General features: G+C 38.1%; 6 protein-coding genes and 4 long non-coding RNA genes across 15 annotated transcripts; 4 read left to right on the forward strand and 6 right to left on the reverse strand.

Moving 5' to 3' along the window:
* Positions 1 to 15,580: 15,580 nt before the first annotated feature.
* On the reverse strand, positions 15,581 to 21,560 carry LOC135446495 (uncharacterized). Its single transcript, XR_010439826.1, has 4 exons — positions 21,433 to 21,560; positions 20,959 to 21,048; positions 16,534 to 16,683; positions 15,581 to 15,712 (listed from the first exon to the last, which is right to left on the reverse strand). It is a non-coding gene; the product is annotated as an uncharacterized LOC135446495 (long non-coding RNA).
* A 920-nt stretch (positions 21,561 to 22,480) lies between these two features.
* Positions 22,481 to 24,790, forward strand: HAND2 (heart and neural crest derivatives expressed 2). The gene is made up of 2 exons (XM_064712238.1): positions 22,481 to 23,032; positions 23,991 to 24,790. Exons 1-2 carry the CDS (start codon positions 22,481 to 22,483, stop codon positions 24,087 to 24,089), a joined length of 651 nt encoding a protein of 216 aa, XP_064568308.1. The 3' UTR covers positions 24,090 to 24,790.
* Positions 24,791 to 74,511: 49,721 nt separating this feature from the next.
* Positions 74,512 to 77,545, forward strand: LOC135447302 (uncharacterized). Its single transcript, XR_010440057.1, has 2 exons — positions 74,512 to 74,579; positions 76,241 to 77,545. It is a non-coding gene; the product is annotated as an uncharacterized LOC135447302 (long non-coding RNA).
* A 23,868-nt stretch (positions 77,546 to 101,413) lies between these two features.
* On the forward strand, positions 101,414 to 108,512 carry SCRG1 (stimulator of chondrogenesis 1). Of its 3 annotated transcripts, XM_064710653.1 has the most exons (4): positions 101,479 to 101,530; positions 103,191 to 103,278; positions 105,962 to 106,360; positions 107,863 to 108,512. In XM_064710653.1, exons 3-4 carry the CDS (start codon positions 106,122 to 106,124, stop codon positions 107,912 to 107,914), a joined length of 291 nt encoding a protein of 96 aa, XP_064566723.1. In that variant the 5' UTR covers positions 101,479 to 101,530; positions 103,191 to 103,278; positions 105,962 to 106,121; the 3' UTR covers positions 107,915 to 108,512. The 3 variants fall into 3 exon arrangements, with proteins under 3 accessions (XP_064566721.1, XP_064566722.1, XP_064566723.1); XM_064710651.1 differs by lacking the exon at positions 103,191 to 103,278 and having other exon boundaries at positions 101,414 to 101,530; positions 106,095 to 106,360; XM_064710652.1 differs by lacking the exon at positions 103,191 to 103,278 and having other exon boundaries at positions 101,457 to 101,530.
* A 2,741-nt stretch (positions 108,513 to 111,253) lies between these two features.
* Positions 111,254 to 118,238, reverse strand: SAP30 (Sin3A associated protein 30). Its single transcript, XM_064710650.1, has 4 exons — positions 117,701 to 118,238; positions 116,352 to 116,474; positions 113,623 to 113,721; positions 111,254 to 111,588 (listed from the first exon to the last, which is right to left on the reverse strand). The coding sequence occupies exons 1-4, from the start codon at positions 118,007 to 118,009 to the stop codon at positions 111,466 to 111,468; spliced, it is 654 nt and encodes a 217-aa protein (XP_064566720.1). The 5' UTR covers positions 118,010 to 118,238; the 3' UTR covers positions 111,254 to 111,465.
* An 11,050-nt stretch (positions 118,239 to 129,288) lies between these two features.
* On the forward strand, positions 129,289 to 131,798 carry HMGB2 (high mobility group box 2). Its single transcript, XM_064712239.1, has 5 exons — positions 129,289 to 129,587; positions 130,027 to 130,196; positions 130,369 to 130,514; positions 130,603 to 130,777; positions 131,254 to 131,798. Exons 2-5 carry the CDS (start codon positions 130,047 to 130,049, stop codon positions 131,410 to 131,412), a joined length of 630 nt encoding a protein of 209 aa, XP_064568309.1. The 5' UTR covers positions 129,289 to 129,587; positions 130,027 to 130,046; the 3' UTR covers positions 131,413 to 131,798.
* An 8,866-nt stretch (positions 131,799 to 140,664) lies between these two features.
* On the reverse strand, positions 140,665 to 211,390 carry GALNT7 (polypeptide N-acetylgalactosaminyltransferase 7). 2 transcript variants are annotated; one of them, XM_064710654.1, is made up of 12 exons: positions 211,179 to 211,390; positions 180,009 to 180,463; positions 165,731 to 165,897; positions 159,361 to 159,491; positions 159,044 to 159,123; positions 156,589 to 156,771; positions 153,524 to 153,641; positions 151,454 to 151,576; positions 149,195 to 149,413; positions 146,941 to 147,039; positions 145,560 to 145,688; positions 140,665 to 142,922 (listed from the first exon to the last, which is right to left on the reverse strand). In XM_064710654.1, exons 1-12 carry the CDS (start codon positions 211,302 to 211,304, stop codon positions 142,785 to 142,787), a joined length of 1,968 nt encoding a protein of 655 aa, XP_064566724.1. In that variant the 5' UTR covers positions 211,305 to 211,390; the 3' UTR covers positions 140,665 to 142,784. The 2 variants fall into 2 exon arrangements, with proteins under 2 accessions (XP_064566724.1, XP_064566725.1); XM_064710655.1 differs by lacking the exon at positions 156,589 to 156,771 and adding an exon at positions 156,877 to 157,059.
* Positions 211,391 to 211,826: 436 nt separating this feature from the next.
* On the reverse strand, positions 211,827 to 232,008 carry LOC135446612 (uncharacterized). The gene is made up of 4 exons (XR_010439846.1): positions 230,930 to 232,008; positions 230,068 to 230,196; positions 216,850 to 216,983; positions 211,827 to 213,898 (listed from the first exon to the last, which is right to left on the reverse strand). It is a non-coding gene; the product is annotated as an uncharacterized LOC135446612 (long non-coding RNA).
* A 9,643-nt stretch (positions 232,009 to 241,651) lies between these two features.
* Positions 241,652 to 669,057, reverse strand: GALNTL6 (polypeptide N-acetylgalactosaminyltransferase like 6). Of its 2 annotated transcripts, none has more exons than XM_064710656.1 (12): positions 668,623 to 669,057; positions 508,283 to 508,391; positions 487,988 to 488,126; positions 469,701 to 469,867; positions 314,955 to 315,140; positions 309,880 to 310,063; positions 279,692 to 279,809; positions 272,744 to 272,851; positions 261,442 to 261,663; positions 254,307 to 254,423; positions 248,221 to 248,370; positions 241,652 to 242,360 (listed from the first exon to the last, which is right to left on the reverse strand). In XM_064710656.1, the coding sequence occupies exons 1-12, from the start codon at positions 668,758 to 668,760 to the stop codon at positions 242,193 to 242,195; spliced, it is 1,806 nt and encodes a 601-aa protein (XP_064566726.1). In that variant the 5' UTR covers positions 668,761 to 669,057; the 3' UTR covers positions 241,652 to 242,192. The 2 variants fall into 2 exon arrangements, with proteins under 2 accessions (XP_064566726.1, XP_064566728.1); XM_064710658.1 differs by lacking the exon at positions 668,623 to 669,057 and adding an exon at positions 618,662 to 618,726.
* A 112,153-nt stretch (positions 669,058 to 781,210) lies between these two features.
* LOC135447304 (uncharacterized) lies at positions 781,211 to 856,178 on the reverse strand. 2 transcript variants are annotated; one of them, XR_010440059.1, is made up of 5 exons: positions 856,089 to 856,178; positions 813,028 to 813,094; positions 811,467 to 811,619; positions 802,071 to 802,149; positions 781,211 to 781,227 (listed from the first exon to the last, which is right to left on the reverse strand). It is a non-coding gene; the product is annotated as an uncharacterized LOC135447304 (long non-coding RNA). The 2 variants fall into 2 exon arrangements; XR_010440058.1 differs by lacking the exon at positions 781,211 to 781,227 and having other exon boundaries at positions 801,940 to 802,149.
* Between the last annotated feature and the right edge of the window lie 197,741 nt (positions 856,179 to 1,053,919).

The raw sequence follows: 1,053,919 nt of genomic DNA on the forward strand, positions 1-1,053,919 counted from the left end.
CTGGCCAGCCTGACTTTACCAAGCTTTCAGGTACTCCACCACCATGCTTGCGTGCTCTCTTCCCCAGGAACCAGTAGCCAGGAGAGCAGAGAAACAGGGCAGCTCCCCAGCCTCCAGCAAAGCAAAGGGAAAACAGCCCTGAGCTTCAAGGGGCCCTTTCAAAAGGTTTGATGTCACCCTCTGGTCATCAGTGGCTGTTGGAGCAGCTTCAAAGTGCCTTGGAAACTGAAATGAAAAACTATGACAGAATCCTACTTCTACAAAAAATACAAGTCTAATACTGAATAACTTGCACAGAAAAAATAGGGTTTTTTTTAAAGTCCTATTAAAAATTGTGTCTCTTCTTCACCATAAAACCAGTCTTCATGTTAACAAATGAGCTTTTGCTTTACAGAAATTTTCCCATTTAAATTGTTATTTCCTGCATCATTTATTGTGTTCTTTGATCTTGGCCTGCCCTTTAAATCTATGTCATCTTCTTGGGCTGTTTAGATAAATGTAGCTTAATAACTTCACAGTTTTATCTTTAAACACAGATAACTATCACACAGTCAGTTTGCTGCTCAGTTGGGAACAGCCACAAGATACTATTTTTAAAACTTCATAAAAGCCCTGCAAATAGCTGAAAGCACTGAAAGGATACTACTAGTGGCACTCATTGTGATTGTAAAAAAGACCTATAAACCAAGATGATACATCTTTTGTTATTTCAAAATCAGATATCAAAGAAAATATCATTGCTTCATCATGTCTCAGCTATTAAATAACTGCATTTCTTGTACATCCAAATCTCAAATTTTATTAGTCAGACTTCCAAGTGACAAATTAGGTCCCTCTGGTATTTATACATGACTTCTAAAAACATCTTGACCTATAAATCTCGTCACAAACAGTAACAAATATGTGAACAGAAGAACTAATATATAGCAAGGTAATTTTAAAATAATGATACATTAAGCATTAACTTGAATTTTTATTTTATAAAAAAAAGTTAGAGAGCTTATGAGTAAACTACTGAGTGAAAATGAAGCGCCATCTGGTCTTATACTAGAGACAGGATTTCACAAAGAGGGAAGTGTTGGTGGCTGTATTACCTAAGATTTTCTGACATTAATGCACTCCACAAATGCATAAGAATCAAAAAAAAAGATGACTCAAAGCTTAGGTGCTAAATTACAGGTTGGAAGATTCTGCTCCATGTGGTTTCTACACATTCAGTGTCTTACACAAAGCTCTGTCATGTATTTTAAAAGCATTCCATGGCACACAGGAAAAAAAGTTTATTATTTTATCAAATAGGATCTTTTGTTCTGACCTTTTTAAAAATCATGTTTGTGAATGGACAGATTCAGTTAGTTCCAATTAAACAGGGTTAGGCTACTATTTTCCCTAGCACCACTAATCATTTTTCCTGCTACAAATAAGGCCAAATATACCAATCCTGACATAGATGGTCTCAGGAGGCAGCTTATTTTGAGGAATATATCTGCTGTATTTACAGAGTGGGAGAGAGGCCTGCACTACCTAGATCTAGGTGCCCTTTCTGACAAAACTAAGCAAGACTCAGTGGTCTCTTCTATAACGTGTTATACTCCACAAATAGTAACCAGCAAGTTGAGTCGGCTTCCATTCAGAGTGAAGGAAATGTTCAGCTGCAGTAAAGTGTCTTTCTACTAGGTGTAAAGTAGAATAAAAAGTGAACATAAATACAATCCTCCCACCTCTTTGTGAGATAATCCTCTTGTTATGTTGTAAGGATTAAAAAGCTGGCATGATGGAGATCAATGATTTTGTTTACCTTGGTCACCACAATCATTTAACAAGCTGAATGATAATGGTGTTTCCTGGTACCCTCTAAGTTGTTATGTTCTGGGTTCTGAGTGAGAGTAAGCTGGCTAGATCAGCAGCTGAGCAATCCCAGAAGCACAGGGCAGGGGAAAGAAAAAAAAACACCTCTCAAATTAACTTAGCCTGGTCCATGTACTCAAGTTCAATGTATTTCAAGCTGGCAAATCTTACCATTCAGAAATGAATAGGAGAATATAGAGCAATAGGACAGCCAATGAAGACACCTCTGTCCAGGAAAAGGCCACCAAAACTGTTTCTTGAAGAGGACTGAAGCACAGGATGTTCTGGATGTTGTGGGTAGAAAAGATGATATGAAGAGAGTTAAACAGTGGGGTGGGTTGAGCAAAGAGGATGTGCAGTCTGTTCTCAGGAGTTTTCAGGCCCAAGTGGACAAAGCCCTGAGCATGCTGTTCTGCCCCCATAGTTCATTCTGCTTTGGGACAGAGTCTGGGCTACAGAGCTCCATAAGCTTTTCCAGTCTTGACTCTTCAAGTCATCTGGTTGCAGATGACTGCAGATAGTAGCAATCAGTAGCATCTCAAAAACACAATGATCATGAAGAAATCTCAAGTCCTCTCAGACAATTTATAAACTCACTCGCATGGGAAACTAGGAAACAGGTCAGATGTTTCACAGATTTTCCATCACATGCAAGCAGCTCACTTGGATGTGCAGGAAGAAACAATAATGCCCTGAAAAAAATCTAGCCTTGAGAGTATTTGTCTATTTGCTGGCATACCATTCTTTCTACAATGATTCTACAATTTGTTTACTTTTCACAGAACACTAAAATTCCCATTTTTAAAACAAAAACTAACAGTTGACTTTGTAGGAGTGCCATTTGATTTTGAAGTGGACAATAAGCAATGAATTAGAAATTAATTTGAAAATTAGGAATTAATTTTTGAAATTAATTCCAAAAGTAATTAGAAATTAATTTTTGTTGTTGCTACTGATAAAGGTTTGGCTGTAAAAGGAGGCATTGCACAATGAAAAAAATTTCAGAGATCCATTAGTTTGTAGTGAAGAGGTCATTTCTCAGTTCTTCTAGCCTCAGCTTTATGGTAGACATTGTGCCATCCTATTTCCATGTGCAAGACTGCATCAAAATTACTGCTATGTCTTTCATATCAAAGAGGGAGAATAAACAAATAGTAAACAGTACCATTTTTTTAGTTAATCAAATATGAATTTTAAATTTTGCTAATCCTTCACTGAGATTAAGAAATGCTGCTTGACAACCTTTTAACAATATACAGCAATGGAAATATTCCATAATCAATACATATATGGACCCATTATTTTCCATTGGCATGCACATGCTTTCCATCATCTTATCATCTTGATAATCTCTCTCTGCCTTAATTAAACTATGTTTACTGTTATAAAAGGTGATACTTTTGTATGAGACACAGATAAGGCTCTCAGTTATGGCATGAATAACACACAAACTCAGCTTTCAAAAAGTCCATATTGTCAGAAATCTAGTCCACTCAGAGTCAATGGTCACCTGCTACATAGGATTTTTTGAGAACCTGACTCCATCTGTGTTTAGACATGCAGAAAAGCAGCAGAACTACCAGCTAAACTTGCCATCTTGTCTTTTAATTTTTCTTCTCCTTCTTCTGCTTCTTTTAATTTTTCTTCTGATTCCTGAATCTGAATCTTGATGTTTTTGCACTCACAACACACACACACATGCACACACAGAGAGATAGAAATGAGTTAAACTCTTTGAATAGACTCATTTGCTCCACTCACATTGAAATACCCCTGTGGTTGTTTTACAGCTTCCAGAAAAGACACATATCTGGTGTCTGCACACTAATTAATATATTTGTCTTCCCTTCCAGTGTTACTAATTGTTCCTTGGGCTTAACCTTAGACAGTGACTTAGTTAAACGCTATATTGAATTTCACCACTTCCATTTGAACTACTTTTCTGGTAGTTCACTGAAGGGTTTATAGTTATCATGAGTGACCAAAGCACTTGGATGTGCGTACTTAGGTCAGTGTATAGGCCTATACATGTGGGATGGGGGTGAAATGTTTTAAAATAAAACAGCTGCAGAAGAAATGGTCAAGCCATTGAAGGCAATATGATAGCTGCTATTAAATCCCACTTTGAGAAACTTCCTTTAGCTTTGATGATTTTTTTCTTCTCAAAAGTTGCTATCAATTTTTTCACTGACCTCAGCTCAACCTCAAAGAATCAACCTAACTTGTAGCCTGCTCACATTTTTCTTATGTGGGCACAAAAATAGTAAAACAGAAATAGCTTGTATTGAAACTGAAGGTAATCAAAAGTTGGGATGTTTTGGGTTTAAAAAAATTCATTAATTTTATTTTTCTTTTGTAAAACAAATACCCTGAGGTGGTTCACATCAGGATCCTTTTTTGTCTGAAGTTCAGGAAGGTAAGAATTAGTAGTTGGAGACTTTCTCTTTAATTGTAACCAAATGCTACCTTATAAGGGGTTGAGGATTACCATAAAGGTGTTCTCAGCTTCTCAGGCACTGTTGCTGTTCTTGAAATAAAAATAATTTGTATAGTGCCTACTCAGTATGAAATCTGAAAGACTCATAATCTTTATTTATGTTAACAGCATTTTTATTAGGCATCCTTGTTATCGTGAACCCATATATTCCTGCTCAGATGGGAAATTTCCCCATAAATGGATCAATGCCACAGAGCAACACAAACTCTGCGTCTCCTATAGGTGCAATGCCTGCCTGAAAGAGGAATCTGAATCTACCAGGACAAGTCAGGCACTGAGCGTCTTTTTCTCGGAGCACATGGAGCACCTTGCAACAAGGTGGACAGAAGCGCCGTGCCAAGCAGCAAACTCCCTGTGGCACTCGTGCACTACAGACCTTAGGATTTTGCCCCTCATCGAGACTTGAGTGCTTGGCCAGCATAGAAATCCCACATTTCAGCCTGAGAAATCTGTGCAGCGTATGTGCTCTCCACGCCACCCCTCAGGAAGCAACACGTCCTGTTGCACATGCAGCGTTTCACTGCTCTGCAGATTCCCAGTAAATCTGACTCCCAGAGGCTTTTCCGTGCGTGTTCCCAGGGACTGGGCAGCACATGGGCACCAGGGCCATCAGACAATCCCCAGAAGTGTAAGTCTTACTGTGCAGGCATGCAGTGACTTCATCACATGTGCATAATAAATATGAGGCGCTCTTAAAGTGTTGGCCTGACTATGAGGGCTCTTGCAGGCTTGTGGTTATCACCAGGCTGAATACAACCTGTTGTAGAGCATCCTGGGCAGAGAATCTGACCTGCCACAGCTTCCAAACAGCTTGAAATGGTAACAAATGTATAAATTTATCAACATCTGCCCAGACAATGTTTCTGGGCTGAAAAAGAGAATGTGTTCAGGAAATCCAGCCGTTTGGTAGCCTTTAGACTACAAAGTCCAAATTTACTAGGTTGTCCCTGAAGTTTACAGTCTCCTCTTGAGCCCTTGCACTTGCACCTCTTTTCTCACGCTGGGATAAGCGGCCCTCTACCCCATCTCCATTGTCTAAACACCATTTTGGGGAGTGAAGAAAGCTGATTTTTCCCAGTTTGGAGGACATTTCTGAAAAATATGTGATTTTATAACATCAGTGGAAGGGTTGGCAACTCTTGCATTCAAATAAATACCTACAGCACTTGTTCAGGACTCTGCCTAATTATAAACTAAGAATGATTTCCAGGCTAATAAATATTGGCTTGAGAATTTAGGCACTTGTATTTTGACTTGCCCAAAGTGACACACCCATCCCAAAATAGCGGAGAATCTCTGGAGCAGAACTGGAGTGACCCAAGCTAATGATTTTGTTGCCCAAAAGACCAAGCAACTTTCATCCTGTCTCCTGTGGGTATTACACTTTTCACCAGGAGATTTTTTGTGCTATTTTGTTTCTAAGGCTACATGTATTAAGAGGTGAGATCTGAAGGAGAAAAAAAGGAAGAAAATTTTATGTATTAGAGCTGGTGAGTTCACCTTTCTGATGAACTTTGTTGCTGTGGAAACAGTTACAAACTGAAAAATTCTCACAGGAGTCTCTTGCCCAAGAAAACTCTGCCTCTTCCACAGACTAATTTTCTCATCTTGACGAAGATCAGGGTCTCAGGTGAAGGACTGAACTTTCCCGGAAGGCTGTCTGTGCTGGAGTTACAGTCAGTGGTTCTATCTGCAGTGCCCAGAGGTGTTTGACCATGGTTGTGCCACTCCCCAGGAAGCCAGCAAGGACTGTGCACAATGAGTAGGGGCACAGTGGAGAGACGGCTTTATTTCATGTGGGAGATAGCAAAGCTCTGTGTAAGTGAAGTGGAATCACCTTCCACAAAATCAGCCAGCCAGAAGAAATGTTAAATACTTATACTGGGCACATTTTTAATGGTTCTGGGACTACTCTGAACCAGCAGCACCAGATACTGTGGATTATCCAAGGATTGAGGAGTTACAAGAATTGGAAAGAGGGCCCACAGAAGGAGTAGCAGTGGTGATTATTTTATTTCATTGCTAATACCAGTTTCACAGCACCATCAAAAAACAGAAGCCAGAGTGTGGATTTGTGGTTCTCAAGGTGGGAATGGTCTTTGGTGTCCACAGTGGTGACCTTATCAGAGCAAGCATAGAACTGATAGAACTTACAGCAAGGGCCAGCCAGGTTTCAAATAGGAAATGCTGCACAGTAGCTGCCATGGAGCTGGAACACAAGCAATCAGGTGGGTACAGACACCAGGGTCCCAGTGCCCTGTGGCAGGCTCTCTGTGAGAAGGCTTGTATCTCATGGGCACCCCCCAGGTAGGAGCAGCTTAAGCCTTAGCTTCAGCTCTTCATCACTTCCCCCACTTTTCCCAGTTTTAACACCATATCCTCTTCCCATGTTTCAGATCTACATTTTTCCTGTCCTTCCCCTATAGCACTTTAACCTTTCTTCAGTCTTCTGTCTTTGCTCTTTTCTCTCTTTATTCTTATTTCCTTTTCCTTTTTTTGACTCAGTTTCTGTCTCCGACTCTCTCTTCAAAGTCTGTAGTCTCACTACCACTCAATAAATCAATTATTTTCTGCCCCTTTCAGCCTACATTTTAATTATAAGTTTGGCTTTCACCAAAATTCTTAATTTCTCTGTTTTGCATCCTCAAGTCACATTTTTCAAATTCTAAATCGTCACACACTACCCAGTTCCAAATGTCACCTTCTTCTCTACTGTTATGGTATCTGTTCATCTGATGGTGACTCACTCACAACCTGCTCTGCTACTCCATCCCCTCAGTTCTTAAAGGAAACAGCATGCCATGATAAATTTGCTCAAAAAATCTTCAAAGTTGTCATCAAATCCTCTGCAGTTCTCTTCTGTGCCTTCCCCATCAGGAAAAATTTATCTGTTGCCTACATTTTTTAACCTCCTGATATGCAAGAGCTCTTATTGGTCAAGAAGTCTAAGACAAAGGCAACTTTGCCATGGAATTAATCAGGAATCCTATGTATTTTCTATCTAGAATTGAAGGAGTTTGATTATCATAAGTATTTTCTGCTATAAATGTTGTGGAGTAATCATTCTGTTGCAAAATTAACAGTAGATATAGAATGGGGAAATAATTATATTATTCTAACCAGATTGTATAAACTTGGGAAAACAAGGCTTTGAAGTATATATGGCTTTGCAAGAAATTATCTATTAACAAATTCCAAGTCTGCAGCTTTTCAATTGCATGTCTTTCCATGGAGGATAAGAAAAACACCTGTTCATACACCTGGTGCTTTGGAGACCTTCCTCAGAGATGCCATGTAAAGTGTTGATGCTTGTACTTCTGTTTGTCTGCTGGTAACAATGTGACATGAATCCATGGAAATGTTGCAAGAAACCAAGCATCTGACTCCTCATCCTGATAGGATCTTGAGTGCAATCCTTGATTTCTAAAAATCATTCAACAAGTCAGATGTATTTGACAGTCTCCCTCAAAACCCTTTAGGAATATGCTTTACCAAGTCTTCTGGGTGAAAAATGTTTATCTGCCTATGTTATGTTAAACCACAAAACCTTACCCTTTCTCTGCTCCTTCTCTCTGATATCAAATAATTCCCCTGGGCTGCCATACGTCTCCTCTAAAACTAGAAATAAGGAGAAAAGTCACTCATCCTTCCTAGATTTCTTGCAATTTGACAAGAAATTCTTAGATGTGCAAGGAAGCCCTTAATATTTTTTTTTTGTGAGAGAAAACAACAACAGAGTGTAATTTCTGCACTTCTCTCATATAAAATCTGATCAATAATTAAAATTCACATTTCTTTTTGAAAAGAGTGATACCATTTTTGTGCATTCATACTTCTTGTTAGAAATACAAAGATTAGATTTGTCCAGATAGAAGACACACCTGCTTAGAAGGGAATGGGAATGTGAATTTGATGTTTATTTATGCTTCATAAAAATGACACAATTAGCAATGTAAATATGAATTATACTTTTCTGTCTTAACTATATAGAGAGTAAAGTGAAAACCATATAGAAGGTGAAAGTGTAATTGGATGATGGTTGCATAGTGACCGTAAGGATGTTTTTTATCTAGAAATGCATGTGAGGAATAACTGCAGAAGTTGCTTAAAGTATGAGGATTAAGAAAATGCTAGACTATCAAGGAGGTAGTTGCCTATTTGCAGATCAAAAATCATTCACGAGCTCCAAATAAGAGTTCTCTGCTTGTAAATGTCCATCTTCTCTTTCTTTCCCACGCAAGAGCAAACAGAGTGTGCATAGGGAATAACAAGACAGGAATGTGAGGAAGAGTGGGGAGAGGCTAGTTTCAGGCTGGGATGCACACCCAGCTCCTCTGCTGTTTGCCAGATGGATTTCTCAGGGCAGGTCCTGCAGCAGAGAGGAAGACTGGGCTCATTGGCACAGACTTTGCTTCCTGCTCAAGAAGCCTGTACACATGCTGCTACAGCAAATCCACCAAACACACTCGACATAAGCTGGTGGGGACTAGGACTAGCAACACAGAAATGAAAGGCTCCATTGTCCATTCATGGCCTCATAAACTATTAACTCCCACTTGAATTGTTCCATTAGATTCCCACTGTAAAATCTTCAGCTTTCTTTTGGTCTTTTCCCTTCACTTTATCCAATTGCTTGTGCAGGATAGCATTTTAGACATGTAATATTTTAAGCTGAAAGGTGTATTCCTCTGGAAGTTCAAATAGATTGTACTGTAGGAAAATATCTCACAGCAGGGATGTGTTGTGTGCTACAGGGAGTGCAGTGTTTGCCTGAGTCCAAAAGATTTGTATGGAGACTAAGTAACAGAAAAAACATTTAGGAAAATATTTCTTAGTTCTTATAACATTGATTCTTTGGTAGGCAACTTTCTTGGTTTATGAAGTAATTTAGCAAGTGCTGTGTTGTAAATTGCAAAGTACAGTACATAGCAATCAGGGTAAGGGCAGTTTTGTTATTATGACTGGCCAAGATCTGATAAACTATTATATCTGACTTTATAAACACTTTATTAAATATCACACTATCACAAACCAAAGAATGTTGTATAAAAGCAACTTGAGCAATTTGACATCCACTTTTTGTCATAAAAAAAAGAAATATTCTCTTGATTAGTTTCTATGAAGCATAATATCTGTAAAATAAACAAGATAATCCTTATGTAAACAGCTCAGGGTACACAGAGCACAAAAATGGACAGAGGCGCAAAGAACATTCTTGGCTCTAAAGTCTGAAAGCAAATTTCCGCTTCATTTAATCTAGTTTAATAATGATTTTAATTGTAGTATTTTTAAGTCACTGAAAAAACTTTTTTTAATTGTACCAAGGTTTGGGTTTTGGGGTGTTTTTTTTGGTTTTTTTTTTTTAGTTGAATCTATCCTCCTAGATAGCATCCCCATGACTGCAGTGAATCTGTGTATTCATGGGCTCCACTCACACATAATTTCTGAGACACTCAGATTTACAGAGTGGCAGATTTCTAAGGAATCGGAGTAAGAAAATGACATTAACTGCTATTATTCTGGGTAGCACCATGCACTAACCTATGTCACACAATGCTTTCTCAGTCACACACTGCGTGTAGTTTAGGGAAATGTCCTCCCCTGGATTATCTTCCATTTTTCTTTATTCCCATATAATCAGAATCGATACTTCCCATTTGCAACCCCCCGTTTGGTGTTTTTCTCTGTTTAGAGTCAGGCTGGCTGGCAAAAGTGACAAAACACCTCATGGAAATACCACGGCACTCGCTGCAGCTCCGCCTTTGATATTGGTGGCGCTCATGTGATTAGCACAGCAATCAGGGCGCTGTGTGGCGGTCAATACACATCATTACTCTTTCTCAAACAAGCATGCCCAGCTCAGCTTCGGTGTTAGGGAGGCCGACACAAGCATCGAGGATATTCCCAGTGATCTTTAAGGGGCATGCGAAAGGGAGGGGTTTTCTCTCACGTGGCTTTGCGGAGGAATTTCTAGCACAGGGCGCCTTTAATCAGGATTAGGCAATAGCATCTGAGGCACAGGCAGCTGGGGCTCCGCTCAGGACTGAGGTGCCGAGTCACCGAGACCACCCTTGGGGGCCTCGGGAGTCCTGGAATGTTGCCAGAAGTGTCTGGTGGCTGAACTTTGATCCTACACAGGAGACGACACCTGTATGAGGATAGGAGGATTTCACTGGAGTGAATGGTGAAGGGATTAGTTAATTAGAGGGTGAGACACAGGGTTTAGGATTTCTGTACGGGGGGTTTAGAGAAGTAAGATGGAGGAATTGGGGCGTGTCCTGTCCTTCTTCTTCTTCTTCTTCTCCTCCATCTTCTGTGGTGATGGTGGCACTTTGGGATTGGTCATTACTAAAAGTGCACCGGGCAATAAGAATAAAAGGTATTGGGGAAAAATGATAAATATTGTACACGTAACTTTGGGTATAAAGATAGGTGACTGTCCGGAGGGCGAGACAGTGTGCTCATGGCTGGCTGCTGAGCAGATCTCTGTCGGGCCGAAAGAAAATATTTTAGATAAACAATTAATAAACATAGAGACCAAAAGAAGAACTGAAGCCTCTTCTCGTCCTTTGATACGCGGGCTGCCCCAAGGCCACTCCGGGCCTTTCCAGGCCCTCCAAACAGCCGAAAACCGGACACCCCTCAGCTGCAAAACCGAGTCGGTGAACTGATAACAGACAAGCACTTAAAGTCCTATTGCAGGCACAAACCCCTCTCCTCCTCAGGAGGTGTGTTGGCGAAATGGGGTGAACCCTGCCCAGTGTGCAGGGCAACAGGACTCCCATTACCTGCAGAGGTATTAGAAAAGTGTTCCCAGATGAAAGCCTTTATCCAATTTCAATTGTCCACTGAACAACAGCAACATTAAGAGCAACATTGTTCCATTTGCTTCTGTGTCAAACAATAAGACGACTGTTTAGCATTACGTTTTGTTTCCCTGAGTAGCTGAAACTACTGTGGGAGTAGAGAAGTATTTACATCCAAAAATTCTGCATTCCTCAAGGCAGATGTTTTTAATTTTAATAACATCAGCCTATAGTAATGAATATCTGAAATATTCTGATCACTGAGCGCATGTTGCTGTTGAGGAGTAACACCATCATAATGGATTTGCAGAAAACATCAGGAGCAACCAGGAGAAATAAACTTCTAACTGTGCTACCAAGAACACTTCTACATTTTTTTTCTTTGAATGCCATTTAAAATGTCCTCCTGTGCAGAAGAATGGCATTTTCTTCACTGTAGATGTGATATTATAGACCCATAGACCCATACTTGGAAAATTGCACATGTAAAATTTTTTGTAGTGTGTGCCTTTACTTTTCCACACATGCAGCCCAGATGTGTGCATGCACATATCACACAAAACGGGCATGTACTGTTTGTACAAGCTAGGACATATCTTTATGAATAGGACACAAATGGAGAGAGGGGAAGCCCTTTTGGGCTCCAGGGTGTGCAGGGCAGAGTCCCTGGACTCCAGGTAAAACAAGGTGCCTGCATGCGCAGTGCTCACCGTCCCCACTGCACTGCCCAGACTGCAGACTGCAGGCTGCTGTCGCCGTCCTTGAAGTGACTGCAAAAAAGTGATTGCAGTCCTTTAGTGTAACAGAATGGAGCTCAGTCCAGGCTGCTTTTCTCGACGGAAAGCAGTGTAACCAGCCTGCACTGTGGTCTGCCTCCCTAGGCAAGACTGGTAATGGTAGATAAACTAGCTTGACTATGTAAATTTTTTTTTTCCACCAACAGTAGGCACATGCAAAACTTCAATTCATACAAATAGGTGCCACTCAGATGAAAAGTTGTCCTAAGCAGAACAACTTGTGCTGATGAGGTTTGTATTTGTAAGTTTTTGTGATCTTTTTCCCATGGATGTCTTCTGTAGATGTTGCTCCACACATTATTTGGATTTAATTTGGATTGACATATCTGAACTGATTGTTCTACAACATTTCTTAATAAAATCGGGGCTCTGAATCCACTTACCTCTTTTATTTAAATTAAAAAAAAAAAAAAAAAAACAAACAGAAAAACCCCCACAACTCACAAACAGGGAAAAAAAAAGCAATGTGACTTTCATTTAGCTTTATGTGAGAAAAAAATTCAACTAAAAGGACTTATTTGAAAAGAATATGTTTAACTGCATATGCTGCATCTGCATTCTAATTTCATAGCTGCTAGGGTCCAAGTGACCAATCTCTTAGAGTGCCATACTTTGTGCATGTGTGCAGGCTGAGACAGGAAAAGCTCGGCACTGTGTGATTTGTGGAGCAAGTGTTTCAAAATCTACACTCCCAAATCACTGCAGCCCAGCAGCAGACCACAGGACCTACCAGCCATTCCTTGATCTCTAGGTAACTTAACCTAGATCTAGGTGCTCAGGGTAAGCAAAATCAGGAGTTGGTCATAAGAAGGAACTAAAACAAGGCATGGAGACAGGTGAAAAAATATGCTTAGCATCTTAGATACAAATGTGTTTGCATTATACAAAACACTTTGAGGATATATTAATGTTTTGGGGGTTTTTTACAGTGGAACATGACTCTGAAAAAACATATTGGATTTAAATCCTCAAAGTGCAGAACCTGCACTTATTTCAAGGAACATTCTTCTCTACCACTTGGAAATCCTCTCCCTAAAGTACCTATCTTTATTTTAGCATGCAAATCATTCCTATTAAAAAAACAACAAAGTCTCTTCAAAACTAAAGGTGTATCTTAGCTCTATGGATGCACAAATTATCTCAAACCTTAATAGTACTAGAGTAACTAGAAGGAAAGCAGCCTGATATGCTCATTCTGAGAAGGAAGGTGGAGCATTACTTCTGGCTAAAAGTTTTGTGTATCAGGAAACTATGAAAGGGTAGTGCCAGTGGCACCATAAATAATCAAATCACATCCATGCAGTGATCAGATGTAAACTCTTGTACCAGCATTGCTCCCATGGAAATCTCAGGGAATTTCAGTTTAATTTCTCATTCAACTGAAGGGCACAGATTTGTATTTCTGTATTCTGGGGGGCTGGGACATATTCTTTTCTATGTAGGTATCTTTAGATGTACCTGCAAAATAGTTGAGTCATAAAACCGTTGAATCCTTAAGTTTTGCTGCTGAAGAGAATCCATAAAAAGAGATTTATTGTCATATTTCCTCTTTGCGTTGCACTGTTCCCCTCCATCATAAAATATTCTAGTCGGTTTATAGCAAAGCAAATATAGCAGCTTAGTTCATAAACGCCAAATTCTTCTCTGTTACACTCGGGCTTTCAGACATGATCGAATTAGCTCCGATCTGCGCTGATGCGGCAGTACCGAGGCTTATCGAGCCCTGCGTGCTCAGAGGGGTCCGAGGGCAGGCACCGAGGCGGACCCGCACCGCCCGCAAGCCTGCGGGAACCCGCCCAGGCACTCCCAACTTTTATTCTTCCTGAGGAACACTTAAAGCGGCTCTGAACAGCAGTCAAACTAGAATAATCAGCTGTGGAAAATACAACAAATCGAAAGAGCGGTTTAAGGCAGAGAGAGGGAGCGGGTGAGGCAGATGGACCCGACTGCTCGGGCTGCCCTACGGGGGACAGGCGGGCCGCCTGCCGGCTCCGTGACCCCGACATGAGCGGGCAAGGCGGCTCTGGGGAAAATGCCTCCCGCTGGAAAGCTCGTGCCTTCGGAGCAAAAGCTGCAAAACACGCCAAAAAAAAAAAAAAAAAAAAAAAAAAAACAAACAAAAAAAAAAAAAAAAAAAAAACCACAACTAAACCTTTTTTTTAATCAGCTTTTAGCCGGGGAGATAGCGGGTGATATTTTAGTTTTGGCGGAGACCACTGGCTCGGTGGCTCCGGCGGGCGGTGCCGCTCGGTTCCCAGCGCAGGGAAAGGGAAAGGGAAAGGTGTGTGCGGGGCCCTACGGCAGAGCAGAGCAGGCGGGGGCGGGCGGGGGTCTGGCGAGGGGAGCTAGCCCCAGCGCGCAGGTAGCCACAAGCCAGGCTGTAATTACTAAGCAAACAAGGTGAAATATCGAATCGGCCTCGCCCGTGACAAGATCTGCGCTTTTTGCCGCCAATTTGTTTGTGGAGCTCTATTTAAAGGCGCTTGATTGAGGAAACGTTGAAAATAGCAGTAAGGGTTTCCCTAATGAGACCTCTAGAGGAAAGCAGCGGCATTCAGGGGGCTGCAGCAGGAGGAGGGGAAGCGCTTAACCCTTTCCAGCCGCCCCCAGCCCGGCGGTGCCATGGGCAGGGCCCGGCCCGCCGCCTCCCCCCGGCCCCGGCATCCCCAGCACCGGCGGGAGGGTGCCGGGCCGGGCCGGGCCGGGCTGAGCATCCCCGGCGGCTCCCGAGGGGCGGCCCGGGTCCCCGAGAGGGGAGCAGCGTCGGGCCCTGACCCCCCGCGCCCTTGGATGCAGTGGGTCGGATCGCCGTGTGGCTGAGGGCTGGTGCTTCAACACAGTAGCCCAAAGGCGGGAGGGGCAAAAAAAAATTTCAAACGGCCCTCAGAAATGCCGAAAAGGCAGGGAACTTATTGAATTAATAACGAGATGTGTCACACCAACACGCCCGGCGCGGGGGCCTGCGGCACTCTTTCCGTCGATCCATCGCTCCCATTTCTGTCGCTGTGCGAGCCTGCCCCGACACTCATTCTCGCAACCTCGCACACGCTTCGGGCTCAATTAGCGCCTGTCTGAGCCCCGCGTTACACACCAACGAGACCTCCGCTAAAAATGTCGATGATATTTTGAAAGGCGCTAATGCCTGTGAGGGAATGTGGATCGCAGCCCTCTTCTGCAGGCTGCCTTCTCAATGTGCTAACACTTGAACCACATTGATATCTCCCCGTTCTCGATTTTATAAGTCAGCTTTAGCGCCGAACAACGGGGCTTGGCTCTGCAATGAGTTGCCTGCAGCCTGTAGGGCCCTGGGATCTTACCTAGAGCATCCGAAAGCCCCTTTTCCCTGGGTACCAGCCTCTGCTCACACGTGAACCTCTGCCTGTTGATTGTATTTATATGTGTGCATGTATATATTTACACACACGCACACACACACATATATATATACATATATATACATATATATATATATATGTGTGTGTGTGTGTGTGTGTGTGTGTATACACACACCTGGACGGAGATCAAAATAAACTTTTAGGGAATACCTAATAAAAAGTGAGCACTGTCTCTCCCTAGAGGAAAGAAAAGGTGAGCTGCAGAAAAACAAATTGTTGACTTAGTAAAATAAGTTCTGCAGGGTGATATAAAGTATTTATTTTTGTTGTCGCATTTACACCCACTCCTTTTGGCCGCAGCTCTGTTTCCCTCCAGGTCTGGGGAGGTACATGGCATTCACCTCTCCGTTTTCCAGTTTCTTAGCTTTCCTGAAAAGAAGAATAAAGAATTATAATTTTTTTCCTTCTAAAGCTCAGCAAATAAATATTTTGTGTATCCACAAATAGGTTGTACCATCGCATCATCTGAATGAACAAATTACGGTATGCGGCTGTGCATTTCTAGTAAAATCTCCTGTATTCTGTTTACATTATACCATTTCTGTTTGTAATTATTTTATTTTAATTTTATGTCACTTTTAACACAAGCCAGACCGGTTTTCCCTCCGTGTTTTGTACACAATGCTCTCTTTCTCGATAAGATGTTCTGTCCTATCTTTTCGCTTTTTTCTTTTAAAAAATGTTTATAGTTCCCCAAGAGCAATTCTCCAATATTTCACTCTTGCATTTTAAGGACTTGTCCCTGTCTTGCTTTATTTGTTTGTGTGAAATTTAGTTTGAAAGGAGATCAGAGAGAGCAGGAGGGGTTTGTAATAAGAGAATGACCAAGTGACCTAAAGGCTGATTATATGTCATTAACTGGAGACTTGGTGTATCCAAATTACCAAAAAGACCTCACTCAGCCAGATCAATTACACCGAGATACGCATATAGGAACTGCCGCACGGGCTGATGCTGGCTTGCAACAAGTGTGCAGCCGACATTTGTGGGACTCAGCTGCTGAATTTTCGGACGAGCCCGTGTGCAGCAGCCGAGCCCGGGCAGGCGGGAGCGGGCGCAGCACTGCGGGCATGCGGAGCGAGGGACACCGGCAGGACCACAGCGACATTTTGGGGAGTGTAGTTAGGGCCAAATTGCGGCTAATTTTCACTGCTCCAGAGGGATTTTTCTCCTAAGCCAAGCGAGGTTACCTTTGATCTATGAAGGCTCCTTAAACCCCAGCCTCGTTAAATGGAGACTTTCCATGAAGAATGACAATAGAAGTGTTGATTTTTGTTAACCTAAACACAAAACGATGCCAGCCTAGCCTTCTCCTTCCTCCGCCGTCTGAACTTCAGATGCTGGAAGACCAAATATTCGTTAATGAAGGCAATTACATTCGCGAGCTATTTCATCAGAGTCGAGCTCGAGAGCAAATTGAGATGTTATTTCCCGGGAATACAAACAAATATTAAGCGGGGAAATAGCGTGTTTGTCTGTTTGCGTGTTTGTGTTTATACACACTCGTGCATGTGTAGGAGATGCACATAACAATTCCAATAAATAGAGACACACTGTGTTCACTGCAGAATTTTGTAAGGTCTTTATTACTATTCTTCTGACTTAGAAGGGCTCTTGGTTGGAACTCGTTATGTTTTCCTTTTCTTTCCCTGATTCCTGTCCAGGGTCTAAATGCAACTCTGGATGCTCAGTCACAAATATAAGCAATCCTCCAATAATTGCTTGCACATGCAGTGGTAAAACACGTAGGGTCCCGCGCTTACTGCCAATCATTGCAACTTACGAAATGGTCAGTGTCTTAGTGTCTTGGTGTCTTGTTTTTTTCTCATCCCTGGTCTTCTTTTTTCTTTTTTTCTTTTTTTTTCTTTTTTTCTTTTTTACTTTTTTTCTTTTTTTCTTTTTTTCTTTTTTTTTTCTTTTTTTCTTTTTTCTTTTTTCCTATTCTTTTTTTTTTAATTTTATTTTAATACACAACGGCTGAGAGATTATCATGCCTGAAATATGTGGGCGTTCTTTACCGATAATAGTAACGTAAACCAGGGTTCCTTCACCTCCAAGGGCAGCGATTAATTCGGGCCTGCTGGGCCCGATCCCGCCCTCTGCCCAGGGCGTTGAAATACAGGTTGTGTGAGCACAAGAGAGGGTGCAAGCCAGGCCCATTAGGCACAAGTCCTTTTCATTAACCCGCACTGACAGGTTGACCTCCAAATCATATTTCTCCTTGCCTCTTTTCAAAAAATCCCTTTTCTTGCATGTTTGTGCTCTTTCACGAACTACTAAGCGAGGCCCCAGATATATAGGATGCATGGCATCCCTGGGACACGGGATGCTCCAGCATCCCGGAATCCACCTTTTCTGATACCCCCTTTTCTGATACGCTTGGTCCCGGGTCAATGACATCATGCACTCTATAAATTCAAACCCGTCTCGGCTTTTTAAGCCATGCACCGGGCAGCTGAGCGATGCGGTGGGCAGCGGGGGAAAGGGAGAATCGGCACCCCGGTGCTCAGGGAGCTGCGGAAGGGAGAGACGCCGAGGGATTTGCACGGCCAGGGCAGGGCCTCAAAAGCAAAGGACGGGGTGTCCTTGGGGTGCTTCCGTGTGTCTGATTATTTCTCGGCTTTAATGAAAATTGTGGAGGGAGATCCCGGTGCTGCTGCACGGAGCAGGGATGGGTATGTCTGGCGTCGGTACCGGGCACCTCAGCGGTGCCTGTGGCGCTCGCTGCTGCCCCGTCCCCGCCGGTTTCGGGCGCTCCTCAAAAGGAAGGTGCGCTCCAGCAGCAATGAGCGGGCTCGCTGCCCAGGCACCGGGGAGGCGCCTCTCTGCCCCTGGCCTGCTCCTCACAGGCCTGGCCCAGCACAGCGTTCCCAGGTCAGCCAGCCCGGGAGTCCCCAGCAGATGTGGCTTTCCGACCACCCAGCGTCGGCATCTCTTCCCCGTTTCCATACGGTTTTCCCCGGCTGATTCGGAGAAATTAGCTTAATTTGCAATTTAGCTTAATTCACACAAGCCCAGAGGGGGAGGAGGGGGGAGCGCGGCTCTATTGTTCTGTTATCCCAGCTCCCACCCCGCTCCCGGCCCGGAGGAGAGGAGTGACCTGGCGATAAGCGGCCCGGCGGCGGCGGCGGAGCGCCGGGCCAGGGCAGGGCAGGGCAGGGGCTGCCCCGGTGGCGGGAGCGGAGCGGGTCCCGGCCCCGCCGCCCCGGCCAGGGCTCCGGCCCCGCTCCCGGGCACACACCGGGGACAAGGGCAGCCCCTTCCTTCTTCCCGGCCCCGCCAGGGCTCCGGCCCCGCTCCCGGGCACACACCGGGGACAAGGGCAGCCCCTTCCTCCTTCCCGGCCCCGCCGAGGGCGGCAGAGCTGGAGGGGCGAGAACGCAGGGCGCAGCTAACGATACAGTCCCGATCCCGAAAAAATAAAAGAAAATAAATTCTAAACAGCGGGTAGAGGAAGACAAAACCAGCCTCGGCACAGTCTCCACCGAAATTTCTTTATTATAGAGAGCTAGGAGAGTCCTGTTTGGCAGCAGAATCCAAATAAATCGCCGGCTAACATGCAACTATTTTGGCAGGGAAATAAAGTGACATAAGACTAAGGTTTCTTTTTCTTTTCTGTTTTTTTTTTTCCCTTTCTTTTTTTCCTTTTTTTTTTTTTTTTAACCATATGATTTGTGCACGAAAAAAAATCTAATCAAATCGATAAGTGCAAGATTGGTATAAATGATGGTACTTTTAGTGGACTTTGAGCATAGTATCGGGAAAGATACTTTGAGATGCAGCGTTTTTCAACGTTTTTCCCATCATGGGTTGTGGTCTTTTCCAAACAGAAAAGGCTACAACCCATGATGGGAAATCCTGAGCATTTAAAAACTGAGGGAGGACAAGAGAGTTGCATTTGCTCTGAAACCTGCTTAATAAAACTCATAAATAACTGCTGGGATAAGAGGGAAATATATATATAAGATCCTGCTGGGTGCTTTATCTAGAGATCCTCTTTCTCCAAAGTTAATTAAGCAATCACGACTCTAGCTTTGGAGACTGGTGTTCTGATCGATATCTCCTATGTATTTTATTACTTTTTCTCTGTCTCATGTTTTCCGTTTCCTTCATCATTGGAGATGCTATCAGAGCGGCCGTAGTGTCTTGTCACAGAGCCTGTCACAATGGCAGTCTAACCTGCAGTGTGTCGCAAAGCTCGTACACAAGCAGGGAAAGTGTAAAGAAACACACGCCCGTTTGCAAGCCAGTATAACTTTCCGGTCTCGACAAGGTCCAGTTCTTCTTCCCATCAGGAATATATAGCAGCAAAACAAAGCTGGAGAACGGCTGCAGGGACGGGGTGGGTTTCCAGGCTGCGCCCTGCAGACATATCATCCCAAACGGCGGGGACACTCTGCCTGGCCGCTCCAGGGCTCTGCCTGCACGGTCTGCCCACGGCCTTCCTTACATTTAAAAATCCACACTGCAGACACGTCTTTTCCTCGGGATAACACAATATATACACGTGTGCTAGTGCATATATAGATACAGATATCCATCAGCTGGCTACAAGCATGTGTGTGTACGTATAAGATATATGTGTATATACATCAATTCTACATCTGGACTAGTTTTTCACTTTCGTACTCAGTTTACACCCAGACGCTCACGCATATGTGTATACGCTTATAAAAACCTACGCCTGCATGTGTGTGCTCCGTGCGCGCCTCCCCTCTGGGTCCGGCTCTGCGCTCCCCGTCCTGCCGAACCAGCACTGTCCCTCGCCTTTAGCATTCCCCCGAGGAAGCAGCCCCGCATAGGGCAGCAGGCTGCTTCCTGGCTGCCGGCCTCACCCGCGGGGACCGTCCCTGCCTGCAGGGCATTCCCGGCCGGGAGCCGGCAGACCCACCCGCAAAGCCTCCGGTCCCAACAAGCGGTCCCGTACCAAGCCGCCCTCTCACGCCGGGACCGCCCGAGCTCAGCCCGCCTCCTCTCCCCGGGCATCGAGCTGATTTTCGCCTTCTTCCCAGCACCCAGCGCTTCCCCCGAGGTACCCCCGCAGCCTCTGCCGAGGGACCGAAGAGCGCCTTAAGCTGCTGCAGAAATTGGACCACAGTTCTTGCTGCCTTCTTTCGCAGACTCCTCCATCTCTATCTTTCTCCTTCTTTAATTTATGACCTCTCAGCTCTTGTTGACACAGTTTTCCACACTGCCTATATTGCAGAACTGCATTACAATATACGCCGAATCAGCCCAGGCGTCAGCCAGCGCAAATAAGAGTGGGTATTTGGTATTTCGCAGCTATTTAGTAATGCTCGGCTCCATCTGAGGATGACAACAAATGCACCTCGCCTCCGACTTATCCGTGAGTTACAGCTTGAGATCCATTTTTCTTTTGTAATATCTTCAAGCTTACTAAAGCAAAGCACCTAAATAGCTACAGGAGATTTCCTCCTTGGCCTGGACTCTATGCAAACATTTAACTACTCCCTTTCGATAACTAAACCTCCTTTCCGCAGATGCTGGTCTTTTTTATTGCAGAAGCAGGAATGCTGAGAAATATTTATATATTTGTTAGTAAAAAGCTAGAAAATTAGCTCGAAACATGCTGTAAAAAATATTCGGTTACTTACCGATCATACCAGCTCAAGAAGCATGAGACCGATGTCAGGAGATTTTTGAGCCACTCGCGTGAAGGCTGGTGGAGGTGCACAGGCAGTAAGCTGGAAAAGAATCAGTTACAGTCGGGCTTATTGTTAATGTCTCAAAACAATTCTCTCAGAGCCACCCCCGTCCAAGCCCCGAGCGCTCCCTGCCCCGGCCAGCCGGGTCGCCAGCCGGGTCGCCAGCCGGGTGACAGGCGAGGCAGAGCCGCTCCGCCGCCCTCCTCACGGAAACAGTGATCCCGTGGTGTGCATTAACCAGCGATACGGGCAGGAGCCGGAGCGCTGCTGGGCATGCCTGCAGCAGCCGGGCACCGATCAAGTGCCCTCCGAGCTGGTTTAATTTGTTCCTCTACCGGACCGGCACAAAACCCTTTGCCAAAGCAACCTCAGAGCCCATTCACATAGACTTTTGCCAATAAACTTCTGGGATCCATACTGTACCTGGTTTGAGATTATCCGATATTTAAGTTTTAACGAGTTTGTAGGGGGGTTTTGTTGTTAGGGTTTTTTTAATTTTTTTTTTAATGCAGATTTTACTGTAAGGCATCTGCTAAACACTTGCATTAACCTCTGCCTCCATGATAATTTTTCCCCCCTTGTTTTAATTACATTAGGGATGCGGAGGGGCAGCCAATCCTAAAAGAGGAGCTCGGCAATTAGCAGAGCGAACATCAAAAAGTTTTATTGCGGAGGGCGGCGGGCTCCGCCCCCGCCCCGGCCATTGGCGGCCGCCGCTTCTGACGACATATATTAACCCGAGCGGCCCTAAACATGTAGCTGTACATGGAGATCTGGCCGGGGAGCCCTGCCAGTGCCCCGCGCCGCGCCGAGCCCCGCCGCCGCCCGCCGCCCGCCGCCGCCGCGCCCGGCCGAGCGGAGCGGAGCGGATGCCCCAGAGGAGCGCCGGGGCGCTGAGCAGCGCGGCGCGGCGGGCAGAGATGCGAGCGCCCGCCCAGCACTGACGGCCCCGCCGCCGCGCAGGGCAGAGCCAGCGCCGCCCGCCCCGAGCCGGGGGCGCATGGAGGGGGGCCGCGTGTAAGTACCACCCGGCCGGGCCGCGGCGGACTTGGCGAGAGCGGAGGGAAGCAAGAGGCGAGGAAGATCCCAGGCTGGGAAGCCAAGCCATTTTTGTTTTGGTCGACATCTCTCCGTAGTTTTCTTCTTTTTTTTTTTTTCCTTTTTTTTTTTTTTTTTTTTTTTTTTTCTGTGCTCGCTTCCTCGAAGACCCGGCCCCGGGCGAGGAGGAGGAGGAGGTGGAGGCACAACGCATGAGCGGCGGCGGCGGCGCCCGGGGAGGGGGGATCGCTCGGGCACCCGCGGGGACTCTGCAGCAGCGCCCTATGGAGAGGCAGCGGGCAGCGGGGCAGTGCTGAGGGGTGAGCGGCGGGCAGCATCTCCCGCCGCTGCGACGGGGTGGGGGGCGGGCGGGGACGGGAAGCCTTTGTTTTGGGGCCCGGGGGGGCGGGGTGGGGTGCTCTAGGAAGCGGGGATGAGTCTAGTGGGCGGCTTCCCCCACCACCCGGTGGTGCACCATGAGGGCTACCCTTTCGCTGCCGCCGCCGCCGCCGCCGCCGCCGCCACCCGCTGCGGCCACGAGGAGAACCCCTACTTCCACGGCTGGCTCATCAGCAGCCACCCGGAGATGTCCCCCCCCGACTACAGCATGGCTCTGTCCTACAGCCCCGAGTACGCCAACGGGGCGCCGGGCATGGACCACTCCCATTACGGGGGGGTGCCGCCCGGGAACGGCCCGCCCGGGCTCGGGGGGCCCCGGCCGGTGAAACGCAGGGGCACGGCGAACCGCAAGGAGCGGCGCAGGACTCAGAGCATCAACAGCGCCTTCGCGGAGCTGAGGGAGTGCATTCCCAACGTGCCCGCAGACACCAAGCTCTCCAAGATCAAAACCCTCCGTCTGGCCACCAGCTACATCGCCTACCTCATGGACCTGCTGGCGAAGGACGACCAGAACGGGGAGGCGGAGGCTTTCAAGGCTGAGATCAAGAAGACAGACGTGAAGGAAGAGAAGAGGAAGAAAGAGCTGGTCAGTGCCTCGGAGCGGTTCGGGGCGGGACGGGGCGGGGGAGCCGCGCAGGGGAGGCTTCTCGGTCGCCCTTCGGCGCCCCGTGCGAGCGCACCCTGCTCCTCGCAGGGCAGAGCCGCCGGGGAATGTCCATGGGGGACACCTCGGTCCCACCGGCCCCTGGCCGTAGCTGCGGGCCTAAAGCGGGACCGTGCACAGCCGGGAGCGGCCGTCGGCGTCAGGATCCGACCCGGAGGCTGAGAGCAGCAGCGGGGAAAAGGCGGCCGCAGTAGGGCACCGCGGGGAGACTATTCTCGGGCTGCTGCTTGTCCCGTATCCCAAACTCTGATCTCGCAGGAGGCAAGCCTCTGCTCTCTTAAATGGAAATGTGGAGGCATGATTACCTGTTAAGCCCAGCCCGGCTTTTAGCCTTCGGCAAGTCCGAGGTTCGCAGCGAGAGGCTTTCCTGCCTCTGCACTCCGCGCTTCAGCCTTTTCGATTTTTAACGGGAGGGTTGGTTTAGGCCCGGCAGCGCAAGCCCAATTCCGTGCAGGCCCCGTGTCGTGCTCGCGGGTGACTGATTCCCGCATATGTTACCGGCTTTGCCCCGGTACGTGCCCAGCTTCTCCCCGCACTCAGGGAGAGCCTGGTTTAGGGGAGGCCTTATCGCAATCCCCGTGGATGTCTGGCTCTTCTCAGCCTCCAGCCCCGCGCTCCGGCCGCGGCAGAGCAGCGGGGTGGCGCGGAGCGTGAACTGGCCCGCCTCGGGCCCGGCGGCGGCTTCTCCCGCGGCGGGGTGCCGTGGATGGAGATCCCCATGATGCCTCTCGAAGCCCGCAGATGGGCTAGGGTCTCCTCGTAGGTTTCGATGTAGAAGCAGAGCAGATGCGACCTAGAAAGGGGAGGAATATATCTAACCTTTTTTTCTCTCCTCTCCCCCTTCTGTTTCTCTCTCTCCCCTCGCATCCTGTCTCCCCAGAACGAAATCTTGAAAAGCACAGTTAGCAGCAACGATAAGAAAACCAAAGGGAGGACTGGCTGGCCGCAGCATGTCTGGGCTTTGGAGCTCAAGCAGTGAGCACGGCAGGACTGGAGGAGCCGTCCTCTTAGTCTCGGTAGTGAGCGCTCCTCTGAGGACTCTTTGTATTTGGAATAATCCAGTTTATTTATGTGCAATTTCTCCCCCAACCCCCCAAAATGTGGATATTTGAAGGAGAGGGAAAAAGCATTCCATATATGAAGAGGAAACTCCAGCTTGGTAAGGGGTAAAGTCTCTAAATGTTTCGTGAATGTTAATTGCTCTGTATAAAACACGTGGGGAAAACAGAACCGTAGAAAAGGAAAAAAAAATCCCTCCCTGGCATTAGTGTGTATGTGAAGTGTATCTTTAATACTTGGCCTTTTGGATATAAATATTCATGGGATTATAAAGCTATATTTCAACAGAAGCAGTTGCACCAATGTTTCGATTGACTCGGTATTTAGTGTTGTAATTTTGTTGTGGTCGTTCAGTATTTGAAGATGTTTTCAACAGTTATTGGTTATGTGCACTTCCGTCCGTAAGGGAAAAAGTGGAATCTAATTAATATTGAAGGTGTAAACGTTGTAAGTACTCAATAAACCACTGTGTGTGTTTTTTACAAAACAAAAGAAAAAAAAAGAAAAAGGAAAAAAAAAAGAAAATCCAAATCTTTTTATGTTTTATACCTCAAAATGTTTTGAATAGCAGCGTTGTTTATGGCCTTTTTTTTCATAATATTTAAAATATTCGGAAGTAAACTAAATTATAAAGATGGCTCCTAATTTTATTTTTAAGCAAGTGACTGAATGAAAGGAGGGCTAGAGGGAGGGATCTCTCAGCCCCCCGTGAGTGTTGAACAGAACCCGGCAGTTCATCCGAATAGGAATTCCTTGCGGTGGTGTTCTCCATGCAGGGGACCCACTGCGAGCGGGAAGCGGACACGGGCGCAAACGGCGGCGGCTCGGGAGCGGCGGAGCCGCGTGGTTTCCGTGCGCGGAGCGCGGGCGGCAGAGGTGCCCGGACAGGGGCCGGGACAGGCCAGGGAGGCTGGTGGGCTGCGAGCGGAGTGCTTGTGTAGCAGGGAATTTTACGTCAAGGAGGAAAGAGCGAACAAGGCAAGGAATTTGCGGGGATCTGGGGGGGAGGTGGGGAGGGTGCGCTGCAGGGAATAGGTAAGATTTATAATGAGCTACGATGAACTTAATATTAACTTTGTGGTTCCTAAAACTCTCCTGGGTTGCACGTTTCCAGTACGCCACAGGGAGTATAATTATTTCTAACCTTTTTTATTCAGCTGCAAACTGCAGCAGCATGCTCTGTCTCTTTTTAGTACGTTCATTGCTTCGCCAACGGGATCTTTCGTCCCTTAAATATTTCTCCCTGTCTATCCACTCCTTTACAAGGATCCCGGTGCCAGTCTGATGACTTTTCTGCTCCCCAGTACCAGGGCGAGCTGCAGAGTTCAATGCTGGGAAATGCATGGCATCCTTCTGTATCGTCGGCACGCAAGGAGAAAATGAATGGTTTTCACTAAAGGACGCTGATCTAGGTGTTTTTTGTCCATTCCTGATTAAGGGCAATGTTTTCCACCTTTTCCATAATAAAATTAGGGCTCGTATTTTAACGTTTTACGTAAATCACCTCTGCTTAAACCAAGCTGGGTCTCTCTCCAGGTCCAGGGCTGCATACCTGCCGGCCTTCCCGTGCCACCGCGCCTAAGGAAGTGGTTCCCAACCAGAGCCAGCAGTAAGCGTAGGTAGATGTGCAATTGCCCATAAAAAGATAAGGGAGCCCCTGCGCCGCTTCGCCGCCCCTGCTGACAGTGGGGAGGTTGCGGGGTTACAACAACCAGACAAAAGTGATGTGCCCTCCCTGCCGTCGGGTCAGGCAGCCCGGCTCTGCTATCCGGCGTGGGTCTGTGTTTACAGACACTTGCCTCTGTTTATAACACTTGGAGAGAAGAATCTGCCCCCTTGTTTGCTTTTCCTTGCCTATTAGTTGCCCAGCCGATAATCTGGAGCTTCTTGCAACTCTGCGTTCCCTGCTCAAACAATTTTTTTTTGTTTGGTTTTATTTTGTGGTTTGTTTTTTTTTTTTTTTGTAGCGGCACAGGAAAAAATAAAAGGGGTGAGGGGTGGCTGCGAATGCTGCGGTGGGGCACCCCATGGGCAGCCTCTCTGCAAATGCTGGGTCTTCCCTCGACAGAGTCAGCGGGCTGCAACTCCCCCGGGGCTTGCGGGGTAGTGCCGGCGGGCGGCTCCTATATCCAGTCTCCCAATTCGCCTCTCCAATTCGGAGATTGAAATGAATAATTTCATGGTTTTGTAACGTCAGTTTAACAGAACCGGGAGCCCCTCTGAATCCGCTAAGGAGGATCTCTTTTAATTGCTCACTAACGAGGATGTTGCTATTTTCCCAGGAGCAGCCATTCCCGCAGCTAAATCACAGGAGTCCTAGACAGACCGGAGCCGACAAAAATGTAGGTTTTGACGTTAAAAGCTAAATGGGGAAGCAGAAGGTAAATTGATGGTAGATGGGGATGTCAGTGCCCTGGCCTCAGCTCTGCGCCGGCGGAGCCGGGGCCTGATAACAGCGGAGAGCTGCGCTCCGCATCCTGCCCGCACCCGGGGGCACCGGCATCCCGCCCGTCTCTCCGGTGATTCCTCGGGGCCAAAACATTTCTAGGAGCTTTTACCGAGGTTAAAGGCACGTAAGAGGAGGGATAGCAGCCTTTCCCACCCTGCAACTTTTCTCTGTGGGTGCAGGGAGGAAGAGAGAAGGGAGGGCAGGGTGGAGAGCACCCGTGTCGCTGAAGCCTTGTCCCCTCAGATTGACACACGGACCCGTGTTTTAGGCTTGTAGCCACTTTTCACGGCTAAGTGAGCGAGGCCCTCTGCTATCTTTCAAGAGAGCACAGCATTTTAATTTTTTTCTCCCCTTGGAAAGGAAGAGAGACGAAACTCCCCCGGGTGCCGTCCCGCTCCCTTCCCTTCCCTCCCGGGAGCGGCCCCTCGCTTCCCGGGGTGCGGGCCCGGCTGCGGCCTCGGAGCAGCGCCGTCACCCCTCGCAGGGGGCAGGGACCTCCCCAGCCGGTCCGTGTCCCCTGGGGCCCCAAGGCAGACAGCAGCCTGGATTTTAGAGCTCGCCGCGATTTTGGGAAGCGGGGACGCAGCGAGGGGCCGGCTCTGCGCTCCGCTGCTGGCAGCGAGCCCATCGGGTGCTGGCAGCACCGAGTTTTAGGGGACTCTGCAACATGCGAGACCTCGTTGCTATCGGATGTGTATGCCATACCTGCACCCCGGCAAGCAAAAGAGAAAAAAATGTGGTGAGGCTTTTTTTTCCTTCGTTTTGCTTAGTTTTGTGGTCTGGGGAATTTTTTTCCACACATACTCCCCTCTCCCCCGTGATTCCCAGGAGCTCTTCTTTGCCACAAAAGATTATTGCAATAATTATTTCTCGTTTGATATCGTTGTCAAAGAGGTGCAACGGGGCCTCTCGGCCGAGTCAGACACCCCCAGAGCGAGCGCTGGGCCATGCCGGGATATAAACAGGACTGAGGGATGCCATGGAGACAGCATGAACTTGAAAGGTGGGCACGGAGGTGGGGAGAAAAGGTTAATAGTGAAACCTCTAAGCAAAATATCCTCCTTTTGCGCTTGGAAAGCTAACCTTAATCCTCCTTTTTCACACGTACTCTCCCAGCGACTCACAAATACCCCCAGAAGAAATCTCCAAGTAGCGATGGGAAGGAAACGCATTTTGCACTCCTACAGACATAATCCCCTCTGCTCTAACAAGGGCTTATCAATGTTTTATATATTTTTAATTTGGGATTTTTCTTTTTCCCGCGGCCCATGAAATATATGCCTTTGCAAACCAGCTCCCATCTTTTCTATTTCTAATTGGCCAATTACTGTTCAGCTGTTTCAACTTGTCACATACAATGGCGAGTAAAGCAGAGTTGTTATCTGAATTATATATTCACATAAATTTTAGCAAAGCCGAGTGATGCGCGGGGCCGGCGGATTTCTGAGGTTCCCTGTGCCTGCCTCCTTCCAAACCAGCGTGGTGTGTGTCTCCCTCTTCCTCAGTTTTCCCTCCCCCAACCCCGTTTTCCTCTAGAAATACCATTGCTTTGATGATGCGATTTTAGAGCATTGATTACAAATTTATTCTCAGACACTATATAAGTCTTTATATCTGCTATTAGAGACATCTGGGAATGATTAGAGCCGTCCCTCCCCCGGCTCTGCTCCCTCTATCTTGCAGCGAGGAGCGAGAGACATGTTGACGTCAGATCAGACGGCTCGGAGCCATCCTGCTCTCCGCTTGGGTGTAATCACGGCCGCGCTTTCCAAGCCCGGCCTGGCCGCGGCACCAGCTGGGATGCGGGATGCGGGTGCGGGTGCGGTGGGACGCGGCACCCCGGCCCCGAGGCTCCTCGGCGCATCCCGGTTCTGAGCCCCGAAGGCTCCGACTCCTCTGAGTGTGCTGCCGAGGTTGTTTGTTTATTTGTGTGTTTGGGAGCACGAGAAAGCAAAAGCGGTTCATTCCTGCTCCCCATGCACCCCGCTCCCCCAGGCCCCGGCCCAGCGCTCGCTTTATCTCAGCCCAATTTCTCCCAGCGCATTCGCTCACTGCGCTGTCTTCCAAAATAAATACCGAGCCCTGCACATTTCCACCTTGTGTCTTGGCAGGGAGAAATTAGCCAAACCAAGTGCAGCGCTTACGTGCGGGCAGCCGCAGGCGCGCCGACACCCCGTTATCCCAAGCGGTGCTCAGGTTTAGGGAGAGCCGGAGGCTGCTGTGAAACGAGACGGTTCCTACGCAAGGGCAGTGCTGCTGGCAGGGAGATGGCTTTGCACCTGCTATTAAATTCTAATGAATCGCCTCTAATTGGGAGCGGGGGCTGGCTGACGGTCACGCTGAACAGCCAGCCTTGGCTCAGCGGGACATAAAACCACGTTCGATGAGCTTATTTTGACAAACATTTTATTTTACGATTTTTTTTTTAATGTTTCGTATCACTCTATTTTTTACCCCGGAGAAGATTAAAAAAAATAATAACTGAATAAATACAACTTAAGCTTCCATTGGCTGTCGGCAGTCTTGGACGGCTGACACTTGTCCAGCTGTACATCACAATCAGTGCTACTAGCAGGAAGGACGGGCGAGGGGGTGGATGAGAAAGCAGTTGATCTCGTCTCCAGAGGAAAAAGATAATGCTAGACAATTTATCTGAAGGATTAAATTCTCGCGGTAAAACACGCTTGCCAGGAGGAGGGAGAAAAGAAAAACAAAGCCCCATGTGACCCTAAAAATAAATTTTAAAATACTTCCATTTCTTTGTTCCAGCAGAATAAAATAAAATAAACCCCCTAAGATACCGCAACGCTCCTCTGTGTCTATCTGTAATCTCGAAAGGAAAAGGAACATTTCCTTTCTGAATCAGTGCAAACGGTATGCTGTGGGCTCGGCTTCCCACCACAGCCACCGGCCCAGGGAGTCGGGCGGGAGTAAGTGAATTTTTAAAATGCTGTTGAAGTAAAGGGAAAAAAACAAAACAAATAAAAAATTATAACAAAATAAACCCCAAAATCAAAACAAAAACCCAAACAAACAAAAATAAAACCACAGCAAAATCCTATTTCTCCCTCTGTGGGAGACCTCTGACTGGTGGCGGCTCTGCGGCGGGGCTGGGTCTGTGGTCCCGGCACCTCTCCCCGGGGAGTCAGATCCCTGTCCCGAGGCAGGAGCCGTCTCCGTGCCGAGAGAGGCCGTGCGGATCCTGCCCGGGCCAGGGGCGGCTGCCCCGGAGCGGCCTTCTGGGAACAGCAGCAGTGTGTGAGCGGAACAATGGGGATCAGCGGGCCCGCATCCCCGAGCCCTTCCGCTGCTAACCGTGGAGCCTGTTCAAAGCAGAAACAAGCCCCTCCGTTGCCCAAAGGACTCGGTAGAAAAATGTACAATTCGATTTTAATGCGGAGCAGTAGGATGGTTTCGCCGGTCTCCCGTCTATTGAGCGAACATGTGGGGGTAATAGAGAGGCCGACTCTCCTATAGGGGTCTCTATTCGCATGCCGTATGTGGCTATAGGCTGCAACAGCTGCTTATAATGAACTTCTTAAAAAAGATAAATACATGTGCAAACCCAGAGGAGCTTTCTAAAACTGGCCTAAAAGACAATGAAATGTCCTGCCAGAAAATACAGGAGGCGGAAGAGATTAAAAAAAATAAATAAATATAATTAGGCGCTCCCCGCACAAGCCTGCAGCCTTGGCAGCGTTGCTGGCAGCGTTGCCCGCAGCAGGACCCGGGGCCGGGGGGTGCGGGGGCCGGGGCCGCCCGGGGCTCGGGAGGCCATGGGGGACGGAGGGAGGGAGGGAGGTGGCGTCTGGAGCGCTCTGGCAGCGGCCAGCCGAAGCGCACGGCCCGGCCTTGACTGCCCCGCTCCCGAATCTGGTTTTCATAGAGCCGCGCAGTAATTACCTAAAGCCGTAACTGTCTCCGAAATTATTCATTAAAGTCATTCCCGGGAATCTAGCGTCGCGAGAGCCGGCATTTATGGCCTTTGCGCCCTCCGAGCGTGACAGCGTCTCTCGCCTTGCGTCCTCGGCGGCCGAGCGCTCAGCACGGCGAAGAGGAAGGGGGAGACAGGGTTGCTCTCTCTCGCCTTCCCCTCGGTGTATTTGTTTGCGGGGGCTCAGGCTGCTTTCCCCCTTTTGGCAAAGGAGCGTGATGCAACCCGGCAGATACCTTGGGAGCGAGGAGGGTATTTTGGGGAGTTGCAGTGTTGTGCGGAAGATCATGTCTGTGCCCTGTGGTGCTGTCAGCAGTGACAGATCCCAGATGCCGTCGCTACTGTATGGCAGATTGAGTTTCTCAGCAGAAAACTCTCTCCCTCCCTCCCAAACGTCTTCAAAAACCTTCTCCAGATACTGCGGGTCACTTCGGCTCAAACGGGGAGAGAAAGGGGGGAAAAAAGGCTTTTCCTCTCTCCTCCCTCTCTCTTCCTCCCGCCGGATCTCTCTGGGGTGCGCGGGGGGCCATGACCGGGCCCTTGTGCGCCCGGGGGGCTGAGGGGTCCCCTCTCATCCCCGTCCTGCTGGGAGCCCGTCGCCGAGCCCGGGGACCGCCGTGCAGGTAAGCGGGGGCGGCGGGAGCGGGGCCGGCGGCCGAGGCGATCCCGGGGCCGGTCCCTCCTCCCCCGGTCGGATCTCGCTGCCTGAAAGGAGTTTCCCGAAGCGGGGTGGCTGAGGTGTCCCCGTGTCCCAGCGGCGGGGATGGGGTGGGGACGGGGGGACAAGGCAGACCCCTGACCATGTCCCACCAGCAGCCGGGGCCCGGCGGGACTCGGGCTGCCGGGTTGACTCTGGGGACTCTGAACGGGGGACCGGAGGAAGAGCCAGAGGAGTGGGGGAAGCTGCCCGGCGGGCGCTGGGAGCACCCCCCGGCGGCTTGCCAGGAGCCAGGAGGACGGGCCAGCTGCGAGTCCACAGGGGCCGGCAGCCGATGTCCCGGTAAGCGGCGGAGGGGACATCCCCCCCTCTTCCCTCCTCCCCGCTTTTATTCACCTCTTAAATGCAAGAGGCTCGTGTTTTAACAGCTCTGTCTCTCCGAGACTTATAATGAATTGCAATATTCCTGTTCTCCCACTGCCATAAAATATTGATGTCACCCGAGTGCCCAAATCAGAGGCAATAGGCTGTAGCGTCTGCTGGAGTTCTTCGCCCCCTCCGTGCAAATGGGTCAGTGCTTGAGCGCTCGTTGTGGACCGTGGTTGTGTAGCTCTCTCCTCCCTGCCTTAGAGAGGCCATGCCCGTGCAATGTACGGCACCAGGGAGAACTCCTGTCCGTGAGGGAGCCCCCAAAACCCTTCTCAGGATCACGGGGAAGGCGCGCTGCTCCCGATGGACGATTTTGTGTGGCAGCCCCGGGGTCGGAGTAACCCCTTGAGGAGGGCCCCGGACCTCATTCCCCCTAATTTCCCTCTGGATGGAAGCAACCTCAATTCGTTCGTGCCTGTTGGAAACGGTTCCAACTAACTCCTCTCTCGGTCCTTCCTTCCCCAAATGAATTGAAAGGCTTTAATTCAACTGCTCTCACACACCCTCCCCCCCCACCCCCCTTCCCTTTTGTCTTTTTTTTTTTTTTAAGGCAGCTCTTGCCTTTAGCAGCAGTATAATTGTGACCCTGCCTGATCCACAGAGCCTCCTGTTGGGAGCAGTTAGCTGTGGCTGCATTAGGCCAAAGGACCTCCCAAGTGGCGGTGGCCTGGGTGTCATAGCAAGGGACTCTGCACATTGTCCATTCTTTCTCATCAAAGTCCCAGGCACCGTGGAGCCAACAGTTTGGTGAAGAAGGAAAATAGTAAACAAGTCTTTCCTCTCCCTTCCCAATCCAGCAGCCCCGAGATCTTCCTGGGACATGGAAAAGGGAACAAACTTTTTCATAACTGCAGTTCTACGGTGTGATTTACATTTCCGGCTGCTCTGTCAGAGTGGCAGTAATTTACAGCCTGATAAAAAACACTTTTACAACACCAGAACATGTTCAAGTGGTGGGTTACTATGCAAAATTTACTTCTTAAAATAAGACACGGGCAAGACAAAAAAAAGTCCCTTTCCTGCCTTTTCTCCACCATGACTTTTTTGAAGAGTCAAATGGGTTGAAGTTGTAGTGTAGGCAAAAGGAAAAAAAAGTAGGAGCAGGCTGAAGAAAACAGGCATGAAGTAAATCCTGGTCTTTTGTTTATATGCCGTGTATTATACGTCCAAGTCTGTCCTATTTCTCTAAGATTTTCGTTTAACGGATATTTAATATTATTGTGCTCTCTGGCCAAACCCTGCTAGTCTTGCCCCAGGGGTTGCTTTCATTTAGCCAAGTAGCTATTGTGTTTAAACAATTTCTTTCCTTTAATAATTCATCCCTTCTCGGGAGCCTAAAATCGAGTGGGTCTGGTAGCGTTTAGGGGAAGCATCTTTTATTCGGTTCTAAAACCGGGGTAGTAGCGTTATCCCTTCTTGAGGAGCATCCAGCCAGGCTTCTTCACCGGGGCAGGGCAGGACGGGTCTGGAAACTAATGTACAACATCCCTATCCTGGTAGGAACGATAAAGTTTAGTAAATTACAAATATGTGAATTTGGCAGACAGTTAGGGATGAAAATGATCAAACGACTGAAAAAAAAGAACCAAAAAGAAAAAAAGGCAAGCAATGAATAAACCACATGTAGCAGTTGCTGCTTTCATGACTTTGGTAATTATTTACACCTGAATCATAGTTTACTCCAGCGACGGTTTCAAAAGTAAACCTTTAAAGAATTTAATTATTTCCAGTTTTCGTCAATAGAGATGAAAAAAAAAAAAAAAAAGACAGAGAGAGAAAAGTAGGTTAGTGAGCGACTGCTGTCTCCCGAGCTCTCATAAAAGGCTTTACGTGCGTTTCCATCCCAAAGACACAAGCAACCCTCCCGCGTCCCCTCCTCCCATCTCGACAGGAGCGCTCACCGTCATCTGTGAGCGTATTTACGGCCTAATGAGAGAGTCCTGAGCGTCACATGGGACGGTGCCCCTGTAAAAAATATATATACAAATATATATATGTGTGTATGCATGTAAATATATGTATATAAATATATATACACACACACACACACATACATTTGCCTATGTGTGTGCGTTCAGTCGAGGCACAGCACTGAAGCACGTGTGAGTGAACTCCCTGGCTCCTTCCATCGGCTCTATAATAGCTCTGTTATTTTTGCTAAACGATCAGGATGGCTCTACGTGACCCTTCGCCGTTTAAAACCATTTTCTATCATTGCACGTGTGCCGGGGGGGTAGGGGGATGGATGGGGAGGGGGGAGGAATCGACAAGTCATTGAGAACAACCGGGAGAGCCTGTGATGCATAGCGCGTTTTATCTTTATTTAGGCAACACGTCGTTGGCAGGATGGCCTGAGTTTCCAAGCGCGACAGGGGCACGAAGCTCACCCATCCTCGGGGAGGTGCAGGAGGGCTCGGGCAGCGCAAGGGCAGGGAACCCTCTCTCCCCCCTGCTGCCGTGTCCTGCGTGTGAATTCCGCACTTTCCGGGGAATTTTCAAAAAAAGTAAAAGAAAAAAACAATAACAACAACAAAAAAAGGGCTCTGTCTCCGTGGCCGGAGCTGCTCTGCCGCCCTGGCTGGGGCTGTGCGGTGGGCGCGGGCAGCAGCCCCGGGGCTGGGACCCGCTGTCTGTGCCCGAGCCCCTCCTGCCGTGGGCACTGCGCTGAGCCGTCAGCTGCGAGGGCTTCCAGTACTGCCCTGCTCTCCCTCCATGGATCCGCCGGGATCTCCGGGCCGGGGCTGCCTTGGCACCCTCCGTACGGCATCCTCGTGTGCGCTGATCCCGGGCTGGCATTTAGAGGGCTCTGCAGAAGCAGTTTGCTCTTAGGAAAGCGGTTCTGGCTTGGCTGCGGTGCGAGCGCAGGGGGTACAAGGGAGGAGAGACGAGCCCGTGGTTTGGAGCGCCGGTTCCTGCAGGCGGGAGCTCCCCTTCCCTGCACCGGGAATGCCGGACGGTGCCCTGGCGGGGTCCCTCGGGCACATCCCACGCGCATCCGCGGGCGGGAGGAGGCGCTGGCCGGGGATGCCGGGGCTGCCCACCGGGGACTGCCCGCCTCCGAGCCCCTTCCCTCTGCCCTGCCCGTACCTGGCGCGGCGGCGTCTGCCCTGCCGAGCGGGCGGTGCTAAAGGAATGGAAAAATTATCCCCACACAAGGGTTTTAAGCTTCCCCAAAACAAGCGGCAACCTCAAATCACTGGATCTGTGAGGATTTGGTACGCACTCTCCCTCTCCCAGAGTAAGGCACTGCTGGTGCATTAGGCAATAGCTGTAGGGATGTGTGGACATAAACATGTATGTGAGAGCTTGGATTAAAAAGCTGTGCATCACCTTGGGTTAAGGGCTCACTCCTCAGGGTTTGTTTGGTCACTGGCTCCTCCTCTGTAAAACAGCTGTTAGAATTGTGCTCCCCCAAGGACAACGAGTTCAGGGTTTTTTAAAATTAATTTTTCTCCCCGCTCTTGGCGGAGAGGAGGTAATATCGTGCTGGACACAGGGAGGCGAGAAGAGACAGTAACTAACTGTAACTCATCTTCCAGAGGTAGATCACCTCAAACATGTGCTTCATCACACTTTTTAAATTGTGATGGCCTATAATGGTAATATATGTCCATAGTCTTTCGTCATTCGCAATGCCATTATTCCAGTGCCTTTCCTATTTCTGAAAACAAAGGTATTTTTTACTTGTCCAACCCTAAGAAGACGTACCCAAACATAAGACTAAAAGTGTACATCTTATTAAAGATGGGCGGCGATACTTCCCACTACAGCATCTCATTAAAATCGACAAGAAAATAGAGATTGAAACATGATAAGATCATATAATATATTTTGAGTGTAAGATGTATAAGCATAGAAGGTGTTTAAAATGGTAACATTTTTCTTTTGCTTTTTTTTTTGTTTTGTTTTGTTTAAAGAAAAGCGGTCATTTTATTTAATGATCTACACACACGTGTGCGTGTGTATACATATATATGTAGATTGATGCATATAAATAAATATATTTCCTTCTCCCCGAAGAGTGCTCTGACACCTGTTGCAAGCCCCAAAACAGAAGATCACACTGTAAATTCTTCCTGAGACTTTTTTTTTTTTAATGATAAGCACTCTTCTGGGAAAAAATAGCTACAGGAAAACTTTATTAAGTAAACGTCCACGAAAATACCTTCGAGGTTGAATTAATTTTGTGTTGGGACGAAAAACGCGCCTGTTCGGCCCGTTTCCCAAGCCGGACGCCTCCGAGGAGATCCCTGACAACCTTTCCGCTATTTTATTAACATTCTATGCAAACTAGGTACTGAGTATGTTGCAGTATGTAGGACGAAAAGCACGGTAAAATTGAAAGAGCTTGCAGGGAGAGTCAGAGAAAGCACCATTTTCCCCTTTGCCTGTTTGGGGGCTCCCTCCCGGGCTGTCCGCACCCAGAGCCCCGGTGGCGGCTGCTGCTCCCGGCGTGCCCGCAGAGCCCCCCTCAGCTCCGGAGGCACCCAGCCGAGGGGGCGAAGCCGCCCTAATTCTTTCCCCCCCAGATGCTGTCCTGGCATTTAAAGGGCTAAATCCCAACTCCCAGGCACACAGCTGGCGTATGTTGTATCCTATCAATTCATAACAAGGAGGCATTTTGGAAAGGCTCATAAGGATATTTATTTTAAAATGTGTGCTGAAAAGATATATGCTGGGGGGGAGGAGGGATAGGGTTGGGCGTCTCGAGTTTTGTTTCTAAGCCAAAACGGCACAGTTCGAGCTGTGAACAAATGGTTTCCAGAGAATAGTTCTTTTCTCTTTCTTTTCCCTGCAAGACGTTTGTTTGAAGTTCCCGGAGTTTTTAATGTTAAATAATATTAATACCAAAATGAATACTTCGGGGCTTCTTGTTTTAATTTTGAAAAGCTGGCATCTGTGGATTTCTTTCTTTCTTTCTTTCTTTCTTTCTTTCTTTCTTTCTTTCTTTCTTTCTTTCTTTCTTTCTCTCTTTCTCTCTTTCTTTCTTTTGTTTTGATTCCCATTTTTTAATTTATATATTTTAATCCAATTTACTTCGGGCTTCTTTTTTTTTTTGACTAGCTGCATCTGTGTTTCTCTTTCTTTCTTTCTTTCTTTTTCTTTCTTTCTTTTCTTTCTTTCTTTCTTTCTTTCTTTCTTTCTTTCTTTCTTTCTTTTCTTTCTTTCTTTCTTTCTTCTTTCTTTCTTTCTTTCTTTCTTCTTTCTTTCTTTCTCTCTTCTTTCTCTTTCTTCTTTCTCTCTTTCTTTCTTTCTTTCTTTCTTTTCTTTCTTCTTCTTCTTTCTCTCTTCTTTCTTTCTTCTTTCTCTTCTCTTTCTTCTTCTTTCTTTCTTTCTTCTTTCTTTCTTCTCTTTCTTCTTTCTTTCTTTCTTCTTTCTTTCTCTTTCTCTTCTTTCTTTCTTCTTTCTTCTTTCTCTTTCTTTTCTTTCTTTCTTTCTCTCTCTTTTCTTTCTTTCTTTCTTCTTTCTTCTTCTTTCTCTTCTTTCTTCTTTCCTTCTTTCCTTCTTTCTTTCTTTCTCTTCTTTCTCTTCTTTCTCTCTTTCTCATTGCTTTTCTTTCTTTCTTTTTTCCACTTTTTGCTTCTCTTCTTCTTCTAAATTCCCCTCTTTATCTCTTGCTTTTTCTCTGTCTTGCTCTCTCCCTCTCTTCCCTCCCTTCTCTCCTCTCTCTCTTACTGCTCCCCTCTGTCACGCCCTATTTTCCCCCTTGTTTTTGCAAACTCCTTCTTTCAACCGGCCTGTGTTCGGGATATTGTTGCCGGTAAAAGAAATAAATAACCCAATAAATAAAGCAGGCTCCTGTTATGACAGGTTCCAAGCCAGACCAACATTTTATGGCTTAAAATAGCCCTTGAGGAAGAACAAGCAAATTTTAAAAAAGAGGCCAAGCGTTTAAGAGCAGGATGGCTGAGGTCGGTCGCGGAGGTGTGGGACTGGGCTCAGGGCGCTCCTTGCCCCAGCAAGCAGCCGTCCGTGCCCCGCACCCCGGCGAAGGCGGCGGTCACTTCTCCCGGGCAGGAGGGCTTGCAGGAGCAGCCCGCAGGGTTCGTCACCGGCAAACCCTCTGCAGCACCGGGAATGGGCAGCTAGGCAGGGCCAGCCGTGCCCTCCCGCAGCTTTTCTTGCTTTCGCCTCTCCCAGCGTGTTAAAACTACTGCGAAAATAGCGAGGGGTCACGTCAGCTCTGCGTGGAGGCTGAACGCTGCCGATCACCTTGGGCTCCTGCAGCCGCCCCTTCCCGGCTGCCCGGCTGGCCAGCGGCGGGAGCCTGGCACCGCCGTCCGCCTGCAGCCCTTGATACCCGGCCGGCACCTCTAACGCCGCCTCTGGGCACGTTCTTCTTCAGCGATGGAAAGGAAAAATACAGTGTTGGTAGGGAGTTTGTAGGGAGTCAGTCTGAAGATGGTTTGCTCCTCTGCGGATCCTGGGAGGGTTTCACGCCGGCCGCTGGCAGTGCCCAAAGAGGGAGCGGAGCGGATCTGCCTGCCCGGAGAGGGCCCGGGGCAGGGGGTGACACCGCCCTGGGAGAGTGCCTCCCGGCTGGAGAGAGCCCTTCGCTCCTCTAATCGCTCGCATGTGCCTGCCCTGAGCAGCCGCGGTCCGAGCAGCGGCAAATGCCGTCACAACTCGCGTGTCGTAAATTACAGAGACCTCACCCTGGCAGGGAGATGCCGGGGAGGCGTCCGGTTTGTCTGCAGCTCTGGAAGGCACGGGAGGAGCCGGCCTTGCTGCTTCCCTCAGTTCTCGTTTCCCTCTCTCCCCCTCAGCCGACTCCTTCACGGAGGGTGATACGGCATTGACTCACCAGCACGTTTAGGTGTACGGGAGACTCGTTGTCTCTCACCCCCACCCCTTTTTTTTTTTTTTTTTTTTGAGTTGTTAACTCCCGTTTATGATCGAAATGTTGCTCTCTGCGTTTTGTTTCGTTCTGGCTGCCATTGGTTGGCCTGGGTTTAATCAGGAGGAAAAAACGCTAGCCACAAATGTAGCTATTGTTTGGCTGGAGAGACAGGGCCGGGGGAGGAAAGCAGAGAGAACGGGAGCCCGTGGATGACAGTGACGGTGGGACCAGCCACCCGCCCCACGGAGCGCTGCTCCTGCGCTCAGCCCTCCCGAAAACAGAGCTTCCTCTCTCCCCAGCCTGCCCGCAGCAGCATGCAGGGGAGCCGGGGGCATGTTATCTCAGGAACATAATGCTAATAAATGTGCTCAGATGTTGGACATTCCCCTTGCCTGTTTTATAGGGTTTCGCTGGTGGTGCTTAATGGGCTGGGTCACCGGGACTGATGCTAGCAAGGTTATTAGGATTAAGTAACCTAATGAATCGTATGGCCATTAGCGGGCTTTGAAAGAAGGTAGTTTTCCCTGTAACCTGGTCTCCTGTCTCTTAACAGGGGCAATTATTTTTAACTGTCTCTCAATCACAGGTCGGAGGGGGGCTTTTTTTTTTTTTTTAAGTTTATTTGTTTAAAACCCCTCTCTGATGCTTAGAAATTGATTTCTCCACAGAAAGAGCCTGTCATTTTATCTCGGCGTTTCTCGGAACCGCTGAGTGAGCCAGACGCTGCGGCCGCTCCCGCCCTGCTCGGCGGAGCAGCCGCGGCCGGTGCCTTTCCCTTCCGCTGGCCAAGCGCATCACCGGGAGTGCTCGGGGAAGATTTGTACTTATTTTTTTTCCCAGAGAAGGGTTTTTCTCGCTGTGTCTTTTGCCTAAGCCAGGTAAGCGACGCGAGGCTCGGTTCCCCTCCAGGGGCTCGCCCCGGATCTCTCCCTCCCTGGGAGCCCTTGGAGGGTCCTTCCTGGCGGGGCTTTCACCGCCCCGCTCTGGGTACCACCGCCGGGACCCGCCCTGAGCGAGCAGGAGGGCAGGGCGGCAGCGCCGGAGCCTGCAGCTGCTGCCTTCTCTCCCCGGGGCAGCACGGTCAGGGAGAGCGCAGGTTAGCAGGAGCTAACTCTTGGCCATCCGCTGTCTTCTATGGCCAGGAGAAACCAACCATTATTATTATTATTATTATTATTATTATTATTATTATTATTATTATTATTTTTCCTCCATCATCATCAATATCGTTAGAATAATCATTTTCATTATTAGCATCATCTTTATTATACTTATTTTTTTAGACCCGAGGTTTAAGATTTTTTTCAAATTTCCTCCCGATCTCCCCCCCGCGAGAAGATAGAATTTGAAAGCGGACACAGGTTGCACGTTGTAATGCTCCTTCGGGAGGCCGGGCTGGTGGTGTGAATATCCGCTTTAATTAGAGCAAGTGCTAGCGGCTGCTTCAGTTTGAACAGGTCTGGAATATTTGTGCCGTGGTTATTTTCCAGACCCGTCACGCTTTAAAATAACCCGGACGTACTGGTGAAAAATTTAGAAGGGGGGTAAAAACCGGTATAAAGAAGTTGTTGGGAGAAGAGTCCCTTTGTGCGGGTGTCCCTGCGATCCCGGCGGTGCCTTGGCCGCTGAGCCGCTTGCGGCGCTGGGCTGGGATGAAAGAACGCCGGGGCTGGGGCCGCGGGGCTGGAGCAGAGCAAGGCCCAGCCTCCGCTCCCGCAGGGAAAGAAGACGGGAAGACCTTGCTTGGAGCTGCCACCGAGCGGCATCTCCCGCGCCCATGGCGCTGGCAGGGTGACAGGGGTGGGCAGGCTGGTGGCCAACGCGATGCCGTGTTTCCCACCTATAAAAGCTCACGGTGAAGCTGCGAGGGGCATGGCACCTGCCGGGCTGTCTGGCTCCCAGCCGTGGGAAGGGGCTGCTCCTCGGGGGCCCTGCCGCAGGAGCAGCGCAAGGTGTCCGCCAGTAGAGCAGAGGAAAGCTCCAGCTCGCCTGACTTGGAAAGAATCCACTTTCCCACAGCTTTCTCAATCCCCAATACTTTTCACACCCTGTTAGGAGTTAATACCGCCGAAACCGCTAAACGCTTCCATGCCTGAAGGTACGGCCCCGGCAGGGGCTGCTCCTGGCGGCCCCCGGCCCCGGGCAGGACGGGCCGCAGGGCGGGGAGCGCCGCCCGCCCGCCGAAAGGGCCCTTTCCCCGCTGGAAATTCCTCGGATGCTTCGTACTTAGGCTAACACATCCCGCTGAGTTTCTGTGAAAGGGCTTCGGCGGGCAGGGAGGGGAGGGATTCCCCGGATCCCTTTTGGGGAAGAGCGGGGCGATGCTGCCGGAGCCGCTGCAGCTCCCCGGGTAATATTTCAGATGCCAGTCTCGGCGTGGAGAGCTGGCTGGGGTCAACTATGCGGCCTGGACTCTGCAACCAGCACCTCCGGGCGGCAGGAAAGCCACACGGGGCTGCCGCGGGGGAAGGGAGGGAGGCTGTGTGTGTCAAAACCAGAATGGATCTTACCTGTAGCTGGCGGATTTTATTTAATTTAATTTTTTTTTTTTTTTAATGGGGGCTGGTTTTCGGGTTTGGTTTAGCCTCGCACCTTTCAACCGCCGCCCTTCACAGTGGGCAGGGGGTGCCCCCGAGGTAGCAGCCGCTCCCTCCAGCCCCGCTCCGGAGGTCGCTGACCTCGCCCAGCCCCTCCAATCACCCCCAAAGCCAAGGCAGGGACAGGGCCGCTTTTTCCCCGAGCTCACAGGGACCATGCGATAACCGAACGCGCGCCGCAGGAAAGAGCCGCTCAGGGGGAGCATTTCCAGTCCTATTTTCCTGCTGAAGTCATGGCTGGAAAATGCCAAGTCAGATTTCTTGCCACTCCTTTCCAAACGTGCAAACACCGTCCCCAGGAAAGCCACTCTGCCGGGGTCTCCCGAGCCCACAGCAAGAGCACTGGTCTCCGAGGAGCACAAAATTCACCCAGCAAACCTAACTCTGCAAGGTTCAGCGGTCAGGCCAGCTGTGCCAGCTTTCCAAGCAGTGGGACATGTAGGCTGCCCTTCGGAGCCTGAAGGGATTTGTCCTGCGTGTCTGTCTTCACAAAACAAAGGACTTGGCCCCGGCATAAAGTGAGAGCATCTCTGGGGTGCAGAGTTGCCGTGCTCCCCTCCAGCCCTCCAGGCACAGCGATGTGCCTCTTCTTGCATCCCTCAGCTCGTAATCAGCCTTTAATTTGCAATAGCGCTGGGAAGGTTGGGACACCAGGTCCGTGGGCATCAGGTGAGAGGGATGCACCTTTAGCTATTTCATCCCCAGCCCCTGGCGAGCACTCAGCCTTGTAAGCTTAGCAGCATCCCTCAGCTTCGCGTTTGCTCTCCGTTCAAAAATCGTTAAATTCTTGTGGCGGGAAAGGGAAATCCATGAGTAATGCGCACTTGGCGGGACACCCCTGCAGCCCTGATTGAGCTTTTCCCCTCACCGTCGGAAACTGCCCTGCGGGCTGGCTGCGGAGTGTTCCGCAAGGGGAGAAACTGCGGGTGCAGTGCCAGGACAGCTCCCGAGGCAAAGGCTGATTCCCAGCGGGGGACGCGATTTCCCCGGCCCTGTCCCTGCCCGGGATACGCACAACCCTCCAGGCAGGTCCTGGCCGGTTGCAGCCTCTCCCCGCGTTCCTGGGGCCGGAGGAGCCTCACCCGGGTTACATCTGAAGGGCTGTGCTCGCAAAGTGGCTGCTCTCCCGCCTCTCCTGGCTCTCCCCCATGGCCCACTGGTTCCTGCTCTCGGTGCCTCCCCGTGTCCACCCAGCCCGACCCAAACACTCCTCGTCGGCCATCTCGGCAGGGCGGATGTCCGTGTAGGATAGGGCCACCTCCTCCCTCACGGCCCTCAGGCCTCTAAGTCCTGTCGCATCGGAGGGACCTGCTCTGGGGGTTGCCACACAAGCCATGCAGACACCCTCGCCGCCCAGGTGTGACCACCAAGGGTCTCTCCTGGCGGCCAGCTGCTAGCCAGAGCCGGGGATAGGTGTGAACCGTGCCCACCCCTAGGATGAGGGCATTTAATCTCGATGCTACCATTTATTCCACTGGCACATGGAGCCCCCAGCCGAGAGCTAGGGGGACCTGCAGGGAAGGGATCCTCTTTGCAGACCAGGTTGAGAGCATGGGGAGCCGAGCTCGGCAGCGGCGGACACCGCACACTGTCACCGGGGCCAGCCGCTGTGACCCGCGGGGAGCTGTCCCGCTGGCTGCCTGTGCGGGGCAGGGGGCACCGGCGGGATGCAGAATTCCCTGTGCCCCCCACAGCTTTCCTGCTCCCCTTGCCGGGAGCCGGGAGGGCAGCGTGCTGCCGCGATCACTGCAGGGGCGCAGGCAGGGTGGGAAGGAGCAGAATTCGTGTTTGAAGCCGAATACCGCGGCCACCCGAGCAGCAGCGGGGGGATCACACGCATCCCGCTTCCCACCCCTGCCCCAGGGGCTTCCCTGGGCGGAGCGGCTCCTCCCCGCCTGTGCCTACACGCACACGCACCATTAATGAATGAAAAATTATTACAGTCGAATATATATTAGATTGTTCCAGTTACCTTTTTAAAGAATAGTGAGTTAATCCCGTAATTTTCCTTCATTTGTTTCATAAACTTGCAGATCTACAAGCAACACAAAGTGAGGACTTTTTAAATACATACTTTACATATTACAAATATAAAATTATACACAAATATGCGACATACATGTAACCACATATCAACATGCATGCATAAATGCAGGTGGGAGCTTTACTGAAATGTTCCGGTTTGCTGATAGGGCAGGATGGGACATGCGCTGCGGTGTGATGGGGTGTGATAAGAGTCCTTTGGATAGGGTGTGATAAGAGTGTCCTTTGGATGGGGTGGGATAAGAGTGTCCTTTGGACGGGGTGGGATAAGTGTGTCCTCTGGATGTGGATCTCGCGGGGGGATCTGCCCGGCTCCCCCTCCCAGGGCTGAGCTGTGGCTCGCCCCCCGCCCCTGATCCCGTGGGAAAGGACAGGATTTCCCTGGCGCTGTCCCTGCTCGGGCGAGGTGGGGCAGCGAGACACGAGTGCCTTGTTGGAGAGGCAGAACGGTGTCTCCTCCGGCGCTTCCCGGCAGAAAGCTATCTCATTTATCAGAGGGTGCAAGGGGTGCCTGGAGTTACGAGCAGACACCAAACACCCCCCTTCAGGCCTCAAGAAAAAATAAAAATTGTTTGAAGGAGAGAGCTCCCAGCTGACAGTAGGCAAACAGGATGAGATCTCTCCTCGGTGCACTGCGGAGAGGCGAGAGTGGTTTTCCTTCGTGTTCTTTTTGCAAAACTTACTCAATTGCCTTAAATTCGTTTCCAAAATCCGCTAGGCACAGTTCAGAGCTTTCAAAAACCTCGTTATAAAATAATAAGGAATTGCCGATTTTTTCCTTTTCTCATATAACTGTACGTTGTGGTGTACAAAAATTATGGATAAATCCGCCCCTCCTTTAATAATCTTGTACGAAGTCACCGTGCAACACATCAAAACAATAATTTCAGACCTGATTCTTAGTTAAAAGAAAGGACAAAAATAATGAGAGGAGAGGAGAGGAGAGGAGAGGAGAGGAGAGGAGAGGAGAGGAGAGAGGAGAGGAGAGGAGAGAGAGGAGAGAGAGGAGAGGAGAGGAGAGGAGAGGAAGGAGAGGAGAGGAGAGGAGAGGAGGAGAGAGAGGAGAGGAGAGGAGAGGAGAGGAGAGGAGAGGAGAGGAGAGGAGAGGAGAGGAGAGGAGAGGAGAGGAGAGGAGAGGAGAGGAGAGGAGAGGAGAGGAGAGGAGAGGAGAGGAGAGGATCTCTCAGCGCTTTGATTATTAGTATTTTGCCGTCGGTGTCTTGCACGGAGAGCCGAGCGTGGAAGCAGAGCAAGGCAGAGGGAGCTGCCGAGCCCTGCAGGCAGGGAAGCTCAGAGCTGTTGAGCAGCGCTTCCTCTCCGCAGGAAAGTGGGGATTGCGGAAAGGTGGGGAGTGCTTTCCAGGCCAGGTATGAGCAGCCAGGCCGGATTCCCGCAGGGCACGATCCCTCTGCGGGACAGCGCCCGGGGCACGCTCTGGCCTGCGCCTACTGGGAAGACCACAATTAGAGACGGTGCTTCATTCGGGGAGGAAAAAACCGCATTTGCAGAGAGAAACACAGCAGGGAGAAACTCCTAGTCATTAGTGAAAGGAAAAAAAAAAAGAAGAAGAAAAAAAGCTTCACTTCAGAAACAAACAAACAAAAAAAGAAAAAAAAAAGGAAGGAAAAATAGAAGAAAAAGAAAAACAAGAAGGGAAAAATAGAAAAATAGAAAAATGATGGAAGAAAGAAAAAAATTAAAAGTGAAATAAAAATAAAAGAGAAAAAAGGAAGAGGGAAAAATAGGTAAGAAAAAGGAAGGAAAAACCGTAAAAGGCTGCCTTGTGTGCTGGCAGCGGTGGGATCCTCACCTGGGCTGCGCGGTGCCGTCTGTCAGTGCGATGGTTGTGCGGGGCTGGCACTCCCGGGCGGAATGCGGGTCTGGCCTCACGCCTTCCCACGAGCCAGGCCCGACATCAAAGGCACGGCGCAGACAATGTGCAGCGCACATGGGAGCTCGCAGGACTTTCCTGTCAAAAAGTGTTTCCTGGCGTTTTTCTGCCCTATCAGACCTGGCTCCCCAGCACGGCACCACAAAGGAGCAGCAGGGACCTGTAGAGATGGGCTGTGAATACCAACAGCATACATACAGCTTCTCAAAGTGGTCCGGGGAGCTGCCAGTTTCCCTTTTTTCCTCCGTGAGGATACAATGACTTGCAGCAAATTAGTAGCCATTGTAATTCAAGGGTGGTTTTAATTATCTTTTCGGGCCTCTGCAGATTTAACTCATCTCCTGCTATTTTCTTGTACAAATTAGGTGTCAGCTCAAAGTCCACTTCCAAACTCATCCCTTGCAATCAGTATCTGACTTTCTTTGCATCTACATTCCTCCAGACAACATCTAGTTCAGCCAAACACAGCAAATACCTCTACCTCAAGTCCAAGAAGCTGATGGATGCTCCTTTGCCCCTGCTTAATGACTGCATGTGGCATGTCCTGTGATCTGCCAGGGTGTGGAATCATAGACATGGAGCCATCTCACATTGGTTGTAATGGGAAATGGAGAAGGATTTTATGGATCTGGACTTTTGGAGAGCAGATAGGAGATGGTAAATGGAATTAAGACCATTTGGCTCTGCATGAGGATTCAAAAAGATCTTATAAATATTTTAGGTAACAATTTAAATAAAGTTCTGATTTAGAAGGAAACTGGGGACTTGTAACACATTTTAATGACTATTTGTTTCTACTTATTTTCTAAAATTTTGCATTCATTCATACTGTGTTATATTGAGAAGTTACAAAAAAAAGAGCAGCCTGTTAGTGTGCATAAATCAACATACTGCAGTCTGAGCACTACAATAAATGCTGCATATGTGTAGCACGAGTACCTATGTGTGCTCATCTCTCATTGCCATAACAAATCTGGAGTAAAACTAAGTTTTTGCAGAGATTCCAAGACACAGCATTTAGAAAGAGTCACTGCAATCCTTCATACCGTCTACACCTAGGAAGCTCCTATTACTTAACTGGGACACGAGCCCAGCTCTCAAACAGAGCAACACTGGGGATTGGGTGGAAATCTGGTGTTTAAATTTAGACTATCTTTTTCATATCATCATGTCTTTACCAAGTAACTCCCTCAGCACCAGGGAAGCCACTAAGATGCCTGAAGTTCTGCTCCACACATGTGCTGAAGCCTTTTGGTTTTGACAGGGCTAAGTGTGTATCTCACACCTAATCCCATCAGGATTCACAGACAAGGTGTGCCTCCTCCCTGGAGGAGCGTGGCAGGGCAGCACAGTGTAATCCATGCTCTCACAAACAGGGTGGCACCAGCAGCCCCACTTCTCAGAGCAGGCTGTTAGTCATGCAGGTATTGAAGGAGCTGGCAGTGTCCATCTTCATCTCTCTGCTTTGGGGGATTCACAGACACATTTCCCATAACCGTGGTGTGTAGCTTACATAATATCAGGCATCTAAAGGACAGGGATGAGAAACAGTCTTCTTTCTCTTGGCACTGCACTAATCTCCATATCATGATTGATGATTCAGTCCCTCTTCCCTTCTCCTGTGGCAACACCAGAACAGCTTCTAGCCAGACATCAGCATACTGTTATAGAGAGTGAGAAGTAGAAGTTTGACCCTCCTAAGGAGCTGAATAAGGTCCCAGAGCCTCATATCTATATATAAAAAAAGTATTTTTCAGTTTCTGACTAGAAAGATTTATTTTCCACCACCCCAACGCAAGAAAAGACTAAAAGCCATTGAGCTGGGCAGACATTCCTGACAGACCTAGGCAATGCTGAGATGTTTGCAGGAAAGTGGTGGAAGATTTTGTTCTCAAGGGAAAAAAGAAGGGAGTTTTTTAAGCCTCTGATATGTCAGTCTGAATCAGTCAATGCTTTGGCAAATTTCCAAACTGGACTGCTTTCTTTGGGTTGCATAAAGTGGTGATGGACTTTTTGGTCCTGGGTAAGGACAGTGTGTAACTGTGCCCACGTGGCTGGAAATGTGTGTCCTCAAAAGCACCAGAGCAGGATGCCACCTAAGGAGGCATCATTGGCATGAGCTAACTGCAGCTGGAGTGCCCAGGGGGTGCACACACATCAGACACCTGTCCCTGGGGACAAATCCTGCAGGCTCTGTGCAGCCATCTCCTCTGCCACTCACAGATGCTGCTGTGTGCTCACCGTGGCTCCTCATCCTCCCTAGGTTCCTTCTTCAGAGCTCATGTTGCCCTTAACATTTGAGAAAAACATTCCTTGTAGTTTAATCTGGCCTCATGTACAGTCTTTGTGGAGCCAGGGCACACTCAGCACAGGTGAGTGCCTTTGAATGTGCATCTGCATTGCTCTGGATGAAGGAACCCAAAGCCATGCACCTAATATCTGCTGAGGCTGCTTGAATAGGCAGTAGAGCATAAGGTCCAAAAAGCACAAATTTTGAGACATTTGAACAAAATCTTTGAAGCAATCAAATTGAAACTAAATCTTCCTTCTGAAACAAATCCTTCCTTCTGTCACTAGAGCCTGTCAAAGACATTTATTCCAATAAATATTTTAAGAACTCAGGGTTGATGCTAAAACTGAAAACTTAGTGTCTTACACTGGCAATCGCAACTAGAATTCACATAGCTGATAATAAGGGGAGCTTTTGGGAAGTGCAGTTTCTGGTAAGGAAAGAAAATGGGGGAAGTATGGTTCATGCGCCCAAAGCCTTAATCACCCCCTACCCCACCCCCATAAAAATAACCACATAATTTATAATCATTCATAGCAGTTGGAATTGTCCTGACTGTTAAAAGACTTTTTTCATTAGACAACCCTTTATTCCTTGTGAAGCATATTATTGATCTTAATATGCAGAAAATGCCATAGCTAGCAACTCAGAATGTCAGTGCCATTTTTGCTAAACAATGAGAATTGATGAGGTTTGGCAAGACATTAAAATATTTAACACTATAACTTTGAGAAGTCTTTTATGTGTTTGTACTAATAGGAAAATCTTTTAACAGGAAAAATGTTTTTCTGTGCTCCACTAAAAACTCCAGCGAGGGCTGATTCTGTTTGCATTAAACCCAATGGGAGGCTTGTTACTGACTTCAAAGTCAGTTCCAAGAGGAATTCCAGTGTGGAAAATCATGACTAGAAAAAAAAATCATAGACTTTTAGTTACATGACTAGTGCCATTTAAATTAGCACTTAATTACGTGCCCTAACACTCCAGAGTGTCTGGGGACAGCACGTTTGGTGTCCCCAGAAAGACTGCACGTTACCAGCCCGAATGCAGTGGATATGGCAGCTCTTACAGCAGCATGTCACCTGAGGCACGGGAGCAGGGTCAGGTGCCCAGGGAAGTCACAGGCCTGTATCTCTTACTGCTAAGAGTCTACATTTGCAACACATTTTTCTGTTTTTAAAATTATTTTAACTGCCCAGATCTTTTTTCCTACAGAAACCTGCCTTGCACAGTTCTGGTTCCTTGGCTGATTTGCTGTCTTCACAGCTTTATGTGCAGAGCGCAGATTTTGGGTGAAGTAGTACAGGAGGCATCAGGGTCTTTGTATTTAAGATGAAAGAGTAAAATTACTTAGGCTAACTAGTCAGTCTAAATGAAAATTGTGATGAAAAGGAGATTATAAACATTGTATTTATCTTCATCTTTCAGTACTGATCTTGTGTGAGGGTATTCTGATCTTGAGCACAAAAGTTTTTCTTTCCTGCATTTCTTTTAAAAGCTTTATGGGCAGAGCTCAGGGTCTTGTTGAGGCATCTTGGACATTTAACAAAGGGCTGATACTCTTAATTTTAACCATGGAGCTCATCATCAGGTTTTCTTGAGGTGAGCAATTAAATTACGAGTATCAGATTATTTGCAAAGCAGAATTGCTTTTGTTCATTTGCAATCTTTCCTTTAACCCCAGAAGGCAACACCTCTTGTAAATGCTATTGGGAAAGGAACAAAATGCAAAATTGGTATCCTGTAATCGTATTTATTCCTATACACAACAAGCTAAAATGCTGGGATCTTTTAATAGCTTTTTCCATATTGGACTCATTGTTTGGATGTGGTTTTCCTGATGTATCCTAGTAACATGTTTAGTTAATTTATATTGTGTGTATGTGTAGACAGATATACACACATCCATATGTATGCACACACATAGTCCTCATTAAGGGAGTGTTGAACGTCCCACAGCAGAGCTGGGATTGCAGGGCATCAGGGCTGGGAGCTGCGAGTCTGCTCCCTGTGCAGAGGGTGCCGCAGACGCTGCTCCGAGCAGGCACACCAGCCCCTGGGACCTGCAGCCCTGCTCCTCTGCCGGGAGCCTTGCTGGGGCTTGTGCAGCCCAGGCAGGACTGAAACCCTTATTTCTCACTGGCAGCAGAGCTCCCTGCTTGCAGGCTCTCCCGGGAGGGCGAGTGCATCATCCCCCCGTGTCTCCCTTGCGCTGGAGCGCCTGCCAGCCCCTTGGCAGCTGGGGGATTGCTGCACTTACACTGGTGGTGTGAGGACTCAAGCCTTACATTGTCAGAGTATCTGAGCTGGTGCAGGACAAACTCCAAATGCAGAAACATTTGGCAGATGATGAAGAAAAGAGGGATTCCACATTTTGCACAATAAAACACAAATATAACCTATTTATCTGGTGTTAGAAGACCCATTCTTCAAGGATTCAACCTGCCTTTACTAAAACAAGAAAGTGCTGGTTCTAAGGCTTACAATATGCAATGCACTCTTGGAAAAGCCACACAGTCCTTATTATCTTTCTTTTTTTTTTGTTCCAGGCCCACAAGTGGATCAGACCAGTCCTGCACTGTTGCATTTAGTGTATAGCAAAACTGCCCTTGAGGAAGATTCTGCAGACTTAAGGACTGAGGTGTTAGGACTGGGAGCTAAGGAAAGGACATGAATGACTTCCTTCATAGCTGGTTTTAAAAAGCCAGCTGCTCTCTGCAGTCAAGCCAAAATTAAGGGGAGATGGTATGAGGTTTAGAAATGTGCAGGATAAATTTTCATGCCAAATAAGAAAAATGAGAAATTAACATATCGCAACTTGTCATAAAAATACGTCTCTTTCCACCTTTAAAAGAGGACTTTATAAATTCTACTGTCTTTGATTTGTTGTCTATTTTATACTGATTTTTTAATTCATATGTTCTTAAGAAAGCATAATGAAACACTTGATGTGTCTATTGTCTTGATTAGTGCTTCATTGTGTAAGAATTTGGTTATTGAAAATACACTAAATATTGTGCTGTAAATTGTGTTGTGACGACTTATGCAATACCTTTTAGTATTAATAGAAAAAATTCAGGATTGCAAAAATGGTATTTAATTTTTTATTTTATTTCATTTAATAAAAAACTCACTTGACTGCACATTTCTTTGCTTTATTTTCTCATTTATTGTGTATATATTTGATGAAAAATATCTGTGTCTGTTGCATATCATCTATCTAACACGACCAACTGCTGCTGTTCTTAATAAGTTATTGAGAAAAATAAACCAGTTTGCACTTTGATTTCTATCACTCCTGGTGAGTGATTCTTCTGGAATAAACATAGCTCTAACACATGTAAACAACACAGGAAATTAATAACAAAATTCTTTGGATTTCTTTCAGATGCCACATACTTTATGTAAATATATGTGGCTTTCAATTTCAATGATTTTCCAGAAAGTAATAAACTTTGTTCATTAAGCTTTCTCTTAAACTAAACATTTATTACTTCATAAGTGTTATTTCAACCAAATCAAGTGGATGTCCATGGTAAATTGATGCAACAGATCTGTTCAACCATAGGAGCAGGATGGCTTCTTTTGAGTGGGGAAAACTCCTAGTCCTTATTTAAACTTCAAGGGAATGAGATGCAGCATAATATGTTGATTTTTAATGTGAAAAAATGTTGATAATATCTTTTAAAAATTCATGTACCTTGACTTCATAATCTCTGTGGTAAATCTTGGGAAAAATCCCTTCAACTGGATGAAGTTATATATCTGCTCCATGAGTCTTGGGTTAGTAGTTTTGCACAGAACTGGGTTGGTGGGTTTTTGCCCTACCAGTTGTGATTAGTCATTATTTTCCTGGAGGGATGAGTCAGGTATTTTTTCTGCAAACATAGCTCTCTTAAGTGTAAAATTTTAAGATCACATAGATAAAAATATTTTATGTTTTCTGTGCCAGCAGGTAAAAACACATATTGAGAAATACTCTCGTGATTGTCATGATGTGTTTGAGTTCTAAAGAAGTTGTTGGCACTGATCTTTGTGGAGACTTTGCATGCTTAGATAACCCACTCCCAGGAGTCTGGGTGCGCAGTTCCTGATGTGGAAAAGCCCTACCACAATAAAAAGGTTTGGTGTGGGATGCAGGAGCACCTTCATTGCCCTTCCTTGCTTGAGGAATGAGGAGAAGACTCCTTGGGGACTCAGGCAGGGGGACAGTGGGAAGCAGCCTGTTCTCCACCCAAGCTTCTTGCTTTGGGGCTGGATTTGGAGAGGCCCCTGTGCCACTGCTGAGTGCCCTCTGCTCACAGGGGCTTACATGAGCTGGGCCAGCTCCTTTTCCAGCAGGAGCTGGAGGAGATGGCACAGCCACAGAGCATGGCACAGCCACAGCCCATGGCACAGCCACAGCGCATGGCACAGCCACAGAGCATGGCACCGCCACAGAGCATGGCACAGCCTCAGCACATGGCACAGCCACAGAGCATGGCACAGCCACAGTGCATGGCACAGCCGTAGAGCATGGCACAGCCGTAGAGCATGGCACAGCCACCTCTGCCCCAGGGCCACCAGCACGCACAGGGGCCGCGGCCCTGAGGCCCCCGGGAGAGGTTTCATTGCTCTGCCCGTGTCAGATATCAGAGCACAACCTTGTATTTAACATGAGTGCTAGGCTTCTGGACTTCATCTCCTAATGAGGCACAGGCTGGCCTTGGGGGACACCGAGGCATCAGATGTCCTGAGCGCTAGCTTGCAACCAGCAGCACTTCCTATGGGGAAGGCATGGGCCAGGAGTCTGCAGGAGGTGACACTAGCTCTGGCCACAGCAATCAAACATCAAAATGTCAGATACAACAAGTTTGGACTTCTTTTGGTTCTGTTTGGTTGAACTGGATTTTGTTCATATGTGATTGATGCATTGTCACTTCCTGCATCTCCATGATTGCTCCTTCAGCTGTGGAGCATGGCTTGCACCTTCCTCAAGTATAATGCAAAATCTCATGTAAGCTTTTCATACAGCAGCTTCATCTGAATTAAACATGGCAGGCCAGAGGGTATGCAGTATGCATCCTTGTTTCTCTTAGTAGACTGAAAAGAGAACTACAAAGAAAAAAAAGGGGGGGGGGAAGGAAAAAAAGAGAGAAAAAATTTTGAAAATCTCTGGAAATATAAAGGAAGAAGTCAAATTTCAAAACCTCACAGGAAGCCAAATTTTCCAGGCACAAGAGAAGTGACATTATCCAAACAAAACCCTAACCCAGCATGGAAATGTGATGAAGAGTAAGGCTGGTATTTTCAGTAAAGTTATAGACATATATGTAAATACAATCAAATTGGGAACACATTCTAGGGATTAAAGAGATCTGTGTAGCACTAGAAGAAAGGAGCAGCAGATGTAACTGCTAACAACAAAAGAAGTGATTTCTGGCTAAAGCTCAAGATTTTCTTGCACCCAAGCCCATTGTTGCAAAGGAATCTGGACACAGTAAATAATTTGTAGTGACTTGTAGATCCAGCTTCTTTTTATTTTTATTTGTGAACTAGCTACCATTTACCAACATGCTGACTTTTATAAATGAGCTTCTTCAGAACTGTTCAGCAAACATGTAATGCAGATGGATTCCTATCTAGGCAGTGTCACTGCTCCCTCAAATTGAGCTGCTGCAGTGGCTGTGAGGTGGGCAGTGACCAACAAGCACTGATGACTGAAGATGAACAAAAAAATCAGTGTCCTGAACAGCAGATTGCCAGCAGGAGAGAGGCATGATGCTGATGTTCAGGCTTTAGAGAGGTCCCAGGCATCATGTTTCATTAGCCTTTCTTGATGAAGGAGGGAGGGTACACTTTGTGGAGTAATGACCCACTTAGTGGGAAACAAGGCCCTTCAGGATAATCCAAATCTGATTTCAATTTCTTGGTGTCTATAGAGAGACATCTCTGGACATCTTAACAGTAGGTATTAAGCAAGCTATCAAAACTGGACTGTACAATTATGAGATTTTTCAGGGTCAAGATATGCACTAAATAAGTCACCTCAATTTCCACACATAGTTGAGAGCATCCTGAACACACAAGAGGAGTGCTCAGCCAAAATTAAACTGAAAATAAGGTCCACCTTGACAAGCCTCTTACTTCTACTGGTCACCTGAAAAATATCAATAGTATAACATTATCAATTTAGCACTCCTGTCTGTGTGTTGTGCAGACCTGAATCTTGATGAGATAGGGAAGCCCACAGAAATGTTTTATTCAGCATTCACATATACTTCCCAGGTTTTCATGGCAAAGAATGCAGCCTATAAGTAAATAAATATTAGGAAAGCAAATGCAGATGACAAGGCCTTACTGCCTGCAACAAGAGGATTCTTCTCTCATTCAGTGGTGCAGTGAAAGACAGAAAGGGCTACCATGTGGTTTCAGTAGGAGGCAAAGAATCAAGCATCTTTTGACCATTATTATCATTTTTAAGGGGCTGACAGCAGCAGATCTTCTAGATCTGGAAGGAAAGGAGCTATAGGGTGGTAACAAAGTGTAATTTCTCTGTTTCCCAAGATGTTCCAAGCTGATGCTGTAGCAGAGCAAAGCCATGTGCGGGGCCTGCCCTGTGCTGGGTGTCACTCTGGCAGCCTGGCCACTCGGTGCTGTCCCAGCCCTATGAGATCACCACCATGGGGACATGGGCCCACCAAGCCATGGCTCATCATCTTTACACTGAGGATGGCAGTAGATTAAACAATGAAAAAGTAAGGCAAATTTTTCTATTTGTTATTCAGACTGAATAATAAATTGACAAAGAACAGCCTTATTTTTGCAAGATCCTGTTCTGTCAAACAAAAAGGGAGCAGCTGAAGCAACTTATATATATATATATTTGCACTGCTTTTTTTTAAAGTCCTAAGGTCTGCATTCAAGCATTGCTGTTGATGACCCAGCATGCTAAACACTTTTTAATATCTTATTGCAAAATCTTTTCAGCTTGTTTCAAAAAAATGAAAATCTGGTTTAATATAAGAAGCCTGTAAAATTGCCAACTATAAAAGAACATCATACTCACGCTTTATTTTTTTAAATTATTTGAAATGTTTCTGAATTCCCAACATACTTATTGAGATCCATGGTTATGATCTAAGAGAAAAGATATGTTCATTTAATTAAAGTAGCCTTTTACATTTTTAAAAAGTTACTTTTGAAACATTCATATTGCCATTTATGAGCTTTGGGAGTAGCAGAGGCTCTGGGGAGTGCTAATGACATACAGATAGCCATGTGTTTCTCTCACCTCCACTGTTTCCCTGGGACTGATTCTTTGCTGCTTGTGCCATGTGCAAAGCAGTAATAATCTTTGTCTGTTTAATGAAGCTGTCCAATCTTTGATTGCAAAGCACTTGATGTTATGTTGCAGATGGGAAATGGCAGCACAAAAGGTGAGCTGATTCATCCCATGGGTCAAGCTGGAGCCTAGTGGCAAAAGCTGGCTTGAGCAGTATCCTGTTGAGTGACCTGTGCTGCGACCAAAAGCCTGCCATCTGAAATTGCTGACTCCTAAACAGCCCCTTGCTACTGCAAATGCAAAGGATGGAGAAACACGTTGGTTGGTTTCAGTGATTTATACTGCATCAGAAAGTAAGTCAGCCCCAGTGCGTAGTCAGCATAATTAAAGGAGAGCAGTGAGACACCAACTGGTGTTTAGTGAGAGTTCAGATTGGCAGTTTCAGCTCAGTTTCAAATAGACAACTGTCCAGAGCAGCACTCTGGTCACTCCTGGGGAGCTGTACAAATGCAGCCACAGCACCAGCCACCCACCCAGTCCCGTCAGCACCGAGTGCTCTTCCCTGGAATTCCATCTGATACCTACTACCTTGTCAGAGTACCTGGAAACATGAACACAAAATCCCAAACTGCACAACAAAATGGAGAAATTCATACAAGGGGATCTCTGGCTCTCACCAGACAAATGGTGGAACGGTTTGATTTTCTTCCCTGCCTCAAAAGTGAAACCATGCTGGCCTCCCTCAGAGTCACAGATGTACTCACGAGGTCTAGCTCCGTGCCTAATTGCCAGAATGCTGGAATGATGGAGCCTATTTTTAAATAACTTCCCTTCCATCTTTGAAATCAAAGAGGGAGTATGTGATGTAAGGAGCAGCCTAGGTTCAGATAAAGTTTTAAAACTTATAGGAAGGAAGTAAAGCACAAGTAAAGGAAGAGAAGGATGGCCTAGGAGCCAAGATAAGGCTCATAAATTCCCCTGGCTAAAGGGCAGAGAGGATGCCGGAGTGTCATTCTTGTTCATGCTCTGGGTCACTAAATTTTGCCCTGCCAGGCTGGGTTGAACTCAGACTGACTATGGCATAATTGGGATTGGTCCCTATTTTATTTTGTCTCAGCATCTGTGAAAAACTAGCCAAATCCTCATTATGTTGAAAGAAAATTTTCAGGAATGGGGGTGGAAATACAGTGAAAGTAAACAAAAAACTTTCACTGGAACTGTCTGGGATGAGAACCACATCAGGGTCAAAGCTGGAGGATCCAAGATTGTATCTGCAATGTCTTGTTCTCTAGAGGCTTGACCCATGCAGGCCTGTGACAGCTGGAGCAGACCCATCCTCCTTCGCAGTGCAGGGAGATCAGCACACCTGGGCATCAGCATGGATGCAGGAGCATGGGTGCAGGGATGCAGGCTCCCCCTGCAGCAGGACCAAGGTGCAGGCTGTGGGCAGTGTGTGCAGAGCCACAGGCACAGAGCCGCCTTTGCTCCTCACACCTGAGCTGCACCGCCACCCCCAGGAGGTGCCACTCCTCCAAAAAGGCTGGGTTTGTAGCAGATTAATCCTTTTGGCTGTGGGGCACCCCAAATTTCACATCTTCAAATTCCAGGCGTTCTCTTTGTGCTTCCATGGTCTGCTACAATACGGTGCTGGTGAGAAAAAGCAAAACCAAGGCAGAAGCCTTCCTCAACCCATTATTCCTCTCTGTGACTGCTAACATTGCAACAGCTTGCAGGGAAAAAGCAAGGAATGCATCAGATGGAGGCCAAACATCAAGGTTAGGTTGAAAAGTTAGACAGCCTTTGACTGTAAACTGGTTTGCTTTCTCTCTACAGACTCTCTCCTATTCTAAATGCAGCACCTGGTGCAAGCCTGGCGTGCAGATGGCCCTGCCACGGTGCACACAGTACTCAGCCCTCCCAATCTGGCAGGCAGCTGTTTCACTTTCTTTTTGCCAGGCAGCCAGCTCAGGATTGTTTTTACTTTTCTTTCCCCTTTTCTACTCCCTCTGTACTCAGCCTTACCCTCCGCGATGTAAATTGGAAGAGCAGATGTATAATCTGGGAAATTTTCCACATCCATCTTTTAAGTAGGAAGGTGGATAAGCTAACTCAGCTCTTTAAGGCCCCATTTCGGAAAAAGCACTTTAAGCACATGCTTAAGTCCTGTTGATTTAGGAAAGGCAAAAAAGGCTAGTGATTTCATAGGTCTTAAACACATGCTTATGTGTCCTTCCTGAAGAGCAATATGCACCTGAACAGTGGCCCAATTATGTCAGTGCAAAAGGCAAAAAAAAAGGTGTTCACTGTAAAATACACAAGCCAAGTAATGTCCTAGTTTAGCTCTTTACAATGGTAACAGTTTCATTGACTTTTTGAGGTCAAAGACATGTGTTGACTCCAGAGTCTTGTTAGTTTTGAGGAGCTCAAATTTATAAGAAAATATTTAAAACCTGTTCGCCCCCAAATCCTTCAAACCTCTCCTATGCCAATAAACTCTTGCTACCCTTATCCCTCAATAAAACTTTGTCAGAATTACTGGACCAGGCGCATTCAGATTTTAGGAAGGAGAAAATGAAAGTAGATAAAGATTCCTCACTAGGAAATTTCCCACAGATGCTGAGATTAAATCTTTGCCTCAGCTGCTACAATACCACAGAGACATGTGGTACAGCACAGGCAATTTCTCTGGCCAGTCAATCAGGCTTGGAAATGGGCAACAAACTGGTGTGAGCTGCTCCCTGGAGGACTGAGTGAGCTGCATGCAGAGCAATGGTTGTCCTCTCCCACACATATTTTTGCACATTTTCCCCTCCCTCCCTCCCAGCCCCTGCATACAGCCTTGCAATCCTCTCCCCAGCAAACCCATTCCTACTGTTCCTCTGCACTAACAGAGGACGAGACCCTTTTTCTCTGGTGTCACCCTGAGGGTCTGGAGTCACCTTTCTGCCCCCAGCTGTCTCTGCTCACAACTTCTCATCCTGTTATCAATGACCAAGAGCACCCTGCAGGCTGCCCTGCCTGGAAACACCTCTCAGTGCCCCACAGGGAATGCAAGGTGGGAAAGTGCCCCATCCCAAGTCCCTTTCCCCAGGCTCCCCCAGCCCTGTCTCTAACTGTCTCCTTTGCCCTGCTGCCCACTGAGCTCCAGGCCAGCTCTGGTGGCACAGGGTGAGCCCTGCATCTGCACCAGCTGCTCTTAGTGACACAGGCAGAAATCTCACCTGGGTATTCCTGAATGTGGTGTTCCCAAATGCCTGGAAACAAAGCAAAGAAGAGAAGCAGAGCTGGCTCCTGTGAAGCACAGCTAACTCCTGGACAATCACTGCTGCCATTTTCAGGGCCCTCTCCCCACGGAAGCAGACTTCCAGCCTTCATGAGACTTGTGCCACTGATCAACAAGCACAGAGATACAAGTAAAGAGATTTGGTTTTTGTCAGAAGCCTATTGGCTCATAATTTCTGCCAAGAGGTTGCTGTGCAGGTTTCTGTTTGACTTTTGCTTGTTTTATACTGTCTTTCAGGAAGATGTGAGGAAAGCAGAGAGCCAAGGCTCTCCTGCACAGTCCTGATGCACTGAACACAGGTATCAATAGGCACAAGTCAAACCAAGGTAGGAAGAAGAAACTTGGCTGGAGAAATTAGTTCAGAGGCAGTTTTACTTTGTTTTTTTTCCCTTAATCATAGTCTGTGGCAGATTATTAGAGATCATCTTTCGCTGCAGCTGCCTATATTGTACTTGACCTATGCAGTAAGAATTTGGTCCCCAAGCCTGGAAGTTAGGCACCCTTGCCTAGCTCTGATTTCTCTTAAACAATTTTAATTAAACAAGGAAAGAAAAAAGTGAACTGACAGTTTTGAATAATGAAGTGGAAATGGGTTATGAATACAATAAGAACTAATTAAACCGTGACGGTAGAAACACGCTGATTTTTTTGGTCAGACTTTTAAATGAAATACATGTGCATTTAGGAGGGTTTTAAATCTGCTACACACACTTTCCTTTGCAGCACAACTCATGACAGCTGTTAGTCACATCACTTAATGCACTACTGCATCAGGCTTCAGACACCAGTGGACAGAGCAGGATAGGAACCTGTATGGGAGGAATCATCCATAGGGAATCATCCATAGGAATCATGCTGGAGAAGTAAGTTTTACCTTCTGTCAGAGATGTGCTTGCACACGTGTGCACTGAATCTGTGGCACAGCAAGTACCGTGCAGCCAAATCATTCCCAAATGCTAAGATGCTTCAGCCTGTTCTAATAAAAATATCTGTATTTCTCTGGCATGTTACTACTGAAGATGTGCAAATAACAATAGCAATGTATTGCGCCGCAACAAAAATGAAATCGCCGGCAAGGGACCATCCCACAGACCACCTGCAGATTATATATCATTTCTTTTCAGGAAAGTTGGAGCAGAGGGGAAAGGGGATTATTTAATTCCACAGAAACTGAGGGCAGCAAGCTGAAAATGATACAGGAAATATTCATTCCTCATTCCCAAAGGGAGGAGCAAGGGTCAGCTCAGAAAATTAAAAGGCTTTACTGAAGATTTTCCTGGAAGAATTCCTCCACAGGCTCCTTAGTGCTGGTTTTGAGGTAAAGAACAGTAGGAGCACCAAAATAAGTGACCAAGACAGTAGCTGACCAAATATCCTCTGCCTCCCCTACCCAGCACTGTGAATTCCATCCTGTATGAATCTGCACTCACAAACTCCCATTCACGTGTACATGGATGGCTGAGCATGGCCAAAATATTCCTGAGGACTGGCTGCCTGCCTCCAAGCTTGAGACTGACTTCAGACTTCCCAGATTCTTCAAAGCATCCCTCCAATTCCCTCACCCAGTGCTTGCTGCTTGTCCACACTGTGTTCGAGTTTATCATCTCCAGCAGCAAACGTCCCTGAGCTAGAAGGCCTGGTAACACCCAAAGAAACCATCCTTTTCCAATTGTCTTATGGAGAGGATTGTGTGGTGTGGTTGCTGAGGACACTGTCAGGGGCCAGCAGTATATCTGAGAATGAATCACTTCATACATTCCTTGCTTCTTACACATTTCCCTAAATAAGAGCCAAGGACACGGGAGGCAGAGGTAGGGGGGTCTGTGACCTGAGCCACCTCGATGAGAGCAGTGGGCTGCACCTGATCCCTGGCAAGTGCCTTGGAGCCTCTTCTCCAATCTTCTCCCTGCACCTTTGCTCAGAGGGATTCACATCCAAGAAGAAACCTTGGAAGGCCCTTTGATAACTTGCATTCAGAGTGCCACAAAATTATTTGGCCCATCTATGCAAAAAATGTCTTTTTCCTCAAAATGGAAGGGCTGTATTTTTCGTGGAGCTCACTTGTGCACAGAAAGTCTCATTTATGAACCTACTACATGCAGTGAAAATGTGCCCTTTTTGTGAATAAAGCTCCAACTGTCTGCTAACAGTGCTAACACACTGACATCATTCTGCAAACATTTTCACGTAATACAGTCTCTGACAAGCTTTGTTTCCACTCGGGTCAAATTACTTGGAAAAATCACACTTTTCCCATTAAAGAATCATTTTCTCTTTAAGCAGTTTCCAGTGTACTCCACCCCACCAACTTCCAGTTGGAGCTGGCTCACTTTTCTTGGCCCAGCCCAATGGCCAGAGCCCAGGCAGCTCTCAGTGCCAGGTCAGGTGGGAGCCAGGCAGATGCACTCTGTTCAAACATTAATCAAGATTACAATTGCTTAAACAATTTCAATTCCAACCACAGTCTCCTGCCAACAGAGGTCAGAAAGCTCTGCACCTTGGTGAACAAGTAATTTGTGGAGACTTACAAAGCAACACTTTTACTTCCTGCATTTACTCATATATTTAAAATCAGGTGAGTCTTGCAAAAGGGTTATTTGAACAAGTAAAACCATCCTAAGATACCAAGTAAGGTCCATCTTTGCTAGTACACTCTAGGTACTTCATATTTGCTAACAGCACAAACCCACTTCACAGAGACCAGTTTGTGACACAAATAAACCGAGAGGAACAATTTTGCCTCCAGTAGAAAGTTGTCACAAATATAAGTGGACTGGCAGTGGAGGCTTGATGCGTGCTTTAAAGATGAAGAGTTAAGCTAACTTGTTGCCATGTAAATGATCCATTGGTATATTTTCAGAAAAAGTGAAAGCTCTTTTTTGTGGCTGCGAACTGAACTGCACACTAGGCTGCAAAATGGAGCTACAGGAACAAATCAGCTTATTTCTGTACATGTCTACTTGAGAGTAGCTAGAAATTCAGAGCTGGAAATCAAGTTCAATTCTCATTTTGATCAAGTCTGTCCAAATTTTGGGAAGGCAACTTGGCCAAAAACATCTCTGCTCAAAAAAATTCTGTGGGTAAGAATTTAGTCTTTGTACATTATCTTCTCTGCAGGAGAAAACTTGGTTTCAAAAATTTTGGCTTGATTACTTTTGGTGTAGCTAATGACCTCTGCATCACTTCCTTTCTGAGATTTTCAAATTTTCACTCTGACACCTTTATACTTGATTCACTTCCTAAATTACTGAGTAATGTTAAAGTCTTCTGCAAGTGAAAAGGCAAAGTTTAACCACTGTCCACATGCAAATGTGTGTCTTTCAAAAAGCTGTAAATGTGGACGCTTCAGTCTCACAAAGATATATTTTGCTCCTAGAAATAATTTGCTTCTATTGACTGTTACAATCTGAAAGATTTTTTTTAACACCATAATACAGTACATATTTTCATAGGGGTTTTGCCAGCTTAAAAATTTATTTATTTGTATTACTTTTGTAGAAAGCAGGTAATTTTGCTCTCCCCACTCTACAGATGGGAAAATGCAGCACAGATACTGTGAAGTGGTCATGCACTGGACAGATGGTGAGGCAGGGAGAGAACTCCTGCCTTCAGAAGCTGAGTATGATGCTTCAACATAAACCAAGCAAAGTTGTTCTGCCTAATATTTTTATAGGTCTGATGACAATGTGAATGGAGTTGAGATCCCTTATAAATAATTTCTGTAGTCCATGCATCCTATCAAGTGGGAAGAAACACCAATTCATAAAATTCTTCAAGCAAGAAAAATTGCACTGTAGTAAGAGGTATATACAATTCTAACAAATTTTTTTACTTTGTCTCCATTCCTTTCTGCACAATATTTGTATTTGCATTGCTACTCATATATCATTGTTCTAAATATCCTTTGGGTGAATAGGTATGTACTTTCTCTGTTTGCTTTTGTTACCAATGCATAGAAGTTGGAATGTGCTTCTTTACCTAGAAAAAAATATTGTTATAGGTTGCTTCTATGCAAAGGTTGTTACTATGCTAAAATATGTTTTATTTCAATAAAAATTGTCTATGAATATGGATGCAATGCTTGCTGCATAGACACATAACTTGCTTCCCTTAAGGAAAAACAGAAGTCACACAGCAGGGATGAATGACATAGATACTGCACAGAAGCACAGGGGAAAGAACCAGAATCATCCTATATTTATTTGTAATGAAAGAATCAATACATGTTTTAAATTATTTGGGTTACACAGAGGCAGGCGGATAGGAAGAGAAGAAAGAGAGGTGGGAGAGAACAAGGCAGGAAAGAGGGAAGGAAGAAGGAGGGGGAAAGGAGGATGGAAAGAGGGAAGGATTTAAAGTTAGCCACTAAATCTGATCAAGGGGCTGGCTTTCTGGGATGCACAGCAGAGATCTAAGGAGACATGAGGAATGTGGCTTTGCTGTGGTGTTAAATAGCTTCCAGAACTGACCCTTGTCAAGCAGCCACAAGCATGGGCAGAGCCGGCGTGCAGCTTCCTGCACACAGCTATGGAAACAGGCTGTGAGAACTCTGGGCTTGAAATGAAAAGCTCCTTGGGGCTGTCTAGCTGCCTTGTCATTGATGGGCATTTGATCTTGCATTTTCAGCCTACATCCAGGCTTGCAGTGAATCACATTGCTTTGCAGACAATCACAGATACTCACATGGTGCTTTGCTAGCACACATTGAGAAGACTTTAGTTAAGCAGCCCTGTTTAAACTGAGCAGCTGCTTCAGGATTAAATTCCCCATGGATTCCACACCCTTCAGTGTTATCATAAGCATTTATGTTCAGCACAGCAAGCCAGGAAAAAAAAAGCACATGCAGATAAAGGTAATCAAATAAGGGTCCTTCCTCTTTGGATGCAAATCTCTATCATCCATTTGTTCAAGCCCTTTTGAGAGAAATTAACCACTCCTTAAAAGTTCATATTTCTCTCAAATTGCTCTAAAGGGACTGTAAAAGGATAATTCAGAATAAGAAATTTACATTATAGGCGTCTATCACTGAATCAGTCCCAACAGAGGTAGCAAAGGTTGTGTTGATAATATTCTTTCTTGACTTAGCTGAGGAGATGCTAGTTAATGCCTTGAAGGTCCTGGCTCCTTAAGCTTGCCCTCAACATGCTTATCATCCCCTGGCAGCAGGGAGTTCAGCTCAGAAATTCAGATCCTTTGCAGCAGCTTGTTTTTTCCAAATGTCCTGGTGTGAGCATGAGGTCTGGAAGTGGGCAGTACAGTCTGGTGTACCTGCAGCCTGACAGGGCCCATCCTCTTACAATGATCCCCAAACTCCAGGCTAATGGGACACTCGCCCAACTCTCAGACAAAACCCATCTGTTCTGCAGTTTGGGACACCAAACTTCTGCCCAAAGTGACAGGAGTGCACTGGCACCATCAGTCTGGTGGTAACCAAGGGGAAAGCCAGGTTCCTATCCAATGTAAAATAAATCCATATGCATTGTCACAGAGGGAAGGGATCAGTTTCCTCTCTTCCTCAACCCACAGCTGGACTAAAAATTAAGTTCCCATTTGCCTTTTCTCCCTAAGTCTCCTTGATGTGCTTGACATGCTGGGCTGCCCCCCTTCTCTGGCCTGGGTTCCTTGCAGGATGGGCATTGGGGCACCCAGCAGCACAGAGACTGGGATGGCTCCTCCCTGCCTGCCTGAGCCCCATGGCAGGGTGACAATCAGGGGCTAAATAGGAGTCCTAGCCCAGGCCATGGTCTGAGCCAAAAGCAAACCAACACAAAATATCTCTGGGACAAATATTTCCATGTGCTGCTGACAGCCCTAGAGGATTTGAACCCTGGAGATGCAGCAAAGCTCCATGGGCCACAGCTTGTCCTTTGGCTGGCTGGGCTTGGCAGCAGCCCTGCAAGGCCACACGTGCACAAGTACTCTACCCAGCCTCAGAAATGTTTGGTTGGCTCTGTACCCTGCCAACTTTTGCTTTCAGACCCAGCTCCATCTTCCAGCAGAGACATATACAGCATCTTTCTGCTCTCAAGTGACATAACATACGGGTGCTCTTTCTTATCTTTCTTATCTGCTGTTGTGAGTACCAAAAAGCCTGTTCTTAGCCCTAAGCAAAATCTCCTGGCAATGCTCACAGGCTGGCTGGTGCATTTGGGTCACAGACTCTTTTCACCTACGGCTGCAGGACACACACAAAGTCCCCTGGGCTGTGTCAGGCTCAGGTGGTCCACTTCTAGTGAGGCTGCACCCAAATGCACCGAGTTCAGTCAGCCCCAGATTGTGCTGTGCTCAGGAGTACGAGTCTTGCCTGAGTGTGCCCTCAGCAGACGCCAGAGTTAAAGGCATCCTCTCACCTCTGTACTGCAACCCTTCCAATATTTTAAGAAGAAACAGAAATCCTTTCTTGGTAAAGAGCCCCAAAAAGGTGTGCAACATGATATGGTCCCATGTGAACAGGATTTCCTGCCTGACATTTGAACATTGCTTAAGAATTATCTAGCCTATTTTTCCTTCTAGCATGTAACATGAAGTTTTCCATTTGTTACTACTTACAAACAAGTATCATGACTAATTTGACAAATAACTCCAGATTGAATACCTCTGCTGGAATTTTTCTTTAAAGCCTACATCATTCTGGACTAGTTGTTGGAGAAGGAGAAACAACCTCCTTGACAACAGATAGAAAGGAGGTCTTAGTTCTCATTAGGAATTAAATAGATTTCTTCTGTACCTGTATCATGGTTTAATCCTGGCTGGCAACCAAACCACTTGCCCACTGTCACCCTGCTGGAATAGGGGAGAGGTGAGAAGGATAAAAGTGAGAAAAGACAGTTTAATAAATAAAGCAAAAGCTGTGCAGACAAACAAAGCCAAACAAGGAATTTATTCACTCCTTCCCATGGGCAGGCAGGTGTTCAGCTCTGTCCAGCAAAGCCAGGCCCCATCACATGTAACAGTGGTTTGGGAAGACAAATGCAGTCACTGCAAATGTCCTCCCTTCCTCCTTCCCACAGCTTTTCTGCTGAGGCACTGCATGGTCTGGAATATCCTTTGGTCAGTGGGGATCAGCTGTTCCAGCTATGTCCCCTTGCAAGTCCTTGTGCACCCCCAACATCCTCACTGTCACGGTGTGCTGAGGAGCAGAAAAGGCCTTGACTGTGCAAGCCCTGCTCAACAACTAAAACATTGCTCTGTTATCAACGCTCTTTCCAGGAAAAATCCTAAACATAGCCCTATACCAGCTACCATGAAGAAAATTAACTCTGTCCCCGTCAAAAGCAGCACAACCCATGCCCCCAAAGCTGGTATATACATGGGTGAAATTTTGTCTCCACAGATCACAGAGATCAGTGGGAATTCCAGTTGCCAAAGTGAAAGGGTTGAGAATCAACCCAAGGTGAAAATTTTGTTTTTCCAGGGGAATTATAAATTACCAATGGAAGAAAGCAAGCCTGAGATTTGTCTTTGAACAGAGACTTTCCTGAAGAAAATTCTCTTAATTTCCCTTTAACTATGTACATCAATAATGAATACAAGACTAGCAGTCTAGTCCCATGATACTGAATAAATTACTACCCACTGGATCATAAATCAAGTGTTTGCATAATTTGGCTATTTACAAATCAAGTCTCAGTCCAGAAACCGCTTTTTCCCAATGCAGTCATTGTTGTTAAGCGAATACTTGGAAAATACACAAGATCTCATCTATTTATCAGTTTCTTTTCAAACAGCTGTTCGTATCTGTAGTAAAAGGGAAGATGCAAAATGTTCTTGGACTGTATTCAAAATATGAAAATTATCATAGTAACAGTGGGAACAACAAAAGCCTCATGAAGGCGATCCAGCTTTCTTTTCACTGGCTCTCAGGACACAGATGCCATTGGAATGGAGGCTCGCAGGAGGATGTGTTGGTAGCACAAAATCAGAGCACCTTTTCCTGCCCAGGGGATGGCTGCATATGGGGCAGCCAGCACATCTGATGGCTTGTGCCCAGCTCTGTCCTCACCTCCAAAAAACAGTCCTGCGAGTTGCTCTCCACTTCTGGAAGGGCACTGGTAACATGTGCTGCTTCCTTCAAATGCTAGCTTAATGAAGGGTTTTGCTGCTAGAAAAAAGTGTGCTGAGGGATTTATGGAAAATTAGGCCAGGACTTACTGCAAAGCCAGCACTGACCTGAACTCCCCCAAATGTACCTGTCAGAGGACAGGGGTGACTCCAGAGAGTTTCCATTTTTCTTTATACTCTGCACAGGAGTTCTACTCTGCTCAGATAATCAGTTATGGGTCAGAGTCTGCTCAAAGTGGGCGTGTACCCCACAACCAGGGTGCTGCAGTATGCTGCTTTTCCACTAATGCAAGTGGCAGGGTAAGGACCAAAGCAGAGGGTGAGCTTGCTTGGAAGCCATGCCTCTGAGCTCATTCCAAGCAGATATGTGGAACCACAATATTGTACTTAGAAATACACTTGAGTTTCTGTGGTCATTTTTAGATGCAATAAACTAATGAGAGCCATGAAAGCTGGAATCAGCCACTGTTCTCATTTCCAAGATAAACATCTCAAAATACATTATGAAGAAAATAAAGCAGACCAAGTTGCTAGTAAGGTTTCCAAGTGTAGGTGGCTTGTTTTGAAGTTCCATTAATGTTTTAAAATTTGTTTTGGTGCCAGCCTGCAAAGCAAAAATATTCCAAGAGATAATATAAAGGTACATAGTCAAAGGAAGAATAAACCCATTATTCATCTACTGCAAGGCATTTGGCCACAATGAAGTAAGAGATGGAGAATGGAAAGCTGTTGACGTGTCCGGAAGATGGAGATTATTTTGTGGAGTGTAGCACAAAGTTTAGTGCTATCTATTAAAAAAAAGGGAAAAGATTGCTGGGTTGTGGGAGAAGGAAACCAGCTACCCAGAAGACAGAGGAAGCCCCACAGTCACAGCAATGTCATCCTGGGTTAATTTATCCAAGTTAACCCATGTGCAGCCGTGTCCTTGGGCAGGATACACAAGATATTTACTTCTCACACCTGCAAACCTCTTTCCATCTCCTCTGGAACAACAATAGAACCCCTACTAAAAAGAAAAGAACACTTACAACTATAAGATACTAGAGAATGAGAATATTCTAATTTTTAAAAATTCTATTCATCAGCAGATTATCTTCAACTTCCAGAGCAGCCTAGGAAGTGACCCACAATTTGTACTAACATGCAAATAAGCAATCCATTAAAAATCTAACTGAGGAGGAAAAAGGACTGCAAAGCTAAGGTTCAAAATGAAACATGTGAACAAGTTATAGAGGTCCCATTGAGAAATAGTCAGCATTGCAAGGCTCCTGGGAGAAGAGCAGCTGCTTGAATAATACAGCTACTATTTGCAATTCTTAAATCTCAGCCTTTCTTAATTTTATTTCACTTTAAGAATAAAGAACTTATCTACTTAACAAGGAATTTAAATCTGGGATTGCTGGGTTATTCACTTATATTTTATAAGCTTTCACAAAAATAAAGGCAAAGAAATCTCCATCTCTTTGGAATCTAATGAGGGCAAGAACATAAAAAAGGGAAACTTCAAATTTTGTTGAATGATTGTATCTTGTTTCTCCCAATTTATACATATATATAATAAAGTACATATATGTATGATTTATCTATAGTTAAGTCAGCATACTTTGTAGCAACATTTAAGAAAGGATTTGTATTCATTAAACTTCTTTCTAATTGTATTTCTATTAAAAGCCACGTTCAATAATTGTGTCAGTCCTGCATGAGCTTCTCACTTGAAAACACGCTCTACTCTTCTGGCTCACATGTATGGTACCAGACACAATAAACTAACAAATTAAATAATAGTTAATAAGATTTGTCTAAATCTGATTTTATTGTCCTTTTTTTGATACTGCTTATCTCCAACAGCAGCTCCAGCAGAACAGCATCACAGCTGAAGACCTGTGTAGGTGAGGTTGCAATCTCAGTGTTGTCTGGGGCAGCAAAACTCCCGTCCCTCCAGAGGTGTTTGCTGGCTCTTGCTGCCAGCTGGGAACAGCCACATTGCCAAAGGAATCCCTCCACCCACAGATCCTGCAGGGAATACCTGGAGGAGAACAAAGGGAGGGTTCAAGAAGGGGTGTGAAGGTCTGACACTTATGCCGAAATGAGTCTGCGCAAACTTTTCTGAGGATAACAAGTCTCAAGCTTTGGCCAGCTATAACGAAGCTGAAGGCTCCCTGGCTGAAGTCCCGTGCTCTCAGGGAAGCAAAGAGTGTTCCAGTGCAGCTACATAGCCTCCCATGAGGTGTACTGCACCACTGATCCCAGCTCTCCACTGACCTTCCTCCCCCAAAATGCAGTTCAAGATTGTTTCAGCTGTGCTCTGACCGTGATCCAACACATACATCTGAAACCACCGAGCATCAGGTGCTAGAAAGAGTTCTAATTTTTGAAATAGTTATTGATTAACACTGTGTCAATAAATAAAACTGTTATGTTAACACAACATTTGGCTGCTGTCTGACTCATAACCCCTCATCTGTGTCCAGGACTGTGCCACTAGCGGCTCAAGCTCCAATCCATGCTTTTCTGCTGAACCCTTACTGCCTGAGTCATTTACCATTCTGAGAAGCAGCTCCAAGAGGCTTGTTTTACAGACTTGCTGGAAAGGACAACAGCAGGAGAAGGGACAGCAGGATTTTCAGAGGTTGTTGCTCTGGAGCTGAGAAAGTGCATGAAAGGGTCCAAAGGTGGCACTTTAGAGTGATCCCTCTGCCCTCCAGGGCCCTGAATGGATCTGCATTTGTTTGTCCAGCATGCCTACCAAACAGGTGTCTGAACTAGTTATACATTATGTTATTACAATAGTAATACTGATGTTAAAATGATCAGCGAATGCTAATTTCCAAGAACATTTTTTGAGATGGATCAATTTCTGACTTCCAGTGCATTGTGCTGTAAATCCCAATACCTAACTGAGTTATTGCTGGTTTACACCAGAGTAACAGAGAAGATTTTGGTCTGGATATAGCCTGATGAGCAGTAATCACATCCTTCTGCTCCCATACCACAGGCCTCATCACTCCAGCTAAAGGAAAATTTTCATTTGTTTTGATTAATGTACAATTCTTGTTCAGGACTAATTTAGACCATGCAATGCTGAGAAGGTTCTAACCCGACCTTTCAAACACACCTAGGGGAGGGCCTTTTGGAGGGAAGCAATTTATTTTATCTGTAGTTACCACAATTCCAATTTTGCAGAAATTTTGTGTCCTCTCACAGTTGAACAGAAAATAAAAATCAGAAAAATGAGGTTTTAGAGGTATTTGCCCTAGAAATAGCTCGACATTTCAAGTTCCCTACTTGAATACTTTATATCTGTCATGCATGTGTATTTTAGCATGCAGAGAATTATATTTCAAACCCAAACCACACATTTATCTCCAGTAATCATCAATCTTTGGTAAACTTAAATCTGAGCTTCCATCTCATTAAAAAAAGCTGAACCCAGGTGGGGTTTTGCCTGGTTTTATGTTTCATTGTAAAAACATTACATGCCCATGCTCAGAAATACTCGGTGAATCAGCCTTTAGCAGGCAAGGCTTTTGCTAGTGGTCAGGGAAATAAAGTTCTTCTCAGTAGGGATGATAACTGCGCTGCTTTCTGTCCTTCCTTAAAATACTTACCTTAAAAAACATCAAGACTGACAATATTTATTGTCAAAAATAGAACTTTTAACCTATCCTAACATGTGAAGATATCGTGGTTTCCAAGCTGATACTTGGCTTGGTGGGTTTTCTCCACCATTTTCTAGATCTCACTTCCAGCTGATAGGCAGGATTTGAGTGCTTGACTCCTCTGATCTGCATCTGATATCTCTGGGTGGACACAGCAGGGTCTCTGCAGCATAACTGCATTTTCAAAATTCTCTCAGGGTCAGGGTGTTACTATTTGCCTCTGGTACCCTCAGATTCTTCCTAATAAAAATTGTGAGGACTGCACTCTGGCACAAATTAGAACGTTAACACCCTCCCAAGACATGGATATTTGATTTTTCTCACTTCTGCAAAAGAAATAACATTTTGTTTTGTTGATTTGCATGCAAAAGCTGGGATTTTAAAATTACTGTTATTATTGTTATTTGAAAGGCCTAAGAAGAGAATTTAAAAAATATTTTAGGATGCTGGGGCATATATTTTCTTTAATTAATCCAGTTCATTCAGATTGGTGAAAGGTGTTTAAACCAAGGTAGAATGTTTGACAGGCTTTGGAATCATGATCAAAAGTGTGTCTCTCTTCAGTACAGGTTAGAAGCAAGTTAGAGCAGCAAAATGTTCCTTTGCATTTCAAACACACCAGAAGGCATTCACACCATAGAACTGAAAAAGCAGAAGGATCTATGAAGAGTTAGGCTGCATCCTGTGCCTTATAAGTATCTTTGTAAGGTTGTCCATAAGGGAGAATTAAAAATAAAAAAATGTTTTAAGCCTCCTTATGCTTGCCAATGTGGATTTTCACTGATACAAAAGTGGAATTTGTCTTTGGCAAAGGGAATTGCGCTCCCATCTACCTTCTGAGACTGAAGAAGAGTGATAAATAACTCTTCTCTGAAGAGTTTGCCTTAAGAATAATTACCCAAGACCAAGCTCTCTTGCAGGATTGACTTTTGCAGTGCTTTCCAGTCTGTAGTACAGCTTTGCCCCATCTGTATCACAGGCCAGTCCATGGAACACAGAAAATTTAGTTCTAAATAAGGACATTATTCAATTATCTACAAGATAATTGTGTGACATTAATACCAGTGCTGTAAACCTGACATCCAAAAAAAAGAAATTTTAGTCCTATTCAGGTTTAAAGGTGCTTTCTGGGATTTGTTTTCTGACTGGTTCCTGAATCTGTAGTACACAACTTTTACTCATGAAGGACCAGGTACCATTCATGAAGTATCTGAACCATTGGCCCAGTAGTAAGCTTGCTTTGAAAATACTATGTTTGTAACAATTATAAAGACTTCATTCTCCAACATTTTAGTGGGGCTCTAGCTGCAGGTTTGGTAAACTGATTATTGTTATTGTTCTGCTCATTGTGCTGGTCCTGTGTAGCAGGGAAGTGATGCATAGAAGACACTTCCAACTTTTCCCTCTATACTTCAATGTTAAAATTAGATAATTGTGGCCAATGTCAACATAAAGATGTATTAACTACCGCCCCCCAAAAAATTACTGAAATGCCTTATACTATGATAGTCCAACTTAAAAGTAGAGGATTTAACCGAACACAAATCTACCAAAGCAATTCTTATATGTTCTGTTACTTATATTGACACTTATTTCCTTTCCTGTTGCCTTAAGAAAAGAAAAAACTCTTTTCTTCAAAAGCACAATGTGTGCTCCAAAACCATCTCAAACTCTCACTGCAGTGGAGAAGTAGCAGCCAGAAAAACAGTACAGACCAGATTTGTGGTTTGTACCTCATTAGTGGGAATGATGAATGGGATCAGAAAGTCCCTTATGAATTTGATGGCCTGAGTGATCTCTCCAGTGTTCTGGAGAGATGCTGTGTTCATAAACATGCAACCCAGTTGCCATAGTGCAGAGATCCAGTGTTAGCACATGGGCCTTATTTGTTTGCACTGAGCCCTGGGGCTGTGTCAGAAAAGAAGGCAGCAGTGTTCAGGTTCTTCACTTGGATCACTGATGGCATTTGTGCTTGATCACTCTGAGTGGCAGCACAGCAGCCCAGTTTCTTGAGAGCAGAAGGCTCAGCGTGCTCCAGTTCTGCACCCTGAGAGGGGCTGAGCTCCTGTACACTGATATCTTGGGCGAGGCAGCTGAGTGGCTCCACAGCTGCTTCACAGGTGGCACCAAGCTGCCACCTCAGAGGGCCAGGAATAAAAAGGTAAATCTGGCTGATATTTCAATATCATCATTGACAGCACTGATCCTGGATAAAAAATAAATCTATGTTTCATAGATTTATTATTATTATTATTATTATTATTATTATTATTATTATTATTATTATTATTATTATATGCTTTATAACAAGAAAACAGGAATTTCGTTACCTGAAATATTCCATAATTTTACATACCAGAGCACATGGAAATTTTGTGACAGTAGAGGATGACAGAACTGACTCATCATGAATAAATAATTCTGCATCCACCCTCCCAGGTTCCCATAGTTTCTAAAGCTTCCAATATGCAAAAGTTTCACCATTTTCTAGAGCTTTAGGACACACTTACCTTCTATTTAATTTTAAATTTCTGTCTTTTAGGCCATTTACCAAAGAAAAATATTTGAAACTTGTGCAGCTGATAATAGCCTTTGGCTCAGGCTTTTTGGCCATTGTTACTGACTTAAGGACTGACTGCTGAAATCTGGTTTGAGGGGAGGAAAGAAAAGAGGAGACAAAACACGGCAAAAAGCCTGGCAGGCATAAATTTTGCTTTCCTGAATGTCTGCGCTTGCAATCAGCAGCTTAAAAAGTTCTGCTATGATCATCAAGAGATGATGTCTATCAATCAGTCTTTAAACACTGTCCATTAGGTTCTCTTGCTGAGGATGTAACTGAATCTACAATTCCCTGAAGGCTGTTTTCAGTCCGTTTTACAGCCAAAGGAGAAATAAGGGAAGTTCTTTTGCTTTCCAATATATGAAATGGTGGGGATCAAAGAGATTAGTATCATGGCCTAAAAAGTTATTTTTTAGAGCTGTAATAGAATCTATACTGCTACTTCCCCCCCCCCCCCATAGAATAGTTTAAGACATGAATCAAGTCACATGGTATTGATGTAGAATATATTTGCAGATGTCACCCCTTAGTATAAAGACTCGATTTCTTAGTGTTTTATTTTCTGGTACTGTAGGATTTTATTCATTCATGCAAAATACATTATATTATTCTCTGAGTTCAGATTTTTTCCAGATGACAGGTGTTACTTTTATGATGTCCTGAATGGAATGACAGAGTAAACTGCCCTGATTTATACTCCACCACAAGCAGTGATACTGCTGTCACGACTGCTGCTCTTTCTCATTACACAACGTCATGCACTCCCTGGCCTAGCAGTGAAATAAGCTGCAGCATTCCCAAATGCCAGCAACAGGAGTTGATTCCCATCGTGTGTCCTGCTCATTCACCCTGGGAACTTTTCCTTTTCAGACCTCAATCTATAGCTCCTCTTACGGATGGTTTCCATTCCATTGCCTTATCTGGGGTACACACGGTATCTCATTCTTCATTTTAGATGTGCTGTTTGGAGACAAGCACCAAAACAATAAATCATGGGGCTAAGTTATTTTTAGGCCACATTTTCGAATCAACATTGAGACTTTTTCTGAAGAACCTGCACAAGGAACTTATTGTGTGCATACACAAATAAATGACACAATTCAATGGTTTAATACTATCTGCCAAGTTAAACTACTGCAGAGCAGCTGTGTACATTTAAAATGATCCCTGGCACTTCTGAAGAGTTCATAAATCAGCAGCAACATACTTTCTTCCAATTAAGAGGGTTAAAGGAAAAAATCAGAAATTAATGTGTCTAGGACATAAATGACATCTCTATACACTTGTGAATGTGAATCTGAAGTAAAAAAAAAAAAAGAAGAAAGCACTAAAGCACTTCTCTTTACAGTACTAGGATTATAATAATTTTTAAATACCCATTTTTGTACATTTTTTAGTTGTTGTCAGAAGCATTGTTTTAAGGAGGCTTGCTTGAAGCAAGCTCTTGACATTAACCCAAATCTATTGAAGAAATGAATGACAGTCATCAGCCAAGCCACAGAAGCGCTACACCAATGCCTCAAAGTGAGGGTCCTTCCAATAAGAGTAACATGAGAAATACACCCTGTATGAGCAGTCACAAGTCATCTTTTAGAACTGTCTCTGAAAGCAATTACCAAAATACTACTTATTGCTCTAAAGTATCACATTGTCTCGTTCCACTGTCTAAACTTTCCTGACAATCTGCTGGCATAATTTGAATGTCCAAAGTTGAAGGGCCTTGAGGGGAAGCCAAATAAGGAGCAGCTGAGGTCACTTGGTCTGTTCAGCCTGGAGAAGGCTGACAGTAGACCTCACTGCACGTACAACTTCCTCAGGAGGAGAAGAGGAGGGGCAGGCACTGATCTCTCCTCACGCAGGTGACCATTGACAGGTCCTGAGGGAATGGCCTGAAGTTGTGTCAGGGGAGATTTCGGATGGATATCAGGAAAAGGTTCCTCACCCAGAGGGGGGTTGTGCCCTGGAAGAGGCCCCTGGAAAAGGTCACAGCACCAGGCTTGAGAGAGTTCAAGATGTGTTTGGACAAGGTTCTTGGGCACATGGAGTGACTTCTGGGACTGTTTTGTGCAGGGCCAGGAGATGGATTCAATGATGCTTGTGAGTCCCTTCCCACTCAGGATACCCTGTGATTCTGTGGGCAGCAGCAACCACCACACAACTGCTCAGTGACTGTGCCATTGGCTCTTGTGCTGTGCTGGAAATGCAAAGCTGTAGGGGGATACAGTATGGGTAAATGAAGGTGGTATAGAGTGTAATCTCATCCCCCAACAAGTTGCAGCTGGACCAATTACTAAAGATTAGGAGCAGGCCTGATCTTAACAGGCCACACCTGTAGCCAATAAGAACAGTGGTATAAAAAAGTGGATTGGTGGGCTCTGGAGTCAGATGGCTGCTGTAAGGACTAGGAGGAGTCAGTGCTTACAAGAGCTGCCTATGGCAAGCCTTGAGGAGGTGAGAAAACTCTGAGGGTATGGAACCCTTGCACTATAGTCATAATAGAGCTCTTGATATATAAGACAACACAAAGGCATCACTGAGTCTTTACCACCTATGGCAGTATCTTCTATTTGCACTTCTTGCCTTCTCACCATGTTCCCGTGTCCTTTCACAGCAGTAAGTTGTTCTCTTGCTGTAGCTGGATCTTCTTCCCAATCATATTTGACATGGTTTGTTTTGTCTCTGTGACTACATGCATTAAAAATCTGTGTTTACATCTAGTTTAGACCTCACTAAAGGAGACAGAAGGAAGAGTAAGTGCATTAATAAAAAATATTTTAAAATTAAAAAAAAACCCCTCCCCTTCCTCCACTGAATGGTGTCAGCTACAAGATTCCCACTGCTACAGTGCTGCAGGACACACACCGCTCTTGTACAGATGCAATTTGAGGAACACATAGGTTGGGAAGGACCTCAGGCATCCACCTAGAACATTCTCCTGGTCAAAGAAAGTTTTTAGAGCAGGTAGTCAACACATTGTCCAACCAGGTTTTCAATATCTCCAAAGACAGGGATTGTACAACCTGCTCCAGGGTCTGACAACTCCTTATACTGAGTTGGGATTTCCTGTTTTCCAGTTTGTGTCTGTTGCCTGTTGTCCTTCTGCTCTGCACGCCCAAGAGGAGGACTCAATCTTCTTTATACCTTCCTGTTAGGAAGTGATTCCCAGCAGTGGGCATCACAGAAAAGAATGCCACTATTACAGTTAATTTACTCAAAATCTAGTATTTCCATTTAAATACTTCCTAGGATCATAATTAGTTCTCTCCATGCTCCAGAGAAAGGAGATCTCCTTTCACTCTGTGCTCTGGCAGAAGGGAGAGCTGATATATGCCTAATTGTCAGTGTGTCTGGAGCAGACTTGAATCTGCTTCCTGTTAACTAAACCATTATTGCACATTTGAAACAATGAATCCATGTTAAAGTGTGTCCTTTTGTTTTAAACTTATAGCAATGCAGGCCATTTTTGTGGTAAACCAAGTGTGGAATGGATAAGGTTTGGAGAACTGAGAGACAAGTCTGGGTCAATGCTGCTGCATATTGCCGTAATGAGTCATAACATCATTTAGCTGTAACTCTTCAACCAGTGCATAAAAATTTCAGCATAGTATGATGCTAATTCAATAAGAAATAAAAGGCTGGCTTTAATACAGATTTGTAAAAGGTTGTGCAAAAATGCTGTATCATTTGATTCTTGCATGGCATTATTTCCTGTGCCAGCTGTCTCTGGTGACAATGATATGTTTAACAATTCAGACAAGGAGGCTTTAGACGTGGAAAACTCTAGGAACTGAACAACGAGATATTTCCAGCCAACAGCACAACTCTCTGGAAAGCTGACAACCATTCAGGACTGCTATGGTACACTTTGCAGGTTCTTCACAGATCACATTCATTTGATAATGAAAAGTTCCCATTCTTCAGGTGAAAGTTGATTTATATACATAATATGTGGATGTTATGCGGATACACTTCAGGGGGGGAGTCAGGTGAGTCCCACCCATCAGCTGGGAACATCAGTGTGTCCCTCAGGGCTTCTGTGGAGAGAATGCTGCTCATTAAAATAAATGGTTTTCATGACTAAGGCTCTCTCCCATTGCTGCACTATTTTCCAGCCTCTGCAGGAGCAGTCAGAGGATTTACCTCTTCCATGGTTATGGGAATAGACCACTCATGGTGTACTCTACAAGTGTTATGAAAATGATTGCTGTCATCTTCGTGTGGTTTCCCCTCCACCTTGGATCTAGTCAACAGAAGTTTCCAGAGAGGACATCCTGCTGCCAGCAAACCAAACTGGATAATGATGGGAAAGCTGATGGAGTTTGTAAGTTTCCAGTGACAGAGAAGTGGACAGACTGGGTGTATCACTAGTACAAAAGTAGTGGAGCGGGCTGAGACAAGAAATGGGCTTAGGCACCTCCCTCCCCACTGTTAGATCCCTTTCTCAGCTGCAGCTTGCCCAGAAAGCAATACATTAGTACCTTGGTACCCCTGCAACTTATCAGGCCAGATCTGGACAGCATTGACCTGCTTTAGATAGAGAGCAGATAGGCCAGGTTTTTATATAGCTGAGCCTAACCCCTCCTGAATTTTGGCCAAAATGTCACTGAAATGGAAGGCCAGGTCAGGAAACAGCATGGAAAGCAGAGTTCAGGTGATACATTACTATTTATATACAAAACTCTGGTTTCACAATCTTTGCTAGGCTGGGCCCTGTAACGTCAAGTTCAACTGCCTTCCTGCTTTTAAAAAATTTTTTACAATTCCCTGGCAGCTACATCTGCCAGGATTGCAGGAGGGCTCAGCTCCCTTTTTAGCTAGAGAGACAAATCAGTGCCCAGAGGAGATGCTGCAGGAGGCCCACAAAAACCCATCCTACCCTGTGGCCAGGCTTCCATTCCTCACAAGCAACAGCGCAAAGTGCCAAATGGTTATTTGTGGTGCCTTCACAATTCCCCACTAGGACAGTGCTTTTTAGTGTCTTTACCCCTGTTGCTGGAGAAGTCCCTTGAAGCACCTATGGATGCCACGCAGAGGGGAGCCTCTCCTGTGGCACTGCAGCAGGGACAATGTTTAAGATTCCTCGTGCTCTGTGTCTGGATCTGCATGATTCCAGCTGCAGGGGCTTCCCTCCTAGGCCAATCCAGCTTTCTCTGTGCACTGCCTGGGAAGATGGAGAGCGTGGCAATTGTTCCTGAGAGTGGGCACCTAAAACTCCACAGCCAGGTCCTCCTCTGGCCCTGATAGTTAGGAATCAAACTCCCCCTTGGGAACAAAAAAAACCCCAAACACCTAAAGTTTAATGTGATAAAATGCTTCATACTTTCCAGTAACTAAATGAGTAGGAAATGGAAGAATTTCCATTCTGGAAAGCTGAGGAATTGTTATTAGTAAATGCAAGTAATGCAGCAGAGTTTAAATTTCTGAGTAAGTCTGTGTTTATCTTGGGGAAGATAGTAGACCTGATCTGTTTTCTAGATTTTCACAGCCCTGATGAAGTAATATTTTGCAAATGTTGTTTACAGTTTCTGTCTTAGGAAGCTGTATTATGTATATATGTATGTATACGTATATCTCCTTAACAAGACATTCTATAAGGAATTTTTTTACTTTACTGTCACAGCCAGCAGGTTTAAGACACAAAATTTCGATTAAACCACAAAATATGCAGACTTCCACATAAAGAGTAGAATGATAAACCCAAAATGCTTTGAAATTATCATAATTATGCCCAGTTTAAAAAAAGGACTCACTTCAGAGCTGTAGAGCAGCACATGGCTAGATGGAAAGAAAATTCCACCAAGTATTTTATCAGCTGGCTACCATTCTCTGTATGTGAGCCAATAAAAATGGAGAATTTTATTGAGAAGCAATAATTTCCTCTCTATCAACTCTTGCAAGGTCTATTACATCAAACCCCAAATGTGCTCACAGAAACAAAACACCCTTTTAAATGTTTTCCCAAGATATGATGCAGCCATTCCATCTATCATTTGGACCCCACCATTTTAACCAAACATGCTCATACTGAGGAGGCAGAGGGCTGAGCTGCAGATAGCAAAAGGACTACAAGCTTCATAAGGCTTTACGTAATTTGTTTGTTTGTTTTTAATTTTGGGGTTCAACATAGTGAACTATCTTGGATGTGCTGTAACACAGCTCTAAAAGGTAATGGCAGGGAGAGCACAGTTTTATTGAACAGCTCTTGTTACACAGGGAAGGGATGTGAAAAACTTTTCAACACAGGAAGCCATAGTCACTCCCTTGACCAGAGTCAACACTTCAAACCAAATTAAATACAAGTTAGCTGACTCCAAGAGCACCTGCATATTCCCAGAACCATTAAGCTCTTGGTCTCTGGGACCTGACCATGTGAACCAAAATGAGAATAAAATAATTTCTGATGACCTTGTAAGGCATTAGAGCTGGCCAGCAACCACTTACGCCTTTACTGCAAAGCTTTGCTGATGTGTGAATTTGAATATTCTCCCATTTTGCAGTTGGCTGAGATGGATAAGAGGCTGTCTCTTTGACTCATTCAAATCCATGCTTTGTTTTTTTTTTGTCCATACAAATCTGCACTAACTTCAGGCACTCAAAGGCCTCTGAAACCCTAACTCAGGAGTTTGATGGAGGACAAAATCTGTGCTGACTGAACCCATGGAAACCATGAAGTAACCCAAGTCAGTGCTGTGCAAATGTTGACTTATCTCACCTGAAAACCTCATTCAGCTCTTGTTCTTGTTCTAACTGCTTACCACCAAACTACCCATCAGGAAACAGCCCCAAACCCTGACTGGCTCCTGGAACTACATGTCAGTAGCTGCTCAGCAGCCAAGGTGCTGGGAAATCACACTGTATCCCAATAGGAGTGTGCTTAGGAAACTCTGTTCTTAGGGTCAAGAATTTACACTTGTTTTCATTAACCAAAACGTAAACCTTCAGTCAGCATTCTTTCTTTAAAGCCCATAGAAGGAAGGACACAATGTTTTTTACAATATTTGTGGCCAAATATCTATCTCCATCAGGAAAACCCCCTCAAACCTGGGAAAATATGTCTGTCTTTGTTTTTGATCAAAAGCTTTTGATGCAGCTGAATCAGGCACCAATAAGTGAACACTGATCACACCAAGAAAACAGCTGTGGACACCAATATGAACAGCCCTGCTGTATCATCTCGTTTAATGATCCACTGCTTTTCACTTGATATTTACCTCTTTGAAGCTGAGTTCCATCCCCCAGTGATACATCTTCCTTTCTTCTTCCTGCAGACCCAATATACATGATAAGCTTCATTAGTCAAAGCAAAGTTTTCTCCAATTTGTCTGCAGCTGCAATTCCTGTATAACATAAAATGAAATAAACTATGCAGTGGTCCCCAAATTAGGATTCCAGCAGTATATAAGCCGAGTACTCAGTTTTCTCAAGGGTACCTAGCGTGATTATGGGGACAGGGGGAGGGAGCCCTATCACTGAATCCCTGATCTGTCTTTGCAAAAGTCCCCAGTGATTTTAAGAAGTGCTGGCTCTGTTTTAGCTTGACTTTGAGCCTGTATTTCAGGTGAAATAGGTCTCCATGAGCACTGGCAGCCACAATGCTGTCTCTGCACTGATCATTGCAGGTAACTGCAGTGCCACTGTCAGGAGGGGGCAAACAGAGGGAGTCAGAGGAGCTGCTGTCCTGTTCTGCCTGAGAAGAGAGAGACAAAGAGGAGGAGATGCTCCAAAACTGGGCTTGGGCGTTGCTTTCTCTTCCCTTCACTGGATTGAGGCAGATTTAGACACGCAGTGTTCTGAAGGAAAGTTAAAAACCCAAAAAATTAAAAATGAAAGGTGATTCTGCAGAAAAATGTTGAAATTAAATAGTCTGACTTTTCAAATGCTTCCTTCATATTCTTGAGTGAAAACATTGCTAGGAATTTAACCTAAAGCCTCAGATAGTTTCAGTGAATCCAAACCTGCATTTCAGGGAATAGAGATACCTAACATATGTCAGTGCAAGGCTGCTGACCATTTTTCCCAGCAGAATACTGGAGCTCTCATATGTCACTGAGAGCTTAGAGTATAACAAATTTCTTTTTGTTTTTAGCAATTTCCTTTAGTGCTCAGTGAATTACCCTGTCACACATTCAACAACTTGTTTTCATATTGCTACAAGGAATTGTGCTGTATGAAATTAATGTAATAAAGTGTATTCTCAGCTTTTATTAAGCTCTCTTGGCTGAGGAAATATCAATACTTAGTAGGAAGATGGGGGAGGGAATGTAGGCACAAAGGTTTCACTTTTCTCTCTTCTATCTTAAAAAAAAAAATTAAACTAAAGTATTTGGTTTCATGAATGACAGATCAATTCAGATGGCCAGATTCTGCTGAGTACCAGTTGCAATCACAAAGATTTCAAGCTTCTTATGCTTTGAAGTTAACAGAGCTGGCACAGGCAGTGCTATAAAAAGAAGCAAATAACCTGGAAGAAAAGTAAAGGCTACAAATACTGTTTAATGAAGTGACTTTGGAGACGCCTATGAGAGCAAAGTAATTAAAACCCAGGCAGTAGGGAGAACAGGAAGAAAACTGAGAAGCAGTAATTAATTTAAAACATTATGATGCTTCTCACGGCAAATTCTGTAATTTTCACAACACAGCAGAAGCTTGAAGTAGTGCCTTGTCCCTTCAGGATGCTGATCTCTGCAGGATATAGACACCTACCCAATAAAGTATATATAATAGATGAATAAAAGAAACAATTGTTTCTACTCCAGCATGATGGTGTGAGGGTGAACTTTGATGGCATCCTAGTAAAACACATAACATTTATTGCTGTGATAAACTGCTCTTGAGGGAGTGATTTCCCTGCCCTCCCAGCTGGAGCTGTCGTGCTGCAATGACAGAGTGGGTAAGGAAGGGACGGAACAATAGAGAAGTCAAGGAGCTGGAGCCTGACCTTAACAGAGTGGGTGGTATTTGCTGCAGTCCAGAAAAGCAAATAACTCACTCAAAGGTGATAGATTTTACTGGGGAGTGGAAATAACAAAGCTGAGAAATAAAGTGGAGCAAACATGGTATGAAAGCATATTAAAGTAATTGAAGGATTTACTTTTCAATAGATTCGGTTATTCAGGAGAGAGAGAGAGGAAAAAGCAAAAGAGGGGTGAGAGAACAGAGGAAAGAGGAACAGAAAAAGAAAAAAAAAAAGAGAAGAATGAAAAAGGGGGGAAAAAGGAAAAAGGAAAAAACCCAAGGCTCACAACTGCAAGGTGTTCTTGATTAAATGCATCACTCAGTGACATGTCCAAAACACACCAACCCACTTCATGGAACACCTCGCCTGACAGCAAGGGTGTAATTGAGTAGTTGGTACTGGAAAATTTGTTTCTGTTTTCCCTTTTTGGGACTAGAGACTGCAGGGACCTACAGCCTACAGGAGCAACATCCTTCATGGTCTCTATCTCAGTCAAGAACATGCAGGAGCAAACCCAGGTTTCAAAAACACGGGGAATAATTTTTTAAATTTTTTTTTTTTGCACATAAGTATTTGTAGAGCTGGTAGTTACCTGTCTGTTTTACTCATTCTTTCCCATTGCCCTCTTTTTCTGAGCAGGAGAAAGGGCAGAGTTCTACTCACTGATCTAAAAATTTAAGAGTTACTTTGGTACCAGCGACTTTAATCCAGTTGCATTTGCTGTGTGCAGACAAAACATGATATGGGTTGCAATATGCATGTTGTGAACTTGAAAAGATGTCAGTTTTACAAAGCTGAAATAAATCAGTGACTTGATTGACTGAAGAGTGGTATTGTTCAAGGATATTCTGTTTGCTTAGCAAAATATCACAGTTTGATAGGAAAAAGCATCAATGTAGTGAAGTTATAAATTTATGTCTCTCATGAGTGATTTAAAAAGGAAGGTAGAGAAATTGATAAATTATCCTTTGTCTATTCTGCAGGGGCTTTTTTTCTAAAATGTGTGTTATAAAAGATTCTTTCACTCAGTTTAAAGTACTTTTATGGTGCCTGTTCATATTGCATTAAAGTGCTTCAAAACAGAAAGGTATTTAATTTTACAATGTACTTTTGAGAAGCAGATGTCTCTTTTGCCTCCATGTTACAGAGGGGAAAACTCAGAGAAATATTCTGAGTCGATGCAAGATGGGATATGTACACTGATAAAGCACAATGAATCTGGAAATTTCTGGGTGAGAATGTGATTTGCTGGTCACCCTTTCTCCAAGAATAAAAGCAACTGCCTGTTGAATCCTTTATTATTATTTTTTTTATTATTGTTGTTGTTATTTTTATTACTACTACTACTACTGTACAAAGGTGTTGCTGGAGCTTACAGATATCCGAATGTCTTCACACCAGCAGACAGGAAAAACCTGATGCATAAGATGTTGATAGGGCATGACAGCTTATGCACTGAGACACAGTCAATTCCCAGGGGATAAGGACCATGAAGCAGCTGCTGGCCCCTGCAGAAGCTGTGTTTTGTGGCAGATTCCAATGCTTTGTGGCATGAATCAAACATAAAGATGGACTTGACTGAAGAGAATTAGAAGTAGTGTTACACACTGGGACTGGCAAATTGTCATCATCTTCACACTGTTCTTTACTCAGGGTGACGAAAACCAGGGGCTGTGCTGGTGGTCAATGAAGGGGTCCTCAGATTAGATGTTTCCAAGCACATTGAAAAGTTTTAACTTCCTTGTGTTCTAGACAGAATGGTAGAGCAGGAGAATTATTCATTAAGTCACATAATTAATTATAAGGATATGGCCATGTACCTCTGCTGTATAACTATGCCATGATTAAAAGAGTGTCTCAAAAAGCTCAGTGGCAACCAGCAGCTTTCTCATCTCACATCCCGCTCCATGGTCTCTCTTCCTCCCCAAGCTCTGAGGCATGCAGGGAGTATTCAACCACCAGGATGCTCTGGAACAGGCTGCAGCACCCACACTACCACACTGTGCCACTGTTTGCATTCCCAGGGGTGGTCTCCCCTTCCTCAGCAGCAGACCTAGCCCAAATATCCTATCTTTAAAGGAGGGAGGGTTAATGTTAGTTGGGACTGGGGGACAGAACATTTGGAGAAGCCCAGTGGAAGCCAAGGCAAACACACCTGAGATGTGCTGCTCCCCAGGATACCCAGAGGCTCACGGCAAAGCTGCTTCTCACACCCTTGTCTCTATCCTCCTTTTCCCTTACCTGTCAGCTTTGAGAATCCCACTTCTCACTATATTATCCCACTTCTCAGAATATTATCCTACCTTTTTTATTGCAGTTACCCTGCAGGTCAGCCACAGGCTCCTTGTCCTCCACTCAAAAGCATAGCATGGTATGAGCAACCTCTTCTGGAGAAGGAAAAATAGAAGAGATCACAGCAGCACAAAGACATAGAGGGGATGTTCAGTTCTGTGCATATCTAAGAGGAGCATGACTTCCAGCTGCAGAAAGACAGCCTTTTTTTTTTTTTTTTTATCTCTAGATTACATTAATGCATCTTGCACTGCAGAGGCTGTGCTAGCAAGTTGTTAATTCTTTGTGCAAACTGCAGACACCCATAAGGCACAGAGCTCTTGCAAGACCTCTTCCCCTTTGATCCCCCCCCAAATGGTGTGCTACAGCATAGCTCTGTAAACACCATCACTCAAATCAGCACTTTTTCTGTCCAATTAATATAAATTTCTTTTTTTTCATACTCTATTTTAAAAATATATGAAATATATGTGCTTAGATATATATATATATATATATACACATATTTATTTACCAAAGTAGTTTTTATTAATGGATCCTTTAAATGGATCCTTTATGTCTCACAGCTCTTGTGGAGCTGGTAATTTGCTAGAAATATTATAATGGAAGTATGCCATGAAATGCTTTAAAACCAATTTATAATTAGTTTTTTGTCTTTGCACACAGTCATACAAAGACTTTGAGTGTGCCAGTTGTTCGAACCAAGTTCCTTTAATCTTTTCATCTGTACCAGAACCAAATCTGCACCCAATCTGAGCTGCACCAATAGCTGTGACTGCTTAGGTAAGTCATATAATATTGTCTTCTCCAGCGAAAAAGCACTCCTTTGTGGAAGGGAGACATAAATCTCCCCAGAGAGAGAATTTCAAACCTCTGGGCTGCTGGACCACCACAATGCTTGCTAAAAGCAGACATAAAGAGCCTGCATTTAGGAATGGCACAGATGGCTGAGTCAGTTCCTTCTCCCCTCCTGCTCAGCTCGCTCCAGGTATTGTTCAGCCTTGGACACACTGGCAGTCTCGGGGAACGTGTCCTGTCTGATCTGGGATGGCAAAGATGTTCTGGGCTCAGGTCCCTCAGCAGGAGCCCCTGGAGCAGAGGGAGCTGCAGGTGAGGTTTCTGCAGGATACAGCCCCTCTTTCTCAGCCAGCAACCACCCTGTCTGGCAGGGGAATCTCAGCACGGTGGGATGGTTTTCCCTTCCTGGTGGAAGGTGGACACATTTCTGTCAGAAGCACTACACTGCAGCCAGTTCACTTTTAATATTATTTGTGTGCACGTGTTCAGTAGGTCCTAGTGAATGCCACAGTGAGACTGTGATAGAAAGTACATATAAACCAAAATACGCAAAATAAGTAATTTTTCATAATTCAATATGACATCCTTCCTTTAATTTAAACCTAATCAGGGAATAAGAAACTAAAACCAGCTGTAAGCATTCACATTACATCTCTCCAGGGAAACGTACATAAAGTTAGGATTTGTTTTCACCCAATGGAAATTTCGCGATTTCACACAGCCACTCTTTTTGTTTAAGCTGCTTCTTTATTACATTTTCCATAACAGAATTTACAGCCTCCACAAAATAAAAAGCAATTCTATGGCATTTTCCTTGCCTTACCTTCTCCCGCTCAAAACATGAAAAGATTAAACACATAAGTGTTTCTAGTAATCTGGCTATCTCAGCCATAAATTCAACAGGCAGGAAAGATTTTTTTTATCGGTAAGATGTGCCTGGAAACTCTGTATGGCCCAGCGTGGTACACACATTTCTTCTTTTTTTTTTTTTGCTTTTTCTTTTTTTTACAATTCATAAGGTAAATAAGCTTTTAGGAAACCACATCCAAAGGCGTTTTAAAGCTCTCTTCTCCCACGTACACCAATCCTGGTTAGCAGCGCAGAATTAAAATGCACGGTGAGCTCAGAAACGAACACTCCCAAAACTTAAATTGTTCCACCGAGCAATCCAGTAGGGAGAGCAGGAGGGAATGCCAGCCCTCCCAGCACAAAAGGACGCAGCCCCAGATGGTGGCCATCCAACAATTGCTCAGCTGTTGAAGGCAGCAGGGAGGGGCCCGGCTGCAGCGTGGGACAAGCAGAAGCCTGTATCCATCCAGCGGGAAGCAATAATCTGATTACAGCCCTCAGTCCCTCTGGAAGCCCTCAGTCCCTCTGGAAGCTATGGAAACTTTAAGAAAAGTGCTCTGCTGCTGAAGCTTGCTCAGAGAAAGTGCACACTACCTGGGAACGGCGATGGCTCATGAGTCCAAAGTTAATGCTAGCAACTACCTCTTAATCTGTGGTTAATAATCAGGCAGGGTGAAAGGCTGACCCAAGGCAAAGTTTAATGATCCAGGCTGGCAATTGGAGCTATTGGTAACAATTAATTTTTCTGCAAATGTGCTTCCCATGGTGGGAAGTGTAACTATTAAATTTCCAGACATTTTTAATTACATTTTTAAAAATGTGACATTATCATCTATAAATGCTGCATGAGACTATTCCCTGAAGTTAAATGCAGGAGTAGTGGCAAGACCTTTCAGAAAAAGGCAGCAGATGCTGTTGTGTCATTTGGCTCTGATCACAGAAATCACAGTGTTTTCTTCTTCACATATGGGAGGAACTTAGGGGAAAAAAAATTTCCCTCACAACAAAAGACATGAACATGACCTTGTAGAGGAGGGAAATCACAATGTTACAAATTTGCAACACCTGAGAGCTGGTTGCCAGGAGTGGTGCTGTCCAAGTTTAGCAGAGGACAGACACAGGTCTTGCCAGACTAATCCCCCAAGGCAGGTACCTGCTGAAGTTAAAATGAGCACGGAAACAGGGCCCATGTGCTGTGTTTGAGAGCTCAGGAGTGTGACTTCCAATGCCTTTGGTGCAAGGCAGGGGAATTTTGCAGCCACCAACTTTCAGGGGAGCATCAGGCATGGCCGGATGCTCCTCTCCATGCCCGGAGGCCCTGCCTCTTCAGGGTTGCAGCGAGATTATACCAAGGCTTTGAATTTCTGGCACACTCAGGGGACAGAGTGAGGGATGAAGGTGCCCCTCACACTCGGCAGGACTAACAGCACCCCACTGTCCCATGTCAGTGTGGTGAAATCCCCCTGGAGGTCGCTGGAGCAGCACCATGTACCTCTTACTGTACACCTGCAACAGTAATGTTGGAATTGTTGTCACGCTTTTCACTAGGACAAAAAAGTGCTTTTTGGTTGTAGTACAAGAAAGTTGTGGGAGGAAATGGGAATTAAGCAGTAGAAGGAAAACAAGAAAAAGACACCAGCTAGGAAAGGCCTGGCTTTGCCCTGTGTATAACAATTGCCCAGACAGTATTTTAGGTTTTATATACATGCATCATAAAACTGGTGAATTTTTTTTCTGTGTTTGTGGAACCTTCTTTTGTCTTTTTTTTCCAGCAGCAATTACATAGTTAATTCTAAAGAAAAATGAAAAGGAAAGAGAAATGGAGAAATATGAAAAGTAGACACTCTAAAGCATATTTTCCAAGATCATTAATATATGCCTGGAGTATACAGAATAGCAAATTTGGACTGGAGGCAAGAATTCATGGCCTCCTAAAATACAAATTATCATGTCTTATAGATGTAGTCTGGAAGAGTTAGATTTCTAGTTAGAAAAGACAAAAACATTTAAAAAATTCAATAGCACAAATGCATTTTAGGTATGGTAGTGCCTAAGCTGAAAAATACTTCTGACCTATATAATCAAATTAAATTATTGCTAAATTAATTTGGAACCTATCTAGGTTGCAGAATTGTTCTTAAGAAAAATATATACACTTGTACATATATATATATATATAATAGGCATAATCCTGTGTATGATACACAAACATTTATAAGACTTTGTCAACCACTACTGATAAGGTAGCTTCTCTCAAAAATCCTAATATACATGTACCCCATGTAGTTCAAATCACGACAAGTAAATGAAATACTATTAATGAACAAACACAGGTACATGCAATTCTTAAAACTAGTTTTATCTATTATTCAGACATTCCCTCTTGTGTGGGTGCTTGTTTTCTCTGTTTGTGTTTTCTCTTTTTGCCTCTTTTTTTAAGCCTGGAAACTGCCACAAAGAAGTCTGGCAGCTATAACCTCCAGCTAACTACTAGCAAATGCTAACATGCTGTAAAGTGGAACGTTTATACAAGATCCATCTGGTGCATACAAGTAGGATTCCAAGATTTAAAGCCATTACATTGTGCATGTGCATTTACACCTTCACCAAAGTTGGCAAAAAGAGTAGATTTTACCCCATGACTCCAGTAGTAAAAGGAGTGGTGTGAAACATGTGCTGACCTACGCTCCTCCATCCAATTGTAGTTATTATATACTGCTCTTTGGCATGTTACATCCCAGGCTTCATGCCAGGAATAAATTAGTTCAGTCCTGAACTTGCCTATCAGAAATTAAATAGTACAAGAGTGAAACATGCCTATAAAGGATTAGAGTAGCTGAGTGTTTTCTTTTGATCAGTCTCACAGATTTAAAGAGGCACTCCACCGGGTCTGGTAAACCCAGCAATACTCCCATCAAAAGGACCTCTCAGTTGACTCTTTTTGCAATAACCGAGCAGTAAGGAGGGAAAAATGGCTTTGAGCTTTTTGCTATTCCTCGTGAAGCTTAGACTTCCTCAGCCATATGCCTCAGTTTTTAGTCTCTTTTCAGCGGGTACATTCCCATCCCCTCAGGCAGAACAGACCTGGGTTTGTCTGCAATATTTTGCTTTGTATTTATGCAGGAGGTAGATAAAAGAAATATGAAGAAATTAAAACAAAGCATGCAGAGATCAATGACAAATCATTGATTTGACAAATCACTGACATCACCATCATGCTAAAAAGAGGAGGGGGGAAAGGTTGAAGGGAAAGGGTACATTTACACTAGCAGAGAAATTCAGGCTCCCATCAGAAGCAAGCCGCGATGCTTAAGGCATTCGCTCGTGCCCTCTGCCGTCTGTCCCGGTGAATTCCAGCGCGGACTGACCGCCTCTCCTGCGGAAAGCCCAGGGCTGTCTGTGTTGGGTGGGTGGCTTCCTTGCGGAGCGGGTTTGCCCGGCTGCGGGCGCGGCGCAGCGGAGCTCCCGCACGGCCAGCCCTGAGCCAGCCCCGCACCGCTCCCCGCCCCGCTCCGCACCGCACCTCTCCCGCACGGCCAGCCCCCACGCCAGCCCGCACCGCCCCCCCGCACCGCCGGGCTCGCATCGCTCCCGCACCGCGCCCGCCTCAGCCGGACACGCCGACACCAGGTGGCACCAAATAACAAGTTTCAGCAGCGTGCACTGGTTTAGCTTGCTCTGATTTGTTTCTTCGTTTTTTGTTTGGTTTTCTTCCCCCCTAAATTGGTGAAAAGGTCCCGCAGAAATGTGTGATAGATGTGTAAAAAATAGGGAAAAAAAAAAAAGCAAAAAAAAAAAGCAAAAAAATTAGGCAAAAAAAAGGCAAAAAAAAAAAAAAATCCAAAGAGACAAACAAAACCCCCCAACCAAACAGGCAAACACAACCAAACAGGTTTGTTTGCTTGCCCTAACAAACCTCAGAAATAATCTGAGAAATGCCTTCATCTAAGTGCTGACTGGGGAGGGATGGAGGGGCAGACAGGCAGACAGGCACAGACAGCACATGCTAAAAAGAGGGGGGAAAGGTTGAAGGGAAAGGATACATTTACACTAGCAGAGAAATTCAGGTTACTGTCAGAAGCAAGCCCCGATGCTTAAGGCATTCACTTGTGCCCTCTGCCGTCTGTCCCGGCTTTACCTGCCTGTGCAGATGCTCATTCCAGGACATGGAATGATAGTTACAGCAGTAACTATCTCTGCAGCTCACAAAAACCCACATATTCCTCCTAACTATCTGCTACAACATCACCATATTCCTGAGTGGAGCTGTCCTTGCCTCCACCGTTTGATAACACTGCTCAATCAGATCTTACCATGTCAAAGAGAGCAAGGCCAGCATTCTGGGGAAGGAGAAATCCCACTTTTGGGGCGTGTAAATGCACATGGGACATGCTGGACAGCCAGCAGACATGATTTGTACCTGTGCTTCGGTCATCCGGACAGTTCATTCTTTGCAAAAGCCGAAGTGCAAACTTTACATGCAGGGCACAAAAATGGGTCATGCTCTCAAAAAAGGGTGCTGCTTTCTCCCTGCAGGAATATTGCTCAGAAGACCAATGGCACAGGAGGATGAACTGGCTGGTTTGCTTCTTCACAGAATCATAGAATAAGCTTATTTGGAAAGGACCCACCAGGATCATTGAAGTCCAACTCCTGGCCCTGCACAGGACAGTGCCAAGAATCACACCACGTGCCTGAGAGCATTGTTGGAACACTTCTTGAGTTCTGTCAGGCCTGGTGCTGTGACCACTTCCCTGGGGAGCCTGTTCCAGTGCCCAACCACCTCTGGATGAAGAGCCTTTCCGTAATATCCAACCTAAACTTCCCTGACACAGCTTCATGCTGTTCCCTCAGGTCCTACTGATGGCCACCAGAAAGCAGATATTGCTGCCTGCCCCTCCACCTCTCCTCGTGAGAAAGTTTTAGACTCCTTTTTTTCTACATTTTCATAATAGACTGTAATTTTAGAAGCACTGTAACTGTGCCTGATATGAAGGCATTGCACCACGGTGTTTCACAGAACCATGAAACTATTGAAGGGGACTTTTGGAAGCCACAGACTGCATTTGTCTAGCTGAAAGAAGGGTTAAACTAAGCTAGACCAGGCAGTTCAATGTCTTCTGCTATGAAGTTTTAGAAACCTCTCTGGTGAAAATCCCAAAGCATCTCTGCTTTTTTCAATCAATGTAATGAATAATGTTATTCTGGTTGGACTCTGTGTGTGTGCACAAGAAAAGCACACTCAAAGACCACCATGTAAGCTGTTGAGAAGCCACAGTACTGCTGCAGGTGTACTAATGGCAAGCAAAACCTGATTACACAAGGTTAATAAAATTATTTTAATTATTGTCTTTTACATGTGCAGGTGTTCAATCTGATACCAATTATTTAATTTCATTTCCTTTGCAGGATGCAAAGGGGAGAGATCAGAATTTGAATATTCACAAATTCCATAGGACAGAGGCTGCTCATAAACTCATAAGCAGAGACTTAACCAGTTTCTTACAGCCAAAAAAAAAAAAATTAAGGTATTATTAGAGACTGTCCAACAGATAAAGTGTGGATATCCCAGCTGAGGGTTGCTCTCCTTCAGGATGAAAACACAGCCTGTCTTTAGCAGCTCTCAGAGGATTCACATCCCCATTGCCTCAGGGCAGAGCAGCAGGGAGGGCTGGGCAGTGGGAGTCAGCATAAAATAGACATTATCTCTAAAAATATGGATGTTTGTACTATACACACACCCTGTATGGCCACTAGGCTATCAGACTAAGCCTATGGACAGATTCACATTTATCCTGATGTAAGTTCTCCAGGCAATGGAAAGTCTGGAGTGTGATCAGCACTGTCAGAACAAACAAAGAACCAGCACAAAATCACATATGAGCCACCTGTCTGATCAGTGAAAAAGGTTGTGTTCAAGTCAGACTTTAACTAATAAAACAGTTTTAAAGGAGAGTTAGTTTTGAATGAAGTCAAACAACCTGTGTAAAAATGTCATTAAGGAAAGCCAGTTCCAGACTTTAGTACTTACCTCTGCATTTGAAGATAAAGTTGTCCAAAGCTGATTATACAAACCTCATTTACTGCCTTCTCATGTAGTGATGAGGTACAATTTCTGCAATGTGTTTCCTGTGATGGCTTTTTTTCCTTTCTTATTTGCACTGCTGGGGTACAATTTAAATCACAGCTATCAGAATCTCTGCAAGCTAGATGTCTCCAGACCATCAACTAGGCCATGAACTTTAATTTATTTTTTAATCTTAATGAATAATCGGGTAGGATTAATTTTAATTTTAATTTTATTTTCTTAAGTGGCAGAACTGTCATCCTTCCCAAATTCAGTAGCATTAGGGGTGTTCTCTCTCTCCACCACTGAAGAGACAAAGTGCCCTGTTGAAAAATCCCCCCTTTAAGCAGAGGTTCAGGAAGGATGGAAGGAGTGATGCAAATCTGCAATCTTCAGGCTTAATACCTGCAGGTCAGGATCACTGTTCAGGGTGATGGTGATGGGTATAAGAAATTGAACACCAGCTTCACTAAATGGTAACTTTTTCTCCTGTGGCAGTTATATTTTTCTACAGTGGTCATTAATATCTAAAGCAAATAATTATTAAGGTTATGTTTTTACTTTTCACAGGGTGAAAAAGTTTAAAGAATCTCTTTTCTTTACTAGCCCAATCTCCCACTTTCCTACTCTGAAATTGTCTGGCTCACCAACAGACAAATTCTGCTCTCCCTCCATCCACACATAGTTCCATAAAAGACAAATTGAAATAATTAAACGTTGCTTACATGTGGAAAAGGTGGCAAGACTGGACACCAACCACACAGTATGGAGAACTGGGGATCAGATTCCTCTGATAAAAGATCAAGGGCGTATTCCTACAAAGCCTGAATGAAAAGTTCAAGAAAATCAAATAAAGAATTTTTCTCAGAGAGCTACTTGCATGAACATGACAAGACCATGTTCTTGTGTATTATGTGAACTTGGATACTTTCACTGACAATGATACTGTGGTTTGCCTCCTGGAATTAAAAAATTACTTTATACTCTACAAAATCTTGCTGTAACTTCTCATTTTTCTTTGTAACCAAACCCACCTAATTTTCAAGAGATGTTTAATAATATGCACAAACCTAGCTCCAAGAGCCCTGAAAACCCTGGTATATTTAATCCATAAGATCTCACATGATGGACACAGACTTTATATCTTCCTGAACTCTATAGTCTTTCTTTACATTTTAATCTTGTGCAGGAACACCTCCTCCATCATCAGGCAGCTACATTACACTTTACACTTTATGGACTAATCTTTATTCACAACCCCTTTTTGTTAGAAATCTCATTTCTTCAGGAAAGCCATCAAGGAAGGAAGTTCCTCAGCATTCTGACTGCCCCTTTTATACATGTTTTACATATTTTTAACAGTGCTAGCAGACCAAGGGCACTCAGTTCCAGGGAGCTGGTGTGGGATAGCATTGTCCCTCTCCTCCATTAGCCACCCCAAACAGAACCAAGCCTTGGGGTTTAAATTTATGACAGCCACTGAGCAGCCAGTGCCAAAACAACCTATAAATGACATGTAACCTCTTCAAAGCATAAACTGTGAAAATAAAAGCCCAAAGGAATAAGTGACTTTTCAGAAAAATCATTACCTACCTAGTGATTAAGCTTTAACCAGCTAGGGGTAAGTGGTGGTCGCTCCAAGGCTGATTTATTCCTCCTCAGAATCCACCCTTGGTATGCTGTGAGCTGTTAACAGCATACATAATTTTACATTTTAAATGCCTTGGGGGTCTGGGTGGTGTTGTCTGAGCTTTACATGTGATAGGACAGTGATAGAACTGGAATAGCAAATAAAGATAAGAAAAATTAGTAAATCAGCTATGCTTAGGTTTGTTTTCCACATTCAATTAAACTCATCAACAAGTCATATGAAATCAGAAATGAATCCTTATCCAACAGGAGAACTTATGAAGTCATTAATTAGGTTAGATCTAACATGTAGAATTTAAGCAAAGAAAAGAGCGTTGCAGTAAACACTTCAGGAGTATTCAAACCATAAGTCTTCACACTTTTCATGAAATCCAGCTTTATAGAATACAATTAACAACAAATTACTTTCTTATTGGATAACTAAAAGCCCTCTAGAACTGGCAGAATGAGAGCTAGGATTTATGTAAGCCTTCCTATGTTTATTAAGTTGGTGACAAAGCAAACCCAAGAAATTTAATGCAAAGGGCCTTCAATCATGAATTTCTCATGATGACTTTATAAACGCTGAATATTCAGCACCTAGAAGTCAATTTGCTGCTTTGAATGCCAATTATTTCCAGGTCTGCCAAACTGTACAAGCTCTTTTAGTGACAGTTTATATTTCAGGGTAAAAAACCAGTCCCTTTTGTGCATGCTAATGTGCTGGTACTGACAAAAGCAATCTGGTAATGCTGACTCTGATTTACACAAGTTCAGCAGTGAGGAACAGCATTGACAAGAGGGGCTAAAAGGAAGTACTACTCAAATAATCATTTTCACTTGAGTTGTGAATCCCAGGGAGACATTCCCATTACAGCACAACAAACCCAACAAAAATATGTAGGAAACAGGGACTGGGTAAGCTTTTGAACTGGTTTTAACCAGCCCTCTCCCTAATGAGCATGCCTCAAGAAATGTGAAGAATTCTCATGCTTGGGTTGTCACCCTATGGACAGAAAGACTTCTCTGCAATTTTTTTAACTATTAAAATAGAAAACATAAACCAAAAAGAGACACAAAATGTTAATCATCTAGTGGGAAATCTGCTGCAAATGTATGTCATACAGGCTATTAAATTTTTATGCTAAGATACATACACAAAAGCCAGATGAAACTGTTTCTATAGTTTACTCCTATAGAGGTGTTCTTGCAAATCTGATAATGAAATATTTTAAGGAGAAAGGCAATATGCTCTTGGGTGACCCTGCTTGGCAGGAAAGTTGGACCAGATGAGCCACTGTGGTCCTTTCACCCTTACCCATTCTGTAATCCTCTGTAGGAAGTCCTGATTAATTTGGTGGAAAACCAAATTAATATATTATATATATAAGGCAATATATAGAAAATATAAATTTTATATAAACATTTACATAAATAAACACATGTCAAATTATGGTTTTTATTGTCCATGTGTTGGGTATATCTTAAGCTTAATAAGTGCCAAGGATGCAGAAGACAACAGTAAATAGTTTAATTGTTTTTGCTTTATGTAAAGCTGTCCTTTTTCTTGGGCAACTTATTGTCAAAACATGCTGAACTCTACTAGTTCTGTATTGAAGAGTTGAATAATGTTCACCAGCACTCTACTGTAAGGTCCTGCTAACACAATCAAGAGGCTGTGCAATGATTATAAAGTAATAATTCAGTTTTAGATATTCTGAACATGATGCATTTAAATCTCTCTTGAAGCAGGGAGAGTCTAGAAACCATTTTTGACAATGCTTTGGATTAAATTTTCAATCATTCCAGCGACCAAGGAAGACTGCATAAGAAGCAGCTGAGGACCTGTGTATACACATATATTATATACTGCATAAAAGATATTTTGTGAAGATGCATATTATTTTCAAACCTTGGAAACAATAGAGATCTACTGTAAGATGATGTACAAAATTAAATGCAAAGTTAAAAGCTCTGCAAACTATTTACAGTGATAACAAGAAACATGCAACAATGAAGTAGTCACCCAAGTACTTTTGAAGGAACTGCCAAGACCACTGCCCATGGAAACCAAACTATACTCTTTATTAACTTGAGGGTCACCAAAAGAAGTATATAAAGACATCATTTTACGACTTGTTTTCCCGTTGAATTAACATATATAAATATTGAAAAATAAAATAGTATCAGAAGAGTAATACACTTAACCATAGTGACCAAGGGGATCAATGTAAAAAGTATTCATTGCAAGCTGTATACCCCAGCAAGAGAATAATTGTTATCCCTGTTCAGCTTCTGCTCAGAAATAAAGATTGATTAGATGAAATTAATTTTTCCACAAATAACATTCTTTGTGGATTTTTCTGTATTATGATGATGGTAAACTACGCACTAAGTGGTCTCCTTTAGCAGTAAAAGCTGACTAAAAGTCAGCTGCACTGACATATGTTACAAATAAGGCCCTGTTATTTTTATCTGTTGAGTGTCAAATCTAATATCGTTTAAAAAAAGGTTTCAGCTGTGATTTACAGTTTTGTTACCCAAAAGTCTAGGGACTACTCTTTCTCAACGTCAATTATGGATCCAATTTGTAGCTTGTACATATAAGACACTGAAGTTTCGTTTTGAGTGCAGAATAAAAGTCTGAAATTAAAAGTGATTTCAGTAAAATTCCTCTTCATTCATTACATTAAAGAATAAAGGCAGTATTCCACCTAGGGCTCTCAGTATACTTAACCCAGCCCTTCCAGCAGCAAAGCTTCTCATGGAGAATGAGAAGTGTTCCTTCTGTGGAGATGCTCCTCCCTTCATTTCCATCCTCTGATAGAGCCACGTCTGCCTGTGAGCCAAAGACTTATTTTTCTAAAATATGTTTCAAAGAGCTGTAGAATGCAGTGTCAGCCAGCAGCAGTAGTGCTTGGGTGAAACCTCCAAATTCCTTGTGGGGGGCTTCATTTGGGGGTACACACATAGGTGTAATGAACAAGTCTGCAGTCTTCATCTCATGAATTATGAAACACCACAGACACCATCAGCTCTATCAACACCAGTGGACTTGCTACCTATTCTGCATTATCCCCAAAGCTGGTAGCATTTGCTATCAATAGCTGTAGGATTCATAAAGACCTGAAAAAAAAAATAGGTCCAGCTCTGCTCAGGAGCTAGAGCCCTTCACAGGTGCAAAACCTTTGTAAACCAATTTGAAGGTACCAAGGGACCATGTAATTGAAGCTAAGGGTAATAATTCCTTGGATGAAAGAGTCCAGAGGGACAATTTTGCAAAAATAAGGCAAATACTCAAGAATTGTAACTATTACTCTATGTTAGTTATTAGACAAACAAATCCTTTTCCTGTCAATAAAGATCTAAAATGAACTCATTATTACCTATCAACAAATGAAGAGGTTCTGTTGAGATTCAAAGGCAGAAGACCTTTCAGCTTTTATACCCCAAAACTATTCCTGGCAGGTAAGGCAGGTGGAAGAACATCACTGTGAGATCAGCTGTGACTTAGTCTAAGAGTCATTCAGCTTCTATCACAGCATCTGCAGTTTTCAGAAAGATTTTGGCAAAAACCCCTCATCAGAGGCTCCTAAGGAAACTAAATTTTCTATTAATACTTAATGTTCAGAAATTAATGGTGGCATACACAATCACTTGCCACAACACAGGGAAGTTGCTGCTCTTCCAGGGCATCTGGGCTGTGACCTGACAAAAAGTGATAGGGACAAATAGGGAGTTTGCAAACAAAAGATTTGCCTTGTAAAACCACAATTACACAAGCTCACTCAAGATGGTGCACTCAGTACGGGTGATTACAGCTCAGAGCCTATGCTGCACTGTCAGCTGATTTTCATTGGAGTGAGGAGCTGAAATCACAGAGCAGATGAGGTTCAAAGAGCCCTCTGGAGACCAAGTCCAACATTCCTGCAGGCAGGGTCAGCTACAGCAGCTTGGTCTTAGCTTGAATTCAGCTGGGGTTTTATAACCTAAGGTTTTATAACCTAAGGAGATCTCCACAGTCTCTTGGTCACTGTTTTACCTTCCTCACAGATAAAAAAGTTCTTTAGATTTTGAGGTGGAATCCCCTGTGATCAAGCTGGTGTCCATTTCCTTTTGTCCTATTACCAAGCACCACTTAGAAAAGTCTGGCTCCTTTTTTGCCCAACCCACATCAGGTATTTTTAGACGGAGAGATACACAAGATTCCTTCTCCAGGCTGAAGACTCCCAGCTCTACCAGAGGCTTTGTATAATAGATGCTCCAGTCCCTCAATCACCTTTGTGGCCCTTCACTGGTTTCCCTCCTGTTCATCCACATTCCTTTCACACTAGCTCACTCAGATCTGGACTCAGCACTCAGTGTGTGTCTGACAGTGAAGAGGAGAAGGATCACCACCCCAGCTTGCTGACAGCACTCCTCCTCTTGCCAGGGTACTGATGGCTTTTTTTTTCTGCAAGAGTCCACTGCTGGCTCATTCATGCAGGCATGGATTTCTAGGCATCACACAAGCAATATCTGTGATGGCTGGCTATAGTTTCTCAATTCAAAATAATTGTTCAATAACACATTCAGACTCATTTGCCAGCTTGAGACATCAAACTTTCTATATACACACTTAAAACATTGACTCATTTGGCCTGTGTGAAACTAATGGTTCATTACATCAGCAGGTTCTGAGTATACTGCATCCTCTCTGCCTTCAGAGCAAAAACCAGCAGCAGCCCAAGCATGCCAAGAGGCCATTGATCTGAGGAAATACACTAAAAGATGCCTTTGATTAGCCCAGTACTTTGGGTCTCCATTTTAACCAAGCACAGATTGCAACCTGCAGAAAAAAAGTTGTGAAAACTGACAGTAAAACCAGTAAGCCAAAAATCAGAAAGAGAGAGAGGAAACAAAGGGGTTTTGCAGAAAACAGCAGCTGGAAGTGAAGCAGCGCCCAAAAACAAAGGCATGAAATAGAAGAAATGCTGGATGAACAAGAAGTACAGAACAAACAATAAAGGTGTCCAGAAAACTCAGATGAATCCCCCAAGCTAATGCAAGTACAAGGTATAAAGCAAATTATCAGATGCAAGAATTGCCAAGGCAATTGTAGAGTATTTAACAGCACATTTTCTTTAAAATAAAAGAAAAAAACAAGTGAACAAATGAAAAAAAATTACACAAAATAAAAGCACAAGAACAGTTTCCAATTACTTTTTCTGACTGATATAATAAAATTTGAGTGATGAAAAATGTGACATGAGGGGTGTAACGTGAGATATATTTGTTTTACACTTATGTATATTTGCAAAATGAACACATAAGACTTTTATCTTTTCTTAACAGCCCATTGTGCTGATGATTGAATCCCAGGTCCCTAACCCACTGTGGTCCTGTAACAAATGGTGACAGCAGTTAATATCTTAGCTCTGCTGGCACTGTCATTACCACTGGTATTATGTCTCCAAGGTCTTTATGCATCCCTACAATACTTATAGTCCTTTATAATCTTCAAGTACAGTTTTAGACTGCATCATCTGCCAAAATCAGGTTCTGGGGCTCCTTATAGATCTCCTCATATGAGCTCTATGTATGAATGAGCCAGTTAACTCAAAGGTAAAGTGGTATCTTTTAAGGAGATTTACTGTGAGTGGAGATGCATTGCTATTTCTCACTGTCAGCCTGAAAAGAGCTTAGTGTTGGTATCAAGGATACAAATAAGATGCAAAGTGGTTTTCATTGACAGCAAAAAGCTAAACCTGTGTGGCTCACGTTAAAAATGCAAAGCACATTTTAGAGTGCACTGGGTACTTAAAATAAAAGAAAAAAGGAGAAAAATATCATTTTCCCAGGGCATGTTACACAAATTTAGTCTAGAATAATGCTACATGTCAGAGACAGCCATGCTTTTGCAGCTGAATTTTAATGCTGCCTTTTCTTTCTTCTGTCTCACCCTACCAGGGGCCATTCTCCTTTGAAAACTACTTCTCTCTTACAGATTGCTGCTGCTACCTTGTCACACCCCCTCCTGCCTCCATCTGCCACTGCCTCCTCATGGGCCATCACTTCTCACTGACTTCAGCCTGGGGAAGAGGAAAAAAAACCCCAAAGGAGCTCTGCTTTGCATCCTACCTCTAATAATGCCATAGCTCTCCAGACACAAACAGGGATACGTGTACATCTAAAAGATTGTCTCCAAATAAAATGAGTCAAACACAGCTCAGGATTTCTCTCTCTGCACAGATGAAGGAGGGTGAAAAAGCAAGATTTCCTTCTGGTTCTCCTGTAGATCCCAGATGCCATGGCAGGGAACAAAAAGGCTGCTGCAGTTTTCAATGGCCCTCTGTCAGAGCTGGCGCCCTGCCAGCCTGTGCCAGACACCGGCTGCTGAGCCCACCGGGATGTGGGGCTGGGCAGAAAGGCCCAAGGAAAGTGAGAATGAAGAAAAGGCCTTCAGGGCTGGAGAGACAAGGAGCGAGACAGACAGCAGAGAAACAGATATTCAGGGCAGTGGGACAGGGGCAAAGTGGAGAAAGGGAAAGAAGGCAAGATCTGGAAGTACTGCTATGCACTTTCTCCCAATGCAGGCTCCCCAGCCTTTCCATTAATTTCCCATATCTCACTTTTAACTCTTAAAGGGTTGTTTTACAGCAGTCATAGTGACTTCCTTTTGGGTTGCATTTTGTTGATGAAATGCCTCAAAACTTTTGCTTCCTCCAGATCCCGCTTTGCTTCTCAGTCTCTACTCTGTAGCAGCATTACAAGGGAGAAAACTTCCTCTCGTTCCTGGAAGTTTTCAGTGACTGAAAATATCATACATGGAACTATGGAGGAGAGCAGAAAAAAAAAAAAAAAATTACCAGCCAAACACCAACTTTGTTAGAACTGTCTTTTCTCAAAATGCAGCAAGACATCTCCTGAAGAAAACTTTCCCTCACATACTCCAATTTATATACAAAACTGCCAGCTCACTGGACTGCTGTCCAGACAGGGCTCTGAAAAAATGTTCTGAAAACACATATGTTCCCTGGAAAACACAAGAAAACTTTAAAAGAAAGCAAGTTAATAATCCTAACACACTTTTATTACACCTTTTTACAAAAACTTCAAATTATCCAGACCAGAATTTATTTGCAAGTAACTAAAAAGGCATTCAAATCCAGAGCTTCAGCATGCTATGCTCTCGCTCCCTTCTCCAAGTTTTATCCCTGCTGCTGTGCCTGCCCAGCCTGCTCCCTGCTTGCTCCCAGGGCCAAGGCTGCCCTGGAACACCGCGTACTCCCGCAGGCATCACCGTCATCTCACTGAGGGCACGGAACGCTGGGGCCATGCTCTACACCAGGGAGGCATTTCTGGAGCAAGGCAGAGGCAGCAGCAGGCATTTTGTCACCCTGGAAAGGCAAGGCTGTCCTGCTCTGGCAGCTGCTGCCTGCAGCTATCTCCTCCCTCCCCTTTTAAGTTGCCGCAGCAGCGTGTAACCACAGCGGCACAAATGTCCTTCCTCACGTTTCTAACCAGAACCAGAGGCAGAGCCATGCACCCTGTCCCTCCATCCCAGCTGCCCATCTCCAGCACAGAGGGGGAGCACGCTGCAGGATGGGAGCACCATGAGCAGGCAGGCTCAGTTTCCAAAGGTTTGCTTCTCAATAAGTGTGCCATTTACCCGCTCCCTTTGCTGAGGCAGCAGAACATGGGACGTGCACTTCTTACAGAGGCCTCCCTTCTGAAGGAGGGTGAACAACCACCAATAAATCAAGCTGAACAAGCACCAAGACATCAAATTGTAAACTGAACCAGCTCAGCTGGGGCACCTTTTTGTACTCCTAACAAACCTCTGCACTGGAAGCAGACCAACAGACAGAGAAAACTAAACTCTTACAACACAACATCAGAATCAAAACAACACACACAAGAAAAATATAAGAATTACAGCTCAACAATCATCCTTCTCTATTCCCATTGCAAAATAGGTCCAGGATGGCTGCAGTAGAACAAGAGATAAATTGAAAGAAAAATATGAGGACACATGCTTCACCCTCAGGACTATTTTCTTATTAGCGCATAATATTTCAATTCCATTTAAGATTCTTGTTTTTATGGTACCAGATCATTTGATTAATCTGAAATTAGTCTAAAATAACTTCCTCTGAAATACTCTTCAATGTAAGGCTTTACCTCTTGATTAAACATTGTTCAGCAAAGAACTTGATAACATGGCATCATTGAGTGTGCTGTACTAGAAATCTGGCTGAAATAATTACGGGTTTTTTTTGTTATGTCATTTTCAGAAAACTTGAAAGGATCCCAAAGTGAAAAATTAAAGAGATTGTTGAGTAGGCCTGTTCTTGTCCACCAAATGCAAAATAGGACACCTGTATAGAAACCATGTTTTTCTGGCTGCAGAACCCCAGAAAACAGCTCCTTCCCATTTCCCCCATTCTGCTCACACTCCACAAGCAAGACACAGTTATTCCACAGGATCTTTCCTCTTCTCTTGTTCTGGGTGTTATGCTTTGCTCTTTGAGGAGACGCCTTTGCATCAGAGCCTGGATGAATTACCTGTTTCCTGCGGGAAGGGATGTGTTACATTTTTGCCCCAAGACCGGGCTGGCAGTGACTGAGAGAGGAGCCCATGCTGTGACCCACCGCTGGAGAACAGTGCTCATCACTCACAGGCAGAGTAAGGACAAACAAAGGGCTGTTTGTACAGCTTCTCCCATCAGCCCTCCCTCCCTCCTCTCATCCCAGCTCCAGCTCTCTCCGGGCACATCTCAAAGGATACAGCTGCCAAGAAAGTGGAAGGGAGTGAACCAGAAGATTAAGGTAGGTTTTGCTCCTGAAATTATCCTTGTCTACCTGCTCCTTCTAGTTACAGATTACAGAATTAGAAATACATATGGGAACATGCAGAAGAAGATTTGGGAGAAGCTGTTATATTGCAGGCAGGAGGTACCATTCAAGACAGTTGCATGGCTGGGATCCAGATCAAAATTATTCTTTTACTATCTTGCTTTTCTTCAAGGTTGGATACTCCATATGAACATCTGAAGTCACTACATAAACTATATTGCCTCCCAGTGCTCAATATAATATGGAGAGAGGTGTCTTCACAATGAATTGCTGTCTTAAAGAAAACTAATTGAGGTTTCATGAGAACTCAGTTGCTGGAAAGAATCATGGTATTGATGACAATTACAAAGCAGTAATTCACGGAATTCGTTCTTAGTGGAATAGCTGCTGTCCTTACAGTGCACCAACTGTTCAAGCAAAATAGATGTAACAATTTTTTTTAATGGAAAAAATTTCTTCACAATATTATCAGTTATGAAGTTCTTGTGTAATGATTTTTTAGTAATGCACTAATAAACCTAACTATCAAGCACTAACACCTAAATACCAAATACTGAGCATTTTACAGGTGCTTGTGAAAGGCAAACTTGACAAATAAATAAACACTAAAATACATTTCATTTTGAATAAGTGAAACAATTTTAATATATATATGCTTTTGAAGTGCAACTTGTTAACCTGGCACACACCACTGGACAAACTGGAAAAGAACATACACCAAAAGTGTACACATTAATGTATTTCTTGTTTTCAGCATTAGGCAACTAGAAATACAACCTATTCAAGGGGAAAAGAAGGATATATTTAATGAAGTATTAATATTTTTAATGGTTGATAGACCAACCTAAAAATATTTCTGTTTTCCCAACTACACAGGATCTCTAGAAGTGCCGAAATACACATTTTGTGCCATTTCTCAGTTTTCTCTCTTTCTAATCCCTGAGCTCCTACTGATACTGTGTGACCTTTAAAGGACACCACTTCCATGAACTATTACCCTGCTGTTCTTGGACAAGAAGGCTGAGACTTGGGGTTTTCTCTTCAGTCTGATAATCTCTGCATCTAGCGGATCCAAGTATTAGATGGTGCCAAATAGCCTGGCAAGATCCTGCAAACACTCAGCTGAACAAGCAGAGACAGCACTAATTCCTGACTCATCATGCATATTCCCAAACTAACCATTTTTCTTTAGGAAAAGCTCCAAAATATTTCAAAGCACTTGTATTCCCAGGTGCATTTGGTGTTAAATCTTACTTACACCACGTCAAAATAATCTAAATAATTAAATGAAAAGAATTTTTGCAAATGCAAGGAGCTTATTTTTGATATTTTTATATGGCTCTACTCCTGCTAGAATTTGAAATGATAAAATCTTGATAGAACAAGCTGGTCAGGCTTAGCATGCCTGGCATTGCTATCTTTTCAGAAGGCTTTATAAAATAAAGGACTGTAAGAGCATTCTTGCTGGCAATGAATGAGTCTCTGAGCCACATTAGTGATTGGATTTGTTCATTGAATTTTCCTGACTTGTTTTATGAGAAAAGCCTATCTTCTGTGCTATGCAACAGCAGACAATGCCTTTGACAATCATTTTGAAATAAACATGCACATACTAGCTCTGTTCTTCACCCAGGCAATCAGTGACACTCCAACATCTGTTCGGCAGCACTCAGGAAAAGAAGTTGCAGCAGTGTGTCAGAGAGAGATGCTGCATCTGAAAGGTCTGCATCGATCCTGTGCAGGGAGCTGATGGAACACTGCAGCTCCTTGGCAATCCTTCATCTGCTAATAGGGACTGCCCTCCCCCAGGAAAGAAATGCCTGTTTGAAGAAAAGTCTTTTCACAAAAAGTTTCTGTTTGGTTATGATCTACAAAAAAAAACAAAAAACAAAACAAACAAAAAAAACCAAAAAAAAAACCAAAAAAAAAACCAACCCAGAGGAAATATTTAAGCAGAAACAAAATTATAATATTTTTTTCTGAATAATAACAATGTTTATCATTGGTAAAATGCATAACTGGTCAGAGGAGCTGTCTATCCATAGCTGTCCTGCATGTTGACTTTGCTAATACTGATTTTGGCACCCACCCATAGAAACCCTTCTGATGACACACTACAGCAATATCTTATTATTTTTATTAAATGGCAAGTAGTGAGTTACAGAATCACCTTAAAAACTGTAGGTCGTGATTTTTGAATCTTGCAGTTTGACAGAGTACAGAGAATGCACCTATTTTCAGGATGAATGCGCCTATTTTTCAGGAAGTGAATTCCTACAAATTTTGACGAGGTAGGCAGCTGGCAACAGAGTCAAATGAGCATTTAAGTTGAACTCCAGGTAGGGAAAGATCACCAGAATTATTAGAAATGAAAAAAAAATCACAAGAGCAAGGTATCATGAATGCCTCCTCCTCAGTAGAAGAGCACAGAATAATTCCTCCACAGGAAGCAAAGGTATAAACCCCCTGCTTCCTAATTTTCTCTTTTATGGAAACTTTCTTCCATTAAATACTTAAATAATTAAGGCAAACTATTTGAACAGAAGATTAAATTTTACTCCCTGACACTGGCATTTATCTAGGTATAGTATCAATAATTTTTTTCTCTTTAAGCATTAGACTTCTCTGAGCAGAACCCTCATAAGTAAAGTGTTTATACTCCTACAAAATAAAACCATGAATATAATAATACAGATTCTACACTCAAGTCTAAAAACACCAGGCAATGTTTACTTTATTTGAGTAGTAGTTTTGAGGTCTAAAACTAATAAAGACAATATGTTATTCAATACTGCACTCTGAGGTAATTAAAAATAGATCCCCAAGGCTCCATTACTAGTAGTTTATAGGCGTCTTCTACTAAGAGTTCCCATACAAATTCATGGAAACTAAAAGGAATTATTCAATGAATTTTGCTTCTACAACAGAAGCCAAAAAAAGCCCCAGAAGATCTTATTCTCACTTCACTCATGTTCTTTAATATATTGGCCACTTTTTAATGCTTTATTTCGCTACTGATGTTCAAAAAACCCAAGTTTAAATATAAAAAAAAAATAACCAAAAAGCTTTAAGTTTTTGCATTTTATCCCTAATATGAATCTCAATTTCCAGATTTTCTTACATTTTATTCATTGGCCAAAAAAATGGAAGATAAGATACCTATAGTGGCAAGAAAACTACCTGAGAAAAATGACTAAAAAATACAGTAGATTTATATATTTTAAATTTTACTGTTTGTTTTTCAAGGGTGATCTCAAGATTTTTTACTAAGTAGTTCATATTATAGTCACATCTACAGCTGGCATTTTTTTCCTTATCTAGATAATAGCTCTACCATCTTAACTTCACCTTTGATAGTCTTTGATTAGATATTGTCTTACACCTTGATAGTCTTTGATTAGATACTGTCTTATACCTTGTTATTTTTGGGTTAGTCCATTCTTCACCCCACAATAAAGACCGGGGCTGGCCCATAATATTGTGTCAGGGCATCAGTTCCAGAGTGCCAACAAAATGAAGGACAGCAAAGTCTTCCTTAAGTCTTACACAAGAAAAATGAGTGTACAGGGAGAGTGCTGGGCAGAGCTGGTCATGCTTTATTTTAATTTTCTGAGCAGAATTCCTGTTTAAATTCAGTTAAGATAACAGGTCCATTTTGTTTGAGCATGAGGAAAGGTAAAAAACCCACTCTCCTAATACCAATAAAAATTCAGCTGAAACATTGTTCAAAAGCCTATTTTGAAAGTGAATGCAAGTTCAAGGATCCAAAGCTTTGTGGCATGGTCAGACTGTGCAGAGCAGCACAGAGTAGCAGAGCCCACATTAAACAAAACATTGGAAAGCCTAGCGGCCAGCAGGAGAGTTTTGCAAGGGATAATTTATCCCACCTCTTAAAAAGCCAGTTAAACCACAATGACCTCCAGTAGCAAGACTCAACTAAGCAGTCTGCAGTACTAAAGAAACCCAATAAGGAAGATTCTCCCTAATGCTGTATGATACCAGAGGCCAGGACAGCAGCACGTGGCAGCATTGCAGACACTGCTTAATGCCTCAGCTTCTCACACAGCCCATGACACAGGATTCAATCAGCAAACAGTTTTTCCACAACTCTGATGGGGAAGGATGCTATTTATTTTATGTGAGCGACTCTTGTTTTGACACCCAAAGTGGCCAGGGAGGCAAGGACACACACCCAGACATTTCCCCCTGGTTTGGTAGCAATCGATACAATCACTTACATTGCCAAAAAAACACGGCCAGCTCAAAGCAATTTTCTCAAGGTGAGAGGCCAAAGAAACAACAAAATTGCCAGCATCAGAAGCCTCAATTGGCAATGAAAGGATTCCCGAGGTTGTACAGAAAGTAATGAATATCAATTCTGCTGCAATATTATTTACCTCCTAGGAGAGAACACTCTCCAGCACTCAGGCTCAAATGACGGAAACTTCACAGGAAAGAGAAACGCGAGGCAGGAAGCAAATGAGGGAAAGAGCCCTGTTCAGCAGCAATAGCGTGTCACATACCTGTTTCTCTGCAGCACCCTGCTGCGGGAAGCCTGGCCAACATGAAGATGCTCTGGGTGCTGCTGCTGGCGCTGAGCTCGGTGCCGGGTGCCCCCGCGGTGCCTGCCCAGCGCCACGCGTGCCACAAGCGGCCCCTCCGGGAGCACAGCTGCCACAGCGTCCCCGCGGGCACCGACAGCCTCCGGCACGTCCACGATGCTCTGCCACACCACTTCTGGGAAGGGAAGGGCTGCCAGGTCATCTGCTACTGCAACCTGAATGAACTGCTCTGCTGCCCCAAGTAAGACCACGCTCATTTCATGTCAACTCACATAGTCCTTCACAACTGCGCGTTATATTTCCATCATTTTTATTTCCATCAGTTTCCATACACAGAATAGGCTATCATTTTAAAGCAATTCCTCACTTAAAATTGTTTGAAATGATATCAAGATATAGCCAATTTTCGGTTACTGTCAGTTTTGAGGATTTGTTTTTCAGGGGCTCACCTAGGACTTGCTTAGCATATTTTGTAAACCTCCCTGTCCTATTAACAGGGACCTCAGCATTTGAATCACCCAACTTTTGACTCCTCTGTTTGATCCAAACTAAGAATAACTACCTCAATTCTTATTCTGAGCATTTTACAATTAAGAAGTTTTCAGGACCACAAAAAAACTATATTTCTATGGAAGAGAACTGTATTGCTATTCTAAACTGCATGCATATATGGCAGTTGAACAAGTAGTTATGTAAAAATGGCTGTTAAAGCAGAAAAAACAAAAGAGGGGCACAGGGGTTCACATATACTTGTATAAGGCAAAGCAAAGACTGAGCCCAAGAACACCAACACCCTGGCCTCCTTGCACTGCTGACAAAGTTGAACAGTGAAGTTCTCACTGAACTTTGGTTTTTGTTGTTATTATATAGAAAGAACATATCTGAGTTAAAGAAACACCATCAGCCCATACTGGTTTTAGGTAATAAAATGTACTAAGAGGTATTATTTCGTTCAGCTCTTCAGCAACATCTTTTCTTCAGTAAAATTGGATTAGAAATATCAACAGTTCAAAACTTACTAACACTTTAGAGGCACCAAATTGTGATGGCATTATATAGGCAAGCAAAAGTTATTTTTTTATATATGTTCCTCTTATTACTCATTTCTCAAGTCCCCTAAAATCCACTAAGGGCAACTTTTCAGCACTCCTGTAGGGGACTCAAATTGAATCCAACGGAAAAGACTTCTAAAGCTAAAAACTTCAAACTGAGAGCAGGGTTTAACTAAGATTTTTATCTTTCACTTTCCTGAATCACATTTTGGGTCTCTAGCTTCAACCCTTGAGCAGCATAGTAAAGCCTCTTCCTTTGATAAAAATATGGAAGGAAATACTCCTTCCATCACCCTGAGGCACACAGGACCTGCTTTGCATCTGTGCTTTCAGGACAAACTGCATTAAAACAGTATGTATGCACATGTCAAAGTCCTTTATTTTGATAATATAACCTATTCGGTAAGTTTATTTCCTCAAAGTTAAAATACCAGGGTGGAGCTCTGCCACCCATTCAGCCAATGAAGGTTTGGCCATTGCTTCCACAGCAGGCTGGCAGAGGTAGAAATGCAGGATCTTCATCCAGACCTGCAGTTGCATTTGCATTGCTGGAAGGACATCCCACAAACACAGCAATCCCACATACATGATGATACATGCTAAAAAATATCCACAGTGGGAAATGCATGTCATATTAAAGCTCTAATAAACCAGTGATCTAATTGTTTAAATACGTGTTCCTGTCTTTCAGGGATATTTTCTTTGGACCAAAGATATCTTTTGTGATCCCCTGCAACAGTTAATGATTCAAGTCTGCAAGTGAAGATAACAGACATCATTCTACAATCATGTAATAATGTTTTCAAGGGTAAAACAAAACTACACCAACAAAAAAACTTCCTTTCTAATCACAAGCCATTGCCTCATTTTATACTGTAAAAAGAATTTCCTTTATATACCTTTATAGAGTATCAAATACCTAAGAAGTTTTCTTTTCAAATCTGGTAGCTGACCTAATTTCCATAAAGCCATTTCCATGGTTTAACAGACTGTACAAGCTCTTAATGTATCCTAATATTGCATACCCCAGCAAAAAGCATAAGTCTTCTTACTCAGCACAATATCCTTAGTTAGTCTGGACAAAGAAACTTCAAGCCTAAGCCTTCATGTCGTTAGGAACATGACTCTCAGAGCAACTTCTGGCAGTGCAGCTTCCTATTCCATTACTGTCATCACACTTTTAATGCCATTTTAAGCTGAAACCACTCAATCCCTGGCACTTGTGAAGAAAAGCTCCCATGTTCTGTTTAGGCATCTTAAAATACATGCACATACAAAAGGTCTGTATTTCCATATTTGAAAGTATTTCACTGGAATTAAAAATAAAAGACTAAAAATTGACATCAACAGTACTAAAGCACACTTGGGTCTTGTGTCTACCTGGTCACCTGCCTTGACTGTGCAATCTCTAAACCCTTAAATTGCTTAATCTTAGCAGTGAACATTTAAAAATATTAGATCAATAGATTTTTTTTATTCCAGCTCTGTTTGAAATATAGTACTCCAAAGTAAGTTAAAATGCTGGCATTTTTAGGCTAGCCCTGTAAGGCAATAGCTACAGAAAACACAGAGATAATCATCTTAATATTTAAGAGGTATTGTGATCTATGAGATAGATACAGAGAGATAAATTTTGACCATTATATGGCAATCTGTATTGGCATGTATTGAGAGGTGACCACATAATTTTATGCAGTCACCTGAGCAAGCCAGACTTACAGGCAGCAAGCCTGACTCGCTGCTTTACACAAACAAACTCTTTAGCTATCAAGCCAGTCCCATGGAAAGTGTGCAGCACTGAAGGAACTGTGCAGTCATCTACCCAAAAAATGCACTTGCACTGCTCACCCAATACCCTTACACCTTGGCCCAAACTGCTATCACCAGCTTACCATGCTTCCTTTGTGTGTCAGTATAAAATATCACCATGACTGCTCTTCTTGTTAGTGAACAAGGGTTGGATACTGGGGAAGGGGGTGATTATACACAGCCAATAATAAAGTAAATCTGTGTGTACTATTTTTGCCCTACTGACTGTTTAACAGTTTGTCACCAGGCTTTTTAAGCCTCATTTGTGTAATTATTCAAGCAGAATAATTTGGGCTTCCTACCAAATAATCAGTTGATAGTAAAATAAACCCCATAACTCTGGCAACCCAGTGAAAATACCCAAAGTCAGTGCTCTGCAAAAAAAAAACAACCACCTCTGGTATGTGATCTTGTGCAAAGTCCTCGACAAGCTTCTAGGGTAGGTAAACTTCTGTTGTTTGTGCCATCTAGTTTCTACAAGAACCACATTGCATATGCCTGGCATTCACAGCTTGGCAAACAGCTGTAGCAAAAAAAAAGTTAAGGCAGATACAAGGCTGGGTACTAAAGTTGGTGGCTTTCAGTTAAAATTTCTTCCAAAACTCCTGGAAAATCCACAATCCACAACTTTGCCACTTTCCACATGCAGCAAGATAGGGTCACTTAAGTTACTATTTTAAAACTGACAAATAGAAACTTGCTTTTGTTTCTTTCCCTACTCTCCTTCCCTCACACAACTTCATCTACAGGTCCTGCCAGGCCTAGGTGAGAACATTCAACCCTGTCATGCACTCAGAACAAAACTCTTTATCTTTTAGATGTCCTATCCATGACTAGGTTCCCTGGCTTTTTATGCAATTTGCAATTTGAAGGTAAGAAGCTTGAATGTGTTCAAAGGACATTTAGCAAACAAACTGACAGTCCCTATAGTGAAATGGCCATGAAAACATACCTTCAAAGAAGCAGCAATTCTAGCTGTCACTAGCTAGATATCACTGTCCTGAACTTAGGCCAGCACTGCAGAACTGTATTGTGGAAATAGATAAAGCAGTACCAGTGAAAGAAATCATAGCATTGGGAAAGCAGCCAGTCTGAGGTTAGGGTTTATCATCATTCAGTTCTATGCAAGCCTCACAGGTCAAAAAAGGCAAAGTGAAGCATCTTAGTTGTAGTGATGCCCACAGAGTAGCAATTTTCAAAAATACTCAAAAGATTAACATCAAGCAGATTAGATCACAGACATACTGCTTTCTTATTTTTCCCAAGTTAAGGAAAAGCTTATAAACATCTGATAAGCTTGGGAATTGCAATGAATGCTAACTGGACCAGCTGAAACCATGTCCTCCTCAGCTTTAAGATGAAAACTATTTTCCCTCAGCTGTTTATTCATCCTACATGCACAGCTTTGAGCAGAAAGAAATAATTTTCCATACACCACACATTTAGATTGACACAATAGTTGCAATACAAGAAGTCATTCATAATACCATCTTCAACATCAGAGTTTTCTAAGACAATCAATTAAAAGCCTAAGTATTGCTGGATATTATTCTCCATAAGCTACCATGAGTTCTGGGTTTATTGAGAGGGGGTTATTCCTTTTAGACAGGCCTGAGCTAATCCATGCAATGGAAAAGAAGCAGTGTGCCTGTTAGAAAAGGCAGTATTGACCCCACACAGGCTCAACTCTCATTCTCCAATTAAGTTCTTAGCAGCAGTCCATGCAGACAAATGGAGAAGTCAGCAGGTAAAGGATTTCTGACTGAGTCAAAGGATTTCTCAGCACAGCAAGCTGCAGCAGTCTCTTCATCTGTACTTACAGCTTTGAAATTCAAGAGCTGCATTTTTTCCATTTTAATATAGGAGCAGGAAGGCCTCAGTGCTTGGAAGCACGTATCTCAGCAATGACACAATGAATAAACAAATCAGAAAATCCTCCAATACTTGTTTCCAAAGGGGGAAAAAATTGTTACTCAGCCATTTCTGCCCAGCTAAGAACAGAACTGGCACTTAAAACCTCTTACCTTAGGAAAAAGAACCTATTGCCAAGTCTGCTACAGTTTTTTTTTTTTTAAAGGCATTGCATCATAAGCACTTGAGGCACACTTACAAATATATCCTTGGCACGTTTCAATTGAAAATATTTTAATATTATTACATAGTTCATTAAAGCTTAACTATTAGGTACAAGTATCATAGAATCACACAATATGCTGAGCTGGATGGGACCTGTCAGGATCGAGTCCAACTCATTAAAATTACAGACACACCCATTTGAGCAACAATATCAATGATATTTATTTAAAATACTTTTGCTGAGGAAATTTGTTTCATAAGAGATGGTTTTCAAACAAATCAGCAAGGTTATGAAAAATAAACCAGACAAACTCTCTCAGGAGAAAAAGTTACAAAGAAAGCTTTTGCATATCAACAAAACCTCAGTCTTTTCATTTGCAGCCTGAGTCTCAGTCCCAACCTTTTCTGCCTAATGAATCCCACTATCCATCTTTAGATCTGGTTTGTTCTTGTCATTCTTCACTGAGTAGATGAAGTATGTTAAGGTGTCCTTTTCATTCACTGGAATTGTCCTAAAGTGGCAGCCAATTATCTATAAAGGAAGAATGCAAGGAAATTAAATAATCACTCTTACATGCAAAAACTGAAGATTCATATTTAAATGTACTACATTCAAGTTTAAAAGACTGATTAAGAAGTTTACAAAAAAGGAAATTCTGCCTCTCTTCAGAAGTCTTCAGTAGTCATAAAAAGGCAAACAGGAACTATTTTACTGATAACTCTGAACTAAATGTATGAGATTGTACCCCTAATTTCCAAAGTAAAAAGCTGAGAATTTTTTCAGGGAAAAAAAACCCTCAAAGCTATCAGAACAATCAGGGGACTACCATTACATTTGTTTAGTTAGAGCTTGAATATAACAGGTAATCACTACGGAATATCAACAGTGACAGTACAATTATGAGAGGCTACTGCTCTCCACTCAGCTTGGGAGGTGGTGTCTGCATCAAATCACATACAGAAACATTTAACACAACACAAGAATTACCAGAAATTTATAACTGAACATTCAGCTCTTCAAAACAAAGCTATTAATGAAAATTCACCATGCTGTAACCATTGAAATACAACAATCTGTAAGCAGTTCTTGAATCACTTGTCATTTCATCAGTCTTTCCCTTCATCAAAATAAACAACAGCTTTAAAAGAAAGTTGCAAAATATTGTAACTGAATCTGTTCTCTGGCTCTTTGCCAGACTGGTAGATTAAAAGGATAACGTGAAAAACATGGGACTGCTCACTTAAGCACCACAGGATATGTGTGGGATAAATGGATAAATGTTCAGCCTAACTAAAAAATGAAGAAACTTTCTAAACTCTACCCCAAAAGCATTCACAGAGAAGCAGTTTGACACAGTAATTTGAAGCGAACTTTCAGTAACAGCTAGAGCGGCGTCCATGGTATGTTGGGACAGATTACAAGGAATCAAATGTACTGTGTATTAAGGAAGCTCTGTGGCTATGGCTCACAAATACCTGCAGGTCAGTCAAATCAAGCACGTGGCAAGCTTTGCCCATGCACACCATGCAGCACTGGAATAACAAGTGCAAGTATCCTATGAGAGGTATCTAAAGCAGACCCTGCGAAACACTAGTTGTGCAGAACAATAACCGCCTGTGATTTTTCAATTCACAGTCCTTCTAACTCAAGAGCTAACCTAGATATAAGAAAATGGAAGACTGATTTTGCATTCTCACACTAAGTGGGAGCAGGGCTATTCCTTTACAGTTCAGCCTTAAGATCACCCACAACTTTAAGAGCCTTGTTTTTAATCCACACAGATTAAGGAGAGATGAAAACAGTGTCTGCACTTACATACAGCTGAATGTATCACTGCACAAAAGTGAAAAATCAGTAGCTATACCTTCCTGTTAAGATCACCAGCTCTTCCACTTATTTACATCAATATGCCGTGACTGCACCTTTGCAGCACTAAAGAATTCCTTTAAAATAGCACTCATGCCGAGCAAAGATGCTAACATACAGCTGTACTGACATGCAGCTTCAGCACTTTTGGAAACAGTAAACTCCATGTAATTCCAGTTTTCTGACAGCAGATTCCAGTGGTTTTAACAGAATTAATTATCATAGAAACATGTTTTTTCAGGCTTCTGTACTTTACACATACAGACACCTACACTGGCAGTAACTAGCTTTTTAAAGCAAAGTCTGAACCTCACCAGAACTTCACTGACAGCTCTCAGTTTCTAGTTCTTTCCAGCAGGACATTTAAGGTGAAGCTGTGATTGATGCACAGACAGAATAAATCTGTGATTCTATGACATTCAGGGGCATGAAGACCATCTTACTGCTCCAGCTCAACACTGTGTTTACAAGCAGCATACACTCCTTTTGGAAGTTGAGAGTCCCTCCTCTGGAAAGAGCTTTAGCTTTTGATTTACTTGGCTCGGGAGCTGTGGCCAGTGAAGGAAGCTAGATAAGCAGCTCCCTTTTGTTCTCCTAAAATCCAGATTATATAGGCACTTTATGCAAGGATCACAGCGCATAGAAAACCACATGCCACAGCAAGTTGCATTCTCTATTATGGGAAACACTCATACATACTTCAACAAGCTGTGCTTTGTTAAGTCCCGGTCTGGTCTGTAGCTTGAAGTGTCTTTTGTACCTTCGAAGTGTGTTTACTTGTAACTGATATAAATCAACCTAGAAGAAAAGAGGGGGAAGGGGAAGAAAACAGTCTAATATAACTGAAAAAAATTCAGTCATTAACAGTTCGTCTCGCAAAAGCATTTTGGAAAATCACAGATACACAAGTGTAAACAGTCAGCTCAGCAGATGTCACTTTGATAAAAAACAAACCTTCCAGCAGAAAGGAAAATAGCCCAGCTCAGTTTAAGAGTGTTTTGTTGTTACTGAGCATGCCTCTACCTCCCTTTAGCTGTGGACATTATTTTGAATATTGTACTCACTATTGCACTCGCATCCATTCTGGATTTTTTGTTTGCTTCCCAGTTCCAGCACAATAACACAAGCCCAATAGCAACTTTTATATAACATCTATAAAGATGCTGATCCAAAGGAGGATCAGCATCCATACTTTATATTCAGCCATTATATCATTACCCTATACTGTAATTTAAGCCATTAAATCTTATGTAGATTTCATACAAGACACCATGCACCATGAAAGATATCTGCACCATGAAAGAGCACATATTAGAATCAGGACAGAGTACAGAAGGCACAGGCATTCTTGGCTTGAGGTGAGGAAAGAAAACAACTGCTCTTGCTCTCTAAATGTATCCCTGCTACACAAGCAATAAATATGCAGGAGTTATGTGCATGGGCATAAACGTCCAAAATTCTTTCTCAATGTCATTCAACAGTTGAGAGAATTACACAAAGTCCTCTCAGGGATACAAATACACAGCCTTAATCCAGTACTCTGTCAGTTTTGAATCCTGTGTACTCTGATCAGTCACTTCTCCCAGCAACAGCTTACCCTTCCCATCCTCCCTGACAACCTAAGAGAGCTTAATCAGATGACTGAGTGGGAGAGCAGGCTCAGAAAGCAGGCTGAGTGAGAAATTCTATTAGGTCAGTTGCAATTACAGAAGTATTCTCCAAACTCACTGCATTAAAGATTGATGAAGGCATTCACCTTTGCTTTAAATTCATTTAACAGCCTCACTGCAGAACACTTAGAACAGCAGTGCTACTGCACACTTGGCAACCTGGCCAGGCCTGAAGTGAGGTCACCTTGCAAGATAAAGGATGGTATCCCTTGGTGTTTCTAAAGTTTACATGGCATTAAATTACCCTTCCCAAGCCACAGTGGGGAAGCCACCCTTGCAGCAGCTTTTCACCAAACCCCAGAAGCTACCAGTACTGCAGGAGTTTCTTTTTCCTCCTGTAGGAATCGTTTCCGACCAGTAAAGATGGTCATGGCAGAGATGGAGCAGGAGAGCCTTACAACTCTTCAGAAGAATGACACTTTTTTCCTTAGCAAACTGGGTAATAATTGAAAATAAAGGTGGTCAAGGGCAAACAAGTATCTAAGGCATACAGGAATTACAAGGAATGAACATACTGCCCTTGTCCAAACAGCCAGCTGACACTCCTCAAAAACAGTTCCCAGTTTTCTTTTTTGTAAGACTACTGTTAAGGGAAAAAAAAGCTTGTTTTCTTGTTCTGGAGATATCCATCAGTTGTGACATGTTTTATAATCCTGGCATAAGAAAACAAAACAGGCTTCCAGGAGAGCTGCAATTACACAGTGTCAGAGAGCTACCTGAAGTCACTCACAGCACTAGCTTTAGACAGAACTTTCCAAGAAACAATCCCAGATATTTAACAGACAGACAACACCACCCAGCATCAAACTACTTGCAATCTCCCAAAATCCTCTTAGCCTCCTCCAGACAGGAGCCTCGTGCCTAAAGGCACAGATTCCTGCACAAAGTTTCCTGCTTACTTGCTGTTATCTGCAGATGCTGACCATAAGGATGCCATTAAATTAACACTTACAGAGCAATTTCTGAAGAATGTTTAAACAATTCCCCTCAGAAGGGACCACGTAGGCATAACAGCCTCTGCTCAAAATTAACACACTGTGGAGCACCTGCTAAGCAACGTTGTAGCAAAAATAATCCAGAGCATGTGTAAGAAAAAGAGAGCCTTATGTTAAAGACCGACCCATTATACCATGAAAAAAGTTGAACGCTTTAGTTCCCTTATTTTAATGGGTCAGATTTCACTGATGTGCAGTGAAGAAAACAGGTTGAAAAGACACGGTGTTTCTCTACTCCACTCCTTTACAGCAGGGCTCCCCAAATGGCTCTTCCCCCCACAGCGGGGCAGAAACAAAGCTGCCATCATTAAACTCTCATCTTTAAAGTGACTAGGGCAATGAAGTAATTGCCAAGAACCATCTGCAATACATTTAGCACAAAAGGGACAGGACAGAGAAGCATTTATATCCCAAGCATTATGTGCAATTCCCTTCAGGTTGTGAGCGCCTGCAAAACATAAGAGCTCCACGGTATGTGGCAAAGCGCTAAGGAGGAGGAAGCTGAAAACAGTAGATTTCTGAGAGAACCATCAGACACTTAAAAATAGACTCTTGTTCATTGTACTCTGCACCATTTAATCACAAAACATTCCACAAAACTCAGTTCAATTCTGTTGTATTAAAAACAATGCAAATCAAAGATCTTCCCTTTCCCATATGTAAGATAAGCTGTAAAAGTGGGAGAGTGGTGTTGGTGTAGACTCGGTGTCATTAAGAAGCTTAACACAGTAACTCGAAAAACCCCAAACAACTGTTTAGCTACCTCTGGAGTGTCGATGTCTTGCACTGGTGAATCACCATCATCATCGCTGCCTTTCCTCTTTCTTCTATTTCTCACACTCTGAATTAAATTTTTGTGGAAGTCACAAATGTACAGATGTCTTGCCTAGAAGAATAAAACGGCATCTTTCAATCAAACCCACGGAGTGTATCTCCCAGACTAGAGTGCACGAAGACAGACAACCCTTAAGCACTCACAGCCACATTCACTGGGTTGAGGAAGATTTTTTACTGGCTTCTTCTAAAGGGAGAGCGTGCTGCACTGCTGCAAAGGGCCGATGCAGCAGTGCCAGGCTGTGGAGCCACGCAGCACAGCCCGCCCTCCTTCCCTCCCTCCGGCCGCGCATCGCACCGCGGGGCCGGGGCAGCACGCAAACAAAAAACAAGCGCTCCGCTTTCTCTGCAGGGCTGAGAGAGGCTCTCATTTCCCCAGCTATATCCTCCCCTCCTTGTTTTACTTCCGCTACCCGGCGTGGTCACGCAGCACACTTATTTTTACTTTCTTTCTTTTTAACAAGTTTCCCTTTCGTGGGGATCTGCACACTTTGGGAGATCTGGGCCCGTAGCAGCCCAGAATCTCCAGGTCCGCGTGTTTTGAGTGCAGAAGAGAGCACGGGGCAGCGTTGGGGACGGGCTGCACAGCGGGGCCGGGGTCTCTGGGGCACACGCAGTCCCGCCGGCCGCCCCACGCTGCAGCCCGCCTTGCCCTCCCCTCCCGCGGCACCCGGCGAGGGCGGGCGCTGCCCCGGCTCCCGGGCAACCCGGCCCGCAGGAAGGCGGCCGGCCCCCGCCCCGCCGAGCCGTGCCGAGCCGCGCAGCGCGGGGCCCGATGGCTGCCGAGCGGAAGATGGAGCGGCACGGCAGGAGACGTGCGGCGCTGCAACACGAGGCGGGGCGGCGAGCGCGGCCCTCGCCAGCAACACAGACAAACTAGCGCGCCGGAGCCATGCAGGCTGCGCTCCGCTCCGGCCGGCAGCGGCGCTTCCCGGCCACGCTCAGCCCTCTCCGGCTACAGCGGGGCACACGCAGTCGGTGCCCGGGCTCCTGGGGCTAGAGGGGACCCCAAGGGCAGGCAGGAAAGGCGGGCGCTGTCCCCCGCCCGGAGGGACTTTCAGCCAGCGCTCTTGCCGCCCCAGCCAAACTCGGCTGTGCTACGGCAAAGAGCTGGGAAGGGGGAACGAACACTTCCCCGCCGCCAAACACCCCTCCTTCCCCACTAAACTTGATTAAAAGTCCCCCGGCCAACTAAGACACAGACGCAGCGACCTACCAGCCGCTTTTGTCCGCCCGCCCCGCCGGCTGCCCTGGCGCGTCCTCCCCTCGGGGACTTACGCTCTTGTCCAGCTCGATCTTCACCTTCTTCTGCGAAATGCTCTTCTGGATGCGCTTGCTGAAGCTGGCGTTGCCGGCGGCGCGGCCGCATCGCTCCCCCTCCTCCCGCAGGCAGCACAGCTGCCCGGCCCCGGGGCCGCTCGCGCACCCGCCGCCCGCCGAGCCCGCGGCGGCGACGGCGGCCGGACCCAGCCCCGGCGGCGCTGGCGGCGGCGGCACCTCCACGGCGGAGCCCGCACTGCCCACCACCGGCGCGGCGGCGGGGTCTGCCCCGCGCTGGGTCACCTCCTCGGGGGCGAAGCCGTTCATACCCGGCGCCACCGCCGCGGCCGGCAGGATCCCGCCCCGCACCAAACTTCCCCGGCGATGCGCCGCGGCCCGGCGGGGGGCTCCCCGCTCCCTGCCTGCCTCGCTTCAGCGGCAGCACCGGAGCGCAAGCCTGCCCTGGAGGGCGGTCAGCCCACGCGTCGCGGAAAGGACTCTCCCCGCCAGCAGCGGCCGGCCGAGCCCCGCGACTACCGGAGCGGCAGCAGCAGAGCCCCGCGGGCCGCCCCACTTCCTCCTTCCCCCCCTGTCATGTGGAGACTCTTCAGCTGTTTCCTATGTAACAACAGCAACCTGCCGCCCCGCCCCGCCGCGCATGCCGGCTGCCGCGCGCGGCCCCACGGGAAGCGCAGTCCCTGCCCGGGGCACCGCGCGGCGGCGGGAGGGCGGCCCGGGCACTGCCGGGGGCAGGATGCGCTGCGGCAGCCGCTGCTTTACCCGCGCCGCGCTCCGCTCCCTCTCCCTCCCAGTCTGGAGGCTGGGCCCGCTGCAAAGCCCCGTGCGTCAAGCTCTCTTTTCCCCCCTTCCCGCGCCTCCGCCGTGGGATGTGAATATGGAAGAGCGGCCCCGGAGGGTGTCGCGGGTCGGAGGTGCCGCCGGCACGGCCGAGCGCGTCCCCGCGCTCCTAGAGAAGCGACGTGGGGCCGGCGGCCTCCGCCGCCTCCTGCCGGGTCTCGCGGCGCCTCGCTGTGCCGCGGCGGCTGCCCCTGTTCACTTGTTCTCGCTCTAGTGTTTTAGCCGCAGCCGGCACTGCTCGGACTGCTCGTTCCGGACCGTCTGTCTCCTGCCTTCCCTCTCGGCTCTTCCTTCCCTGCCTCCTTGCTTTCCCGCTGACTGTCGGCCATGGCCAGCAGCGGCTCCCGCTGCCCGAGAGGACGGGCGGGCTCTGTGCTGGGCTCCTGCCGCCCCTCTGCGGGACGCATCTCCGCGGGAGCCGCAGCGCAGCCGCCGGCTCTGCGTCTCTCGGAGGAAAACAAACGGAGCTCCGGCCTTTGTTAGAGCCGATTTTACAACACGCGTAGTCAGGGCTCCGTCCTGTGTTCCTGTGCAAAACCCTCTGAAGACAAAGGCGACTTAGAGTGAGAGTTTCCAGTTTTGTCATTTAAAAGGACTTTTTGTTGGTAAAGGTGACTGTAACAACTGAAAACCCTTGAGAATGCAGAATTATTTTCGCTAATGATGAACCAAGCAAGACCTTGCTGTGCACACGACAAGGTAAAATAGACGCTCTGAGAATACTTGACAAAAGCAGGTATTTTTAGTTTTGAGGCTTTACAAAGCTACATAAGAGATGCGTTGGCATTAAATCATTTAACAATTCAGCTGTTGACAGCAGAGTGGCAAAAGCAGCAAGCTCTGATCTACTGTCCTTTCAAGCACATTCAAAGGAGGCACAAGGAAGGGAGAGGTTTTGCTTTCCCTTTGAACTACCGCAAATATTCCTTTAAATCTCAGAAGCGGCATCTGAGCTGAGCGTGCTCAAAGCGCAATGATTTAATCGCTGAAATATTTGACCGTATCGCTTGCTGTGCATTTCCAACTTGAAGAAGGAGAGAAGTAGCAGGGAGGCTGGTGAATAATTCAAGGAGACACAGATCCTGCGTAAGCCAGAGTTCTGCCTGAGCCGGGAACACGATTATAGAGCAGTTTCAGTTTGTGCTGCAGATGGCTCCTTAATCTGATTGCGTAACCTGGTATTAGAGAATAAGGGTCGGTCCCATTGCCGCAGCTGAATGAAGGATACAGTAACTGAAGCTGCGCTGAGCTAAAGTCACAGCAGCTGTCCACGGGGCACGTTTCAGTGATTAGCAAAGGGAATAGGAGGAGAGTTGGAAAAAGTACTGAGTTCTGCTTTGTTATCAGCCAAGTTGAAGACTGTATAATACCTAGGTTATTTCCATGCTCTGCTGCTGAGCAATCTCAGGCAGCAAAAGTTTAACTGACGTTTTGAGTTTCTTGTGATTTCAAACTTTTGAAAACTGTAATAATGTTAAGATAAAAAAGAACAAAACCCCCAATAACAATCATAGTAGACGTTAAAATCTGGGAAAAGTGGGACAAGGGTGAGTTCCGGGAATTCTTCAGTGGAAATCTGGGTCATGAATAGCAATTTCTAGACTCTTGGACTATGTCTTTTGAGGTACTTTTGGTTTTGTTTGGTTTTTTTTTTTTTTTTTCAGATGGATTTGACCTTACTCTGAGCATAAAATATGTCCATCTGGGCTTGGCTGCTGTTGTTTGGTTTGACGGAAAGATCACTTGTGCAATTTAAACGTTTCTGATCCTCTTTGTACAGTTTGGGAGCAGTTAAAAGCCTGATTATGTTACCCAGCCGTGCTTGCCAAGATGCTAATTTATAAGCGTAATTTCAAGTAAAGTAGTATCATAGTTTCATGATTAGGTCACAATAAGAGAGTCGTGGGACTTAGAAAGATGGTTCTGTTTCTGCTGTAAGCTGCTCATTTTCACACCTGTGCCCCATGCCTCTTTGTGCCCATAAAAACATTGCTGTGGCTGCACAGCAAACTCTGTTGGGTTACAACTAGGCTAGCAGCAAGGAAAATCGTTTGGACTTTCCTGCTCGGTTGCAGGATGCCCCAGCACTCAGGATGGTGCAGTAGGAGGGCAGGACTGTGTGACCACCTCATTTAGTATGAATGCCTGCATACAGTTACAAAGAAATCATGTTACTTTTAATCTTGCATCACATGTGGGATGAAAAATACAAAGAGCTGCAGCTACGTGGGTTTATCACAGTATGAAGCTTACTTACTACAAAATGGATTTGCAAACTTTCATGAAGCTTGGGCTACATGAAATAAAAACAAACATCATTGTGGAGTATATTGTCTAAAATTAAAATTTTTAAACATAAACTGTAGTACTGGGTACCATAAGTATTCAGATATCAATAAAGCATGTATGGGGACATATTTTAAATTAACACAAAAACATGCAGCATTGCAAACATATACTGATTAAACTTCAAAAATTAAATCAGTTCAAAGGAAACAGGAGCTCCAAACCAACTACCCTGTACATGACATGTCACTAGTACTCCCAGCAGAGCTGAGTAGTACAGAAGGCAGCAGTAATCTGTATCCCTTGGGGGTGCCAAGAACACAGCATGGATGACTTGTAAGTGACATGCAGAAAGAGCAGGAGCTACAGCATCCCAAAAAGTCTGCATTCACAACTCCAAGGCTCTGAAGTCAGCGGGACTCAGTGGCCCCTCCTGGCACCGAGGCAGGCCAGGCACAGGTGGGAGCCCAGCAGCTTGTTCTTCTCTGAGATGCCATATGTCCCAGCTCCTGTTAGCTTTTGATTGATGGGTTTTGTAATTTGAGAGAGGAGAATGATAATCAGATACATCACCTTGGATATATTGCAAGCACATTGCAAACGCATTGCTGGTGATCACTCCTGGAAGATAAATGTGCCTCTTGCAACTTTGTATGCATTTCCATGGCAAAAAGTTCAGCTGGGGAGGATGGTTCCTTCCCCAGCAGGTACCATTCACTTGAAGTCCAAGGGTACATTCATGCACTTGTGTTGAGCACCTGAAATTATCCTGTTAGCAAAAGGAATAATAAGGAAAACTATTGGTAGACATTTTTCTCAGCAAATACACATTTTATTTGGTATGTATTATAACTACTTCAGTGAAAAAAGATTCCTTTAAAACACTTGAAAATTTCTGCAAATTCCATCACACACCCTGGTTATTTTAATAAAAAAGCAACCTACTTGATAAGCAAGCATTCATAGGCTGTGATAAAGAACACTGACCAAATCTCTCCTTCCTTACCAGAAACAAGTGCTATCTTTTTTTACTTTTCTTTTTTTCCTGATTTTTTAATACCTTATTTTCTTTTCCCACTCCAGCACCACCTAACCTGCTACTGCCTCTTGCTCTGCTTCTAATTTATTGCCCAAATTTGTTAAAGCATAGACCCAAAGCATAGGAATATTGGAACTTGCCTACAGACATTTTTTTTTTTTTTTACTTCTTACATATTTTAGGCTAGGATAGTTAAAGTATGATTTCACATAACTAATTGTATAACAAAACATAATCTGTATTAGTACACATAGACCTTATTGTATATGGTTCAAGAAGTACAGTAATAGAAAAAAGAATCGTAACTTTAACCAGAATTATCTCCATGTCTGAATCCAGCTGAAGCCAGTCTTTCTTTTATAGGCATTTGGCCTTGTACAATGGAAACTCAAGATGTATGAAAGAGTATATATAACAAAAGCTTTTATTTAAAGATTTATAGCAGTAAAGAAGGTCCAAAACTACACATTTTGTTTTAAGAATAATTTAGGATTAAAACTATTAAACCCATGTACTGTAAGAGCTTTAAAGTTTTGTAATACACTCCCCTTGATGGTTTGTGCAAATTCGCTTTCATAATAAGCTATTAGTTACAGGAAGCATGGGAGGATCTTCTGGTAGAAGGCATCGTTCTTATGTGCAAAAATAATGTTATGTTCTTTGTTAAATGTACTTGACAAATTGTTCGTTAGTGGACTTAAACAATGAAGGATGTGTTAGGAGAGGAAGTTCAAGTACAATGACCACACAGAAGCAAAGAAGGAGGAGCTTTGCCTTAGGTACCCCTCCAGTTTCAACACCCCTCCTCCTCCTCAGAAGCCTCCACTCAACCCAAGCACCTCTATCTGCTTATTTCACAGTCACTCATCTCCTGTTCATCCAGGTTGCTTTGATTAACATTTTGCTTCATATTATATGAGATTGCACAGTTAGAAAGAGACTCCATTAAATCATCACTCATGCTCTTCAGAAATATAAAGCAGCTATCTGAAACATATCGTGGAAAAGTATCACCCCCAGAGGTTTTGTGTAATGCAATAAAAATTTAACTACTGGTAATAGACCAATGTCGATTAGGGCTTAAAAATTATTCTTCAATCCTTTGAAATGAAATAAAAAACTTGCTCATATTTTCTTCCATGTAAGATAAACTGTCATATCTTTTCAGTAAATTTTGCTGGTCTCTAATGCACTCTTGATACCACAAAAAGCACTGCACATACTGTACTCTGTGCTACAGTCTTGCATTTTGTGAGCTACTGTTTTCTTGTTATAGGAATTCAGATTTGACAATGGCTTGGACCTCTTGCTTGGTATAACACCTACTACACTATCTTCAGATTTCATGTTTTGTCAGAGGATCCTAGAGTCTACAGGGCTCTGTTACACCATATCCTCTTCTGATACATATTCATTTTACAGAAAGGAAAACAGAAAAGTTCTGCAGCCTTAAGAGCCTCTTTGAGTGCCCTTGTCTTTGCAGTGCAGTTATAACTATCTCTAGGTCTGACTTAGCTCTAGTTGAATTTAAAAGCTGGTTTTAAGTGCCTCTTGGGAGCAGGTGAACACTTCTTCCATCAAACCATCAGTCAGATACTTGGATTCCCTCAGTAAAAACAACATAGTCTGGTACTAATGCAGACACTTTCATAAAAATAAATTAGTAAAATTACAAGTGCGTTTGAGGTTTAAAGGCTTTCCTGACCTCCTGCAGAGTTCCTTCTGGATAAAAGATACAGATAAGATTATATTCCAACAAACTCAACCTCCCCTGTTACTGTAAAGTTCTTTAGCAGTATAGAGTAGGGTATGCAAGGGGGTGCTAAGGAAATGATACATTTATATCATCAGGTGCTGGAATATCCCATGGGAACCATGACTAAAAATGAGTCTGATGATTCAATCAACAATTTCAAAACTTCATGAGTGTTTTCTTTCTAGTCTCAGATCACCTATGTATCCTGTGGTCATTTCTAGGACACATATCACAGCACTAGTTGCCAGAGGTAACAGAACAAATTATTCTCCCAACAACGTCTACATTAACAATAATGCATGAGACCAACACTTGAGACCCATTGAAGTTTAATGAGACCCATTGAAATGAATTTAAGCTTTTCCACTATCTGGATGCAAGACAAAGACCAGTATGTTGATGAATATCACAGTGCTGACAAGGTGCTTGGTTGTTACCAGCCAAACCTACTTATCTCTGCTGGCTCCTTCCTCTTGCAGCCCATGACACACAGCCTTGTGAGCTCCCACTATTCTCTTCCCCAGAAGAGTTTAGAGCTGCAGTGACATAGCGAACACATCCTACTGGCAGGTTCAGCCTCAGTTCAAGTTTCTAGCCCACATGACCACAGAAGGAAACAGTTCCTTAGACTGGACAAAGGAACAAACAAAGCATTCTGGTTAGTCAATATTTGTAAGTCACCGTGGGTTGACAGGGACTCATTCTGGCAGCAGCAAGCTCCAGCAGCTACTGTCAAACACGACAGTTCAGAAGCTGGACTGTGACTACAACCTCTTTGCATCTCCTCACTGGATGTCATACCTTCAGGGCCAGATGCAGTCCAACCCTTTGTCTTATAGCTTAGGAGAAAAAAAAGTTCTCAAACGATGCTCTCCAACTCACAAAAGACAGAACAATTTTATTGGCAATTAAATCTCATTTCTTAAGAGTAAGTTGTATATATGTTTCAGGCAAAGTACCAATGTTACCAACACTGGAAGAGTTTGGAGGTGGGGAGAGAAGAATAGAAAGTTTTTTTTACCCATTTAAACAACATTCTTGCTGCAAATAAGGGCTATCCACATTTTAGAGCCCCTCTAAGCTGCCTGGGAAACTATCCACTATATAAAGACAAATTGCTGCTTTCTTCTCACACCTGTAAAAAGAGATTAGCAGTATAGCAAAACAAAGAAACTTTTAGATATCTTGAGGGGAAAATGTTGCATGAGTATTACTTTGAATGTAAACAAGAAAGTGAGTGAAAGCCAGGTGAACAGAAAAGCAAAAACATGTTTTAAAAATTTAAAAGCTTGTAAACTCAATGCAAAAAAAAAAAAGTTACTGACAAATTAAGACTGAAAAAGTTCAGGTAACAATTATTGTGATCAGGAATTGCTATTGTTCCTGATATTATCTGTGTTAGTACCAGACGAGATTTGCTGTGTTTATTTCTTAACATCTGACTGCTGCAGTTTGAGCCTTTGCTCTGCAGCTGTCCTGGTAGAGTCTCCTGCAGGCTGCCTTTGTTTTAGGTACTGGGTACACAGCACAAAGTCAAAACAAGCTCAGAGCTTTCAGACTAACCCAGCCTGGTGTAACTAACACAGCTGCATTTGCCTATGAGCTGCTTAACTGGTTATGCAGGCTTTACAGTGGCTCACAGTAAAACCCTAATGTTTAAAAGGTAAATATATTTCATTTTTACAACATACATATTATTTACACGTTCTACAACACAAAAAAAAAAAAAAAAACCACAACCTGGGGAATTTCTAACACACTGTCTTAAATGTAATTCTTTAAGATACTGACAGAAATACCAGTTTCGTAAACTTTTAGGCAGCAGCAGTTATATGTGTCTTTATCAAAGTACAAGAAAATAACTCCTTATAACTGGTACACTACAACAAAATAAGTTTTGTGTTGAACTTAGATAAGCAGTAGCTTAAATTGTTTTGATATTTGCTTTTCATCCTAAAGGTCCCACCACATATCTAGTGAGAGACGCTCACAAATAATAAGCCTAAAACATTGTTGCTGTCTGTAGACTTTGTAACTCACATTAAAAGGGTTTTCAAAGCAGTGACCTACTTAAATGTTTTTTGTGTCTTGAATCTTAATTTTTTTTTTCTGCAACAAAGAAACCTGCTGATTAAAGCTAAATTTGCTTTCTTTCAACATCTTCCATTCCTATTAGTCATGTTTGGTTTGATTTTGATTAAGCAGTTTTACCTCGCATTCATTATTCATCCACTGATTTTTCAGGCCCGGAAAAAGAAATTGCCTATCAGTTTAGAGTGATAGCCTTCCAAAGCAGAATTTTACTGCCTAATTTTAGGCCACATTAAGGCATATTCCATACAGGAATTTGGATAGTAGGAGATTTTCTGGGAAGTGACAGCAGGCCTTCCTTGTCCAACTCACTGAATTAAAACTGACGGCATCACTACATAAATACACCAGAATGCAAGTTTGGTCAGGGCTAAGGTCACACAACTGTAGTTTGCAATCTCCTCAGCTGAACAGTATCTGTTGTAATGGAGCTGCTGATGATTTAATTCAAATAAAAGGCCTTTGTTCCTTTCTTCCCTTGCTTTGTCCACACTGACACCACTGTCCAGAAAACCTCTAGAAGCAGCCCACAGAAGCCAAGAGATACAGTATGACGGAAAGCAGCATCACTCCAATCACACATTTTTTTTGCCAATAACATACTTTTCTTTAAGTCCATTTCTCAGCTCCGTAACCTGGTCTCACTCATCTGGTCTTTTCTCTGCCTTCTATCCAGCATTTCTAGCCTCACTGCTTATCTCTCTCTCTTGCAGTTTACTGAAGATTAGGCCAAGTTAACAATAGCACCCCAAATTGTGGGGCAGATTAGAGACTCAGAAGGGCTCAAAGCCAGAGAGCTATAAAACCAGAGTCATTCCATGAGCAGAATTATTCACACTGAAGTAACTCCAAGTCCCGGAGTTTATGCTTCTTCCCCACAACTGTCATGCACATGTGGTTAATAAATTAACCACGCGTACCGACCAAAGTCAATACTGCATAGATCACTGCTTTACAAGAGCAACAGTGACTGAATCCCTGGAGACACAGATTGTGTTTTTGTCTGAAAAGGAACAGTGTGGAACAATGACAAACAGTGACAGCTTATTGTGGAAGCAGAGAAGTGCGTTTCCAGGCACGAGGGCGCTGGGAGGAAGGCACAGCTTTGGGAATGACAAGCTCCTAACATCAGCATTCTTGTGTGGTGGGGCTTTCAGCATTGGCACTGCTGTGGGAAGCTTCCAGTATCATGTTCAAGCATGGAAAATTCTCAATACTGCCTTCCTTGTTGGAGGACAGACAGATGTTACTTTGGTTTCTCACGTGCCCTGAGTTGTATGAGACAGCATGATGTAACACACTGTGGGTCTAGCAAAGTGTTCAAAAGCTTTCTTTTCCAGGTAAGAAAATTTAAAGATCCTAATTTCTTACTTAAAACATTTGATTAAATCATTTGAAAGGCAGATCTCATTTTTTCCCATAGCAATAATTACACTTTCTCACCCCACCTGCTTTTCCACAATAATTTTCTTCACATTCTTAGAGCAGATATAAAAACAGATGCAACAGTGGAAGCCTTACTGCAATTACATCACAAAATTTCCAAAGAGTGTTCCAAAGTTTTTTTTTTTCCATGAACGTGCTATATTCATGTTAAAAGAGTGAAAATGTTAATAAAACTTACCTAAAACTTTTTTCCCCCCCACCTGCCCTCCAATAACTGTCAGAGAGGTCTAGGCCAGTCTGGCATACAAGGAATGCTTCTACACCACAGATACCAATGGCTGTACTACGATTCACTCACCAATATTGTAAAATTCTACCATCTTCTACAAAATTACTTTATTAACAAGAACACACTTCACAAGTAGCTTTTATACAGAGGTAGTTCACCACAAAGTAAATGGGTGACCCATCTGGCAGCTTAATTAATGAAATGCAATAGTGCTTTCCATGTAAAATATGAAGTAAAAGGATTTTTAAAGCCACATGACAAAACAACTCTCTGCAAAGCGGACAGACAGACCTACATAGGTAGGTCTATCTATGTCCGTAGAACTCAGAACATTAATTTGCTACAGAGAAGCAGTGGAATACAGCAGTAACAAGCCCAAACCAGAACATGAAACATTCTCCATGTAAATGTTTATTTTAGGAGGTAAGGAAGGCTAAGCTTTATTTGTGTGCTAAACACTATCACATTAAGTGAACTGATACAAGGTTTTGTATAACTGGCTTGTGAAGGCTTTCACATCTGCAGAGGGAATGCATAATCTGTGGGTTGCTCTGCTAATTTACCTGCCAGTTACCCTCTTCTGTAGTGGATTTTGGCTTTTAGGGCTGCAGTTTGGGCAAACACACAAAGCTTAAAATGAAAAAGGGATAAAGGAGGCATTTACTACCAAATTAGTGAACTGTTGCACGTGAACCTATACTTGTCAGAAGAAAAGGAAGAAAAGCTTGAAGAACTGCACCTATAAGTTCTTTTACTGAGCAACTCTGAACTGGGGAGACTGGAGATCAAGACATTGGCCACAGTCACACCTGCAGCTACTCAATACTCTCACATAGCTAAGGGATTTGTTTTTTCTTACCATCGAGGAAGGTTAACATGATGAAAGTTCTACTGAAGGCACCGCATCTTCAGTAAACAAAGTAATAACCTGCTTCTCACTAGGGGTATAGACTACACCTGAAAAAACAAGAGTGTTAAAAACCACTTAGATTACTAAGAATATTTACCCAAAGTTGAAAACTGGATGAAAATAATCAGACAGAAGTAAACCAAAGTCAGCAAAACCAGTATAATGTAGTCTGGGGTGACATGGCAGTGTAAGAGACTGTATGGAAACTTCAGTTCTCTGCCCAAACCCAAAGGGCCAGATTTGCTACTAGCGGTACACTTGAAAGCACTGATGCAAACCACGGGCGTGGCTTGCAATAAGACCTCAGTTCGACCGAGACTGGGTCCCCAGCTTTCCACTGCTGCAGCTTGCGCTTCGCAGAGAGCGCCAGGCTCGGAGAGCCGACACCTTCCCTTCCCGGCCTGAGTGAGAACGCAGCGCTCACAGGCAGCCCCAGGCTCTTCCAGCCCCCTCTAGCCGGGGAGAGGGGAGCAGGAGCTCTCTCTGCCAGGCATCGCTACAAACCACGCACTCTCCTTCCGCGGGAGAACGCGCACTGGAGCCGGGAGCGGGCCCCACCGCAGCCCCTACCCCGCGGCGGGACGGGCCGGGCCGGGCCGCTTGGAGGATCCCCAGAAACGGGGCTCGCCTGGGCACCGAACCCAACTTTCAGCCCAGTTTTACAGCCAGCCGTTCCTGTCCGCCAGACCCCCGCCCCATGGAGGGAAGGATGGGGGCAGAGGGCGGCGCTGGTGCCCCGGCCGGCCCGAGACGGGCAGGCCGAGCTGAGGGGCAGAGCTGAGGGAGCCGCCGCCAGCCCCGCTCCCTTTGTATTTTTGAACCACGCTGCAGCCCCCCGCGCTCCGCCCAATCAGATCGGCCACAGCCCCCGCCGGCCAATGGCAGCGGCCCCCGCGGTTTTTTAAACCGTCCCTCTCCCCCAATCGCCGCCCAGCGCGCTCCGCCCAGCCCCGCCCCCCCGCTCTCCTCGCCCCAACCGGTTCCAACGGGTATAAGCGCCAACGACCCCCTCGCGCTCGACCTAGACCGGGAGTAGCTCGGCCCCTGACGTCGGAGCGGCAGGCAGCCAATCCCGTCCAGTCTCCGCGCCAAGGGGCGGAACTTCGGGCAGTTTGAACGTGCGCGGCAGCCAATGGGCTGTGGCGGGGGGCGGGCTCTCAGGCGCCGCGGGTCGGGTTGCTGTGGCGGGCAGTGCCGCGGAAAACAAGAGGCGGTAAGAGCGCGGCCGGGCACCATTCGGCAGCAGCACCTGAGGGAGCAGCGCCCGCGCCGCCCGCTCCGCCCAGCCAGGCAAGGCCCGCGCCCGCGGGGCGGCAGCGCTCCGGTGGGACGGAGGGAGCGCGGGGGGGGAGCGGACACCAGCGGCGGTCCCGGCGCGGACACAGCGAGGGGCTCCCGCGGCTGGCGGGCGGCACGCCCGGGGCTGAGGGGAGGATTCCTGGCGGGCGGGTGGGGCCGGGAGGGCGGCGGCGGCTCCGGCCCCGGCGGGGCGGGCTGGGGCGCGGGCGGCGGGACCAGGCGGGCTGCCCGCCGCAGCCGCCGCGGGGGGCGGGGAGAGGCGGCCGGCGGGGAAGGGGCCGCGGGCGCGGAGGGGGGGGCGCGGGCAGAGGGGCCGCGGCGGGGGCGGGGCCGGGCGCGCTGGGCGGGAAGGCGGCGGCGGGCGGGAGGCGGGAGCGGCCTGAGGCGCGGCCCCGCCTCACGCCGCCTCCCCACACACCGCCGCCCGCAGGGACCCGCGCCGACCTCGCCATGGGCAAAGGCGACCCCAATAAGCCGCGGGGCAAGATGTCCTCGTACGCCTACTTCGTGCAGACGTGCCGCGAGGAGCACAAGAAGAAGCACCCGGACTCGTCCGTCAACTTCGCAGAGTTCTCGCGGAAGTGCTCGGAGCGGTGGAAGGTGAGCGGGGCCGGGCCGAGCCGAGCCGTGCTGAGCCCTTGGCGGGCCAGCCCCCGCCCCTGCTGCGGGCTGCTGGGAAAAGATCCCTGGGAGCAGCTGCTGCTTAGGCGTTAGTGGGTCAGTAGCTGCTTTATCTCATCCAGCCTCTTCTTTCCCCTCCGTGTGCCCACAGACAATGTCAAGCAAGGAAAAAGGAAAGTTTGAAGAAATGGCTAAAGGAGACAAAGCTCGCTATGACAGGGAGATGAAAAACTATGTTCCTCCCAAAGGCGAGAAGAAGGGAAAGAAAAAGGACCCCAACGCTCCTAAAAGACCGCCGTGAGTGTTTCTATGGCTCCCTTCCCCCACAGAAAAAAAGTGTTCCAATAGCTTGATACTTACCTTCAATCACTGTCTCTCGATGTAGATCTGCATTCTTCCTTTTCTGTTCTGAGCACCGTCCGAAAATCAAAAACGAACATCCTGGCTTGTCCATTGGAGATACAGCAAAGAAATTAGGTGAAATGTGGTCTGAACAGTCGGCCAAAGATAAACTGCCATACGAACAGAAGGCTGCAAAACTAAAGGAGAAGTATGAAAAGGTACAGTAAAAGTAATACAACAAAGTTAAAGTTGTGGAGCTCACTGTAAATATATGACTTGTGTCTTGCACCCACACCATAAGGGGCTTATAATCCTTAATGCTGTCTGTCAGCCTTTAGAAGACACGGAAAGGTTGGCAGGGCAGGTATCTGGAACCCTTACAGTGAGCCTGGATGTGGGTTTGCATGTCTAGAGATTTTACCAGCAAAATGCCTTACTACCAGAAAGCAGGTCACCTGCTTGCTAAAATAAATGTAGTCAGACTCCAAAGCACCATGGTCATAAAAGTCTTAAAACTGTCTGCATTGCATGTTCTTTTGCTTAGATTTAAGCATGAAAGTCCCAAGGTGGAAATTCTGCTGTTTTGCATGCACTGTATCTGACCTGTGCAGTACAGTAGCATTGAAATACCAAAGCAGTGCAGATTTGTCTGCAGTGTTCTAGTGCTAGTGACTTAAAAGCATTTTTCTTGCAGGACATTGCAGCATATCGTGCCAAGAGCAAGAGTGATGCAGGAAAGAAGGGCCCAGGTAGGCCTGCAGGATCTAAGAAGAAAGCAGAACCAGAGGAGGAGGAAGAGGAAGAGGAGGAGGAGGAGGAAGAAGAGGAGGAAGACGATGAGGATGAAGAATAAATGAATGTCCTGCTGTAAAGATTTATGCTCGAGATCCAACATTTTGCTAAGAATGTGAACTCAAGTGCAGCTCATTGTTAGCTTCAGTATAAAAATCTGTACAGAATTGTGTATAGGTCATGTGGTTCTTTGTAGGGAGACTTCAATTTATAATGTAAGCAGTAGCCAAGGGCTGCTACAGTTCGGTTTGGAAAAACAAAAGTTGTTGAATGTTTCTGCTGTTTCTGCATATTTAATGGTTTTCTTGAAATTCAGTGACTGATAGCCAGGTGTTTCTTTATAGCTAAGTAAAACAAAGGTAGCTTAATAGCTGATCTTATATTTTGTAGTATTTTGTTGCATTGTATTACTTTTTTAACAGTTTTGTAATAAAATGTTGTACATTATTCTCTTTGTGTTCATGATGTTTCTGAGAGGCTGGGCACCCCCAGAATGCTGGAATCCTCTGTGGGAACATGCAGTGTTCCTGGGCTCTTGCTGTTGCTGCAGAACTGGCAAATCCCTTAGGCATTGACTCCTGGAGGTTTTGCTGCCACTTAAACTCCTTTAACTGATTTCCTCTCCCACTGCCATTCCTTAAAACTGATGCTTTCCTTACAGTAGCCTTTGCCTGTGTTACCTTGTGGTGGAAAAAAAAATCTCCCAAGTAGTGAAGTTCTGGATAATTACTCCTGGATTGTCTTTCCCGAGGCTGCTGAAGCACAGGCCTTTGTTTTGCCTTAGTAGCTGATAATGAGTGAATGTTTGGAACTTTCTCTTCCAGAGCTCAGGGTCGCTGGCCTTGGCTGTAAGACAGATGTGGTTAGAGGCATGTCTTCCCAGATGTTGCTACTCCTTCCCTCTCCCCCTGGCTCTAGTATTACTGGCTTCTCATAAAACACACAGCCTGCAGAACTGCATGAAAAATGTTGGAATGTCTACCCCCAGTGGATTCCTGCAGAAAGAGAAGGCATTTGTAAAGAACAAGTGCTCCTGATGCGTTCCTGTTCGTGGTTGTAACAGTGTCACCAGTTATACTATTCCTTGGCTCTCACTTTTTATTTTACTTCAATATTTATAAAGGCTTGAATCTAGGTACCTGACAATATTCTCAACTGGGGAATTTGAGATCCTGCAGCTAAACTAAATAGCTCAAGTTTAATTTGTTGAGCTAAATACCAGGAAATAACTTTTATTAGCCCTTGAAAAGCCCAGCCCTGAAATGTGTAATGTCTAAAAAATTAAGTAATATAAAGGGCAAGCTTCCAAGATTTTGTTTAAAATATGTCCCTATTGCCCATTAGCTTATGAAGTAAGTTTGTGTCCCATCATTGTACTTTGTGTAAGATAAAAAGTGTTTTCAGGACTTTACTATGGTAAATGTCACTGAATAGGTCAAAGATAACAGCACTTTCTGAAACAAGAGGCTTGAGAAAAACAGTATATTCTTGTAAGCATAGAAATTAAGTAACTGCAAAGGCAATTCAAATCTTTTTATACTGGAGTAGGTGTTAATCTTTGAGAGCCTTAGAACCCCAGAGTTTCTTTGTCCTCCCTACTATGCCCCTGAGATATTTAAGTGCCATCAGAAGGATTAGCTGCTGTTTTACATGTTGGACCTGCCAGAGATAACTTGGCACAGGTGAGATCAATAGCTCCATTTTTCAGGCTCAGATTTCCTGAAGCCACAGGCATAAACCAGAAGTGGGAGGCAGAACAGCACCTCCAGCGCTCAAGAACATTTTTTGCTGTAGAATTTGCAGTCCTACAGCACCTGTATTCTTAACTCAAAAATTCTATCTAGAGGCAATTCCCTGTCACAGTGTGTATCCAAGAGCGTGCTGATCTTGTTACCACATCTGTTCAGACTTCCCACATCCTCTCACTTCCAACATTCTCTCCCTGGGCAGAACAGTGATGCTTCATGGAATCTTTCTGATAAGATTATTTAAATTTTCTGCAGTGGAGGGGTAAAGTCAGACTAATTTGATTTTTTGAAATGTTTCGGGTTTTTTTAAAATTGAAACAAAATATAACCCTTCAGGTGTCCTTACAACTTGCACACCAAAAACTCTGCACCAGCCTGATCTATCAACTGAGAATGTTGCTATGACTAAAGATAATTGACATAAAAAAAAAAAAAAAAAGATATTTTGTCCTTTTTGCAAGAAGGATGTAAATGGAAAAGAGTACATGAAAATTACTGCTTTCAAATTAAGCTTCAAAAAGTATGATGTGTCAGGTCAGGGAGTTCATGTAATGCCCATCTGTGAGCACTTGCTGAAAGGAATAATAAGTAATCAAAGTGTAAGGGGAATGTTCAGTAAAGATAAGGCCATAGAAGAAAAGCTAAATTAGTTTTTCACATCACTGCTCAAGACGGACAAACTTATGAAATAACTCACTGGAGGTGAACTGGGAGGTCTAAAACCAAAGCCAAAAGGGATGCCCAAAATGGTTTGCAGGCACTGGGAAGAGCTCTCACATTGCACTAGACATTCGGCATAAAGATCCCACACAGTAAAGCAGACCAAAAGTCCATGAAAAATCAGTCTGAGGTGGATAAAGAGGAAGAATGAGAGAATAATAAATGTAGGAAAGCAGTTTTAGAAAGTTCAAGTTATTTCCAAATCAGAAAGCCAAAAACACCCTGCACATCAACAGGCCAGACACAGCAACATGTGGCAAAGCACAAAAAGAGCATCAGAGCAACATGAGAAAACAGACTAACAACTTTCAAACACATGAGTTGTGTCTGAGCTCCAACCAGCAACCAAGCCCCACACAGCCACCGGCTCCCCAAACGGTGGGATGGGGGAGAGAATTGGAATGGTATAAGTAAACTCATGCCTTGAGATAGAAGCAGCTTCATAATTGAAATAAAATAAATGAATAAATTAAACTAAAAAGGAAAATAACAAAAAGATTTAAAAATGCAGATGAAGTGATGCAAATGAAAAGCAAGCAAATAATGCCCAGCCAGTTTCCAAAGAGTGTCCTTCAGCCAGCTTTCACCCCAGTTATATGCTGACTGTCATGGCATTGAATATCTGTTTGGGCAGTGGTGGGGGTCACCTGTCCCAGCTGTGTCCCCTTCCAGCTCCTTGTGCACCCCCGGCCTCCTGCCTGCCAGGGCAGCATGAGAAGCTGAGAAGTCCTTGGCTAAGTGTAAATAAACACTGCTCAGTGACAATGAATTCAACATTATCCTCCCCCTAAATCCAATACACAGTGCTGTACCAGCTACTGGGAAGGAAATTAACTCATCCAAAGCTTGTGCATCCACAGAACCAAGAGGGCTGCCAGACTGTCCCAGGGACAATGCATGCTCAAGATACAGTAGCAATGCCTAGAAGAAAACTTTTTAACCTTGTAGAGGGGCTTCAGGCAGTTTTCATGACAACATTTTTTAATGGAAGAGGCATGGTGAAGCATCTGTCTCAAATCCAAGTGTAAAAGAACTTGAAACAAACTGACAGGACAGATGGTATTCATCCAAAAGTTCTAAGGAAATTCAAGTGATGAAATGGCTGAACTTTGAACTGTACTTTATATTTTTTTTCACTTAAAACTGTCTTAAGTGCTAGATGAATGGAAGGTCACAAACAAAACACTAATTTTTAGAAAACATTCAGTGGAGATGCAGAGAGCTTTGGACCAGGAATGTCCACATGACAAGTTGGTAGGAGCCACAGTACAGCTGAGAGCTGCTGGACAAATGGCTAAATAGAATTTGTGATTTCACAAGAGGAAACTAAATCATGTTCCATAGAGCTGTAAATATTCTTTCAAGAAATCTGCAAACCTTAAGGTAAAGGAGATCAGGTAGGTTTGATCTACTTGAGCTTTTCTGGTCTACTTCTCATAAAAGAAGTAAAATCACTATGGAAGACCTTGCATGAATAACAAGAGCTAACAATGAAGATGTGCAAAGCCAGCCTGCAGCCTGAAGTGACAGAGCAGTAAAACCAGCAGGTGAAATGTGGTTTTAGTACAAATTGTATTATATGTTAATATGTACTCCCCTATCACATGTGAAGGGGGAAAAGCAGGCCTAACATTCAAGTTTTGGGTAATATGGGGTAATATTACATTAGTCTGGAGGACATGCTGGAGCTGTAACAGATAATTCTGTGAAGACATAATGAATGTTTGCTAGAAAAGCAAACAGCATGTTAGGCATTATCAGCTAAAAGAGTTACAAACAAAACAGCTAAAAGAGTTACAAACATATTCAGTATTGCCTTATCATTTCCCTAGAGGAATTGAAGGTTTCCTTTTTCTTAGGTCATAGAAGAACAAAGCCTATTTACAAAGCTGGTCTTATTTTTCCAAAGCTAAACCTATAGTCTGGAAAATTGTAAATATGCATGTGTGTGTGTGTCCTGATTAGAACAGCTACAGACCTGGGAACTGTATAGATTCAGTATATATAGGCTTTAAAACTCCTAGAACACTAATTAAGTTGCAAATGATTGTGGAGAGAAAAATCAGAAAAAGAATGAAATAGGAGTTTCACCTTTGATTAGCCAATGATGTGTTGAACTTTTTCATAACAGTTTATCATAGGCATCTGGTCTATAACACTGGTGCATAATCTAGTACATATTGTTCAGTCATGGATTATTTGCTGCGCTAGTGATGGTTGCTGATCCCACTTCACTTGCTTAGCATAGATTTTTCTGTTTGCTTTCTCATTTTGGCTTCTATTTCTTTACACATCCTGAAATACCTAAGTGTTTGGCCAGCAGGCTCTGCATTTCCAAAAATTGCTGGGCCTCTTATTTGAGCTGCATCACCACCCCTCTGCTTTTCAAAGATCCTATGTGAATCCAGTGTCAAGAATCCCATAACAGAGCCCAGATGCTGAGCTCCCTGCTGCATTCTCCAATGCACACAGCCCCTCAGGGATGCATTAAATCTCCTAACTGTGGAACAGCATAAGATTCAGATCCACCTGATAAAAAAGATGACTCCCTACACAAATTCCTCAAATTACTTAATTGTCACAGCGCCAATTAGTAAGTGAACCTGTACATTGCTCTGATTATCCTGACATCCTGAAACCATTTCCCTTAGCCTCAATGTTGGAGAGGCTCATGATATTCCAGGACTGAATATGAATTCAACCACCAGAAAAATCCTTATAGGTAGCAGATCCAGTGTTCCACCTGTAAGTTGTATGGCTATTGTCAGAATTTCCTGGCCCAAACACCCAATGGTAAAGTTTCTACCCATAAATAATTTCTTCATCAGAGCTGGAGGGATGGTTGTATGGACAAGACCACAACATTCTGAAAGGCCCTTTGAAAAATGAGTGGTTACTGATGTTATTGTCAGTGCTGTTACCTTAAAAGCAGCTCCTGGCTGGCTGAACTCTGCACTGACCCAGCACTGACTGCCCCTTCAGGAACTAGGGCCTTTAACAAGCCTTCAAAATTCACCTATATCGCACTGATTTGTCAGGAGAGGAGTGCACTGCAGAGCCAGCATGCCTCTTCAGAAACATTAAAACTTTTTGCATAAATCAGATGACACATGACTAAAGTCTGCCTAGACTGAAGCAGCAGTTGGAGGAATTCAGTACTAATAAATAGAAATGTCATCTCTAGTCAGAAAGTCTTTGAGTTATATAATGCCAGAAAGCAAAGACAAGGTCATACAAGTATCCTTGCAGCATCCTTTCACTCTGCCCTGCACTCTTTGACCACACTGATCCTTCTGACCTCTGAGTGAGATAGGCTGCTGTGCTACCTGGACTTTTGATCTGATCTTGCATGTGCTTAATGTTTTAATGTTACATTCAGTTCTTATCCTAATTGAAAATATTTTTCAGCTTGCCCATGATAATTCTGGAACATAGACATAAACCATTTTTCTTATACTGACTTGGAAGATAATGGGATGATGTTACAGAAAAAAAACCACCCAGGAGTGTTTCTTATCTCCAGCTGGAAATGGCCCATTCAATATCACTTTCTCTTCAAAAGCTTTAGTATCAATAGTAACCAGACCCCACTCTGCTACAGCTTACAGAATTGTTTTCGTCAGCAATACCCCAACCATCTTACCTTCTCTCCCAGGCAGGACAGACAGCTTTCCTTCCCACTGCCAGGTTGATCAGCTGTATCTCCAGAGGTTCCTTGGCATCTTCAGGACAGGCAGGACTTCAGTGCATTCCTCAGTGCAATCAAAAGAGCAGCATGAATAGCAGCACTTCCAGAACTGGCCATGCTTTTTCTCTTGGTCAGCTTTTCCCAAATCTCAGCTTCTTATGAACTCACAAGAATCTTCCAGAAAGCTTCTGCTTTCATCCAGTCCTACTTTTCTTCCACAGTTTCTGCTGTCTGAGAAATAAAAACACAAAAACCGCATTTGTAGCTGCCTGTTTGGCAATTGTGATGATCTTGAGTGCTCTGGCAAGGTGCTGCAGACATCCACAGGCTCAGGCTGGCAAAGCTTGCATTGACAGGTAGGGGTTGGGGTCTCCTGTGCAGAATGACACAGAGGGACAGAAGACTTTGTACCCAAAGACCTACTCCTGTCCAGTCTCAGGGCTTCTAGAAAAATACTGCCCTACATTATTTTCCTGGGGAAATCATCCCACAAATTTCAAGGGGAAAGGCTGTATTTTGATTCCTATTTCCACCTTAGTGCCTTCACATGGCTCAGAAAGCCCATTCCAAGCTGTGCTTCTTCATCTGAAGGCTGTAGTAGTCTAACAGCAGTCTGGGCATGCTGCCTTCTTAGTTGACACACACTGCCACCAGCAGCCCTTTCCAGGGAAGTAAAATATCATCTCTCCCTTCATTTTCCCTTTGCCAGGGACATTCAGCCAGAAGGCTGCTATTGCCATATTGCCATCACACTCACCTCAGGCACTTGTTTGGGTTTTATTATGAGTTAGAGCTATGCTGCTTCCCTCACCTTTCTGGGTTTTTTTGCCTTTTTTTTTTGGTGCAGGAGGCATTACTCTTGCAAAAGTAACATCATTTGAATGTTAGATCACTGGAGGCAGATCTTCTTTCACACTGAACAATTGCATTCACGAGAGGTGCTGGACACACCCAGCCCTCAGCCCTGCTTTAGCTGCATCCACTTCAGAGAGGACATTTTACCTGTCCCTAAAACAATCATGTTTCTTTGATTAGTAAGAAAAAGTAAGGCTCTAACATGCAAACAAACCTTTTCATCTCGGTGTTTCAGCAGCTCTAATGCTTGTCACCTTCATTGACCTGTTGACTGAAGGAACATGCATTTTCCATCAGTCAGTTCAGACCCATCACCCACCACAGATCACTGCTTTGCTGGAGAGGCTCCATCCACACTGATCAGAAAAGCCAGAGCAGTGCAAGGAGGTAACAATCCCAAGGGCTGTGCAGACACCTTAGTTTTAATATCACAGGCCCCCTGTTATGTGGTCATGGTGAACACTTCATTAGTTTCTCCATATGAAGAATGGTTTGGATTGTTAAGATTTTAAAAAACAAAGGTAACTGAGCATTACCTGGGTTACTGGGATGTAAAATCCACATGAGCACTTGTTCCTGCTTTCGTGGGCTCCACAGCAGCTCCTGCAGCCGAGGGTGACACAGGGGACAGCTCACAGCACCGCACACACCTGGAGCACCACTACTGAGGCTCCCGTGACAGGAGGGCCAAACTTTCAGACTTCAGGGTCACTCACAGTTCATGCTTTGGGTTTTATTCAAAACCCAAGGGAGCCAAAATCACCTGCATTGTTTTTGACAGCCGATCACTTTTTCTAACTAGATTCGTTCTATGTAGAGAGTCCTTTTATATAGTGCCAGCCAAGCCACAGAATTTACAGATCCAGCGCTGCAGGAGTTCAGAGGAGGCTTGCAGGGTTGGACAGCCAGAGGACCAAGTGCTGGCAACCACTTCTGATGTTCCCTGAAAGTACATATTACCCTGGAAGACAGCCACTGACACTTCTCAGATTATTCTCATCAAAGTAAGCAGGTTAGGATTTCAGAACACAGCAAGAGCTAGCATTCTCATGCCTTTCACAGGAATGAGAACAACCAGAAACAGAAACATTTCCAATTTGTTTTCCCCTATTTCTTTACACCTATTACAGCTGATGGATCTAAGCTCACCAGCAAAAAACAAGCAATAAATGCTTTCACAGAAACAAAGTTTGTGTTCAAAAGTGTAGATAATTTCTTCTTTAAGTTCTTAAGCTCTCTCTATTACTTTGCCCCCATAGATTCTTGCATAATTTGATGTTTTTTAAAGTAAAATGAAAATTGTGGTTTATGTACAGCAAAAATCTACTAAAGCATCTTTTGTGTTTTTTACAGGCAGTGGTATGTTTTGCATTTTCTTGCAAGAAAGCTCACAGATCAAGAGCATAAAATTTAAACACCTCTGGCACGCTGTAATAGATCTCAAGTTTCTTGATGTAGTTTTAGAGCAGTAAGTTGATAAGTTTTGGCTTTAGGGACTGCAGTTTGGGGGCAAATGGTATGGAAGAAGCAGGCAGTAGTGAAGGAGACTGACTGGCAGTAGGGAAAGAGAATGCACTGATTCCAGGAACCCATCAGAGGGGACAATGTCTTTGGTACTCCTGGGGGTTCTGCTGTAGATTATCCTGGTGCCAGGATCTCTGGTAATAAAGAAAGATGTCCTCTCCTTCCTATTGGTCCCTGTTTCCATGCATAAAAGGGTGTTGCCTACATGAATAGTCTGTGATATAACTCCAGGGTTTTGTCAAAAGAGCTTTTTGAAATCTGAATACTCAAAAGTGCACTGACAGATATGGTTAGGAAGCAAGAATCCCATTTGTAAAAAAAGCCCTGTAGATTTCAGCACTTGGGTTCACTCTTAGAACTTGTTTCTTTCATGCCCTGATTTAATTTCATCCTCCTTTGCTAAGGAACCTTCTCAGGAAAAAATAAAGTTAGGTTCAAACATGTTTCTTAGTGGAAACATAAATGAACTAAGATAAGACAGTAAAAACAATACAAACTAGACCTGGCCTTTGGTTCTTCTCTCAAGTTGATTTTCTATGAACATATTAAATCTACCTAATTATATCAGGCAGGTGATACAAAAATCAAAATATGTCCACGTGTCAGTTCTCAGTGGGAATTTAAGTTTTTCATTTCACTGGGAAAAAACCCGAGTCCCCACAGATGGAACAAAAGGTACCTAGATAAAACTTAAAATAAACTGCATTTAATATTTTTAAGTTTGTAACATTGAAGTTTTCTAGATTTTGAAATATGGGGGTTTCTATAAAGGTAATAATCCATTTTTACTCTGAAAAGTATAGTAAAACGAAAAATTCAAATATTTTATTTACTTCACCTAAAAAACAAGCAACCCATGAGTAAGATATACATAGGTTTCCCAGATTTTTCCCTAATAAATTTTTTAAAGATTTATACAATTTCTACAGAAACATACAGTGTATCAAAATCTGCATAAATCAAATTTATAAAATATGTAGAAATGCATAGTGATATTATCATCAACTTACAAAGCAAGAATATGGGAATTATTTTTTTCCAAGCCGGCTATAGTAGGAAAAAGTCATTACAGCAACAGCTTCTTATGATCTCATGTTTTGTAAGGTTTCAGTCTCACATACAGATTCATATTCACACACAGCATCAGCTTTCAATGAATTGCACATAATACCCATTTAAAATGCACACCCGCACAATCTATGTGCCACCATTCTTTCTCTTATGCATAGTTGTATGATTAAATTAATCTACCCAACACACAAATGGAGTCAGTTTTCACACACACAAGGAACAAGTACCAGCACAAAACCTTTTTTCCTTTTTTTTTTCCAGTTTCTCCCTCCTTTATTTTCTATTTTTCATAACTCCGAAAGGATAGATGAGAAGTTTAAAGAAACTAGGGAAGATCCCAAACTAACAGATCAATGCTGACAGCCCTATAAAGATCCAAGTCTGTCACCACATATGATACATAACCCTTGTTAACATCACTGGAAGCTGCATGCAATGCTATTCTAGACTTCAGGGAAGTATTTAGTCATCCTTAATTGTGTGACGTGTTATAGGGACAACAGTTATGGAATCAGTACACTGATGTCAACATTTAAGTTACAAAATCTGGACAAAGGAAGTGAGGATAAGTCATTTCCTCTCCACCTCTCTATTTGTTCAGAGTCAATATTTATATTCCTAAGGGAGTTTGCATCAACTCCTTTCCAGAACATTTTTAGAAACAATTTCTTCTCATTCTACTCTGTACACTGTAGCACCAAGCAGTTGGTTTTTCGTGTTTGTAATCCCTCTGGAGAAGTTGTGAATGACAGAAATAACAAGAAGATTAGTACCAACAAGTGTGAATTCAGAATTTCCATTTCTCTTTTGGAACGAAAATCTGGCATCCAAACTGGCTGACAGATGTCCTTGTGATGAATCAGGCAGATGTGTTAAGTAGTTGGATGCTTTTTTCCTAATTATAAGTTTTAGTCCACCTCTAAGTGATTTCCATTCAAAATAGCAGTATAAATGAAGTATTTGATTCTTTCCAAGTTTTACATAATTGTGCAGCTTTTTTTGTTGTTGTTTTTATTTTAATTATTGTTATGTAAGGCATGGTTTAAACAAGCAAATTAGTGCTTATAAATTCTTAACTGGATTTGTGAGGGTGCTTACCTCCATCAAATTGCACCACATGAGCACTAAACTGGACAGTCTTCCTTGCACTGTACCAAGCACCCCGTCGAAGCAGAGCAGCCAAACTGGCAATAGAAATTTGTCTTTGTTAGCACACTAATTACACAGGGTGGTACGGCAGGTCCCGACCCCTGGTGACAGCTCAGAGCAACCCACTGCAAATTTCCAACAAATGCTTTCCTTGTGAAAGAGAGAAATGAAAGAGGCACTAAATATGTTCAAATTCATCTTCCAAAAAAGCAGCATGATTGTGAGAGAAGGCCACCCTGGCTAAGAACCTGTGGCAGTGCTTAGTAAGATGTAAAATTAAATAAAAATATACAACAGGTTGATAATCACCAAGTTCTATGAAAATCTGATTACTACAACCTTTTCAAGTGTGTGTAAAAAAACTGCCTTCAGACCCCTGAGTGTAATCCCAAAGAAGACGACAACGCTTTTAACTATGTTCCTATGAACCATAGCTAACAGCACATTAATTTACCAACATCTTGAAACAAAAAGATGTAAACATCTACAGAGTTTAAGGTAAAGCAGTTTTGTAAACATTAACTGCGGATGATAATGTTATTGTAATAATCACAGTTCCTCTATGTCCTTCATCCAAGCCAGGAGGCTCACAGCTGTACAAAGTTAATAACTGCAGCAGTTTTCAGGCTATTTTCAGTCCCGTACAAATGAATGCGTCAGTAGGTAGGTTTTGTCTGTCTACACACTAAGGATGTTGTTCATTTCCCATTTTTGTGTTGCTTTACTGGAGTCACACTCTGAAATGAAAACTTGATGCAGGACTTCGGAGCGATCCAAGCACTTCCCTGACGGAATGTGAGTAAATCTGTGCAGATTCTGAAAGACAAAACCACCAGGAAAATGTGTTGGGTTTTTGTGTTGGGTTTATTTTCATTTGTTTGGGGGTTTTTTTAACATTTCTTTACATCTGCAATATAGTGATTTACAAAACCAGGTTTCAGCAACCCAAAACAGATCAGTTCTACACTCATTTTACTATTTGTTAAACATAGCACTTTGCAGCCTTCATATTAAATCTTTGCTTCCTGTAGGTCCTCTTGAGAGGCTTCCTGTTTCTCTTAGGCAACAAACTACTAACAAAATGAGCAAAGCTCCATCTAAAATGCTTCTAAGCCTTTTCATCCATCCTGTAACCAAACCAGAAGATTAACTCTTGAGGACAGCTCTATGAGGATTTCACTGGGCAGCTCCTCCTCCAGTCAGCCCTCACAGAAAACAAGTGCACAACACCAACATTAACACCACAGGGGTAAAAAAAAAGGTATTAACTTGGCTCCCTGTTTGGCTGGCAGAAGGAAGAGTAAAGAGTATGAGAGTTAAGTCTGGCTTCCAGAGCAGCAGGAGGCTGCCCAAGGAAGCACAAACCTATTGCACCAGGCACGTTCAGGCTGACTCTGGCACATCTGTCTCCTTCCACACCCACCATGCTGCCATGCTGCAGTCTCCTGCCTTTGGTCAGCGGCTCCTCTCCTGCTTGCTGACCCCCTGTGCCAGAGGCAGCCCTGGCTCTGACTGGCTGCATCCAGTGGGGAGCAAAGGGAGCAGCAGCAAGCCCATGGCACTGCGGGGGCTCTGCAGCCCTGCCCTGTGCACACACACCCACACCCCTGGCATGGGGACCCTCTCCATCACCCCACACACGTGTGGCACAGCCACAGATCAATACCTGGCTCCTGCTGTGTGACCAGATACAGGGGTCATCTAGCTGGAGAGAAAAATGGATGTCTAAACAAAAGCAACGGGCACACCACCACCAGCCCTCTTCTCGATCCCTGCTAGCGCTCAGTGCTCAAGCAGCACGTGTTACACTCACCAAACTGGCACACTGCTTGTTTCAGAGACAGCCAACAGACCAACCAGATAAAATCTCCTTGCAGCCTTAATTTACAGAAGGCCACAACATTTTTCAGCAGTCCACAAGTGTCTCATTCCTCACACCTTCAGCATTAGAAGAAACAGTTATACCCTCTGCACTGCACAGCAGTGTGCCCAGTTCATGGTATTTGGTTGCACACCCTTGGTGGTCCTTTCATTCTTACCCTCCCTTTTTTTTCCTTCTAGAAGCCAGTCAGTGTTTTGTTCTACAGCCCAGGCTGTGCTTACTGGGCTTCCTTATAACTTGTGGTAATAAGCAAACAATTACACAACCAGGGCTAGTACAGAGGAAATGGATCTTGCATAAATGAAATTCTTAGAGAGAAGCCAAGTAACATGCTGGGACAAACTAGAATGGCTGGAGAGTTAAAAACTGCTACATATTATTCTCCTGAAATATTAAAGCTGAAGTTGGCCCTAACCTGCCACTGCTTACTGATTTTTACATTCCAGGTTTAAAGAAATTTGTCTGTCTTCCTTCCTTCACAAGGAAGCTGAGCTGGTTGGAAATGGCATTATGGTACCTGATATTTCCTAGCTCTATGCAAACACCAGAAAATGTGGAGTAGCTTAAAGGATAACAAATAGATTTCACTGCACTCAACTGTGCATCTTTCAGACAAACAATAAAGAATCCAAATAACCAGGTAATGAATTAATAAATATGCAATATGCTAGCTATATAAGCTGAAGAAAATTTTACATGGAATAGTTTTGTAGATGTAGAACCAAGATATATGTGGCTATATCCAAGGATAATTCAGTCTCATTTTCTTAAGACACAAACAGAAATAGAAACGTAGGCATTTTTTAAAGCAACACTAACAAAACTTACATGAATAGAGAACTTACAGATGCAATGACTAAATAGACTGTAGCAGCCCTCACATGTACATCAGCCAACATTCCAAGTCCTTATTAAAAATTTATAGATTTTGCAACAGCATTATAACAGCACCACACCCAGGATTAAGAACAGAGCATGTTATTGTTACTAGAGAATGCCTAATGAACAGGAAGTGAAATACTGAACAAGACAAAGACAACATGAAAAGGCAGAGTAATCTTACATTTACCTGCTTCTATGCAGGCTTAAAAATATCTTGTCTTTAAACAGAGAAACACTTCATTTAGACTGCCCAAAATGAGACCTAACACTGACCCTAGCTTCTAAATGCACTCCAGCAGAGACTTTCTTGAAACAGAGGATACAAGCAGAGAGAGTGATGGCACTAAAAGCTTTTATAAAGCCTGTCACTAGGAGTGGACATGCTGTTTGCTTCCTCTGCTAACTCCTAATATCTCTGTGGCAACAAATGTAGCCTCATGGAGTTTTCCTTAAAGATTTTGCTACAGAAAACTGCAACTAGATTCACTAAATAAAAGGATCTTTCACTAGAGGAAGTTTCTCTAGCATGCGTGTATTTCTGCGAATGTGCCATTAAAAATTTACTCAATTCAGTTAACCCTGTTACAGATCTTTAATTTCAGATACGCATAAAACAAATTTTAAAGCTGAAAAAAACCCACTGAAATGAAATCTAAAAGTGTATTTTCTCCCATATATCTGTTGCATACCTTGAAGAATTGCCACTCCTTGAATTCATTCTGATTACAGTGTGTAATCATAATTTTGGATCCATCTGGTCCTTTAGTTAAGCACTGATCGTATTGCATGAGCTGATTGGCTTCATTGATTCGGAAAAGCTAACAAAAGAAAAAGCCATTTTCACAACAGTTGACTCAATGAGCATTCTATAAACACTGCAAATACAATGAAATTACAACATTCAAAACATTTTCTGGTTTTATCACACCTGTCTTTCAGGAGGGTTCTTTATTTTGCATAACACACTTTTACTATCATAATACTAAATGTCATAGTTAACTTTCCTGTAGGACTTAAAAGGCCAAGAACTTAACTAGAAAGACAAAAATTGAAAGGGATTCATATTAAGGAGACTTCTAAAAGTGTTTAATTACAGACCTTTGTATGATTTGATGGCCAAACAGCCCATTATCTTTATAAAAGCCTGGTAGCAAGTCCTTGATCCTGGACAGTAATTTCATGTGAAGACACTAAAATTTTGGCATTTTACCCATGGAGGAAATCAATCTAATTCATCCAGATACAAAGAGATTATCCTAGCTACTTCTTACAGAATAATTGCTACAGGGTTTTTGGGCGGCATATGAAGAAAAAGTAGTTTGGGGAACCTTTTCATTAAATATCAGAATAAAACAGACATTTCCAGGGGCTACTAAGAGCTAATCCATATAGGATTTCTAAACAAATCATCCTAAATGCAATTTTATGATTGCCACAAAAAAGTGCCTGGTTTAAGTTTACATGGGCTTAAATAAGGACTTCAAATTCTGAAAAAAATTCCAACCAGAAAAGAAGATATAAAGGCAGAACAGCATGTCTGTGTGGTAGTGTGGGCAGGTTTGTGAAGATACAGGTCAAACACAATAAAAGCTTTGATTGCTATCATCTAATAGTAATTATGTTCTGTCAATTAATTTGTAAATGAAGCAGAGATAAATTTCTGCTCATTTTCTTCTCTAATGTGGTGGAAGATGAGTTACTGCACAAAAGTGTTTTAGCTTGGACTGAAACAACTTCTTTACATACTTGAGGTGCAGTAAAGGTTTTTTTCCTGAAGGATTAATTATTAAATAAAGGTAAGTGGTGAATCAGGAGCAATGCTAAGAGCTGAAGCAGTGATACTGGTGCTTCTTCATGTACCACTTTCCCTTCAATTTCATACCATTTATGTTTGAAATGGTATTTTCGGACTGCTGTACTTTAGCAATGCCAGTATGCTTACAGAAAGCCCTAATTTCCACCTTTGTAGCTGGCACCTAGGTGACCTGATGTACAGGCTTAACAGAAAACCAGCCTGTTATCAGTCCACAGCAAGCACTTCTCCTTCAGACTTGCCTCCAAGCTCCTTACCTGATTTCCTCCCATTCTGTGGCAGGGCCCAAGCTCAACATAGCCACCATTGGTGTGCCCCATGCTGTCGATGCAGTAAGAGGTTTCAAAGCCTCTAATCTGGAAAAAGAGGTTTTGCAGTCAGAGTTAGTCTCCAGGGAAAAAAAAATAGTAAAGAGTTCAGAAAATTCTCACTTATCTCTCAAACCAGAAACAGGTATCTGACAGAGAGATTAGACAAACCTGTGTATGAAATTTAAGTACTGATGTTAACTGTTCTGGGAGATGGAGCTTCTACCTGCCCATGCTAATTTGCAGGCTCTTCTACAACCCACAGTATGCTGATAAAGCCAGAGTTGCAAAGCTCAATTCCAAATTAGTAAATTTCCTATATTTAGTATTCCTAAATATAGGACTGCCAAGTATTTTAATTTATGCACTCTCCTATCAGAGCATGTTCCATCTCCCAGGTCTTCATAAATAAGTTCAGGAGCTCGGGTAAGTCGCTCTCACTTGTGGATGAAGAGAAACAGGATGCAAAGGAGTTATGCACAGCAGCAATTACCCACAGCCAGACACAGCCCACTGACCCAGCTGCTCAGATGGACCTTCTGCAGCAGCAATTACACAGGAAAAAAAGAAATAAAATTGATGAGGGACAGGCACAGGGATAAAGAACAGAAGTCCTGTCATAAAGCACGTCTCAACTGCTGATTGTCTCACTCCCTTCTCAGAAGGGCCAACAAGCAGCCTTACAAATACTTTATGACACAAATAACGTTTTTTCCAGACCTATTTTCTTTGCCAGAGCCTCCTTCCTCTTTGTAATGGTATAAAAAGTCTGAAGGACTAAGCTTAGACTCTTCCAGGAGTGCTAGGGAAGATGAACCCATACTTTCATACCCCAGAGTGTGGAAATGCAATCAGTGTGGTGTTACAAATGGGGGGAGGAGGGACAGGACTTGTCAGATGGAGGATAACTAGCAGCCTGTGAAGAAGAGTTGAAGAAAACTTCAGAGAAGTCTCTGAACTCAGAATTTTCCTGTTGCTTCACCAGACCAACTTGCTTTTATCAGGGATGATTTCCTGCAAGGTCACCAGTATTATTTTACACTTTTCTGATGCCTTCACCTTGGTGAACAGCAATATTTAGTGTACCTTCCAAGCTCTTTACGTAGACACCTGAGGAGGTCTAAGGCTCATATGACAGCTGATGCTTTGTGCTAGCTTTTAGGTAAGAAATCAAGGTGGCATTGTTCATCTGGTCTGCCAGACAAAAGATTATTTGTACCCCCTTTCACCACACACGTGCTCTGTATCACTAATTCTAGCATTAAGAAATTAGAGGTGACACTTGCTTGGTGATAGGAGACAGCAGAGATCTGTATTTCCTAATGTGCTTTTGAAGTTGCAAACCAATGTATCATATTCATCATATCTTGGGGAAGAAGGTTGCTAAATTTGGGGGGACACAGGAATTCTCCTCAGCTAGTAAGATGATCTTCTTAATTTCCCTCAACAGTCTGCAAAAGTGAAATAAATAGGAGAGACAGGGCAAAAAAGTAATCAATTGCAGAGGGGGAAAAAATCTGAAAGCAGGCAGGAGACCTGCAATATGTGCTAGCCAAGGTATGGGCTAAATGCCAGAATGAGACAGGCAGAGTTCAGTGAGGGGTCCTGCACTCACCTGTGATATGCCAACTTCCTCTGCCAACCACTTGAAAGTGCTGCATTTGCAACCACATTCTTAATTTAGTGAAGTTAGAATTGTACACACTGATGTTGGAAACGAGGGTGACAGAATCATATAAAATCATTACATGCAGGTAAGGAACTAGTTGAGGCTGTAAATGTGTGAGTACATCCCAGTCTAGCAAACACAGGCAGAATGAATTCCACCTGGATTTAATGATCTGTTCTCTAGGCTTTCACACAAAAGATATTTTCACCTATTAATCTTCACCAATACTACTATATGCAGGACTCAAATGTTTTCCTTTTGAAAAAGCTTAAATTGTAATTATAGAAAAAAGTGCTTTGGACAGGGCTAGACATAAATTATCCTTCAAGGATCTGTGGAACTAATTAAAAAATCACACCTGCAAAAGTAGATATAATTTTTTTTCTGGGTTACATCTTTATAGCTCTCTGGTTAGTATCATATAGCTTAGTGCAGAAGTAATCAAATAGCCTGTTCACATGGCAAGTCACAATTGCTTCCTTTTGAATTCACAGTTTTTTAAAAAAAGCTCCTAAAATACATAGGTGTACCTACCTCTCCCCAGTCCACGTTTTTGGGTGGTAGGGGGTAATATGAAGTTATATCATATGCTATTTCTTCCATAAACCACTTGAAACTCTTGCAGTTGTGATCTTCACGGAATTTCTTCAGCTCAGATATATCTCCGTAGGGCAGCGCCTTTGTCTCCGGCCGGCTGGCATAGAAGTAATCCTTGTATTCATCCCACCACACCTCTACAACCCTGACATAGTTCTGTGAGGAATAAAGACACTGCTGTGACCTCAAAGCACACACAAACAGGCCAGAAGCAACTCCTTGTTAATAACAGACATTTAAGGATTTATCCTCTTAGAAAGTGACAGCACAGTATTATTATATAGCACTAATAATCTGTCACTATCAGCACACTATACAAGACACATGAATATTATTTTCAAGGGATAGTTTAGGACTGAAGCCAGCAAATTAAATTGGGCTGCTTAATGAGAGTGCAAAGTCTTTTTCTAAGATTAGAGATTATTTATTTGAAAATAAAGACTTTTCAGTTATGGGTGCAATAAAATGTTGCATTTATTTGCCTCTGTCGGAATTGCAATTAATGGTTTCTATTCACCTTCTACAATTTTTAATGAAGAGAATGATATGCATTGGTCCACTAACAGGGAAAAAATTCAGTCTTAAATGGGTCAGCTACTTGGAGAAGGGGGAAAATTGGATAGCTTACTTGGTAACAAGCCTTTCCCTCACATCTTTCTTATTCTTTTTGATGACTACTATATCTATACAACCTGCACACATTCTAGATGCCTCACTTTGTTAAATTCTTCTAGTGTTAATTATCTATGTTAAAACAGTCTTAAAAGATTTGACTTAAGGCACAAATTATTGAGACTTTAACCCACATCTGGCATAAACTGAACAAAGCTATAAAAAAGGACATTTACTATGAGGACAGAAGGGTGCCTGAAGAGGGGGAAAAGCTATTTCTACATCCTGCCTTGTACAGAGATGGAACTTAATATTTAAGACACTCAGCAGTGCTTTTTATATTCAGTAAGCAGGCCAGCAGACTCATGTAAGGTGTTAAGATATTCAACAAATATTTTTGATCATCTTTTAAGAACACTGAAATGATTTTTATTACTTGAGACAAGGCAAACTAGCATCTTGCCTGCACTGAGCAATAGACCTATCATTTGCTATCCTGTTGCCCATTCCTCTGTCTCTAACCCCAGATATGTCCCCCTGGCTCCCCTGTACTGGTCCCAGTCCTTGTTTCACCAAAATGTTCATCAACTCACATTAGTGGTAACAACTACCCTGGCATACACACCCCCACAGCCCCCAAAAACGCCGGACGTTTCTGGGGGCTGTGTATGCCAGGATAGTTGTTACCATTCAGCTAGGCTGGGACATTGCCTTTGGAACGAACTGTTAGGTTGGCTCAAGCCATACTCTATAACCCCACAGGTACTCATTGTCTAGGAAGATTGTTCTGGGATTGGAATTGATTACAAAGAGCTGGGTCTTTGGGAGTGGGATTTACTGATGGCAGAACAGAGCCCAAGAGAAAGCCTAAACTGGGCAACAGAAAAACTTAATAGGAGGGTTGTCTCTCTTCCTGCTGGTAGATGGAAACTGATATCAACAGTTTTTCTTGATTCAAATTCTCTCTTCAGATACAGAGCTGGCTCATTTGCTTTCTGGAATTGATGTCTAATTTTAATTTCAGGGCTTGAATAACACTTCTACAATCTGCAGCATACCTGTGGAGCTGCAAAGCCTCATGATGTAGGGCAGAGCATACCATCTTCCCAGGTGTCATTTACTGCTTCTTCATTAAAAAATGCAGACACAAAAGTCTGAGAGATGCTAGATTCCAGAATTCACTAACTTGGCCTAGGATCATACCCATCTTTATCAAGATAAAAGGGGATTTCAAGCCCATGATCTTCATCTCCAGGAATATGTAGAGTTGTTCATACATACTTGGGCACAGTGCAGCAAAGGCTGGAGGTGCTGATATTAAGTAACAGTAAGTGCTTTTGGACCTCAGAGATAGTGGGGCAAGGCTTTAGAGCAAGAAAATGAGTTCTAGGATTCTCTACTCTTAGTAACAGTGGGATTAACACAAAGATTTCTCTCCTGTGGGGATGATCATCTGAGATTAAGATACTAAATTGCTTTGGATGAAATGCTCTCTAAGCTGTTACTGGTAATTTAAACACATTTATCTAAAACTGTTCTTATCTGAAATCAAAAACCACCTTCCAGGTTGCTTCAGAACTGTACCTTTAGTGTAGGAGAAGAGCCAACGTAGACAGGGGGTGGATTTCCTTGCCAGCCCTGCAGACGATAGATGTGTCCAACACGAGAGCAGGGGACAAAGAGCAGCTTTCCCCCACACTGCCAGATCTGCAAGGTAAAACAAAGGTATTATCAATATATATACACAGGAATTTAAGACAGACAAACAGACAATAAATTATGGAAGAAAGGGCAGCTACATTTCTTACTATACTATCATATATTTACATACTTTTTGCTCCAGATGTAAGCATAAAGAAAACAGGTCTTTGAAATGAGAGGTATACTGAGTACACTTTCAACTCAGCCAGAAAGTTACTCAACTAAAGCAATTTTTAAAAAAGCTTTTAAAAAGTTGGGCATCTCCTTCCATCACTATTTCAGAACAATGGTAATGAATGAGTGCCCAAAATCAGGAATTGGGTAATTTTTATTACGACAGAATTATTGATACTTTGATTTTATTGAAGTAATTCACATGCCATCATTAAGATGGGTTTTGGTTAGATGCCCATTCACATTTAAGTTTTTCTTAATAAATATTAGTAGGAGATAAGGATGTGTTAGGTAACTCATTGCTCCAAGCAGAAACAGATATTTATTTGACTATAGTAGCTGAAAATAAAAAATATTTGAACTACTTGAAAATAAAAAAATTCCATTCTGAAATTCCCTCACTCCCACATATCTTTGGATAATCCCTTAATGGGGAAAAGAAAATATACTTAAATCAGAATTTAGTTGCTCCCAGTTTGGAGAAGTTTAATTGTAGCACCAAATTCTAATTCAAGCTAACTTTGTGAATGTTTCAAATTAGTCTAAATTCCAGATTAAACATACAATTTACCAGTATCAGGAAAGATGGGCAGAGTATCTTACTTTCTTCATTGCATCATGATATTAATTTTCCTAAGTTTCATCAAAAACCCCCTCAGGTATGCAAGGATATTAGTTTTATTTGCTATCTAGGGGTGAGCATGCAAGACTGATAGATGTTTAGTTCTTCTGAAGATTGGTTGTGATCTACATGAAACCACTTTGGAGGTATCTACATAATGAGCATTTCAATCACAGAACTACTGTAAGTAATTTCAGCCATGATTTTGATCTAAGCTAGATGAAGAATTACATGGATAACAACCCTGTGTGCATAACCTTCAATAAATACCCTTTGCATATGGATTTACAGCTGAGCAAGTGCACTCAGGGCTTTCCTCTAACTCACAAAGAGCTTTCCACTGTTATTAAGAGTAAAGAACTCAGAGCAAGAGTAACTAGGGGAGCTCTGAATGTACTTTTTGTAAAATTCAGCTACGATTTCACAGATTGCTGCTGAGGCTGTAAGACATCTTCACTCTGGTCTGTTAATTGGGCCTGATTCCTGCTGCCTGCACTTGTGTCATTACAACACTGAAGCTACAAGAAGCTAATGATGTTCTTGTGTTCCCTGCAAACTGAACAGCATGCACATGCCTGGGAGTGAAAGCAAAATCCTCCCTGTGATTATGAATGATGCAGTTAGTATTTCAATTATGAAGACTTCTCTTATGGAGAAGTTCTTGAAATGCTGAAAAGCATATGAAATAATTTTTCACTCACAAAAATGGCAGGGAGGAAGCAGATTACTTTTTGTTGCACCATTATACACTCTCCAATGCACATGCATAAGCTGAGGACTATGAGGACCACTTGTTCTCTAATATTGCTTTCATTGGAAATTTTTTTCTATACTCACTATGAGAACATTCAGTTTCCTCCCGTAAAATTTGCCAGTCTGGTTTTATATTGGATATTTGTGCAGTTAGGGGTGCAATCCCAAACTGTTTACAAAATCTAGATTATGCATCATTTGAGTTTCAGCACAAAGCCACCTCTCTGAACACTTCTGTCCCAAAGTCCACAAGGAAACACTGAGGAGACACATCTCGGTCACATCCCCTCACATCAAAACCTGGGCCTCGTGAGGAAGAGGTAGGTCTGTCTAAACTCCAAACAGAAGTATTTACAGAAAAGAAAATCTATTTAATTGAATTAGTTTTCAAATATTGATGTTACCTTGTAAGAAATTTCAAAATTTTCACCACCCCAGATTTGAAGCCCTGGGTCATAGAGACCCAGCTCAAAGAAGAAATCTCGTTCGATGGCAAACAATCCACCAGCCATGGCAGGGGACCTGCGAAGAGGAAGACAGTGTAACTCCTTCTGCCAAAAGGATACACTAGCACTCAGAGAAAGCTTTAGGGAGGAAAGCAATTCAGCTAACAGGTACTAAAGATCAGGTAAATGGCAATACACTGAAAAGTCATAAAGCTTTGTCATCAGCTTGCAGCAATTTTCTGAAGTGGCATCTATATAATTTTTAGGGAGGTCACAGTTTCTTATTATGTTGCGGGTTTTCTTCTACAAGTAATTTATTTAATTAATGAATCTGATGATAGAAAATCTTGGTCTGAATTTTCCACTCAGGCAGTCAACATCTTTCTATTAAAATAAAAAACAAGATGAGAATCAGTGTGATGAGATGTTTCTCTCTGAAAATTTTTTCTAGTTTTTGAGATAATATGAAACTGCAAACAGGTTTATGTTCTGAAGAGCTGCCACATTGAAACCCACTGTCTATTAAACAAGTAACAGAGTTTTTCCAGATTTCTGATCTTCTAGCTCCTTTTGTCCTATTAGGAGACACTTTACACTATACTCGGTAAAATTTTGAAGAGGGCCTAGATAAAGCAGTACAAGGTTTCCACTTTGGTTTAGTCTTTTTGCTGTTACCCTTTTCCTTTTAATGGCTTTGTAAATCCCTTCCCATATGCCACGATTCAATTAGCAAGTTTTAATGTGTCAAAAAGATGCTGTGGTCTGGATTACAGCTTGTGCTGGTTTTGGCTGGGGTAAAGTTAATTTTCTTCCCAATTGCTGGCATGGGCTGTGTTTTGGGTTTGTGCTGAACACAGGGCTGATAATGGGGAGATGTTTTTGTTATTGCTGAGCAGGGCTTGCACAGAGCCAAGGCCTTTTCTGGTTTTCATCCTGCCATGCTGGGGAGGGGACACAGCCAGGACAGGTGACCCAAACTGACCCAGGGATATTCTGGACCATGTGGCATCATGCTCAACATATGAAAATTGGAGGAAGAAGGAGGAATGTTTGGAGTGATGGTGTTTGTCTTCCCAAGTCCCCATTGCATGTGATGGGGCCCTGCTCTCCTGGAGATGGCTGAGCATCTGCCTGCCCATGGGAAGCAGTGAATTCATTCCTTGTTTTCCTTTGCTTGGGTGTGTGTGCTGACTCTCAGCATAATTAATTATCAGTTTAGTTGCTGTCTAAATTAGGTGATCACATGCCAAAGTACTGCAACATATCCCTTTCTACTTGCTGCCTGCAGTATTTTCCCCCAACACTGTTTTTGCCTCCTGGGGTTAAGCAGCCAGAAGACACAGCAGGGGAAAGCACTTTGCACAGCACAGCACCACAGCTTTCCTGCACTTTTGGTTTTCCTCAGCACCATAAAGACTTGGCAAGTGGAGAAGCCTCAGACACTGCAGTTTCAGGCTTGGCCTCCAAGATGCTGCCAAGTGTGTTAAAGAACACAGTAAAAGCCAGGTAAGCTCAGCAGTTTACTTCATAGGATACAAAGAGGCAAGCACTGTTACCGAAAGAAGGATTCAGTCCTGGGGCAATTCTCACGTTACAAAAACGTTGCCTCGCTGCTTTAAGCAGTTGAGGATCTTTTTGTTTTCTTTTTAAGCTAAGCAATCCTGGCTATGGTTTCAGCAAGACTTTTACTTGGTCTTACTTGCCTTGGTATTGCTGCAAGAAAAGGCACACAGCCTAGAGACAAACAGATGCAGGACATGTCTCTTTTTAAAGGAAGCACTGTAAATCTAAAGGTATTATTAAAAATAAAGTCATCTTTTAAAACATTCTGAGAACATGTGTTCTGTGTTTCTGGGAACAGTTTAAACGATTTTAAGACCTGTTTGGATGGCAAACACAGAACACTACAGCAATGTTTGAAATAGTTTATCCCCCTCTAAGTGAATATTAAAGTTCCAATGTGGACAGCCTCATCAGAAAATGGTATTATTTAAACTATACACAAAACAGATCAAAGCTTCATAACTTTGCTTGCATGTGTTGCCATTTTAGCAAAGAACAACCATGGGTGGGGATAGGGAACTACCAACATCAGCTCTTACAGTGTTTAAATCATATATAGAAGCAAGAGAAGACATTAGATTCTGAAGATGTGAAGATTGCTTTCAAATGTAGTAACACGATTAGTTAAGTGTGAAGGGGAAAGTAATAAAAAACCAGCAGAACCACAGTCTCCCAGTATCGCAAAGCCATCCAGAAACCATAGTTTCTAAGCTAGGGTTTCTAGGCAGTGGGTTTTTTTTGGGAAGAAAACAAACCCCCACTACAAAGCATAATAAAAAGGCAGAAATTCCATGAAAATTATTGGAGTTTTCCCACAATAAAAGGTGCTGTTTTTATCTTTCTTCTTCTTTTTTTTTTTAATGTTATGTGTATTAAATTAAAATTCTTAGGAAATATCTAGCCAAGATTCTTAAACAGTATGCTTCTTTGTCAGATGTGATCCATTGTGAAGCAAGTGGCAGATATATGACAAAAGGGATTTTTTTTTGATACACATGCATAATCCTCCAGCTGTATGCATGCATCAGGCCATGACAGCAGGCTACAGATTTTATGCATTACCATCTATCAGAAAGACTTCCAGCATGCTCATTATTTCAAACCAAATTGTTAAACAAGCACTGCTGTTTCCAACAGTGCTTGAAAAAAATATCACAGCTTATTAAAGTTTTCCCTAGCAACAAAGGGAAATATACAGTTATACAATATTTTGCCAAACAGAACCCAGAAATTCTAATGTGCACCCTATTAACCACACAAGAGCAGGAACAGAGAGGCAACAGAAGGTAGCAAAGATATTTTGAGTGAATAGTCAGTTGTGGCAAACGGGTCTGACTAAACAAAGCAGCTAGTATGGTTAGAAATGTGAAAGTGCTCAGGCTAGAAGTACATGCAAGTTTTAGTGGATCAATATTGACTTCAGAAAAAAAAAAGAAACGGGTAAGTGATTTAGTGATTACCGATACGGTTCAGTTTTTGTCTTTCTGCTTTCCTTCTCTCTCTTGGTCAAGGGAACCCTCTTCCATAGCATACTCCAATCCCACGCTCCTCTAGCAAACCCATCTTCGTCACCACCCCCTTGAGGCACAATCTTAAAAGAGTTGCCATCTATGACATCTATGAGCGGCACCGTGCATGTGGTTCTGCAGGCGCCCGCCGAGGTTCGTGGGCAGACAGGGGGAGGGAAAAAGGACAGGGTTTAGACAATCATTCCTTAGGATTCACAGTAGGTAAACAGCTCTCTTTACCGATAAGGCTCAGTTTTATGCTTTCGTTTGGACTTTTCCTTGTGGCTTAACGGAATTCGTTTCCATAGCAAACTCCAGTCCCAGGCCCCTCTGGCAAAACCATCTTCATCCCCACCTTGTTGTGGCTCAATGGAATAATCATTCCCATCTATGTAATCTATTAGAGGTACAGTACATGTAGTTCTGAAACATTTATAGAAGGGAAAGAAAGAGCAAAATACAATTTCAGAAGAGTAATCTGTCTAATCTGAAATTTATACCTTTAATTAAGTTTATAGAACACTGCATATAAAAATTCACTTGTAAACATACTATAAAAAAAATAAGCCTCATTAGAAGACAAAAGAAATGGTCTTTTCTTTACATTCTTTAAAGATGTTCTGAAAACAGAAAAGTTAGGTCTGAGGTGCTAATATATCAATTGGTTTATCAGTACATTTTCCTTTATGTGGACTTCTTGATACCAGTCTTCTAATAAAGCACTGCTGGAGGCAATGGAGGAGCCCTCATGGGGCCAGGGTTCTCACAGTATTGTTATTTCCTGTAATTTCTATTCATATCACATCTTAGCTGTCAACAAGTAAGATAAACACTTAGCTTTTACTAGTGTTAACACACATTTTCATTATACTGTCCTATTTAAATGCCCTGAAACCCCACCAAATTCTAAGGCTAAAAAAACATTTACTAGTGCTCTCCTAGAAGCAGTTTTCAGTAAAATTCTTCCTGTTTGATTTGCAATACCCTCCTCACTGTGATCTATCACACACAATTAGTTTCCCAGTGACCCAGGCTGGAGCACTTCCACCTTTTTAAAAGAAGCTCCAAGAGATAGAAAAGGCAGGGGGGAAGAGACATGTTAACACCTTGCTGTTCTTTAAGGCAGAAGCAGCAGCAGGCTGCACCCTGGGTACCAGGGCATGGAAGGAGGCTGCCAAGCACTGTCTGCTGGCACTGTGGTCTCAGCACCTCTGGTCATCATCCTGCAGCCTTCCCCTCGGTGGGCAGCGCTGGAAGATGCCTCTAAACCCCCCCTTCTCACCAGTCTTTGTTGTGTGAAACAGCAATATACACTCGGTAGGAGCACACAAGCATTTCCATCTTCTCCCTAGTATCCTATCTTGGTTTAGTTACAGCCTTTAAAACACACAAACCCAAATTCTGCAAGAGAATTCTGGTAGCATGGCAGGTTAACAAATAGTTTTTAGGATTAAGGAGCAATTTTATGGGATTAAAGAGTTTAATCCTGCGCCTGGTTTCCTAAACACACATAGCACTGACCACACAAGCCAAGAGTGCAGTACCACACAGCAACAGCTGTGTACTGTGTTTGTATGTGAGAGGGAGGGAAGGAAGGAAGTGGCGGAAGGAAAGAAAGTGGCGGAAGGAAGTGGCGGAAGGAAGTGGCGGAAGGAAGGAAGTGGCGGAAGGAAGGAAGTGGCGGAAGGAAGGAAGTGGCGGAAGGAAGGAAGTGGCGGAAGGAAGTGGCGGAAGGAAGTGGTGGAAGGAAGGAAGTGGCAGAAGTGGCGGAAGTGGCGGAAGTGGCGGAAGTGGCGGAAGGAAGGAAGGAAAGGAAAGCCCTGGGGATGTCTCTCCTCTGGCACCCCACACAGGCTCCCAGCAGTGCCTGGGTCAGGGGCACAGACAGCTCGAGCCTGGCCTCGCTCTGCTGCGGACAATGCTCCAAAGCACTTCAGAGGAAACAAATAAGACCATACATCAAGACCAAAGATGAGAAAGTCATAAACTCTTGAGATCACAGGGGCTTTAAACTCCCATTAAATCAAAACATTTATTGCTACTTTTTCTCTACCAGAAGCCATACTTTTTTGTTATTTTGTCCAATCATGCTCCTTATTCAGCTAGAACATTTCAATATCAGTGCCTCAGATCATTGTAAAAGACAAGAGTTACATATAATCTGCACTAGACAAAATATTCAGTATGCCTATTAAATTAAACTGCCTAGAGATTAATTTCTCTGACTATATTCCTTCCTCATTATGTATCTTTTATGCTGGGAGATAATATAATCATCACATGGAAAATACTGATGTAGTTTGATATAGATATAGAACATATCGACTGTAGTTCGAAAAGTGAAGATTATTACTGTGACTTTTACTTTCTAAAAGGCCAGACACTGGAAGTAACAGGAGAACATTACCTGTCCTTAGATATAGGAGCTATAAGTGGTGCATACCAATTAATTCCCACCTCACAATGGGCATCAAGGTAAACCAAAACCTACGAAAGAAAAAAAAATGAAGTAACTTATATTTCTGTATACAACATTGTTACTTAATTAAGCTTCCTTACATTGAGATACATTCATATTATAAACAAGAAAATTAGGATTAGATGAGTGAAATGAATCTCTTCTTAAAACAATATCAATAATTTCCACATGTCTATTGGAGCCACCACAACCTTTCCGCCCAAAAAAGAAAAAAAGGACAGACTTGTGAGTCAATTGGCTCCTACCTGTCCAAGTTTAGCCTTCTGGGCTCCAATGCTTCTAGCTTGGATCAAACCTTCTCTCCTCTCATTTCGAAATACCTTTACAAGGCCATTCCACTGCTTTATGTAGTCATCCAGCCTCTCTTGTAAGTGTGCTATCAGATAACAAAGAAAAAAAATTGGGGAGGTTTAATAATAAAGAGTGTTGTTCTCTTAATATAAGCCAAAAATATCTACAGACACTTACAAGAACCTTTAATCACCTACTCACAAACACTAAAACTGAGGAGATCAAGACCACTGACCTCATGGCATGGGTTTGTGTCTGGCACATCTGAAGAAACGGCAGCTGAAGGGGTTGGCCGCCCCACAGGGAGCTGGGTGGACAACTCACAGTCACTTGTACAGATCACAGAGTGGCTTTCAGCTTTTCATCTGTACTCCAAGCAGCCAGAGAAGTGTCCATGCTTCAGCACACATCTTTCCTCATCAGATGATGTCACATGTACAGCTGAAGGCACCACTTTTCAGGCAAACATTTCGCTTCACTCACTTTCACCCTCACAGAGTTTTCTGCCAGTCTATTAATAATCAGGAAACCTGAGGCAGAGTCTCACCGTGTTCAAATTATTGCCCTCCTTCATCTAGACCTGTTCCCTCTTGTGGAGGTTTTACGACAATCTTCTAATGAGATTAATGAGAATAATTGGAGGGCCAGAAGTGCATCATACTGAGGAGACCACAAACTTTTAGCCAAAGGGACTTCCATCAGTAAAAGGATGAGTAACCACACAAGAATCAAGATGAGCTATGCTTAAATGGTTTCAGATTTGTATTTGCAGATTTGTATTTGTCTGGGCCAAACCTCTCTGGAAACCACATTCCTGCCACACTGTTTGAGAAAAGGATCCTAATGTTGCATAGCATTTTTGCCCAGATGATTCTGCTGAGAAAACTAATGAAGGCAGAAAGGCTGGTAATCAGGTGCCTGCTGTTTGTGGCTGTGCCGATTTAGCTGCTGGTATTTGTTAAAATCTATTTTTGTACTCAAAGGCTCAAAAGAATTGCCTACACCTTGAGTTTCTCTCAGTAGGGAACCAAAATAAGCCACCAAATCTACAGCTGAGGCACCCATGCACTGGTTTGCTTTGCACCAGCTCCGAGGGGCTGATTGCCACTATTGACACTATCCCTGTGCTTGGTGCCTGGGAGTGGCTGCCTGGAACAGAGGCTAGGCAGGACTTAGAGAACAGAGCTGGCATTTATGAAAGGCATGAAAGGCCTTCAATACAGACACCTTGGGCAGCCCAAGCCTCCAAGAGAGGCCACACCCAAGGTGGATGATGGTCACACGTTTTTCAGCCAGATATAGGTTTGGTCCATTCACAGATCATGGGTTAATGCTCCAATTACAGCTTCAGGTGATGAAGTCATATTCCCCCAGTTTGCTCCCCACCAGTTCACTTTGGTTTATACTTTTTGGGGCCCCCTTGAATCTCAGGCCCAGAGGGATTGTTTTGTCTGACCAAAAGTGAAGACAACTAACTAACACTGCATATGGAGTTTATAGTTATGCACTGACACAGTACAGGATTTGAAAAATACAAAGGCTAAAATCCTAAGGCATAGTGCTGATCCAACAGGATGGGGGGGACATGCAGAGGAGGATGTCCCTTTCAGCAGCAACGTGCCAACAGGTTACTTCAGCAGAAACACTTCCTGCAACCTGAATGAAAATGATGAAGTCTGGAGACTTCCACAACTCATGTTTCAGTAGGTTTTGTATTCTTGTCAGCAGTATTAAAAAAATAGTTTGAAAAAAAGCTACGTGTAGTTGAAAAGGAAATGGTGTTTCTTGGAAATGAAGTTTCCAATATTGAAAATTCAGCAATTCTACCAAAGAACAAAGAAATCACTATCTTTTGATACTCTTATTATCCTTCCTCTCCATCTTTATAAAAGAAAAAGTTTTCTCAACCAAGTTTAATGTATTCTCCTTTCCCACACACATTTAAAATTTCTTTTGTAAATCCTTGTGCATTAGAAAAACTTCAAGGTTACACAAATGTCAAACCAGAGAAAGAACAATTTTATCACATATGCTGTATAGAAGAACATGCCATGTAATAAATAGAGAATATATTATTTGATAGCTGTGATATAAATTTTTATAGGATAAAATCAACAGAGTTTTGAGGTCATACTGAAGTGGTACTAAGAGAATCTTTATACCACACCATTATTTATGCTGCAAATTCCAAGTATGTGTTACAGAAGGACTGTCAGGAATGTTTTAAAGATTTAAAACCTGAAGTTATTTCCAGCTCTTCTGCCTATGAAGCCAAATGTTTTACTTATCAAATGTTCAACTATGTAAGGCTCACGGGGAGCTGTAAAAACCTGTCATATTGATTGTGTAAAGCTTTTCTACAGTACAAGTCTCAGGACTTTGCAGTCCATTATCTGAAACCATGCCAGGGTTAGCAGCAAGTGCTGTTTCCCACAGGAAAGCTGAATTTTTCCTCCTTCCCATACTACAAAGCCTGCATGACAGTAGTGTAAAAAATCCTGATACTTTTACAGTCAAAAATATTGTTTGGCCAGCATTAAATTCTGTTCACCTAGAATGTGTATTTATGACATCTGTCAACAGCCTTACAGCAATCTGGTTTTTGTTCAAAAATGTATATTTTACCTTTCAAAATATTATAATCAATCTGGCCTTCCCCTGTTTGAGTTCCTCTCTCATGTCTAAGTGCATGATTAAAGCATGAATCAGCGTCTTTTAAAAACACATGGTTTCTCCAAAGGATCTTAGGCACTGCAAATTACAAAGGGGGAGGAGGAAAGTAGTTTTTTTTCCCCCTCAACTCATGGACAGCAGTCTGAGCACCAGAATAATGGTATCAGAGGTGCTCCCTAGAGCAGCTGCCTCCTGCCTGTGAGAGCCCTGGGCTGTAATGCTGCTAAGGTGGGCTCCCAGCTCCAACACAAGCACTGATTGCTGCTTCACTTTAACTTTTTGTTAATGTGTGTAGTGGCAAGCACCACTACACAGCTTAACAAAAATGCTGCTGCCTGCCCATGCCCATTACTTCCCCTTTGGTTATCTCACAGGATGCTGCATCAGTCGGAAACACAGGGAACAATAGAGAACATATAAGGAAACACAAAAGCTAGACAAAGCCTTTAAATGCTACTAGGAGCACTGGTATTTTTTACCTGACAGCCACCCTTTACAGGTGCATGGGCTACAAAAGCAGTTCCAGCTGAGATATTGGCTCTGTGCTTCAGAAAACAAGCAAGCTGAGCCCAAATACATAACAAGTGCTGGAGACCGATACACACAACTGTAATTGTAGGAAGCTTTAGAAAATACAGTTTTATGAATTCTCACTGCCCTTCCAGAACAGCTGTTTCCTTCACACAGATGGCATTCACAGAAGAATAAACTGCTTCTATTGAGAACAGAAGAAAAATTGGGGGAAAAACCTCCCCTGTGAAACAGCCTGGCCTCATTGACACTGTGGTAGAAATTGCTGCAACATTTCTTGGACTCTAACGTGAATTAATACAGAGGTCTCCATAGAAAATGGAGATAGAATCATTCAATTAGCTTGGCAATCTTCTTGTTACTGCTCTCTTTGTGCTCTGACAAAGAAAGAAACACCCGAGTGGAAATCAGCACATATCTCTGCACAGTTCTCCACAGTGAAACCCTGCTGTTTGCAGGAGAGATAAAGGAGAGAGTGTCATTCAGCAAAAGTACTGCTCCCAGCTGACTTTATACTAAGAATTATAATGAAAAGGACGTTTTCCAAGCATTGCAACTTTTCCTCCCTGTAAGACACAACATAAATAATCTTCTCTGCAGCTGTAACTCCCTTCTGATAAAACAGGATTTCTCATAAGGAAGGACAGGCAGGGGTTTTTAGGAGCCAGCCTTTAGAAGTGTTTGCAATGCTGTGCTCCATTTTAATTTCATGTCACTTGAGAGGAAATAAGAAATAAGATATAAGGAAATAAAAAATAAGAAATAAGGATAGCCACTCTGACATGAGCAAACATCCAGCCAGCCCAGCACGTGTGGCTCCAAGAGCAAAAGGTGGTCTGATGGGTGGAAAGGCTGACATGAAGTGCAGCCTGAAAGCAGGTGGGGAAGAAGAAAACCCTGTCTCTGTGCTGTCAGCATGACTTTGCTTCTGGCTGAAAAAGCAAAAAGCTACCAGAAGCTCTGCTGTGATCGAGTGTTTGTATTTTGCAGCTCTCCTAACGACTGGAGAACTCTTCAGGCAGCTTGGCACGTGTTGCAGCCCATACTAGTTCGTCCTTCTCTCTAAGGAGAAAGAAGTAGGGCAAGATTCTGCTCTCTTGGCCATTTTTCATCTAGAACATAAACTGAACTAATGAAATTAAGTTAATTATATTCACCAAGTAATAACCTAAAGCAATTTGAAGAATTATTATGGTGAACTAGTGCAATCGCAGTGAGGTGTTCAGAGTAATTCCAGTCCATGCTTGTCTTACCAGCCACCCATACCTGAGAAAACTGCACCTTGAGCTTTCTTTATTGAATTTTCTGATTTAAGAAAGTTATCTGGGAAATTGCAGTGTGAGAAATGTAGAGTCAAGGGTCTGCTGGATCTTAGGTGCAGGCTAGCTGTGTCTGCTAACCATTCATTTATGAGCAGAAAGCAAAAAAGTTCTGTACTAGGAAAAAAAATCTTTAAAAATACTGCTTTTGTTTAACAAATGTCATATATTGGGAAAATAGTACAAGCTCTATGCCAGACAAACTCAATCCATGAACAACATATACACAGCACAGAGTCAGCTACAAGTCATGTGAAACCCAAATATTGAGACCTATCATTAGCAAAAAATCTGGTAAGTATTCTAGACACAATCAGTGTCACAGTTACTTTATACAGCTAAGTCAGTCCTTGAACAGCTCTGAAGGAAAGCTATGATCCCAGCTGAAAAGCTAAAACACAGCATATGTCTGCTGACTGAGTTATTAAAATTATATCCCTTAGGAGAGAAGATATTTTTGGTTTATAACATGTGTGTATATCTAAGCCAAATTCTCAACAGCTGTTAAAGGATACAGAACACTATAATTTAGCACTCAGCATCTTTATTTGACTAAGCCAAATGTAGTCAAGTTTATAATACAGGTAACTTGCCCTCTCCTGTGAAAACAAACAAAATGATACCTACCTATGTATAGGAATGATGCAAAAAATAACACACAATAACTATTTTAATAGTGGCTTGTACTCAAAAAAGGCTACCTCAGCTATGTGATGAGATAATTTTTAAAATTTGTAGTGAATACACCCATAGAAAACAGCTCTGGAACTGGAAGAAGCCCAGATCATTTAATAAGAAGGAGAGTTTCAGAACAGTCATCTGTTTGTCATGCCACCACACAACCCATGTGAAAACAAAGATGAGGGTATCCTGTGCCACTGACAAAACTTGCCCTTGCTCACAGCCATCACCAGCATTGTCTGGAAGAGACTGTTATCCCACACAGTCAAAATCATATTTTTATTTATGTGTCTCCTCTTTTTCTCTGTCAATATCTCTTCAAGAACCATGCTGCAACAAAATCTTAGCTGCTCAGAAAGAGCAGCTTTGATGCACTAATTTGAAATTTGTTTAAAGTTGAAAAACAGTCTGTTTTCCCTGTCTCAATCAACTTCTATCTCTAGGAGATCACTTTCATTTCCTCTCTGTATTGAGTCTTGTATTGCATTATTGCTGACAATACCACCATGAAAGAAAAAACCCACAACAGTATATGCTTACATTTATAATACAAGTACAAGTACATGCATCCTGACAATAAACCAAGATCAGAATGTAAATTACAAAGGAAGAAGAAAATCTCTGGACTTCTGTTGGCAGGACTCAAAGAAAGGAAGAAATTAAAGCATATTCAAATTCTTAAAAGATTTCTTCCCTCAATAAGAAACAATAAGCAGTTTAATCTGATGTTTAATTAAAAAAGGATGTTAGAAATGAAGAAGATACTGAAAATTAATCTGGATAATTTGATAGCCTAGGTGGGTTTTTATCATAGTTAAAAAAAGAGACATCTGTATTACCTTATGCAATAAAGGAAGCCTGTTACTCCTAACAGGCTTAACCCCTTTGATACTCTTCAAACTACTTGTTTTCACAAGAGCTAAGAGAGACACTAGCTATCCCAGCTTTCTTCTGCAGAGCGCCCAAAACTGTGGTAGAGAACTCAAAGGACTGTGAAGAAGCAATCTTTTCTCCCATAGTCAACTCAAACCATGGCAGGTAATAAATCAAAAGAAAACTATTTCAGGAAAATAAAAAAAAATCCTTTTCTACAAGGAGTGCGTTAATATTCCAAACGTACCTTTGTTGCTAAAATCATCAATCAGAACAATTTCTGCCAAGTATTTTCTTGGTGTTCTCTTGATGACACTGTGCACTGTCCTCATGAGTGTGGACCACCCTTCGTTGTGGAAGACGATGACAACGCTGGAGGTGAGCAGGTTGTCATCATAGTGCCAGTACTTGCATCTGCAAAAAGAGTTGATTTTATTAGTTTTCACACTGTCTTTTACAGAACTGCTTAACAGCATCCTTGTGCAAATGAAATCTTCACTGATAGCTATCCTTCAGAATTAAGCGAGACAGGACACAAAAGGTAATACAGCTTAAGTGCATCACAGATACAGATACAAATAATAAAAAATAGAAAAGCAGACTGTCAAGCACAAGCTTCAGCCTCAGACCATTTTCAGTGGGCTTCTTCCTTGAAATATATGATGCATAGAGAAAAAAAAAATATAAGAAAAGAGAGAGATTAAAAAACCAAAATAAAACTAGTGCAGACAACACAGGTCTTTTTTCCTAAGAGGTCAGAGATGATTTAGGAACAAGCAATGTGAGTACTTCCAATACCTTCCACACTTTCCAATACTTCTAAATCAGATTTATCAACAATGGATTTAATTTGCAATTGTCCATTTCCCCAGCTGCACCCCTAAGTTAGACTATTCATTCCCTACAACCAGTCCAAGTATTTCCTTAACTGGAAGTTTCCCTACCTGATCACTAGCCCCTTTTCCAACTACAATAATATAGTTCCTATCACCAAACATAGAGACATGTCACTTTTGATTTCAATGCAAAAAATCCTTCATTTTTTCATCTTTCAGCAAATGAAGTCTCAACTAGAGAGATCCTGACTTTTCAAGGACAGCTGTCAAGTATTAAGAAATTATTAGTTACAAAATCAAGCTCCTAAACTTACAGATGCACCCGCCTCCCTAGTTGTAGCTCTCTTTACACAATAAAAAGCTTAAGTGCACAGAAACATTGCTGCTTTTGAAAAGAATTACTTTAATCATCAGAGATCACTGGAGTTTCTGGAACTACATTCAGTTAAACATGGAAAGAACTCACATAACAGATCCACAGGTATCTAAAGAGTTTCTCTAGTGAAGGATTCATTTCACTTCTCGATGAATCAATAGGCATTTATCACCTCACAGAAAATAAAAGACATTGGTAGAAATATACTATTAATTTTGTTTCTGTGGGAGAAGAAAATTACAGAATCAAAACAGACTACAACAAAATTTTATCTAGTAAGGCATTTTATTTCTTAGGTGTGCTGTAAACAACCTCTGAAACAGCACAATCTCTAAAAGTGCAAACTGCTGATTAAAATCCCTCAGCCCAATAGTTTTTATGCCTGAAGTAGCTGCAGCTAATCATAGTTACCAATAAAAAAGTGCTAAACTGGCTGTTTAAAAGATTCAGGCCATGGATGGCTTCCTTCCACAGATCCCGCTCAAAGATTGCAGCTGATTACAGGTTGCAGTACTAACATTTGTAGCACAAGCATTTAAGCTATCAACAACTTACTTAGCATCTGCAGAGATAAAATGGATACCCTCCCTAGGTGTGTTAAGCAGGCTGTGTAAAAGGAAGATTTAATATGTTTCATAACAGATTTATAACAGAACAGTGTTGCTTCACACGTATATTCTCAGTATTAATTTTGATTATATGGTTACATTAAAAAGTATAAACAGGGTGTTACACTTTCAAAAAAAACAGCATACCAGCTGAATGCAATTCAGGAGCTCCATGTAGAAGGTAGCAGAATTGCACTTTTGTCTCAAAGGAGAAGGCAGGAGCTGATGCAGCTTGCACTGTGCTCCTGACCTGCACCTGCTGCAGTTTAGCTAGGAAACATTTTTGCTTATCTCTGAATAAAAAGAGAGGGACAGCTACAATGTTTCATTCTGCCTTCAAGGACAAAAACAAAGAAAACCTTGAAAAAGAACTCAAATCTTTTGGTTGCTTATTTCTTCCACTTCCACAAAAATTTAATATATTCTTGAAACATAAACCCAAAGGTCTAGACAGGCTTTTTGCTACATAGCCAACTTAAATCTCCTCAAATCAGGTGTCGCTAAATGTGCCCTTTACAAGCAGTGAAGCACTACATTTATATCTCTAGTAAGATCATGCTTCCAGCTTTTTCCAGACACTTTATTTCACTTATTAGACAGCCCACAGACCAACTCACCAAGCCCATAAACTCTGACAGACTGCAATAATTCCTGTGCACAATCTTCTTCCTCATCAGGAATTGAGAATTAGAGGTTTGAAATGAAGTGGTTGTTGTAGATATGTGCAATTAATAAATGTTTTAATCTCTGTGGCTGTTTTTTTTCAAGAAATGTGAATGTTGCTGAGGTATTTGAGTGACAAAAGCCAATGCCCTAATTTCCTTCAGATCTTCAGGGAAGGAAGCAGGCAAAGCTTTGCTCAGTGGAGCCTTTCCTCAGTGGAGCAGCACTGACATCCAGTGGCTGGCACACCACATACCAAGAAACGATAAATGCACTTTCCTTCTGTTTGAAGCTGGCTTTCCCCGTACATTTTAGGCACCAAAAAAGGAAAACAAGATGCCTGAATTTCCAGGAACCTCTTCATTTTTAAAAGAGAGAGTAAAGTAGATATGAATGTTTAGGCAAAAACTTCAAGCTGTTGAAAACTTGCACAAGCAGAGTCAAAGTACAGAAGGGTCTGTGACAAAGAGGATTTAAATGTTTCAACCTCTAGCTTCATCCCGTGGGTGCTTCATCCTCTGCCCACATACCAGCACAATGCCCTTTCAGATGTAGCCTGCAGGCCAGCTGCAGCAATACACTGTAAACCAAATTAGTGAACAAAATCACTTAAAAAAGGTATTTTGAATTCTTATTGATGGAGCTGAGAGGATGGCACATTGCAGCAGATATGCAGGAATGACAAGGCAGCATCCTTAAGCCAGGCTTGCCTCTAGACACTTCACATCACCTTTCCTGAGCCCTGTAAAGAGCTATTGCATGGGGAAAGAGGAACAAGCAAGCACAGATGTACAAAGGGCTTCCCTGGGCAGTGCTGCAGGGAAGAGCTGCTCTGTTTGTGTGCCATTTCCTTGGGGAACTCATGGGAGAAAGGAAACAACACCTTCAGATCAGTCCACGAATAAAAAGTTTCCATTCCGCAATCAGCGCTGGGGAAAAACAGGACTGACTCACCAGCGAAGCAAGATGAAACCCTTCAGAAGGCACAGCTGTGATCTAATTGAGACACGGTGAGTAATGTTTTTTCTGTCTATTAGCCTGCATACTTAGGATGTGAATTAGTTCTACTCCCTCTCCACCCCTGGAGGGAACAGCTCTGCTGGAGCCTGTGCCACACCAAGGCCCCTCATCCCTCACTCACAAACTGCACCAGCCAGGCAGAGAGCAGTGCTTTCGCAGGAGACACTGCACAAGAGCAGAGCGTCTGGGCTGGAGTGCTCCTTGGCTTGAGGAAGTACTGCTCTTACAGCTTTGTGCTCCATTCACTGGCTGCTCTTAGGATGTCCTGGGGCCCCACAGTTGTGATTGTGGGTACGTGGCCCAAGGCTGGCATGGCCATACGAGCTCCCTGTTAGCTACCACTGAAGATGCAGATATAGACTCAAATTTCCTCAAGCTCAAAAAAAAGCCAGAAGTGGAGTCTGCTTTTCTTGGAAGAGTAATCAAACCACCAACAAAAATGCAACAGCTGAAAAAGGAGAGCACCTCCACAGACATTTAAGGGTGAGCCCCATCAGATAGACACTCACAGGGCAATTTAAGATCTTGAGCCAACAGAAGTGTTTCTCCTGCCATGCTGACCCCCTGACTGTGCCAGCACATCAGCACCTAAGCTTCAGAAGAAGTAAGAGTATCATGACTTTGTATCATGACTCTCTATCCTGATACTATTTTCCTCCTGTCAGCTCTCTAACTTGCACCTGCACGTACCAAGGACTCATCAGTACCCTCTGGATTTTAAAGCACTGTACTTGTGTGCTAAGAGCAAAATGTAGCAGCACAGATTCCTCCAAGAGGGCAGGCAGCTGCCATCACATTCCTGTAATCACTGCAGTAGCCAAAGAAGCTCCTGAGAAGCTAATCAGCTGTTGCTGAATCAGTACAAAGCTGAAGGTCTCAATGTATTATTTTATTTTTTTATTATCCTGAAATAATCAGGATAAAATCATAATCAACATTAAGAAATGGAATTTCTCTTCTCCATTAATATAGAACTGTTGACAACTTTAAATTGCATTTTGAATTTTATTTCATGTTTAAAGTGGTATGAAATTCATAGTTGTATTATCACCTATAATAATTGCTTTATAGAACATGCATTTTTCTCAACTCTTCGAAAGAGTCCAGGACAAGCAAATCCCAAAATTAAGTTAGATCTGCTTTCATTTTCAGTTTCCTTTTCTACTAAGTCCTGTTCTTATCTTACAAGGGGACAGGCACCCAGCTGACAGCTTGATGTTTACATACTTTTAATACTGGATTCAGTGCTCCTTGCTATTTTAAATCCCCAATTTATTATGACTACTGCAGTGAACTGAATCTAACCCCTAGGAAGATGGATGGGAAATTTTTTTCACAAAACACCTTCAAATGTTTGCCCATCTGTATAGTTGACATCCCCAAGGTCATAGCTGAGACTGGCTGCTTAACACCTGCAAGTCAGAGGGATCATTGCCTAAGTCTAGAGTAGACAGGATAGACAGAAACAGATCAGAGAATTTCTTTGTTAGGATACCACAAAGTAAATCTAATGCTAATACTGGATTTGCTACCTATGAAGCCTTGTGAGGCATTTTTGTGCATCAGCAACATCAAAATGAGATTATAGCAGTGGGCTTACAAAACAGGGTTTCTGGAAGAGAAGTAAAAAGACAATGCAAGAAAGACAAATTGATCAGCTGAATAATTTTTTTCCCTTCAGCAGACCGCAGCAAAACCTCTATTACACACTACCAAACAGCTTAAACCTATGCTGAAACAGCATTTGCTATTTTAGAATAGCTACAAGCTTTGCTCATTTCCATTCCTGAAGTAACTTGTGAGGCTATGTGGCTACATTTTATTATTAGTGCCCTTGGAAGCAAAAGCTGTATCTACTGTACCTCTGAAAGCATCATGATCCAAATCCAGGACAAGGTTTGCATAGAAACCCAACAGTAGGGGTAACAAGAGAATGAAAGGAATAACATCTGCAATTTTTCTAATCACAAGATTCTTGCCCATACTATCACTTATCCAACATTGAAAAACTGAAGCAATAACAACACAGGGCAGGAAAGCTGGGGTACCTAGGTGGCTAAAATAAAATCTTTCCCTTAGGGAAGGGGAAGCTCCCATAGAAGGAGATGGAGCAAAGGCTCTCTGCTTTCCTGTTTTGGTTTAAGAAGACCTCACAGCTTTTGAGGCCTTCCGCAGCCCTGTGACAGACTGTGGGTATTGCAGGGAGGCTGTGCCTAATTTTGGATTTATCAAACTTTTGCAGGCTTTACCCAATGTAATAAACATCTAGATTAGAACTTGAGGCCGTGAGCTCAGTCTCACAGAAATACTGTATTCCCACCACGCCTTGCTCATCAGATATTGAACCTTGAAGTTCCTACCCATGCTCATCCAGGCTGCATCATAACTTGTATCATACATATTTATTTCAGCGCTCTAGCACAGTACAGTCAGGTTAACAGGAACAAGACAGAGCATAAGAAGTGCATTTCATTTTTCAGTTTTGCATTCAGGTTACAACGCATTTGACAAAATGATTCCTCCACATGCCCCAGAATTCCTGCGCTGCGGTTGGCACCTGGAGGGTTACACAAACAGCTGCAGGAAATCACTCCCACTCTCCTCTGCCCTTCCACTGAAGTCAAGGTTTAACTCAGAATTTAAATACGCTCCAGGTGTTGTCTTATATATATGTTTTTGTTGAGTAAGAGGTCATGTTCAGAGCTTGCCCATCTCATTTCAGATGCACACACAGAGAGGTAAGTAAATCCAGCTACAGATAACACACCTGGTACCTCTGTCAACCACTTTGTACTCTCTCGGTGAATTATTTCTCCCTCAAAACTTAACATTTCAAATGCTAGCAGCCAACACTAAAGAGACACAGGATCCATTTTCTCTGTAGTTTTCATTACTGGGACCTGAAATATTACCAGAAAATGCCGGGTTTTGCTTTAAGGTGAATGCCTGGAATTTAAATCTTTCCTGACTACATGAGATGCTCTCACAATACATGCCTAATTACAATTTAAACATCATTTTTTTTCTCCCTTCAGGAGTCCTGCCAGCAGAAAGGCAGCTGATAATCTGCAGTGGAAAGCTAGCCTTCCTGATTTAGTGTGACCACTATAATTCACCTGATTCTTGACTCCAGCTCTCACTGAGGTGCACAAAAATTTATGTGCACATTATAGAAATAGTTTTCTTTGTTACAGAACAGTTCAAGTGTATTATGTGGCATTGGAATAAAAGATTTTCCCAGGGTGCCATGTGAAATTAAACCAAGTCCCTAATGTTTCATTTCCAATGATATAGATACCAAAAGTAATTACTGAAATCCTTTTTCTTGTAACAGTATCAAATATGTAATTTGCAAGGTGCTATAATTAAGGAACTAATCACATTCCCGAAGAAAGCAGGCTCCACTCCAGAGCCTTTGTATTCAGCCTTCTTAGCTACAACAAGACTGACTGGACAAGTAACTCCTTACTGTAAGAGAACATATTAAATTCATGTTATTTGCCCAGAGTAATAAGACTGTCCATTTTCAATGAGGAGCTAAGACTCATCTGCCTTACTTCATTACAAGTAATGAGTTAAAGCTAAAGATTTTTTTTTTTTAACTCCAGTCTAGCACTAACAATTCAATATTTTGGACCATAAAAAGTGTCCAAGTTGGCACTATCAAACTATGATAGTAGAAATATCTTTACTAACAGCTCTGCCTTGCTATCACACAGCTCTGCATGTATGTATTCTTACTAAAGTTATAAGTCTATTTTTGGCAAGAATTTCCTTTTTTTAATGTTAAAAATAATTGAAAAATAAAACAAACACCCTTCAAAACTACATGTGCGATTTTAAAAAACAAGCCAATTCTCATTCCCTTTTGCTTTATAAAATGAGCTGCAAAAACAGTTGTCCAAAAATACCTTTCTGTATGCACACAACATTGTACTCAAGCAACAGAGTTACCTTTTCAGATTTTTCAACAAAAGCTCATTGCCAGTTTTTCTGTTTGAAGTCAAAGGTGACTGGTGGCAACAGATTCAATTATTCAAGTACAAATTTGTATGGCCCAGGGGCTATGCCCTGTAACATCAACAATGTCCTTATAAAGGAAAACTCAAACTGGATAATCCACAGAAGGAAAAAACACTTAAAAATATTTATTCTGCCACAATCATACTGACAGATGTGTGTGGGTGATGCAGCTGAAATTCTAGCTCACTCTGATGAGTAGACAGTAGCTATTTATTGTCATACTGAAAAAAAAATCTAGGAGATTAATTTGTCTCCTGCCATAAACATTAATGATGTTTCCTCTCCCAGTCAAACTATTCCAGATAAAATTCCTTCAACATTTGTCAAAAGAAGCTGTCAAAAAAAAATCTAGCTTAAATAAAGTCATAAGACTAAAACCTTCTGGGTCAGTAAGAATACTTTGTAAGCAAGTCTTCTAGGGACTGGATAACAACAGCATATCAAGTCTGAGCAAAGCATGTTGAGCTCTAATCCTTTCTTTCAGCCTGCACAGTTAATTACCCTGGCATGAAATCTGATCAGCACTACAAACATCCCTGGCTTAAGGGCTCTACAGAAGTGCAAGTTTGGTAATAGGAGAAATAGGGAGTTTCACAGTGCATGACTTAAAATATAGTGTAAGAAAATGCTTCTTGACTTCAAAAGTGCAATAAGCATGTCTCCAACCCAGCAAAATACAGGAATGGAAATGGCAGGTGTGGACTGGAGTGTTCTACTGTGAAAGTGGACTTAAAAAAGAAAAACCTACATTGATTCTTAGTGCTTTTGAGCTAAAAGTACAAAACGAGGATACTGCAACTAATGCATCCTAGATAAGTATTTTTTAGAAATACTGAATACAGATTGCTTGGAACATCTTGCACTGCTTTGGTCTTGTGTAACCAGGTGCAGCTCCTGTGAGCCATACACTAAACAGCCTCTTCTCAGAGCTCTGCATCTCTGGCATCAGTGGCTTTGTCCATCAGGCAGCTTTCTCTTCCCTTTTGATTCTTCTATGCATCATTTACACATCTCCTTATATCTGCCATAAGAAGATTTTGGGTGCTACAACTTTGTCAAAAAGGGCCCAGGAGTGGCATCTTTGAGGATAACCTCCCCAAAACACAGGAGCCACCCATTCCCACATGCAGTAGGTCAAACAGGCATGGCAGAAAACCCTCCTGGCTGCACCAAGAACTCCAGAAGGTAGAGTAAGGAAGGTAGAGGCATGGACTGGCTACCTAGAAGGAGTACAGAAATATTGCCTGAGCCCCCCATGAAGAGAGCATTAAAGGCAAAGCTTTGTAGAGTTGAAATCCGTAAGATGGAAAGGGCAATGAGAAGAGCTTGTAGGTTAAAGAAAGACTACAGAAAACATTAGTTTAACTATAAAAGGGATGAAATTTTGTGTCAAAGGACACATAAAAGACCGAGACACTCAACATCTGATTTCCTTGATTGTTCACTTGCAAGGTTTGATGTCATTGTGAGATCATGCTCTACCATATTTACAAGGTCCTGGTGCTTGACAGTGGTTCCTGAGGACTGACCACAACAAATTCCTGCCCACCTTCAAGAAGCAGGATCCAGGAAACGATGACTTGGAATTCATTAGCACTGGGTGAAGTTTTTGGAACTGATTAACTTTAGCTAACTCTCTCTAATCCATGAAGGACTGAGTTCTGCCAGAATAAATCAGAGCCAGTTTACTAGAGTCTAGATGTGCCAGGGATTTTGTTTAGCATGAGGACAAGGGGAAGCCATCAACAGAACCACACAGAAGTACTGGATGTCCAAGAAAGACTAACTCAGCACCTGTGAATGGAAGAACCAGAGCACCTGACAGGACAGAAGACACAGGCAGGAGACACCTCCTTTTGAAAAGGGCAGCTGTGAAGAAGGGAAAGACAGCATGATTAAAAACCAGATGCTGCTAGCAGTAAGACATACATTCTTTAAATGCACAGGATGGTGTCCAAACAAGAGAAACAGAAATGAGCATTAATTCAAGCTAAGTGCATGTAAATAAAGAGGTAGAGTAAAAAAAACAAAAAACCACCAAAACCCAAGTTGGAGAAATAGCTTACTGAAGTATGAAAGCTGCTATTGAAATAATTTTTCCAAACACCAGAAGTAGAATGCCTGCCAGAAAATCTGTTGGGCTGATACATGACCAAAATGAAAAGAGACCACTTCAGAAGCAGGAAATCTAAATAAAGTCGTTCCATTGAACTCCCAGCAGTGCCCAACGCCAGATACCCTTAGAATAGAAGAAAATAAAGGGCAAGTACACAGTGACACTTCTTACTAAATAGTCCTTCCTCCAGATAATCTGCACGATAGCTTCTACTGGAATTTTCTGCCATGCTGCCTTACTGCCTTTTTTTAAAATAAACACAGTATTTCCTAAACAATGCATCATGAATTAACAAACTCTTGTACTGTACTGCTGACTCCAGTCTTACACAAACAGAGGAACACACAACACCAATTTTTATCGAAAGGCTCTGGGGTTCTAAAGAATTGCAGACCACTAAGTCTGACTTCTGTGCTGAATAGAAGCTAGTAATAAATAACAAAATTAGTAAACCATAGACACAGCTTTTGTGGAAAAATATTACCATCATTTGGTAATAGAAAATAAAAATATTACCATCTTTTGAAGAAATCAAAAATTTTGTGGACATGAGTGAGGCTATAAATACAGTAACTGAATTTCCAAAACATTTGATGAGGTTCTTTGTTTTCTTTACAGGTACAATTCTTCAAACTATGGCAGATCTCTTAAGGTAGTAACTGCTGAAATTGTAAGCAAGTTTGTGACTTTAGCAGCATAACTGTGCTGGGAGCTAAGCAATCCACCTCTTCTTCCAGGTCATTGCTGAACAATAGGAAAGTTCTTGGAGCTGCAATTAAAATGACTATAAACAGCTGCAGAATAATTCAGGAATGCCATCAAGGAAATGAGCCAGCAGAAGAGCTCAGTGCAAGTGGAAATGATTGTATATGGAGTGTTAGACCACTCAGTGCGTAGACTCAGCGACAGATCCTAAACTCTGCATTTCCACTGGGGGAAAAAAAGTAAAAAATAATCTTGGAGTCAAATGTGCAGAGGTCTGTCAGCATTTTAGCTCAGAGTTAATGAAAAGGGAAACGAAATAGCAGGAATAATAAGGATGGAACATGAAACATTTCTGTAGGAACCTCATGGAGCTATCTCTGATATTCCCACGTCACAGAGGCACATAGCAGTATCTGTATCTGGGAGAAGAGGTTAAAACAAGCACCACATTCTGCAGTCACTGACTCAGGATGTCATTAATTTCAAGACTATAAATGCATTCAAAAGACAAGTCTGTGCACAGAAAGAGGTCTCTGAAGCATGACAACCCTGTTGCAATTTTTGGCTCCAGTGCCCCAGTGCAGTGGTTGCCAGGAATGACGCTTATCCATTCTTGTGTGTTTTCTCACCAGCATATGTTTTTGGCCAGAGATAAAGTTGTCAGGAGAAACAATAACTGTTCAAACCCAGTATAGATGAATTTTTTAAAATTAAATTTTGTTTTAAAATACTCTGGGGAGATGGATCATATACTGGTTAAACAACTCAATTCTTGTTATTCTTAGCAGCAATAGTCCACAGTTATCTCTTGGGTTTATTTTTTTTTTGAGAGGACACACCTTGTTACCCAAGAGCATTCACGCTCAAACCTAGGTCCCTTTTCATTTCCTTGGCACAGTGTATTTATCTTCAATCCAAAATAATCCAGAAAATTTATCACTCTATTTTTACTTCAGCTCTACCTCTGTGCAGACTCCTAAATACAAAAAGCAGGGAGCAATTAAATTAATATCCTTCTTCCCAAAGGCTAACAATTATTTTATTTCAGGTCTGCTAGGAAGTAGGGATAATGTGCAAAATCCAGTATAAATGACTGCTCTAAAGGGTCTGCCACCTATCAGGATGACTAAGATCTGGAAGATTTTATCATAATATAAAATCCTAAGATCCAAAAAAGTTAAAAATCACCAAGTTTAAAGAAAAAAGTTTCTTCCAGCTACTGTACCGGGGTTTAGACAGGGCCTGCTAAGCCTGCTCTACTTCTTTGCTGCTAGAAATAAGGTGGAAAACAGGTATTTCTCTACTAATCCAGTTTATGTTCCCCCTGGCATTCTTTAAGAGTGCTGAAAGACTGCAATGAGATGAGCCATCTTCTAAATTTTGTACACTGACTTTTACATACACCCATATATTCTTGATTTTTTAACCAAACTTATGACTTGCTCTATGTCAACATGAGTGCTGGGCATCAGCCCTGAAATATATTGGTTAAAATCCATAAACAAAGAGTATGTGGTACTGGAAAAATGGAAACAGTCTGATGTACCTGACAAAAAACTTGAACACACCATCCAGTGTCATTCCTCCCTAGGGGATACAGCAAGAATTAAGGCTTTTTACAGCAGCTGAGACTGCCCAGAATCACCAGCAAAGTTCCTCCTGAATCAATAAAGGCAGCTGGCAAATCATCCTGGCAACATGTCAGACTACAAAGTCAAATCCAAGCATAGCAGAATTGAATCTCCCTTTATTGGCATTTCTTTCCTCTTCTCCCTCCAGCAGGGACAAGCCCTGAGGCTATGTGGCTTTTAAGCTGAGAGAGACAGTTCTTGCAGCACAATTTCACTGTTGCTAGCACAGCCTGGGAAAGCATTTGGCAAACTTCACTGAACAAACCTGACTGCACTGGGTAACACTTCAAAATTCTGATGCTCGAAGAAAGAGAGGGCTGAAGGGAGCTCTACTTACCTATGAACCAATAATTCAGTCTTTACCAGAAAGATCTTCCTCAATTAGCAATACCAACTTACTATTAACAACAACAAAAAATTACTGTATTGCTCTTTGGCAGGATTCAAGTGAATGTTGAGTGGCCTTACCAGCCACAAAAGCCTTTTTAAATAGATCAGTGGGAGGAAAATAAATGGTGCATCCAATAGGTAATCTGCTACTTTTTGCTGCATTTCTCTCTGGTATTGGGGAGAGCAGGAAAGCGAGCATGTGGGAGCCTGAAAGTATAGAGCAATATCAGCCAATCTCTCACTGCTTCCCCCTCTTCTGTTCCCAGGAGACACACAGAAGCTATAAACCTTCAACCTACTTAGGCAATTGTAAGCATCCCAGGCATTCAATACATAAAGTAAGGGATATAATGTTGTCTGAAAAATACCTTCTGTTCACGTTGGTTTTTTATGCTGTTTTGTTTGCTTGCTTAGAACATGAAATCATTAAATACTAAAACCTAACTGATTTGAGCTGGTGGCTTTGACCTCACAAAGGCTTATCTGCAACTGTGCTTGAAGGAAACACTTTATAAAATTCATCTCTTCATGGCTGTCCCTCCTCTTCCTCAAAGTATTTAATAATTTTTGGGAATACCTATTTATTAATGTCCTTCAGAACAGAAGACAAATTCAGAGATCACGTTAAAAATACTTCAGGAACCTACAGGTGTGGAAGTATTTGAGAGATACCACAGGCTGTCTGATGCTCTTCACCTTAAAATGAAGGGGAGGGAGTACTTTATTTCTGCTGCCAGAACTCACCAGGGCAGAGCCAGCCCAGTCCCACCTCCACGTGTCACGTTGCCACCTCAGATTTGCTGTCCTTACAGAGGGAAGAAATGCCTCAGCACAAGCAGCAGTGTCTAAGGAATAACCTCCCAAAAAGAAAATGCTGACCTACACAGGCTACCCAGAACATGCCTTCCCTTTCAGAAAGATCTCTTTAGTACAAAGGACCAACTTCTGCGCACAGCAAAGAAAGAAAAGCAAAGTGAACCCCAGGACAGCTGGCACTTCCTTGCTACCAGCAGCACACAGGCTCGGTCCTCTCCTCTGACCGCCAGGAAGTGGAAACCTTTAGTCAGTCACCTGAGGAACACAGCAAAAAGCAAAGTGAAACGCTGTGCTCATATGCTTCATTTGCTTTCAGGGAGTGCACGCCACATAGCAAATTCAAGCAGCTGCACATGCATGGGTATGAGTCAGACCCACAGCTGGCCAGTTCTCTCCTACCTTGCAAAAAGAAAACAAGACCCTCCATAAAGCCCAGAGCAGACCCCAGTAACCAGCCAATGAACACCAACAGATTATTTACCACAACTGGAAACATACAGCCCAGAGATTGGCACCCAGTCCAGGGATCAGCATAGCTCCACTGCTGGGGATGAGGGGGAAGTGAAAACTCCAAAGTACTTAACATCATATCTAACTTCATACACTGCCCACAAAGCCCCAACCAAAAACAAACTAAAAAATACCCTGCCATTAAATCAGTTTGCTCAGAAACACATCCCTGATATTTAACAAGGAAAATTATACCAAATGCAGATTAACCTGAGAGCAACATTGCCTTCAACATATATGAAAAGTCAGAATAGACTGTGTAGACCTGTTAGTAAATCCTGAGCAAATGTTAGTAACTTTCCAGAACTTCCCCACAACAAATGAGACACCCTTTCAGCAAGTAAATAAATGTTTTTTCTAAGACTGCTTTCCTCTTCAGGGCAAATGTTGTGAGAAACTGTTGGAAGACTACTCCAACCATCACTATGGCAGATCCATACTTCTGTTACTGCAGGTAAACAGGCAGTGTTTTAAAGAGAACAGTATTTCTTTATTTCTGTTCTCTATTGATGCTCCATTTTAAAGGCATCAGGGTAAATCGAAACTGAATAAGCTAACTAGCAGAGGGATGTCTACTAAAGATAATCCTTCCTGAAGGCAAATCTTAAGAAGTTATGGATGAAGAAAAGACATGACAATGAAGACTATGGCTAGACATGGAACATACAAGTCTATGCAATTTGACACTAAAACAGACAACTCCAGAGATAAATCACTATCTAAATAGTATAAGTATTCATGGAAGGAATCATTGCAATAGCATTCAGAAGAATATATGGAAAAGTCCTATAGTACAGCACAGAACCAAGGGAAAACCAAAGGTTTGCTTACTCTTCTTGGCGCAGGTCATTGACGCTCCGGTCTAGCGAGATCATATCACTTGCCACCATATTAAACCCAAACTCCTTAATGCTGGCTTGAACAGATTCTTTGTAGTCTGGTCCTAAGACATATGGCTTCGCCTCCTCTCCAGGGCCACCAACAACTCCATGAGGCTCAGGCTCTTTGGGTTCAAAATTACCAAGGACTCCAGGTCGTAACACAGGGTCTGGGTATGAAAATGTCTGAGGTTTGAATGTGAGATACTGCCTCTGGAGGATATTTTGCTGCTTGTTATCAACACCATGCTGATTTAGTTCATTTTTGGCCTTATTTTTCCTTCGAATGGATTCCAAGTCCACTTCCACACCTTCAACATGAGGCCAAGGTACCACAGGTTTGAATTTCTCATTTCCGAGTCCATGGTCTCCTTTGTTTGGCAGGGGTCTGTTGGCTTCTTTGTCATCCTATATACACACACAGAGAAACAGCAGACCATATCAATTGATGATCCTTTATTTATTTGTATCCAGTAGCTTAATGCACTAAGAGTTGGTACTAAACATATGTTGAGCGAGCATGGAGAAGTCTGTTGAGGGGTTCAATGAATACATTTTACTAACGCTACTGACTGCTGGAGAAAATCACCAGCTGTTGTCCACACTTACCTTGGTGAGCTGGTTCTGGAAATGACCGAGTGCCCAAAGAATTCCCAAAGACCAAATACCCATGCAGGGCCTGTACAGCTCAATGTAGTTTGAACTGTAGTTCTAACTGATGTGCAAGGGGCACTGACAGAGCATTTATGAAGGAGAAGGTGACACAGAGGCAAACAGTGCCACAGCCCACAGCATGGCATCCTTGGTCCCACAGTTGGACAGGGGGTGTTTCTGAGGCTGCCCTGGCTCAGACCTCTGCAGGGTCCCGTGGTTACTAGAGACCTCAGAAGAAACCAGCTGGCTAGAAACCAGCCTCAGCTGGGAAAGAGAGCTGTAACCATGAGTGATGTGGCACACTCATCTGTGGCAGCCACAAGCCACACACCATCCCTGCCCCTCACACACAGCCCTGTCCCCCCAGCTCACTCCCACCAAGCTCCTCCCTCTGCTGCAACAGCTTTTTACAGCTGGGAGGTGACACTGGCAGCACTGGGGACAGCAGGCAGAAAGGAGATCAGCTGCATGGACACAGGCCGTCCTGCCTGGGGAGGCAGTGCTGGTGCTGAAGAGAACTGCCATGGCCATTGGCATCTCCTGCATCCTTGTTTAAAACCGCACTCCTCCCTCTCTCCACACCAAGAAATTTGAAGTTCTCACTGAGAAGCAGGGCTGGCATTTTGAAAACTGCTCAGCATTTTCAGTGATCAGTGAGGCTGGTGGGGTTAGAACAAGGGTGGGTGATTTTGGAAAGGCTTTGAAGTGTCTGAGTGTGAAGTCTCCAGAATACTGCAGCACCACCCATGAAGGCACTCCAAAACACACAATCACAACTTTTTCCAACACTACTGTCCAAGAGTATGACAGGGAAATGTTGCTGAAGGTTCAGATAGCCTGCTTAAATTGTTTATTTGTAAGCAGGACAAATGTTAGATTCTTCAGAAATCTGCAGAAAACAACACACATTTTAGCAATGTCTCAGAATCAAACAAAATTTTGAGATCGGAAGGATGATCTCATTCCATTCCAACCTGCTGAAGGCAGGTTCACAGTGAGGTGGGGTTTCTCAGAGGCTTGTCCAGTCACACCCATTTTGTCCAGTTTCTCAGGACAACCTGTTTCAGTTGCTTGACCCAGTCAAGTTTTTTCCCTCATACTTCAGTAAAAGTTTCTCATATTGCATCTTGTCCTCTCAGTCTGCACCCCTCAGAAGATTTTATTTCCATTGGCTCTGCAACTTCATTTTTTTAGGGTGAAAAGATGCAATTAGATTCCCCACTAGACTTTTTCCCAGCCAAACCCAGCCTCCCTAGCAGGTCTTTGCTAGGTCCTGGCATCTGGGAACATCTCTCCTGTGTTGGGGTAGTGTGGGAGGAAAAAGCACATGGAGCTCCAAACAGCTAAGCTCTTTCTAGGGCACCCACCCATTACGCACTCTGCCTTTAGTGCAACTACGGTACAATGCTGACTCATGTCCATCTTCAATTAAACCACATAATACTTCCTACTACATCACGCTATTTTCCTGACATCATTCCGCTTAAAAAACCTGCAGAAATTAAGAAAAACACAGTATACAATATTTCTAGGTTAACATGGTAACAGTGGGAGTCAGACTGGCTCCAATTCAAAATAAGGAGTTTATTCAAGAAATATTCTGAGTTCTCTGTTTGTTATAGTTTAAACAGGGAGGACATACAACATGCAGAAGTGTTAGATTGTTCTGTTCTTCCATCATCATTTTTTCAGGAACTCAAAAGTCAGTGTTGGAAAAGGGAAGTTTAGGGCATGTGAAAAGGCATATTTTGCAAGAAAGTCGAAGGCTGTCATGGATCTAAATAAAGCCCTGAGAGGACTTTTGAAGAGAGCATCATCTCACACTTACCCTAGAAATCAAAAGGAAGGCTTTGCCACTAGACTGCCAGAACACTGCTGAGCTCTCAGCTCACATCTAATTCCTGCTCTGAGTGCGGAGGCAGCTATAAAAGCCAACAAAACAGGCAGCATCATCAGGAAGGACGCTTAAAGACAGCATAATTTTGACTACATAAAATTTGATGCATTCATGTATTCAGTAATATTTATTTCTGGTCTCCACATCTCAAAAGGAGTCAGAAAAGTGCAGAGCAGGGTAACCAAAATGAAGCAGAAGGTAGAAAGGTATCTTGGGATGAAAGACCAGAAAGGCCACTCACTTTTCATCTCCAAGACCCTGCAGTTTGGAGATGAAAGGGCTGAGGGGTATGCAACTGAAGTTTAAAATATCATGAAAGTCATGATTAAACCCAAAGGAAACTCACTGTTTACTGTGATGGATGACAGGTCCATAGGGGGATTGTAAAAGGGTTGTGAGAAACCCTCTGAAAATTTGAATTAAACAGCTGTAGATGCTAGAAGAGTCCAAAGGGAAGGCAACATAGAAAGTAGCCAGGTTTACACACTGCCACACTCAGTCAGCCACCCTGGATCATCAATCTCAATCAGACAGGAATTTCTTATTACCCTGGTTTGTGTGGAATTAAATAACCTTTCATTACACTTCCATTACCAATAAAACAGTAATGAGCTTCTACTTTGCCAATTCTTTAATTGAAGCATAACACCTCTGAAAGAAATTTGTTTGTTTTACTGCTGTCAGAACTGACTTATCCTTTATTAGGATAACATTAGGGTCCTAACATTTATTAGGATTACATTTAGCCTCATTATAACTGCTATGCACAATTTGCATTATAATGCATTTATCTGTAGTTCCCTTCTATGAACCAAATATATTCCATATTTGCTGGCATGGAAAACTATTTCATAAAACAAAGAAATTAAATACACAGGCACACTCATTGACCCCATTCCTCCAATATCTATGCTCAGAGGATAAATCAGATGAAAGCATTTGTTGTGGGTTAGCCCCTGCAAGCAGCTCAGCATGACTCAGCTGCTCACTCCTTCCTCCCTAACCCTGGACACAAATCTAAAACACAACAATCATAGGGGATGCTATGAAAAAAATGAACTTAATCTCAGGATTTTATGGACATTAAAAAAAATAGAAGAGGAACCAGCAGTGCTTAGGTGCATGGTCATTTCTCCACAGACAAGTGAGACAAGGATTTTCCAAATACTGTCTGGAAAAAAAGCAAAGTCAAACCATAATCAGAAAACTACTTCAGTCACCATATAAACCACAATGCCTTAGAGTTCAGAGCTTCTAGGGCTTCCTCTCTCTTTTATGAATTATGACCCACACCCCCTTTTAAAGGAAAAAAAAAAGGTAAATTAAAAATAAAAAAAAATTTAATCACTGTTCTTCACTGATTACAAGTTTGGCTCAGGCAAAAGTAGTCATACAATAACAGCTAAACTAAAAGGCCTGTGTATAAAAAAAAAACATAAACCAAAACAACCTTCCTAAAGTGGCAAAACAAAATGGTCTGAAAATTATTTTAAAAGCTTTGAAAGACATAGTAACAGCAAAGTGAATGAAGGGCTCAGAAGAAGTCAGCACAACATGCACCTGAATACAGCACTTCTAGGTTGTCCAAAAACGACAGGAGAGAAGCAAAACCTATGAATTCTCTCACATCTGACGACAAATAACAAAACCTCATTACATATTTATAAAAAGGACGCATAATACAGAAAAAAGATTTTTCCACAGATCATTATCTTTTCCAATAGGATTGGACCTAGGATTCCCTGACATCTTTCTAGATCCAGTTTGGTGCATGCTTCTTTATTTTTTGAATGATTTTTTCACTCCTTAGGGAAATATGCATGAGTAACTGCAATGAGTGTTTCTGAAACAGTGATGTGATATAAATAAAGTCACTATCCTACTTGCAAATAAAAAAAAGGGGGCCATTCATTGTCATTTTACTTCACAAATTAGGTGCCTTATTGCAGAAGACAGGAATGCAGTTGAAGGTATAAAAAACATAACTGTTTCCCTTTGAGAACGCGCCTATAAATTATACAAAGTAAAAGGAAAGACTGTGAGAGGTCTTAATAAGGCTGCAAGATCACTCATCTGGTGGGGGGCTGGAGCTGTAGCTGGCAATAAAACTGCCAATGTGAAAGTTACATAATCTGCTTTTCTTCAGTAACTAGTTCAAGACTGGCAACTCCCTAAAACTCTCTATTAAATTATGTCTGAAAAAAAATTTATTTTAGAAAAGTGGGTTTGCTTGAGAATTTTCTTTTGAGAATTTCAGAATAAATAAAATAAGCAATGATTTCCTCAACCCAGTTGTCTGACTCTCAAAGGGTTCCATCCCATGAGACTTCACACCTCCCACCCCTGCCATGGTAGCCTCCATTTGAGCAAGCAGAAATTACACCTACTACAGCTGGTCCTGCAGACCAAAAGCACCCACAAATGGAAAAACACCCAGCTTCTCAAACAAGGATAAAGACAGAACTTCTGCTGTCACTTAAAAAAAAAAAAAAAGCAAAGCCTTTAAAATCACTATAACTTTTTGCACAAAATAGTCTGTTTCAAGTTCCACATGCAGCATTGCTTCTAAATCATACTTTGCTAAATCTTCCATCAAACAATTTTGTCACAAGATGACCCTGCTGACTCAAATTGAGGCTGAAGTTGGACTGTGAGGGTTCCTACATCAGATATGAGCAATGACATTCAAGCCATCTGGCTTGAAAGGGCCATTTGCTGTCCCAGTGCCTGGGCAAAACAGCCTCCATCCTGCTATGACTCCTCTCAGTACACTGCAGAGTGATGGAATGCTGCTTACATGCTCCGTAGCTCCTGCAACGACTTTTAAAACTTGTGGAAAATTAGAATAGATCATTTATGAGAACTCCAGAAACACAGAGATAAGTACCATTTGACACCAAGTTAGAGAAAACTGTTGAAGTTTAAAAATGCATGTTTGTAAAACTAACAGATTGCTAAATCCCTCCATTGCATGCTTTGTGCAATCCAAGTGAGAAATCATGCTGTTGATGGTGTTTGTCACCAGCAGTTTCAGGAAAATAGAATTCTGTAAGTTATATTTTTATGTTCACAGTCACCCTCAATTTGGACATATACTGACAATACAAAAGTCCATTACACAGTAAGTGCTACCTCTCCATAGTAGATTTCTGCCTCCTTAAATATCCTAGGGGAAACAGAACAACCTTAAACAAGATCAATTCCTATCTACCATCCCAGAATAAATTTTGGTACACAGAACTACCAGGACTATACAGCTTTGAACCACAAACACACTGCAGTGATGGCATCTCTGAAGAGCAAGTAATCTAATCCTACAAGAAAACAACCACATCTGTTATTTTTTGGAGTCTTCAGCATGAACTTGGTCAGAAGCCACTTATGAATCACAAGTCCAACCAAATAAAAAGAAATTTGGTGATATAAACAAGCAAGCATTACACTATATGCATATTTACATATATATTAATATATAAAATATATTTATATATTAAAATATATAAATATAAAGATATTAAAAATATATAAATGTTCTACTCACTAAAAAATACATAACACTAAAGTGTGAATGAGGTGCAAGAGCCACAAGCAGATTTGGAGAAATGAGTATTGAGCAGTACTTTCATACTGATGTGTTTTGCACTCCCACTTATATCTGAGGAATGGCAAATAAAAGATTGTGGGTGGGATTTTATTTATTCTTTTTTTTGAAATTTAATTAAAAGAAAAGCAGAGCAACTTCCTCCTTCACCTGTTTCCTAGATTTCACAGCATCTATCAAGCTGATTGACACGTGATACACTGCTCATTGCCCTGCACTATCCTTTATCCGACTTGTTATTTTGTTTTAGCTCTTGAAGAGGAAACAGTTTTGCCAGGAATAGATACCTGTAATAGAGCTGCTAGTCATCAGCATTGAGAGAAATCCCTTTCCCACTCACTCCTTATGTCCTGTGTGATAAGGCACAACAAGACAATCACTAGCACATATAACTTCTGCAGTACAGAAGTTACTGAGTTTTCAGTGGATATCAGCAGACTACAGCCATTAATATTGACTCAGACCACTGAGAGAATGGTAAAGTAGCAGCATTTCTGAGCCCCCAAATTACCTGTGCTAGCCAAGGCAAAACAATTTAGTGGGAAGTAAGATAAAGAAGTTTATTCTATTTTATAGCTGACATTTCTGAGATAGGAGAGCGTTGCTTGAGGAAAAGTGGAGTGTCCAAAAGTAAGAAGGGCACATAGTAAAGGAGAGGAACTGTTTGTAGAGATGTGAATTTGGTAACAGCTCAATGCTCTGCTGTAATGAAGGAGTTTGACAGAATTTAGCATTCAAGTTCCAATTGCATTAATCTACATGAGCCTCTGAATCACGGATTCCTATTAATAGATAAAAACAACCTCTTGTTATCTAGTAATGAGTCTAAAAATTAACAATATTCACTGACATCTAAGGCCATCTCTGCTGGTCTTTGAATCTGTGAGGTCAAGAAAGACACTGAGGAAGATAAGGCTTATTTCATCAACTTTATTTCATTTTTCAAATGATTGCTCCAAGAAAGTTCCCTGGGCAAAAAGACCCACTAGCTCTTCCTGTCCTCTTGGATGTCATCTACTTTGTCACAGCACAAGCATTTATCTAGGACAGTGACTTGAGGCTAGTGCTGCATACTGCCATGCTCTGCAGCCAGCACTTCACAAGGTCATCCACAAGGCACAGCAACTGCTACTAAGCTATGGAAGCCCTCAGATAACAAATCCTATGGAAGAAGGAACAATACTTTTTTCAGTCGAAATAACCTGATTCCCTGGTTGTTTACCTAACAGAAGGAACATAATCAATCCTGAGTTCCACCTGTTTACTTGCAGAATCTTATCTTGTTTAAAGACATGCCCACATTTGGATGTCACTATGATACCCATCTAAGCATCCCATTTAAATGAAATTGCTCTGTTGTGACATTATCTCTCACTTGCAAGGGGAGCTAATGATACTTCTGTCATCCTCTTTGGCCTTGCTGTGTATGTGTCATTAAAAACTCATGCAAAGTAATGCAATCCTGCCACAACTGCTCTTTCAACTTGCACTGCTTTACCCCCTGTCCTTGCTCCTCACTCCATCTTCCAGTGACACTGTTCTCCCAGAATTTACTGCTGGATATGTCTCTCTTGGAGTCTGGATCTTCTGCAAATGCAATTGTGACACTCACGTGCTTCTGGTCCAGATTCAGCAATCCCCTTTGGGAAGTTCAGATACCTCCACTGAAAGCAGAGGCTACCCAGAGAGCTGGCCAGAGTGCTTGTGCTACATTCAGTCTCATAAAAATGCTGCCATTGGTCACCCAAAACTTGCAAACTTCACTCTCACCTTCAGGGGATTTCAGAGCACAAGAAATGACAGAACATGGCCTGCACCTTACCTATGTTACATGATGCCTCCTGAGGAGAGGTGCAGTACTCGAATTCCTGTGTGATAAGCAGTTTCACAATTACACTCTGCCTGACTGAAAGCAAGTAAAAATAAAGACACTGAGCGCCTCAGAACAAATTACTGTAAAAAATAGCAGTCCCAATGTCCTCATCTTCACTAGCACTCAGTGCTTAGGGAATACTGAACCAGCTCTTAAACCTACCAATCTCATTCCTGATTGCTTGAGATACAACTCTTACTCAGCTTCTGCACATCCCATCCTGCCATTCCTGGTCCTGCCACACTACCCCTGGTCCCATCTGTAGTTCAACAGTCACAGTGTGCTAAAGAAGCCCTGACAAAGATCCATTTCACTCAAAGCCCCCACTTATGCCCAAGACCTTTGCAGAGCAATCACAGACTTATAGAATGGTTTGGGTTGAAAGAGGACCTTGAAGACCACCTAGTTCCAGCCCCCCTGTCATGGGCAGGGGCACTTTCCACTAGACCAGGTTGCCTGGAACTACATCCAGCTTGGCCTTGAATACCTCCAGGGATGCAGTGTCCACAACTTCCCTGGACAACCTGTTCCAGCATCTCACTGCTTTCACAGAAAATACTTTTTTCCTACTCTATGGAGAGTGGCTATGGAGAGTACCATGTAATCTGGATAGTAATTAATGAAACCTAAAATAGAAAGTCTCAGATAAATACCTGAATAAACTGATATCAAAGAAATCTGACCTTGATTTTGTAACTTAAGGCTAGTTTTGAAGCAAGCAAAACAGTCTCTTATCATTAAGATTACAATCACTTCCAAGTAAAAGAAATATTCTTAAACTAAATTGCAAATCAAGCTGCTGCATTACCTAAGGGGATGTATTTCAGTCTCTCCCACACTCTAGAAATTGAAAACATGTTGGCACTAGTAACCTGTGCAATAAAAAGAACACAAAACCATATCTGCAGCTGCTTGCTGCAGAATAACAGAAAAGCTGTTAGAGGGCCCTTGATAAGACAGAAGTATGATACAAAGCCTCTTAAATCCTCTCCTTACAGACAACACACTAAAGATGACAGAAAAACTTTAAACTCAGAAGAGCAAGAATTTATTACAAGGTTATTACAACTAGACCAATCACCATTTTCAGTAGAAGAAAGCTGAAGCAATCACAGAAACACAAAATGGCTTGGGTTGGAAGGAACCCTAAAGATCTCTTAGTTCCACCTCCCCGCCATAGGCACCTCCTACTAGACCAGATTGCTCAAAGCCCCATCCAGCCTGGCCTTGATCAAGTAGGACAGAACACAAAGAAGCACAAAAGCAAGTATCTTCCCACACACTGCATCTTTTCAAGTGTAGTTTTGCTCCTTGCTAATTAAATGGCTTCTTTGTTTCATCCTAGTTCAATTTGTCTGGTCCCCAAGGAACCAGAGACCACAAGAGACCTGCCTGCCTGCACTGATCCTGGCTCTCTTCTTGACACAAACTGAGGAAAGACAAATACTGTACATTACACAAGGTAAGTCAGCTTAGGTTAAGCACTTAAGAGTGATCTAACAAACCACCAGCTGACCCAGTGACTGCAGAACAGTCTGCCACCAACAGCTTCTCAACCACCCATAGCCTTCCCTCCTTCTCTGCCCAACAGATAAATACATTTCTGCATACTGCAGCCTACATTGTCATTAGTATGTATTTAGCATGGTAGTTCAACTACAAACTTCTGTAGAGTATCACCCACATTAATTCATTCTTAAACAGAGACTGCAGTGACTCAGAGCTCCAAGCAAGAAAAAAGCACCTGTTAGTTATATTTACCCTCAAATACACCATATGGGTTACTACACCATCGATGAGACACCACACAATTAAAAAAAACAACCAAACGAATTTGTATGCAAGTTGACTAATTTCATGCTAAATCCAGCCATTTGACATTTTACTGTATTTTAGTTGTTCAGAACGCTGTTGTGATAACAGCCAACCCCCATGAAGAGGCTGAAGAGAAGGAGAGCACCAAGCCCTGGGGTACAGCTCTTCTACTGCAACACTGGGGAGAAAATCTGCTCCTGGTAAGCAAAGCCCAGCAGGTTCTGACCCATCTTTACAAAATAAAGTCTAGTTCCTTGTCTAGTCTTGAGAGCAGAGACACAGAGGACCCAATCAATTCCAGTTTTCCTTCTTTTCCTAATGCCACTCTCTACATCAAGTCTCAGTAGATGTCAGGTTGCATCTACACACAGAAAGGCCAACACCTATTGCCTAGAAAGTTAAACCTTTTTTCACTTAAAAATATAATGAAAATAATTCTTTTTCAACTCCTCAGCCTGGAGGATGCCTTGCTGCACAAGAGGATCAGCAAGGTGACTTGCTCCTGAAGCTGATGTGCCAGCAGCTGCAGGTATCACAGGAGGGGTAAAGCAGCACAAGAACAAGGCATTTCTGAAAAACAAGCACATGAAACTGGCTCCTAGGGACACAGCCAACTCCAGAACAATGTTTAAACAGATGAAGGCTATGGGAAATCTCCAAATACTCAGAATTCTGGTCAATCTAACCAATATCGTCATTGCTCATTTCTGTAAACATTTACTGCTACGTACTTAGTTCAAATGCCACCTTCTGGTTTCCTTTTCATTTCTCTCAAATTTCCAGTTTTGTTTACAGTGCTGTGATGAGGACGATGCCATTACTTACCCTATTTGAGAAGGGCAGAAGGTGAAGGTAAGAAATTTTTCCAACTCTTTCTTCCAGGCAAAAGACAAATATCAGGAAATCTCTTTAAAAACTGGACTGCAGAAATGATGGCACAAAATGCAGGAGGTATTTATCCTGTCTCCCTCCTCCAAGTGATTAGGAGCATCACATTTGCCCAGGGCTACGTGGCTTGGAGCAATATAATCAGATTTTGAAAACAATGTTTAGTCAGAATCATACTTAAGCTGTAGCAAATTGCTTCACAATACTTTGAATAACTAACACCTTTTCAGCCTATGATGCAAGAGAAAAAAGGGAAATACATCATAATTAGACAACTGTCCACAACTTTTCTTTTTAGAGGGATTTTATGAAAGCTTAACTGGAAAAATTCTGAGTATTAAGAACACAATGGACAATTGCATCATCTCTATGCTGAGTTGAGTGTAAGATGTAGAAGGGCCTCTAGATTTCAGGTCTTCATGATTCCTGGAGTATTTCTTACCCTCTTTGTTAAAAAAATTAAGAGGTTAAGAATGATTTTTTTTTTACTGTCTTTGCACTGCAATGAGAGGCTAGCAAAAGAGGACTTTTTTTTAGTAATGTAGATATGCAACTTTATTGATTAATAAAAATTAAGAGGAAAAATAGCCTGAGTACTTGAAAATAGTGTTGTATTGATGTCTTAGCCACACATTATATGCTGATCCATGCAGTCTAACTCTTTCTACAGTATTATTCTATTGATGCCACATGTTTACACTGTCAAGTGCTTGGCAAACAATTCCTGCAGTTTTTGCAACCAAATGGAAGAAAGAGAAAGCAGACATGAGAACAGAATAATTAGCAGCAATATTGCCACAATCCAGAACACCAACGCCTCTCTCACTTGGATGTTTTCTCATTTCACTCCTGTGCTCTGTGATCCTCAGCAAGTACCACACTCACACTCAGTGCTTTGCTACAATTGCTGAGAACTTTATTCCACAGCCCTTAATAGCTCAGCAATACCAAACATCACCTTCCCATCCCAAAAACCTCCTTCATCCTTTTTTCCTGGGAAGCTGGGCCCTCCAAGATGAAAAGGCTTAAAACACAGCATCACTCAAGAGCTTCAATACAAGATTTGTTCTCATCACTACATTTCAACATTAAATGAAGCTTGTGACCTTTCCAGTTGAGTCATTGTTCCTTCCATGTTCCGTTTCACTCTAGGAATATCCTTCATTTTATGTATATGTTTCAATGAGATCTTAAAAATAGAACTCATGTTTATTCATATGGACGTTAGGAATTATTAAGAATTTCTAATATGTCCTCTGTCCATTTCATTTTCTTCCAAAAAGCAAAAATTATTTTTCTTTTCCTGTGTAACACTATTATACAGTGGACCAGGAAGTAGCAAGGCTTTTAATTTTGCCAAGACCAAACCCATTTTATAAATGTTCTCTATAAATTGAAGAAAGAAATAGATAAAACTGTTTCTTTTGGACTGAAACAATCAAAATTTAAGTAATTAAGTTTTAAGCTGCAGAGATAAGCAGGTAAAAACAAGCTGTGCTGGTTTTGGCTGGGGTGGAGATAATTTTCTTCCCAGTGGCTGGCATGGGCTGTGTTTTGGATGTGTGCTGAACACAGGGCTGATAATGGGGAGATGTTTTTGTTATTGCTGAGCAGGGCTTGCACAGAGCCAAGGCCTTTTCTGCTTTTTGAACTGCCGTGGTGGAGAGGGGACACAGCCAGGACAGGTGACCCAAACTGAGCACAGGGATATTCCAGACCAAGTGGCATCATGCTCAGTGTGTAAAGTAGGGGGAAGAAGAAGGAAGGGGAGGAACATTTGGAGTGATGGTGTTTGTCTTCCCAAGTTACTGTGATGGGGCCCTGCTCTCCTGGAGATGGCTGAGCAGCTGCCTGCCCATGGGAAGCAGTGAATTCATTCCTGTTTTGCTTTGCTTGTGTGCTTGGCTCTTGCTTTCTGTATTAAACTGTCTTTATCTCACCCTGTGAGTCTTCTCACTTTTACTGATCCAATTCTCTCCCTGATCCCACTGGTGGGTGAGAGGGGGAGCAGCTGCCTGGGGCTTGGCTGCTGACTGAGCTTAACCCACAACACAAGCATTCACTTTGAATTAAAAGAGTTACCATATATAACCCATAACTTTACTATAGAGAAAATCCAACTTCCATTATTTTTCAGAAAAAGCCTCAGAAAGAAACAAGAACTATCATCAATTGTCACGTTCTATGTGGCTGAGACCAGCTTCTCTGGCTCCTCAGGCATCAGCAATGAACACTGCACTGGTTCAAGCCTGCAGAGGAACTTCATTCTTGTTCCTCAATCATCTGGGACAGATGGATATTTAAAAATCATGCATTTCTTTTATATAACTCAGCAAGTAAATGACATTTACAATATAATAAATCCATCACTAATGGACATGCTTGATCAAGAGATGCACTTTTCTGTGCTGTATCTTGTCTGCCTCAATTTTTAGAGAGAGATATGTCAATCTCATTTCATATTTCTTGCTATTAAGGAGCAAACTGCATGATTAGATTTTCGTTTATCTTGAAATATTGTAACCATTCTCAAGCTTTACCACAGTCTACTTCTGTCTTTTTTTAAATTGCTTTTTAGAATTTGATCAACTTTACCATTTTGAAAACTTCTTCAATGAAACAGCCAGCTAAAGCTAAAAACTGCATTGTACACAACTTATACGTACAGTCCAAAACCCGCTTCTGCAAGTTTCATCTGAACTCCCAGAAGATTTCCAAAATTCAGAGTATTTATGTAATTTCCTTGTGTACTACTTGACTAGACAAGAGAAGGGAAATAACTTGTGATCAATTGTGTTCTCTGTGATTTGATCTCATCTTTCCTTGGCCCTTCATTCCTGGTCTTTCCTACATAGGAGAATGTGTGTGGTGTTTGCCAATAAATTAGTTATAGTCTACTGAACCATTGAGGTAAGACAGGTTCTTATCTGCACCAAATACTTCAAAAAACCCCAAAAATCAACACAGCACACACATTTGAAGCATAAAAAGGAAAAAAAAAACCCTGCAGCAACACTAAACTAATAAAAAACCAATATATTGAACAGACAAATCAATCTTGGTAAATGGACGGCTCTTTCTGCGATACATACAGCTAGTGATATTGTTTGTTTTGCTGTGAGGTAAACATGATGAATATAAAAATCTATCTTATAGCCCTGCTTTAGAAGCCACATAATGTGTTAGCACAGCTGGGATATCTGCATCTTTTAGATAGCCAGCAAGAATGCTATAATATAATCCACAAACTTCCTAAATGGGCTCCACTAAACCAGCCTGTGCTTCCAGCTTTGCACATTTCTCTGCACTTGCCATGCAGTATCTTTTATTTGGAGCATGGAAGCCACTGTGGGCACCTTGAGACCATGGGGCTGATCAGAAAGGTGGCCATGCTGCATCTGAACTTCAAGTAATGCACTGCCCTGATATTTACTCTGTCAGTGCAGATGATCCATGGTGGTGCCACAATATGACCTTGAAGCTGTGTGAGACTAACGATCAAAACATTACTCTCCAAATCAACACTGGGAACTGACATCCCACTGCCTTCTCCTAACACAGCACCAAGGATTAACTTCTAGCCCTGAACACCTTCTGAGGGACTTCCTTACATCTGGCAGATCCTGAAGAGACTTTTAACACGACCTTTGTGCTTCCAGCTCCGGTACACTACGGCTGGCATTTCTGACCTCACACCTGGGGAAGATGCAAGTGGACAGCACTCTCCCATCTGCACTGACTCCCTAGCAATGGCACTGTAGCATTCCACTGTTCAAATTAATGGGTGTACAACACACACAAAGACACCTGAAGGTCCTTCTTGCTCAAAAACAAAATGGAAGTCAGCTTTCTCAGCACAGTGCCTCTGTCTGCAGGATACTCTCAGCATCCAACCAGCATAGCAACAGGCATTTCTCTGCAGCAACACAATCTTTTCAACAAATGTTCACTTCTTGTTAGCACTTTTGTTATGAAATCTGAAGTCCTGGCAATTCAGACTCTCCATGTAAATACTGAGAATGGAACATTGGCTAAAAATTGATCTCAAAATGTCAGTGAGCCTTTCCTCAGGGTATAATCACCCCAGCAATGCTATTTCCATCTGGAGCGACTTCCACAAGCCCTAGGCATGTGCATTACTTGTGGTTTCCAAACAGAGCTGCTAATAACTGCATTTTTGAAAACTGTGCCCTTCACTTACTGCATCTTCCATAGAAGAGACCTTACAAAGTCTACTTATGATCTATCCAGTTCATTAAAAGGGTGTTTAAATTGGAACACAGTTCACTGAATCAAGACCTTTACGTGCCAGCCTTGCACTTCAACTTCTAACAAAGACAATTTTGTTAAAGCCTGTCAGAAAACTCAATTCAAAAGCTTGCTGCAGTCCCTGGGAAAGAGAGTCTGTTGTCTCTAACACAGCAAAATCTGGCCCGTAGCTGGAAAATGAAGAGTCAGTAAGGCAGCTCATACTTTAGTTTGACTGGGGAGTGAGCCAGGGCCTCCCAGGAGGAGGAACTGCAAAAGAAGAAAATTGTCAGTATTGCAATCTCCAATATTGAAGAGAAGCTACATACATCAGGCATCAAATACCACAGAAGGATGAACTGGCAAATGTACCTGGACAGGACAGTAAACAGTACAGAACTGTTTACTGTACATCAAAACAGAATCAGCAAAAGAAACCAAAATCCACAAGGATGATACTCTAATCAAAATACACTCTCACACACACACATCCACTGTGTTTTGCTACTGTTCAATAAACTGCAAAATTCTTATATAGAAAATGGTAAAAGAAAAGCAATATAAAAGAGCTTCTTCTGTAGAAGACCCTACATTCCCATGGTTGTCAGCCATGCCAGCATTACTACTGTCAATAATCAGTCACCTTTTGGGATGATGTGCTTTCTTTTGAGAAGTTCTTACACACAAATGACAACACCACAACATAAGAGCTCTGTTTAAGACTGCCAAGTTTGCAAGTTATCCAAATAAACATTTTCTCAATACGTGACTTTATCATCCAATACAGACTTGGACAAACATTGTAAGTTAAGATAGAAAAAAACAGATTGATTCACTCTTGCACTAAATAGTTCCAGTAAATTATATAGATAAAGCAAAACAAACAAACAATGCAAAAATTCCACCACAATGTGAAAATTTTCACTTTTCAATTCACTTCAATTAAAAAAATAACAGCTTAAAAAATAAGGTAGTAGGCACCTTTGCATTTATAATAATTTCAACAGAACATGAACAGCATAAGTCTATGCATTAGCTGTTGCTTCAGACAGAGTGTTTTACCTGGCTATAGCATATTTTCCTTTTGTTTAGTATAGCACTTCCAGTTCTTTAATTCCTGACAGTATGGCAACTGCAGATTTGTAAGGGATGTCAAATTTATGTAAGAGGTAGCAAAGGAAAAAAAAAACCAAAGAACACTTGCCCATTCTTCCTACAGAGTGAAGAAGCTCAAAGCTAACTTTCCCATTCGATTTAAAAAGCAAAGTTTGGGAGGCTTCTGAATGTCAACACTGATACATTACACTGATGTTTATCTTCCCATCACTGCAGATATACAGCAAAACATGAAGGGGATATTTTCCATCTCTGCTGCAAGGAGAACTGTGGAACAGCAGAAATATGAATTACAAAGATGCACCCAGTTCTTGCAGATGATTTATGAAAACTGTATTTTTTAGCTGCTGCAGATGAGCTGCCTTTAAATTTTTGTTTTTACTAATTTGTTTTGGATTTAAACCTCTGTCTGATAGGTGCTGGGTATTTCAGGCTGATGCTATGGAGTGGGATGGCTACATTTTTGCAGTTTACTTCCACTCCATGCATTTCTGTCCTGTCTGCGTGCCAACGCGAGCACCTTGACACCCTTTGCAGGCTGAGCTGGATCAAGGACTCCCCACAGACAGCTGCATGAGCACACCAAACGGATCTGGCATCCATGAGCAGGGCACACAGCAGTGCTGAGCTAGCTCAGAACAGGAGTGGGGCAAGCTGCTGGAAGCGAGGGGTAGCTGAAAACCAGAATGCCTGGGAGCAGCAAAACACAGAGAACCCTGCTGCCTGCCCAGCTGTCCACAACCATGACCTGGGCACACGCACACAGGGGCTTGGGGCTGCCTGTCCTCAGAGCCCCTCAGCACCCCTGAGGGACACCGGGGACAGCAAGCATGGACACCGGGGACAGCAAGCATGGACACCGGGGACACTCTGCAAGTACATGCAGAGTGGCAGGACAGCAGCCGCCTGACTTGGGAGGGTTGGTTCTTCTGTACCTTTAAAACAAGACTACACAACTCAACTACAACACTACACTGAGTCCAGAGGAGGGCCAGAGGGATGGAGCATCTCTCCTATGAAGGCAGGCTGAGACACTGGGGTTGTACAGCCTGGAAAAGAGAAGGCCTTGGGATGGCCTCAGAGCAGCGTTCCAGTACTTGAAGGCACCTACAGGAGACAGGGAGAGGGACTTACAAGGACAAGGGAATGGCTTCCAGCTGAGGGAGGGTCAGTTAAATTAGATATGGGGAATTAATTCTTTACTGCAAGGGTGGAGAGGCACTGGAACAGGTTGCCCAGATGCCCCATCCCTGGAAGAGTTGAAGGCCAGGTTGGATGGGGCTTTGGGCAAACTGGTCCTGGGGAAGGTGCCCTTTCCCATGGCAGATGATTTTTAAAGTCACTTCCAATCCAAACCATTCTATGGTCCTTGTGAACAAAACAAACACGAACAAACCTTCCCCACCAAGTTATTCTCCTTAAGCATTTCTCCTCTTTTGGAGGAGACCCACTTGGCTTTGCTGAGAAACCAGAGGTACAAAAGGCAGAACACTTATGGCCCTGAAGCATTTAGGGTCAGATACTCTTGGTGTGTTAAGAGCATCAGAAAAAAAACCCAGCAGAATTGCTCAGCTGAGTGGTTTATTGGGCCAGCACCCCCAAATCCTGTATCAGAAATAATCTAACTGGAAATAATCCAAGTAGGAGAAGCCCACAACAGTAAAACAGATGGTCTGGGTGAGGGGTGCTGCTCCTCTTCCACAGGAGCCCATGAGTGCTCTTCCAGGGATTCCTCTGCTATTAATGGTAATGCAGGAGCACTGTTATGCTCTACAAAACAAAGCATGCTTCTGTTAAGTATTCTTAGTGATATGAATCTCGCTTTCTTCTTTCAAGCCAAATCTACACACACAGGATTATTTTATCTCTTACTACAGAATGAGAGAGTTGCAGGTTCTTAAATTCATGGAGGAGAGGGAAGATGTGTATAACCAGAGGCGCTCCACTAGGAGAGGGCACTTCTCTCTTTTCAGGAAAGCTCTGAGTATCAATAGAGTTTTCATTAAAACATTTATCTATATAACTGGTGGCTTTCACAGCATGATGATTTGAACACTATTTCTATGTGTCCAGAATTACCCCTTCCTTAGAAATTGCACCCAAATGTCAGGCAGAACTCCCTTCCATGTTCTTGCTTACTCTTGTATCCAATCTTTTATGCCACTCCAGCTAGATAAGAAAGGGTATTAGGGAATGTGTCAGCCTAGTGCTGGTATGTCTTCAGTCTGCAGACAAAATAAATTAAGGAACCAGAACTTTAGAATAAATACATTAAGGTAAAGGAACATCATGGAGGTTAAATGCACTGGGATAAAATTAGCACCAGTTATAAAACATTTGAATTGCCAAAACCGGTCTTTTTAATTTAGTTTAAAGTTTCTTTGAATACTATAGACAGTACAGTATAAAAGCATTTAAGGAACATTAAGAAATGACAGAATTAATAAATACATGTAGGGCAGAAAATGGACTTCCTACAGGAAAGCTGCTGGGGTTTGATGTTAGGCTATGAATAGATCTACTAAAAATACACTGCTGAAAAGTTTCCACATGTAAAGCCAAAGTGACTTACAGAATATCAGAAATCTTAACTTCCTCATCAGTAATACTCAGCTTTAAAATAAATGCCCATGCATTTTAGGAAATATATAAAAAATATGATGCTCTGCAATAAAGAAATCTTAGCTTGGAGAATAAAACAAGGAAAAAACCCAAACAATTATTTCTGTCATGCAAAAGCATTCTCATCAACGAACATGCTAAGGCATCAGAGTGAAGTTTATTATTTTAAGTGAATAAAATATATTTTTAAAGCACATTTTATAGCTAAAAATTATAATGAATTCTGCTTGCAACATTATGCCTTTGGTAACACTAAGTAGTACATTATGGTTGCTAGATAAATTATAGATAAAAGGTCTGTCTGTTTCTTAGAAATTAACAGCTGTGAAGCCATTCTTGAAAAATTATGATTATTGGAATTAGATTGCAAACAGTATTTTGACAAGTTATCGGTACAGAATAAATTCTTGCAAATATCATACAAGATAAAACATGTTCAAAAACCTGTTCAATCTGCCCCTCCTTTACAGCAATGCTAACTGGCCAAGTCTATCAGTAAAAACTTCGGTGCTTAATGTTTAAGGCTCTTTAATCATAGACATGAATTGTAGAGTTTGAAATGAAAACTTAATTTTTGCATAAAACCCTTAGCATGTGACAAACCTGTAGGAAAATATATTGCCTAAACTATTATAAAGTCAAGAGGAGAAGTCTGACCATTTATCTTTCTTCCTTACTTCCATGCCACTTAATACCTTATTGCAATGCAGGAAAATTCTTAAGCTGTTGAATAGGGGGTTGTGGGAATAAGCTTAATTAACTCCCCAAATTCCCACACAGAATGAATGATGAAAAAAACCAAAATGAACAGGAAGAAAAGAAACAGAGTAAAATGAGGTATTCATCCTTCAGATGAGGATGAGATTGGAATAAGAACATGAAATAATCAAGATATAAGTAAGATCAGCGCATCTCACTGCACTAACACGGACTTGTGCTGCCTGCAGTCAATCAGTGATCACAATCAAGGCTCCTTGTAAGGATCCAACCATGCCTCTGTCACCTGATGCAAACATGCAGGATTATTTTATAAAGTTTATTTTAAGGAAGAAAACCACATCCTTATTTCCAGTAAATACAAATGTTAAGAACTGAGCATCAGTGTCTCACACACCTCACTGTGAGTCAAGCAGACTCTCTGTTCTCTGCTTAAGAGCAAAATCATAACTGGGTACCTCTGATTACCTGCAGTCCCTGTGTGCATCTCACCACACACACACATGTGAGTCAGCTTTGATTTAGAAATTATGCACCCCTGGGAAATATTACCAAAACAAATGCCTCCCAAAGAGGCACAAGGCATCTCTCAACCACAAGATCTAGGCATATGAGAATCAGAGAAAAGGGGACATAGGACAGATGAAGTGTGCTCAAGGACAACAGATTTCAAAGAATTTTAATTATTTCTAAAGTAGGCCAACCCCCAGGACATATCCATTTCATCCAGAAAAATTAATCCAGCCTGCTCCCTGCCATCCTCTTTTCCCAAGGCCCCTCAGGCATACACAAAGATTAAAAGCTACATGAACTATCCTGGCAGTCTGCTCCCTTTTATCACAACAGCTTGACAACTCCCCTGTCATCACTAGTCTTGGTAGAAGATAATAATGGGAGCAAAACTTGTTAACTCCCTGAGAGGTGACTGATGTGCCTATTCATGCAAGAGGTAAGCCTGCTCTCCAAGACAGTAACTCTGCATCTTGCAGAGATTTCTCCCCCACTGTTTCTCTACACAAAATAATGGTGATGACTTTGACACTTTGCACACCTACTCACTGCTCTGTCAATGAGCACTCAAGGGTCTCATCATCCACTGCCAAAGCTGGGCCAGAACAACCAACTGGAGTCACCCCAAGTTTGGCACCAAAGTCTTGTCCCAGACCTGATTCCAGTGTCACGGACAGCTGCTCTGGCTGAGGATGGTTTTCAGATGATTTGAAGGATGACATTATGCCTGGAACTGCTCAAAGAGCTTGACAGCCTCACTGGCAGGTTAACATTTCTTGGCCTTTCTTAGCCCAAACTTTCCTGTAGTGTTTACATGAGTAAAAAAATAAGCACATATTTAAGTAAACACAGTGAGGGACAGAAGACTCACCAAGATCACATACATATGCATCCAAGGAACCAATTCCAAGTCTTACTTCAGACACCCAGGGCTGAAATACCTCTGCAGAGAGTACTCGAGAGTACCACTTTACTAACTTGGTTAATTAATGCTGTAGGAGTACCTTACTTGCATTGACTGAAATGTCAGAATTTGGAGCTGAAGATCTCCAAAAAGCTATCCAAAAGGAGCAGGAGATTCTTACCACTCACCAACAAGAGCTGAGGCACAGGAAACCCATGAAGCATTGTTCTGCATTTGAGGGCTCTTGGCTAAGAACTCTGTGATTAGAAGTGAGTGATACATTTCCTATGGCTAGAATCTCATATTCCATCAGAAGAAGCAAACAACAAAACCCCACCTACTGCACCTTTCTGTCTCTGCTGTTTGCTGAGACACTGTTCTCATGCTGTCACTACTGCAGGTCCTGGCTCTGCACAGGCAGAACAAACTGCACAGAGGGGACGGAAATAAGGGTGGAAAACATGGAAGGGGCGAGGAAAAACCAATATATTTCATAGCTGTGGTTTAAAGCTTCTCATAGACTTTGAAATGTTAGAATAACACTGTGGGAGATGGAATAGCAGAGGCAGAGCAGGAGAAGCAGTCCAATAAAAGCAATATATTACAAGCCTTGAAGAGCTGACTTCAAGGCCTCATTTAACTGAGAGTGTAGCAAAACTTGTTTCAAGACTAAAGCGTGTAGAGAACAATTAATTTCCTCTGAAGACCCCATTATCTTAATGCTTTCTTTCTTGATCCTCTTTTCTCTATTGGAAAAAAAGAACTTTTTTTAAGACGTAGTTTCGTTACTTTTTTAAGGTTTTGCTTCAAAATGTTATTACAGATGAGACATTCTCTACAGCAAATTTAAAATGGTAAATAATTCTCTGCCATAGATAGAAATCTTAATAAATAACTCAAAAGAAAGACAATGCTTCAAAATCTCAAAACCATAAAGGCAGGAACTGAGAAATAAAATATGATGCTATGCTTTGGCCCTTTGTTCATTTATTAATGCTTAAAAAGAAAATGTTTTACTGCAGGTTAAAACCAAAGCAGATTTTAATCCCCAAACTGTGGCAAAAATGCGTGAATATGAAAAAGACGATACTTTTGATTTCATTAAAAACATTGTATTTTTTCCTAAAACACAGTATTTAAAATGATACCTTTCTGCCTTATTAACAAGATCAACTCCAGTCAGAATAGTTCTTGCTGAGCCATTTCCATTGCCAATTTCTTAAAAGACAACAAAAATAAGTATGAAACTTTGTGGGCTGAGCACCATGTGCTCATGCTGTAATTTCATTAAAAATTATATTTTGAGACTGACACCTGTAAAGCAAGTTTTCCACATGTAAGCTGGTATACTGTTTTTACCTTTTACCTTCCTTCAAATCTCTCCTGCTGCTCAGAGGTTCACACATCAGGGCTGACTGCTGCTATTTGCAACCGAACGTTCACCAAGGAAGTCAAAGGAAAATACATTGTAGCCTAGGAAAGCAAGGGCAATACTAAAAAATGTTACTGCGTTCAGGGATTAGAATGAGGGATGCAAGAAAACACCATAACAGAAAGAGCAGCATGCAATTAGTTTATTATAAGAGAAAGAAAAAACAAAAGAGCAATTTGTTCCCTTGCAAAGAGGCATGCTTATGCAAGGAGAAACAGGCTTATTTCCTGATGAATACAATTATTTTTAAAGCATCACCTCTTAATTACAAAAGTAGTCATTTATGTTTCAGTAATAATGTCTGTATGCAGCCTGGTAAGAAAATTATTTTATTTCCACATGGGAAATCCATGGATTTTCAGAAAATAGGAATTTTGTGCTATAAAATGCACAAATGTGCTATAAAATGCGTGGAAGGAAAGCAACAACCTATTTCAAAAACAGTTTACACTGTTTTGGGTTTTTTCAAATTTCAGAACTGCTAATTCAAATTATATTCAAATGAATAAGCAAATATTTCAAAATTATTTGATCCCAAGCAAAGGGAACACAACAAGGATGTTTGTTTGAAAAGCAAAGGTAGAATACAAGTATCAGCTTTCTTCTCCGTATCTTTGTACAGCTATTAACAACAAAATACCTTTTCTACAAAAGCACATATCTCCCCCACAAGCTCCTTCACAGAGGAGGAGGCTATAATTAAACTGATAAATCCTAATCTGCCACAAAGCACAATCTTAAACCATTTAAGTTTATAGAAACCCACTGAGTTTAATTTTTAATTCTACAACCAGTATTAATCTAAAAATCCAGAAAAGCCCCAAATCCAAGCCTAAACAGTAGCACAGGCTGTGAGGACATGCATGCTGCTGGCTGCTAACTATTCCCCTTTGCTGGGGGCATCTTCCTTCCTCAACACACCCCTGAGCACGCACTTAGAACTGCGGGGAACCTCACTCATCCAAACTGTGCCTAACCTAATGCACTGTGATGCAGAGGTGCACTGCGAAAGACAGATTCAAGCAAGATAAATTCCCTTTGATTTACAAAATATTAAAGAGAACTGATGGAGGAGGTGGCCTTTTGACCAGCATGAGCTCTACTGGAGTTGAAGCTGACCAGAACTAGAGGGGACAATAAAATGATTTCCTTAAAATACATTGTCAAAAGGCAATGCAGAAATGACATCAGCCTGTTACAGGAGGAGCATGGTGACCCCGCAGTCAGGGATACTGACAAGGTGGAGATATTTAATGCTTTCTTTGCCTCTGCCTTCAACACTGATGATGGACTATCCTGGCTGTGAAAATGTTAAACTGCCAGTTGACCCTGAAGATCTGAGGAATCTGCTGCTCCACCTGGATACAAATAAATTATGGGGCCTGATGGGATTTATCCAAGAATGTCATCACAAAGCCTCCCTGGGTGATTTTTGAAAGTTCTTGGGAATCTGTAGATATCCCAGTTGACTGGAAGTTGGTTAACAATGTTCCAGTTTTCAAAAAGGCCAAGAAGGAGGACCCTAGAAACACAGGCCTGTCAGTCTCATTTCAGTGACTGGTAAAGCTGTGGAGGTTATTCTGGGAAGTAATGAAGAATGCCTGAAAGACAACACAGTCATTGGTCACTGCAAGCGCAACTGCATGAGGGGAGCAAAACCCTGCTTACCAAATCTGATTTCCTTTTATGACAAGGTAACCCAAGCAGTTGATCAAGGGAAGCCAGTCAATGTAATCTTTTAGGATTTTCTTAAAGCTTTTGATACCATCTCTCAGCATCCATGTGGACAAAACATCCATCAGACAGCTGGAAAAGCACCAGTGGTGACATGACCCGAGGGAACGGCCTGATGCTGCGTTCGGTCAGGGGAGGTTTAGGTTGGATATAGGAAGAGATTTTTCACCCAGAGGGTGGTTGGGCACTGGAACAAGCTCCTCAGAGGAGTGCTCACACCACCAAGCCTGACAGTTCAAGAAGAGTTTGGAGAACACTCTCAGGAACATGGTGTGACTTTCAGGGACTTTGCAGGCTGGGAGTTGGACCTGATCACCCCTGTGTGCCCCTTCCAACTCAGAGTACTCTGTGAAGAATCACAGAGTATGTTGCTAATTCTAATGTTGCTAATTTTAAACTAATCGTCCAGAGCAGACATTTGTTTTCCATACTCACAGAGTAAATCTAGTAATTAAATATAACTGTTGCCAGACTTAAAGTCCTCTCAGATTATATGGCCTAGTTACTGTAAAAAGCATCCTCCCAGCCCCCCCCAAGGTAGAAGTCAAACCTATTAAAGTAACAGCTTATCCTGCCCTATTTCCACTTGGCAGTCTCCCGTAATGCTGATTTAATATCTGACAAAAATAGGACAAAGACGCTGTCATTTTTGATTAGAGAACGTCAGCTCAATACAAGCAATTTTAACTCTGCTGAGTCTGGGTTAGGGAAGGTGAATGCTGCTTGGCCATGTGGAGAAAAATCTACATATCTACTTCTGTCCTCCTGATGATCCAATAAGTTTTTTGCAATAATGAAATTTACTAGCATAGAATTTCTACTACTTCAGCTTAGCCATCCATATTCAGTAGCTTTAAAACTGAAAGTTAACTATTACCTAGAGTTTCATTTAAAAGAGGAATTTATTACATGTTATTTTCAATGCCCCACTATTTGGTGCCTAGGCAGCACAAATTACCACTTCTATTTTTTTTTTCTCCCAAAAACACAAATTACAGACTACCCAATTGATGGTGCTGATCCCAGTTTCTGTGGCGTTACTCACAGTTTATTCATTAGGTACTGCAACAGATTAATAGTTTTACCTGTGTGATCCCCAAAACAGATACAACTGCTACATTTTTGTTGCATTATCTTACCTAAGTGTGCAGGGTCACCTTTCATCCTATGCCGAGGATGCTGCCAAACATTCCCTGCATACTCTAGATCCCTCTGCTCCTGCAATGGGATTCTTGAAAAGCAAATGCCAGTCTTAGCTTAAGATCTTTGATTTTTCAGCTGTTCAGTTCTCTTACATTATTCACAAACGGTAACACTTGGGGCTAAATTAGGACAAAAGGAATCTTGTCACATACATAAAAACTGCCCTTTGAAGACGAGCAGACATATACATAATTAACAGTCTTGAGATAATGAGTTCTTTACCTAACTTAATACAATGGTTTTTGAATGACAAGAGAGTTCAAGAAATTTTGAATATAATTTATATATGTGTACTAAATTGTAGGTATTATACAGGCTTTCTTTTTTCCCCCATTTTTTCACATTATTTGCTCTGTGGTCATTGATTCTGCAACATAACTGGAAGCGTTTGTCAAATTATTTCCCTTTGAATATGATAGGGATTGGGGTTTTTATACTCTCCCAAGGGTGTCAGATTTTTACAAGCTTTTTCAAAGCAAATTTAGATAAAAGCACATATTAAAAAAAATATAATTTAATATCTCAAAACATTTTGCCTATTAATGTTGCTGGCAACATAAAAATTCCTGTGAGAAGTGAGGATTACTTTCTAAAATAGCAATACTTTGGCTACAGCAAGTTCATTACCTCACTGTGCACAGTCTTCAAGCCAAAGTTGTTGAGCATGAAAAGTTTGCCAAGGTGTTAATTTCTGGTGAATGTCACACAAGAAGTGGTGACTTATTACAGCTCTGATTGTAGAAGGCAGTGTGGCTATATCTAGCCCTGCACCTGAATAGAGCTTTTCAAACCCAGCTGATGAATGATTGTGTTCAGCTTCCAGATAATGCCAGAGTAGCAGAACTGATGCAGTGTCCTTTGTGTTGGTGTCACTCAATTACAGAAAGGCAAACCAGTTTAAAAAGTGACCTATGTATAGATAACTAAACATAACAATTGGAGAGAGATTATTTTGTCATTTAATCACTTCTGTACCACCAGGCATCACATTTTTACCAAGTTCAGAAAGCTCACATCCCTTCACTACTGAACACTACTTCCCCTTTTACATCTGATTTTTTTATCTCATTTCAATTCCTGCCTTTCCTCCAGTAATGATATCAACTGCAAATTGCTGTGTCTCAGTTTCTGTTCTAAGCACACTTACTCCTTAAGGGAAAGTGAACAATTTCCTCTGGGACTTCCACACAAAGAATCTAATTTAAACCACAATAACAATTGAAATTCAGTCTGCAACTTGTCATTAAGATCTCAGTGACAATCAAGCCAAGGTATACAGGATATTAGCAGTCCTTAAAGTGGGGAAGAAGGGGTGTCACCAAAAAGCTCAGAAAATGTCCATTCAGCTTTTATTTCTTCTTATTTTTCTAAAGCTTTTGCCTCCACATCATAAATTCTCCATCTTCTATTGACCATGTGGGAATTGTAATGTCTAAACTTGGCAGTTGGTGAAGGCCCATAGCCCCAGCTGCAAGATCATCATCTGGTTTCCTGAACTAGAGGGATGTGCTGCAACTGCCACCTGACCAGGGCACTCAGCAAAGCCTCCTGTCCCTATCCAAGGCCAAGCACTCTTCCCTCACTCTGGCATGGCTGCCATGGCATCTGGCAGCAAGGACAGTTGGCAGCCCTGGCAGGGAAAGGGGAGTACAGATGTCTAAGGGTGGCAGCACAAGCCACCGTTAAGCACATCTGGTACCCAAGACATGCACACTTTCAGGGGTGGAAGGAGGAAGGGGACAGTTGTCCAACACTTTGAAAAAACCCTTTCAACATGGTCCAGAAAGTCTGACAACTACCGATAAACAAATAAGACCTAAACAAAATCCCAGTAAAACATGTCACATACAGACACAAAATTAAATGCCTTCAATATATGGCAAGTTCATGGGTGGCTCAGGTGTTGTGGTTATGGAAAATGCTGAATTTACTGTAATGCTTCAAATCTGAAGCACCAGGTTCCCAGATATAAGGCCAAGCAGCCAGTGCCAAATTTTCAGGAAGTTCTCCTCATTACACCTGTGAACAGGAGAGACTATGGAATTTATTTTGTGGGTTTAGCACTCTCATCACTACATTTCTGCCTTGTGCAAGGTCAGGCACACATTTCCAGCAAATCTTTTACTACCTTACTAACCTCCCTCTGGACCCTAGGAACACCCTGGACACTCTTCCTTACTGTCCTTCATATAGACAAATGAATAGGGTCATTTGTAATTGGTCAGATCTGGAGAGATAAAGTTGACCTACAGTACATTTACTCCTTTAAATGAGCTTTCAACTTTTCAGTAACAAATCTTTCTTTACTGTTTCAGCCCATTGGTTCTGCCTGCTGTACTACCTACTCCTTGACAACAGCAGCTTCTGTACCTCTGAGGCTGATCATTAGCAACACATCTCGCTGGAGAACAACAAATACTGTAGCTGGGATCCCTGCAGCAATCTTGTTACCATGAATGGCCTCAGTGGTGTGATTGGAACATGGTGTGACTCCTGAGGTGTCCTGCACAGGGCCAGGAGCTGGAACTGATGATCCTGATGGGTCCCCTCCAACTCAGCATATTCTGTGATTCTATGATTCTCAATAATTTCCTGCTGGCTCCAGAACTGTGACCCCTTGATCCAGAAGACCAGAAGGTATCAGAAAGCATCCAAAAGACACAACATAGTAATCAAAGCAATGATTCTACCCAATTATCCTCACAGCCTTGCAATCCCTACTATCAGATAGCAGGTATCCTTCCTTACACAAAAGCAGACAAGCACTTAAGACTCTGAGAACAGACCTTCATATATTTTCATTGTTTCAATTTGATTTAGATTGGAAACTGAAAGTTCTTAAAGATCAGAGTTAGTTTGTCTTTAGATACTTCTGATATTGCAAATGAATACTTAATCTCTTACTCCAAATTCCACAAGAACTTTTTTCTCAAATGGATTCTTGGAGGAAGTTCCAAGTGAGGTTACCCAGAGAACAGTTCTGTCCTCCCAGCTTCTGCATAAGCATCAGTGAGAGTCTTCTATTGGAAAGAAAGGCACTGTCTGCAGCTATGTGTAATACTATTAGTGCCACTTGGTTGTAATTTCCTTCCTACTTCTCCACTTTCATTTTTGTTTTGAAAACTCTCTGTACATTTATCATTTTTACTTTCTGAAAGATCTCAGAAATCTTTTAAATCAGTAAAAAAAAAAAACAAAACCGCCACAATATTTGAAAGGATATTTTTTTAAAGGTTCATATCTATAACACTGAAAGATTTTCTCTATTGCCTATTGTCTGCTGCTGTGGGCAGGGAAACATTGAAGGTTATAAACATAAAAAAGAACAACACAGCAAATCTTTTCATCTTTGCATCTTTAATGCTTTGTTGTTATTAAAAAGTGCCCAGGGTTACACTGCAGAGAGGAAAAGGATACTGCCTAAAGTTAGCTTAAAAAGCTAAATTCTATTTTAAGCTGGTACTGTCTGACAAGGGATTTCATATTTGTTGGTTAGAGCTTTTAGCGCAAGAAAAGGGAGGAGGGTGTTGTACGGGAAGAAGATTTATCTGTCAGCTTTAGCTTAACAAAGTTTTGGGAAACTGACAACAAAGCAAACACACACGTTTCTGCAACTGAACAAAGAGCACAGCACTGCATTTCTGAGAAGCAGCTAAGATTAAACTCCTACTTCCCTTCTGCTGAAGCTGTACCAGGGCACACACTGCTCCCAGGTGCTGCAGGGAGCACACTCCAAGATATCAGCTGCTCCTAACACGATGCAGGGTATTGCAGGTCCTACCTCTGGACATAATCCTGGGCTCTGACAGCTTCCCACTCATATGCCAGAGCACTACTAGTAGCAAACAGTCATTACTGTTCAATTCATAACCCTTACCTGAGCAGCTTCTGAGGTGGAAAACACTCCAACCCAAACTCAGTAATAACAATACATGAACTCAGTAATAACAATAATGTTCCCAGAAAATGACGAAGCAGCATGTGTTACTTTCATATATATCACAAAGGCAAGTAAACAGCTGATCTAGCTAATTAATACTATATTCTGTTTAGATTTCATTTTGACAGTTTACTTAAAATAATTGTATTTGTTCTCAACAAAGACTGAATTATTTCCTGAGATGGCTGTCACAAATATTTCCTCCTCAGGTCAGAGACCAGGTAATCAAGACAGAATGCTGCTTTATCAGGGGCAGGACTGTAAAAACTCTTGCAATTCCTTTACTGATATACAAACCAGCTAAAAAACACTTCTTAATTAGACCTCACATGGGAATGGAAGTGAATACAAGGGTTCAGCTCAAAAGTCTCAGAGCAAAAGCCTTTAGGCTCATGAGAAAGGCAGCATGATGCATTACAGCACCGAGTAAGCTGCCACAGCACAAGCACACCAGGGCTACAATACTTCAGTGGTCACCCCAGAATAAGCATCTGAGGATGGTCACTACACAGCAATGTAAGCATAACTTTCTTTCCCCAAGATTGTCCCTTTGAATGTCTGTTCACAGTCCTTTCCTGAGCAGGAAAAGTAATTTGACTAGTTTTGGTGCAAAATGTCTACTGCCTGATATTTCTTCAGAGGTATACAAATAAATTCATGAAGATTTTTCCACACACAGAAAATCCCACATTGTGTCTAGAAGAACAGATTACAGAAACTTCACCACTTAATAAACTGCTTATCTTCAAAAAAACCGCTGTGGCCTATTATCTCAGCAGTAACTGCCAAGACACAGCAAACTGTAACAGCTTCAGAAGACAGAGCATCTGCTGAAGGAGTCCAAAGTCATTTCCAGTTCTCAAAAACAAGAGTTATGTCAACTCACTTGCAGTACACAATTATCCAAAGCAGCCCACTGAGAGGTCCAAGATCATTAGTGAACATATAATAAAAGATCCCTTTTTAAGATAATCACTGGAAAATTTTATGACTTTACCAAGATTATTTTAATCTTGGCTAATCTTACTTCAAGCAGATCTCCTTAAGTCCAGTTATGTTCCTGAGCTCTAAAACATCTGGTGAAAACGGAAGAATTACTTTGACTCCTTCTAAGACCCTGGTGTCAAAAGGTCAGATTATTTCCACCTGACTAATACAAGGCCACGGCAAGACTCATACTGCAGATCTGCTCGTCTGACATCCTGAAGCATTTCTGGAAGTTAGCTGAAGCGCTGCCCGCCTCGCATATCACCTGTGCTCCCACCATTTCGGCATGGGAGACCTGCACCACCAGCTGGGTAAATCCAGCGCCTTTTGGGCTTTCGGTGCTCTGCTCTTAAATTACCTGATCGGCTGCTTCTGCTCGGCCAAACGTGCCCTTTGGTTAGCAAAGCGCCGGGAAGCCGATCCGCGGCAGCCAGGTGAGTTGGCGAGGGAACACCTGCAGCCTTTGTTGAAGCTCTGGGGGACCTTAGCGGGACTCTCACCCAGGGGACACCGGCGCGGTTATTGAGGGATGGAAAGCCCCCAAAGGGAAGCCGATCCCACGCGTTTCGGGTGCCCACCGGCGCGGGGAGGTCCCGGGGAGGACGGGCCCCGGCGGGACGCTGCCCGCACCACCGCGCCGGGGGCGGGGGGGCTGCGGCGGCTCCGAGCCGGGCGGGGCGGACCGGAGCTCTGTCGGGCTCGGCCGCCCGGGGCCCCTCGGAACACGGCGCCCCCGGGCCCCGCCGCGGGCAGCGCCAGGGCGCGCCGCCGCCCGGGCAGGGAGGGACGCCGGCTCCGGGGGCCGGATGGGGCCGGCCCCGCCGCTCCGCACTCCCCTCTCGGGCCTGCAAGGCTCCGCAGGCCGCAGCCCGGGCAGCCGCCCCTCGCCCGCCCGCAGCCGCCGCCGGTCACATCCCGGGCGGCGGCCCCGCCACCCGCTCCGGCGCGCCCGCCCCAGCGCCCGCCGCGGCCGCGCACTCACCCGCGTCCGTCCCGGGAGATCCGGCTCCTCGGCGCGGGGCGACAGCGAGGACCAGAGCAGCAGCAGCCCCAAGAAGCTGCCCGCCAGCAGCACGGCGCGCAGCAGGAAGCCCAGCTTCAGCCGCATCCTCCCGCCCGCCCTCTGCCTCCCGCCGCCGAGCACGCAGCGCCCGGCCCCGCTCACCGGCCGCCTTCCGCCCCCCGCGGCACCGCACGGCGCGGCCCCGCCGCCGCTCCCCCGCCTCCCCCGGCCGCCGCTGCTCTCCGGCAGCCGCCCGCCTGCAGAGGCTGTCCTCTCGCCGCCGCCGCACGTACAAACTTTTTTTTTTTCTTTTCTTCCTCCCCCCCTCTTTTTTTCTCCCACCCCCGCGCCGGCCCGGTAGGCTGCGGGCTGCGCGCTGCCTCCCCGCCGGGCGCAGCGCCGGGGTGATGCGGAGCAGGAAGTGGCCGCCGCGGGAGCCGCGCGGTTCCACGTGGCCGCCCCGCACCGGGGCGGGAGCGCCTCGCCCCGGGCCGCCGCTCGCTCCTGCCCCTGCCCCCGCCCCGCTCCGCGCCCGCCGTGCGCTCCCGTGCACCTGCTCCCACCCGGAGCGCCGCCGGCCGCGCCTGCAGCCCTCCGGGAAACGGGGGAGCGGGGGCACACCTCGAGCGGGGCTTCGGCTTTCCCGGCTGGGTGAGCAGCGCTGTCTGGGCACCGATTTGTGAAAATTCAGGTGCAAACGTTTAACTTCAGGGGTTGTTATACAGGCGTAGGGTAAGGCCCATTAATTGCTGTGTGCAGCCTGGGCAGAGTAGAACTGGAAAGTCAACAGATTTTTCTTGGGGATAGCAGATTAAGTACAAGATTACAGAGATGCTATCAGCCCCACAGCTTGTGTGTTATTTTGTTACTAATTTTCTGCACTAAAAGTTAGGCATCCTATTTCCTCCTTTGAAGGACTGCCACACGTGCATGCATACACACACAGAAACGTGGTAATGTAAGCTCTCCCAAAACCAGAGTGATGCAAAAACAGTACTTCCAATGTAATACAACTTTTGGTTTTTTCTGAGTACTATTCAGTACTACACTATTCAGTACTATCCACTTGCTCCGATATTTTTCCATTCTATTTCTTACATGCACTGGAGGGTATCAGATCCATGGATCTTGAACTTTCAATGATAAGAACTGCAGAAATAAAACAGGATATTACACCTTGAACAGGATGACTTTGGAGGAAAAACTGCCCACACCTAAGTGACCTTTGTAGTTGGACACACCTAGCCCCAGTTTGTTTATTCATATAACTTGTGCTATAGCACTATGTGATGTCTTTGTTTTTTTCTTTCTCATTCTGTAAGATCAAGGTATGAGACGTAGACAAATGCAGTGTTTAAGGCATTAGCAACAGCTCTAATCCTCATAAGTGTTTGCACAGCCCTGTGACTTCCACAGGAGCACAGAGCTGTTTTCCTCAAAGCCCCTCCCTGTGTGCAGCTGCAGCAATCACACAGATATCCCAACACAAAGATTTAGGTGACTGTTTTCAGGTAGGCAGCAACATCTGCATAGCGCTGGGAGGGACTGTTAGGGTTTTTTGGATGGGAAACACAGAGTTGAGGTGCCTAGCTCTGAACAGATCCCCTGGCTTGCTGAGCCCAAAAGGAAAAGGCAAGTTGGGGCTGTAAACTGGGAAGGTCGGTAGGCTGTCAGGGAAGTATAGAGGCATCTCTCCAACTCTTCCTGCAGTCTTTAGTGGAGGCCTTACTGCAGCAAACAGTGCTCTTTCCTCATGTTGTTTCATTCTTCATGTTTGGCATCCCTTTTTAATGTCCTGTGCTGTTGCTCTCAGCACACTCCAGTAAAGTGAGAAGAAAAATAAAGTTAGTAATAGCACTGCATGGAGGGTACAGCCATGGGATGTGACACTGCTCTGCTGCTGCTCCTCAGAGCTCAGAGTGGTGGGGACAGAGCCCTCTGCATGCAAGTTGATATGATGACAACTCACATTTGTAAGGTTGCCTGCTGAAAACAGATTTGGGTTTGGGGTTATTTTTCAGATAGAAGTGTATGTTTTGCACAAAGCCATAGGCAAAGGGAAACCACACATCTGTGATTTCACAGAGAGCTACACCCTTGGAGGATGATCAAGAGCTTTGTCGTTCTGGTTTTAGATAGCCGAAGTCTCGCTGTCAGTGAACTCCCCCATTAGCTATCCGAGGACAATGGCTTCTGTACCAGGAATTTTAACCCCCCCAGCGTTTGTTTTATCCCGAAAGAGAAGTAGCCGATGCCCACTGGGAGGCAGTGCGGGCCAGTGGACAGGGTGTTCATGCCAGCCAGCCCCTCTCTCAGCCGCAGCCACCCATGACAGCGGATTGGAGAAGGCGTCATGTTTTTGTTTGACCACTCTGCCTGCCTGCCCTGATTCCTCAACAGCGAGCATCTTCTACCTTTTTTCTTCTCATGCACAGGCCATGCAGTCTGACTCCAGAAGTATTAGATTAATACTGACCTTGGAAGTGTTTTATTTCAGTTGCATCCTTGTTAAGGATGTGCTGAAGTTTCAAATTCTGCACTTACAGCTCCTCCTATGTAGTAAAGTGCCTAAGAAGACCTATAGAAAATATTTTCACTCTTGTAGAATTTGTATCAGCTCAGATAGAAAATTCAAATTAAATTTGGCTTTGGATTGCCTCCAGTACTATTCTAAGCCACTTTTCAAAGTCTTTTACAACCTGGAGAGAAAAAGATGGAGGGTTAAACAGAGGCTTCAGTCCCACTCAATTACAAAATGTAAGTCAATATAAAATTATATATAAAAATATAAGTATATATAAAAGAAGTACATCATATATAAATACATATATATATATATATAAACCATTATGCTATTACTATACAGGCAGTATTAAAACACAAATCTGTTATTAGAGAATTAATCAATCTCTGTTAGACTGATATTTAGTCATTCAAATGTTTCAAACAGGCTGGCAACTGTCACAATGTTTGTATCTGTATGTGGACACCTACTGCTTGTCACATAGAAATCATATGTTCACTTCTCCATGTATGACTCCAAATAAATGTGCAATGGCATTTAAGTCATTACAAAGCCTTGCTGCTCTTGAACCAGAGACCTAGGATGACCTGGAGGTGAGGTATCCGATTACCAATCCCCTAAGCCATGCAGTTGCCTTATTGCTGGGGATTTGGGGGATGGTGTCTGGAGCAGGGTCACTGACCAATGTCAAAACCTCATGCAGTTGCTCGCAGAGGAGAAGCATCTGGATGTGGATCTACCCCTTAACTCTGTCCTGAATACCTGGTCACAAAAAACTACTCTGCTTCTTCAGAACATAGTGTCTGAAAGGAAAATCCTACAGACTTTTGATCTCTCAAGGTGAAAATCATGTTTTACAAAGTTTCATAATACAACAAGCTGCTGTAAAGACTTCATTCTACATAAAACCTCACATTTTGCTCATTTGAGAGGTTTCTTCTATCAACACATAGACAATCTTTCTACTTAGTGCAGAGAGCACAAAACACAACTTTTTTTTGTGTAATGTAAATAGGTTTGAAATTAAATATTTGAAATTAGCAAGGGTGTGCTGGTTTTGGCTGGGGTGGAGTTTATCTTCAGAGGGGCTGGTATGGGGCTACATTTTGGTTTTGTGCTGGAAAGGATGTTTTTGTTGTTGCTGCTGTTGCAGGGCTTGCCCAGGATCAAGGCCTTTTGTGCTCCTCACCCCATCCCACCAGACAGGAGGCTGGGGGTACACAAAGCAGTGGGAGAGGACACAGCTGGGACAGCTGTCCCCCACTGATCAAAGGGATATTCCAGGCCATATGGCACCATGCTCAGTATATGAAGTGGGGGAAGAAGAAGGAAGGGATGGGGACATTGTGAGTGATGTTGTGTTCCCAAGTCACCAGATTTCTTGGACATGGCTGAACACCCACCTGCCTATGGGAAGGGCTAAATGAGTTTCTTCTTTTGCTTTGCTTGTGTGCATAGCTTTTCCTTTAATTATTTAAATGTCTTTATTTCAACCCAAAAGTTTTCCTACTTTTACCCTTCCAGTTCTCACCCACATCCTGGTGGGGGTGAGTGTGTGAGAGGTGGTGTGGTGCTTAGCTGCCAGCTGGGGTTAAACCATGACAAATGGATTCTAGACCTCAAACAGTTACACTTTCCTTAGATGTTTCCAGATATAACTACCAGCACTTCATTAAGTGCAGTATTTCCCTACATGATGTACTCTAGCCTTCATGTAACAGCAAACTTGGTCATACTTTGATTAAAGAAAGGGTTGGAAAATGCCAGCTGGCAGAAAATAACTTGGCTTCCTAAACAGAATACTCTCAACACAAGCAACACCTTTGCTCCAGTGAAACCTTCCAGCTCCATGTAATCTCTTTTCCCATCCTGACCTTGCATTTAGATGGTCATCTCTGAACAAAGCCTTTGCTGCTCCTGCACTGTTACTTTGGATCTGGCCCTTGACCCTTACAGAAAGCTCGTGCAGTGTCTAAGCCCTACAGCACATTTATTAGTACTGCACATCGGAGTCCTGGCGCGTCCTGGTGTCATCCAACACACACCTTCCCCCTAGTTTTCATCTGTGAAGGCAGGAACTCAATGTGGGGCTAGAGCTGCCTGGCTGGATCTCCCTCCCTTTATTTTAAGCTCATTCTCCCTTCTGACACCACCCCCAGCACTGAAGGATTTGAAGAGAGATTCTGGATTAATGAGGTGGTCACTGCAAGGAATAATCCAAAGGGCACAGTTTGGCATACATTATGATGAATATAAAGTTATGCCCTAAATATTTACACTGTGTGCATATTTCACCTCAGAGTTGACAAAAAGGAACTGGAGTACAGGATTTTAAATTCTTCCTAATTTCTGAGACTGTTTTAAAAATACTTTAATCAAACAAGTACCTCTAGGGAGTACTTAATATATGCTGTAGCAACTTAGATTATGATTGCTTAATCTTCACTGTTTTGTGTTCATGATCTCCAGTTTTTAGTACCATTCTTCCTGTAATTCTCAATTATCCTTCTTTTTTTTAAGCCAGCAGTTTAGCCATGCATGTCCTACCAAAAATTATCCTTCAGCATTTGAATAGATGCTTTTGGCAGAGCGCTGTTCGCCTCCTTTGCTTTTCCTGTCACTTTTATGAAGAATGTGTTATGAAGTTCCTGTCATTACATTTAGCCCCCATACTCCTGTCATGCCTACTTAGTCTGTTTAATTCCTGCAGTATCACCTCTAGCTCCTCTTCTCTTTTCCCACACAGCAACAGTAAGCAAGCTCATTATTTTGTACTGGTCTGGATTCTACCAATGTTCTGAAGATTGGAATGTAAAATGATTTTTTTTCCAGCTGCCCTTTCTGATAATGAGTACCAGTCAATGCCTATGAACTATGTTGTATTATTAATACTGCTTTTGTCTAGAAAAAAATTAACTTCTTTTGCACCTACAAGTCCTCAAAATATCCACACTGATGAGTGTTGACAATCCTTGACAGATTTAGATCTCATTAAAATAGTGGATGGGATGGTCTGTTACGTGGGTGTTTCATTTAAGTAGGAGAAGAAATGGAATGATTCTGAGCATGGTTTTGCCATTTAAAAAGCAATATATATATTTTAAATTACTTTTCAGAGAAACTTACCTGTACTTTGAGCCAGACAAAAGTATGAGTAGTCATATACTCAGCCCAGTCTCAGGTCTGGAAAATCTCCTTTTCCAAGGTGCCATATTTCTGAGCATTTCAAACAGAAATTAAACTCGCATCATTTCCTGAATCTAGGGCAGAGAAAATTGAAATAGGTTGCTGCAATTTCTGTTATGCTGAAAAAATGAATGTTGTAAACACCCACAATTTCAGATGCTGAGTTATTTTTCTAAAAGACTTTTAGTGGAGTTAATTTGATGAAATTGTCAGTCTGAACAAGAACCACAGTGACTTTGAGAGAAAAAATGGAAAATTTTACAACTGTAGATTAATTAAATTTTTGCATTTCTTAGGAATTTTGTTATTTAGTGATAAACTTTTGACAGTTTAATAAATAACTGGCAACTTGAGTGTTATTAATTCACTATCATTTATCAGCTATAAACCTTCAATAAGTTTGACACAACTCTTTTCAGGATATATTCTGCCATGAGGTTCAAAATTAAACAAAACCTACCTGCTGAAGATATGAAGCATTTGTAAAGCATTAGAGAAGTTAAATAAAGCCAACATGTCAAATTTGCACAAGATAAAGCCTTATGAAGTTGCACAGGCAAATAAAAAAGACATTCAAAATTGGTTACATGGAAAAGTGTGGATGTACAACAGTTACTAAATGCTAAAACAAGGATATGTTTTTTGTTCCTTAGCTTAGTCACTGTTCCAGAAAGAGTGGCCTGCCTCATTTTACTTAAATGCACAAAAGGTCCATGAATAATTACTGGAAAAGACAACCCAGTAGATAAATTTATACATTGAATAACATTGTCGAGTTGTGCCAGGCTCTGGTTTTCAAACTGGGGTCCTGGGGAGTGGGAGTGCTGTCTGCCACAGAGAATGATAGCAAGACTACTGCCATTAGCCATATGAAGTTTGTGGTATATATCACAAATTGGCAACTGCAAGTTAAGGATCTTAGTAGCAGTGAATCACAAAAGCATTGCTTTTGAAATGCAATGAATTCTTCTTTTGAAGGTTAAGAAAGCTCTGAGGTTTCTTAATTCTTTGCAGATTTTATAAACTGTGAGTTTGATGTTATTGGTGGTTGGAAACAAACACCACAACCCTGAGCAGCCTCTTTTCTTAGTAAGCTGCCATTTGGAGAGAAATTCTCAAACAGTAGATTATTTCTATTATGTATGGTCTGACACCAAGTTGTATTGATTAGTAATTCAATGAAATGATGTTGTTATAAAAGGCATGTTTTGTGGGAATTGCAGGCAATAGCAGCTGTTGTATCATAACACTGCACGCATTCAAGTCTTCTACTAAATAGAATCATAATGAAATAGATTTCATAAGGGCTTCAGTACACCATGTAGTGCAGAATTCTGGGGAAGTTTTCCCTTTTCTCAGGTTAAAAGCTCCAGACAGATATCCCTACTTGGTATGAATTAAATGATTTCTAACTTTTATAGCTTTAGCTCCGGTGTCAATGTAGATAATTCTTTCAATTTTTTTTTTAGTATGTTTTCCATCTTTTTCTCAAACTTAGAGCTCAACAGAAACAAACAAACAAAAAATGAACAAAAAAAGCCAACCAAAAAATCCAACTAAAATGCCCCCCTGAAAAAAAACCCAAACAATCCCAAACAAACCCAACTCTCCAAAAAACCCCAAACCCAACCAACTTTAGAGAAAAAAATATTAGACATGTCAAAATGACATTGAAATGAAAATAAAGAATTGTAATAAAGTCATCATCTTGGCAAGCCAAACTCCACTGCTTTTCAGTCACCCATGAGAAGAAAGAGGGATAATGGCAGGATCTCATCCATCTTCAAATACTGCAGGTTTCCAGCTCTCAGCTCACTGCCTCTCATTGCCCTTTTTCTAATATATACCAGTGTGCTGGGTTTGGCTGGGGTGGAGTTAATTCTCTTCCCAGTGGCTGGCATGGGCTATGTTTTGGGTTTGTGCTGAACACAGGGCTGATAATGGGGAGATGTTTTTGTCATTGCTGGGCAGGGCTTGCACAGAGCCAAGGCCTTTTCTGGTTTTCATCCTGCCCTGCTGGGGAGGGGACACAGCCAGGACAGGTGACCCAAACTGACCTCCAGAGCATATGGCATCTTGCTCAGTATATCAGTGGGAAAGAGGGAGAAAGGGAGGTACATTTAGAGTGATGGTGTTTGTTTTACCAAGTAACCATTAGATGTGATGGGGCCCTGCTCTCCTGGAGATGGCAGAGCACCTGCCTGCCCATGGAAGCAGTGAATTAATTCCTTGTTTTGCTTTGCTTTTGTGGCTGGCTTTTGCTTTCCCCCTTAAACTGCTTTTATCTTTTTTATTATTTTGTCCATGAATTCTCTGGTTTTTACCTTTCTGATTCTCTCCCTGATCTTGCTGGTGGGGAAGTGAGTGAGCAGCTGTGTGGGGCTTGGCTGCTGGCTGGGGTGAATTCAAGACAAAATGCAATGATTTAAAAACTAGTTGGCTGAGTAGTCAAATTAAAAACTTTTCTAAATTCCCGGGTGTGTGCAATTAGCAAGAAGGAGATCTCTAGACTACTTCTATTTTTACTCTGGCTTAACTGAATCTTTGTTCTGAGTAGTTTGATCAAATCAGGGACATCCCTTAGGTTTAGATGTTAGAGTTTACAGAGTAAGTGGGAAAAGGTTGATTTACAGTTTTGTCCTTAAGAAAAAAATTACTTGTTTCAACTTGAAAAACATCTTTATAGAGCAGAAGACTAATCTAATTAACATTATTTGAAATTAAACTGAAGAATCACTGATTTATTCCTATTCACTGATCCTTTGAGTAATGAAACCTGCTCCTGTAAACCTTAGGCTGAAGTGAAGTTTATTTCGTTCCTGATTTACTATCAACAACTCTGACATTTGTATATATCCTAAAATGAACACAGCATCTGTGTAATTAATTGTTTTTTCTTTTCCCCTCCAAATAGTGCTTAGAAGAAGAAATTATAGGAAAACTTCATATTCAAAAAGGTATGGTGATTCACTGCAGGACTTCTGTAGACTGTTGGCTAACTGCTTGAAAAACCTGATGACTTACTAACCTCCAAGGTACAGAAGTGAACGTCTTCAAAACATTTTAGATTTAAATAAGCAGACTTATAATATGAGTGAAAACGAGTGTAACAATTTGCCTCTCTTTCAGGTTTATATCCAAACAGTCTCTCCAAACTTGCCCTGCTAAGTCTTTGGTGTCAGGGCTGATTAGAAGACAGCAGGAGATGGAGGCACTGTTCCTCCCAACATTTAGGTCAGCCCTGGTACTCTCTCGTGTGTATCTAGGCCACGTCTAATTAATCCCAGAATATTCCATCACGGCTGGATTACCTCTGTCAGCTTCTCCCTCAGAAACCTGGCAGCAAAGATTTTACCTCAGGTGAAGATTTTCCCTTTTCTAAAGGCAAATGGGAGTGGTTTTTTTCATTGTATAAGTACATAATGTTTATGCAACAATTTACAGAGCCCTTAGGATGTGAAGTAGTAGAGGCAAATAGCTTCACTTGAAATTACTGGAATGTTGCCAGATTTAAACAGAGCCAAGATTTCACCCCCAGTTGTTTTAAGGATGAAATTTACCAGCCTTCTCATCTCCAAGTTTGAATTTACTATTCAAAAGAATCACATACTTTTTCCTTTTTCCAAGCCAAATGTGAATACTAAGTGCTTATTCAAACTAAGATCAGAAAAGATGAAAGATCTAAAAACACAATAAAAATTGCACCTAAAAGCCTACTGGACATCAGCAAAAGTTAAGGAACTAAATGGTATTTTTGCACTTTAAGCTGCAGCCTGCAGTCTGCCGTGGTCACTACCAGAATTACATAAACAGTTTGCAAAGACACATAACAGCTCTTGGAGGTGCTTAAACCAGGACAAGCCAACACTGCGGAGCAGTGGATATGCAACTGGAAAAATTACCCAGAGACACTTACTGAACTAAGGACACCCTGCACCCTTGTTCTGTGTACCACTGTAGTGAAGCACAGAATCACAGCACTAAAAACAGACTGTTGATTAGCAATGCAAAATTTAGATGCAATTATTCAAGGTGCTGGCTGTCTCAAGCAGTGCCACATTTGTATAATGAGGGTGAAAAGTATCGTGACTTTTGGAATCAATGCTCAGTAAACATGCATTCATCTATGCAAAGAGCCAGTGGATTTTTTCTTATACCTGATGGTAAAGTACTACATGACAAGACAATTTATTAGTTGCAGAACAAGAAATACCAGCTATTGGAGATGTATTAATATGAACTTTAAAACACAGGCAAAGAACTGCCCAGGCATTTCTGCAGTGGGTGGGGTATGTTTTTAAACTACACCCTCCACCGCTCAAATTATGTCCTTGCAATCTCCTTTAGTTAAACATCAAAAGGATTTTCACTGCATTTTGCACAGGATTGTTGTCAAGACCTTCATTTAAATGCTTCTACTGATACCTTCAGGATTATGTAATATTAAAAATGTAAATAAGATGCAGATTTGTCACATACTCATTTTCCTTTCCTATCTAAGTTGATTACTAAAGGAGGAAATGCTATTCATATATGCTCATTACTAACACACTAAAAAATCCATATAGCAAAACTTCATTTTTTTAAATGTCACTAGAAAAATAGTCAAATCAGTATTAGTCTTGAGTTTTGCCCGAGTTAAGATTTACCTGCCCTCCACATGTGCACTTGTGGGTCACTGACATACTTAGCACCTGTGTTTGAGAAGTCATCTTATGTTTTATCTCATATTAGAAGGAAGAAGGCAGATTTTCTGAGATGTAGGGTGAGTACACCTGCAGCAAAAGTACAATAGGTGTATTGCAATCCATAGCCAATGCAGTGAAATTGCCAAATCCTGCTGTCTTGCATTTAATGTCTTACCCTGAACACACAGATAAGTAAAAAAATATTGTCATTTTGGCAGGTGAAAAATTTACACTGGCTGGTGATATGATATTAAAACCACTCCAGCTTAGTGTAAGCTCTCACAATTCACATTTTTCTTCCACCAAGGTCCCCTCCTATGATACTGGACTTCACCAGAGGAGAAGGACTCACATCTTTTTTTGTCATGGCCCAAATCTCTGGCAGTATCTAAGAGTCCTTTAAGCATATTTGGCTCTGCCTGAATTTTAGTCATGCAGCTCAACTCAGAGCAGAAGGATGAACTAGATTTCTACTGGTGTTTTTAACTGTGATAAGCTTCTGGATACTATGCATTAGGTAAAATACCAAAATAACAGTGTGGGACAGTTACCATTATTGAGGAATTATAGCATCTTTGTCCTTTTGCTTTGGAGATGTACCCCTTCTTGTGCTTCATCACCCAGTTCAGACTCTGTACAAACTTGTACACCACTTTAGTGGTGGTAGCAAGATGAAGACCCAAAAATGCTTTCTAATCTTATAATTCCCCATCATGTACAATGCCCACTAGGCTACTAAATTTTCACCATCTTTTTTTGTGACCAGCATCTCAAACTCATCAGCCTTAAGCAGCAGAGGAAAAGTTACAGTTGTTAGAGTTATCTATAGTCTTCATGATTGCATCTTGATAAGAGAGAAAGGTGTGCTATTTGTGTGGATTCTACAGGGTCTAAACTTGGAACGCTATTGCCCTCTATGAAGCAGAAAAACATGAAGTTGTTATTCAAAAAGTGTATCATTCATGTTGGTTTAAAAATGCCCTACATTCAAGAATGTGGATTTTAGACTCAGCTAGGCACAATTTTCCTTGTAACACCTACAGAAGTTAATTAAACTTTGCAATCCAGACAGAGATGCACTATTAGCTCAGACAAGAATGATAAATAACTTGCACTTTCTGAGAGAATGAGTACATATAGTACATGCAAAATGTATGCTATTATTTTAAAAAGAGCTTTTAAGTTTTTATGAGTGCCTGCACGACTTGCATTGTTGTTGAAAAATTAAAACAGTTCATTGTATGCCTTGAATGCTAGAAATTGCTTCATATCATAATAATATCCTCTCTGACCACTCAAAGCTTTCACCTAGTTGTTCCTTTCCTTTTACTGCCCTTTTGTTAGTCTGCTATTCTTTCTTCTCCCTTATAAAAGAAAAAAGAAAAAAAAAGGAAAGATTGTTTTGTATATTATGAATTCCTCATTAGGCTCCTGATACCAGGATTCCAGTTTCCTGCTCAATTATCTGGGTACAGTTAAATGATTCTCTCCATTCAACTATCCACAATAATTGCCAGTAGGAAGACAAATTTTTCACCGTGCACCATGGTGCATGGAAAGGACCAGCAACAGGATCAGCATTTACACCTGTTACACAGCCTAAGATAAAGCCAGATCTTTCTAAAGCTGGTGTCACAGCCTTCCCCCTGCTATTTACAGGTATAGGAGGAGCTTCGCACAGTGACCAAACAAGTCTCCAGCACTTTGGGTGATACCAGTCTGTCACTGATGAAACCTGAGACCTGGTATAAAATGCAAACAAAAGGCAGAATCACTCAGCAAATGGATGTCACGGTTCAAGAGCTTCTGACAGTCAAAGTCCTCAACAAATACCTGCATCCTGCCTAAGTTTATGACTTTGATGTTCCTCAGCTCTGCATAACAGCACGACTTCATTACACCAATCCTTGTATTGTGCACCAAAACCTGAGCTCCAAAGAAGTGGCAGAAATCAAGCTAACAAATCTTTGTGTAGTTGTCTGAACACAGCCAACTTTCCACCAAGTCTAAGCTCAGGGGTTCTGGGGATGAGCATCCCAATAAGCTTTGAGCCAAGCTAAAAAAAAAAAGTATACAGGTTCTCTTTTCTTTTGACATAATAAAGGCCTGGTGTCCATTGTTGGTTACCTCAGATCTGAGGCTGTCCTGTCCAACTTCTAAAATAAAGAACATCATTATGGAAATTGATCTGTCCAGAAATCCTCAGCAGATCCGTCTGGTTTCCTTCACTCTCCTGTGATTGTTGTGTTTCAAATTCAATACATTATTTTATGTATCCTGCTGACAATGTTTATTTTTAAGAGCATGCAACTCTCAGTGCTCATCTATTCTTCCTTAATGCTGACAGTGCTCTGAACATGGCACTGGCCCTCTGAAGCAAGGCAAATGAAGTAGGAGTCATCTTAGAAATGGTTCTGCTTAACATCAGGACAGAGATTACCTTGCCTTCTGGTTTTGAAATTTCAGTATGCAAAATGCAAAAGGATCTTAGGAGCTCTGCAGGCTTAGCAAAGACTACAAAGTTTGCATACTGTTATGCTGACCTGGTTCAGCTCTTTCCTCATCTTTCTCTGTTGTCTTTTTGCTTGGTACACTGTCTATTGTGTATCCTTGTCCTGTGTTTGCTCAATTGCCTAGCACAGGCCAGTCCAAGCTGTTATTAGAGCACCTACAGGATGGGGCATGTATTTGCATGTCTCTTAATCCTGGAAGAAACTGAGACCTCAGGCAGGCACACACAACCTACTTATCCAGGATTTCAATATGTTTTCTATAGATACAGAACCCCCGCAGGAATTTCAAAAGGTGTATCTGCACTAATTAGAATCCATATCATTTGCGTGCCAGAGCTTTACTCATCACCTCAAATTGCCCTCATCCACCCCAATTTTAGCATTCATATCATCCTGCTTTGTTGTGAAGACATTTGAAAATGAGTTTCAAGCTCACAATCCATCTCTAAAGCAGTAATGAATCCTGTGACAATTTTTTTTTTCAATAAACCAGCTTGCATAGCAAGTCACAGCTTTTATTACTGTTAAATTTCTTAATTCTGTAAGACTCCTGAGGCTGAAATACCTGCAGCTGTTCAGGACCATTGACTAGGTATTTAATCTCTGAGAGTGTAAGAACCTTTTGTGCATCAAATTCTGCATACTGCTTTTTTTGGGTAGTATTTTAATAAGCTTTCATCACTATTTTTGCCCCATCATTCTTAAGGTCCACAGGCTAGATGCTGAGTATGTATAAATCATGCAGCTCGAAATACATCAAAGAATCTATATTCATTTGTCCCAGGATTTGGCTTCTTACTTCCAGTTTTGCCATGTTTTTTCTTTAACTAATCTTGTGAATGCCTTAACCACATCCACTTCCTACTGTATTCCTCTCAATCCCTTTCAATTACCTCCTTCTTTACTTATAACACACCCTCCCCCAATGATTTCCTTGTAAATCCTTTTAAATCCTAATTTTTCTTCTCCTTCTTTCCTTTTTTTTTTTTAATTTTTAAATTAGCTAATTGTTAGAAGCATTTGTAACTCTGAAATCATACTTCTGAATGCATTGTGGTATGTTGACTCTAAGGGCTAAAGTTTCTAAGCAGCTTTCAGAATAATGAGATTTGTGGGCATGACTCCCTTGCACTGCTATAAAGATTTACTTTTTAGAGTTTAAAGATTTTTAAAAAATCGGTTTCTTTGTGCTGCTGACTTGTAAACACTGTGCTTGGAGCATGGATCCTTTACAGCACAGTTAGCCTTTTCTCTTTCAAGTTAGTTACTGTGCTTGAGGAGTTTGTGAACATCTACCCTTAACTTTAAAACCTGAGGGTGTGTCATTCCTAGCAGCAGCTGATACACACTGCAGTTTTTGCCCAATTTGCCTCCACTCTGCACTTAGCATTTGTGTACATAAAATATTTGCACTACACATTTCTTTAACAGGCAACTCATTCTCGTTCTTTGCCTGACCACATTTCCACTGATAGGTGGCAGCAACTTGTAGATATCTTATGGAAAATCTCAGTCCAATCAAAAATGGTTGACTCATGGGCCACATTCCTCAGGTTAGAAATACCCAAAATGTTAATCTAAGATGCTTGGTTTTGCAGACAACTGTTCCTGACATTCCATAGTCCGTTATACTCTCTATTATTATTTTCCATCAAACTGCCTGGCAGCACCTCACAGGTAACTACTGCCTACAGCCTGCCTGAGCAGGCGGTGTGGGCTGGCTTTGCTGGGTCTAACCTCGGGTCCCTTTGTTTGCCTTGGCAGTGATGCTGTCACACAGCAATATCAGCGTGCCAAAAGGGTGAGGCGGCTTCACCCACTGCACCGGCTGGTGCTCGGGTGTTTGCATTGCCTCAGGCCAGCCCGGCACTCCTGCACCACACCCGCGGCCGTGTGTGCTCTGCCTGGGTGCTGAGGGACATTTGTCAACCTGAAATCCGACATCCTGATGCAATCCAGGATGCAGCCACGTATTACTGCTTGTTTTCCTTCCTTCACCTCCCCTGACACAATGAAACCACATCTCATCCTGCTGTTTTCTTGTGAGCTAGTCAAAGCATGTGTTGAAGCCCCTTGCACACCAAAAATGCATATTGTGCTACTGCTTCCTCAATACATCACCAGATTTTGAATGCCACGGTTTTGCCCCACCAGCAGCTTTTTGGTTGGCTGATGCCATTCATCATGAACTATGGGAAACATAATTACAAAGAACTGGAAAATAAGAATGCTATGCAAGCCTCCTGGAAGGGAGGGAAGAGGGGAAAAAAAAGCTATCTAGTACACGTATAGTTTTTCACACATGGCCTCATCTCCCTTTCACTTTCCTCAGGAATTATGTGATAGTCATTTTACCATGACTCTGTTATCATAAAGTTATACATATGCCTAAGTAATTTGATAAGCAAGGTATTAAGGTTTGTGCTGTGTCTATCATGCTGCCCAAAGCTGCATAAGTATATTGACTTTTCCATAATTAAAACAGCAATATCCATTCATTGAAATTAACTGTTTGCTGAAGAAAAACATAACCAAAACTGTTAGCTGCAGACTTTTACAGACCCTGGAAAATGTTAAGGTTACAAGACTAACATGCATAGACATGAAAATCTGAAAGGCAGGTAGAAAGGCGAAGAATTAAAAAAGAAGTTAAGAACTGTTGAGTATTTCCACACATTAAAGTGTTTAGAAGGCTTCATTCTTATCTATTCCTTGTACCAACTATACTTTTACACTTCTTTTTCAAATCCTTTACATCTTAGTAATACAACTGTCACACCAAGCATTTGTAGGTATCTTAAAGTGTTTTGATTTTGAAGAAAAAAATTTTCCTGTGTTCAGAATCACCTCCTTGCTTAGCATGCACTGGGAGTAGAGAAGGTTGCAGTACTGATGATGTGTCTGAATCCTCAATACATTTCCCATCTAGCACCTGTAACTTCTCCCCTTTAAATACAGAGAGTCTGGGGAGGGGTATGGTAGTGGCATCTTTTTTCTTTGCTTCATTTGCTGCCCAGTGATGTGACTTGCCATGGCTGCTTGAGGGGAGGCAAAGGAAAGGTGACTGGAGTCAGGCTTTTGTTCCTTGGCCAGCACAATGTTTCACGTCAGTGAGCCAGGCTGCCTTTGCTGCTGTGCATTCACCTTCTTCCCTGTATTAACCCCAGCAGCTTTAATACACCTTTTTCTGGGGACAAAGAAATGCTTTTCTTCCCAACATAGTGGTTGTCAGATCTAGTTTTTACAGGTTTAAGGAAGCATTACACAAATGCTTTAAACAGGTAAGAGTGAACTCCTGCAATCATATACAGCCTTAAGCATGAAAGGGCACTGAAAGAATTGCAACTTTTTAAAAAGATTTTCACTCAGAAGGTGATCCTGCCTGGATCTGGTAAATTGATCCAATGGTTCCTACAACTCCAGGATGTCACAAAGGGTGGGACCAAGCTGTGTCTGAGAACCTCAGATCTGGTACTGTAACAAGCACTCCCAAAAGCAGTGTGCTGTGTTTTATACCTACTCTGCCAAGTGCTGGACTGAGACAGTGCAGAACAGAAACCAAAGACATTTTCTGCTTTTTCTGCCAGCTCTTGCAATTCTAGGGTGTTTTCCTTAAGGCCTCAGTCCTTACAGCCTTGTAAATAAATTCTAGCTGTGACAACTGAACAAAACCACAGTCTCCCCCATCCTTGCTTCCCAAGCCCTGTCACCCTCCAGGTCCCTCCTAAAACCATGCAAAGTGCTTAAATAGCCCTAAAGGCAATTAAAACATTAAAAATATGCTTTATGAGATAAACCGGAAGTTTTGTATGCCCACCATTGGCAAACTATTTTGTCTTTTCAGCTTCAGACTTGTGCCTCTTTCTCTTTCTTTGAGGATAAAGGGTTTCCCAGGCTTTCTAAAGAATTCTGGTGACCTTTTCTGGACTCAGCTGGCTTTTTCAGCAGGCAGCACTTCTGTTGCCATGGCAGTGGGAGCCAGAGCCCCAGCTCTAGGCTGGGGGATTTCTTCTGAGGCACCATTGCCACAAGTAATAGAGCAATTAGGTGAGGATACACAGATGCTGCCTGCATTTTCTGATATGGCTTATTTTGCTACAGATAGGTAGCTATGGCATTTATGAAGCAAATTACTTCTTGGTGAATTTTGTCATGCAAAAGGTCCACTTAGGGACCTCTCCTATACTTAACTTCACTGTGGCTTGAGAATATGTGCTTCAAAACAGTGAGTGGTGATGCACCCTGTAAGGGGAGTTACAGCAGCTCCATCTTTTTGGGGAGAAGCCAAGTGCCAATATGCATTCTCCTTGTAAATGGTATTTAATTAAGAACTAGCAGACTTCTTGTCCCCCTCCACATGAGCAGCTGCTGTTCACAGTCAGAGTCACAAACCACCCTGCTCTGCAGAGCCGCAGAACTTTCACTGGGGCTTTGCAGATTGGAACATCTCCATGCAAGCAAGCTCATATTTGACCCTTGCACACAGCTGTCACCATTATGATCAGTAAAGCTTAGAGAGAGGCCTGCAATCCATTTTTGTGACCAGATGCACTCTAATGACAGCAGTACAAAATTCCCCTGTGCCACTTCACTGAGCTCACAGGACACAGAAGGACCAAGAATCTGCCCCAGGGTTTTGCACTGACAGCATTCTTCCCAGCCTTTCTATGCTCCCTGCTCATATCTCCCCTCACTTCTCCATAATCTTTGGAAAAATAGGTGCTCTGTGGAGGTAGTTTTTGATTATTTTTTTCCCCTCTGGTCAACTGATTAGATCATATGTTTGGGTTTTTTGGTGTTGGGTTTTCTGAGTTTTTTCAAGAAAACCAGAGAAAAGAGAGGGACCAAGATCTATTCTCAGTGAAAATATTCTTCTTTGGTGAATGTCACCAAATAGTGTAAGATCACTAAACTAACAAAGAGGTTAGGTTTTGTACACTGCTTAAAAGTAGAACACTTATGAGCTTATATTGGTTCTCCCCAGAAAAGCAAATAAAGACTATGATTTAGTTAAAAAAAATCTAAAAAACATCCACAAGAAGATAGACACACCTCACATGCCACATGCTATAAAAACTCAGATCTAAATCACTACTGCTTATCACAGAATAAAAACCCAAAGATCCTTTTACTTACAGAAAACTACTTAGCACACAAATAAAAACCTTGATTTAAAAAAAGATGTAATCTTTAAATGCATACACAAATTGCTGTTAAATAGTCTGTAAACTGCTGCTCTTCTGGGCAGAGTAAATATTTTGTGATATACTGCTGCCTCTTAATCTGAAATGCAAATTGTTTTCTTTATTACTGATATAATAATGCTTTTTTTAAAAGATGAGCTGCACTATTTGTATAAGTCACCGCTGTGCTCAGACACCAAGTAAAGAATATTCCAGCAGGCAAATAATAGAAAAATATTTAGTTCCCCTTCTTCAAACATATGCTTTAGAAGGGAAATAGTTTTGCTTGATGGAAGCTCTCAGGGGAACTGAAAACATAGGCCTTATTCATGACTAGACTTTCCTTAATTTCATCTCATATGCATTGACAAGACTCTTGTGAGAATTACCACAACTCCAGTCTTGAGGTGTAAACTGGCTGAAGATTATCTCAGTAATGGGTCAGGTGAAGATCTAATGCAAGAGAAAGATTTTTTTCCCATGGAACAGAAATTCAGCAATACTCCCTATACTTAAAGTAGCTGTCACACAGAACATGATATTTAATGTTGTTTTTCATTTACTGGAAATTAGGACGTGGCAGTTCCTAAACTAACAGATACATTTCTTAACACAAAAGCTGTGCCTCCCCACCTTCCCCTCTCAAAAGCTGCAATCTCAGGGAGAGTTAAATTCACAGTTCTTACTCTCAGGTCTACAACTGCAAATGACGTCATGAACTCCCTTCTGATACTGCCACTTGACTTGCCAGCATCAAGAAGTTTAATCACTGACCTGATTTTTGGTTGGTGTGGTCTCATGTCAGTTGTGTGTCCCAGTCCTTGAGGAATCAGGGTCAAACCTTCTTAAAGAGCCACAAATGTGGGTTTCTTGTCACGAACATGGAGAAGGCTCAGCTGGTCACTAAAGAGGAGGTAAAAACAAGACCCCGAGTGAAAGAGCTGAAAAAACCCCAACCCTGAGCATGTACTTGCAAAAGCTTTATATAAATCCCTGACATGGTCTGTTGCTCTGTGGGACTGATGAGGAGCTGGCAGTTCCAGCCCCTGATGGCAGTCTCCTGTGCTGGTGGTGCCTGCATGGACCCTCCTGGGGTGGCCTCAGGAGGCACTTCAGGGGATGCCCATGATGACTGGTTTCCTGCTCTCCATCAGGGTTCTGGGAAGCACCAAGGAGATGACAATAACCAAATAATTCAGACAAAGTTCACATCTTCTCCTCTAGTTCAGGCAGTTGCTACAGAGCCAACCTCTGTGGCAAAGGGCTGTGAGGGATTAGTCTGCAGGTGCTACTACTGGGGTTAGTCCCCCCTTGCTGCACTTTCTGAACTCTTGTCACTTCTCTGATAGTTAGGAGACACTATCCTTCTACTTATCAGTTTTTCTTCTCCCTGCCAAAATAAAAGTTTACCCTGGCATTTCCTTGAAGTAGAAGCTTATCAGTTCTAAATCAGGAGGCATGTTTAATTAAAACAGTGGTGAATGTCACTTGAGAATCACTTAAAAAGAAGAAAAAAACACTTAAAAACCCCTGTGTTTCCCCCCCTCATATTAAAAGAAAAAAAAAAAAAAAGCTAATTAGAGCAATCATCCAAATACAAACATGCCACCAGACACCGTCTTCTGCATCTACTCACCAAGGCTTCCAGCTGAAGAAGTCACTACAATTTCCCTTCAAAAATCAGAGGGCAGATAGTAGTGCTGACCAGGAGTGCAGACAAATCTTCCCAACTGGCTGGGGCAGCATGTTGTCCAGACCTCAAAGCAATTCCCATAGTGCAGACAGGCAGCACTCCTCCAACTGGTGCAGGGAATGACCAGTCAGAGAAGCAGGGATGTAAGCACCACCACTGAGCACCTAATGCTCAGAGCTACTGCCCAAGCTGGTGGTGCCAGGCTTTTCCTGATGGGAGTTCAAGGGCAGCTGCCCTATGCAAGCACTAAGGCAGAGCTGTGTCTGTAGACAGAGATCTTGTCCCTGCCCTCCTCAGTCAGAGAGCCCTGCTGCCTCTGCAAGGAGGTGCCCAGACACCAGGATCAAAAAGTGCTCTCACTCTTCCTCATCCACAGACACTGCAGAGGAAGGAGGGAGGCCAGGAGGTAGGAGCCAGGCTTGGATTCTCTCCTTCTTGACTAGCAGGAACACATGACAGCATCTCAGCCTGGAAGTGAGAGTCAAAGCAGAAACCAGTCTCCCTGTCTCTCTTCCTAAGCTGAGAAGCTGCATTTGGAGTTGATAAACATGCTCCACTAACTCTTGTCTCTCAAGATGCAGTTCCTCCTCCTTTCTCTTGTCCCTGCAACAAGTCTTATTACTCTCCTAATACACCCATACCTGCAAGAGATCTTTAAAGCTTTTTCCTTGAAGGTTTGCACCTGATGTTATCAAAGGTAATTAGATAATTGACACACAATTCAGAGAAGGCTCTCTAGTTTCTTTATACATGCTATTTTCCTTGGGCTGTGAACTTTAAATGATGCAAATAGGAAAATTCTCTGTTGTTTTACAGCTTTTAACTTTAGGCTATATTAAAACTAATGCCTAATTGATCTTGATGTATCTAAACCACTTTATTGTTCTCTTAGTAATAATTCTTCTTTGTTCCTAGTTGTTCTCTTGCCAAGGGTTGTGCCTGTAATGTTAATGACTCCAGTCTCTTTAGGGACTTGATGGAAGTTTTTGTTATTTGTCAAAGCCCCCTGACTTAGGATTTGTTTTGTTGTTATAATCACTGTTTCAGTGGGAAGATGTTTACCAAATATCTTCAATAGTTTGTTCAATAGAACTGCCTGTAAGAAATTATTCCCAAACAGTTCAAGTGGAAAGGTAAGGTAGAAAATTACAATTTTTTCCCCTGATTGGGCTGTCTTTAGTTTGCATCTGACTACAGTATCCTTTAAGCTCTCTAGAGAAGGAGGAGTCACATTTTCAGTGAATGTTTATAGTTCTCTTAGTTTTGCTAGTTTTGATGTTTAGAGGTCATTGGAAGCAATGTTCACTTTAACTGCTTCCTCAGGAACAAGTAAAAATTAGATTGTGTCCACTTATCACAACTCTGACACATGCAGTAGATGTCAGGGATGGATTTAATCAATGATTTTCAATTAGAAGGTTTTAGGATAGATGTACAGCACTGAAAAACTGAAGTTTATGGGTATGCGTAAAATTAAGTTATATGACATAAAGAGATGCAAAATAAAAAAGATAATTCCTTTAAAGATAAATAATATGTAATAATCAACTATTTCTTCTTTAGTCTTTGAAGATGATTGACTAATACTGTTTTCTATATGACTCAAACTTTTGCAGTTAATCCTCTTTATGAAGATTATGTATTTTATTTTATGTCTTATCAGTTGTAGGTACAAGGACTAGTGGTGCTTGGAATTTCTAGGGATTCTTTTGTTGTTCTTTGTTGGTAGTTTTTTTTGGTGTGCAAGTGGGACAAATAAATCTTGACTTACATGACTTTTTACTGGAATCAAGTCCTCAAAAACCTTTTCAATGCTTCCTTACTTGTCACTTGAGGGCTATTATGTATATACAACTGTTTTCTCCTCACTTGTTTATTTCTCTTATTTAGGTGGCATTTCAAGACATGATTTACAGTATTGCCAGAGCTAACAGTGCTCGTTGTTAAAGGAGATGACTTTGTTTTCTCTTTGTGCTGATATTACAGAGTTGGCATGGCCAGTGTTGCAGGAATGGGAGCAGCAATATGTCCCTGGGCAGCCCTGCAGCTGGCTGGGCTTGTCTGGTTCTTCACCCACCCAACAGAGCAGCTTGTTTTAGCAGCAGCAGATGTACAACAAACTGAAAAATTTATGCTGTAGCTTCTGAGAGGTATTTATTCATTCAGATCATGGTAATTTTCTTGAAACTGCTCTTCAGCAATCTTTTGCTTTGTATCCTGCAATGTAATACATCCAAATATAAAATAGAACAGGTGTACAATTTTTATTCCATAGTTCAGGTTCTTAATTACAGTCCAGAAACTTACAGGCTCTCTGTAAATCCTTTAAGCATGTCCTGACAACATTATTTTAATGCGTAAAAGTTGGTCAGTTTCTACAGCTGTTGTTTAATAACATCTAAGCCAACTATCTCAGACTAGTCAGCACAGAAGTGTATGTTTTCATTTTACTTATTATAATATATATTACTAATTGTAGTCTATTGTATAATACTTCAAATGCACACATCTGAAAATATTTCCCCCATTTTTTAGAGAGCTATATTTGTCCTAAATCACAACAATCAAATATTTTGATCTTGTTTCACGAAAATTAGACAACTCCATCTTACTTTAATTGATCTCTACTATAGCTAGCTGCCTATCAGCCCAGCTCATTTCTGTCTGTCTTGCCTACTGGGACATTAGTCAGTGGTTACACAAAGTTGTCTCCAGTTCTTCTTGGCCCTTTATATTTAGTTTATAATAGTTGAATTGCCAGGAAATGTTTTGTCCTGAATGTTGTTTAACAGCAAGTGAAGGCTGTAATTCCAGACTCTCAGAAAAGTGAGAGAAATGGATATTTTGCAGGATACCTGCAGGAAAGTGTGTTTATTCACAGAGATGCCTGGAAAACACTCTGACCATCAGAAAGACTAGTTGATAATTAGAAGCATCTCAGAGGCTCAGAAGGGACCATACATTTCTGTTTTGATACCTAGCACTTGTTAACTCTGTGTGTGTGTGTGTATGTGTGTGGACTGGACTGCTGTGAGGTGTTGAGAGATGTGCAATGAGCCACATTACCTGGAGAGCTGGGCAATATCAACCAGCAGAGTTTGAGGTGGAAAACTGCTGGTGAGGCCAAAGTTGGAAGGAATGTACCCCTTGCTAGGATAACAACTGTGCAGAAAAATCTCTAACTCCAAAGAAAAGGTTTATACAGCCGTGCTGCAGATTTGTATGAAAAACTGGCAGCAGAGGCCTGACGCATCACTATCCTTCCAGGTGTAGATTACCAAGGTATGTTTTGATGTAGATCAGTAACTGCAATTTGGAGGCTGATAGGACAGTAATAAAGGAAAACAAACTTTAGAATCATAGAATCATAGAGTAGTTTGGGTTGGAAGGAACCTCAAAGATCATCTCATTCCAACTCCCCTGCTGTGGGCAGGGACACCTTCAATTAGACCAGGTTGTTTGAAGCCTCACTCAACCTGGCCTTCAACATTTTCAGAGTTGGGGTAACCACAACTTCTCTGGGCAACCGATTCCAGTACCCACTACCCTCAAAGTAAAAAATTTAGCTCTCTCTTTTCCAGGCTGGACAATCCTAATTCTCTCAGCCCTTCCTCACAGGAGAGATGGTCCATCCCTCTAATTAACTTGATGACCCTGCTCTGCACTTGCTCAAACAGGTCCATGTCCTTCCTGGGTCTCCAGGGCTGGATGCAGCACTGCAGGTGGAGTCTCACCGGAGCAGAGGGGCAGAATCCCCTCCCTTGCCCTGCTGACCATGCTGCTTTTGGTGGACATGTTTGACTTTCTGGGCTGTGAGGACAGATCCTGTCCATTTAGGGGGTCTTATTTTTCTTTTGTATGAAACCCCCATTTCTTGGCTGAAAATCCTTTGGACAGTTAATTATACAGCCTTTATACTGGTACTCTGGTTTCCTAGGAACTTGTGTAGTGAAAGGGCAGGGTATAATTTTATTCCACATGTTCTGGTTGCAAATAAACCCTGGTGGTGCATAAAGACATAGAGGACACTGGTGAAAGGATTCTCTTCTAGTGGGAAGGAAAAGGTGATGTTTTACTGCCATCTCTGCAGCTGTTACTTTGACAATGGGAATCATTACGGATATTGATTTTCCTGACATTCTGAGGAATAAACTAAAGTCCTGTACAGCTGTAAGCAAAAGGCTGCTGCACATTGGACAATCTCTCTCTTTTTGTAAATAAGGCCCCTCTGACTCTCTGCAGCTGGACTAGAGGTTAACCTGTATCATGCACTCGTTACAGATTACACATCCACTTAGATTTGGAATAATGCCTTCAGTTAAAGTTGTCATAACCCCTTTGTGGTTTATTAAAAAAAAACAGTTAAAAAAATAATTCTACTCAGTTTCTTGTATCCGTATTAGCTCAACAGGGATAATCAAAAGTTAAAAACTTGAAGTCAAGAATTCAGCTGGTTCTAAACATTTGTACAAAGTATATCCACTGAATAAGATGCTTCCTGCTCTTACATCCGCCCCTCTCTGGGCAACACTGAATTTTGAAAATGTATGAAAAGTAGATCACCAGAGCAATTTCTTTTCCCTCGAAGATGTTTGTCTGTCTGTGCTATGAGCTATAACTCTTCCACAGATAAAATCTGTAGTGAGACTGGTCCATAATGACAGAACTTCTCCTCAGGTGCCTTTTTCCTCCCCAGCCCTCTGCTAGAACAAGCCAGGTACCCCAAGGTGAAAGGGCTTGAGGCTCTGCCAAGTCAAGATCAAAGCAGCTTTAGTCACTCTTATCTTGAGGAAGGGATCTGCAACAGAAGAAACACCTTTGGCACAGACCAGAAAGGTGGGAAGAAAGAGGACCAGGATTCTAGCAGATAGCAAGTCAGCAGAAGGGATGAAACACAAAATAGGAAAAAAAAGTCATACAAAAACTGAAATGCATAAAAGAGGCAAATGCTGCAAGGAGCCATGAAGGCAGAGATACAACATTCTTTAAGAGCTGTATGCGATGTCCAAAGAGAAACACTTGTTATCTTGATCTGCAAAGGGAGTAGGCAGAGCTACTTCACACTAATCCAAGTTGACATTTCCTAGGAAAATTTAGATAAACATTTTTCTTCTTTCAAAAAAGCCTGAGATAGAGAGAAATATTAAACTGAGGTAAAAAAATGGACCATAATATTCTGCTTCTACATACTATCTAAAAAGTAGCCTCAGGAACACACACACACCTTTAGTGGAAAACTCAGAACAAACTCAGCATCCATCAAAGCTTTTCTCTTTTGTGATCATGTATTTCACAATCAATACATTTCAGATTAGGAAGTTCTCTTTATTCTAAATTTAGGTCCTTGCAAAAGGGCTTGATTGCCTCTCAGTTCCCAAATATTTATGATGGAAGTAAAAATGTAAGCCCTGCTATGAAGAGGTATCCAAAATTATCAGTGGCTGACCCTTGTAGGTCATACTTCCTTCACATACAGAATTAAACCTTTTTCCCTTTCACCATCTATTTCCCCCTTCCTCTCTCAATTAAACTGCCATCTCCTAATCTCACCATTTGGCCTTTCACCCCCTTGAAAGCTCACAATTCTTGATCTTCTTAATCTAGGATCATTACCTTCAATCACTCCTTCAGGCAACTGAAATCTTTTTTTCACAGAGGGATGCCAGAGGCCTACAGATCTTTTGGGTCGATAATATTGTTTTAGTTCTGGTGCCAGTTGGTTTTTGACTAAACTGTGCCTAGTGCTATCTTTTGCTGATTAGATGCTCCACAGTGATCAGCAGAAATTTGCTTGGACTGTGGTTCCTTCCAAGTTGAGTCATTTAGTGGGGAGATCAAGGATTAATTTAATTAAATCAACGACTACTTTCACACTGTTAGGGATCCTGCTAAGATTAATGAGGACTAAGGTTAATGAGAACCAAGTTTTCCTTTCCTATGTCTTAGTATCTTTAAGATAGTACCACTCACCAGACTTGCCTCACTGCAGCTCCCCTCATATCCTGTACACCGTCCATTATACATATATTTCAATGTCTTATCCATTTGCTTCTCTGAAATGGATCATTCTGAATTTTCCTGCATCTTTTACTGAGTACAAGCTTTTCTGCTGGCCCATTTTGCAAGGCTCCTTCTCATTCATCTATTCCCTGAAGCACCAACCAAAGTGGTTGCACAAAATACACAAATTTCTCTTTGTGTATAATTAACCTACTGGACAGTGCTGTGGTAAACACACATTTAGATAAACACAAATTATTATTGTTTTAACCCATGTCCTCTTTGCTCCCCTGTTGTCTTGTTTTCATAGGGCCCACTGAAGCACCTACTGCACTGCCAGGTTCTGTAAAAAAGAAAAAAATACTAAGATAACAAATCTTAGAAACAAGGAAAATCTCAAGGCATACCAGATTGCAATGTTTGAATGCAATTTTTTCAGAAGCTCTTCCTAGATTTTTTCTCCTCTGGCACCGTGATGATAGTAACAAATGCTAGTAACACCAGTTTCAGAAGTCCTGTCCCAGAAGCAGTACCATTGATGTTACTGATACACTGAAAGAACAGAAAACAACTTCACAAGCAAATGTATTTCCTGAATGCTGCTGAAGCTTTGGAAATGTGATGCATTTCTCTGAATTTCTCTAGCTAAACTTTCTCATTATTTGTTTTTACATATGTTTCTTACCTTTTAGAGATTTTTTCATATGTTCAGATTTTCTTAAATCCAGTGTATAAATCCAGCATAATTCAGAATTATAACAAGGAAGTATGAGGAGAGAAATATTTCAAGAGACCTAAGAACAGATTTGTGTATTACATGTGGTTTAAAAAAAAAAAAACTGTCAGCAACTAACCACACAAATTCACTACATTTTTAAAATTACAAATCTTAAATAGAAAGCACTACACACTAAAGATTTAATAACTCTATTACTTATTCATCTAAAATTTTCCAGTCAAAAGATACTATCTTAGCAAACATTTAGCAAAGTCTCTTGGTACACTACACATAATTGGACTAATAATTTTTCTTTGGGTTTTTATGTTGCCTTTTGGTTTACATTTCCTAATTTCTAAAGGCTTTTCAAAACTTTCAGAAAGTGCAAGATCCTGAAAATTTTATGTAAAAGTACTCTTGGATCCCTGTGCTTTTTTTTTAAAGAGAATATGGAACATATTTGGGAGGGGGTTAAACAAAGGAATAAATGAACATTATAATACCAGTACCAGCTATAAAAATGTTACTCCTGATCACCTTGTGTTGTTTCCAAGGGCTTTGAAATTATTTCCCTAATGAATCTTGATGGATTAAAAAGAAAAATAAAACCATTAATAAAACCATATATGCTGTGTTCTCTTGAAATGCACTGGCTTATCAGCATTACAGATGCTCTTTAAATAGCAAATGGAATGCACCCCTGGTGTCAGCCATACTGAAAGCTTGTCAGTACTGCCTTCCTAAAATGCTCCATCTCCAATCCATCCAGGTAGGCTACAAGAGTCTCCCTAACCTAGTCCCTTGCAGAAGTTATCAGTAAAAATGCAAATGAATTGTGATTATGACTTTTTTTTTTAAAACAAAGGTAACATCCATTCCTGCAGAGGTGCCACCTATCTAATCAGTTTGGTCAGGCTATTTGTACACGTTTCTTCTATGTGGCATAAAATTTCCCTAAGGTCATTGGAGACATTGATGCCTGGTAAATTGCCAGTAATCAAAGGTTGTTAAGTGCTTGCCAGCTTCCTTTCAAGCCAAGTCTATCTTTATCATGAGGCAGACTTATTTCAGCAGCTAGAGACCATTTATTCATAAATGGATCACACTCAGAAATAATGCATTATATCATTAAAATATCCATACTGCTGCAGAAACATTTGTTCTAAAGCAATCTCATTTTTCTGAAATAACACTGTGGCCAATGAAAGTGAAATCCTGTCATGTCTCTGTAACTCTCCCACACATGAAAGGCTTTGTTTCCCAGCTCCTCCCCTCTCCTTTGAGCCCTGTCCCCCAGGGCCTCTGTTTAGCTTAGATTCTGGAATATATGCAGGAAAAGAGATATTATTTTGGAGTTTCAGTTGCACTTGGAGTTTACTTCAGTTTCTCCAGATGCTCTCTCCAGTTATAGTACTTTGCTGGCCACAAAAAAAAGGCCAGTTAGCCTTAAATGGAAAACATTTAGGGTAGATAGTGATGAGCTTTCTTAAAGATACAAAGATTTTCTTTTCAGACATCTTGATTAAAGCCATAAAATAATAAATTGAAAAAAACTGAACAAGTCATTAATTGGGGAAATCAGTATAGCTCCACTGAAATGATGAGCCCACATTACTTAATTCCACCCGTGCACTACATTTAAAATATGTTCAGGACTACCTGGTATTAAAAAAAAAAAAAAAAACTGTGAAGAAATTTCATAGTCTTTTGAAAAAACGTGTCAGATTTAAATGCTCCCGGAGAATTATCAGAAGAAGATACATCTCTCCAAGCTATCAAATTGTTCATAAGTTTATTGGCTGGAAAAGATATGCTTGCAGGAAGAATAAGAGAAATTCTGAATGGTAAATTAGTAATGAAATACTCTTATCAGTGGAAACCTTTGGAGAACACCCAAGACAGACTTGAACTGGAAGGTAGCGATGACCATTTATTATTTAGAAAACTTTTGCTGAAGGAATCCTGTGCAAGGACTGTTTTCTTTCCCAACAATATCTGAGTAGCAGTCATATGGACTGCTTTTTGACAAAAACTGCTAGAGTTTACTACTTGTGATCAGCTACAAGTAAGTGGAAGGCTTCCTTTGGCAGTGTAAGGTGCTGTGCAATATGACTCAGCAAGGCCTGTAAAAGGCATAGATTTTCTTTGCCCTAAGAGCAGCCTTGTTCCCATCAGACATCTCAAAATCAGACCACTGAGATGCAGTCAGACACTGAACGATATAACTCTACCAATCTGTTCTGCTTTAGCAATCTTCTTTTGCCTCTCTATTCTGGGCATACAGTGCTGCTTCCAGGACTGACAGTTTGGGGCCAGTTACAATCAGCACCTTGAGGGCTGCATTTATATTTGAGGCAGCCATTTTCTTCTTTTCCCAAGCCCTCTTTCCTCATGATAAGGCTGCAAATAAATGATGCTGTGAGCACCACATCTGGGAAAGCTGAGAGTTTGCAGTGGCTGGGCTGGTTCTGTGTACTGACAGATAAACAAACCTGAAGTATCCTTATACCAGAACCTTACTTCTTCTGTTCCTGAGCACACCATATCTTCAAATTAAATTTAAACAATACCTAAACAAACTCACTTATTCTAAAATCACTAAACGACAACTCTGTGGACATATCCCTTTAAATTATTTGAAAGATCTCTTCAATAACTTGCAGCAATTGCTTAATATATTGGAAATCTCACAATTTCCCCAGTGCACACATCCTGAATGCTACAGGACCTCATTCCCTCTTAAAACTTTCATATGACCTGCAACTACAATATGCTGCCATAAAATAGCACACTGGTACTAGAACCATCCTCTGGATGAAATCAATGCTCTTTGTGCATAAACACAGCTTAAGGAGAAATAAACAAAACACAGTCACTGCACTCCCTTAAAACAGGATAGATTGCACACCAGTATTTTGGTTAGTCAGCCACCTCGCTGCAATCAAAACAAGCAACTTAATTATAAATGTTATTTTTGGAACCTGAAAGGAGTTACAGCACAGAGGATGTCATCTATCTTCATTTATAGTGCTTTCATTTGTAAATTCATCTTTCAAGCAAAAGCCACATATTCACTTGATATAAATTTATACTCCCTCTTACCTTGAACAGTCTCAAAGTTATCAGTCACATTCCACACATCAGCATGAACTGAGAACCATTGACACCCTTCCTAAAGTGTTTTAGAGGCCTCTCTCTCCAACAGCGTGATAGGTTTGAGGGACCCATCATAATCATCAGTGTGATGGAAGTCTGTGTTACCCTGAATAGTGCCTGTGCCTAAAGTACCAAAATATTGTAATGTGTGACTTGCACTTCTTGTTTCCTCCCTCATGACATGTACAATACCATTCACTCGCTCACTGTGGAAAGTTCACATGATTTCCACCACAGACTTAAAAAACTCCAAAACCACCCAACTGATTTCTTGTCAATTTTTCTCTCCACTCCTCTGTGTCAGGAGCACTGCAAGATCTTTTAAGCTGCACTGCAGGGAGTCAACATGCTCTTAGGATGGCAGCATACCAGTATTAATTTGACTAACCTAGTTCAGCATGCAGTATGCAATTATTTCCCACTCTCCTCCTGATTTTTTCCCCAGCCTATTTTCATTTTAATTTATATGTTGGTAAAGATTCTACTTGTAAAAAAGACAGATAGTCCACAAGCCTTCCATTATGCTGCAGCTGCTGCTGTTACATTTGTCACTAAAAAAAAATCTCACCTTGTGTGACAATGGGATTTGAATCACAATTGCTAAATATATCATATATAGAAATTTGATTGCTTTGCTTTATTTTTCCTGAAGGGGGAAAATGTGAGGGAAAAACCATACAGTTCATTTCATGCTTCACTACAGTGTAATTCTAGACCCTAAGATTTCGACCATTCCTATTTTGGTAATGAATGGAATGTAAAAGGGAGGTATTTAAAATTAATTGCAGCAGTTCTGAGGGTTAAACCTGCTTAACCCAACCTTTTATTAAGAGAATGTCAACAGAGCATATATCTTGTCTAGGCAGTGCTGGGACATCATTATTCTTCTACCAGCATGTTTAATTCTAAAACCTGGGATTTCTTCAGGTTCCTGTTGGCGTCATGCACACCATAAACCCATCCCAAATCATAGCATCTGTTCCAAGCTACTCACTACAGCAGGATTTGACCTGAGAAACTCTAGAGTTTTGTTTTACTTTATTAACTTGGAGTACTTTTAAACAGTTTTTAAACAAAGTTTTTCCCTTGACCAGCAAGGGAATTTTCAGCCTGAAGTTCTCAGCAGCATCCGGTGAGGCTCTTGGCCAAGTTGTCCAGATACTGTATATCCACAAGGACAGCCTGCTGGCTCTTGCTGTGGCATTTTCTTAATCCTCAGAACAGATTTCCTGGATCTAGGAAATTTAATTCCTGACTCCTTTGACCCAGATGCTGGCAAAAATATAGTCTGCAGTCTGTACGTAAATACGTGTGTTCAATTTTTTTTTCCTTCTAGGAACTGGCCTTGCTGTTAAATTTTTCTAAAACAGTCATATTAATATGTTCAAAAATCCACTGTTGAGTTTCAGATAAAGGATCACATCTGTTCATGAAAATCTTCTTCTCAGCTGGGTTGCAATCTATGCAGCTGCTGCTTACCGGATGGAACAAAGTTTTGTCCTACAGGAATAAAAAAAAAATAGAATTAAGTAGCAAATGCCAAATCATTGGAAGTGTTCTAATTTTACAGAACATGGATTAAGAGAGCCCTGTTTGAAATGATTTTTTGATCTCTGTGCAGTAACCTTGTGTAATAACAACAGCTATTATTAGAAAGCTGTAGAGAATGGAATTTTCTTCCCTTGGGCTATTATCCTTTATGAAAATGGGGATTCAAGAAAGAGGGAGATATCTTCTGGTCTTTGACTAACAACTGCATAATATAATGAAAAAATAGAATGTCTTTTAATATCTCTGCATTCCACGCATTTGCTTGAAGCCCATTTAAAGGTCTGAACCTGAAAAATGGATTTGTTTGGGGCTCTTTTAGAGAAATCTTGCTCTTGACAGGGTTGTGTTTCTTGGCAGGGGGAGCTTTAAAATCTTCAACTTGGTGAAAACTTTAAAAATGAATTATTAACTGAAGTGATGGACAGATGGACACAGGATTGATGTTCTCATCCCATTCAATGCCTGTGGCCTTGCTAAAACCAGCCACTGAAATACGCTCTCTCTCCCAATAAGATGGAAATTCTAACACTGATTTAGCTCCATATGGAGATTTTTTGAGGGCAGGCATGGATTAAGTTGCTTAAAAAAGCATATTTACGATGATTAGTTTTATTAATTTTACTTCACAAAACTGGAGTGAATAGTAAGTAACCTGATGTGAATCTTCGTGAAAGCAGTCAGTTGAGCAGGTGGTGAGTTGGGAAGTTTCAATATACTTAGTTGATGTAGGCAAGTGTTTTTAGAAAGACAGATGTGGGAGTCATTAGATGGTTTGCAAGTTTCCAGGGACTATACTGCATCTGTTGAAATAAATTTCAGATTACTCTTGGTAAACCACATTCAGGCTTTTCCCCTCCATGCCAATGATTGCCCTGACACTATTTATATATGTTTAATACTAATCCAGGATCTGCCTGCTTGCCCAGTTTGTGATAAGAAAAAAATCTACTTGTCAAATTGCAATTGATTAAAAATTGACACAAGTACTCTGGGTGCTGAGCAACAATCATAGAAACTTATCTTTAAAAATACTGCACATTCAAAAAAAACCACCAACAACAAAAAGTACAACAACAAACAGAAACAGCAGCTATTTAAAACCACTTTGAAAATTTTTTTTTTTTCATTTATGAAAGATTAAATTCACTGATTTGTGGTTTGTGAAAAAATGGTAAAGTACAATGCCTCTTTTTAAAATTAATATATGCAACAAAGAACCAAGTCAAAAGTACCTTGTGCTCTGGCTGAGGGGGATGGTGTTACATCTGCCTTTCACACTGTTTTACTTTCAGCACTGGCCTTTCCCCAAAAGCAGTGGATGACACACACTCCCCCAGCAGACTGAAATTCAGAGGCATGCCATCAAAGCTGACAGGACCAAATCAAATGGGTAGAGGCCTCTCTCTCATGTTCTACAAGGAGAGCAGGCAGGACACTTCAGCTTGCAAGAAGGGGGTAGCTGTACTGTGTACAAAAGACTACAGTGTCCCTACTAGGATGAGGTGGGCCTGCAAGAACTGCCAGGCACCCCAGGGGGAGGTACAGGCATCCACCTGCACCTTGCCAACTCCTCCTATATAACGAGAGCTTGATGCAGTGGCGCTGTCCAAAATCAGGACACAGTGACTGTGCCATGGCCAACCTGCCTGATATGGGACCTTCAGGAAGGGGACATAAGGTTTTTCTTGCAGTATAGCTGGGCATAAGGGCCAGCCAATGTATTAGGAAGTCAAAGTTGGAATGCTAGAAGTTTTAATAAGATAGCTGGTACAAGAAGAAAGGAAACAACTTCAGCACAAAAAACTTGCTATGAAAAACACTCAAGCCGTTCCAGAGAGCTGGCAGTCTTTCTTACAGAAATATCACAGGCAGGCAATTTTTGAGCGAAGCATTATTGCTGCTTTTATTTACAGAGTCTGGTTATTAGGATAGAAGAGTGTCTTTTAAGAATAGGGACAGAGTTACCACTCTGGAAAAACTTCTGACTGACTTAGCAATATATAAAGGCCTATTAATTTATCACCTCAATTTCTCTTTACACCAATGTTGAGAAACCACAAGCACTCTTGTGGAGACATTTCTAACAGCTGAAAACAGCAGAATATTTTTTTTCCTTCTGCGTGAAGGCAAGCCTGAAGATTATTTGCAGAAGGAGAAACTCCTCCATCGGATAATTGGTCTTGACAGTTCAGGGGGGTTGGCAATGACACACAGAGCCTTTCATTTCTTATAGGTCACTGCTGTAACTATGGCCAAAGTCAAGAGCAACTGGAAGTCATTATCAGCTGGTAGTAGTTTATCTGAAATCAGTTGATAGCTCCGGTGCAGCTTCAGCAGGACTGAAGTCCATATGATAAAAGCCACTCTATGATATGTCTTTGTCTGTCTGAGGGAATAATCTACACACCTCCTGCATGGCAAGTGAACTGACTCTTACAGTTTGTCCCTGCAGCTGTCAGGAGACTGTGAGTAAACCCCTGTCTTCCGAGTACAGTTCTGATGCTGTCAGTCTAGCATAATCACTAGGCTCAGGGTAGAATTATCATATAATGAAATTGATTTTGCACAATTGTTTCTTTTTAGAGACCTACTAAATCAGCCCTCTGTTGGATACTTCTGCTCTACAAATAGCAGTAGAGGATCTGCGGCACATAAACTGAATCACACTTTATCAGAATCAGTGCACTACCTGTCAGGCTACCAGAACGATGCTACATTGAAAACCAGAGGCATATTCCTTCACTATGAGGAACAGAAATTTGTAGGCACTGCTCATCACTGGCTCTGGCATGCTTAGGAAACAGAGTCAAAGAAATAGCTTTAGCTTGGGAAGCTAAAATCATTCTCCCAAATATCTAATAATTACAGGCTATTTACATTTATCTATCTAATATCTTACATTGCTCCAATATGGTGCCAATATTTTTTGTCCTGGCATTACTCACATTCTTCTATTTACAATACAACCCACAGCAATGTTTGCAGTACTGCTTGGATTTATTCTGCTCCATTGCTTCTTACAGGGTTTTCTCAAAGGTATACTTGGCTGTAGACCAGTATTTCAGATTGGTCCTAAGAAAATTGATTACTTAATATTGCAGACTTATGAGACTTTCAAATAGCTGCCCAGATGTAGTTTAAGCAGTATGGGAATAAGAACAGTTTTTTGACACATGTTTATTAGTGGCAGTTTTGGCTTCATTCATCTGAAAAGAATGTGCTTTGCATGCTCTGAGACTGCACTGCAATGAGAAGCAAAGTGCACGTAATGGGGGTAGGCTGTAGATTTTTTCCAGAAGAGCACTCCTTATCCAAAGTAAAATATTAATGTATTCTACTTGCCACTAAAATATTTAAGCTGTTTTTATTCGCCAGGATCCAAAACCAGGTTGTTACGATTTCTATGCTGTAAGAATATGGAATCTGAAAATAGTGCCTGGCTTCAAATAGCATTTGCAGCACCTTGTAACCATTTCACTGCTGTAACTTTTTATCAGTGGCTCAAGATGCAAATAATCATGAGACTCATCTTTAAATGAATAAAAACCTCTTATCTTCTAGTTTTATAGAAATAATATGAGAGCATGATAAGAAATGCTTCATATTAGGTTTCTAGGCTTCTTATAAGACATTGACAAGCAAGGTCATTTCTCCTAAAGCATGAGAAGAATTTTTGGCAGGATGGATACATGACCATCCATTAGGAAGCTACAGTGTCTATAAGTGGCATAGAGAACAGAAGAGAGTGGCTGACCAGCTCTCTGTTTTTTTTTTAAAGGAAACATTTTAAAAAATGTTTCCTTTTAAAACTAAGAAACTAGAAACTAACTAAGAAAGTTAGTTCCTTTAAAACTAGAAACTAACTAAGAAAGTTGGTTTCTTTCTTAACTACATTGTTACTCTCATTTATTTAGGATGCAGATTTACTAGCATACCATTCCCTAGGTAAAAGGCTCTAGCACAGATCAGTTTTTGTTTTGTAGGGGGGAAGACACTAGAAGTTCTATTGTCAAGATGCTTTCAGAGCTGGAAAAGGATTATATCATATGTAAGGTTTTTGGAGGTGTAGCTGTACTGCCAGAAATCTCTAATATAAATCTGCCCTTTACCCGAGGAAACAGATTACAGGAAACATTAAAAAATACTTACTGTGTAGCAAACTAAAACTAAGCTTAAAGAAAATCACTTATATATAGTTCTATTATTCCAATGCAGTTTCTTAACTTGAAGGTTTATGCAAATTGACCAGCTTGCTGTCAGGTTGCGGTTATGGTTAAGAATGTGTCAGTACTTCCATCACAACAAAACTTTGTGGTGTTTCTTGCTGAGATGGAAATGCCTGTCCTGCACTGAGAATTTTTATATGAGCCCTGTCAGCCTCCTGGAAATTAAAAATGAAGCTGTGCAGAGAATTTAATAAAACTTACACTGTGTATTTTTTCCAAATGTCATTTTTTTCAGTACCTGCTATATTCTGTCCTCATCCAAGGTGATGAGCCTTACAGAGTGTAGCTCCAGACTTGCATTTTGTCTTATGAACTGGCTATATTGAGCAACAATGAAGTGCTAAGAATATGAAAGCTTTTTGATTTGCAGCTTGGGTAGGCAAAAAGAGAAATTGTAAGGGTTTTGAAGCAAGAAGGGATTATTATGGCATTATAAAGTCAGATAGGCAGCAATACAACCACCACAATTTATATCCTCTAAATATCTGCCCCATACATTCTAACTTTCTTACAAATAATACCTCAGCTTCAAAGGGATTACATTTCTGGAAAATCTTATGATGGATCTCAATTTGCAACATAAATAAGGTAAAAAGGCACAAGCTAATAAGTAGGCACTCAGAAAAAAAGCATCAGGAGAAACCTGTTTTTAATGGTTCTGAATTAGTTTTGTACTATATATATATTTAAACTAGAAAACAATATTGAGGTTTATCTGGCAAAGATCAATTCCTGCTTCTTTGGCCCCAGCTTAAACAAGGTGAAGGGCAAGGCACAATGGTCAAAGGAAACTGGAGCATGTGTGAGAGAAATCCTCAGCCCTTCAGAGAAATCCTTATTCTGAACGAAATAGTTTACTAATGAAATCTTTAATCAAGACAACTTGCTGATAAACTATTAAAAAACCATAAAAACAGCAACAACAACAAATCAGTAGCATTACCAGGACTTTTTACCACAACTGAAACTCTGACAGTTTCTAGCTTGACCTCCTGTTTTCAGTGATTTATAAAAATGGGCTGAAATTCAGCAGATCAAAATAGTTTCTAAGCTGCTTATCTTTAGTTTATAAACTCCTGCCTCCTTTGGGCTTACAGCAGTGCTTTTAATGCTGGGTGAGTTTTTGTTTTTGTTGGGTTTTTTTTTGTTTGTTGGTTTGTTTTGGTTTTCAGGGGGAGATTTTCCTGCCACTTATAATCTTTAAAATGTAGTAAAGTACATTTAACTCATGAGCAGCATGTCTTGCTGCTGTCACACTGGATGAAAATATTTCCAAAGTGCCTCTGTTAAAATGACACAAGCATCTTGAAGCGCCAGAATGGTAAAACACCTTTCAGGGAACAGATCCAATACAGACACCCTCTGAGCTGGATCAGATCCATTTTCATTTAAATTTGACCTAAATATCTGAATGCTCAAAAGGAACATGAATATGTTTACAGAGATTACCACAAAATTAAATTGGAATAGGATGTGGTGGATTTTAAAACAGAACTGCTTTGACAGGAAAGCACAAGCCTGTGCTAAACAGAATAGAGGCTCAAGACAGTCTGAACCTCCAAGAAGCCCACAGTGACTCTGACCTTCCTATAGCTCCAGTGCTGGTTTCCCTTCATCCCGTGACAGTCATACAGTGTGACAGGGCTGCTGTGCGAGATGGCGTCGAAGCAGAACTTCCTGGTGTGAAGTGGCTCCCCAGGGCGGATGTCTTCTCTCCAACCAAAGGTGAAGAGCTGGGAAAACAATCAGGCAATTCAATCATATATTATTAGTGAAAAACGTTTGAAATAACACACACAAGTTTAATGCAGGATGCCCTTTTTGCACACCCCAGGTGCTGGTTAAATAGGTCCTGCCTGTGTACGATTCAGTGATGCCAGCTGCCTTAATTAAAGTGCATCAGTGGCCATATAGAACATATCCCAGGAAGGCACAATCCCAATGTCAGGGAAGGAAGAAATCTCTAGTGACACAGTACTGCAGAGAGGAGAGGAGATATGCTGCATTAAAGCCTTCAGTTACCCCAGTTAAAGCAGCACCTGTATGCACCAGGATTCCAGCTCCGGAGGACTCAGGAAGTGCCGCCAGTGATGTTCCTTTAGCCCTCATTTGGGTCTGAACAAGCTGCCCAGAGAGATTTTCCCATCACAGCCTCTCTCCTGTGTTTAATGAGCAGTTTCCTTCTGTTTATAAGGGACACTGTTACCACAGCCTCTCTCAACTGTCTTTTTCCCCCAAACAACACATGTTAAATGATCTTCATCTTTCTACTTTGAAACATGTGAGCTACAGGCAGCTTGTCAACCCCCTTTTTCTCACTGCCTGAGAGGAGTCATGGAGGGTCACAGTTAATAGAGGAATCCTTCTCAATTAGACACCAGCTGTCTGAAGTGATGCTGTGACACTGCAGTCTTTCAATCATCAGATAAAGGTGACAGTTCTGACAGCATCAAATTTAAAGACGTGGAGTGCATTTTCCTTTCCATGGACCTATCCTTGCAGAAAAGAGGTTGCAGGCTGTAAATTACTACCTAGAAGCTCTGTCAAGAACTGTGAGGTTATTTTATTTTCTTTCTTTTTTTTCATTTTTTGAGTGAGTGCTATTCTTCAGCTTTCTGCATGACTTTTGATTTGCCATAGGAAAAAAAAAAAAAGAAACTAACACTGAGAAAGTGAAGCTCTCTTTAAATGAGCAAACTTTGCTAGCAGAAACTGTTCAGCTGAGATGGTTCACGTGCAACTGCACGCAAGCTCATTATCCAGAGAAGCAGCTCCCCAGACTGAATTCAGACTGTCTCCAACACCTCATCTCAGCTTCCTTTTCATCCTTATCTAGCACCCTGCTCCTCCAGTGTGTACATTCCCTGATAGAACCAGCTATAAACTAAAGCTTAATAAATATCATGTGGGTCTGATCCTGAACAATTCTGTAGTGGTTCCCAGGTTTTAACCTTTTCATTGCTATAGTGATCTTCTTTCCATAGTCTTCCTAAAAGAAACACCTCTTAAAAATACTGCCTCGTCAATGCTGCACCATCTGAATACCATATTTGAAAGATCTTAGTGTCTCTCTTGGCTTATAGGCCCTAAATACAAGCATATATCAGGATATTTACCTTTTTTTTTGTGTCTTATTGTAAGCCCTTGTTTGCTCTGTTAGCTGCTGTTACTCCCTATTTATGTCTGCATTATAGGTGTTCTAGAGAGTGTTTTCTTAATCTGTCTGTGTGTCCTGCTTATTTCTTCCATCTCCCAGAGTGCCTTTTACATTTATCTGCAGTAAAATGCAGTGGACAGCTTTACCCTTGTTTTCAAAGCAATTTCTGCTTTTCAAAAGGTTCAATCTTATCCCACTTTTCTTCATGTTTCTTTGAAGCATCATCATGGACTCCCTACAATAACATCATTTCACAAGCAAAGATAGAAGTAAGATTTGGTACAGAGAAAAAACAATGCTGCTGTTTCTACAGGAAAAGAGAAGCCTAAGACAATTTTCCTTTAACGAAAAGCCAACAAAAGCCATTTTCTTTATCTTATCCTTTACCTTTCTACAGACACATAATAAACCTAGAGTTCAAAGTGATGAATAACAAATACCTAGAGGAATGGTGTGGAACAGTGCTTCTGTGATATTCTCACTCTCATTAGTACTACTGCAGAGAGAGATTCTATTTCAGGACCAGCCTCATCTTTCCCAGTGGGTGGTTCACCAAATTTCTCATTCTGTGCATGAGCTGTGAGCTGAGGGACCAATTCTTGCTGCTCTCTGGACCTTGGCCTGAGGACTAGTACCCCACTGAATGCATCGGTACACCTGAAAGAGCTCAAGCCAGCCTTTAAATCAAATGATACTGACCCAAACTATTACTTTGCTCTTTTCCACTCCTCTGTGGTTTCTGAAGACTGCCAGGGCTGTCTCCTGTTTGCAAGTCAAGACATAGTAACAGCAGAGGGCTTTTATTCCCTTCCACTGAAAATGAAGATCTGTGGAATACTAGATATCAATGCTTAGACTAGCTTAGATTCTTTTTCCTCCTTCTTTATCCTCCCATTAAAAAAAAAAAAAAGTTTTATTTTTAAATCAACAAGTATGTCTTCTCCCTAGTGATATTATAAACCCAACCTTTTTAGGCACAGGAACTCAGTTTTAGGACTAAGAGAGAAAAGAGAAAAAAAAATCAGAAAAAAGGTTATACTTCTCTATACACCCAAGTGGTATTAAGATCTTGCAATTACAGACACAACATGAAGATGTACAATCTTTCCAATCTCATAATTCTAAGCTTTCCTCTTTTAAACAGCAATTTCCCTCTAGTTAAAACTGAATCTGGCCAATATAAATATTATATCCCTGCTGCATAATGTCCAACAATGCTACATGTTATAAGCTGGAGCCCTGAGTATATAATGTTCTGCCTTGCCAGCACTTGTCACTTTGGATTTCATTGCTCCTTCGTTAGGAACAAACTGTGTCAGATTTTACAAGAAGTGGCTGAGCCTTTTTGTACCCTTTTTGTACTTCATTCATTTCTGACTGCTTGTTGATTTGAAACAAGCTGCACAAAATTCCCAGACACATCATTAACAGCAGCCTGATTCTTCACCTGCAACACATGGGGCTGCTGTTCACTGTTCCCTGCTGGACCCAGAAATCCTCTGTCCTGGCTCAGTGGATGCTCATTCTTCTCTTTTGCTTTCTCTCATACCAGAGTCTGTAAAGCACAGTCCCATCATCTGTGTTTGCAATCAAGCAACCCCTCAGCCCTCATGCTTTGCCTTTTCATGTAGCCGAGCCCTGTCATGCAGTAACTGGGAAATACAGCTTTCCATCTTCATTTACAATTGGCACAGGGCCTGAAGAACGATTGCCTGATAGAGCCATTGGCCTGGGACTATCTCTAGGACAAAGGCCCTTTTGATGCCATTAATGCTTTCCAGCCTGGCAACGTCGCTCAATTACTCGCTGTCTGGCTGGGGTCCGTCAGCTGGCGCTGTGCTCTGACTGTGCCATTACACTTGAGGGGACTACATGTATCCCCATCCAAAGATGAAATGCCACATTTCAGAGCTGGGCCCTGGCTTGAACTATATCTCCAAGTAGAGAAGAAAGAGCTGGGCATTGCTGAGCCATGTTAGAGATGATGCCCATCCACCCATTCCTTGGCAAGGCTGGGGAAATTGATGAGAGACAGTGATACTTGTCATTTTCCTTTGCTGCTAGTTATCAGTCCAGCAGAGCCTCAGTTTCCCCAGAAGCCAAAAGCTAGCTTTGGGAAGATAGAGATGGATGAATGCAGTGCCATGGCTTATCCTCCCATCCTTTTACTTCCCCTCTGGTTCTCAATTTTGGGGTAGTTTGCCAAAATCACAGTGACACATCCTCACTTCTCACCAATCTCCTGTTTACCAGAAAGCCTGCAAGCACCCCACAAACCTTTTGACTGCTGCTTGCCCAGGCGCTTGCACAGCCCTAAGGTGCAAGGTCATCTTTCTCTCCTGGGATCTGCTAAAGGGCTGTGCCATGGTGTCTGAGACTGTCAGGTTTTAATTCCTGCCCTGGTAACATGACATGAATCAAGTGCCACAAAGGATCATGTCTGTCTGGCACCAATGCCTGTTGCACTGGTCACATTAAGCTACTATAGCTTGCCACTGAACTCTGCAAATTTATACCAGAAGTTAGAAGTCCACCTCAGCATCAATCCATGCTATTCGACATATCATAAAATACTTGATACTTTCATTAATACTGCCAGTTTCTACTGGTGTATGCAGAACTCATCGAGGCTATGAATTCCGCGAGATCTAAAGAAGGAAGAGGAGCGCTGTGAGGCTGGCCCGGGGCTTGATGCCCCACAGACGAGTGTGACAGCAGCGCAGGGCTGGCTCTGAGGGGTGCTGGCCGTGAGCGGGACTAGCCGTGAGGGCGGCCGGCCCTGAGGGGGCCGTGGCCCTGAGGGGCCGTGGGGCGGGCGGCCGGTGCAGCGGCGGGCCCGTTCCGCTGGGCCGCGCTGCCCCCTGCCGCCCGCCCGCCGCACCGCCGCAGGGATGAGCCGCTCCCGGGAAGTCTTCCGAGCTCGGCGGCAGTGCCAGAGTATGCGCGGTTCCCCGCCAGCCCGGCGGAGACGATCTGTGCTGTCCCTGGGGCACACGTAGATCACCGAAGTGCTTGAGGCTTCCCAGCCCTGGTTCTGGGATCTAAGGAGCTGGCTGCTTGAACTCCCTTTGTACTAGCTTCACCGGCAGATTCTAAGGAAGTCACTTTGTGTCCTTAGCACAGAAGAAAGACCTTTAGATCCAGTCTGATCCCAAAGGTTGCGGGAACCTGGAGTACGCTGAAACATGGATTCCTCCCTAACATCTCCCTCCCTTCGTGTCGTTTCCCCTTTATTCCAGCCTGTACTCTTTCAAAGGATATTTGAAGTCTCCCTTTTCTCTGCTTACATTTTTTTTTTTTAATTTTCTCCTCTTTTCATCCAACTTTTTTTTTCCTTTCTCATATCTGGCAGCCTCAGCATTCCCCCTCCCTTCTTGAGGAGGGCTTGGAGCTGTGCAGATTTTAAAGCCAGAGAACACTGTGATGCGTTTAGTCTGGACCATACAAATTCTTTCAATTAACTCCCTGTACTACTGTATGTCTTTCAGAAACAAAACAATTATATTTATCTAGTTTTGGCACCCTATCCCCAAGCAGTATCTTTGGTAGCTATCTGAAGAAGTCATCTTTCAACAACTTCTTTTTTCGGGCCATGTTGTCACTTACCTAAATTGAGATAATCCTTCAGTTTCTTGGTTTCATGCACTTGCAGCTCTCCTCCTGCATTTCTCAGTATCCTCATATCATGCTTTTTTGACCTCAGCACTTCAAATACCCCTCAGAACTCCTCTCTCCTGAGCTTTTAAGTTTTTACAGTGTGGTGTGACTGCCAAGTCAATTTTTCTCCTCAGCACTACAAATCTTTTACTAATCTTGGACCTTTTCCTGTGAAAGACTTGCTCACTAAATTTGCTAATAAGTGGTTAGGTCACACTTTTCATTGGAATTCTCCTTGCTCATTGGCAAGACCCATGGTCTGTAAGTCATGATCCCTTTCCTATGGCACTTACAATGAGTAAAAATTAGAGCTCTTTTCCTCCATACTCCTGAGAACTAATAGTTTTCTACCAAACCAACCTAAATAAAAGCTTTTTTTGTGTCTTTATAATTCCTTGTCTTTTGAAATGCTTTTTTTTTGCTTGCTTTTACCCATTTATCTCACTTATGCCTCATATTTGTTTAAAATAGAACTGCTTATTGAGATAAAAGCATAAAAACAGACAATGACTGGAGCTGTAAAAGGCCTGGTAATATAGTTAAAATAGTTCCAGGTAGCTCAACCAAAATCAACATGTTTTCATGACACGGTGGTAGAGAATGGGGCCTCGAAAAGCTCTCTGGGCATTGCAATTCCTTTTGGAAATGAAGACGGCCCAGGTGGCTGTTGGAATTTCTGAAGTTATGTTAAGGAGTACTTTGTAAAAGCCATGAAGATCAGGAATAATTCAAAAATTATTTCTACACTCTGTTTTACCTTCAGAAAAAGAGAAGCCTTCAGGAAATGTTTAAAAACTGGGAAAGAGAAGCAACAATGTTGCCTTGATTTCCTCTTTGCACCATTAAAATAAATACCTGCTCATGTGACCATGTTCGCTCTGAGCCGTCCTTCACACAGATGTCCAGCCTCAGCTCAGTCCCTGTGGCTCCATGTTTGCTGTCCACACACAGGTTGGCTGCCACGTTTCGAATCTGCAAATCCAATCAGCAACATTTCACATTACACTGGGCTGCAGAACAGAGCTTTCAGCATCAGGGAGCCAGGGCTTTAGCTCTGAAGAACTTGAGATTGACTATCAGTTAGTAAAACTGGTAAGAATTACTTTTTACAGGGTAGAGAGCTGTGTCCTGGAATGAACTACTCTTTATAGGAGCAGCTTCAGAAGAAGCAAAGTTTGAAATATTCTGCTTAACAAATGAAAGGTAGGTCTTAAGAAAAATACCTTCATGCAAAAAAACTAAAGAGAAAAAGAAGTTCAAACCTTGTCTAACTGCTTCTTCCATCCTATGAGAGCAAGAGAGATCAACAGTATTAGAAGGAACTGATTTCTGTACGAGTCTCTTCCAGGCATGGGAGCAGTCAGCACGCATTAGAAATTCAGGCCTGGCCTGCTCCAGTCCATGCTCTTATTTTGACACAATAACACCCGTGTAGATAAGGTCACACGTTACTCCCTGAAGTGCATAAAATTAAAAAGTACTTAACAAGTCTGCACTGAAACCTAGGCTTTTAAAAAGTACTTAACAAATCTGTACTGAAACCTATGCTTACCCATGGAGGTTCCTCCTGCATGCCTGCTGCAAACATTGCAGGGTAACTTGTTCTTAAAAGGAAAATCTTGTTCTTGAGGCTGAAGCAACTGAGTAATAATTAATCTGTGACTATCAATCATACCAGTTATGTACTACTGCTGACATGTAAATTTTCTCTGAAACATTGGGTTGAAATGTAGATTTGCCCACTGCCACCAAAAAGAGCAAAATCCTAACTTTGTGTTGCAAATCCATGCACATTTCTCCTTAAGTTCCTTAGCTGGGCTAGTTAAAAATCCTTTAGACACCTCCATAATGAAAAGAATTTCTTACCCTCTAAATGAGATAAACAGAAACTGAGTAACCAAAGTGCACAGAAATACACACAAATTCTAAACATATATAGAAAGCAGGTGCATATTTTGACATTCTGGGTGCTACTTTGATCCTTTTTTTAAAAGAAAGCCAGATGCTTTCTAGAATGGAGATACAACTGAGTAGTCAATTGTGCTTTTTCATGAAAAATACTTTACAAGTCACTGCTGTTGCCATAATATGCCTAACAAACATACACATTGCCACTGCATACCTCACACACATCCCAAGGATGCAAAACTTCACAGCATTCCACAAAACATTGCGAGGAAGGGAAATCCTTGTGCATGCAAGACACGTGCCAGAGCTACTCCTCTCTTTTTCTGATTCTGCAGGAGTGAGATCCAGTCTATTAACCATGCTCAAGAAAGATTTACACAGATGGGAACACAACAGATAGTGAGAAAATGTAAAAACTGTAAAATGTAAAAACTCTCAGGAAAGGTTTCAGGAGGTGCATTTGTTTAGCTTAGAAAATTGCAGACTGGGCAAAAGATGGGGGAGCATCAGTTTGAACAACTGACTCCAGGAACATTTGATCCTTCACCAGGGCTCAGAGAAACATTAAAAAAAAAAAATTTGGACCAGCCCAGTCCTAGGATATTTTTTGTTTTTTCAATAAAATAAAAGTTGCTAAAGATGAGGTAAAACACTAGCTGTTCATACACACAACCAGATACAGAAATCCAGCACTGGGCAGACCCACAGTAAAAAAAATGAAAGGTGATTAGTTCTCAACAACCTTCATTTTAATATTATCCAGCAAAAGAGGCAGGAAAGAATAATGAGGGGAATAGAATTTAATGTCTCTTTTTAAAGTTTCATGTGAAATAACTTCTCCGAGTATAATTTTTTTTGGAGAATGTTCAATCATGTCTCAATGCACTTAAATTTCCATTGTATAGATAAAGATTTCTGGTCTAATAGAAAATTAAATGATCCATCAGTTCAGTTCTTACAGCATGCAAGTTAATTAAAATGGAACTGCTAACAATTGCCATTAATAATTGGGTATATTTATGTGACTCAGAATTGTAAAATGACAGTGAATACACTCCACATCCAATTAATGCTTAGTGCATTAAAAGGCTTTCATAATTTTGTCTCGATGGCATCGCTCCATCCCAGTCTCTCTCATTTGGACCGTGTAGTAAATGTGTACAGTCCATTTCTGGAAAAGGCTTGAGCTGAAGCTACATTTAGTTCCTTCACTGCTGGAATCTCTCTCACATTCTTTATTTCCTCTCCTCTTCCCTCTGCTCCTGGAAGGTTTGCTTGAGTTAGTTTTTCCTCTGTTTTTTGCAGCTTACATGTTACCTCGTCCTTTTTTTGTTTCATCCTTTCAGCTGCAGAGGGGTCATGGTTTGTTTTTTGTTTTCTGTTTGTAATAAGGCATTTCAGACAAGTCTGTGCTTTTGTTCTCTGGCATTTCTGTGTGGCCTTGGCAGTTGCTAGAAACTGAACTGAGCCATCATGCCAGAGCCAGAGCCACGGGGAACATTCTGCCAAGCATCAGCACCACACAGCCTGCAATTCCCTCAAGATGCTTTCATGGACAAAGGAAGGAAAGCAGAAGCACAGGGTTTTTTCTTCTCATTTATACACCAATATTCTTTTGAACTGCTTTGTCTCCAGTCACACAGCACAATGGATTTAGAATTTTTAAGGTTATGAGAAACAACTAGAAAACAAATAGCTAGTGATCCTAACATGTTTCCAACATTTTTATTTGTGAAATTGTAAGACCACAGATGAACAGGAGGAGATAGATTTTATCAGCCATGAAGGTAAGGCATTGAGTTACTACATACAAAACTTTTTTGCTCAGCCTTAAATGCCATCATTTGTACACACAGATAAGCATACAGAAAAACCATGTTTCCAAGAACTTCAATGTATGCACTGACAAGGATGGTAAGTGGTGATATTAAAGGCTATTTCAGAATTAGACAAATTCTTATAAAAGCACAGGATGCTCTCTCTAAGTCATCATACATAGTTAGTTCTTGAAATGCCACCCTAACTCCCTATGGGCACTGTAGTCCTTGCAGAGAGCAGACGAGGTGTAGAAGCATAGAGAATACAGCCTCCTTGAGACAAGCAGTTATACTGACCAATATTCTTTGGTAATTCTAAAACTCCACAACTTTTCCTAGGCAAATGAGTTCCTCAAGACTTGCTGTTGAGGTAGTAGCTGATGTCCTGGCTCCTGCAGCCTTGCCCCACCTGCCCTGGAGCCAGGCTGTCACCCAGGTGCCACCCACTTCACCCTTCATGGAACCTGGCAGTGGTGAGCCAGAGTGGGAGAGCCAAACTCCCAGGGGTTCTGGGAGATGCCCTGCATGCTCACCATGACATGAAATTCTCTGTGCCAAAAGCAGAAAGAGGGAAAGTGTAGCAATCTAAAGACAATTGTATGTTCAATATCATCATCTGTGAACAGTGACTGTGGAGATGGTGTTAGGACAATGCTTATGGATATCGCAACAACAGAAGCACCTTGTACTATCAGTTTATGTAATCCTCTCCCCTACATCTGATTTAATGCCTTAAATATGAAAATGGATTTAACTCTTAGAAGACATTAGCAGTACTCATTTATGTTACTTTTCTTTTGTTTGAGCAGCACTTAGAGCCAGTTTTAGTGCACTGCTTACATACTCAGATAACCCTAGGGCCACCAATGTCTATGGATCAAATATATAAAAATGAGCCACTTCTTCTGTCAACCAATACACAGTAATTTTAGAACTATTTATCCTTTGTGTGAGCCATGAGAAAGAAAAAGTCAAAGGTAAGAAGTCAAGCACTGCCAAAAACCTCACTGAAGAAACACGAGACTCTTACTCAGCGTGAGACTGATCCTGATAAAAGAATTTGAACAGTCCAGCTGTGCAGCACTCGGTCTGTGCAGGGTGGGGTCATATTGCTTTTGTTCAACAGATGTGTGACACTTGCTGGGCTCAGACTGACTCATTAAGGGTATAAGGATGACACATTTTAAAAGAAGGAAAATAACTGAAAGAGAAGTTAGTGAGCTCTTAGGCTTTCTTCTTTTTTCAAATGTGCCACTTGACTTTATGTGTGACATTTTCATGTCAGTGCTGTAAAAATCCATGAGTTGGGGGCAGAGAAAGGAGCACTCTCAGGTTCTGCAGCTTAGCACTGCTGCATTGACTGAGACACTTCCTCATTAAATTATTGAAGTTCATGTAGCAGCAAGTGAAACCAAGATTAAATAATTCCCTTTTGACTGAGTAAAACAACTTTTTTTGCACCATCTTGACTATAGAACTCATGAAATCTAAAATAAATGACAATGTCTGATATTATACGATTGATTTAATGCAAAATGTGTTTTCAAAGATACTGGAAGCTGTGATATCTGCACAATATATTCATTCATGCTGGATCACAGCTTGTAAATTCATGAGCACTGCCTAAGAAAACACCTTGTGTCAAATTCACACCTATTGTTTTAGGTAGCAGGACTTCAAATTCATACTACAAATATATAATTCCATCTTAGAAAAAGCATGGGATGTGTATTACTGTTTTCAACTCATACCAGACTTTCTAGTATATTCAAAACAGTAAGAAAAAAACCTAATTGAAAACTTTCCTCTTTTCCACAGTGGAAAAGAGTACAGTTACACCACTCAAACACAGAACTGCCAGTCTCACTAACATTAATCTATCTGGATTTGCTGTTACATTGCTCTACTGCACATATTTCAGATGTTACAAGGCAGAACAGATTATCAAGGGTATGTAGACCCTGTCAGCTACAAGGACAAAGGCACAAACACACATAAGAGATAGGGCCATGACAAATGTAGAAAAAACCCTGCTTTTTGTTTTCATAATGTCCCTATTTTCTATCATAAACAGATTTTTTCAAATGTAAGAGATTTTAAATAAATGTGTTTGCAAAAAAAGAGGAGCTGAGCAGAGGCTGTTTATGAGACGTCTGCTTTCACAGCACATGCTTTTACTAGCTAGATATCAAAATACTAGAGCCAAATTTGTCTGTGTACTTCAGCGTTTACTCCTTCTCAGACTGGCATAGGCAAGCAGATATAAAGTATTTCCAAATGGAAGCAGGGAGGGTACTAAATGACAGTCAGTGTTGGCACAGACTTTTGGTGTGTATAATCAGCAAGGTTTCAAGAGCTGAGTGATTCTTACAAAGCAGTAACATTACCGTCTGCTTCCCTCTTTCAGCTTCTCACAGTCATTGACCTTCAAGGTTTTTCAAGGTCCTTGCAAGTGCCAACAAATTAATTAAAAATTCACAGGAATGTGATAATCTCAGGAAAAACAAGAGAAGGAGGGCTGAAAGTTCTCTTCCTGTTATTTTAAAGAAAGTATGTTTTAAACAAAAAAGAAAATCTTTCATCTTCATGTCCTTCCTAAGAATTTAGTAAATGCTTTTAAGGCACAGATTTCACACCATTGGTATGATTTTGATTTACTGTTAAAATACTTGGGTTTATGCAGAGATTCTATTAATATTGCTGTGAAAAGAATGAATACCTGAATCACAAGCTCCTCCTCTAGACCCTCTTGATTGAGTTAAGGATTGTCCAGCTGGCCAGAGAAATTACACATCTCCTGATCCCAGTTCTCCAAGGACACCCATGTATAAACGTGAAAGATGGTGAAGGAAGATCACAGTAGGAGTCACAGCAATCTGATCCAGCCTGACTTCTACTGATAAATTCCTTACCTCCCACTACACATTCATCTCACAGAGTGGGCAGCAGCATCAAAAAGAAGAAACTTTAACAACAAAGGAATTCATTACTGCCAAGAAGTAGCAAACAGTATGACACATATAAATTGGAGTTTCTTTGAACATCTGTAATTGGTTGCTTATAAAGAAGAATTAAGGATTGCTAGTACCAAAGAAATACATTTTAGAAATCTCACTATGAGGTAATTTGCCTTTCTAAATATAAATTCTGGAGAATAGTAGAGGTTCCTATGTTTAGAAGTTTATGGTCCAGTCTCGGCCTCTAGGAATATGCAGACTTGTGCCTTATCTTACCAAATGTTTTGGTCAAAGTTTCAACTTCAGCCTCTGTTTTCAAATATGAAAGTTAATTTTCTGACAGCCCCAAGAATAAACACAAAAAATCAGAAAAGGCTGGAACTCACAGTACAGATAATCCTATAGTTTTTAAAAAGTAGCACAATCCACTGGAAGAGTGAAACCTTCTTTATATATCTTAATAAACTGAGAGGAAAGAGCTTTCTGCACATGACCTATCCATGGCATGAAGCTACTGTAGTTTAGGGGGCAAAAGCCACAGCAATTTTTCAGTGCAACCAAGGAAGTAATTTCTCCTCACGGCTCTCCTTGTGTTTTCATTTCTTCTGCACAAAACAAACTGTCAAAGCAAGGTTTACTACAGCTCTGCTCTTTACAAAGGTCTGAATGCAGAGCATCTTTGATCACAGCTGGCTGTTTGCTCAGCCCTTGCTCTGCAGTGATGCTTTTGTGGTGTCTCCCTCCTCTCATGAATCAATGGAGAAATTGTATTTGTCTGCTACTGGGAGTCGGTGATGACAACACCTACAGAATTTATAGAACAGCTGAGCAAGATCAGTCATTTTAAAAGGAAAGTATCCAGGCTTTGCTTTTCACATACCACGTGTGAGCAAACCTAACTCCATCTGCACACAACTGTCTTTGTAAGGACAGCAGGAGTTATCCCAGTAGGTATGCAAAAAACCCCAAGCAGTGACTTCAGACCTCCTTTCTACTAAGGTGGTTCTCTGAATCTCAAATCTTCTGCAACATGCAGTAATGAGTGCTACATACTTTTTTACTCATTCTTGTCCTCATTGTGCATACATCATATGCCCTCTACACACAAAGTTGAAATGAATTACAAAAGCAACAGTGATAGTTTTAAGACATGACAGTTTCTCATTTTAACGGATAGTTCAGGGACTGTTTCAACCTCTGTGAACTTCCTTAATAACACTACTTAACATCAGGTTTACTCCCATTTAATAATTTTAATTTCCCTCAATCTGAAATGTTAGATTCATTTAAATTCAATCTATTCCTCACCTCCCCCCAGGCAGCAGGTGGAGGCTCCACAGGAGGGTAATATTTGGGGACATCCCAAGCCACTGCAGCCATGAACCACTTGAAGTCTTTACACTTGAGGTGCTTGCGCAGCTCCTTCTGGGCAGAGATGTCACCAGTGGAGAGATGTCTGTACTCGGGCCGTCGCTGGTAAATGTACTCTGCAAACTCATCCATCCACGTCTCGGCCACTCGCTTCAGGTTCTGCGGGGCACAAAAAAGAGTAAACATTAATTTCCTCATGTTCTGAGTGAATAATGTTCATAACAGGGAAAATTTAAAACTAAACAAAACAAGAAATCAGCATTCCACACAACTTTTAAGCTTAGTTGGTCTCATTTCTCAGTCTTAAAACCTGGAAGAGTTCCAGTAACCGTATGCTATATTTATTGCAGTGTTGAGCACACACTACAGAGTACTAAGTACCTTGCTTTCCTGCTGGCTCTGTGAGAGACAGCCTTCTGTCTGTTGAACATCTTATTTTCCTTCACATTCTTTGTGCACATTCTTCATATGGGTTTTTGATTAATGATGGATGTAGAACAAAAATTTCCTTTCTGCTGCTTACATTGGCCCCTGTTTTTTTCAGACCTGCTAATGTGGCAGAATGGTTCAAATTCTTCTTTCTGATGTATTTCACTTTGCATTTGAAAGGCATCTGAATTTCAATCTGTCACGATACTGCTTAGTCACCAAGCAATTCCTACCTAAATTTTAGGGTGAGGTCTTACAAGTGAATGTTTGGGGGCAAGCAGCCCTGAAGAGGAATTGATTTGAAGAAAAAGTCACTAACTGGTCACTAACTCCTGGAATAGGAGCCACAACAACCTGTGGCTTTCTGCACTCACTCATCCTATGAACATATCTAAGACTATTTTGGTTCCATGAAACCCAATTCTGGCTGTGTTCCACAAAGCTCATTTTTGTTGGCATTTTATAGGAAACAGAGTTACCTATTTTGCTGCATAAGAATTTATTAAAATTATAATTAATTAAATTAGCTGCCTCAAATTATAAAATAAAACAAATACCATTGCAAAGAAAAGTTCTGGGTAGAGAGAAAATATATATTTTATTGTTATTTACCACTAAGAAGAGGGCATTTTTTTTCTGTATATTTGTTTGATTTTAAAATTCCTCCTGTAACTCAATCCACACAAATTTATATGCAGATGTTGTAGTGGAGTATGGGCTTGGTCTATTGTGTATTGCCACAGCTACCCAATAACCTTTTATCCCACCAACAAAGCAACACCTCTCTGGACACCTTTGAGACACTAGGGTGTTCTTATTGCTTTGATTGTGAAAACAAGATAATCAAGTTTTATAATATTCTTTTTATAGAACACTACCTACAAAATGCTGAGATTCATTCTGTAATAAGCTGGAGGACAACATACATCTGATTATCATCAACATAGGGTAATATTTCTTTTCAGAACATTCTCTGCATCTAAATAAGCTGGATTCATACTCTGACTTACCTTCAAGATTCACTGGAAAGTTCTTTTCCTGAATTTTATTAATCAATGTAAACTAAATGTCTCTGAACTAATAAGGCTTATCTGAATACAAAGATAGCAAGACACAGAACAAAGGAAGTACTTTTAGCTGACACTGCAAGATAAGTTTCTGTGTACTTTCTCTTTTTGTAGCAAGTATGTTAAACCTGCAGGGATAAAGCAAGTAACATTAAAGCAGTGTAAGAATTCACAACACTCATATCCTCATTCAAAAATGGCTTGTGCCCCACATAAGTTTGACTTGTGCTGTAATTTCATGAAGACCTAAATAACTTTACAAGAAATTAGAATTCAAGAACAGGAACTGGGTAGGACAATGAAAATCAGAAAAAAATCAAGAACATCATCTAAATGACAATCTCACTTTTCTAGCAGAAAACCTGTAACACAGAATTTTTCTGACACATAAAAATATTATGTGATGAGATTTTGTACATGAGGCAAAAAAATTATTAGGAACATTAAACAAAAAGACAAAATAATGAAAATACGTGTGATTTCTAGCATATCTTTCACTGCAATGTTGCATACCTCATTTGCTACAAATGCAAATGCAGTTTAGGACTGTTCTATAAAATTGCTTTTTGCAATCACTTCATCTGATAGGATTTAAAAAACATACTATAAAAAGAGTGAATGTACAGTAAAAAATAAAAAGTTCTCTTGGGAAAGAAAAGTTCAAGGTAAGTCTTGCACCACCTATACTAAAAGTAGTCTCTGATGGACTTTCTTCTTTAGTTACTTGGCTGCCCTAAAAGGACTGCATTCTGCTTTAGATGATTGTTACCAATAAAATAGGAGTCCAACAAAAATCTTAATATTATACCTGGTTATTAACTCAAAATTTTAATTCACTGGTCAAAACCTTTTTGTTTTCCAATACCACTTTTATAACTTTTTGGGTTTCATCTGTGTTTTTGTGTAAACCCACCAAACTCAGTATTAAGAAAAAGAGTCAGTTCTTCCCATGATTCCCCAAGTATCAGGTAGGACACTTTGGATAAATCTACTTAAAACTTTGCTTCCCTGTTCTTCCAAGACCATTCTTTCCATCATATGCTAAAAATCACCTGTAACTAGTATATTATCCTTACTATGTTTATACATTGATTTCATAAGCCAAACCCTTCTGAGGCAGCTCTTTCAATAGGTTTGTTTTTAAAAATACAGACTCTTGATTTGCTAGCTCTAAATCTCCAGACTACTTATTGAACATGACCAAACAGAACACCGTGTTCTAGAGTAGTAAGAAGCTGTTTCTGGGGCAAGCACTCAGCATCTAAACAAATTAATTTTAAAGAGGTTTGTTGACCTCAGTTAGCCTGGGTTAGGATTTCTTATCCTTATTAGCACTACACAAGCTCAGAAATCACCATACTTTCTTTTAACATAAATGTGTCCAGACTAGTAGTAAAACTCCCCATACTTGAATTGAATGCAGTCAAGAAGAGCTGCTGCACTGAAAGCTGGTTTGGTGCAACCTTGCACAGAAAAGGCAAACATCATTTACCTTCTTGTTTAGAACACAGCATGTTCCTAAGAGCAAAAATACAGGCTGTCCAAGATGAGATGGGTGAACTTGTAAGCTGAAAATTCCCATTCTGTGGCTGTCTAGCAGCATGATAAATTGCAGAGAACCTCATGGGATCATAACTCTTCTCTGCCAATTATGGTAGGGAGCTGCTGGGCTTTTACTCATCCTATCTGAGGAGCACAACCAAAACAAGAGCCCTCATCTCTGAGCACTTTAGGCCTACCAATCAAATTACTTACTGCAAGGTAAGGATGTACTTTCAAGTCCTTTACAAGTCTTCCAGAGTTGTCATTCCCATAATTTAGGTGGATGTCTGACACAATGGATGGAGGAAGGAGAATGGTCACTTCCTCCTTGCCTGACCCTTAGGTGAGATTAGATACAAGCTGAGCATGTCATAAAAGCACAAGTGTGACTGGTTTTGAATAGCTACCCAATCTGGACAGAGTCTAGCTGTAAACCAGGCTTTAAGCAGTTTCATAGGATTTTACTCTGTGTGGGCATACTGTCCCAGAACTCGCAGGCCAAAGAACTTTAGGAGCCTTCCAGATTAGGTTGCATTTTGTGAACGTCTTACAGCATCATTTGACCACCCATTTAATTTTCATCATCATGAGACAGTTAAGTTTCACAGTGAAAGTAATCTTCAAGTAATTTAGAGTCTACAGGAATTTGATTTGAATCTTCTTGATTTCTGTCTCCTGTTACTATTTATGTTATTTTGCCCAGAACACTCCTTCAAAAAGTTTTTCAAATGGCATCAAATACCACTTATAGGAAGAACCAGTTTGGGGATATCTTTGTGGTAGATCACTCTTGCTTGGATTCAATCTGAAAACCTCATGTAAATGAATGTGGAAAGGAAAAAAAAGGAAAATAGAATCATAGAATAATTTAGATTTGAACTGACCTCAAGGATAATTGACTCCAACTGTTAGCCCATTATTGCCAAGTCCACCACTAAACCATGTCCCTAAGTGCCACATCTACAGGTCTTTTAAATACCTCCAGGGATGGTGACTCAACCACTTCCCCGGGCAGCCTGTTCCAATGCTTGACAACATGTTTCTACAGCTGAAAATGGCGCAGCTTAGCTTGGTTGACAAATTCACTGCAAGGCTACAGATGTCCAGATTGGTTACTCTTAATAGGAAAAAAAAAAGGAAAAAAAATTGAATAAAAACAATTCAATGAAGATCAAGTAATTATTAACTAGTTACATGAATTGACCCACAAAATAAAGAAGTCAGAGGGAGTCTAAGTGGACATCTGAGGAGGTTCTCAGGACCTATCCAAGAAGACCCATGACAATTTGTTCTCTCTTTTGTCATTTTCAGTGGAATATTTCTGTATGGGAATAAATAAGGCCAATGGTATTTCAGTAGATGCATATTTCTATATGTTAGGTTGTAACAGCTGTCACAAAGAAACTGCGAGATGAATACAACAGTGACAGCAACCACACTGAGTCATCTGCTGTCATCAGTTGCTCATTTACACATTCTGGTAAATTCTTTACCACTGGGCTTACATTTAGACAAATTTTATTTAAATTTATATGAACTCACACATTTAAGACTGTGATTTTGCTTTGCATTTTTAATCAACGATAGCCTACAAGACAGTAAGTTTTAATGTCATGGACACATAGATGTCACGGTTTAACCTCAACTGACAAGTAAGCACCACACAGCCACTTACTCAGTCCTCCTTAAAGGAGTGGGAGAGAGAATCCAAAGAGAACTCAAGAGTTGAGATAAAGACAATTTAACAGGGAAAGGAAAAACTGTGCACACAAGCGAAGCCATTCACCTCTCCCCATGGAAAGGCTGGTGTTCAGGAAAGCCATCTCCAGGAAAGTAGGGCTCCTTCACGCCTAATGGTGACTTGGGAACACAAACACTGTCACTCTAAACACCCCTCTTTCCTCCTTCTTCCTCACCTTTATACACTGAGCCTGATGCCATATGGTCTGGAATATCCCTGTGGTCAGTTTGGATCAGCTGTTCTAGCTCTGTCGCTTCCCAGCTCCTCACCCTGCTTGCTCGGTGGGGGTGGTGGTGTGAGGAGCAGAAAAGGCCCTGCTGAGCAATAAGGAAAATATCTCCACATTGATCACAGTTTCCAGCACTAATCCAAAACACAGCCCCATACTAATTACTCTGAAGAAAATTAACTCTTTCTCAGACAAAGCCAGCACAGCAGACTTCAATAAAAGAGTTTAAATCAACTTGACTGGAGAAAGAGAGAGACAAATTAAGACTTCTGCACTTGAAAAAAGAAAATTTTTCATGGGCCATTTTGTTCAGTGAGCAGGGTAGATACACCTCTGTCATCAAATGACTGTCCCTTTTTAAGTGTGTAAGATGATCTGTCATTTTCAAGAGACGTGATAATACTCAGTAAGAAGAAAGCAGACACTGACCATGAGAATGGAACATCAGGGTGAGACAGGGACATGTCAAAGGACAGGTCCATAAATAAAAGCTCTAAGCAAAGTTTAACTGGATTAGTGTCTAATAAGAGAGGGGTAGTTCCTCACTTTGTCACTGTGGAAGGTCTGCTGGCTTGAGATGACAGCACTCGTACGAGAGCTCCTGAGCTACCCTGCAAGCCAGCACACCTCCATCCTCTAGGTGCAGCTTTTCCAATTAACATTTAGCCCTTGAACTAATATAATACTGTAATTCCTGTTCTTAGTTTCTCCAGATGTTCTAAAGATTTTTATCAGGTGTCTCTAAAGGAGCACAATGGATTTATTGTTTGTTTCATTTCACCTGCATAACTGTTTTTTTTCTGCTTTTGTGTGTATCTCACCACATGAAACTGACCCTGATCTCAATCAATAGACTTTACTTTTGTCAATATCAAATACTACTGGAACATTTGAAACCTGCAATGAGATCCTATTGTCCTGCATTTAATCTGAACATTTTCCAGGAAGCTGGATGTCACCAGCTGGTATTTGTTACAGGAGACAGGACAACAAAATCACTTTCAATTATGCCAGTCAAATACAAATCACCACAGCATGTCTGAGGCCCGACTGTATTCTGGTTGTGAAATGTAAGAAGAAACATTACTGTTTTCTTGCCAAGAATAACACAACAATCTTGGCAGATTAATCTCTTTTTTTTCCTAGTAAAATTCTAGTGGTATTATTTTCACCTCACCTACATCATCTTACCAATTTGAATTTTTCTATTTTTGTTTTGTGAAGCACAGTATGGTGGCTAATTCAAAATGGGTGCCCTGTTTACCTCTACAAGCAGCTGTATTTAATTTGGCTGGAAATAATACAATATACAGTTTGTTTTACACAAAATGTATTTTAAAAGTGCGTTGGGATCTATCCAGTAAAGACAACTTTATGTTCCTCTGGAATATTGGTAGCATAATGTTACAATGAATCGAGAAGAGAAGAGAAGAGAAGAGAAGAGAAGAGAAGAGAAGAGAAGAGAAGAGAAGAGAAGAGAAGAGAAGAGAATGAAGTGACTGGAGGAGCTCATCCAACAAGTATGGATTAATATGCCAGAAGCAGCAGGGTATAAAACTCCAGAGCACTCACGAGGAGAAAAACGATACTCTCAGTTTTGTGCAAAGATCCTTCCATCAGTGTCAGAACACAAAGATTACCATTTCTGTGAATTTCTACAGCAGAAAAAGAATAAAACATTTCCTGGACACCAACCACAATCCTGTGATGTTCAGTTTTTAATGCTTTAACCTGCCCACATCAGTTAAGCCTCATCTAGGGGTTTTCTACCTTTCCCTTTCTCCCCTAACTCCCTTTTAATTTATACATTTTGCTATTGTTTGTCAATATTTCCCCTTCTTGGGTATTTTCTTTTGGTTCTTTACACATAACTGTGTTTTAAACTTAACTGGGTTTCATATCAGAAATATTTATGTAAAAAACTCCAAGAACCAGCAAAACCCAACCCAAATAAAGAGATGTCTGCAGGCATAAAAGAAATGTATCTGCATGGAAAACAGCATTATAACTAGATGACAAAGCTCGTGTGGTATATAAATAAATCTTCTATGAGTTAGCACAGCTGGCAGAGAAGCAAGAGCCTATTTATTTTCAGCCAGTAGCTTGCAAATACCTAGAGCTGAAATTCCACAGACGTCATCTAAAAACAAACAGGATTTCATCCTCTCTATAAAAGTTTGTATCTCCACCAGGTACACTAAAATAGATCTATGCATTGGAAAACCTAAACCTCTTGCTCAAATGAGGCCAACCTGCAGAGTCTGGGGGCAGGGATGTTTCTGGTCCCAGTGAGGATGCTGCCTGCCCCTAGCTCTGTGGCTGTGAGGGGCTGTGGAACACAGAATGACACACCAAGAACATCTCCACAAATTTGCTGGCTGTTGCCATGCTTGTGTTACAGACCCATACAGTCCATAGCCCATCCCAGCAGCTGAGCCTGGAGGAGTTCAGGGGTTTGACTCCAAATAGATTTATTTAGCCTCATAACTTGGGTTCCAATGCTAGTCTATGCAGTAAATCCTGAAAAGTAGCTACCACCATTTTGATGTAGTTATTGTCCAAGAATATCAAGTTCTCCATCTTCTTTGTGATCTTTTTTGATAGCTAAACTGTGGGATCCCATGTCCTGGCAGACAGGGAGGAATTTAACTTAAGGTTAGGATTCACCACTCTGCTGGGTTAGCATCCAATTGGAATTTCAGTGGGATTGCCCTCCCCTTCAAAAAGGCCTAATGTGCTAATGCTCTGTGGCTAATCCTAAAATGCTGTATAAAATACCTGCAATAAAAAGAAATTCTGTGGATATATTTTGAAACTTAGATCACCTCTGCAAATCCTATGGAACAGTGAGATTTTATTGATATATTTCTTACATCTTTTATAGAATCACAAATAGAAAAAAAATCACCCAAAAAGCAAATAGAAAACTAAAGAAAATAAACAATAAATTGAGATACACCTAGAAGAAAATGCTAAGAATATTCTGCAGTCCAATTTCATAGGTAACTTCCTAAAAGTAAATGGCTTAGCTGAAATTGTTAAAACGGAACCAAGAATCAGAAATACAAAAAGCAACTAAAATAATCCAGTAAAACAATTCAGCAGTTTTAGGATCTGGGGGTTTGCTTTCTAAACATGCCTTACCTAAAACAAACAGGTGACATTAGTTATTATTTATTGCAGTTTTGTGCAGATTTACAGGTTTGGAATAAATGAATAATTATGTGATGTTTCCAGGTTAAAAAGTGGAATCAGTGTTGACATCTGCATGCCTATTAATATTTCTTTATGTGCAATTGCCTGTGAATTTAAGACTGACTGCTTCCGGCAAGCAGCAATATTTTAAGACATCTTCAGACAAAAATATTCAGTCTTTTTATCTACATTTAATTGTCAGAACCTATTTATAAAACTACACGTTTGCGGCTTTCTTTAATTTTGCTCTGCATCACCAAACAATACTACTAACTGTTTTATATGTGTATGCTTTTCAATTAATGTGGGATGTGGCAGCAACCAATATGCATAAGCTTCCCCAATCTTGAGTGACAGGTAAGATATAAAATTGATATAATGATCCATACTATTATGTGTGGTACAATAATGACTATTTAGCAATGGGGAGGTGCAACAAAGGTTTTGACAGGTCTCTGATTTATTAAAGCAGACATGACTCTCATGCCAGGTTACAGCTCTCTAAGCAGATACAGAGATTGGAAAAGTATTACGTAGCTGGCTGAAACTGTGTGTTGAAACTCACTGCTAAAAAATAAAGAGAGGTGAAATCCCAAGGGAAGCTAAAATGCTCACTTTAAAGATTATGTTTTAAGGGTAAACATAAGCTGAAACAGCTTGAAAGGAAACCCATGGCATGATTTGGGCTGTGCCTGAATTTGTCTGGGAACTCTGTTCTCTTTCTAATTCCAGTCCCCGTTTCCCTTCTGCTGTTGCTGGGGAAAATGATGGGAAAATTTGTCAACCTTTTAGGCAGTATCTGCACAAGGGGAAATTCTCCCTTGATTAACAAAGGTCTCTTGCACTCCTTTATAGAATCAGAGCTGGGCTTTTTGGACTCATTCTTTTGTGAACTGCATCTCTGGCACACTCCTTTAAACAGCAGAAGGATTTAGTAAAAACCATTGTGGAAACCACTTAGTAGTGAAAAGTACTCCTTTTGGCAGTGGGGATAATATTTCCAGATATTCTTGAGTGCGTTACTTATTATATATTTGACCTAGAACGAAGTTTTTGATAAAAAACTCATAAAGAGTAGATTATAGTCTTTGAATAATATAACATTTGGAGGATAAAGCAAAGACAGCTAAAATATTCAGGCCACTCCTGTGGATACTTGCCTAATATTATTTTGGCTAACACCTCCATTTAGGGCTGACACACTGAAGATTAATCAGTCCTTGATTTTTTTTTTTCTGGAAAGGATGAGCAAAAGAGTATATTTTTAGATTTAAAATTACACACAATATGATGGGTCAAGGACAAAATTCTCTTTCTTGCCTAGTTATTGAAACAGCCCAAAACACCAAAACATACAGATGCTCTTGTGCTCTTGTTAGCCTTGATGCAATGGAAAGAATACTGTACTGGAAAAAAGCTGTGAATCTGAAAATTTAAAGTTTCTGTTAGTGATAACTATATGTCACAAATTTACCTAAGCATCATGTTTTGGACAATCACAACACAGAAAGAACTACCCAACTGAAGGATATGACCCACCACTAGATCTTTTTTCCCACAAGTTATAAAGCAATCAGTCTGTGCCTGGGCAGAGATATCAGATTTATAACTAGAAATGTTTTTCCAGTAATATTTCATAAATTATTTATTGAAATCAAGCCAAAATAAATAGTACAGGGAGGCTGCAGGCTGTGGCTTCATGATGGTTGTAGGCATTCACAATGCCACCATGAAAGTCAGTTCAGCGCAGAACCGTGCAAGATGCCAGTAGCACAAATAGAAATTACTCTATTTTGCTCCTACAGGTAGTGCATGAGAGAGCACATTCTCTAATGAGATACTATGTGCTGTAACAGAAGAAAACAGAGACTGAGGTTTGAATTTATTATTTCCAGTTCTGTGTGATTTTTTGCAGGGAATATAATAAATGAAGCAGTTTCATTCAGGCAGTCCAAAAATCTGGATGGGGCAATTCTGACAGGACATAGAGCTATACTTGGGGAAGATATTAATCTCACAATTTAGTCAATACAGCTTTTGCCCCCACCACTAATTCCATTACTGAATTGTGTACCACTGATGTCTGGTTAATGCAAATTCTTCTTTCTGTCTAGTCAGCCGGCAGGCAGGCAGCACAGGCAGCCTCCTTTTTCTGCTGCATTTAGTACAGCAAGCCTGGTCCTGCGGTGCTGAAACTGAGAATCTCTCCCCCTCAAAGCAAGAAATTCATTCTTTTATTCATACCACATTTTCATTATTAAGAAAAAACTATGATTCATAAAGTATTACCCTATGGCAATATGCAGACTTTAATATTAATGCCATTTTATTATTAAAAAAAAACCCCTCTAAACCAGAAAAGATTAAACTCAAGCATGAATAAATACCAGTATCTTCCTGGAAGGTACATCTGTGCCCTTCATCTCCCATCTTTTGACATCCTGTGAACATCTCCAGAAAGTTAGAGAACATTTTCTCTTGAGCAAAAAGCCCCCTCATGGATATGAATGTGTTCAGTAGTCTTTGAGAAATGTCTAGAGGTCTTGTAATTTCTCACTCTCAGAGCTCCAAGCTGGCTGTATTCCATAACCAGATTTTACACAATAATCAGACAGACGCTCAAATAATTGTTACTCAGTCCCTTTGCCTCAGAAAACATCCCTTCCATGAGATTCTGCCAGTTCTGCTGACTGATAAGAAAATGTGCATTCAAATTGGTCCTGCTTACAAAAACTACGACTGACAACACTGTGCAATTTGAGAACCACAAGCCTTGGGTTATTCCTAGGTTCTTTTGAATCAGTGTGAAACGTGCTTCTGTGCCGAGACGTCCAACCCTGTAATTTTAAGCTTCCATTTTATTCTTGGCAATCTTATCTCTGAAAGGCAGGATAACTGCAGTAATTGCACATCTCATTTCAGAAAAATAAAGAAACATTCATTTTCCATTTTAATAGTTTACTGGAAACTGGTTCACAAGGAATGAAGGGACTGATAATGAATGAAAATGAAAACCAGCAAGACCCAATTACTCACCCGTGCAAGGCTGGTTCCAGAAGGGACTTTATACGGGACGTACTTTCTGTAGATGTGTCCAACTCGAGAGCATGGAACATCGTACATGCCACCTCCACACATCCACACCTGGAAAGCAGACAGAAAGCAAGTGAACGAAAGAATGAATCCTGGAAACAAATGAGGCAAAATAGTACATTTTAACTAATGTGGGTGTAAAAAACCCACATCATTCTGTGCTGGCCCCTCCCACAGTCATGGTGGTCTTCTTGGCATGCTGGTAACTGGGATATGGTAACGTGGCAGACTCTCCCACCCAGAACCTCACTGTGCAAAAGCAGAGTATGTTCAAAAGAAAATTATAAAATATATAGAAATATAGAAATAGAAATAGAAATAGAAATAGAAATAGAAATAATAGAAATAGAAATAGAAATGGAAATAGAAATGGAATAGTTTGGGTTGGAAGGGAGTTTAAGTTTGGCCACTTTCATTGTGCTTGCCTGTTTGTATTATAGTGGGTAAATCTGCCTGGTCCTGGAATCCAGCCCCTGACTGACTGTGCTATTCATACTGTGAACGGTGAAAATAGGGGTTGGAGTGAAGGTTTGAATGGCAAAGTGATTTAGGTAGCTGCTTCTTACAGACCATTTTTGTATCAGCCCTTACAGCCCCTTAGCAATTAGCCATAGCATCCAACTGAGACTTGGTAATGAAATGTTTGAAGATCTAATTTCATTACAGAGCAAACCTAAATACACTAATGTAAATGTCTAAGGAAGGCTTGAAAGTGGCGAAAGTGGGGCTTTGTCCTTACACTCCATGGACACTGATGTGCAGTCAGATAGAGTTGAGAGCTACTCAGGAAGCTGCTGTTTACTACCTGCCATCCCAGAATTGACTAAGCCATAGGAGCTCTGGGTAGGTGCCTCTGGACATGTCATTTACTCTCCTAGTAAGCACAGTCCTTCTTAAAGAGGAAGTTTGCTGGTAGATTGGGAATGGAGACTCAAATGAATGCTCTGCCTCCAAGCCAAAATAGCTTACTACCACTCAAAGCAATCTTGCAAAAAGTCATGTCATGCGGACACGAGGATAATTTTCTTAAAACTTTTGTAAAAAGCAATTTTCTTAAAAATTTTGTAAAATCTGCCTCTTAAATTAACCTTGAAATCCTCACCTGTTTCATCTCATGACAGTAAATTCACAGGAAAACACACATAAACATAGAAAATTATCATAAACCCAAGAGTATTAAAATAATGTTATTTATTTTTCTAACAATATTTCCTTTGTATGTTACATTCTTTGTATTTTTTAAAGTGGAAATTTGCTCTCTGTGGCTGTCTTCAAACAACCCAGTGCCCAATGAAAGTGCGGATGTATGTTTACTATTTGTTTTTGTTTTTTTAAAGGAGGTGTCATTTCAAAGGCTAGACAAATTATTGCTGTGATTAATCAAGGCTTCTAAGCCTTTGAAGAATGGACAGCATAGCAGCGTGACTCAAAGGTCAGCCCCAGCAAAAATTAAAAAGACAAGAAAGCAGAAATTACATATATATATATATATATATATATATATATATATAGGCCAGTATTACTTTAACTGAGGCAATGAGAGCTGCAGTAGACATATATTGCATTTCCTCTAAAGCAGTAGGGTAACAATATAAAATAATAAAAAAAAAAGAAACCCCAGTCAGATATGCTGAGGTAATAACAAGTGGGAGGAAATAACACTGTGTTAGGCTTATATTTGATAGATATAAAACCTGAAAATGCTGTGCTGCACCTGAGGTATGCTGTGCAGCGTAATTGAAATGAATCTTGGGCTGCCTTGAAGGATATTTAGCAGCTGTTCCTGTTTATCTTTCAGCTTCAGAATGGTATTAAAAGAATTTTTTATACTTTCCTGAGAAGATAAATTCTGGCAATTTTGTCTTTAAAATGTGCATTTTTCTGTCACATGCACTAAATACAAGAAATTGGAGAATGACTTCTGTGTTAAGTATTACAGACCTCCAGCATACCATGAAAGAAACTCAGGTGGTGTGGGACATTTGGCAAAATTATATGAGAAGCAATGAAACTCACAGGATCGTTAATGTCTCCTTCTTACAAAAGCAATGAATCTGGTCTGCAGCTGAGGTATAAAAAACAAAGATGAAACCAAAATAATGCAATTCCAGCTTGGAAAGATCAAAAGAGTAGTTTATGTGTCAACTAGAGACTATCTCACAATTTATCTTTATATGGCTCCTTCCAACAGAATGTTGCAAAACATTTTATAGGGATGGTTGAAAGCAAAAAGCAGGCATTAACACAAGCTTTAAAAGAAATTAAGCTGTGGTTATGTGGCTTTGTTCCTAACTGGAGTTTAGATGCCACAGATGTATTTTTTGGCTCTATTCTACAGCTCCTGTGGGATTTTGGGTGAATCACTCTCCTTTCACATTACTTCTTTGTCTTTTAAATTGAATTCTGCCTTCTCTTATGATTCCCCCACCTTATCCCTCTGGTTTATGAGTGATCCAGCCTGGAAACTACCTGGAAAATGTAAATACTGTGCATGCAAGACTGAGATTCCAATCCATATGCTACACTGTAGTCATAATTACTGTAGGAAGAGACTCATGATTTTTGAGCAGCGGAGGATGTGTCGCTGGGGAAAAGGAACATAAACATACAGCAAATTATTCAAAGGATTTAGAGGGTACTGAATGGACTTTGCATTAGGCTTCAAAACTTACTGAGAAATATACTGCTGCTGAGAGTCAGTAACAAGACAGAAAACAGTGAGAGATATTGAAATGAAGGGAAAATACAAACTGTAAACTGGTGGAAGAGGAATATAAAGTATTGCATGCAAAAGCAACAACTTGGTGCTCTTCATATTGTGCAAGAGGGATGGACTACAAACAGGAGAAATGTATTACAACAGTGGGGCTGAAAAAGTTGTAGAAAATAGGAATATAAAAATTTTATGGGATTTTTTCACTCTTCTTGAAATATAAGCCAAAAGAACAGATTTGGCAGTTGTAGAAAAGGAGAAAGAACAATATTTTCCTGTGAACTTTTACACACAGTGAGAATGTTCCTCTAAATGAAAGAAAAATTGAAAAATAGGATCACTGACAGCAAATCTACAGTCAATGGGTCTGAAAATTGCAAAACCATTTACTGGAGGTGAAGTGGGATTTCCTGTCAGGAAATATTAAAACTGTACCATGTAAACTGGGAACTGATGACTGTGGGTATTTCAACAATACTCACCAGCACCTCTAAAATTCAGAGAAAACTGGCAATATTCCACATTTGCCAGTCCTTCATATAGATTACAACTGCACTAATAAGTGGTAATGCTCCTCCACTCCCTATCTGCTGCCAAGATTGACAGCTGTGGAGGGAATTAATAGTGATTCTGATGATAATGAAAGGGATTAATGAACTTGGAGGTGTGTTTTGGAAAACAGGGATGAAGAGAATTTAAAAAAATGTATTGGATGGATAAAGATAAAACAATTGTAGATACAGATGACTATCTTCAAGAGAAGAGGGAACCAGCATTAGCATTTTTGTTAAGGTATGATTTACGATGCCTAAGGAATGTCTAGTGCAAAGGATTGCACTAGGTTTTCACGTCCAGGTTTTGGTAGGAGGGTGGCAATAGAGGTGGCTTCTGAGAGAAGCTGCCAGAAGCTTCCCTCAGGTTCAACAGGGCCAATGCCAGCTGGCTCCAGGACGGACATGTCCCGGTCCAAGGCCACCAGCAATGGCAGCGGTGCCTCTGGCATACCAGATTTAAGAATAGGGAAAAGTTACTGTGCAACTTTAGCCAGAGAGAGCAGTGACAATCCCTGAGGGCACCAGCTCTGCAGACATCAAAGTCAGGGAAGAAGGAGGGGGAGGAGGTGCCCCAGGTGCTGGAGCAGAGATTCCCTTGCAGCCTGTGGTGAGCACCATGGTGAGACAGTTGTGCCCCTGCAAACCCTGAAAGGTTCATGGTGGAGCAGAGATCACAGAGGACTTGCTGCCCCTGGGGGACCTCATGCTGGAGCAGGTTAAGATTGTGAGGACTCCTCTCCCTGAGGAGGAAGGAGCAGCAGAAACAACACATGATGAACTGACTGTAGTCCCCATTTTCTGTTCCCCTGAGAGAGAGGAGGAGGAGAAAATTGGGAGGGAAGCTGAGAAGAAGGGTAGGGTGGGGGAAAGTGTTTTAAAATTTGCATTTATTTCTCATTGCCCTACTCTGATTTGATCAGTAATAAAATGTTTTTTCCCCAGTTCAGATCACCTTTGCCCATGATGGTAACTGGTGAGTGATCTCTCCCTCTCCTTATCTTGATCCAGGAGCCTTTTGTTATATTCCCTTTCCCTAGTCACATGAGGAGGGGGGGTTAGAGCAGCTTTGCTGGGCACCTGGCAAACAGCCAAGGTCAACCACCAAGGGTCTTCAGGAAACACAGGAGATTAGTATGTTTGATACTCTGTATTGTGGTGATTACTACCTAAACTGTAGTAAATAGATTTAAATCTAATAGTTTTAAATCTAGGATTTCCCAAATAGTGGCTTTCCTTGTTATTGTGAAGAGATGCTATTAATCAGGTGAGCTCCAGTGCTTTGCAGCTTTCACAAGTCTAGCACGCACCGAAGAGTACTGTCAGCAAGATGTCATACACCTTTTGAATGAAAAAAAAAAGGACCCTGATGTTGCCAAAAATTAAAATCCTGAATACTTCCTTATATAAAATTTAATCTAAGAAACTATTTAATGAAGAGGTCATATTTTGAGATATTCTGTGGCTGTGTCACCATCCACAGTACTCCAAATAATTATTTGCCAAGCAAATTAAAGTAAGATGTGGCATCAATACACAGCACCTGTCCAGCAATGCTTCCACAGGCCACAGATGTGGATGCTCTAAGAAAGAGTAAATTGTCATCTCTAGATTCACTCAAGTGAAGCCAAGGCAGCTGGACCAGTCTGGTTATTCAGCTTTTTCACTGACTTTCACTGACTTTGGAACAATTTGGAAGTCCACTATCTTACCAAGTTTTCTCAACAGATCTGGTAAATTGAACTGTCTGGCCAACTTGTCCTCATTTAATAAGTTTTAAGATAACTCAATCTATAGCTACAGTAGAATCTGCTGAAGCAGAAACCTTTCCCAAGCCGATTGTGGTGATTCTGACATAAAAAAGCTCAGTTCTTTCTCTTTGTCTCTTTTACCTCTGTGATTTTTTCCAATTTTTTGTTATTCCAAACCAAACAACATTTTTTTTTTATTTTACATCTCTTAAATTCTTCCAATAAGAATTTACTCCTACTTGGAAGTAATTTCTAAAGACAATTTTTTTCTTTTTTTAACGCTAGTAAGAAAGGACAAGGACCCTAAGGTTATTATATACTGAGACAGATCCAGAGATATGACTGAAATGAGACCCAGTGTGTCACAGCTGCCTCCAAAAAAAAAAATCTATCCCTTGAACAAAACACACTGGGACGGTCTGGTATCTCAATTTCCAGTTGTGTTACCATGGTTTCTATACAAAGTCTGGAGAGAACAACAAGTATATTCTTTGCGATGATGAATAAAAGGAATATTTGAAATAGGATAATAAAATCATGGGTGACCTGTCAGAGTCCATTGTGACAGCTACAAGTAACTACTTATATTTGCCTCTGAAACAATCTCAATGGACAGAAGGTAAGTCAATATATTCTAAACATACAGTCTAGCTATTGAGTTTCCCCTGCCTTCCTGTTTTATTTTCCTGAAGTATAAAAATGATTTGGAGAAACATGAGAGTAAGCCAGTTAATGCAAAACATTTTGCAGTTCTTGGAACTCCTGTAAAGAGAGGCTGGAAAACCAGCGCTGGGTGACACTGTACATTTCAGCCAACAGAATGGCCTCAGCATTGTTTTAATTGCAGCTGAAACTCAGCTGCAAGATATCTGATATTAGTCATGGCTGACATGTTATATTTATTTAAAGAGCTTTACACTGACAGAGTTTGGAAGTAGGCTGGAAAGATCCTGGAGGTAAATTTGAATTGCAATTTCAGTTTCAAGCTCCATCCTAACACACTTGACTCAAATAATCTAAGACAGGAAATTCTATCAAGCCCTTGCAAAACTTTGCATGTAGAGACTATGAGGTAAAATTTTTATGTCCTTGGGTATACTGGAAAATAAACTCAAAATTAGACATGTTAGTCCTCAGTAAACTAATAAAAATTCCTGTCTTACATGTAGAAAGTAACAAGACTTTCAGCTCTACATGTAAATACCGAGTAACAGATTTCAATACACATGTCCACATACAGGATATGAAGGTATACTATAACATGGCTGGTTGTACATAACCTGAGCACTTGAATGACCCATATACCATTACAATAATTTAAATGCAATTTAAAAAAGTTTCCTTTGGAACAGCTGGCCTGCAGATAACAGCTCATGGCAGCTGAGCTGCTCTAGTGATCCACTGCTATTGAAAGAAGCCTTTCTTCCTGTGACTTTCTCTATTTCTATCCTTTTTCTTGAGCTGACTACAGGGGACCCTATCCCCAGAGATGATTAAACTTGTTGATCTGGACAGAAAAACTATTGCATTTCCTTTTCTGCTGGATTAGTTCTCTGTTGGCTTGTTGAACTGAGCTCAACACTTGAGCACAAACACAGCATCTGAGCAAAGGTAAGTGGAGAAGACTTGATAAAAGGGAAAAGGTGGAACTTCATTCTTTGACAGTGGTAAGCTACCGTGTTTTCAGAGGGAGCTGCACTCAGTGTGATTTTTATATGGCTTCTGGAGCATTTGCTTATGGCACTGTGAAAATTCCTAATGAAAAGAAGTATTGTAGTAAGTTAATTTTAGTTAAAAAAGACAGAAGCCCAGATGAATGAAAGCATCGTGACAACACCAGCAAGGAAGTATTCTATAAAGTGGCTTGATGACTTACCTTAAAGGAGATTTCATACTGCTCTCCTCCCCATATTTCTAATCCTGGATCATAGCCTCCCAGCTCCCAAAACCATTTCCGGTTAACGGCAAACAGACCTCCAGCCATTACAGGAGACCTGAAGGATGAATAAAGCAACACAAACAATAATGAAGATGTTTGGCCCGTGTGTGTGTGTGTGTGTGTGTGTGTGTGTGCGCCCTCTGGGTGTGTTTCTAGGAATGTTTGTTTGAATTGTGAAGCTATGAAAGGCATAGATAAACGTATATGATAGTAGTGCAACCAAACAATATTTACCTTTATTCATCCAAGGAGGGGCTCTAGATGAGAAACAGGCAATGTGGTAGATCTAGAGAATGGCAGACAGTCATGCACAAACTCCTTTTAAAAAAAAAATCCCAACAAAACCAAGCCCAAAAAACTAATAGCCTCCACAAAAGTTCTGTTTATTGATAAGTAACAGAGAAAGAAAGGGACTCTGGAAAACTGCCAAAGTAGTTAATGAGTCTCAGTACTCCATGTGAAGTAATGTGCATTTGAAAGTGAGCAAAAGTTTTCAATTAATTTCAGCCTCATATGTGCTGGCTAGAGAAAGGCAGAAAGGTGAAAGAGGATGGCTGAAGAGAAGCTGTTGGGAGTTAAACATCTGCTTTCCTAAACATTTAGAGCTCCTCAAATGTATCTCACAGTGGTAATGTGACTTATAGGCAAATAATTTGCTATGCTTCCCATGTTTCCATTTATTCCATTAATAATTATGTGACATTTTCTTAAATTGACTCAGTCTTTTCCACAGACAATATAGAAAACAAATGAGATATTTAAAGTTATTGTTAGAGAATAACGACAAAAACATATTGCAAATTTATATACAGGAATTTTGTACTGGAAAACAAGCATTTTCTCTTTTTATTTTCTTTCAGTATCAAGAAGTCCACCTTTCTAATGCAGTAGATACAGTGACAGCTTTCAGAATTACAATGTTGCTCTTCAACTTATTCCTTGAAGTTATAGTGGAAGGGGAATACAAGGACATCTACGCAGAACAGGAGGGAAACAACACGCTTGAGAAAGTCCAATCCAACTATGCAATTCCATCAATGCAGATCAACACTAGCCTAATGAGTTTTACAGCAAGAGGCCAGGAGGAACATATTCATACTGATAGCTGGTCAGAGAGAGAAGAAAAGACAAAGCCACGGGAGACCTGGATGGCTTCCAGGCAATGTTTCCTTAGCAGAGAACCAACGTGAAACTGCGTCCTGTGCCCTGTCTCTTGTAGCAATAAAGCCCCAAGGGAAAATTATTCCATCCTGGGGCATTTTGTTTTGAATTACTGCTGGTGGCTTCTTTGGAGCTATGGGAGCAGATGGTATCATCCCGGAAGCCCTGACTAGAAAATAAAAACTTCTCCCTTTGCCACTGGTTTAGGATTTGGCAGTGAACTTGAAACTGGTAAATATTTCAGGAATCCATGCATAAGTTAGAAGTTTACTGAAGAGGACATCACGTTAATGGAATATTCTGCCATATTTTCTCTGCCTTAACACTTTTTTAGGCTGCTGTCTTTTATCTAAGGCAGTAGAGACAATAAAATAGCAAGCAAACAGCTGAGTGGTCTCTGCCACCATCAGGCAGCCAGTGAATCCCACACATGAATGTTAGAAAATTATCCCCTCATTTGCATTCATGGTGATGAGAAACATTATGGATAATTTTCCTTTCGCTTCTATATGGTAGCTTCAAAAAAGATTAAACTACCCATTTTCATGACTCTTACAGACTAATTTCATTTTCCTTTAGAGATTACTTTTTTAAAAGCACATAGAAACTTTGAGAAACAATGCTTTGCGAAAAAAAATCCAAACTGGCAAGGCTGTGCAGTGTAACATACACTGAATGCTAATACTTTTTTACTTTTATTGACATTTCATATTTCAATATTGACTGTATTTCCACATATGAATAAATTAAACAGAGATTTTATTAGAAACCTTCCCCTGAGGATTCTGACTACTACAATACATTTTCAATTCCTACCAAAGTAAATCTAATGTCCTTTTTGACTTCAGGTATTAAATGATCGAAACATAATGTCCTTTTATAAAGGACTTACAACGAGAATGCTTATAACTAAATTGCTACTGACAGAGGAAATGTAGTCCCAGAAATCACTGGGAAAATGCAAGATTTCTCTGCTTCTCATAGATACAATATCTTTCCTAAGCATTTCCCTCAGTAGAGTGAATGGCCTATAAAAAAGGCAATTGCCGCAGGTAAATCAGATGGAAGATAAAAAAATTAGAGACTTAAAAATCCAAAATAATTGGCAAGTACTTACAAATTATATTTGAATAGATAGATTTTTCCAGTGATAAATCCTGAGTAACGAAACCCCTTGTTCTTCAGACTTGAAAGTTCAGAACATTTATTGCAATTAACAAAACCACCTAATGACTGGGACCGTAGCAAACCCATAATTTTTGCAATTCCTTAAAAAAAAAAGTGAAGAAATTGAATGTAATGTTGCCCCATTAATTCCTATTCCACAAGATGTTCTGACATTTGTTGTTTTGTAGGAAGAGCAATGAAGAGGAAAAGCAGGATGGCCTTTTGGTTTTCATTAGAGTGGAATTAGTAATAAGCTGTGTGAAACTGAGTGCTTGGCACAGCATGAATTCCACTCCATGCCACAAGCAGCTACTGCTGAACAGGCCTTAAATTGTCTCCAAAATATGAAGGCAAGAGTCCAGTCTTGCAATCATGGGTGATATGAAAAGTCCTTATGTATCAATAGGATCACTTACACAGATAAAAGAACTGCACTGAGCCCAAAGGAGAAGAATTAATCTCTTGTTTAGTGGCTTCTGTGTAGAAATGTCAAGTACAAAGCTATGTTTGTAGGAGTAATTTTTTCATGAAATGTCCTACTCAGATGCTTAAACAATCAGACTTGAGCTATTATAGCATAATATTATGTGAGTAATTACAGTGGAAAGCTGTAAAGTTCTTACGGTCAAAACATTAAAAGGACAAAGGCTCCTAAAACATCACAAAAGCTGGAAGGGTAAAGTTGCTAAACTTAAAAATATTTCTAAAAATCCTTCCACCTGAGAACTACTGCACAGACTCACTGAACATACATGAAAGAACAATATTGGAAGTAAAAGCTAGCTGATTGAAAAATGGCCCAACTGGTCAAAGATTGCTATGCTGAAAAGAAAAAGAATTCGATTCAGTTAGAGCGTAAAACCCCACAAAACTTGCTTTGCAAAAAAATACAGACTGAGAAAAAGGCAGGCAAATACTTAATAGGAAAAGATACATTACAAACAAAAAACAGCACTAAAGGAACTGTAGCAGTAGCTCAAACTGTAGACAGCAAAAATTTTTATAACTGCTTGCAATTAACATGCAGAGGAAGGAAGGAGATAATTTCACCTATGAATTTTCAAGGTAAGGGAAAAATGACATGAACTTCAAAGGAATGGGAAGTTCAGACTTGCAATAGAAACAAATATGGTGTGTTACAAAGAAGCAAACTGCATAGCAGGGCTTGGAATCATTACACTGCAAGAGTGATACACACAGCGGAACTAAAGGATTTGTGAGAAGGGAAGAGAAGCTCTGACAGCCTGCAGAACGAAAATGAGGGAAATGAAAATGGGAAAGCACTTGTGCTGGATGACGTGCACAATAGGTACACTGATAGGAAGCACCTGCCCGAAACAGCTGCAATTTGGCCATTGTAATTGAATCCAAGGAATGGCACATATTGCACTCTGCACCCCTCTGTATAACCCAGACTGATTTAAAAGGCTCCGTGCTGAACTACTGAACAGAGATGGATGAATGCTGGAGTGAGGAGTCCAGGACAGGACACATCTCGTGCAGGACACATCAGGCAAACTGACCTTCAGTGCCAAACCCACAGGCACATTATACAAAACCAAGGCAAAAAGCCCACAACAGAAATCAGGTTCTACTGACCTCGTGGTATCAGGGATGTAATGGAAAAGGAGGAAAGGGGCCATGGTGCTGCTGGCACAGTGACAGCTCCAGAAATGACTGGTGACCTACTGAATGCAGCTTTGAGCTAGGCTTCTGCATCTTTAATAATGAATTTCAATGTCTTGTTAAGCAAGAAGCGTCCCTTCACCTCAGTGATGCCAATGAAGGCACTCCAGGAAGGGGAATAAATTCAGTTACCTTGTTTCACTGGTGACTGCCCCAGGTTCTGTCTGCAGTGAGTCCTGACACTGTATCAAAGCTTCTCAAAGCAAATAGCAGAAGCTGACACTAATCCTAAACAAAAGTTTGAAAATCCTGAAAATTAAAATTTATGTATGTGTAATGTTAGTGACAGACTTGGCTACTTGGAGGAAGTGAATGCAGGAGTAAACCAAACTGAAATTAAGAGGAGTTGATCAGATGGCACGGATGCGATGTAGGTTTAAGAAAGTAAATTACAAAAATAAAAATTTAGTGGTTGTTCCACCTAAAGACAGTTTCTATACTGTGCATAGTAAAAGATGTCAAATTAGCTGAATGAATATTGATAAGGCTTTGTGAATTTCTCAAGAAGTAAAAAAAAAGTGGAATATTTTATATACTTAATTCTCTAAGCAAATACAATGAAAATGTATTAAAATGTATTTTCAAATGCACCAACTCTTTTACATTTAATATTTCTGTAAGGCATTGTTTTATCTTTTATCCCTTCTAAAAACATGACCCATTTAAATGTTTATAAAATTATCAACATTCAGAAAGTAAAATCGGTCTCTGTTACATTAGCCTACGGCAGTTACTCTTTCTTTTTTAACTCAAGTGTCCCATTTTCTGAACAACATTTACCCTAGATAAATGTAAACTACCCGTTCATATGATCATTGTGCTGCAACAGGTAGCAGCCAAGTTGTATTAAATTCAATTTCCAAGTCTCTCTATAATCACATTCAATTTTTAAACTCCATTTTTGTTTGGGAAATATTAAGATAAAATCCCTTTCTTCAAATGGTGAGCCAGAAAGCTGTGGAGAGTCAGCTACAAAGGAACTTCTAAAAGTGCTTGACTTTCAGTTTACAGAAGTTTCCACTGTAATTTCATCACAGATTCTTGTTTTTCTTACTACATTGCTAAACTTCATTAAAAAAAATTATATTGTATAAAAGCAACGAGTCCTTATGTGGGTGATGAGGCCCTTTTCTCTCATATTTAGAAAATTAATGAGAAAGAGATGAGCTGGGTAGAGACTGAAGACTCTGAAGGAAAGGCTTCTCCTTCCCATAATTACCTCTCATAATCCAAGAGAAATCTGTCTGAATTATAGTTAGAGGAGATCTACAGCACTCAAACTAAGCAGGTGGGTCAGCACAAATGAGCATCCTGAAGGTAAAAGTAAATGAAAGCTTCTGGAAATGTCCCGCAGGCAATGGTGTTCAGAAGGATAAAACCAAGGAGTAAATGAACAGCTGGAAGTCATGCTAAAGAGACAAATCTAATACACAAGCAGTCTCACAAGATTGAGGCCTGAGGGCTGCAAAAGCAAGAGAGCAGAGCTGAGAGCAGCCCCTCAGCTGAGCCACATTCATGTCATGAGCAGGGATGGACCTTGGACACAGCAGCAAAAAACCCTCCAATTTATCAGTAGGAAGAACTGCTAGAGAAAACAAAAACAACCTCTAAACACAATTTGAATCAGCTCTGTCAGTTTAGCACCTTTTCAAATTGATGGATATTATCTGCATTCACAGTTGTCCCTTGAAAATATAATCTTTGAAATTAGATGTGGAAATGAAGATAGATTGGAGGTAAAATAGTATCAACCGTCCCTAAAAGAGGAACTTCAGGTTTCCTGGCTTTTGCTGAGCTTTGATTCTATGTTCCTATGAATAACAACAGTTCATTAAATCCCATCACTATCTGCGAGGAAATTCTCTCAGAACATATGGGGGCAGTATCTGAAGAGAATTGCTATCCAATGTTTTCTTCCCCTCCTTAGACAGAAAGATATAAACCAGAAAATTATCTTCCAGGGCTTACTTTTGCTTTATTGACTTAATTAAGCCCCGTATAGCATCATAACCAAAGTTTAAACTCAAGGAGAAATTTTCAATTTCATTAAAGATAATAAATGTTTCCTTTTGAAACATAACCACTGGGCTGAAAATTGGTTCTTTTTCAAAAATAGTCAAAATAGTCTATTTTCAAAATAGTCCTTTAATTCAGACTTTTTCCTCCCAAGGCAGATTTCTAGATTACAAATCCAATCAGTTAGGAGTCTGCTGTTAAAAGTTACAGATGATTTTGACTAAGTTATTTGGATTACTACAGCCCTATGTTTTTCAGAACTCTAACATATTATGTACTTATTGCAGATTAAAGTAGATTTAAAGACATGAGAGCTCACCCAAAATAGCTTTGCACATAAGGTGTACACCCAGCAGCTTGGGTGGTTTTAAGAATGACCAGTGAGGAAAAGAAACCTTTCTGATAAATACATTACATGCTACTGTACAGCACCATGTGCACACTTGTAGCAGTTGGAGACTTGGAAAAAAGACCAACAAGGCTGCTGAATTGCAATCACCACCATAAACTCCACACAAAAGAGAAGCTTTTACTTGTTCTGGATGTCCTGCAGTATTTCAGGCTCTGGCTTTCTTTGTGTAACACAAAATTGATTCAGGTGGGCAAATAAGAAGGGTAAGAATTAAAGCACTGCAAGGAAATGGCACCTGGAGTTTCAGTGGTTTTTCTTTTCTGTTCCTGCCATTGTTCACACACCAGATCAGACTGAATAGTTAGTGAAGGTCATCTCCAGAACATTTCTGAGTTGCAAAGATTTTGAATAAGTGGAAGTATAGTTACAATAACCTTCTCCTGATTTTTCAGCAAAGTCTTTAAAAACACTGCTGCCTAGCATCCTGATGGAATTAGCTTTTCTTCAGGGTCCCACAGACTGCCCCTGGTGACTGCCTCAAGCAGACAGAGCTCTCACACTAGGCTAACCAGATGAGACACACAGTTAATGATATGGCTGTGATCTGCCATGGAGCTGAGGATGTGGATGAATGTTATTCCTTTGATCAGTTCTTCCACAGTACTGTCAGCAAGTGCCCCCACTCCACCCTTATGTGCAAACACTGCTTCAAACACAAGCAGGGAAGCAGGGACAAAAGGTAATTTTAATATTTCACTTATGTCTGTCTTTGGGGATTAATGCAGAAGCCTGAAAAGATTCCATGTTGACAGGGGGGAAGGCTGGAGCTTGGCACAGCTTTTGTAACTGTGCCATTGCTACACGAAGCAACTCATCCATTTGCCAGTGGTCAAAGATTTAATGAATTTTTTGCCTTTCAAGAAGGCAAAAAAAAATGCCTGAAGAGGCTAATAATGCAGCCAAAGGTATTCAGGGATCCTGGAAATGTTTCTTAGGTGCATCATTGCCATTCATTAAAGCTCTGTAATTTGCTGCGTTACCCTGTTATGGAGGGTAATAGGGAGCCAGGCATTAGATTTCTACCAGTCTGCACAAGAGGCACAAGAATATTTTCTTGTGGAATCTGTGAAGCACTGAAAGCAGCTTTTCAAGTACAGAAGTGACAGGAAAAACACTGGAAAGTACTTCTCAATGGAGCACGAAGGAGCTGAAAACTGATGAGGTTGAGCACTTGATTATCCCATGATAGCATCTTCTTTTAATTTGATGTTGTAAAAATGGACAGGCTGTGGAAAACCAGAGAAATGAACCTTCCTGGTTTATTATCAATTGCAGTGAAATTAAGTAAAGTATGTGAACTCTGCACCTGACTTTGAAGGCAAATACAGCTAATCAGTTTGCCACGGAGCTCTGCTAATTTGCACAGGCCATAGTGGAAACTGCTGAGCAAACCACACTGATCTCAGAGTTGGGAACCAGAATTACTACACAGTGCAAGTGAGACAACCAACCTCCTTCTCTCAAGGAGGTTGCACACTAAAATCCTCTTCTAGCTGTATAGGATACATTTCTAAGAACAGCTAGCACCTTTGGGAGCAATTCAAAAGCAGTTTAACAGGAGATGATATGGCCTCAGGCTGGACTGGGTCCATTGCTGGCTTTTAGGTGACTCACCAACAGAGACTGCAGCTGCCTGGCAAGCTTTTTCCCTCCTGGATCCAGATGCTCACACAGCCCAGATACTCTTGCGCCAGCACTGTCCCACTGCCTGCCATGTAACAGCACATGGATCAAGAGGGGTCGCCCTAACCTGTAGATGTCTATAAGGAAAATACTCAAGAAAAAAAAAAGAACTGAAAAAAAAAACATATAAGCAATGTAACTGCATTACCTCAAACCCCAAGACACCTGTCTCCAGAAAACCTGCTTCCAGGAAAAAAAAAAATCTTTTGCATTTATCTAGACTAATAATATATGAAAAAAAAAAAGGTTATGGCTATCTTAAGAAACATCTAAAGATTTGGAGAAATTGATTTGGGCAATCGATGCCCAAATAATTTTAAAACATGTGTTAGAGACAGTTCTATCACTTCAGAATTACATTTGAAAGCACAAGGAAAGGTGTATCAAATCCTGAACTGGCAGGAAGGTAAGCTGAACAGTAATAAGAACTCTTCTAAGTGGTGAGAAGATCACAGAATCTTCTGGGTTGAAAGGGATCCACAGGTAAATGGCCTGTACAGGGATCAAACCCACAACCTTGCCATTATTAGCAATGTGCTCTAACCAACCCAGCTAATCTAATCTAGACAGGCTTTATTGTTAAGAGGCTACAAAAGAACCATCCACAAACCCATCAAAAACCAACACAAAAAACACAACGGAAAAAGCAAATCCTTAATCACAAACAATCAGAAAAATCTTTGTTAGAAATAGCAGCTACTGACCCCACTGGAACTGTAATTTCACTTGATCTCCACCACTGACCACATCCACCACCTCAAAAAAATGGGCTGTGAATCATCTAGATCATTACTGACAGATAGTTGCATTAAGTAGATGTTATTCATAGGAGGAATTGGTAATACTGTTATCATTTTACAGACTACACAAAGTGTGCTCAGTGCTTCTCATCCAATGGGTTTCTTAGCTCCTCTGAGAAATAATTCAAAGGCAGAATCAAAGATGACTCAGGGTCCACTTTAAGGCCTTGAGTCCTCACTTTTCCCCACTTTCTCGGCCTCAAAGGTGGAGGCTGTCCCTGGGGTCATGAATCCAATCTCAGTGACAGGCTCAGGTGCTGCTGCCGACCCCGACTTGCTGCCAGCACACAGATGGGCTTCAGGCCTCAGACCTGCTTCCCCCAAAGAGAAAAATTGCTCCATCTGTCCAAAAACTTGTCACCATGGGACACTACTTCAGCCTCACAATACTTACATCACCTTTGTTCATGCTGCAGTAATCCACCTTTAATCTTTGAGATCATCATCTGTTATCTGGTGGCCGGGTCAGCACAGTTATGCTAACTGAATAAAATCTGCACACCTCCAAAGGACAGAAATCTATACTGTCTACACTGTCACTATAAACTTCTTTCTTTTTGATCTCTTGATCTGAGTCTCCTGAATTCTTGGCTTCAATCCTGTCCTACAGCTCATTCCCCAGCTCCCTGCCTAGGAAATTTTTTTTGCCAGGTTCCCTGAAAAACTCTCAGGGGACGCTTCTCTCTGCAGCTGGTGTGAACTGAGGAGCATGGATCTCACCAGCAGGTCTCACTCCTGACACTTACTTTTGTAAACAAAAGCAATCCCTCACTAACAGCTAACCAGAAAGGAGAACTATGATACCATAAAGACCAAGATAATACATCTGAATGTTTTGCTAGAGAAAACATTTTCAAACCACTCATCTCCAGCTAGCAGAAGAGAAGAAAGCCCATAGAAAGTGTAGAAAAGAACAGTAATTAGGCCAGTCTGACATTTGGTGTCCTACATTTGGGAAAATATTTTCCTAAAAACTTCAGCTGTACAACAACACAGAACCTAACTTAATACACACAGTAAATTGTTGGCTGTCATTACCAGCAGTAAGACTGGAGAGTTATGGCTGTAAAGCAGCTGCTGCAACATTCAGCCATGTTCTGCTGACAAGAAGAAAAAAAAACCTAATGAAAGATTTAAAGGAAGAATGTTATGCATGAACCTTCTTCCACAGGCAATTAAAATACAAATTGCAAAACACAAATAAGTACATTATGAAACACAGAACTGCAGGTCAAAGATTGAAATCATTAGCATTGACAGAGTTGCATTTAAAGCTTTAATTCTGAGGCTGTACGTAGGATGCTATTCTTCTAAATGCTACACTTATAAATGAAGATAAAGTGAAACAGAACACTATGAATATTTTCTCCTCATAACTACACTTAAAAGCAGAACCACGCTTCCATTGTAATTACACAGGATGTTATTCCATTAACAATTAATATTAGGAGCAAGTGGGAAAGCAAACAAGCCAAAGGGAAAAAAATCTGCTTTCAAGTATTACTAAAAGAACTCCATTCATAACTTAGTTTTTTTATTAGTGATGAGGCTTAATCTCTCCACAGAGGCAGAAAAGTGAAATGGTCACAACTAAACAGCGTTTTGGGCTTAGGTGAAGTGGATTCCTGACAATATCTTTCAATCACTCGCTGGTGCAACTATTCCTGGAGGCTGAAATCTGCTCTACCTGGAAGGTACAATTTCTTGACAAAGAATAATAGCAAGAAAGAAAGACTAAGTACATTTTCTGAGAAGAGGAATGAGCTTCACAGAGGTCAGCATTTTGTCTTCATTGCTTCTCTTTCCAGAGCAGGAAGAACAGCTTCAAGCAAATCTGACACAGCATGCTCTGCATTAGCAGTTTTCTTCCTCCATACATCACCCTGTCTGTACCAATACCCTTTAGATACCTTGCCATTAATCTAGGAGTGGTTTATACACCTGTGTTTTCCAAGGAGAAAACTCAGCATACTCCAAATCCCAGTGCAGAAGCAACAAACAAAGCAACCTTCCTCTTCCTGCATCACACGGGAGGGATTCACCTTGAGACTTGATTCCACTTTCTGGGAGATTTAATAAATCAGAGAGAAATGGATGCAGGAGATGCACCCCCTGTTTGGGGTTTTCAAAGACACACCCTGTAGGACAGACTCTAATTACAGACAGGTGCCATCTGAAGTGATGACTAAGAAGAAAATTAGGAGACAATGAAAAAAATCTTGCTATTTTTGTTTCAGTAAATTGAACAACTCTGAAATTTCACAGTAGATGTGAGCACAGGATCCATGTATGTATCCCTGACAGTCCTTCAAGATCATCACATTATTTGCTCTGCACTAACAATAGAGATGGCTGCCAGGCAAAACTCCAAATTAATAATGTCATTCTCCACAAACTCTCGTTGCCATGAGCAATGGTGTCCACATGATGAACACCATACAAGCGAGCCAATATTCCTTCACCTCTCTGTGGAGTAATGAAGTTCACTCCACTGTCATGATCCATTCAGAGCATGTGTGTATGTATTTCATTATCAAGACAAAAGCCAACAGCCAAGTATGCAGCAAGAAATATGTGTCATATTCTTGACAAATAATGTATGTAATAAAAAGTTCTTGTTTCAGAGAAAGGAATATAATCAAGAACATTTTTTTCCTTGCATGAAAGATTTTGAGTTCAGCTTCCCAGCTACAGTTCTAGTAAAGAAGCACAGCTAATTTGTACTCTAGGTGGAGACTAATGTAAAATCTTTTAAACATATTTTCTAATAAGAAGTCAGCATACAATCTATTGCAGTAAGTAGTAGAACACAGAAATAATCCATTTTCAGGAAGTGCATGTCTTGTCTGCTGATATAAATAATCCTCTGAAATATCAATTCTTGCAAAAAATATGTTTGTTTAGAAACTGATACATGAGAAGGTCTTTCCCCAGTCACTAAACCACTCTAGCTGAGCCTTTATACTGACCTATAATACATTTTTAGTGCTATTATATAGGAGCCTACAGTGAAAACAAATATTTTGAAATATTATTTCACAGATGCCCCAAATGTTAACTTTGAATATATTGTTTGCATTTTTCTTTGAATTACTTTACAGTATTATAAATCTTAAAACCTTTTCAAGTTAAACATTCCCTGTTATTGTAACCCTTGCAAACTGACTTTGATCACAAAAGATTTTATTATTGTTTCCCTCTTAGGAAACAAATACATACATGAAGTACATCAGTGAATTAAAAATACTCCTCCCTCCATCTCAGTTCCTAAATTAAGTCCCTTGACTGGAGAGTTCAGCAAATCACTAACCACTTTTCTTTGTCTGTGGAAAAGTAATTTTCTTAGCAAAAAAATTAACTGCACACAAGTAAACCACCATTGCCACTGAAGTTTTACACAATCCTCTGTAAAATATTAAGGGCTGATGAATCATGCCAAAGTTTTCTCCTTGATCATGTCACAGACTGCCTTTGCTGATGAAACTTCAGTAAATAAACAAAGGGGGAACAATGCTACAACTGTGAAAAACCTGCCCAGTCTCCATTGGAACAACTCAACACTATCCTCTTAATTACTTTTTCCATATCAGAAAGGTACAATGTCCGCCCTCTCTCAGTCTTCTCTGTTCTGAACCTCCTCTGGAGTCTCCAAATGAGTATTCCATGGCTCCCAGATAGGGTGGTCAAATCTGGACATGGCAATGTGTCCATGACAGATACACAAACTGGAATATCTACCGGCAGCTTTTATGGATGTTAACTCATCACACGATGAAAATGGAACTTTATTTAACAACATAATACCTTCATCCTTTCCTGTCACAGTGCTAACTAGCTATTTGCATTCACTCTTTAAATTTCTCCTCGGCGGTGGCACTCTTTGCTTTTTACTGCTGAAGTTCATGTTAGTTCCTTCTGATTATTTCTTCCATTTGCCAGGACCAAACAACACTGCATTTTGACTATCTTCTCAAAGATTTGTAAGCCCCTGATTTTGCAATTCACATAATTAATGAAGACACTCAATAGGATGTGTGGTTCTGTAGAGCCATTTCCCCCAGGGACATGCACCAATACTTGAGACAATCTCACAGCTTAACATCAAAACATTCAGAGCTACTCTTTGGCAGAAACTTCTCAGCCTGTCATGGTCATATGATGAAAAATAAAGTATCCACACTCTACCAACTTTAGGAGAAAGCAATAATAGCAACAGCAGAAGCCTTGGAATGGAGGTCACAATCACTGCCTGCCTATTTTAAATAGCCAAGTTCCTAGTACTGCTTAAGGTATCCAATGTCTTGCTGTTCCCAAAGAGAGAGCACTCCCTGCTCATTGCTCTAACCCTCCCTGCTACAGCCTGCAAGTGTGTGGTCTTATACCCACAGAACAACAGCTTTGTCTTCCTCAAATTGCTGAATTCACTCAAGCACTAGAAAACAAGAAAATTTTCCTGAGTGTAGAGGGTTTTGTTGAGTTTACATGCTCCTGGAAGTGGGTATTGTAAAGCCCAGGAGATAGCACTAAGCCACCAGTGTGACAGACTGTCCCACAGCAGGGGTATCCTCTCTTCGACCTGGTGGCAGGGAGCTCTTTTTAGCCCTGTATTTCATGGTACCACATCCCCCATCAAAGAAGGAAATTACAGTTCTGTGACAGGGTCACTTCCTGACAAGCCTGTATTAATATTTTTTATTACATTTTAGATAACTTAAAGTACATTATTTAGTATTTTTTTACAAATTTTTGATTCAGAATCAAAGAAAGCCTTATGTACTTCATGATTACAAAATCACAGAATCATCAGGGTTGGAAGAGCCTTTCATGATCATGTAGTCTAACCATCAACCCAATGCCACCATAACCACTCCTGAATTAGGTGGTTTAAACACAGATTAGGAATTCCTAATAGTATCTACCATCATCCTTTTCTTTTCCCTTCTTCCCTCATCCAGAGTAAGTCAACAAACCTCTCTTGACTGCCCCAAAACTTTTTAGCAAGCATATATAACCTTGCACACCACACAAATCCTCCTCCTCACACCAGATCAGATTTACAAATCACTGGGGTAATCCCTGCATCTGCTGTACATGGCAGAGAGCTCCTGAGAGCATGCTGAATTTTAGGATGCTTCCGAGACTCAGAAGAATATGCCCACCTCTTCCCACCAGTATCACTGGCACCTGCAATGATGCCCCACATCTGCAGGATTCTGGGTGCTTGAAATCAGAGCCACACCATCACTCCAGTTCTGGAAGAATCTGGGGAAGCCACAGAGAACACAACCTTCATCTCAAACAACTTTTCCCTGGCTCACCTCCTCTGCTTGCTGTGGTTGCTATCAGAGTGTGGTAACCCAGCCTTGAGGGCAGGAAAGTGTGTCTGCAAGGAGCACTCAGATTGATGACATTCAGTATTTCATTTGGAGAGCACCAGCTGGAGTGTGCCTGCAGCCAACTCTGACATCACTCCTGCAGGTAACTAATATGGAAGGCTGGCTCATTTGGCTTTAAGTCTGTCCTGCAGGATGTTTTACTCAGGCATCAAGCTACATCTGACAATGATAAAACATAAGAATTCTAACAAAACATTTGACTTCATGCCAGCGTTTCTGATTCTTCTCATTTATTTGCAATAACACTGACATTTACATTCAGAAATCTCAAATTCAAAACACTTTCCTTGTTAAAATCAGCTTATTTCTTAGGCTTATTAAATATTTGCATGGTCTTTGCTCTGAGCATCTTTCCCACTTAAAATTATTTCATTAATAACATTTTGGAATTTATCTTTATGGACCAGAAGTTCCATATTTGAACAGTTTTTGTTGTAACCAGTCAACCAAGTCACCTGGTATGATGCTGCTCTTTCTCCTTGCTTCAGTGTAAATATCCTGTTGGCCATTTGCTTTCCTATAAGGCCTGCAAACAGAAAGCTGAAATGTATTTTCCACCAGTTTTTAAGATAATAAAACTCTGTATCCATTAGCTGAAGACCAAGAGAAACAGATTCTAGTTCCCATTAAATATTGGTGACATTTATTTTTTGTGTTATTTACTTAAATTTTAGGAAATGCTTAACTTTTAAAAAATAGTTCTGCCAAAGAGCTAATTAACAAGTTAATTTAAATTAAGTAAGTTATAAAGAAAGACAACAGCTGGAAAAAATGGGGGAAGAAGGCCTAAGATATGGTAGCAAAATTTGGCCTCAGGAGTGTCCTGTGTGGATACTCCTGTTTTTTAGGCTCTACAGTAAGTCACTTGTTCTGTACTTCATCTATAAAATTCAGTGTTAATATCTTTCTGGCAAGCTTCCAATCCTGAAACATCATTCCTTTTTTAGCAAAACATAGCTCCAGCAGTAAGAGTAGTAGATCAAGCACTAGCCAAAGATTCTTGTTATTATCTTGGTAAAAACAAAATTAATTTCCAAAAAAGGTAAGGAATGGAAAAGGAACAACCAAAGTACTTAGGACATGGAGAAAAGGACTGTCCTCCTGTTTCTCTCAAAAATGAGGTAGATGTAGGATAGGTCATATATCAGCAGTAGTTTGTGTCTGTCTGTTTTTACATGTCTTGAAAGGTTTAACTTTTGCCCTGTTTTATATAATAGGAATTTTGGTATTAATTTGACTGAGGTTAGGGTATCTTTTCCAGAGTTTTCCAGCCCTGGCTTGCAGGTTTCTGTGAACTACAGCTGGTATTTTAAACTGCTATTCAAGTACTCACAAAACAATGAATATATAATTGGGACATTTCTTTTTTCCTGTTTTTATCCATTGCTTAGCTAATTATGCTCCAGAGACACTCCCTGGCTAAGCAGCAGCAATGCTGAATAATTCAGAAATAAGGAATATCAATGTGCAGGAAGGAGAGCTGTCATGAAAATCCCCAAGGATCTGTTTCAGCAAACAAATCTGACAGCACGCCAGCAACCAGCCCTGCCCCTGGCACTGTGATGAGCCTCTACTGCTCCAGTTATTGTTCTCATCTACAGATCTTCTGTGTCCCAGCAAGACACTCTCCAAAACACTGCATTCTTCAGACTGAGCTACCTAACTTTGAAAAATGGATTAAAGACCCCTGAGTTTACTTTTCTCATTACTGTTATATCTCTGGCAGGATGTGTACAGAGTTAACAATACTCTTACAGGGACAAAACCCAGAGAGAGGCAAAGAGGCTCAGAAAGGAGAATTGTCCAACATAATTATTAACAGATACTGACTTACAGCTAACACCAAGTTTGTTTACACAAACAGAAAATGTACAAGACACCAGAAATTTCAATTCAATTTTGAATATCAAAATGCTAGTCATCCCTTGCTAAAACTGCTCATTCCCTTGTAAGAATCCCTTGCTAAAACTGCTCACTAAAATCTTGCTCACCAGTAGCATATGCTCATCTATGGGTTTCAGAAATTTCAGAATTATCAACTGCTATAGTTCTTCCCTTAAAATATAGGGTTTTTTCATGCCATTACACATGCAAATCACAATACAAAAATTAATTCCCCCCCACACCACAAAAAATAGTGCAATTACATCAGCTTTTTAAAACCAGAGGATCTCTGTTAAGGTAAGGTGATGACACTGAGGAGATCAAAACAGGTTTTAACTAAGATTCACATGGATTACCTCTCCCCCCAGAAAAACTGTAGCTTAAATGTAGAGATGTTAAGTGTTGGTTATATTGGGATAGACCAAATAACTCACAACACTCCTCTTCCCAACATACAGGATCCAAAATACTTTTGACTTCTGCCTCTAGCTTTACAATAACTGTTCCTAGTGCTATGCTACTAGTACCAATGATGTTGTTGCAAATAAGAAAGGAAACTAAAAAGCTATGTTAATTTCAGGCTTCATTAGAAATGGAAGTGGAAAAAAAAAAAGGACAATGCTTATTGAATGAAAATATATTCAAGTATTGGAAAAGCGACATCAAAGTTCTCAGGGAATCTTTCAAGTACATCTCATTCCATACACCGTGAGCCCTTTACTTTGTCAGAGCAACAACTGGATCAATTGAATATTTGCAAGAATAGCTGCCCCAGCTACCTGAGATACGCAAGGTCGGATTGCTCAGGGCTGGAAGAAACAAGAAACAGATAAGCTCTGGAAAGGTCAAACACAACTTTAAGATCTATTAGTAAAGATCTTTCCAGCAGATATAGCTCAGGTGCTGAGGATTGCATGCAGTATGATGCATACAAATCTGGCCTGCACTTTTCAAAATGGAGAGGTGAAAATAAACTTAAAGCTGTACCAGAACCACCAGAGGAATATGGAGCTTGTCTTTTATGGAAAGAGGCTGCAAAAGGTCAAGGAAGTAAAGACTGAAACAGGATGTGAGGTCTCTTAGCAATGGACCAGGAATCCTCTGACAGATCAAATATTTTTAAACAGCCTGACTGCTTTGGTATGTTCAATAATTTCCAGAATGACTCATTATTTCTCAAAATACTGAGAAAATTCTCAGTATTTGCAGAGAACTGAGGCATCATCTATGCTGCTGTCAAGTTGCAGGAAGCCCTCTAGTCCTGTTGGTGTTCCTGCTTTATGGGTTGAAATCCACATCTTTCTGCTTTTACCCTTTCTCTTGGAGTATTTTTTTATTTCTTATGTCTGGAATGTCATGCAGAAACATGCAGAAACTCACACATTCATTTAAGTTCCATAATTAATTCTCCCATTTTAGTCAAATGAAAGCATTCAAAAATCAGCTATCTGGAGAACCACCGAAATTGTCTCAAGGTTTCTGCTGGTGCCTATTGTTTTCAGATACAAAGCAAAGTGCTTTTCAATTTTCTTTCAGTTATCTTCCACATTTTTGGAATATTTCTGTTCCAGCTGGGTAATAGCTACTTTTATATTCAGGGCATGCTCCTATTTTAAGTTATTCTTGTAAGTATTTGAAGAAATTGCTCAGAGAAAAAAAAAACAAATTGAAAAGAAACCTACATCGTTTAGCATCTGAATTCTAGCACTGCTTAACACAAACTTCTGCAGAAAAAGATATTTAATTCTAAGTGGCTCATATGACTGTTTTCTAGATGCCCCTGATGTGGTATCTAGATCTAAATTGACATCCATAAAATTAATGGGGTGTGTGTGAATTACTATTACTCACCCCAAACAGCAGATTTCTAGTTTCACCATGCACTGTACTGTATTTATTCTCTATATGACCACTAAGCAGATTATGTACTTTAGGTTCCTCACAATAGTTAAGATTTTACCAATGTATTTTTAGTAGGAAGCTTTCTGAAACCACAGACTTGCTAATTTAGCAGAAATTAAGTAGAAATGCCAGTCAAAAGGTTTTAAAGTGGTGGTAGACAGGACATGACATCAGTTTTCGCAGGTGAATGCCTCATCATAAAGAATGAGAAAGCAAAACCTTTGGAGAAAACTAAGGTATAAAAGAACAACCTGCGCTCTAATTTTGTGTTTTTTTAATGTTCTCACCTTCTCCCTCTAGAAATGTGGGTGAAGTTGTAGCATCTCAAAGACCAGAGAAGAACAGACAGAACCCACCTGAGGGTGCGAGAAGATATCCTGACTTGTGAGGAAAAGGAGTAAGGTCAGCTGGGATTGGGAAATATATTGTAACTAGGGCCAAAGGCTACACGCAAAATAAGTTCCAGGATTTCATTTGTCCTTTTCACAGCTGTTATCACAGTGGAGAGTCATTGTTATCTATGATCATCAGCTTCTACAAATCGCTATTCTCTTCCTCTACTCTGACCTATGGATGGCACTGTTCTGAAAGAAATTCTCACTGTCAGTCCACCTTGACTTTCAACTTTTTGTTACCAAATTTCAGCCTGTTCTTTTTGCTAAATTCTAAGCTGACATTATGATTTTTTTTTTCTTCTGGATGCAGCAATAATACTGATAATCGCCCAATGGGTCATCTGAGTGCTCTGCTACAAGACGTTTCTCTGATTTTCTTTTTAAAAATTATTTCTCTACTGCTATAAATCTTCTTATGCTATTAATATTTATTGAGTCATACAGGAATACCTTTGTATAGGTGTACTGTGTACTTGGCTATTGGATGTACTCGTGCATTCCCACTGAAAGATAGGTAGATAGATAGACAGGTAGAGAGATTTTTTCCTGATTTAAAAATTCTGTCATATTTTCATTATTAAGACCAAAGCTAATATGCACAGGACAAGAAATTTAAAATCAGTGGCTTCATTATATAGTTCATATATTATAGTTGGCCAAGCAACTTTGAACAAACCTCACCAGAAAAATGTGTCTATAAATGGAAAGAAAAGGTTTAACAGGCAAAACCACTACTTCGACTTCATTTAAACTAATATTTTAGAGGGACTTTGTTGAATCAGCCAGTAGGTGGAGATGTAAGTCCAGTAAAAGCAGAAAACAACTATTTGGCAGTCCTTGATACAACTGAAGGTTTGCATAATACAACTTAACCGAGGTTAGATTTCTTAATAAGTATGAGATGAGACAGATGAAATCTGTCTGCAGTTAAAGCCCATCTATCAGCCTTCCTTGTCTTACAGCCTAGGGCCAGCTGTGCCAGCAGAGTTTAGGGAACTTTCATTTCCAACAAACTATTAATGAAAGTAATAAGGCAAAAATAATTTATAATAAATAAATATGTAAATTCAAGTATTTTTATAAACTGGATCAGTATTCTGCTATACCACATTAAAAAAACATGGCAGTATAAAAAATCATAATCTCAGGCCCTCCAATACTCACATTTTGATAAGCTTTGAGTCCTTTCATGCCTACAGAAATTATGAGCATGTTATTGCCTTCTGGTACATATACAAATGTTTTTAAAGTATTATCACTTCCATTAAGACAGTCACAATACTCTGTCTTGGCATTAAAAATTTACTAATCTATTCACTTACCATTATAGGAACTCATAGTGGTAATTGGTTGCAATAGTAATAATACCTTGTGATTTACAAAAAACATAATCACATCTCTTAACATCACTCTTCTATAGAATAATAATATCTCTATGTAGCAGAAATGGAAATGCAAGCAAATGCAGTAAGGTAAGTGTAAAAATTAATACAATATAGTTTATATTCAACATTTAAAATAATTCCTTTGTTTTTGTTATGTTGTTTGGTTTAAGGTCAAATGAAAACACCCCTGGAAATAACAGGGCCCATATGATTAAGCTATATTGATTAATTACACATATATGACTGACAAAGGACTGTTCACCTTCCCTGAATACCATTTGAACAAGCCAGGAACAAAGATTGTGCTTTGAACAGTTTTGCTGTTTCAACTGTCATTCTGTCAAAAAAAAATATAAAAATCCCTAAATGACAGGCTAGGCATTAAAACCATCTGCAAAGCAAAGAGCTGGGGACTTAAAACATTTCCTGTGGACTGAGAGCTTAGGGTTTGTTCTCCTTCAGGATCCTTGGGAGTCTCTTCAAAACCCCTGCCCTGTGCTCCCCAGGCAGTGGTCTGAAATCACTCCTCCAAACTACTTTCTTCCCTGCTGTTTACTTTTCCCCTGGGTATTTTGAGACGTCCTTTGCATGTTTGCAGTGCTTTGAAAAGGAAAATTATGGTTACTGCTCTCCCACTGTGCTCTTCCTGACTTATCACCATCTCTCCACTCCCAGCTCCCTGCATGTCCACACGTCATTGGCACTCCTGGGAAAACAGAGTGGCTATTTGCCCTAGCATGAAAAAGCCAGGGAAGTTCTGCAGCATCAGCTAAACTTTCTGCTGGAGAATAAGGAGAGTGGAGGGCATGGGATCTCCTCTTTCCTTGCAGGCATCTCATTCTCTGTAGGGAGCAAATGGACTTCTGTAATTTCATGCCCACAGTGCCTCTCCAGCACCCAAAATAACACTGATGCACCATCTTAAAAACAGAAAACATCACAGGGGTTGATTTCCCAAATAATTCACTTGAAGAGATATTTCTGTGCTGTTTTCTCACAAACAAAAGGGGTTCATTTTGAAATGGGTAAAGTTTACACAAGGATCTTGTTCCTGGACAAAGGATATTGTCTTGGTAGTTCATCAAGAAACTGATGTCAACTCTTTTGAGTCTCATTTTTAACTCGTCTATCGAGAGACATGCATAGCATTTTATAAATAAACTAACACAGCAAATTTCAGACTGTTTATCATAATTTTCACTTCACAGGTTGGAGGAGGCATTTACCTTTGCCTCTTGACAAAAACTTTTCTTCCAGCTAGAATAATGATATTTTGGTTACTTACATGAAAATGAAACAGATGCTAGTTTGTCTGGGGATAATTCAGAATAAGGTACTCATCAGGTCAATACCTATACTGAACTCTCCTAAGACTGTAAACAAAAAATGTTTTCACTTTTCTCACTCAAGTCTGAGATAAACTGCCAGGGTTAAAAACTGCAGAAATATGGAAGGTACATAATTAATGTAACAGAGATGCAAAACATACTGATATCCTATAATCCAAAATCAAAATGGAAATTGTCTTGAGATCATCTGCAGACACTGTCCTGTATCTGATCCAGTTCAATGTTGCATAAAAGCTGCAATTCAGCAGCTCCATGGAGTGGAGGGCTTTGTGCATAACTGGATCAGATTGGAACATGTGTCCATGGAGTCCTAGCCTTGATCTCAAGGATGGAAACAGATCTGAAGAGTAAGCTGCTATTGTGCTGTAAATCAGATGCCATCTACAGGATGTGAAGGAATTCTTTGGTACCATTTTATAAAGGTTTGCTTAGCAGGAAACTGGCAAATTTTCAAGGGCCACAGTGTGGAACAGGCTGCATTTCTGGCTGAGAAAATGGATTATTGGAAAGCCAGGAACTCTGCAAGTCTCGATTTCAGGCATGGACCAAACAGACAGTATTATAATCGGGATTTAGAACAGAATTTGCCACTTGCACAAACCTCAAGTAAAGCTCAAGTAACATCGCAATAGGCTGTAAACAACTGGAGGGTTAAGCAGAATTTAAAAATCATAGCAAATTGGAAAAGTGAGGTAAAGAAAGGAAAAAAAAAATTCCAAATGTGCAGATACAAAATATCACACTGATCTATGGATATGAAGACAGATCACTCTTTTGGACATGGCAGTTGAAATAGATATGAATATAAATGCCTTGCCTTTACACATGTAAAATCTGAATTACAAGAGGAGGATGATGAATACTTGGCTAGATACCAGTTCTGCAGAAAATGATGAGGAGGTTACACCAGAGCACAAGCCTGGCATGAATCAATACTGTCAAGGAAATGCAAACAGGAACATAGTCTCTGAGAGAGGCAAAGTCACCCATCTATTCCACCAGGCAATGGCAAGACTTTGGCTGGTGCTGTAGGTTCTCAGGATGAAAACAGTCTGCAGAGGAGCAAAGATAATCATAGGAGATCTAGAAAACATTATTTATTAAGAGAGGCTGAAGGAAAGAATATAATTTACTTGAAAATGAACAATGAACTTATCTGACATGATTCCTCAAGTACTTAAAAGCTCTGCTCCCACTGTGCAGTGTAAGTGATTAAAAACGTGAAGGGGTTAAAGCTGTGGCAGGAAAATTTCTGATTGGATATTGTAAGAATAGTACTGAAACACTGGCTATATACAAATTTCTTTCCCATCCCCTCTTTTTTCATGCTTCCAGCACACACTGCATTGACAGCCTAATTTTTTCAGAATGGAAGCCAGAAATATCTCATTACCTCAGGGCTACACCAAGATAGCTGGATAGGCAGAATTATTCCATGCAGAGTCAAAAAAAATCAGAAGGTATATATTGGCAAGTGAGGATGCTTCTATGTCATGCCTGGTTGATCGCTGCCTCTGAAAAAAAACAAACCACGGGCACTGGAGGAAAGGACTGTAATACTGTGGAGCTCCTGCAGACCTCACAGAGCAAGGGGTAAACAACATACACGTCCCACCCTGGACAGATGCTAAAGAATATTAATAAACCTGGGCCAATGAACATGTATGGAACTTGCATCAATGGACACATTTGAAAGTGGTTTGGCACAGCCCAATCCCATCAAACTAATTGGTTCCGGCTTTGTGCTTTTTTCTGTTGGAAGCAAATGCAGCACTAGACTGAGGTTTTAGACAGCAGCAGATCATTCTTTAAATAAACCACAACAACCAAGTGGATGCAGAGGTTGCTCCCAAATTTATGCTGATAAACACTATAAAATGTAAGAAAGGATGATGGTTTTCTCTTTCTTAGAATCAATAGGTGTCACCAAATTCTGCATTAAAGTTCTAGAGAAAATGGCTCTAAACATATAAATAAGAATAGAAAGAATTGCTTAAAAAAGGTGACATTTTTCTTTATGGAAAACTGTTCAGACATGATTTTATAATTTTGAAAGTGAAGCCATCTGTATCAACAGTATGGTGATAGTTTTAAATAGCCCACCTGTATGCACTGAGCAACATAGTTCAGTCTTCTTCTTGGCCACCATCCTAGTCTTTTTTATGTAAAGATGTATTAAAATCATGCCCAGAAGCTACTTAATTTTCCAATTACTGGCATTCTATGAATCTGCCCCAGTATATGGGCATATAGACTGTCAAGCTCCAAAGTCGATACTTGTGTGAAGTAGCAGGCTAATAGCTCTAGAAGGATTATACTCAGGGTGTTTATATTTTTATGCTAAATATGATGGCCCAAGTATTAAAGAAAATTGGATATATGAGTTTAGGCATTAGGAAAAAAATTAGTACTCTGTCTTGGCTGGCATGAGCCACAATGACCATTCAAGTGAAAGGTGGTGTATCAAATCCGAATCTACCCAATTCATCTAGCATGAAGAACTTGATTAGTGATTGATTTCCTTGATTAAAAATTAAAATTAAACCACCAGCAGCATTTTATCCTTGATTTTTTCTTTCATTCTGATAGGTTACACACTCTGTAGAGTCCTCTCCTCTGTACTGGTCTTCAGAGAAAATGTACTGGTTGTACCCTACCTCTGCACTGAAATCCTATCAAAGGCAGGAGAAAATGATTCAATATGAGCATACGCATATCCACAAATTCTGTGTTAGTGTCAATATCTCTCATTGAAAAAAATTCTGAGATTTCAAGGGGCCATGGTTAGATGACAGTTGGTAAAAGCTATTTTTATATCCACTATTGTTATCTCCACCAGCAGTCTTTTACAGACCATAGCTTGTCAAAACAATAATTCAAGACCATAACTTACACAAACTAGCACTAGTTGGAGACTGCTTCACTGTAGAATAATTCCTTTGCATAAAACATTCCTGCTGCACAGTTCAAAACAGTAGATTATACTCAGGCTTTAAAAAAATAGATGATTGTTTCTGGTTGTGAGAGGTTTTATGAATATGTTTATAGGCAGAAATCAGCCATAAAAGACATAGGCTATAAAGCTCCGGGAGCTATAGAACAGAAATCATTGTCCAAAGCACTTTCTGAACTTCAGAAAATGATAATAAAATTGTAAAAGTACTTGTCAGGTTTGAAACGTAGTCTTAGCAAAGGCTTTCTTTGCACGAACATGTTGTAAAAAGTATGTATTTAAATACTGAAAGTAAGGAGCTGCAGAAAAAGAGTATTTCTGAGAGGATATCAAATTCAAAAAAAAGAGCACCAGGATGACAGTTTGCAAAATAATAATGTGATTTTAGGTACGCAATTCAACAGAATACATCAAGTAACCTTCCAATCTTTACACACAACTAGCTATGTTAGGGTCATAAATTACATTCAAGGTTGAGAGCCTGTGATGCAAGGGAAAGGAAAAATGTACTGATTACCCAATTTTATCCCTTAAGCATGTCCAAAATTTTACCCAAAAGTACATCCATTAAATATAAGTGGCTCCCATTACTGTGAGAGCCTTGTGATGGTGGAGTGATTCTATTTCTATATTATAGATAGGAAACTCAGTATAGGAACTAAAATGTCAGATCTTACAAAGTTGTTTCTACTTGCTTGAATAGCCCAGTATTTGCAAAACTGCTGTCCTAGTCCTTTGCTAGAGTTACATGTCTCCTCAGCTCTGTCTCCCTTCAGGGAGGTCTGGAGATCACAGCTCTACACTGGAAGGCAAAGAACTCTTGGAAAGTAGGGAGTGGCCACACACTGAAACACTCCTAACTTCCTCAGATAGGTACTAGGAGTCTTGGCATCCAGTAAATGGCACAACAGTTCTCTCATTGGTTAAATTTTCCATCTTGAGATGCAATTCAACAGTAATGTTGTTAGGTCTAACCTGCACCTTTCTCTCCTTCCTGCATCATAAAGTTACACCACCATAAAACTGCTCCAAGGAGTTCTACAGCCCCTTCCAAATAGTTTTTTGAGTTGAAATGATGTTTTTTGTCTGGTTAAAAGTATGTTGCAGCTGGCATGAAATGGATGCCAGTTTGAGATCAGGCATGTGGTACCATGAATTGCTATAATGTAAGTGCTGCCAGGAAATAAAGAGCGGTCATCCCCAGCAGGCCTGAGCATATCAAATCTCCACTTTGAACTTCCACAGAGCTTTTAGCTCAGACAGGCTATTAAATCATATAAACTGACATGCTGTACATCACAGTCCATTACAGTAACAAGGTTATCCCATTAGTTTAAGTGGGGATTACTTGGGTTAGGCAAGCTCTGCTGGAGACCAGAGAGCCTGCACCATGGAAAGGAACAGACACAGAGGAGCGTGCTCTTATGTCCCAAATCTAAGTGTCCTGTAAAGGCAAGCTCCCAAACCTCTGCTGAGACAGAGGAACGAACCAGCCAGAGATGATAAGCCAAGATGACCCTTGCCACAAAGCAGATAAACATCTCTGGTCCTCCCTGCTTATAGACTCCAATAAAATGTTCCAAGTGATCTCCAGTTCTGCTGAATGATCACCGATCCTGGGATCAAGACAGTGAGCATCATCATGACATAATCATGATTCCACAATTGTCTGACAATTTCCCACCATGCATCAGAACACCAATTTGAGTTGCTTGCACAACCCCAGATGCAGCAGAAGAAAATGGCATGAAGCACTCTTCAGAGTATATTCAGGTAGTTGTACACAAATTGCAAGACAAAAATCACTACAGTCACTATGATGATCTGCAACGGGGACAGATCAGTTAAATGCAATATAAAACCTCTCATTTCTGTGGCACATGAAAAAGGGAAATCAAAGAGTTCACAGACTTAGCGTCTGCATGAGGAGGCAGCCTTATTAGAGAAACCCAGCTTCCATGTCTAGAAGGATTCAATATATCCTGAAAAACAGTCACAGAGATATTTCAAAAAACTCGCTAATCTTAAAAGCTACATGAGATCCATTTATGGAATAGTTGTTAAGCTTTCCTATACGCTGCAGTGAGCATAGAAAAATATCCAATAATTCATATGGGAGCTTTGACTGAAAATACATTTTAAATGGCTGTAGTTCGGTTCAGTGAAACCTATGGGAAATTTGGCAGGGCCAGTGACAAACTATATGTAAAACAAACTGATAAAATTCGTGCATGAATGCTGCCTGATCCAAGTTCAGTTACAAATTTGTCATATGACTCCCCAGCTAGTACATCATCTGCACCTGAATTTCACACTGGAAGCTTTTGAGAGCGTTTTACAGTCTTAAAGCCATAAACATCAAGCCAAATCTTGGTGTAAAGCTACTTGTTGTGAACAACTGCAGAGGGCCTGAGAATGGGTGAGAGGAACACCATTTCTGAGTGTACTTCTGAGTGTACATCAGAAAAAGCTGAGAGCTGCAGTGAAGCTCCAAGTTCTGTCACAGCAAAGGATGGAGATGCTGTCCCAAGTGGCACTGCAGGCATGGGAACAATAAATCAAGACTACACTCACACCACAAATGGATGAAAATGTCTCTTCTTCACAGGAAGCATTTTGAACTGGAAGACCATGTTGAGATAGATGGTGTCTAATGGGAGAGCACCTGGTCAAAACTGACCACAATGAAAAAAATTAAAATGTGGGAAAAGATTAATTCCAGAGCACTAGCTGAGCTGGCATTGGAGCTCAGTAAGATTCGTGCTCCTGCCATACCAAGAGCCTACCTGCCAACACTTCTGCTGCTTGTGTCAGCTGCAAACACGCTGCTGGTGTGGGCTGCAGCAGGACTTTGATCATGTGCAGATGGAAAGCAAATGTACATGCAGATAATACAACAACTACTCTTAGGTCTTCTGTGGTTTGATCTGGTTTTATGTACATTATTTTTTAGGCTGATGTGACCTTTTCTGCTTCATACATATACTGCGATGGCATTTTAAGTGAAGGGAAAAACTCATCAGCACACTTTTTGGATCATGTATCCATTATTTGCTGGTGTTTTACTAAAAATGCTGGCAATTTTCCAGTTCATTAGGGATCATCTCAGATCTGACTCTGCTGGCAAGAAATAGAACTATTACGATATCAACAGTAAAATATTTAACCTAAATTAAAAAAAAAAATCCCTACTGCTTGCAAAACAGTAGCATAATAATTATGGTGCTGGCTGAAGCAATTTCTAGTTTTAGTGCATATGTAACTAAAGGAAAACTGTTCTGTATCTTTTATTTCACAGAAGCTGTCTTGGCCAATTAAGTTACTCATAGGTAAAATTACTGATAGGTAAAATGGTTTGCAACATTTACTGTATTTGTTGTAAGCAAGGTATTAAAAACTTGAGGTCTCAGCAGAGAAGGCCATAGGAGAGAAGCAGTACTGACTTCGAATTAGAAAATAAACTTTCCCCTAAGCAAAATTCATACTGATTATTTAAAACACATCTATTCCCATTTGCCATCTTGGGCAGAGGGTACTTTTAAGCAAGCATATTGTCCTAGCTCAGCCAGCCTTCAGTCCTGCTGGCATGTGTGGGGACAGACATGATGGCTCCTCATGTGCTGCTTTCCCAGCAGCATCGCTCTGATGAGTATCCTGCTATGGGGAAAACAAAGGGAGACTCTCGCTGATTTGTGCTAGAACAGGGAGGTCTTTCCACCTGACAAGTACTCAGATTACAAGAGATTTATAGGCTGCACTGTACTATATCTTGCTCCTTGAGAAGCCATTTATCTGCCTGTGTCTCACACTGGCAGGGCAAGGTGGGTATCAGCTGCTGCCATGCTGAGTGGAACAGCAGTTCATGCAAAGCCACCACATCTATTCTGTACTGCACAAAATCTTGTCTTTCTAGGAAGCTTCCTATGAGAGATTCCTCTTTAGTTCCTCTCTTGTCTTCGCAACAAGATTCTACAAGATCCAAACTACAAACAGCAAATGTGAAACAACTGATAAGCAACCCTGTGGCTACGCTGGCAATAGAGAAGTTTTACTTACACAAACTTTGAAAGCTGAACCAAACTATACAAAGGTTACTTTCAGTAAGTGCCAAGAAACTACAACGGCTCAGAGGACCAAGAATGCTTAGAGCAATTGAATATCTAGCAGCTCTGGAGCGCTATGTGATTGCACTAGCTGTGTCCGTGTTGTGGAATGGTGTAGCAGGGCATCTGGCCCCTCAGAAGAGCTTATCTGTATCTTGTTAGCTGGTGAACTCAGGGCATCTTGCCCTTTATGAGAGCTTGCTAATTGGTGAAATAGCTCAGTCAAGACAGCTTGTCTTGCAGTGACTTTTTTTTGATGCCATGGAAGTAATGTTTCTTGCTGTGGAAGTGAGATCTAGAAAGGAAGCTGGAATTTCTGACTAACAGTTCAATTTACAAACTATAAAAGCTACATCAAACTTTCACAAAGCAGAAATCTTCTGCATACTCCCTGGAAATCTGTGGGGCTTTCTCTCCAAAGCTGGGATGCCTCCCTTAAGGTTACCCTCCTGGGAGCTGAGTGAAAGCACTCTGTACGCTATTGTTATTTTGGCAGTAAATTACATTGACTCCTAATCTACACTAGTTTTTTGCCGGCTTAAATATAGGTACCTCGATATTGTGCACTGTTTTATGTAATCTACTAGTTCTCTTTGTTTTATACTGTGTAATAAGTAGCTCTCTTCAAGGCCTTTTTGACTGTGGTTGCCTATCTATTAAATGAATAACTCATTTTATAATAAACCTGATCTGCTGTCCTGAGAACTTGCAGGCTGAAGCGATTTTAGGTGTGGGCCATACTAAGTTTAAACTGCTGTCAAAAATCTGAGACGAAAGCAGGGCTTGCCTGAATCTCCCACCCGATCAGTGACAAGTGGTCACATTGGCACCTGATGTCAAGTACTTCACTGGCACTTATGCTAATGCAAGATGAAGACCGAAGGGCCTGGATGGAGATAAGCAAAAAGGAACAAGTAGAAAAATGAAAATGAGCCCACAAATATCACAGTTACCTACTCCTCCCTGCTGGTCATTCCCTGGATATTAGGGTCAGAGTTCTTCTGTTGCTATTGTTTCCACGTTTTGCTTTGGGAAGGGGAGAACGCTGAGGTTTCAAACTGCCATAACCTACAGTGGGGAGGCTCAGCCAGGGCTAATGAAGGTCAGAGCCTGCCCTAATGGCAGCTCTGCTAGGTTGTGCCTGTGTGAGACCTGGGGACTTTCCCACATTAGAACCATGTCTGTCTGTCTGTCCTTTCTCTTTTGATAAGGATTAATCCAAGCTGAGCCTTACATGAGAATAATTATAAGAGGAGATAAGAAAAAAGGATGTACCTTTGTGAAAAGAAAGAAGATAACTTCTGTGAATGAGCTGATCTCTACAATACTGGGATCAGAGGCTGTCTTATCTAAAACTATTTACAAATCATCTTGACAGTGTTCGGGTTTGACAGCTCTGTGTTTAAGTTGCAGCACTGCATATACAGCAGCCATATCACCAGTTATAAACAAAGCACCTGCTGGTGTAACGTGGACTCAACTGCGGGTGCATATATTGCATCAATCGCCAGCAAATAAAACATTAAATAAAATTTCTGTGAAATAAACAGAATTCCTGCCATTGCAATCACTTCTCTGATGCCAGTACTTAACTACAAGTATGTGCCTGTCTGTTATGTACAGTCACTGAGTCAAGTTGTGTTTCCATGCACAGCTTGTGAATTCTACAAATCGTTGCCTTGATCTTTTTCCTAGTTTTCAGGTGTTTTCTTCTATTACCTTTCATTAGCAGAAAGTGGCCTACATGGAAACGCCTGGGCTTGGATTCTGCTACAGTTACACTTTTTGCTTGCCCTTCTTCATGTTCCCACTCTCCCCTTTATCGCTACTTACTCAAAGGGGTCGCTGGGATCAGCTCTCTGGAGCTCTGGAGGAATCGGGATTCTCTTGTAGTACATTTCCCAGTCAAAAGCTCCTCGCATGGCATCCCCCGCCTGCGCCTCGTAGCCAAAGTGGTTGTGGTCAATGACATCGATCATGGGACACACGATGGTTTTGTGGTTAAGAGCAATCTGGTCTGAAAAATGAAAGTAGAAAATAGGAAACGGCATGTCTAGTCAAGCCATCTATCATATTACTGCAAAGTGAATCCCACAGGTTTCTGATGTTTGAAGATTGCTTGCTTTGTGCCCTGTGGTCTCCCAATAATTTAATCTTTCCAATCTGTATCAAACCTTTCTTTAAAGTAGAATTAATGCAGTTGGGGAACAATTAGAAGTATTTATGGTTCCTTAAAAGGAAGCACATCCCTGTGAGACCCATAGGAGTCCAGTCATCTGCATCTCTCTCTCATTGCTATGCCAAGCTGTCCCCAGTCTGTCAGCTATGGAGCAGGCCAGCAAGCAAATGGTAAAAATACTCCCTCATCTGTAAGGAGTCTGTTTGGGAACCCCCTGAGAGAGAGATTTATTCCTAAATGTGAATTTCAGCCCCTGCAACCATTCAGTCACTGTTCCTGTGGCCTGCAGAGTGCATCAGCTTTGAAATCAAATGGTCCAAATTAAAGGGAAACTCCAACACAAAGAGAAAAACAGAGCTTGCATCCTTTTTTTTTGCACCAATCTTTGAGTTCTAAAGAAGGCTCCACAGTATTATTCTTACCTGCTTTCTAAAGAAAGGACTTTAGTTTTGCTTTAAAAAAAAAATTAGAACTGTGAGACTAAATCAAATTCCCATTCCTAGCATAAGCTCAGCTCGGCCTGAGTCTGCTTTGGTGAATCCTATTGCTTAATCCTATAGAGCTCCTCTGAAAAGAAAGACAAGTAAAGAAGACAGGCCAACATCAAGAACTAGGCAGAGGAATAATGGTTTGAAATGAGGAAGTACAGAGAAAACCTATAGCAGTGTTGACATGAAAGGACTGTAAAAAATTACCTATGAACCCTCAAAAAACCCCTAAAACCTTAACATTCCAAGTACAAAGCTTTTTCTCTGAACGGCAGCTTAGATCCTTTATATTATTTAGTACATTTTAGGGCCTATATGAAAAATTTGGGTTTTGTTTTTTGATTTTGTTGTTTAGATTTCACTGATGCTTGATAATACCCTAAAAATAATCAGAGGGCTGAGTGTGGATTGAACACTTAGCTAGGAAGGCAGGTAATATTGGTATAATGATTAATAACACAGATTCTGCTTCCATGCTTCTGCAGGACTGGAACTAAGAAACAAAGATTATTTTCACAAAACATCAGGGTCTTTATATTTATTCTCAGAAGTTTAAGTTTAGAAATCAAGGATCAATGCTTCTAGTGAGAAATTACTGTGACTGGAAGTTGAGCCTGTTCTTAACATCCTTATTCTTTAATAGTGAAATAAATTTAAAGCACAGGATCTCACAAAATTCTAGGAAACTCATCACAGAGATAATGGCTGCATTACTGTTGCTACTGCCAAATATAATTACACTCACTGGCACACTGTACAGTGTTATCTGTGATCATTATATAAAGTCACTTTTACATAATCTCTTTCCTGTGATGGCCCTCCTAATAGTTATAGGGCTTATAACAATCTGTCTCTGATCCCCCCTTCTAAATTGGTTGGAGTAGAGAAACTAAATGGGATTGATTTTTCTGAAGCAGGTCAAAGGTAGACTCTTAATGCTTTACCATCCTTCTCTTCATCTTTAAAAGCTGCTATCTTTAAATACACTGAAGGATTTGAAATCTCCCAGTCACATGTAGATAGCCAGGGGGAGATTTTTTTTGAGCAATGCTCAAGTTCAATCCCAGTCTTCGTTTCTGCAACTCTCTCAAGAATTCTGCAAGTATGATGATGCTTACCTGCTGTTGTGTATTTCTGCAGAACTTACCTCTCAGCCTTCAAAATATTTTAGAGAGAAGGAACCACAGGAAAATCTTGTCTTTTGATAAAACCAGGGTGTTTGCAGTTGTGTACACCAAAAGTAACTGTAACTGAAAACAACTGTGGCTCAGCTCCGCAAAGCCATTCAGATACCCTAAAAGTACTGAAATAACTCAGTCTTTTTTTGGCCTAAAAGCTGATAGTTCATTCTGAATATGTAAGTTAGATACTTAAATAGCTCTGAGAACCATCTTTAAGTGATTGCTCTTGGTTCCTCACCCCCTTCCCCAACCTCTAACTTTCAAGGTCTCATTTGGAACAAAACCTGGTTTGGAACAGTGGAAACCACTGCTCCTCTCAGCAAAGACAGCCAGTCCAGAGCAGGGCTGAACTATGTACTTGCTGAGGATTTTTCACTACACATGCCAGATTCAGTCAGAGCTAAAACAGGGCAGCTTCAAAGCAATAAACACTCAACATGTCCTCTGTTGTGGTTTCCCTGAATGACTTTCAGTCACATGCAGTGCTGAGTGAATCACAAAATATGACTTCAGATAAACACTTGAAAACATACATTTACTATACTATTATTAGCAGCCAGGTGTCATCTGATTTCAGTATAGTAAATATAAGCCATCTCAAGTGTATAAAAAAAATTCTCTCATTCCTTTAGAAAAACAGGGCACAGGGAAAATATATTAGATGTGTGTTCATTTTCTATTTGTCCTTTATGTAATGCTCTACTTTTTCTTTCAAAATAAAACAGATTTGATTCTGGGCTTCAGTATTCCTCAAGACTCATTTCTAGGTGCTCTGGCTGGTTGGTTGTCTACAGGTATTCTACTATATGTGGAATGAGAAACATTTCATTCCTCTTGACAACAGAGGGGCACTGATGCAGTTGCTCTCACATTTCCAGTTTTCTGGTTTGAGGCTGAGGGTTCAATATCAACTGCAACCTGGCTGCAATTGTGAATCCTTTGATGCCAATCTATTTCTTCTTTGGTTTTTACATGGTGAAATATGGCTAAATGTATGGAACAGATTATCTCATGGAAGACCACATAGGCTAGGGGATAAGGCCCAGCCAGGATGGGTTTATGAAAGTCTGGTCCTGCCTGACTAATATGATCTTCTATAAGCAGGTAACCTGCCTAGTGGATGTGGGGATATTGTCTACCTGGGCTTCAGTAAAGCCTTTGATACTGTCTCTCAGAGCATTCTCCTGGAGAAGCTGGCAGCTTAGAAAGGTGCACCCTTGACTGGATAAAAAAGTGGCTGGATGGCCAGCCCAGAGAGTTGTGGTGAATGAAGTTAAATCCAGTTGGTGGAAGATTGGAGGTGTTGTTCCCCACAAAATCGGTACTGGGGCCAGTACTTTCTAACATCTTTCTGGATGATCTAGACGAGGGGATGAAGTGCACCCTCAGTCAGGTTGCAGATGACACCAAGTTGGACAGTATTGTCAATCTGCTGGAGGGCGATAGGCTCTTCAGAGGGATCTGGACAGGCTGAATCAAGAATTGAGGCCCTTGGGTCATAACAACCCCATGCAGTGCTACAGGCCTACAGATGCACATCTGGGAAGCTGCCCAGAGGAAAAGGGCCTGGCCTGGAGCTGCTGGCTGACAGTGGCTGAACATGAGCCAGCTGTGCCCAGATGGCCAAAAAGGCAATGGTGTCCTGGCCTGTATCAGCAATAGTGTGGCCAGGCAGGGATTGTCCCTCTGTCCTTGGCACTTGTGAGGCTGCACATCAAGTCGTGTGTCCAGTTCTGGACCCCTCAACACAGGAAGGACATTGAGGGGCTGGAGAGAGTTCACACAAGGATAATGGAGTTGGTGAAGGGTCTGGAGCACAAGTCCTATGAGGAGCAACTGAGGGACCTGGAGTGATTTACCCTGGAGAAAAAGAGGTTAATGGAAGACCTTATCCCTCTCTACAACTGCCTGAAAGTAGGTTGTGGTGATGTGGGGTTGGTTTCTTCTCCTAGTTGTAGGAGAAGAAACCGACTATCTTGTGTGATAGAACAAGGGGAACCGGCCTCAACTTGGATTGCTCCTTTATGATATTTCTGCTTTACATGAAGACATGGAGGTTATTTTTAAAATGCAGATGTGTTTGAGGGCAAGGAGATAACAAGGGGAACAACTGTATGCATGATTTGATATGAAAACTAAGAAGGATAAAAATTTGGAATTTTGTGCATTATCTTATTACTGATCTGAAGACAAACTAGTTAATAGTATTTTTCTTGGTCTCCACTGATAGCTTATTAGAAGAATGCACATGTTGCTGCAAATGCTTTATCAGCTTACTGTGTGGCCCAAGAGTCCCAACATCAGAATTCAAGGAACAATAACCATTAATTAGCAAAACCATAACCTTCTGTGTACTTACAGCAGACTTTTTAAATGAATACAAATTTCTTTATTAGGCAACTCAGAAATTTTCTTTGGTTATGGTAGCAAAAAGCACTCACTTAGCAAAGCATATATACTTTGCATGTATATGTGCTGTATAGAAAAGAGAACATGGTTTCCAGAAGTGAAATCTTAGACTACAACAATTGATTCCTTCCATTCCCTTAACTAATGGAGCTTTGCTGGCTGCAGCTGGAATCCAGCAAAATAGTCAATAGCAAATCATTCTTTCTGAGCTTCCTGTTGCGAATGCTATTGCTATTGGAATTAACACTGAGGCCTCGGATATATTTACAGCAAAAACTGTTTTAATGCAATGTGGAAAACTAGGAAGGAGTACAATACCTGCATAAAAAACCCTTTCAGTTCTTTAGCAAGGACATGACATTATACTAGATATAGCAGTGTATTTAGTAGTAGTAAGAATAAAATAAATTGTAACTATTATATGCTGAAGCATTACTTAGAGATTTTACAAATTCTTTAGTCTCAAGGAACAAAATGCAGCCGCTCACGTTTCTTGGAGCTCTGTCTCACACTGACACTTGAGATAGATCAGAACTTCAGCAGAACTCCAAACACTTTGACACAGTGTATGTCTAGCTTACTGTGGGACACAGCTTCAGTTACTGGTTCTATACTCTGATTTTAATGCCTGATGAATGCTCATGCACTTACTGAGCAAGGGTGGCAGCCAGTTCACGTTGACCTCACAGTGGGAGTCCAGGAATGTCAGGACCTCTCCTCTGGCCAGCGAGGCTCCCAGCAGCCTGGTCCGAATGAGCCCTTCCCGCTTCTTGGTGCGCACGATCCTCACCTTGGCAAAGCGGACCATGTATTCCTCCAGCTTCTCTTTCAAATGTTCTGGAAAGAAGGGCAAAGAAACCATCAGCACTGCCAGGCCTGGAGGAGCCAACAGGAGGACAGGTTGGTGTAAAACCTGCAAGCTGCTTATCTACTTCCATCTTTAGTCACTTCAAGTCCTCCAAACTCTGCCATAAATCCTCCTGAGATGGTTCAGAAAGTGCAAATATTCTCTCTTTTATCACACAGAGGAAGGCACTGACTCTGTGCCACAGTTGTTGCTGGCAACCTGCCATCCACAGTATAATGGCCAAAACAGCTGCAGGATATTCATCCATTCTCCTGCTCCTGCAGCCCAGGGCCACATAAACATTCTGGCGTGTCATTTTATAAACAGTGACATTTCCAAGTTTTCATTTATAAGTTTCCTATATCAACTTATTGTGAAGAACTATGCACAGAAATAAATTTAAAAAATAAAACTAGCACAATGAGGTTGTTTTTGTAATGGGAAGGGAAACAGACATGAAGAAAAAGCTTAATAGTTAGATACCAGCATGAAGCACACAGACAGCTGACTTCATAATAAAATTAGGCTGAAATGCAGAGTAGTTGATAGGTTCTCTGATCTGCAAAATCTGGTTCTGTTTGTATCGCTAAACATCATCTTTGGGAATATTTTTTCTTCTGACAAGAAATGCACACTAAGAATCATAAAAAAACCCCAACAACAAAAAACACCCTGCAGTTTTGCCTCTTCCTAAATACATCTAAAACACAAATTCTGATCTTTTGTCTTTGCTATAACACCTCAGCTTGCCACTCATTACTTTGGAAAAATACGATAATTTCATTCATCAGGGGAAAAGGGACAGAAAAGCTTAGTCTCTAATAATTAAAACAGTTGACAAGCTACATTTAGTGATGCTAAGGATTGCAAGCTAAGTCTCATGGAAATGGCTTTGTCAAGTTATACTTGTTTCTGATATCAGCTACTAATTTTTTGGACTTTTATGGACAGCACAGGCCTTGTTCCTGTTCTTACACCATTACAAATTGCAACAAGTTTGCTGTGGACTAGCCTAAAGAATTTCCATTTAGGAGTATCCTGGAGTATATAATGCAGACATACAAATTTAAGGCAATGAGCAAGTAAGTCACAGCACAGACAATACAGAATCTTGTGCAAAAATAAAATTAAGCTCCAGTGAAATAGAGCTCCCTCCACATGTTTATTTTCATCTTGCTTTTTTCCTAGCTGACAAACACATACAACTTTCCAAAGCTATCTGCAGATAAGGAAGAAGCAGAACACTGATGTGTGCTTAGTGGAAGAGTACTACACATGATGGTCCTTTATACTGAGGAGTCCTGATGCACACTGGCACAGAAGAGGGACTGGGAACATCCCACTGCAATGACTACAGAACAGGCTGGGGCTTCTGGGAGGAGAAACACAACGTTTTGGAGATATCCCGAGTCAAGAGAGAGGTTTGTGCTCATTGTACTGCCAAGGAGCAGTATTAGGTCAAGTGAGGAAAGCCAATTCTGAGACAATAACAAAAATAATGACATTCAGATATATATAGTCTATATTTATTAAAGAAAGTTTTTGTCTTCTGCTCTGTGTCTGACTGTAGAATACCCATTTAAATTCCTAAATAAGAAGAAAAGAATTATCTCTTTTTCTATCCCACTTCACTATTTGCACTCAATAAAATCCCAACAGTAACAATGCCAAGAGATGTTCTGTGTCTTGAGAGGTGGGTTTTGTATGACCAATCATATTCACAGGACAAGGCCTGTGTGCTACTCTGACTCACTTTAGCTAGCAGCTACAATTCAGTTTTGTGACTGAACTGAGGTTTATTCAAGCCCTGGATCATTTTGTGCCCACAGGCAAAACTGTTTAAAGTGTGTATTTATTGAACTGTTTTTCTGTTTTTATGAGCTCCATTGAGACTATTCCCATAGCACAGAAATATAGAAGAAGGGAAATAGACCTTAAAAACAAAGATACAAAGACCTTGCAGGTAATATAAGAAAGTCTGTTAGGGCTGTCAGTCTGGATTTTTTTCTATATTGTAAATTGTATCATCTAATAGCCATGAAAAATGAAAAAGCTCCAAAGTGACAGGTTATTACATATTTCCAAACTAAATCAAATCTAATCAGTTAGGTACCATAGGTTCTGTTAGTCCTCAGACACCAGAAATTTCCTGCAGTTCTCGAAGGTCACCTAACCTTTCTCCTTTTCCATCCACAGGTCTTCAGTTTGTTTGCACTGAATGGTGCATAGGCACCCAGCACCAAGAGCAAGGCCACACTGCTGCACATTGTTAAGACAAGCACTAAAAAAGAACTGGGTTGCTCAGCCAGAACTCACCTCTCCAACTCTGGAAGCAGCTGCTAAATGCCTTGGCCATGGCACAAATTCCCCATCATCACCTGCCTACCCTCAGAGATGGGTTCACTGGTGAGACTCTGGTTGATCGAGGAGTTGTGCAGCTGCTACACAGCTCTGAATTTCATTACGTGTCAGACACAATTGCTTTACTCCTTCCTGTTTTTGGGCAGTTCCCCTCTTTGAAGGTGAAGGCAGCTACCAAGAAAGCACCTAAATGCTCTGATGGAGAGAAGCAGGAGCCTTGGACAATCTAACTTGTTTGTGGTGTTGGTAGGTTCTCTGGTGCCTGCAGGCACACAAGTTGGCCTTCACTAGCTGGGTGTCACAATGGTTACTGCCCTCACAGCAGGCAGTTTGAACATGGCCACCACTGCTGTTTAAATGAACTAATACAAATGCACCCTTTTAATGCATCCTGATTGTTATCACTTGTCTTGAGCCAAATTAATTCACTGAAATTCAGTCTCATGCAAAGGAATTAATTTCATTCCTTCCAAATCCTTCAGCGAGCAAATTCTGGAAGCTGAGTGCCTATCCTCTCAAGAAAACACTTCAGGGACAGATGATGTAAACTATCAAATTATGATACATTCTTTTCTGTTCTTATATCAATTGCTAAATAACAATAGAGTTGAATAATATGATTTGATTGTCATTAGTTGTATTGGAGCTTGAAATTTATTAAATTGATGGTAGTTCATACCGTTCTTTCATTGCTTTAGATTCCTTGCAAACTCAGGAAGAAGGTCTCTCAAATTTTAATTTTTTTTCCTTTGGCTGCAATTCTATGGAACAAACAAAAGCTCTGCACCACCTTCCTCCCTCTCTCTCAGGTAGCTCTTCATGCATTTTAGACAGCATATCACCTGATTTGTGAAGAACTGCATCAAAACATCCAGTACATCTTTTGATGCCAGAATTACATATCCCAAAATTATTGTCATCTATTTAATTAGTCCAATGACTGAATAATTTTATCATCTTCTCCTTGTTGCTAAGGAATGGGTAGAAAAAAAGCAGAAACACACAAATAAAATTTGCACATCTTTTTTATACAGAATTCTAAATGCCTCCTCATTTAGACATATCTGGAAGGAGTAAGGAAAAAAACAAAAGTAATGGCTTGTGAATTTTATAGAGCTTAGTTAGGCAAGTGACATTAAAAGACCAGGTCTACATACAAACCAAAGTATATGGATTACTAGAGAGACATAAGGTATCTGCATTTTATAGACCAGTTACATGTTAGTAATATCCTAACAGTAAGTCATGACAGATTCAAATAGAGGCCTGCAAGAACACCTACTGCATCTTTAGTTTTGAGATATGGCAAGGAGGGTGGTTTGGGAATTTATTTGGGAAAAAATTCTCAATAACTAAAATAACTATAAAAACATCACAAAGTGTTTAAGTTCAATGTCCAACTCCAATATGGTTGTGAGAATGAAAATACCTTAAGGTGAAGGAAACAAATTCCCTTTTGGATCCATAACTACTGATCTTTTAAACTTAAATCATTACAAAAGTGATCTCATACTCTAATTTGTCCTGCAATGTCTTGAGGCACTATCTGTTTCAAATTTTACCAATCCCCAAAAGCAAAAATAAACACAGAGTAACAGCCAGAGACAGCAGAACATAGTAGTTTAAAAAAAAACTGTACTATTTTCTAATATAAATATAAATACTAAAAATATATATTTCATTTAGAAACTAATTTTGATTAAAAAATAATATCAGTGTTTGTGATTACTAACAAATTTAGATTTTTTAAATCTTTTTTGACAAACCTATTAGAATAATCTTCCCCTTTCCACAATAAATTTCCCTCACAGAAGAGAACACCAAATATTTATTTCCTATAGTACAACTGCATTTTCTCACAGATCCCAACTATTTCATTGCTAATACTGCCTGCAGAAGAAGCATCTCACACACAAACCCTGTATGTTACACATACACATTTACAACTAAGCAAACTCAAGTAGACAAGTGCATGCATGAATCAATGTTAGCACAAAACTGTAATTCTAGAGAAATTATTTAAAAAAAATTATAATGCAGTGTGTAAAATAGAAAGCAACCTGTAATAAAAAGACATTTAAATGCCCAGAGCACAGCACATTCTGCCCATTCATCACCAAAGGTAATCAGATTTGAACAGATTTGCCAGGACAATACAACAGGGAGGTAGGATGGTTTAGTTTATGTTCAGTAGAATTACATAAATTCCACTTTCAGAATTGGGCATAAGAGAGAAGTCAGCATTTAAATTCTACAGGAAGTTATAAATGGTACTTTTTGCATACAAAGAAGCCAAAGACCCTTCCATTAGATATGGGAGCAAATATCTAATTTGTAATTGAAAAGAAAATAGATCATACTTTTCTTTCCAGTGCTGATCAGATGAATCCCTGAAACGTAAGTTTGACACATGCCAGGCACCTGCTAGGGCAAGAGCTGGCACAAGGGTGACAAATAAAGAATAATGCATGGGCAGGCTCTTTACAGGCTGTCACCGCTCTGACAAGTGATGATAAAGGGAAGCATTATGTCTCTTCTAGTGGCAGCCTGTAAACAAATTCTCCATTGTAATTGCTCTGCATGGGCCTCCTCTGTCTTCATTTAAAGTCTGGAGAAGTTTTTCTAAAATAATAGCAGAGACACAATTGCTTAGTCATAATAATTAAAGATCTACTCAAGCAGAATACCTATTTACTTAATTTGGTGGCCAGAAATAAATTGGAAACCAGGGTTCTGTCTTTGTCAGGTAAAAAAATCATGTTGTAGTAAAAAGCAGAACTGAAACTGTTCTCTCATGTTGGGATGCATACAGAGAGTATTTCATTATCACATTAGTACCCATGTTACCGTGTGATAAGAAATGTTCATCCAGGGTTATTGAGAATGAGTCAGGGAGACTTAAAAGATTACATGAAAGATAGAGCTGGTCTTCAGGATGTGCTTGACTACAGTATGGACCATGAAAAAGGAAGGAAAATACAAAGAAAATAAAGTATTTTGTTAAGCTCCACTCCAGTCCAGCCAGGCAAGTCCACCCCAAATCTTTGCCTGTAACAGAGCCCTTCTTCATATCCGTAGCACCTCAAATTTCTGCTAGTACAAAAAGTACTAGTAATTTCTGTTAAGGATCACTGACCAGCAAATTATCAAATATTGAAGAGCAGCAACAGAGTCTGCTACATGCCTGGATAAACAATTTTAACTAAATCTGTTTATTTCTAACCTGAATTGACTGAGAGGTATGTAATTCCATGCTCTGGAATTCCCAACATGAACCATATGAAAATAGTCCAAAAAAACCCCTTACAGTAATAGAAAAAGTATATTGGCCTCTCCTGTTATCACACCATAGGAATATGGGAGGAAGCAATGTGGCCAAAATTATAGTAGTCTGTGGCCTTAGCTCAGTAAAGCAATACACAAACCACCATTTCTCTGGGTGAAAACTAAAGCAGTAAAATGGCTATTTTGCCTTGCAACATACACAAGGCAGCTTCTTTGAGGCCACCTCAAGAAGATTTTTCTCTATCTTTTTTACTCTCTGGACAGCAACAAAGAGCTTTGTGCCAATATGCACAGACAAACCTGCAAGTACACTCATGCACCCTCCATGGCTCTCATAGTGAGAAGAACTCCATCACTTTATTATGTTCCTTCCTGCAAGATGGGATTATCTTCCCAGGTAAAATTAGTGAGGATATCCTCCTTTTGTTTCCTGAAGCCTTGAGCATATCTTTTTTCCCAGAACAGCTTAATCTTTTGATGACTGACTTAAGCTTGATAGAAAATACATAAAGGAAACTGAGTGGCCTATAGTTATTCAGTTATTCCTTGTTTTCTGATGCAATTGACAAAAGAGCCCTCTCCAGTGCATTGCCATTCTTTTTACTTTCACTGCCTGCATGTCTGTTACCATAAAAACAATCAGTCTGAATACAGAATACAAGGTGAGCCTATGAATTTCAGAACATCATATTCCTCTCTTCTAGTTTCGCTCTAAGTTTCTTATTTGCAGAAGGTTGATTGGAAGTGCTGGTTAAACACTGAATGATTGCATAGTCTATACCAGGTCAGCTGCCACTTTTCATAGCCAAGTCAAAGTCTACAAGAAGGACAAGTCCCCTGGTTATAACTCTGGGTAAACTAATCCATTGCTGCACTACTGCTCTTGTGAATAAGTCTATTTTATAAAGTCCAAACTGAATCTTCCAAGCTGCATCCTGGGATAATTGCCTCATGCCATCTGCCAGTATCAGGAGGAATTTAGTTTTTCCATCTCTGCAATTCCCTTTCAAGTTACTGTGGGCAGATGTTAGGTCACCATTTAGCTACCGCTTTGCCAGACTAAACAAGCCCAGGTTTGTCAGCCTCTTCTCAAAGATCACATACTTTTGGCCCATGACAGTCCTGCCAGTCCTCAGCTAAGCTGACTTCAGCTGTAGTCCTTCTTGAATTGCAGAGCCCAGAATTGGATGCAGAATTACAGCTCTGTGCAGAACCAACGGTGTAAAAAGCATAATTTAATTTTATCTGATTACTCCCATCCTAGCATAGCCCAATCCAGTTTGCCTTCCTGGTGATACAAGGTGAACACATTCTCCTATTCACTTGGTACCCACTATGACCTCTGCAGGTGCTTACATCACACTAGCTAGCCAGTTTGCATTTTTACTGGTACATGGAGTTATTCACCTGGCTGCAGAATCTATCGCTCCTTGTTGAACTTAATTAGATTTCTTTTGGCTGATCCTTGAGCTTCCTATTTATTGTGTAAATTCCTCTCTCTGTTTTTGTATCATACACATATTTGCTGAGGGCACACTGTCTCATCCTGCAGGTATCAGTGACTAACCCTGATCTCAGTATTTACCTAAGCTGTTCTGCCAATTAGTCCTGACTAAGGAAATCTGGAGGAAGGATGGGCAAGTTTTCTGCTGAACAGATTTTAGCATCTGATCCATAGCCATTCCAGAAAACAAGAAGTTCCAGAAGCAGACAGGTAGTGTGGAAACTATTTGGTATGGCAAGTTCTGATAAAGACTGATAAATAAAAGAAAAATTAATATCTACTTAATAGCAATATTCTAAGAGCCATCTTATTTTAGCCCTAGATAACCCGTTCTTTCCAAAGCTGTGGCCTTTGGGAAAGGCTTTGCCCGCTCCTTCCAAACAGTTTTGCACACCTATGATCACTTGAGATCACCATGTATTTATTGCTGATCTGGAAGTAGCACTGCTTACAGAGACTATTGACACTCAGAAACTTGTTTTGGCTGTGATGTTTGGGTTAACTGGCTTGAGTCAAGCTAAAATGCAATCTCTTTTTTCTCATATTAATAATGAGTCAAGATAAAGTGCAGTTTCTTTTTCTGACGTTAATAATGACTCAAAGTCCTTGCATGATATACTGCAAGGCTGTGGAGAGTATCCTGAATGTGCAATTGTTCTGTTCATTCCTTGCACTTCAATGACTATGAACTCCCAGACAGCATCCTCATTTTGATGTTCAATTTCAACTACAGCCTGTTAAAGTTGAAAGAATCTCCAAACTACATAGTAAATGCACATTCTTTTGCTACAACCTGGAAAGGTCAGCATTGCTAAGAGCAAGAGGCTGAACAGAGCACATGAATACAGCTTGATTTCATTCAGGATAGACTTAGGGTAAACTTCTCTGAGCAAATCTGTTTTGTTGCACATGGGCTTTCATATAGTCATGAAAGGAGTGATGGGGACTGCAGAATCTGTGAGACAAGCTGGATTTGCTGAGACTTCTCCAATGATAGAGACATTCAAAGATCCTGGTACTCCTTTGTTCCACTTCCCTGAGCCCAGATAATTGTGACTTACCAGTCATTCTGTCACCAGCAGAGAAGTGTCTTTGTCAACAAGATGAGTGTTCAAGTAACTGAACCGATATGAGCTGCGGTGACTACTTACATGGATGTCATGGAAGCATCATTAAACTCTTGAAGTACCTTTTCATTCAGGTTTTTGAACAGGAAAACAAACATTTCATTTTAAAGGTTGCAGTAATGAAGCACAGTGCATCAAACTGCCTCCTAAGCATCTAGGGCTGGCTTGATAGCTGGTTAGTAGTACTGACACAGCTCCAAGTTTTCCTTCCTTATAAGAAAACAATGGAAGATTTTTTTATTCTGTTCATTCCAACTGCCAATTGTATGAGGTAGCTCTCCAAACTTTCAGCGACACTGTAGTGTGGCAGCATGTCTTTCCTACAGCTGATAGCAGGCTCTTTCATTTGCAGAACATTTTGCTCCCTGGCATTGCTTTACCACAAGAGCAGCATGTCTGGTGGAATGAACTTCAACCAAACTGGGAAGAATTTCTTCATATAGGTCATTCTCTGAACACAATTATGTAGCACAGACCTGTCAAAAGAGTGACCTTGCTGCATTAAAATTTGATTGTTTTTAACAGGTCTGTTTACTACAGAGGTATTTATACAGTAACTCGTCCCCAAGGGAAGTTTATTGTGAGGTTTCTTCCAGGCTGCAAAGCCAATTAGAAGGTTATTTGGAAGTGAATCCATGAAAGATAAACTTTCCTTGAGATCAACACATTACTCACACATGCTATCCTCTTTCTTTCACAGTCACAATTTTGCATCCTGACTATATTGATTCTTAAAAATCGTAAATGATGACCTGTCAAGCAGCACTTCTGTAATGTATTTTTAACACTGCAAACAGCCTTGCAGATTTTGAGACCTGTATTTTGACTGACATTTTCTCTGTTTTGCCTAAAACTATCTTTGACATACTTTTAGTTCTTCCTCCAAAATATATCACTAACTTTTGCAATAGGTGCTGTCTCCAGAGAACAGTTTTCTCTCATTACACACTTTTTAACCTCTCAAATGCCAAGGACAGTTTGTATTGGAGAACTGGTAAAACACCACTGTGAGGATGGTATTGGCCTTATATTTGCAGAGGACAGTAACCCTGGTTCTTGGGAGCACTGGAAATAGGAGTCACAGAACACACATAATTACTTTTTAAATGACATCAGATTCGGGTACAGCTCCCTACATGGAACACTTATTTCCCAGAGTAATTCTACTGACATTCTAAAGTGTTGTAAACCTTAGGCTTGACTCATCTGAAGGTATTGGAATATGGCCATCTACTCACAGAATCTCTGAATAACCTCCTGACTAACTGAAAGCACTGTACTTCTGTAGCTCTTTCCCATTCTATGTGCTAACCACCACAGGCTGGTCGGGTCCCAAATAAATCCTGAAGTGAGTCCTTTTCCTCAAGAATTCAGTGAGGTTTTTTCCCTGAGTGCACAGGACTTTTGATGTAAATAAGAGAAGCCCTTGAAATATACTTTGAAACTCAGATTTCACAACACAAAAGAGATCGTGGGCAATATCTTATTTCTTATCTTTGAAATGTGATATTATATCAAGAATATAGCAAAGTTGTCTTCCAACTTTTGTAGTGATATTTTTCTTTTTAAAAATGCCCTCTCTGACAGAGGAACTGGAGTTCTGAGGTACCAAATCTTTCCGATGAAGTGATGAATTTACCTGTGCTCTGCATAGTGCAACAGGATGAAATATGTAGATGTTCAATGAGGTTTCTCTGACCTACTGAAAGAAGCCTCAAATTCCTAGCAGTGCAAATGCTAAAAGCATGGAGCCATACACTTCTAATTATCCTTTGCATCTCCTGAGTTCTATTTCCTATAACAAAGCACCTGACAATACTAGACTTTTTTTTACAGTTGGAATGCAGACCTTTATAAGATCCAGGAGCACTTATTGATGTAGCAAGTATCCAGTTCCTTCTCTCAATTGATGCATTTCATCATCCAAACATTTTCTTCTTGTAGCTGTTATTTCAAGAGTTTTTCCTTTTGCAATTTTGTCCAGAGTGGAAATACAACTCTTCTTCTGATACTTTGAAATGAAAAAGTTTCTGGTTTTTACCAAGCTACAACTGTAGTTCTCAAAACTGTTTCAATCATTTAACTGCAGAAGTTAGCCCTGTTAGTTGTATAACCTTTGCACTCACTGCTATGTCGAGGAGCACAGTGAAAGAAGATGGAGTTATTATTGCTGAAGAGGTTTTCAGAAAGCTGCAGTTCATGGAAATTCTCTGACAACCTACTGCCAAAGAAAAGCAACCAATTCAAGTAATGTTTTTTAGATTAGGTCAGGTACCTTGTTTACTCCATTTCATTATTTGAGACAAACAGTTTGCTTCCAAAATTAGGTCTATTGAAATCTTACAGTGAAAGAGTTGTTTTGGCTACATACTTTGAAGCATGAGAATTAATTATCAAAAAGGAAACCATTCTCTGTTCACAGACTCTCTGCTATGATGATGTTCCTCTACATAATGAGGCAAATACTGATGCATAATTAGGCATCTTCTAACATCAATGTGAGCTATTAATCAAACAAGAACACCATGTTTTATCATGGATATAGGATCAGCTTTTCATTTTTTATTTAAAACAAGAAAAAGAATAAATAAATGAGCTGCTACATAAATCAAGCTTTAGAAAGGGAGACATTGAGTTTTTTCTTTTTTTTTCTTTGTAATGTTTTTCTCTCTTTGTTTTAAACATTGAACCAACCTGTCTTTTCCTATCTCTCTCAGTTGTCACAACTGTTCTGCAGGATCACTAATGCTCTTCACATTCTCTTTAGTCTGGCAGGTTGCCTCATTAAGGGTAAGAAAGAGAAAGACATACTGAATGTTAAATGAACATCTAAGACCTAAAGTTTAACTAATTAAATAAATAAATATTATATTGAATATTAACTAGTAGATCCAAGCTCCAGGCAGCTTTCTTACAATGACAAAGGGATTAGGCTCAGACTACGCCCATACATTTCTATACATCATATTTTGAATACTCCTCCACTGCTCTCCCTCACCCAAACAACTGCCTGTCTTGCAGCATCAAAAGACAAAGGATATAGCCTAGTATTTTTTACTTTACATGGCAACAAAGTTCATGGTAATATAGTAACCTGTGGGTACAAGGAGTAAGGATGGCATGGACTGTTCCTAATCTCTCTGAAAAACAGAGCTTTAGGCTTGTTTCATGTTCCCATAGCCACATGAAACCAGATTCAAACACAAGGCTTGGTACATCTGGCTATACATTTTATTGGGATAAACACACAGTATTGTCCTAGTGATATTTTCATATCTGTCATAAGTAAAGGATTAATGGACTAGCCAGTATCAAGTGAGAAATAAATCATTGCCATGGACATGGCCTCTTGCTCTTAGAAAGTGCAAAGCTATTTCAAAACTGGAAGGGTTATATCTGCTTTACAGCATTTTACTGATTCTTAAAGATGGACAAAATGCTGTAATTCTGAACACAATTGTCACACCTATATTACTGTTAAAAAACCCTGCAGATTATGGATTTAATAGAGAGCATAACCTTTGTATTTCATATTTCCTTGATATTTCCTCGACATATAAAAAATTACCCGTTAAATCTACAATAGAAATACCTGAATTTAAGTAATATCTGAATAGGAAAACAAAAGATTATATTATTTTCATTTTAAAGCACTTTTTACTGAGTATTCAGTAGACTGTCATTATCTTGACTGATCCAAGAAGTTCCACTGGTCCTGACCAGAACTCCATGAATCTTCCCCTCATCACCATCTTTTCAATGAACTGGAAATGTGGCTCACACACTGTGTGCCACTTACACTTGTCCCCAGTTTTGTGCTGGTGTGAGGTTTCCCACCTTTAGCAGACCAAGGTTTTGTTTTTTACAAAAAGGTGCAACAAAAGGAGTGGGAAAGTTACTGCCATTCACTGTAATTTTTTTTTTTAAATCTATGTGTCCTCTGCACAGTTGAAAACCAGTCATGTGAAGATTTACTGTTGTAAGCAAGCTAAGTGCAATGCAAAAATAAATCAGGGCAGAAAATATTCTCCTTGGAAAAACTTTTCATTGTGTGAGTCACATTTCAAGAGATGTACTGTGCTGCCTACAGATAACCTCCTCCAGCTACTCAGAATTACACAAGCAGCAGTATCTTTCCAAAAATCAACTTACTCATCTCCATAGCAGCTCCAGAAAGGGCTTTCCTGGGAAAAACACAAGTATTTTTGCATTTAGCTGTAGTTTGGACTGTAGAGGTGATAATTTTTTCCCATGGAAATATTGTAACCACATATCTCTTTTTTTTCAGGTTTTGTTTGGTTTTGAATAACTTATTACCTAAGGTTTGCTTCTTTTCTGCTTCTTGTGAGGGCATAGCTTAGGCCCAAGTAGAACAATTAGGGAACAAATGGAATAGGTACAGGCAAAAGCACAGACAAGCAAACAGAGAAACTGCCACCATTGACCCGTGTACCAGTTTTGTAACTGTTCTCATGTAGTGAATTTTTTAGAAATTATTGAAAAATTGAAAAAAATATTATTTTCCAAATTTTCTAAATTTTTTTATTACCTAAGATATTCTTCGATCTATTTATCATTATCTGGAGTGGTAGATGCTTATCAGACTCTGGAATGTAAACTGTGACAGCACTTAAACACCAAGAAATGTGTTTAGCTTAATTTTAAGGCTACCTGAGAGCTGGCGCTCTGAATTCTTTCTAGAGTAATGTTTCTGCATTCATATTTTCTTGGAAGCATCTGAAAGGAAGTAAGAGCAACAGAAAAATAACAGAAGAGTTAATGACACAGTGGGCAAAGCTGAATACAGGAGCACTATAAAACCCAAACCAGCAGATACCACATCACTAAAAGGTGAAATAAAAATAGCTGCCAATATTCTGATATGGATATGGCTTCTATTCATACCAGACTATCATTCTGCTGTAGGGCTGGGCTTGTAGTGCTGCTGTAAAGAGCACACTGTATTTCAGCAGTGCATCCTGTAATTTGGTTCATTTGCAGCTTGGAGCCAAAGGAGAAATACTTAAAACTCAGAAAAAAGAACCCAATTTCCAAAAGAACAGCTGGAGATGTTCAAAAGAAGGATACAACATGCTACCTGCTTTCTTTCACTGACACATGTCCAGGTTGCCATGAGGAAATTCTCTCTAGGATAAGAGACTCCCTTAACAGGAGATTTCCCTTGCTATGAAGGTGATGTGCTTCATTTATTAAGATTACCAGACAACTTTTTAAAGTAAGTTTTACACAAGTGAAAATTTCAGTTCCAAGGGAAATAAGGATTGAAGGACTCATTTAGGTTGAAGTTCTCTGGACCACTCAGTGTGCCATGGCCAATTACTAGCAATGGAACTCAATTTTTATAAAAAAAATTAAACACATCAGGACATGGGACTTGTGCTGTGTCTTGAACTTATTCTATCTTGATTTGCTGTCTCTGTAAAATACATAAGAAACATAGACCATACCTGCAACTTGCTTAAAGAGCTGATGATTATTGTCCAGTATGCCCTAGCTCTAATACCACAGTTACTGGTGGGAAATTGGCTGCTGCTTATTCAGTGTTTCTAAGCTTTAGTTACACTAGCTGTTTTTGAGGTTTTTTTGTTTTTTTTTCCTGTGGCATTCTGTGTAGCTGTGTGTAGCTGCATGGTTCTCTCCCTAAAAGGAAATCATAGCATCTACAGGGAAGGATTAAAGAACCTAACAAATCAGGCCTGGAAGGAAAAAATCCTCATCCCCTACTTTGTACTCCTGATGGCAAAAACTGAACTCAGTGGAGCAGCACATAAGGAGGGTGAGCACATCACCAGAGAAAAGGGTAGATAATAAGATGCTGGCTTAAAACTACTTCAGTAGTATCATTAATAACAACAAGGAATAATTAGATAATTTACATAAGTGTAAATACAGTTTAAATTGCACCAAGTTAACTGACTGTGATATCTTGATTAGGCAATTAAAGCATTAGATCAACAGTACATTTTAATTCTTGGATACAAATGCGTGCTCGTTCATTTACCAAAATTGTATATAAATTGTATATATAACAGCACACTTATACCATGCTTTTTGAAGGATCTCACAGAATGTGAGAACATCAAAAATACTTCACTTTCCTTTGAACGCGTCCTAGAAACTTCTTATAATATCTTGTTTCAATAACCCTACTGTGTGTTTTGTTTAGCAACTACTCCAGCAAAACTCTGCAGAATACCTTGAAAGCAACTAAGTCAGCAAGGCCAGTATTTCATCTATTCGTCAATGTCAATATTGTTTTTACTTTTAAGGCCCTTTGCAGCCTCCAAACACCAGAGCTATCTGTTTCATCAGACAACAGTTTACCAGGGGACTTAGGGCTTGTTAATGTAAGATTCAGTATCTGCCATAAGACTGAGGAAGCTTTACACGCTCAAGCAATTGCTTTATACATTTATCAAATTTATGAAAATGCACTTCGTTTTAAGCCAAGATCTTTTGAAAAGGATTTCCATATAACACAGATAATTTGTGAACTATACAGGGAAAACTTCAGCATATACAAAGAATAGGAGGTAGATATAAAAATATAAAGCCATCTCCACATTTGATGGCTCAGATGAGCTTCACTAAACCTCAGCTAGCCAGGCACAAACTCTCTGACAGCTGCTGCTCACCAGGGCTGCTAAGGTGCTGTGGGACCCCAGCAGAGTCCCTGTCTCATCTCACTTTTCCTGGATCTCATTTCTGGGGACTGCGAAGGGCTCAAGGTCACTACCAAGAGGAGCTTTAAGAGCTGCTGGTGTAGCAGGAAATTTCTGCCTGCAGTGAGCCAGCGTAGCCCAAGGAGTGCACAGGGCAGCACAAAGCCTTCAAGGCATTGCCCCCAGGCAGCAATAGAGACACTCTGCCTGAGTGTGGATACACATGGGCATGGGAGCTGACAGCAGACGGGAAACTCACTCTCTGGGAAGCTCCCGTCTCACTCTGGAGACGGGTTAGAAAACAAAAGTGAACAAATCACCATCTCAGGCGGCTAAAGCAGAGAACAAATGCTTCAACTCAAACCCAGGCCTATTTATTTGGTAGGAGCCAATTTATTACCGAGACTGAATTTTTCTAAGTATTTCTGTTCACTTTGGAGTTTTCACCAAATAATTGTTAGGCTACAGACATTTTCATTTCTTGTTTTAGTGAAGCCAAATTTGCTTGTTTTTCCCAAACTTCACCTATGTTTTGAACATATCTGTGGGGAATAAGTGGAACTCTGAATCTATTGTATTCTTCTAATTAATTTAGTCTTGTTTTTTTTATAGGTTTCACATTTCTTCATAGTCTCTCTTGCTGAGCAAAAGTGGATTCATTGCAAAAAAAATGGAGAGGAATTTCAAAGTCAGTTAAACATGTATTCATACATTGCCATACACTCTACATTATTGCCATTATAGATATGTATACATGAAATTAAAGAAAAAATTAGACTGTGGGCATTGTTTTAGGGAAAAAAGACAACAGTAGTTATTTTTCATTATTATAAGCTAAAACTAATTTCCTTTTCATATTTCTGAGTGAAAAGGTGATTGCCTCAGTAAAAACAGAGAATGGTTACTATCGGTAACTTTGTGAAACAGTTATTCAGCACTGGAATAACATCATGTATTGAATGTCATGTAAGACTTACTAAAAAGACTTTCCAGAACCTTTTTTACCTTTTAATATTTCATAGTAATGCCACATGCCCTTTTAAACACCCAATTAATTCTTATGAACGTTCTGATTTTTTTTCTGAAAGCAAACCCAAAGTGAATACATGTAGTTTTAAAAATGGTTACCTTGCACTGAATTTCCCCTGGAAAACTTCAGCTAATATAACAAAGCACAAATAGTCACCTGATTCACATTATCATTTCTCTCAGATTTTTCTGTCATCAGTCATGAAAATTCTATATAAAGAATGACTTGTTTATTTGTTTTCTTTGTGTTATACAAAGAAACAACACAGCATATCACCAATCATAAATGCATGTGTCTAGGCTTTGCATTTTTTTTTTCTAATTTTATTTTTTTCTATATCACTGATCTACATTTCCTCAGTTTTCATGTCATTTAAATTACTTGCCTTCTACCTGGTTTCTGCATTTTCCCCTGTCACAGGAACACCCGCTCTTGAATCCAACCTTTCTGCAGGACAATGTACAGCTGGAAAACTGTGACTGCTGTTCCCAGATCAACGCTCACAGGAAGCCTGGAATGGTTTGCCCTGTGGCAGCAATTCAATTACTGCCTTTTAGAACTGAAAAATTTCTCCCCAAGTATAATCAAGATCCTATAAATGTTCCTGCTGAGGGAAAACTGCAAAGGCTGCTTTCAAAAGGACCTCGCTGAAAAATTCATGTTCTTTTTACTTTGCACAATTCATCTGTGCAAGGATAAGTTATGAAGATACGCTTTAGCAACAATTCCTCACATTAAAACCTTCAGACAGCCATGAATTGCACACATTAGGCAGGAAGATTTTTCTACATAATGTAAAATTTTCCCAGTTCAGCCACATGTTGCAGAGCACTAGGAAAAGAGCTGCCATTTATTTAATCTCTGAAGGTCCCTCTGCTGTTTTATCTGAAGTGAGAGGAATTAATGGTAGTCAGTCAGGTGCTTTTAGAAAAGTTTCATTGCTTACAGTCATGAGTCCTCAATAAAAAATATGCCTAAACTAAATGTAGAAAATCCTTTAACAAGAAATAACCATGTCAGATAAACTAATTTGAACGTAATGGCCAGAATCCTAAAGCTCTTCAAGCATTGAGCAGTCCTTGGTAACAATGAGAGAGAAGTACTGAAATACTTTTAAAACTCTCATTAATAACAAAAAAAGAGTAAGAGGTAAAAATATTCTAATCTCACTTCCTGCTATTTTTCTTCAGCAAGTTCATTTTTAAAACCTACCTGAAAAATTGAATGGTATACAATTAGTGAGCAGTATTCATCACTGTGCAATGGCTTAAAACTAGTGCATGAGTACTGACTAACCAAAGCACAGTACATCAGATAAGGAGGAAAGTGGTGAGCAAACTCAGAAGTTTGAGTATTGCTATTAATTTGATTGCATTATGACATTCTGACATTCTATGCTTTAGAGTTATCTTCCTTTATGAACAAAACATTTTGGTCATTGGTAGTTACTAAAAATCTCATGTTCCTTCATATGCAAATGTTTTGCAGGCTGCTTTGCAGATAACAAGTAGAAATAAAGTGTGCACACCCACAGCTTCAGGCAGATGAAGACTGAGAGGATATACTATGGTCAGAAATGTTCAGCATGTTCAGAAAAGGCTTTGAATTTTTCAAGTAAGTTTGCAAATGTTACTGGATAATACAATCCAGTAATACTAATGTTATGGAAGAAGTTCATCGCTGGCAAAACAAAGAAGATAAGTGATCTACAATATTCACAGATCTCAAAAGAAGAATGTTAATCTACACATCTCAAGCAAAATGTTAGAAGATTCTCTTCATTAGAAGTGATAATTATCACTTCATGACTCATAACATTCAGAATTTATCATCAGCTTCCAAGCTAGCTGCATGTGTTACTGAGATTATTATCACTCTGACTGACATCATGGAAATCTTTCTCTGGAACTGTTTGCAGATTGTTAAGATACCAGCCAGTAAAGCATATTTTGTTGGCACTTATTCAGTGGCAAAAACAGGGAGAAAGAGATAGAAAATTAACAGAAATATTTCCTTTTTCTCTGGCTGACCATAATCAAGTTGTGGCGACCAAAAACTATTCAGCAAGTTTTGAGAAAAATTTCAACAAAATAGTACATGGCTGCATTTCACATGCCATCACAGAAAGGATGTTTTTATAGCTTCCGATATTTAAAGTGCAAGACTAAACATTTTACGTCTGCTTTAACACACCTTACTGTTAAACTACAATTACATGTCCACATTGAAGAAACTCTTTGGTCAGAAGTAAGTGTACTGTAAGAAGTGCACTTTAGGCAAAGTTGTCTCAATATCTGCACAAATTAACAATCTGATCCAACAGCTTTAACTCTGACAAAGTTTCTATGGATGCATCTAATGTAATACAAGGCAATTTAAGTAGAAAAATGACTTTTTGTCATTAGGCACTATTAGACTTGAAAAACCAGTAAGTTCTTCAGGCCAATTTAGCCTTAGTGGAGTTATTACCATGCTATATCAGCATTTGTGGCTCACTGATACTCAGCTTGCTGAAAGTCAGATTGTGTGGGGGACAAATCCAATTCTGGTCTATCCCTCCCTCTTCCTTATTTTGAACCAGCCTTTTGCAGCCCCTACCTGGGTAGGTGGAAACCAGAGCCCAGAGAGCAGTAGCTACATGATCTGGCAGTAAAATCAGGATAAAATCAGCCATGCACTCATATCTTTATGAGTCTAGGGATGCCTGGAGCTCTGAAATCTATTTGACCCTGGCTGGCTGTGAAGGCTGAATATAAGATCATACCAAGTCTAGCAGATGAAACTAGTTTTAACTAATAAAAATTCCAGTAGTTATTATTTCTGAACATTGGTCCATGGACAATTCTAAATATCAATATGAATTTGAATTTTGCATTTCTCATGCTGGGAAATACAAGTAAACAAATAAAGTAGTACTCCAAGTTTGAACTGGACTAAACTTAATGAACACAGAATGTGTTTCCCTATATGGCAGTTTAGATTGGTTTTCCAAATTACTGATGTGCATTGATGGAAACTTGTCAGTCTAATGACTTAAAGCACAACATATAATATTATGCCTTACGCATTAGGAAGTCACTTCAGGAAAAAAGGATCAGAATAAGAAAAAAAGAAGTGAAATAAGAATAAATCTTGGTACTGATACAGTGCAGGTAACAAAGGGATTTAAAATAGAGGCATTACCCATTAAAAATTCAATCATGATGCAGCTATTTAAGCATTGACATGATAGATACTTATTCACTGTAGGGCAAAATACTAACTTAGCTACAAATTTGATTGCACAAAACCTTCTTTGCCATGTAAGGCTCTTTTGGGTGTGATTTGTAGCTCATTTCAGCCCAAGTCTCCTAAGTTTTCTACAGACTCACTTTTTTCCTCCCCCTCCTCCCTATATATTTAGTTCCATAATTAAATATTTCCCTGCTGACATTTGCAAAAATAGATCAGTTTGTGGACTGAACAAGGGGAGTTAAAACCTTCAGCCATGATATGGGTCTGAAAGGGGACGACTTAGACCCTAGAGGACAGAGATCTATGATGTTTGAGCTGGATATGGGAAAAGAAAATGCTGATAATGATGATAATACAGGACAATAATTATAATTGTGTTTATAACAAACAATTTTTCACACACTCTGTAATAATAGCAGAAGTTACTAATCATTTCAGGGAATACTACATTTATCCCCTCAGCAATCCCTTGCATTGAGTTTAAATGCCCAAACCACACAATATTCAAAGTTTGAAAAATGTCATAAGTAGCTTGTACACATCATGCATGGCATACACAGAATTGAGAATGTGTGAACTAGAAGTTCTAGTAGGACATTAACTTGGGATTCACGTAAAGTTTGGTGATTTTCTCTTGCTAATTTAAACCTTTACACTTATCATCATATTTGCACTCTGTACTGCACAACTCATACAATTATCTACGCACTCATTTCTACTCTAGAACATTACAATTTATGTCCAGCTACACCTAACAATGACTTATGAGGGATGAATAAAATGCTTGCTTACAAGAAAGGCAGAGGATATGAAACATCTTCCATTACCACAATACTTGGAAAATCTGGTGTGATCCTGCAGGCTCATCTGTGTTGAGACAACCATGACAAGATTAATGTTGCAGATATTTATGTTCAGTCTTTGCTTTAGTAATCTGGATAGTCTCTGGTAAATGAGACTTTATTGTTTAAAGTTAAAACTATTTTAATGAGCTTACAGTCAGTGATAAAACTAAGAAAACAAACAAAAATCAAACCCAGTATTAAGCTTTCAGAGATATTCTTTAAACATTCTTACTCAAGTTAGCTGAAGAATTTCATAGTCTACTGCTCAGTTGTGATCTGAGTCATCAGAGAACAGGCTGATGGGCACTGGAGTCATATTGATTGAATGTCATGAGAAATCAATTCTGAGAAGCTCTTTCAGTATATTTGTACAATAATACGTAATTTAAAATATGTAACACACACAATGTCAGAAACTGTTAATGCTATTCCAAAATAACAGAGATCCAGGTTAATTTCTAATTTATGAGAAGAAGACTCCTGAGAAGATGACAGCAAGTTTTACCAAGTTCCTACCAATCATTATTTTATGCCAAGGCAGGAGTCTAAAAATATGAGACTCAAAGGACATAAGATAAAACCCAAAAACAAGAAAGAGGAAGAAAATTATTAAAGCTGTTGTTGCTGGTAGTTTCCTTTCTTTTCACTCTCTTTGTGTAAATTCTTTTAAATAGTACACAGGTAACTTAGTTACATAATGTCACTCATGGCAAGAGAATCTCTGATGCTTTAGGAAAATTATATTTACATGAGAATTTCCAACATCAGTGTTATGTAACTGTGGCAGTCAAAGAATACAGGGGAAACAGAGGTTCTCAGTATAGATCAGATCTTTCAATAAAGTTGGTGATATGAAAGACACAGCTTTTTTTCAATTAGGTCATCAGGTCTACACAGAAGTTGTTACATAAATAAAATACATATTAATAAAACATAATCTCACTTTAAGGAAGTGAGCAGTATGAATTCAAGTTAGCAGTCTATAATTTGAAGTGATATATGTCCAAGGCATTTAGCAACACATACTTGCAAAAAAATCCTCCTAGGTTTTAAAGATATCGAAATAGTGTATTTTCAATTTCTTAAGTAACATAGTCCTGAAGTGACCTATAGAAGATAACTCATAATTCTTGTATTTAAACAAGGTAATGCTTTCCTCACACTTTGAAAAAATAGAAAAATAATGAGGAGAAATTCAGTGCTTGCTACATCACAATAGCTCAAACATTTATAGTTGTGAAAGACTTTGCATGAATATTGCTGTGAATAATTTAAGCAGTACACAAAAATTTCAAGGATTGAGTATGGACCTATTAGATTAAAAGATCTTTTGCTACCAATGTTAGCAAGGGAAGTTCCATCCCTGAGTAAGATAAAATAAACAGAAACATGCAGAAGAAAACCAGTCTTTGAACAGATTGTGGGTGATCCAAGTTTATGAGCAATCTGCTATAGCCATTGAGTTAGCAATATTTTACAGACAAAATAAACACCGTCCAAATTTGTTTCAAGGATGCTCATAAACCTCACAGTGAAGACAAAGAACACAATTACTACTTGACACAGCCAGCTCCCAGGAAGGAATTGTCCTCATGTAGCTACAAAAATACTGATGCCCCTTCTCCCACACCTTTGAGGTGGCACATCTAGGCTTCCTCTGCACTCATCATTATAACAGCATTTCACAGTTATTCCACCTCCCAGCTAACCAGAAAAAAAAAATTCAGCACCTTGCAATATAAACCATGTCTAACATGAACGTTTACACACTTTACAAGCTACTGAAATCCTACACGACTTAAATCCTACCCTCACAGTGTATTTTGAAGAAACAAGACAAAATACAAGGAAATGGCATAATTACAAAAAAAAAAAGTTTGCCTCAAAGCTTAGAGTAATTGGATGTTATCAAATGCACTTAAAATAAAAATTTATTTGAAAACCAAATAAGAAGGTGGCTTTTGGGATTCACTCTGAATGCTTAAGATTTACCCATGTGTGAAACCTTGAGTTTTAGTCCTCCAGCAATGGACCTCTCACACAAAACAGGAAAATTCAACAATTTATTACAAGAATTGTAATGTTTAATAATTAAGGATTTTTTCTAAAACTGCAAAATTATGAAAATTTAATCATAACTGAGTTCTTGGTAAGGCAGGAAGCCCTGGAATAATGCTGATAATGCCTATTCTACAAAAATATGTCTTTTCTTTTTTTCAATAGCACTAGTTTCTCTATAATAATTATTTTGGACTGACCTTTAGGAAAGAGCAAACATTCTGAGCTTTTACTGCAGCCGCTAACAATTTGGACTTCCCAGAAATGCTGAAGGAACTCAGCAGCTTTGAAATGTTTTGCCTTTTACAGAAAGACAGTTTACATTCAAGATCAATACTATCTACACTTTGCTGTCATAACTAATGCAGGATGTCTTGAAAGAAAATAATCTAAAGTTTGCTTTGGCTCCTACTGAAGTTTTGTACTATAATTATTTTACAACTATTAGAAATAAAATGGAAATAAATAGTATTATTTAAAATACCTTTAAAATAACTATAATTCAAAAGTGAACTGTTCATAACCCCCCAAAAATTTATATTAAATTTCCCAGCATAATTCAGCACATGCTTTATTAGTCAACAGGTCTTAGAAAGAGTGAGTGCTGCTCTCAAAATACTGACTGCTCATTGGAAGGATGTGTTATTAGAATACCTTGGGGTTAGATTATTGTGTTTTCTGGCAGTCATAATTCTGTGATTTGGAGTAGTAATTCCACCCTTACCAGACACTATAGTAAGTGGAATAAGTTATTATCTCCCTGTTGATCTGCTGGAGGGCAGAAAGGCTCTACAGAGAGATCTGTACAGACTGGATTGATGGGCTGAGGACAATGGTATGAGGTTCAGTGAGGCCAAGTGCTGGGTCCTGCCCCAGGTTCACAACAGGGCAGTGCTACAGGCTGGGAGAAGGGTGGCTTGAGAGCAGTGATGGTCTTGGGGGTGCTGGTCCACAGCTAGCTGGATATGAGCCAGTGTGTGCCCAGGTGGCCAAGATGGCCAATGGCATCCTGCTCTGCAGCAAGAATCACACGGCCACCACGACTAGGGCAGTGATTGTGCCCTTATACTGGCACTGGTGAGGCTGCACCTCAAATCCTGTGTGCAGTTTTGGGCCCCTCCATTCGAAAAGGACATTAAGGGGCTGGAGTGTGTCCAGAGAAGGGCAATGGAGCTGGTGAAGGGTCTGGAGCACAAGTCCTGTGAGAAGTGATTGAGGGAGCTGGAGGGCCCTTCTGCTCTCTGCTGAAAGGAGGTTGTAACGAGGTGAAGTTCTCTTCCGCCATGTCTCAAGAGAAAGGACAAGAGGAAACAGCCTTAAATTGATCCAGGTGAGGTTCAGATTAGATACTAGGAACAAAAAAAGTTCACTGAAACAGTGGTTTGCCATTGAAATAAGCTGCTTGGGAGATGGTGGAGTCAGTGTCTCTGGAGGTGTTCAAGAGGTGTCTGGCATTTGGGGATGTGGTTTAAGGGTGATTATGGTGGTGCTGGGTTGGCAGTTGGCCTCAAGGATCTTAAAGACTTCTTCCAGCTTTGATGATTCTGTAATTCTAAGGCTACAGAAACAACTGGAAAATATGTTACACTAAGCTACTTTGGGATGAGTAGCAACAGCAAATGACTCAGACATACTTTTGGCCCAAGAAGAACTACACATGCTGAAAATGATCTCCAGCCCAGTCATTTATAATGGAAAAACTCACAAATCCACTACAAGCTTCTCATAATGCTGTTTAAGTGGGGGAAATTGTCTGAAACTCTCAAATCTCATGTAAAATCATTTCACTGAGGTCAACAGCAAACCTCCTACAACTCAAGACAAAGATTTCTACCTCCTTATTCACATTTCAGATCTTTTACACAAACACACCCTGCAATAATTCTTATGGGTCAAGGGGGTATATGCTCTACCATTGGCCATTCCACTAAGTACAGAAAACAGTACCACACTTCAGAAATTGATTTTGTCTTGTAAGGCCAAGGCTGTAAAATAAATGCATACATAAATTCATGTACATATTAGGCTAGTAGTATTCTAAAAAAATATTATTCTTATTTTGTAAAGAATTGTTTTAATCTGTTGTAATTAGTACTGCCTGCTCTAGTCTCTTACTGAAGCACTGTCCTGGGCTCTTCTCAACAAAACTGCAGCTGAGGTCCAACAGTACATTTCTGAGATTTTTACTGGTTTGCAGAAACCTCTCCCATCATACAAAGAAGCAAAAAAATCTATTTGTACAAAACTACAAACTCCTGTGCCTACTCTGTACACAGCATGAGGGACTCAAGGACAAATAAAGGCGGTCTCACACAGTATGTGGATATTCTCATGATATAGAATGTTATGCATATGCACTTACTCTATCATGCTCTCATGCTCTACAGACCTCTCTTGCCAGAATTTACATCAATTAGATGTCTTCTGCCTAGCCTAAGAAAACACCAGCAGAAGTTTTTAAAACTGTACTTTGGGTTTCCTACAGGGAAGAAAAAAACATATATATAAAATTTATAATAATTTCACTCTGAAACAAGATCCTATTTGCTAATTACTTTAGGATCTTAATGAAGAAATACAAAAATACCATTTCAAGCCAAGTGGCTTTTCCGGTTCTTATTTACTGTAGATTCAAAACCTAACCACAGTGTCTTGTCAAAACTGAGCAGCAACATTAATCATGAGCTATAAATATGAATACCTGACTAAAAATTCAACTTTTTTTCCACACAACAACCTATTTGCAGTATTTTTGTTACTAAGCAACAGAATGAACAAAATTCTTACATTATCCAAAACGCTTGCATTATTGCCAGGGTTGCCTTAACACAACTTTATTATCTCAATTGCTTCACTTGCTGTGCATGTGGAGGAGCAGATTAGGGATAATTAGACAAGGAATGAATGAAACTACGGTGCAGTCACATCCTGAGACACAAATAAAGTATTGATTTTGATGATTCTACTAACAGCCATTTAATATGCATAGCTGCTAAACATTTGAATTGATATGACTTCATTCCCAATGTGTTGTTAAATGTATTCCAGGTTCTGGCCGAGCAAACAATGTTCAGCCTTTATGACACTGCATAGCATTCATGGCTATTAAACACAAATAAGCAATGTGGAAAAAGTGGGAAGGTTGAAGGAAAGCTCACCAGGGCAGCTTTAAATATGTTCAGGATTCTCAGGTAGGATGAAAAGGAAACATGAGGTAAAGTGCCTTTCCAACATGTACACTCATCCATGGCATGTAGCATTTCTCAATATATTTTCTAGCATAAATCACATATATGTTTTAATTTTGGGCAAAAAGATAGTGTGCAAGCTAGGGAAAATCCGTGATGTCCCTATCAGAGCATTGTATATCATGATTATGTGCTAACAACCATGTATAAAATAGTGTTCTGAGAGAAGTTAAAATTTACTTCCAAAAATGTTTCAGAAATGGTTTTGCCTTTGGTAACATCATTACAATGCAGGTAACAGAAAACAGTAAAGTTAACCTAGATTAATATTCATGTAACTCTGTGTTGAATTTTCTTAAACGCCAAAGGAATTGCTTCTCAAGATTAAAAACTGGTTTTCTCAAGCAGTTTAAGAAATATTTTACAGCACATTACTCAAGGGAGAAGTTGATAGGAGAAAGGGAAAACTGCTATGTATAACTGAGAGTATAGCCATTTCTATCAAAAAATCAAGCAAACACAAATATTCTCAAGTTACTAAGGCTAATGTCAGTAATTTTATGACTCTTAAATAAAATAGATCAGATTTTCATACACTGAACTCCAACATAAATCTATATCAACCACAGTGCTTGAAGTTCTGCCTTCTAATAACAGCTTTGAATCTAAGCCAGAAGATACAACAGTATAAATGAGATCATGTCCCATTCTGCTGAGTGGTCAAGACCTCACTTCTCATAAAAAAAAACCTCAAGGGCAAAACCAAGAAAAAATAATGTACTGCAAATCAACAGGAGAGAGCCTGGCTCATTCACATTCTAGCAGACAGACTTCAAGACCAGCTACTGGAAGTTAACCTGAAAGGCCTAAAATGAAAGTGGCGTTTTAAATGGAGATTCACTCTGAAGGTTTATGTGTCTACACGGGAGACTTCGTGTGCATTTTCTTAGGCCCCTCTGCAAACAGACCTTACACTATCCAGCTCCAAAACCAGCACCATTTCTGCACAGCAGAACTGTGCTGGTGTGCACTTAATGCTATGACCACAACTGCTGCACAGCTTTTGGTTCCCACTGGATGTATGTGGCCTGCTGAAACCCAAGCATCTCAAGCATATGCCTCAAACCACTGTGGAGTTCAGAAACACCAGAACTCCTCTGCTCTTTAAGCATTACATCGAGATGATGTATTTCTAGATGAGCATGGGCCTCAGATGCTGAACTGCCAAAAGAGATGTCAGCACTGCATTACTGGCATTCTGTTGTCTCAGGCACTATGCCTTTCAGCATAAGAAGACACTCAGTGCATACCATGAGTGGAATTTTGGTTTATGACAGAGGAGTGAACTCAAAGCAGTAGAAGCCCTAAGGAAACTTTCTGATATTTCTCTGGATATGTTTTAGACTTACTGTATGTTCTGCAACAGATTTATCAATACTGCCAAAGAGAGAACACATGCTCCTTCTGTCACCAACATCCTCAGAAGCAGCAATGAGAAACAATTGTTCAGGTTTGAGAGCACAGGGCTAGTGACAGCTGGAGTGATAGGCTTATTTTGATTCTGACAAAAAAAAAAAAAGTCAGGAAAAGAAGCAGAAAACAGATGCAAAACAAGGATTTGATAAGTTAAGGAATGAAGGACTTGCAGGGCAGAAAGCTGAGGACAAGTGCTTTTGGTACAGAGTGACAGGATGAATGCCACAGATCTGTTTGTGTGTGTTTATCTGAAGAAGGTTCGAACAGAGAGCTTCTTTGTATGTTAGTCTGCATTGTAGAATTAGGGCAGTAGCAGGTAAGCTTGAGCTCAGTCACTAAAACACAGCTCATGGCACATGAGTCGTGCAGTGGAGAGCCAAAGGCAGCGCTACTCTGGCTGGTGTACATTTCCCGTGGTGGGCAGGCAGGTGACACAAGCTGTGGCAGATGAAGCAGACTCAACATGTGGGTTCCCCCAGTGATGCTCTGATACCATCAGTGGTGTGAGAAGAAGGGGCTGGTGTAGTAGGAGAACTAGTTTGACAGTAGTTTATATCCAGCAATGTTTTCATTGGCTAAGGCAAGCAGATTTTACTAATTTTCAGTGGAATGATTTAGCATTTTTTAATAAGGCAAACTTGACCAACACAGTTCATCGATTTGAACTGAAATAACCTGTGGGAGTTAAGAAAGGGATCTTCTAAACTGTCCTGTGTTGACACTGCAAAAATGCAAGGCAAAGACTTAGCATGATTTTGAGTTACACTAGGAGAACAATTGTTACCTTGCCAGGAAGACGGGAAACATCAAGACCTCCTTGTGATTCTCCTCAGCGAGTTGCCCAACACAAAAATGAAGGTAAGGTTGCACTTTCCTGTCAAGACTTCAGCTGCTGATAATTAGGAGATATTTGAGTTATGAACCTAAGAGCAAAGAATCAGTATTTCAAAAAGGAAACAAAACCTCAAAAAGTCCAGCTGTCCTCTCGGTGGTGGAAAAGATCTGGTGTTCAGTACTCCTGACGTCAAGAGTAGTAAAACGATCTTCATCAGTACAAGCTACAGACTAACACCTTGCACAGCATGAAGTCTCCTTCCCATAAATAAAAATATAAACTGTTGAAAACCACAGACAACATTTGGCTCCAAACAAATGTAATACCTAACACCTCAGTCCAACAAATCCACCTCAGTTAGCTTTCAAAGCTGTAAACCACAGTTGGCCATACGTTATATTTATAGAGTGTTCAAGAAATTCACCAGATTCATGCCAAGAGGCCTTTGAAAGGGAGAAATATTGGCTTATATCCATTTTGATTCTGTGACAGTAGTGTTTTTGAAAAAAAATGCAAGTCTTTTAATTCATTGCTTTTATGATAGTGATTTGAATTTCAGAATTAATTACTTGCACGGAAATAATTCTTAAGAAATAGTTATTGAAGAAAAAAATATTTTGATAGCATGGTCCACAATATTGCTTGAGAATGATAAATTGGAGGGTAGGAATAAAAATATATCCATTGTTGTCAGAATAAAGAATACTGACTATATTCTCAAATATTTCTGTGACCAATATACACATACTAATTGAAAAAGCCATTATCCCTTTTAGACAAACAATGTACAAAAAATATCTTCAGTCCTGACTTATAAAAATAAATATTAAGAAGGGACCCACAAAAAACTCCCCTGTAAAGTATGTGTGTCCCTGTCTAGGACTGCAGTCCATGGAATCCACCTAAACATTTGCAGCACCTAAGTAGCCAGTAACAGATTTGTCAAGGCTCCCAGCACTGTGCATATCTGTGTGCATGTGTGTGAGCTTGCACATGCTATATCCAGCTAAATAGCAAAGATCTGCTTTGCCTGATAAAGGTCTCTATTTCACACCCTGCTGCCAATATTGCATAATAAAATATCCACTGGATAAAATATGCAACCAGTCTGTGCAATGAAAACTTGCACTTCCATAGGGAACCTATTTTATGTACTTTAACTCATTAAATTTCCCTTCCTCTGGCAAGTATAATGGCATCATTTTCACTCCCCCATTTACCATACTTTAAAAGAATGGTCTTGGCCTTTCCTATTGTTTGCAAGGAAGTATATAACTCCAGGAGACAGATCTGAGCAGTTCTTGCCAATGGCAATGCAAACAGGCACTTGTAGCCTGTCCAGGACAATGAAGGGATATTACATAAATCCCTTCAATAGCAGTTTCCTACCAGAAGCAGAGGTCTGTATGCCGGTTCTTTGGAATGCCACTTAACAGCAGCAGTCCCTAACTGTGCAGACACGCATACACATAAACACTGCAGTCATCAATGTTCAACAGGAAGAGAGAAAGCACTCTACAAGTATCTAAAGAGGATGCTGACAGAGTCTTTGTGTTTCCATCTATCTTAAAGGGCTTCACCCTCAGGAGGGATAATTCAGCCATGTGGCATGTTTAAAAATTATCATACTCACCCCTGGAGAGATCATTTCCTACAATATGGAATACCTTACATTTTCATCCTGGTTTAGCCCCCCCCCCCAGTGTATTATTTATTAATGCATTCTTCAGATATCAGCCAAAGATCTCTACCAATCTATTTGCTGGGCTGGCTTTGTTTTGAGAAGCAATTCTGCTGAATTGCAATACAATAAATACTGTTCAATCATTCATAGCTGCCTTGGCTTTCACAGCCAGCAAGAATGAGAAATGAAAGCATCAGCTAGGTGACCCCACACAAGAAATCAGTCTTACAATTCTGTTTTAGATTAAAAGGAATTTTTTTTCTGAATTATTTTACATGGCACTGATTAGACTACACTGTGACAAGACAGTACAATAACTGGTTATTCTAGTAGCCCTTTGCACTCATTGGTCTTTAAGACCATGCTCCACAGCAGTAACTAAAAGTTTGTCATGGTATTTTTCAACACTTTGAGTTGTAAACAAACAAATAATTAGCTTAGATAAGATTTTTGGTACCCCTTTCCCCCATTTTACTGCTTGCTATTTAGCTAAAAATCTGACTTTTTTCTAACAGTGAAGTCTGTTCTTTTAAAGAAACTTTGAGATTCAAAAGGAGTATTATGGAAGCCATCAAGTGGCAGCAGCTCAGAATCTCAGTATAAAGACAACAGGAAATATTGAGTCATCCCAGGCTTAACATACCATTTTATTTTGTTAGCCATTCAGTTTGGTTTGTCCTTTTCATCTGTCAGACCACTCTAAAAACAAGTACTTTGTGCTAGTGAGGCAAGACCAGCAATAGAGAACAAAATGAAATAAGAAAATGATAGTTATAAAGTACTGTCAAACAGATTTTCTGGACATCACTCTCTTAAAATACTCTTCCTGATTCTTCCTGCACAACATATGGACACAAATCTTATTATAGGAATTGGCTGTGCAAATTCATACAAAAACTAATAGCACAGACATTCTGACCCCATGAAGTATATGCAGATAAATTCAAATCCATGAGAAAGTCATCTGCTTTAGCTCATAACACTTATGTGACATATTTAAAAGGAATTTATTGAAATTCATTAATGGATTGATATGATTTATACAAAGATGATAAATACTTGAAAGCTGGAAACTTTGAAGTCTAGGTTTTCAATTTTGTACTCTCCCCATGAACTCAAAAGCTCGGACCTTAGGGGTCTAAATGACTTCAATGAAAAAATAATCTATGGTAAAGTTTCTCCTAAGTCCAAGAAGAATTTATTCCTCTTTTCAGAGCAAAGCACAGTGCAACTAGAGCTAAGTAATACGCACATATTCAAGCTCAGCTAGAGAGATTTGCAAAATCTAATGCATCTAATGCAAAAAATGTCACTTTGGTGGAATATAAGGAACAATGATGAGTTAGGTGATGGCACAATATAATGCATGAATGCTAATTATTTAATCACAGAAGCAAGGCAGCAACAGTGGCCACTGGCAAAGAACAGCTTAAACTACATCTTGGCAATTACAGAACCAGAGAATCACAGAATGGGTCATGCTGGCAGGGACCACAGGGGGTCATCTGGTGCAGCCTCCCTGCTACAGCAGGGTCATCCCAGAGCACATGGCACAGGATTGTGTCCAGATGGTCCTTGAGCATCTCCAGTGAGGGAGACTCCACAACCTCCCTGGGCAATCTGTTCTGGTGCTCATTCACCCACACAGTAAAGAAGTTCTTCCTTGAGTTCAGGTGGAACTTGCTGTGCATCAGTTTCTACCTACTAAGCAGAGCCTGGCTCCAACCTCTTGGCACCTTCCCATCAGACACTGATGAGGTCCACTCTCAATTGTCTCTTCCTAAGTCTGAACAGGCCCAGCTCCCTCAGCTCGTCCTCATAAGAGAGATGCCCCAGTTCCATAATTGTCTTTGTTGCCCTCCACTGGACCCTCTCTAGGAGCTCCAGGTCTCTCCTACTGGGGAGCCCAGAACTGGACACAACACTCATGATACGGCCTCACCAGGGCTGAGCAGAGGGGCAGGATCACCTCCGTTGCCCTGCTGGCAGCGCTCTTCCTAATGCACCCCAGGCCACCATTGGCCTCTTGGCCACAAGGACACTGCTGGCTCTTGGACAGCTGGGTGTCCACCAGGATTCCCAAGTCCTTCCCCACAGAGCTGCTTTCCAGCAGGTCAGCCCCAGCCTGAACGGGTGCCTGGGGTTGTTCCTTCCCAGGTACAGGATCCCACATTTGCCTTTGTTGAATTGCAGAATTGCAGACAATTCTCTGCCCATGTCTCTGTGTTTTTTTTTGTTTCAGCTTGTTTCACAGTATACATTTCATCTACAACAAACCTGATATCTCATCCTTAAAATCATCTGGTCTGTGTAAGAAGGCATCTCATGTTCCTGGTCCATACAGGAGTAAATAGACATGAAGTAAACAGACAGCTTCTTAAGTTGACTGACTGATTACTGATCTCATTTCAAAAGATATGTTTTTCATAAACAAAAATATGTCAGCAAAGTCAAGAACAAACAATATCATAGTAACTGAAGACAGAAAGCATGAAAAAGCTCCCAAGCCCATAATCAGTTGGAGCTGCCATTCTTATGTAAGCAATTCTTAGAACAGAATTGAACCAAGAAAATGTAGTTAACTCACAAACTGTAACAGTGGGTGGTAGGTGGGCATGGGGACAGAAGTGGCATGTCAGGTGATTCATTGTGTGAATTCAGGTTTGCAGTGCTTTTGGAAATCATCAGAATTAGTAACATAGTATACAACACCAGGACTGAAGAAGACTGCTGGTTTTACTTCTGCCACTACCTGTATGTCCTGGACTTGCTTCCAAGTATTCTCTGTTTCCAAAGCAGAATTTGTTTCAAATAGTGGCAATAAAGTAGAAATTGGTTGCTAAAATTCAGTTCAAACCCACAGTTTTTACTCAAAATTATTTCGCCCCATTTCCCTCCCCCCCAAAAAAACCCCTTAAAATATTTCAAATTAAAGTGAACCTCTAAACTGCTTTTTCCCATATGTATCATGTAGACAGATTAACTGCAGCAAACATTGATTGGCTGCACTTTTAATTTTGCTCATTTTGCTTGTAAACGTTACAAGTTTAATCTCAATTTTTGATACAGCTTATTTACCTCTAATGTGGAAATCAAATCAAAGCACAAATCAAAGTGGAAATTCTTCAAATCAAAGTGAAAATTCAGTTCAAAGTTGTCTGGCAATTTTTACAAAAGCCTCATCCATAAAAGTCTCCTACAGACTTGCTTGTTAAAGGAGTGATGCATGCAGTGCTGTGTGCAATGCAGGATTTTTTCCAATCAGTTCTCTCCCCAAGTATATATATATTTTGGTATTATCTTTAGCTTGCAATTTGTAGTTTAGAGACTCCCAGACTACTGTCAATTCTGCCCCAGCTAGTTCTATCATCTATAAAGATTCAACAATTTGTTAGAATTTCTTGCTAAAGGGCAAAGATTTTTCTCTGCTGTTGCAGTGAACTGAAGGTTCATGCCTCTGCTTGTGCAAATTTGCAAAAATATACAGTCTTAATGACAATGCAGTATTAAGGGGGAAACCATTTCTATTTTCAGAGAGCATAAAGGAAACTATTATTTGTTCTGATTTGTGCTCAAATGAAACTAGAAATTGCCATTACTGTTTCCACAGTACACTTGCTTTTAGCTCTTTCTGATTATTTTGGTCTCAAGGAGAGGTTCAAACACAGGCAAGAAACCTTCAGTGTTATTGAATGCTCAAAGTCCTTCAGTACCCCAATAAGCTGGATTTATCATTCACAACTTCAGAACTTCAATATTGTTGAAGATGAAAATGAAGAGAGATCTTGTAAAACCTTATATGTCAGAAGAGAAGTGAGCTGTAGTTTTGACTGGGAAGACATAGTAATGCTGGAATTTTTTCTGTGGTGATATTTTGAAATATTATATTTTCCTTAAAATTTAATGTTTCATACTGTATTTTTTCAGACTAATTCTTTCTTGAAAAAGGTTGATAAATCCACAGATGCTAAAGTTGAAAATCATCTTTCTAACTGATACTGGCCGGAACAGAAGAGAGTGTGCTTGCTTTCTAAATATTGAATCTCAATATTTAGAAAATATTGAGATTCAGCACCCAATATGTGTGTTCAATAGTTCATAAAATAAATGATGCAAGACCTATTCAAATGGAAGGCTTTATCACTCATAGGTACATTATGGTGGTGTGAGGGGAAAGTGAAGCACTGGGAAGAGTGAACCCAAAGCACAGAAACATATGAGAAGGTGTTCACTGGTCACCAACAAAGTTGAGCCAAAAGTCCTTCCAGAATCTGGCAAAGTTTCAAATGTGTGGAGATTGTTTGAAGAGGTCATGAGCTGCCTTAGACACCTGCATAGTAGGGAGTGAGAAGCCTCTGGATACATAAAAACATAGGCTGTTTGTAAAGAAAAGACCACCTCAAATTCATGGTAGACAACATAGAACAAAATGGGCCTAACTCCTTGCAGCAATGTAGATTAACATTAGATGGTAGCAAAAGCTTTGTCACATAAAGCACTAGAATAGATGGCTAAGCAAAGTGAAGACATTTTCTTTGTAAAACCACATTAGACAAAAATACATCATGAATCATGTCTGTATAGGTATCTGACAACTTCTCCCACATGAGTAATTTGCTTTGTGCTTGGTCAGCCTAAAAAAATCTGTAAGGTTTACAGACTCAAGATTTAAAGTTACTTATCTTCCCGGAAGGCTGCATAAGACATTTCACTATTTGATCTGACTGAAAGCAAAACCAAACCTTTTCAAGCTGCCAGCAAAAAAAACCAGCTCCAGTTTCTTCCAGTTTACAGTAGAGAAGCACTCTGGCAGCAAGTGGTGGTCCAGGAGCTGCTATGTGCTCTTTTCATGAGCTCAGTGGGACAGAACAAACCTCTTGGTCTGTAATCTCCTGATTCTTCCCAGTTTTAGAAGACCTTTCTTCAGGCAAGTTTTTGCATTAGAAAACTCATTTGCAGATCAGAAGAGTCATCTTCTGTAATCCCCGTGAGCCACTACATTAAATAGAAATCCTTTCCGCCACACACAAGTCCTCAGTGGCTCCTCCGCAGCTGGGAAAGTTGTGCAGGCTTCCTCCAGCACACCTGCTTCCACATCTTTCCACTGAATTTCAATGGAATCTCTGCACAACTGACTGAATACAGGTGAAAAGTATGCAGTGCAGGGAAAACAGCAGCAGGATATTCTATAACTGAGAGTGCTATTTACTATTTATCTTTATATATAAATATCAAAAGGCATTTTAACTACTGTTTTAAAATGCCAGATAATAATGGCTTTTTTTAAGATATATGCTAAAGACAGTAATCATATAGAGCCATCAGTGAGTATGCTCACAGCTCTATTTATGGGTATAAAAATAGACAGTTGCTGTCTTTACAGAGAAAACCAGGGATTTCTTTATTTTTGAGCTTGTAAATATGTGACAGAATTTGTTGTCCTCAGATGCTTCCTCACAGCCTAAGGAAATCAGTGAAATCTGACATTCTTTGGTATCTGATAGCTGCTAGCCAAAGAAAAAAGCCTCCCCACTCTCTCAAGCAGTTTTTCCAGTCTGCAGGAGGAACCACAGATACAAGAGTTCAACAAGTCTTTCAGAAGAATTATTAAACTGTTCTGTTCCTTTCTCAGATTGAACAGGTACCACAGCACATAATTAGCTTTTGTAGTAATGGAGTCTTGTGCAAAATGAAAAAAAACTTTAGGAGTTCTTCAGTGTTAAAACCTGCATTATGGTTATTAAACTCTGGTTCTCCGCGGTATCATTTGCTTGTTTTCAATATGAGAAACTCACAAGATCTTCCTTTGACCAAAACTGACCCCAGGATAATACTGGAACATCCTAAAAAAATGCTTAGCAGGGGAAATTAGACTCTCACTTGACTGATTAATGAAACAGTACCTTTACCCTAACTAAGCTCCTCTGTGTAGCTTCAAAGTTTTCAGTGACTTGGTGGTCTGTACATGGCTCCTGATTCTAGAGACCAGAAAGAAGTCCCACTACCTCCTTATTTCCCCCCAGTTTTCAACATACTACTTCTATATCCTAAAATCAGGCCTCAGAAAGGAGCTGCAATGAAAAATTAAAGAAATGCAATTGTCCTTTCAGGGAGAAATGATAAACTCAGGCTATATATGAACATTTAACTAACAAATACTGAATTTCAGAGCCAGATACTTGTCATTCATTCCTATCACACCTTTTAGATTCATACAGAACAGTTTGTTTAAGTTAAAGGAGGTTAAATGAACTGAACTTGAAACACACACCTTTTACTAATGTGTATCTCACTTCGCATACTTTTTTTAAGCCACTGAAAATTATACATAGTATAACTTTATTTTTTTTCTCCACTGCCAATCATTCCCTTTCTAAAATAGAAAGAGGTATCATATGTGGATTTGACACAATCTGTCCAGAATTTGCTCTATTTTTTTTCCCATTAAGATCTGGAAAAGATAACACTGTTAATTCAAAAGCATATCAGATAATTTTTACACGACAGAGAACTAAAAATGCAAAAAAAAAAAAAAAAAAACCAACAACAAAAAAAAAACCAACAAAAAACCCACACCTATGGGCTTAGAATTCAAATTTATCTGGTCAAATTGGAGAGATGATCTGAAGAAAAAGGGACTTCACTCAACAAAGGAAAGACTCCAGCACTGAGGGGCAAAGACGCAGCTGTATGAAGACTGGACAGGAAATATTTTCCCTCATCTAGTAGTTCCTTAAAGCGATTCCCTGATTCTTAGTAGATCAGAAGCTGAATGGAAGTAAAAAAGATCAAATTATTATGAAAACAGGATCATTATAGTGGAGAAAAAATATAAGCATATAAGACTTGTAAAAATGTTAGCCTTCAAAACAGGGAGAAGATTCATGAGCTGTCTTCAGAATTGACACAATCTGAGGTAAAATGCTGTGCTCACTCTTAGGCACTATTCATGACCAATATCTGCCAACCAGAGTGGTTCCAGAAAACACAAATGAGAACAATTAGGGGCCTAGAAAACAAGAGGAAAGATTATATTAATTGAAACTAAAATTGGAAGAGAATGATCTTTCTTCTTACCCATGGTATGTAAGAGAAGAAGGAATCTATTTAAAGTGCATCAGAGTAAATTCAGTCTAGAAGTATTGAATGGGAAATATTGAAATAGGAAGCAGGCAGAGAATAAGCAAGCATAAGTAATTCTGGGAGCACTACACTGGCAAGTTAGCCTAACATCTCTCAGCAGCGACAAGCACACAAGCACCCTTGTCTTGAAGTGGGAGACAGACAAAATGGTTTCATGAGGATCCTTCCAATCCTGCCATCCATGGTTTGCTATGGGTTTATGCAGTAAACTCTGAGAGAACAGACACACCCCTGTATTTAACTGCAACAAACCACTACACCAGACATATTATTCCTTCCTCAGTAAGGTATTTGTATTTGTAACTGCTACAAAATGTCCAGCAGACTTCCAGTTGCAATGACAACTGTAATGTTATTAAATACTAGTAATCCTTCTGGACTAGAAAGTTGATTTATAATATTTGTGTATTTGTATATCTGTCTACTGCACCTTACAATAGTTTGTGCTGCTTTCTGCTTTGGTACTTTGGCAGATTTTGTCACTTTTAAAATAAAAAAACATGTGATCTCTGCTGCTAAATTCCTACTCTTGAAACCCAAATTGTTTATATTTAATATTGCTTATATTTAATCCTATTTGAGCAGGATGTTGGGTGAGTGCTTTGATTAATAACTACTACATGTTCCAAAATCATAGTGAAGGCACTGCAGGAAAGTTCACATTCAGGGGAATTAAAGAGCGGTTTTAGGAGCTGAAGAGATCGTTCCTACCACTGAATAAAACACTTTACATAATACAGATTGCAAAATTTTACTCAGGGATTTCCTTTTCCATGTCTAAAATAGTAGAAATGTTCCAATTTCAGGGCAAACGGAACTTGGATATCAAACACCTATATGTCAGAATTGTGCTGATTCTAATAATACTTAGTGGCAAATTTGCATTTGAGTTCATGGTAGTGGACTGACAGAAGTGAAAAAGAACAAGATGGAGTCATGGAAGTTTATATGGACAGACTGTGGCTAGCACACTTCCTGTTAGAGTTTTTCCCTGATCCTCCCCATCTGGTTTTCAGTAATTACCAGAGTTGTGATGACTGCAGAAATCTGGATTGGGATGGTGGGCCCAGTGGGCTGCACCTGAGGTGTGACAAAATCACGAGCAGATCCAAGTCTGCCTTCACTTTACAGCTGAAAGTGGGGCCCTAGGTGGAGCCTCAAGCACCTAAGGACATCTGCTGGTTTAGCAGGCACTGGTGTGTTGTACAGGAGCTTAGGCTGTGCGTAGGTAAAACCAGCTAGCCTGTGAATCAAGGCTCAGTGTGACATACAGCTCACAGTCCAGGTCTATTCTAATGAAATACTGCCAAATTTTGCCAAATCAGGTCAGCTAAGCATCGGTGACAGCCATGCTCTTAAATTCTTTGAACCTCTCAAACTATCACAACAACCCTCCAACTGCATAACAGAAATAGTCTCGGTCCTGGGTACCTCCCAAATCGTGACTGGGAACTGCTTCATATGGTCAGTTACCTCAGCCTAAAGCTGCACCAGGAACCCTTCTACAAATTTAAAGTGTTTATCCATCTAGACCACTGAGTTTTAGCATTAATACAAGTGCCTGGCATTGTTCAGCTTACAGTTACACCTCTTGCCACAAATACTTCAAGTATCACTAAGAAAATAAATGGAAACAGTCATCTACACCAATAGATCTTTTCACATTATTCCCAGTTACGTTGGGTTTCCTGAGCTGCTTAATACAGAGTGGTATAAATTCCAGAATTTATAGAAGAAAAATCAATTTTTTTCCCATATGTAATCAAGCTGATATTACATGTAAGCAAGTTTGGAGTTAGTAAATGAAAACACTGTTAGATGCACATGTTTCTATAAAACCTTTCTTGATCTTCTGAACTTACCTATCCAATAACAAAAGTAAGAAATTCAATTCATTAATTATATTTATTCTCCTTCTCTTTCAAAATCTAAGGATGAGGACAAACTACAATTTCTTCACCTATGAGAAATGGGTACAGAATATTTTTTTCTCTTAAGGAAGAATGCAATTATTTCGTCAATAACTGCCTACAAAAGTAGACACAAATTCCTCCTCCAAAACAGTAAGAAAAGTGAGACTAGTTTTTTCTCCTCGTAAAGAGAAAGTGCTGCACGCATCCTCTACAAAATTATATAGGAAAATCAATATATCTTAATATAGTCAGGAAGGAAAGCAAACCCATTATGCATCTTTACACCTCCCATTTTCAGCCCACAGAAATACAGAATACTTAAGAGAGCTTCTGTAAAGCCAATCTGTAAATATTGCAAAGCAAAGTACTGATGCCTTATCAGTCCACATTCAGATCTGCTGCAGAACTCAAAGCAAGATAAGGGGCAGGTGCCTGATCTCACATTCAGACTTTCCATGCAGCAATGTGGAGAGCTGGATTCCTGTCTGACAGATCTCCTCAGTCCCTCCCAGTTTAGCTGATGCTATAGCTGAACACATTGCAGCTGTCTTAACCACGACAGTTGCTCTCAAACTTCACAAACCCCAGCTTGCCATGCCTTAACACACTGGGGGGGGACAGTCAAAAGACAACTTTTCATACTGGGATCTTGGCAAAAGAGATTCAGCACCCAAATGATTTCACTTAGAATGTTTTAGAAGCAAACAAAGATCTCCACTCTATTCTGATTCAGGTGACAGAGACAGAAGAAAGCGTGCAATAGAACAAGTTAACGTGAAAATTCAATAACTTAATAAAGAAATACTAGTTGAATGAACTGCAAAATTGTTATCTAATTAAATACCTTTTGAATTATTTATCTCATCTAAATAATGCACATTTTACAAGAAATTTACAGTTGTGTTTACTTGTTTTATTTCTTTTTCTTGTGAATGAACATCACTGGTTTTAGTGGTATTGCATGCTGTCAATTAACTGACAGATAACTAATTGCATAAAGCCAACTCCAGCTTTCCTTCATGGTAACTACTGAACTTTTTTATGTCCTCAGAAGTGACAACCTGCAGGCAGAGATGTCGACCCTGGAAAGGGTGTTATTTTCAAAGAAGGAAGAGGGAACAGGTCAGACTGTATAAAAATGATCTGAAGCAGTTCTCTAAAATCAATGACAAGATAAGCCTGGAAGTATTTACCAAGATGTATAATTCTTATGCTTGATTTTCAGTGTTGTTTCTGTCAAAGTAGTGTTTTATGGATTGAATACCTGACCACACAGATTGCAGGATCTTCACAATTAGAAACACTCAATTACTTTTTGATCCTTAGAGAAGTAAAACAACCAAAAAAACCTTCCAAATCTGGGAATTGAGAGGTACTTCCGAAGAGTTTGTATACTATTAAGCATATTTAAGCCTGAATTGTATGGCTATGATGGGAAACAGCTGAAGCAATTTTATTTTTTTAGGTGAGTTAAAACCTTGCTTGTTTTGAAGTCATGGTGAGCTTGCATCTTCTGCTAGAACTGCTCATGTATGATTAAAACAGGCTGCAACTCCTCTTTGTGCATACAGGGGCCCCAAGATCCATTAAAGATGATGTTTCATAAACACCTGAAGCTGGTAGCTCCAAAAGAAGCAATTTGCCCATCCTTTCACCCCACCACTTGATCTTGTTCCTCTCATGCCAGCACAAGCATTTATGCAGCTCTTTTGTAAATCAGAGTAGGAAAATCCAGGTCAAAACTACAAAACTACTACATATTTATTTATTTTTATGCCAATTTGCTTTTATAAGCATTGCCATCTCCTGATGGCATGGGTGGAGATCAGGGAAGCTGATGATTTTTTAGCTAAGGAAAAGGAATGATGTACAGACAATCAGAAATTGCCAAAATTAGGCATGAAAGCTGTTACAGTCAAGAGTTAATCAGCTGACCAAATCGCTACTCTTTTATAGTATTTTCTTCACAGCAAAGGGGAATTAAGTCAGCTATCCATTGATTCAATTACTTATTTACAGAATTTAAAAAGTTTTCTGCTTAAGACCTGCCAGATTTATGAATTACATTTCCAGATTTCCAGAAGAACATATTAATACTTGCAGACAAAAATTTGTTTTACTCTGTCTTAATAATTAAAAATTAATGGAATTTTTTTTACTCTGTGCAGAGGTCAGCTTTTCTCTTTAATCCTGACAAATATTTATCTAAGCCTGAGGGATAATGCATAATTGGATTGATCTCAGTTGATTTTTTAAACATAAAACAGTAAACCCACCTGACAATGGTAAGAACCTGCAAGATACAATGAGCAGATATGTGACACATACTATTAGTGAGTTCACAAAATCCTTGCACTTCTCTCTGTTTCAAAAAAGAAATCAAATTCTTGTAGTTCTAAATCCTTAGAAGAAACTTTGTCAAAGCTCAATTATTTTTGACATCCATACAAAATCAATTACTTTCTTTGGAGCCTGTAACTAGAAGTGTCCCAAGAAAGTAAACACCTCTAACAACAGAATCCCAGTTATTAGTGTCTGGGATCACAACATGTATGGAATTTTCCTCTGGCTATTGTTTTCAGTGTAGTGGCTTTGTACCCAAATGCTTTCCAAGTGTGTGCATACAAAAGCACGTTCCTCTTCAAGGAGGACAGCAGTCTCATATCTATACACAATTGTTTGGATGCCCTGAAAACATTCTGTCAATTTTCCACAGGTTCACCAAGCCCAGTTTGTTTAGTGGACTTCCCTCTTGCACAGTATGGTATCAAACTTGAGTGCTTCCCTGTGCAATCATCAAGTTTACTTTGAGTTAATGGAAAACTCATAAAAAAACCATTCAGAGTGCTGATTACAGACTCTTCTTTGGCTGTGCTTTCTGTGGACCTATCTCACTTAATGTCCCTAAGAGTCTTCAATTAATTATTTGATTATAAAGCCATTTGTGTGCACTCAGTTTAAGTGTTCTGGATTATGCCATAATTTTAGCTTTGAATGAACCTTCTGGACAAAGGCTAATTAAACTAACTTCTGGGTCATAACATACACGTTACCATTAAAAATGTTATTTAAAACGGCAAACAGTCTAACATGTTCTTACAGGCTGCAGAAAAAATTATATGCACAGTACCAGTATTTATCAGAAGACAGTCAAAGCATGCTGTGTTCGTGAAAACTGAGGGAGACGGCAAACCTTTACTTTGACAGTTATATCATGGTTTAACTCAGACTAGCAGTGTGCCCAAGCAGACAAGAAGGCCAATGGCACCCTGGCCTGTATCAGCAGTAGTGTGGCCGGCAGGACCAGGGTAGGGATTGTCCCTCTGTGCTCAGTACTGCTGAGGCCACATCTCATGTCCTGTATTCAGTTTTAGGCTCCTCACCACAGGAAGGACATTGAGGGGCTGAAGCGTATCCAAAGAAGAGCAAGGGAGCTGGTGAAGGGTCTGGGGCACAAGTCCTCTGAGGAGTGACTGAGGGAACTGAGGTTGTTTTCTGGATAAAAGGAGGCTCAGGGGAGACCTTATCACTCTCTACAACTGCCTGAAAGGAGAGGGCAGCCAGGTGGGGGTTGGCCTCTTCTCCCAAGTAACAAGAGATGGGAGAAATGGCCTCAAGTTATGCCGGGAGAGGTTTACAGCACATATTCGAAAGAAGTTCCTCATGGAAAGGCGGTCAAGCATCATAACAGGCTGCCCAGGGGAGCATTTGAGTCACCATGCCTGAAGGTAAAGATGTGTAGATGTGGCACTTAGGCACGTAGTTTAGTGGTGGACTTGGCTGTGCTGGGTTAAGGGTTGAACTCAATGACCTTAAAGGTCTTGCCAAAGTAAAGAATCCAATGATTCTATACAGCTAGGATTTTGATACAACCTGAAAACTGAAAACATACATCACCATCACCACCGCCCACTCCTTAGGCTTACTAGTAAGTACTAGTTTTTGTCTTTCTTTTTTTTCCCCCCTTCTTTTCACGTTTTTTTTTTTTTTTAAATCAGCCATTGAAATAGAGCTACATCTGAAATGATACTTCGCCCTGTACTTTTTATTGGTATTTCCAAAAAGAGTATTTTCTGCTTAGGAAAAATTGAAGTTCTAGAGACACATGTTACCATTTCAACCATGTTTTTACAGGACAATCAGTACAACAATCTTCCTTAACTTCCCCAGATGGCACTGTCACATGCAATCATGACTCCTCAATATTATTTCTGAAGAAAGTCCCGGTAGATAATGATCATACTCCTACTGTGCCCAGAACAACATCGATAGATATGTCAATTTGCTGGGAAAGTTTGATAAGAATGAAAGAAACATGACATATGCTGTCAGAAATGTCCCCAAATGAAGGCAAGCTCTAGGAAACTTGAACAGTTCTTTCTCCCTTGAACTGCTTAATTTTCTTTATCCTGGGAACATTATGCCCTTTTCAAGTTTGTTGCTAAAGCAGTTGTCCAATACTCCTTTATGAAAAAGAAACCCCCTCAATTTCTCTCAAGTTGGACTGTACTATTGCTACTTAAAAATCTCCAGCAATTATATGCAGTGTATTCTCCTTGGAAGAAACAAAGAAGACAGGAGCCAAGTCAAATGGCCCTTTTAAATCTTTGATGTCCACCTTATTATTCCCTAATTCTTATGAACTGGCTTAAAGATCAGAAGCTGATTCTTAACCAACCCTCAGCTTGTTTTACATATTGAATTTTATGCTCAAGTCCTAGGAACTCTGTAGGGTAAGGGAAAGAAGCATTAATTGGGTAAAGTTTCAAATCCTTCTGCCCTTGTCTACACAAGGTATTCATCACAATGTTCTTCCTACAACTAAATATCCTGCTACTTTCCTCAACTCAAAGCACAAAGAAAATTCCCTATCATTTTTCTTCCTTCAGTGCAGTTTCCAGAAACACACAGTTATTTCCACCTTTGGATTCTGCAGTGGTCACAGGAGGTGTTCTGTTCAAATCAGTTTCCTTTTGATCCAACTCAAAAGGATTGTTTTGCTCTCTTTTAGACCTACCCACCAAGTAAAACTGTTACTGAGGCTTGGAAACCATCTTTAAAATCTCAAACATTTTGGGGACCTTCGAAACTAGAAGTTCACCTGACTTCCTCTCTTACTGGACATGTGACTCAATTTCTTCGTGTCTCATTGCTGCAGCAACCTGTTAGTCCCTTCCTGCCCCTCTGACAAGTGTCCAGCACCAACACCCTTCTCTCTCACAACCATATTCCCATCTTACACGCTTATAAATCCAGCATCACCTCTTTCAACCACAGGAAAAAATATCAACATAGCTTTTAACAAAAACAATGGTGTAAGTAGAACTGCCATACTTAAATGGATCACAGGGTTGATAGCGCTTATTTACAGCAGGTACTGTGGAGGAAAAAACCTCACACGTAAATGATACAGCGTACCTTTAAAAACTGACACTACGGACATAATGAGTGAGAAGTACTAAGAAGAAGGATGCAATGAGTATTAGACCTTTCTGCTACACCCAAAAAACATGTTTATCCATGACAAATACAGCTCAGAATTTTGTTTTTATAGGTTATTTTATACCAGATAAAAGATCAGTCATTTGTGCTAATACTTTAGCACAGTGGTAGGCAGCATTTTAGTGACTTAGGAGAAATGTAGAACTTTTTGGGGTCAAAATTTATGAAGCATTACTAACACATTCTCTACTTCTAATCTTTATGCTTAGTGTCATCATACAAATTTTTAACTCCTACAATACACAAGGCAACAGAAACTTGTTGGGTCTTTACAAATCTAATTTTAACAGTGCAGCCCAAATTGTTTGGTAGTCTCAAAACACTGAGGCTGTTGTGTTCATCATATTTTAATGATAACTGCTATGCCGACTCATACATTTTTAACCTTAGAATTTAATTAGCATCATTCTGTTTGCCAGTTTAGAGTGTGCTGACTTCAATTAATGCAGCTTCATGCAGGTCAGTCTGACACATTTTTAGTCCTGCTGCTTTACAGCTGCCTGTGACAGAGTCACCTCTGGGCATCTGCTCAGGTACTGAAATACACATTGGGAACTTCACAATGCAGCCAGACAAAGGGTCAGGAAACAATCTTCTTGGGTGACATCTGCGCCCCTCAAACAATGGCAATTATTTTCAAGTTTTTGCCCAACAGCACGTAAACAGCACACATAGGAATCTCAAAGAAATCTTAGCAATCTGCAAAATTCTTAGTGATATAAGCCAGACAACGTCTGTGGCTTCTAAATGCATTTCCTGTACTTCATCTTGGGGCTACTTAGCCAAGTCTTTGGTCTTTTGAAACAGTAAGGCAAATGGAATATTTTTAAATACTTGAGAGTCACTATTATTATTTTTCTTACTGTTGTCATAATGACTAAATTATGATAATTTATGATTATTATAACTAAATGAGTAAACAAGCCAAGATGGAGATGAGATCAGAGAAAATGAGGTCCTTCTTAGACAGCTATAGGTTTGTGAAAAGATACAGTGGAGAGACTGACTGTATGGAGACGTGGATTTTGGTACTTCAGGCAAAGCAAAGGAAAATGCAATACCATGCAGTGTAGTAGCTGCAAGTCATGTAAGATCTCAACATTTTACACATTACTTTTACAGACTATTTCAGCTTTGCAGTCCCTTCTTTTTGCAGATATCTTTGCCTTAATTAAAATGTGTCTTGGTCTTGCAATTTTTAAAGCTGCTCTTAGAGCAGAACCGCTTGTGATATCATTAAGTGCTCATCAGCGATGTTTTCACTTGTGCATGCTAATTTTTATCACACATTTAATTTCATACTATTTTTTGTGGTTAAAAAAATGAAGTCAGTAGATATGATGGTACTACATTATTACTCATTTATATGTCACGACAGGAAATTAACGAAACCACATTATGCAATTCCCATTGAAGAGAACAATAAAACAAATAAGATGTTGTTCCTTGTCCCATCTTTCCCCCCCCTTTCTCTCACCTTACTTTTACTGATTTTTGGTTTGTGTTAAAGACTGCCAGTAAGTAAACTCAGACCACTGGGTTAACTATTTGACATGGTTATAGGAAGTATAATGCTTCTATAATTGCAGAGGAAAACTAAAATTTTATGAAACTGAAATCTGAAAACATTTTTGTTGTAAAATTTAAAAAAAAGGAATTTCAGGAGATGATGCTATTACTTTAGATATAGACAAATTATTAGTTAATAGAAAAAAGACTATAAATATGCTAAGTTCAGAACAAGTTGATCTTGAACAGTGAGTTGTACTCCTAACCTCATTCAATACATTTAACATTATAACACAATGATGGAGGAAAGTGAGCAGATCTGGAAACAGGGTGACAAAAAGAGAATAGGCAGAAGTGGCACTAAACAAACCATAAAAAGCACTGGTTTGTGGAGAAGCTGTGAACTGCAACTGAGAAGTAAAGGAATAACAAACTACTGGGAGAGATGATCTCTTTTCTCCCTTGAATTCTTTCTGTGAAGTTCAGGACAGAGGAAAAAATATTAGAGAATCTATCTTGGCTCTCATCACTAAAAAGAACTATTTTTTTTATGCACAGACCCTCACGATGTATGATAACAAAACTATGTGCATCACTGAAGTTTCCAATATTAAAAATTCCATTTTTACAATGAAATCCAGATGTGTCTCCTCATCAGAGCAAATCCTGATTTCACTTTCCCCTCTTTGCTCCTGAGTTGTCTCACAGATCTTCCTGCTGACTGAGCAGCGCTTTTGATCAGATTAAGATCTCAGGCTATGTGAGAGACCCCTACTTTTCTGTTAAAGGGGTAAAACAGGCACCTTTCTCTCATCTTTCACCCTCTTGATGACAGATCTTTAATTAAGGGCCTTTTCTATTCTAAATCACTTTCATGAATAAACCTTTATTTTTGCCTAGGGTGCCTGAATAATAACAAAATCATGAACACTTAATTTTGATTTTAGAATTGTCAAAGATGAGCCTGATCTTGCCACACTTAACAGACCACGAGACAAACACAGAGAGGAAAGTGACTTGCTCAACAATAGGCAGCAGCTGCACAAAAGTTCAGAGGCAAAATTTTATCCAGAGTCCACTGGACAAAAATCACTATTTTCTCATCATAAGACAACAATGTCTCTGAAAAAGTCCTAGTTCATCAAATAATTACTATTTAATATAGAATATGTCAGTATTACAGAAATCTTGTTAATAACCAAGATGGATTACAAGGACTCAGATTCTGAGTAAAATAGCTTGGGAACAGTTGTAACAGAAAGCTAAAGAAGCTTCTCAAACAGCAAATTACATTCTGGTGTTATGGGCTGAAATTATAAAAGATTTCAGTGGAACAGAAAAGAGAGAACATGATAAAAAAATAGTAGAAAAATACACTTATCACTCAAAACACAGACAGGGTCATAAACATTGTGTGAACTCTGACACTTAGAGGGGAGATTTAAACAATAATGAAACTATGAACACCAGATTTTGCATTCAATAAAATAAGTGCAAATCAAATAAAATGCAAAATGTTTAGAAATTGTCTATGAAGCAGAGCAGACAATCATTGTAAAAGATCCTGTGTTAATAATTAACATACATCAAATGTGGCACTACTAAGATGCTGAGGTGTTTTTATGTAAATAGATCAAAATATAATATAATGATGTAATAAAATGAATGCTGGCTTTTCCCCTTCTTTTTTGTTCTCAATCTCCATAAACATTTATTATTGCAGATAAGTACAACCTGTTCTCCTCAGCTACAAACAGTGTGACTGAGGGATCCTATCCTTACGGGAACACTGGGCTAAAATGACTATGGGAATAATTCCACCATAACCAGTACTAGGCAAGTCCAAGGAACAACCCTGAAATCACTTCTTGCTTTTTAATTCTTTTCATACAATAACCTATAGCCAAGACACCTAATGCTTTGAACCAAAAACATTTTCAATGAACCTGAGTGGAGATGCCTTGGAGGATGAACACTTATCTCCAATTACACTGCCAAAGTAAGATCACAAATATTTATGTTATTTTTGGGCATTTTCTGTTGATCTTATGGGGCCTACTTTATGCCTCTCTTGAGTATAGTAACAAGACCTTCCAACCTTGCACACAATTCTCCCTCTTTTCCTGATGCCAAAATTAGTATATCCATTTCTAATTTATCAAGTGTTTAACTCTTCTTACTGTGTGCTTGATGGAAACATAAAAAAAAACAACCACTCCAGAGTATAAAAAGTGGAATCTTTAAACATGCAATTTTTTCTACTAAGCTATTATTATCACTTCCATGGATGATTTCATCACATCCTACAGAAGAGTTTAAAAGGCAAAATAGGAAGATTGATTGGTAAACAGGAGTTATCAGCTATGGGCTCATTATTCTTTATATTCCAACCCTGAACTGGCCTTTAAAAGACAAATTTCTACTCTGCTGTGTAGTTTCTGCACCATGGCCCCATGATTAATTATCAGGCACCACATGCAAAATCCACTATGATGGATTGTCTGCCCACATCAGCTTAATTACTAACCACAGTCATTGACAGTCCTTGCTAGTGGAGCAACCAACCAGTAGGATTGAGAGGTGGATGAAAATATTTTGTTAGAAAGGGCAAAGAAATGCAATTAGATAAAGAAAGACATAGGAATGGCATAATCCCTGAGCTTTAGGGAACAGCTGATAGCAGACAGCAGAGTGAAAAATTCACAACAAATCATTTAGGAAATGAAGCTTCTTTAGATGCTGAGTCTGTAGACTCTATACACTTAGACTCCAATATTCAGAATTTGAATGTTGCTTAATAATTTCTAAAAATCATGTCTCTTTTTATGATCCTTGATGGAATGAATTATGGTTATAATTGTAAACACACTTGAAAACTTTGAAACTTAGAAACTTTTACAGTGACCATGGCTGTTTCTTAGGATGACAAAGAAAAATGGGATTCTGAACCATGATACACTGTAAAACTTCTGAGCATTACATTATATTTAGGCTGAAGCTTCATTCTCAGAATTTAAAACTGAATTCAGCAGGTGAACAATAGAACACTTTTTGATGGGCTTAGACACCATCTACTATTTCACCCTTCAGTAGTCTAGAACAAATTCAGTCACACAAAGCAGGGTTCTTATAAGCCTGACATCTAAAGGGAATGCCTTATGGAAGAGATATTCAGGAGCATTGAGCTCTACGATCTGCTATAACCAGAAAAACAAAAGAAGGCATATATGTTTTCACCTAATAAATTGACCTTTTGAAGAATCAACTTTTTATTCTCCTAGAAGGAGGAGGAGACTTTTTAAAAATGGAATTATGAATAATTATGGACAAATAAAAATGTTCTTGAATGAAAAAACTCTCTGGCAGGGAAAGCTGTTACATGGATGTTATTTTGTAATAGTTCAGTCTTAGGTCATAAATTGAAACTTAATCGCATGTGAGTGACAGCCTAAAATGAGATAGATTTTAAAGAAAAAGATAAAAGATGTCTTCAGACAGTTTTCTTGTAGCATTAAGAACAACTTGTGCCTGGTTTAAAAGGGGACTTGCCATTCAAGGACCCAACTGCTCTCAACTGGTTCAATCAGGAGTAAGAATTCTAAGTGCTCCCTACTTAGATTAGTGCTCCCTACATCATAGGCAACATCTTTAGTAGCTATACTATATTCTTGTACTTTTTCACTAATATCTGCAGATGCATAATTACAAAATGAGATTAAGCATACAGAAATTCATACGATCTCCTCTAAGGTATTTATTTGCTATCTAATGAAGTGGGTAAAAAGGAACAAAAAGGAGTTTTCTATTGCTGTTGCTGCGTTATAAACTAAAGATGTTTAATTGAAGAGTTTTTAATTTTATAAAATAAATGACAGCACTGTCTGAGTGGTGAATCAGCATGATAAAGCATGAGGACAGTGCCAGCTTGAAACTGCTCAGAACCATTCTGAATATTGCATTGCAAAAAGCAAATATCTCATTCATTCTTAATAAAATTGTAATGTGAAACTTTCCTGTGAACTCCCACCTTTTCTTTATCAATATCTACTCAATAGACACATAGTCAGCCAGGAAAAAACTTGTAATTACTATTCCTACAGTAAAGATGGCGAGGTTGTGCAAGTTCTAAACCAGATGGCTACACCAACAGAAACATGGCAGTGTTTCTGCAAAACAAGAAACCTGTGGAATGAGGTCTCTAAATACCAGCCATGGATCCACCTCACAAGAAATGTTAAACTTCAGTAATTAAAAAAGCTCTCTTCTAATGACTGAAACTTCTCTGCTATCAATACATCTTATCTGTAAGTAATTTGACATGTTTTATGAGGAAGATCTTTGACTTTTAGAGTACCAAATCCCATGTATTTTTTCTATTTCAAGACTAAAAGTTCAGTTTCAGATCCATCAGGCATTGGAGGAAAAAATTCCAGAGAAACACGAAGCCCCTTAAAGAAGTGAGTGGGCTGTATGGATCTCTTGATACAAATTCAATCAAACCACAAAGTCACTGACTGAGGTCCTGTAAGCATATTCTCCTAAAGATACGCTGTCCGTAGCCTTCATTCGTATTGCCAAAATCCTTCATAAATGTGCCAAGGAATACATTGTTGAAGATTTAACAGCTCAAAAATACAGCATACTCTTTTTATGTATTATTGCCAATATAATTCACACTATTCTGGTTTATTTAGGAAAGGAAGTCATTTAGGTTTCAAAAACAACAAAAAAATGAGTCCAATATTCTTCTCTTTATAAGCTTAGACACATCACAGCAAGAAATTCACTAGGACTTATCAAATTAAAATTTTTAAAAGTATTAATATTTCAATTAAAATGTTACAATTTCTAATATTTCAATTATTGCTACTTGAGTTACTGCTCTAATAACATTATAACCCAATATGGCCAGATAGTTTAAAAAGCAACCATTACCATGAAGGGAGATTCAATTGATGATGTCAAGCTACAGAAGATTTCTGAGCTTAAGAAGAGCAGTAATCACATGTGGTATGAGCTAGTACAAATTCACTATGCAGAAAACCACAAACACGTACAATTTTAATTCCTATGTTTAACCATGGTATACAGAGTAAGACTCCCTCTTTATGCTGATTGTCTTTCATTTTCCATGTCTGTTCCCCTTTTTTTTTAGAAATGGATAAAAATATGTCTCACTTGTAAGATTCTCTAAAGATCTTTAGAAAGTTTCATAATAACATCTAAACCAAAGAATTTCACATATATGATTTCCCATTAAAGCTGTACACTAGCAGAGGGAAAATCCGTAATTGTATTTCTGGGCTAAGTGGAAAGGCCAGAAACAACAATCAAAGTTAACTGCTTTGTTTGCAGACTGTACCACCTTTCTTTGAAGACTCTTAGAGACTGATTTAAATCAATAATAACTTCTTCAAGCACAAGCAGCAAGTCAGAATTTTTAAACCAATATATGATCATATTACCTTACAAAGCAGAAATGTCACATAATTTTATCTTAACAATTATGTTCTTACTAAAATTGAACCTTAAGCCACTTGAAGTGCAAGATTTAATTTTTTTCTCTAAATTGTAGCACCTCAATTATCAGTTTTAAATTACCAGTGGAATGGGTATAAAGCTGCACAGGCTTTACCTGAAGTAAAAGGACTTTCTACATTAAAAAGTACCTGCATCCATGTAGAGGAATAAAAAAAATCTTAAAATAATTTTTTAATGTAATGACTTGTTAACCATGCCTTTATATTCAGGCCAAGAGGAGACACATGCAACCCATTAGCTTAATTTCTATTATATGCTGTCAAGGAAAGCACCTATCCCTGCAACCACCTGGAAACAATTTTCCATGTAAATCTAGTCAAGAGCCAATTCAGGAACAAAGCACCATATGATGGACAGCCCAGACTAAACAAGAAGTTTTAAGGGAGCCAGCAGTTGACTTCAGGGAGAGCAGTGGAGAAAACTGGTTTTTCCCAGCCGGGAAGAAGTGCCCAGCAGTTTTTTAACTTCTAGCTACATTTGTACCTGTGAAAACTATTTTAACAATGGTGATCAAATCTATTTCAGCATGGAAAATGACTACTTAATGGTCAGAAATAATTCCTCTCTCAGTCATTCTAATAATACTTGCGGACTAAAGGAATGTGTTGCAAGACTTGACAGTATTTCTTCTCTATCAAATAATCAACTATTTAATTTTTTTTTTAAACAGATAATTTAGATTTGCTTAGAAAAGTTTCTGATCCTCTGCATTTCAGTATACCTGAAATCTTGTGGCTTCATAAGTATGTCCCAATTTTTGAACTTATATGCAGCAGCTGAACACTGTGAGATTCCTCAGTTTAGTTCTATTAACTTTCTTGTTTGGTATTAAAGAAAGATTTTGATGAATACTTTAAAACTAGAGGAATTTGATATTTTAGAAATATAAAGGCAATCAATGATGCCTTTGCCTCCTGCCCCCTTTATTTTTGCCCTTGGTTTTTTTTTTACCCTCTCTCATTTCACACTTTGTCCAAAGTTAATCCATGGATAATAAAAGGTGAAGGAAATGTGTCTTCAAAGGCACTAGATTGCTATGGGAAAAAGAATGCATGGGGATTTGAATTAAAATCTCTTTAAAAACAAATTTTATCAGTTTGACTTGGATGGCACTCACAGTAGCAGTTACTCCATAATGTTTCCTTAAAATATAAAGAAAAAACAAATAAATAATGTGTTTCATAATTCCTACAAATTTTCCTGTAATTACAAGATAGGGATTAAGGAAAAAAAAAAAGAAAGAAACTCAGTGCTGCAGTATTTGAAGTTTGCTTAAATGCTTTAAAAGTTGTATTCATCTATTCTCTCTGTACAGATATACATAATAGTTATTATATAGCATCCAAAATTGGAGTAGAGAGAGCTGTTTAAGTTTGCATGGAGTAGATGAAGAATGTGTGGTTAACAGAAGCAATGTGCTGCCTAATTAGGCACTACAAAGAGGCATTATGGTAATGCTCTATGACTTGACCTTCACTTGGCAAGAAAGTGATAAAAGGAATTCAACAATCAGAGGCTGTGCATTTCTTATCAGCAGTAAAGGGAAAAGTCACATAGAAAGAAATGGCACAAGTAAGACATGTGTGGTTAACTTAATTCTCTGGTGTGGCAGATTTATTTTCCTGTGGTCCCTAATTTTCAGGGTCTCAAAAGATCTCAGATTTAGCCTTTATATTTGCATGAGACCTCCAAAACCCAGCATAATAAATATTTGGGGGTTTTCTGTCTGTTACATGGCAAGAGAAACCTACTGTTAAACAGACCTACAAGTTAAATAGAAGTTTAAATAAACATACACACTCAAATGTAAATGCGTAGCCACAAATACATGCTTTTAGGATATGGTTACATATCCTTTTAGGTAGGGTTACATACTATGTAATATAATACACACTTATACTCCACTGTAATTATGTAATATACATGTACGCCTTTATGTGTGTGTGTGCATACAATTAAACATAGAGTCTGCAAGGCTAATAAATGCTTACACACGGGTCATCAGAAAAGGAGGAGTTCAAGGATTTATTCGGTTTTGTTTTATTGGAAATACCTGGATTTTCCCCACTAATGCCTCAGACCAGCACAAGCACAGCACTATTAGCTCTGCTTGTAAGAAAAGCCATGAAAGCTTCCTATTTCGTGGAAAAAAAGGCTTTAAAACTCTGTCCATCTTCAAACTCTCTTATTCAGCTACAAATTTTCAGAGAAGACTTCAAAGAACACCTTAGGAATTACAGGTTTCAGTAGCAAATGATGAGAATGTATAGCTGAAGGACACCTCACCAGGATAAATACAGAAAAAGCATGACTCCAGCAAAAGGAAATGCTTCCCTGCCAAAATTTCAAACTTCTTTGCAGCTAAGCGTGGTCTAGTTGATACAGTCCACTTCCACAATGTTTTTGAGGAATTTAGTAAGCCACAGCCCAAGATGAAAAACCTGACAAGTATAAATATGCTGTGACTGAAATACATGCTGTTGAGGGCAAAATAAAAACCTTACTTCCTACAGGAGATTGCCAGTGAAGTTTTGCCACAGTGTGTTCTAGAACCTATACCATTCCTTATATTAAAAAATAACTTGAAAACCAAGGGCTAAAATGCATGGTGACATTAGTTTGCTGATGATAAAGTAAATGGTTAGCCATGAAGAATCCCCGAAGAATCTGTAAGAGCAGTTTGGGCAATACTTGGGCCAATGAACCATCACCCATCTGCTGCAGCAAAAGGCTGAAAACCAGCGTTATATATATTTGAAAAACATCTTTTTAAAGTGTGTCTATGAAAAACTTATCATTTCTTCTCCTGTAAGAGTATTCTCCCAGAAGTAAATTTAAATGCTCTTTTCACTGAGGTGGCAGTTGGAAAACAGCCCTTTTGTCAAATGAATGGGAGGTTTTCCTTCATCAGGATTTTGCCCCATCTGATTCCCCAGGTATAAAACCAAGAAAAATAATAAAAGTGATGGTTGCTTAAGTTTATAGTAATTTAGATACTAAATTATTAGTGTCTAAATGTAAGTCAATAATACAACTTGGCTGAAAACCAAAGATTTCTCATACTCATTAGATTAAGACCTGATGGCTGCTTATGATTATATTTATGATTTTCCCTTTGGTGGCACGCAATCTACATTCTGTTTTTGTAAATCTGACTGCACAATGACTCAATATCTGCACATGTCAGAGGGTCCATAATATGTCCACAGTATTTGTCAATACAGCCATACTAACAGAACAAATCTGGGAAATCCTGTAACGACTGAATGAAATCCCTACACTCAGCTTCTAATAGTTTCTTGCACATCTTCCTTTACTGATGTAACTGTGTTGAAGAGAAAATATATCGTTGCTTTTGTTTCATAAGCAGCAGCTGGAGTTGCAAGTGGAAGATTTTGTGAAGTCTTTCAATAAAAGAAACAGTTGCAGTAAACATATAAAATTACACTGAATTTCATGTGTTAATTTGTTTAGGGGCAACCAAGACAAATACAGAAAAATTAATTCAGTTATTAAGTTCTTTTTATTGAAGAATTTGGTCTTTAAGATACAAGCAAACACATGCTGACTGAGTAATATAAGCTCTGAAAAGATAAAAACCAAGTTGAGTTAATTTGATGTAACTGTCAAAATTTTGTAAACAAAAATTGCATAAATAAGGCAAAACGAGGTCTTTTACAAGACAAAATCATGCCTTTGGAGCCTAATAAATAGAAAATTACTTGTTATTAATTAAAGAGAATGATGCCAAAGTTCCAGAGTACGATCCAGCTACTGCAAACCTGCTGTGTGTGTTGGCAGCGTTTTTAAGGACAGCAGTAATTTAGAAGATGGAAAGGATGTTATAATAAGGAAATTAAGTCATACTCTACCTCCAGGGACTCACTGCCACCATCAGAAAAGTGAGAGTTATGGATTGGATTTATAAGACATGGACATGCTCCGTATAGATCATAAAACTAATTGTGAATTGCGCAGAAATAAAGACAACGAAACTCATTGCTTTCATCTCATGGGGAACTAGGTAGACAGAAATAGCATCTTTAAGCTATAAAACATGCTTAATCTGCACAAACCAATGGACCTGAAGAAGAAAATAGGAGCAACAGGAAAAAAAAAAGCCACAGATAAGCAACCTATATTACTACATATGTGTGTGTAATTTCTGCTTTACATCATTGCTTGAAATGAATGAGCTGTTTGACAGTTTTTGAAAAAGCAAGGACTGAAGAGCAAGGGGAGTAGAAAATCATGGAGGTTATTAACAGTTAAAATGTGTTTTCATTTCCACTCTTTCTAAATCACCATAACATCTCCATTTGTAAAAACCAGCCAATAGCTGCTTCTCTGTCACATAATAAATGTACACACATAGATAATGGAATGTGAATTGGCTGGATTATCTTCTGCCTGAAATTATGTAGACACAAACTAAAGTCTACACTTATCTTCAGAAATAAAAAAGAGTCATCAGAAAGATGAGCACTTCCCTGCCTTATTCTAGGTTAAAGAACATGTATTGTACACTAGATTCCTAGAACTGTAATTTAAGTTTATGATGCCTTAACACACATACTAATAGTACAAACTTTAACATACTACTTTTAAACAGTGCAATATAGCATTAAACAGGCAAAACTAAGCTCTTGCAGGCTATCATTATGATAAAAGCCAATTAAATTAATCAGAATCAAAAGAGAGAAAGCACTTTCCCTCATTTGTAATTTGGAAAATGAAAAGCCCACTGGGATACACATTTTTCATAATTTCAGATCACGCTTGACCTCACCTCTTTTGTTTAACGAAGCCTATTAATCAAACACATCCCAGAGGTGACTAATGATCTTCCAGAATTCTAATAGAAGCAGAAAGTCAAGGACAGAACAAATTGATCCACATCACCCACCTTATTAAGTTTACAATGCTGACAATGCTTGCCCTGTTTTACTCAGAATTGTAGCCCACACGGTTATTTTAAGACTACTGCTCAAGACTAAAACAATTTGACACAGTACCTCCCAAAGGACCAATCACAGATTTTTTTCTCTGTGCAATAAAACCTTTAAAAACTATATTGTAGATTCTTTCATTCAGGTACAAAGTTAAGGGGCAGCAAAGTTACTTTGATAAACTTCACTGAAACACAAAAGCAGCTTTACATTGAATGACCATTGCAGACTATCATCCCAATGTACTTTTTGGAAATAGTGTACATCAACTTTTTTACATACTTTTGTTCAAATAAATGAAGGCAAAATGAAGCTTACATCACAATCAGTTCTCATTCTTCAAAAGTTTAAGCAGGATTTTTTGCTCATTAGATCAATGTGTCAAAAAGACACGCTAAAAATGCTTTAAAAAAAAAAAAAAAAGAAAAAAAAGTGCCAAAGAGGACAGGGTAATAAACAGCATTTCTGTTGTTCATGAGGCTCACAAAACAGCAGATAGATTTTTCCAAAAAGACGAAACTTGGAAATAATGTTTTGCATATGGGAATGCTTACTCATATGGGAATGGCATTTACCCAATGTTTTGCAGATCTCTGATTAACAGGATTATAACATCATTTGTTGACATAGATGGGTCAAACCCAACCTACCAACTCAATTTCAACCCAATACAAACAGTGATAGGAGATGGCAACTCCACCTTGGGGCACCAGTGCTTAAATAATATACTGCCCTATTACAGAAGAAATTTGAAGAAGGAGAAGGAAGTGTTGCCCTTCTGCATCAAGGGATGAATGCTCACCCATCACATCACAGAGATTACTTAAAGAGTTTAACTGTCCCCTTAATCACCACACACTGTGTTTTCACTCTTAAAAAAAAGTATACATTCAAGAACAAGACAGCATTTGGGACAGAAATAGGAGGTGATTCTGCAATTAGAATATATAGAGAGTATTTCTTCTACCACTGAACAACACACCTGCCATACAAACAGCACAATTTTCTGATTCAGGAATCTATGTGTATATCTGCTGTTAATATTGTGTCATGTCTGGCAGAACGACAATGCCATGAACATCAAAAAATGAAAGACTCAATAGGTACTGAAAGCCTGTTGTGGTGAAAGACCCATCATTATTCATGTTTTAGATAGCAAGCAGAAGAATGGAAAAGCAACTAAACAGAGACCTCTAAAATTCTGTGATTTTTCACAAAAAGAAAAAGAAGACAGAACAATTAGTGATTTACTGCATGCTTTACTGATTGTGTTTAAAAATTTATTAACAGAGGACATAAAACTACAAAGAGTACATAAAAAAGGAGCGAGAATAATATTGCTTCAAGAAAATTCAAAATTATTTAGTTACAAATTATGCCATTATTTAAATTGAAGACATGAAAAGTAGTGTGAAAGAAAACCTCAAGAACACTATGACTGCACCAAAGCATAAAGAAAAAGAGATATTATCTTTGTTCAGAGCCCCAGAAGTTCCTGATGTCTGGATATAAATTTCCTTCCTAGTTCCCCAATGCTCCAGGGAAGGGCCTTAATGCCCATATATATACAGCACATAATCCCATATTGGAGGTGAAAAAGACTGCTTAGCTAAGCAATTAAGAGAACAGTCACAGTTCTACTCCCTGGCCTCCCTTTGCTAAAATCAGAATTGAAACTAGCAATTGAAACTTAGCACTAAGAGCATCAGAGGATGTTCTTACTCATCTTTCAAAAATAAATTGAAACATCAAAACTTTGTCTACAAAATAGCTTAATTCTTTAGCACATCATGGATACATCTTTCAAATAGAAAAGCTCTATGTAAAACCACTGGTTTGGTATTGAAATTCAGAAGCACTACATGACCAGAAAGTTTGAAAACAATTGATCAAGTACACAGAAGTTGTTAGAATTGTGAGTAGTGAGAGGTAGTGGACCTGAATTACTTTTAATTTTACTGAAAGAAAAAATAATTATTCTAATCAGACATCAGATGTCTGAAAACTCTTACAATAGAGAAAAAGAATTGTTGAAATTATACATAAAACTTTATCAAATAATAGCTGACTATGACATGAAGAATCATTTTGCTCATCTTGATTTGAGAAAGCCAGCGTGGCTTCTCCAAGGGCGAGTCCTGCCTGACCAACTCAGTGGCCTTCTGGGCTGGTGTGACTCCATCAGTGGACAAGGGAAGGGCCACAGATGCCACTGATATGAACTTCTGTAAAGCCACAGTCATCCCTACCATTCTTCTCTGTAAATCTGAGAGAGAGGAATTTGATGGGTGGGCTGTTAGGCAGCCAAGGAATTGGTTGGATAGCTGCACCAGAGAGTCATGCTCAACAGCGCAGAGTCACAATGGACACCAGTGACAAGTGAAGTCTCTCTGGGTCCCAGTGTTAATTAGTATCTTCATTAATGACATAAATGAAGAGCTCAAGTTTCACTTTATAATAATGATACTATTTTTGCCATATAACTGGCTACTCACTGAAACTTTTTGCTTTATATACTTGTATTTTGTTGCCTTTTGTTCTCCAGTTTTTCCCCACAATGATTAGCGATTTGGAGTCACCATCTTTGGACATATTTCAAAACTGTCTGACAGTCCTGGGCAACTTACCCCAGTTGTGCCTGCCTCATTTTGGACAAGATGACCCCCAGAGGTCCCTCCCAACCTCCACCATTTTCTGAGTTTGTGATGGCTTTGCAGAGAACCAGGTTGCCAATGTAAGCTGATTCAGAGCAGGAACATTTCATTATGTGAACCTAACCACAGTCAAGTGGGATGACAGGGAGATTTTCTTTAAAAGTGGATCCCTGCTTCAAATTAAACAGTATTGAAGAGGACTCCACAGCACTAAAATGTAGAAAAATAGTTGATATTTGCTGAGCCATGCCTCATATTTTTCTGAAGTGATTTGCTGATGAATATGTCATTTTGCATTACTCTGCAAACTGCTGGATTTCCCCCCTGCATTGAACAGAAAGGTTTGTAGTCCAAATATAGGAGAAAAATTTATAAAGCCAGGGCAGATAAAACTAACCACTGTGATCCGAAAAAAATTAACACTGAATCAAAGTTACATTTCACTACATTTCACGAGGATGTTCAGCATGCTTATAACAGGGCTATGTTGCTTGCCTATCTCAGGACCCTGTGAAGAAGAGCATAAAGATGACTAGATAATGATCCAGGCAAAGAGCTCAAAACAGAATTATATTTTACTTTCTTAGGGAAAAATGACTTCGCTATCAAGTTATGTATAAGATAATCCACCCGTAGAATCAATCACTATGCAAGCAATGTTAATCTGCCCTGAAATGTTCCAAGTGGACCTGCCTGGAAATCACTGTGCAAGGCAGTGGGGCTCAGCAAGGTCCCCTTGGTTTGTGCAGTGCAACAGCACAGAGACATCTAGATGAGATGTGTTGCTGAAAGAGATGCACTCTGGGCTGGTCTGTAACACTTCTGTTAGCAACTAAGTTACTGTCACAGTCTGAAGTAAAATTCTACCCACTAAAGGTTTTATTAGGCTTAAAAACGTCAGTCAAGATACTGGATGCATAGTCTGGAAAGTCCTATAAGCCTCTATCTTTGCTATCAGTACAATAAGTAAAAATCAATGCTGCATCCAACTTAGAGCTGATCAAATTAAGGTGTACAAATAATCAATTCATTACACATTACAGCAATTATTCCTATGCCAGGTAAGCTACTAAGTGGAAACTTGCAAACTAAGTGAAATCCATTAAAAAATACTTTCCACAATTTCAAAAAAACAACATCTGGTCCCTCCAACATGATAATACAGTTCTTTCCGTATTATTCAAAGCACAGGTAACCCATATTTAATGATGACAGCCCAGCAGTCCCGGGCTGTTCGTGATTCCTAAAGCATTCCTCTAGAGAATAATGAAACCCAGCATGATTGATGATTTAAATTAACCAAACTAAACTGATAACAAGTATTTTAATTTTTGAGAAAATGATGTCAGAAGCTATACTATGGTAATTTTCTATGACGCAGTTTTTAGAATTGAATGAAAAGTAATCAAGTTACAATAAAGACAACTGAATAGGAATGTGTACAGAACTAAAGTAGTGCTACCCCTAATTAATGTCCCCTGGTACCAAATCTATTAATTTAGTAACTGAGATTCAGGAGGATGCCAATGAATAGAACTCTGGGAACAATAACTACAACTGGCAATATTTCTATAAGTAGTGTTTTCATTTATATTACTGAACAACAAAGATGCATTTGCAATTCCATTTGGAATCTTTACTAAAGCCTGTAAAAAAGCACCAAGCATATTATGGCCCATATCATCAGTGAAAGTTCACTAAATAGTATGAAACTAACACAAAGAGTTTACATGTCCTCATCAGAACATCACAGGCTGGCTTCATAAAATATTCTCACCTGCCAATAATGATCACCTTACCACTACTAAACAGCACACCCAGCCCTTACAGCCTGCCCTGGCTTTCAGCCTCCACCGTCTCCATGAACTGAACTTAACCACATGAGTTTTTCCCTGACACTGTTTTTAAACTGTCACATATTTTTATTGTCTGTATATCTACTTATAAAAACAAAACAACCTTCTTCCTCCATCACTTTACTTGTGTATCTTTACATTGTGGGGTTTGTCTTTTGGAGGGGGTTTGGATGTGAAAAGTAAAATTTGACTGACCTGAATGCTTGGGGGCTTTGTTAACTTCACTTACAGGTGTACAGCAATTATTTGTTACAAAAATCCCATTCAAATCCCCTGGAATCCATTGAAAAAATCCACTGCTCCAATAGCTATGTAATCAAGTTATGGATTTTTCTTCCCAATGGCTAAATTATATATCATGCTGTAGTAGGGTGACATTTTGGTGTTCAAAACACATAGGAGACTTCTGAACTCACAAATGCTTTTCATCTTGTGAGATCAAATGATCCCTTTATCCTTCATCACATTTTCTAAGCAGTAGAATTTAATGCTGTTAACTCTAAACAAAGGGTTTACGATGCAAAGGAGGAAAAAATAGGAAGTTGATCTGAGGAATTTCCATTATAAATGAGACAACTGTCAAAAGTGACGGGAAATTGTACAAGTTCTCTCAAAAAGTAGGGAAAGAATTTTGTAATTTTTTTGTTTAGGTATAGAAAAATTAAATGGGCTCAAGTCTGTAATTCCCAAATGTAGATACTTTTTCAATCACTGTCTGCAGCAATGACTACTCTGCAAAGCAACTGAAAAAGGTAGCTTTCATTTTACCAGGAAAAATTTCGGGACACAGTGTTGTCTCCAGCTTCAGTGTGTGCATTATTTTACTATTTGAAGTTCTAAGGAGAATCTCTCTTTAGTACTTGTGATTTTGAGAAACACTAACAATCATGACTGTGCATGCCCAACACATTGAGAGTTTTGAATGAGCTGTGCCCTTCCAAAATCAGCTATGGGGCTCACATGTAGTAAGCACATGTTGCACAGCTCAAGTCTTACTGCTTAGCACCCACATCTTGTGGGCAAACAGGTCAACGTGGACACATCGTTGCAGATGACCACAGTTCAAAATTTTCTGTAAAAATAAGATTATATTTGCAATGAAAATCTATTAAGCAGTATCACTACTGGAATGAGGATAATACTTGTTTACATGGCTATTGTTATTGCTAGGAGGATCACACATCGTATCTGTATGTGATCAATTGTGATGTTTGTTCTTCTAACCAAAACACACCTACACTTAACTGTAGAGAAATAACACAATATAAAATGTTCATTAAATGTAATAAAATGCTCATGATGTCAAGTTTTTCTTACTTTTAGTCACAAAGTTTAATCACAATTACAAAATCCAAATCAAACATTGTCTGTAGTGAGCAGGTTTAGCTCTAAGTATGGGAGACCATTTAATTCCCCCCAGAATTTGGCTGCTGGATGGAAAGGAGTCTAAGCTCCTGACAATGAAATCTGTAAAATTACTGCTATGGTATTGTATTTCAGTACTGAATTGCAAGAGGTCACTACCAGTCACTGCCAGTCTCTAACTGATAAAACAGAAAAGGAAAAAGAGTGAAATAATTTCCATGACTCTCAGGAAGGAGTAAAGCTTTTTAAAAAATAAATCCATACTTCAGAAGGTTAAAGTATCATTCAATTTCTTATCAGTTCTGCCTTAACTTGCATGTATTTCTGACCTACAGCTGGAGGCTTGTTCTGAGAACTCAACAGCTGCTCAGTCACAAACTGTCCTGCTCATTCTAACTTCTATTCCCCCTGCACATTAAGGAATTGCTTGGTCTCTGCAAGAATGATGCTTGTCCAATTCTGCTACACAAATCACACATCAATGCATTAAATACCACTTATGATTTTAGAATTCACAGAAGTTATTATTACATCTCATTGTGAGAACATGACTGAATTTTTCAGAGATGAAATAAGACTTGTAGCTCATAATTTGCCTTTCAGAGGCCTCATTTTAGGGCATCTACTGTACATAAACAAATGTTCAACTTTTAAGTCTATACAGCGTGGTTTAAAAATTAAACAACTGCATTTCCCCATCACAGATTTTTAGAATATATTTTAATATTCTTAGTCAGTGGAGTTGATCCAACAATTTGTTTGGTTGAAAAAAAATCTTATTTAAAAGTGTAGTCCTAAAAAAAACCCAGAAAATTTAATTTTCATTCAGTCCTTTTTAAAGTGGCAGGTATAAGTTTAATTAATTAATAAAAGCAATACAAGTATTAAAGATCAGCCACAGCACTTAATGAAATATCTTGAGAGGTCCCTTCCAACCCCAACTACTTTGTGATTCAATAATCACAATTTTTCAGTAACAATGGAATATGTGAATGAAGGATTGGACCACTTTTGTATTAAATGCTTGCTCAAACAAGTCACTGCACGGATCTGGCCCATCAGTGTTGCAGACTTTGCAAATTTAGGCAAATATGTCCCCAAGCTGTTTTGGAACAGACTTCCATGACATGTTACTGACCTTTTGCAATCTTTTTCTAGAGGGAAATGAGTTTTGATATCAAAGGCTCATGAAACAATAACAGTATGGCTGTTCCTTGGTTATTTCAATGGCATGCTGTCAACAGGAGGGTTTATGAGCCTGATAAATGTGCGTTCATGCAGAATAGGGAAAAGGCCACATTTGCATTAAAATTCAATTTTAATTGTCCTTATTTTTTATTGATGCTTGGTGAATTGGATCTATAAAGAACCATTTTTAAGCAGAATTAAATTTGACAAATAGTATAGCTGTGTAAACAATTTCAGTAATTATGGCAGCAATTATTCTCTGTTTTATCTCTTGGTAGCTTTAAAGAGAAGAGAAAGAAAGTGACGAGAGCTTTAGAAACCCTGCAGAGATCTCAGCATTACAAAAGTCAGAGAAGCCAGATATAAAAAATTTATGCAACATGGATTTAGCACATGAAGATAAACCTTGTCCCTCTCCTGATTTTCAGACCAGAAAACCTTTCTTATTCAGAGAAATCAATAGACTGAAATTAAACAGATAGGAAAAGTGCCAGCTACACAAAAACTTTAAACAAGACATACAAAGTTAAGCAGTCACAAAATGTAATACATCACAATATTAATTATAGAACTACTAGAAATCATACTGGCATTATTCTCTCTCTAAACTCTTAGAAAAATTAATCACTGCTCTGAATGATAATGAGGACACACTGGCAGTCAGAGATTGACTCTTCAGACAAGTTTTGTCCTCTTCTGTAGAGGTCTGGTTACACAGCAAGTCCTTAGGTCTGAAACTGACATTTTCAGTGCAGGGAGGGAGGAAATACATTCTAGCTGCACTAGTGCTGCTGAGAGCATGACTTCTAAAAAACCACAGGTATACTGCCAACAAGTATACAAGAGAGATCAGATTATGATAATATTCATTTCTAGACCCAAACCTCATTAATCATCCAGGATCCAAAATGCAATAACTGCATCCCAACAGAGCACTACTTGCCAGTTTCTCATTTCACACTACCTACAAGCAGGGCCACTGGGAGTATTTTCTTACACTGACTGTGGAAAGCACAGAGACCAGAGCATGGCAGCTAAATCCTCCTCAGAACAGAAAGACTTAAAACAGTTAGAAACAATACAAAATGGCAACCATTTACTTTAGGAATTTAAAATACAATGTAGAAGACACAAAGAGAAAAATCTAGACAATAAAACAATAAAAAGAATGCTTCAAGGAAAAAGGGAAGCCTAAGAATTCAGAAAAATAACCCAGCTTTAACAGAGGAATAGCAACAGAATCTTTATCACTACAAAAAAAATATTAATGTCTTGGAGAATACATTACTGATTAAAAGCAAAACTAATTTAAAAGTTTCTTGGTACTCCAGCATTTTGTTTTCCTGAAACTCTGAAATACTTAAGAAATGCAGACAAAGGAGAAATATTTTCATTATCTGTGCAGGAGACTCAGGGAGCTGCTAGACACAGAGAATGACATGTTACCTAGCAAATCATACATAAATAATTCAATTTATTTTTAAAAAAACCTGAAGCAAGTTTGTTTACTGCAATATTCCACTGCTCAGAGTCTCATACAACATACTGGAAGTTATGAGGCATTTCTCAAAAAGAACGTGTATCAAGGTCTGCTCTTTGAAAGATTAGAGCCAGATTGGAAGACTCTGTCCAAGAGAGTGCATCATGTTTAAAAGCTTTTCTAAGTAAAGCAGAGGTTACATTTACTTTTCTGAGTATCAACCCTGTTATACATTTCGACCCTTCAATGCATTCTAAAAGCAGAGAAAGAAAGCAAAATGTATGCAAAAGAACATGAATCTATAGGTAGAATTTCACTGAGACTTGGCTCTAGAAGCACCAGCAAGAATTAGTCACTGCCACACAAAGTGCATATATTGCAGCTCATGGATAAGCCAAAAAGACAACAGGAGAATAATAAGAATGACAGAAACACAGATCTGTTTATGTCAGGAAAATACTCCAAGGTCATAGTGTTCAACTGTGAACCCAGCAGCGCCACGCACACCACTAAACAATGTCCCCAAGTGCAACACCTACACATCTTTTAAATGTGTAGGCACCTCCAGGGATGGTGACTCAAACCCTCCCCTGAGCAGGGTGTTCCAATGCTTGACCGCACTTTCGGTGAAATTTACCCTAACAGCCAGTCTGAGCTTCTCCTGTCACAATTCAAGGCCATTTTTTCTAGCCCTGCCACTTGTTACCTGGGGAAAAGATGCTGACCCCTTCCAGGCAGTTGTAGACAGCAACAAGCTCTCCCCTCAGCCTCCTTTTCTCCAGGCTAAACAACCCCAGCTCCCTCAGCTGTTCCTCACAGTGCTCCAGACCCTTCACCAGTTCCACTGCCCTTCTCTGCACTCACTCCAGCCTTTCATGGTCCTTCTTGCAGTGAGGGGCCCTGGGGTGTGGCCTCACCAGTGCTGAGCTCATGGGTACAATCCCTGCCTTGGTCCCACTGGCACCATTGCTGATCCAGGCCAGGATGCCATTGCCTTCTTGGCCACCTGGACACAGCTGGCTTATAAAACAGCACACCTAGTTTGACCAGTCAAATGACCAACATCACCAGTAGAAGAAAGAGAGGTATTTTGTAGGGGTCCCAGCACAGTCTGTTATTTTAGAAGAGATTCACTGCACAAGCAGCTGAAGAGTCAGAGGTGATCCACCCACACAGCAGATCCTCAGAGCAAGTAATTAGTTAGCTCCTGACAGGGCACACCATCAAATATACTGCTGTGCAAACACTGATCTAACTCACCAAGAACTACAAGACACACAGTACTTAGCATCAGACAGCTAACAACCCCTTTGCCTTTCTGCATGCTGAAGACTCATTTTTTGCATTTCTAAAATCCAGGGTGCAGCAGCCTTGCTCTCACTTTGTGGGTCGAGAGCTTCCCTCTGTCAGAGGCATCCATCACTGCCTCAGTCAATCCATCAGTGGCAGCTGTCCATAAAGCAGCTGTTGCCTCCACCTCTGTGTGCAACCCCTTCTGTGTACACAGTTCAAAGAATAATTTATTTTCTTGTGTCAATATTATTATTAATTACGTGTCTGGATTAGCAGTGAAGATGTGTTTTATTAGGCCACACAAATATGGACTACTGCATGACTAAAATATAATTAATCCACTACAACTTTGAAGAGCAGATATATAGGGTAGTCTTATGCAAGAAAATAAACCGTACTGAAGCACTGTTAAGCATATGAGAATGCTAATATTATCAGAGAATAACAATCAGATTTTAATATTGAGAACATGAGTCTAATTACTATGATTTTGCATTTCTGGTACCAATCAGAAATTTAATCCTATCCTCCCCTCATAGCATAAATAATTGGATTTAATTATGCAGCTTTTATTTTGAGGGATGAAGAACTATGCTTTTTATTCATGCTCACATTTTATTTCTCAACATTTCATTACAATTGACCTGTTTAGTATGATGCCTTTTGCCTCCCTTCCAAATCCTACAGCATACTGTGAATCAGTTCACTTAAAGACATAAACAGAATTGCCCTTGTCTCTGATTCTCCTGAACATGTTCTGTTTTATTGTCTTCTGGGGAATACCCTGCTGATGAGGACCAAGTTCTAAAATCAAGTTAGCACTCCTGAGATGCTGTTTAAAAAGTGTCTTCCTTTCACAACTCCTCTGGCAATCAGATACATTCATTGTAAGTTGCTGATGTGTGCATTCTTAAATGTGAAAAATATTATCCACAACCAAGCACTACAACCCCAAAAACACAAACAGAAGAGAGCTGCTGATAGAATTTAAGTCTTCCCAGCCTCTAGAGGTATCCACACCTTAGTTAAACCCAAGAATCTCAACAGCTGAGTTACTGAGTAATGAGGTATCATCACATCAAGCAGTATTATGAAAATTAGCAAGCTAAGTAGTAGACTTGTTGGTGTGAGCAACAATGGAAGATTCATGTTCTTTTGCATGTATGGTTTTGCTACATGGCTGAGTTACAGGACTTATTCATCACAGCAAGAGCTGTTGGGATTCTGAGTTTAAAAATTAAGGGTGGAACATTTTTTACTACCAACAAATAAATGAGGAGAAATTGTAGGGAATATGATGGATGGTCAATATTTGAGATGCCAGCAAGATATGTCAGGTGCTATAACCAGGTCAAAACATTAGTTTTTGTTCTTAAAATGCAACATTATCCTTTTGTCCTTTTTTACGATTTGGATGGTATTCTGTACCTACAAAAACTTCATATAACCACTTTCAATGTGCTGTAAGGTAATCAGATTATTACAATCTGTAAAAGAACATGACCACAGACATGGAAAAATTCTAAAAAGGATCAGAAATATCTGACAGCACTGTGGCCAAATTAAGGAGATTGATTCCTTGCAGAAGTGAGTCTGACAGAAATTTGTATTTTGCTTGCCCTATAGAAGCAACCTGAGAGCTCTCTAGCTAACAAAGGAAATCTAAATAAAAAAGGATGAAGACTTTTAAGACAATCAAAGAACTAAGTCTTTGTGGTGTGTTCACCCAAAACTGAAGTTATGACATATTTCTGGTCAACAGTCTTCTAAGGGTGTAGAACAAAACACAGTTGTTTTGCATCTCACAAAATAACACATAATACATGATTATATACTTTTACCACATTAATTATACTAAAATAGAATAGTTTGCTCTGAGAGCACAAAAAATGTCTGGTCACATGAAAACCTGCTTCATACAGGAAAAGTTCATGTTAAATAATATTGATTGCAAACCACTAATATTATACCAAACAGGTCCTAATAAATGTTCACTAGAAATAAGACACTGGTTTTTTCCCTTTTACATATCCAGCTTCAGAGATAAATTGCTGAAGAAAAGATGCAAGACTCAAAACTAGACTGCTTGCTCAAAAAGGAAAAGGACCTAAGCACACCTGTCTGACATCACATGAAAAGTGGAGACTGCTTTGAAATAAAATAATTTCTGTCATTAGCTGATCAATAGAAATCAAGATCTGAAACCTCCTACAGCTTCTTGAAATTTTTGGTATACGTCTGTAAAAAGAAACAATGCTCACTTTCTGACATAAGACAGGGTTACAAATGTACAAGGTTGCCACGCTGACACAGTCCACTAAATATTCCCTCTTCAGGGAGAGGAATACTTAATTTCAAAATTAAGAAGTGTGATCCAGGGCCTTGTAATCCTAAATAAACTATTGTAATAGTAACATTATTTCAGTTTGGAACACAGCAATATTTCTGGTAAATGAACCTTCCCTCTCCCCACCACCAACCATAACATACTCGCCCCACCTTGACTGCTTTTTTCCAAATGCATTTACTACCAAAACAACAGATCCACATTTTAAAACAAACTTTAAGAAGTACTTCAGTAGTGGACCTCAAATATTAAAAAAAAAAAAATATAACGCAGTGCTATTCAGTTTGTTGGAGGTGCACTTCTTGTGCTGCTTTTCAGTCTGAACGCCAGGCACTAATTTGAAAGCTGGATCCTTATACAAGTCTCTCAGTAGCTGCCCGACCCACTTCAACATTCCTCAGTTCAAGGTGCAGAAAAGAATTTTCTGTCACAGGGATGAGTCCTAGGCCATTTTTCATAAAAAAAATAAAGGCTTCAGGAAACTGGAAGAGGGCTGGACAGACAGCTTGGACAGCCAGACTCTGCTCATACTTCTATAGCAAATACTCTTTATCCTTGAATCTACCTTGTTGGAATCAGCCTGCTACAGTCATATTTTCCCACCCTTTTCCCCCACCAACTAGTATTCCTGACACTCTGTTCTAATGCCTCTTTTTCAATTGTCAAAATTTTCCTCTGCTTTCAGCAGGTTGTAGCTGCAATATCAAATTGCATCAAATTTTCTGCACCAAATATAACCATTACCAAGCCTCTGAGAAATAATAATATAAAAAACATCTATAGAAGCAGGACAGAACAAATCAAGTAAGACTTGAGGTTTCAGAAAAGGCCAGAACTCAGACATAACATGCAAAATATTTGCTTATAAACTATGGGAGTAATCACACATCATCAGCCCACACACTTCCTACATTGGCAAGATACCACCAGGAATAATGCCACATTTTAAGAATGCAAAACCACTTAAGGGAATCTCTTCAGTGAGTTAATCAGTGGGGTCGCTTCCCAATTTCTTAAAATATCTTATAGCGATCAATAAGATTAAGTCAAAGACCCTGCACAGAAGCCCCATGCTACTAAAGCAATTGGAAATGTCTAGGATCAATACAAATTTATTATTACTAATGAACACAAAATACTGAATTACTACAACAAAATATAGCTCTTTTGGTTATTTTACTTTATAGTCAGACACCAGGCAATTTTACTAGGCATCGTAAAATATAGCCTTAAAACCTAGTACTGTTAAATTTCTTTTCAACTTCTAATATATTAAACATTTCATATTCATAGTCTTCTGGGGTAGATAAGTACCATCTTCTTGAAACAAGTATGAAAATTGTCTAGGGTTTGTTTTCTTTCCCCAAGACTACTGATACGACTCTATATGTATATGTACACTAGAGGATCTTAAAATAATTATCTACTTCAAAAATTATTTCTTTCTTTCCCTTGTATTCCCCACATTTACATCATTATTCTGTCACATGAAAACTGTTATCAAAGGGGGATTCTGTGGTCTTAGACATAAGCAAGTATTCAGAACTAAAAGCCATTTTGACAGTAAAAATTTCATAAGCAACCCTGCATATACAAAAACTTCAAAGCAATGGCCCTTTTTTCCTTTGGGGCATGTGAACAAATAAGTGCCTTTTTGATGCATCTCAGCTGTCCAAAAAAAAGTTCTATTTTCACAGAACTTTTCAAGCTTTGAAAAGATTGTCAAATGCAAAACTTTTGTATATCAATAATTAAAATAAATAATTTTTGCTTTTTTTATAATAATCTACCTCTATAAAAGAAATCTTTCACTGCCCATTATGAAATTAACCAGAGGTCAACTTGCATATCCAGACTTTAGAGAACCTTATATTCTGGGAAGATTCTTGTTGCTTTTGAACAACCTAGCAACATCTCTTTCCAGAGAATTGTAATTAAGCACACTTAGACAGGTCTAATGTGAAAAATTGAGAAAATAATTAATACACTCTGAGACATGTAATCTATTGAGGAATTCCTACTGTGTCACTTCTGAATTTATTATTTTTGAACAATTTATTTTTTGTAATTTTTATGTATGGAATTAGAGGTGCAAGTCTGGCATTTATCTTGTAAACTACTCCAGTGTTTATACACAACAACTTATGTACTAAAGCTGCAATGATGTTGTATCATGAACATGTCTTCAACACAAGCATTATGAGGCATATTTTTTCCCCTCTACCACAAACACTGAATTTTCAAGTCAAAGTTCCTTGAAATATTCTCTTTTTCTTTCTGATCCAACATTTACTATGGCTACTGGCAGCGCCTGACCTTGAAGGAAGCACGTACCATGCTCGCTCTGTTATATTGCATACATCAGACTGGCCACGACAAGGTCTCTTCAGCATTTTTCTTTCCTTTTCAGCTAAATTCTGGCTACTTAAGTGTATCTAAAAATATTGAGAGGGTCCAGCTACAAATACAGCTTGACAATAATTGGCAGGACAGAGAGTAACTGCTGGTACTAGAACCTTCTTATTAGCCAAGTTTCAATAACAGCAATTCCCTTGATTAAACGCTGCTGTCAGTGGAAGATTTAGGTAGAAAAACAAACAACGACCATTTCACAAGGAATTTGGACCAAATAATCAGCCATGAAAATGCTTAAACCATTTTGCAGAGTCAGAACACTGACTTCCAGATGACTTTGATTATTCAACCGTGCCATTGTAAACATGGGAAGTGACAGAGAAAAAAAGGAACCAAGACTGTTTTCTTTCCTTCAAAAAAACACTATCAGCTTTTCCACTTTTTAATAAAGCATAGAGCTGCACACATTCTTGTGCTGATGAGTACCCTACAGTATTCTCCATCACAGGAAAATCCTCTGCAATAAGAACACAATATTATATATGTACTACCCATTGAAGGACTTAACAAAATAGAATTTATGAGTTTTACCATCTTGTCTGATAGCAGCTTAATCCTTAGCATTCCTAAACCATGCAAATCAAAAGGGGAAAAAAATTATTTGCCTGGCTTCCTGTATTTAGGGTTTAGTTATTTTTTAAAATATAATTTTGGAGATCTGCATAAATTACTAGGAAAATACAATCCTGAAATGTTTCTGTATTATAAAAATAAACACAAAAGTACTCATTCTCCAGGTAAGAGTAGGCCCATCCCAAAAGCACAAATAGCTTGTATACCATGAATAAATGCATACTTGATTACTGAGAGGACATCTCAAATAAACATGTATAATAATTAAAATTTTTTATCTTACTGATTCTGCATCCCTTGAAAAATCATCTACACAGTAAAGATGTGATCCATCATCTGCAAAGCTCTTTGCATCTTCTTCATTGGAAGCTTTAATTTCAGAAGATTCAGTCTATGACTCTAGGAAATATGGATTCTGTATTTCATGAATATTTGGGCAGGATTTATAAGAAGAAACTATTCATTCCAAGAGCAAGGCTAACTCGCAAACAACATTTAGACCTGACATCGAAGCTATCATTAAACATCAGCTGCCCAAATACAACTCCAATTATTGCAGCATTTTGCTTACTTAGTGGCACTGAAAAACATGAGGAAAATAACAGGAGACTGGAAGAAAAGCCAGTGAAAAAAGCAGTTTCATGGATGTGACTTGAATGTTAATTGCATATTGAGACAGTAATACTCCTTAATGAGTCAGTTTATGTGGTAAGCAGGCTTTAAACACTTTTAAAGCACCTGTGTGATGTATTTGAGTTATGTGAGTCAAAGAGTCTTTCAGTGTTTAAAACAATCACTAATAATGTATTAAATGCACAAGAAGATGAAAAGGGATAAGATTAAAGACCTTATCCCCAATTAATTAGCACGGAACACTCAGCAGAAGTGCCTCTGCACTTACACATGCAGGACTCTAGGTTACAGTAATTACTATGAACTGCAGGAGACTTCAGAGTCACCTCTGTGGCTCTTCTTTTCACCAATGAATTCATTAATAAAGTACTTTGTTTTTATCAAAGCACCTTTTACATGCAAGAGAGAGCAATATATAATAATATTGATACATTCTGACTGTTATAACAAAGTAAAAATGTGTAGCAAAGAAATTCACTGAACTGGAACCAAACATGATCTAACTTAAATCTTCTGTAGTTGTTAAAGTTTAATAGTTAAATATATATATTTAACTAAATATAAAACTAGTTTTTAGAATCTGTCTTGCAAAGCAACCACCGCTTTGCCATTAAAAACTGGTCAGTGGTTGCTTTGGATCATTTGCAAGAGTGGATACTGCATTTGATTCACAATCACAAATTTACAGGAATGACTACAGAACACTGTAGTTTACCTGCTAGATGTACTAGTTAATAAACAGCAATTAAAATTCTGGAAACCTGTAGTTCTTTGTTTCTTCCAATAATGAAGATGAAAAACAAAACCAGAAATAATTAGGGCAAAAAAGTGCTTCATCTTTTTTTTCCTGTTTGTGTTACAGAAGACATTTAAGCATCTATTTTAGAAAAAAAAAAAAAGAAAAATATAGTTCTGTCAAATCTGCTTTCAAGTTTTGTTCATTAAAAACATTTAAAAAAATTGATATGCAGATATCCTTGCTTTTTAACAATAAATGGCTCTGAAAAGATTAGTAGCATCTTTTCATCAGTGAGAGACACAACCAGAATGGTAAATAATACAGGACTGACAGCCTTTCCTGAGAAGAGGCCTGGATGTTTGCAAATCTCTTCATTTACAATGTCCAAATTAGACTTTTTCTTAGATTATATATCAGGCATCACACTGCCAGCCTTTAGAATTCTTAACTCTACACATTTTGGAGAATTTGGCAGTACTAATCAAAATCTACAGATGCTGAGTAACTCATGAAAATGAAACATTCCCCATCCATGTTGCTGAGTAACTGGAAACAAGAGATGTGAAATCCAGCAAGGGCAAGCAAATCCATGCCCTACAGCAGCAAACCCCTCTGCAGACTCAGGTTCCACTCCATGAGTCAAGACAGCCTTTGAAATATTCCCCAATTAGCAATTTCTAAAAGTATCTTCTAATGAAGGAGAGAAGACAGAATCATTTTAAACTCTTGGGTTTGTAGTCTTTGATTTAATTGGAGGTGCTAGACATCAGGAGCAGCATAGAAGGGAAAGGAGATCTTACTTTTCCTTATCTTGACAATGTGCAAAGAATTTAAGAAAGGCAGATATTGCAAAGCACAATCTACTGGGTGCAGGTAAAGTAAAGAAGTGACATAAACCTGTATTTTATTCACCTGACCATGTATATTCTGAGTACAAAAACCTCCTAGCAAACAAAACCAAACCAAAACTCTGGAGGGATATGAGAGAGGAAAATGGTAAGCAATGTTCTTCTGATATGCTATTTCTTTAAAATCAGTTAATCAATACTTGTGTGTAAAATGTTGACATTAAAAATTGGGGATTATAACTTAATTTATAACTTAACTTTACAGAATATTATATACAGAATATAATAGGAGAGCACTGAACAATTAACACTTTTTCAGCAGGAAAACTGCTGAAATCTTCCCTCCAAAAATTAGAAGCTAAAAGAATTGTTCCAGGGTTGAATTCCTGATTACATGAATTGTCTGTTGCATGAAAGAAGGAGCAAAAGGCCACAATGGTTTTTTGCTTTTGGTATAAGTGAATTAACTATGGTTTTATCTCCTTCATTAAACTGTGCTTAGTTCACTTTGGATTTTGTACATTGTTAAATATCTTTCCTTTCATCCTAATTTTATTTGTGTTAAGTAAAATCTCAATCAATAATATCAGGACATTCCATCACAGTGAAAAATTGTAAATCCTGGATATTAGGGTGCTATGCACTCCACTTTTGTGGAATATTCAGAAAATATCCAACTATTATTGCCCCTTAATATGCTTAAGATGGCAGTTACAGGGTCTGTGAAAACACATCTTTGAAAATCAGGAAAACTTCTTAACATGTGGCAGATTAAAGAGGTACCAAGATAGCAGCGAAAAATTGCTTTTACTGAGTTTAGAAAAGCGGAAATTAGTCTCCCTAATCAACTTTATCAACACTGCCAAAAGAATCATTATTGGTGGGAAAGCAGTAAGGTACAAATAAAGTAGCAGAATCATTGTATTTAGTGCTCTTAGTAATGACCATAATTAGCCAATAATGATGTAGCTATTTTTTCTCTCATAGACGAAGTTACAGAAAAGGTTTAATAACATTCTTTAGGGAATAGCTTTTCTCTTTCATCACTCCAAGGAACCTGAGCCTCTGGAATGATACCTAGTCACTGTGTATATTATAATGATTCCATCTTAGACACTTGCAGGCTGAAGGGGAATTTACTGGAACAGAACTGCAGCTGGAATTAATCCACGTGGATAGACTGAAATAAACAGAAGGGTGCTTATTTATGTAAAGTGAGAATTTAATCTGTGACTTAATACAGGTCAGGATATCAGTACACAACAAAGAATAATGATTATATCTTCCTAGTTTCTGCATGGCACTACTTCAGGGCTTCAGTTCGCTTTAGAAATGGAAACAACTTTGCTCAAACTATTCTGTCAAGATGCAGAATGAGCTCAAAGCTGATAGTTAATAAAATAATTTCAGTCTCAATATATTTTTAAAAAGTTAAGAATTATAGAATTGCTTACGCATGAACCAGGTGATGCTATGCAGGTGCATAAGTTATTAAAAAAAATTAGAAAAGTATATTTGTTTATGTATTACTAAACATATATTTTATATATTTATATATAATATATAAACATATAAACATATATATATATATACACACAAAGATAGAAATGCAGTGTTCAGGGTAAGTCCATTCCCTGCAAATTCTAAAGGAGAGGTAAGAAATAATTCTGTACAGAAAAATACTGCTTTTTAAGTGACAGTTGAAGCACAACAAACATCAAAAGAACACAGAGGTTTACAAAGTAACACTCTCTAGACACAGCAGGGAACCAGAATCTGGGAGAGGAGCAAGGAAAGAGAAACAATTTACTGAAAGGTTAACTGAAAGCAAGTCTTTTCACCCAGAAATTACAGACTAGCAAGACCTTTAGGAAAATAAATGTGGAGTATTCTTAAATATGTTTTTCTTCTTATAAGGAATATAAATACTGCTATTTCAAAAGGCTTTTCTGATTGTTGCTCATGCCCACAGCCAAGAAAATCATCACATGCACCAACAAAGCTGCTAAACACAATCCCTTTCTGCACCACAGTATTCATTGTCTCCAGTTGGAACTGTGATATGAGAAATAAGGGTTCATGTCTAAAAGAACTCCACAGAAGCATTCAGAGATATGCAGAAGGAAACAAAACCACAGGTAAACTGTGCCTGGTAAAACCATACAATGCAAGAAATAAAATCCTGTAACAACAAACCTAAAAACCTAGTACTGGTGAACACTTTAAAAAACTCAAAAAAATGTAAATAGGTGACATGAAAATGACAATTCTTATTCCTTTCTATATAAAAATATTTATGAAAAACCCTTTTGATTTCATACAGAACAATTTGTGACTTTCAGCATATCCACCTGAAGCTAAAAAAAACACCCCAAAACACTGAAGAGAATAAAGAAGCTGCTTTTAAACTCTCCTCCAAGAACACTACCTGGCAATCATCTCAACTAAACAGAGAACTTGGTAATATTTGCTCATTGCACGGTTGGCTAAATAAAGAGGTAATGAAGTGTTTTGGTCTGAACACAGCAATGAAAGGCAGAAGGAGGCACAAGCTTTGAATTTCAAGTGGGCTTCTCTCAGTTTCTTTAAGACAGCCCATGGGGATTGCTTTAAAACTGGCACAACCATTTTACCAAGTCTTATGGCTTTTTGCTGGTGTGAAGAATGCATTAGTCAAGGATGATCACAATAAGTAGTTTTACTATGCAAAATTTAGAACACTGACTGAAACATGATAGACTTTCTACAAACCTACCAAGGTCCTGTGGCTCTTCAAATGAATACAGGATTGACAACCTTGATAACTACTGACACCTGAACAGCTTGTGCTACAAACTGGAAAAGGCACTCCTATGCATTATCTTCAGAGTTAGCAATATACATTTTTTATCAGAGCAAACATTCAGAGTAATTGCCTTTTCCCTTCTAAAGTGCTGCAGAGAAACACTTTAAAAAGCAAATAATTAGCCCTGTGGAACATCAGCATTGCTGTCATTTGTCCTTCTATGACTGGTTTGCTTCTTTATATTAAAAAAAAGATGTACCCAATTCTAGAGTCTCAGGTTATTTAATGGGGTTTATCCATGTGCAGTGCTCAGAGACAGAAAAAATCCTTGTCTTTATAGGGCCAGATGATTTTTAAGACCTTGAGGTTAATTAATTTTATTCATCCTGATGATCATATTTTGAGGATTAAGTTATACCTAAGTAGTTAGAGGTACCACTTCAGTGGTTAGTACAAATATACGTCCTTGGTTTAGCTCCTCTATTAAGTAAATACTGGAAAATTATTACTCAAATAAAACCTTTAATATGTCACAGTTCATCACTGTATAGTTAGAAGAGATTCATGTTTCATATGAGACTTATTGGAACTCCCTAAAAAACAACTCCCTAAAAAACAAAAAAGGTATGGTAAAGACCAAAGAAAAAGGCATTTCAAAGCACAGTATTTCACAACATGATCAGGACATTACTAATTTTCACTCTTCTAGTCTTAAAACTTGTGAAATATATATTAAGGCATTTCTTAGAAACCCATGAGAAAAAAGTCACTAGAGAACTATGGGTAATGGGAACAATAATGCCTGCATTAAAAATTCCTTTGCCTTTCAAAAGATCAAAGAAAAATATTAATCAAAATAAAAAGGTTTTTTTGTTTTTGTTTTCTGTTCTTTTATATATAGCATGATCCAAGGTTTGAATTAGGTATCTTAAGGTTAAGGCTGATCATGAATAGTTATTCTGAAACAATTTAACTTTTTTCTCTTTTTTTTTTTTCATCCACTGATACTAGAGATTGTAGGCTGTTTTCTAAATGAGAATGAGAAACAGCAGAAATAAAACCTTGTCTTATTTTGCATTTGTAAATGAATAACTGTATGTGAATTGTCATGGAAAAACTGTTCAAGAAAATTGATTCTTTGCTTAATACATCTTCATGACTGTACAGGTAAGTCAAACTACAAGGAATTGAAAAAGAATTGCCGCTTCTACTGGCTATTTTCATATAATCCCTTTGGAGGTAACCCAACAAATTATGCACTTCACAAATTATCTACCTTTAAAAAGAAAAGATATCATACTAATCCATAGTGAGTCTACTACTCTGCTGTTAAAAAACAGTCAGTGCTCACTGGAGGTGCTGTGCAATTATTTTATACCAAGAAAATTGTAATGATGATGATAATTTTGATTGAAAATCAACAATTCCTTGTTATGAGTCTGTTTTCACTATGTCAACCTTACAAAAACTAAATTATTAGTCCTGGAATCTTCTATGTCATGGTCTTAATGAAGATTTATTTGCACTTTCTAATCATCAGAGTATCAATCAACAGCTAATCTACAGCTTCTAATCAACAGCTTCTGAAAAGCTAGAAAAAATATTTCTTTGTTGAAAAACAATTCTCAGCATCTTTGTTTTGGGAAAAAGGCAAAAGGAAAAAAAATCCTGTTGAGAAACTTTGTTTTCACAACAGATCAACGAAATTTGACAGGTGGGGGTGTAGCTTGTGTAGAAGTTTGGGTTTTGTCATTCTCATGGCAGTCTTCAAGCAAACTTTGCATATATTCCCTAGAGATGTAGATTTCTGTTGCTAAATTCCTTGGAGATTCCCTTCATTTTTTCTTCTTTATATTCCTTGTGATCACAGCTTTAGTGAATATTCAAAAAACCCTTTCTCAAGACAAGCATTTTACAAATCCAGTCTGCAGCATACATTGTGCCATTTGACAGTTACTAAAACAAAGAATAATATTTGGAATAACTAATATAAAAGATCATACTTGGGTCATTACGGTATTGGTCATACTCCTCCTTGAGAACTTCTGGAGAGTAAAACCAGAGTTAGGACTCTTGTGGATTAGGAATTTTCAGAGAAGATGCTGCACATACCAGGCACGTACATGCATTGTCTCCACGCCTCTCACTTCGCAAGGAACTCAGTGACAGCTGCATACACATGTCCTGGGATTTATTGCCCCACCACACCTCAATATGTTCTCCATAAACACACATTTATTTGGGAAAGAAAATATGAACAGGAAAAGAGAAAGAGAAAACAGACCAATAACCTTTCTGAATAGTAAGTAGCTAAAAACCTGTTTTGATTCATGTAAGTAAACTTATAGTGAAGATGGTATTTCCACTGAGAACCTTTATTGCTACCTGTATTTCAGATACTGGCAACAGAAAAATTAGTGAGGGTTTTTTCTCTTGTGTTAAGCATTTCTTTATAAAGTACTATTACTTAAAACTCCTCTAATGAAATATGTTCCTTTCTACTTTTGCTTATGCACACAAAAGTGCAGGACTACATCTGAGTGCTATCATTACAACTTCTTCATAATAATTGCATTTTTTTCAGATTTTATCATGACTGAAGGCACAACAGGCTCATACAGAGGTATGAATGAAAAGCTAAAAAAAGTCAGCTACTGAGGTTTTTCTGCCAAAGACTACTACAATTTCATGTATATACTTTCATGTTTATATTTGTAAAAATAAACAATACACCAGTCATCATCTTAGCAAGTCCTTCATTATCATTATCCAGTCATTTTGTGGTAACACACAGGAACAGATGGGGAAATGTATGACATGCACTATCAGATCCTTATCCTGCTGGTAGCAGCCATTTATTTAAGCAGTAATTCAAAAATCTTTTTATTTTGCTCTTATCTTTTATAGCAGTCTGGGGCCACATTATCAGCTATCTTTTGCTTGGAAGAAATAATACACAGATTGAAACTATGTATGTATGTGTATGAAAGTCTTCAGTTCTAATCCCTGAATATTTGACTACCACGTACCACAATAACAGTGGCTTGATGTATTCATCTCATATATTTTTATTCTACACATTCACCATCCTTGGGGGAGCAAAAAATACTACTTAAATTCCTAGGAGCTTTAATCTGAGTAAGTATTAAAGCATTTCAAACAAATTCATATCTGTAGTTGATACTGAATCATATTAGTGAAATTAATAAGCTTAAACTAGGGCTTTTTATATTAAACTGAATGTGCATTTGCATAATTCATGTTCAGATACCCAGTTGCAATTTGCACTTCGAAAAAATAAACAGTAAATAATCATATAATTTTAGAATTAACTGAAATGTAAAACTGCAATTTACAGAATAAAAATGAATATTTTAGTAGTACAAAAATACATGAATTGGAAACTTCCAATAAAATTAACTTTTACTAGAGTTAGAAGGATAACAAACTTTTATGAATTGACTTGAGATGTATATCAGTTACAAAAGCCAAGCAAAAGTGTTCATGGAAATGGGCAAATAGTCTGTGAAGCACAATTTTCACAAGGGATGCAGTATAGTTCAAAAGGTAATGAATGCAACATCAATTTTGAAGGTGCACCACCTGTCTTGCTTCAAAACTCTTCCTCCCCTTGACTTCTCAATATACTAGATTCTCAAATTACAAGACAGAATCAAGTCAGCTGTGTATTTGGGCCTGGATAACACAATTGTTTCCTGTTCTGACCTTCATTTAAATCATATCTACAGAAGGACTTCAACACTTGCAGGAAACAATGCAAGAAACTTTCTTTTGAACACAGATGCATCAGTCAACAACACAGACACTGAAAAAACAAAGCAGCTCAAAATGCCTCTCTGCAGTCCATTCTAAAGTCTTCTTTCTCAAAATAAATAACATAATAGAAAACCTTTTTTTTTTTTTTTGCGGAGTGTAAAGTTACTGGACCAGAGTATAAAAGATGCAGAAGCCTTTCTGTTCAAAGACATTTTAGTGGTTCACCTGGCTGTGGACCTTCAAGAAGCTGCTTTCCACAAGAATGTGGTCTAACTTGCCTTCAGCTTGGCATAAAACATGAGTTTATCTTTAAAATATAAGGTACTGTTCTGAGACAGACTTTCTTCAACACACTATTCCCCTGACCTCAGGCTGCAGGGTTAATATATAATCAATGCCATGGAAAAACCCCAAAACAACCCAAAATCCTGCCCCACTTTATGCTGGAATTGGCACACTTCTTTCATACAGAAAACAATTAAAAATGTGTTATGCTCAAGTTTTAAACTCATTAATATTCCACATGCTGGGAAGGAAGCAGAAAGTCCATCTCAATATTGAGTCGCCTTGCTGTACAATTAATATACCTCCGACCATAAGTTTCTAAAACTGCCTTTTCAGGCAGTATTGAAATATCATTAACCACAAGTACCCGAAGTGAATGGAAATCTAAATCTCATTTTCTACCAGGTTCAACTTATAAAATGAAAGTTTCCATGTTACCATGTTATGTTATTGCTTTAAAATGACACCACTCTAAAGAAAGCTCTAGGGCTAATTCATTGCAAGGAGCTTCTTCTATTAAATATTTTCTAGATAGCATCTGACATTACCAGGGCCAAAGCTTTAAGGAAACACTTTCAAAATTCATGTTTGCCATGACTTCCAGACAGCATCTCAGAGCGCAAGCTGAACTTGAGTGCATTCTGTAAGGTGGGCTCTGTGAATCCACACTGCCTCCTGCACAATGTCTGCTCACTCAGCAGCAGCGTGCCTGGCTGGCCCAAGGACAAGCCTGCCACTCTGCGAGCAGGGGAGACATGGGCTGAGGACACAGCATGCTGCTTCTCTCCCCCTTGGTGTGCTACAAGGCTCCCTTAAACACCAGGAGCTCAAGAAAATGCCCCATGTCTTTACTCTGAAAATAACCACAATAAAAAAATATTTGCTGAGCACCATTAACCACTATAATTAAGCAACAGCTCGAAAAGACAGAATGTGAAATGTGTTTTCACTACAGAGGATGCATATTTGTTTCAGGAAAAATATTTTTGGCCATTCTCACTCCTTTTTAGCAGTTAACATATGATCAGCCATTATCTTTTTGTCACTTTCCTTCATTATAAAGGCTGTAATAAAACACTTAAAACATGCAATAAAACATTTAAAAACATGATGAGCTAATCCCAGCTCATTTTAGGAATTTGTGTATCTGAGCCTGTCGTTTCTTAACAGTAAAAACTTTCTGACTTAGATTAGTGAGGTTGGTTGATTTTAGGAAAAACAGGTGGTTTGGAAATTATTGTATTTGTTTTGAAATATTTTAAAATTTTTGTTGTAATAAGAAAAGGATTTAGATTCCCTTTCGTTGAAGATGTATTCTATTATGGATCAGAACTGCAGCCTCCAGGCACCTGATATTTCACATGTGAAATGTGTAACCTCTTGTCTAGTGGACACCACCTCTTTTTTATATTCCAGTAATGACAGCAATTAAGTACTGATTCTTGCCAGCACTTTCTGAATTAATGCAATTAAGTGTGAGTCTTAAGCTAGTCACAAAGACTCAATGAGATTGCCTTTTCATGAAGCTGTAATGAATAAAATCAAACAGCAGGAATTCCACTGGAAACAATGAATAGTAGCAATCTACTTCATCTTATATTACACTGACTGCTTCATATAATTTCATTTCATTTCTACATAAAATAGAGAATTCTATTGTCTGCTCTGCTGCCATTTCTTTTGATGTTTGGAATATATTTAATTATACAAGGTCACATCTGAAGAGATAAAGCTCTCTGGAGAGAACAAAATTGAACTTTTCCATATCAGATCACTTCTCTCTACAGAAATGAATTCTTTATTACCCTAAAATTACATGGTATTATCCTGAAATGACATGATATGTCTTATTTCTCATATAGCACATTCCTGGAATTAGGCTTAAATATAAAATAAAACTAATGGTTCTGAGAATTGGCTGCTCCAAAGGCTTCACTCTTTCATTACTCACTCTTGATAATTGGCAGTACACAGTAGGAGAAGCAGGAAGAAATATGCCAATTGCATTTAGAGATGGGAGTTATGGCCTTTTCTTTATGACGTTGCATAAAAAATTATGGCAAATTATAACAGCTGTTACGGATGTGCTAAACCTGCCAAAGGTCTGTTTGTGCTAAAAGATTGCTTTTTTTGCCTCCAAATTCTAAATGTGGAGTTCTTCAGTCTTTCAAAGGCCCAAGAAAAGCTTGCAATGGAGTGAAAGACAAAGAAAAAGAGTAATTAATGTGAAGGCAAACACCAGCAAAGGTAAAAAGAGATTAAAACATTTCTGAAATGTCTTTTTATCCCCATATAAAGTACATTTGAGAACAGAGACACATCTCATAGCTCTATATTTTACTCATTAATATAAATGTTGAACTTTCTGAATTGTATCTAATACTCAAATGTGTAAATAAAACTAAATATCTATTCAATTTTTTCTCTAATTTTTTAGCTACTTTCTCTGGTTTTATAAGCAGTAATTGTTTTACAAGCAAAAAGGGAGCTGCAGAGCTGTTGGGGTTTGATTCCATGTAGGTGAGCTTTAATTGAGCCCCTGGTTACCTTCTGCATCTTGAGGCATTTACAGTCTCTTAGGAGGCACCTACAGGACAGCCTTCAGTATTCTTCATAAAGTACTGTTGTTTTTTTTTAATAGTTCAACATTTTTATATCTGCTGTGGGTTTAAAATTAACTGCAAACTATGAGCAACTTTTGCAGCAAAATGCATTTTTAGATTCAAGGTGCTACAAATGTATTGAAATACAGAGGAAATGAGGGATGGCAACTCAAAGCAGAGCAGTTTTTTCAGTCTGGGCAAAAGATTACCATGCTCTCATTTCAAACTGCACCCATGCTTTTCAAAGACATGCAAAACTGGCAAAATCAGAAGAAAGTTTTACGAAAGCTGTGGGTGCAAGCTCTCTAAGGCCGTGTTCTGCCAACCAATTCACAATAGCACACACACACACACAGCACAACACTTACTAACATTTTCTACATCCATTAAACTTTAATTAGACTTTATTTAAACTTAGACTTTAATAAATAGTTGAATTCCTGCTAGCTCATTAGCATATTGGTAAACACCCCCAGATCTCCCAAGTCTTAAAATAAAACAATGGGGCTTCTCTTTGATATGTCTTTGCTACAAAGTTTTCAAGGCATTATGCTCTGTACAAGTATTTGTTCAGATGCTTCATAATTTATTACTTTCTTATTTATATTTGCCTGTTTAGCAAAGCTAAGCAAAGCACAATAACAACAACAAAAAAAGGGGGATGTAGAGATAATTACAGACTGAGTTCTTTGAACAACTTCAAAACTGTTTGTCAAAACCAAAAAAAGTAATAACATTTGCAATCCCGAAATCTGAGAACAGGCCAGCAACATTTCCATGTTCAAGAGTAAACTATGATACAAGGGGAAGGGAACATGATTTTGAATTCACTTTTCATATTTTTAAAAATTATTTTTATTTTTTATTTTCTATTGTTACACTGTTGAAGTCTTTAATGGAAGTTATAATTCTTCATAGAACAAATTACTGACTTTCAGAAAACCTTACTTTTCCAAGGGGAAGCAACTAGAAAAAAAATATGTAGACCTTCTATGTTATTTTCACAGCAGAAATTATCTTCCTTCCCTTGGCTAACAAACATCAAAAATTAAATTAGCTGCTTTGTTGCAGAATCTGCAAATGTCAGTCAAGTCCTGATCTGAAAGACAAACAGAAAGCTCCTGAGGCAGGAAGAGTCTTTCTGTTTTTATAATGATTAACACATTCTGCACACAACTACAGTATAAACTAAAAAGGAGCAATAAATGAATGAGAATTGGTCTCAATATTTAACCCTGGCATTGGGGAAATTATGTGGTCTTTGTAGTAGATCCTGAACCAAAAGAAAAAATTACCATGACAATACTGCTAATTTCACACAAGTAGGATAAATCCCACATTTCATGGAATTGAAAAGAGACCAGACTTCTGAAGACTAAATTGTCTATGATTTCTGCTGTGGAAATAAAGGGAGATGGTGGCAATAAAAGACTGAAATAACCCACTACATATGAACTTTTTTATCTTTTAAAGAATAGGTTATTATTTTCATTAGTTGGGTAGTCTAAAAGTCCATTTTTTATTATTTTATTCATCTCTTTTTTTCCCAAGGAAAAAAAAGTGGACTTTGATTACCTTGGAGCATATGTTTAATGTTTGAGATGAGACTCCAGATTTCTATTTGTGAGCTGCAGAATTCAGTCCCAAATAATTAAATGTAACACTTCTCATAAAGAGTTAATATGCTGGTCATTTAACAGTACGTCTTCATCATGATGCCACAAACACAGTAGAAAAACATAAAAATGGCTTTCTGCTAAAATCAATCCCTTTCCCTTTCTTAAAACAACAGCATCTCTTTTCCCGTAAATATTCCTCTCCCATTAAATACTTGCTTCCTAATCCATATTTCTCTTTATTCAGACCATACCTTCGGTAATTTTTCCCTTGGAAAAATAGTTTTGAATAATTCTGCAGTTGTAAACTCAGGAAAATTTTGTTTACTTCAGAGAGGGTATGTAAATGGTCTAAGGCAGGGTTACATGCCCAGCCTAAGACAGCTGTGTCAAAGTGTCTAAACCTGGATTTAATTGCATATCATTCATGATTTATTTTATTGTAAAAGGAATTGTAATGTGTGAAATTTCCCAACTTCACTTTTATCTTGAATCAGTTTGGAGTAGAAGTCCTTTGTGGGTTTAGTTAGCCCAGCATTATCTGAGAGATTGATAGAGGGTAATTTCTAAAGCATACAAGAACAGATAAATTTGCATTATGTCTTCCAATGCCTCTCTCTGCTTCTGCAAGTGTGACCCTCAGTGTCCTGAGGTGAAGGGCTTACCTACATATTTATGAAACTTCAATGAATTAGCCTGAATTTTTTCCAGTCTTGCAAATCAATACAAACATTTAGCATTTGTGACACTTGGAGCAAAGCAATTTCATATTGTTGGACAGTCACACTACTCCTCTAAAAAAGCTATCCCCATTCAACACTGCCACTTCTGAACTGAGAGCATCCCACACAGGATTCAACTTGCAGCTGGATCAAAGCTACACTCATGGCATAACAAGGTCTCCATTTTGTTTGCTCAACTCCTTTCCTAATTTACTTTTATGGCCACTATTTCAGAGTTAACTCTTCATTCAATATTTCCTGCTTTCAACTATATCTCTAAGCTGGCATCAGTGCATTAAACAACACTGAGGAGGAAAAAACCCCTTAAAATCCATAAATTATGATGTTACAACTCAAGGAATTGAGAGAAACCTCATCCTTATAGTAAAAAGTATATAAATATGAAGACTACATCAGAATTTTACACATGCACTAAAACTCCAGGCACTCTGCACAAGACTAATTTTAGACAGCATACCTTCATCTTTTAGTCAGCAAAACATCAGAGGGCATTTTTAAAATGCTATCTATTTTCAAGCTGGTTCAATTTTTCATATCTAAGAAATAACTACAGTCTCTCTTTGAAGAAGTCACCAAAATGAGAGATGACAAAGAGTATTCATCAGATCTTTGACAACTGTACAGCGCCAGTTTCCTGGATAACAATTCTAATTCCCTCCTCCTTCTCTCCCTCCCCTTTGAGAAGAGTTATGGAACTTTTCAAAGCTTTGTAGAAATTTACTGAGATAATTTACTGCTACTTTCCCTTTAAGAAACCTTCCATTTCTGGAACTGTCAGCAAATCTTATCCACCAATGTAGCTGAAATTATTTGCCTCAATCACTGGTAATACAGCTTGAGGTGCTATGTCACTCACATCATCCAGACATCAGCAATTCTCTCGTCCCTTCACCCTCCAGTGCCTGAGCTACTACACAGCTTGAGGAACTATCATAACCCTCCAGCTTACTTCCAGTTAGTTTTGCTGCTAATGAAATTTGTAATTCAGCTTCTATGAACTCCCTGGATTCAGAGGCTTAAGGCATTTTCCGTAGGAAGACCTGCATCCCCTTGATAAACTTTCCCCACTTAATGGGTAACACCAGCACGTATTCATCAGTCCCAGTGCATATCCCAGCTGCCCAAACTAAAAGAAAAACCCCCACAAAATCTCTTCATCTTGCAGGTATGATATTCCATAGCTATTCTGAATATGAAGATTCCAACAATATCCTTAAAAGAACAGTACTGCATCTAGAGGTCATACTTGCATAAGGCTAGAGAAACAAGTAAATAAAAAAGGAAAGTTGAATCAGTTAGAGTGAGATATGGCATGACCATTGCTACCACCACAAAGACAGAGTAATGAAATGATGGAAACAACATCAAAGAGCCTGAAGGAAGACTACAGAACAGTGCACCTGAAACTAGTTACTTCCAGTAGGACTTCAGGGGGGTGTGTCCCAAGAAAACCCTGTCAGAGATGTCTGAGTCTTGGTTAGCCATTTAATAAATAAGAACATTTGGTATTGAATACCCTTTCAAAGGGAAGGAGGAAAGTACTCTGGATGCTAAAAGATCACACCTCTATAATGCTCCTGGAATCTTGTCCGGTTTTCGGCTGTTTGGAGGGCCTGGAAAGGCCCGAGGTGGCCTTGGGGCAGCCCGCGTTTCAAAGGACGAGAAGAGGCTTCAGTTCTTTTCTCGGTCTCTGTGTTTATTAATTGTTTATCTAAAAGATTTTCTTTCAGCCCGACAGAGGTCTGCTCAGCAGCCAGCCATGAGCACACTCCCCTCCGGGCGATCACCTATCTTTATACCCAAAGTTGCGTATACAATATTTATCATTTTTCCCCAATACCTTTCACCCTTATTGCCTGGTGCACTTTTAGTAATGACCAATCCCAAAGTGCCACCATCACCACAGAAGATGGAGGAGAAGAAGAAGAAGAAGAAGGACAGGACACGCCCCAATTCCTCCATCTTACTTCTCTAAACCCCCCTGTACAGAAATCCTAAACCCTGTGTCTCACCCTCTAATTAACTAATCCCTTCACCATTCACCCCGGTGAAATCCTCCTATCCTCATACAGGTGTCGTCTCCTGTGTAGGATCAAAGTCCAGCCACCAGACACTTCTGGCAACATTCCAGGACTCCCGAGCCCCCCAAAGGTGGTCTCGGTGACTCGGCACCTCAGTCCTGAGGTGCTGAGATCCCACAGAATCTCATGACAATCAGCGGCACAAGAGTTGGAATTTGTTGAAAATTTCGAGACAGGTTTCACATAGCAAATACCTAAGCTTTGCAACAGAGGGCAGGAGCAGCACACAGAATCAAAACCAACTACTGCCACACTGTGGTAGACTGAAAAAAAAAATAGTAATTTCTTTATCAAAGGAGCCTGCAGGGTATCTCTGGTGAAAGAAAAGTTTTGCTTCTGAGATCATTCTGCTTTAATACAGCAACAAAAATAAGGAGAGAAGTGTAAAATTGCATGAAACATCACAGTTCATCTCCTGGGAAATGGCTGAGCAGTCACAATGTTCACGTGACAAAGAATAAATCAGACAAAGGAGCTAGTTTGCTGGAAAGATGACAGCTTTTGACTAAACATCTCTTGGCATAACAATAGGCAGAAAAGAAAAATGAATTTAGTATCTATTTCTAATAAAATACTGCATATTGTAAACACTGCATGACTATCATGCAATCATGCATACGCTACCATATGGAGCTGAAACTCTTGGCTGTTTAAGATGCTAAACCAGATTTAAAAAGCTAGAGACTTTCAAGAGGTAGAACTGCAGCATATTTAATAAAATAATAAATCTGTCATTAAAAATTTGCTGAACAATTTTTTCAAGCAACCTGTCATTTCAAGTAGAACATAGCAGTTGATATTATGAAAAGCAAAGATAGGATTCTTAGTTCTACCTTATGTCCACTACAAAAGATGACAAAATAGGATTAAAGAATCACTTCGGTTGGAAAAGAGCTCTAAGATCATTGAACCTAACCCAGCAATGCTAAGTCCACCAAGAAGTGCCACATCAAAATGGCTTTTAAATTTCTCCAGGGATGGTGACTCAACCACTTCCCTGGACGATCTGTTCCAGTGCTTGGCAACCTTTACAGCAGAAAATTCATTCTTATTATCTAATCTAATTTGTGATTTATATACACATACATGTAAATACAAATTCTTTTACTCAAAAATTCCTCTTGCATGCATAACAGAAAGAAAGAACTTAATCATGCAGTTCTTTTTTAAAAAACCAAACAACATCCATTGAGATTAGTATTTACTGATTGCCTTTGCATTTTAAACTTTTAGCATTAGAGATTGCTCAAAAATAGTCCTAAAAGACCCAAACAGTTTAGAGAGGGATTTGAGAAAGTAGTATCTTTTTGAAATATGTGCAGACATGTTGAAGAAATGTTGAGAAATACCAGAGGAAACAAATTTTTAATGTTTTGTAAAACTTTCAAAGGAGGTACGCAGACTGAAGCTGAAAGGAGATGAAAATCAGAGTCTTGACAGCTCTGCTTATCACTACAGGCTGCTGAGAGAGTAAGCTCTCCAGAGGCTGAGAGCCAGAACATGCAAAAAAACATCTCTCAACTTACTGGAATACACGAAATCATATTTCCCTGAAATAAAAAACGAAAAAAAAAGAGAAGAAAAAAGAAGAATTTTGTCAGAATTGATATCTACTTTCTCCAAAAGGATCCATTAGTGAAGTTGTTTAATTTGCAAATCAAGGAGTCATCTTTGTCATTTTCAATGCTATAAAGTCCATAACTGAAATCAAATCACATTTCTTCAATTTTTCCTACTACTAGAGAAGCTTTTTCTTTTGTAACTTAACTATGGTTTTATTAGTTGAGTAAAATACAGCTTTAGAGAAAATAAACTTGCTAAGGTATGATTTTCTGCAAAACAGAAAATGCATTTCAATTATGTAGAAACTGAGAGACAACAAAGCAATCACATTCGACAAATTAGGGTAAGAATTACGTTTAATTGATAGTTTCTCAAGTTTATCTAATACTAAAAAGAACACACGAAGTTGCAGCAGCTAAGCTTAGATCTTTTCTATTCAACTGCTGTGCAAAGTTGGGGTAAGCCAGTTGTCACAGATGAAGGGCAGGGAGCAGAAACAGCTACTAAGAGGACACGCTAAACCAGGTATACTTTTGTCTCCCCAGGAATTGCAGTGGCACTGTAAAAGTGCCAGCATAAGTAGAAACAAAGGCATTCAAAATGATGTGCCATATCTTTTTAGTGTGTACTTTTATTTTGGTGCCTGCATTTCCATTCCCACATGCAGCTGAATCCAGTCCAACAGTCATTGCAAGAGATGTAACTATATTATAGCAAAGAGTGGAGGGATTCATTCCAGCAGCTTAGGAAACCTATGCCTGATGCCTTGAGGGATCAAACATGCCTTATTACTGACTATTTTTACACACTTCTCATTTTATGGACTTGCTATGCTGAGCCCACAAAGCTTTCATCTTGCTATTAAATTGCTCAGAAGAAAAGCAGCATATTCAGCCCCAATCTCTGCGGTTGACCAAAAGATAAGGAAATGAAACATCTTAGGTACAATCCTCCCTGAGAGGGAGTGCTAAGCCCCTGCATGCAGGCAGCAGAAACCAGCAGCTCCCCTGCTCTTGGCCTGTTCCAAGCCAGCACTCTGCAGAGAGAGTGAATACTGATTATTTTATGGGGATCATTCTCATTCCCTCTGTATTCTTTTATAGCATCCATAGAAGCTGAAATGCTCCTAAGATGTTAAATTGCTTCGTAGCAGCATCACTCCAGATTGCAGCTCAGGAGTGACATCACTGAGACAGTTTGTGCCTGAATCACATACTTGCGTGCTCTCAGGGATTTCAGTTCAGTTCACCTGCATGCTCTGTAAGCATATTAGATATTACCAAGATCTGCTATTTCCACATAAATCATGTTTTGGTTATTCTGAAGTCTTCAGTTTCCTCAGTTAAAATAAAATCAACAAAACACAACCCAACAATAACACAACATCAGCACCCCCAAAATTCCTTCCTTGACTTGTTTTTATTCCTTCATAGTGACAGCTATGATATCTTAACTGACTTTGCCATGACTTTGTTGGTCCATTCATTTCTCCTGAGTAATCTCAGACATCCTGGCCAGTTTTTAATGGTTTCCATAGCTCAGATGTCAACCAATATTGGACACTCAGAACTAAGAGATGAGAAACAGACAGGATAAAGAAAAAAAAAAAATCAGAGACTGAACTATACTTCTTAGGCTATCTTTCTAATGGAAGCATGAATTAAAAAAAATAATTTTTTGAGGTGACACCTGGAAGCCTTCTCTCTTTGTCACTATTTTACAGTACCTAACTCCAATATACACCTTCTTTTTTTCCCCTGCTACCCTATGCAGTCTAAATCCTTTTGAATTTCCACTGCTGTGACCAACGCCATTTAAACTCTCCCAGTAAAGTTGTAAGCACAAAGATTAGCATTGTACATTACACTTCAAGGTCAATTACCTGGAGACAGTTTTCACAAAGAAGCTGTAGCCCAGTGCACCAACTATGATCAGACCAAGGATGATTGGGTACAACTCAGATTAGATACAATGCTCATGACTGAAAACAGAGGCTGCAAATTAAAACAGGGAACTGAGGAGAGAGGGCGAATTGCTTTTCCAAACATCATCAGAACCAGAGTACCAGTCCTAGGGAGCCATGATGCACATGAGCAATTCGAGTCTACTCATATAAGTATACAGGTTATGGAACAGCCAAAGCCAAGGGACTGTTTTAATCTCATTAAAATGCAACCTAAATTCTGATTTTAGCCAGGTTCAGCTTAGCCTAACATTTAGTCCTGGTAGCTACTTTTGTTTCCCTTTACAATATGGGTTGTTTCTCATGGAAAAAAATCAGAATCATTTACATGCCTTGAACACAGTTTGATATGTAATCAGACACAACTAAACCCTGATTTTATTGTGGCTCTAGCACTCCACTGCATGCCAATAATTATTTTACTAATAACAAAGCACTTTCTATTCCTTTGGAGGACAAGCTTTTTCCTGAAGCTCTAAATATCAAATTGATCAACCTACTAAAACACATAGCTCCCAAATACATCCTGATCCTTTCCTCTCAGAACATGATTCTAGTCCTACCTTTTCCCCTTCTATTTTGATTTCATATAGGAGATTTTGGTGTCATGATCAAACCTGCAAATGCTTCAGTTTATTTCCTTGCATATGAGAAAAGACTGAAGGAGCTGCCCCTGTTTAGTCTGGAGAAAACTCAAATGTCTGTCAGTATCTGAAGGGAGGGTGCCAAGAGGATGGAGCCAGACTGTGCTTGGTAGTGCCACGAAAAAGGACAAGAGGCAGTGGGCAGAAACCCATGCACAGAAGTTCCACCTGAATACATGAAAGAACTTCTTTACTGTGAGGGTAACTGAGCATCAGAACAACTTGCTCTGAGAGGTTGTGGAGTCTCCCTCACTGGAGATGTTTGAAAACCATTTGGACACACTCCTGTTCCTTGTGCTCTAGAATGACCATGCTCTAGCAGAGAGGCTGGACAGATGACCTCCAATGGTCCCTCCCAACCTGACCCATTCTGTGATTCAGCTGCATATTCAGCTCAAGAGTTGTGCTGAAGTTGGTAGGAACATTAGTCTCATGAAGATTACTACCACAGTTAGAAATTCAGGGCACTGAACTTTAGATTTACCGAAAAATATCTGGTGGAAGTGCTAACTAAAACAATCATAGCACCAATAACAATACTGGTTTTTTTTTCTGGTGGGGCCCTTTTAGTTGTTTTTAATAAAAGCTACACTCTCATTTGTTTTCCTCTGCCTAGGTCTCAGTAGTGTTCTTCAGGTAATGTATTCTTCAGCTCTCAAGTGCCCACTTAGAGAATTTTGACTAGTATCTCTATTGAAACAAACCAGTTGAGAAGAATTTCTATTATATTTAAGAAAAAGAATAATTCCTTTTCAGATCCAAGTATCTCCACTCAGATATTTTTTATTTCCTTTTCAAATGTATTCTGGTTTCATTTAAATTTAAGCAGAGGACAAGAATAAGAATTTTAAGGAATATATAATGAGTTGAAAGAGGGTTTTGAATAGTAGTGAATACGCCATTTTGCAACTATTTCTAGTTGTAAAAAGCTAACTGAGTAAACCTAGAGCCAGACACAATAACAGGTAAGATAAAATCTGATTATGGTTTGAGTACAATAATGCTGAACCTGTATTGTAAAATGAATTATGTATATATTAATTTCCACTGCTTGTTCAAAAGGAAATTTAGTTCTTGAATTAATTGCGTAAGCCTTACAGTGTTTTGCTACGGCTTTCAAATAGGTGCATACTAAAATTAGAAAAAGCAAGATTCCTAAATGATAAAGGCTAAAAAAAGAAAAATCAGAATTCATGTGACTAAAACACAATACTAGACTTTGCATGTAAAAGCAAAACTGCTTCATTTTAAATCCTGTGCTATTTCATTTTTAGCTGAACTCCTAAAAGGCTTATTTCCTTCTGATACTGCTCCAGTTGCTCTCTGTGGGAAACTATAGAGTTTATATATTATTCATCCAACTAAAAACCCTGAGGCAGGACCCCTATGGAGACTCTTCAGTAATTGGTCTCCAGATGCTGGTGATATGCAGTGCTCTAAAAGTCCTTAAACATCATGAGAACACAATCCCATCTGCTTTTCAAGCTGTGTATGTTTAAAGGAACAACACAGCCTGCTCACCCACATTTTCAGGCATCTCCTACAGTACCTAATTATTCATGAACTCATGTGCATCAAGGTACACTTTATGTGGCTAACATAACAGCTTAAAAAATTCAAATTAAATAATCACTGTATTATTTAATAAATATCTGATGCAGATGAGCAACCTATCCACAGTACACAAAAACAGTACACAGCAGCAAAATTATCAATTGCTTTAACGTTCCCTGAATACACATAAACAGGAGGTGGAGAGTGAAAAGCTTAGCAGTAATCATTCTGCATTAACATACCCTGACAAGATGCAGGTATGTGCAATGAAAGTTCATTTAGCATTTGCATTTATACCATGAAACAGTAAAATTATAACAGTGCTCATATCTTAATTTCAGTATGACTCCAACACGGACATTGATGCAATTCACTCAAATAGGGCCTCGAAGCAGGCCTATAATTAATTTGTTCTCAATCTGAATGGTCAGTCCCTGCATTTTCTTGGATCCTGCAAACTGGGAATAATAAACATTTTAATATTTCTTTTCCCAAGAATACTCACACACAAAGCATATTAGTTTTCATGACATCTCAATTGCAAACATAATTTAAATGCTCAACATGCAAGTTATTAATGATAGTTTAATCTAGATCTGCAAAGGATGCTGACATCAGTTACCTAACAGCCCTTTCTCCCTTTTGTCTTACTTTGACCTATTTTCAATGTTCTCTACTTCAGCTTGCACAGTATTATTGTTCTTTTTTCTAAGTCTCTCCCAATACCTTCTGTTTCTCTCAACTGCCATGTACAGGCATGAAAGGCAGCAGTTCAAGGCTGACAAACTAAGTAAGTCCATCTAGCCTAGAGCTTCTCTTTGACATCAAGGTCAGTGAGATGCAACTGATACAATTTATAGCCTAGTGCCAGAAATTTCATACTGTAGGCACATGTAGGTGCATGAAAGAGCTTCACAACATGAAATCAGAGGCTGCTCGTGCTAGAAGCACGGACTAGGAATGGTTGACACAAACATGTCTCCTCAAGAATGGTGATAATAAAAATTAAACTAGGAGTCATGGTTGACACAAACATATCTCCTCAAGAACGGTGAAAAAAAAACCTGAACTGGGCAAGTAATGCTACGTGCTGACAAGAGGAGTACACTAGGTAATAAAAGGGATTAAGACGCACAAAACACAACCTACTTGGGAAAAAAATTAATTTTGTCACAAAATGATGAAGCAGTGTAACATCAGAAGTCAGGTTCAGCTCTTCAGGGTGACAAAGAGGGAGACAAAAGAACCAGCTGCTTCCTAGTGATTGCAAGTGCCAACAGCTTTCTCACCAAGTTCAGGCAGTAGCTTAGAGAACATATATTATATTATAACATCACTGTCACTGCCCAAAGTAAAGCAACCTAGAAACAAACACATGTGGTATGGTTTTGAGGTGCTTGCTTATGGAAATTCTTACAGCTGTATGAGGCCGTTCTCCAAATCTCTACAGCCAAGGACAAATGTACAAGAATAAATCAGTAGGGTGTTCTAGGCTGGAGAACCAGTCTAACCTAATTTTATTTTACTCTTTAGTCAGACATGATTGTTCAGAGGGTGTTGTCTTGACTCTTAGAGCTGGTCAAAACTTTAGATCCAGAATTTCTTTGCCTCTTACTGTATCAATAATAGTGGCGAGAAATCTGTTGGCACAGCAGTCCAGAACTAAGGTGTGGTAAAACAGTTTTGTACAGCAACTAAAACCTTCAACCATGTGGTAAATGACAACTCTTTTCTTCTACTTTGTTTAAACAAGTGAAAATTTTTTATACTTTTGACTTCGTCTTCCAGAGAACATAGAGTCTTCTGAAACTCCTCCTGAGAGTCTCCATTTCAGATCTGATGAGAACAAGTGCATTTTCTTTCTAGCTGAGCTACGTATTTGTTTTGTCAATTCACATTTGGAGGCAACATTCAGCAAAATATAATCCCATATAAATTTATCACCTTAACCATCTTCAAAATATCTATATTCACACAGGATGACAACAATGTGATGAGAACTCAGTACCTCCTACTATAAAGAACATTCACCCTTTGACATTTGTGTTCTCCCATCTACATGCTAACTTTTTTCTTAGTAACAGAAACCAAATTAATTTAAAGATTCTTAAACTCAATCCAAGAAAAATGAAAACAGTGTATTTTTATGCATAAACCTGGTCTTTAGACATGGAAAAAATATACCTGTTTGTTTGCACCCATGTGTATATTTACCATTTGTAAGAAATTTCCTCCCTTGCAGAATTTTTATCACTCTGAAAATCATGATTCAGAGTTTTTACACAGAGTTAGGTGAAGAACCCTCCACATGCAGATGTTGAAAAAACTGAGTGCAAATAAATTGTAAATACTGTCATCAAATAACTGAGGTTACCTACCATTCAAAAATATAATATTTGAAGAAATTACAAATTATATTTTGAAACACCTGCCATGTAAAGCAGTTTAAAGGCATTCATTAATTATTTGATGAAGTATACAGTAAGGTAAGTATGATGCCTTGTGAAGGCTGACCTAGAACAGAGCTAGATGGAGTTAAAGAATAGAGTAGGTATTTATTAAAAGGCCTCAATGGATACACCTTGGGCAGTACCAGAGCCCAGCCAGGGCGACACCCAAGGTGAACCCAAAATGGTCACAAAATGGACAACTGGTCACGGGGTCTCACACTTTTATAAGTTCTCGTAAATTTACATATTGGAATCAATTGTCCAATTACAGCTTTAGGTTATGAAGTTCCATCCGTGTTTTCTCTCTTCAGTCCACCATTGTTTATGCTCTTGGGCCTGAAATTTGGATCATATTTCCTTGGTCCCCAGCTAGAGAAGGAATTGTTTTGTCTACCTACTCTGTGAAGAGAATTTACCATCTCCTAATACGAAGCTCAGAACTACACACTGAAGCAGCACAAAATATGAAAAATATAAAAGATAAAACCTGAGGCATCAAGTGTGCATTTTTAGCCTGCTGTTTGTCTTTGCAATCACAGAAAAGGATAAAACAGAGCGGTATTTTTCATTAAAGTTTGGAATATTCTCTGATGCAGTGAGCATCTCTCTTATACTTTTTCCTACACCTTCATTTTTGAATTTATGACCCAAAAAGCTATCCACAAAGTTACTGAGTTTATATTTATGAGGTTCTATTAGCAGGTTACATAGATCTGAACCCTTTTGACACACAACACCTCACACTCAGGTGTGTATTTAATGTTTAAATTACAAAGCTACTATTTGAAAATTTCTCATAAACAGGGTAGCATTCTGTGATTGTTACAAGCCTTAAAAATACATATTATTTGCATTTATTACTCTATGTCATCAATCTACTAGGAAAATGACACTTCACTGTGAGATGACTTCTACATGGAACAACTAGGGAAATGTATTTATAACGCTTGGAAAGTAAAACAGCAGTTCAGGGAGTTACGGCTCACAGCTGAGAGTTTTGAAGAGATTATATTAATTTTCTTAGAGTAAATCACTGTAGTAGAATAATCAAATTTGTGACTCTGAGAAACGCACAAGCAAAATAATCTCAGGAGGATTGAGAACATGAAACAATTACAGTAAAAGGCAAATTTATGGATTTCTGTTTACTGTAGTTGTGTCCCAAACTCGTTTGAACGAGGCCTATTTCTGAACAGATTTGTTGAGGGAAAGCTGAAACAAAGAAAACAACATCAAAGTACATGGAATAAAGATATAGAATAGTCCATTTGTATACACAGTTGGCTAAATAACAGTAACCTGGGATGGATTGCCATGCGGACTTATAACACATCTGGAAGGCAAGACAAAAGCACTTCTTTCCATAATTAATATATCTGGGAATCAACACTATGAGAAAATAAAAACAATTGCATTATCCGGACAAATAACATGGGGATAGTATTTTTCTTATGTCACTTCAAAGGATAAAAAAATTTACCATCAGTTGGGACACGATTTTGAATTCAGAATCAAAAACATTTTCTGTAGTTTATGGTTGGCTTGTCTGCTGTAAAAGACCCTGCTTACATCACTGTAATATCATTATAGGCTATAGTAAGTTTATATAGCCTAATGGTATTATTGATTATGAGAAGTTACTACATCTATACAATATTGATGTCTTTTTGCCTTTTAATTGGGAAAAATGTTTACGAGAAATGACAGTGGAATTACAATCAAAGCTAATGGTCCTCCTGAACAGAGTCAAAGAATAATAGCTGTAGGACTGCACTGGTGAAATGCCTTACCTTCTGTAGAAAATACTTTTAGAACTAAAGAGTAATAAACATATTAAAATAATGTGTTGAAGGCAGTATGATTTCAGCTTCAACATGCTGTGTTTGCCCTCTTTGAGGTACTCATGTTTCATTTAAACCAAAAGGAGACTGTGCTTTTCTTCCCATAGCACGCAAAAAGCCCTTTTGCACCAAAATGAAGCTAGACTATGTACAACGTCACCACTAACAACTGTACATTGACTGAGCAGTGGAGGTCGAGGGAAAGCAATAAAAACATTCTACAGGTCTATTAGGACACATTTCAAATGGGGAAAACCATTATATGCCTATAACTAAACACTTAAAGGTTTTTGTCTATTCCATGTACAATATCATGTACACAATGTATATTGAAGCTGCCTTTGCAAAGTTTCAGTGGAGGTACAAATGAAGTGGTAGCTATTCATACAAGACCTCTTAGAAGCAGCATAGAATCATTTAACAGCAAAAATATATTCACCTACATGTTCACCCTTTCTAAACACCAAATAGATCAGTAAACAAATTATCTGTTTGCTGGAATATAATCCTTTTATCTCAGCTCCTCTGAACTGAGAATAATAAAACTGGTGCTTCCTAAGCAGACAGATCACCCATACCATAAAAATGGCTCCTATTAAGGAAATTTGAATTGCTTCTGTCACATAGCAAACAGATGAATCTGGGTAGAAACGTGTTACAAACTGACTTTGGAGTTTGGTGTTTCCAAGCCTTTCTGGAGAGCCCAAGAGGTGCCTGACTGCAGTGCTGCAGCGCCAGTTCTGATATCTCAGATGGGTTTGGCCATCTGCCAGAGACCAGATCTGGCTCACTTCTGTCCAGGTTTCACACAAGACAAAAGTACTCCAACCCATGACCAGAGGAAAGCATTATGGCACACTGCCACACTTCTATTGCTCAGCAGCAGAGCATCAGAAGGAAACTGCTGGGCATGGAGCAATCCCTCTGCAGAAGGGAGGGATTCATACCTGTGGGGGAACCACAGGCAAAATTGCATCTGGAATATAATTTTTCCTAGTAATCAATAAATCTGATCTATATGACTTCATCCAACAACATTTTTATGCAGCTGTAGTATCTTGAAAGAATGAGTTTCATGTTTCAATTATACTTCACAAGACAAAGTGCAATTTATTTTTCCTTTTGTGCCCTGAACCTAGTAACCTTTTAAATCTATCTCTATTCCTATATAAAGACAATGAGAAATACCATCAACATTTTTTTCACCATCTTCTTTTGCACATACCCAGTGGAAACCAGGACTAGTTAAGTAGTTTTTAATTCTCTGCTGTGAGGGTGATGAGACACTGTAACAGGTTGCCCAGAGAAGCTGTGGATGCCCCATTCCTGGCAGGGTTCAAGGCCAGGTTGGATGGGGCATTCAGCAACCTGGTGTGGTGGGATGTGTCCCCATCTATGGCAGGGAGCATGGAATTAGATGATTTTTAAGGTCCCTTCCAACCCAAACCAGTCCTCAGTAACTCCTTCTAATAATAACAATGCAGATTTTGGCTTGTCAGCACTTACTGTTTCCTTCTGCAAACCATTTTCTGCCACACTGCATTATGTGCTGCAGACTCAGATTTCTCCACTGTGTGAGCATTCATTCAATTATCACCAGAGGTAAAAGCACAGCACTGGAGACAGCATCAGGAGAAGCATCATGGCACAGTTTTACAAAACACTGTTGATGAGAAAACCACAGCCAAGCAAGGGTGAAAGTTGCTAGAAAGGAAAATTCCTGAAAAACTAACCTGATGTGGTGGAAAGACACAGTTGTATCAAGGACGTAATGTAACTGCCTCAAGGAAATCTTTGTGACCCAAGGAGACTTGAATCAAAAGAGGGTATTTGTAAGAACAATAAATTATGTAGCACTACCATTCAAGCAGATGAATCATAAGGACAAAAGGCCCAGGCCAGCCCAGAGCAGTGGATGGAACTCACCCTACACTAAGTCAGCACCTCAGGCAATCTCTACACCATTATTGTGAACTGAAGAAGGATGAGAATCCAGGGGGCTAGAAGAGGGCAGACATGGTACCTGCCTTTATAAAATGCAAGAGCAATTGCATTTTATTTTATTTATTTATTTTATACCTGGGAATTTACAGACTACTCCAAATAGATTTGATCCCTAAAAATAAAAAAAAAAATTAGACCAAATTTTAAAAAGCACCAAATCAAAAAGAAAAAAAAACCAGGCACTTATTTTATAAGATGAGAAACAACCACAAGTTCTCCAACAGCAAAGCATTGCAAACCAGTTTTGTTCTTAAACAGATTGACTGCCAACTGAAGGAGGCGCGGTAGAGAAAGTGAATTTTAGTATGATTATTTGACATGGTGTCCTAGGATTTTAATGAGCATTGCCTGTTATCCACAAACTTTACAGAACAATAAAGGTTTATGATGTAGAAGTAACTTCAGTTCTCGCTTTTCCTCTATACAAAGGGAGACATTTATATATCTCTACACATATATTTAAGTAAAAAAGAGGTGCACAGCTGTAGCAACCTAAAATTAAGAATAAAGCAATTGGGATTCATTCATAGTCAAGGAAGACAGGCTACTTCACAGCTGTTTATATGAGTATAGCACCACAGGATTTATAAGCATCAAAGAAAGATTTGAAGAAAATTGTGAAGTACAGTGTAGGACAGTCCAGATCAGACTGATGCTTACCAAGATTCTACAGCAGGGAATTGGCTAGAATAAAGTTTGGATATGAAAACTAACAAAATAGCCATAATCAAAGATTTGTGTTGCAGATGAGAAAAAGAGAAAAGAAAAATACAAAGTAAGGACAGAATCACAATAAAAACATTTGGAAAAAACGCTTCATTTTATATGTCAGTATTATAAGGAATGCACAGGCCCTCATAAATGTATGTACATAATCTGAGTAAGAGGCCACGTTTGAGAATTCAGTAAATACAACATAGTATCTGCTGCAAATGGTAGTTACATATATGCAAGTACATGTAACAAAACATCAAATAAGCAAACAAACACCTTAAAGCTGACTTGCAGCCATGGATTTGATAATATTGTAGCAATCATTTTACTAACTTTTTTTTCCCCCTCCAAATATTGGCACTCAAGAGCAGATGCAAATACTTGCAGATTCTGGTAGATGCAGAAACATATTTGATCTCACCTTCAGTTTCATGTAAGAATATAGTTATAGTGAGGGCTGAAATACTAAAAATACAAGCAGAAAAGGGCTCCGATTATCATAGGAAAGGGATAAAGAACCAACAAAGATAAACGATTCAGGAAAGCATGCAATAGCTTGGAAGCAAGAAGGGGAGAAAAAAATCTGTAAAGGAATCAAAATCTCCTATAAACACACACAAATACTACAGCAAATCTACTATAACACAGATAAAAGGGCTTTTACCAAAAAAGGGTGAAGACACTGCAATGAGGTATAAAACACAGATTGGGGCTCTTGGTGACTAACCTTACAAGATTTATACAGAGTATTAATGGAGCATGGTTTAGATCTGGTTGGAAAAAAGGGCTAAAGCTGCTTACTTTCTGTTTTATGAACACTTCAGAAGATGAAATAGTATCAAGCTGCAAGGAATTGAAAGTGAGAACCAACAGCAATTAGAAATAGAGGAATATCACCTCCTGTAATATTACACTTGTGAAGGTGGAAATCCCACGGGAAAGGTGCTGTGGAGAAGAGCCCACCTTGTTCCGCAGTAGGCAGTGCTGGTGTGCACAGAACATCATCAGAAACAAAGACAACACAGGGCAATATGGTAATGGAGTCCCAGGGGGAGAGCCATGTGTCTGTTCTGCTTTAGGAGGACATGCACACTCACTCCAGGGAGGAGGCAACACAGGAAAACAGCAGGATGAGCTGTCAGCTCTGACTCCACTGGGGCACGGGAGGACCTTCTGCTCCACAGAATGTACGGGATTCTCTCGTTTTCTGTAACATAAACTGAAAACTGGACTACCTTGATGGCCTGTGGGGAAATGCAAACTATATGGAATCTGACACACAGGTTTACTTGTGGTTTTCTACTTTTCCTCTCTCTATCGCTGAATGTTTGGATGCTAGAGGTTGGCTTTCAGGGGAAGTGAAATAGCAAAAAGCTTCTGGACTGGGACAGCCAACACAGCATCATGCATTAACAGCACAAATACATATTCTAATTTTATAAAGATACTGGTTCTTAATCTTATACCTAAGAATAAGAAGCTACCAGTGTTTTTCATTTTTGCTTTAGGATTTTTTCTTCTTTTATTTTTGTAGCTACAAATTTTCTTTTAGCTTCTTTGAAGAGCCTCCTTTCACAGTTGGCATGGCTTTCTAGATTGTTTCCAACTTCCTTATCCCAACAAACAGCAGTGGGATGGTTGAGATGCCACTGTCATGGGATTCTCTTACACAAAGTAACAGTAGTACACTCTTTTTACTCATTTTTCCAGTTACTTCTGGAGCATAATGAGATGGATGAGAAAATTAAAAACATGTCACTGCTATGAGCAGTGGTGAGTTTCCAAAGGGAGGTTTGCTGATGGTTTCTGTTTGGCTGCCCAAGAGCCTCCTGCAATGGAGAAGCCACTGGGGGAGGCAGCAAACAAGCACTGCACAAGCACAACACACATCAGACTCTCTCATTCACACACATTGGCAAACACACTTGTTGTTCGTGAATAGTTCTCCAGTTCCAAGCGTGTGAGCCTGATTTGCTTCCATTTGCTCTCCCACTGGCAGCTTTCTTCAGACCCATCCCTACGACCTTACAAGCATTGAGGCAAAGATAATGAAGTAAACACAATAATCTAAGGTGGTTTGTTTTGTAAATCAAGAAAATGAAGTTAATATTTATATTCAACAGTTTTTTACCTCTTTCACTGACCTCCTTTATTTATTTTTAAGGATCTCTCTATATTCACAACCATGTTACTATCTTAATTAATACTAGGTTGTTTTCTTGTATGTGCTAGAATTTAATTTTTTTGGAATTTTACTTTCATAAAAAGGACAGAAGAGAAATTCTATACCTCAATTGTAAAATCTCTGGAAAGACTACATTTTCCTGTTGAAAAAAAGTAAAGGTATTTCACTCACAGTTAACAAGGAATTGCCCCCAGTAATTAAAAAAAATAATGAAAAAAAGCAATTTTGTTTGGACACCCACGATAAAAAGCTTGAATTCTGTTCTCTGCTGCAATATACTAAATATAGATGAACAATCAATGATGCAATAATTCTAATAAAAAACGAGGACAAGACTTTAGAAGAGCCTTCTCTTGTAATAGAGGAACATCATAATTCAAGGCAGGCCTGAACAGCAAAATATATCAAAAGAGATCCTTATTCCCTACACTGTTTTAAAATTTCAGTGAACTTAATGGATATGCAGAAAGTACCAGCTAGAACTGGTACTCTATAACTTCTCCATAACTCCTAAAAAATATTTAATACCTGTACATGCTTTAGGACTGTGATACTGACCACAAGCAAGATGAATGCAACACTGGTACAGAAATTGTCAGTAAAGGCAGAAGAGCCATTTTATAGTTTATTTAAAGCTGATCTATAAGTACTGCTGTAACTCCAGTGACTCACTAGAATTAAGTAATATGGCGTCACGTCAGACGAATTTCACCCAGAAACTAGATGGTAAAGCTCTATCCACTGTCTTCCTAGAAAAGCAAAACTAACTGAGGATTCAGTGGAAATAATTTAGCTCATATTTGAAAAATACTTTAAATGAGCATAGACATACATATGCAAACACACACAAACACACAGACTTGTCAGAATAGAGCACTGACAGTCCCCTCACAAGATGCAATCGTTGGGTGGGTTTTTTTGACTGCTTTGCATGTGGAGATAAGACTGCCTTTGGCAAGATATCAGTTTGTGCATTGTGGATAAACATTTCCTTATAAAAATGTGAGTACGCAGAGTGATGACTATCTACAGTTGGAAATAAATTCCACTTTCTACCATTCTGCTCTCCCTCATCTGAACTGTACACATTTTCATCAGGTTTTGCACATCAGGAGTAATATCAACAGAGGAGGAGAAAGTTAGATGTAGGGAAATTGCAGACATGTTGCTGTGGTCACTTTTCAGCTAATTTTCTCTCCTGAATTCCTGTCATAGACTGCACAGACGTACAGGCATGGATATTTGAATTCACAAAGACTGGGTCTGCTGTAAGCTAGTGAGATCACAAAGCAGAAAAAGATTTCCTCTGCATTGTTTTTACATCTTTCCTTCCACACAGCTATCATGTTATTCTAGAGTACCAGAGTTGAAAAACTGAACAAATCAAAGCATGCTCACCCTGCATTGACTATGGTCCCAAATACTGCAAACACACAGAAAGAACACTCAAATTCTGCTGTTTAAACTGAGTGAAATGACAGTACACATGTGAAAGGAATTCCTCACCTTCTCTTTGAAAGTATGTAAGAGATTAAATCAACAAAGTAGCTGAATTTTTCAGCACCCATGTAAAATGCCCCATTTCCCTGTTGAAATGCCACTGTTTTAGTCCATTAGTCCATCATCCAGTTCCTCCAACAGAACCTCAGGGATGTGCCCTGCACTGCAGGCTGGGCAAAGCAGCTCACCTCCTGATGGCAGACTATGAACGTGCTGCAGGACCAAATACAGAAACAACACCACTGCAGGCTTTATCCAGTGTGACAGATGTATCAGGGAACATTTGTCCTGTTGGTCTGACCAGACCCACCAGGATTCCTGAATCACAAGTCCCTTTACAAGCCTAAGCACTACACAGAATTCAATTAGCACTCTGTAGCTGTTCACTAGGAATCAAGATAATTCACTGAAGTTATCTTCTGCTTGACAATACTGTTAAAATGCCTAACCTTTAAAACAATGCTGACCCAATAGTTTTCACTCCCATCTAAATCAGGCTTACCCGGTGCAAAGGAAATCAAAGCTGAAAATCAAGAAGCTGGTTATGACTATGATGATGCAAAGTTCTGAACAGACTTGTTTATGACAAAGGTGTCTGGAAAAGTGGCGGAGCAACCAGCATACCCCTAGGGATTCAAATCTCTAGCCTGGTACCAGCTGAACAATTTCTGCCAGCCTGCACCCCAACACCTACATATTTCAGAGGTAACTAACTCAAAGCATCAAGAAAGAAAATATTTTAATGGTGACCATTCGAGGTACTAGCATTATTATCACGTGCTAGTTTAAAAGCTATAGAAACCACATACAAGTTTATATAAATGCTTTAACTGTTATTTTTCTCCTTATTTAATTCAAAACTTACTGGAGTTAAAATCAAAGATCTCACTTGAATTACTTTTAATTATATTGATTACATTATATGAACAGCACTAATTATTAAAACATGAGAAACTAAAAGAGCATTTCTACTCTTCTGCTGTTCTGTGGGACATAGGCTGAATCATTAACCTAGTCTTAAAAATAAAAAAAAAAAAGAAATTGAATCACAGTGATTAACAAAAACCCAAACCAATCAACTTAAAAAAAAATCCTAAATGCAAATAATAGGAAGCAAGTACATTCGGAAAGAGAAGTAGAAGAAAAAAACATAAAACAAGAGCATTTATTGAGAAGCGGTATCTACTCCTTCAATTCATTCTTCAAAGTTTTGTGACTGTTGAATAGAAAATATTTACTGATTTATTTTTTCCACAAGGAACCACAAGCAGTAAAACTGACAAAATGCACCATAATGATCAGTACCCCAAACATCAACTCACCCAATAAAGGAAGAAGAACAGCCTACTATCCAGCCAGTTCCATTAGTCTAGAGACACTGATGGTGTAATTTCTTCTGGCTACTTTCACATAAATGATGAAAGTAAGGGTCTTTCACAGTTTTTAGCCTCCTACAAAATTAAGTTTGAGCCAAAATTGTTTACCAGTAGTATCGTTTGTTCTGCAAACTGTGTTAAAAATTGCAAAGCAGTTTTTGTTCGGTTCAGTCCATCAATTACTCTTCTATACATTTTTCACTGAACAGGACTTCCAGCAGTGAACGGCCTCTCAGCCCTCAGCATGCCAGATGAAAGACCTAGTAAGTAAAGATTTTACAAGGATTGGATATTAGTCCAATAAGATAATATTTCTATTCCAGCTTTGGAACTTTGTCATGTGTAGTAACAATGTGTTCCTGGTCCTACCAGCATTTTCACACTAACCAAACTTTTGTTTTGGTCCCTACGATTACACATGCAATTAAGAATGAATGAATGCTCACTGTGCAAAACTGAGATATCTGTACATGAAATCAGTGAACTCTCTTCATCCTGTCAAGTGAGAATAGTTTCCAGTTGTTTAGCACACACACAGAAGTTAAAAAATAGAACATTTAATGGGAAGAAAAAAAACCAAACTCCATTTGAAATCTAAATGCTTTTTGTCTAGTTCCCAGTATCTCCTATTCTCCTTTGCAGCACAGTTTAATGATTTTGTTGCATTAAGGAAGAAAACATGCTTTCCAAGGACAATAAAGGGGCTAAGAAGGCTGCACTTAATTAGAAGACTAAATTTACTCAAAGTGTCTCTGGATGTCTGCCAGATTCTATTCAGTGAGACTTACTGCAATATTTAAGAACTAAAAAAACATAAATGAATGCCAGTGAACCTCCCAAAAAATTAAATGCAACATACTCACATTTAATATATAGAAACAAATCAGTACATTCGAAATCTATTGAGACAGAAATGTCATTACATTTAAAGTTGGTTTTTTTGGGGGGGGAGGGAAACAGCGTCCAAATTACTTTTACAAAATCTACTTTATGTTAATGAACATGTACCTTTGTGAAAGCACAAAAACCAGAGAAGTAGATTTGAAAAATTCCCCCAGCTTTGAATAGCAGAAATCCAAAGAAGACTGGCTAGCTAATCATTTAGTAATTTGAGCCTATTGTTATAAATTCCATTGTACAGACTATTCAACATGAGCAACAAAAAAAAAGCATATAAAAAAACAAAAACTCCTAACTTCAAACATCATTCTGCCTTATTAGTCTCTTACAGAGAAATAAAAAAAGACAATGACTACAGAGAATGGATCTGTATTTACAAAAAAAAAAAAAAAAAAGGAGCTGAGGGACTTTCTTAAAAAAATCATTTTTTTACCATTACCTGAAGCTTCACTCTTTTCCATTATAGTTCTACTACATAAGAAAAATGTTTATCTCATACACATCAAAAAATTAAAATAAAGCCTAATACAAGAAGGAGTCTGCTTCAAAAACAGACACACAATTTTAAGTGAAGTCTGGGATATTTACATAAATGTACAAAGCTTTTGACATTTAATTTTTAAACAGTCTTTCAGTTACTATATTTAAAAAAAGAATAAATACATACACTAAACACCAGACTGGAGTCACACTCATATCTCATTCCAAAACAGACCAAACTTTGAGTCAGATGTGGTACTGTGACAAGTTTTTGTGACACTCCTTGCAGTCACTAAGACTCATAATCTCACCACTTTTTCACCACAGTGAACAATAAAATCAACAATAAAAGCAAAATTATATCAACAGAAAAAAAGTGTAGGTAGCAGATCTCCTCTCCTTCCTCTCTCAAAGAGAATGTTTGTACAGTGTCACAATTTATAGAAACACTGAAAAAATACCATGAATACCTGGTTATCTGCATTTTAAACAAAGTAGTGCTTTTATTCTAGAATTAGAAGATATGTAAGTTAGATTTTCTTTTTTACTAACCATTATGCACTCAGTAGTCTGATCTTTTGAGAAAAAGGTTTTCAAAGACATTAATTTATCTAGAAGCAGAATTTGATGGACACTGACAGCTATTTTTCTTGCACTATAAGCTTCTTCCCAATGCGTCTCAATGACTTTTTGTCATCTCTGTCTCCATTATCAGTTCAGTAAAATGATTTACACTAGGTTCTAGTTAACAGAGGGAAAAAGGAGAAAAAGGAATAGTAAGGAACCAATTGCTTCTACCTTTGATCATTTCATTGACCCAGAAATTCTTCAAGCACAGATGTAATTTCAGGCACATGAATAGTACCATGACTCCAGTGGAAATTGCTCCTGGAAGTGTATGCGTAGAAGGCTTTGGCTAGAATAAGACTAAAAATCTCAAGCACTTAGCAAATTGTAAGGATTTCAAATAAAAATAAGTAGTCAATTTTTTCTCATATACTTTTTATGCACTTTATAAATACTTTTTTTTAGCTAATAAAAGTCTACGGCTTCTAACTTTCACTTAGAGAGGTTGCATTGAAGACTGAATGAAATGCCACAAAAACTTATACCAATAGGGACTTAAACATCCCAACAAGTGTAAGGAAACGAGGCATTAATTTGTATATGGCTTAATATTAAATACACTTCAGATAAGGAAAAAATTCAACAAACACAAAAACCCAACCAACAACCAAAACCCAAATTCCAAACTCTAAAAGATCCCTTCAGTTATGAGTGGAACTCATGCTCATATTGGGTTGCTGTAGTTATTCTGAACATGAAAAACCAGACTGGATATATGTACAAATGGAACAACCTCTCATTTACTCCCCTCTCCTGTCTATTTCAGTGGGGGTCAAATAAACTTGTGACATTTAACACCATCATCCAGTAAAATCACCTGAGGGTATATTAAAATGGGCACACATGAAGATGAGCCAAGAAATTTTAATCTGCAGGAGATATTATATGCTTTAAACGTGCAACAAGGCTTAAAGATGGACAATTCCCTACACCAAATAAAAGGAAGAAAAATTTTTCAAACTGAAAAAAAATTGTATTGAAATACCCTCTTGAGAATCCATCTGTCAGTCTTTTAGAATGCAATTCATGCTTCAACACAGTCTCAAGAAAAGACAATGCAATCAATAATAGCTTTTATATGTTAGTGGATGTCAGTAATGGTTAGAAGTCTGGCCATTCAGATATCAATACTTGAGATATTCAGATATCTTAGAATTCTGTTCATTCAGCACTTCACATGCTGAGCATGCACTGACCCAGATCAAGTAATGTGTGCTTTTTAAATTTTAATAATGAAAAAATTATACAGTTACAATATGATCTCCAGGGCTCAAGAAATTGACCTGCATGGAGTTTTATTCTTGCAATTAATTGGTTAGTCTGAAATATATTTTGTATACAACCACTGACTTCATAAAATCACATCTTACATTTATTAGTTTTAGTACAGCATATTCTTTAATGGTGTATCTTAACACAGTTAAAACAACACAATATTTTAGATTTCATCCTGAGGCTCATTACATTGCCAATCTCAAAGATGAAAGATTGTGGCAATTAATTCTTATGTTTTATGTTTTGAAGGTCTTTTAGTACTTGTCTTCTGCTAAAAAAAATGCCCAAAACCTCCCAAAAATGTTAAGGTATTCTAACAACTGCGTGTAGTTTTCCATTTCTTTACAGAGTTATTAAAACTTGAATCAACATTTTCTTCTTTACTATTGAGCCAAGCCTATAATTGGTGAATTCTTCTCACCTTGCTGAACAATACTACAGAAAATACTTTTCCCCCAAAGGTGTGCACACTACCATATTTTAAGTATTTTTTTAAAGCACTCAATTCAGCCAGGGCTTCCTCCCAGTTAAAAGCTTTCAAAATCTTACCTTTGAATTAACCTTTGACTTAATTGTTCTTTGCTACTTTATATATTCACATGAAAGACACAAATGTATTTTATAATGAGAGTAGTTTTAGAAAAAGAGATGCTCCCACAACTATGATCACTGCATACTGCTGTGTAATATTGTTGCTTACATTTTCTAAAGCCTTTTAGACTATTACTTGAATATAGACAATCTCAGATAGATAGACTAGTTTTTGACTTTCTAGTCACACCACCACCAAATTTAAAAAGAACAAGATGAAGAGAGTACAGATAATTTCTACCTAAAATTAAAATAGTTACGTACAAAAAAGTTTCCAATAGAACATCACACTCTATAAGGAAGAATGTGTCAATGAGAGTACAAGAATATGAGGAAAAATATTTAGTTGATGCAATGCTGTGAAGGAATGTATTTGCTATAGTCTTACCAGAGCTGGCACATTGTTTTCTTCTGAGACTGACCCTTCCCAGCAGTAGTCAGGATTTTAATTTAGATCATACATGAAAAAAACCCCAAACCTGACTGAACTGAGAAAAGGATGGGCAGCCATCGCAAAAAAAAATTCACAGAAGGAACAGGTACACTGGAAAAACTTCCCATTCTTATAAAGGAGGGCTATAAACATTATTAGGAGGCTGGTGAATCTCTCTTATGAGGAAAAGCTGACAGAGCTGGTCCTGTTTGCCTGGAGAGGAGGAGATCTTACCAGTGCATTCAAGTATCTTAAGAGGAGGTGTGAGGAGAATGGGCCAGACATTTTCAGCAGCAACAGGATAAGGGGCAATGGGCACAGAGGGAAACACTGGAAGTTCTATCTCTGTATCAGGAAAACTTCTTTACTTTGAGAGTGACAGAGCACTGGAACAGGCTGCCCAGAGATCCTAGGCAATATGTACTAGACAAACCTGCTTTAGCAGGGGTCTGGACCAGAGGATCTCCAGAGGTCCCTTCCAATCCCGAATAGTCTGTGAGTCTGTGATTGTTTTTTACCATGAATAAATAAAACATTTGTTGATTTGTTAAATATATAGTCAGAGTATTAAGCAATTATACCTATTGATCTTACACACTGTTGCAAATAACATACTTGGCACAAAACAGACTTCCACATATGGAGTGTTGCAGCTATCATTGATAACTGGAGATTTTCATGGTACTCAAATATAGCTACAATAATTAATTTACTTTCTCATTTAAAAATCTTTATCAAATAGATGTACGTGGAACTACTCAGACCTCTGAATGTATGCCTCTGGTAAAAATAATCATTGCAAAGGAAAAAGATCTACTGAAATGTATAGCTCAACTTTTTCTTTAGGTGCCAGAAGGACTCAGCAACTGGCACACGCTGTGGGGCTGCCTTGCTCACAGTCCCCCAAGATTAATACACGAAGGGGGGGAAGTATTTGTGAAAAGCTACTCACAGCTTTCCACTGTGGCCAAGTGCTCAGCTGTTAAGGACTGTGTTAAGCCAGCAGGGAACCTTCAATTTCACACGTGAAAGGATGAAAGGGTAATTTCTGTGCCAAACCGAGGCCTCAAATTAAGAGTCTGGTGCATCTCTAATTCTATTTGACATGAAACACTCTCTCAGAAGGGTTAGGCTGAGTAAGTGTATTAAACTGAGCTCTATTTACTAGATTATGTATGAGAAACTGGAAACACAGACCCTGTAGGAAAACAAATTTTCTTCCTTACTCCCAAAGGACCACGAAAGAAAGAATTGCCAGAATTTAGCGTTCAGGAAATTTGATTCAAACAGACTGGTTAGCTGTTAACAGATATACACAGACCCAAAAACAAGGACTCCAATGGTGCCTTGTTGAAACAAAAGTACATCAGATTTTTAGTCCAGTTAAAGATTTTATGCCAATTACAGAGAATCTGGTAAATACAATGCTCAGTTAGCATGTAAAGGTAATGCCATAAACATCTACACTCAGCAGGTGACTAACAAATAATGAAATAGGGCACAGCATACTTGTGGAAGTTTTCACCAAATCACTGAAGAACCTCCTAGCATGGAAGGAATAAAGAAGCACAACACATATTATATTAAATACTGGCTACACAAATGCCTTTTAAAATGGCTTTTATCAAAAATAAAGAAGCCTCCACTGTTTGAGAAGACCACAAGTACTCATCTTTTAATCTTTCTCCATTTGCCCATGGAGTGCAAAACTACCAGTGTGTAGAATGAAACATAACAGTATCAATTCATATAAATAATCAACTAATCCAAACAGACATACACCAAGACTTGTGTGTATTGCAAAGTTTGCAATACATAGGCTGAAAATGAAAGCCAAGATTATTATTTTTTTAATTTTAAAGTTAAACTTGCTCTCTGTAGGAACTACCAAACTTCTAAGCTATCCAGGGCTGGAAGCTTTCTTTGTATGAAGCAGCCAAAGGCTGTCACATAGATCTCCTACTCAAAGCATTTAGAGAGACAACTTAGCAGCTTCTGGTTGCAATTTGTTACCAACAGTGAAACAGCAGCAACAGTTGAGGCTTCCCAGCCACCAGACTTCTAAAAGCCATTATATGGTTGACTGACATGGCAAAGGGTCAAGCAAACGCTCACCTTTACAGATTTGCTATAAGAAATGAACTATTATACCCTTCTCTCTATGGAATGCTCTTTTGTCCCCTTTTCCCCCAGCTCCTCACAACCCAGTACTTCTGTCACTTTCTCTTCTGAGCTGTGTGTCATTCAAAAGACACTAGAATGCAGAAGAAATCCAAGCTTTTAACTCTACTCGGGCCCTGCTATTTTTGATATTCTCTAGCCCAGACCTAGAGAAGACAATGCTAACAAAGCCAAAGCCTTTTTCTACTATAGAAGTGTGAGGCAACTAAGCTATGTTCTGACTCTTAGTAGCAGTAATTAGCAGAAACAGCCTTGAGGGCATCACCACCCTGAGAAGCAGGATAATGCCTCCCTCTGCTTTCCAGCCACTCACTCCATGTGTGTTGACTCTCAAAGAAGCTGCTGAAGCACATTAGAAAGACAAGTGCAAGTGCCACAGCAAATGCTTAAGAGATGAAGCCACTGCTTCCTTCCTCCCAGGAAATACTTGGATGTTGTACAGTCACTTGTTTCTTGCTAAACCTTATTGCTACATCTGCAATAGGAAAAGCTCTTTAAGAGTTACTCAAGCTCAGCAAAAGCACTAGGTATGAAAGCACTGTGAGCGTGGAGTGTGTATCTGCAGAGGGACCTTGCTCCCATCTCAGGTGCTATGAGTGATTAACAGAGTGGATCCTGGATGGCCAGAAAAGGAAGTTTCCTTGACACATTACAAAGGAAAGAAGTGGTTGTTCCAAAAATGAGGTTGTTTCATTTTTCCAGGGGCTGCTAATGCCAAAATAATGAATATGAGGAATTTTTTAAAGAACATTTACAGATACAGCAAAACATGAGGAGACTGTTTTTCAAGGTCAATAAACAGCCTGCTGCTACTACTTGTTCTACAGCTGAAAAATCAGAATACATACATAAATAGAAGGTGAATTTGTGAGACCTGAAATGTGCAGCAAAATTCCTTATTCATTCCAGAAAGAAGGCATGTGGACTAGAACTCAGAATCAATACTATGCTGACAGAATGCTTCCCAGTGAAACTCAGCTCTTTACAATGAGTTTTTTTTAATGGAGAGTTTAGTAAGAGAGACCCTACAACATCAGGGCATAATACTTTTACTTTTTAGCATTGACTCTTAACTGCTGGGTGAGATCTGCCTGAAACAAAGGGCAAATGTGGGCAGATGAGGCTGTCAAGGCACTTTGGCCACCAAAGCAGGAGGTTAGCTCCTCCTACACAAATCTGTGTGATGCACAGTGGGCTCACTCCAGGTCTGCTACTACAGCTGTTGACTCCCTTCATTTTTCCATTGGATACCTCAGTTGTTCTACCTTTTGTGCACAAACAGGGATTCTCTGCAAAGTTCCTAGAATGTAATTAGCCTGATGGACCTTTATCCACTGGAAGATTTACTAGCAACACTTACATAGCATATTTGGTCAAATGTCAATGAAACTTTGTGCTAACTGAAAGGCTGCTGGTAAGTTATTGCTGGGAGTAGGATATTATGTACATGGATCAAAAGTCAATATGAAACAAAGGGAGAGCTTTTCTCCATTAAGTTTAGTCACACAGTGTAAAGAGATTAAAAAAACCCAAATTAAATTCTTGCTTACCTGGCCTTGCCATTTTCCCAATATGATATATTCTTCATTTAATAGTCTAAGTCAGTCATAATAAAATTAGATTTTGCCCTTCACCCAAATAGAGAAAAAGCTCACATTTTTATTTTCTTGGTCTATAAAAGCATGCTTATGAAAGGCAATAGGTAAGTTTTTGCAGTTCATTGCTGACTCATATGTCAAACAGAATCATTAAATGAAATTGTTTATGAAGAGGCTGAATTTTAAGTAGTGTGTTACAGCTGTAAATAGAGGCCAATGACTCATGCTATGCAATTCAATACAAATCTGCTAGGGAATCAAAATTCAATAACATTTAATCCTCTGATGTTCAACAAACATGTCAAAATAGTGTTCATAACAAATAACTAGAAATCACAATCCTTTGTCTATCAATGAAGATACTTATTTAAGGTGAATTTGTGAAAACCAAGAACCCACTGTACAAGTTAAACAATTATTTTGACTAATTCAGTGACTCAATTTGACTTCAATTTTTAAGTCTGGAAACTAATTACTTTCATTAGCAACATTTGTGACTAGGATGTTTTATAAATGACTTTTCAATAGTTACTGGTATAATTACAATTCACATAAATGTTCAAGTGAGATTTGAATAGTCTTATTTTAAAAAGGCTTAAACCTGTGGCAACAGTCCAGAAGCATTCAATACAAGTGCAAAGAAAGCACTTAGGTGGTATAATCACTCTGAGTTCCACGTCATGTTTTCAATTCATGTTTAAATGTGGGGGAATAGATGTTTAAATTGTAAGTGAATTTGTTGGTATTGACCAAAACCACCTACAGAATCTGCAAACCTTAATGAAGAACAGCTCATCATGTTCAATGAACTAAATTTTAGGGAAATCATTACATTTATAACAAAAAATGAAAAAGTAAAAAAAGAAGAGGAACAGGAAGAAACAAATTAGTAAAATAAAAAGAACATAATAACTACTTGACTTTACATGGCAGAATCTGAAGTGGTAAAAAAATGTGGAGACAATCTTTCCATACCACAGCTAGTGAGAACAGATTCTGCAGGGACCTTAATTTGCTATACTGCAATACTGAAGTACTTCAACTAATAGACTCAGACAGTTGTTAACAAACTCAGAGTAGACTGGCTATCGTCTACTCTAAAGTTCAGAGAGGATCAGCATAACACAAAGAGTATCCTGACATTTTTAACACTGCTGCTGAAAAAAGAGTGAATAGCCTATCAAGAGAGAAATATGGGAATATATAATCTCTCCATATCCCATTTGGAAACAAATTTTATATTACAATTTACTCAATAATTACAAAATTATTTGTGGTCTTTGGAATGTGATAAACATAGATGCTGATCTTGAAAGTGTTCATTTAGAAACAAATTTCAGTCCAGACTGCACAACTTCCTTCTAGGGTTACTGACCACTTCCTCCCTTTACAGATCCTTGGGAACAAGCTGTGCAGAGGAAAGAGCTGATATGATAACTGTGCAAACAACAGAAGGAGGAAATCAGCAAGATTTAGTGATGTCAGTGATATCACTCATTATAACATAGTTTATATAACTCATTATAGCATAGTTTATTGACAGGCCTCCCTCAAGCATCCAGGTCAGAAATCCAAATGTACATCTCAGATTTTATAAATTTATATAATAGAAATCCAACACACTGAATTAAACATATAGAAGGTAAAACAGGCCACTAAATCCTAAGCACTTCAGCCTGCCCTTTGAAATTAGACTTTGGAGTTTTTTGTTACTAGAAGAGTAAAAAAGAGTATTTTCCTTCCCATGCAATTAAATGTTTTACGTAAAGAAGCCAATTTCATGAAATGTTTCACTCATGTTGTCAATTATAAAAAAAAGTTTTCAAGCTAGTTTTCCAACTCCCTTATTTAGTAAAAAGTCAGTAACAAAATGGAACTATCCATTCATAACAACTGTTTCAATAAAATTCAAGTTGTAAGACTTGAAGATGTGAAGTAAGGCAGTGCACCTTCTATCTTTTGATAAGTTGTCTACATAACTGACTCTAAATCCAGTGTTTCTCCACTATAAACATATAAACTATATGTTTAGGTAATCCAGCACGAAGCATTTGCCTGAAGCAGCTCTCTTCAAATTGGTTGGGACTCTGTTAAAGATTGTTTTAGCACCAAGTGGCTATTCCAAGAAAAAAGCCTTCTGCACTGAAATTCAATACACTTGATTTTGATGTCAACTCTCTTTTCAAATGATCAAACGAGCTCTTAAAATTTTATCTATTTCTTACCTGGTTTATATTCCAGAAAATATTACCCCGACTTTTAAAAGGGTATAAAATGATCAAATGCTTCCTTTCACTATCACTTCCAGAACAATGTCTTATTCTCCCAGCAGCACAGGGGGGATTAAAATTTTTATCCAAATTACCCCAGATTTGTATTACTCAGAAGGGTACTTTCTCTTCCTAATAGCTGCATCAGTTATTCCATAAGGTTCATTGTACTCATTAAGCCTTGAGCACACTTTACAACTATAATCACAGTGTAAATCACAAGAATTATGAAAATGCAGACTGTTGAAATCTCATAGACAAGAAAGGGCAAAATACAGGTGCACAAACACGTTATTTTACAGTTAAAACAATATTTTACATGTCAATCTTCTGACGGACTTAAAGGTGTATCTGCTATTCTATAGCTAAACAAATTTAATTTTAGTTACTTTTAATTGGTCTATTTAAATGTTTTGACCTTTGTAACTTATGCTTTACTAGAGAGTCAGGAATAACTTTCTGGACTCCATTAAAAGTTTATTCAAGTAAAATTCAGATATCTACTGTACCTTACAAGTGAAATATATTGTGTAAGTACTTCAAATCTTATTTGTACACATACCTAACAGTTTTTACACATGCCTAACAGATTTTACAATTACTTTCTTTTAATACAGTACTTCCATTCGTACAAAAATTAAATACTGAAATTTTACCAAAAAAGCATTTTTGGTGCAAAGAGCCTTTTAAAAATACTTTTGACAGTCAATAAATCTAGGGAGCAAGGAAGATGACAACAATTTACTTTCAAAAGCAAACCCAGCCATGGTTTGTGGTGCAATGTGTACAGAATTAATCAACACCTTGACTTAGCTATCTTGTTTTCAAAAGCCATAAAGAGATGTCCAGGGAAAAGTAAGGAAAAAAGTAGGGCAAACATACACAATATTCCTCTCAGTGCTCTTTGAGTCTAATCATTTTTGTTAAAGGTAGTTTGAATGAATTTTCCATTCATTACCTTAAAGGCATTTACACCATGCCAAATACAGGATTGCTCACTACATTATATAGCTGCATGACTTGTGTTCCATAAAAAAACTGTTCTTCCTTTGGTTGGCTTAGAAACCAGCTTCTACCAGATTCAACTGATATTCTCTAATAATATAAAAATAAATAATGTTGAATAAATAATGGGTGCTAAATATATTCACCTCATACATTCATGTGAGGATGTGCAAGTACCTTTAACCACTGGCAGCCAAGCTTGGACTTTGCAATACCTACTTACCATCAAGACATGCTTATAACAGTACATTTGAAACAGAAAACCACCAAATTATATTTCAGTACATTAAAAAAAGCCATAGGAAATTACAAGAATTCAGTTAGAATAAGGAGTAGTAGAGCAGTTGTTCTAAAGGAGAATTCTATGCAAACATGCCATGGTTCAGAAGTGGCACTCCTTAACTCAGTGCCCTCACTAAGACTCTCCAAACCACATACTGCTCTCTTGTTTCCCCTTCCTGCTGGGCAGGATGGATTTGAGAATTGGAGACTCTAAAGGTGAAGCTCATGGGTTCAGATAAGACCAATTTACTGGAAAGAGCAATGAGGTAAGAAAACAGTAATAGCAACAACATCAACAACAAAAGGTATAGGACAAAGAAATTATTTCCACAGAAAGCCCTTACAACAAAAAAACACTGACTGGGAACCCCTTTTCCCCAGAAGGGAGATACCATGGCATGAGGTGATGTAGAATAACATCAGCCTCAGCCATGCTTCTCCCAGCTACTGCAAAAAAATTTAATCTTGTCCTGGCAGAAACCAGGATATATCACCCTAAAATGCAAGACATACTTTAAAAGCTTATGTGTCTTGAACAATTAAGACAAATATCAAAATTAATTGATAAGATTTTGAATTCATTCTTAGCAAAACCAAAATTTTTACTTTTTGCTGCTTTTGAAATCCCTTCCTTAAAGCATTGCTGCAGAAGAATAACCCTGTGAGGCTGAAGTACAAGTCCATCATCACCATCTATGATTACAGCTCTATAATAACAGTTATGGCCTTAGTACTCCCATTGAATTATCTTGTTGTTGCTTGCTTCGTCAACTAAATTAAAAATTAAGACTAAAATTTAAAAAATGAAATAAAAAGAAGAATAAACCTCACACATTCATTTCATAAAAGGAAAGTACGTATATGTTTATATAAATACAGTAAAAAAATTAAACTTTGAGTATTTGATTTTTCTTTTGCATTAATTTAGCACAGCTATGAATTGATATCACTAAATTATTCACCTCCATGGTAAACAGTTATAACATGAGTAGGTTTTTTGGCACACATGACTGTGACAATTATGAAGGTTGTCTGGCCAGCTCTGCTGTCCAAAAGAGATGCTACTGAACTGCCAGGGAAGCTTGCCATTGAAAGTGAGACAGAAATTAAGTACTTCAGAGGATTCAATCAAAATACAGGGAAAATGCCCACAGCATTCAGTCACCTCTCTTTTAAAGAATTTAGAACAAACATATAACTGTTTAAATACACCTAATAAATTACATGCTGTAACTATCTGGCAGTTACAGCTTAAACAATGAAAGTCAACTTATATAGATATATAAAAGTAGCTAAAGTTGTATAATTTTACAGGTGTCATTTATGATAGAAAATCTGTGATATAAAAGATCCTCCAGATGGTTTCCCTTCAAAAAGAAAAGGAAATCCCACACACAACTGGAGGTTTTCTAACATGTTTGGCTGTGTACAGAGGAGCGTGTTTTATTTTTTCTCAATTTTTACAAGTTAGAACTGAGTGGAGGAAAAAGTAATTTACATCTGGCTTTGTACTATTTGGTTTTGACTCATTGCTTTACTTTCACGCTATGTCTCACATGTTGGCTACATGTCCACACATGTACATAGACATTTTTTGAGGCTTAAATATAAGCAAGATTTTCTTATTTTACAACTCCCTGCCAGGACCTCAACCTGAATATGTTGAGATTATGTTGAATATTTTTGTTAAAAGAAACAGGAACACAGCTGTCCTTTGTGAACCGCCTTGCTGCAAATTCATTTTTTTCCCCAGGTCATTTCTCCAAATAGTCAGGATGTTTAGAAACTGAAGTTGTGCAACCAATCCTGTTTAGTTTCTTCATAGCTTTTAACTGTCACTAGATTCAACAGGCACATGCTCTATTCCATTTTCCAACACCAAAAATACAAAATGTTATCAGAGGCAGAGCACAACCATATGGAGCCATACACACTGAACCATTTTGAATAGTAGTCACTGAGAATCACTGTGAACACACTTGCACATAAAAGAGTAGCTTCACCTATGAGTTACTAATTTATTCAACTATCATTTACAGGTTTTTAAACTGAATGCTGTATCTTGACACTCTCAGCCAGAATGGTGATGATTACCAGCTAAAACTCTACTAAAGTGTAGCAACACGAACTGTGAACTGATCTCAGCTTCAGAAATATTTATACCAGGAATTATACCAGGAATAAAGTAGAAAATAAAATAGCTTAATCCCATGCACAAGATAATAGCCTACAGAAGTAAGCATTCATATAGAAAACACACATCCTTAAACTCATTTTTAAGGTCTAAATATTGCAACGCTATACATGCTGCTGACGTACATGAATGATAGAGGAGGACACATATACTGGGTGACATTTTTCCACACACAGTCCTGAATTTACTGAAAAATTATATTTGTAAAAAAATAGAAGTTTGGAACATAAATATTTGACACACACAAATTTCTGCTAAATTGCTGCTTGCTTCCTGTTGGTGCATTTCTTCCTTCAGATATTCTACTTGTAGCTAAGTTATTCCCTACTGGACCAAGCATTTACCCTCCTGTTATTACCAGCTCATGTACTCAGGCTAGTTAATTAACTGCACTTCCAAAATAACCAAAATAAAAAACTGCAACCATGAAAGAAAAGTGATTGAACAAAAGGAAGAACCCAGACAGCAAGAGAGCTCTGCACGCTGGCACAAATTAACATCTCACTTTTTTGTTCTTCTAAACGTAACCTTCCTTATCTTTTTTTTTGTTTTTGGAGATCATCCCTGTGCTAGCGTATTGTCTTGTCAGAGCCTGAAGTGCAAATGATCCCAATGAAATTTGCATGTGATGAATTCCCAGATCTGTAAGACTGATGTAATTCTCATGATTTTAATAATAATAATGCAACTTTATTGGCTTGTACATTTGTGAGGAAACTAATTAACTTTTAAATGTAGTGTCTCCTTGAGGGAAAATAAAAGTGTTAAACACTGAAAAAAAATTATTGCTCAGAGATGCCAACCATGATGGAATGGGGATGAAACTAATGAGAATGAAGACAAACAGAAGCAACATTAAGTAAAATTTGGCTTTAATTCTGATCATATATTTAGAGACTCTCAAAGTCTCTATCACTCCTATGAATGACTAGTGCTTTTTGAAAAGGACAAAAGTTTTTTAACACAACTAGATTGAAGACTCCACTAAACAGAATGTGGACAGAGCCACATGTATGGCAACATACCAAACAACACTCTAAAGAAAAAACTAAGACCAAAACCCCAAGCTTAAATACCAGTTTTCATCATGTTTCATTCATTACATATTTACTAACACTTAGGTGCTCAAATATTTATTATTTATTATTACTCATACCACACACTACTAAAACTTTAGTTATATATTTAAAAACAAAAGTCAATTTCCAACTTTGATGCAAAATCAGTATGAAAAAGAACAGAAACACTTTTTCATAAAATTAATTCTCTAAACTTAAATCCTTGAAAATGCGGTACCAACACTGGAGAGTAATAAAAAATCAGTTAGACTTACAAAAACATTTTTGGTGGATGCAGGAGTAAGGAGGGTCTGTTATAGGAACATTTAAGGTGGAGCTGATCAAGTAGGAGTGTTATACCAGGAGCTTTACAAAGAGTCCCTGCCCATTAATACACAATTTCATCCAAAATAATGGCTGCTGAAGAGGTAAAATATTGCTGCCAAAACACACCCAGCAGATCAGCGGCAAAAGTCACACCTGCCCAGAGTTGCTTGAATTCAAACTCGTGCTTTTTGCAAGGACCACCCTCCTTAAACATCAAATGCTGCTGCAAGAAGCAGTCCCCAAAAACCCCACATTAAGGCTTCTTTTATGCTTGTGTTTCATCAGCAACGACAAGTTCTGTACTAGGCCTTCTCTAAAGCAGATTTGCACCAATTCTACTTGCTGTATTCGAGTAACATCAACTGTTGTACTGAGGGCAAATAAAACAACTGAGTCCTAAATACTGAAGACAATACCTTAACTGCATACCAATGCAGAGATGTTCTGCTATTGCTGCTGATATTCCACAGATGGTACAGATTATGCCTGTGCAGTTTATGTCACCTAGCAGTACTGTTTATATTGCACCATAAGCATATCCTCTGCTGAAAAATAAGAGCAGATCCTGCAAAACCCATACAAATACCTCCCAGCTATGACAAGACAACTTGGAATCATCAGTATAGTCAAGGTGGAAAAATTCATAAAAAATGAAACAGTTCATTCATTTTTATACTGTAAATTTTCACTACTCAAAACTGAACCAATTTGGAAGAGATGATAAATTTTTTTCTGTCCAAAATAAAAATGAATTTATCTTTCACTCAGATTTATGAGTAAGCTGCACAAGTTGGATTTAAATTATTCTACCAGTCCCCTCATTTTGTGAGTTAGATCATTCTCTGTAGGATAAACAAATTAGAAAAATTAACCCTTTTTTTCTGGTAATTCAGACATGGCAAAATGTGCATATGCAGTGGGGAGTAGTAAGATCACAAGAGAATTATTTATAAAATCTCATATTCTTACAAAATAGAGAAAAAAAAAGAAAAAGTAAGGAAGTGGAACTCTAATGTAAGACTGATGATGTTGGTTCTGCATAGAGAATCTATCCATTCAAATGGGACTCTTAACTCTGCCTAAAATAATTCCTGGGTAAAAGCTTGCATGAATTTTTATTAAGGCTGTAAAGAGGTAATTAATTTCTAATGAGTGAAAAACTTTCTGATGAGTTCTGAAATGACAAAATATGCTCAAAAGTATAGCATAGATATGCTCAGGCATATGTTATTTCTTCATGGAAGCACAATTTCCAAATACTAACCCCATCTAGTGTGGGGTTTTTCCTATTTTTTAAAAAATACATATTAATAAGATGAAAACTTCTTCAGAGGCTTCTATGTTATGACAATTCAATGTTTTAAATATACCTTGTTAGTAAGTTTTTGCACTGGAATGCACTGAAAATTACAGCAGATGACACTAAGTAATTCTTTGAGACATGTTGCAAGGAGACAGGCATTTATAGGAAAAAAAAGTGATAACAAAACCAAAGAAGAAATTTTCACTTTATCAATTAGATATTTTCCAAAGGTTACAACTTTTATGTGCTGAATTAAGAGACTAATTAAGCTGGCTGCAATACAGATGACTAAGCATCATGTCAAACAGCAAATCTGTAATATCCCCTTTCATCCAACTGCAACAACAAAATCCAACAATGACAGTTTGTGGGAGGAAGCACTGTTTGCATTTCCAGTTATCAATGTCTTTGAAATCTGTGCCCTGCTCTTGAATTTCCTAACGCACTCTGAAATTAGACTAATAATACAGAATTGCTACTGAAGTTTTGTATGGTAGTTTTCTGACTAATTCTGTAGTTCAAGGTCACTCCTACAATTATATTTTCCTTGTGGGCAGGCACAGGTGCCTAGTTTCACTGTTCAGAAATATCATCCTTTTCTGGCCTATTAGTGTCAACAAGTATCACAAAGTGTAAAGAGATGCTTGGCAAAGCTGTCACAATGCATGACCTTTCTGTAGCAAAGATAGCATTTGCAGTATTGCACAAGATTACTATCTAAGAATATGTTTATTTGGCACCTATTAGAAATGGGCTACCTGCCATCTTCACAGATGGCTCTAAGTATTCACCACTAAACTATCATGTAGCTTTAGAAATGTGAGAGTCAAGGGCAGGGTTTCTCAGATGAGAACATTCATATGTTGTCACATTTAAGTTATCTGCCATTGTAATTCTGCCATGAGCTAAATTAACCTTCAAAGTGTGAAACCAAATTTTGCAGACAGGTAAAGGAATACTTGTTAGAGTGACCTACAAGGAAAGAACATGAATTCAAATGCCTTGAGAATTTTCTGCCTACTGCTCACTTTCCCTCCAAGGGCTTCAAAAGTAAATATTATCCTACTGTACAGGTAAGAAAAAAAATGGAATGTTATTTCCAAAGATGTAATGCAATCTGTGGTGAGTCTTGGAAACATGTGATACTGACATCCAGTACAGTTTATCTCCTGTTCTAGATACAAAAATTTGTCTGTCTCCAGCTGACTTGCACACAAATTAGATGCTGCAAAGAATTGAAACTTTGCATGTTTCCAACAACTGCTTGTCAAAACAAATCTGTCTGTAGAATTTTTTTTTCCTGAGGCTTTCAAATGGGAATTTCCTAAAGCTCCAATGAACAGAGCCTCATGATGACAGGCACTGAGTAGGACTGACCAAATAGTAAAACATCTTGCCTAATATATTAAAATGATGAAGCATTTGAGTTCACCTGGATATAAAGGCCAGCTTAATTCTAACACTAAAGAAAACAATAAATTATGTTCACCAATGGTGAAACATTAAATGAGAAATTTTACTTTTCTTGTTACATAATACTGTATCAGAAGAAAGAAAAGGACAATGGAAGGTCTATTTTTTGTATGAAGATCTCACCTGTGCTGTAGAATGAGATACAAAGATTTTCAAGCCAGTATTTTGCCATGAGAGGATTCAAAACAAAGTAATTTGTAAAACAGGATGGGACTTTTTTTAAGTTTCAAGAACTAAGAGAATGAGGCTTCTATTCTTTCTCCTGCTGCTGATATTTAGCAATCCCAGAAAACCGTGACTGTGCCTCCAGACTCAATCTGTAGAATTCAGGAAATGCTGTTCCCCCCAGGGAAGTACCTCTCACCAGTAGTTTGAGGTGCACTGTGTTAAAGACAAGTACTACAACCACACCACAAAAAGGGTGTGCAAATGCAAACCAGTACTGGGACCTCTTTGACCAACATCACTACCACCAAGAGAAAAAAAGAAAACTGATTTCCATTTCAGCAGCTTGTACCATACTTGTCTCTTTAAAATAAACATGTCGGTAGTACTGTATTGGATTCCTGTTGAATTGATGTTTTCCAGAGAAAGTTTTTTGCCCATGATCTGCTTCTGGTGTTGTGTGATGAAAAAATAATACATAGTGGTATAAAGTCAGACTTCAAGGCTATACTGAATGACTGAAGATACTAGAGGACAACCACTACATTTTTAAAATACTTGCCATTGAATTTTAGAACATTTGACAGCAATCTCTTTTTAAGTAAGAAATGCAGTACTTTTGCATGGCTAGAGATAGCATTTATTATTTTTGTATATGCCATCAAACTAACATCAAAAACGTTCCAAAAGGTCGCTACTGATCTGTTATTTCCCTCAGTATGCTCATGCAGTATTTGTGAACTAATCAAGACTCCAAATGCATGACTTTCTAATAACAATGGGCCAATCTGTGTAAAGAGAAAGCCTTAGCATGTCAGAACACAAGCACCTTCTAAACAATGAACTGAGTGGCAGAAAGTTACTAACCAATTAGAATTAAACATGAAGACTTTGAAAACTGTATAAAAATAGGCTGTAAATTAAAGTGTGGCTTTTGCCCGCCTTTGTCCAACCTCGCAGCGACAGCAAACCAAACTGATGACACCACATGTGTAGAAAACAGCCAGGAGGGCATCATAAGCATAAAAAATTAAGACCTTCTAAAAACAAGCAATACAAAATAGCAAAGTAAAATATGGTACAGATAAGGCATATGGAAACTAGAGTACCAGATTAATAATTCTGAATCTCAGCAATCTTTTCATCCTAACTTCTGCAAGATCAAATTTATCTCAGCTGGTTCACATGAGAATTTCATAATGAAATAATTTTCTAGTTTTTTCCTATATAATGCCATCTCATCCTATTTAATGATTTTTCACACAGTTCTTAAAGCTACAGCTTATCTTTGAATTCGTTTTACATTTGCTCTAACGCAAACTAGTTTTTACTAAATTTACATAGGCAACAAACTCCAATTTATTGTGAAGACGTGATTTTTTGTGTGCATGTGTTTTTGTGATTTGGTTTTGTTAGGTTTTTGTTTGCTTGGGGTTTTTTCTTTTTGTTTTGCTTTAAAAAAAAAAACCAAAAAAAGGAAACCAACAAAAACCAAAGGGAGTTAAAAAGAGAGCATGATGGAGAGATATCTGTCCTTTTAATTTTCCAAAACCAGAAAACTCCAAGATGCTTTCCTCAGAGGAAATGTGATCTACGGTTCATATAACACAATAACAAAAAGTGATAAATGCAAATACCAGAGGGAACGAAGTGATGATACTTTTCTTTTATGAGAAACTAGACAAAAATTCATGTAGATTCCTCAGGCATCAGCCCACTTTGGGGTTGTTTGCTCTTCTGTTCCATTCTCCTACCCCACACAAAGGAATAATTTGGTTTGAACTTAACTTGAAAATTCATATTAATGGGAAATCAAAGTAAGAGAATAATTTATGGAAGGTCTTTCTCTAACACAAATCTTGTTTAGGAAGATCAAGGGGAGAACTAGACAAATATGTGCTCTTTGAAAGTGTGGATAAGGACACTAGCCTGCAAATCCAAAGGCAAAAGAGAAAACTGTAATCCACCTCTATGTTAGAGACCAGTCTTCAATGAAAAAAGAAACTTCTCTCAATTTGATAGGATTCTGTTAAAATTATTCCGTATATTAGTCTGAAAACTGGGAAAAAATTGTGGAAAGTAATTTTTGCTGTATCTTTCTGACCTTCCCTTCCCCTATTCTCTACAGAACAAACAATTAAGGAAATATACATTAATCTATATTCTCTAAATTAATTTTATATATTATAATTAAATTATATTTAATTTATAATATAATTAATATTTTGGCTATGTCTCACAAAAAATATAAATATGGTTCCTTTGATAGTCTTAATAACAGCTATTAATATATTAGCTTTGGAGAAGATCTGGCTAGTGAAACAGATTTTCTGTTGGAAGAGGGTGCCAAAGAAGAGAGTGTCTATAATATCTCATTAAGAATATATACTTCACAAGGATGAAGTAAACCACTATTAAAAAAAAACAAACAAAAACAACAAAAAAAATCATCTTTTACAAAGTGTGCCCCATGCCTAATAAATGTACAATTAGATGAAATTTGCATGTCTTCATTTCCTTCTTGGAATCTCAAAATATGCATGCCCATATCAATAACAGTCAATGACTAGTGTATTATTCCTACTGGCTTTCCCATAATTTCTCCACAAATTCACTACTGACCAAAAGGTGTTGATCTAGAAATTTAGTCTGTCTTCATGTTACACATAAGTTTCAAAACTAGCCAAACCTCAAAGGCATGAAAGCAAACTGCCACTTTGATATTGTAGGAGAAAAAATTCCATCACTATTTTGGACTTAAACATGAAATATTTTTCAAGGAAATCTGCTTTCTATAAACTCAAGTCCATTGCTGTTGATCTAATGAATCCATATTTTTGTATTTGGGCTGGTTGTCCAGTTCAAACCATTCATTAAGGGTCATCTGTAAGTAAACAGAATTAGAGAAGAAATAAAAAGAGACCACAGCCTCATTTTTCTGTGTTATAAGAGAAAGAAGCCAGATGGAGATATAGAGGAAGAAATTTATTTTGTGCTATTCTGCCAAGAGAAAAAGTAATTCAGACAATTTCATAGGAAATCAGTCCCAGTGCACCATTTAATAGATTAGAAGCCTTTGTGTAAAACAGCATTCAATCTACTGTGGGTGTCAGGCTTAAAATCGAACAGGCAATTACACACATCTAATTCAGAAATAAATTATTCCAATTGCTTGAAAGTACCTATAAGAATCTATGCTTCATGGAATTCAAAGAAATTAATAAAACCCAAAAGATTAATGCAAACTTCAGAAAGACAAGAGAAGTCATACTGTGCTGTGAATTTTTACAGTGACCAGTTCATCTTTCGACTTTTGGTTGATCTGACAGCAAACATTATTTAGAATTACATAAAAGAAGATGTATCAGGTCTCCACTAATTATAACTTAAACAGAAAAAATATAAAATTGAAGAAATTTAAAAATATTTATTTATTTAAAATTATTTAATCACAAGGCTAACACAAAAATAATTCTCCCTCAAATTTTCTTTCAGCCTTGAGACTGCCTAGACAATCCTTGACTTCATGCATCAAAGGTACAAGGGAAGAAGAGAAATTGTAAAAGGACTAACCAGGCCTCCACTTGACACTGATGCACAGGCTCTAGCCAAATAACATTTTCCAAGTCTACAAGCCTTTAATGATAGGAAAAGTTCTTTCCAAGTCATTCTGTCTTATGGTGGACTTTGGTACAAGTGCTATATAATTCTTTTCAAAAAGGAGTGACAACAGTGTGGTGCTTTTGTTTGTTCTTTGAAGTAGTAACAATGTAAGGGTTAATCACTCTCATCTCCTCCTGAAATAAAGAACAGTTGCTGTGCTTTGGGCAGAATTCCACTGTTGCTTTTGTAAATGTACTAATGAGCCATTGTCATAGTGGTGCCAACCTGGCATTAGCAGTCACCATAAATTTACTGCAAGAACACTGCTGTTTGTAATTAGCTCTTCATTACACAATCAGGCTGATTTAGAGAAGCTCTCGTATGATTTGCTCAGCAAATGAAGCAATATAATTACACCTCAGTTGAAATCAACAAATTAGACTGCTGTTTGCAATTGGCTGTATTATATGCTGTTAGCATGCTAGCAATTGCAGGCCTGCTGTGGCCTTTAGCACTTAAATAAAGTAAGCATAATTAAAGTACTGAATATTTTTGAATTTGCAAGATCAGCTACGTAATAGTCACAATTCTTTGCAATTAAAAAAGGAGCCAAGATTTATATGCCTCAAACCCTCCAAAGGCTTAAGCTTCCATGTTGATAACACCTAATGATACATACAAAAATCACTCAAAATTGCTCTGAGGATACAATCAAGGGGGTCACCCTTTGCTTCGTTGTGATTTATTCTGCAGTCAGCACTGAAGACTTAAGCCTATTCAGATCAAAAGGAGCAGGGAGATATTAATTACGCCTTTGTTTTTGCACATCATTAATAAAATAAAACAATTTTTGCTTCTTGCATTTCATAAAACATTTTAGAAATGTCTCCTTTCCAGGTACATGACTTCATGTCAATCTCTTGGATGAGTAAAAGCAACAGAGGGTGAAAATTCAATCGCTTAAATGTCATAAAAATGCCTAAATGGAGTGGTTAACCAACAGGAGATCTTCCATCATGATCACTTGGGGCTAAGCTGTAATAGGATACAGGAAAATGCAGTGCTCAGTTGACATTCCGTTGTTTATATGACACATACTAACATGATGAAGCAAAACCACTCAACAAATATTAGAAATGCAGACAGATGATAATGTGTGGAAAAACCACTTGAAGCCAGCATGCTTAGGAGGAAAAGTCTGCTGTAATTATTTATATTACCTTACTCTAATGGATCAGCTGGAAATGAGAATGTCTGGAAGATACTGATATATTGACAGGCACTAAGGAGGCAAACCCCATAACAAGTCCAATATTTGTTATTATGAGCCAGCTTGATATATTCACTGCAGCAATGAGGGATAATCAACTTTTCCACTTTGTTTTGGCAAAACATTACCAGCTACCCTCCTACCCTCATGGAAGAGCTACTACACTATGGAGATTGGGGATTGTGTTGGCTTGCCAGAAGAGATGTCAAGTACCTCGGTATTTACAGTCCATATGCATAAAGATCCTACTTGGAAAAAAAAAAAGCCAAACTAAATTATATTGACCAACAATGATTTGAGCTGTTCAGCATCACTAAAACATTTGTTTTTCATTACTATTAAAGAAAAGGTCACAGTAAGACATTTATCAGTGTAACTGGACAGCTCCAATCCTCTCAGCAGTTGTCAATCTAGCATCCAACTGTGCAGCAAAAACTCCTTTATCATGCTGGTGGGTTTCTTTTTGTTTTGTTGGCTTGGTGGGGTCTTTTGGACTTTTTCTTTTTTTGTTTGTTAGTTAGATTTTTTCTGTTTTGGGTTTTTTTGGGCCAGGGGGTTTGGCAGACAGTAAATCCAGATTGATGTTTGTGGTTTGATCAGGGAAAAACAGTACTTTGCTACAATTTAAACAGTGACCTCAATGACTGACATGCTAATGGATTTTAAAATATTTGTGAGTAAGAAACTACTAAATAAGCAATGACTTCATTAGCAATGCTAGTTATATAAAGTGCAGGTCAGGACACAAGACTAATTCAGGATAACAAAAAAATAAATTAGCATATATTGAAGCAAACTACATGAAGAAAACTGAATTTCCACTTTATCATAAGCAATATTCAATGCATTTGAATAATTTCATGCAACTTCCATTAAGATTTTGGAGTTTCCTATGTTCTATACTTTTGCATAGGATCTCAGTAAGACAGACAAATAGGAATTACATCAACATAAAAAGTTCAGTTAGAGAACGTTAAGAGGAACATCTGAAAGGATAAAAAGCATCCCCAAAGCAATGATGGATTTTTGGGTTTAGTAGTCTTAGCATTGTTTGAAATAATCTACACTACTCTCCAAGCAATAAATGCACAACAGTTAAGAAAAACAGACAATGAAAGAAGTTCATCTGGTCAAACAGCAGAGCATCAATGCCTATTTAAAATATGGTTATATTCTAAGCCAAATCTAAATTATTCAAAAACCCTCATGACTAAAAAAGCAAGTGTCCTACCTTACATGGTTAGGACAAAAAAGAAAAAAACATGTTGTGGAACAGCTTGCAAAAGTACATGTACCTAATATCAAATTCTCTTCCAAAGAGGGAAGCTTGCCAAAAAGTGAGGCTACTGTATAAAACCAATCAGACGTGAAAAGAGCAGAAATCTCTGTATATTCAGTGGCATCTGCATTCACTGTAAAAAAGTTTGTGGTGATTTTTCTGTTACAACTCTCACTTAGCACAGATCTGGTGGAAGGTCTCAAAATTAATCACTAGCACAAGAAGCTATAAAACAGTCATAGAGCAATCAGTATCATAATGTCAGAAGGAGAGGCTACCCTGTGTGGGATTTAAGGGAACACTAACATGAAATGGCTGAATTGCAACTCTGGCCCACAACTATCAATCCTCATTTGGACACTAGAAAAAACAGGCAGCAAATATAGCCTCAGTATTTCAAAAGAGTGTGTTTGCAGGATCTGGGAAACTACAGCTCCTAAAGTCTGACACCAGTATCAAGAAAACTGACAGAAAGTAGAAAACCAGAATCAATACACTATCAATCAGAATCAATGCAATATGGATAATCTATCATACTATAGTACCTATAAGTTGTTTTTACCAAGCATAAAAATAGAAAGCAACTGAAATGTCAGGGAGGGAAAATTTCTTTCATGAAAAAATTATTGTCTAATCACAAGATTAATGATAGGCAAATGCTAGTTTTCACATTAGAGTAAAGATAACACAAATACCACTGCTTTTCAACTTACACATAAATGATTCATAAAGGAGCTAATAGTGAAATGACAATCCTTTTCCTGATGAAAAGTCTAGTAAAAAAGACTAAATTCTTTCATCAATAACTGGATGGCAGATGGATTTCAATGCAGATGAATAAAATAAATCACATGGGAAAGGAAAGGCTAACTTCAAATGTGTTGGACTGAGCTGAAAACTGCTACACAGTAAAAAATATTTACAATAGATATAAATAGACATCTCAGTGGAAAAAACATCTCAGTGTTCACTAGGAATCAAAACAAGAATCAGAACGCAAAGAATATTAAAATCCACTCAAATCTGTTGTGTGCCTCAATCTTTAGTAGTATCTACAGCACTTTCTCTACTGCCACACAAGATATGAGACAGATAAAGACAGCAAAAGGAAAGAAAGAGAGAGATGTTAGAAATAAGTATTTCTGAAACAAGGAATGATAGGAATGGTAAACAGACCAACAGTCTTCAGTGTAGAAAAGAGATGACTGAAGACTGAAGGCAAGCTTTATGTGTGAAATCATGAATGACAGACAAAAGGTAGAGTGATAAGCTTGCTTTCGTTTATTGATTCTCCTTTTGCAAGAACTGGCAAGTAGGAAAGCACAAGCAAAAAGTTCCACTTTAATGATAAATAACTGTTATTTTTGGCCAATGGTATCCAGTGACCTCAAGGGCATAAACAGAACAAGAAACTGTATGAAGATTGCTGATTTTCTGTGGATATTCAAAAGAGGAAAGCATACATTTTTCCATTTTCTGGTTATTTCAAAACAACTGAAAGATATTACACAAGTAATAATACTTTTGCTACCTATAAGTCTGGCTAGTACTCTTGTTTTTGTAATTTTTAGATTAGATAATTACATTAAAGTCAAATTGAACACTGCAACTAGCACTGAAAAGAGCCTCATTTATCATGATGTTGTACTGCAAAGGATACAAGCAAGTGGAAAAATGAAGTCACCAATTGCTTTAATGTGTTAATTTAAGGTCTGATGAGCATGACTACCTGTTTTGAGCAAAATTCAAGTTCTGAGTATACTGTTCAGATGAGTATAAAATATGGAACTGTTGATTTCAAGAGTGTAATAAAAACACCACTTTTGGGGGGACAAATATTTTACAAAATTCAAAAAGAATACTGATGATGATGATGACAGTATAAACTTACACTGGTTAATTTTACACTGGCTGGTGACGATTACATCATTGAGAAAAAAAAAATCTTTCTCCTCTTTATCTCATGAGCATTTAGACATTTGATTCTAGGTAATTTTAAAAATACTAAAATTTCTTTACTAGGTGATTTATATGACTTAAAAATCCGTATTTGCATTTGCTATTTTTGTGGGCTTGTCACAAATATAACAGCTCATGGTAAATTCACTTCATTACAAGAAGCTGCTATAACATTCCTCAGACAAGAAGCAAACATTTCAGAACATTTAAAAAAACCAGTATGAAAATGAATCAACTTAATACCTTTGTAAGAGTATGCTTTCTTTAAAATCCATCTGTAATAATACAGAGTTTCTGATAATAGATGTCTTAAAAAGATCCTAAGCATTTTGTAGCAATGTGCTACAAAAGCTGTTTTGTAGAAGTTCAGTCTAGAGACTTTTGCAAGCAACTTTGTTAATTAAGCCAGTAACGCATCAGAATACCCACAGTGGAAAATACTCAGCTGTGTTTAAGCATTCCAACCTGACCTGGTTGGATCTTAAATTTGATCTTACATTTAACCTGATCTGACCTGGCAGATCTTAAATTTGCATATTCAAGATTTACAAGAGCAAAAAAATTACAAGGGGGTGTGTCACATCAAAGGGTTGTTTATTTGGCTTTCTCCTAGAACTTAATGCACGTAGAATAGCAGGGATGATAAAGTACTTTAAAACCAATTAATGTGATTGATAAATTTATTTAATATACACAAAGACATATATAAATTACACAAATATAATCATTATGAACATCAATAATGGTATTGCTACTTTCACAATCAAATATACTTTTAAAAACAATAGAAAGTGCCTATGCAATCCTAATGTAACTATTAAAAGAGAACAGTTTGCTACCCTCAGATTTCGTTTATGTCTCAATAAATATGAGGTCAAGTAGAAACACAAGTACTTCTAAGCGGACCTAGGGATGCACAAAAGTCTGAGAAATATGTTGCAGACCTAAGAGCTTTATATAATAAATATAATTAGTCTATATTGTGTACTTTCATGAAAATGCTGTCTATGCAAGTACAGATGTAAAAGTAGTAGAAAAAAATACAAACTTTATATATATTCTTGAAATATCTTCTTTATCAAATAAAAGGGGTACTAAGTTATAACTGCATTTCCTAGCACTTTTTTTTTTTTTTTTAAATGCAATTGCAGTTCAGTTTTGAAGAGAGCTGCCTGCTTTCTTCCCATTTTCTCTTTCTGGCTAGGTTCACCCAGTAGGTTTAAGCTGCTCTTATTTTTCAAGCGTACAGAAATTTCTCTGAAGTCTCTCACAAAATGTCACCAATGTGATACTATGTTTCCACTCCTTATCTCTCACAGTTTCATGTCAGAAATCAAGCAATTCTCTCCCATTTTCCTATCATAAAGAAAGTAATTTGCATTAGCACTTTTGGTTGCCATCTTCACAGTGCTAACAAAACTGCTAAATAAGGAGGGAGGTGGCATGATGCTTTGATATACACTACTGATTTTCACCTCCAAAAATTAAGTTTGACTCATGTTTCATAACTGGAATAAATTTAGTTGTCTGGGTCTTGACGATTTATCCTAGAAAATGACAAGACAAAATGAGCAAAACTCACTAATCTGAAGAGTCCAGGAATTAATGTCTGTACGCAGCTGAATAGGAAATTATTGAAATTAAATGAAGTTCCTAAATCATGATCCAATTCTGACAAAAGTGCTCTAAGAAGAACTGAGACTGATGGCATACACATTGACATTCATGCTCTAGAAGGAAACTTTAGACACCCACACAAGGGAGTGGGATTAATAGTGCACATTAGCATGAAACAGGAACAGTTTACTGTTTTAAGTGATCACTTCCCACTTCAAATACCGTAGTTTTGGAAATATATAGTGTTAGAAAACTTTGCTAGCTATTTCCATGGAAAACTATAAGCATTTTCAACAAGGTACCAGTTACACAAAAAGAGAAAGGAATTAGATAATTCATGAAGAGAAAAGCATGCCTGCCTCATCTAACAGCAACTTTCATTCAGACTGAGGCACTGTTTAATATTTGAGGTATTGCTACTAGTTGCCTTTAAAAGACACAATTAATATTAACTGTTTATGAGGCAATCCATTTCTTTTTATTTTCAATGTGCTTTGTAGTAATTCCTACATGCATCAGTTGAGACAGGAGCCATACCAGACATACACAGAAACACATCTCAAAATAGTTCTTGCTTCAGAGAGCCTGCAGCTGACTGCAAAATCGTATGACAGGATAAAATGATAACTGAAGAAACGTAGCCCTAAAGGGGCCATTGGCATTTCTTTCTTTTATTTTACCTTGCTGCTGCAGGATGTGCATCTGTTCAGTTGCTAGGCACTTGAGTGCATCTAAAAACATTTTGAAGAAATATTTAAAGTGTAATTTCAGCAATACTTTCACAGTGTGTTTCAAAAGAAAGGGAAGTTTTTCTTGTGTCATAATTTTATAATTTCTGCCTTTTCTGGAGGAATTGAGAGGGTTTTGCTGCTTTTATTAACGGGCAGTTAAGAACTACCTAGAACACAAAATGTCTCAAAAAATTTAAGATGAATACAGATGCTGTGTTCTACCTTTCAGTAGATAATTTATTTAAAAATTTGAGTTAATGACTAGAATAAGAATCAATTCTGAGACACAAGAGCAATTAGGCTTAACTAAGTCAGAGGGCAGGCAAACCAACTGTGTCCGTATACCTGTGGAATACAGACTTTGGCTAGAATTATGCTTTAATTTTGCCTACACACCCTGCTTAGCTGTCACAACACATACAAGTTAAAGACTGCCTCAACCTCTAGCATTATTGAAGTAGTGGTTAAGGAACAGATAGTAATGGAAAGGAAAAAAACCTTTATTTTATTCAAAAAACTACTTTATTCTCCTCTAACTTGGTCAGGTCAGAAACCCTTAGCACTCCACTTCCAGATGCACCACTGCCAGTCAATACAGATTAAACTAAAAACAAACAATCCCAGCTGAAAACCAAAATGAGGATATTCTTGGATATAAGGAGAAAGCTTTAGAAGAAACTGCACAGAGAACAAAACTTTCAAGAAAGGAAGGCAAAAGAGGTTAACAGCAAAAGACTCCAGTGTCTGAACAGCTAAAAATCAACATTCACCTCCCAAGGCAAGTAGGTTGTTCATGTCATAGCAGCATACTCCAGACGTGTGATCACATTTAATATAGAAATTATACTTGATCTGTGTCTTAGAAGTCTGGTAGATGCTGTATAGTTTCTTGCTCAGTGTTCAAAAGAGCAGTACATTACAAACTACAGTATAATATGAAGATTACAATATAATATGAATATAAAATAAACCATGCATCCAACAAATATAATTAATTGCCATAAAAGAAAGTGCTTTAAAAGTTAAGATGTTTTAAGTAGCCATAATGGTCTGAGATGTAAGTTAAACCATGTCAAGAATTCTTTATGCCTTTTTCTCCTTTACTTTTTCACTTTCTTGCTTCAGTCATAACATACAGTCACCTTAAATCACCCCTGACAATACTGAGGAAAGGCTGCAAAGGCAGCAGTTAGGAACACTGAAAACACACAAATACTTTATTGCCTCCCTGGGAACAATTTGTGCCCAATACCAGAAAATAGTAGAGTCCATCACACCACAAGGCAGTCCCAGACTGACTGTCAGCATCAAGAAACCAAACTGGGAAAGTGCTGGCAAGAAGGGGGAAAGTGAGAAGAGCCTGTGGTGAAGCCTTATTGGGGCACTGGGAACTAGGAGAGCATTCTGAATAATTGGTTGCTTTTCTCCTAATCGCAGGTAACTCTTTCCTGTTAATCTCCACCATATGCATTTTACATTCTAGCTGCCATGCACAACTCTTTAGGAAAAAAAAAACAACAAATAAACAAGACTTAAAGGGATTTTCATTGTGAGAAAACACTGAAAAGCTATGACTGGGTTTAATGATCAAGTGCAACAAATGGTAGTTCTCTTAATTACTTTCTTTCTTTATAATCTAATTATGCTATGATGCAATACTGGTATACTAACCAGTATTGTCAATGAAGTGTCACTCTTGGTAGCACCCTTCAATTTAGGGAAAAATTAAGCAGTAGAATAATATAGTTTAATAATTCTATTAAAACCACATTAGGTGCTCAACTGCAGTTCTGTGACCAAAATAACTTTATCATTTCAACTTTTCAGTCATAGATTATTTTAATGATTTATCAAATTATTTTCAAGACTTTTATGTTGAGGCTAGACATAATCTGAAATAAATCACTGATAAAATGCCAGTAAGGGCAGCCAAGTTACAGAAGCAACTTGCTCTAAAAAGCTGCTGACCTTCTACTTCATGTTAGGATTGTTGACCTTCCCATTGATTCACCCCAGTGTTTATCCTGCACTAAACAGTTAAGTAAAGCCATTTAGAAGATTGTTTCCCTTTGGTGTGGGCAATTTTATCAGTACAAAAGCATTTATACTGTTAACGTTTTTCCAAAAAATGGGACTTACGTAGCTACTGTAACAGCAGTGACCCTCAAGGTATTATAAACTGCAGGGGAAATAGCCCTAAATGCCTTAATTGTGCTCAGTGTAGGCTTAGGAAAAATGTATGTCTTGCCTTACTTCCTGTAGTGACCTACCTGAAGGCATGCCCACCCAAAATATCTCTCTTAAGGCTTGCAACATCCACAGAACAGAGGTTAAAAACAGAAGCTAAAATTTTAGTCGCCATTAAAAGATAGGGAACAGAGGAAAACTTGGTCATTTGCCTTAGAGCTGTATTCCCAAGACAGTCGGTATTCAACAGTAATAGAAAACAAGCACAAGGGGAAGACACTAAACTTCTACAACAAATTGTGCAAAAACCAATTTAAACTTTGCTCATTATTCATTGTTTGTGTTGTACCACTAGAGTATACTCCACTTTACACACATCTTGTTTTCCTTGCTTCCCTCAGCCAACAAACATTTGTCTTGCTGTTCAAACACTGGAGTCTTTAACATGTGCTTTGAGACCCCACAAACTGAATGTATTCAATTGCTGTATGATAATCTGCTGGCAAGGCAAGAGATCCGATCAGAGCGCCAGGGAGCCATGTACAAGTTTAAAACACAAAACAAGCATAAATGTATGCAAATCTTGAGGCCCACCTGAGAAAGCTCCCAGAGCAAATCTCTTTTCCCAGCCTGTATTATGTTAACAATAAGATGTTAACATAAGATGTTCTGTGCCTGTGGAATATCGCTGGATACCAACAGCAGCGATACTCGCTTGGCATGAAGCTTCTCAAATGCATAATCTTATCTGCTGGGTTAGCATTCCAGCTGGCTAGAGGTACTTCTGAGCAAACCAGTGAATGAGATGCTTTCTTTGCTATGAGACTGTCATATAAATCAACAGGAATTTTAAGGAGGCTAGGTTCATTCTGCTCAATTAGAAAAGATATTGTTGGCTTCCTGGTTGAAAAATGATTTGAAAACAGACAAAGTAGTTCATTACACTGGCAAATTTACTGCATGATATCAAAACACCATATAGACAAGAATGACTTTGGAGTTAAATATGCTCACAGATGTCCAATATCAAGAGAAGAAAATCAAGACAGATTTTAGAGACAATTAAAAAAGCTGGAAACAGGATTAAGGTATAAAAATCCTCTCTTCCTCTAAGATATGACCCAATTAAAAATAATTTTCTTTCCTGGGGTGAATTTATGATGCTGAATTGTATCCCCATTTGTCTGTTTAGCCAGTAGCTATGTAAGTTTTGCACCTTTAAAACTGGTTCTGAGAGCGAAGGGGCAGGGAGGGAGAAGGAGTGCAGAGTTTGTTTTCACAAACTGCACTCACTCCTCCACATTCCTGCTCCTGGACTGTGCTGTCTTGCAGAATGGATACCGAGAGAGAGCTCTCCTTTGCTTTTAGTTAGTTTTTGGCTAGCTGAGGCAGTGAAGTTCCCTGGACTGTGGGGTTTTTGCTTTTTTTTCCTTTTTCTTGGAACTGTCCAAGCCTGCTCTGGACTGAAGAACCCAGAAAAACACTGGGAGCTCACTCACACCAGGCCCAGGATGCAGCATCCCAGCCCCAGAGGGACTGATAACAGACTAGGTGAGCTGAGCTACAGCCCAAAAAGGGGACTCGCTGAGTTTGTCATCTCTTCAGAGCAGCGAGAGGCTTTGTTGTTTAGTATTGTTCATTTTTTGTGCTGGTGAATGATTTCCCTGTCAAATAAACAGATTTTCTCCCACTTTTCTCCAAGGAAATATTTTCCCAAACCAGTTGCGGGAAGGGCCGCTTGAATCTGCTTTCTAGAGGAACCTCTTTAGAGGTTTTCTCCCAAATTTGCTTTAAAACAGGACAGTTTCTTATACCAGATTGCTCAAGAGAAAAGGGAGAACTTCTAAATCTGTTTCCTAGAAATTTTGTACATTTCATTTTTTCTTTACTCCACTTTTTGCTCAATTTTCTTCTACTTCAATTTTTGTTCAATTTGTTCCTAAACCAGCAGAAGCCACAGTGCTTAGCTATACTGATTAGACAGCAAATATAACTTATCAAAAGCAGCCATCACTCACTACCTTTCAGCATAAAATTAAGACGTTTTTTGCCAACATAAGCCCACTGACACAAACAGAAAGAAACATTGTAATCAACATAGGAATCAATGAGATGTATTATTCTCTATTTTTTTCTTTAAATACCAAGCTTTTCTTTTTCTTAGCTCCCAAATGCATTTGGAACACAGCCAGTTGGCCCTATGAACTCAAAGAACACAGGATGAAAATCATGATGCTGCATTAGATGCCTTTGCATACATCCAGGATTTAATCCATATAAACTATGAAATTAGAATTAAAATGGCAAAATACACAACATGAATGTAACAATACCATTTTGATGCTTTTTTCTAGATGCCATCTTATTCAATAGTGTTCCCTAAAAGTTGCCCAACAGAAAAGAGACAAGCATTAGATAGATCTATAAATAGCTGGAAACACACTTTCCTATTGCAATGATTACAAAGACAGTTTATATCTTCTTGTTTCCACACAATAAATTCCATACTTATGTTTCACCCTAAGGTTATTTGCTTTTCATTATCAACACTTGCACAGATTTTTTGTTCAATTTAAGAAGGAAACTGGCTAGATGAATACTATACTCTCTTGGCTAATTCCTCCAGCTTACTCTCTCTCATACATAATCAATCTACTCTAAGCCTTTCCCTGTAAAACAGGCGATATACCATGGAACAACAAGCCTTCTGGGATGAAGATTACATCACTGACTTTTTATCTTAACACATCAATCACTCCACTTCAATTCGCTTTGACAACTACTAGTCCCCTAAAGCCACATGGAAAAACAGTGAAGAATAGCATTTTATATCATCCCAGAGCTGCTTCATCAGAGACCCAGAAACGCGCCACTTTGCACCTCTTTGATTTCTCATGGCTTAATCTAAGTATTTTAATTAGCCCCAGCATTTTCTAAGTCTTACACAAAGAAGGAAAATCAGATTTGCAGGTCATTATTATGATTCACATTACCCCATCTCCTTCTGCATTCACCATGCTTGGCTGCTTCTGGGTGCCAGCCAGGCAACCATGGCTTTTGTGACACATGGCAAGGCAGCTGCTCAACTCCTCACCAGAAATACTGACCTTGGTCCTGAAGCAACTCTGTTCTATTTAAACAACAGTGGCTTGACCCTGGCTGGACACCAGGTGCCCATCAAAGCCTCTCCTGTCACTTCCCTCCTCAGCTGAAAAGGCCAGAGAAAACATCATGAAAAGCTCATGGGTCAAGGTAAGCACCAGGAAAAATCACTCACCAATTATTGTCATGAGGAAAACTCACTCAATTTGAAGAAATCAGTTTAATTATTGCCAAGCAAACTACAGCAGGATACTGAGAAAGTAAAACCAAATCTTAGAACACCTCCTCCCCACTCCTCCCTTCCCAGATTCAACTTCAATCCTGATTTTCTCTACCTCTGTCCCCTAAATGTCACAGGGTGACAGGGAATGGAGGCTGCACAGTCAGCTCTGGCTCAGCCACTCCTTCTTGCTCATAGGGAGGACTTCTCACACTTCCCCCCCCGTTCCACTGTGGTGTCCCTCCCATGGGAGACACTCCTCTACCAACTTCTCCAAACTGAGTCCTTCTCATAGACTTCGGTTCTTCAGAAACTGCTCTGGCATGGGTCCCTTCCATGGGATGCAGTTCTTTGGGAGCAGACTGCACCTGTGGGGGTCTCCCATGGGGTCACGAGTTGAGCAAACCTGCCCCAGATTGTGTGGGGTGTCTCCATGGGTCCTGATAGGACCATGCTCCCCACTGTGTTACAGCATCCTTTGCCATTCCCCTGATTTATGGTGGATGTCCTTTTGGTACATCTCTGCTCCCCCCATGGGCTCCAGGGGCACAGCTGCCTCACCATCATCTGCAAGGGCATCTCAGCTCTGGCACCTGGAGCATCTTCTGCCCTTCCTTCTTCCCTGACCTGGATATCTGAAACAGAACTGTTTCTCTCACATATTCTCACTTTTCTTTTCTCTGGCTTAAATAGCTCTTGCAGTTACTTCAATCTTTTAATTTCAGAGTGCTACCACCAAAGCAGATGAGCTAGGCCTTGGCCAGTAGCATGTCCACCTTGGAGCTGGCTGGCATTGGCTCTGCTGAACCTGGGGGAAACTCCTGGCAGCTTCTCCCAGAAGATACCCCTGTCGCTACTCCCACTACCAAAATCTTGCTAGTCAAACCCAAATGCAGATATGAAAGAGAATATCTAAATCCTGATTCATTGCTCTTAAGAAATATTTCTCATGGAGGTGGAGAAAAGCAAGTGCTGAGACAGCTAGGCATGTTCAGCCTCAAGAAGAAACAGCTGAAGAGGCACCTCATCAAAGTCCGTCAGTATCTGAAGGGAGGGTGCCAAGAGGATGGATCCAGGCCCTGCTCAGAGGTGCTGAGCAATAGCACAAGAGGCAGAGGGCAGAAACTGCACAGGAAGTTCCACCTGAAAAGAGAGGAACAACTTTATTGTGTGGGTGGCCAAGCACTGGAACAGATTGTCCAGAGAGGCTGTGGAGTCTCCCTCACTGCAGATATTTAAGTGCTGTCTGGACACAGTCCTGTGCCACGTGCTCTAAGATGACCCTGCTTGAGCAGGGAGGTTGGACAAGATGACCACTGTGGTCCCATCAATTTTGTGATTCTGTGAATTGTGCTGCTTAGAGCCTCAAATGTGTTTCCTCACAGAGTGCATTTCTGTAACTCACTTAAAGGAGATAACTGGCACACCACAGAAAAGGCATGCTCATTTTAGCAATTTCAGAACAATTCATTTTCTCAAAAAAAACCCCCACATGTTAAACATCTTATTTTATACATTGACAAACCAAAAAAAGAGTAATTGAATTCAAGAAAAATGTCCAAAAAACTAATATTACTGGTTTCCTTGTGTAATAATTCTAAGAGCAACAGAGATAAATAGCACATATATCTGACAACAATCCACAAAATTGGATTTGAGCATTCAATAAGAATCTTTTTATGGCAAGAATGACTCAAAAAACATTATATAATACTTTTCACAAAATGGCTTGAATAAAACAGTCAAATAACTAAGCATGCTACTGTCAGGCAGCCAACATTGCTCAAAATTCTGGACTTATTTTTCTGAAGTATGTCTCTGATTGGGAATACTAAAGTTACTACATTGTTTATATTTCTATCTAACACTTAAGTAGTTCCATTTACACTCAGTATGTATTTCTAACAATGTGTTAGAAATATCATATCAACAACATGTACACACCACACACTAATTAGAAAACAAGGATAACCACATCATTCCAAATTAGAAACAAATGAACCACAAATTCCAATCAGAAAATTAGGATAACCGCATCATTCCAAAGCTCCATCCAGCTGTCTAAAGCAGACAAGAAAAACTCTAGTTAAACCTTGTATTTGTATATAAATGTACTCAGAAAAGCTGCTTTTACCTTTACAGCAGGTGTGAACTTAATTTTAGATGTCTGATTGATAACTGATTAACAATAGAATGGTGTGGGCTGAAAGGGACCTTAAAGAGCATTCAGTTCCAACCCTCCAGCCATGGGCAGGGACACCTTCTGCTTGACCAGGCTGCTCCAAGCCCCATCCAACCTGGCCTTCAACGCTTCCAGAAACGGAGCACTCACCACTTTTTGGGGAACATATTTCAGTGCCTCATCACCCTCACAGAAGGAATTTCTTCCCAACAGAACATCTAACCTTGCCCTCTTTCAGTTAAAAGCCATTCCCCCTTTCTGCTATCACTACCTGCCCAGGTAAAAAGTCCCTCTTTAACTCTGTTGCAGGCTCCCTTTAGGTACTGGAAGGCTGCTGTGAGGTGTCCCCGGAGCCTTCCCTTCTACAGGCTGATGAACTTCCCTGAGCCTGTCTTCATTCCAAAGGTCTCCTGCTCCCTGATTCTATAGTGAGAAATTAAATAAAATACTGCTGATTCATCTTAAAGCACAACCTTACACAGCAAGATAAAACTCGAGGAGCAAATGCACCCCAAAGTTTAAAATAAATGTATCAGAATTATGTTCCTGGTCTTGATTTTTTCAGTCAATCATCCTTTTCTCCTCTGATTCCCCTCTGTGTTTCCAGAAAAAAGATTCTCATTTTGTCCCTCAGCTCCCTGCAGATTGCACTGATGAAGATCCCATCAACAGACATTTTTTCAATAATAACTTTACCATCATCCCTATTCTTTTTTCTCAGCTACTGAAACCTGGAATCATTCAGGTTCCCTGGGATTTGATATCACATTCCATAGCTGTGGAGGGGTTTACAGCTGCAGGGACACTGTGTTTTGGACAAAAATCTAAAAGAAGCGAGAAAATCATGATGTTAAAAACACAGCCTGAAGGAGGAGAGTGAGAACAAGAAACAGGAAAACTCTGGTTTTGCTCCAATAGCAGTCTCCTGTGTATAAGAAGGAATGTAACTGCTTACAGGATTCTGCTATCTTTTTGTACTTACCTTTTAACAAGAATGCATATGCATTTAAGCAGCTTTACAAAAACACTGCAAGGATGCATTACCAAAAACCCAGGCATGCATATGCAGTACAACTTCGAATAGCAAGATAGGTTAGATTGACACCTTAGAGCTGGAAATTATTTTATATCAAATAGTGTGCAGTTAAATCACTGTACCCCAACTTGCCTCACAGCTCATGCTGCTGCTTCAGTAATGCAGGAGTGCCACACAAGTTACAGTTTTCACACTATAGGAAAACTACTTTGAAGCAGCCAATATGTTGGAATAGAAGGTTACTCTATCCTGAAATAAAATAACATCAGAAATAAAATATCCTTTCATGGTATGGAATGCAGAACTTTGGGGTGAAGAGGAGGTGGGGAGCAGGTGGGCTTGCTGGGGGGGCAACTGTTCTTGGGCTCATGAGAGGTTTCTTTTTTTCTTTTTTTACCTGAAGCATGTTGCTAAAATTCAGTATATGCCAGCTTAATTGGACAGTCTAAAAGAGATACAAGCAACTTAATCACAGATCTTTTTCTGCCAACATAATTGATTTATACTAGGACAAGATCGTCCCTCCTACTACATGAACTCTAAAAGTACCCAAGGACAAACAAAGCCCACTACAGCACACTGAAATGCAACCCACTGTTGATATAAAAAATGAAGATGACCATGAACAACAAGTATGCAAGAATAGTTCACCATTTCATAATTGCGTTTACTTTCCAGAATTTCAGATTTCTTCGAAGGGTTCCCAAACTCTACCCTATTGAGGTAAAGGAAATTTGCTTTTCATTGAATTTTTGTAACTATTATTTCATTCATAATCAAGGCATAGCATTTAAAATATATGACATTTGTTAGGTAGAGCTTAACTCCATGCCCACTCCATGAAGGAAACCAAGGTCAAATACATAGCACTTCAAAAAACTAAAATGAACATGGGACATGAGAAGGAAGAAAAGGAATTAGCTCACAGTTCTTGCTGAAGCTCTAAATTCAGTTAAATTACCTGAAGGAGCAACACTTACAAGACTCTACAGAAATAATCAATTCAGTTCAGAAGTAATAATCATCAATTTCTTTCAAAATTTAATCACTTCTACTTCAGGTGTACACACACAAAAAAGGCTCCAGCATAATTGACACCATCAATCTACTTTACGCTTCACACCCTTACATTCACAGCTGGCACATGGATTGTCAATAACTAAGAACATGTTTAACTTTCTTTCAAAGACAAAAACCACAACCATGGACTATGTTTAAAAAGGATATGTAAGCTCCTGTAAATAACACACTGACTGGATGCACATATCTGAATTTGGCCCATTGTATACTTCAATGCCATGCTCAGGTATTTTTAATACTCATAGCACAAAGCTTGTTTTCTTATTGTTAATATCAAGCTGCCAATACAGAAACATAAGAATGAGGTTTGCAGCTAAGAAGCCAACACTTCAGCTAGTGTTTTCAAACACATTCAAGAACTGCAATAGTTTTAGACTCAAATGGAGTAAGGATTATTTTCATTTTCCCCTTCATTAGTGTAATCTATCAATGCTTTCTACAGTTAAAAACTGCAATAGGTAAACCACTCAAGAACAAGAATAACACCTGTTCTGTATTGCTTTGCAGTGTTAAAGTATATTGATTTCAAAAATATTACTTTTCCTTATACATAGTATGTCTTTCTTTCATCACACCAGGAACTTTGCTTTATGCAAACCTGTGGGAGTAAGACCCTTAAATATTTTTTTTTCAAATTCTCCTAAATGAATCAGTTTTACCTGAAATTCATTTTAAAGCATCATCACTTTCCATTAGAACTGTAGAACATTTTTTAAAAGAAATTTTTGAAGTTAGAATATTTACAAACAGGAGTGGATTTCCTTCTTGACTAGAAATAGTGTACCACAAATAAAGAACAATTAATCTGTGTCTCTTCTGTGATTAAATGAGCCAGGAATGGAGTAAGACAGCCAACTCATGTTTATCCTGCTAAATCTAAAGCAGTACATTTGCTACTTTGACAGATGTGCATAACAGCACTTTTTACAAAGAATGTCAATTCTGTTTTCTAAATTCAGTATGTTGCCCTTCAAATGAAGGGGAAGAAGAGACCTCAGGCAGAAATAATCTATTTTGTCGAGAGATTTCTACCTATTAAAGAATTATCAGATCCGTAGGAAAACAATAAAGACAGAAGATACTGTAGAAAATATCCTGATGTAACAGCAGGAGAAATTAGATTACTTTTGTTAAAAAACTCAGACAAAGAAAACCAAAATCTCCCCAACCAGCACCCTTCCCCCCAACAATAGTAACACTCAACTTCCAAAGCCAGAAGTCAGCACAGACTGGAAGGCCTTCATCCCTGAATGCCATGCACAGGTTTGTAGTACATTTTACCAGTGTGATTACAAGGGTTTTCTATACCATATAACAGCAAAATTCCCAGCAGTCACCTACTCTAAATGGTTAGAATTTTCCATATTGTGTAGTGCATTCTGCTTACAACAAACACTTTTCCACTTATCCTAAAACATATTTTCTTGAATTTGTGAGGAGGGTAGATATGAGGGTTCCTACAGCAGGTGAACAAAGGTTGCTAAGTCACTGACCATAAATGAAATCAGCATATTTGCTTGCCTCTGTGTGCTGGGTGTCTCAATAATGCAGCAGCCCTGCAAAGCCACCAAAACCAAGCCATGTGCGCACCTGCTCTCATAATGCATAAACATACAACTGGAAAAAAAGGGGGAAAAAAATCACCAAAACTGAGTCAATTGAGTTTATATCTGTAACTTGAGAAGGCAGAGGAGAATGCTAAAATCTCTTTGCATGTAGCAAATCATGCTTTTGCTTCATTCTTCTTCACTGAAATTTCCCACTGCATGTGGAACTTACTCTAATTTAGAAAACACAGTTTGACCTAGTCCTATTAAAATAAATCCATTATAATTGCTCAATACAAGTTATTAGTGCTTTTTTCACAAATCAGTAGCATTTAAAAAACAAACTGCGCATGACAGAACCATTAAAGCTTTCAGCCATTTATAAGCTTCATAAAATTGCCCATCTGTCTGAAAGATGCATGAGCTCAATTTGGGAAATCAGCACACACAGAAAAGCCCCCAAAGCTGACTGAACGTCTGGATAGCGATTTCTGAGAGCAACAACATTCCTTTTCAAGTTAATCAAAATTATGATTGCATTTCTGTACAAGAAGATTTGTAACTAGACAATTCCATATGTCACAAATGCTTCCTGTGAGACACTGAAGATGCACAGAGCAATGAACAAGACATTGCATTAAGTACACTTTTGATTTTTGACTGCACAAAATAAAAATCTGCATAAACATATACAATACTAAACAAATAGATGCTTCTGGCAACAGGACAACCATTTATTCAGAATAAGTAAATTAAATAAATAAAAATGATGGGAGAACTGCTTGCCATTATCCATGAAAGAATCATCAGAAACAAATACTGTCAAATTATGTACTGGGTTATCTCAAAAGAAAAGCATCAAGATGAAATTAATATAAATGAATTTCAGCTCTCAATACTCTAAGAAAGCATTCTGTAAGCTTTTCTCTTATTGTTGTTTATTCATTTGCTTTCACAGAAATAGAGCATACCAGAACTTGAATGGAAATTCCTAAGTGTTTTACTCCATCAGCGAAGCAAGGTCAGAATACCTACTAGAACTCTTTAAACATGTTTTAATTTTGTCAGGGTTATAAAAAAAAAATACGGCAGGACAAACCTTTCTTTTTCATCTATAAAGCTTTAAAGACATTCATTTGCAAACCTCATTACAGGATTTTTCTTCTTTCTTTAGAATGTGTTAGGATTTGTAAACTGAGCACTTGGTAGCAATCCTACATGTAAGAATCAGTCTAGAAACGACAAAGGCATGTAGTTTGGGGAAAAAACACAACAAAGAGGCATTTAGTTAGCAATCAAATCAATATTCTCCCACTCATCTCCCAGGGAAATTATTAGAAACTATTTATACCCCATATCTGACTGCAAGGATTTTTATAGATATTTTAGTAAAACACAGTGTTTTAATACCAGAATTCTGGGTTTAAAACCTTCTTATGAGTGACAATCCTTATTCCCTGCTTTGATAATTTCATAGCTTTTCTTATACCATCCACATTCTTTTTCCCCTCTTACCTTATGTGAAGCTCAGTACCAGTGAATGAACAGGAAAACAACCTCTCTTATGTTACTTATAATATATTTTGAATACTAGCAGGTTTCAGGCTCACCCATGATATGCAAAACAGGAAAAAATGACAAAACAAAATACATTTATAAAACAGGAAAATGAAGCCCAAGGTTTTCTGGAATTATTTTCTTTAAGATCCATAAAATGTAGTAGCTGAGGATAATACTATTGCCTATTCTTCAAGGATGTTATTTTGCTTGATCATTAAAAGCTTACTTGAAAGTCTACATTCAGGAAAGGTGAAATATATTTTTTAAAGTCTACTTAGATGAACTCAAATGTTGCAATTAAGGCAACCTTGACTGTAACAAACTACGATTTTTGGAAAGACTACTAGGATGTCAATTCGAAAGTTTGTCACACTTTATTAAACTTTAATGAACTTTGAAAACTGAAAGTTGCAATCTCTTTCTGTGTACAATGAGAAGATAATGAGTTATTTAGAGATAACATTGAAGCAACAGTCATGCATGAAAAGGATCATGAATAAATTTCTATTTTAAATTAAAGGGAATTTTTGAAATAACAGACTACTAGTATTTGGCAAGAATCCTTTCTCTTGATACTACAGAAAAATCTAGTTGATTAGCTTATGAAAAACAATATTTTATAAGATCTCAGGCCTATTCTCCTGATTCCTAATAACAAAACACCACCAAGAAAACTTACCAGTTTGAATTTGATCAGATGGAATGTTTGAACAAGTCCAAAGCAACAGACTTCAGCTTCCATCCTACATTGCCTTTCTGCAGGTTTTAACAGTGATTATTCAGGGGATATACCATTTGAAGACATAAAAATTAGTTAGCATCTCCATTACACTAGTAAGTGAAGTTGTGGAAGTAATAAATTTGGAATACTAGTTAAGAATTGCCTATTGCAAATAAGACAAAAAAATTCTTAAAGCTTATAAAGAGAAATAAGAAGTTAAGAAGAAACTTAGAAAAGAAGAAATTTAAGGAAATGTAAGAACAACATCTCAATTTTTTCCGAAACTAATGTGCATCTTTTCCATAGTTCATTAACTGAAGCTGAAGAAGATAATTGTGAGCTAATTGTTCAAGTCTCTTGTCAAGTTGTTTAGTCTATTACTGCAATGTAATAATGCTTTTTCAAGTGGAAAGTAAACAGCTCATGTTTCAGAGAAAAGCCAATGTAGATACCTATGTTTATGCAGAGTTAGAAATTTTCCTTCCTGTTTACAGGATCAAACTTGAGTATTCCACATGAGGAATATTAAAATAATGTCATTTCAGCCATAATTCAATTTAACCCTAAGGAAATCTAAACCAAAGCTGAGATGCATAGTAGAAAAATTTGCCACATGAATAAATGTGCTTCTAGTATTTCAAAATTATTCAGAGTAACTAGACTGTTTTAAATCCAGATTTACTTCAGGTATCTCAAGAACCCTGTTCGAAACAAGCACGGCATCACAGTTCTTGGACTCTGACACCCAGAGAACTCCATCTTGCTAAGTGCAGGCTGCTCATTACTTCCCATCTCAAGAATTCCTCACATGTTCACAAACACAAGGGATGCAGTGTGGAGGCATGATACACACCCAGCAAGCATTTCATAGGGTGGGCAACTAAAGATAGACTGACCAATTTTGTGGAAGCAAAAGCTTTGTATTCTGACTCCACACATACTCAAAAGTGAAATTATCTATCTTTTATAACAGATTTGATTGACTATGTGAAAAGTAAGAATTTGTTTTCATATTAATATTTTCATCACTGGAGTTTTCATTTTTACAGCCAAGTTGTATTTGAGTTCCCTGAGTGCAGGCAGCGTTGGGATGTGGGACATAATCCTAAATTTATCTCAATGCAGACACATTCTCAATTCTGTCCAGATAAACTGTAAAACTTCAGTTATTTGAAATTCTTCCCACCTGTGACTATCTCATAACATGACAATACTTTTACTCCAGCAAATAAAATGCATTTTGGGATGAGCTGCAGTTGCCTTCAAAATGACCATTATTCTTCTGAGCTGAAATCTCACCAACCTCAGACCAACTCTTTCTTTCACCACTGGTCAAGTCAAAATGCTTTCAGTAATGAAACTGCTACCGCAAGGTACATCAAGGAGCTGAAGGTAAAATCTTGGACTCGGTAATTTCAGAAGAAAAAACCCACAACAGAATTTATAATGTTAAATTATCAAAACTGAGAACGTAGAGTGAAGAACAGAAAACTTGGTATTATAGATTCATGTCAGTTTACTGCAACCTATGCACGTACAGGTTTTAAGTTGTACTTTTTACAGTGATAGTATTTTGACCAGAAGCAAGTCCAAGTTTCATGAAATTCAACTGAGTGCATTGGAGAGGAAATGAAAGAGGCATTTTATAGCTCAATATCACAAGTATAAAAATGTAAATCCTGCATTTAGTTAGATCTCTAGTCAATACAGACTAGAATGAAATGGAATTTGTTTCATTTTCTATTTGGCCTTTTCCTTTTTTTAAATCACTTTAAAATATGAGGCTGACCTTCACTTAGGCTTATAAGCTATTATTTTTTTTTTTTCTGATGTAGTATACATGATGCAGCAATATGTTAATATTAAGGTCAATATTACTTGAAAACCTTGCTGTATTAAACTCTGCTCCAGGAAGGTTTTGCTTATGCTATCAGTGAAATGAACAGGGCAGCTGAAGTTGCTGGGATCACCCTGGCTTCCAGGATGCCGCATTAAGCAAGTAGAAAGCCACTACAAATTCTTCACTAAGCAGAAAACATCTCTCTTTACCTTTGTACAATTATTTGATTGTAGCAACAGGCTTCCCAGCTGGTAAGGCTTTGTGCCTCAGGTATAACTATTTGCCTACAAACCCAACAGATTTATATGTAGAGTCACCCTTACCTTCTCACAAACCATGTCTTACACGAGCTATGCCTAACACTGCAATTTTTGGAGACATGAGCTTTCATCACACAGACACTTTCTGTCTTTAGCAAAGCTTTCCTATGACAAGACAGTCATTCATACAATATAAAACTTTCCCTTCCCTTTTGTCAGAAAGTTACATCTAGCCATAATCTGAAGCCAAGCATCCGCACATTTGAATTTCAATGACATGTTATAAACTATCTACAAACAAAATACAGGGAATTTCCACCTCATGCAATAGCATGTGTTCCTTCAGTGGAAAGTGGCGCAATCTTATAGTCTGATAGAGTTGCTTTGCTTTTAGCACAAACTCCCTTCCCTTACACTATCATTATTGTATAACATGACCAATGCAGTTTACAGAACTACAGTTTAAAAAACCCCAGTCACACATCAGCTCATTTTGCATGTTCACAGCAAAAAGCCACATTACTGGCACTGAAGTTCACTGACCAACTACAGCTCTGACAAAGTAAACACAAGTTGCTTTTGCACACTGACTTCCATGTTATTGAACTGGCCTATTCAGAGGTCTGACACAAATCATGTGGTACCTGATAGGAGACAAGACGATACTCTCAAATGAATGATGCAGAAAACAGACCTATGCAAGGGGATAGATACAGGACAACATAATAGACAGCAATATGAGAAGGGACTGGCTCATCAACATGAAGGAAAATTTCCTAGTTTGTCATTTTCTACCAAAAAAACAGTTCATTGCCATTCACAGGAACTAGCTGGGGAAGAAGCTGTAGGCTACTAAGTTTTAAGTTTTCAAATTCCTTTTTTTCCCTTGGCAGATCTGAGGGGTTTTTTTCCAAACTAAAATACTGCCAAATAACTGTTACTGCTAATAAATTTATTGTTGGCTGTGGCATTGTTTATTTTTTCTTATAATAGGTTCTGTACTGGTTCAAGACCTACAAGGTAAAGTCAAAATCCTATCTAAGTCAACTTTACATTCATGGGCATATACCATGTTAACAACAGCTTACAAGTCTGACTATGATAATAAAGTAATTATAACATACAAAGAAATAAAAGTTGATGTACAAATCTATCATATGTTGGCAACCTACATGAACTGTTAAAGTAATGAATTATGCAAATCTATGTTTCCCCAAAGTTTTAAAACATTAATCAAAATTTTTAGTATTCCTCTGTAAATGCAAGATGTTCCATAACTGAACCAATGAAAACTTGCTTTCTTTTTCATTTTGCCCTTTCCTTTAAAACTGTTGCCCATATTCTGCTTCTTGCCCCTTTTCAGATATCTGTCTCTCAACAGACTGACTTCAGGGCAAACTATGTCAACAAGAAACACCCAATCTTTAACACCAATCCTCCCCACCTTCCATTTCAAACAACCTTCTCACAAACTACAAAATCTTCCCAGAAAAAGAAGCCACTTTGAACAAGGCTCATTTTCCCAGAAACCAGAATCACAAAACTAGAGCTGCACACAAAGCCACTGCAGATAACGACACAGAGGTGTGCTGCTACTTCAAATATAAAGGTTGATTTTCTGTGGTAGGTTACACTGAAACTGATAGGTCTTTAACTTTGAGTTTGAAATACAAGGCTTATATGAATCAAGTACTGGATCTGCAGCCCCAAATCCATCACAAAATCAGAACCACTTTGCACACTTTAGTATATAAAATTATTAAAATGCACATCATTAAAATGTACTCTTACTGTATCCATAGCTTTCTAAGGCAAGCTAAGTAGAAGCCTATTATTTTCCTCTCTTTCATAGTGCTTGTTAAGTGACAATGTATTTATTTTACATTTATTAGAGCACCTACAAACTTCAGATTCAGTCCTCTTTCATCTCACCACTACGCCAACATTCTGCCATTTGCATTTACAATATAAATCAAAGCTGTTATTTTTTGCTGAAATGGAGTTCCACTAAATCAGACATTTTTCTCCTACCTGTTGGTTCACCATTTTAAATACAAACACTCTCTTATAAATTACATGAATAAAGAGATCTTGCAACTCTGTACCTATATTTAAATCCTCATTTCCTCCTGTTATAGGTAACTTCTAATATTCAGGTAGTTTTTTTATATTAAATCTGTCCATAACCAAATATTGCACTTTCATGTTTCATAACATTTCCTTACCTCCCTCATAATACCAAGCCTTTAATCTGCATTATATTGATATTTAAAGATATGCAGCTGTCCTTTTATTTTTATAACACCTAAATGTCATAATTTATGTGGAATATTATTCATGAACTATCTAAAGATTTAGGTTCTGATCATAAAAGCCAAAGGAGTGCATATGAATAAAATCAAGGCATATAAGTTATTCTGCAGAAGAACCAGCAAACTCCTGGTATCTATCTGTTCAGTAAAACATTTTCATCATTTGTTATTAAGTTTTATTCAGCGCATTTCAGTATTTATATTGCCATTAGTTAAAAAGGAGGAAAAATGCTGGAGCCTTTAAAAAAAATATCTTTTACACAGCTTTGATATTTCTTCTTTTCTCATTTACTGCTTCTAATAGGAACTGACTTTTCCTAACTTCCCAGATTTTTGTAAAAAGGAACAGGAGGATTAATAGAAAACTTTAAAGAAAAGTGTTTGCCATTTAATCACTATTTTAAAAATACCACTGTCATTGAAATACCTCATTTTCACTTTTGACTATCTACACATGATGTTTAGATTGCTAACAGAAAACTCTCCCCTTATAATATGAAGTCATGGAACAAGAATAGCATACATTAATAACATTTTTACTCACTTTAATAACATATAACTGATTTAACAAAATAATAGCAATTTGTCAGCTATATGGCATCTGCAGCTTCATGAAGAAATTATACAATAAGGAAAAGAGACATGAATTTATCACTAATCACTTACTGTCTCAACACAGCAGTAAACTTTGCTAGCAATGATTCTATGAGTTCTGACAACATCTAAACATACAAAATTCATTTTTTGCCTAATCTGGCTTCAATATCTTTTATGCTGCTTTACTCCTCTCAGTCTTAGAAAGGTAACTAAAGGGTAAAAGAATCTGCCACTTCCTAAAATCAGGTTATTTTATGAACTGGGAGGGGACAGAGCTAGATATCAGTCAGCATTTTCTTAACATAAAATAATCCAACTCTATTGTGTGTGACCACCATATAGAAGAAGAAAAAAGAGCACAAGAAAACACAATATGGTCTCATTAAAGTAAAATTTAGAGGATCACAAATACAAGAATTAAAACAACTTCAAGTGTACCAAAATTATTCATCTGACCTCAATGTTACTGAATTCAGAGTAGAGACTGCAGCAGATTTTTCTTGTGTTATCTCTCTTCTTAAAACATACAGTACCCAGTATGTTCAAAAATAACAATCATTCACATTTCTGAACTTTACTTTCATAACACCTATAAACAGAAGTACATAATTTTATTGGTACCACAATTCTAGGTCCAACTTCATGTAAGTCTGCTTTGTAGACTCCGTTCAGTTTTTCAAACTTCTATTAAACTCTTTTGCTAAACATTCCTATGCTATATGAACCACTTCTCCTAGCTGGAAGCTATTCCACTGAAAAGTCAGATAGCTTTGTATGACTGTAAACGAAGACGACTATGGAGATTTTTTATAGTGTTATAGCAATGATATTACTTTCAGCAGAAACTAAGTTAGAGCACGCAAGAAAGAGCAAGAGCCTGTTTACTGGCATTAATTCTTTTTCCAATAACCTGGAAGTAGATAAGCTTTACAAAACACTAGCATATTTTAAAATGCAACAGTAGCAATTATGTTCTTCATTAAAAAATGCTACAGTATTACCATAGTGAGCAAGCACAACCTCAATAGCTGCTATTTCAGCCAAAAATTAAAAAAAGGGTGGGGGAAAGAAATCAGCTTTTTTACTTGTCAAATACTTCATAAAACCAACTTACAGACTTCCCTCTGAGCTGTTAACTGCGAGGAAATTGTTAGCCTGCAGAAACAGCCCGGGTATGCTGTTTTACAGGTCTGATTTCCAAAACTTTCATCTGTGGTGTAGATTTCATAAACAGAGAATAGTCAGGACTGTACTCACTTTACAATTTCACTTAAATTGCATTACAGATCGAGAGGCAGTTCATCAAAGGACATATTCCAAGTAAACCAGCAGATATGAGAGGGCAAGATAGATGTGTGCAGCATTTATCTTTCTAAACCCTGAAATGTCAAGTTAAAAAAAAAAAATCTTACAAAAATGGTTCTGCTACTGCAGCGCTCTACTAATATTTCTCTCACTCACCCGGGGGCTTCTTAAAACAGTAGGTCAGAAATCTGCTTCTCTAAGTTCCTAGCTGAGACAAAGGCTTTAAGTAAAACATTAGCTAAGGTTACAATTCTCTCTTTTGCTATCAGCCTACTCAGAACAAAGCTAACACACACACCAGCAATGGATGCTTCAACAGAAACAGAAAACCTAGCCCGCAAAACACCAAAGTCAAAGGTCTTCATGCTTAAACTTCTAAGGCATGAACTGAAATTTGAAAAAAAACCAAAACTATTTCCCAGTTCTATATCCTTATCAGGGAGAAATTTTACCTAAAGAACCGTTAAAATTCATTTAAGGAGCTTGAGGTTGTAATTTTTTCCGCTGCATTCAAGAAGTAATGGTAGCGTAAGACATTAAGTGATTGATGTTTTCTTAATTTTACTATATATAAATGATGTAAATTTTGATCAACTATTCCAAAGCATTTTTTCAGATTTCATTCAAAAGAGCCTCATTTCTTTGTACGGCTGTTTTCTACTAGATGTGAATCTGCCTACCTCAATAAAATTTCAGGATCAAAAGCTAATGAGTTGCATCCAAAACTGTCAAAGTTGATGTATTTTCAGAGTAAAACAGAAGTATAGGGAAAATATGAGGAAATACTAAAATTTGCAGTATTTCAGTAATAACATTCAAAATAAAACATTAATAAGGGGTAATTAACAGTTGACAGTCTCTCCTCCCTTTGACATGAATTTCAGTACTCATGCCAAGTAGAACAAAAGCATCTTATAAATGCTTATTCCTGCTAACAAACAAAGGGTACTTCAAGGCTGCTTTTGCCTTCCTTTAGCTTCTCTCTGGACCCCACTGCAGTATAAATTTCAAGTTAGAACAACACCAGCTGGGCCTTACCTCTGTCACTGAAGTCATCCACCAGGATGATCTCTGCGATCAGGCTGTCTGGGGTGCGGTTGATGATGCTGTGGATGGTGCGCAGCAGCGACGTCCAGCCCTCGTTGTGAAACGGGATGATGATGCTCGTGTTGGGGAGCGCCTCCAAGTACACCTTGTGCTTACAGCTGCAGAGGCAGGGAAATAATTGTGTAAGCGTACTGAAAATCTGAGTTGGCCTATTTGTCATCCATTTGGGCCATCCAACCAATATGGTTTCTGGCATAAAATTCAACAGTGCAATCAAGCAGTAATTTCATGTGAAAATAGCTGGATTGTTTAAAACACATTGCTTACAACACTAAATAAATTGGAACAATGACAGAATTTAGGTGGAATGAGTGAAAAAAAAAATCTGTGTAGAATTATTTTCTTTCACTGGAAACTTTTTCCCGTAATATGACAGATGACATATCTTCTATGTCATCATTTGCAAAAACCAAATCCTCTTATCAAAAAGAATTCCAGAGCATAATATTAAGCTACTATGAAGTGATTGTTTGGTCTAAAAAGAGATAAACTCTAGAAAACAATTCAGTGTTATCCCGGGTGATATGAGCTTACAATACAAAAAACAACATCCACACATACAACTCCAACTTTGCATCTACAGATCCAAAATGATTGCTCCTATTAAGTATAGACATAAAGCAACACACAATTCTGGAAGTGTGGACTTATAAACAAGGAAATGTAAACAAGCTTTCATCTTGAAAGGAAAGCACCATACACTACTCAGCATCTTAATTGCACAGCAGTTATGGAATATCCACGCTTAACCTGTTTTCAATATTGAGCTGTTTACACATTTCAGAAAGAAAAACACGTAACACTCAAAAGTAAATAATGCCCATGCAAATCAGTGTCTCCTAATATCCAAAAATATTTTATGACAAATGTTTAGATTACTGCATCTGGTAGGATTGCATCTTTCATGTTTTGTTGAAAAAAAAGAAAAAAGGAACACATTCCTCTGTTGTTAACAAAGCCTGGCATTTTCACCTCTGGGGACAAAGTAAGTGAACGATTTCTCATTCCTCAAAAGAAAGTCACATCCTGATAAACGTATCCCCAGAGCAGAAACCTGTCAGCTTTGCAATAAACAAACAAAATTAAAAGTTTAGCCCTGCAAATTCTAGGGTTAAAAAAAAAGTACAGACATCTTTTCTCCTTGTCAGGAAGTGTAACTATGCATATCAAAAACTGTTACAGAATAGTTCTGATTTACATATATTTGCAGCTTAGTTTGCATTTCCTCTTTATAAGTGTCATTTAGAAATCAGTATTTACCAATACACTATACAGCTACCACACTGATGAAATGTTACAAAGAAATAATAAAAAACTCATAGCTAATATAGTTGTATTTGCAAAATGTTAACTGTTATGTAGCTATAAATAAACTAACTAGGTTTTAGATATCTCACTAAAAAAAAAGATTTAAATTTGTAGTTCAGACTTTCCTTCTTAAAACACAGTGCAAATTAACTGAATGACAAGCCCTTTTCTGAAATAACCACTGTGGAAACATTTTATTAAGTAGCTTGCTGGTAAAACATACATGTACATTGGAAAATGAACAGATGCTTTGCAATAATGTGAAGTTCTGGAGAAAGCAGTGGTCATTATCTAGTGACAGAAAAGTCTAAGTATGTATATTTAAATGTTTTGTGAAAAAAAGAAAATCCACTGCAGCAAAAGAATTTAGTAGAATTTTTTATTCTTATCTGTAGGAAAAAGTAGAAGAAATGAAGTCCATAATTGATACATTGTTGTTTCAGACAGCAAATTAAGAAAGCCACCTACCAAAACCAACACCTATTGTTGCCGGCTGTCTGTCCTCATTGATGCTTCTTGGACTAGAACAAATGCAACTAACAGACATACATGGAACTCTCACGCTATTTTTAAAAGCAAAAGTTTTTCCTTCAGCATTTTTGACTTCTAGTAAATATGATTTCAAACTAGTAAGTTTTCACTTCCATAAAACCCCAAGCCAAGCCAAAAAAAAAAAAAAAACAAACAAGTCAAGCAAAAGAACCTCACATATGTAAGAATAACAACTTCTAAAGAGTAAGAGAAAAAAAAAATACCCAAAACACCCAAACAGATCAAAATCCCATTTATTTTTTAAAAAGTCACCTCTCCAGTACAAGAAGATACCTTTTGAAAGAAGTTGTACTGAAATTTGCATGGTTAATATGGTAAGCTTATGCATGTAAGGAGGAAGTAGGGAATTAAATTTGGATATTCACATTGACAGTGTCAGAGTAATAACATTATGTTAAAGCATTGAGAAGGAGAAGCAACACTAATGCATTCAGTCTACAACTATTCTATTCTTCCTGCTGAACAGACTGATCTAAAACAGAGCCACACTTAGAAGAGGAAAGCATCTAACACTTTCTTAACATTTCTCCATCATTCAACTTTGACCTTTAATCCTCATTTACATTTACTTTTGATTGCCATTGTAAAGGTATATGTGAATTGATTTCTAGCAAAAGTCACAAACCACCAAAACATCCTTTTGTGCTTTTATCAAAAAAACTGGCCAGATTTCAAATTCATAGAAATGAAACCTTAAACTTAATCACTTTCTGCTAGGTTTCATAGCAGTGCTTTACTTGCCTTTCCTCATCAAGTGGAATTGTGCTCATTTTTAGCCCCTTGCTCTCTTGTCATGAGACTCTAACAGCAACAGACGATCACTGTCTTAAAAAGCCTTACATGAAATCCATTTTATTTGAAGTTCTGTTCAACACTGTCCATAGCAGAGGGCAGCTGGCTCTGTGCTCTGATGGGCTGCAGGACTGAGCTGATGAACAGCTGTCATGTTAAGAAAAGGCCCAGGAACTGCCACAGAGATGCAGTTGGACCTCCACAGCTGAGACACTGGATGTGGCATGAGAATAAATCTATGTATTTTCATGAGGATAAACATTTATCATGCATGCACCATTTGTTCCAAGCCCACAAGTGTGCTCTTCATATCCTGAGTTTTAGAAGTGATGCCAAACACCCTGGCTACAAAAAAGACTACTTAGAAGCTACAGACATTGCTTCTTGTTTTAAAAGGGAAATTCTTGAGTCTCCAAAGCAATGAGACATTGCAATTCAAGATACTTACATATTTCCTGAAGAATGCAATCTTACCAAAATTCTCTAAAATAAAAAATAAAGCAAGGTTTGCTGTAGAAAGGAAAAATTCTATGTATAAAAGATTACCATAACCTCATATACATTAGGTAAAACTGTCTAAATTATGGTAAAATGAAACTGAACTGGCTACCTGCAGAAATATTTAAAATACTACTGAGTAAAATAATATTCTTCCCAGAGCCTAAAAATTTTGGTGGAAAACTCAGTCAAAGTTGTATCAGTTTAGCAAATTATAGTACTTATAGCACACATGAACTCCAATTGTCATCCTCCACATAAAGACATTGCAAATTACTTGCACACCAGGTGAATGCAGGCTTTATTTGGGCAGTAAGTATCATTCAGGTAGTTTGAATGGTAGAATAAAGTGTCCAAAGAGCACAATGATTTTCATTGAGGCTTGAAATACTAGAAAATCTATAAAGGCCTGGAAATAAATCCTAAAATCAATACTCAAAAAAGGTTAGTAGATTTAAGATGGACAGATAGGCAGTTCAGCCAGCTTCAGTGAAGTAAGGGTTTGCTCAAAGCCATAACTCAGTGTAGAAAAGATTGCAATGTACCTGATGTCAATCAACATCATTAAGCTCTCCTCTTAATTATGAAATCATGGCTCAACTGTTAAAGGCAAATATATTGCTGTACAGCTTTAGTATCACATCATATTTTGATTAACGAATTAAAAAAGAAAAAAAAATCAGAGGGGAATTGAAAAATGGATACAAAGACTAGGTCTTTCAAAATAATTTTAATAGGAACTTATTATTTGCTATTTTTAGCTTGTTTCTATCAAGACTAGTTTTTTGCCTTAGTGACACTTTAAACTGGATTAGCTTTTAAAATAAGATATGAGGACTCTGCACTAACAAGACTGATTTAAATAGCAAATGATGATGAAGATAGGTTATTTGAGTCTGTTAATTCAATTTACATATATATTATAAAATAGCTTGTTTGAATGAGCTATATATTAGTATAAACACACAAAGTTTCAAAAGAAAAACTTGTCATGATATTTTATAATTTTGGGATTGAGGGCAGAAAACTAAATCAGTCTACCTGAAATTAGGATACCGAACTGATTTTTCACTTTGGCTTTGATCACTATAATTTCCATGAAAGTGTTTTCTGCAATCAGCCCTGGCTACATATGTATGCTCATCATTCCCATACTGATAAGAGGATAAATACTTAAGGATGCTAAGAACACATGATTTGACTAGTCTTCCACTGTTTTCACTACATTTTTCCTCACTTGTATCCTGACTTCCATACTTGTGTTTCTTCAGATAACCAAATAGCTCAGTCCAGCAATATTTTTAATGTTTGGTGTTTGAGGCACCACTCATTCACGTTGCTCAGAAACCTCACACCGTGTTTTCCTCAGCTAACCTTGTTCAGCTACAGGAATAACGCAGCCTCCTCTTTAGAGGCTGGTAAGTGATCATTTACAGACCTAGAGGCCTAAGTGCTCAAGGTTTGATGCTGTCTTCCACAAATTATTCCAAGAAATCCTGATCAGTCAGCTTAGCTCACCTCTGGGCATGTGCCATGCTACACCATCAGCACCCAGTGCAGTGTACCAGTAAACATCTGTGGCACACCCTGTGGCTCATCCTAACTGAATAGACCCAGGCCTCCAGTCTTCTCCAGAGGGTGAATTTGGGATTGTTCCCAGCTCTACAGACTGCCAGACTAGGCCCGTGAATTTAAACAGCTTGCCCATTTCACAGCCAAGACTGGAATCCAGCAATGTATGGGCATGTTATCTCTCCTGCCCTTTCAACACACAGTCTCATCAGACGCAGTAACCTGCCAGCTCTTCTCTCAAGAGCTGTAAAAGGCAGTGGCCTTGAGAGCTTAGTACCTGTAATACTCATCATTTTATGGAATCCCTTACTAATACATATTGAAGACTGGGAATCCATTTTATTGCTGAGCTCCACAGTAACACATTTGACCACAAAAAAACAAGGAAAAAACCTAGCTCAGCATTATTCCACACAGCAAGTTAACTATTAAACCAAAATTATTTCCTTCTATAATATAATCCTACTGCATGCTGGTCCTGTCATACAGGCAAACTGGGAACAGAATGCCCATGTCGTCTCTAGGTGAATTTTTTTAAATTAAAGAAAGTGTATAATTTAAATTTTTGTATTTTTACACAATGCACTCATCCTAGACACTTAGAAATGCAAAACTCTTCAGAAAGAGTTCAGTCAAGTAACTACTCACCTTTTGGTTGTACTTTTCCAAACAAATAAATGGCTGGCACCATTTTTATGGTCAAAATATTATTATTTTAAGCTCTTTTGAAAGCAAGGTCATTTATTTCTAGAGGGCAGTATTGAAATGCCTGGATCAACAAGTTGGGTGGGGCTAAGGGGATGAAGAAGCAGCAGTACATATCTGGGACTCATGGCAGGAGTGCTATTCAAGGGGGTGAAGAACCTGACGACTGAAAGTAGAAAAGGGATCTACTCAGCACAAGTCTTTCCTGCATAATCTTAACAAAATACTACAGACAGGCCTTAGTAATGTACAACAGAAGCTTTCCTCAAGATGTTTCTTTTATTGCATTTAAACATAACATATTTTAGTGCAGCATGCTAGCACTTAATCATGGAGCAACGCTGAATAATAAGTTCAGTATCCAAGGCTGAAAAACTGAAAATTTCTTGGCATAAATAATAGATTTCTTCAAGCTTATTTACTAAATCCTTGAGTCTCAGAATAACTTCTGTGTTAAGCCTTAAATGTCTTGGTTGATACTTAGCAAGAAAATAACCATGATAAGCAACCGTCACCCTGCTAGTTAAGTAGCTCACAACTGTATTTTCTTACTTAAGTTATGACATTACCATTCAGAGCAATGTGAGTTTAGAAGAGGACATGAAAGGAGCATTATGCATTGCCACTGTACAAATACACAGAATTATTAAATAACACTAGCAATGTGGACTTTGCCAAAAAGTATTTTATAAATGTCAAAACTTGTGTAAAAAAAAAAAAAAAGAACCAAAACAACCAAAAACTGGCATCAAATGATGAATAGGCTGATTAGTTAAATACAATGTCATTTTCAAGACTGTAATGAATCAAAAGTTATGAACCTTGAATTATGCTTTCAAATATTGCTCTCCTCAATCAGTTTAGCCTTTCCACGACATTTCAGAACTTAATATCTGGTATTTCCTATCAAAGAATATCCCTACATCATTATATTAGTCCCTCAGAGACTTCTGGATGAGATTTTTACAAACAAAGGCCTGGTCTACCAGTGCACGAGCTGCTTCCACATTGTGAAGTTGTACTTACTGCTTTGAAAATCAATCTCTGTCCAAACAATCTCTTTTCCCTCTGCCTTCTATTAGAAATATAATTAAGCCCTAATCATATGTGATTCAATTTTGTAACTCATTACTGTTTTGGAAATCAAATTACTTTACAAAAAAAGGGTTGAATTTATTTGAAAATAATTTCTACAGTAAAAAATTAAATATGCATAGTTGAAAAATTAGAACTTTTCACCAGATTGGGATGCTGCTCCTACAGTTTTGGAGCTGGGTACTTGGAATTCAAGGCTTATGCATAGAAACAACACACAGACACACTCTTTAACTTGCTGTAAAACATACAATATCAACTTTTTTCCTTTGAGATACAGAATTCTTCTGTGGAGTTGAAACAAGAATCAAAACCAAGTTTCTGCACAAAATAATTTTAGAGTTGGCTTCAAAGTTGCATGGAGACTTTCAGAAGGTTAAGAATACAGCAAGAGATTGCTCTATTTCTGAAATATTAACCTGCCTGAGGAAGAAAAAAAACTGTTCCAGAAACACCATGATGCTATCTGCAGGAGGCACCTTTAAAATACAACCTGAAAGGATGACTATTCATAAAAAGAGTAGTGAAAAGGAGTTAAAATCACACTTATTTCTTATTCAGTACTAAAAATCCTAAAATTATTATGATTTCATTTTGTATGTTAGCCTACTCTACTGGGTACAAATAACAGTATTTTTTTGCTTCAAGGAATAAGAGTTATGCTTGCTTCCCTGATAACTTTGTATTTGGGGGGAAAAATGTCCTCATCACAAGAGTTTAAGAAAAGATGCAGAACTTCCAAATCATCCCCCTTTACAGCTTCACAGTTAACAGAAAGATGCAGAATATACTGCCTCTACAGAAGACAAAAGGAAAGAATATAGGCTTCTAAAATGATGAGAAAGGAGAGCTGTGCTGGCACCATTCCAGCCACTTGACAGCAAAAGCTGATTCATAAAAGCAGCAATTTGCTTGACCCTGTAGACATATCAACAATGTTTTATGCACCTAAGGGACACCACTGGCAATGCTCTGGTCAGTTACCAGGCTCTGTGCCTTCCAAACACATCCACAGCCTTGAAAATTGCCCTGAGAGATAATAACACAGGAGAAGTTAAGTGTCTCACAGACGTCCCTTTCCTGGATTTAGGAAACAAAGCAGCAGCCTACTACTGCAATTTCTGGATCATAAAAGTAGCCCACCTCTAATTTTCTTCTCTTATAGGAAGTGCCAGAGAAAGTTAAAGCAAAACAAAAAGCTTTTCAACCTTTTTTCCCCCCACTGGCTTTGTCAGCTCTCGCTCTCTTAACTAAGCTGCTTTTTCAGATCTGACCTTTTCTTTGCCTTTATTAAAAGAAACTACAGCACCCACAGGGCCCCCAGGTAGTGGCAAGACCTCTATAAGCTACCAGAACAAAACATTTCCCAGTGAAATTTACATAGTAATTGTCCTAGCATGTCAAAGTATTCAATTTACAGCAACAAGCTTCAGTCACACCATGTTTCTGTTCCAATCTAGTCTTGTCAGCTGAGCCTGATTAAGTAGTGATAACTAGTAATTTCTCCTGCTATTTGACAAGGCTGTAAAATTAGCTTGGGTGTGAGCTGATGGCAGGGAAAGTAATCTTTATTTTCACAATGACTCACAGCTGGGAAGCAGGCAGGCATTACTGTGTATGGGCCTCAATAAATGTCACAACACTTTACTAGAACAAATAAACCTCCTCCAAAACGTAAGTAGGATTTTCATGAAAAAGAAGAAAAATAAATTGTACAGTAGAAATTGTTTGTGAAATTGCTATTAAATGCACTATCAACATGTCTTGGGAACTAAAGAGGCAAAGGCCTGTGCTCTATGTAGACTTCCCTCAGCATGGAATTCATCAGAACTGATGGAGCCGAATTAGGGGCTTGTTACTCTATGTCAAATTGCCTCATTTTGGCCTGTCATGTACAGTTTCTTCAGTAGCACTCACTGTCTCTGAAGAAATCAAAGTCTGAATTTGCCTTGCTTTGTCCTTCAAACCAAAAAGTTCCTCTAACCAAGGGAAGAGCCCAAGAGTCAGATAAACTCTATTGACATAAAGCACGTTTATGTTTACAGAGTTTTGTTTGATGATATAGTGACTTATAAAATCTTCATCACTTATGGAAAGATGTTATAAATTTCAAAAATCATGAATATATTTTAAGAACTTTATCTACGCACCATATGTATTAAATCTACGAGGCTTGGGAAATAAAACATGTAGTCATTTTATACTATCTCAAAATTCCTCATTAGCAAGTGCACATAAGAAGGCAACCTAGTACTCTAATTATATTTTAGCTTAAACCTTGCACTTTGTTACCTGGGAATTCAAAAATAACATCAGACCAATTTTTACATACACAAGCAAACACAAACAAAACACCCTTAAAACACTGTGTTATTTCTCTGATCTTCTCTTTAAAAAAATCTAGTTAAAATTCATTAATTCAACCCTAGCATACTTATCTGATTGTCTCTCACAAGTAAGGCCGACCTCAATAAAAAGACCATCAATAAAAAGACCATCAATAACAACCCTCTATTTTGAGTCTAAGGTCATTTTCATGGCTGAAGAAGAAACAGGATTAGAATTCAGGTTTTTGTCACTTCAAAGTGCATTTTAAAGCAAACTACTTCAGGAAAAAACCAACCTGTGACATTCAATTACCCTTTAAATTTCCGGTCCTAGTTATCTTATTACCACTTGCCCTTATACTCCAAAGGCACCCCATAGGCTTCTAGGAGCCCTCTAAAAGCTCAGCCACTCCTCCCTCCTCAGCCACTTTTGCATCAGTCCCCAGGTACTTCTCTCAATTGCTGTGATATCATACAAAGAGCATTGAGAGGAGCCTCAAACAGAGCTCAGTTCCCACAGCATTCAGGGGTACGCCCCCTCAGGCCCATGGACTTACTATGTCCAATTCGCTTAAGCATAAAATATGTAACTTTCAAAGACAGTCTTTCTGCGATCTACCACATCACCTCTCCTTTTCACTGCAGTGGTCAGGCTTACACCTCTTAACACACTCGTACACAATAAAAGAGATAATGGGCAAAGTAGCCCTAGATCTGACCAGTGTTTGTAATACTGAAATCACAGCTGGTTAGCAAGGCAACAAATGCTGTCAAAAAGCTGTTGGGCCTCATGGACCACGTGTGCCAACAAGGTCAGTAAATTCTCATGTCTACTACCACATCCTGTGACCAGCACAGCCTTCAGAAAGTTGGAGCTCAAGAAGCTTACTCACAATCAAATCAGGCAAAATACAAGTTGTTTTTCCATTCCTGCATTGCTGCACATCTGCTGTCTTTTATTACATGAGGTGCAACAGCTAATTGTCTTGCCATTGAGAATGTATTGCCAAGAGTGTACAACCTTACTGAAGCAAGGTGTACTGAGGCTCTTCATAAAACTACTATATTAACAACATATATCATCATGTTCTTTAATCACCTATGAACTTCAAAGATACAAAACCCCAGAATATGCCCCATTCCACACAAATCTTAGCAAAGCTGGATGTACTTTCCAATTTTACTGTTGTACTATTTGACAGTTAAAAGTTCAAGCTTTAACCACCGCCAAATGCTAATAGACTTGGCTATCCCAGATGTACAGAACTGGCTGGAGGGTAAATATTCAGAATTCCTGTCCCCATTAAGTTTAGATTTCACAGTTATGTTTACTCCAGCTTGCTATCTTCTCAGCAGTCTGGTAGGATTTACGGGAGTCTAAGTAACATGCAAGGCATCTAAATACACAAGAACTACTTCTCTCCATGTGAATAAACAGATTATTTCTTTTATAAAATAATTTTCAGTAAACAGAAACAGTCCCATCAAGCTTGGACTCTCCCCACTGGCCTATTTAACACTGCCGCCCATTTCTCAATAAAAGGAGAGTTGAGGAATCATCAATCTTCAGCCATACTTTTGCTGTTGCTGCCCTAAAAGAAAAAAGACACACTGGCACCCAGAAAACACTTGGGAATTATTCCACGTTATTTGTTCCTATCAATACATATCCTGCAGAGAAAGTGACAGCAGGCATGACAGAGACAGAAAGCCACAGGTTTTCTTGGGTATAAAATATTCCTGATCCTGTTTTGAGGAGCTGCACTTCAAATGGGATGCCCTGCAGCAATTGCAGAGAACAATCTGGTCGGGTTTGGAAATGGGGACACAGCCTATCATGTTTTGGACCACGTGACCTTTCCCATTATTCAGCAACTACACAAAACAGTTTCAAAAGCACAGTAACAATCTCTAGCTTTTCCACTACCCACTGAAAACACACCTTGAGTTTAAGCAGGTTTCTCTTCTGTGGCCGGATAAATTAAGCTAATACGAGTTATCAGCAATATGAAGCAATGCAATGTGTATGCGTGCCTGAAGATATTTCTGATTCCCCAAAATGAATGAGAACTAGAAAAAGCCTTCTACTATCTTTGTATCTTCTTCACCATATGATCAAAAATTCAACAGATCAACAGAAATAACCAATTACTTCAATAAGATTTATTAAATATTTTTAAGTTCAGCATACTTAAATAGTTAATCTTATTCTTTTTTTTTTTTTTTTTTAGCAAGGCAGGACAACCCAAGCCTAAGATGATAGACTGCAGAGGGAATTAACTGGAATTTATCTTGCAGCATTGGATTAAAGACAAATTTATGTTTTAGGGACAATATGCACAGGCTAGATTGTGACAAATGCACTGTATTTATAAAAAGAAAGTAACTAAATACAATGCTATAATTAGTTTTTTAGGAAATTCAGATATGTACTACTACCTGCCTATGTACCTAACTATATCCCTTTCCCATGAGTTTAGTAAAACTAGAACTCTTTGCAAGGTATACTAAAACATAGAGATTAAGAACAACTCCAACTCTGTTAACTCTGCAACTATTCTAAAGAAACACAAAAATTGAGCCAATCAAAAAACATACTGCCTGGAGAAATCCCATTACATACTCATTTTAGCCTCTTTTAAAAATACAATGGAGAGCAACCATACTGCATTCAAATGTTTTGAGAGAGAACCATTCAGGCACTCTCTCAGCTTCTCATACTGAAAAGGAGAGTTTCAGTTATGCAGAACCCATGGAATGAAATTTGGTTTTGTTATTAGAAAGAAAGAAAAGCTCATTACTGTTCAGGATACAGAAGATGTAACCAGCCCTTAGCTAAACGCTCTCATTTCTTTGATTATGAAAATGCATTTCTTCTGAAGGTTGTGAAAAATTTAATGCCTAAGAAAAGTGAGCATAGTTCAGACTTCTAAAAAGGAATATTGCTGGGAGTGACAGTGAAGGGCCAGAACTTCACACATCACCAGCAAGACCAGCAGAAAAGTATTGGAAACACTGACTCCAGCCCATACAGGCTAGAAACCAGATATTATAATAATCAGGTTGGACACTTTTAACGTACAAGAAGAATGCTAAGAATTTCATTACCCCATGAATCTATCTATGCCCAGGGAAACCTTAAAAGGATGAGATTTCTTGTGATAGATTACTCAGGCAAACTGGGGAATATTTGCACATCTGATCTAAGACTACGAAGACATAAAATCATAGAATAGCTTGAGCTGGAAGGGATTCACAAGGATCAGCAAGGCCCTGCACAGGAATCACTCCAAGAATCACACCATTTGTCTTAGAGCATTTTCCAAACATTTCTTGAAGTCTGTCAGGCTTGGTGTTGTGACCACTTTCCTGGGGAGCCTGATCCAGTGCCTGATCTCCCTCGGAGTAAAAAACACCTTTGATCTAATATCTGACCTAAACCTCCCCTGACGCAGCTTCATGCCACTGTTTAGGGTCCTGCCACTGGTTACCACAGAAGAGAGAACAACGCCTGCCCAGCTTTTTGCCTCCCGCGGCAGACTGCAATGAGGTCTCCACTCTGTCTCCTCCAGGCTGAACAAACCAAGTGACCTCAGCCACATCTCATACAGCTTCACCTTTACATCCTTCATCTTCATGATACTGCTCTGGATGCTCTCCAGTAGCTTTTTTATGCCTCTTACATGGTGGTACTGTGCACAGGACTCCAAGTGAGGCTGCACCAGCACAGAGCAGGACAATCCCCTCCCTTGCCTGGCTTGCAATGCTGCGCTTGATGCACTCCACGATATGGTTACCAGCAATTAATCTACAAATTTTAGATAAAAGGAGACCTGTTTTGAAATTAAAATATACAAACATACAAAACAAAGTATTTTAATTATAAAGCTTGCAAATGTATTGGTATCAGGGACTAACTTGAATTTCTTGAGTCAATAATGAAAAGCTTAAAAAATTAATTTCTAGTATAAAAAGACTTAGGAGCTTGAAACAGGATAGGTCACAACATTTATATTCACTGTTCAGACTAGATGATTGCAATCCTTCCCCCAAGTCTCATTAAAATCACATTTAGAACGCTATTCCAAATGCGAGTCAGATTCAGTTTTATTTGTTTGAAAAGCTGGTATGAATAGCAGAATATCTGATAATATGGAGAAGATAAGAATTAATTTCATTTGGTACATTCACTATTAGAATAAGTAGCATTTCTCTTTCTACAATAGAAAATAATACTGCCAACTTTTTCCCTAGCATTTGCAGCTTTGTTATATTCTAGACTACACAAAGCGGTTGAAAACAGAAGTGAATGAAAATAAGAAAACTTCTTGTGGGTTTTGAAATATTTCTTATATTGGTATAGAATTTCTAACCCCTAAATATCAATTCCATTGCTTTCTCTCAATACTAACCAAAACTCAATGTTAGCTTTCACTTTGGGTGACCAGAGCTCTTATTTTCACTAAATCAGTCCTGAAACCAAATAAACTAAGGTGATAAGCTTCTTTCAGATTGTTATTTAGAATTAGAGGGGGAAAAGAAGAAGCTGTTTTCTGTGATTGCTTCTTTGTTTAAACTTAAAGACATGGGTGATGGTGGGCAGAGAACAGAAAATTAGCTCATATAGCTTGGCACCCACTGTGCCAAGGCTTTCACACAAGAGTGGAACAGAAACAAGACATCAAACGCCACTCAGAAATGGAAAAAAACATTATTTGAGCACAGCTATGAGAGACAGAATAAAGCATAGGAGATATTAGAAGGATGCAATAAAAACATATTAAAGATGCAGGAAAGGTCAAGTCAGCCTTAGAAGTTAAATGTTTCACTACACAATTTTTTTACAGTACATGCATTTTGCTGCCTTAAAAAGGAAAGAAGAATCAATCATAGCATCTTGCTGAAGCGTTATAAATATCACAGGAAAAACAAAAGAGTATTATTAAACACATTTGAAAACTTGAATTTCTGAGAGCTCAATTATCTAAGCATTTGTTTGGTTCCACCCATCCCCCTGCAGAAGGTGTTATTGGCAGATCCTAAGCCCAAATTCCCGAGAAACTCAGAAAAAGAAAGTTTATTTGGATTAAAAAGAACAGTTTTTTTCTGCTGTCTTTGCATACTTCCCAGAAAATCAAACACTTGTAAGTGGTTCTTCAAGTTTCTTTGGTTTGACTTTGGAATATAATATTTTTGAAGTTATTTCAGAAGAATGTAGAAACTACTGCAGCTGCTGTGTCAATTTAAGTAAGTTTTTATTCAAATTACAGGATTTACCACTCAGTTTTGTTGCACTTGAAGGCTAATTTTTTGGATTTTCTCTACTAAGGGCAATAAAACCATTCTATTTGGTTCTATAAAACATATCAGAGACAGTATTTTCAGGAAATACATCTTCAGCAGAAGATAACCATTTTCCCTGTGTAAATGGCATACACTAAATAGAGACAGAGGGTCAGAACTTAAAGTTTACAATACTAGCATCTCCCATAAATTTCCATAGGATGACAGCTAAAGGCCTCAAAGCAGTTAGAAGGTCCACAAAGCCAAACCTTTTAAAATGTTCAAAAGATGGCCAAACTAGACCTGCCTGCAATACCACACCTGATTTGTCTGCTATGTTACTGAGGAGAACCCTTTTCTAAAGACAGAAATTACATAGTTTTCCATTAGTTTGTCTGAAAGCAACTCTATTAGTGCCACAGTTTAGCCCCAGCCTCTAGCACAGACAACACACAAATTCATTAAGAAATTTAACTTACCCCAGCCAAACCCAGCACAATGTCACGTGACACAATGTGAACGATTTTGCGTTTCATACACACTTCTGAAGAGAGGAGACACTTCCAACCATGAAGTGCAGTGTGAGACTGGCCATACTTAACACAGTGGCCAAGAGATTTGCTTGTTTCTAACAGTAGGTCAGAAAGCACTGTCAGACTTCTGTGACTCTTGGAAGTTCAAGAAATACACTTGCTTCAAGGTATGGCCATCAAAAGTATTGAGCCCAGCTTTGTCACCTTAATTAGGACACTACTTAGTAGGCAATTATAGCACAAGAACATTTTTTCTCTTTATCTTTAGATGGTAAGTGATACAGTCAATTAACTAATGGGCTACTTGTACTATGTGTTTAACATGAGGAAGGTTAGAAGGCCATGACTCCAGTCAGTTCAGTCAGGACACTACTAAAGCACCCACCACACGAGATTTTACTGAATGTCACAGGAACATGGCTGAATTGGAACATGGAAACCATGCAGGCACCTCAAGCTTCCCAAATGGGATGCTTAGGAGCAAGTCAGAAAAAGACTTGTGCTGGGGAAAAGGAGACAGCCTGGTGTGGCACTGACTTGTTCCTAACACGTCACTTCTGACAACAGATCGCTTCTGGGGACACGCATGGAAATGTCACGGACTGCGAGGACAGCAGCAGGTGAGAAAGAAGTTGCCAGAAGACCAATTTACAAAAGCACAAGGGGATGACAAACCTGACAGCTTCCTTTTGTGTCTAGTCATTATCCTCTGCAGTTTTGCTAACAGAGGAGGTTGCTTGATGAACACATTAATTATAGTAACAATGTAATCTACCACAGCTTCAATGCTATACAGCTGTCATGGGTTGACCCGGAAGGAGTGGGAATTCTGGGAAGCTGTGGTCAAACCAATGAAGGTTTTGGGTTTCATACTGACACCTGGTGTAGCCAGTGGGGTTTGGACACACCTCCGAGAATACACAGGGGTTAAAAGCAGGGCACTGCCCTGGCATTTCCTCTTTGGACTTCGGCGGGCGAGGAGGTCAGATCTCTCTCCCCCGCCCGGCCCGCTGCTGCTGGGCGGGGGAGGGGCCAGCCATGCGGTAAGGCCTGGGGCCTGGACAGACAGCTTCGGGGGGGGGGCTTCGAGGATGGAAGGGTGGCGGAGCCCCAAGAGACATCGAGATATCGGGCAGCCAGCCCCTTCCCCCCCCCCCCCCGGAGAGAGAGAGCCGGCGGCACCGAATGTGATGGCAGCCAGCCAGGAGGAGAAGGGGGGAGGGAGAGAGAGCCCGGCCGGCCGCAGCAGCAGCACGTGTGGGAGTATCATCTCCTCCCAGGACAGACAGAGACTGAAAACTTTTAACCCTTTCTTGCATGATTGGGGCCTTGCGAAAATGCTAATCCTCCTCGAAGCTGAATAAGAAGGGAGATGAGAGATGATATGAGATAAGGACCTTGGCCCGGAGTTTGTGGAGATGATTGGATGGGGAGAGATGATTTGGAGTGGCCTTTGGGCTGGACGTTTTCTTGTAGCCATGGACTCAGTTGTTCCTGTGACACAGACTGCATTTAGGGGGAGGCAGTGCCTCAAAACCAGGAGGGTTCATTTGTGAGGACCCCCCGGCCCCAGGGGGTTGGAAATATATGGGGGGGACAGTTGTCCCAAAAGCAGAGACTGTGCCTTTTTGGAGTGAGACAAGGCATCCTTGAAAGACCACCCTAAAAGCAGCTCTGATCCATGTCTCGGTGGTGAGAGCACTGAGCATGGAAGGAACATGTCACAAGCGGCAAATGGACTTTCCGGGCGGTGCCGAAGTGACAAGGAAGCATCCGGGATTTCAGTGTGTTTCCAGAAGCCTATGGAACAAGAAGGACTCCTTTCCTCTTCATGAACTGATGTTTGAGTATACTAAAGTGTAGTGTCGTGATGGGCTGGGCAGTTGGTGTTTTTTGAGAGAATGTATTGGATTGGGAAAGTCAGGGAGTGGGGAGGAGGAAAAGTGGTTTTTTGTAAGGTTTTCAATTTTTTTTCTTTTCCTTATAGTCTTTCCTATTTTTTCCTGTAGTTTTAGGTAATAAAGTGTTATTTATGTTTAAGTTGGAGCCTGTTTTGCTTATTCCTGGTCACATCTCACAGCAGACACCAGGGTGAGGCATTTTCATGGGGGCACTGGCTCTGTGCCAGGCTCAAACCATGACAACAGCTGTACATTTGAACTCAAACTTCTTGGAAGCACTCTTTATATCATTTCAGCTAATTTGTCAATGCAGAAAGTAAAGAATGTATATAAAACATACAGCTTGTTATAAAAATATATTTCTTTTTACTTAATCCTATGCAAACAATCCTAGTATAGTGTTTATAAATTAAGAAATAGTTTTTTTTCTCAAAACAATGCAACAATTAAATTATGCAATTAACAATCAAAATTAAATTAGAACCATCTCTAAAAAAAGATTAATTCCTCTGCTATGAATTTCTTTTTTTAAACTCTTACTATGCAAATATTTATATACTATTAATTCTTTGAAAAAGACAGTTGCACATTTGGCATAAAAATGTGTTAGCTGCCATGATGTTTCTCTTCTACCTGCACTGAGAACTTCTGTAAAGCAGTGAAGTTCAGCTCTGTTCTCTGACAACTCTTCCTACAAAAATAAGTTAAGAAGTGGAACAATATCTTAACATGGATCTTTGTATAATAGAGAGAATTGTATCTGCAGGAAAATACAAACATAGTCATGGAGACAACTAGTTTTGTCTCACCTTTCCCCCGTACACTAGTTGCATAACATCCAATTAAAAGAGTGGGAAAATACCAGCTAAGGAGACAATCAAATCAGCTCCCTCTTCAGAGTTCAGCTTCAGAATGACTCTAGAGGACAAGAACCTGGAGCCTACAATGGCAATGGTGTCCCTTTTCCTGTCACAGGTAGGGAGTTCTACTCTTTGTATAAAGGAGCCAAAAATTAAGCAACATGAAAAGCAACTCAGGTTTGCTGTATGGCGATTTTAACTCAGTGGTTGTTTTCCAGAATAATTTTCATCCCATTTCTCTGTGTTATATTAATGCTTTAGGGAATAATACCACCATGTGTCCCCAAATTCTGCCTGCTCATCATGCATGTTCTTTTTTTACACAATTCTACACAGCATAAATCAGCTGATGTATCAGCACTCAGCAGCTATTGCATTGGTTTAACTTTTTATGTAACAAAACAGAAGAAAGACTCTGCAATCACCACCAAAAATGATATAAAAGTTGTCACTCAGCTCCCCAGCCCAAAGATCTGCAGCTATTAGCCAAATGAGAACATGAGAAATTATGTGAATCCTTTTTATCCCAATTCACTACACAGAAATTTAATAAAAATCATTCTGTAATGAAAATAGGCCTTTTATATTCTTAATGTGTAACTAATCAGATGAGAAGTCATTTTAAAAAACAGAGCACATGATTTAACAACAGTGGTAAATTTTCCAGTTCCTATAAAATGAATTTATTGGTTTGTGTTGACTGGTTATGCTTTACCTTTCTGGAAAATATATTTAGAGATACACAAAGATAAAATTTTAAAAATTAAATAGTCCAGTAAACAGTTTACATACTTGGGATGTCGGATGTCTGGCAGGGACCGTTCCAGTGCTATGTTGTTGCTAACAAATATGTTGAAGCCATTTTCCCTGTAAGCAGAATCATCATGGTCTTCCTCTGTAAGAGGGTAGGGTTTCCCATGTTCACCTTTCCCTATAACAAAACAAAACAATTTTTTACCTCAAGTGGACAGCAAAAAATGTACTACAAAGACAAAAAGAAGTTACACTGAACTTCAATTAGTACACTGTGCCTGGAACACCTCAAATAAATCTCTTGCAATGTCTTTAGCAATACCCCTGTTACTTTCAATACAAAACCAGAAAGCAGGTACTAAAAAGATTCAAAAGCCCCTCTGATGTCACACAATTAATCTAACTTTCCTCTACTCAGACACACAATCAGGTTAAAGCCATTTTATATAGAAAAAAAATTCAATAGTAAATTAAGATAAGACCATTCTTTTCCATAACAAAATTATGCACAAATGGATCAATTGCAGTGATACGCCCTTCGGTTACTATGAGGAACCTGGTTACTGAGTTATTTTACATTACAGCACACCTAACACCAATTCATGTTTTCAGAATGTAACTTCAGCACTGAAGTTTAGGGTGTCCAGCCTTCCAGAAGAAACTATAAGGAAACCAGATGTTTTGCTGCAGGCTCCTTGAACACCCTTGCACTCCCAGGGACAAGACAGATGTACTCAGTGTTTCTAACACCACAGCACAGAAACTGGTCACTTTGTGCTTCCCCAAAGAAATTATCTGCTTGTTCCCTAGTAAAGCACAGAATTTATAGTCCAGCTTTTTATTCCCAAGTTAGTTCTCATCATCAGTCACTTGGCTTGCTTAGTACCTACCTCAGGCTACTATACCTCTACCTCTTCCAGCAAGAGAGCAGAGAACCAAAAAAAAAAAGGAAGCAGTTCAAAGAAAATCAGAAAATAAAAGCCTTCAAGTCTTCTCAACTACTTTCATTCTTCCCATTCTTGCAGAGGATGTACTCTTCAGGGTTTCAAAACCCTTCAAGCCTACACAGGTTCTCAAGAACATATGCTTTCCTTTACATCTCATTGATCAGTTTATAACCTCTCTGTCCATCTACCACCAGGCTCCCTCTTAAGAAAATACTCCTTTTACCTGGGCTCTTATAGAGAAATTAATCAGTTGGATTCAGTAAGTTATCAAGGGCATGTGATCCTCAGCTAATCAGGAGCAGCTACAGGAGTGGATGAAGAGGAAAGCAACCAGAGGCTGAGCAAATATCCAGTGGTATTCTTAAAGCCCATAAGGCTCTGTTAGTGCCCCTATTTCACACTGCACTAGCACAAGACATTAAAAACACAGAATATGCAATTAAAGGTGTTGTAGTGACTCAATTTTAGATTTTTTCCAACTAAAATTTTATTTTTTTTATTCTAAAATTTGTGCATATATTTACAACTTCATTTAAATTCTTAATGAAAACAATTACTGTTACTTAAAAGGGGGGGGGGGAGAATTAATTCTTATCAGGAAACCCTTTCTCTTTATGCTATTTCATTACTAATAGGTATCTTGTCATTTTTATCCCCAAATGCATGCAACACACTAACATAACCCAAAATCTGAGACTAAGCTTCTATGTGACTCTTTATGATTTCATACTAATAATGGGGAGGAACTATGATTCTATAAAAGCAGCTAATGAGTCAAAGTACTACTCCAAATTCAATGGCATAATTGTATTAAATATGATTCATAATAAAGTAACACTAAGCTAATGTCATTCAACCAAAGACAAAAATTTTAGCCCCTCTCTTTCAGCATATATTCTACATAAACCAAAAGTGAATATTTTACCTGGCTATCAATAAGAGTTCTATCCAGGTAGTTATTAATATTGTGAACATTCTGAAATAAATTACCTGTATGATTAAAACATACTATTACAAATAATTTTTTACTATAAAATTTTCTGTATATTCCAGCTATTCATCCTGTGTGAAGAGAGGTGGATTCTTGCTTTGCTTTTCTTAAATGAGGGCATTTGGCTCTTCAGCAGATGAGTATTTGTCCTAAAAGTTTTCTTCATAATGTCCCTTGCCAGTGAAACTGAAGGCAAGCATTGTTAAAACAGTTTTCCATTCTTCCCCATCAAATAAGAAGCAATATCACTGTGTATAAGCCAAAAGTATAGATATCATGGTTGTTATCTAGAGCAACTCAAGAATGGGCAGAACATTCCCCTACCATGCTGTGTAAGTATTTGCCCAAATTGCTTTTGCTCTTATGCAGTAGAGTTCAGCCATAAAGTGCACTAGAAGGTGCAAAGCATTACTCTGTCCCAACAAAAGTCCTTTAGCAAAATACTCATGTATAGCAAAAACAGAGGCTTATGCATTTTTTAAAATGTCATGACTATTTCTCCCATTTTTTTGTTTGCCTGCTCTCTCACCCTGCAGTTCCTCCTGTTTAACTAGGGACCCATTAGCTAGGAGAGCCATCTATCAGATCCAGCTGCAAGCTCTGGTAAAAAGCTTTGGTAAAAAGAGACCATTCCTTATGAAGCACCTTGGAAGGAGAGAAATAGAGAGCTGAGAAGATAAGCAGTAAAAAAATCTGTACAACTTTTGGTGACCATTAGGCTTGAAGGATTCCCTTTGTAGAGAAAAGTGCCATGCATGAGCTACCCAGCATTAAAAAAAACATCATAAGCACAGAAAACTCTCCTGTCACTGATTCACCTTCCTAGATGTCTGACAGTAATTTCCATCACTGCACAGTGGTTTGGAGCTGGACCTATATGCCAGGATAAAAAGGGGAAATTTCACAATGCAAGAACAGTAAAATTCTGGTGAAAAGGACCCTGATTAGGTATAATTTTAGGTATAATTACTGGCTACAGTAGACTGCTTTAAATCTATTGATAGACAGATGTAAGCCCTCTTATACTGTCTCTTCTGTCTGAAGGCAAAACAGCAATACAGAAAGTGCAACAAGGCTATAAAATATTGTAGGAACTGAGAGTAAAAAACCTAATGGTGAGTTTTTTGCCCCTTTACATCCAAAAGGGGACTCATCCAAATGTGACAGATAAAACCAACCCAGCACTAACACTTGATACTAAATCTCTGAGGCTGGATTACAATTGCAAAGTAAAAATAACCTCATAAACTAAGGAGAATCAGAAGTTTTAGTTCAGGATTTTTGATTTGTCAAGGAAGGGAGAAACCCAATAGCACAAGAATGACATATAGATTCAAACCAGGCCCAAAAATCCCATCAAATGCTCCACTGCATGGGAAGCTCACAGCAATGTTTAATTCATACAGTGCTGTCTTACCTTTGTGATTACAGAATTATTAGTCTGATTTTTAATTTCAGTAATCAATGTAAGCAAGTGTGAAAATATGCTAGGCTTTCCTCTTAAGGCACTGTGATGGTTTTGGAGTTAACATCTCTACATTGCTTAGTACTGTGTTATTTTAAGGGTTCTAATACACCATCTTAAAATGATTCTCCATAGGTACTCACATAAAAAAAAAAAAAGGATAAAGTAAGATATTGAAGGCATCAAGATAAAGTACTGGCTTGGCCAAGTATTAGAGACTCTACAAGGGTTTTTTAGCCCTACTGAGGGATGTTACAGTCTCCTAGGAAACCATACACTGTATACCCAGCCCTAAAAATGCTCAGTTCTATGCTTGACAACTTGTGATAACTGATAGCTCAAGGACACCTCAGTTAGGCACCTCCTGCTCATATATAATGCAGATACAGCAGGAGGAGAATTAGCCCTCTTGTTCAACAGATGGCTCAAAGGGAAGATGATTAAGGTGAAACAAGAAAAAAAAAGCATTCTGTATACTCAGTACAAAAATCTAATTGCAGAATAATGGGTCTGGATCAGCCACATTGGTATAGTTGTCAGGTACTATAATTATAAAGGGAACAGAGATGTTGTTGGCAAAATAGATCAACAGTAAATCAGTTTGAAAATGCAACAGGAGTGCTGCATATTCAATATGCAATAGATAGGGGACCTTGCTTAAAACTATAAACAACAAATCAAGTGACAACAGGTTCTCATTTCAGGGACTTTTGGGTTTTCTTTTGGGGTTTTGTTTTTATAATTCAGATGAACTTCATTCATAATTCAGCAGGCATGGTAAGAAAATGGCTTTGCCATATAAGTTTAATAAGTTAAGCAACTGCTTGACATCTTAACACAGGAAACCAAGTGGATAAAGAACATAAGCCATTCACTGTCTGTGGGGAAGAACTGTGTACAAATCTGAATTATTTACTGTTTATACTCACTGCTATTAGTTTACTCAGGCATGACTACCCAGCCATACCAAGTCAAGACTATAATTCACAAAAGTATTTAAGCACAGCCTTTAATTCAAGCATTCAAGCATCCTTTAACCCTAAAACAGTAGCAGGGAATAAGAATTCTCCATGTGCTAAATGTTTTAGTATACATAAAGATTTTATTTTAATATGTAAACCTATAAATAATTAAGTCTTCTTACTTGGAGTGCATTTCATTATTTTGGATAAGTTAATTCTGCCATTCGTTCAAATATATATTAGGAATTATCTCCAAATATTCCACTGAGAATCTATCACAGTTTGGCTGTGCTCATCACACATAGACTCCAAGCTCATGCTCTCTCATGGAAGTTTTCACAGTGAGAACAGATGTTTAATCTTGTCCTAGAGCAATCTTTCAATACAGAAATGAAGTCCCCTGAGGAGAGAGTGACTGTGTTTCTTAGCAAAGGTAGACAGAGAAACACGAATTCCAAATGAATGCAGTCACACCTCAGTCTCAAAGAATGAGTGTGAAAGTAAAATTGGAAATAAAGTTCAGCAACAGAATAAAAACACTTAAGTCAGAGATCTTACATCACTTTGACACATGAATTTTCATTAAAAAACCCCTTTTTGTTCCATGATATGGCAACTGACCAAGCCAGAGGGCAAAAACCCTGTTTAAAGAAATCTGTGGTATTTTACATAACTTCTGAAATTTTCATAGTGCACAGTTGCCTATAAGTCTCCCATCTTTCACTGCAGAGATTGACTTCACATTATTTAGATACGTAAAACAGATTAGCAACTCAAACTGCCAGCACATTCTGCTTTTTTGGAAGTGAATTTCCATTTGAGTACTATGAAAAATAATTGTGTTCCTTATTTTTCCTTTTCCTCACGGACAGGAGGGCAGGATGCAGAAATGACCTTCTCCTTTCATATTAGGAAAGGAGTTGCTTGCTTTGAGCAAATGCCTTTTGTGGTTTTTCACATTTATGTTAATTTCCAATAAAATGGATGAAATTTTTCATTTAATAAATGCATGAATGATCTTCGACAATTTGTTACTGAGACAGAAAATTAAAACTGCATTTCTCACATTAATTTCCTTCATATCAACTGAAACTACCCAGCTTGCAAAAAATGTGTAGGTGTATATTTACATGTACATAAAATGGCTTTTCAGATTGAAAGTAAAGAAAATTTTTTTTAACTGTATGAATAGTAAAACAATGGACTAGGCAATCCAGGGAACATGTATAGGCATGCAAGAAATGATAACATGCCTCAGAAAGATGATTGATACAGCTCTGGTCATTTATTAAGATGGATTACAACCTTAAATTCCTACAAATGCTATGAGAAATAGGAGGAGAACTGACTAAAGGTTCCCTCAGAGTCAATAAAAATTGCATCAGAAACTGTAGTATATTTATTTCAAGTTTATTCTACTTTTCCTAAACTTCTCAGAGTATCTCACTCAGTTGTACATTTTCATTACCCAAATTCATATTATAGGGAAAGGAATTAAATTGATTTTACATCAATGGAAATAGGATCAAAAGTATCTTTCAAAAATATTTTATCACTACCTTGTAGCAGCTTAAAAAGGCACTACAGTAAGACTTACAACACTTCTAATTATTTATTACATAACTGTCAAAGTCTGAGGCAATATAAAAAGCTTTTTCTTAGCATTACAGAAGTTATCAAATCTTACGCAGAAACCCTGCCAAGGAAATCCTGAACAATGAATTTTCAAGCAAGAATAAATGATTTCTTTATAAATATATAATAGAATTCATTTATTACAGGTTCAATATCAAACTACTACAGAAAACAGTCAAAAATTCACTCAGTTTTCTGTGTGAAAGCATTTAAGTCCCCAGTATTTAATCTATGTTCAGATGACAGTAGTACATAGAGATTTTCTTTTCCAAGGATCACGCTGTCCTTGCTGAGTGGTATAGAGATGTTATCGGGAGCAAGTACAAGGCTTTGTGCTCTCTGGATTGCTGCTACAGTAATATGATGTCAGCAGGAGAAACATGAACTAAATTCCTTCTCTCTTCAGCAACAGTTTTATACAAATAGCACAGGTTGGCAGAAAAAGGGAGAAAAATCATATAACTTTAAATTTTGTCATCTGACTGCCTGCTTACATCCAGAACTAAATGCTGAGCAATCAAACCACAAGAACAAAAGTCCAAGAAAACCTTCAATCAACCAAACAAAAAAACAACAGAGAAGAACACGCTCCCTAAAAAAATTTAGAAGAGTACATTCAAATTGTAGTATAGTTGGATCTTTGTAGTATTATTTGCTTATCATTCACATGAGATAAAAATTAAAGGAACCTTTTTTTTAAAGGATTCATTTTGTGTTACAAACACAAAATGAAATCCCTACTTATAGTAGTGAGGTGTTCTGCCATTCCTCAACCCAGAGTGGGTAGGAAGTAGGTAAAGGAAGAGCATTTCCAGGGGAGGAAATGAGAGGCACAAATAGAAACCTCTCAGATGAACTTATTTTACACATGCTTGAGAAGCATTTTTATAAAAAAGAACGTCCAAGTGGAAAAAAAGTAAATTACAGCTTTGTAACTGTATTAAATATAATTTCCAGATTTCCACAGACTTAACAGGCCTAGGCCAGCTCTTCATGGTATGATGTGGGTCCAACTGCAAGGAAGAAATGCGACAACATTTTTTTTTTAGGACTTCATGAAGCCGCAGAAGCCTATTACCAATGTTCAGTACACATCAAGGACATGCTAGCATTTCATGTGCATCTTTTTAAAGTGGAAACAAGAGAAAGTTATATGAAATGACAGTGGGTTGGGCTGAGCAGCACAAAAATGAGGAGCAGTAGTGGCAGTGAGCAGAAGAATGAACGAGTGCACCAAGTGGAGCAAGCAACAGCAACATCTGGCAGAGTGTCAAAACCCCCAGGTCACAGCACAAAGCTCTGGAAACTTCAGCTGGGGCTTGCTGCCTCACAGGACTCCACAGTTCCCACGAGTAAGGCAGGCTTTGGCTCAGGAATGGGGAAAAATCAGCTGGCCCAGCTGCTGCCTTGACAAAGCGGATTGAAAAATTATTATTGTTATAACTTTAGGAATTAGTTCTTACATGTTACCTGTTTATCTGTAATAAAATATTGTTTGCTGAGTTAATTAATTTGCAAGAATAAAAACCTTAAATAAAATTAACAATTAATTAATAAAATTAATCTCAGTGCTCTTGAGATTAATTCTTGCAGGTATCTAGGCATTTTACTAGATATCACTTTAAAATGCAACCTGGTCTTTACTGTAGGCAGTGGTGCCCTAGTAGAAAAAGTGAATTACACAGGTAACCATTAGAAAAAGCCAACTCTATATCTTTCAAATAACCAATATTAAATTATTTATACAGAAACAAGAAACTGTGGTTTATCTTAAACATGTGCATTTTTTCAATTAGTAATTTTCAATTAATTAATCAATAATTAATTTCTAAATCTTACAGCCTGTGCCTTATGGAGTATTAAAATATTCCTCCCATTTTCATTCATTTGAAACATTAAAAATGCAGCCTCTAAATTTCCAACATCATCATTTCAGAGTAAAATTACAGTGTGTGTGTGTCTGAGGGAAGCGATTGCTTTAAAATATATCATGAGGTAAATCAGTGGGATTCTTTTGTTTTAGCAGAATGACTGCATAAGAACCCTGAAAAGTCAACTGTCCAACGGGCTTGAATAAAAATTTCACAAAAAAAAGCAATATAATTTTTCTTAAAATTTATGGCTTTTAAAACTTGCTGCAAGTACTACAATGGCTTGCTGAGTGGAAAGACTCATTCTAACCCCTCATTTCCACTTCAATAAATCTAGCAAAAATAAAAGAAAAAAACCAGACTGCATTACTTGGTTTGTCCAGTGTGTTTAGAATGCCACAGTGTACAATGCAAGATAAGCAGCAACACATGCTGTTTTGATATGAGTTGCTCTATCACTGCAGCAGAGAAGCAATATCCTCCGTAGTATTCTGCAGGCTGAGCTGAATCTAATCATAACTCTGTAGCCAAGGGAAGCACAGTACATCTTCTATTTAGTCTAACTACTTATCACCAAATGCCACAGCCACCAGAATTTTTTTTTCATTTAACATTAGACTGGCTGTAGACCATTAATCAGAGCCAAACACTGAATGAGCAAGCATGTGAGAAACAGAATTCAACCATAAAAAAGGCTTCACAGTTTCAGTTAGTAACTGAAGGACCTGCTAGGATAAAACGAATCTACTATGGAACATGACCTGAAAAAAATCTACTAATAATGGTAAGGTGTCTGTTTCTATACTTAAATGAATTAATTCATTTTAGTATAGAATGTGTCAAGAATGGTCTTCTAATAGTCTCTAATACCAGAAATCTTACTAATTAATGTGTATGGTCAAACTGATACTCTGAAAAAGCTCAAACTAAAATGTTCATAACAGGATTAGATACAGGAACCAAACAGATCCACAAAATTAATGCAAAATTACAGTTGCACAGACAGTGTTTCAGAAAACCCCAAAATACAAAATGATAGGGTCATAGCAGCTGTAATTAACACAAGAGTTAACCCTGTGCCTCTATTTTTCTTCATTATAAGACATATTATTACCATGTGATGTTTACCATATACTATCACAGGAAAAAAAATAGGATGTTCCATGGAACAAATTTCTTAATATGGAATTTTTTTTTCATTAATTCAAATAAATGCCCCAGAAACTGGCTTTGTGGCTGCCACATGAAGATGGAATAACCTGTAAAAAATGAGTGTGAGTAACAATGCAGTCACTCTTGTACATGAAGCATGAGGATGTATGTCCTCCAGAGAACACATGAGATGTCACAACTCCCAGTAAATTTGGATTTAACCTGTAGGGCCTCTACAAAAAAATCCTGAAACAAAACAAACCATGAACAGCCGCAAAAAAACCAGCAACAACAAATACATAAATATGCATACATACTTATATATATATATAAAATAACCATTCTTACATATGGAGATAGTAAACATTCACAGTTAAAGTTTGAGGCAGACCCAAGAAGCAGAACTAAGCCATCTGATTCCCCACATGGTGACTCAGTGACAAGGACAACCTTATTCCTTCTGTAAATTTGAGAAGAATGCCAATAAGCAAGCAGCGTTTGCAAGTTTCTCAGGTAGTACAGAAATGGTTTATTGCTTTTTCAGGTCTGTTCAGATTTATACATTATAAGCTGAGTAAGCAAATAAGTACTCGGGAAAATGTAAAAAACAGGCACCCCTACAAATTCAGAGATGTAAGAATTACCATCAAGGCAAGCAATACAAACCCAGATGAACAACTGAGACAAGTAATGCCAAGTTCTTGGGACTGGCCTGCCTAAGTCCTTCTGCTTTACTTACAACAAAATGCATTTTGTTCTGTCACACCCAAAGTGGCACTTTGAATCTCAGTGTCCTCCTTTTTTTCATGTTTTCTTTTGGCAAATCAGACACATTACTCTTGTGAAAGCTTTCAATACTACATGTACTGCTCCATATATTCACTATCACTGCACTTCCCAGCCACTGCCCTTCCTTGTTCTTATAAAAGATACTAATGCTGCAATCTTTAGTATTGCCTTTTATCACTCATTTTTAAATGCATGGTTTTTAAAATGGTTTAAAATGCATTTTTTATTTTGAAGAGCCTTTCAACTGACTGACATTCCTGTGGTAAGGAGAGCTAAAGTTAATGCTTGACCTGTTCTGAGCTCAGCACAGCTCTCCACAGCCCTTCTCCTCCCTTCCCATTGATTCACATCTTTCTGAATAGTTCAAATCTAATAAATTCCAATTATTTTTCAAATGCCTGACACAAATTTGAGCAAAATTCCTGTACTAAAGTCAACTGAACTTTTCAGTCAGTATATGCTGTAGAATCATGCAGAGGTAGAAGTGGAGACTTCATGAACCACCTTCAGCCAGGATCTGAACAAATTTTCAACTAATTAGTTTAAAATATTTTCTATTCAAAAGGACAACTCATCATATACAGAACACAACTAAACATTTATCCCAAGGCCACATTTATACACAATTCATTTGGAACCTAGTATATCCACTGGGAACTTTTCTGAAAAAGTTAACTTATTGAAAACTGATGTCTGGATTCAGCCAAAAGTATTTTCTGATTTTTTTAAAAAAATTGTTGATACCTGGGTTAAGAGAAACAAACAAGCAAAAAATTTTGGAAGCCAAAATTTTTTAATCACAGTATTTTTTTCCAAATCTTATGTAAATTATAGAACTTGACAAAAATTAATAAAGGGGAGACATTCAAGTTAAAAATTTTGGTTTTGAGCCAAAACAATACTTTCTAATTTTATCACAGATAGAAAAAAGGGTCAAGTACTAGCCCAAAGGCTCACATGTACACAGCTCAAAATTTCAGGTGTATATAAAGAAAGTCCCTAAAAATTTCTTTCTTACTGAGAAAATTAAAAAAAAAAGTTAAATGCCATTATGCAGATTTATGATGTATTTATGCAGCACACAACACTCTGAATTCTACTTATGGCTGTATGATCAAGAGCCCCTCAATAAATCCATTTTTTGAGGAGAAAAATCTTTAGCAACCATGTTAAGAGAGCAAGAATTCACAGCCCTCCATAACCATAGGTAACAGAGGAATAGGATGTAAATCAGAGACCTCCTTTAATTGTAGGTTTTGTTTCAGATGCATTACCAGAAATTACACCATTAAATTTGTCAGGTATATTTAAAACTAGAAAAGCAGAAAGAAAAAAAATCACCACACCTCACATTTTCCACAGAGGAAAAAACCCACTTTGTTTGTCTATTCTCTTGCTATTCATTCATCTCTGCATGTCATGTGATTTAACTTAGAGAAACTGTTTCTGCATATATTTAAAATTCAATTTTTCCTGTACTTGCTTAAATAGTAAACCAACACCTTTACAATAGTGAGAGAAATTACGACAAAGGACTTGAACTGGATTAGGAACTGATGTTCTACTGTGTTGATTTTATCCTGGCTGGATGCCAGGTGCTCACCAAAGCCACTCCATCATTCCCCTCCTCAGCTGGACAGGGGAGACAAAATATAATAAAAGGCTTGTGGGTTGAGATAAGGGCAGGGAGAGATCAATCACTAACTGCTCTCATGGGTAAAACAGACTCAGATTGGAGAAAAATTATCTTATTGCCAAGAAATGCTCAGGGTCTCAAAACTTCTATGTATGACTTCAGACGTGTCCAAAAAAGAAGAAAAAAGGTGAAAATATTTTCTTACATTTTCTTACACCATTTCTTACAGTTTTTAAAAAGTTGTTGGTTGTATAAACCGGGGGAGGGGGGGGAAGTCCTTTCAATACCAGGCTGAAGTGGCAGTATGTTAGTAACTTGCTTAACTTACTCATTAACAGCAGCTAATTAAAATGCCAGCCCTCCAGAACTTTAACTACTCAAAGCTTTCACTCTTTTTGTGAGGCACAGGAAGTTTGGATTTCTTTACAGTACAACCATTTTAGTGAAAGCTGGGAACAAAGTACACTGGAAAAAAATGCAAATAATCTAACGTTATTAGTTTAGAGGCTTCTTTTTTGTGTGTGACAATATTAGAAATAGATGGTTCTCTCAATGAAGAAATCCTTGAAGTATTCAAGATTTGGGAGGACAACAGAATCAGTATCCTTTTAGGAAGTCTGCAAGTTGCCCTCTGGAGACTACTCCTTCCCCACTTTACACACCAGTACTCACTGTATTTCACATCAGTCTCATCATTTGTAAACTGGCATGGAAAGAAAACGCAAGAAGCATGTATAATTAACCTCATATACATTCATAGTGGTTTCCAAAACAATCACAAGGTATCCAATTTCTTAGCATGTAAAATAGAAGTAATGGTCAGGGTAACCTGAAATTACTTCAGCTGTCTTTTAAAAATATCAAAATGTAAACCATTTAAAGAGAAACTTCAAGAGAAACACCGTTTCCATGTTTTAAGAATACCTATATTGAAACTTAAATATGCATCTTGATTTTTTTTAAAGCTGAGCATTTTTCCACTGAAACTCCCAGCAAGTTTTACTATTTAAATTTCATCTCCTGCAGAACTTTTAATCAAGATTGCCTAAAAATAACTAAAGAAGTTTATTTCTACCTTGCAGTCAGCAGAACTGTCTGCAACACAGGTTTGCAGATGTCACTCCTAGAAATGTGGTTTCTTTTTTCTACCTTCTTTATATTAAGAGGAGGACAGATTTCCCTAGACAACATCTCACTGCAAGCATGCAGGGCAGACAACTTTATGTTACACAATCCCATCCAAAAGGTAGCTCTGTTCCTTGAGAAGCAGTGATTATAGGGCATAATTTGATGAGCTAGTGTCTATAAAGCAAATTATAGCAAAACAATCATACATCTCTGCCTTTTCACATATATTCACTGGATGTCAGACAAATGGTTTCACCAGTCCAATAATTTTCCTCTGTCAGCTTATTTAATGAAAACAGGAAGGAAAAGAAAGAAAGTCACCTTACACATATTTCAGTCATAAACTGTATTGAGATAACTATTCTAGACTTTTGTACTTGCAGGCTTAATTCATATCCTCAAAAGAAAGAAAGAAGCTATGACAGGAACACAGGCACTATTTATTGGGTTGGTTTGGCTTTTTTTTTTCAGGAATCCCAAGCATCTTGACTTCTTGAAGACCAAAAGGCTAAAAACAAAATTCCAAAAATGTTTTTGTGAATGTAACCACGTCTACTTCTCTGTATTTGAGTTTTCACAGCAAACTAAGCAACGGTTCTTTGTTCCACTGAATCAAGCAATAATTGCCGTGAACTGACAAACTTGATCATTTTTACACCCATCACAAGAGTTAATAGAATCAATTTAGATGGTCTGTAGAGCTCTCCTCATCTTTCTACACAGACAGGTCTACCCTGAAGGTCTCTAAGCTGTTTGGTTGTTCCTAACTCTCTCTGCAAATGAGCCCTATGTTTTTCAAGACTAGGCAGATAAAAATCCCTTCTCCAGAATTACTACAAAACTTCTCTTTAAAAAAACAACCAAACATAAAACCAAACCAGCCAAGTATCTACATGGAACTCCTACTAAATATTATTTAGATAGCCCTGAAAATGTTTAAGCACAAAGAGAAAGATGCCTAACGGCCAAAAAATGAACCATCATTCTAGAACCATCATTTGGCATTCTCAAATGCCAAATTAAAAGGTCCGTTTTAGCTGAGAGGCCCTCTCATACCCTCCCTCCCAAAAAAAACCCAAACACAAAATTTATCAAGTCATGTTTCCTTTTTTTTAAAGACAGCAACTCTGTTAAATCCCCAAGTATTACCCATTAAATACATTAACCAGTATCACCTCCTGAGCACTAATACTGATTTAAGTCCCTGAAGACAGGTCTTCACTGCTATACAGAGCAGGAAATACTGTATTTGGACTATCAGAAGCAGATGGCATCTGCTGCTTCTTTTCTTTAAATTGTATATTTGTTTTGGCTTGTTTCTTTCTAAAATTGTGTGAGCACTCAGATCAACATTCAAATACAATAGGAGAAGCTACTAGAGAGTAAACTTTGGTTTGTTAAGGATTTGAAACCACATATCCCCACACAGATAAAAATACAGCAAAAGACAACAACCTAGTAACTTTAATAATTTTTCTAGGACAGCACTTCTTGAATTCTGGATACTAGTTTCATTCCAGAACATGAATCACTGATACAGTGAGAGGCAATAGATAGCTCTCACCAAGTTTCTGGAAACACAATTTTCTTCCTGCCAATCAAGGTAAAAATCAACATGCCCAGTCCCAGCACAGAAAAGCATGCAGAAGATAATTTTCAGTGTTCTAAATAACAAGAGTCATATTATCAACTCTGCTTCACTCTCTTTGGTCACCCTGGTAGGTCTTAAAACTTAGCTTTCCAATTACATTTAAATTGTTTAACTGAGTTTCCAAAGTGTGTGTGTGGCAGGGGGCAGGGACAGGGAAGAACAGGGAAAGAACCACATTTACTTCAACCACAAAAAGGGCCTCATATCTGGCCAAGGCAACAGAGACTTTGTGCTTTAAAATAGAAGCTTGGCTCTGACTTACAGCTTCCTATAAATTGTTTTTATTCAGAGATTTTAAGTGGCAAGAGTTAATTCTATCACGTGCACAGTTTTCTGACAGCGGCAAATTCTATACAACTGCAGCCTTATACTTCCCAGCTTCTTCTGCAATGTAACTGTTGTAAGTTGTAACTTGAGATCCAGCGAAAATGTGTGCCCAAGCTACTGCTTAAATAATACTGTGATATGCCATTTCACTAACTGGGGAAGTCAGTCTATAATACCCACAGAAAACCTTAAGGCCTTGTGACAAAAAACCAAAACACCAAACTGCATTTCCTAGCTATCAGGGTTTAAACTTTTAAAGAAGGCTCTACTGAAAAAAACCCATTTTTCTTTCCAAATCAGTATTTTAGAGTATAATAGTTTAATCATGCTTGGCACCCAGCTAAAGGCTGATCTCACTGTTTTCAACAGGACATCCAGACCATTAAGAGTGGTAGAATCAGATCACAGTCTGCAGCACTTTATTTATGGAGCAAATGCATTTTAATATGTGAAACACTTTATGTAACTGCAGAAGATTGCATCCATCTTTCATACTATACATCCTTTATGTGCTGTCTCCTTGACAAGCCATGATTAACTGTTCAGAATTTTTTAATCATGTTAGACTTGCATTAAGATAAACTGACCAACATTTTTCTCTTTTACAAACAATACATCGTAAACTGCATGAAGCATATTCATGATTAATGCTATGAACAATTAAGTTATGGCTGTTTGTTGAAACCTTGGCTACCACTACAGTTCCAATTATACTGCAAATTCTCAAATTCTTTCTAAAGGAATTGCAAGTTCAAAGACCTAAATTAAATCTAGTAAACTTGTTTAATATATAATGCTGAAAAAATTCCAGCGCATAATTCCATATGAAATATGGCGTAAGTAAATCAGTATTTTAGTATACATTTATTTTCTTGCACAAATTTTATTACATGTATCTATATAAGTATCACAGAGCTAATTTTTCATACCAAATAGGAAATTGCAATTAATGTTGCTTTCTGTATCATTCTGCCTCATATATTCTAGAAACACTCTGGAACTAGGCCTGAAAAGTTCTTTAGAATTTAAGAATGGGCATTATTCAAAATTTTTATACTGGTTAACCAAATATTTGAGCAGAAGTGATGGAAAAGGATCATCAGTGAACAATTTAAGCGACACTGAAGTCATAATTCAGCTTCTCCCGACCCGCTATTGCTGTACGATGGTCATCATGTCTTTTGCCTTCTGACATTCTATGCCAAGAATACAGAGCTCCAATCTATTTTCACTGTCATCCCAAACATGTACAGGTCACTTATTTTTCAACATCTCTGCTTAGCTTGTTTATAAAACTAATCTGTAAGAATGTTTGTTGAACTATAGAACATACTGTCTGTTTGTTTATAGAACTAATCTCTATGAAAGGCCTGCACTGAGGTACGGAAAGGTCAAGATCTTTAAAATCCTCTTTTCCCAGTCAAGGTAACATTTTGAAGAAGCAGAAAGGTAAAGACAATACTGAATACACGAAAGAATTACAGCCTTCATTCCTTCCCTCCCCACAAAGCTTCCACATGCTATTCAAATGTACAAATAGGAGGAACAAAGACTGCAAATGGTTCAGTAACTGGTGGAATAGACACAAGCTTTCTAAATAGAAGGGAGTACTTTCTAAAAGGTTTTTTCCTTCGAGATCTTATAAGCAGACAAGCCAAAATGGTATAACAGACAAACATAAAAATATTGACAGCCACTTACTCTATTCCTTAGCTCATTCCTTTTGAAGAAAAAGGTTTTTATTTATATTAACATAGCTTCTTATATATTACATTCCCTCAGAAATTAGTTTATTACACTAAATTTTCAGTCCACCTCATAGAATGTAATCATTTCAGTATACACATGCAATCAGACAAAAATACCTCCAAAGCATTATAAAGGAAAAAATCAAAGACTGTATTTAAAGAATAAAAACTGAAAACAAAACCCACTTGCAGTTTATAGTCTTTCTAAGTACATCTTATCAGCTATTAATATCACTGATAGAATTGATTGCATGCTTTCAGGAATAAAACCCTATTTTTTTCCCTTTTGCTCTTTAATCTGTTACTCTTTTGTAGCACTTTACATTGGAAAAATTATCACTAGTAGTTAGAAACAAATTGTCATGATCAGAAACAGCACCATATTTGAACATAAACATTCAATCTGCACTTCTTTAAAAGCCCAGGAATCACACATATGAATCCCTCCTCTTGCCTGAGAAGAGCTGTAATTCATCATTACTGCTACTACTCATAATTGGTGATAAAGCTGAGAATTTCTTGAGCGAAACAGATGAAATAACTTTCAGAAATGGAGGAACCATGACATAGACTGATTCTTGAGGACTTTCATTCTCACTACCCAGGACATAAAGATAGAAGTGAAACTAACATCATGTCTTCTCATGGATGCTTCTGAATAGCTTAGGCTTTCATGGCTCTCTCCTGTGACTCTCATCCCTCATGGGAGCACTGAGGGATCTCAGATTCCTAGTTCTGCACAGAAACCATGGAAAACCAGACCTATCAGACACAGCAGCTTCCATGACCCTGAAATGACATCTTGGTGGCAATGTCCCTAAAGTCCTCCCTATACAACTGAAGTAGGTAAGTCTCTGATAAAACAAAGAAATGTCAACTACAGTAACTGATTCATGGCAAAGCTCAGCACGCAGGATCTCTGCCCTCTGTAGAGACACAGGAGATTCCCAGTGCCCTGATCCAGCAGGCACTGCTGTAGCTGGGCTAACACACACCCCAGGAGCTACCTGGGTCATTGCTACACAGGCTGCGCTCATGCACCACTCTAACCCAAAGCAAGATCATTCTTCTGATATACAGAAGACATTGTTTATTACTCACCAAAACAAAAACTGACAGATGTAGGATTTGCATTTGTTTACAGTTCTCATATTTTTAATGCAAATTAAGCATATTATTCATCAAGGCATGTCATCAGTCGTATTCCCACAGGAAAAGAAATTAATAGAAACAGGTCTTGGGTCTTATTTTAAATTCTGATTTCTTGTCAAAAAGCTGGCATGACTTATAAACTCCAATAAAGTCAGTTTCTCTGATTAGCTTATTTTGTTCCCTCCCACTCCATTGTAATACCTGACTGACTTAATGGCTCACTTCAGAAAATGGAAGCAATTAAACTTCTTTCTTTTCCTTCCTTCCGATGTATCTATCACAACTGTTTCAAGAATTACTCTTTTTTTTAAGGTTAACTTTTGCTTTTCTTTTGCTATATTTCAGTCACTGGTTTTGAGCTAATGACAGAGTAATATTCAGAGAAGAATGGAAGTGATTGGGTTGATGGAATCACTTAATTTTCATTTCACTACATCTATTCTGTACTGATAAGATTATAAGAAATATATTTGAGTCATTATATAGGAAAGGAATTTCTGACATTGCATATATCAGGGCTTGGATAACTGGCAACTAAATAGGTAACTTCCCTGTCCCACCAACAGTGTAACAATTAGTCCTTCTGCAACACAACAGCATTTCCCTGTCATCTTGAATTTTTCTACCAAGATTAACCAACTAATATTGTTAGAACTGGTTTGTAAGTCTTTACAAAGACTTCCAAAAGTGCTTTTAAATTAAGTTCTTGCTATGTGTACAGCCTTCCTCTCCATCTTTCCCCTCAAGTACCTTCCCAATTAGTACCACCACGCTAACAAAACGTGAACTAACAAACACTTAAAATAAACAGAAATAATACCTTTTTCTTCTGCACGTCTTGCAAAACGGTTTACTCCTGACGTCAAGAGGGAAGACCAAATTCAGAAACATGGGTTTTAATTGTGGAATGGGGAGGGATCAAAATATTTGTCCATGAAACAGTAGCAGTCATGAAGAAATTAGTACCTCTCCATAAATAGAAATTATGAAATTCACATTCTCAGTGCTTCGGAAATCATAAACTTTACAGATAAACAGCTAGACTGAATTAAAAAAATACTTCACTCCTTTCTTCTTTTCTGTACAACAAGCATTGACTGCCTTTCCTGAAATGTCCTGAGAAGCCCTTTCACACCATATCTTCAGATAGATTTTTAACTAATAGTTAACTATTTACTTAATACTTAAACCTAAAACTATTTACTTAATACTTAAAACTATTTTATTAATTAATAGTAACTGTTTCATCTAATAATTTCAGCTAATGTCATTAGGAAGAAAAATTACATAGTACGTCCCAAAAGAGTGCACTGAGATGCTCTAGCTTTGCATTTCTATTACCATATTGTGATTTTCAAAGAAAAGAGCATTAAAAGGTATTTCAATCTATTGAATAATTATGACAAATATAAATTATTTAAAAGATAGCTCTCAAATATCAAACTCAACAAATGGTAAAATAAAAAAATGTAAATAAGTCAGAATATCTTAATATTCACATGCTACTACAGTCATGTTAGGTTTAGGACTGGGAATTACAAAGCTACATACCGTTTTTTTAGTTTCTCAGCCAACACCATGCAATGGCTTGCATTACACTGGCAACACCTTAAGCTAGCCATCAGACAATCATAAGTATTACTGTTATTGTCCAAAAAATATGGGGTCCACATTACATATTTAGAAATTAAAGCACATTGCCAAAGCATCCATGCACGTCCATTCCAACCAGCAATGATATTCCCATACATGCTGCTTTTACTTTGTACATTCTCTCTTACATATTTGTCATTTCACATGTAGCAATTTGGAACACAGCAAGTACTGATCTGACAACTACCAAATTGCCAAGAATAATTTGCTTCTCCTCCCTACCTTTTTTACCTCCTAAACACATGTGGGAGGAAAGGATAATTTCTTTAGTTAGTGATCAAGATTCAAAAGCGAAAGAGAAAAATAGCTTAAAAATTAACATACACTTGCAATATTTTACTAGCTCAGGCTCCTGTAAAATTAAGTACTTACCAACCAATCTGTCAACGAGATTCAGTTATAGAGATATTTTGGGGGAGGTTTTGGCTGTCTCAAGACAGTGGGATCAAGACAGCATAATTTCTTTTACAATAGTAGATTGGCCTTTGTAAAATAATGACTTTCAAACACTGATTAAGGCGTAATTCAACTGCTGTTTCTCTTCCTTCCTTCTAATTTAATTCATCTTATGTTGAATAGTTGTATATTATGTTGTAAAAGAAGAGTTCAAATCTGAACATGCTCTGATGACAGAAAGAGGAGCACAAACCATACTCTCTGCGTGCATGGGATACAGCATGTGAAGGTACATTAAAATTACGTTACTCAATGTAACAAAGTGTCCTTCAGTCTATTTGCAAACACAATTTTCTCCCATTTTCAAATAATTGTAGACTGTCAGAATGAGATGAAGTTGCTTAACAAGACTAAAGGATCGACTGGTAGAAGTGTCAAAGGTTCTTGGCAGCTACAGGTATTCAACTCGGGTTTTGTTCATTGACTTAAGGATGATTTGGCTTTATTTGTAACATGTCCTTTTGCAAACCAACACTCTGGTCAAAGTCTGAAAACTGACTTCAACAGGGAAAATAATTTGTTGATAACATTTTTGCTGGCTGTACAATCATTATATAGTTACTAGCAGGGAACACATTGTCACTTGGCTACCTTCAGAGATAAGCTATTTGTGCTTGGTCTGACCTCTTAATTCAGAACATGATGACCTTGTGACAGTGCTGCAATCAAAAAAAAGCTGTTAGGAATGCCTCCTCTAGGACTCAAAGAACAAACAGTGAGAGAAAGAATGAGTAAACAAGCCACTTCAATTTGTTCTGAACTCATGTATACCTGAACGCATAGCATCTTTTTGAATGCTTTCATAATCATGCCAGTCCTTCCTTTTCAAGCCATCAGTCCAGGTAAAGAGCTGTCCATCTCCCAGCCCCAAAGGAAGTGTCTGTGAAAAGAGTAAATAAACAAACAAATAAATATATACATACATAAGTGGTTCACGTTATTACAGAGGAACCCTCATAATATGGCAGTAGCCATACTCAGTTTATTCAATGCAAATACTGAAACTTTACTGTGATAAATGAAGTTATTTTTCTAAATACTGTGAGAACACACAGCAAATTTAGCTCTTGTCAAAAAATTATTTGAAGTATATCAAACGTCTGTAGCTTAACATTTCTCTTTTCAGCAGTGTTCCAATATGACTGCTTGGCAAGAAGCTCATGGAGATTAAACAGACCACTCAAACTGAACAGGTTTCAAAAATGCCTTATCCTCCAACACATGAAGGACTTGGATTTTTTTCTTTAAAGCATCGCTTGTACAAGATTGGAGTTGTAGTTACTCTGCACTTTACAATGTTCTCCTTTTACTTTTGCTAGGTTTTTTTTTTTAATGGCTGCTACAAAGTTACTGTTATTCACACAAGATCGAAGGACTGCATCAAAGGCCCAGAGCAAAGAAATTCTCAAAGCACCTTCAAATCCTGTAGATCTTCACAATAAGCAGTAAGGGGAAAAATACCCCAAAACACAATCCCACTGAATACCCAGAAAAGCAAGTCCCATACAATGGGTAGTTGGTAAGCTGACTTCTCCTTTCCAAACTCCAAATTCTTGGGTAAAGATAAAAACTGCTTTTAGCTTCTAAGCAAGATTGTCTTCCTAGAGCTCTCCCTGGAGTTCCTAGAGCTCTCTTGATTATTTTTGCTAAAAACCAGTATTTTTATGAAAATGAAGAATCAAAAAGTACAATTACAAGTACATGAAATGTAGATTTGTTGCTAATAAGAATAACATGAAAACTCTAGCTCTGCTAATTACAGGTTTAAATCAGTAAGTTGTCCAGAACAAAAGGCATGTATGAAATGCATGCTAGAAATGTTCTCAAAGTTATGAGAAAACACACTTGAACAGCAGTTCCAGGGACACAAGATGTGATCAGCCTTCTACTAGGAAACACTGAAAGCCCTACAAAAATCTCATGCCTGTCTAACACTGAAGCGTTGCCTTTCATCTGTGAAGTCTAAACCCAATAAACACTGGACTCACCCGTACTCTCTTACTGATTTTACACCACTGGCTGCACAGAACTGGGCAGCACTCACTGACTCCAAGTGAGATTGTCCCAGCGTGCTCAGTTAGGGTTTCTTTTTTCTAGGACAGACAAATATTTGCCAAGCTACATGATGCAGATCTGGTTGCTGAGCGATCCTTAAACTGGATTTCAAAGGCTTTTGGATTCGTAAGTAAGAAGTTAGGAATGCCAGGCATGACTGGTTACCTTCAAGCAAAGGATGCTAGAAGTCCTGGCTGACAAAGATTTATGCTGAAAATATCTGCTTTGGGTCAGCTGAGAATGCTGGATATTCAGGGCAAAGTGCCATGAGCTCAGTGCTCTCCTACAAACCCCTGAAATACTGAGGAAAATCCATCACACTTGGCTAGTATGGCCTACATGTTTAAGTTTTAGTATTAAAGGTAACTTATATTACATAATGCCAAACTGCAATCTGGTTTGTTTATTCTTCTATTATCACTTCTGCAGACATATTCCAAGAAACTACTGTGGACATATTTAAATATGATAAAAGTCAGAGGTTCACACATAAAAGAACTGAAAAACTTATTACACCCTGATAAGAACATGTCAGGTTATCAAAAAATCTAACCTTTCTTGTTATTTAAATGAAATCATTAATGACAATAATTTTTGAGTTCAAACAAGGCTAATGTTCTAATAGCAATATGAAATTTCTTGGGTTCTAAAGTCAGAAGCATAAGGTAGAACACAGGCTGCAACAGCATTAATCATGATTCTTAATCACAAATTTCAGAAATAATCTACTCTGAAACAGTAACTGGTTCATTAAAGTCAGACCCAGACAGATTCACTTCAATTAAACTTGTACCCTTCTCAGTATGGGCACAGCTGGTGTGAATCACTTGGAACCAAAAATGAACAACAATTTCAACTATCAAAAGCAGGATAAAGTTTACTTTTGTGACCTTTTATTCCTGTGCTAGCTTCTTTACCTGAAAGTAGTTATTTAAATGGTAAGTTTGCAGGACACTGAAAGAAAGCTGAGGATAGAGTTTACGGCTGGTTTCCTGTTATCTATTTGCATTTTGATGCCATTACTCTTTAAAAATATTAATTACACGTAACTACTTTACCTGATAGCATTTACAAGTCTAATGTACCAGGAGACTCTTGCAAGCATAATATAGTTAAATAAATATATCCACTAAAATTAATCTAGCAAAAGGATAAGTATAAATCCGAATATCATATGATAGACAAAAACTAAGGGAAGTCTTGCTGTGGCTCATATTTTGGAACAATAACATTGCCCTAAGAGGAAACAGGAAACAAACCATTGTATTTGTAAACCATTAGACGTTCTGGTTTAACTACTTGAGAGTATTGTTTGGATTGCTGGGATTTCTTTTTAATAAATCCCTTAACTCCCTCACATTGTACCATAGCAAATTTTCAGCTCTAACATCCTTTCAGTGTAGGGGGAAGTCAATAGAATGCCCTCGTGTGTCACTTGGTAAAACCAGCATTCAGACAGCACTGCCTCAATCTGAGTGCTGTGACCCCTACAGGGACTGGACTTCACAAAATTCACTCTGTCCACAGTAGTTTCACCTGTGCAGTGGGCATGAAACAGGGCTCAGGAAGGGATGCTAAGCTGCACAGACAAACTCTCTGGGAAGAGCAAGAGTTTTGGCAAGAAGCTAAGTTCTTTAGCTCTGAAAAATTCTGAACTGCCTTCGGTCCCTTAACTAAACATCTCCCTTGTCTGCAACTGAAGGATGTTTTTTCCCTTTTTTTCCAAGTTGCTATATTGTTTAACAGGATACAAAAGAACTTGAGCATTTCACTTCTACCTAAGGGTAAACAAATCACATTTTGAAAGAACTTAAAACACAGTTTCTGGAATTTTTTAAAACTGCTAAAAGGCTCCATTGTAGAACTCTAAGTATGCTTGCATGCCTCTTCTACCCAAATGATAATGACTGGAAGAGCTCCCACTTCTAAAGAATTTCTAGCTATGGAAGAAGAAAAAAAAAAAAAAGAAAAATAACTCTAGCATTTGTCTTCTCCCTACATACTTTTTCTTCCTCAGTTCTCCATCCATTTTGCTGCCTTGACAATTTAAAGTGTTTTGCATCAAACTAGAAGCAGGTCTGGTTTAGTTATACACAGGCTGACTCTCTGGTTTAATGGCTGGATAATAACAACCACCAAGTGTTGCTACTTGAAAAAATGCATACAAGAAAACCCATACAACTCCACATCCCATCTGAAAATGACAAGTTCTGAGCTGGTGAATATGACAACAAAAGATGGAGTGTGTCAAAAAATCTGGATTCTGAATTTCTGTTCAACACATATTTAACCACAAACTGATCGACTCAAGTGAAATAAAATTAACCACAACACATTGGTACAAATGCTAAAGAAGGCAACAAAAGAAGTTCTTCATTTTATGAGTAATGTATAAACAGATCAAAATTATAAAATGCATAACAAATTCAGCACAAAAACATGTTCAGGTGTTTAAACAAATAACCAAATCAGGTTGGGTTCCAATCCATGAAAGAAAAAAATTATCAAGGAATTTATGAAGGACTATCATCTCTGTGTAGGCAAATTACTGAACCATACATCATAGGAGACATGGTATTCTGGAAATACACATTTGCTATTTACATATCCTGGGTTTTTATGTAATTAAATGGCAGCAACACTTCATGGATAATGTGAGGTGTTAGTTCTACGTGTGCCTGTAAAAGCACTAGTAGTCTTTTGGTATACATAAGGGCCTTAGAAATGGAAAGCATGACTTCAGAACATTATGGTTCCTTCCTACACATGAAGTCAGGCTTCTTTCTGGTGGAAACCAAGATACAAGAAAAGAGAAGAGTCAGGCACACCTGCCCCACTTCTCCCCAGTACCTCATCCTAACACAAAAGTAAAGCTTACACATATTCTTTATTGACTTATCAATACATATGGGTGAGAAACCAGCTCAGCTAAGCAGCTGAAACATACTCAGGGTTTTCCCCTCCAAAACATTTCTGTACATCACCCACAAATAGTGCAGTCTGTCCCCACAGCCCTTAGCCTTGACCTCATGAACCATTTTCATCATTGCAGAACTACTACAACAGCAAACATCCCATTGCATACAAAGTGCTGGATTTTGACTGACTGTCAAAAAAATCCTACAACAATTTATCATCCAACCATTTGTTACATGTAGTATGTGCCTCTGAGTTACACGTTTTTAAGTGTTTCAGTCCAAAAGAGATTACCCACCTACAGGAACATTACATACAGCATCTGCCTTACTATTTCATTTTCACATTAACCTCAAATCTTTTGGGATGCAAGACTGATACGGTACTACATAAACTGAGAAGACTCTTCTCCTCCAGAGAAGACTTAACATCTGGTTCAATTACAGAGAATATGATAAGCACAAAAAATAGAGCTATTACCAAAAACTCACTCACATACTATTAGATCCCTCAGAGAGGGAAAAAAAGCTTCTCTACTTTGACATTTGAAAGCTTGAACTAAGAAACAAGTGCCTTCTTTGAATAATTCATTTATTTTTAATTTCACTCTGTGGAGGCAGACAATTAGAGGGGACTCAGGCAAGGGAAGAGGATATATCAAAGGAAATGCTGCACCTTTTTAAAAAAAAAAGATATTACAGAAATTACAGATTTACTTTGAGCCTGAAGATTTGCTCACTAGCTCTAGGGATATTTTACTAAACACCAACATATAATTGAATACTGCACTAACAAAACATCATATAACGATCAGCATAACCACTTCCAATTGTTTAATGAATTTTAAGAAATAATCTTATTTAGACATAGGCACTTCTTCACACTCAGGAAAAGATACACATGGGAAATAAAGGCGGTGAAGAAGTACTTAGACACCTTTGGGGACATTTCAGGAGAAGCATAAAAATAACCACTGTTTGATTCCTCTTTGTTCTTGGAATAAGAGCTTATGTATAGTGTTTGTAAACAGTGTTGTGTAAAACACATAATTCACTACTTGTTTTGTACCGTTCTAACACAGTAGAACTTTTTTTGATCAACTACTCTGATCAAAAAAAGACAATAATGAAAACCAGAACTCACTGAGCAATTAAAATCCTTCCTTCATCAAAATAAAATTAAGCAAAACTTTTTATTGAATGGCGTCACTGGGTGTAAGACCATATGTTCATTATACATCAGTGCAAAATGACAATATGTTCATCTACCAAACTTCTCTTCTGGTATTATCAAAAGTATATTAAGACAGACATTCTCATGAAGCTTTGTCCCCAGCAGTTGGAAGAGTAATGAGAAAAATTTATTTTGAAAGATTTCCCCTTTTCCTGATTATGGTACATTTTATCACATCATCAAAGTGAAATCTTAGCACTATGGCAGCCAAATCTGAAGTCAAGCACTCAAGCAAAATCCATTCCAGTGCAGTGAATGGGTCAGGATGCTAATGATGAAAACAAAAATATTATTTCCCCTAATAATGTGCTGATGTAAGGCACCTGATCAATGGAAAAGGTGTAAACCCCAAATATCACACTATCTCATCTCCACACCTTTTTATGTTTAAGCTCTGAACACTGCCTGTGTGGCTCTTCTTTCCTGTATCTCTTCAATGTTAGACTAAAAAACAAAAAAGGCCCCATATCTGAACTGAGATCTGTGTATAGGTACCACACACAGGGAACAGGTACAACACAGCCCTAAGTGCCTGTAAAGCTCCCATCACCATAAAATGAAAGTATCACTGTAGCAATTTGAATCCACCATGAATATTCCCTAAACATAGCAGGAGCAGGCATTATTTTTGCACGGCCTAGCAATACCAGCTGACGGTTTTGCAGCTCCAGGTTACATGTTTCCTGTCTGGGTCCTCCTCTGGGATTCTGTCCCTCTAGGTGGGGAGTGGTGGCTGCAGCACCTGCAGGGGCACGCTTTGGGGTGGGCAGCAGCTGCCCTGCACAAGGGGGAGCCCAGGCCCCAATGTCATCCACAGACAGCTCCCCTTGGTCCTGCTCCCCTGCTGGGCAGCCACTCCTGCCAAAAATGATGCCCATCAGAAAGGCACCGATGATGAAGCCAAGGTCGGCCAGTAAAATGTAGAGAACTACAATCTGCTATCAAGAAAAGGTGGTAAACGCTCTAAATCTAGAATATTTCAAAAAGAATGAAAAAATCAAAATACATTGTTGTATAAAACTGTGTTTTATTTTTATTTTTACTCCATTTTTATGTACTTTTAAAACACTTAAAAAAATGTGAATCTGAACTGCTTTTCATATCCTTGGCTTGAAGCCATATAATAGAGACTTCAGGACATGATGAATTTCTTCATATGCTCAGATTTCCTGTGCCACTTATTTGCTATGCCACAGCAAATAAGTGTTCATTGCACTGACATTTACATTAGTAGAAATAATTAGCCCAGCACACCAAAAAAAGGGCAGCACTTGATTTAGTCTGTGACATCTGAATGACTCGAGGTTATTTTATTTTCAAGACACTTATATCACACTTTTTGTGCTTGTAGATTCTAGACTATCATGGACAACCCAGTAGCATCATGCCATCAATTCCAAATCAAAGCTGTTAATAATGTTATTTAGAAAATGCCAAGCTCCCCAGGCATTTCATTACAGAGACTTTTATAGACAGGTATAAAAAAGCTGTTATTGCTGCAACTATGGTTATATATTTCAGGTCACAAAACTGCAGCAAAAAAGATTAAGTTAAAACACTAGCATGGAACTCCAGAGGAGTTGTACTCCGTATCTGTTGAATATGAAGCATCATGAATTGCCAAAGGTGACCCACAAAGTCTGGCAGCAAACCCTGGCTTTCCAAATGTCACAATTTGAGCTGACTGTAGGACAGGAGGTAGAGTCTAGACTCAAAGGATAATAAAATAAAATAATAATAACAATAAAAAAAATATTCCACAGACCATGCAACTCCCATCTCTTTCTACCTGCTGACCTAAGCTGCTGATAGATTTGCTCAATAACTAAAACACCTAAACCTGTATTTTCTTGTTTTATTTTTACTTGTGTAATTCCCAATTCAAGGAAAAGAAACCAGACTCAAGTAACATGAGCATTTATGATGGACCTAAATGAATACATAACTGCCCATGCTGACCATGTACTGCTTTCTCCAGGTCTTCCTTTTCAACTGAAGACTTTTTGAAGCACAACAGGGTCAGCTTGCAGAACAGCCTGCATCCATACTGGACTACTCATTTTCAGGGAGTTTAAACACCATACTTGAAATCATGTTAAGGCTGCATTTTTTTAATAACTACCTTTTCCAGAAATTATTTTTAACATCAAAAGACCTGAAAGGGGTTTGAAGAAACTCAGCAGGATTTTTGCTAGGATTTGAAGAAACTCAGCAGGATTTTTGCCAGTATTGGTTGGTTTAGAACCAAAAAAGATTTTTTAGACCATTGTGATGAACAATACAAACAACGGCCTCAAGTGACTCCTGAAAGAGCTTATTATATGCTACATTTCTGAGGTGTTTAATTGTATGGCAAATAGAAACAGAAAATTTTAACTATGTTCTTTTATGCAAACAGCCTTCGTCTCCTTAAAAAAACCAAAACAAAACCAAAAACCAACACACCACCAAATCACAAAAATCAAAACAGAACCCTATGTTCATGGAAAAAACCCCATTGTTAGTAATTTTTTACTTTCTAAAAGGCTGAATAAAAGATATGACAGTGCTTTTTCTTAATAGACTCTTCATATACATATTTTTCCTGAAGTTTAGAAAAATGTCTCTATATTTTTACTCTGCTGTCATGCTGTTTTGTGTTGGCTACAGCACTAACTTAAAAATTGCTTTATCAGGATTCAAATGTCAGGTGTTTTAAGCAGGAATCCATTTTTTTGCTTTATCTGTTCAGTGGTGATTAAAAATCTTATGTTCTTATGATAACTTCTGATATAATTTGCCTTTGCATTTCCTTTATTATAAAAGTAATAGATTCTCAGGAAAATTATTTTAAAAACAGTGAAGAATGTTCACTACAGCTAAGTTACCCTTAATGAGTAAAATTCAACTTATGTGTTGCTCCATGAGGTAACAAGAATAATTTCAGAAGCACTTTCTCTTTTTTTCCCCCCCTCTGGTGCATCTCTTTTAAAAATATGAGTTGCAACATAACTGGAACATTGTTCAAATCTCTCTGGTACAACTGATAACAGCTTTGCAGCAAACCTGAAACCAGCTGACCCAGTAATACTAGAAAAAAGATATCTACCAATTGTTGTTACTGATCAATATTTGCAGTAGAAATGGCTATTTTTTTTGGTTTTTTTTTTTTTTTTTTTTTTTTTTTTTTTTTTTTTACATTCTGCTATAGGAGAAACATTGTAAGAGAAAGGTCAGATGCAGCAACTAACTTTAGCCAAATTTCCTATCTGGAATGTTGTAGCACAACTTAAAAAATTGTTACAAAAAATAATTTTCTATAGCAATGAGATAGATGATTCTTTATTTTTGACTACAACACAAGGTAGAACTTAATTTGACACCTCCAAGTATATGTAGAAGTTAATAGCATTCCAGAAGTAATTTTTTAATTGTTCAAAAAGGAAAGGACTAGATTTTTGAACAAATATTTTAAAAAATTTTAAATTATAATCTCTACATTAGCATGACCATACAGTGAAACAGCTCTGCATACAGGTCAAATACAGTGACTTTTTATTTTATGTAGTTGTCTGCTCATTTTTTTGAATAGTATTTCTAATGTTTCTTGCTGATCTATGCCACAACAAAATTCATGTTCCATAGGCACCAATTTGCAGAATACTCAACTTCTGGCATTAATAACCAATTTTTTAATTGGCAGTTTTTGTTACATTGGATTTAAGAAAGATGTTTAGTTAACTAAAGTAATGAACCCATGTTAGAAAAGAATTATCATCTTGGACTTTAGGGAAGACCTTAAGCTAATGTGCACAAATGGGAGAAAACACTCTTATCAGCAGGCTTTCTGATGCTGCAGCATATGCATTATTACTCCATCTCTCAGAATTCTTATGTGGGCACTGGATAATAATTTCCATTGTCTAAGAGATTTTCAAACCAAGTCCACAGGCTGCTGCAGAAAACAAGCTGATTAAACATGACTGACAGGTTTACATTCTTGTTCAGTCATCTTAACACAAAGCTGATAAGAAGACCTCTTGCAAAGTCTTTGGAAGAATGAAAATTTCTGTGCTTTGCGTGAACTCAATGCAGATTTACTGAGACCAAAGGCAGTCTTCCTAGTGCTTCCAGCATAATGAAGTTTGCACCTAAAGGAACTAAAATTTTTGGTAGTTCTACATGTTCACAGATGGTCATGGAAGTCTGAGACTGGTCTGCTTAAAACAGTTCCCAAGCTCTGAGCTAAAGACAAACTTCCCTATGTAAAATCAGGTTACATGTATATTGCATTTTTTTTTCCAGTCTGAACCATACCTCTTTTTACTACTATTATTAGTTTCTAGGGTTTTTTTGGATTTTCACTTTATTTTTTGTTTAGGTCTAATCATGCTTTCTCAATCTTACTTAGCCCTATACCTTTTACATACTCAGTCCCCCAGTCATTACCTTTTTGTAAGAGTTCTCCCACTCATCCTTTTTATAGGTAACTCTAAAATTTCAGTAAATTGAGGGAGATTTTACAAAATAGCACTGTTTATTATACTCCCTTCATGTGAGTAAAAGTTTTTCACTCTTACTTTCTAGCAATGGAACAATAACAAAATTATACAAGAAATAGCTTAACAAATTAAACCAGATTAGATTTGGCTCAGCTTTCAATGAATCTAGTCAATTGCAAGAACAGGTAAATTAATAACACCAAAATAAAATTACTATTACAGAAAATTCAAAGGATGTTTTTTGTGAAGTTCAACAATCAGTTGCAGAATCATAAAAATGCATCTAAATTCCTTTGAGGTATAATCTTACCCCACCTCAAATCTGGACTGGGTATGCCTAAATCACATCTGCCCTTGCTGATTTCCAATAGCAGAGATTGCATAGGCACTCAAGGCAATTTCCTTCAATACTTCATTATTCTTGCAATTAGGAAATTTCCCCTTTCATCTAACCTGTGTTACTTTCCATAATTTAGGCCTTTCATTTCTTTGTTCTTTTCACCAGGGACAAGAATAACATATTTCCTTTCTAGCAGCTACATTTTTATGGACATGAAAATTATTTTCTCTCCTAGATTAAATGTTCTTATTTTTTCAGCTTCTTGTTGCTGACCCTGAAATATATGAAACTTTGAGAACAGCATTACTTTGTTAGTAATTGGATAAGGCTAAGAAGAGCAAGTGTAAAATGCTTATTAAAACCTCCAAACAAACAACAAGAAACATGATTAATAAATGGATGAAGAAGTAAGACAAGTACCAGGAGGCTACATTTCCTAAAAATAAGTAAGATTAAGTTATTTACTGTAACATGCTTTTTCCCTGTCTGAGAATAAAATAGCCTTGCATACCCATGTTGTGCTTCATGAATACTTCATATTTCCTATTCAACCTAATACTATTTTACGAAGCAGCAGTGAATTCTCTTAATTAAAGTAGACAAATGACTGAAATGTTTATAAATAATTAAGATAGTCAAGATTAAATTATATTATAAACCTAAAATGACACTGAAATTCAACAGGACTCATATACTTAAGATTACCAAACTACTACCAATTTTGATCTAACACATCTTGTACTTCTGGTTGTGCCTGAATAAATGCTGGGTTTTCCCCTAGTAGTGAGAGCGTATTTAAAGAATTCACATATGCAAACAAATCCATCCCCATGAACAAGAGTAGAAGGAGGGACGACTTATGAGAGTTTCAAATTCAAACAATGACCTCTTTTTTTTTTTCTTTGAACCAAAAATGTTGATATTGGACAAACTGATGATCTCCTCTGTCTAATGCCATTTAAGACAACCTTTCCATTTTATGCCAATAGTTTTCAATTAAAAAACCAATCACAGTATATTTCACTAAAAGGAGTACTGTGATTAGTCAAATCTAATTTTATCAACAGCCAGAATGTGAAAAGCATATTAAAGCAGGGTGAACAGCTTTGATTGATACACTGAGTTTTAATTTCTAATTCCTCGTCTCCCACTCTTTTGGTAGGAAATGAAGGTTACACATCACTGAGCAGTGTAAGCTACTGTAACTCAAATGCAGCTTCAAAGATTTGACCTTTATTTTTTCTCCCTCCTGTACTGTATAGACTCCAAATTGATAGGTCAGGAGCTATGAAGAAAGTTTTTAAACATAAAATCCTTTTTTAAAAAAACCACAACAACCAATGAAGATGAGCATTAAATTTAATTACAGTAGTTCTTTTGGAAGAATATCTATATACACTTTTGCTGTGGGCTACTTATTTAGATTTTGAAAAAGTCCTCCTTAAAATGCAAAATGGTTCTTTTTCAATGTGAGTTCACTTCCTGAGTTAATTAAGATGTCCAGTTTTTCAAGAACTAGGACCTATCCCATGTCCAAAGCTAGGTATTTAAATTTGTGTTTACATAAATTATTATGGTCATCCTAATTTTTGTCGATACACACAACTCCTACAGATATTACCTTTAAAGTTTGAGAATGCTAATGTCAGTTACTACATACAAACATCTTGTACTGCAGACCGTCCTGTGGCATTGCAGCGAGGAATTCGTCCGGAGTCTGCCCAAGAGCCATTAAATGCTGCAGAAAGCATGGCAGCCAGGGAGATGTCACTACACTCTCCCCCTGGAGAACAGGAGGTGCAGCAGGGTGTGACAGAGCCTTGTGATGACCCCTGTGTGAGGGCCAGCTCCCAGCAAACTCCAGGCAGCAGACCCTCCTGCAGCCTCCTGCTGGGTCCCAGCTGCAGGACCAGCTAACCCTGGCCTTTCATCCCAGCAGGCTCTCGTCTGCCTGCAGGCTGGCTTTCACCAGGCCTGGCTGGGAGCTCAGAGAGTCTCCCTTCTGCCTTTGCAAAGTCTCTATGCATAAACATAAAACACTTTTATTCCCTTCACACTACCTTAGCTGAACTCAGTGTCCTTATGTTCCTCAGCAGAGATGATACCCAGCTAAGCTTCAGTGGCTCTAAGGCAAACTCCAGGGCTCCCTAAAAGACCAATTCTCTCTACAAGCAGGGCCATTAATACCATGTACACACAGAGGAAAAATTATACTATGACAGCTACGAGCACGAAGTAGCTGTTCTTTAAAAAACTGACTTTTTACTGATGACTCTTACAATTACAGGGATTAATATTATTAGTCCCCCTCTTCTCTTAGCTGGATATTTCAATACTGAAAAAAAATCTGAACTTCTAAATTCCTCAGATCTGTGGAAGAGTCTAAAAGGAAACACATTAAATTTTCAGTTTCATATATATTAGAATCCATGGAGACATTAAATTTCACTTTTCATCTATGAATATTAAACATTAATGAGTTTTCAGGTACAGAGATATTAAAGTGAAACTTCAGAGAGCTATGACTTAGCTAGGATACAGAGAAAGAAAGTTCACAAGGGAAGCTAATAAAGGTCAAAACCACAGAATTGCCATAAACCAGAATATAAAATAGAAGAAAAACAGTAATTCAAGCAAATCTGATTTTAAAGGGGCTCTTAAGAACTGCATACACATTTTCACAAGCAGAATTTTCATGTAAAACAAAGAAATGGGAAGTAATTAAATACATAGTTCTATTAATGTATAATATTCAAATGGAGAGTCGACAAGTATTTCTTGAGTGACTTGAGAGCTTAATTTGTGGAGGAAGATGACTATCCTTAAACTGAAGTATTCATAAGTACAAACAAAATCATAGTAATAGCTGCATCCAGATCTCCCCTGTTCCTCCCATGACTCCTGTTCTGGAGACATCAATGTCTATAGATATAAATATAATAATGCAAAAACCCAGACACACAGGGATTACACAGCAAGGTTAAGTAATATGCCCTGATTGCATGGCAGTAGACACAAAATACAAGGAAAGAAGTACCTAAGAATAAAGAGGAAAGCAAAAGATCATAGGTGAACCAAGTGACTGCTTATTTTTTGTATATTTATAATTTATCTTTCTTCCTCTATCATTTATTCATACACAAAATCCTTCCCTACAGATATAAAAGCAGATACTCCTTTCCTCCATGCCAAATTTACAAATTTCTAGTTACAAAAGAAAAAACAACCTGGGCAATATTTTGAGACATTTGGCAGAAATATAGTGAAGCAAAATTCAATACTAGATGTTCCATAGACAACAACAACAAAAAAGAAAACCTAAAAGTCACAGATCTCCTTAACTTTAAACACAACTAGAACTGTTTCCAAGGTGTATTCAAGGATGCAATTCTGAAAAATCTGTTACAAGCATGTGGTGCCTAGCGAAGAACATTCTGAAGGCTATCAATAGTATCAATTTAACTGAAAATTTTCACTTCTAAATGTTCTCTTTTCAGTCTGACAGACATCTTTTCTATTATCATTCTATCTTTTCTATTATCATGATATACCATACAATTCTGATATACCGTACAAAAATATCATTCACACATATCATACAAGAAAATATTAACAACTCAACAGTAATTTGTAAAATATCTCAGAATTAAATTTGGAGATAGGTCTATAACAAGGTATTTTTATTGCATTACAGCATCTACCACTTTATTTACAGTAACCAATACATGTACCTTCAAAAGACAGGTATCAGTATCTGTAGATCTCAGATAAAGCCATTTGAAGGAGCCCATCACTTATGTAAACTTCATCAGGTTATCATGAATTCTAGATAAAACAAAGCTCTGACAGAATTTCCCTCCAAGTAATTTCCTGAGCAGCAAAATTTGAGTCCCCAGAAACACCTGTGCACAGTCATGTGCCTCCCTGAGTTTAGACTGGTAAAGCCTGTTGAAACTCTTATTGCAGGTGAATTATCAAACCCAGTCAGGGTGAGGAGAAGGAATAAACTGAAATTGTGCACTTAACTGTGCTCAGCATGAACCATGTTAACAGAAGGAAAACAAAAGGATTTAGTTCTGTTACTAAATTAAATACTACCACCCCTGCATTCATACTAACTGCAAATCTACTGAACAGATTTCTTCTCAACCAGAATTTCACAGTGCAAGCAAATCTTATTAAGCTTTTAACACGATCAAACTGTCAGAAGTATTATGAACAACAGTTGCAATTAAAGTTTTATTGTAGATACTTCAGTAGGACAGTATCTAACATCCCTAGTTAAGAATCATAAGTCTACAGTGCTCAGCAGCAAAACCTAATTTCTGCACAGATGTGTTTACAATTAAAGCAAATGAGAAGAGAAATATAAGCATGAGACAATATTATTCAGCATGGAAAACTATGTTTTCAGTGCACTATGAACCTAACTACTGTTAAATTCAAGAATCCATCACCACAAAAAGGATTTCCTTTCTAATTTAGGAGTAGTTGCATTATTTTATAGAACTGCACCTTCTGCTCCTCTGAGGCAACACAAAAGAAAGACCAGGGTTTAGACTGAGATCCACAGACTAATGAAAATTGCTGTTTGAAGATCTAATAAAAGAGCTGGGGTAATCTCCAACCCACTTGGGGATTAAAATTAGGAACAGAATGTTTAATGTTTTATATTAGGGACAACATTGAGACATAGTAAAGGCAGTAGTCTTTTTCTTGTTCTTTGTCAGTTGTAAGGAGGAAGAGACAACAGGGATTGGGATGCTAATTCTTGAACAAATACTCAGCTCTATGGATCAATAGAAGAAGTTGTATGTCTCTGAAAATGTGGGGGGAAAAAACCTTAAGTTTTCGATTTGTCTCCAAACAAGATCCTACTACACTATCTTCCAATCAGAAATAAGTCCTTAGCTTGCTAATTTTTGTTGTAATTGGTCTGGAAATCTTTTAAGACACAATTTTCTTTATACAAATCATTAAACATGCCTCTTGGGCTCATACCATCAACCAGATCCATGCAATCTCAGTACCTCTTTATCTCATTCATATGGACATGGCCCTGATGATACCAAACTACATTGTCACGAAAAGCTTCACGTCACTCTGCTCTTCGTGGAGAATATGCATGCTTTGTCTGTCAGGTCTGTACTTGACCAATTGCCCGTATCAAGCCCATACTGCACACACAAACCCAACAGGGAATACATCACTTGGGCAGTGCAACTTCTTCCCTCTGACTTGGACAAGTCCTCCATCCATTCCTTTCTGGAATATGCACCAGTCCTGTGCCCACAGTTTCATTTGCATAAGCTGCTCTGTATTCACCACCATTCATTATCGATTAAGGCAGTACTTGTCATTCATCTATGCTCACCTGTCAGATAGTCTGTGTTTAGTACCACACAAAATTTAAAAACAGTTTCTTTTAATGTTTCTGCCACCCAATTCCAGTTCAACACACCATTCTCCCTAAGAGTGAGAATAATTCTCCTTAAACTGATCTAAAGAGGAATTAAGAGCTTTAGGAGAAGTTATAACCTTGTCCTTCTCATACCACAGGGGGCAAATCGTCCTGCAATTATTGCTAACAGTTTCTTCCAAGATTAAAAATAATTCCTATCTAATATCGGTCTCCGCAGCAAGTGCAACTTAAGGAATTCCTTCAATAAGAAATTCATATAAAGAAATTCATTCAAGTCAAGACTCATCCAATTTCTCCTGCAACTGGCAGAAACTTGTATTTAATTCAATTGTGTTTTCTACAACTTTTTAAAGGGTAGGATGGATCATCCTTTGATTGATCACCAGGTTCCCATAGCTAATGCACATGTAGAAAGGGAAAACTCACTGCAGAAAAAATATTTTGGAAGAAGTTAATCTGAATTTTTATTTACACATAGCTTTTATATTTTTCCATGAATTTGTATTATCTGAAAAACTGTGAAATCAGACAACCACAATGTGATTGTTACGAATGCTATATTGAAATATTTTTCACTAACACTATCTTAGTTACTGTGGTGGCAAATAATCACATTACAGTCACTTTTAAATGCTTCACAATTGTTAGAATGAATTGATATATTAGGAAACTGCACTATGTAAGGTACTTTTAATACTGAATAACTTTGTCAGACTGCCACATCTTCCCCTGTAGCATCTTGTTAGGGACACTCAGACCTTACCCAAATGACAACTCAGGCCAAAACAGGCACATCCATGGGCCTGGGACGAGTCCCCACCCCCAGGCAGCCTGCTCATCCCTGTGTTCCTGCCTGGCCATCCAGGCTGCCTCTCACCCTGGGTCTCCTCTGATCCTGACCCTCACACCTTTGTGCTGGTGCCTGGCCATGCCACCAGGACCCCAAAGAGCGGCCTGGCCCTACAGCCAGGCACTTGCTGCTCCTGACCATCTCTACATCAACAATATCACCCACTTCCCCAAGTCCATAAGGCCTGAGAGTGCCTTTAGAAATACATAACTCACCAGAAAGCTGGAGGTACATTATCCACAAAATATAAATCACAGAATGGTTTGTTATATAATGGTAATTAATATGTAGCACAACAATGACTGAATTAATGAATTGTTACATAACGCAGTGTAAAGCCAGCCAGAAACTCAACAGCTGTGGCCACCCAGCCACCACCACAGGACCACCCTGCTGACTGGGAACAAAGGAAGGTCACAAGTTCTCTCCAGAAAGGTGTTCTTGAGGCCTGGGAGCCATCCATCCACACGGGGCTCTGCGGGATAAACCCAACACCCAGCAGGGCGCAGAGCAGACCATCTGCTCCAGCAGCTCATTCAGTGCTACCTCAGGAGTGTGCTAAGCCTGGCCTGAGCTGAAGCAGGGCAACAGCAGATGGAGGCCACTTTCCTTTGGCTTGTGAGTTTATGACGAGCCAGAGGCTCCCTCAATACACCTCTGCTGCTTTGGACTTCTGGACCCAAAAGGAGTCATTGACAAGAGAAACACCACACTGCTCAGGCCATAGTGCACTCAGTTAAATTAATGTACCTGAAAAGCAATTCCATAAACAGCATTTTTTAGTAGTCTTAGTAGTCTTTAGTAGTCCTTTGAGCAGTGTTTCTTTGAGGAAAATACAAGGCTACACTGAAGCAGTACTATGTACTAAAAACCAAAAGAAAGACCAGATGTCACAGAATAAGCTTGCCATAACACATCTCAGTCACATAAAGGGGGGGCGGGGAAGGCAAAAAACCTCCAAAACAATAAGGAAAGAGAAAATCATGAAAAAAAATAATTTGTAGCACATATAAGTCTGAAAATCAGTAGTGAAAAAAAACCTGTCATCTATCAGAAAGGTCCAGATAACAGAGATATTAATAAATGAGGCACTACATGAAAGCACTGACAAATGATGTAATTTGTTGCTTTTAAAAGGGTAATAGTCTGACAGAGTGGATTGCAGTCAATGAAAAGTGGAAAAGTGACAGGCCATACACTGCAGTATACATGCAGTTCAGCAACAGTTTTAAAAGTGCTTGGGAATACTTTTGGGCAAAGGAACATGGCCTTTTATAGCAGAGAACCATTAGAACAATCCCTGCCATGCTTTTGTCCCTTACCAGCTAGCCCACATACATTTCTGCAGCAGTTATTTCTTAATTATCAATTCACATCCAGTGTTTTCCATCCAGATGTCTTGTTTTGGAAACCAGGAGCTGCACAGTTAGGATGCTAGCCACTCTGTAACAGTTGGTCAGGATTCATGGAAGTGTCAATAATTTGAGGTAATACCTGCAATAAAAGCAGTGCTTGGACAAAGTATTAATGCAAACCAGTCAAATATCAGCTGTCAAATTGCATCATCTAAATTCTCTGTTCCAAAATTTACATGTTAGAAAAAACCTAAAAAAAATTTTAAAAAGTAAAACTCTTTCATACCTTCAAAATATAGTGGACTGACTTAATAAAAATAATTATAAATACATTACCTGTAACTCTACTAAATTTCATTTTGAGTCTCAAAATCAAACCCTCAAAATATCTGCTGAAGAGACCAGAAGTGGTATTATGGTGTATAGCAGAGCACTGAGCAGCACATAAACAAATTTTCATTACTGCAGTTCACAAGGTTTGACTCATCAGCTGGTATATTTCAATTCTGGTAGAGTAAATAAACATAGGAGATACAGCAATATCATCTAAAATGGTAAAAAGAATTAAATCTATAAAAACAGTCTTTGCAGACACAGGAATAAAGCCCACGTTGTCTATCACTTATACATAACTACATAGACTGCTTAAGATAGGATGCTTCTAAGCATAGCATGCTTATTTACTGAAAGTAGAGAGAATTTAATTAAAGTGCCAAAGGTGTTTCCTATACCTTCCTCTTAGTTGCCACATCCAATACCAGCACTACAAATATGACAGCAACTCAATCACAAATACTGAAGTATTACAGCTACTATACAGTTAAAAACGTATGCAGACAGAATAACATGTTCATGGTCTCTACCACATTCTAAATGCCATCTTATTGTTTTCTGCAATTTCTGTTTTTCACTGTTTAGTGTAATAGACGCATGTCTGCACACATCTGTATCAAAGCTGTGACTTGAATTTGACATTACAGTTGCTTTTGGAAAAACGTGACCTATGTTTCAAGAACATATAACTCATGAGTAGCTGCCACAGGTAAGGTGTTGACAGATTATTGGAATGCCTGTCACCTTCTTGGATGGCTTACACAAGTGTCAACAGTGGTGAATGTCATCTCCACATAAGGACTTGACCCTTAAAAGAAGGTTTTGCTAATGAGTATTTCTGAAGTGACGCTGAGAAGTGCGTGTCATAAGAATCCAGAAAAATTTATTAAATAAAGCCTTTTTTCTTGCTTAACCCACCATTATCAAAAAGGATCTGTACATTCAAGAAAACGAATGCCTTTGAGGGCATCTGGTCTGAGGAAGTGAGGACAGACAGAAGACCTTGCTATGTGTTCTCACTTCTCATGATGATCTAAAACTTTCATATGCCCTGAGCCCCTGATCTCTTTTTGCAAAGCCCATGTTCCTTATTTTATTTCACAGAAAAATAAAGCCATCTGCTCTAAAAAAAAAAAAAAAAAAAAAGTGCAAGCTTATTCCACTGAAAAAAGTAAATACATTTTTTTTTCACAAAGAAAACATATTTTTGTTAATGTTTTAAATTTAATACTTCAGCCAAACTCAGAAGATGTAGAAATTTATCTTAAAACAACTTGACAGTGGCAATAAGAAAGCTAAGTCTTCTCTTGACAACAGTAGTACTGGAACACAGGTACTGATGACTCACATACTCTTGAAAATATTTTCATGTTTCCTTTGTGGCTCCTCTAAATAGCAAATTTCAATCAAGTTTCATAGCAGAATTCTCACAAAAACTTCAACTGCCCCAAGGGATGAATATTACATCTGTGATAGCATCCACATGCTTTCCTTATGCATTTGTTCCTATGACTTTTGACTCTATCTTGCTTCAACAAGCTGAAAAAGACTCTTTTGATCACAAATCTCTCTTGAAACTAATTACTGCTTGTTGAATACTGTGCTTTCTGAGACTGCAAATATTTTTAAAGTCAAATGGCAAGGGTTGGATTTTTTATTATTAGAACAGTTGTTGACTTTGTTTTTCCAGAGCAGATATATAATTAAAAAGCAAAACTAAGGAAAATTATGACCACAAACATCGGTATAGCATTTAGGCAGATATTATGAAATTTCAAATGCGTCCAGAAAGAGAAATCCTCATAGGCCAGAATGAAGCCTGATTAATAGCACTCAGAACTTCATTTTTTTCTTTTATGCTGAGTACCTAATGAACTCACATAACAATCCTTGCTATCTTACACTGCAGAAAAGTACCCTGCTCAGGGAACATGACTAATCCAGAATGTGGAGCCCACAGCACAACAAAGTAGAGCCACTGACTCCATCTGTTCCCTAGAGCAGTACACTTTCTTTGCACAGATGGGATGAGTGGGACTAAGGAAAGAGAGGTGAATTTCCAGCTGAACTCATGTGTCATGGGTTGACCCGGAAGGAGTGAGAATTCTGGGAAGCTGTGGTCAAACCAATGAAGGTTTTGGGTTTCATACTGACACCTGGTGTAGCCAGTGGGGTTTGGACACACCTCCGAGAATACACAGGGGTTAAAAGCAGGGCACTGCCCTGGCATTTCCTCTTTTTGGACACCGCGGCCGAGGAGTTCAGACCTCTCTCCCTCGCCCGGCCCGCTGCTGCTGGGCGGGGGAGGGGCCAGCCATGCGGTGAGGCCTGGGGCCGGGACAGAGATGGGCTTGAGGGGGCTTCGGGGGGGCTTCGAGGATGGAAGGGTGGCGGAGCCCCAAGAGACATCGAGATATCGGGCAGCCAGCCCCTTCCCCCCCCCCCCCCCCCCCCCCGGAGAGAGAGAGAGCCGGCGGCACCGAATGTGATGGCAGCCCGCCAGGAGGAGAAAGGGGGGAGAGAGAGAGAGAGCCCGGCCGGCCGCAGCAGCAGCATGTGTGGGAGTATCATCTCCCAGGACAGACAGAGACTGAAAACTTTTAACCCTTTCTTGCATGATTGGGGCCTTGCGAAAATGCTAATCCTCCTCGAAGCTGAATAAGAAGGGAGATGAGAGATGAAATGAGATAAGACTTTGGCCCGGAGATTGTGGAGATGATTGGATGGGGAGAGATGATTTGGAGTGGCCTTTTAGCTGGACTTTTCTTGTAGCCATGGACTCAGTTGTTCCTGTGACACAGACTGCATTTAGGGGGAGGCAGTGCCTCAAACCCAGGAGGGTTCATTTGTGAGGACCCCCCGGCCCCAGGGGTTGGAAATATATGGGGGGACAGTTGTCCCAAAAGCAGAGACTGTGCCTTTTTGGAGTGAGACAAGGCATCCTTGAAAGACCACCCTAAAAGCAGCTCTGGCCATGTCTCGGTGGTGAGAGCACTGAGCATGGAAGGAACGTGTCACAAGCGGCAAATGGACTTTCCGGGCGGTGCCGGAGTGACAGGGAAGCACACGAGGGTCTCAGTGTGTCTCTACGAGAAGCCTATAGAACAAGAAAGACTCCGTTTCCTCTTCATGAACTGCAGTTTGAGTATACTAACGTGTGGGGCCAAGGCTGAGCAGTTGTTTTGAGAGAATGTATTGGATTGGGAAAGTCAGGGAGTGGGGAGGAGGAAAAGTGGTTTTTGTAAGGTTTTCAATTTTTTTTTCTTTTCCTTATAGTCTTTCCTATTTTTTCCTGTAGTTTTAGGTAATAAAGTGTTATTTATGTTTAAGTTGGAGCCTGTTTTGCTTATTCCTGGTCACATCTCACAGCAGACACCAGGGTGGGGCATTTTCATGGGGGCACTGGCTCTGTGCCAGGCTCAAACCATGACATTTTTTGGTTCCCTGACCGGGAAATCGAATCACGGGAGAATGATGAGGTAAAGCTGTGAGATGAGACCAAGAAGAATAAGGAAAGCATGTACTAAGTTAAGGTAGATGAATAGTCATAGTGAATCTAAGGTATTGTTGTGTAGAAGTGTTTTGTAGTCCTGTTGATAATTTTAGAAAGTGTATTCTCGGAGGTGAAGGGTGGAGTGTCATGGGTTGACCCGGAAGGAGTGAGAATTCTGGGAAGCTGTGGTCAAACCAATGAAGGTTTTGGGTTTCATACTGACACCTGGTGTAGCCAGTGGGGTTTGGACACACCTCCGAGAATACACAGGGGTTAAAAGCAGGGCACTGCCCTGGCATTTCCTCTTTTTGGACACCGCGGCCGAGGAGTTCAGACCTCTCTCCCTCGCCCGGCCCGCTGCTGCTGGGCGGGGGAGGGGCCAGCCATGCGGTGAGGCCTGGGGCCGGGACAGAGATGGGCTTGAGGGGGCTTCGGGGGGGCTTCGAGGATGGAAGGGTGGCGGAGCCCCAAGAGACATCGAGATATCGGGCAGCCAGCCCCTTCCCCCCCCCCCCCCCCCCCCCCCCGGAGAGAGAGAGAGCCGGCGGCACCGAATGTGATGGCAGCCCGCCAGGAGGAGAAAGGGGGGAGAGAGAGAGAGAGCCCGGCCGGCCGCAGCAGCAGCATGTGTGGGAGTATCATCTCCCAGGACAGACAGAGACTGAAAACTTTTAACCCTTTCTTGCATGATTGGGGCCTTGCGAAAATGCTAATCCTCCTCGAAGCTGAATAAGAAGGGAGATGAGAGATGAAATGAGATAAGACTTTGGCCCGGAGATTGTGGAGATGATTGGATGGGGAGAGATGATTTGGAGTGGCCTTTTAGCTGGACTTTTCTTGTAGCCATGGACTCAGTTGTTCCTGTGACACAGACTGCATTTAGGGGGAGGCAGTGCCTCAAACCCAGGAGGGTTCATTTGTGAGGACCCCCCGGCCCCAGGGGGTTGGAAATATATGGGGGGGACAGATGTCCCAAAAGCAGAGACTGTGCCTTTTTGGAGTGAGACAAAGCATCCTTGAAAGACCACCCTAAAAGCAGCTCTGGCCATGTCTCGGTGGTGAGAGCACTGAGCATAGAAGGAACGTGTCACAAGCGGCAAATGGACTTTCCGGGCGGTGCCGGAGTGACAGGGAAGCACACGAGGGTCTCAGTGTGTCTCCACGAGAAGCCTATAGAACAAGAAAGACTCCGTTTCCTCTTCATAAACTGCAGTTTGAGTATACTAACGTGTGGGGCCAAGGCTGAGCAGTTGTTTTGAGAGAATGTATTAGATTGGGAAAGTCAGGGAGTGGGGAGGAGGAAAAGTAGTTTTTGTAAGGTTTTCAATTTTTTTTTCTTTTCCTTATAGTCTTTCCTATTTTTTCCTGTAGTTTTAGGTAATAAAGTGTTATTTATGTTTAAGTTAGAGCCTGTTTTGCTTATTCCTGGTCACATCTCACAGCAGACACCAAGGTAAGGCATTTTCATGGGGGCACTGGCTCTGTGCCAGGCTCAAACCATGACATCATGGAAACAGATTCCTTTTAAAATAAGAGGATGTTTTCTACTGACACCATATGTCACGTATTGATGTCATATATTGAAAAATAATGGGCAAAGAGCTCTCTCTGCCCAATCCAAATACTCAGCTTGAACTGTAAGGGTATTTTTTAAGTACCTCTCTCCAAGTGCTTTTAAAATTGGCTCTTGCTATAAGGTTTCTCTGCTGTGCTGACTTTGTTTGCTATCTGTTGTCTCCATGAATGGGTTAAGCTTGATGCCTGAATGCTATCAAATGCTGAGGGGATGTGTGGATGAGTGACAATGGGGCAGAGATACTGGGAGACCCAAGCCATGCATTTTAGAATTCAAACATGCCAGTCAGACTGTTTAAATGAAATACATCAGACCAGAGTCCCGAGTCTACAAGAGTAGCCAGAAACTCCAAGCAGAAATAGCTAATGCTTCTCTCCTTAGGCTGAGGATTTTGGAATAGTTCAGAGCAACAGCCCTGTGAATTTCAAATTGCCATATATTATTGCTGCTTCCCTCACATAGCCTCTTGAGTTCTGGTCAAATTTTGATTTTTATCACTTTTGTCCCTCCTCAAGCCAGGTTAAGTATCACCTATGAGAGTATGTTTCTTTTAATTAAAATTGGGTTACACTACATCACATCATATTTAAGAATCCTCTGCTTCTGTTTGAATTAAATTAGATTAATTAGAATCTATTTACAGCTACTTTTCAGAGTAGCCAAGAAAGTAAGTGATAGAGTGGATTTGGAGCTTTTAAACAGGAGCCATAGCTCTTGTTTACTTAGCTCCATAGCTAAGTAAATAACTTAGCTGCTAATACCACTTTGGGCTGTGACAATCGTAATTATCAGATCTCAACCTCTCCACCTGCTTTTCCTCCAAATTGTCTTGAACACTTCTGAGTGTCTTACAGCAGCACAGGGTTCCTGTGCAGGTATCGGGACAGCTAAACTTGTGCTCTCATTTCCACAGGATCTGGTGAGACAAAGAGCAAAATTCAGAAAATGTGCACCAAAACATGATAGTTAAAAGCTTTATTTTAAAACTGAAGCAGGGCAGCTTTCTCCTGTTACTAAAAACCTTATACATTGTGACAAGTACATGACCTTTCAACGATCATAGGATGTTTACGGCTGAAAAGGATTTAAACACCATCTCATTCCAACTCCCCTGCCATGGGCAGGGACACCTTCCACCAGACCAGGTTGTTCCAAGTCCCAGCAATCTGCCTCCAACACCTCCAGGCATGAGGCAACCACAACTTCTCTGGGCAATCTGTTCCAGTGCCTCACCACCCTCACAAGAAGGAATTTCTTCCTAAAACCTTATCTAAACATACCCTCTGCCACTGTAATTACACCTTCCTGTCACTACAAGCCCTTGAAAAAAGTCTTGGAATGGAAAGAAAGTATGAATATTGCTGATGCAAAGAATGTGTTTTTCTAGAATAGCAAGCAATCATAAATCTACTTTTCTGGTATAATATATATTAATTGCACCAGCTTTCAATATTTATATCAACTTTCATACACATCCATATTGCATTTCTGTGTATGTGCTTCCAAATGTAGTGGATGCTCTGGAAATCAAAGTGGAAATAAAGGGAGAACAAAAAAAAGAAAAAATAAGATATGCCCTATACACATTGACAGTACAGAAAACATATGGAAGTGTTATTTTCAATTGAAATTTATCTGTCATTGACCTAGAAACTGTTATTCCTACTCCGGCCATCATCCTTAGCAATATTCCAACTTATGTGTGAAAATACATGACTATGCGTGCAGACATGGTTATCATTTTTTCCTCTGTTCAGCGCCCAAAATAACACAACAGAAATTCCAGATTGCTTGAAATGGAAAAAAAAAAAAAAAAATTGTAACACAAAACACTTTGAGGTCAGGAGTGTCAAATTTTAACCTTTCAAAACCAATTTTGTTCAGCTCTGTTCTGATGCTGTACATCACATTTCTTACATTGTAATCCAAAACATAAAATCGAAATGTATTTAATCAAGGGGATTCTAGACTTGAAATAGTAATTCCAAAGGTCTTAATTTAATTCATATGATCCCTAGATAAGACCTGGATGTCACAATCCTATCTGTGGTTGACTACATTCCCACAGGCTTATACCTAAGAAGATAAATAAATAAAAAGATAAATACATGATGTCTGGCTGATAGAATTTGACCTGTCTGAAACAACCTCTAGTATATTTTAAACTGAAAACTTCCCAGCTTCATACATCATAATACTGATGATATTATTATTTGCGTGTTCATTAATGTAACTAATATGCACAAGCAGTTGTAACAACAAATGTAGATGGAACAAATACAAATGGTGAGTGAGTCATTAGTGTCAAGAAAGTAATTTTTTTTTTTTTATACTGTTCTGAAGAATTATAGGAGGAGATAAACTGCACTTGAGTTTTATTGGTTTAGGTCTTTTGGTCATAATCACTGTACCAAAAACTCAGTGATGCTGAGACTGAAGCATGTGATATAGAGTACATCCATAATCCTTTAAAAAAAATTCCTGAAAGATAGAGAACTGAATAGGCTTTACAGCACATAGGTCAAGCTTTCAATAATGAGTTCAGCTGCTTTAGTGGCTGTTCAGATAGATTAGACAAGCTTTTTCCACAGGCTTAAAATCATCAATATATACTACTTCTTTTATCAGAATTCTGCAGGTGCCTTATTTCCTTCTCTGATAGCATTCCTATACTCCCACAAGAAAATACTTCTAGTCTTAACTGTCAAATTTCTGAATGACCCACACGATTCCATCAAATGCAGATTTTATGCAATGAAAATAAATTATTATTGTAGAAGCTCTACATTTAGCACTTGAGTCTTTTGATTTAAAAAATGTCATTTGTTTACCTCAAAGTGATTTTATGACCATCAAGATGTTCTTCACATTTCTATCTAAAATCTTTATATTAAAATTTAGCCTAATCTGAAAAGTTACATTTGTTAGAATGAAAAAAATGAGAACTTCCAAATGCATCAAGATTTCTATATGGAGAAAGAATTCCTTATTTAATATTAGAAGTTAATTATAGGTTCTTTCACTAGGTATCTTCCCTGATCTTTTAAGCCCTGTCCAAGATAGTGGAGAAAACACTTAAGAGTTTAAACTCTAATACTTAATTCCTACTAACATTAACAGCAAGAAGCACCAGTCTACTAAACTGAGAAATAAAGGACAATTTTTAGGGATTATATGCAAAATAAGACAGTGATACCATAAAGCTACTGAAAATGGATATTGCACTAGGTTTTCTGTGAGGCACAAGTTTCAAATATTTCCTTAATTTGTAAACCTTGTTGTTTACAGGGACTACAGGTCCTGCAATTTACTGGTGCAATTCTTTAAACCTTTCATAGTAAGGCTCAACTCTATAAATTTCTTGTACTACAACATCAGCTTCTTACAGCAAAATATACCTTTTAGATTAGAACTGTAATTACTTACTGCAATAGTGATAATTATAACTTCCAAGAACACTACTTGCAAGGTCTAATGAACAATAAAATAGATAATTTTTTTCTGCAAAAATAACAAAATTACCTAAAATCAGTTATTAATGCCTTGATGAACAACTGAGAATTGGTATAAACAGTTCATGATAGGCAACAAGAATAAAACAGGACAACATCAGTATTACAAATGTTTTAGCATTTGTAGTGAAGGTGATACAACAAAATACAAGAGCTGACCTTGAAGCCTTCATTATTTTACCTACAACAGAAAGATATGCTTCAAGAAGGGGACTTCTGGGCACTATGGCAAGCCTAAAATAAAAAATGAATTAAAACCCACAAAAATATGACAGAAATTATTTTGCCAAAGGCAAGCATTTAACTGACATCTAAAAACTTAATTTCCTCTATCCAAAAAAGCAAAATCTTCATGGGAGTTTTCAAGACACCCTTTCTCAAGTTAGAAATTTTATTTTAATACATGAGAGCTATTTATGATCAAAACCCTCTCTGCAAATATAGTACCCATCTTGTATCAGAAGCCTGATTGCCAGCAGCCATTCTCTATCTGGGGATCTGTGACAGAGGAATCAAGAGCTTTCTACACTGAACAGTTCCACTGTACAAGAGTAATATGTTTCCTACCAGCATGGCCATTAACTCTGAACATCCATTTACTCAGGAACTGATGGTGGGGAGCTGGGTAAATGTCAGCAGCAGAGCAGCAACAGGGACATATCCCCTTTTCCTTTTTATATGGTGTCTTCTTTGCAGAATGCAGTCAAAATGGACCACCAGGAGCAAAACAAAACCAATGAGGCAAGAAGACACCGTGAAAAGTGACCAAATGCAAAGACGGAGGTGTAGAGAGAAAAACCTGCTGTTATGCTGAAGTCTAACATTCAAAAGCTGGATTTCAAGGTTCTTGAAACACAACATCTGCAGATGACAGTCCAAAGCACCTCTAAAAAACAGAGCTTCAACTTCTATTCATCATTCTTATTTCAATTTAAAAAAGTAAAATTTACAACAGCATCAAGTGCTTCTCAGTAGAACACTCAATTGCTACGTCTGTGCTCTGCTTTGCTTTATTAACATGGAGACTTTAAAGAATGCAAGCGGTTCACAGCTGTGGATACAGATAAGAATGCAGGTATTGGACAAATAGTAGCACAGACTCCAGTGCCAAAGTAATTTACTTGTGAAATATGCATAATGTCTATTACACATGTGACTCCACCAAAAGGCTATCTTAAAAGGCAGATCAGAAAAACTTGTGATGAAAGCAGAAAAAAGAGATGTGAGGCACTGGGTAGGTGAACTGTGTGCAACTATGCTCTGGTAAATGGTAAAAGCAGAAGTGGTCCTCATAATTTTGATACCCATTATAATTTTTTTCTAGTGTTCATTTTAAGTTAATGAACTACATTATCTTATCAAAGAAAAGGTGATGGATTTTGGTAGAATACTTCCTTATAGGTGATTTTATCCATCAGACATACTTATCACTTTACACTCTTATATTTACAGCTTGGAGGCTATGCATGAAGAAGTCTGTGATGCAGCTGCACTGTGACTGTGTATACGTAAGAGTAATACAAAAAGGAGTTTTATCTCAGAGCTGCTTCTCTGCCTGCCACAGCCTGATTCCCCATAGCACAATCTGCATCTCTCAATAGTAATCTTGGTATTACTCATCTTATTTCTACTACCATAAAAACCTGCCTTTCTTTCATCCTCCCCTGCTTCTGACATTGATTAGGAGAGGACTGTCTGTATGTGTGGGCTTATGTAAGTGTGGGATTTATGTCTACAAGTATAATAACTGCTTCATCTTAATTATGTACTCCTAGTGATTACTGATACAAAGAATTTATTTTAAATTATATATCAAGGAAATGCCACCAAAACTACTTTCACAGGGGGTTTTTTACTTAATAGAAAACTGTGAGTAGACAGACACACAGCATTACCTGAAGGTGGAAGAAGTATTAGTGTCATTTTTCTGCTAGTATTTTCTTCAAATCCAATAGAAGAGTCATAATAAAATAATTAAAGCTATCTAGAATGGATTTCATTTCAATGACCCTTTTATAGGCATTATTTTGCTGCATACTGCAACATAAATGAAGCTTACCTGAGGAAGATATATCCAACTAGCAATTCCCAGAGATTTCTTTACCCTAGTTAGGCAAAGACGACACTGAACAAGTTTTCCTCAGTGACCTTTTAGCTCTTCATTCTGTATAGCATTGACTTCCTCTTTTCAAAGCTCAACAACTGCAACATTGCCATACATTGAGAACTTAAAAGAAAAGCCTTTTCTTTCCAAAGAAATGAACAAACCTGATGAAAATAAAGAGCACTATTTTTTTTCAGATCTACAATGATTGAATCACAAACATCATACAATATGAGCTGAAATGTACCTTACAAAAAAAAATTTGAGTAGTTTGCCTTAAACAATTCTTATTTCACTCCTACACACTATATTCAAAATCTGGATAATCATATAGCTGGATAACAGCAGTCAGCAGACAGACTACTAGACAGAGAAGTGGATCAATGTTTCTTGCTATGTTGTTATAGACTCAAGCTGTTGTAATTCACTTGAGCTCTTTGTATAAAGACTTACATGTTTTGGAAGTTATGCATGATTCCTTCCTTCTATGCCCAAAACATTGAACATATCATGGTTGCTGTATTTATTGCATAAACATAAATCATCTTCAGTGAAGACTCTGAGGCAACCTGCACAGACAAAAGCACTCTGGAGCTGAGGATTCCACCAAGGGAGGGAGGAGAGCTTTCCTAGCCAGCAAGACCTCGACAGCAGAACAGAGAGAGGGGCCCAACACTCTACTCTTGAGCTGGCAGTGGGGGAGCTGTGACTCAGAGCAGCTCTGAGCCAGCAGCATGGACACTGCCTACCCTCACCTGGAGGAAAGTCACCCCCACGGAGTGTGAGCACAGGCAGAATATGGATAATCTGCCCATTCCAGAGCTCAACTGGCATCACTGCCCTCTGGGGAGGAGCTCTGGTATGGTTTCCACTCAGTGGGAAGCCAAGTCATCCCTGCTCTCCAAAAAGGATGTACTGCCCCAGCCAGAGCTCCCAAAACCACATGTAGCCATTCTAGGATCAGGCTGCAGGGAGTGCCCATTTCTTTCACTGGATTGTAGCGGAGAGAGCAGGTGTGTCAGCAACCAAGTGGTGACCTGCTTAACCTGGTAGCAGAGTTACAGGAAGAGTTAAAAAGGTTAAAGAGTACTGGAGAACAAGAAGGGGAGATAGACTACTGGAACCAAGCTCTAACTTATCTGAGACTGGAGCAGCACTAGAAATAAGTAAAAATGAAGAAAGTTGAAACGAAGTGACAAATGGAGGGTAGTCCATGCTCTGAGTGGCAAGTGAAAACCCCATGGTTTTTAATTTCTTACCCAAAATGAACAAACTACATGCAAAATGAGTTTAATTTTTCATGAGCATTTAGTTTAAAAACAACCATCCTTCATATGCTTATGGTCCAATCCAAAATAAAAACTATCTATGCATAACTTGTAAATTAAAGTCTTTCACTGATGTGAATGTTCAAAAAATGTCACCATTTTATTTTCTAGAATGGCTGGCAGCAGGAAACCAGTACAAGCTTGTACTTTAGACCCCGGCAAGTAAAAATTAAATTTATACCTTCTCTGTTGATGAATTATTAGATGGTGTGGGAGAAATCAGAGATCTGATCCAGTAAGCTGCCACAGTTATGCCTCACATCAGCCTTCATAGTATGTGTTACTTGATCAGCCTCATAGTACATATGAAAGATTTTTTTTTTGTAACAAATCTCAAAATTCTAAGGAAATTCATGCTCATTCACACCCTCTATTTAAGAAATGTTTCCATCCTTTGTTTGATTTCTACTAATTTAAGGGTTTACTAACTCAAAATTTTTGACAGGATCTAATTATTAAAGAAAAAAAAATTGAATACCACCAAAAATCTTTGAAAGAGCAGAAGGAAAAGCAGAAAAGCTCAGAACATCAATCAACTTTGTGCGTGCAATTAAACACTAACAACACAGTTGCAACTAAGTTGTTTCAAAGTGAATTGATTTGTTATAATAGAAAAAAAATATAAGGCATTATTAAAATTTATACATATTTGCTTAAAATTAGTAACACACACATTTCTAAAAACAAACAAACCCCAGGAACATTTGGTTGCCCTGAACACCTTTATATAGATAAAGCATCAGGCAGCATCAGAACATATTTATGTTACACAAGCTACTCTTCTCTCAGACCAATTGTAGAAGTTCTTGATCCTTCTCTGGAAGCTGTCAGCAAAAGCTGATGTTTCCTGAGGTGAAAATCCAAAATTGAAACTCTGTGAACTGGACTGAGACCAATCTCATTTCACAAAGCTATTCAGTGACCCAAGGGAATGCCAAAACAGCTCTGATGACTAATCATGGTGACCTTTACACTGGTTATTTCATGGTGCTAGATTATATATCCCATTACCATTCTCTTGAGCTACACAATTTCCCAAAATAAATAAATTGTAAAGTAAACCAAATATTTTTCTAAATAATGCCAAAGTCTGGCTACAGCTGTATTTGTTTCACTTGCAGAACACTGAGAAACTCAAGATTAATCAGAGTAGAGAGAGTAATTCCCGACGTGGAATTAGATTCACCTGCGCTCTGAACTCTTGCAAAAGGAAATAAAAGCCATGAATATTGGTTAAGCAGGATCATTAAAATAAACAAAATGAAATGTGGTAGGTTTTGCACCTGTCATTTTCGCTTCCAAGGATCTTTTCCAGTTAAAAATGTAGCCTCTAAGCAATAAAAGCTTTTCACAGGGTTATCACAGATTCTCAAAAGGGCTAATGTTGGAAAGGACCTCTGGAGGTCCTCTGGTCCAAACCCTTGCTCAAGAAGGGCCACCAAGAGCAAGATTCCAAAGAGCTTTACAGTATCCCCAAAGGTGGGTATTTCAGAGTGTCCTGGGAAACCTATAATCCATGCAGTTTTCTTTCAAAAACTAAATTTTTCTCATTCTTAATATAATTTTTCCGTAAATTGTCTTCCAGGACCTGAGTTAATGCCCACTGATATACTGTACCCCCTTTCTTGAGCTGTGCTGTAAAAATCTCTTAAATTTTATCTCTTAAAAAACCCCTATGACTTGTTATCAAATTAATTGTGTCAACTGCAAAATGCTTCCTTCATGTTAAAAAAACCTAAAATATTCTAATTCATTTTCAAAAGCTCATTTATAAAATGTTTCTAGTTTTCAGGACTCAAACATAACACAAATATGGAGAATCCATCTAAATCTGTAAACTGTAAATCAAATCAGTATTGGTATTCCTAATGATGAAGTAATTGAAAATTAGTAGTTTAGCATAATTTATCATTACAGTAGACTTTATGTCTGGCACAAAATGCACCAAACTTGGCCTAATTTTCTACATGTGCAAAATTATTATCTTCCAAAGACTTACAGGGAATTGACAGAAAAAATGAAAAGAAACCATTCTTACCTCTTCTATGGAAAAGAAACTTCTGTGAAAAAAAAGCTTTTCCCAACTAAGAAACAAGACTATACACTAAACATTCAAAAGTGATGTGTGATGTCTTGGTAAGAAACATTATTTAGGGTATTGTAATCAGTCAATAGTGCTACTTATCAATCATGGTTAAAGTCTCCTCATTAACAACTAGATTTTAATGAAAATATATTTACTATCTTTCTTTTTGTGCGGTATGTACCATTTGAAATGTACAAACCTTAACAAGAATGGCTTCAGACACAAAACAAAGAAAAACAGCTGCATCTCTTGAGCTTGGAGGAGGAGGTGACGAGAGGGGAAGTGGCCCAATTCCCACACACCTCTTCATAGCAAGGGAATGTGCAGTTTTGCTTCCAGGTGACAGCAGTATGGGTTTATCAAGGTATGGTTTACCCTCTTCAGGTAAAAGTCATGGGAATGAGCATTCCCAAGTGAAGAAAAAAGATTAAATCACTCATCCTCTGAAACCTCTATTTCAAGGAAATCTTACAGAACCATAGTCCCTAAAATTGAAATAGGTAGATTAGATGTGAAATTGGTTGTCAAAGCCTTCACTAAATTTAATGAAAATGAATAATTATTATTGATGGACACATAATTTTGCTAGAACTTATCGCTGAAATTAGGCAAGGAAAAGAGATGGTTGCCTCCTCTGGGAAATCACAGACAGTGACAGACGTTATTTCCTATTTTAAACTACTTCGAGATTCCCATAGCATTAACATTCCAAATAATCAATTTCAAGTGTGCATCTCTATTCCAAAAATCACATAAGAAAATAGACATTTTATCTCTTTGGAATTAAAGTTCATGATGAAAGAACTACACCTTGTAGCCATTATCACTGCCATACAAACACATTTACAGCCTCATCTGCAATCAAATAAGCCATCAGTCAATAAGATATCATCCACACATTTGAATATATACCTAATATTAATGGTCCCTAAGTGCTCCAGAGACAACGTCAAGACTGATGATAAATTTCAACAAGTTAAAGTAATTTCCCTTCCATCTTGGTCTTTCCATGTCTACTGTTGCCCTGCTTATAAGGCAACATTATTCTTGAACTTACAACACATTTTTCACATTGCCTGGAATGCAAATGATCATCAGTGCCAAATGACTGGTATTTGGATCAGGTCTTGTAAGGGAGAAAAAACAATCAGCTCACAACACCTTCCAAACAATATCCAGCAGTGTTGGTCAAATCAAGACTCTATGAAGTAATTTCTATACCAAATCCTGCTTTCACTGTCCTGTTTCCAAAATACCTCGCCTAGTCCAGTGACCACCACCAGATCAAACTGTACAGATTCTATTCCCACTCTTTCCTTCTCTTTGTTCTGTTGCCATTCCTTTGAAAACCCAGTCCTAGATTCTTTTCCCCATATTCATCTCCTAATCTTATAAGATTTTGTACCAAATTTTCTCCCTTCCTTTTCCCATGTCACTTATGACACAGACTTTGTGCGCCACATATTCAACTTTAAGCTTGCCTCCACAGACAACTTGTTTCCAACCTACTAGTCCACAGGATTCTGCTCTGACATTCCATAGAATGGCCAAGGTTAATAATGCAAAGTGCCAACAGATCCAGTTACTTAGGAAGAACTGAAACATTTTCATTGGGAATGCAAAAAGTGGTATTACGAAAAGTTTTTAAACTTGACCAACATTGGGCCTATGAAGCAAACAATAAGGATGGATTTGATAAAATCCCCTTCTCCGAGTCATTTAATCTTCCTGCTACAAAGTAGGACAGTAAGACTATTTAAAATAAAATAATATGTATAAATAAGCAAAAAACTGTTCCCTCTACTTGAGGTTTCTGAAATATGCATTTTGCCCGTAAAATATCTCTAAATTTTCAACCTGATGCAGGTACTTTACATAAGGAATCCCATGCATTATACCTTATGCTTGATAGCATCATGAGCCACCTAAAATCAAAAATTCTATTGAGAAATACTGAACAAACCTAACATTTCATCAGTTCTACTTAAAGCAATTGAGTGTAAAATTCTACAATGCATTAGAGTATAAACTGTTTGACTTAAATCATGGGAGTCCCTAGGTTGCTCTATTAAAATATTAATTGTCAAAGCTGACAAAAGGAACCTTCTGTCAAAAATCCTAAAAATCAAGAGATTTAAAAGCATTTGGCACAAGAACTGATAATTATTTTAACAAAGCAGTGCATACCCATTCCATACAAATCACTTTCAATTATCATTATTTCACTTAACTAATTCGCTAGTTTTAATGATAGTAAAACTTACATAAAGTTTTTTTTTGTTGTTTTTTTTTTAATGTGGTATTTCAAAACTTGAAGCTTATACAGAAATAATGCATATTTTTTCTTACAAAAAACTATTACAGAATGCACTATTACACCTCTGTTTTGAGAGAAGGCTAGAAATGTGTGCATGCGTATAAGTATGTGTGTGTATATATATATATATATCAAGTGTGCGTCTAGGAAAGTAGGTTACTACAGTCAGAATGCTCACCATAGAGCTTGTCACTACAAAAGGCTGTCAAGACAGCTGAGGTCTCTTCCTTCCACAGGCAGCTCACCTCTGGCAGAAAGCAGCAGATATTCCCCTTATTTGTAACTCTGACATTTTCTGAAACAGGGTCCTGAGCTTCCTTCTGAAAAATAAGCAGCATCGGTTCTTTCGAAACATGCTTGACGGAGTTGCTGTTTTACCCGGTCACTCACTGGTTACAATGCACAATGAGATAACAGAAAGCACAGGTTCAGAACCCCTTCAAACAAAGGGGTGTCTATTCCAATGCCCACTTCATCTCACTTTCAGAAGACTAACACAGCCAGGTCGTGCTAACAGACTCTGCACACATCCTCATGCTCCCACAGCACACCTCCCTTGCACCACAATAAACCTCAAGATTCCCACTGGATCACAGTGAGCACGTAGGAATTGCCATAGCTCCATCATTAGGTTATTCCTTTGGGAGGATGGAGGACTGAGTTCAAGACTCTGCTATCATGAATGCTTAATTTAGAGTACTGAGATGTTCATTGTTGTGGAATCTGAAAGGCTGCTTTCCTACCCCAAAGGGCTGCCTTAATCCCTAGGTTACAGAGTTCTTCTCTCTGGCTTAAAAGACATTTAAGTACTTAATTCTAAATAGAACAGCTCCATCATGAAAGTCTATGTAAGGACCAGTCAATTGTTTAACATAAAAACCTGAATGTAAAACCTGTGGAAAAAGGGAAGAAGTGTGACTTCAGTCTCTTAAGTATTTCAGCAAAGTATACCAAGCAAAACCATTTTGCACCATCTTTTCTGGAAGCTCGTCAGTGCATTTTAGGACATGATCTGCATATCACCATGGAAAATGAGTTGTGAGCATTCACACTCCATATCCGCTGTTTTCGCAAATAAAGCCACTGGTGCAAAGGTTCCTTGCAGCTCAACTCACTGGTCTCTTTGTGTAAGCCATGAAAATGCAGAGGAGCAGCAAATTATCAGCTTATACAGATATGGAATTTGAAACTAAAAATCCAAAGGAGTTTTCTTCTCAGTACTTGACAGGTGAGGTATGAATACATTGACATTTAAATGCTTGATTTAGATGCCTGCAGGGACATTTAGGCACCAGCATCCCTCTTGCAAATTTGTCTCAAACACTTTAAGATTTGCAGACAAACAATACTTGTAATAATGAATTTGAAGAGTTTAATAATAATGTCATCAACTAATCTGCTTAAATTATCACAGTTCCTTCAGCTAAACTGAATAAAAATGCTGGTTTTAATTCTCAAAGAATCACAGAATCACAGGATATTAAGGGATTGGAATGTACCTCAAAGATCATGCAGTCCCAAGCCCCCTGCCATGGGCAGGGATACCTCCCACTAGACCAGGTTGCTCAAAGCCTTATCCAACCTGCCCTTGAACTCTGCAACCTGTTTTAGTGCCTTACCTACTCTCAAAGTAAAGAATCGTCCCCTAATATCTAATCCAGATTTCCTCTCCTTCAATTTGTACCCATTACTCCTTGTCCTACCACTACAGCTCCTGATCAAGTGTCCCTCTCTGGCTTCCTCCAGATACCGGGAGGTTGATATCAGGTCTCCACACAACCTTCTCTCCTCCAGCCTGAGCAGCCCCAACTCTCCCAGACTGTCTTCACAGTGTAGGTGCTTCAGCCCCCTTATCAACTTTGTGGCTCTCCTCTGGATTTGCTCCAAAAGCTCCATGTCCTTCATATATTGGGGACACCAGGGCTGGACACAGCACTGCAGGTGGGGTCCCACAAGAGCAGAGCAGAGGGGCAGAATCCCCTCCTTCAACATGCTGATCACACTGCTTTGGAAGCAGCCCAGGACACAGCTGGCTCTAAGGAGCAACAAAATGCCAAAATGCTTAACTTAAAAATCTGGTGAAGATCACTAAGAGCCATAAATGTTCCTACTATATCATTCAGAAATTCACAGTACCTGAAATAAAGTGAGAAACTAATTCACTAAGCCTATCACGTCTTATACCGCCTGTGTACTATAAACATAAAAACAATTTTACAAAGTATAAGCAATTGTTTTTCTGGTCACAGGTAAGATTTACTACCTTTCATTTCAGCCTGGGGTTATATAATACATAATGTAATAGAAAACTATAAGTATGCATGCCTTTTTATGCAAGAAACAAAAACCAGAAACCCAACCCAAAAAAACCCACCAAATTTAAAAGAAGAAAAAGAACCCTACAGAAGTCCCCACGTAAGACATTCTGACAGAGTTCAGAACAATGTCTGCTTGAGTGACTGGGCAAACTTTGAATGTACTGATCCAGCAGCTTCTAGTGATTAATGCTAATGCTCTGCAAGCAAAGTTCTAATAAAATTGCTTTATTAGTGATTTCCATTCTATTTTCCATAGATTTTTAGGAACCAACGGGCTCACACTGCATTAAAGCGAAGTACTCTATTTTTCAGCCCTATAGGGGTGGGTGGGTTTTTGGAGTAAAAACGTAACTATCAACACATTGTCCCTAAAAGAGCACTGTAGTAGTCACAAGTGGGAATTCAGAGTCACTCTGCTTCCCTAATAAGACAACAAATAGCACTCATCTATAACATCTCCTAGTTAAGATATCCTTAAGAACATCTTAAGAAGCTGATGAGAAATTAAAAGAGCATGGTTTAACCAGTAGATTATTCTACTATTTCTCATATTACAAGTAAAGACTAACTTCAGGATATCTTTTGTTTGGATGCTATGCTTTCAACTTCAACTTCCTAGCCAAAAATAATCAGTTGACTGTTGAAAGCATTAAGAATAAGCTCTTTCTTGATGTTTTTTGCTATTTCACTTCTGTAACATTTCATATAATTAAATAACCAGTTCTTTGCATTTCTTCACTATGAGAATTTATGTAACATTCTCACTGCTGTAAGCATTTTCACATGACATGGCAGTAAACAGCTTAACTGCTCCTCTATTTATGTTCATGATTCATGTGACTTTTGGAGAACAGAGATTTCACTAAAAGGCTCTAAGAGTCCTGTACATCCTTATAATGGATTTTAGTTAAATCTTTGATTTGCATTATATGGTACATATGTTTTAAGCACGCAATATGGAACTTGTGAATGTAAAAACAAATCACAAGGTGTAGGGATTTCAGTGTAGGAACCTTATTCCTAATACTGGGCACTCACATCAGGTCACTGAACAGGCACCAGCATCTTTGGAGATCAGCACACTGACAAATAAATGGCAATTAGGGTCACTGTGTGAGGCAAAGATTAATAATTTTTTTTAAAGTGCCTTTACATTGCTTATATACTTGTTTGCCATTTATTTTATTATTCATATTTTTAAAGTAAGTAACTATAAATGGAAAATAATCACATAGTGCAGAAGATAAATCCTTTATCTAGATTTAAGAACTGCCATCTCATGGAAAGCAGAGAACTTGTACGGAATCGCTATAAGAAACTAAAAGAATGACATAATTTAAAGAAATTAGACAGGACACTAAAAGGTATTTCATAAGACTTAGGTTAATTAAACTACAATATAATTTTACAAAGGAAGTGATATTTTATTAAAGCACTAAGAAAAGTAAGGAAGGAAAATGTGGTATATGCCTATATCTACAAAGTAGTATTCCTCTGCTTGGCCTTCTAAGCTATATCTGTACAGACTTTGGGGAGAAATAGGAACTAACTGCGCAGAACTAACTCACAGAACGGAGTTTTTCCAGGTCTTCTACTGGCTCACAGCTACTCCATGGGGCCAATCTAGAGCTAACTAAACTAGTCCACTCCCTCCAGAGAACACTAAACTAGTCACTGGGTGCTCAGCAACATCCACTGTGCTATCAACATTGTTTGGTGATGTAAGCTTAGCCACCGATGGCCACACACAAAGGCCAAAAGTACAGCCTGGCCTTCATCAGCTGAATACAAATCCAGCATTCTGCAAGCACAGCCAAAGAGCTGTCAGCTATTGTCAGTGGCAGAGTCATTCCCATCAGTGTAAATGACTGACACAGCTCCCATCGATCTGCAAAAGTTTACCGAGGTTTCCCTCAGCCGAGCTTGGGCTATCAGCTCTGAAGGCTTCTGTGGGTGCAGCAGTCCGCCAGCTGCCATGGCTTTGCCACCCATGGTGCCTCCCTCACCCCCAGAGCAGCCAGCCTTCCCTGGCTGTGAGGCTGTGGCATGCCATGGCACGTCCAAGAGACAGCGAGCCAAAGCAGCCACAGCCTCAAAGCGGCTCTGTCACTCCAGCACAGTGCCCCAGACTGAATGGTGAGCTCAGTCAGCATCCACACTTGTGTGTTATCCAATTCATGGAAATCTTCAAGGATGGCTGACTCACACTGCAAACCAGTATTACAGCACCTGAAATAAGAAGCTTACTTAAGTTTTAAATTCAGCATTCGTAACAATAAACTTCACCAGAATATAAAGAACAGAATACCTATCTCCTTCACACCACTTTACTGTATTCACATCTATTTCAAAGCAGTTTGGAGCGAATCCAAAGAGCTACCAGATGCTGTTTGCTGTTCCCCAAAGAGAAACACAGATTATATCACAATAACAGACTGCAAATTAGAATTAGGAGTGATACATCATAAATCTCTTTCTTTGGTTCCACTCTGTGCTTTGAGGCTTCTAAATATGATTTTTACATTTTTTAAATAAAAGCTTATATTTTCTTTTGTTTTCTACAGCTGGTTTCTTTGGCTACCATTCATGCTGCCCTAATTGCAAACAGATATTATTCCACATATTGGCCTGTGCAACACTGCTTGCTAAGAGCATATTTTAATTTAAATTTCCAATACTGGCACAGAGAACCGTACAAGGCTTCCTGCATTCGTATTAGTGGAAGGTGCCAAAAAGCATTCCTGGGATGTGACATTAGACACATGCAGGCCTAGCACAAGTCAAAATGAAGATAATTAATCTCAGTCCCACCCCAAAAGAGACAATGAACATTTCCATTTGATCTGTAGACAATCATGTTTTGAGTAGGACAAATGTCCATAATCTGACTGTGGCAGCAGAAAATTCCAATAGTGAGAAATCCATCTTTAGATCTACTAATGCCACAAGGTAACACTTGGTGATACTTTACTGGAAATATTTTTTCATTCATTATATATTTTCTCATCAGTGAGGATTCAAAAACTTACACATATTTTATATTTTCTCATCAATGGGGAAATGTAATGAAATGTTCCAAATTTCTGTCTACTCAGTTTTTTTTCCCCAAAATGACATACAACACCAGACTCTGAGTGCTGAGATGATCCTTTTTATATTGCTCACATAACCCAAGCTACTCTTTTCTCTCAATATATATTTCTCCTCGCTATGCTTCCTAGGTAAATACACAGAGGCACTGAAACCATATCCAAAATCATGCTATTCACCAAAACCATCAGACAGCACTTCTGAGGCAGATACATTTGACAAGCATCCAAAACAGCCTTTGAAGCTAGTGGGTCATTTTGCCTCTCCTCTGAAACAACAGAAACAATGTTCCTTATCATTAAAGGACAATTTCTTATTTAAGAAGAGATCTTTTTTGCTGTTTGAATTGTGACCCACTGCTCACCTCAAAGCATGATACAGGTAGCCCATGCCATTTATCATTTCTGCTCTTATTTAATATCCCTGTTCACAGAAGAAAAGGCACATAATTAGCAAATAGCACAACTTCTGCACCTCACACATCAGGAGGGCTGTGATGTTGCACTCCTACCATAATTTCAAATGCCAGCTTCTGTAAGGCTGATGTGATAATAACACACTTTCAATTCACCAGTAGAAACAGAAGCACTGAATCCTTTGTACTGCAAAATCACAAATGAAACAAAGGAAAACTATGACTGTATTAAGATTAGAGAAGACTCAGATTTAACTTAAATGTCATGAATTTTTTTTTATGTTAATACTGGAAGACAATACTTAATAATAGCTGTTCTGCCACCCACAGAGTAAATGCAGATATATTGGACAAGTACCGAACTTTTAATAAACCAGCCCATTAAGTACTCAGGAACTCTTCTGTATTTATGTTACAGCTTTCTTTCCACTTGCTTTGCATCTGAGAACACACGGAAGACTTTGATTTAAATTTATCAGCTAAATGAAAAGCTGACAAAAAATTAGGAGTAAAGCACAAAAATTCTTTCAAGATGACAGCTTCAAAATTGCCTCCCTTAGCCATTCTATTTTATTACTACTTTACTACCATTTTCTACTGCATTATACCCTATCCCCTATATTATGTCTTCACCATCTTCTGTATAAAAACTATTTGGCCTTCATATTCAAAGCTTTCTGTGACATCAAATCAGGCTTCATTCCAGTGGCCAATTAACTCCTGCTGTGAAATCTCCCTAAAAGCTTACTTTTAGATCTAGTGCTTCAGGATGCCTTTACAACTTACTTTGGGAAGACAGGATTGTAGGGGTTTGGGAGGCTTTTCCCACAGGGATAGTGGTGGTGTGGCTCTTCCATAGTATTATTGAGATTTTACACTGCATCACAATATGCTGCATCAAAGCAAATATTTCCATTTACTACAAATATTTCCAATATACTCATTAAAAAACAAACAAACAAAAACAAACCCCCAAACCCCCACACCAGATTCAAGAGATTTGAAAGTTTAGTTTGTTAGGTCAAGTGAAACACACAGATTACTCTCAAATTCAATAATCTGTCATTTTCAAACTACCAGAGCCTGTTTCTTCCAAATTGTTGTTTTATGGTTTGAACTAATGATTCATAAGTGGTTAAATGTGCCTCTTACAAAAACGCATCATATGCTTTTGGAAAACAATGAGCCAGATCTGAGGTTAAGACAGAGGACTAATATTATTGGAACACTGATATAGGAAGGGATTAGTGATAGGATGACAGACTTGCTCTTTATAAAAATAAATGTGATATGATCTTTGCTAATTGAAATCTCTATAGTATGCTAGAAAAAAATCACAGTACAAATCCCTTTGCTTTATCACAAATGCAATAATATTGTGACAGGAAAAATCTATCACAGATTTCTAGCAAAAATAACCCATTAGCTCCTTATGGTTGGTTACTTTTTTCAGCATTTTTCTTCAAATATGCTACTAGGACTGCCAGTTGTCATGACATGTTATTTATGAGGCATATGTCTTTTGTTAAGCACTGTTCTTTTTAACGATTTTTGACAGGTTTTACTTATTGCCAGATAATATACTAGAACATTTTACTGGCATTGGTCATGTTAGAACTGCAAATTAAAGCATTGTGATAAGGAACTGGAGCTCATGAACTCAAATTGTTAAGCTAGACAACAGGAAAGTTGTGATATTTGATTTATTAGGAAAATACAACTTCCTGTATTACAAAACATAGCTGACTATTTCAGGCAAGACATGCCAAAATAATAATGACAAAATGATTCATCTGCGTCAAGAAGACTTTCTTCTCATGAAACAAGGTAGGATGACACTAATTATATCATTATTAGGCAATTTTTTGTTTCATTGCTCCCAATACTTCAACTTTAAGTGCATTTACTTAACAGGACACTAAGAACTTATAATAACCTGGAGATATAAAAGAGGGAAATTTTATTTAATCTTTTCTGCTTTATTTAATTATCTACACTACAAGCAGAGTGATATATACCCAGGTGGAGTACTGTGTTAGCTGCTAACTTGCAGCTGTATGCAATTACCTTGTGCTGTCTCCAAGTAGTTCAGCAAGCTTCAGTACCTCTGCTGCGTTGTGTTACACAAACCTAAACAAATACTATTCAAGAAGCTTCTCACTTTCCAGAGACTGAATAGGACATGCTATTAACACATTAAACATCTGTTAGAAATATCCAGATCAAATCAACATACCCGTAATTCATCAGTGGAGGTTTCATCTAATTGCTTCACTGATACATGAGTGGTATTATAGGAACAAGAGCAGCAATAGCAGTGAATACATAGAAATTGATATACAAGGTCTAATAAAGACAGTACAATTCACACAGAAATCTGTGAAGTCATGACATCAGCAATGATTCAGGTCAGCTCCATTCAAGGCAGAAGAGGTGAGCCTAACTAATCTGGTAGTCGTACATTCTGACTGCAGTACAGAGATACTCGCAACAATCAGGAAAATCTAGGTGATATTTTAAATGTTTTCATAAAGCTATCCCCCTTCTCACTCACTGAAAAAAAAAAAAAACAAACCAAACCTCCAAACAAACCACAAAATAAAAAAGGTAGACTTCTTAATATTGTACTATTATAGCATTTACTTTTTCCTTTTTTTTTTTTTTTTCATCTTTTTGAGTCTGGTGGACACAATTAGGCCAGAATTCATGAAATGGAAGAACTGAAGGGATAATAAATCTCTTTACAGTTCTAGTGCAATTACTCCAATTTGGGAAACAGCCTAAGCAGAAGGTTGAGCCAGCTCAAATTCAATCAAATTCAATTTAGGAGGTCCTACAAGGCCATAAACTGGCTGAATCTCAAGACACCTGGTTTGGATTTTGGAAGCTCAGTACTGCTTAAAAGCTTTTCATAGCCTAAAAACTGAGCTCACCTCAGAGGTTTTCTCTGATGAGCTCACTTGCTTGTATATGTATATGGTATGTATATGAAATTGCACACGTTCAGAAACCAACACCTACCAAGCAGAAAACTACCTATAATTATTACATCAACTTAAAGACTTTCTGAAAACATTTAATTTCAATTAATGTAACCATGATGCAATTTCAAGGCAAACCAGCAGAATCCCCACACCAACCCTACAGCTCTGCTGGCCACACGGCAGCAGCTGTGGAAGCCCCAGCCAAGCTCTCCGGCCGCAGCTCAGCAGCTGCTATTTATGGGCTCTCAGGAAAGACACTTCCCGTCAGGAAGGCAATATTTATGGCTGTGCTGCTGCCTCTGCATCCCTTGCAGAGAGTGAGTGCCTTTGAAAGACTCTTCAGGGAGGGGACGGCATGCCTCTCAGGCTTTGCAAGATTCACCTTGGTAACACCCAGGAATTTGTAGATTGATGGGTTCTTTCAAACAGCCTCTTTCAATCTGCTTCTGATCTTCCTCCATGCATTTAATCTAACACCTATGTGAAATCCTCTCGTGATTTCCTGATGTGCGACCTGTTTTCATACCTTATATTTTGGTAAAAATAATTGTAAGCATTTATTTTCCTGCTCCTCAATAAGAAGTCTGGAGTTACAGGAAAAAGAGACCAAAGTGAGCCATTTCACCAAAAATTACAGACCTTCCCAAACTGGCATAACTAGGTCAACTTCTCATACACATTCTGATTTCCTGTTTTGATACCCACCTTGGCACAATGATAAATAAGTTTTAGTTATTAACCATGTTCTTGGCTAATTCAAAGGAGAGCAATAAACTCCTCCAGAGGACAATTCAGCAGCTTAAATTAGGCTTTTGCTGAAGAATTTCTCTCTGGAGAAGCCATGTTCTCTCATACACTTTGAAGAGATTCTAGGGAGATTAGTGAGGTAATTTAGCCTGCTGAATTAGATACTAACAGTCATGCCATATTGATATCTTCTACCAAGTCTGAATATAGTGCTACTCCACTTACATATTTCAAATGTGAGTAGGCTGTGTTGCTCATCTGCATTTAAACGGTTCTCCAAGGCAAATAAAATTGTACACACATTACCTTTACATGGACATCTTGTTAAACATAATGATTATCATTAGTATCTCTTACAATATTGGTACTTTATAAATGGCTCATAGCTCCACAGTCATCTCATATATCATGGTTGGTGACATACTCAATGATTCAAATTTTCTTACAACTTAAAAAAAAAAAAAAAATAGAAGCAAAGGCTCTTCTTCCAAAACGAAAAAATGCAAGCTACAAGTTTCCTAAAGCAAAAAATTTGATTTTTGGTCAAAATATCCAAATCTAAAGATAACTTGTTATGTCCTAAGAACTTGAACCTCAAAATGGGTAGAGGATAGAGAAAGAAAATAAACTAACAACTGTGTGAGAAGGAAGCCTCTTGGTCAGTCAAAGGCACAAAAACAATTAGCAAAGGAGAGTTGAGTAATTTGACCTGAAGTATTTTTTTATTTACTGCCTGCAGCTTCTTGGTAAACTACAAATCCATAATTTACTAGTAAAAGTATTTTTTATAATAAAAGTTAATTCATAAGACATGTGACTCCAGGTTTGCGCTCTCCTTGTCCCAGACAAGAACACTGGCAATAAACTAAAGTCACTTTCTAAGGCCTCAACTCTTTCAATGTCAAAAACCATGAGAGAAGCACAGGTGCAATTACCTCCGAAAATGAGTCTGCCTCTTTATCCTTGGCCATCTCTCTCCCTGCTGCAGCCATATCATTATTCTAAAATGGTATGTCAGTTTTTCAATTTACATCCTGATCTTGGCCATAAAATGTTTCAAAGCCCATCTAAGGATGCATATGATTTATTGGCCTACAGTAATCTATGTCACATTAAATTAAGTAGTAATATAATTCATTACTTTTTTAAGACTAAATACTTCATATATTATTCTATTGGAAATAACAGGAATAACTGAATCCTTGACATAAACTCTATAAGAAACATGAATATTGGGATTTTTCATGTATATTCTTTACACTTAGCAAACTACAGTGAGAGACTTACTTTTACATTCACTTTTGTGTTGTGCAGTGTGTGACACATCATATGTGATAGGACAAGGGTGAATAGTTTTAAAATAAAAGAAGGGAGATTTAGCTTAGATATTTGGAAGAAATTCTTCACTCAGACAGTAGGGGGACAATGAAACAAGTTCTCCAGAGAAGCTGTGAAAGCCCCATCCCTGGAATTGATCAGGCCAGGCTGGATGGGGCATCAGGGAATCTGATCTAATGGGGGACACCCCTGACCATGGAACTTGATGATTTTTATAGCTGCAATCCAAACTACTCCAGGATAGCTCCATGATGCAATCATCCAAGGAGAGATGTTACCTTCACAAATTTTAAAAGAGAAAAAAAATTATAAAATAGTCAGAGATCAATTCTGCATTGATAATGCACTATTATGTAATGCTTTATTTTTATTCAGAAGATAAATATTCTGAAGTTTTTTCAGTAGTTTACCTTTTCTTCCTCAAATTCATGTTGCAATATCATGACTGTCAAATAATGATACAAGAAAAAATATCTAATGCAACAAAAATACAAATAGGGCCCTCTGCATACCACCTCAAAGTGTTTCAAAAAACGAATCACTTACTGGCATGATCTTACACCACTATTCAGTTCTGCATACCTCAACCACTATTTTGCTATCTAGCTGACTTCAGCTGGCATACATTGGGTTCTTCCCAGTGGCTGTAGTAAAAACTGTACATTTGTGTTGGAAAGGCTGAGAAATATTAGGCACTGAATGTGAGTGGAATAGAATAGCACCTCCTACCATGTCCAGTGATGACACTGTAGCTGCAGACATTAAATAGCCTTATGATTATGTTAATGGATTTCCATTTCCTCCTCAAGATAAACAATTCTATCTATTTCTATTGTATTTACAATTGAAATATGTCACTGATTACTAGCAAGAGAGCCCAAATTATATTCTTAAACAGAATCAAGAGCTCTCTTATACTGCACTGAAGAGTTGCTGAAGAACAGACAGAGTGACATTAAACAGGTGGCAGCACTGCCAGACACCAAACCCAGCTCTGATGCACAGTGCAGCTGAAGAGAAGAGCACACAGAAAGGGAAGCTGATTCAATGTCAAGTGTCAAAGCTGAGTGAAAGCAGGAGATCTTATTTAAATGTTCAGCCCACAAAATCACTGCAGCTTGGATCACCTCTGCATGTGCTGAGCTGCTGACACCCTTACCCTAATTAGACTGGCTACTTTAGCATGCCAGCAGCTGCATTCTTCCTTTCCCCTCCACAGTAAGAGTTTCTATTTATAGGAAGGTTTACAAAGACATTACAGGGATGCAACATTTTGCAAATCCATACCCAATACTCTGTGTCTTAGTAAGAGCCTAAGAAACACTTGTATAACCAAAATTATAGCCACAGAAATCAAAAATTGCTACATTTATGGCAATATAGCCATGATCACACGTCACACAACCAGAGGAAGCAGCAACCCCAGCATTTGAAAAATAGTACAAAAGAATATCTGAAAAATGCACAGGATTATTATAGAGGTGATAAAAACAAGACTATGTCTTAACCAGTGCTCTGTCAAACAAGAATGTGGAGTAAGAAAGGAAAACATAAAATCTAAATATTTTCAAGAATTAGGAAAGAAAAAACACTTGAAGGGGTGAACATGTTGACTAAAGACAAAAAATTACCAGATAAATGCTACAATCATTTGAGTGAGACTTTATTGAGATACACTCGGAGAGGGAAAGCTCTACAGGACCACATATAAACCACAGAAAATACTGAGGAGGGAAGAGTATTGAAGGAAAATATACAAGAAATAAAACATAATATACTGAATGTGAACTGAGTTACAAAACTAGCACTATATGCTAGAGATTGTAGGTGGAGAGGCTGTACAGGCAATTTTAGTGGGGCAATTGACTTTCTGATGTATTGATACAGATGAACACAGAATACTGTAAACATGCTCCTAATCTGTAAGGTTGAATTAGTGTGATATCAAGGATGCAGAACAGTAAAGAGTTCTGTAATGCAAGAGTAATAAGCACAATCAAAATTAGAACAAGTTAATATACACTAGAAAAAAAATACTATTGAAAGAGTATAGCAATTCTTTATAACTACATAAGGAGAGCTAACGAAAACAATGACAAGTAGTTACTGTCAGCAAATGAAGAAATGGCCCTTGAAGTACGAAAAGAAAAACAAGCCTAAAAAAATGCAAGCACATTTAGTGAGGCTAATTGGGTTGTTTTGCTGAAAGAAAGGCAACCAGGTCACCATCTTGGAAAGCGTTCACAAAAGACCTGGAGAGAGGCAGAGGGGTAGTCTAATGAGTATTCTGTAGAAAGCTATAAATAACTTCAAAGCCATTATAATTGAGTCATTCAACAAGACCTTCCTTCGTACCCTATCATCCACAAATGCAAGTACTTAATCATGGAGGGTGCAACTATGAAGGGAAAAAGGGCTCTTCCAAGACATGTGAAGTTATTGGAAACACAGGGGAAAACAAAACATGGGAAAGAACAAAAGCCAGTGTATTATGCAGGGTCAGTCCTGTTTCTGTGGAGCACAGCAGCAGTATGACCAGGTGGCACACAGTAGCATTAATCATCCAACTGTTTTCCTTAATGTGAAATGAAATAACAAGCTCTATCTAGAAATAAATATAAATAGTCAACTTGATTCTTTTAATTGAATTATAGTAATTTTCACAGCCAAATGTCTGCAACTATTCAAGTAAATATAAGACACTGGTTAGGAGGTTAGCTGGACTCTTCATCTGGCCTTAATTTTCTGACACTGGTCATAGTTGGAACAGTAATTTCAGGATCAGAGTTCAATCCAGGAGGTAGGTGACTAAAGAAACAAACACATTTTTAAGTGTCTTTGAGGATCTGCTTTCTCCTGCAGCTCTTTTTGCTCCAACTTAAAATTATCAATGAGGAAAATGGTGTCATGGACCCATAAACACTATGACACCACCTCATGTTGACTTGTACACATGTTTTGGGAAAACAGACACTATTGCCCAGTTATAAACTTCATCTTGCAGCTTTTTACACAATACAGAGATCAAATATCATACGGGATGTTCCCATGCATCCTGTGCCATAATGCATGTTTCAATGAAAAAAGAAACTCAAGAACTCAAACCCATAAAAAGAAATTGTATACTCCACCTAGAAAGTTAAGCTATGTGAAAAGAATTAACAAAAACTAAAAGACCACTTGCAAAATGAGACAAAAAGAAGTCCCATACATTTTTTTTTACTGCTCATATAGACAAATAGCAACAACAAAAAGCCTAACTCTCTGTAGTTTAAATAACTTAAAAACAAGGAATGGAAATAACCTTATAAAAACTGCTGAGGCATTCAAGGCAATGTTCTAGTTGAAGAATATTTAAGGTTTTTCTTAGTTACATTTACCAAGAGTCACAAGCTTCCATCTTAAAATCTGAAACAAATCAGTTTGCCAATCAAGACAAGTGGTTTTGGAGTGGATTTATATGGCAGAAGTGCATGAAATGACTGCACTGACAGAACATGAATCACAAATAAACTGCATCTCTCAGGATGGTTATTACAGAATGTAGCTGTCATTGCTATTTGAGTCTCACTTAACAAACTTACAGTGCAGTTACCACTTCAGGAGTGGAAAGAATATAACCTCTTGGGCTTTTTGTTTGTTTTTAATTACTTTCACAATTCATGAACTCCAAACATTTTCTATAACACTAAGTCAGATGACAGAAAGATAATCACTTTTGTAGATAACATGAAGCTAAAGGTTTACACCACATCCAGCCTCTAGAATTTCAGCCCATTTCCTTGAGAAAGCACTGCTCACAATGTAACTGGCTAAGAGACTATAATTACCCCTGAAAACATCTTAGAAGTACAACTAGAAATTTAAGTAATCACTGAACAGATGATATTAGTAGTAATTTTCTCTTTTTTTCTCAAGTACTTATTTAACTTTCCAATAAAAACTTTTCAAGCCACAATTAAAACTGCTTTGGGAAAGTCAATTTGATATTTAGCAAAGAGTACTACAGAAGTATCTGGCAAAAATCATGTATACTAAAGCAAGTATTTTTATGGTCCTTAAATATCAGAAGTTGAAAAGTAATTTTTTTAAACTCTCTTTGGAATGTCAAGTGGTAGCACTAGAATCCATTTTTTTTAAAGTCTCATTTATATCATTTCACCAATCTCAGAATTGTCATCTAGGCTTTGTTACTATTCCTGTTCACCTCTCAGAGCTCCTCTGCTAGTCACAAAATATCAGAAACTGCTTCGTATTTTGAAAATCCTCCTACTTGGTGGGACAGATATTCAATGCAAAATAACAGAAAAAAATTTAAAGAAAAAAATCCCCAACCCTTATTCATTATAATCATTCATCTGTGATTTCTTGAATAGTAAAACAAGAACAAGAACACTTGATATAGAAAAAAAAATGGCGTGAAATACAAAGGCGATGCTCTGGGTGAAAAAAAGTATTGTTTCCACTTGATTTGAAATAAAATTGACAGAAATATTTTTAGACTTTTATGGTTACAAAAAGGTTCTATTCAAAAAATCAAAGCTATAAATTAACTTTTTTTATTTGTGTCAGAACATAATTGTGACATGACTCTTGTTCTTTACAGAGTATTATTAATTTTTCTATTCATTTATATGTAATTTTTTACTCCATTGAGTAATGCATTAATGTATTTTCTTGTTTTTTTAATGAAAAAGAATGTTTTCTATTTAGTAATCAAGATTTCAGTTGAGTATAAATGTTCTCTTGGTTTTCAGAATTATAGTAAATTATTTGCATAAAGAATTTTTTTTCTTTTGTTTGTTAATTATTAGTCCAACTTCATGTCAACAACACTAAATCTAAGTACCACTTTTCAAGGATTCATCAAAGAAAGGGAAGGGCACCAAGGAATTTATCATGTGTGCAGGCTCAGCACCTTTCAGTTCTGCACAAAACAAATAAAAATTAATGCCTCTTTAAATTTGCTGGGAGTCAGAGACGTGTGTAACTGTGTCATGGTGTAAACTAAAGCCCACCCAGCCACTCACTCATGACGCCTGGTCATTGGGATGGGGGAGAAGGGAGAAAATTCATGCATTGCAATAAGAACCATTTAATAGCTGAAAGAATGATAACAGTAATAGTTATAGTAATGGCGCTGAGAGTAAATAATAGTGATGATGATGATAATAAAAATTCAAATTAAAAGAAAAAAAAAAAAACAGGGAAAAAATAAAAGGAGATAAATAAAACCCAAGATAGACACACAATACGAATGAAAGACAACTGCATGCTACCAACTGGTCAATACAGGACATATCATACGGTATGGGCTGTCCCTCTGGCCAGTGGGGCTCAGCTGTGTCCCCTTCCAACTCCTTGTGCACCCCCAGTCTTCTCACAGGTGGCATGGAGTGAGGACCAGGAAAGCCCTTGATTCTGTGTAAGCCCTGCTCAGCAACAACTAAAACATCCCTGAATTATCAACACTGTTTCCAGCACAAATCCAAAACATAGCCCCATACTAGCTACTAAGATGAAAATTACCCCAGCGAAACCAACACAATCTGGAAAATATACTTTTCCAAGCTAAGTAAATTTATTTTCCTACGTTTCCCTTTTACAAGTGTTTAAACTGCATATACTGTGACAAAAAATGATACCTTTTTATCTATGGTAAAAATTTGATAAAACAACTGAGTGGGCACTGACTGACTTGAAGTATAACAGAAAAATATTTAACACAAATTCATGCATTTCTTTGGTATATCTAAGCTATTCACATATAATTCATCTGGAAACCTGACATTTGCACAAACCCATCAAATAACTGAATTCACACACCAGACATGGAAAAAAACCAACAGTTTTATAAAAAGCAATATTGCTGATCCTACAAATCAAAAAGTAATTATCTGCCTCTCTATTCAATCACAGATATGGCAAAGAAATATACCTTTCTGAAATAAACAAACGAAAAATTGATTTATATTTTCTTTATATTGGAAATACATTTCAAATGAATGCTTTTTGCCTTTGTGGATCACAGGCTTTGTTTGTTCCTCTCATTAAGTTAAAAGCACAGATTCCCAAGTGAGGACAGAAAAATGTCTTTGCTTCTCTGCCACTCTACCCCAGCTCCTTCCTACAGGAGCATACAGAAGCTTCCCACAAGCATACTCAGCAGGAAAGCATTTCAAAAGCACTACAAGAGCTGCCAGGACCAAAAGTATTCCCACTTTAGAGGAATATTGACAAAAGAAGACTTCTATAGGGGCAGCGAAACAATAGTTAACAGCAATTATTGCTCTGGTACAGTTCGCACTGTACATTTGCTCTGTACATTGCCTTACTTGCCCCACTGCCTGTTTAAAAGAAAAATGCAGAACAAATACTGGTACTTTACTTCCAAAAATAAACTATAGTTGCACAGAAGTAAGAAAACAAAACAGAAAGTACAGCTTTCCCCCTGTGCAACAGCTATTTTTTGAAGAAGCCTTCTTCAGACTGATACAATTCTCGTACATATCACTTTTTTTGAGGAGTGGATATGCCAATCCTGAATGGCACCATCTAATCATTATGTTGGGTGAGACTTTCTAATTTGCCAAAACTAAGAGGAAGAAGTGATTGTAATAATTACTTTAAAACAATAAGTTTTAAAAACTCAATTTCTTTCTCCTTCTTTTACATCATTTTTGAAGAGACTTGGATGAATACTATAAATTTTAAAAGGAGATTTTCGCCTTCTTTTCCCAACACAACCACCATTCAAAACAAAGATGAAAACTTGCTCAAAACCTGCATGTCATATCTTTGGTTTTGGGCAAGTGATTGAAGGTAAGAGGGAAACCAAAGATATGATTAATATATTTGCCTTAGCTCCTAGCAGTGAATGTTAGCAGAGAGCACTACTTCTTGCATTCTGTATTTTTAATATGCATGAATATTTTAGTCTTTGTAGAGTCAGATGTCAGTGCCTCCACTCAATAGCCACTTAGTGAGGTGTAAAGTATTATATCTAACTTGTCTGAAAGAGCTTAAGCTGGGCTTGAGAGATGAATTGCTCTCTTTCTTTTCAGACTTCTAAATCTTATGGTCAAGCAAATAGCTCAGCTTTCACACATGCCCAGGAAAACCAGAGCAAAGCATAAATTCCAGCTCTGTTATAATGTCAAGACAAGTTATAGATATGTAAATTTCTAAGCTATCAGGCAATATCATAAGTGAATAAAGCATATTATTTTTTTTTAATTCAAAGGATATTAGAATAATATAAGCTTTTTTCTCATCAGCAAGAAGCACACAGATTTTTCCTCTTGAAGCTTTAACCTGTTACCTCTTCTCTTCTACTGAGACATTACAGTAAGCAACTCCTTTGTACTAATTACACTACATTAATACAATATAACCTAATTTGAAGTAATATACTGAATAATGCAAATGCAAAATTTAAAGTATTTCTAAATTAATTTCAACCTTCTAGTATTTAACATATTTAATGACATAACTGAGTCTGGAACATTGCCAAAATGAGTTTCCAGCGATATCGCTAGCAGTGAAGCATGAAGCACTCCTAGGTTTCTTGGTCTAAATTTTCTATTTCTGACTACAACTCTTCAGAAGAAAATTCAATTGTGATTGACAATTTTCATTCATAAAATTGGAAAAAGAGGCAAATGCTGTTCCAGTTTTCTGAGAAAGGAAAAATGAAAAGGAGAATTCAGTTTTCAAATTCAATCAGGAATTAACTTTGACGATCTTTTCTCCTGCTGATAATGGAGATGGTATTTTATAGGTGTGTATGTTGGATAAAGGTACATTGGTGAGCAGAACTCACAGAGGACCTGGCTAAATTTCAGAACTTGAAAAATTCCTTACCTTTGATCCTCTAAAGAACTCTACATACAGACCACCCCATAAAAAGCAATGTTCACGAGAAAATGCAATGCAAGACCCCCCCTTTTTTTGACTTTAAAAGCAGGAAGAATGTCATTCCTTATTTTCAGTTCATGAAAAACTCACTATTTTAAATCAGTACTTTGCTGCATGTAATGACTTGAGAATGTTGTAAAAAGCATGTAGCAAGAAATGAATAAAAGGGAATGCTCCTTAGCACTAATTACCTCCTAATTTCTAGAATGTAATTATAGCAAAAAAAGATTATAGTACTTATAATTACATATTTTTTACCCAGAACAAATTTAAACACGATGCTGCTCCTAAACTTTCCCATTATTTTCATTAATCTTTTCATATTCATTTCACACTTACACTTATCACACAGAATTGCTTTCTAGCTGTGAGCAGTGTACACTTCAGACATCAGGGCTTTTTTCTGTGTTGAGCCAGTAATTCAAAAACATCCACCTAATTTTTCAACATTTTTTACATGTGGTGCAGGCCAGGGAGACTCCCATCAAAAATTCTGTAGATAATGAAGAATCTTACAAATGTTAAACCTGCACTCTGAATTTCTAAAGGAATAGCTTCAAAATCACTCTGCAAAAAAGAAAAAAAAAAAGCAACCTTGTGCATTATGATTTGCAGAATAAAATTTCTGCAATGAAAGTCTGAAGTCCAAGCTTCCTGCTCTTACATTCAGCAGAGTTTACAGATGTAGTTTACTTCTGCTGTGTATTAAGTGTTTTCCAAGTGGTTGATTTAAAAAAAAGGGCTGATAAACCTGGCAGGGAAACAAGAGGCTCAGGGCTCAATCTTAGCAACACACCAAGGATTGACTTGGTGTCACATATATGATGCTAATAGGTAAAATATAGATCACATCTCCATTTCCAGCTAATAGCAGTGTGCTGTGCAGCTGGAGGACAGGATTGGAGCTCTTCCTTCCAGCAGCAAAGAGGATGAAAGAAGATTATTTTGTAACATCCTAATTCTTTTGGATTTTGACTTTTACCTTGAATATATTCAGAAATAGGGTACTGGGAAAAAGAGATGGGGTTACAATTAATCAATGAATTAACGTAATTACAGAATTTATTTGAGCGTCATTTACCCAAGGCCATGCCACCAAGGGTACAATTGCTTTACCAGACAGACCACGGAGCAGCAAGGGGGTCAAGGAGTAAAAAGGGAAAACACTGCCAGCATGGTCAGGGAGACTGAAGTTGCAAGTGCGCCTGGGACTGGAACTCAGATGAGGCTGGGAGCCCAAAAGCCAAATTTCAATCTGCCAGTGAGCTGGTATTTGTATCCACTAAACAGCCCACAGCACCCACCGCTGATGACTAAACAGGCTTTAAACACACAATGACATAATAAAGTGGCTTAGTTTACAAGCCTTGAAGCACAAAAAAAAAAAAAAAAAAAACAAACCCAAACAAAACACAAAACAGAACAAATAACCTGAAAAAAGGATCATCATCATCTGTTAGTCTTCTGCTTCTCTCTCCATCTAATCTACTACATTTAAAATTAGAATGACATGTGAATTTTAAAAATCAAAACAGAATTCATAGCAGCAGTGCACAATTGAGAAACAAGGAATTTGTCAGTCTAGAATCACTTCCAGTGCCAACGGGACAATCTTGTCATACGCTCTCTTGTTAAGAAAAGACTCTTGGCTAGACTCCATCCCTCTATTCAAACAAATACTTCAGTTGCCGCATTTTGTTCTGTTCATTTATTTTGAAATATCACATGCAGCATGTAGTTTTAGAGTTTCAGATAAAATAATTGTGTCCCGTTCCTCAGAGCTTTATGCTTGAGAAAGACCAAACTGTTTGACAGGCTTCATAAACTTGTATCTTTGAAACAATCAGGTGTTTTACATGCAGCTACTCTACTAATGTTAGATTACTGTTTGCTTTTATATGCAATTATACTACTACTGCACACATGAAAACTCAGCCCAGGCACCAATAAATAATATTTCTGTAGGCAGATCTAAAAGACATTTAAGGTGCATATCAGCTGTCAGCAGTAAAGTGATGCTGTCACAATTCTCCTGTACTTTTCTGTGCCATGTTCTCGCCAAATGTTCTCTCTCAACTAAACGTAGTTGAATGTGTCCTGATTTAATTTAATCTGTGTTGCCCTCTATCAACAACTCTAGTGCCCTGCTCAGACTCTATTGATCTAAAGGCCTAGGTACACTGATTTCACACCAGGAGATAAGCTGCAATGCTGGTTTGAGAGATCATGTGTTCCTACCCTGACTAGAATAAAGAGCATGAGAGATGGCAGAGGAAGGTTTTCTACAGATCTGGATTTTTTCAAATCTTTAGCAATTTAAAAAAAACTGATGTGGACTGATAAGGAACAAAGTCTTTCATACATGCAAACTGGTCATGTCTAACCCTGAATGCCTTCTTGATCTAGGTAAGCAGAGGTGTGAGACACCTGTGAATGGAGATAATTACAGAGCCAAAATTAGCCATGCGCTTCGCCATTCCATGTGGAGATGAAGAGAGGTGAATCACCTAATGAATAGAATTAAATCCAACTGTTCAAATTGTTTTATTTCCTGAAAGAATACTATTAATATTTAGAACTTCCTTTATCAAGGAATTTAAAAATAAATGCGAAACATAATTTCATTTTTGGTTATCAAAGCATCAGGCTACAATCTAAAAATTAATAAAAATCTATCAATTTATTCTTACATTAAAAAAAACCTTATATGTTGTTTTCATAACTCATTCAACAATTCATTTAACAGTTGCTTCACTATAGAGATTCAGAATTTCTTTTCCAGGCTACAGAGTAAGAAAAAAAGCTACATTTAATGACTGTTTTAAGCCACCATATATAATGGTGACTATACACACACACACACATATTGTTGTGTGTGTATAGTCACCATTATATATGGTGGCTTAAAACAGTCATTAATTGAGATGACACACTCATTATATTGAGATGAGTTTCTGTCTCCTCTCTCAAGGGATATATATATATATATATATATATATATATATATATATATATATATCCCTTGAGAGAGGAGACCAGAAACTCATCTCATTTAAACAGACAAATTTAAATTAATTGAAAGCAAAGCCAAAACTTGAAAGACCAAGCCACATGCAAGCACAGCTGTCTCAGTGAACTTTCTTTTACCAGAAAATCAATAGAGAGCTGCAGGGAACACAGCAACTGAGGAAGAGCAGCTGATGGGTCAGTCAATTAAACAATGACAGTGAGTAGCAGAGGAGGGCAACAGGCACCCTTTCAATGCTTAGGCTCAGTGTAATGATGTTGTGAAACACTGTCCTTAGTCAGGGTTTTACAACCACACAAAACCTGTGAGTCATCTTCCTCTCCAAAATTCCCTGAGTACACTTTCTATAAACTGTTAAAACAATGAACTGTCTTTGTCCACTTTGGAAAACCAGCAGCCCCTGACAAAGACTGAGAAACCAAAACACAGGAGATGAGTTTAGTATGCACATTAGTAAAGCCCTGACATTTAATAGCATATGTGATGAGGCAAAGAGAATATTAAAGTATTGACCTTTCCATTTAATTCTTCAGCATAATGACAGGATCTGGGCTTTATGATAAATTTCTAAATTATATCTCTACTCCTAACTTACTTCTTGCATATATCTTCGTTTATTACTTATATGCTTAACTTTTGCCTTGCTAACAAGTACAGCCACTTAATTATCACAAACAATCTAGCTGAATTAACTGAAAACAGAGATACAAACAGGAAAGTAGATAGATAGGCAGTGGATTTTCCTAGATATTTACTGCTCAACTAGCTACAATGTTAGGACACAACCCGAAAGAAGTAAACTAAGTCAGAACATACTAAAAACTGTTCATACTGCAGTAATTAAAAAACAGCCATGCAGATATGGAAAGAAAGAAGAGATGCAGTAAAAGAACACCTTTTTTGGTTTGGTTTTTTTTTTTGCTATTTTCTACTTGCCAGTTGCTATGGATTTAATTTGGTGACAGCCACAAAAACATCTCTTCATGTTTTTATGCAGAGATGTGTCCTTGCAATAGGGATGACAGATCTGCAGTAATGGGGATGTCCCAACAGTTACAGAAATAGCCAGGAAAGGCTAATGTGAGTTTTGGGGAACTCAGGTTAGAAAAGAAGGAGAAGCTGGCAGACTGCTTTGAGCGACTGTGCCAGAGGCCCACAGCAATTAATGGGCATTGAAAAGCGAAGAATAATCAAAAGGGAGGCTCTTGAGGGACGGAGGATGTCAGAGAGGGGGTGCAATGGGCCCAGAGATGGCTATGTGGAGATAAGGACTGCAGAGCAGGTGAAATAAGAGCCAAGAGATGCAGCTTTGAGAAGTCCATCACGAGTGAGGACCTCAATAAATAATTGGAATGGCATAGTATTTTATTGAGTCACAGCACATGTAAACCTGTACCACATCTTTGTAAAGAAAGATAGGCACATCAGATATGGGGAAATAACCACATTATAGGCCAAGTATATACAACCAACACATTTAAACAAATTTGGAGTTCAAAATTCTCTACTAATTCTTCAGCACAGCCTTCTCATAAACCAAAACCTCTCTTTTTTTTGCGATTCTGTTGAGTCTGTCATCAAAATTGGTATATTCTCAAACAAAAGGTGTTGGCTTGGATTCACATATTCAGCCCACATCCTAAAATACATCTTCTCATCTTCATGGACTTCATACCTACTAACCTTTCAGATAATTTCCAAGAACCCTTCTGCTGCCAAGGAATAGAGAAGGAACACTTGCAGACTGCAGCTTTCCCTTTGTAATCTCTCATCCATACAATCTTAATTATATGAAATTGAAATTATCATGATTATACAAAAGCTCAAAACCAGCCCCTGGTGAAGGCTATACCTGATCACTTGTGTCACTGTAATGCTAGTGCTCTATGACTCATTATCTGTTATTACTCACTAATATTCAAATTAATACACTCAAATGTCTTCTTTCTTAATAATACAGAAGATTCTTAACAAGATGGACAAATAATATGGAAAAGGACCTGGCTGTGGTGTATGTTCCTAAAATTTCATGTTTCATTGTCTTATTCTTAACTAAAATTAAGAATATTATATATTCTTATTTATATAAATCAAGAAAACCCAAAAATAGCTACACACAAATTAGGCCTGTCATTGAAAAAAATTCAAATCTCCTCCCTTTGATGAGTTCTCCTTCACTATAAAAAGGCTAAAATTTAAGAACAGCTCAAAATCCTAAAATATCAAACTTGACCAAATCGATGATGGTAGTATAAAGACAGAAGTTTCACAGAAAATTACAGAGCCATATGGGCAATGTACATCATGAAAATGTTACTGCTGTGATCAACTGCTCTCAAAGCTTTTTGATATTTTTATTTCAGAGCCAACTGGTGCAGCCTTTTTACCCCCTTTAATTCATGATTATTCTAACTGGTTCTAGTTACACTAAAATTAGCAAGTGAAAAGGAGCAAAAGTCCAGTGCATTTTACACTCTCATGACGTTCCAGTGTATAGATCACATAACAGCAGCAAGTTCCATCCTTCTCCACTCGCTTTTGTGTTGTTTTCAGAAAACAGACTAAGTACTCCATTCTAGTACTACTCTAGAATGCTTTAAATGGAACATTCTAGATTGTAATTTAAACTCCAAGAGTTTCCACTGAAGTACACCACTTATTTTAACAAAATCACTTGTAAATATACAAAAAATTCCCACAGTTACCTAATTTTATTCACAAGTAAATAAGATTAATTACATCAAGGACAATATGTCTCAACAGAATGCAGATTTTTTCATCAAATGTTACTGTGATTTATATTTAACATTCTTTTTAATGAAAAACCAAATTCTTGTGGTTTTGAAGGCCAAAGGTGAAATAATCTGTGGCTCAATCAATAAATACAATGAAGGATTTATGGACTGACACCTGAGAAAAAGGACCTTTACTGATGTAACTGACAGTCTGATGGCAGATTTACTAGCTGTGCTGGAATACAATAAATTTGACTATGGCTGTGGGCAAATCAGGTTATGAAATACTGCCATGTCAAAGAATTTCTCAGAGATGTCCCTGTTGTATAATGGCATGTCACCTGAGAATGTTATATCCTCTAGTGACCTATTCCTCATCCAGATGATGAAAGAGCCCAATTAGTTTTCCTTATTCGAAAGTCCCACAGCACTGAAAAATGTCTTGATTATCTCACATCAGACAACTAAAGAGCTGCAATATTTTAAAAAAACATTACTCTGGAATATGAAATACTACTTATGCAACATAATGCTGTTCAGTGAAAAGGGCAGGGTACTCGTGTGCTTGGGATGCCAAGATAAACACAGCCGCCTCAGCATCTGGATCATCTCCTTGAACTCCCATCTCTGCATGTGGCAAAACTGACCTTGAATACTGCTAATACCGACTAAATCCAAGTTTTCATAATCATTAAATCTAAAAACTTCTAAGGAAAAAAAAAATAAGGTGACATAAATCACTTCAGCATCACAGAAATCTATGCTTTATTTCAGCTAATGCCAGGTGGAAGTTAATTCTCTGGTTGCTATCTAGAATATTAATAATCTGAAATGCCACTTCTGCGAAGCTTATGAATATATAATTTTATGAGAACTCTTTTGAAGTTAATGGAAGTTCATTTGAATTTATATACACATGAACAGAAGTATACAGAGGATCAGTATTTAAGTCCAGAAAAAGCCAATAATTATTGATGAACGGAAACAGTAAGTCCGTATAGTTACACATCATGGCTACCCTAATCATTATTTATCAAACTTCATGTTAATTTCTTAATAAAAACAATTAATCTCCTGCTGTCCTTCTCTCTCAGGATTTAATTATCTGTAGCACTGACAGCAATGCATGCATTCAAGTACAAGTTCTCTAATGGTAAACCAGGTGCAACAAATCAAATGTCTTTCTTCAAAAAGACATTTTTACAGGGATTAAACATAATAAAAAGCTAAAACATTTCCAGAAGCTCTATAAACATGTATTAGATTGCTAAAGTAACTAAAAGGGAAATAAATTATCATGGAACAACCCAGACAACCCTGAATTACTGCCAGATTAATGTTGACTGCCACAGATTTCACAAGGAAAAGATCAGATTTTTGTTTTGCAGATTTTCCCACTGAAGAGGAAGTTCATGATTGAGTCTCTTTCATATCAGGCCTTAACCTTGTGTTCAGAATTGAAGACTTAATTCAGATGACATACCTTTTCATTGACTGCTAAGAAAGCTGAGTTTTTAAAATAATTTTTTAAGTGCTCCCCTGACTAAAGATAGATTTGAAGAAGATGCTACTTATTTTTCAGAAATGAGTCTTGCATAAATTCAGCTTTACAAGGCTCTCAGTGTGGCAAAGCAATCACTCATGAGCATGAGTAACTCTACTGCTCAGGATCCATCATCAAATGAAAAAAAAAAATTACAGCACTAAAGGACAAGAAATTATGAAGAATTCTTTATATAATAAAAAATTTGATTGTGAATTTAGTGCAGAAAATATTTTTGGTCAATAACTGATTAGGATGTTCCATTTTGCAACTTGCCTGCAGTATACAGCATCTGCAGTTTATATACATGATTTCACAGAACTCCTTATGTGGGAATCCACAAGTGATATGAGGACCAATTAAGCACTAAATAAAATGCAGAGAGAAAAAACCACCTCTGTACAGTACACTATAGCACCAGTGAAACAGAACCACAACCTAGGTTGAGAAAAAGTTTAAAATGTATACATCTCATTATGCCATTTGAATAACAAAATCTGCACTGCCTTGGGATCTTAATTCTTACCGAGACTTAAAGCTGAAAAAAATTTCCTCTAACTTGCGGTTCAGATATAGGGAAGAAATTTCATGAATTGCAACAATTTAAAATCGTTAGATGTTGGTTTGAGCTGGACAGTGGAACTCATGAAACTCTAGACATAAATCTCTAAATCCTATTCATGTTTGAATCTAGCCTGTTAATTAAAGCTAAACTAAGATCAAAATTAAAACAAAAAAAAAACCCCTCTAAGAAACAAACAAACAAACAATCCAACTCAAAATAATAGTTTTTTCAGTTTGCATCAAGTCAGCTCCAAGGGCAAAAAAAATCCATCTAGAATCCAAACATGAAGCCTTTCTGTTTCATTGAAAGAGAGCTAAGTTACACTAATGAGAGACTATGCTTTCCCATCTGGCTGTACACCTTTAAATAGCTATTTGAAAGACCCTAAAGTCTTGTCATTCTACTTACACACCCAAGAAACTCAGCATCCTTCTTGAAATATTTTGTGCCACAACTAAAAAAGAGCTTCCTGCCAGTTTTTTAATACTTTTGTTTACAAAACACACTATTTCTGACTTTATCTGATCACTTAATGTTTTCCTTAAAGATGCTCAGACTCTTAACTTCCTACATCTTCATTCTTAATTTACATCAAGTACTTCTGGGGCAATCCAAACACAAATGTTAACACCTCACTTTTAGTGAGTACTTGACAAACTAGAATGAGCTGATATTATAGGTATTTTCCATGTTTTCACACTGACAGTCTTTTTCGTAATCTTGAAAGTGTGTGTAAAGTTATGAAAAACCAAAACCACTCAGGGCTTCATCCACTAGGATAAGTCATAGGTCCACTCCGTTTCCTCCTCTAAGAACAACACATTCTGCCACTGCTTTAGCTTTTTCTTACACACTAGTCCAATTAATTTCTGAACTTTGTTTAGTTTATGCTTTCCTGCTGTTAACAATACAGTATGAACATGACCACCCACCAGAATGTCTTCTGTTTCTAAACAATCTGGCTTTCTCTTTAATTTCTTAAAAAAATCTGTTTCTTACAGAAATAAATCAGTTGTCTGGAAAATGGCTCCCTGTGGTTTAGCTTTCTATTTGCCTCTTTGATAACAAGTTAAAGATAATGCTACTTTATTAATATTCACAATATTAAATCATCAGTTTCAATTCTGATCAGGATTTTTCCCCCCTGAATTAGAGTACATTTTCCTCAAAGGTATTATTCCAGCAATTAAAATAAATGAAAGTGCATTTTCAATCAGCATAGTCAAGGGTGATGGGAAAAGAACACTCATCTGTGAACTGCATTTTCTGTGGAAGACAAACATGGAGGTACATGCTGCATGTTTGCGTATGTGGCTGAGTATGAAGAAGAAATCACAAGTCATACTCCTCCTAATTAAGCCATTTTTCCACCTGACAATTGTCAAAGCCATCCCAGAAATCCATGAATATTAAAGTCCTGTTCACTGGCACATTTGGCATTTTGAAGCTGGGCAAATAAAAGTCATGAAATATGAAAGGAGTGCCCCATGTCATTTTGTAGAAAATGTTGCCATTAAGATGATGTATGGGAAAATTCACACCTTCATCTTCTGGGAGTACTATACTATATTTTCTGTATTACTTAGCTTCAAAAGCATTACTAGTGGCTTACAGACTTCCACCTTTGGCAGAAAGAAATTTATGAAACATATTAATGTCAAGATTTTAAATGCCTGTTAATATTGATATATATACTTACCTAAGCCAAGTGCATATTTTTATTTATAATGGAATTCTCTGACGAAAGTGCATCCTAGTGCAGCTCTTTTTCATACCTTCTAACTCTGACACTTAGTCATTAAATTAGTTCTGAAAAAATCTATTGGTTTTTTACAAATTAAGTCCACCATACAATACAACAGGAGGAAGGGACCCTTTAAATTTAAAAAGTTCAGATTCTTCAAAAATTTATCTATGTTTTGGTTCTCCCATTTTGGATGAGCAAAGTCCTCAGAGAATTCAATTCTCATCACAGGACACAACTTGCTGGCCTCAGTCTGCAAAGGATTTCAGAAATACTAGACCTCTCCCCCAATTTTAATAATATTATAGTAATTATATTATTATAATTATAATAATAAATGAATTGAGTCTGCCTGGTTTATGTATCTAAACAAATCGCCTAATTTATAATAGGAGTTAAATAAAACTACAGGACCTTTAATATAGTTATCTGATCTATATACTAGCATGCAATTCACTAACAATCTGGGTGTCTGCTTTGTCACTCACACATTGAATACATTTTAAATTCCTATCAAATTCACATTTAGAATTATGAAACACATGTGCCTGGCCCTGAAAGCAGCAGTGCCCTGCTGGTCATGCCCATGCAGATCCAGCAGCTTGTGTGGCCTAAAATTACTTGCTTAAACCTGAAATACTAAGCAAGACTGATATTATTCCCTGGACCACACATGCCTGGAAGCACCCTGGAAAACAGGAATCCTTCCAAGAGACCTCAGACTATCCCACCAAGGGCCCAAAGCTGGTTTCAAAGTACCACCCTTAATCATTGTCACCATCTTTGTGCTACTGTTCATTATTTTGGGCATCGTTATCATTAATTTATTCTCATACCCAAACTAATGCTCTCATACACAAATAAAAACTGAGCTGCAGTTCAAGAGCATTCTAAAACATGCAAAGGAAAAACACATCTGATGACCAGGTCAAGAAGAAATAGCTTTAAAGTGCTGCAAGATGCATGGTTAGACCTTGGAAAAAATCTAACAAAGCTCTGGAATAGTCTACACACTACTGCTAGCTCTCAAATTTAGTGTATTTAGACTCCCTTGGAAGAGGGGCCCGTAAACTAATACTGTGTGAGAAACAAATCTTCTGTAATGTTCCTTTGTTTTTTCCCCTCAGAAAAACAGTATTCTGATGATTCATCCAACACTGTGCACTGTCCTCATTTAGTAAAAGGATTCACTAAAAGCCTCTAAAAACTTTAAAAGCTAAAATATTGAACAATTGTAAAAATCCAGTTTAAAATATTACAGATGTATAAAATCATTACAATCTCATTTCAATAGCTACATTGTAATGTTTCATTTTAGTCTTCTTTCTAGGTACAAATAAATTTATTTTCCTAAGTTTTCTTCTCAAAGGAAGGTATAGAATAACTTCAATCATGTTTATCCATAAGAGGATTTAGCAGCTTCTCTGGCAATGCATAATTGGGTTTTCAGATTAAGAGAAATCTGCAAGTTATTATATGCAATGTAAGTATCTGTTTACAGCACCTTATGTATAAATTATCCCCTTGAAAACAAAAATAAGTTTTTGTTTAGAGAGAAACTTGTTCCAGAGAGAAATAAAACCACAGGCTGTGCTTGAAAGCATGTTCTACATTAGTAGCAATATTCTAGAGAAATAAGCTTTGATTTTACACTGACAGCATGAAAAAAACCCTTTCTAAATTACCCAAACACCTAGAGTAAGACACGCTAAAAAAGGGAATTGAACTTATGAGACACTGCAAGCAAACTTTTCAAACTCAAGTTCTGCTCTGGCACAAAGAAAGCCAAGTTCATCTATGCTTTAGCAGCCCCTGTACTGCTAAATACTATGAATATTCTAATACTATTTTTCACAATTCATTTCAAAGATGAGATACTTTTCACCTGCAATCCTCTTACAGACCCAAGCACTGAATTTCAAAGGCTGAATAAAGCTGGTAACTGTGGCACAAAACTTTTTACAACTTAATTTGCCATGCTACAAGAGTACATCTTGGTAGTGTCTTGGTTGCATTCTTGTATAAACATAATCTGTGAGTCACTATGCATTTAATTAGCATATATGGTAAATTCAAAACCTTCCTGGTTTGACATTGACAAAAAAAAGGGCATTATAAACATGTTTTGGGGAATATTTGCATCCCTAGACTGATAACAAGGACTGACTCATAAAAATAGCATCTAATTGTAGAACGGATGGCATTAAACTAAGATTGAAGAATAGACAGTAATATAACGTATACCTTTTTTTTTATGCTTTATGCACATATAAATATAAAATGTCACCCACAGGCCATCTGAACGTGTTCAGTGTGTGGACAAGAGAATTATGTACTTAGCAGTTCCACTCATTTACCTCTTGGCTCTTCAGGCTCAAAGACACAGAAACACTCTGAGTGGCAATGGGTTTCAAATTTTTTTTCTCCAGTCTTCTCTGTAGGAATCAATTCACCTCTGTGGTTCCACTCTGCTCTGGAACTTTCTGAAGGAACCTGTCTTTCCTCTGCCCCACAACCTACTTTTACTCAAGTCTAATTGAGGCTGAACAGGCAAACAGACGCCTTCAGACACACACAGAACAAACTGGTGTTTCACAGGAACTCCTGTTAGTCAGTCTCAAGTTACAACTCCCCATTCTGAATAGCAACAGACATTGGATGCATCAATTAGCATTTCCAGTTAATGGAATTCTGCAAATTTCCTGGAAATTCCTAACTGATGCATCCTAGTACAGCATTCAGTATTCTCATGAACACTCTCCCCAGGAAAATTCTATCCACCTGCTCAGTGCCTTGGGCAGGCATCATTAAGGGGCCACAGTTTGACTGTCTCAGCAGTTCTTCACTAATATATTTATCTGCCATATAAATGATGTATTTCTTATGAATGCTGATTATAGTTCTTTATTTTTTTCTTCTGGCTGCGGTTCAACTAATTAAACCCAATAGAAAGAGAACAATGAGCTTTTTGGGAAAATAATATTGCTATTCAATTTTCATTTTGTTTTAAAAGAAGGTTTCTTTAGATTTTGAACTTAAAACCTCAAATCCTGGCATGTCTGTGAGCTATAAATCAATACATCATTCCATCAATGATGATTTAATTAAGATAAAAAGGTAGCCAAGTATTTGTTTCTTTATCTAACAAATAGCCCCTAGAAGTTTTTGATGACATCCTCTACGCCTACAAAAATACAGAATAGAATAGAAGAACTGCTTAAACATGCAAAGAGTTTCAGATGACATGGATTGGAATAAAGGACCCTGAAGATACTTTTGTGAATGAAGACACTAATATTTAGCAACTGGTTTATCAAATGCTCCTTTAATAGCAGATTAATTTTAAGCTGATGTATTCTAAAAGCACTAAGTTAGAAGTCTACTGTAAATGAAGACAGGAAAAACACCCCTTTTGCTGTAGCCCGTACAAATGACTCCTGCTCTTCTGGCTTGATAAAATGATCTGCAATAAATACTCCTCGTGTTCCTATATCTATAATAATTCACTTGGAAAAGGCAACAATAGCTTTGGGCACAGTCTGTTATGATTAATGGCAAAAGCAGTGGCCTTTGTGTAACAAAGCCCTACTGGTTCTAGGAGTTTTCAAGGTCAAAACTTCATCTAGAAAAGTTCTACTTTCACATATATACTTAAAATATATCCAGATTTTAATGTGTATTATCTTATAGAAAAGATGATGTAAAAAGGATGTAATGAAACTTCAAATTAGTAAAATTCACATACACTTGAAGGAAAAAAAAAAAAGTGGGAAGGCAAAGCTTTTCTCACCGCTCTCTCAATATGTGGCAGAAATACAATTCACAGCTCAGATGACTTTTCCATATTATCTTTTTTTTTTTTGCCACACTAATGATCTTGAAATAAGGCTGAAGCTAGGAAAACTACCATTAGCATAGGTCTGTTCAGAAAATGAAATACTAATAAAATAATCATGCTGCGAAACTTCAGATGTCATTATAAAGAAAGACTTATTTTTCAGGCTGCCTTAACAAATAGCTGTACCAGAAGAGAATGACAGCTTTTGATGCAAAAGTTTTGCTCTTAGCCTTTATAAAACCTGAGAGATTTATCACTTAGAAATTGCTATCACTTATATCCTGAAATATTCATCACACAGTAGGAAAGATAATTATCACCAAACTTTTTACTATAAATATATGTTCCTGGTGGTTTATGTTACCATATTATTTTTAATAGTCATGACCATACATTAAAACAATTTACTACACTTAAAAGGACATCTTTACAAACTTACAGGGAACAATAAAACTTAATACAATATTACATCTTTCACAGCGAGCATTTGCTAAAATATTTTTAAAAATTAAAGTCTATAGCAGTGGTAAAAGGACTATAAAGAAATGTAGAAGATCATGTAACAAATAAATGCCCCACTTTCATATTGCAAGATGATGAAGCTATTTATGACTACACATAAATAGCTAAGATTAAGCTTAAAACAGAACAAAAACTGCTCAAAATAAAAAGCAACATGCATACTCCAAAGTGATAGAGAAGTTTTATAAGTAAGGAAATGGCATAGAAAATTACTAAAATAGAGACCATTCTTATTTCCAAGGAATGTAAGAGATTTCTTTCTGTTCATCTCCTACAATCACCCAATTTTATGAAAAAACTACCTTTCTAAAACTTGCTTTGCTAAGTGAATTTACCATATCTTGACATTTCTTTAAAAAACAAACAAATAAACAAAACAAAACCAACCCTACAAAACTGTGATCTATGGAAACCTAAAAGTTTTAAACTATGTTCGGACATGGCTTAGAAGAGAACACATTACTTTCACAATCTCAGAAGGCTGTAAGGAAAAGATCCTCAGTACAACAAAATTCTATACAGTACAGGACATCCCAAAATTTAAGTAACTTAGACATAAAGGAGGATTTACAACTGCAATAAGGAAAATTAATTTTTGGGGGAAAATTTTCAAGACATTTTGAGCAATTTAACACACAAGCAGCCTCAAAATAGGAGGGGGTAAAGCAGGAAATGGGGCAGAGGCAGAACTTCATATCCTGGTCACCAATTTGCTACAGTACCTGGTACTTACAGATGCACAGCCTTAGGATAATTTATCTTTGTCTATTTAATTTAGGGTAACTGACATGCAGCAACAAGGAATTTGTGTTCTTCCAAGGATAAACTAATGCTGTGTTTTTGCTCACAGTACTAAGGCTCTAGATAACCCATAGTACAGAAATTCTGCTTGTTAGCAGAACTGGTGGGTTGCAGTCTTCAGTAAAAAGATATCTTTACTCAACTGTAGCCAGACACTTGTTTAAACAAAGATTAACAGGATCAAGACAGAAAAAAAAGAAGGAAAAAAAATCCTGTTTAAATCATGCAAGAGCAAGATAGAATTGAAGTAAAAAATCATAAAAGAAAAACTGAATTTTTATTCTAATATTAAGATTTGCTTTAAACTTAATATTTCAGTCAAAATGAAAATGAAGAATCACAAAATCATCACATTTACAGATAGGAAAAAAATAGAAGGGAATAAATACACATTTTATAAGAGTAAAAATAAACTCCAGCTAGCAGAACCAAGCCTGGCTCATGGTCTAGTCTATTAAATCAAGAAGTACATCATTTTGCAAAACAACTGAAAGATACCATCCTCGTCTTACAGTTGAGTGTTATAAAATAAATTGTAAAGCAGCACATAATGACAAGGTGCAATATAAAGGTCTACATGTGAAATAAAAATGGACAAGTAACAGTTGAGTACGACTGCCTACAAGAAACAAGATGTTTAATGGTGTTCAAAGGTGAGCACATCCATAAGACATACTGACAGACAAGAGGATGTAAAACGTTCCAAAGCACATGGCAATCAATTTAATCATATTTCAACTGTAATTTTTGTACATCAAAACTACACACACTGTGGCCATGATTCAGTAAGGACATCAAGCTGTAATGGCAACTGATCTGAAGTACCAAATGTACCACGGCATAGGCATCTTAGATACTCTGTAGTACAGCTACTGAGCACACTGTGTTTGTCCATATAGAATGCTTACAATTCAGCTCTCACAAAACTTTACACTCCTACTGACTTTGGTCAAAAGAAAAAAAACCAACACATTAGTCCCCTGGCTGTACGTTTGGATACCTGTTGGATTTTTGTGTAAAAATGCAACATAAAAAGGGGGAGCTATGAATGTTAAATTTGCTGTCATGGATTGAAGGATGGAGGCTCATTGTCCCCAAAGACCAGGACGCTCGTTCAATAATGTTTCTATTAGTTCACAGAAAATATTTAATGTGAACTTCAAAAGGTCAGTGACTAAGACACCACATTATGCATCTTCCCCATTTTTAACACTCTAAACACTGAAGTCTGTTTAAATATAAGACAAAAAACAATGTTCAATTCATTAATTTTCCAGTGCAAGACCTCACAGATACCAGTTGGAGCCTTTAGAGCTTTGTAAAAATTGTCCAAGCTTGCTTTGCAATATAAATCTTTATTAAAAAAATGGTACTTTCTTGTGTCAGTGAAGGGACTGTAAAACCGACATTGTGTAAACTGCTTTCTTTCTACTTACAACCTGCCACATGTGGAATGGTGGGCAGGGACAGAGTGCCTGCACACACAGGAGCTGTGCAGTAAGACTGCATACTTCCGTCACCCTCAACAGGCACGGGGGAAGATGGGGCACTGAACTTGATCTATTTGTATTACCAGTGACTTTTTCCAAGTAATTTAGTAAGTGTTACACTGAGTCCATGTCCTCCAATATCTTACTGGTGACCATTGCAAAAAGCAGAACTTTCAAACTGGTTTCACTGGCATAAAGGGACACTTAAAATGTAGATGATCATGAGCCCAAGTTCTATTTCCCACCCCCATGAATGTTGATGAGCAGAGCCTGTCAAAAATATCTCAACATAAGCATACAAAGGAAGATGAACTGAAATTTACTCAAGAAAAATGCACAAAGATCACTCCAAGTTTTGTAACATATTTTACAGTGGCAAAGACCCACTGCTAACTGTTAACTAGCTGCTGTTAGCTTGCATGCTCCATTTCTACTTGACATGTTTGTGCCTGTCCCGGCACCAAGTGATACCTAGAAAATTAATTAGATCAAGTTCTTCTCTTTCCATCCACAACAACTGGTGATAATGCTGATAACCTTCTGTTATCAGGAACCTGTACTTCAGCAATGGGGAAATAGATTACTGCAGATGTTTCTGTCACCAGGGAAGAATGCAGAGGCAGGGAGGGTGGTCATTTCTTTCATATTAGGTCCTCCACTATTTTAAGTATATCAGTGACAGGACAGGACTGATAATGCACTGTTTTGGTTTACAGACTGTCTTTTTCTCCTCCATTTTCTTTGGTCAACACATGAAAGCATTCAAAATTTTAATGCTTCTTTTTATATTAAGTATTTTTTATCCTCTACTAGTAAAAATATGGGCAGATGGAAGTACAAGAAGAAAATCTACAGCCCTATAGAACTTTTTTTAAAAAATTAAATTAAAAACCAAGTAACTAACAGAACACTTGTTAACTAATTTATATTTTAAACAGTAGAACAGTCTATTTAAAATTAATTTATTTGCCTTTTAAAAACAACCTAGATGACTAAACAGCATCTTGCAGATTCAAAATCTAAATCTAGGAAAACAGACATTCCCACAGACAAGAGACAGAACTCAATCAAGAATTGAGATTCCTCTTGTAAATAAGGACAACCCACAGTAGCAAAGACATTTGGAAAAGAATTGACCAAAAATAGTAAATTCACTTCCAGTGTGCCTTCTCATCAGAAGAAGGAGAAAGAAAACACACATGAACTGTAGGTGAGTAAAAGACCCTTCAGATAACAGCTAAAAATTTGCTGAACAGACAAAAACAGCCTGAGCACCCTTCTCCCAGAAAAGTTGTCCATATTATAACAAAATAATTCACCATCAGTAAAAATATTTTATAAAAGAAAAGGAGCACTAGTGTTCATATATCATGGGATACGAAGCTGTTAAGGTAATTTGATAATCTATATTTAAAACACCTAGAATAAAGGTTTCACCAGGTCAATATTTCATTGGCATTTTAATTAAATAATTGGTCTAAATTCTAAACTGGGAAGTGAATTTATGATCTTATTTAAACAGAATAACTGAGGTCATCAAATGACTTTTAATTAAATTGTTAATTGATTTTTCTTTAATTCTTTAGGATGATTGATGGCCACACACTTAGTTGCTGCATTTGTTAATTACCACCATGATTCAATTCCATGCAGTGCACTTGGGTATGACTGCTGTAGTGATATCTACATTATAAAAAGAATTTCATAGTTTTGCTATACTACTATGCATTACTCATGCATGCTTCCTGAGGCAGTTAATTTTTTAAAAAATTGGTAAGGTAGTTCAATCATTTGCATAGGATGTAGTTTACAAAATTAACCTGCAGGTGAATTAGTAGCCCAATCATTTTTTCCAGCAAATCTTGTGCCAATTAACTGAATAATCTTTCTCATGACTTCCTTATGTTTATTTTTTGAAAATTATACAAGACAAGCTACCTTCAACTTCCTTTAACAGTTGGTGTAGAGATGGCAATTTTTTTCACATGTTCTCTAGCTTAACTTACAGAGTTCTGTAATCTCCTTACAAGAGACCTTCTGTGATTATGCACTAAACAAAGATCTAGAGAAATGACAGCTTGTTTTCACACCTAAGTACTGCTATCTGTCCTTAGCTTGTTGACAGCATAATTCCTGTTACCACAAGCAGCGCAAAAAGTAGCGTGACTGCTTCCCCTTCTTGCAACGTAAGATCTGGATTTAAACGTGGGGTTGAGATAAGCAATTACTGCATTTCATAGCACTGTAGGACTAAATAAATAGTCTCTGCTTTTTTCTTAATGAATTCTGTTTCCACAAGAATTTTGTCAGAAAGATATGAGTTTCCAGTGAGCCTTTCCAAATGTGTATCTAAACAATTTATCAGCGGTAATCCTCCTTTCATTTAAAAAGTTGATTAAAAAACCCCAAACCAAATCAAACAACCACAAAAACAAAAACAAGTGAGTCTTTCACAGTTGACCAAAGCAGCTATCTCAGCCTGTCTCAGGAAAAAGATCATCATTTCACTACCTCATGACCATCAGAGAAGGCAGAAAATCATAATTCGTATTTTTAACACTAATACTGGAAAATTTGCAAAGGCTGTATGGAGAATCTAGACTACCACCTTTCTGGTAATGGGCTTCACCACTGTATACTCAAGAACCAGACAGAAATTACAAGACCCATTCTGTTATTTTACCTGTGATTAATGTGCCAAAAGACAAATCTTTGACATCCACCATCACGAAGGAAACACTATGTGTTCAGAAGAAATGTGACTAGCTAGGCCACAAATTAAAAAAACAATTGTTTCAAAGTAGAGATGAATTTAGATCTGAAAAAACACAACGGGGACGCAGCTAAAAAAAACCCAACCAAACAAACAAAAAAATCCCAAACCACAGACAAATACACAGGAAGCTTATTTTCTACTGAGCTAATTCTGAGCACAATTACTTTGTTATTGATTTCATTGGTGCTTTTTGCTGAAAGGCACAAAGTGTCATTTCTCTTATCAAGTGGTTATTAACATTGTGAAGAAGTCCAGTGTTCTACTTGAGTCTCCATTTGTTCAGAACTGTTTCACATACATCTAGTAATTTTTTCCACTTTATCCACTGTGTTTGAGCAGATGAATGGTTAGTTAGCACCTGCCTCTATTTTGGACTTCATTTGATATTAAGGTTTGCTAAACTAAGATGCTTGAAAGAGATGGAGTTTTAAATCAGGCAATCCATCTGTAGCACATGTAATTCTATGTTTTTTATATAAAAATAAACATCTTCTGTTGTTCCAGCATATCCAGGAAATTTTCAAGTCAGAGATAAGTTGATAAAAAGAATAGTTCTGGAAAGAAGAAACACAAGAAAATTCAGGACAGTAAGAGATGGAAGCAAAAGGTTTCCTTTTTTTTTAAACTTTGACACAAGCATTGGTATGTGAACAGATTTTTGCTTCATGTGCGCAAGAAAGGGGAAGAAATGGAAATCTTACAATTATTTGCTGGCTGCAACAAGCCTTCAGGAGCCAGCAGAGAAAGCACAGAGATCACTCAAAATTCTCTTTGAGAAGAAAATCTTGCTTTAAGTCAAAGGAATGTGAGAAAAAGTTGAATAAAATGCAACAAGATTCAGTGTACTGGATTTAAAACAGTGACTTCATGAAAAAGTTTTTGCTTCCATTTTAAAACATATTTCATCAAACATACATGCTTACGAGAGGGTGGCCATTTTTCCTGCAAGTAGCACTTCTTACGAACTGAAAATAGCATTTATGAAAATGCCTTCGGACATAAGTGTTATGCTTGTGTTAGTGAAATAGATCCTCTTTCCTTCTTTTCTACATTAGCAGTTCCCCAACAGAGGAACTGAAGACACACAGTTTGTCTTACAATGATTTTCAGCACTACAATGTACTCCTTTATGCTCATTTAGCAAGATGCTCTAAGTCCTTACAAGGGATAGCAAACACAGAATCCCCCCTTTCTTAAACTCTTTTAGGACAGCTAAGTTTGGAGGTTAGCATGGACAGGATGACAGTCATAATCCTAACATTTATACAGCATGAGAAGTAAAATGTGTTTACTTTCATTTTTTTACTTTCCCACTTAAAATTATAAAAAAAAGCCAGCAATGGAAGCAGTACCACAGCTTACAGACAGAGGTTAGGAATTCCTGTAGGGTACCTAGAAACAAGGAAAATACAATACAGTGTTTGGCACAGAAACTTCACAATCCTTCAGATTGTTGTGATTCTGTTATCTTCCTTCCAATTCTCTCTTTTCCCCCCTCTATTTATCTTGGTGTTACCTAAACACTCATAAAAAAGCCTGATATCTACCTCTCAAGGAAATATTCAACTACAAACTATGAATTGCAGGAGTTTTTTCCTGCATTTAAATTCCTGCTTAGCCAGAGGCAGCAATTAACCCTTACAAGCTTTTTTACAACATAGTCCATGTCTTCCTATTTTATATTATGCTGTCAGCACTTAAATTATCCTAATAGCCATGTTTATACTCCTTGCAATGTGCAATTCACACACCATGTTTGGACCCTTCAAGAACAAAAAGTGACTGCAGGTATTTTCAGGGCTATTTAAAAAACTGCACTCAATCTCAACAAACAAAACTGGATAGATGGAATAATGAGATAAACATACTTACAGTTAGATAAAAATGAAAAATAGAAAATTATGAAGATGACTGCAGGTGAAATTTTATGGAAATAATGCCTGGGAAGGATGCAAATGAATTAGTCTCTGTTGCCTACAGAATTAAATTAAAAAGACAGTGCCACACTCCAGGTTCTGGTCCCTGTGCTCTGTAATTGGTATTTACTATTTTAAGTCAAAAAACAACTTATTTGTGGTATACTGTGGGATGATCATTATACAACTTACCAGTAAAGATACTCCACATGAAAAATTCATACTTCTAAGTTTTGGTGTCAAGATTATTTAGGGTTTTCTGTTAGCAGTACACTGTCCTTGACAAAAGTGCTCTTGGCTTTAAGTAATTGCAAAATCAAATGTCATCTATTTCTGTCAGATGAAAGAAAAGGAAAAATACTAAAACTCCTCATGCTAAATATCTATTTCTGTTAACAGAAAGATAAGGAAAAATACTGAGACTCCTCTTGCTAAATACACTTTTGCAGACCAACTATGGTTATGCTAATGGACCCTGTCCTCAGGTCATCTGTTCAAATTAAAGAAACTGCCTTCACAGTAAGAAATCTGCATAGATTGCCAATTGTTCTACTTCATTACCTGTTAGCAAATGTGAAGAGCCAAAGACAATTCTGACATCTATGTGTGATGAATTCATTACAATGCCTGGCACATTTAGCTTTGGGAGAAAAAACAAAGGACAACAAAAAGGAACAACGCAAATTAGATTTTTATTAAGAACATTTGTTGAAAGAATAGTTGGTGGAATAAATTCTCAAAAGCTTACTTCGGCCTTTACTGAAGTCTCATTTTTTTTTAGTACATCACTTGTTTCAGTTTTAAGATACACATAGATAATACTTATAGCAACCTGGGTTCAATAAAACAATGTCTTATCATCAAACCAACATGTGGCTTTCCATTTAACAGATTATTCCAATACATTACTTTGATTTGCCTGAATTCCAGGAAACGTGACTGTTACTTGAGCATCCCCACTACAATACAAAAAACACGTTTAATATGAAGCCCTATGAAAAAATAAAAAGCATTAGATAAAAGCTTTATTTGGGGATAGTTTACAGAGGAAAACTGGCAATTTTCTCCTAACTTTTTTCAGTATTTAGTCTCCAGATGGAACATTCTTTCAATATTAATATTAAAAATAATTTTAATTATTATACTTTCAACAAAAGTGTTGTTAAAATATAATCTCAAAAGAGCATATCAACTCCAAAATGACAACCAGAAAAATCAGCTTGGCCTGTCCTCCATGTTACATATTCGTTTTTTCTATGAAGGCAATTTAATTGCCTCTATATGAGTATACACATTCAATTCATAATAAGGTTCTAATATGGATCATCTACAAAGGGAGTATGGGTGAGAGCCTTGTTTGACATGATTAAACAGAAGCATGCAAAATTCCAGACTTAGTGTCACTGGGAAGCTTCAGCTACGCAAGCATGTGCATGATAAGGGACACAGCTGAAAATAGCTGCCCAGCAAGTCCGGAGATGTGTTGGAAAAAACTTTTAAAAAATGAGGTGGGCAATTAATTAACAAAGTCTTTTATGTATTATGCAGTGTGGGAACTCATTGCAAATGGCTCCTTACGAAATACAACGAAATGTTACTCATGCTTCTATTTATAACTCATTAGAATCTGCAGGCAATGTCAAGGCACTTTTAGGGGAGCAATGCCTTGTGATTCAACAGATGAATACAGAGTATTTTTAAAGAAGTCAAGAAAATTAATTAGATGGGATATTAGACAGTAAGGAAAACTGCAAGATGTGCAGGAGCCTCCACTTTTCAATAAAGAGAAGGATAACCTTGGCAGTGGTCATTAGCCTCCTTCTCCACTTTGTAGGCCATTCCTCCTCGAGAGCTAAGAGTCCCTGAACTGAAACACATGTATGACCTATCGTGAAGTATTAAAACCAACTGGCCCTTGGTGCTTCCTGCACAAGACATTCTGAAATATCATTGCCCGGAGCATCCCAAGTATCTCAGCATCTGCATCAGGCTGACCAGCAACATCCACCACAATGGTTCCATCTCTTTTCCTCAAACCCACCTGTACAGGTAGCATTTTGGAATTTTGTAGCATGGCCATCCCTATGCTGCAGTATCAGAGTGCTTGTCCCCATGGGGGCTGCTTGTCTCTGACAGAGGAATCCCACACTGCCCAAAGAGCACCACAGGGAGCCACTTAAATCCTAATAAATGCCTGTCATGGTCACTGGACATGGTGCTACTCATGTGCACCAGCATCACAACCACACCCACTCTCGTGAAAATTCAGAGGCAAAGGGATTGTTGATGCAGCTTTTCTAAAGGATTGAGCTGTTACTTGAATTCTGTTCTTCAGTTGTACCAAAAACATTTGGAAAAAAGGGAGGGAGATCTATGACTGCACATCATTACATAATCAGATTATTTAACTGTAGCTGTTATTTTTTAAAAAATAAAGGTATCTCTCAGCTTGAAGAATACAATAAGAGATTTTTAGTCTTTTTAGCTCAACTTCTGACATCATTAAAGTAAAATATCAACAAACCCAACTGAACAAACCAGCATTACTTCCTGTTACAGACTACACATCTCTTCACATAGGAGGAAAAGTCTCTGTACACATGCAGAGCCTACCAAAGTAAGGAAACATCAGATTTCACAGGTATAAGATTAAAAAGTGCCCTGAAGGCTTTTTTGCATCTACTCCAGGGTAGATTTTAAAACTCCTCTGATTCAACTTGTGGTGGAAGTCACTGGTGTTGGAGTTAATGTGTGTTTATTGCACTGAGATGACTGCAAATGTTCTCCTCTTTAGGAATGCAAGTGACAACCTGTTAGTGAAATAAATTAAAAGTTAATGCTAAAAGATAATAGCCCTGTATTAAAAAACGGTGCACATTTTTCCATTTCCTACAGCTGTACAAAACAGATATTTAATCAGGTGATAAAAGGTTAACAAAATCCCTGCAGAAAAACTACAGTCACTGACTAATTGGTTTTCACTCTTGTTTAGCTATATCATTTTGATAAGCTTTTATCCCCAGGTAAAGCCAAAATGATGCTGCTGTTCTTATCATTACACTTGATCAATCTTCCCTGCTTCTGAGGGGGAATCCTGTAAACCACCTCTTCTCAGCACATCCATCAGGCAGACAAAACAAAAGGTAAACTCGGCAAATACTGCTTGCTCAAGGTAAGCATTAATCTTAATAGCTGGCTGTAATTAGGAACAAGATGTATAAACTGGCAAAAAGCAATAAATAACTTGAAACCAGAAATGTGGTAAGACTTAAACTCAAAGACTGCACCTGGGTTTAATATAGCTTTGTCACTTTGCTGGTATTCCTCCATGTAGTAGCATTTAAGTCAAAATAATTCTAGACCAATTAATATATAGAGTTTCAATGTTTTGCATTACCAGTAACTGAGAAGTCAGCTCAGAATTTCACATGCTGCACTGCATGGTGGCCTGGCTCATCCAGTAAACCATCTCTAGACCTTCAAGGTCTACCACCTAGAGAGATGCAGGCTAACATCTGAAATCCCTTTGTGGGGATCCTGATGCCCACTCCAGGCTCCTCTCTTACTGTAACCAAAGATGTGGGAGACAAAGGTAAGAACTTCCAGTACATTTAATACAGTTCCTGTGCATGAAGTATTTTATTCATTACCACTGTCAGAGTAAATGAACCATTACCTAAACAGCTTGAGAACTTCCCTTGGCATACAAGGCATCATATGAAGAACAGCGCACAGGCAAATCAAAACTGATCACAACATTTACAGACATCCCACAAGGAGAAATGTTTGTTAAAAGTTGACTGCATCACAAGAAACCAACAAGCCTACAACATCGCAAGATCCGGCGAAAAACAAACTGGATACTTTCAGAGAAAACTTTAAAATCATGAAACACCAATACAAGAAAGTTTCCACCTTTCATAGCTACCAAAAACTGCTGCCAATTATTTTGTAATGTTCTGTGCTGTTTCCTAGATAAAAATGGAAATAGGCATGAATGTGCATTCTTTTAGTCCACTCCTACTGATTAAGAAGAAGAAGAAAGACATAGTAATTTTCTCAGCCATACACCAGTATAAGCACAAGCACCAAAAAGATTTGCCAAAGTGTGACTGTTACCATGCTTTTGAATCACCATATTTAGATTCTCTTCAATTGGGAAGCAAAGACTGACTTCATTCCAAAACATGGAAGTCCATTCCCTATCTGACAGATAACAAATAGCACTAGTAGCATATAAAAGCTTCCCAGATTTACTATGTTCTCTGTAACTCAAAAATCAATTTCCTGAAAACACATTGCCCTGAGACAAAGCATTTAATTGTGATACATGTTTTAGAAACACCAGTGACCAAATTCTGTTGCCAGCTAATGGAATCAAAATGGTGTAAGTTAAAAAAAGGAACATAATTACATTTTAATGTTATTCTATAAAAATAAATTAGCTTAAGAAAAAGCTAATTAAAACATATAAGGTCACAGTTATGAGGGAAAAAAATCCCTTCTTTTGACATTGTAATGTGGGTTAGTTACAAATATTATTCAGGCTTTAGAGTTTTAAAACGAATCTCTCTTATACACTCCCCAGAGTATTTCAGAGTTATTACAAAACAGTTGTGAATACAGTTTATATAAAGTACCAAACTTTGATGTCTTCAGACTTAGCAGACCTCAACAGTATAAGCAACTCTATCACCTACATAAAGCCTCCTAACAAATTCACAAATAAATACCTTAGCCAACATTACCACAAAGTAACAAGGGACATACAGCATTTTTGGTGTTGCTTGTTTGCCTTTCTAGGAGAAAAGTCAGCATAGTCAGAATTATAAAATAAACAAAGCACACAGTTAAAAAAAATAACTAATATGGCTTCTTTATCGATTTTTAAATAAATGTAATATAAAGAGAATGTCAACAAAATAATTCAGCTACTGCTTATTTGATTCCAAAACAAGACAGCAGAATTAAATGCTGTCTGCTGTGGCATACTCCAACAACTGAACCACAATTTACATTTATTCTTTAAAATAACTCAGGTAATGAAATCAAAGCATAACTGAAATGGTTCTTTTTCTTCGGCAGCACAGTAAAAATGTCAAATGCAATGGCTGTCATAAAAAGGAAGGAACACAGAATCAACACAGAATCACTGAAGCTGGAAAAGACCTACGAGATCATCAAGTCCAACCCTTAAATAATCACCACCACTCAACTAGACCACAGCATCAAGTGCCACACACGGCTCTTTCTTGAATGCTTTCAGGCACAGTCACTCCACCAACCAGCTCCCTGGGCAGCCCATTCCAATGCTTAACAACCTCTTTCCACAAAGAAATTCTTCCTTATGTCCAGCCTGAACTGCCCCTGGCTCAGCTCCAAGCTAAACCATCTCGTCCTGTCACTGGTTGCCTGGGCGAAGAGGCTGACCCTCCCTTTGCCACAATCTCCCTTCAGGCAGCTCTAGAGTGTGATAAGGTCTCCCCTGAGCCTCCCCTTCTCCAGGATGAACAGCCCCAGCTCCCTCAGCTGCTCCTCACAGGACTTCTGTTCCAGACCCTTCACCAGCTCCAATGCCCTTATCTATGAGATAACAATCTACCTCATCTAAAGTACTAGGTGCAAATTCCAATGGGAAACTCTGCACCCACAGAGCTGTACCATGGGCACTCTGTCTATGACATGGACCAGTAAATTTTTCATACACTTAATGTCCAAAAGAAGTTAGAAGTTGCTATTTACTGATCTCATAAACGTAAGTTTATATCCAGAATTGAGTGCTTTTTCCTGTGATGGAGAACCTACTGCAATGAAACAACGTCCTGAGAACCAGGGAAATATACTAGCATAAATTACAGATCAAAAAGAAAGGTTACTACCATTTTCTTGTGATTTCCTGCATTTATATTCAGTGGTGTACACTTAGCAATGTCACCCTCAGCAAAAGAAAAAAGCTTCCTATAATGGACAAATACAGTTTTTCAAGTGGAGCTAAGAGTGACCACATGCTTAGGAACATAGAAAAGCATCACAATTATCTTGAAAAGAACACCTATTACCTGCAGGCTGGACAAAAAAAAAAACCTCTCTTCATCCAGTCTAAACTGTTGAAAATTATTTTGTGACTTCCCATGAGACAGAACACTTCAGACACAGGAGGAGGGAGATACACTTTTTGATCTTGCTTATGAATGCTGACAGCTATGGAAATTTTCTAGTTGCTTTCAGTATGTAGAATATCAGGCATCACAGACCAATAAAGTCAGTAAAGGGTATTTTTTTGCACAAAGACAACTACAAACAGCTGTACAGGATGCAGAACTGCTTAATCATGGACAAACTGAAGGGAGAAAAATAGCAAAAGCCCCATTGGTTGGATCCTTATATGAGAAACAAATAATCTCTAAAATAAAACAGAATTGAGAAAATATTTAATATTTTTAAGAAAGGCATGACAACAAAAAATGTTTGCATATAGTTAAGTTTATTCAGCCCATACAGTGATGCTGGTCTAGAAAATTATTTGCATTTTAATAAAATCAACTTTTCCTCATGTCACTAATGAAATGAAAAGAACATAAACTGGATGGTGTTGTCTACATATTGAAGCTACAGAAACTTAAACAGTAATCTCAATAACCTAAACACAACATATGCTTTCCTGTATTACTAATTCTAACGTATGCTATATGGAAAAAAAAATACACTGTAGCAGTCAAAAATTGCATTTTTAATTGGCTGTGAAAAATACCACATGAAAAAATGCTTTGGTGTACCTACTTTTCCCTAAGTATTTTAAACTAAGATACTCCTTCTATATTTCTTTTAAATATTTGTATACATTTCAAGAATAGCAATACTTAAATATTCAGAGATTAGTGCTAATAATAATGAATTAAAACTGGTGTTCTACATATGGAAAGAGACTATAGAGTGAATTAGTTTTGGCTATGGAATGCAGAACTTTTGTCTCAGAGGTGAAGAAAAAGTAAAACTTAATCTGAATGGAAAACATGGTTATTTCCAGCTCCAAGATACTAAAAACTGATTCTTTTGTCAAAACTGGTCAAATGAGTGTCACTACTGCATTACTAAGAAGATTCTAAAAAATTTGCTCCAACTTTTAAGATACTGAGTTTCAAGAAATAAGCTTATGTATACAACTGCATGGAAGACCAACACTACTTTGTCTTTGACAGCAGCAAATAGGAATCTGATGCCTAGGGTGGAAAACTTCTTGGGATATGGATCTGATGCTGCTTTCTAGTCCGAGGTTGTTTGCCTACTGTAATGCCAAAGAGGAACATCCTTCAGAGATACAAGAAAAGATAATCCAGCCTTTTCAGTACAAACAAAAACTTCATGAACAGCACCAATAAACAGGTGCTCCATTAGATAATCATAGTCTGAATTCATGGAAGATCTCTCTCCCTATCTATGCCTAAGGATGTTGTTCAAAGGCTAAAAAGTGCTAAGGGTGACAAGACAGAGGCAGTCCAACACAAAACTGTGGCGAAGCAAACATGGAATTCATAGGGCAATGTTTTGCACCAGAAAAAAAATCCCCATGTGTAGTTATTTATGAAAATCTATAAATTACAACAATGGATATGCACAGGTAGATAGAGACTCAGAAAAAAATATACAAACTACAGAAGATAGGATCCAATGATCATATTAAAGAAAAAAAAAGAATACCATCAGTATACAAGAATTTAGAATGCACATTATCTATATTCAGAGAAAAGCAATACCCACTTGAGAAGCCAGAGAAAACAGTGCCTCGGTGATGAATGACTAGATATTCCCTTTATAGAAAAGAATAAGAATTAGAAGAGAATGAAGAGACTGAATATTCACCAGCACTAGGAAAGCACTGAATTGGAAAGAAAGATAACAAATATATCTAGAAAAGAAGTCAGATATGGAGAAATGAAAAATTTGGGCAGGTGGTATCAAATCAAACTAACAGTCAAATAAGATAGAATAATTATTTTGAATTATTCTCATTTTTGCAGTAGGCAATCCTGAATGAGCAGTTCTTTCAGAACTGTAATTCCAGTAATACAATCTCCATGGCTGAAGACTGAGATGGGAATGTGTGTGCTATTACATTACCTAAGACATCAGGATAGAACATAAATTTATGGGAAACAGATCATTGCCAGGGCTAAAATGAGACAGTCCTCAGTACACAGAGGTGAACATCATCAGAAAAGGAGGAACAACATATATTTCATGCCCCTGTACAGAGATACTGACTCAGAAATCAATCAACTGGGTCGCACAATCATTTCTACCAACTGAGGACACCCCTACAGAAAAGTCATGACTTCCATCACAAGTACAGTAAACTTACCTCCCTAAAGTGCGTGCAGACCATACAACTACTGTGCCAATTTGTTCATGGAAGAGCAAGCTTTACTATTTGCTATCTAGGCATTCCAATTTTTAAGACCTTTAGGAAAACGTGGTGGATTTGAAACAAAATCTTGAGAAGGTACTTATCCTCAGGAAAGCAGACTCTCAAACCTGTTCTTGTTCAAGGGTCTGCAATGACCAGCTCTAACCACTGCAGTAACCTTCAGATCACCAATTTCAAAAAACATATATTCAGAACTTTACTTCAATACATTATCAATTTTGATCACTGCATGATTTATTCTCAGTCATTTACTTGCTAAGACATATAGACTGTATTTCTCAATACAGCAATATGAAACTTTATGTGGTATTTGCAAAAGTGAGTAAATAGGACCAGGATACCAAAATATTTCAGCGATGAAAGATCATCTATTTTAGAAATTCACATCCTTTTTAACACATCAAAAGTCACTGAATGTCATCTACACATTTACTGAATCTCACTTTGTTTTGAAAACCTCTCCAAATTTCTGAGATTGACATATAAAAAGATGGAAAAAGGAACACATTTAAAGCGACCCAGCCAACAGACATAACAATTAGAAACAACACACTACAATTACAGCAGCAGACTGGCTGCTTGCTTCAAGTGTCTAAGCCTTCAGCCAGGTCCTCAGTGCTTCAGGCTTACATCACCATTTCTAAAAGAAAAGTGTTGATAACACAGTTTTCAGCATAAAATACATCGATCTCTGGAGGTAGAGTATATGGCATTGATCTGAGCACTCGTGATAAAGACAGCAAGCTGTGACTAATAAAAGGCATTGTTCTTAAATGCTCTTGACAGGACTAAGAAAGCAAGGTGACAGCAATTAGAAGGGATTGAGAGTTTGAGGTACATTTTGACATAGATGGCTCAACAATTAGAAAACAATTTTGTAGATTTCCTGATTCTTGCCTCATTCACTAGCCTCTGAGAGGGAAAAGCAAGGAATTACATAGATATCCATTGGAAAGTTTAAATTCTTAAACTATGCATCACTGAACATTCTGTTCCCACTGGCTATCAAAAATATGCTGCATTTAAATGTGAAAAAGATTATTTGCCCCCAGCAGCCAGCTGTGGACAAGAGAGGTCAGAGTGCTTTTTTTGCTTTACATAGTAAATGTTTGGCAATCCAAAATAGACTGTAAGGATCAGCTGCTTTTTCTCGAGCCTCACAGATGTTACTCATTAGCTTTGGGTAAGCCATTCGCCATTGGAAGAAAACTCTGCTCAGACAATGATGTACAGTGGTGGTAAACTGCACTAGAATAAAGAAAACAAAATTCACCACTAAATGTAACAAATACCCAGGACCAGCACATATTCAAAACCTTGGGTGTTATTTGTACACATAGTCTAGAACACAGGAATGTTGAGCCAAAAAATAGCATTTAACTGAGCATGGATCAGGCTTCTCAAGGGTAAGGATCCCTTGTTTCTCTGCACACTCCACCCTTCAGTCCCTTTCTCTGGAGAGCCAGAGAGCAGAGCTGTGTGCTGCTTTTAGCAGAAGGAATCTAGCATGTACTGGATCATAGAAATAAGTTAATTTCCTTAGAACAAAAAGATATGAAAAAATAAAAGAAAATGCTTGTTTGCTATTATTTTAGTATTACAAAAAGAGTTGAGACACATGACTTACATTCAGCAGATCTGTGCTCCTTTCAGCTATCTTAAAATAACTGATTTCCAGTACACTTAAGAGTTTGAAAAACTTAGGAGAATGTATTCTTTCTTACTGACAGAGCAAAAATTCAGCTGCCTACTTTTATCATAATTTCATATTTCTAATAAATGAAGAAATCATAAGTTTTAGGTGGAAGGCATTATTTGATTTTTCAGCTCACTAATTTGTCCCATTCAAAGCTTTCCAAGACTCTTGCAAGTTTTTATTCAAAAAAGGCATTACTGAAGAAAAGCAGCATTTTTGATGTTTCACAAGCCAGCAGATAAAACTCATACTCAATACACAATAGACTATCTCAATGAAAACATTCATCACATCTATCGAAACACATGATCTCGGGTTTAAAAACCTTCCAAAAAATTATCATCATCTAAGTCCTCTAACAGTCAGCTGGAAGATGAAGTTAAAACATGTTGTAGAGAATTGGAAATGTAAGACCTAAGCTTAGGTTTTCATTTTCTTCATAAGGTTATCTGAAGGTATTCTTCACTTCTACTTTTCTAGGAATGTATGAGTGTTCTTGGTGTGCAAGCTAAATATGAATGCATGCTTAAATTTGGAAGGCAGCATAACACTCTATTTGTGCTTTACCTTTGAATTAAAGCACAACAATTAAAACTGGCATTTTGGGGGAATAGTTTATGCAATCAGAGGGCACAAATCTTTAATGCTGGAACAGCTTGCTTCAAACTGCACAATTAAACATTTACCTGCCTAGTACCTAGTACCTTAGCACTATCTTGCTTCCAGTACACTACTTTCACAAAAAGATGTACATATTTAGAAACTTACCCAATAGCAAGGAACAAACACTGAACTTATTTAGAAGGAAAGACTAAATAATCACAAAGGTTATTAAGAGTGCTTATATGTTTAAAAACACACAGGTTTTTACAACGTGTTGTCCTGAGCACAACAACATTGTACAGCACAGGCACAATTGCCACTGATTGTCCCTAATGTTGATTAACAACATTGCTCATCTCTTGATGACCACAATCATATAATTCACTAAAAACAAGAGAAAAATATCTAAACAATAATTGCTTTTTACAGATTGAAAACAACTCAAAGAACCGAGGTGACACCCTCATCTCACAAGTTGTTAGATCCCCACATTACAAGTCCTCTGAATGTCATCTAGACCACCACAGAATTTGTTGTCTATACGAGACAGCTGGGCCTTAACTGGGGAAGCACTGTCCTGCTCTGAAGCAGCTTCACTGAACTTGATACAAGAATGACTAACTTTTTGCAGTTATAGCTTACAAAGTGATGGGATTTTGATATTCTTAGGTTTGACAGAAGTATTAATAAAGCACCCTTGCACAGATAAGGTGCAAACACATAATAAACCTTATGGATTATCAAAGTCTCAAATCCAATCTGGTAGATTTTGCCTCAAGCTTTCCACAAAAGCAATGACCCATATAGCAAGGGCAATTTATAAGATTCAGATACAGCTTTTATTTTGTCAACAGCTAGGGTGAAAAGATACCGGACCATACGTGATTGGACACTAGCCTTGGTAACCAAGCTCTAAAAGCCAGGCAGAAAGTCTGGCAGACATACAAAGATACTTTTCCCCCCTCCATTTCACATTTTTTGGTTTTTGATTTGTTAGAATCAGATGAGTATTCCAGAAGGCACTCCTTATTCTTAGCCTAACACACATTTGAGGTTCTTTACACTTCTTTTACAGCTGATCAAGGGTTTAGATGCACCTGAAAGCACTACAGTAAACCTATATAACCCTAGGGGGCAAATTTTGACTTTTGCTGTAATTTTGACTGTCGTAAGATTTTGCCACTTCACCTGATAGGTAAAGTGCATGATACTGTGCAAAGGCTCAAACAATATAATTGAAAAAAAATAAAGAGCACATCTGGCTGCATACACATGATATAGATCTTTAAGGGTCTTTCAATGCATCTGAAAACATGCACATCAAGAAAGGCCATTGATGTTTGGGTTTTTTTTTACAAGGGGGAATATTCTAACATTCTGGTTCTGCTACTCAGTTACTCATTTCAAACACATGACACTCTGCTCAATATTTAGGTATCATATCAATGCCACAAAAGTTCTTAAGCAGTGGTGGGGCTTTTCTTCAACAATAATGTTTGCAGTTCTATAAAAGGTATCAGCTAGAGACACATTAACTACTAAACAACTGCATGCCATACACAAAAGTTCTTCTAGGAAGATAATGGACATCTTTCCAAGTATAATGCATTTGAATCGGTTTTCATATATACAAAGGTTATCAACAACATGAATTTTCATGACAAAAAATTGCCATAAACTGGATAAAAACCTTTGTAATCTTGATAGGTTTGATACTATGCAGATGATGTATCCATTTACTTTATTAATAAAACATTATTGTATTACATAGAGACACATTTTGCACTTGTGTTTTTGAGCTATTTTTAAATTAGGTTAGATTTGACAAGGGACTATTTGTGGTAATGTGGTAATTAAGATTTGAACAGATGTCAGCATTAATAAGGGATTCAAATGAGGTGTAGGAAAATAAATGTACTCTTTTAGCTGCGCTGGCACACCAGGCATCATTGAGAGGAGATGACAGCATGGATTCAGCAATTCTTTTTTCACAACAGTTTCTGGAAAATTGTCCTGTAACTCAGGTTTTCTGATACTCATTCATTTTGCATCATGTTTCAGAATGTCTTGATTTTAAAATAAATTACTTTTCTATCAATATTTATGATATTAAAGAATTTGATTGATATCTTATAATTGCAACAGTCTTTCGTAACAATTTATCTTTTGTGCTTTGCTCGTCACTTTAAAAAATAATCTATACCTTGATTTTCTTAGTCTCTTTGTTACTATAAGTTGCTTAACCACATAATGCTGTGAGCAACACCATCCAGAAATTACAAGCTAAATTCAGAGATAGGTCCACATTTTAAATTCAGTTCAAAGAAACCAGTATTTACACTGTGTACACTAAACTCGAATAAGTACATAAATTCACCATTAGCTAATAAAGATGAACAAAGGTGAGCTGATTATTTGATTTGCAGTCCCTCATTTAACCTGTATCTAAATGGATAAGTAAGCTTGCTGAGACATCCTTCTCTGCCCCCAAAACTAACTGATACACCAGGTACCACACTCTCCAAACCCTCAAATCAATACAGTCACTTCCAAATAAATCTGGCAGTGGTGACCAGCCATCCCAAGCCCTGAATCTTGATGCACTGGTAGCTGACATAACCAACATCACATTCTGGGCGCCAGCACTCTAAGCCATGCCTTGGCCCTTTCTTTACATTAAGTCAGCAAATCTTTCTGTCTATTGACTGAAATATTGTAGATGTCTTCCCTGTCTCACATCACAAGCTAATAAAATTTTTATTTATAAAAAAATAAAAAGAGAATTTATAAAATTTTCAATTGATTTCTCCATTGCTTATCTCTTTCCAAAGGTGACTTCAATGGAATTTGGATTGAGTAAGAGAAGAAACAGTGTAACAAGCTGTCCTGAAAAGGAAGGTTGGTTGTTTAAAAATCTCCTAGTAGAAAAAACTATCTTGTTCTGGTTTTGTTCCATTTCTCATAACACATTTCACAGCTACATTTCATAGCATCATATTAGGAACCTATTTCATTTAGAAAGTCTCATTAGAATTTTCATGTCTCATTACAAACTCAGAAGGAGAAAGATCCATGAATTTGACTCATAACAGTTTATGCAAATGTATTTCAACCTATCAAGCATTCATTATACTTTAAAAATAGAAAAATAACAGATTAACATACAACAACAAATTGCCTCATTACCATGCAAAAACTGGCATGTGTCTAAGCAACAATCTCTGCCAACTAAAACAATTTATACTTCTGACCCTGTGATCACTTAGAATATAAGGCAAGAAGAGTACTATTACAAGGCCTGGGACATTTAAACTAGTTCTTGGAACTGGTTCCTGTCTTATGCAGAAACAATGATACACATATTAGACTACAGGCACTATTCAGTCAAGCTTCATGACTCTATTTCTGGAAATACAAAGCTGAAATAGCGTTCAATAAGAATATTAAGTAAAAGTGTCTCTGAAAGAACAGAAATTTCTTGGAAAAAAAGCAAATTCACATATAATTTAAAATTATTATTGGGCACCAGTAAAAAGATAATATTTCTTCTCAATGAACGTAGAACTGATTCTTATGCACTTTTTTCTTTTTCTTTCTATTTTTATTAATGGGCTATAAGGTATAAGTTAAAAGTAACACGTTGAGAAACTGTCAAATTTCAGAAATACGGCCATCTGCCTAAAATCTCACAGGCTACCAAACACATGAAACATGACCAGACTGCTCTGGACCACAAAACTCAAAGACACATCCTGCCATTACATGTCCAAACTACCAGAATGTGCCAGACGAGTGTGCTGATATTTACTCATCTTATAAGAAACCTGAGATCCAATGAGATAAGAGAAGGCTATGGACAAATAGTTTATAAGATCTGTAAAAAAATCCTGTTCTGGAGTAATATCATACAAATAGGCAAAGCCTGAAACTGTGTCTGGAAAAATCACACAAAAACACAGTTCACATTAGATTCCTCTGCAACAGTTTACAGCCACTCGTTTTTGTTTAATGTGTATGAAGAAGTTGACCGCAACCTCACCGTGCTATGGGGCAATGTTATGGAAATATAATGCAAAGTACTGCAAGAAATATTCCTGAGAAACAACAGCAAACAGGATTAAAATTCCACATTCAAACCAAAAATACACAAAATCTAGCTCATGTATGTCAAGCAACACAAACTGCAGCAAGAGAGACAAGTCCAAACATATAAGCAGTGCTCAAATTTGGAAGACAGTGCAAACAATGGCAATATGTTCTCATTTTTGCAAGGATCAAAAACTGAACATCAAAACACAGCAACGCAAGTAAGGCTCTAGCAAAAAGGATCAGAAAAGTACCATTAGTCCAATTAAGTTCTTCACAGTGGACTGGACAAATATTGCAACAGAAAACTATCAGTTCATCAGTGTGAACAGATAGGAGGACTCTATTATTTTCTGGTTAGACTGATGCAGAGGCCCATATGTGCCAAGTGCAGTTATACTGGGACTGAATAGTCATGGGCAAGCAGAAGTGTTAAAAATTGGTATTAATATTACTGGTATAGCATTTGCTCCAGTCCTGTCTCCAGTCCTGACACAATAATGAAATCATTTCAGAGCAAAACTTTAAGTTTTTTTTCTAAATTTCTGCATCTGAAGTTAGTTGTCCTGGGTACAGAGGACCAAGACCTCAAGTGTTCATCAGGGAAAAATATCTCTGAAAATCTCAAAATAAAAATGCCCCTTCACACATGATCTACTTGTTGGCCTTTTTCCTTATTTACAGGTGTAATCTAAAGTGTCACACACTGCTATGTCAAATCCTAAAACTTGTTCACATGTTGATACCCAAAACAGCATTCTCTGTTGGGGTCATTTAGATAAACTAGCAGCTCATTATCAATTTGAAATACACCTCATACAGAAGATATTGTACTGCTAAATTTTGGCAACACTGGAGAAAATAACTGAGAAATCTGTGTGCAGTTCCTTAGCGAGTGCTGCAATACAATTACAGTTTCTCAGTCATTTCCAATGGATTATTGCTCACACTTTCACGAGCTTCTGGACTCCCAACAGATTACTGCTAAAACATCTGTTTCCTCAGTGTTCATTTCACTGCCCTTTGCAAGGTAATTACTCTACCAATCACTCTGCTTTCAGCCAGATAAAGAACATTTTTTACATAATTCTTCTTTCTCTGGCCTTCATTACACACAGACAACCTATCTCATGTGAGAAAGGTGGCATTTATACACAGTTATATCTTTTTATTCTCTTTGGCAGGTCAATTCAGGCAGACAGATTTCCATCTTGTACCATTTGGGCCAGCAAAAATTGCCAGCACACTGTATCCCATTCTAATCCAGTTGTCCTGCTTCCTCCATATGTTTTTCCACTGTCACATTATTTTATTTCCTGTTAATGATTAGCAGCAAGAGTACCTGTCTCACTTCTATTCCTCTTCCAAGCTGCTTTGAGCACCATAGATTATGAATATTGTAGTTTCTTGTAAAGAGGAAAAATCACCCCACAAAGAAAATGCCCCACTCTTTTAGCATAAACATTTAAGCACACATATTTAAAATGCCAGTAACGTCAAGATATCTCTAATGCAGAAGTTCATTACTCATATGGCATTATCTTAGCCAGTTCATACTTTCTACAAACCATACTTCCTACATTATCCAAGACAGCCATAAAAAACCCCACTACCCAAAGAAACAAAGCCCACAAAAAACACATCCTCAACCCCCACACCCAACCATCAAAAACTAATCAAAAACCATGCAGTCCAGATCCTGAAATGTAAAATAATTTTAAAATCATAATTTAAAAAAAAATTTAAAAGTTGGTTTTGATTTCCCTCAGGCCACAAGTTTAGTGTAACATTTTGGAGAATTCCCATAGTCTTGTGATCTTAAGGAATTCTGCTAACATCAGAAAAGTATTCCCACACAAAATGTTACAACTGCTGCATCTCTCAGAAACATAAAGGAACTTTCTTTCATTTCCCAAAACTTCTCTGCTAATCTTCCCAAAAACAATATGATCCTCTTTGACCTCAAGATTTCCGTAGCAGTGCCTGAATTTCTGTGCGTATGACAGTGATGTCAACCTGGAGATTCCCAGGATCACCCTAAGCAGGATTTTCTGACTCATAACATAGTACTCAGGATCCTGAAGCAGCATCCATACAGTCTGGGCTGAAAAGTGCTTTTTCCCAGGTCCCAGTTTCACTGTTCCTCTGTATATCCCTAGGTACCATTTGACCTTATAAATGCTGTCTCATACAACGAGCAACAAAAAGCGAAAAGCTCTTTGTGAACATGAGTAAAATGCACAGAAGTTAATTAAGTTAAAGGATTTCCAGCTAGCAATGACATATATATTTGATGTAGTTTCATATAACATTTTTTTAATTAAGCCAAAAACCAAAAGCTATGAAGGCAGCAAATGCTCTCAGCACTGAAAAATGCTGAACTAGAACAATAGCCCTAAAATGAGCTTGCAGTTTTAATTATATGCAACTTTTGCTTATAAAGAAAATCAGAAATTCAGTGTCTATGTGACATTTCCACAGGCTGAGTTTTAACAACTCTACATAAAATGGTTCCAGATATTTCAGGATGAGCAATACTGTTATGAATTACAAGATGCAAGACAATTCTCACAAATTCTGGCAAACACAGACAATTTCTCTGCTTTGACATACAAGGCATTCTCCCTCTTGCTACAGCTACCTGAACAAGTCAGGAAGCCTGCCTTAATCTGCTATCCAAATATGGCACAGTCTGTCTATAGTTTTGACTATATGTGGCCCTAAGTGATTAAAATATCACACCATCTGTATATAGAGGACTCTCTCAACAAACACATCATACAGGAAAATTATTTGTTCTGATTTACATATTTATGGTATTCATAATAATAATTTAAATGATGCACTTTCAAATATATCCACTAAATAGTCTTTTCTGTGAAACTGTCTTTAGCTGTAGGATGCCAGATAAAGCAGAGATGCAGTGAAAAGAGGAAATACACCTGCTTTATGTTATATGCATGTTTGGTGCTAAAGAACAGTAATGAGCTAGAGAAATTGTAAGCTTCAGGCTATGTCCTTAGTCACACTGGTTCAGAGCCTCCATAAAAACAAAAAAAAGCAGCACTGAGACATGAAAAAGCTAAGCTGAGCACCTCAGATGGAGAGAAATCAAAAAACCCTAGAAAAACTACTGTAATCCTATTTACTAATAAAGAAATTGAAAATATTTTCCTGTTAGAGGATGATGACAATCTACAGTTTTCAATTATTCACAGCATTACTTTAATGGTAATGAGAAGGAGATATTAATGTTTTATTAGGTTAAAGGAGTTTATTCCTGCTGATAAACCTAACTATGAGCCTGACAATTCCTTATTTATATTCTGTTAAATGTTTTCATGCTTTAAAGAGCATTTTTCATCATTCATAGTCTTTCACATCCTGTAAAGGATTTTGTTGTAATGACTGGTTATAACCAGCGTCCTTTAACACCTAATAATCTAACAAATATATAAATCCAACTGATTTCAAAGTTATTTTAGCAACACCACATCAGGACCAAGAAAGCCACTCAAATAGCCACACACAGAACCTCTATGACCTGTACTCTTTCAGGTTAGCTCTGAGAACCTCGCTGTCTCCACTGAACTACTGCAGATGGGAACGATCATATTGGCATTGCTATAATCCAGTGGAGACACAGATGGAGTAAGAGACCTCACCACAGCTTTTAACTAGAACTGTCAAGTCAGAATGTTGGTTCTTAGCCTGGTCAGGCATCCAAATACAAACAAGTATTTGTGGCCAGCAGACAAAAAAACCTCTAGAAGAAGAAATGCAGTACCACCTCTATCAATAACTGCACCATGTGTATATTACACAGCACTATAAAACAATTTACTACAAATCTTCTAGTAAAGGTCTTCTAATTAAAGGTCTGGTAAAGGTAAATTTCATCCACCAGAAAAGCACATCAGGTGGTGTTTTATGTAATGGTTCAATGTAAGTATTGGCTTGAAGAAAATTGTCTTTGACAAATATACTTAGATTCTTCAAAGTAGAACATTACAGAAAGAAAAGGTTGGCCTTATTGAAGAATTCAAAAAAATTATTTTAGTTTTTCAAAATTTCTTAAAGAAACTAACTTATCATGAAATAAAATCAAAAACATTTTTATGGAAGATTATGTATTAGTGATGGGAAAGCAGAGAGAAGAATCTATAGTCCTTTCCACAACAAGCAAGCTTCAAAAGTTTTACACTATCTCTCTTGAGCTCTGCATTCTTCAGGAAGTTCAACAAAGGATATGGAGAAGTAAAGTGTAATGTCACATCAAAGTTTAATAACGATTTGAAATTATTCATAATAAAGAAAATTAAAGCTAAATGGAAAAGAGGGGTTGGCAAAACAAGAAACAAAATTGAGCACTGATAACACACTTATGGTAGTTTTCTGATAAGTTGCAAATTTGTTATTATTTCTCAGAAAAAAGACAGAAATTGTAATCACTTTTCAGTAAAAGCCAGAAGGATAACAAACTTCTGGAATTGTTATAAAGGAAGAGAGAATGATTTATTATGCCACTAACTATCTAACTACAGTGGCTGAGCACCTTGGGTACTGTAGATTGTTCATCCCCTTCTCAGAAACTTGTGACTAAACTAAAATTAAGCTAAAATCTTGTATAAAGGAAAAGAACAAAGGTGATCAAAGACATGAAAAGCTCTCAAGAACAGCTTCAAGATTCTTCTTCTGCTTAGTGAGCTACAAAAATCATGAATCTTATAAAAAAGCTGATGAGGTATTTATTCTCTCATAATGCAAACTGTAGGACAGCACCCTTAAAGTAACAGAAAAAAACCAACCAGTCAACAACAGAATACTTTCTCAGACATCACACAAACAGTGAAACCCATTCTATTTTGTAGATTCAAAGTGTTTCTGGAAATCTCAGCAGAAGAAACACTGAACAGACATTAGTCAATGAACATTACAGTCAAAAGAATGCTCAGTAAAGAAAATAAATTCTATTTCCTTTTTCCTACTGAGCTAAAGGGAAGGATGCTGCCTGTTCTTAGAAAGTATAACTTGAAAGATTCCAAGATGGCTCTTAAAGGGTTACTACATATTGGATAGTAGTAAAGATTCATTAAAAGACCTCATGTTTTGTAGAAACTTCTATTTTTTTCAGATATTCTTAAAAAATAAAAAAAGCTTTCAGATTACAGAAGGTTACCTAAGGGACTCTCAGATGCAGCATTCCCATGTGAGAAACTTAACATTTTACTTTTAAGTCTTTCTACAAGTTGCTATTCTTTCAATGAAAAAAAGAACTGCTTCTCATGAAAGATTCCTCCTACTTTTCACAAGAGAAAAAGACATCTAATGTTTGGAGGGTAAAAGACAAGCCATATAAACCAGTGAAGTAAGTGAAGTGAATGCAGAGAAACTTCAAAATTACACTGGAAAGAGAAAAGTTAATGATTCACAAAAAATAACCCAAAAGTCACCACCACCATCCACACACACACAACCCATGAAAAAACCCTATCTACATAAGATAAATTGATTTATCTCTTCGTGTTAGCAATTCTTCAGTTTTAGAGGGAAAAATGTCCCAACACATTTATCTCTACGCTTAGTAAATAAGAAGTCAACTCCAAATCATCAGCCTCATCTTGCACAGCACATTTTAGTTAGGATCAGAATGCTGATCTACTGCCATTTAGGTTTGCTGAAACTGCAGGAAAAAGAAACAGTAGGTCACCATAAAGAAAATATGAAGTCCAAAAAACTGTCTCCAAACCAAACATTGCTTTGACAAGGAATTAATCCAAATGACCAAGTAATGAATGATATTTGACAACATTTTGAAACAGTAATAGTGGTAGATTTTAACCATAATAAAGATGTCATTTAAAAAGTGACTTAGAAGAATAAAATTTTGACCTACAGCCTTACTTCCATTAGTAAAAGAAATAAGCAAACTGCAGCCTCTACAGCAGAGCCTGATACTGATGTGGAGACATCTGCTCTGCTGCACCTCTGTCACCAAAACACAGCAGCAACAAAGCATTAAGAGCTGTTTTATTTGAAGACAAAACTAAACAACAAAATGCGGGGGGAAAAAGGAAAATTACTAGTCTCCTGTAAAGACTTTCAAATACATCCAGGAAAATGATCCATTCTAAATTATACCTACTTTGTCAGCTAAAAGAATATAGAGGAAAAATATCCTTAGATATTTTGGCAGTGTTCCTTATTTTGCAACACTAGCATGCAAGTGTACAGTAGGTAAATTATTGAGTTTATGATATGAGACAAAGTTATAGGATTTACAAAGGTCAGTAAAAAAGAATATACCATAAGATAACAGGAACCAGCCTTGAAATCTTCATTCAGTGATCACAATCTAGTTTATTTTTGAAAGGGCAGTGATAACCATTTGCTTTATCTATGGCCTCTTCATTAGCTATTTTAAAGGCATTATGACACCTCAGTTCTCAAAAAGCTTTCCCTGTGTTATAAACAGCAATAATACAAAATACATACAAATATATTACTTCTGTCTATGCCAATGATATTAAACCAGTGTTCTTATCTTTGAAGAAAAAACATCTGTAAGAAACGGATAACATTTTCAAATATCAACATCCACAGAAGAAGTAAAAAAAAAAAAATTTACAAAATAAATCTGAGCATACCTATTTTCTAAAATCGAAGGACTAACCTTACTCTGTCTAGCCTCTGTTCCAGGTAGACTCTTTAGGCATCATTAGGAACCTCAGTTCCTATGTCCTTTTGTCACCTTGCACACTGACCAATTTAGAAAACAGTGTAAGTAAACTCTAAATTTTTATTTAAGGACAAAATTGCTCAGAAATTTGTGTTTGAAAATATGGAGATGTTTGGATAGCCTGCTGAACCAGAGATATTATTGAGTGACACTGAAATGGCAGACATCATGCAAACAGCAAACATCCACAACAAGGCAGGCTCCTGGGGTTCTGGTACTGGCAGAAACTCACAACAACAACAACAACCCAAAAAAAAACCCCAAAACAAACAAACAAAAAAACCCCAAACAAACAAAAAAACTCAAAGCCTTCAAAGGGAAAAACAGTATACAGAGAAGTCAAACCAGTTTCTAGTCTACAAGTGTGGGAGAGAAAAATCTTGCTGCTCCAGCTACACATTTTGAAATTAGTTCTGCTCACAAATTGGATAACTGCTCCCTAGATGCAAGGAACACACGCACATATGCACACGCAGGCTTTAATCACTGCTGATACTCCACTGAGGCAAGCACATTTAGAAACTGAGCATGTCTTTTAAAAAGTGCATTCCAAAACCAATATTCTCATGCACTCTTCCATGCAAATCAAAGACTCAGGCATTCTGAATTGATACTATCAGCAAATTTAAATGAACTAACATGTTTTTAAACTCTTTTATTCAAATTAAAAAAAAGTCTATGTTAGCAAACTTATTAAAGGGTCTAACCACTGCTAAATATACCATACATTTTCTGATCTCAGTAATAATTTTTCAGTATTTCAGATTTAAATCCACTGGCATATATGCTACTTATTTTAGTTTCCAACTGAAGAAACGTGACATGTCAGAACAAATAAAAAGACTTCATTGTCAAAGTTTTATTTCAGAAGACAAGTACCACAAGGTGATTTAAAGCAACTTTGTCTTTGTTTATGTCTCCTACTGGTTCAAAAGAAATAAACTATCTTCCTAACTTACTGTCACTTTCACAGGAAATTATATTTTATGCTTAACCTTACTTTCCTTGTAATGCCTTTACAAAAAGATGAGGAAAAGGAAACGCTCTTAAGTTTCCCATAAACTTCTCTCCCCAACTTAAAAACGAACACCACAAAATAAAATCTGACAACTCCCCCCTCTCCACCACACACACAAAGAAGAAAAAACAATAGTATTTAAAAATTAACAAGAGTGATGAGGCTCAGATCTAGCTACATAGTTGTACAGAGGTGTCACATGTTGGTTTCAAATTGTTCATGAGGTTTCTCCATTTGTACTGGCCATATCTAGATCAAAATTTCTAGGAACACTAAGAATGGCTGGAGCATTGGTTTCATTTATTATAAAAGGAACTGTACTATAATCCTACTGAGCTGTGCTGCTGGCCACCACCAATAAAAATAAATCATGTTTCATTTGGAACTTTCCCTGCCCTACAAAAGAACTGACTTATCTGGACATTGCAATACAATGGGAGATAATAGGGAGCTGAGTGGGGAAAGCTCCACCTCCTCCAAGAGGAACCGTGCGGTACTTTGCTGTAAGCTGGGAGAGACCAGATACCCACCAACAGAGGGGAGCAGGGAAAAAAGAGTAGTATTTTTGTCATTTCTGGAGACCCTTTTATGGCATAAGCAGTGAGAAAGCTGCTACAACCCAAATGGCACCACTTTTAAAAAAACTGAGCCTTCATCATGAAAAGAGGTATCTGGGCTATTGGAATGAACCAGAGTTTAGATACCCATTCAGCGGGCACAGCAGCAAAGGCCAGGAACAAAAATCAACAGAAATTAGATGAGGAAAGTTCATCTGCAGCCACAAACTGTCACTAATAATGAAAAATACCCTTATTTGTCATTTGGGAACTGCCTATCACAGGATTCTGGGGCGTGGTTAGGTGTGAAGAATAAGGGAAATTGATTTCATTTGCCCTCAGACAACACTGAAATATCTACCAGGAAGCATGTTCAGTTATTCAGTAGCCAGGCACACAGGCTGCAGTTTCAGGCATGTGGAGATTGTTTTCTCAGCTCTTAGTAAGACTGTGCCTGCAATGTAACATTTGTTCTGTTAACAATAAGTGAATTTCTAGACACGAAAAAGGCAGCTCTCTTGAGACAATTTACTAATGTGAGAATAAAACTGTCAGGTTGAAGCCAACAAAGTTTTTAAAAAGTATTCACACCTGTGCTGTATACAGTGTGCAGCAGTTGCTAATGCTTAGATAATCAATACAAAATTATGAGACTGATATTTTTCTTTCATGGATATCTTTGTAACCAGTTCCCTGGTATTCTACCCTGCAAAATGCTTTAGAGGAAAGACTTTACAGTGTGATTAAAGGAAAATAAGTCTACCTGTTTATTAAATCAACAATGTATTTTTTTTTTTCTCGTGAAGATGATGAGACAGGGAAAAAACTTTTAAAACAAAATGTGACATATTTGGAATCCACAAAAGGTAATAGTGGGACTAGTGACCAGCTCACTTGTTTTGAAAAAATTGTGTAATTCCTTTAATTTGGCAATTTTATGAAAAAAAAAATAAAAAATCAGTGTAGCTTAAAACCAGGTTGAAATCTGCACATATTGTGATTTATACAATGTTTACAAGATTCTTCACTTTAATGTTTTAGAGTGGGCAGATGGCACTGTATTTTGGATTTCACTTGTTCCTAAATCACTTTCTAAAGTATACATGAGACTTCTATGAATACACACATTTACACTTTAACTCCAAGCTGGGATTTGTTAAAACAGCTCAACATCACATACAAGTTTTGCTCCTGTCTCTGTCTTATCTGCCAGATGAGATCACAACCAAGATGAAAGTAGATTTTTGGACTTAGAGGTTGCTATAATGACTCTGCATCACCTTATATAAACTGCTTTCCAATAAAGAACTAATGCTAGTGGTAAAAAGACACTGTCATGTGTGATTTGATAACCAGAATATTACAAGGCCAAGGGAAATGAAGTATTATAATTCTGACATTCAAAGATTATTGTCTTTGTCAAATGCACAGCATTTCACTAGGAATAGCATTAGATTTGAAGCTTGAATTTCTTTCTGCAATAAATTATTTCTACAACAATAAATTAAGGACTCTCCAGATGAAAGAAAGACATGTAATAGCCTAGGATGCATATATATGGAACAATATAGCCTTTATGTAAAGATTTTAAAAAAACAAAACCAAAACCCTGAGGAAATTAAGTTATTTTTATATATTTCTACAGCAGGTCCTACTTCTCTTGCTCTATTAATGAACTGCAGGCAAATATAGAATCACCACAAGGAGAGCAGAGAGAGCAATAACCATTCATCAAACACAAAGCACATCATGCTTAAAAGAACTCAGCCAACACATGCACAGAACTCAGCCAAAGTTACACAAACAAACTTGTTTCCAAGAACTTCATAATTATAAATACAACCTCAACCATTTACAGATATTACATGGGAAAATTACTGAATTTTTAAACTGATATCAAATTTTTTGTGACTATGGTGAACATTTGTGATTATATTAAGAACATTCAAGACATATCAGTTTCAAAACACAATGACTTTAATACCTATGAGGATTTTTTCTGTTCAAGTGAACACTTCAAAATCTGTTCACAAATGTAACACATTTATTGATTCATCGCTCTAGGTAAGTAAATTGTTCAAAAGCTATTCCTTAAAAAAATATAAACAAAATTGCCTGCAGCGATTATACACAAATCTTGTCAGTATAGATGTTTACAGTACACAGTATTTTTCCACACAAGCTTTTTTTGTATCAGTATTTTGACATTTTCTTAGTCAGTGATTTGTATATAAAGACCAAAAAAAACCCCAGCTGCTGGAAGAGAAACATATTGGGGAATATGTATTTGCATGTGCAGTTGCAAAAGAACAAGAAGGTCCTTAGCCTAAGGTGTTCTACACAACTTGTCTTCTGATAAAGTCCATTTTGATCAAAGTTCTACATCCATCTGTTTTATTACTACTAAAGATGGCATGTTCATTTCTATAAAACAGTGTGATGGAGCTGCCTAAGATCAAAAAAAGAAAACAACCCCACAACAAAAATCTCTTAAAAACTGTGAGCCACGTCTCAGCTATTTTGCTTCAATGATACAAAATCTTTCCACAGAGGAAAGCTGATCTGACAGCTGTTTTTTGTTCAAATTCTCACTCACTACAAAGAAAGTTTACTGCATGGAGACTTCACATGGAATACGACAGAAATTTCTGACCTAGTTAGGCACAAGTTTTGAGATATAACAAAAAAAGAGGTGGAGGAAGAGACTATATTTGAACTAATCAAAATGGTTTAATTGAAACTTTAGTTATTCAAACGAAAAAAATATTTGGGAGCATAAAGGTAAAAAAGATACCTACCTCTTCCCTTTAAAATAATGCTTGCAATCACTACACCAATATGATCAGATTTTTCCAGCATATAGCATTTATTTGTATCACATTTGCAATTTGATAACAAAACCACACAAGAGTCATACGCAAAAGAAGATAAAAGTTGCAAAGTACATATATTGTCTACTGCATATTGCCAGGTATTCTCTTTTTTAATTTTAATTCATCACTTTTGTGGAAAAATAATTTGCTCAGAAAACCTCCTCTTTTGTGTTTCAGAATAAAAAGACTGTGAAATAAACATTGACCTATCTACCCAGGCAGGTTGGTGCAGTAAAAAGAAAAAAAGTCTTATTTTCTTAGCAAAGACAAACCAATTTCAGTTGAAAATTAGCTCTAGCTTCGATTCTACAAGCAACAGAAACCAAAGACTTAGGGAAATGGAAAAGGAAAAGAAAGAAAAGAGTAAGCAAGAAAAACAAAAAAACTACAGCTCCATTTTTTTCCCAGTAGGCCTTTTACATTTGGGAAAGAAGAAATAACATTAATGACCACCAACACAAACTATACTTTCCATTACATCATGGAAGCTAACCAGAATTATAGGCTTGGCTCTGCAAAAAAATCTCAGTGCAGTGAACAGAGAAAGCACTGTAGTTAGAGGTCCAAGAAATAATGGGGAATTAATGTGTATATACCATAAAGTTCAGAAGTGCATATGCTTCATGAAATAACTTACTTCTCATTGAACAAGCTATAAAAACGTAGCATTCTCCAGAGAATAAATACCAAAAATAATAAAGTTCTCCAGAGAATCAATAACAAAAGTCTCATGATTCCTTCCTGAACTGTTTGCAAATACACATGTTTCTTCAAGGAGAAGAAATAGCAGAAGTTAACTAACCACTCCCTGGTGGCTAAACAAGATAAAACTGAGGCTAATACTGAAAACACCAAATAATTCTATTATAATCATTTCATATATTGAATTTTGCCACACATTTATCATACTCTTTCTCCTTTTGAAATGCCGTAGTTATCATCAATATTGTTGGCATCTGTCATGGAAGTACTTGGAAGATAAAGGAAGAGTATTTTGCACCCTTCTCACTGGTATAAATCACAGCCTCTTATCCCTAAAAGCTCTGTGTGACAGCTTATAATGGGCTTTTCTGGTCTCCCTGGGGAGACAACAGTCCTCAAATGTGTAATAAGCACACTATTGTACATTATATAGTCTGTGTCTGGGGAGACAACAGTCCTCAAATGTGTAATAAGCACACTATTGTACATTATATAGTCTGTGTCTCTCACCTTTCTCTGTGTATATGATTGTGTTCACAGCTGTGGTGGGATGAGGATTATAAAGTTACAAAACTATGCAAATAAGTAACTTACTAAGTATTGCTGTAATAAATGAATCAATAATTATTTTAAAATAGCGATACTTTATTACACATTTAGGAAACATATCCTATTTCACATATTACCTTTATACATCTATTATTAGTAAAATATTCCTTAATCACTTTTTAAAATATTGATTTCACTTTCTTCAGCTTTTCATGAGTTTTAATCCACAAACAGTGCTAAGAAATTCCCCATGACCATTCTGCCTCCAAACCATTTCCCTTTCTTTGAAAAGCCATATAACAGAAGATCTTCATACAAACATGACACTCCATTTACCAGCTGTTTCACATGCAGGACAGATTTTGCCTTTGAAAGGCTTTAACAAGCCTGCTGGCTTTGGGCTGCCTTGTTCAGCTGCTCTCCATTGATCATGAACCTTCCCAGGGTGCTCTCTACCTGCTACTAGTTATTGCGGGCTTGCCACACCGAGAGGAAAGCAAATCCTCTTGTAAAAGCTCCAATTATATGACTCTTAGCCAGAGCTTCTTTATGAAAGCTGTCACCAGCTGAGAGCACAGACCATGCGTCTTTTTGTGGAACAAACTCACTAAAGCAAGAAGAATAAAAGACATGAATTTAAATTCCATATTTGTTCCTAGTTTAATTTTTTTTTTTAGTTTTTTACCTCTAAGCATAGCCAGCGACTTTGATGAGAATGACCAGATCCTACACGCAAGCCATTGAAGAAAAAGATTTGTTCTTCTTTATTTGTGTAGATTTCCTCTACATTATGATAGGTCTAGTATGAATACAAGAGAGTGACTGGAAGATCCGAATGAAAACACCAAATGTCTAGATTATAATTGTTCAGAAAAACACTTATGCATATCTCACAAAGACTAGACAATTCTATCCTCAGAGTCACCAACATTCCATATTTTGTACTAACAGCAGCTGCTGATTCACAGCAATTGTCCTTCTGGAGCAGATTTATTTGGAAACAAGTATTCAATAGTAAAACAAAAGCATATGATTAATTTTTCAACTCTATTCACTGAGGATGCATTAATAATCCTTTATTGTTAGGAACACTACAAGGCATTGTGATTGTTGAAAAGATAACGGAAGATAAATAAAGTGAACTCATCATTCCCTTTCCATTGATAGTCAATCATGTGACTGCATTGACAAAGCTTAAATATTACACCTTGCCATACCATTAGTATTGAAGTATAAGAACAAAATTTTAATAAATCAGGTCCAAAGTGAGACTAGGCAATTTCTAATTAATACAGCATTTAGGCATATGTTTCAAAATATTCATTCTTTATTCATATTCTCTGTCTTTGCTTCTATGCCACCAATTCATTGAATATCTCTTTGCTAATTAACCATGCTTTAATTTCTGTACTCTTGACCTTTACTGACCTTACAACAAAGATTACACAGACACTAGGCATAAAGCTCCCTTGCATTTCTATCTGGAAATGGAAGACCTTCACTGGGGATTTCCAGGAAAACATCGCCATGCACCTTTGGAAGGCAAGGCATGTTTGTTTTCCTGCTACTCTTCTATCAACATACATGTAATCTCCTTGTAGCATCCACTACACATGCACCTAGAATTACAGATTATTGCCTGTTACAAAATACAGTAGCCGGTTTTTATAAATTGTTTATTTCCCCCCATTAGAAAGAAATATTCTGTAAGATGAAGCAGGAAATAAAATTATTTCCTAATGTTTTTACTACTGTTTTAGAGCACCATAGTTTTAAAAATACCTGTATGAAAGCCTTTCATTCATTAGAGTGTCTGGAACAGATTCTGGCATACTTTGTCACATTTGATACATGATAAGTAAAATGCTTTTTTTTTTTTTTAATGTCAGCAGTTTAATGGAGATTAAGATAGTATTTACTGCAAGTGTATGAGGGGGGAAAAAAAATGTATTTTTTTGTTTTACCTTTATTCCGTCAAAAAAATCTGCTCCTATCCGCTACAAAATAAAGAGACAGTAAATACTAGCTGATTTCTCCTTGGCTTTCCTGTAAGGATGCAAGAGAAGGGGCAGGAGAATACTCAATTTCTCCAGTATTCCTTTCTTTATTTGTCAGGTGATATAAGACATCATTATTATTTCCCTTTCAAAGGTTATTCCATAGGGGCATTTTCACCGACTGAGCCTGTGGAAAAGGACACAGATAAAATACTGAAACAAAAGGAAACGCACAGAGACCTTACAGTTTAAAAAAATACCTCATGGAGTTTTGTTTTATAGGAGTATGGAGATGAGAAAAAAAAGAAATTACCACAGACTCACAAAATTGACAGGGGAGGAACCTGGGGAGATCATCCAGTCCAATCCCCCTGCCAAGGCAGGGTCACCTGTGGCAGGAAACAAAGGAGCACGTCCAGGAGGGTTTGGATTTCTCCAAGCAGGGAGACTCCACCACCTCCTTAGGCAGCCCGTTGCAGTGCTCTGCCACTCTCCATGTAAAGAAGTTCTTCCTCATGCTGAGATGAAACGTCTTGTGGTTTAATTCAAAACCACTGCTCCTCATCCAGTCACCAAAAGTCTGGCACCATCCTCGTGGTATTTCTATAGAGGTCCACTATCATATGATAATGTATAATAATCTACTTCCAACTCACTTGGCTTAATCAGGTCTCCTTCCTGGCTGGTTCATGCTCTAAAGTTGATTGGTGCAAAATCCTGAAGCCAATAAATTGTTTTCAGACTAAAAGATATAAGAAAGATGATACTTCTTGCAACCGAATTATCTGCATAAAATGTGAAAAGAGACCAAAGCAAACCTGGAACCTTTCTGTCTTTTCCAGAGCATCCTCAGACAGGTAACAAAAAACACTGCTAGCATACTATCTCAGGGGGGAGAGAAAAGAAATACTGGGAAGCATCTACACCAAAGTTAAATACTAAACCATTTTAATGCTAAATAACACAAGTGAGCAAAAAATGAGCAAAAAGTCTTGTCCATTTCAGTTAAATTTTAATTGACAGTTAAAAGAGACAAAGGGAATTGTTTCTATTCTGTGATTATGATTTTTTTAACTATAGAATTTCTCATGGGTAAAATAATAATAACAAGAAAAGCAGATCATATTGCAATTAAACACTGAATTTAAAAGAAGCTTGCAAATTATGCGGTATTCTGCCTTCAGTCTTTTTTTCATTTGCCCAGTGAAAGAGCATAGAACTGTTTTTTACAAAAGATTTTGGAAGGTGTAGTTTTTTCCCTCCTAAATAGTTTACTCCTGGTGCAAAAGCCAAAGACTGTATACTCCTTCCAAAAAATCACTTTAAGTTAAAATATAAAACAGAACAATGACAACTCATCTGCTATTTTCAATCAAGAATTCACAGGCATGACTACGCAAAAGGCGTATGACTTCTTATGAAGGTTATCACAAAATTCTCCACAAAAACAATACACTAAGGGATAATAAAAGCAATGTGTAGATAGATTAGATATCCCAACCTTTCCTATTAAATATGCTGCCTGTTTGGGGCACAGCTTCTGTATTTGCTCAGTGATATTTATTTACCAAAAAAAAAGTCACATGGGAATGAATGAAAGCAGAATTTTCCCTACTCACAAGTTTGGCATTGAGCTATTTAAAGAAAAACCAAAACTTCAGGAGAATAATCTCTTTAAAGAGCTGAAGACACTAATGCATTTTTTAAAGGGTGAAATTCACTTGTATGTGGAACATCAGTTAGAGGACACAAACACCAATTGGTGCATGCAATGAATCTCATTTCATCTTGAGGACAAAAGCTCAGGTTCAGACAGTCTAAATTCTATTTATGTTCCCAAGACCACTGGTTCCGGAGAGCTACAGGCAGTCAATAGAGAGAAAAAGATGAAGTGAGGATCTGGGAAGAATTTAGGTCAGCTGGATTTACATGTAGCATCCCACCTCTGCAAGCTGTTGTGAGCCACCTTGCTGACTTTGAGGGCTCTGCCTGAATGGAACAAGCTCAAGGGCGAGACTGATTCAGCAATGGGTAAACAAGTGATCTACCACAGAAATTAAATCTTTCCTAACCAAATACTTGGCATTAATCTCTGCAGGAAGAACACCTGACTGTGTGGTAAAGTTACTTTTATTACACTGCCTGCCTCTCTTTACAACCAGTACCTCTTAAAGATTACTCAAAGATATAGCCATATTTTATCTAAAATTGCCCAACACCTGCCACACAACCTGCAAGTAATTTTGACAGGAATTTTGGGGCTTTTAAGTCTCCAATTTCAAAATAAGTTATATAATATGCTTGTAAGGTTAAGGCTTATACCCCAGTGTCTCATAGAGCTTACTTTTTTTTAAAATACACAATGTAACGCTAGTCTTTTCAAACCCTTAAAAAAGGTGTAGCTCCCATTTTTAGCCTAGGGCCTAAAGAAATTGCTAACCTAGGAAAAAAGATTTGCAACTTTAAATGAAAATGTAACATTGAGGAAATAAATTCCCTATATAAATAAATAAAATAAATATAAGAAAGGAAACATTCTTGACATATGTATTTATGTTTAAACAGAATTACTGTCCAGCATTTGATTGGTCATGATATTAGTATGGTCTTTCTGGACGTAATTCTTCAGATACTGGGCAAGGAAGAAGAAAAGAATTTTTTTGCATAACAATTTAAGACATTAACATCCATTTAATTAAAAACAAAACACAGACACTACACAAAGGGAACTCTCAGATGTATATTGACAAAGATGGGCAAGAGTGCCTGGTCAGAAGAGGTTAGATCAGCCAGACAGGACCTTGGGTTCTTTTTGGCAATTGTGGGGATTCAAAAGAGAGTTGACCTCAGCTCAACTGTGCTTCAAAAGGAAAAGCAGTGAGGCACATCTCCTTTGAAGCTACAAATCACCACCTTAAGAGAACTGGGTCAGGACCATGTTCTTCTGAATCCCCCCAAGCACGTTGAAAGCTAGAGGGGAAGTCTTTAATACCAATTTTGGCTGCTTCCAGCAAGATGAAAGAAACTGCCTTAAGTTATACTGAAAATATCAAAAAACTCATTTTTTTGACCCATTCTTCTAGAGATGTAACAGTGTGACTTCATCAGGTTTAGGAGCTCAGTTCACCAAGTCATTATCCAAGTCAGGAAGAGACCCTGACATTTTAATCTTATTCCCTCAGATTTTCTATTTGTGAATTAGAAAGGAATGTTTGAAAATTAGACTAAATAATTACTTCTGGTATCAAAGGGCAACAATTTCAACCCTTTTCAGGAACAGAATGATACAACTGTTCCACTCCAGGGAATACCATCTGCGGATACACAGCACAACCACAGATACAGCAAGTCAAGCACAAACTATTCTCCTGCTCAATGCCCCTCAGAGATGACATTTAAAATTAAAGGGCTGTATGATTTTAAAAACATTCCAATGACTGCCAACTCTGACTAGAACCTAATTTTCTTTAAGGATACATGTTTTTGTGTAGGACAGTGATGCTGATTACAGTTATCAGATGACTAAAGAAATCGTATCAGATGCACAGTTTAAATAAAACTAACTATAAAGCCTAACTTGATAAAATACCAATTGTTTATCAGAACTATTTATCAGAAATTCCCATCCAGATTTTCTCCATGATCAGTCCCCACGGAACTTACTAGAGGTCAATCAATCAATCTATTGCACACCTATTACTTTTTTTTTCTCTGACATCTGGATAGGAACAAAGAACTAGTGTACACCCCCCCTACAACTTTTTTTACATCCCATCCCACAAGCAACTTAGGGTTTGTTACAGCCTCCTCTTTCACTCTTATGACATTTAGCCATATCACTCTTGTGACCATCTCCTTTCAAATATATGCCCCATTCTGGAAAACTCAAATACCTGAGCCCATTAATTCTTTATGTATTAATGCTTCACAAAAATAATAATTTAAAAAAAGGAAAAACAAAACAAGTCCTTTGCCTAAGTCATTCAAAGACTGCTTTCTTATGCTGTTTTTGTCAAGCAACCTACCCAGAAATAAAGTTACGTGCAAATCTAAAGACAGCATGAGAAACATTTTCCTGTTATGGGAAAATTCTTTACTCATCAGAAATATTCACTGTCCCATACTGCCAATTAATCCTTGAAGCCATAAAGCAAACCACTGAACCACATTTTGACATGAGTTTAAGACTGAAACAGTCCAGAATACTGCTTTGAAACGTGTGAGTACTGACCTTTTGGGCTGGCCCTGAGAGCTGAGCCATGGGCCCAGAGAGATGTGAAAGTACCTACTTTCTTCTGTGTTAAAGAGACAGGAGACAAGGGCCCATCTCTTTAATTGATTAATCCCTTTGTGGGTAATACAATGCTACTGAGCTTCTGGAATAGGATGCAGGGGCATTTGGAATCGCTTTCCTCCATGTGGCCATTTAGCAACCAACATACTCTGGATCTTTAGAGACCTTACCACTTTTTTAGATTGCTATTGATGACTTCCAGCACTGCTGATTCTCTCAAGTACTGAATACTATCATTTGCAGTGGTCCACTTCCCTAGGGAGCTCACAAGATCATCCTTAAACAGGTATCTTGCTCCTACACTTGTGAGGAGCTGTCACCAGAGACAGCAAACTGCTTCCTCTTTTGGTTCCTCTTTCAATTCCCTGATCTCCAGCAGTGGATCCCAGCTGTTGGGCTTCATGACCTTCTAACTGCTGTCGGCCCTGTTATGCATTCATTCAATATGCCAGGCAGAAAACACTCACCCGGTGAACTGCAGGAATCTTTTCCCAAGTCTTGAAGTTCTGATGATGTCAAGGACCAGGTAACTGGTTTCCTATTAGATTTGTTTCACTCCTTTCCATTTCTTTGTTGGAAGGACTGGCTTCTGGATCCAATCCCTTTTCTGCTTGTTTCCCTCCTGCCTCTTCTTCCTCCCTTTCTAATGGGTGAACACCTTTCTAATGGTGTTCTAATGGACATGTAGTTTGCCATATCTTTCTTTTTTTTCCTCCCCACCACTGGGGCAAATACTGTAGTAGCTGTTCTCTGAGTCCCTGTCTCAGCCATAGTGTCCTCAACTGTAGTTTGGGCTCCTGCCCCAACGAGTTATTGAAGCATCTACATCCTCAACAGTTCAGTGCTCTACAGAGTACTACAGTCCTCTGAGAGTACTGAACTGGGACTTGATAGGGTGCAAAGGTGCTGCTTTTCACTGGGGTAGGCAAGGCAGACTTCTACCAGGTTCTGTCTCAGTGTGCCAGGGTTGCTTACCTGTTCAGGTGTAAAGTCCCAGGTAACAGGAGGTGATGACCATTCTGGAAACCTGCCCAAATCCTTCCAAACACCCGGCTAACCAGGAACTGGATGCCTCAGAACAGATTTCAGTGCCCCCTCACCTAAGATTTGTTTTCTCTTACACCAGGATGACACCAAATCTCACAAACCTCACAGTGTGCAAACAGTATTAGCATTATTAACGGTATTAAACAGTACACATAAGGATGAGTAATGACCATGGGAGCCTGCATTATAAAAGCATTCACAGCAATCTCAGGCAGGGAAGAGGAGGTCTGTTCCCTCACTGTCCACAGAGCACTGCTCCCCCCACATAACTAGGCTGTCAGTATCAGGGCAAAGCACACAGCCACTGTTTGTGTTAACACATTCCCAAACTCAGCAAAATAAAGAGATAAGCAGTGCAGCTGGCAAACTCTGTGTCCCACACAGGAGCTTGCTGCTAGAACACAGGCTGTCTTCTCTCCCAGGATCCTGCCCACCCCCAGCCCCTTGATAGGGGAATGGTGAAAGACAGTGCTGATGCTCTGCCAGCCCTGCCCAGCAGAAGCCAAACCCTGGGGCGCTATCAACACCTTTCCAGCTCAGCCAGACCCAAAACAAAAGGAAAAGTTCACAACAAGCCATCTCAACTCTCCTTCAATATTCTACAAACATTAAATCAAATATCCTTCTACCAGCTCATTTCTGCAAAAAAAGGAGCATCTTGCTCCTAATACAAAAATGTATCCAACCACTGAAAGGGTTTAAAGTAAGAACTGTAACATGCAGTCTGCTTCTACTCACCTCAGAAATCTGTCCAGAGTAAAGTAGATAAAGGCACAACTTACAGAAACATAAGCACACAAATAATAGGTGTGTGCTAGTAGCAAGTCCAACATATCCCAGATGAGTCCACTGTACAGTAAAATTGACGCCTGAGCAGCGAATCTAACACCAATAGGCACAACAAGGATTGAAGCAGATTCACACTTCACAGCCCAAATTTCCATCCTCTTTGTTAATAGTTCAAGGAGTAGAAACTCCATCTCTGCTTGCTCCTCAGTTTTAAACTCAATTAATCTAAATTCAAAGTTTTTAACAGTCTTGCATCAAGTACTAAACATAAGTATTTGCTGGATCCTCTGGCTATTGGGATTAGGGACAATACTTCTATGAATATTAGTGAGAAAATATGAACACTGTTTTTCAGTCAGGACTCCTCAAACTTAAATACACTCTTAAAAATATGAACACCTATCATTCTCACAGAAGAGAGAATTTATCAGAGCACATTCCATTAATGAAATAGTGATGAAAAGAGACACTGCTGAAAGCAAAAAGCTACATACAGATATACTTTGAAACAGCAGAAAATATTAATTCTTTATGTCACAGTTGTGAGACTACCACAACACAATTTCAGAAGGCTTTAGACATTCACCCATACAGGGTATCACCACACCTCATCAGAAGGCTTCTGGCACATGCCCATACAGGACAGGATCACTCTACCCCAGAAGGCTGCAAGAGTCTGCCCTTCTTGTTCTTTAGACCAACCTTTTATACCCTCACATTGATGCACTGCACCTGTGTGTCCCTTTGGTGGTTGGTCAGTGCCCTGGGCACTCCATGGCTCATTGCTGTCAGTGCTGCTCACCTGCTGCTCACAGCTGCACCCACTGGGGATGAGGCTCGGCCACAGCCCCACTCCCAATCACCACAGACTGTGTGCCTACATCTTTACACAGAAATTCTGAGTTTACCCCCCTTCAATTGCAAATACCTAGAATGACATGCTTCCTTGAAAATTGACAGTATGCAACAGCCCAGCCTCCTGTTAAAACTCTCGTCATACACACTGTGCTCAAAACAAATGATGAAATGGATCACACTTTCTCCTATGACATTCAACTTCCTATGTCCCAGATGGCTTTTAAACATTACATTTAAGACCCGTTGCTAGGGTAATCTGGCACTCAAGATCTTTGAACTTTTTTTTTAGTTGTATCCACCAAACTATATCCATGTTGCCACTATGCTGCCATTCTCATGAAGTCATTCTCTTTTACTTCACTGGAAATGCAGTCTGAAAATGCAAAACTTACTCCAGACCCGAGAATCTTCTGCTTGCAATCATTTTATTCATTCTTTCTCTACCAGACAATAAAACAGGTAGCAACTATAGCTGTATCAGCTAAAGGTAAGGATATCACACAATAAAATGTGCAGTTACTCCTAATTCGTAAACCCTGTCACTTTGATGCATACATACACATAACCAAATAACACATAACTAAAATGGTCTTTTTTTTTTCTCCTTATCATTACTACTACTGAAAACTGAGAGAACTGCAAACGAGGGGAGACAAGCATCCAAACCCAGAACAGAAAACCCTTCTCTATTTGATGTCCTTACCTAGCGAAGATTTTGCCATTTATGCAACCAAATCTCAGTTTTAATTTAAGGCACTGTCAATTAAGATTGAACACAATATCCTATAACTGGAAATGAATAGCAACACTGGTGATGCCCTCATTGTATCTTAGGCCTCATTTGGCAATGATGCCTCCTGGATAACAAATCTTGTAACAGCCATGCCAATCTTGTCATAGTGATAGAAGTTGCCAGCAGTATAAAACCTTCATCAGTTATTTTTTCTGCTTATCAAATATAAAACCAATAAGAGACATCATAATGTTATTTTCCCACTGTTTTCCTCAACAACAGGCAACTTCGGAAATGGTCCAATTTTAAAGCAGTCCACTTTGCCATATTCTTTTAAAATAATGGGACTGGGCAATATACAAGTTTAAGCAGAGATAAAATAAACTTGCAAGAAGAAGCATCAGTACTCTGGAAGAACAGCTGCTTCAAGTGGCATTTAAGGCTCCTATGAAATTTATTGCCAGAACCCAGCAATTGAGAAAATTAAAAACGTAAGAAATATACGGTTATAAAAAATCATTTTAGCAATAATTTGTAATCAACTGATGAAATTCATAATTTAAACTCTCACACTGCAAATTGCATGTCTCAGTTTTACACAGCTAGAAGAGAATTATGAGATCTTAAAATATACTGTATTAACCATTATTAGCAAGAACTGCATAAAAAATTCATATTAAATGAGTTAACATGATTTCAGATTTGAAAAGGTGTATTTATAAGCTACCAAACATACTCAGTCTTTCAGTAAATTCTAAGATAAATGTATATTGCTTATATAAATACAGAAAAATATTTATAAATACAAATGGAAATACTTAAAATGATAAGTCCTACTGATTTACATATGATCTTGTTTTCCATTATTCAGACAGAGTTAGGCTCCCAAGCTGAATTTAAAAATCAAGAATTAGTTCTCTAAGGATGTGGATCTTATGCATTTAAATCATCTATGAATCAGGGAATATACATTACCTCCATTTAAGCATGGGTAACTTTTCTAAAATGTAACTCCCATGTTCAATACATTGATGCAATGACCACTTTTAATTCCAGCCTCAGAACATGTTGGAGAACAGTATTTTTACCACTGAATTTATATATAGATAAATGCATATATTGAAGAGGATTATTCATAAAAACTTTTTTTAAAACTTTGCCAGAATTGTGTTTTTTTCTACAGCTGATAATAAACAAGTTACATTACCAATAATTTCAAAGCCTATATTAGAAGGGACTGTAAAGATTCCTACTTTATACACTAATCTGTCCCTGGTATCTCAAAGCTGATGTTCTTGGTACTTCGTTCTAGGAAGATGGTTGATATGTATATGTATTAATCTACAACAAAAATGCTAAAGTCCATCAATGTTACCTAGTTATAAAAATGACAGACCTAAGAAGTGACAAAGACAACTCTATTCTATGTCAGGAAAAGAGAAAATTTTCTCAAGAATAAATCTTGTTTTAAGACATACAATGTATCCTATTTGAAGAGAGGATATTAACTGCAGTAGCATTCACTAATAATTAGATATGGCTTTTTTCCACACCATTTTTCCCTCTAAAATGAATTAAATAAATTTATTAAGAAATAACTTGATATAATTTCCATTAGCTGAATTAATGAATTAATTAAACAGTGATTTAAAATGCTGGAGCAACGATTTCCAAAGCTTACTCTGAAATGCTGTAAGATTGTGATGGTACTTTCTTGTTGGAAATCTGTCCTTTGCACTTTATATTTTCACAGCACAGCCATGAAACAAACATCTGTGAGGGTTTGAAATGCATCTATGCTGAAGGTCACTACCAACAGAGCGAGCAGCTGTGCACACCCATCTGGGTAAGCCCCGGCTGTTTGGCATGAAGGCACATTACATCACCAGCAACATTTGACAGATACCGGAAACTTTATGAAAATTTGGCTTTATATTTATAAAATTTTACTAGGTAACTGTGGTGTGTATAAGGTTTCTTTTTAGATTATATTCAAGCAAGTAATACCTCTGAAATAGATTTTCATTTGTCTAGACAAAATGCCTTTGGAACCACAGCACCTTCACCAGACTTCGTACAACCACCACTTTTTTTTTTTTTTCTTTAAAAATACACATATACCTGGGAATTGCTGATTCTTTTTTTTTGAGAAAAAAGCACCCAGACACCTACATTATATATTTGATATGCAAATCCTCCCATACATGAGTAACTTTATTGTTTTGTGCATGTCCAGTGGCTTCAATTAACAAGGAATTCTTATGGTCACTTTAGAGTAGTTGGATACATGATTTCAGTGTTGGCAGAGTAACCTCGTTTCCATGCAAAGACTGGAACTCTATTTGTGGAAAACATCCATCCCACTCAGCAAGTATTTCCACTATCACAGGTCATCTGTTAAGGAGTTCTTTCTCTCCATCCACCTTGGAAACCATGCACAGGATATAAATCCTGCTATGAAATGAAAGGTTTTCCTCCTGCCTCATGCAACTGTTTGGTTTGGTGCCTGAAATAGTGCTCTCTGTCCCTTAAGATCTGTGATCATGGATTTTCACCAGGGGAAGACTTTGGTCTTTGCTGCTCCTACTCAGGTGGGGTTTACACAGTATAAGCCTAAAGCACCAGAGTCAGAGCCCAATGAACTGGTGGCTCCAAACAACGCTATAAAAAAGCAAGGTGGATGCAATTTCAAGCCCAGAAGCAGTTTCTGTTACACATCATTACTAATCTCCAATCATAGTTACTGATTTCAGTTATATTTAGTTACTTAGGCAGTATCAAATCAAGTATCTGACATTTTAGGTGGGTTCCTGAGGGAAATAATTCTTTTTTTAATCAAGTAGGACATTGCTTTGAACTTGTTGAAATAACACTCCTGTGCTACAGGTCTGCCCTTACCACTGGGTTAAAATGAAGACACTGGAGAAAGATTTGGCATTTTACAAACAACACACAAAAGTTTTTGCTTTCTTTGCAATGCACAGCTAATACAATTTTGGATCCCTCTCAGCTCCAGCAACAGTGCATTGCTCATATACAGACCAATGGTCCGGAAGGAGAAGCCTCTTTCTGAACCTGAAAACCTGAATAGTAGGTAAGTTCTTTATTTCTCCTATTTTTTTTTTTTTAACTTAAAACTTCTCACACCTCATTTTATCAAAATTGACAGACTGTCTTATTTTGAAAGCACCAGATTAAAACCCTGTGCTTAGAGGTAAGCAGGCTTTGAAATGCTTCATTGGATATGAATCTCAAAGAGCTCCTGCTGGCAAATGGCACATACACAGACCAGCTGTATGCTTGTGGCTGTTGCTGGGATTTTCTTCAAGTGAAAAAAGTATGCACATCTAGAGAATCTTATTATGAAGGAAAAGCTTACCAGTCCAAGTCTCTGCAGCTACTAATATTTAGAAAAGTTAAAGACCTAGCATTCCTAATTATGATGACAAATACAAACTTTGAATCACCACATTTGACAAAACTTCTTCAGGTGTTCCTTGCTGCTTTTACCAGTGGCTCTAGCTACTGCTTCTAGCTTATATTTTTAAACTCTCCTTCCCAAGTATTCAGGAAAGAGCAGGCTTTCATTACAATTTGCCTTAAGACAAATTGCTGATGACTAGAAGATAAGCCATGTGTCACACTTGTTAGACCTTAATGCATAGAAAACATACTTTTTCAAATTTTAAATGCAGTATTTAATTAACAAATTTAGATAAGCCCAAAATGTGGAATGCACTTCAATAGTGCTAGAGATCACTGCACTGATAGTGTTGCATTAGCATGCACAGTAAATGTATTCACAGCATGCAAATCTCTTATACTCTTTTGGGATAAAGATTATGGTTTGCAGAGATTTTCTTCTTCCTTCTATCTCCCAACACGAAGGTTGTACTTTTAACTTTCACTGGAAGAAATGCGCAGTTGCATCTCTGCTACTTTTCCCTAAAAACCTATAAAATGTACCCACTAGAAATAAGGAATCTAATTCTTACTGGAATTCCCATCCAAAACTCTCTGACTGACCCTCAAGTCAAGGTAGAAGTTTTAAGACATTCTCAACGATGAGCAGGTCAAATTTACGGATTAGAGTTTCAGACCTCTATTCTTTGCTATAATCATGTAGGCTGGGCGATGCCTGGCTTGGGGTTCCTTATTTGGTTTTGCACTCTGTTCAACAATGTAACTTCATATTCTCACAGAACTGTAACAGTATCTTTACACAAAAAAAAAAAAAAACCACAAATCTGCGCTGAATGCAGTACAACCCATTTGAAACTGAAAGATAAACTTTTACTTAGAAAAAAGGGAAAAAAGAAAATTAAGTAACATTTAGTTACTGAACAGTAAAGTATTCAATAAAGTATTGGGAGTGGGAGGGGAAGGTGGAGAAGAAGAAATTCACACAACAAAACAGCCTAAATATTAGGCGCTAATCTTGCAATACATGTATCTTTATTAATAACAAGTTTCATTACACCAGGTGTCTCTCTCCCCCAAGCTGTCCTTCTACACTCTGAAAGAAGTGGCATGACCATGAAAAGGTCAGGAAGAAAAGAAAGAGTACTACCATTGCACAAAACTGCAGGGGTGATATACAAAATAAAACTGTTGAAGCATTCCAATTGATGTCTTCATAAAACCAACAATTAAACCCTTACTCGCTGTCCTTGAAAGTAGTGAGTGCAGCCCCAATTAAAAGTCCTACATATGTGCAACGGTGAGCTAACAATTCTTTTTGCCATCCTCTCTCCTTCAGAGCTCATTAATGCACTGCTGTTACTCCCCCTCCTGCAGATTATCTTTTATTTTCACAGCATCCAAAACAGCTTCCTTGTCTGCAAAGTTGGGATTTTTCTTTTACTTCTGACTATTTCTTTAAATAGTTTATAGTTTACAAGATTTGACTATGAGTTGCTTCACTCATTTCTAAGGATCTATATAGAACATACTTCCTCATTGGAGTTGAAATGCAATAATCTGCTTATTTCTTCCTTTCCTCTCTAGACTATCACACCTAATCATTCTTAGGATGAAATAAATCAGTCTAAAAGCTGCAGGGACTATATTGCTTAGCCGCTCACTATAAAACTATTAAAATGACAAAATTGCATGAAAAACACTTCATGGAAGCATACAAAATGTTGTGTTCCTGCTGGACATTCTATTTGAGCGTTTTCACTTGTAAATTTACTTTATTTAATTGTTATATGAAAGAAAAAAACCCACTTGATTCTTGTTGATGCAGTCCATTTTCCAGCCTGTCAAATGCATATTTAAGACAATTTTTATGTCCCTACTTTGCTTACTGAGTCTTCCACATGCAGCATCTTATACCACACAGCATCTCTGGCTGATGCTCGTTGGGTCTGCTTTCAGTGTAGGGAGGATTCACACAAAATCTTCCCCTGCATCAAACAGGTTTGCTCTAAGTCCAACAATTCTCCTGTTTGTCTCTTTGGAAGGGTGCAATCAGCAGCACATAGGTCACTTACTGGAATTTCAGGGGGAAAAAAAGAAGTTTTATCATGGTATTCATGCTAGAGATTTGATTCAGTGATAGGGTTTACAATCATAGCTTTTTTAATATGGTGTATCAAAAATTATAATTCAATAGCACATGAATTTTTAAAGAAGCTGCTACTGAAAGACCAAACACTGAAGTATTTCTCTTCCTAAGAAGGTTCACCATAACCTGCTCAGTGTCTCCTTAAGCAGTTTCAGAAGTCCATCTGAGTTTTAAAATGCAATGCTTTTTCTGTTATAGAAACTGCATCAATAAACATTTTTATTCATGAACAGGATGTTAAATGTCAATTATTTTAAAAATTCATTTGAATATTTTTTTTCACTAGAGTTTTTGAATTTTCTTTCAGGTTTGTAGAATTTAACAGCAATTTTCCCTGAACTCAGCTAGTGTGATAATGACTGAAGAATTCAAAGACAAGTTTCTCAACACATTAGAATTAATCCTGAAGTCAGTAAAATTACAGCACTTTATACCACTTAAAAACTTAAAATCTGATACAGGTGTTTTAAGTGTTTGTCTGCATTTTTTTAACTCTCTGGAATATTTTTATTGAAAGTGAATAGTGTAAACTGTTAGGGCTGTCACAGTCTTTCATATGGCTAGAACTTGCAATTCTGCAACCAAACTACGAGTAGATTATTACAGTGCATTAAAACAAAAAAGAATTTCAAGATCAGTTTTATAGCATGCCTCCTATTAGCACTTTTCTCTCCTTTCTCTCTCTTAGCTAAAATACAACGCATTTATAAACAAAATAATTGCTAGATTGATATACACCAATATTAATATCTAACATAGGTATCTTATACATTAAATGTTTCTATATTTTGAGTTTCAGTTCCACGACACAGAGAATCATCCCTGTCACATTCCTCCCCCATGGCATTCAACATCATGGATTATTTTGGCTGGGATGTTATGATCACAGCTGAACATAATCATACCTACTACATAAATACAAAATCTACCCTGGTTTTTTCCAGAAAGATAAATGGAGAAAAGGGAAGGAGAAATGGGGACCAAAAAGGGAATGAAACACTGCAGTTACTTCTCAATAGAAACTGGCAAATGCTGTAAGTACCACTCTGAGATTTCAGATACACTATTAGAATCTAACAAAACAATAAATTTTCAACAATTAGAAAGAATGCCAATAAGAAAAGCATGATTTTGATTGCATAGCAAATGTAATTGTAAGCTTAGGTCCTGAAAATACACAATACTGCTCTTTCACACAGGAAAACACTTTCTCTGTTATTACTTGTAGTTAGTTTCCCAGTAAGATGTGTCCCTGAATGCACATTTGTATACTTTGGTATTTTCCTACAAAAAGTGACTCTTATTTCCTGCCTGTTTCAGTTCTCCTCTGTTTTAGAAAATGTCAGATTGTTTTAACATATACTGTCTGCAGCTCTTCTCTGAGCTGGATGGAAGTAGATGAAAAAAGCTCATCCAGACAGGCACAGCTATCAGCTGAGAGACAGCAGACACTTCACTTGGGCTCTGCTGTTCTGGTAGTTTCCAACTCCATGCTGAACAGCAGCTGCTGGCTTTGAGAACGATTCTCTACTCTGCCTCAGTGTGAAATCAAACAGATTACATCACAAATTTTTCCAGCATGCATCTACCTCGTTGCGTATTTTCACACTTGGCACAATCTCCGGGGCAGAACTAAGTGGCTTCTCACGCCAGGGTGGCTCCTGTGCACGCTGCTCCCAGAAGGACCCTCCTGGTTGCTGCCTGGCCCCAGCTGGGAGCCTTCTATGGCCCAAAACATAATCTGGAGCTTTTTGATTTAATATACTTGAAGCACTGTGAAGGTGGCGGTGCGACTTGTCCCTGCATTTATAACTCAGCGCTGAAAACTTCCACAGCATGCCATAAGAGGATGCAGAGAAATTTTAGGACACAAGACATTTACTTGGATAAATAAGACTGAAAGACCAGAACATAGAAACAAACTGAATTTGAGAGTACAGAAGCACAATTTCATACCACCTAATACCAATTTCCAAGTTTAAAAAATTATCCCACAATCTATCCCAACATTTATCAATTTTTATTCCCTCCAAATCACTACCAGCATGCTGTTTCCTACTAAAATAAGCATATTAATAATGCAGACCCTTTCCTTTTTTCATCTATCTTTACATTGTAAAAATTTAAATGCTTTCAAATTTCCTATAGTTAACCAGACATGAAACAGCTCAAAGGATATGTCATTACACAAAGCAACGAAATATACACAGTATGTCTATTGTAAGTTAAGCTCCTATTATATGCAAGCACTGTTGCAATGTCCCTATAATTTAAGAAAAATCTAAAAAAATTTTAGCAAAGATTGTGCACTCTAGTTTACTTGAGCTGAGGTTAAGTAAAAATTACAAAATTTATGATATAATAAAATAAACTGCCTTGGAAATTATACATGCTTTAATATACTTTGTAAAAATATTTTGTTCCTTAATTCTTAAATGCCTATTTATTCTATCATCTTCACAAATTTGTTTGGAAAAAATGTATCACAGAAACCTACCTCTTGATTTTTTGTTAGTTATAACAATAATTGTAACAGTGCATTTAGTGTATTTAGTGTGTCTTTTAAAATACTAAACAGACACAAGCAAAACAACTCTGAGAGCAAATTCCTCCACCTTCCTTTTACCTCCTTCTTCCTTGACCATGCCCTGTGATGAAGGTCCTATAACCTCCTTTGTAGCAGAAAACTTTAAGGCACTGTGATTTTTTTTTATTTTTGGTACGCTCATCTTCAGTTCCAGGCACCTTTATCTTTTCACTAGTAATAAAGATTTTCCTTTTTAAGGAAGGATTCTTCCTACTACTGTCACATCACCTTTCTCCTGAAGTCTCCTGCCCCATCACTTTTACTTTTTTCTTTTCTGTTTCTAATCCACCCCAACTGCATCAGAAAATGAGTTAAACTTTCAAAGTAAATCACAGTAGATAACCAGGTTATTTTGTATATAAACATATAAACCACACACAGTCTTATAGAAAGTATGGAGCCCAGCTCCAAGCAGCTAATTCTTACTGGTTTTCAGATCTTTGGAGAAAGGCAGGGACAAAGGAATGGAGACATCCATTTGTGCCTCCAGCTATTTCAACTAGATTAACTTTTAATATCTCCTATATTTTATTTTTGTAAGTACAATGCTAAATCTAAGTCCACCAATATCTCTGTCTCCATGCCACCCACAAAACAGGTAAATAAAATCAGTCCCTTTCTTCAGCTTGGTTTGCTAGCAGCTCCTCTAGCCAATAGTTAAGCTACAAGATTTGCCTTTTCTCTATACTGCTTGCTACCCATATTCTTCTTTTTCACATTGTGATATTGTCATTGCAAATATATCATTAGGTACCTTGAGAAAACAATGCACAGTCAGGTAATGTCCCTCCTATAATCCATCTTACACTGGACAATAAGACATATTTCATGCATAAATCAATCACATAGTACAATCCCTTTAGACAGACACAAAAGAGGTTTTCCATAATACTGACTGATGCCGTGGAGAAAAAGAAAAGAGGGCACAAATCAAGATGAGTGCAGGTCACTCATTAACTGAAGCAGAGAAAATCCAAAACTCTGGTTACTTTTCAAGTCACATCTCTAAAAATCAGCAACATCAAACTTAGCTCCTGTGCTCTCAACAGTAATTTATAGCTTTTGAAAGGAGGACTTATCTACTTGCTTTTTAGTAGAAAATATATTTTTCTAATAGCAAAACTGTGAAAGAACAGTTATTAGTTGACCCAGCTTTTTCAGTAGGAAGCTCTCACTTCACAAAGCTTGCCATCCATCTGGATTTATTCCTCAATTACTTTAATTGGATCACCCAGGAAAAAAAATAAGGCACTGAATGGGCACTGTTCAAGTTCTGTTAAGTATCTTCGAAATGTATTTATTAGGTCATCAGCATACAAAAAAGAATCTTATGAGAATTCAAAGGTGGAGGGCATGGGGAGAGGAAGAAAATCTTTGAAAATCAGTAACTTCCAAGACCTTCAAAGTGTGCAGAAGATTAGATTTTTTTCTGGTTGGCCAGGTCAGAGAAGTGTTTTACTTCTCCACTGTGACAGAGTGCATAGCCCTTGCAATAGAGGCATGTCAGTATAAAATAAACACCTCTTGCTCCAGTCTTATTATTGTTCTGCTCCCTGACTTTTGTATAGCAAAGACCAAAGATGATTCAGCTTTCAGCTCTGAAGCCAGTCCTGTTATTGACTCCACTAACAGCAGGAGCAGAACAGAAGTAAATTTCCTCAAGAAGGAAAATTCACTCTATGCTGCTTTTATTTCTGTCTTACAGTGATCTGGAGCAGACAACACCAAGGCACACATCACCTTAAGCATGCCAAGCACTCAAGCCTTCAGCCTGAGAAATCAGGAAATTAACATCAGAGCTTTACCAAAATAAAAATAATAATTGCCTTCTTGCAATTGATAATCTTGCCTTCTAACTACCATTCTTTTTCTTGAGGACATGACATTTGTCTAACAAGACCTTATAAGTCACACCTAGTATTTAGGGCTAAATTAAGAGTGCATGGGGAAACGTATTGCAATGTAATTCCTTCCAAATTAGTCGATTTCTTTCAGTAGCTTTGAGGACATATTATTAAGGCACTAAGGCAACTGCAGGTGAATAAGAACAATGGGAATAACCCATCAAGAAGAAAATGCTCTTGAAAAAACCACTGGGAGATAAACCTGTCTTCTTTTTACCTGTATTTCGTACAGCAGCAGCTGGCATGTGAGACCAAGTCACAGTAACGCCAAATCCCTTTGTTGTATGAAGCATTACACTTTTTGCCAAAAAGGACATCACTTGCTCAGACTCTGATTTGAAAAAAATGGTGGGGGGAAACTAACTTTTATAAGCTGTGAGAAACACTTTTTTCCTTGCAGTCTCTTGTGAGTTTGTGACCTTAGAGTAAGCGGGTCACAGCATGCCCTCAGAGCCCCCACTCACCCGTTTACTCTGCTGCTGTGTGTTTGCACATGGATATCCACTGTGATAAGTCACTGTAAAAAGCAGTTAATGCACTTGGAATGTGGAACCAGTGTTACCTTTTTTAACTTGTCTGTAACAGTTTGGATAATATTGATCTGTTCTCAGTTTTTCTTCATCTTTCTTGAAGAGAATCTAAAGGGACCTGAGGAGAAAAAATCTCTGTAACTGTAGATGAAAGGATTGACTGTTATGAATCTCTGAAATAATGAAAGCTCCTTGTGGATGTCTTCATGATGTGGATCCTTGTGGGTCCCTTCCAACTCAGGATATTCTATGATCATATGATTCCTTCCCACTGCAGGAATGGTTTTGCTTAACCACCTCTAATGACTGCAAGTATTCCACAGACTACAAGAACATTTCTCACATTCACTCAGGTACCTCCAGTAGCTAGGACAAAGCAAGTTTACAGTGCAAGTAAACCTCAGAAGTGCCCTTCTCACTCTCTATCCCTGTTCATATAGTTTCCCTAGATATTGCTAACTATTAATGAGGAGAATTAATTACCCATTTAGCTCATTGTATAAGTCTTTTACTCTCAACAAAAATCCCACCATTATTCTAGCTTCACACTTACTTTCTGTAATAGTACTCTTTCACTGGAAAGAAGATAAGAAAACATGAAAGTGCCCCAAACCAAAAGTGAATGATATCCCAAGATACTAATGTAGTGAATATTTGATATTAGTGCTGACTTTTAAGGGGCATTTTTTTTCTAAATCAAATGGCTTTGTGTTTCACTTAGCTTACATTCGGTGAGATATATTTACCAATATTTAACCTGACTTCTTGATGATTTTCATATTCTGAAATTCCAAAGCTCCCAATTTAAGACAATGGCTAAGGAAAATACAAAATAACCAGATTCATCTTCCTCGCTTACTATATATAGATAAAAAAAGTTTAACTAATTCTTTTTTAAATAAAAAAATTGAGTTATCAATCACTGTGTCTGACCCAAGTATTCTTTCTGTCTAGAAATTCTCGCTATTGTATTGCTTAACATGTTAGAAAACAAACAAAAAAAATGAATCATTGTTTCAATACCAGGCAGCAACTATCTTTCAATCCTTGCTAACACATAGGAAATGAATTCATTCTTTACTGAAAGCACTGTCTTACTCCACTGGGGCTGTTTGTCACTTCCTCCAGGGTGACACTAAATCAAGTTGCAAAGTACTGTAATGTAAATCACAGCCTAATTTACTTGTCACTGTGTTGTGACACTTGGTTAAAAATGCTTTTTAATTGCAAAGATAAATTATACATTAACAATTCTTGGTGGCAGTTTCAATACTGCATCAGATTATTTCACTCTGGAGAAAGGAGCTGAGCAACTACACAACCAGAAGCTATGACAGAATATTTTTAAATTGTTGGGTGGTTCAGATTGATGGTGCTGGTAGTGTTGTGATGATGAGTTCTGTCCTCCACAAAAACAAAAGACATAATCAGTCTTTTCTGTTCAGTAACTCATGAAGAAAAAGCACTCTGTTTTCTTGAACCTTTCAGATCACTTCAGCTTCTTGCTTGCAAATTAGTCAGACTCCCTATAGTAATATGAACTGGTTCTCAGTCATCCTGAAAAATAAGCCTTTCTCTATTCTGTAATCTAGGACAGGGAAATTATTGAAAATAGAACAAAATATGGTTAGAGGAAAAATAAGGAAGCTGTTGAGTAATCTTTAGTGATTTTGAGTATCTTCACCTTTAGAACTGCAATTCTCTCCACACAAACTAGGTTTTTCCTGCTGGAAGCTAGACTGGATCTGGCACCACCCTGCAGCTAGTAGCCAGCAAGTAATGATCAATAGTCAATGTCCTACAGATAGAAGGCTCCACGTTGAGGTTACTGGCACTGGAACAGAACAAAGCACTCTGCAGAATGTGAAAGTCAGTCTTACAGCTCACCTGTACCTACTGCATTTTGTGCATGCTATTCCTCAGTCATGTGTTCCCATGTATGCCTATTACAGACTGCCACAGTGTAGGCTGCTCTAACAAATGTGTCTGTGCCCCCCACAACCACAGATTCACAGAATGGGTCATGCTGGCAGGGACCACATCTGGTGCAGCCTCCCTGCTCAAGCAGGGTCATCCCAGAGCACATGGCACAGGATTGTGTCCAGATGGTTCTTGAGCATCTCCAGTGAGGGAGACTCCACAACCTCCCTGGACAATCTGTTCCAGTGCTCAGTCACAGTAAAGAAGTTCTTCCTCAAGTTCAGGTGGAACTTGCTGTGCATCAGTTTCTGCCTACTGAGCAGAGCCTGGCTCCATCCTCTTGGCACTCTCCCTTCAGACACTGACAGACATTGATAAGGCCCCCTTCAGTTGTCCCTTCTCAAGCCTGAACAGGCCCAGCTCCCTCCGCCGCTTCTCATAAGAGAGATGCTCCAGCCCCTAAATCATCTTTGTCACCCTTCACTGGATGTGGTCCAGAAGCTCCATGTCTCTCTTGTCCTGAGGAGCCCAGAATGGGACACAGCACTCCACATGAGGACTCACCAGAGCTGAGCAGAGGGGCAGGATCACCTCCCTTGCCCTGCTGGAATGTTCTTCCTAATGCACCCCAGGACACCACTGGTCTCTTGGCCACACGGACACTGCTGGCTCATGGACAGCCCAGTGTCCACCAGGATCCTCCTGTCCTTCTTCACAACCTGCTTTCCAGCAGCTCAGCCTCCAGCCTGAACAGGTACACGGGGTTGTTCCTCCCAGGTGCAGCATCCTGCATTTGACTTTGTTGCATTTCAGACTTCCTCTGCTACTCTGCAACAGGGCTTGAGATAAACAGAAGTCTGCCAAACACAACTTGTAATATCTGAGCTAAGGGTATTCTGTCAGTGAGGTGCAACATGGATATATTACAGAGCTTATACAAACACGACACTATCAATGAAGAGACATTACACATTCACCTTAAGACCATAGAAGAAAGATTTTAAAGTGGGATTTTTTTTTTTGGACATATCTTCTGATTCCACTGAGCTGATGGTCACCTCAGTTTTGATGGTCTCGACCCTCCAGGGCAAAGCAAACACACTGAAAGGAGCTCATCCAGAAGGAAAAGAAAGTCAAGATGTGGATCAGCCCCCTCTTGCACTTGCAATCTTGTCCTTTTGTCAGACATTTGATTCTGCAGAAAAGTGGCACCCTTGGGCTGCACCACCTGCTGCAAGGCGCTCACCAGATGTTCCTTTCCCAGGGCATGGAAACTGCCTCACCCCACTGGCTTGGCCAATATCCTTCAACAAAACCAGCCTTTTGCTAGATCTCCAGGGTGCTCTTCTCATTGCCCATCAGCAGGGCACAGGTTGTTCCTATGCTCATGCTTTCAAAGCCTCTGCTATCCCCCCAGCCCCTAGGCTGTACATCATCCTCACAGCAAGAGGCACCATGACACTGTCTGCACAGCAAGTCATTGTAACTAGTTGATAATGAGCCTAATGAAAGGCCAGGGCTGGGCCCTGCACTGTTAGCAGAATGCGTCTCCTCACGAGGCACAGTTATCAGCAGTGACAATGCTGGTTTCACTGGGAACAAAAAAGCTTCAACCACTACAGCACACAAGGGTGTACTGATGTTTAGGATCCACCGTAGGAGCCTCACTGGCACTGCAATGCCCACATCAGAATGAAGCTTTCATGGCCACTGCCCAGGTTTTGTTCCCTCCTGTACACACACCAGAAACAACAAACTTTGGGTGCTTTCCGGCACACTCTAAAGACCTGAAACTTGTACATGTGGAAACATTTCAATGAGATATTTCTGTCACAATGATATTGTGAGCTTCAGAAAACAAGTTGAATCTTTTATGACAAAAACACCCTAGACAAATTCATTTCCAAGATTTAGACAGCTAGCAAACTGCCCACCTCTTTTCTTATTTTCTTAATGATCAAGTTATAAAATCAGGAGGCAGATCTCCTGTAATAACTAAGTATTTAGACAGCATATAGGAGCTTAGAAGACTTCTTTAAAACATAACAATCACTGAAATATGCAAGTGCTAATTCACTAGCTGTGTCCTGAAACACAGTTGGTTGGTATTAGGTTGTAAATTATTGTTCCCAGTACACATAGTAAATCAGCTTATTAAAATTCCCTTTCTGAATATTTATGCTAAGTCTGCAACCTCCTATGCATAAGAAACCTGTATTATCACACGGAGTAACTTGGCAGTTTCAAAGAAACCTAACATAATTAAATCAAGCCAAATCAGAAATGAAAGGAAATACAACCAAGCAAGAGGCTGACACCCTGAACTTCCACAACACTGCAGCATTAGAAGCATCCAGAGCATTACAATACAAAGCTCCAAAACACTGATTTAGAAAGTCATTCAAAGATATGACTCATTTGTATTTTGAGTTGTTGTCCAACTCAAATCTTTAGTATTAAATAAATTAGCTCTTTAGAGGTCACAATCTCTCTACTTTTTGGAGAATATTTTCAGTTTTTCTTCTATAAAACGGAGTAATTTTTAGGTGAGAAACATCAAGGAAACCTTGAAAACACTGATTCCTGCTGCCTATTACTTCAAAAATTGCTTAGTCTACTTCATAAACTAGTAAAACATAGTCTTCAAGGATTCTCCACCCTTAATTATTGGTCTGACAGGTTATTTCTGCATGATTTTTATATTTAAGGACCACCTTCAAATTTTCAACTGGATTCTTCCTGAGCAATTTTTTTTTTGGAGTCTGCAGCTCTGCTGGATGTTTGCAATGAGTTGTAGGTTTTTTTTGTTTGTTTTTTTTTTTTCATTTTCTTCAATGGTTAAACACAAGAGGATCTTTTAATTTCTTCCCATGGCCTCCTTCTCCCCTCCTCTGGTCACTGAGGAGGTCTCTCAGCACTTTTTGACATTGATCATTCAGAAACACAGCATTCTCAGCAATGTGTACAGATGTGGAAGCACTTCCATTACCCTTTCCTTATAAAACGGCAGTCACACATGCCTTTTTCCTACAGAATCCCATCAGCAGACTGCAATTATTTAATAATCTCATTAAACTAAGTTTGTTCTGTAACTGACACTTCCAGAAAATGAGCTCTTTTCTGAAAGAATTCTTAAGCTTGAGATAAAACACCTTATGTCTCTTTGTAGAATATGATTTAATTTCCATTTCTAGTCCCTTACTTCATAAGAAAATTAATTTCTTCATAGCTACAAAGCATCACAACTTTGCAATGAAATTATTAGTATGATATAGTTCTAGCAGTTTATCAGTGTAATGAATAGAAAATTTGTGCATGTAATTTTCAGAGCTACTTCCATATTATCAATTTTTTTGCAAACATCTGTGATTACAACCTACAGATGCTGTGGAGCTTGTGCTGTGTAACTATAGGGAAAAAAAGGCACAAAATTAGAACAATATTAGTAGAATCAATTGTATTTGCAGAAAGCAGGTAACTCTCCCTTCACACAATAATTCTTATGCCAACAAAAAAATTTACATTATAATCAGAATAAGCTACAGATAAGCTCTATACACAAGTAAAAGTATCTCAGTATCAATTTGACAGTATTAAAGGAATTTGATGGCTGCATATGCATATCATTAACAGCTTTGCAAAGATGCATAATGAAACAGATTTTAAAAAAATATAACTTTGAATGAGAGTTTCAAAATGCTTTCCAAGAAGCTATCTTTTTATTCCTCAGCGAGAATTTTATGTTGATTTTGTTGAAAGCAAAAATCTGTGTTATTTTTTTTCTAAACAATTGTTTTGAACTCAAACCCAAGAATTTTAAATCACAGAGCAACCTGAAACATTTTGTTTGAAGTCACAGCAACTTCAGTCTCCTTCTTGCAAGTCCTAGTATATTGCTAGATGCCGCAGATCATTAGCTGGTGCTTCAAAACTCACTTTCTTGAATTCTCTCCATTTGAATGAAAAAGGTATCATTTTTCCCATTTAAAAAAATCGTGAAAATTTTAAGAACATTATCAAGTATTGTTGCTGCTGCTTCTTCTTTATTTCTCTCCCTCCCACCCCCTGCCTTTCTCTCCTCTTAACTTTGAAAGCTTCAGTTCTCAAGGGCATATGTAAAATTCTGTATACAGTAGTTCTTGTGTTCTGGTAAGAATTTAGCAAGAATTATAACACAGCCTTGCATCTTTACTCAAAAAGATCTATTTCTGCATGTATATGGACATATTATTTACAAATACATTTTGACAGTCTTAAGTTTGCAAATGCAAATCATGCAATTTGGGTAAAATGCTACAGTTAGATGATGCAACTGAAGTCAAGGTAAGAGATAAAGAGGCAGAGAACATACCTGCGTGTACATCAAGAAACACAGCCAAATTATTTTGATTTCACACCTAAAGTGCCTAAATACGATTTTTATTATGAAGTGCTCATCACATTCAGAATTCCCACTGAGCAGGTTTTGCTTGTTTAGTGCAGAAAATCAACTTACACTCTTCTTATTCCTGGATGCTGAAATGCCATATTTACAGAATCTAATGCTACGGAGTTACTTAAAAAAAATTAAAGAGTTTCTCAGCCAGTATAAACTTTTACAGCTCCATTAGTTTGGAATTACAAACTACAGTAACTAAAGATCAGTCACGGCATGGGGTTTGGCTTTTTGTATTTCGGCTTTTTGTATTTCTTTCATTTCCTTCCAAGCAAAATTCTTCTCACACGAGCAATCTACCAGTAATACAATGGAGTGTTTTTCCATGTTGTTAAATCTCACAAATCTAAGATTAGCAAGGATTTTCCAGTGTTAACAGCCATTATTGTGAAGAAAGTTAATATTGGCTGCCGCAAACCATGCATCCAGCGCCTGCTGGCCTTAAATGACTGCTGAATTGAGAGTTGATGTTCCCAACACAGAGAGAACTTCTTTATGGAGTTTTGGGTGAATTGATTCATATAACCTACCACTAACACAGCAGAGCTCTGTAAGGACCCACATGACACCAAAGAAAAGATAATCTTTCTAGCCAAGTTGCCTTGAGTAGGGTCAGGTCACAATGACCCAAAGATCAGCTGCATCTGAGCTCCTGAGTGCTCTTCTGAGCTGCCCAGCTTCTCCCAGCATTTCCCTCTGACAAGCAGCTCTTTATGATTCAGAGTGAGAAATGAAAACTTCCTCCAGACCTGCTGTGAAAAGTCCAAGAGCAGAATGGGAAGGTGGGAAAACCTAAAACGGTCTTGGCTAACATTAACACTGTTTGTGCAAGCAGCATTTGCCATCTCCTGCTGCACCAGCTCTGTTGTGTTGCATACTCCCAACATACACAAAAGGCACATGTGAAGGACTGACTGCTTTGAACACAGTGACAAAGATTACACTCCCATCACAGCAATCTCTAATTCATTATCTGATATATATACATATATATATATGTGTGTGTGTGTATTTAAACTAAAACTCAGTTATACCAGTCAATTAATTGCAGTATTTTACTCAAATTCCATACTTTGCATTTTTACCTACCTGAAATTGTCAGTGCACAAACACATACTCTTCAGCCATAGCCCAGAATTGTAAATCACATGCACCAGGGAAAAGTGAAGTGCATACTGCAGCCAGTGCTCAGCAGGTATTAAAGAACACAGAATGCCAAGAATTGCTAGAAAGGCAATGAACCAACGTTACTTGTCTGCTGTGTAAATCAAGGTCTAACTACATTTTGAAGGATGCATGAAATTTCACACACTAAAGTAGTACTGGGAACAGATGATCACAAGCACACAACTTTCCTTCTTAAAAGGCAAGATTAGATCAACTGGGATTCTCCAGCTTGAGAATGTAATGACTGAGGAGAAAAGATACAGATGCTGAAAATCTCAAAAAATCATTCATGATATAGAGGATGAGAGGGGTACAGGATAATTCACTGTCTTACAACTAATTTAAATTCCTGCTTTTTCAGTTGCTAACAAACTGTAAAGAATATATTTTCTAGCAAGTCCTCAATACAGCAAACTTCAGTACAATAAAACCAATCTCACCAGCTGAGAGAAATGAAGAGTACAGAGAAGTCCTCCCACTGCTCCAGGGCAAACAGGGATCCAAAGCAAAAGTGGCTCTAAAAAGCAGAAATTCAGATTGACTTTATGTAATAAAAATGCAAACATAAGAGGCAGTGACAATGGAAGCCAAAGACAATGTACTTTTCTGATCAGGATGATTATAAAGGAACAGGATCACCAAGATTTGTTCATATGCCTAATCTATATTGTCCTAAATATCCATTCTAGTAGTTCCAGAGCAACCTGGAGACAATTGACAGCAGGAAGAGAAGCTGCAACAAGGTCAGAGCCCACAGAGGGAACCAGGGGCGAAGAAATGACCCCAGGACAACCAGGAGCAAGACAGAGACAGCATTTCCAATGTCACTTCAGCTCACAGAGGAATGATGATGATGGTTTAGGGGACATGGGGAGAAAGAGAAAGACAACAGTACTTCAGATGGAATTGAAGGGCTAACAAAGACCCCCAGGGGAGAGAAGTAAAGAGAGAATTTTTCCGTGATTCAGAGAAATGCCACGGAAGCTCTGAAATTGGTAAAACACATAAGGGCACCGAAGCAGGGGGTAAGTTCAGAAGAGGAGAAAATGAGACCCTGAGCTGTCAGGCACAGAAAACTGGGGGGAATAGGGAAACAAAGCTAAGGCCAGCAGGGAAGATAGCAACAAAAAATCTCATGTGCTTTAATAAAGCATGACAAATGCTTTATTTAGGCTGGAGGTGGAGGTGAGATGAATCAGAGCTCTCTTGAAAGAAATAAACCCAGTCTTCCACAGCTCCAGTTCTTGCAAGGAGAACAAAGGAATCGAATGAGATGTAAATGTGCACCAGGTGTGCAAACCCTCACACAAGACAACTGCAAAATACATGAAATAAAAGTATATTCTCTAATCTATTTGTTCTTATCTTGGAGTAACGGCCAACAATGACTATGTTTCCTTCCTCACCAAGTTCATTTGTATTAAGTGTTCTGATAACTTGCTCCTTCTTTCAGTCCAAACACTGCATATTTCAAATGGGCACACAGCCTTAAGTTTAGTTCTTAATTAGAAAATACAATGATTCTGTCTCGTTCCTAAGTGAACAGGAATACCTATTAGTCTGATGATTAAATTTGGACAGGTTAATTAAATCTGCTTAAACACAGCTTGCCCTTTAAGCTATAGTTAGAAAAAAAAAAGTCATATTTCTTAGTCACAGGAGTTAAATGAGTTCATTAGTCAGGGTTTGAGTCAAATTCTCAACTGATGTATAAAGGCACAGGTCTGTTGAAGTCAACAGCACTGCTACTGTCTACATAATTGAGGAACTGACTCATTATTCTGCCCCAACCACATTTGCATCTCCAAATCTAAGTGCATTATTCTTTTGGCAATGATTAAACCGCTGTAACTCTCCTGCAGGTAAGGGCCATGCCAGTGATAAGCTCTTAAGTACTGACGTAGAATCACATCCAAAAAAAATTACATGAGTCCAGTTAAGACAATTAAAAATTTCTTTGTAATGCCATGATGATTTCAAGCTATAGAGCAGAGTTAAAGACTTAGTCCACAACACTGAGTAATTTTCAGGAAAAAGATTTTGTTTAAAAAGTAGATAGGCAGTGACAGTACATTGATAGCTGTGCAAAATGCATTCAATGCTGTCATACTTAAAAAGGAGAAACCTGTAAAAGCTGCAAATTTAACCCACTCAGGACTCATTTAATGAAATGCTTCTGTGCAAATATTCTGTACAAATACTTCTTCCAACAGAAGTGCACTTATAGACTATGTAGACTCATAGACTTTCTCACCAAAGCCATGTTCCTGACAGCTGATTTCTGCTTGTAAAAGAGACTTTCTATCTTCAGGACAGCCCGTAACTCTAGGACTGAGTTGGGCTTGCACTGAAACACTGTCAGCACAACCATTTCCATTAGAACACTAGAGGAAATTATCCACAACCAGGGTAACACCTAACAAGATTAACACTTAAAATACTAGTGATTACATTGAGTTGACAGATGCCAACCAAATTAATTAATCCCTAGCTAAACACTAGAACCTCAGACTATTAAATCTAGGATTCAACGCTGGCAAATGATTTTATTAAAACATGGAGAAATACAAAAACAAGAGGAGGGATTGATGAAATGGGGTAGGGATACATCTGTGCAGATTCTATCAAACTCATGTTTCACAAACTCAGTAAAACATCATTACTGGAAGTCAACCTAAAGGATTTTAGATTTTTTTTTCTAGAGGCAGTTGTGAAGTACCCTTACTCATGGTTTAAAAATGTCTTTTGCCCAAAATGTATGCAACAGGAAACAATAATTTTATTTTGAGGCAAGTAGTATACATCAAAATATGGACAACAGCAGGAAAATTTAACATTCAACACTAAAGCAATAAAAAATCTGCATAAATTATATAAATCAGTAACTGACTTTAATCAGTTCATCATTTTATCAGCATATATTCAAAATATAATTTACCCAGAACTGTAAGTGCAGCCACAAGTCTGCAGCCTCATACGGAGGAAAACCCCCAAAATCTGCAATATAGAATAAGCAAACTGTGGTTCACATAGGTTAGTTTCAAATTGCCCCATGGAGACCTCACCCAAATGCTTTTAATGGAGCTTTAATGACGAGTGAGCCAAGCTGAGCAAACAGAACTTGAGTTCAGAAATTTGGGTTAGATTTAAGGGAAGAGTAGAGACATCTTAATTGGTTTATTATTATTATTATTATGTTAAACTCTGAGAAAAAGTGAAAAAAATGTCTCTCGATAGTTGTTTTGGAAAGCACATTCAGCAAGGCTTACAGGTCTTCATACCCCTTTTGATCAATCTTTCACTCAAGTCATAAATTCAACAAAAGAAGTCCATTCGACTAACCATATGGAAACTCATGCATATGGTTAAGTGTTTGTAGAGCCACTGAATTCCATTTCAAAAGGAATGTGTATATATATTTATGTGCACATATTTCTATGTATCAACACAGGCTGGGCATGCACAGATGGAGAGCAGCCCTGCCCAGAAGGGCTTTGGGGTGCTGGTGGGTGAGAGGCTGGACATGACCTGGCCATGGGCACCCCCAGCCCTGAGAGCCAAACACGTCCTGGGCTGCATCCAAAGCAAGGTGGGCAGCAGGGCCAGGGAGGGATTCTGCCCCTCTGCTCTGCTCAGACTCCACCTGCAGGGCTGCATCAGCTCTGGGCTCCCAGCACAGGAAGGACATGGATCTGAAGGAGCAGGTCCAGAGGAAGCCGCCAAGGTGACCAAAGCACCTCTCCTGTGAGGAAAGGCTGAAAGAATTGGGATTGTTAAAGCAGGAAAACACAAGGCTTCCAAGTGACCTAATTGCAGCCTTTCTTCAGTGTCTGAAGGGAACCTGCAAGAAAGCTGGAGAGAGACTTTTCACAACTGTGTGTAGCAATAGAACAAGAGAGAACAATTTAACTTTCCCTAGAGGTGTCAAGTTCATTACAAAATTAGAAAAGGAAAAAAAAAAGTATAGAAAATCACTAAGGATAAGCAAAACTTTAGTTACTAACTTCAGCTGCATAAATTCTGGCTTTATATTAAAACATTAAATTACAAAACAAGTTAAACTAATGTGTGGGGGCTTTTATTTCATATATCTAGCTCAACAAATAATTATTTCTTTTTTTCTCATGAGAATCCATATAATAAGCTGCTTTGGCAACACAGAATTACATCAGAAAATACATTCCAAATAGGTAAATGCAGGTCTTGCACTTTCCTCAGAACTATTTTGATTAATTTATTGTCTTGCATTGTGTAGTAATATAAAAAGCCTAAAATAATGTATTTTCTGTACTCTTTACATTATTTCTAGTCAATCAGCAATGGCATGAATTCACTTCAGATTCCTGAAATATGATTTTGTTCACAATTTCCACAAATCATGGACTAGCATACAGCTCAGAAGATGCCCTCCAAAGCAGAAATGGATTATTATATTTTGCTCTACAAGGTCTATGGGATCATACATTCTTTTTTCTTATACAAGGAGATGGCATTCTTCCCACCCTTTATTTTTGTGGCAAACTACTCACATGTTAAGAACCAAAATTAAAATCTACCCGTGTCTGCTCTTAGCAGTTACATCCCCTCCCCTTCTGTGCTCTTCTCCACCAGCCAGGTTTCTTTATCAGGTAATTTTTCATTTCACAATAATTTGGGAATTACACTTAATCCAGCTTGCTATTTTGTTTCCCTTTCATTCCAATACCTGAATAACCTCTTACTTGTGCACAGATGGGTGTGAGGGATTACTGCTACAAAGAGGTGACAGACACCAGAGCAGAAAACTCATGGACTAGCAAATCCATCTGAAAACAACAAATCCATCTCAATATGGCAAGAGACTGTCATAGCCTGTAGGAGAGAAGAAAATACCAGCTGCTCTCTTCCAAAAGGTAACACCATGAGTAACATTTCAGGTTAGTCTGTCTAGAAAGTCAGATACTACAGGAAGGAAAATGATTGCAATACTCCCATATTATCCTTACAAGAGTATTAAGAGGATTAAAAAAACAAAAAACAAACAAAAATAATAAAAAAAAAACCTAGGACTACTGCATTGAGTTCTAACAGCAATATCTGAGTTTATCAAATTCCTCAAATTTGATAAAATTCCTGGGTGTTCAGCCTATACTTGATCTTTAATAGCTCTGGTTTTGTCAGCACACAGAGCAAAAAGACAAAAGACCTATACAGCAAACCATGGCATAGAAATGGAAGTGCTGATTGCATGCATTTCCATGTCATACTTATTTTATTACAAAAACAAACAAGAGAAACTATGCCTAGATCAGACTTTATTGCTTGTATTTTATTTCTTTTTAAAATATATGAATTCCCATGTGAGCAGAAGCAAAGGCTCACACTATAGTTATACAAAACAAGTTAACATTTATCAGGTAACTCCCTGCAGCACTCAGCAGAAAAATATTTTAAGTTGCTCTACTTCCCATTAAAAAAAGAATCCTGGTCAAGAATGAAGAATAAGACCATGGTATGTCCTCTATGTTGAGATTTATACCTTCTGAACCATGTGCACAGGAGATGTGAAACACTGCTGTTCTATTCTGATAGCATTTTATATCCACTTTAAAAGTACAAAAGTGACAACACAAGGTTAAAAACCAAATCAAACTCCAAACAACACACAGGAAAATTGGTCCCTTATGTTTAAAATGAAGATTAAAGCAAAAATGAAACAACAACCAAAAAAATCCTCAAAAAAAAACCCTCAGTGCACTAATATTGAATTCTTTAGTCCTTGAAAAATAAATAGAAAAGTTTGATAATGTAAAATTACCTTGAAAACTGAACTTGAAAGTGCTAAATAATCCCTAAATCAATCACATTCTCTGTAATATCTTATCTCCATTTGCTGGAACAATCTCATATTTCATTGTTTTAAATTATTTTCCAAACAACTACACTGCTTAATTGCATGCTATTCAAATTCTAAGCAGAAAATAGTAAACTTGAACAGTAACCTTGATGACACTTTCTGTGCTTGGTCTGAAACTTTATCACATTCCAACGTATGTATTTGTAGGAATTATGACACTTTAAGGTTGCTCCTTCAAGTACTACCAGAGCAGTCATGTAGAACACACTAATCATGTTATTCCATTTCTGAAACCATTCCCGTTGTAGGTTAATGATACAAGCATGGCAGCAAAGCTCAGGGCACTGCCGGGAGATGAACTGGCTCTGAGGGGAGAGGCAGCCTTAGCTACAGCCAAGTCTTGCAAACTCAGCCAGGGCTTACCATCCCCACCAAACCGTGCAGCACCTCTGAGCCTCCTTTTCTCAAGGTTAAACAACCCCAGCTCCCTCAGTCACTCCTCATAAGACTTGTGCTCCACATCCTTCCCCAGCTCTGTTGCCCTTTTCCATTCACATTCCAGTGCCTCAGGATCTCTCTCTTTGTAGTGAGAGGCCCAAAACTGAAGACAGTATTTGAGATGTGGTCTCACCACCACCCCTCCAATTTTCCCCCTGAGTAACCTCACAACAATCTCAATGGGATCCTAGTTACCAAGGCTTTAGTGGTCATCAGGGTCCTGTCACTGGACCAGGCTGGGGAAGCACACCTCACACAAACAAGAGGCAGCAGATTCTACACAGTTCAGACTATGTGTTATACCCTGGTAGCAGTAAAATACCCGAGTTACAGAGCTGAATGCTTTTAAGTGCCTCACATTACGGTCTTTGCCTCTTTAAGGGATTATACACATATAAAATGGAGATCTTTGAGTTTTAAAATCCTAAAGTCCTAAAAACATCAGCCTCGATTTTCATACAACAACTCTGGACATTATATTTAAAGTTCAACCTGTCCTCCTTTAACATGAATGCCCATTGGCTTCAGGGAATAATTTTTCTTTGTACCTTTGGAAGATCTATGTATATAAATAAAGTAAGGACTACATTACAATTTTGTCTAATAACTTGATATCAGACTCAGCTCTTCCCTGTCCCTTACAAACATTTCAGATGTTTCAAATTTTCCAATTTTTGAGTTTCAGTGTTAGTGACAGATGTATCCACCAAAAAAGCCCAAGTTAGTTATCTCCAAAGTCTTATCAGAACCTGATAAGAGAGAGTTCTGCAAGTTGTCATGTCCCCAGGAGAAAAAAAAAAAAAAAAAAAAAAAAAGCTGCATTCTTAAATCAACCAAAACAAATTTACATAGTATTTAATGATGAATAAACCCCTGCTGCAACAGTTCTCTCCATATGACTTACAGTTTTACATTTTTTGGATCAAGGTATTCTTCTTAGCTATAGTGGCATGCCTCTGTTAGCACTAGTGGGGATTACACAGATGAAACAAAGACCAAAGTTGGCTACGGATGCTACTCTGCTGGCAGAACTCAGCAGACTATCACAGAGACTACCTAATCTTCAAATAAATTACTAAATTTATTCCCTTTCTAAACCACAATGACAAGATTTGACAAGCCCTTTTTTGTCAATGAATGGGTCTAAAAGAGTATCTGACAAAACACACTGCAGGAAAGAGAGGCAATCAGGAACTCTTGACACGAGATGTCTCAGTAGAACACAGCGAGGGTGTTTCAGGACAGGCTTAGTTGATACCTACGATTTCACAAAGCCCTGAGGGCAAGCTAAATTTTTTGTTGCCAGCCTGAGAGATTTGATACTTTATTTCCAGAACTGATGTGAAACAGGCTGACCTCACCTGCAGGCTTCCTTAGCTCGGAAAACCACCCACCTCTGGAGTGCTCAGGAGCTCACCCAGCTGCACTGAACCCCACACTCCCACACCCACTGTGGAAGATAACATACTGTCCCTGGGTGATAACACACAAACGATGAATCATCTTCATGTGGGCACTCAGAAGGAAGAAAAGCAAGCATTCTTACCTTAAAATTGCCTGAAAATTGGTAGTTTCTGTCTCCAGAGATGAAAAGTGACCCCCAGGTCCCTTCAGGCAAAGGAGGGAACTGAACCTGAATCCACACATGCTCTCATTGCTATGTTAATGTCCGAGAGAAAAATGTTAAGGAAAAAACAAGACAAAAAAACTCTGCCACAGCATCTCCTCTAGATAACAGATGTTAAAATACTGTTCCAGGGTCACCATTGAGGAAAGCTGTCAACATCTCCTCTCAGCTTGGCTTCTTAAGAAGAATGCCATAAAGGAACACATGCTGAGCAGCCCAGAGCATCATTTTTTGCAGCTACCTGCACGCAAGCCCCTTGCCCACTCTTTAAGTCATGTGGGTCCCAAGTAGGAATATGATGAATGCATTTAACCCTGAGGGTGAGACAGGCTTCTGGACCACTCTGAACCTGCCTTAAACACTGAACAGCCAGCACTTTGAACATTCAGACCTCTTTTCAGATCAAGCCTTAAGTCAAACAAATCAAAGGACAAACTCACAAATTCCAAAGGTGGATTTTACAGAATGATGATCATGGGTTTCTATGGCATTACAAGAGCCAAGACACTATCCTAGGGTTCCCAGCTGGTTAAAACCCAGGCAAGGTTTCAAAGCTGATTTTTGTGCCCTGAAGTCCCACATCCTACTTGAGATGAAATTGGAATACTCAATGCATTGTTTCTGCTTATCTCCTTAGATTTTGGGGGCATTAAAAAAAAAAAAAAACAAACCAAAACCAAAACCAACTAACTATTCTACAGAGCAGCCCCTATGCTCTCTATATTATTCCAGGGGCATTAAAAGGGTTGGTATCACAGCAGTTCCTGTCTCCTTCTAGAATAGATTACTACAGCAAATTTTATAGAGCTTGAATGCAAAATAAAATAAGGAAAGAGAGAAATTTCGACAGACAGTTCCATGAAAATGTGAGACCTGACATACCAAAAAGAAATTTTTGATGGTTTAATTCTCATCACTTAACACAGTCAGAAGTCGGGATTGAATCGGGGTGAGGGAAAAAGCAAGAAAGACAGACCCACTACTTTTTCCATGAAAGCATAATTTTTGCAACACATTTCCTTTTCTTAGTAGCTATGAACAGTTTTCCAAGGCATGTTTTCAAACCATTAGCAGGTTTCCAACAACAATCTAAAAATACCCAAAATCAGGAAATTTCACAGACAGCAAATCTTTCTGAATATTGCACTGAATCATCTTCATTTTTTTCATTGACAAATTCCATCTTGTTAATAGGTGTTAATCACAACTTCATCAGTATGCAGAGTGTCTTCTATTGTGTGGATGTTCATTACAGGTAATTTGGCAGCTGTTTTAATGTGTTATCTGTTTCAGCAATGTAGAATATATAATGACAGCTTTACTTTCTGAATTTTTATTTAGTCACGAATCTCTTTTTCCCTACAAATATTCATTTTAGGTGAAAGCAAGACATGATGCTCTGCTATTAATGGGAAAGAGGAGAAGCCTGGTGTCTTGTACAAGTAACTAGGATGATGTATTCTGTGTCACCTGACCAAAAGTCTGTCTTGATGACTGAAATGAAAGGAATGCAAAGGTGAAGTCACAGTCCCTGAAAATCACATGCCTGTAGTTTATTTAATATTTACTGTATGGGATAAAACTACAAGGAGCCTGAAAGGAGAAACAAGGCCACTACAATAGCTAGTGCATTTTTTTAAACTAGTACTTTTTTTTTTTTTTGGAAATGGACTAGTTATAGAAAAACTGAAGAGGACAAAGCAACTGAGGCAAGCACACACAAAATGTGTGGCTTTCCCTGAATGTTGACCAATTTAAAGAATACAGGAAACCTGCTGTTTACAATTTGTCCGGTTATACCATATCCTTTTTCCAGTGTATTTAAACATGCTCTAATTGAAACTGGCGGTATTTTAGCTTTGGTCAATAAATAATTGACCAAAAGACAGTGAAATAACATACTGTCCCTGCATGTTATAATAACATAATAACAAAATAATTTGTAACTTTCTTATTGGCTTATATTAAACTCCTTAAAGAAGGAATGGAAACATAATTCATTTAACTCTGAAAGGATAATTGCCTTTCCAACTGTGTGATTACCACAGAATCTCAAACAGCTGAGTTGGAATGGACCTTAAAGATCATCTCACTCCAACTCCACTGCCATGAGCAGGGATGCCTCCCACTAGACCAGGCTGCACAAAACCTCATCCAGTCCTGAAACATCTCCAGGCTGGGGGGAGTCCACAACATCTCTGGGCAATCTGTTACAGGGTCTCACCCCCCTCACAGGGAAGAGCCTGATGTCTAACATAAATCCAAGCTTCTCCAGTTTGAAGCCATTCCCCCTTGGTCTGTCCCTACACACCCTTGTGAGAAGTCCCTCTCCAGCTCTCTTGTAGGCCCTCTCTAGGTACTGGCCAGGGCCATAATGTCTCTCTGAAGCCTTCTCTTCACCAGGCTTAACAGCCCAAACTTCCTCATCCTGTCATTGTAGATGTCCCAGCCCTCTAATCAAATCAGTGGCCTCCTCTAGTCTCATTCTGACAGGTCAACATCTTTTTTGGGTAATACAAATATTAGTTCTGTATAAGCTCTGTACACAAGCAGGATATTGAACAGCAGACTATGCCAATTTTGGGGTAAAAAGTAAACTAACTGAAAGTAGTTTGCTTTTTCAGCACTTCAAAAGAAATTATTAAAATAAGCATGACATGCTGAAGGTCTCACTTACAAATGTTATTATGTTCTTGAGAAAAGACACACAGGTTCTCAATCTGTATGCCCTAAAGCATCCTCTGATTCCCCTATATTTTGCAGTTTTTTTCCCTACCAAAGTCAAACTCGTTTAAAAGTGATATTTCATTTACTACAACAGAAAGATGCAATGTCTTGCTTCTGTAAATTTCTCTTCAAAAGCACTACTGCTTTCCTCAAGTTGTAGAGCAGATTTAAAGAGAACAATAGTCTCTAAAAATAAACATAATATATAACAGTCTTTCAGGCAATGTCAAATGCAATAGGAAAAGAGTGATGAGACTTCTCCAACAAGAGTTTTAACGAATGTTTTTTCCTCTCTTGTGTCAGTGCAAGTATCATTTATTTTTAAAGCCATCGGTCACAGTTTTCTGTAAGAATGATGGCCTCTTGACTGATTTTGTCCAAGTGCAGACAATAAAGAATAATAACATTGCAAAACTAGGAGACAGTAATGAACAAAATTTGAAGTCAACTAAAATGAAGTACTGTATGAACTAGAATATGGGCTATAAGTCTTCAGACTACCGGAAATAAGCCAACCACTGACTGATAAGGATTAGGAAGAAATAATTTTCCCTGTGAGCATGATATTCCACAACCATCCATCACAGGAACCAAAAAGCATAAAAATAATACTTTCTAACACTTCTTACTACACAGGGCTGGAGAGGAGCTGATGCCAGTGAGACAAATAAAAAAAAACCCCAATTTTCCCAATACACAAGTTCATATTTTTTAAATATACTGCGATTGTTCACTGTAAGTAAAGTGAAAAGGGCAAAAAGTTACAAATAAAAGCTAATAGTTACAAACAAAACCTAAGCCATATTTATTAAAAAGTTTACATAGTAAAATGAAGTAGAAGTAATTTTTACCTAGTTTCTAATTCTGCCCAGATTTTTCAAGTGACCTTTTGAGAAGTGGGGAACTTCCCTTGGGAGACCTTTGCTTAGAGGACTTCTAAGATACAGCACATTACTAAACTCTATGGAGAAGCTCATTCAGCTCTAGATACAATCCCCCATTATCACATGCCTTTTTACAATTCCCCGATTACTACATGTATAATTGATTATCTTATCACAAAAGGTGTTCAAAATCAGTTGCTTTTGCAGGAAGACTGCTTCATGGCTCTTAACTGCTCAGCACTTGGTCTAAGGAAAGTGACAAAACTATAGAATTGTGCCCCCAAATAAGCATAATAAAAACCCCCATACTGATAAAATGTACTTCAAGAGATCACTCGGAGACATCCAACAAAGTCTGAAGCAACAAGAAATCTTTCAGGTGCACATAAAAAACTTCCATGCACCGCTTTATTACAATTTCAAGCAGCATCTTAACCATAAATATTTCACCACCTGGAAAGAAAACTGGATCACATATGTGCTCCTTCCACATCAGTTATGACATCACGAGCTCCCAGGCCACTTGAATGAGGGCAAATTCCAGCCCACGGAATTTGACTTGGAAGAGGGAGGCAGTTGGGTGACAACAGGACAGTGGCTCTTTCACCGACTTGAAATTTCTTTCCCTTTTCAGCTAAGAGTGCTTGAATTGAATAAGAAAAATTCCAAGAGAGACCTAAAAAAAGTCAAATTAGAACCTCCTGGTTCTCAGGAGTTTTGCCTTGAAAAATAGAAGCATAGTAACCTGTCAGAGCTGCTGAAAGCTTGTGCACTGCAGCCAGATTTTTCATGCTTGCTCCCACCTACTATTGTTCCACAGAAAGACATCTCAAGTAAATTTGCTGACAAAGTTCAAATGATAATTTTTTCCCCCCATATCTACTTGTCTGCTTAGAAGGAAAAGGAAAATGAAGGAAACAGTTTTCCACAGCAGAAATAGTTCAGATTGATTGCTTGGGTAACCTTGAAAATTTAATGTAAGACTGAAAAATACTTCAGTGTGTCACTAATCTGGATGAAAAACTTAAGTTTTCTGCCAGACTCATTTCTGCACTTTCCTCTAAAGGAAGAACAGTAGAAGAATAACACCTTGCATGTGGAGCTGAAAGATGAACACAACTATCTTATCCTATGAGAAAAAAAAACAGCTTGTGTATAGCCAGCTCTGTGCAACATCTACCAGAGAGGAAAAAGCCTTCAAGAAATCATTGTAAGGTAAAGCTCAGCAGTAACATCAGTCACTCAGTAAACATTGGTCATCTGGTTCTTATGTGACACTCTCATCTGCAATTAAGAACTGCTCTCCAGAGGAAGACCTCTTAGATGCATTTTAAAAATAAAGGAAGCTAATCACACAAAGATGAAATAACAAGTTAGACATCACAAACAGAGGGACTGAAGAGGTGAGAAGACAGTCATCAGGGAACACAACAATATTTGGTCATCCACAGTACTTCTCAGCAAGAAATGGATTTTATATCTGGAAAAAAGGAAGCTATCTTACGACAGCTTAACTTCTCAGAAAGAATATTGCTTATTCTCATTTCAGACATTTAAACAAATGTGAGTACCTACAATTATCAAAGTATCTATGTATCACGTTTTAATCAAACTGCAATGGAGTTATACTTTCCTAACACAGTATTCTACTATTAATTTTTATGCAAAATAACTATGAGCAAATACAGCATCATAAGGCATTAGCAAGGCTGATCCTGTAAAATCTATCTGAATTATCCATTACATAATTGTCTGCTGACAGATTTTCTGACCTTTAAATACCAGGGCTACTCCTCTGAGAATGAATACAATATGAACACATCAACTGGTTTGTTTCTACCTGTAGGCTATTACCTAGGTAGACCACAATGTGAAAGACCTTGGTGGGTGCTTTTTTTTAGAGATATAGATAGATAAATATATATACACACACACTAAAAAAGGCTACTACTATAAAAGTAACTGCTTCAATTTCTTTGACACTCTAAATCATCCTTGATTACAGTTCAAATCAAAATCATAAAGCAAGAGTACACTAAAATTTTGTTTGAAAAAATCACAACCCTGAAACCACTTGAAAAAAAGGCTGCTGTTCAGATACATAGACATCTCCACCATGCATGAATAAGATGCATTATTATACTTAATATTTATTAATGAAACCACATGATAACTACTGTTCTTTGTTTTATTAAGAAGATGCACCTCTTATGTAATTATTAATTCTAATATATTCTTCTGCTTTCTCTCTCAAACTGAAAGGTTTTGGATTCACACTCTTTATTCTATTTGCTTATGATGTGCCAAATAAATTGTTCACCTTAACTATGTCAGGGTGAAAACACTGTGTGCATGACTGTTAGCAACCATTAACTCAAAAAAATTTTTAAGACTTCATAAATCTGGCTTTACAGAGTAAAAGCCTTTCAAAAACAGTTATACCATTAGATTAATGCTACTTGATGTTATTTTTAAACTTCTATGAGCTGATACTTTTGTAAGCTATTATTAGGTTAACTGTCATATACTAACCGATTTCTTTTATCCACAGCAAAGCCTCAAAGTAATCAGAGGTTCAAACTTCTCCCACAGCCACTGCTTTGAAATACCACTTGCAGGGATGAGAAAAGGGTTTGGGCTCTACGCCTTCCAAGCCTTAGCCTCCTAACAGATTTTCTTCAGATGATTGTGATGTTGCCCAGGGTTTGGTAATAGACATTATTGCTAGGCTACTTCATTGTGCTCACTGGTGTTCAGAAACATATTTTGAAAACAGCAGGGAGAATGAGGATTTGAGAGGTTGCTTGGAGCACAAAAGAGAACATGAAAGAAGGTATAAAGGTTGGTACTGGAAACAAGTCAGAAGAAGCTGACTAACAGATGGCATCCCAGAAAAGACGGACTCTCTCCATGGCAAAATTGTGTCAGTCCAGATGGTGACTGACAGCACTGATTACAAAACTCAGCTCCCATTGAAGGCAGCAGAAGCTTTACTCTGGCAATGGGGATTATGCCAATTAAGTTTATTTTTTTTCAAAACCCTGTTGATCTTTATTAAGTACTCTACAAGAACTCCTGTAGTTGTTAAAATTCAAGCCCTAACACCTGGTCAACAGTACAACTGACTGGATCATATTGTAACTTGTGTGTAAAAGCTGGGACTACAGAGCAGGCATGTACTTAAGAAAGACAGAAATTAATCCAATTTCTACATTACACCATATATAAAAGTGCAATCTAGGAGCAGATCTTAGCAAGTAATATGCAATGGTTTTGGACTTGTGCAAAGCCCTTCACGCTGTCCTGCACAAAATCCTTGTCTCTAAATTGGAGAGATATGGATTTTATGGATAAACCACTCAGTGAATAAAGCATTGCATGGATGGATGGACGGAAAGTTGTGGTCAAGAGTTCAGTGTTCAAACAGAGAACGGTGACGAGCAGCATTTCTCAGGGGTCAGTATCAAGACCAGGTGCCATTTAACATCTTTGTAGGCAGCATGGACAGTGGGATTGAGCACACTCTCAGCAAGCTTCCCAACACCACCCACCTGAGTGGTGCATCCAGAGGGACCCTGAAAGCAACTCCAAGTACAAACACAGGTTGGGCAGAGAATCAGTTGATAGTAGCCCAGAGGAAAAGGATTTGGAAATGTTGGTTGATCAGAAGCTTGCCACGAGCCAGAAATATGCACCTATGGTGCAGAATGCCAACCAAATTCTGGGCTACATCACTTTCATAGCTATCTGTACTCATGAGACTGTAGGGTTATCAACGTACAGCTCCGTAGACATTCCTCAGAGTAATCTGAATATTTTTAGGTCATAATATCTTCTTTGCATGAAATAAATATATTTAAGAAAATATTTCCTTTCTATATTAAGCAAAAAAGCAGAAATCAAAACCTAAAACCCCTCCAAACTGTTTCACACATATTGAACAATACCAAGATCTCAGACTGAAAATGTTCCTTATGACATTTTACCATATTCAACATTCCCAGGTTCAACATTTCAACCTGAGGAAGAAAAAGTTACTATTATTTCAAATAGGGAAAAAGTTGCATAAAAATAAAAGCAAACAAACTACACAGAATAATCCAGGATCCTACTGTTTGCAAGCAACAGAGGATGGAGATAAGTGGCCCTTGAAGTATCCATTAAAGTTTCAAATCTTGAAATTGTGTCTTTAGTGTCCCTCAAATATTGACTCATACACCAAGACACACATTTATAATAGGAAAATGCATATTATTACAGTTATACTTCATCTAGGGTGTGCACTTTCTCAGTGTGCCACACCTCAAATTCACTGTGGAGCAGCAACATTGAACCTATCTGGCAATACTATCTTTCTGACTTACCAGAACATTCTCTGTCATCAAGAAACTCATTCAAAATCATCTGTTCCACAACTTGATTTCCCATCAGCAACAGCTACGCACAACTTTAAAATACACATTATTAGCTTAAGAATGACTTTTCTAAGTTACACAAACAGGTCTATCCAGCTAATTATCTGTTTCTGACAGCAAACAACAGCAAAAGCTATAAATACATGGCAAACAAACAACTTCACTTCCCTAAAATACCCTTCCAGACTCCAGCAACTGATGGTTCAAGGACAGTGCAAGCCAGAGGCACTGTCTTTATCCCTAATGTATTTTTCCTCCATGAATGCATTCAATTGTTTCTTGAAGCCATGTAAGCTTCTAATATCCACAATCCCTGGTTCAGAAAGCTCCATATCTTAATAATCTATTGTACACAAACCTGCCTCTGCCACTTGTTTTGATACTGGTACAGTATTCAATTTGATGCTATTATTCCTATTGAAAGAAAGAGTCAATAAAGTGATGCCTGCATATCTTTTCCATGTTACTCTTTTCTCACGTACCTCTATCATATTCTCAGATCTCTCATCAGTCAGACAACAATGAAACCTCTACTTAATTAGGCCTCCCTCAATAGGTTATCTTTTCCATCCCATCTGTGATGACTATGATTCAACAAGAATTGTACAATATTTGAGAGTACACAACTAATTTACACCGTAGCCATAACAATGTTATTCACTTTGAAACGAAAGCTAACATTTTCATAAAACTAATATAAGCATCAAGAGCTCCTTCCTGAGTAGCAATTACTGTGTCAATAGTTATTGCTGCATATGTAAACCTAGGATTATTTATTTCCCCATAAACATTATTTTATAATTTATCCACATTTTTCTTTAGCGGGCTAGACAAAGAAAGAAAATTATATAGAGAGATCTTGAAATACCGCAGCAAAATTCTGCCTATATTCTACTCCAAGCCTCCCACTTCCTTATTTTCTCTCCGTTACATAAAATCTTTTCACTATAATGTATATTCCAAACACTGGCCATTGAACGCACAGATCATTGTTTTATGCCTCTGTTTCCTAGACATGGAACATCCCAGTTTTCAAACACCTGAGAATTACTTTAGCCTAATAACAACCCCAAACCACGAAAAGGTTTTTACTTTGCTTCCTGTGATTCTTCAGAAACAATTGGAATGAATCTTTTTGGTCTTGTTTACATTTTGTTTTACCTTGCAAGTGTCTCAATGTTCAAAATCTCTGCTCATCTCAAGCAGCTCAGTCACTGCCAAATCACTGTTCTCCTAAGCAAAGAGGGAGTCTTCTTTTTAAGAACTGGTTTTACCCCTCTTTAAATGGATAATAGGCCACAACTATTTGTAAACATTCTTCTGGAGAAGTGTATCATCTGTTTATTTCTAAAACAAATTTCTGAAAGTTTGGTACAGGTGCAATTTCAGGCCATGATTGGAACCAGTTTTTAGCTCCTCTTCCAGAAGACCTATTTAACAAAAAGATAACAGCCACAGCCTAAAGTTACTTGTAAAACTTCATGGGCCAGTCAAGCTTCCCAGGCACTGCCAAACCTGTGAAGTCCAATATCACTGAAGACTGGTCAACACCAGCGTTATATACAAGAGATTGTGTGACTAAAATTTTGTTATATAGGGCTGATTTTTGTTTGTTTTTTAAATTTGCAGCATAAGCTTCCCATCATCTTGGAATCGAGCAGAACAACCACAACGCAGTTTTGAACAGAAAAGTAGATTAGATTAAAACATACTTGGGATGAGAAAAAACATATCCCCACATTTTGAAAAATATATAATAAGCCCTCATTCCAATTCAATTATAAAGCAGAGCACAGCAAGTAACACTTAACACTTCCAAAAAGGAAAAGAAGCATTGCAATAATTGAGGATGGGAATTTTACAAGAACAATCTAAATGCACTGTTTTTACAAATGAGGTTTTGGGAGACAATCAGTATCAGAAGGGGTGATGGCAGTGATGCCTAACACGCCATAAACAGCACCCACACCTCACTATGCCCTCCCTTTATATCAAAAACATCTCAGTGCCCTGTATTGTCAGAGCACTTGCACAAAAACGTGACCCCGTGTACAACCAAGGAATACAAGCTAGACTCTCCTCTCAAGGAGAGTTAGGTTGCTCCTTGCAAATGCAAAGCATGCTTTATTCACGTTTCCAATTCACTGTAACATTAAAAGCCCACAGGTCATGTTTGTACAATGCAGTTAACATAAAACTAAGAGCTTACTGCAATCAAAATAAAATATTCCTTGCTGGCATTACTTCAATAATTGACCTAGCCTAGGGTTGTTTTAAAACAGTTTAAATGCATCATTAATCCAGGGTATTCCAAAGCAGCTTTACTAATATGCTGTAATAAATTAAAAGAGAGAAGCAAAGTTGCAGTCAGTATGCATTTAAAAAAATCATTATATAATATTAAAAGATGCCAGACACACAGATTCGAACATGAAAGGGAAGGCATAGGAAACACAACAACAACACAACTTGGAAATTCAAGAAGAGTATTTGACAAGTTGTATTTTTCTTATTATTTTCCTCGGTGTATATATTTTCATTGCTTACATATTTCCTTCCTGTCACTTCCATTCTAACATTCTGGCGGCTTCTCCATTTTTATTAAAAGATAGTAGCTGGTCTCTCGAACAACCAGATCAGTAAATTGAAGATCAATCTGTGATATGAAGAAGGTTACTAAATGGGAGAGAAGGTCAGTTGTTTGATTTTTGATCACACATACCAGGAGACCAGGAGATTAGCAAAGTGTGTTATAAGGATGGCAGCCTTGGGCAAGTTATTTTTGAACAATCTTGTCTATGGTTTCCTAAACAAACATACACATAAAAAAAATCTGTATGTGAGTCCACTGTCTAAAGAGTAGACATGACTAGCAGGAATGACTGGAGACAATCAAGGGCATAAATGAAATGAGCCAACATCATTATTTACTACAGATTTCAAGTCTTCTCAAGTAGAGGAGGAAAAAACATGCAGTAGATTGTTGGAAGTTATGGCTGTTCAAAAACTGAACATAAAGCCAGCCCACATGCAATCTGTTTTTAAAGAGGGATGAGAGACAAAAACAAAAACCTCCAAATTTATTAAAAAAAACCCCAACTTAAAAATGCCAAAGGCACTGTAGATTTGTGCCCAATTTATCCTCATTAACATATGCTTCTTCATGTATTCACATAGTGTTTTTCACAAAATTGTTCTATTCCTCTCAAGACTGTTGGCATGCTACACTAAGAAAAATATATACCCTCTCCCTGCAGGAAGCAAAGATGGTCTCTTCACCTTCTGCCCATAAACAAATGTACACGAGTGCACATACACACACATATACATGTAAGTAAAAGGAAAAACTCAAAACCCATGCTAACAACTATCTCTGAGGAATCTATTCTACTAACAATTTCTTTAAAATGCATTGAAGAAGAGTTTCAAGTCTCGCTGAATTTTAGTTTTAAACTTAATTCAGAAAGATTTTACTCTTATCGATGACAGAACAAACATTTCTACAACACAAAGAAGTGGCAAGTTTTTCTAAAATCTGTGTCTTTGAAGAGGTTATGAAGTGCAGAGTCCTGGCCTTGTTCTCTGCCATGGTCTAACTCTACCCAGCAGCCAAGCCCCACACAGCCACTCATTCTCCCACCAGCAGGATCAGGTAGAGACTTGGAAGGATAAAAAATAGAGAACTCATGGATTGAGATAAAGACAGTTCATAGAGAACAAAAAAGTCATGAACACAAGCAAAGCAAAACAAGGAATTAATTCACTGCTTCCCATGGGCAGGCAGGTGCTCTGCCATCTCCAGGAGAGCAGGGCCCCATCACATTTAATGGTTACCTGGAAAGACAAACACCATCACTTCAAATGCTGCTCCTCTTTCTCTTTCTTCTCTCCACTTTATATACTGAGCACGATGCCAGATGGCCTGGAATATCCTGGGACACCCATTCTGGCTGTGTCTCCTCCCAAGCTCCCACGAGCCCTCCACCTTCCTCACCACCGTGGCACTATGAACAGCAGAAAAGACCTTGGCTCTGTGCAACCTCTGCTCAACAACAACTAAAACATCTCTAAATTATCAGCCCTGTGTTCAGCACAAATCCAAAACACAGCCCCCAGAAAATTATGAAGAAAATTACTCTAAATTGTCTCATCTGAAAGCAGCAGAATCTCCCATGTTCATTTGTCATTCACATCCATTCCAGATGCAGAAGCAGGTTGCTGCTTAGCATGATGCCATCTCCATTTCCTTGTTCCCAATATAAAATGCATTTTTTCTTCATTGCTTCTGAAGGATACATCTGTTGTTAGTCTTCTGCATCTGAAGAAAAATGTCTCTCACATGGTCATACTGAAGTTGCTTCAAAGAAAACACCTTTCTCTTCAGTGACTGCACAATTGTGGGGTCTGCACATGCACTCCAGCACTTAGAAACCACCTCAGTTTTACAGCAAGTAAAATGAAACAGAAAGTCTCACGTTAATAACAACACTTTGTCAAATGGTTTCTCTCAAGACTTTGTGTGAAAAGGGTTTAAATATCTCAGCATCTTTACTGCTCTTGGTGCACACTTTCCTGAGGGAGGAAGAAGGCAGGGGAGATGGGGGAAGATTACAGAAGGAAATGGACCTTATTTCTAGTCAAATTTATTTCCCATCCCTCTGCAGCTTTCCTGCTTTCCCTGATGGAATTCTGCAAGTTTCCTGTCCTCCTCTGAAGCCCCTTCTGATCACACGGCATGTCTGCCTACATTGCTAAAAATGGCAGATTTCAAAATCCATTAGTATAAGCAGTTGGTGGAGGTGAACACAACTTCATTTTCATGTTAGCAAAGCATAGGCTTATATATCTGTTCTAGCTGCACTTACATTGTTCTTGTATTTCTGAAATGGATTACTTTAGGGAAGATAGAGATATAAAACCACACTCCTCTCAACATAGTTCAAACAATATCACTTAAAATAAAATATGACCTCCATGGAGGAGCATCTCCTTGTGCTTAGAGAAATTTCCACTGCTTCACCATTATTGGAAATTATGCCAAGGATGCTGGAAAAGATTTAATCTGATGTGAAACGCAGGTCACATATACTGCAGGAATATTTCACTGTGAGACTTTTGTATTTAACTTTTTTCCCTGCTAATTTTTGAAGCCATCACAAGTATTTTTTATTCTCATCTGTGCTGTGTCTTTAATGATTCTGTAACTTTAGAGGAGAATTTGTTGCTCAATGTCATAAAAGTTCTGAATTTACATTTTTATACTGGTGTCATAATTGTAAAATTTGATCAGCAATTTGAATGTCACTTTAGTTTATATTGAACAATTTTGTAAAAGCAGCATCCATTCAAGTCTGTCATTCATTTTGTACCCATAACAAATGCAACTCAAAATGTAGTCATTTATCAGAGTCTGAGAAAAATATAAATATACTGCTTGTTGAATGGCATTAATCTATCTTTTAAGTGCATTCTCCATGCTAATGTGAAACTACTGCTCTACAGAGAAAGCAAACTAAAAAATTTACACAACTCATTCCAATACAGTAATTTACCCAGGAACTAAGTGGGATATCAAAAACATTAAATAATCTGAAATGTGGAGGGCTTCCCCCCAAGAAAAAGCAAATAAAAAAGAGAAAAAGCAGAAAGAGATGGAAGTGTGCTGCTATGTTGAAAACAAGCGCTGAAAAACCACATTAGGCACATTAGGCATTGTGCTCTCTTATTAAATAAGTCAACTACTGCATTAGACAATGTATGAATTCTGTTCAAGACAGATAATTCAGAACTGGAGAACAGGATGGGGCATCAGCACTAGATTTGGTGCAATTTATAGTCTCTCCTCAAGTTATCTAGTAATTATGTCTGGCTAACTACTGCTGCATCTGTGCAGGCTGTGCCAGGGACCAGCAAAGTTTTGCCAAGGGTGAATGAGGGCAATCTGCACAGAGGGTATTTCAGTTGCCTGTACCTGCTGGAGCTATCTCTTGTGGGTGCAAACACCACAAACCCCTCTAGGCCATGTGCACTGTTTGACCTTGCTCCCTTGGACACAATCAAAAAGTTTCAGCAAAGTTACACAAACTTCACCCAAAAGTTAGATTACAACTGCAAATTTCAGCCCAGGGACTGGATGAAAAAACAGAGAGACCAACTGCCTGTGACATCAAATTGTTTTATCTAATGCTAAATTGGGAGATTTCAATCACAGTGAGGAAAAAACATATGGGATAAAATACTTATCTCACAGTAGAGAAGCCATTAACACTGCAGGGCCTGTATTTCCCAGGCATTGGCTCTGAACAGAGACACAAGGAGTCTTTCCTTCCTCTTTCCCATCTTCATCTATAAATGGAACTTGTCATAGACTGCTATGAGATATTCTTACTTGTCCTAAATGTTTGCCTGCCTTCTCCTAGTACTCAACTGATAGAAAACTATTTACAGAGAGCAAAAATAAGTACACAGGCTAAAATTTTCTAAATAAACACATCTGTTATTCTAAATACAAGTATGAAAAATTGTGCTTCTTTAGGCAAATGAGCTCCTTAAGTTAGTCTGATAAATCTACACTTACACACTTCAGTGAGCAATCCAATTTCTAAAGCACCTTGTACTCATACTGGTGTCCTGACAAAATTTTAGTTTAGATAATTACACTACCTAGCTAAATCTCTTAGCAGTATCACATGCTGTCATAAACCACTGTGTAGCAAAGAAGAAAACTGTTCAATTGCCACTGCTTCTTAAGCACAGAATTAATGGTTTATCACTGATCAATGAAACATTTAAGTCATACCGGCCAGATTTGCTAGTCTACTATATCCAATTTGCACTGCAAATTTCACATTACAAAGAAACAAACAAAAAAACCAACAACTGTCAACCCACAGGAAACTGCACTGGATGCGGTATCTCTCAGTTGAAACAAACATGACAAGTTTCATGGCACTGCACATTCATGGCACTGCCAGAGGCACCAATCTCCAAACTCCTTGTTGCTACAGCTCTCATAGGGGTGAGTGTTCACATGTCTCTGAAGACAAGAGAAAAATATTCTTCAGCTTCTTCAGAGAAAAGTCTGGCAGTCAGACTTATCCTGTTCTGAGGTGGTTTCAGATGATCCAATGAAGCATCTGTCAAATACCATTGTGTACTGTCATCAGGGATTTGGCTGAAAATTTTGGGCAGGGGAAGGTAACCAACAGCTGGAGGTGCTGGTGTGGAAATGGATGCTGTAGTTATCTGTTAAATCCACATGTGACAAGAAAGCCTCATATTTCAGCTAGTGATTGCTTCCTAAGGGCAGAGGTGTTCAATAAATAGGATTCAACCAGAGAAAGATATAATAGGAATTTCCTTCAACAGTATCTGCCAAGAGATCTTAAAATGACAGCATAAGGAAACATTGTCCCTGTGAAACATGACCTTGAACAGAAACATGACAGCTCTGGCCCTGTGGAGTACAAGCAGCCAGAAGAGAGTGGGATATTGCGGCCTAGATATTTCTATGTTAGCTGGACATACACTTCATCATTTTTGTTCCTGCAATTCTCTTTGTTATTAGTTTGGTGACTAAATAGCTGACTTGGATCACTGGCTGTTTGCATAGACTTGGAGCCATGTCACAGAAAAATGTGTGAAAATCACGGAAATGAAGGTAAAGAATTTGAAAAGCAAGCATGAATTCCTGCTAAATCCCTGCAAAAGGATTTCTTCCTCTTCTTTACCTCTTGAGCAAACAATCACAAGCAGGTCTCTCCCATGGTGTTTCTTAAAAAAAGAACAAGGAAAGGGTTTCTCTGTTGAAGACATGTCTTGAATAAGACTACCCAGACAAGAATATCACAGTGAAACCCTTCCAAATGTGACAATTATCAAAATCAGGTTGAAATAAATGAATCATTACAGAACTTGACCTCAAAAACACATTTACATTACATGCTGATTGCAGATGGCATAAAATTAATTTTCCTCACAGCCGCTGGTCGGGGGCTGTATTTTGGATTTGTGCTGGAAACAGTGCTGACAACACAGGGATGTTTTTGTTGGTGCTGAGGAGGGCTTACACAGCATTGGTGTTTTCCTGCTTCTTAAACTGCCCTGACAGTGAGGAGGCTGGTGCTGAACAGGAAGCTGGGAGAAGATACAGCTGAAAACAACTAAGCAAGGGGATATGCTATACCATATGGCATCAGAGTCACAATAAAACTGAAGGAAGAGGTGACAACAGGAGTCAGGATGGCATTTGTCTTCTCAAGTAACCGTTATGCACAATGGAGCCCAACTTTCCTGGAGAAGGCTGAACACTTGCCTGCCAGGGGAAAAGGTGAATTGATTCTGTGTTTTTTGCTTGCATGTGGGGCTTTTGCTTTACCTATTAAACTGTCTTTGCCTCAACCCACGAGTTTTCTCACTTTTACCCTTTGGATACTCTCCTCCATCCCACTGAGATGGGAGTGGGAGCACAGTGGTGTGGTGCTTACTTGCCTGCCAAAGTTAAAACATGACACACTGGAATTCTCACAACTAAGGTTCCGAGGTTGCCATCTCCTGATGAAGCCTTTTCACATTTTAAAAAAAACATTAAAAGAATGGGACTGCTTTCAGTCTGCACAATTTGGTCTTTTGACCATGAGGAACATTTACAATACAGGCAGAATTTTTAGTTTGGGATTCCTGAGTTGCATTGCATTTAACTTGTTGATCTTTGAATTAATTTTTTCCAGACTAATTTAAAGTAGCCAAGATGTCTGCTCCTGGCCCAAATCCATCAAAGCAGTCAGTACACACACAGTTTTGCAGCAGTCAATTGCTATAAATGTGTGCATCAGCATATTGATAAACAAAGACCATAAGTTACCTGTCTGATCATTAAAAACAAGAGAAAAGCTGAATTGTTCTTTCTTCTTTGTGTGAACAGACACCTGCCTACACACACAGCACACACAGTGCAGTCTGGCTCCTGACCAGGACCACCTATAGTTCCACTGCAATCCTTCACAGCCAGACACAAGAGAAATTGCCTACACAGGGAGATGTGGAACTTTAAGAAAGAACTGAGCATCTCATCCCACTGGGAGGACAAAACATAGCTTGGGTATCCCCCTTCATAACTGAGCAATTTTGCACCCCATTGCTTCAATACAGCCATGGAATCCCCTTTGTCACAGCAGCCTTTCTACAAGTCCAAGAGTCTTGCACTGAGGTTTCTTGATCATATGTTTTGATTTGGATTAAGCCAAAATGACTATGCACAATAAATTAGCTGAAATGCATTAAAAATGCTGAGTTAAATAGAAAGAAAATTAAATACCCAAACCAGTCTATTTTATCCTGTAAGATACACTCTATTTAGTAACACTCCTGAAAATTGATAGGTATTAAATTAACCACAGGAGGGCTCCCTCTAGTATACTGAATACAACAGAAGCACACTGTTTTAAGACACAATACTATTTTTGGCAGTAAAGTAACAAAGGTTTTAGAAATCAAATTATATTTTCATCAATAGGCTCCAATATATACAAGGGAATGAGATGATACATGAACAATTTAGGTAAAAGAACTGAATTACATAAGTGTTAATTGTGTGACTTAAAACACCTAAAGGGCAAACTCAGGTTGCCAATGCTCTGCAGTTTAAGGCACTAAACTCTGTTTTGTCACGCCAGGTACAAGGACTCTTGGAGCTGACACACCAGCACAGCAATCAGCAGAGCAATTAACAGGACCATTAATAAATTTAAAAAAATAAATATGAGTATTGAACACAACAGGTCCAGCTGCTGCTCTGAGGAGAGAAACAATTACTTTCTTGGAACAGCACATGAAGAGAAACTGACCAGAGAAACTGAGGCTTCATATTATCAGTATTTTCTATGGTCTGACAGGTATTCTCCCAAAATAGTAGAAATAAATGTCAGCAGCAGTCAAGCAGCTACTTTTGTAGACTTGAGCCTGTTTGTCACTCTATACTTTGCTTACTCCTCTGCTAAAGAGAAACAAAATTCTCCTGCCTCATAAGTTTGTGGTGAAAGCAAAGGTAAATAATTGAGACAGTGGAACTAAATACAGAAGTAACTGACAGTGTCCTAAGAGTGTAATAATAGAAAATAGGTGTATATTTATGTCCTTACCAAACCATATTTTGTACAAGATTTTGCAGCTGTTGAGATCAACCAGAAAAGCAAGGGAAAAAAATCTGGGGGTGGGTTGGGGGGGAGAAAGAAACTTGTGTTCTCAAGATGCTGCTTTTATGCACCAGAAACAGAATTCACCAACCCAAGCTTTGTACTTTGCTGGCATCAATAGTGAGTTGATAGGGTTAACTGTCCTGGAAAATTTATGATTATCAAAACCTGTGTGCTAAACAGCAGGAAACACTGCATTCTGGGGTAAATTTAAATTTTCACTTCTTTCACAGACTTCAGAAACTAATGGCTGTTTGCAAGACAGAACTCAGGCCGAAGTTGCTTTTTGGATTCAGAAGACAAAGTCGCTTCTTTCATAACCACCGAGCTTAGTAAGTCAATTTTGTGCCTGTTTGCCAGCTACAATAGAGGCCTAGGATTTGTAAGGACTAATTTCTCCTTATCCTAAGGAGTTCATTTAAATCCATACCTCGCTATCCCATGAGAAAAGTATAATATTGGAGCCAACCAGCACAGGCTCCACAGGACAGTGGAAAGAGAGCTCCATGACTATCCCATGGAATAATGTTCCCCCCCTCATAGCACAGCTTTTGCTCTTTGTTCTGGACACCATGCATGCACGAAAATAAAAAAAATACCAGAGCATATGTGAAACAAAGCCAGAAATCTACCTTCTTTCCTTACTTTACACATAATAAAGCATTCCAGTAAGACACCTGTAAGTACTACAGAGCATCTGTTACTAAGAGATGCTGCTGTTCAATTCAGTTATAAGCAAGGAGGTTTGACACCAGGAAGCAGGGATGTGACAAATGAAAAAAAATAGAAAATGAAGTTGAAATATACTAGGGGTCACTTCACTAGACTGCCCTCCTTTCAGTCATCACCCACACTGGCTCCCATACAGAGGGGACAGAAAGAAATGTATCACAATACCTACATAACAGACACTGGAAAACTGCTGCAAGAAATTTGGTACTTTTACACAAAGTTATGCTTCGTATACTGACAATGTATGAACAGACAAGGCTAAAGCCTTACTGTAGCCCAACAAAGTAGCGCTAACTTTAGATGGGATGAGATAACCAGGATTACATCCCACCAGTTGCATTAAATTGCTGCTTTTCCTCCATAGAAAACAAAACTGAAGTTAAAAGTTTTACCAGTATAACTTGGTATCCATACACCTGGTCTAGGAATTTTATCAAAAGATCAGAAAAGATACTTACATCACATACATAATATCCCAATGACAAAACAAACAAACTCCCCCCCCCTCCAAAGTTAAACTAACTGCAAAAATTTTAATCAAACCTCAAGGACACCATAATGTTTTAAGGAATTTCTAAGACTTCTTTTTAAAAAAGGCAATAGAAATACCCTGTTCTATTTCCCTTATTCACACAGTATAGCAAGGAAGGCAGTCTTAGAAAGATTAAACTAGAAATAAACTATATTTTTTTCCCTTGAGTCTACCATTCATGTCAATCTGTATTTTATAGAAATCTTGTTGCACCACAAAACTCAGAACCTTTAAATGTACATTTATCCTTGAAGCTTCACTTTAAATAATATGATAAACCAGAAGTAAATAACAATAACCAAAATACAAAAATCAAGCCTATCAAGTTCTCAAGTGAAAACATGATAGCTTTAAAAAGTTTCTATGAAACAAAGGTTTATAGAGATTAATTATGCATATAGAATTAATGTAAAGCTCAATTTTGTAATGATCAAAATCATTAATGTTGTCTGAAATCACAGCTGTATCATCTTCTCATTTTTCAATTTTTCCTAAAGAGCTCCTCTACTCAGAAACAGAATTTGCAGAACAACAACAAAAAAAAAATCTTATGTAACTTATTGCAGCACTATTTTCACAAAAAAAAAGTCAACTTAGTTTGCTGGAATTCTTAGTTAAGAATTTCTAGAGAGCTGTAAAGAACGCAAGTGCCTCTTCTAGGCTTGGGAAATGACACAGTCCCCAGGGGACACTGTTCTACCATTGATAGAAACAGACTATTTTTGCCTTGTGGACTGCTTTTGAACAGCTCCTCTGCTCACTGCTGTCAGATATCAATACCTGCTCCATCAGGCTTCCATCCCTCCCTCACTGTGGCGCTATGGCAAGCAGCTGAGGTGGTGGGAGAGGCTGGCAGAGCCCTCATTCACAGGGAAGGCTGGGGATGTTTGTTTCAGCAATGAATGGGAAAGCTTAATTTATAAGTAGTCAAAACATCATTTCACCACGCCATCTCCTCAAAACCACCTGATGATCTCTAACATGAACTTAATTGTTCTTAAAACAAGATGGCACATTTATAAACACTACTGTCAGGGTCAGAATACCAACTAGACACTCAATTTACTCACGAAGGCAAAACCATTCCAGCTGTAACTAAATTATTGAAGCCACAGACAGCTCTGCCTCTCTGCCATGGTCAGGACGCACCAAAACAGTCCAAATGCACAACACTAGCATGATGTGCTGACTCTACACACATACCTTTGTTACCTAACACAATCTTAGAATATATAAAAAAAGTCTGCTGCAGTTTCAGTAGGACTGACCTCTAAACTTGCCTTAAGTCACACAAAGTATCAAGAAATTGAATACCTGAAGGGCAAAGAATAACTGTGCTGAGTGTTTAAATTCTTTCACCTGCTACTAACTTAATAGGGAAAAAGAAGTTACATTTCTACTAGGATACTATTTCTAATGCAGTCTTTCCTAGTATGAAAGAAACTACCCTCATTTCTAGGGGTAGTTGCAAAATGTCTTACAATTTTCTTTATATTTCAGGGAGTTGAACTCAAACTTGTATTTCAATCCCTGTTGCTTGTAAATATTTTGGGTTATAAAGTGCACATCAAAAGACATAAGTAACTTAATTGCATTACTTGTCTGTACTTCAACCTTCCACCCTCACTGGGTAATGACATTGCCAATATGATTTCAATACTTACCGTGATAACAGAATTACATTAGAGTCAGCTGTAAGGTTCAAAGTTTCACTGCTCATTTTTACTGTTTTTCCATTAAACAGTCCTATTACTGTTCAATTAGTATTCAGACTGGGAGAAAAGGGAAGGGGGAAAAAAGGGGGGAGAGAAAAAAGGAAGGTAGCAAAAAGACCTTTTCAGAAAACTCAGAATGAAAAATTTTTGGGGGGTCTCATTAGAAAGCCTCACTAGTCCTTGACATATGGCTTAGCATCTATGTCTTACACCACTTTATCCAGAACCTTTTTTTTTTTTTTTTTTAACAAAAAAGCTCCCTTTCAGTGTTATTAAATCATGTTCTACTTGGAGAACACTCTTGAACATTAGAAATTTCTTCAAGGCATGTGTGTTCTAAAGAGCCATGCAGCACACATGGAAATAATTTCTTGCATTGAATACCTTAGATTTCCTAAGTCACAAAGTAAATTAGAAGCTGCAAAGACTGCAGAGTGCACCTTGTACACTAATGACAGACACTTATGATCATGCATAATTTTCTTTCAGCAGAAATTACTTCCAACTAAATTTTAGCACCCGACACCTATTGCATTTTAAAACCCATGGAAACATAAAGTAAGCTTCAAATTAAGAAGCTATCCTTAACTTCCTCCTCTAATAACATTCAGCATATTTCATTAACCAAAGTTACGACACTTTGGAGGACTAACTTCTGTAATGGATACCCTTATTAACAAAGAATCAAATATGTTATTGCTCAATTGAAGCCATTGACCACACATGGGTGATGACCCTTGAAATGAAGGCTACTAATACACTAAAATGATATATGATGCCATCTAATACACTCTAATGTGAAGGCTATGTAAGTGGTAAACAAGCTAAAGCAATATACTATCCTGCAATTTCTTACCAATGATCTATGAAACATTCATGTTACATTTAAATTACACTGACAATTACAGTGTAGGAGCATTGTACTGTTCAACAGAACAAACACAAGCTTTGGTAAATTACAGGCAGGGTTATAAAGAAGTGCATTACAACAACTCCTTAAAACTAAACTTCACTTAATGCAGGTCATACTGTGATTTATGAGCCATACATAAACCCATCAAGCTGAAGAATAACTCGAGCAAAAAACAGCTTATGTCAACTGCTCTTATTAATAACAGTGATCGAGAAAACTGTAAACTGAAAATATTTGAAAGTTCTTTGTGACATCAGTCTGACAAGCAGTTAAACACAGCGTTGCAGCATCAGGTCACAATAGTAATATTCAGAAGAGCAAAAAAAAATCCGCCAGTCCCTTCTGTCGAATTTACAACAGAAGAAGAAACAAAAAATCTCGGTGGTAAGACATCTACATGGACCTCATCAATTTCAGTGGACCTATAGCCACACACCCGTTCGAGAAGTATTGCAGAGAGGCAGGCAAACAAAAAGTTGCACTAAAACCTCCACTTCTTGTAATGAAAATTAGAGCCCAGCATCACATTCAGCTCACCAACGCACAAAATCCCACGTCCTCCTAATTTCAGAGACAGCCTCCGTGCGGCTCACCCCTCGCCCTTGCCGGGGAAGGCAGGCTCAGATGCTCTCACAACTTTCTCTCGGGCGCGGCGCTCGGACAGGCACACACGTGCTGCCGCTGCCGCCCCGGGCCGCAGCCGGGCCCCGCAGGGGCGAGACCGGGGCCGTGCCCGAGGGCGGCTGCGCCCTGCCCTGCCCCGGGGCTGCGCTCCGGGCGGCGCCGCACCTACCTGCGGCTCGGCGGCTTCGGGCGGCTTCACCAGGTGCTTCTCCTTGTACAGAGACCAGAGGCCGATGTCAGGCAGGAAAATCAGAGCCGCGGTGAAGAGCAGCGTCATTTGCAGAAACCTCTTCTGTTTCCTCTTCATGGCCAAAGCCGGGCTGCTCTGCTGGCGGCGGCGGTGTCAGCTCCCCCAGCACCGCGGGGCCAGGCTCGTCCCTGCCCGCAGTCCCTCGGAGGGGCCCGGCGCCGCGCAGAAACTTCGCCCGCCTCACGCCTGCCCACCCGGAGCCCGGGCGGGGCCGCCCCCCGCAGCGGCGGCGGCGGGGCCGAACCTGGCGGCCGCTCCCCCCGCCCCGGCGCGGCGCTGCGCGGCGGCGGAGCCGCTCTTGGGGGAGCGCATGGATCCACCTGCGAACAGAGCGGCAAACAGCCCGCCACGCAGCGGGACGGGGGCGATAAATAAATAAATATACATATATATATTAAAAAAAAAAAAAAAAAGGGAGAGAAAAGCCTCACAACCCGAGTCCAGTAAACAGCGTGGGACCGAGAGCTCCCCCTCTTCCCGGCCGCGCAGAGCCCCCGCCGCTGGCCGCGCCCGCCCGCCTCACGTCCCCCTGCCTGCCCCAGCCTGGGCGGGGGGGGCGCGGCATCATGAGCTCATCACGCGCAATTTGCTAAGCAAGACTTCGAAAAAAAAAACAAAAACAAAAAAAGCCACAACCCAAAAAACGGGAGAAGAGGGCTGGCGCCGGCACAGCGCGCCCCTCCGCGCCGGGGGGCGGGCAGCGAGAGGCGGCCCGCGCCCCCCCCACCACGTGCGCGGGCCGGGCCGGGCACGGGCGGTGCCGAGCCCGCCCCGCCGCGCCCCCTCATCCCGGCCGGCCCGGGAGCGCCTCCCGCCGCCTCCGCGCCCTTCTCCCGCCGGGCGAGGCGGGGAGCGACAGCCCCGTGCGGGGCCCGCGGGCCGGAGCCGGGCGGTGCTGCTGCCGCCGCTCGTTCTGCCGCCGCCGCCGCGCATCGGGGACGGGGCTGGCAATTCCCGTTCCGGTCCGTCCTCCTCGGCGCTACGTGAAATGCGGGGGGAACCGCGCGGAGAGCCCGCGGGCGGCTCCCTGCCGGGCTGCCGGGGCGCTCACCTGCCCGGGGCTCCCCCCGCAGCGCCGCCTTTCCGGAGCCCGCCCGGCCGCAACCCGAGCGGCTCCAGCCTTCCCCGAACCGCGGGGGGCTGAGGTCATCCCCCACTTCGGTAGCAGCACCGAGGGAAGGAGATGTTCAAAGCGATGTCGATTTGTACCCAGCGTGTTGCAGTCGGACCCGTTTGGGCTTCTGGTCTGAGCTCACCTTTTCTCTACGTAGTGTAATTACCTTGTCTTCCCAAACTAACTCCTCTCAGCAAAACAGGAGGACGCTCGGGTTAAGCTTACTAGGACCTACTGCCCTTTCAGCTTTGTCAGATCAAACAGTGGGAAAATGTGTATCAGACTCATAATGATAACGTGTCCAGAGCCAATATTGAAAAATAAAGCTACATCTAACTTCCTTTCTTTCTGCCCTGCGTGTAGAAAGCTGTCACTTCAGCTACAGTCCCTATTCCTATTGGTGGCTAAGATATTTCCCATTGTCTAGGTCTTAATCCTGCAGTCAGAATTTTCTTTCTGTAACCACAGTACATAGCTGAGAATGGTGAGAAGTAGTCCTGTCCTTTTCCATGGATGAGATCAGTCTTGTCCATCCACAGAACTGTCTTGATGGGCATTTCCTACATATGCATAAAATAGTGAAAGAGGCAGTAGAAAGGTTATTTTTAGGAGAGTAGCTGGAGATAAGGGAAAGCTTGAAGGCAGAACAGGAAAACTCTGAATGATGAAGGTGGAATGGGAGGAAACAGCGTGATGCTCTTTACATAAGAAAAAACAGGATGGAAGAAGCTTGCAAGGTCAGCTCCTCCGTGGCTCTGCCCCAAGGCACAATCAACTACATGTTTGTGTCATTCTTGACAAGTGTTTGTCTAACCCATTCTGCAGTCCTCCAGCGATAGCACCACTCCAGCTTCCTCAGGCAACCTGTTTTGGCTTGCCATTGCAAACTGTTCCTTACTGCACAACCTGAACCTCCCTTGCCGTGATTTCAGAGTATTACGTGGCTGCCAAAGGGAGAGCAAGCAGAGTATTCCCTTCAGTCTTTACACAGGTAAAGCCCACTTCCAGGAACTGTTCTTAGGCACTCCAGGACATCTCCAGAGCTGATGTATCCTCCTGCTTTCATCAGGACTGTCTTCAACTGATTTGTATCTCATTTGCAGTCCAAAGCTGGAGCTAATAAGCTACTTGGGATCTTGCAATTGTTTATAAGAAAAGATGGATAATCATGCAGGTGTCACAGTGTGTACTCCTTTTCCTGCTTCCATATGGAATGCAAGCTTTTGTTGTAACAGCAGTATCACTTAGTGATAAAATTTAAGATCTGGTCAGTTTTGTTTCCCTCAAGATCACCTAATCCATTATTCATATTTCTATGGTTGAATATTTCTCTATTTTTTACTGTCTCTGTTGAATATAACATTTTTTTCCAAAATATTTATCCAGTTTGTCAAAAACACTTTGAATTTTAGCCTATCTTCCACTGTCATACACAAATGCAATAAATTTGTTCAATTCTGCAATCCAGACTGTTAGCAAGAACTTGAGTTAGTTCCACACAGAACTCTGTGAAATGTGTGTTCCTACATTTAAGAGAATGCCATTGATACTTTACTCTCTCTGTAGTTTCCAGGCAATTTGAAATACCTAAGTAAACTAATCTTGCTTTGAAGATTATCATGTGCAAGACTTGGTCTATTGTCTTGGTGATAAGGGATGTATATCACTGGTACCTTTCCACCTCTGCCAGGCTATAAGGATGTCACAAAAGATCACAAAAAGCCATGCAAGAATTTACATTTTTTTATTGTTGCAACTAACCAAGAAGTTATTCAGTTCAAATGAATTTTTAAAATTTGATTTTATATTCAAGAGATTAATCCATCCAAAGATTAAAGTACTCAGAAAACCAAAGGGCATTTATCTTGTCAGAAATTCCACTTATTTTTGTAGTTCATCATCCAGAGTTGGGAAATTTACCAAGCATATTGGAAATTTTGATTCAGCTGCCTTTTTGTCTGAAGACATTCAGCCCTGATGTTCTTCCACTCAGTGCAAAAAGCATAATAGCTAAAACCATCCTAAGTATAGAAATGATTGCTATGAGATCATATAATAATTGTGTAGAAAAAGTAGGACTACTGGCAGGAAAGATTTAGGAGATGTTGCATCTGGAATTCCACAGCTTGCCAGTTATGTCTGCCTCTGGAGGTTGAAGTGAATGCAGACATTGACTCTCAAGAGATGAAATTCAATTTAATTTCCTGAGTCCTGAGAACGATTTTGTAGTAAGGGTCATAGGCCACAACTGGCAAATTCATGTCTGCTTTGTAAAGAACTAAAGGCATATTTTTCAGCAAATATTTTTTTCACATAATCTTAAGCCACCTAGCCCTAATAGGCAGTGCTGAATTTTTAAGGCACTAAGCTAGTTTAAAGGAAGGAAGGGAAAAGAAACCATCGCTGTTGTGTGAGTTAAAAGCTGCAAATAAACAAGACATGCAGCAATAACTTATGCTTGCCCTAGAAGAACTTGCAGTGGAGCTGCAAAATAGACAATTTCTTCAGTGGTAATTTATTCAAATCTTCAGGTATTTGATGTTTGAAATCTCTAGCCATAAATGATAAATAATGAAAGAGCAGCATCCTGAAATCATTCACATGTTGGCACCACAATTTAGTGTATTGGGGATGTATTTCCATTTCCACTCTTCATGTTCTCTAAAGGCAAAACTTCCACTAGGATTTCTGATATGACCTAGGACAGAAGAGTGTAAAACACCCTAGCAGGGATAAGAACTACAATGCAAGATGAACATGAGAAACTGTTTAGACGTGCATTTCAAACCAAGAAGCTGAAGTCCTCCAAGGTAAATTTTCTGAGATTAAGACTTTATGTATAGAATTACTCAAAAGGGACCTCAGGTCATGGCTAATCAATTCTCCTCATGCAGGAAATCCACTATTCAGTGCATTTATTGCAGAAGAGAAACTCTGCCCTCACATGAAAGACAAAGTACCCACCTTCACATTCAGTGTTACAAACATCAGAGGTTGATGTGCTCTAAGGAGAGGATGAATCTAGTAAAATGATGATTAACCATCTGTAATATTACTGTGTAAAAGACTGCATAAAGGTAATGCAATGGGAGTTTGCTTTGATTATAGTATTTACCTGTGGGTAATGCAGGATGTAAAATGACCTGGTCTGTTCCCATGATTTTTTTTTATCTGCTTAGTGGGGGAAAGCATTGCAAACCACTCTCAAAGGCAGGAAGAAGTGCAAAAGGATCTGTTCTTTTGCTAGCACAACCATGATCTGAAACAGAGTTACAAACAATTGGTTATTCTGGTTTTTAGGGGACTGACATGCTTTATCACACCTGGCTTTTATCCTCAGACATCCAAGGGTCTCTCAGAGAATCTCACATCCTCTGTCACTTGTCTTCTTTTCACTTAAACCTCAAGAGAAGGGCATGATGCTGCTAGCATAGTAGAAATGGAAATTTGATGTGAAACAAATAGTACTTTTTTGCAAAAGTTCAAAATTCAAGGTCCTCCAAACTCCCACAGAGAACCTTTATTTTCAATACCTTCTGCAGAGAAACATTTCAACATATTTTCCTCAAAAAATAAAATGCTTTTTCATATATAGACTCTGGCTATAAATAACAATACATAAAACATTTTTTTTATTGACTAAGTAATTTTGTCCTCTTCTGTCTCTGGTTTTGTCATCAAGTTTCAAAATCATCATCACATATTTGTACTGCTGCTGTGGGAATATGTCTTGTAAACCTCATTTGTTGGGGTTTTCTTGGAATCAAACTCTTGTTCTCAAAGCTAAATGAGCAATTTAGCTGAAAAGGAAAGATAGGAGGCCACCTATGCATATAAGAAATCAAGAAATTCAGTTCCCAGAGCAAACTCAAGATAAGTTCATTTTATCAAGGTTTTTGAAATTTGGCTTCTGTTTTTGACGTTACTAGGTTTGTCAATATTCCATGGATCCAGAAAATTTACTTGAGAAATGTACTAAAAACATTTATTAAAATGGAAACATTTGTAAATCTGAAGACCTCTTCTGTTAGCTAGTGGAAATTTTCTAGCCATAGTACTATTAAAGGTCCATTACCTGTAAAAAAGGTTTTATAAAAATAAAAAACCCTAAATAATATGAAAATATTATTGGGGAAGTTTTGTTTCCCCCCACCCGCAAACCTTTGGCATTTAGAAAACAGCATCACTCCCATGCCAGAATTATACAGTTTGATTACAATTTAGAAGAAAAACTCCAGAAAAGCCACACAGAACTTGAATAAGTAATGACAACACCATGAATTATTTCAACTTTCACAACTTTGTTCTGTTTGACTAGCTGGATGATGGTTGATTGCTTCTTCATTGTTGCTGTGCCACTATAAACTCAAGAAAGCAAACAAAAATGCTGATGGATCAGACTTTTTGCCAGTTACCTCACAAGCTGCAGATTCACTAGTGCACAAAAGAAATCACTGAAATGTGAGGGTAATCAGAAAAGTTTATTTTGAGAGACAAAATCAGTACAATGTCAAATATTTCTAAATAGCTCAGTAATCATAAAACACTGATGTCAGGAAAAATAGTTGCTCATTCTTCCTTTCACACAAATCCCCAGTAATTTGGGCCTAAATATGGTACAGGAACATGGCATTTGCAAAAATTTGGATGAAAAAAGTTATCTTCTTTTAGATCATCTTTTTCAACAAACAGAAGCATTAGCTTTGCAAGAACAGAAAAAAGCTCAGCTCAGTGATAGTTAGGAAAAGCATTTTGCTCTTCTGAAGATCAGCCCTCCTTTTCAGTCTTCTTGCTGTTCCATTTCAGAAACCTTGCTATACATTTTCCAAGTATCTAGTAAGACCTCACATCAACACTACTGTTTTCACATTCAAGAGTCTCCTTTGTCTGATAATGCACAGAGCCTTCACACTTTGATCACACAACCCGATTCAGGTTGGATCTAAAATAATGCCTCATTACTGGAAATAAAACAGTACATTCTGCAAAGCTTCCTTAACAAGATTGAAAGTCTTATCTCACCAAACTTGTAAAATGTGCAGAATATATCAAAAGGTAGCAGATGTCACCTTAAGTTGCGATTTTTCACTAGAGGCATCGCCAGCAAACTTCAGAGATGTCTGCAGTGAAAAAAAGGAGAGCAGAATGGGCTAGAGGGAGCTCCACACTTGTTAGTTGCTCATTTGCCTTCTGTTTTGTTTTGGGCTGATGCTGGGCTGGAATGAGCCTTGGTCTTGCACTGGGAATCGTTTATTTCAGTTAAAAATTTAAAAGGATGAATGGGTGAGATGACACCAGGTTGTTCAGACCTCTGTCCTCCTCATTCATTCCCAGTCTGCTGAGTAACACATACCCCAAACCCTTGTCATGTTCCAGCCATTCCCCAGGGTACACTGCATGTCTCTGAGGTCTGAAAAAATCCCTTTAGGGGCTTGCACAGACACTTCATGTCACCTCAAACACCGTAATGGCATCTTTTTCTCTCCATGTTGTGTTAGAGCTCGGGGCTGAACCTGAGAAGTGGGCACACTAAAATGCTGGTTTGCTGCTTAGAGTTCAAAATGACATGTAGTACTTCCCTAACTTACCAATGGTTGCCAATTTCTGTGGCAACCTAGGACAATGAATGCTGTATAAATACCTTCTGCATTTGTAGATGAAGAAATTGTCAAAGAGAATTTAAATGAAGATCATAATGCTGACAGCTCCAGTTCCATCACTGCAAATTTCTAGTACACATGTTTATGAAAACATGAAGCAAATAAGAAGCAGCGCATTTCTATACCATTAGTTCATTGAATTCCATTGTGTACTGTAGAAAGGCATAATGGATGCCACAGAAAGCAAGATGATGGTCTGTTATTTTGGGTGCAACCCAGCAATTACATAACCCGTGTTCTAATGACTGCATACTGCTCCATCATTAAAAAGAAAATTTCATTTTATTTAAAATTATAATCACTAAATCCAGTGACTTCTGATGAGCTGTGTGAATGTGATTTGCAATATTGATTCTACCACATTCAAGTAAGAAAATAAATTCTAAAAGAAACAACGCTGAAGATAAGTATATTAGAAAGTATTTTTGTGAGGGATATTAGTAAGATTTTTCTGCTTTTTTATGATCAACATCTTTGACATTTTTCAGGCAAATGCTGAAGAGCAGAGATAAGCCAAGGTAGAACATAAAGGACTAGAATGCCACTCAGAAAAAATGCTTACTAGTATCTTTATTTACCAATAGCTGTTGTCAGGTTGCTCTACAGTCTTAATAACCATATATTTTGTATTTCCCATGGAAGTTGTTATTTGTATTTTAAAATAGCCTTCATAAGTACTGGAAGACTTTTTCAGATATTGCTATTCAGAGATCACAAGCTGTCTTTTCAGTCTCAGATTCCATTCAGGCTCATAGGATATTCCAGTGTAGTAGGACTCAGAATATATTAAAGGCTCAAACAGAAGACATAGAGACATCACTGGATATTATGAAGGAAATAAAGGGAGAACTAACCACAGAGTTTCCTCAAAAGCTGATAGAAATTTTTTAACTGAAATGTTTAATTTCAATGAGTTTCATATTAGCAGAAAGTGACACAATAAAGTACTAATGACTATCAGATGTAAAAAATGTTACATGTGTCTAAGAGATCCTAAATTTAAAGAAACTAAGTGTGGGGGTAATTTTTTTGTGGGGAGAGTGTTGTCCTCATACTCTGAATAAAAGACTAGCTGATAACTATCAGGAAATGGAGGGCAAAGAAAATTTTTGACTCCAAAAGATCAGAAGCAGCACCAGCTGCTGAAGCTGCAGAAACTTTACTTGAGAGATGATAGGGCTTAGACAATGCTGAAATGTACATGGGGAAAGCCAATAACATCCTCTGCTGCTGCAATGTAAATCAACAAGCATTTTGTCCTGTCCTATCACTTCTGAGTTAGAACTCTTGAACACATTCATATAGCTTGAGGTTTTCACTAAAACTGACAAGAAGAACCCCTTCATTTTACTACAGCAATCAGGAGTAAATGAGAGGTGAATCAGGCTAAAGGTAAAAACCAGTAGTTGTTTGTGTGGCTTGGCAAACTTATATTTTTTTAAAACTAATGTTCTGAAAGAGAAACATTTTTCCATTACATTGCCCAATCCTAATAAGTGTAATTCAGAAAGTTCCCCACCTCATTATTTAGAGGAAACATTTTTTTAAAACTAGGATACTGAGGACACTCCATACCTTGGGGAGCTAATTTTAGTCCTTTAGTACAATATCGAAATGATCATTGAATGTTCAAGGATAAAAAATAGCTAAGAATAGAGCCAAATGGAGTTTCAAAAAGCATTCATCCTGAAGTTAATGATAAATTTAAGAATAGCTAATGTTAAGAGCTCTTTATAAAGTGATTAATGAAGTCTGTCAAGTAGTAAATCCCAAAATCTCTAGAACTTTTTCCAAGTATATACATCTACACTTTCATATACAGTAGAGGAGAAAGAAAAAAAAAGTAGGAAGAAGCTTTCTGATGTAATTATAGACTCTACTCAATGGGAAAAAAATTCTGAGTTTGAGTTGATGCAGCAATCCAAGCAAATGGATGGGTTAAAAAACAAAACATCAGAAACACCACCCTAAACAAACTGGCAAAAAAAAAAAAAAGTTAAAATATGAACATTGTAAAGGAACTTTCAAAATATGAAACAGCTAAAAACTTTAGACATTTTTAAACAAAGTTCAAAGAAAGTATTCTGTCTCAACATTAAGTACTCCACCCATTTCAATGTACACGAGCGCTTTTGCTTAGCCCAAATTAATTTTCTTTTTCAGTTTTTCCTTTCAGCCATCATTCTGCTTCTCCTGCCTACCTGTGCTTCCACACACACGTGCTTAGTTAAGGAGTTTTTACTTATGTCCTTCCCATGCTTTAAATGACCTTGCATTGGGGACCTTGGCACATGTACCTGTGGAATATTGGAGAGTATTGCCCTGATTCATGTTTTTGACATGAAGTGTATATATAATATAACATACCATACTAAGAAAGATGAAGAGTCACCACAGTTTGAACACTTCAGCAATAGGTGGGACTTTTGAAGCTTCTTACAAAATCTTCTAACTCATCTGCTCAAGTTTTCACACTTGATTTAAATACTTTCCAGCTTTTGGGAAGCCACTAAAGCAGCTTGCATTATGGCATTACACCTAATATAAATGTTTCAAGCTTTTTAAGACCATTCAGCATCTAAGGCTAAGGCTGAAGACAGCGTCAGCCTATATATATAGGAGTTAATATGACAAATTAGGCTACTTCACAATGAAAGGCCTCTCTTCAGATGATGCTTATGTATAAGAACAAGTAAAATTATCACTTCTTCTCTCTTTTAGGGCTCATACTATGGCACTCTGCTAGCAGAGAACTTTCTTGCCAAGAAAGCAGGCCCCATCTGTCATTCACTCTTCTTGTTTCTCAGCAGAGTTAAAAAGCCTGACAGTTTCCATGAATAACAATGACACATACTCTTCTATCTAGCAGAGAGGAACAAATTTTATTGATGAAAACAGGGTGGCAGGGGGGAAATCCCTCAGTGTTTGAAGAGTTTTCTGAGCACTGCTTGTGTCTGGTTTTGAGTGGAGATGTATGTGCCACTGTGTGTGTCAATGACCCTGCTTGCTGCTGCTACCAGGTGATTGCTGACCCAGGCCACTGCAACTGAGGACCTGTTTCACACCAGTCTGTTTGGTAACCAGCACCCCATGCTTTCACAAGAAAGGTTCTTCTGTATCTGGGCTCCAACAGCTTTTAATACACAGCTCTTGGCCATGCAGCCGCATCTGCACTTAAAAAGTTACCTAAGCACAGTTTTGAACACCTTGGAAAGTACCCAAAAATCATAGCAGAGAGGTATGTTTTGGGGGAGATGCTCACAGACAGCATGTAGGGAAAGGGCTTTTGCCGCTATCAGTGATTTTCTTGGTAATTTTAACAAGCATAATTGCATAAATATATTTATAAAGGCACATCTATACTACCTAATTTTCAGAAAGACTACACCTACCTGTTTAATAATAGGGTTTTTTTGTCAGTGCCGAAGATAGTGCAAAAAAAATTCCAAGAAAGAAAAGCTTTCCCCAAGCTTACCTGGCTTTTGTTCTTAATAATGCAACACTATGTCAGTCATTGGTCAGTCTGGTGTTGGCCAATAGTTTATTAAACTCACCCATATCCTGTATGAAATGTCGTAATGAAAGAAAAGAGGAACCAATGTGCATATAGGACTCTATTTGGATGCACTTTTTATTATTGGCATGAGTTATTTGGTATTTTGTTTTCCTTCATCTCTATTCTTGAACTTCTGACTGTATTCTGCCAAGTTAACTGAGAAATACACATCTTTAGGGGGTATGCACTGTTTCAGATTATTATTTAGATATAAATTTCTTTTCTTTTCTTCATAAATCTGTCTTCAGTTTGTGAAATTCAACTCCTGTAGAGGCTGATCAAACGTCAGTCTGTGGTAAAAGTGCTGCTGAATATTATGTTAAATCTTGTCACAAAAAGATAAGCAAATGGCATTTTGAGAGCCATCACCAATAAAGGAGAAGTTGAGGAACGTAGGAAAATACAGAATGCCTTAAGGACTAGAATACTAAAAGTGAAACTGAGTTAAGTATATTTTGGGACAATATCACGTATAAAATGCCCAGAAGAAAGAAATGAAAATTTGTAACAAAATTTTGACTAGTAGACTAAAATTTCATCAAGAATTAGAGGAAAGGAACTTTCTTTTTTTTTTTTAAACTTGTTGCACATGTTTGACTAATGCTACTCCTACCTCTGTCTGAAATTCTCCAAATTCTGTATTGCCCTTCTAGTCAAAAGCCAGGAGCACTTTCTTGCCTAGTTTTCTAATTATTGTTTTAAGAATTAGCATTTCTAAACTGGATCCTTTAGAAAATACTTACAATTGAAGGTTCTGATTGCTTAGTCCCTTTGACAAATAAGCTGCTAAATGAAAAGAAAGGAAAGCAGGCATAACACAGAAAGTAATATTTTCTCTGTTCAACAGAAACTGCTATTGAAACCAAGGGTCAAAGTGCCTTTTCAGGGAAGCAATAATGCTGCTTCTTCCTATTGAGTCACTCACTATATACTGAGTCCCACAAGCTTACTATTTCATCTCTAGCTGGTTCAGATCAAAGGTCCAGAATCAGAACACAAAATAGCTCTTTAGATGTTTGTTTGCTTACTTCTGACGTAAGAAATTTGCGTCCAAAGCCAGAGAAGTTTCAGTCAGTGTCACTGAAGAAGGACATTCTTGATAAATTGAAAAGTGCCAAAGTTCCTCAGTGTATATAATGATAAATTCACACATGAAAATTGTACTTTTGGTGGGAATTTGCATCATAAAGTTCCCAGTCTAACAAGGTCTCATATACTGTGTTTTTCATGGCTGGAATGCCAGGTATTTTGCATGGCCAAAGCTCCCCTGAAGTTCATCAAAACATTAATTGCAAGTAACTTTCAGAAAATTCTCTCTCAGAAGGCCTACTTTAGAAAGAGGGTGCCTGAAGTAAGGTGGAGCTAGACACTTTTATTTTATTTGTATGGCATAGTCACAAAATGCTTGAAATTCTGAAGAATTGAACTTCACAAAGTGATTCATACAAGAGTTGCCAATATTTTGGAGCAGAATCTGTTTTGAAATATGATCTATCACTGGCAGGCTTGGTTAGAAATACTCCTTGGTTGCTACACCCCCAAATATGTATCAGGGGAACAACTGATGAATCCTTCCCATACACACAAAGCATGTCCTAAAACTCCTGTTGCAGCTGCCTGTGAAAACACAGTGAGCCTAGCAATGTTAACTGCTTTATGTCCTCATTTGAGGGAATACTAGGAGATGAGTAATATGTGTCATCTCAGTATGTGCAAGCATTTTGTTGTATTTCAAACTGCATTAAAGGTTATTTTTAAAGGTATTTTCATAAAGGCATGGGAGGAAAGAGTTAGCCCCTTTGTGGAAAACAGCAATAGATTTTAATAGCTGAGGCTAGTGTGGAAATGACACAGTATGAAACATGAAATTAATGGTACAACAGATTTAAAGATGGAATCAACAACAAAAAGCTTCACAAAAGCAGACTACAAATCTGCAGTTTTTATATACATCCTGAGACAGTTCAGTAAGAAAACATTTTTTATGACTAGCAAAGTTTATAAACATAAGAAAGTGAGGATGAGGTTAAAAAGTTTTAGAAAGTTAGAGTTGTTTGGTGAATAGGAATGTACTATTCCTTCTTCACTGATCATGTAAAAGATTTTTTTTGGTCAAGCTTGTATTTCTAAATAATGTCTCAAAAATGCATTGATTTTGCAAACTTGACTTTTAATGGCTTAGCAGCCTTTCTACTCTTAGTATTTCTGGATAAAACATCATGTTCTTTTAAAATCTTGTGACTCTGATGGTTTGCTACACATGGGTAGGGTAGAGATAGTAATGTAAAGACTGTTATGTTTAGGATTCAAGTGGTGTGATGAGTGTCAACAGTGCAGTTGCAGTTACAATTGGTAGCTCCATGGTGGAGCCAAAAGCATGAGCTTTACGCTTACTGCTGAGAGAGAATCAGAAACATAATGTGTGAGAGCATCCAGCTTCCTACAGGGTAACTTAGTTCCAGTACACCGTGCAGAACAGTGATTTCCTGAACTGAACTGCAACTGAAGTGTGTCAGGAAGTCTGTGTAATTACCTGAAATAGCTAGTTGTTTTTGTAGTGTGCCAGTCAAGTTTCATTGCCCCTGAGTGTAGATTATATCATGTCACAGCAAGGGGGAAAAAATCCATTTCAGAAAGGAAATCATACAAACAAAGCCATTTCACAAAGAGTTCAAATTATAATCAAGTGTCTTGGGGACAATCAGCATGTTTGATTTTAGATAAATACTTTTGTATGCCAAAGAAAAGCATCATTCAGTATAAATCATCTTAATTGAGATGAAGCGCGTAAGTCATTCATTTACTAAAGTATCATTCCAAAATTAGCTTCATAAAACAAAGGGTATTTTTTCCTATTCACAAATGTACTTTAAAATACAAAGAACCGTATACATCAATTTTTAGTGAAGCATTGATCTCATTTCCAAAGCTGAAAGCTATTTTTTTTCTTTATTACTTTTTAAGCATTACAAACCTGAATGTTCAGATACACATTAAAATAATATGAACAAAAATAATGACATAAAATTAAAACAATTCTAGGTTATTTCTGAACTAGCAATGTACAGTTCTTTAGCGGAAAATAAAAAAGCATCAAAACTAAAGTCATGAGTGAAGCTTGAATATGCTCCCCATGCCAGGGAGCTTGTATGTGCTCCCTAGTTCAGGATAGATTATCTTAGAAGGAGAATAGGTGATTCCTAATGCAATTCTTGTCACACTGGGGATAACCATAAGAAAACGCACTACCAGTTTACTACATTGCTCATGAATTTGTGGAAAAAGAGTTCAGAGGACAAATTATTAACCTGGATCAACCACTGAGGGTCACAGACAGTTCAGACTATTTGTCACTGGCATAGGAGAACAGTCTCTTAAACCAATTAAAAGCATTTGAGAGAGGGGGCTGCTTGTTGTTGCACGGGACAGTACAGCCTTATGGCTTTGTGAACCTTCACTGTGGAAACTTACCAGAATAACTCACCTTTGTCTGAGTGAGTTACTCAGACAAAAGTGGGTTACTTCTTGTTCTAAAGCAAGCAAGGAACACACTCAGTTGAGGAGCCCAGGTTTCAATTCCTAGTCACATCTGGAGAAGATTCCTTTGGCATTGCCCAAATTTTGCCTGGCTGATTTAAAGAATTAACAGTATCCTCCCATGTTTCTCTGACAGTGTCCTCACTGAGAGTTATTAACACTCTTGCAATACATTTATTTCTCTTTTAACTGTAGTAACTGTGTGTCACTTCTGCAGCTTTCTGGAGATAGAATTTTCGGGGCTATGACCTTTAGAAACACTTATAAAAGCAAATGAGCTATGAAAACCAGTTTTTTTTTGTATGTGTGATAGTCAGTATACCAGCAATTAGAGAGAATACCCAGTTTTAGGTTGCATGTGCAACAGGCATGCACATCCTCTACTCATTTTGGAAGGGGTACTTCCTATTCAGAAGGAGATACAGAGTGCTAAAAGTAAATTTTCTTACATAGCTGTTGGTCTATCATACCCAGGCCATCTCCATTCATTGAAAACATTCATTTAAACACTAGATACTGAAACATACATTGCAAGTTGGGAGTGAATTTCCATCTGTCTTGGTGTTAGAGGTTAAGTAAGCTCTGAAGTAAGATCAATCCTGAAGAGTACTGTTTGAACTAAAATATACCCTTCTAATTTGTAAGCTCTTCAGTTAAGAGATGTATGTACTTATGCAGTATTTCAGAGATGGGAGATAAAAAGCTGGAGGCATTACTATAACTAAGGTGAGAGTGAAGGCTCACAGGAATAAGCACAAGATACTGTGCTAATTGCCTGGAGCAAAAGTAAAAATGCAACACTGAATTGCATGAAATTCTAAAGTTGTAGGCTGCCTCTGATGACATAGTTTTGCTAGAGTTCAATAGCAGAAGATTTCAGGATATTAGCGAAGTTTTTATTGCAGCACAATTTACTATTGTGAGTGCTACAGACATGCTGCTGTTTGCATAGCTGGTGCAAGGAGTAAGATCTGTGTCTGCCAAAGAGTGCCCCACATCCCTGCAAGGGAGGAGGCTGGCCAGCGAGATCAGGCTGCATTTCCACTGGTCACTACAATGAACTTGTGGTCTCAGAGACTAGCTGGACATCAAGGAGGCTGTTGTGTTAGCAACAGGGAGAAAAGGGTGCTGAAATGACAACTCTCATGCAAACATCTACTCAGTGTATTGCAAACAAGTTCAGCTGAGCTGACAGGGAATATAAAACTGCCTGTGTAACCAATGCCAGTTGTTTTGCTAAGGAAAAAAATTGTTATGACTCATGAGAAGAGCAAAGGATTTGCCTGAAAACTGTGAGGAAAAAGTCAGACCTGTGGAATGCTAAAAAGTCAGCAATATGATGCTAACCAAGATAAAGAAGGTGGCAAAAAAAAAAAAAAGGAAAAAAAAGGAGATAATCACTCTCTATGTGAAAAATCTGTACCTAAATCAAGCATTCATAATGTAATACCTCAATGCATACAAATCACTGAAAATACAGTTTTAAAAAACATGTGGTAATTAAGAAAGATGATAAAAATAATTTAAAAGAGTTACATAAAAGAAAACATTACCAGGATAAGGTAATTCTTAACTGGTTCTCCAACATGCATAAAGAAAAATTGGATTTGGGAAATACAATTTGATTAAAGCATATAGGGTGCCAAACAGGGGAATTATAGCAATGCCAAATAAAAAGGTAACATTCAAGCTCAAAAGTCATATTTTTACTGCAATTCTATTTTAATTTGGACATCACTATGCTCACTGAAGATTAATAGTAACAGAATTGGATATTGTTTCAAACCCTACAGACCAATTGTAATAATGCAGCTGCCCACCTATTTCTCCGCAAAGAAAAAGAATATAGTCCCAGACACTAAGAATTGTGTTAATACAGAGATTCCCAAAGGAGTGATTTCCTCCAGAACAAGGTCATCATAAGTCAAATGGGATAGAGAAAAATATTTAGAGAGAAAGATGTCAAAAGAAATTTGGAAACTCTTTTAAAAAAGATGGCTGCTAGACAGCAAGAATCATGAGGTAACAATATCAAGGCAGGAATGACATCCAAAGTATGTCCTGGTTCAGCACAATGTGAGGACAGTACTTAACAGTATAAGAAAACAGAGAAGGAAATGGGAAAGAAATCAATAGAAACTTAACATATGCAGGACGTAGATATTTGATAAAGGAATTTAATGGCATTGTGAAAATTGCATGGTAAGATGGGCTTAACTAATCTTAGTAAGAAGATTTAAATGTTACCAATCAAATTGGTGAGTAATTAGGTGTATTTTCTAGTGGACATGGCAAACTAACACCTCTCAGTGAGAGACCTTGCAGCTGCTGTTTTTTTCCCATCTGCCCCCCTCCCTCCCTACCACCAGTGGAAATTCAAGTAGTGCTTAGGTATCTTCACAGGGAGAAAACACTGCATGAAACTTAAAAAGGACAAGATTAAGAAACAGCCACTGGAAATCTAAAATTGCAGACACTCGATTGAGAAAATGCATGTGTTTTTAAGAGTGAGTGGGATTAAGCATTGCCATGCTTTAATTAATACCATGGGTGGACCCCACCTGCTGTTTTTCTTGAAGTCTTGGTTTATTCAGGAATATTTTTTCATTCAGTACAGGGTATCTTGGTGAAAAAGAAGGACTGGTTACTCTAAAGGTCAGGCCAAATGTTCCAATAATACATGTATTCAGTGAAACTAAATAATATCATTGCAATAGCCCCTTCTCATGTCTTACTTATTAGAGGAGATAAATCCCTGGCTGATTGCCCTGGGTCTACTTCATGTTGTTAATCACTTGGTAATTTGCCTTAGAGAATATATTGACTAAATTACCTCAGTCTCAGAATATTCCTTTCCCCCTTTATATCTCTATGAAACATCTATAGCTTTTCTCTGTGCTGAGAAAATAACTTTTCTTCTTTTCATATTTCAAGGTTTCAGACATATCTCACTTTTCTCAAATCTGAAAGAGCAGACATATCCTTTGGAGAGAAACTCCAAATTTGTGTGAGGCTTCTAAAACCCTTTCTCTACAGTAATTTGGAAATTGCTTACCAGAATTTCGTTTCCTTCCAATTCTTCTTTCTTCGTCTCTAATAACACTTTAGAGAAAGTTACCTCTATGAAAAATAACTTAATAGAAAAAGGAAATTTCCTTTTCCTGAAATACCTTTCTGCTGTAAGGGCCTCAGTAACCTTTCTAGTTTGACCTGTTGGAATGGAAAAAAAAAAAAACATGTTGTTGTAATGCAGTTTTATCTGTGCTGTTGAATATAGAAAAAAGAAGGACACAAATAATATTTTTAAAAATTACAGTTTGTGTCTGAAACAGGAAATTTCTATCTGGAATATCATGTAATGAGCTGATAATGCTAAAATTAAATTAAAGGACAATTCTTGTTAAGAAAGCCTAAGGCAGAAATTATATACTCTGCTGATAATCTGGTGTGAAGCTGGGATAACCAGTCCCAAATCAAGGCCATTATAATGGGGGTCACCTGCATCAGTATATTGTGAACTTCAAAGCACATGCTTTGATGATCTTTCACAGTCTGGAAACCCTAGCAATGATTTAGAAGATGATTCAAGGTAGAAAAGAACTTAAAGTGGAAATTGCAACAGGAAAAGCAATCATAACTCTTCCCTATTACAAATTTATGTTTAAAGACCAAAATCCACAGTACCTAAGATTGGGACTCATAGGAATGGTGACCACTAAGGATGCTCCCAGAAAAGAACACTTCATATCACAGTGCATCCATAGTGCCTCCATCTTCTGCTAGGGTGGTGGAAAAAAGCTGTGATGTCAGCTGGCATTCCCTTTGTCAGCTAAGCAGAAGAATAACCTTTAAAGTCATGTAAAGCATATACAGATCTGTGTCAGTTGCTACTTCATGCAATATATACAATTTCTTTCTGTCTAGTGCTTCAAGGCACAAAACATTTGTTTGATTTTTCTTTGGACTTCACTCAAATTTAAACTCTCCTTCAGGGCTATCAGATGAGCTGCTCAGGAGAAGCTCAATGGAGCTTGAACCAGAGCAGGTGCTGAATGGATGTGCTCCCTTGCCAGTTGCTGTAGCATGTAGCAAACTTGCCTTTATTGCCTTCTAAGGCAGCGAATCCGCCCTAGTTTTTCACCACAGCCTTGGGCATGCTGCTGATCATTTAGATTTAAGCTTATTGGAAGTTCTAAATGCCTCTCACTTCAGGTGCCTGTAGGTTTTTAAAAAGATGCAGCTGGCAAGTTGACTCGAATCTGCTTCAAACTTGATAAATTGCATTTAATCTGCCTACTGTTTGACACAAAAGATCTTTGTTAAAAATACATCCACTGGCTTTGGAGCAGAATGTGGATGAACAACTGATGAGTGGCAGCAGCTGCTTGTAAAAAATATTGATTTTATGTAGATAATAAAGTATCTAAATATTTAGAATATATTACTACTTTATATAGCTTTAGGAAATAAGGTACTACAGGTTTATCATTCAAGCCAAGAAATTTAGTCCCAGGATGTTAAGATATTTCTCTCAAAGTATTTTGGGATTTGTCCTTTCCTGTAATACCCTAGAGATAGATAATTATATTCTTTGTGAGACAGATAAAATAGATACTGTAAAATGCACTCAGTTACTCCACTTGTTTTTTACATACATGGAGCTTTAAAATTTATATAGACAGTAATATTTTGTAAGGGCTGTTTCAGTTTATTTATTTATTTATTTATCTATCCTATATTTATGCACACCTCAAGTGTGAAGTGAAAACTCTAAAATTACCTTAAACATGACTGTATTTGCTTTCAATGGAAACCCAAGCAACTCCAAACATTCCCAGCAACTAATTTTAAAAAAATACCTAGTAATTTACACATATCTGAAATAATAATCCAAAGGTGAACAAGATAAATAGTTGTAATTTAAAAAACTGTGGACCTGACCTAAGTTGCTTTGTAATTTGCTCCTAAAAGTGTGGATTTCAGAAATAGTTGGTGTAAAGGCAAACAGTTTAATATATGATGGTTCATGTCTTTACATTTCAGGATTGATAGAGTTATTCCTAAGAGTAAACTTTAATTGCAAATAAAGATAATAAAATTTATTCATAAACTGGATGGATTTATCCAGAGCATTGGGAAGTAAAGTAAAAGGAAGATAGCACACCAGCAAAATAGGAGATCAAATTAGTCCAATACTGAAGATTCTTGCAGAGTCCAATCTCACATTTAGAAAAGAAAGCCTTTAGTATTCAAAAGTCATTGGCTCAACAAATTTTGCTCAGGTTTGAACTTATTTTACTTATAGGAATACTTTTACTGGTGGAATTTACATTCCTTTAATTCTGTAACTTTATGTGCCAGTGCACAGATGGGCCTAGGGGAACAACTGAAATATAAAACTGGCAAAGACCAGATAGGCTTCAGAAGCAAGCCGAGTCTGTCTTACTGACAGGGGTCATTTCCATTAATATCATATCTTAATAACTATGCCCTTAGACTGGCACAGAGCCCTGCACATTAGCTTTTCTCATGAACCCTAGGATTGAAAGTTGTTTATAAAAAGGCTAAAAGCATGACACATGGTTATAAAAAGGCACACTTCATCTATTAAGATTGATCTTTCACTTCAGTACACATACTCCTAAAACATCCCTATTCCTCTAGGCTGAAGGTGAGGAAGAATTATATTTTGAAGCCAAAATTCACAATTAAACTATTTTTCAATTATTTCTAGAACAGCTCTCTCTGGTGGGTAATGATTATCAAGAAAATTATATTAAAAAAGTGGATACCATCAACTCTCACTGTTCTATTCTTGTGTTGCAATAATAAATAAAAATATGCATCTCTGAACAATGCTGCTGCTCCACAGCTACTTGGCCCTAAAGTAATTCTTACCACCTTTCAAGTACTAGGATCCAAAACATTCCCTGAGGAGGGAATTAGTGCTTTGCTTCCACAACAGTTAAAAATTATATAATAATCACAATTCACTGGAGTTATTTCTACTGACTGTGAGAAATAGTTAAGGACAATTGGTAATTTGTCTAGAAATCACCTATGTGTTTAACTTGCGTAAATAATCCAAAGTAGTTCATCTGGTTCCTGTTGCAGGACAGAATACCAAATGGGCTCATCAGATGTGATTAAAGGTGTGTGTTTGGTTTTCAGGCCAGGAATAGCAACCAAATGAAGTAATTGGAATTATTAATGTAAATTAAGCATCACACTGTAGTGACACTGCTAAGGTGAGTAAAGATTAATAAACTGGTTTTTAAACCAGAAGGGGATTAAGTTTTACAACTTAAGCTTTGGCTTAGCTATAACAGGAAATAAGTTTTTGAAAAGAAAGGGAAATAAAACAGTGAATGATGCTGACCACCAAATGCAGAGATTTCTATGTGAAAATTGACACGTGTTTTGTTTTGCTTACAGAAGAGTGATGGAAATGGCAGAGAAAAACATTAAGATGGTGGGGAATGAATGATGAGTTGGAGCACAAAGTGCTGTTTTCAAGAGAAATGTTTCATTCCATCTAGCATTATAAGTGGAAGTCCTCCTTTTTCTATATTTTTATATTTGAAGAGAATGTTGCTATTTCAAGAATTGTTGAGAATCTTTGCCTTAGCTCTGACCCCGCAAAATAGGTCAAGGCATCTCGGATTCTCAAATCCTTCTTTATGTCAAAACCTAGAATAGACCCATCTGTTCCAGTTTTCATCTGTTTAATTTCTTCTATTGCAGTTAATCCTTGTTGCAATGTCTTGTAAAACTCTAATGGGGAAAACAATGGCAAAATATACTTTGAGTATGCCCTGGTTGCTCGATCTTGAATCTAGTTGTTAGAGCAATTACTTCTCTAGACTGTGAGATATCTATGGGAGAAATATTTCTCATACCCTGTAATTGTGTGGTAAGGATGTTAAGCATGAAAATCTTCCTACTGTTTTCCAAATACATTTCTCTCCTGAACTCTGAAGCAATTTTGAGTAAGATGATGATAACTTGTTACTATGTTTAAATGGAAACTTTTAAATAGCTTCAAGGACTTCTATAAAGTATTTTCTATGAACCACCTTTATCACCAATACTTCCAATAATGGATGTTTTCAAATTATACAATTTTACCCATAAACAAGGAAAAAGCCCAACTACTTTTGCTGTATGTGAAATTAATGGAATATGATTTTTTTAAAGCAGTTACTCATTTATCCTACTTTGCAGCAAATCACTTGGGAATGTTTGCTGCTTCTAATTTGCCAGGATTTTCTCTTCTACAAATCAAATTAGTAACTGAGTCTCTTGTTAGGCAGAATTGTAATGAAACTGGAGTTCATGGGCAGTTAGGCAGAGCTGCCCTAAGCCTTTGTTTCTGCTGGGGTCTGCTGCTTGCTAACAAGATGCCATCATAGGACAAGAGTGCCTAAGGCTTCTGATATGACACAAGAGAGAATTACTGGGGCTACAAAGCTCACTGAGCATCCAAACTCTGTGCTTTATGAGCATATTTGTATCTCAGATGCATAGTTTTATTCTTTTGACTGTTTCTTCTTATGCAGCTGTACTAAAATATCAGCAATGCTGAAATCTTCCTCTGGTATGGATCATAAAGCACCCAAACTTGTCTTTCTATATTATGATTGTTAGGATTTCTGAAGAAAAAAATTGTTCTTTTTCTCTCTCACAATGATCCTGTAAATTTTTTTGCAATTCACTGTAAACATCTGAGTAGCCATCAAAGTCTAAGGCTGACCAGTGTACAGAGCAGCTGTAAGGTCTGACACCAGCTTTACAAGGGACTCCTTTTCTGATGGAGCATCCTGGTTGCGTTCCTTGGAGGGGCAGGATTGTGGCACAAGTATGTTATATATGACACTGCCCTGAGCATTGCATCAAGAGAGCTCTGAGCTACAAGTGCATCATCAAAGGAAAGGCCCCAAAGTACCCACTTCACTTTGCAGTTTTTTCATATAAAACGTGCAATTATGTATGTAGTAAATCAGAACGACATGATACACTTTCCAGTTCTTCCCTGTTCAATAATGCCATGCTGTTCCCCAAACTTCTACTATCCATTCTAGGATTGTCTGTCAAAGAAGGAGCCTATTTTATCTGAATAGCTACAGGAACATCTTAACCTTGCAGTCTTGGAGATCTGGACTACAAGGATGAGATGCTGATGACCTTTCTTCACCTGAAGCATTAGGAAATTTTCCCAGAGTGAATAAATACAACTGCAGAGCTGCACTACTTGAGATACAGCAAAAACCTTTAAATGGCACAATCTGTTTCCTTTTAGGGATTATTGAAAGTAATTTACAGATTACATGGATAGGCAATTCAGAGTGAGTACTTTAGTTCAGCTTTTAATTTTTAATAGCATTTTTTGTGGAGTACCCTGGGTATGGTTGACATTTCAGACAAGAAATACTAGAGCATTTCTTCTCTGAAAGAGAGATTTCTATGAAAATGGATAGTAGTATTTATTTCTACTTTCTCTTGAAAGAGTATTTTCTTTGTATTAGAGTACAAATCTAACTTGCAGCAAATACACAGACTCAGCACAACAGAGACCTACCTTAGTAGTGTGGGAAGATAGTTATTTCTTCTATTTATCTTGAAACCTTGTCACATGAAATTACAGAATACACCACATGGCAAAAGTTTAAATTAAAGAACAATTTCTAGCTAATATTTCTCTCCATAAAAGCAATTTTCTATCCTGCAGTTTGGGGAGAAAGGGGACCTTTTGAGTCTTGTGTAACTTAGTAAGTTTTACAATATTCACAATTATTCTCTGTAGGCAACTTTATCTCACTCTTGCAGTTCCTCTGGGGACTATCCCTATGTCTGCTCTTTGGTGAAATTTACTTTAAAATTCTCATAAAATCACAGAATATTCTGAGTTGGAGGGGACCCATCAGGATTGTTGAGTCCAACTCTTGGTCCTGCACAGGACACCCCAAGAATAACACCATGGGCCTGAAAGCATTGTTTTGATATCAGATTCTTCAGCTTATAGAAGAAATTTCTTCCCTTCCTGTTGAAAAACCAGTTTAGTTTCATGCCTTATCTGAGGATGAGATTTCCCACGACCCTTTTGAAGTTAAGGTTCCCAGAGTAATTCTGGGATGCATTTCAGTAGTAACTATGTTCACTGCATAAAAGTAAACAGGATCAGAAGTTTGATTGATCTATTTTTAGCTCAGAAGAAAGCCTCAGTCAGACTCCTTAATATATATCTTGTTCCAAATGGTCAATAAAACAATAAATGAAAACATAATCCAAAATGGATAAAATGTCAGATGGTATATAATTTGAAATACATGGTTTTGATGTCATATATGACTGCTACTTACAGCAACTACTTTCAGAACTTGCAAAAAGAGAGAAAAACTACCTTGATTAAGTTCTGGGTCAAGGGCAGGATTTGGTTCAAAATACTGTTATCAAATAGTGACCTTGCTATATCCTTATAGACATACGAGAAACAGTATCTACCACTCATGGCTGCTTGCCTTCAATTAGCAGTGGTTTATAAAAATGTGAAGCTTGAAAAAAAAGGAAATGAAAAAGAGCAGCTGACAGGGCAAAATAGATCACAGAAAATTGATAAAGGCACCGCACTAGTCAATCAGAATAAAAATAACATTACAGCAAAAGGCCCTGTCCCTGAAAAAAGGGGCCATTTATAAGGAAAGAGGAGAATATTACAGCAAAAATAAATCAGAGATAAGAAAGTTACAAATAAATCAGACCAGGAGAATCATTATCCTTCATAACATTAATATGAAACCATTAACAATGCAAGATGAAAAAAAGATTTGAGGAATGTTTTAGTAAATAGTCCAAGGCTATGAATAATTTTACAGACTTATCATAAGCACAGAACCTACCACAGCCTGTATGGCCTTGCAATCCTGTGACAAATACCTCTGATTTCAGGGTGAATGGATCTGTAGGTACAGAAAGGAATGCTATGGGAAGAAAATTGAGCATTTCAATACAGAGAAGCTAAGGGAAGCTCGTACCCAGACCACTCTTTACAGGAGAGGAGTCTGAGGAATTGTTTCTGTCAGACATGCTAATAAATCATTCTCAATAAGAGATCAATAAATTGAATAGTAATAAATCACACAGATCATGTGATATTTGCTCAATATTTCAATGGGAAATTGCCAGCATGTTAAGTACATTACTTGTACTTTCAATCAGCTTTAGTGCTAGAGGAAAGGAAGATCACTGCTGGAATTTCAGCTTCCTAGAAAATTTAGGTTATTCTGCAACAATGCACAAAGAAAATGGATAAATTCTGTTGCATATACTTCAATTAGTATTTTTAAAAAAATTAAAAAAAACCCCTAGACATCAAACAAAGGGTGATGAGGCAAACCAATGAATAGCTTCTATAGAAAAATATATAGGCACCTATACATTATCCACTTTGGAAAAGGGATGACTTGGAGAGAATCTGATAGAGAGCACTATGAGGACTCTCAATTAAGTGGAAAAAAAAGTCTATTCACTTTTTGATGCTGAAACACCTGTACTATCCGATGCCTTTAAACTATCAAGCAACAGATTTAAGCAAGTGAAAGAAAACAAATGTAAATCAGATAACAATGTCCTGGAATTTAGCAGTAACCAAAATGGGATAAGACATGATGAAAGAAGTAACAAAAGAACATCCATCAAAAGCTAGTGTATATGATATGGGAGAAAAAATAATTATTAAATATAAATTATTGACTTTTGGAGAAATACTGAAGGATCGTGCCTTGCTCCAGATAGATGTTCAGTATGTTTTCCCCATGCACCTGTGAGTGGCCCCTGTCAGAGATGGGATTCAGCAGTGAAGGACTGCTCTGTAACAAGTACCAACTGCATTGCTTCATTTCTAATGCTACAGCATTTGGGCAGAAGAGCATGCTTAGGCAATCAAATCATGCTCAGATAAACCAGGACAGTTAAGAGCTCATATCATAAATTTGCACTTGGATTTTGAAGTCAGAATGTGTTTGTTCATAACTGGAATAATTCAGTTAATATTTTTAATAAATCTAGTCATGGCTATATTTTTTATTATTTGGGAGATGGGTTTTTATTTCGTGGGGGAGAGAGAATTAGCTTTTTTTTTTTTTTTAACAGGATACCTAGTATGCACTTAATTTAAATTTAGATGTTTATGTTCATTTTATCATGTTACAATTAAAGCCCAGAGTAATGCAAATAATTTTGGCTAAATCTGAGGGAAAGATAATATAACATTCAGGCAAGGTACAGGGTTCATGGCATAGTTACTCAATAGCATAATTCAGATATGAATTTGAACATGATAATCATAATATGTTTTGACATTTGCCAGAGCCATGCCTGACTGTTACTTAGAAGTCTAGTTTCATGTAATTTTTATTCTCATAATGTATCTCTTCTGACATTCCATTGCCTTCAGTCTTGATGTTATACGTTCAAGTATGATAATCATAGAACATTCAAACATTTCATAAATCACACTAAAATATTATATGACAGTGTGTGTGTGTGTAACTATCAAAATTTAAAGTAAGTTTTATGAATCCTTTCTTTAAAAATAGTGTTCCTGACATGTATATGTAAGAGCCTAGATTGCCCCTTCAGAAATACATCCTGAAGAAAACAAATGGGACTGGAAAGAAATATTTTTTACAATGTGCTCCCATTACATCTGCACTATACAACATCTATAGTTAAAGTTCCAGACAATCCTTCTCATACTTATCTGTGTCCCTTTCTTTAAATGGGAAAGAAATACTTTTTTGTTTGGGTGAGAGAGCTGCAGAACTTTAAACTGCTGAAGTTTTTCATAGTGGCAGATACACTTTCAAGCAGGTTTTAAAGACATACAATAGGTTATAAAACCCTCTTTTTTTTGTGTGGCATTTTGTCTGAATGCCATGATACCGCACTGAAAATCATATACCTTCTAAAATGATGCAATGCAAATGTATTACCTCTGCAACAGAGACTGCTGCCCTTTAAGAAAACACTTTTCCTTTGATAATATTTTGAGATATGTCCTGCTGCTGCTCCTTTCAGAGTGCTGCTTTATCTTACTTTCTCGATGCCCTCCTGTGGAGGTAGGCTTCCTTCCCATCAAATCATGCACTGTGGAGCACATCAGGCTCTGCAGAGTTCCTTAAATATTTGGTTGAAGGTCAGTCCTGCCATCCAGAAGAGAACAAAAACATAGTTTTATGCTTTGCTACACTTGAAGAAACTTGGAATAATAATCAAAAAAGAACACAGGAATCATTTTCCCAGTATGGTGGTGCTAATTTGTAACCCTGCACCTCTATGACTCGTGCAAGTGGAGGCTTGCCAGCAGTAACAGCTGGGTGCTCAGGTGTGCATATTTCACTTATTTTACAAAGCAGTAGAAAGAAAAGATGCAGGCCTGTTGTATGTGAAGAAAAGCCTGGGGTTTTCTGCTGCTGACACTGTGCCATTGAAGGCTTTATATAATTTCTGCCTTTAAGTTGATTCTGCAAGTCATTTGTTTTTAATTATCTATAAAACTTCATTGCACGTCACCACAACACTGTTTCACTTACATTCTGTGCTTATCTTTGCTTTGTGCCCTTCATCCTTCCAGTTTTTTTCAGCCTTCTTTTAGTGTCCTTTGTCTCTACAAGCAAATACATTTTTCATTTTATTCAAATGATAAAGTGATTTTTAGTGATTGGCCAGGCTCATAAGTCACTGCTACCATAGCATCTGAGACCTTCTTTATGATCTTCAGGATCTTACACTGCTGACAACCAACATAACAATAAGGTGACAAAAACTTCTTATTTTTTACATGGAAAACAGAGAAACCACTCTGCTGAAGCATGAAACAAAGAAGTAGTGGGCTGGCTTTTCCAATTATAAAACTTCCTTTCTGTCACGAGCTTCTCAGTGATATAGAATCTTTGAGGTTGGAAAACACCACTCAGGTCATCGAGTACAACTATTAACTTAGCATTGCCTAACCTAAACATAAATTTTCACTTCTGCATCAAGGTGCGTAGCTTGAGCTTGTGCTCCCTAAGCAAGCAGAAGTATTATTAGAAGCTTATTATATGTAAAAATACATTTTAATTCAGTTTATATTAGTTTCTACCTCAATCTCAATTATATATGCACCAGTTTTATTAATTTAATAAGTATTCTTTGCTTGTAATTTCAATGTGAATGAAAGACAACTTAATTGCTTTTAGAAATTTACTGTTACTGTATTTTCTGTGAATTATCAAGTGAATATTATGCACATCAATCATTGTTTTAGTGTCGAAAAAAATTCCAATTACAGGAATAACTCACATTTTAATAACGCTAAATGGTGTTTCAGTATGTAAGAGTCCATTGTGGAGATACATCATATTCCGATTTCTTTTCATTTAATAACAGAACCAATGAAGAGGAAAAAATAAGAGATATAACTTTAGTACCTTCATATTTTCATTTCTGTTAAATATCACTCTGGGTATGGTTCACATTTATCAATTTGAGTATGCAGCAGTTATGGGCTGCTTTTGTGTATGTAATTTCTTTTATTAATTTTCCCACAAATCAAAGAAAATGAGAAGAAAAGGGGGAAATAAAGATAATAGTTTCATAAATATCTTAAGGAAAAATCAAAAACTTTATTACAAATCACTGGTATATTATTCATTTTTGCTCTGTCTTTCATCTGGAGAGTGAGAAATCAGAAATTTTCACTTAATTTTTTTTTTCCAAATAAGTGAAACAATGATTTAAATGGTTTCCAGCCTTGTTTTCATATGTTTCCTTGCTGAATTATATAAGAAATAAAAATTAAGGTGCTGGTTTTGGGTTTTTTGTTTTTTGGGGGTTTTTTTTTGTGAAGAGGTGCATGTATTTCAAAAGACCATGTAGGCACAAAAACATTCACTAAACTAATATCCTATATTTAAGAAGCAGTCATCCTTCTTTTGACAACTAAAATATTAATGTGCATTTGTGAATGCTTTTTTTTTTTTACTCCTGTGCCTTCCAAGATGCCTCTGACCTGATTCCCTTTTCCTTTCAAAATACCATGTCTTTTGAAGGATATAAATCCTTAAAAATCTTACAAAAATATACAATTAAATCTTACAAAATAATGCAGGCTTTGTCCCCTGAATGAGGAGGCGCTGTTCTGGGGCCTAGGCACCACAGAGGCGGGGATGGGAGTGAGGTGGAAAACTGTTTCATGAAATATTGGTGTACAAACCTGAACCTTAGTGCTGGTGGCAAGTGGCCAGGAACAGCAACTTTTTAGCCCCAGAATTTGTGTTCCAGGTTTTAATCTGACCAAGATGAATATCCCATCCCGTGGAGAGCCTAAGAGAAGTAGTTGTGTCACTCTCCCAGGAAAATGTACACATGACCAGAGGTTTCCTCAGCAATTTCCCTTCCCCTCCCTGCTCAGTGAGGTCAGCCTGCACAGCTCCTCCTATTTATCTCCTCCCATATTTGGGGATCTGGGTTACCCTGTACAAACCCAACTCCACCTGGCAGTGGTGACACAAACTGTGAATTGCTCAGGGGCTGAAAATCAGCCTCTTCTCCAGCTGTGTGTCTATATACCACACAGGTGTGTAAAGATCTAATAACCATATCAGCAGCCATGCTTTGTGCAGCTAAGAAATAGCTGGGGAGACCTTAAACCTGTTTACAAAAAGTGGTTGAGAAAAATGAGCTTACCAGATGTCATGTTGCATACCTTTTTAAATGTAGGTAGCTGAAGCCTGGTTTCAGAAAGGAGGACATTTGTACACCTCTGAACAGCATTGCCCAATGTCTTTTTGCTTCAAACTGCGCCACAAAACTACTGGAACAAGATAAATTAATTTTGTCTTTGACTGCTTTGTCAATCAGCATAAGAAGATATTAAATCACAATAGAAAAGACATTGTTATACAGTGATTATTCTCCTGGGATACCCTGGAAGAGGAAGAGCAGTCAAGAGTTTCATATAGCACAGGACAGTAATTATCTCATGACAAGTATGGTCCCTGGAGATCACTTTAGAGCTATTTTAAAGGTTTTGTAGAGAATACTGTGTATATACGTTGTAGTAGAAGATGACAGAGATGGCACTTTACAGTCACAAAAATGAATTCTAGCTGGCTGTGAGGTACACACTGATTAATTTAAAGTGTTAACAGCCAATTGAACACTTCTTCAGTTGAAGCATATTTATTACACAGTGTAACAACCAGTTAATCACATTTTGAAGCTGTGACATAAGAAAGAAGTTGGAAAGCACAAACCTTCTCTTCTTTCAGTCATTCATTTAGCTTGATATAAAGCACTTTGTTTTTGTTTTTGCCTCTTAAAACTACTTTGAAAATGCAAGGGATTTTTTTTTTTAACTTAAACCTAATTTTTCCTTTTAAAAAATTAACAGTACACCATTTATGAGACAAATGCAGAATATTGCTGAAGAAGGATTCTTGAAGCTATGGTTTGAGTTCTGGGGAATATCAATAACTGACCTAAAGTAAAATCAGTTTACAATTCCAGCAATAAGATATTCAACCATTTTGCCATATGCTTTATTCCTATTTTGCAATTCACATTTGCTTACACAGTTCTAACACTACACTATTTTATTAACCCTGTAAAAGTGCATATGGTTACTGTTTATCCTCCTAATGCAAGGACAACAACTGAAGTATTTTTTCTTTAGCCTAAAATTTTCCCTTTCACTCAATATACTTGATTTCTGCTTCTATCAGAAAAAACTGTGTCATAAATAATTTGTTCTTGAGTGCATGTGTATATTTGTAGGAATTTTTTCCTGAACTATCTGCTCTCCTTGAATATGTGACCTCCATGAAGCATACAGAGAACCGAATATGCATAAATACTTGCATACACACTTATTGTGTGAAAAAACCCCATTAAAATTACTACCACAGTTGAAAAAGACAGCAAATTATTAAATTATAACACAAAAATATTGAAAGGTCAGTGCTAGGCGGACTCTAAAAGTAAATTCCATAACTTAATGTTTAGAAAATGATTACTATAAAATATATCCTCATTTCCTGATTTAAGACATTGTTCTTAGTTTTATCAAGAATCACATGAAGACAAGCTTAGTAAACACCGGTGCATACAATATACATTCTCCATGCATAATAAAGTCAGGGGATCAAAGAACTACAGTGCTGCAATATTGATTACTCTTTTGTGCAGCATGGAAATAAAAAAAAAAGTGGTCATAACATATTTCCAATTTTTTCAAGGCCCCTTGGGGCATGTGCTGATCTTAAAATGGGACAGGAAAAAAACAAAGAAGAAATATGATTTTGAGGATATGATTTACCAATAATATTTATGAAGTGCCAGTGAATTTGTATTTCCTTCTTTTTCCTTTTCTGTAAGTAGTCTCTGTATTCTGTAAGATAAAAGAATAGAAAAGACATTACCTTGTTGCTAGTATTCTTGTCACATTTTTAATAAAGAACTAAAATACGTATTAATTTCTAAGGAGCATAAGGAGACCTTAACAGAAATAGAGGAGCTTTCACAAAGGAAGAAATCAGGAATTCAAGCAAAAAAAGGTAAAATTCATCCTTGGAAAAGGGCCAGCACATAGTCCACATCCCATTAAATTTTACTATAACAACTTCATTGAGCCTCATGTAATGTTGTGCCCAATGTCTGCTCCCAAGATGGATTTCACATAGGATAATGGGATACAGAACAAAGGCCAAAGAAAGCATTAAGAGCTGTAATGTTTGCAGGACATATATAAAATATATCCTGCCTGGACATAAATAAAGTTTGAAGCAGCATCAGTAGATGCAGCTGCAGGTTATGGTTTCAAATGAACCAACAGTTGTTTTTTTCATGTCCTAAACTTACCTGATGAGGAGGCACTTGCTGTACCCGTGCTATTCTCTTAACACTGATTATTTCCTCTTTAGTATTCTCTTCTTCAGGTCTTCACTACAACACACCAGGCATTTTAACCTACCCCCGCTACAGCACATCCCCCGTGCCATTGCAAAATACAGCCCTGCTTACAAAAGGGCTTCACCTCCAACAGACAGCTCAGGATCACCTGAGATTCAACTGCTACACCGTTTAACCTTTAGTTAAAAACCAATCTGTGAGAAGAGGGAATACTTTTTTCCCCCCAAATCCCATAGGTAGTTTCGGAAGGTAAATTCTACCATTCAGGTGTAAGTAGAAAACAAGAACCAGAAAACGCTAGTTTTAGGAAACAGAACGTTTTCTATATTTTCTAACCAAACTGAAGCTATTTAAAAAGCAAAACAAACAAACAAAAATATTTTGTTTTAATAAAACTGCTATGTTCACAATCCATATATTTTAATTTAAATTGATTTTTCTGTAGCTGAATGGGATGAAACTTTTAAAAGCCTCTCAGCTTTACCAGTGGTGGTGTTTCATTTTACAACTGTTTGTAATTATCTGCTTACGCTAACAATAACAAATGTGGTGCCTCCGGCAAAAAGCTAAAGGTTGGTGAGAAAGAGAATGAAAAAGGACCTAAATGTTAGACTAGTCAGCAAGATTTTCAAGTTTGTTAAAATTAATACAAGCTATCATTAGAGTACTCTACAGTTCAGTGCTTCATAAATAGGAAAAACAAAGCAGTAATGTTTTTTGTAGCTTTCAGCTTGACTTTTATGGGGTTTCATCTTTCTCTAACAAATCAGGATGCAGAACAGCTCATAAAGCTTCCAGTATAGGCCAACAGTATAATAATTCACTGCGTGCATCCTGAGCCACTTACAACTTGAATGCACCCAGAATGATTGAAAAAATATATCCTAATTACATAAAATACAACAGCCGAGAACAAAGGATTATTTCTTTCTGCTCTAGGGTGAAGGTGGATAGCTCTTCAATACTTTGCTTCATTAACTGACCCAGTCTTGGCAGAGCAAAATAAAAAAGTTTCTTTGCTTCTTCGCTGCTGAGTGCCCCAGACTGAAGAACAGTAGGGTTCCTTCCAACTGATGATTGATATTTTCTAAAATGAAATAAAAAATCAAAGTAAAACTTAATAATTTATGCAGCAAAAAGCATGGCAAAGTGGTTCAGACTGAGTACTGAGGCCGCTTCAGAAAATGACATTGAGGAAGAATCAGTGCCAACTAACTTCAAATATTGAAAGTTTATTCAAAATGAATGAGTGCATCACTTACCATATGATTTTATCAGAATAGAAGGTAATTCCCACAATGTTTTAAGTCATTCCCAACCTTGATCACTTGTGGTGAAGCTTTCTGGGTGTGCCAAGAAATCAAAAGTCTTGGGAATATCAAAGAAGGTGAAAGAATTCTTTGGTAATACACTGAGTTAATCAAATATTATTTAAAGAACATTTGAAATTCTGAATGATTAATTTATTCAAAGAATCATAGAGTATTTCTTAATAAAGGTTCTTCGCAGGAAAGAATACACCTCTCAGTCAGATGCCTATAGTACAATCATATCTTGTTACACTGATAAATATTTGACTAATCTGACTCACAAAAATATGTAAAAAAATAATGGAAAATTAAACAAAAATAAATACGTGGCTACAATCCCAGTGTCAAACATAGTTTATGTCTTTGTATATAATCAATTATCAAGAGCTATTAAAAGCCCCTGATCCAACTAGGGACTGTTAAACAGAGAAGGAAAATATTTGGCCTACACAGATCTGAAGGTATTTTAGGTTCTTCAGTGATGCAAGGGTCTGACAAAGAAATATATATATGTGTAGAAAATCAAAAGCATATAGTCCTAAAAATGGACATAATAGTTTCAACATGCACATAAGGTTTGTAATATGCAGTGTCCGGATACCAGGACTTCTTTTTTTTTTGAAGGAAAGGCGCCAGATTCTAAAACAAAACAAGAAGGATGTTTTGGGGTTTTTCTGAAGTACTAGAAGTAGCCAGAAAAATTAGTGTCTTCACCTTTTTGTACATAAAACATAATACATAGAAGGAGAAAAGGCATCAGATTAATCCAAAATGAAATTTTTCAGTGGCAATCTGAGAACTCCCGTGCAAATCAGCAGCACTTCTCTGCTCTGGAACTGCAACACCAGATCATTGCTTTTACCATGTTCAAAATCACCATTTCTAAAAACCATAAATGAAAATATTCTTTCTTTTCTTTCAGGTTTAAAATATATGTTAGAGGAACTCCAAACATGAACTGAAAATTCAGCTTACTCTTACTGGCATTTTATAAGGTTGCAACAAGGTTGGAGAGAAACAACAATAGTTATCATTACCCAGAGCTTTTCCAAGTGGGATCCTTTCCTCCTTTTCCATTACTTTAAGAGGAATTTTTCCACATGCTTTATGCATATATTTTTATCCCTGCAAATATTCAGAGGCCATCTGGAAACAGAATCAATCTCAGAAGAACAGAGGCATCAAACAGAGTAACTGAAGTCCAGATAAGTGTTCCTCACTGGTAAATGCTTCACCCTAAATCAATCAGTGACTCAAAATTTGAGCCACCTTCTGCTCAGCTGTGTGTTATGATGTAACTATTCATCAAGGAGAAATTCCATAAATTCATGAAATATCCACAAAACAGAATTTTAACAACAGATTATAAGAACTGTGAAAGATTCTGCCACTTTATTCTTGTAAATATTTATAGTTCTCTGACAACAGACATGACTGAGATTCAGGGGTGCAACCTGTAAGAAAAAGTCCTGTTTCCCTAGCTGAGAATGATGGTAGGGCCAGAGAGCTGATCTTGACACTCAATTTGGACTTACTAGTACGGAATTCTTTCTTCTCTAGACTGTAGAACAAAGATAAGTGGCAGACAGAAATCTGTGAGGTAGCAAAAAAGTAAGTAAAATATGCCATTTCTACTAAAATGAAGTCCATTTGGCTTCAGCTTTAGAAGAAAGCTATTTTAGGCTCTCTAGTGATGCAAGGATTTAACAGACAATGAAATATATATTAAAAAACTGAAAGCAACTATGTGTACAAATGTCCATAATATTTCATTAATCAATTTTCTTTAATCCTGGCAGGGATTATGGAAAGGATTTACAATTTAAAATTTAATATCATATTTCCTCTGATTTTCTTTGGCTTATATAAGAAATTCTAAAAACCTCGCAACAGCAATCACTCCCAAGTTTTGTGATTTGGAAACTTCTGCTTGACCTCAAACTGTCTCATCAATGGTTTCTCAGGGTCTGCTCCCTGTGACAGCCTGCCAGGAGGCATGGCCTCCTGCCACCAAAGTGTCACCTGAACCAGGAGTGTCCATCCCCTCCACAGGCAGAAGAAAGGGAAAATCTTGTCTAGACATCAGTCCTGGGCACGTCCCTTTGACCACTGCTTGGCCACAGCCCCTGAAAAGCCACTCTTGTTTTGACAGGGTGCTGAAATGGGTATGAAAACATGCCCTGGTTATGGTTTGAAGGTTAGAAAAGCTAAAGCATTTCTTCCAGCACAGAAATACCAAGTACCTTGTGAAGAGAAGGCAATAGCTGACGGGAGTTTTTGTGGAGTGCCGTCTCCTCCAGCTGTCAGGCACAGGCTTTATTCACAACTCTGTGGATCTCTAAGAGTGCTACAGGCAAAAGTCCTTCCCCTGTGGTGCATCTCCAGCATTGTCTTCTCAGGACCTTTAAAACCTAGGCATTTTCTCATTAATTTTGAACAGCAGAGCACACAGGAAGAATTCAGTTTGTCTACCTTGTCACTGCCCAATAAATGAAATTCACAGAAAAATGTCACAGAGCCCAAAATCCCCAAACAAAAAACTGTTGCAATCTGACTTTGTTTTCATTTGGGAAGATGTGGTTATCTGTGAATAAAGACCTCATATCCCCAGTAGTGATCAGTTCCACTAATTTTTGTTTTGCTGAATTTGAATATGCTGTAAACTTAGGACAAAATGCTGCCTCAACTTCGTCTGACATAATACAGCTTTAATGAATCTGACCCTCTAATTCTCAGTTCTCAAGGCCACCAGCTCTGGTGCAATGAACTGACACATTGTTTAGCATACATTTTTTAAATCTCATTTAATTTTATAGTAGGTTTTTTGTCTTAAAACCTTACACTTTTATTGAGCAATTAAGCTGCGCTCTCAGTCAGGGGGAAGAAATGCTCATAAAATAGAAATAAGCTAAGCAGTAATTTCTAGACAGAAGTTGCATTTTTATTTCCTCCATCATAATAGGAAAAAGTATTTGCTTTGTAAAATAAGATGCAGAGTCTTCTAAAGAGCTGAGAATGACAATTGATTTGTTTAATTTTTTTTTTTTTCCTTAAGTGAGATGAAAGTTAGAGTTCTTGGAATAACAAACTGCTTCTGGCATACTGGCCTTAGCAGATCAGTCAAATAAAGTGAACAACAGTTGTTGGAATATTTTTCAATGACCATTTTGCTGACTGATGGCTGTTTGCAATGCATCACATGATGAATTTTTTTCAAGAAAGCACGAAAACATTTTAAAGGTAACCTTGCTGCTGCCATCAAACTAGTAAAATCCTGTATCTGTTGTAAACAGTCCTAATTTTAAAGCAAGATGACTGGAGACCTCTTTTTGATGGTTCAATGACTGCCAGTGAATTTTTAACATAATTTTTCAAAGTATAAAATATTATTTGCAATACCTGAGTATGGCTTCAATGATAATAATTATAAAATTAGGTTTCAACAAATGTGAATTTGAAGGAAATTGCTATTTATAAGACAGGATCAATGTTTTTTATTTTACCTCCATTCCTATTAAGTTGCTTTGGTAGCTTGTAAAGTATGTTTCTTTCCACCATGAATATGAAAGGAAAAATGTACACTCAAAATAATCACAAAAAAATGCCTAAAATATTAAAACCCCCACCAACATGTATTTCATTTGAAGAAAATATTAAACCATAAAAGCACTCCTAACATATGAAGACATTCTTTCTTTTTTCACTGTTAACTAAATTTCACTGAACAAGTAAAGCAATCCAACAATATGTCTTCTAGAAGTCACTAACAACCTCATTAAAATATGTATATGTACATGTATACGTATATCTATATCTATAGGATACCTACCCACTTAGTTTCATGTTCAATGAATGCAAATACCTTAAAAACAATTTGGACAGAGAAGACGCCCATGCAGCAGTAGAGTGGTCAGAAATATATGACAAGCTGTTGTAAGATGCAACAACTAACAGCTTTATGAATATTCATACAGTTCTGGAGTACCCAACATAAGTAGGACGTGGAAAAGTTGGAGCAAGTCCAGGAGAGGCAATGAAGTTGATAAGAGGATTAGTGCTTTGCTACAAAGATGGGCTGAGAGAGTTGGGGTTGTTCAGCCTGGAGAAAAGGAGGTTTGGTGGAGGCCCCATAGCAACCTTCCAGTCTCTGAAGGAAGACAGAGAGAGACTCTTCACAAGGAACTATACTGATGGGACAAGAAGGAATGAGTTCAAACTGAAAGACATGAAACTTAGGTCAGATATACAGAAGAAATTCTTTACTGTGAGGGTGGTGTGACACTGGAACAGGTTGCCCAGGGAGGCTGTGGGGATACCAAAATCAGCTGGATAGAAACTTTCTAACACAGTTTTAAGTATTAGAAGGCAAGTGTTCTTTATTACAGCATGCTGGCCACTTGGGGGATCCTTCCCCCATTTGAGTGTGACAAGTGTTGGAACAGAGTTTTTATCATACACACTGATTACACATTCATTAGCTACCCCACATCCTTGCCTTTGTTTGACATGGTCACACCCTTACCATAGCAGTCTGACCCATATGTCAGAAGTCCTTATGCGGTTCTTTGGGGGTCTGTCTTCAATGGCCTGTGTCCTTTTAGGTGTCTGTTCCTTGACCCCTGCTTTTGGGTGATTGCAATATTGTTGTTCAGCAAGGCTGACAAACTTCTGCTTTGTCAGCCTTGCAGAGCTGAGCTGATATTCTGCTTACATTTTGCATAGTTTCTGTTTGCCTGAGTTGCATACTTCATTTATTTCTCCAAAGCTGTGTCGTTGTGTTGTACTGTCCTTGACGAGAGTAAATGTTGCTTGTTGTACTACCCTTATCAAGTAAGTAAAACGCTGTGCGGTTCTGCTGTCCTTATCAGTGGATGCTCCATCCCTGGAAGTGTTCAAGGACAGGTTAGATGCAGCTCTGAGCAACCTGGTATAGTAGGAGGTGTCCCTACCCATGGCAACGAGGCTGGAATTGGATGATTTTCAAGGTCCTTTCCAACACAAACTGTTCTATTGTTCTATGCTTGAAAATTGCTTGAGGCCTGAATGCAGCAGAGATGTGCTTTGGCATCCAGAAGAATCCTGGCACCAAGAGTATGTCAGTCTCTTTAATGTTCATGTATGTGTTACATAAATGAATTATTATTTCAGTAATGCAACTTTCTATGGGATTATAATCATAGTCATCAAAGAAAGAATCCTACTGATTTCAGTCCCTATCTGAGAAGCAAGGCCACATCAAGCTGCTGCACCACTTGAACAACATTCCATTACATTAATTCTTCTAAAGCCTGGGTGGAAGTTGCAATAAGGTGCTTTTATTCATTGTTATACTCTAGCTTGCAGCAGATTGAAAATTTTCTGACTACCTAAACAGTTTTTAACAATGGATACTGATTTTACTAAATCAAAACATATCAGCAAAATCTATCACCTTCCCTGACATATAATAAAAAAGTTGTCAAGGAAGTTACTTTGAAATATGATACATAATATTAATAATTATAATAGCATTATATTATAATAAAAATCAATATTACATTAAATTATGAAATCAAAATATTTTACTATGCCATACAAAATAGGAGTGCAATGTAGTTGCAACTACGTTACTGTTTGAAGCATTCCAGTAACTTCAAAACTAAGCTGTTTAAATCTCAAACAGGTTTTTTTTCCAGTATATTCCAAATACCTGTACTAGGGTGACCCTAAACCAGCACAATACCCTTCACTAATAATTTTGGAAGGATCACTTGGAATATATTTCCAAATATATTTTGACTGCATATTCCAATTTAAGAAAAAAAAAAAATCACTATACTTATTTCTGATGAAATAAACATTCCAAATTTTGACCAGTATCAAAATTTTTGGCCAGTGACTGGGGTCATGCTCCAGTTCATGCTTCGTGCCTTTTACAGTGCACTGTGTTGCACTGTGTGGAAAACTGAAGAGTTATAACACTGAACTCTAATGACTCTCAGATCAATAAAGCACTGTGACATGCTGTAATCCCAGGTGAAAGGAAAATTGAGCTGGCAATTGACATCTCGGATCTGCCAGTTCCTTACATTCACAGAGACATTATTATTTAGTCTGGTTGAAAGCAATATTCTAATATAACCAAAGGTCAGGGTTGAGTAGTAATCTGAAGCTAGAGTCAGTTTATCATAATACTGTCATGTAAAAGTCACTATGTATAAGTAAAGGTCAATTTTAGCAAGTCATATTCAAGTGTTTTTCCTGTGGGTATGGTAAAAAAAATCCTCTTCTGTGTTATTTGATAAGCAAATCAAAGGTATAACAGTAACTAAGTAACATATTAAAATTATCTCATTTTAATCCTGTTGTGTATCAGAATTTCAGATTGCACCATCATTCCAGTCTATTCCTTTAGTTTTTTAGCACATCCCCAAGTCACCTTACCATACATACTCATCAACGGATAACCAGAAAGAATATTAGCTCATTCTACAAGTGTTCCTGTAGACTTCCAAGGTTTCCTTGCTTTTTGTTTTACTGAAGGCATTGAGAGATTGTCATACTATTTAGGAAGAGCTTGACTTAGGAAGCAAGCCAAAGAAATACTATGTGCCTTGCTCTGATTCTTTTCTGTAAACTTTTGAATTGATGTAAAAGTACTGTAGTACTTTTCTGTCAGCAAAGTCTAATGGTCTCAAGCAGCACTCTAGTCAAGGAGCTGAAAATACGAAAGCATTCACATACTGTTTCTCCTTAGGGCTGCACATTTCAGCTGGAAACCTCCTCCATGAATCAAGAATTGCTATCCAAACCTGTGGTCCTGAGAAAAGAACATCAACGTGGAAGCTGCGATACAGTGAAAAATAGTGTGAGTGTTACTGTTTGACTAGTACATCTGGATGAGAAGTAAAAAGAAGATCACATAACAAGCAATAATACAATGCAGCCTCATGCTCTCTAGTACGTTGCAATTGAGTCATTGGAGTGGCTGGGTCAAGAACTAGGCAAGACCTTTGAGTAATTACTGTGATAACTACTAATGTAGTAGTAATGTAAGTAGGGTTGGTTAAAAAAAATAAAGAAAGAAAACCCTCATACGATACAGATCATAGTCACTGTCCATTCTGGAATTCTTACTAATTATATTTACTATCAGAGGTCTATTGCACTTTTCCACTGCTGTAGATATTTGTATCATAACTGCCATCATCAAACCTTTTATGAAGGTTTGCCAAACATAATTACTATTCACCAGCTTTTTTGCTTCCCTCTTCCTATGCCTCACCAGTGTTTACTATAGAGATTCTGGACATCAAAAAGAATTCAATTTATGAAGATTATGTCCACTCCAGTATTTTATTTCAGGAGCAGAAGAGGTTGTGCAAAATTTATATTTTTTACCATGGCAGATTTTTTTACATAGAAGAGATTTCCATACTCTTTTCACTTCCATTAATCTAGTCAAATCAATATTTTCTTCCTAGTCTAACCTTATATAACTTTTATAATATTTGTAATTATTTAATTATTTAAATTGAGCTGCATACATTCACCAAGACTCCTAATTGTTTCATGCAACATCCATTAAAGGTACTCATAAAAACAAGCAATAGTAAATACCATCTGTTGCCTTTGCTTCCCTCCCCATCTCACCATCAGCTATTGGTACACATGGATAAGCCTGAGCCTTTTTTCTCCAGGCTGAACAGTCCCAGCTCTCTCAGCATTTCCTCATATGAAAGGTGCTGCAAGACCTTCATCATCTTCATGTGCTTTGCTAGACTGGCTTCAGTTTGTCCTGGTGGGGAGCCCGGACCTAGACAGAGCACATGACTCACCAGGAGAGGGGAGACGAATCATCTATGTTTCCAAGATTATTATTTCACCCCTAAAAACTAGGAAAACCTTTTTCAAAAGGAATTTTCTTTTTTGTATCTTTCCAATATCATTATATTAGTGCATGACATACTCTTTTGCACTTGTTGGCAGTTTACTCAAGACCCATTATTAAAGAACTATTACTTAGAAAGATTTTAGTTCCTCTTGGAATTTCTAGTACTAGCTAAGAATTTTGTCTGCGTGTTTATCAAACCAAAATTCTTGTCCCTAAAATTTGCAAGATGCTTTACCTCCCATGACATCTGTGTTTTACTTGCTACATCCTGGTTTTGCAGAGGATGATTTCCCTGTTCTTTTTCCTCACATACATATGCTACTCTGAAATCTATTACCTGAACTAAATTTTTTTCACACTCTTAGAATTACTTTTCAATCATTAAAATACTCTCAGGGATGGATAGTAGTAAAAGAAAAAAGTTTAACACAAGTTTTAAAACAAGTTGTTATAATCCATATTTCAGCCATAACTTTTGGATGAAATATGCTAAGCATTTGCATACCACAACACACCATATTTGTATTCCCTTACAATTCCTGGTTTCAGATATAATCAGGACCAATTTAGATATAGACACAGTGGGGAAAAATAAAACACTAATGGGGAAATAAAAGCCGTCTCCCAAACTAATCAAAGAAAACACAAATATGAAGAAAAGTTATAGTTACATTTGAAGCTCTCTGGTGCGTTTGTGTTTTTTATTTCTTACAGTTAAACAAGAAACAGCAATTCAGACAGCTCTAAATATCCTGTGCAGTAATCTTAGAATTTATGGGTACCTACCTGCTGGTTACAGTTACATAGTATTTTGAATATAATGGCTTAGCTTTAGCTTATTGCCATGCTAACCACTGCAGGCTCCATTACCTTTCAAGTACCTATCATAAATGCTGCCATTAGCCATAGCCTTCCTTATGTGATACTGTTCCTAATTTTTCCAGATTTAACAATTATATCAATGTTCTTCATAATTTCTCCTGTCTTACTTGATGAAAAGGTGCCTTTGACTCTAACTAGATCAAGTTAATTTCAGTCTTGCTTTCATTCCACTTTCTTTTATAACTACATTGCTTTTGGTTCATGTTTTGACAGAACTCAATTAGAATGCCAAATTCTACATTTCTTTGAAGTGAAGGGCATTGGATTAGGTTAAATGTGGAAATACAAGCTTCCTAATTATGTATGTTACCACTCTGCAGAACCATTAATCTTTTAAAAATAACACACTTGTGCTTCAGAAGGCACTGAATGGGTTGTTGGCTCTCAACAGAAAACATGAAGAGTAATGCAAATGTACAATCACTGTTGCAGGGGGAACTTTGGAATGATTTGGGCTTCAAGCCTTCTCATTTGTTAGCAAGACCCTGCTACTACTGCTGAAGAGCATGAAATTGAGCTGTCATTACTTACTCATTTTATTTTATAGAGCTAGGAATCATTAGGAATCAAGGATGTGAGTAATGAAAAATGGAGAGCTTATTTGTATCAAAATTTTACTGTTATACCTCTCTTTCCAATTTAGTATTATTTAAATTTGACCAAATTTGTTGAAGTATATTATATTTTTATGAATTCTTCCTTTTATTTCAATATCAAAAAGGTAAGTTTCATCCTATTTCCTTCTCACAATGATCCCACTCTAAGGCATTTCTAATTTATCTCTGATTTATCTCTGATTCTTAACAAGCATTTTAAGATTGTTCACTTTTTCCAAATATCCCCTGCCTTCAGAAAGCAAAGGCAAGCTCATGCTGTTTGAGATTAGTCCCTTAAAACATTACTTGGATGGCTAAAGTTCTTCTATACAGCCATAAAGGATTCAGGATTTAGTGTTCTTCTCCATCATTTTAGTTTCAGATAATCTTTTGCCACCTATGGGCACTATTACATGGGAAATTGAATTTCCTAAATTCAGCAAATGTTATTTTAAGTTACCTAAACCTGGATATTGTATAGAAAAAAATGTTAGTAAGTTAATAAATTATCATATACTGTAGACTTTGAGATACAATTAATTGTGAAAAGGAATAAACTTGATCGTGTTTTGCACTGGTTAATATTGGTATAAGAAAGAATAGCTAAAGTGACTTAACTAATTTTTTACAATTTTTATTGGGAAATACAGAAAAGAATTGTAGTGTAATTTAGTCTAGCATTCGAGAATGTTATTTTTAAACACAGGAGGAAAGAGGGAAGAAATACTTCCAATATGAAGGTAGTTTGAGAGAATTGTGGTTGTTCTGCCTGGGGAAGAAAGGTGGAGAGGGACATTTGACATTAGCAGGAAGTAATAGGACAAGGAGGAATGGCCTTAAACTGACAGAGGGCAGGTTCAGATTAGATAGGAAGAAATCCTTCACTGTTAGGTGGTGAAGTTCTCAAACCACTTGCCCAGAGAAGTGGCTGCCCCATCTCTGGTAATGCTGAAGGCCAGGTTGGATGGGGCTTTGAGCAACCTGGCAAAGTGGAAGGTGTCCCTGTCAGTGTTAGGGGCATTGGAACAAATAATCTCTAAGGTCCCTTCCAATCCAAACAATTCTATGAGAAGATGACTCTCACTGTAGCTTGGATAATAAATTGTAGGGTGTCCTCATTAAAATGTTAATGCAACAAGGTGAAAATAAATCCAAAACTGAGTACCACACCAACTACTAGAAATAAAATTAACTCTCTCCTGGACCAAGCTAGGACACATGGTTTTGTCACCAGTGCCCCAAGACCATCACAATTGTAATATTTTTAATGTGATGGGATATTTTCTTCTCATCCACAGACCACCTGGACAAGTAGTAAGTCTTCCTGAGCAGTGTGGAATCACCTACTGCCTTCAAACTACTGATCCTGATATCAAGGTCTGAATAGTCACGCACTGTGTTTTTAAATTCAGAACTCTAAGTGGAATTTTCTGGCACTAAATTTGTGCTCTAGGTCTCTAGTTCCACTAGCACTGCAAGATAAAACATAACTCTTAGAACCTGAAATTTGGGACTCATTTTAGGTGCAACCATTTAGTTCTATTTGTAGAAAAATCCTATGATTACCTATAAAATTCAACATATTTGCATATTTTTCCCTTCATGTTGTAAAGAATGTAGTGAATACAGCCTTGCTTATAAGCAGGTGAATGGGCATGGTAAGAAAGCAAAACTAGACCCAAAAAAATTACTTAAGACAAGATGTGCAAGACAAGACATGACTTTTGATTCACGGACTGCTTCACAGTCTTAACCTGATCTTTTGTGTTGCTGACCAATGTGACACAAGTTATGTTATGAACTTCCTAGACTGCATTTAGGAAGCTCATAACATAAAGAAAAATAATTTCCAAAGTGACCCTGAAAACACAAGCCAACCTGATTGACAGGTACTGTGTGACTGATTTGGCGGGCTTACAGAATGCTTACAAATGAAGAGGAAGTAGGACTGGAAAGAAAGCTAATTAATTAGCATTGTTAGTACCTCAGATTGAAAGGACAGCACAGACTTGTACACAGCATTACTACAGTATCCCTTGTGCAAAATAAGAGTTGGAAGAATATAGGGGAACCTAGAAGATTTGTTCCACACAAACTTTGTTAAGGGAATGAGCAGATGACAGAACTCAAAAATCAAGTCAATCTACTTTCTCTTGTGAATGTTCACTCTACTTACTAAACATGGAACTTTAGGAGTTATGAAGGTTAAAAAACCAGGTTGCAGCACAGCATTTGCCCTAAGCCCTGCTCCAGGCACCTACACCAGTAGCAGAATGATGCTGTTTTATCCAGAGCAGCCACACCTGAGCACAGGCTGACTTACAGATCTTACCATCCTTTGCAGACCCTCTACTGGAACCCCTCCAAGGTTTCAGATTTTCTGCATGACCTTGATCATTTGATATTGCTGCAGGGGCAGAATAAATATACAGTGGCAAACTAGGGCTAGTTGCACCTCTGCCTAGCTTCTACACTCAGGAATGCTTTTTGGCTCCTGCACACAAATTTTCCCTTACAGAACCATAAGCACAATTTTGTATTCCAGCAACTTGGGCACAGGACAAAATTGGGGTAAAAAACAGTTCTGTACAGACTTCACACTGGTATCAGAGTTTGATCTTATAGAGGTAACTTGATTTTTCCCAAAATTCATTAGGTAAATAATTTTTGTTGTTGCAAGAACTCTCTCATTGTCTTCAACAACAAAAATGAAATATTTCTGGATATGAATAACCAACACTGAATATGATCTAGGCCCTTTCAAGGCATAAAAATATGTTAGTGCATGTTTTAAAAATATACACTGCAGAAGAGGGCATATGTGGCCCGAAGTTTAGAGTCCGACTAGCTGAGGGCGAAAGGCCGACGCCCCTCTGCAATTCCTGGCCAGCACCCTTCGGCGTCTGATGGCCTCGGGCTGTGCTGGCTGCAGACTGGCGTACACCGCTGGTACAGGAGAGGAACGGAGCTGACCATTTCCCGGGCGTTAAACATCGGTTTATTGAAGGTGTTGCGGGATCCAAACGCGGGGAAACTAACCGGGAAAAAGTAACTCCATAGGGGGTGAAACAGGATTATAAAGGAGGGGGGGGTGGGTACAGGCGGAACCAATCGGGAAAGGTGAGGGGATGAACTTCACAGAACTGACACTCCATGGAGACCAATAATCAAAAGGTAAAGGAGGTGTCCTGGGACCCCAGCCAACTACCATCTCCAGAGAGGAGAAGGTTCTCGAAACCTGGGAGGAGAAAGGGAGTGATTGACTGGACCTAGGGAAGAAACAACTTTCACTTATAAGGGAAACCAGGGGAGGAGCAATTACACATCGGCAACTATGAATAGCGGTTACTATAGCAACTTAGCTGACAGGCTAGCAGTGGCGGGAAAAACTGGGGGAACGAACCCATTTTACACATAATAGGGGAGAACAATACATAAATTGGGGGAATAACACAAGAAACTTAACAACACACTACAACAATACACTACCTAAATCATTGTTGAATGTAGCATACCCCCAAATGTAAACATTAAAACTAAAGACTTAATACCTCTCTTACAAGAACTTATCAGAAAAGGTAGTCGAGTAGCTTACTGTTTGAATTTTGCCCTCAACATATAAAAGATGAAATTTCACATTATTAAAAGTAAGACCTATCAGTGTAACTGCTTCAGAGTGTCTATGTTGTGACCATAAGTTTGCTACTGTAGTACTGCACCAGGAGTTTATCTAAGATGTTATATAGAAATAGAATACTAAACAGACACTAGGTGTTATGTCCACTATGAATTTCTATATATATAACTAATAATGTGCTATGCACAAATATTGCCAGTGTCTATATAGTAGATATACACTTATAGAGATAATAAAAATGGTCTCATACCTACTTGAAAACTTCCACTCTGTCCTAAAGACCTATTACATAGTGTCAGACAAGACAGCAATGAGAAATAAGATAATTATATTAAGATGAAAATGAAAAATAGCTAAAGACAGTACTGGAAGTCTTTTTGGTGTTTTATCAATGCAGTTACAGAAAGTGTGAATATTTTTTAAAAGACTGTACAGTATGAAAGAAATGCTAAATGTGGGGACAGAAAATAACTGAATGTAATTTGGAAATCCTTTATAATTTGTATACTTTATAGGCCTTCTTTCTAGACAATAAACACTCTTGTAGATTCTGCAATTATGGCATTAAAATGCATTCAGAAATGACCTCCAGCATTCTTCACCTTGTTACATATGCATAGGTCAATACATTCATAATGAGAGAAGTAGAAATTTGCTCAGACAAAGAAAGTCTGATGAATGATTGCAGTCTTCCACACAAAATCCAAGAAAGGAGCTGCATGAACAAGAAATAAATGAACAAGCTTAGTGGCTTCATTATGGAGGATACAGCTTTGGCCACACTGAAGCAGGAAATGTCATCTAGAACAGATATTCAGTGCCAGAAAACTTACATATTGAAATGCTGCACCTGTTAAACACTGTTTACACCAGAACATAGATATCCTGCAGTCTCTACATGACATCACAGAGAAAATTATTCCCATACACAGGAGACAGAATTTTTCAGCCCTTACTCCTTTATTCTCGTAGGATTTGTGTCCTCATGGCTGAAGGTTACTTAACTTGCTTTACCAACAATATCTACAAACCTGATATCAACCCGAGATCATGAAGAAAACTGGGTACCCATGATTGCAGCAAAATTAATTGTTTCAGAGAGCTGTTCATAGCCAGTAGTACAATAAACTGGAAGGTTCCTGATGTGTCTCCATGGATCCTTCCCCAAGCAGAGCCTCAGCTCTCAAGGTGCTTCTAACCTTTCTGCAGTTGTTATACCTAACACTAGGAAGGAAGGCTTCTGAATCAGGACTTGGCTGTTTTCCAGCAGTTCAACTACAAAATTCCGAGCCTCAAGCACCAAATTGTCTCAAATTCCATCTTCTAACACAGTTTAATTACAGGGCCTTCTAGGGAAGCTTTTGATCTTGGAGTTCCTCACCAGAGGACTGTGCATGATCATGGTTTTATAACAGATCCACAGTGCTGCAAGAGACAGCTCAGAACTCCCCCTTTGGGGAGGCACTTGGGCATTTCCACCTAAAACCTGAACTTACAGTAACCCAAGGAACTCCATGTTCTATGGGCTTCCCCCAGCCCTGAACCGAATTGCTCTAAGATAAAACCACCTGTATATATATATTTACAAACAGTGATCATTCAGTGTTATTTCACTCCAATCTGCCCCAGGGTAGCTTGAGTAGCCCTTCAGGGATGGGCAGTAACACAGGGAACACAGCAGGTCTCCCCTCACCTTTGGGGACAGCATCTTCAAAAAAACTGGCCCTCAGGCAGGACACAACATGTAGGGAAAACATGAGTCTAGCAATAGATACCAGAAATACAATCAGAACTGATGAAATTAAAATATCTCATTTGTGTTATTGACCTCCTGATCCACTTTTCTTTTTAACATGTACTAGAATTCTGATGGCTCTTATATACAAATGGTTCAAAATAACTTGCTTAAAAATAGCATCTCTCTGAAAACTTCAGTTCTGTTTGGTTTCAGGTGGGTTTTTTAATGTTTTTGCTTGTTTTTTAAAAACCACTTTGCTCTGTAGAGCCTAACTTAAAACTGCTTTATCTGCCAAAACTCTTTTTAGAATAGTCTTCTACCCTTGGAGAACTAGTGTGAGAGCTGGGAACCAGCCTCTCATCATACAGAAAAAGAAACACAAAATTTCACAAGTGAAAAAAAATTAGGAAACTGCAATGGGAGAAGTAAACAGAACTTGGTAGAAAATTATAATATCCTTACAGTACCTTGTTTGGATCCAGAAAATTTAGACTTTTCTCTCAGAACCTATAGAAAGTGCATAAGAAAGGGGAAAATGTTAGTATTTATAAATTATATATTAAATATTATGTATCCTATTGTTTGCATCAATTAAATTAATATATTACTGTTTTACTATAGTGGTGGTTTGTTTTAAATTGAAGATATTTTTAAACACTCACTTTTTTTGATTCTTAGGTTCTTACATATATAAAAAGAAATTATCAGCTTTTAAGTAATACTTATCACTCTTATAAAGGTGAGAAGAGAAACATGTGAGAAGCAAAAATAAGCTTATAAAAATATCTTTACATTTTCTGATTTTCACAAGCCAACACATTAAATGAGTAGAAAAATAAATTTGTAGGGAGATAGAAAAGTCCTCACAATATAAGTATGTAAATTTTCATTTATTTCTTAGGAGAAGCTTTTTGGTTTTTTTTAAATAGAAATCACACCTCTTTTTTTTTCAAAATTGTCCCTTGCATATACTGTCCTATGAAACTGTGCAATATATTCCAGACAATGTTTTAAATAATGCTAATTTTGGAGATGTAGATTATGAAAATACTTTGCATACAAAAAATACTGTGTTTCATAATAAAAGAATATTATTATAGTGACAGTTCAAGTTGTTATGGTAACAGGGTCTGTGAAAAGGGTAAATGAGCTTACAAAATGTTTAGGTATTTTTCTTTGCAGAATTTATTATATTCAGTTTTCCCATTAAAATTCTTTTGAACTGATTCTGAGGATAAGGTATGGAACAAAAGAACTATACAGAGTGATCATTAATGTTCTGAAATATAAACATCTATTTTGTTTACACTCTTTATATGTTAACACGTGTAATACTTGTATACTCTGAAAGAAAAGGGAGAGCAAGCTCATTGAGATATCCCATTAGCCTATTTCATTCTAACTTTAAAATTTGCCTAAAAAAAGAAAAATAAAAAATAGGCCAGTCACAGTCAGGCAGTTGCTTTGACTAACAGCAATTTTTAGGGCACATCAGAATTAGCAGCTTGGTTGAATCCCAGAGCGCTGAAAGCTAAATGCAGCGCTGTGCGCACACAGGTGACAATGGCTGGGGCAGGGGGAGCTCCGGCTGCCCAGGGCAGTCACTCTGTCCCCGACTGCAGCCTGGGTGCCCCCACAGCCAGCCTGGTAGGAGCCACAGCCACACCTGTCGGGGCTGCCAGGGTGTAGGGACAGGCCCTGGAAGGGAGAGAGAGGGAAGTCCCGGACTCTGGCCCACACAGGCATGAGTGTGGGCGCTGTCTTCTGTCACTGCTACAGCAGAGAGAGAGCAGCTGCCAGACAAGACATGGCTTTTGATCCACTGACTGCTTTGTGGCCTAACCTGATCTTTTGTGTTGCTGACCAACATGACACAGGCCTTATTAATGCTGAATATATAGTGCTCTGCCAAAAAGAGCAACTCTATTCCTTACTTTGTTGGTTCTCAGCAATGGTTCAATTGGCTTTTTGAGCTTCCCTGGAAATAATTTCCATGCTGAGAATCAATCTGCCAGATATCAAGTGGAAATAAATCACACTTATGATACTGAAGCAATAAAACTTCCTGTGCCTATCCAAAAATGCATGAGAAAAGAGAAATGATAGAAATACTCTGGTTTACACACTGCATATTTTCAATAGATGGTCACATATTTTGACCTAAGATCATAACTTAATCTGACAAATATTATGATGTAACCTATCTGGGGCACTTTCAGAGTAGGGAATTTGATCAAAAATGGGAGAGCAAAAGATTATTTTGCTGAGAATATGTATTATATTTTGCTTCTATTATTTTATTATAGATTTTTTAAAAATAATTTTCTAATTTAGTTTGTAATGTAAATGTTCTGGAGAAACAAGGAATCGCTTCTAATTGTGGTGAGATACAGGTGACATCTAGGATATTTTTATATAAGTAATCTACATTGGAAAAAACAGCCACTCCAGAAACGAGTTTTTGATCAATAGTCCAAACACTGGGTCTGAGCTGTATTTGCAAATCTGGAGAAAGCTATAAATATATATTCTGGCATCTCATCTGAAGTTAAAGAAATTACAGAATAAATGCGCTTCTTATGAAAATCCAGAACCGTAGCTCCATGAAGTAGCTTCATTTGGAACTAGAGAACACTGTGGGATGACAGAGTTTATTAAATACTTCTCTGTAATTAGTGCAGTGTTTGAACTATCACCTAGTAAAGTCTCAAACTATACCAGACACCTCCACTGGCAGATCATTAGTAACCTGGAAAACCTCCCTAATTTGGGGATATACCAGAATAACAGAAACCAACTATAATTTCTGGATGCACAAGGAGGGAATTCAGTAGACTCGTGCATCCAGCGTTGATGCAGGTAGAGTGGGTATTGCCCGTAGAAAGCAACCTGAATTCCATCATATGAAATACTAGTCCTTTGAAACAAACAAACCCTTACCAAAACATTTTTTTTTCATAAATAGTAGTCAATTTGTATGAACAAAAGATAAAAAAAAATCTAACACATTAAGTCTTTCCCATTTCTATTATTCATGATTCTGTCCAGCTATGTGAAGTGTTTAAATAGTAAACTATTTAAACATTCAAAAGTAAAATATTTATTCTGTGTTTAAAACTCCTTTTATAGAACAGCAGAAAGTTCAATTGCATAATCCGAGCTATTGTATGTTTCACTGTATGTGGCAAGAAATGCTGCTATTTATAAACCTGTAAAAATAATTCATAATTCATACTACAAATAATTAATTTTACCTTTCTGCTTGTAAAGTGTGTGCAGTTAGGAGTGTCTGCAGAGACAGGCTTTAAAGACCATTTATAGCTTTCTGTAAACAGAACAGTCTCAGAAAATAAGTGCCTGTTAAAGCTGAATTAATTTTTGAAAAGTTGAATATTTGGAGAGCAGTAGGTACATCCCTTATGCATGGAAAAATAAGCACATCCAGTTATAGATGAGAAGAGTCAGCAGTTAGAGATCTAATTTTTCTATGGTTTAATACCAGAATATTCCTGAATATGAATTTGTATACACAGAATTTAACAAAAAATTTTCAGAGAATAAATAGTTTTCAACTGGCCCAGAAGTGCATGGCTAAAGCCTGTACATATTTCTCTTCTTCAAGATGGCTGTATTGATTTTTCCTTCACTGGAGGGAAGCTGCTCCAGTGCAGTGCTTTTAAGACCATTTGTTATAAACCAAGACTCATTCACCCCTGTGGAAAATATTTCAGTATCTATTGGAGAGAGTCAAAACCAGAAAGGTAAGTTTTGGGAGTATGGTGCTGTGGAACAGCATAAATTCTCTTGCATGATACACAACCATCAAGCATTTTTTCTAGGAAGAATTGTGGCAATATTCATTGCAGTACCACTTTCTACATAAGCAGAAACATGAAATTAAATCCATGGGTTTTTGTTTTTTTTTTTTGCTTGTTTTTGTTATTTATTTATCAATTTAAATAAAAATGCTATCAAAAAATAGTCATATGGAACCAGATCATTAAAAAAGCAATTTAGGCACTAATATTATTTTTCCTATTAACAAAAATGCTAAATTATATCTCCTATTTTTTCCTGTTATTCATTACTTTCTGAAAATGTTCTTCATATTGTATCTTTTGTTCTCCCATATGATAGGGCATTGTAATCTGTTCTGCAAATTGCATGCTCCACTGATTAATGTTCAGTATATTTGAACCAAATCAAAGTTATGATACAGCTCTCCTGATAAAACTATATATATGTGTGTAAATAAGGCAAAGACCCTCTCTACATGAGACTCAAAGGCTTTCTATGTAAAGAAGCTAGATATAAGTAAGATTATATTTAATTTTCTTCAGCTCCTGAGATAATCTACGAACTAGTCTGCTATGTGCTGTGCAGCTAAATATTCAGATTATTTAGGATCTCTATTATTCCTTTCCTGGTCTATTTTTATGTATACACAGAGTACTTTGTCTCAAAAGTGCAAATATATGCAGTGCTATTTTACTGTTCTGAAACCTCTGTTTATACATTCCAAGCTAGCTGGAACTTTTTCAAGGACCTTCATTATCTCAGACATTTTGAGAATATTTTGAAAGCTTGAATAAATTGCCTAACCACCAAATGCCTAGGGCAGCTAGGCAGTGTCTGAAGACTTAGTGAATTGAGTGACTCTTAAATTAGACATTTGCATGGTTATTTTTAATTAATCACCGTATAAAACGTAATTAGCATGCACCACTTATCATTTGAATAGCAGTTGGCAATTTTTTATTTTGTAAATTCTTCATAGAGCACAGAGTTCAGGAGAAAAGAGGGAATCCCAGAGGCTGATGTCAGGAATAATCGGGGTGATTTAGTTGGCTGATGTCCAGGATATAACATGCAGAATATTTCACTGTCTATCGGTCAGGGTTTTTTAACTTGGACATACACAACTATCCACACTTGTCATAGCTTCTCTTTGTTTTGGAGCAGTGATGTTCTTGCAAAAGAAACTTTTGCAAGAGAATCTCATTTTCGAGTGCCGTGGGGCTGGATGATGTCTGTAAAGCCATCAGGTAGTGCAGGTGAAGGGCCCCTGCTGTCCTCAATAAACATTTGTTTGTGCTGGTATGAATGAAAATGCCTAATGCTGATTTAGAGTGGACTGAAGAACACAAAAAAAGAGCTGTAAGGCAGGGAGCATCCCTAGATGAACACTGGGAAGCCAATTTCTCCCTGTCTGGAGGCAGCCTGCCCTTAGCTAGGATTCAGAGGTACAGATCCTTCCTAACAAGGGAAGGAGTTGATATTAAAAGCTGGTGCACACCCCCAGCATCTCCCAAGACAACAGCTCTCCCTGCCATGGTACCTAGAGATGGGAAGCACTTTCAGAATCACACAGATGCACTTTCAAAGGCCACACAGAGAACATGATCTGTGCATGCTTGAGCTAGCCCATCGCCTGCAGTTACAAGAGATTGGTTGTCTGGTCCTGCAGCACACTGATTGTCTGGGCTCATTAACATCTGTTCCTGATGACATGGCTCAAAAAGGCACTTTGTTCTGGAATTGGTAACGTTTGGAATAATACAAACTGATTTCTGAGAGACTGTGTTTTCATTCTATCTACCTCTGTAGACATGCAGATAAGACCACACCTAGCATCTACAGCTCAGTCTTATACTCTGGCCAAGACAGATTACTGCTACTGAATAAAGTGAAAAATGTCTTGGGATTTTGCTTTCTTAAGAGCACCTAAACTAAAATTAAAAAAAAAGCATGATGAGCTGACAGCATACTCCATTGCACTGAGGACCTTTTCCCCCTTGAGCCACACGGCAGCATATGGACTGCATCCTTCACACCATGCATCACCGGTGTGCACTGCACTCAAGAGGGTGCTCCAGAAATTTCATTTCCAATAGAAAGAATTTTATCTTTAGAAAAAGTTTGAAGAATCACCTAATTTGAGAATGAGTTAATTATGACATTACATTTAACACTGGCCAAATTCTAGAAATAAGATGAAAAATCTTTCTGAAAATCTTTTTAAACGCAGCTCTCAGTCTATTCTTCACTGCACCAAAACAACAGAGAATTATTACTCTTTTGGATTTATACCACTCCTACATAAGCTTTAGTAGCCTCATTTAAAATAAGACTTCAGCATCTGAAGCACAACTTAGACAGAAGATGGAGACTTAAGTCAGAATTTATAGTTCTAGAAGTCCCTGTTTATCTACCTCAGCACTCTTAGAACACTTCATTGCTGCCTCCACTTCTTTATCCCTGTAGGTTCTCGGGAGCTGAAAGTTTTTTTTGGTGTATTTCCATAAAACCTCCATCCTGACACTGCTGAGCAGACAGACCATATGACCTCCCTCCTCAACCTAATACCATATGAAAAATTGTTTCTTTCTTCCCCTGCCCCTGTGATTCTTACCACTTGAAAATTTTCATAGAATACCTTCAGAGTAAAGCTACCCATAAAGTCGTGCTAGAGGTCTCTTAATTTTTCCAAATATTGCATGGAAAAGTATTATCAGGAACCTTCACTTAGCAACTCAATTGTTAGAGCATCTAAAAATAGAACGAAAAAAGAATATGTACAGCTATGGTAGAAAAAGAAAAAAAGAACTTACCTGTGAAGGGAAGCTGTAGGTGCCAAGATTATTTATATATTTTCATGAAACATTAACTGGGTAAGACATGTAAATACTACACACTAGACTTCTCACAGTAATCAGCTACAATTGATATCACAGAATTGCAATTGCTGGGTTTGGTTCATCCCTCCCCCTTTCCCTGTCTTTAATGTTCCTTTTTAAAGGAGAACTATCAAAAAAACATCAGAGTTCCAAAGTAGAGACAATTAAAACTTTGAGCCTACTCTGGTAGGTAGGTCTGATAGGTATGCTCTAGAGAGGGAATGACTATAATATATATCTCTATAATGAAAAGTCCCTCACAGGTTTTGGTTTCCACTAAGGAGGGCAATGACTTAAAAGGAAGACACTGGCATTATTTTGTAACAATACCTAACTCTCTTTTTTGATTTAGCCCTAGTTTTTTTTAAAGCTGGCTATATTCACTACCATACAAATTAAAAATAAAATCCCTCCATGATAATATCTAACTAAGTCAAGTAGAATAAACCAAACAGTTGAATCTTGAAAACTGCTTGCTCCTAATCACCCTTTTCCCCAGGAGACTCACCTACACATAGCAACATGCTCCAAGCAGAAGGGAATTGCTAATGCCTCACCCAAATCTTGCAGTCAGCATATATTTTCCCCAAACCTGCACCATTTCAGCAGGCAAGTGCTTCAGACTAATCTTTTCCTTTTCCCTATTGCTGTCCAGTGGGGATGCTTCCCAGGTTTTTTTTTTTTTTCCCAGCAAATGCTCCTCAACTTTTCATGTACACTTGAGAGTACAACATAGATATTATCCTAATGAAATGCCATTTTTTCTACTTCAGAAGGTGCTAATAAAATGCCTTTTTTTCCCTATTGACACCCTTTAACATACCACTTGTTTTAAGCTGCCTGTATGCTTGTAAACAGCTAAGATTGCTGTGAATTGATCCACCTGACATCATTCTTTATGGTGTGGATAGTCAGGATAAAGAGAAGGCCAGGTTAATTACAAAGATGTGTTAATTATGTAATTAACAAATCACACTTCTCTGTATCAGGTAGAAAGGAGGAGAAAGATGATAGGGAATTGAGTGAAGTTAGAGATATAGCTGAGATCAGTTTATGCAGCAGGAGAGCAGGGGCTGGCTTTGATGAGACACCACAGCTGTGTGTAAATGCACTCTGTCAAAACCTAAATCTCTAGCAGACTGCATGAATTAGCTCATTCATCTGTTTTCTTGAGAATTCAGGGAGTAAAAGTAACTTAGCAGAAATAACTTAACACACTAACTTAGGAGTTTGCCTCAGTTTCTAGAAGCCTGTGTGACTGGCCTTTCCTGAACCTCATTGAGATCTATATAGAAGAGAGTTCTACTTTGAATTCTCACTCTTTACATCTTACAGTGGGCAGGAATGTAGGAAGGAACAACCTTAAATTTGATTACTCACCTCCAGAGAGATGAATGCTTTGCTGCTATTGAAGACCTCTATCTTATGGGGTTTTTGCTTTTATTATGGTTTAGTAAGCTCTTGAATCTCATATATTATGGTATTTGTCTCTGAGTAGAAAATCAGTTTGGATCCAACATACCTGTAAGAAATGTACCTGCGAACTGATCATCAGTTTGACCTTTATCCTCCAAACTATCCATGAGTTTCTGTGGCTTCAAGCTCACATTCCCTATACAAACCAAGGTACCAGAAAAAAATCTAACCAGCATAAAATATGAGGTTTAAATGGAATTAATGCATTTAGGGCATTTGTTGAGCATGTGAGTTTTAATTTCATGTCATTTTTTATCAGGTAAAGAAGACAACAATTTACAGAACTCTGCTGTGCAATTCAAAATATTTTTAATCTACCCTCTGAATGAATTTTTCAATGCCATTTAACCTTTGAAATGCATAATGCTGTCTGTCACTCATACTTTATGCTATCAAGAGATGCAAAATCACTTTCAGGCAGTGAAGGTGAGGGGCTCAGCTGTCTTAAAAGGCATGCTAAGAAACACTGACCTTTTCTGAAATAGGATGGGGAAATAAAAGCTGCGTATTAAAATCCTCCACTCTAACCAATAGTTTACCTTTTTGGTAATTCATCTACTCTCTTCTTCTCAGTGTTCTAACTAAATGACTTGCAATTCAACATGTTGGTTTCTTCTCTGTTGTAGGAATTGCTTTACTTATCAATTTCCAAGAGACTACTTTGTGTCATACCCCTACAAAAAAAAAAAAAAAAAAAAAATCCATTCTTGATAGTCTTGTCACTAAGCAAAAGTGAATTCAGGGAATTTTTTCATCTCCAGCTTTAGTTTTAATGTGTCTATAATTTCTCAGTTTCTCTAACATCAGCATCGATCACAGGCATTGAAACTCCATTTTGCCATAAAAATTCTGTAAACATTGATTTACACATTTGGTTGCTGTTGCCCTATAAATTAGCAATGTCAAATTCAACTCACTCTGATGATACAACTTTGTCCAATCATTCTTTTATTACTTTGAGGCTTTTTTCACTGTTGGGTTGTGACAGTAGAACAACCATGCTTTTCTGCAAACCACATACTCAATGTTCAACATTCTGAGTGTTACTTATGCAACCAGAACTAGGAAAGAAATAGCAAGGTCTCAGCACACAATTAAAATTATTAAAATTTTTGAGATATATAAAAATTTGGATTGATATGTGTCGTGCAATACTTCTCAAACTTTTGCAGCATATGTTTATACTTGGTCTCTTTTATGAGACTAAAAAATATTAAGTACATAGTGTACATCAAAACCCACTTGGTTTCTGTTAAGTAGAATACTCTTGACCTGTGCATAGTGAAGATATTCTGTAGTTTATAGGAGTTTTTTCTTCCCTATTTCTTTAATTTTTTCTCTAATGGATTCTTTTCCCTATTATTTTCTTTCACACAAGTTACTTTCTTTGCATTTTCATACTGCTGTGTCCGTGTCATGCTCAGGACTCATGGTTTATCTTCATCATTTCCGCAAAGTAGTTCCAGTGTCTCTGTAAAACTTAGCATGGATTTATACAGAGCTCTTTTTCATATTTTAAATCTTTGAAGATAAAGCTATTAGATTCCCAGTTTGGTACTCCACAATTCTAAGCAAGGTCATAGATCTAGGCCTGTAAAAACCAAAAAGAATGTTATTTCTGCTACTGGATAGATAAGGTGTCAATCTATGGTCATTATTTAAAAGATGCAAATCTATTTGCACTCTAACTACACAAATATATTAAATGATGAACTGAGCAACATGAATAATTATTCTTCCATGTTGGCCTTTAAGAGTATTACTTTCACTTAGCTGTTTAAAATTCATGTCAGCTTTTCTAGGTTTATGTCTAGTTTATTTCTAGTTTTCAGGATCATACCTTTTCCAGGACAAAATCTATAACTCATCTTCAAGACTGTTTAACAGTTCCACAAATAATTAAATCCATGGATTTTCACAGTTCTAACACTCTCTGCATTCCTACATAGTTAAAGAAACAGCAAGGCACTACCTACTGTTTTACTTTACAGTTTTTAGCCATTTAACTACACGATCTTGTTTGTTAGTTTGTCTTCACTACTGAAGATATGGATAACATACAGATTTGTAAGTAAAGCCTCCAAGACCTGCCAATTAAGTAACAGTTTGTTAAGTACATTAGATAAAGAATTGTCTTACATAAATTATGCCAAAAAGTCCCAGCACTGTAGTTAAATGATGATCTAATAATATTGCAAATATGCACTAATCTATCTCCATGGTAAGTATTCATACAGCAAGATACAGCATAGCAGTTTTTAATTCAAAAGATCTTGAAAACCAAATATTTCAACAGAAACCCAGAAAAACTCAGCGGTAGAAATCTGAAAGGAGGTGAGAAGCAGCAGCAAAAAACGAAGATAGGGAAGGAGAGAAAAGGAGTCACGTTAGAGCAGACTTAAGTGGAAGCAATCATGGAATAGCATTTTATAAAAGATTCTATAAAAGGTGAAATTAAATTAGTCCAAATTGTCATATCTGACATTATTTTCTCCGTGTGATGGTAATGCACCAAATTTTTTTTGCTACATTTACTGATTCCTAGAGGTTCAAAATTCTTTCAAAGAATTGATGAATTTTAAAAATGAGATATAGCCTTAATTGGATGCTTTATGAAGTAGATGGGAATAGTTGAATACATATCCAACTTCAGAAGACACATTAACTGCAGCAAATATGGGAAATGTTATCTGAATTGGAGAAGTTTGCAAGAACAGAAACCAGGTGAATGAAACTACAGAAAACTGGTCTGCATTGTTCAGTGCTTTTAAGAATTGACTTTCAAAATCAGACTTTCATTTTCTTATAGAGACACCATAAAGAGTATTGAACCGTTTTCTTACTTTTCACTAAAACAGCATTGTCATCATGAATCATAGAATCACAGAATGCGCTGAGTTTTAAGGGACTCTCAAGGATCATTGAGTCCAACTCCTGCTCCTGCACAGCAGCACCCTAAGAATCACAACATGTTCCTGAGAGCATTTTCCAAACACTTGATACTGTGACCACTTTCCTGGGAAGCCTGTTCCAGTGCCCAACCATCCTCTAGGTGTAAAACCTCTTCCTGATATCCAAACTGCTCCTCCCCTGACCCAGCATCACACCATTTCCTTGGGTCTTATCACTGGTCACCACAGAGCAGAGACCAGTGCCTGCCCTTCCTCTTCCCCTCATGAGGAAGTTGTAACTGCAGTGATGTCTCCCCTCTGTCTCCTCTTCTGCAGCCTGAACACACCAGGTGACCTCAGCTGCTGCTCATACAGCTTCACCTCCAGGCCTTCCACCATCCTCACTGTCCCCTCCGAACTCTCCAACAGCTTTATGTCTTTCCTGTACTGTGGCACACAGGACTCAAGGTGAGGCTGTGCCAGCACAGAGCACAGCAGAGCAATCAGCTCCCTTGACCAGCTGGCAATGCTGTGCCTGATACACTCTAAATTTCACAATGGTTTGCTGACATTATCATTATTTACACAGAGACTCAGATTATTTTGGAAAATTCATTTGCAACAGTTTTTGCAGATATTGACTTTGCTTTGCAAGAAAAGTATTTCACATTTCTTGAAGTAAGGTCATTTGTGGGACAGGTGTTTATTCAGAAAAGACAGAACCATGTAATCTCGCTGTATAGATGTTTTACTTGTATTTTACATAAAGTGAACAAAGAATGAAAGCAAGAAAATAATAACATTATCATTTCACAGGGAAAAGCTCTGAAGAACCACCTAGGTTCAAACTCTCTAAATAATTACTTTTTATTAGCTGAAGGTTCTTCCAATAAATGAAATCCAAAGTATGTTCATGGTAATAGAGAGAGTTATAGCGCCTTGCTGTGGGAAATGTCCCAGTGCATTAATTAGGAAGAACCTTGCATCTACAAACAATCCTGTGTTTTGATTTGTTTTTCCAAATACACTTTAATAATAAGCTATTACCTTCACTGAGTGAGGAGCCCAATAAAAAGATCTTGAAGTGCAGGTACACAGTGACATTTTGTTACTGACACTTTGACAGCTCTGTGTGTTAGGTGCTGCAAGATGTTTTAAAACAGAGAATTACAATCTGTAGTATTGATACTGCCTGTATTTAAAAAAAAAATAAACTTTTTAAATGAAGTGATGGGCACAATCCTGCTTTCACTGAATTCAGAGGCGGTTCCTCTCCTGTACTATCTATCTACCACATACTGCTCTAAAACCTGATAAAAATATAGGAAATGCTGAGCCCTGAATGTGCTGGAGAAAATGTTCTTTAAGCTGTGGTGCCAGAGACACTTATGGCCCACATCTCAAGTATGTCTCTACTAGGCAAACCTGGTCATCCCGTGCAAAATTTTCCCTTCTGTGCTTCAACCTCAGCACTCACAAGAAGGTCTGCTTTTTGACAGTTCAGTGATGCTAACACGTCTGCTTTCTCTAGCCTCATTGAACTGTGATGACACAATGGATTCCATTTGGGCTTATATGAAAGACTGCACATGCATGGAAGGTGAATGCCATGTCCTAGATTTTGAGGAGTTTGCTTAGCTTGTCTCATTTTGTTTGTGCACATTTTCTGCAATATAAGGGCATTGGTTAGATACCATGAAATAGTGAAAATAAGTTCTTGTTGATGCTCCTGTGTTAAAGTATGTAACTTGATAGGTATTTGAAATTTGGATTAATAAATGTCTTTAATGTGACATGTAATTGCCAACCTAAGGATAGCAAAACCCCAAGTTACACTGCTGGTGTAATCTCTAATGGCATTTTAACAGGTAGATTTGTAGACACCTTCCATTTCCATCCAGTCAAAAGCTGTAATAGTGCACCAATCATCAACTGACATTTCAGTTCTGCCTGAGGACATGGGATATACAGAAACGGGCCCAGGTCAGTGTCTAGTAGCTTATATATTAGGCAAGTGGTACATGAACTGAGATTAAACAAAAGATTTTAACATACAAGCACTTTTCTCTAAAATATACACACTATTCTGTGATAATTTGCATAGTTTTTCTCATTGTATTACTTATTTGTGTCTAAAAAATCCCAAACAAACGAAAGAAAATGCAAATTCTATAAATATGCTTGGAGGATGATAAAGACATTTCAAATAAAACTTTGAAAGCCTTCAGGGAGATGGTAGCTCAAAACCATCATTCACAGCAAAATGATTACTGCATGTAAGTCACATAAAACTATTGGGAAAAAAATAAATACATAAGTTATAATTATTCTATTGATTAATTACTGTTTCATATACAATATTACACTAATATTTTCTTGTCAAATAGGATATACTTGTGATGAATTCCAGGTTTTCTTTAACTTTAGTGTCTGTTTTTGATTGAATGCCTAAGGCCTTTCAGGACCTCTGACAGTTATGTTGCAGGTTGTTGCACAGAGACCTGTTTTTGTATGGAATGCTAGAAATTTAGGAGCTCTGATTTCTGATTTTTAGAATTTTCATTTTTGTTTGACAGTTCAAAGGACTCCAAGCCTGAGACTTAAAAAAAAAACAAATATAGATAAGTCAAGCCATTCCTTCTTCCCTTTAGAGAGCATATAAAACATGTTTATCCCTTGGGAAGAGTATAAAAGCATATGTGAAGCTAGAGAAAACCCTCGGTGATTAGTTATTTTCTAGAAGTTTCTAACAGTATTTTGCTAATCTGTGGAGAATCATTCCTTCAGGACTTTTTGCTATCCTAGTCAGTTAGATTTAGTTCTCCAAAGCTAATTTTAATTCCTTCAACAGATACTGAAATGTATGTTTCCAGAGAATGAGAAAAGCTATTTGGAAGTATTAATGGCTAGGCAGTAAGTTATTCAGCTCTTTCAGTATTAACAGATATGGATGCTTTAAAAAATTGTGCAGAATAGTTGTGATAATGTAAATATATTTGTATTTGGTATTATAATGCTAATATACAGGAAGCAATTTTCACTCTATTAACAGAAGTCATAATAACAGTAAGGGTCTTTCAGTTTTGTTCTCTTCTGGAATTACCTATTATCCAAAAATAAACTAAATGTCTGTATTAGAGAACCAGCTGAATGAACACAGCTGAATTTAGAGTTCTAAACAGATTTTAGTTCTTCATGATTGTCATTTTCTCCTCAAGGTTGGTATGTCACCTGTGTGCTATTGAACACAACACTAAGCGCTTGATTGACACATGAGATTTTTCAAAGCCATCTCCAATCTTTGCCTTTCAAAGGGAAGTTTTCCTAACTGGATTTCTCATCTAAGTGACTGGTCTGCACTGGACAGGTGGGATGTGTAGTGGTTTACTTCAGGCTCCTGGTCCCCTGGATGCTTCCACTGACAGTGGAGTCACACTTTGGGATTCCTTTCTGCCAGTAAGAATATCATAAGGCAGGAGTGGAGTCACTCATGTGGCGCCACCCAGAGGACTGGAATGCAGCTGAGAGGTCACTTGCAGCAGAGAACTTGTAGGTTTGGAATGGTTTTCCTGCTTCCCACAAGTGCTAACCTGGGATGAGAGAGGTTCTTCCTCTGCTCAAACCCCTCAAATGGAATGCCTAAGTCAGGTTTCACAGTAGAGACAAGGAATTTAGAATAATCACCAGTCTTCCTTGTATATACATCTGGGTTTTCTGGTAGATTAGAGCGCAATTATGGAGCTGGTGTTTGAGTTCAGGCCCCAGCTTGGTATTAGCTACCCACTAATATAACATGGACCTGGATTTATGTATGGAATATGTCAACTAAAAGCAGCTCTTCTTTTATGTAAAGAAGAGCTGCTTTTAGTTGACATATTCCATGCTTACATAAGTAAAATAAATACCACAATCCTGTGCAAGACATACCTGATCAGCCCTTTTGCAGCAGATGATGACAGGACTTGGTTCAGTTGTGATACTAAAAAAGAGTGAAAGGGAAATTTGAGAGATAAGGGTGACTATATAAATTACAAATTTCAGAAGATCCTTTGCCTTAATGTAATAATTTCCTACCAACAAAACACATGAAGCAATAAAAGACAATGCTAGGAACAAAATTTAGCCAAAACCTCCAAGCAAGCTACACTACATCCTGTTACATTAAATTTACCTGTATTTTTTCATGCTTTATATAATATTAATAAAAATAATGTATTTATTTTAATGTTGCACTGAAAAATTGAGTCTGAAATTATGTAAGTAGGTATACATTATTAGGAAAAGGTCTAAAGAATTTAAGGATTGTGCAGTGATCTATGAGGAGTTATAGACTAAAATTTTGTTTCATAACTCCTTCTCCATCTTAAAATTATCAGAAATGGCCGTCAAGGGTCTGATGATAAAACATATTTGTGCTAACGCTGCTTTTCACATGATGGTTAACGGAGGTTTAGAAATCAACAGAGACTCATGATTTTGTGGTGTGAAAAGGAACAGCCAAGTATTTTTACTCAATGAAATTCAAGTTTTAAACTCAAACTACAAGAAGCACTTAATCAAGTTACTGTATAACATTCAATTAATCCTCCATGAGAAAATAAGAGCAGTTACCACCTCTTCAGAAAGACCTCAGCTAGGAAAACCACATGCAGCCTTTTCTTGGGGACAAAATATTGGCCAAGAGACTCCATTGCCTTTTTAAAATTTGCAAATAAAAGACTAGAGTTTGGGTTTCAGCTCCCAAATGTTTGCCTGCATGTGTCAAATCTTTAACACTGCAGTATAAAAAACCATTGAAATTAATTTTATATTGTTATTATAGCAAATGACCCCATGCCAGGTCAGTGCAAATAAGGAAAATCTTGGCTGGTCTTGGCGTAGGAAAATATAAAGTATGTCAAATAGATGTCTCTCAAGTGTGTGATAAAAACGCATCTTTGCTCCCTGCAGTAGTATGGTATCTGACCTAAGAGCGCTAGAGAAGAGAGACCATATTGAATGCTTTCATTTCCCCATAAAATTCTGATCATGATAGTTCAGACATGCCAGATGGAAGTACTAGTGATAAATGGTGTTGATGCCTCAGGAGAAATGAGCTAGTAAAGTTATATTATGTTCAGTTGGGATTTTAAACATGTAATATATTTAAAACTGGTATTCTCCTGCAAAATCATACTCCTAATATTTCAGTGCCATATCACATATGGGAAAAAAAATTCCTGCCACATTTGCTAATATGAAAAGCAGGTTTTCCACATCACAACAAAACACCTCTACACACAGCACATATAATACTTTTTAATACATATAAATCTATGTATGAAATGATGAATGATAAGTATAGGAAAATCTAAAAGTGTTATTGCTCTTTTATTCCTTATATATAGCAATATATTTCTGAGAACAGTGAGATAACACATTTCTAAATGAGATAAGATAACCTCACATTTCTAACAGGCCTTTTGTTCTTTCCTAAAATTAATTAGGAATTTTGTATAAACTGTCCTTTGCAATAGGAGGTAAAAGGCTGTTTTTAATTCTCAATTTGACCTGCTTAATCCAACTAGAAGATGTTTTAAGAAATTTTACTTATCTAGACATAATTTATGTATTCTCCAGAAGCAACTCTATGGAATCTTCTCTTTGAATGTCAGAGAATTTTAGAGGGAGAAGGTAGATGTTCTGTACCCTATAAGTCAGTCTCTTTCAACAAAACCTAAGGGCCCAGAAGGTTGCAGGTAATTTGTCCGAGCATCCCATTCTCTAGTTATGTTGCAAGAACTTACTGTCACTTATCACTTTACTAGTGATATTTGTTCTCCATTCATTCCTTTTTACTAAATTGCCTCCCACAAGCAGCATTCTCTTCATCTTCCATCACAGAGAGTTGAAACACCAGAGAAAAGAAAGGAAGTTACAACCAGCAGAGTTCTTAACAGGGGTATTGCTCAGCTGTTCATTTTAGACTAATAGTCAGAAACACCTTTTCCTAAACACCACCTTTTCCTTGTGTTCTCATGGGTAGCTACCATTTTTTTTCATGTGTCTGGGTTAAGAACATACTGCAAAAGCACATGACTAATTTGTTTTTGGAGAGGAGGCAGAATGCTTACAGGGAGACTGTTATACCCAAGTCAGTGAGGACCAACTGCACCTTTCTAGAAATCAGAGTGTTGATGGAAATGAGAAAACATATCCAGATAATATATACTTGAAAATGCCATGAATACTCACTATTCATTCTAAAACAGAAATAAATTAGCAGATTTTATAACCCATATTATCTGTAAATGCTTGAAGAATAGAGGTGCAAGAAGAACTCTGATTTGCCACGCTTTTTGTGCATATTGCTCAAACTTTTTGTCCTTTGGCAACTTCAAATTTAATTTCCCTTGTCTAACTCTTTTTATTTAATTTTATTAATTAAAAGGCAGGCAAATTTAGAAGAAGAAATATTACAGAGGTGTGTAAGAAAATAAGACAGTGAAAAAGTCTATCACGTAAAGATTAATTTGTCCAATTTCAAAATGTATATTGCAATATTTTATAGCTGACAGGTGATCATGGGCAGATAGTCATTACAATTTATCACAGCAGGAAGTTGTTAAAATGACAATATGGGCAGGTATAAAATTACATGAAGGAAAAGTTATAGAAGATAATTTTGAAACTCTAACGAACTTGTCCTTTTAAAGTTTCAATCACAAAAAGAGCATGATCCAAAATCTAATTACAAGTTTAGAAAGACAGAGTTGGATCAGAATTTCCTGTCTGGGGGCAAGGGGGGAATTATGGAGAAAAATTTCCATTGTTACTTCCTCCTATTAATCAAAATTTATGTTTCATTACACAGGAATTGTGTAAAAGTTTTTTCTTCTCCTTGTTTTGAATTTATTGGCTGCTATTCCAAGAAAGAGAGAATGAGTGTCAAACACCAATTTATGCCTTTGCAAATTTCTCTCTGTCTCCACTTTTGCAACCCTATCATTTATCAACAGTAGCCACATGTTATTTTTGAGTGGAAAAGGAATGTTCTTTGGCACTGATCAGCCTTGAGTGAAGTTTTATAGCAGTCTTATAAATTTCTCAATAGCAGGGCTTATAATGAAATTGCATAAAGTACTGTGACCTAGTCTGCTAGTTGGCACACTAGGCACTGCTGAATGGGGTCCTTGTTAGGAACTAACAAAAGGAGCTTGAAATTTTTCTTCCCTATTGCTGCTAGCACTGCTTATTGCTTCTACAATTCTGGAATTAAAAGGTCTATGAGTTCGGATATTATGGGCTTTTCTTTGGGCTTTTCTGTGCTCCATTTGGGTACTGGGATCCATTGCAAGAGTAGGCCCTTAGATCATAAGATCACAAGCTGCTGGAGGAAGGATTGTATTGTACAATGGGGTACAATGTCTAGCCCAGAGGAACAGCTGATCAGACACTCTAGAGATGCTGTTGCAATAGAAACACTAACAAATAGTTGAAGTGAAGTATCAGTTTTATGCTTTATGGTATGCAGAGTTAGCAGGGGTATTAAGCTCTTTCTGAGATCTAATTCTTTTAAATTTTTTCTCTGCCTTTCAAGACTGAAAATGTCTCTCTTAAAGGAGGTATATTCATAGAACCTAACGAAAAAGCTGCTTCTGTCAGGAGCACTTTGATAATGAGCTACTGAAAGAAGGGAGAAAGTGCAACAAATATTCTAACCTTTATTTTATTGCCCGAATTTTAAAATAATCTCCATAATCTGTAACTTTGAAACTAAACCAACCATTCAGGGCAGGTGATGCTGGGTTTCAGACCACCGCTACTTAATAAGCAAATGCTCCTTTTAATAATTTGTTTACATTTTAGCTTTCTATACAATCAATGTAGAAGCCCTTCCAACCCTCACTTTAATTTAAGTTGGATTAAGTGAACCGTGACTACTGACCACACTGTAAAGGATTTCCTTAAGTTCAAGCATACATTATTCTCTATCTCAGGATAAGGAAAAGAGTAGTCTCACAGCAAAGCACAGTTCATTACCATGAAAGCTACAATCTAATTGTATTTAGCTAAGCTTTCAAATTAGCTTGTTAGAGGCAACTGTTCTGTGCTATGTATGCAGAAACACAAAATATAACCTTTTCAATTGTAAAACAATATGCCTCAAGACGACACTCTCTTCAGGTAAAAAGTATTACTAATTTACATGCATCTTAAACCAAAACCTGTTTTGACATGTATGTTGGTGTTTCTTAGCATTTCTATTCAGGTGCCAGCTGGTGAGTAATGAGATTCACACTAAGTAGCACCACCCACATAAAAACCATATGAGAGACAAGACAGGACACTCACAATTCATATGAATCCCTGTGGAAATTTCCCGGTAGGTGGGACCACTCAGCCAGATAAGGGGAGTTGGGCTGAATCTGAAAAGAGAAGTGAGTCCATCTGTGTTTGAAATGGATTCCAAAACACAGTCACAGCATTTTTAAATTCCTGTTACTTGAATGTATTCACTCAATCCTTAAAGCAGAATTTAGTTGCTGGAACCCAGAATGTCATTATGATGTTCAATACTGATGGGGTGAAATTTATTTGAGTACAGACCTGGAGAAAGTTCTCTAATACCTTACAGTAAGCACCCTATTGAGAAAATAAGTGAAATATCTGCAATGCTCTGCTCTTCATGGGGAAAAATTCTGGCTTCTGCTGAAGCCAATGGCAAAACTTTTTTCTTTCAATGAAGAAATACCTCACCAGTGAGATAAAATACAGAGCGAATTTGCAAATCCTTAAACAAGGATTAAGCAAATGTAAAGTCCTTTATAATCTTTGTACAATGAATGGATTTTGCATTTTTCCTCCATTTTCTGAAACACCCACAATTCACTCACTGATAATGACATGTAGGAATATAGATTTTTTAAAAAGTTTTTAAACATTACTATAATAATGTGTTTTTAAAAATGTAACATTTTGTCCCTCATTGTACCATTTGCATACTCACAAAGTCTAATTATAAATGTGCAATGGAACATAAAATGCCATGTGAAATAAGCAAGAGAAATTGATTTCATGTATTTTTAGCATATCTCACTCACCACTGTTCTACAGAATATAAAAGGAAAAGCATTTTCAACCTTATTTGTCCAATTATAACACATTGCAAAAGCATAATTACAGTTCAGAAACTTCCAATTTTGTCTACATGAAATTGAATGTCTCTTACAACAATATAGACTTGTATCCATGTAGGAGGTCTTGGTTTGTTCATCTATTGTTATGAATAATAAGGTTTTAATTGACTACTCAGGACTACAGTCATGCTATGCTGGCATTGAAAATCATGGATGTCTAGTCCAGAGGCAGAAGTTATCCAGATGAATATTCATGAACTTAACTAAAATTCCAGTTAAAATTCAATTCCATCACTTTATTAATACTATCTGCTTATATTTAAAGTACTTCTGAGAACAACATCAAACATTATTATCTGAGAAAAATGATTAAGTAGCTTTTTATGTCCAAAATGTTCATGCATGACTGTAACATCCATATGTATAAGTTTAATACATTTCCTTCTGTCACTTTCATACATTATTTAACTGAACAAAATTCAATAAAACACAGACTCAATAGTTCACTTGTCAACATCAACTACAGTTTGCACAGGCTTTTCCAGCTAATCCATCTGAATGCCGTCCTTCTTTGCATTTCTTGAGTCAACTTATTGCATCTCAGTTTACCTGAATAGGCCAAAGTGTTTAAACATGAAAAACATGAATCTCACTTATGTTTGCAGATTTTTTGTCTACTGCTCATAAGACCTAATAGCCTGAATGAATTCTATACAATCTCATCCAGTCGCTGTAGTGCTGTCTTTCCTTTTGGCCTTTCCAAGCCCCTAGAGAAAACATTTTCTATTCATGCTGCCTTAAACAAGCAAGGAAAACAAGGGATTGGGGAGTACAAAACTAAGTTACCGAGTAAACTGAAAGCAAAGAATTCCCCCAAAAGTTTTTTGTCTGTTCTTTTAGAAGGGACAGGGTGTCCTAAGCTGCATCATCTTCCTTGGTGCAGTCCTACTACCAGAAAACCTGAACAAATCTCAAAAGTCATAGTCAGGCTACTATGTCTGACACATGCAAAACATATCAAGGACTGCATGTGCTTGAGGACTGAACCTTTATTTCCAAAACTCTGTTTTGTGAAACTGAATAAATTAGATGTTTGATTAAAGTTGACATCAAGGAAAAGTACCAAGAGGCAAATTCTGAGTACCAAAAGGATTTTTTCCATGTGGTCAAATTAGAAGATGAGAGTGGATAAAGACAATCTAACTGTGTTGTGCCACAAAGTACTTTGCAATGATCAGCCTCACCTTTGGAGATATGGTAGATATGAAGATATCTTGCAAAATTACATGGAGATGTGCACAAATGAGAAGGGAAAATCCCTACTTACCCTTATTTCCTAGGCCTTTCATACATTTTGAAAAAAAAAAAAACCCAAAAACCACAGACTGTAATGGCAAAGTATAAAAATAGAAATCAACCTATATTTTTAAATGAAATGCAAAAACCCACAATATGTAGGCCTTGGCCTTTTTTTGCCCCTTTTTTCCACTCCCTTTGCAGCTTTACTTGTTAGCCAGTTTTCTCCTATGTCCTTTTGTGAAGAACAGATATGCCTGCTCTGATTGCTTGGAGGTTTAATGTTTCCAGCTTGGCAAGGAGAAATATGATTGTGACTCCTGAAGCAGGTATTTAAATGCCTGATCAAAACATTCAACAATAGATGTAATTAAATAGGCTCTAATTCTACTTATGTGATTCAACACAAAGGAAGGAGATCTATTACTTAGTGTTTTTGTCATTGCTTGGAGAAATGACCTTAATTTATTGTAATTTCCAGCTGGAAGATTACCAAATTGATTTTGAACTTAAGTAGCCCTGTGGGTGCAGAGGCATTTACTGCCAGATTACATGAAGCACACTGATCACTTCCAATTATAAAAACTTATTTTTATTAATAAATAAGTTTACAGTTTTTAATAAATAAGTCCTACAATTTACTTTCTGTTAGAATCACCTTACTTTTTTGAGGTCCACCAAATCTCAATCTTCCACCAAATAGCTAATCAAAGTATATTTACAAATGAAAATGCAAGTTATATAGTGTATACATAAAGGTATAATTTTGTGTACCATATGGATTTAGCCAAAATAAAGTAGAGGTTTGTGTGACTAGGCTGAATTTTGCACAGGATAACTAGGTTTATGTAACTAATCTTAAGAGAAATCTTGTAAAGTTTTTAATGACAGTATGTTAAAAAAATAAATTAAGTTTTATAACTCATCTTACCATAAAGAAGATCGTGCAGTCCAGCTCAAACTCCAAGCCACCAGCCATGGGTATCTCAGTTCAAATGTTCATTAAAATTTCCCAGCTTCTGGTTGCAGACAGCTATTTTATATGAAAAAGGTGTTATACACAAGGAAAAAGATAGTGTTTAAAATTACAGTGAACAAGCTACAGTGGATCAAAATAAGAGCCCTACCCCAGACTCAAACCATGGAATAATTTCACAAAATTTGAAAGTGTAAAAACAAATTACAAATGGAAAATCTCAGCAAGGTACGTACACACATTAAAAAATAACAAGCATGCTCAAATTAAGGACATTTTGAGGCTACAATCACTAATCACAAATCTCAGCAATGCCTTACGATGCCAAATTTGAGAACCTTAACAAGTCCTTTAATGTCGCATATAATGCCTTTCCAATAAACTTAATCAAAATGCAAAATATATTGCTATTTTCTTTATGTTACTCCTCTTCCCATTTCTCTGTAAAGTTTTATGAGTGATCATCATTCTTTAGTTGGAAGAAGACCACGTTATATACATTTGAGATCTGATGAAAAACTATAAATTTTTCATCTGCATATCATGTAAAAATAATTTGCTGTCAGAAAATATCACTGCATTTCATCATGTTACACTGAACTCAATTTTTCAGACTAGTTATCCTTGGTCTACAGAGATGGTACAGGAAATACTTCTGAACACCTTGCAAACCACAATATTGGTCAGGACCCCCATGAAGAGATTTTACTGGAGAGAGACCCAATTACCAATTCTGGAAAGGAGAAAGGGTAAGTGTGGATGCACAGGTGCATGTGTCTTAGTGTTTGTACTTAAAATACTTCCTCCCAGAGAATTTTAATTGGATGTTTTTCCTGTTCTTTTTTAAAATAAGGACTTGCTGATATCTCATATATTTTTCATAATGAATATGGTTAGGAAATTAGAAATCCAGAGGCAATGCCTGGAAGGGGATCTTTAACATTCAGACAGGATTCCTGCTCAAATTGGAGCATTTGTCATGCTTATTGTGGTGATATCATAATCTGTGCACAAAATAACTAAATCTCATTCAGGGATGAGTGCAGTACACTCCTACAGAACTAAATGTGGTTCAAAGCTAGATTAAACTTCCGCTGTGGTCCAAATACCTATTACGTTTCCTGTCACTTCTCTGTGTTTTTGTATAAAATACCTACAAGAAATTCATATCTGTCACAAATAATTGCATTCTGATCCATCACTGGAGCCAACTGAAAAAAATTCTACCCCAGATTAATGCAGAATGGCTTCTTTCTTTGTGTATTTATAAGGGAAGATTAAATGTTCCTTTATGATTGTTTTGGTTTTTCACTGATAATATGATATACTTATTACTATGTTTTCCAAAGTGGCTGCACTGTAAGTTGTTTCCTTTTCTCAAAAATTCCAATGTCTGAATGAAATTCTTTACTTCTTCAGTGTTTTACAAACATTGCGCTATTTAAAAATTTTACTTCAACTGAATGGTCAAAGAATTTCATTAGTAGCTATTAATTTGGGATCCAAAATGTGTTGAACACTTACATTGAAATTATGAAAACTCCATAATTTCCAGTACTTCCTCTCTGCTTGTTGAGTTTATCCCATTCCCCCATACTGACACCATGACTCTTTTCACCACTTCCAGGATATTGAACATACATGAAGCATTACCAATAATGGGGCTCCCAGTGCATTTCTGAGCAAGTTGGAATTGTGACTGCCTGGGTGTCATCAGCTTGGATGCTTGAAAACATTCTGCAAAGATACATGACAGCAAAGTCTGCAAAATAACCAGACACAGTGAGGAGGAATCACAGAGGGAAGTTAAACACTGTGCTATCCGTTATGAGTTCACCGAGCACAAAGCCAGGACATTTAGGACTAAAGGCCTACATAAAGCACTGAAAATATCTTCCATGACCCCAGGCAGACATGGAACTTGTCAGACTCTGGAGTTCCTCTTGACAGAAACTGCATGAACTTGGGTTTCACTGCAGGGGAACCAGTCACTCGCTGCCCTTTCTGGAGAAAATGGCTGTCTGACCATTAGAAGCATATTCTGAGCTTTGTCTCACAGCCACTGCTTTCCTGAATCATAGCAATGGAAGAAAAGCAGAGCATCCTGTTCCATCAAACTGCCTCCCCTGACTTCCCACAGATGAATATATGTCACTTCAATCCTTGGCAGCTGATCACCAGCCAAGAAAGTGACATGACAAATAATAATGACTTAAACTTTATGGAACAGATCACTTTTCAGAAGACCAGGTGTTTACCACAGAACATTTTTAGGTGTACTCACCTGCCAAAATCCACTCTCCTGAGGAAGGTAATATGAGACAACTAACTGTATGTGTCTATGTGCTGATTCTCATTGGAGATATTATAAGTGAGAGTTTATATACACTGGAGTCAGCATGGCAATGTGAAATTGATAGCCTACTCTTTTCAGTAAAGCTACAGGCATGAGACTAAACCATATTTATTTCAGTAGTTGGCAGTTCAAATGTTCCTCTCCTAATTTCACAGTCTAAAACACCTGGTACAATGCTTTGCTGTGTAATTTCTGAATTAAAACCAGCAATTAAAAGATCACTTTTACCAATACAAGACTCCAAAGTCTAATCATACTCCTGCAACATTGCTGAGTTCATACTATGTGAAGTTTGCTAGAATGCTGTCTGAACTGGGGACAGGAGAAGGTATGTGATGTGCATGAGGATCTCAGAAAGTTTACACAGCAGGCACATCCAATCCTTAGGCATCTACCTTAGCACACATGCTCAGTGTGTTGTGTAGGCAGCATCATCCTTTATTGTTCAAATTTTAATGCAAGACATCATGAGATAATCTAGTTTTACCTGAAAGCAAATGAAGAAAAATAGACATTTCTATTAGACTCAGCTCTACCTGGATACTTCAAATGAAAGAGTATTTAAGACAACTAGATTGCAAGCAAAAAGAAAGGCAGTATTTCTGAAGGTTTTGTTTCCACAGAGGGGAAAAAAAGACTGAAACAGAAACTTTTGCATGTGTTGTGTAGAGAGTTGAAAAGAAAGAGTAAGAATCCTGAAGCAGTTTGGAAGATTTTTCTCAGACACTCTGGGGAAAATGTCAAAAAATCCTACAGAAAAGGAAGGCTTACATTTTTACTAAAAAACCCCACCCAAAATATAAAGGCCAACCTCCCCAGCACCTGAAGTTTAACAGGACAGTAGAAACACAGCAGAACTTCTGAAATACTGAAGAAAGTTTTCACTTCAAGGTCAAGTGAAAATAAGGGGCTTATTGAAAGCCTGAGAGTAAAAGGACATCACTGAGCTCAGAAAATAAATAAACAAATTCCTGAGAAGAAGTGAACCCAGGGAAGAAATGCACAAGAATAAAGGTCTGAACTGTAGTATACCAACCAGGAAATTATATCAGCCAAAATTTAAATTTAACTACTGCCACAAGAAACATTATACCCAGAAGCAGCCTGTGACCTCTTCATCAGCTGTGTGTTTTTTAAAGCCAGGAGTGGGTGCAAAGGCATCCTCCAGCCTGTTACTGTTAGCCAGCTAGGTAGAGAGGCCATTTGTATTCATATGTTGAATTCTGCCTGAAAGGATAGTGACAATCCAGCTTAAAATATTCCTTGCCCATACTGAAAGAATGTGATGAATGTTTGCAAATGCTTCAAGCACTGTTTTATTGCAAGATTAAATGCCTCTTATTTGGATGCTTACTCTTTTTGAGAGTCATATCTGCTCACACTTAACAAAATTATTCCTGTCAAGTCCAAGAGTTCCATTTTCTGTTGGACTTCTTTGATCTCATCAGCACCTCTTAAGCAAACTGCATTTCTTTTTGTTTTCATGCACTCCAAAGGCTCATTTTCAAAATTAGTTCCTTATACATAACTATTCATTAGGATTTCTGAATTACTTAGAGTAATAGACATTTTAGGAATAAAAGTATTCACCTATTAGAGAGGCATTTATTAGCACCCTATGCAGCAGTAGATTATAAAATTTACCATCATGTAACAACATAAAGGATCCAGAACACTCTCTGTAAGTGGTGCTGTCTTAAGGACTTTTAAAAAATGGTGTCTCTGAAACCCACAAAAACACTCCATCTAATCAGAGGGTCTTGGCTTTGGCCTGAAGTGGGAAGGGAAGGGAAGGGAAGGGAAGGGAAGGGAAGGGAAGGGAAGGGAAGGGAAGGGAAGGGAAGGGAAGGGAAGGGAAGGGAAGGGAAGGGAAGGGAAGGGAAGGGAAGGGAAGGGAAGGGAAGGGAAGGGAAGGGAAGGGAAGGGAAGGGAAGGGAAGGGAAGGGAAGGGAAGGGTCATGGATAAAATATAATAAGGAAGAAAAACAAAAATTATATCACAGGGTTCTCATCTGTTCCTGAAACACATATATGTATATAAAGTATACCAGTGGGTGCAAAAAATTTCAATCCTTTTTGAAACAAAAAAGTTCAGGGATGACTGCTGTTTCTGTGCTTAGAGACCATTTCTCATGTCACTCTGTACAGACAACTGGCTCCATGTACTTATTGGAATAGCCTTTCCCACCCTCCTGCTCCAACAGGAGATCAGAGATAAGGCCACGACCCTTGGACTCTTGCTCTATTTAATGCTTTGAAATCTCTTAGAGATCCAGCTTAGAGCAGTGAGTTTGGGATTGCATTGATGAATGTTTTGCACACAGTCCTAAAGGGAGGGGCATCTTTGGACTGTGGCAAATTTCAATAATTTGTTAAAGCAAACACTGGTCCAGCAAGAAAGCTAAGAGCTACATTACTTTTGAAAACTGAAATATTTAATTTACCATGCAGCATTTTCCCCATTACCCTGGCAACAAGCTCTCTTTCTGGGTATGTACTACTTGACACCCAACCTTTGGTATAATTCTACATTTCTTTTTCATTTAAAGTTGGATTTCCCATAAATTACACACCTAAGGACTCAAAGATGAAGACTTGAAGAAGAACAGGTGAATATTTGTCACAGTAATTTGTTGTCCTGATGACATTTGATCATGTAAGAAGTTGATTTCCATTTGGTGCAAGAGGCATCAGTGCTCAAAAACAGCCTGGAAGGGTTTCATTACCAAATCCTATCCATTACAGGAAAACTAGCATAGAGCAGAAATATTGTGAGGCCAGCACCATTCATAAAATGTAGCCTTATATAGCTTTTATATCTAATAACTGCTGAAGGACATGATTCTAAAGTGAATTGAAAGTGCATGCAGTTTCCTGTATTTTGAATCCTATAATTTGATGAAATATTTTACAGGAATTTTTAATGTCCTTTAGGACCATTAGCAGGATTTTTTAATTATAAGTAGATCTTAAATCTGTCTCTGGACAGGGTAAACATTCTTTTTTCTATGAACAAGTTCACATTTAATTAGTTTACTGCATGTTTTCACTTTATTTTTCACTATAATTAATCCTGTACCTAATTTTTTTTCATATCACCACATTTCAGTGTTAAGCTGCTATTTATAATAAGTTTGAATTATGTCTTGATTTGGTTCCTTCCATTTATATGTGTGCTCCACATTAAAAACAATATTATGGTCATTCTGATTTTTCTTCTAATTTCTGGCACTGCTTCAAAACAACAACTTATAAAACACTAAATGAATTACACATTTTGAACTTCGATAAATGATACTAAGGAAATACAATTATATATACCAGGTGTCCAGTTTTCCATAAAAGAAAGCCCTTACAGTGTCCATCACTGATGGAAATACCTCTTCCAAAGAGAAATCCTGCTGTTACTTGAAGACAGTTGGAGATTTCAGTGTGTGCCAAGCTAGTAATTTCTGACAGGCAGTTCTTTGCCTCTTCCACTAAAGTGGTGCTGAAGGCTGTGTTTGAAATATCTTAGCACAGTTGTGTAAGCACTTGGATTCAGTAGGTAAATCCCCCACAAAGCTCAGAGAACAAGACTTAGAATTTTGCATTGACAGATTTAGTGTGAGTTTAATCTTGTGCAAAATACTTTCACTCTGATTCAGAAGTTGGTTTGATAGCATGTTACAAAAAATTCTGTGTATTTTTCTTTCTTTGTTTTCCTAAGACAGTCTGGCAAGTATGATATAAAGAACATGAGCAGGAATTCTGACAAGGTCAGTAGAAAAAAAAAAGCAAAGCAAGAGGTTGAAATGTACTCAGCAGGATCTCAGAATATGTAGTGCCTATGTTTTGTACTATATTTGCTGCTGGGTGTTTTCCTGGCTCAACTCAAGTCAGTGAAAGCTTTACCCTCAAGTATGCTGGAATCAGAAAACTTGTCCTTGGCTTTATCATTCCAGGGCTTACATTCAGCACAAAGCAGGCATTTAAAATGAAATTTCCTGAAAGGTAGTTGCAGTCAGATGGGGTTGGTCTCTTTCTCCAGGCAGCAATTAACAGAACCAGAGGACAAAGTCTTAAACTGCACCAAGGGAAATACAGATTGCATATTAGGAAAAGGTTTTTATGGAAAGAATGATCAGGTATAGGAATTGTCTGCCCAAGGAGGTGGTGGAGTCACCATCTCTGAATGTGTTTAAAAAAAGATTAGATGTGGAACTCAGTGCCATGGTTTAGTTGAGGTGTTAGGGCTGGGATGGACTCGATGATCTTGAAGGTGTCTTCCAACCTTGTGATTGTGTGATTCTGTGAATTACATCACCAAATGTCAAGCCAGCATCTGATAACTTTGTGAACACTAGACAGCTGTCATTCATGCTTTTGGTCTGCCTTCTGCAGCCTCAGCTTCAACCCCTTGACTTCCAAGTGCGTGAAGATCTGTCAAGTCACCTCTGTTCATTCTGTATGTGACAAACCCCGTGGTTCTTAGAACTTCAACTAAATTCTGAAATCAATAGCATTTTCAGTTCCTTCATTTTCTCACAAGTATAATTATTAATATAAGACACAAATTTAATGGGAGCTGCCATCTAAGAACCATAATTTACCTTTACTTGAATTTATTTTTTTGCTCACACCAAAACAAGACAACGACCAGTTATTCTTAATGCCACATTTACAAAATCTCTCCTGCACACTTCCTGTGAAGCCTGTGGTTAAGTCAGGCTGTTGTACACAAGTGATCAGATCCTTTTGTCAAAATGAAGCACTATTTCAATGCTGAAAGCAGATAATTTGATCTTATAAAAGGTAAAATCTCTGAGCTTTGTAGAAACTTAGGTCTACTCTTCCTAGATGTTTTCTTTATTGGCTTAGAAGGAGATTTTTTGTTATTCTGAACCATAAATCACAGTCTTCTTTGAAGTAGACCTACTATTTTGGGGGAGCACAATAACACTCTGACATGCTAATTTATGGTTTTACATTTTGGCTCCATTGTCCACTGTTTAAGATAAGGCAACTCACACTAAGGTTTTTTTTTTCCCGTTCTCAGTAGAGAAATAAATCTGTAAATAAATCCAGAATGAATGCTAAAAAGAAACTGCTTGCACTATTAAGGTTTGAAATGTAGAAGCAAACACATGGAATTTACATTTTAGCAAACTTCCCCTAGAATAATGTTTATCAGGATTTATTTAAATCCTTTATATACTTTTTGGAAGGTGTTCTGAAAAGAAAGAAATCTGATACTGAATGCTTGACATTAATATAATCAAACCATATTTAGTTAGGTAATTTTGTGACACATGAAAAAAACTGAAATGCACAAAAAAATTATAAAATAAACAATACCTTCCCCTCCAATATACAAACTTTATTTTACTATAATTTAGAGTTTTAATTCCTGTCCTGGTGTGACATAAAACTTGGACAGAGGAGTGAATAGACACATTCAAAAGCACAGGTAATTTCTTTGCCTTGCTTGGCTGATCTATTCTGGCTGATATAATCCAGTGGAGAGCAGCAGCATCTCAGTGAGCTCTGCCTGGCACAGATCACTCTCCCACTTGTTTGGTGTGATTTAAATGCCTCAGCCCTTCTACTCCTGCCTCCCCCCACTCCCAGTTTCATCCTTTGTACTTGGTACACAGCCTTGGAAATTTTGTACTCTGCACTGATCTTCCCCAATGCAATGAAAACAAGCAGTATTTTTCTCCGCTTAGGCCAAACTGTACTCTGATATCTGAAGAAAATAAGGATGGACAATCTTAAACAAGCATGGAAGAAACTATGCCTTTTATTTCATGGGCAATAAGCAGCTCAGAAAATAGGAGAGAAGTACTGGTCAAAGATAATATGTTTAAGGTTTATCTGAACATGGTAACTCTGGCCAGCTCACTATCAGGAATTCAGAAGAGATATCAATACTTCTATATCTGATTAATTATCAAATTTATTTTAGATTAGATGGGAGAGTTAGGCTTACCTGACATGAGAGTCCTCATGTTTATGCACTACAGGGAGAAGGAGGGCGAGATACATCTATTATTTCTCTATTAGTTTTTAAATTCCCTGCTAGCTTTGCCAAATGGTTTCACTGTCACTAACATTGACATTAATTTCAGTAAATATTCTTCAAGTGCAAAGCTACATGATAAGCAACTTATTTGCAATAACTCACTGATCTTTATTATAGCTGTCAGGTGATGCTGAAATTATAGCAACACCAAAGACATTGCCAGAAGTCTCTGAATCTGATATTTTAATTCCTAATACATAAAATGTATCTTCAGTATTTTGAGGTTACCATGGTATAAAATTTTGATCATTAAAAATAATTTTGACTGTTAGTCTCATTCTATTATAATGATGGAGTGAAAATTTCCAACTTTTTGCTAATTTTTCCAAGTTGCTTGGTCTTCAGCCAAAAATGACAGCAGCTCTTTGATTGCCCATGCCTTTGCCTGTCTTCCATAAAAGGCATATTTTTTGGAACCTTCAAAGTCAACTTTCTTTTGAGCATCCAAGCAGCCATAACAGGACAAAGCATATCATCACCACACCAGTGAGCAGCTGAAGCTACTATCAGGTTTGCATTTGCCTGTTGAAATATGACATAATCTATATAACATTTTGTAATACAGCCCTGCTGTACACTTTTGGGAGTTTGAATCAGATGAATAAGGTGGAAAATTAGTAGTTTGGGGCTCAGATTTAGAGACAATAAATTTCATCAACATTTCTGATATGTATCCTGGAAGGACAAGGTGTTTTAATAAACAACTGGACGCTTGGATAGAAAACAATATAATAAGGGACATGAGCATTTCCATCTCTGATTCCCATTTCTGTTCTGAACCAATTCTTATTCCTTCAAAAAACCTCAACCAACCATCCAAAAAAATTTTAAAAATCCAAAAAAGCCAACAAAAAACCCTGAAACAAAAAATCCCCTCCAACTCTGAAGCTCAGAAACACAGGAAATAAGTAGACAGGAACTGTTTAGCTGGATGAGATCAAATTAAAGTGCCCCCAAGATAACCTGTTGCAAGTGCACCTGTCAGACAATTCTTCACATTAGAATTCATGTCAGAAAGTAAGGATTAACCAAATCAGCCATTAGCAAGAAACACAGAAAGAACAAATAGTTACAGAAGTATTGTAAGGCCTTGAAGGGTACAGTTACCTGTCTCAAACACTGTCAAGACCACAGAAGGAACATGACATAAGATAAGCTCCCACAGTGACAACTTGAGATAAGCACAGAAGGCAGGAATCAGAGACAGGAAGGCACTAATTCCAGCCCTGGCAGAAGTGAGATCTGGTAAGAACATTCTGGTTAAACATACTCAGACAAGAATTCCCACTGCTTATACACATATCACTGATCAAGCAAAGATCACCCCAAGTTAAGGGAATACACCTCTGTGGATACCTGGAACTTGGACTGTATAAAGATGGTGCCCTCCAGAAGATCAGCTCTGGGGCCCCCACCACAAAGAAGCCCATGGTGAAGAAGGACCAACAGGACACTGGAGGTGACTATCTCTTGATAGCTTGATTCCTCTCTCTTCACTGCCCTCCCTCCCTTTCCCCCCTTCTCTCTTCCTTTCTTTGTCCCCCCTTCCTTCCTCTTTCTCTCTCTCCCTCCCTGTCCTTCTTTTATTTCTTTCTCTTTCTTTTATTTCTTTCTCTTTGATTTCCTTCTCTCTACGTCACATTTGCTGTTGAATAAAACCCATATTACTGACTTCAGCATATGGTCTTGTTTGCACCTTAATTTGGGCAGAAGCATCTCTCACTAATTGGATCTTAACTGGTGGCTGAAAATGGAATGTTTGCATATTGCAATACTTGTCAATCAGCAATCACATCACATTGAAGTGCAACACGGGTTTCATTTATTCACCCTTTCAGCTCTGATTTGTGTGCATAAAATTAATCTTCATAAAAACTCCAAATCTTGTTACAGTGAGCTATAGTAAGACTTACCACAATTCTCCCAAAAGGGAATTTTTCTACAATTGAAATATCTACTATACATTCTGAGACTTGTGCTATAATTATGAAGGTTGAGACATGCTCATATTCATTATTGCATGTATAACCTTTGACAAAATGATTGTCCTGGAGGTTGCCTGATGCAGGCAAACATATTATTGCTGGACTTATGTCCTCTATGCTGAGCTTCAATCTTTGGCATTACTAAGTGACATTAATTATTTTGAATACAAATGAATCTTCTGTAACTGAATTATTGGCATTTCTCTTATGTTATATAACAAAAATAGTGGGAGTTTTTTTTTGACAAAGTGTTAAAGGATGTGATAATGTCAAAAAACCAACTGATTACAGAAACTACTTTCTGTGCACCGTACTGCCCACAGCCAGCTACTGTAGCCACAGATTGTTGCAAAAAATGATGAGCTGCTTCTAGGACACGCTGCAGTGACCTAACATGCTACATGTTGCTCTGCAAATATCCTACTAAACCATAAATGAAAATATTGCTACACTGAAGATTCTTTGCTGTCAATAACATTAAAAATACCCTGTATGTGTTCTATTCCCATTTAAGGTATGTCTCAAAGGGTAAAGGACAAAGACTAAGTTTTAGTCTGGATATTTTATTACATTTGCTGATTCAAGCCGTAGATTGCTGTCAGAAATAAAATTTACTAATTAAGCTTTGAAAATGATTTCTGCAGAAGCTGCATTTATCTCATATAATGTTACAGGTATTTATTTTATAGTTCTGCGGTTCCTCGGAGCTATCCATTTATATAAACGAGTTACACTTCTTTTCCAAGTGATCATTGCTAACTGATATTCCCGTGTGAAATAATGTTTTTGCAACAATATAATTTCAACGTTTAGTGCATTTAAAAATAATTTTTATATGAAAATATGCAGCTGAGAGCAAAATGAGAAAAAGCAATGTGTAATCTACTTTTTCATCTTCACTTTTAGTTTCCTTTTAAATACTGACAAAACGAGGAAGCCATTGTTTTCTTTCCAAAGCAGGTATTCTTACAAAAGTAAAAATTGGAAAAAGTCTGTTATCTACTTGAATTTTTACTAGATCCTCAGAGATATTTCCAGTCCCAGGTTAACAAATTGTAAGCTTCTCTTCTTGCAGCCGATGACTGAAAAGAAACAGATCTGCTTATCTCTTCTTTTTAGTGTAATCAAAGTGAGTTATTAGCAATTGAAGGTTTGTCACATAATGATAGCATAAGTATGAAATTTTTTTCTAAGAAAAGTTTGGGCAAAATTTTGAAACTTCTCCTTTGCAAAGAATTCTGACATTTTGGCATGATTTACTGATTTAAAAATGGTTTTTAAGAAGCAGAGCTAAAAATGTTTTAATTACTTCAAATCACTGACGTTTGTACAGCCCCTTCTCTACATGAGGAGGTTGCTGATTCCAATAAGGGGTTCCTTCCACGTGTTTACTAGAACACCATGGCAAAAATGCCCTGCACCCTTTTTTTCTTGGTATCACGCTCCAGATGAACTAATGCTCCAAGAATCTTGAGAGATTTTACCAATTTGCCCATAAGTTTTCTCTGTTAAACTGTGAGAAAGATGGTTGTTTCTTTCTGTCTCTCCAAGAAAAATCAAGTTGAGGTGATGGTTAAAACTTTAAAATAAATATGACAGAAATACACAGAGTGATAACTGCCTTCCTGAAATGAGCCTATATTTTTTTCAGATGTGACAAATCAAACTTCTGTTTGACACATATGATAATAACATACGATATAAAGATAAATTTCCATAGCTGCAGTATGCAATGTATATCAAAATACAGTACATTTCAATAAATTGCAACATTTCTGCACACCTTCTTCTTTCAGTATGTGATGAAATGCTGCATTTTTTCACCTTGGTTCAATTTTCTTTAGGTTGCTACCAATAAATTTATTTAATAAGCATCTACACTGTCAAGAAAATAGTGCTACTATATTCAGTGTTGTTTTGTGATAGAAAACAATTTGTTTTACTTCAATTTCTCCACCCCCAGATCAGTATGCAATGCAATATTTAGGCTGTCAGTACAAAATCATTGAAGTACATAGACAGTTTTCAGTGTAATCTTAGATCTAAAATATATATTTTGCTAGTCTTTATGCAGGTTTTGGATAACTGAGTTAAATGTATTAGTTAAATATGGGCAACATTTAACCATGACCTCTCTTTCTGAAATTGTAAACAAAGCTCAGCTTGTTTCAACATTAAACTAAACAATAGCAGCATGTTGTGTTTACCATGTAAGGGCATCTTTAATGTTTATACAACATCTATAATAATGAGACTAATTCTGACTAGAACCTCTAAATGCTACTCAATAGGAAAAAAAAGGAATAATGAGTATATTAATTTTCTTTTTAGTAATCCATGAACCCAGTAATGCAAGCAGAACAGCTGGCATTCTTACTTAACTGATCAGCAAAAACTGAATAAACAGAGTGTTATAATGAGATCTCATGATATTAAAACATCATTTAAGTTATGGCAGTTATTGTTATGGGTATGCAGTAAAATAAAACATTGCAAAAGCAAATTAGGAACTAAACAATTCTCTGTAAGATTACAGAGTAAAGCAATTTATGTGATAAATTTATCAGGTAGTTGTTGTTTTACTCTGAGGCTAGGAATCATTCTGCCATAAAGGACACCTTAGGCAACTTTCAAGATTCCACAGCTTTTCTCATCCCTTTTTTGTTTTCTATATGCTCAGGTTGCCTCCAGAAGACCAGGGCAAGTTATCCTCACTTTTACTGCTGGGATATGAATAGCAAACACGACTTTACCAGCCTGCTGCAGTAACTAGGGAACACTGGGCTTGGTATATCATCATACACTCTTTAGCATGATTAAAAGGGCTCTCAAGTTTTTTGCTTTTTCATCCTAGAATGAAAACATTTCTTTCTGCACTACAGTAAAAATTTTTCCCCAGTCATTTATATATTTTATATTCCTGTTTTTCATTGTCTTCTATAATATAGAAAATCTAAGTGCTACTTTTCCACAGTTGCTGAACATTTGATCAAACATGATCAAATCATAGGGAGTTTTAATATCAAACACTTCTCTCTGGATTTTTACTTGATTTCTCATTGGGCTTTTTTCAGAAACCTCATTTGTAAGCCTATTCCTCTCATTTTCAAGAAGGGAATCTTTGTGTCCAGAATTTTTTCCCTATGTGTTTAAGGCCTGGGAGGTAATTGCCTTCAGACAGCAAACAAATGGTTTCATGTCAGCCTGCATGTTTTTTCTTTATCTTCCCAACTGGTCATCAAACTCCAAGCAATCCCCAAACGGAGCATACTGTTAATGCTACTTAAATATTTCAAGTGGAGTAAACAAGATAGTGTTGGATACCAAATCAATACTATTTTGTCCCTAGTCAATCTTCTCCACTCTTCCCTAAAGAAGCCACATGACTCATATGAATGTCTCTTTAGCTTAGGCTGGAGATATTTGTAAGATTCAAAATTTTGTAATTCCACATAAACACAGACAAATGTAAAGTTACAAGTGCTGTAAGGGGAAAAAGAAGTATCTTGGCAAACAATATTTTGTTCCAGTGTCCCCAGTAACATGTAAGAGTATAGTGTCCTCAGCAGCTATGTTAAAGCATCCTCATCCTTCATCTAATCATTAATTACATTGGGAGGCAGTCTGGGCTGGGGGGAGCAGGGAAGAACAAACAGGCAGGCTGCTATTTTCTCTACTTGCCACAGTATAATTTACAGAAACCTCAAGCACAGGCGAAGTCCTAAACTTAGTCACAAATGCATTTGAAGTTTAGGATTTCAGCCACATGGCAAAAGGGGTTTTAGAACTGTAAGAAAGATTAGATTACTTTTTCCATCTTTCATTGCTCTCCTTTTGCTTTAATCCTGCATTTCAGTTCCTTGCTGGATATACCGAATTTTGCTGATGATGGAATAATGATGACTGGATACATTAAAAGAAGGATGGCTGACTAGGTAAGATTAAAGATCCAACTACCAGATAAGAAAGTTAGAATCTTACTAGACCTCATACAAGATAAAACATGAATATATTTTCTCTCTTAGGAACCCCAAATCCTCTTCCCTATTGATTTTTCCCCCTATGTGATGGAAATATTTGGTGTTTCTATACAAAATATTTCAGAGAGTATGTCTATCACAATTCTTCCTGAAACACGACTACAGGAAATTAAACAGGAATTTTCTTCATCTTAAATAATAAAAACTCTGTAGTAACAGATAACTACCAATCTTTAAAAAAACCCTTGAATCTACAGGAGCCATGATAGGTCCAGATTACTTGATGCCTCTTTTTAAGCATAACCTGTATTTGTGAATATAATCCTGGGTGTACCTTTTTTTCCCACCCAGCAGCAGAGGTTGATACTAGGTCTGGATAGAAGTGCAGTACGTATCCTGAGCCACAGCATTACATCAAGGAAAATACAGAACAATAATATTTCTTTCCACTAGACACATCTAGACACCTTGAGAAAGGATCCTGGGGATTCTGGCTGTACCCACTTTCCATGAGGGAAAGAATGCTGACACATACAGCAGTTCTGCAGTTTTGGGTTGATTAAATAAGAGTATGTAAATAGCTTTACAATCCAGAGCTGGTCAAGGTACTAGAGTCTTGATTATTTTGTCAAAAATGAACATGGTACAACATCTTGATGGAAACATTGGGAGAAACAGTGCAAGAAAATGTTCCTTTTTCCTCTTAACTTGACTGGAAGCTCTGGCTATAGAAAAAGAGAAAACTTGCCCTCTCTTGCAATAGAGATATACACTTATTTTAGCTGTGTCTTACAATGTGTTTTTATGCTTCAGTATCACACTTTCTGTAAAATTTCACAAGACTTAGAGCATGCATAAACCCCCAGTGCATGTTACACTGACCAGCACTGCCCCTAGCCTTACGCTTCCCCTGTGCAAATGCCTCTGCCTTGTCTATCCTATGGAATGTGTTTGTGTTCTGTGTTTAAAGAACAACACCCCCAACCCAGCATGTCCCAGTGCCCTATGCCAGAACAAATAAAAATAAATATGCAAACGATGATGGGATCCATTAATTTCTCACAAGCACTGGGAATTAAAGCCTGGATGACCTGGCATTGGTAAAACATTTATCACCTATTGATGGCAGAATAGAATCTCAATACTTTTCTATTTCAATGCCAGAACAGGGATGAAAAGCAAATAAAATGTATATAAGAGGTCATCTGAAGAAATACCACTAAGTGCATCATTATGAAACACAAATATTAATTAAAAAATATATTATATACTGAGACATTTAACTCATACCCATTAACCTAAATTCTGCTAAATTCTTCTTAATAATACATGTAGTCTCACTGCAAAAAACCTCAGAATATATGTAAAAATGAAAGATAATGCATGTAAGCAAAGCTTTTCAGAATTGGAAGTACTAGCTAATATAGCCCCTTTAATCTGCAGCAGCAACAGTTTAAGAAAGATTCTTCTTAACTGGCTTCCCTGGCCCTTATCTGAAATCCCATATGTATTTTCCATGGCCAGAGTAGAATCAGGCAATGAAGAAGTCACAGGAAAATCCCGTTAGGCTCTTCTGGTTTTTGAAGGACAGAATTTCAACACAGAAATTCCATTCACATTCCAGAATGGCATCTATTCCCTGGTCTCACCCAAGGCAGAAGCTGACTACTAATGCTCTTCATGATCATTAATTTGACACAGCACTCCTCTGAGTTCTATTCCGACTCAAAACTTTTACTAGGTAAGTTTGTGCTCAGTGTAGTGAGGATCATAGTTAACTTTAGATTATTTATATCATATCCAGTGAGAAATATTAATAGTTTGGTTCGCTCATGATTTTTCTCTTCTGCAGAAATGTTTCATCTTGAAGAGGTTTAATAAAAATTAGACTGACACATTTATACAAGCAGTATTGAATATCACAGCATCCCTGATTAAACATTTAGGGTGGCCTGTCAAATTCTTGGCAAAGTCTAGAATCACTCCAATTTTCCAGAAGGGATTGGCATATACATAATGTCACCATTTATCACAGATCTGCTGAGCTGCATTTTTAATGAAAAAGAAATCTTTTACCCTACTTATTCTACACTGGATATATTTACATTGTATTTGAATACAGACTAAATTTTAAGGTGAACCATAAATTGTGAAAAACATAAGTCTTAGAGTTCTACTTAGCATTAATTGCTAATCTTACAAATACAAGAACTCAAAACCATAAAGTCAGCTTATCATTTACAGATCCAAGAATTAAGGATCCAAGAGTCTTTCATATATTTTTCTTCACAACTGTACCAGGCAAAGTGACAACCAGAGTAGAGATAGCATAATTTCTTTCATTCAATCCTTGGCATCACCAATAACTCTTCAAAATTTTTCTCTCATGGATTCATGTTTTTATATGAAAATAAAATTTAGAAATTGTCTTTAAAAAAATAGACAAGCAAAAGTAAAAACATTTACAGCACTTTAAAGGAAGATCCTCATAATTTTTAATCATAGTGAACTTACATTGACCATAAAAATAAGTAGCTTGCAGAGAAAGATTCTTCACTGAGTCAAATTTTTTTGTAGTTCGTGTTTCTTGTTCAAACAAATATTCAGGCAGGTATCATTTTAACTTTTGCCATTATTAATTGTCTTCATCCAGAGAAATAGGGGTTTTGATAGAGGCCAACGACTTTGTCTTACTCATTTAGATACATGAGCAAACAACAAAAACTATTCAATCTCCCTTTACAGAAGAGATAATAAGGGTGTCATCAGACAGTGTGGGCTCTAAAACACTACACTTAAAGATACAGTGTAAAATGTAACAGTCTGTATTAGCAACTTCAAATAACATATGGCCAATCTTTCTCACCAATGGCATGAATTCCTAAATACCTCTTCTCTGAATAATATTTAAAATGTCACTATGAAAAATTGTATAGAACATAATCTTTCAACAGCATTGAATTGCTTGTGTTTCTTACTTGAACTTGAAGGTGGTATTTCATATTGGTCATACTCTGGCTTCGAAAAACAGTGACTGCTTTACTCAAGAATACACCATCAATTATTAAAATCAATAAATTTAAGGATTTTACAAAAACAGTTCTTTGGAAGGCATTAGTATACAGGCATACACTCTTGCATGCATTTCAATGATTCTGGTGTAGTCTGGTCTTCGAAACCGTGTTTCTTTGAACTATTTGTTCACCATTCAACTGCATATAAATGAAAAGCAGGGTAAAAGGACCATCAAAATGCATCCATCATTTTCAAACTGAATGAAGCATCAGAAACGCACTTGACATTATCATCAGTTCAGTGGAATATATCTAGATGGCAGAATGCACCCATTATACAAAGAAGTTGATCTGTAAGAGGAAAGCCCACTTTTAAACTACAAGATCTAAGTTTCCATCTTATATGTGAAAATTCCCCCAGGAGGCATCATCTCCTTTCTGTCCATCACCTTTGCTCCTTTCTCTAACAGTGCATGTTGCTTCTATAACCTGTAAATGCACAGTGACAAAGACCCCAGTAACATGCATTTTTCCTCTGCTAACCATTTCAAAGAAAGGAGTTTTGCTTTTTGTGAAAGATTGAAAATAAAAATAATAAACTTAAAAATATTCCAGTTGTTTCAAATGTCCTGTTCTATTTTAAATACTTCAGAAGCTTTGGAAATATCTGTAGAAAACTTTGGAAAAAATCTTAGAAATGGAATCTCAATTGAGAGAAAAAAAATCATTTTAAAGGAATTTTTAGTGTTTGCTGAAGAAACTTCTTTACTGGAACTTGAAATTTGACTGGTTTTTTGAATACTGACAGGGCTGTGGCATGCAGAATCTGTTCTACACAAAGGGAAAAAAAGTCACATTTATTTCCACCTGGAACTACATTAAAGTTGTTTTTTAGAGGACTCACTTGTCCTTTTGGTTGATATTTCTGTGTCTGAGAATCTGGAGGTTTTGATTTTCAGGACAGGACTCAGGCAGATTTATGCTTATTGTTGTACATGAAACAGGAAAGGGAAATAAAGACAAACAACAGTGGAAAAGAACACACAAGGTTTTTCTGGGTGAGATGGCCAAAGAGCTGAGTTGATTTTATCTTTTCTACCAGTGTTCTAGAGGAATTCCTGATGGAAAGTGAGCTGGATAGCTCTACTTGCTTTGTTTCTCTCCTAAGAACAACTTGACATCCAAGGGGGAAAAAAAGAGCACAAACAAGAAAATGTGGAACCACCCCAGTACAAATCCACCACATTGATATCCTGGGGATCTCCACTGCATATGCCAATCACAGAATATCAATTTGTGCATTCCCTGGAGCATCTCTTAGGCAATGCATCCCAGGTGTTTCATCTTTGCTGTTCATCTCTGAAGTTTAGGCTAGTGTCCTGTCTTGCCACAGAGTCTCTCCACCTACTAAACTATTTTTGTGGTTACTAAAGGTCAGATCTTTGTGGAACATGAAAGAAAATACAGATTTTCTGGAAGTAGTGATCCCATTGAAAGCAGCGGAATTAAGTTTATAAAAAATTCTGTTTAATTATGATGCATAGCCACACCAATGTTCAATTGGAAATTCTGGTGTTTGCTCAACAATTGACCTTGATAACTGAATTTTCAAGGTTAAAACAAGCAGCAATATTTACAATTCCCAAAAAAATTAAAATCTCAGATTTTGATACTCTCTCAAATAATATTTTCAATTTGATATTTAATAGATGAACTTTTTTAATGTAAAGTGAAAACAGAACTTTTGCTTCATGAACTGCATTTTACCACCACTCCCCAAGAAACCTCCACTGTCAAAACTAAAAAGAATCCTGTCAGCAATTTCATCCCAACTCTATTTTCCTACCCCACAATTTTATAGTATGTTAAATATATATATTTATAGAGGCTTTTTAGTGCAATATGCCAGAAAGGGAAATGATGTCTAATTAAGTTGTTCCACTATGTAAATGTTTCTAATAATTTATACATCAAAAGTAAAAAAAGTTTAACTATAAATGCAGCTGCTGCAAGAATATTTTATCCATCAGAAATAATGTGCACAATGATGGTCTAGTGAAGTTAAATACTAAAAATAAGAAAATAATTTGTGACAGAAAGGTTATACATTTTCATTTTCTCTTTTAAGAAGATTGCAGTAGAAAAAACCAAAATCTGTACTATGACATAATTCACTTTTCAGCACTATTAATTCGATTTACTCTGGCACAAATACTGATGCTTTGCAGAGCACACCATATCTAAGACCAATCATTCCAAGGGTGAATACGGGAGAGATTTCATTTATTACATTTCTCCTGTTTCCTTTAATATCTCTTTTGGTAGGAAGGGTCATTTAGGCTTTGTTTCAGATCAGAGCTTTTTACTCTTAGTCTTCATTAGTGATGAAAATCTGGAGACCTACTACATATTCATTTAATATAGAATAGAATTATTCATGCCTGAGACAGAGAGGTAAAAAAAAAAAAAAGGACATTAGTCATTTCTCTCTGTCATTTTTTTGGCAGCTGATGTTCTATGTTTTGTAAACCATTCCATCTAAAACAACTGAAGCCGTAAAACTAATGTAGCAGGTCAGGGAAAACAGCCAAAGCCAGGTCAGAGAATCCTAACCCATGTCACCAGTCCAGTCAGTCTTGTGTCACATCACTTACTCTTCCATTTTCCATGCTAATTTACCATTGCTTCTAAGGAATATTATCCTCTACAGGCTTTCAGAAGCCATTGCTCCAGATATATAAGAACAGGAGTTTTTGGATACAAAAGGAGTAAAGAATTTTCTCAAAGGAATTTTTTAGAAAGAATTTGCAATAAGAGGATATAACAGAACTACTATTCATGTGACAGGAAGCAAGAAGAGTAGCAATGAAAAACAAACCAGTAATGTGAAGCAAGGGAGATAAAAGAGGCATTTATTAGTTTAAATATGTGAGGCAAGACCCATTGTCAAAAATGTGGCAAAGGGTTTGAATTTGATTCTACAAGAGATGAAGGCAAAACCCCCAGAGCTGAGCAGAGAGAGATAAGCATAGAGGATGACTTATCAAGTATTCACATTTTAGATACAAAGAAGGGGAAAATTGCCCACAAGGACATGAGCTGAGAAGAGGAAAGAGTGGATTTTGATTATAAAATGGTAAGAAGGCTAACTGAGCTAAAAAAAAAAAAAAGAAAAAGAGCCAAGAATGGCACAGAGCAGATTAGCCAGAGCAAAGAAAACAGTGAAGCTCATGAATAAAAAAATATTAGCCATTGATCTATTCCTACCGTACACCTTTTGTCATCTTTCAACCACAACACCAGAATGGCAGCTGTGCTACTTTCAAATGCAAACATGTTACCACTGATTCCTTGAACTTGCACTGGCACATATTGAAAAAGGTTCTGCTCACACTGTCTTTAAAGCACTTTAGAGAACAGAAACTTCACATTTTCTGTAACAGCAACTAAGGACTGAAGAATGCAACAAGGACATTTTATGGAATGACCTCCATCTCACAAGCACAAAAATAGTACTCAATAAAGATGCCTTTCTCCAAACTTATAGAATATTTATCTACACCTCTCAGAACAAAATACAAATACTTCTTGAGCAATCCTACCATACAACTCTTTCTGTGATTCATTGACTTTGTTTAGAATGTATTACCTGGTATTAGACTTAATATAGAGTGAAAGAAAAATGCCATTCTAAAGGTCAACTATCCAAACTTAAAAGAAGATTTTTAGAGATGGGAATTAAAACCAGACATATTAAAAAACCCTCTAAACATTATTTATTTTCATGTGCCAACCAGATACAGCAAAGAAAACTTGGTCAAACTGAGAGTGAGCTTTAAGACATATTAAAGAAGAGTTCATTAAAATAACCAGAAAAAAAATCTTTTGTACATGAAACCACAAAGCTATTTACTTGTAAAGCCATTAGCACATTTAGGAGTGTTTCTGACTAAATGACTCCTTTTTTCAGATACTTTACATTGTATGATTTTCCAATTTTATTTTTTTTCACATATAAAATTCACATACTCCTTTTTGTTGTTAACTGCTAAATATAAAAATAGGGAGCCCCCAACAGCCAGCTAGTGGCTCTCAATTGGATCAATACGTCAGAAAAATGTTTTTCTTTCCAGCAAGATGAAATAATTAACACTGCATTTTGCGAACAGTTTATATTTCCTGTGAAGCATCCAATTCTCTCATGAGACGTATGACTCCTCTAGGTGACATTAAGTTCAGCTCTAGGTTCAGCAGAAAGCTGTTCCTGAACCTGAACATTGACATAAAACTAAAGTGGTATCCTTGTCTACACCACAGCAGTATAATCTACACAGTGATCTATTCCAGCACAAGTTCCCACTTCTGAAGTAACATGTTAAGAGTAATTCTTCAGGACATTTCTGAAATAAGATTCTCTTGTTCACAGATGTGGAAGCTGAACTTGTAGCCCCAGGAAATGCAGTCTATATACAGCAATGAATGGGAAATGACCAAAGCCCTGCTGGACTGATCTACTTTATCATTTATTTACATTCTGTTAGATGATCAAGTTTTTAAACTAAAAATAGGAATGGGTCCACTTGCTCAATAGATTAGAATCTCCTGTGCATCAGAGTAATGCAGAGCATTTATGGTTTCATCAGTTTAAAAAGAGAAGGAGATAATTATTTGTCATTTAAAATGAACATAAAAAGTTAACAGTAAAAGTGAAGGTCTACAGATGTTAATTTTATTTCTGTATCCATATTTCAGCTCCTTGATGATCAGAATAATTTAATATTTTCTAGGTTTTAAGTCCAGGCAAAATTCTAAGAACCCTTAATTGTAGTTTATAACTTTATTTTAAATAAATAAAGAAAGGGATTTCTGGAAATGTCCAAATTTCTGAGTTTTTCAAATATCTATTCTCCTATACAAAGGAGAAAAGGAGGTGTTTTTAAAATTCCCACCTTTAATTTTAGGCAAGTTAGAAAAGTTGCCTTTGAGTCTGGGGAAAGGTCTTGGCATTTTCCTGCAAATATTAAAAGACAGCACTGGATGGAATGCAGAGACTTAAAGCTTCAAGAGTCTCACTAGACTCTATGAACATCTACTTTGCAAAACAGGTAGATAATGACACATGGTAGAGTTAAGTAATGAATAATACACTTTCCTTGGAATTTTTCACCATTAAATAAAATACACAAATACTTAAGAAACTCTAAATTAAAAAAAAAAAAAAAAGTCTTTGCACTTTTCTGGAAACTTAAGGGATTTAATTACCGAGATACAAAAATATAATATGAGATTAACAAAGAGTCTTCCAAGAAGCATAACAGCACCAGAATTTTTTTTTATGATGATTTTTTAAAAGCTGACTAATATAATCATCAAAATACTGCATTCCTAGCTGCAACTTCACCTTGGAAGCTAAATTTCTAAGCATACCTGATGGACATATCCTTAATGTGTCCTATCAGTCTCTCACATAATTGACATGCTTCTTTCCCTTTAAATGAAACCAGATTTATTCAGCGATGTAAAAGCCTCCCACAGTTCTGTCAATATATCTCTGCATACAGGAATAATGAAGTTAAAAGCTTCCAGTCTGGTTAGCCATGAGCAGATACAATGCAGTGACAGCTTTTTTCTTGAACATAAAATTCAAACCCCTGAATACCTGGGTTCTCTCTCTCTATATGTGTGTGTGCCTTATATATACATATATACACATATATATTGGGGTGTGTACACACAAAAATATGTATATATGCACATACCAAATGTTCAGTAAGAGGAACAGTGAAGATCTTACATGAATTATCAGTTTTAAACAAATAGAAATATGAGATGAGCATTTTTGAGGTGAGACCTCCAACAACCCATCTGCTGAGACACATATAAAGACAGTTGACTGGCCAATTGATTTAATAATATTATAAAAACTGCATCAAAAACCTGAACTGGTGGACGGAATGCCTTGGAATAAAAGGAAGCAATTACTAATGCACTGTCAGCCAGGCTCTTTCGAAGTATGACATACAGGGGCTGAAAAATGCCTGTTGTGATGAGAAATTTTTGTTCTATTGTGGCTCTAATATAAGCTGTGTTTAAAGCCCATTTAAAACTAGTGATAGTTTCAGTTCACTTCAGGGTTTCAGAGAACAGTGTATTTTGTTGAAAGAGGAGAGATACAAAAAAATTCCTTTTTTAATTTCTGTCATTAAATTTTAGAAGTGTAACTGTACCAACTTAGGTGTTTACAAGTTAATATTTTAAGGTAATTATTTCAATTATCTATAATTCTGACAAAACAGAATCATTAAAGAGTAAATTTTCCATGTAAGGTTACTTTAATTAATTTTACATTGATTTTAGCAAAAAAAATTTAGAGAAAATTAGTTTTTCCCAAATAATAAAATAAATTCTAATTGATGATAAATTCTCATCAACTATTAACTGGAAAACAGTAGAAATTCTGTGCTTTTAAAGTATGCATTTAAAATATATCAGGGACTGCTCTCATAGAAATCGTGAGCTGGCTATGCCTGAGGAAGTTTGCCCAAATTGTCTACTTTTAAAAACATGTTTAGAAAAGTGTTTACGTGTTTATAAAAGACAGTTTCACTGTAACTGATAAATTACATTTGTACTATGAATGGTTCAGACAGAGACCATAAGCTATTTTCTTAGCAGCATCTGAGGATCATATGTGATCCAAGTCTGCCTGTTAACATTGCTAATAGGAGCCAATCTCAAGCTCAGTTCTTCCTTTTTCCTTTCCTCTCCAATCTCAGCTTCCCTAGAAGAAACTCGGGGTAATAGCAACATCACAAAACCACACTCGCAATTAAGATTGTGAGTGTGCTAAATGAAAACCTCTAGAATGAAACAATATTCTTTCCTTAGCTACTGAAGTGCTATGTATTAATGAGCAAGTTACTTGAAATACATTTCTCTTGGATGGCCATTATTAAGGTGATATAATTAGTGATCACCCGATTTCTGACCTATGGACCCAAAATGCAAACATACTGAATGGTGAATGCTGCAGCACAAAGTCAGCAGGGGCTTTGCTTTGAGCCACTGTACCAGGGAGCTGTTGGGAATGCTAAGTGTTCTGGCGAGCAGGTCATGGGTGGCTCAGTTTGTCACCCAAGCTGAGCAGCACTCTGACCTTCATCTCCATGTATGACAGAATGTGACAGCATGTCACCTTCTCATCTTGCAAGGTGATCTAAAAGTAAATATTTTTAAAACAAAGCAGGGATGTCTGCTGTGGAAAAGCAACACAAGGCAGTGTTGGAAATTCTGGAACAGAAATAGGTTGGTACAATGCAAATGGTAGTAAGAAAAGCAAAATTGAAATTGGCAGTGTCATCTGTTGACACCAATCCTGCTTTAAGTCTTTGAATCTCTCCAAGTAAAGCAAATTACAAAAAAAAGAAAATAACAAAGTGCCCTGAGCATCAGTATAATGTGAAGTTGTACTGAATGATTAACAACCTATATGTTATTTCCTTCTTGAAGTTCATAATTAATGCATCAATGGACTAATCAAAAGACAGAAGAAAAAAAAAAAAACCAAAACTCTATTCAATTCACTTTCTTCTAGGATTTTCTAGTATATAGAAGGAAAATTGACTTTTCTTCTATCTATTCTCCAGAATAATATCTGGACAAGTTTTAGTCTTTATTCAATTGCTTTTCACTCACTCACATTTAAACATAGTATAAAAGACCAATGCAAATACAGAAACTTAGCTAACTTTGTTACTTTGTTAGCTAATTTTGCTTACAGTTGTGTTCAACATGCACAGAAGTTCAACATGCATCAGTTTCAATATTAATTAGATTCAATATGTTGCTTGGAATGACATTTTCATTCCTACAGTAATGAAAGTGAATTAAATATTTTTTTCCTCAATAATAATTATGCTCATATTTCCAGTCCAGTCTCAGAGAAAATGTTGTGCATATGCATAAACAGCTTTCCTTTTCTTCAAAAGAAAGACTAAATTTTGTTTTTCCTGTTGCTTTTACCTTCTCTTCCTGATATACTCAAAATTACATCATAATACCCAATATGCCTTATTTTCAGGGAATTGGGAAATACAGACTGCCATTAAATGTTATTTCATGACTCAGCTTACTGACTTAACAATAAAGTTACCTGTTACTCTTCAGCTGGCAGTTTTTGGAACTGAGAATCTGAGCAGGATCATTTTTTTCACTGACTGAGCTTCAAAACTTGAAAAATCTGCAGATTCAACATGAAGTTTGGTTAAAACCAACAGTTCTCCATTGCTATAAAAAATATATTAATTATTTTCAAAGTCTTTTGACAAAGCAGATTAATCTAAACATAGCTCCATAAAGAAATTTCAGATTATTGGAAGTAGCAGAGTATTGCATTTCACAAGAATGATTAGGAAACATTCCAGTTGAGGCAGATGATGGCATTTATGTGATGTGAGCAAACCACTACTCTGTGCTCATACTGTGAATTTCCTTCAAAAAAGGATGTATAAAAGGAAAACACATAATTGGCAAGGCTGCAAGTCAAATTTAATCAGGTCATTAGTTCAGAAACCCAAGGGTGAGCTTAATTAGATATGAGTTATCTAATAATTGTGAGTGTCTCTGAGGTACATTTGTTTGGACATCTATTACTAAGGGTCCCTATCATTGTTCTGACCTTACAGCTAAACTAAGGAACAACTTTTCAGTCCTATACTGGGTTCCAGCTATCTACATATTAGATCAAATTATTAATTTGAATGTCAACAGAGATGAGTTCTTTGTAAAAATTCTGGCAAATTTTAGTGGTTGTATTTCCTGTTTTCACATGTACTCAGCTTGAATAAGTTTGATACTAGATCTTTGGCTATCTTGAAATTTCAGATACTCACTGATTTCCCTGGCTAATTTGGCTTTTCACTCTGACCTGAGACAAAACCCTGGACTCTGTCTAGGCCAAATACACCCAGGCATAGCACAGTTTCACCTTGTTTTTCACCAACACTTCTCTTTCTGACATTAAATCTATCTTCAAACCGAAAGCACTATCAAATCTCAACACAGTAGATATGAGTATAAAATTGTAAAATATGTGCCATAGCTTTTGTATAGTCAGCTAATAAATTTTTGCCTCTTGGGCTCAGAATTTATCTTATCCAGTATCCACATCTGTCAGTACAAGGAAGAACACACAGTTATCCTTCTAGGAAGAGTAAACAATACATGCACACTATGCATTTAGATTAAAAATTACTTGTAGAACTAAAGGTAGAAATCTATACCCATATTTATGGTAAATATCAAAATAAATGCCTCATATTCTGCACTCAAAATTGCTATGTCAGGAAAATATGCTTGTGCTACTTACTTACAAATACAGACTTGGGAACTAAAGTGAATATTTGTAAACATTAAATGCAGTATTTTTCTTCCTACAAGTACCAAGAACTATAATTAAATTTTCCCCAAAAGACATATTTAGGAGTAGATTAGACAAACACTTGTCATTGTAGCAAGTAGTTGTGAAAGACCTTTCCGGACCTTAAACAACAACCAGTTTCTCTCTTTTTGATTTTACATATATCTTACTTGGAAAATTTAGTTTCTGTTTCATCTTCAAGAAAGTTACTGTATTGTAATGAAGTAATCACCTCAGAGAAGGTGCTTAGACAGAAAGCTTCTCTTCGTCTGGGTAGCACTGTGGACAGAGGTATCAAAGGCCTGTGTTAGTCCAACAACTTATATTTACTGCATTGAAAATTAAACTGAGAACAAATTGAGACTGAAAGGAAAAAATACTACAGTTTTCCTTCCATTCAGATGAGATGTTATGAAGCAAAAATCAAGCTGAAACTTATTTGAACTTTTAAATCAATACAGGAGTATTCTGTCTGTGCAGCGATAAGACAGAAAGATTCAGCCTTTCTATTGGGCTCAAGGCAAAAGTCAGAGGTTGAAGTGTAATCAAAAATTATCTCCTAGATCTTTCTAGCCTTTTTTTTAGTCCCCCCCTCCTACAGATGAATCCTCAGTTGATGGTCTCAGAGCCTCAGATTATCTGTCAGACAGAGAAAAGCTGTCTCAAGCAGCAAGGTTCTCTAATCAGATATTGACAGATAAGATGTTCTGGGTGATGAAAATAGATTTAAACTCCAAAGTAGAATTTTGTCATTAGAATCATGGCCTAACTGTTAAAGTCATGATATAGGCTAAATTATAAGGTCTAAGTCTTCCAATCAACTTATCAGCTTTCCTAAATACAATGAATATAAATTTCCTACTTAAGCCAAGGTCAAAAACACACAGCTCAACAAAATTCTTCATATTTTCAACCAGACTGATAAAATACATTTCTTAGTAATATAAAATAATTCCACCTGCTTCAAAAGACTTGCAAGTTTCAAAGTTATGTAGAAAAATTGGAAATACTGACAGAAATGATCATACTCTACATTTAACTAGTAGAGCATTCTAACTGAGTCCAGTGTAGTATTTAGCAGCTTGCTTAAAAGGACTCCTATAACTAGAAAACATTACTCAGCTGCAAAACTCAGTTAAGGCTTACATTAAATTGATGCAGTTAATTATGCATTCCACAGAATTATGTTATGTAGTAGAAAAGAAAGCACGAGGTAACAAGAATTAAACTGTCACTAACTAAATGTAAAAAAATAAACACAAATGAAAATCATTCTCTCTGCTGAGAAATAGATAGTTTTAATATAAATCCAGCTTGAACTGATAGGTAAACAATTCCCAATTCATAGCAGAATCCTACTAACAAATGTTGTTGGATGAGGAAGAAAAGGGAGAAGAATGTCTTCAAGATGACATCCTGTATGACTTCAGCATTGAATCAAAGTAATTTAAATTAATATACAAATATTATCCTTATGGTGATGATGACCTTGATGCTGCTTTGTTAGACCATTCAAGCCTGTGCATTAAATATTTTCCTAAAAACACAGGACACTGGAAAAGGTTGGGAAAAAAATCCCAAATAACAAATTAACAACAACAAAAAAAATCATGAATATTTTTTCCTCATATTCAGCTTTGGATTCCAGAGGACAACAGCCACTATCAAAAGGAAGTTCATAAAATCTGCTGCAATGTAGGAGAGAAGGAGAGATGGGAAAGGAGAGCTATCGTTTTGGTACAGATACATCACATATGTTCATTAAATAGGATTTCAGCCCAGTACACATCCTTCCCAGCAGGATGATGACAAAAAGTCATTGTCAGAATGATGCAATATCAGTCAAGGTTAACATAAAGTGCTATATCAGAGAGAGTGAATGTTGAAGGAGGTGGGTGGGTTGTGCTTGGGATGGAGATGTGGTCAGCCTGTGTGGTGCACAGAGCCCAAACTGTGAATAAGCAGAGTGTTTATAATAGATGTGCAGTAATGACAATCCAATAAGAGATGTAAGACCTAACACACATCCCACAATATCCTGGGTTCTATTTGATGTATATCTCAAATACCAGAATACAGAAAAAAAAAAAACCTCATAGATTTTTGTGAATGAGTTTAAAAGCATTGCTAGAAAAAAAGAGAGTACAAAAAAGTAAGACGAATGAATGAGGAAGCTGTCCTCTGCACTCATGGCACAAAATTCTATGTAGATCAGTAGCTTGAGGTCATATTTACTTGGCCAGTGTGCTAAGACTAAATTACACCTATGATTCAGAATAGCTTTTATAAAACATTTTGAGTTTATAGGGAAAATGCATTACAGAACATTTGGAAATGTAAAGTAGAACTTTGTTTTGGGTTATTGAAGTATTTTCAAAGTGCTGGGGCCACGCAATCCAATTCACATGAGAATGTGACTCACTGTCACAAAATAATGTTTCTAGTTGTACATTAACTTTTCACTAATGTTAAAATTATATGCAAAATAGACATCTACATTTTCATGTAATTATCTGCTAATGCAAATTCAGTCCTTGTTAAGGTAGGATGTGATAAAATAAACTTGACCTTTTCTTTTCTACTAAAAAATATGTTTTGGTGTAAATATTGTAAAAGCAATCAACAAATTTCATGTTCTGAGCACTTTTTAGATAGTTTAAATCAAATGTAGAAACCCATATTGCATATGTATAGAAATTGAGGTAATAGCTACAAAAGTAAAAATGCAAATGAAGTACCCTTTCACTTATTAATATGCAATCAAAACACATCATTACAGCTAAACTAATAATAATATCAACAATAGCAATAATACCAACAACAAAACCAATTCTATTATGAGATTCTAGCCTGTGCCAGTATTTAACAATACTCACGAAAAATACACACACTCCAGTCTGCTTACAACACCCAAATAAAACTTTACCAAGGTAAAGAGAGCTTTCCCACACAAGCACAGAAGCCATTTTCCTATATTCTCACTACATTCCTCAAGAAAGTTTTTTTTAAGCTATCGAAACATTTCTGGGAAGGCATGACTTGTTATTTACAGCATATCCAAAATGTAGCTAAGCCTGTGCCTTTTCTCTTGTAATATTCACAAAGATTTTTATCAGCTCTGACTGCTTATAGGCTTTGTTGATAGAAGAATCTCTTTATAAGCAAAGAACACTTAATTAAGTCTCAGAACATTCATTTTAAGCAGAAAAATGACATCTGCTTTACAGATAGGGAATTTCATGAGTTCACAGAAGTAAAACAAGGTCATATACGGTCAGCTGTGGAATAGCCACTGAATTAAAGGTTAATCTCAAACTGTGGCCAAGCTCATGTTAAATTGAGGGGAGACAAATTTTACTGCAGTTTCCAGATTCACAGTGCCAGGCACTAAATTGTAATTACAAGGATTTTGAACTAACACTGGCTTGGTCTTTTTTCTCCCAACTTAGATAATTTCCATGTTCTTTAAAGTTTGCACTCTTTTTCAGATCAATTACCCCCAAGCATTTGGTTAATCAGTAAATACCTGCTCTGGCTCCCTCTGCAAAGCAGTGAACTGTCAAATAAAGTGCATAATTGCTACTTCCTGATCCTGGCACTGTTACATTATAGTTCTAATTCTGATAGATTTCCTTTAGCACCTTACATTTACAGTCCAAGGTACACTATTTATAAAATGATGCATCATTTAAGCAGGAATCTACTTTATTTTCACTTGAAAGTACATAAACTTTTTTTGATATATTCAGATTCCAAAGGCAATTGTATCACTGATTTCAATTCACTCAACAGTTTTGATATTTAACTTAAATTTTGCTTTCATTAAAACATATTTTTGCAGCCTTATCTTGTCTTTCTTCCCAAATCACATATGTTGCCTATTTAATTAATAAGTTGCACTTACTAAGATTTGTATCTTAGGTAAATGTTAACTATGTGAATTCCTCTCATATGTAGAAATTGTAATTTCACTGGACAAAACTCAGATTTTATGTATGTACAGTTTTGTAAGGTTTTAAGACATAAGCATGGTTTGGAATGCTTTCTAATAATAACCCCCCAAGGGCAGGTTTATTTAGTTCCAAACAAGATTAATTTTCTATCCCCCAGCCTCACATTATTAGTGTACCATGCACACTAGCAAGCTCCAATGTTTTGTTACGTTCACTTGCATTATACGCCATGGCTTCTCACTGCACATAGAGGTGATTGATAGCCAATCTGACACCTGTACTAGCACTGGGTGGCTCTTCTCTCCTTATTGACATTATCTGAAACCACACCAGAGGGCTTCACCTGGAAAACAGTGTTTAGACACTTGCTTGCATTCTCCTCAAAGAGGTTGAGCCTATTAACCTAGCTCCTTTGTGTAGATGATAAGACTGAGGTGTGTACTCAAGTAGAGTGTCTAGTTAATTGTGCTGTGGAAACATGCTGCTAAACACCAATATCAAAGCCAATTGCAAATTCCAACCTAATTTTTCTCACTTTAGCTAAAGGAACTAGAATTGCTTTAACTTAGATCCTGACAGCAGAGAGGAGTAAGTAAACAAATAGAAGTGGATTTTAGCTTTCTTTTAAAACCAAAATAAACAAAACAAGCTTTTTAGACTTCCACGCCTTCCAATAAAAAAACAAATTAGTGATATCTAAACTGGCATACATAAATAGTGAAAAAGACTGCAAGTGTATTTACTTAATTAAAAATGAGGCCTAGTTTATAAACCAGACTTCAATTCAGCCCAAGTGAGTCCAAACTAATCAGAATTGGTTTATTTCCTACATTTATGTAAGGCTCTGGATTCATCTGAAAAAATCCTTACTTATGATTGCCACACATGATGTACTAAATGATACAGCTATTGGCCATATTTTTTTTGACAAATTTTAAGCAGAGTTCTCCCTTAACCATTATAAAATGTTCTATATTAAGGAAAAAAAAAAAAAAGGCTCTATATGACCAGACCTTTCAAAATGACTTGGAGCTAATTTTTTATTTATTCTCCTTGGGCAAGTCCTTATTCTCCACAGCAACTCATGTTATCTTCAGCCTCAGTTTATTTAATTTCTTCTGGACACGGCTATTTTTTGTCTCACCTTCATAGAATACTCACTTGCAGGAAACAACAAACATAAGAATGGTGGCACAGGAAAGGTTTAACCATTCTCAAATTAATATGGCTCTTGGGTTAAAATTTTCTCTGTATAAGCAAAGATATACAGCATTTTTACTCTCCTATGAGATACCTAAGCTCTTTTTCTTTACACTGGCAATTCAATTTTTTCTTCCCCTTTTTATAAAGAACAACATTAAGTTGACAATAGTCAGAAGTAAGTTCAGCAGACAATAACAAAATGAAGTTTTTCCATAGTTTTTTAACATTTGGAAAAGCCATTCTCACAAATGCAGCATGTGTCACAGCACCAGGGTACCCAGAGCTCCAATTGGCTTACAGTGATTTATTATAAACAATAATTCTGTATCCTAGCAGTTGCTGGAGCAAGGCTGTGCTGGAGGCCTTTGCACATACATATTGGAATTAATGAAGCAGCAGTTTATGCTGTTTCAAACAGCTGGGGGTGCTTAACTTGTTTTTCTCTACAGAACTTTTGGATTTCATTTGTTTCTGGCAGTTATGGAATGCAATAAAAGGAAGAATGGTGAATGAAGAGAAATAGAACTATGCGAAAGAGCAATATCTAGACCTAGGTCAACAAAATATGCTCCTCTGATAATACAGATACATTTGTTTTCATTTTTTTGCATTGTTTCATCAGTTCTACTTTCCCCAAAATGCTGCATTTGATATCAGTAAGATCGAATCTATATCAGTAAGATTGAAGATAGCTACACATATATCTGCAAAACATACCAGGCAGCAGGATACTGACCTTCCCCCTTTTGCTGATCAACTCTGCCTCAGAGCTAGAAGGAAAATAAAAAAGTGATTTTAGCTGGAATGGCATGTTCTTAATATGGTTCTATTGTTTCTAGACCTGTGCTATTTTAAGGCGCTAAAAAACCTTGGAACTGCACTGTGCTATGAGGATATGACACCTCTGGTTTGCCTTACCCGGAATTTGTTTCCTCCTGAAGCCACTGCTGTAGATAAACTGTACTCACAGCAGGAATTTGTGATGGTTACTGTGGGCAGCCCCATGGCTCAAGTGCGTTCTCAGGGCAGGTGGTACATTCTCATTTTTAAAGTTCTTAGCAAAATAAAATCTAAAAGAAGAAATAACGGGGCAGTAAATGTAAAACAGTGCACCTGAGAGTAGATTTTAGTATCCAGCTGCTGAGGAACATCCAGAGTGTCCTGAGCTGCTGCTGCAGAGAACTCGTTAGGATCAGAAGGAGGGAGGCAAAGATGAGAGTTTCAGCTGCTGAAGGGAGGTTGAAGGGCAGCTGCAGAAACTGGAACGTGTGTGATGCTTCATGCAGAGACTGTGGGATGTGCAGCTGCCTAATTCTCTATGGAACATTCCTTTTCTCATGAATATTCCTTTATTCACTGTATCTCCTCCAAAGGGTTTGGCAGTGCCACATCACAGGATCCTGTCTAGTACTCTTCAGAGTCTAACTTGCTATCGCTTTTTAAGTCAGCTAAAGCTCTGAAATGATTGCTTATAGCTGGGGCATGTTTTGATTGCTCTCCTGTCTTCCTTAGGCTATTCAAATGAAGGCAGCAGCTGCATTTTGCCATTCACAGTCATTTATGCCTAAAGGCTCATGTTTCCTGTCAAAAGCTGGAAGCAGTCATTGTATATGATTTTTGTTCTTCAGTTTAATCGTACATCACCAATGTGTTCTCATAACATATTCCATCTAGTAATGACTTTATTGATCCACTCTTCAGTCTTTCATATTTCCATGCATCTAAGCACATTGTAACAAAACTTCCACTGATCATTTTGTATCTTAAATTACACATAAATACATATTATAGAGCTATTCAACAATCACTCGGTATCAACAGGCTTACTATACAAGGGCCCAAGACAACCTTAACTATCACTGGAAATAATCACAGCTAAAAAAGGACAGAACTAGGTTGCTACCATCTGCTTCCCATTGCAGATTCTAAATGAAAAAAAAAAATAGAAATAATAAGCAAACATGAAAGGAAAAGAAGCCTAAAGCCTATAATCAAAAGAGCAAACGATAAAAACACTTTCTTTTTTCTTAAAAATAATATTAATTCATGTGCAGCAATTTTAACATTTAAATTAATTTTGCTAAAAACACTTTTTTGACAATTAATAACTTTATATTCTTACATTCTAGACATCCTTATCAAGATACACTTCACTATCTAAAAATACTTACTTATTCTGATATATTGCCTTCTTTTTCTCTCACATTTTTCCAAAGAATTGAATATATCTGTGTTGAAATTAAATCTTCTTCTACTGCATCCATGCTTATGGTTTCTATCACATCCTATTGCCTCACAGCCCACAGTGCTGGATTTCTAATATTGCTAATATCACTTCCATAGCAACCCACGAAGATATCATAAACTTGGCATTACAGCTTCATTCCTAGATTAGGTCTAAGGTGGAGCTGATTTCAAAAAGCAGCTCTTATTAAAGCATACACACACTTAATAATCAAAAGTAATTGCCATTGGGGTAGGGATAATGGCTTTCAGAGTACTGCAAATCAATTTCACAAAAAAGTTGTCCCTTTTCAACTCTAACCAAGAAAGAAAAGAGCTTGTTTTGTTAATGATGTTTAGAATACATTTCCCCAGCCATCCTTAAAGAGAGAACCATATAATCACAGGGATACAATTACTAAAAAAGATAGTATTACTTATGTTTTTAACATGCTGGATTCATTCCATTGCACAGTGGATACAGCACAGTGTAAAATGAGGGTAAAATCTAGGTCCATCCTTTAGCTGCAAATCTTAAGTATGCACAAATGAATGCACAGAATGAATAAGTGAATGAGAAGGAATTCAACTTCAGACACTGCCAAAATAATTTTATCAATAAATCTCTTTACTTTCAAGTATGAAATGTAATACATTAAGTAGAACACATATCATTTGGTCAGCATTCTGGCATGTCTTATGATATATAATGACTAGGGACAAATGGGCTACACTTGTTACTTCCTGCCTGGAGTTCTAAGTGAAATTGGTAGAGTACAATGCAAGAAACCATACACAGTCTGTACTGCCCCAGGCCTTGCAAATGGGTGAATATCTCAGAAATAAAGGGCATTATTTTAGGAGTTACTATATCTGCAGTGGTTTTCCTCTGTAACACGTTTCTTTGGTATCAGGCACAATCACAGAGGAAAATGCTACTCTACTGGTTTCAACATGGGTTTTCTTTGAGGTTCATCAGGAAAGCAGAACATCCAGATCTCTTGACTGAAATAGCATTGGGAAAAGAAAAATCCACTTGTCTATTTATGAGATATTCAAGAAGGTTCCTCTTACAGCTTCAGATAATAGGGAAGGCTCTGTAAGAATGAATTCAAAGTGAAAAAAAAGCAGTAAAAGAAATTAACAGTTTTCAGCAGATAATACCTCAGATTTGTTCTAGTTGTTGGTTTGTTTAGTATATCCACAACTTGTCTGAGAAGGTGAAGAGCTAAGTTTCACAATACAAGGTTATCTGGGATAGTAAGAAAGGAGCCAAATGTGCATAATTTCAGGGAGGAAAAAAGACTGAACAATTATACCATAAAATGGCAGTTAGAAACAGCTGTAGAAAGATAGTGATACATATGGAAAAAAATCTGAATTTCACATACAAAATAATTCATGCTATTCTTTCTCATGAGTGGTTTTCACTACTTTGGTTCAAAGCTCAGGAACAATGAAAAAAAAATGAATTGAACTGAAGAAACCATAAGGAAAAGAGCAAAGTGCAATGCATTGTTATGCTGTCAATGGAATGCATCATGCACTGATGTCTTGAACACTATATGCAGTTGGTTTTCACCTCAGTAAATTTATGGAGTAACTGGGAAAAGTCCAGAGAAAAGAAATTGGTATGACTTAAAAGTAGAATTCTTCAGTCTGGAAAAGAGACAGTTAACAGGAAGATGAGCACCTATATATTATTTTTTAAAAATGAATAGAGAGCAAAGGAAAACAGTAATTAGCAGCCTTTTCCAAGAACTATGGAAGATCAAATTAAACAAGGATGCAGATAGAAAACAATTTTGTTTGTGGATTTTGCCTAATTTTTGTTGTTTGGTTCGTGATTTTTGGTTTAACTTGTTTGTTTGTTTAGGTCTTGGTTTGTTTGTTTTGTTGGGTTTTGTTTATAACTGCATGGTCACACATTTAATTAACCTGTGGAACTTCTTGCTGTAAGATCTTGAAGACACTAAAATGAAGACACAGAAATCCTACCTGGGTTAAACCTCCCTAGAACTGAACAGTGCATGGATTGTTAAAAAGCTGAGAAAATACCATGGCTTCATGATGATCTGAGGTACAAACCTGGGCTGGAAGAAGCACGCTTGGGAGCTCAGGCTCACACTGTGCCCTTGCCAATCTTTGTTTTTATAACACACTACTGCCAGTGGGCAGCGTGGCTGGCATTCCCAAAGAGATCTAATACATTTTCCCAAAGGTCACTGGATGTCTTTCTGGGCTCCTGGGAAACTTTTAAGTGCTGTTACTTCACATATATCAATAATTTTTTTTCTTTTTTTTAATAGCAATACGCCCCTCTGCGGTGTTACAATTATTTGTATCAAGCTCATGTATGCAGGAGGAATATCAGGCCAGGGCCAACAGCCTGCACTTTTCCCTGAGGCACAGGGTCAAGCAAACAAAACTAGAGAAACCCTGCAGTTTGTGCTGCCAGTACTGCAAAGTGGGGGAAAGCACACTCAGGCTGAATGCTACCCAAGGAGTGAGCTCTTGCCTCACTAAAAACCTAAAATTTAAGTTCTGCCTTACAAATTGTAACCAGAGGAATAATTCAGAAGGCAAGACAAAACCAAGCCACAGATTTACATCTATTTGGTCTATGATTTGTCCTTCTTCCAAATTAGATTAAAGGAACTGACAACTCCCTACATCTTTCAGGAAAAAGAGACAGCAATTTTTTACTGCCAGGAAGAGCATATTAATTAATTATGAATCAAAACATGATGAAGAAGGATTTCAACAGTTAAAAACCTTCAGTTAGATATCTGAGTACCATGCAGATGTATATATTGAAACTCATTGAAAAAAGTATAACTTAGAAAATGCCCTGGAAAAGGGAATTTCCACTTATTCATGTTAATAATCTTAATTACCTTGGTTTGCAGTTATTATTTTATGTGGGGAAATAAAAAAGAATTGGGTGGTTTTCTGGCCAGCATTCCACCAAAATAAATATTTTTATACAAGAAAGTGAGAACATGAATTATTGAGCAGGATAAAAAGATTCTTATCCCCAGTTTCTCATTTCTGCATCTTTGTGATATTCAAGCCCTTATTATTTTGCTTTTCTATCCTTATAATTAAATATGTCTGTTATAATTTACATTTTCATTTATAGGCATACAAATGGTAAAGGTGATCTTTGAATTTCAGATGGTACATGAAAAAAAACCCTATAGTTCACTCCATTATATATATTTGATTAAAAACGAAATCTTAAAAGATTTTTTTTCTATATGCATGGATTAACTGGTTTCTGCAACTGAAAGTAAGAAGGTGTTCTGCCTAGATGAAAAAAAATAACACTTCTGGGGCTGAACCTCATTCTCCACTGAGACACTATGCCTGATCTTGTTGTGTTCCAAGGCACTTCTACTTTTACTTGCTTGGGAAACATCAAGATCTAAACCTGATATACTGAGTGCATTTCCCCAGCAGCTCCAGAATCATATCACTCCAATTTAAGAACAAGATTATATGTCCAAATATGACACAATTCCAGAATTTGACAGAAAATGAATCTGTAAAGACATTCAAGGTGGTGCTGAGATCCAAAACTAGCACTGCTCAAAGGTTTATGACTGGTTACTGTTTTCATCAGGCACCCAGTAAAACCACATTCCTAGACATTTCTTCTTTTGCAGAAGCAAAAAAATACTAGTCATGTAACTTCAGTTTTGTGGTTCATTCACCACTGTAAAGGACTATAGTGAGTTTGAGATAATAGTGTTCTTACCACATCTCCTTCATCTATTGCAAGCTAAATGTTATTCAAAAATATGCAGGAATTTTTTTTCCTAAAACCAAGCAAAAGAGAGGAAGATCACACATGTGCTTTGCTATTCTATTTCACATTAAATACAGTTCTTTTCCTGCTTGAGATGTCAAATACTGGGTCTCATTTGTCACTACTGTCTCAGCATATTCATTTTTGTGGACAAATGCTTTACTTTTGCAGATAAAACCATAGTTCTGCTGTGCTGCTGAAACGAGTTTTAAAATCTAGAAACATATTTTGCATACTTGTCAAATATTTACTTTCAAATGTAGAGAAACAGGACTCTCTCTTCTGAAGTTCACAGAAACCTATGAGCTGCAGTCTCTTGTCCTCCACTACAAGTTAGCTACGACAGGACAGTAAGAGTCTCAATGTCTCAAGAGTGTCAAAACAAATTACCATTTCAGATTACCATTTAAAACAATTGTTTTCTCACTGTTGTGTAAAACACAACAAAGAAAGCTTGATTTTTTTTTTGTTATTTCTTAAACTAATCTGTATTCTCAGTGACATAATATGCTATTTGTCTTCACTTTTTGTCTTTAATTTTTGTTGCTTCTGTAATATTCAAATGATAAAAGCATGTTTCCTGCATTTATTTGCATTATTTTACCTAGAATGCTCATGGCACTCCTTTGATTAGCAGTTGAAAAGTCCACTAAAATAACTTATTTATTGTAGTATTTTTCACCAGTACTGAGACAGTGTTATAAAACCTGATGCATTTGAGACTGACTTTCTTTTTCCTGTAGAGGTGATTTTCCCTCTCCAATAGCTCGATATCTATTTCCACTTGGTAACAAAGTGAATGAGAAAATAGGTGAGCAGCTGAAATAAAATATCCTGCAAATGAAGAGCATCCTGACAGAACAGCTCATTTAAACACCACAAGCGGATTTCAAAGCATTGGCTTTAAAAATAGACTCATGCAGGACGAATAAGCTAAATATTTGAACTCCTGAAATTTATATTTGGTTTAAATATTTTGACAGAGTTTTTAGTTTAGAATGAGTTTTCTCTATCTCTGTGATAATGGAAATTGTAATGAAATACTTTATCTATCTTAGTGAGAAGGCTCATCTTGTCTGACTGGCTTTTGATAAATAGCAGGAGCACAGACTGGAAAAAAATTGAACTAACTAATAGATAAACCTACTTATAGATGAAACCTGGTATAAATCTTGTAACTAGAAGCTCTCATTGATATTGCATTCAGAATATTAGGTCATTGAAAAAGTCTCCAGTTATCTTTTGGTCAGAACTGTAATTGTTCAATATCTCATAACAATTTTTTTATGTTAACCTAGTCACCTCACACACCCAGACTCCAGTGATATTTTCTAACTCAGGTACAGAATCAACAGATTAAGAGAAATTGCTCATAAATATAAACTTGAAATTTATTTTCTTCCTTATGCTGAGCTATAAAAGACATCTTTTACCAGACAGGATTAAAAAAAATCCCTTTCAATTTCAACTATCGCAATCAGTAGTTGAAATCTTGGTAAGATAGTAATACATTTTAGATATAGCATGTCTCACATCCCTATGCTTAATACACATACCTTTAAACATCTGTGGTTTAGTTTTCTTCAGTGCATTTTTTGCAATAAATACATTTTTTCTACTAAGCATATTTTATGTGCAGCTTAACTATTGCAAAAACTGTAAGACTGTAACTAAGCCCATTTGGCCATAAAATGGATGTTTCAATGAATTTAAGAAAGCATGGAATGGAGAGGATAGGACAGGAGACAGCCAGTGTTCTTCATTACTACTCGCTTTTTTTTCTTTTGTCACTGGGCTCCTCTTTCCAATATCGAGGTGATGTTTGAATTGAGGTCCAGTCTGCACTGGGTCTGTGTGTGGGGAGAGCTCATAGAATGCCAACATGTCAGAGGACAGCAGTTGGAGATGCTTATTATAGAGTTCAATGCTTCAAAACTGACGGGTCAGATCTCATAATAGCTGGAAACACGGAAGGCTTGTTGTTCAAATAGATATGACTATTTGAAGCAAGCAAAATTCAAAATATTTGCCTTATTTTCTAAAATATTTGATATTAACATCTGTACACCTTATCAGAAATGGGACATTGGATACAGTTTTTTTTTTAAATTAGAGCAAATTATAAGTACAAACTAACTTCTCTGTCTACCATGCTATGTAGTGCATTAACATGTTACAATCCGAACAAAATAATTTTAAATTGTTCTGTGCTACCTCTACCTTTGTTACGGATCCACATGAAACAGGTGTCGCACACAGCACAACCATTCTGAAAAATCTCATTAACCTGAAAAAAATGTAGACAGGTATTTTTGTAATCAACTCCTTCTTTGCCTAAACATAGGGAAGCATAACTATAAAACTTCAGTTTTACAGTTAAAAAAACCTTCATATTTTATAACTATTTTTAGTTATAAAAATATGAAGTTTGCTCAATTTTCATTAAATATTCTTATACTGTCCTCATGAACCAAGCACAAAGTTAAATAGAAAAATTGTTCTAAATGGACTTGCAACCTTTTGGAAAACAACCAGAAAAACCCCCCAAGACCCCACAAAGAGGATAAAACAATACCTAAATTAAATTGCTTATAATGCTTTATTCTATTAATAAATAGTGTAAGAGCTGAAGGCTTGATAAAATTGGCTTTGATACAAGAAATTAGAACTACTGCTCTTCTCAAGTAATTTCCTAAGTTTTTATTATAGCTACATAAATGAAAGAAGTTTCAGTGCCATATATAATATACGGTAGATGACTCAATATATATCTTTGATGCAATAATATTAATACCTTTGTTTCCAGATTCATTCAATCATCTCCCTGATGAAAGATTCTGCATACTAATTTATAATCTGTCAAAAAGATTTATTGATTAAGCTAGATTTGCTGCCTGTCGCTTGCCTGTTCAGAAAAAAATAATTTGCTCTCAGGAGGAAACTTGTGGCTATTCTACCATTAGTCATAGCTGGTTGTCTCCTACACAAGAAAGACACTCACAGCTCTTTGTGCTGCATATGGAATTTTGTTAATGTTGCTAGTTGGAATAGCAAAGACATATTTAACTCTGAAATATTTACTAGCTTGTTTTTTTTTTTCAGAACTTTCAAAATTTGTGAGCATTTATATGTGTTAAGAATAGTAATGACCATGGGAAAAGGACAAAGGATAAGAAATATGGATTCGTCAGCTCCAACACAGAAAAGCTTTGATTAATTCCCATATATGTTTTCATGTGTCACTGAATTTCTTTACTTAGAAAAATAAATAACAGTAATAAAACATTAAAGAATGGTTTATATTCACTGTGCTTTTCATTTGGACAGAAACATTTTGCCACAAATGCTTGCCAGAACACACATTCTTGTAAAACTTCTTAAACAGTTTGTCAAGGTAAGTAGTTTCACAATGTTACTATCTGAGAATCAGCACAGAGTTAATAACTGCAGATAAAATTCCATGTAAAAGGAGGGACTTAGGACACTTGCAAACACAAGTTACAAATCTGCAGGGCTATGATTCAGTCCAGTAAATACCACATAGCACCATGTTCAGTCATGGGAATATTTACAACAAGACTTCCTGACGAAAAGCTAAAAGGTATATAATCAATGGTTCCTACTGTTTCAGTAATAGGTATGTGACCATGAAAGTCAGTGCCTAGTAAAAATAGAAAGATTCTAGCTGGGAAACAGAGAACACATATTTTTTACCAGAAGCATGTGACCCACCACAAAAAAAAAAAAAAAAAAAAAAAAAAAAAGAAAAGAAAAGAAAAAGAAATGAAATAGTGAAAATAAACCCATTGATTCACTTTAAAACATCACACATATAAAGCCATTTAGCTTGACATAATAAACAAAAACTGTCAATGACAAAATTGTGGTTATTGCTATGCATTTGAATCTAATCCAAATGTCTTGGTAATACAAGTTCTTAGTAGAACTATTCCCTTCTCACTCAAAATTTTAGCCCAAAATACCATCTCCTGTAGAAAACATGAATGTGCAAATATGAACATATTAACTTATTTTAAAATCACTCTAAATTTTTCAGTGATTGGGAAAAATAAAGTACAAAACTCATATATTTAGCAACAGAATGCTTTCTTCATGATGACTTACTGATGAGCTTGATATCTTCATGGTTAATGAAATAGAATCCTAACTTATAGTTATTTTAGGCAATATAATTTAAAATTTGATATTTCTGAACTTCAGTGGATACCAACCGTCTTTGATTATTTGATCTGGTTCCAACAAAAATAAGTTAGGCTGAATTTTTTTAAATCTAAATTGAATTTGATTCTACTTAATAATCATGGTGATTCCAAGGCAGTGACAACTGCGCAACACAGTGATGATATGAGCTTTTATGCCGTGTACACTCACTTGCAAATCCATATAGAAAACATAGCTTCTATAAAGTACATTAATACAGAAATCTGAAATGTATAAAAAATCCTATATATTTGCTTGCCCTCTTAGGTTTTATGTTGAGACACTGGAAGATCTTTCAGGCTATTGTACCATGTGTCCCTGTTTCACCAGCCATGAGCTACTGCAGGAAGTGTGAGAGTACCTGATTAAATGCCTGCACGTTTCTCTTCAACCTCTTTCCAAGTGTCTTCTTGATATAGATGACCATATCCATTTCTCTACCTATTTTGCTACAAATATGTCCTTCCTCTAGAACCAGAGAAGGGTTGGCTCTGTTTTATTCCTGAATGACAAGTCATCAATGTTACTTGCATCGTCTCGATTTAATAAGTGGGGTCACATCAAGTACATTATATCCCCCAGGCAGCAAAAATTTAACACCTCCATAAATGTGTCAAGATGACAAAAACCTCATAAAGTTGATATAAATTTAATATGAGTGACCACTATTCTAGATTTTCCCGCAGGTATCGGTGAAATGACTTTTTTTTCTTTCTTTTTTTCTTTCTTTTTATTAACAGCTTCCTGAGTTGCCACACTGAAGAATGCTTAAATTATAGTACAGTGCATTCTCACTTATCTTAGAAAGCATTTTAAATAAATTGATATCCGTATCCTGTAAAACATGCTGCTGGCAGCCTTTGTTTTGTTCAGTAGAGGTAGAAATTTTAAATAAGCAGAGCAATATTTCACAGGACACAGCCAAAAAGTTTATTTATTTAGTTATTGAAAACAAACAATAAAAAAGTTGTACCTTTCAGAGCTTCAATATTGCCTTTTCAACTCCACCTGTCCCTCAAGAAAATAAAAGTCAATATTAGAGAAGAATACCCCATAAAATTAAAAGTTAGACTTGAATTCCATAGGCTTTAGTAACAGCAAATGCCTACATGCCAAAGACACAAAGTTATTTCCTTTCTACGTTTGTCTTGAACTTTTCTTGTGGAGGATTACTGTTAAAAAGATATCGGGTAGCCTGATAACACTGTAGAAAATAAGGTGTCTGAAAACACCCCAAGATCTTGATTAAAATCAAGAGCTAGTATGGTATGCAACATTGTTTTTAGTTCCACACCAAATCACAGACTAATAAATAACAGTAAGAGGTAATTTTCATCTATGTCTTTCCTCTTCTCCTTAGAATATGCCCCATGTTGTGAAGAATTGTGAGAGCTGCAAAGAATTTTACTATTTTTGTTGTCTCACCATTTTATTTCCAAAATCAAGACAATCCAGGAACATCATAGAATCACAGAATATCCTGAGTTGGAAAGGACCCACAAGGATCATCAAGTCCAAATCCTGGCCTGCACAGGGCAGCCCCAAGAATCATGCCATGCACCTGAGACCATGCACTTGTCTAAACACTTCTGGAACTCTGGCATGGCCAATTCCCCGAGGAGCCTGTTCCAATGCCCAGTCACCCTCTTGGTGAAGAACTTCTGAGTGCAGAGCCTTTCCCTTGCCCTGCTGGTGATGCAGTGCCTGAGGTACCCCAGGACATCACTGGTCATTTTGGCTGCCAGGCCACTGCTGACATAAATTTCCCTTTGACTAGGACCCGCAGGTCCCTGTTTGTGGTGCTGCTTTCCAGCCTCTTATTCCCTACTCCATCTGTGCTTTCAGAGTTGCCCTGTCCCATATACAGAAACTGGCACTTGCCCTAGCAATTTTTATTAAAAAAATCTGACCAGGTCATAATTCCATCCTCTTCAAACCAGGTCTCTATACACTTCATGAAGCCTTGACTACATGGATCAAACCTTGATCGCCTTAGATTTCAGTAGAACCATGATCTTACCTGTCTGCTTTTGTAGTCCAGCTCAAATTTTTCTTTTGATGCTATTTAGTTACTATTTTATTTTGAAACTCCTTTCTCTTCTCTAGTCAATGGGATTGACAAAATCAACAGAAACTGTAATGTTGCCATTTTGATGGATAAGTGAAAAGGTGAAGTACCTATATAGAAATACTTACTTCATACAAAACTGTTTTAAACAGATATTATTTCTTCAAAAATTGCATAAGATTTTAGGTGCTATTGCATTCCATTAATACCCCTATTAGCACAGATGACCCATTATTACTGCTGTTGTGTTAACTACTTTTTGTTGCCAGAAAAAACAAATTTCAATTTACAGAATAGAAGATTTCCTGTTCACAGTAAGAACAATATCAAGTTTCTCACAGAAAAATTATGGATGCTTCCCACAGGATTACTTGAGTCTTGAAAAAACTGTTAACAGGAAAAGAATTCTAGTGAAGCACATTGCTTTGAAGTAACAGCACCCATATGAATTGTAAAAGCAGAAGGTAAGTTTCTGCTGCACCTGTTTCACACTAGCTCCTGGACCATTCACATTTCTGAGGGCTCCCTATCTTCCTTAAATTTGTGTTTTACAACTTAGGCAAGGTCTTCATCTGTCAGCTGCTCATTAGCTAGGGTGTATTGAATGGGTTGCAGAAGCTAATCCATATTTTTTGGCATTGAAATAAATTATGATTAGATTGTTACCATATACCTCCTGAATGGAAGTAATTTCTTAAATTTTTATAGAACATGACTCCTTACAATCCTGTAAATACATCTTTATGCAGATTCAAAACACTACGTGTGTTATCTAAATTAGTCTCAGTAACAAAAATGATTCAAGATATTGAATTATTATGTGCAATTCACTGAATATGGACTATATTTCCTTAATTATAGTAATATTTTGCTAACGTTTATGATTAGAGAAAAAGTGCACAAAGCCATGGTTATCCCTCTACAAAACTATATTTAGACTGCAACAAATTCATGAAGGCCCTCCATCATCTCCAAAAGACAATTAACAGATCAGGAAAGAGTATTGTCACATAACTCAGTAGTGACCAAGAATCTGTCTGGATTAACACTGACAACTAAATAATTAGTTGCTAAATAAGTCATTAGCAACACCTCATTCAAATATATGGGAAAAAATCCCTAATACTAAACTAAATATCTAAAAATAAATGAAATAGTAAATTCATGCTAAGCATGTAAATAAAAATGATGGGAATAAAGATGCTGCAGAAATCAGCACTTGATTTTTAAAAATAAGTTTCTGAATTCTGTCCATCTCAGAAAGCAGATATCTGATGACATGTAAAGTATTTTTTTCAATATTGTTCCTTCACAGATTTTTTCATTTGCCTCCTTGGGTTTGTGCCTCTGAATTTTTTTTCTAGAGTGTGCTCTTATAATGAAATATGTAAGCAATCCCTCTCCAATTACAGTGATACATTTAAAAGAATTGGCGAAATAAAATGCTCCCAGTTTTAGTATCGAAAGAGATAAAAAATGGCAGAGGTATTACAACATGAATGATAATTTCAGGAAATGGTTCCAAGCAGAAGCATAGCATTCAACTGGGTACTTAGGTCTCTTAAGCTGACTACTTCAGATAGTGTATCAACTCAATATTTAAATGTTAAATAACCCTGACACAGCAATTGAATACCAAGTATTGCACATGCAATGGTAATAGATACAAAAAAAAGGGAAGAAAAAAATTAAATGGAAGGTTCAATTTTAAAGGATGGAAACCATTTTTTTTAAAGCGTATTCAAGTGTATTATGAAGATTTTCAGTATCTACTAATACTAATGTCTTGCTAAGTGTGTTCTACAGCTGGTTAATCAGCCTCTCAACCTGTACCCATTTGCCTCTCATTCAGTGGAACATAAATAAATAGCTCATAAATAGCTCATATTCCAATCATAAAAAACTGCTGGCCTGGTCTCAACTTTGCTCAGCTCCTGTAAGCACCTCAAACCCCAAATCCCTGGAATTTAGTTTTCCTCAAGTCCCTCATTGGTTCAAAGTAGATAATGAGCTTTTTTTAGTGGGATTGTAATGTACACACTTTCTTCCATTCCCTAAATGCCATAATATCAAGAGAAAACACCTCAACAAGGACAAAGTCAAGCTTGCATGCAAACCCCTTGCTTATATCAGTGTTTATTTGATAAGTAACCTGTTTACATGAAGCATGTGTGCTTATCATCTCTTCAGACTGAGCTGCTTCAATCTAAAGAAACCTGTTCCAATCTGCTTTCCTTGACCTCCTGCAAGGACTGTGAAGTTCAAGATAATAACACAGCCCTGCCAGCCAGTGTGTCCTAAGATATATAATGGTTATTCTCTGAAGATAACTTAAAGATAATGAAGTGAGACTGTAAGAGGTACTTCTAGCAGAGTTTCCCTACTTCAAACACCAAAGTTAAATTCAATAAGTTATGGAATTTGACCCATATGACCATTCCTCTTATTGCCCTGTAATTATCAGAAATACAGGAAATTTCAAACCATCAATAATAAAATTAAGATGGAAATTAGTAACTTAATTATTACTAGTACTAGATGTTCTCCTAAATAATTAGCCTGCTGATGGGAATATCTATCCACTTTATCACAATAAGTGAAATGAAAAAGGTAAAATTTTAAACATTAAGAACAAGAAGAAAGTTATCAAAACACAAACTTGAAGACAATGACTAAAGAACTGTGTAAAAGACTAAAGAAGCTTGTAAAAGCTGAACTAATAATAATATTTTATTTTTAATTCAATTGCTCAATAGCAATTAAGCTCTTTCATCCAGAAATTTTGGTTCCTTCATGAAAAGGCATCTTAAAAATAAAGGACTCTTCTTTTGCATGCAACAAATTCATGTGAGAATTTAAAAACAATTATGATAGGATTTTCATACCTTGCTGAAGGATTAAAAATGAGAATGGCAGCTGATGAGATTTGTGTGTTTTACATGAGCTGAGAATATGAAAACTGAAAAATACTTGCATACATTGATTGACTAACAAGAATAAAAGTGATGCAGTATTGCTGAGGTTTAAATATAACTACAGTAATCCATATGAATTTTAACCAATTAATTAATGAAATACGTTAACTTAATTTCTAGAATCAAACTCCTCAAGCTGGATGATTCAGAAACGCATTCACATTTTTCAGGATCCAAATCCAGAACTTAATTTCTAAGTTAGACATCTCTATATCCTGCAGCAAACTCAGTATTTTTAATAAGGTTCACTTTTACTAAAGAATTGAGTTTTGCAAGTTAATTTCAGGGTACTGGAATTCCAGTCTCATGCAATTAAACACGGCAGGACTGGCCTGTCTATTAAGCCTAGCAGATGGCCCTAAGCACCTGGCTTGGAATGAGTTACAGTCCATGCTCACCAGCAGGAGCCTGGAAAAATAGAAGATCAGTAAGGTGCAGGGTGAGGGAGAGTTAGAGGTGCTGCAGCTGGGATGGAGGGAGAAAGGACACAGAGCTGCAGGCAACCAGAACTCATTGGCTTTGGTGCCCAGGGAGCAGCTTCCCAGCCAGCCAAGTTGCGAAGCTGGTAACCTGATCTTGACACTAAGCTAGGCAGAAGGAAGAGTTTTTAAAAGAGAAAAGCAAGAAAAATGTGGACACAATGCAAAAGTATAGAGAAATTAAGCATCCATTTTCTTTGAAAAGTATCTACCAGTAATGTTAAATCCTAAACCAACTCACTTGCCTATATTCACATGTAAATTCAGTTTGCCTAAACCTTGAAGAAAAGAGTTTGTAAAAGGCAAAAAAAAATTCCAAACAACTTCCTTGCTGTGACTTAAAAACCCTAGCTCTGACCAGGACAGAGAAATGGTCTTCTGAATGCAGAAGTCTTTCATTCAGCAAAAACTGGGCTTTCACAAGCTCAATTTTCTGTCCCATATCATTCAACAAAGGGACTATACTCTCTTCAGTTTTGCTAATCCTAGTGTCTATGAGTTGTGAGAAGTTAGATCAATTAACCTTTGCAAAACATGCTGTGCATCCTGCCACTTTCTTAATAAAAAGAAAACATAATAGCAGTAATAATAGCAATTTTAGTAGACCACAAAGATAGTGGATGATAGTATTAGCATGTTTGAAACACAGGCATTCAACAAGAAGGAAAACAAAACAAAACAAAATAGGTCAGATCAGTGGCTTTCAATTGTAGTTTAAAGAGTTGGCCCAATGTGAGAACTATGAATTATTTTGTTCTTATTTTAAGGTTATAAAATTGCTGTTTCCCAGCACAAAGTACAACAGAGATATTTTTTCTACCTTCAGTCTATTTCCTTCCTTTTTTGAGAATACTCCAATAGAGTAAGCTCTACACCCTCTGTTATTGAGGCCATATCAACCATACTTCCTTTCATCTACAAATGCACCATTTAATCCACTGTAATAAATACAGCTGATGTTAATGTTAAACTGACAGGAACTGAATAAAATGAATGTCATGTCTCATATCAAGGAAAAAGTGCAAACACAGTAAGCTTCAAAAATAATTTACACTGCATTTTCAAAAATAAAACCAATGCAGTATTAGCAATTGTATTTTACAAAAAAAAATCCTTTCGACATTTACAAAATCACAGCTTGGTTTATATCCCTATTAAAGTGATTGAACTAGGAGGGCACACGATGTACTACACAGCTGTTGCAAATCTTTCTCTTTCAGTGAACATTTTTTGGGATTTTGGTAGGTAACTAAGTGATTACATAACCCAAAGAGACCAAGTAATGTTTCCTCTGCAGTTTTTTACTTTCTGCACAGTCTAACCCTCAGACCACAGAGACCCAAAATACCATGAGACCAAAACAGGAGCTATTCTAGGCCAGTATTTAATTGACTGGAACTCAGAAACTAATTACAGATTTGCGCAAAACTTCACAGAAAAATAAAGCTTTAATGAAAGACTGTTTGCTGGAAAAGTAGTTTGCTGGAAAAGAGGTTTTTTTTCACAGGAAGCAGAGAAAATGAGTTGCTACTAAGAGTGTGAAGAGCAAATGGAAGCTCCTCATATGGCTTCCCCTCAAGGCCACCATCTCTGTGGCTCTCCTTTAGAGCTCTCTTGAGTCACAGCTCCCAAATCTGCACGGGGTAATTGAGGTGGGGCCACATCAGTGCAGAGTAGATTGTGACAATCACAACACTTGACTGACTAGCAATTCATCTATTTAAAATCAGCAAGGACAATGTTTGTGGCAATATCTAGATTTTTTTACTCAATATACAAAAAAAGGTAGGATGTTTATTGCTATTTGTTTCCTGTTTGATTTGACAGAATCACTATTTTTTCCTACCTTCTGTGTCTCAAGTATCTGTTGCTCAGCAGCTCCCAAGTCCAAGTGCTTTACAAAGCATGAATACTATGGGGAATGCCTGAACCTTGTTCAAAACTCACCTGGCACCTTTGTAAACATTTACTCAGGCTATATTTGAATTGATGGCATGCCTAGAAATAATTGATTGGTACAGAGGTTAGATATAGGGAGTGTACTAATTATTAGTTCTATGTATGGGTTATTTTAAATGTTAACAAGGAGGGAGCCATTTATCAAAAAATGTAGAACCTTTTTAAGCACTATGAAAAAGGTTGCAAAGAATTTTATGCAGGAAGAATTTAAAGTAAAGAAACAAGAAAATCATTTGCAGTTGAAGAATTGAATCCTTGGAAATGAACACTTCTGAAAATAGGATATGTACAGATATTTTCCACTGAAAGAAAAGAATATAGGATCAAGAAGAAAATTAAATGTGTCACTGGTGATAACTACTGACTATTAATTCAAAATCTTAATAATATAATGGTGGGTTTTCTCATTTGTCAGTGAAATATATTTGCATGTTTTTATTTTTACTATGTATAACTTATGATGATGACAATCCTGTAAGAAGAAAAGAACTAGCAGCAAACCTTTAATGCAGTTAAAAGATTACCCATATTAAGTTTAATTTGAAAATCCATGGCTAGAGAAATGCATTTAAATGATAGTACAGTACAGTTAGGACTTCCAGATACGAAAAACTCCAATATTCCTTCAATGAATTTTGCAAATCAAAGAGAAGAGCTATCACTAGGTATTTGAAATTTATTAAGATATATCATTTTTGCTGTTCAAAAATATTTCTGACTTCATTATAAAGTTTCATTTTGTATCAGTATATTATTACATATACATTACAGTACCATTATATGGAAATATAAGGAAATATGCACTAAGGAAGGAAGAAAGACGCAGTAGCGTTATAAAGCACTGATTCTGTTCAAAACCAAGAACTGATACTGCTTTTTATCAGTTTTGTTACAAATAAAACACTACAGAGCAGATCATATATAAACTCTGAGTGGATTTTCCAGTCCTACTTTAAAAAATTGCTATTTTCTAGAACTTGTATACACAGAGATGCTACACAATAGCCTAAAAAGAACCAAATTAATGCTTCTAAGAAATGGAAATAACATTATAAAAAAATCTGACAATATTGTGGCCTGATGTCTCTAAAATCAAATAGAATCTAACACTCATTGAGAACTATCACAGATGACTTGAAGAATATACTGCATTTATGAACAGTCATTACCTTTTTATTGAGTTTTATGTCTGCAACGTTTAGTATCTAGGTGACCAAAAGAACCTGTCAGGCAGTGCTATTGTTTGAATGTTCCCAGACATGCCTCATGTGTGTTTTCCCACAGCAGCCCTCACGGTGCTGTGCTTTGCCCGGGCAGCTGGAAAGGAGCTGGTGACACCCCAGGGCTTTGGCTGCTGCTGGCAGGGCTGGCGGGGCCTCAGCGCTGCCTCCCAACATTCCCCCATCGAGGGGCAGGATCCTGGGAGGGGGCACAACCGGGACAGATGACACAAAATACCCAGAGAATCATCTATAGCGCATGACACCTGTTCAGCTATAAAAGCTAAAAAGAAAAGAGATGTGAGAGGAGGCATTTGTTGTTTGCAATGTTTGTCTTTTGGAGACAAACATGTGCTGAAGTCCTGTTTCCCAGGATGTGTCTGAACTTCGCTCATGGATGGGAAGCAGAGAACAAAACCTTTTTCTTTTTTTCTTAGTTTGTGCATGCACAACCTTTCTCTTTTGTTCCAGTGAACGGCCTTATCTCAACCTACAAGTTCTTTCCCATTTTATTTTCTCTCTCCAGGTCAAGTGAGAAGGGGGAATGGCAGAGCTGCTTGGGGAGCACTTGGCATCCAAGGCCAACCCACCAGACCCAACCACATTTTAATCAAAATGTATTGATACTGTTCCACAAGTGGTCACAAAAAGACCCATTTCAAACAGCAGTCTGTGATTGGCTGTTCCAGGAAACAGTATATGCAAAAATATTTAAGGACTCAGTCTCCTCTTCCCCTTCCCTGATTAGAAAATGGTCACAATATCTGCAAAGAAAATTCTCCTGCAAAAGTATTCCTTTCAAGTTAGACTGCTTGAAGAAAAATGGGGTATCCTTTTCCACTGCAACTGATAGTCAGTTTCCCATATTATAATTTGTTAAAACTCTTTGAGCCAACCCATGATTTAAAGTCATAGTAAGACTTCTGCAGCATGAAAAAGCCACCTTCTTATTAAAAGCCTCATAGTGTGCATGTTTGGCTGTACAGCTAATGGCTATTTTGAAGAAAAAAAAATAAAAAGAAGGAGCAATAATTCATAAAACTTAGATCTTTTCAGAAAAAAAGGTACAAAATTCAGGAACATAGTCCACCACAAGATCTAAGCAAAACTTTGTAATTTCTTCTAACTCCATTAGCCATTTAGGTACGTGGTGTTTCTTTCCTCTTACTATTCATCACAAGTATCCTCTATATCAAAATTACTAATCTTCTTCTAGCAGTTTTGCAACACTAAATTCTAAAAGTGATTCTATGAATTTTAATTAATCTTCAGCATAAATAATCTAAGCAGGCAGGTATTATTCTTATTCTTAATTTACAAATGAGAGAGACAGCATATAGAGAAGTGACCTTGCACAAGTTTGTACAGAAAAAAATCTGAACAGAAGCCAAGTTTACATCTCAGGGGTTTCTTTCAAAGTCTAGCAGCCATACTTCCTTTTTGCATTTCTTGCTTATGTTTTCCAAACTCACCAGCTATTTGTGCTAACTTATTTTCAAAACTATATAAATTTCTAGGCTAGCAGAGAGTAGTGCCTTATTCCTCTTGTAATCAGTTAAAGTTGTTTGGGTTGTATTTCCATCTCATCTCTCTAAATATATAAATATTTATTTTCCTAATCACTTCTTTGGATCCTCTGAGCTTTTGCATAAAGGAAAGTATCAGATTGTAGTTTCTGCTAACTGATGAAGCAATTTTTCTGTGCTGGATTTGTTCACACAACTTGTTGCATGTTGTTTTCTAAACAATTGCATTCAGGAATTGATCCAATATGCCTAATGTGTCATCTCGCCAACACAAGGTAAATTCAGATTTTTCAATTCAGCAGTGAAAGGATCATAAGCTAGTCAGTAGATTTTGAGCTAGTTTTGAGAGATAAATGTATTTCCTCCTCTAGTACAGTGGTCTGTTGGGCTACTTACTGTTTTAGCTGTCAGTACCCTCATCAAAATTATATTCTGTGTAGCGAAAATCAACAACCTTGCTTTCTGTCCCCTTCATATTATCACATATGTCCATTTCTGAAAAAGATTAAAGAATGTGCTAATAGCACAAATAGTGAAAATACTACTCCTACAAACATTCCATCAAATTCTGAGATATATTTCAGTTACAGTAGTCCTAACGCTGCATTCTGTTATCCAACTTGGGAAACTCTTTTCTTCTACCAGCTCTAGGGCCAAATGATCATTTTTCAAAAACCCTTTGTTTCCTGCTTTGTTTCTATGATGAAACCAAAAATTTTCAGGTATCATCAGGAAAAAAAAAATCAAAAATAAATCAGAACCACCCTCAAATCTGTAAGAAGACCACTTGGTGAAGTGAGGTGAAGAGAACAAACAGAGAGAAGGAGAAAAAGAGAGAGAGAAAAAATTAATGCTCAGAGGGTCAAGAGGATAATTTCAGAAAGTGTCTCTCTGGAACTTTCCTCTCCTTTCTTGCATACAAAACCCCTTCCCCATTTCCACTACAACCTTGTCTTGTCACAGCAGGAAAACCACGAATACACAATGCTTAAAGAGAGCACCACCAGATGTAGCACCCCAGAACTGAATCAATGTTATAGTCCTAAATATGTTTAGTCAAGGTCTGTCTCAGAGGCTATAAAACACATTCCAACACATTGGAATAACCCTCTTGTACAAAGGATAAAAAAAAAAACCAGCAAGGCTGCTGCCACTGTAAGGAAGAGTCACTCTCTTATTTCCAATATGCAGCAAAATCTTCAAGTATTTGTGCTGTAACTGGGGAATGCTATTACTGCATTCTCTGCTCTAACAGTGTGCTGTTTAGCAACAATTGTCACCTGAGCCATTTAGGGCACCTCACAGCAGACCATCTTCCCCAGGTTCAGAAAGCATGTGTGGAGGTGCAGCCATGTAGATTGGCAATGTTTTAATCCAAGCATTTTATAAATCAAGCTGGGTTTTTTTCTTGCATTAGTGAAAGTCAAGCAGTGCTGATTTCAGGTTTGTTTTTTTAGAAATTAAATTCTCCTAGACATGCAACTCTTTGTGAACAAGGTAGTTTGCTCAATAGCAGTGTTATTTAGCTAACCCAAGATGAAATGGTAATAAGGTGTGTAAATTGAAACTATTTAGCTAATTTGTTGGCAAGGGAATCACTGCTATTCTCAGCTGTGAGATCAAGGCAGACTTCTGTTTACATTAAAATAAACCATGCTTTAATATTGAGGGAAATGTCAGAAAAAACAAACCAAACATACTTAATTTAGGTCTCCCAATCTAAGTTTCTTAAGCAGCTTCCAAAATAGATAGCATATATAGCTCATCAAAACCGTTATGATGAGACAGATCTGCAAGCACATTTTGTTAAATCAGTCTATAATTAAAATAATAAAATCAATACAATATTCTTCTTGCTTGCGTCAGAGTATCTGGTATTGTATTCTAGAACCTACTGTGACAGTTTTCAGCTCAATTCTCTAATTCATTTCCTCAAGCATCCTGATAAAATCCATTCTTGCTATAACAGCTTACTGACATTAGTCTTCAATGAAATTCTAATTTTGACATGCCATCAGCAATACAGAGAAAGTGCAAGCAGACTGCTGAAGGCCATAAATTATCTGCAGGTCTACCTGCACAAGGCACTTTGTCATTCTGTCCAGACCAGAGAAGTCTGTGACATGTATCAGTTGAAATTCAAGGTGACCTCCATCCCTGCACTGTTATTCCCCACTCATGTAAAAATTAGATGCTCCATTCCCATCTTCATGTCATAACTGTTGCCTATGAATATTGTACCTACTTGGAAAATTTCATCGATTCCCAGGGGACAAGCATGGACATTAACATTCTTGTCAAAGAGATTATTGGATTTTCAATCTACTAAATATGGAAAGAAATCTCAAGCAGATTGGTTTTGCCTCAGGTATGTATTCTGGTCATGAAAGTCCTTTTTTTTTTATGCCTTGCATTTGATTACTGCAATATATCTTAGAATATACAGCAAAAAGGAAAAAAAAAGAAGTCTGAAGTTGCTCAAACATCCAGTCACACTGAATATACATATAAATATCACTTTTAGGTATTCAGGATTTACTTCATATTTTAAAATGCTCAAGTGAACCAAGGTTACGTTATTACTGGAGGCAACAGCATAACTACAATCTTTGTAGACATACCAAGCTAGTCTAAAATTAGCTGACTCCTGTATGCTGCCATTGTTGCCATAGCAGCCCAGAGCTCAGGATTTGTTATCAATGCCTCGACGTAGCTTTGCAGCCACAGGGAGACTCATGCACGCAAAGTGTGCGTCAGCCAAAGAATTCTGAACATAGGTTTGACCACATCACATAATTAAATGTAATGCTACCATTTTTAAGTAGTTTAAGATAATTCCTAACTGAATTCCTGTCTGGATTAAATTCTCACAGTGACATGGCCTAGTGAATAATTTTATAAACTATTCTGAACACCAGAAGTTCACTATTTTAACCTGAGTTTTCATTACAAAAAAAATTAGACTCCTCTGCCATTTTTTTCCTTTCTAGACTGACTGTTACTATAAAATATGAATAAGTCATAGTTTGTAATCTAAATTTACTCCTCCACACAAAGAAAGCTTTATTGATTTAAGCTCAAGTAACTATAGTAGAACATTCATTCTAATTATAAATAAATAGATGAGTCTACCTGTAGTAGACCAAGACTGTAGAAGTATTTAAATTTTTTTAGTTATTTTGATTTCCCAGTTTCTAAGAGCCAATACTCTTGGGATAACTTGGTTTGCTTTGCCTAGGAAATTTAAGTACCTTATCATTAACCAATGTTTCATAATGAGAAGCTTCCAGTCCCATATGCCCTTGGTAGAAACATGATAGTTATTTTTTGTATCATTCCAAAAAAGGAAGCTCCAATACAATTTCCCTGAAGCATTCTTAGTAGTATGAAATCAGGAATGAATAAATGGAATTAATATAAAATCAGGAATATATAAATATAATTTTAAATATATCCTGATGATTTCAGGAAATACTTGAGACTGCCATTTCAGCTTTAAAAGGCCAGTTTGGGAGAAAATGCTGCAGCTGACTTTCAGTAAGCCGAGATAGTAAGATGAATTTTGGATGTAGCAATTAAAAGGTGTTGCCTTATGTAATAACTACTCTTTCTTCTTCCCTTAACCACGCAATTGCTGCTACTGCACCGATAACTTGGTAGCAATAAAGCCCTAAAAATTTTGAATCATTTTCAGGAATAAAAAAATGTTAAAGAGTAAGGAAACTACATCTGCATCTCAGAATAATCCCTGAATATCAGGTCTAGCAAGACATTTAGAAACCTGAAGTTATTGGAAAGATTCACAGATTCTTGAAGAATAATTTTACACATTGTAGGAAAGAATCTGAACTCCCCAAGGAAGCTTATAACTTGCACCTACATTTTTCTTTGCAGATCTATTTCCTCTGAATTTTAGTCTGAGATACAGTCATCTCCCCCTGAAAAGAACTAGCACTTTGATTTTTCATCTAGCAATAGAGACCCTCACACAAAGGCACCATCCTTCACGTGGCAAGTGAAATACCTAGTGGAATTGCAGACAAAAATTGATGTGGAGAAGAAAAAAAATAAAGAGTTTGCCCTTCTTTTTCAAGCATCTCCTCCTCTATTACAGAAAAAACCCTGGAATATGGCAAAATCTAAGATAACCTACAAGACAAAAGGTTTTCCCTGTGCCCTCTCTATTCTAGGTATTCTAGGAGTTCAAGAAACATTGCAAACACATCACAAACACAAAGATGCGATAAAGATGGAGAACCTGAAGAGGTCTGGCATTTAAAAATATAAACAACCTTTTTGATATACTTACTAACTCAAAAATAAAGAGTGGTTTCTTTTTACTTTTATGAAATTTGTTTTTAAAGTTTTAGGTTACGTTAAATGAGTTTCATTGATATGATATGAAATACCTTGCTTGTGTTATCAGTCTTTCATTTCCTGTTTTCCTAAGGGTAGGCTATCTTCTGTCATATGTAGCAACAATCATTCATTTTTCTCAGGTATTCTATCAAATATTCATTCCTACAGCTTTATCATGGCATTAATCATCTGACACCCTTTGCTTTTTGTTGAAAGAGTTTCCTGAAAAGTTTTTATTGTGTTTTCTTTCCCGCCTGTGTATTACAAAAATTCACTTTAATACATTCTAGTCTGAGTCAGGTAACAGCATTTTGTCTCATGATTTTTACTTATGGATATTGTTAATGACATGGCAAGGATTAATGTGATAAGAGTAATTAATGTAGAGAACCATAACAGTGATTATTGAACAAGACAAAACATCTAGTGCAAACAATATTAAGCATGTGGTTGGACATCTCCTTTAGATTTTCTACTGAGCACTTGACTTATGTCTTACAGAGCACGTTTATACAGCCAATACCTTAAATAAGTTACCAACAGTGAACCAATTAGAAGAACTAACAGACAAGGACCATAATTTTGCTGTGTTTTAACTTTGTGTTTTTCCCTTCCAGGAAAAGGAAATTTCAGGCTTTTAATCAGCCAGAAATGCATTCCTCCCATTGTATACAGCACAGTCCTTTTTCTTTTTGTCAAAGTGCAGCACCAAATCTTCCTCATTTGACAAATTCTTTCCTTTAAGGGAAAAGGAAGGACTAAGAAATATATATGGATCTCTTTCCTATGTAGCATCAATTTTTTTTGTGGGTAGTTTCTTATGATTTATTTTCAATACAGAGAAGACATGAGAGTTTGATTCAGAGATTTTTAAGGGTTTTTTGGGAATACAACATAGCGAAGTCACTAAGTCACTAAGTTTTGCTGTAACATATCTAGTGGTTATGGTACAGCAATAAACCCCAGCAATCCATAGTAGCAATAATCTGGGGTGGTTTGCTCTTTATATCAGTGTAATTCTCTTTTGGTGAGGATGAAATGAAAGAGTCAAAAAGATTGAACAAAGATGCTCAACTTTCTGACAGCTTTCCGAGGATGCTGACATTCTCCATCTCTTTCTTTAGATCATGCTTACTATTTGCAATATGACTGCATGCTTTTATGTACTATGAAAACAAAAAAATGCAGTTTGTTATTTCAAATTATATCATTTTTTAAGCAGATACACCAGCAAAGCTTTGAAGGAGACAGAGTTTTCATATACTCACTAACACAAGGTAACTGGGCTGTCTGGCAAGTATAAACTTTTAGGTAATTACAGGGGTTTAGTGCCCTTCATGACCTCATCATATTCCATTTTCTGAATATCTCCATGCCTAAATATGCAGAAATACCTGGACAATTGAAACTTTGATCAAGGAGAAACAGGAGTGTGCATGTTCCAACAGCAATGACAAGCCAGAAACCAAGAACCATCACAGAACAGAGCCCTCATGAACAAGGTCACAGTCTCACTGTATCCAAACAGGCTGAAATCCAGTACCTATTCAGGGAGCTCAGCCACAAACAGCATAAGATGATCAAAACCAGGACTGAAGACAAAGCAACCTACAAGGCAGTGTATGGTTCATTGAGGAAAATCAGTCATCAAGCTGAGCCAGATCCAACAAAATTCAGGAAAGATCTCCATGCCCAGGACAGAAAAGAGAATCCTACAGGATGTAGGGGTGCATGCCTCAGTTGAAGCTGGTCAAGATGGTTCAGATTTTGTAGCATGCTCAAGGCCCTGACAGAATGCCACTCACACTGGCAATATCATTGCCAAATTTTCCAGAGGCCTGATTTGTGTTTCTATTTAATAATTTGTATGATTGCAGTAACTGATATGGATTTAAAGTTGAAAAAAGGATCTTCAGTTCAAGGATATGGGGTGACAGTAGTATGAAAGCAACCTCTGAAGTGCCCTACTGTTAAGAGTTTTATTTCCATGCTAGCAAGTATATAAGTGTTTCCATAAAGAGCATTAGGGTTATTTCTAGTTCTAATGCATTTCCTCAAATGAAGAGGTCAACCCAGCAATACAGACTGTATAACAAACATCTCACTAGGCTGATGCTGTAATGTCAAAAGTCTATGAGAATTAAGCTAGTCTAGCCTAGGATTATATCTCCTCTGTCAGTCTGAGAACTTGAACAGTATATGAGCACAGTAAATATGAAAAAATATCTGCACAGTTGCCAGTGTGTTGCTTGGCTGACCAGAATTACTGCTTCTTGCATCATGTAATTTTACATATCGATTTGTTTTTATTTATGTATGCTTAGACAACCTTATGCACCCTTCAGAAACTGAATTTCTCTTTTGAGACTCAAGGAACTGATGAGACAAAAACAATTCTAGGTATCTATTACGAGTGGTTACACCGTTGTTTTAGCCTGTAGCTATGTTTTGCCATTTAGTCAATCTTAATAATTCATTATTTGTTGGCAGATTTTAAAGGAAATACTCTTGGACGTATCACTGAAGGTTTTAATGGTTTTATTTTTGTTATTTTATTTTTTGTTCTGTCTAATAAAAATTTGCTGTTAAGTAGAGGAAAGGAACAGTAGATTTGAAAACAAGATCTCTAGAAAAAGTCAAGGCTAATCAATTACAGGGTGAAGTAAGGCAGGTTTTAGGTGGTCTCAGGTCAATTGAAGTGGCTATTTGAAAGGCAGCTGACATGAAAATAAGGTATTCTGTCACCAGATCATCTTGCCTTGGGCTCAAAACGTTACAAACTATTAAAAGCTTTCTGTGAAGAGGGAGGTATTTTCAAGGTTTTTTCAGTCTTTCTATAGATGAAACCACCATAACAGATAGTATTTTCAATGATTTCATTAGCAGAGATTTTTAGCCCTCTTCACCTTTCCTCACATCTACAAGGAGACAGGCAAGAATTCACATGCTGGATTTAAAGACTGCCTTCAAATTATTTCGGATGTTGACCAATATTCATCCACATGAAAGATTCTGTTCAGTTCCCATTCAATTAAAAACACACACAGTATTCTGCTCTGCTAGTTCCCAGGTTTCAGCTGCTTTCCTGCCTTATCACAGGCAACTCTGGCTGATTAAGGAAATAGATGTTCATATTAAACATTTGGGACAAATATTATGATCCTCTGAGAGTCATAATGGAGGCTGAATGCAAGGCAGAACATTCTGTTTCAAGTAAGAACATATATTTATTTTTCTTCTGCCTCACAAACTCCATCCTAATTATACCCAGGCACAAACACAGTAGCAGCAAAAGTTGGAGTTCCTGATTTGATCTGAACTTTTCAGTAGACAATATTCACTAAGAAAAAACACCTCAAAAACAACCCATAAAGGCATAATTTTCACTAGAATCAGGTTAGAGGGAGAGAAAACAACAGAATAAGAGATTTTGCTATCTGACAAAACAGACTTGTACTTGTAGAATAAAAATGGGCTGACTACTGTGCAACAGCTCACACATGCCAGTTTGGTCAGCATGATGCACCCTGAGCCACTCAGGAGAGCAGCAGGGGACTCATGAATTTTCACTGCCTTCCCAAAGAGCCCATCTCAGCTAGGCTATTAAAGCCATTTTAACCATAATCTCACCATTAACTATCCACCCACACACCACCGACTACAGGTTCTCATGTGAGATGCACATGGATGAAATGAAACATTGCACTTAGCAAGAGCAGCTGCTTCTGTCAGTTTTCATTTCCAACACAGAGTATTTCTTAGAGTGTTTCTAAACAAGTGGTAGCAGAAAATGTATACATGGTGAAAGAATAAAAAGGCACTAAATATTATATACATCTTTAAATCATATAGCAACACTTGTAAGTTACACTTAGAGTACCATATATCATTTAAGCCCTCCAAAAGTAGTAACCTCTATGTACATGTCTGTATTTTACATTCTTAAAGTGTTGTTTATGCATTCTGTATTTAAATTCTGATTTCATGGAGCATAACCCTGGAGCAGTTTCTCCCTGAGCTCCTGGAATTAATAGATTACAGGGTCAGGGAGATCTTATGGAAGTTTTATTATGCTCTTGGAGGAGCAAAATCTAATTTTGGTAAAAATTACAACCTCAGATCCATGTATACATCAGTCTAACTGTCATCTGTTCCAGACAGTCATCTGTCTGCAAGAGACAAGAACACTGAAAATGAAAACCCGCAAATACAAATATACATTAAAGATGGCAAACAGTGTATCCAAATCACAAACAGACATTTCTCCCTCCATCAGACTCACTAGTTTCCATTCCTCTGTCCCATTTTCACTTTTTTCCCCTCCATTTTACCATTCTCCATTCCATTTTTCTTTCTCCAACATTTATCCCCTTCTGACTCAGCCTCTGCTGCTCCAGGCTTCCAAAGGCACCACCCACTGCTTTTTCTCTAACCAAAAGTCATTCAAGGCATTTGATTTTTCTGCTGCCTCAGTTATGAGCAGAGGAAACAGAGACTTCTGTCCTCCTTCCATCTGCTCTCCTGTCCAGCTCCCCAGTGGTTACCGAGCATTCTCTTGTCTGCAGTGGGAGCTGCAGGATAACTTTGGGCAGTCACTCCCTGCCAGCAATAGAATACCTCAAAGCTTTTGCTTCTAGGCAAAGCACATGGAATTTTTTTGGCTTAAACACATTTGAGTAGATTCCACACAAGCCAAAGGGCTTTTATTCACAGAAACCATTTCACGGTCAAGTTTGAAATTCTCACTTCAAATCCACAGATGCTAAAATTATCCTGCATATAACAATAGGAAATCTAGTAAGAACAAAACATATTTTGCATATAAAATGAAATAATAAAGACAGCTTCAAATTTTCTTTTCCTTACAAAAGGACTTCCCTTTTTCCTTATGCAAAATAAGATATTTGCAACCTGGCCTTGTGAAGATGACCCATATAGAGTTACATTTATATAGATAGTTAAACTTTGGGACAGGTGCATGACATGGAGGCCATACATCCTAATGTTTCGCACTTGGCAAAATTACAAGAGAGAAAAGCCTCAGACTGCTTTAACAAGAAATTAATGTTAATGGAGAACTGCAGAGCCCACCCTTCCAGTAACACAGAGATAGCTTTTATTCCTTGTAATCATTCTTAATTTTCTTTAAAGGTTTGGGAAATGATTATGCATGGAAAACTGTCATCTTGGCTGCTGCTTATCAGTAAATGTCAAAAGATCACATAGCTATGTGATCACAAACTATGATTTCACCTGCCAGGGTGCAAAGCTGCTAGCCATTTAGGGGCCCTTGTATATAAGCTGTATAAAAATATCCTTAAACTAATTAAAATAGTTAATGAAAAATTTACTACAAAATTATTATTTTATAATTATATTAAATATCTTTTTCTGAATATGTTATTTGAAGAATAAGATGGAAGACGTGTACTGAATTAAGGAGAGTTGTACACAATAAAAACACAGCCCATCTGCAAAGCATCATCTCTGCTTGATTTTAAAGTGATCCATATAACAAAGCACTGATTTTTTAAGTAACACATATGATATATAAGACAATTGATTAAGTCACAATTTTTTTGAAATCATAATACAAGAACCCTCAAGATGTGATTTAACAAAAGAGATACAATTTCAAGCTTGCAATCTCTTCCCCCTTACTCTCCTCAGAACACATTCTTGTGGAGTGAAATGAAGAGATGATAAAGGAAAAGTGAGAAAACAGAGTTGTAAAACAGAGAGTTTGGAATTATAAAGTAACACAAGAAGAAAGAGAAGATGGAAAAATCAAAGAAACTATTTATTAAGAGATAAAGAAATGAAAATAAAACTTTGAAGATAAGAATTAATATTACAAAAACCTATAGGTGGGAGAAAATGAAATGGCAAAGGGATGGAAAGGGAGGATGAAATAAAATTCTCATAAGCAATATGTACTCTGAAGGACTGTTGAGTGATGGGGAGACACAGAAAACTAAAATAGATATTAAAAGGCAAGTACATAATTCCCCTCACACTGTCTATTAATACTAAATAAAAATTGTATTTCAAAATACATATTGGCAATTACTTAGAAAATGTACACATAATATATCCTTGCAACATTGTTGCGTGTGCCTATAAATTTACTAGATGAATACTTATACTTCAAGTACATGGTTTTAAGCCCTCTCTCAGATAATTAAGATAGTAACTGTCACTGCACATATCTGAAATCTTGAGCTCCACTTAGTCTTAGCATTGTCATTAAGTGAGCCTAAAATAGCCAGTAAGAGGTGAGGGTATTTCACAGTAATGCCTTGTGCATACCCTATTTCCTACTGTAATGCATGTAAAACTAGTGGCCTGAATTCTGGGGAGTTAAAGGGTTATCTTTGTAAAGGCTAAATAGATTGGAATTTTCTTTCCTCATCCATCATGGAAATACCTAGAATAAACCCAGGAGCAGGAAAAGAAAGGTTATAAACATCCAAATGGTTCATTAAAACATTCAGAGTCTCCTTTTTGTGACAAATATTTCAAATTGAAAATTGTATATAGTATGCCACTGCACTCTTTGCAAAAGAATTTATCAAAACAAAGAGCTGAGGTGAGATATGACCCAGAAAATCAAACCAAAACAGCTTTGGTGAGACCTACCAAACTTGCAGCATAATAACAACTGCTTTGCTTAAAGTAGTACAATGACACACCAAAGAGTGTAATTTAAATTTCCACATTCATGAGGAATTGTACTTGTTTCTGGTTGAAAAAAAAAATCTTACTGTTTAAACACTTTCAAAGGGACAGTTAAAATCTTGATCACTCTTTTTTCCCCATCAGTTAATTTCACACAGGAGAATTAAATAAATAGATTACAATATGTTGACTTGCATGGATTAACACTACTTCAAGAAGAAGTCGAGTTATTTCAAATTGTAATGGTTCACAAAGTAATTATCTTTTCTTCCTGCAATTTCAGGTCTTTAGGTAATTGATTTTGTCTGTAAATATATCTATCAGTCTTATTTTCCTTACTGTCTGGCATATTTATTTCCTGTTTACTCTCAGGGCCTGGAACTGACACTCTGGCCTCCTGGGAGTACAGTGGCCTGTGCTCAAGGATAGCTCTCTGATAAGGAACTAGCCCAAATTTACACTTCTCTGAAGGAAGAGCTATTCAAGAAAGAACCTTATGGATCTCGCATAAGGTTCTTCATCCAGGAGCTTCCTCAGGCCATGCCATTGACCCTTGTTCCCTGCCGTGCCTTTGTGTGCCCACACACCTTTGTGATCCAGAGCTGGCACTGCAGCCCTGGTGAGAGATCCCTGGGCTGTGTCTGACCCTCGCCACCATCACAGGTCCTGCAATGAAGAGAGAAAACAAAACCAATCAGACAAAATGCATGAACTCCATACAGGTGAAACAGTTATTGCACATTTCTGAGTGTCATCTCCAGCACCACACTGTAAACCTGAGCTGTAAGATTCTCTGCGTTGCTTTTCATCTGGTGTTCCTTGCACTGCCTTTGCCTGCCTGTTTTCATTCAAACAGAAGCTGCTACAAGAAATTGCCAATGGCCAATTCTCCATTGCTTCTTTCCTTACAAATAGGCAGTGACACTCTTCCATCACAACACCTCAGAGCATCAGCTGGATATCCTTCTAGGTCACTGGAAGGATTACACCTGGGCAAGAAGAGACTGAGACACATCTGAGAGACTGTAAGACAGAGACACAGAGTCTGTGCAGCTATCTCCAGAACTAATCAAAAACCAAATACTTCCACAAATGAATAAGAGGGAAAACTGGAATGTTCTATGCATTTGGGATATTTACCACAGCTAGAAATGATATATTACAAAAAGCTTAGAGGACATAGTTTGCCGTTCCTGCTTGTTCTGACACTAGATTAATAGGAACGCCACACAGCATACTAGTCTCACATTATGCATGATAACATGCACACACACATAAAATAGACCTTAGATTTTAATGATGATATTAAAATTGGTGTTTGTAATTTCTTGTAGTAAACATGGTGCCCTTTATTGCCTTTCCTTCTGTATCCCTGATGGATTATCTCTGATATGAATCAGTGTTTGTTTAGGCAACTTGAGCTTTGTTGTGTTGCAGTGGCAGAACACAACAGGAAAAGGGGCGACAATATTGAATATACAACATCTACTCTTCAATTTTTAACATGGGTTTGAAGTTAATTTCTTAGAATGTTGCATATTTAGCAATTATGCATAAAATTAAATAATATAACAAAGGATAAACTAAGAATAGTCACACCATAAGATAGAATCTGAAGGGACAGAATTCATTAAATCCAAATTTATGGACATAAGTTAATGTTGCTAGGTTGATATCTGCTCCACAATATCTAACATTTTCCAAATGTTCCCAGTCCAATTGTTAACAACCTGCTGTACAAACAGTAATGTCAGTAGGCTGAGGAAGAAATAAAATGCTACAAATAAAATTTAAAGAAATTAATTCAATACCAATTCAACCACAAATATGCTTGCTTAGCCTAATGTTGCCATTATCTACCTATTTCAATAAAACCTGAGTGTTATGAACTGAAAATACTGAATGGGAATAAAAAGTAGATGTTTGATGGAATTAAGACTGAATTATTGCCTCCTTCAAGAAGAGTATACAAGAGACATGTTTCTATACTATTTTTTTTAAAAGGGTGACCTGTTGAGGTTCATACAAACAGACAAAGGAAAGAACTTACACTGCCCTTTGCAGGCAGGCCCCCATTTTGTTTCCTTTAGGATCATTCAATTTCTTTTGCCTTGCTGTGGAAGTCAACCAGAGCTTCCCAGCTCTGTGACCATTTTGACACACTACATGTGCTAGGTAGGGAACAGCAGAGCCACTGGCTCCACTTGCCCTGCCTGCCACAGGAGGAGCATCCCCCAGCTGGGGCTCCCGGGGCTCCAGGCTCACAGAAATGCAAGGTTGCACCAAGGACCATCCAAACCAGGACAGTGTTTGCAGCAGTCTCCATGACACAAGTGGAAAGAATGGGGATGTACATCTGGTAGCACTTTTTAATTGCCTTCCAGGTTCCAAACAGTACAAGGATTTCCTGAGCCAGATATATCTTTTAAACTGTGCAGCCACCATCATCGTGTTTATCTCGTCACCATGTTTATCTCCTCCAAAGATTTGTCCAGCCTTCCCTTGAGCCCCTGTGAGCTTTTAGCACCTTCAGCAAACAAAGTATTGGTAGACACAGGTACCTCTACCAGCCCCTGTATGAAGAAGCTAATACACGCTTCCCAGATCTACACCCCTTCCTCAAGGGAAAGGTCTGAAGGCAAGAAAACTGAAAACTGAACTTGATTAAATAAAAAACTTGATGCTGAGAAAAGAGTACAAGAAGTTTACTTTGAGTTCTAAGTGTTAATTTGAAGGAATTTAGAAACAGGCCCTAAGTATTTTATCTTCTAAATTTTGTACCCACAAGGCCTAATACTTTTTTATTGCTCTTGGTATTACTTAACAACTCAACTTCTTAGTCACAGGGAACTGTAACCACTCTCTTTTCACAGTAATTCTCAAGCTTTTTGGTATTTTAAATATTTTCTATAATTCAAATTAGTTTTCATTCCCTTCCTCCCCATTTTATACATTAAATGTGCTGTAAATTATGAGACTTTTATCTATTTTCTAAAATATATTTTTATTACCATAATTCGTACTATGGAAATCTTTGTCTTTTGCTTTTTTTTTCTTAGTAAAAGGTCTTTTCCCCTCCCAAGAGATAAGCCTTATCTGGTGATTCACTTCTGATTTGAACATTTTATGCTTACCCAGAACACTTGTATCATCTCTTTATGGACCTATTTGCCATGCAAAGCAATACATTCTCTTATTTTCCCCACCTTGCAGATGTTTCTGGAGCAAATTATATCCACTAATATTCTAATCATGTGAATTATCCCACTGAGTGTCTCATATGCCAATTGAGACACTGTTGTGATCATTAATTAAGATTTCAGCTCTTCCTGTTTATTTCCCTTCTCAAATTAGTGCAGAAACAATTAAAATGTTTAGTAGATTGACATTCTACTATTGTCTTTGTCCTCCTTGTGACCTTCTAAAAATCATCTCTAAACTCAAAAATTGTTAAACCATCTTCTCACAAATAATTGCATGTACACATCTCTGAATATTTGGAATTTGTTTCGATCCTAGTTTAAACGCTTTGTCATTAGTGAGTGACCAAGACTGTGTCTCACAATGTTCATGACAGCAGAACTTTATTTTATGGGTCAATGGAATTCCAGGTTATGGAATTGTTCTACTGCTCAAAATAATTATAATATCAAGCTACTTTCCAGTTTCCTCTCCTATCCATGCACTCGCAAGTAAAAATACAGTACAAAACTTGTTAGCTGTTGATTTAATAAGGTTTCCTGTATAAACATCACTTAATTCTTAGGAATTAGGAAATACAACTTGGGAAATTCCTTTATGTACACCCATGAGCAGATATCTCTCACTGAATACATCTGCTTGAACTAAATTCAACTCCACTGTGACACGGTGCATGTTATGAGCTCTCACATATGCACCTGACAATTTTTTTTAGCTGGCAGGTTGCTCTTTCTCAAGCTGAGAACTTTTAAACATGTTCCTCTACAGGAAGAGTGAGCGAAACAACAGTAAGAGCAGTCTGAAAAGGAAAGAACAATCAGAACTGCTGGAGCTGTCCCAGTTCAGCTCTGCTTACAGGCCTTGCATTGTGTGATGTTGCTGGCACAGTTTCTGCTCCAACACTGGGCAGATTTCATCTTGATTACTAAGTCAAAAAATTTAAACCTCAGGCTCTGGTTGGAGCTTAAATTTCTACAGAAACACACCCAGAGAACCCAAGAAATTTGCTTAGTACTCTTTGAGTTGAATAACAGCAATCAGTGCTGTGGAAAGAATTACCATGCATCAAGGCTTACCATTGGATTACTACATTGTTTTGTAAGCACTGTGACAGCAATGTGAATATTATATTCTCAGCAAAAAAACTATTGCTTTATGTAAAGCTCTCTCCTGTATTTCTCCATGTGTGGCTTCAAACATCAGATGTTAGTTAGCAGCTAGCCATTTCATTCAATTTTTTCCAAGCACAAGGTTTTAATTTGTTGTCTCCACCTAATATCAATTAATCATTCCCAATCTTAAGCCATACTTCTACAATTCTAAGGGTTTTTAACCAGCATATTGAAGAGCAAGTGCTTGAGAATCTAAAAAGTACCATCTTCTCAGTACCAAGGTGAAGTGAAATTCAACCAGCTGTTCATATATTTTGCCCTTTCTCTCATGTTTGTGTTACAGTGTCCATGTCACATATTGCTGAAATTCACGACAAGCTACTGCAGCTCTCAGGTCTATTAATAAACATGAAACAGAATCAAAGAACTCTCCTCTTATGCAAATTCCAGGGCCACCTGATGGTCCCAGTGTCTTCAGTGCCCTCTATCTGCACCCAACTTGAAGAAAAGTACCTAAAAGAGTGCATTTGCTCCTAATGCTGCAACTGCTTACTACGGCATGTAGTAAAGAAAAACAAAAAGCAAGGAGAAAGTATTCTAAAATAATTCCTAAAGCAAAAAGAAAGTATTTTAAATGGCCTCCATCTCCTATCTTACAGCAAGTTACACAGTAAAACAGTATGTTGTGCTTAGCACCAGTAATTAGAGCTGCAAAAATGATACTAAAAATTACTTAGTTTTCCATTACCAGAGTTTTCAAAAATTGAGTATTGACTTAAGAGAAAATGTTATCTGACATATCCATCAGCACAGAAAACAAATCAATATTGGTACTTTTGTAATTTCACTAGAGATTAGGTATTGAAGACTCTGCAGAGGGTGGGGTAGAGATTGGAAGCTATTATATGTAGAATACTCTGCTGTTTAAAATATATACAATGTTTATTCCTAGATATTTTTATTTTATTATTAAAATAAATATAAAATAAATGCAAATAATTTCTAAAGAAAGGCAAACAATTTTCCAAGTTACTATTTCTTTTTAACAGATGCCACATTCTTCTGCTTTTTAATCACACTCTTTGAATAAACAGCAATTTAAAATATGGCATCATAGTTGAGCATTTCCAGTTTATATTAATACTTGTCAAAAAGAAAAGCCCATACCCCACAATCTCTGGTATCTTAAAAAGAACTGGAAGGCAATTTTAAAAATTAATTCTATTTTCCTACTCTTTAAGCAATAAAGCTTTGTTCAGCTCACAGTTTTTTGGTTGTTAGTGACCAGACAGAAAGCATCTGTTTTATTGTAACCAAAAATTATCAATTATTTCTTTATTATCTGTTGAATGAAATTATCTATTCCGGACATCTCATTGGACTCCATTCAGAGACTATTTCTGCAAGGTATTGAGTTCTTTGTAAAAAAATGCTGATTGTCCTCAGATCTTGGAGAAACTGAGAATCCTCAATGCCCTAAAAAATTGGGCCAAAATTCAAATTTTTTTTTCATTATCAACATCATAGCTTCTCAGCTGGTTTACACAGGCTCCAATGGCTATTGCTCTTATCAAGTCTGGTTTCTCAGAGCTGTTTTGAGAATTGGAGCTGGAACACAGAAACCAACATTTTTTTTTAGAGGGAGGGAACAACCTGCTGTGAAGATGCAAAGATGTCCTTTACCCTCCAGTAATAAACACACACACATTTCTTACTGAATTTGTGGCTGATATCATCAATCCTGAGACTTGGTTTGTGCAAATCTACATGGAAGATGTCTGGAAGGTCACACAAAAAACCATTTCCTTCTGTGGCAAGCTGCTATCACTCTCAATGTTCTCAGCACTGCCAAGCGTTTGATCTATAAACCTATATTTATGCCGGCAGTTCACACTCACACTGAAAATCTGCAAATCATTCTGCCCAGCAGTCTTCAGTACATTAATTTGCAGCACAGTTGGCAGAACATGTAGTAAACATAGTGGTCATCCAGTTCCCTTCAAAGTTTGCTTCACTGACAGTGAGCATACTGTCTGCTTTAGCTCTGGCATCTCCTACAAACACGTGTCTTATAAGGCAGCAACATTCTGCTTTGTTCTCAGAACCAAAAATATGATAATTAAAAAAAAGCATTTGCAATTGCTTTCTGTCATTATCTGCAGAATTTTCAGGCAAAAAAAAAACAGAGGTTTTTTTCCTCCCTTAGTATTAACCTGTCTCTTATTTCTAAACCAAGTTTATTCCTTGAACATAACAGGTCTGTAATGGCTAAAAAGATAAACTGAACAAGACCCAAATGGATAACACATATTTGAAGAGTTGCTTAAAACTGGCAAAAACTATTAAAGGGAATGCTTTGAGGAGAAATATTTTTCAAAGAATATTTGCACAAGAATATACCACTATATAAATTTTATAATAAGATACAGAATGGGTAAATATTTATTGCATCCTGTCTGGATTCTCTACCTTTCATTATTTCCATCTTCTTCTGAATATCTAGTGATACTAGCAATCTCCTTAATCAAAGAAGTATTTCATCTTCTGATATTTTTAATTAACAGGGTAACAAACCTAAAGTTTGTGTGCAGAGAGTCCTTGAAACAGTTAGCCCAAAACTGGTGAACAAGGCTGAAAGAACTCCAGGAAATATAGTGCATTTGGGCAGCAGACCAATAAGATGAGGAATGCAGAAAAATGTGCTCAGCCATGAAACAAAATCTCCCAAGTAGAGTTGAAAATGAATAAATAAACATGTAACAGATGCCAGGTCCAAGTTACCAAGGACAGCAAGTGGGGTGAAACAAGCTTGGAAAACACTGGAAGACTGCTGGGTTTAGAGTCAAGGAACTGAAAACTGTGAACTATTACATCTGGCATTTGTTGGGAGCGCTCCAGCAGGTCAGTTTCCACAGGCAAAAAATGAGAGAAAGATGGATCTCTGTATGGGCAGAAGGAGAGCAGGCACAGGTTGCCAGCTTAGGAAGAACTAGCACTTGCATTTTGTCATTTTGCCAGTTCTTAGACAGGACTTAAACTGGAACCAGTTTCAAACATAATGGGTTTCTCATGCTTTCTTTGTCATAATCACAGACAGGGGAAGCCACATCAAACTACATGTGGGTTTACTTCTGGGAATAGCAAGACCTTCTAGTGTCCTTCACTTTTCTGAATAATAAACCAAATTTACTCATTTGTATGGAGGTGCTTGCTACAACCTTGTATTTTTCATCCTCAGTAGGGTATAGTATAGTAAGTTCAGAGACAAGAGACAGGAAAGGAATAACATTTAAATAATTTGGAAAATACTGCAGTCAATAAATTATACTTTTGTTCTTCCCTAGTGAATTTATTCCACCTTGACATGCTTGACAACTATGCATTAGTTTAAAATTCCAATTTGTAAAACTGGCAGGTTGAAAAAAATTCTAAAACATGCTTGTTTACTGGGGTAGAAATCTTGAACTGAATGTGCCAGATTCACAGCAGAAGTGGTTTTTGGATGAAGGCTGATCTCTGACCTTGTCATGTAATCTCTGCTGAAATCAGTGAAATGTGCATTTACTAAGAAGAAAAGAAATCAGTTCAAACATAACATTCTTATCAGATATTGGAATTAAAATAGCTGCATCAAATCAAATATCCACTCTATTTTTATCTGCTTTAGGGTGTCCTTGATGCTTCTGAAGCTCAATCCAGCTGAGATCACTGGATCTAAAAATTCTCGTTTTTCTTTAAAAGCTCTGTGTCCCCTTTCAGATCCCCTCTGAGTCATATGAGATAGAGGAGACACATGCTTGCCATCACTAAAGCAGTAGAAAATACATCAATAGAAAGAGGATGAACATAGACTATGTCTCATTTAGCCAGTAGCATGGCACAGTGGCAGTGAAACTTGTAGAGTGAATCATTCACTGCAGAAGACCAGCAGTCCATGTTTCATATCTATATGTGTATATAAAAAAAATATATATGTATAAAATATCTATATATTTGAAGGGATCATAGCTGACTAACCTCCCTCTGCTCCTGTGAGCCAATGCCCATTAGGGCTCAGAGCTCATTAGCTGTGCTCTGACAGGACAGCACTTCTTACCAATTCAGGGCTATTGGGAAAGAATTGTGTTAGAGCATTCTGAAAACACTTGGGGGTGAACTGAAGTACAATTGTAAAAAGACTCCTTATCTAATATTAAACACTGAAGTGGACACAGTTATAGATATCCTACCCACACTGTTGCTTAAGATCTCTCTGACAAATTATTGGTTGTTCAAGAGTGGAGTTTAGAATGCAGTGTTTTGCTCATTCTGTTTCAGAAATTCTTTACATTTTATTAGAGCCTTTAATGGATTGCAACAATGATTTGGGGGTGGTTTTTTTTTTTTTGGCCTGGTTTTATTTTGCTTGCTTCCTCGTGTGCAGAATTTGAGGCTTCACCTCAAATTCTTCACCTGCTATTTCATTTGGGAAAAAGTTTTGTGACCTTCCTCTACGTTAAATGTATATCTATAAAAACCTTATGAGATTTATGACTATTAAAAAGTCAGTTATTAGTGAAATCACAGAAACCTTGACTGGAAATACTATTAACAAAAATTGAGCTATAAAAGCTATGCTAATCCCTTCTGGTAAATTTGAAGCATATTATAAACTGGTTTAATTAGAAGCATCTGACTTCTCACAGAGATGAAAACAAGATCCTTTGAAAAATGATTAATTTAAAAATAATCAATATTTATTTTCATATGGGAATATGCCTTGAGAAAAGCTGAGATACTTATGGATAATTTATTAGCTGTAACATTTCTACTCCCACCCTACAATACACTTCACTTAAGCTGTTCTGAGGAGTCTGATTCCACCCTGGTTTATTCATAGCAAGGATGGAAAATAATTTTGGGGTAAAACACCAGGTACAGGAGGGGAGAAATAAAAAAAAAAGAAAATAAGTGTCTTGCAGATCAAATAGTAATTGAATAAAATCACTAGGAAACAGAACTCCAAACCCCAACTACCTGAAAGCTTCATATAATGACTGATAAAACTTGTATTAAAAGGGAAGGTGGTCTTTACATATTATTGATTTTAACCTCTTTGCTAACAGTATGAAGTGTAGAAAAATGCTATTTTTGTATAGATGAGATTTTGGTAAGGTTTCTGCAATGTCAGTCGGTAAAATTTACTTCTATGTAAGCCAACATATAAAAAACAGGCTTCAATGACTACATCAGGAGACTGTATGGCAATAAGGTGGTAATATGGACATTAGAAAACATCAGGCAACGAATCTAAAAAATCTTTTCTAGAAAAAAAGCACCTCAGGCCAGAGACCTGAGATGTAGTGTAAGTATTTCAGCATGTTTTATTTTGACATAGCTCTACCCTGATTTCAACAGATTGAACAGCCATTAAGTATTAGGTCATCTTGTGTGTGGTGCTATAGCATTTTTAAAATACTTCACTGTCATATAAACAAAAACTCACCTTGTGTTCTATAGCATCACCATTCAACACCAGGCTGGAAAATCAGGATGATCAGAATATTAGCTTTAAAAGCTCATTTCTGATCTGAAGTAAAAAATAAATAAAGATGAACCTATAAACTTCATAAAGTGGTTTATGTTGTTTGATACACATACCACAGGCTGGATAAGTTCTAGAAATCCCACCTGGTCTCCTTTGGGTATCATACTTGGGTCAGATAAAGCTGCAGTTTCAGACGTGCTCACTGAAGATGAATCGTGTCTGCACTGGATATCAGGAGCTCTCTGCCAACTGTGCAGCAGTTACCTCCCACAGGGTCCTGGGCTCCCAGGTCAATTCTGAAGGAAAAGTAGAAAAAAAAAGGTGGAACAATAGGAAATTCCGGTTTCAAACTGCCATGCAGCAGGTAAAGGAGGGACTTGAATCAGACACTTTCATATTTCTGACAGAGAGGCGACGTTTGGCATAGAACAGTTGCCTCAAATTTCAAATTAAATCTAACTTTCAAATTAAATCCAAATTTCTAATTAAATCCTTCAGAAATACTGAAGGATTGCATTTATTTCCCTTGATAAAGTGAATATGAGTCTGTATCTGAAGATATTCACAACATTATTAAATTCCAGATCAAATACAACCCAGAATGTTTCTATTTTACATGAGAATGTGAACGAGACCAGAGGGGCAGAGACGTGCTTTTTAAACAATATTAAATAATCTTTCACCACCCTCTTAAGAGGCTTCTGATAAAATGTTGCAGATTAAGTTGAGATATAGATAAGAATCCGGTTTTCTGGGTCTAGTCTGTTACACTTGTTCAACGTATTAACCACTTGCAGAAGTACTAATAAAATTCATAGTAAGATAAACAGGTCACAATACAGAAATCTACAAAAGTATAGGATTCATTAGAAAATGGGTAAAGCAAATTGAGCCATAAAATATAGATATAGATAAAGATATAAAAGACTTCCAAATAATTTTTTTATAAAAGGGTATAAATTAGGACAGTAGTCTTTTATATGCTAGAAATGAAGACAAAATGGGATTCAAATGAAGGGGTATGGAAGCAAAGAGTGACTTTTCAAGCATTACTATCATGTCATCAAACAAGTCTGTACCACAACACATTGGTGACACTGCATTGAAATCATGTCTTCTGTTTCAATTTCTTCTTACCAAAAAATAAATGGGAGCATGTAGAAAGCAGAGTTACAAGAGGACAAGAAGAGCTTTTTTCCATGAAGCAAAAAAATAAAAATAAAAAAAATTACTGCATGAAACATAGAGGAAAACTTATCCCCACTGTATACTTGGAGAGGAGATTCCACCTGGAGTGAAATAATATCTCAAAAGCTTTCAACTGGTAAGATTTATTAGACTGAAAAACTATCATGCAGTCCTTGAATTACTTGGGAGAGATAAAAAGAAGACACAAAAATAAAGTATGCACTAGGGATAAGTTCTTTGATGATGAAAAGAGAGATTAGGAAGATTTTGCACCTGTGAGTGAAAACTGAATATGACCCAGCTGTTTCGCCTGGCTTGGTTTCTAAAGCAAGTATTTATTTATAAAGTACTTGGGAAAATAACTTTCAATCATGTATACAGATTGTACCTTCATATATCCAAATCTAAGTGAAGTGGTTAGCTGTGGGAAGTGGTTTTCAGCTTTGCTTTCAAGCAACCTGAATAGGAATTGATATTAAATTCAATAGCTCAGAAAAATTAGTACAAGAGGATCACCTTTTGTGTCAATTTGTCTGGCAGCTCATTCATTACTGGGTCATACTTTATGTGGCACACCTCATTTCTGCAAAGAGAAAAGCCTCTAATTAAATGACAATACAAAGGATGGAAAAATCTTTCTAAAGCTGGTAAGAAACTCAGTTCTGCGGTGCTTTTAGAGCTCCACTCTCCTTGCTGATGAGTGAAAAGACTTCCAAGCAAACACCACGTAATGTACATAACTGCAATTGTCATTTTCTCTGATGACACATTGAGCTTGTCTTACCTGACAGTTACATCTCATTATTATTTCAGAAAAATGCTGATTTTTGCAAAAAACCTGGCAAGATTCCACAGGATGTCATTTAGTCATCAAACATCATTCCGGAGCCTGTCATGTCTCAGCACGTGGGGATTATTTTTCAAGACATTTTTCATTTTGCACTCATACAAAATGAAGATTTTCCCTCCCCTTAAGGTTAGGGAATGTTTTTGATTAGAACAGGTTTTTGGGTTTTGTTGCTTTTTTTCTTGTTTTTAATTTGGACAGAAAAAGTACATGTTTTCATTAATAATTTGATTTTATTTTTCTTTGGCAGCTGCAATTTTGAGATGTCTAAAAAACTGCCTTTTCTGAAAACACAATTACTGAAAGATGCTTATTCTTCATTATTTGGAAAGCTTACTAAAAGGTCCTATAAATCATCTGTTTTGACAGTTCAAACTTCATTTGTTGTAGTGTGTCATTTTGCATCTGTGTTTTATTACTTCCTCTATGGTATATAGCATAGGCATGATATGTGAAAGATTTTATGATTCTGTATTACTGTAGGAATGATTTTAAAAGTATTTATTAAATGGAGTGTTCAGATTATATCCTCAGATATCTACTGTATATTGATAGAAAAGCAGGTTCTTTTAATATATTATCACAAATTTTACTTTAATGAAATTCAATATTAGCAATTGATTTTTTTAGAGCTTTATTTTACAGCAATTTCAGAATCAAACCCCAAACTCTAGGAGATAGTAGAATTCAGGGTGCCCTCTGCATGCATGCAGTTTTTAGTTGAAACCTTACTGATGTTATCTGTTATAATTTTCTCCACAGGATCCTGAAGGGTAAATGAATTAATTTTTCATTAGATCCTGAGATCTAATGGTAAATTGTTCATTAGATGCTGAGATGACACCTCATCTCCTTTACCTGTCTCTGCCCTGCCTATGGAGTTCCCATCACATACAGAGGTCCCCACAGATCTTATGGCATTCCCCCATCCCCTTCCCTTCTGCCTCTGCTGAATATCATTAATTCAATCCCTCATTCGCTGCAGTATCTGTTATGTGGCACAGCTGCCTGTGGGTAGCATAAAAAGTATAGAAAAAACTCCTATCAGGACACTTCTGCCAGTTCCTCCCCTTCTCCATCTTCACTTTTAAACAACTCTTTTACACACTTGGGAAGTGGAAAATCCCAACAGTTAATTAACACTGTAAAACCAGTGACTGTTTCCATTCTTTAGACTGTGCTTTAGCATCAAGCCAGCTACATTACTTATCTTCATTTTGTTGTGTGCCTTTTTGGTCATGCTGGACACAGTAAAAAGTGGAAAGCTGCTCAGATGGCTTAGAGCCCCATTGTCCACATTCAGCTGTTGTATAAAAATCAGTGAAGTACTTTAGGATTAGTGGCCATCTTTCAGCAGTATTCAAGCGCAAGCAAACCTCTTTTTAATGTTACTGGCACAAAACGCATACACGTTCTTTCTTCACTTACTATCCCTGGAGATCACTGCCAACTTTTTTCTCTCTAGAAAATCTTGTACTTTCCTGCATCTTGGGAAAAACATGCAGTGTGTTGAGATGTACATGGAAAACCCATGCACTTCTAACCTTCACTGCCTTGATGGCAAGCCTCTAGGATGATGATGCACTCTGTTACTAAACACATTAACTCCCCCTGTTTCTATTACCTGCAAAAAATGCAGTAGAACAAGTGCCAGAGCCAATAATTACAGTGACAGATTTAAAAAAAAAGTCTGCCCCTTAATTCTGATAAATTCTGGTGCCCTCGGTATAGTATAAAAAAAAAAGGAAAATAAATTCCATCAAAATTCATTTTGAGTGGATTTCAGACAATTCTTTAATGTACAGATTTAAACATAAATAAAATCTAACTTAAGCACCACTAAAGACTAGGCATATGTACACCCAAGAGAAATCTTGGGATTTTGTATGGGGAAAAACATCCTATATCAAGAAAAATATTCACTCTGATTGTTCCAAATCCAGCTGAACACTTATTATTCAGCATGCTATAGTCAAACTTACCTATGTGAATAATAGGTGAGCCCAGTTTTGACTAGAGCAGTAAGACTGTACACAGTGACAGCGACCCTTTTCCCTAATTATAGCCTTCTTTTAGCCATCCCTCTAATCCTGAGTTGGTTTAATTTCTTGCTGGTTTTGAAACTGCTAGTTTCCCAACCATCTTAATACAGATCACAGTTTTGCTCTTCATTTGTTTATGAGTGATATTTTATTTTTTTATCTACTGCAGATAAAGAATGCTAGTACAGTGAATTCCATCTTACACCTGCCATGACACTAAAATGTCTCACCAAATTACTTGACCTGTCAAAGTGCAGGTTATTGTGGTTTAACTCCAGCTGGCAACTAAGCACCACTTAACCACTTGCTCACTCTCCCCTGGTGGGATTGGGAAGAATAAAATGGTGTATTGATTTCACCCCTTCCCATGGTGTTCAGCCATCCCCAGGAAAGCAGGGTCCCATTGTGCCTAACAGCTCTCAGAAAGATAAACACTATTGCTCCAAACATCCTTTCTTCCTACATCTTCCCCCTCGTTTATGTGCTGGGCATAATCCCACCGGGTCTGGAACACCCCTTTGGTCAGCTGTTTTTAGCTGTCCTGTCTGTGCCTCCTCCCAACTCCAGTACCAGCAAAACCCATGAAAAAGAGCTCCCAGCACACACAGGTAGGAAGGCTAATACAGCTATCTTTACAACTCTGCTAATCAGAAATCTGCACCTTGACAATGGGATGGCCACAATGCCAATAGAGAGCAGGGTTAAAAGATCAGATTGATGTCCAACATAAATAAATACTTCCCATAAAAACATGCTCAAAGGTGGTGTAAAAAAAAATGCGCTCCAAGTATTGCAGCAATAGAACTGCCCAGAACTAAGAATTTTACCCTGTATGTTTCAACATCAGCAGCTCCATTTATTGCATGTTAGTGTCTATTGGAGTGGAACTTTATAATTTTATTTAGTCTATGCTAAACAGCAAATGCATGTTGCACTACTGTAAGTATATTACACTACTGTTAGCTCATCTGACCAATACATGCAGGTAGTTGTGAACAAGAGAACTCTTCCTCCTTAAGGAGACAGGTGCCATTACTTCTTTTAAGTGCCTAAACCAGCCATATTCTTTGCCTTTTTGAAAGCAGGCTAACCAAAGCTATCCAGTGAAGATACTTGGAAGCAGAAAACTGTGAAAAAAACCTATTGCTTTATACACAGACCACAGTTACTGTAAGTTATAGCAACCATGGAATAAATCCTGCTCCTGACAGCTGCAGTAGCACCATAAAGAACTTAAAGTAGAAACTGGACCACTGTCTAGTACCACTGTAATTATGACTGCTAAGTATAAAAGAGAAAGGATTACAAAGCTCAGGTATATTTAAGTTCAGTGATGGTACTTCAGTTGACGAGAGCTTTTTAATGTATATTCATCTTTCAGCACTTATGATTGGAAAAGAAAACAAAATAATACAAATAACTGGTAAATAATAATACTAATAAAACCAGATAAATACTTCATGTACGTTTTCCAGGCCAATATCTAATTCTCTCAGTTTTGTTTCCTTGAACACAGAGGGAACAAAGCAGAACTTTCTTCAAACTTTTTTGTTATAGAAAAAGTCCAGCCACACAACATAGAATAGTATTAAATACTAAAATTTCAAAAATTTCTTTTCTCTCATTTACAGTGTACAGAGACGACGATATATACTCCATTATTTACACAAATATAATTTTTTTGGAGTCCACAAAATCAATTTATCAGAATAAAATAATCCTTCAGGTAGAAAACAATCAATAGATACTTTTTAAATTTCTACACAGATCAGTATAGGGCTTTGCTATTGTGGGATTTGTGAGTTTTTTTTACTCAATGAAGTTCAGCAGCAGATTAGAATTTTTGTGAGAGTTTTTCTGCATCATGGGACAGTGCTCATTTATACAACCCACAAGTAATATTTTGTTTGTTTCTTTTGGGTAAACTTTTGTGAAAAAACATTAAAAACAAAAATAGTTCTCAAAAGAGTTCTCTATAAATCAGGCCAATCAGAATTTTCATTTTCTGAACAAGAATCTTCTAAGCATTAGTACAAATAAGAACAACCTGCACTTAAGTTTGCCATGCAGGTGAATTTATATTTCTTTTTCATGGCTATAACAGATGAAAAGGATGCAGTTGAGGTAGCAGAAATTCCCTCTAGGCCAGGAAACATCCTTATGTATGACATACTGGAATTCTCATTTGAAATAACCTGTAAATTATTTCTAAGAAAAGAGAACATACTAAAAGTGAAATGAAAAAGTGCAAAAAGTGAAAGTGGAAGGAGGGTCTCTCTTCTAGCAGCTAAGGCATTCAGGTCTATTTATTTTCTAAACCAGCCTTCTTATTTCCAGGAAAACAGTCTACAGAATAGTTTGTTACATAAAATGTTATCCCATACCTTCCCCTGAAACAAAATCTCAATTGTTGTGCTTCCTGAGAAGCAAGACCTTTTCTATGTTGAGGAGGTGCAATAATTTGGCCTGAAAAAATTGAAGAAGAGTGTCATGTAGTTATTGGATTCTGTTAGGGCTTAAGAAATGCTGAAATACTCTCTCTACAGCTAAAGAGAAATATTTATACTAATCAAGAAATGATATAAATACTTGAAAATAGCCCTGAGCCATTGTATCAATAAATTTAATATTTCTGAACAACAACTTTGGACTTGAAAGCCTAAATCCAACTTTAAAGCACCTAAATCCTTTACTACCTCTAACTTTCAGTCTCACCTCCTGTCACTGAAATTTAGATTAAGTCAGACAAACTCTGATGACCTGAATAAATACCTTTAAGAATAAGGAACTGTACAATTTTTTAATAAGCAAAAAGAATGCAGAAATCATACATATTATGCTCCTTTTCTAATATTAAATATGTTGATGACCTCTTCACCATTTGACTGACCTCACTGGTCCAGCTGGCTATGGCCATTTTTAAGTGGAAAGCTTAGTTTCATTCGTTCATCCTTTCATCAATGCAGGTTTGTTTATGAACAAACAAAGCCAGAAAAAATAGTGCATGCAGCAAGTGCTGTTTCTATGAACTTCTTTCCAACACTGCAATCAAACATGTTGAGATCACTGTTTCATACACCAATTTACTTCAGAACATGCACCATTTAGACCACATCTTGCTTTTCTAAATGGTCAAGTGTTGACTTGCACTGTAAATATATGTGCACACACATTCCAAACCAGCATGGCCAGGCCCTGAACACAATGCAATGACCTGGAAATGTACTAGAAATATACCAAAAAGGAAATTCCACTGTTTGAGAGTGATACCTGTCTTCATTAATGTCTGTCACCATTAGGTGTCTGCAGAATTAGTAAGGACAGTGATGTGTATCCTCTGTCATCATTCCTTCCCAATTTACAGAGCAGTTCTGACAGAATTTACAATAGAGGTCAAATTATGTCCTCGAACACAGTCCAAGGAGTTATCTCTGCTCATATGCAGTGGAGAAGATTTAGCATTTAACTATTTTTTTTCCTTGATGACAGTATAAGTACCAAGAACAAAAGAAAATATATGAACAGCATTACTAAAGCTAAGTTAATTATTCCTGGATCTGTCTCAGATCCGCAGGCTGAATAATTTTAATGTTGATTCTTACAGTATTTTACTTCATTGTTTTGCTGCTGATGAGTTTATAGCAGGAGATAAAGTCAGCTCAACAAACTGAGACACCAAAGTCTGGTTACTTTATATCCTAAACTGTTAGTGGGACAAGTTAACATTCCATCTCAGAAATAGTATTCACATGTCTGATGTTCATCTGCTGCGGCTCTCATTTGCATCTTCATAGCCCAGTTTCAAAATGCCACACCAAAAATACTCAATTTACTCATTTTGGAGAATAGTGCATCTGAAGAAAAACTGAATTTAAGTTAAGTGAGAGTTGAAGCTACTTCAGTTAACTGAAGAGAATAAATGGCTTGAAAAGAAAGGCCACAGATCAAATAAACTCTGCATCTGAGATTTACTAAGGACTGAGAAAACTGTCCTTGGAATGAGATTATATTGATGACTAAAGGGACAAGATCCTGAAAAAAATATTGTAGAACAACAAAGGAAACTAACTGTTAAAATATGGGATCAAACATTTCCTACCTTCTAAGGACTATTTAATGATCCTTAGCCAAGAAGTTCTCTGCTATTAAAAAATTTCTTTCAGAGTAATATATTCTGAAATTTTGGCTGTACCTTTTGGTGTTAAATATTAACTCCTAAGTAATTTTCTAAGAATGCACAAATCATACCTAAAGAATAAAATGTAGAATTATTTTGAGAAAGAAAATGTCCTCCTGATCAGATCTGGTCTGATCAGGTCCTAAGGAAACTGACAAACACTCTTTATTTTTTGCTGTTTAAAACCAGCCTAATAAAGCAAAAGTAAATATTCCTAGGAAAAAAAGCTCAAGGCTGCACATGTGATCTGGTACAACTTTCTCACCAATAAAAAAGTGAGTTTCCTGTACTTGCAATTACTACCTGTGTTAACAAACACTAGACATCCTTGCACAGCCCAAGTGACAGACAAAAACATTAAAAAAATTAACAAGGCACTGTCATCAATCATTATGCAGGGTAATTGAGAGCAATTTACTTATCTTTCATAAAGAGAATGAAACAAAATAAAGTGAAAATTAAGGCGGACAGCCAAGCTAGTAAACACTGTGAAACAGCTAAGTAAAAAAGGAAGTTGATTAAAATAAGACATTACAAAAAACAGACCTGAGCTTGACAGGTACACAATTTAATTTTAATATTATCTTCAAGAGATTTTCTGAGGGAAAAAACCCAACTTTCCAAAGCATCTGAAGTTTCCAATCCATGCCCTGTTTCAACTTCTGGTTCCTTGTTCTTAATGTGGCCACTCTTCCTTTTAGAGGTCTGTTCTTATGCATTTCACTACAGGCTTGTCCAGGTATAATCTCTGAATTGACTGAGACTACACTTGAGATCACAGAGCAATTTCAAGCAACTATAATCAAAGGAATAGAGATTAGGAAGGAAAGGCAAAGGTATTCTCAACTGCTCCCTCTCCACCCCAAAAATTCACAAGCTGCTGCATATGGCGCGTAGGTTCAACAAAAGTTCTTATTCAGTAATTTTACCACAAGTTCTTCAGCAGGGCTTCTCCAAACTTGTGCTGTCATACATGAAAGCAACAAGAGACCCCAAGGGAATCATCACTTTGCCTCTGTGAAAATGAATATAGAAGGAATCGAGAAGGAATATGTTCAGTGCTTTGGCAATTGCAGGAAAGAACATTTGAATCGCATTTGTGCAAACAGATACACTCACATATTGTTCTGACTTGTCAATATTCATATTTTAGCTACCCTTAATGAAGACTATGCAGGTTTTAACAAGAGAGATTTATTTTACTTTTTTTTTTTTTTTTAATTCAGTGAAAAAACCTCTACCTGGCTTCTTCTGTCTTTCATATCTTCAGATATTCTGCATGGTTGTGTAGTAGCTGCCAGTCTTTAGGAGTTAGGATGAAAGATACCAAAAAACTGGGACACTGCTTCGCAGCACGAAGAGCACTGAATCCTGCAGGATGCCATATGCTCCAGGTTCCCATCAGCCCCCAAAGGGCAGCACTTTACAAGTTTGGGCCTCAAAACATTTCATTTCTTACTCATACAAGAAGTGAAAGATCAAGTTTACAGAAGATAAATGCTATATATAGTCCTATTTTATGAAATTATATTTTTAAAAACAATAGTTCTTGGCTGAGATTTTTATAAGATATCAACATGTTTCATTTATATAGCTTTTATGAAACTCATGTTTATTTAAATGATTGAATTTTTTGGTTACTTTAATATCCTATCTTAGGTGATGTAAATTGTATTAATCTCATTGGCAGTTCTCTCATGTCTCTGTCTAGAGACTACCAAATTCCCTGTGAAAGAAGAAAAGCCTTGGCTGAGAAAGTCTTTTAATATTTATATTAAGGAAAACAATTTGCAAATGTGCTGACGTTTTAATTGGGATTATATTTTCATTTGTTTTTATTTCATTTAAGCAACTATTCAGTGCTAAAAAATCTTTATAAAGAAATATTTTAAACACATACACTGTCTTCTTGAGACATATACTGTCATTAAAGATGAATGTCAGCAATGTTTCTGTTGTGAGCAACAGACAAAGCCTATTTCCATGCTTGCTTTTTCTTCAGACGAAAAAATACAATAAAATTTATTTTATTAAGCATCATCTGCAGCTTACTCAAATATCTATGTGCAATGCTTTACTTACCTGAGTTTTACACAAGAACACCATATGACTGATGCAATGTTTTTAAACAACCTTTGGTTTTTCAATTGCATAAGAACTCCTTCTATCTATAAATATATAAATTACACAAATTTATGACGAATCCGTGGGACAACAAGCTTTTCAGGTCACATCACTCATAATTAGAACTAATTAAAATGTGCCAAAGAAAGGATAGAAATTTATCACTGCTCATTAAACCTGTAAAGACTGTGTTAATTAGATGTCAGACTCAGTAATTCACACAAATATTTGCTGCCAGTCTAAATTTAGTGAAAAACTAAACACATTTATAGCCACTGCAACAAAAAGGAGATAGGTAATGTTGAATTGAAAGGGTTAAAAGCTTTCTATACTACAAATCTCATTCTTATACACTTTTTTTTATCTTTAAAACAATATGTGTGAATTCTTCTGCTAATTTTCTCCCAAACTTAAATATTCCTTCGATAAAAGCCAAAGGTTATGTCCCACCATAATTTTTTAACTTCCTATTTTCAATCATTGCTTACATGAATTGTCATATATTATTTTCCAAGAATTAATTGAAAATCAATATTTACTAACCATTATTACACTATTGCATCACCTATGTTCTTACTGAAGAACATTATAGTGTTTTATCACTTATTACAACCAGGAAGGGATTCCATTGTGTTGCCCAGAATTTACAGCCAAAGCCTTCGGTGGATCAACTGATCATCTCAGACGTCAAACCATTTTAATATAAGACACTGAATGCATTGATTAATTTGAAAGCAAATCATTAATTCAAGACGTAACAAGTCAGAATGTAATTGCTATTGCAGATTAGCTGCATGTATAACTTGCAACTACAACTTCACTGGACTCGTCATAGGGCTGCTGGTAATTGGGAAGAGGAGTGTATGTTGATAAAAACTGAGGATTTTGACTTGTGGATTTTGAAAGGAGGAAAAAAATCATCCAGTCCTTTCTCATTTGAATAATTCAACTGCCAAAAAAGGATGTTGAGATAAGCACCACTCCCAGGATTAGGACCTAGTTACTTTCGTTAACCTCAAGCCTTCATAAAGCAAGAGAGCTACAACTAGTTTTAGTTTCAGTCATTAATTTATAGTATCATAGAGTCATTTAGGTTGGAAAATACCTCTAAGATCATTGAGTCCAACTTTTAACCCACCACTATATTCACCACTAAGCCACATCACTAAATGATACATTTACAAAAGTTTTGGATACTTCCAGGGGTGGTATCTCAACCACTTTCCCAGGCAGCCAGTTCCTGTGTTGAACAATCCTTTTGGTAGGGAAATTTTTTTCCCTATATCCAAGCTAACCTTCCTCAGGTGCATCTTGAAGTCATTTCCTCTTGACCCATCACTTGTTAGTGGAAGGTGAGACTGACCCCCACCTTGCTGCAATCTCCTTTCAGCTAGCTGTAGAGCACAAAAAGGTCTCCCCTCAGCCTCCTCTAATTCAGCCATATTTTATTCTGTCTACTGGTTCAATTAATACTCCAAAAATGTTCTCATCCTGAAAGAAGATGATTTACTTGCCTCCCTCCCCCCATCCTACCCCAAAATCCCCACCTAATCAAAACACCCAAAACATTGTGGGTTACTTGGAATATCAAGCTGACACGTTTCAGCAAACCAAATCAGTAAACCAAAAACCAAATAAAATTGTGAAGTAATGGTATAATCAGGTTTAAATAACACATCTGTTCCACTCCCCACCCACAAAGTATACTTCTATCTTCCCATCCTTTCCACAACTCTTCCCTTCATCTGCACTGTGACAGTGACAGATGCTCTTTTTTCAGTTGATTTTAGCTGATTGTTTGTGAGAGGCAAAGCACCCACAGATGTCAGCTGTTGTTTTATCAGACTTCCTGAGACAATCAGATAAATTTGGAACAGACAGTGAAAGTTAAACCATGAATGCATTTAGAACAAGGCTAGAAATAGTACAAAACTATTCTTTCCAATGTGAATACATGATATTCTATCACAGCAGCAACACAATCACATCACCAGTTGAAAAGACACACAGAGAGCTCTCATTTTGTCTGTTATAGTCACAGCTTTTGTAAACCAAATGACTGTTTGTACCGAGAACCGAACCTCAGTAAAATTGGTACACTGTGAAAGAATGAAAGCAGCCCTTGGTTTGATGATCACCACTCAGAGCTCATGGCAGCTGACAAAAGTATTAGCCAGACACAACTTCCAGCACTTGACTTTTCACAGACATTGAAGAAGAATACAGGTCATTTCTAATGCAATTTGCTTTCAAATAGCATTTGCATTATGGAAGGGAAAAGCAAGAGCAATACTTTTTTTAATGTTTTTCTCTACACCTGAAGCAGAAAGAATTAGAGTCCTTGGAAATTCATTATATAATGTAAAGGTGTAGCTTTTTTATAACTTTATAGCTCATCCTCTACCAACTGATGCTACAGGATTGCAAGTATCATAACCGCTTAAATTATGTGGACCTTGTAAAAATTTATTACAAAAACATTAGTAGTACATGCCATTACGGCAAACATGAGTACTGGATAACATAAAAATGTCCTGTTAGAGAAGAATAAAACTCGGGAGTTCACTCTGAATTTACCTGCAAAAGATAGACTTCAAAAAAAAAAAAAAAAGGTATATGGACTGCATGGTTACTAAATTGTTTTAAAATCGTTGAAGAGTGGAAAATGCAAACACGAAAAGGAGATTAAAATGCTGAAGACAGTGAATACTGGAGATTTTTTACATGACTGAACAAGAAAAATCTGCAGGGAACTGCCTGTTGATGATTTCCTTTTCAGAGAGAAAATAGGAGGAGACTTTTCTAGCGAAAGACGTAAATCATAAAAAGCAATTAAATCCCAAAGGTACCTTGCAGGGGGCATGGCTTTGTCTTAGACCTCTGTGCATCTGTTATCCAAGTTGCAGGGTACTTGTTCTAAAATCTTCAACACACTGAATGTTCAGATACTGTGTGTCACAGAAATTATGATCTGTAAACTGGTGTACACTGGAAAGGGGGAGAAAATCTTATGCAGAAGAGGCTTGAAAATACTGAGGTGAGCACACAGGGAGTCATCAGTGAGAACTCAGATCAACTTGATTGCTAAACATCATGAAAGAGTAGCAGATCAAACATGTGCCAGAGGAGTAAAAGATAAAAAAATGTTTGCCATCAAATAAACTCAAACATGATGTCTTAAAGTATTGGAAATTTTCCAAAAATACTCTGCAATTTTCTGTCACTCTCACTTCTCCCCCTCTCCCCCCACTAAAGCCTTCAAATCCTATAACATGGTGGAGATAGAGAGAAAGAAACAATCTTGATTTTTTTTGCCTTTTTTAATCAACAGTCGCAAAGTAGTCAAAACTATCTTTAAACTTTTACCCTTTTATCAAAAGTGTTTTCTTTCAGGAAAATTGTCCTGATATTTCTTACTTGCATCCCCTCATGATCTCTTTTCTTTCTTAATTTTGTGCTTTACCACACAGACAAGGAGAACTAGAATGATCTTGCTCAGCCTTCTTGTAAAAGAGTATGCCATGAGGCTTTATACACTTTTTGTAACAATGCAAAAACATGCTCTTTACCTTGTGACGATTTCTTTTTTTTACCTGAAGATTTTGGTCAATGTCTGCATACCATGTTCTCCCATTGCCAAGAATGAGAGGGAAGCACTAATAAAATATGAGTTTAAAACAATGAAATAAATATAACTAAAACCAAGCTCTGGTCCTACAAAACAAGAAAAGTGCAGATATTGCTTAAAACCTTAAAACTTTTAGTAATAATTCATTTTATTTTTTCTGTTTTATTGAAACAGAGACAATAAATCAGGTGGGATTTTTTTTCAGTATTACCTGTATAATCATTTGCTCTACTTAGTAAGAACAATAAATTTTCATTATCTCATGAGAATACTTGAAGTTTATAAGTGGATTCTTCATTATATATTCCCAAGCTGAATGACTTAAGTATAAAGCCATTTTCTTATGCTTCAGCTAATGCAAGATAGTAGGCTACAGAATTAAACAAAGAAACAAAACCCCCACAGCAGAAACCACAGGAAATCTGCATGACTGCATGTAAAAATAAACATTACACATCCAGATCTAGCTGTGATCCTTTGTATAACCTTCTAGGGTGAACACATGAGAAGTTCCAGAAGAATTTCTGGAATCATCCTCTGTCCTGCTGTGTCTGCACCAGGTGTCCCTACAGCAGGGCTCAGTCCAGATGGTGATGCACAAACCCAGCCTTGGGTATTCAGGGGCATCCTCCCTACTTTCTCACTGTCTATTCCATAAAATTGTGGGTGACCCATAACTGAATCTTCCTATATCATGATTCATCCCACAAGGATGTTTCTGGAGCTAGGAATACCATCTCCCACTAAGTTTTGCCTGAAAATTATGGCCTCATGATGTGTAGAGATTATGCAGGTCTGCAAGGAGTCATGGGCTGCTTTGTACCTGCTGATTTGTTGTTCTGCATATGAAGTGTACCTCAAACTACTGGGATATAGCAGATTTAATGGGTTTAAGCCTTGCATGAATAATCTAAATACATGCACAGGTAGTTCATCTGATGCTTTTAAAAGTATGGATCTTGTTAGATAGACGTGGCTTTGCTAGAAATGACCATAACATACAGAACTTCCAGATAAGCCACATCCTCGTTGGTACCATGAAGTTTATTAACACTACCAGATATACAGAAATCCCAGATAAATGTAAACCTTTCAGGCAATTCAAGACAACTTTTCAGGGGAGAAAAAAGAGAGAGAATGTAAAAAAAATGAATTACACAGTCCAGATACCAGAGGTCAGAGAAAGGGGCTTGGAAGTAATTTTCTTTCTGTGTGGTTCTCTGAGTCTCTCCTAGAACTAGAAAATGCAGCTGTTTTGAAATTTCTTCCTAAATCCCTTCTAGAAATAGATTCTTCAGGATGAAAAGATTAGGCTTTACCTCACTGAAATAGTGAAACTGGTGCTCAAGGCTATCAAATCAAATATCAAATGCTACTCTGCAGTAAAGATTAGAAAGCCACTGCAAAAGAGATGAAGGGTGCTGATATTTACTAGAGGTCAAGAGGCAAAAAGAGATTTTCAAATACTTTTTTAAAGTACAGAATAGCTTGCTTAGGAGATCTGTTGCAATCCGATGCAGCTCTACACCTGCCCAAAATGTTCTGCCTCTATTGTGTTGTATTTCTTATGAAAATTTTATATAAATAAGAAGCCTAGAAATCATAAAAAAATCTAACTGGACCACTACTTTTGCACATACATGTCTTACACTTCATAAAACTGTAGCTTAACAGAGAAAATATACCAAGAACTACAAAATTAGAAAATTATGATCTTTGTCATTTACCACAAATTAAGTCAAATAAACATTCATACAGAATTGAAAGCTATTAGGTTTTGTAAGCTTTCTGAAGTACAATTTCATTTTGCAGCAGAATTGTGTAGAGTAAGTATTTAACAAATGTTCCAAATTAATATAGTCTAGAAAAACATTGCTTGTATTTCAGGAGAAAAAGTGGTAAAGCATAAATTGTGAAAAGTTTTTCCTTCTTCTGTGTACAGCTTGTCAAAATATTCTCTACAGATACTTCAAGATAATAATGATTTTTTTTATTTTTCAGGTTGTAATTTTTTTTTGCTTATTTTTTCTTTAGATACAAAACCTGCTTCTAACAAAGCAATAATTGGTAGTAAATGGTATATAGTTACATGTAAATCATAAAATACACAGCTGTGGAATTTCAGAAAATATGCATATTCTCAGCATCCTAACTTGTCCTTTAGACCATAATGTGTTACATGTTTTTACAAGCAAGTGAAAATATTTCATTATAACAAAACACTGTTTGACTATTTCTTCTTTAGGTCATTTCAAAAACTATTTTGAGAATATTTTACAAGAATTTGGTATCATTGACAATTGTTTAATTCCTTCAAGATTATAGTAAAAAGATAGCCTTTGAAAAATCCTGTCTAGCCAAGATTATATATGTGGCAAAATGCAAAACCAAAGCCTTGCTGTCTTTGGTGTTTTCAGGGCACATTAACAAGAAGCTGAGAGAATTGTGCTATTTCTCAATAAAACCTGGAGTAAGCTGTATAACCATATTGTTTGTTTACTCCTAATAATTTGTTTGTATGACTACTCCTATCAAGAAAACACCAACATTAAAATTTAATTCTTTGTAGTAACAAGTCTTTAGATTTACAGAAAGCGTGTTTCATTGAACTATACAAATGTTAACACAGTGAAAAAGGTAACTGGGTAGTCAATAGCTGTAGAAAATCTTCTTTTCTGAAGAGTTTTATTTTCCACATTTGATAGTCTGCTTTGTTTATCTAAGGAAGCACATACACCCATGGTAAGTGATGTTATAACCTACTTTTGAACAAATACACTGTACTAAATCAAGCTCAAGATTAGACTGGATTTGTGTTTTGCAGACTACTTACTTTTCACTGTTTTATTAAAAAGCAGCCTTGAAGACTGTGGGATGCCAAAGAGCCTGTATACAAATTTTATTACAGACATTACGTAGTTTGTCTAACCATATGTTTGAAATACAAGATAATTGCTCATAAGAGGAGAAATGAACCTCCTCTCTAAAGAAGGCAAGTAAGCAGTAGCAGAAAAGGTGTTCATTGATCTGGCTATATTCCAATATAATTTCTCATCACTCCAGGGATAAGAACAAATTCATGGCATCAGCCATACACAAGTAATTCAAACACCATTCCCATAGAAATGTAAAAAAGATAGATAACTGTCATATCCATACTAATCTGTCTGCTAGGGAGCTGCACTGTATTTTCCATTACTCATTTGCTCTCAAATCTTTCATGAACATATGCTTGGAAAATCTGAGGCACTGAGTGAGTGGAAAGATGGAACTCAGGTGAACAGCCCACAGACCAGAAAAAGGACAGATTTTCTCTGGGACTGTGGAAGCTCAAAAAAGTCGCATTTAGATAAAAATTTAACACATGTATAAATCTGCCATGGTAGATTTGGATCATAAAGATACTCTTTTTTTTTGTCTTTTTAAGTGCAATCTTGAGAATGCTTTGGTTTAAAAAGTAATAACACTTTGCTATTTTAAATTACTCCCAGAAGTAACAGGCTATTCAGTTTCAAGCTGACATTAAGGAACTGGCTATTTTCCAGTGTTTTTGACTGCACAAGATCCAAACCTATCAGTGGATGTACAGACAAAATGGTACCTTTATGGATTGCTATTCAAGGTGATGTACTCAATACTGCAAAGAAAAATGAAACGTCAAACCTAAATAATGTATACATTTTGAGGCTTTTTCAACAGAACAATTTATCTTGATTTCTGAATGGACCATCTTCCCAAATAAATATAAAACCACCACCCCTCACTGTTCTATGAATTAAGAAATGCAGACTGTTTGCATCAGTAGCAATTAACGCTAACCTTGATTAAATAATGTTATTCCCGGAACAGATACTGCTGACTTTCATCCTTCTAGGATAGCTGGGAAGATAATACAACTTCATTATAGAGAAAAATCTGTATCATGAAATTGCTTACTCTTACTTTCTAACAGGTGTACACTCATCAGGACAGGTGGGCAACAACCCTGCAAAAATCTAATTTGTGTTTTCACTAAGAAAATGAAAATTTTTCATTACTTCTAACATTAATCTGAAGATACAAGTCTCACCATGGCAAACAGATGACTAAGCAGCCACCATTTATCTTAATTAAAGTTCGTCTTAATCAAGGTACTGTCTGTGAGATATAATGCTACTTAAGACTAAGATTCTTAGCATAGTTGCATGGCTCCCAGAGGGAACATCCATCAAGCTAAATGTATAACTACAGCTTAGTCCTACTGAAAACATAAAGAAAGGAAACAAAGAAATGCAAAAATTAATGAAAGCCAACATAGATAGTTTCTTATCCATTGCTTAACTCCTTCAAATAGCTACTATGCAACACTGCAAAGTCATTTTTTCCCCTCACCTATAAACATACCATATATTTTCAAGGCCTTTCCCAAACACATATCCCTAATTTAAATAAAATTGTTGCTGAATTCTTCAAAGAATATACACAATTTGATCCATCCTAAAGATTTTAGTAAAACTGGAATTTAAAAATTACTTTGAAACATTACTTCTCCATTTATGTGGAAGTACATCCAAATAGAAGGAAGCCAGGTCATACTGAAAGAGAGGATATTTCATTTTCTAAGGAGTTCTTTCTTTCATCTGCTCCACTTTTGAATCTATAAACTACCTGGTTTTAAACTTCAAAACTTAGGAATCCTGTACCAAGAAAAGAGTTTTTAGATGATCAGTGGATCCTTTTTCAAAAGGATGAAAACCAGCTTCATTTGTTCAAGAATTTGTTCAAGTTTCAGAACATCAGCTGCTTACTAAGGTAATGACAGGCAAGGGAAAATTATTGTTTTCTGTTTTACCTTTTATTTCTTTTTCTTTTGCATTAATTCCAGAAATCAATTTAAACTGTGGTACAGCTGCAAATTCACTCTGTGGACTGTGAACTGTGTAGCTCAGCCTATAGAAAAGTGTCCTTGGCTGCATGAATCTACACCATGTACCTGGTGTACATTCTTGAGAAGTGTTCCTGTATTTTTAGGAACACTGGAAACAAGAGAGGATGTAAGAGAACGACATTTTTCCTAGGGATATGGATGGATAGTCAGCAAGTCAACCATGAAGAGCTCACGAAACAGCCTGCCTGATTCTCGAGAGTTAAAAATAAAATAAGCTGATGAGGCTAGAGCAAGCAAATTCCCACAAAAGTCAAAAATATAAAAGAGAAAGAAAATCAGATGAGCACCTAAACACTGTGTATCTGTAAGCAGTGGATGTCAAAAGAAAGATGGCAATCAGAAAGCACCTATACCTCCAATAGAACATTTGGGAGCCCTCACTGGGTTTTAAATTTTTCATTAATTAAGAATTGGAAACCAATCTTAAAACTATTAGAGAAGTTTGGGGAAGATTAACATGAAAGACTACAGGAGTTGATACTGGGGTTACAGTCTAGAATAAAGAAATTAAAAACAAGCAGAGGAAAGATTACTAGTGTGTACACAATTACCCAGGACAAGACAATTGCAATTCAACCTGAAAAGGAGCTTGCTACTAGAAAGGAGGCACTGGGCCTAAGCAAAGATTATTAAAATAATTACTAAAAATGTTGAAACAAAAGGAGACCTAAAGCTGAAAGAAACACAGAGACTGATTAAAATCAATCTTTACAGCTACACCTGTTGGAATAAGCACAAGCTCATTCTAAATGTTGGCCTATGAACTCTTGTCATTGCTAGAAACAAATGGGCAGCCCTACATTCTGAATTTCCACTATATTTACTGGCCTGGGGCTGCAATAGCAAGTAAAGAATAATCAGATAAATCTGACCTAAGCTGACCTATTTTCTTTACAAAACTGTTCCTCTTTGAAGAAGGCACATATCTGGATTTACATTTAAAATTATATTTACTCAGATTTGGTCTCTGATTTCCAGAAAGCAGCTAACAGACACAGTACTGAAAGCTTCAGCAATTACAAGGATTTGCAGTGGTCATTGTTATTTCCCATTACTCTTCCAGCATTGACCCACTGCAGATATAAAAAGAACCCAATATTATTTTCTGAAAGAATCATATTCCTCTACTGCCTTTTTTTCCCCCTTTTTCCTTCATTTGGACTTTACAGACACAGCAGAGGGGCTAGTGTCTCCTATTGAACTGGCTGTTTTTTAAAAGATCTGCAAAGAAACAAAGAGCAGCCGCTGCCTGTTTAGGATAAGACAGATCAATACTAATTTTTTGGCACTAGAAAAATTAATACAAGGATTATTGTTTCCTGGGCTTCCATTTCAAGAAGAAAGGAGAAAGATCCAGAGAACTGCATACATCAGGATCAAAGTCTATATTGTACTGACCAGCAACCATTCATTTTTTCTGTGGTTCTGCATAAAGAGAGGTAAATTTTATATACTATGAGGATCCTCAAAACTGACAAAAAATTACATAGGCACTAATTACTACTAGTCAGTTAAATAAAAGAGGTGAAAAGAGGCAACATTTTATTACTGACTTAAGAGGCAAACCTCAAATTCACAGAGCTATGACTTTCAACATAAAAGTCATAAGAGAAAATTAATATTATATTGGGACAAATTCTTAGCAAACTTTCTGGATCAGCTGTGCCAAGGACAAGACTGCATAGATACTTTTCTGCTCTCCATTATATATTAAATAAATCATGAGGTTTTGGCACATTTAGTTGATTGACTTATTAAAAGACATGCCATCAGATTTCCCTCATGAATTCCTAAAGGTTATTGTGCTCAATTAAAATATTAATTCAGAATTGAAATAAAAACAGTCATAGCACCAGTAATTTAAAATAAAGTATCTTCTTTTAACATAAAAAAAATTAATTTAAACCAACTAAATGCTTTAATTTTATTTCATTGCACTAGAATGAGGAAGATGTAACTCAATAATATTGCAGCTTCAGGAAGCTGGCAGGACCTGGATTTGTCATGGGAAAAGCAGGCTTGGTGTTCAGCTCTGTGATGCAAACTTAATTTTTACAGCAGGTAAGTGCTGCTATTGCTATGGGGAAACATAAATAAAAGAGTTTACAAGTTACATGATTTGCAATTCTTCTGAGGCCACAGTAAATATTAAAATAGAGACAGATTTCAGCTTTTATATTGTTGGAGATATTGTAGCACTGCTTAGTCTGTAATAACTTCAGCAACTTTCCCCACAGAGGACACCATCCTATTACTCAACCTGACTCTCTCTACCACATCATTATCACTGAACTTCAGTAGATGGTCTGTTGCCTTGGCAGGGACTCATGAAGATATTAAAGAGGTAGAAGCTAAGCACTGTTCCCATGTTTAGCATAGATATAACTACACAGTAATAGAAAACAGCAATAAAAACTGTTATATCCAAAAAAATAAGTGCTCATCAAGCATAGTCAGCAAGCCCTCACCCCCTTCAGAAAAACTTGACCCTGCAGTGAAATTCACACCCATTACACTGTTGGTTGGTCCTTTATCCGTATTAGCCTGGATCAGAGGTGATAATCTGGGGAACTGAATGGGATTTCTCTCTTGTTTCTGGGTGTTGTGGTGTTCTGCTAATGTAAACCAGTTCTAAGACAGCAGCACCTAAACTTCACTTTGCAAGGTAGAGACTGGTAGCTGGAGAAATTAACACCACCATAGCAGTCTCATTCTCTGGGAGTAAAACAGATTTGCTGCATTAAAATCTGGAAGGATCCCGGACTCTGCAATTCCTAGCAAATGGTTTTTGCAATCAGTCTCTTTGCTGACTGTAGAACAAAGGAGGTCTGATTTCTATTATGCACTTCCATACATTCCAATTAAGCTTTTGTTAATGCAGCTATGGGTATGCAAATATACAAACATGCAAGCGCACCAAAACCCCCAGTGCACAGAAGACAGGACAGAAAAAACCCAGTTTTTCTTAAAACAGGATTTCTTAGGTTTCTTAAAATTTAATCAAATTGTGCAACGTCTACTAACTTTATTATCCCTTGTTAAAACAGAGAATAATCACATTTGTATGGCCATTCTCTTTTGATTAAAACTCTTCATATTTTCATTTCCTTCTCAAATACCTTTTAACATGTAACCAGTCCCTTATTCCACCTCAGTGTTTTTTCACATTTTTTTCGGCAGCAAAAGTGAGTCACACAGAGCAGTAAATTCTAACCTTGTCTCTGAGCTCAGTCTTTCATTCACCAACCTCCAACAAATCCTTTAATCCTTGCCCCCACCTTATCTGTTTCAAAAGCAGTATTGGAGCTCACAATCTTTACCACAGAAAGCCTTTAATTAGACTTCCTCTCCAAGTGTTGGAATCAATTTTTTATTATATAGAAAAGGAAATATACCTATCAGTGATCAAAATTTAACAGAAGTGTGCCCAGGGCCTTTGCCCAAGTTTTAGTTCAAGCAGTGAATAAGTGCGTAGTGAAGCTCTAGCTGGGTTTCACAGGTACTTTTCTATAAAAAGGTGAAACACTTGGTGGTGTGCAGCTGGCTTGAAATTGTCAGTCCCTAAAAATCATGACGCTGTTTCCACAAAATCAGAGGGATAAACAGAACAAAAGCATATTCAAACTCAGGTCATGTCCCTTTTTGACAGCTCTATTTTTTGTTACAGATTAGCCTGAGGACCAAAGAACATCCTCAATGCCTTTAGTACAATATTATTTCATACTTTTAAACTTTTATGAGCAACATGTTAAGACTGAGGTTTCTTCTACTATAAAACTGAGAACCAAGGATTTTTGTGCAACATTTCAGCACCTGAAAAACATTAAGGTTTTTAATCATGAATGTTGCTGAGACCTGTACACTACCTCACCAAAGAGGATCTATGCCTGACTTCTAAACCATGTAGAGAAAGTTTTCCAAACCCCGCTGGAGTCAGGTTGTGCAGTACCACGATGGCCTGGGGTGACAGGGCAATTGCAGACCTGGGCAGTTCCAGGTCACAGATCTAGACTCAAATACCAGAGGCAGCATCCAGGCAGCTCTAAGTGAGCTCCCACCACACTGCGCAAATTTTGGCCCAAGTTCTGGGCTCTGTGGTGGTGTTCCTTAGGATATTCCACTTGCATGAATCTCTTTCATAATTTATATTAATGCTTGAGGCACAGAATGGCAGCAATGAATCTGATTAAAGAGAACTGAGACCTCACCAGGGTGAAAAGCAAAGAAAATGCAGCTGAAAAAGGACATATAACTATGAAAAACCTGGAACTAAGTTTTAAAATTCTAAGCAAAAATTGTCTACCTTGAAAATAGAGCATAAAATGAGCATTAATTAATCTATTATTTTAATATACCTTGGAAATATCTAATGGAAGCCATGGAAAAACATTATTGTGAAACACGATGCATTAAAAAAAAGCAATAAAACATTAGGAGATTATAAAAATGCAATTACAGCCAACCTTTTTGAGAGATTTTCCAATGTTATGAAACAGCATGATAATATTATTAAGCTTGTTTCTTTTTAGACATCTGAGGAATATTTAATATCTTCTTCTTCAAAATGAACAGTGAACTATTTAATCTTAGTTATTAAAATGTATCCTAAATAAGTTTTATATTGGATGTTTCCTATTTTTATATAGAAGATATATATAAGTAATGACATATCCAAGAACTGGAAAAAAAATAAAGAGATAAAATGTGTCAGATCAGATAAATTTGAAAAATCTGTCTTTTGATCATGGAGTAGCAAACATTTGATCACTGAAAACCAAAACTTAATGAAAAATTATATTTTGTTTCTGTCTATTAATTTCATTGAATGCTCTTTTTCATCTATAAAGAACATGAGGGCTTTTTCGTTTTTCCCCTGTTACTTGAATCAGGCCTTGCCAAGACAAACAGGTACATCACAGTGGAAGAGCTCAGAGGAGATCCAGTGCTAAAAGTCTGACTGTTAAACTTCACTAGCTCAAGACAGTGCACATTAGCTTTACAGATGCTAATCTTCCATTTGAATTGTGGTAAAAAATTGTTCAAAACCTGAATCTATTCTGTTTAAAACATTGTCTTTTAGAAGTAGAGAGCAGGGAACTTTGAAGAAGTTGCCTGGTTCAAAGTAGTTTGAAAAGGTTGAAATATGAAATCTTAATGTTACCATTAAAAAATAAAAAAACCAAGAAAATTGGAAAATTTTGTTCTGAATTTATTTTACTAATTATCTATAAATGTTTCATTATATGTCTTAGATGCATAACCATGCCCCAAGGATTGCTTGGAGCATTGCCTTGTTACAGTATGAATAAAGTAGGATGTCTCTAAGATTTATAACAAATGTCTTAATGAGTATATCAAATCAAAGAACAGTATATCTAGTTCTTTCAAGATAAAATTGTGTAGATCAGAAAGAATCTCCATTATAATCAGAACTATCACTAGACTATGAAACCAAAGAACCAGCAGCTAGGCAGTAAAAAACTCCATTTGTTGTATATATTGATCCATTCTACACATATCAGGTCTACTCCAATGTTACTGCTTTGCTTTGTTACTGCCAATAGAAGGCCTAGGTCAGCAGAAGATGAGGCTGCTGGAAACTTTCCACTTGGAAGAGGAAAAAGAACAAAAGCATCATGTTGACCTAGATCACATGTAGCAGACCCAGCAAAGTGAACAAACGTGGTTTAAAATAAGCCTGCTGCCAGGGGTAAAAAAGAGATCAGAACCATAATCATTCCTTCACCAAAACAGTGCCCCTGCTGAGTCTATTGTAAACTGGATGAACAATTAAATACAACTCATCATGCTCTACTTACAAATTTGAAATCTTATTGAAAGATTAGTTTTGGCTTTTTTTTTTTTTTTTTTACAAAGTATGTTAAGTAAATAAGCTAAGAGGTAGATAGCTGCTGCAAATTGATTCGTTTAGCCGTCTGAAAGTTAAAGTTGGAAAGAGAGCAAAAAAGAAGAGAGGAGAGAGGAGGACTCATAGCCAGAAAACATTAGTAAACTGAGGCCAGTGAAAAAACCCACTTCAGGGATATTGACTTTACTGAGTGTTCTGTGCTGGCAACATAAAAATGACAACTGTGTGTTTGTCAATTTATTTCCTACTGAAAACAAGCACCATCCTTAGCTTTCAAACTAAATCTACCTTAGCGTGTTCATGGAAATAGAGTGCCTGTCCATCCATTTCTTACCTCCCATCCCATAAATTCTGATATTTGGTTCATTTCAATCAATTTCAAAAGGAGGCAGCAGGAGGACCCGAGTTACTGCAATGTATTTCCTAATGGAGTAGAGAGGACTTAGGTTTGTTTTTTCCCATAAGTCTTGTCATTCAGGTTCAATGTTTTTATATTCATTTGACATTTCATTTAGTCAGTTACAAAACACACTTTTAATTACACTACATGTGTTTTGGGGCATTCACTGCCACTTATCATGGCAGTACTCAAGGAACAAGAGAAATACAGGTGAGTATGATAACAGCATTTATTGCTGAAAGGATCTGGAAAGATAATGTTATGGGAGGAGGAGAGGTTTGTGAAAGACAGTTGTTTGCTTCAGTAGACATAAATACACACAAAATACCAAAAACACTGTTTAAACAGAATACTGCACAGGTTGATGGCACCAATACAGTATCAACACCAGCTTTGCTTTGAAATGTTTCCAGTTCGCTTCAATATAGAATATTTATATTTTTAAAAAAAAAGAAACGAGAAATATTAATTTCCTCTAAAATCTATCATAAATTTAGCTGATTAAGAAAATCTAATTATTATCAAGATTTGATTTGCTTCATGTTGACATTTTTTACGCATACCCAGCCATACAGGATTAGAAATGAGTTTTTCTTACACATGTCAAGGGACAGAGTTTGCTGAGAAGCTCCGATCTTCTGTCTAACCCTAGAGTGGCACATCTGCCATTTTATGCTATTTCCTCCCGTTGTGTCACAATGGTTGTAATCCAGGACAAAATGCAGTCATTACAACTTACCCTTAATAGAGCTGATGCTTAATAAAGCTGGCTTCCACCAGACGAGTATGAGAGAAAGAAAGGCATTTCCTGATAAGAACAAAATTCATCTTAAGGTCTCCAGCAATAACCACAACTCACATAATGTTATATAAATAAAATTCCCTGCAACATACTCTTTGAAGACAAGAAACTTTGCATGCATTTCTTTCCCTTCTTTTGCCCTGTACCCTTGCCACAGCTTGCAAAGCTGCTTCTCCACTAAATATATTTAATGTGCTCAGGAGCATCCTCAAGCACTGCCACTATCCTGACACTAAACTGCTTTATCTGTAAACTCTCTTATGCTTTAAGGGGAGGTGACTATTTCCAACCTGCTTTTTGGAAGCAGCCACTATCAATGCACACCCTCATGTGGCACCTGAGAACCATTTGCAAGCCTGTGGGTCAAAACTGAGGCAAGACTGTTCCAACAATTTATCAATATGACAGTCAAGTTCCAGTGCCTGGAACATTTCCGCGTTTAATTTCCTCTTGTTTATGTAGCCTAAATTTTAAACAGCCTGGCTCAGGTCCACATTCTTTTACAAAGACAAGTTTTATTCCTAAGTTGTTATGCTTAACCGTTAAACAAATGCCCTGAGAAATACATTAAATAAATAAACTTGATGACAGCAGAAATGTCACAAATCCATTTTAAGTAAAAATCAATATACAAAAGGGAAATCTTTCATGCTGCCCTTTAATTTTCTTGTATTGCCTTAGACTTATGCTCTATAATTTCATGAGAATGAATTTCTTTTACTGGGGCCCTCCACTGTAGGCTTCATCATCCTGATGGCCTATTGATAAATACTGAATACACTGTTTTACTGAAGTTACTTAGTAATTTCAAGATCAAATACTATACTGCCAGGTGCCAATGTAATTTTTACAGTTCAGTAGAGAAGGTTTAGGAAATGAATAGTATAATTACTACATCTAACTTTCCTACTGTTGGGTGGTGTACTAGCTTTAGAAAGCTGGAGCATCAAAGAGGCAGCACGAGTTTAAACTTGTGCTGGACTTCAACTAGTCCTTTGGATAATTGAGAAACTTATTTCCCATTCAATAGAAAAAAAGAAGACTGATAGTGATTGCCTTCTCTCCACTGTGGTTAGGACAATGAAACAAACTAAAGACACTAATGATCCCTTTTCAATATAAAAATAATGTGTTGAGGGTTTCAGAAAGAGGAAACAGCAAATTATTTCAATATACAATAACCAAAAAATAATTTTAATCTGAAAATAAAGGATCATTTTTCAAATGGGAAAATATTCAAGATCTAGAGCAAAAAATTCATTTTAGTGATTTTTTTTTTTTACTAATTCCCCCCCAATTTATCAAAACCTCTCAGATTCTAAGGTATGAATATTGCTAATCTATCAAATGCCAAATATCAATAGAATAGTAAAATATAAACAAAGATTTGGGGAAAAACCATGTTCTTTTTTATGTAATGGAAGAATGAAAAAAATTAAATAGATTATTACATTATTGAAATGTTCTAGTAAGGATATAGGAACACATTCCAATTTGAAATAGCATATTCCACTAAAACAATTCTAACAGTAGTTAGTCTCATCACACTCCCCAAGTGTGCGATCTTTTCCATTGCTACTGGTATTGGTTAGCCTCAATACAAACTTACTGTACAAACTCTTTTTTCCTAGGAAATTGATATTCACCTCATTAAGTGCAAAATCTGTTCATTCTCACTCAAGGTGTGGAACAATTCTTGACTGATGTCAATTAAGTTCATTCAGTGTGCAAAGCAGGATAATGCATGCTTTCAAGATTTTGACAAAGTCTATATCAAGGTTTTTGGCTTAACCAATCCTGTCACTGATTTAAGATAAGATTTGCTGGGGTGTCTTGTATCTTCACCTTCTTAGATTTCTTAAATTTTAGGAATAAAAATATAGATTTTCCTTTAGTTATGTAGAGTGCAAGGCATAAAGCAGATCACAGGTTTTCCTGCCTCCTACCAACTGCACCTTACATGTTTAAATTGATATTTGCAAATTCATTTTCCTGAAACTCAAGGCTCAACCATACAAAATTCTGCTTTTTTAGAACAACCCACATAATGCTGTCAAATTCTTTGATATAAATCACATTAACTGCCAGGCCATACATAAGGAATACATTCTGGATCTGAGCACGTCTGCTTTCTTTGGTAGGGAAGAGTATACCACATAGGAGGAAAAGATGAAATAATCATGCATTACCAGAAAACCCTCAACCTGAATCCCAAAGTTAAATTTAAAAGCCTGCAGATGATTCTACACTATCATGTCTGTAAATGCAATGTCTTCAGTGACAAAGATCACAGCTTAACACAAACTTGTCCTTGGAGACTTTTGTTTACATCACATTTAGTGTCTACTTTGTGCTATCTAATAAATGGGGAAAAGAAACAAAAAAGAAATCTAACTTGGAGGCAAGAATAAAAGTACAAAAGAATCAAGGATAGTTGATGTAGTATGGTATTATTTGCATAGACATAAATGAGAAACTAATTTTAAAATTAATTTGCATCTGCTAAAACATCATTCTAATGTAACTAATGAAGAATATATTACAGAACCAGAGTTCTAGCTGTAAAAACAAAGAAAAAAAAATCAACCAAAAACTCCAACATGATTGGAGTAATCAAATTTTGAGTTTTTAAACCATTAAAACAAGTATGTTACACATAGTCACTTTTCGTACTCTGTTTTCATTTGAGTCCAAGACAAAAAAAACGAAATTCTAAGACTGTTTTTAAAAAAAAATCCAACTGCGACAAAACATCCTATATAAAAAACTTCAGATTTGTGCTTAAGATATTTTATTTTGTTTCTCTCTATTGATGCTACCAGACTCCACAATGCATTTCAGAAATGTTCTCATAGGAAACCACTGAAATTTTATACTCTCAGTAAATTTCCACTACACCAAAATTTATACCTTTATGGTTAAGCATTTAATCAAATGTGTTTGAGATGGTTTACAACAATTTTCGAAAATGATGCCATTCCAGAAACACTTTACATACAACACTTGTATTCTATGAGATTTGGAGAAAATCATGCTTTCCTTAGTGACAATAAACTAGCTATAACTATAGCCAGCAATGCAGGGACTCTATTCTATCATCTTACAAATATATCCTCAACTGAGTTCTGATTGTGGAATCTGTTATCACTAGCAGTGTTGATAGATGGAACTGTGAGGCAGCATCAGCCTCACATCTTTGCTGAATTTGATAAGTGAGAAAACAACCTGAAGATATGAAATCTGAGAAAAAAAATTTAATGAGATCACTCAGTTTTCCTCACATACTGCTGAAATAGAATCTGTCCATAGAAGAAACTGGTAAATGTTACTGCAAGTCAGCCAGAATTTCAGACAATTCCAAACCTGACATACACAAAGAATTAACTTTTTACTTGTATTCACTAAGTTAGACATTCTAGGGGTGATTTTTGTTACAAAATTTTCCGTCTGTTTTAATGTATTTTTACATACTATCAAAGTAGAACAAGGTGTATAGAAGTGTAAGTTAATGCAAATCCTTCATAAATTATTATTGTTTCAGCGATAATTCTTGCTGTGAAGACCCCTGACACCAGCTCCAATTTCCTTATCACATCAAGTATAAACACAGGAACCCTGAGTATCCTGTATCTATCAAGCACAATCTGATGTGCTGCCATTGATTTTGAAATGTCATACCCAAGTATCTTCTCCAGTGTAACGAGTTACAGAAGTCACAGCTCTGCAGTGAAAGTACGTAAGAATATAATCATTAAGTACATTTACAGTGAAACAGAAAAAAAAGTGTATAACTGATGAGTTTCAGTGACAGATGGATTTGCTACCAGGCAAGAAGGAAGGAGGGAAAAATTACAGTTTGTCATGTGATTGCACATATGCTTGAGCCTATGCTTAGACTAGCCTAGCACTCACTGTCTGCATTTGCAGCCCCAGCCAAAGGATATTACTGAGGCTAGAAGACCAGAGCGGCTTAAGAACAACTGGACAGGGAGACAAAGCACAGTCTCTTAAAAAGGAAGAAACTGCCTTTGGTTCCATAATAGCTGAGCTACAAATCACTAGGTGTTGGGAGAGTGATTTAGGGCAGTATAATTATATGCTTGTTCCCCAGGTATCTGCTATTAGCCAAAGGATTCAGGCTAGGTAATGATTTGTCTGAATCAAAACAGCTGATCTTATGTTCTTATTTTCTGAGGTTTGTTTCCTGAAAGCTCAACCATAGGCCAAATCCTTAGAGACTATGTATGCTATCCTTTGAATAGAAATTGTTCCAGAAAGTATGGTCTGGAAGCAGAAAATCCTCAAAACTATCCTTGCTTTCAGAATTTAAAGCATTCACAACACATTTTCACCTCACAAATCTTTTTATGATTCCAGAAGCATTAACAGTATGCTTTACAAAGCGTTTTATTATATGATTAGAAATGCTATGGAATGCCCACGCCATGGGCATGGCAAGGTTAGAAGATCAGAAAATTATTCAGTGAAACAGGTTTTTTTTTATATTGCTTTAGCTTTTCCATAGAGAACCTAAGATTTGTTATAAGTATAGGGAAAAAAATTGATTCCTTATTCTGTTTTACATAAATGATGCAGAGGGGAGGAACTTCAGCATTAAAATAGCAATACCTTAGGGCAGCAAAGCTGCCTATTTGACATGCTGTACCTGTATGCTTAAAACTACAGAAAGTGAGATAATCAACTCTTAGGAGCAACCAGAAAAATATATAGAAATAATTACTGAGGATCCTTCAGACACAGCAGAAAACCATGGGCAATAACGTGTTCCATTCACTGGAATCAGAGATATGTGGGTGGGGAGAGAAAAGATCAAACACCAACCCAAATATATAGACCACAGATTTGACAAATAAATGTCTATTACAATGTTATAGCAAGTGTTCTGCAGTCAATGCAGAAAGGCTCCTGGAGATTATGGGATATTGGTTCTGTGGTAAAGGAAGTCAGGAAAATGGTTTGGCTTGGTGATATTAAAGGTCATTTTCAACCTAAATTATTCCACTTTTTTTTAATGAAAAAACATTAAACAAAGAGGAAAAAAAAGAAAAATCTTCCTACATATGCAGAAGTTGTCCATGATATTTGACAGATCCAAGACCTCTCATCCAGAGCATTCAGGGAAAACAAACAAAAAGCCCAAACACTTGCACTTCCTGTTCTACACTGAAGTTGCATTTCACAACTTTCAGTCATGTCACTTCAGTACATAATTTTTGAGGACAGAAATCTTTTCTCCATCTTTTCTCCCCATGAAAAGCTACTTAAGCGCATTTCACTGAAATTGACAAAAATCCTGTAGGGAAGAAAATGACATTTTCTGACAGTTCCCGAACACTGCAAAAGGTAAATATCATTAGTGAAACTCTGGAGGGAAACTCTGCACACAGTGAGAGGTACCTTTCATAAAAAGGATGTACCTTTCATCAAAGCAAAATTGAATGCCCTATTTTTTAATAAAATTATGTCTCTTAAAGGAAACAAGAAATTAACTAAACCCCTGAAATTTTTCAAGCGGTGTTTATTTCTTCCCTGTTTTACTAAAACATTAAAAAAACTCTCCACAGTTTGATTTAGTTCTCAGACATGCTGACACACATCATAATCTCAGTGTTCCCTGCACTAAAGCCTCAGTCACAGATTTTTGATTGTGTCAGCTGACATTTTGAATAAACTTTCTACTTAAGTACTTCTTTTTTAAAAAAGAGGCAAGGCGAGTGTTGATGTGATGGGAAATGACAGAGTTATAAAAAACCTGACTGCATAGGATTGCTCTCCACCTGTGGTGGGGGCGCCATGCAGGATTGTGGCATGTAAATCTGCTTGAGGAGTAACAGCCAGCTGCTACGTTACACTTTCTAGAGAAACACACACTTATTTAAGAATGGATGATCAAAAGGAAGCAGGAATTAGAAACTAAGCATTTTTCCTGAAAACATGCTACAGCATCACACTGCAGAAAGGGTATACACTGGAACTTGAGTCAGAAAAGCAACAGGAATGAGTTTAAACAGAACACAGAAGGAATTAACTTAAAACAAACAGACCCAGGCAGCAGTGTTCTGTATTCTGATCTCAGCTAAATGCAATTAAATACAGAATAACAGCTCTGCTCTTAATTTTCCCCTAGATTTCCATAAAACTGTCATGTCTCAGTCACTCTGCATGGAACTTACACAGTTGATTCTTATGTCACACTAATTTGTAACTGAACCTGTATGGAGCCTTTTTCTCCTTCGTAATTCCACTTATTTTACATGGTTTAACTCCAGACAGCAGTTAGGTACCCTGCAGCATTTCACTAATTCCCCCATCTCAGTAGGATAGGGAGGAGAATCAGAAAAAACTTCATGGGTGGAGGTGTGAACAATTTCATGTAACTCAGAAAAAGTAATAATGATAATAACAAAAAAACTCCAAGAAAAACAAGTGATGCACAATAAAATTGCAATAACAATTATAATTTATGAAAATTTTTAATGGAATCAGAAAAAAATCTTGAGATTTCATATAGTATATTCTCTTTAATTTACTTGCTTTTTTGGCTCACTTTCTATGAGGCTAAAATAAAGGTATATTCTCTGGTTTGGGTGCCATGCTTTTATATTTATTTTTGCTCAGTCCTTGATTTTGTAGCTCATTTTCCCCTAGTTCTTGTTTTTCAGAAGTACAAGGAAACAGAGAACTCAGGCAATTCCCTATCTCCTCTCTCATGCTCTAAGAGTCACTAGGAAATTGTTTCATGTGTGGCATAGCTCAGGTTCATTTTTACATGTTCGGGAGAGGACACTGGATCTACACAGTTTGATTTGTAAAATACCAGAGCATTCAACACTGACATAAGAGAAGATGCTAAGTTGACTGAAAGACATCAGCAGTGTAAAATGCTATAACCATAATGTTCCCAAAGCACTAGATGGAATAGAAAAGGGGCATAAAGGTATTTATGCTGAATAAAACAAACTTTATTACTCCTCTTTCAAAAGAATGGTATAGACTGTTCACTATCTTTAAATGACCATGTTCTGAGCACATCAGTTTATTTCTTGCTCACAATGACACACAACATATGGAAGTATTAGTGTTACAACTACAGATACCGATCTTCCTTGGATGTTTTCCATCCAAGAGCCAACTGTGGCCAGTGTGAATGGAAGACAGCATTCAATGAAATGCTAGTGCTGAAAGCTCTTAGTAACTTTCTCCTTTTATCTATATTTTATTTTGATACAGAAAGCAAAAACAAAGGGATTATATATTTAAAGAAATAAAAGACAACCTTCAGATATACTAAGTCAGGTCTCTAACAAAAGGTCTCTAACAAAACCTAGTGGAATTCATTTGTGCTTTCAATTTAACCAGAGTGCAATGTAAACAACCATAGGAACCACACAGCCAACTTTCAAATTAAATCTTACAATGAATAATTTATATTTTTAAACAAGGATTAGAAGTTCCATTCAGTTGCAGACAATCAGGGGTGGCTTTAATAATTTACATGCTTTCCAAAGGTGAATAAAATGCCCTCCTGAACAAAAATCAAAACAATGTAAATATTTTCTTTGTTAAAAGCATGCTGTGATTGACAAAAGAAAGGGCCACTGTCATAAAATTGAATGCATAGTCTGTGGAAGATCAGCAGAAGAATTTAATAAACCTCAAAGTAGAAGTCTCTGTATGCAATGCTTACACTTATCAAGAGGAATATGGAAAAAATAAAACCCATTATCAACAGGCAAAATCTGCATATAATTTTTGACCTTTACTGAAAACCATCAAGTTCTACTACATAATTTTTTTGCATGTGTGTGCAGGAGACCACATTGTTCCCTCACAGCAACTGAAAAAGAACTTTGGGTCAAAAAGACCCAGTTATGAAGCAGGAATACTTTGTAAAAATCTCAAGTATAAAGACAATGACTTTTAAAAAAGTAACAGGCAAGAAGCTGTCTGTTGCGTGAAAGCATTACTGAGGGAAATGATCTTAAAATTTTGAATGCAACACTGAAACTAAAAGTGATTTTTGAGGGTTCAGCTCAATAGCATGACAGAACACCAAGTCCAGTAGAAAAGATGTCTGTATGGCTCTTACAGATCATTCTTGATCTTTCTAGAGTTCAGATTAATATATCTGATGCTAATTACCTTAGAAGAATTTGTTCTCTTAATTGGTCTGGAGACTGGAAGAAGACAGAAATATATTTTATTGCCTGTAGATAGATATACATTAATTTCACCAAAGAATTAAGGCCCCAATGTTTCTATTGTTTTACTGTCTTAGAGTTCTGTTTATTTTCCAAGCAAGACTGCAGGAGAGTTATTTGCTAAATTAGCTGCCAAACTACTGAGCTAAGCTCTTCTGAATGCTGTAGACACCTGCAATTTTGCTTAGGCATCTAAATAATCTTAGGACTCAGTACTGCAGTGTACTGAAGCACTTTGTCCCCACTCATCTTGATCAAGGTCTATAAAACCTTATAATTAACAGAAATAACACTTAATTGTCCTATCCCCATACAGAGTTTTCCTCAATCCCAAAATGATGAATCAGCATTATGAGAACTGATGAAGTTCAAGTGTGAACATCAGGACAACAAAAATCCTGCAGAGTGCATACACAGAAAGTGACACAGGCAAAAAAAGAAACTCCAAACACCTCCATATCAGAGTGTTCAGTAATGTTTGATAGGCAGAGGGGTTTTACTACTTTCCTTGCCTTGTTTTCACTTTGTCCACTCTTACTCATGTGTCCTTTAAAACTTAACCCAGAAGAGCAATTATTTTTAGACAAAAAGATGTCTGCACCAATACCAAGAAATTATAGCACAATCAGAAATTTCAGTTATAGACAGAAAAAAATCTGATGCAGAACTATTAGACATTTCATTTTGCATGAGTGTGTGCAACTTGCAGTCTTCCTCAAACAAGCATATGTCCTTATTTACTCTTCTTTTTCACAGAGGTGTTTATTCAATATTTCATTCAATATTAGACTACACTGCTCTGCCCATTACATTATATCTGAATATCTGAACTATCAGATATTCATACTTTTTTATGCTATTTCCCTCTCATTTCAGGCCCACAGTATATTAATTGCTGCAAGTTTTTGTGAAAACATCTTAAATAACAATTTATCACTTTTATTCACACTAAAATAGTTAACGGGTTCAAATAATTACAGCACAAGCTGTAACATGCCATGATGAGCAGCAATTTCTAAGACGGTATCCTCTACTAATCCTGATATTTTGAAGAATCATAGCTCCTGTGAATTAGTGTAATGCCATGCAAGTCAGTAAAACTATAATAATTTACATCTACTAATGTATAAGATATTAATTATGGAGGGGGGAACCCAAAAAACTCTTTTATTTCAATTTGGGTAGCAGAACCCATTGTATCTTAAACATATCAAGATATCTTAGCTTTCCACAGTCTTACTATGATAAGTTTCTGGCTGTCCAGAATTCTTAAAACATAGAAATACTCTGTGAGCACAGTGATATTACAGTTGTTTTCAATTGGATGAGAAAGGTCAAGCAGCATGCAGAAGTGTTGCATGCACTAGTGTAAAAAAGATAGATGAGGGTGGTCAGGCTGAGGGGAGACAAATTGTTTAATATGCTTTCAGAATCCTCTGCTGTGTGGTCAGAGCACAGCACCACGGCCATGTCTTCCAAATACAGCAATTTCATTGTGGAAAAACCTGACTGCTGTCTTGAAAATGGTAAAGTAGGAGGCTGATAAAGCTCAGATGCTTCCATCCAGTCCAAAATTTTGTTGAAAAACCTAATTAAGCCTGTCCTACTGGACTGCAATTATTTTGAGTAGTCAATCTCCTGTCTGGATCATTTCCAGCTCAATATATATAACATTCACTTAGGTAAAAAGCTCTCATTTCTCCTGGGAAAGTATTCCTGTTTCAAGTTAGAAGACTTTTTATTATTATTTTTAATAGAATACCATAGTCAGCTTTTTTTTTTTTTTTTTTTTTTTTTTTACTGTAATAATGTACACAGACTGTTAAATGAAAATGGAAGGGAAAACCTATCCTGCAAAGATTATTCATCCCAGTAAAAGCTACAGAAAATTGCAGAAGATAAAATATCCTTCCAAGAATATTCTCACAGGGGGATTGTCCAACTTCTTCAGCTCTGAGCTGTGAACAAGCACAGGAAAAGCTGCCATGGGACAAGACATACATTCTCTCATGCTAGAAGACAGGCTGACCTCCTGCAGTAACTCTGAAAATACACCATATTTATCAAATGGTGATAGTAGAAGGAGAATTTCAAATTTATGTTGGCATATGTAATGCCATTTCTATTTCTAAAAAGCCATCCTGATCCAATAGGGAAAAAAAAAGATACACAACTGGATCCATTTATCAGATTTTATCTAAAAGATACACATGAAAAACTGCTCACAGAAAAATTACAACCAATAAATTTAACAAAAAAAAGCACCCCTTAAATTAATCTTTGTGAGTTACAAGCAAGTGCTACATTGCTCAAGCTGATAGTTATCACATACAAAGCCTTAGGCCCACAAGGACAGAGAAGGCATTTATTCAGGAGCTGGGCAACTTCCAAGCATGCACATCAAAAAGTTTGCTACAGAGAGCAAACAGCAGCACTGAACATTGCTCCATTTGTGAGAAACTGTCAGCAAAGCAGGAAACAAGTGGTGATCAAGGAAAGTGTGCTTACCAAGGAAGCAGACCCTACTGACCTGGCATTGCTGAAACCATCCTCTCCTTTCTTGCTACATTTCTCTTGCTTAATTTATTTCCAGGAGATTAATGAACATTAAGGTGAATATTGCCATAAAATTCATGAATGTACAAGGAGAAAAGAGAGTGCATGAATTTACAGAAGAGGCTACAAAGGAAGATACTTAGTGTAAATCCTGCCATTTCCCTCATCCCTTAAGTTGCTGTGTTCAGCTGAGCAGAGAGAGGAGAGGGAAGCCTCTGTGTCACGCATTCATCAGCCTGTGGGGCCTGTCCCAGGGCAGACCGGGCATGATTCCAGTAGTCTGTTTCAGTCTCTCTTTGCTACTCCCTAGTCTACTCACCTCCTCCTGGGGCCCTGCCACTAAGTGGAGGAGTTCCTCTGCCTGGATGCAGCTCTGATTAAGGCTGCCATCCCTACCCAGGAGCAAGGGCCACCCTACAGCCTGGCACCTGAGTGTCAGCTTGTTCCACTGAGGCTTTCTCCTGGCATCTGTGTCAGCCATGGTGGGGGCACAGCTCAGAGAGGCCGTGACTTCCTGCTGGATCAGGACCACTGCTCCCTGCTCAGGCTGCCTGGCAGAGCTGCAGGTCCATCCTGCACACCCTGCCCTACCATCTCCTGTTGGCCTGCCCTGTTTGTGATGCTCCTGGCTGCTAATGCTCCCTAAGGGCTTCTCTCAGGTGTGGGGGGGGGCTTGGTCACCACTGCTTCTTTCCCTTTCATCCTCAGCACTGGTGAGGCTGCACCTCAAATAGTCCGTTTTTGTGCACTTCACTACAAGTCAGACATTGAAGCCTTGGCATGCGTTCAGAAAAAACCCTCCAAAACGTTCCAAAAGAGCAATGAACACAGTGAAGGGTCTAGAGAAGAAGGAACTCAAGTACATGGAACACTGCAAGAGGAATATCAGCCCACCTTGCTTGTAATTAATACTAAAATCAACTCGAGTCAGAACAATCAATATATTTTCTGATGCCAGAATTTACTTCACTTTCATTCACCACTGCTTTTCAAATGCATATGGTAAAGTGCTGAACACTGGAAGGTAAAATCTGGGAATATAGAGCAGCTATTTGTGCATTTTACTGGAGTTGAGAACTTATAAAATTTATTCTGCTTTAAAATTTCATGGAGAAAAGATAGATCACAATTAAAAAGCAGAAAATCACTAAGGGAAATATCTGAATCAGGGATTTTTTCTTTATCCCATAGGTGCTATTTTGAATAATGGCATTCAGATTTTTCCCACAAAGTATTTATCAAATGTATTTGTTTTTTTGACTTTGTTAAAGACCAAGTTCCCCAAAGCCTCTACTGTTATAGATGCAATTACTCATCATTATTATAATTACACAAGACAATTTAGTAAAAATTATAGAATCTGGCCCTTGTTTTTTAGTGATAAGCGCAATTTCTATCTCAAGGTAATTTACATAAGAAAAATTTGCAAACAAATATATGTATCATCAAATATTCAACAGATTTGCATGCAAATGATCCCACTTAAGGGCTACCAGCATTATGACCTGAGGCTGCTCCACTGCAAAAATGCTTTGCCAGTGTCCAAGGGACGTGGCACACACCTGGTTGCTTATCTTCCTTATTACAATGAGAATAACAAATGGAGATATCAAAGGCTGCCATGAAAAGAAAAGGGACACATTTGAAGACAGTAACAGGAAAGAGGACTGCTGAAGAACTCATATTGTCTTCACAGTAGCATGTGACCAACAGAAAAACAGTTACTTTTAATTACACCAACAGGAATCACCAGATCCTAGTGTCTCACAGCTAATTCCCAAACACTGGAGATGTGTGACCACAATTTTAGTTCTTTATACTCTATATAAAAGAAATTCAATAATGTAAATCAGGAAGAAGGACTTTCAAAGCTGTTGCCAAACAGTACATTTTAAATGCTGTCATGTTTAGGCATAGGCTTCTCATGCTCAAGTTCACTAAGAAAAGTTCCTCTGGAGCATTGCTTTGCTCTTACTGCTTCCCTGAGATGAAATGAAAGAGAAATTTTAATTTATCACAAGCTGTCTGGTATCTTTAATCTCACGTTAACCTAGATCTCTCCTAGACCCTCATTCGACATTAAGCTCATCAGTCTTTATCAGCATTTCAAATATCTTAACTTTCAGAAATACTGAGACAAGATTTTGGATAAGAATCTTCCAGTGAAGTGTTTCAAGCCTCATGTGTTATCAGATGTTCCTGATGAGGAAAAATATTAAGGCCACTGTACCTGCTTACAGCATTTCCCCAAGACCCTAGATGTTTGAACACCACTGAAGCAATATGCACTCTATTTCCCACTGACTAAATCTTATGATCCCTTTTAATATCCTAGGGAGGACAAGCCACCAATTTCAGACCATTTATCTGAAAAAAGGCTATGTTGCTGACTTGTTTAATATCTGTACATTTTCTCTCCCTAGTCAATCACTCCAAAAGTGTTTATTTCTCTTGACAGATACTTTTGGAAAGGCATTTGGCATCAACATGCATCTGAAATCCTCCAGGGAAGACAATGTTATAAATAAAATACATGGATCAAGGAAGGAAACATATGCACCAATTGTGTTATACACTGGTTGCTCTAGAGATCAAATCTTCGATATTGAACTGGCATGATGGAAATGTAACTCATGATTTAATTTAGCGCATAAGAGAGTCCCAAAGGGTAGGAAAACTAAAGACATTAAAAAGTGGTTTTCCATGGAGAGAATATCTTTCAGCTAACTGGAATAAATTACTTATGTTTTTCTTTCTCATCATGAACATCCAGCCCAGAAGTTCACTTTCTTTTCTTACTATCAATGTTAGCTTTTGGTCAAAACTTGTGTTCTCAGTTTTGGAGTGACTTTTGTTACTCTGCTAAATTCTGTGATGCAAAGCCTTTATCACTTAGACAATACAAGTTCCTTTCTTAATCTGTCATTTTCAAACTCTTTTGAGTTTAACCTGAATAAAAATTAAGAATAGACTTTAGGATTGTACCTATTGAATGTGCTCTATATCCCTTTAAAAAAGAAAAGCATAAAAAAGTTAAATGCAAATACGGCTGTGAAAAATATTCTCCAAAAACCTTCTCAAAATTTTTCACATATTTCAAAAGTAAATGCAAGTGAAAGAGGCAACCAAAATTACAGACTCCAAGACAAATCCTACATTTAACATATTTATACAAATGTCTGTCATGTCCTCATCCTCAGCCTAACTTGCAAAAGGGTATCCATGGATTTGACAACGCAACATTACTGCTAGCTGGGAATAGTTTCAGCCTTATTGTATGAGAGGGATTTCTGAAGTATATTGTTTTTCTGTAAACTACTTCAAAAACCTTCCAAAGTGTCATTCAAAACAACAGTGAGTGCCCAAGACCCAGTTCTGGCAGTACCTCCATAGTAACAGTACCTTCAGTCTGTGGCAATAGGCAAAACCAGCTCTGTGGCTTAGAATATTTTTTGCAAATTTCTAACTTTTATTGCAAGGGTTAACATGAAACAGCTATTATCCAGTTATGTTGTAAATAATTGATAATATTTTAATCAGTGTTCTTTTAGGAAGATGTAACAATTTTTTGTAAACATAGTAAAATTCAGCTAAGCTTTCCCATCCACTTAGGAAAAATAAATGTTTCTCAAAAGAATTATTTTTTCTGCAAAAGACAGCGTACCACTCTATAGTTGATTATTTCTTTGGTAAGCAAAATACTGCCAGATTATATTTATTTTTTTTATTTTTATCACAAGACTTTTATACATTTGCTTACCTGTTACACAGATTGCTCTCGTGTGAAATATGCTTATGCACTACAAGGCTCAGGAGGGGAAATTTTCTTATCATAAATGGATTGCACAGATGGATTCAACAGAAGTGGAGACTGTTAATATTTTACCAGTTTTGGTTTAGGGCTGTCTCTCTTTCAGTTCCTAAGTGTGCTCTGGGAAAAGGAGGCTACAGCAGGTCAGGACTGGTATGGTCTCCAGACTACTCATTACCTTAAAGAACATCCAAATGGAAGGGCAGGATGCACTATGTGGATAACTTCCATCCAGCCCCCAGCACACTCTCAAAAGGATGTTGTGTGTTGCATATGTAGGTCCCTGAGAATAAAATCAATGATGCACAGAATTGGTAACTTATACAGGGATGAAAATGCTAAACATGGAGCTCACAAAGGAATTGCAATTTTCTTCTAAATTCTGCATAGAGAAAGAAAAATCTTACACATTTGTTTCAGAATGGAGCATTAGCAGAGCCCCACTAGGAAAAGATTTAACCTGCGTGCCTAATACAGCAACCTAGTGAAGTGGCTAACCAGTGAGCTGGAATATGGATATGATAGCAGAGCTGTTTTCACAGTGGTGGGATAATACTGACAGACAATACAAAACTGTAGTCAATGTTTTTATGTTTTTCTAAAAGGAGATTTAAACTTATTATGCAGAAGATATTTAAATTATTACACAAACAGGGTTTTTTTTTAGCTGAGTCTGCCTACGTCTCAGGAAAACTTATTGAGAGATTGGAATAGTTATAGAATTTATGGAGCTTCACATGGAAAAAACCCAAACCCAACAGCAGCAAAGGAACACAATCTCTTTAAAAAAAATAGGAAACATGAACCAATGGCTGAATTGATAAAATAGGAAAAAATTAATGGAAAAGGTACGAAGCTGTGTCAGGCAAAGTTCAGACTAGACTTTAGGAAAAGGTTCTTCCCTGGGAGGATAGTTGGTCACTGGAATAGGGTCCCCAAGGAAAAACAGTCATGACGCCAAGCCTGTCAGAGTTCAAGGAGTGCCTGGGTGGGGTTTTTAGTCATACAGTTTTGTAGATAGCCCTCTGAGGAGCAAGGAGGACAATCCTCATGGGGCCCTCCTAACTCAAGATGTTCATGATTCTATGAAACCAGGCAGGTGATTTTTATCATAATGATTGGATCCTGATAAAAATAAGGTACTGTTGGCAGTGGAATAATCACTCTTCTCTATGTCTTCTCATTTGGATATTTTCATAGAGATGTTATGAACCACATAGAATAAGTCAACAGAAATTGTCAGCATGAAGACAACATTATACAGTGATTCTGGCAGCTTTAAAGGCCTTATTTCTAAAAAATGTTTAACTCACAGTAGTGTGACTTTTATATACTCATGGTTCAGACATTGAACCATTCTTAAAATTTCCCTTCCTCAGATTTATAGATGAAATCACTCTTCTCTGGGTTTATTACTTTCTCTATCTCAGCACAATCAGCAGAAAATTCATAACTTATGTTCTGGTCAGTCTTGGTTTTGAAATAGTTCAAAATACCAAGAAAGTTAGATTGTATTTTATGATACTGTTTTAAAGGAAATGAATTCTTCCAACCTGCATCCTCAGCTACCAAGGTAGTGTATATCAATTTTACAGGATTGCTATCAGTTAGTTACACAAAAAAAGAACACTCAAATAACTCAACACTCAGGTATCCTCACAGAAATGTCTATAAATAGCAACACAAATAAGCTCAACAGCATGTTCAATTTTTCCACCAATTCTGACCGCATGGAAGAACAGTAGCCTTTAACTTATGACATCAAGGGAACAGTCCATTTATAAATCACTGAAACCAGAGATTAACCTATCTGGTTTAAGTTAATCTATTCCTCAAAATTGTTCATTTCTTTCTAAACATAGGGGAGGAGGTTCTTTGTATTCTTTTCATTCTTCATAGCTTGGGGGTTCAGAGTGGTTTGTTTCACTTTTCCTCTTTAGAAACTGCCACAGCTCCCCACTAGTGGAAACTTTCTTAACCACAAAATCCACTAACATGAACTAAATCCACATGTTCAGTCCTTTCTTCTAAAGTTATTCAAGACCCTGTAGAAAACCTGAGGATTATCTGAATCCAAGTACAGAAGACTACAAAAGTCCAACATCCTTCTCTGCTTATTCATCAGACATACATCAGTGGATGGGAAGCTTGAGGAGTCTGGTTCAGATTTTATTACATATTAATAGATTATTTATTACTTGTTAAGACCTGTTCAGAAAGACTTTTCTCCAGAAGTGTGCTAACTGCCACAAAGTTTGCCATTATCTTTTGAGACAGAGAACTGGTCTCTAATTTCTCTCAGCAGCTCTTCACCCATCCCACCTAAGGTGGAGCTCTCTATGTAAGGTTGTAGCCTACCTCAGTGACTAAGCAGATATCCACCAGGTAACCTTCACCCTAATTGCCTCTATTTTAAATCTAAAACACATGCTATTTTACAGTATATTTGCATGTCTGAAGAAAAATTATGTGAAAAGTTTCTTAAAGAATCAGGGGTTAGGCTGTTGATGTAACTAAAACACTTGAATTAATAAATTACCTCCCATGTCTGTAAACCCCAGAATTTAAAAGTCTGCCTAGAGTAGTCACAGTTGACCCCAATCAGCTCTACGCTTTCACCCATATTCATTCAAAGACCTTACAGATTTTTTTTCCCAAAGGAACTCTAATTTGTGTTCCCAATCAGGAATTTATTTCTAATTGAATGACATGTCCAGTGAATTTCACACCAGACATCTGCCTGCCCACTATACAATGAAATAGCATCCATCACATTCACCATTTCTTAGTTCACTCAGTCTTTTCCATGACTGTCCAGCCTCAAAACATTGGCACAGAATTACTTTCACATGTCTCATCATTTTCATTGCAAACTCTGAAATTATCAGTGTCTAATATTTAATTAGCAATATAGTATTAAGAGATCAGCACTGCTTATTAAAATTACAGTGCAGGCAACTCCCAGTTTGGAACTAGTCTAAGACTAGTCACAGTTAGGTCACAGCTGATAATCTCATTAGGAAACACCATTCTACATAAACTACATGGCCTTCAAATTTCATAACACTTCTCAGCTTCGTCTCTATTTTTCAAAATTTCTCCACACTTTTGAAACTTCTACCAATTTTTCGTAAAGCTTTTACCATTTTTACCATTATTCAATGAAGAGAAATGAGCTTATTTATCCACCCAGTGTGATGATCACACAGTTCTTCACTGAGCCCACAAATTCGTTGAATGAAAGTTTAACATGGCAACACTGAAAAACACACAAGTATTTTGTTAATAAAAAGTACTACCAAAAAGGCAGTCAACATGAGCAAAAACTGACTAGGGTGAAGCAAAGGAATAGGAATGATAGAAAGGATGAAGTAAAGCACAAAAACTAGAGCACACTGATGCAAAATTGCCATGTTCTGCAAGTCTTGTCTGTGTATGCCAAAGGAGAAGGGGGAGAGGAGCAAACCAATAGAGGGCAGCGCATATATTTTAAATTGTTCAGACATATTAGCTCCTTCGGTTATTTACTCTTTTTCCATGTTTCCCAGTTGCAATATTTTAAAAGTTTGCAGTACTTTTTATACCTTTTATCTGATTAATTTTAAAGTATTATTTATACAAAGTAGAAGAAATAGGAGGAGGACACTCAGCTGTAAAGCAATGTATTAAAGATTCATTGGCCAAATTACCTTCTGCCCTCCACACACCTTTCTTTTTTTTACACTTCTAAATAGTCAGCATACTAATAAATACAATCCCAACATACCATGAGGCTGAAGTTCTATATAGCATGTTCCATTTTCTGTATATAGCATTACACAAGCTTATAATTTAAGCATGTATTTTACATAGTGTATTTAGAGTAACCTGAGAAAAAGAAGACAAAACAAGATCATAAAATCTACAGAAAAGCTGCTGAAGCCATTCTTGCCTAGGAAAGATTTTAATGCACAGCAGGTTTATACACATTCACAACTTTCAACATGAGCTGAAACAACTTAGATGTAAGTGCAACTCTGGAAATCTTGTGAAAACTTTAGTGCAAAACAGTCAGAAAGCAAAGAAAGTATTAGGTTGCATAAGAGATGAGACTAACACTAAACACATTAAAATTCCATTATGTAAATTAATGAAACTGAAAGTCTCTGAAAAATTTTGTTCAGCTTGATTACCTGGTCTCTAAAAGATAAGAACAGAAACAGAATAGTTCCAAAGAACATTCATGAGCCTGGTTAGGGCACAGACAAGGTGCAAGCAGTGCTGCCAAGACAGGCTGCAGCCCATCTGTGCTCTGCTGCCTATCCTGGGGTAGTTTGGGAGCTGTTGGTGCAGGGCAAGCTGGAAGCACCTGGCTTCCTGCTCCCTGCAGAGCTGCAGGTCCAGGTGCATTGAATTCTCTGGTCATTGCTGAGAACAAGACTTGTTAGGATAGCTCAGGACTAACTCAGCCCAAACCTATTATCCCCACAACAGGGGAAATGTGAGTGATCCAGGTGACTGATTAACAGACTAGAATAGATATTCAATTTTAACTATTTCTTACAAACAAGAAGTTCTGGATGATGTAAAGGTCAAGGGCAGCTTTGGCATCAGCGATCAAAATACTGTGAAGTTTATGATCTGAAGAACAGTGAGTGAGATGAACAACAAATTTGGATTTCAGAAAGCTAAGCAGGCATTGATGAATGTGGAGCTCCTGACTTGACCTTAAACACATAAAGAAAACATACAGGGGATGAATGCAGGAATAGGCTACATGGAAAGAATAAGACCAATCACACCAAAAAAAAAGCCAAAGCCCATATCAATCTGAAACTACCAAAAGAGATAAGCAAGATTTTTCTAAGTTCCTCAATTTTGAAGGAAAGTTAAGACAAATGTGAACCCATTGGTCATTGGGGCAGGAAATGTTACATGATAAAAGACAAGGCTGAGGTATTCGCTGCCTTCTTCAACTCCATTTTCACTGGTAAATCACTGTTCTCAATCATCCTCCAAGCAAAATCTGAAGGAGTGGAGTGGTACCCAGAGTAGAGGAAGCCAGAGTTATGGATTATTTAATTGCCCTGTACATATTCAAGCTTTTGGAATTGATGTTTATGGAGCTGGTTGTGTAACTGTGAGACTGTTCTCTATCATCATGGCAACCATCAGAGGCTCCTGATGGCTGGGAAAACAGACCAATGTCCTCCATCTTCAAAAAGGGCAAGGAGGATTCAGGAACATACACATTGGTCAGCCTTGCCTTATGCCCCAGAAAGGTTCAGGAGCAGTTTCCCCTAGAAGTTATTTCTTAAAACAAGAGACAAGAAAGTGACTAGAAGCAATGAGAACAATTTGCTAAGGGCAAATCATGTCTGCCTAACTCCATTGCTATCTAAGATGAGATGGATGGCAGTGTGTCTAAGAACAGGGCAGTGAATGCAATGTACCTTGATTTTTACCAAGTCCTTTGATACAGCCTCCTATAGTCCAGTTATGGCTAATTCAGTGAGATATGAGTGGGGATGAATAAATAAGGTAGGTGGAAACCTGAACTGCCAGACTTCAAAGTTATTGTCAGCATATCAAAGCTCATATTGTACCCAGTATCCAGAAGTTAAGAGAGAATTAAGGACTTGACCATGGCTGTGACATTGTCTCCCTCATCTTTTTTGAGAGCTAGTCATCCATTGAAAAAGGAGGTCACCATATCTCTTAATTTATATGAAGAGATTGCAGTATGTTGAAGAAATCTTATATAGCATCTAACATGAGTTTCCTTTGAAGGAATGTTTGAATGAAAGAAAAAAATAATCACTCAAAATGGCAAAGATAGGAAAAAACAGAAGTATATAGATGGAAAAAAATTTGAAATTGAATTCTTCTAAAGAGAAGAAAAAAATCAAAATATTTCCACAAAGCACTAAGCCTTTTATTGTTACTATTTAATTTTTCTCGTAAAGAAACACAACCATGCAATACTCAAAGTTTACAGTTAAAGTAAATTGACATTTTTCATCATTTTTCTGCTCTTTGAAGAAAATAACAGTGACTTTTTTTCCTCTGCAAGTTCTAATGATCCCAAATACTCCATTTATGTTGATTTATTGTGATGGTCAAACTCTAGACTAGTAAAATTAATGTGCTCTAGTCAAAGAGAGTTGCCTTTTTTTTTTAAGAAAACAAGAACAGCACATGCAAGGAGACAGCATGGGTAGTATAAATGTAATTATTAATAATGTTCCTCAGTGCGAAAGGAAATGAACATATTAGATAAACTCCACTGTAAAATGCGGATTATATAAAAAGCAACGGTGTGTAAGGGTATGTCATCTCTGAATAACGTCATATTTTTAGGACAAGTGGAAAAAGCAATCTTCTCCACCTTCAAATAGTGAATAGAAAAAAAATGTCAATTTCAAATACCTGGAACTTGTGTCCAGAATTTTCAGGTCCTATTTGGCTATCTCTCAGTCAGATAATTACATAACACTTGACAATTTGGGACAAGAAGGCAGAATTCATAGTGACAGTGAGTGAGGACAAGTGACATCTTTCTCTTCTTTTTGTAATCATTTGGAGCTAGCTGGCCTATTGTTAACTTGATTCATATTATTTACCTGCTTTATGTTTGGTAATTTTTTTGCATCAGAACACTCACCTTGGATTTCATTTTCCCGTTTCTTGAGCACACTTTTGTCCTGTTCCATTATTTACACTTTTATCCTGTTCCTGTTATTTACTCTCCCCCATTTCTAGTTTGAACAGTTAATGCATTTGTCATGTAATTATTTTTTGTGGTTTGGTTTTCCATGTTTTTCTTACTGTGCTGAATGTTTTAGTATTTGAGACAAAGTTTACAGAGCAAGTAAAGTGCTTTGCACTGTAATTTTAATCTAGTTAAGTGTAAAATTGTATCTACAGTAAAACCAAAGGGGGGAAATGAAGATACTGGGTGGCAGAATAACAGAGTTTAGGGGAAAAAAATCAGCAGGTTGAGTGAAATTGAGTGTAATGAAATGGCAGAGAGGAAACAGCAGAGAGAAACTGAAATGTGTATAATGAGATTAAAGTGTGCCCAAAGGATGTGGAATGCATAACATACAGCAATAAAATGAGGAGTTTAAAAAGCCAATATGGCCAAAGGAGGTAAAACAGGAACAAAACAACAACCCACACAGTAAGGAAAAGCAATACAGATAGAACCTCACTGAAATAAGGTATGAAAAGATTTGTGTGGTCACCTTGACCCACAGGTTTTGACAATATTGAAAACATCAAGTACAGAGAAAGATTTAAATGAATAGAAGAAGAAGCTGTGAATACTAAAACTAATTAAAAAGCAATCCTGCAGTGTAAGACAGCTGTACCAAAAATAGATTAAGCAAAGCTACTTCAAGGGACTGATGTAAGAAATTGGAAGGACCTTTATTTTTCCTGCCTACACATGTTCCTATTGCCCATTAAACAACAGGAGCTGGGAAATTAGAGACATTCAGGGCAATAGCAATCAATGCATGAGGCTTGAGGCTTGAATTGGAAGTGAAAAAAAACCAGAAACCTGAATCTGTGAACAACAGTAATTTTTGGCATTGAAAAAAGTACATTTTTTCAAAATTCTGATTTGGAGTGAGATAGGGAAGGACAAATTTTGAGTATATTTTTATAAGAGAGAAAATCCCAGTTAGGGTATTTATTTTGAACTTGCAGATTTAAAGAAGTGGCAATGTTCAAATAAATCCTTCTTTCTTCAAACAGGATTGTTTTGATTTTAAAATTACTTTTATTTTAAAATTAATTTAAACATTATTTTTCCATATTAACCAACTACACAGTGAAGACAGTTTTGCTTGTAATCTGCACCACCCAAAGGGCTGGTCTTCCTAAAGATGTCATCCAGAAAATGGTTGAGAAAGTAATTTTCTCCTCTTAAGAGAGCTACAATACTCAGAAAATATAATGGCAAATCTTGATCTACAAACTCTTACAGAGACTGAAAGTTCAAATAAGTTTTGAAATTACATTTTACTAGACCTTAAAAACTTGTTATTTCAAATGAAATATTTTTTTATAAAAAGCTAGCAGAAATCAGCACAATTCATTTATTTTAGTTATAGAAAGTAAAAGATTCTTCTGGGGGGAAAAAGTACAATTTTATTGAAGAGTATTTTCCATTATAAATCAGTTCTGAAATATTAACTTCACAAATACTATCACAATTAAAAAGCACTCAAAAACCCACCCTACCTCCCCAAAAACTATGGTTTCCATCTGAAAAATACAAGAAACAGGTCTGTCTTCTATACCATGTATCATTACCTTTCTCTCCACTTCTTTCTCTTTACCTCTCTGGCTTTCTCAGTCTGAATTTTGTTCACATTCTTAGACCACACAGGTGACTCACAGAGGTATTCCCACAAATTATAAGGCTACTTCTTGATCCTGTAACCTCTATAAGTGAGGATGGTGGGTTTCCTGAAAGGTAGCTCAGTAAAATTTAAGTTGTGATGCATCAGTGAATTGCCTTTTGAGAACCTTACTGTTAATAAGTCTAGAGGGAGAATAAGTCTAAGGAGATTAACTGAATAAATCAGATTTCTGAAGTTTAACAGGTTAACCATGTTTTGTTTACCTTGTGCAGTCACCTATTAGACAAGCAGCTTATCAGTAAACTTCCAGGAACAAATATTTCATGCTAGAATGTAGGCATCAAGCCATGAATGTAGCTGTGAGTCAGATATAACAGGTTGAGACAAGATTTAGTAATTTTTTTCAAATAATGAAACAAGATTTTTTCAGACATAATAGTAACCAAGTACTGAAGCAAGTGATTGGTAGTAAGAGAAGCTTGGGCTTAGTAGGATCCTGATTCATACAATTTTTCCTGTCTGACCACTGACAGAATGAGACAACTGAGGTACTTCACCCAAAGGAAAGATAATAAGAAAAAAACCAAACAAACCACACGATGAAATTAGAGCACAAGAAAAAAAGGACTAAATAGTTTGAGGGATTTATAATTCAAGTGCCATTTAGATGTAATATCTGTTTCTGGAGATAATTTATCACTATTGCTACCAACAAGCAACTTTACAAGCATATCTGTCCAGTCATGAGATGATACTTTTGAGATTCTTGTAGAGTAAAGCAACTCAGATAACTGCATAGCCCTGCCACTATTTCCTGGCACTGTAGCACCATTGTCTAGAAAGAGAACTGACCCTTAGCTGCCTAGAACTATCCTGTAGAATACTTCAGAGGTAATTTAACAAAATTAACCTAGAAAATTTCCCCATGGGAGAAAAATAGTGGTTTCTTGTAATTTAAAACAAATGAGAAATATGATTTTAGCAATACTGATTTGGGAAGGGGGGAAGATGACAAAGCTAACCTGAACTAAAAGCTAGACTAAATTTTTAAAGCTTAGATTGAAACCAGGTGGTTTTTTAGGCAGACTACTAATTCTCAATTTTATGCCTGTTAGTTATCATTATTTAAATGAGAGCCTGACTGAAGACTGAATTTCAAAATCAGTTGATCATTAAATAAACTGGCTGTTACCCAAGCTGCTCTCCAACCTCTGCATTTCTCAGCAAACCTTCTCCTTAGACATTTAAACAGATTTCTATGAAGCAGAATAATCCAGAGTGAATTTTAAGGATATGACCACACACTCTGTTTTCCTCCTTTAAGCTATTAATTAGGTCATCAGAGAAGCAAGCTGATCATTCTTGTTTTGATCATCTGGGATTTTGTAGCATAAAGGAGCATAGAGAGACATTCCAAGCTGAAAACTGTATATTTTAAAAGAGGAACAAGAATCCAGGTAGCTAAGTGATGAGTGCTTCTCTTACCAATTGCATACTGATAGTCTTCAGAGTATTATTCACCACAGTAAAAAAGGCAGAAATAAACAAAGACTCAAAAGTTGAGATATAAAACTCCATACAAAACATGTTATGATAGAGAATAAAATCAATTGTGGTAAATCAAATACAATGATTAGCAACGACAAAAATAAGCAGTCACTATAAACATTGCCTTTAGTTGCAAAGTCTAAAGAACTCTTAGTGACCGCTGCAGATTTTAGACCTCTTCGGTGCCAAAGGTCAGTATTCTCAAAGCACTTAGAAAAACTACTGTAGGTTTTGAAGGTTTATCTGGAAGTTCTTTAGAAAGAGGATAAAAAAAACAAAGGATCCCCTGAGAAGTTTTCTATGAATGTTGGAATTCTATTCTGTTATTAGCACAGGATGGGATTATTCAAGGTCAAACATGTCTCAACTACGTGACTTGCTCAAGACCAGGGAGCTGTCAGAGCTGCCTGATAATTTCTTCTGATGGAGATCCTAAACATACTAAAGGCAATGGGAGAAATGTATCTAAGACACAGACTTTGTTATTCAATCACAATATTGCCTTACTATTGAGTCTTCTATTAGTTCAGTGATACTCTGATACTGATAATGCTCAGAATTCATTCTCACTATTATGGTGTAAACTTAAATGTAATGACTTTTACTGTGACCCTTTCCTACCAAAATGAGAGATGGTGTTCAGCTCTCATGATCTAAAAACTTTTTGGAAACAATTTTATAACAAAATCCCTTCCCCTCCAACAAAACCTCCCCAAAAAAACAACCCAAAACTACCAAAAAACCCCAAACAACCAAAACAAACAAAAAACCAAATAAAAATAAAAAAATCTCCCCCCAAACCAAAAAATAACAATCAACAAAAAAAGCCCCTTCAAACCAAAAGAATCCAAATATTTCTTCTTAACAAAGAAAATGATGATGGAGAAAAAAAATCAAGTTCATTGCACAGAGAGTAAAAAACTTTTAGGATTTTAGTACTGTCAAATCACATATGTTCTTTTCCATTTCACTCAGTTGTGCTTCTATCTGAGTTGACAGAGCTCCACTTTTACATCTGCCAGAGGTATTGCTATTGTAAGTTTACCTAGAACGTACTATGCCATATCCTAGTTGCCTGTCTTACACGTTGAATTCATGTTGCCTTAAGCAGAACACATACCTGATCTCAGAATGGCAAAGAATAAAAAATCCAAAGCAAATCCAACCAAAAACAACTGTCTTCCTTTGATCCTCAGCTGCCAGTATTGCAACCTGAAATTTTGGTTCTGTGTTCTGCAGTCAAGAGACCAAACCATACTGATGTCAGTAAGTTCTGCACAGCAATAGGGAAGCACTAAGAGATACAAAAAAGGAACTGTGAAACAGTTTCCATTTAATTCAGAAACAAGAGATTTATCACCCAAAATTTATGTTGATTTATGTTTTACTCAAGTCTGGTTGCAGGTGGGAGGAAAATGTGAAAACAGGCACCAGAATGGGAACTGATATACACAGAAATAATCTGGGTCTTTGCATGTAGAGACTTGATTTTGGCTGTTTCGCTTCCAAAGACCCCCACGAAGAAGTGGCCAAGAGATTTGTTAGATAAATCAGTTAATACAAATAACTATGTTCATCAGCTGAGTACAGAAAAATAATGTGTAAATTTAAGACGAAAATGTCAGAGTTTGGTCTTGCAGTTCATATTAAGATTGTTCATATTAAGAAGTCTTAAGATTGTTGAAGTAGTTAAACAGTTGCTGAGACAAGACTTCTGCTCTTACTGAAGGCAAGTTGAAGAGGACTTGAACAGCAGTATGTATAGCTACTATAAAAAAAAGTAGTAAAAAGTCAAGACATGTACATGTAGCATGTGGACCTTGTCTAATAGTACAATAAACAGCATAGCTACAGAAATATTGGATGACGTGAAAAGTTGAATTCCTGCTAGAGAATTGGGAGAATGTGAGAAGAAGCATGGAATGCATTAAACTGGTGTATATATATGCTTTTATTTCTGAGGGAAAAACATGTGATGTTCCGTTAAGATGTGCTAGTCTGTTAGTTGTTCAGAAGTCCAGAAGAGGTTGGTTCATACATTTTGTCACCAGAATGAGAAACAAAGCATTTGCCCTAAACTTGTACACAGGAATGTACTTTGGAAAAAACAACTTAACCTACTTGTACACACAGAGGTGGATAACTAATTCAGAGCCTTTTCACAGGAGAGATTCAAATGTCCATGTGGACACTAGAAAGCGGCTGCTTAGCATGAATAGACTGAGATAGGTCTTGAGAACAACACTGTAAGTTATCGACAATATCCAAAATAAACATCTCAACAGAAACCAGTCTACAAACTCATTTTCTATGTCCTTCAGAGTTCACATTACAAAGAAAAAAAGTGCTAGTCCCAGACTCAATGTTGAAATTGCAGCTTTCTATCTGTATGTTGGAGAACAGTTTTTGCAAGACATAATGAGGACCAAGTCTACCACAATAATAATTCTGGGTCATGTCTCTATGGACTACTTCTCTTTGTTTTCTTCTAACTTTGTTTTTTTTTGGCATGTATGTGTGCTTGTGCTTGTGAAAAGAGCAGCAAAGCAGATACTATTAATGTACATTGAGTTTGTGTGATTTTTTTAACTGATCAGTATAAGTAGCTGTGTCCAGAAACAAGGTTTTGAAGAATGACTTAAAATATTTCTCTTTTATGATTTATTGGGAGAGTTAAATTGTCTTGTTACTAGGAAGTAAAAATCTAAGAATTTACTTGGCCTACAGCAACTTAGTTTACATACTTTTGTTTTGTTAAGAAAGGCTATTTTGTACTAAACCAAGGTTGGGTTTACCATTCCATCAGACTTACTGCAGAATACAAAGATGACTGGAACAAAGATACAAAGATGACTTCCTGACTAGAAGACAAGGGAGAAGGAGAGGTGTGATATTTTCATTTGTCTGGAGCCATGTAATCATGTCCAGTTATAAATCTGTTGTCAGTTCCGCTGATCAATAATGGGTAGCAATAAGCACTACTAGTCTCCAGCTTGACACTGATGAATGGTATAACCAGGAATGGGATAAATCTCCTGATAACAGCATCTAGATTCAAAGAAGTCATCCATCTTCTTTCTTTCTCCTGTCCTTCATCCCAAGAACTTAGTGCTCTAAATGAGTACTACTCCTTTTTTCCCTGTCTCAAGATGTGCTTAGCTCTAATTTTGCTTCAGTGCCATCTTGCACATATGCATCTTCCTATGCAACTCACTAATTACTCCATTCTTCCATACAATTTCAACTAAGAGCAAGAGCTTTAAGTACATAAGTATTTCCGTTTCACTACAATGAATTTCAGAAGAGAGAAACAAAAAAGAAACATTCATCATGCAGCAAAGATACCTTTCCATGAATAAAAAGCCTAGCAATCTTTAAGGCTAGCTAAAGAAAATTTTATTTTATTTCTTCCTGGGAAAAGAGTCCTAGATTTCTATACGTGTGCATATATGTGACTGTACATTTATTTTATGTATTTATTTAATTTCAAGTAGCTTTAACTTTAGGTTCCCAAGTCCACAAGAACCACATGGTTCACTACAGGTAGCACTAACTTATGCCAGTGTGACTAAGAAAACTGAGTTTGGCTTGCACATTTATGCAGCAGAGATGGAATCTATTCATCCAACACATCGTAGAAAAAAATTGTTGAATTTCTTTTTGTTTTAAAGCTAATACAGTTATTATTAGCGGACATCATGCTGGACTTTACAAAGATGTTTCGCAGAAAGAATTGAGGCACCTGCACAGTGGAAAATATTTATTCTGCCCAATTTTACCTAGTATAAAACCTAAGTTCTTTATTTCCACAAACACTATTAAGCCAGAAGTTAAATAATGCAGATTTTTTGTGGGATTTGCAGAATTTGATGATGACGATTTATTTCAATGTTAGTATATTTTTCTGTTCTAATCAAATTTTGTGCAAAGAAATACCTTCTGCAGATTAAAGATTGAAGTAAGGTGTTTATAAAGCTAAAGAGCCCGTTCCTATCTCAGAAAAAATATAAACTTAAAATATTTTTTTGCTCTCAGTATAATTTAGGTTTAATTTCCTTATTTGATCTCAATATAATTCTTTTTTAAAAAGCCTAGCTAAGTTTTTTTGTTGTTGTTTTTTTTTGTTTTTTTTTTTTTTTACTGGTGTTAGTTCAAAACAAAGCAGCAAAACACATTAATGAAAAATCACAGAATTTTCTTCAACTACAGTGGGTTGGAAAACTATGTTCTCCTGATGACCTGGAGAGGTGCCACCTGACAATAAGGTGAAACACAAACACACTGGATTAGTAAAAGACAAAGTAAAACTACAACAGTTTTAAGAGAAGGGTACCTGTAGTCTTTCATAGTTTCCTTCTCTGAGAAGTGAATCATGTAAGTATAGATCCATTTTATGCCATCTCACAGACTTTGCAATGCTACTTTTCAATTTATCTCACATTTCTTGAATACACAGGAAACCTTCTCAATGACACCCTCTGAAACTTCCTTTGATTATTGCTATACTCAAAAATCCACCTAAAGTAGAACTACCGTAGTCCCAAATAGACCTTGTAGGAAAGGGGAAAATGTATTATAGAGGACAAATCACATCACAATAGCCTATTATTTTGGCTAACACCTGCTTAAACAAAAGGCACTACCAACTAAAGCCTTCTGTCAGATTTAGAATGCACAATCATGCCCTAGATAAGCTTACCTAATTTTAACATAGCAGTACACATCTCAGTCTTCTTAACACACCAAGCAGCAGCCCTTAAATTCTGTGGCTATATACCACTCATACACAGATCATTTTGTGGCCAGTCTGCAATTTTATCACCTAAATATCTATTCAACCAATGAAAGACAGCTGCCAATCAATTACAGAGTAGACTAGACGTGACTGGAGAGAACCAAAGCAAAAATAAGATTATCAGGACAGAGGTTATACCTCTAAAGTCTCGTACAAAATATAAAGACAGGAAAAATTCAACTAGAGATGTTAAATGCTCAGATAAGTCTTGCTGTCAATAGTCATGATGGCAATGAATATAAGTGAAAAGATGACACTGAATCAGTTTAAAAAATATATGCACGTTTGCAGCTTTTTTTTCCCCTTCCAATTTTTGGCCACTTCCTCACCTTAACATTTTACACGAGAAGTTTGAAGTACTAAATATCAAATCTATAACCATCATTCAATACAGCCCAGAAAAGTGAATTAATTTGTTAGCAGTACATTTCTCAGTAATCATGGTGCTGTCATGAAATAACACTTTCTAAATCCATTTTAAAAACATTGTTACACTTTCCCACCTTCTTTTAGTCTTTTATGCAGTGTTCTGGTGCAATAGCAATTATTTCTCTAGCTTTCTCACCTGTATTCTCCATGTCTCAGGAGGGTATTATATATTTCCTCTGGACAGTCAGACAGGGAATAACACTACAAAAAGCAACATTTCTATGTACATTTTTCTTACTGTAACACTCAAACAATATGAGCACATTGATATATGGTCACATTTAACTTGCTGTTTAGTATGTTAGAAGTCAGATGACTAGACATAAGAAAGCATATTACTTGAGACTTAATTACTATATAAAGTTGAAGGAAAACTCTGTGGCACTCTATTTTAATTTAAAAAAACATCCTTATTTTGTATTTATGTGTTTTATAGTCTTTGTAATTATGTAATTAGTAGTAGTAATTCATAGCAGTAGTAGCAGTAATAATTAGTAGGAAAACTCGGCACTTTGGTAAAGGGGTGTAAAGCCACTCTTGTGGACCCTAGGACTGTCATCCACTGGGCCAGGCTGGGACTGCAGAGCCTGGCAGGCTCACCAGGGTGCTAATGTTCCCAGAGCACTGCTTGTTGTGGCTGCTGTCTGTTCTGCAATGCTGACAAACACCCATCTGGCAGATCTGTCTTTTCAAGGGCACCAGAGCTGAGAACAGCCCTGGGAAAGCTGTGGGGAGAAGGTCTTATCCAAACATTGACCAGAAACTCTCCAGGGCAACCCTTTTCCAATCCACAAAAATGCTTGAGGTGAAGAGGGAAGAGGCCAATTAGTCCAATGGATAAGGTTCTGCAGGGCTCCCATCAGGGTTCTTGGAGCTCTCCATCCTCTAAACAATTCTTGTGAGACTGGAGGTCTCTGGTCAGGTCCCTGACATATTCTTTAGCCTAAACCAAGATCTCATGCCTCAGGATGTGTTTGCAGGACGTGTTCCCTCCCACTGGCATGGGCTGAATTCCAGCGACACTTCTCTGGGAAAGCTGGAGCTTATCCAATCTGTTTATTGGGATCACATTGCTTTGCAGTCCATGTGTGGCCATTCACTTCCTTAGTAGGAGCTGAGGACTTGAGATGACCTTGTTTGGAAACTGACCTCTTTCTCTCCAAGCAAAACATCGACCTTTGCCTTCTCCTGCCTGATATTGCCACTGTCATGTGCCACATCCCTGTCCTACAGCCTCCTGTGCCTCTCTCACAGCTCCCGCTAGAGTGACACGGTGCTAAGGAAACCACCATCGTTTAGATACCTAGTTTCCACACCTCCATATCAAAGGGCAACTGCACAGCTGATGAGGAAGCTGAAATTAAGGTCACGGTCTCCAATTTCTTGAGATTGAGTCCTTCCAAAAATTCCCAAAAGAGGACTACTGGAAATTCTCCTTGCAGCAGAGACTGAGGTCAGGCATTCCTCAGTGGGCAGAAAAGAAATCCCAGTGGGATTGTGGGTGTATGGTTCTTGTCAAGATATAGATAAACAGTCAGAAACCCACAAAGGCAGGATTTAAATATAATTATTCAGAACATCTTTCTTATGTTTGATAAAATGCACAGGTTATAAACTAGTACATCCACCAGTATTAGATCCCTGTGAAGTCATGTTGAATGGTGACTGTTTTGGCAGAAAGATCTAGGCAGTCTGGCTTTCCCTTATTAGCTCAAAATCGCAACCCATGCTTTTAATTAATCCTAAATAAATCTTGTACTTGTCACTATTTGACTTACAGGATTCAGAAATTAAAATAAATTTTCAAATAATTTCTTAGTTAAAACATATGTAAAGTCCAGACTCTGTACTCCCCAGGTGTCAAGCTATTAGTGAAGCAAATATGAATATTAATTCCAAATCTAGCAATAGTATATTTCTAACACAAACATACAACAAAATAGGCAGCCTTCACAAACTACATCCAACTAATTCCTTAACATATCACTTTTCTGTCGAATAAGATTAAAAATCTTGCAAAGGTTCAGTACTACACTTGAAATGAAAGAACTCACATATACAAAACTGCAGAGTTTCTAAAAAGAATATTACAATTTAAGATCCTATTAACTTGAAGAATTTCATGCCTAGAGTCAAATAAAAAACATAAGTAAAAACCCAAAAAAACCAAAAACCCCAAAGGAAAAACACACATACCATACCACTACCCCTTCAAGAAAAAGAAACCACAACCCCAAAACATTTGTCTACGCAAAGCTTCTTGTGACAGCATTTAAGTACTTGGCTGAAATCACTATCAGTTTAGTTCATTACTTCTCTCAGTTCTACTTTGTTCCTCTTGTGTCATTGGTGTTCTAAAACTGTATAACTTTTGTATATGTACCATTTTTTTCCTCCTGTACCAAACACCGTACTCACCCCATTTCTCTTTTGTCAACCCCTTGATGCACTATGACTATTTTGTCTTCTCTTTTCCTCTTACTATACCCTAAAGCCTGAGCTCAACAGATGTTAATGTCTTCCAACTCATACTAGTTTTTCACTTAATTTCTCATTTCTCGTTTAATTTTTTTAATGAAATGTTACGGAAGCATTTTAATGGAGTTCAAGAGCTCAGATTAATGAACAGTTATGAACAATTCATAACTGCTCTTCCTGAAGACAAACCATAAAAGAAGGTTTTCATCAGATTTTCAGTTTTGTGAGTGCCTGAGGATAGCAAAGTACAGTGGGGACAGCTATAAAGGGAATTAAATGTATTCCCTATTATTATAATGTTTCTGCCTGCTAATTAAATTCACCCAGGGGTAAGGATCATCCAAAACCACTGCATCTTAAACTCTCCATACATTGTATAAGCATGATGCACCTTGGAACAAGAAATTCCTTCTTGTTTGTGCCAACATTCACTTGTATACTCATACACTTACTGTGGATTTTATTGTCTGTTTGGAAGAAATCTACTCTTAAAGAGCTGATAACAAACTTTTGAAAAAGATTAAAGCACAAAGTCAGGATCCAGGTTTCTATACAGCCTACTTAAAATACAAAGCAGTGATCCTTTGAAGTTTCTTAAACAAAGTAGAATTGGTTCCTACCCTAAATTCACATTTACAAGTAAAAATCAATTTTAAAAAATCCATTTTAAAAGATCCCATTTTTTTCCTCTCTGGATTGCTTTGTTTTCATATATTCAATATTTCTGACAACATTTAAAACCTAACAATTTTGAGCACATCAAAAATTTCAATAGCTGACTTTCTCAGTATGCAATGTCAGCTGATTTACATAACAAAATGCAACAGGAGAGAGAGATTTTTAAGAAAAAAAAGAATTTACAAAATGCTGAAGTTAAAGTTTTCCTTTAAGTACTGTTTATCAGTATATCTGTGTCAGATTATGTCCTAGTAGATGCAATTCCCACCTCATGTTGCCTGCAAAATGAATTGTAGTGTTGTATCTTTCCTTGATTAATATGGGAAAGAGCTCCTTTTAACTGAGCAGAATTTAGCCTTGAATAAAAGGGTCATGCTGTCTTAATCAGCCATTTCTTCAAAGCAGTAAGTATAGATAACATTCAATCAGCCTTATGTCTCAAAAAACTTATTGAAACTACAATTATACTACAGAAAAAAGCATTTTTATTAAATAAAAATTGGCTGAATATTATCAATAATGAGTCTTCCATCTCCATTAAATTCTTCATACTATCAGAAACACAGGTGTGAGTACTTTCCTGTCCATATTCCCTTTCATTACTGATATTACATTTTTCATTATACAGAACAGCAAGGAAAAGAACACAGGGGGAAGGGGGAAATCAGTCACCATCTTTTCATTCAATTGAAATGATGAGAAAAGAAAGACTATTTATCTTAATTAATGCTCATCTGAATCAAGTTCCTGCCTCCTGAAAGTAATACAAAGCTTCCCCAACCAGAAGAAAAAAATCCTCTGTTTTTTTAAACAATAAAAGCAAGTGATAGGAGAAAATTAATATATTTTATTAGCCATATCACCCTTGACATGCAGTTCTTAGACTCAGCTAAGGTTGATAAGAAAAATAAAAAGGAGATGCCAAGCAAACAACAAACAAGGGACAAAGAAGTTGGCATATAGATATTCTAGGAGTTTCAGACCAAATAACAAAGTGAAACATTAAGACAGATAGATAAAGCAAAGCAGAAAAATACATATGGCCATTCTGAAATCAAGTGAAGTATCTGCACTTAGCAATAAACAGAAATAATTTTGATTCAGTCAAGGCTTTGGAAGGTATCTAGCTCAGAGCAGTCCTTACTCTGCAGTTGAAGAGCATTTACAGACAGAGAGATGGGAACTGGGAGGGAAGAAAAGAGTCCTGCAACCACCGCCTGGCTGATGACCAAGATGAAGCTGTAAAACAGCTTTTCCTTGGAGAACTCTCCAAAAAACCCCTTTGTTTCTAGAATACAACATTTTTTTGAAACTGAAAATACTGCAAAGGTTCTGATTTCCCTAACTTCTTAAGATCCCAGTAATTTCCAGTGATGTGTTTATAATAAAAAAGCCTAACGCTTTCTTCAAGTTCTTCCCTTCTTCTGTCTCTGATAGACCATTGTGGGGAGGAAACATCAGTTTGCCTTACTGAAATCTGATTATTTTAGGGCTGTCCTATGACACCAGAGAAAAGACAGTGCTCTCGTTCCAAAAATGGCTGAAGCAGGCAGTTTCAGACCTCATCACATTCCATGCCTTTTGTATTACTTTAAAGGAAATGAATTACAAAACACTACTGTTTCTCTAGAAGTGCTCAAAGTACCCAAAACCCTTCATCTATAATACTTTGGTTTAAAAAAGAAAAACACCAGGTCAAACAGAACCCTTCATCTTGGTATCTTCAGATATCTTCCGATATCTTCTGGGACAAACTGGAGCCTGGCCTTTCTATTTTACCACATTATTAAGTGCCATTTGTGATCTTCAATCTAGCCACAGCAGATTAAATTTGTCAATTAGTCTGACCCTTCACTTGCCCTTCAGCCACTTTAGAACACCAGGCTTAAGAAACTCAGTATTAAAATATATTGTTAAATGAGTATCATTAATCTCTATTGTAAAAGAACAAGAAAAGTTCTCCAGCACTCTGTTCTTGTCTGTAATGGGGTAGGAAACTTGTAGCAACAGGCTCAGGATATTACATACAATCTGCAGGATTTTTTTATGTTCTTTTTTGGCTTAGGCTGAAGATGCTTCTTCTTACTATCACCTGAGCTGCATTCAAGCTGTTCTAGTATCAATAGCTCTGTAGCCTTTTAATATCTAGGAATATTCATATTATCCTCTCATCTTTAAGCTATGTTAATTGCTATTTTATTCAGGCTTATGCTTTTAGTATGGTAGTTTAGAGCTGAACCCCAGAGAGAGCATTCTGGAATACAATTTTATACCTTTTTGATTTGTGATTTTTTTTTTTGCCTTCTGTTACAGCAGCAACCATGCCAGCAAATCAAAATGAAGTTAGGTATTCACGCATGCCTATGTGTGAAATTAGATGCAGAAGTCCCAAGTATGACCAAAATTACCTTTTGATGTCTGTTGACTTCTTCTTCCTTTACCACCCGTTGAAAGAATCATTGCATTGTGCATTCTAACTTCCCATATCCCAGTAAGACTGACAGTGAAATTAATATTGAAAATTAAATACTTATTTATGCTACTTCAGTAACCTTTAGAAACTCCGAGGTAACATGGTAACTACTGTGAAGCGGCATCAGATTTCTAAATGGCAGAGGACCATGCATTCTGAATCATTGTGTGTATTATACTAAAGCAGATCAGTTTCTTTACTATAGTCTGAAAAACAAGGATCAAGAGGTTCAAATTCACTCTGCTGCTGGGCTTTGTTATCTTATAACAGAGATAACAAGCAAAAAATTTAAACATGGCCTTAAAGTATGATGTCCTAAAAGCGTAAATTTTTTCCATTAGTTTGTCTGTGAGATTTCACTTTTCTCTCCATATTCCAAAAAAGGGAAAAAAAATCCCCTCAACAATATGAAGACTAAAATGACAAGAAACAATGGGGAGAGATCCCAAGAAAATAGGAACGTCTTTCCTGCAACAATTTCAGAGTGAGAAGACAAGTTAGAACCAGAGTAGAAATGAATGTGAACATTTCACTAGGATAAGGACATTTTTCATTACAAAGTTTCTGATATACCACATGTCACAGTACTTAAAATTCAAAGCTGCTCAGATTGTATTCCATCCAAGGTACTTGCTGGTTGTATTTCTTGGGTATGTAATTTACTTGACAGGCAGAGTTTAAATGCTTTAAAATAAACCATTGTACCAAGAACAGATGCAGTGTTGTAACACAGCTTTAAGTTTTACTGGACTTTTAAATGCAACCAATTTGTTAGGGTGAAATCTTTAGAAATTAACCCTAAAACCTGTAGCTAGAAGAATCCATTTGCATTGCCTTTTTTCTCCCCTCACTGAATCACTCAAACCTTTTCCATTATTCATATGCAGAGGCTTCTGTAACTTATTATCTGTAGTGTAGAAAACTTGGCCTGCTGCTGTGACTGCAGCACCTATGGCTAATCTATATCTGGGGTGAGCACTGATGAAAACCACAGTCAGCAAAAGATTCTGCTGAATACATCAAAAGAGATTAAAACATTACACTGTCTTTTTATACCTGCCTATCCCATTCTCTATTTCTTCTAATATATTAGATAGAGCGGTTTTTGTTATGTTTGTTTGTTGTTATTTTAATTTTTGTTTCATCAGTATTTTAAAACTATAACTCTGTGATGAAGGTTGCCTCCCTTAAACAAAAGTTGTATGAATACAAAAATTCTTAAAATGAAAGTCTTCACTAGTCCACCATTCTTCTAACTCAGATAAACACCCTAAAACACATAACCAGTCTACTATTTCACACTGAAAATAGCATATCCCATTCCACATTCCAAATATTCCAACAGGATAAGTTATGTGATATAGTTGATAATTGTAATAAACATATTAGAGTATATACATTCTGAAACTGCAAAGGCAAAATAAAAAGTGAAAATAGAGTCAAGGTGATCAAATTAAAAATTTCCATGACTAATTTGTTATCTCACAACAGAGATACTCAAACAATAACGTTAAATATCATCCTGGTTAAGTGGCCTAATTTTGGATACCAACTGGAAAAAAAGATGGCAGTATCAATTAAACCTCAGATTTCTTTAATACATGCTTCATGCTCTAAAACGTTTCTTTCTCCTTCTTGACTTGCTGAGAAAGGCTTTATAAATTTTTTCTGTTTGTATTTCAGTTGAGTTGACAATGCTTGTCAAGGTTACCTATTTCTCTTATTAATTAAACAACCACTCAATTTCATTGCTAGATGAAGCTGTGAGGATTTGCATGCTTTTCTATTTTTTAATCTTAGAATCTTGATACTTATAGATAACTTTTTGAAAGCCTATGTAAGGTTTAAAAACCTAAACAGAAATAACATCAAACTAATCAATAGTTTCAAGTACCAAGTAATAACTTATGAGGAAAGAGTCAGCTATTAATTTGTAACAGAAGCTGGTGGAAGCCATACAGAAATGAACAAACAAAACTGATTATATGCAAAGGTTTCTGCTCTCTTGTGGGCAAGCCTCTGGATTAAATAAAAGACCTCAGAGGCAGACCATGAGTGGAGAAGGTGAATGTATTGGTCAGTTCCCAACCCTCGTTCAATCAAGACTGGCAGGCTCTGCAAAATTTTCTAGTATTTTATTGAAACATTGGTATAGACCAACCCTAACACTTAACTTTGGTATTCACAGAGCAAATAGAGTTTCATTAATTTATTGAAAATATTGAGATTAAATCATCACATGAAAAGAGAGTGTTATTTTAAACTAATGAAGTTTTACTGCAAATTCATGATCTTAACAGCCAAGCATTTTCTAGTAAACATACTTTCTCGTGTAAAAAATTGTCAGACCTATTATGAACTCTAGCTCTAAAGTCAGATGAATTAACTATTCTTTGCCAAGCCAACAGCCCTTCTACTCACAATCTGTGGAAATCATCTAGAAATTAGTAAGGAAATGCACCATTTTCTGGCAGATATCTACAGTTCAAGCATAGACCTAATCCAAACTGCTAGGATGATCTCTCTGTCCTTGCCTCCAGAACAGGCCAAAACATGAAAGTGACAACACCCTGCAATTTGCTGCTTAGGTCTAAGAATGGCAAGTTCTATGCAAATAAATGCCAGATAATCAAGGCAAAAAGCCCCCAGAACGGAACAGAAAATTCCACAAGCAAGCAAAGATGTGTGCATATAACAGAGGTGCCACAATACTTAACATGGTAGTTTACATTGGCCATATGAGACACAGTATATGTGGCCAGGGGCAGCAGTCAGAAAGAAATGAGCACAAGACATTATTTTTATGTACACACAGGGATGACCAATGTTGAAGCGAAAAATAAATATACTGAATTTGAATAAATTGTTTTCTTTGGCTTCCACAGACTTTAGAGCAGGACCAGTTAAAGATCTTTCGTGAGAGGAAGAAACCACCGTTATTTTAATTGATTTAGCTGTACAACATAGGTCTGGATTAATTGTCCCAAATAGTACCAATGACTGGGATTTTTTTTCTTTTGTTTAAAAAAAATCTTCAAACTTTTAATTATTCAGCAAGTTCTAGTGTAAAAATTAATTTGTAGAATTAAAATCAGGAATTGATGTACTCTGTAAGAAAATAAAATCAAGAAAATTTCTCCATCCATTTTGTGGAATAATGTATCATTTGCAGCAACATCCTGAGAAAACCATAATTCCTCACCCTGGTGGAACCTATTTCCAGGATCCTCACAGAAATTAGTAAATACACCAGCATACAGGAATGAACTCCTAATTTCCATTTAAGTGTACAAAAGCCCGTATGAAGTTTAATCCTCCCAACTAATAATCATACTGGCCATAAAGCCTAATACAATACTCTACTATGAACTCACATTTCTTTTGCTGATCCAGTCTAGCAAGTCTTGTACTTCTCTCTTGTACTGAGAAGGTGAAAATGTGTTCTACATTGTATCTTGCACTTTTCTTTGCCTTGCCTCACGTATCACTACCTGAAGAACTCTGCAATTTCTTAGTAAACAAGATATTGCCATCCATTCTTTTCCTTCTTTTATGCTACATTCCATCAGTGACTTTATAATAAAAGAATGTTCAGACCCAAATACTTAAAACTAGTTATGAGTACAGAAAAAACCCTCTTGGTTCTTAGACAAACACTTGAAAGGATGTTTTAGTGAAATAAATATTGCTCTACAAGAGGCATAAGAAGCCTGAAAATGATCACATCCCGGTCTCAAGCCAGAAATAGATCAAGACCTATTACCATTTTTTTTTTTTTTTTGTAGTAAAGGTGGTATACAAGAGCTAAGATATGCATCACTCATTCAATGGAAAAGGAGTTTTTCAGAGTAACACAGTACATTGCTTTTTTGAGATATCACCCTTATATTCTATTAATTTTTCTTTAGCAGTATGAAGTGCTAAGTACTTTAACAAGTAATACATGAAGGAACCCCAGAAAGAGTCAATAAGTATTTTATTGAAAGGAATTACATTTTTATTACCAGAGTTCAAATTTCTGCAGAACTAACATATCAAAATGACTTCTAAGTTGTGTTCAAGATATATCCATGCCTGTGCATTCACACTTCAAAGCACTGCTACTCTGCCTTATCAGAGAATACTAAAATGAAGCAGAATTTAGGGATTTTCCCACTTACTACCACACAGAGGAAGACTTGACTTTTATCCAGTAGTAGTCTGAAGTACTGGCATGTACTTTCAAAACTATCTGTAGTTTTTAACTTAAAATATGCATCATCTCTATCCAGCTATATTACCTATCTATATATTGTTTAGCTGTACAGATAGTGAGCACTTTCACAGGGCTTGAAGGTAACTAATGTTGACTGTGAAAGAATGTCAGTGAGAAAAGCATTGGTAGATTCTGAATTCACTGCTGTGTGCATCTAGTTTGGTTTGCAAATGATGTAATTTTCTAACTTGAGAGAGCACATCTCCTAGTCCACTCTGTCAGTGTTGCTAGTACCAAAACCAGTACCTGTAATGTCAAGGACATGAGACATCTAGAGATCAATTTCAAAGCTAATGAGGTCTAAACTGGATCCCAAAACCAGTACCTGTAATGTCAAGGACATGAGACATCTAGAGATCAATTTCAAAGCTAATGAGGTCTAAACTGGATCCCAGATATCTTTTATAACATAACACAACCTAGGATGGCATCATGTTGTATATTTTTATGTCACAGAATAAGCTAAAGTTGGAAGGACCCACAAATATCATTGAGTCCAAATCTCTGCTATGGACAGCACAGTCCCCAAGAGTTACAACATGTGTCTAAGAATATTGCCCAAATCCTTCTGTCCTTCTCCTTCCCCCAACATATCCCCACTCCCTCATCAAGAGAGAAACGCATTAGTTTATGCCATATCAGCTAGAGAGCAAACTGTACTACCCATCTTCAAATAAATTTAATAATCCTGTAAATTATTTTTCTTTCCTTCTCATCTGTTCCTCTCAAGGATCAAGCACAGTCAAAAAAAACCCCAAAACACTTCAAGAAATGAGTTAGGGGGTTTGCTCTTTCACAGTTCATCAAACAAATGAAGAACTGAAGATCTTGTACCTGTGATTGAAAATAAGATTTTAACAAGCAGGGAAATGAATAATTCATTTACATGTGATCTTTGGACTGGTGTCCCCTGGTTCTTCTCAAACTCACTACATCAGAAGAATTATTCAGAAGAGATTTCACATGACACAAAGATTCCTTTATACTTGTCAGAGAGTCAAGGTGGCCTCCCATCAACAACATGGCTCCAGGTTGATTTTCTTTCTCCTTTTCTGAGTCCATTTCCCTCTCCTGAATACTGATTAGGACCTGTATCTGCTGTGTTCCTGTGACTTTTAACAGATTCAAACAAGTTCAACTTTGTGAAGACATTGACTTGAAACAGTTTGAGGCAGGACTATGTGAGCTCTCTAAGATTTAAAGGATATTCTACTTCCTCACATGCATTTTCACTGCACTGACCCTCAAAACTGGTATGAATAAAATGTATTTCTTACCTTCCCAGAAACATTTTTTATACAACATCTGTGACAGGAGCAACAAGAAATTATTTTTTATTATAATGCTATTATCATTGCAATATAAGTGGAAAGCAAAGTCAAAATAATATATCATGGACCATAAAGTACAGATTTGAAATTAAATACTTTTAAAAAGCAAAGTTCTTAGATGTCAAGATATACTGACATTTCAAAATATGCCCTTGACATGTTTCTTTATCATTCTTGTGTAAGTATCAGTTGCTTTTTTCAGAAGGAAATATACTTTGGCAAGTATTTCTTCTGCTTATTTTTAAAAATATATATCTAATATAGACCTTATATTTAGTTTTCAGATCAGTAGCAAGGTCTTCTAGGAATCCAGCATTACCCATTTCTTATCAAATTTGCAGTCTTGTGCTGACCAATATCAAAAGGATAATATTTAGGAGAGGCTGTATTACCAATATTTTCTATTTAGCACACCAGCAAGACTTGGATCTTAGAACACCTGGAAGAAAGACAGGCTTTCTTTGTGAACAAAAGCTTTCCAATATTCCCATCACTGGTCCAACAAAAGGAGGAAGGAAAGGAATGCAGATTTTATTATTTTTTTTGCCCTGAGCATTGATTTAAGGGATTTACCTAGCAAATCAAAATAATCCATGGCAGAAAAGATGTAACTCTGAAAGAACCCATCTCTCCTGGACCAAGTAGTATTTACTTTTACTAAAAAACTGGAAATGCTCTCAAATTTTAGGAAAAGTGAGCACACAGAAATCAAAAGGGTGACTTTGTATTTAATAGGCACTAGAACATCTGACTGGGGAAAGAATCAGGATTCTCTCTGTAGAAGAGGCATGTTCCTTCATTACTGAGATATTGTTAGTATCAGAGAGCTTACCCTGAAAAGAGAGCTACTGAAGGGGAACAAAAACTATTGAGGCATAATAGACCATGCTTAATTGATAATTTAATATATTAAGCAGTATTTCAGAATTATTTTTATTATTAAACAAGTACAATCCCACACTACAGCAAGATAGAATCCACATTAGTTGAACCTTTAAAGGATAGCTTGGAGCAAATGACAGTAAAAACAAAAATACCTGTACACCTACACACATTTCATATAAGACCTTGAAATGAAAACAGCTGAGACACCATAAGAGCAGGTATTCTTGTACTGAAAATCTGTATAAATTGACAGCACAGCTTAATACAAAGCTGAATGCTACCAGAAATGACGCAAGATCAGATTCACTCTACAAGTACAAAATTAAGCATAAATATTTTCAGACATTTTCAATTCTCTGAACAGAAACTTTCATTCTAATATAGTAAAATTATTCAAATTTATGCTATTAAAGAGAAACTCATACAGGCAATCACTTTTACCTCAAACACCAATGGTACTGAGGATTAGCAATATGATACTGAATTAAAATACCCTTCACTCTGATATCTCCTATCCATTTCAAGATTTCTATAGAGGAAAAGACAACAATAATGGAGGACACAGAGACAGTGGGGTGTTAGTGCTAGGTTTCTGAAGGACTATCAAAAAGGGTAATTTTGCTATTTCTTCTCTGCACAAAATAAACACTCCCCTCTGTCTCCAAGAGACAATTCTACACTGTCAGCAGTGAAGTGACAAGCAGGATCTCTTGGTTTGCCTTCAGTCAGTGATTATTACTACACACTAAATTTTCCGAAATAAAAAAAACCCCAACAAACTGCATCAAACATCCCCAAAATACCAAGCCCCCCCACCAAAAACCCAAACAAAATACCCAAAAAGAAAAACACACACAAAAAAAACCCAAAACGAAAAAAAAATCCTCAAAAAAAAAACCAGAACAACAAAACAAAAAACAAAACCAAAGAATACACCTACTAAGACAAGCATTAAAATAAATGTCCATGGTTTTCAAAATACCACATATGTAAAACACACACACAGGTGTATGGACACTTATTTCTCTCACAGCCCTTTTTGAGAAGGAGATTAAAAGAAATCAATGCACTTTTGCAATTCACAGAAACTGTTAATATGCAACATACAAAATAAACTGTCCAGTGTCTTACACACATCTTCAAGTAGCACATCTGAGTGAGAGCACATATCAGCCTTTGAAATGGAATTGATTAGACAGTGTTTGTTCCTCTGGTCCCTGGAGGACTACAGACCTATTTCCACATCAGTAAATTCAGTGGGATCTTTCTTGCTGACGCAAAAATTGGGACACTAGTGGGAGCACTGTAGGCTGCAGTGTGACTCTAGGCAGAGTTGAGAGATACAGATAGGATTTTAGCTACTGCTCTTACTAGTCCAGAAAGGCACATCAATATCAATTGCTCTGTCCTGTTTTCTTTTTCTTCAGGGTAGACTGTTGTTTTAGAAAGGACTCCTGGCAATTTACCATTCACTCCACCTAACCTTCCTAATCTGGTGAGGAAGCTGGGCAAGAGGCAGAAAAGTAAGTATTAGACAAGGGCCCAAGCTGGAACAATTCAAATTATGGTGTGATATGGTGGTGGAAGCACTGGCTACATGAGGACTTGGGAAGCCAGCTGTGGAGGAATACTGCAGGAGCCACATAATGCTGGGTGTATGGATGTGAATGTTGAGTAACTACATTCAGAAGTACTGTCATATAAAATTACCCAAAGTAATACAACTACTGAGGAAAAAATGATCCAGCTGGAACACAAACAAGGATCTTGAGCCAAACAAAGTTTTGTCTCACCTGCATGTTGATATCTAAAATAACCCCAGAAGTCACTCATCCCAAATTAAACGGTACTAGTTAAGGAGTGAACATGTGACATGAGATGCTCCTCACCTGGGCTATCAAAGCCAGAGTCACAGGCTCACACCCTAGAAGAACACAGGCAGTGCTATGCTGCTCCATTACAGAGGATGCAATACTACTCCAAGTGAAAGGCAATGTTAATGTCTCTGCAAGCAGAACATAAAGGCAGAATGAAATAAGAGCTTATGCAGCTGTGAGCAGCTGGCCTTCAGTCAGGCTCTGTCTTGAGTCATGGTCTCGCTCTTCCCTGGTGTTATTATTCTGTGTGTCATCCTCCTCAGTGCAGCCTTCACCTCTTGTTTCTGAGGTTGTGGAACAGTGGGTTCAGCATGAGGATCATCAAGGTGTAGATCAGTCGCCACTCTGTTTTCATCCACTGAGAAATGGGATCTGGAATGCACACAAATAAAGACAATAGTCCTGAAGAGCAGGCTGATCATGGTCAGGTGGGAAGCACAGGTTCTGAAAGCTTTCAGCCAGCCATCAGCAGAGTAGATGACAGCAAGGTGGATTATCAGCAGTTGATGACTAAGTTTAGGAGATAAAGACTATGATGGTGTTCAGGATGCTGAACACAAAGGACAGGGTGAAAAGCATTACCTTGCTACTGAGACCCTAAGAAAGAGTCAAAGATCACGGTGGGGATACTACAGAAGAGGCAAATCACACTGGTGGCATGTTCCCTACTGCTTATTCTCACACACAGGGCTCCACTGGAAGCACATGTCCCTTACCACCACCCCCAGGGCTCCGTAATCCTGCTGCTCCTTAGAATGTTCCTGCCTGCATCACCATTGCCAACAACAGAAGTAGTTAATGGTTACTTTGAGAAGTTTGAAGATTCTGCCTGAAAATAGCTTTTGAAATCAAACACTCAATTCACTTTTTAGCACTTAGGTTTTACACCTAACAAACACTAAGAATGAAAATAGTAACTGCACTTCTCTGACCATGCAATTTTTCATAAAAAGTACCTTAAACTCCACAACTGGTTTCCACAACTGGTTTTCACTGCTATTAATCTGAATCGCCCTTTAGTGCTTCCATGTAACTGACATTGTTTTATGTCCTTTGCTCAATGTTCTTTCCATCATTGTGAAGAGATGGATAATCACTAAATAGTCACAGGTTACATCAGGGTCAGGGTCTTTGAGCAACCTGTCTAGTGGGAGGCATCCCTGACATGGCAAGGGGGTTGAAACTAAATGATCCTAAAAGTTCTTTCCAAGCTGTTTCATGATTCTGAAAGCTTTTTGAAGAGTAATAGGAGTAATAATAATCTGGGTTAGGGAAGAACCTCCATCACAATTTTCTAACATTTATTTTCCAACAGATAAGTAATGGGATATACATTGTGTGCTGTTATACCATGGTCAATCCAGCACCCCACTAAAAAGCACAGGGTAACTCAATTCATACAGCTGACAGTAGCTTTTCATCAAATAAATTTAGTTCATGTTTGTATTTTTTTCAAGATATTATTTGCCAAAGATGGCAAATAATATCTTCTGCTGGCAAACATAAGCAGAATATAAATATCTATGTTAAAGATTTACTCTTAAATACGCTTTTCGAAATTCCTCACATGGTTTTCCTATCTTTTAAGTGTTAATAAACATTAATAAAATGCAATAATACTCTGAGAAGTATAAAATTATTCTGATGGATCACAAATAGGGTTAGGCAATTACAGTCTGACCTGGAGTCAATACCACCAAGAAATGCAAAGGGAAATAGGAAAGGATCCTAGAAATACATAAGCAGCCAAAAGAAGGGCATGGAAAAGACTGAGATACTGAAAGTCTTATCAGTCTCTACAGGTAAAATCTGCTACTCCCTAGGTAAAATCATCTTTCAGGAATCCCAGGACCTGGAGACCAGAAAAAAAGTATGGAACATTACATGGATGTAATTTATTCCTAGAGGAACACAAAGCATTGTGTGAGGAGAAGTCCTTTGAAAAACTCAATACCACTTCGTTTTCAGTCCAGGCATTTTGAAAGAGTGATATCTAATGCCTGCCTTCTAACTTAATTAATAAATCAATTAATGTTTATTTGTTTTACTATTCTTTACTAGTCAGGAAAAGAATCCTATTTGTCAGTAGGAAAAATAACTATAAGACTCTCTAGGAGTAAATGAGGTTAAAATAAAAGGATGCATTTTATTAGAATGCTTTTTATTTAACTTAAGTAAACTAGAAATGGAGAGAACAGAAATGTGAATGATTCTGACACAACTGCTGCACCCACTCAATGCCCCTGAAAAGCGGATGCAAAACGCTCAAGGAACTTTTCCACAGACCTCAGTTAACCTGTAAGACACTGCGGTGGGATACATACGGAAAGAAGTTCCAAAAAGCAGTAACACTCAAAAAAGGGTTAGAGATTTTTATGTACAATAAACACATCTATAAATGAGAGTTAAGATACATATACCAATCATTAGGGAAAGCTCCTTAAAAGGGAATGTTATGCCCTTGAAAGGTAAGTTAAATTATTTCCAGAATCAAATGAGATCATTTTCCCTGAAACAGTAACTACTCTTATTCTAAGCAAAGAAGGATCATCCTACACTCGTGGCTCATTCCCCCTAATTGATAGGATTCATCTGGAATTGCAGCTACAAGAGGAAATAGCTCATCTGGTGCAGAGAACAGAACTATAACTATGGATTTATCAATTTATGTAACTGAAAAGGACTATAAGTGTCAATATAACATAATGGTAGTAGCAGCACCTTTTATTCCAGTATCAGTCCTCTAAGCTATCTTGCAAATACATCATACATCAGTGTAAAATAAAATTTGTGAGCTCTTAGTTAGTTTTAATAGTTAATATTCACATCTACATTTGCACTTTGAGATGCCCCATCTGAAGTATGAAGGAAAGACCTCAAGTTAGAAACTTACACGTAGCATTTCCCTCAAGATTCCTATGCCAATAATGTAGAAAATGAAGAATTGGTAAGTGCACACTAACTATTTCTTTTTTAGTTTCCCCTTAATTTTTTCAGATGGAATGAGACAAGAGTCAAAGACTATCCAAACACATATTACCAAAGGGAATCCAGCAAGCTACATTTCTTAGCTGCAGTATCTGAGAACTTTTTGGAAGGTAATCAAGCAGCAGTTATTGCAGGGCACTGGCTAGGGTAGGCTGGAATTCATGGTCATTTCCATGAAGAAGGGAATCATGCAAAGGGGAAAAAAACCCTAAACCTAAGACTCAGCTTAAAAGTGTTTGTGCAACTTTGGTTCACAGAAAAGTTCAAAAGGATTATTTTCATTCTATGGTGGAGTGAATAGTAATGGCAAGACTCTGCATGTTAACATGGGTATATTCATTGTCCTTAGGCAGGCAGACAGAAGTCAAAACTTGGGGGAGATTGAACTCTTGCCTCCGACATCCTTTTCAATCTCTGGTTCTAAAAGGGAAATGGGGGGGGATTCCCTTACAGGAAAACACTCATTTACTAGATCATTTAAATCATATTTAAAAAGATAAAAGCCCAAAGTTGGTAATTTAAGTTCATAAATGAAGAACGAAGTAATTATAATAGAAAATTAAAGATCATTTACATCTAATCACAGTAAATATATTTAAGTAGCTACATATGACCAGCTTTATCTAATAGCAGAGAAGTGTTAATAAAACAGGATGGGTTTTTTCCCCCTTGAAGTGTGCTGTAAATAAGCAGCAGCATTCCCACAGCTGAGAGGAGAATGGAGCATGAATTATTTATACTGCCTGGAATAGATTTAGATTCTTTCAGACATTCAGTGAGTTTTGCAGTCTAGATGCAATCTTTCAATAATTCAAATGTCATCAGAAAAGAATAAGAAGTCGTGTTTGGAAACATCATAGTAAATAAGTTTGAAGTGTTGAAAATATACAATGCAAGGACAAAATAAAGTTATTGTTTAGCTGGTGTTTGAATTAAATTGTTTATATTAGTAGGTTGACTATGATCTACAAAATAAGAGATTTTAAAATGATGTTGTCCTGTGGAGGAGCAGGATGAGCTAGCAACATTTATGAGTGTCAGATAGAGATGTCCTGAATGTAAATACTGAGAGGATAAAACCAACTAACATCACTGAATTTGTGCAGATCACCTTTTTCATTTTAATTCAAACTAGTTCAAGAGACTTTTTTTGAAGTTAGATGTTGTTTTTCAAAGCTCAGAAATGTTAAGTATTAAATTGCTACTGTGAAGTTTGAGTATATGAAATTGTTTACTGATTTTATCCAGTAAATAGCAATTTAATTTTTTTTTGGTAACATGGTAGTTCCTGATCATACTTTCCTATTTCCAGTAATCCTCAATCTTCCCTCAACAAGTATGACTGTGAGGTAGAATTGTACCACATTTTCCTTCACAGGAGTTCAAACTACCTTAGGTGTTCTTACTCTCTAAAGAAAACTAGTCTCAGTCAAAGTGAGAGTCCTCTAAGCAACAAAGATGAGAACTCATTGATGAGGCAGATAAAAATGTCCTTTCTATCCAGTATTGCCTAGGACCCTTTCTTCCAGTTCTGTTTTCTAGTGTTGATACTTTCAGTGGCTCTCATGGTTGAATTCTGAGTCCTCTTGAATCCTTATAAAAGTTTCATTTCTTCTGCCTTGGAGCAGCTTGGCTCTTGGTCTGCCCAGAAGCCTGTGTCTCTGCCTGCACTGCTCCCGTGGTTGCCTGTTTGTTCTATCCCCCTCTGCATGCTCAAATCCACACTTTAGGAATTTCCCAATCTTAGTACTCACAGCTAAGAGACTCCTTCTACAAGACCCAGAGTCAAAGTAGGAGAAAAGAAAAAGCAGCCTCATTCATTCTAAAGGTACAATCACAGTTTTTCAAAAATAACAACAAAAAAAACTACGCAATAGCCCAAGGCAATGAGTCATTCATTTACTACATATGCACTTTTATAAACACACTTAATGATAATTGGCCTTTATATATTTCTGTCACCCACACACATACATATGTATGTAGCAATAGGAACTTGGGAAAGAACCCAACTGCACTGCTCCACAGAAAGAAGAATAGTCCAATCAGGCATCACTCCCCATCCTCCCATTCCAGTTAGCAGCTGGGGTCAATGTGATGGATCCAGGATACAAATAGATCACTGCTGAAATGATGGTCAAGGTCATATTTTATTCCCACAGAACAGAATAGGGAAGTTTGTCTTTTTATATTTGGTCCATTTGTACTTCAGTGATTTCCTTGTTTCCTTTATTCTTGTATTTCATATAAGTAGCTGATGCTGTAAAAAATGTTCAGTCTCAGTAGTAAAGCAGTACTTCCAAGTGGCAGACGCAGAGGGGACACATTATAGTGGTTGTTTTCACCTCTGCCTCAGGCATCATTAACAGGAGGGAACATGTGCTGGGTTCCAGAAATAGAAATTCTTATAAGCCCCATCTCTCACAAGACTACAGAATGTCTAAAAGGTTTTTAGAGAGATTCAGCTGACAGCACCAGTCACAGCAGAGTGTTTCATCTGATCACAGACCCTTGATTTCTGGTCTGCTTCACTGGTAAGAGGTGGGAGGAGAATCTGATTCAAAACTAGCCTGCAACAGAAGTGCTACAAGAGCCTCTGAGCGAGCAATGAGTTGCACACACATTTTCACAAATGAAGGCTAGAAAACACAGTCCATTCCTCATCTAAGCAGTCATGTCCATCTTAACCTCAGCTGAGAATATGCTTTAAGTCCTGAACCAAAGGACTCTGAGTGCAACACAGCACTGAGTGTACAGGGAAGGGAACTAAACTGTGGCACCTCCAGTGTCAGATGTGTTTGCTTTGGGTAATCTGTCTGTCCTTGCACACCAAGGTCCTTTTTTTCCCCCAATATATTTTCTCCTTCAAAAATAAACTGGTTACCACTGATGTAACAGCAATAAGAGCAAACTCCACAAAATACGTGGCAATTTCAACTCAATAGTTTTTTTCCTTAACTGAGTAAAAGTAAATTGAAATATGTTAAAATAAATTCTCACACAGTCCTCAGGTATAGGGAGTGCTAAATGGGAACATTAACTGAATACTGACAGCTTGAAAAAATATTCATTACATGGTGCCACAACAGTTTCTGGAGCACAGTAGTGGAATGATACACACTAATAATATCCCAAGGTCCTTGTAACCTCCTGCTGGTATGGGGCAGATTTCATCAACAGATGCAGAGAGCAGTTATTAGGCAACTATGCCTTAATGCAGAAATAACAGAGAAAGACTTCTGCTTCTCTTCAGGAAAAAATTGTGTTAAAAGGCTGGAGCAAAATAGAAATTACAGAAAGGCTTCACACAACTACTCCAACATAGAGGAAAAAATGACATCTCAAGTTTTGCCAGAGACAGCAGTTTCTTTCAACACCAAAACTTTCTTGAGGAAAGTTATGTAGCCTGAGCCCCATGTGCAGTGTTCCACTTCCTCTCTGTTCACATGTTGATAAATGTCACACCTCTAAAGGTATACATTTCCATGTGATCAGGCACCCAAACACATCCTCCTCCATCAGAAAACCAACAGGATCTTGCTTAAAATATAAGGCCCACAAGAATGTACCATACAACATTCTTTAAGACAATCTCCAATTCTACTTGTAAACTAAAATTTTTAAACCACATCATCTCCACTGGCTAACCTGAATTTCAGGTTCCTCCTGCTTTTATGTTTGACTATGATCCTAAAGATATTTTTCTAACCTAAATGATTCTATGTTTTCAGGGTGTTTTTTCCCCCAAAATCTTAAGTGTCACCATCTTAAAGTAATTTTTCCTCAAGGAAACAGATTTAGAGAAAAAAAAACCAAACAAACAATAGAACCCAAGAGTTACCTGATTTTTTTTTCTGAATTAGGGACACCTCAGTAAATACAAATTTTAAATACAAAGTATTTGATGCTTGACACCTGTGTTTTTCTAAAAAATGTTGGCATACAATTTTTTTTGCATCTTTGCTCATTTTATTTGTGATTCCTTTCATTATTTTTGCATGCCCAAGATATTTACAGAAAGGATAGAGACATCACTCCAAAAATAATTTGAATAACTGTTATGTGGGTAAAAAGTCTTGCAGCAGTACATTTATTTTAGCATTTGAAAATATTCTCTCTGTAATAAATTAATGCAGTTACTTTCAGGTAAAATTTCATAAAAAGATAGGCACCATTTCATCCATTTTCATTTTCCCTAAAGGATGAGAGTAGGAAGAAAGTGGGAGAAAGACAAAACCATGTAATAGAAGGTAGCAACAAAGACCAAGGCTGAAAGGTTGGGTTTGAAGGGTACTTCAAAATATTAAAACGCACAGCAAAAATCCTATTGTTACAAGTGCAAACATAAGCATTTCTGCAGCACTCACTGTTAGTACATTCCTATGTGTTGATCAGGAATATCATTCCTTTTGTCAAAAGCCTTACTGAGGCTCTCTAGGCATTTAATTTTCAACCAAATTTGCTATGGGAAGCATTTCTGTGTTTCTTATTTTTGTAGTTCTTACTTTTGTTCTGTTGGATATTAGCATTGAAACAAGTTCTTTTCATTAGAAGCCTATTCTTTACCTGGAGCCATAACATTTTCACTGAAAAATGACAATGATGTCAACAGAGGCAAATCAAAAGAGGTGATCCTGTTTAAAAACTGGTTACAGGGTTGTTCTAAAAGTGAGCAGGTATCCCAATGATTGTTTCAAAATGGAGCTTCCCATGCCCTAATTTTCTTAAAATAAAAACCAGATTGGAATGTTAGAATTCTTTCCTTTGCTCTGTATACACACCTTACCTACTCTAGTGTTACCTACTACACAGCCTCTGCAATTCCTACAGATTTATGAGGCAAGGAAGCCCAACGACTCCCTTTTATCCATATTACAGAAAATAACCCCTTCTGAATATGACTTTCAACACCTTCCTGTAACAGGAGCACATACTGAACAGCTACTGACCATTGCTTCAAGGATACTCAGGATAATCAGCAACTGAGTGGTGAGCAAAGAGCAACACAGCCATCACTGCCACATAAATTAGGCCAAATACTGGGACCAAACAGTTCAATCATGACAAATAACAAAGGAAATCACAGACAAAGAAAATAATGTTGCTGTACTTTCTAAATTCCATTAGTTTAAAACTATTTTGCTTCTTAAACCAATGTCATGAAATAACCATTAGAATAGGGAGGAATCATGCTTGAAGTCACATGGTTTCACAATTACTTTTTTAGCCTCTCCAAAGCAATGGATAGCAGTTACAGTAGTCGTGTTTAAGAGGGCTAGGACAAGAGCTGGTGAATAAAGGAAAGGGAAGCTATTGTAAACTGCTACATCAAAAAAATTGTAATGATGGATTTCTAGAACAGAGGAGGCTGAAAGAAGCAGGCATATGACCTCCACAGCACAAGAGATTTCATCTAGGTCAGAAGAAGAAAGAGAAACTCAAGACATAAGCAGACACCTTAGAATCACTGAGGTTCAAATTATAATCTGTGCTTGTTCCACAAAAGTAGCATTGTGAGCCTCTAAAGAATTCCTTTTATAAAAAAAACCCGGAGATTAAGTCATGTTTTTAATCTTACTACATCACATCCACCAAAACACCAGGATAATAAAGGCACTTTTAATATATAAAACAAAACAATTTGGCAAGTACAGCAAAAATTCAAAACTAAGCTTATTTTAGAGTCTATTCGTATGTTTAAATCAAAGATGTGTTTTGGCAGAGTAATAAACTCAAAAAAATAATATTTGGAGGCTGCTGGAATATTCAAATTAGGCTATTGCTATGGCTACCTGGAAATATTCAGAGCAAAGAGAATCTTGGCAGGAAAATCTTATGGAGAATTGCATCCTCTCTTCTGAAAGACTCTTCGTATTTTTGAAGTACTTCAAGATTATGCTCCACCCCATCTCTTTTTCTTCCCCACATTCTTACAACAAGCTATCAGGCAAAACCAAAACCAAGCCAAAACCAAATGAATCAAGATTTGGAAGTTGTCTTGGTTGAGAGAAGGGGTGGAGCTGAGCACTGCATGGGCGCGGCCAGGTTGTTCTTCTACACCATGCACCTTTTCATAAGGATGGGGTGGTTTCAGGAGGAAAAGCTGGCTGCCACTCTTGAATTGTGAGATCTTATTTGGAATGTAATTTCTGGTTGGTTTTAAAACCAGCACAGAAGTGAATCCCTCCTGTTCCCTGGAGCCAATATTCTTAAAATATAACAACCACATATAATCTAACCACAAATTTAAAGCATCAGGTAACTCTGAGCTCCTTCTCCAACACCACCAAGCTATATTCAGCCTTCTTACATGAATGGTAACAGTCTCTACATCATCTAGATGCATTGTCTTCATCTTCTTTGTAACAAGAATGCAAAATAAAGTACAACACCTTATCTTTATGGATGGCTAAGTCTACATTTAAGGGGAAAATATAAGTAAGCAGTAACATAAAAGAGCTGTGAAAACATCACCGTAGAGTGTTTCTTATTGTACTGCAAGTTGTGAGAAGTGGATAAACAAGGGCTAAATGGGATCCAATTCCATTTCCTACACTGCAGGGAAGTTAGCAGGCAGCATAAGATAAATTACCCTAGTCATAGGTCATCTTTAATGTTTATAGAGCACTTTCCTTGTGAATGATCACAGAGTGAATCATGAATGTTATAAACAAATTACATTAACATGCACAGTGGCTTGCACTTGACAGAAATACCAATAAAAGGAATTCAGTATGCAAGTAATACAGTTTCTTGGCTAAATAAGAACTTTGTTTTTGTAGACTGAAAAATTACTTTACAAAATCATAAATGGCCAAAATTGTATCATTCTCTACCATCTCAAACAGAAGTTAGTATCAATCTAAAAGAATCTCTGGCTGCTGGCCAAGAGTCACTATCTCTTTCCTTCCTGGCCATCAGTAGAAGTTTACTGTCCAGTTTAATTACCAGTATAAACCTTGAATTACTAGTGTTCTTTAAACACCCTGGTTATTCACACTAGAATTTTCAGCTAGTTACTGCTACCAAGTCGGCTTTCGTGTTTTGCTGTTTAATTTGTTGTTTTGTGGTGTGATGTGTTGTGTCATGTGTGTCTTCCCTCTCCCATTTTCACAAACTTCCACCACGGAACTATCACAGAGATACACCAGACAATACTGATTAGGGGATGTGGGGGTAGTGAGGGGCATGATATGGTGTAAGGCACTCTCTTGGGAGAAATGCATTTGCTTTATATCCCCTCCCTTGTGAAAATAAGTCTTATAAACTTGGAATCATTCTACTGGATTCTGACCAAGAAGCAACTGTAGTTTGTTTACTAAACCAGGTTTATCATGCTCCCATGCAAATTGCCACCATCTTCTTTCATGCATGCCAGGAAACCCAGCCATGAGAACTGAAACTACATTCTGACTCATCCAATCTCCTGAAGGGTTGGTGTCTCAATGAGTCAGTCTGTATGCACAAGTACAGACCCACAAACCTGGCAAGTCATTCAAGTCAATGGGTGTTTATATTCTCATAGTCTTCACACATTCAGAGCCTTTATGGCCGGCTACATCTGTTACTCTTTTCACATCCCTAGTAATGCTCTGTTCCAAGAGCCTTTGCAGAGCAACTGACCATATACAGATGTGTGTCCAAGTTCATTTGTGAAATTCCACATTTCATAAAAGCACTTCATTTCATGTTGCAGCTTGGATACCACATTCTCACTGAAACAGATTTCTGCTATTGAAAGAAAGACCACTGTCGCAAGAAAATTTTTGTTCAGAGAACTACTGTGGAAGAATGAAGTTTGGACTTTAAATCATTCAATTTCAAGCACAATTTCTAATTTTAGTGCAACAACAAAACAGAATGGAAAACCAGAGTTTTAAATGTTCTTTATCCCATGCCCCTCAGATGTATAAAAGACATGCTCTTGTTCAACATCCTTTAGATTACACTAAGACAGTGTTAAATGCCCTTCTACAAAACAGGCAAAAGTTAAGGCAGATATTTTTCAGTTGTAGTGCTTTGAGCCTATTCTTGCTTAGGGAGATAAAAAAAGAAAAACTAATAGTAAAAACCAAACACAAAAGAAAGAGGGAAGAAAAAAAGGTCATTTCTATTCCTGCTTTTCACTATAAAATTTCAAACATTCATTTTAAGATGTGGATAATTTAAAATGAGTGAGCTGTGGAATAATATTACTGCTTTCCTTGGGGAAGTTTTTGGCTCTTCTATATTATAACATAAGCATCTTGCATAGCATTCCCATATTCCTGAACATTCAGAGTTCACTCATACTCTGAAAACAAGATTCAGCGCTTTTTCTTTTACTTTTCCCACAACTTCTGTTTCACAGATCTCTACTGGTTGCCTTAAAATCATCAACACTAGTCAAAAAAGAGTAATACAGAATGCCAGATATGAGAGAGGAAGCTGATACAAAACTCTCTGCACTTGTACTCTTCTGCCTGCAGTGCACACTGCATTGAAGCACTTTGGAATGAACACAGCATTGAAGCACTTTTCTCTATGAAAACATGACAAAAATATAAGAACTGATCAGTGCACATGAAATATTTTGAATTATTACTACCTTAAATTGTAGAAAAAAAACTGTAGAAAAAAAACCCAACTCTCTAGTTATTAGCACAAAACAAAAGCAAACAAAATAACCTGCGTATCTTTAATGCATAATACCTATACTGGTACTATAGGTGACACTGACAGTCCAAGCAAAATTGTTTTTTAAAATTTCCAGTGCAGATAACCTTATTCAACACCTGCTATTATAACTGCATCACCATAATTTATTGAAATCCAGGAACTACCACCTCCTAAAAGTAGATTCTTTTCCAAGTGCAGCAATGTTTTTATGATCTTGGAATTAGAGGATATGCACGTATTGAAAAAAAGTCTGATACTAATTTGGACCAAGTTAAAATATGCATAGCTCAAAGCAACTCTGGGTGTTAAACATATTTGATTTTCTGACTGCTCCAAATAAAAGTTTTTAGAAAAAAAAATGTTTTTTCCATTTCTCAAATGAAACACAAACACTTCGGGGTTCATTTTGCTAGGTAGATTCACTCACAAAAACGAAATCTCTCCTAAATAATATATGGAATATATCTGAATATTATATTTCTCCCGAATGCCAATTAATTGTACCATAAAGTAATGCCAACAGCAACATTTTCTGATTTTAAAACACTTTAACTGCAAGAGCATGCTGATTCTATAACACTGCAAATTACCTCTACTCACAGTTACAGGTACATAAAAGATTTAGGAAATCAATTTAAAAAACCCCAAAACCTCAACAATAATATGTCTATGCCCAATCTGAAATTAATCACTTTTGCTTGTTGCAGGAAACTAATCTGGTAGCATGGTCACTAAAACATAAAAAAATCTAAAACATAACATCATTACCTAACACTACACCTCCACCAAGAAAATGAACACAACAAATAGGTGGAAGATCAATTATCAGGGCAAAACACATGGATAATAGGAACAAAGCCTGTATTCAAGAACAGCTTACAGTCAAGAAAAGGAACACATTCAAAGTAGCAATTAAATCTGTAGTCAACAGAAGCACTCTTAAAAACCTCACTCACTACTTAACCAAATTACACTATATGTTTCCCCACATTTTCATCCTTGAAGAGAAACACTAAACTCAAAATTTGTGTTTGTTCTAATGCAGACTAGAAAAGTAATCTCTAAAACCAATGCTAATCCAGTAAATACTTCAGATGCCCATTGCAACAAAACCAAATGGCCAGCAGGCCCTAAGAAAGCATTCCTAAAAGCAATAAGTTTTTACACAATGAAAATTAAAAAGAAATACACAAGAACTCACTAAATCAACATAAGACGATGCAAAAGCAAAGAAAAAGCAAGCCACAAAGCAACAAGGCTACAAGTACACAAACATATATTAAACAAGCAGTAGAGCCCTCTTCTTTCTTACCTTTCTTCACCATTCAGGTGTAGTCCAAATTCTCATGAGCATTTTGCTCTGGTTTCTTCTCCAAGCCACAAAGGCACTCCTGCTGCCTTTAGAACACTTTTTAGTTTCTAATCTATTTTTTTTTTTTTAGAGAAAAAAAAATCTCATCGTTAAGAGATTTTTGATTAACAAATTAGTAACTCAAAACCATGAACTTAAAACAGTAAAAGATCCCAAACAACAACAACCAAAAAAAAAAAAAAGTTGAAGAAGCATAGTAACATCTCCACAAAAAAATCTGTCCTTTCACAACCCTAGGTCTTTCTCAAATGTTTTATGGTTGCTCTAACAGTCCTAAGAATTACCTAACTCCTGACAGCTAAAAGTCATCAGAAGTTATCAGGACAGCTGGTTAGCAGGTGCTAACAATTCAGAGATCAATGTTTCAATCTTTGAAGACCCAGGGAGGTGCTTCATAACACCACCAATCTAGCAGACAAATGTCCTGAAAGTGTATTTATTTAATTTAGACAAGGATCCAGAAAGAAATGTATACTGACTTTTCTTAAGTGTTGCAGGACACTTCTGTAAAAACTGAATTTATTCTTAGTTCCACCAATTCTCTTTTATGCTTTTGGAGATACGTCAAAGGAAGTAGAGATCTTGAACTGAAATTCAGCAAAGCAGGATAGGCAGTGTATGAACTTTATCCCTATGAATTAGATTGCTAAACTGCTGCAGGTGCTACTCTCCAAGAGTTTCAGACTAACAGCAAGGAGATCAGATGTGTTATCTATTTAGGGTTTCTGGAATCCAGTTTTCATGACAGTGTTTGAAAACCAGAGTACAAAAAGTAGCATTGATCATTATTGCCCTCAATTCCAGTATTCTGAGATTCCCAGATAGCTCAGCACATGGGGTTTAAAGACCTTTTTTCTCTACTGCCAATGTCACAGGTGTACCCAGTAAACAGTGTTGCTAAAAACACCATTATCAGACGGACTTTATGTAGCTGTGATATTAATATATTTTTATATGCATATAGCCATCAAATCACAAGGATGACATAACATAAATGCATGAGGATATCTATGAATTCATTGTTCCAACAGAAATCAGTATATCCAAGCATCTGAAAAAATATAAGGCTTTGAAAAGGAAAGTGAGCAAAAACCACAATTTTTTTGTAAGAAGTAAGAATTAATTTTAACCTGCAAGTTCATTCTAACCAAGATTGGTGACTTTTAGCAAGTCACCTATGCTGGTTCAGCAAGCCAATAAAGCTTATCGACTAATTAAAGAATCAGGTCATGAATGTAGTCAAGGTTTACCTGTGACATGACAGCAGAGCAGCCAACTATTTTAGTCATGGACAGATGACAAATGATAGCATAGGAGATAGTCAAACCTGATGGTTTAATGGGATAAAAAGCATGTTTGATGCCAACTGCATACCTGAAGAGATGCTTACCTGACAGTCATGGTGCCATTCACTGCTGCATGTAGGAAAAGCAGGATGCATCAGAAGCATTACACTCTTTTTCCCTGGAAGAATTCCCAGAATAATTTTTCTTTTTGATGGCCAAACTTTTTGTTTATGGGAGAATGATATAGAACAGAAGAAAGTTGTCCTTGTGTTTCTATCAGCCTATTGTTATTGGATAATCACAGATTTTAATTACTTTCAGGTTTGTAAAGATAGATGAGAAAATGCATGTGTGCAATGTTTTTAGAGGAATTGTTTATTCTTTTGAGCTGTTCATGTAGGGTAGCTTTTCATGTGCAGCAGTAACACTGATGTGCTTTCAGATATTTTCTTTTAAATTATTAAAAAAGTAAAAATGGACTCATATCACCTGATGTGCATCTGCAAAGTTTAAGAGAGTAACTCCATGAGACACTGAAAAATAGCCAGGAAGCACACCAGGGTCTGACCCCCATTAACACAAAAATGAGGTGCTATTTCTATGGCAACTGGCTTTGGTTACGGGTGGAGGTGGTTGACATTATTCTTCTCTGTAGTACCCCTACAGGCCACATAAGAACTGAGGAAAATACATCTTTTCTGGAGGTACAGATTTGTGTTTTAAACCCCACAGAGCAATTTCATCCATCATGCAGCATTGTTATCCCCAGATGGAAACCCAAGGGCATCCACATTGCTCACTCACAAGGGTGGCAGGATGCCCCCCACTTGGAGGACTTGCATTCATTTTCAGTGACTGTGAACTCCAGAAAATCTCTGTGGTTATTGCAAATCAGAGGGTAGGCACGAGACCCTAAGCTACAATTAATTTCTTCCTGTTTTGTCCTTTCAAAGCTTCATTTCAGTATGGAATATGCCTTGTCTTTTTATTTTCCCCAGCACTTCATGAGAGGAACTCAATACCCCTGCAATAGTTGATAAACACTGTCCTGCAGCAAAGGTACATGCACAGGCACACATTTAACAATTCTTCCTCTCTTGGACAGAGTTAAATGCCCTATGACGTATATTGGCTTTATCAGTGTGAAAATGGATTTATTGGTGTCTTAGCCAAAACAGTAAGAATGCGTTACGTTATTATGGAAGGTACTACCACGTGGTTTATGAACTTCTCCTTCTTAAATGCATTCATGTCCCAGAGACCAACTTTGAGAAATTACATTAATTTGCACAGAGAACAGAGGATCCCATAATAATGTTATATTTTTGAACACAGCTTTGGTATTCAGTAAAGCTGATTTTAAGTATGAATGTTGGTTTACCACTGAATAAATTCAGATTCCCTATATTAAACATACATACATTTCCACAAAGTAGCTTAATTGCTCATTACAAAATGAGTTCTGCATGATGCAGGCTAAAGATTGGAAAAAGAGTGTTTTGAGTTTTCATTAATGACATAAGATTTCACTTAAATACTCTGTTTTTCAGGAAGACATGCATAACATGTCTTCCTGGCATGCATAACAAAAATAAATTTTCAAGGAAAAAAAATATTAAACTTAACAAAAACAGGTGATGAGAAATTAGATTCAAAATTTTCTCTGTGAGAAATATACTTTATTTTGCTGTAGTTTTTTCTTTAACATTTCTGCTAGCATTGAAGTATTTCCAATGCATAAGGATTCTAATTGGATTCTAAACCTAATTCCTTTATTCTTTCGCTGGTCCAGGATGCTAGACAGCTAAATTTAAAGTAATCTGCAGGGTTTTCTCCATTGTTTTTCATTTGGCAATTCTTCTTTTATAAGGGTCATAAAGGCAACAGTCTGTAAAATCTGTTTCAGGTTTTCTCACTTAGTTGTACTAAGCTTGGTATCTTATTCTTTTTATCAGAGGCTTGTGTCTTTCTTTTTTCAATTAGAATTCTCTGAATGATTCTTCATGATGTGGAAAGTCTTCATCTCTTCAAGGAATCTGATTCAGTTAACCTAAAGTGACCTCAATTTTGAACACAATAGAAATAATTTGTTTTCTTTACCTCTACTTTTTAACACAGTCATGCTTAGATGATCTTTTCTGGTAACCTTAGTAAGAACTTAAAAAGAGGATTTAGGTAAAACATTATGGGAAGAGAAAAGCTAATTGAAATTTCAATAAAAAATTAATTGCCACATCCCACTACAATAAAGAGGTCAAATCATCCTCTTACACTCATTGTGCACATTGTCAGAAATACTTTGATGCAGAAAAAAGACCAGTAATGGTACCATTGATCTTGCATTCATTTGCAGTTGGGAGAAGGACAAAACAAAGCATTTATTAACCCTATTTTCATCCCAGCACTGTGAAGGTACTCAGAGGTATATAAAATGTCCAGTTGTAAGCTATCAGATGTACACTGTTCTGTATACATTTTTAAAGTCATATAAAATGTAATTTTGAGATGCATCACATTATGAATTTCTATCAAATAAGTCAAGAATGGTCTGGGAAACTCCCTGGAAGTTTTTCCTGTATTTCCATTCCTTTTAGACACAGTATGATGGGTCTTTTCTTCCTGGCTGTAGTTTCTCTCGATGAAATATATGTTTGTTTGTTGCAGAGGATGCTTTTGGGAATATCTTCACAGTGCTTGCTGTTTTTCCTGACCTAAACTAATCCCACTTCCATGGTAATGTCATATCCTTGGCATTGCTGTTGGATGTTGCTGACAGGATTTCTGATGGATCTTGATATATATTTTTCATATAGCAAATACAGAAGTGTGATCTCTCTGTAATACTAATGGTCTACTTCTACTACAATCTGAATGTAGAACATCTGTGACTCGTTTCTCATAACTCAACCAGTCACCTTTTTGTTTTCTGCTAATAGAGTTCTACCTTTCATGCTTGATTAATCTGCTTATAATAAATGAACAGCTGTGTAATCAGTAATTTTTACCAAAGAATAAACTTTCTTGAATCTTAACTATATAGAATTTGCTGATGACAGATACAGTTTTTGTGAAATAGGTTTTCTTTAAGATCCTTTCTACCCAAATGATAATGTCTAAATAGAGCTAAATTGTTTGAAGTATATTAATTCATTTTCAAAAAATGTTAAGACAATCTTCACATATAGACTTGCATTTCACTCAAATGATCTCCATCCATTTCAAATATAAACTTGATTTGCTTGTTAAATGGAAAAAGAAAAAAAGTTTCTAAAGCTATACTCAAATTCTTATACTATCTTTAAAGACATGCTCCAATATATTTAAAAAACCCCTAAAGACACTGAATTCAAAAACATACCAACTTTATTCTATACCATTACTTTATTGTTTCACATGAATTCATGCTGCATTTATGTAAGAAACATTCTGAATTAGCTTCTTAAATGTTTGGGTTTCAAACAGCCATTTTCTTTTTCTTTTTCATTTAATGTAAATTAGTATGTAATGTTCCTCTAGAAATTTTTGTTCTGCAATGTTAGAAAGCATTTAAAATTGCAGCACCTGTAATTGTCTTTTGCAGGGAGTGTTTGAAAAGCACTGCCTAGTCACAAGCATCATGAATGCACCATTGAGTGGAGTTCCATGTCCTTGCACTAATGATTTCAATTTCTTTTTAGTACCTTACAGAACTGGCAAATATGCATGTTATGCACAAAGAAACTAGATCTGAACCATCAAGGTAACAGAAACTTATTCTGGATCTAACTGATGCTGAAAAATTACAATAAGACCATATTTTTTAGTGTCTTAGAAATTTTGCCTAAGTACTTTTAGAAGCTGGACTGCATCTAGACTGTGGCATAAAGATGGTCTAGAAACATCCTCTTGAAAATTATTGTACAACTTTTGGAAGTATGGGGTTTTTTAAGCCAACTGAGTACTTTCAAACTCTATTATTTGTACAGTCACTATTCATGTGATATACAGAAAATCACAGATAGTTCTTAAATCGAACAGAAAAGACCACAGGTTAGAGTTTCATGGCTTAACGACAAAGGACCCCTCCCTCTCAGGAGTCAAGAAGAGCTAATTAAGAAAAGCATTTTCTTTATTCTCTTTTAAAAAAGCCTAATGTGTTTTGAAAAGGGTTGAGCTGAGTAGCATTGAACTTTGAGTGAAATGTTATTGAAATTGTCATGTCATTTCCAGCTTGGCATTCAAGGCCGAATCAGCAGCTAATTGCCTGGTATAGCAGCACTGCACGGGGAGGGGAGGGCAGTCCTGTGCTTTGTGGGTAAGAACTTTTCCAGAGCTAAACAACAGGGGCAGAAGGTCAGCTATTGGAATTAGCACATGTTCATCTCAATAACAGAGGGAATAGGGAAAAACAAGGTGATTTTGTGTAATAACTGGAAACACACTTTGCGGCTCTTTTTTTCTTCCATTGCCTTCCCCCACTTGAACAAAACCTGAAGACAGATATTTTCTCCCCAGTCCGCATTGAAAAACAGGATGAAGCACTGAAAAGACAATGACTCTTGCTGCATTACTTCACGTTGAGGAAAAAAAAGTGTTTAGTATTCAAAAAACCAACGCCAAGCAAACAGACAAAAACAACAAACAAAAACTGAAAACAAAACAAAAAACCAAAACAAACTAAATGAAACTCAGCAAATTTTCTTCCCAATTTGATAAAAGCAGCTAATCCTCAGTTATTTCAAGTTTTAAGCCACAAAATCTTCCATAGGTAATAAGTTCATTTTAAGGAAAGAAATGGGGAATTATGCTTAAACTTTAACTACACTCCTACAGAAGAAAAGTCTGCCTATTGAATACAGAGCATGTGAATATCTTTACCTATGTAGAAAAAAGTATTTAATAGATCTTTAATAAATTTCTAGATAGTGAGTGTATGCATACTAGGTCATTTCTGACTTCACTGGGAGCAGCACTGGAACAAGGCGGAAAATCATACAAAAAATTCAGATTCAGAGAATCAGAGCAGCAATGTTGAGGAAGACAAAGAAGGTGAAGAAACTAGAAGGGATATTTTAGAAGAATATCTTTAAGTCTTTTAATAACTTGAATCTCTTTATGGTCACAGGATGACATGAATTAAGAATGGCTTATAGTCAGTCTTATACTAGGCTGTTTTAAAGAAAGCAAAATTGTGTCCTAACCATTATATCTTCTAAGGCTACAGAGAAAAAATAAATCTGTGCTATGATTTATCATGTAGCCAAGGATGGCCAGTGACTTTCCAGGTATAAGCATTATTGCAAGGAACATCATTCACCAGGCAAGATACAGAGAGCTAATTCGCTTTTCTATTGACCAATCACATTTAGAAAGCTAAAGAAATTTTAAACAATTGTTTTATTTATACATTCTTCAGAAGTGTCCTGGGTATCAATACTTACCTTTTAATAATATATGTACAAAGTCAAATTATAAGTAAGAAGACTAAGTGAGAACATGAAATACATTTCCAGTCCCTTTCTATTAAAAACCAAACATTTTTTGCTAGTATCTCTGCCTGTTCAATGGAACAGGATCATAGCACACTATCAATTGCAATCAATGATATTTGCTGACATGAGCATTTAAATTATGCAGAAATATAGTCAATTCTGGAGGATCTTTATGCTTGTATTCTCAACTCATAATTATTTCAACAGTTCTGTATGTCATAATTTGATCAATTGAAGGGCACAGGGAGCCCTCATGTATACATTACAATGATACAGTATCTGCAATAAAAATGCAGCACGCAGCAATCTTCCTCACTGCTGCTTGCAATATTGTTTAGCCTTTGATATTAGAACTGACATTATCTACCTGGTGATAATGGCAGGCCCTGCTATCATTCCCTTGCAAGGACTAAGTGAACATAATGACCAAGAAATAAATTATGACCTGTCAAGAAGCACCAATGGTCTCAAAAAAGCTGTGCCTGGATGAAATCATTTCCTCAATAGCAGAGCACCTGGATTTCCACTAAGGGATCCTGAAATCAGCAATGCTTTTCACAGACAAAGCGTCTTTCCATCTTGACTGTTCAGCTTGAAGCTTCCTGTGTAGCACAACTGAACCTTGCCTATGTATTTTGCAGGTTCTTCTGTAGGAAAGAAAAGACTGTCATTGCTCTTGCACTACTGGCTGTATGTTTATCATCAAAAGGGATGGAGGAGAGGTAATCTGCCCCTCAAATCACATTTCACTGGAGATGTGCAGGGCTTTGGAGCATAAACATGACTTTGCCAGTCTGAATCTGAGTTGGCAGCAGCACAGAAAGTGACAGAAAGCAGACTGACAGCAAAAGGTGAAGTGAGATGTGAAGATCGAGAAGGTGTCAGTTCAGGGGTGGTTTTGGTGACACCGTCTGTGAATGGGAGCAGATGAGGTGGCCTAAGGACAATCTGTAGGACATAGAGGAGTGAGAATGAATCTCAGAGCTCTAATGGAAACTGAAAGTAGATAGAAGCTGAAAAGAAATGCTGCTTGGATAATAAGAATACAAAGGAAGCAATCAGGATATACAATACTAGTCCAGATAAAAGAGCAGGGACTTGTGGATTATAGTACTTGAGGGAAAGATTAAGGTCATGATACCTAGGAAATTTTCCCTACTTTGTACTGCTGTCTTCATGTATAAGGATATTTCTTAGGGGAAAACGATGAAGTATTTTTAAAAGAAAATTGAAAAATCATAATTGAATATAGCTTTGCAATGAAAAAAGCCAAACTGCCTATCTATGCACAGCCCTTCACCTCCTCAGTGAAGATCAACTTGATGTGGGCCTTTGTACATCAGACACTGATAATGAAACATGTTTTACTAGCAACACTGGCTGTGTGTTACCATGTAACTCATTAACAGAGTTAATGTGAACTTCACTCATTGTCTCTGGCAAGAGCCAGGATTCTGCACTGCCCTTCCTGGTCAGTGCTGCAACACTGCCTGGGAGCAGGTCCCAAAAGACCTAGGATGTGGATTTGGATCCATTTCTGAAAAAGGAGCTGTTAAATTTTTCACACTCATATTCTAGGCAAATGTGCTAACTATAAAATTATTGTGGGAGACTGTGACCACCTTTGTGAAGGGATGAAATCAGCCAAGAAGGAAATCCAACTCCTGAATCATAATAGTCTTTTATAAGGTACACAAACTTGGAGGAAGAAAAGAAGGAAAGATATATCCACATTGTCTGTGTTTTTTATCTCCTTCTAAATGTGGAAGCAATTTAAATGATGCAGTCCTGTACTAATGTACAAAGACCTTTTCAGTCAAGAAAGATATACAAGTTTTGACAAGACATACAAGTTTTTCATTGTTGGATTTTAAATTGCAATGTAATATCAACTTAAGAACCCAATTAAACAAAACCAAAAGTTTGGCATTAATTTTTAAACTGATTCTTCAGAGTGTTAACAAATACTGTTTCATCTAGGAGGTCTTCCTGCCCTCTTTTAGCTAAAAATGTTGGATCAAAACTCAAAAATGTTTGTGTGTATGTAAATGAAACACATTTCACTATCCCTTTTTTGTTATTGACAAATATTTTTCCATTAGAAACACTGCTGAAAATTAACAGTTTTGGGTGGGTTGTCTCTTAGAATTATTAAAAAGGAAAAGAGAATGAAACCACGTGCTGAAAGGTAAATTAAAGCATTGTGAGGCAGGGTTATATTGCTGTTTTTCCCCTGAGAAAAATATGACTTCACCCTTATCATAGAGCCTTTACCTCTGTCCTTTCAGTTCACTGACATCTTAGTATGGAAGACTAGTGCAGGAGCTAAAAATAAAATGTACTGTTATTCAGTTGAATCAGCTGAACCTTTGTCCTATGAACCAATGTGGGGGGAGAGGATGGGGACAGTATATTGCATTCAGATGACATCTGATGGAAAGCAATGTTAAATTTAAAACCTCTTATATTTACCAGTAGCAAAATATATTATGTATATCACCAAACTATTACTGCCTTGGACAGTGATAGAAAAATATCATGGCTGCTATTTTTAGCTAAAAATATGCTAACAAACATCAGTCTTGCTGAAAGGATAAAATAAATAAACCAAAGCACTTTATATAAGTATCTAGTAATGACTAAGTCTTAACAGGCTTTGTTAAGCATTGAGATGCTCATAAAACATTTTGCAAATCACTTTGGTGTAGGTACCCTTACCAAATTATAGTCCTTTAAAAAAAGAATTTTTCAATTTTTCTTGGACAGAGGAAACACAGCAAACTCTCTGTTGTGCACGCAGCACTTTTCATGCCCGCTCTCCACAGGCTTTGGAGCACAGAGCACAACCTGGCTGGCTCTGCCCTCAGCACACCCCAAGCACAGGCAGAGGAAGAAGCAGCAGGGCTGTTTTGCAGCCATGCCCAAGAGAGACTGACTGGAAAGGTGCCCTCCCTCTGGGCTCACTTCATTGCTTTCTGACTGGGTCTGAGGCAGGGGCTGCGATTCCTCAGCGGTGGGGCCAGAACCACACATGGGACCCTGGCACTGCCTGACAGCGCTCCGGACACCGGCCTGGTCCCACATCCGAGTCTTGGCCACCATGCTGCTGCTTCATTTGCCCTTAGGCACACCCAGAGCTCCCTGTGAGGCCCGGATGGTCACTGGTTCTGCCCTCTGTGGTATTTGCAGGGGTCCTCAGGACAAGGTGAGAGATGTGAGAATCTGACTCCATGATCTTAGAAGGTTAATTTATTATTATATGATAGGATAGGATATGATATATTATATGATAGGATATGATGATATGATAGAAGGCTATACTAAGACTATACTAAAGAAAAGAGAAAGGATACAGACAAAAGGCTTAACAAGAATGAAAATTAAAAACTTGTGACTGACTCCTCAGAGTCCAACACAGCTGATGGTGATTGGTCATTAAGTAAAAACAATTCACATGAAACCAATCAAACATGCACCTGTTGGTAAACAATCTCCAGCCACATTCCAAAGCAGCAAAGCAGGGAGAAGCAAATGAGATAATATTGTTTTTCTCCGAGGCTTCTCATCTTCCCAGGAGAAGAAATCCTGGTGAAGGGATTTTTCAGGAAATATGACAGTGGCAGCCCTCCCGCTGCTCCTGTGCCGGCCCAGCCCAGGGGGGCATGGCTGCAGGTACTTCAGTGCTCTGCAGAGGTGGCCACGGGCAGGGGGCTGCTCCTGTGTCTGCACCTGGCCAAGAGCGAGCGCAGCTGGAGCCGAGGGGCTGCAGGAGAGGCCGGAGAGCGCAGCCCAGCCCTGCACTGCCCGGCAGGGACAGCCCCGGGATGGCCCAGGGCATGGAGCACCGCCAAATCCATGTTGCTATTAAATTATGTTGGGATTTTATAATAAAGATATTGTCTCTGTTGCTCTTAATATCTTTAGCTTTATGGAAGATCCTTTAGCTTTATAGAAGGTCCTATGTTTTAGACATAACCCCAGTATTTTATACTGGTCTGCACAGACACAATCACAGATGATTTGGTATTCCTACTTTACAGTCTTTTTAACAATCAAGCTATTCATCCTGCAGTAGATTATAACTATCTTGCAGTTATTTTGCTTTTTCTCCCTTTTTTCCTTTTGTTTTTGTTTGTTTGTTTGTTTGTTTTTTATTTGCTTTGGGGTTTTTTCTTATCTTTGTGAAACTAAGGAAAGAAGAAAAAGTGAAAAATGCTAAAGCAGTATTTGAATATGTCAGAAAGAGTAAAGTAAGACATCATCTGTGCTGGGGCAACTATGGAAGAGCACCCACATGCAATTGTAATACAGATTTGGGACAGAGTTCAAATACAAGCCAAGCTCCACTCAAACCTATGTTTTACTGCCACAAGAAACAACACTAGACAAAAAGAAAAAAAAAGATGAGCTGGAGCATAAACCATCACACAAACAGAATTAATGATCCAGATTTGGATGGAAGCACTCCAAGTTCCATTTTCATTAAGATCCAAACTAAAGTGATAGAAAAGACACATCACAGGAAATTTAACAGTACATTTTGTATAACAGTAAATTACTCATCGCTACCTAAGGATTTAGAATGTGCCTACTGGGAAATGTCCCTTATTGCCACAGATATAAGTTTGAAGATAGTAAAAGTAACCCCATTTTCCAGACCTGGGGTTCCAGATTTTAAGAGATTTATTAAATTTTGCTCCAGACAAGAAGACCTTAAGGAACTCTTCTATCACAAAATCACTGAGTCTGTGAGGTTGGAAAAGGTTTCTGAGATCATGAAGTCCAAATTTCAACCATATAGCACCATGGCAATTATACTATGACACTGAATGCCACAACCTGGATTTAAACACCTCCTGGATTCCAGTACCTCCCTGGGCAGTGCATTCCAACACCTAATCATGCTTTCTATGACATTTCTTCCTAATGGCCAAATTAAACCTACTCTGGCTCAGGTTAGGACTGTGTCCTCTCACCCTGTCAGTGGCTGTCTGGGAGAAGGGACTGACCCCACCTGGCTGCTCCCTCCTTTCAGGCAGCTGTAGGGAGTGACCAGGTCTCCCCTGAGCCTCCTGTTCTCTGAGCTAAACAATCCCAGCTCCCACAGCTTCTCCGTATAGGACTTGTGCTCCCTACCCTTCACAAGCTTAGTTGCTTTTCTGTGGACGTGCCTCAGGGCCTCGATGTCCTTCCTGAACTGGACACAGTACTCCAGGTGTGGCCTCAGCAGTGCTGAGTATCAGGCAAGAGTCCCTGCCCTGCTCCTGCTGCCTGCACTATTCCTGACACAGGCCAGGATGTCATCTGGAGACTGAAAAGGCCCCTTGTGGGAAGCACATTCTCAGGTACGAGGGGACAATCTAAGAATTTCTGTATACAACTGTAAAAACAAGTCCCAGTGATGAGTCGAAAAGAAGTTTTGATTAAACTTGTTTTCCTCATTTGGTAACTGCGCAAAAAGAATGAAGGCTGCTTCTGGTTTGACACAGACTGGAATGTTTCCAGTTATGTCTGGGGAGGAAAAGTTCTACTTAGTATCTTTTTTTGCTCTTCTGCCATCCCCAACATATCTCCTTAAACTTTTTGCCATTAAATGCAGGTGGACTAAAAATGCTTTGAACTCTGTGGTTCCTTGAAGAAAAAAACAAAAACCAAACAGTGTGAGGGAAAAAGAAATAGTGTTCAATCAGCATATAACAAATCATCTCTAAAGTTCCACCTCAGCCTCCAATAAAACAAAGATCTATCTCTGTTTCTTGTCCTGTTGGCTTCCATCACATGGTGTTTCACGCCTCATATCCTGCCTTTGTTCTGTGCCTCTCACCAGTTCTTTGGGCAGCAGAAGCTCTGGCTTCCCATTGAACAACTCTTAGACTTCTTTCTTGAAAAAAATATTGCTCCAAACAGCTACTCTCATGGACAGTCAGACATTTTCTCACTGAATTGCTACTGGTTTTAGCTCATTCACACAGAAAGTCACAGACATTTCCTACATCTTTCTAGGCAATTTTGTCCATTTTTCCATGAGCTTCCCAGAGTAAATGAATCTATTTGTGTTTTGTTTATTACTAATCTGTTTATATTTAAACTATGAATTATCTTAATGTTTTTTATTTCTCTACAAGGTAATATCTCTAGGTGGGATATTTGCCAGAGGAAAAAAAATGCATTTAAAAAATGGTTTATTAGCAGACAAAACTGAAATTTTTACACTTAGAGATTGTCCTTGTTTTGCTCTATGCAAGCAGAAACAGTAGCCACCAAACAGCACAACAGTACTCATTGTAAAGCACTGTGCTTTAGACTGACCAAAGAAATTTTTTCACTCATTGTTTAGATATTTCAATCAGAAGAAATCAGTATAATTAGAACTAACTTTTCAGAAAAAAACAAAAAGTAAATAATAGCATTTATAAAAAATTTCTAACATGAATAAAAGTGTTAAAAAAATTAAAAATGTATTGCAAGTTGTCAGAACAGTTCAAATGCTTTGAAAAAATATTTTAAAGCTTTATCTTCAGGGTAGAATCTAAAGTAATGTCTATCTTGTCTTTTCCCTTTGCAAATGGATTTATCTTCCCTTATAAAGCTACCCATGACTTGACATTCACTGGAGTATCACTTTTGCAGGACAAAGGATAAGAAAACATAAAATCTTTTCTAAAAATAACACTAAAAATTCCAAATGGTATTAAGATAACATAAAAAGCAAACTTTTTAATGAAAGTTTTCAGGTCCACAAATATGGCTATATGCACACAAGATAAAGGATTTCTACAAGTTTTATAAGGCTAATTAACTAATATATCTGGCAGGTACATCCAATAGGAGATCAGTTACTGCAGTAACTCACCCTCAGGTCAGACCCTCAGAGTTAGTCCAGGGTTTTCTTTGCCCCATTTCTTATTATGTCTCTTAAGTTCTGGTGCAAAACAAAATTTCCTTGTCAAAAATTATTTCCTTAGGCATAAGACTCAACAGAATTTAAAAATTATGGTAGTAAGGGTTAGCTTATTGTAAGAAAGGGCAGGAAAAGTACTAGAAACCAGACAACTATATATTAAAAATCTACAAGGCAACAAATGTATGAAATATATATAACAAGCTGCAAAATCTTTAGGCATCTATGGTAGTAGGAAGCAGACATGATTTACCACTGCATAGGTATGTTCATTACCCTGCCTTCTTTGTCTGATTTTGCTACCCTTTATGGTCAGCTACTGATACCCTGATATGCTCCTGCTTTCATAAACACCCCTTAGGGCACCTGTTAGGCTTAGTGCAGCCAGACTCTTATGGCTGTAACATTTCTATTCCTATTCTATCAGGGAGAGAGAGAAACACATAAGTTAGGCGTTTATTCATTTCCCCTTAAGAGAAAAATAAAAAGAGAGAAGCTCTGTGGGAGTTTGACTAGAGAGCAAATAAAATAAAACATTGGGTTTTCTGTGGTTCAGTTGCAATTAATTACTTCAGTTTAACTAGATCAGAGTTAGAGAATGATCCCTTCTTTAAGTGCTCAACTTTCAAAAGAGAACTCAAATCTTAAGACAGTCACAAACAATGGTGCCTCTTTACTCTTTTTACATTTTCATGAATGTATTTTCATACTTTGTTTTTACATTGTTCTTAATATTTTCCACGTTACACTCCCTTCTATTCTATTTTAAATCCATTCAAAGATCTTTGTATACATTTCTGAAGAAACTCTGATGTGAGTTCTGATCCATCTATTTGTTGTAATGAGAAATATATTAAATAAAAAAATATAAGTAGACAAAGGACAGGAAAAAACCAAACTGTTAATGTAAAGAGTTTCCAGGAATGTGTGGGAAATGGCAGTGCCTTCATTTCCAACATTTGTGTCTGTTTCAAGTTTGTCCTTTCTCAGGGACTTTGTATATATATGTAAATAGTAAAGAAATTTTATTTCTGCTTCAAAATATTGTAAACTAGGAAGAAACATTCAAATATTTTCTTACATACTAGCTACAGTTTCCATCTCTGCTACTGCTTGTTACTCAGTCCACATTTTCGGTAGGCTTCGTTATGCATTGATCAATGCACTGAGTTGTGCCACGGGTCACACACGATTCTGTATTTAAATTACAAAACACAAAGAAATATGCCTGCTAGCTGAATAACTAGAATTCACAGAACATTTTTGATCCATAAATTTTCACATATTTCACATTGATGACTGACACTCTACAATAACAATTCAAACAAGAAAACAGCATGACAGAGAATGACAGATTTATTTTGACATAATTTATCTTGCTTAATGTTGAAATTCTCCATATAAGCAAATTCTGAGCAAGCAGAATCCTAAATGCTGACAGTAAATTTATATTGTTCATTTCAAATACCTATTTTGATGGTTGTTTTCATCTTTCCGGACATTTAATGTCTTCTACATATACTCCACAAAGTTAAAGCAATTAAAACATTTTTAAAATATCAAACATTTAAATACAACCTAAGTACAAATACCAAATAAATCCATCAAACATGGTAGCAACCAGAGAAGTCACAGCTTCTCTGGAGCCAAAACTGTTTCTTCTTTCTAAATGATAAGGGTTTTAATGTCCCTTAGAATCTAAATTAGCACTTTCCTTGTGCAAAACCTATGATCTTATTCAATACTACTGCAACTGTGACAGAAACCATGATTGAACCAACATAGAACATATTCAATTTGGTGTTCTCAGAAAATGCTTGTATATGCAAACATTATAGCAGTGTGTCAATAAGGAAGATACTAATGGATGGATATATAGTTTCTCAACTTTTCTTTCTCTCGTCAAACTGTTTTTTTTCTCATAAGCACACAACTGTGAATTAAATGCGGCATCTAAAGCCACAAGATCTTTCATTCCTCTTTTCTGGCAAAACCCCACATTTTGTCCTATAAGTGAAAGATCCCTTTAGCTACTGTAGTTTTTGCACCCATTCCTGCATTTGAATGGCCTGCATCTTTGTCTGGAAAAATATAGACTCTGAATCCCAGGCAAAAATTATTTTATTTCTGTGCAACAATGAAACTATAAAGACAGCAGTGTCATGTCACTAATTATGAGCAGTACCCTTTTATATCAGGATAAAGTGCAGTAGAAAAGTTGAGCCAGTTGATAAATATCAGACATAAAATGCACTATAGAATGCCACCTGATTCTTGTTAAGGTTTGTGATTTTATGTGCTTCTTACTCATTATTCCTAGTATGTTTTTAAGTGCATCAAATTAATCAGGAATGGTTTCAGCTTACTGACAAGACATGCATAAAAATTCCCAAAGAAATAAATATATGTGTAACATCTTCAAGATTTATTAGGATGATTAGATGTTAAAAATACAAAGACAGTTAATAAAGTGAAAAGGGTTTTAGCAGTTCATATCTTTATTCTGAAGAAAATTTTAATAGTCAGCTACTGATTAATAAAATGAATTTCCTAGCCACTTACTCTTATGTTTCCTAAAACATACATGGCCATCAAAGGCTAACACTTCTTGTTTTGAACAGCACTTGAAGTCCTAAAATTGCACATTAAGAGTACTCCAAACAAAATTAAACCATTAGGTTAATGTAATAGTACAACCCAAGGTGGCAAACAAGACCCTCACTGGTACTCATTCACTCACCCCTGAGAGTGAATGGGGTGGGGAGAGAACAGAAAGAGTAAAAGTCATAAAATTTCTGGGTAGAGATAAGGACAGATAGGGTAAAGCAAAAGCTGCATTCACAAGCAAAACAGAACAAGGAATTCATTCACTCTGTCTCACTGACGGGCAGCCCGGTGTTCAGCAATCCCCAGGAAATGTGCCCCCCGTCCTTCTCTTCCCCCAGCTTTATATACTGACCAGTGCACCACATGCTACAGAATATCCTTTTGGGCAGCTGGGGTCCCAGCTGTCCCAGCTGTGTCCCCTCCCACCTCCTTGAGTGCCTCCAGCCTCCTTGCTGGTGGGGCAGTGTGAGAAGCAGAGAAGTTCTTGAATCTGCACTGCTCAGCAGTAACACCCCTGTGTTATCAATACTGTGTACAGCACAGATTCAAAACTTTGGCTCATACCAACTCCTATGAAGAAAAGCATCTTTATCCTAGCTGAATGCAGCACAGGCAGGGACAGATTTTAGCTCTGTGCTGGTAAAAGAAGTCACATCCATTATGTGGGTATTACTACTACATGCAACTCTAATGGGCAGGTGATCCTGTGAGAGGCTCAACATTCCTTGCAGGAAAATCTTCAAAATGCTCTCACCAGAATTTGCTTCTAATTGTACTGATATGATCCTTTCCTTCAAGGGACCTTTGGAACACTTACCTCTGGCATGTACAACCACTCTATGCTCTTAGGAGTTTTTTAGGCCTTGAGATGTTAAATAGTGTGGGACTGAACTAAGAATAGATAGATATAAGTGTTTTGTCACCATGACTAATGGAGTTCTAAGCAACATGGGCCCAGTTTTGACAGTTGTTTTGTTAAGCTGAGCTAACAAGAATAACTTATTCTGTAAAAAGCACTGGAGATTAAAAAAATCTATCAGAGCCTTACACAAGCCATGATTATTTAATAACAGTATGAGAAAAATTAGCTTTACTGAAGGTAGGTGTTTCTGTTCATTACACAAAGTTATTAAAGTAGGGGGGAAAATTATTAAACTGGGCACAGAAATTCAAACCATGGCAGTGTTTCTCCTGTACTATACATATGTTCACACAGAAGTACCTGTTTGTAGATACATCCCTAAAATGTAGGTTGTTGAGAAAGATTTTTTTTCTCAAAGATGAGTCAGTTGTCAGTGCTTTGTGATGCATTTTTTAAATGCAGAAATATAGCCTTATAAAGTCCCAGTCATCTCCAAACAAAGTATCAGCCTAGTAGCTAAGGAAGTCGCTTTCTGATGTTTCCATTTTAAAGGAGGAGCTTTGCTCGGTTAGTTTTTCTGGGATTTAAATATGTTCGTGTTAAATGACATGAACATTACATGGACACTATTTAACACAATGAGCAGCTTTGCTCTTTATATGCATGCGTGCTGTTTCCATGACTGTCAATCATTTCTCTTGAAGATTTTATTCACTTAAAAGCTAGTATCACTGCTAACAGGTTCATCAGGTTTCTCTTGAAATGTGAGAGATCAGATGCAAGAATGTGACTAGATCTTAACCTCTTTAAAAAAAAAAAAAAAGCATTCTGAGGCAATCAAAAATTGGAGTTTCAGAAAACCTCACATGATTTTTCTTATGAGTGAGTGCATGCCTGAAAGGTACATGGCAAATACCTCGTATTTACAGCCTCTCTTCAGTCTGGGCTATAGAGGAGGTAATTAGCAATTCTGGGCCAAATCTTTAGAGATTTTAAGCATCTGCTAATTAGCCCAAGAGCTGTTAACAGCAGGAGACACTATAAAGTCTCAGCACATCCATAAAACACTGAATGAAAAGCCAGCCTTGCAGTTTATCATTTTATTGTAGTGTGTCATTTGTAGTTTAGTATTTTCTTGCTTATTGTTGTACTTTTTGTGATTGTTTTATGTGATATTTTATTTTTAACTCAAACCAATTATTCCATCATTTCAAAAAACTCACATCCAGAGAAAAAGAGGGGGGAATTAATAATATGACACAATCAGGATGCTGACAGTCATCAACTCTACCGTATTTGTCTATGCACAGGTTCTCAGCTACTTCATTACTAGAAGCTATACACTATAACTTTGAGCAATTTTTCTAGTATAGATAACACTTGAGGATTCCAAAAATAAAGTACCTAAGCACATAAACAAGCAACTTAGTCACCCGCCAGATCTCAGCCCACACATCGAAATGAATGACTCATATGGTCATCTGATAACTTTTGCAAAACCCTTTCTCATACCTAAACATAAGATCCTCTTTTAAGAAGCATGTTGATTATTGTTTATGTAATTCTGTCTAATTTTATTTGCATTCCCCTAATATACCTATTTGTTTTATTGATTAAGCTTCAAAGATGAAATACCTTCAAGCATTTGATAAAATTCTATTCACACAGGAATTTTGGAGAAAATGTCATGCAATAAGATGAGTCCATTTTTAAAAGTCTAATTAAAGACATCAGAAAGAAATTACCTGAGGGTAGGAAGAGCAGTTAATGGATGTTTCTTGTTAGACGCTGTGTTTTGCCAAAGGGATTAAATGTGACATTTATCATGTCATACAAACATCCATTATTTGCCAGTTCAATCTGTGAGAAGGAGAAATACTTCCCCTTATCTTGCAGTTATAAAGTGGCTACTCCTATGGTGACATGATAAGTCATTACCTACTTGAGAAAGAAGCTCCTCTAAGTTAGGAGGGCCCAGTTTTCTGTATTCCCTAAACTCCATAAATTGACCTCCCTTTTTCTCAACTCCACCCTTCTAGGAAGTCTCACGGGCTTCCTTGTAACTCCAGCAAGGAAAACATGATGAGAAGCCCTTCATGATTGCAAGATACTGCACTCACCTGCCATACATGCCTAGCATGCTATGCACAAACCTGGAAGATAACTAGGTCTTCTGAACAAGAAAGGCACAAACCCACTTGGTATTTATGACTTACTGTGATAGTTTCAAGCAAAGGTCAGCATTTTAAAATGTGGGCTTACTAATATAATATTTTGAAAAAAAAGAATTACACAAAGTTTGTTTTCAAAAAACATTTCAGGTCTATATATGCTAAACACAGACAGATCCCCATTCAAAGTTATGAGTCACTTGTTTATGCTCAAAGTAATTTTTGGATAAGATATAAATAACTGAATTGTCATAGTGGATGTTTCACTTCATCTCTCAGGAGTTTGGGTTCATCACGAGATGCTTTCCATCATAGGACACCCAACTGGTTTCTGCATTGATGTCTTTAAGAGCCCTGAGCGCTGTTAGGGGAGCTTCCCTGTTCAACCACCCAGGAGACACTCTGGCAGTCACACTCACCCCACCTGACACACAGACCAGGTTTCCTTACCAGCTCAGTCCTAGACTTCTCATAGCAGAGTCTCAAATGTCTTTATCCTTTAATCTTGGTGCAACAATTGAGTAACAGCTTGAGTTGGTGCCTCTGAGGCAGGAGCCCCAAAAAAAGAAAAACCTGGGATTTTATGACTTCAGCCTAAGGGGGCAAAAGTCTGGCATCCTTGGCTCCTGCTGTCACCTGGCTGGGCCACAGGTCCCTGGGCCCTTGGTCTGCAAAGTGTCAGCACTTGGGCTCCCACACCTGGAGCTGAACCTGCAGCTCCCAGTGCAGCTGCCCTCACTGGATGTGTCCCAGCAGCTTCCCACCACAGCACTGTCACTCAGCACCAGCTGGCTCACATGACTCCAGCAGCACTTAGCGGCTGCCTGTCACAACAGGATTGCACTCACAAGTGGTGGGACTCTGAACCCCTCAGGAAAGAGCTGGTGGAGTGAATCAGACAGATCCATATGGGACCTCATCAGGTTCCTGGCTTCTCCTGGTGAGAGGAGCAAGGTATGAGAATGCTGCAGGCCAAGCTCCTCACAAAGCAGCACTGAGCACTGCATGTTTCATGGCTCTGGAGGCTGACAAGACAATTCTGCACAAATGAGATTTCATTTAAAGCTAAAGCAAAAATGGAAATTCTGCAGAATAGAAAAACTAAAGTGATAATAATTCAAGTATTTAAATAATAATCCAAGTCTCATAAGGAAACTTTATGTTTAATTTTATGTATCATGTGGAAACTGGGTTTATTACTGGATACCGATTAATCTTTCTGCAAGATTTGTTAATTTTTTTGCAATGCCCACTGGACAATGATAAATCATTGCAATTAAGATTGGGATAAATTATTCTTGTGGCTTCATTTTATGTCTGTTCTATCTCACTTGGTTTTGATGGTCAACTTTTAAATTTAGGGTGATGGTAGCAAATAAGTAATGTTACAGCACAGCTAGAAATCTTGTGTAATTATGTATTGCTTTTAATGTCATTTGCAAAGTGTGAATTCCCTATGTTTGATTTCTACTGCCTGATGATTCATCCCAAAAGCTACTTTTAGGCATACTAGAGACTTCTGAAACTTCATGACACTGATTTACTACTTGTCTCTAGGAATCACTGACATCCAAGTAGAACTACCAGCCATTAATTCAGGGGGAGCTAATCATACTGGCCATGGCACTGCTTCTGAATATGCTTCCAGTCTCTCCCAGGGTCTCCATTCATGCATCTTCCTTTGGTAACATTAGTCTGCAGCTCATTAAATGGTATAATGACAGAGTTACCAGCCTAAAGACCTGGATACAAATCTTTTAACTGGCACCTTGTACATAGAATTGAGCATTCTCTTCCAGTTTTTAGACTCTGCTGGATCTTCTCTCCAGTATGTGCATAAGTGATCTATGCATCCACCTCCAAAGGTGTCACTGACGCTTCAGAGGCTGTCCCAGAATTTCCTGAAAGCCTTCTTATCTGTTTACACTTTGATTGTTTTATGGACTACAAAAAAATTAATATCTTATCAGATATTGTTTACAATCTCCCACTAATAATTTGACAAATACAAAAACTAGCAATTGTCTTTTTCAAGCCTAAAAAAGACAATTTTTTATCTTTTACCTTTTTAGTAAAAGAAACCCGATTTTTAACCTTTTTAAAGTAAAAATATTTACCTTTTTCAGTAAAAATCACTGGGGTTTTTTTAATATTTGTAGGCTACTGACAAAGAAGGAAAGCCTGGGGTTTTTTAGTCTATTTTTCTGATACATATGCAAAAAGTCCCCAGGTTTACAAAAGTTGGCATTGGCAGATCATGTCTGATAAAGCGCCCAAGGCAACTTGATTCACCCTAGAATAAAAATCAAAAAACATTCCATTCTGCCCATTCTTATTTTACATCTCTTTTCCCCCATTCATTTATTCTTGTACTGCATCTGCTTAATAATTCCAAGCAGTAGATCATATCAGTAAAGAATATATATCATCAGGATTTACAAGCAAATATTTCCAAACAGTTAAAAAATAGTCCAGGGTAAGAATAATGCATTAGATATCTGGAACTCATCATCTGTGATGCATTTTATTGGCAAGGTACTATGCTTAGTTCTTGTATATAAACACCTTCTGGTCAATATGTAACACTCTCAGGCTAGAAACAACTTTAACCCAAATTGTTTTAAACTGAAAATTAATAGAAAAAGAAACCTCAAGCAAATCAGTTTTGCACAAGGTCTATTTTTTACCAAATCCTTTCTGCCTTGATGGTAAGAAAAAACAGTAAATCCAAGTCTCCTCTCAGTTAACTCTTTAGAAAACTATCAATACCCAGAGTCAAAACCTTGCATGCCTATTGCTGATGCTCCTAGATGTGGACATCACACATCTATAGAGCAACAATACCAATAAATAAATGAGTTTTAGAAGAGGCTGGCAACATAACACCTGAAAAAGCAAGTGCGGATATAAAATGACAAGGAAAGGGAGAAGAGAGAAGGGAGAAGGGAGAAGGGAGAAGGGAGAAGGAAAAGGAAAAGGAAAAGGAAAAGGAAAAGGAAAAGGAAAAGGAAAAGGAAAAGGAAAAGGAAAAGGAAAAGGAAAAGGAAAAGGAAAAGGGGTGATTTCAGATTTTGAAGTGTTTCAGAATTTTTCAGCGGGTTGCCCATGAACATTTTTCTAAAGGGTGTGTGACTAAAAACAATCCAAGTCCAGTATGCCCATCAGTATCAGAAGATATCCCAGAGCCAAGGGGTGTGAATGGACAAAGGGGATGAGTAGTTGTACACCTTATAACCTTTTGAAGACAGAATATGATAACCGAATAATAAAATGCTAAACAATACATGGACCAGCACATGGCTTAGTGATTTTGTAGCTCCTGGTGTACGTGTGTTTATGCACGTGTATACATAAACATATCTGCTGCTATTTTAGTTATGCTCATGTAGGCAATAGCATCTTGACAGCTTATTAGTAGCAGGTTATGTGGCTTTGCCTTCCTAAATGTCACCATTTGGTATTTAATAAATACCAAGAAATCTCACCAAGTGTCAAGTGTGCTGAGGGGTAACTTTGCACCAGCTCTTTAACACATAACCCCTACTCTTTTGACTCTACTCTTGTCTAACCAACACATTATCTATTTTTGATAAATTAGCAGGATTTTTGTCAAACTTCAGAAAGGAGTGACATGTCTAGACCACTCTGATATTAAGCGATGGATTACATCCTTACTGAAAAATGGTCTACTGACTCAGAAAGCCTAATTTTTTAACCAACTCAGCCATCTGCTTAAAGAAACTATTCTAAAATGGAGTTCTCACAAAATTTTAGAGCTAGCTTCTTAGTAAAATGTGACTTCTATCTAAATAGAGTATACGCACCAAACATTGATCATGTTGAAGTATAGAGCCTAAAGAACTAAACTTTGTGAATTAACAGTCTTACTCTTTGAACAAAAATGCAGCAGGAGGTCCCAGAACAACTGAGTGCCAATGTTGGCAATTCTATGGGAGTGTCCAATTTAAATGAGTAGAATTTGATTTTAACTTCATTTTCTTTAGCTGCTTTTGTCTAGACTGACAGAATACTAAAGTACCAGAGACCAGACAGATTACTCATGGAAAGGTTATTAGCATTTACAGTTTCGAAGAACCTCTTTCTGATGCTCTAGGCTAGTGGATCACAAAGCAAAAGCCTGCAAAATGGATAATTTGGCTTGCAGCTCTCTGTGCAATGAAAAAAAACCACATTAACGATTAGAATTCATCAGTGTGATTACATCATACAGTTAGAAGCATTTTGAAGAGTTAATAAAAGTTCCATTTTTCAAAATCAGGAAAAAAGTGTATAATTATTTTTCTTAGATTATTGCTCCTCCAAACAATAGCAAAAAGAAAAGTATCTACTAAATATTAGACAATATTTTAGTATAATGTAGTCTTTGATTCTGTTTATTCTGCTATGAAAGTAAAAAAACCCCACAAAATCAAAGAAATAACAGCTTGATTAACTAATCTGTTTCATTAATTATTGAGCAAGAGGCCATTTTCATTTGTTTCTTAGTTAGAAGGAATGTGCCTGCTTAGAGTACTCTGAGGAAGTCCCAACTCATTCAAGACAATTGCATTCATATTTATTTAATTTACGTGAGCATTAAAAATGTTCCATTACTTGCCAGTTTTGTACAATAACAGGCAACATGCTTCAGAACTTATTGTTCTGTTTATTTAAAGGAAACAAGTATTTTATTTTTATGTATTTGCAAGAATGCTTAAGCACATTATGTGTATTCTGTGAGTGTTTCCTCATTTATTTCTCAAGTTGCCTAGGTTACATCTGGTCATCTAGGGTGACTTATTTTTCCTCTTTTAATTGCTACTTTTCTTGCAGTAGGGAGAAGCTCCCTGATAATCAGTCTTAGGCTGGAGCTTGAAGTGAGAATGTCAGGATTTTTTCTAAGTTTTCTCTGAGGATTTTCTAAGTGAATGCGCTCTTGTATCGAAGTTCATATTCAAAGTTGGGGGCCAGTTTCCAGTTTTGACCACTCGTGTGTGTCAGGTTTGCACCTGGCTAACCAGCACTTGGCTAATGCTGGCCAAATAATTCTGGAAAAAATTGCTTGAAAGCAGATGAGAATTTCCACATTTAGAATCTTTGCCAGCAATTTTCATCCATATTTTTTCTATCTAATATCATTAGGACAAATTCTCCTTTCTTGGCTATGGTTCCTTACTTCAAAGGAAATTTATTAGCATGCATTAATCTCTTACATCTCTTCTGCATAGTTTAGCTGTAGCCTTATCTCCTCATTTGTATTTATTGCCTGCTTTATTTATATAAGGTGAAGTATTGTGTTCACGGTATCCCCTCTTAGAATACTAATCATTTCCTATATTTTAGGCATTTATGCTTTAGAGTATTGAACTTAAAATAACTAAGAAAGGTGTTTTGTTGCTTCATCACTGATAGAAGGATGCTCTGTGTGGATGCTCTGTGTTGAGCTGAGGGAAAAGAGTAAGGTCATTCAAATTCCAAGGTGACACTTCTGTGGAGGCAGAAAACAAGCCAGAAGAGGAAAATACCTGGAAAATCTTCTCCTGGGTTCTGTGAACACTGATTAACCTAATGTCAGAGAGTAATAATTTATGATACTCTGGGTGCAAACAGAGGGTGATCTATGAATTTCATGCCATTCTCCTTATTATTCTGCATTATTGATGAGAATTGTTTCAACCTCTCCCATAAGCAGGGTTAAATCTTAACACCTGTACACCTATACCATTAGAAGTTGTAATAACTTTTCCCTTCTTCCCACTCCAGATAAGCATTTCTCATTAAACTTTAAATTCTGTTTCATTCTGCCAGTGAAATTAACATTTATATATCTGACCCTCACTTCTGATACATTTCGAAACTCTATAGTCAATTAATAACAAATCTAGACACCATATTTTATGCCACTGTAAAATTTAACTAACCAAATGGAAATCTGTTGCAAATGAATGTTCCTTTCTTTACTCTGCTTAAAGAAACATTTCACTACTTCCCTTTCTTTCCACCCTCACTGGTGAAAGTTAATTAGTTTGTAAGTATACCTTCCAAGAGAGGCTACTGTAGCTGGGAGATCTTCTCCACTGACTAATTATTTCACATGGAAACTCTTCTCTTTAACAGATTCCTATCACAAAGAATAAAAGCCCTTGATTAAGTTCATCCAGACTGGTTACTTGCATAAAACTTACAAACAGAGCAGAATTGACTTCAAAGAGGATCCTTCCTCAACTTTCCTAGGGAAAAGGGATGGCATACAACTACCAGATTGCAAGGATAGATAAACTTGAAGCCAGTCTAATGACTTTGTAGTAATACATGCTGATTTGTTGTGATAATTTTAACTACATGAGTTAATAAAATTTGAAATTGTGGTGTACAGTAGCAGAAGTTTCTTTTCAAAATGTATCTGCAACTCTTGCACATTGTCTCACAAGGTTTTCCTTTCTAATCTCTCTACAGGCCCTTCTCATGTTGGTAACAGCAAATTACTCAGCATTCATACCGAGGAAATTTCAGCACTGCAGGCAGCTTTTAATTAATAATCTCAGGTATTTCCACTCCACAGAGTGTATCTGGTTCCATGATCTCCTGCATGAGGACTGAGAAGAGGAATCCTCTCCCACAAGGAGCAACTTGAATTACATGAGGAATAAGGAACCTCCATGCAATTTTCCTTGCACCAGACCTTGTTGATATTTCCCATGGAGAGGCTCTATCACCTTTTCACTCTTTCTTTATATCAGATCATTGTCTTTCCTCAAGATGGCAACTTCCCTGGGCAAGACCCCATTCCTCCTTTGGAAGAAGTGTGGGCTGGAGCAGCTTTGTGGTTACTGGTGCTGCAATGGGAATGGAGTCAGCGGTGCGGTGGTGGGATGGATGCAGGACAGATGTGTCCTAAGGCAGCAGCTGCCATGAGACAGCAGCCAGAGATGCCTTTTTTGCCATGTTGATGGTGGGCTGGCAATGAATGAATGATATGGACACAAGCTGTCCAAGAGGGGTGCAAATAGACAGAGTATTGATTAAATAATGGTGATACTTACAGCACCCTGCAGTGAGTCATCATATAGATAAATAACCAGATATGGGGCTTGACAGATGGTGAATGAATCTTATATAATTGAAAGTACATTTGAAGCCTGCTGAGAATGCTCCAGCAGCAATTTTATGGCTTCATTCAGTTTTGAGGAACAATGAATGACTGGGGGTTTTCATAAATTTCACATTTGCTTGTACATTTTTCACATGAATACTATAGATGTCACTGTGTATAATTCACATTTATTTCTTCCTAAAATAATTTTCATATTCTCTAAAGGGAACTATTAAATCTATTTTTTTGGAATCTCATCACTATATTTTGTGAGAGTATAAATCTTTGCAATGATTGTAGTTCTAATATAACATGAAAATAATTTTTTAAAAATATTAATGCTTCAGTTTTCAAAAGATACTTCAGTTTCACCAAGACATTCTGCCAACCATTATTAAAAAAAAGACCGAAAATACAGAGCATTTAGTAATGTTAATATTAACAACAAGAGAAATTATACTATTCATTTTGTTCAGGGCAGTTAAATCAACATCAGTTTATCATGATACTTGGATGTAACTGCCTTCTAGATTAAATGTATTATAAATATTAAAATACCTACTTAAATAAGCTCTGAAAATAATACACTAGATTTTTCCCTAAGAAGTTATTTATGCAAATGCAGTATCCAAGTAAAAATGCGTAGAACAAAATCAGAGGGGATTTGATGTGAAAAAAAGAACAGAAAAGGGTTCAGAATATGCAAGGATGATGAGGGATTTTTTTTTAATAAATATCAATATTTTTCAATATATGAGTAGAGAAAGAGAACCTAACATTCACCTTGTAATGGAAGGCTAACATGAGGCTAATGCAATGACCAGATCAACTTACTAAGAGTTTATTTTTACTTGGTTAGCTGCCCTTCTGTAGTAATGATCATGTTTTGATCAGTTTTGGATCTTCAGTCTGTGCAAACCTGATCTATCTGCCAAAGTCTTTCTGTTGCTTTACAGGAGTTTTGGAACTGCTGTACAACATTTCTCATCCAGGAGGAAAAATGTTCCTGACATGGCTCAGAACAGCACTCTTCCTCTCTCCCATTCATACATTTAATTTTCACAGTTATATTTTTCATTAATAGGTTCTCATGCACTAAATATGTGAGCAGATATTTTAAGACTGCTTTGGAAAACATCTTTAAGTATGTAAATAAAAAGATAACTTTCATACACACTTTTTATTGTTGAGTGTATCTGTCCATCTTTGTCTTATGAGAAATATATATTCCTTTTTCCAGCATTTACCAAGTTACTCTGCCTCGCTGCGAATTACTAGATATTGCTGAATAAATCTTACAGGCCAGACTTCACTAAGAATGTGCTAAATACAGAATCCAAAAACCACTTTAAATTGCATGTTTTCCCAAAACTATGGAGTTGAGCATAAAGTCAATTAATGACCTATGCCTGGCAACAGAAGTCAGGACCTTCCTCCTTGTGAGAAAAGGAGAAAGATTAAATAAATAAATCAACAAACAAACCAACAGAGTTTAAAGAGTACAATACTGTAGGAGAGCAGCATTTAAGACCATCAGTGTTTTTTTATGGTGGTGTTTGATCAGATTGAGTGGAATGTAGGGATAAACATGAATAGAAACCCACATAAGTGTTTTACATAGAGCAGATTGTGCTTCCAGCAGATATCCAAAGGGGGTATCTGATTTATAATCAGGAGTTCTATACCTTGCCAAGCAGTAAAATACAATCCAATTGAATTATATAGTTTGAAACTGAATAAAAAAAATTAATGATAAGGTTATGTATTAGCAGGCAAGAAATCAATGTCCATTTGTGTAGCCATTCATAGAGTATTCACACATTTTTGCACATGCATCCTAGAAGCACTGTATATACGGTTGTGCTAATGAAAGAAAACCATTCACCCTCAGGTAAGCAAGTGCACTGAAGGTATGTGAAATAGGATTATTGATATTTGAGGTATATGCTTACTTGCCTCAACAGATCATGCCAATTTCCTCTTTGCAATGGGATGAAAATCATTTTAGAAAATTTTTAAAGATAAAGAACAATAAATATCAGACAGGGCAATGTGAGCGATTATTTATGGCTGATAATTCATGAATATAGAGTAATTAATGAAGACTTGTGATTTACCAATACCTGTCCAAGTTATAGACAGCTGTAAAAATTGTATGGAACCAATTTCAGTGTTTCTTTTCTTCAAATTAGTAAAAAGAATTATAGTGATTTGGTGAGTTTGGAATTAGTTCATAATATTGTATCAGCTGTGCTTAGAAAGAACCACAAATTAAGAAAAGCAATGCAATACATAATGATGTAAAAAATAAATGCACCTGGCTTATGGATGACAAATGCAGATAAATGCAGACTAATGAGTTTGGACCAAAAAAACATAACAGTGAATAGCTGCTAAATGGAAAGTGAGCATCAGGGCATTGACCTAAATAGAGATTTGGGAACTATTACAGACAAATCCTTAAACTCTGTAGCCCATTAGGTGGCTAAACCAAGAAATGTAAATGATATACTGGGATGCAGCTAAAAGTGTACAATATAAATCAGTTAATGTAACAATATAAATTTAGTTAATAAAGCAACAATCATAACGTTGTACCCACTAATTATAACTAACAGATGGGATTTCATCCCCAGGCGGGATAATTTTTAAAGGTGAGGGAAATAATTAGGTATCTGTATTTAGGTCAAAGAGTAAGAGACTTAAGGTCCAGAGTGATGACCACTTGGCAGCAACCATTCAAGTAAGTACAGATGCCTAATCTCATGCCCTGTACAGAAAACACACAGAAATAAATTACCTTCCCCAATATTTCCAGGTAGAGATCAAGGCTTCATGAAGTGAAGTAGTTGAAGTGCAGATTTGGAGTAATTAACATGACTTTGCATGAAATGGTTGCAGATTTCTTGAGGTGATTGTGAGCAAGGAAAGCTGCTCAGGTATTACTGCTGTGTGTTGTTGCTTTATGGTTGCTGTGTATCACCTCAAAGTGGCCTTCAAAATAACTGCCCATTACATGTTCTATGGCAATTGTTGTAGATATCTATTTGTATACATAAGCATGCATGTACACAGCAGATGCTACCCTATATAAAATATATATATCTGTATACTTAATTCTATCATGATTTCTGAATTTAGGACAATCTTAGTTTATATAATATATATATATTCCCCAAATATTCTGAAAAACCTAATTTCACAAGAACATTATTGAGCATAGACTAACTGCTTGTGCTATGTAACTGGCCTTTGATATATTTTTACCCTAATGTTATTACCCTATATTATTACCCTAATGATCAAGGTATTAAAACCCTAATGTTTTAATATCTTGATCATTGTAAGTGAGGAAAATACCAGGATTTTGTTATTAACAACTAAAATGTGAATGTTATTTCTTTCTCATTCCATCAATAAGCATCTACATTATAAATGCCAGAATCCCAGGAATATTTGTAGTGAGAAAGAGAAATCAAAGGGTGCCTTGCTCCTTAAGAACCTCACAAAACCAAACCCTTCTCTCTAGCCCGGAGGTCAGAGCACTTACAGGAAAGATAGTGAGGACTTTCAGCCAGAAAATTGCTGAACCTTACCTAACAGGTAATAGTGAGTCTCACAAATATAACTTAACCCAAAACCAGTCTGAAGGGGAGAGGCCAAAGGAGAGCCACAAGGATGCTGGCACAGCCTTGAGGGGAAGGGGAATGAGGAGCACCTGAGGTCACTTGGTCGGCTCAGCCTGGAGAAGAGGAGGCTGAGGGGAGACCTCGCTGCGGTGACAACTTCCTTGTGAGGGGAAGAGGAGGGGCAGGCACTGATGTCTCGTCTCTGGTGACCAGAGACAGGACCCAGGGCAAAAGCATGAGGCTGAGTTGGGTACCAGGAAAAGTTCTTCACACAGAGGGTGGTTGGGCATTACAAAAGGCTCCCCAGGGAAGTGGTCACAGCACCAAGCCTGAAAGAGTTCAAGATGTGTTTGAACAGTGCTCTCAGGTACATGGTGTGAATCCTGGCATGTCCTGCACCAGGAGTTGGAACTCGATGATCCTGATGGATTCCTTCCAATTCAGCATATTCTGTGATTTTTATGATTTGTCCAACTGAACCAACCTCTGCTCCCAGAATAATTTTTTTCACAAAGTAACTCAGTCCTAAATTTGCAAGTCCAGCATGTATCTTACATTCTCCTCTCCAGATGAATATCTTTAAGGGCAGAGGGCTGCATTCAATGAGCTGCTTTTTATGTCTCAGTTGTGAAAATTGCATTCTACTTTTCTCAGTCACCTCACTTAACCATTTTGTTCTCTTATCTGAGAAGACATGGTTTTCAGTTAACCACCTTACTTTCTACTGTGATCCTGGGTGTGTGATATGATCTGCTTGGAGATCTGCAGCTTTCCCAATCAAGCAATACTTTTGATCCCATTAAACTTCTGTGCTGTTAATATAATTGACCAAGATTTTGCTTAATCTCCCAAAATAATGCATTTTCTCCAACTAGCCAGGGTCCACATCTCTCGTTTTCTATGGCCATGATAAAAATGTTAATTTCTTGTGACATTTCTTGGGAAAAAATACTTTCCTTCAAACTTGTAAATCCTCATTCATGGACTGGAGGCTTCCAGCAGCCTTCCATTTCAATGAAATGTGGGATGTATATAAGTACAGATGGTATTCAGCAGGCTAGAAAGTGAAGACAGGATAATGTCTAGAGGAAAATTACTATGTTTAAAAACAAGACAGGTTTAAAAATATTTCTAATTATAATTAAATTTTGCCAAATTGATAGAACTCCATTTGCATCTTCTAGAATTCCATTTACATCTGCATATGTAAAAGGTGCATGTGCATGTATATAGAGAGATAGATGCATACCCTAAATTACCAGATAGTGTCCTCTAACATAGAATCAGCTTCAATTCCCATCCATCTATAGATGTCACAGTATATTAATCACTGAGATTGAAAAGAGCTATCATATCTCTAATGGGACATCTGGCATAATAGACAGGCAGGCGTATTTGCATTCAGCCACTGAGGCCTCAGCAAATTATCAAAGCTTTGGATTTTGAAAGTACTTTTGTTTAAATGGAGCCCATTTTGGTAATGATTATATGTTAAAGCATAATAAAGGAGTGTCTTTATAGTTCCAATAGGGAAGCAAAGTACACTATGTGGAAACATTAGAAGTATTCATCTCTAAATGTCACTCAGCTACAAAGTTTGACAGTTGCACAGACTAGCCCAAATGGGAACTTGGGGAGCAATACAAAATCATGATATTGGACAGACTTTGGAAGGCATGTGGGGACAACAAAACCACATTGTAAGTACTGCCTGACTCTCATTACACAGTAATTGTTGAGCTCTCTGGAACAGTAAAAGAAAGAAAATTAAAATATGATGAATTTGTTCAAACAAATATGAGTTCAGAAAAGCACAAATGGTAGGCTGCTTCTCCAAAATGTACATCTTTACAAATTCACAGTCACGTGGAGAAAAACACAAAAGATGTTTTGAAGGACATCTGCATTAAATATTTGGGTAGTTACATATTTTGTATATTTCAACAGATCAAGCTAAAAATCTTTTTACACATCCTTAGTTTTATACTTGAATGAACCATTATTTTACTTCTACTGACTTTACTCATACAACTGAAGTTAAGGATACACAGATATGCTTTCCTGGAGTCTTTATTCAAGTCTTGATCCTTATCATAGGCCTCTGTATGCAAACTGGGTTTTTTTTTCAAGTGGATTTAAACCAGGCAACTAATGTAGCAAAGCAACAGCCTCATCATTATAGCTGCCATTGTTATCCCCATTTTTCAGTCGTTTCTCCCATTTTTCATACAAATGTCTCTTATTGATGTTCAGTATCAATATTCCATGATCATGCATTATTGACATTTAATGTGAGTTCTGCTATTGATTTCAGCAAGGGAAGACCCCTGGTGAAAAAGGAAAACAAAAAAGAGTAGAGTGTTCCGTAGGTACCAGACCAAATTTCATGCTGAAATCAATAAGTTTATAGGTAGTGTAAAGCCAATACAGAATTTAGACTGAATAATCTTGAGCAATTAGATGTACCCAGACTTGCATGTCTTCAGTCTTCTATTGATTTTGTCATTGCCTTACAATGTGTGTTTTAGTAGCAATTATACTTTCTGGCAAACTTTTTTTTCTCTCTCAGCATCTAAATTGTTGCTTCTTGATTAAGCAACAGGAAAAATCAATGTTCTATCCATTACACTTCCAAGCTTTAATTCAATTACCATCTGTGAACTAATCAAACATTGATCTAGCTATGTCAATAGGCAGAAGGCAATTTTTTTTATACAGCTATATTTCTTTGTCATTAAAGGTTACATTTTAGCTCATTCAATGCAAGTTTAAATATTTAGTGTAGTTCAAAAACAAAAATCTCCTCTCAACTTTAGTTTCATTTAATTAAAATCTCATAAGACCTTTTATGTCATTTTGCCTATTTTCTGCCATTCATTCTATACTAGTGCTGGGTTATTTTGTAAACAAAAGTCCAAAATAGTTTTTCCAGGGTGATTTTAATAGACTGAAACAAGAAAGAATAATTCCTTTTTGTTTGTGTCAGAAAGTACTGTCCATCATTTCAGTTCTATTGTCACTGACTTCCTCCTTGATTAACAGCTGTTCTGTCTATTAATTTAAGGAAAAAGGACTCTTGTTTTTTTTAATGAGTAAGTCCCTAGTAAGGGGACTTTTCTTCCAACTTCCCTATCACAGCTTATACAATTTTGCTTACTATATGTCTCTAGATAAATGTCAAATAATTTTATCAGATAAACAGGTACCAGCGGTTTTGAGAAAAGATGGGGTTAAGCTCTTATTTACTGTCTCTGTGGAAGCAATTATCAAATGGTAACTCCACTCTTTTTATTGCCCAGCCCTAGGGCTGTCATGGTTGAAAGAAGTAAAGTAATCATAATGATCAACATTAGCCCTAGTAATAATATTACATTAAAAATTGAAAATTTAAAACAAAACAGACAACAGAAAAACAAAACCAAAAACCCACAAAATGAACAAAAAGGAATTCTGGGGCCTTTCATACCTTGGATTAAAAGACTTAAAAAACACAGAAGTGTCTTCCCTAAGGGGAGAGGGACCTGGCTGTCTTGCCTCCTATATAAACAATCACTAAAAATAGCTAAAGCAAGAAGTAAATAGGTAAGTCTCCTTTATGTCAGTTAGCTTTGCCATAGGGAGACTGCATACCCTGAATATATTTTAACAGGTCTAGAGGTTGTAGCCTAAAAACAATTCCCAAAAATCCAAAGATAATAGTCAAGTAAATTGCCTAGAAAAGGCACAAAAGGCTCATAAGAAGTTAAAGCAAGTCTTTGAAGAGCAGGAGTCCTGAATTGTACTGCCCCTTTCTTTCCACCAAATCTTAGCTTATGCTACAGCTCTGAGCACACAAGATCTCTGAACAATCTGGTGTTTCACAGGAATTGCTTTCACTGCTATACTACAACTTCAATAAACCATGTTAGCTTTACCTAAGTGTTTTAAAATTAGTCTTTAAGAGTGATTAAAACATTTTTCCCCCAAAATTATAGATGCCTAGATGCCTTTTAAGTATTAGCTGTATTTTTTTTTGTTTTACTCATTTAATGTTCTGCTTAAGCTGTCTCATTTGGGTTTAATGAGGGCTTTTTTTTCTTTTTATTTAAAAAAAACCAAACCCAATTATTAGATTCTGATATAAATCATTCTAAATTCTGAAACAGTATTAACATCCTCTGGAAAGAGTGTTCTGGCCTTGCTGTGCTTGGAAGGAATCTGCTTAAGTGTTGCCAGGTAATTACTTTCTCCAGTTGGTATCAATATTCTTATATTAATAACAAGTTGTATTATCAAATGACCCCAATATATTCTTCATAAATCATGTAATTATTCATCTACAAGAGTATTAAGAAATTATTACATTAAGGTTATATAAAGATACAGAGCATTTACAACATGTCTTTAAAGGCACTTGTCATCTTAGCCATAAAGAAGAGCCAAAATTTACTATACTGAGAGGAAATATGAGTCAAATAAAAGCTCACCATTGCTTTTCCTATGTTCTTTTATTGAAAATACTTTTCTATGAATCATAGGTCTTCACTTGTGAAAGGAATAAAAGCAAGTTAATTTTGTAACATTTATAGCTCTAATGAGAATCTCAATACCACTATGTTCACATGTTCCTCCATAGAATACCCTTACACGAATGATATTTAAAAGCCAATCTCAACCTGATTTTTCCAGCCAAAAATATTTCCAATATTCCAATTCAATTCTCCTAAATTGTCCCGTTTCTGAGAAAATATTCCTTATTAAATGGTTTTAGAGTTTTTGAGTATTTATGACTTGCAATTACAGAAAACTCACAGCAATCAATATTTATTCTTCAATAGAACATAAAATAATATTGAGAATTAAAGGGGCATGTAAATTATGAAAATCTACATTTTGAGGTCTGTACAAAGTATGCTGTTTTATGATCTCGAATTATACCTTCTGGACATTGCTTTAGCTATATACTGGGACACCCAAAACCTACTGGCATGTTCTAAACCAGTAAAGTGATAACATGAACAGCTAAAACAAAAATCTACACTAGTATATACTGAAGTTTAATTTCCAGATATTGGGAATATCCACATCTATCGCTCTTCAACATTAAAAAGACTCAGAGAAGATTGCAATTACCTAATTAAACAATAAATACCAGCAATTATATTAAAAATCCAGCCCTGTACTTCAAAATACACCTGTGCTATTTTCATACTTCAAAATAGATCTGTGCTGTGAAAGTTTGAATATCTTCAGAAAATCTAAAGAAGGTACTGAAACTCCGGTACCTCACCAATGTCATAATGGAAAAACATTTTTCATATGTAAAAGTACAAACTTGTCATCTTGCTTCTGTTGTGTTGTGATAATTTATTTCACTGTACTTGTCTGAAAAGCCTGGTCACAGCTCTTCCTTAGCTCCTAAGTACTGGAGGAAAACTAGTTGTTACTACAGACTTTTTTTTCCAAGTTAAAGAAGTCCCTTCTAGAATCAAGTAGCCCAAAACTGAACAAGGTATATTGGGTGTAGCATAAGGAAACCCAAGCAAAAGGGAATATTCATGGCACTTAACCTCTAGCTACTGTCTTTCCAATACAGCTCAGCTGCTGTTAGCATTCCTCCAGCCCAAAGGAGCATGGCTGACTCATTTGTGAGATGCTATTCTACATTTTACACCTTCATTCATAAAAAGTCCCAGCTGCAGCAGTCTGTGGGATAAAGGGGGAAGAAGAGAGTGCTAGAGTGCTTACACAGGTGGAGTAACTAAGCTCAAAGGTTAGTTCATGCTTCAGTGCCTCTTGGAATGGAACTATATTTAAACATTGATGTACGTGTCTTCCTGAGCAGGCATCCCCAGGCATTAATATTCAAGGCAGTTTCAATTAAATATTAACCTACCTGACCCTTTATTCAAAAGAATTGAACATATTTGCACTAGTAACACTGGGAAAAAATTCTGGAGTACTCTTCTATTCTCAGGTCTGAGTAACTGTGGGACCGGAGCCAAGTGGCACTGCCACCAACTCAAGCTTTATCTCACGTTTGCTGATCAGTCCTGATGGTTTAACCAATCCCATTAAAATCAATGTGCAGAAGGAAGCTCAGAATCATCATTTCCCTACACGACGCTTAATACATTTCAAAGCAATTCCTGCAGAATTTGCAGTCATAGGGTACAACTCTCTCTTTTAGATTTTTCAGTTAGGATTAAATGGAAATTTTAATTTCTTCTAAAATTCTGTTGATTCAGCAAAAACTACTCAAATCAACATCATGTTATTAATTTTATGACTTTTTCAGAGCATACAATGTTCCATTTTTATTCTGTTTGTTGATCATTGACTAATATGATCAATTACTCCAGTCCTTGTTAAGTCACAGGATAATGTCAGTTTCAATTCTAGAGCTTTAAATTTTAGCATGCAATGCTGACCTTTTTGCTTAGTTGGTCTTTCTTAAAGCACATTTTGTGGGAAAAATTTACAGATTCCCTTATACACCACCCACAAATAATGAGATTTTTCCTATTACAATTTTTTTAATAGTGCAGCACACTCACCTCCCACCAGGCAGCTTATACAAATTACTACAAACATAAAGGTAAATGTTATTTTAACACTTGTTTTGCACTCCAACATAGAAATATATTACATATTTTATTAGCTCATTTACCACCTACTAAGATATATTATTAGCTAATTCATTGAACATGATATGTGTTAGGTAGATATCATTACCACTTTAGAGGGACTCTTCTCTGAGTCTGGTCTGTGCTTTTCAGAATCCACAGAATTTACTGTTTGTGTATTTATAAGTGAAAAATAAACCTGAGAGACGTAGGAAGGCATGAAATTTAAGGGTAGGATCTGCTTCTGTCTCACACACCATACCTTGTTATTATAATAAGTAATTGATTTCTCATTGCCATTGTTCAATAGCTCTGATTCACAGCCCATTAAGGTTAATAAAAGAAAAAGACTCATGAGTGAAACCTGAACTTGATTTAAGTACTTGTTAACACTTACAGTGACTCTGTAGGATTGGGAATTCAGTAAATGTCAAAGTGGCAGAATCTCAGACAAATCTCTTTGGTCTTGAATTTTGGTGGGACACATAATCCAAAATTTCCAAGTTTTGTTGAAAATCTTCATCATAAAAAGAGACATCAACTAAGACTTTTAATAGCCTAATCCTACTGAGCATTATAATAGCCTTGTGTTTGTATAAGCCTGCTACAGTTCAGGTTGCCAGCAATAAAGGAGTCATGCATGTTACAATTAATGCATAGAGATTTTAGGGATTGTCATCTTTGAAAGCTGGTTCTGTTTAAATGAAGAACTCATTCTGTTAAGGTACAACATATATTATATGTAATCTGAAAATAATTTGGGGTGGGTTTTTTGCTGTATCTTAGAGAAAGATTTTTTCTTATAATTTGATGCAGTTTTCTCATAATATATAGCAAATATGTTTTTAATAGCATTGCAGTCCACAAACACATCAGACACTTCATGGCTCTAAGCAGATGTTAGAAACCTCCTGAGGATATTAACACTATTAAAAATGTTCAGCAAAAGGCCATGATGACTGGAGTGAGAATAGAAAACGAGGAGCATTAGTTAGGGTAGGAAAGAACAAAAAACATATCAGACAGAGATATTCCAGTATCCACCATCCAGCAGAAGGATTCTGCAGTTTTACAGCAAGAGGTAAAAACAATCCCATGCCGTAAAGGGGAGTCAGCTTAATGAATGGCACCAGGTCAAAAATAATAGAAAAAAAACATAAGCCAAAAAAAGTGAAAGTAGAAGGCTGAGGAGCCAAACTGTGACAAAGTCCCATAGTATCTAGAAAGAAGGTAATTTGTTGATAAAGTGGAAAGAGAGGTCGAAGATATGGTAAGTAATAATCATTGAGGATCTAATATAAGAAAGAGGGATCATAGCTCTGAATCATGGTGTCTCTTACAGTAGGCAAAACTAAACAATGAAGAAATAAAAGAATGGAAATCACATTTAGATAAGAGACAGAAGGGAAGAAATCTGCAAACAATAAAATAAAAGTAGGAAATACAAGAATGGACTGTGGAGCAATAGGAACCAACATTCTGTCCCCCTCAACTCGCATCCTAACATAAAAAAAGCCAAAACTGAGAAAAGCAAATACTTATTATCTATGATTCTGTCTCTCCTACCTGAGCTTTGTCCCATACAGAGGACTGAAACTAGGCTTGAGAACGGCTCCAGATAAACTAGTGTGTGACACAGCAGCATCGTTTTCTCTTTCAAAACACAGACAATCATCTACACTTCTTTAGCATTTTCAACTCTCCTATGAATTTAGTAAAGGGTTGGAGGAAAGCAGAGGTCGTGTGGAAATTATTTTTCTCTAATAGTAATGCTAATAGTAATTTTCTCTAATAGTAATGCTAATAGTAATTGTCTCTAATAGTGATGCTAATCTTTGTGGAAAAGAAGGAAAACAGAATAACAATATTTGAGAAGACAGCTCAGCCCACCTATACTTGAAGGGTGGCCAGCTGTAGTCCATGGAATAAAATCTGCTTCCAAATCTGTCTTGTAGAATGGTTGGCAGCCTCCAGCTTCTCAGAATAATGCTTCTATCATGACTATCCTGCACATTAACATATAAAAAATCAACATGACAGGGGGAGACACTCAAGAGTTTTATCTGCAAGCTGGACTCTTGTATTTCCAATACTGCCCCAAGAAAGTAAAGGCTTGCCAGATATGTTGCTCAAAATTTCTCATCAGAGAGGTTTTGAGCCTTCAGTACAGGCTGTGGTTATGGAAAAACCCAAATTCTCCATAGTGGATTTTCAATGAATTCACTTGGAACTATAAAAGAGGGCTGGGCTATCCTTTCCCTAATTAGGAGCTTATATTTAATATTAGTTGTAGTAATAGTATTGTACTAATAGCCATTACATAGGACCAACCTGATGTTTACTCAGCTGGTTTTTGTTCATCTAGGAACATTCCACACTTAGCACTGACCTTTTTTTTTTGACAGAACTGGGTCAGGGATAGGGACTGAGAGAGCCAATGGGTGTACTTCAAAGCTTTCTTCATGCAAAAAGAATTAATTCCTGCATTTTGCTAGAATTTACCCATTTGTTTTGTGGAACACACAGAGTGTATTAGCGTGACCCGTTATGCTATCAGTGCCAAGAAAGCTTTGCTTTTCTGCTTGGCTTTCTTGGCATGCAATCAAGGCCAATTGCCTTTTTGCCTCATAGGTTTTTCTGCAGAGATGAAAGTGAAGCCTTACTGACACACACAGGATGGCAGTGTGATCACTGAAACAGCTTCAATCTATTGGTACAGGCATGATTAAGCCTCTCTCTTGTCATTTCCCTTAATGCATGCCAATTTGGCCTTGTCAGTCATTTTATTGAGTTTGACAGGAGCTTTCATGCAAAGAACATCTCCAGGAGCAATCAAAAAGCACTATGAGTAGGGCTGGACTGTACAGAGCATTTCCTGTACAGAGCATTCCTTTTGTTCAATTAAAAAAAATTGAGCATTCTCCATTACTGAATTGTAAAATCAGTTTTAAATTTCAGAAGTGATCAGCAAGTCCAAAGTGGAGTAAAAATAAAAAATAAATAATAAAAAAGGCAGTATTGGAGCTAGCCTCCTATTCTTAAAAAGAAACACAGATTTCCTTTAACTTCCAGGTGAAAAAGAAAATTATTGGGGCTTTTTTGGCCAACAAGTTGATCAGAGGGGTTCATCTTGCTTCTGCACCAGCCAGTCCCTGATCATTCTCTGCAGTATAGCACTATATGTCTGTGAAGTATTTTTGCCATACTGTTAACTGATCTTCAGTGCATACTGCTGGATGTCACTTTGATAAAGATATAACTTGATTGCTGTACCATCAGGCAAATCTGTCTCTAGGTCTGTCCCTTCATTCCTCTTCATCAAAGCTTTATGTATAGAGGGAAAAGCAAAAGTAGGAAAAGCCATCAGAAAAGACAGTTAAGAATGAGAGTGCTTTTTGGGTCAGTTTTTCTGATGTTTAATATTGCATAGCCAGACTGCAAAAAACTGGTCTTTTTGCTGTTCTTTTTTCAAGGCGCTTAAGTTAACTTATTTTCTTATTTTCTCATTCATCCACATGTTTTCCTTCCATGAAGGAAACATTCCTCAATAACCTGGAAGAGGCCAGGTTATTGAGTATCATGAAATCCTGACTTACATCCCTTTTAGATGGAAAATGCCTTTAATGTTCTTTCTTAAAAATTAATTTTTAATTTAATTCCAATATATTAATAAATTTGAAAAATCGTAGGACTTTTTCCTATTGGGAATATCACACTGCCATAAATATTGTCTTTCCTTTTGGCTGTATTTTTTAAAAAATGAGAAGTTATTGGAAGGATGAGTATCACGGCTGAAGCTGATCTTTGTCTCCTAATGCTTACTGGGGACACAGGCTGAAGACTTGAAGAGGCTTTCAATTGTCTGAACCTGTTTCACTGCACAAGACAACTGAAGATATATTTCAGGGTTAATGGCTTCCTCTGTTTCAAAGAGAGAGAGAAACAACTCATGGATCAGAAAGTGACCCCTTCAGGGAATAAAACAGGTTGGAGAGTAGATATGTTTTCTGTTTCTTTTTACATTTTCCAGGGTAAATCTTAAGCAACTCTGAATCTAGCTTTTATAAGACACCCCTGGGATTCTGAATGAAATACAGAGGGCAATGAATAGATAGCTGAGATGAAGAATTAGTCATAACTGAGACAGTTGTGCAAGAAGAGAAAGTAGTTGAATTAAAATGAATATTTTTCTTGTAGAATATGAAATGTTTACTCATAATAGCATAGATTTACTTAGTTCGCTAATCCCTTTGACATTCTTGGTAATAAATAAAGTTGAAAATGCTGATGACATGTCCTCCCTTTTGTGTTTATGGATATGCAGGCATATCATGCTTACTATGCCTGTAAAGCAGCTAAAATGCTGAAAGCATAGGAGGGATCCTTCCTGTTTTTAACTTATAGAGAAAGATAATATAATAAGCTCAATTTTGAAAGGAACCTTAAGTTTTAAGCCTTAAGTTTTGAATCTTTTGCTCAGTATCACACATATGGCTCTTGCTAAGAAGATAACTTTGAATGTCTGAAATATTTAATTATCTTTAATTACGACACTAGTAATACATAGGGCAATTTCTTGGCTCTTTTTTTATAAAATGACAAGCCAGTCCAACATCCCAGAGGAAGTACTGATGTACCTTCCAAAACTGAATGGCAGATTGCTGTACTTAACTTTATTTCTTTTTTTAAAAGAAGGCTTTGCCAGCTGAGCTTTCTAATAAGAAAACCTGAACAATATTATTTTGGCTGGTACTATCTGTCAGTTATAGATCAACTTTGCTATTTTCTCCTTCCTGAGTTAAGTATTTTTGCAATTGTCCTATGCCTTTAACAAGTCCCAACTAGATGAAAACATATTTAAATAGATTCAAGTATTTGTGAATCTTCTTTTCTAAAATTCACATGGTCAATGTAAAACAATGTATTATTTACACTTCAATGGAAACAAAATACCTAGAAGAAAAGAAATATGTGCAAAACAAGTAATGTACACATTGCTTTGCCATTCCCAGTGATTACCTAAGCAAGAACAGATAAGGTTTTTCTTGTCAATGTTGCAAGGCACCTACAGAGTAGATGATTTAACACAATACCACTGCTGGAAAATAAGATAAGAAAGCATCTGCACTGGTTTGACAAAGAGCCAGCTAGGGTCCACAGGATTACAACTGTACACAAACAGAAAAGCAGACATTGTAGAATCCTCCCAGCAGAGTTCATAAATATGTGGCTACTGCATGCAGCCATGATTACACCATACTCTGCCCCTGAGCTGTCACGTCTGTGAGGCAGCACACAGTTCTGTGCTTTACACCTGGCAAATATCTGCACAGTGGCTCCCTTCTTTGGAGGGTGTCTTCCCTTTCAAATTCACTAGAGTTCCTTTGATGCTCCATGGGGCTGTTCTTTATTTATTTATTTATTTATTTATTTATTTATTTATTTATTTGACTTGTCTTTTGCCAAATCTCTAGCACCTGCTGATGGATTTTCCATAAGCTAAATCCATTCTTACAGGTAACAGGCATTCCAGAGATAGCACCCATTGTATCACTACAAGGTGGCTGCAGGTCTCCTCACCACCTACTGCTGCAGCTCTCCATCTCACCTGCAAGAGATAACCTCATGGGGCTCACAACATTTTCCATAACTCAGAAACAGAGCTGGGTGCACACAGATGGAAATGGACACTGGAAGAGCCTTATCTGAGGGTTTCTGGCATCAGCCAAACATTCCACATAGAAAAGTTGGGTTTTTTTCCCCTAAGACACCATTATCAATGAAGAAAACGGTAAATCCTGTTTCTGCCTTCAAAGCAATATCAAGAGTCGAGTCTACAAATTAAAAGTATCTTCCACTGGAGTAACACTGTTAGCACAGTTTAAACTAGGCTGTGGCTGGTAGAGAAGAAAATGTGCATGTCTGTCATTTAGATACTCTTACAGTACCAGGTAGCTAATTCACTGAAAATACTTAAGGGATTAAAACAAAATAGCTGCACTAAGTTTTCAGGCAAACAAGGGGCCTTGAGGTCTATTTGGTTTTGATCAAATGGGCAGAGATTTGGTTCTGTAATGGATATGCACTAAGGCAGATATTGTGTGTAGCATACATTCAGCAGAGATTAATGGTCACATTAACCTTTTTAAAAATGATGAAACAGATATACCCCTTTGCAATCGGTGTGAAAAAGCAATAAAAGCATAGTAAAATAGAACAGCATTCATGTCTGCTGACCATCAAATAAACAAGTAAAATAATCAAAGATTTACAGCATGAATACATGCATAAAATATTTGACATTTCATTTAAGCAATTGAGAGGCACAATTAGAGAGATGATACTAAGATGTTCTAAAAAGTGCTTGAAAATTGTTCCAAAACTAATTTCAGCACCAGAAATGTTGGGGTCATTACCTTTAATAAAATGCATAGACACGTCCAAATCAATCTCTTGGAAGGTACTAAACTAAGAAACATTTTTCACCATGTTAGGAATGGCCTTTTATCCTTGGCACTATTTACATAAAGTCAAAGTAAGCCATAATGTGAAAGAAACTGACCAGAAATAAAAATGAAAACTGCCACATACATGAATATTTTTGGAATTTTCATAGAAGTCAATGCTTATCTGTAGTGTTTATTTTATGATCTTTAAAAACTGGCCTCTTTTTTAGGTAAATATTATTATTATGGCCAGCTTGAAGATGTTGTTTTCTTTTTGATGCAAGGAACTTTGAAAAACAGAAAATTCATCAAATACTGTTCATAAATCAATTTCTTTGAAAAAAATAATGCCAGCACAATATCTAAAACTCATAAAAATCACCCTATGACTATCACTGTCAAAATTAAATGCTTAGAAATGATGAAATCAGAAATGGCACTTCAGCTGTGTGTACATTGGTACCTACCACGAATAATGTCTCTGTCAGACTCTAAAACAATCTGGTTAGGTGAGCAGCTGCCTGGTCTGTGCACCTTCACCTGTTTCACCCATGTTCTTACTTAGACTCATTTCCACTGGACTGGACTTCCAACCAGAGGAACTTGCAAAGAAATCTCTTCATAGCTGAATTCTTACAGACTGCATAGAATGGAGCAACTTTAAAACCAAAGGTCTGAAAGGCCACAAGAGTAGAAGTTATGTGCTGTGCCTGGGAAGCATTTCACTGAAATTTTGATACCTGAAGGTCAAACATCTGCTTGAGGGTGGTTGTCTTGGCTCTTCTATAGAAAATAAAAGACACAATGACCTAGAAAATGTGATTCCCCACTTTGTGAGTGTTGACTTAGCCTTTTGCATAAAGTCCCATCCTAACTGTCAATGAATAGGAATGCGTGTGAAGGACAGTTGCCAATTTTAGAAATTAAAGCAACAAAAATTATTATTTATTTATAAAAGTAGCTATAGTGGTTTGACCCTGGCTGAATGCCAAGCACCCACCAAAGCCTCTCTGTGACTCTCCTCTGCAAATGGAGAGGAGAGAAAAAATATAACAAAATGTTCATTAGTTGAGATTGGGACCAGGAGAAATCACACACCAATTATTATCGCTGGTAAAACAGACTCAGCTTGGAGATATTAACTGAATTTATTACTAACAAAACCAGAGCAAAATAACGAAAAGCAATCTGACCTCAGAAACGCCTCTCCCTCACCCCTCTTTCCTGCCTCGCTCTTAAAGTTAGAATGAAAACCAGATTACCAAAACCATTGTTTACATAGCAACATATGTAGACTGGAATAAACCTGATTCTTCTTTGCAACTTTCTACCATTGTTGTTACACTGGAATGTTAAAACAATGGGTAAAATGTTTTCACCACTATTTCTTGCAGAATTACACACTGAGTAGCAGTCTGTGTGTAAAAAATTGGTGCTGCATTTCAGTACCTCTCTGTTGCAATTAAATCTCACAAAAAGGACCTTGCAGGACGTGATGAAAAGAACAGACTAAGTAGCTGTAGAGAATTGCATGAGATACCCCCAACAAAAGGGTTATTTTCTACAGTGCTTGCTCCTGTTTTGTGTTCTACAAAATCTCTTTGAAAATTTCCAAAACCTTCAACATATTTTTTTACGTATTTTAAAAAATAGTCTAAAGCGTCTTCTTTCTTATGTCCCTTTGGGGTAAAACAAACAGTGCTGTAAAAAGCAATATGCTATTAAAACATAAAAAACTTTAGAAACTCCATTACAAACTTGCAGTATCACGGAAGTATATCCAATTCAACATTTTATAGCATCAGGGACTACCTATGGTTCCTTTCTGCTGATGGTGTTGTCACTAAAATGTGCATTAGTATTGATCACTTATCCTACCATGATCTTCTTGCAGCTAAGTCAGCAGGAAGATAAATCAGAGTGAAACACACCTTTTTCTGAGAACATCACAGGTAAAAAGGAAATAATTGCTCATGTGATATATTGTATTTAAATCCACTTTAAATATTTCCCAGCTCTTGTAAATAATCAATATATATATTTGTATATGTATATTTCTTTAAAAGCTAGCAAATAACAATTTTCCAACTGTGAAAACTACTATGCACATTATATCCTGGGAAAAAAATTAAAGATGTACCATATTTTGTGCATTCATTTTATGTTAGCCAATTACTTTCAAATTTTTTAGTTAAAATTTCTCTAAATTAAATAATTTCACAAATTTTGGATCTCTTCAATCGGATAATGTCTGTTGCTAACTCATGTCATTGGATGTTTAATATGCAATAACCACTCATTATCTCAGCAATAATTCAGAGGATTGAAAAGCTAAAGTATTTCCTTAGAAGTATGGAAATTAAGGAAGAAAAGAATAGCATCTAAGAGTAAGGTCAACAAAAATCATAAGAAATTTAGGAAAGGCTTGCTAGAGGAAGAGATGAAAAACCCAAATGCAGGATGGTTTTGCCTCAAGCGGACTCCTTGGCAGGTATGTAATGCATGCAGGAAATGAGGAGTCTGACAAAACCAGCACTGTCCTGAAAGCAGCAGAGGGTGTCAAAGTATAATTCCAGTACACATGGCCTTCAGAAGGGGATGCATGATTCTTTGAGCATCCAGTTGAGTACCTTCTGTCACAGCTGAATGATAACTTGATATCATTCTTTGAACAAAGGCACTGTAATGAAAATTTCCATTAAATCTCCACAGTAGCTAACTTCCCACTAAGACTTTTTAACTGATATTGATATTTCAAAGTTTTTTGACAGGGTTTATAACTACCTGAAGCAAACACCTGCAGTGTAATCTCATAGTTTACATTATAGGCAGCACTTAATTATCTGAAACACATCAGGGAAGGAATTTAGATACTGCATAAAATATTAATTAATTATTTCTTCTCACACCAAGCACAATTTACCAGAAAAGTCTTTCCGTTCCTCTGTCCCAAGTCCTGGGAGTTTGTACATTTTACTTTGCACATGAAGGAGTCATATGACGATAGGACTTGTAATATGACAGAGGAACATTTTGTCTCAAAAAGAACACAGAAAAGGTAACAATGACAATAGACACACTCACATAAACCCCTGTCAAATGTGTATTTTTAAGTAGTGGGTTGATCCTGGCTGGACACCAAACACCCACCAAAACCTCTCAGTCACTTGCCTCTGCAACTAGACAGGGAAGAGAAAGTATAACAGAGGGTTCATGACTTGAGAGAACAGGGAGTTCATTGCCCAAATACTTTCACAGGCAGAACAGACTCAAACTGGGAATATTCATGGAACTTATTACTAACAAAATGAGAGCAGGATAATGAAAAAGTAAAATATATCTTAAAAACACCTTCCCCTCAATCTTCCCTCTGTCCTGGGCTCCACGTCCTTCTTCCTGGCAGAGCAAGGAGACAGGGAATGGAGGTTGTCAGTTCATTCCACATAGGTTCCCCTTCTCCAGTGTGGGGTGCCTCCTACAGGAGACAGTTCTCCAAGAATTTGTCCCATGTGAGTTCATCCCTTGGGCAACAGCTCTTCACAAACTGTTCCAGTGTGGGTCACTCTTCCACAGGGTGCACTCCTTCAGGCACAACATGCTCTCAGGTGGGTTCCCCACAGGGTCACAAATCCTACCAGGAAACCTGCTTCAGCATGGGCTCCTCTCTCCATGGGTCTGCAGGTCCCTACCAGGAGCCTGCTCCAGCACAGGCCTCCCAGGATCACAGCCTTGTCTCAGGCATCCATCTGCTCTGGCATAGGGCTCCTCCATGTGCTGCAGGTGGATATCTGGGTCCCTGTGTCCTTCCACGGGCTGCAGAGGCACAGCTGCTTCACCATAGTCCTCACCACAGGCTGCAGAGGAATCTCAGTTCTGGTGCCTGGAGCACCTCCTGCCCCTTCTTCTGCACTGACCTTGGTGTCTACACAGTTGCTCCTCTCAGATATTTCCACCTCACTCATCTTTGGCCACAATTATACCTGTGCAATAACTTTTTTTGGTTTTTATCCTTATTAAATACGCTATCACAGAGGGGTTTTCATAGTTGCTAATTGGCCCAGCCTTGACCAGCGGCACATCAGTCCTGGAGCTGGCTGGCACTGGCTCTGTTGGATATGGAGGAAGTTTCTAGCAGCTTCTCACAGGAACTGCTGCTTGGAATCAAGGGACAAAAGCTTTCCAAACAATATTAAGAATGATAAGATAAAAAGAATTTTAATTTAAAGCTTTCCAGTGTGCACAAATATGGCTATATGTACACGTAGCTAGAATGTGAGAGAGGATAGCTATGCAACTATATATTAAAATCTACAAAGCTACAAATCTGAAAAAGACTAAAAATCTTTAGGCATCAAAAACCGCTTCTGTAACCGTCCTGCTACCAAAACTTGGCTGTGTAACCCCAATACTATTTCCTTCAGCATTTATTACATTTGATAGTTATGTGATTAATACTGTACGTTATATGGTTACTGATCAATAGGATTACTTGGCTCTCTCAAGTAAGATCACTAAAGTGTGAAAAAAAAAAAGGCTGGAAACATTCACCCTGCTTTAACCCCTCTGGGCACTATCCAAATTCATACTGTTTAAATGATATTATAGAATGGTTTGTCTTGGAAGTGACCTTCAAATCACCAATTTCCAACCCCTCTGCCATGGGCAAGGACACCTTCCACTACACCAGGCTGTTCAGAGCCCCATCCAGCCTGGCCTTAAACACTTTCAGGGATGAGGTAACCACAGTTTCTCTCAAAAACCTGTTCCAGTGCCTCATCATCCTCAAAGAATTTCTTTATATCTAATCTAAAACTACTGTCTTTCAGTTTGAAGCCATTGCCCCTTGGTCTGTCACTACATGCTCCTGTAATTAGTCCCTCTATTAGGCTCCTTTCAGTGGAGGCACTGGAAGGCTGCAACTGGGTCATCCCACAGCCTTCTCTTTTCCAGGTTGAACAATGCCAATTCAAATGTCTCAGCCTTTCCCCATGGCAGGTGTGCTCCAGCTCTTTGATCATCTTGGTGGCCTCCTCTGTACTTGCTCCAACGAGTCCTGCCTGTGCTGGGGCCCAGAGCTAGATGCACTTTTCCTGGTGGGGTCTCACCAGAGTGGAGCAGAGGGGCAGAACCTCTCCCCTTGCCCTGCTGGCCATGCTGCTTTGGATGCAGCCAAGGATACAATTATGTTTCTGGAATACAAGTGCATGCTGCCAGCTCATGTCCAGCCTTTCATCCACCCAAATCCTTCTCATCATGGCTATCATGGATTTTCTTCATCTGTATCAAGACCTCTCAGTTGCCAATGTGAAAATGTCCATGAGTATCACAGATTTCTCTGCACAACATACAGTTGGCAGAGAAATCAAAATTCCTGATGTCAAAAAGTCCTGAATAGAGCTTTATCAATCCACATTATTACTCATATTTAAAAATACACAGAAGCAGCTGTTTGATCAGTTCTCTATCTTGAGCCAATGACTCAATTTGTGAGTAATCAGTAGTACAAATGAATGGCACTTCATGAGACTAAAAGAATCACAGGAAAAAATAGGGAATGTAAAGAGAAAACTGCAAATAATGAACTTGGGACCAAAGGAAAAGTGTTGTTTAAAGAGAAAGAGCTTCTCAGAGTGCTAACTTGCTGTATACAAATACCTAAGTTAAAGAAATTTTTTAAGACATAGCACAAGATTTGTAATGAATTGTTGAGAATGAATGCTTCTGCAAATCTCCAAGAAAAAAAGAAATTCTAGAAAAGCCAGTGAGCCTGAAGATCTGTGGGGCTATTGGACATTTCTGGCACATTTCCTGGTGTATTTGTATCATGGCCAGAGTTTGTTCCCTGGTGCCTGCAGAGTGAACCTTATCTCCCTGCTCTCTCCATGGTTTCCTAATCCTCTCGTCTCATCCACAAGCTGGAACAGAAGGCATAGAGCAGTAGATAATGCTATTATGAACGTTTTAAGCTGCCACTTGTTTTTCCCAGTGGGTATCCCCAAAAATCTGCCCTCCTTTCCTCTACACATTTCCATTTTATAGCCTCACCAAATACTGCCAGGTATTTGGGGATGCTTATGTCTTTGCTGTCCCTGGAGCATACAGTGAACACATGAACAGTTTATAAACTATTTTGATAAATATTTAGAAATATTATTAATTGGACAGATTATATCACCACAAAGGGTTTAGAAAAAGAGCTAGGAGTTGACAGGACAGGTGTAGAAGTAACAATTTTCTAAGAACACAGAGAAATTGGGAAGGTGAATAGATAGGATCTTTGAAACAAGCAGGGAAGGAGGACAAAGAAAGAGAGCTCAGCTGTAGTTCAAGTAGTTGCAGGGTCAGGTATATTCTTATGAGCCTTTCTACATAAATAGTCCAAATAATCCTGAATAACATGCAGAGTCATCAGTTTCAAGAAAGATCTTAAATAATTATTGAGGGCTTTCTTCACAGAAAGCCAAAAAATACAATGTAAGGGAAATGGAGCTGACATTTAGCACTGACATATTTAGTTGGTTCTACATGAATCATTTTTTTAAAAACCTGTTATGCACATGAATGCATCTTTATATTTTTGAATAATGTTTCCTTTAAATAATTACCATTTATTTTATGAATTTTCCCATTCATTTCTTCTCTCCTTTTTTTATATTAAGTCAGGTGTTTATAGATTAGCTGATTTTTTTCACTAAGTGTACTGCTCCCTCCCTGTCTGTAAAGTGAGATGAGAGCTTGATGTTTATGTGGTTAAACACGATTTGTGCTTCCTGCCTTTGAGGCACAGCCATAGATCGTGCTGTGTTATTTATCTTGCTTACTCTAGCTTTTTGTGATGAATTATTAAAATATGCCTGGAAGCATGGAGCCATTTGGAAGAAGGGTCTTACTGGAGAGTGGAACAGATAAAAGCACTGAGATAAAACAAGCAACCCTGTCACCAGCAGACGCAAGCAATATTGCAGAGAAGAAAGAGACCATTTTATCGGTCAAATTCTGCTTACAGCCACACTAGGGAAACCTCATCTAGTTCAGTGAATACAGCTGGCTGCTTGAATTCATCAACTGCTTAGAAAACAGTACAGTGACTATCCAAAGGCAAAACTGCCACATGAAGCATGGAAATGTAGTTTACATTGTTAGCATACCTGCAGCAAGACTGCAAGATACTGTAACAAGAGACCAGTCCAGGGAAAAAAACTCTTTCTGTCTCTGAAGTCTTCATACAGTTTCTTTTTCATCTCAAGGGAGGTAAAACACTACAGGATTTTTTTCCCAGGAGAAGCACTTGAATGGTCCTGTTATTGTGTTGGGTGAAATTATGCCTGGCTTTTGAAATAATCACAAAAGAATTTCTTTGTCAAATTTTGATACCTCTAAGTTTGCAATTCTTCTTTATTTTATTTCACTAACTATAACTAATTTTGAAAAACTTAAAACAATACATTAAACTTGCAAGCAATATGTCTCAGATATTTAGACACATCTCAGGCAAAAAAGCTCAATTATTTTTAAGAAAAACAAAAAATAAGCAAGTTTTAATGCCCTATTAAACTCTTAGAGCCAATTCACACAGAAACCCTAAAGCCTGCAGCAGAACATGAAACTTGAAAGAGGATTGACAAGAGATAAGGATCTGCCTTTTCCATATTTCCTTAAGATCTTCCTCTCTTATACAGCTATTAAAATGAAGTTTGCATATGCTGAAGCAACATAGGTCAGAATTTAGCAGTGAATTTTGCAGAGATTTGCCTTCTCTGACTGTGTTCCTGTGCTGTGCAGGACATGCACAACCATCACATTCAGCACATTCATGGTACTCCAAGAGGAAGTTAGAGGAAGTTACTGTGCTCTCCTAAGGGAAGGGAGATACTTTTTGTCCCCCAGGTTCTTCAAGTCACTTCTGGACTCCAGTTGCCAGGAGATAACTTGATGCCTATCCATAATTAAACATGCCTGGAGAGAAAGAACAGAGGCAGAGGCTAGAGCATGAACAAGCAAAGACAACCACACATCATCAGTCTGGGACAAGCTAGTGAGAGTCAAGAAGTAGAAGACAGCTTGGGAAAAATAAGATAAAGGAAGAAAATAGAATGAACAAAATTAGGGGGAAGAACTGAGGAAGTTATTTGGAGTCCCTCCCCCCCCCCCCCCAGTTATATCTGACCATTACTATATGTTACAAGAAAATGAGCTCTGAATAGGTCTGAGGAGGACATGGGTATTTTTCCTGATTGAGCAATCAGGTGAGTTGGACAGGAAGATATCACTGTCAAGCTACAAGAAGATTTTCCATGAAGTTGAAATTGGAGTCCATTTACAGTTCAGATCCCCTTGGGATTAGGCAGTAGCTCAGCAGGGTTTCCAGGACTACAGTTTTGGATTTAACGCTTTAAGTGCTGTTAAAATTGCCATTTCAATATCTGCAAACTTCAGCATAGCCCAACAAACCTTTTCCATTCAACTCCTCCACAGATCTGATAAAATTAAGAAAACCATGAAATTCTGAGTGTGAGTCAGAGTATATCATGTAGAAATGCAGGAAGAATAATAACAGGACAGAATTGTCTCAAGAGAAGAGTTTAGAAAGCCTTCAAAGCCCAACAATGCCATTAAAAAAATAGCTCCTTTTTAATAACTGAATGTGAATATGAAAACAATTTCTGGTGGTAGCATCTTTAAACTCATGTGAAGTGCACCTTGATGTGCTGTAACACATGCAGCATGTTCCACTGATTTCCAGTTTAGTGAATCATACATATTTCTCTGCTGTCAAAGGTAATAGGAAAACTGGACAACTAATTCTATACAAACAGTGTTAAGGTCTTACTACATAACCTTACATACTACAGATTTTAGGTACAATGAGGTAATTAGGATAACCCACATTAGGATATTAATCACCTTGTGAATTCCTAAAAGTTTTCTAAGTGTCTCTTTATAAAACCAGCTTATGAGGAGTGCAGCTGGAGCTTGTTTGGAATGCAAAAATAACGAGAAAATGACAGGTAAATGAAACACATGCAGGTGTTAAACAAAGAGATAATAACACCTTGGTCACAGTGTGGCTTTCAGAATCTATGTGGGAACTCAGATGTGCTCTTGTTACACTAATATGCTCTAAGTGAAATGCCCTGGAACCCAATGAATGCATTGCAAATTTTTCAGTAAATTAGAGCCAAGTCAGTTAGCACAGACATTTAGTTTAATTAACTAAATTCTACCATTTGTAAATACAGACAAGAAACCCAGGCATAATTTCTCTATGAGTTTTAGAGAAATAATGAATAATGAAATATGAAATAATGAAAGCTAAGCAATTAAATTCCCAGTTTAATATGTTGCATGCAAATCTTTAAGTGTATACAGATACGTAAGTAATGCTGCTTCTACACAGCTAAGCTTCAAACATTTAAATACTCCTTGCTAGGATGTGTTTGCTGCCATTTTTATATTCCTCAAAAACTTGCCTTAAATTTCAGTCTAAAACCTATCAACATTCTAAAGAGTTTGCAAACAGATCATATCTCAGAACAAGTATTAGTAATAGTGCCCAACACCCTGAACACACTGCAGTGTTTTTAGCAACAGCTTTGTTCAGTAAGCTTATGTAAAGTTGTGCAAATGTAGAACTTCATCATTTTGATGATGGAGCTCTGAGGGGTTACCTTTACTCAGCTGAAAAATCATCAATAAGATGAAGAACTCTGTCTGTCAGCAGAATAGCTATTTATTCAAAAAAGCTGCACCCATTCTTGACTTATTCAAGTTTGATACTGCTCTTTTTCCTGAATGAAATAGAGACAGGAGAAATGGGGTGAAGCAGAAGAAATGGGGTGCAGATAAGAGGAGCAGGGAGGAAAAAAAGGATCCATGTGGATTGGACAGAAAATTTAACATAGACTTTGCCAATAGGCATTCTCTCCAAGAAGGACAACCTGAGATACCAGAAATTATGCATATATGCAGGATCTCATGAGGACATCAGGCCAGGGTTCCCAGCTGATAAGAGAAACTATTACAATTTTGTCTCAAATATTCAGTTTAAACTTGGAGTTTTTTCGTTTCACAATGGCATTCTTACAGATATTTGTATCTATGTTGTCTATGCTGGGAAATGTAAATGGTCATTTTTGTTGCATTTTTCCTTAGCTCAAACCCTACAGATACTTTCAAGATGATGATTTTCCTCTTCCAAGCATATTGAGAGACTAAAAATAGCATTCCTAGAGCCCAGTGTCACAGCTTTCTGATGTAAAGGTCCAGCATATCAAAGAAGCCCAAGATTTTATTTTTATAGAAAGTCTATTGGATTATATATTTTATCAAAGAGAACGGGAAAAAAGTGGGGTCAGTCACTGTCACAAAAGTTTTCTGACATACAGTTAAATGTTTGAACTCTGAAGGTTCAAATAAAGTTTTATAAAATTTTCTGTTTAAAACAAACCTTTTCTGAGTATTTTATGTGTTTATATTTACTGAGAGATAACCTAGAGATCTTGATTTATATTGTGTTTTTCAAGGTAAGGAGAGATTTCAACTTTTCAGCATTTTTTTCCTACCCTGTATTGTGACAGGCAAAAGTTCATTGAAACAAGCAACATTCAATTCAGCCAGTTTGTGCAAAAGATTGGTTTGATGGCACATACAAGACTGAGTGAATAATTTGTTGCTTGTATTTTTCTCTTAAAAATTACAAGAATAGAGCAAAGCTGTAAAGTCTCTCTTGCCTGCCATTAAATTTTTTTTTTTTTTTTTGAAAGAACAAGTTATCTCATCACTATCTATATACTTCTATATAACTTGGAAACAAGTTACAGAGAAAATAATTCTTTTGAATTTATAAATGCATAATTTTATATATTATCAGCCACTCTTTTACACTCTATTATTTGTAAAAAAGGTGCACTTGGAAGAGTGTTTGGGATTGAGTTTTTGTCTTCTGCATTATTTAAGATAAAATCCAAATAATGGATATTTTCATCCCCTAAGAAGATACTGACTTTGCTGGAAGCAGAAATCTTTATTCTGGAAACCCATAATCATTGCTTTAGTATTATTCCCTCTGGATGTTTTTTCCTCTCAGTATACTTGCAGTTAGAGTTTTAAGACAAAATAATACAAAAAAAAGAGCCACCAGACATTGTTTTTCCTTCTTTTCATTCAAAGGATAGATTGCATCTAAAAAAATATCTTCACATTTCTAAGTTGCATGTGTATGTCTGTATTTTCATTTTCTAATTTGAAAAAATAGCCATAACTCTACTGACTACAGAGAACATGAGAACAGTTTGGGCATATATTCTCAGACCTATTTGGGATATATATTTCACAGAAAGGGTGTGACCTTTTCAAAAGGAAATAAAAAAGTAATAAGCTGTTTGAACCAAACAATTTAATGAAAGCCCATTAAAGAACATAGCTGTCCTACAAACCAGCAAGTTTTAGTTACTATACAAGTTGTGTGTAATTATGTTTCTTACAGAAAACTGTATCAGAAATATAGGATTTCCTCTGCAAGTAATTGAATTGTTTTATATAGGAAACAGTTTTCTTTTTTTTTTTTTTTTTTTAATGAGGAGTAGCATTTGGTTTTATGAAGTCTTCATTTGATGGCTTCTGCAACCTCACTGGAATGTTATGGTTTCTACCAAAGCAGAACGAGGATTGGTGGCATTTCCATTGTCTTTTACAAGAAACTAATCAACTTTCAAAGAAAATGCAGGCCTCACTAACTCATGTCCTGACAGGACCTCTGTTAACTTTGTGCTGGAGTTTTTCTTAGCCCTGATGGGATATTTCTTTGCTGAGTTTGCTAATGCAGCAGCAGTCAACAGTTAAATGTTATTAAAAACTCCATTGATGTAAATAGATACAGGCTCAGAGTAAGGACTTGACCAAAAGGAAGGGTCTCCAGCCTACCTACCCTCACCAAAACAAACACTTTCTCCTGTATTCAATTCCAGCTGCATTAATCTTCTCCAGAGCCCAGATAAGGGTTCCGTGTTTCGATGCTCCTAACCAGTTATGCTACCATTCCTCCAAAGATGCAGTTCACGAGACTATTTTTCATTCAGTTTTATATTCACTGATAAGCAATCAGCTTCAAAAATAGGGGGATTGAACATGAGCCTTTTCAAAGAAATAGACAGACTAAAATATCTTTGCTTTAGTCTCCAACGTATGCAGCAGAGTATGTTATACTTAAGTTTGTATTGAAATCCATCATCCTTGCTCAAACTGCTAATTTTTATTGGACAAGAACAGGAAAAAGCAATCTGACAGTTGGCTGAGCAAAAACCTTGTATTCCTTGGAATGACAGGACCAAATATTATGTGGTATTTGAATATTTGTTACTGTTAGGGTTGCAATACAGGTGTTCAACATTCTAAATAAATTCTCTACCTACTGATAGCACTCAATACTCATTTCCTTGAGTAAAGAAATCTTAATAAGCATCTAAAAATGTTTTGCCAGGAAAATATGGAAAAAACTTTCTATGTGCAAATACATACATATATGCAAATTTCTCCAAACAAGTAGCTGATCAAAAGAGTGGGGCCAAGCTTCATACAGTGGCACTTAAAACTTTTTACTAAATAAATCCTTGTCCAGTGGAGATTTTTGACTGAAGATTCACTGGTGCTAAGCCATGTGCTGAAGTTTACAACCATATAAATGGTCTGCATTCATTTCAGTAAGGAACCCTTGTTCCTCACAGGAAACTGTCCAAAGAAGACAAAGAGCAAGAGGCACATCATATCTGTAACATAAGGCTCAGCTTCCAAACACTTTCATATGCTGGCTGTCAGCTTGTAACTCCTGCCTTGCTCTGCTTAAAAAAAGACATGGTCAGACAACTGCTGACATGGCACATTAAAAGGAATAAAAGTAAAATACACCACTACCAAAAAAGTCCTCACAGTATTTTGGATGCTTTTCTGAGGGCACTGTCCAGTATCTAGCCCAACCTGTATGAAAAGATTCAAATGGCCTGTGGAAACTGAACTAAATAATTTTCAAAACAATTCAATAAAGTTGTAAATGAAATCTACATCTCAAAGCAGAACGATGTGTGGTTCAGATTTCCAACTTTTAATGCAATTCATCCATCAAAGCTTAAGAAATGGTTTTCCTGCTTGATCACAGCAGAAATTCTTTGTTTCTTTTTCATTACTGCTGGGATTTTTTTCCCATTCCATTAAGAAAGCTTAATTCCAGCTTGGGCCATTTGATTTTTTTCTTAGTATCTTTAAACCTCTGTTGTAATGGAATCAACAGAAGCACTATCTAATCATATTGTTCTGCTATTTATGAAGGTTTATAAATCTCTCTGCAAGTAAATTAGTGTCATATCAAACTGCTGAGCCTGAATTTTGCTGGCAGAGACAGATATAGGGCATTTTTTTTAGCAGGGAACAGCAAATCCTGTTTTAAAAATAATTCTTCTCTCTTCCCTCCTAATCCAGTGTATTCAGGAGTAGGACTCTTATGTGGGTCAGCTACTACAAAGATGAATTCCTTAAGCTGCTGTTTCACAGAGTATGTGTCAACTATTCATTTTAACATATTCATTACTGCTCATTTAAAAACCAAAACATTTAAACTCTTGCTAATATAATTATATTAAATCTTACTGCATTTCACACACACAAAAACTCCCCAAAACTCTCCAGTTACTTTCAACAGAAATCAGCTTCACTGAAAGAACATTTAATGATACCATAAAAACAGCAAATCAAAACCTCTCCTTACACAGTGAAGCCCATCAAGGAATGTGGAACCCCAGATAAAAAGACAAATTTACAGAAGTGCTCACTGAGCCACTTTCCATCCTTTACCAGCAGTGCTGGCTGATTGGAGAGATCCAAGTAAAACAAAACTACACAAATGTGGTACTCATCTACAAGAAATGTTGGAAGAAGAAGGAGAGAAAGCATAATCCTGTCATCTGACCTCAGTGCAGGGGAAGCAGATCGTCCTGATGCCACCTCTCAGTATGCCCAGGATAACCAGGAGCTCAGGCCCCGACAGGAGGGGTTTATGGAAGCAGGGGTCCTGCTTGATCAACCTGATCTTTCTCTGACAAGGTCACCCTCTTAGTGGATGAGCAAAGGTTGTGGATGTTGTCTACCTGGGCTTTGGGAAAACCTTTGATGCTGTTTCCCACAGCATTCTCCTGGAAGCAGTTGAGTCACCATCTGGTTTAGTGGTGAACTTGGCAGTGCCAGGTTAATGGTGGGAATCAATGGTCCTTAAGGTCTTTTCCAATCTAAATAATCCTATGACCTAGCATTCTATAAGCTACTTTTAAATAACTCTTTAAACTTGCTATTTACACATAGGTATTAAGTATTTGCTGTCCAAACTCTCCCAAACTAAATCCTAGAACTTTTTTTAATGTTATATACAGACAATTAACTCTAACATAATATATTTTCAGACATGCAGTGCATACAATCAACCCCAAGCTACTTCCACACATGTTAAAAATTCACTTGGTTGTTGAAGGAAAAGAATAAGCTCCAATGGACTGGTTTTGCAAAGAAATAGAATGTTTAGATATAGGCTAGGTTTTAGTTCTGAGTCTTTATGTTTGCTTTGTTTTTTAAATGATTGCTAATGTTCTGGTATGTATTGAGTTGTTTGAATTTATATCAAGTTATGAAAACTCTACAGTCTCTTCTGAAAATACTTTGCTGGCCTTCACACGGTTTGTATTTCTAATGTTTTGCCATTGTGCTGTTGTAATAGGCAGTCCTGCTTTATGTGGCTTTATAAATGCCTTGAAATGGTGGCTCTTTTAAAGGATACTTGAGAATTTTTCAGAGTACTCAGGTCCCCTGACATTAAAGTTCTTAATGAAACCTGGGAATTCTTTCAACATATGATCAGGAGTCAGAACAAGAACATTTATGACTACTTCAAAATAGGAGCTAGTGAAGAAATATAATTTTAAGAGACTAGATTGGCAGGGTTGAACAAAGTCTACTGAAAAGTGATTAAACCCCTCCTGGCTAAGTGGGAAAGACTAGAAAGACTACAGTTTCTGTTTATAAACTGTAAAGTTCAAGCCCTGATCTGAATAAGTAACAGATAAATTTTCCTGATGTGTTAAGTTCTGTTGGCAAGGCTTACTTAGAAATAGAATGCTTCTTTTGCTCCAAAAATTATATTTGCACAAAAATTATTATAAGTTGTGTACTATGCTGATCAATCACAAAATTAGTCCAAAAATTTTCTTTCAAGCAATTCCTGCTGGCAATAAATATTCTTCTAGCATTTGTCTTCAGGGCTGCTGTATATTCCATATACTTCTTTGTTACTCAAAAGATATTCCATATCATTTTCTTCATTTCTTCTCTTCATAAAGCCCTTTACTAACACAGTACTGCATATCTAAGTTTTCTAATCTGATTATTCAACTGATTATTCCACATACTAAGGGATGTCTACCATATGGAGAGAAATAAATCAGTTTATGTGTATTAATCTTAAATTCTTTATATAGTTGATATTGTTTTTTTTCCTCAGTTAAAGCCATTTCTTTGAATAAAGCACCCTGGTAATCATTGCCTTCATTCTGAGCTTAACTAGGCTATCACAGGAGAGAGTTAATGAAAACAATGTCATTGACTTAAGCTGAAGTAGGGACAGGCATTGTATATTCGAAATGAAGCAAAAAATATCTTACAACACTACTAATTATACCCTGGGGAAGACTGAGTCTGAAATCTATAAGCAATGAATTCTGCTTTATATTCCAGCCATTAAAGTTATGACGATTAATAAAAAAATAAAATAAAAAAGTTTGAATCTTTCTACAAAAACTTCAGCACTTCAATGACTTCTTCTCTAAGTGTGTTTATGTGAAAGATGCACAGTACTTTTCTTTTTGTTCTGTTTGATGTTGGTGTGTTACTCCCCTCCTAGATCCCTGAGGGAGATTTCAGGTTTTGAGACAGCAAACTTCACTGCATTGTGCCTGCCACCCACCTCAGTTGGTGGGAAGTACTTTTATATGCTACATTTACTTTAATGATTATGAATTCTTAATAATATGAAAATCTATTCTATTTAGGAGATAAGGCAATTATATGCAAACCCAATGCACTAAATGTTTGTAATTCTATAAAGTAAAACCATTCCTTCAGTGTACAGGTCCTAAAACAATTTCTTTAAAAAAACACACACCATCTGTTTTTCCTGCCTGTAATGCCAGGGAATGGCCCCACTTAATCCCTTCAGTTTTTTTTTAGTCCTGAAGACAAAAACATATTTTCAAAAATATGAGCAATTAATTTTTATCACAAGGAGTTTTCTCTTGAAAATGTTGGATCTGTAATGAATTGGGTACTTTTGAGACATTACACCTCTTACAATAAAGCCACCAAATATGAAGAAAAGAATACTACTAAACTATACTAAAGCAACTACAGATTTTCATATAGTTGAGGAAAAGAGACACAGCAGAACCAGCACTCCCATTCAGAAATTCAAAATGGCTTGACTGATAACCAGGAAAGGTAACAGTAAATTTTTCTGTGTTGCCTGACCATCCAAAGCATCACAGTTTCTGATACTGAGAAATGGATTTTTAAGTGCAGCTGCAGAAGAGCTGATTATCCAAAACTAAAAAATATTACAAATTAAGAAGAAAAAATGAGGAGTACAGCTAATATGAGAGATTATTGATAAAGTTAATAAAAGAGGGCACATAGCAACAAAGGTGCAGTTGACCCGAGCTACTGGAAATTATGTGTTATAGGCATGATTAAGATAAACTGGGAGAGGGCCAGCAATTGAAAAATAATGCTAAAGTTCAGTAATGACCCTCATGAAGTCTCTTCCTTCAGGACCATAATAGTAACTATGACACACTGATGCAAAAGTGTGGAAAATTAAAGCCTGGGAAATTTAAACATCTCTTCATAGAAACCTGTCCACTTGTTGGGCTCTTCTCAGACTGAGGGGTGGACAACAGAATGCAGAGATGAAGGTGAGCAGTCATTGCTTTTTCTACCAGTCCTATGCCTAAGGAGCAGGACAGCCAGGCCACTTGCTAGAGTACTATTCAGGCTATTGGGGAAGGAGACAGGTGGGAAACAATCTGACCTTTCATCTTCCCGTGACTATTTTATTGATTATTCAGTGAATTCCAAAATTGTACTAGAATGTTCAGATATTTCAGAAAACGTGCACAGTCAGAATAGCTCTTTCTTTGGGTCTACTTGCTCAACTTGTGTGAGAGTGGAAAAGCATTGCTCTTTGCTTCTATACTATGAGTCCCTGTCTCAAGTTTCTGCATGGCTTGTATGCTGTCAGTTACTCAGGTATCAGTGCTGCCAGTCAGTGAGAGGAGTTGTCACAAACCAAAGTGCCTTTTGCTAGAATGTGTCATTCATCTCAAGTAGCATGGTTGAGAAAGCCAGGAGACCGTGCAGTGCAGGCTCACCTAACGTGCTGGGACAGCTATGCTCCTTCTGGTACCCAGTTTGCTGCATGATCCAGCTTTTCCTCAAAGGTTTTAACCAGAAGAAGAAGTGCAAACTAAATAAAAACTGACAGTTTCCTTCAGGGGAAAAAAAACCCAACCAAAACCAAACCAAACCAAACCATCACCACCACTACCACCACCAAAAAAACCCTAAACCCTGATCAAGAAATTATATCTGCTGTTTGCCAGTTTCCAAAGATTTTTTTTTCTACAGGTTAGTGCATATTATATTTTGCTTACTTATGGGGACATGTTATAAAAAGCACAGCTCCTAATTTGCAGCACATACTGACATCATGGAAAGTGACAAACATTCACCATCTTTCCATATTCATGTTGTGTCACTTGATAGTTTTGCAACTGTGATATAACAAACAAATAAGAGATTATGGCAATAAAACTTTATAACCTGGCTTCAATGAAAAAGAACAAACAAATAACAGACTGAGCATAAGGGACTAGGGTATTTGAAGTTTTAGATTGCTGTTTACAATACTGAAAACAGAAAAAAATGGAGCAACATTTGAATTCATTGCAATTCAGAAACCTTTATCTCCACAGAACCTTAAAAGCAGTACTTTATCCTAAAATTTACTCACACTGACACAAATCTGAGTTCACATGGAACCTTAATCTACAATTCCCCTTTTAATCTTCTATTACAAAAATTGCATTCAATATGCATAAACAAATTACTGTCCTTTCAGGTTGGTTTTATTATATCTTATCAAACCTTTATTATTTATTTGGCTGTGGAAGCTTGATTTTACAATATTTCTTTCAACAGCAGCTATAGAAATATTTTCTGAAACTTGCATTTTTTCTGAATTCCTTTTAAAAAGTAATAATTCGTTTAATATTTTTCATTTCATTCAACTAATTTTTAAACTTTTGTGAACTTGAGCTTCATTTCTTGAAAATAAGCCCATCATACACAATGTGCAATACATTCAGTAGAAAAGTATGTTCTGCCTTTTTTAATCTGAAGAATGAACTGAAAGTAAAGCAGTAATCCTAAATCAGTTCTGTATTTAACATCTTAAGTACACACAGCCACACCTCTCTGAAAATAGATATTGTGTGCAAAACTAGGGACACATTAACTCGCAATAAATTCTTCTCTTTGTTAAAACATTAGGCCTACATTAAACTGTCCAAGAAATGTAGTTTAAATGTCTTTCTCTTGCAGATGAAACAGAATTTAAATCATTTTTGCATAAGGTTATGGGGAGTTCAGCAGTTGCAAGGGGCTGTGGATGTTAGATTGTCACAGTTCTTCAAAGCAGCACTGATCAGAGCCTCTCAAGTAACTTATCCATGCCCTGCTGATTCCAGGAGCAACCAGCTCAATATGCATCTCTTTTCCATGTTCATATGTCAAGATCTACAAGAGGGTCTCTAAATCAGAGTGATCCGCCCTTGTCAGTACTCAGGGCATCTGACAACAGTTTAGATAGTATCTTTTATCTTAAACCCATTTTATTCTCTTGCTGCACAGAAAAGACTATGGTCACCCTCCTACTCACTAATGAAAGGTGTCTTTGGAGACTGGGGATTTTGTCTTCCACAAGTATGTAAATGTTGCTCTGTTATACTGAAAGTCACTGCTCTCACAAGGTTTATAAAAAGATATAAAATTCTTCTCTCTCCCACTGAAGGCTCCTTGCTCTCCCTAAATGTTCTTTCTCTGAAGTTTGTGTTCCTGTATATCTTATTATTGCAGCACAAACACAGCAGCAAGCTACTAGGCAAACAAGCAGGTGCTAATTGATCCCTGCAATATTTTTTTTGGCAAATGAAAAGGGATTTAAAAAAAAACAAAACCAAAAGGAATTAGAGAGATGGTAAGGAAGATACATGCAAATTCAAATGTTACTGACTTAATTTAAGATTTATAGGTAATTGTAATTAAATTAATAGCCCTGCAGTAGCAATGACAGCATACACCTGTCAGATTTTACTCAAAATCAATGCACATACATTATTCCAAAATGACAAATGGATTGGGTTGAATTGCCACTTCATTTTACTTTATTTAGCTCTGGAGCAAAACACCATTATATCAGAAACATCTAACAACTCCAGTGGCAACAATCCAAATGTAGAGTTTGACCTACAATGATCAAGTCTGTGTACCTCAACCTTGGTCATATGCTCAGAACTTCAGTGATGTCTTTCAGACTCACAATGCACATATGACCTGGAAATGTACTGCAGGTTTTGTCACTCATACTTTTAATAAAGTGGAAAAATACCAAGTTGTTACTAGACTTCTTTAATTTTGAGGTAAAAATTATTTTAATGCTTCCCAGTTCTGTCAAAATGTTTCAGGAAGAAACTACTGCTGAGAGTGACAAATGCATTGATGCTGTCACACAAACTGGAAAAGAAATTTGTAAAAGTTTCCTGTCCTTCAGTAGTTTGTAGGTGAAGACTGTTAATCTTGAAAATTAAAAGTACTGTATTTGATGGAGTGCACAGAATAGATATGGAACTGTCTCCTGAGAGTTTTCTTCCTTCGCAGTTTAAAGCACAGTTATAATCTCACAGAGCATTCCATTTTGGCTCAAATCTCTTATCTTACAGCATTTCAAAGTCTAACTGACTAACAATAACCTTACAGAGTTTAAAGCAGTGAACACACTCATGACTTCTTACAACAGTAAAATGCCAAGCCAAAAATCAACTGTCAGTCCAATTTCCCTGACTTTCAGGCATGCATTTGATATGCTGTAAAATGCCAGAGTGGAGCTAAGTTCTCTCACGATTTTGAAAGGCCTAGCTTTTAATATCATCACTAAAAGTTTACCTTTTTCCTCATTAGTCATATAATGTGCCAAAGATGTCAAAGCACGGTTATTTTACTAAAACCTTTATACAGGAAGTAAACATTACATCCATATCTTAAAGCAAAAGTTACCCCCAGGCTCAAGATCTTCCTTGCTGTAGTTCTGGAAGAAGATGCACCTGATTCACACCTTTTGCACTGCCACTAGGTGGGATAAAGCAATGCAGAGAGAACAGACTTGTACTGCCAAGAACATGGCCAGATGTAGTCACAGATAGGGGATGTCACAGATTGTTGTATCCACTGTTAAACTTGGCAGTCAAGCAAAAAGTGAAAGCCAGTTCAATCACTCATATGGTCCCAATTGCATCATCCTGCAGTCCATGTAAGTGCAAGGGTGGCACAAAACAAAGGGAAAAGAGTTCATCAACCAGATGAGCAGGTTTACTTGCACTTTGACTGATCACTGTAGCATTTCCTTGCACAAAAAAAAATCCTGTTTTTAACTCGGTCTGGTTCTAATATTTCTCTGCATCTTTGCATTATACCTATTTAACCTGAAATAATCCCTTAATATACTTTACAGCAGGGTTTTAGCATTGCTTGTGATGGTCCAAAACTTTCCTTGACAATGATTGCTGCTGTTCCCTTGGTATAAGAAATTATTACTTTATATGTGCGATCAACACACATTTGTATTATTTAAACACAAAGCATTAGTAAATAGCAGAACATACCTGAACAGTAAACATTGGCTATGAAGGAGAGACACTCACAAACGGCTAGCATAAGCAAAAACTGAAAATGAAGGTAAGCAAGTCCAGCAGAATACCTGCAAAGGACAGACAGAGCTGTTGTCAAACAAGCTGCAGTACTGAAAACACACAGAAAACAACTTCATGGCATACTTTGAATTCAACCACTCATGTTTCACTCATCAGTCTACTGACAATAGATCTAAATGCTTATTAACCAGTTATTGCAGAAAAAAATTAGAAAAAAATGTTCTTGGGAAAAAAGGTGGAGAAAAGTTTTATGCGAGATCATGAGCCCCAGTATACAGCTGGTAAATTAATGCATAACCTTAAATTCATACAATCCCTTTAAAAAAAAAAAAGATTTTAAAATTACCACACTTTAAATGGAAGAAAAAATTAATTTTCAGTACTTTAATACCTATAATGAAGCACTATATTACAAGTAACTTAGAGGCACTGCTCTTCAGCTTCTGACTTGTTCCTTTTCTGATGGATCTGGATCTAAAGCCTGTAGTTACTAGCCCTGACAGTGTTGTAAACCATAACTGCAAGAGAAGAATCTAGGGACATTTCACAGAAACCTTAAAAGAAAGGCCAAAAGGTTTGTAAAGAAATTTAACTGAAAAAAAGATCAGGATCTCACCTAAGGAATTGAACTGATACCTTCAGGATGTGTTACAGTAAAATCCCATTGATTCTAACTGTGTGGCACTGCTTTTGATTTGCAGATTAATGACTTCTCTTCCTGTAGCTGGAGCTACGTATTTGCACACCCAAACTTTGCTGGAAGTGAGAGTACTGAAAAATGACCTATGTGACGTTTGCAGTAGGAAACTCATTTATTACATCAGGGTCCTGGAGATAAAATCTCATTCTGTGAGGTGATGAATAATGCATTTTATTTAATTTAATAATTTTAAGGAAACAAATAACAAAAAATATTAACTCCTGACATGAGAGACTGAAAGTAGAATGGTGAAAAATACACAGCATAGACTGAAGGGAATTATGTGTAATGAATACAATAAAAGGTAAAAGGAAAGTATGAAGTTTGAATACATGCCATTACAAACATCATTTTCAGAGCCTGAATGTTGACAAAGTGGACTTTAGAACATGCACATGGCTTTCTTTATTTTTATTAAATTAATTTTTAGACAGTGATAGCACTATAAAATAACTGTCTTGAGAACATTGAAATATTATTTTGAAAGTTGCAAGGGCTCAACATGATGCTAAACATTTGAACCCCATTTGAACACAATTTTTCTCCCTGATTATATTATTACTCTTTTAAAGGTAGAGGAAAGTTTCTTCTCTTGCAAAACAATCAATCATAGTACTCCAGACTATCTTGTTCTGCATCATACCCTGCTGGGATGAACAGGGAATGTTCTAGTCAATCACGTGCCACTTGAACCCTGGAGGAAATTTCTGTCTTTATGAATCAAAGGATTAGTGAAGCCAGTAAGGACATCAAGAAACACAGACGTGAGGGGAGAAATGCAATTCTCCCTAGACATAATCCACTCAACTCAGGATTTGAATTTGAGCTTGCAGTCCTTTCAATGAATAACATAGATTTGATATGTCCATTAGATTGTCAGCTTTTTTACTAGAAACTTTCTTTCATGGACATTTTTTCTTGTTTTGAAGAATCTATATGGATAGATTATGATGAATAGGATGAGATACAATGAACAAAGGCTCCAGTCAGATGTTCTAATTTAATTAATATTTACGTCAGTCAATCAGAGTCCAAGGCATTTTAAAGCTATTAAAGAAGACAAATGGGTTTCTCAGGAGTCTGAGATCCTAAAAGCAAGATTTTTGAAGTGTACAAGTTTCTGCCTATTTTTCTGATGATAAAATCCCACTGAATCCTTAAACTTTGAGATGGCTGCTTTCTCAAAAATGTTTTTCCTTTTATTTAGATCAGCTTGAATATAGATGCATATTTTTCAGTCTTCCGCCCTTTATTAATTTCCCAAGTTTTTTCAAAATTTTCAATGAATGCTTATATTTCATACGCTTTCCAATTCAGAAGTCATCACATCTTTCTTTCTCTTAACTAGCTTTAAATGTAAACCAACATAGATACATTAGAGTAGCTAAGAGTCCCTGGACAGAAATGCGGGCCAGGGTTCTACCTCAGGCCCCCAGAGTGACATTGGAGGGCCAACCCACTCCTGGGGAGCATCAGGCACAGCATCACCATCTGGGCAAGGGAGGGGATTGTCCTGTTCTGCTCTGCACTGGGGTGGCCTCCCCTTAAAGCCTGTGCGCAGGTTTAGGTGCCGCAACACGGGAAACTATTAGAGAATTCCAAAGAACGGCAGCAAAGATGGTGAAGGCCTTGAGGGGAAGCCATATGAGGAGTGGCTGAGGTCACTTGGTCTGTTCAGCCTGGAAAAGAGGAGACTGAGGGGAGACCCCATTGCAACTGAGTCTACAGAAGGCAGAGGGACAGGCTCTGATCTCCTCTCTGTGGTGACCAGTGACAGGAACAAAGGGAATGGCCTGGAGCTGTGCCAGGTTTAAGGTTGTATATTAGGGCAAGATTCTTCACCCAGATGGTGGCTGGGCACTGGAACAGGCTCCCCAGGGAAGTGGCCACAGGACAAATCCTGATGGAGCTCAAAAAGTGTTCAGACAATGGTCCCAGGCATGTGGTGTGACCCTTGGGGATGGTGCTACGCAGGCTTGGGATTTGGACAGGAGGATCCTTGTGGGTGCCTAGCAACTCAGCTTATTCTGTGATTCTGTGATTAATAGGGCCACTAATACCTATAAGCCACATCCTCTTTAGGTAAGATTTATTAATGATAAAGATCTTTTAATCTTATATTTGCATTTTACCCCAATAAATATCAGGCTTGGCTAAAAAATTAAACAAAATATCTTCTTTTTTCATGTTATTTAGTCTGCAGAACAGTTTATGAGCCTTTTTGATTTTACTAGAAGCCATCCATCTTGTTATCATCTTTCCATCATCTGGCTTTCATTCTTTATCCAACCTAATTATAACCCCTTGTTGATACATTTTATTTGAAAAGGAGTTTCCATTTGATTCCCACCATTAATTCTCCCTCATACTCTCACATGCCCACCCAGATACGTATATAAAGACGTGAATAGGATGTGGAGAAGGTTAGTATTATGAGATAAATCCAGTACATTTTTAGTCTCCCTTATAGCCAACTCCTATGGAGTACAGAGATAAGCTCCAGGAGAATTTATAGTCTTCCTTTGAAATCTAAGAAGCAATAAGCCAGTCATCAGAGAGTTCCGAAATATAACCATCATCAGAGTACACAGAGTGATTCAGAAACTAAAGAACAGGGAATGAACCAAGCCTCCACCATCAAGTACTGCCCCAAAAAGATCCACAAACAGTTGTATCCACTCACTAGAAAAGCATGCATCAAATTTTAGACACAAAACAACAATTTACTTTAGTAAAGGAGTGAGAGAGAGCATCACAAATACTCCAGGTTTCTCAAACTGTTATTATTTTCTATTACATTTTGAAGATTTCCCTCAAGGCTTCTTGTTTTTATTATTAGTATTGCATTGTATTCCCAAGTGCATAAGAATTTAGGCTGGCTTCATAACATATTTCTCAGAGTTTCTTCTTTCTTTCTTGAGCGTTTGAAATAAAAGCACAACTAAAATCTTAAATCCCTTTCCCTACCATGGTCTGAAAGTACCTCATGAGAGAAATAGAGGAAAGTTGGGTATCAAGAGAGAAAGGAGCTACAGTACTCCAGCTGGGTATGAGGGCTGTGGCAAGGTGTGACAGTGTTGGCCAAGGCATGCAGAGTGTGTGAAACTTGACAGCTCTTCCATGAGAGCTTAAGGAACAAGGACACTACTGGAAATATGGGAATTGGACAGCACAACTGTAGCGCAGAAAAATAAATATGCAGTTAAAGAAGGAAAGAAAGTTCATTACATAGGAAAATCAAATCTACCAAAGGAAGCAGAAAACAATAGGAAGGAGAAGCATCACAATATAAAAAGAGTTTTAAAAAGTGAGCAATGTATATTGCAAAAAAATTTCCATCAAGTTTTACTTCTACTGAGACCATTAGAAGCTTTGATCCAGACAGATCAGAAATCACACATTTTCAATGAGATCCTCATAGTGTGTATTTGCTAGATATGCAAATTGAGGAATCAAATTATATCATTTATAGATTCATCCTGCTGTTGCTTATCTTAATACTTGTTTTGATAGCACATTTGAAGTATGTCAAAAGAATGAAAACTTGAGATTTCTTAAACAGCTACCAGCTTTATTCACATGCAAATTAAATACTGAAAAAAAGCTTCTATCTGAAAAACAAAATACCATGACTGATAAACTGGTAGTGTTAATTCAGTTATCCTTTGGATTTCAGCAGGAAAATTAGTCTTTCTAAATGTGAAGTCCTCCTTCTGTTGCACCTTGGATAGAACGAAAAAAATATTCAGACAGAAAAATTAGAGTTACTTATCCGTCCCTGACAGCAGCTATGTGTTAAGCTGATTTTAGCATTTGTCAAAAGAATGAAAATAGGATGGCACCATTCTCCAAAGCTGATGATCTGAAAACTACTAGTGGATCTCCCTGGCTGATCACCCAAGACATAAATATACTCTAAAAAATAATTTATCAAATATAAGTGGACCTTAAAGAACAGACTGCAATGACTTACACCAGAGACTGTAAAAAGAAATATGTGCTCATGTTGCTGTGCTTAATGAATTACTAGAAGGATGAATGTACTATGGGATTTACATTAAACCAATACCTTATAATAAGAACAAAACAGGGCAGAATATTCTCCATGTTTCTGTCATCCACAGAGTAATTTTTGTGGCAAATTGATAATTATGTACCAGTGATTTTCCCCTTATCTCTACCTGCTTTAAATAGTTACATGTTGCCTTATTTATAGTAGTACTCAATTATAATTGCATATGTAGCAATGTCAGCTGGTACCTAAGATGGTCTTTCTGCTAAGATGGAGTGTACATTAGAAAAGATTTTAAGCCACTTTTGCTAATAGTGTGCAACACTGTGGCAAAAGAATAAGACCCCAAAGACTCCTGGCACACCACTCCATAGGTAGGTTTCTGTATCCTGTAAGCAGCTACAAGTTGTTCTTTGGTAAACCATATTTTCACAAAAAGACTGTTGAGAAATAAGAGCTTCTTTTTGCTTAAGCGCTTTTCTGTGGTAATTAACTGTGAAAACTTGCCACTTGTAAAAGTTCTGCTGACAAAATATGGAAGAGAGAGGCTCTAAACCTCTTCCTAGTCTGTGTTGCCTTTAGATTAAAATACATATTTTCCTGTTTCCATCAGTCAAAGTGACAAGCAGTGAAAATAAAAGCAGACTTAACATTGCTAAGATGCCATTCCATAGTTGCTCATGCTCAGATAATGTATTCCAGAGAGAAAGACTAAGATTAGAGAGAGATTTATATTTCTCTCCTGACTGCCCCCCAGGAGTAGGTATAGTAGACAAAAGATGATGAAATTCTATCAATTACAGAAAACTACATAAGCCAACCTTACTCATACAAAAAAGGGTATTTTCAAGGAATTATAACTTTTCTTTCTAACATATGAACTGAGATGAATAGCTATAATAATACTCTGGACCTTGCTGAGATAGATTGTCTAACTTTTTTCATTTGAATTTTATCTAGCACATAAATATTGATCATTTTAATATGTGACTCAAGTACAATGCCTCTTAATAATTGTATTTCTATATTCTGGATTATGCTGCACAATGTCTTATCTGTTGTAAATAGCTATGAAATATTTCACAACCTTTCCTTCAGAATACCTCAGGTTGGACAGGGCTCTCAAAGCTTATCTCTGATTCAAGCTTTGTCAAGAGGAATTGAGCTATTTTTTAGAGGATTTCTGAAAATTTCTACCAAATACTCTGTTTCTCACCAAGTCATAAGTTACTGAAAGAAACATCAGTCAAAATGCGACAGTAGAGCTGAAATGTAAAGTTTTTTCACTAAACTGCTTCTTAAGGAGCAGACTGTAGAGAAGTTGAAAATAAAATGTATGAAGCTTTTGTGAAAAACATGGAATTGGCCCTATAGATCATCTCCAGTGATTTAGAGCTGTTTATTTGGATTCACCTTGGTCATGTCTCAATATTATCTTCTTTTTTTATGTTACATATTTTAATAAATGTTCATAGAAAAATATGAGCAAGTTGCCCAGTAAACACAGCAGTGCCTTCACACAGATAAAAGATAAGCTTTTTAGTCCAAACAGGTTGAGTTAGCTGAGATGAAATAATATAAAAAAGTAAATGAAAAGGGTATAGATGGGATTCCATCTTCTATTAAAAGACTCCAGGAAACTGTTTCTGTCCCAGAATAAAATGAATTACTTGAACTGCAGGCTGAACTGAACCGTCACAAAGGCCAGTTCACTCATCCTTATCTAAAGAGACTTGTTTGCAAGTGTTTGAACCTCTGGTGAACAGCCTGATGCAGTACTAATCAAAAGGTGCGTCGTTTCCTCAGATGTGAAAGATGGAGTTTTTTGCTGAAACTGTCTGATATTCATTTCAGCCTCAAACTGCTGGTAATAGATTGCCACTAGCCAGTAAAAAGTTCACTATAAAGAATTGTATGTCCTTTCTGTCCTTGGTCACAGTTACTGTGTTATCTACAGTAGGCAATTTTCTCATGTGTTCTTCAGAAGGTCATTCAAAACTCTCTCACTTGGCAAGATGATTGGGATCTAAAAATATTATGATCTCCAGGCATTTAGCTTTAGTTAAATTTCCCGGTGTTCAAAATTAGATGAAAGTCAACAAGAAAGGTTAAATTCAAACAATCTGGTGCTTATAATTTACATGATATAACCAGAGCCCAATTTTGTAATTTTTCAGGAGTTTGAACAGTCATTGTTAATAGAAAAACCAAGGATACTATGCATACAGTCCAATAAATTCCAATATATTCACTCCAAGATTATACCTGCCTCTTAGATATATATGATTCTGAATTAAATGCATACATTTTGTACTTTCTAGCTTAATTTTTCAGTAAGCAAAAAAGCAAATACCTTGGGAAGTTGAGTATTCATATTTCATCTCTAAAAAGATGCCCTCATTATGTACAAATCCTACTGCTTCTGAATCATACACAATAACCTTGGAAAATTACATATAGAAAGAAAAACCCAACAAACATCCAGGAATATTTCTAGAAAAGGGCCTCAAGCTGTGCAAGGTTTTACAAAAGGCTTGGTGAGGTTTTTGGGTTTGTTGTTTGGGGTTTTTTAGGCCACAATTACAATTTACGTATGGTACAAAAATTTCAACAGCTATCACATTCATACTCATTCATGACTTCTTTTAAATAAATATTTCAAATTATCCCTTGCTAAATCAGTTAATGTATTTCCCTATTTGCATAGGAATGGCTTACATCTAGCTTCCTTTTGAGCACGATTGTTGAGAGCAACAGCTTTGTACACAAGTTCCAAACTTACAAATTTACTACTTCTCATAAGGCCAGCATAAAAAAATACCATAAATACAATAGAAAAGGGATTCTTACAAAGACTTGTTTCAGCTAACAAGGACTAAAAGAAAATGAGAAGGAAGGATTTGCATTTTCCCATAGTCATCTGCCCTTTTTTGGCTATGAATGCTCTCCTGAAAGGAAAGTTTTACAAAGATAGAGTATTTGTGTGGTTTATACCTGGGACAAAGAAAATGAAGGAAGGAGAGAAAAGATAAAAAACAATATTAGAAGTAAAAAATTTCACAGGTGCAGCATATATAGCTGTTTCTCAACTATCAACAATTATACACGCATCCTCTAATTTAGCCTCTTGGATTACAGTCAATCTTTAATCTTCATAGGGCGTTATTGGTCTATAATTTTTCTGGTTAGTGGCAGGGCAAGGTTTATTATCTCTCTAATGGGCCCTCATGAAGCAGAAAACCTAGTAACCCCTTAAAGCTCATCAGATAAAAGGATTATAGACTGATGCACTATCTTTAATGAAGCTCAAGAGCACTGAAGCCTTACTTTCTATGATGAAAATCGTGCCTGGGCAGGGAACAGAGCCCTGCACTATCCAGCCTCTGCCATTTAGTGATGGACAAATGGAGAGACCAGTCTATCCAATGTGGTCATGAAACAACTGCTGCAGGAAAAAAAGTATGATGCTCGCAGGTTTTGATAAATTTATAATTCCTCTGGCAACATCAGTTGAAGACCCAGTCCTATTAAATATCGCTGCTGTGAAACTGAATGCTGTCACATTTCTCCCAGAACTGTCATAATGCTGATGTAAAAATAGCACCATAGTTTAAAATTTTCAGCACCAACTATTTAAGGAATTCTGTTTTACTGAGTTTTACAGATTAATTTTTCGATTGTGCATGGTATAAAATGTGCCTGGAAATACTTCCTTTGCTAAAGCCATTCACCCCAAGAAACAAAGAAGAGTTAAGATACTGGAAAATTCCCAAATGCAATCAAATTGAGCTGTCTGTGGCTGGACTCCTGAGTTACACACTACTAGCTCCACATTCCCAAGTGAGCATACAAAGCTGAAAAGCACCCTATTGCTAGATGAAATACAGCTTTGACTAAAATAGGTGAAAAATGAAGAGACAGTGGGCAAAGGGAAATAAAAAATCTCTGACTGAGCATCATCCTTATCTAGCTCTCCCTGTCTTCACTCTTCACATCTGTTCTGCTGCAATAATTGCTAAGGCAAAGCAGACTTTAAAGTATTGCTAAAATAAATCTGTTGCAGCAGCTCCCCAATGTCTTTCATGCATTCTATCCTGCTAAGATCACCACAATGAACCATACAATCACCCTATTCTGACAGCATTGCCATAGTTCACTTTATTTAGGGACATATTGTGAAAATAGTAGTCAGGATCCTCTGCCTGCACTTCATCCAGCTGCCTGCTGCGTCATTGAGCCAAGTGACTGCAAGTGTATTCCCCAAGTGCCAGTCTTTCCATGGATTCTCAGTGCTTTTCTTTTCCCAAGTCAAAGTCTTAATTCTCTAAGTGATCCATGGCTCACGGTTTTAGCTACTCAGTGGTAGTGATTTCAGTGAAGCTTTTAGCTTTGCAATCAATGATACAATATGAGCTTTAGTCTGAAATGTTGGATTAAGCACAATAATAAAAAGCAACAACAATAAAGTGGTCTTCTCTCTTAAAAGGATATGAAGCTTTATGGTACTTCCTAAGGAAATTAAGCCAACTCATCATAGAAGAAACAATTTTGGCAAAAGTGTAGCATTATAAAAATCAAGAGATTTGTGTAAACTGTTGAGTATGTATTAGCACAGGAAGCCTGCAACAGAATGCCAAAATTAACAGAAAAAGAATATAAATATAACATTTGTGACAAATCTATTTAAAATGGCAAAAAACAAAAGAAACACAAACTGTTTTGAAGAAAAATATTAGCACTATTTTGTTGGGCTATTGTAGATTAAAAAAAAGGCTTTGAAATATTTTTATATTGTTGGTTTTTTAAAATATCCTAACCACACACAAGAAAAACTTTATTTAAAGAAGTTCAAGAGCTTTCTATAATTTAGCAAAGTGTCAATGAACAAGATATGGATGCGTAAACTAAATGTTTCCTTCTCCAAGTCTAGCTTCATAATTCTTAACAGCAAAAGCTGTCAGTTATTTGTTGAAACATTTCATAGGAAATTAAGTGAAAGAAGAAGATATTTCATTTTCTCAAATAGGATTGCAGAAAATGAAATTAATTCATTCTCATCTATTTTCTTTCTACCCCAGCTATCTAAACATGAGATAACTAAGAGAATAAATAAGAGAGCTGCTAGTGTGTGCAATGACTGTTTCCCATTAAAACAGTGAGTAAAAGAGTATGTCTCAAACCCTGAAGGTGGAAGTATAAGAGTCCCTGGGGTCATGATAAATGGCTTTTAGGTTCTCCCTCAAATGGCATTAAGCACACAAAAGTTCAGATTTAAGAACCATAACTATGTAAATTAATGCAATCTGGGAGGCTTACTTATGTCAAGAAGAACGCCACTTACAAGGAGTCAACTGAAAGAAGCGCTACAATATTTTAGAGGGAAGGGATCCTGCTTTGCAGTTTCTGATGTGAGTCTCACTAGGAACATCAGTGATATGGGGTAGAGTGGAAGTAACTGGATAGAGTACAATGATCGCATAAATTACACAGAGTGGAAGAATAATAATTTTTCCAGCCATATTCATGAATGCTTTCTGAGCATTCCCCTTGAAACAAAGGGCCATCGTCTATGAGCTTACATTCAAAGTGCAGATCTGCAGCGTTCCATTAAGGTCTCACAAGCTTCTCCTACAGGTGGAAAGCACCTTTCATGAGGAGTTTCCAAAAGGCTTCTAGGGGCTTTTATAGCAGTTAAACCCACCATTCCTTTTCATTTCATTCTCCAAGATAATGGAGAATGATTTTTTGATTATGTTTGGTTAAAGCTGTTAGTATTCAAACATGGAAATTTCAACTAGGTGAATTATAGTCTCCAAACCTCTACCCTTCAAACAAAAATTCTGTGTTTTTCAAGCTTTAATCAACTGCATATCACACCATTCTCTTGAGATACAGGAGGAAAAAATAATTATGAAGCACAATCATAAGGATTATCATAACCAGAAATATAACAAATATAATCAATATACACGTTATACATGAACTTTTGTTCAAAAGAAGACACAGTGAACTGAAGCACTATTTCAGGCAATTTTTTTTTTCAGTTTTGGGTTTAATTTTTGAAAAAATCTTTGGATTAGTTTCTTTTTTTGATGAGTGAAAAATTCCTCAAATCAGCATCCTAAAGGTATTCTTAGAAACTGTGACGACCTTAGCTCTGATATTATTTATAAACAATCATAACACCTAGAGCTAATAAAATCATACTAAGGAATAAGTCAATTGGGCTCCACAGAACTCACTGAAAGTATTTAAAGATTGAATCTGTCCTGTAAGTAGTTTAAGTGGTTTTTTTTGCATTTGTCATAATGAGATGGACCAACCTGCTCTTACACTTGGTGTATCTTAATGTGAGAAATGACTGGCTTTATAGAAGGATGCCAGGAAAACACAAGAAGCACAAAGCACAAATGCTTTTGCCAGAAAGACAGCTTATAGAACAATAAAAAGTATTTCTGCTGCTCTTGATTGGAAAAGTTCAAGTTTGTTTTTGGAAAACCAAAAGCATCCTATCAAACTCCAGTCACAAACAGCTTGTCTACTCAAACTGGAACCAAAACAATCAAATGCACTATATTTCATAACTGTCGTTATTTTTTAATACTTTAAACTTTTCTTCCTTAAAAAACCCAAAATAAAAAAAACACACAAAACATCTTACCTATCTTTAGTAAAAGAATAAATTATTTGTTAAGCAGAGACATTACTTGGCAATTAAAACAGTAATTAATTGCTTTGAAAAATCTATTTTGCTCTACAAAACCAGGAACACCTTTTCTCAGAGTTATTAATAGGTAATGACAACTGGAAATCAAGGAAAGACATATGGTCAGTGGTATAGGCTGTACAAACTACACATTTAGGCCTCAAAGAAACAAATAAGGGAACAGAATGACTCATCTTATCATGTAACTCCATATGCTGCAGGAATTAATTTTTACTGCATTCTGTGATGAGGCACCTAATCAAATAACTAACCTATAAGTATCTTCAAAGATGATGCCTCTTATCGCAGTCAAAATATATTTAAAATAATTTATTATTAATCAATGGAGCAACAATCTCTTGCTAGCTCTTTCAGTTGTAACTTCACATACTGTGAAAGTGCAAAAAAAGGATTTAAATTTATCATTGCTCATTAAACCTGCAAAAGGCTGTGTTAATTGGATGTCACCCTAATTCACTTACATGTTTTCTGACAAAAAAGACCATATGATTTAAGTTCCACTGATTCTAAAGTCATTATTTACTGACTTCACTGAAGTTCATAGGCTGAAGTTAAATCAAGAGTGGTAAGAGCTATCCGTGAGAAAGGAAGAGAATCAAAGAAACACAATTATTCTAAATTAGGAGGAGAGAGAAAAAAAAAAAGAAAGTGTAGAACATACACTAATACCTTTAGTGTTTTTGAAGCTAACTGGGATGCCCCACCTACACTGGACCCTCTCTTCCCCTCACACCTTTCCTATCACAACAATCAGAACATTTGAGACAAAACATGCTTAGATCTGGTCCTCTACAGTCTAATTGTGTTACTGACAAAGTACGTTCTTTACAAAATAAATTATTGATTTGACATGTTAGAAGCTCTACAAAGCAAACCAAACTATTTCTAATTCACTTTTAAAACAAAATAATTGGAAATATAAGTGAGATGTTATTTTATCAGCCCTGTGTTACAGAGATCATGAAATCTTAGATTGACACACTAGGATCTTGACCAGAACATCATAGAACATTTATGTGAAAAAGAGTGTGACCAATGAAAGAACAGCTTCCAGTGTGAAATGGATATTGAGAGATTATCCTGCATGCAGTGCATGACAAAACAAGTCTATCAGAGGCAGCTGGGATATGATGCAAATACATTGTAATTGTCTGTGGGTATGTGAGTGACAGATGGCTGCATTGAGTGGAGAGATAGAAATAGTGTATTCTATTCAGGAGTAAAACGAATACAATAAAAGTAGAAGTGTAATTTTTTGCAGCTGCAAAGGCTTTTTGACAGCAATTTGCTTCCAATCACTTTCAAGTAACACATGACTAGGACAGTAAACATCATTAAAATAATTGACTAGTCATCAGGAATAATAAATTAATAGAATAATTTATTGTTCACACCCATCTATGCCTAATACAGGCACCTAAAATATGTGACTTGAGACAGCACTCTGAATGCTAATGTGTCAGATGTGATGCTGAAATCCATTCTTTAGTGTGTGGCTTAGACAAGGATTTTCAGATGAGAAATAGTACTGGAAAGAGCAGTGACTGGAATAACTTCAGTGGTATTTCTCAACCATTTGCCAATTAATTTCATCAACACACTCTTTCTACAATGAACTTCAGAATTAATAAATTAAATCAGATGTTAACTTGAGGTACTGCAAGCATGATTTGAAAGAACATGGACCTTTAAAGCCAACCTGTGTATTAAAAGGAAAATACTTGTGGAAAAAGGCTTAAATTTAATATTTGTCCTTCCAAGGACATTTAATACATGGTTGCTGATCTCTCTGAGAACTCCTTAGTCCATTTTAAACAATTTAATGGAGTGATAATTTTATACAGGGAGAAATCTGTATTCACAGGGCAGTGGCTGTGACTGAAGCACCACTGCAGCCCAGCAGTGGAACTTCTACCTGCTCTCACAGTGGCTTCTGCATACAGATTGGACAAGATGATCTTTGGTAGCAGTCTATAAACCTGTCCAGCCCAAGGGACCCTTAAATCCAGGCTGTTGCCATTTTCTGTAGAGTGAAAAGAGTGAATGCCTGCTTGAGAAGAAAATGCTGCAGTGGCATGACTCTGAGATTGACCATAGACTCTCTCACAGGCTTTTTGCCTCTGCAGCAGCTTCTGTAGCACCAGTTGCCAACCTCTGGTGCTTGAAAACAAAGTCAGCAGTTTAGGCTGTGCAAATCCACTCCTGTGCTTTACCCATGCTGAATTCAAAACTACATCTAACCAGATAACTGAGATTACCATAAAGGGATCAACTTGTTCCCAGCCAATTGAAGAAAATAAATTTACATGATAATATCTGCATATGTTTATAAACAAAATCTGTATAGATACAGAACTGATCAGAGGTGTTATAAACTCTCAATAACAGCAGTAAGACCAGCATGGCTTTTGGGGGTTCTAAAGAATCAATAGCAAGTCAAATGATGAACTTCAAGTATTCAGGGGTTCAAAGCCTCCAGTCTTCATTCACACTTTACACAGATCATTGTAAAAAACAGTCATTGAATTCAAAGGATGGATGATTTATTAAAGGAAATTTAAAAGTTTTTAGAGACCTCTAGATTTTATTCTAACTTGTCAAAGGTTTTTTTTGCGCGCAAGTAGAAGAAAACATTGGCAATGTCACTTTCTCATTATCTTTTTTTAAGCTTTAACTTTAATAAATTACCTAAAGTGGAACTAAAATTTAAAAGCATAAGCAAAGCCAATGAACGAGTAAGTGATCTTTATTTCAAAATGCATACTTTGAGTACCTTGCTCTTCAGTGGAATCCTGCCTGCTCATATCCTGAATTTATAATGGAAATTTAATCCCACTTTTAAGCTATTAATTGTACATGTAATTAGCCTAGGATCAGGTGGACATTGTGGAGCTTTGCCACAGCAAGAGTATTGCTTCCATTGTGAAAAACAATATTTGCAGTTTTCATTAGAGAGGAACATCAATCCCCAGACATGAAATTCGTCTTATAGGTACATCTCAGAAGAGGTAATGCATTTATTCAAATAAACGAAACACTATACTCATTCTGCCTTATTTAAAAACATGTTTCTTCTGCATGGCTCAATGACTTATATTCCTAATACTGACACAAATACCAAAAAAATCTTTACTATTTTAAATCAGGATTTTTTAAAATATCAAGCAATGATAATGAGTGAAACAAAAAAGTAAAAACACAGTCTTAAATAATTTTATCCAGTTAGTCGTCAAATATACCATAATACTGCTCTCAATTTTTTCACCAGAAAAAAAAACCAACCTACCCAAAATCCAGAAAAATATCTTTTTGTTTCAATTTGTACTTGGGGAGCACAAAGAGAGGTCAGAAATAACTAACTTTTTTTTTTCTTTTTACATTATTTACAAGTGATTGAAGAGCAAATCAGACTTTGCTAGCCATTATGGTGGCCACTATTCCCACAGTATTTTTTTTTTCATGTTACTTCTGTATGTATAACTAAATATGCTAAAGTGAGCAAATATTAACTAATACTTCAGAAAGGTATACTATAAATTATCTACTGACTGTTCAAAATTACACCATTACTTTTAACACAAGGGCCAAATCAAATCACTTTGAGCATATTCCTCAGATTGAAAACCAGTATCGCCATGAAATTAGTTTTTGTCATACAAGTAAATCTGGTCAGCTATTTTTACATTCTCATGCTTTATTACTAATTTGAAATCTTCAGTGTTTTAGAGATTTTGCTAAAGTATTTTTGGTAAATGTCAGTTAATGGGATTATGATGAGAATTTGAGTAAATAATAATTCTATTTAAGAAAAAAAGAATAAGTAAAGTCTAATTTAGTAAGATTGAAAAGCTTTGCCTGTTTGCAAATTAAAAACACAGGAAACTAGTAAACAAAAACATATTTTGTTTCCTATTTAGTAAATTCATATTACAACACTAAGTATCCAATATACCTAAATCATAATAAAAATATCAATTGTATTGGAAGCAAAAAGAATGAAGACTGGGACAGATATTGCTGTAATTATCACCAAAGTTTACTGCTTAAGAAATCTGTGGCTGTGGACACAAAATAAATATAAAATTCAATATAAGACCAATTTTATCTGAATAACAAATCCAGGTTAGAGGTCAACATCACAGATTGAGATTCTTGAGACATACTATCTTTATTTCATAATCAGTACAGACAAAAGAAAGACACATGACTAATTAAGTGGATGTTCTCAAATGCTCTCCTGTATAGAAAATATAATTTAACTAAAGCATTCACATGAGCACAAGATACATTCTTTACAAGATTGCTGTGCTTTTAGATACTTGTTTGATATATCTAGCCGTCAGAGGCATTTTCCTCATCCTCATAAACCTCAGAATCCCTGTGAAAGAAGAAGAAAGGTAATTAGGGCTCAAGTCATTTACACAGGCATGAAATGCCATCTGAAATTCATCTGGATACCTTAGACAACCTCCCCTATCAGGTCCTGAAGTCAACAGCTCTCCTACAGGTCCTATGTCACATTTACCAGCTACATGTAGACATCCTAGAAGATCTCAGATGATACTTCTGAGCTGGCAAGAAAAAACCAACATGTTACTGGACTCAAGAAGCACAAAGCCTTCCTGCATCATTAATGGATAGGATAGAAATGCTGCCAAAATGCTGACCAGCACATTTAAGGAGATTCTCAGCTCCTCAGAACAAGACTAGGTCTCAGGGATTAGGTGTAATAATGCACACATTTTCTTGTTAAAATTTTAAATCATATTCATACAATAAATATGAATCTGTCCTCAGCTGCTGTGATGGTTTTTTTCCCAGCTGTGACAGACAGGGTGCCCAGTGATGTGGAAGAATACAAGGAAGATGAATCTCACAGCAAAGACTGAAGAACAGAGGGTGGTCTCTTCAGCCTTCTCTTTTGTCAGCAAGCACATGAGCAACCAACTCACTGAACAAGGCACCAGATACTGTATCAGCAGTCTTAGGAAGAAATGAGCATGAGCATCCAGGACCTCAGAGAAAGTCTTGCTGCTCTTTGTCCAAGACAGACACCAATTCAAAAAAACACCAAAGTTCTGTCCATTAATTCCAGATTTTCCAGTACTTCAGGTATCACAATAAACCAGGCTCCATGTAATAATGTCAACGAGTTATTCATAGCTTGTTTTCTAAAAAAAACCCCAATCACAAACACACACAATGGGCTACTGATGTTCTGCAACAAAAGTTCTTTTGTCTTCACTGACCCTTTGTGAAACACACTCCGAGTGCAGCAGCTTAAAACTTCACATTAAGACTATCAGATAAAAAGGGCTTTGATCTCCTCATTAAATTCTAGGTTTTAGGTAATGCAAGATAGATGAGAGCACTCAGTGAGCTTCATATTACATCTATTTAACACATAGATATTTAATGGTGTGAATTAGAGTTCTCTCTGCTGCAGAAAAGGACCATGATGTCTCAGCAGGAATTCCAGTTGGTCATCCCAAAGGTGATCAATGTCCAACATGAACCCTAAACCTAATAAATTATGAAACTCATTTGTCATTGAACTTACAAGGCAGGACCACCGACAAAATAAACAGGTACATTCAGTGTATATATCAAAACCTCTGACACTTGAAATGCCTCATTTTCACTATTTGTAATGCATTAGTACCACAAGATCCTATGGTGGGCACTACAGTTGGGTGTGCATCATTTCATAATAGTGACTTTCAAAGTCCCCGTGCCCCTGAGTTTTTTGCTAATTTAGTTCTAAGTTCTCTTGTCTTGTGTGTGAGCCCACACAAGTCAGTTTCTTGTGCGCAATGCACATAACCTGGAAGATCTGGCTATGTAACTCAAAGAACACATGAGAATGGATATTCCAACCAAACCTGAAATGGCTTTTGGAGGAGTTTGAAAGAGACAATGTTTCACCTGAATGATGGATTTAGCTGGTTTTAAAGAAAAGTTTAGATAGAAACTATCGATGAGAACAGAGGACAGCAACTGCATGGGGGAGTAACCCCTAAATAAAGCAGAGAGAAGCACAAATCAAAAAGGAAGCCAAGGCAAGACAAGGTCACAAATCAGATTATTGGAGATCTGCAAATGGAGCTCAGTGGCTTGGCTTCTACATATCTAGGTCATGCCACTTCCGAGGCAATGAATAGATAAAACAATTATAAGGTTTTTTTCAGAATTTTGCATCAGTAATTAAGGGATCCAGAATATAAAATCCACTTTCCAAAGTAGGAATGTCACATAGGAAGTGCCCTGCACTTTCCTCACAATTAGGTCACTAAAATAGGCTGTGGCTGAAGACCCTGTCAATCTTTCCCCTAGTAATTCAGAAGGGGTACACCTTTCACACAAAAGTATTCAGCTTCAGATATGCTACTTCTATTTAAAATAAATTTTATTCTGTAAATTAAGCCTTTTTTCACAGTTGCTACCTGAATCGTCCTGTCTCATGATTTATCACCTACTGCCTTTGTGTTTGTCATACTAGTCTTTGTTACTAAAATACAAATGACCATCATCTCTGCATCAATAAGTGTAACACCCATAGTTTTTCAGCCCTTAGAAATGACAGATTTATCAATCAATATTTTGCTCACTAATATATATCCTTTATTCACTACTTTTTCAAAACAAATATTGTAGGTATCAATAGTTCTTGCAAAAATTTATTCTTTTTCTTTCATTGGCTGTTCGTAGGATGATAAGTTTTTTTGTGGATGAGGATCAAACAGCAAACACATTTATCCAAATATCTTTACAGAGGCAATCATCTCTCTCAATGCATACAGCAGCTTACATTATTTATATGTTGGTGGTCAGGGTCATGCTGCCAAGACATTCTTAAGTTCTCACTCTTAAGTTCTCCCTCAAAGAAAAAAAAATTAAGCATTAAATAATTCAGATATTATTGAAGTGAAATTGGAAGACTTGTTGGGCAAATATCAAAGTAATCTAAGGCTGGTATGTGTAGAAAACATACCGTGCAATGACATGAGCAGACTTATTATTTTGGGAACACTTCTGTTTGCACTGCAAAGTTTAATAGACTATGACTGTGAAATTAGATGTCTTCCACTTGCATTTTTCTTCCTTCCACCTCTTTGCAATTCTGAACCTTCCTCTTTTGAATAAAATTTCTTAATTATTATTTGACATTACTTGCCTCCCAAGTGTAATTAAACAAAATTAAAACAAATGCAAAGATAGATAAGCCTTGAAATGATGTGCAAAAACAATGGAAAAATTTGTTGAGAACAAATTGCTCAAGAACCCTGTACTTAACAGGCAGTGCATACTTACTTGTAAAACAGCATGGTATAGTCCAAAAGACAGTATTTCAAGTCTAAAAAAAAAGGCCAGGAGGGAAGACAGCAATACTGTAATATAAAATCTTTTGTTCTCATAAAAGATTATTCTTGATGGTTTTTAATGACATCCTTATTAGCTGCAAATTCAAATTTTCTTGGGGCAGATATGGGGGGAACTAAGAAAAGAAAGAAGTAATTTTTTTATTAACTTACTCTCAGCACTATGCTGAGCCTGACCTCAAGATGAGACACTCTCCTCTTCTATGGTGTGCCACTTGCAGTGTTCATGTGTTACTTTGCCTTCACCAAACCTTAATTGCAGAGTTTTTGACTTCACCAGTGAAAACTAAGGCACAGTTCAGGATATACAAGTAAACAATTTTACTTTCCAGTTCTGTATGATAGAACAGATTGTGATAGAAGTGACCTTAAAGACAATCTAGTTCCAATCCTCCTGCCACAGACAGGGACACCTGCCAGTAGATCAAAGCCCCATTCAACATGGCCTTGAGCACTTCTAAGGATGCAGCATCCATAACTGGTCATTTCAGTGCCTCACTACCCTCAGAGTAAAGAATTTCTTCCTATTATCCAACCTAAACCTACTCTCTTTCAGTTTACAACCATTCAGCCTATTATCCAACCTAAACCTACTCTCTTTCAGTTTACAACTGTTCTCCTTTGTCCTGTCACTGCAAGCCCTTGTAACAAGTCCTCTCCAGCGCTCTGGCAGGCCCTCTTTAGGTGCTGGAAGGCTGCTCTAAGATCTCCCTGCAGCCTGCTCTTCTCCAGGCTGAACAACCCCAGCTCTCCCAGCCTGTCCTCATTCAGGAGGTGCTCCAGGCCACTGATTATCTTTGTGGTCATCTTCCAGAACCAGCCAGGCAGCTTCATCTCTTTCATATGCTTTCTTATATCTTCATGTTCTGCTTCCCTGAATGATCTGATCACCAGCTTCAAGACCAAAGACACTTGAAGGCCAATTTAGCTATTGGCTCAGGCCAGTACAAGGCCTAATATTCAGATTCTACCCTATTCAGCAATATTCACAAACCAAAGGAAAGCATGTGATCTCACTGCATAGAAGAATTTAGGTATTATCACAAAGCAGAATGAAGAATGACTTGCTTCACAAGTGTTCACCAGAACTGATGAAATTCAGACCCCTTAAAAAAACCAACCAACCAACAAACAAACCCCCAAAATCAAAACACACACACACAGGATAACTCTTTCCCCTCCAGACACATCTCAGGACTCACACCCAGAAACACTATATTGTGTCTATATTAAGTAAATAATAGTATTTTTATAAAAAAAAAAATGGAGGAAGTGTGACAAAGCCTATCTTTGTCATACTTTTATTCTCTATACACATGTACAGATTTTTTTTCTGAAGTAGATGGGATACCAAGATTCAAACTCTTGTCTTTCTGGATTTAAACCAAAAATTATTCTAAACCTTGGATTAAAGGGGAACCTGGACTCAAACACTTCTTGGTTCTTCTGTTGCCTATGCAAACACACCCCATTTATTCAATAGCCCTGCACAGCAGCCAAAGAGATAAACACATCTTCCCTTTTCAGGCAGTCCAGCTTTTCAGCTTTCTAGGCTGTAACTCCACAGATTAGCACAAGACAACTTTCTATGTGTAAAGCAGAACAGCAACCTCTCATATTCCCCAAAAATTTCCTCAAGACACTAACAGAAAGGCCAGCTGGTGATGTTAAATGTTGTGAGTTCAATAAACTGTGCACTTCAGGAAATTACTTCACTAAAATGGATGGTTTTCTGCTCCTAATGCTGACCATATCAAAAAGGAAAATGTTAGTAGTCCTGTCTCATCAGTTTTGTAATAAAATTGCTTGCTTTGGTAACCTTTAGCCTTACAAAAAGCTTCAAAAATATCTCTCCCGTGTTTTCTCTTCAATAATAAATCTGACAACAATAAATGGGCCCTGTTAGCTGTCCAGAGTCTTTTAAATCACAGCCCTAAATAAAACAAAAGGTTGGGCTAGGAAATAAGATTAACAGAATGAAGTGAATCTCATTTAAAAAATTAAGTAACCATGGCTAGAATTCCTTTTCTTAATGCAGTGGAAGGCTCTAGCACACCATGGGAGACTAAAATAATAAATACTTACACCATTTCTTGCAAAGACTTAATAACTCCTTTGTTTGCAGCAGCTCTTTGCAAATTATGCAGTATAAAAGAGAATGATAATGAACCTTTTACTCCATATTTATTTCTGACCTTCAGCTGTAGAGGCTTGGTGCTGTATTCAGGTGACAGCTAGTTTTATAAAGCTGTGCTTGTGCATGGTCTCGCAGTTCTATGAGTATGACCCTGAACTTTTGCAGAACACATTTTTCTGAATAACCTCATATTTCCCTTTCCATATCTGGCTCCCAACATTTACCTTGAATTTATTATTTCAGTTTGGAGCCATCTAATTCCAGACACTTTGAGTCCCAAAATTTTTGGCTACTGTGAGGGGAAGACAAACTCATGTTTTACTCCTAGAGTTATAATGCAATTGCAATTGGCCACCATCTATCTGCCTCCAGTAAGTGCTTCCAGTCTAACAGTAGCACCTCTTTCCATTACTCTACTTAAGTCAAGCTGAATGTGTGAAAATGAAGAGTTTTAACCACTTGTGACAGTATAAATTTATGTAAGATCAGGCATCTCACCAGCCTGAATTGTTTCCAGCCATTCATATCCTGTCTTTCATTCCAGCAAATGGAAAACAGATGTAAAACTTTAAAGAACTTTCCTCTGCTATACTCTCCTTTTTTTTTTTCCTGTGAGAAAAGGCAAAGGCTTCTCATCTATAAGGATTTAATGTCTGAACACAGACATTTACAAATCAGGTTTCACTTGTACAACCTGTGAATTTCAGCATCTTTACCATCAGTTGGTAGTGTCAGCCATCCTAACCCTGAGACCTTTACCTCCTCTTTTTGTCCTCTCTACTCCCACATTACTGGCTGACTACTTTCCTTTACAAAAGCATTACTGGGAAGAATTTTGCCACCTTAAATTCTGTCCAGAACTTATTCCCAAATAAGTTGTCTGCCAGCTTTAAACCTACCAAAAATTAGAGTTCTCACTATTCATTCTCTAAAACTTTCAATCTATTTTATCAGTACAAAACTCCATCATCTTTGCAAAGACAATAAAAATCCAACAATACTGCCCATAGCCAAGGTTGTAACAACCATTCATAAATTATGAATTACTTCAAATCAAATCTATGTATGTAATATATCTAAAAGTCCAACATCCTTCTTCTTTACTGGTCATAATGATGCTTTCATTGCATCACCATTTCCTAGATTTATTTTTTTTTTCAATAAGTCACTTTCTCTGTAGCAGAGATACTGGAACAAAGAGAGGGAACAGTTCTGCTAACACTTCCACAAACAAGGCACATTACACTTAAATTTTCATTTAAGAGCCCCTATGACTATGGAAATTGCATTCTGGAAGTAAAACAAGGATCAAAAATTGCTAAAATGAATTTGATCACAGAAAAGCATCTGTTTACAATCTGATAAAGTAGGGGATTTGCAGATTTTTTCTGGAATGTTTCTCAGTGTCTGCCTGAAAGGAAAGTAATAGCACAGGAGAAAGTAGTCCACATTCCAGATCCAGGATGAACATTACATTACAATTACTAATGAATTAAACATAAACCTGTGAGAAGTTGCTACATAGTTTAGGATTTTGTCTGAGAAGTAACTGGCATTTTAACATATGTTTTTTGAAAACTGATTTAAACAAGAAAAACAAAAACAGCTTCCATGTCTCCTAAAAAGAAAAAAAACAGGCTAGAAATACCTTCCTTTGGTTTGTGATTATTGTTGCTCTGCTGTTTAAAAAGTGAAATCAAGTCTTTTTAATCAAGTCTCTTGTTTCATATACATCTACTGATGCAAAGGATCATTAGGCACTCCCAAATGATGAGGAAGTCAAGATCATGTTAGAAAGATTATTGATGTGACATATTTGTTTTTCCCTTGATATTTGCTGCAGAATAACTAATCCAAGAGTCTGCACATCAATATTTTTATTTTACATCCATGAATGCAACCAGCCTGTATCATCAATTGCACATCAATTGTTCAGGGTACATGCCAAGAAGAGGCCACAAAAAGATATTAATTACTTTTTGCTCTTATTTGCACTAATGCCATCTAACAGTGATGCCTTGCACTTCATAGATTATAGCATCTTCAATACTCATTCAGTTACAGTAACTCATTTAGTAACATTAGGCACTATGCAGGAGAATTAATGTGTTAATATTTCATTAAAACATGTGGTTAATTAGGAATTTATTGCTTTAGGGTTGGGGGTTTTTCTTGGTTTTATCTCTGTGTGCAGGCTGTGAGCAATGGTTCCTGGGAACCACACTCACTGCTACATAGCATAGGCAGAACAATACTGGATGGTTTTGGTGTTTACATAAAGCAGCTAGACCAAGTGGCGATATGACTGTCCTCTAATCACATGTACCAATATACATGGATTACAACATTTAAGCATGATAAAGGGCATGAGCTAAATAAAGCTGCCACTCTTGCACACAACTGACAGCATTTGCATTCACCAAACTGCTCCCTGATGCTTCCATGTCATGGGCCAAGCCTGGAGAGCCCCAAACTGGGGTTACAGGAGTCACGTGCCACACCCATCCTAGCAGAAATTAGTGACTGTGCATGTCAGTGATGCTGGGCACAAACAGAAACCTTTCCCTTAGCTCTACAAATGCAGCTCAGTCACTTTGTAAAACACTAAGTGAGCACACAAGCTTCAGCAAAGAGCAGCTAAGAGGTGCAGTGAGGTCCATAAACCAGGAATACCCAAGAGTGTAAGACTGTGTTACCATGCAGCATCACAGTCCTTTACACAGACTGCTGAAATCACTTAAGAATGTGCTGCCTCTTTTAAACAAATAGTTGACTCAGTAGTCCTCTGATTTTTCTTGGCAATTTCTTTTTAACTTGCTTATGCAGGCGCTGTGAAAGTATGAGCTCTCCATTAAAGCCATCATAAACAACATTTCCAGCCTGACCCCATTAATGAGCTCTGCATTCATGTAAAGGATTGTTACGTGGTAGTAGTTTATCAGGATGAATAAAAAAGTGATTGTTTTAATGGTTCTAAAATCCAGCAGAAAGAAATGCTGGTGAAGTTTTTCTCCAAAGTTAGATACTTTAAAAGTCCAAAACTTTAACAAAGGGCATTTCTGTGTTTATGCCTGTGTGTGTATTTGTATGCAAGGGTAGTAGTAGGAAATACTCTCAAGCACTGAAATATACATATCTAGCATGCATAAATTAATGTTATAGGGCTTTTGTGTACATGCCAGGAATGGTACAAGCAGGAAAAATGACATTAATATGTTTTATTTGATTAGTATTGGCATAAAAACATCACATTACCATTTGTTTCCTTTATGAAACCCAAGACTTAAGTGGAAATCTAACATAATATATTTACACCCAAGGAAAGTAAGCATGCAAGTTAGTACTAAAATAACTGTTACAATAAAAATTATAAAAAATACCTTTTACTTTGAAATATTATCTGCAGTAAGAATATTTTCAGGGCAAAAACGCAAAAAAGGAAAACACGCTTTCTGATGAAAACCATGATTTTAATCTCATCTGTTTATGCAAGATGTTAAAGTTATTATACTTGAAAGAAGAATATAATTATGATATTATATTATAATTATTCTATTCCTTTTCTCCTACTTGGTGTACTATTATGACATTTAGATACATATTTGATGATTTTAAGCACAACTAATATTTCCCATGCAATTTTTATTTAATGCAATAAAGAACACAAAATGCAACATTTCCTCCAAGTACCTTCTGAAAAACGACTGTAATATCACATTAATATTCAGAGCTCTGACATTCAATATTCAAATGTTTTTATCCCTGGTTCCTTTTCAAAAGCAAGACATGGGCTCTTGCTATCTTGCCACAACACCTTGGACCCACAGTAACCTCCCTTCACTCTCATGCCACCACTTCACATGACCACTGCCGTTTGTTTACTGGTGCTTCTCTCCTGTACACTGAGCATCCTGCCAGCCTGGCTACTCACCTTTCCAAGGGCTGCAAAACCTCACCCACCAGACTAAGAAAAACCTGGCATACATTACATTTGCAGTTCTTCAGATAATTCAGTTAGTTTGAGTGTAGGATTTTTTGCATGCAAGTTTGGCCCTATCAAGAGAGCTCAAGAAGTTCAGTGGAGAAAATCCTTCTCTTCTTTGACACATGAAAGAATAAATAAAAATGCTTAATACTTTTTAAAAGTGTAGTCTATATACTAAAACCCGGCAGGATTTCTGCCACCTATTTTATACCTTTATAATGTTGTTAATGAGAATTAGCATGGAGAAAACAAGAGAGGCTCATATTTTCAGCCAATTAGCATCTGACAGATAACACAGTAGGAATTCAGTTTGCACCCCTAAATTGTAGCAAAAAACGTGCTTCTGACATCAACATCCTTGAAATAAGCCTCAAGGCAAAGTTAATTTTTAAGCATAGTTAAATCAGATGCTAATATATAACACAGTGCATGCCAGATATTGTTTTTATTATTTTAATCAAATTACTGCACTAACAAAAAGCCAGATTTGTAAACAAGGTTTGTGGTTTAGAAATTTTAATTTTTAAAAGTGTACTTCTTGTTAGAGAGTGTATTTTAGATTCCTTTCAGTGTTGCTGGCTAATACATACAGGACCCAGTATCAACAAATTCTTTCTACAGATTAGAAAATTCATTTTCCCCAGAAAAACTGAGAAATGTCGAGAAACAGAGTACAGACGTATATTATTCAGCTAAATAAGATATACTAAAAGTAATGACAGATGCTTTTATACACAGAACTATTCTAAAATAGTGCCCTCAGCTAAGCAAAGGCAGGGGGAGGAGAGAAAAAGGAGGAAGAGAAGCCCAAAACTTCAAGCATTTCCATTTAAAGAGATTAATTCATTTAGAGGAAACGAAAAACACTCCAAAATTCATTACACATAGGTTATATACACTAAGAAAAAAAACACCATGTAAAACTAGCCAAAATATCTGGCTCAGATACAAACTCTGATTTATACATTAGTTTTCTGCGTAGTGAAATTATTTTCTCTGGGATCAGAGGCAGTGTTTTCATTAGAAAGTCAATACTTTCTGTTTTCTAGTTTAAAAATGGTCCAACCAATGGTCCTGTATTGGGTTTGCATGGCCAAGCTTTAGTAGCAGGAGTGCTACAGGGGTGCCTTCTGAGAGAAGCTGCCAGAAGCTTCCTCCACGTCCAAGAGAGCCTATCCCTGGCAGCTCCATAGATAGAAGTGCCACTGACCAATGCCAGGCCAATTTAATGGAGAAGTGGTGGTAAGGCCTCTGTGATAACAGACTGGCCTTCTCCTGAGCTGCTGCTGGATTTCTGCCTCCCCATGGTCCTGCAGGGGCACAGCTGCTTCTCCATAACCCTCACCACAGGCCCCAGGGGAACCTCAGCTCCAGTGCCTCAAGCACCTCCTGCCCCTCCTTCTCCACCACCTTTGGTATCTGCAGATTTCCCTCTCACATTCTGTTACCCCACTCTTCCCTGGTTGCAATTACATCTGGGAAATAATTTTCTTTTCCTTCTCAAATCTGTTGTCACAGAGGAGTTATTCTCAATTCCTAATTGGCTTGGCCTTGGCCAGGAGTGGCTCTGTCCTGGAGCCAGCTGCCCTAGGTTCTGCTGGACATGGAGGGAGCTTCTGGCAGCTTCCCACAGAAGCCACCCCTGTAGCCTCCTGCTACCAAAACCTGCCCATAAAAACTAATACAACACACAAGAGAAAAACCGAAACAAGATAAATGTTTGGATATGCCGTTAAAAGCTTCCCAAGAAGCATAGGCTTTAGAAATATCTGCTAGCTCAGCTAACCCATTTTCCATTTTCTCCCGTGTCTCCCATCATTTTAGGGTAAATCAATAAACTATCTTCAGCCAGAATACTATTCCTGCAAAACAGAAATCTTAAAACATTGAACACCTATAATAAAACTAAAATGCTAAGTCTATATCATACCTGAAAATGCAATTTCCAAGAGCTCCCAGCTTGTTTTCTCAACATGCAGAAAAAGAATTTTCATCCATTCTTATTCCTAACCACATTTTCAAGAGATACACAACTTATCCACAGCTCAGTTCTACTATTATGATAGAGCATCATGCAGTGTCATTTTATACCAGGAGCTGAGATCATGTGTTTTCACTTAAATGCTTAATTAGAAGTCCCATCACTGTCAGGGAAGGGTGTTGGCATAAGAGAGCGTTAGTAAGTGAAGTCTAGAAACAAACACTTTCCTTATTTGAGTAGAACTCTAGAGCACTTCTTTTATTTTTAGTAACATAAAGGAGTGTGTTCAATGGGTAATTCATTCTCACAGCTCTAGATTTATAGCTCTCTCAGTTTATTATCCTATTAATAAGACCACTGCAGAAATGGTCAATGTTTTATTTGCATTCGGCAGCCCTTCTTAGTGAGATATACATCCCAAAAAGATCATCGGTACTTTATTCAGCTGGTCTCTCAAAGGAGAAATCATTCTCAGAAAAAGTTCAGGAATCTTTCCTTAGCAGCTTATTGTCAAGGTACAGTCATAAACTTGATGACTACACTTAAAACAAAACTATGGATATTGTGATCACAGATATAATCCCCTATACAGTGTGTCTATCAACATTCTATGTCACATTCTGACTTAGAAGCTAACAGCATTTTGTCACATTTCAGTATTCTTTATTTGAAAAAGAATATAATTAAACATAGCTTCTATATACTTATGGAAAACAAACGCTCTGGGATAGAACAAGCAAGGAAGGTGAAAGCTTAGTCAGAAATACACATTGCATCTTACAGCAAATGTAAACAGACTGCTATTATCTGAAAATTCCATCAAGTTTGTATGCTTTTAATTGCTAAGCAAAAGAAAAGCAAGCATCTAAGAATATACGCCTGTACAGTTCATGCAGGCTATAGATAAAATATTTTGCCTCAACCATTGCAGTGCTTACTGGTGGCTACAGCTCTCCTGATGGTCATCTATAAAATAGTGAGGAGAATGTTAGAGAATATAAGCAGCCTGACATATACCTAGACTACTGAAACCATTAAATAATCCCCCTTTCTTTTAAAGTACGGACAGTTCTGAAAAACTCTGCCGCCTAGATGTTTGACATTCACTCATGACAACAATGTTCACACACAACAAATGTGTATGAACTACACATTTAGTTTACCAGAGGCCCAACTGAAGCAAATCTCTGCCTCACCAGGGCTATCCTCAACACTGGGCAGTAAAAAGCTCAAGAATGTGATAATGGAATCCAAAAGAAGTAGGTCTTGAGCAACAAACATAAAAGAAGCCACTGTTGTTGAATTTCCCTTGCTGTTTTCCAGTAGTTGAATATTTTGTGGTCAAAGGTTTGCCTCCAAGACTTTTAAAATGGCAAGTTTCACTTCCATTAAGCTCTTTGAAAAAAATGCTGTGTTAATAGTTTCATTAAATCGCATTAACCATAGGCACAGTGAATGCAGACATCAAACACTAAGAGAAAACTACATAAGATTTTTACTTGCCTTTTTCAACATTGGAACGTGTTTCCTTAAAGACATACTTTCATTTTACAGACCATACTGGATATAGTAGTAAATGTCTATATACTGCCCTTAACTCCATCCCTTCCTTGCCAATTCTACCAAACTGTTCAAGGAAATACACAATGTAAGCAAGATATGTTAAGTTTCATCTTGCTAGGCAAAGTCCTTGCTCACAGGTATAGATGTGTATGTTGAAAGGAAGAAACAAGATTGTCTTGGAACTACACCTTATCTCATGCAGCCAGAGCTACAGTTAAGATGATTTGTGTAAGTATTTTTTCTTAAAAGAAAAAAAAGTAAGATGAGGGTCTGAAATTAACTTTGTGGATTACTGTAGGTTTAATTTTTTTTCTTTTTACTGAGCTGTTCTGTGAAATGCAACAGCACAATATTCTTCAGGTTAAAAAAAACAGAGGAGTTTTTCTTGAAATAATTCTTTTTTGAGGGGACAAAACTGAGGTTGGCTAATGTTTGAGCACGTGCTTCTTGTGTTGCAGTCAATAACTGCATGTGTCAGTGTAGTCCTAGGAACAGCAGCTGCTATTTGTCCACAAGAAGCCTCACATGAAGCAAAGCAGAACAGGCCAAAGCCAAAAACTGACTATAGCTTTAATTCTACCTTTACCTGCCTCTAGCAATAGCAGAAGTTCTCAAACAGACATGGAAGTACTGGAGTATCAGTAGTCCTGAGCAGCAAGAATGCAGCCCAGTGATCAAGGCAGAGTGGTTCCTCGCCTCTGCTCAGCACTCAGGAGGACACAGAGGAGATGGAGACAGATCCTTCTTGATAAGGATGGTGGTAGGACAAGGGGCAATGGTCACACATTAGGTTTCCCAGATAGGTTATGCAATCTCCATCTTTGCAGATAGCCAAAACTAGAAAACAGGGCCCTGAGAAATCTGATCAGAACTGAGTTGGACTAGGTGATCTGCAGAAGAGGCTCCTCCAGCCTAGACTTTGATTCTGAGCAATTTGCTAGCAAAAAGCATGAAGACACATCAATGGTGAAGCAAATCATTGCCTAGTAAAGGGAAACCTGACAGAGCAAAGAGAGTTGATTGGGAGCACACAGACATGTGTGTTATCAAAGATTGTGTGAGCAAGACAACATTATGGAAAAGTAGGAGAGAAAAAAGCAGTTACCATCAAAACAAGAATGGTGTTAACACACTGTTCAAAGTGAGTATTTATTGAATAGAAGTATAGACAAAATCTTGTAGAGGCCAATATGGAGAAAATAAAGTAGACAACAACAGTGGAAAAACATGGTTCAAAACTACCTGGTTTTGTACTTCTGTAGTGATGTTAAAATAAGAATGTTGTTTATAATCATCCTGTGACCAAGTGTTAGTTTGACACCTTACTGCAAAAAAAATTATTTTATATTTTCCTTTAAACTTATTTGCCACACAATGATTCATATTTTTCAATTTGGGGCTAAAATGAGACATTTTTAAGTTCAGATGTAGGGTTACGCATTTCACCTTTTTTTTCCCCACTTTTGTCCATCTGTACATCCTCATCACTTATTCAACAACTTCAAATAAAATGGTAACTTCAGTCAAGTGAAAATTTTTAAAGGGAAAATAAAATCAAGAATGAAGAATGAAGAAATCATTGACTAAAAAAAAAAATAAAGGTTTCTAAAGCATATTTAATCTTCACTTATTTAAAGTTTTAATTCTTAAAATTTTCATAAACCATTTCTAACTCAGCTAAGCAGCTTTTACTGTGGTGGTGTGAGCTTGTCTGTTTATCCCTCCTGCACAAGGTTTTGCGTCTGTCAGCAGATTTCAGCCATGTTTGAAGTAAAGCAGTTAGGGTTAGTCTCCTATGACATTCCTCCACAGCACAGGTATCCATGGCTACATGAAGCCATGGAGCCTTGGCTACTGAGAAGCCAAGATTGCAGTGTGTTCTGCTGAGTGGGAGAGAGTTTGTGTGCCACCACACTCACACAAAGTAACGAAGACCCACTTATTTATGGCCTGCCAGCAACAGAATCTGGGGAAAAAGATCCTGGACTAGCCCCAAGTTCAGGAGAAAAATTTTACTTCTTGAACAGCCATTTATAAGCCTAAGTGTCTAAAATATCTGTGATTAGAACAGCAGCACCTTAGCTTTTTTTGTACAATGAGAAATCATTATTAGAAATCTGTCTCTCAAACTTGGGAAAGAAAAATTGCCAAAAATGGTCCATTCATAACTGGAATGTCTGCTGTCTGTACATAACACATAACGTCCAATCTTATAATTCCTTACATTATGCACCTCGAATCTTCTCTTTTCCTGGACATGTCCAAATGTGATTATAACTATCACAGCAACAGAATTGAAAATGTACTTAATTTACAATTTGCTGTAGATTTTTAACAGTATTATCAGAAAATTTAAGTCTGCCTGGACTTCAATTAGACCATATCTACCTCTGAAAATATTATTATTATTAAGATGTGTAAAATTATGCAATCAAGTCAATTCTAATTACACTGGAGAATAATAGCACATGGCAATTTCAATACCAATAGTATTTCAAAAGCATCCATAATAAATTTCTAGACATAATCCAAATTATTTCCTGTCTTTGAAATAGTATTTTCTTCTTTTCTGAAGGTGAAAAACCTATTTCCATTTTTTAGGTTCAAAACTGAGTTAGACTGCATTTTTAAGGTAATTTGTTTTCTTAGTATAATTAAAACTATAACTATCTTCCAATAAACGCATTAACAATTCAAAATGAGAGATTTATTAGCATCTTAATCTCCAATTATGTTTTTCCAGCCACAGTTTTTCTCCTTCTAAGTCATCTGTGAGGAAAATTTATTCAATTGCATTTTAAAATGCCCCTAGGGCTGGCATAAGTACTGAGGATCCTATTGACAAAAGCTGAACCTTTCTGTACATCTGCTTATTTTAAGATCCTGTGTATTGAATTATTCCAATCCTACAACATTAATGACTTGTTCATTATAGTCTTCTTTTGGCTTCCACTCCACTCCCATCTTTCTGGATTCAGGCCATTGACAGCCAAACCTTTGCTCACATGAAGGGCTCTCCATATAGAGAATCGGGAAAAAAAATCAGTGACAATGACAGCACAATGTGCTCGTTTTGGCTAGGGCAGAGTTAAGTCCCTCATAGAAGCTGGTATGGGACTGTGTTTTGGATTTGTGCTGAAAGCAGTGTGAATAACAGGGATGTTTTCATTATTGCTGAGCAGTGCTCCTCATCCCAGCCAGCCAGCAAGAAGGCTGGAGGTGCACAAGGAGTTGGGAGAGGACACTGCTGGGGCAGCTGACCTGCACTGACCAAAGGGATATTCCAAATTCCATAGCACATGTTGTCAGGCTCAGCATCTAAAGCTGGGGGAGGAGTGATGATATTTGTCCTCAGAAGTCAGCACTATATGTGATGGAGAACAGCTTTCCTGGGAAAGCTGCCTGTCCATGGCAAGTGGTGAATGAATCACTTTGCTTGGTTTTGTTTCCACAAGCAGCTTTTGCTTTACCAATTAAACTATCTTTAACTCAACCCATGAGTTTCCTCGCTTTTCCAATTCTCTTGCCCATCCCACCGGGGGTGTAAGTAAACAGCACTATGGGACTTGGTTTTTGTTTGGGGTTAAATCACATCAGATTTCCAGAGAGTTTCAGAGGTATATATATCATCTTGGTGATTTTTGCATTCAGTATTAGTGAGACAAGCATTTCAACACTGTTTTATGTTTTGTGATTTGCAACAAGCATTCTGACTTTTGCAGCACTAGACTTGGCACAGTCTACTAAAATCCTTGAAGTAAAAATACAAATAACTTTTCCACAGGAAAAAAGTTTGAAAGAATCTACCAATTTCATGCAAGAACTTCAAAAAAGAAAGGCAAGTATTAATAACTCTGATTTTCTGAAGTCTCATATTGCCCAAGCATGATTTATATATTGGAAACAGACAGCATAAGCAATATTGTCTATAAGGATAAGTCATTCTTTTACAGAGAACAAGCTGAATTTTTTGCCAACTATCCCATACAACTTCATCCTCATAATTGTTCTAGGAAAATATAATAGGTCTTACTTTATTGAATTCACTAGTTCTAGTAATACTGACTTTTTAATGATCTGTCTTGTTAATAAATTAGAGAAAAGCTTTACTATTTGTGAATTCCCTTTAAAACTACCAACCACTCTACAGAGCCATTTCTACTGGTAAATTACTCTGATTCTCAAATCAACTTATAGAAAATTTTACATTAATTTTTTATCTACTTACATGACTTATGCTTTATTGTTTGCTTTGCAGTCTATAAACTGCTGTAATAAATATGAACGAGACTATTAGGATCATTGGATATGGCAAGAGAGCAGTTCCACGATGTCTCCATGTGCTAATCTCAAAAAGATGTCAAAACAAAATCAAGAAAAAATATCTACTTTCCCCTTTATGAAATATTAGTGAAAATAAAAAATATTTTCCCAGCAATTTCTAAAAATCTGTGCTGGCTTTACAATGATCAAAGAATATTTAGAATAAAAGTGCCAAAAGTGACGCTCCAAAGTTCCTTTGGATATCTACCCAGCTTCCTAGCTTCATGTTTCTGTGATGCACTGAACAATTCAAAATACCACAAGGAGATGAGAATGCTAAGGAACTCCTCTCCTATTCTAAATGTTTCTGATTCATTAAAAAAATTATGACATAGAAACCTTCCAATCCTCTTAAGGCAACTAGCAGAATTCTGAAAGTTTTCATTTTGTCACTATAGAAATCCAATTTTCTTGGTAGGGAATTTTATTCTGACCCCTTGACGGCATTTTGGTAGTCTGGACACTCTCACATTTATTTTTTTATATGCAAATCAAGAACTCCTTTTCTCTCTCTCCCAGATAAGTGCCATACAACTACAGTTTGTCACCAATATCATCTCCATTTTGGTGAGATACAGAGACTTAAATCAATAAGGTCTTTGCTGTGTTAGTCACTCTGCAACCATGAAGAAACACCTTATAAGCAATAGAGTTGCTCAAACTCAGAATAACTGTTATGGAGTAATCTATTACTGAATTTTCACAGCTCTTCTGAAAGTCAGGAGAGGTACTGAAACATCAGAGTAATTGAAAGTTTTCACTTCTGCCATGCCTCAACATTTATATGATGTGCTCATACACTTCCACAAAGCTGTAGAGGAGCTGTGGATTGCTGCTGATCATGGGAGTCTCTTATACACAACAAACCCACAATGTGCTGCTCTCCTGATGGATCCCACAGGCACCAAAGGGCAGACCACACTGAAATGTGGAAGCAATTCTGCAAGAAATATTTCCATTAGGAAACAATGGGGCATTTCTCTGAGATACCATGAGGTATCATGAGAGCTCTTTAAGGACAACCTAATCTCAGAATGACAAAACAAATCCCAGTTACTCAGAAAACCTTAAAGCTATTTTGGTTTTCTTCCTTAGTTTCACACAAAAATCTTATTGCTTCCATTTCTAACAGCATAGCATTTATTATCCTTTTTCTTTTTCTAACAGCATTATATTTCTTATTTTTCTTTCAGAAAAGGACATCTCCAATCTCTTCATCATTTATTTAAAAGTATTTTGAAAGCAGTGAGGCTTATGACTAAATGTGTGCTCTGGGACAGTCCTTAATTTTAATGAATGAAAGGAGGTGTTCTTTGTATGAATTTCAGTGATACTGAATGCAGGGAGCCACATATTGTCACGTCAAATTACTGTAATCCAAAAGTATTAACAGGCTTTAATCTGAGTGCCTTCACACACTAAGCACACCACAACTGCAAGATTTTCTGCAGTATTAAAAGTATTCCCTAGGGCCTTCCTAATTGTGTACATCAAAGGTTAAAGTTTCTCTTAATTTGCAGCACACTTTTGAGTACTGGATTAAAAACAGGTCCAGTTCATGTCTATTTACAACCTACTCTTTCTAATTAGATCTTTCTAATTTCTGACAGCTGCTATGATAGATTGTGCGTTACATCATGCTCCTAACCTCTATTATTTTCAGCTGTAGAGGTTGGCATTCTCATCAGTATTTTACTTTTTATTTCAACTGCATGATTTGACTGAGTTTCTTAGTCTGTATCCTTCATTTTACCTCTGAAAACAAAAGGTATAAAAGGGATTTTAGGAAGGGATTAAAGTATTTAGTCTTCCAGAGAGCATTTAAGGTAATTTATCACCTTAACTCATGTGAAACTCAAACATCTATAAATCTCTCACCACATACTAAAGCACAAACAGTGACAGGAGGCAAAACTAAAAATTACCCAAACTACCAGAAAACATTTTATCTCAAACCATATGTGATGTAATGTCAAAGGTCAAATATCTCATCTACTATGTTATCCACATCAGCAACTGAATTAACCAAGATAGCACTAAAATCCAACAATTTTTTCACAGAGAACCTGGCACACCAGTCAGGACTACAAACACTATTTTCTTCAATATTATTAAGATGAATCTTTGTCTTTTTTTGGACAAAATATGAACTTTTTACTATATAGATAGCAGGATTGATAAGTAACCTCAGGTTCTAGTTCACTGGTTTGAAAATTCTTATCCTGCATGCCTGTTATCTTGTCTCTTTTTTTCTATTTTTTTTTAAATTCCTTTTAGGAGTTTTTGTGCAATTATTCTTGCAGGAGCTAAGCTGTGTCACTGTTTTTTCATAGAAAAGACTACACTGAAATTAATTTTGTACATTGAGTGGTGGGTATTCAGCATAAGTCTTTGCTTAACAATAGTATTTCGTCTCCTGACAGGGAATGATGTGTATTCAACAATAGCTAATGGAAGAGAAACTGGTGGAGAAATTCCAAAAATTGGCTCCTTTGCTGAAATCAGAACATTTACAAAAACTGAATTATGTTGCAATTTAAAGTAGCTAAAAAGTTCTGGCCTTTAACTGTCAAGTCATTCTTTGTTCAATATCACCAATTTGTATAATGGTATAATAAAATGTCCACATTTTAATGTACAACACTTACTTCTTTTAAAGAAGACACATTTTGATTATTCCAACTTAAAAAAAAAAAAATCTAGATTTTCATAGCAGAAAAAAGGAAAATGTTAGGACTTGTTAACTGGGGAGGTAGGAGGGGTGGAGAGGAAAAAACAAAAACACTTTTCAGTGTCTTCAAGGCTTTTCAAAATTTCTCTCTGTGTGTTTAGCCTGTTCTGCAGACACTGTTGTAAAAAAATTATGTTAGAACACAACTTAAACAGTGCCTTGGAAAGTGAGTGAAAGGAAAAGAAATACAGTGGAAATGTCAGACAGCTCCAGGAAATCAAGTAACACAAGAAACGATTCTTGAAAGCAAGAGCTACAGTGAGGTTAATTGTGCAAGACTGAAGTGCCCCACATGGCTGTGGCTTAGCTTTTATTGTTTCTGGACAGAACTGCCTCAGCCTCTGGGAGGTATCTCAGCTCTAGTCTGTCTCTAAATGCCCTCTCCCTTTCCCAAAGAAACAGAATTTTCAGTTCAGACACCAGCAGCTTCTACCTCAATTTGGTCCATAAATGCCTCAGGACAAACTGGATGAAACGGACTGAGCTTTCTGAATCATCCTGGTCACGTTTAGAAATCCACAGGGAAAATGACAGTACACAGTCTAGAACAAACATGGTTGCTGGGTTTACATAATGATTCAAATGGCTTGTGACAATCTTTTTTTAAAAAGTTGTTAAAAGAGAAAAAAAATTGTAACACTGACATAGCATCAGCTTTCAACATGTTGAAAATTGTATTTCCAACTTCATCATGAATCAGCTCCTTCTACAAAAACAGGGAATTTCTTTTGTCAAGGTTATCTCTATACCTTTATTTCTCACCATTCTGAAAGCATTGGATGAAACTCAAGCCACTCATTTCAGATTTCCTAATTAAGAAGCTGGGATATGCACTCACAAGTAACTCACACAGCTGTTGAATTTACAGACTGGTAAACATGCTGGACACAGGACTTGTACTGGAACAATACAGACTGCACAACTTCTTGAGGTCCCTTCCAGCCCTGTTTTTCTGTTATTAAATATGGTCATGCGAAACACACATAATTCTCTCAATGCTTTCTTATGAAACTCATTATGGCTTTTGTTTGAGGCTGTAGCCGCTTAAATTGTTCAAGGCACAGATGTGCAAATTCTTTTTTGCGTGCAGAATTGGTTTGCTCCGTATATGAGCTGCAGCAATGAGCTCCAGACTTGGATCTATACCCCTGCCAGAGCGTTCCCTGGGGATCTCAAGGCAGGACAACATTGCATGCAGACAGGTACTAAGCCTGGCATCTTACATTTCTTCTTCCAGAAAAACGAAATAATAAAAAGTAGAGATGAAAGAAATCCTGAGAGATTACACAGCCCATTTCTGCATCTCAAGATGAATAAGAGACACTCCAACCATTTCTTCCCCCAATGTTTTGTGGCAAGGGGTTCCTCTTTGTTATCAATAATCCATTCATCGCAATAATCAAGGTTCCTTGGTGGAAAACCTCCTACACCCTGGCACAGGCCTCATCTTAGCTCTGCAGACTGGAAATCATTAATCACATACATCTTCAGGAAAGAAGACAGGGATATTATCTGGGCACATGGTTCCACTCTACTCTTGGGTGAAGCACACAGATTGCAGCCTGTACCCAGGAGTATAGAGAAAGCTGAAAGATCAAGGACAGATGCAAAGCTATACAAGCCCTAAATGATGAAAATTTCTTTTTCTGAGAGTCTTTGGATTCACAAAAAAATAAAACTCAAACCTTAATCCCATTGTCTATATCACTGTAAATCTTAGATGATTAAGCTTTAACATATCACTGTGTGCTTATTGTAACGGGTGAGGTGCTCAAGAGAGCAGTGGACACCCCACCAGCTTTCTCTGGAACTTCAATATGTGAAGCACAAAAAGGCTGTCAAAAATAACCAAAGAGCCTTCCAGTGGAGTTCTGAGACTTCTGAATAGCACCATCTAAGAAGGATTTGAATTTCTTCTAAAGTTTCAGTCTTAAAGAGAAAGAGCAAAGTGGAAACCAGACAAGACACCTTTGAAGACTATTTCAAAATCCTCCTGAAGACCTAATAGCAAGAGATTTCACAGCACAACAAAAATTCAAAATTTTAACTACAGACTGTGTATTTTCAGAGCAGAGAGCTGCCAAGATATTTGTGACTCACTTCATCATGTCAGATGATTACAGCTCACATGAGCCAAGGTGCACACCTGTTTAAATGCTGGCAGAATCACAGCTTTAAATTCTAAAAATGCAACTAAATATCAGGAAATTTTAATTTATTTTGATTATAATTAACTTGACATTTCTTCCAACGTGGGAAAAAGAATGCCAGTCCTTCAGTAAAAGCAGCAGCCTCAGCCACTGGGGTCTCATTGGTAAATATAATACAGGCTTCCCATGAGATTTCTGATTTCCCATGAGATTCATAAACATGATAAGAAAGCTGCAGCACTCACTCCTTAAATTCATGCATACATATATATACCTTCTTTATAACCTCTTTTGTTTAATGTCTAAGAAAAGCCAGGTTGAAGTTAGGCAGGTCATATAGTAGGACACTACCTATGCTACAGCCTAATGCATCCCATCAAATCCTCAAGTTTTGTTGCCTATCATCCCTCATTTTGTACTTAGATTCTAAATTGTTTGACAGGAGATCATTATTTGGTCTTTCTAGTATAGTATGTTATAGGGTAAAATTCTAGCTGATCATAGAATGTTCTGTACATCAGGAAATGGCAAAAAATGAAAGTAATAATATGTGATTTACTGTGCAAACCTCTGTCAAGTAGTTTTCACCATATAATTCACACTCAGTAGTGTAAAATTCTTTGGCCTCTGAACAGTGGGATGTGGTTTATATTTTATTTTAAATATACTTTATTTCATGATTTGTTATTTAATGTTTGTATATGTCTTGAACAGCAAAACACAATGAGAAGCCTAAGTATTATTTTCAGTTTTTATCATGATATTTTGTTTTATCATTCTATATTCTGTAAAGATTTGCATACTGAAAAGACACTAAATTTATTCTTGGCTTTTTCTATATACTATTTTGCTTAGTGGGATGTAGCTAAATCCATGAGTGCAAATATTACTATTTTCTAAAAAGCTTCAGATAAGAAACCAGTCAGAAAAGGAAAGTATCTGGGGACACCATTCATATGCAACTCTCAGACAAAGTCTATGAACCAAAGAGCAGTTTGGGGCAGTAAAGCTGTGTGACTTTTGGTCAGCCTGCTGAGAAAACTGCTGAGATGACTGAAAGGAAGTGAAAAAAGAAAAGCTATGTGAGTTAGGAAGCCTAAAAACACACAAAAAATAGTCGAGTGTGGATGTGGGGATAGTTAGTAGTATGAGAACTCAAGAGGAAAAAATACTGACATTAAAAGGTTTTAAATGCTAAAAAGTCATGGAGAAGCAGAAGATGGAAATTCAGCAAGATCAAGGATCAAGCTCAATCTAAAGGCAAAGATTATTGACCTCTCCTCATCTGAGCATCAAGTGCAATCTCATCAGATTGGTGAGTATCTAATGCTAATGTTACCATTAATGCTAATTAATGGTAACATTAGCCCTTACCTACAAGCTCACTACTCCTTGCTATCTACAGTGTGCTTACCCATCAATAAATGCTCTGCACTCTTCAGTTATTTAAATCCTGTCCCTCATGTTCACAGTAAAAAGAGCAAAAGAATAAAAGCTGTTAAAGTGAATCAGATAAAAAGGGTTAAAAATTTAATTATCTTTTTAAAAAAGACAAAAAATGAAAAAGATCTCCATAGAAAGAGAGGGAGAGCAGGAAAGTGAGTTATGGTTGCATATCACAAGCCTGGTAAGCCCTGAAGGCATTTTCATATACAACATGCTACTAGGAGCCTTTAAATCCACACTGAATAGATTATTATGAAATATGTTATCTCCTAGAGTTATTGTGCTCATTCCATATAGAATCCATGCACAGAAACTTTCACCTGCAAAAATTATACGCACATAAGATTGACATATAAATAGGCAAGAATAGGGTTTTCATGTTAGACATAATCACAGCCTTGCAATCAAACTCAAAGGGTGGCCTGGACAGTACTGAGTGGAAGCTTTCTAATCAGCTTCAGCAGTAACATTGACTTTGACTTGCCTAGATTCAAGCTTCCATTTATCAAGACAAGTGCTGTGTGCATCAGCAATATGCATTCTGCAAGCTTCCTTTGCCCCCAGGCTCAAAAGAGCAGAACACACTGCAGAGGACAGTCCCTTTATGGTGCTGTCCCCACCAGTGCAGTGTAAATTGCACTCCTTGGCTGACACCCGTGTGCTGTGTTCCCACCACAAGACTCTCCAAACACAGCCCCTTAACAGGGGGCTGCAGCTCATCATCACAATGTCTGGCTAAATCTGCTTGCAGAAGCTTTGTACCAGCTGCTGGTCAGTGATCAGGGGCCCTTCATTAGACAAGAACTCAAGCCTGTTTCTTTCTCTGTGCTGAGACCAAGGGCAACATAAGTCTCACATAACCTTCTGGCACGGGAAGGCACTTTGTGCATCCAGCAAAGGGATGTCTGTCCTTTAGCACATTTTACAGGAGACAAGATAAGTGAGAATTATCTTCCTGCCTTCTGCTCAATGTCACCTGTGAAATCTGCAGCTCTGGCACATAATGTTTAAAATCCTCTTCTAGTTCATAAGAATACATCATCCACTCCCTAGATTTGGTATTTCATTGAGACTAGCATGGAAAGATGCATCACTATGTCACAGAAGTAGGAACAGTCATGCAGCACATCTTCCATCCCTGCCCATTTATGTCAAAGACGATGTTATTCACTCCCCAGCTGGCTGTCAAAAGCTGTTCATCCTCCAATCCCCTGCCCACTGAAAGCATCTATTCAAAATTATCATGGTATTCATGCCAACATCTTCAAGCTTACTGCCCTTGCTGTTAGCCTCACAAGTGGAGAGTTTTCACCACAGGTAATGTGTCTGCTCCTGCCACTGCTGGCCTCCAAAATTCCCTGATTTTCAAGCAGGTGCTCACTCTCTGCATGGGGGTAGGAAAGATGTGCTTGTTTAGCTGGCTACCTCCGGTGGAATGAATTTCACACTGTCACCTGGAGATCAGAATCTTGACAGACAAATATCACTTTTTGGTCCTACACATCCATCTGTCAAAACTGAGGTGGTGCCTAGTTCTTCCCCATTTTTCAGCTTAAGCAGTCTTAAGTAATTGTGTGGTTCAGATTCAGCATAATTTGTGGTCTGTAGAGGTAGAATGGAAGTCTGACGTGGCCTTCTCTCACCCACCATTGTTTTTGTGATATTTTGTGGTCCAATTTATTCAAGTTATAACTCATGGGAAGTACTCAATAATCTGGTACCAAATAATTTGGTTTTTTGAAGCTTAAACCTTTATCTAATCTATGCCAGATGAATTAGCCCACACTGGGCACACAACTTTTCCAACAGTTAATGTTCTGAAATGAATCTGCCAAATACAAGGAGGAATAAGACAGTCTCATACAAGCTTCTGCACAATCTCTCTAAATTATAGATAACGTATGAGTTCAGAAACCATGCATTTTTCCTCTCCTGACACACAAATATATACATTTCCTTACTCAGAGAGCTAAAAGCGGATGTTTCACCTATCCAAGACAAACAATTTAAATATCTAAGTAATGCACATTATAGGCAATTGATGAAAAACTGACCAACCATAAATAACCAGGATTTACACATTACCCCCATTTCAATACCAGCACTTCTAAGCACTTTTCATGTTCTAAATTATCTGGACTAATAAAGAGAAAGGAAATAACATTTGAGCTTAAAATGCACCATCTCTTAATGTTTGCATTCCCAGAATCTCATGCACATGCAAACAAATTCAAAATTAAATCACCACAAAATGCTTTCTGTGGAGCTGCAGAAATTGCTGCAGATTTTCTGAAAAGAGTCCAATATATACACAAATACTGGGGAAATACAGACTTGATTTACACAATGGTAAAACCTGTCTCAACAGGCATAGGGAAAAAATTTGTTCTCTAAAGTACAGGTGCCATCAATAATTAATATCTTTTTAATTATACCATCTTCCTCAGAAGCATTAATTATGAACTAAACCATATAATTATAAAAGTCGTTTGGCACTAATCTATAAGAGCAAGCATGTGTTTCAAAATTCACACCAGCTACAAAAATTTTCCTTTTTATCAATAATAAAACTAAGGTTAATAATTCCAACTCTCACACATTTTGATATATTGTGTAGGTCTTAGTTCGCAAAGATATGAAGTACATTATACGTCCACAATGTATGTCTGATCTATGTTAATAATGAAATACAATCAGAAATAGGGCAAACAGGGAATACTGTATAACAAAGAGCAATTACTTTTGTATGTTTCCCACATTTAGAAATTAAAAAAGAGCTTGTAATCACCTTACCTCTAAATATGAAGGAATCAATTGCATCATTTTTTCCTATTTGCAGTAAACTATCAGACTGTTACAAAAAAAATCAAAACAATGTTGATAGCCAAAGAAGGGAAGTTTTCCAAGGCTACTCTGGACATGCAAGGAGTCTCTGTCATTAGATATGGCAAAAAGATTAAATTAGGAATATTAACCACTTTTGTAAGTTTAAACTCTGTGACTTTAAGATTCTAACTTTTTAAAAAAACTATCTTGCCCAGTTATGTCCACATCAATTATTAGTTCTGTACCTTCAAAAAGGTGTTTTCAAACCCTCTGCATTATTAATTTTTTCCATAGATGACATTGCTGTTCTGGAAAGCAATTTCTAGCAGGTACTTAAGTGTTTTCCTGAGTAAAAAGGAACTGTTACAAAGGTTCAGGTTTTATAAATAAAAAAAAGGAAGACGGACCACCTTAAAGTTCACTTGTGGGGACAGGCTCATAACTGTCACTAACCTGAATGCTCAAAGCCAGGAGGAAAAACTCAGTGTGCTCCTGAATTTTCAAACTGGTAAAACAGAAGCTACTGTTTCATATAGACAGAACTGGAAAATACTTTTTTCCTAAAATATATTAATATTCTAAATATTCTGACCAACTGTGATTTACTCTTTAGATGTAAAGCACTACAACCTAGTAACTGAGGGAAGGAAGCAGATGAATATTATACATTATGTGCCTTCTGTTACCATTCATTACCACTTTGGGTTACAGCTGTCCCGTTTCCAATTGAAGGCAGAGAAAAACAGATGCCTCACATGACAGAAATGTCTGGAAATGTGGATGGCTGTCTTCCGCTGCCATTGCTCCATGGTCCAGTATGGGGAAGCTGGGCAACACTTGTTGCTCAGAGAAGCAGAAGCTTTCCCTTCCACATCCTTCCTCTGGGAGGGAAATTGCAACAGGGAAGTCTGGTCCCAGCCCTTCCATCCCAAAACCTGGCTCATCCTTCACCCCAGGCAGAGGCATTCAATTTGCGGTGTGGCAGCCTTGCCTGGAGCCATCTCCAAGAAGGCAGATCTCTTCAGTGGGCTGATTTCTGACCTCTGTGAGTTAGGGACGGATAATGGGACTGTGGAAGGCTGAGTTTCAAGAAGGGGAATAGGATGTCCTAAACTATATGAAAGATAACCCCAGATCAAATTTGTAGCTCATACGAGAGAGGCATAATTATGTTTAGTGGGGCTCTATTAATTTACATCACTCCAGTTTAAGGTTCTCTGTATATCCAATTAATATGAACAGAGTAATTTCCAAAGTTTTCCATGTTTGTTCAGATACTTTCAAGTTTCCAGGGCAACTTTCAAACTGATGTAATGCTTACTTCTTATTTAGTAGTAAAATGTATTTCAATAGTTTCCATTCAGTCAGGTTTTTAAGTGAATAAACCAGTAGTCAGGATCTTGTAAAGTAGAAGGATAAGAGGATTTAATGCACTTTTTTTATCAGACCCTACTTTCCAGTCCACAGGATAGACCTGAATTTTCTGACAAAGCCAAACTTTTCAAAGTGCAACTGACGGAGTTTCAAAGACCCTCCACAGATGGGTCTCTCCCATCTGCCATCAGCCTGTTCTCCAATTGGATGTGCAACCTCTCTTCATTTGCAAGCCTCAAGGCATTTACCAAGTGCTGTTACAGTACTTGGTAAATCTTTAAACAAACAGCTGGGACTCCAGAAATGGAACACTTTAATTCCTGGCACATTTACACACACAAAAGCTCTAAGTGTAAAAGAGTCAAATACTTCTGACAGTCCATCTCCCCTGACTCAAGCCCTTAGTCAGATCATGTTTTATCAGGATATAAAAGAGCATATTGCTGGAGAAGAAGAGATGTTGTAACATGAAGCAAACGTGTTGCTTGAAATCTATGCAGTGACATTTATTTGCCACTTCATGTAAGAAAAGTGAGAGGAATTATGGGGGAAAAAGGCCTTTTCAGCAGGATGGAGGAGTTCTATCTTGACATGGATGGGAAATAAAAGCAACTGTGTCCAAGATTTCTGTTTCACTTGGCTCTGAGGATAGTGATATGGGGGAGTCCAGAGAGAAAAATAACAACTGGCACATTCTCTGGCTTGCTTGTCTGTATGTTATAAGATTTCAGACACTGAATCATCTGTCCCTCAAACTCACAGTATTAGATGGAGGAAAACACAAAGACAACCTTTATTACACTGAACCAGCAGCAGTTTTCAAGGCATTGCAGGAGAAACAAGAAGGCTGGAAGCAAGCAAAAGGTTGTGAGGGGATCCAGCTGGGCTAGCTGACCCAAAGTGGTGAAAGGGATATTCCATACAGTGGAATGTCATGCTCAGCAGTGGAACTGGGGTAGTGGGAGAAGAAGGGGAAAGGCAAGCTGCCTTTCAAAAGCAGCCATCCCTGAGGGAGTGGCTGGGTACCACTCTGCTTGTGCAAAGAGGTAAATGATTGCTTTTGCATCACTTTCTCCATTTTCCCCCCCTTTTTCCTTCACTTAAACTGTCCTTATCTAAACGTATGAGTTTTATGAGTTTTGCTGTTCCTAGCCTTTCCCCTGTCCTGCTGGGGCAGGTGGGGATGGGGTAGATGAGCAGGCAGCTGTGTGGTCACTGGCCAGGATTAACCCACCACATATTACCTTCTAAAAAAACTGCCCTCACTTGAGGAAGGAGATTCTGTCTTGGAAAATACCTTCAAGCTCTTACAGAAACCTCACTAAAATATTAATTCCAATATTTTCACCTCTTTAGCTCTCATTGTACAGAAGAGAATTATATTAATGCTAATAATGGGACACAATTTTTAACTTGTAACTTGATTGCACTTCCTTTTTAAAATAATTTCAGGCCTATACCAATTATTACAAGATCAATTTCTTTCTATAAACAGGGTTAAATAGGTGACTCCCATTTAAACCTTGTAAAAAAATTGCTGGAGTCTCTAAAACTGTACCTCAAGGAGAATATGTCACCACAGTGGCAGAGCAAAAAACAGCACTAGCTACTGCCTAGTATTCCAGAGACTTCAGCTTCATTAAATAATGTAGCAAAGAAGAATCTCCTTTTTTTTACAGGAAATTACTTGTCCTCTTATAGGATTATTTTTATTATTAGAAGTGAACATAACATCTGAAATTCACATGTATTCATAGGTTTACACCAATCATTTCTTATTGATCCAATAAAGCATTTAAGAACATGATTTATTCTGTATGGGGTTTAACAGTCATTTTTAGCATAAGTAAATCTCACTGGTATTTGATAAACATAACGTTTGCATAACAGTAAATGTATAATTTTGTTTCAATTTGCTGCAAATTAAAGTGGAGGATTTGTAATAACTTAATATTCTTGCTTTGCCCCAAGCTTTTCCTTCTTCTCTTTCCAAGTTAGCAAAATTTGTGCCCAAAAGCTACCCACTCTTGCACGTTCCCTGACTTTGATCTGTAAGAATTTTCCAGACTATGGACTGAAAAATGAGATAAAGATGACACTGCAAAAATAATCTAGAAGAAAAAGCCCAACTATCCCAGTCTAAACTGTTTTCCTGTACTTCAGCCAGCTCTTCTCCTGCAGAAGACTGAATGCATTGGATTTTCACCACCACCTAATTTACTTAACGGAAGCTCTCCACGCCAGCTCTCACTTATTATCCAGTTTTATCAATTCATTCCCATGGTTTTTTTCCCCATTCTCATAAGGAGATCAAGGGATTTTTTGCAACTCCTCTCACTTTCCCCACACTCACCAAGAAAAACACAAAAGAGGCCTGAAAAATCCATATTATCTCCCTTTTCATTGCTGTATGCCTTTTCACTGCTACCTGATGCTATTATTCATGGGAGAGCCCTCTGATAGAGAATGATTCATAATTAGGAAAATTCAGAATTGGGAAAGAGAGCCACAATCTTCTGAAAAAAAAAATGGGTAATTTTAGTAGTTTTCTAAGTTTTTCCTCTGCCCTGAGAAGCAGTGAGCAAAATTTAAGTCTCTTCCTGCAGAGCTTGTTTATGTATAGGAATAAATTGGAGCCTCTTTCCTTGAACATTTAATGGGATTTATACAATATTGAGAGTTTTTTTGCTGATTGTCTTTTTTTAATGCAAAATTAACAATGAGTTGCTGAAAATATAATTATTATTGGTTTTAATTGTGCAATTCTACAGCATGAAAAATCCTTGACAAAGATTTCAATAAGCTTTGTCTGTACTAGAAAGGCAGCTATGATGCCTAGGAAATAAGCCAAATGTAAATAAACCCTTCATGGTAATTTGACAAGGCTATATAATCAATTTTAATACATAAAGTAATACCATCTACTCCTCTAAAGATTCTTCATCTAAATGCATCTTATTTTGACAGTCATAATGTTTACTTACTCCATTTTTCTAATGCTTACTCTTTGTATGACTCAGGGATAAGTACTGGAAAGGTCTAGGTAAAAACGAGCCCTGCTTTTAAGAGAATATTCATTTTCCCATAATGATGATTTATTTTTTAAGTTATCTTTGAAAATGCAGCCCAGACCTCCTTCCTGCTTTGGCCATTTCCATGGCAGCTTCCCACTGTTACATATCAGCATGCCCAGACACAGAAGCACTGGAGTGACTGACAGAAGCCACTGTTCTGAAAAAAATTGATTCAAGACAACAGGGAGCCACAAGGTAGGTCAAGATAGAAAGTAAACTGTTGAAAAAGAGATTTGATAAATATTCAGATTTCACTGTTTGTGGTGCTTGAAAAGACAAATACTAGTATTTTTGTTAGTAGCTAAATCTCTGCAAAAAGACAACAACAAGTAGCTCAAAACCCCCTTTAAATCTATCTCCAGCTTGCCATCAGATATTTGGTGAGGGTTTTTAAAAGTCTTTCTTAAGATTAGATAGGATTTAGTGCTCTGACAGTCTCATTAGAAAGTAAGTATTCACAGAATCAAGCAGAATTGCAGAACAGGAAAACAGAGCTTAGTGTCTTAAATTATTCCATCTTTATCAGATACAATTCATTCACTTTGGTGTAAATGATTTTCAGCCTGAAATTAGAAGGATTTCCAAGTTCTCTTCACTTTAACTCACTTGTAACCAAAGCTAATTGCAAATTTCTCATTATCTGGAATAACTGTGAGTTTAACTCCATGTAAACCAAAAAAATCTACTCTGCTTTCTAAAGCAAAAGTACTTATTTTTGTAAACAAAATACCCAATGTGGATCAAGTTATTTCATTTTTTATATAATTCATCATTTCCGTGAATATAAATAATTCTAGGCCTGCTCAGGTATTTTTTATTGAATCCTCCACTTTGATTTTAAAGATTAGATCCTTCTTCTAGTGAATCAACAGGAATTTTGGCTGAGTTACTGCATCCACTGCATCAATTACAGATTAGCTAGTAAAAATGTATATTCCTTTTAAAATATAATTGTAAGGATCTGAGATCTTGGTGTAAGGACAGTAAAATCACAAAAGATAAACAGGAAAGCCTGGTTAATAACTCTAATTAAACAGTAAAGAAAACATTTACTATAACTTTATAAGCATAGGATATATTGTGTGTGAGTATAGAACCAGTTGGCAAAAAAAAGTGCATCATAAAAATCAGCTTAAATCCATACAGACAATTCAGTACAACACAGTGGTCATTTCGTTCATTTCTATATTAGCTTGATTCCTTTACTAAACTGTAAATTTACACTTTTAAAAATTATCTCACTTATCATCTTGTTTTGTCATATTCCAGTGAAGTGCTAGTAAAGTTGATAATAAATTATCAGGATTTTCTTGCTTCTTGCTTCAACCTCCTCTTCTTACCTAAAGATTTTTTTAATCTTTATTCACATTCTGTACATGCCAAAGTACTTTGCTTTACTGCTCCAGCTACTTCACAACAAAACCAACAAAGTAGCCACTTAAGCAATTTATTAGACAACAAATTCTTATCTATGCAGTCCATGAGAAACCAAATCCTAGTCCTGAATGCCCTTGAACTAAGGGAAGTTTGTCTGCTACATTGTCCCAGTGTTTCCCTAATTTAACTGAATTATTATTATTAGGTTTACAAGTCTCCTATTCTGAAATTTTCCAATGCTCAGTCACACAATCTTATTGCCTCAGAACATCCTGCAGTACCAGCAGGAAGAACACAATAGCATGAAGAATGAAGTCATTAAGGCACACATTCTTTATCTTGCTCAAGAGCTCTCCTTCTCTCCCTTGGTTCTTACCCAAACAGTCCATTATTCAGAGAAGGCTGGAAAATACAGTGGGAAATCCACATTCAGACACCCACTTCTGCCAGTGCAAGGCCAGATGCAGAAGACATCCAGCCCACTCATGGAATCAGGATGAGGAGATGGCCATGCTGGCAGTGCAGGAGCTGCTGGCTCACTGGAAGTGCCTGTGGTGCTCAGCACAGTGTGATGCTCACCGTGATATTCCAGCCTGAGGGAATTACCCAGGTACCACTGAGTGAGATGTCAGCCCCCTGCTCACACTGTTCCACCCTGCTCTGCTCACTCTGATTGAGACAGTGATTTACTGGAGTAGTAGAAGGGTAAAAACTCAGCCTACTTCATCATGGAATTTTAGAAAGGAACTGGGTTAGCTTAACTGTCTGCATTCACTGAAGACAAGAAGCTCCCCTCAAGCAGAGGTTCAGGGGTATGTCTCTGCTTTCATTTTGGCAGAGCAAAGACTTGAATCACTCTCTTCCATTACCCAGGTAGGTATCTTTACTCCCAGTTTGCAAGTCATTATGTAATGGCTCACTAGATATCCTTTTGTTCACAGAAACTTACTCATCAAGACGTGTAAAATTCTGTGAAGCAGTTTTGATATAACAAGAATTTCATCATGGCTTCATACAGATATATAAATACACACACATACATACATTCATTCCTACAGGCTGGATAAAAATATCAACATAAAGCTCACCAACCAACCCCTGGAATTGTGAAAATTCATCATAATTTTGGGCACTCAGTGTTGGGCAGGACAAATCCTCAGCAGAGACCATTAGAAAAGCCCCTGCTCAATTGTTTCTTATGGTTTACACCATGGAGCAAAACCAGGAAAAATGGCAATTATACATTGTGATTAAAACTATTTTTCAGATGAAAGATGAACATGAAATGCAAGAACACAGTCAAAGACCTAAACACAATTTTTGGGTAAGCAAATGCTTCCTATGTCAAATACCTATTAGTGTAGTAATGGTACTGATCTTATCATAATAAATTTTCCATAAAAATATTCTTATGTACTTTTCCTTTGCTAGTTTTAAACACAAAGTTTTACATGAAATATATCTGCCTATTGATATACATTGACTGTATATAAAATATATTTGGATGTACTCCAGTATTTAAGCTATTCAACCCTTTCCACAATGAAAATATTAAAAACAAGCAGATACATTATTTCATAGTGAGGGAGAAAAATTATTTCAATCAATCATTTTTAAAATGTTTTTACCACCTTTGTTTCAAGAAACACTTTCAATAAGTGAGCTGTCATTAATAGCTGAGGTCAGACTTCCAACTGTGCTGATTCAACAAAACAGTTAATTGGGAGGTTTCAATTAACAGTAGGGATGGCTTGGCACAGGCAGTGGGCAGGTTCAGGAGCAGGCACCAAGACAAAGGAGACCAACTACAGAAATGGGCAGAAGCAGGCAGCTGCCTGTGGGGATGCTGAGAGCACTTGTGGGAACATGGATTTTAACCTGCCTGCTATAAAAGCAAGAGAGAAAGTAAAGCATTACAAAAGTTGGCCCGATTTTCTCACCTCCCTCTTCCTATCTACACACAAACTCAGTAGGGGACAGAAAATAGAATCTCATCATCAGCATCTACAATCAGACAGACTACAATACAAATTTTCTTGCTGGCACTCAGAACAAATCTCACTAACCACCCCAGTCTTAACATGTCTAATTGAGTGAAAAACTAATATGAGAAGATAGGAGAATATTTTTTTCCCTAAGCTTAGACAGAATTTTCCAAGTTAAAAATTTCCCAACTGAATCTTATTATTTAAAAAATTATTCAAGTTTATTATACCTGAAACTCAATGATATATATTCTATTTCCTCCTGAAACACATTGCTTGATTCTACGTTTTGCCCCAGATATATAAGAAAAATTAGCAGTTGTGGGAAACTGTTCCAAAGCCAGAGAAAGAGGAAAGGGTGCAGGTGGAAGTAAATAATTGGTTACTTTACTTCCAGTTTTATTTATCTCATTAGAAAACAGTGTGAGAACATATCACAGTTTCCCTGAGGTAAAATATGTTACAGAAATGGGAATTCAGCATCTTTCAGAGCTTGCTGGAGACTGGTACATTACTTACAAGAAATTCTGGCTCAGACCTTTAGCAGTTGTAATAACATTCTTGATTCTCTTGTAAGCAGCAGATGTTAAATATCTCAATTTGTAATATTAAAATTAACCTTACTGCATCATTATCTAGCTCAGAGTATAATCACTGTCTCGTGATAGAATTCTGCATTAGAAGACTACATCCTCTCTTTTGCTATGTTATGTTTAAACGCAAAGTAATTAAATCATTGGTATTTATTTCAGAAAATCTGTTTAGTAGACATAAAGGTTAAAACACACTAAGAATCTCTATGAATCTACTTCAACACAAAAAAGTATTAAAAGCAGTATACAATGAATGTATCTCCTGATCTCTTAGGCTGAGTTGATGAGATGACTCTTAGCCTGTGAGTGATTTGCTAATTTTTCAAGTTCACTGCAACATCCTTATGAATCTTTGATATTCCATTACAGATTCAGGTATATTCTTTAAATAATTTTACAACATCTGCAGAGCACAAGAAACTGTCTCCTATTGGAAATCATTGGGAATTAGGTACATAGCATAGATTTTCAAAACTACCCTTTGCCAGAATAACTCTGTTACATATTCACAGACACAAACAGTAGCCTTTGGGCTATAATTTAATCAACATTTAATGCTCTTTAACATACATAGTCCTATTTTAATTTTTTTTTTTTTCAGGATAAATGGTGTCTGACAGTTGAACTGAAAAACATGATGTAAATAAAGCAATATATTAAATACAGGATTTGAAATTTAATTAGAAATACTCTGGACTTCTAGAATAAACAAGTTCAAATCAGTTTTACTTATCTAGAGGGAAAAACAAGGTTTTGCTAATTCACATTTTTACAGTTAATTTAAAAGCCATAGGGCAGAAAAAATTAAAATTCAGACATATAAAACAAAGCCCAAAAGTTTTTAAAAATGCTATGGAAATTTCCAAAACTCTCTGCAGTTAAGCATGTATTTTCACCAGACATATTGAGGCAATATCTATAGAACTGTACAAAGGGCAGAGTTAAAAATACTTTCTTTGTAGTTTACCGGTACAGAAAGGTTTTGATTAAATGCATATAAATTTGGAGCAGATGGCCAGTTGCCACTAATTTTTCCTAAAGCCTACAGAAAACTGAGATAACATTACAGTTTATTTATTATTCTAGGCAGAACTAGTTTCAAGATTTAAATCTGAGTACAAAGCAAAGTTTCTGCTAATTCAACAGCCCCAGATCAATGTTAATGCTAAGCAGATTTCTACACACAAGTATCTCCAGTCTACATGCACTGAAACACTTTGTGAAGTCCATTTTCAGGCTCTTTTGACTTGTCAGCCCTTAGATGGCAAAAGAATGGCGGGGATGTGTACTAGATTTCCCGAGCAGGCAATTTCTGTGATAAGTATTCCCTAGCTAAATGCCCCAAACTGAGTGCTCCCTTTCCACCTAAACTGTGACAAGTTGAAACTATGCATTTTTAAGATGCAGCTGAAGGACTTCAATCTATACTGAAAAGATGTCTCTTGGTTCAATTAATACAAGCATTATGAACATAACAAAACAGTTTGCAGTCTAAATGTTCTAGAGTTTTCACAGAAGACTATATTTGGGTTCTTACCCCTTTCTGTAGTAATACTACTCCACAGAAACTGTTGGACATGTTACATCTGCTACAGTATATTTAATACACTCTTTAAACATGGATATAGAAACTATACAATTCTTCATTTAAAAAGATATCCTTTTTTTCTTGATTCAAAACCAAAAAAAGAGTGTTTGATAAACTAGTTACTGAAATTCACACATCTAACAGTAACAAAAATAAGTCACGAATTTTTTACATTGGCTAGTTCTTTCCTTCTAGCTGATATACATGTAAAAGTATCTTAAAAATTAGGAAAAAATGTGATTGGGAGCAGAACTTATGTTTTGTATCCCAAACATTTCCACTGCACTGCAAATGTAATATTAAGTTATTCTGCATCTGTTCACAATGTCTACTTCTCTAAAGTGTAGAAGAAACAATAGCATTTTCAAAGATAGAGAAGACTCCTGGCGATCAATATTATGGCTCATGTTGCTCTGTTAAAGTTTTCTTCTTTTTCAATGGACAAAGTTGTTAATAACATTTCCCGACCTACCAGGTAAACTCTGCAGGAGCAGATCCATATCTACACTGAAAATTGCACTCATATCTTCTAGCTAGAGAATAACACATGAAATACTGTGCTGCAATACTGAGGGTGCTTGAAAATTGGGTTCCTCCTGCAAGGAAGGATTAAGTTCTGCAGTAAAATTGCAGAAGCTGTCATAAAGCTGAATATTTTTGAAATCTAATTTATTTCCTCTTAATCTTTTAGGATTCCAATTTTAAGACATGAATGAATAAATACAAACAACTGATGACTCATCTTTAATTGTAATGCAGCTTATCCACCTGGCATGTTTCATAGACACCTTTAGTTCTGCTGGCTGAGATCAGCACATATTAACTGCCTGGTACAGAATGAGAATAATTTTCCTCCAAATATGTATGTCTTATAATTTACAGGAGAATGAAAATGGTTATAAGCTATGTAAAGCCTATTTAAGGAGAAAATATTTTTGAGAAATATTCTGTTTAAAACCAAGCTATTAATCAATTGCTTCCAGAGGAGACCAATAGGGAGTTATCTTGAAAGCTACTACTTGGCAAAAGCCTGCTGAGCTGCCTGCACTGCAAGAATTACACAGATGTACTAACATTGCACATACCTTGGAAAAGAAATACCTAATTTTGAGAGGATCCTGCAATAAAAAGTCTCCTATGGGGCTAAAAAGCTAAAGCACAGCTAGAGCTGACTACAAAGAAAACAGTAACATCTTTAAAGCTGCAGTCAGGAACGGATATTGTTTTATGACACCAGTTTCTTCTTGCTCACTTCTTTGAATTCCATACACCTGTGAAACTCACTCTACATCAGTTTCACAGTATGTAACTGCAACAAGAAGACCTCACGGGTAAACTAGACAAACAATCCTCTCTCTGGTGATAGTATATAACTGCTGCATGCAAATATATCTGCACAAAGCCCACCATGAAAAGATCCCGGTAAGAAAGTTATAGCCCCACTTCTCTTGAGAAATTATTTTGTATCTAAATATATGTAGCTGAGTAATTTGCAAACAATAATTTCCTTTTCATAGTACATCTACATTTCACTTTTCCATTAATATCATCTTGTTAACTATTTGAACCACTGGGATTTTTTGTAAAGGACTTTTTCTTCCTCATTGCTTTTAACCTTCAAATATTTATTGGCTATTTTCATCCTTCCCAGAACTATTGTGGGAAGGCCATACAATTTGCCTTCAAAGTATGCAAGGTCAGAAAATGTCAGCTGCATCATCATGTCCTGGAGTGATGCCAGCATTGTTTGGAACTCGTCAGATTTCTAGGCAGAAGGTCTCACTATTGATCCACTTTTTAATAGTTTAATCAATTACTCAGCACAGTAATAAAATATTCTCCTGACCTCTCTAAATTTCTACATTTAAATATGCTTTTTTCAAGGTGTTTAGCGGTTTGGGAGATGGAATGTGTAGATATAACTCTTATCTGATATGTAATATTAATGGACTTTTTTCTGGTTTATAATAGATGTCTCTCATGCATTTTAATAAACTTTTAATGGCTATAAAGGAACTGCTAAACCGCTTGCAGCAAAAACAGCCCACATGGCACGTCAAGTGAGATTTGTGGTTCTTTTCACCTCTGCTTCCAGATTGCTACACTAAATGTTGTGAATGATGAGTAAATTATGGAGAAGCTCAGCAGAAAAACCTTTCTGCATGTGAGCTTCTCAGAAATACTAACTCAAAAATAGTTTTTTCCAAAACACCAATCCCTAAATAATTCATCTGTGAATACTCTTGGTCCATGACAGAAGTGCCACATCTGGTTTAACATGATGCATTTTGAAAACAGTTTGAGATAAACCATTGTGGCAACTCTGTAGTTCATAAGGACTGTTATTCCAGGATAATTATCCTTTTCACAGAATCATCAAGGCTAGAAGAGACCTGCATGATCATCTAGTCCATCCATCAACCCATCCATCACCCCTAAATCATATCCTCATCCAGTGCCACATCCAAACAAATATGAACACTTCCAGAAACAGTGATTCTATCACCTCCCTGGGAAATTTATTCCAGCATCAAACCACTCTTTCAGTGACTTTTTTTTTTCTGGTATGTAATCAGGACCTCCTCTGGTGGAACTTAAGGTCATTCTCTGCAATCAGACCAAGGGTGCACCTCACCCCCTCACCCAAATCATCAATAAAGATGATAACAGGACAAACCCCAATAATGACCCCTGGGGAACCATACAAATGACTGGAAGCCAACTGGATTTAGTTCCATTGCCACCATTCTCTGGGCCTGGACAGTTTTTCACCAGGTGCACCTGTCCAAGCCATGAGCCATCACTTTCTCCAGGAGAAAGCAGTGGGAGGCAGTGTCAAAGGTGTTACTGAAGACGACAGACAGATGACACATGCAGCCTCTCTGTCATCTACTAAGCAGGTTACTTGATCATTGCTCAGGTAGGTCAAGCAGGACCTGCCTTTCATAAGCCCTTGTTGGCTGGGCCTGATACCCTGGTCATCCTGCACATGCTGTGTATAACTTTAATCCAAGTTATCCATCAAGAGAAAATAAACCCTACACAACTAAAATACTTCAAAAATGCATGGAACTGAATGGTAACAGAGCTGTGGACCACTGAAGTGAGAAAGTCAGAACAGACAGTACAACGGCTACTCACTCTTCAACAAACCTAGTCTGACTACAGAAGGAAAGCACATAAAAGGCAAAATTGAGAAGTATCAGATCCAGTTCATGGGTAAACAGAAAAACTCTGGAAAACAGAAGATATAAGTAGAGGAATGCCGACATAAACAGCACCATAATGTAAGAAGAAAATTAACAAATTACATATATATTATATTTCATTTGTTAAAACATTACCAAAAAAGTTGAGATTTCAACCTCCTTCCTGTCAGGATATCTTCACCACCACATTAACTGACTGAAATACCTGGATAAGAAGTGCTTGCTTTCCAGTTTCTTCCTAAGACCTTATGGGTCTAAGTGTAAACCTTTCACTTCAGTTATGCTGTGCAGAAACCCAGAGGTCTCCCACCCCAGGAGAGAGTGAGCAACCTGTAGGCACAGATCTTCTCTCAGTCTGTGCATCAATGCATAAATGTCAAGGGTGAGAACTCATTTACTCCACTGGAAAGCCATAGCATTGTGGGAAATTTGCAATCTTTAACTCTTCCTTTGGCACAAAAACACATCTGGTTTTCTGTATTAGAAATTCATCACACATAAGAAACCAGCGCCTTTACGTCCCCTTCATTGTCCACCTTCCCTTTTCCTACGTTCCTGTGATTCTATCATTGCTCAAACTGAATATTTATGTGCATATGAGTCTCAGTTCTGTTTTGTTCCTCCGACTGCTTCAGGTTTTCACTATTTGATATGTTAAATCCAGAAACATGGAGCTGCCATCTCAAAGTTAGATTTCTTTTGTATAAATAAAATTTCCTCAATTAACAGAAAAAGTTTACTTTCTTTGCTAGACCTTCTAGCCCTTTGATCTCGGAGGAGCAGCCAGAATACAATGGGGTTTATTTGCTGCTGAATTTCAAGACCTTTAATGCAACAGTGGTTTGCTCTGTGCACTGCTTTTGATTATCCACGGTAAGAGAATCACTCCAGCTCAGCAGCCAAAGAAAGGGCTTGGGCTGTCCTCCAGCCATGGAGGATGTCAGTCTGCAGAGAAGGAGCAGGTTTTTTCTGGGGAGGAGGGCCGGGTGCTGGTGAGCAGACCCTGATCCTTAGGGGACCTGAAGCACTGGCACACTGCTGTGGGACTGCTGCTTAATCTTCACTGCTTTCAACTTCTAAGTCTTTTCAGAAAGGGAAGGGCTTTGAATATGGATCAGGAGTCAAAAGAACACTGCCAGTCAGGAGGGGAACCCTTAAGATTCAGGCCTTTTTCAATATCAGTTCAAGACAGTACAGTTTAGAAGGGACAATGTTCAAAAAATTCTTGACTTGGGAAGGTTCTTAATTTTATTCTGATTATAGGGGATGTGAAAATCTCTTTGTGTTTAATTCAAGCACTCCTTGTCAAGTAGTCAATCTTTTAAATTCTAGCACTAATGTAAAATACTTTTGCAATCTTTTTATTGCTGTAACCACAATGTCTGCTGAGCTGAGAGGCAGTGCACGCAGCCTAAGAACTCTGTAACAACCAGCATAAAGCACAGAATAAACAATGCAAAAGCAATATAAGTTATATAAATCAAATGCATAAACAGCTCAAAGCACAGTAGCAGAAGAAGAAAGCAAACGAACAGTTATTTGGAAATCTGATGAAAGATTGGAAAGCACTATTCATGAAATCTGCAGAAACATTTCCTCTTGGATAGACTGATGCCAGTTAATGTATTTCTGCAGGTACATGTCTCTATAAATTATCTGCTGATGTGCACTGAGTAGCTGAATATTTGTAACATAAGGTTTGCACTCCCTGCCCATTTGTATACAAAGGCTTGATCTTTATTATGACAAACATGGCTTTGAGAGCATTTTTCCAAAGTTGCCCAGGCTGGACTCTTGTAGCATACAAAGCATGGATGAGTATTTTAACAGAAATCTTTGGGCAAGAGCTCAGATCCAAGTTCATAGTGGCACAGCCAGGGTATGCCGCTCGTGAAATACACAGCTACTTGGAAAACAGGAGGGGCAAGTAGTTTCTTTTGAAGGAAGGAGTGTGCTACGGAAACAAGTTTGGAAATGTTTGTCAGGAAAAAATTCTAGCAGAAAGAAAAGCTGTTTGATTTTTTAAAAAAAAAGTTTGAAATGTGTTTGAGGCTTAGGGCAGATTCAAAACTCCCAGGCCTCTGGGTGTGGGAGACAGAGTTCAGCTTGCTGAAGTGATGAAACACTGTCTTATCTCTGAGTGAATGGTCTCTCAGCAGCTCTTCAGTTATGGGCCCTATGTGGTTTTGGTTAGGAGACACAAATAAGATTGTGTCCTTTGAAGATCCAAAAGAGAAACTAAAAAGGATGGCAGCACTGAGCTGGGAACAATGGTCTGGCGTAGGTACCTTTTACTGCCTAGTAAAGCTAAGCCTGTTGCCTAAAATTGAAGGGGCTTTCAATACGAGAGAATTGTTGCAAGCAGGGAAGTAAAACATTTTTATTTCCTTCCAGTGAGAAGGCAGAATTGGAGGTTTGTAATGGCCAAATGCTGGGCAGGTAACCTTTAGGAATGCTCTGATGGAAGCCTTGTGAAACTTTCTACTGTTTGGGCTTTATTTCTTGTGTTTGTTATATCTATTTATAGAGGTCTTTTTGTAGAGGAGTAGGAGACAACAGGAGCCCAAAATAGCAGCAGTTAAATAGGGGCACATGGAAAGCCACAGCAGGGCTTACGGTGCTGTGCTCTCCAGAGTTGACCTCAAGGCCACACTGTAAATTAAATCCTTGAATAAGTGGCAGAGGAAACTGGAAACAAGGTCCCTGCCAGCAGCAGGTATGTTTGAGTGGGGCTGAGCTCTGGCTTCATTGGTCTGGGCAGAGAGCACAGGCATGTCTCCAGCCCAGCAGAAGTCTGGCACAGAGAGATGGCATATTAGAAGTCAAGAGTGGGCATGGAGGACATGTGCCACAGTGCAGATCCTGAGCAAGAAAAACAGCAGGGAAAAGTGTGAAGGAAGTAGCAGTCACTGACCTCTACTTTGGCCCCATCACATTGCACTAAAAGCCTAGATCTAAACATTGAGACGATCCAGAAACATCCTGTCAGACAGCTGGTTGGTTCTCGCTCACCTCTGATGACGGCACCTCATCCCTGCCTCCCACCTTTCCACCATGATGTAAGCCAAATGGCAAAGTAAACAAAGCAGCTGTCAGACTTCTTGTCTGTTTAGGAACTTGGAAAGCTTTATTGTGCCTTACCTAAGGGTTAATCAAGGTGTCAGACCCTACTCATCTTTTGTATCTCTAGTACCAAAGCTGAAAGGCAATAGAAGCCATAAGAAATATAATCTACAGTAATAGCATTTAAGTTTCAATACATTAAAAAGTTACTATCCTAAATATGTTTGCTGATGACTTGAGAGTTGGATTTATAACCTACAGCTGAACATTTTTCCTCAACAGCACAAGATCAGGTACCTTATTACCAAGTCCCACATACACAATTCATAAGTACAGGTAGCGTAATAAAATGTGGATAAAAAACTCATACTTGCTTTTCTCCTCATCTCTGATTTGATTCTCTCTGACAATAGTGGCTAATTTTTAGCTACAAATATTATTCAAAAGAGTTAAATAGTGATGTCCAGCAGTTCTAACCTGACAAATCCTTTTAAAGTCATTTAATTGCTGCACTTTCATGTGCTTTTATCACTCTTACCAGATAAAAGTGGAATATTTTTTTTTATTACTTGAAAGCTGTTGGTGACAGGTATTTATTGCTGCAATCATCCACTCTTAACATTTAGACTGTAAAAATTGACCCTAGCCTGTCAACCATTAAGCACCAATAATTATGTCTGAAGTTGTGAAAGTGTGACAGCCATTTCATACCTAGTGCTTCATCAGGTCTTATAACCTTCTGAAATACTTTTGCTCTTTATTTTCTATGCACCAGTCAAAAAATATGAGTGTTTTTAGGGAGAAGTGGAAAGTTTGTGCATGATCAAAGACTGAAATTTCATAACACTATCATTGTGAAGGAGTATTATCATGCATCAGGTGGGTGTCAAGTTGTCAACTCACAAAAAAAAAGGTTTTTTCACCTGTAAATATACCTATAACCAGGATTTTTTAAAAACTACATACAGTGACAATGCACAACAAAGTCTTTGTTACCACTGCTAAGCAAGAATTAACAAATTTTGTATGAATGCCAAAAGGGATACACTAATGGAAATATTTTTGTGAATTGTTAGACTTCATTAACCACATGATTTTGATCACAAGAGCAATTATAAATACCTCACATAACTTTTCTGCTATGTAAGGCATACATGTCAAGCACAGTTTATGATGCTTTTTAGAGCCAGCTTATTTATTAATCTGTAAAATCTCTTTGGAACTGCTTGTAATTCATTCGTGCTTGTTCATGTTCTACTGGTACCACGCCTGTGGTACATATTTCTCTTTTTTTTTTTGTCTCTGGGCACTAGAAAGAAAGAGGGAGATAGTGCCTCAGTCATTCATTTGCTACATTGTCTTGGGCCTGACAATGAAGCACTCCTTCAAGTAAAACTCCTGGCAGATGGTAGCTCCCAAGAACAGCAGCAAGATCTCAACCTGTAGCAGCTCTATAGGCAAGGAAATTATTAACAGCTGTTATAGAGCATGCAGCTATATCATTAAACTCCCTTTCCCAAGATAAATGGTTAAAAGCTCATCAGTATAGAAGAATGAAAATAATTCAAGTGTTAACAATGTGCTGCAAATCATTATGCAAAACCCAGAGACACTTTCAGCTTGTTTGATTTTAAATTATTTTGGACTAATACAGTTTATTTAGAATTACGGACTCATCATGGGAATTTCACTGAGCATCTGAAATTAACTTTATTTTTAATAAATGAAATTGTTGTCATCACTTGACATGTCCTGTAAAGTTCAGCACTGACCTAGCCATATATCTATAGCTTCTTGACATTCCAAAATTGTAATGGAACACAATGACAGCAACATTATACAAGTATAAACTGATATTTGGGTTGCCTGTTTATGTGTATGGCACCTCAACATCTCTCTGAAAGTCTTCCTAAGAGACTACTCCTGTTAGCAGAAAAACACATCCAGAGTGCTTCAGCAACAAGAAACTGACGTCTGAAAAAAAAACAGCTGGTCAAAAATCTAGACATGATGTTCATAATTTAGTATAGTAAGGAGAAAAAAAAAAAAAAAGGGTTTCTTCCTACTAATTCTACAGGAAAAATCTTGAAACTGGAATGTCCTGTTTTAGTAGAGAATCTACCCCTTTAAATTCGGTAGGCATCATCTCACAGAGTCATACCTACTTGCCAGGAAACAAAATTGTCATATTACTAAATCAGTCTAGCCACCAATACCAGATATTATCCTCTGAAGACTATGCACAAAGCAGGAAAATTGCACTGCATTTATCATTTCATCCACTCATATATTTCCTCATTTATTCAGAAGACCATTCGCTGAAGGTCAAAGTCTTTGTACTACTTAAATGTCATTTAACTATTTTAGTGCAGGTTTCAATACAAACTTAACCATTCCATAGAAGAAAGCCAAATAAAGCCAGAGATCTGAGAACTTACATTTTATTTTTTTAATAGGAAAAAAAAGTATTTTGACAAAATATTCCTGGCAATGATTTTGAGGTTTAATCAGACATGGAGAAAACAAAAACAGAACCATTAAAACATTTGAAAGGCTGCAGTACCTTTATAAACAACATTCTCATAAGAGACGTCAATAGGCAAAGTAGCAATGGGTATTGGCAAGGAGTAAGTACTAAGAACAAAGCCATTAAGATAAGGCTGAATTATTTAATTTTTCAAACCTTTCTCAGAAAAGTGGAATTAAGTTCACCATGTTCAAGACTAAATACAGGAATCACAGGCACATGACAAACTACCTCAAGTTGAAGTCAACCTTTTTATATATACATATATGTATGTATGTATATAGTTTATTCTCTCATCTTATTGAAGACTTTATAGCTATTTCCAATACTGATTGATACTCCCTAGAATGCTGTATTGTTTGGTTTCATAAAACTGATTTTTTTTCCAAACCCACCATAAATTAGTTCCTGAGGCAGGAGTTACATTTCCTTTCAGAGCTTGACACAGACACCTACCCATTGCTGCCTGATACAGCAACACTGAGAACATTGCAAAGACCTTTTTTCATTGCAGTTCACGCATGAGCACGCACTTTAGAATGAGAACAACACATGGAATATTTTTTAAAAGCTTTAGAGTATTTTTCAGTCTGTGCTGTCAAAGGTGCTCCATTTTGTGCAAAACACTTCAGTACTCATTAAAGCAAAGCCCAGCACCCACATCTCTCAGATAAATATGATCACTACCAGGCTATAGTTGAGCAAGGAAACAGTGTGCTGGTATGAAGAAGCAACTACTTGTTTTCTGTTTTCATTTAATGGCAAAATTTTAGAAATTATTTTTCTATTGTGAAAACCAATTCACATACCTGACACGTGCCTGGAAAAACACCTTCCCCAGTAAAGTACTCCTCAGAAAGTTCTGATTTCTCTTTAAAATAATTCTGTACTTGTGGTCGCATTTTCTTTCTCTAAAAATCATCTTTCAGCAAATTATTGACATCAGGGGGTGCTCTATGAAAAGCAGACTGGAAGCATTGGGACAATACATGAGTATTTCCAATGCTGTTTTCCATAAAACAGTACAAGACAGATGCAGAGATTAATGAAACACACAAAAATCAAAAAATCAGAATAAATTCCAAGGGCTTCCAGACAGAAAGAAGCATATTTTTTTCTTGAGAAAAACCACTAATACTTATATCTCATATTCAACCTTTTAATACAATGCAGGTACAAGCATCTGACGTAACAATGGTCTTAGTTGGTATTTTTACACTGAAATAAAAGGTAAATTAATATGATGGTTTTCAAATACACTACTATTCATCCTCTAACACCTTGTTCCAAAAATAATTAAATTTGTTTTAGAAAGGATTTCAGTAAAGTAGTTCATGCATTCTGTCATCATTATGCTGTGTGCCAGTCTCAGAAATTTCTAGAAGTTGTGCCTTGGAAGATTTGGGGATAAATAAATTGCAAGTAAATTCCTTCCAGTCAAGCAGAGGTAACTTTTATGTAAATCATTCTCCTCTCACTGAAGGAAAGGCTCGGCTGCTCCAGGGCACTTTGGTCTCCTCCAGATCCAACTTGGTAGAATCCCCATTTAGGGCAGATGACAAAGACTTAGCAAGCCAAAAAAATGATTAAGCAGTGCAGGGGCCCATCAATAGTTTATGGTCTGGCATTTTCACCTACATGCCTCTGCAAATTATCTGTTCCACAAAGAAAACAACCTCCAAAAGCAAACTGATTCAGCAGCAATGTTCATTAAAGCAAGTACCAGCAACACAGCAAGGTCCAGAGTGCCCCTCTACCTCTGACCCAATCTAGTTTATTTTATTTGATTTTTTTCCTACGACTTCTGCACTTCACTATCACTTATATCAAAAGCTGGGTATTTGCAAGTCCACAGCTATCTATGGAAGAGATAAGCACACAGAGATTTTTCTTGAATTAAGAAAATTGAAAAAAATTGAAAAATCCTCACCTTACCATAAATAATTTGGATTATTTGAAAAATTTGTCTCTTTCCAGAGGATGTGTCTAACTCAAATGGGTGGACAAGGTTTAAATTACCTGCGTCTATATGCACTGTACAGGAAAAGACGGAATAAGCGAGTTGTAAAAAAGTGAATAGTCTGCCTTAAGGGTTATGCAAACTACTACAGGATGAAGAATTTGCTACAGTCTAATCAGCGTGGATTTCACTGCTGCAGTAAAAATGAGCAAGATAAAAAGAAAGACAATGTTGTAGCCTGTGCTAATCATAGAAATATAAAGGCTGTGAATAAATAATAAAGGGGAAAATGAGAAATGAAATATAGAGAAAGACATTAATGGTGAAATGAAAAATGTGTCTCAAAATGAACAGAGGAATCTTTGTAACTGAAAACAGTATTAATGTAGCCATGTTAAGCACCCATATCATTTACAGCACTTTAGACTTCCTGACTGATTCTTCTTGAGTTTCCAGTGCCAAACTTCCCCTCTATGTTCTGAACAGCACACAGTGCGGACATGCTGCATCCTGAACATTTCCTCCTATTATGACATCCAAGGGAATGAACAGTTTGGCTGTTCTCATTCTTGAAGTAACAAGCTTATAAAAGGAACGAAGAGCTGTACCAGCAACAAAAAAAGTGTAAAAAAAAAAATCAATGAAAGAAATTCAATTATGCATTTACATTTACCTGATTTACCTGTGACAGAGGAGGACTAGATTCAACAGAAATTTCCTTTGTACAAAAGCCCTTTGCTGAAAGGGCAGGTGAGCAGGTTATAGAAAACAGAAATTTCAATTCTGGAGTTACTGGGCCATTCAAAAGCAATTCAGTTAGCAATATGGAAGTCCACTGTGTGAGGTAATCATCTTAACTTTTCCCTTTTTGCACTTAGAAGGCATAACAGTAGAATTACACTTTCACATGGAAGGGAAGTGGAGGCTATCTGCCCACAACTCGAGTTTTATTAATGCTTGCAGCATCACATTAAACATTGGCATTCTGCAATCAAGATCAATATTTCTGGGTTGGGAGTGCTTTCCTGCCTACATCCAACAAGTTAACATTTCTTTCTCCACTTCTGTGCTATTCTTTTTTGGTTTGGTTTTTTTTTTTTTTAAAGCATACTATCTGTAGAAATTTCCATTCCACTCTTGCTTTCAGAAGATTGCTAACCCAGCTAGTCTGTTTTATGCAGCAATTTCTGTTACAAAAATACATAACAACTTTCAGTCTTTTGTATTGGAAATCATGTTATGTAGTAATTTAATGATGTTAGAAGATATTTGTACTTAAGCGATATAATTCTTTAGGTACTGCTCTCTTGATGCCTTTGTAAACAGTACCATCTGTAATTTTCCTATACACTTGAGCAACAACAACAACTATTTCAATATCTCAGTGGTCTTTATTCAGCACTATTCATGTAATTAATTTTTAGGTATCTACATAGAACTAATTGTGCCAAATAAGCTTGGAAGCAAATATCCATTGCAGCAGAACTCCAGATTCTTCTATCATTATGTTTGACTGGTATGAAAAAAACAAGACAATTTCTACTTTTATTTAAAAATCCAATTTTAATAATACCCTCTGGGTTTTTATCATTCTATAGCATATTTGGTGTGCTCTGTAGCAGTCATTGAATAACATTTTGGACAACAATTTTACTTTCATGACCACTGGTATTTTCCTCAAAAACTACTGTACAGAGTTTAAATTCCCATTTGAAATCCATGAATATTTTGAACTCTTTGGAAATTTCTGTTCATTTTTCCCTTCCAAGTTTATTAATGACACTCCTGCCCACTGAACTCTATTAAGCTTACTTTAAAGAGTTTCTTATTTCATGTAGATATTTCTACTTCTAAAACTACTATCTGCAGTAATACACAGATTCTCCTAAGTCCTGCTTTATCTCAGCTGCAAAATTGTCTCATTCTTTTCATAGATTACAGCTAATTTCAAACTAAAATGCCTTTTTGTGATATTCCATTTCTGACTTCATTAGAAAAATCTTCAGTGAGAAAACGATAGTGAGAAGGAAACTGAAATATATATCAGTATAATGTGGTCATGAGAACTGAGGAGAGTGTAAAAAAGATGGAAAACTGTCAAAACTGTCCCTAGTTCTAAAGATCTCTGTGTAAAACAGACTTAGCATATGTGTTCATAAAGGAGGAGGAAGGGAGCTAACTGAACAGAAATTTATCTGTGGTGTGGCAAGCAAAACTATGAATGATAGAGTGAAATCTGGTATCAGAAAATTATTTAAAAAAGAAAAATTCAGTATTCATTGTAATAGAACAGATGAACTGAAAATTCACTTTAATGCTTTCAAAGCATAATAATGCTGCACTGCAGACTCATTTCCTACCAATGATGAAGTCTGAGTTGCCAAAGAAACAAGCATTTGTTATATACAGAAAATATAGCAGAGAAAGACACTTGCTGAATAAACTAGGAATTTGCTATGAATCTACAATATGAAAAAGAAGACAGCAAACACGCTTTACATATTCATGAAATAGTATCTCTAGGATTACCCCAAGATAATACATTAGTAAATCAGCAAATTCATCCCAGAAACTATTTATGATGAAGTAATAGCTGCTTTGTAGAGTTTTTAGGTTTCAAAAGTAGCAGGAAAATGAACTAAATCTCATATTTGCAAAGAAGTTTTCCAGGCTATTAATAAGACATTAGCTTCAATGAAGAACTTAAAAACATCAATGAGCATTTCATTATGCTTCTTTTCCTTGTTAAAGGACATGAATATGTAATACAGAAATTGGAGGATACTTAACCTTAGCAGCATTTCTTGTTGCATTAGACAATTTGGCATCTTAGGAATTCAGAGTAATTTACAAACATGAATTTAGCCATGCAACATCCTTCTGTAGTAACTGCTATTAGTATTTACTATTATGAAGGGAAGATACATCCAAGATGACATTTACAAAACTCAGCAGTCAGCATAATTAGTAAGAGACACAATAGTTCTCCAAATGAAAGGGGACCATTAAACTTCCCTTTTTGCTAATATAATAATAATCTTGGCATGCTAAATGAAATAAACCACTCAGTGAGTCAATATAGCCACAAGCAAGAGATTCAGATCAAAAATACTGAGAGCAGAGTATTTATGAGGATTGAAGAGAAACTTCTTCTGAGCAGTCAGTGCAAAACCAAATTTAATAAACCCAAATGTAAAATAATTATGAGAAGTTATTGAGATTCTCACCTGCAAAAAGGTAAAGCAGATGGAATGTCAGGTAAGCAACTCCATTAAAACACTGAGAACACATCCCATACCATTAAGTCAGTCATTGCTCTTTCTTATTTTCCTACACACTCCAGCCTCCCCACCATCAGCCAATGCTTGATAAATCAGACAGAGAAACTGATCCAGCTTCATTTTTTAGTAAAACACAAAACTTCACGTGATCCAAACATAAAAGAACAGGGATGGGAGCTGACACAGTTGCACTTCAGTTGGACCAGCTCTTTTACCCAGCTTGCTGCTCAAGCTCACCAGTGCTCTCAGCTGGACAGCCCATGCAGAAGTGAGAAACATGACCAGACAGAACCACATCAAGTATCTCACTGTGGCCTCACCCATCCCTCATCTCCCACCCCCAAAGCCTGCTGACTCTTGGTTATATTTATTGAGAAAAACTAAAACCATAATCAACTCCATTTGGGCAGTTCTGGCAGCTCCAAGAAATCTGCATTGACCCCATCTTCATCCTTGGGCCAAACCCTGAAGTGTATCCATGCCCCTTGGAGGTGGCTGACAGCAACACCCCCAACCTGAGCGGGGCATATCAGCTTGACAAGTGCACGACTGGGTGGAGCTGCACTGCCCTGACTGACCTGCCCGCACCAACTCTGAGGCCACTCAGGAGGAAATACTTATGACTGTGCATTTCACATCTCAGCTTGCTGCGAGATTTGGGTTCTTTTTGTGTAGGTCAAATCTCTGAACCTTCCAAAGAGAATCAATCTGAACAGCAAGGAAGTAAGAAACTCTTTTGTAATGTATATCACACATCAGTCATTGCTGAGCATCCTAAAATCCCTTTTATTCCCCCTTAGAAAATACCTCGAGGCTAGTAAATCACAGGATGAGTTCACAAGTGGGAAAAAACTGATAGGAAGCTTTTCAGACAGAAACACTTGCTTAAGCCTTTAACTGAGTAAGATCTGTACCAGGCCCCTGAAATGAAAAAAGCCGATATCTACATCCTGAAATATCTAATCATCACCTAAAATTTTGATCCCACAGATTGCTTAACTGGACTCTGGGGTGAAGATAACTTTAGAAAGTACCATAGAAATGAAACAGACCTATTTCAATTTGTTAGCACAACTATAAGCATGATCCACTGTGTTATATGGGAGAACATATTGATCAGCAAAATCAGATCATTTTGGCTACTTCATAAAATTGATACAAATTAATACTGCTATTTACACACACTGCTCTGCAATAAATACAGCTTCTCTTAGGAACAGAACTTCTGAAACAGACAATCTAAAGCTAAATCATAGAGGTAAATTTTCTCTGATTAGTTTTTTTTTTATTTCACATAGTTACAGCAGTCAAAGAGAAGTTATTGGCAATAACATCCAGAAATTATCAAATCACAAAGGCAGTGATTTAAAAAGTGGAGCTTTCAGATGTGCTTTTCTTATGAACATAATAACATCATCAACAGCTTAACAACCTCTAAACTGTAGGCTTGGGGAGGAAAAAAGGATAAAGATCAAGAACAATAATATGGAAAACTAATTCTGCACAAAATTTATAGGAAAGTTTTTAGGATAGCTACATGTACTGTACTTCTAATAGTTGAATGAAGACAACAGTTTATTGAGGAAGATAAAAATTAATTTCTCATAAAATATGGCCATAGAAATACCTCCCAAATCAGAGACATAAAAAGCCAAACTTACTGCTTGGTCACAGAGCAAGTGGCTTTACTTCTAGACTTTCATCAGCAATCTCCTGTTCTGTAGCAATATCCCATCAGGTAAAGGTCCTTGAAAATATACAAAAAGTATGCCCCTCAAAAACCTTCCTCAGCCTTCGGGCATAAATTCAGAAACTTCCTTCTAAAGGTACTGAAACTGATCAGCACCTTTAGAAAGCAACCCAGCAATCCACCAGCTGCTCCCTCAACCAGTTAATCCTTTTAGCTTGCTTTTGACATACCACAGAATATGTTGAGCTCTAAGGCACCCACAAGGATCAACAAATCCAACTCCTGGCCCTGCACAGGACATCTCAAAGAATTACACCATGCACCTGAGAGGGTTGTCCAGACACTCCTTGAACTCTGTCAGGCTTGGTGCTGTGACCACTTCTCTGGGGAGCCTGTTCCAGTGCCCAACCACCCTTTGGGTGAATAAACTTCTAATATCCAGCCTAAACCTCCCTGATGCAGCTTCAGGACACTCCCTCAGGTCCTGTCTCTGGTCAGCACAGAGAAGAGATCAGTATCTCCCCTCGTCTTCAGTGTAGACAGATGCATAACCAGCTCTAATTTAATTTATTTCACCATCTCAGGCATGTGTATCATCTGTAATTCAAATCAATAAACATTTATTAAGCAGATTGTCTATTGTGTCACAGATGCTCCTGCTGCAGTTCATTACTCCGGCTCGCGTTCCAGAGTGCCCAGTGAGGGCTGGAAGGGCAAGCTACAGAAAAGTAAGGGATAAATGTCTAATGCCTCCAGCTCTTCCAGGAGGAAAGGAAATAGAAGTTTGCAGCGCTCAAAGGTTCAGTGTAGCAGCTTTAGTAAGCAGTGGGACTGTAACTCCAAACTGAAGTGCTGTAATATTTGATATTATTTGAAAAAGAATCTAGAACAGTCAACAGACTTGCAAGACCAAAACTACTTCACAAGAAAAATTCAAAAAGGCTCAGAAAACTGTGATGTTGCTCTGCAACTGTAAATGCACTGCTACATTGCTAGTCAGTGACAGGACTAGCAACATAGAAATATCATATGCAAACTTCAGATGTATCAGAATAGTTCATCATATACACGTACCACATAAAAAGTTAACATGAAACCTAATGACTTCTTTAGCATATACAAGGGAAATGAGTATTATACTCACTCTAAATAGGGTGTTTAAATTCCCTGTAATGAATAAAAGCAGATAGTAGAGCAAGAGAAACAAGCCCAGCAGATTGTAGATGGAAAAAAATGTAATTTCGTCCAAGACGATTATTTAACTAGTAGCTGACAATCATATTGATTAAGAATATCAGGAAAACTACTAGATCTCACTGCGTATCAATATGAGTTTCTGTGAAAGCACCTAGGAGAGAGCTCCAAATAAATTGCATTTAAATTTAAAAAAAGAACATTCCTTCAGGGCAGCATTTATTCCTTGGGGCTATAACACACACATTTGGTTCATTGCTCTTTGATAGAAAGTGCATGTTCTAGATGTTCCAGGCCACATATTCTTTCAGGAAAAGATGAAAAACTTTATAATCATGCAGTTAGTCTTGAAGAAATAAGGAGTTTTCCACAGTTCTTGTGTGGAAACAGTTCTTGTTTCTTGTACACAGTTCTTGTACTTCTGTCCAGCTGGCATTCTAGGTAAATATCTTACAGTTGTTAGAAAGATATTCACCTGCAAATTATTTGAGTTATTATTTGTGGATCTCCAAAATGTGGCCACTTGAACTTTGCAGAAGAGAAAGGAATGCCCACCATAAAGGGCAACATTTGGCATTCCTACGCAGTACTGGTTCTCTTCCTCTGAACGCAGAGACTCACATTAAGCTTGGCTCAATAGGTGAGGCTCAGAATTCCCAATCAGAGGGCCTTCAACAAGGAAAAATGACAGAAGTTAGCTGTTGTTGGAAGGGTGCAATACTACCGGCTTTAGCAAGCCTGAAGGAATTACCTGAACTTTTACCCTAGCAGAGGGAGGGGATGGAGCCCCAGAAGACAACCTGCCCCTTTACAAGGTCATCCAACAGAGCACTCAAGACATTTCACCACTGAGAGGGGATGTTTGGTAGATGTGGAGCAGGAAAGGTGACATAAAGCAAGTTTAGTTAGACAGTCACTCCTTTGAGCTCAGATCACATCCATAGACTACTCCAAGTTCCCAGGCTAAGCACTTTTCTTCCCTTTGCATATAAAACAATGCTATTTTTTTCTCCATTGCTCCTTTCCTCTCTAAATGTGCTAAGGTTTAAATTTTTATTTTGTCTGTAGGGTTCTTCTAAGCAGAGAAGCAGCACCTACTAAAAGCACTCTCAGACCCCACTGTCAGGAGGCATTTGAATTGGTGGTAGGTTACAGATTTAAAGGAAAAACCCAACCCACACATGAATATAAATAACATATTTCCACAGAGAAAATACTGAGGTCCTTTTACACTTAAATCCAAAATGCTACATTTCAACAAAATGTTTGTGACAACACAAATCTTCTCAAATCTAGATAGCATGACATAATTATAAATAAAGGTATTAGCTAGTCCTTGAGGATACTCCATTAGTCCCTTCTTTTTGCATATTTAAATTGCATTCAACCATCCAGCTAAGCTATTGCACCCAAGTGCATCATAAAGTATAGTTTGTGCAGTGTTATTAACACATGAAGAACACAAGCAATCACTCATTTTGTGGATACTAAACAAACAGAGGAATAAGATACTCTCCTGCCACCATACAAATGTTTCTCAACTGTTCAACAGCTGCAGCACTCTAGTGAGAGATGCTGTGAAATTAAAGTCGAACATTTTTCTAGCCCCTGGTCCCAGAAATGCCTTCAGGTAATCTGGAGAGGCAAGGAGGGACACACATTCTCTATCCTGAAGGTTGGTGATTTGCCCACAGAGACTACATTGCACACTAACCTGCGTGAAACACACAGTGCACAGCATGTTTTGTGAGAATTCCCTATTTAACAACCCTAATTTAATCTAAGCAAGATTACATACTCTTTTACTGACAAGCATGCAAGGAGCACCCTTCAGCAGCACATAGCACATCCAGCCTGCTGATCTCTCCAGCAAAGGTGGCACAAGTACATGATATAACTAAGAGCTATGAACCAGCTCAACCTAAAATGAGCACAGCTACACCCATGTCACTGGTTCCATTTCTGAAGCCAGCACGGACAGTTCTCTGCTATGCATGTTGGACATGAGCTCTAAAATTACCTAAGAAAGGGGCTAGGCTAGGATGAAGAGAGAACTTAAAACAAATTATGTAGATGAATTTATTTCTTTTTATTTTTTCAGTAATTCACCCTTGTAGACAAGTCTTGCTATTCCCCATGGCACACTTCAATCATGGTTTGCATTAAACAGCCATGAAATTGAGTGAAGAAATCTGAAAAGTTTATATCAACAAAAAGACTAATGTCTATGGACAAAGAACCAAGAGATTTTAGTATTTTTCAAGCTTTGGAGGATTTTCTTCTCCTTCCCCACTCAAAATCAGTAACTGTTATAGTCTAGCAGCTTTTAAGCACAGGTTCCTCTGTTGTCTAAATCTAGTTCATGCAGCATAAGTCATAATCCTAAATGAAGACTGTAAATTGACAATGATTTTCTGATAATACCACATGTGCTTCAACTTTATTGATTGAACACAAGTCTGTGTCAGGTAACAGAGTTTAGAAGCTGTCCACATGGTGGCAAGAACTTAAATTGTAATTTACTCAGTACTTCATGCAACATATAAGGACACAGTACCAAGAAGGATTCTCACAGCAGCATAGTGGAGAGAAATCAAACTTCTTGGGACATATTTAACTGATTGACACAAAGTAAACAAAAGTATTACGGAAGATCTTTCAAAGCTAAGTGGGAACATGACAAGAAACAAAGACCAAATTCAAGGATTTTAATTTTGAGAAACTCTGCTCATTCATTCCTTTCTTTTTACATGGAAAATAAGACAAGGAAAGTGTCTCATACCATTTATCAATTAGACAGAACAAGAAGTTGTGTGAATTTTGCATCTCTGAAGAGTGAACACCTTTGTACAGTCTGGTTGGCTGCAGTTTATTTATGTGCTCTGGAAAGGAATGCTGTCAAGTTCCCCTAGGTGCTCTATGAATACCCTTTGCAAGAGATTTATGCAGTTTTCCAAAGGGCAGCCATAGTAAAGCAGGGACCCACACACTGAATGGTGCTCAGAGTATGGAATTCTTGCACTACTGTGTTAAATATAAAATTCCAAGCAACCCATGTTTCTGTAGGGTATTGATTTTTCCAAGATCTCCTATTCTACAGTTCTAGTCCAAAAGAGAACCTAAGCCACCTGAGTACAGGTCTCATGAACAGTGGTTAACCAATGGGGCTAAACCGCAACACAGGTCTCATAGTTTCAGATTCTGAAACAGGTTCTGAAAAACAGCAACCTTGAGAGTGTTTGGGAATTCCCACACTTATTTTTTCCCCTCTCTCATTCTGATAGAAATTTTGATTTTTAGTTTGAACAACCCACTTAAAACTAGCAGCAATAATACTTATCCCACCTATTCTTCATTTAATTTATAGAAAAAATACTGAGTAAGAGTAAAAATTTTTCACCTGCACTCCCCCTAATTTTCTTCAGGTTGAAAATATCAGAAGTTGTATGCTATTTATATCAAGAATCCAAACTACTCTCAGGACTACACAGTATTTTCCATTTAAGACAGAATACACTATAGTGAAAGAGACAAAAGCAATGCAGACTAACAGAGAGAGGGAGATAGCGAGGAATGAGACAGGGAGAATGGAGTGTCAAAGAAGATAGTGAGGAATAAGACAGGGAGAAAGGAGTGTCAAATCTATTATTTTTGAAGAATTTCATCAGGAAAGCCAGCAACTAACAACAACATGACTGCTTGTCCACTCCCCTCTGCCTCCCAGTGGGATAGGGAGGAGAATCAGGAAGAAAAAGGTAAAATTTGTGAGTTGATACAGGAACAGCTTAATAATTGAAACAAGGTAAAATATAGTAATAGTAATAAAAAAAACAAACATTTTAATAGAAAAGGAGGAGAGGGAGGGAGAGAGAGATAAAAGTTAAGAAGAGAAAGTGATGCATGATAGAATTTCTCACCACCTGCTCTCTGCCAGATGACCAGCTCACCCCCAAGTCAGGCCCATTTCAGGGGACTTCCCCAGTTTACCCTGGGCATGACATTTTACAGTATGGGATACCCCTTTGGCTATCCCAGCTATGTTCCATTCTAGATTCTTGTTCACCTCCCCACTGGCAGAGCACAAGACCCTGAAAAGTCCTTCAGCTGGGGCAAGCACTACTAAACACCAACCAAAGCATCAGGGTGTTACTGACATTATACTGAACCCAAAACAAAGTCCTGTACCAGCTACTGAGAAGAAAATGAGCTCAATTCCAGCTGAAAGGAAGACAGAGGTTACTGGGGCTTTGCCAGTCAGTACACTCTTACCACACATAATTGAGTACTTGGCTTGGTATTGCTGACCAAGAAAAGTTATTAATAAAATGTATCATAAAGTTTGTTGTTTCATTCACAGAATTCAAGTTTGTCTGTCTAAATAAAGACAGACAAATGCAGCAGTGTACTGGGGCTGAGCATTTCAAGACCAATCAAATCTGAGCTCCCAGAAAGTGCTTAGTATCATCAATGCAACCTCAGAACCAACAGTAAGAGTGTTCTGTATCACAAGCTAGTGGAAAAAGTCTTGAGGTTATAAACGCAAGATGCCTCTATTTAATTCATCCCATATTCAGGAAAACAGATTCTATAAATAAAGTGACATCAAGGAAACACATCCAATTCCTCCTTATAATGAAACAAGCTTGAGTGTTGTGCTGCTCAGGTCAAGAAATGATAATAGTAATAGTGCCTGCAACACTTTCTATTTTGTGTTACAACCTCTGAGGAGCAAATCTCATCATGGTGAATGCCAGCAACGCTTGAGATGGCAACTAAAGAGGTCTGAGCCCAGGGAGAAATTATTGCAAGTTTGTTCTATTTGGCTTTAGCATGGTTCACTACTAAAACAGAATATTATATGCCGAGGGAAGTTGCGGATGCCCCAGTCCTGGAAGTGATCAAGGCCAGGTTTGCTGGAGCTCTGAGCAACCTGACTAGTGAAAGATGTCCCTGCCCATGGAAGGGGAGTTGGAACTGGATGATCTGTAAAGTCCCTTCCAACCCAGACCATTTTATGGTTCTGTAATTCTGTCTGTACCTAGAAATTCAATAACACATCTGTAAAATTAACAACACAGATAACAGCTAGCAGATCTTGAAAAGACAAAGCATAATCCAGAGGATGACGCTGCATCATATCTCATTAAGTAATATTAACGTTCAATACCAAATACCTAATATGTTGTTTTAGTAATTTTCTGAAAAAATAATAGTAAGATAATAGTAATAATAGATAACAGTAAGCATAATAGATAATAGTAAGCACAGGCATGCAGTACTGGAAGATAAATACACTACAGGCAGATCTGAACTAAGCAGAATTTAATGTTGAACACCAGAGGTTTTAATAAAGAAAGAAAGGTCTTCCTAAGTACAGGGCTTCCTTTCTCATAGTAAAGTATTTAGATAGGATTAAAGTTTTTCAGGTGACCTTGGTTACCACAAGTCTATGCAGACCTGTCACTTGAAGGAAAATGTTATTACCTTTGGGGGCTGGAGTAATTACAATCCACTTGCTGTGCTGATTGGCCAGCAACATCTTCTTCCACTTCGGAATACAGAGAAAGCTCCAAATGAAGGGAGTGAAGACCAATAAAAGTAATCTGATATTCTAAGAAATGCAGCCACAACGCTGCTGAAAACTTCATTTAAAATCCATTTGAATTTTTACAGGCTCTGTTATTTCCCTCTTTTGCTTTTACCTGCCATGACCCTTTAGGAGACCAAGCTTCACCTGAAAGAGTGAAGAATATTTTTAAGAGTAGTCACTTAAACCTACTCATATGAGGACCCAAAACTAATTTCAAAGTTTAACTACTCATCTGGTTATGGTCTCACACCAACCTGCAACACAACACCACATTTCATGGATATACGTGGAGTGGCTGTTGTTTGACAGCTTCAGAAAATAGTAGCAAGTACTATTTCATTGATCATATATTATAAAAATGAAGACGTAACTCGTTCAAAGAATAAACTCTTGGAAGCTGAAAATGTATATGTTTGATTATCTAACCATATCTTGCAGAACTTCTCTAATGGTTGCTGTGTTCTCAGTTGTTGTCTGAACTCTTTCCAGAAGAAAACTGGTATTTGAGTTTACGATTTCCACGTCAGGTTTCATTCAACTGCAAATTATCCTAGCTGAATTACATAAACCACTGAAACACACTTTAAAGCAAACTTCAGTCCTTACTCTGGCAATGCTGCTGAGTCTGTAATTACTGCTACACCAACATTTCATTTACAATCCCCTAATGCCCTGTGTCTATTGATACCAACAAATTATGGATTACCAGCCCAGTTAGTTGCTGTCAAATTCACACTCTGTCTAGTGCTCAGAAAAGCAGCCTGCAAACAACCAACCGGAACTGTCATGACAATACAACACTAATAGGAATAAGGGGGAAATGAACACAAATAGGAATACCTGAAGTGAAAAGTACGCATAGATGATCCTTCTGAGGTAACAAAGTTAAGTGCATTTGAATCGAGACCAGAAAACCTGGAAGATGAGTAATGCTTAACCTACCTTTTTATAGCAAATAGATATGAAACACAATGTTGTGGAGTTACAGCTTATTAAAACAGGAAAACCAACTTTGTGAAATTGTGATTAGTGGATGGATTTCAGAGACATAGTAACAAGAACAAATACACCTGGATATCAGGACTAGGAATTTATGAGGAGAACTATATTGTATTATAACTAATTTATATCTATGCTATTTTATAGAAGATTTCTGATCTATATGAGAAATCAGATTCTACTCTGCCCTTTGGAGACCACACTCAGAGTGTGGTCCAGGTCTGGATTTCTCAGCCAAGAAAGATGTGGACCTGTTAAAATAAGAGCAGTGGAAGGCCATGAAGATGGTCAGAGAGCTGGAACACCTCCCTCATGAAGAAGGCTGAGAGATCTGTGGTTGTTCAACCTGAAGAACCCAGAGAGACCTAAAGAGCAGCCTTACAGTACCTTAAAAGGGCTTACAAAATGGAAAGATCTTGTCATCTTATCGCAGGGGTTCCACACTGTTGTCTCCTATCGCAAAAGTTTCATACCTCCTTGGTGTTTCTCATGAGCTCCTCCTCCAAGCACTGACTCTTTCTTCTTCACAAAGCAGCCAACTGAATCCAATTCCCATCTCAACCAGCCACCACCCCACTCTTTTATAGCACTCTTCTTCTCACTGGTTACAGCTGTGCCTGTTAAAGTCAGGCCTGATTCCAATCTTTGATAATTGGCCCAGCTGCAGCTCCTTAGGGGTGAGATTACTTTCTACACTATCTTTATTTTCTTATATTCTATCCCCCTACAGAAAGAGAGCAACTTTTTACTCAAGCAGATGGTGATAGCACAAGAGCCACTGGTTTTAAAATAAAAGAGGAGAGATTTGAATTAGATGTTGAGAAGAAATTCTTTACTCAGAGGGTACTGAGGCATAGGAACAGGTTGCCCAGGGAAGTTGTGCATGCCTGGATGACCATTCCCTAAACATTTGCCACAAAGACAGGATGCCAGACTAGATGAACATCTGGCTTGACACAAAACCACCCTTCTTACGTGATTATTAGTAGGTATAGGTGTTCCAGATGGTGACACTGATTACAAATTTCCAATTTTTCTTTTACAAAAAAGAATGACTGAAAACTGAGCAATATGCACAGCACATAGGGACAAAACCTCAGTGCCTCTCAACTACTGAAATTTTCTTGCTGTCAAAATTGTTGTGTTGAGTTACATCTTCCTTTAAAGATCTGACTAATTCTATTTTACCCTGCTATTATCATGGCATTTCATAAATAATCAACTGGGTTGAATACCGAGCTAATAAAATAAATGGAAGTGCAACCTTTAATTTAAGGGAAAAATATTTGCAATGTATAATGAAGTCTGAAAATAAATATTTAATTGAAAAGTACTTTACTAGTATCCTCCCCTATTTCTAGACATTCTAGACTTTTCAGACCCCATTTAAGGATTTTTAGCAGCACAATATTACTTTTTTCCACTATTACTTCATGCTTCTGAGTTAATGCTACCAATTCTGGTATCGACATTTTCTCTAAGTCATATTTCTTAAAAGCAAGAAAATTATCTGAAAATAAGGAGCTTCTGCAAAACATTCTCTATCAAAATTCTGAGAACTCAATCTTCATTAGAGCACTGAGATTTCTATTAACTAAGCAAGGAGCATACTAGGACAAATGATGACTATAGATTTTTTTGAAAAGTCTTTTACAAAGTGATTTTCAGAACAGGCAATGACATATTCTACAAGATATGTGTTTTGCTTTTGTGTTTGTAGAGAACAAAGCACTATAGAATCCTAGAAAACAAGAAAGCTTCTGGGGCAGAGCAGAATATCTACGGAGGGCAGTCAGAGGCAGCTTATACTTAAATATAATTTTTTCTTGATGTGAAACAGTTTCTCAGTTGTTTTCTTGTTTACACTTGAGGGAGTAACTGCTGAAGATAGGTGGAAAATGCGTTTACTCCTTGAGAAGAGTGACTTGTCAGGATCTAGTACCAGCAATTGGCATATGAGAGCTGAACAAAGGAGGCAGTTTCTTGACAAAAGCAATTATGTAGAACGCTAGAGAGATAAGATCGTGCGTGTTCTAAATACTGGTGTGATGTTGAAAGCTGATAGCCCACCACATGGGTCAGCTTCTTCACGTTTACAGGTGTTTAAGATTTAATAAACACAGCATAGGAACAAAATAGCTTCTTATCTATGACCCTCAGAAAACATCACTGCCCAAACAATTCTCATGGAGAATTCTGTAAGGAAACAATGTGTTGCCACTTTCCAAGCCACAAGGGCACAAAGTATAAAAAGATGGTTAGTTTCTAAGATATAAAGCAACTTTTTTTTTTGAAATGTACTGTGTCCCAGCTTGATAGCTATTTAAAGAATCTCACAAATACTGTCACACTTCCCATAGCAAGGAGAGGATATGACAAGAGAGGAGTCTCTCAGCACTACCTGCATTCTATGAAAAAAATCATACAGAACATCAGACTTGACCTTATGGCTCTGAGAAAGAACAATTACCTCCTTGGAAATGCTGACATTCACTTTTACAGGGGCTGTGCCCCCTTCAGTACTGGCTAGCAGTGATACCTGGGAAATTCTTAGTCCAACAAAGGATAAAATGCTGTCACACAAGTGAAATAGCACAGGGGACAGTTGGGAACATGGCACACAGATCGTCCTGAACTACATTTGTACACTCTGGGCCCTATACTTCATTTTGAAATGACAGTTATCAGTGTACATGAAACTGAAACATGCAGCTCCCGACTGGAGTTTGACTGATATATAACTCTGTAGCAACTATCTGGTTTGTATTTCCACATAGTTTCAGTTTTATCTTGTAAGGAGACTCGTGAAGGAGAGGTAATAAAAATAGGGAGGAAAAGAAATGCAGCAAGTAATGGAAAATAAAGAGAGAGAGAACTGTCCTCATAACAGCAAAGTACTTAGAGCAGTATTTCACCTGAAGGAAAGTAACTAGCTGGTTGTCAGTGAACAATTTGCTTTCATTGATCTCTTGGTCAAATATTGAAGACATTTGCCTACAGGGTACAATGAATGAAAATAAATTCCTTAATCACCCTACTTTTTGTGCCTGTGCTTGTAAATCAACGTGTTACAAGTGGAAAGCCCTTTAGATTTTAAAGAATGCTCTACCACTGCCAGCTGCACCTTCCAATTGCTCATGCCAGGAACCTCCCACAATGATAACTTTTCTTTTCTGGGCTGATCTTTATTTTTTTTTATGAAACAATATTAAAATAATAATAATTAATAATAATTTTAAAAATACATGGATCAAAATGGAACATGCGCATCGTTTTAACCCAGCAACAGTGTCAGAGCCATCTGAAACTCAAAAGAAGTTTTCCAGCTAATTTCTGTAAAATACTAAGACAGTGGGTTGAAAAATATTCTATGTAGTTATGAGGTCATATAATGTGCCAGTTAGAGTACACAGTATGCCAAACAGCTTGTTAGTCTTTAGTGTTCCATTTTGCTAGCTGTTTTCTAAGGAAAAAAAATCTTTCTTCAAAAGATCCAATTAAATATGGGTTAATCTTGTTATATTTTTCACCATGACTGACTCATAAAATTAACTTCTTTTTCTCCTCGCTGAATTATCTCAGTGAAGCACATACAAGCCAAAGGCTTGCAGTAAAAGCCATTTTAGCCCAATATAATACATAACAGTGGCCAAAAGTGAATGCTTGAGCAGTTGCAGAGCCACGTAAGTAGGTTTGCAAAAGAACACCACAGCTTCTGATAATTTTAGCTCCCTAAATTAATAAGGCTCAGGATCCTTATTCTATTGAATGTAAAAGTTTATATTAGTCTGAAAACACACTCTTTAAAAAGGTTTCAGCAGTTTATTACTTCATGGAAGATCACACCAGATAAATAAAGGTATGTGAATGCCAATAGAACACAAGCTTTATTTATACTTTAAATTAAAATGAAAACAAACTATTTGCCAAAAGTCTCTAATATGCTATGATTTTTATAGGAAAAATAAGTAACTTTTTACTCGGTCTCTCTCCAGTATGTCTCTAATTTTCCTACTCACTTCACTGTTGGGCCACAGTTAAGAGGCCTGGGAGTTCCTTCATGGAAAACAGGGAACTCTGGCTAAATTCTGCAAAAATTTGTATTAAAAAAGCTAAGTACGAGCACTTCTAACACAATAAAAACCTTCAAAGTATCCAAATTTCATCTTTTACTGCTCTTCTAGATTCGAAAAAAAAATTTGTTTCATCAAAGGACACCTGAAGTACAAAATCTCATCTTAGTTCGTTGTCTCTACTCGTGAACGGCAGGTAAATAGAAGGGAGCTTAGGGAGCAGAGGGTTTGTGTATGACAGGCACTAGAGAAAGTATTTAATAATGCAGGCAATATCATCTTGCCAGAGAAAGTGGTCTGGAATAATACCTTTTCAGACAAAATTAATGACTTAGTTCAGGCATACTCAGTCTGATAATTAATCAGTGAAGTCCTGTGAAAGACTGTCAAAAGAAATGGTGGGTGTGAAATGCTTCAGGGATTTACCACACAATTTCTAGAAAGCAGCAGGTTGCTACACTGGTCACATGCCTTAGGCTTGAAGTCAGAGGTTCATGTGGCTCTGAATGCATTTTGCTACTATCATCAACAAAAAGTAGAGTATATGCAATAATAGAGCTGGTTTCCCATTTGCTACAGAGGCATAATATCTGATATATGGTAATGTAACTGTAATTTTAATTTAACAGGACTTTTTTAGTACAACTTTTATGCTACAGTTATTCACATATGGCCCACATGAGGGATTATTTTTCAATATCTCATTATCATATGGAAAATGTGAGAAATTGTAACACCACAGTGATAAACAGTGGTAAAATAGCTAATAATGCAAGTACTTGGGAGCTGTGTTAGAGTTCATTGACAGGAGAGCAAGTTGTCAATACCTGAAAGTACCAATTCCCTTTTAACTTTTACATCTGTTTTTCATGCATGGCCTGAATTAATTGAAAATTGCCTTCCTAAATAGAAAAATACCACTGGCTTCACTGGAGTCTAGATCATACCCTTCATTCTTTGCCCACATTTAAATCTACAACATGTTCTTCACAGTCTGACAGAGTAATGGAAATGACAGTAATTGAAAACCGAATTTGTTGTTCAGTGTATTAAACATGGAGATACCAAGGAGCTTGTGCAAGTCCATAAGACTCCCAACAAATTTGAAAGTCCCAAACGATTGTCCAGTAAGCACATCCATCTCCAGTGTGTTTGCTTAGAAATAAAAGACACTTCAAGACACAGAGTAAAAGCTGAATCCATTTTCTAAACAAAAATATAAGAAAGACTGCATCAAAGTTTGATGTAAAGGTTTGCATCAGTACAATTTTAACCTGGCAAAGTTATTGTGCTGCATCCAACACGTTCATCCACATCTGGATGTTTCATTTACCATAACTATTCTGAGTGAATTTCTTTCCATTTGGAAAAACTTAATTATTGCCTTTAGGCTGTATTAAGAAGAATGAGCTTTACCCCAAATTAACCTCTTTTATGACTTTGCAGAGACTTTTACTGGAATAAGGCCCTATAAAGCAAACAGATGTTGCCTTACAAAATCAGTTTGCTTATATACCACACTTCCACCTGACAGTCAAAAAATACAGCTCCTTACAGCAACATTCTACATAAAAATCATAGAATCCATCATGATTCTGACAAGATGAGTATTTCACGCACTAAATGTCTGAATAGAAGCTATCACAGATAAGATTTAGGTCTCACAAGATTGCTTCATCACTTCCAAAAGACTTATTGTACTTCAGTGAAGCTGAACTTTTAAATCATGACTATTTTTCCCAATTCAGTTAGGCTATTTATTTTTTTCTTAGCAGAAAGGTTTTCTGCAGCCAGTAAGCCAATATTTTTTCATTAGGCAGTCAAAACAGCATAACTTTTTCGGCTTCTTTTTAATGTTAGTACAATCAGTGGACCCACATTTACAAAAGCACCTCATCACACCCAGTAAAAGCATTGCTATCATATTGCTATCAGATACACCTAGAGGAAATGACTATCCCTTTACGTAGAGATGCAGAATAGTAAATTAGTACAATGTTAAGTTAAAAGTAGTTTCAGTTCAGAAAAGAAAGTGTTAGATTTCTAAGCAAATGCAACTGAGTACTATTTCTTACAATGTTAATGCATGGTAACCACTTTGTGGCGCAATCCCACACAAAACAGGTAACCAAGATGTCAACAGCAGTGCTGTGCCTAAAACCACAACTAAGCAAAAACAGAACCCATATAAATAGGGACAGACCACTCACAACAGCCCACCAGCACCCTATATTCCACTTAACTGAAAAGGAACAATTCTGATGAAAAGGACTGAGTTCTTGAGACAAAAGTTGCTGGCAGAAGCATCCAGGCCTCCATGCTAGCCATATACTTGCTTATTCTTTGATTAAGTCATGGAAGTGTATGTCTAGTCAAAACCATTACTTGAATTTTGGTGTAGAACTTATACCTTGAGTCCAGATATTAAAGACTGTGTTTAACTAGTTCTCCTCTACATTCTATATTTACTCCTGAAAACATGTATTTGTCAACACTTAAATCAGCATTTTAGGAACACTGAATATGAAGTTTATATGGTCATAAAGCCATTAAGGCAAAAATAAACATTCAGAAAAAAAAACAGCATCTAATTTTAATAATTTCAGTAGCAAGTGGGTGCATAATGTGGGTCAAAGGGAGAAACACTGACTCCAGAGCAGCTTCTACTTTGCTGTATTCCCTTCCCCTATCTCTTTTCTCAAGCAATTCCTTTTCATCCATTTTTGCCTTTTGGAAGTAGATTGACAACAGAGAACTAGGCTATATCGTGAAATCAAACAGTGGGAAAAATTGTGAGGGGCATACCTGGATGAAACAGGATAAAGGCAATTTGATAAGGAGAGATTCAATTCTCATGTACTGTAACCTTTCATGCAACTTTTACAGGGGTTTTACTGAAATCTGCTCATGAGAAAGAAGCACACACATCACTTTCCATGCTTGAGAAGAGGCTGAGTGAGCAGAGACACTAAAAGTTCAAAGCCACACAGTAAAACTCTGTATTTCTCAGAAATGTCAGAAGAAAAGATCAACAACTGAGTTGGAGATAGAGAAGAATCTAGATAGTGAGATGGAGTCACGATAAAATAAGATTGTATGTGGTCTTTGATACAAATTTAAATAACTTAAAAAGAATTACTCTATCACTGATAGTTACCATTAAAAACAGAATTTTTTTCTGTTTTCTGTAATGTTTCCTGGCTATTGCTTCCTATGAGAAGGCATCCAGAGAGTTTAGTTCTCCTTAAACTGTGGATAAAATTAATCAGAATACAGTAAATAATAACAAAATGTGTTTGGCCTCAAAATGACCAGAGAGATGACTGCTATAGGCAAAAGTGTCTGTTTGCACTGATTTTAAGATTTTTTTTAATATGTCACTCAGAATAAGTTATTTGAAGAATGATTGTTTTGTCTACTGTGGTCATATTTAAATGCCCAATTCTGGCCATCAAATGTGACTGGACTTATCAATGAGGCAGAATGATGTGGAGGAAATTGAAGGGCTGCAAAATACATTATTTGGAAAGTTAATTATAAATAATATAATCTCTATATGCAAATATTAAATGTGTTTATTTAATTAAATCACTGCAGATTCTAAAAGGTCTTCTTGTTGTCTTTGGCATGTCATCACATCAGACTGTTTCTTGAGGATATAATTATTTAGTTAAATGATTAAATGAATGCTGTTATACATATTAGCTGTTCTCCAATTTAAGCATATAAAAGTGTTCTGACAATATACTTACCAGGGAGCAATCTAATTTTGGAAGGTGCTTTTCAGGAAGAAGAGTCATTATCTAAAAAAGCAGTATCCAACAGTTCTTGCATCCCATTCGCATTTTCAAGGTCATTTGTAAGTTGCTCACACAATACTATTGAGTCACTCAGACTCATTTAGAAGTTTCTGTTTCACTGGCTTCGATGCCTAAAAACCATGGTTGAAACGCAGTCATCTTTCAGAGGGCAAGAATGCAGAGTAATTTTTACTGACTAATTTTAGAAATGAGCAAGGATGAGCAATGCACTGTTGCTGCTTGACAGAAGTAATGAGAAGTAGTGATTTTAGCCATGCTTTAGCCACTGTCTATCAGCATCACTTCCTATCATTCTAACTCAGCCCACATTTTGCAACAGATTAGATGAAATAAAACATAAATTCTAAGCAATTTATAAGTTTCCATGCCTTATCCTCCCAAAGGACAAAGAACATCAACCCAACCAACCATATTATCCCCAGATTTCACCCCTACCAGGTGAATTACCACAGCAGTGCTGCACAGCTGCAAAGGCAGGACCTCACGTAGCTCTGCAAGCTCCCTGCCTTACTCCTTGGGGCCAGTCCTTCACTTTTGTGACATGCCAGACAACCGCTGCCAGCAGAGATTTATTTATGACTCATGTATTAACAGCATGAGCCTAAACCTCAATGTAGTTTTAACCTTCAGCATCTTATTTGGATGGCCCAAAACTGACACATAATAAATGTGTTGCTCTTTGATGGCGCATCCTTGTTAACACACCTGGTTCACTATTTCAGTTCCTTGGTCTCCTGGGTGCACTCAAGCATGGATTTGCAGATTATTCCAGACAAGGTATCCCCTCTCCATTACTTGTAAGTTTTTGACAATGAGCCTAGGTGATTGGACTCAAGACAAAACACAGTAATCTCTTGTGTTTTATTACTCTTTCAAGTCAATTTTGCAATGAGGTAAAGACTTTTAAAACTGTTAATGAATAACTTGTATTTTCCTTGTAATAGCATAAACACTTCCTCTATATTTTTTAGAGTTTGGCAATGTCTAAACTAGCTATATCTCTTGGCATCTTTAACGTCATTCTTGTCACTACCAGTAAGAGTGCACTGGAAACAAAAAGAGTAGGATACATATCAAAACAATGTAAATTATTAATCATAGCTACCTCTGCATACTCACAAGTGTGTCGCTATATTTGCTATCACAGACTGGTTTCCAAGATAAACTTCTTTTTAGTATCTTTAACAGATTTCCAGAACAGTCATCATTAAGCTGAGAAGTTCCCTAATGGTTCTAGAAACTGAGGACTTTCTTCCCTACATGTCAGGAAAAGTCTTGGGCTGTCTTTAAGAGATCTGACTGATAAAACTTTTTTTTTTTTTAATGGATACTTAAACCTGTATGCTTCAAATACCTGTAAATGCATGAATTGTGATGTATGTTCAATACAGAACTTTTCATAAGGTCTATTAAAATGGGAGAGTGCTTTTTGCTACTTTTTTAAACAAATAAGAACAAAAAATTCTTGCATTTTCATATCAGAGATATCACTTGAAAGAATATTCCTTAGCGAGGAGAAAAGATCTCTGCATTCTCAGCTAAATCTGTATTTGTACTATCTCAAAAATCATTCCAAGAAATTATGTCTTAAGCATATCAAAATCCAGAGCAGCATAATAACCATAAAACCAACAGAGCAAAATCCTGTTTTGCCAATCTACGTTTTTGCTAATGGTCTTCCAGTGAACCACAAGTACAGTAAGACTATGGAACACCTACAGTGCAGTCCCATATAGAGAAGACCATGTCTTAATCAGCGTCAGAAATCTAAGTGCAGCAGGAGAAGCAGGCCCAGAAGAGCAGGCAGAGTAGAGCTCACAGCATCCCCAGCTGCAGAGTGAATTCCTCACTGCCTTGTTTACTCCACGGCATCACACAGTAATGCTCTGAGCCATTGCTCAAAGACATTGCAGACCAGCACGCTGGGGTGTTCCCATTTCATTAACAGTCTTTTCCTTAATGACAGCAGGAACACCATCATGATTAAAAGGAAATTTAGTGTCTTGTAAATTAGCCTGTAAGTAAAGATGACCAATTAGTACTGATGTAAAGATTTTTCAGTAAGCATATAAATATGATATGATAGGAATATGCAAGTTTTTTTATTTTCTTGAAACAACAAGAGGAACAATAAATTATGCAAGAGTCACCGCTGATAAAAGACCTATCAGTGTAAGTTACATTACAAGCTCCCTTTACCTGTTAGAACTTGAGAATCTCTGTTTTCATTTACCTTTGCATTAAACACCTACATTCTCAGGCAAACACGGCCAAAACAGTATGCAAAGAGAGCATCACAATTCAAACAGGTCTTTTAGTATGTCTAACTCCCAGCTACATTGATTTATTTATTCATCATTTACTACCTTATTCATTCCATCAAAGAACAGTTGCAATATTTTTCTGTGGCTGGTGCTTTCTGATACATGTTCCATATTTCCACATATGAGAGAGATGAAGGTAATGGATGAGGTGTAGGTATAAAAGCCTTTATGCAAAACTGAAAATTTGAATTTCTAGAAAATCAAAAAGCAAGAGGGATTCATAGCTCTGGCGTTGGATCAGGTATTTTTGCATTTCTTGCGCACAGTACAGGGTTACCTAGTAATCCAGTCTTCTAGTATAATTTCCAGTAGATCAGTGTTGGAAACCAAGGAATTCCTCTGGCTGCCCTGGAGGGCTCAAGACCCTGCCAAGGGACTCAGAGACCTTGGCACAGAGCCCAAGACCCCCCTGTGCCTTGATTTAGCCCTTGGAAAAAACAATTACCAACCTTATATGAAGAGTTACAAGCCACGAAAGTTTAGGTGGAATGATAGTAAATTAATCACGGGGTGAAAAATAGATTTTTGGGGGTTTTAGAATGGGGATTCAGGGAACAAGATGGATGAATCTGGGCATGCCCAGCCTTTCTCCTTCTTCTTGGCCTCCACCTTCTGCTGTGATGTTGGCACTTTTAGATTGGTGTCTAACATAGGTGATAGGTATTGGAAAGTAATTGTAAATATTGTACACATAGTTTTAAGTATAAAAAGATAACACTGCCCCAGGGGAGGTAGAGTGCCTCTGACTGTCCTGCTGACCAGACCTCAGCAGGTCAGGAGAAAGAATTTTATAGATAAGATACAATAAACAACCTTGAGACCAAGAACTAAAGAGTTCTGACTCCTTCTTTACTCGATGGGCTGGGAAAAGAAACTTTCTAACGTTTCTTGGGGTCACTCTGACCAGCTAAAGTCCCAAGAGATCAGCTTGGTGAAACTTGACTTTTCTCTTTGTATATTCCCCTGGCCTCAGTTTTCCTGCATTCCTTTCCAGTATGCATCTAGCCGCTTAATCATGTTCCCATCTCCAAAGGCAGCCTCCATTCCAAATGTAAGAAGTGCCTCTCCATACACTGCTTTCAGTACCAGCTATTTTTCCACTCACATTTTCCCCAAGAATTTTTTCATGCCTGTGATTTGCTTACCCCTAAAATTGCCACCAAGAAGCACAAAACTACAAAAGGTCATTACCACAGTCATTTGTGGTCTATGCTCATAGAGGACCTAAGAAAGACTGAACCCTTAAAAACAGAACAAAAAACAGCTTGCTAAATAAAACATAGTGCCATCTCTTTAGGGTTTCTGTTAACACTAGCATTCCTCTTTGAACATGAGCTGGGAAGCTCTTGTCTCCCTATTTGATTCCTTTTAAATGTTCAAAGAGCAAAGATACTTTCTGACTACATGGGAAACATCATGTAATGTTTATTTGGTATTACTAACTAATCGATGCTCCCCACAAGGAAGGATTCAGGAAAAGAGATTGCTGTCATGAACAATGATCATTTTTATCAGATATGCTGATTTTAGTCTTTACTGGAAAATAAATGAGACCACCAGGACAGAGCCAGTTTACAACTGGCCTTCCTTACAATTAAAAGGCATCTTCTCCCATTTATAGTCCACTGAGCTGTCCATTCTTCTTCTAATTAACTTCTTTCTCAGAAGCATTGTGAACCACATGCTATAAGAAACAATTTGCATCATAATAATCATTAAAAAAAAACCATTTAATGAATTTTCCCCTCTACGAGTTACACAAAGATGTAATAAATGGTGTCTGTGAAGAATAGATGGAGTGGGAAGAAACTCTTTCTCAATTTAGAATTTAATTGTAGAAGGCCAATTATAAAATTTTAATTTCCGCTATCATCTGTCTTGAATATTTATCTTATCTAGCAGCTATTTTATTCATAATGGAAATTTTGACTGCTTTTTTTGTTATGCTATTCTGAGTCATGGATAATATACACTACACTGGATTAAATTTGTATGGAAAATAGGCCATGCTGGCTCATGTCTGCAATTAGATACAGCTAGCTTAATTTTGCTGACAAATAAAAGAAAGGGAGCTTTGTTTTGAAAGATAAACAAAAGAATAAAGAAACAAATTCACTTAATCTCAAGAAATATTTCACCTGATATTGTATCTGCCAAAAGTATGAAACCTATAGGAGCTTAAACAGCAATTTACTGGAAATGAGAACAGGACACCTGGGGTACCACTTTCTGCTGATTAAGAGTGCATATATTGAGTATTTAATAATTATATGAATGTAATGTTTTGAGTGGTTAGTAAAGTTCAAAAAGGTGCTTTTTTTTAAGCTGGAAAACTCGCGTGGATTTATCCACAGACACAAATTTCAACGTTCTGAAACAACCTAAAACATTAAATACTAAAATCTTCCAAAAAGAAGAAAAAAGGGCAGGGGGTAGATAAGCAGAGATTCCCAATTACAGGGCTACTGCAATAAGACAGATTTGCTGAAAGATAAAATAGAGGATCTACACATGCAGCAGGGCAAAGAAGCCCTGTTTTAATTACTGTGGATAAAGCAAAGAAATCACTGCTATTTGCACTTCAAAAGCATGACATTTTCACAAAATTGGAAGGGCTATAGATTGTGCAACATTGAGATTATCATTTGCAGAAAAAAAAAATTATCAAAAGATCCAAGTCTCTAAATTTCACATGATCTTAACCTAATCATCAGTAACCTGTCATTTTGAGTCAGGTTGAGTTGTATGGTAGACTATTAACATTGAAATGTTAGCTGTATTTATAACAAGATGTATTTACTTTCATTCTGTTGCCTCACATTTTTTTCTCTCTTATATATGTTTTCAGATTTAACTCCATCAACATTTACATTCATGCCAATCACATTATACAACTGCAAATATGTTTAAAAAGAGCCCTACTCCTTTCTTTCTCCCTTCTTTTTGGTTTAGATGGAGAGAGGAACTAACGCATAGCCAGCTGAAAACAGGACCTGCAGGATTCACATAGCAGGATCTCAGCTCCTGGTCACTTCAGGGCTTTACTGCTTTGCCACAGCTCTTTTGCTCCCCCGCTTTCTTTTGACTGGAGCCATTGCAGTGCCAGAAAAAGTCAGTGCAGTTTTTGACAAAGTCCTGATGAAAGTAGGAGGAGGAAGGGCAGGAAAAAAAATTATGTTTGACATAAGACTGGCACCATCTTTTTTTCCCCCTCTTGTGTCTGAACAAGTTTGAAATTCTGTGACTGAGGCACTAATGATATAAGTTCAAAAAACTTAGTTCTTCTTCTAACAATTCACAAAATGTAAATACAGTCTCTGTTGTGTGCCTGAAAAAAATCAAATCAGACCTGCTACTGAACAGCATGCATCAACTTTTAGGTCACAATGAGACAAAGTAGGCCATTTATGATGCTGACATAGTAACATATCTTAATGATTTTCAAGCAAGAATGACAAGGTGCATGAAGCCGTGCATCACATCCAAGCTGTGTTAAATGTTTCATGCCACCAAGAGTGCCACAGCAGTTTTCTTCAGAAAAACTCAGAGATGCTGAGCACTCAAGGATGATACAAGCTTCTGGCCTTTGAGAAAGAGAATACTGTATTACTCAGTGCAAAGGCATAGGTGACATGAAATTGGCAGTGCATTCTACAAAACCATTTCATATAAACTTTAGTGAATATTAGTCATCACCCATAAAACCCAGAATAATCTTCTTCATAGTTACAGAAAAACAATGTAGAATTGTTAGCACAAAAAAAGGGATTTATTTAATTAATGGATATTTGATTTTTTTATAGGACAGAGTTATATGTCGTGGAAGCAACAAAGATCTGAAACACGTCTTGGGTGGCTCTAGTGCTTACTCAGCATTGATATACAACCCACAGCAACAGCAGGCAAAATAGGTTTATGAAGACTCACTTAATCACTGTGAGATTTACCCAGGTTCCTGCTTGGAAAACTAAACATATTACTTGGTCCACCTTTTTGATGATCTCACAACAAAGGAAGGAACTACTACTTGCCTTTCCCAGCTTGGTGTGGTCAGACTGGCATTGTTTTAGAAGAGGCACCCTGAATCTTCATTCTCCACTTGGTAACTCTTTTGTACAATGAGAACAGCCCAGATGTGCTTGAAGGGGAGCTGTTATTGCAATTATTTTGCTCTTCTGAATGCACAGGTGAAAAGCATTGGCTACGATGACAATTGATGAAGTTATTCCCTAAGCCAATGGAAGCCTTCCTATTGATTTCTGATGATGATGGACTGACTCATCAGCCTGTTTAACTCTAGACTGTCACCTGAGCAGTGGCAGCTGCTGCATTGACCATGTAGATATAAAACACATTAATAGCTTTGTTAACACCAGAAATGTTTTCTTGCATTGATGGTATTTAGTTTGCATGTTGAAGAAGTCATTGGTATTCACTTCAACAGTGATTTTTACCTACTGTCTTTAACTTGCAATGAAAATTAAAAACTGGTTTTCTCCATAGGCAGAGAAGTCTGCCTATGGGCAGGGTTCAATAGACAGGATTGCTGGGAGGAACGAAGAGGATTCAGTTTTCTGCTCTTTTATGCTGAAGCCATCATTAATGTTTGCGGATGAGTGGTGATATGATGTTGATTTCACACTAGCAGTTACAACTCTAAGTTTATATAAGAGCAGCCATTATCAAAAAGATGAAATGTGGTACACATGTAAATGTGTGGTATGCACAGCTCTAAGCTTAGGTGCTAGTTCTGGTTGTTACATCTCCATCCTCTGTCTCTGCCTCCAAAGAGCTGGGGCACTGCCATCTGTGCAGGTCCTTCACTCCAGCTGACAGACACAAAAGATTGGTGCCCGAGCAAAGCTGCTGGACAGAAGTCACGCATCCAAAACCAGGGATCTTAACTCCAAGTCACTGCCTGCATCACTGGTGAACATTGCACCAGTGGGGAACTGGAAGGAATAGTGAAAATTAAAATGTTTTGATTCATGGCTCTTTCCTCCCCCACAACAAAAATACCTAATTCCCTAGTTCTATTCGTAAGATTGAACAGAGTGCAGTACCTACTATTAGCATCTTTTATTTGGTATCCGTATTTTGAAATGGTGTTTTCCATCACTGTATTAATCCCTTAAAGGGAGTTATTACTGATGCTTATTCCTGATGAACTTTGGTGATTATGATGGAAAAAAACCCAAAGCAGAGGACTGAAAGGGTTCATTGGTCATCAGTGTATTTTGAAAGCAATTTAAAAGATAAGTCAGAGGATTCTTCTTGACGAAATTATCTCCTCTGAATCCCCACGTAAACCACAGTTATTGACTTGAATGATCACAGTTTTTTCAGCAAGCTTCCAGTTTAGTCAATATACATGTCATCTAACATCACAGTTTTAAAAGACAAAGTATGAAATTAATTCTTTGGATACAAAAGTACCCATTGAATTTCCAGAACATAGGATTTCAGTATGCTTCAGAAACACTGTCAGAAAATAAATGCCCTTAGTGTCCTTTTTAACTGTCCTTTTGTTATGCAAAACCAGTTTTCACCTAATTAAATTCCTTTTATAAAGTTTCTAATTCATTAAACTATTAAGTCCTTGAGCCACAGGAACTTGGCTCCACACCTCCTTTTTCAGGCACTGCCCTCCTATGTTACTTTTAAGTTATTTATAAATACAACTTTCCTGCAGCTTCTACCAGCAGGGCACCTTCACATGTTTGAATTTAATGAGGCTCAGGCACAAGTCATGAGTCCCTGAAGAAAAGTGTTACCTGATCTGCTTCATTTATTTCTACCAATAATCATACCATTACCTACAGCTTCTGTTTTTAATTAGTGGTATCTAATGATTAACACTGGCCAATTTGCATCCAATTATGTCCCCTGAAAAATTAGAAGTGGATGAAAAGACTGAATGCAATTAATCATTCTGCAATGTGAATTTGCTTAAATATCAAGGATGAATGTGTTGTACTTTCCTAAATAAGTTTTTATTGAAAACATACACTGTCTGGTTATGAAGCAAAAGCATGACACTTCCCCTGACAGTATGAAATCTGGATTTAAAACACTACAGAATTACCAAACACATTCACACATATCCTTTTAATAACAATGAAAAAAAAAATGTGGCCACTATCTAATTACACTCTGAATTCAGGTACTGCCAAAAAAATTAAATGCAATAAATAACATTTAATAACAAATAGAAAGATCTTAAGTTTGTCTAAGGAAAATTTGGGTTTAGTATGCAATCTTTAGAATCTAATTACCACTTTTTTTCTTTCATTCTTAAGAAGTTTAGAAAATACTCTGCTCCAGCCTCAAGGCAAACCATCAGTACTACTTAGCTAAGGAATATTTTGGACCATCATAACATCTTTAAGAAAACTTACAAATTATAGGAAATATTTATTTAAAAAAAACCCACCAAAATCCCCACCCAAAAAGAAAGAGCACCACCGGTACACAAAACCAATTTATCTACTATCTTCAGTATTTTTCCTTATTTTCAGAGACCAAACTTTATCAGTCAATTTCACAGATGATGACAACAAAGTGCTTTTCATGAAGAGTTCTCCCTCTTCTATCCGAAAAACTCTGAAGAAACCTCACATGAACACAGAAATTTTTTTCATCTAAGATGGTGAAATTATTTTGTCCCCAGGATACCTGTGAGATAAAATAACCTTTCAAAGGTTTGTACTTGTAGAGAAACTTGCAAGTATAAAACCCTCTAAGCATAAACTTACAAAGCAAGATTTATTACACTACATATCATCATCACAAATCTTTCATTTAAAGCACCATTCCTCATATTGTTGAAATGTTTAAAGTTGATAGAAATCTTTTGGAAGAAGATAATCAGGAAAATTGAGTTTAAGACAAGTGAAGAACCTAAATGACATTCAATCTTTTCTGACATTCAACATGTATAAAGCCAAGCCTCTGGCCAGCATCACTTTATTTTTGCCCAAGAAAAACCAAGATAGTGGGCATTCAAATAAAGTGTCAATTTCAGTGGTACACGAACTAAAGTTTCTACCTGCATTCCCCAACTTTTTCATATCTCCTCTGTTGCTCTTCCTCTGCTTCAAACATTTTTTCCAGTTCTTAGCTTTTTTGGTCAGGCATTTCATGTTGCTCTTCATATAACCTGAGGCATTACTTTCTTCCCTTTATTACTGTGCTCCTCCATCCCACTTTCTATTTAGGACACAGGCCCATTTTTAATCTATCAATGTTTTGCACTGCACTTTGGGAAGATCAACAGAATTTACAGAGGAGAAATATCCTACTGCAGATGGTAAATGCTTGGGGTTTGTTTCTGGCTTGGAAGAACTGTTAGATTTCCTTTTGAAAAAATTATTTTTCTTTAAAATGTTAAGTTCTTTATAGCTAAGTTTTGGTATACGTTATGCCAGACACTCCACAAATAATTTGGTTTCAATGTACATTGTGTTTTTCATCTGTAGCCCCTGCCAGCAGCCAAGCCCCCCTCAGCCACTCACTCACTCCCCATAATCAGGATTAGAGACAAAAACAGAAGAGCAAAAGCCAGAGAACACAAGGACTGGGATAAAAACAATTTAATATGGAAATCAAGAGCTGAGCACACAAGCAAAGCCAAACAAGAAACTAATTCTCTGCTTCCCTTGGGAGGTCAATGTTCTGCCATCTCCAGGAGAACAGGGCCTCATCACAGGTGACTTGGGAAGAAAAGCACCATCCCTCCAAATGCACCCCCTCTTCCTCCTTCTTCTCCCCAGTTTATAAACTGAGCATGATGCCATACGGTCTGGAATATCCCTGTTCTCAGTTTGGGTCACCTGTCCTGGCTGTGTCTCTTCCCTAGCAGGGCAGGACGAAAACCAAAAAAGGCCTTGGCTCTGTGCAAGCCCTGCTCAGCAATAACAAAAACATCTCCCCATTATCAGCCCTGTGTTCAGCACAAACCCAAAACACAGCCCATGCCAGCCACTGGGAAGAGAATTAACTCTACCCCAGCCAAAACCATCACACATCTCTGCTTCCACTTCAGGCAAAATCATAAAAACAGCTGAAAGATGCTATTTTAAAAAGTATGGCTTAGTGGGACAAGCACTTTAGTTTTGAACACCAGACTAATTTACAGAAGCTGTACTGAAAAACATTGCAACAACACTTCAATTCTCACCATCTGCAAGAAGCCCGAAAGGTTAGAAATAAGATCTAAAAAATACACTGCACACATTTTTCCCCCTCAAGGATCATCAAGTTCCAATTACAGTGGATTCATTATTGTAGAGTGTTGGGTTACACTTCATGAAGCAACCTGCAGTGACCACCAGCAGACTTACAGCTTCAGACATAAACTATCAGGTTTTTTAGCAGGAAAAATTTTATTCTTTCTCAATAAAGTTGTATAAATTCATAGCGTCCTAAATACTCTAACACTGGCACTAAAAAATCTGGGAAAAAAAGCCTTGCTCACACCATTATGTATTAAGATGATAATTTCTTGATTAAGTCAATGGCTGTATGCTTGTCTAGCCCAACCAATTTACTGACACTCCTTGAGGCTCTTTTTGATGTCCAGTCACCTAGCTAAAGTTGAATAAGTTAACTCATTTAATTTCCCTATTCACCACCACTTAGGAAAATAAGTAAAGATTGATGCATTTCATGAGGAAAGGTAGTCAGTATTGGAGTACAATCGCAAAATCTGTGACAAATTAATGAAGTTTAAAGATGACAAGCAAAATATATACTACAAGGGAATAAGTGTCACCAACCTCAAAAAAAAAAGAAATAATTCTCTATGCCACAGCAATGAACTATGGTTTGGAATTAAACTTATTTTGGCAAGAATCTAGACAAAATCTTGTTTAACAGTGATTTCTTCAAAGCACCTCCTTCTTTGAGCACCACTACAATACTATGCCTGGTGGCTTTTGGGGGCAGCTTAATTTTCTTGGGACTTGTGACATAAGCAGGGAAAACAGCCCTTATATATGTGTTTTATTATTAGCATTATCGCTTACACACTACTGAGCATACATTACAGGCAGTCTTTGATTTGCATGCTCATTTAGTCCAGTGATCAGTTTTGACCATATTGGCATCACAATGAGCACAAAATTTGAGAAGATTCTCACTCTTGGATGGAAGTGAAAGAGCCAAAGATTGAAGGAGTAACTTCAACCAGTATCACAAAGTGTTAGCCTAAGGCACCCGATACTTACCTTACTGCATTCCTTATAGGCGGCCACTTGAAGAACTACTTCACCAGTTCTCCGATTCTGCATTTCGGCTGTCTCACAAACACAATCTTGTTGGTACCTCACTGTCAGTATAACCTCTCTGGTCTCATTGGAAACATTCATCTTTCCTCCTGCACTCCATCTACTGTATATGCTCTCACATTTCTGATAACTTCACCAATTTCCTGCCAGCCATTTGAGTGCAAGGACCTTTGACATCCCTGACCCACTCCCCTCAGGCATCCAGAACATGACCATATTTGGTATGTATCTAAAACCCATATTTTTATTGTCAAAATTTTCTTTCTACAATTCTAACTCTGTTTTAACTTATCTCCAGAAAATTCAAATAAATAGCAGCTTCCACAGCGCATTTTCCCAGTCCCAGCTCTTTTAAGTGCCACACCACTTGCATTCACACCATTGCTCCCCTTTCCCAGGTAAATGAAGTTCAAAAGTTGTTCTCTTGTTTTCAAATCTTTTTCCTAATTCAATGTATTTTCTTCCTGCTGTTGCTCTGTTCGCTGTACCAAGATGTTTAATGATGCCCATGCCTTACTTGCCTATTTGGCCCCTAGGTACTTTCCATGCTGAAACAGCAGTTTCTTCTTTGCAACCCATCTCCATGCTTTTACCACAGTGATAACAAGTTAGCCATATAAGATGATACAGCTGAATCAATTACAGCACAGCAAAGCAGTCTTTTAACTCTTTCCTGCCTTTTTTCTTCCAATGCCCTTGCCATTTTTGTGGTTGATTTTTCATTCACTGATTCTTTTGCACTTGCTTCCTTGTCTTCCACAACATGCCCACAGG

Source organism: Zonotrichia leucophrys, chromosome 4 (genome assembly GCF_028769735.1).
Source record: "Zonotrichia leucophrys gambelii isolate GWCS_2022_RI chromosome 4, RI_Zleu_2.0, whole genome shotgun sequence".
Lineage (NCBI taxonomy): Eukaryota > Metazoa > Chordata > Aves > Passeriformes > Passerellidae > Zonotrichia > Zonotrichia leucophrys.

Coding starts and splice junctions, on each gene's coding strand:
- SCRG1 (XM_064710651.1), top strand. CDS start 106,122: ATGAAGATGCTCTGGGTGCTGCTGCTGGCGCTGAGCTCGGTGCCGGGT. Junction 106,361..107,862: donor GAACTGCTCTGCTGCCCCAA/GTAAGACCACGC, acceptor CCTGTCTTTCAG/GGATATTTTCTTTGGACCAA.
- HMGB2 (XM_064712239.1), top strand. CDS start 130,047: ATGGGCAAAGGCGACCCCAATAAGCCGCGGGGCAAGATGTCCTCGTAC. Junction 130,197..130,368: donor AGTGCTCGGAGCGGTGGAAG/GTGAGCGGGGCC, acceptor GTGTGCCCACAG/ACAATGTCAAGCAAGGAAAA. Junction 130,515..130,602: donor AACGCTCCTAAAAGACCGCC/GTGAGTGTTTCT, acceptor CTCTCGATGTAG/ATCTGCATTCTTCCTTTTCT.
- HAND2 (XM_064712238.1), top strand. CDS start 22,481: ATGAGTCTAGTGGGCGGCTTCCCCCACCACCCGGTGGTGCACCATGAG. Junction 23,033..23,990: donor AGAAGAGGAAGAAAGAGCTG/GTCAGTGCCTCG, acceptor CTGTCTCCCCAG/AACGAAATCTTGAAAAGCAC.
- GALNTL6 (XM_064710656.1), bottom strand. CDS start 668,760: ATGAAGAGGAAACAGAAGAGGTTTCTGCAAATGACGCTGCTCTTCACC. Junction 261,664..272,743: donor CTGGAACCAGCCTTGCACGG/GTGAGTAATTGG, acceptor TGTGCCCCGCAG/AACCTGAAGCGAGTGGCCGA. Junction 242,361..248,220: donor AGCACTGGAGCTATAGGAAG/GTCAGAGTCACT, acceptor TTATTCCTGTAG/GACAAAACTTTGTTCCATCC.
- GALNT7 (XM_064710654.1), bottom strand. CDS start 211,304: ATGCGGCTGAAGCTGGGCTTCCTGCTGCGCGCCGTGCTGCTGGCGGGC. Junction 159,492..165,730: donor TGATGATTTTAGCAACAAAG/GTACGTTTGGAA, acceptor GTTATCTGATAG/CACACTTACAAGAGAGGCTG. Junction 147,040..149,194: donor AAAACGTGGACTGGGGAGAG/GTAGGTACACCT, acceptor CTCTTTTTCCAG/ATTAGAGGCTTTGAAACCTC.
- SAP30 (XM_064710650.1), bottom strand. CDS start 118,009: ATGAACGGCTTCGCCCCCGAGGAGGTGACCCAGCGCGGGGCAGACCCC. Junction 116,475..117,700: donor AGATCGAGCTGGACAAGAGC/GTAAGTCCCCGA, acceptor TTATTCTTCTAG/GCAAGACATCTGTACATTTG. Junction 113,722..116,351: donor AAGACATCGACACTCCAGAG/GTAGCTAAACAG, acceptor CTTTTCTTCTAG/GTTGATTTATATCAGTTACA.